The sequence below is a fragment of the Maniola jurtina genome, chromosome 18, assembly GCF_905333055.1.
Source record: "Maniola jurtina chromosome 18, ilManJurt1.1, whole genome shotgun sequence".
Lineage (NCBI taxonomy): Eukaryota > Metazoa > Arthropoda > Insecta > Lepidoptera > Nymphalidae > Maniola > Maniola jurtina.
The window spans coordinates 729,816-1,883,248 of record NC_060046.1 but is presented as its reverse complement, the minus strand read 5'-3'; the positions used below and the strand labels follow the sequence as shown (position 1 = coordinate 1,883,248).

General features: G+C 37.4%; 50 protein-coding genes, 6 long non-coding RNA genes and 2 other non-coding genes across 107 annotated transcripts; 31 read left to right on the top strand and 27 right to left on the bottom strand.

Moving 5' to 3' along the window:
* Nucleotides 1-13,484: 13,484 nt before the first annotated feature.
* Nucleotides 13,485-21,747, bottom strand: LOC123874338. 2 transcript variants are annotated; one of them, XR_006797892.1, is made up of 2 exons: nt 20,722-21,747; nt 13,485-14,296 (listed from the first exon to the last, which is right to left on the bottom strand). It is a non-coding gene; the product is annotated as an uncharacterized LOC123874338 (long non-coding RNA). The 2 variants fall into 2 exon arrangements; XR_006797893.1 differs by having other exon boundaries at nt 20,728-21,747.
* Nucleotides 21,748-23,693: 1,946 nt separating this feature from the next.
* Nucleotides 23,694-41,224, bottom strand: LOC123874313 (importin-11). Its single transcript, XM_045919569.1, has 18 exons — nt 40,971-41,224; nt 40,075-40,219; nt 38,496-38,716; nt 37,917-38,076; nt 37,558-37,804; nt 36,691-36,972; nt 36,002-36,183; nt 33,290-33,475; nt 32,348-32,447; nt 32,072-32,280; nt 31,272-31,475; nt 30,699-30,891; nt 30,167-30,419; nt 29,450-29,676; nt 28,647-28,782; nt 27,995-28,190; nt 26,326-27,610; nt 23,694-26,046 (listed from the first exon to the last, which is right to left on the bottom strand). The coding sequence occupies exons 2-17, from the start codon at nt 40,207-40,209 to the stop codon at nt 27,506-27,508; spliced, it is 3,036 nt and encodes a 1,011-aa protein (XP_045775525.1). The 5' UTR covers nt 40,210-40,219; nt 40,971-41,224; the 3' UTR covers nt 23,694-26,046; nt 26,326-27,505.
* Nucleotides 41,225-41,754: 530 nt separating this feature from the next.
* Nucleotides 41,755-45,931, bottom strand: LOC123874328 (arrestin domain-containing protein C31A2.12-like). 3 transcript variants are annotated; one of them, XM_045919599.1, is made up of 7 exons: nt 44,861-44,966; nt 43,723-43,841; nt 43,465-43,602; nt 43,165-43,370; nt 42,755-42,922; nt 42,019-42,204; nt 41,755-41,941 (listed from the first exon to the last, which is right to left on the bottom strand). In XM_045919599.1, the coding sequence occupies exons 2-7, from the start codon at nt 43,838-43,840 to the stop codon at nt 41,846-41,848; spliced, it is 912 nt and encodes a 303-aa protein (XP_045775555.1). In that variant the 5' UTR covers nt 43,841; nt 44,861-44,966; the 3' UTR covers nt 41,755-41,845. The 3 variants fall into 3 exon arrangements, with proteins under 3 accessions (XP_045775555.1, XP_045775556.1, XP_045775554.1); XM_045919600.1 differs by lacking the exon at nt 43,723-43,841 and having other exon boundaries at nt 44,902-45,931; XM_045919598.1 differs by lacking the exon at nt 44,861-44,966 and having other exon boundaries at nt 43,723-43,909.
* On the top strand, nt 44,477-77,960 carry LOC123874319 (heterogeneous nuclear ribonucleoprotein 27C). 10 transcript variants are annotated; one of them, XM_045919577.1, is made up of 11 exons: nt 44,477-44,675; nt 49,264-49,290; nt 49,656-49,859; nt 53,557-53,747; nt 54,563-54,645; nt 55,486-55,706; nt 56,107-56,306; nt 57,694-57,783; nt 58,343-58,518; nt 65,402-65,477; nt 74,371-77,960. In XM_045919577.1, exons 1-11 carry the CDS (start codon nt 44,638-44,640, stop codon nt 74,490-74,492), a joined length of 1,428 nt encoding a protein of 475 aa, XP_045775533.1. In that variant the 5' UTR covers nt 44,477-44,637; the 3' UTR covers nt 74,493-77,960. The 10 variants fall into 10 exon arrangements, with proteins under 10 accessions (XP_045775533.1, XP_045775538.1, XP_045775536.1 ...); XM_045919582.1 differs by lacking the exon at nt 57,694-57,783 and having other exon boundaries at nt 44,478-44,675; XM_045919580.1 differs by lacking the exon at nt 65,402-65,477 and having other exon boundaries at nt 44,478-44,675.
* A 1,454-nt stretch (nt 77,961-79,414) lies between these two features.
* On the bottom strand, nt 79,415-104,897 carry LOC123874337 (acyl-CoA-binding domain-containing protein 6-like). The gene is made up of 7 exons (XM_045919613.1): nt 104,779-104,897; nt 103,870-103,968; nt 102,507-102,605; nt 89,111-89,242; nt 81,712-81,778; nt 80,425-80,526; nt 79,415-80,060 (listed from the first exon to the last, which is right to left on the bottom strand). Exons 2-6 carry the CDS (start codon nt 103,945-103,947, stop codon nt 80,504-80,506), a joined length of 399 nt encoding a protein of 132 aa, XP_045775569.1. The 5' UTR covers nt 103,948-103,968; nt 104,779-104,897; the 3' UTR covers nt 79,415-80,060; nt 80,425-80,503.
* Trnam-cau lies at nt 82,439-82,510 on the bottom strand. The gene has a single exon. It is a non-coding gene; the product is annotated as a tRNA-Met (tRNA).
* Trnac-gca lies at nt 92,927-92,998 on the top strand. Its single transcript has one exon. It is a non-coding gene; the product is annotated as a tRNA-Cys (tRNA).
* A 1,195-nt stretch (nt 104,898-106,092) lies between the features above and the next one.
* LOC123874327 lies at nt 106,093-108,439 on the top strand. The gene is made up of 3 exons (XM_045919597.1): nt 106,093-106,565; nt 106,731-106,834; nt 107,741-108,439. Exons 1-3 carry the CDS (start codon nt 106,283-106,285, stop codon nt 108,356-108,358), a joined length of 1,005 nt encoding a protein of 334 aa, XP_045775553.1. The 5' UTR covers nt 106,093-106,282; the 3' UTR covers nt 108,359-108,439.
* Nucleotides 106,827-109,092, bottom strand: LOC123874322 (protein ALP1-like). Of its 2 annotated transcripts, XR_006797891.1 has the most exons (3): nt 108,481-109,092; nt 108,188-108,313; nt 106,827-107,657 (listed from the first exon to the last, which is right to left on the bottom strand). XR_006797891.1 is itself a non-coding variant. In XM_045919589.1 (2 exons), exons 1-2 carry the CDS (start codon nt 108,916-108,918, stop codon nt 106,848-106,850), a joined length of 1,248 nt encoding a protein of 415 aa, XP_045775545.1. In that variant the 5' UTR covers nt 108,919-109,092; the 3' UTR covers nt 106,827-106,847. The 2 variants fall into 2 exon arrangements, 1 of the variants encoding a protein (XP_045775545.1); XM_045919589.1 differs by lacking the exon at nt 108,188-108,313.
* A 5,089-nt stretch (nt 109,093-114,181) lies between these two features.
* LOC123874329 (coatomer subunit epsilon) lies at nt 114,182-133,117 on the bottom strand. 2 transcript variants are annotated; one of them, XM_045919603.1, is made up of 9 exons: nt 132,960-133,117; nt 132,119-132,310; nt 130,491-130,582; nt 129,695-129,860; nt 129,044-129,155; nt 128,399-128,514; nt 127,766-127,901; nt 118,708-118,717; nt 114,182-114,213 (listed from the first exon to the last, which is right to left on the bottom strand). In XM_045919603.1, exons 1-7 carry the CDS (start codon nt 133,059-133,061, stop codon nt 127,773-127,775), a joined length of 909 nt encoding a protein of 302 aa, XP_045775559.1. In that variant the 5' UTR covers nt 133,062-133,117; the 3' UTR covers nt 114,182-114,213; nt 118,708-118,717; nt 127,766-127,772. The 2 variants fall into 2 exon arrangements, with proteins under 2 accessions (XP_045775559.1, XP_045775558.1); XM_045919602.1 differs by lacking the exons at nt 114,182-114,213; nt 118,708-118,717 and having other exon boundaries at nt 127,678-127,901.
* LOC123874321 (collagen and calcium-binding EGF domain-containing protein 1-like) lies at nt 119,786-127,170 on the top strand. The gene is made up of 9 exons (XM_045919588.1): nt 119,786-119,969; nt 122,249-122,377; nt 123,258-123,406; nt 123,951-124,096; nt 124,477-124,633; nt 125,129-125,226; nt 125,707-125,876; nt 126,351-126,496; nt 126,942-127,170. Exons 1-9 carry the CDS (start codon nt 119,842-119,844, stop codon nt 127,148-127,150), a joined length of 1,332 nt encoding a protein of 443 aa, XP_045775544.1. The 5' UTR covers nt 119,786-119,841; the 3' UTR covers nt 127,151-127,170.
* Nucleotides 133,118-148,535: 15,418 nt separating the features above from the next.
* Nucleotides 148,536-248,524, top strand: LOC123874325 (RNA-binding protein MEX3B). The gene is made up of 2 exons (XM_045919594.1): nt 148,536-148,904; nt 247,232-248,524. Exons 1-2 carry the CDS (start codon nt 148,661-148,663, stop codon nt 248,110-248,112), a joined length of 1,125 nt encoding a protein of 374 aa, XP_045775550.1. The 5' UTR covers nt 148,536-148,660; the 3' UTR covers nt 248,113-248,524.
* Nucleotides 248,525-339,957: 91,433 nt separating this feature from the next.
* Nucleotides 339,958-349,013, bottom strand: LOC123874506 (E3 ubiquitin-protein ligase RNF115). Its single transcript, XM_045919904.1, has 8 exons — nt 348,790-349,013; nt 346,747-346,914; nt 346,001-346,059; nt 344,396-344,655; nt 343,735-343,896; nt 342,937-343,155; nt 342,380-342,412; nt 339,958-342,016 (listed from the first exon to the last, which is right to left on the bottom strand). The coding sequence occupies exons 1-8, from the start codon at nt 348,871-348,873 to the stop codon at nt 341,757-341,759; spliced, it is 1,245 nt and encodes a 414-aa protein (XP_045775860.1). The 5' UTR covers nt 348,874-349,013; the 3' UTR covers nt 339,958-341,756.
* Nucleotides 349,014-349,863: 850 nt separating this feature from the next.
* Nucleotides 349,864-363,486, top strand: LOC123874502 (myotubularin-related protein 10-B). Of its 2 annotated transcripts, none has more exons than XM_045919900.1 (12): nt 349,864-350,300; nt 350,736-350,790; nt 356,501-356,637; nt 357,256-357,414; nt 357,989-358,444; nt 358,867-359,034; nt 359,592-359,721; nt 359,983-360,118; nt 360,558-360,795; nt 361,194-361,311; nt 361,643-361,818; nt 362,361-363,486. In XM_045919900.1, exons 1-12 carry the CDS (start codon nt 350,244-350,246, stop codon nt 362,586-362,588), a joined length of 2,058 nt encoding a protein of 685 aa, XP_045775856.1. In that variant the 5' UTR covers nt 349,864-350,243; the 3' UTR covers nt 362,589-363,486. The 2 variants fall into 2 exon arrangements, with proteins under 2 accessions (XP_045775856.1, XP_045775855.1); XM_045919899.1 differs by having other exon boundaries at nt 361,613-361,818.
* Nucleotides 363,487-368,203: 4,717 nt separating this feature from the next.
* Nucleotides 368,204-375,440, bottom strand: LOC123874509 (metaxin-1). 2 transcript variants are annotated; one of them, XM_045919908.1, is made up of 6 exons: nt 375,276-375,440; nt 375,058-375,204; nt 374,105-374,374; nt 373,073-373,307; nt 372,113-372,264; nt 368,204-368,445 (listed from the first exon to the last, which is right to left on the bottom strand). In XM_045919908.1, the coding sequence occupies exons 1-6, from the start codon at nt 375,351-375,353 to the stop codon at nt 368,323-368,325; spliced, it is 1,005 nt and encodes a 334-aa protein (XP_045775864.1). In that variant the 5' UTR covers nt 375,354-375,440; the 3' UTR covers nt 368,204-368,322. The 2 variants fall into 2 exon arrangements, with proteins under 2 accessions (XP_045775864.1, XP_045775865.1); XM_045919909.1 differs by lacking the exon at nt 368,204-368,445 and adding an exon at nt 369,767-371,214.
* A 1,717-nt stretch (nt 375,441-377,157) lies between these two features.
* On the top strand, nt 377,158-379,418 carry LOC123874510 (B-cell receptor-associated protein 31-like). 2 transcript variants are annotated; one of them, XM_045919910.1, is made up of 2 exons: nt 377,158-377,410; nt 377,465-379,418. In XM_045919910.1, exon 2 carries the CDS (start codon nt 377,469-377,471, stop codon nt 378,093-378,095), a length of 627 nt encoding a protein of 208 aa, XP_045775866.1. In that variant the 5' UTR covers nt 377,158-377,410; nt 377,465-377,468; the 3' UTR covers nt 378,096-379,418. The 2 variants fall into 2 exon arrangements, with proteins under 2 accessions (XP_045775866.1, XP_045775867.1); XM_045919911.1 differs by having other exon boundaries at nt 377,158-377,414; nt 377,469-379,418.
* Nucleotides 379,419-379,913: 495 nt separating this feature from the next.
* LOC123874501 (ral GTPase-activating protein subunit beta) lies at nt 379,914-410,203 on the top strand. 6 transcript variants are annotated; one of them, XM_045919893.1, is made up of 31 exons: nt 379,914-380,158; nt 381,261-381,419; nt 381,951-382,188; nt 383,027-383,056; nt 383,596-383,830; nt 384,235-384,395; nt 387,340-387,482; nt 387,894-388,020; nt 390,305-390,466; nt 391,949-392,035; nt 392,337-392,462; nt 392,863-392,940; nt 393,184-393,349; nt 394,192-394,401; nt 394,856-395,061; nt 399,983-400,078; nt 401,501-401,635; nt 401,724-401,735; nt 401,864-402,085; nt 402,824-402,930; nt 403,313-403,475; nt 404,013-404,184; nt 404,750-404,879; nt 405,362-405,463; nt 406,092-406,294; nt 407,032-407,182; nt 407,630-407,757; nt 408,140-408,306; nt 408,572-408,658; nt 408,788-409,013; nt 409,611-410,203. In XM_045919893.1, exons 1-31 carry the CDS (start codon nt 380,123-380,125, stop codon nt 409,720-409,722), a joined length of 4,377 nt encoding a protein of 1,458 aa, XP_045775849.1. In that variant the 5' UTR covers nt 379,914-380,122; the 3' UTR covers nt 409,723-410,203. The 6 variants fall into 6 exon arrangements, with proteins under 6 accessions (XP_045775849.1, XP_045775851.1, XP_045775852.1 ...); XM_045919895.1 differs by lacking the exon at nt 383,027-383,056; XM_045919896.1 differs by lacking the exon at nt 390,305-390,466.
* Nucleotides 410,204-411,214: 1,011 nt separating this feature from the next.
* Nucleotides 411,215-419,072, top strand: LOC123874500. 3 transcript variants are annotated; one of them, XM_045919890.1, is made up of 8 exons: nt 411,215-411,523; nt 412,238-413,203; nt 413,281-414,051; nt 414,133-414,325; nt 414,416-415,566; nt 415,678-415,813; nt 416,235-416,368; nt 416,723-419,072. In XM_045919890.1, exons 1-8 carry the CDS (start codon nt 411,382-411,384, stop codon nt 418,519-418,521), a joined length of 5,292 nt encoding a protein of 1,763 aa, XP_045775846.1. In that variant the 5' UTR covers nt 411,215-411,381; the 3' UTR covers nt 418,522-419,072. The 3 variants fall into 3 exon arrangements, with proteins under 3 accessions (XP_045775846.1, XP_045775845.1, XP_045775847.1); XM_045919889.1 differs by having other exon boundaries at nt 413,281-414,325; XM_045919891.1 differs by lacking the exon at nt 412,238-413,203 and having other exon boundaries at nt 413,281-414,325.
* A 698-nt stretch (nt 419,073-419,770) lies between these two features.
* LOC123874503 lies at nt 419,771-423,597 on the top strand. Its single transcript, XM_045919901.1, has 5 exons — nt 419,771-419,917; nt 420,255-420,423; nt 420,747-420,944; nt 421,249-421,461; nt 421,647-423,597. Exons 1-5 carry the CDS (start codon nt 419,888-419,890, stop codon nt 422,948-422,950), a joined length of 1,914 nt encoding a protein of 637 aa, XP_045775857.1. The 5' UTR covers nt 419,771-419,887; the 3' UTR covers nt 422,951-423,597.
* A 72-nt stretch (nt 423,598-423,669) lies between these two features.
* LOC123874507 (mitochondrial import inner membrane translocase subunit TIM50-C-like) lies at nt 423,670-431,052 on the bottom strand. Its single transcript, XM_045919905.1, has 8 exons — nt 430,838-431,052; nt 429,958-430,138; nt 429,268-429,439; nt 428,740-428,873; nt 427,710-427,935; nt 427,003-427,126; nt 426,381-426,569; nt 423,670-425,746 (listed from the first exon to the last, which is right to left on the bottom strand). Exons 1-7 carry the CDS (start codon nt 430,968-430,970, stop codon nt 426,382-426,384), a joined length of 1,158 nt encoding a protein of 385 aa, XP_045775861.1. The 5' UTR covers nt 430,971-431,052; the 3' UTR covers nt 423,670-425,746; nt 426,381.
* A 1,136-nt stretch (nt 431,053-432,188) lies between these two features.
* LOC123874505 (serine/threonine-protein kinase RIO2) lies at nt 432,189-451,521 on the top strand. Of its 2 annotated transcripts, XM_045919903.1 has the most exons (9): nt 432,189-432,345; nt 432,436-432,577; nt 432,967-433,135; nt 448,401-448,610; nt 448,818-449,009; nt 449,302-449,473; nt 450,202-450,318; nt 451,030-451,119; nt 451,153-451,521. In XM_045919903.1, exons 1-9 carry the CDS (start codon nt 432,280-432,282, stop codon nt 451,495-451,497), a joined length of 1,503 nt encoding a protein of 500 aa, XP_045775859.1. In that variant the 5' UTR covers nt 432,189-432,279; the 3' UTR covers nt 451,498-451,521. The 2 variants fall into 2 exon arrangements, with proteins under 2 accessions (XP_045775859.1, XP_045775858.1); XM_045919902.1 differs by having other exon boundaries at nt 451,030-451,521.
* Nucleotides 451,522-455,266: 3,745 nt separating this feature from the next.
* Nucleotides 455,267-462,853, top strand: LOC123874508 (sorbitol dehydrogenase-like). The gene is made up of 9 exons (XM_045919907.1): nt 455,267-455,442; nt 456,049-456,082; nt 456,709-456,842; nt 459,449-459,639; nt 460,133-460,317; nt 460,736-460,914; nt 461,371-461,492; nt 461,700-461,901; nt 462,417-462,853. Exons 1-8 carry the CDS (start codon nt 455,389-455,391, stop codon nt 461,884-461,886), a joined length of 1,086 nt encoding a protein of 361 aa, XP_045775863.1. The 5' UTR covers nt 455,267-455,388; the 3' UTR covers nt 461,887-461,901; nt 462,417-462,853.
* Nucleotides 462,854-464,535: 1,682 nt separating this feature from the next.
* Nucleotides 464,536-470,008, top strand: LOC123874678 (sorbitol dehydrogenase-like). 2 transcript variants are annotated; one of them, XM_045920184.1, is made up of 8 exons: nt 464,536-464,625; nt 465,452-465,485; nt 466,204-466,337; nt 466,704-466,894; nt 467,062-467,246; nt 468,156-468,334; nt 468,859-468,980; nt 469,766-470,008. In XM_045920184.1, the coding sequence occupies exons 1-8, from the start codon at nt 464,575-464,577 to the stop codon at nt 469,908-469,910; spliced, it is 1,041 nt and encodes a 346-aa protein (XP_045776140.1). In that variant the 5' UTR covers nt 464,536-464,574; the 3' UTR covers nt 469,911-470,008. The 2 variants fall into 2 exon arrangements, with proteins under 2 accessions (XP_045776140.1, XP_045776141.1); XM_045920185.1 differs by having other exon boundaries at nt 464,553-464,625; nt 466,171-466,337.
* Nucleotides 468,535-492,418, top strand: LOC123874677 (arrestin domain-containing protein 2-like). Of its 2 annotated transcripts, XM_045920183.1 has the most exons (8): nt 468,535-468,545; nt 472,121-472,127; nt 485,948-486,092; nt 487,270-487,410; nt 489,260-489,474; nt 490,422-490,607; nt 491,139-491,327; nt 491,825-492,418. In XM_045920183.1, exons 3-8 carry the CDS (start codon nt 485,963-485,965, stop codon nt 492,338-492,340), a joined length of 1,377 nt encoding a protein of 458 aa, XP_045776139.1. In that variant the 5' UTR covers nt 468,535-468,545; nt 472,121-472,127; nt 485,948-485,962; the 3' UTR covers nt 492,341-492,418. The 2 variants fall into 2 exon arrangements, with proteins under 2 accessions (XP_045776139.1, XP_045776138.1); XM_045920182.1 differs by lacking the exons at nt 468,535-468,545; nt 472,121-472,127 and adding an exon at nt 485,703-485,845.
* On the bottom strand, nt 470,074-484,455 carry LOC123874675 (Bloom syndrome protein homolog). The gene is made up of 23 exons (XM_045920178.1): nt 484,229-484,455; nt 484,058-484,134; nt 483,880-483,929; nt 483,519-483,665; nt 483,088-483,354; nt 481,866-482,712; nt 481,584-481,736; nt 480,908-481,066; nt 480,277-480,432; nt 479,394-479,506; nt 478,750-478,928; nt 477,803-477,968; nt 477,163-477,287; nt 476,650-476,809; nt 476,107-476,299; nt 475,437-475,633; nt 474,916-475,067; nt 474,577-474,711; nt 473,444-473,605; nt 473,064-473,254; nt 472,391-472,577; nt 471,823-471,926; nt 470,074-471,085 (listed from the first exon to the last, which is right to left on the bottom strand). The coding sequence occupies exons 1-23, from the start codon at nt 484,318-484,320 to the stop codon at nt 470,973-470,975; spliced, it is 4,125 nt and encodes a 1,374-aa protein (XP_045776134.1). The 5' UTR covers nt 484,321-484,455; the 3' UTR covers nt 470,074-470,972.
* A 4,905-nt stretch (nt 492,419-497,323) lies between the features above and the next one.
* Nucleotides 497,324-501,956, bottom strand: LOC123874607 (arrestin domain-containing protein 17-like). The gene is made up of 7 exons (XM_045920096.1): nt 501,766-501,956; nt 501,203-501,355; nt 500,723-500,931; nt 500,446-500,628; nt 499,549-499,761; nt 497,907-498,455; nt 497,324-497,398 (listed from the first exon to the last, which is right to left on the bottom strand). Exons 1-7 carry the CDS (start codon nt 501,878-501,880, stop codon nt 497,324-497,326), a joined length of 1,497 nt encoding a protein of 498 aa, XP_045776052.1. The 5' UTR covers nt 501,881-501,956.
* A 590-nt stretch (nt 501,957-502,546) lies between these two features.
* LOC123874676 (arrestin domain-containing protein 17-like) lies at nt 502,547-515,284 on the bottom strand. 2 transcript variants are annotated; one of them, XM_045920180.1, is made up of 9 exons: nt 514,940-515,284; nt 513,447-513,599; nt 512,688-512,896; nt 511,699-511,881; nt 507,243-507,428; nt 506,172-506,945; nt 505,698-505,771; nt 505,127-505,250; nt 502,547-505,076 (listed from the first exon to the last, which is right to left on the bottom strand). In XM_045920180.1, exons 1-8 carry the CDS (start codon nt 515,052-515,054, stop codon nt 505,166-505,168), a joined length of 1,779 nt encoding a protein of 592 aa, XP_045776136.1. In that variant the 5' UTR covers nt 515,055-515,284; the 3' UTR covers nt 502,547-505,076; nt 505,127-505,165. The 2 variants fall into 2 exon arrangements, with proteins under 2 accessions (XP_045776136.1, XP_045776137.1); XM_045920181.1 differs by lacking the exon at nt 502,547-505,076 and having other exon boundaries at nt 505,702-505,771.
* Nucleotides 515,285-517,025: 1,741 nt separating this feature from the next.
* LOC123874273 (arrestin domain-containing protein 4-like) lies at nt 517,026-528,733 on the bottom strand. Its single transcript, XM_045919516.1, has 8 exons — nt 528,524-528,733; nt 527,653-527,805; nt 526,993-527,201; nt 520,324-520,506; nt 519,752-519,937; nt 518,844-519,089; nt 517,991-518,063; nt 517,026-517,695 (listed from the first exon to the last, which is right to left on the bottom strand). Exons 1-8 carry the CDS (start codon nt 528,636-528,638, stop codon nt 517,691-517,693), a joined length of 1,170 nt encoding a protein of 389 aa, XP_045775472.1. The 5' UTR covers nt 528,639-528,733; the 3' UTR covers nt 517,026-517,690.
* Nucleotides 521,781-526,187, bottom strand: LOC123874272. The gene is made up of 2 exons (XM_045919515.1): nt 525,970-526,187; nt 521,781-525,604 (listed from the first exon to the last, which is right to left on the bottom strand). The coding sequence occupies exon 2, from the start codon at nt 525,594-525,596 to the stop codon at nt 522,933-522,935; it is 2,664 nt and encodes an 887-aa protein (XP_045775471.1). The 5' UTR covers nt 525,597-525,604; nt 525,970-526,187; the 3' UTR covers nt 521,781-522,932.
* A 1,675-nt stretch (nt 528,734-530,408) lies between the features above and the next one.
* Nucleotides 530,409-571,217, top strand: LOC123874526 (bumetanide-sensitive sodium-(potassium)-chloride cotransporter). 2 transcript variants are annotated; one of them, XM_045919936.1, is made up of 24 exons: nt 530,409-531,201; nt 544,164-544,264; nt 547,472-547,586; nt 553,254-553,413; nt 554,352-554,447; nt 554,872-555,041; nt 555,564-555,756; nt 556,283-556,422; nt 556,971-557,168; nt 558,433-558,540; nt 558,995-559,118; nt 559,350-559,471; nt 559,962-560,097; nt 560,281-560,380; nt 560,566-560,677; nt 561,020-561,154; nt 566,057-566,163; nt 567,036-567,082; nt 568,052-568,114; nt 568,523-568,616; nt 569,062-569,198; nt 569,681-569,795; nt 570,192-570,340; nt 570,751-571,217. In XM_045919936.1, the coding sequence occupies exons 1-24, from the start codon at nt 530,818-530,820 to the stop codon at nt 570,993-570,995; spliced, it is 3,351 nt and encodes a 1,116-aa protein (XP_045775892.1). In that variant the 5' UTR covers nt 530,409-530,817; the 3' UTR covers nt 570,996-571,217. The 2 variants fall into 2 exon arrangements, with proteins under 2 accessions (XP_045775892.1, XP_045775891.1); XM_045919935.1 differs by having other exon boundaries at nt 530,410-531,201; nt 567,036-567,169; nt 570,751-571,216.
* Nucleotides 547,235-550,677, bottom strand: LOC123874537. Its single transcript, XR_006797944.1, has 3 exons — nt 550,667-550,677; nt 550,515-550,519; nt 547,235-547,332 (listed from the first exon to the last, which is right to left on the bottom strand). It is a non-coding gene; the product is annotated as an uncharacterized LOC123874537 (long non-coding RNA).
* Nucleotides 571,218-571,448: 231 nt separating the features above from the next.
* Nucleotides 571,449-574,744, top strand: LOC123874536. The gene is made up of 2 exons (XR_006797943.1): nt 571,449-574,165; nt 574,202-574,744. It is a non-coding gene; the product is annotated as an uncharacterized LOC123874536 (long non-coding RNA).
* A 2,320-nt stretch (nt 574,745-577,064) lies between these two features.
* Nucleotides 577,065-658,336, top strand: LOC123874524 (mucin-17). Of its 2 annotated transcripts, XM_045919933.1 has the most exons (12): nt 577,065-577,261; nt 606,412-606,433; nt 636,429-636,528; nt 637,368-639,413; nt 639,555-641,056; nt 651,119-651,283; nt 651,790-652,026; nt 653,246-653,383; nt 654,007-654,292; nt 654,829-655,017; nt 655,757-655,941; nt 656,309-658,336. In XM_045919933.1, exons 3-12 carry the CDS (start codon nt 636,501-636,503, stop codon nt 656,360-656,362), a joined length of 4,830 nt encoding a protein of 1,609 aa, XP_045775889.1. In that variant the 5' UTR covers nt 577,065-577,261; nt 606,412-606,433; nt 636,429-636,500; the 3' UTR covers nt 656,363-658,336. The 2 variants fall into 2 exon arrangements, with proteins under 2 accessions (XP_045775889.1, XP_045775890.1); XM_045919934.1 differs by lacking the exon at nt 606,412-606,433.
* On the bottom strand, nt 656,857-662,323 carry LOC123874528. Of its 4 annotated transcripts, XM_045919941.1 has the most exons (7): nt 662,147-662,323; nt 661,819-662,062; nt 661,382-661,509; nt 660,427-660,531; nt 660,281-660,317; nt 659,276-659,575; nt 656,857-659,242 (listed from the first exon to the last, which is right to left on the bottom strand). In XM_045919941.1, the coding sequence occupies exons 1-7, from the start codon at nt 662,270-662,272 to the stop codon at nt 659,034-659,036; spliced, it is 1,149 nt and encodes a 382-aa protein (XP_045775897.1). In that variant the 5' UTR covers nt 662,273-662,323; the 3' UTR covers nt 656,857-659,033. The 4 variants fall into 4 exon arrangements, with proteins under 4 accessions (XP_045775897.1, XP_045775895.1, XP_045775896.1 ...); XM_045919939.1 differs by having other exon boundaries at nt 656,857-659,575; XM_045919940.1 differs by having other exon boundaries at nt 656,857-659,575; nt 660,427-660,519.
* Nucleotides 662,324-662,426: 103 nt separating this feature from the next.
* Nucleotides 662,427-669,826, bottom strand: LOC123874527. Its single transcript, XM_045919937.1, has 10 exons — nt 669,639-669,826; nt 668,936-669,170; nt 668,540-668,676; nt 668,141-668,257; nt 666,770-666,913; nt 665,903-666,057; nt 665,172-665,284; nt 664,278-664,384; nt 663,250-663,331; nt 662,427-662,768 (listed from the first exon to the last, which is right to left on the bottom strand). Exons 1-10 carry the CDS (start codon nt 669,726-669,728, stop codon nt 662,641-662,643), a joined length of 1,308 nt encoding a protein of 435 aa, XP_045775893.1. The 5' UTR covers nt 669,729-669,826; the 3' UTR covers nt 662,427-662,640.
* A 1,861-nt stretch (nt 669,827-671,687) lies between these two features.
* LOC123874531 (zinc transporter ZIP1) lies at nt 671,688-676,412 on the top strand. Its single transcript, XM_045919945.1, has 4 exons — nt 671,688-672,831; nt 674,603-674,815; nt 675,408-675,564; nt 676,196-676,412. The coding sequence occupies exons 1-4, from the start codon at nt 672,292-672,294 to the stop codon at nt 676,210-676,212; spliced, it is 927 nt and encodes a 308-aa protein (XP_045775901.1). The 5' UTR covers nt 671,688-672,291; the 3' UTR covers nt 676,213-676,412.
* A 1,139-nt stretch (nt 676,413-677,551) lies between these two features.
* Nucleotides 677,552-712,780, top strand: LOC123874538. The gene is made up of 4 exons (XR_006797945.1): nt 677,552-677,562; nt 687,094-687,096; nt 695,258-695,308; nt 712,741-712,780. It is a non-coding gene; the product is annotated as an uncharacterized LOC123874538 (long non-coding RNA).
* Nucleotides 682,389-958,004, bottom strand: LOC123874534. 4 transcript variants are annotated; one of them, XM_045919955.1, is made up of 6 exons: nt 957,734-958,004; nt 900,045-900,079; nt 771,204-771,249; nt 726,965-727,100; nt 685,375-685,460; nt 682,389-683,133 (listed from the first exon to the last, which is right to left on the bottom strand). In XM_045919955.1, the coding sequence occupies exons 4-6, from the start codon at nt 726,998-727,000 to the stop codon at nt 682,599-682,601; spliced, it is 657 nt and encodes a 218-aa protein (XP_045775911.1). In that variant the 5' UTR covers nt 727,001-727,100; nt 771,204-771,249; nt 900,045-900,079; nt 957,734-958,004; the 3' UTR covers nt 682,389-682,598. The 4 variants fall into 4 exon arrangements, with proteins under 4 accessions (XP_045775911.1, XP_045775912.1, XP_045775913.1 ...); XM_045919956.1 differs by lacking the exons at nt 900,045-900,079; nt 957,734-958,004 and adding an exon at nt 838,701-838,929; XM_045919957.1 differs by lacking the exons at nt 726,965-727,100; nt 900,045-900,079; nt 957,734-958,004 and adding an exon at nt 838,701-838,929.
* On the top strand, nt 701,848-711,438 carry LOC123874539. The gene is made up of 3 exons (XR_006797946.1): nt 701,848-701,877; nt 704,713-704,716; nt 711,402-711,438. It is a non-coding gene; the product is annotated as an uncharacterized LOC123874539 (long non-coding RNA).
* LOC123874540 lies at nt 737,977-758,519 on the top strand. The gene is made up of 3 exons (XR_006797947.1): nt 737,977-738,060; nt 738,203-738,204; nt 758,506-758,519. It is a non-coding gene; the product is annotated as an uncharacterized LOC123874540 (long non-coding RNA).
* Nucleotides 781,927-784,206, bottom strand: LOC123874606. The gene is made up of 2 exons (XM_045920095.1): nt 784,192-784,206; nt 781,927-783,690 (listed from the first exon to the last, which is right to left on the bottom strand). The coding sequence occupies exons 1-2, from the start codon at nt 784,204-784,206 to the stop codon at nt 782,683-782,685; spliced, it is 1,023 nt and encodes a 340-aa protein (XP_045776051.1). The 3' UTR covers nt 781,927-782,682.
* Nucleotides 871,062-872,759, top strand: LOC123874530 (putative nuclease HARBI1). The gene is made up of 4 exons (XM_045919944.1): nt 871,062-871,619; nt 871,710-871,991; nt 872,159-872,546; nt 872,626-872,759. The coding sequence occupies exons 1-4, from the start codon at nt 871,359-871,361 to the stop codon at nt 872,748-872,750; spliced, it is 1,056 nt and encodes a 351-aa protein (XP_045775900.1). The 5' UTR covers nt 871,062-871,358; the 3' UTR covers nt 872,751-872,759.
* LOC123874532 lies at nt 872,769-875,597 on the bottom strand. Of its 3 annotated transcripts, XM_045919948.1 has the most exons (8): nt 875,462-875,597; nt 875,256-875,365; nt 874,936-875,170; nt 874,314-874,385; nt 874,165-874,233; nt 874,028-874,084; nt 873,601-873,670; nt 872,908-872,944 (listed from the first exon to the last, which is right to left on the bottom strand). In XM_045919948.1, the coding sequence occupies exons 1-7, from the start codon at nt 875,525-875,527 to the stop codon at nt 873,608-873,610; spliced, it is 672 nt and encodes a 223-aa protein (XP_045775904.1). In that variant the 5' UTR covers nt 875,528-875,597; the 3' UTR covers nt 872,908-872,944; nt 873,601-873,607. The 3 variants fall into 3 exon arrangements, with proteins under 3 accessions (XP_045775902.1, XP_045775904.1, XP_045775905.1); XM_045919949.1 differs by lacking the exon at nt 874,028-874,084; XM_045919946.1 differs by lacking the exons at nt 873,601-873,670; nt 874,028-874,084 and having other exon boundaries at nt 872,769-872,944.
* On the top strand, nt 879,478-881,175 carry LOC123874529 (putative nuclease HARBI1). The gene is made up of 4 exons (XM_045919943.1): nt 879,478-880,035; nt 880,126-880,407; nt 880,575-880,962; nt 881,042-881,175. The coding sequence occupies exons 1-4, from the start codon at nt 879,775-879,777 to the stop codon at nt 881,164-881,166; spliced, it is 1,056 nt and encodes a 351-aa protein (XP_045775899.1). The 5' UTR covers nt 879,478-879,774; the 3' UTR covers nt 881,167-881,175.
* On the bottom strand, nt 881,185-884,148 carry LOC123874533. 3 transcript variants are annotated; one of them, XM_045919951.1, is made up of 8 exons: nt 883,878-884,146; nt 883,672-883,781; nt 883,352-883,586; nt 882,730-882,801; nt 882,581-882,649; nt 882,444-882,500; nt 882,017-882,086; nt 881,324-881,360 (listed from the first exon to the last, which is right to left on the bottom strand). In XM_045919951.1, exons 1-7 carry the CDS (start codon nt 883,941-883,943, stop codon nt 882,024-882,026), a joined length of 672 nt encoding a protein of 223 aa, XP_045775907.1. In that variant the 5' UTR covers nt 883,944-884,146; the 3' UTR covers nt 881,324-881,360; nt 882,017-882,023. The 3 variants fall into 3 exon arrangements, with proteins under 3 accessions (XP_045775906.1, XP_045775907.1, XP_045775908.1); XM_045919952.1 differs by lacking the exon at nt 882,444-882,500; XM_045919950.1 differs by lacking the exons at nt 882,017-882,086; nt 882,444-882,500 and having other exon boundaries at nt 881,185-881,360; nt 883,878-884,148.
* A 10,613-nt stretch (nt 958,005-968,617) lies between the features above and the next one.
* On the top strand, nt 968,618-970,018 carry LOC123874535 (probable ribosome biogenesis protein RLP24). The gene is made up of 3 exons (XM_045919959.1): nt 968,618-968,774; nt 968,864-969,186; nt 969,802-970,018. Exons 1-3 carry the CDS (start codon nt 968,694-968,696, stop codon nt 969,974-969,976), a joined length of 579 nt encoding a protein of 192 aa, XP_045775915.1. The 5' UTR covers nt 968,618-968,693; the 3' UTR covers nt 969,977-970,018.
* Nucleotides 970,019-973,379: 3,361 nt separating this feature from the next.
* On the top strand, nt 973,380-982,280 carry LOC123874397 (neither inactivation nor afterpotential protein G). The gene is made up of 11 exons (XM_045919699.1): nt 973,380-973,547; nt 975,107-975,309; nt 975,799-976,017; nt 976,650-976,862; nt 977,716-977,879; nt 978,415-978,575; nt 979,258-979,379; nt 980,052-980,235; nt 980,928-981,072; nt 981,323-981,490; nt 982,100-982,280. Exons 1-11 carry the CDS (start codon nt 973,421-973,423, stop codon nt 982,230-982,232), a joined length of 1,839 nt encoding a protein of 612 aa, XP_045775655.1. The 5' UTR covers nt 973,380-973,420; the 3' UTR covers nt 982,233-982,280.
* A 606-nt stretch (nt 982,281-982,886) lies between these two features.
* LOC123874604 lies at nt 982,887-984,167 on the bottom strand. Its single transcript, XM_045920094.1, has 4 exons — nt 984,113-984,167; nt 983,861-984,010; nt 983,516-983,653; nt 982,887-983,057 (listed from the first exon to the last, which is right to left on the bottom strand). Exons 1-4 carry the CDS (start codon nt 984,161-984,163, stop codon nt 982,887-982,889), a joined length of 510 nt encoding a protein of 169 aa, XP_045776050.1. The 5' UTR covers nt 984,164-984,167.
* Nucleotides 984,168-984,954: 787 nt separating this feature from the next.
* LOC123874198 (retinol dehydrogenase 13-like) lies at nt 984,955-986,206 on the top strand. The gene has a single exon (XM_045919439.1). It carries the CDS (start codon nt 985,146-985,148, stop codon nt 986,043-986,045), a length of 900 nt encoding a protein of 299 aa, XP_045775395.1. The 5' UTR covers nt 984,955-985,145; the 3' UTR covers nt 986,046-986,206.
* Nucleotides 986,207-991,374: 5,168 nt separating this feature from the next.
* On the top strand, nt 991,375-992,765 carry LOC123874668 (retinol dehydrogenase 13-like). The gene has a single exon (XM_045920169.1). It carries the CDS (start codon nt 991,523-991,525, stop codon nt 992,423-992,425), a length of 903 nt encoding a protein of 300 aa, XP_045776125.1. The 5' UTR covers nt 991,375-991,522; the 3' UTR covers nt 992,426-992,765.
* Nucleotides 992,766-1,022,604: 29,839 nt separating this feature from the next.
* On the top strand, nt 1,022,605-1,033,022 carry LOC123874169 (pro-resilin). The gene is made up of 2 exons (XM_045919396.1): nt 1,022,605-1,022,656; nt 1,032,170-1,033,022. Exons 1-2 carry the CDS (start codon nt 1,022,639-1,022,641, stop codon nt 1,032,650-1,032,652), a joined length of 501 nt encoding a protein of 166 aa, XP_045775352.1. The 5' UTR covers nt 1,022,605-1,022,638; the 3' UTR covers nt 1,032,653-1,033,022.
* A 6,282-nt stretch (nt 1,033,023-1,039,304) lies between these two features.
* LOC123874575 (chondroitin sulfate synthase 1) lies at nt 1,039,305-1,076,835 on the bottom strand. Its single transcript, XM_045920049.1, has 6 exons — nt 1,075,743-1,076,835; nt 1,047,393-1,047,533; nt 1,045,983-1,046,163; nt 1,045,059-1,045,216; nt 1,044,277-1,044,478; nt 1,039,305-1,043,085 (listed from the first exon to the last, which is right to left on the bottom strand). The coding sequence occupies exons 1-6, from the start codon at nt 1,076,502-1,076,504 to the stop codon at nt 1,041,926-1,041,928; spliced, it is 2,604 nt and encodes an 867-aa protein (XP_045776005.1). The 5' UTR covers nt 1,076,505-1,076,835; the 3' UTR covers nt 1,039,305-1,041,925.
* Nucleotides 1,076,836-1,084,603: 7,768 nt separating this feature from the next.
* Nucleotides 1,084,604-1,089,781, bottom strand: LOC123874576. Its single transcript, XM_045920050.1, has 2 exons — nt 1,088,023-1,089,781; nt 1,084,604-1,086,163 (listed from the first exon to the last, which is right to left on the bottom strand). The coding sequence occupies exons 1-2, from the start codon at nt 1,089,520-1,089,522 to the stop codon at nt 1,086,038-1,086,040; spliced, it is 1,626 nt and encodes a 541-aa protein (XP_045776006.1). The 5' UTR covers nt 1,089,523-1,089,781; the 3' UTR covers nt 1,084,604-1,086,037.
* Nucleotides 1,089,782-1,092,022: 2,241 nt separating this feature from the next.
* Nucleotides 1,092,023-1,111,189, top strand: LOC123874577 (poly(A) RNA polymerase gld-2 homolog A-like). The gene is made up of 9 exons (XM_045920051.1): nt 1,092,023-1,092,373; nt 1,092,448-1,092,717; nt 1,093,722-1,093,922; nt 1,094,334-1,094,452; nt 1,095,337-1,095,514; nt 1,096,236-1,096,367; nt 1,096,798-1,096,926; nt 1,097,553-1,097,789; nt 1,097,980-1,111,189. Exons 2-9 carry the CDS (start codon nt 1,092,468-1,092,470, stop codon nt 1,098,114-1,098,116), a joined length of 1,383 nt encoding a protein of 460 aa, XP_045776007.1. The 5' UTR covers nt 1,092,023-1,092,373; nt 1,092,448-1,092,467; the 3' UTR covers nt 1,098,117-1,111,189.
* A 4,298-nt stretch (nt 1,111,190-1,115,487) lies between these two features.
* On the bottom strand, nt 1,115,488-1,136,569 carry LOC123874158 (zinc finger RNA-binding protein). 8 transcript variants are annotated; one of them, XM_045919367.1, is made up of 20 exons: nt 1,136,422-1,136,569; nt 1,136,093-1,136,232; nt 1,134,256-1,134,449; nt 1,133,118-1,133,247; nt 1,131,249-1,131,342; nt 1,130,744-1,130,867; nt 1,130,004-1,130,259; nt 1,127,182-1,127,471; nt 1,125,804-1,125,923; nt 1,125,249-1,125,323; nt 1,124,547-1,124,738; nt 1,124,076-1,124,161; nt 1,123,694-1,123,946; nt 1,123,263-1,123,386; nt 1,121,645-1,121,739; nt 1,119,564-1,119,659; nt 1,118,910-1,119,062; nt 1,118,502-1,118,597; nt 1,118,125-1,118,233; nt 1,115,488-1,117,525 (listed from the first exon to the last, which is right to left on the bottom strand). In XM_045919367.1, the coding sequence occupies exons 1-20, from the start codon at nt 1,136,472-1,136,474 to the stop codon at nt 1,117,464-1,117,466; spliced, it is 2,742 nt and encodes a 913-aa protein (XP_045775323.1). In that variant the 5' UTR covers nt 1,136,475-1,136,569; the 3' UTR covers nt 1,115,488-1,117,463. The 8 variants fall into 8 exon arrangements, with proteins under 8 accessions (XP_045775323.1, XP_045775324.1, XP_045775325.1 ...); XM_045919368.1 differs by having other exon boundaries at nt 1,121,645-1,121,736; XM_045919369.1 differs by having other exon boundaries at nt 1,124,547-1,124,735.
* Nucleotides 1,136,570-1,138,714: 2,145 nt separating this feature from the next.
* On the top strand, nt 1,138,715-1,141,627 carry LOC123874160. Of its 3 annotated transcripts, none has more exons than XM_045919377.1 (3): nt 1,138,715-1,138,843; nt 1,139,319-1,139,660; nt 1,140,956-1,141,627. In XM_045919377.1, the coding sequence occupies exons 2-3, from the start codon at nt 1,139,330-1,139,332 to the stop codon at nt 1,141,192-1,141,194; spliced, it is 570 nt and encodes a 189-aa protein (XP_045775333.1). In that variant the 5' UTR covers nt 1,138,715-1,138,843; nt 1,139,319-1,139,329; the 3' UTR covers nt 1,141,195-1,141,627. The 3 variants fall into 3 exon arrangements, 2 of the variants coding, with proteins under 2 accessions (XP_045775333.1, XP_045775332.1); XM_045919376.1 differs by lacking the exon at nt 1,138,715-1,138,843 and adding an exon at nt 1,138,974-1,139,159 and having other exon boundaries at nt 1,140,956-1,141,428; XR_006797844.1 differs by lacking the exon at nt 1,138,715-1,138,843 and adding an exon at nt 1,138,976-1,139,159 and having other exon boundaries at nt 1,139,319-1,139,555; nt 1,140,956-1,141,422.
* Nucleotides 1,141,628-1,143,259: 1,632 nt separating this feature from the next.
* LOC123874583 (immediate early response 3-interacting protein 1) lies at nt 1,143,260-1,143,961 on the bottom strand. Its single transcript, XM_045920056.1, has 3 exons — nt 1,143,777-1,143,961; nt 1,143,482-1,143,583; nt 1,143,260-1,143,375 (listed from the first exon to the last, which is right to left on the bottom strand). The coding sequence occupies exons 1-3, from the start codon at nt 1,143,958-1,143,960 to the stop codon at nt 1,143,320-1,143,322; spliced, it is 342 nt and encodes a 113-aa protein (XP_045776012.1). The 5' UTR covers nt 1,143,961; the 3' UTR covers nt 1,143,260-1,143,319.
* Nucleotides 1,143,962-1,144,269: 308 nt separating this feature from the next.
* Nucleotides 1,144,270-1,153,157, top strand: LOC123874581. Its single transcript, XM_045920055.1, is given in 10 exon segments — nt 1,144,270-1,144,453; nt 1,144,613-1,144,954; nt 1,146,250-1,146,447; nt 1,148,035-1,148,215; nt 1,148,925-1,149,144; nt 1,149,936-1,150,040; nt 1,150,491-1,150,673; nt 1,150,676-1,150,822; nt 1,151,581-1,151,766; nt 1,152,356-1,153,157. Coding segments are annotated over 9 exon segments (1,839 nt in total). The 5' UTR covers nt 1,144,270-1,144,453; nt 1,144,613-1,144,653; the 3' UTR covers nt 1,152,674-1,153,157.
* Nucleotides 1,153,158-1,153,433: the final 276 nt, after the last annotated feature.

The following is a 1,153,433-nucleotide window of genomic DNA, read 5'->3' as shown; positions in this document are numbered from 1 at the left end:
AATATTTCGTACGGAATACGCTCTGCTTGGAGCCCCTCCAATATCCGCCTTATATTGAACGATAGTTTTAGAGCACTGCGGACTCTTTATGTACATTACTATGAAATCAGCCTTGATATTTGTATAAAATTCCACAAACATTGACAAGGCGACCAGGGCTAGCCATTCACAGCTAATGTAAGTTCCCTGTAAGATACGTTCGTCCAGTGTATTGACCGAGTGCGATCGGCTAACGTGTACAAGGCCTTTAACGCTGTTTGGAATTCCGATGTCTGCAAGTCAGTTACCATAGACCTGTACTGTATGTTCGCCGAGTGCATTCGCCAAGGAGCTAGGCCATCGTATATAAGAGACATAAGACATAGGAGCACGTACAGAACCTTTTTCCATTTCGGCGGCAAATTGCAACGCTACGTGACCCACAGCGATCGTGACGTCACGGCGGGAGTCGCCATCTTTATTGTTAGGATATTGTTTTAACCTTTTTCGGAAAACATGTCTTCCTCGTCCTAGATAAGAAACTCAGTTTATATTATTCTCCTTTTTAATGTATTAGATCATGCCCGCGATAGCCCGCGTGGATTTAGGTTTTTTAAAAATCCCGCGGGAACTCTTTGGTTTTTTCGGGATAAAAAGTAGCCTTTGTTCGTCTCCGAGATGCGCGCTATCTCTGTACCCGTCAAAATTGGCGAATCGTCAAAATTGGCTAATCGGACGGACCCTGAAAAGGTAACAAATGGACAGACAAACACACTTTCACATTTCATAATAACTATGGATTACTTTCGTCGACTTTCAAAACCTCCCTTGCGCAGTATGGGGGGTCCCGAGTTCGATTCCCAGCAGGGCAACTAAGCGAGCTTAAATAAACCTATACGACATAATTAAATCACTAGGATTGCTTAATATTATTGCTTCCATATTACGTATGTGCCTAATTGCCTATTCAATGTTGTACCTACCATAGAATATAAAATGGTACTTATTATACGTAGTTGTATGTGTAGTAGTTTTAAGTAGGTAGGTAAATAAGTAATAAAGGTAGGTAGGTACACGAAAGTAGTAGCACTACGCATATGTTTGTAAATGGAAAAGTATGCTTATTTAAATATCCTTTGAAGAGATTTGCATTTTTTTACGGAGCGCATTTTGATAACCGGATTTTCATATTTAATTTACATTTCGGGGAGGCCTAATAAGAAATTTTAGGGGATTTAAATTCAAATGCGGCCAGAAAAGCAAAAATTATGTTAGGAGTCCGTAACCTTTTTCAAGGTTTACGGGAAGATTTTTCCGGGATAAAAACTTATTAGCAATGGGTAGGTATAGTTCGAAAATTCGATAGATGCTGGGGTCCCAAGATGCTGGAACGGCGACCCCGCACCGGCAAATGCAGCCTTGGACGACCCTTCCACTAAGTGGACTGATAACATCAAACGAGTAGCAGGAAACTATTCAACTCAGGTGACTACAGGTGGCACAAGACCGTAACATGTGGAATGCCCAGCTATGGAAATCTATCGGTTGATAATGCTGATGCCAAATTTTTAACTATTTTTCAATACATAACGATTACCACCGACGGTAACCCGGTTAGTGATAGAATTATACAATGCACAATATTATAACGTTTACAGACTACGGCCTCCAAAAATACAAGTAGGTAATCACGGCTCTTCCGGCATCCGTGTTTCCTGTCACACAATATAGGTATACCTAACCCCCCGTCCACACACTGCGCTCTACTCGCGCAATTAATCGCAACGCCGCCGCACTAGGTTGCTTGCCTTTGCAACGCGATGGACGTCGAAACTGTGCGCTATTGCATACTCACCGATAAAATAGGTAGCGATGGGCGTGAACGAGGAACATGCGAGTAACGCGTCCACACTACGTCTCTGCCTCCATTCCTCGCTCCTTCCCATGCCACACGGGCAGTGTGTGGACGGGGTATAACGTGAGTATCTTTAAGACAAGAATAGGTATATATACCTAGACATCTCCTTAGCAAGCTGGCTCTGACCTATACCTACCTCATTATTGCTTTCCATTATGCATGATTATCGTCAAGCGCAAGCCTATCTTGTAGGCCTTGGAGGTTCCTAATAAAATATCATAAATAATTTTTTATCGTAACCATCTTCAAATATTAATTTAAGAATTATAGAACTCTTTTACGGAAATAAAACAATAGCTTTAATATAGATATTTAAAAATGGCATTTATTTTAATGTGATACTTAAATAATATTTTCCCCCGTTTTTCGTAATGTTCTATACCCAGCAGGGGCAAAAAAAATCTGATTATTGTCTCTGGTTTGGTCTGGTGAGAGGTAGGTAGGTAAGTAGGTACAACTAGTAAGTAGGTACCTTGAATTGTTCGGCAGCTCGTGACTTGGCATACATTAGACCTCATCAAAACGCGACACGGGTTAAGCAAACCCACGCTTAACTTTAATAAGCTCTGTCCACCGATCAACTATAATAACGTGGACCCTGTTGAGCTATAGCCATCTGTTTGCATGTGCAAAGGTTATAGGCCTGAGTATCTAAGCAACAGACGCCAATTTATTCACTTTCTGATAGTACGGGCATTCCAAACTAGCCCTATGATGTGCTATGAAACCAAAAGAACAACTTGTAGAACTTAGAAAAGTAATCGGGCATTTTGGACGTGCAGGTCAATTCCCGAAAACCTTGATTGGCAGAATTTATGGTCTTCTTGAGGCAACAATGCGTTGCAAAATTGTAGCAAATAGTGAGCGGGCACCAACCAATCAACCAAACTAAAATAAAACCAAAATTATGCAGTGGCGTGAATCGTCTAAGGGTTTTTCGGGAAACAAATAAGCGGTTCATCTCGCAAACGGCTGACAAAGGACGCGTTGATTGTTCTTTGCTACTGTTTCAAACCGCTTCAGTTCCATTTTCACCTGCCCCGTAGTGTGCATAGCTGAACTCGGAGTAACCTTATACACCATTATTAGAACCTAGGCAGAAGATATTTTTGTAACACCTTATGAAAACAATACAAACAAATAAAATAAATAATGTCATTATTTATTTAATTTATTTATTTAAACATCTTTATTGTTAACAAAATTACAAAGAGTAAGAATACAGGATAGGTACAGTTAAAAAACAAAGGGCGACGTTATCACTACAGTGATCAAGTACATTAATTAATAATAACAACAATTACAGGTGGTGGTGCGGCGCCACGGAGCTGTTCGGTTACGTTTTTTTCAATGCGGTGGGAACTCTATAATTTTCTGGGATAAAAAATAGCCTATAATATATCACTCTCCAAGTCTTTAACTATATCCATCCAATAAGCCACGTCAATCCGTTGCTCCGTTGCGGCGTCAAACAGACACACTTTCGCATTTATAATATGGGTAGTGATTTAACCCAGGATGCCCAGGATTGGTCGCATGAAGTCTTTAAAAGACTACTATATTTCTTTTCACAGATTACTTACAAATCTGTTTCTTATAGTAGTTTTCCAAACTACATAAACAGTGCACGCCTATGTCACGGTAATATGTGCCTATGTCTCTTACCAAGACTTTATCACAGGTTCGGAAAGCTACGCATTGGATATACAACTACTTAGTGGAATTTACCGACCTAAATTGCGAATTTAATAGTAGTCTGCCTAATGGGGCTAAGTAAACTGAAACTACTGTCAAAGTGTAGCGCGCGATAACTCCCTAACTATTGCGTCGGGAAAATGTGCGCTTCTTGATACCGAACTACGAAACTGTTGGGAAAATGATACGGCACTTGTGCTAAGCGGTATCTACAACTACTTCTTCGTCGTCGTAGCACTCTTTGCACTGGGTCATCACGAAGTGTCGTTTTTGGGAGCAGATATTATGAACCTTTTATTCAGGTACAAGTTAGCCCTTGACCGCAATCTCACGTGGTGGTAAGTGATGAATGATGATGCAGCCTAAGATGGAAGCAGGCTAATCTGAAAGGGATAAGGTACCTCACGAGCATTCGCCACTTCTGGCGAAATGGACCTAATACCAATTTTAAGACATAATATCATGGATGTTGGAAACTAAGTAATAATTAAAATACTTTGTCTTCCACCTTACCATCTTTGTCAATTTTAGTTTTGTCCGGCACAATGAACGGTAGGTATGCCGTTACTTACGTAGTTACTTAATTTGTATCTATTAATGAAGAGAATAGTAAAAATTATGGTAGGTAGGTAAAATAGGTAAGTGCAGTGTAGGACGTCCTCCAGGTCGCTGGACTGATGACCTCATGAAGGTAACGAGAAGGGTGGATCAGAATCAGGCGGAGGACTGTGTGACTGAGGACTAAAACCTAAAACACCCGGGACCTAAGACTGAGGAATTGGATCAAAGAGACAAGTATTTTAAACTCTAATATTTTAAGTACCTAATCCAGGTACAAACGAAGGAAATGCGATATCCAATTTGGGCTACGACTATAATATCATACCTCCACGGTCGCTTGTTGGAACATAGGATATTATAATGATGAAATACTTGGCTCGATTATGAATTTGACGTATTATGTAGCTCTCGGCATAAGCGCCTACAATATTACCGGTTTAGTTTAAAACGTTAAATTATGAATTTGCCTGTTTCTTCTGTCGATGTCCTATTTTGCTGCATTGCTCGATTGATATGGATTGGTCAAAGCCTGATAATGTTGAACCAATTTAAATTATAAATCTCCAAACTAGCTGAGAAACGAACCCGGGACCTAAAACCATCACAGACCCCACCGACACACGAAATTCATTTAGAATTTCATCTGACTGACGCTAGAGGTCTACGTAGAACGTTGCGTAGTTAGGTGCAGCGGGGTCGTAGGCACCCCAATTGACCCCGAATTTTGCATGCTATAAGTACATTGCGGGTTTGAAAAATACAAAATTTCTAAAACCACAAAATAAGGCAAATGGTTATTGGTTTTGGATTACCTATGTTTAGATAGTATAATAATAGCGCTAAGCTTTTTTTATAGCGCTAGTTGTCCACGCGTCGCCAGCAAGCAGAAATCTTGCTGCCCACGCGATGACAGCTAGCAGTACGGCGTCTCCCTACTGCGCACGTTACAGCTTGCTCGAGTGGCCCGCATGCTGTAGATGCGTGGACCACTCGCTTGAAGCGCGTGGTATAGGAGACGTCAACCATCGAATGGCTTTGGACAAGCTCGCTTGCTGCGCGTTGTTTGAAATTGTATGTTGTGACTGTAAAATGTTAACATGTACAGAGTACGACTTTAAGATCATATTTGAATGTTTATCTTTATGTTTAGATAAACGTGTTGTGTAAGTGAGCTACAAACTTTATAATCTCATAGTCAAACACGCCTAACTACAAACCACGGGGCACTCTAACTTAAGCTTGGGACAACTGGTCATCAATCTTGGCCACTCATTCGCTGCTAGTTACTCTAATGTGCGTAAACTTGGCGAATTAACAACTTAAGGGTGTTGTTTCCGAGCAGAAACTGTGAACGAACTAACCCTCAAGAGACCTCTTAATTGATTTTGACCCTTCTATTATATTATGTTGTTTTGAATCTTATAATGTTTTAGCCTGTTTAAGTCGCTACTGAAAACATTATGCGCATTATTTGGATAGCGTGGGAAGGCTGCGTTACACATTCTGCAAATACTAAGTAGGACCTATAGTGCGCGACAGGTTGAGATGGCAACCGGGCTGGGACGCCCCGCACACCCGTACAGCCTTCGCGCTAACCCTCCGCGGTTTAGCGCGAAGGATGTACGGGTGTGCGTACTAAACTGTCACGCATGTGTGTACGCGTAGTAATGCGGGTGTATGTGGCGTCCCCCCGTCTCATACCCCGATTGCCGTCTCAGCCTGTCGTTTAGGTACTTACTTATACAGGACTTATATTAAATAGCAGGATTTTAAAAAATAATACACACAGGCCCGGTATCAAATCAGAGACAGGTGAAAATGAGTTTCGTAGACCAATCAGATTTTAATGAATGTTGTGAAAAATGATCACATCGTCTTTTGAAAATCTGATTGGTCGACTGAGCACATTTCTTCAATCTTTACTATTTATTTGTAATTTCCTTTATACTTATATCTACTCACTAAAATTACTCAGAATTTAAGCATTTTCACGTACTAAATCTCGGAGCGCGGAATGCGGACACGCGTCGCCGCCATGACAGTTTAGTAATTAGGCGTCCAAAATGGCGGCGCGAAGTTCTCGCGACAATGATTTAGCTTGGTGACTTGCTTTAAAGTTTAGGATGTTGGATCGCTGCGGAGATACCAAAGAACTCATTTAAACTCCACAAAAACACTTTAGTTGTTTGCGGTAGGGTCCCACAAAAACGAAGACACATATTATTGTCTTAGGTGCCTAACTTTAGTTAGGTAAGTGTAGACTGTAGAGGCATAGGTAGGTATTACTACTCGCTCGGAACGCAGTCGAAAATCCTGAAAATCCTGCTGTTGAATCGACCATTGTTCCGTTGCGCACTGAAAATGGTCTATGACGTGCATTGTTTTTTTGAATAGAGAATCTAATGAGTTAATTGATTCTTTAAAACAAATCAAACAAATGAAATTAATCATTACTTTAATTAATTAATAACTAAATGCTATTAATTAATTGAAGTATTGCGTGTGCGACAGTACCCATGCGCAGCTATCCCCTCCACGTATTGTTCAGCGCTAGAGTTACGTGCCGCGACTTATACTGATATGGGCACTGGGTAGTGAATAGTGATTGGTTGTGACTCTCTGGGTTTGGATCGGTTGGTATTTCTACTCCATCATCATCTCAAATTCTCATATCTCAACCCACCGCCCGCCCGGCCCACTACCCAGCAGGATCACTTCTAAGTACAAATGAAAAGGATGTAGCCCCTGTGCGGATTGGCAGACCTCATACACCTGGCTCATCTGTTTAACCCGCTTTTGAAAAAAATTGTGCTGAGAATCCCTAGGAAGGGGAAAAAAACCTGGTTAAGTGCGAGTCAGACTCGCACACGAAGGGTTCCGTACCGTCTCGTACAAAAGTAAATCGAGTCTAGAGCCTCCCAATTACTGACCACTGCGCTAGGGAGAACGCGACGTCAAAAATAATTTTCCTCGATATCTAAGCACGTAAAATATGTATGTACTGCAGCACTAGTTGTAGGTGTGTACTGTGTACTTTCAATCTACTTATTATTTTATTCGAATATAAACACTCCGAATATTAAAATGTAGATTCTAGATAGAGTTTGCTAACAAAAAATTGAATATTAAAATATTCCAATTGCTAGAGAAATCTTAAACTATTTCTTAATCCAATTTCGTTAAAGCATACCTTTTAAGGAGATCGCACACTGTCGCAAGAGGCATACCACATACAGGTCTCCAAGAGCCGTAAGCAGAGTGAAGTAGAGTAAGGGAACTCTCGGTTTAATTTTTAATTGACGAGTTATGTCAAATATTAGGCTATGAAAATGGTAGATGTTTCACAGGCTACCGTCAAATATAGGTATCATATTTTCACAAATGCCAGAGACGTCGATGCCTCGACGTCTTGTTACAAGTTCCTTATAACTGTCTGAACTGTACCGCAAGTCAGTAGAACAATAATTATATACATGACTGGAGTGAATTATACCGACCTATGCTGACCTTATCAGCTTTCTTTGATGCGTTTTCAATTTCTTGCAGTCGAATCTCTCTGCTGGCATCGAACAGATTTTTAGGTAAAACTTCTTTATGCCCGATTTGATAATAATATGTAGCTCAAATCGTTTCTCGAACGGAAGTAACGTATTTAAATAGCCACAATGCAGATCAGCTGTTTTGAGGCCTAAATTTTTTACCTAGATAAAAGTAACAACAGCAAATAAGTAATAAAAACCAGTAACAAACAATAAATAATAAGGTTTTTTTTTTGTGTGCGAGTCTGGTCAGTTTTTTAACTATTAGTTCGATGCCCACTATCTAAGTGTGGCTTATAGGTTCGCGATGTAATTAACTTTGTGTGATTACTTTGTAATCACACAATCACTTGACTTTGATTTTGCGCCTCTTACAGTTCTGCGGCTCTGGAAGATTGTGTTATGCGATCACCATAAAGCATACCTTTTAAAGTTTCAGCTCCTCGCTATATCCAATAGCATGCAAATGAAATGCATTACCGATATTGGAATTAAATCGGTCCAATTCATATGCAGTATCTATGGACGAAAAAATTTGTCCTTTTATGCTTTTAAGGGATTACTTACAATCTGAAACAATGAACAGCTTTTTCATTGACAGTATTTCGTGAATAAATTAAAAACACTTTATAGTTACCTAGTACGTACTTTGTACGTATATATACGAGCGAGCGGGTCACCTGATGTTAAGTGATTATCGCCACCCATGAATATTAATTGCAGCACTACAGGAACCGCCAATGTGTTGCCTGTCTCTCAGGCATTTGTTGTTCCGCCCCTTGAATTAGGTAAGTATCCCATGTTGTAATCTAGTGAGAACACCGCCTATGGGAGTTGATTCCACAGTTTGCATGTGCGTGGAAGGATGGGTTTGCGCTTTCATAACATCATTGTGAAGAAAATAAATACCCCTTGTATAGCAGTTTTATTAACCCATACCCCTTATCGGTTTCTACGCAGTATTGTACCCAAACGCTAAATCGCTTGGCAACAGGGCTTCGCCGGCGAGGTTACTACTTTGGTACTAGGCTAGGACTAGGAGGCTTTGGTACTAACTAACCACGGCCGTGGCTTCCCGAATCCCACCAGACTAGACCAGTGACAGTTTTAGAAATCATAAATCTTGAAACTGCCCCAGCTGTCGAACGCGGGACCTCCAGCTTACCACAGCGCTCACCACTGCACCAGGTAGGTTGTAATACAGACTTCAATTTGACATTGATATTGTAACCTCGTAAATAAAGATATTTTTGAAGCAAAAGAAGGTAGGTACCTACGAGTACCTATTGCGGCTTACGCACTCGTCTCGAGGGAGGTAAGGAAGAAAGTATAATTTCATCAGTGTGAACACGACACATGATAATAATCTTCTCATAAGACCGACGTCAGAACGTAAGCTATATACTTGTATCTATTTTTATGTGACGGCAAGAGAGGATTTTTGTATGAAAATGTTATTGCATCTATAGGTACCTACTAATATTATAAATATAAGGTGATAAAGTTTGTGAGTTTGTCTGTAGGCGGTAATCTCTGGAACTACTGAACCGATTTCAAATAATTCTTTCACCAGTAGAAAGCTGCATTATTCCTGAGTAACATAGGCCATATTTTATTTTATTTTAAATTGGAGATCCCTATGAAAATTTTAATAATCTACGAGTGCGTAACCGGGGCAGGTCCCTAGTTTCAAATAATATGAAACACATCATACCTGCAGAATATCTGCAGCAGCCCTGGGCCCTGGCGCATCTTAGACAATAAGTACATATACCTAAGTTTCTTGCTTTTTAATCTTCTTGATATTGGTATTAACAAAGAGCCATAGTAAAATTATAGATTTTGTTCGTTTCCCTTAGCTTGACTAGCAAGGCACCATACAAAATATTACACTGCAGGGAGATTTAAATTTAACTTCCCTTCGTTTATTTTTTACTGTACGCTATCCGCGGAAAGAAGTTAGTTCTCTCTATTAAATACGTAATCCCATACAAATGAAAATGATACAGGCAAAAATTTTAGAAATTGTTATTTAATTGAATTTCGAATATTTTTGAAACATTTTCGAATTGAACGTCGAATGTTTTTAAAACATGTTTGTATAATAACTTGTAATTGTTTGTATGTTTGTTTGCATAAGCTTATTATTTTATATCTTCGCTTGTGGACGTCTCATGGCTCACTTATGGCAGTTGCGTACAGTGCGTGATGAAACGTTACGAAGCGTATCATCCACAAGAACGCCAATCCCCGTCTACCACTTTGTGCCGAAATATCGGATCCACATTCGTTACCTCGCCTTTTGTTATTTTCTCAAAGCACCTTATATTTCTTTATTGGGACACTTGATATACGAGTACAATTTTATTAGTGTAATACCGAATATCAGCATTTCTTTACAAATAAACTTAATAGACGATTTTTCTTTGCAATAAGGATATTTTTTTCTATAAATACTCAGCGAAATGCAGGTGAGTCATCTGATGGTAAGTGCTTACCGTCACCCGTGAACATTTGCAGCACCAGAGGAAACCACCAATGCGTTAGGTATCGGCTTTCAGGAATTTGTTGATTTGCTCCTTTTAAAAGCCCCCATTTTTCAAATTTAGTTCATTTTTTAAATAACAAACAAACAAAACTATGTTTTATGGTGTAGGTTGACCGTCCCGTAATCGGTAGCACCCTCCGAGGTCTATTATATGCTATAATGAATGTAGTGGGTCCATACCTAAGTTGGATCGTTAGGGCGACCCTGTTCTGCGTCAAAAATTCAATTTACCAGTTGATGAATTATTTTACATACTTAATAAAATAATAGGTACCTAAAAATCAAAACTATTTAGCTGATGCCCGCGATTGTATCCGCGTATAGATTTAGGTTTTTAATAATCAGAGTGCCTAACTTGATTTTCCGGAATAAACAAAAAGCAGCCTGTGTCACTCTCCATCAGGTCTAACTAGATATATATTATGTATCCATATAAAAATCACGTCGATCCGCTGCTCTGTTGCGACATGATTGAAGGACAAACCAACAAACACTATGGGTTTGATTAACTACTATTATCGTCGGACCTACGAAAAAACTATGGAGTCTGATATTTGGGTTTCTTTTCTATTGAAATAATTTGTGGCACATTATGCTTGACAGACACTACCTACGTCTCTGGATCGGTAACAGAATTCCAGTCGCCTCCACAATTCCCAGTTGGCGGTCGTGATAACATTCCGATCGTTCGTGTCCCACTAGAATGGAAATACTTTATCCATTTTATTGTTCCCCTTAGAAAACGCGTTTTCTCTGCTCCTGCGGCATCCTGCGGTTTTGGCAGCAAACAACTATTGTATTTTTTTTACAGACTAGCGCTTGGTTGCAATCAGACCTGCTAGCAAGTGATATTGCAGCCTGAGATGGAGCGCGCTAGCCTAGAAGTTACTGTTGACTTGAAGGTAGGAAGCTGATGCCGGAAGGGCGTTTAGGTAAGTACTAGCCGATGCCCGCGACTTCGCCCGCGTGGATTTTGGTTTTTTGAAATCCCGCGGGAACTCTTTGATTTTCCGGGATAAAAAGTAGCCAATGTGCTAATCCAGGATATTATCTATCTCCATTCTCAATTTCAGCCAAATCCGTCAAGTAGTTTTAGCGTGAAGGAGTAACAAACATACACACACACACACACACACACACACACACACACACACACACACACATACAAACTTTCGCCTTTATAATATTAGTGTGATTTCTTGATTTGTAAGTAGTTAAATATCTAGGTTTTTCGACCTGCTGCAGTCATGAAAGCACTTGAGCATTGTTTTGTTGATACCCTGCGTGACAGTGTACTACTACGCTAAAAAAAGAATGTGCTTAATGCATTATTTTAGTGGTCTAAAACCATCTTTGCATTTATTGCCTTTCTAATGAAATCAGTTTGGAGCACATCGATTGGTTGGATGTTTTAATGTCTATTATATAACGGGCATGGTTAGAAACATTTTTGTGTTTTATCCAATTAGGGTGGCATCTGAAGTGAGCAACCACGAAACACGAGATTAGTCATAATTAATGCCAGTCGATCCCGGCGGTATCCCTTAAACAAATTGCCCCTACCGAGAATTGAACCGAGGACCATCCTACTAATAAGACCACAGTGCTCACTATTGCGCCAGGCAGGTCGTCATATTATTGGAAAATAAACATGCTTCCTGGCGGGCAAAGTTCTACTTTAGCATCAAATTGACAAATAGCACCAGTAACCCAGTACACAAGTTTAATTTACATAAAAACTCACATTCGAGAGCCTGTATTTACGTTCCCCTAACTCGGGAAGTTGAGAGTTTGAGCGAAATGAGCGAACCTCAAAGCTGCAGTGAGCGAGTTGGGTAATTGACACACGCGATTGACTTGGCTGTTTGTTCAGATTAATTGCTTATGTATGAGTAATATGCATGTTTGATGTTGCAGCATATGCAACTAAGTTTGTTCGGCGAACAGTTTCGAATTAGGGCACTAGGGATGTAGATACCTACTTTACTTGTTAATTTTACAGATATCTAATGGAAACTAATGGACTTAAACTTATTTCGATTGTAAATAACGGGTTGGGAAATAAGTACCAAGATTAATTTGATGATTTTTATCTGCCGATAACAGAAACTCATTTAGTTTTTAATCCAAGCCTGCCTTCTTAAAACATAGTTCATCATGACATCATAAGCCCACCGGCTCATTGCTGAGCACAGGTCTCCTCTCAAAATGAGAAGGGTTTGGCCATAGTCCACCACGTAGGCAAAGTGCAGATTGATAGACTTCACACCATATCTTTGAGAATATTATTGAGGACTCTGGCAACTGGCATGCAGATTTACTCGCGATGTTAGCCTAGACTTAGCAGATATTAGGTATCTATGTGTTCAGTCCTCCGTCCTCTCCGCTCTCACCATCACCCCTCCGCTCCGCTCAGGTGGAAACCGAGCCGCTATAACTTCTTTCTAGTTACTTAACAATTATTTCTTGTTAAGGTGCCGTGAGCTAATGTAGCTAAGTTTCCTTTTTTCTTGCACATTCTTACATGTACAAGATTGTAAAGAATTAGTAGGTACCTACTTACACTTTTAACAAAAAATGTGGCTTAGGGAAGTTTTTACAGAGAAAAATGGAAGAAACATTCAATATTTTTAGCCCCATTTTTCTCTATCAAAACTAGGTGTGTTTTGGAGTTCACTGAGCCACATTTTCCTAAAAGTAGGTACTTATACACAATCATTGAAAATGATAGAATGTGCGAGAGAGAAGGAAACTTAGGTAGGTAACCACAGCGCCTTATGTACCTAATAATATTATGCATACGATTTATTATCACGTTGTTGCAAGCGCGGGTAGGATCGGGTAGGGTAGCTTAAGTTCATTAACTAATTCTTGAGACACCCAGTTAACCGGAGTTGGCTACAAGAAACAAAACTAATGGCGTCGGCAACCCGAGAACTTAAGGAATTATAGGGCATTTCATAAGCGATAGCGGCTTTTCCCAGATCTGTACACCATACTACGAGCGTCCGCTGCGATGCATCGCGGCAGCAGCATGATAATTTTAGTATATCAATGCGTGACATAAAGCCGTTTGGATAGAATCAGGCTTTAGGTACTTTGCGAAAGGAAGTACACTTGATATAATATGCTTGGTGGCTCGCTTTACCTGTATATTTAGCAGTGGAAGGGCGAACGATGCATATCGCAAGTGTTAGACCAAGCATTAGATGTGACCTATTAAGATAGAATTAAAACAACAAACACCAGTAATTAATTATATATTTCTCCCATATTTTCCTTTATGTTCCACTTCATTAAATTCATCTATTCAAAATTCTCATTTCAACAGGTAAATGCAATTCATATAATAACACTAATATAATCAGAACATTCAACAAAGCAAGTACACTATCACCACGTGTGCTAATTTAGGTTAGGTAATTTCATCTCTTATGATATAATCAAATAATCAACAAAGTCAATAAATTATTAACACGTGGTTTTTATTTTAGGTTATGTAACTGTATTTATTTTAACATTATTAACCAAAGTTCATTACTACCGCCTTTGTAATCTTATTCCACCAATAATAAAAATGGCGGGACAAACTTATTAGTTTTACAGAACCAGCAAAATTACGTTATTTGAAATTCATTTTAATCACACAATTATTTCCGATGGAAATCCAGAGAAAATCATTTTAACCAACAATAACCAATTTACACAATGTGGATAAAACCTCAAACTATAACAAATCAAAGTTTAAGCAGATTTAGGAAATTATCACAATATGGTTAATGTCTCAAAAATATTTGCAGATAATCATACTAACATTCTAATATTAAAGTAACCAAATAGTTAATATACTTAGCTTTTTCTAACCACCACGAAACACTATAACACTTGCACTATTTCTTCCAAAATTTCAGCGTAGACTGAACTCAGACCTTAAGCTACAGGTCTTAAATAGCCACATCGTTCCAATATGGCGCTCGAATAGCTCTGGGTCCCGTGCTTGTCAGCCACATTGGAATGTCATTTTGACACTCGTCCATCCTGACTCGCTTTGCGACCCTGCAAAGAGAAGTGTGCAAAAATTTTATTTCGTAAATATTTTAAAACATATTTCCGCATTGACTTTTTATATTCTTCCAATATACTCGTTAAAATGTATGAAAACTAACAAACTTGTTTTGTACGACCAAACAAAGCCATTTTATAGAAAATATAATATAGTTTAAAACTGTTCATTGTTTTCTGGACTATAACCCAAGTATATCCTACGAAGTTCTAGCCCAGGCCTCATACAGTGATGAAAAATCTCCTTTATATCCAAAATTATATTCAACCACAATTACTTTACTAGAAGCGAATAAGTTAATAACTTAAACAACTCATGTAATTATATCCATAATCAATAGTTTCTATAAAACTGCTGTGAAACTCAACCAACTTCATAAAGATTAACTAAATTCATAACTCTTACAACTGTTTTCTATAAACCAATTTGTCACAACCATTGCGACTATTTTACTATACCCAATAAATCAATCAATCATAATAACCATAATCTCATCATAACCATTTTTTTTTACCATTTCCAATAACCATAATATCAATCATAACCATATTCTTTTTTTCCCTTTTTTTTTACCATTTTCAATATCCAAAATATCAATCATAACCATTTTTGGAACCATTTCCAACCAACATTTTTTTAAAACCATTTCCAATATACCAATCAATCATAACCATTGTTGGAACCATTTCCAACCAACATTTTTTTTAAACCATTTCCAATATACCAATCAATCATAGCCATTTTTTTAACCATTAATTTTTTTTAACCAGTTAATCAATATCTATCCTTCCAACAATTCAATTATTTAATTCTTTCAGTTATAATCTGCAATCATTCCATTGATTAATTAATCCAATTAGTTCCTTCTGTACCATTAACCTCACTATCTTCACCACTCGAAGAGGAGTTAACTTCTGCTTCGAATCTTTCTAGGGAGTCCGACGAAACCAAAGCACCAAAGTTTTATAATCGTTCATACCTTTCAGAGATTTAATTACATATCTATATAATTGTCAACTTCTTTAGGAGTTTTGTAAGGTCCCTTTAATATTCCCTTTTCCCTTTAATTTTCTCTTTAATTTTCGTCTAACATTCAGATTTCTATCTGCACCTCACCTTCCACTTTTCCGTATTAACTCCTTTTAAATATATCATCTACACAACAACCTCGCCGTTCTGGTAACCCAAAAATGGCTTTTTATGGTACCCTCACGTTTTAACCTTGGATGTCCTATGCAATCACGGTACTTCCTCATTATGTTCCATCTTCCGTATTTCGGTATTACCAGTCTTTCCTTTCCATCTTGGTTCTATAAATCTTATCTTCCTTAATTTTAAATTATTTTTAATATCGGGATCAACGCCAGTTTTCAATTTTTCCTTATCATACGAATTTTATCATCCTGATTTCGCAAACAAACTATCCAATCAAAATATCTACGATATGAATGTCTAGCTACATGACTATGCGACTTGCCAGATCTTTGCTCAACCACCATATCTTATTCCTGGAGAAATAGCCACCATCTTGGTATCCTTGACACCAAATTCGTTTTCAAACAGGTATAATGCACTGCTGCGCATTATCTATAGTTACTTTAAAATGATCACCTACTAGGTATATTCAAAATCTTCTTAATGACTTCACAACGGTTAAAGTTTACAATCCGTAGGAATGGTACATAGATTCTTCTTTACAAAACTTTCTAGTTTAAAATAAGAGATAGGCTTGAATCCACGTTCTTGTTTCTGCATCAGAATGCCAGCCACGCCCTTACTGCTTGCGTCAGTATGAACTTCGATATTATTTCCTGTTCGGTGAAATAACGAGAGTATTGGTCGACTCGTCAATATAACTTTAAGATAATCAAATGCGTTTTGTTGAGCAGATTTCCAATACTAGGGAACGTTTTTCTTAATTCATTTGTATAAATCAAAACATACAACAGCATAATTGGCACAAATTTTCGAATATAGCTAGTTAGTCCTAGAAACGTTGCTTACTGGACGGATTTTTTTGTTCAGTTATTTCATAATAGAGGTAATCCATTTTGTCCTGTAAGAAATAGCATTTTTCCAAATTCAAAGTAAGTCCTGCTTCTCATATAATCTGTAAGTCTGTAACACTTTCCTTTAATAAGTCTAAGCATTCTCAGTTACCGTGGGTAGTAAAATATTATCAATGTAATGAAGAACTTTGTTCCTTATTGAAGCAAACAATGTATCCATTCGTCTTTAAAAGACAGCTGGAGAATTCGTCAAGCCAGATGGCATCCGTAAAAATCGTAATGGCCTTCGGGAGTCACAAATCAAGTTTTGTGAATATAATCTGCTGCTACAGGAATTTGATAAAATCCCTGAGATCTGTCCAAGCTGGTAAAATCAGGGGGCACGGCAGTGCCCCCGCCAAGACGAGCCAAACGGCGGCCGGGGCGCTACGTACCTTTTTCTCGAAGTGTTTCGCCGTATTTTCGACCCGTCATAACTTCGGTCTGGATGACGCTAGAAAGCTGAAATTTTCAGTATAAGGTGTCCTCAGCAAATTTACCAAATATACCAAGTATCAAATATCTAGCTTTTATGGTTACAGATTTATTGATACCTAAAATACGCCGATTTCGTCCCTCACTGATGATCATCAAAACCTCTACTCAAAACCTCGAAGGTACTTCCCGAAGTCCTAGAAGACTGAAATTTGGTATGTAGACTAGAAATTGACTACAAACTACAGGAAAATTAAGAAATTGGAAATGCCCCCCCTCTACGCCTCTTATGGGTGAAGCCAATCTGTAAATTCTGTCGCTAGAATGCTGATATTTTCAGGATAAGATGTCCTGGGCAGATTTATTAAACGCATTGAGTATCAATTGTCTAGCTTTTATAGTTTCAGATTTATTGACAGTCAAAACTTCTAGTCTGTAATTCTAGGGTACTTCCCGAAGTCCTAGAAGACTGAAATTTGGTGTGTACACTAGAAATTGCATACAAACTACAGGAAAATTAAGAAATTCAAAATTTTCCCCCTCTACTCCCACGTATGGGGGAAGCAAATTATTTGTAAAGTCTATCGCTAGAATGCTGATATTTTCAGGATAATATGTCCTTAACAGACTTATCAAACGTACCAAGTATCAATTGTCTACCTGTTATGGTTTCAGATTTATTGCCATTCAAAACCCCTCTAGTCAAAAGTTCTAAAGTACTTCCCTAAGTCCTAGAAGACTGAAATTTGGTATGTAGGCTAGGGATTTCATTCAAACAACAGGAAAATAAACTTTTCCTAGTCTGTACATTTAAAAAATGTGTTTCCTAAAGTCCTAAAAGACTGAAATTTGATATATCTGCTTTAAAATTGAGTTGCAAGATTCCACCCAAACAAACATAGTTACATACATTGGAAGTGGAATAAAAGCTTTTAAAAAAAGAGGTAACGATAGAGAGCGGGCCATGAAAATGATGTAGGTACCTACAAAAAATAGATCCAAAAAAAAATCTAGGGCACCTGCCAAAAAGATATGAAATCCCACCAAAACATTTCATGTAAAATGTGGCCAAGACTCACAAGTTCATAATGCTTTCACTGTTAAAAAGTTATGAGATCTCTAGTAGAGCCAAGCCCCTAGCTAGCTTAGAATTGCGCTGCCCATGGGACCTATCCCAAGTCCAAAGTATATAGCTCTTAAATGCTCTTGAGTATATCACATTTATAACAATAAAGAACAAATAACTCTACTTACAAGCTCTGATTTTACAAACCCTAAATCTTGGTTAAAAAAGTACGGCTTGGCCGTTTAATGTTCGTGAAACTATTACATGACATAACATATTATATTAAGGTCAAAGAAATAGTTTGTTCGACAATTACTAATTTTTATTATACTTCATGATTGTCGCACAAGCTATTCCGGGCTTAAATGTCATATCAGATAAAAGTACCACGAACATTAAACGGCCAAGCCGTCCTTTTTTAACCAAGATTTAGGGTTTGTAAAATCAGAGCTTGTAAGTAGAGTTATTTGTTCTTTATTGTTATAAATGTGATATACTCAAGAGCATTTAAGAGCTATATACTTTGGACTTGGGATAGGTCCCATGGGCAGCGCAATTCTAAGCTAGCTAGGGGCTTGGCTCTACTAGAGATCTCATAACTTTTTAACAGTGAAAGCATTATGAACTTGTGAGTCTTGGCCACATTTTACATGAAATGTTTTGGTGGGATATATTTTTCCACCAAGTTCTTCGATTTGGTCTTCGATGATTGGGAGCGGATATTTGTCTTCCAAGCTTTCTAAGATCAACGCACAATCAATAGTCTCCATTCTTTTTGCGTATCTACCAATAAAATCGGGCTGGGATAGTTTGACTTGGATTCCCGAAAAATACAGTTTCCTAACACATCATCTATTTTATCCCTAACAACATCCTTTTCTGCGAACGACAACCTGCATGGACGATAACAGACTGGCTTTTCAGAGTTAAGTTCGATGTTCAATTGTATTTTATCGGCTAAGCCTAGTTCGTTTGTATTAGTTGCGAATGAATCCGAGTATGTTTGTCAGATACTGACAAGTTCTTTTAGAATTTTAAGATTCTACAAATGAATCTTTGTCATGGATTTATTGTATTTCAAGGATAGAAATCGGAATTTGACTTTCCTTACAATTTCTACTATAATTAATTTAATCTTTAAACCGAATTTCGTTTGTTACGTGTCCACGTGCTAAAAGTTGGTCCTTTTTTATTAAAAGCGTACCAAAGTTAACGATGGTTAATGGTTGTACGAACGGTTAATAAATAACGATGCAACTGGATAATACTGTACCGAAGATGGAACACTATACAAAAATACCGTTAAAAGAACAGGTTCACCTATCAATAAATATAGGGGTAGATTGAGCAAGATTATCCTTACTATTTGTTTTACAAATATTGCACATCGCGGCGGAATCGTGATTTGTATTCTTGGGACAGAAACGGACCACGTGTCCTTGTATAAGAAAATCGATTCCAATTTAACATGGAAAAATTCACATCGAATATGTTTATAAAAGAGTTAATCAAGCATCGTATTGTTTGAACATGTTAGCAAAAAGTACTAATGACGGCTTATTATGGTCAAGTAGCCTCTGTATAAAGATATGGCATAATTTTTTTGGGCAACGGCTCTAACATAAAAACGTGTTACTGGCCCAAAGAGGATGCGTGAGAGTTATATGTAGATTGTCCCAGAGAGACCATACCTTACTTCCAAAAACTTCGTTTATTAACTGTACCTTCATTATGAAACTACTTTGTTTGTAGCTAATAAATAAAAAGTAAAAAAAAAAGTTAACAGAATTTGATAACAAAAGACGAAAAAATTGAGATTCCCGTCACCAAGAACCGCTCGTACCATTAATAATTCTATCATTATGGCAGTTAAAAATTTTAAACAAATTACCTTTTGGAAATAAGAGAACTTGTAAACCATAAATAAAATAAAAACGTTAAAAGTAACTATTTGAATATTTAACCATTTTCCTCTTTCTTTTTTTTCTTTGTGGTAATCTTGTAATAATTTTAGGACTAAATATTCAAAATTGTAAATCCCTTTTACTGTATAACTTCATTCATTTCAAACAATCGTAAATTTTACTTTTTTTTGTATTTAGAATTTATTATGTTTAACACAATTAATATTTTCGCATGCTAGCTTGGCGTGGTACAGCGGGACCAGTATTATTATGTATTCGTACCTATAAGATGACCTGTATCAATAACTAAATTTGATCAAATTGAATTGAAACAAACGTTTTCATTCTCATCTCTATTATCCTGTACGCCGCCATCTTTATCCCCGAAACTGTTTCTAAAAGTCTGCATTATACAATTTATTCCAGACAGATGTAAAAAGCATGTAAAAAGATTTATTTTATCTTCATTTACGCAAAGAATTTGGGAATATAATTCTCCTGGTGTCCTATAATTACCTGCCCTGGCCATGGCTCTAATGTGATAAAGAAATCCACCAATGATGCAGGACACAGCTTTTAAATTAGTGATGTCACATTTCGTCAACAGGTTACATTTGGAATAGGAATAGTGAGTCATAATTTCATTTTGATACCATTCGACGTACCATTTGCTTCAATGACTCAACAAAACCAATACTTTGAGGAAGTCTCCATAATTTTATTTTTCCATTCCTGCCATGTATACTCATACGAAAGTAGTGAAATATGCTTCATTTTACCTAAACCTATTAAACAGGCTTCCATGTAATAAAACTCTTTATGGAGTTGTTCCAAACATGAATTGTTCCTAACTGTTCAATTTTATTTAGCCATTGACGTGCGGGTAATTCAGTTTTTTTTTGACTGACTGACTTCCGGTATAATGTGAGGTTTAGCCAACAGAGAAGAATATGGAAAGATCCTACCAGTACCGCTCGGTGAACGTCGTATCCGCCGTCAGTCTGTAGACTCAACGAGGCAGCGAAGTTGGCGCCGGGAGCTGCTTTCGTTGTCATCTTCTTGCACCCGTGGCTGCTCACGCTCCATTCTCCATAGACACCACCTCACCCGGCTGCGCGACCGGGTTCTGCTACGGGAAATCATCCCACTTCTGAAAATTGTTAGACCAAGCATTAGATGTGACCTATTAAGATAGAATTAAAACAACAAACACCAGTAATTAATTATATATTTCTCCCATATTTTCCTTTATGTTCCACTTCATTAAATTCATCTATTCAAAATTCTCATTTCAACAGGTAAATGCAATTCATATAATAACACTAATATAATCAGAACATTCAACAAAGCAAGTACACTATCACCACGTGTGCTAATTTAGGTTAGGTAATTTCATCTCTTATGATATAATCAAATAATCAACAAAGTCAATAAATTATTAACACGTGGTTTTTATTTTAGGTTATGTAACTGTATTTATTTTAACATTATTAACCAAAGTTCATTACTACCGCCTTTGTAATCTTATTCCACCAATAATAAAAATGGCGGGACAAACTTATTAGTTTTACAGAACCAGCAAAATTACGTTATTTGAAATTCATTTTAATCACACAATTATTTCCGATGGAAATCCAGAGAAAATCATTTTAACCAACAATAACCAATTTACACAATGTGGATAAAACCTCAAACTATAACAAATCAAAGTTTAAGCAGATTTAGGAAATTATCACAATATGGTTAATGTCTCAAAAATATTTGCAGATAATCATACTAACATTCTAATATTAAAGTAACCAAATAGTTAATATACTTAGCTTTTTCTAACCACCACGAAACACTATAACACTTGCACTATTTCTTCCAAAATTTCAGCGTAGACTGAACTCAGACCTTAAGCTACAGGTCTTAAATAGCCACATCGTTCCAATATGGCGCTCGAATAGCTCTGGGTCCCGTGCTTGTCAGCCACATTGGAATGTCATTTTGACACAAGCTTCTCATTGTACCCTACAGATTTGTCTATTTTGGTGGATTATACAGCGAACATCTTAGACTGTTTAAAGTCATTGTCACTTACGACTTGGGACAGCAGTTAATCATCATCATCTTCTTCAATCGTTTTCTTCTTCTTCTTATTTATATAAAAATTCAGGTTCTGTATTCTTTTATCCGTCAAATACAAAAATTGATTTGAAATTTTTCCCTACGTTGCGTTTACCTAACAAGACTGCTTTTATACACTTTTTATCTCGGAATTCCCACGGAAACTCAAATTATTTACGTTCCTAATAATTAATAATAAGCGAAAGCTACAGCGAAATGTAGCCGGATGTAAAGCTATTCAAATATTAAAAAATCTTCTAAATCTTAATCTCCACCAGCTTCTAACTTGTGCGGCAATATAATTTATGGTCGGAAGCTAGGACGGAGACGCCGCAATTAGCCGCGTTAACGAACGCCTTAAATAAATATCATTTCGTGATTAATACCGGCCACTGATTAATATGACGGTATAATTTATTTATATTTTAAAGTTGACATATTTCGTGGTCACACCAGGCAAGTAAGTCTAAGTATTTTATTCTATGTATAAATGCGAAAATGTGTTTGTTTGTTGGTTTGTGGGTTTATTGGTTTGTGTGTTTATTAGTTTGTTGGTTTGTCCTTCAATCACGTCGCAACCGAGCATCCCAGACCGACAACAGAACCGGTCATTTTTGCATGGGGGGGAGTACCGAGGGACATTACTTTTTATCCGGGAAATTAAAGAGTTCCTACGGGATTTTTAATACAGACACAACTCTTGTATCCTGGAGACGAATAGGCAGGTAGGTATCTAGACTACATCTTATCCCGGAAAATAAGCTTGGTAGGTAGGTATATGATTTTACCTCGTTACTTACCTACGAAAAATGCAATTCTTCCATCCTTTCACAGCCAGAATATTGTATAAAATAAAGCACCTCCATCTTGAGTAGGTAATACGTCAAAGAGATTATCTACTTGATTTTTGTTGCAGCCTGGCATTTTTCCAGCAAAATCGTGTAGGTATGCGGACTTTAAAATGCAGGCCCATTAGGCTCCCGGCCTCTTGAGTCTCAAGACATCTTTGGACGGAGCCAAAATTTACTGAGCTTTAACCACCGCTACCGGTACATACTTGATGCTATCGTGCCTAATCTATGTACCTACTACTTACATATTATGCGACTTTTCGACCTTGTTGGTCTAATAGCTAACTTACCTCACCGTTCAACTGACACATCCAATTCTTAGGGAGAACTGATTTTTGTAAATCCTATTTGGTGACAACAGTTTATTTTTCAGATACAAGTTAGCCCTTGACTACAATTTTACCCGGTGGTAGTTAAGTAAGTGATGATGCAGTCTATGATGGAAGCGAATTAACCTAGAAAGGATATGGTAGTTTTCATTACACCCATAACTCCTTTTGCTTTCTTCACGGCATCGCAGTGGGTGCGATGCAAAATCGTTGTAACGTTTTTGACGACCTCCCTGGCACAGTGGTAAGCGCTGTGGACTTAGGTATTAGTGGGAAGTCCCGGGTTCGATTTCTAAATTTCTGGTCTGGTCTGGTGGGAGGCATTGGTCGTTGCTAGTTACCACCCTACCAGCAAATCTGTGCCACCAAGCGATTAAGTGTTCCGCTACGATGCCGTGTAGAAACCAAAGAGGTATGGGTTTAATAAAAACTGCCATACCCCTTCCAGGTTAGCCCGCTTCCATCTTAGACTGCATCATTACTTACCACCAGTTGAGATTGCAGTCAAGGGCTAACTTTTACCTATCTGAGTAAAAAAATACCGTGGACGAAGGTATACATCGCTGAATATGTTGGCGATGGAATGGGCAGGCTCCCTACAGTACGTCGCTGGGGCAGAGGTCAGTAGTTAATAAATAAAACAACAAATCATTGTAAAACTGTTTAATTTAATTTCTCTATAATAATATTTTCATAGGACTTAACAAAATCGTGTTTATAAGTAAGGTAACCTAGATAATCTAGTTTTACCTTATTATAATGCGGTGTTCCACCGGAAGCGCGAAGAGATGCAAAGCGATATATCTCAATTTTCATTTATTATCTTAAAAATCATAGATGATTAATTTACACTCATAATTTTCGACAATGGTGTTTATTCTGTTGTACATAAATCTATTAACAGGTCTAAAAGTATAAATGCTTTATAGCAAATATGACCCAAGCCCGCACTCAATTAACGCTTTAAATACTTAATGTAGTCTACCGTTGGATAGAAGGCGATAGAAGCAGGCGTTACTTTACGGAATTTCAAGGAACTGCAGGTTCAATTTGCTATAATCCGCCAAAACAGTACAACGTGGAAGATTTTCTACAAAATTTGTGTGGTGTGTATTCCTAGCTTTTCCTACTTCTTTAGCAGTTTGTACATCACATGCTGCAAGTTGTACCATATTTTGTCTGTTTTGGCGGATTCTAAGCAAAGTAAGCTTGTATTTCCTTGTATATTAAGTAGTCTAGTTGAACATCGTGCAATAATACGTTTTATCAAGGTGTTAAATACGGACAATCGTTGTGCGGATTTAGGTCACACGAGCTTATAATATTATGATACTCGTGTAATAAGCAAGTTTATGATTGTACGGATAAAACTCACGCTATGCATTAAGTCACACGTATCACAATGTACTATTCCATAATAATCTGCAGAAAATGGATAGCACTACTTTTAGAACTGTCCATTTAAAGATAATATGTGTACAACCGAATAGGCAACCATTATACAAATTCCTAGCTTCATATCAAATTACCTTCACGATGAAACCCCACAATGTATTCATAAAACTATTATAGAAGACAAGCTTTGTTACCAAATATATAAACATAATTATAACATTAAAGTCGTCTAAAGTTTTTCCGGTTTTAAGGCCCTATCTCACCACCTTTTACCTCAAAAGTTAAACATGGTTTGTAATCTAATGATTTTAGGCTTATTTCATGGTTTAACAACATAATATTATTATAACGTAAGTATAGTACGCGACAGGTCAAGATAGCAATTGGGTGGGGACACCCCGCACACCCGCACAGCCCCGGGCTAATCCGGCGCAGGATAGCGCGGGTGGCGTGCGCGTGTGCGGGGCGTCAGCCCGCCTCATATCCCTATTGACATATCGCGTACTATACCAGGCGTATTAATCGTGCTACGTATTCGTTATTTACATTATAATATGGTTTGTAATGCAGATCTTCCTTTATAACAAACGTAAATAAGGTAACATTTTCTTTACTAGATACGAACTTTATCTTTTATTATCGCTAGCTAGCTGTGGAAAGCAGGCTTTACGCCTATAGTCAATTTTATGTAGGTATCACAATGAAAGCACGACAATACCTCAAAAGTTCATTTAATCATTTCATCCATTCGTGGTTTTGATCAAAATCGACCGTATATTATGCTATTTTATTGCGGCGGGGTATAGTTTGGTAAAAAAAAGTTAAAGAAATTACATAAACCACTAAGAAATTTTTAGAAATCATCTCCACTAATCAACAAAACCAGCTCACTACCTGACCACGTATCTCCTCTCAAAATGAGAAGAGTTTAGGCCAATTTTAAATCTATTGCGCTAGTAAAAAACTTTACTTTTCTATGTGGACATGGCCCATAATAATAAAAAAATATTTTAAGCAGTAAAAATATAATTAAGTATATAAATACATATTATTATGCATAAGTGTATTTCATACAGTACTAATGTATCGTACAATATTACATTAATAAGTTTTTAATAAAATTGTTTCTTAGGTCTAACCGTATTGTTCAAATATATAAATAATATTTGAATAACGTTAATAATATACATACAAACTGTAGGTATAGCGCATAATTGAGTAGGTTTTTGCAGTAGTGAAGCGATGCAGGTTTTTATTATTATTCAGATACAAGTTAGCCCTTGACCGCAATCTCACCGGGTGGTAAGTCATGATGCCGTCTAAGATGGAAGCGGGCTAACCTGAAAGGGGTATGGCAGTTTTTATTAAATCCATACCTCTTTGATTTGATAACTAGCCACGGCCGAAGCCTCCCACCAGAGCAGACCAGAGATTTAGAAATTATAAAATTCCACCGGGCCGGGAATTGAACCCGGGACCTCCCATTAATAAGACCACAGTACTAACCACTGCGCCAGGGAGGTCGTTGCACAGTAAGTTGACAAATCACTGAGCTCTTGCGACACGTCATCACACCCCTCCCGCACCGCTCCACTACCGCAGGAACCTTTTTTTTTTTTTCTTTAAATCTGGCTTTACTCTGATTAGGCAATGTCAAGTTTGTGATATTTTCAAGTTATTGAATTTATACAAGTATGGACTCCGTCTGCGCCGGCGCCCGCCGACATACGCGCGGCGCCCCTTTAGAGCGCTTTCCAGTCAGTTCCACCACCAAAAAACACCAACTAACACAAAAACCAGCCACTCTTAACAAAAAAAAAACACTCCAAACAAGCACAACACGCGCGCCAGCAAAAGCCATCGCAGACGAAGTCCCCGCAGGAACCTACGCAGTTATGCGTTGTCTGCCCCTACCTTAATAATTTATGAAATAGAAGAAAGAAAGAAGAAAGAAAATGCATTTATTTGTTGTTGGTTACACAGATAAAAACAAAGCATACAAATGTACATTTTCATCTGTGACACCATCCCAAATGGGTCAGCTCAGCATTATGTCTTGCATCACATGCGTTAACACGCATAAAATGACTTTTTGGCTAATCGAAGTTATAGTTAAAGAATTCATGAACAGATTACGAATCGTATTTAATTTTTTTGTTCAAACAAAAAGTATTTTTTTCTTCGTATTATGCAAATGTTTTAAACTTTCCTTAGTGATTATAAAATTACATATTGTAAGATTACCTAATTTACAGTTTATTATTGAAACATAAATCTATACATAGTGTGCATTTATTCTTTAAATACAGATATTCTGTAGATGTCATTATTTAGATCAATAAACAGATATTTCTGAACAATCATTACCCATAATTATAAAGTATTTGTTTGTTGGTTTATTGGTTTGTCGATAGTCTGTATATCTAACTGCTAGCTTTTCACGGGTCATCTGTATAACCGATTTTGACATTTGGTACAAGGATAGTTCGAATAGAACATTCATTAATGGAATCGCTTGAATGGAACGTTTCCAACCGAAAATGTTTGATAATGACACTTACAGAATAAAAATAACCTTAGAATTAAAGCTATATTATAGGAAATAGAAATTTCATCACATATTTTAATTATGTTACCTATTATATGTAATTTTGAGTGGAGTTCTACAGTTCCAGGATTTTTTAAAATAATTTTAAATACATATCGAAAATTGTAGAACTGGCAGGATTTGAACCTGCGTCCTTTGTCCACGAGGCCATGGTTCCTTAAGTGGAACGTATTGAAAGAAAGAAAGAAAGAAGAAACGTATTGCTACTAGATGGCATTAACAGTCGCTTAGTACTGAATAAAAATGCATAAGTATCTCAAATTTCTAAAGTATAGTAACTCACAATTGTTTTTTTTTTCAGATATAATTAGTTTTTTGTATATTTCACATAAAATTGATTTTACTGTTGATAGTTTAACAGTTATAGTTTTCAAAAACCTAATGTAAAATAAATGTATTCCATTTTTTTAAAAGTAATAATGTAATTGTTATAATATAATATTATAATGGTAATTATTCAAAGTGGTATATATTCTCTTATCTGTTGTAAGGTGTCCTTATCAGTAGATTGCAACAGTCGTTCGAAAGTTTCGGGCCCCACTTGACCCTTTAGTGTTTCCAGCTGTAAAAAAAAGAAAGCCAATAAACACCATATTATGCTAATCCTACTATATAAAACAGGAAAAATGTTTTTATCTATGTCCATTATAGACTGAAACCATCCAACCGCCCTAAACCGGTTTCATAAGAAAGGCAATAATGCGAAGATGGTTTTAGACCATTAAAACAATGCATTAGGCACATTCTTTTATTAGCGTAGTAGCACACGCCGGGTATCCAAATGCGACGTCTATCGGTTTATCGAACTATACGGCCTGCCCATTGGCACTTGAGCTTCACCACCCGCTGAGCTGGTCAAGAACAAGATAATCACATATCTTCCTGTACCTATAGAGCTGGTGGTGTTACTAGGGTACCATAACTAGCTAAGAGTAATTTGACTTACTTGATGGTGTGTCACTGCTCGCAGATCAAGGGTCCTGGCAAGCTGGGCGGCTGCGAACTGTCTCCGGCGTAGCTCGTGTGCGGTGACCGCCCCCTCCTCCCCCGCACCACCCTCGGTCCCACCGCCCCAACGCGCCGCAGGCCCGCGACCCTCTAATGGAGAAGCAGGCCGAGACCCCGGCGGAGATACTAAGGCACTATGAACAGAACGCAAGACTTCAAGACTTCAAAATATCAATAAAGAACAAGATAATCACATCAATTAAATTTTCAATGAATTCAATTAAAATTAAAATGACGTCATAGCTATACGCTAAAATTGCGGAAAAAATGTGACGTTTACTGAATAATTCATACAAGTAAAGCTACTTGAGAGTGAACGCAGGTCTTTCTCGGGCGGAAGTACTAGTACCGTTCCAACGACTCTTTCGATGAAAATGGCGGCCAAACAGAACAGCTGCTTTGCAGCCGTCATTTTTCATAGAGGTGGCACCTCGTACCCAATCCCACAGATTTCTTATCTAGGCCATTCCTTATGTCTAATGAAATCCAGCGTGCGTTTATTATTACCTACTTCTACTGCGCGTGAAAATTACATCCACTAATTTTTATGTGCATATATTTTTTATATAAAGAATAGTAGATAAACTTACTCAACATAATTGCCGGCATTATTTTCATCCATTTTCATAAGATCGTTGAGAACTTCTGTCAAGTTAAGCAATATAGCAGGAAATCGCTCCAGTACCGTCGCATTTTGTGTCGTCAACAACGCTGCTAGACCCAAACCTGAAACAAAGTCCCAAGCCATCTTAGCACGGAAATTGTATGTTTGTATATATTATGTATATACTTTATTGCATAACAAAACACAAATGAATGAAGATCTCCTGTATTATTAAGAATTAAGTTTAAGTTTGTTCCTTCCTCTTTCCTAATTCGAACCGCTAGGATATGGAACGCCCTTCCGGCGTCAGTTTTCCCTTCCACCTATAATATGGGTACTTTCAAGTCAAGAGTGAATAGGCAACTTCTAGGCAAACGCGCTCCATCTTAGGCTGCATCATCACTTGCTAGCAGGTCTGACTGCAGCCAAGCGCTAGTCTATATAATTTAAAAAAAAAAAGTTTTGAAGACTGCGCCAAAAATGACATTTCTGTAATGGCGCTGGTCACATGACACGTTTGACGTCATACGCTAGTAAACAAGTTCACAGTTGTTCACACAATGTGAACATATTAATTTGTTTTTGTGATGTAACCCACAAATTCACAGTTTACGGATTTTTCCCCTTACTATGCTATATGTGCTATAAGACTATGATTCCAGGTAAACGGGAAGTACCCTATTGGTTTTCTTGACAGACGCGACAGACAGACAGGCAACGAAGTGACCCCTTATAGGAATAAGGGTTAGTTTTTCCTTTTGAAGTAAGAAACCCTAAAAATGAACTTACCAATAACTTTCCACCTCTCAACCTGCGTAACAAGATTCATTTTCTCCGTCCAAACGTGTAAAAGCCTGTTCAGCACTTTGGCGGGATCCGAGTCGTATTCCGCGAGGCCTACTGACGCCTCCTGTATAGCTTTATAGAAGAGATCAGACGACAGGAGAATGACCCGGGATAAGAGGCATAGTTGAACTGACAGGACCATAGGTAAATCGTCACCTTTTAGAAGACAGCTGTAAAAAATTAAAGCTTTAAAAAACTAAGAAAAAAAATTGTATAACACATGTAAATAAACTGGACCCAGTGTGCTTAGTACGAGATTTTACATCTCACCCGACGTTGATAGAGTTCGAGATCGAAACAATAACGTCAAAGTAAAATGAGCCTAAAGTTTTCTGATTTAGAGACAAAAGTTCACTACCACCGATTTTAATTTCTTAATGACTTATAAATGCCATATTTTAGAGCTCAAGTTTGTCTACACACGTCAACAGCCAGCGCCCCAAGCGGAATGATGCAAAGTTGTATCTTGTGTAGAGTATTGAGTTTAAAGTATGTAAAGGTATTGAGTTTTTTATTTTAAACTAAGGACCTAAGGTCCATTTTACTTTGACAATTGTGTTTCGACTTTAGAATTCTATCGTTCATGAGTCGTAAACTGGGGTGGGATTACTTCTGTAATCAAAATAATTACACTAAAAAAACTAAAACAGAAGCACTTACTGTATTACCCTAATTAGTGTAGTCCATATGACCTTAACTCCCAAAAACGTGTTTCGCTCAGGATAGCTCACGCTTATGCATATTTCGGCCATCTTTAGAACAGTTATCACTGCCTCAGTCCGTAAGTCACTGAGCATATCGTCCAAAACTGTCATACATTTGGCGCCCGGTCCACTGAAGAATTCCTCAGGACATAGGAGTGCATATGCTTGCATTATGTATACTACTACTCGTAGATGCTCTGTCGATGGTTCTGTGAGAGAAAATACGAATGAGACAATTTGAAGTTGATCACATACACAACGATACTCTATCCGCGGAAAGAAGGTAGGACAGCGCTCTCTCTGTTACGTAATCCCATACAAATAATAGAGACAAAAATCTCAGTGTGCACTAACTATTTTGAAGCACCAACCAAACATATTTGTGATGAAAGCAAGCCACAGCTATAGCGCGTCTTCGAATTAATACACGTGAGCTGACTCGCTGAGTTTTGTAGTGAGTTGTATTTATATGATGAGTGATGACTTACCAAGTATTGGATAGAGGTTGTGAGCGAGTTGCAGCAAGGCTGGGTCGGCGGTAGGTGACGTCTCGATGATAGCGAGCCACAGCTCCAGCGCGTCTTCTAATAGGTACACGTGAGCTGGCTCGCTGAGCTTCGTCGACTCATTTATGACGTTGAGGACCCACGGTCGAACGTTTGGTGAGCATTCGCCAAGAGCCTGTGTAAAATTTAAATAAATCTTGAGCGATGGCAATGACAGCAGCATCCATTATAAGGAAAACAAAACCATCAAAAAGTGTAATGGTACAGTCCGACAAGGCTCTTTTGGCACTTGAGTGAGGGCGCTGTTGTAGCTTTATGCCGACACAGCGAACTATCAACATGTGCACGTTTAGTTCCGATTTTGGCCACGCGCCAAAAGAGCCTTGTCGGACTGTAGTTCAGGTTGTCAGGTAGTTATTATAGGATAAAAATATCTTGAAAGATTCATGTAACATCCCCTCTCCCCCCCCCATCTCCCCCTTCCGTCGCCTTTCACCCCCTTGCCACTTTCTATGTTGAATTACCAGGAGTTCATACAACGTAAGAATAACATACCTTGACTAGATGCACCAGTGCAGCGAGCGCGGCCGCTCGTAACATGTGATGGTGACCAGCGTGTAACGCGAGCGCGGGAAGCGCAGCGAACAGCGCGCTTGCCCCTTCGCCCCCGCCCCGCGCTACCACCCACTTGCAGCGATCCGTTACGTATGATACCACGTGTAACACGTGCATCTTTGTCTCACATTCTGAACATTCCACCTGTAGAAGCAATATTAAAAACTCAAATAGAAAACATGAAATGAGCGCAAAGCGGAACTTATTGCTATGAACAAGCAATCTTTTAAATGCAATATTTGGGGAGGAGAAACATACCATATCAAAATTATAAAAGACTAGCTGATGCCTGCGACTTAGTCCGCGTGGATTTACGTTTTTCAAAATCCCGCGGGAACTCTTTGATTTTCCGGGATAAAAAGTAGCCTATGTTTTAATGCAGGGTATAATCTATCTCCATTCTAAACAGCCAAATCCGTCCAGTAGTTTTTGCGTGATTGAGTAACAAACATCCACACTTTTACATTTATAATATTAATTGGATTAATAGGATTAGCCCGCGACTTCTTAGTCTGTGTGGACTACGCAAATTCAAACCACTATTTTTACTAAACCACTGTTTGAGCTGTGCGTTGATAGATCAGTCAGTCAGTCACCTTTTCCTTTTATATATTTAGATATGGGATATAATAGTAAACATCAGACCTGCGCCATTTTTTTAATTTCCGGAATAGAACTCCGGATTTTAAAAGGTTGTCAATATGACGTCATTAATTTAAAGGTATAAAATTCTAACCTACCAGGAGATCATACAACGCAGAGAGCGCATGCGGCACAAATGGCTCGAACTGCTCCACGTCGAAACTGAAGTCATCCATTGTGCTCCGGAGCGCTTCTGCCGCGGCCAACTTCACTGCGGGGTCTTCGCCCGAACGCGTGAGAGGTTCCAATAGACACGTGTACATTGCCGGTCGGATAGCCTGAGATGCTCTTACGCAACTCCACTGGCCTGTAATGTATGGCATACATTTGAAAAGCATAGCGGTGCGAGAGAAGATAAGGATGTCGGCACTTACCAATAAGTTGGCATACTCTTCTTCTAATTATTCTGTAGTTATTATCCGTAACCTTGATCTCTTGGCTCAGGACATTCGTAAACCACTCGTCAAAGTCAACCTGCAAAATAATTAAGAAGAATATCAAAAGTAAGCTAACCTAAAATTGAGCCATCACGATTGGGACGTAGGCCTCCTATTTTCGGAGTTATGTGCATTTTAAACAATTAGATATCACTCCGCTTAGCTGTGAAGGAAAACATCGCGACGAAACCTTCACGCCTGAGAGTTCATAATGTTCTCAAATGTGTGTAGCCAATCCGCACTTGGCCAACGTGGTGAACTATGGCCTAACTAAACCCTTCCATTCTGAGAGGAAACTCATGCTCAGTAGTTGTCCGCCGATGAATTGATCTCGATTATGATTGATTGATCCTACCGGAACGTTATAGGTAAAAGACCCTAGTGCTCAAAATACAAATGTGAGATGAGAGGTGCTTATTTGTTCTTCTCTAGTTTTTATTAACTACTAGCTGATGCCCGCGACTTCGTTCCCGTAGATCTAGGTTTTTGAAAATCCCGAGGGAACTCATTGATTTCCCGGGATAAAAGTGTTATTCCATTCCATATCTATCTCTATTCCAAACTGCCAAATCCGTCTCGTATTTTTTGCGTGAAAGAGTAACAAACATCCATGCATCCATACATACAAACTTTCGCGTTTATAATATTAGTAGGATAGGCTTGACACGCTTGACCACAACCACACCTGATGGAAAGTGATGATGGAACCTAAAATTATGCCTACTCACTCTAGTTTTAAGGACACCGGGATTGTAATCGATTTTATTGGCTTGTTTTGTAGCTTTTCGTAATGCCAATCCAGCACTATATGCACTTCTCCTAGTTTCAAATAGCTTGAAAGAAGCACGAAGGGGACACCAAAGCTTCACAAATACTTACGTCATCATACAAGTCAAAGGCGGCAAGTCCCACAGCATTGTAAATGGCATCCTTCTTCAAAATGGCGGGCAAGTCGTCCGGCGACACTTGGCTCTCTTGCAAAGAAGCCAACAAGCGAACTAGCTCAGGGGCCAGAACCGCTCGGAACTCGTGGAATAGTTCCATGAATACTGCTTCTGTACACGGCTGAGGGAAAAACATTGATCAAAGTTCAAACAAGTATTTTAAAAAGTAATCAAAAAACCCCGACTGCGGTCTGCACTGCAACTTTTTCAGCCTACACATTAAAGCACATAAAATTCGCCATTTTGATTTTTTTATGAATTTTATGCACCCAGTGACACTCACGCCAAGACGAAACCAAAGACGTATCATTTAATCAAAGCTGTTACGAGCAGACATAGGAACGGACATACATAAATACATGTCAAACACATAACCCTCCTTTTGAGTTTCGCCGCAGTCGGATAAACACTGGTCAAGTGCAAGTCAGAACATGCATAAGGCACTTGTCCCACCGCCGGCGACACTTGGCTTTCTTGCAAAGAAGCCAACAAACGAACTAGCTCAGGGGCCAGAACCGCGCGGAACTCGTGGAAGAGTTCCATGAATACTGCTTCTGTACACGGTTGGGGGTGAAAAATTTATGTCAAAAAACCGGTCAAGTGCGAGAGTTTTAATTTTTTTAATTTTCATAGCGGCCATTTTGAATTTTTTTAAATTTGTTATAAATACACATCGTATGAAAATTTCAACTCTACGTTATATTATGGTTAACGAAATACAGCCCGATGACAGACAGACAACCGATGGACGGACGGAAAGACGGACAACAAAATGATCCCATAAGTTCCTTTTTCCTTTTAAGTAAGGAGCCCTAATGAAAATAAAAAAGTCAAAAGGTTGGTTGAGCTTTTTTTGAATTGGGTACTGGACGATTACTCGTCATAGGGTACCTCCTAAGCGCTTCTTCGTCTTCCAAACGTGAGGGTAGGAACATAGGATCTCCACTATGGTAGGCGGAGCGTCCCAGGACCATCCCATCTCGCCCCGTGGTAGAGTTAACAACCCTGAACACGAGCCTTCGTTGGTCGCACTTTAAACCCCCGCTTTTTGGTGGTCTATGTGATAATCCAAATCCTTCACAAGAGCCTTTGAGGATGCTGTAGGTATCACAATAGGAAGGGAGTGTTGTAGGGATAGGGTAGATAACGAAGTTGCCGAATGGATTTGAAACCCACCAGACCATCCGTAAGAGGGGTGGCGACCGACGAGTCAGTTAATGAAGAAGCCCTTAAGAGGACCGACAGTATTACACGCCAGTTCGTATATATAGCGCAATTTGTTAAAAACACCGATAGCGAGATTCAGGCTACGTTCGTTGATTGGTCGGAAAGTATGACGTTTTGTTTCATCGATTACGCTAGTCACGTCACGGGGAAATCCCAGTAAGTTGCATTCAGTTCTATAGTCTCAGAGTCGACGGTAACGGTTTTATTTCAAAATTGATTGCATTTACATTCGGCCACCAAATATAAAATAGAAGTACTAGCTTTTGCCTGTGACTTTGGAGATTATATAGATCTATTGTTTATTATAAAAGAGTTTTCAGAATCGGATCAATAGTTCTGGAAACTATCCCCCTATACAAAACCCCAAAACCAACAGATTTTTTTCTTCACTCGCTTTGTGGTACATTTTTTGAAAGTCTGTGAGGAGATGGAATTTCCCGAAATTATGAAACATTTATTTCATTATTTTTTACCGAATGACGAAATACCAATTTTCATGGATACTATTTAACCCCCTCGGGGTTGGAATTTCGACAAACCCTGAAACACGCATTTCTACATTTCTTAATCCCCGACCCAAAAAGAGGGTGTTATAAGTTTGACGTATGTATCTGTGTATCTGTCTGTGGCATCGTAGCGCCTAAACGAATGAACCGATTTTGATTTAGTTTTTTTCACCGAAAAAAGGAACCTTTCAAAATTTACGTTGTGCGTTGATAAATCAGTCAGTCAGTTAGTCGGGACAAGTATTTTTATTTATAAATGAGGTAATACTGAAGTATTATGTGTTTGCTGGATAAAAATTCAATTCATTATCTCTTACACTACTGTCCCCGATTCATTGTTCAAAGAACTATAGCTTATAAAGCCGTGTACCGAAAGTCCAAATTCCCTTGAACATATATCACAGTTACATCGTATATGCTATGATTTATCAATCACAGAATACCATTAATGTAAGGGAAGTTGATAGTAAGAACAATGACGCTATCTAAGTTCTGTATGTTAACCGTAGTCCGTAAGGCAGTTTCCAATGACGGTATGGAGCAGAGATTGAAAAGCCAGCCACCAAGCAAGCATTGAGGGATCTGTGTGGTTTTTCCTGCATGTTTAGCGATATGAGACGTATACGGCGGATTATAGCACACTCCGCTTTTGATTCCTTATAATATATCATAGACTGCCGTAAGGTAACATCCGCTTCTATACAAAAATCGAAAAATCGGTCAAGTGCGAGTCGGACCCGCACACAAAGTGCGACGGACGGACGGACGACGGACGGACAACAGACGGACGGACGACAGACGTAGGTACGACGGACGGACGGACGCACAGACAGCGGAGGTTTAGTAATAGGGTCCCGTTGGCGCCCTTCGTGTACGAAACCCTAAAAAGAAATACCAAAATTAGAAAAACTCACCCTCAAGCTGTATTTCCACGATTCGCCAGCCTCATCGGTGGCAAAACTCTCAGGCTCGGCGTCCCATAGCGCCAGGTCGTCAGAACTCAGTAAAAAGTAATGTGTCACCAAATGTCTGCACATGTGGCATACTGTGTCCTGGACCAGTACTTCTGACTTCATTTGGTGTGCTTGGAGTGTCACTGTTCAACAACGCATTCTGATCACTTTTAAACTTAAACTCAAAATCATTTATTCAAAGTAGGTACTATTTATTGTACACATTTTGATGGTCAGAATTGTTAGATTTGTAAGATGATTTATTATAGTGGTGATAATTAATTACGTAAACTTAAAACTAAAGCTACAAGAGTTACAAACGCGCCCGGGGCTACCCACAACAAACTCAGCCTCAGCTTTAACGTAATAGATGTTTATGAAATTTTAAGAAAATTAGGATGATAATAAGGATCGCAAACACTTCTTTCTTTGGTGGTCGGCCCACGTCAGACTTTTTGTAGGTTCGATATAATCGTTCATCGCACACATCCCTCTCTTTCCCCATACAAATAACCCACCCAAGGTATAAAATGATATCTGTCAGAATTCCACCGAATTAAAAATCAGACTACTGTGTGTTTCACCTTTCGCATCGCACCTAAGAAGAAAATACTTAACACTAATTCAAAAACAAAAACAATAAAACTTACAAGGCTCCTTAACCTGTTCCGTTCCCTTAGGCAGCTTATATTCAGCGCATTGCAGTATTCCCTTCACGATATTGAGGCACTGTATCGTGAACCGCTCGTACGTAAGCAGCATGCCCTGCTCCGTGAAGCAGTAGTACAGCGTGAACTCCAGGGACGGCCGGATGAGAGGCACGTAGGAGAACGGGTGGAAACTCAGCACGCCTAGCGCCACTTTTGTGAGGTGGATTATGAACTTCTCGCAGAGCTCCAGGGGGTAGATGCCGCGCCCTTTGAGAAGCTTCCCTGTAAAGTGCACGCGTTAGTGACGTCATTCGGAGAATGCAATTGAGAATGACGTCATGAAATACGCACCGGCTACAACGCAAAAGTGTGCTACATCTTTTACATTTCTTTTGTGGTTCGACCCATACAACTTTTCTGTATTAAACTCATCATGGAGAGGGCAAAGCACACACGCATCCATTTGGTATGAAATGGCATGTTCAAGTACTAGGGTAGCATAAATGAAATGGGGTTTTTATGAATAGAAAACTATCCAACTCAGTATGCCTAGCGTCACTTTTGTGAGGTGGATTATGAACTTCTCTCAAAGCTCTAGCAGGCTGCGCTTTTTGAGGAGCTTCTAAAAAAGTTTTGAAAGAAAACATTTAAAGAAAACATTTTTAACACACAAGATCGAATTCTGGGATCCTGGTGCAAGAGACCTTTGTCCAACGGCAGTACATCAATTGATACGAAAATGACAACGACTTTTAGGCGACCAAAAGGTACTCTGTATACCTTTGGTGACCAATGAAACTTTTTGTCCCTTGAACCACCCCGATTCTTAAATGTCCCTTGGAAAATACTATCGTCACATATACTCACTGCACTCCAAACTGGTCTTGGCTCTGTCGAACACCACATTCAGAAAAGCAACCGCATCTTGACACTCGTAAGGTTTCTTAAACCCAAATACAGTTAACTTCCTCAGTATCCGTAGACAAAGCAGTGCCTTCTCCAAGTGTTCTGTGATCATTTCCGTGGCTGCCCCCTCTTGTATGTGCCGCAGGAAGAGTTCCGTGTTCTCATGCCAGAGGTTCAGTACAAATCCATATATTGAATTGGTTAATTCCTGAAACAATACAAATGATCAGTCAATTAATAACATTGACAATGAAGACCAGTAAAATCTCTTAGATGAAAACTCCCAACTTCATATTATCATCATGATAAAGACTTCTTACTTGGAATGTTCGTCGGTCAGCAAGTAGTCGTTTGGAGGCCAGCGCCTTCACAACATGGTGGAATATCAGCAAGGATCTGTGCTGCATCAGAGGCTGTGGAGCTTTCATCGCGCCAATCAGATCAGGGAGCAGACTGGGCCAATTTGTTGGGCAGTCAAACCTGTGGGTAAAGTTATTTTCATTTTTAGGCCTTAGTGTCAAAACTGAGAGTGGTGTGGGTCAGCTCTCAGGTCAGTAACTCTAATGTGGGTGGGTATGTGAATAATCAGCGAGCCCAGTTCATAATTATTTATTTGATTTTATTTGTTATTTTTTAAAATAAGGAGCAGGTGGGTCACTTGCTGTTAAGTGATTACCGCCGCTCATGAACATATGCAGCGCCAGAGGAGCCGCCAATGCGTTGCCAGCCTTTCAGGAATTTGTTGGTCCGCTCCTTGAATAACTAGATCACATCTAGTGGGAACACTGCTGATGGGATTTAAATGCATAAATAATAAATAAAAAGGCACAACAGGCGGTCAAAGTGCACCAGGCACCCAGGTGGTGAGGGTTATTTGAGTAAATAAATAAGTAAATTACCTTGCAATCTTAGCAATCAGCACAGCTTGCTGAGTCGCAATCTGCGACACAGGCTCGCTCAGGACCGGCGTCGTCAACAATCCCTGCCGTAGCTTCTGTTTCTCTTCCTCCGTGATGGCATTAGGCGCATTCCTGCGCCAGTAGCGGTCCACGCCATTCTTGAAGCACATCACGGCCAGCCATCGGACATTCACGTCGATAGTATGGTTCGACAGGACATTCTAGAAAGACATCATAACATGAAACTAGAAATAGAATTTAGTATAATCAAGAAAAAATTATATTATAGACAGAGATCCGAGATCCTACCGCCTATTGACATTTACATTTTACAGTATGACAGAGGCAAAAAAAATCTTCAAACCCCTTGAGTAGCTCAATCTTGGCTAAATTCTTAACTGATCAACTGAAATCAGATCAAACTGAGGCAGATATCCCACAAAGCTGATTAAGTTCAGGCCTAGAGTGGTCAGTTATTTTTAATCATCATCATCATCATCATCATCATCATCATCATGATCAATCTATCGCTGGCTCACTACTGAGTACAGCTCTTCTCACATGAGAAAGGTTTGGCCATAGTGTACCATGCACGCCATGTGTGGATTGCCATGCAGACTTCACACCCTTTGAGAACATTATGGATAACTCTCAGGCATACAGATCTCCTTACAATATTTTCCTTCACAGTTAAGCAAGTCAAGTAAGCAAGCTTAAAATTCACATAGATTGTCGCCCAGGATTAAAAAACACTACAATTACAATTTGGTTTTAAGTCTATCATGTACTTTTTTATTCTTCGTCAATTATTCTAGTTATTATATTAAGCAATAAAGATCTATACTAATATTATGAAGAGGAAACCTTTGTATTTTTGTATGTTTGTATTGAATAGGCTCGAAAACTACTGGACCGATTTCAAAATTTCTTTTACCATTACTTAGAGGGATTCTTCTGAATCCGTATAGGCCATATTTTATCCCGGAAAATAGATAGGATTTTTCGTGGTAGTGAAAATTGTGGAGTAAGGCGTCGAAAAAACTGCCGTACGTTAACGATTCTCGCGAACGCTGCCTAAATGGTTAGAGATGTATGGTTGACTTCTCACCCGTGCGAAGCTGGGGCGGGTCGCTAGTTTTAAATAAATAAATAAATATAATATTATGGAAATGTAATAAACACAATCTAGATACTATAAACATTTGTAAACATGATTAAATCTTGATACAAAATAAACAATGTGGTTAATTCTATTAAACAGAATTTCTAAACATGATTAAATTGACTGGACTTAATTTATTACTACCATATTCTGCAGGGAGCATAATACAAGGGATAGTAATATCTATCATTTTAGATTAGAGATTGTGTACAACAAAATTCACCACATAACATATCTTGTGTTGACCTTGTGATGTCTAGGTCTAACAAAATTTAGGAAAAGTCTCTCAAGAAAGTAATCCAAGAACCAACAAACAATTACAACATTGTTTTCTCCACTGAATTGACATTGGTGGAACTACAAAGCTGCAGTACAAAGAGCCATAGAGAAGAAAAGAATAAGAAGAAACTGTGTTACCAGTAAAACTGAATAGAAGCCAGGTTCAATCTCCCATTCTTGGAGTTTCTTCTCAGCTGGTTTCAGTACCTCTGTATCTTGACTAGTAGCTCTGTTCAGTGTGTCTAGCACTAAGGCATAGATGTTGGGATCCATTTTGGCTTACCTAATATTGAACAAGATTTCATTTGAATAGATAGTTATTAATTACTATTTTTTGTTGTTTCATCATTATCATCAACTGCATCAACTCATCCCCACCAAACATGGGTCTCTTCACAGAAAGAAAAGGAATTTAGGCTATAGTCCACCATGCTGGACCAGTGGGAATTGGACTACACACACCTTTGAGAACATTATGAAAAATGGGGAGATGCAAAGGTTCTGAACTATGTAGGTTAATTTTGTTTTATTACAGTACCAAAAGTACGTATCCATAATATTATGTTTAAACTGATTAGGTAGCTAATAACTTTATATGTACTACCAGTAAATCTTAAATTAAAATTAAAGCCAATATACAATACTGCAATACTACATGTTTATAGTGAGAATAGTTAAAGTAGTTGTTATTTATCAGCTGATGATAACTGTTAAAAAATGACCTTGCACAAATTGTATAAAAATTACTGACACAAAAAACTATTCATGTGTGAATTGATAAACTAATGTGACAAGCTCCTTTTACAAAATTAAATGTATTAAATATTATCTAGCATGAAGTTTTCATTGCTACGTAGAAACCGGTAGACACCGGAACGTACGTAATATTGCTTTTTATTGTATTCTTACCGGCTTTTTTAAGTTCAGCTGTGGTTTTTTACATAAAAATAAGAAAGACCTACACAAAATTTGATAATCTTGCTAGTTACATCACAAATAAAACATTGGAGTGAAGGACTATAAAAATTGCTTACTCTTGACGGCCAAAGGATAGAGGATACAGCATAACCTAATATTTACAAATATAATTCACATTGCATTTTAAAGGTTCATGAATGCGCGAGAACTCCGTAACAAACTTTGAATACTCGCTTATGGCGATAAATATTAATAAAATACCCATAGAAAAAATTCGATAAAAATCAACGTAAGTCAAAAGAAAAATCACAACTTTTTAGGAATTTTATTCAATTTTTGACAGCGCACTCGACACTCGACAGCTCGACAGTGACATTTGCTGTCATTATGTCATTATCAAAAAGCCATAGACGAGATATATTCCAGAGGACAAAGATATAATAAAAATAATTTCAGACACGGGTAACATTGATATAATAGCAGCGGTTTATAAACATAAATAATTTCTCGATGGTACCTACCTATTCCGGACCGGAATTACCGTTCCGGTGGCTAATAGAAGATTTACAATACAAGAGATAAAATTATATAGTCGTGCATTATTTTGAATCGGACTTTTGTGGACTTTTGTAATTTAACCAGCGATTTTAACACACAATTTCGGGTTTTGAGAAAAACTAATGCTTTTATAATAGTTATCTTAGAATCCAAAAGCAAAGAACAATAATTTATCTTATTATAAAATTATTTTAGTGGGTTAATAGTTTTCTATTATTTTCACACCATTAATGTTTTTGAACCAATTCAAAAGTCACAGTTTTTTAGAATTTGAAAGTGTTGCCTGATTTAAAAATTTTCCATCCTAATGGGGAGCTTCCGATAGAATATAAATTCAATTAAATTATTTTCAATGGTTTTATTCCAACGTTTAAAATAGTATGAAATAAAAATAATTAACAGTGTCAAAACTTAAAAGTAAAAAAAATATATTTCATTTATAAAATATACCATGGGTAACTGGAGTCGATGCAATTGTCACCGGTATATCGGAATAAAGAGGCAGATGAAACTGAAAGCTAACTTTTACCTGAAATATAAACAGTAAAATCTTTTGATCTTTTTACGATGAAACAATCAGGTTACTCAAAGTAAATTATTACATACTTGTAATGAATAGGAAATGTCAACCATAGGCTCAACCTGATTGATCGTTGAAGGTATTATAACTTGTGGAATTTCCATACTAAACATGCAAGTTTGTTTCGCAAGATTCAATATTTCGTTATATTCGGTCTTACAAATATTTTTTTCATTATTATAATATCCAGAATTTACGTTGTATTCAATTTTCTGTGGAATTGAAATAACCTTATTTTAATTAAAATTTAAATAAACTGCTCCATTATATTACGTGTACAACTACAAACACAAATTATTTCATTCTTTATTTACTATTAAGTTTGAAGTGAGTTTTTTGAAAATGATTTTTATTTCCAAATTGATAGGTAGGTATCTATTATTACCAGATCTTAGGTTATTGGTTATTGAGATAAATTAAATCATTGATGCGTAAACAGTTTCTTCTATAATATTATTAAATACTAGATGCCTATTGCCTGCGACTGCTTCTGCGTAGTTTTAGGTTTTATAAGTCTGGTGAGGACTCTATAATTTTCCAATATAAAAATAAATAATTAACCTGTATCCGTCTTTGGGATGAAACTTATTTTTATATAAAATTTCATGAAAATCGATTTTCGGAACAGCTCTAAGGACATAGCAAACGGCCAGATAGATAAATTTACTATTGCATCTACAATATTACTTAGTGTGGCTTTTGGATTGAAATGTAATTATTATTATTTACACAGAGACAATCACACAAATTCAATTAACTTACTTGAATTAATGTTACGCAAATTTTTCTTACTTTTACCCTTTTTACATTTGTTATTATAACTTCAAATGGTATTTGTTGTGTAGAGGCGAACCCTCTGTATGTTTTAAAGGTCACTGAAAAGTCTGCAGTATTCCCGAATTTTTTTTCCAACACATATACCATCGGTATCTAAAATGCAGAAAATCATTTAGTAAAAAAATATTTTATTATCTATTGCTTTTTTAGGGTTCCTGACCCAAAAGGTACCAATCAGGACACCATTTCTAAGCCTCCACCACCACGATAATAGCACTTTTTCAAAGTTATGCGTTTCAGCTCCAAACCTCACGTCTGACTCGTACGTTGCCGGTCTTTTCATAAATAACTAGATCCCAATGACCTTCTAATAATAAAATAAAATATTGCCTTACCTTAAACTCGCTTACATGATTTAAATTGAGATAATTCATAACATTGAAGGGAAAGTATTGTTTTTTCTTGATTTTACAGGTGTTTTTACTCTGGATAGCAATTCGATAATATATTTTTGCAATCGAGTCTTTGAATGTGGGTGGTAAATCAGCTTGCAACATAAAATGAAACTGATAACTCCTTATACCCGGTTTTATAGTTTTACCTAAAATAAATCAGCACTTTACTTCACTTTATAAAAAATGTATTTTTCAGTAGAGTAAATTATCATTAGTAAAATATCGAGATGTGACTAATACCTTGTAATTCTTTAAATACATCTGCGATCGAAATATCAAGAACTCTTTTTTTTTGCGAATATATTTTTATATATGGCAATGTAGGTGAGGATCTTGACCACGTCGCTTTACTTATTCCAGTAACTTTTAAATCAATTTCTGAAAATGTTATTAGGTACTTAGTTAATCATTTTATTTTTATTTTAGTTAGTTACTTATCGTATATTAATACTAAAGACTAAAGAAGAACTATGTTTCTAACTAGTTTCAAAGACTTACGCTCTATTTTACGCTCTTGTTTAAACTCTAAAACCACTGATCCAGTGATTATATTGTTTGTAAAATAAAATCCATTAGAACCACCGTGCAAATCAACGCTACACGTATCCCATACCATTCTGCACAAATAAAATAAAAGAAGATTAGGTACAAGAAAGAATCGTATTTAAAAACGTTCAGTTTACGTATGAAGTTTTTATTGTTATCTTTGCTAACTAAGTATAGAAAAGTTGTTATCATAAAATATTAAATTAGATAAGATAAATTTTTATTCAGTATCAACATACAGCATTAGGTATAATAAGAATGTTATACCTAAATAAAAACTAAAATAAATTATATTATGATTCTAATTTAAAAAATTTATGTACAGTCAATGTGTGTAACTTTAGATTAAGGTTAAAACTGTCAACGCTTATTTTTATCAGTGATAGCTTTCCAAATGAAGAAGAGCTTATTAGAAGAAGAGCGCTAAGAGAGCCCCTATATAATACCAGTGTTACCCATTTCTACTGTAATCAGGATTCTAGCTTTTTGAATCTATATTTTTATAGAGAAAATCAAAATGGAATAAAAAATGCCAACATTATACATAAGTTGCCATTTTGCAAATGAAAATATAAACTTTAGTCGGTTAAGTTTTTGTTTTCTAAATAAAGAGTGCACTGTTGAATTTGTATATTATTTAGTAATCAATATTCATTTAAATATTTATATTATTACAGCTAATATAAAACAGGGTATATTTTTCTAATATCGATAAATTTAGATTGTGGTTTGACTACTTCCTTCTTCCATGACTTTTTTGAGAAAGCGGATGTGGTTGGTCCGCCATAATCATTCGTGTGGGTCTGTGCTTGTGTGGTTTGGGTGTCTTTACCGGTGCCAACCATTATTTTTAATTAGTAATAAGTTATGCGTATGAATCCAGACATGGACGATGACGAGAAGGGGTAAGCGCATTTTAAAGTATTATAGGTAAACATCAGGGCCGCCCCGAGCGTGCCAACTATAATAGGTCAAACTGCATGTTCGCTTGGTGTGTCGCGTTTCAAGATTAGCCAACAAGGCTCTCGAGACAGCTTAGCGTCCTTCCACAATTCGTGTGTATAGTGTTTTACGATGTTTGGATGATCACCTGTAAATTTTCAATGATCGATATGGTAACAGTTCACGTACGCTTAATTAGCCTTTTACCGGCGAGCGGCCACCGACCCCAAGCCTTGCCGTGCGACTTGCGTGTACCGATCATGGCAGCTTCACTTTCCCATTGTACCGAATGCCATATTTCAGCGATACGTAGTGAAAATCCGCGTATATTTGCATACAGTTGTTTATATAATCGCTCCTGAAACTGCTTTGCGGAAACGTCGCAATTGGTAAATTAACCTTTTTGTGTGACTAATGTGGCTTTTTCTTATCAGCATTTTGTATCAAGGTACTCGTGGTGACATAGTCCAAATTCGCGTCACTTGCAATAATTAAGATTTTTTGAATCTGTTAATGAGGTTAATGGAACGGCGTTGGAATTGCCGCGTAGATCAATCTCGTTAGCGAATGTCTGTTAAACATGCTGATTCATTTACATACTGTTACTTTTGTCGATGGTCGTGCCGCATTTCTATAAATTCGCAGTCAACATGTTGTTTTCATGTTTACCTCAAGGTGTTGGTCTTTTTCGTAACACGTAGGTGACGCGTCGACAACCCTAAGTTAGGTATTTAGTAAATTTGACAGTTGTGATGTTATCAACCAGATGATGCCCGCGACTTCGTCAGCGTGGATACAGGTTTTTAAAAATCCTGTGAGGAATCCTTGATTTTTCTGAGATAAGAGTAGCCTAATTGTTGATTCAGTGTATAAACTATCTCCGTTCAAAATTTCACCCAAAACCTGTTAAGTCATTGTGGAATGAATGAATGAATAATATTATGAGATCAAATCGAGATAATAAGTCCTAGCTACTGAAAATAAAACATGTGAGAAAAATTCATGTGAAACTTACTTTCTATGGATTAAAAAGTATAAATTTTTCTGAAGCAATAAGATAGCACCAATCACATTTTTCAACAAAGTGAATGTCACTTTCACCTTTGCAAGTTCTAGGTATCAAATATTAAGTGAAGCTTTTAGCTTATAGGATTGTAAAGCAGAGCATAATATTTTAATAAAACTTATTTTATTATTTTGTGCATCATTTTATTTATCAACACAGTCCTAGCTGCTGCAACAGGTGTTCATGTTAGTTCTTATGTATACAGGTTATAAAACTGTACTTGTAATCCTACTGCACTGACTATAAAAGTAATTCTTTCTTACAAATAATAAGCTTAGAACAATAGCCTATAATTATTGTGGACAACAGCTCCATCTATACTAATATTAACAGGAAAGATTTGGTTGTTTATAAACAATGACATGAAACTATTCAATTGATTTTAATAATTTCACTATTAGAAAGTTAGTTTATCCAAAAGTAACATAGGTTATTCTATAGTATATACACCAAATTTCACCCAAGAATTTCACCCTTTTCACCAAGTTGGGTAGATCAGGGTAGTTTTGTTTGACTCTGTGCTCTTTACTGGATTTTAGATGGCTAAACTTTAATGATATTGAAAATAATAAAGTTGGTTACAAGCCAAAATAAGCAAAGCAAGCCATAACATCTTTGAGTATCTCTTAAGGAAATGATCCTTAGCCTCTAATTTTGCCACTTGAAATTCTTTAGTTCAAATATCCTAGACATACTCATTGACCTGACATAAAATATGGTCTGTGTATTGCCTTACTCCTACTGATAATGAGCATCAGTTTGTGTTTTTACTTGACTGACTATCAAGAAAAGGATGAGGTTCTTAATTTGATCATTTTCTCTCATTCAGAAGTATAAAAGGGGAGATAATAATTTTGTGGTTTTCTGGAAGACAGTAAACTAATAAAGGCTCAAAAGGGCTAAAGCCCAGAGCCATAAGACCAGTTAAAAAAATAAAGAAAAGTAAACTATAACATTTTTTGTACTCATAATATTTTTTTTGTAGGTTTTCGTATTATATAATGTACTTAATAAAATGTTTCGGGAACTGTGTTACAATACGTATTTATTTCTATTATTTTGGATTTTAAGCCAATTAATGTGCTCAAGATAATAATTAAATTGAACTAATACATTAATTTTATTGTATTCAGCAACTTAAGACCACTCTTATCTTGGCCCCTACATACCTAATGGACATTATATTCTAGTGATAATGTCCACTAAGTAGGTATGTAGGTCATTTTATAAAAAATGGCTAACCATTTTAGGTATCATTTTATCTCAAGTAGTTTTACTACCTACTTTTTGCAAATCAATTGTGCTCTGTACTGAGAATTTTATTGAAAAAATTTGCAATAAAACAAGTCCAAATTATGCAGTTTCTTATATTTTAATGGTTGAGTGCTGACCTTATTAACCGACTTCCAAAAAAGGAGGAGGTTCTCAATTCGTCGGGATCTTTTTTTTTTTTAATTTTTTTTTTTTTTTTATGTATGTTCCCCGATTACTCAAAGACCCCTGGACCGATTTGGAAAATTTTTTTTTTGTTTGAAAGGGTATACTGTGCAGGTGGTCCTATATAAATTTGGTGAAGATCTGATGAATATCTTCGGAGATGGAGAACAGAACTCCTCAATGGATAAGAGCAAATTGCTCGCAATCAGTGTAATAGCTTAGTAAACAGTAGGGTTTTAACTGGGCATAGCATATTATAGTACAGTGGGGCCACTAAAAATTGTGAAATAAAAAAATTTCAAAAGAAAAATAAAACCGACTTCAAAAACCAAAAACACTAAAAAGTAGAAAATAATTTTTGTTTAGCTACACATGTAATGTACCTAGGTATGAAGTCGGGCGAGCTTCACTCTTGGATTTCTAATTTTGTTTTAATATGCTCGCTCGACTTCATACCTAGGTACATTACATGTGTAGCTAAACAAAAATTATTTTCTACTTTTTAGTGTTTTTGGTTTTTGAAGTCGGTTTTATTTTTCTTTTGAAATTTTTTTAAATTGATATGTTAGTAACATCAAAATATTAGGCCTAAAATCAAAGTCAAAATTGGGATATTGTGAACAAATTGATTACCAGTTGGACCATTGTGGTAAAATGGCATTTTGGATTCTGATATACTTATATAATGTGAATATTTTTAGGGTTCCGTACCTCAAAAGGAAAAAGGAACCCTTATGGCATCACTTTGTTGTCTGTCTATCTGTTGTATCAGCCAAGAAACCATAGGGTATTTATTTTCCGTTAACCTAGAATCATGAAATTTGACAGGTAGGTAGGTCTTATAGCACAAGAAAAAATCCGAAAACCATAACACAAAAAAGAATTTGAATAATAAAAATAATTAATTTACTACATCACATAATATAGATGGCGCCGTCCGTCATTAACTTGCAGTTTTTTTTACATAAAAATGTCAGACGTCTACTATACTACTACTATCTTGTACGATAGTACAGAACCCTTTGAATGCGAATCCGACTCGCACTTGACCGCTTTTTTTTTGTAATGTGACATGTTATACTGTAATCACCCAGCTGGTAATCTAATCAGTTTGTTCAATTTTATCTCAATTTTATTTTGATTGTAGTTTGGAATATTTTTAAGAAAATTTGTCCAATTGCAATTTAAATTATTACTTTTTTGAATTCAGTATTACAAGGTACAGTTTATTTAGTTGAGAGTTTGTAATTTACCTATTCACACTCTTTATTAAAGTGTTTTTTGTAAACAACACAATGTTTTGAGTGGCTGGGCTTGGTTATTGAATTATTGGCCAATTAATGTAGTTTATTAATTAGCACTAATAAAACACCTATTAAGTAAATAACCGGAACAATCACACTAATATTATAAAGACGAAAGTTTATGTGTGTGTAAACGTTGACGTTACACTGCACGTTTTTGGCTGAAATTTGGAATGGAGATAGCTTATACCCCAATTTAACACACACACTTTATCCCGGAAAATCAAAGAGTTCGCGCGGGATTATAAAAACCTGTATAAAAGCGGACGAAGTCGCGGATGTCATCTAGTTAATCATAAAATCAGAGTTGTTATGAAATATCAATTACAAAATCGCTTATATTATCATTACAATCTGATTGATAAGTTAAAAAAAAAAAAACAATATTTAAAAAGTTGTATTATGCATTATGTTTTGATGAAATAGAAAAATAATTTTGCATAGAAATATTTACACTATAGGGCCATTGCTTGATTTTGGAAAACTTCTGAAATATGAACTATAAATCCTACAAACTTGAAGCAGTTAGGTTCTTTGTAGTAGTAGGTAGGGTGTATACAATTCACTAAGGAAGCAAAACCTGTCCCCATGAGGGTGAAATAGGGATGGAAGGTTGTATTAGTTACATGTTTATGAACTGCGCTGAAATATCTTAAGTGCAACGTGCACCTGTAGAGGGGAGTGAAGCCAACCTGCCACTATGCCAAAGTAAATAAAGCTTAGTTTGTCTTGTTGTCAAAACAGATGCTGCACTGAGGCTACACCCGATATGTATGTATATGTCGTAAGGACTTGATATAGCAAGCGCCCCGGGCGCGTAGATGGGATGCTGTAAAGACAAAATCTATGGCGCTGTATGGACAGAAAAGGACGCACGGCGGGCGCTTGTATTTCGTTCCAAAGAGCTCCATACATTTTGTCTTCACAGCGTCCCGCCCGTGCGTCCGGGGCGCTTGCTATATCAAGTCCCTAACAGGGAAGCAGAAATTTAACGTGGAGAAAAATCTCCGGCAACCGCTAGTTCTTTATCTAGTTTTATCATTGTTGCACTAAATTTTTTTTCACATTAATGAGTCCATACTATTTGTAGGTTCAGTATGGAACATGGATGAACTAATAAGTGAATGGTTTTGCAGAAAACTGTTTGTTGGTGGTTTATCATGGGAGACGTCGCAAGAGAACTTGCAGCGCTACTTTTCGCGCTACGGCGACGTGATCGACTGCGTCGTGATGAAGAACAGCGAGTCCGGGCGTTCGCGGGGCTTCGGCTTCGTCACCTTTGCGGAGCCCTCGCTGGTCAACGTCGTGCTGCAGAACGGCCCGCATCAACTTGATGGCAGGTATGTCATACTCTTGTTACACTTGCTACGTTCTTGTCTTTTTTTTTTTTTCTTCTCTCGTCTGGCTTTACACTGATTAGCCACTGTCAAGTGTGTAGTTATTTACAAGTTAGGAAAACTATATGTATAAGTATGGACTTCGTCTGTGCTGGCGCCCGCCGACATACGCGCGGCGCCCCTTTAGAGCGCTTCTCAGTCAGTTCCTCGCTCAGTTCCACCACCAATAAACACCAGCGGGACAAAAACCGGCCACTTCTAACAAAAAAACACTCCAAAAAGTCACAACACGCGCGCCAACAAACGCCACCACAGACAAAGTCCACGTTCTTGTCTAACTTATCACGTTACAGCAAAGTGATTGACTCTGTCTATAAGGTATGTTACTCCATAGGCAATTATCTCGATGATTGTTGCTCAAACAGTTGTAATAAAATCAGCCACACAGCGCTGCGTAAGATGTGACCCAATTAAATACGCTTGCAACAAAAATGTATGAGTGCAAACTGCAAATACTATCATACAGGGTGTAACCAGAACGCTAGCAAAAACTTAGCGTTATTATTACATGTACACCCTGTACACACACACACTAATAATAATCAGCCATTTCTATGCAGCTTCTGTTGGGCGTAGGCATCTTTTAAATAGCACAAACCTTTTTAGTTTATTAATTAATTAATTTAATTAAGCAAAATGGAATATTTTAAGTTTTTATTTATCAAACAAAAAATACTTTATAATGTGGTAAGTCTGTTAGGTTAAAACTTGAAACAGCCTAAATATGTTTTAAATATTATGTGTATTTAAAACATGTTTCTAACCACATCCAGGCAGTGCTTTTAACTTTATTGTTAAAGGTGCGTTCAGATGTTTGTGGAACATTAATCGCAAACCAGCATATACTAGTTGCTTCAATAAGCAAAATAGTCTACAAAGTTTGCTACAAATCTCTAAATATTCTACTAATTATTTAAAACCTTGTGCCACACAGTTCACTAAGGTAAAGCCAGTATGTTTCCCGCGGTAATTTTAGCTGTTTATTATGTCCATATGTTCCAAATTATCAGGAATTTAGAGTTAGGGTCGGATCCTTTAATAGACTGATTGTAATTTTAAAAGTAAATGCAATACAATAAAAACACAAAACATAATGGCAGAACACATTGCAAATTGCAATTCTATTAAGAAAGCTTTTGAATTTTTGTGGGGAAAAGCGTTATTTACGACTATACATACGGTATTGCACAAATTGTACTATGATATTGCAATAAAGCCTACTATAAATTATTCTGAACAAAATTTCGCATATAAAATGGGTGGGACGGACGTTATTTATGTTAGGCTGGGTCTACATTTGTATCTTAATTCGTATTACATATTTTCTCGCTGTGAAGGTCCAGACACCAGTGTGTAAGAAAGCATGAGCGTATCATATTTTTGCGTTCTAATAACTGATCATGTGTGATCAAACGTAGGATCTTCGTGAGTCATAACTGAGCGGAAAGACGATACAAGTGTGAACCAAGCTTAATCTACGAGTAATACAGAGTGCTATTTTGGGAGCCGGCACAGAGGCGAAAATTTTAACTATATAGTGGAATTATGCCATGGCGACGATTTCAAAGAAAATTAAAACTGTAATCAAAGATTTTCACAAGATCTGTTAAATTCACAGATCGATTATTACGTACGTTACGATTATTTAACCGATTTAAAAAAGGAGGTTTTTCATCCACTTTAAAAAAGGTTATGTATTCAAACTTCAAAAGTCTTTCTCTAACCTTCCCTTGAATATGCTATAACATGTTGAAAAACCTACCTACCGTTTACTAATGTTTCCGTTCAGTTCCATTCTCTGGGTATCTCCAGACATTTATCACGTCTTCACCAAATGGATACCGACCTGACGAATACTTCGTGTCCTTTACAAAACCACGTCAATTGAGAACCTCCCTCCTTATTTTGAAGTCGGTTAAAATAAAGAAATTGACTGACATTAAAGTATAGCTATTAAGATGAAATTCCTCAATTACATATTATGACGTCACGACCACATAAGCAATTTACTGCAATACCCAGCAATACTTGAATTTTCAGCAATGGTATCCGATATGATTGCTCCAGATTGATCCATACGTGTTGCCGAGCAATTGCTTAAAAAATTGCCCATATAAGCACACCTTAATACCACTGTACATACATACAGTGTCTCCAGAGTGAATTGCGATGTCACTGCAGCCATGTAGTGACCATCTTAACAACCTACATGCATCTTATTTCGCTATGATTGTTTTTACAAAGAGATATTAATTACTAGTGAAAGATTAGATCAGTGAAAGTTTTATCTGAATGGGAAAGTTGTGTTGCGCTTGCGCTGCGGAACTAGCGATTGTCCGCGGCTTCGTATTACATACACTTGTCGAACATGATAACGACAAGTTCTTATTAATTACCGCCCGCCCGCGACCCACCCTGGTTTGCACGAGCAACTTTTCCACTATACTTTGTTTTTGTGCTGCGAAAGGGTTTTTGGTTTGTCCTTCAATCACACAAAGCAACGAATCGACCTGATTTCTTGCATGGTGAGTGACACGGGATTTCTACAAACCTAAATCCACGTGGATGAAGTCAAGGGCATTACCTAATAGTACTATCTTTTCCGCATGGAGCTTTATGTTAGGGAGACATTTAGGTTGAAATCTGTAAGACTTAACTTTCAGTTAAAACGAGACAGATTTATGCCAGCGGTATAACGCTGTCTCGTTTTAACTGTGTCTTAAGTCTGAGCAAAGTCAAAGTGCGCTCTATAAATCTCAGCCTTAGACCAACCTGTCACTTAATTGTGTACAGCAGAATTAGCCACAATGTTTCTCGCGGAAAAGTTATTTTACATTACATTGACTTCAATTAATTTTAAAGATTGTAATAGCACCAATGGGATTTCAAATGTTTGTGTGCTATGCTATTCAATCAATGAACACTTGACTCTTGGTTATTTAATCAAGCATGATGGTATTTGCTGGGTCTGCTTATGTATTGTGGCTAGTCACTGCAGAATCCTCCTTCAGGGTTATTCTTGAAAATATTGAAATTGTAAGTTGACCTAGTCAGGAGTCAAACTTTGGGCCTCTGGCTTGTATAGCGTTTATCGCAGCGTCGGAAAATTTGTTTGTAATATAATCCCAGTTTCAAGGTTATGTTTTCGGCCATTTTGTCGATGCGTTATTTTGTGCTTTTCACCTAAACATTCTTAAATATTTCAATTATTGATAATGCGCTAACTTTGATATAATCTGTGTGTATAATACTATCACTAATTATTTTAAAATTAAAAATTTAATCCTTTATAGTTTCAAAAATATTTTTAAAAGAAAGAAAAAACGTTTATTTTTGAAAGCTGTGCCACACATTACCAGTTAAACCAACAGGTTAGGTTATCCTGGCGCCTCTAATACTTGAGCATTAAAGTCAAAAGGCCTCAAGCAGAAAAAGCGCCTGAATAAACTGTGTCATGTGTGGCACAACCCACATTTTTCGTTGGAGTCTCGATGTTTGAGGTAGGCCACGGTTGGTTTACAGTAGATCTTGGATTTTAAAAAATCTGTAGGCAGCTGTTTACCACATGGTGTCCACAATTGATTTCAATATTTTTTTAAGTTTTTCTTGAAATTCCAAGATTTTCCTTTTATTGTCGTAGAACAATCGATCCCAAGCCGTGCAACCCGCGGACGCTGCAGAAGCCCAAGCGCGGCGGAGGTTACCCGAAAGTGTTCCTCGGCGGGCTGCCCTCCAACATCACGGAGACCGACCTGCGCGTGTTCTTCGGCCGCTACGGCAAGGTCATGGAGGTCGTCATCATGTACGACCAGGAGAAGAAGAAGTCCAGAGGTATGAGATTGACCTTTATTTTTATTCACTTGAGGTCCGCGTTTTAACATTCAAATCGTAGAGAATCTGTGGGATCCAGGACTTGTCGACGTGTAGGTACCAGGAGATCAGGGATTTGAGGAGTAGTTTCAAGTTCATCACTGGACAATGAGACTGCACAGCCACGTCCCTGTTCCACGTTATAGCTTAGTTTAGTAGTCAAAACGCGGCGGTGGCTACCCAAAGCGGTGGGTTTGCTCTCTTAACATCACGGAAGTGGACCTGCGCATGTACGACAACCAGTACGTAAGGCCGCTACGTACTGATTGTCGTCATTCATCGTGTACCAGGAGAACAGAGGTTGGTGGAGTTCGAGATTTGGCAATAGCACACACTCCGAGCACACATACTCAGTGTTCAATCTTTTCATTTAAAAAAAATAAAAAAAATTAATTTAAAAAAACTTGGTTATTTGTATGAAGGAGGAGCTATGGAACGCAAAATCATAACCAATTTCTATTGAGCTTAATGTGAAGTGGCCACATCCAGGCAGTGCCTTCAACTCAACCTGTTGTTGGTACGTTCAGATGTTTGTGGAATATCAAAAGCAAACCATGTACTACTTACTGCTCCTGTGAGCACACTAGTCTACAAAACTGCGATACTCTTACCTTTTACATATTACAAAAGACAATCATTCTTGGCAAAACTGTGGTATGAATTGATTTAATCGAACCAAATCCTGATTCAATTTTTCAATTTCGCTTTTTACTGTTGTTCTTTAAGTTTCCTAGATTTTTTAATTTTAAAACTTTACCTGTAAGCTCTTTTTGCAGGCTTTGGATTCCTGTCATTTGAGGACGAGATTTCCGTTGAGAGAGTGACCCAGGAGCATTTCATTAACCTCAATGGGAAGCAGGTAATTTTGTATACTGTCTTAAAAATTAACTATTGATTTGATATGTGTTAATTAATTTAGTTGTTAAGCTGATTAGTTCCTTCCAACTGAATCCATAGTGAGGTGCCCCAAGTCTCCCTAACTCCTGCTTCAGTGTGGGCTCACCATGCGAGCACCTATATCGGGACCTCAATATCGTATCTGTTCTTCGAACTGTGTTCTCTATCCTTACTCCATGCAGATCTCATGTCTAATTTGATCCGCAAACTCCGACAATGGCTCTCTTCACCGCTCTGAACCAATTTAGTAACTACCTGTGAATGAGACCACCTACCTAACCTGGTAATATGCCATCTAAATTGAATTTGATGAGAAACAAACCCAGGAGCTTTCGTAAAGTAGTTATGATAAAGCAGGTTTCTATGTAAGTCCACATCCAGGCAGTGCCTTTAACTACACTTGTTGGTACGTTCAGATGTTTGTGGGATATTGAAAGCAAACTAGCATATACTTATTGCTCCTGTGGGCAAACTAGTCTACAAAGTTTGCGACATCACATACATAATATTGATGTCGATTCTCATGTTTTTTCTAAACTAAATTTAAAGTATCTGCATCTTTTTCTTCTTAATAGTGTTAAAAAGGACGGAACATGAATTTTACACTTAAAGACGCTAAATTCATGTGCACTCAACAAATGTAAACAATAGGCTCGCGACTGACACCTAAAGTCACGAGGTTAGATAGGTCTTAACTAAATTGGTTTGTCTAACCTTTTGTTACTATGTCATGGGTAAGAGAAAGATGCGAATACTTTAAATAATTTAGTTGGGCTTAGAATCAGTACCATTGTATGTATAGGTGGAGATCAAGCGCGCCGAACCGCGTGATGGGTCGGGCAAGCTGGGCTCAGGCGGCGGTGGGATGGGCGGTGGCATGGGTGGCGCGCCCGGCGACGCGCCTGCAGCTGGCCAGTGGGGGCCGCCGCAGGCCGCGCCCATGAACATCATCCAGGGCCACAACGGCCAGATGGGCGGCCCGCCCATCAACATGCCCATGGCAGGGCCCAACATCATGCAGGGGTGAGCCAATGTGTATATAATATGAGATCAAATTGAAATTTTTCTGTTTCTGATTCGCACCACCAAAATATGGAATACTCTTTGGGCTGTACATGAGAAAGTGTTTTTTTAATATAAGTCCATCCGTTTTGAATTCGACTAGGGTGCGATCTCATTTTCGTAGTCAGTACTTACCCAGAAAACCTTAAAAACGACCCCCATATTATTGATGTCTTAGTGGCAAATGTGTGTGAGAGAAAATACATACTTTATTCAAACTCACAGAAATCTTGTTTGTGCCTACATTTTGAGTTTCCTTTTTTGTAACCTGTTATTTGTGTTTTGTGGTGCAGTAAAGTAAATACATACATACAGAATGACTCAAAATAGGTGGTTTGAATGTATATAATGTTGCTGGCAGATACCAAGGCTGGGGCACGTCAGCGGGTCAGACGTCGTACGCGGGGTACGGCGCGGCGGGCGGCGCGGGAGGGCCCGGCAACTACCAGGGCTGGGGCGCGCCGCCTGCACCGCAGGCGCCGCCGCACGCGCCCGCCTGGCCCGCCACCAACAACTACACGCAGCACGCGCAGCCGCCCGCGCAGGGCTACGGCAGCTACGGTACGTGACCCCCCACACTACTCCACGTGCAATTAGGTGGCCAGGTCGCAGCGACCAGTTAGTTCTTCCATGATAGCACTAGGACGACAGAGGTTCGTCGAAGCCGTCTAGACAGCAATCGTGCGGTAAGTACGACTTATGTAGTTAGGGCCTTTTGGGGCCTGTTCTTCTTTCTTCTCTCTGGGCTGGTTTCCGCACTTAAACGTGTGCGCCTGTTGACACACGTTGAAGTTAGCCGACCTTTCTTTTCTATTATATGTCCACACACTTTTTAAGCCAATCGCACGTCTATCATGAAGCAGCCTGCACAGAACTACTGCAGCTACGGTACGTGAAACTCTATCATATAGCGCGAAGTCAAGCTCAGCCTGTCTCAGCCGGTATTTGGTTAACCGGCTGACCTCGACGTCGTCGCCTACTGCGTGCGCCTGGTATGTTTTATTTTACGAAGTCTGCTCGGCTCTTGTGTGAGTGCACACGTACAAATTTTAGGCTGAGATCTGTAGAGCGTACTTTGACTTTGCTCAGACTTAAGATTCAGATATGCCAGCGATGTAACGCTGTCTCGTTTTAACAATGTTTTAAGTCAAAGTGCACTATTAGGTGTTAACCTTTGTGTGCGTGGCGCTCAGTTTCGACCGCAGTTTACACACAAATACGTTGACGGTTATCATTACACTCCCTACTACAACCAAAGCTGAGCAGACTTAAATAAAACAACTTAGTGCATTGTATTGAGCGGACTTCTAATTTGTGGTCACGTGCCCAGTGCACTCCTGAAGCTGATCGTGATCACAGATGTATCAACATCCGCCACACGGATTGTATTTTTATTTCACAGTTTACCACTCCACGATAGACGAACGATCAGCTTTGGTCCACAGTAAGGGTCCACTTACGGTAATACAACGTTTACTAAAGAGGGAGGAGGGGGTGGTTTCCCCATTTTGATCAGGGCTGTCCAAAAAGAACACGCGCAGAAATATCCTAAGGGAACACGCCACGTGGCTCCGCCTATGCCAATAAAAATATAGCGGTCATGTCGTTCGCGTTAAACAATTTTGTTGAAAGATTTGTAGTCCAAAGGCAAGCTGTAGTGGTACATGTAATATACTACAGTGGTAACCAGCCTTAACAATAGTTCATAAAGCTGTAGAAGGGTAAATACTATAGTCCGAAGTCTGAACTAGCCAGTAGTTCACAAAGCTGTAGAAGGGCGGGTAGTAGTACATACTAAAGTCCAAAGTTAAAACTAGCCAGTAGATCACAAAGCTGCAGAGTGGTGCACACTATAGTCCAGAGTCAGAACTAGCCTTAACAATAGTTCACAAAGCTGTAGAGGGGCGGGTAGTGGTACATACTAACGGTATGTATTGTTGGTCTGCAGCGAACTACAGCTCGGCGCCGGCGGGCGCGTCGGCGGGCGGCAGCTGGACCAACTGGAGCATGCCGCAGAACTCCAACTCCACTGGCTCCGGTGAGTGCCGGCCGCGGACCCCCCCTCCCTCCCTAGCGTGTATCTAGATAGGCATCATTGCTACTTTGAAAGATTATTCATTCGGTGAAATTATTTTTTTCTTTACAGGTGATTTTTGTACGATTTTTCAATTTTCGCATTTACAATAGTTTGTTACAATTAATGTTACTAAAAATTATTATTAAAATATGATAGCACTGATATTTCACAGGTGAATTGTCACTTACAATCGTTTGCTAAATTAACTAGTGTTTTTGCCTTTCTAACACTTAGCGATGCGAGTGTTCTCGCTCGCACACTCTTTAGCGTCTTAGCTCGGGTCGATGACAATGCGCAAATTTTTTAAAAAATAAAGCTTGATTTAATGTAATAATATCACATAAATCTGTCTCATCTTAACTCAATTTTAAGTATAGGCAAAGTCAAAGTGCACTTTACAAATCTCACCCTAAGTAAGGTAGAGAAAGTGTTGATGAAAAAGCTTTTCATGTGATTTTTCACATGCTTCGTGTGAAATGGTCCATCTCTGGTCCTAACAGTGAAACCTTTTGGTCGGCAGGCTCGTACGTGCCGCTGTCAGAGGGTGGCGAGATGTACGGACGCGGCGGCGGCGGCGCGGCGGGAGGCGCGCAGCCCGCGCTGGCCGGGGCGCTGTCCTCCGCCGCGCTGTCCAAGAGCTCGTCAGCCGACTACTCCACCTACCAGCAGTACCCGCCCGCCTACCAGCAGGACCAGGTACCCCCACCCCCACATACACACAACACACACCACACACGTGACACAACACACACACAAGCGTGGATAATGACGTAACTAGAGACTAAGGCTGAGATTTATAGAGCGCACTTTGACTTTGCTCACACTTAAGACACTGATAAAACGAGACAGTGCTATACCTACCGCTGGCATAGATCTGTCTCGTTTTAACTGAAACTTAAGTCCAAGCAAAGTCAAAGTGCGCTCCGTAGATTTCAACCTAATGTGTTTATACTAACACTGCCAGAGTGAACTAGAGTGAGGGAACTATCGGTTTGATATGTCAAAATCAAGGCTATGGCTGATGTGAAATCAAAGAAGAATAGGCGAATTTCTGAAATTTTTTTCTACATGTACGTCTTATATTATTATAACAAAAATCCACATTTAAATAAAAGTTAAAGTTATTGGATCCAATGATGACGCCCGCGGTTTCGTCCGCGTGAATTTTGTTTTTTTAAAAATCCTGTGAAATCTCTTTGATTATCCGGGATAAAAAGGCGTCTGTCAGTTTCCGGGATGCAAGCTATCCTGTGCCGAATTTCACATAAATCGGTTAAACGGATGGGCCTTTAATAATCCAGTGGGAACTCTTCGATTTTCCGGGATAAAAAGTCCTTCCCCGGGATGTAAGCTTGCTCTGTACCAAGTTCCATCAATATCGGTTAAGCAGTTGGGCCGTGAACGTTAGCAGACAGACCCTTTCGTCAAATTCGCTCTTGATTCCCTCACTCTCATGCTGAGATTTATAATCATCATGATTATATAGAGCATGGGAATAGTGTGCCAATATCATTTGCGCTCACACTAATTGTGCACTACATACAGGAACAAGAAAGTAATTTGTTAGTCTCTTAAATTCTATTACTCTAATAATATCTTCTAGTTACGTCACTATCCATACCAATTACTCAGATAATAACATATTTTTTGAAGTGCCTGGTATTAGATACAATTTATAAGTCTAACCAAAAACATACCAAAAATAATCAAGTATCCTCTACCACGCACGGTTTAATTTTACCAATTTTACCAATCCTTATTAGTTTTTTTTTTTAAACAGTAATGCCATATTATTTAAATGTGTTGTAGATGCAAATCAAAACGTTTACAGGGTGAAACTTAAGGGCTAGTTCACAAAATAATTAAACTTCTTTTTGCAACTTTTTGCAAACTGATGATTTATTTCTCGTAGCAGATGAACATGCCCTTAATAATAAATATTTATCCTCCACAATGAGCCGACATTGTTTATAAAATCATTTTGTTATACTATTTATGCTTAGGTGTATAGTTTTTAACAAAATGATTTTAAAAACAGTACTTTATTATGCCTGGTTCCTATATCATCAATCAATTAATCATTTTAGAATGCTTTTGGTACTTTTTTTATTGGTTTAATATGTCCGTAAAATGTGAAAACCAAAAACATTTTTATCATTACCAAGTACCAACTCTTCACTAATACTAGATAATTTATATTTTAGTTCATGAGTAGGAATTTTCAGGAACTGGGTATATATAAAATAGATTTTGCCTGGCATGAACCATTATATAATACCCCTTTTTAGAACATTATATGTATTATTAAACCTTGTAATGGTTTTTGCTAGGTTTTTGAATCGTTTGCCTCGTTGCATTACCTTGGGTATGGTGTTGTTTTAGTAAATAAATACATTTTGTATTAAAATATCGATAAAAAGTAGTATAATAGGGATAAAAGGCACAATTGCCTTTACCGTATTTTGTTTTCATCATAACAACTTAAACCGTATGTCAAAGTTTATAAAGCTGAGTTTCTATAGTTATCAAAAGACGCGCTGTGCCTCCGCTTCACTCCATTCATTATATAGACATCTAGTAAGTCTCACAAGGACTAAAAATAAAATAAGTTCCGTAAAATCGGTGACCGCCGGCCATTTGACCGCGTTTGTGTTTTGACCCTAATGATTTTAGTGGCGCGTCACTGCAAGAAACTCGCCCGTGGACACGGTTCCCTTAGACAGATCTATAGTGTACTTTGACTTTGCTCAGACTGTGCTTAGACTTAAAAAGAGGCAGATTTATGTCCCCTATTAATCTGTCTCGTTTTAACTCATGAGTAGTCTGAGACAAGTTAAAGTATGCTCTGTGGATCTCAACTCTTAGATTTAGTTAGTGCCTAAAGAAAATTTCCATGTTAGAATTAATGGAAAGCAGTCCTGGCGGAGAATTCTGAAGTCTGACTTGCCAAATAACGATAACTATATTTAAAGATGTTCATATTCAAAAACTTATATTCAGTTAATGAAAACAAAATGTGTTTATTTATTATGTATAATGCTTTGCACACCATCATGCTTTTTCATTGAATCTGGTGCATTTTCAACTTTACAAATATTACGTGTCATTAAAAAAAAAACAATAATAAATTATTTATTGATGCAAAACTAAAATACGAAAGTAAATAATGACACTAGATTTTTGTACACTTGGAAAACATGTCATTCAAAAAAGGCGTATCATGCTTGAAATTGAAAATATAGCTTTACACAGATTGGGTCCGAGGTGCTCTATGCTACTTGCGGTGGAAACCGATATATGCTTTCATAAGTTTTCCCCTTGAATATATTCATTTCTCTCACTATCTGCGATCTTTAAAATTTTGATTAAAACATCTAAGTGAACAATCACAGTTGTTGCACCACACAAAAACAATTAATTGTTTTTTTTTTTCACAAATATGCAAGAAAAGACAACCCTTTGGCTTCTTGTTGTCGGCCAATAGAGTAGAATATTTTTTTATTTAAATAAACTTTTACAAATGCATTGTCAGAATAATTTACCACTGGTTCGGAATGCCAGTCAATGGTGCAATGGAAAAAGAATACTAGATTCTTTTATTATTATTCCAAAGTTCGAAATCTGTTTGATTGAATCTCAAAGTATATCATTTAACGTTGTGTTAATGATGTTCTAAGTTTAACATTTTTTCATTCGATATCGAGTTAGTTCTTGAATTCTAAGGCTTGTAGTTAGCTCAGACCAGCTGTTATACCATGGAATATACTCCGAACATTTTGTAGTCTGTATTGTGTCAGTGATACTAAATACTGATTGAGTAGAGAGAGAGAGAGATTAAGAGTCCACACTTTATTCTTATCCATGTAATAAGAAAAGGACAGACAGAACTAATTTAATTTAGAAATGTCAAAGCTTGTGACTTTAGGTACCAGTCGTGAGCCTATTGTTTAAATTTGTAGATTGCGCTTAAAATTCATTTTCAGTCCTTTTTTAGAAATATTAAAAAAAGAAAAACATCAGAATCTATAACTTAAATATTTACTTCATTTCGATCACAATTCAATTTGCATGAAGTGGCTGTGATAGTTTACTTCTAAAATTATTATAATTCAAATCAACTTTCATAATTAATTCAATGCTCAACAAAAACATTTCGTAATGGTGCTTAGAAATCGCAAACAATACTTAGATATCATCTTGAAATAATCCAACAAATTCAATAGTTGATTATTATTTTTGAAGATTTATTTTAAATCTTTATTTGTTTAATTAAAGATTCATTTTATTGCCTTAATTTTGTGATAAAATTGGCACAATCAATGTTTTTAGGAAAACTTTGTAATTTTTTTGTCAAAATTGAAAAGTACAGCCAAGTTGATGTATATAATATTTATTTAGTAGTCTATTATTTGCTAACCCTCGGGGCTTGCTCCTACCACCGTGTCCCACCACATCCCGCTTTTTCTTGATTTTCTCCTGCATCCACCTCTCCGTATTTGTTTGACATGGTTTTCGGTATGTGCCGGTGAATGCATGACTGGGTTCCGCTCCTAAAGCTCCATCGACACATTCGCCAGAACGAACGAATGGTTTGACGAATGAATGCCGCGCCGACCGTAGCAAGGTTCAATTTGGTTGTACTTGCCGCGAGTTTGTTTGCGATTCGTGAGTGAATGCGCGACCGAGACATGTCACTGCGGTGAACGAGCGAAATTCAGCGAAAACCTTGCCCGTACTTGAATGCAAACAAACCTAAGACAGATATGATGCAGCATGAATCTCTAGAGCCCGCCTTAGTTGCCTCCCCGCATCCGTTTGCTGCGTTGCTTGCTCGCGAGCTGCGTCAGTGCATGCTCGGCGCGACGTGCGATGTCTTTTCGTCTCCGAGCGGCGGCCGACGTATCCATAGTGACAAATCGAGGAGTGTCGTCGTACAGAAGTTTCGCTGAAGGTCTCTCATCACCCGCCCCGTCCCTCCCTCCCTCATCGCCCTCGGGGTTCACGCTTTGCCGGTCCATCTCACGCTCTGCGCTATAACATTGTGCCGCTCAGGGGAGCGTTGGCGAGTGGGACTGTATGTCTAATTCTTCTTTTCCAGTTGGTCGATCAGGGCCCTCCGGAGTGGCTCATCCAGAAAGACAATTAGAGCTAAGGGTGGGTTCGGATGAGGGTATGTCGCGAAACTGGGGATTTCTCACTATGGACGGTTCGGTCTTGCGACGATTGCGCGGGCTCACCTTAAAGGCATCGCACCGCACTAGATTTAAGCTTACCTTTAGTTCCATTCGATGTTCATATTGCATTTTTGTAGACGTGCGAGATGATTAAATATCGCTTTGTTTCATCTCAACACTTGTAAATTGGCATTTAAAGTACAAATTAGTAAAATTTGGATTTTCTCATATTGTTACAGGTTCATTAATAGATAATTTTAATGATAAAATAAGATTAAGAGCTGTACTTTAAGTGTTCAGAGATGAAATTCGAACTATTCTGTTTAATGTAACCAGAGAGCATATACGCAAATCTGTGCCCCCAACGCCCATGCGCGTCACTCAATGTGGTCTTGTCAACTATTTACACGCAGTCTTAATCTTTAGATCACGAACGAAACAAAGCAACCACATTAAGTGTCTCCATGAGACGGCCGAGGGCGCGTCGTCGCCGAAGCCTCGGTTTAGTTTGGACAAATTTCTATTTTTATACTTATTCATTAATCGTAATCGGCGAGACCAGAACCAATTGGTGACGCGACAGTGCAGGCTTCCACGCGACGCGTCTGTCGCACCATCGCGGTGACTTATCGTTTGATCAACCGCATTGCCGAGACAGTCTTTTTTCAAGAAAAAAAACCAGTTTTTTTTATACAAATGAATTTATAGTACATTTGACATGTTGAAAAGCGCAGTTGATTAGGCGATAACTCATGCAAACTTAGATTGTCAACGCAAGTGGCCTAATTCAACTCAGTGTAATCGACATTAAGCTGGCATATTGTTTTGTTTTTAAAATTATCGTAATGTTTTATTTTGAAATTATCCGTAGTGACATTGCTTACTTATTCGAACATTTCATAACTTTGTGGCCACTTAGCGTTCTGTTAAACTTGAATAGGCCCCTCTGCGCTAACGGTCCCATAAGTATAATAATATCTGACGACCTCCAATCGGACGATAAGTTCGACTGACTTATCTGCCTTGAATACTTCGTCTAGTATCTCGGCAGCGAACATTTCAATAAGTTACATTAAGTTTTCTAAAAATTGGGGGTATTTATTTACTTTAAGAAAAAAAACATTCGAGTGGGATGCTAACCGTTAATACTTAAAATGAAATTAGTAATTAAATTTTGTATGAATTAATTGGCTTTTAAATTTTACGCGTATATCACGATATTCTTTCACCGATAAGTTAAACTTAGGTTTAGTGTAACTTGTCAAGTACGCAAATGTGCCATTGGTACATTAGTGCCATTTTAAATGGACGGCTAAATGTGGCCAATTTGACAACTCCATTCAAGGTGACTTGTACGTTACAGGACTGTCCCATAAGCTAGTTCTGCAATGTGCGATTAATGTATCACAACTCCAATGCCACATTTGTTGATTTGAATACTTACACCTGAGTCTCATACGTGATCGGTATTCGCTAGCTGTACCCTTAGTGCGAGTTTTAGTTCTGAAAACGAAATCTATTACAGTTATTTTATACCTACATCTTCAGTCAGTGCAGCAAAAAATATTATAAACGAAACAATTTAAAAAAAAAACGTTCACGTGTTTGAAGTAAAACAGAAAGCGCGCGGGATCGCATTTTTAAAAAATGAGTTTACAAAAGGTTATTATTATGTGTTATCATGTAGTAAGTAAAAATTAGAGCTCAATCTATTGCATAACTATTTAGTTACAAGTGTAAATTAAAAATTTATAACACTCCCGACAAGTGAAGGTTACAGTAACTAGAAAAGAGCCGATAACTAGCTAAGAACGCTCTCGATCAAGCCACCTTTCAAACAAAAAAAAAAACTAAATTTAAATCGGTTCATTAGTTTAGAAGCTACGATGCCACAGACAGATACACAGATACACACGTCACCCCTATAACACCCCTCTTTTTAGGTCGGGGGTTAAAAATAGAAACGTGCTTTCGAATCATTAAATGGATTTACACTGTACAACTTTATAACAACTCGTTAAAGGATGGCCGCCTCATAACAGCTATTTGGTTTGGCCGTCATAGTGACGTATGAACGTTACTTCCGTCTAAAGTCGCGCTTTGAAATAAATGAATGATAGTCGAAATTCCAAACTATCGCCAACCATTCTCGTGTCTCTTCAATTCCACACATTGGCGAAGTAAATTGCACCCGTCTGGTGCAGCCTTACGCCATGAAACAAAATTATATTGAATAAATGAAACAAAGTTTTCTGAATGCAAACTCGCAGTAGGGGCACTGCGTTCGGTAGCGATGGTACGGGGTACGGGGTACGGGGTACGGGGTACAGGGGATACTAGACGGGGTACAGGGCAGCGCTAGTCCGGCGGGGACGGGCACGGGCTAACGAGCGGATGGCGTGTAGGGCTCGTCGTACGGCGGCGGCGGGTCGCGGTACGGCGCCGGCGGGGAGTACCACTCGGGCGCCACGCAGCCTCCAGGTGTGCATCCGCACCCGCACCACCCGCCCAAACACTTCACCGCCAACGAGTTTAACAAGGAGTGGCCCGCCGCCTAGAGCGCGCCGCCACCGCCCACCGCCCACACCGCTCACACCGCCCACAGCGCTCACACCGCCCACATAAGCGACGCGACACAGTGACAACTCTTACACCCCTCCCCGAACTTATTTACTTACCTATACTATCGTCTTTGTACAATATGACTACTTTACTGCGCGCAGCAAATGCTTCATGTTTGCACTCTTCACACAACCCATTGTGTGTCCAAAATCGCAACTTAGTTGCGTCTGACGCGCTCAAGTCATCGTGTGCAAATGCTCTGGGGACACGGTAACTGAAATTTAACTTGAAATAGACTCAAATCAAGTTTATAAACTTAGGCGTCATTTAACTGCGGTTACACATCGATCCAACACTACCGACCCTATATCTGATTACGGACAGACTCGACCGATCATAGATTTTATAGTGACACGAGATATTCATCTTTGGATACCTCCCATAATGACTGCTTAGCACCTTTTGACATTATTATACTATATTGAAGTAGTTGGGAAATCGTATTGCCTGTTAGTAACAAAACTCGAATGAAATAGAAAAGTTAAATTTTATAACAATGCATTATATTATTGATATATAAAAGTAACGATTTATTATTAACTTTAAGAAACGTATAAAACGTATGCAACTTAAGACGTTATAATTACTATATCGCCGACAACTACATTAACACAAACCCACACGCGTACGTTAATTTTAGTCTTAAACAAATAATCGTAATTTATACATACATAAAGTAAGGCAATGATGGTTCAGGATATACAAAGTGGAAGGTACCCCGAGTCCGGGGCAGTGGTCCCCAGTTCGCGCACCGCCCCGAAGCGTGCGGAGGTTTGCGTGTACGTCTCTGTACACAAAAGTATCTTTATCTTTTTATTCTTCTTATTTTGGATGTGGGCTCCTTTTAAAGGATTAATTAACTTCGTAATTTGATTGTGTCCGGTTATTTTTGTTTCGCGTTGATAAAATGATTTCTTTTAATGGCACCACGTAGTATATCGATGGGATCTCACTGTGTGGTGATGTTACGAAGTGTACGCGACTCGCCGCGTCCGTCGCGTCGCATTTGACAGACACATGTTAAACAAGGCCAATTTAGGGAAGTGACCTAAACAACATAACTTAAGCTAATGACTTGTATAAATATTTGGTATATATCGATATGTATGTTTAATATTAGAATTTTGGTTATTTACCATCCACTAGACTTAGGAAAAATGGTAGGGATGTAATGAAGTAATTGTGTTAATATTTAACAAAACAAAGTATGACTGAACGTGATTTTAATAATTTTAATTTCCCGTCGTTAAAAAAGGGGAGCAATTCTGTATAAATATTATTCGTAATTATAATTATTTTCTTATAATCGATTTTAGTTTTTTATCGCAATTTTAAGTTTATAATAATATGGAATTAATACTTTAAATAATTTTACCTGCCAAATTGTTATAACGAGCAAATAGAGTATTTGTTAAGTAAAGAAGCTCAAGCATTTAGGATAATGAGCCCCGCACCCTTCGCGCGGACCCTTGTACATATATATACTTACTTGTGTGTAAAGCATAATTTTAACGATTCTCTCGTCACATAGTTTTAAAGATTTTAATTTATGTGATCGCCAAATATTTTTAAAAGCTGTACAGAGGTAACGGCGGAGGAGCCCGCGCTCGCCCGCTCCCTCACAAAGTGAGTTATAATTTAAAGTAACAATTTTTAGATTAAATTTAATGTTAGTCCTTTACTGTACTATATCGCTCAATCATTTGACCGATCGACTGATTAAAATTTTAGTGATAAGCTAAGTAATGTAATCGCGGAGGTGGCGGCGCGTGGCCGTCTCGCGCCGCCGCGACCGTCGCGACGACCGGCGCCGCCGCGACGCGACTGTCTGGCGACGTCGCGACGGTCGCGCGCGAGACGTGACCGCGCCCGAGCGCACGCGTTTGTTATTAATGTTTTAATAGAGAAATTGTTGACGATTACATTGAATGCATAATTTGATCGTATAGTATAGGGTTATTTAAGATCGCACCGTAAGTGAAGTATAATTTATCTATGAGTAATGTGAGACGTAACGATTATAAGCGACGCGGTCCGGCGAAAGGTGCGGGGTACCAAATTTAATGCTAAAACATAGAGGAAAAAACGCCTTACATTGTGATGTTCATAGTTAACGCGCATATTGGTACATTTCTTATAGCTCTATAATTATTATTACACACGACTGAAACACATCATTATGTAGGAAGTTGAAACTCGTACCTTAAAACAATATATTATTAAAAATATTATTATTAATAATAATGACTAAATAACGTCGGTGCCTATACGCCCACTACTAGGTTACGTGCAGTAGTGCCCGTTTCTTACCGCTCCTTACTCTTAACCCAAACGTTCCTATGTAAGTTAGGTTTAATTTGTCTCGATTCATTCCTAAGTACTGTCGCTGTAAGTTCGATGTGGCATTTGTCTCGTCATCACTAACCCTCCGTCGTTTCCACACTTCGGTTCACTTACACTCATTTCTTACCGTAGGTTAATGTACAACCACCGATGAAGTGACTACGATGTTCACGTCAGTTAATATTAGGAAACGATGCCTTACAAAAGTTAAGTGAATATAGAGATGATTTATATTATGTTATTTTCAGTGATATTAAATTAGCACTAAGGTGTTTAGCGGGCCCGGGTCCCGACTCACAAACCTTCGGAACAATTTGTAAGAAGTTAGTTTGTAATTAACCATCGCGGCAATTTTCTAAGTAACATAAAGAGTATAATTTATTTAAATAAAAGTATAATATGTATTAGAAATTTTAGATTTACTCAACATTAAACTTAGTGCAAATTATTGTGAGAAATCAATTGAGACTATTTATATGGGTTTTTAATTATTATTATATAGGAGAAGCATAAAATATTGGATGAATTTATTAATTAAAAATAGTTAGCAAAATACAATACGGTAAGACTCGTTAGAGGCTCGTCTGTCAAATGCTAAACGCGCGCGGCGCGGCGACTCGTCGGCGCTCGCTCGGGCGGCGCTCGGCTCGCGAACACCCGCGAGCCGAACTCGTGCAACTTTGCATTTCTATATTACACTGAGTAATATCGACATAAGATATTATATACTGTATCTTAATTATATTATAATGTTTATGGAATAATAATATTTTAATCATGGCTTAACTGTAGAACTGTTGTTAGTTAACCTTTCGACTCTTGTTTGTATTACTTTATAATAGTGTACGCGTTTTTATATGTGTATGTTTATTCAAGTAGTACCATGTTTGTGTAAAAGTGTATTTTGGTATAACATTATGATATCGCGCGCGCGGTCTGTGTAGTGCCGCCGCGCTCGCATAAATAAACTTATGATCGTAATTGACTAATTATATTATATGAGACCCCTAGTGTTAACGTTAGATTAGCAAAAATCTTTTTAAGTTCATTTTCTACTCTTTTAAAATTGCATTTAGTCAAGGCATCGGCGGCAAGCAGTCGATCTTTACTATAGTCGGTTCTAAAGTTAATTTAAAACAATGCAGGTATTATTAATATAAAAATCCTCGTATTTATACTAGATTATTATATAATATAAATGTAATTATTGAACACATTTTATCGTAAAATAAATTGCACGGGCTTTACAGTTAATTATAACATTAATTATTATAAAACTTAGGGCAAGTTGTTATTTATTTCTGTTTTAATTAAAAAAATTAATGTTGATTATTTTTTAACTATATTTTTTTCATTATAGTGGATAAAGTACATAATTATTGATCGATTAGATTACAAAAAATATTAGGTGAACTTATCGACTGATGTACAATATTTAAAGTAATTAATTACTTACGGCAATATATAAGTTTTACTTTACGCGGCCCCCTGCGGGCGCTGTATTTATATACTGTATTAATTTCGTATAAAATGTAATTAATTGGAAGCGGCGACCGCGACCGAGCCACATAAGCATGTTACTGTAAGACTATTATCTAGATTTGTTGTAATGTAAATGTTAGCCCTAAGCGGCGGCGCGCCCGGGCGCGACGCGCGACGCCCGCGCGCCGCGCTCGCGCTCGCACGCCCGCAACTATTATATAAAAAGGAAAATTATGATAGACTTGCGTACACGTGCGTCCTTGTTGTTTCTTATTTTTTTTTTACGATTACCTAATGATAATTAGTTAATTACGGTTTTAATTAATAATAATTTTAACCGATACACTAAAATATTAAGACGAGAAGCTTGTATGCGGTAAAGAATTCGATGTAATTATTCGAAGTGCTATCACAGAAATGAAATAACACTTAAGATTTTTCGAAGTAGAAATTATGCATTATTCATTATTAGGTATTTTGGGTAAATATTAGAATTAGCTCTAACTGGTAATATAAGTATGTAGTTTGTAATGTAATGGAAAATAAACAGTTTGTCGTAGTTTTACTATTATTAAGCTTCTTCTATCTTAATGGTTTAAGTAATACTACTGGTTGATTAATTAAAAAAATATTAATATTACCACTGCAAATATTTGAGATAATATCTTATGATGAAATATATATCTACTTTTAAGAACATTATAAAACGTAGATAATTAAAAGAAATCAAAAATTTCAAAATAAATTTGGCATTTTTAATGTTCGCCTTCCCACCCCATAGAGTAGTGCCCCCCGGTTAGGAGACGTTATCATAATTTTTGTTTTTATATCGGTTTTACCTGCGGGTCCCATAATAGTCTTACACTACTAATCCAAAGGTCATAAATGGAACGTTTCCATTAATTATATTAATTTACACTAATCCTATATTGGCGGTTCTAGAAAAATCGAATAAATCAAAGGCTAGCACTTTGCATTTCAATAGTCATGTTCTTGATTATTCTAGAATTGACCAATTTACACAAGCTTTCCTCGTATAACTCATGCACTAACACAGTATAAAACTTGGTAAAGTATTATCAGTATATCTATTTATTATACTAACTTCTTTTTCTATATAATTCGTATTTATTCCTATGCATATTTTATATCGATATAAGAAAAGCCAATCAATTAACATTTATTGCAACTAAAGTAATGATTCAATGAAAGAAATCGTTTTAAAACGTCAAGATCGGTTTGTCTCGAATCACGATTTTATAAAAAAAACCCGTTGTACAAAAAATACTTTTTTTTTTGTGATGTTGGCACAAAGTCACGGTTTTTACTTTTGTTATAAGACCTACCACCTACCTGTCAAATTTCATGATTCTAGATCACCGAGAACTACCTACCCTATAGGTTTCACGACGGACGCAACAACGTAATCCTAGGGTTATTTTTTCCTTTTGAGGTACGGAATCCTAAAAATATCTTGTAGGTATAGGAATTTCCTATTTGGCAATAATAAAAGTATTTAATAGTTCAAATTAAAAAAAAAGTTAGAAATCTAGTTTTATGCGGGACGTTGACTTGTTCAAGTAATATAAAGTAAAAATTAATTGTTTTTGTAACTATTAATTTTTTACCAAAAATGAAAATTTATCATTAAATTACAATCATTATAATAGTGTTATCATTCTTATTCACTTCTGCAGGATGCCCGCGATTTCGCCTGGATTTAGATTAATAAAAATTTCTTGGAACCTTGTTCTTAAGGATTTATCCCTAAGTAGCCCCTGTGTCATATATACGAGATGGAAGGTATCCCTTAATTAATAAGCGTAGAAATCGGTTAAGCGGGTGAGCTGTGAAATGGGGTAACAGACAGATAGACTCACATTTCCGACGTCTTTGTTTTCATATGTCACTCCAGTTTGTTAACTAGTTATTACCCATGCAAAAAATCTACTCGATCCGTTGCGACGTGATTGAAGGACAAACAAACGCACATTCGCAATTATAATATGGGTAGTGATGGGATAACAAGTCAACTGCCCGCATGTTAATAAATCAAATAACCAGTACGGTGACCAACAGAAGGCGATGGTGTAGGCGGCGCGATGGGGAGCCCTAAGTTTGCGAGTATGCCCCAGTTGAACGAGGCCATCGGCACTCCGCTACAGGTTCACAAATTAATCTATTCGCAAATAAATAACCAGTACGGCGACCAAAAGGAATTTTAGGCTGAGCTCTTGGCTAAAATAATATAAATAAAAAATCTACAGAGAGTAGTACTTTAACTCCTCAGACTCTACTTGGTTGTGACATGAGACATAGTCTGAGTCTGTCTTGTTATGACTAAAGGTCACTGCATACGTAACGGGATTTTTCTCATCCCGAACGGGACGGGAGGATTTCTTGATCTACTATTGGACAATTAGAACGTCTTGTCCCTTCCGTTTTCTAGTTATCCAACAGTAGTTTGAGAAACCCGTTACGTATGCAGTGACCTTTAGGTTGAAATGTATAGAGCGCACTTTGACTTTGCTTAGACTTAAGTTTCAGTTAAAACAGTGTTTTAACAGTGCCTTAAGTCTTAGCAAAGTCAAAATGTGCTCTATAGATCTCACTCAGCCTTGAAAATTCAACCAAATTCAAAGTAGGTTCCCATCCCAACTGAAATTAAAGTTAGTTAGTTTCAATAAAGTAAGTAGATAAAATGAAAAGCCCTAATCTACCAGCGTTCATACTTCATAATATTAAAAATGATAATGTCTCAGGTTCCAATGATGTACTGCCCCGGCATGATGTCGCCACAGCCCTCCTTCTGTAACGTTTCCGATATGTCCAACACGGCGTCAGGTTTAACAAATCCCTTTTATTATGTAAAAATAAAATCTTTAAACTATTGCCAAATACAAGTAGGTACCTACTTAAATAAAGTCATCCATATTATTACCGTTAGATGAGGTTCCATACTCTTAGAAATATTAGCACAGAAATCAGACTAAGTAGTGTAGTAAATAGAAATATTAAAGAAACTTAAGATGGTCGCTGCGCCGCTTATGGACAGAAGGTAACCATCTACATAACAGTATAGTAAAAGTAGACTTAATTTGCATAGCCTAAAGCCTTACAGTTTCATTTACGTTACTTTAGTTTTAAAGATAGTTCTATCGATTTATTTTTGTAAGTTTTAGTTAGAACGAGTTGCTCAAATCTAGCGACGCTGGAGGGTCCCCGTCTAAGCTGATACCATTTTCTATAACTTACCTTATTTAGTTCAGCCTCACTTCACTCGCCTAAGGCCTCATTTACACGAGAGCTTTTTTAATAGTACGTTAAAAAAAACTTCCAAAACAAATGTATTCTCAAGTATATGTTCACACATAAACGCTTTTTTACGTGTGAACAGATACCTACTTGGGAACCATTTGTTCTATTTGAATCTTTTTAACGGACGTTAAAAAAGCTCTCGTGTAAATGAGGCCTTAGTAATATTGGTAACTACGAAGTTGCGCTTGTGAGTGAAGTAAGTAGGACCCGCAAAACCCCAATCGGATACCTAATAGTTTACTTATAAATAATACATTATTTCATTAATAGCGTCGTAGGTAGAGATGTGGGTAGGTACTTACACACCCTTATTTTGGCAAATTATACTTTGTACCTACTTTAAAATTGGTAGTTCTCTCTGGAGGGTAAGTTGCTGTAACAAATAACGGGGCAATATTATGGTTTCTTGAAAATCTCTTGTAATTTTGTGTAAACTGCTTTACAATAAGTACATAAAGTACCTACCTTTCAATTATAGATTTGTATATTAAATAAATACTCTTAAAATGACCTTCAGAGCCCCTGTTAGCTTCTGCACAATATGGAAAATCACTAGACGACTTGGTAAGTTTAAGAGGTGGTAGTTAGGTAGTAGGAAACTTAGTTTCACACAAAGTATATTTTGCCATAATAAGTTAAAAAAGAGTCTATAGAGCGTACTTTAACTTTGCTCAGGCTTACTTAACTAATACACAGTTAAACTAAGACAGATTTATGTCTGACATAATTCTGTCAGCTTTAACTTTAAGGCAGGTCTATTGAGCGTACTTTAACTGCTCGGACTTAAAAAACAGTTAAAATGCGACAGATTTATGTCTCTATCATAATTTTACCTGTTTGAACTCGTGTAAAGTCTAAGTATGCTCTATAAATCTCAGCAAGTCCCCTGAGGCTGAGATCTGAAGAGCGACACACTTTGACTATTCTCAAATTTGGACACCTACTGTTGAAAGAAGACAGCGTTATATATCGCTGTCATAAATCTATCTCGTTTCAACTGAAACTTAAGTCTGAGCAAAGTCAAAGCACGCTCTATAGTTCTCAGACTGAGCAAAGGCAAAGTATGCTCTTATCTCGGCTCAGTCTTAAATCATAATACGTATATGGGTGAGTGGCGGAATGGTGCGTGGTGCGGTAAGTGTTTTATTTTATTTACCTAATCTATAAATGTATGTATTTAATACCTATCTAGTTGGTAGATAATGCTTGTAATGTAGCTGTTGCTGTTATACTTCGTCCATCATACTGTTCGCTATTTGACAGATTGGTTCACTACAAGTAGTAGGTCGGTACGTTTAATGTACCTACTCTATATACTTTAATATGTATAAAGTCTGATGGATGGCGCGGACAATTTTTGTAGGTAGGTACCACAAATCCCAATGATGAAGACTTGCAGTTGCTTGCAAGAAAAGTATGCAATTTTTTATTTTACTGTTTTTTTCGCCGAAAAATTACACTTTGTGAGCTACCATTATTGAAGAATGTTCTTAGTATTATTATCAGTTTTAATAAATTTAATATACAAACGTCAAATAGAAAACAGTATTTATTGGACCCGGTATTCAAGCCCATCATAGTAAGTTTTGATTTATTTCTATATGTTTAGGTGAGGATTTTGAAAATACTGGAGGATCAGGCGATGGGTATCAGCGATCATCCAAACGGAGCCACCATGGCTCCTCCAGCGGAAACGCCTCAGCTTCCTCTTACCATCCCTATCGACGTTAGTGAGTGAGTTTATCTCCTTACTGTTTTACTGTCCTAGCACCTAGGACATCTTCAGCGGCAATACCTTTGTCCGTACCAACGTTAACGAGTATTAACTTCCTCGCTGCTCATGCTATCATGGTACCTCATTCATCTTTACACATCACTTTAGGTATGCCTTTTAATCTTATCGCACCTCTATGATCACGTGCCGTACGCTGATGACGTCATAATATGCATTTTGTAGAAATATACCTATAGGGCGTACCGATAGACGTTGTTTAGCTAGCGACAGTAAACAAACTTGTCCTATTCGAAACAAAAATAGATTTTAATATAAAATTAGTCATATTTACCTAACCGACAGATTTATTGTTTAAGGAATCCAAATAAAGTATTGTGTTTTCTAATCACTTCATCAATACTTTCAAGTGATTCGTTAAAAATATGCTCAATAGGATTTGGAGCGTGAGTAGTACCTAAAGTTAACAATATCTTAAACAATGAATTTGTCCAAAACAGTTTCTGTGAAACAATATTTTTTAGAATTTTTAAGCAGCATAGTTTTCGTCTAGCTATGAGGTGACCAGCTGATGTCTAAGCAATAGCTTACTACTGTACCTAAGTTGACTTATGTAAGCCGAAAAAGGGATCATCGCATCGATATTTGAATATACTTGTAAAATATTATCTTTTCTATGAACGCAATCATTGAGTTTGTAAATGATTTTCTTTTTGCGGACACTGGTCTATAAGAAACGTTTTGGCTAAATCCGAGTAATAATATCATGGTAACTTGTAGGTACTTTAGATCGATTTTCAATCTAGCTTATATACCAATCAGTCGTAAAAATAGTTTAAAACAAATCTGCCTCGTCAATTCGAAAATAATATTCCTACCTACTTAGTATTTTTAGTTTTAAACTGTTTCTTATAAACTTTTTTCCGTATACTTAAGTTGATAGATTAGTTTTTTTTCTTTTAGACGTATTTCTTTTCGACTATTGTTTCAGTAGATTTGAAACGTTAAAATTCCTAGTTGTAACTAACTTTCAGTGTGGAATGCATAATGCAACACAATATACTTACCTACTGGTAATGATGCATTTTGTATGAGCTATCATATAAGTTCCCTGCATAATTAATTTAACTGCAGCATTTTGTTTATTATAATAATAGTTTTGTAGAACGTAATGACGGTTAAAGTTTCGAATATATATTATTACCTACCAAGTTAATTTAGATTGAAGAGTGATCTTCAAAAGAAAATAAATAGTTAGGTATTTCTTCAAACCATTCGGATGGTTATAAACTAAAATAGAAAAGCCCGTTGTATTTTCAAAGTTTTTATACCTACTTTGGCTACCGTACAGGGCCGCAACGCAACGCGACGCAAATTTTTTTACAATATTTTTATAAAAATTTGAAATTCTTCTTTATAAAATGCTGATTGTGTGTAAAAATAATATGATTTTAAACTAACTTCATTTTTAATATTGTAAAAGTGTTGCAGTGGGACCTGGAAGCGCTATTTCCACCGCAAACTAAGCTGAACTAGTACGAAAATTATATCGCAATGAGTTTTTTTATACTTAGGTACCGTTTTTTTCTATCACGACACGACGCTATACCAAGCGTTGATAAGTTTGTAAAACACGATGAGAAAACCTCTTTTTTGAAGTCTGTTAAAACACTGATACGAGAAAAGTCAACCAAGTTAGCTTACTCTGTGGTGTATGCGCAGAAAGGTGTGCTAGCCTTAATATTAATTAATAGTTACTAAGATCGATCGCCTCGAAAATCATGTCCAAAACAGATTAGTTTTAATATCCATTTTCTACCTACTTTTTACATTAACTAAAATATTTTAGATAACTATAACATTAGCTGAACAGAATTTCCTATAAAATTAGACCTACCGATTAACTAAATATTAGTTAGGTATATTAAATCTAGTAGATTAGAGAAAATCTTTGCTATTAATATGGACACTTAGGCAAACTGTTACATATCAGCAAAAAGCCTATCGCTTATGTGATACATATTATTATCACATTTTAATCGTTCTGAATTCTACCATACCAATCTGTGCCCACCTTATAATATAAGAATAGACCATAATGTTCCATTAGAGTCAATAGTTTTGGGAAAAAAATTGTTACATTGATTTACGATAACTGTCTTTAGTGATTATAAATATAAACGATATGTCATGTTTTTTTACCTATTGTAAGAAGTAGGTACACATGGTGACTTTCAGGAAAGAACCGATGCGATCGCAATTTTTTTTTTTTAATTTTTAGATTTAGTATGAATACAATACCTAAATTATTATGTATGGTATACTACGCTCCTTATAGTGTGCCACACAGATACCGAATTCTGGGCGGCTTTACAAACACCACTTTTTTGGAGGGTAACTTCTTTACCCTAAAATCACTATATTTTTATCTAGAAATTTCTCAAATCAGCACAAGTTCAAGGCTCACGCTGGCGATGTTTTCGAATAAAACAGCATACAGCCGAGCTCTGTATAAAAAGAAGAAAAATACATAAAACTAATGGAAGACATTAAAAGTTAAAAAAAATTAAACTTAAACATTTTCACTGCTTTCGCGTGAGACTCTTGCAATCATTTTCTTTTTTTATTATAATATATAATAATAGGGGGTTATTCTTATGAAACAATTAATGTTGTTGTTCTCAAACAGTCAAAAAGTCACCATGTGTCCTAATTTTTCTTTTCTTCATTTGTAATTGTTTAGTTATTCATATTATTTCCATACTATCTGGTATACCTCATTGCAACTACTCTGTCCATATTTGACGTATTTTTGTTCATTTAAAATAAAAATACCAATTACTTTAAGTTTTATTTAATTTAAATTCACGCAAAAGACTGGCTTTTTAGAAATACCCTCATCTGAGTGACCAAATTTTAGGAATAATTTCTAACTTATTTTTGCTATACTTAATTACATAAATTTTATCATAGAAAACACGATAAAGATGTTTTTATAAGATATTACTTATACCTTATTTAATTTTTGAAGCATTTTTAAATATAGTAATGTCGAAGTACCTAACGGTTGTTAATATTATGTTAAATAAAAATAATGTACCTACTAAAATATTAAGAAGTCGGGTAAGTACAAATAAAAAAAATAGATCAAGACATAAATCAGTGTATTAAATTATATAATTACTTGTAGCTCTAACAATTGTAATATAAAATAGAATAGCGATGTACATTGTAATTTTATAATCGGTTTTAATTCAAATTTTCTGGACTTAAGCAATAGGTCACACGTTAGAAATTATTCTAATATAGTAACTTAGTTACATCTATAAGGTCTAAAATTAAGAGGTCTACTAATTTATAGCACACGGGTATTTTTTTAATCATATACGGTGACTAACTAGTTGTCTTACAGAAGCACACTAATTTATATACCATCCTCAATGTCTACCATCCATCCATCCATTAGTAATATATTTTTTTAATAAGACGCGCTGCAACTGCCTTTGCTTTCATTATAGGTTGTTTAATAACCAAATTGACATGAAAAAAAAGATTCCGACGAATTGAGGACCTCCTCCTTTTTTTGAAGTCGGTTAGAAAACATTTATTTTACCTATAATTTTTCGGTATATTGTAGCCTATGTATTAATTCAGGTATAAGCTATCTCCATTCTAATTTCAGCCTAATCGGTTCAGTTGTTGTGGCGTGAAGGAGTAATAAATATCCAAAGTCTCACCACGTCTCACTAATAAATAGTATTATCAAGGGTGAGGTTTATAGAACGCATTTTGACTTTGCTCAGACTAAAGATTGAGTTAAAACGAGACAGATTTATGTGAGAGATATACATCTGTCTCGTTTTAACTCAGTCTTAAATCTAAGCAAAGTAAAATCCGCTCTATAGATCTCACCCTTAGTCTTGGCTGAGATCTATAGAGCATACTTTGACCTTAAGTTTCAGTTAAAACGAGACCGGTGTATGTCAGCGATATAACTCTATCTCGTTTTAACTGTGTCTCAAGTCTGAGCAAAGTCAAAGTACGCCTTATAGATCAGCCTCCGAGAACTTCCTACTACATATTTTGACTTTACAGACCATACAGATTTAAGCTAAAGGTATAGAAGAAATTGGTTACACTCACTGATGCGCTTTTGTAAGATTAGCTAAGTACTTACTAGAAAGTCACCGTGCATTTACTGTAACGTTAATCTCGACCATAGATAAATCGGACAATTAAGCTTAATATTCCTCTTGTGATAAAGTTCGGCTTAAAGTTAAAAGATAGAATATTTAATTAGCTAACTATAATTAATGTCTCGGCATAACTTTAGTATTTACGGAAAATTCCTTTGTAGACAGATCCTAATAAAATGTGTAAAGACAACTTTTACATTATTTTATTAAAGTTAACTATTAATCCAATATTATAATAAATAAGTTTAATATTATATTCGTTTCTAACGGACAGACAAAATTGAATTCGATATAAAATACGTGCTCCTCTTGCAACTAGTTTCTTAAATTAAGCGTTCCAATAAAGTTAAAATTACAGAATATATTCGTACTTAATATTTAAAAATATTTTTAATTTATCTATCTATGAATAAAATGTTCTCGTATGGGCACAGAATAATATAAGTAATAGTACTAGTATAGGGCAAAAGGGTTAACAGGTAAGGCACTGGGAGAGATAAGCACACCTAAATAGGTAATAATTACGATTTTTGGGAAAATACTAGCTGATGCCCGCGACTTCGTCCGCGTGGATTTACGTTTTTCAAAATCCCGCGGGAACTCTTTGATTTTCCTGGATAAAAGTAGCCTATGTGTTAATCCAGGGTATAATCTATCTCCATTCCTTTCAGCCAAATCCGTCCAGTAGTTTTGCGTGATTGAGTAACAAACATCCACACTTTCACATTTATAATATTATTAGTAGGATTAGGATGTGTGTTATGTTATCTACTTAACTGTAGTTATACTATTTTTTCAAAGTTACAAGTAACTTATAAAAGGATTATCATTCACTGAGACGGCTCGTGAGGTAGGGAGGGCGTTGTAGGAGGATGACAATTGACATAAAGGTCCCAACGCACTTGAGCTGCACTGCACAGCACGTCACTTGCAGCCGCTCGCCGGTATCTGTCGTACTACACCTGCTTACTGCAGTAAGCGGCAGTTCGTGTTACTTCTATACCCATTCGCGTGCGTCGCAAGATGAGCGACAGTGATCTCATATTTAGTTTTTACGAAATTTGGTACAGATTCATGATCTCAGCTTGCTGAACTGAAGCTTGCCTTGCTAGCTGAACTTAGTTTAATCGAGCCTTATTCCATTCTGGCGTAGAAATACACAAACAGAGTAGAGTGGGAGTTAGGGTCTACGTGTAACAGAAGCAGATGGCACGGGTCGCTTGTCAGGCAGAGCGTTGTGGCGTCAGGGAGCGTCGGAGGCGCGACGCGCGGCGCAATTGGCGCAGTCGCAGGCGCGCGGGGCCACGTCGCACTGAGCGGGCAGGTGAGCCTGCGACGCGCGGTAGCACAGCTCTCTGTACCGCGCGCAACCTGAAATATGAGAATTAGTAAAATAAACCTACGAAATGTGTAATTACGAGGTAAAAATTATTAGTAATTAAAGTACCTAAGTAACAAAAAATAATTCACCTAAGGAATTTTTCAATAGTCTGTAAAACTCATAAATTGAGAATCAGCCCATACCTACTTATTTCATTTGAATCGGAGTTATTTTTAACACATTTTGTTGTCCCATACATATATTTATCGGTATCGGCAGAGAATAATATAATAGTAGGTATCGGTTACTATTTATTGGTAAGTATCGATTGTACTACCATTACACACGAAACGTCATTTTGGTCTCCGGAATTAAAAAATGGACTATAGGAGGGTGGGTATACAATATACCTACCTGTCGGTGGCAGAGCAAGGCGTGTGTCGGCAGCGAAGCCGCGCTGCGCGAGTCTGTCTAGAAGCGTGGTCGCTGACCATCACCGCTCACTGTCGCCTTCGCCTGGGATCGTTGAAGAAAACTAAGTGATGCCTGACCGTTAACTATAACTTGCCCTACAACCTACAACGTCGTGTTGGCACTTGGCACCATTGCTGTGTTTGCCTTATTCCTTAGAGTTTAGGGTTCATTATTGTGTGATTGGGACAAGTGAACGGTCTGAACGCTAACGGCCTGTGCAGACGAAGGACTATTGTCCGTAGAAGACAGAAATGGAACGCTAAACGACAACGCATAACGCACGCGGTGCAACAATCATTATCAACCCATCGCTGGCTCACTACTGAGCACGGGTCCCCTCTCAGAACTCAAAAATAATGGTCTTGTAGAATATGAGGGACTTTTGTCTTCCGCGGACAAGTCTCTCGTCTGCCCAAGCCCTAAGAAATGCCTTATTGCCTTTCTTCGAATGTTCCTAGCGAGAATGTTTCTGAAAACAAGAGCTAATCCATAGGATAATTTCATTCTTACAGCTTAATATTAAAAGAACTAAGGTGGTTAACCTCTAGCCTTTCAGCCTGACGATAAATCGAAATAACTAGGTAGTTACTTAACTCTCGACTTTTATTATCACTAGGTACCTATACTTTATTACTTTATCACTAGGAATACTTAGGTAACGTGGTAATATGATTATGATGTGGCATTATGATTATGATTTTCTTTTGACTAGGTAGATAAGATTTCGGAAGAGTGCTTGGAAAATTTCCTTTTTAGGGTTCCGTACCTCAATAGGAAAAATGGAAACCTTATAGGATCACTTCGTTGTCTGTCGTGTCGGTCAAGGAAACCTATAGGGTACTTCCTGTTGACCTAGAATCATGAAATTTTGCAGGTAGGTAGTTCTTATAGCACAAGAAAAGGGAAATCCGAAAACCGTGAATTAGGTACATCACACAAAAAAAATTTAAAATGTTTTCATGAACGTGAAACATGAACATGAAATAATCAGTATTTTCAAAGTAAGAATTGGTTGCGCGAGTATGGCTCGCACTTGGCTGCTTTTTTTAAATAAAAACCTTCCTGGAAATATTCCTACCTTAGAAGAAGCAAGGACTTAAAGTTAATACCGAGCTTAAGAACTTTCCATCTGGCTGAACATAATAATTTTGCTACAAGGAATTTAATTAAAAATCTCATAAGGGAGCATAAAGTAAGGTACTTAGATAAAGTACAAAAGAATATTACCTTCATTAGCGGGCGGGGAAACGCCAGGTGATTTTTCCTCAACGCGCGGCGATGGCGACGCATCCTCCTGGAATTTATGTAAGTAGGTAATGAGTTTTTAATTGCATTTTTAGGGTTCCGTATCTCCAGAGAAAAAAGGAACCCTTACAGGATCACTTCATTGTTTGTCTGTCTGTTTGTCAAGGGAATCAAAACCTATAGGATAGCAAATAGTAATGCCACATAGCACAAGTAAAGTGATAAAACTGAATTTGTGGTTTATATCGCAAAAACATATTCATTTATTTGTTCTACAAGTACACCAACAGCTAGTTCAAAGTTATATGTGTTCTTTCTTGTACAATAAATAGTACGGAGCCCTTCGTATGCAAATCCGACTCGCACTGGACCGGTACTTAGGTATTTGAATTTAGCTTCTGCACAAAGGCTGTATTTGATTGGTCCTAGGTTCAAACTTCAAACCAATCGGATTCTTTGGTTTATTTTTGGGCATCTATACAATAATTTCCCAAAAGTAGAAGAGTTGACCATAGTCTACCACGTTGGCCAAGAACACTATGTTATTTATACCTACTCTCGGGCATGCAGGATTCCTCACGATATTTTCCTTTACTCTAAAACTCACATTACGTGAACAAAGTATAAATAATGTAAAAACATGGCAATTCATTTCCTTTCACTTAGTTATGCTATTCGAAAAAATATTTATCCCACACTAAAAATTAATTAGCAGAGCGTGGTTTCGATCCACGGACCTCTGGGTTATGGGCCCAGCACGCTTCCACTGCGCCACTCTGCTACGTGCTAACTTGGCGAAAATAGGCTAGACTCTGAACAATGCTCACCTACCAGTTTGGAAAATTCGTTGTACTCGGAAAAGTGAAATAAGTAGTAGTAAGAAGTAGTATGACCTATTACATCAGAACTCGATGCGCCTCAGCATTAAAACCAGAAACTTACCTACATAAGGTACTTAGGTAAATAGGTACCTATCTAAAGCCTATATCAATTTATCGTAGAGTTGGGTCAATTCACAGGTAGCTCGTGAAAAATCACGTCAAAAGCTTTTACATAATATAAAACACTTGGACTTCGTCTGTGTTGACGTTTGCTGGCGCGCGTGCTCAGCCTTTTTGGAGTGTTTTTTTTTGTTAGAAGTGGCCGGGTTTTGTGTTTTACTGGTGTTTTTGGTGGTGGAACTGACTGGGAAGCGCTCTAAAGGGGCGCCGCGCGTGTGTCGGCGAGCGCCGGCACAGACGAAGTCCATACTTAAGTAAGGTCAGGTGGGGTAAGAGGGACGCGGGGGGAAGAGAAACTGTACCTAGTAAAAAGAAAACTATAACGGCGAGCTCTATGGTCACTACGTTGATATAACAGTATTAGGCGTAGTTCATATATTCTTGGATAGATGGCGCTACAACACGGCAGATAAGCGAGTAAAAGAGAGAAAAAAAAATCAGTTGTCAAACTAAAAAAACCAAGACCTAGCGGCGTTCCTTGTTTGTGTTATTAAAATATTAAAAACATCAGTTTTGCGGTTGATTGCTATGGTAAGTGTAATTATTACATTTAATCTTTATTTTCTACGTATTGTATTGTTTGTAGTGTGTGTTTTTAGTGCTTTTTCGATGTCAATAAAAACATAACCTTCAAAATGGCAAGCTGGGAAAGAGGAACGGCTGTACTAGGTTAAGAGAAACATATGTTCCTCTTTCCCGGTTTCAGGGGTAACAAACATTTTTAAAATCCACTAAAATACCGGCTGACTTTTAAGTACTGGCCAAGATTTGTAGGATAAACCTACCTATGAATATGAACAACTTTTTCTAAATAAAAAGTCAGCTGTCCCATACAAAAGTATCGATCAGTTGTGACCAAAATGTATGAAATACTTAGTAGATTTTTTTTTTCGAGTACGAAAGTTGGTCCCATACAAAAGGTTAAGGTTTATCCTACAAATTTTGGCCAGGACTTAAAAAGTCAGCCGGTATAACACGTTCCGTAAATAGACATGATTTGTTTAACTGTTTATTTGTTACAGAAAAAGCAAAATACCTCGAGCTTACGAAAAAAAGACCGATAGAAGTTCTTACCCGAAAGAAAAACTATTAGAAGTAGTTAGGGCCGTTAAAAGTGGCGCTTTGTCAGGTTATGCAGCCTCAAAACATTATGTTATAGTTATATTTCAAAACATTATGTTATAGTTTCAACTTTCACTACGAATGTTATTGTTTGTGACAGTATTTTTGTTGTGATACATTGTTGTTTACAATTACGCGTATAGGCCAAAGTGAGAAAAGTTCAAAATTGTTAGAAGTTTGTTTTGTTTCTTACGAGTTAATTTTTTAAATTGTAATTAAGTAAAGAAATTTACTAAAACCATATCTGTTTTTAGAATACATTTCTATCCCAACTATTCCGACCAATATTATAAATGCGAAAGTCTGTCTTTCTGTCTGTCTGTCTGTCTGTCTGTATGTCTGTCTGTCTGTCTGTTGCGTTTCCACGCCTAAACCACTGAACCAATCTTAAGAAATTTGGAAGGTAGGTAGCTTGACACCCGGGGCTAGGGGCATAGGCTTCATTTTAACCGATCACGGGACACTAAAGGGGGTTCATGTTTTGAAAAATTGTGCCAAGCGCGATATAACCAAAACGCGCACGAAGTCGCGGGCGGAAAGCTATTTTTAATACGTTCATTTAATACCAGAAAAAGTTTAGCACCTCTGACCTTACCTATATGTTCCTGTTACCCCAAATTTCGTTTTTGTATGCTGTCAGCCTAAATATGACCTTATTTTAAACGAGGTAAGGTTTTCATTCCCTTAACTCAAAAAAGAATTTAATACATGCTATATAAACACTTAAAAACACGAGTTATTACTTAAAAGTATCGAGTGTTCCTCTTACCCCAAATCTCGGGTAAGAGGAACATTTTTATGACCTAGCTTTGTTGCTAAATTGTGCCGTAATTATACGAACAATCTAGTTCTGTATCAAAAAAAATGTTAGTATATTTCAAAAGCGAAGATTTGTTTCAATTAATATCGAAATAAATGTATAATTTTGATAGCTGAAGGCCAAAATGTTCACAAACCAGTAAAGTATGTTTCTCTTACCCCACTTGACCTTATATAGTTTTCCTAACTTGTAAATAACTACAAACTTGACATTGGCTAATCTTTGTAAAGTCAGACGTGAGAGAAAAAGAGCACTTGCTACCTTACTCAACGTAGCCTGCTGTGTGTTGAAAAGTGAAAAACATCAAGTTGAATTAATAGATATACCTACGTTACCTAGCAAAAGACTGTAAGTGCGGAAATTCACTTTTTAATACAGTTGCTCAAAAAGTGGCGTATTGCAGGGACGTATAGCGTTCGGGATGTGGGCTATTACATACTCGTGCTTTTTCTTTACCTTTCCCGCACTAGTGCTTTTTCTTTCCCAACTGTCAAAATATTAAAAAGAAAAACCAACCATTAAGTTTTTACTAAAAAAATTCATAGAAGTTTTTATGATTCATGCAAATACGTATTTCTAATAAGAAGCTACTAATTTGTTTCAATATCAGATTTAATGATTTGATTGAATGAGTTTGGTTAGGTTTCATTTCATTTCATCTCATTTTTCATTTTCATTTCATATCAATAAAAAACTTCTACTGAAGACTTGGCTGTATGGGCATTGTTCCCTTTACCTACCAGAATGGGTGAAGAAAAAAAAAACTGCTTATATTCTACGGTTGGCGCCATTATTCAGAAATTTTCTTTACGAGTTTAGTTGTTGGTTGCCTAAAATGAGTAATTTCGACCCTAGTTTTTTATATCTATTAACAATAAAGTTGTTTTAAATTAAATTAAATTAAGTTAGTTGAGTTTATTGTGTTTTTATTATTTTATTAAATTGCTTCATTTTTTCGCAACTGTATTAAAAATAGTCGTTCAGTACACGTGCGGAACCGTCATTGCAACTCGTTCCGACTGTCAACCCTCGCCTTCAGCTACGCCTCGGCTCGGGTAGACATTTGTCGGAACTCTTTGCAATGACAGCCTTTCCGCACTTGTAATGAAATATACTATTCCTTGAAAAACCATCATTGCAGATTTTATCATTACCACCCAGTACCACAGGTACCACCCAGCTAATAGCACACAGTAAGGATATCCATTATATAAGGGTAGTATGTTATTGCCTACCAGAGGGTACGAGGAAGCCATTTAGATAGACGCCAATCATGCGGTAAGGGCGCTCCCGAGACTGCCCCAGTAATTTCGGGACCTAATCCATACTTCCATACTAATATTATAAATGCGAAAGTGTGTCTGTCTGTCTGTCTGTCTGTCTGCTACGCTTTCACGGCTCAACCACTCAACCGATTTTAATGAAATTTTGTACAGACTTAGGATACATTCCGGGGAAGGACATAGGCTACTTTTTATCCCGGAAAAACAAACAGTTCCCGCGGGATTCCTAAAAACTCATCCGCTTGACCGATTTGTATGAAATTTGGTACTGAGGTAGCTTGCGTCCCTGTAATTGACTTTTTACCCCGGAAAATCAAAGAGTTCCCACGGGATCTTTAAAAACCTACATCCACGGGGACGAAGTCGCGGGCATCCTCTAGTTACCTATATGGCAGACTCGTTGTGATCGTCATTTACCACAAGATCAAAGGTAGAGTAGATACCTACTGATATTATATACTGTGCTAAGTATTTAATTGGGTATTTTGGAATACGCGTGACTTGGCGCTGAGTTTCTCTTTTCAGTAATTTCGACAAAGCACTGCGAGTGTTATAGCTATCTTTCAAAGCGTTGAGCAAGCCAAGTGCTTCAGTTGGTACATATTAGGTAACTTAGAGATTTGTAGGAAGCGTGTGAACATTGTATGCACAAAGAGCCTCTATTCTCTAATAGACCATGCAGCTGTAGTTAATCCAAAAAGCCTGAAGCTGTACAAAGCAAGGGATTGTGGTTCAGAGGATACATAGGTAACTCAACAAACAACTCGCTCTACTTTGGTTCTATTATACTAGCTGATGCCCACGACTTCGTCCGCTTGGATTTAGGTTTTCGAAAATCCCGAGAGAACTTTTTGGTTTTTCGGGATAAAAGGAACCTATGTCCTTCCCCGAGATGCAAGCTATCTCTGTACCTTTCGTCAAAATCAGTTGAACGGTTGGGCCGTCAAAACTAGCAGACAGACAGACACACTTTCGCACTTATAATATTAATGGTACCTATGGATTAAATTCTATGATTTCAAAATAAATAGATTTAGGTATTTAGAGCTGCTTTTTCAATCGTCAGAAATAAATAGGTGATATTTAACAAATGTCTTTCCTACAGGAAAAAATATTATCATACATCATTATCACCGTCTCACTACTGAGCACGGGTCTCCTCTCAGAATTAAAAGGTCGGTCACCGTCCACCACGGTGGCCAAGAGCGGACTAGCAGACTTCATAAATTGTTAAAAACATTATGGAAAACTCAGGCATGCTTTCGTGCATCTTTCCATCTTCGTTAAAACAAGTGATTTATTTATTTTATTTTATTACTTAAAATAAGCATTACCTACTCAGAAAAGTTAGGCTTGCGCCCGGACCCCCCGAACAAGCCAAAGTATAATAACACCGCTACGTTATATCTAATGTATACAGTATACAATTGGACAAAGACCTACGATCGTTTCTATCATCTCTCCATAAGTTGAATCTCTTTCCAAACCAGTGATTAGTTCACAATTTCAAATCAGCACTGTGCTATTAGATAAGTACATCTATGATTTGGTTCAAGGGACAGCAGAAATAGATAAACTTAAAAAAGCCGGAAATGCACACAAGTGATTCAAAGCGATGAGTACTCGTAAGTGGGTTTTATAAGTTTGTAGGTTATAGTATTCGACAGACAAGGGGTTCATTAATTAAACCGGCTTTCCAACAACAAGCTTTTCTTTGTGAGTCGCATGTAAGAGAAATGCCGATACTTTTCTCTTACAATAAAAGTAGTGTAGAGGCTCTTAACTCTGAATTATTATAACAATGTATTCTTGCAAATTCTAGTAGTTTTGACATTGATCCTGATAAAAAGGAAACCTGTAATAAAATTATTGCCAGTATACGGGGGAAGTTTTAAATCGAACATTATTATTGAAGTATCTCTGCAGTAATTGTACCTACCTATATGTCCTGTGCAGTTGCATTCCGTAGATTGTAAATAACTAGGCCACAATGGGCCTAAGGCTAAAGGTGTGAAATCCCTTAAAAAAAGATTTAAAAAGATGGGACTGTCGGGCGTGTCTATGTCGGACAACAGACCACTAAAAATTAAAATAGTAATTTTTAACAAAACCTGTATTTTTAATACTTATATTTTTTATTCAAAAAAACTATTACAAGTGCTTTTGAATGTTCAAGTGAATCTATCTATCACTATTTCGGAAAGCTCTTCTGTCCGCGAAGGACCAGCAAGCAATGGTAGTTGTTCTTTTTAATGATCGTTAAAAATAAGTCACGTACAGGCAAGTTACCCTCCCAACTTTTCCATTAGAGATAGGTACATTTTGCCTTTTAGTTCAAATTGGTATTCAGTAAAGGTGTAAACACATTACTGTGTCGTTTTGTGTGTCGATGTCTGTTAATGATGATTGATCTTGCAGAAGGCGATCGAAGATGTGCCTGTAGTTCGCGACAGATCGAGATGGCAATCGGGGTGGGGACGCCCCGCTCACCCGCACGTCTCACGCGCTTTTCCGCGTCGGGTTAGCGCGGGCGTGGCGCGGGTGTGCGGGGCATCCCCACCCCCGATTGCCATCGCGAACTACAGTTATCACTTATCAGTCATTACATACGCTGCTCTTTACCACGTGCAATAATATCCAGTCTCAATTACTAAGTGACTTCATTTTAATTTAATTGCAGCAGCATTCTTCGAGCACTGAATTACCGGCGACAAAAATTAGGTTAGCGGACTTAATTAGAACGTGCCATTTATGATCCACGTATAAAGTGTGTCGAGAGCTAACATAGGTATTATATCAGTATTATGGACCACGGCAAGGGTAAGTATAATATAAGTAGGAATTTAAAGCGACTTTTATACGATAATACCTAGATCATAATTAGAATACCAACAACCATTTTATTTTGGCTTGTACTTGTAGTTTTAGCTATTCAAACTCGATCTTTTAAACAAAGTAGTCAGAATTGTTAGATTTGTAAGATTAAAACCCGCAATGTATGGCTGCTTGAAAAAATTTGACTAAAATGTGTAATTTGTGAGAAAATATTTTACATAGACTATATTATAGCTAAATAGTTAGTTATGCAGCTGAGAGCACAGTCGAACATTAATTACCTGTAACATCCAAAAGTAAGGCAACAATGGTGTACTCACATGGTGGTCAAGGTTGGTGGTGGCTGTCAGTAGATCCAAGATGGCGGAGAAGGAGCCCCTAGCAGCGCGTCGAAAGCCTTCGGGCGGACCCTCGGCTGCACCGCCCGCCACGCTGAGCGGAGACTGTGACCACTGGAAGAGAAGTTCTATCAGTTATTCATCATTACCATCAGTCTTTATCCACTTCCATTAACAATTCACAGCCTTTCTCATCCAGGCTCCAGTCTCTTTCTTTATACTTAGTCGTATTCCTTTATTACTGAGAACCTTGACTCCTTTTCATTAATAGCAGGAGTTCTCTTGGGATAATAATGCAGTGGGTTCCCAGACCTTTCCGCATACAACTCACTAAGATTCTTAGATTTTTACAGTTATTATCAGATATTAGTTATTATAACCGGGACCGACGGCTTAACGTGCTCTCCAAGGCACGGAGGTAACGAAAAGGCCAAATACGGACGTCCAAAGTCGGTCACCCATCCAGTTACCGACTTGGGTCACCGTTGCTTAATAATTGTAATCGATTGATATGCGTTGTCACAACTAGGCCACACGTTTCTCCCTCCTGCTTCTAAGTTATCGATCCAGCGGGCTGGAGATCGTCCTACACTGCTAAGCACTTCAGACACGTTTATACTAACTGCCATCGGTTCTACTGTCTGCCTAATTAAGATCAAGAAGGCCTGTTCAACTTGCTAATGTTGTACGCTATGTCGGTCACTTTTTCTCTGTTTTTTTTTTTTGGTTTTTCTCCATTAGATTAGACTCAATTCTGAACAAAACTTTGATGAAGCTGCACGATGTTCTAAGTGAGTGCAATTTGATCGGACTGATATCCACACACAACTTCAATTAAGCTGCCAGATATTTTAAGTGAGTGCAATTAGGTCCGACTACTTTCTGGTTCGCCCCGTAAGAACCTAACTCTGTAGAAGCCGTACAATATACCTAGGTACTTGCTCATTAGATGGATCCGATCTGAATGAGTGCTAACGAGTGCTAATTGAAAATTGTGCTAGTGTGAACTGTGCTAATTGAATTGCAATGCAATACCTTTGTCTAAATTCGGAAAGAATCTTACCCTAGTGGACCTAACAGACCTAGTGACCTAATTTCCGGTAAAGCAGTTACAGGGACTTCGTCTGTGATGGCGTTTGCTGGCGCGCGTGCTGTGCTTGTTTGGAGTGTTTTTTTTGTTGAGTGGCTGGTTTTTGTGTTAGTTGGTGTTTTTTGGTGGTGGAACTGACTGGGAAGCGCTCTAAAGGGGCGCCGCGCGTATGTCGGCGGGCGCCGGCGCAGACGGAGTCCATACTTGTATAGATTCAATAACTTGAAAATAACTACAAACTTGACATTGGCTAATCAGAGTAAAGCCAGGTTTAAAGAAAAAAAAAAAAAAAGCAGTTACAGAGCAAGTAATGTAATAGAGAACGCCAGTGACTCTTGGATCTTGTCAGAAAAACAAAAGTACGTATAGGGTAGGCTCTTCCTTGTATGAAGTAGACAAGAATGTGATTTTATGCGAAGAAGATAGGTATGGCCTGTTATTTTAGATGTGTTATCTTATGTTACGAGTATGTGATGTTATGTTATGTTATGGTATGGTATGGTATGTTATGTTATGTTATGTTATGTTATGTTATGCAAACCATGAAAGAACTTTGCCGCGTTTTCACCCATTTTTACAACGTATGAGTGGCAGTAGAATGCGATATCTCTCCCCAAATCGGGCTGCAAATAAATAATCAGGCGTGCGCACAAGATTGCCGGTTTGTATTATGCAGCAAATGTCGAGTTACTAGGCAGGCAGCGCAGAGCAGGATACTTCAATAATTCAAGCCAGGAGCCTGTAGAGCTTAACGCTCCGCGAATACGCCGGAGATTATTGCGCTGTTCTTCTTTTTATTATGCTGCCTTTGTTCGCCTGGTGTAAGTGGAAAATAAATATTTTACAAAAGAATAGTCAACAAGGTATATAAATCCGTCTTACGAGTTTATTTACTTTATTTTATGGACGTCTTACAAATAATACGGTCGACCAACGCCCGATATTTTGTTGTTCAAATTGAAAACGCTCGCTCTAGAGTAGAGAACCCACACCCGCCACCGAAATATAACACATATAGATAATGAAGTTATTTAAAAAACTAAAACAAAGTTATCTTTATAACTACCTACATACAAATAATTTATGATAGGTAGGTATAATAAAAATACTTTAAAAAAAGATTCCGACGAATTGAGAACCTCCTTATGTTCACCAGTGAATTGAGATATACATAGTTTAAAAGTATCTACTTATAACTACTTAATCCCAAATAATATTATTATTAATTGTTAGTTATTATTAGTTATTTCAAAACTGACTGTATATTTTTCCACCCATTAAACCGTTGATTCAATTTTATTCCGAAAATCGCAGTCAGGCGGAATTTTATTATGTTACCTGCGCACAAAGTCGATTTATCAATTTGTTATAGGGGATAAGTGACGCAAGTAGGATTTTTATTGGCTTATTTTTTTTAATCAAAATATTTTATATTTCGAATATAATCTGTAAACTATTACAATACAAGTGTAAATTAAAAATTTATAACACCCCCGACAAGTGAAGGTTAAAGTAACTAAAAAGAGCTGATAACTTTCAAACGGCTGAACCGATTTTCTTGTATTATAGCAAAGAACACTCGATCAAGCTACCTTTCAAACAAAAAAAACTAAATTAAAATCGGTTCATTAGATTAGGAGCTACAATGCCACAGACAGATACACAGATACACACGTCAAACTTATAGCACCCCTCTTTTTGGGTCGGGGGTTAAAAACATCAATAAAACTAAAAGGAAGCCGTAGGTAAATTACTATACAAATCATCAATTTGATTACTGATGGAATGGTGCCAAGAATACTGGCTGCATTTCCGCGCGCGCTTATTTTAATAAAATATTTCAAAAAATCGTTTCACAAGGTACCTACCTATCTAATAAGGTAATTGAACCTACATCATATTAATTTTTGACATGACAAATGCATGACTCTGCCTTTCAATACAATAATACCTACCCAAAAAGTTCCACTAATTTTAAGCAGCCTCCTGCGAGCCCTGAGCCTGAACTCACGTGGGCAAACTTTGCGATGTCAAATTAAAAAGTTTAAATTGCCATTCATTATTCAGAATACCCATCGGAACTGGCCTACTGTGAGGACTGTGATTACTTTGCCTTTTGATCTAATATCTGACACAAAAGTAGTCAAGTAAAATACGCGACAAATCGAGATGGCAATCGGGGTAGGGACACCCGCACAGTCCCCCCGCTAATCCGCTGCGGAATAGCGCGAGTGACGTGCGAGTGTGCGGGGCATCCCCCCGCCTCATACCCCGATTGCCATTTCGACCTGTCGCGTAGATACTTATTAGGTATCTACCTACCTATACAACTAGATATTTTGCTCGACCAATCCGAGATGTTTGCCTACTTACTTTTTATTGCTCCGTGTCTGTCTCATATAAGGATACCTACCCCACATTAAACTTATGTTATGAATCCCTAGTGCGCTAGAAAGGTGAGAAAACCTTGGAATCCGGTTACCCATCTAGTTAACGGCACGGTGAAGGTCGCTTAGCCAGCGCAATCGAGATGATACAAATATTAAGTTTCCTTTACCTATACTTATCTAGTTACGAAGCCTTATCTTACAATTAATGATGATCCAACAATAAAAACGATATTCCGTAATGTGAGTCAAGCGTAAGACCATGAGTCACCATGACCGGTTGTAATCTAATAATGCTGTTATTCGCTACGGCAGACATGCGGGGATATAGCTCAGTGGTAGAGCATTCGACTGCAGATCGAGAGGTCCCCGGTTCAAACCCGGGTGTCCCCTGGCAAAATCTTTTGTTATTGTTTTAAAAAAATTATAATGATTTTGGATTTTAAATCGCTTTTTTCATTGACTTTTTTAAAAATTACAAATAATTTCTCCAATCCAATTATTATTAATTTATCCTACTGACCGTACCTATACACCTCAAAAAAATATTATGCTTAGAAAAGTGAAAAAAAACTACCAGGTATTAAGGCTACAACACACGTCACTGAAATCGTTTCTCCCGACAGTAGGCATTTCGGCAATATCAACAGAGTATAGCCAATTACTCAGAAGTACATATCAGACTCTCTCTCTTATAGTCCGATGGGACGGCAATCTGACACAACCAGAGAGAGATCAGACGCAGGCTTTACGTGCTCTCCAATTCCGAATAGCTTTTTGACCCGATTCGGGACTCGAACCAGGGACCTTACGATTTGCAGCTGAATTTGCATAATTTCTAAATTGTCTCCAGTCTGGTCTGGCCTACTGGGAGGCTGTGGCCGTGGCTAGGTGCCACTCTACTGCAAAACCACGCCGCCAAGCGACTTCGCTGTGTTCTAACTTGATCCGACCGGGAATCGAACCCGAGACCTTCATTTGACAGTATAAGCTATACACGATTGAAGACATCGCAGCTGAATATATTGCACGTACCTATTCATTCGGCAGATGTTATAATATTCTGAATAATTTACCATAATACACTTCACAGTTCAAAATAGATATAATACCAGAATAATAATAAAGGCAGTGTTGCAGACCACATCGCAAATTCAATTTGCAACATTGCACTATTGAATTAAAGCGTAAGCTATTCGAAATAATTTATGTTTTCAATGTGCATGCCTAATTTAATCTTGAAAAGTGGAGTTCCTTCGTAGGAATGACCTCCTTAAATAGTGAAACCCTCGTTTCGTAGGCTTTATCTATACTAATAAATAAAATTGGAGTATCTGTCTGTAATTTCGAAATCCCATCAAAAACATAAATGTGAAAAAAGTGCCAAGTTCGATAGAGAAAATGAGAGATTGTAAGCTTCGCCGATAAAAGGTAAGCTTCGCCGATAAAAGCATTGATATCTAAATAGGTGCCAAGTTCTTATAGGTCTTTATATCATTCCTACAAGAATGTACAAGAAACTTTGATCGTTTTAAAATATTATTTTATGTTATTGAGTACATATAACTTGGCAAGTTTTAATAGTCGGTTAATTACATTTAATGTTTAATATAAAATATAGTACACTTGGCAAGTTTTGATATTTGCCAATACATTCTTAAGCTTAAACTAAATTTTATGTTAAACGTAAAATGTGATTTACTGACTTTTAAAACTTGCCAAGTTATATGTAGAGTAACATGGTCAACAGTGGATCACTTTTTTTTCACGCATTATTTTACAAAAACTAATCGTCAGAATTATACGGAAACTTGCCAGGGGGTTATGAAGTTATTAAAGTTTATAATATTATTGCCCATTTTAACATTCAGTGTACAATAAATAAAATAGATATTTTATTTTTTTAAGTGGGTTTTGATTCACTGTGTACTCCCCCTGGTTTACAGTGGATCGCACCCTGGTTAACAGTGGATCGAAGAAAATCTGAACGGAAAATAATAAAAATCTATGCATATAATCAACTGGATGTTTATTTAAAGACTAATCACAACTAGTGACAACAAAACATTTTTTTCTTAGAAATTTAAAGGAACTTAGTATTTTTTCAGTCTTTATTCAATAAAGCACAATAACGTTAGCTATAACATTTAAGTAACTAGTTTGAATAATTAAAAATATAATCATTTTATACCTACTCATTACTTAGATATTAAGATTTGAAAAATAAAAACAATTCTATCCTTATATGGCATTTTGGTCTCAGTCTTAAACATTCTCTTTCGTAATTAATAAAATAACTATCTTAATTAAAGAATAATAAAAAATAGAAATTTAAAAAGATTAACGGATGTTAATTTGACTTAAATCTACAGGGAATACATAGTAAGATTGTTGTCTACTAGTACTTCCACTAACGGTGGGCTTGGGCAAAATAAATCTAACGTCTTCATCTTTCACATATGATAAATCTGGGACATTAGGCATAACAAACTTGCCCTTTTTGTACCTTAAGAAAGACACATATAAGTCTGAAGAACTGATATTTCGTTCTTCGAGAACTTTGCCAACGAAATATATTTTTTGGTTTTTCGAACAAAATTGCACCAATATATATTCTCCTTCGTTTGGTAATCGTACAAGTGGTCTTTTCAATAAATCATCTGTTATATTATGTTCTTCCTCAGTTTCTATCCAGTCTCCTTCATCATCTGTTTCGTCGTTCAAAACTATGTCCATTTCATCTTCCGAGTCACTTTGCAGAACTTGACGTATTGCTTTTTTCCCTTTACATTTGATTTCTTTCTTCCTTTTGGCTGCTTTTTGTTTCGCAATAGCGTTTTTTTCTGGTGTGTCTGTGGCTATAAGACTTTTCCCTAATTTTCGTGGCTTCCTTTTTCCATTTCTTGCAGGTGCTTTAAGTGGCTTCCGAAACTGATCTGGCGTAATGAGAGACTTGATTCTAGGTGGAACACTTAAGTTAATTTCAGTAATATTATTGGTAGTTGGTATAACAGTAGGTTGACTTGTAGAACCATCAAGAGGGAGAAGCGAAAGATCAGATGGAACATTTAAAACAGATTTCTCTGGAGTGGTAAAAACTGGTACTGGAGGTTTTTCTGAATACTCAGTGCCACTTAAATTCTCTAGCAAAGATGGACTCATTGTATCTCTCGATATTTCTTCAGCAGTGCTAGTGGAGGGTCTTGGAGAGTCGGTTATTCGACGATGCAATGGGTTATCTTCTAGCTGTAAAATCTGTTGTTGGTCTGTGGTTGCGAGTTCAACGCTAGAATTATTTTCAGGTTGTGCATTTTCTGGTCTGTCAGTAACACTGCTAGGCGCGAAGTCCTCTTCACTAAAAACATGACGATCGAAAGGAAAAATTCCAGTTTTTTTAAAAGCATGTGTTATGTTTAATGGTGTCATAGATTTTGCGAAAGCTTGGCCAATTAATGCTCCCACATCGTAAATAGTTATAGGGCATCCAGGATTTCGTAACATCCAAGAACTCATGGCGGAATAATAAAACGTTTTGAATGGTCCATGGATACCAACATCTAGTGGTTGTAAACGCGCTGATGTATGTGGGTGCAATGTAAGTACAATTACACCCGACTCTTTGGCGAGATCCAGGGCTTCAATAGAAAGATGAGACTCATGATTGTCCATTAACAAAATTGATGGGTATTCTTTCGAAGTTCCCGTTCTTCGTATGAAATGCTTCATTACATCGAGGAACAGTTCACTGTTCATCTATCCAGATGGGTTTGCTAGAATCAGTGAACCAGGTGGAGTACCAACAGCCATGCGAGGGTTCGTATTTTTTCTTGGGAAGACAATGACTGGTGGAACTGCCTGTCCTCCAGCGCTTATAATGTTGCAGGTAGTGACAAGTGTTCCCTTCTCGCCGCTTGTCACTTTACAAAGATTTCTTCTGCCCTTTGGCGCAATAATTCGTTGAGTTTTTTGCACAGTGGTGGTACCAGTTTCGTCTAAGTTATAAATTCTAGTCCCATCAGCAAATGCAGGATGGCGCTGGATTACTTTCTCTAAATTATCGTAAAAGTGATTTACTGTTTCCCGGTTAAAAGCCGATGCTCGTGCTAAGCTGCATGCTTCTGGTTTACGTAGTGTCAAATCCGGATGTCTTTGGCGGAAACCCCTCAGCCAATCTATACCAGCCAATCGGTTCTCTGTCCAGGTCTTTGGCATTTTGATACCATTTATTTTGGCCATTTCGTAGGCTACTTGTCTACAATCATTAACAGACAGACCATAGAAAAGATTTGCGCATTTAATGTAATAATCTTTTAATATTACTTCTTGGTCTCTGGAAAAAACTTGATTTACCGCGTAGTTTGGTGTCAATCGTAGAAGCTGATTCTGAGTTTCTTTTTCTTTTGTTTTGTATCTTTGTAGCGTTGTGAATGGAATATTATGGTCAGTAGCAGCTTGCCTTATACTTTTCCCATCTTTTACTGCTTGTAAGGCTTCCTGCATTTGCTCATGCGAATGAGCTCCTACCTTCCTTTTTTCTACTTTATTCCTCGGCATTTCTGAAAAGTTATAATTCCGTTAAGTTACGAAGTTAAAAGTCGTTTAGGTGGTACACACTGGATCGTGATCCATTGTGTACACAGTGAATCAATCCACTGTTAACCATGTTACCACTATACAAGTCGAAATCAAATTTAAAAAAAAACATAAATATTTTCGCAAATTCCTTATCATTCAATCACTCTATATTAATCTTCACACACGATTAGAATAAAATATATCAGATGAGAGCGTTACTTTGAGATTTGTAAACAAAATTCAATTTACCTGATTGGTCGTTTTTATTCCGGATAAACAAAATGTCGCGCTCCCGCGTCTACTACTAAGCGCGTCCGCGCAGCGACTGCGGGAGTGGAAGGGGGTTCACAAGCGAGACACGTTTGTAATATTGTTTTACTCTTACATGAATAAATGGTTCAACTGTGTGCGTGATCAACTGTGTACCACTGATCCACTGTCGACCATGTGACCCTACTCAATAACATAAAATAATATTTTAAAACTATCAAAGTTTCTTGTACATTCTTGTAGGAATGATATAAAGACCTATAAGAACTTGGCACCTATTTAGATATCAATGCTTTTATCGGCGAAGCTTACCTTTTATCGGCGAAGCTTACAATCTCTCATTTTCTCTATCGAACTTGGCACTTTTTTCACATTTATGTTTTTGATGGGATATCATAACTTTTTGTGAAGTTGATTTCTCTTCATTAACTTATTAAAATTACTTCACAAATATTGCACAGAATTAAACTTTAAAATAACACGATAATAGAAACAAACCAAGAAAGAACTTCATCTAAAATACCAGATTTCCGTACCTAACCTAATAGGGTGTCTAAAAACTTTACTTACCTTAACTATCTTTCAGATCTTTTTAAAGTTAAGGCTTTTAAAAGTATTTCTTGAGAGTGGCACTAATAATAATAATAATGTCCTGACAATAGATTGCCCGAAAAGAGAAAACGCTTTATAGGATGGCCCTCTTCACCAAATATACCACGGAAGCTGCCATCGTGGTACACTTCGATCCTTATGGGATACAAATTCTCTGCGGCCTTTAATTCAGAAACAGCCCCATAGGTATTCGATTGAAGCATACTCGCACGATACTGTTCTACAGAATCGTAAGGCTCGCCGTGTTCGTTGCACGTCCATGCGCTCAAATCTTGCCAGTGTTGACAGACATACTCGACAATTGCCGCACGCACGCTACTTGCTAATTGCGAATCAATATAATTATATAGTGAGAATGCAATCGAATGGAATAAACAACTTCCATCGGGAGGCATTGAAATTATTTCATGCAATATGACTGAGTCACCAACCAGTAACTGCACTGTACGACTCATACTTGAAAATAATTATTTCGTAAAATAATTAATAATAATATCACAATAATTTAAAAGAACACCAAGAAAAAATATTCAAGGTAGGTAGATTGTAGGTACACTTAAAGTATTATTTATATTTAAAGCAGTAATATTTCGTAAAACACCTGCTATACTTATTTAATGAATTTGCAATGTTAAAATAGATAGGCTTAATAACTATTAGGTACTTCCTTCCAACACTCTGCTACTGGAACTCAGGATACCACGAACGCACATGGATTGTATTTCCTAAAATGCAAATTTTAATCAAGCATGTTAAAATAGATAAACTTAATAACTAGTACTTCCCAACACTCTGCTGCTGGAACCCAGGATACCACGAACACACTTAGATTATTTTTAAACTTATGTAATTTAACAATAATTGAGCAATGACTTCTATGTATTAATTGAGTAGTGAAGTCCTCTTTAAAATTAAAATAAAATATCGAGACGCGAACTCAATAATAGAACATAATCACACGATCTCGTGAGTTGAGTTTTTGTGGTTATTTTCACTATTATTTAACTAGGATCTATATGTTAAGATTAACATGAAAATCTGAGAAAAGCAATGCAAATAAAGCAGCTCTCGCCACCTTCCCGAGCTTGAATGCCTCTACTCTTAATATCCAAACTTGAAACGAACTAGTAACAATATGAATTCTATTTTATGCCAAATGTCTACAACTAAGGGTCAGCGCAGACCGAGCGTGGTGAGTGGAGGTGTGATGAATAGAATAGAGACTGCACTTCGAGTGGAGGTGGTTCTTTGCCGGGATCTAAAGTAGAGTGACCAGTGACCACTATGCGAAAATCTCGATGTTTTAAACAGGCACAGTTTTTTTTAAACTAAGCATGAATATTTTTCTAATTTTTAGGGTTCCGTACCTCAAAAGTAAAAACGGAACCCTTATAGGATCACTTTGTTATCTGTCTGTCTGTCTGTCCGTCGTGTCTCTCAAGAAACCTATAGAGTTCTTCCTGTTGACCTAGAGACATGAAATTTGGCAGGTAAGTAGGTCTTATAGCACAAGTACAGGAATAAATCTGAAAACCCCGAATTTGTGGTTACATCATTTTTTTTGGATAAAGTTCAGTATATTCATCATCATAAATAATACAGATTGTAATTTTTGTATTTAAGTATTTTTAGTATTTGAGAAAATCTGTGTCGCATCATTTATAAAAAATTAAAATGTGTTTTAATTTTCAAAGTAAGATAACTATACCAAATGGGGTATCATATGAAAGGGCTTTACCTCTAAATTCTAAAACAGATTTTTATTTATTTTTATGTATAATAGTTTTTGATTTATCGTGCAAAATGTTGGAAAAAATACTCGAATACGGAACCCTCAGTGCGCGAGTCTGACTCGCACTTGGCCGGTTTTTTTACACTTAGATTGTATAATTTTGTTTAAATATTTCGGCTGGAGGGTCACCCTGTTTACTTCAGTCTTGACTGCAAAGGCGTGCGCTTGGCGCGCATCCTCTCACCATTCCGGTGGTGTGCCTTGCGCCCTATGGATCGCGATATCTGACATCTGGCAAAACAAGTAAATTAACAAACAATACACCAAACAATGTCTAACAGGGTACTATTGATTGCCAAGAAGTACTAACAAAACAACGACCTTTTTTTTTGTGGTTCCATAGGCAACAAGGAACCTTTTATATTATTATACATAGTTTTCCAATATCCGTCTTTTCGTCCGTCTGTCCGTAGTAGGTACTAGCACAAAAAGTTGTAATTTGACATGGGTATTATATGTATTATAGTATATCCGTGGTTGGATTTATTAATATGACTTATGACATTGATAATATGTCTTAAAGTAACATTTTCACGGGTAAAATTTATTGAATCTTTTTTTGGCTCTTATATTTTTTATGGAATATAATAACTTCTTAAGTTGATAATATAACACATAGTAACTAAGTATAGATAATATTAATCAGTAATTGTTTTTGAGTTCAGGATACTATTTTAAAACATAATAATTTATGCAAGCAAAGCAAAATGTTATGTCGAGTCACTTCAGCTGACCAGTAACGGCTGCATGGGACTTCAACATGTGCACTACAATTGTTTGTTATTGTTTCAAAGGTTCCTGCATTTTTATGCGTTTCATTGAGCAAACCGAGAATAATTTTACGAATATTTTTACGAAAATTATAGTAACTAGTAATTATTAGGTATACCATAATATATCTAACCTTTAGATATATATACATAACTTATATTATCATCTAAGATTACCCCTTACAAATTATAAACCAGTCAAGTACCTCGCACACGATGGGTTCTGCGCCATCGTACAAGAAATAACACTTTTTTGTGATGTAAGCCTAACCACAAATTAACAGTTTTAAGATTTTTTCCTTTACTTGGTTTTTATGATAATATTGCTACCTGCTTTTCATAATGTTCTAGATCCGTTAGGTTTTGATTCCCTTGACAAGACACTAGGTGTGATTTCACTTTCAATACGAGTACAATAGTACCTAGCTAATAAGTACAGTATGTCAGATATAGTATACCTAACCTTTAGGTACATAACTTTTATCTTCTGAGATTACCCCTTACAAAAAAAAAATACACAATTAGATCACTTTAAAACATACAACGGAAAATCAACTCTGTGAATAGTTTGTATTGTACTACCTGTCCGTGTGAAACCAAGCAAAACGGAGGCAGGTCACTAGTATATATGAAGTGTTTACTTTTAAATGATTTAACATAGTTGAGCATGATAGAAAAACCAATGTATTTATTATAGTTAAGTATTAAGTTTATGTTAAATCGCTAGTAAACCTTTAAATAAAAATAAAAAAATAAAATAATGTTATGTTCCTTGCTTTGGAAGTAAATCACCCATTACTACCCATATTAAAGAGCAAGTATTTGTTTGTTCTTCAATCACGTCGCAATGGAGCAGCGGATCAGCGAACCAACGTTACACAGTTTTACAAACTTAAAATGTGCACCACGATCCATACTTGTTGTTCTACTAGCCACACCAATAACTTTGTCATATAATATATGACATATTAAAACATAATTTGCTATTTTCTGATTTATTCCTTTGTATACACCTAATTACCTATCAATATACCAAATTTGAAGTTTCTAAGTCACCTGGAAGTAGGTTAGGTTTTTGATGAGTGAGTGATGAGTGAGTGAGTGTTAAAAATGGCACTTTTCAGACCTTAATAACTTAATATCGATAAAAGATTTTTTCATGAAATTTTGGATTCTAAGCGTTTAAAGGGGTCTTAATAGATATGCAAAATTACAAATATGTAGGTTCAACAGTTTCTGAGTTATGGGGGGGTCAAAAGTAGCTCGAAATGGTTCGTGTAATATACACTTGTCAGCGTGCCGCCGTTCTTATTAGAATCGAACTTGGCGAGACACGCTGTCGCATGTCTTGATAACTACCACATATTAAGGTCATATGGTTATTTGAACGATACCATAACTGAATCACGGGTTTTTAAAATTTTTGTCTGTCTGTCTGTCTGTCTCTCTGTCTGTCTGTCTGTCTGTTTGAAAAGGCTAATCTTCGGAACGGCTGAACCGATTTTAACGGGATTTTCACACACAAGTAGAGGATTGACCAGGGTATAACATAGGCTACTTTTTTAACCGACTTTCAAGAAGGGAGTTGTGTTTTTCTACCTATGTACACCAAAATCTCCAAGATTTCTGAACCGATTTGCGTCATTTCTTTTTTAATCGATAGAGGACCTTTGCGATATTGTTTCATAAAAAATTTGGATTCCAACTCCTCAATCCTGATGCTGCAGGGGATCTGACCAATCCACGCGGGCGAAGCTGCGGGCATCAGCTAGTTTTACATAATAATGAAGTTGTGATTAAGCTGGAAATACTGAGATTTTTCAATATTGATCTGTCGTACTGTATTAATAATTAGGCTTAAATATTCCTAAGTTCTGGTTACCTGGTCTGTAAGAGCCGGATCTGCTCCGTGAGCCAACAATAGTTCCACGATGTCATTAGCGTCGGCCGCGCACGCTGCATGCAGGGCTGATGAACCAACCTGTCGGAAAACTTCTTTGTTAAGTCTGTCTTCCTGGTACCAAGGCAAGGTTTAAGGTGGTGGTGGGTGGGTACTAAGATTTGCAAAGATCACCAGTCAGTCTCACGCGGACGACTGACTGACTACTTTGTGGCCGAGACCGGTTTTAGTGCAAATGCACATTTGTCAGTTATTAGCGCGCGCATTCGTTTGTTCTCCATACTCCATACTAAGTAACCTACAACGCCGCCGGAGCATTCTCGGGAAATGTAGACCTTAACAATGCACAACTATTGCAAAATGACGACGTGCCGCATGTTTAGCAGTGAGTGGGCGGGCGGTGCATATCGCATGCTGAACATTAAATTCAATTCAATAATCTTTATTGCGTTGCACCACACAGATTTATCTGTTTTAGTGGATAAGTATAGCAAATTAAGCTTATATGGTTCTTTCGATATCTATCTGTCGCAAAGTTACGCCTGCATAATATCACATTTTGTGAGACCGTTTTTTGCGAAGCCAGAATGTTGGCTAATTCTTTACTTCAGGAAGTAAATGTTTCTATTTTCGCCATCTTAAATCTGACCGATAATAAAATCAGTCGTCTGCAAAACCTCTAACAAGCCTCTGATTCACAACACAAACAAGTTTCAAGCTGCACTGGGCTGACGAACTCACCTGTCTGACAATTTCATGATACTTCTGCCTTCCTGATATCAAGATTGGGCATAAGGTGTTGGTGTGTCAAACGTTTCACGGGTTCAAGGGCGGAGGAGCCTTAATTGAATATCCTTGTTACCCAAGCTAGAGTGCCTTTCTAACTTATATTATAACAACTTAAACAAGTTACGAACAACGGAAGCTATACATTACACGCGCCAGGCAGGAAAGCACCCATAAAATTTAGAAAATCCAGTATGCTTGCTACTATTTCACGATAAGTACTTAACTACTTATAACTAATTTTTTGTTTACTTAGGCGGCAATTAGATTTAAATCAATATTTAATCAATAATTGGCACCATCTTTAATTCGCTTAAAAAAATACTTATTAGTTTTCAAAATAATGTTATTGTGTAGTGATTGGAACAGCATGCTGCTCACTCTCAACTTGGAACAACAATGGAGAGCACTCTTAAACAACGTCTGTTCGTAACTTACCGACAGAATAACGGATAGATTGGTTAATATTTTCGACCGTAAATAAGCAGACTAAATAGCTGTAATGAATGGATAGAATGCACTAGCTATGCTGTACATGAATATATTATCGAGATCTTACATTATTTTGTAAGTGCACATCCGCACCGTACGCTAGCAGATGCTCGACGATCCCACGGCAGCCTTGAGCGCACGCCATTTGTAGTGCAGTCACACCATTCTAGTGAAAAACAGGTGAACATTACTAACTTCAGTGTAGGTACATGAAATTAAGAAGCTTTTTATATTATAGCATTTGTTCATAGAGCGATCACCTTTTTTTATTGAGATACAAGTGAACCCTTGACTGCAATCTCACCTGGTGGTAAGTGATGGTGCGGTCTAAGATGAAAGCATTTGGTTTCTATACGACATCGGACGTACAGGAACGCTAAATCGCTTGGCGGTGTGGTTTTGCCGGTAGAGAGGTAACTAGCCACGGTCGAAGCCTCCCCTTATAAAATTCCAAACCCCAGCCGGGAATCGAACCCGGGACCTCCCAGTAAAAGAACCATAGCGCTAACAACTGCACCAGGGAAGTCCTCAACTTGTTTAGCTATGTCTGGGGAATACGTCAATATAACGGACGAAAGATCTGCCCCTTCTATCAGTTACCTTTTGTGACGCAAATTCTTCAAGATTATTGGAAATTGTTTCTTAATCTCCATACAAGGAGCAATACAGGAGCGTGTGGAAGTCCCCGATCGATACCTAGTTATACCCAGAAGTGGACTGGACGTGAATCGGTTGATGTTGACGACGAGGTCTAAATTGAACGTGATCCAACAACATAATCCAGCATCGTGGCTGCATCGTTGCATAGAATAATTAGTATGAATTTTCCAAGAAGCTTTGCTACACCTATGCACTCAGAGCAATATTGGCAGTTTGCAAGCAAATTGTTCATTAAACTTTAGTCTCATTACCAGGAGGCAAATATTATGCAAAGTAGATTCTACCAAATAGTACTACCAGGTGATCATAAACTCACATTGTCTGTGGCATTGACGTTACATCCCGTTTCGAGAAGCTCTCTCACAAGCTCCGTGTGTCGGTGTACGGCTGCCTGGTGCAGTGGGGTGCGCCCGGAGTTGTCTTGCGCCTCTCGTGAAGCACCTTTAGATACCAGGAGAGCAGCGGTGCTTGAATGTCCACCTTCACACGCCACATGTAGAGCTGTCCTTCCAATCTGTTCATAAGTTCGTTTTTAGATTGAGGAAATTTTTATTCTTACATTTCCTATATCAAGTGATACCCGCGCAACCGCCAGTCCGTTGAAGAACAAACACAGGTTTTAGTGGATGCAAGCCCACATAACCCCTCCGTTTACCCTGAATGACGGAAAGGTAGGTATGCGTTAGACATTTCCTGTGCAGTGTATAAAAAAAATCTTCGTATTCGTCCGGAAATCAATCCCAGGATTCTATTTTCATAAAATATTTAACTTTATTTCAATAGTTTGATTTAGGTTTTTCAAAAATCCCTGCTCTTTCAAGTTTCTGCTTTTTAAAAACTTTTTTTTTTTTCTCTCGTCTGGCTTTACATTGATTAGCCAATGTCAAGTTTGTAGTTATTTACAAGTTAGGGAAACTATATAAGTATGGACTTCGTCTGTGCTGGCGCCCGCCGACAACCACGCGGCACCCCTTTAGAGCGCTTCCCAGTCAGTTGCACCAGCAATAAACACCAGCAGAACACAAAAACCGGCCACTTCTAACAAAAAAACACTCCAAAAAGTCACAACACGCGCGCCAACAAACGCCACCACAGACGAAGTCTTTTAAAAACTTTCTGCTTATTTTTCGAGACCAAAAGTCGCCTTAATACCACAGAACAAATTAATTCTCATGAATGCAAGCTGTCACTGTATCAAACGTCAAAATCGGTTAAACGGATGGACTGTGAAAAGCTAACAAACAGACAGACAAACTTTCGCATATTTTAATATAATATAATTTTTCAATAAAATAATAGGTAGATAAGTCTCTCTCGAACGCCTGAATCTCCATATTGGTAGGCATGGCATGTAGGCACTAGGCACTAAGTGGCCATCTAAAATCTACCAATACCTTTGCCCATACCTACAGTATGCTGGCACCCACAGATCGCTCGGCCGTAACAATGTTTTTCTTTCATTTGAACTTTTATTTTTCCAATACTTGAACGTAGTTGATGCCTTCGGGCTTCTTACTACTTCTTATAAGAAGTATATATACGTACTTATTATAAAACTGAAACAAGACAATTTCAGTACATTTATTGAATTATTATACATTTTAATTGGAAGGAGCGTTAGGCGATATTATAAGCCGGGTCCACACCGGACGATCCATCGCGCTCCGATCGCGCGCGGCAGCAGCGCGATCCAAAGATGCAGGCGGTGTGGACGTGCCGCGCGCGATCCATGCGCACGTATTGGAGCGCGCGCTCCCTACCTCGCGCGATCCGTGTGCGGTCGGTTTTTGTGCCAGCCTCAAAGGTGCCTCAGTTGCGTGATGCGCGCGGTGTGGACGGTTGTGTTGGTTCGCGCGATCCACCTCGCCATGGACATCTCAGAAAGTCGCCGTTTGATATCGCTTTATAAAGAATTTAAATGTTTATGGGATCCCAAAGATTCTAATTACACCAATAGAGGTGTTAGAGATGATGCTTGGTGTCAGATTTCTCGTGAAATGGGGAATAAGTCGATCGAGAACCTAAAGAAAAAAATGCGATCTCTGGCGGGAGGCTACAGAAGGGAGAAACACAGAGAGAAGCAAAGCCGTATAACTGGATCCGGTAAGAAAACAAAGCTACTTTTTATCTGTAGGTATTAAAATTATATATTTTATTATAAGTAATTACATCATAATATTTACTGTGGATTTCACGTGATTTCGCTTTTTACATTTAAGCTGTTAGAAATACACGTGGTTATTTTAATGAGTAACTTGTTTATTTCAGGTGCTCAAGATACATATAAATCAAAGTGGTTTGCGTATGATGACTTCGACTTTATGGCGGATAAAAATGAACCCGGAACCACACGCGATACATTGGAACATATTGTGAGCTATTAGTTTACTGATATTCATTTTGCCAAACTATTGTATGGTTTGTAACAAAGTGTCTTGCTAAGTGGGACCGTATTGTAGTGGCATTTTCTGTTGCTCTTCTTGGTACGACGGCCATCGGTTGTAGCGATTGTGATGGCGGTTCATTTCGCCAGCTTCCAGGTATTACATCTCCATTCTCCTGTACTGTATCAAACGTTCCTGGCGATATAAAGTTAGGATTACTGCGTAAGTAGTTATATAAATGAACCGTTGCCAGCACGACTTTAGTCGCAGTTTCTGGTTCCAAAAGCATAGGTTTACGCAGGACTCTGTAGACAGAACTAAGTACTCCAAACGCGTTTTCAACTACTCTACGTGCTCTTGACAGTCGGTAGTTGAAAATTCTTTCACAAGAACCCCTTTCCCGTGTACCATCGTATGGTTTCATAGTATAATCATTAAGCTGAAAAGCTTTATCACCTAGTATATAATAGGGTACCTCAATTTTATAGGGAACTTGCAATATCTCCGGTGGAGGAATATTTAGCTCTTTTTTTTCAAGTTTTTTATATAAATTTGTGCTTTTGAACACGCCTCCATCTGATATTCTGCCTTTAGTCCCAACATTCACATACAGGAACCTATAATTTGCATCTACTAATGCAAAAAGAACAATACTAGGAAATAATTTGTAATTATCAAAGTCGTTGCCACTATTAAAAGGCGATTGTATAGCGACGTGTTTGCCGTCCATCGCTCCTATCACGTGTGGGAAATTCCACTTATTCTCGAATTGCTGAGAAACTGTACGCCATTCTTCTTTAGTTGACGGCACCTGAAAATAAAGGAGATCTTAATTATAATATAAAGCTGAAAATAAGAATAAGCAGTAAATAGTAATAATAATTGTTGTTACAGGTAGAATCTGATACGACTGATGGGGAACTTGAAGTTAATACTACAGTGAGCGAAAACGAGAACAGTAACATTACTAGTGACACACAACCGGAGAGAGCCAACCACCACACAGATCAGAGTAGAGAGCAGAATGATCAGAATGCACAATCCAGTGTCCAAACAACAAACAAAAGAACAAAAAAAAGAAAGAAAACTACTTCTAATAATGCAGATGACATATCAGATGAAACTCTTTCAGAGGCTTTCCAACTTCTGCAACAATGTGCTCAGCCACCACAACCGGAAACTGATTCTTACATTGCTTTCGGGCAGTATATATCTACTGAATTGCGGAAATATGATGCAGTAACATTAGTTAATGTCAAAAATGCTATATGCCAAGTTATTTTTCAAGCTGACACAGGAAGATATGGGGATAGCAATTATGGATATTACACTAATTCATACCCTGGCACACCAATAGCATCCACTTCATCACAGTCCCAGTCTCTACAACCTCAAAATTATCCAGCTCCAATTCCACAGACATCACCGTCTGCTCATCTAGCCTCCAATTCATCGCAGTCCCAGTTTCTGAAACCTCAGGATTATTCACTTCCACAGTCACCACCGAATTAAATAAGTACCTACCTATATCATGTTTTCAAAAAATAATTAATAATTGTAAACATGTTACTTCTTTAAATTATGATTGTAATACACTACTTTTTTATTGAGTAATAAAGTATGGTTTTACTTACCTTTACATAATCATTTAACAGGTCAATGATGGCTTCACAAACTTCAGGAATAATTATCGATATAGACTGTTTGGAAATGCGGAACAGATACTGCAAACTGACGTACGAATCTCCAGTTGCTAAAAATCTCAATGTTAGTAATAATCTTTCCTTCACAGTAATGGCATCTCTATAATTTGTATCATTCTTTCTTAGCTTGTTATTTAATAATGAACACAATATCTCAAATTGATTAGCATTCATTCTTGCAAAATTGTGTTCAACTTTATCTGACACTAACTCTGCGTACAGCTGAGTCCCAGATTCCAAGCGATTTTTGTAAATTTGTTTCACCCAAAACCGTCGTTTTCTTTTTTGTGATTTTTTGCGCAAGCATTTAAGCAAAATAAAAGTTACTGCTGCAACGGCAAGACGCCGCCGTTGTACGTGTGACTCCATATCGTACAAGAGTTAGACTGGCTGAATCACGGATCGCCTTAGGATCGCTTGGAGCGCATATTTGGGATCGCAAGTTTCCAAGAGTGGATCGGCATAACACGATCCACGATCCACGATCCGCGATCCTGGATCGCGGATCGCGGGATCGATGGATCGTCCGGTGTGGACCCACCTATTGAACTTTGCAATGCAGTGACGCAAATCTAGTTAGGCGTTGTAGAAAAAAGTTACAAATAGAAAACATTTTCTTAGAAACTACGAGGGCGTATGTCCGTTTAGAGTCAGACATCCCTTCAGAAGCGATTAACGTACCTAGCTGACTTACACTTATTTAATTACATTGAAATTAAAATAACTTTTGTCTTTTGCCTAGATCCAGAGATGCAGGCAAGAATTAATTATTTATGAATAATTTGACAATGAAGAATGTCTGCCAAGTAGCCATACCTACATCATACTGTTTGGATACTGAATCCGAATCACACTAAGTTATTTTCTTTTTTAACGTGATCTTTCTAACGTTCATTAACTTACATCAAGTATCGTTTGCTGTATTCATCATCATTAACAACCGATAGACGACCGCTGTTGGACATAGGCTCAGTTCACGACAGTTAGGGAACTTCTAACAAACCGTCAAAGCGTCGACATAACGGGTAGGCGTCAAATGGTGGTCAAGTGTTAGTACATTTGACGCAGGTAGCCTTATTATAATTGACATAATATCGTCGATTCAGGATCAAACCGAAAGCTCAAACCGACCTATCATGTCAGAGTGAACTAGAGTGAGGGAACTCACTCTAGATCACCCTGACATGATAGGACTCTTGTAAGGACTGCCACAAGACAAAGGCGATTACAAAATTCCAACTATACTATATAACGAAACGATGCCGCTATGGGATGCATTGGACAAAAATCACACAAACCGTGAATAAATAAACACAACATTTAATTCACTAATAACACTTTTACGGTTATAATATCCTGGTACTGTCATAGCCAGGAAAAAAAATCATTCGGACTCATGCGGTTTGCGGTTTAGCCACCCCTCAAACCCCCTGGAGTTAGGGCTGTTTCATTAATTAATTAACTACTGTAATTAGCCACGTGTTGTGTTTTTATGCGATGTTATAAACACGTTACAAAGTTAATTTATTATTGAATAGATAATGTATAATGCATATAAAATGATGCGATATTCAATATCTATGGCCCACTGATATTATTTTCTATATGACATTATTTTTTGTGATGTAAACACAATTTCGGATCTTTCCTTTAATTGTGCTATAAGACCTGCCTTTCATGATTCTAGGTCAATGGGAAGTAACTTAACAGACAGACAACAAAGTGATTTTATAAGGGTTCTTTTTCCCTTATGAGGTACGGAACCCTAAGAAAACGAAAACTGACTTCCAACTTCCAAAGCACTGAAAATAATTAAATAAGAAACAAATAATAATTAATTGGTCGGTTACAAATACAGTTGAATAATATCAGCGAGGTGAGCCCAAGTTGCCAATGCAAGGGTCAAGGCTCCAGAGTAAGGAACCTCCTTCACAATGCTCAAAAAAAACTCAAATTCATTTATTCAAAGTATGTACTGTACACCTTTTCATAGTTAGAATTGTTAGATTTGTAAAATGTGTCTTTGGTAAGATGATATAGTGGTGATAATTAATCACATAAACTTAAAACTCGAAGGTTCCAAATGCGCCCAGGTCTGAGAAGAGCCCACAACAAACTCATGCGCGGCGTATGCTCCTCCTACATCTATGGTGGCGTCACAAGAAGTAATTATTATTGTCTACGTAGAAACTGAACGTTTACATACAAATAAGGTCGAGCCTGATTGGCGTGTCGAATTGAGACAAATCGCTTCAGCTAATGCCGAACATTTGTCACAATTACACGTTCGTCCAACTCAAAGACGAATGAAGGTCTAGGCGACACGATAAGGTAAATCATTCCATGCTAGTTGCCAAACTGCTAGATTTTAATAAATAAAAGATGGGTGTTCTCAGTCTATCTTCAACAGAAGGTTTTAAGTTTAATAAATTGTTTAAGTTTAATGGTGTCTGGCAATGCATGACGTGATTTCTATTATTATTCTGAAGAAAATATATAAAAAAAATTAGGCCTTATACCTTAACGTCACATTTTATACTTTTGTTACCTGTTATCTACCAAAGCCACCATGAACCAAACTTCATAGTCGCTGATCTTTCCTCGGTGTATTGGGGACAATACTTAGACCCTCAACGCATCACCGGCTAGCCGCAACGCGGCGCGCCGTTGCGGTAGACCGCATGTCTATTTTACTACTATGAAATCATATAATTTCAACGCACTGGCTTCCGACTGACCGTCGGAGACTGCGGCGCACCGTTCCGGTTGAAGCCGCTAGTGCGTTGAAGCTCTAATAGCGTATTTTTAAAATGTCTGTATGTAAGACGGCACAGACAGACCGTCAGACGGGCTGGAGGCATCTATAAGCCTAAGGTTTCCTAGTTTTGCTACGGAACCCTAAAAATGGAAACAAATCAAGTCGAGGATACTAGTTGATATAGAACAATTTAGTATCTCAATAGTAGTACTATAGTTTGGTATCATCAAAAACGCACAGTACCTTAAAATTTTATCAGCTGTTATTAACCGCTACAAAGCCTAAATAAACTGTGCTAGGTTAACAGAATTCAGATTATGGATAGAAGTGGTAAATAAAAGAGCGTGAGATTGTCGCTGCGGGGATGATACGCGCTATTATAAGTTACAGTTTAATTTACATTGTTTTGATGCTAGAGATAGATAGGTAATATCGTATGTTCTATCAAATCATTTTTGTATGACACAGCTACTATGTGCTGGAATGGTGACGTCGCCAGTAAGCGCATCGTTGGCAGACCTTCATTAGGCTTCCTTAGGACAGAAAGAAAAGTGGCGTGTGGATTATGGAAATTCTTACTAGAAACTATGTCTAGCAAAGGACGTCTATCGATTGGAGCTAAAAGTCGGCAACATCATGTATCTACCTTTCTTCTTCAATCATGAGTTTCTTTTCCGCACTTAAACTTCCGTTGGATGGATTGTGTGAAAGAGGATATGCGTATAAAAGGGGCAGATAATACGTTGATGGATGACAGAAGAGAGTGGAACAAGAAGACATGTCGTACCGTTCCAACGTAGCATGGGACAAGGTCAAGAAGAAGAAGACTTAAACGTCCGTTGTACCTGACCCATGATTGTGATCCGACACCATTTCTATTTATTACCGTACTAAGAATTCTATGGTCTGATGGTGTCCGATAAAGTCAATAAAAGGTAGGATAAAAAAGATAAATATGTTGGTGACGCCGGACCATGGTATCTCGAGTGGCGTCGAGGGTTATATTGAACTTATCAGCTAATCTAAATACACATAAGCTTTATTTCGTCATAGCTAATTGATTTATATCCCTTCGTTTGGTATTAGCGGGATTCCACGAACGGAAATTCGCTCGCTGCATTATGTTTCCTGTGTTTCATAATAGGTATCTAAATCCTACTAATATTATAATCGCGAAAGTTTGTATGTATGGATGTTTGTTACTCTTTCACACAAAAACTACTGTACGGATTAGGATGAAATTTAGAATGGTGGTAGATTTATACCATGGAACACATAGGCTACTTTTCTCCCGGAAAAACAAAGAGTTCCCACGGTATTTTTAAAACCTATATCCGCGCGAACGAAGTCGCGGACATCAGTTAGTAAGTAGGTATATAAAATGTAAAAGTGACTGAATGACTGACTAATCTATCAACGTACAGCTCTAACTACTGGACAGGATCGGGCCGTTTGGCATGCTATTATGACGTTAGTAGGTACCTAGACATCTGCTCAGAAAGGATGGATTGAGACTTGTAGATGAGGATAGTGTTTTAGAATTTTAGGTCGTTTTATTACCTAAAATCGAAATCTTAAAATTTCGAAATGGGTCTCTTAGTCAAGGTTTCTTCTCTGCAAACATTACTTTTAAAGAGGGCATACTTTTAAAGAGGGGTTAAATCAACAACGGCTTACCACAGACATAAAATTACTCTGTGAAAGACATGGACGGTTTAGTTAAGTAGGTATATTCTAATGTTCTATTTGATGGCGTATTCATGGCGTAAAATTCGCGCTCTGTGAATGATGATAAGACCAGGACTCAGGAGGAGTTTGTACAAAGAAAGGCATTTTATTTAAGGCATAAATTAATGTTACAAGTGCGAAATTGAATAAAATAAATTAAGACTTGAGCCACTAATTAAAACATGGCCCTGGAAGGGGATTTTAGGGATTTACTTACTTAAGTATATACCTACTGTTTTAAAAATACCTACGCACAGTTTTGTTTGTTTTAGAAACATAATTTGTTAAGTAAATAATTAAATAAATCTTTCGTCGTATTTAAAAACTATCCTGACGCAATGATGGGCACTGAGGTCTATATCTAAAAAAATGATTCACCTTTGGAATTTGGATGTAATTCTAGTAGTTGGTAAGTATCTCTATTTCCTTGCCCCAGAAAGCATGTTACACGATTTAGCATTCCGGTACGATGCCGTGTAGAAACCAATGAAAGGATTTAATAAAAACTGCAATACCCCTTCCAGGTTAGCCTGCTTCCATCTTAGACTGCATCATCACTTACCACCAGGTGAGATTGCAGTCAAGGGCTAACTTGTACCTATGCTTGTATCAAAATAAAAAAAAACTCAATCAGCATTAACTGTGAGTTTATATTGCTATGGGAATTATGAAATGGCTATACCACTAATAAATTAATTCTTATAACCGTTTCGTGGTTTGAAAGCACGTTTATGATAGGCCATCGACAGTCGACCCTTTGCAAAGATTAATTTGTGACCAATACCTAAAGCATGATAGCCTAGTGGTTAAAACTACGGCCTTCTAATTAGGAGGTCTTGGGTTTAATTCCTAGCACACACATCTAATCGTAGCTATTCTATTCGGGTGGTCCTGGTTTGCTTCCAGGCCTGTAACTTTTCAGAGCTATGTATGCGTTTTAAGCATATATGACTTGCTGTAACGGTGAAAGGAAACATCGTATGAAAACCTGCATACCTGAGAGTTCTCCATAATGCGCTCAAAGGCGTGTGAAGTCTGCCAATCCGCACGTGGCCTGCGTGATGGTCGATGGACTATGGCCAAAACACATTCTAAGATGAGACCCGTTCTCAATAGTGGGTCGGCAATGGGTTGATCGCCTCAAGTTATTCGCTTCATTCACTAAACATATAATTTTAATGGATCCCACTAGCAGCGGGGTAGGACCTAATCTGCCGGTGATCAGGACTCAAGGTCCAGAATGAAGAACCTCCTCACAATAAGTGCCGTCCAAGAACTAGGTATCTGTCGCCTTTTATATCTTACCCTTGATCCAACAGTTAAGCGATAGTTTCTTGCGATGTTGGCCGAAATTATTCGCAATAAGACCGACAAAATTTTTTTTTTAATCATTATTATTTCTATTTAAATTTTAAGCACATGCTAAATGCATTAACACCACACCACCGAGCAATAATGTTAATATCACAGGTATAAATAACCCAATCTTACCGGTCCTCCATACTCGTAGCCCAATTCCAACGCGACCAGCTGAGCGACTTCATCACCACCCTCCACTTCCACCGTCCACTCGTTGATCAAATACTTCGCGTTCTCCCTACCACTGTGCACGTTATGGTACCCTGGTAGATCCACCTCTACATTCGAAGAGTACCATGAAACCACGAGGGAAAAGAAAAACGGAAATAAAGAGAATAGAAAGATCATTTTCATAGAATAATTAAAACTTAGACTGTTTTGATAAAATCAAAATTTCAAACTATTTCAATAGATCTGCAATTGAGACATTGTTATTTGTTAGGTTGGTGGAAAACTTTTCCCGGGCGCACTTTTTCAGCGGACGCGATGCGACCCGATCAAGTGAAGCGTATGAATGAACAGTTTTCGTAAACAATTACTAAAGTTAGGTATTCTATTTCTAAGTTAGATATAAGCAGATGGACATCTATCTACATAATAGTAGCTAATAGCCTACTTTCCTAAGTAACTAAAAATACGAGGTAGGTACGAACGTCTAAACTTTAAAGTAGGCTTACCTAGATATAATAATTAAACTGTGTTACATTTTTATTCCGTTTGCCGTGGAGACCCTGGGTCCATAGAGTCTAGTGCTAAATTTTTTTACGAGACATTTCTCCGCGGTTAGTCTCATCTGGTGACAGAAGAGCTGGCTCATTTATTGCGCAGAGGATCAGCCTGGCTGCCCAGCGCAGAAATGCTGTTAGTTTTCTTGGCATTATTCCACATAATTTTTACAGTAAGTAATTAGATAAAGTAAGCTATCTTTAAAGTTTATTGTAGCATTTTCAATTTAAAAATAAGAACAGAAAAAATGGATGAAGTTAAGATTTTACGGAGTTTTGGAGTAACGTAATCGGCATATTAACCAGCCGAATTCCGGCAAAGCCATATACCGCCAAGCGATTTAGCGTTTCGGTACGATGCCGAGTAGGAACGGATATGGGTATATAATAATACTACCATGTATCTCTCCTTAGTTAGCCCGTTCCTTTCTTAGACTGCATCATCACTTACCACCAAGTGAGATTGCAGTCAAGAGCCTATCTAGTAGCCTGTAATGGAAAAAATCGACAAAAACCATTGTCTATCCCGAACGATCTCTACCTGTTATTTTACGAAATTTAAGATTTAGTAAGAAAAGTTAAGATCTCGATAATATTTCTTCCTCCGATTAAAATTTTAAAGCTGGGCTCTACACTCGCACGTGAAGTTGCGCCTTTATTTCACGCCGTGAATGTATGCCGCGATCCACGCGTGAACTGTGTCCCTCCACACTCGCAAATCTTCACAGTCTTGCAGTTCATGACTATGGACGAAACCCTTTGTCGCGGACCAAAAAACCGACTTTGATCGCGGAAAGGCGCGAAGGCGTGAACAACACTCGTGATTCGCAGCTGTCGCGGGCTTTCTCGGCCGCGCCGTTCGCGCCGCAAGTGTAGAGCCCACTTAACAATGTACCGAAATCGTCCAGTTACATGGTCCAAGATCCCCTGCCGCCAGATCTTACTTATTTTCTGAGAAACAAAATGCGTGGGATAGAGTAGTGCCAGTGTGTACTTTAACTGTATACCTACTCATATTTGCTAATTAATTAAACAATTTTAAATTGTAAGTATTAAAATATTAGTAATGCCATCTAACCACATCACGAAAAAGCTTTTCTAAAGTATACTTCATATTCATACAACAACGCGCGTAGTAGGTTATTCATTCAACAAAACCCGCCTCTTTACGTTACAGCTTACGTTGGACTTCAAGTCGACGATAACTAGATGTCGTTGTTCAATTTGTATTCTAATCATTCAAAGTAACTCCCCTTTGAATGAATTCATAGGAAGATGATAAGAAAAGTGCTTTCAAGTTTCATAATATAAAATTAGATAAATAACACATATAAGTAGATTATGGATATCTGCTCATGTGGTTCTGACCTTCCAAAGAACTAGCGGAATTTCGAATTGGTTCGTCCAAGCGGTAAGCCACGTATAAATGTACTCTTTGCGGCCAGCTACGTGACTTAGAAGCTACGTGATTAGAGGTGGTTTAATGCCTCTTCGGTAGTAGCTATAAGGCTACCCTACTACAGTTACAGTTCCTTTTTTAATTTATAGACTAGCGCTTGGCTGCAATCAAACCTACTGGCAAGTGATCATGCAACCTAAGATTAGATAGATAAGAAGCGCTTGCCTAGAAAGTGCCTATTAACTTTTGATTTAAAGGTACCCATAGGAAGGTTCTTTCATATTAGGCGGTACAGCAGACGCATTTATGTCAAATTGTATAGAAGCGGGCGTAACGCAGATACTTGGGGCTTGCTTGGTGGCTGGCTTTTCCTGCATGTTTATTGCTTAGCAGTGGGAGGGTGGGCGGTGCATGTCGCTTGCTGCATGTTGTAGCCATAGACCTATAAAATATAAATACTCGTTGTACCATACAGATTACCCGGCTGAGTTCGTTATGGGCTTTCTCAGACTTGGGCGCGTTTGGAACCCTCGCAGCTTTAGATTTAAGTTAAAACGTAATTAATTATCACCACTGCATTATTATTTGTCAGTTAGAAAGTGTATAATAGTGCCCAATTTGAATAAATGGCTTTGACTTTGACTTGATTTTGAGCCTTTATCAGCGGATTATAGCAAATTAATATTTTTATTCCTTGGATTTTGTTCCTTGCATTTCTGAGACAGGAGACATGCGTGCTAGGTAATTTCTAGGATAATCTGAGAATAAAATATGATTCAGCAGAGTAGCGAAGTGGCCACAGTGTGTCAGTGGGGCGCGGCGGTGCGACGGCCGTGAGCGCGCATCTCAGTAAACAAACTATCTATCATTGGCTGATTGTGACCAAAAAACTTGCTTAGCATAGGATCGGTATTATATTTTGTTAATTAGTAGCTCGATTCCGTAAAATCTGAATCAATCATTATTACAATCACCATCGTTGTTATTGGCTTATGGTATTCTTGTTGCAACAGTGCATTGTAGCCAATAGTGAGTGAGCGTCACCAATCAGAGGTGATTGCGATCGTGACATTGTAGCTGTCATTTCACCGCAATCGAGCTGCTGATAAAAGTAAGCCCTTGGGCCTTGAATGCGATGGATACCTAGTCGTTTCATAGCGTAGGTACCTGGCGCTGCTACATTTGACACTGGAAGTGTAGGTGAAGCCTCGACGTTTTGTTACAAGTTTCTTTTTAAATAAGAATATTAGCCATGCTAATCATGACTAATACTCCCCGTTCCCCCCCCCCAATTAAGCGTAAACCTTGTGCCAGGAGTGGGTACGACAATAGCGCAACGGGTGGGGTTTGAACCGCTGACCTTTCGGAATTCAGTCCGTTCCTCAACCGTTGAGCTATCGAGGCTCTACGTTTCCTAACTGCTAACTGCCGTGAACTGAGTGACGTGTCCTCTGTCTTCAAAAGCAATGGTAGCAATACAATATAACATAAACACCGTCCGTGGCCGGTAGCAACACACGCGCTGGAGTTTATTTCGGGAGCGATGCTAGACGAATTCAGTGTTGCTCAAACTTACAAGTACAAGCGGTTTCCTCATTAAAACAGTTTTATTAGTTTTGTGGTTAAAAATAACTAGTCGTCGTATTTCATCCGCTTAAAAATACTTTGCATTCATCAAAGACATAGAACATTTATATCGTTGACGTTCGTTTTTTTTTTTCAATTTATAGACAAGCGCTTGGCTGCAATTAGAACTGCGAGCAAGTGATGATGGAGCCTAAAATAGAGCGCACTTGCCTAGAAGATGCCTGTTCGCACTTGACTAGGAGGTACCCATATAGACGAGGGGAAAATTGATGCCGGAAGAACGTTTGGCCTCCTCGTTTCTTATTTGAACCGCCTAGGAACCCTTGCGGTTCCTAGGCGGTTCAGATTAGAAACGAGGAACCAAATCGCTATATGAACATGTCCGTGAAATTTCGACTACTTACGTACGAATCCAATCCAATCTTGTTATCATAAATAAAAGTAAAGAAAAAAAAATAGGAAATTAAATCAAAAACTAAAAAAAAAACAACTAAAGCGAAAATCAAGTAGGTGAAATTTCGTAATTTAGTGCAAAAGTTCTTACAGCTTGTTAAGGTTGAAAGTCTCTGAACTATTGTCTATCTCATGTGAGTACATGTCCTGAACGAATGCCTGCGCTTTAGCGCACGTAGGTTGGAACTCTACGACAGGATATAACGGTTATAAGGTTATAATGGTAACTAAATGGGTTAAACTAATAGGTGACCGACTTTGAAGACCTGAACGATGAGATACCAAATATCTCTATTCAATATACATATTGGTGGTTACGTCACCAGCGGGTGATCCCAGTCGCCGCATCGCTACCTACCAGGTACCAGGTGAGATACCCTTCATAAAGCTGTACCTACTCATTTTGTTGATAGCGCGAGTGCTTGCGCCGCCACTGATGTCCTAGATCCTAGTGAAATAGTATCCGTAAGTAAAAAGGCATAGGGCAGTCTACGCCCCCCTAGTATTGCTTGCATATATGCAATAAACAAAAAAAAAAAGTACTTTATATGTTTTATCAACATAAATAAGCATAAATATAATCGCAAGGAATTCGCTATAAAAGAGTCAGGCGGTAACCATGAGGATTGGATTAAAATTGTTAATTAGGCGTAGCATTAACATAGCGTCCATTGAGAATATTAATCTTCTGGCATCTACATAATTATATGCATGCGAGTAGGCATAAGACTATGTTTTCATTAGAGGAGTGTTGATTTAAATTGCATAGGTACAGACTACAGACCTCAATATCTTTTTATTCCGTACATTGACGCAGGATAGAAGGTATTCATATCGCTGATTCCGTAGAATTTTAAACTCCCAAATTGCCCCGTTCTCACTCTCGTTTTATAAAACGACGGGAAGTAGTTCCTAATGGGCCAGGGAGGTCGTCAAAAGTAAAAATCGGTTTACTTTTTACTGGCAGTTGCCTACTAAAAAACATTGTTTTATTTCCTATTTTCTATGTGATGCCTAGTAACCACCACGTAAAAAACCATACTTTTCCTTATAAATAGGGTAGTAAGTAAGTAAATTAGTAAAAACCTAACATTACAAAGTTACACACAGCTGCATATTACAACCGAAGTCATTATCACAAAGGGACGATGCCGTTTGTTGATAAGCCCACACGCCTTCCGATTTGCATCCAGCAAGGGCTTTTATACATGCCTATAAAATAATACATATAAGCACTTTGGGTGCCGCTGTCCAAACGCATATCCGCGGGCACAGCAGTGAAGATGCGCGCGCCGGTCGGTCCCGTGTGTGTCGCCACACTCCTCATAATCCCTGTCGCTCTGGTACTTTGTCGTCAAGAAGACACAGGATATTACGTCGAAGATGGCTACCATGACGACGCCATTGACGTGTGAGTTTCATTCACCCAGCGAAAGTGAGTGAGTGTGTGCTAAAGTGCAACGCCCTAAAATTTTAAAGAAGTGTGTAATGAGTAGTGACCACAAAGTATTACAGAGTATTTTTATAAAGTAGCCGTAAGTGAATGAAAATTGAATTAGAAAAAGCACTAAATTTTCAAAGATTCTTTTTAAGCTTCGTTAATAATTTACAAAAGCCAGTCTGGCACTATTTCTTTCTTATTATTTTTTCAGAACTCCCTTAGTTTTAAGTTGCATAAAGGCTTATAGATTCATTGCCGTTTTTCAGTTACGAATACTTTAACTTAAATTAAGATTTGGTAAGTTTATGATAAATGATCTTTTAAAATATGACTGAAATTACAGTCTCGAATAGGTTCTTAAAAATGAAAAAGATCTGAAATACTTGATTAGCCACTTAAATCCATCAAACCAATCGGGAAAACCAACTAAAGTCCATTGACATGTCTAGGGTTTAGGTAGGTATAATGTAGCGAAAACTAGTATGTCTATGGGTATAATAGTAATTAGTAGATACCTGAATAAGTAGACACTAATAGTACTAAGTATTTGGTACTAGAACTAGAGTGCTTACTCCGATGATGAAGAACACAGATGTAGAAGAGCCGTGCTATATGCTACAATCTTTCAGCTTTTATCAAACTCCTCCACAAATAATACAAAAAGAATAAGATTACTTTTTCTCTAGCGATCAAGTACCTAGGTAAAATTTTACAAAGCGCATTAGGTACGCGTCAAGTGAATCTACTCAATATACGAGTACTCATATCGTAGTTCAGAATGCCTGTACTACCGAGCAGAACAAGCAAGAAACTCAGCGGTTGCTTTTTCCTATAACTGTCTCTCCAGCTACTTGTATAAGGATGACATCATTCCGGGATTTTATTAAATTATGTCATGCGTAATTGCGTAAACAACTAGACACATGGCGTAGAAATGCATTTAGTCTGGCCGCACATTGGTAAGTGGTAAACTTTTTCGACAGACAGACCGTCAAAAACTAACAAACAGACAGACAAGAAAGCAAGTTAATGTTGTTGTCTTTCAGTTCCAACCTATGTTCAAGCCTCTAGCTTACCCGGAATTTCCTTTAAAATCGATTGTTTGTATCGAACAGACACACAGACATAAAAACGACCGACTAAAATACGGGGCATCTGGCAACCCTGAAACTCAGCATTTCTTACTAGACTCAGTATGTTCATTACTTAGAAAATATTATCGTGACTCAAATTGAGTTTAATACCTACCTACCTTAGGTACCTAGTAAAATAGTAATTGATCTCGAGTTGATGTGGCCAAAAAAGTTCAATTAGAACTCCAATTTGTACGTTAGATACATGAAAGTACCTGAATTTAAACTCTAGTGACATGAATATATGACCTGAAATCGCTTTCCAATCATTCAAAACTGCATTTGATAAGATTCATTGTTCCCGTTCCCATTACAGGGATGGGCATAATTATTGTACAGTAAGTGACAAAACTGTCATAAAAATATGTACTCGATTTTCGCCTCTATAGCATAAGAAGGAAAAGTTATAATCGCGCAAAAACATTTCGTGTTTTACTGCGACATAATATAATGTGAGGTTGATGGTTTCTGAGAAGCTGCGAAGTACTTAGTACTATTAATAAAGGAGGTACCTACAAAGACCCGTATAGGCGCGTAATTGAATTACTTCTGACTAAGTACAGGGGTTATGGGCCTTTGAACCGATTTTAAACGATGACCCAATCTAACAAAAAAAATCACTAACTAGGTAGATAACTACTAACTAGGTACCTACCTAATGTGTTTAATAGAAACCGGCAAGTGTGAGTCGGGCCAAAGTAATAATTTGACTTTCATAAACAACTCAGATTTCCGGACTGCTCTGCTAAACCATGTGTGACATCATAGTGTGTCCCTGATATTTAAATCCACGCGTGTGTTACGTAGGTAGTTCTAAAGCTACCTTGATAATAATCAATTAATCTTTAGTTAACTATATTATGGCTATTTTATCAGCATCGCTTATCTTCAATTAGCCCAAGTCCATAAGTGACATTGCCCAAATATTGGTAATGCGCAGGCCATGTCTGATGCAGCTCCGACGACTTTTAGGGTAGACAATAATATTATGATCTATAGTGAGAATCGCGTACCTATTTCAATCACAATCATAGTATGAAAAGGTCAACACTGAGCTAAGCTGATTCCTAGCTCTATGATCTAAGCTAGGGCTTCAATAAGTTTTTTCTGTTCCAGGTTCGATATAACCGCAGCATGCCCAACGGACAGACTACTGCGTTCTCGAGAGACATGTCGTGTAGAGGGGGCAGATGTCCAGTGTATCAGGATACACTGCTGCGAAGACTACAACTATATTGCTGGACGGTATGTACTCAGTGTTTTATGAGCGCTTGGTGATTGCCAATATCACACTAATATTATAAAGGCGAAGTTTGTATGTGTGTGTGTGTGTGTGTGTGTGTGTGTGTGTGTGTGTATGTTTGTTACTCCTTCACGCAAAAACCACTGGACGGATTTGGCTGAAATTCAAAATGGAGATAGATAATATCCTGGATTAGCACATAGGCTACTTTTTATCCCGGAAAATCAAAGAGTTCCTACGGGATTTTGAAAAACCTAAATCCACGCGGACGAAGTCGCGGGCGTCAGCTAGTAAATTATAAATCATACCTATGATGAATGATGATATAATAAATTCAGCCTAGACCCTCCTAAATTGGTTTAAATACGATACCAGCAAGCTAAATTCGTGTACCTACCCTAAATTGGTCATTGGTAACTTGTTACTATCCCAAGAACACTCCTATAGTGTTACTATCCTACCATTATGTATAATTAATAGAAAGAGCTCACGACCCTCAGCAATGAGGAATACGGCGCACATAGAGAGGCCTAAACTGGCAGCTTGCCACATGTAGCTTGTGAACAAGCTTAATGAAGCCCCGCTAAACTGGACCATGGTATTGAAGTGCTGAATACCATACCATACCAATTCGGTAATCAAAACTTTTTGCCCGTTGGAAGTAGTCTCGCTGGTCTGAAGAGCTTGTGGAAAGCTAACACTAACATCTAAAAAGAAATTGCTTTAATATGACGTTGCCAATAGAGTCAGTCGTTTAAGACCAGCAGCGTTTTGATTTTACACATATCCCAGAATTTTTATTTAACCATACGCCAACGCGGTTGATACCAGCAATACATAGCAAACTCAGACTAAGCTCAAAGGATTTCGGTGTATTTCCAGCTGCATACCAAAAACAGTAGAAGCCTGCAGTCTGCGTCTATGCGAGCAAGCGTGCGAGGTCCGAGATCAGCGGCTCTGGTGCTACTGCCACCCGGGCTTCAGATTCGACGAGGAGAGCTATAGGAGGAAAACACAACCTTATTGTGTTGGTATGTTATTTAATTTTCTGGCCGATTGCAATTGTCTGGAAGATGCAATTTGTATTTATGCGAACAAGCGCGTGATCTTCAAGAGCATCTATGATGTTACCAATACTAAGATTTCGAGCCATTACCAGCCCAGTACTGAGCACGAGTCTCCTATCAGACAGCTTAGGAAGTCAGCTTAAGCCATAGTCCACACGTTGGCCAAGTGTGGATTGGACTTCATACACCTTTGAGAACGTTAGGAAAACTCTCAGGCATGCAGCTTGCTCCACAACGTTTTGTTTCAACATTAAAACAAGTGAAAACTAAAGTGCTTAAAAAACATTCCGTAAATATGTAGTTGGAGGTGCTCTGGACCGAACCGCGGAGTCCCCGAATAGTAATGCCAAAGTAATAGATACGCTATCACTTATAGTTACTCAAGTTTCAACGAGGAGTAACTACTTACTACAGACTACTAACAGTGTGTTCGGAAAATCCTATAGCTAGGCAATTGTTGCTGCATTAAATTCCTCTCCAGAACTGAAACTCTTCCATTTCATTCCAGATATAGATGAATGCACCAACGGCAATGGTGGTTGCGAACAGCGCTGTGTGAACGATCCAGGTGGCTTCCACTGTGAGTGCAGCCCGCCACTCACCGTCGCGGGCGATGGAAGGAAGTGCATACCGCCTGTGGCCATTACGTTGCCGGTACTGACTTAAGTATCTCACCACAATGCTGTCGTCTCAACCAATAGATTTTTTTTCCATCCACATACAAACTGTGGAACCAACTCGCTTCGGCGGTGTTCCCGCTAAGTTTTAAACATGAGGTTATTTATTGGACGGGTCAAGAAATTCACGCACGCATTTCAACAACGTATTGGGGTTCCTCTGGTGCTGCAAATGTTCATGTGCGGTTCATTCCTATGAAATACCTTAGTAGGATTATTATCATCATCATGATCAACCCTTTGCCGGCCCACTATTGAGCACAGATCTCCTCTCAGAACGAAAAGGGTTTAGGCCATAGCCTGCCACACTGGTCCAGTGCCCACATACCGCTGAATGAACAATTATGTTTCTTACAGGAGCCTTTACCCCTGATACGCGCTTCGTCCCGATGTTACGCAACATGCGACACGGTGTCGTGGCTCTCAAGGAAAGTGAAACAGCTCAGTGACCAGTTACATACCACGCAAGTTGCCATGAAGAAGTTGTTGGAAAACCCGCTGTTGAAAGGAGAAGGTAAGCTCCACAAACTACGGCCTTGTGCTGCTTGTGTCCAGCATAATTTTGTTTTGCTTGCTCAAGCAGTAAGGTAGCAAAACACACTTTCCACATTTCACACACAGTTGGAAAGTCACGTCGCATCAAGCAAAACTATATAATAGTCAAGCATCATCAAGCAAACATTGAGAACGTTCTTAACATGCTTAGCTCAGGCAAAAAATCTACGTGCTTGCCATCAAGCTGCTTCACCGACTCAGAACACCTTTAGAGACCTTTAGAAGACCTTTTTAAGACCTAAAACTTTGAACTGGTTACCGATAATAAGCAAACACTGTTTAAAATACGGGAACATGCTAGGTACTGAACCCTCCTAGACCCCTTGAACACATCTGGCATACCTCTTTACTTACTCAAAAATTGAAACATATTTATGCACAAAACTGTCTTTCGGATAAAAGAAATTTCTAATTCCGTTTCTATATTTTTCTAACTTCTATACCTACTTTTCAGGTGGAGATCGTTTTGCGGAAGGTAACTACGCATACCGAGTTTTGGATTCCACGGCGCCTTTAGAAGGTGGTTACTGTAGATGTGAAAGGGGTCCAAGGGTTAGTGAATTTTCTTTTATTTTCTGAAGCATTTTACTAGATATCGATAGTATGGTATGCGCCAAATAACTTAAAAATTGGAAATATAACCGCGACAAAATGAATTGCCTCAAAAATTTGTGATTCTACATAGAGTAGTTAGTTGTAACTTGTAAGCTACTACTCTGGCTTCCATGTTTCCTGCCACGTAGCCTCTATACTCTAAATACCTTCAAGGCAAGAGCAAGTTCTGGCAAGCGTGCACCAACCTAGACCTCATCGTCGCTTTTTACTAAGCAAGCATTATTGTCGCCAAGCGCAAGGCTATTTTGCAACAAAAAAAGAATGCAATTGGGACAGATGGCTACACATTCTCTGCAAGACCTCTTGTTACTCGTGCTAAAGAAACGAATCGAAAATGATGGCGTTAATGATTCTTAACACTTACACCTGTGGGCTGTTATTGGCATCGAGTTATACCAATTCTAAATTTCGCTGCAGGGTCCTCCCGGTCCAGCAGGCATGGAAGGGCCTAAGGGTGATACAGGAGCCCGCGGGCCGAGGGGCGCGAAAGGGCCCAAAGGCTCGCTGGATCTCATGCTGCTGTTGTTGGCAGACATCCGACACGACATACACAACTTAGAGGAAAAGGTCTACAAGGAAGGAGAAAGGTAATTTTAACCCTAATAAAGTAGGTATAGTAGTCAGGTCGAGATGGCCTTCGGGATGTGAGGCGGGGGACGCCCCGCACACCCGCGCTATCCCTCATCGGGTTAGTGCGGGGACAATGCGGGTGTGCCCCCACCCTGATTGCCATTTCAACCTGTCGCGTACTATACGTACATAGCGGGTTCGGCTCACAGAGTTTTAGATAGAAGATACCTAATTGTGATGGCTGTGGTTTAGGCTGGCCACCATGCTGGCCAAGTGCGGTTCGGCAGACGTCACACACCTTCGAGAATATTATAGACAATTCTCACGCATCACGCATGCAGGTTTCCTCACGATGTTTTCCTTTACCGTTAAAGCAAGTGATATTTAATCGCATAAAAAGCTCACTAGCGTTCACCAGAAAATTAAAATTTCTGCTACTTACTTACTACTTCGTATTACTAATTTCATAATTCCATAATCTCAATTTCTAGACCGGAGCGTTTCAACCTGCAAAAAGCGTGGCGTCGCCAACGCAAGCAGGAAAAACTGGAGAAGGAGAACAGAACCGATCAAGAGCTTGAGGCGTACACCGCTCCACCTATCATTGGTGAAGGACCCGTTCAGATTTCTCCTCGTGGTACGTACGTTAAGCATTTTACGACAAACTAATGTCCCTTGGGACAGGAGTTCTGTCAGAGATAGATATATAATTAGTAGTGAAGAATTATTATCAAATAGGTGTTTTAGCAGTGGTCATAATGAAAATGAGCATTGGAACAATTAGGGTAAGTAGTGCTTTTTGACCACTGCTCTGCACGCCACTGGTGTTTGGCTTCTCATAATCTTAAAGTTGAATAGCACTATGGCTGTTACTGAACCCAGTAACTGGAAGAATTTCAGCGTACGTGAATGGGACGCCGAAAAAATAGAAAGTATTGCTAGTTCGCTGGACAGATTTGCGGGCGTGAATCCTGGGTCGAAAGTAGCTCACGGTTTCTCGTTGTTCTTTGGTAAAATGGTGAAGGAAGAAAAATATTGATACTGTGGAGTTCCCTCTTCACTGTTATAATCTTAATTTCCAGGACTAAGCGGTGCAGTGACCCGGGAAACAGAGACGACGACAGATTGGACTCTAGTCAAAGGCGACACCTACGACAGCACTGACTCCCAGGATCTCGCGGACATGGACGAGAAACTCCACCAGTTCCGCCTTCTGGTCAACGCGACCAGGTCTGATGACGATGAAGATGAAGCAGATGATGAAGACGATGATGATTATAGCTTTTATTAGGATTACAATATAATTTATTATGAAGTTGTTTTATTGTTGTTCTTTTCTGTTGCAAATCTGTTTCCAGTAAGTAGGTACCTATGTTAGATATCTAGGAAACCTATAACCTAGGTTATCTAGGAAACCTGTTTTCAATAGGTAGGTATCTAGGTTAAATAAGATTTGAAGCGTCTATTTGTAATTTCAAAATAACTACCTCATGTGGTTATTTCAATCCTGATGCTGTAGGGGAGCTGATCACCATAATTGATGAAATTTAGAAACTGTTGGTTATAAATTGGTTACAAAGTTTCATCCAAATCGTTACAGCCCTTTCCGAAAAACCAATCACATTTAGTGTACATACAGCTTACGTGTAGGTAGTGTATAACCAAAGGGATGTGTGTTTAATAAAAACTTCCATACCCGTTCCAGGTTAGCCCTCTTCTATCTTAGACTGCATCATCACTTACCACTAACGCTAAAGGCTAACTTGTATCTGAATTTAAAAAAAAAATGGATAAGGCGTGAAAGAAACGAAAAGAAAATAATAGATAATATATTTATTGAAATCTAAAGATTATAATATTAAAGTTGTATGCATTTCTTCCGCAAACTACAGTGCACAAATGCTCGAGTGGAGTTAGCTAGCGACAGAGGGTTGGTACTGCGCACACAGGCGCTTGAACTCGTTGGTCTTGGCGTTGTACTCCTTAGCGAACGTGTGGTCCGGGTGTGTGTCCAGCAACTGCGCTAGATAGCGAGACGACACCTGCAAGTAATCACTATTTAAAAACTCTAAACTAGCATTTATTCAAAACTATTGGATACCCGGCGTCTGCTACTACGCTAAAAAAGCACTAAAACCATCTTTGCATTATTGCCTTTCTAATGAAACTGATTTGAGGCACATCGGTTGGATAGTTTCTGACCAAAGCCATATAATCAGTTAGAAACCAATCAGGGGTATGGCTTTAAGGAAACTGCCATACCCCTTCAAAATTAGCCTGCTTCCATCTTAGACGGCATCATTTTAATTTTTAGGTTACTTGTGATGTAAGCACAGATTCACTGTTTTCGAATTTTTCTTTTACTTGTGCTATAAGACCTACCTACCTGCCAAAGAGGATTCTAGGCCAACGGGAAGAACCCTATAGGTTTTCTTGACAGACACGACATACTGGCAGGCGGATAGACAGACAGACAACAAAGGGATCCTATAAGGGTTTTCCTTTTGAGGTACGGAACCCTAGAAATGCCAGCAATTACCTCTGGTGGCTTCCCACTGTGGGCCGCGGTGACAGCCAATCCCAACAGCAACTCAGGTTGCTGCGGCGCGCGCGTCTGAGCCTCGGTCAGCATCTGTTCCGCTTCCTCCCACATTCCTGCCATAGTGATAACATTAAACATCACCATTAATATTATAATTACATAGCAGCCTGCCTAAGCTAAGCCTAATTTATATTATAAAGATTTGAGGTGTTGAGAGCAGAGTATGACAATTAATGTGATCCACATATTTTTTTCTATATGACAAATAGTTTACGAGTTAAAAGACAAAGCTTTCCTTCTAGCCTTCCTGCGCTTGGCTTCCCTCTATGGTTGGAGCACTATTAGTATGTCTCCTAACGGCTCCAAACCCATTCCTAAAGTCTAAAACTCTGCTCTAGGTACTCCATGCACTTTACAGTTTACACCTCTACTAGGGAGATTGTTGATGATTCTCGTTTATCTAAATATATAAACAGAAAAGTTCTGTCTCTGACTCTTAAACGCCCAGCTCAAACCCTTGGAACTAAAAAGCTGTGCACAGAGGTTCACTTTATAATATAGAGAGTAGGCAATGAATGAAGAAGGATTTTTTGGGCTAGTTTTATAAACAGGATAAAATGTTGAAGAGCAACAACCCCTTACCCCTGGATGCAGCGGCGGCGGCGCCCACGGCCGCTGGGCCGGCTCCCAACGTGCCAAGTCGTTCCGCCAGCTCCATTATACTGTAGTGAGCGTCTTGTACTCCGGGACCACCCTGGAATGAATTAGTATCATTATCATCATCAGTTCAACCCGTAGCTCGCCCACTACTAAGTATGGGTCTTTTCTCAGAATGATGTATGGTTAAGGCATTGAAATAAATCAGTGACTGTCTAAAAAATCAGTCTAAACAAATTTATGATAGAGGAATACTATTGTATTTTATATTCATAGGATTCACTTTTTAAATTCAAAGACACATGCAACAGACTGAAACATCACATATGTGATGATGCTGTCTAAGATGGAAGCAGGCTAACCTGGAAGGGGTATGGCAGTTTTTATTAAACCCATACCCCTTTAATTTCTCCACAGCATCGTATCGAAACGCTAAATCGCTTGACGGCACAGCTTTACCAGTAACTAGCTTCTTGGTAACTAGCCACAGCCGAAGCCTCTTACACCCAGACCAGAGAAAATTTAGAAATTACAAAATTCCAAGTTTCCTCTGTAGAGAATGGAACCTGGGACCTTCCAGTAATAAGATCACAGGCCTCACCACTGCACCAGGAAGGTCAATACACACGGACATACCTGTGCAAGATTCAACCAGGCTTGTGCCAGTTGTGTCAAGGTGCCATCATCCTCCACATCTTGCAGAGCCTTCAGCTGTTTGCGCGCCAGATCTGGACGGTTCATAGCCAGCAAGCATTGTAAAGTGAACGCACGGAGCTCTAGTGCTTCTGCTCCGTGAAGGATCCTAGAATTGAGATTTTTAAGACATTTCAATATGTATTTAATAACAAGTTCTTAAAGAGACTGTGACTGAATGGCGTGGCCCAGTTGGGAAACGAAAGAGAGGTAGACCTGTCGAAAGCTGGGAAAATGAAATCAAAGAAACGGGAGGCATAAATTGGAAAAAAAGGCCCTAGACAGGAAGACCTGGAGAAATCTGGAGGAGGCCTTTACTCAATGAGAGGTCCTTAATATTAAAATGAAAATTATTTTTTTTGTCAACCAATTCTTTGTTTAGAAATTTATTAAGGATAAATATAAGGCTTTTTTATTTTTATTTTTTATTTAAAGAGAACTGAATTCTTACTGCTTTATTCTAACTCTAACTCATCTGAAAGCTGAAAAAAACCAGCCAAGTGTGAGTTAGACTCGCGCACCGAGGGTTCCATACTACAGTCATATTTTTTCGACATTTTGCACAATAACACACAAATTTTGCACAAAAACAAATACATGTATACCCTGTATGAAATGCCTTAATTTATTTTTATGATATCCAGTAATCCGAACATTCCAATAATCCGACACCTTCTGGTTTTTAATAGCGCCAGATGTGAGACTCTACTGTAATTATTTCTAAGATAAATAAACTCACTTCAAGGCAGCTTCATAATTTTCTTCATGATAGTAAATAGTTGCAGCAACTATGAGAAATACTTCGTTGGTCAACTCAATGCCTTTTGCAACCTGGAAAAATATATTTTATAAATTACTGATTTATCCCAGACTCTTTTAACAAATCCGTCTAGAATAAAATTGGATTTAAAATGAGTAGAACCTCATGAACAATTCAAATCACTTTCACAACTCAAATCAAGTGTGATAGTGGGTAGGTATACAATAAATTGATTTGATCATCCGGATCAGCCTCACTAATGGGTGTTCCACAAGGCTCTATCTTAGGTCCCTTCATGTTTTTGGTATATATAAACGATTTACCATATTTCGTCCAAAATACTTGCGATATTGTACTATTTGCTGATGATACGTCTTTGATTTTTAAAGTCGATAGAAATGATAATAATTTTGACGATGTAAATGGAACCATATCGCAGGTTACTCATTGGTTTACTGTTAATAATTTGCTTTTAAATGCAAAGAAAACTAAGTGTATCGAATTCGCATTGCCCAATACTAAGACGGCAAATGATTTTAATTTAATGATAAACAATGATATGTTGAAAGTAGAAGAAACTACCGTGTTCCTGGGGATAACTTTAGATGCAAAGCTTCAATGGAACGCCCATATATCAACACTTGCTGGTAAACTCAGCTCTGCTGCTTACGCTGTTAGAAGGATTCGACAGATAACTGATGTGGAAACTGCAAAAATTGTATATTTTGCCTATTTTCATAGTATTATGTCTTACGGAATCTTACTATGGGGCAAAGCGGCAGATATTGGAAAAATTTTCGTATTACAAAAAAGGGCAATACGCGCAATCTATAATTTAAAACCGCGCGATTCCCTACGAGAGAAATTTAAGGAAATAGGTATTCTTACAGTAGCTTCTCAATATATTTACACTAATATAATTTTTGTACGACAAAACATTCATAATTACAAAAAAATCGGTGATTTCCACGACCGGCAAACTAGAAACCGTAATAGGCTCGCATATCCTACGCTCCGCCTCAGGAAAGTGGGAAAGTCGTTTGTGGGAATGAGTGTAATAATTAATATTTTATAATAAAATTCCACAATCCATTTTAGACTTGCCTTTACACAAGTTTAAAAAATCTATTAAAAGTATGCTGCTGAAAAAAGCTTATTATACAATCGAAGATTATGTAAATGACAAAAAAGCTTGGATTTGATTCGCTCCAGCAATACACGGCGCTGCAATTGCTTGTATACAGTATGGCATATTATTGTAAACTGTACATTTGAAAAGAGCAACCGCCGAGTTTCTTGCTGGTTCTTCTCGGTAGGAACAGCATTCCGAACCAGTGGTAGATTATTTTGACGATTCGAAAGCACTTGTAAAAGTTTACTTGAATAAAAATGATTTGATTTGATTTGATTTGATTTGATGAATTACCATACATAAATATTACTTTATAAAAATTGTAGTAATTATTTTATTCTCATTTTGTTGATTTGCGTATGATGTGATCTCACTAGAAAACTGCCAGTTGACCTGTCCCCTATCTATGGATAACTTGAGAGTTATATTTATAATATTATTACCAAATTCAAGAGTTTCAAAAAAATAAACTGACCTTAGCATCAATGTCAGCTACAATTGCGGGCTTATTGGCACCAGGAGACAAGTAGTCCACCAAGCTTTTCAACGGTTGCAGCATAGGATCTGCAGTTTTCAGTTCTTGCAACACAATCCTGAAGTTGCCTTGGGCAATGTACGAGCGGTAGAGGAATGTGTCACGCTGGAGTGCTACCAGAGGAGACGATGGCTGGAAGTGGTGTTTTTAAATTGGCTTAGTGTATTGAGGGATTTGTGGAATAGTTATGACAATGCATATAAATTGATTGCAAGTAAAATTTCTAAACAATGTTGACCCAAGTCAGTAACTTTATAGGAGACATCTTGGAGATCTGAATTCAGCCTTTTGTTTCTTTCATGCCTTGGAGAGCAAGTTAAACTGTCGGTCTGTCACTATCACTAATCTTATAATTGTAAAATATATATATATATGCATTGAAAGTTTACTCTCTTAGTCGAGTTGTATGTGACATATCTGGGAACCCACTATATCATTATCCTACCATAAATTTCTACCACTACGAGGTTAACGGAACCCTCAAATGGGTCACAACCCTCAGCAATTAGGAATACAACGCAGACAGGTTTTGAATATTATTTGATTGTCATATTATCATCATTTTACACTAAAATGCACATATATTGGAATATTTAAATACAAAACAATGTTTTAAGGCTAATTTTACGCGTTTAATTAACAATATTCAGTAGAAATTACAAAAAACATTACATCCTTTGAACCAAAATATGTCAACTCGTCATCGCCGGTGTAAAATATGTGAAATATATGAATATCTTGTAAAGTAAATGGGATCCGAAAGACGAATTAGTTTACTTACATTCACATTTTGTGCCTCGTTGATGGCCTGTTGGTAATTTCCAACATAAAAAGCATTTTTAACGTCGAAAAGTTCATCAACATCTGGCTGCTGACGTGCCATCTTGACAATTTATGAAAATGACATTGACAAATGACCAAGATCAACTGACAGATCTGACACTGCTGATCGATTACGGGCAACCTGCAGCGATCATTATTACAATCGCACATAGAGATAGATTTGTTGTGATTGGCTGAATTAATGGTATTCTTGTTGCAACAATGTATAGTAGCCAATAGTATGCGAACACTAATCAATCAGAGGTGATTGCGATCGTAACTTTGTAGCTGTCATTCTGCCGCAATTGAGCAGCTGGTCTTAAGTGTTGCCATAAAAAATTTGTTACTTAGATTTACAGTGGCGACGGGTAACTTTAAAAACTTGTCAAACGTAAATCGACAGAGATAGCTAATTCTGTTATACACAATCTCTAAGCTGAATTAAAAGGACAATTCTAAATGTGTCGCTTTGCCACCTCAAACTGAAGCTGAAACTAAAGCCTTCATTGGAGCTGGCCTAGACTGCGTACATGACAAGTATTTGCCTAGATCTAGTAGATAGCTACATAGCAGTCCACCACACGCTTCAGCTAACATCCCTGATACGCTGCAGAATTGAGGCAGCCCCATCAACATCTTGAATGCAAAATAATAAGTAGATGTTATTGATGTAGGGCTTTAATATTTTTAAAATTTATTATATTATTATAAGTAGGTAGGTACCTATAGTGCGCGACAGGTTGAGATGGCAACCGGGATGGGGACGCCCCGCACACCCGCACAGCCCCCACGCTAACCCGCTGCTGGTGACGTGTGGGTGTGCGCGGCGTCCCACCGCCTCATACCCTAAATTGCCATCTCAACCTGTCGCGTACTATATTTATATCACAAATACTTATTCTGATTATTTTCTGAAGTTAAAATAGACCAATTTATTGCAATATAACACCGCTTTCGCTTGAGCTTCGACTAAACTAACTACAAAAGACCTTACAATGTACAAAGGTAGGTAAGTAAATTCGAGTATTTTGTATTACGCCTGAATGAATGTTTTGAAGACATTCTTAAACCCAAATTACTTTCGGGTAATAATAATACGGCAGGTAAGAAAATATAAAGTGTGGTCATTGAGTTAAAACATGGAGAAGCAGACCTCTTTCAACATCTTCATCTCAAGTCTCACCTCGTCGCCAGCCCACTAAAGAGCACGGCTTTCTTCTAAGAATGAAAAGGTTCTAGTATCAGTCCACCATGCTGGCCAATTACTACGGATTGATAGACTTCACACATCATTGATACATAAGTAGTAAGTATCTACTATTATGTATATTCTGCGTCTTTGAGGACATTATAAAGAACTCTCAGGCATGCAGGTTTTTCCCCGATGTTTTACAAGTGATCTGAAAGTTAGACACGCGTGCCCGTAATCGAACCCAGCGAAAGAGAGGCCAACGTCTTAACCACTAGGCTATCGCCGATCCTCCGACCGCTATCACACAAACTTTTTATTTTTTATTTTTTGACTGTATACGGTAACATTATGTATATAATACAGTAGATATCAATAATTTTATACACCACCTGCTATACCTATTCTTACCTAAGGTTGCTTGGTAGAGATCACTACTATAATAATATGGATATTTTTTGTATCCTTACTTCATTGTATTTCTCACTATATATAATATTATAAAGGTGAAAGTTTGTATGTGTTTGTGTATGCTTGGTACTCCTTCACGGAAAATTTACAAGACGGATTTGGCTGAAATTTGGAATAATGAATAGATATAATATAAGATAGAAATAAGTACTCTGGATAAGCACATAAGCTACTTTTTATCCCGGTAAATCAAAGTATTCCAACGGGATTTCAAAAAATCTAAATCCACGCGAATGAATTCGCGGGCATCAGTTAATCTTTCTATAACGAGAGCTGATTGAGAGAGGAGCTGCTCTAGTTTCGCAACTCTCTGGGTACGATTAAAATATAACCGGTGTGTTTACAATTCTGTTCTATAGAAATTCTTATCTTTGCAGCGTAGGTACAATGCAGTGCCATACAATAATCTTACTTTGAAAGGAGATAAGTTTTCCATTTTTTATGCATTTACGTTCAGGTAGATATTTTTGGGTTACTGACAGATTTATCTTAAACATCTCAAACTAGCTGATTACTGCGACTTCGTCCGCGTGGATATAAGTTTTTAAAAATACCGTGGGAACTCTGGTTTTTCGGAATAAAAAGTAGCCTATATCGCTCTTCAGGTTTTCAGTTAGGTATATCTTTCCATGCAAAAAATGACGTCGATCTACGCGACATGATTGAAGGACAACCCAACAAACAAACACACTTTCGCTTTTATAATACATATGAGTAGTGATAGGTAAGTAGTTACTAGTTACCTAGGTACTTACCAATGGTAAAAGAATTACATATTTTAAAAAGTACATTGAATTTCATAATTATATTTGACCAGCTTTTTCCGCATGATTGAGGTTTTTAGGGTTCGAAGTAAATAAGGAACCCTTATAGGTAGTTGCGCCATGTCTGTCCGTCTGTCCGTCCGTCCGCGGCTTAGAGACTATTTAGTACTATAAGTTCTATTAGTATGTACTAAAAAGCTGTAATGGTCCGAAACAACCGGAGCATCCTTAGTAGATGACGTATGCACACTGCACAAGGTGTTGGAGTGAAACGTACGTTGAGTGTGTTTTAGAAGTTCTGTGTGAAGCTGTGTGTTGGTGGTGCGTACCTATTGATGCTGTTCCAACGTCTTTAGTAGTGGGAGGGCGGGCGGTGCATATCGCATGTCTGTTTTGGCGGTTTATAATTCCTTGTCTGGGGGTGATCTGTGTTCCTTGTATATTATGGAATTCCACAAAGTAACGCCTGCCTCTATGCAACAGTTATACCTATCTTATAGTCAGACAGTTAAATTAATTAACTCAATTTAAATAATTTTTCAACTCGGTAACGTAATCTCTACACGAGTCAAAGAGAAGACTGAAATAGTAGAACCGTTTTGAAATACTTTAAGTAAGTAGGTATGTATATTTTTACGTATTCTTGGAACAGTTCATACCAACTCCAAGTACCTACCTACCTACTTAAACTTTGCGCAATTTAATTCCCAACCCCCTTTGACGTCAATCCATCTAATTTTACTTTGTTTGTGCAACTCATTATAAAATGGTAGAGTACTGAATATGCAATCTTCTCGTCCGTACCTATAGGTAGCTATAGTTCGCGACAGGCCGAGATGGCAATCGGGGTATGAGGCGGAGGGACGCCCCGCACACCCGCACATCGCTCGCGCTCGCCCTCACCGGGTTAGCGCTGGGGCTGTGCGGGTGTGCAGGGCGTCCCTTCCCCCTACTGCCATCTCAACCTGTCGCGTATTATATACTATAGGCAGGCACTATGAAAACTTGGGAACAAAATGTATTGGAAAAAAATATGAACAACAAGATTAATTTTTAAAAAATCCCAAGTTTATTTTACATAGTAAACTAATTTAAATACATTAAAATACATAGGTATATTATCTCCATGGATAGACGAAATGTTCATATTTTTTAAAAACTATAAAATCGTCCATCCCAAGATACGCCACATCAATCAATATCTTCAATTCTTCACGTATATTTACCGGAACCGCGCTTCCGATAAATAAATCCGTCCAAAAACTTAAAGAAACTAAGGAAATTGCGATATTCCAAAATTGATTCTCCATACAGAACTTGTCTGCCTCAGAAGTCTCGAACATCCGCTCATTCGTTCGCTTAAGGCTAGGAGCTGGTGGCAGAAATTCTTAAATAATGATAATAATAATAATTAGCCGTGTGCTACAAGTTGGTGATCGTGCCGAGGTGGTTTTATGAAAATCATTGAAGTGAACTTCTACAATCACTACTCATATTATAAATGCGAAAGTGGGTTTATTTGTTAGTTTATCCCTCAATCACGTCGCGACGGAGCAACGGATCGACGTGATTTATAACCGACTTCAAAAAACGAGGAGGTTCTCAATTCGTAGGAATCTTTATTTTATTTTTTATGTATGTTCCCCGATTACTCGAAGTCACCTGGACCGATTCGGAAAATTCTTTTTTAGTTTGAAAGGGTATACTTCCCATCCGTTGCTCAATTGTGGCGTGATTGAAGGACAACCCCATAAACCAGCATATCAATTTATAGTATGGGTAGTGATAAATATGGGTAGGGTAGTGTGATAATATGGATAGGGTAGTGGTGACAGCAGCGCTTGGGCGCGTGTACCCTGGTAACATGGTTAACAATTTCTCTTCTTGGGATATTGTTAGCCATGGCTAATTGACCAGGCAGGGAGGGGGTGTTGTTCGCACATCCCTCTGAGTGTCCCGAGCAGAGGGCGCAGGCGGCGCACCCATGGGGCATAGCCCCAGGAGCGGAGGGTGTTGCTGTGTTGGGTGGTCGATGATGATTGTTTCATCACCCATCCAATCATTGGCTGCCCCACCGGTTTCTCGCCTGTCCAGTTTGGTGACGGGCGAGGAAGATGTTGAGGATGGGGAACGTGGAAAGAGAGCCCTTCCCGCGAACCCTAGCCCTCGGGAGGACCTGTGGATAATGGACACGGGGCAGTCCGTCGTCCACAGTGTGGTCTTCGGATTGGTTGGCGTGCTGCGATTCCGGCATGCCTCTAACGGTGTTGGGGGCACGTTGTATCCCAGTGATGGGTCTGCTGCTGCGGATATCCGCTGGCGGAGTAACGAGGCGTTGTCGGTCCCTAGTGTAAGGTTTTTAGTCGGTAGGAGTCCAACATAACCACTGTGCTCCCCCGTGGCCGGTGGTATCCATGTTTTTCCTCACGAAAAAAAGGGTAGTGACAGCCACCAGCTCCCAGGCTATTAGCTTTCGAGACGTGGCAAAAAAATGCCCTACACAATACTCGCATCTGCTTTCCGGCGTTTTATAAGCAGATGTTCTTAAGGGGCCCAGAAAAAATCACTACCTGCGTACTTTTGTATTACGTATTGTTGTCCGTCTGTACTCTGTACAGACTGGCGGGTACTTATTCGTGAACTTGCGAGAGGGTGTCTATGTTCGGCAAAACGTTGGGGATATTCTCACGGGTTTATTGTGTTTTCGTATACCTAGCTATTAATTATTAGGTACGGAAGTGCTCCTGTTGTTATTTTAATCTAATTTATGTAGGTTTTTTTTTTATGTTTTTATTTATTATTCTGTTAATTTCCATTTAATGACTAGATCTTTTTATTATTTCCATGGTAAACTATATGGAGTTTTTTTTTTTACTTTTTGACTCGGCTTATTATTTTGTATAAGGCCCGAAGTCATAAGAAAGTAAATACTGAAAGAATTTTTAATTTCAGGCAGTTATTTTTTTTTATAATGATGAGTTATAAAATCACACGAAGGAAGTCTCGGGAGTAAATTAAATATATTAATCGTTACACATACGAGTCAAACCCCTTTCTTTTGGTCGAGTCGTATGCAGAACGACTTGGGAATTCAGTACCTCTGAATGAAGACCCCTACCAAAGAAATAATGTTTTATATCACGAAACCACATACCCAACCCATACTTGATATATATTATACCTAAATGCGAAAGTGTGTCTGTCTGTCTGCTAGTTTTCCATGGCCCATCCTTTTAACCAATTTTAACTAAATTTGATAGAGATATAACTTCCATCCCAGAAACGGACACAGGCTAGGATTTTACCGGAAAATCAAGGATATCGTGCGGGAATTTTAAAAATCTAAATCCACGCGGATAAAGTCGTGGGCATGATCTAGTTTAATACAATAGTGAAACTAAATCCCTTAAAGCCTGGAGGCCCTACACCCGCGCCTTAGAACTCAGAACCCATAACACAAAAACCCATAGTTTTCAATGTCTTGTATTTCACTACAAAAATATGTGTAATTGTGTTACTTGTTCGTAACTTCTATATATAACTTACGTTACCTTTAAAACTGTCTGTCTAAGATCTATTGTAGTCGTAAATAAACATTATGAAAGCCTTTTGGTTGGGGCTATGTACGCGTCGATTTGGCTAGCGAGGATTTTGTCACATAGTTATCTCGCTTATCGTCATGAAGTAAAGTAAAAAGTAATTCTCTTCTTTCAAACAAGTCGTAGGGACCCGCCGGATTTAGGCGGCGCAAAACCGTGGCGTGTGAAAGTCGCTACTACAAGATACCTTTATCCAGCAGTGGGCGTCTATCGGTTAATAGATAGATAGATAATTTTTGAATAAATTGAAAATATACAAAAATTATGTAGTTACTCTAATACGTATCTATGGTACTCTATGTAAGCCAAAAGAATGAACATAAGATCCTAACTGCAAAGTCAGATTTTGTCCCTACTTCCTATAATTATACCAAAAGCTCACCCCAAACAACTTAGGATCATTAATTTCCATCAAGTTTTAACTGAAACAAAATCTTTTAATCGCTGTAAGAAGCTGAAGATTGCTACCGACTGCCCAAAACATCAAACAACTTTCCTATTTACGGAAAAATACCAAATACTCTCCTTAGGCTTGCCGCCAACTGCCTATTATTACTGGCATAGAATTTGATAAAAATGAATTCAAAATTCAAAATATTTTTATTTAATTAGACTTTTACAAGTTCTTTTGAATCGTCAAAAGCATCTACCACTGGTTCGGAATGCCTTTCCTACCGAGAAGAACCAGCAAGAAAATCGGAGCAAGAAGAAACAGCAAGAAATTAACAAATTCGATTACAACATTAAAACCAAAAACGGCATGGCAATGTCTATCTATACATATAATAAAATTGTAGAAAAGTGGTGTCTGTACAATGGAAATATATAAAAAAAAAGTAGCAGGGGTTGTTATTATATCGATGCCGAACCCGAAATTGTAATTAATTTTTTTTTGTCTGTTTGTCTGTTTGTCTGTGTGTTTGTGCACGCTACTATCAGAAACGGCTTATTCGATTTAGATACGGTTTTCACTAATATATTGTAGTAAGCTTCACTTAACATTTAGTGTTTATTTCATGTCAATCGGTTCATAAATAAAAAAGTTATGTCAATTTAAAGAATCACGCTGCCCGAAAAGTCACTATTCCACGCTAACGAAGTCGCGGGCACAGCTAGTTATATAATATGTAGTTTTTAGACAGAATTTGAAAGTATGTACTAGTTACTTATGTAAGTACCTCACTATACACTTATTTTCTTTATTCGATGACAAATTAGCTACTACCTACATAATTATCTAGAATTAACTAAAGTGAAGTGTGCTAACCTGGTAGGAGTATGGCAGAAACCCATAACCCTAATCTTTACAGTCAGATCACTGATTTGAAAGCAAAAATTTAGATTTTGAGTGATGGCAAGACTTAGCCAACACATCAAACAAGGGTTAAAATTCAGTACCGTGCCACACCTGGACAAGGAGGCTACGCCTCGAGGCTCATACCTACGTCGTGGCCTAGGACAACCGAAGACCTCGCTGCTGATGGCTGTAGAACCCTTCATAAGAGTTCGAGTAGCGTCATTTGTATGTTGAGACCGGCACATATTAAAGTGCACTTATTTGTAAATAATATGTCTAGAAGAAAATCTAAACTTACGGGCTCGTATATTTAATGAAAATATGAGAACCTAGAGTCATATTATTTATTCACTTTACTATTTTACTTGTTTATAGAAAGGCAAAAATATTTATTATAATCGGATCCGATTTGTTACTGTGGGAAGTTTGAGGCTGTACTTGTGACCAACTTTCTGTAGTCCGATTTTCCCGAAGGCAAGACAAGGACAAAAATACTCGGTGCGAACGAAAAAGCGAGATAGAAGCTTTCTTTCTAGGTGATTTAGGGCCAACGCTATTGAAGTGGCTGTCTCAGAATGGAGCCTACTACAAGGGTTGAAACGGAAAGGGTCGCAATCCGAGGGGTTCGTTGAACTTTGTGCTAATTCCGAGCGTTGTTTTGAGTCGGTGGTAAGACCGGGGAAATTTATCAAATTCTGTTTCGAGATCAACTCAAGCCTTTTGTTTGAGCGAGTATTGTTCAGCTAATCGTTTATTTTCGTTTTGACTTATTTTTACCGACTAGGTAAAAATACATCAATCCATATCTAATATCTAGTAAAAGGAAAAGCCGAAAGACTGACTGACTGAGTGACAGATCTATCAACGTACAGCTCAAACTGCTGGACGGATCAGGCTGAAATTTGGCATGCAGATAGCTATAATATGGTTTAGACATCCACTAAGAAAGAGTTTTAGAAAATTCAACCCCTAAGGGGTTAAAATAGGGGGTCGAAATTTGTGTAGTCCACTCGGACGAAGTCGCAGGCAAAAGCTAGTGTATTATAAACGCGAAAGTGTCTTTGTCTGCTTGCTTTTCACGGCCCATCCTTCCAATCGATTTTTAACGAAATTTGGTACAGGGATAGCGGCATCCCGGGGATGCACATAGGCAATTTTTTGACCCAATAAATCAAAGCGCTTCTATGGGATTCTTAAAAAAACCTAATTTTACATGGATGAAGTCTGGTTGGTACAGAGATAGCTTGCATCCTGGAGGCGGACATAGGAAACCAGCACGGAGTTTTTCTACGTGATCAAATCAGAAATGAGGAGATCTGTAGGAGAACTAGAGTAACCGGCATAGCTCAACGGGTTGCGAAGCTGATATGGCAAGGAGAAGGGCACAGGGCAAGAAGAAAAATTACTAAAATATTGACCAAAAAATCGGTCAAGTATGAGTCGGACTCGCACACGAAGGGTAGCATCGTACGAGAAATAGGTATCACTCTTTTTTTAATTTTCATGGCCATTTTGAAACTTTTCTTATTCGTTGTTAAAGCGGCGCGGCAATAGGGATGATGACTACTAATCACATCAGCGACTTTTTATCTATTTATTTATTTATTTATTGACGACCAAAACAGATTACAATAATAACTTTAACCTAATTCTTAAATTGCTACATTTTGACCTTATTGCAATCCTATATGGTCGCACAACATGACCATGGTTTTTAAGGCACGCTTAGTTATTACTTAATATTAATAAAGTAAATTTAATATAAACACTTGATACTCGATCTAAATAATAACCTAAGAATTCGATGAAATAACAATGTGAGCACCAATATTCTATTATTTTACTTAATTATCTTAACTACTTTTCTAACAAACAATCGTCAAACGTCAAAACGCTCGCTTAGTATGGGAGCTTGTATGAAATGCACAGAATATGTGACGTCATAACATTTGACGTAATTTGACGTACTTTTTTAGTTAAATCGCCAATTTTAAATGGTTAGCAAACTTAAAACTAGCAGCAAATGTGGACTTTACGAATTTCGGAAGACTCTCTATTTAATAACTACTAAGAAATCATTATTTTTGACTGCAGCCATCATCCCCATTCAAATACACATTCTGTGATAATTTCCACTTTCTACCTATTACGGTTCACGAGGTACATACAGCCCGCTGACAGACAGCCGGACGGACGGACGGATGGACGAACGGACAGCAGAGTCTTAGTAATAAGGTCCCGTTGGCAACCATCGGCTATGAAACCCTAACGGAATCCTAAAAATGCGCATCGAATCGAAAGCCTCCTCCTTTTTTAAAATTCGGTTAAAAATTTAGGAGCCCCGATCGAATCTACCTCGTTAGGCCAACTAAAACAAAATCAAAACCCGATTCCCATCGCATAAATCTCCCCCCATTATTGGGTAGTACCGATAAGATTCGCGCTGCAAATTCATAAGCCATTGACCCGGCTGAGGGCTTTGTTAGACCTTTCTCAGGCTCAGCTCAGCGTCGAACAGCTGTCGCTGCACCCGGCCCGGTCGCTTGCATACAACTACAAGGCGGCTCGTAATTCCTTGACGATTTTATAAACGCTTTGTTGTTCGGGATATTTTACGTTTTGATTTATAGACTCGATGCACTGAATTAAATTTGGAACAGCCACCCGCGAATTGCAATAGTTTTTTCTCCTTTTTGTTGATCCATTCATTGTTATCATTATTTATTTTCCTAGTCATTTTTGAAACGAAATTTTCTTAACATATATAACTATTTTGTGCCTCAGGTAGGTGAATCTTTTTTTCTTTAATCCACATTTTGCTATCATAACTTAAGCGTCTAGTGATTTTTAATTTACTTAACATCAAACTTTTTGTATTAATTATTGCTCAATCAACTTTCTTTAGTGTTGCGATTTCTCTGGGTTATAGAAGCGTATAGGCAGGTGCGGATTTTTCCTAAGAACATTAGGGATAAAAATTCTTATCCTTGACCTAAGAAGTCCTAGCATACCTACAGGCCCTGTAAACAGCTGTCGCTGCAGCCGGCCCGGTTGGTTGCATACAGCTACAAGACGGTTGACGATTTTAAATATTTTTTTGTTCGGGATATTTTACCTTTTGATTTATAGACTCGACGCACTGAATTAAGTTTGGAACTCAAGGCCACCCGAGAATCCGATTCTTATTTAATCCACTTTTTGTTATTATTACTTATGGTCCTTGAAATTTTCCATAACTAAGTATTTTTGTCCGGATGTAATTATTAAAAAATCAAAGTATTTGACTTTAGTTCTAATTGTTTCTTCTAGGCAATAGTGACAAATCTAGCGAAATGCTAGGGATGAAATTCCTGATTCTTATGCACGACCTACGAAGTCGTAGAATACCTACAGTCCGTTAAACAGCTGTTGCTGCACCTGGCTCGGTCTGCATACCCTGAATCAAAATGCCACCCGTGAATTGCACTAGGTATAGTTGTATCTTTTTTTTAATCCACTTTTCGCTATCACTACATATCTAAATGGTGACTGACTGACTGGTCTAAGCTAAATCTACTGGATGGATCGGGCTGTTTGCATGAGATAGCTATTATACCGATAGACACCCGCTAAGAAAGGAATTTTGAAAATTCAACCCCTAAGGTTAGAAACAGTCCACGCGTACAAAGCCGTGCGCATTAGCTTGTTGTCCCAGTAACTGTAACGTCTTAACATAAACAATGACGATAATGACTTACAAGATAAAAGTAACAAAGGTTTAGTGTGAACTATGTATAATTTTAGATATGTTATTCTTTTTACCTGGGACTTGTAAACATTTTATTGGTTTAAGCTGTTAGCGCGATAAGATAACGATTCTTTGAATGGATTTGCTAAAGAATAGTTACATATTGGTTAGCAAATCCATTCAAAGAATATAGGTAGGTATAGGTACCAATATTTTGGACGTAAGAGGATCAAGCAAAGATCCCTTTATTTATATAAAGAGGTAAAGTCTGTAAGTTTCTTTGCAAGAAGAAATCTCTGGAACTACTGAACCGATTTTGAAAGTTCTTTCACCAGTAGAAAGCTACACTACTCTTGAGTAACATAGGCTATACCTATTTTATCTTCAAAAAGTTGGAGATCTGTATGAAAATTGTAATTATAATAAGCTTGCGAAGCCGGGGTAGGTCGCCAATACATAGTAAAATTTGATATTACGTCATCCTTACACATGATCAGGCACAGGGGACTATGAATCATCTTAGCAGTTGGCTTATTATTACTAACAGACACCCTTAGCATTTTCGATTGCCCGTAGCAATTGCAGTAATATTTAACCCTGAACGAAGAACAAACAGAACCAGTTGTCAATGGGGCTGCGCCAAATAGGCGTACGTTTCCAAATTGATTGAACGCAAACACTCTTTGCCAATCTCGAACTTTGAGGAGTAAAGTATCGAACAAAGTTCTACATTGACAAAAGTCCGACTGATATTTTTATTTGGGATTGTTTAACGGTGAAACATCGTGAGAAAATGTGCAAACTTGAGAGTCCTCCATAATGATCTAAAAGGTGTGTAAAGTCTGCCAATCCGCGCTTGGGCAACGTGGCGAACTATGATCAAAAACCCATCATTTTGAGGCGAGACCCATGCTCAATATTGGGTCGCCATGGTTGATGATGATATTACACTGGAATTGTACACGTACAGTTCTAGTACCTACGTAGAAAGTCGTAGCACAGTACATACGTCGTAGCTCGTAGCGCGGTGCGGGGCGCGGGGTGCGGGGTGCGGGGCGCGGGGTCAAGGCGTCGTAACGGCGACCCCTCGCGAACTGCAGGTTATTCAAGTGTATTCGCCATCTAAGTTATTTTTAAGCCTACTCAATGACTTGGGAAAGTTTTTGATACGAAGTATTCTTCTCGGTAGGAACAGCATTCCGAACCAGTGGTAGATTATTTTGACGATTCAAAAGCACTTGTAAAAGTTTAATTGAATAAAAATAATTTGAATTTGAATTTGAATTATTGCCAGAGTGAACTATGTATTGCCTTCACTGGAAGGTGAAATAGAGCGTAAAAACCGGTCAAGTGCGAGTCAGACTCGCATACGAAGGGTTCCGTACCATCATATTAGAAATAAATATTTTTTTTGCAATGCAACCACAAATTCATGGTTTTCAGATATTTTCCTTTACTTGTGCATCGCTACCTTTTTTTTTTATTCACTATAGGTAAGCGCTTGACCACAATCACACCTGATGGAAAGTGATGATGTGGTCTAAGATGGGACGCGTTTACCTAGAAGGTGCCTATTCACTCTAGTTTTAAAGATACCCGGATTGTACCTGCCTTTCATGGCTGTAGGTCAACGAGAAATACCCCATAGGTATTGATTCCCCAAGTCTTGACAGACACGACAAAACAGACAAACAACGAAGTGATCTCATAAGGGTTCCTTTTGTTCCTCTAGAGATATGGAACCCTAAAAAGATATAGTTAGGTACCTACCTAGTCAAAACAAAAATACATATAACATTCCTCAAGACGACCTCGAGGACCCTACTCCCAGCTGTTTATGTTGTCAATTCTAGCCGAAGTAGTTTTGCACAATGTACCTAACTATTGAGCATAAACAAGTTGGTACAGTCAATAGTCAGGTTGTCTCCATAGCGTCCACAAGAGCTTTTATAACCGGGCTTGTTGCTGGGTTATTCTTGTTGAGTAACATGTTGAATCTGTTTTGTTACTTACCTGTGGCTGAGTAAACTGTAGTACGCGACAGGTCGAGATGGCAATCGGGGTATGAGGTGGGGGACGCCTCGCACGTCACCTGCGCTATCCCGCACCGGGTTAACGCGGGAGCTGTGCGGGAGTGCGAGGCCCCGATTGCCATCTCGACAAAAATCAAATTTTAAGTTCAGCCAACCATGCAGTATTTTAACGACAGGAATGGTCAATTACTTTAAAACTATAATACTTACCTGTCCTATACCTACGCCGTCGTAGTGACCTCCTTAGCAGCTAAGTTGGTTAGCCGAGACAAAACATTTGCATCGAAAAGTAACATCGCTGTAACTTAACGGTAGTTAAGTTACAGCGATGTTACTTTTCGATGCTCGTCAATACGACGAAGGTTAGCTATCAAATAATAGCAACCTAGCAAGTCTAACAGCTGGTACAGTCAAAGGCAAAGGTGTCTGAATGGCAGCTTCAAATGCCTTGTGAAGTCGGGTTTATATTGCTGTTGCTAGGTAGCATTGAGCTTTAGAAAGCTTATTGTGTAAAAAAGAGACGGTAGGTATATTTCAAAATAAGACTATGTTTAAATTAAAATGTATATATTAGTTTATAATATTAGTGTGAAGTGTGATTAGGATTACTAATCACACTTCACACTAATAATATAAAACTAAAGTTTGTGTGTAAGTTTGTTACTCTTCCACGTAAAAACTACTAAACGGATTTGGCTGAAATTAGAAATGGAGATAGATTATACACTGGATTAACATATAGGCTAATTTTTATCCCGGAAAATCAAAGTGTCAAATCCGCGTGGATTTATATTTTGAAAAATCTAAATCCACGCGGACGAAGTCGTGGGCGTCAGATGGTAAAAAATATTTAGTACTTAGTTAAGACTATGAATCTACTAAATATATAATACTAGCTGATGCCCGCGACTTTGTTCGCGTGGATGTAAGTTTTTTAAAATTCCTGTGGGAACTCTTTGATTTTCCGGGATAAAAAGTAGCCTATGTGCTAATCCAAGGTATAATCTATCTCCATTCTAAATTTCAGCCATATCCATCTAGTAGTTTTTGCGTGAAGGAGTAACAAACATACACACACACACACACACACACACACACATACAAACTTTCGCCTTTATAATATTAGTGTGATTAGTCTAATTTTAGTTATAATAGTCTTCTATTTCGGAGGTCGGAGGTTCGATACCCCAGGCACGCACTTCTAACTTTTCGAAGTTATGTGCGTTTTTAAGAAATTAAATATCACTTGCGTTAACGGTGAAGGACTTTTACTGTCACAGTAAAACTGTGATACTGTTCCCAAAGGTGTGTGAACTCTGCCAATCTGCTCTGTGGCCCCCAAAACCGTTCTTATTCTGAGAGGAAACCCGTCGTACTCACTACTCAGTAGTCGGCCGGATGGCTTTTTTTTATGATGATGATGACCTAGTAGAAGTAGATAATAATTTCATACTTATAGGTAGTTTTGTTTTAAATGTTAATTGTTATTTGTTGAATATGATACCTAGAAGCAGAAAAGAGAGAGAAAAGAAAAGCTCGCAATATTTCTATTCTGCGAAGCTACGAAGCCATTGTTGTTCTTAGAATCTTGAACTTTATAAAAATACTAGCTGACGCCCGCGACTTCGTCCGCGTGGATTTAGGTTTATTGAAATCCCGTGGGAACTCTTTGGTTTTCCGGGATAAAAAGTAGCATATGTGCTAATCCAAGATATTATCTATCTCCATTCCGAATTTCAGCCAAATCCGTCCAGTAGTTTTTGCGTGAAGGAGTAACAAACATACACACACACACACACACACACACACACACACACACATACAAACTTTCGCCTTTATAATATTATAGTGTGATGTTTTATTTTTATAGGAATAACCCGTAAACTGACGTCGATGGTTGGTACCTTGATAGGTTAGGCATCCGTATAGGTATTTATTTCCTATCAAGATTTAAAAATAAATAAGTACCTACTTATAAGAAGGTAACAATACCTTCAACTAAGTTAGCTCACTTTTATCTTAGACTGCATTATCGTTTACCATCAGGTGAGATCGCAGAATTCGCAGACTAAGCTAACTTTTATCGGAATTTTAAGCTTTTTTTAAAGTTACTTATTGCAGCTGTCAGTTAATGCAAGTTACTTATAAAAGCGTCACATAACTTTCTCTGGGAGTAAGCAAGTATTCGATAAGCCTCCGAAGTGGGCAAGTCGTTAATCAATTGACTATTTAGGAAGTGTCGAGCGCGATATAATTACCTGCGAGGTGTCGTCGGGCTCACGTCGACGGCCGACAGGGCGGGCGGGCGGAAGCTGCGTCGCACCGCGTGCGGCGCCCGGTGCAGCGCGCCCCCTGGCCGCCGCCACCCGCCGCCCGCCGCCCCGCCGCCGCGCCCGCCGGCCCCGCGCACGCAAGGCGCGTGCGCCCGCCGGCCGGCGACTCAGTTCACCGCCGCGCCGCGACCTAGACACCCGTGTGTTGCGTCACACGATCCCACGCGGCGAAACGATCGAACGCGCACCACCAGTGACTCGAGAGGGAAACCTCTCGTAAACCGACAAGATTGCGTCGCAAGTGGAGATGCCGTCGAGCCTGTTCGGAGAGCTGGGCGGCGGGGGGCTGGTGGAGGACCAGCGCGCCTTCCAGCTCGCGCTCGAGCTCAGCATGCTGAACTTCGGCGACACTCTGCCGACCGCGAACCCGCTGGCGAGCCCGCTCGGGTTCGCGCCGCCGCCCGACGACCGCGCCAAGAAATCCCAGAACATGACGGAGTGCGTGCCCGTGCCCTCCTCCGAGCACGTCGCCGAGATCGTCGGCAGACAAGGTAGGCCTCGAGGTTCCGTCGCGGAGTTCCGCCACCCTTACATAAGGGCGCCGCACGTGTCGCCCGCCGCTTCGAGGTTATGTTCGATCAGTCGCCGAACTCCTCGGCAGACGAGATTATGTTTGTTTACCCGCAAGCGTGCCGCAACTCCGCAGTGTCGGCGCCTCGCTATGTACTTCGTAGCCGTTACGTTTATGCCGTAGATCGTAGCTTCACAACGTAGGCGAGTGTAGGTACGTAGAAATCAAATAGACCGTGCATAATGAATAACTTATCGTGCACAGTGATTTCCCATGGTGCAGGCGCTCGTAAACGATGCTCTCTGCTCTCCAGTGCGGTAGATGCCTCCTCGAGTCGCCTGTGAAAAAACTACGATCTTCTAATTAACATCGGACAAAAAATGATACCCTCAGGGATGTTAGTAGTTTTTCTGGAGAGTAATGTAAAAAATTCCGACAAAGGTTCGACGCCGCCTTATCTGGGACTAATTTTTTGAAATGTGCACCGGATTTGCGAAAAAAACTAATTGCACGGTCGTTTGGTGAGATTCTTTCGTGAGTTATTTTCCTCGCGTTAATGGTGGATCATGTAGTTGCGGTTTTTATTCCTACACTCGTGTCGTATCGAATGATTAGTTAGTTTCACGTAGGTATATTTTTCCTATCTACCTTGCTATTTTTATTTTTATAAGTTCAGTCGCGCATGCAGCGAAAAGGAGCGTCAACAACGTAGACATCGTTAAACTAGGCAGGTATTAGTAAAAACACTTATGTAGGTAGGTACCTTCTTTGCTTTGCCCAACTGCTCGTATTTATACCTATGTCAATTATTATTACTGGTCAGCGCACCATGTTCTTAGACTGTAAACTGTTAATTAATATCCACCTATCAGTAGTGCTAATTCGGTTGTATAGTTACATAAATCACTAAACTAAATACCTACCTGAACTATTCTTAAATTAGTGCTATCCTTTTCCGCTAGGAACTTTACGATAAGGACAGCACTACTTTAAGAGAGCTCCTATTCCTACCTACTTCACTTCTGAAACCCCAGAACTTCCCTCGATTTCCCTCGCTTAATTAATTCTTAGTTAAGTTACCTACCTACCTATGTAGATTAAAAAAATCTGTTTTAACCGTTACCAAGTTGGTATAAGTTTTACCATTGACCTATTAAACCAGTTTTTGTTGTCTGTACTTTTCGAGTGGTTTATTAGTCCTAATTAAGTAGATAGGTACCGAATTTTATCACTGTATGTGTAAATTTACATTAATTGTGGTTCTTTACATGTCTAATGCGTGTCCCTACGTTATAAATAGTAGGTGTTCATAGTGTTGTTCCTACATACTTATAAATGAAGTACCTAATTTAGTTAAGAAAACTTCGACTTTATATACTTACTAACGAAACCAACAAGTAATATACGTAAGTACTAAGCAGGTAGGTAACATCTTTCTACTAAATAATTCACTCACAAAATACAGTAGCTTGGCATTTGACTGAGACGTTAGAAGGTTCCTGAACAAAACTGCGCGGTGCGGGAGAGGTATTTGAAGTTAAGGGGTAGTATTAAAAATGCAACTTGTATAATGTACCTTTATGTGTCAATTTGTCTGAAAAGTACGCAACAGTACGGTTTTGCTGCAATAACTGGCATACTGCAATTTGTGATTAGGTAAGTAGGTACGTGGAGAAATTGTTTTGTTTATTATCAGCTAAAAGATGATGCCCGCGCCTTCGTCCGCGTGGATCTAGGTTTAAAAATCCTGTGATAACTCTTTGTCTTTGCGGGATAAAAACTAGTTCGTTTGTCTCCAGAATGCAAGCTATCTCTGAACCAAGTACCTACCTAGACAATGCCCGCAACTTTGTCTGCGTGGATTTATGTTTTAAAAAATACCCTAGAAAATCTTTGTTTTGCCAGGACCAATTAGTAGCCTATGTCCTTCCTAAGAGCTAAATATTTCTCATACAGATCTCGAACCATGTTGGTAGGTGCCTATTTGCCTAATCATTAAAAATATCATGTCTGCTTAGAATGGTACCAAGAATTCTGGCTGCATCTCCGCGCTGAATATTTGATTCCCTGCTTCATAAATGAGTCATCCTCATAGCTAAATGTACGTCAAAGAAAACATCTGCATAGTAAAATATACGTAGTAAGTAGGCACCTATTAGTTATAGGCACTCTAGAATATGGAATGCCTTTCCGGCTTCCGTTTTCCACACTAGCTTTAGTTTAATATTGGTACCTCCAAAAGAGTGAATAAGATCATCACCTACTGTTTGGTGTGACTGCAGTCAAGCCTAAGGTTAAATTATAGTTAAAAAAGTATTACAATCTTACAGCTCTTATAAATTTTTAAAATTGCTGTGTCACACAGACAACTGAAATTGTTAGGGTTCTGTTTTTTACGGAACCCTAAAACCCCTACCTGATTGCTTCCTACTTTAAATCTTATTGGAGTCTTTTAATGACTAAAATACTCCGACTAAAAAAGAAAGAAAATTATACTGCATTGAGAAAAGTTCGCTATTCAGTAGTGTGTCCAATATTTCTGGTTTGTCCGGGATTCTTGGTACCTAAGTACAATTTCCAATTGAAACTTCTCATAAAGTTGTAGGTTAGTACTTAGTTAATAATATTATGTAGTTTTTTGTTAACTTTGAAGTAAAGAGTTTTCTAGTTTCATGTTATGTATGTAGATTCTTTATTCCACCATAACTTCTGAATGCCTGATCAGGTTTGGATGTAAGGGGTGTCGTTAGAATCCCGAGTGACTCGTTTTTTTTGATTCAATAATATGACAGGGCAGTCGTGTTTTTACCCTACTGCGGCGAAGCAAAAAGGAAGAGTTATGATTTTAGCAGTCTATGTATGTATTTTAGTATGTATGTATGTAAGTTTGTGTCCAGATTCTGTGTGTTCCACCGCCGATTTTGATGAATGAGGTGTCAATTGAATCGTTGTAAAGGTCCGGGTGTCATTGGCTGTATTTTATACGAAAAAATTGACCTAACGGATGTTGCTTCAAAAAAAGTGGAGGTCTCCAAAAATTTTTTCTTAAATTTTGTATCGTGTATATGTATAGTGGGTTGTCAAATGAAAGAGGAGAAAATTCTGAGCTCATGTATATAAATGTGCAATAACATTAAAATATACCAAGCGACAGAAAAACAATTTTACTCTAGTATTCAGTGTGTATTGAAACGATCGCAGTCAGGTTTTAGTTTTCAACTTTATTTGTTTATCTCTGAAGTCAAAGAGTTTTCAAGAGATTTCAAAAAACCGAAATCTACGCGTTGTGAAGTCGTAACTAAGTCATCTAGTTAAAGAATAATTTTGTCCCATTTTTTTTGTAGCGATTCAGCAGTCCCGATATTCCCGCAATTCGCTGAGGAGTTGGCGTCACTAGCGCGCATATCCCTTGCTTTTTAATGAGACTCGCAATAGAGGAATTGCATTCCGGTGAATGCCCTTTGACGTATGTACTTCTAGTCCTGATGTACTCTCAACAACCTGCACATTACTGAGAAAACTTTAGTTGATAAGGAAATAACCTAGGTTCTATTTAAACTAGGTAATAGATAGTGGTAGTAGATACCTACCTTTTTCTTTTCATTTTTCTAAGTCTCCTTTTAAAATGTAGTGTTAGGTAATAATCTATTCAAATAGACTTTTAAAAGCTCTTTCCGTTCACAATAATGAATTTACCACAGACCATGACGACTTATTCAGCTTTTCAATTTTCTTAGAAATCATATTTTCCTTCTTTTGCTTTTTGGCTTTTAGTTAGTAAATAGAAACGTCGGACGTCTAAGCCTACAACTGTAAATTTTATACAGAAAAAATAATTTCCGTTTCTGATTGAAACTAAAATCTAGATATTTGGAGTAGTTATCGGATTTTTTTCTTTTCCAATCGTGTTTTTATTTCATGAATAATTCAGATAGACTCAGAAGACAGTCATATTGAAATATGTATTTTATTTTCGAATAAAAGGCTTACAAATATCGCAAAATTTTAGTACATTCCTATCTAAAATAAATCAGTTCATTTCTTGCACGGTACCTACCTACTATTTTCGATTAACTTAGAAATAATACACATACATACATGATGCATTTACATACGTATGTTTTTAATATTCAAAGTATTTAACTAGTTCAAGCTTGAATTTGTTAAAAAAGTGTACTTATAGGAATGTTAACTTTGCACATATATTAAAAACAACAAACGTAAGTAGAAACTTACGATTCTTCATACCCGATAAGCGCCATGTTTATGAATTGTTGTAACTAAAATACCCGACGCGCAGACGGCGTAACAGAAAGCTGGAAACCTTTCCCAAGAACAATAATACAAAATTATAGTCATCTTATACATATATTATACATGTATAGGTTGCATTTCCAGCCGACTCGTAAAAGCAAAGCAAAAAAAAACGGGCCAGCCGGCACACTTGCAACCTTGTCGAACTCAACTACCGCGAGCTTCGTTCGACCAAATCTCGTAACGGCAAAAGCCCTTTATTGCGACAAGGTGCCATCTGCGCAGCGTTTCGTATTGTAATGTAGGTTATATCGCTATATTTAGGTCTTTTCGTTCCAACAGTTGGGTTTGTTTGTATGTTTTTAGTTCTGCGGTCCCTAGTTTGCCTCGCCTTTCTTTGCTACACTTTTAAAACTACAAAAGATACTGAGTTATACCTACCTACTTCAAAATTAACTGTGGATCTACATTTAAATGGATTAACTGAAAGAATACGTAATAAAGTAAGTGGGTAGGTACCTACTTTCAACATGAGATTGTCTAAACTCTAACGTAAAAAAAGTTTAAAAGTTCCAAGAACATCCTTGGAATTAAACTTGTTTTGGTAACCTGGGATAACACAATGGTGGAATGGTAGAAATTCAATACGCACTTAGAAATACACAAGAGAGCTTTTGCGAAGGTTCATCATAAAAGAGGTTTTGCTGTCACTCTATACCTACCTACTTGACTACCTGAGACGAAGTTTTTGCGACTTGCGTTTGATTTTGCTTGAAGGATATTTTTTTAACTTGCAAAGTTGTTTTACTCAAGTACCTACTTTTAACTTTAGTTTTCCTTAGTTTACTTAAAAGGTAAACAAATAGCTTTTCGCTTAAATGCGTAAAAGGCGCACAAGCTTTGTTTTCACTTCTTATTCTCTTTACTTATTATTATTTAAATCACAGTTGTATGATTTTTGCCTATCAGGAGTTTTTAAATATCTTAGCCATCATTTTACAATCAAATTAACACCTAATAAAACTTGAAAATCAAGGTTATTAGATTTTTATATTGACTGTTATTAACAGTTACATTATTTTACAACTTTTTAGTCAGATCACGAAACGGATATCGACTCAAGCTAGATAACAAAAAAGTCGCGAATTCCTCAGGTTTTGTTTTAAAATTCCCCACAAAACATAATTACGACCTTATCCACGCATATAATATGACATGAATATAAAATAAGAACATCCTTCGATCCATTCTCGACTATTTTCACTGCCATTTTCGACCTTAACCCGCTGAAATAAAACGAATAGCAAAAACATGTCTGTTTATACCAATGACATGTGTTTGAGACAACGCAATATACCAAAAGGAGGTTGTTTAAAATTCTCGCGTTTACGCGCGGACACGCCGTGACGTCACGTCCGGTCTTCAACTACCCGCACTCGTACTCCTAGTATGATTTCACATCTTGTCAACGTTGGTAGATATCGAATATCGAAATATAACGTCACAGTAAAACACGTCATAGTAAAATCGACCTTACCTCATTTGTTTTAAAGCGCACACACCGCCAGCTAAACTCACTGAGCTAACGTAGCTTCGGCTCTTTTCATACTTCAGATAACACCGCTAATTATAGAACTCAGCTAAGCGAGCTAACTGAACTGTGGATAAGCTCTATCCGACGATTTCAGCTAAGCTAGGAAGTAAACTTTCGTTCTGCTACCTCCCTTCCCGCGCTACGATATCACTAGATCTTCTAAGTTTTCGGTCTATAAGTACCTGGATATTCTAGCTTGCATAGTTGCTTGCACGCTAAGCTACGTAAGCTAAGCTAAGGTAGTTTAGCTCACGGTGTGGCTTGCGCTTGTTCGTAGTTCGAGTTCGTTCATACATATTTTGCAGCTATCACCCCAAGCGGTAACTTATAATACTGAATATACTAATAGAAACTTGACGTTCTTTCTGATTTTCTCCTTCCAAAGGCGTTTCCTTTCAGGAACTTTTCCTTTCCCGTTTTCCGTAGGAATTTTGCAGTTTTTTCGATGCAGCAGGAAAAGTTTTCCATTTTGAAAAGAAATGCTCTTGGAAGAAAATATTTTTCAGTGTGTCCTTTATTGTGCATGACTTTTGAAAACTCTGCAGGTCCATTTTACTCTGACATTATAGTGTTCCGATGTTCGAAATCTGTTAACGTTGTCGAGTTGTGCAAATTCGTGCTAAGTGTCCAGGCGTATCGATAACGTCGATTGTCGATGTACGATTGTCCCGATGTCGATCGAACCTCCTGTCGGCACGTTTGTTGTTTTGATTTGTAGTGGCGAGCCGTGCCGTGTTTTGCATCTTGTGAATTCGGTGTTTCGCAAGGTAAACTACGATTGAGGACGAAACGAGCGCTTTACTTACTTTATATTTAAAACCTCACGATTATAAAGACATCATTAAGTCAGGATACTTACACGCTTTGAATTGATTAACATAATTTGGTCGGAATTTGAATTATGTTGTCTGGCACAGAACCGTTCCCGATCTACGTTGTGTCGGTGAGTAATTCATCCCCGTCCATCACGATCCGGTTTAAGTGACGAGTCGCTAGGACCGGTTCCACATCAATGACTGCCAACCCCTCTTTAGGCCTCTGTTTACTTCAAATCTTGATGGTCATGTTTTTGTACACAATAAACTCTCGATTTTGACTTTATCCATGCGTTTCGTCTTCGCGCTGGTAGTATTTAACTGGCCTGGGAAAAAATGTAGGCAACTTTACTTAGTTTACTTACCGCTGATGAAGATTTAAATTCTGTTGAGATATAAGATAAGCCTCAACTCATTCAAAAAGAAAAAAATACTTAATGCATAATAGCAATATCGAAAGAGAAAACAATCTAGTAAATCACACGTATGAGGTGAGTGTACTAAGATCGCAAAGTTGGCTAGGCAGTGAGAGGAAATCGACGAGATTCGCAATGTAGTCGGCGTGCGTTCCGGTCGACGCCACCACAGTCAGGGTCAAGGCTTCGGCTCCTGCTCACTTCTACTCGCCTGGTAAGTACTAGCAGGGTTCGCCGCCCGTCTTGCTCTCTCGGCAACGAACGGAAATGGAATACGAAAAGCGAACTTGAACAACAGACATTGTTTTTTTATGAACATTAGAGGCATTAGTAATAGGTACCTACCTAACCTAGATTGTTCCATTCCATCATTATGTCATCAGCATCATCATGGTCTACCTATTGCCGGACCACTACTAAGCCATAGTCCGCCACGCTGGCTGAGTGCGGATTGGCAGATTTCACACACCTTTGAGACGCATCAGGGAGAATTCTTAGGCATGCAGGTTTCCTCATGATTTTTTCCTTCACCATTAAAGCAAGTGATATTTAATTGCTTAAAACGCACAGAACTCCGAAAAGTTAGGGGTGCGTGCCCGGGAACGTACCTTGCCTTCCGAGAGGAGGCAGACGTGCACCCGGGCTATCATGGCTCTTATTATGTCGTAAATCATAACAATAATTTCATGCATACCTACCTAAGCCAGTTCATTTAAAACTCGTAAACGTCCGATCAAAGGGGTCACAGAATCGCTTGTTAAACTGTCTGAGTGCTATTACTTTAACAAGATTACACAAATCTCTATCCGTCGACAGTTTTTGAATGAAACTACCTCGACGTAAAAAATAGAAGAGCATGTGTCTCAGGATACGTACGTCCCGAAATTCCACGACCCTGTTTTTTATGTAACTTGACAGATGCATTCTGGAACGCCGCTAACCGCATCTTGCATCCTTATCGCGCTCACTAGATGCGATCTACGGATGTGTATCAACAGACGATATTAGGAGATATTTTGAGGTATACCACATCGCGCCGTCTCTGTCGCTCACCGGTTCTCTGGCGCCAAGCGGCTGCTCCGGGAATCAAGTCGGACTACCTCGCTTCTATCTGTTTGCATTGTACGTTGTAGGGGCATTCAAACATTAAAACATTTCGTTACAACAAACAAATATGGACTCTCAACTAAATGACGAGTGCAGCATACGAGATCTGCCACCAGACATGATCATTGCAAAAGAATATTGTGACGTCGCAGTGAGCTGGCACCCCCACGTCTGCGAAACTTAGGGACCCTAATGAATGACTTCCTAATTGCCGCGGTAGCACGAATAAACCCGTAATCCGGCGCGAATCGCTCCTCCGTTTAATTGTGGACCTTGAGCCCTTTTACTTCTGAGTTTGAAATCGAATGTCGGACGCCTCGCTTCGTGTACTCGCGGACAGCGACGATTATTTATGGTACAGTTATTGAGTCTTAAACGTCAGGAGTCTGTGGTGGGGAAAGGAGTCTTATGGTTGTGGGTTTTGATGCTATTGTCGCGTGCGGGGGGTTCGCGGAGGAGCTGTTCGAGTGTGCGGCACGAGCTCGAGTTGTAGGGCGACAAGTCGATATGCTTTCCGCACTAATGTTGACAACAATCCATCTCGGAGTGTCAGGCGCCGCCGCGAATTAGACTCACTCCCATTTCGATTTACTCCTCATCCGCGGATCGTAATAACCGTCCAGCGCCGGTCCCGCGAACCACTTTCATCATTGTGTCCACGAGAACTATGCGAGAGCAATCTGCTCGAGATTAATTTATTTGTCGCGGAGTACATTATTGTATGGCAAAAAACCGGGCAAGTGCGAGTCGAACTCGCACACGAAAGGTTCCGACTTCCGTACCATCGTACAAGAAATAACAATTTTTATTAATTTTTTTGTGATACCTAACCACAAATTTTCGGATTTTCCCCTTTACTTGTGCTTTAAGACATTTCACATTACTACCTGCCAAATTTCATGATTCTAGGTCAACGAAAAGTACCCTATATGTTTTCTTAACAGACACGACAGACGAACAGACAGACGGACAACGACGTGATCCTATATGGGTTCCTTTTTTTCTCTATATGACGGGACGCTAAAAATCGTTCGTTTTTGTTACAAAGCTTAATGGCAGGATACGGAGTCAAAGTCCGCAGCGCAGACGCAGATGTGCGAAACGTTGTCGTCAAGAATGTGCGCCATCTAGCCGACCGACACATGTGTCTGTAGTTATTCCTTGTTCATATTTCTGCTTCCATACCTCGACAATTGACATTTTACAAAACTGGAACTCTCATACCTTGCCATTCATTAGTAGTTACAATCATGCTATTTCTTTTAAGTATCGTTTGCAATAAAGCTTTTAAGTGTTTGCATCCATACATTTTCATGTATTTCTTCATTATTAATTGATTTTATATAACATTTACCTACGTAATTATTAACTGGCGTTCGTTTTAATCTTTTACTACTAAACATTCACAGTTTTTCCCAATTTACTTAAATCCCAAATTACATACTCGTAAAACACCCACTTTACCTGTTACGTTAACACTTAACAGATATATTTCATTGCACAAACAGCATTTATAGTAGATATCAAATTATTTATTAGCATTTCACGTCACCCAAACTTAAAATATGTTATGTTATATTTAGCGTTACAAGTATGTTAATAGGTCTCCGTAAATGACCAGGTAGGCATGTTATTCACAATAATTCTTGTTATCGTAAAAGTTACCTTAGCATCTGCCTGTAACCGCCTTCGACCGTTTCTTACAACCGTCGACTCACACCTGCCTTGCCTTAACATTTAAGTGTCTTCAATTTATTGATACCAGAATAATGGTCGGGCTAATGGATCAATTTGGTGTCAATGTTTAAGTGTAACGGTAAAATATACTTGGGGTGATTCTGCAAAAGTTGGATGAATCTTATACATATCAAAAATGACGGAACCGGCCGGCAGGATCGAACCTCGCGTCTCTCTGGTTATCGGAGCGTCTAACTAAAAATTATTCAGTAATTTTCTTAAAGGTGTTGGTATAATAACAATTATAAGGTTGTAATAAGTTCTTTTCAAGTCTTTGAAATGATTTAAAAATCTCATTTTGTCGTGGCTTTATAGGTTGTTTGACTAGGTGTTATGTTTTAAGATCTTACAAAGGACTTAATATTTAAAATAAAATCAAGCAGTAGCTTTGAAAAATAAATTGTGCGAATAAACAAAGTAAGTACCTATTTACTTTATTGTAATAAAACTATAAAAAAATAATTACCACGTTTCCTATTAAAACTAAAAATCTAGATATTTGTGGAGTAGTTTTCGGTTTTTTTATCGAAGAAATTGTACCTATATCAATGACTGAATAGCCCTGAGATTAAGTACATTATATTGTAAAAACCAAAGTTGTAGAATAGGCCAGGTAACTTTAAATGTGCATAGCTTAAAAGCTCAACTGGTGTATTCTTAAATTAAAAGTCGTTAAGTAAGTAAGTCGTAAGTTTTATAACTTAATCCAAAGAACTCAGAATATAGCCAGCACGACATTACAATTGTTTTTAACTTGGAGTAGGCTAAAGTTTGGTAGAATGGGCCTGTTATTAACTTTTAATACAAATTAAAAGCTCAGCTGTTAACTGTTATCTCGGATTACACTTGAATCGTCTGTTATCAGTACTGACGGAGCTTAAGCGGATTATTATGGACTTTTCAATAAGGCGCCTTATTCTTAAGAAATAATTTTATGGCTACATAGAATTCTCATTATTTTGTACAGAAATAACTGTAGTTATCTACCCAGTTACAAGTAAATATAAAAAAAATTGAATGAAGAGTAAATAGGCATCTAGGCACGCATGCTCCGCCTCAGGCAGCATCTGGCTACATCATCATTTTGTCAGCAGGTTTGATTGCAGCCATGAGCTTGTTTATCAAATAAAAAAATTGAGCTTAAGAAAAATAATCTTTTTTCCAAAACTGGAAAAATATCTTAAGTTTAAAAAAATACGCAATAAATTACTTATCAATTTGTACTTTGGCGCCTGATGTTATTTAAAATCAATAATATTAATAATAATTGGACATCTCGTTGTGTCCAGAAATGCTAAAAATTGGAAATGTCATTACTTTTATACCTTAAAACGGTAAACATGAAATACTTTAATGGTCACTTGTGGCAAATGTCTTCACTTTCTCACAAGTGAATACGTTTTATTAATCAACCGACCATATAATTAGTTTTTTGTGATGTATGTATTCAGTATGGTATGTAGGTGCTAAAGATATTTAACGTTTTTTAATGAACTATTTTTAATTGTTTTCCTTTTATTTTTGCCATTTAATACAAATGTCAACTGCACTCAAATAAATATCGATCTTTAACTAGTCTTAGGTCGATGCAATTGTGAAGACTAAATAAGGGATATAAATGGCAGTGGTCTTTAATTCATGGAAAGTGTTTCTTTTTTCTGTTTTAAATAATACGAGTACAATTAATCATAGCCAAACTATTGTTACTTATTTATTCCTGAATTTTGGTAGTATTTACTACAAAAAATATATCGGTATACATATCTAATTCTGAAGAATCGAATTCCGATTCTAATCATAACTTTACTTGTGCTATAAGATCCACCGAATTTCGTGATTCTAGGTCAACGGGAATTACCCTATAGGTTTTCTTGACAGACACGACGGACGGACGGACAGACAGACAGACAGACCGACGTGGTCCTATAAGGGTTCCGTTTTTACTTTTGATGTACGGAACCCTAAAAATAGTTATTTAGTGTCATAATAATAATTACAACATGGGGTCTGCTTCCGTGTCATTTGAGTGAACATTCACTACTTTGCCATACGAATACTTTAACACCTGGTGGTCTGTTATTATAAATACCTACCTATATGTTTAATCCATTGTAAATTAAATTACTTCCTACATTCGTGTTTTAAATTATAACTTCAGTTTTTTACTAGTTTTACGTGTTCTCCTTGTTTTAGTTATTTGGATAGTTTACTGGTTTTTTGTATGTACAAAACTAAAAAACATTTTTTTAAATTTGTGATAATATATCACAATAGTTTTAAAAAAATTAATCGAGAAAAATAGTTTTTTTAGTTTTGCTCAAATAATAATGAAGTTATTAAATCACATTTTATGAAATACAAGAATTTTCTTATAATATAAGATTTTTAATAAAGAAATGTCTTCTAAAAAGAATATAAATTGTTAAACATAAAGATGATTATAAATTAAAAAAAATTATAAATTCAACACTTCTTAAATATATACCAGATACCTACATCAAAAGTAATTAAATAAAAAAAAAACATAATTCATTTTTCCTAGTAATAATATTGACCTAAATTGTATTGATATTCAAAAAAAACCCAAAACACTTGCCTAGTTGAACTAGCAACCCGCTATTGCTCAAAAACGTAATAAAATGTCGTTAAAAAGGGTAACAACGGGTGCAGTACGTAGGTAGGTAGACGTAGGTAAGCGACAGCTGGCGGTTCCGTTGAGGCCCCGTGCGTGAGAAACGGTTGACTAGGATGTTTGGTGTGGTTGAAGGTACCTACATTTTAATAATAATCTATCTGTTGTACATACAAAATACCGACTGTCCGACTGATTGACAGACACCGCACAGCTTAGAAACCTGAAACTTGAAAAGCGAAAATATTCGTTGGGGTGCACTAATAAAAACTTTGAGAAATTGCAAACGGATGAAATCGCGAGATAAAGCTAATTAACTTAGGTACATAATTCGATTATAGTATTTAATTCATTATCTCAAATATATTTTCTTGAATATAATGTTATTATGTAGCTCGAAAATTAGTAGAATAACCGTAGGCAGGTAGGTACAGTACAGCTCCGCGTACATCACACTAATATTATAAAGGCGAAAGTTTGTATGTGTGTGTGTGTGTGTGTGTGTGTGTATGTTTGTTACTCCTTCACGCAAAAACTACTGGACGGATTTGGCTGAAATTTGGAATGGAGATAGATAATATCCTGGATTAGCACATAGGCTACTTTTTGTCCCGGAAAATAAAAGAGTTCCCACGGGATTTCGAAAAACCTTAATCCACGCGGGCGAAGTCGCGGGCATCGGCTAGTGAAACATAATAATTGAAGACATATAATTATTTAGGTTGTATTTGTTTACTTATAATATAAAGAGATGATTTCCCGGATTCGGTTTTATATGCATAATTATTTTACGAATTAAAGCTCAGATTACGTAAATAATTATTATAAGCTATAGGATACATACATAAAAACCGTGTTACCAAATGATACACTAAATATTTTTTCGATAGTAAAATTATTATTCATATTTGTGTAAAGTCAAAAGTAACAGGCAAAACTATACAACTGAATTGTGTTAAAGTATAATAAATAATTATTATTAATACAATATAATATGACCTTAAAACATAAAAAATCTCGTTTCACCATAACCTTTTCCTACATTACTGCAGTCGTAATCAGTAATCACGTACGCAAGATATAATAAGAATAATAAATATTATTTATAGTGTAGGTAGGTACTTATTGGCTTTCGTGCAGATTTCGTTAATCATTTATTGCAACTTGACGAATGTTCGATTTTATCTTTTTAATTTTATCGCACTGGTCTTTTCAGCAGATGAGCTAACACAAAAGAATATTGTAATTTTCACATTGTGATTATTTATTTGACTAATATAAGCTACTTACCTGCCAAATTTCATGATTCTAGGTCAACGGGAAGTACCATAATAAAGTGATCTTATAAGGGTTACGTTTTTCTTTTTGAGATACGGAACCCTAAAAATAACTTCTCACGCGCTATTTTAACTTTATGTGTCAAATGTTACGTCAAAAGTACGATTTTAGTCCTTATTTTAAAGGTGTGAACCGTACTTTTGACATGACAGTTGACCCATAGAGTTAAAATGGCGCGTGAGAAGTCATTTTCTACTCACGGACTTTAAGTATATTTTGATTATGGCCTAATTAACAAATCGACCACACAGTTTTCGCTATGAGTCATGTGACGTAGTAGACGTAGGTAGTATTATTACCCATTCATTAACTAACTACATTTATGTTCCGCGCCGCGGATGCAAGGTTATCAATCCGTTATCGCTTTGGCGGAAACTTGTAACTAATTGTTCCTGGGATTCTTGAGGAACTTAGTAAAAACAATTGTATGTTGTTAGTGTCCTCAATTTAAACACGATACGTTTGCGTAACTAGTGTAGACAACACGTGCGATACCGTTGTAAAAACGAAAAACTATTTACAGGTTTACTTTTTTTTATCGAAGAAAAAAGTAGTCCAATCTGAAGTTGTAACATGGCGGTATGCGCAAGTACAGCCAAGAACACAAGCCTCATTGAGAATCTTATGTTGTACACTGCGCAGTCATACGCTGCATCTTCAGATTGTAGATCGCAAAACAAGTAGTCCAATCTGAAGTTGCAACAGTGTGGTCTGCACAAGTACAGCCAAGGACACATTCAAGCCTAGCCGAAATCTGGTTTCGTACACTGCGCAGTAATTCGCTTCATGTACAAATTCAGATTGGCGTACTTACTTACACTTCGTGATTTTCAAAGAAAATGAAAAGCATCTGAAAATTCGACTATCCTTTCCTTTTTTTGGATGACGGTGACAAAAGGTGACGAAAACACTCTGGTCACTTAATTTTAACTCTTGCATAACACATACCAGCGTCGGCTTAAATTATTGAATTTCTCCAAAATATAAGTCCTTCTTAGATAGAGATCTGAGAAAATCTCATGTTTGTTAAATCCAGTTGTTTGAGCTGATATGTCAGTCAGTCAGTGTCTCCTTTTATAATATGTACCTACACCACCTAATGGGAGTGGGGCAGCGATGTAAATAAATTGTTTTTTGATTACAAGATTGATTGCAAGTTTTGCTACTTGTGACTCCCCTTGAACCACATTACCGATACTTGTATCTCTCATTGTTTTAATGCCATTTGCATAAAGTACTAGCGTGAGCGCTTTTTTCTCTCCATATACGTCGAAGTATTTATGTGTAAAAGTAACAAAAACTGCAAGAAACACAATAATAACTCCACTTTTGAATGAAATAATAATCCAAGTGCTTTAAGAACTCGTTTGTCCACCGAAGGACAAAGGCATTTCTATCTGTATATACCTATTGTAAAATTCTTTAACACTCCGCACAAAAGGTGCCCTTTTTCTCGAGAAAAATAACTGTAGGTACTCTAAAATAGAGATGTGCATTATTGCTATTTTTCTACTGATTTCACTGGTAATTTTTCACAGAAAGTGATTTTCATTTACAATCATTGGCTACATTAATTTTATCTGGGAATTATGATCAAGATACGTAGCGCTGAAATTTGACAGGTGGTTTTTCACGGAATTAAATTTTCACACTTATAGTATGCGGCTGTATTTTTGTCTTTTCAACACGAAGCCTTGGGGATGTTCTCGCTTTAATACTCTTTAGCGTCTTAACTTGGGACGATGATCATGCGCACGTGAAATAATAAAAAAATAAGTTCGGATGAAATAAAATTTCAATCTCGTGATTTTTAGACTACTTTTTTAAAATAGAAATAGAAAGATATTTTTTCAAATACACTTTTACAAGTACTTTTGAATCATCAAATGCATCTACCACTGGTTCGGAATGCCTTTAAGTAAAGTAGGTAGTGCTTTATAATATGAAAAGACTTTTGACATGATTTTTCACATGCTACCTGTGAAGTGGTGCATCTCTACTCTAAAATGACCACTGAAAAAACGCCGTCTCAAACGATCCGACCGCTTATTAAGTCTTGGGGTTTAAATTCCGGTGAGAGTCTACCTGCGTCCCGCTGCCATCGATAGGTACCTGCATTAACCTTGTATTGGCGATAAATTAAAACGAATCATCACAGATACTTCTGATAAAAGATAAGCTTTAGTTACCAGCAGTTCATTTTAACGTGTTTTTTTTCCAGGTAGGTTTAACTTTAAGGGTCCGCTGTAACTTTAACATAGAGCTTGAACTTGCTTTGTTGATATAAATACCAGGTTTCATTTCAATTAATAGATAAACGTATCCATTTTCAGGAAAAGTTTTCATTCATCAGTCTTTCTTTACATAATATATTATAAAGAAAATTTCTATTATAATATCATTATGGCAAATGGTACATAAAATATTTTTCAAGTTTTTATCTTGGTTTTTATGAGAAAAATTGGGAAGTCAGGACTGCCGAAAGAACTGCAGGAAGAAATGAAAACTTAAAATTATTATGAAAATATCAGTGATTTTTTGGATTTTCAAATTAATTGTTGTATCAAAAATTAAAATTAAAATCATTAAGATAAGTTGAGTTTTAACAGAGCATTATTTACATTAGGTAGCATGTCGGCGATGCGACCTTAAAATTTTTATCCATCCCAAAATCGTCCAACGCACCTAAAGTAGTTTTCACTTCAGAATGGGGTTTTCAACACGCCTAGGGTTAGTAACCTCGATGTGTCAGGGGTGAGCTGTAACTGAATATTGTTTACTGCGAATAGTGCATGGCTCATGTTACTTTGATTGACGCTGCACGGTGCACTTTGTTTTTTCTTTATTTTCTTCTCAGGGGGTCCGTATGCAATCCTATCGCTGTGGAAACCTCACTTCTTTTAGAAACTTCTTATGAGATTTCTTCTTATTCAGAGATTTCTTTAGCGAATTGTGTATTTGTTTTTCAAATGAGTAATGAAAAATATTTTCATCAGAGCCAGCCTAGATGTATAGTTAACTGTGCTTTGACCTGTTATTAATATGGACAAGTTACAATATGTTTTCTTTTTACGTTCTCCGTTTACTTTAAAAAAAAAATCATAAAATAATAATAATTATGGTGTACATAAAATTCAATTTTGGAATTCAACCAATTTTTTAAAGCTATTTTGAGTGGGTATTTTGACTAAATAAAAATCAACTCGCTCTTAACTTTTGTATGTTTTTTTTTTTACTATATTTTTTTCGTATCAAATATGTAATTGTACCAGAGGCGCATACAACACACGGAGGTAGCCGAAGCAGCGCGTAGTGGGTGGCGACCTCTCGTGTAAACCGATATTTCCCTCGTGAAAATGTTCAATGGCCGAGTATCGAGTTGCCGACCGGTGCGTGTCAGCCTTTAGATTTTCGTTGCATGCTGGTACATTATTTCGCGTCATTAATTATTGTGTTCGGTTTTTTCAATCTTTAGGGTTCCTGGCCTAATAATAAAAAAGGATCTTTATAGAATAACATTGTTTTTTCTATCGGTCAGTCCGTTTTACCCGACTTTTTTACTATCCGACTACACCAGCTGTCCAGGAGGAGGTTTTAGCAAACTTTTTTTCAGAAACGGTTTTGGGCCACGAATTTGATATTAATATCCATGGAATACTACTATTTGTAAACTCATCAAGATTCTAGTTATGCAATTAAAATGACAGCTTTTTCAAAGTTATTTTGCCTTAAAGACTCAACTGACAATCATCAAACTCTGGGCATACGCACTTCCCAGCAATTTACGTCGTGTTTACGGAGTATCATGTTTGCATAAACGGAGTCAAAGACAAATCATTGTTTAGATTTGTCTCGCGGAAGTCTGCTGCTGAACATATTCTAGCATCTTGAGATGGTAGAAAGGTGAAACTACAAATTGGGGTCAATGTAGTGAAGATGTCATCGTGATCGGTACGGAACCCTCTCAGAGCGGGAGTTACTCGCACTTGGCCGTGGTTTTTGCTCTGAAATGCTCTCATACGCCACCTGCCGCCGGAGGTCGCGGTAATTAGGTGCAGACTGCTGCAGTTGTCTCGACTCGCGAGGCAAGAGGTCCGACCGGCTCACCTTCACTTTTAATATACCTAGTTTTTTAAACTTATGGCTTACCAGAGACAGCCCGCGACTTTGCTCTCGTGGAAAAGAATATTTTTCGAAAAATCCGGCCTTATCCTAATTAGCAACCGCCGAGTTTCTTCTCGGTAGAAATGGCATTCCGAACCAGTGGTTTGACGATAGTACTTGTTAAAGTTTAATTGAATAATTTTTATCTTTTTTATGTTTACATTATAAAGGGAAGGAGAAAATTTCAGTTTTCTAGGTTCATACGTTTGGGTTGGACGTTGGTGAGCCAGGACTTTTTATTGTTCATGATGGGCGCGGATAATAAAGTTATCTAATGTCATTCATTACAGTCTGGGCAGAGCTTTCAGCGCTTTTATCTTTTTCCACCTACATAATTATAAAACTGCTTTATTCAAAAATATTACATGCTTTGTTTTAATAGTTAAGAAAAATGTCGGAAGCCTCCATGTCTGAAAGTTCTCCATAATGTTTTCAAAGGTGTGTCATATCTGCCAATCCGCACTTGACGAGCGTGGAAGACTATAACCTAAACTAAAGCCTTCCCATTCTGAGAGCGGATAACGTAGACCCCCGCTAAGGAAATATTGTCAGTGATAAAAATTTTCTTATTTTATTTTCAAACGCTGTTTTACTATTGCGTAAAATACATAGGTATAGTTTTAAAGTCAGTCAACACATAAAACTATGTTGAAACGTTTGTGAAAGATTTTGTTCGAAGTGGTACTTCAGGTAACTTGACAATTGCAAGTTTTTGAAAAAAAAAAAACCACTTTCTGGGCGACCGATACAAGCAGCTGTCGTAAACTGTAAAGGCGCCATCTGTTGCTCTGTTTTCGAAAAGTTCGTTTTGTATTCGATTTTCGAAACGGTTCGGTAGTAATCGTTTCGTCTGGTACACTGCACGCACATGCAAATGCAGAAAGAGGAAAAGCGCGTAACGTCAAAATGACATTTGCGGTGTCACGTGCCGTCACAGATGAAAAATTTACAATTGTGAGGTACCCTGTCGTTTGGGTATCGAATAGGGATAATATAATGTAAACCATATGTAAACACTAAGGTTTGTATGATGTGTGTCATTCCGTCTACTTATGAATAGGGTATGATAGTGTTTCCATAAATAATAGTATGCATTATTTATAGAAACACCATTTAATGTTATTACGAGATTAAGTTAAAATATAGTTAGATATAAAACTGAACTTGTTTACTTGAACTAGACATAAAATCATAACTATAAAATACCTATCGTGGCATGATTGATTTATTCTGTGAATTTATTATTTCATGTAGTATATTTTATTACCCATTATATATTATGATGACGTTGAATTTCTCGGCGTTAATCGGGAGGTAATTAATTTAAGTAGGTACTTGTTGTTTTATAGTGTCAGTAAAATCACATACATCTTATTGATAGATATTGTCAGTGTCGATAAATTATGTCATTCGATAAACAACTATGTAAAGGTGGTAGCAATCGAAAAGCGGTATTTTCGACAGTTTTGTCCAACTCTTACATAACTTTTTACGCTGAAAATCGAAATTAATAAATAATCAAATCTATCCGTAATATGTCAATAAGTTACTTAGCTACTTTTTTAATTGTCAAAAAATACCACAATAATATCATGGAATTTTTGAAAAGTATCAAGGTTGCTGAGTAACCTATCGACAGATTGGTTCAAACCTCCACCCGTTGGACTATTGTCATACCTACTCCTACCACTTGAGCTTTATGCTTAATTGGAGGGGAATGGAGAATATTAGTCATGATTTGGGATTTGGGAGTATAAGATAAGGCTAGCTTTAAATTTTAGTGTAATATCTGCAATAAATAAGAAAGAAAATTTTCTTTTTACAGTTAAACGAAAAATTGATTAGGTACTTAAAATCATTCTAAAAATCAGAACTTTTTATGAAAAATTTCCAAACCAATGGTTTTAACTCAAACAGACATACCTTTAACATTTCAAAAGATCTCGTGAAAGTGCATTTGAATATGGAATATTTTAAGTTCATAACTGATGAAAAATGTGGGAAAAAACCATCTGTGAGAATTGAACGCCTTTTACTGTAACGGAAGCTAACATGAGTTGAAAAGTTGAGTGATGGGGATACGTCGTACACGCAGACGAGGAATACATAAATGTAAGGTAGGTAGGTATGTATATCTACATGTGTAAAGTTTACGAAAGTCTTGAGGCCACACGACCGACGCGACGCTGCGTAGACATCTGCCGCTCGCACCTGCCGCGGCGGCCGCGCCGCTCCAGTCCAAACTCCAGTTTTTACAAACGCGATCACGCCGCCTGATAACTCATGCTGCCTTTGTACCTTTTTAAAATATTTTCAACGTAACTCATATCTCAGAAAGGTACACGCATGCGCGTCTCGTCTCACAATAACATAACTTAAACAGCCTCAATACAAGTTCAATACCTATTTTAAAGCAGTTTACGTTGCAATTGACACTGAGGCACCGAGCTTATTCCGAAACAATAGGTAGGTACCTATACATGTTATTACGATGGGAATTTACTACAACTTAGATTACGACAACACAATATTACCTAAAAGGAAGCACACTTTACGCCTATATCATATTATACATACTTATCCATAATTAAGACTTGTATGTAGTAACTGAAAAATCTTCTCTTCTTTCTCTGTTCAAGTTGAGTTAATAAAATATATAGGCAATAAATGCCTATGCATATTATACATCGATGATATTATATTATTATTGACCCTGCCTATCTCGTTCTTGCTAAAGCGTAATTGGACGACATCCGCTGCTAACTTCACTCACTACTTCGTTACGTAAGTGAAGTTAGCAGGTGTCAAGTCAAACCGTGCCTATTAGCCTTTGCTATTAGCAGTTTAGGTAGTGTGCAATTGAGATTCGTAAGAGCACAGCCTTAATATGTCAACTATTTAGCTCGCTCTTCACTCGCGTCAGAGTGGACAAGAGTGAGGGAACCCTTGATTATATAGAGGAGAGCCATGGTTTTGCTTATTCTGAGGAGGGAACTCTCGGTTTCATTCTGAATCGATGATATGTCAAATATTACGCTATGGTGACGTAAAATCATAGAAAAATAGGGCTACATTGGGGCTACCTACGTCAAATTTACCTACGTCACACTTTGACGCCTACCAGTGACGTCGAAGCCTCAACGTCTTAGCACTTCCCTAACTAACTGTCGTGAACGGTGCTCATGTGCAAGTAAAAGGCTATCTAAAAGCTTAGTAATGGTATCTTGGATAGTAGTTAAGTTTATATTCCGGGCGTCAACCCTAAACAAAGTATAAAACGATAGTATCGGAGGGCTGGCGGTGGCGAGTGGCGAAGTGAAGCGCAAGAAAGCGAGAGCCGTAGAGCGGCATTCCTGGGTAATAGTCCTAAGAATCGGCCCGGCGCGACGCATGGGCCACATCGATCCTTTTGCGACAGGACATTTCGTTTTAGGGCGAAGAACACTGATATTTAATCGTTATTTATAATAGAGACGACAAAGCTCAAACCCCCTTAAGACAATAGTCAAATCAGCAACTTTTTATCAAACGTCAAAACGCTCGCTTAGCAAGGGAAGCTCCCTTGAATGATATTAAATGCATAGATGTGACGTTTTAAACATTTGGCGTACTTTTTTAGTTATTTTAAAATAGCAACTTAAAACTAACAGCGGGCGTGGATGTTACAAATCTTGGAAGGTCCTTTATTTAATAATTTTGTGTATAATTTGTTTTTGACACAGGCACCGTCCCAATTGTGCCACCTACAACAGTACCATATACTAGCACAGGTTTAAAACTTAGGATAATTCTTCAACATCACCATTTTAACCACTAGTGTATACTGGAAAATATCTTAAGTTACTTACTTTTGCTCTAGTAAATTGAAATTGAGGGACGTGTGACCTAGTTGCGAGAGTGAAATAATTAAATATTATCAGTCGATTGCGCTTTCAAGTTGCAACATTAACCTAATTCGGTACCTGGATGAGTACCGCCTTCATAATCATCATGAACAACCCAGCGCCGGCTCACTACTGAGCACGGGTCTCCTCTCAGAATGAGAAGGGTTTGGTCTATCACGTTAGTCAAGTGCGGATTGACAGGCTGTACACATCTTTGAGAACAATGGCATGCAGGTTTCCTCACGATGTTTTCTTCGCTGCTAAGCACTTGCTTAAAACACACTAGTTGATGCCCGCGACTTCATTCGCGTGGATATAGTTTGAAATCCCGTTGGAACTTTTTAATTTTCTGGGATGAAAAGTGTAAGATGTGTTAATCCAGGTTATTATCTAATTTCCAATCAAAATTTCAGCCAAATCCGTCCAGTCGTTTTTGCGTGAAAGAGTAACAAACATACACACATATACATACAAACTTTCGCCTTTATAATATTAGTGTGATATAACTCCAAATTACCTAGAGGCTAGACCCCCCAACTGCCGAAGTGTTAACCACTCTACTAGGGTATCACCGCGCAGAGAAAGTTATTCAAAAGCTATTTCCACTCTACCCTATGAGCGAATCTCTTGGTCGTAGGCATCATCTCATCTCCAGACGTATTAGTTTTTCGGAATGCGAAGGCACACGATCGCCGCCGGCACTTCAATTACAGATCTCGAATAAATTGGGCACTCGAGCTTTTTCTTATTATTAAAGTTAATCTGTATGGCAAAAATGTTCCCTGATTTCGGAAAAATTTAATCACAAAATAAACTGACTAACTAACTAAGGGATGGACAGGGTTTAGTTACCTGGAGTTAAAAGAGCTTACTTTAGATTGAGAAGCTTTTCGTATGATGACTGCCAAACATAGGCTCCAAGAAGACACGCGATCATGATGATGATCATGCCACACGTACCCTCTAAAAGACACTCTGTGTAGGTTTCACTCCGGGCATCCTTAGATGGTTTCTGTAGTCTGTATAATGTACAGAAAATTTTCGCAATGGAATTTTCGTAAAAGAAAATTTTTAAACAAAGGCGCAGCAAAGAACCAGGACTACAAATTATGTGGGTTTACTTTCACTCACGTACAGTAGGAAGGTTCTTTACGAAACATCAAAAACAATATGGCCGCGAACAAAGGTGCGTTAAACAATTCCGGAGCAAAAACGAGATCGGCTAAATGCTTGGAATAAAGGATTAAGAAAAAACAACCCATTTCCTCGAAGCGTTGACCGCTTTGCCAATTATAATAAAATCGTCCAATACCGCCAGCGGAGGTTAGGCGTTTTAGCGTACCTGCACTGAAGCCTGAAGCCTTGGTAAAACACAACGCGTGACGGTAACGACGTATGACGGCAGGAATCTAGGTATCTTTCCCTCCTAAATCTGTTCTTTCCGTGCTGCTGTTGTCACGCGTCGCGATTGTCGCGCTTTGCAGAGTAATGTGCTTCATACAATTCTGCAAAATGTTTTTCCTCCAATTACAGTAACTTAGCTAAGTTCTAGAAACTGCTTTCGGGATGTTCAGTGATGATGACGAATGAGTTCAGTGTGGCATCTTTCTACTTCTGCTGTCACGCGTCAGTTCGTTATTCAGTTCTTCCTGATAAAATACAAAGCAGGGGCATCTTGCAAGTTGTAACACATCCGATAACGCCGCGCGTTTTGCCTTACCAGGTCTTTAATAATGGCCAATCGAGATTAGGCTGATATGACGGTAAACACGACAAAAATTAAGCTCGCGAATAATTTTACGATCCAAATTAGCCGCCTCCAAGATATACCCTGGAATTTTTATTGATGATTTCGGACTGTTTTATAGGCAGTTGACAGCTGGTATATTAACAGACTTTATAAAAAAGAAGGTTCTCAAATCGAATGTACCTCCATATAGTTTTTACCATTAGTATATTTTCCAACGTAAATGGAACTTTAGGCAAAGATTTATAGATTTATTGAAAGTTTTAGGGGATACAAGAGAAGATCTCTAGTAATTTCTACTCCTTGCAAATCAATCGCCATCACTATCATAGTATCAATGCAACAGTTTAGAGAATATTATTATTTAATCATTTATTAATTTGTATTGTTTTTTTAATAATAAAAATTAATAATTTTAATTATTTATTAAAATTAAATTAAATGAAAACCTAAATTCTATAGGTTTTTAATTAAAAAAAAATGGCGACTTTCTAGAATTTTCTGGAATAAAAAGTAGCCTATATCCGCCTCCGGAATGCTATTTCTGTATATCAAAATCGGTTAAAAGGACACGCCGTGAAAATGTAACAAGCAGACAGGCACGCTTTCGCAATCATAATGTAGGATGGATAAAGATTCTAAACATGTAGTCGGTGAATAAAAAAATATTTAGAAATTAATTAACATAGAGGTTTTAAATTATTCTATAATTTGCTTATCAGTGTTGACAAAGCGCGGGAGTGCCCCGCAATTAGGGGCAAAACGGGGGTTAATGTACAACCGGGAGGCCCGGAGGGAACCGCCAGCTGGCTGTCACTCGCCACTGAACACTATTCACATGGAAAATTTATGCGTTCTCACTCCCAGGCGCCATCGTGGGTACAACATCCATAGTCCATACTAGTATTTATAAATGCTAAAATGTGTCTGCATCTCTCCAGGACTTTAACTGTATGATTGTTGTTGTTGTTCTTGAACTGTATGATATAAAAATATATATGTATATAGCAAAAAAAAATTCGGAGACTCCATTTTGTTTGATGTAACATCCATCAGGTCAGTTTTTTTTCGGATAAAATGTAGCCCTTGTCACCCGGAACTATACCATCGAATCAATTGGCACCTCATACATCAAAATCGGCCCAGTACTTTAGACGATACGGTGGAACACACAAAATCTGATGCAAAATATGGATACAAACATACATACATACATACATACATATACTGCTAAAATCATAAGTCATAACCCTTCCTTTTGGTTTTGCCGTACCCGGGTAAAAAGAAACACTCATCCGCATTTCTGATATTGGTAGCGATGCTTAGAGAATATAATAAATGTAATTATATATTTATGGAGATCGCAGCTGAATTACATTTTGGTATTTGAGAAAACATTTAATTAAGGCGACGACGACAAACCTCACAATAAATCACGCTTTTTAATTTAGGAGAACGGACTTCGCAAGGCATAATACAACAAAGGCAATAAACATGCTATCGATATTTTAGGTATGGACGGCCAATCTTTAAAATGCCGACGCAAAAATTAATTTCTTACGTGGAATTGTCGTCTTTTGTAGGGCATCGATACTTCTGGTTTTACTCGGACTAGTCCGTTTTCATAGAATCCATTTTTTTACAATTTTAATTAAAAAAAATTAGTAGTTGGCAGTCAGTGGGGACTGAAGTGAAAACTTGAAACAACAGTAGGGTTTTATTGGATTTTCAAATTGATTGTAGTATTAAATATAATAATTTATAAATTAAAACCTTAGTTTTACATTTATACGCATTCTGAGCTCTATTAACGTGGGCATGTCGGTGACGCGAATTTTCTAAATAGGGTCATCAGTTCCGGTGATTACTACATTACATCCTTACTTACAAACATTACTTCTTTATACTATTAGTGTAAGTAAGTATAAAAAATGTTTTTTTTTTTTAATTCTATTTTACTTGTCAACAATAAGTCCTATCCAATAAGATGCACAAATTTTTTGCGTCATGCTAAAATTAAGTAAATTTTAACATATTAATTTCTTTTAATGGATCACTAAGCAGATGTATAATATTTATATGAGGGTGAACATTATGTCCCAGGGTGCCATTAATTGCATGCTATCCGAAAATCCGATTACAATCCGATATATCATGACCCCATTTATGTAACCTAGTGCCTTAGTCATAGTGAAGCATACATAAATCATAGGTCCGAATATATTTGTCGGCAAAGTTCATAGTTGGCGGCTTTTGAACTCGGCGCGACCGGCATATCTTAAAGCCATTTATTTTCACATAAAAATCGAACTCGAACAAAACGTTAATTCATTTAGATGTTATCGTTTTAAGACGAAATACTAATAACGTCATGCCTATACGAATATGGAGAGAAAAAATGTAACAGATTTCGTCAGCATGAATGTTATAAAAGGTTCATTGTTCTGAAGTGCCGATTATAAATGTCGCGTTGGTGCCTTAATTGGGCTTTTAATAATACTAAGTAACGCTTTAATAACATACCTCCTTTTAGCATAACACCTCATCATTTTATCAACAATTTAGTTTTAATAATAAACTAACGTCCTTGATATGAATTGAAAGTTTGGATTAAAAAAATCCTGTCTTTTTTTGTGAAATTTGCGAAAATTGCCAAATCCTTATTAAGTAATATAATTAGGGTTCCGTAATAAAACTAATCCTTATAGTTTAGTCTAGTCCGTCTGCCTGCTTTTAAAAATAAACTAAAGGCTGTAAAGTTGAAATTTCTCAGTTATAGAAACCTGTTACAGCTACGCAGAGGTATATTTCAATTTTGTAAAAGAATTTAAAGATTTATAATTTCTGAACATGAAAAGCGAGGGCCGAAAAAAGATTTGGTTTAGGTACCCCGAGGGGATAAACCAAAATTTTTTTTCGGCACTCTGACACCTCGTGAAATCAATAAAAATCGTATTTTAAAATCATCATGAGGTTTCTTAGACAGATTTTGGAAAATAACTACTTACCGTTTGCGAAATAATGACCGTCAAGTTTTAGCAACTCGCATTAAAGATTAGGGAACCCTATCTAAAGCGTGTACCGTCTCGCACTTGACCAGATTTTAATTCCTTTCCAAAAAATTACAGGTAGTCTATTAATAATAGAATTTTATTTATATTTATTTACTTATTCTTTTTTGGTACACCAACAGCAAGTTCACAAAGAATTTGAATTAAAAATAATACATAGTAGCCTTTTCTGTGTGACACGCCACTTATTACGCAAGTATTGTAGCGCAAACTTTACATATAAATAAGAATGACCGATCACATACTCGTATTATTAGTGCAACACAATAATTTCAAGAAATATAGCTCCGAAGAACAATAAAATTTTTAATGATATAATTTTAATTTTAATGATAATTTTAATGATCAGTTCATTGCCGAACTATCGGAGGATTTCGCGGATCTTGTTCCTACCTAGAGATCAAAGCCGCCGAACGCTTGACATATTTTGAAACCTCACACAGATTATATTAATATATGCACATGGATGACTTACCGCTCGCCGGTGGCCTGTTTTATTATTTTTTAGGGTTCCGTACCTCAAAAGGAAAAAGGAGCCTTAAAGGATCACTTCATTGTTTGTCAAGAAAAATCTACAGGGTACTTCCCGTTGACCTAGAATTATGAAAGGCAGGTAGACAGGTCTTAAAGCACAAGTAAACGAAAAAATCCGAAAACCGTGAATTTGTGGTTACATCACAAAAAAAAAATTGTGTACACGAACGTAATTAGTTTATTAAACCACGTATAGGTAATCGTAGCGCCGTCCGTGTTGCACATAAAAGTGTTAAACTATCTTGTACGATGGTACGGAATCCTTCGTGTCCGGCTCGCACTTGACCGGTTTTTTTATTTAGCAATGTTACTTGTAAGTCACATTGCCTCGGTGGTCGCGGTGGTCCCAATTTACCTGTGATCAAGTTTAATGTCGATTTTATGCTCTTTGAATGCGCCAATTAAAAAAACAAATATTACACACTGTTAAAGTCATGATATAATTTAGGACTACTTCACTTGTACAAGTCTTTGATATTACGCCGACTCAAATTACCTAGAAATAATTAATTAACGCTAAAAATTTAAATACATTGAGTCCGCTTTCCTATATATATCTTGCTGCAATCTTTGCCCGGTCCTGAACATTCGATTTTTCGAGTCTATTGGCTCCTATGATTGGCTCTCAGGTTGAAATCTATAGAGCGCACTTTGACTTTGCTTAGACTTAAGTTTCAGGAGACAGACTTATGCCAGCGGTATAACGCTGTCTCGTTTTAACAGTGTCTTAAGTCTGAGAAAAGTCAAAGTGCGCTTTATAGATCTCAGCCTTAGGCACATCAGGTCTGCGCTCGAAACACGCATCCATCCAGCGCTTTCTTCGGCGGCCTTTAGCTCTTCCTCTTCCGGTGAGATTGAGACATCTGTTGCCAACGTAACTTCGTGGTTTCTGTGCTTATCCTATGGGAATTTCGAAAAGTCCGGCCTTATTCCTCGTTTTCATTATAAAAGAAACCTCTGGGTTATATATGAGTTAATGTAGTTCTATAATTAATATTTTTTGGAGTCGGTGCTAATGTGGAGTCACAAACAATATGAAGAATAGACGGTTCTTGCGGCTAATTGGCACGGGCTCCAAAAAAATGTCTACGTTAACTCTTGTATACAAAATGTATACGGTAATAAATTAAATTATTTTTTACTTTTAAGTTTTAAGTGTTGGTGGTTCTTGAAATCGGTTTTTTTTTCTGAAAATTTTAATAAATTTAGATCTATAGATTTCCAACTTGATCTTCGTTCAGTTATTATCACACAAATTGAATATACTTGCCCGTATATATGAAACGTTTAGAGCTTTATTAGTTGGGCCGCTTATACAATTTACATGTACGAAAGCGTGCAGACGTTAGCCCGTTATTGTGCGAGATGGCGTCATCCGTATAATTTATCATTTCAAACGAATCGGTAATTCGTTTCTGATCCACCCATAATCGAAATAACCTTAAACTAATTTAAAACTACGGATGAATGTTCTTTACAGCTTATATTTAGGGTTACCCTAACAATATCTATTATTTATTTAACTTACACTAGAGAACCAGTTACACTATTAATTTTTGAATTTAATTTTATTAATTGTTAAAATGAAATTTCATACTTGCGTTATTTTTTAACCAACTCTCAAAAAGATACTCACTTTATTTTTATTCCGAAGTTTTTATATTTTACTCTCATATTTTCTTTATTATTTATAATTAGTATTCTCACTATAAACACTAGTTCTCATATATTGTCATGTAGTAAGTAAAAAATCAGAGCTTTTAATCAATGGTATAACAACTCGGTAACTTTTAACACTGACAAAATATGACGGCTTCAAAACAGCTGCTCGGTTTGTCGGTTATTTTCGCAGGAAGTAACGTGATGATGAACTTTTATCTAAAACTAGCCGATGCCCGCGACTTCACCCGCGTAGATTTAGGTTTTTTGAAATCCCGTGGGAACTCTGATTTTCCGCGATAAAAAGTAGGCTATGTGCTAATCCAGGATATTATCTATCTCCATTTCCAGCCAAATCCGTCTAGTAGATTTGCGTGAAGGAGTAACAAACATACGCACACACACACATACACACAAACTTTCGCCTTTATAATATTTGTATGATAAGTTTTGAGTAACTCTCAAGTCGCGCGTCAAGAAATTTTGATTAAAAAAGTAAAGCAGTGAAGTGGGAAATGCCCGGGAAAAAGCACGCATATGGTGACCCTATTATGCACCGATCAAGCGGTCACGTGGCTTTGGAATAATTGTTTACGGTTCGATTGGACGCATATTGGTCGCACCCTCTACAGTGCTGCCATCCTAATTGCTCATCGCACATTACACCTTGAAAGCAACGGATTTTCAGCGCTGAAAATTGAACCTGAAAATGAGCCTGAAAAATTCAAATAGCATCTGTATCCTGAGTAAATGCCAAGGTAGAAATGTGACAGATGCAAAATCACGTTTTTGGGTCCCAGAGTACTAGAATTAATCTAATATTCGCTCCAGAAATCGTTGGCAGATCGCCTCACTACTTCCCCTTTTCGGATCTTGCTCTTCATATTCAGGAGGGACCCTTAATTTTTTATATTCCTCTGTGTAACGGGTTTCTGTAATTGTGTTTTTCAACTTTGCAGTCCTTATATTGTGTAGTTTATTTTCAAAATAGCTGTAACATAGTAAGTCGGAGCGGGTGAAACTATAAAGGTTAATCGTATTACTTCGGAAACCTGAAATGGGTGTGAGTGATAAAATGGTAATCCGTTTGTGTTTCCAAACTTGTTAATCTAGTTATCAAAGCTTGTACGGGAAACTTAGTTTCCTTTGTGATACGGGATCACAACGGAAAACATAAACACAAAGGAAAAATTAAGGGAGGTGGTCGAATGTGCGATCGTCTTACAGCGGTCAATTCCCAGTGCATTGCACTCTGTTACCAAATAACTTAATGTGTTCGTCATTCGAGACAACTTTTTGTTATGTTTTGCTTTTGCAACAATTAAATGTGCATTTTCGTACCGTCCTCAAAGTTATTATGATAAGTAGCTAATTAATTTTAAATCGGCTCTTTTATGGCGCATGTATTTATTATATTTGTTATAATAAAATGTCTAAGCGAATAATAATAGGATATGGTTTTTGGGGAAACTAATTGGTTTGATAAAACGATAAAATAATACTTAGCACTTCATAGAGTCGGACTTGCTGAAGAGTTCCGTATAACAGAGCCCGAGGGTCAATTGCGCTAAAGTGACAGCTACAGCCTGACAATTGCAATCAAGTCTGATTGGCTGATACTCACTTGCTATTGGCTAAAATGGATTATTGCCTAACCTACCAACCTAAAATCAGCCTACTTTTAACATAGATTTGACAGGTCTACAAGTAATGTTTTTCTGATCCAGAGGGAATTTTATGAATAAGATCGCACTATTTTTAATCCTGTCAATATAATTTAGTTTAATAGATTGTGTGCAGCCAATCCGACTTAAAAACTTTATAATTTTAACAATAAGCCCGTTTTATTTTGAAAACCTTTTGTAGTAAACTAGAAAACAAAGTGATCCTATAAGGCCTCCGTTTTTCCTTTTGAGGTACGGAACCCTAATAATAATCAAGTAAGCAAAAAATCAAGAAAATAAATAGCTATGTAGGTTGCAACTCTTTATTTGTCACGCAGGCAGGCAGTAAGCACAGGTATTTTTCCCCTCTCCGGAAGGACAAAGTTGTCAACCGTTAGCAAGTAGGTACCTACCTACTTACTTATTTTATTCAATGACTTTATTTATGACTATATAATATACTAAGTATATGATTGGTATGAGATATAGAAATCCCAACAGCATCTTTGTCACGTTATAACTTCCACCTACTTATAACTACAGCGATCATACTTGTTTGCTACGGGTGACTTCTATAGAACGTCCACGGGTGACTCCGGTGACCTAAAGACGACCTATCGCAAAAAATAAAGCTTCCCATTCACGACCGGGCCTTGAACTAGTTAAACTGGGCGGGAGCAAGTCAGCCAGACATGGCAACACCGGCGGGTAACAAAAACAGACCGTTTCGCCGTATTAGCCCAGACGTATCATTATCTTATTATTTTAACATGGCCACTATTGTTTAAACGCGCGGCGATGTCCGGATATTAATTTAACGTGAACTATATTAACTTTTAATTTACAATTTGATTTTGTAAGTAAGTTTATTTATTTTTATAGTCTGTAAATATATTACATCTCTTTTGGTTTTTTTTATATGTATTCTATTTTATGCACGGGCGTGAGAGCAAGTGAGATAGGATAATAATAGTTCAATTCAAATTTCTTTATTGCGAATGGGTTAAACAGTGGAGAAGTTACAAAAACAAAAAGGGTACGGCCAAATTCTGCCTATTAGCATGCAATATGTTATGATATAACAATTTGTATAATACATGGTTTGATAAAATTAGTCACATTTAGCGATGAAGGAAAACATCTTGACTCGTGAGGAAACCTGCATGACTGAGAGTTCTCCTTAATGCTCACAAAAAGGTTTGTAGTCTATCACTTGCCCAGCGTGATGGGCTACGGCCATTTTCGTTCTATGGGTTGGTTGTGATGGGTTGATTGTAAGTGTTTTAGCATGACTTTTGTTTCAAACCCATTAGATAGATATTCCTAGAATCTAGTTATCGATACCTTTTCGAATTGACTAACTGGCGGAAATATAATTTTCGAACAGTTCGTGTTGCCATTAGATGTGGATGGATGGGTGCCTCAAAAAAATCAGAGCTACTCAGCGGGCGAGGGTATATGCTCGGAGTTTCTCTACTTGATCAAATCAGAAATCAGGAGATCCGTAGAAGAATCAGTAGTAGCAGGGCACAGTTCGAAAAACCGATGGGCATGGGGATCTCAAACTGCTAAAATTTCAACCACGCACTGGAAAGCGTAGCGTTAGCAGAACCCTCTAATTAGACGGACGACAAAAATTGAAAATTTTGTTAAAAACAGATCATATGAATTTTAAAAATAAAGCTCACAGTTTCAAAACCTCGACTTTTTAAAATAATAAATTAAATTTATAAATTGAAATATTGAAAAGTTAATTATTATGGCTAGTAAAATATCTTTCGTAGGACCTAAAGCTCATATTCATTATCCGACAAGCTCGCGACAAAATAGTGTATAGGCGGGTTTTTTGCAGCTCTAGCGTCTAGATGGGATTGACATGTGCTAGTAATTGAGCACCGTTGCCAATTGCCATTTGCAACACTGAAGCTGCGACTGTTTGCTAGATTGCTGCTAAGGGCAAAAAAATATAATGATGGAAATTTTTGCCGCAGGCTATGCAATCATGATGTTGATTTTATTGCTTTAGAGCCAGATGTATGCATCTTTGATAAGTCGCGCTTTAATAAAAATGCATTTGTAATTGCCAGAACACTATAGCTAGGTGTAAATATAGCTATTCATCATTTTGATAGCCAGTATGCACCTTGTTGACATGACATTTTTAACAGGGCTCTCTCCGTCACTCGCTTCTGCTCGCTTCATACAATCGTAGTTCCAATTTCATTTGAATATTAAGCAACCAAAGTCCATGAAATTTTGCAGACATGTTCTAGAAACTAATATCTGTGTCTGTGGTGTTTTAGATTTTTCTAAAAATATGTAGTTTTAAAATTACAGGGGTTCAAAGATTTGTATGAAAATTATTAAGACCGCGTAACTTTGAAACCGAATATTTTAACAGAAATCTGGAAAACCACAGACATAGATATTAGTTTCTAGAACATATCTACAAAATTTCATGGTCTTTGGTTGCTTAGTATTCAAATGAAATTGGAACTACGATTGTATGAAACGAGTGACGGAGAGAGCCCTCTTAGCGGTAATTCTTGGGTTTTACATCCATTTTCGGATTTAATATTTGGATTTTGGACCCACTTTACTACTAACTTCACTTTACTATTCTTGTGATTATTGTAATAAAATTCGAAATACATAACAAACACAAGATAGGCAGCGACGCTTTGTTAGTGAACAGACTTTACAATTGATTTAGCACTCATGTAAAAGGTTCTTAACATTAACCGAGTTCAAGTCTCGGGAATATATCTCATTTTTTCCTCGGTTGCGTCATAACTGCATATTTTGTGCAGGGGTCACACACGAACCGTTTGATGGAGGTCCGTAATGACCCCGAATCATAATCTTCACTCGGACGGAGCAAAAAATATCGATATTAATCTTAATCTTCCGTTACCGCAAATATTACTGACCCAACTTCTTTTGTTATAATACCTTGGTTATTATTGACCACTGTGCAGCTAATCTACAGTGCGAAAACCTCTAAATATTACGGGATTTAGATACCCACATTGTAGTTTCATAAAAGCGCTGGGTTTGTTCAAAATTAAAAACCAAAATCTATTTATTTGTTGAATTAGTTAGGCAAATAAGGGAATGGTACAATTTTTTATAAGGAACACTATTTCAAGGCTATGCGTACCTACGCATATAATATAACGGACATAGGCATAACCTTAAAAACTCGAAACAAATTAAAAAATTTAAGTGGAGATCAAACTTATTTAATCATAAGAATCCTTAATTAGTAACGAACATTGGCTGTCACTATTTTGGACCTCAATGTATGTTTTCAAATCAACTTAGTTTATGTCTTCGGTGATCGGTCAAAGGGTAAAGTTGTCGACAGTTAGCGTCGCAAAATAATAGGCTGACTGACTCCTTCGTTACGTTGGTTTCCTTGAAAACTTGCACACGTAAAAAATGCGAGTTCGTTGGACAGTGGCCACACCGTCCCCCTGCGAGCGAACTCCTGCAAGAAAATATGCTCGTTTCGAGTAATTTCTGTACTGTATGCTCACTAAACTGTGATCAGGCATAACCTACAGACGAAATTTAGCAATAAATCATCGCACCTTTATTTAATTTCGGCACCAATTTGCCAATCAATAAACCTCTAACGATATAGGGTAAACCAACTGATAGACATTGTATCCGTTTTTATGTGTATTGTATATTATAATAAATAAGTAGTTATTTGTACAGTATAATGATAGGTTTGGTGATTGCCTCTCAGCGGAATTGTAATTATGAATCATAAAGACCACGGCGGTTTCGGATCGCGGAAAAAACTGCCAAAAGCTAATCTGTTCACAGCAATTAACCTATCAAGCTCCATGTATTAATGTAGTGTTGAAGGTCGTATGTAATAAATGGCTTGCTAATGCCGGTGTCTAACCAAATAATTATATTGATCTCTTTACAGACTCATTAAAAATAGCTCCAATTACATTTGAAATTAACACTGTAATTTACTAGTTATTATATTTGAAGTTGTTAAACAATCCGTACTGTTATTATTATTTGTTAATGTATTTAAAAAAAGGAAACTGATTTTTAATTTTGTTATATGTTACGTACTATTCACGGTAAACTAAACCATAACTGGTTTACTAAACTATTGCACGCACATCTACATCTCAACAGGACTGATTGAGACGAAACTTCCACAAATCGAAAGCTTTTAGTCAAACTTTAGTACTGGTCAAAGTTTGATCAAAATCGGAGTGCTAAAATCTAAGATTGTACTAATACACATAGATTAAAGAACACTTGATAAAATTGCGTGATGGAATTTGTAATTTGTCCGTTCATTCCAGTTATTGAATACCCCATCCATTTTTACAAAATTGCCACCGAACAAAAGTTATTACATCGTTGAAGAAAATGAGTGTTTTCACATGCTTTCAATGCATTTAATAAATAACCAAGCTGGGAATGCTGGGATACAGTGATATTACATGCAGATATTATGGAAGAGATTTACTCTTGAAAAGGGTTAATTAGAGTTTCGTGCCGTACAAAGAGGACAAAGAAAAATTTACTTTAACATTTTAGACCAGAAACTCACTCAATACAAAACCTCATTTAAGTAGCATTATTTTCCTTTTAACAGTTGTTATTATTATTCATTTATTCACTCCACAATGATATAGGATACCAGATAAGTGACCATGTTACAAGTACCCACCAGGAGGACAAAAACAAGAAACAAATCACTTCGTATCAGTTGGACAAGTGCATAGACAAACCAGATCCAGGCTCCCACACATCCACGGCTTCCCTAGTTTGCGGTGGAGGCTGATAGACCGCTTCATTTGACACCACCTACACGGTTATGCGGTCCTCGTATCAGATAGTTCTAGGGATACGTGGGCAGGTGTGAAATCCATGCGCTCCGTTTGTTATTTCGTGACGAACATCCATCCAATTTCATGCCAGAAAGTTTGTGCTGTCTCAGTTGCACAGCCTATAGAAGACTCTTACATCAAAGCTTTTACTGAACAAAACGAGTCATACGCTGCCTGCATTTACATTGTATATTTCATTGTTTCTGGCAAAGTGAAATCACATCCCGTACTTTGCAATCACTTCCCCAGATGAAGCCGCAGGCGAGGCTAAAGCGAAATAAACATAACCTCGCGATCCGCGCATTACGTGCATCCGGCGAGCTTTCGTCCGGCGCGCGCCATTGTCCGCCGGATGTCTTGCGGTCGCACGCAATTTCACAACCTCTGCACTCATGCTAGCTTGGTAGGCATGATTCGTTTGCACGGCATGGCTACAAAAAAAAATTGGCAGGCAGGGGAGACTGCCAACAGAAGTGAATTAGCATGTTGGCGACGCAAACTTCAAAGTTTTACCCAAACCATAATCCACCCAACGCGCCTAATTGAAGTTTTCATTTCAAAAAACTTAAGTACTGAAATTGGATTTTTGTATTTTATGTAGGTACATGGCCCGCTTTTGTTTAACCGTATTAAAAAAAAGAGAGAGTGAAGGTGAGAAAAAAAGGAAGTAGATAAATAAATTAGGTTTTTAAACTTTTAAAGTGAACTTTGCTCTAAAATTAAAATGAAATAAGAATTTTCATGTTGTCCATTGAGACTACCTGAATATCATGTTAATTTATTAAATAAAATTTAACCTCGTGTCGAGAAATAAATCCACTTTATTTATTTTCCAACGTGATTATTAATTTCCACTCAAGTGAGTTGTAATAATATCCAATAAGATAAGTGCTTCAATAATTCATTGTGCAGGAGTCTACAAAGTGTACGTGCTACGTAGATACAGGACGTATTATCAAGGTCTGATATTTATAACCTGACCGCACGTTAGAGGTCAAATTCGAGCTTATACTTAAGGATTCTTAAGCTGATTTGGCTCACAATGGTACTAGGTGATTATGGCCTCTAGGCGCTCGAATAAACGAAAACAATGTGCGAATCAGTACGAATTCATTGGCCGCGGCGCCTGATTGCACCACATCAATCATCTCTGATGTTTCAATAACGTTACGGATTAGCCGAGATGGCAGAGGTGCAAACACTTTTTTGTCCCCGACCTACCCCGATGACGCTACAGACACGGCCTTCTATCTTATTTATGCACTTATAAATAAACTTTATCTCTTGTCTGCTCGTTTAACAATACTTATTGTGTACAAAATATATTGTAAATCATAACATTAACTTATAAAGATACTAGTAATATATAAAAGCTTATTTCATAAAAAAATGTGAAAAACTCTTGATTATTGAATTGGATTTATAACGTCTACATAATATTATTTTCTACTCTTTCGTATTAGATACTAGCTAACGCCCGCGACTTCGTCCGCGTAGATTTAGGTTTTCGAAATCCCGTGGGAACTCTTTGATTTTCCGGGATAAAAAGTAGCCTATGTGCTAATCCAGGATATTATCTATCTCCATTCTGAATTTCAGCCAAATCCGTCCAGTGGTTTTCGCGTGAAGGAGTAACAAACATACACACACACACACACACACACACACACACATACAAACTTTCGCCTTTATAATATTAGTGTGATGCTTTTAATAGAACTGGAAATAAACTTAGATGATATTAAAGAAAGAAATGTCAATAAAATTCATGTAATATAATATTATGAATGGGAAAGTGGGTCTGTATTTCTGTCTATCTCCTAGCCTATTGACGGCCCATCCTTTAAACCGAATTTGATGAAAGGCACCTTACATTTTGAGAACGCATGTTCGTTCTCGAATTGGGCCTGTGGGCCTACTTTATCCTGGAAAACCGAAAATTAGAGTAATTTCTGCGGGAAAATATTTTTATGTTATAAAAAAAAATTGTCGTTCATCGCCTTGTGACGTCGTTGATCGCCTTCCATACAATTTTTACACAATTATGTAAAAATTTCGAAAAATCTATTTTTTTTAAAATTATTAATTCTAGCCCCATCAACTACTGCTATACAACACATCACATCATTTTATTACAGTCTGAGATCCTATTAAATTCTGGAAGTATTATCTAGGATCCTAATATGTCTGTGGTTTCCCAGCTTTCTGTTAATTCGTTTAATTGATTATAATATTCAAATGAGAACCAAACTACGTTTGTAAGGAGCTGGTGACGGAGAGACCACTGTTAATCATGTTTACATAATGTTGATGGTTAATATTAATAATCGCAAGGCTCAAGAGGTTACATTCATTTCATTCGATCATTGACTTATTACTTCCCGAGCGGTTCAATATGTCATTTGATAGCAATGTTACTTACTGTACATGTATATCTTTCCTTTGTAATTATGTAGTAAGTTATATAAATGCTTAGTCATTTCAGTCAACCTGTGACATTTCATAGGCTTTCTCTAACGCTGCCGTTATTTATCTGAAAAGCCGTGAAGCGCAAGAAATATTTTTTTAGCTTTCGCCAAAAACATGTTTCTAAAAACGAATGTTACGTAGAACCGAACTAAACCCCTTGATCCATTTTAGCATTCATTTTTAGAAACATTAGTTTTTAAAAATTATCACGTTTTTTGCCAATAACTCAAAAAATTGCACCAACAGTTTTAAAGTTAAAAGATGACGGAATAAGCACCACCACACCATATATATTATTTAGATAAATGCTTTGAGTTTGAGTAAGAATTGGGTTATGCCAGTGACCTTGGTTCTCCTGCGGGTCTCTTCGTTTCGGATCTTGTCCCCTTACTTATTTACCCTCTTGTTAATATTAAGTTCCTACGTCATATTTATATACCAGAGCAGTTTATTTGTGTATTACAATAAACCTTTGTTTGATAGCTTAGTAACTTAATATAACCCAACGTTTTTCAGTCGCGACTAACGAGTCCCCGACGACCTCGAATTTAAATCAGAAAGGGCAAGAAAACCGAGCCCCACGAAACTGGATACGCGACCCTATCGCCCTTCGACTCTTTTTGCGTTTGAATGGATCTCTTGTAACGGTAACGGACTTCTTGTGAGAAGTGTGGCCAAGTTGTGACATCGCAAATCAGTATTGCGCTGGTTAAGTAACATTGTCCCAGGTCAGTACCTTGACTTAGAAGGTGTATTTGGCCTTTTCGTTTCCTCCGTTCCTTGGCAATACTGAGCGTTCTTATAAGACCCATAGTTAGCGACCATATCTCGAAACACGCACTGTCCGAAGACTTTGGTCTTCAAGCGATAAGGAATTTTCGTCAAACGACGAAAAGACAATATCTTGAAGCTTCCTAAACGCTTCCCAGTCGAGTTGGATTCGGTGACTAACCTCTTTCTAGAAATTGGATTGTGTGTCCTATATGTAAACCTACTCGCCTACCATTTCGAGTGCAGAACTTTTAACGATTACTGGGTGGAATCCTAAACTTAGCCGAGTGGAATGTGGAGATTTGGGAGCCACTGCATTATTATTCTAGGGAAACCCCTACCATTATGAGATTAATGGACGACCCTCATAAATGAGGAGTAACGGTAGCGGCGATGCAATGCACAGTTGTCATTTCGGCAACTAATAACCAGGAGATTATAATTTATAAGGCAGGCCGAGACCGCTTTTTACCTCGCCGTCGCCGACGTCTGGGAATCCGCAACAAAGAGCGGCCAGATTCCGTTTTGCATTCCGCGAGTATTCTCGTTAGGATGCCTGCGAATTCGATGTTTCCAAATCGAAATTTGCACTGAATCGATCCGGCAGAGGAGCCGTCCGCATGTATAATAGATGCCGCGACGTTTCCCACGCAAATCGGGCTATTCGGATTACTTATTATCAGTTATCCTTGAATCGATTCTCGACCTTTCAAGTTCCGGCGTCACGTCTCGGCAAAACAATCCGAAAGCTTTGATGACCTCTCTGAGACAGTGGAGCTTTTTTTTCTGACTAGCTTATGCCCGTGACTTCGTCCGCGTGGACTACAGATTCAAACCCCTATACTTACTTTAAAACCTTTGGGGGTAAAAAAAGCTTCAGCATTGAAGTGATTGAACGCTCATGACCCACTTCTAAAGTAATAAACCAACCCATCAAATTTCCTCGCAAGACTTTCGCGAACGCAGAATTCGATCGATTTTGGTCTTTTTCGTCTCCCCGCCACATCGGGTCCGTTGCATTCCCAGGTTTACGAGCATCTCGGCTGACCCGAAGGCTGACAGGGCGGTCGTAAAAGAGCTGATTTTATTTCTTATTGTTCGCCTTTCGCGAAATCTAATTGAAGTTGGCAGGGCTTACCCACCGGAGCCTTTACGCGTTTTTGGGGTTCCGTACCTCCAAAATATAAAAGGTACTTATAGGATCACTTCGTTGTCTGTCTGGCTGTCTGTTAAGACCCTTTTTCTCAGGAACGTGGAGGTATCATTAATGTGAAATACTGGGTATACAATCTCTTGGACCTGTGAAAATACCAAACTTCTAAGTCTACACAATCAAAAGATACTGCCGTTTATGCGGCATATTTTGACAGTCACAAGAGAACCAAAACCTATAGGACACTTCCCGTTTAGCTAGAATCATAAAATTTGGCAAGAAGCAAAGCCTCATAGCTCAATACATTATAAAAAAAAATTTAAATGTGTTTCAATTTTCAAAGTAAGATAACTATACCAAGTGTGGTATCATATGAAAGGGCTTTACCTGTACATTTTAAAACAGACTTTTATTTATTTTTATCCATAATAGTTTTTGATGTACCGTGCAAAATGTTAGAAAAAATACCCGAGTACGGAACCCTCAGTGCGCGAGTCTGATTTGCACTTGGCCGGTTTTAATTTTACTGCCTGCGTACCCTGAATCATTCCCCGCGAACGATAATGAACCTATCCAGAATTTGTTCATTACTTTTTATCACATATTAAAAGTTTAAACGGTTCGTGTGAAAATAATGTTTAGTGATGTTCGGTATCCCGCGTGGTGTTCGGTTTTCCGACTGTTGTGAGTTTTCATACACTCATCAAGGATCTTGGCGCACTTAGTCTTAGTACTCGCCAAATTTTTGGGTCAACGTGAACTGGAGGCTTTAATTCTCACATTCAGCAAGATGTCACGAATGTTTGACCGTCTGATTCATCAACTGAGCTGGAACCGTCGTCGTAGCTTTTTGTGCCATTGCTAAAGAATGGAGGAAAAATATTTTTTTCTTAAAACTTTTACATGTATTTTTTTTTAATTGACATTCACGTCGAGATAGTGGATGTTATATTTTTTCTTAGTTACGTTAGACAATTAGAATTATTACATATATAAAAGGAAAAGTTGACTTACTGATCTATCAACGCACAGCTCAAACTACTGGATGGATCGGGCTGAGGCATGCAGATAGCTATTATAACGTAAACATCCGCTAATAAATGATTTTTAAAAATTCATCCCTTAAGAGGGTAAAATAGAGGGTTGAAAGTGTAGTTCACGCGGACGAAGTCGTGGGTCTATAATATAATAACGGAAGAAATCGATTAACTTGCATATAAACAAACAGCTCGAACCCCAACCCTAGGTCTAAAAATCTGAGATTTTACACTACTTACAAAAAAAATTAAAAATTAAATTGGATCATTGAAAAACCTAAAATCCACGCGACAGTCGCGTGGTGTAACAGACAAATAATAAAATAATTACTAAAATGATATACATAGGTATTTAATTTTTAATGTTTTAAGTTTACCATATTTGTTCATACAAATTGTTGTCAATCGTAAAATAATTGGATTTGTACTTGTACCTACAGAAAAAATATCTACCTAGTCCGCAAATATTATAATGATTTAAGCTGTGTCAACTCGTTTTTTTGATTAATTCATACTTTTAGACCCGTTTTGGAGGCTGACTTCCTACCTTTTGTTGGAGCAAAAAACTATTTAAAAGTGGCCAATTATTGGTACGTGATTTCGAGCTAATTACAACTGGTACACGTTTATCGCCTTTATTTGGTTATACCGTAAGTCTAAGCACTTTTTGTGAGTCTGAGATCTTTTATTTTCTGAGCATAGATAAAGAAATAATGATAAAAACTACTACATCCCTTTTTATTATAAAATAAATCAGATTAATGCTTTGGTAATAGTAAAAGGGTCCCAATTATAATATGTAAAAAAAAAGTCTACATATAAGTATTTCATGAAATATTATTGTAAAAATCCGGTCTAGTGCGAGTCGGACTCGCACTTGTAGGGTTCCGTATCATTGTACCAAAAATAAATAAAACTTTTTAATTGTTTTGTGATGTAACCACAAATTCACGGTTTTCGAATTTATCAAATCAAATCAAATCAAATCATTTTTATTCAAGTAAACTTTTACAAGTGCTTTCGAATCGTCAAAATAATCTACCACTGGTTCGGAATGCTGTTCCTACCGAGAAGAACCTTCCCAGTATCCCTTTACTTACTTGTCCTATAAGATATTGCTACAAGCTTTTCATGACTAGGTCAACGGGAAGTACCCTAAAAGTTTTTTGACAGACACCACAGACAGACAGACAACGAAGTGACTCTATAAGATTTCCTTTTGAGGTACGGAACCTTAAAAATATACCACATTGTGCCCTTGCCGAATCGAGGTCCCATAACGACAGTCATTGAAATAATCCACTCTTTTGACATAACCAAATTACAATCATAATATGTAGAATAATAATTCTATATACGTTTATAAGATTGGCATAGAAACTACGACCGTTTAAAATATGAATAGAATGTTCTAGCCTACAGTACCCATAGTTTAATTCGAGTGTATTGTGAGCATTGATACAAGAAGCCATAGATACACGGCTCCTTACAAAATGGAATCCTAAAAAAATGTCCCTGTTATGGTAAAAATATTATTATGGGAATTTAGGTTTTGATTTGAAGAATTGTAGTATATTATGTATGACAGATTTACGAAAATTTATATGATTAGATCCGACTTCGCTCGGATTGAAATTTTAAAAATCCTTTCTTGTTTGCTAAATTGCATGCTACGAGGGCGGCACTGAAAATTTCGGGAATCAAGGAAGTGACACAACATTACTATTTAAAAATGTATTTATTGCTTTTCGAAGTATTCTCCGCGAAATTTGACACATTTTTCCATACGAGGAACCAATCATTGAAGCAACCATTCCATTCAGAAGTTGGGGTCTTCAAAATGGCCGTTTTGTAGGCGTCCACAGCTTCTTCAGGTGATGAAAATCTCTGACCACGCAATGTATTCTTTATTTTAGGGATAGTACAGAAATCATTAGGGCTTAGGTCGGGGCTGTACGGCGAATGGTCTAATAATTCTATGTTTTCTTGCTCTAAAAACTCTTTTGTTCTGTGCGCGGTGTGAGAACTCGCATTGTCGTGATGGAGGATGATGCGGCGGTTGCAGTTCTCTTTACGGAGTTCAGAAACGACCTGTGGCAAACAAATGCTAGCATACCATTCTGCATTAACCGTTCTTTGTCCCTCAAGAGTAATAGTCGCAACATGGCCGGTTTTGGAGACAAACGTGGCCACCATTTTTTTTGCAACACTTCGTGAACGAACAATTTTTGTTGGCTTTAACTCATTTTCGAACACCCAAAATCGTGACTGGTTTTTTGTTTCGGGTTCGTACGCGTATATCCAGGATTCGTCACCTGACACGATGTTGTATACAGCATTTGAGGATCCTGCGTGGAATCTTTCGAGAGTTCTGACGCACCAAGTAACGCGAGCCGCTTTTTGCTCTTCACAGAGCAAATGCGGTATCCATCGAGAAAACAACTTTTTTACACCTAATTGTTCATGCAAGAATATTTGTATTTGACTCATGCCAATGTCTAAAGTTGCCTGAATTTCGCGGTATGTCACATGTCGATGTTCCTCAATCAGCTTACGCACAGCATCAACGTTTTCTTGGGTGACTACAGTTTTTGGACGACCTTGACGGGGATCATCACTGAGCTTGACACGTCCACGTTGAAATTCAGCAAACCAGCGATAAATTGTGGTTTTGGATGGGGCTTCATCACCAAATGCAGAAATCATCCGTTCAACACACTATTTTTGTGTTAAACCACTTCGAAAGTCATAATAAGTCATCGCTCTAGAATTTTCTCGAGTCAATTCCATTTTCTCAACGACTAAACAAGTTTGACAAGACATTGTGAAAAGACCGAGAATCTTTTTTTAAATAAATAAATGGTATTCGATTTTTAAAACCAAGGAGTTTTCAATTAAAAAGATTTTAATATGACAGGGACAGTGGAAATAGTATTCCATTCCCGATACTTTAGTGCAGCCTATGTAATACTAAAAGCTTCGTGTCTGCTATGGCCCATGTGCAGCGTCTTTGATAAATCATATAAGTATATGACAAAATGAGAGATATATATACCATAGATTATTTAAATAACTATCCTATATTCATATATCCTAGATCCCGGAAAATCAAAGAGTTCCTACAGGATTCTTAAGGGTCTATCCGTTTAACCTATTTATATGAAATTTGGTACAGGGGTAGCTTACGACCCGAAAATTGATAACTTTTTATCCCGGAAAAGCACAGTTCCCACGGGATTTTTAAAAAGCCTGAATCCACACGGATGAAGTCGCGGGCATCATCTAGTGTTTTCATATATCTATGTCTGTGAGACACTTAGTATTCGACATACGCGCGTCTGCGTCACAGGCCTATCGGAAACCCGGCCGGCGCAGGCGCGTACTAACACACGCCGCGCCGTGCTCACTCTTGTATGTCCTTTTATTTATGATCTACACCTTTGTGTCGAGCCTTTGTACTAATTCAACACGTTGCTTTTGGAGGTTCTATGTAATTCTAAGCTCAAAAGTCGGGTGAAACTTGATAGTGATATTACACATAATAATATAATTAATACGAAAGTTTTTATGTGTAAGTGTAAGAAAAGCTGAGTGACTGGCTGACTGAGTGATCTATTAACTACTATTACTAGATGGATCGAGCTGAAATTTGTCGTGTAGAATGCAAACAGGTATTATGACGTAGACATATTATACAATACAATATAAAAACAATAGGGGTTTGTAATTCTTGTAGTCCACGCAGACGAAGTCGCATTAAGCATAAATCTGACTGAATGTTAACCATTCAAGTGTGGCCACTCAGTTTAACGCGTTTGATTATTATTATTGGCAGAATTATCGCGATAATTATGGCGTTGTTGGGCATTGACGATAACCTTTAGTGGCCCAAACATTAGGCGTAGGTACCTACTAACATAAATCACGTATTACGTAATTTTAAACATGAAACCTTATCCAGAGTACAGACGTATTGTCTTTAACAAGTCTGTTTGTCACTTAGTAATAATAAGAGCAGACTTCTTAATTTTTTTACGACGCGACGTCTTCATAACGCTGCGCCGCTGACGCATCCCTTTCCCTTGTTCAATATTCATCGCTCTCCGTGATGCTCTTCATTATTCATGCCGTTCCTACCTACTGTAGTAATTTTACCATCTACGAAAAGTATATTTTTGTTCCGTGGAGACCCTGGGGTCATGGAGTCTTTTTTTTTTTTTATTCAGATACAAGTTAGCCCTTGACTGCAATCTCACCTGGTGGAATCGAACCCGGGACCTCCCAGTAATAAGACCACAGCGCTTACCACTGCGCCAGGAAGTTTGTCAAAAAAATCCGGTTGGAATTTCTCACAATCTATACTTTGTGGAGGCATTGGCTGTAGAGAGAACCTACATGAGAAATCTCAAGTTTCTAAACCAAATTTGAGCTGCACGATGCCATTGTACCTATATGGCAGTCAGTCAGTTTCTCCGGTAAAATGATACTTACCAATTGCTGAAATTGGTTGTTCCAATCAAATTCCAGACATCTCAATCTCGATTGTTCAAGCACCTACGTCAGCACTCCGCACCAACTGTGAGATTCAACAAACATCTTCGTGTTTGGAATATGTATTATTGCTGTTACATGTCGATCGGATGTTTACCACATTTATGACATTTTTGTGTTTATTAGCACGGTTAGGGAACTTCTAACAAAACGTAGAGGCTTCGAAGTCACTGGCAGGCGTTAAATGTTAGTACATTTGACGCACATAGCCCTAAGGTAGCCCTATTTTTCGTTGATTTTACGTCACTATAGCCTAATATTTGACAAGTCGTCGATTCAGGGTCAAACTGAGAGTTCTCTAGTCCCTACTCTAATTCACTCTGCTAAGAATTTTAAAAACCGTAAACTTGTAAATATAATACGTGACAGGTTAACATGGCAATCAGGGAGGGAACGCCCGCACACCCGCACAGCCCTCGCGCTAAACTTTTTGAGGCAGTTTTCTTGTTTTATTTAGGTACTCTGAGAATCCATCAAAGGCCTGCAATATTGCCGTTAAATATAAACATAATATCGCCAAACATTCGTCTTATTTACAATTAATAAAGGGTTTCTTTTGTATTTTGCCTTTTGTTAATATTATTATAACCTTATTTGAGTCCTCATTATAGCTACAAGTAAAATCGATAATAATCGTCGATTGTTTATTTTCCGATGAAAAAAAGTTGTTCGGAGATTGTCGTTTACATTTATTTTATTGCGTCTGCGCAGTAAAAATGTTACTTGAATGGTTTTATAGTTGCAATGTAGTTATTAATGATTTGTTTTATTTTGTCCGCAGGTAAATATCCCCACATCGCGAGAATTCGTTCCGAATAGGCGACTTGCTCGCTCTATAGAGCTTGTACGCTCATCAAATTTATTCTCCGTGAATCCAGTAAGTACATTTATATGAAGTAAAATAAAAATAAATGCGATTTCGTGTTCGAAGTTCGAACACGCATTGTCGTCTGCAATTAATATGTTTATCAAGCGAATATCTGACTTCGAGGCCGCCTGCTTTCTTGTAGGCCAATACCACGATTCGCAGAACGAAACGTATTGTGTTGTCCCTATAAAACATTCGAAACGCATAAATAAATAATATCTTCGATTTCGAAATCGGCCGCACCAAGCGATTATGAATCGTAAGAAGTTATTACGATTACAGCAAGTGCTGCAACTGACCTAGCCCACGCGGAATGGAACACTTTCTTCTAAACTCAAAATGTAACCGTAACTATGAGGCGGACAAGCGTTTCCGGCGCCCGTGACGTCACGCCAGTCTCGCCGCGCCGCGCCGGTCGCCGCCCCTACTACGTAACCTTGGCGCAGTGAGATGCGCTCGCCGACTCGCTCACAACTCGCCCGCGCTCTCCGCACCTCGCTTTCATTTTCATTTTTTTTAACGCACATCCTATTTGCGCCCGTCGAAGACAAGGCTCGAGCAGGCGCGCGTTGATCTCGGATTCCCGGAATCTAATTCGCATTAATGCGTGTGCGTGTACCGAAGCTTTCGATGTATTCGACCGGATGCAAAAATTATACATATCGAATTCCACTTATAACGCAAAATAAAAGCAAATCGCGGGTAATTTTTCACACGATCCATGAGGGCATAGTTGCCCTAAGCGGCGGTCGGGGTGAGCGAACTCGCAGCCTGTAATTTCGGACCGCAAAAGGAATAAAACGCATCGAGATCGGTGATTAAAAACCTTTGTCGGTTCTACTAATATTTATATTTTAGCAATGCGCCCGACATCTAATTGGCCGCTCGTATATCTGGCGGGTGCTAGCGCGGCGCCGACCTCCGAAGTTTCATTATCATCAGTTTTCTCGGTAGTGAAACCGTAAACAACCAATTTTTATGTAGAGTCGTTTATGTCCAAACGTGACGGTGTCCCGACGCGCGGCCCGACAAAGACGCGATGGAATAATTCGTTTCCCCTTCGGTCACACGATAGACTCGATCGACGGGTATAGTAATTGTTTCATTCCGTTGCTCGATATAGCTTTAAAACTAAAAATAGAGGCAAAATTATAAATTATTGCAGGTGGTAGATACTAGGTAGGTATAGGTAACTAGTTTCAACTGCCCATTGCGGGTACCCACTCTCGATCGGCCCAAGGTCTGGGATATTGAACTTGGCCGGAGCAACAGCACGGCAAGGTCCGACGCGAAAGAGATGGCTACACTATCACTCATTGTTATGGGGGAAATGTCGCGGCCACACGCGCGCCTTCGGACGATTGATTCCCTTCAATGACTAAACCTTCGACTTCTAATCCGCTCGGTATGCGATGCAAAGCGGCTGCCAGTTATAGAGAGATCCCGTAAGCTCGATACGCACTTCCTCAAACAAAGTGTGATCGAGCAAGAAAGAGACATAAAAGACGAAAGTTTATTTCACTTTACGGGTAAAAAGGACGGCTATATGAGGACAAGTGCGTCCCAGTGGACAGGGACGGGAGAAGTGCATTGCGCTGACGCATCTCGATCGTCTGCACGCTCGTCTTTTTGTTGGCTCTACCCCCGCGGCTTTCAGTTTCGATGTTTATTAACAGTATAGGCGAAACGACGCTAGTATCAATCAAGAATCTCGTAATTAAATACCTACACCCGTCTGACCGGTCGTCCAATTTGGCATTTATATGTTCCCACGCGGTTGATGTCATTTTAATTATGAATGGCGGCCTTCGGGGTAGGGATGCCGCGGGGCGCGCCGCCGGGTACACTGACCCACTGCCTGTGACCGCGTTTCTCTCGCGAATGATTTTCGCTCTGTCAGCGTCCATTCTAAAGTTCTTTGGACATGTCTCCTGGCATGAGAGTGACTCCATTGAGCGTCTTGTAGTGCAGGGCAACGTGGAGGATACCAGAGGTCGAGGAAGGTCTCCTATGCGATGGACCGACAAAATTAAGTCTGCTGTAGGCGGTGCCATGCACGAGTGTACCAGACCAGCAGGGAGAAGTGGCGAATGCTCGTGAGGCGTATAACATGTGCCCCCAAAAACGTCACTTCGTGATGACCACAACCGCTCTTCCAAGAGTGTTACGACGAAGAAGAAACGTCCATCCGCAGCTTACCGGTCGCCGCGTATACAAATCATCATCACCGATCGATAGACCTTCACTGCTGGACATAGGTCTCTTGTTGGCGCAAGACTGTCATGGAAGTCCACAGTCTTGCGCTGCACCGCCTGAATCTAGAGACTTCCTGCGAGTCGTTTAATGTCGTCTGTCCACATAGTGGGAGGTCTTTTAACACCGCGCTTGCCGGTGCCCTCAACATTCTAGCACCTTGGGACCCCAACGTCTATCGGTTTTTCGTACTATCCTGCGCATTACCACTTCAGCTTTGCAACCCGTTGAGCTACGAGTAAGTCGGTTACTCGTTAAATATTTGCCTATTCAAAATGAGGTTTGACCAGGAAACGAAGGCTCCACACTCCACAGTCACACACAATCGAAGGTAAACCTCTCGAACGTTCATCGGCATAATTAAAAATAAATAATATTGGTTTCGGAATGTTCGCCGGCGCGTCCTCTCGGCCTCCTGCCGAGAACGCGTGAACTTTTTATCGGCCGCTCTCCCGAGTAGGTACATCTCACTTAGCGCATTAAAATCTTAATACCTGGCACAGTTCTGCAGCTAAATTGCTTTCAATGAACATCTTTTTATGATTTTATGCTTACAGTCTGTAATGTTTAACCATAAGTAAACAAGTTTTGTAATATTTTTCATTCGAGCAACATAGAAGGAAAAACTTGATTAGTAAGTAGACAACCGAATCAAAAGGGGAAGATTGATCCAATAAAAGTGAATACCTGCACTGAGCAGCTGAACATTATCAGGCCGTTACAGTACTATTAGATATGATACGACGTAATGGAAGCATTGTTCTGCAAACTACGATAACCACGTGTCTGGTTATCGCGCAATCGTTCCTAATACGTAGTAGTGTAGTTCTCACGGCGCCGCCGAGTGCGTTCACACCTAATAAACATGAGGCGAAGGCGCGCGGCCGATCAGCGCTCGGAGCTGCCTGTTTGAGCTCGGCAAACATTCCTCCAGATAAGCCGTGAACGACGCGCCTGTGCTTCCCACATCTGCCGCGACCTTGGCTGCCTCAGCCCGTTGTGTAACCTCCTTATCAGTCATGCTCCCGTGGTACCGCCCTCCTCACCGGCGAATCTCCTGTACCAAGTTTTCCGGTCTCGATAACTTATCGTGCTTATCGAGCAGATGCAAACAAGTATAAAAGTCAGCCACGCGACTTATTACAATTTACACTTCCCAAATCACACATTTTTCAGGCCAATTTTATAAATAGCCACGTGTCCTACGTCTCGTTAACATAATTACTGTTTTCGACGGCAGACAGGTTTCGGTGCGGACTCTGATATACATATTATCGGGTTTAATATCTGCTACAGACGAGCTACATCGTTTTGTGCGAAACCGAAAGTTGATTCGGAGGCATGCAAATGCAAATATAAGCTATACAGTGACATTTCTATACGCCTCACCGGTTGTTGGGAGCGCTTAAAAAGTGAAAAAAGCGGGCCATGGTATACGGAGCCGCGGTGTTCTGTTGACATTTCAGTTATGACTTATGGGCTAGTGAGAGGCGTGCGCGGCGGCGGTCCTTCCGTGAGCTTTATTATTCCGGTTATAAATTAAACTGTGCTCGTTAATCGGCCCTTTAATCCGTCTGGGCGTTGACTCCATGCTGGCTCGCGACGAGCGCTCGACGGCTCACTTATCCTCCTTCGAGCGGGCCGATTATGAGCGTAGTAAAATCTAAATTACTTATGTGTTTCCACGCGACGTCGAAAGAAAAAGTCACAATGGAGGTCCGGCGGGGCGAGTCATCGTCGTGGAATGTGGACGCATCCCGCACAGCCTCCGATATAAAAGCTGAGCCATTTCTCGCGATCGCACAGCCTTCCGCCCCGACTCCGCTTATCTGAGCCCGTGCCGGAGTTTGTTATTTGAGGCCATTAGATATCGACGTGAGATAATTCCGATGTTCGGATTTTTTGTACGTTATTGTTAGCCTCGAATGATACACTGCTTGAATATTTAGCGATATCCGCTGACTTCACCGCTTATAAAAAATGGCGAATAATTAGTCAATAAAAATTCCGCCGATTATATAGCGAGTTGTTAGTTGTTACACGGGTGTTACGTAATTGGAGTAAACGACCTAAGACTTGGTGGTCCGTGCGAAGGTCTCGGGCACTCTCGGCACCACGTGGTGGCAGCATGTGGCCTTTATCGCCGCCGTTAGCTAATTAATTACCACTAACATTTAAATAAAATCATCTATGCTCGGTCAGGCCGAAGCGAATTCGATCCACGTCTTGAAACGTCACGCTCTTTACCCAAGATTACACAATTTATAGCAAAATATAACCATTCAATATTGTCATACCTATTTTTAGCAGATTTTGTCGTTAAAACTTTATCTTTATTAGTTGTTTCAGTACTATTATTGTTAATCCCACTTATCACAAAACAATGTCTTCAATATTCAAGTGCCTTCTCAAGTCATCAAAACAATGCAAAAGAAATTCTTTCAGGACTAGTTAGTATAAAAACATTTGTTCATTAAAACATAGTAGGTGACAAAATCTTATTGTGTCGATAACATAGCTACATAAGTTGGTTCAGTGACAATTCTGACGGGATGGGAGCGGGCGATGGATGACGCCCTTGACCGGGGCGTCGCGGCGCTCGTCGAGTAAACAAATTGAATGAATCGCGTACGCTCACATGTTGTACGTACCATTCATGTGTGCGCCGTTAACGCACGATAATTCAAGTGCTCGTATGTTCAACAAGGCATCTCAGTGTCGTGGACAATGACGCGCAACGATGGACGAACATTTACTTTGTAATCGGAGTATTTATGGAGTTAGGGTAGGTCGATACCCCCAGACATTCATCGCAGGGGCAAACAACCCGTACGATCTAGAATTCACGTCTATTTTTTACCCTATTATTATTTACAGTACCTACCACTTTAATTGCCATACAAAGTAGAGTCAAACAAGACAGAACAAATTCTTGAAAACAGAATCGAAAACTTGGAGTTTCAAGTCGAACTCAAAGTAAACACTGACTGTCTTACCACAAAAACTTAAAGCGTGTTTTAAACTGCCGTTAAGTAAGTTTTAAACATGTTTTACATCTGTTTGAACTGCGCCTAAAATTTTTGTGGGAGGATCGTTAATATTCCTTATGTTTCGGCTCCATTCAGAGATTCGGCAAATGATTTGTGATATGGCGAATTTCTGGCCGGCAATATCGTTTCGCACTTTTGCGCTATCCTGAATATATCTAATACACCACTAGGGGGACCATTCGCTGTCACAAAATGTGGCGTCTCCTTGCTGGGCTACTTTCCAAACTTATTTAGACATTCACAAACACAAAATATTCGCCGTATCCCGTATAGTTTTACCAGTTGATTTGGTGAATGCTGAACTATCGTATCGTATCGTATGCCCGAACTTCAATCATTTGCCGTATCCTGTTAGTGGAGCCGTACCTTCAAAGACACGTCCTTGATAAAGTTGTGCGTTTTTTTAGACAGTGTGTCCCGATGAACCCCTTCAAGACGAATACGGGGCAGGGTTGCAATTCATTTGAAGCCATTTCCTTCTGTTTACTGTATCAACTCAATTCATGCTTATCATAGTCCAAATAGCAATCACTTAACACCAGGTGACCCGCCAGCCCGTTTGCTTGGTTTTTTTTTTTCGGTGCTAGATCGTGGCGTCTGGAACTCCCTACAAGAAGGTACTGGGTGTACCTTCTTGTAGGGAGCTGTGGACGTCTATCGGTCAATAATGATGATGATGGCACGTCCTTGTCAATGTTGTACGTTCTTTAGGACAGTATGTCCCGGTGAGCGGAAACGGGCGGCGTCACGCTCGCGAGGCGCCCCTTCAAGACGTGTGCGACGACACACCGGCCACACGGTTCCATCTCATTTGCAGCCATTTCCTTCTGTTTACTGAATCAACTGAGCTCATACTCATCTTTCCAAACAATATACTAAGGACCATAACTGACGCGCTCTAGTTTATACGCAACGAAGGATTGCACCCGTATCTTGATATGCCAACTATTTCTGAGGAAATAAACAAGTACTCCAAAAAAAAAATACAAAATTCGTCTTGCTAACCATCCCAAACCCACCAAAATAAACCCAAACCTAAAATTACCCACTTGCCAACTCACTTCTAGCTGCCCCAAGAGTTAGAAGATTAAAACAAGCTGACGTGCTCGAAAACTGATGGACGATGGAGCAATGGCTCTCTCGTTTTCAATAACAAAAGCACAAATAAAATCTGCTTATTAGTCCCCCGATTGATTGAAGATAATGACAGGAAAAAAAGTATGTCGTACCTTCAAGACGTGTGTGAGGACACCGGGCTCACGGTTCCATCTCATTTGAAGCCATTTACTTCTGTTTACTGAATCAACTGAACTCATGCTCATCTTACCAAACAGTGAAATTAATAGGGGGCAGTATTTGCGTATAGTTTTTATTTCATTTTTGAATTCCACTTACTACGTTATTCTTTTTACAAAAAACTGGTGAAGGTTCCGTACTCGGGTATTTTTATAACTATTATGCATAAAAATAAATAAAAATCTGTTTTAGAATGTACAGGTAAAGTCATTTCATACGATACCCGACTTGGTATACTTCTTTAAAAATTGAAAATACTAATTAATTATTATTTGTTAATGAAAACCTTTTAATTTTTTTTGTGTGATGTAACCAAAAATTCACGATTTTCGTTTTTTCCCCTTGTGCAATGAGAAATACCTACCTGCTGAATTTCATAACTCTAGGTCAACGGGAAGTAATCTATAGGTTTTCTTGACAGACACGACAGACGGACAAACAGACAAACAAACAATAAAGAGATCCTATAAGGGTTCCGTTTTTCCTTTTGGGTATGGAACTGTTGCAAGTACTAGCTAGTAGTGGAAGCAATATCGTTGAGCACTAGTCAACAAAATAGCCATTTGAAGGCGCGGGCACAATTTGCGGAAGGCTCGCGGAGTGCGGGTGACGGGGTGAACGGCCGCCGCGACCGATCGCTGAAGGTCAAGGCGAATCGGCTTCTAGCTGCAACGAAAGAAAAAGTGACGCCCAAACCTGAATAGATGCGACTCGCGACTCGCGAGGACGAGTAAAAATGAAAGCGCTGTTTCGCTGGACGGGACTTTTACTTGAGCTTTTTTTACGATAAACATCACCCAATTTCGATTACGTAATTCAATCTTGGGTTTTTTTTTGTAGCATCACCTTTGTATCTGATACCTCGTCTGCTTGGATTTAGGTTTTCAGAAATTCCGTGGGAACTTTTTCATTTTCTGGGAAAAAAAGTGATCTAGATGTCACTCTCCCAGCTTTTTGACTATACCCGTACAAAAGATTACGTCGGTCTGCTACTCCGTTATACGTGACTGAGGGACAAACAAATACTCTTTGATTGTATTTATAATATTGATTGAATTTGAACTTAGTTTACCAGAATAAACTTGTATCATATAAACAGTTTATTAAAACAGAAAGAAAAAGCGATACAACTTAAAATTGGAATAAGTAGATCACTCCACTGCTGTTCACATTTTGACTTTTTCTGTAGTTAAAACGTCTATAGGCTGGTTAGTATAGTATTTTAATTACAAAGCTTATTTTAAGACCACAAACTTGTTTTATTTAAACTATCTATAAAATGTGACGCAACACACAACTCTAAAGTCGAATAGATCTCGATTTGAAATGGTAACAATGGTAACGCTATTTTATTCAACGGACTTTTTTGTGTTACTTTTTCGTTGGGTATTTTTTTATATAAGTAAATAGAAGTGATTATTATAATTAAATCTATTGATCATGATCAGTTTTAAATCCTTGTACCTACTACCAATAAGAAGTGAAAGAAAAAGTGGCTCCCAAACCAGACTTGAGGACAAATAAAAATGAAAGCACTGTTTGCGCCGCACGGGATCTTTATTTGTGCGCTTTTATACGATGTACGCCAAAATTCCGATGAATTTGTTTTATAAATTAGCATGTTTGTTTGTACTTTGTAAGCATGTTTTTTTTTTTTAAATTCAAGTCTCAAAACTTGAGGAGGTATAAGTATAGTACGCGATAACTCGACATGGCAATCGGGGTATGAGACGTCATCTACGCTATCCCGCACCAGGTTAGCGCGGGGGCTGTGCCGAGCATCCCCACCCCGAACTATTCATCTAACAGAAAAAGTAAAGTTTATCTTTTTAGAGGTAGATAGCCTGAGGGTCCGGATTCGATCCCGGGCACGCACCTCGAACTTTTCGAAGTTATGGGCGTTTTAAGCAATTAACGGTTTTGTTGCTCTAACAGTGAAGGTAACCTGCATGCGTGAGAGTTCTTCATAATGTTCTTAAAGGCGTGTGAGGTCTGCCAATCGGCACTTGGACATGGAGGTAGACTATGGCCAAATTCTCCTCATTTAGAGAGGAAAATTTGCTCAGGGGTGAGCCGGCAGGGATGGCTTGATCATCATCACTACCCATATATTATACATATAAATGCGAAAGTGAGTTTATTTTGATTTGTTGGTTTCTCCTTCAATCACGCCGGAACGAACCAAAGAATTGAACTACATAAATTTTTTACATAGATATAGTTGAAAATCTGGAGAGTGACGCATGCTACTTTTTATCCCGGAAAATCAAAGAGTTCACACGGGATTTTAGAAAATTAAAATCCACGCGGACGATGTTGCGGGCATCAGCTAGTGATAAATAATAATGATTAAGAATTATAATATACAGCGTGGAATCGATTTTATTGAATCACTATGATGACTTGCTCGATTGTGCGTGCGAAAGATCTCGTAAAGCTAGATATCCTGGCGGTTAGGTCATTCCGAGGCCGTTGACCCGCCGATTTGATCAAAATACAGTGTCAATAATTTATCTACGTCGTGTTTCTGTGACCTTAGTATGCTTGTTGCGTATTATTAATAGTTAATTAGCATATTATTATTATGTATGTATTTATAGTCTGACCGCCGACGATTAAGCTGAGCTAATAAAAACTAGAAACTAGTTAGCGAGAAACGTGTGGTATAGTTGGGATAGTTTTGTCATTGGGCTATGAGTGAGTGTGCGAATGCAACGGCAGAGTAGGTACTCGCCCGTTATTCCTTGCGCAACCTGCGCGAGTGTTGTGATCGCGAAGAGAGCGTCGCTGAGCGAGTTTTTTTGATAAACAATAACTACAGAGAGTTCACACCGCGCCGGCGCGGCATTGGCAGTGTGATAGCTGCCTAAAGCATATTATCCTTTCATTTATCTACTTATATTGTGTTGATTGTTCTAGCTAAACGATTATTCCAACGATAACGCAAAAAAATATACAAAAATGTTGTTGATGTTTTTAGGGTTTCGTTGAAGATTGATAGGCCTTGCTTATTTTTAATTAAGTTCATTATGATTATTTTTACTTAAAAGTACAACTTATCATTTTTACAAGTTTCTTAACTGTGAAGAACCTAAAAAATCGCATAATAAGACATTTTTTTTTAACAAACGAATGCTTTTACAATTTTTTTCTCGATTTATAATATCTTTTTGAAGTGATCAGGCATTGCTCTTTATAAATATAGCGATTAGTGACTTTGTCTCGAGGTTTCTATATTTCTTTTTTTATAAAAAAAAAATATATATATAAATTGCATCGTCTGACATTTCCCCGTACTGGTTTACTCAACTCATAAATCACATACCGTGACTCAATGGATGTACCTAACTTGTCGGAGGTAGGTACCTATCTGGTATTTTTATCGGTTTTAGGGTTCCTCCCGAAGGGTAAAACGGAGCCCTATTAATGTCACTCTGCTGTTTGTCTGTTAATCTGTCTGTTCGCGTGTCGCGAGCATAGATATGTAGCGAGTCTCTAGCTTGTAGACGAAATTAGTTCCAAACCTGAAATTTTGGTGTTTGGTGTAAAAAGTCAACCCAAAACCGAATATTGAATTAGAAATTCAATGAAATAATTTTTCTGCAACCTAAAATGCAACCTTAGTTTTTTGTTTTTAATTTTTCCAGACTCGAAGGTTGAAGCTGTATCCGCACCCTAATTAAAATGTACGAAACCGAATCCATGCGGTCGAGGATCGAGATCGTATCAATTTTGTTTAATGGCGCGTTCTACAGCCGATTTGACGTCTAAAAAGTAAAAACTTGCTCCTAACCGCATAAGTCGTTTAGGATACATTAGCCTTTTTAGTTTTGGAGCTCTAACACACTGGGACACTATGACAACGTCACTGGCTACGTAGCCATGGCCACCTCTGACTACCTACCAGTAGTAAACAATACAACGAACAAACGGTCACAAACGGGCGTTTGTCCTGGCGATCAGTTAGCCACTGAGCGTAACATAATTGTATACAAAATACTGGCGACTTGATTACGCATAGTCAGGTCGCCAGAGTATTCAGTTTCCACGTAGGGACCAGTCGGTCGTGGCTACGCTTTCAAATTAGCGACGTTCGCGTTGCCAGACCGTGGCCAAATGAGTTAACTGACATAAATTTTGATACGAATTGTTTGGATACGTAGCCGGCAACATCGCCTTGGCGTCCCAGTGTGTTAGCGCTCTTAATTTAATCAATGTCGAAAGATTCATTAACATTATGATCATTTCGTAGAAAGTTATATATGGCAACCTTCACCTATAATATGGTTCTATGGTTATTTTTCTATGCTTTATGCTCTATAATATACGAGTTATAGCAAAATAAAATGGACTGTTAATTTGTATTAACTAATAGATTATTATATCGCACGTTTTTCCTTATTCAAAAGACCACATTGACCAGGTTTAGGTAGGTCCAATATAATCACACCAATTAATAAGTCCAAATTAATAATTTCACACGTTTAATTCGTAGAGTATATTCTTACCAGGTAACAGTAATTTTTCAATTAACATTTAGTTTATCTAACTTGACATGTTGGTATTTCGACAATTTAGGTGAATCCACAGAACAGAGTGTTTAAAGTATTCGTTTGTCCTGTGGGTAAATCTATCATTAATTAGAGTGTATAGGTAAATCGTCACGACCTGAATCTGAAGTCTCCATACGGCAAATATAACTCAGGTGTCACGTGTAAACATAAAAGATTAAAATCAGGGCACAGAATTAGAATATATTCTTCTAAGAAAAACACTTCAACACTTCACCAAATTAACGTAAACTAGACAAACAAAACACCACACAGCGCCAATTCCTATTTTTTAAGTTGCTACGGAACTCTCAGTATAATCTTTTGCTTACCGCTTAACCAATTTTTCTTTAACGGTCATAAAAATAAATACCCTCAAAATGTGAACCGAGAACGAGTATTATAACGATTAGTTCGTGCGTTTATTTATTAACGATCGGATTTATTATTTCACAGTTTAATCTAATTTGCTACACGTCAACGGTTGAATTTTTAACTTAGGCGTTGGACCGGGTCTAGTACGTCAGTCAGCCTTCTAATCAAGCTTCCTGCGTCATGATAGCCTTTACAAGTGCATAATATCAAACGGATTTCTATTAATTTTGCTAACATATTCGTAGGTTTGATTAATTGATTGTAATTTATTGTAGTGTTCCGCAAGGGTGACTTCTCTCCCCCAAATTGAACCTGGTATAGGTATATTAGGAGTAATTTTCAAAAAATTAGGTTGATGATTTACATAATCGTAATGACGCTTCTATTCGATTTAACTTTAATGTATCGATATAATTAATATGTAGGTCTGCGAAAATTTAAATAATTATCTACATAAAATCTTTGTGCCAGTGTTATTTTGAAATTATACTCTTTACGGATATTTAACAAACCACGGACAAATATTTCTAGCACGTGTCTAGATAATTTTGTTGAGGTGGATTTGTTAATATTTAAATGAGAACCGAACTATGTTGAATGCAACTTCTTAATTAATGATGCTCTTAACCTACGAAATTCAGCATTAAAGTACTGAGATGATGAAAAGAATCAAATGTTAACTGCATAACTGTAAACATGAAAAGAGCGTGGATTCGAATCTTCACTATGCTTTGCTTTTATGGCACAATATGTAAATCGAATCTTTGACAAAAGCAACCGCCAAGTTTCTCACTGGTTCTTCTTAGTAGGAGAGGCATTCCGAACCAGTGCTAGATGCATTTGACCATTTAAAAGTACTTGTGAAAGTTTTATTTGGATTAAAAATCTTTCTATTTCTAATGTCCCGGCCACATTAACGGCCAACAACGCGATGTTCAACGGCGTTTCTCGTTAAACGTAGATGTAGCCACGATCAACGTACAAAGACATTCACAATGCCGTTTGGCGTTAGACGATTTTAACTTAAATTCAATTGGCATTAGACGTTAACCGTTCAAGTGTGGCCGCTCAGTTTAACGCCATGATCAATTATTATTATCGCGATAACTATGGCTATTGTTGGACATTGACGCCCGAGCATAAAACAAATTAATAAGACCTAGGTACTTATCCGGCCATTTCAGTAGGTAGTAAGAACTTAGCGTGGAATGTTCGGTGTTCGTTATGTACATCCTTTTGATTGGGCATTGGATTACTAAGCATTTACTTTTTAGGCTTCCCGTCTGCTTAAAGTGACTTGGGGCTAATCTGTTAACGCTTTGTCGTTGTGCTGATTTCGGCGGAGGCGCTTTTATGTACGTCTTTACGGCTTACTATCACCAAAGTGAATTAGAGTGAAGAAACTCGGTTTGATTCTGAATCGACGATTAAATCAAATATTCAAATCAAAGAAAAACAGGGGATTCTTCTTGTTCTTATCCCACATAGCGTGGGATAAGGACAGGAAGAAGAAGTAAAGTTAGAAATTTGTGTCACGTCATGTAAAGACTGCAGTTCGCGCGCTGGTATGTCGTCAGTATTTTGATAGTAGGGTCGGACTCGGATGCACCTCGCCGGACGAAATGTCACTCGGTGAGCCGCATTTAGTCGCTCCAAAATAGACGCGCCGTTCATCAACCCCTTACATTCGTCATCAACACTACATCGCCCAGCTGACCTTTTACATCGACGGTTTTCTTCACAACTATCGTTTAAACATCAGCACTGGACTAGTAATGGATTGCGTCCATTAAGATTCTCTCGTCGCGACGCAATACCGACACACTTTTTGACGACCCAAATGTTTTCTATCGCTCAATATACTCGATATCCTTCTCGATTGTTGGTATGTAATTTGGAGCTGTCAAATCGAATCCGAAATTAATTGAGTGTTTTCAAACCTTTTGAAAAGGAACCGAAGCCGCAACGCTGCAATTTGGACCCGTCATAACGGAGCGGCAAAAAATTTTGACACTTTGCAGCCAAAAATAACAATCGATTATTTAATAAAGGTCGGTCGGTAAATAAGACGCGGACGCGGAAAGTTGCCTTGTTTATAAAGGATCGCGCCAAAAGCATCGCGGCACCAATCTTCGAAGAAACCAAGCTATCGTAATGTTCTGACAAAGTACCAGACCATTGGGTCCTAATCAAAAATATGATATATAAAGTGTCGTTCTTAACTTCTATTAACGCCGTCTCTGGCGGACAAACTATCGACCTACATTTACAATGATGTCGAGTCGAACAGATGCCGCCCCACCTAATATTTGCGGGATGATCTTGTGAAAATAGGAAACATACAAACTTTTAGTAGTACGATTAGTAGTCAAGTATTTATGAATTGTTTATTTGTTGATGAAGTAGTGTAATAACTGAAGGTGTGTTTTACTAAAATGTCTAAGAATTCTCCATAATGTTCTCAAAGGTGTGTGAAATCTGCCAAACTAGGCCAACGCTTAAATCCTTCACAGGAGACCGTTTTACTTCAGTAATGGGCCAGCGATGAGTTGAAATGATGATGATTATATTAAATAGCATTTCCCCCCAGCATGATGAAACCGAACTTTTTGTTACAAGAGCGCTCTCTTCTCCTAGACTTGACGCTTTAATCGCGCTGTTGGTGCGAATTTGAAGGTCCCATAATGGCTGTGGACTGAAGTCATGAAACCGAGTGTTTGTAAACATCAAGCAGTGTACACTGTACGTACACGGCCATCTTTCCAGCTGCTTTTTACTGCCTAACCCGAATTGCATTTTTATTGCTATCTGGGCAGTGGGGTAAACGGATACGGGTTAGCACCACGTCATAAAAGTACGTAGATAACTACGAAATTGGTTAAAACGTAACGAGTTTTAAAACTTGTTTCCTTACAAGTTAAACCTATTAATCTATCCCTATGGTATTCGTTTTTTCAGGAGATGTATGCATTTAAAATAAAGCGAACATGTTACATGAAACTAAGAATTCGTATCGTACATACTCGTATTACACTGAAACCTGAAGTAAGCTATCAAACCAAACATGACTCTGGCCATCAAGTTGTAGACAAAGGCTTACTACTCGGTACTCGCATACAAATTTTTTTTTAACAATGAGAAATTTCCTTCTGGATTTCTCCTTCTAAAAGCATATTCTTTCATAAAAGAGAACGTTTCCTTTCCCATTTTCCTGCCGAATCGGAAAGCTGCGTTATTCGATATTCCTACCGAACTTGGGAAAGGTTTTTTTTTTAAAGGAACGCTTTTGGAAGGAGAAAATCAGAAGGAAAGTCAGAAAACTCTCAGTGAATACTAGTACCGATATATTTTTACTGATCCTTCTAGGTAGAAAAAGTGTCGAAACAAACTCGCTCTTTAAGTTTACCGTTGGTGACAGGTGGTAAAAATAATAAAAATTCAATATGCAAGCAAGTATGTAATTAAAATAATCACCACATGTACTGTTATGAGACATTGTACCCACCATTAAGGACTATAAATCTATAATAATATAGTTATTTACCTCATTATAGGCAATCGTGGAGTAATCAAAAAGGTTCACTTCCTCGCAATTTAACAATAATGAAATATAATACGAAAAAGAAACAAAAGTTAAATCCGTGTGATGTTTTATACGTGTTAATATTAAAGGTCAGGTGTAGAGGGATAAGGTTTCAACATATGTACATAGTTTAGAAACATACAGTTGGGAAACTGACATAGATTGTGTCTACTTCAGTACAAATTGAATGCTGGAGTCATAACCCTAACAATAAAATTAAATCACTACTCATAATACAAATGCAAAAGTGTGTTTGTATGTTTGTTTGTTCGTCAATCGAGTTGCAACGGAGCAACGGATCGACGTGATATTTTGCTTGGTTACAGTTAAAAACCTGGAAAGAGACTTTTTATTCCGGAAAATCAAAGAAATCGGATTTTCATAACACCTAATCCACGTCAACGAAGTCGCGGGCAGCTAGTACACTGTAATGGAAAAGAATAAAAATGCGACAAAAACATTACTTTCATTTCCACTTTGTTAACTTTAGTAGAATTATTGCAACCCAAACCGCAATAGGACGTAGGAACATAGAAAGGAATGACGCTGAAATTTGAAATTAAAAGATCTTTATTAGTGAAACTCAGTACACTACATTACATTGGAATTATGACCATTAAACTAGGAACCAGGGCCTTCCCGAACATTGATAAATATTGTCTGACTTATCATCAAACAAGACATAGGTTAAAGAAGGGTACCATTTCGTTATTTGTCAATGGTGAAGCCTTCAAAACATTGGATTGAAAAGGATCCTTCGAACCGTCAAGCCCCAAACTCACTGAGTGATACACACGAAGATTATATTAATCTGAACTTCAAGCATATAATTATAGCGTCGTCGTTATTCTGCACAATTCAGTTTTTAAACTGTACGATAGCTGAACTGTGGTTTTAGAAATAAAGTCATACGTCCATGCCACTGTCTGGACGTGTTCATGTCGGAGTTATGGGGACAACTCACGCTGTGTTCACTTGAGGGAACTTGAGCTTCAAAAATAAAGTAGCATCAGAGAGTTAACTTCCATCTTAGACTGCATCATCGCTTACCACCAGGTGAGATTGTAATCAAAGGCTGTATCTGAAAAAAAAAAACGGAGAGTACTCTTTATATAGACTCAAATGTCTAGTTTATAAAGTTGCCTCCCCCAAGCTCGTACAGGTCTCTTACAATAAAATAAAAATTATTTAAAATAGCACAATATGTGCAGTGCCCGGCAGGTAATATTGTGCATTGAACTTTAGAAAGAGATAACGGTTTCGTAGAGTGTTGTCCCTGTCCTTGAAACCGACGAAACGTCACATAGGTATGAGTGACAGAGACAACGCTCTACGTAGCCGAAATATCTGTTCGATGTACAATATTTTCTGCCGGGCACTGGAATTCCTACAAATCGATAACAATTTATATAAGCTGTGACGGACAGACAGACGAAGGCCGTTTTTACACGACTACCAAAAAAGGAGTGTACTGTTTTCAAGGGTTCATGAAAATGTGTGTCAAAGATTCTTTATTGCACTATAATTTCTAAATGTCTGAACAGATTTGGATGTATACTATAGGTATCGTTATAATCCTTACCTAATATCATCCCGAGTGACACTGGCTAGAAATTTTTTGAAAAAAAAAATATCAAAAATTCAATATCGTGACGTGACGTGCAAATGTGTTTTATTAGTTTTTTATCAATTTGGTATGGAACCCTAAGAAGAGATAGGTCCAGTTCTGCCTCTTGATTAATTTCGCAAAAAAGATTAAAACAAAAGGGCTGACCTCGACTGTTCTTATTGTTAAATTAATATTCGCCAATTATGTTTTTTCCTTCCGCTCGTATTTAATTTAAGGAATTAATTAACATTTTGATTAAGTAGATATTTGATGGTGTGAGAACCGATCCGCATAGATTTGTTTTCATAATCAGACAAATCGTTACACGGATTAAATACAAGATAAATGAGTGAAAGAGCTTATTTAGAGTTATAAAGCTCTCAAATTAGCATAAACATAATGTTTTCTGAATATTTAAAGCAAACAAGTAAATATATTATGTACGTACCTATTATAATGAATTATAAGGATCTCTTAAATGATATTATTAACTTTGTGTATTTGTTTTTTAACCAGCATACAATATGTAGTTCACTTTCATTGAAATCGATTGGGTAATATTCAAAAAGCCAAACTATATTGCCTGGATCGTCTTACGAAGCATTGGTAGACACTAAAAAAAGTAAAAGTTCTTTTAATTTAGCAAGTACCAGTTGGAAGTTGTCAGTGTTTACAGTAGGTACCTAACATGCGGCCAGGCTCGAATGTCGTTAATAAAGGTGGTCCGTGAACCGTCGATGAACTGCGTCTCACAAGTTTGCACGACAAACACTGCGTCACCTCTCATTATTAAAGTAACGCTCTTTTTCTTTTCTTTTATTACCTCGAACTGTGGATAGGTACCAGTAGGTATCTTTTCCTACGAAGGTACAAACTTCTACGTATAAAACGATTTCTGGTTTGAATTTTTTTTTAATTATAATACTACTAGCTGATGCCCACGACTTCGTTCGCTTGGATATAGGTTTTTTAAATCCCATAGGAACTCTTTCATTTTTAGGTTGAGCCGTGAAATGATAACTAATATACAGAGTCAAGAGTTAGGTACCTACTTTTGCATATTTTATTGATTGCAGCTTCAGTTGTGGGCTAGTTACCATTACCACCCTAATGGCAAAACCGCCACCAGCCAAGTAATTAGGGGTGAGAATAATAAAGGCACTTCTTCCATCTCACATTGGCTCATTTACATATCTTCATTTACCATCAGACGAGATCGCAGTTACGAGCTAACTTGTATCTCGTGAATTGCTTGTAAATATTTTTAACCGCTTTTATTGCATAGGTTCGAAATCCTCATGTATAAATGCTAAAGATCGGATTGTGTTTCTTTAATTCAATGATACCTTCTAAATTGAAGCAGACAGAATAAATAACAAATAAGCAAAACCTCAAATAACCGAACGAAAGCTAAAGTATAGAATACCTTCTCTATTTTTGTGTAGACTTCCAATTTATGTATGAACCTAAAATAATCCGACTAGACCGTAAACCCGAGATCAAGGACCAGTGTCAAAGTACTGTAACGCAGTGATCCTCTTAAATAGAATCATTTTCGTTACATTACTCTTCACTTTTCATGCAACCCTGGTAAACAATCTTGTAACTATTATTCTTAAAACTCTCCCGCAACGACTTAGTTGAAAAACTTATATGTGGCTAAGTAAGACAACTTCTTATATATCTAAGTAATAAGTCTATTGTTATAAAAAATCGAATCGAAAACCCAAGGATGGAATCACTAATTCGAGCTATGAGAAGTAAAATAAATGGTTTGAGAGAGTGTCTCTTACTTACCAATTACACAAAGGTGTAACTTTAATGGAAAATTGAATTTTAAATATTTATTATTAGTTAAGATTTTCAATATAAAATGTCATCTTTCTAGAACCATTTGTAAACTGAGTCATCAACTCGTCGATGAGGACGGTTACCTCCTCGGGATCTATAATACTCGTAATAACATAGGATTCAAGGCTGACAAATAGCGCGATGAAGTGAACCAGACAAGAAAAACCTGTAGGGATAGACAAAGGGAATTCCTTTCAACAGGTGTTTCGTACTTAAAAGGTTTGCAAGAAGTCAAAAAGTTCAAAGCTCTCTAAAGACCTTTTACGAGACAAAAATATCTTTAAAATCGTGTCCAAGTAGCCAATTGCGACCACAGATAAAATCTTAAGAATTATTCGGCCGTGGAACTAGATCGCCATGCCAATTTCCTTGAGCATCAAAATTTGCGTATATGTAATGTGTAACCTTCTAAGATTTGAACTCACGTATTCGCGATCGTTGAGGCGGAAACGCGGAGTCAAATTTTTGGTGCTATCGGACACTATATCAACATTTGAGTTCATGGTGGCCTAGTACAGCGGTCATCTTAAAATATAATAACATAGAAATGTAACACGTTATGCGTTTGCGTTGAAGACTAATTTTGCGTGTGATTTTAAATAGTCGTGACTTATGTTGCTCATAAGGTACACATTCCATAAGAATACCTAAAACAACTTTGATATTTCGCCGACGAACCAAAAAAAAAAACGTGCTCTATCATTATGCCAGAGACCTAAAAAAAGTCGTAAAGTTTAAAATATCTTACGGAAAATCTAGAAAGACGATATTAAAAATATAATACCTATCTAGTTCGTTGCATTTTAGGTCTATGTCACCACCGGAGCCCAGGTTGATCACCCGATTGTGTACCTACTTACCTAGTCTAGCCTATAATGTAAATCTCGGCCTAACCAAAATTTCAAATATTGCATAACATCCATTTCTTTTTCGTTATTCCGACATCGACAAACAGTTTTCATATGAAGTGTGGCTAGGTATTTGAACTAAAAGCGATAACTGCTGAACTTATTCTAATGATGCGGCTACATTAAGGTTTACAACGCCCAACAACGCCATGATTATCGAGATAATCAACGCGTTAAACTGAGTGGCCACACTGAACGGTTAAAGTCTAATGCCAATTGAATTGGGGTTAAAATCGTCTAACGACAAACGGCATTGTGAATCCCGTTGTACGTTGATCGTGGCTACAATCTGGCGTTGACGAAAGATGCTCAAAAAGGAACGAGAGAGGACTAGACTAGAGTGAGTATTGATGTCGGGGGAATCTAGATCTGTAGTGAGCAAGGTACAATGGAAACAAACTAGGAATCCAGAACATTATTAGAAGGAAGCGACCGTAACCCAACTGTTTTACAAGTACTAGGCGTTTATGAGCTATCAGGAGCTCGGTAACGCGCGAGGCGATTAGAAGTGCACCGTGAGAGCTGGCAAGGCGCCAAGCGTGCCAGTACATTCACCCACAAAGAACACCTCGTAAAAGATAATTAACGATTGTTTTTACGCGTATACGCCACGATATTCGAAACATTTTGACGTTACTTCATCGACGTGCCTTATCGTCGCATGAAACCGCCGACTTTGCGAGTGCCGGTGACAAATCCTATGTTGCCTAACCTTGGCCTTGGACTTTTTTTGCCTATCGCAAATTCAAATGCTGTAATCCAAGCGACATATAAAATGCCTTAACTTACAACATGAAGTAAGCTCTTTTTAGTTTATCAAAGGTACAAAATAAGGATCTTCAATAATAATTATTATGGAATAAGTATTTATTTTCTTTTGACACCACCATTAACCATGCCTCGAATACTATGACCCAATATCACAAATCTATTACGTCATGAATCTGACAGCACAATCGTGCAAACGATACTATTTCTTACTGTGTTAGTATTAAAGTACGCTTTCGATTGGGGATGTGATTTTGAGCATACCAAGTATAGGTACGTAGAAATACGTAATTTCACACCTGATTCATAAGCAAGCTCCCCGGAGATCATTGAACTACCCATAAATATGAGCGCGATCACTGAAACAAACTAAAATTAGATAACTACTTTTGTTAGGTACTTATACGAAGTATAGGCGACAAAAAAAATGCCTGCGGAACTAGAAAAAATGACCAAGTACCGAAACGAAAAAGAGGTTAAAGAACGACAATTAGTTACCTACTTGTTCTTTAGTTGTATTTATAAACAGGCAATTTTCCTTCAATAACTAAGTTTTTCCAGACCCATTTTCAGTTTTCTTTTTTCAGATCGTGTGTCTAGTTTATGGACAAGAAATTCTATTGTAGATAATCTATTTGTTTTTCTTATTGTTTGTTATTGTTTGAAAGATATAGTATTAGATAGGAGATTATACAGACGAGGTTTAGTGAAGTCGGCACAAATAATTGAGTGCCCATTCAGTGAGCGCGTGAATATTTAGGTCAAGCACAGCCTTAAAGTCTGTCTGGGGGTTAATAATTTCGTATATTAATAAGCTCCTTTTGTATATGTCTCCCTAGTCTTTTGTGGAAAGCGTAGATTTTCTTGTAGAAGAGCGATTAGAACGAACGACTCGCTTGCCCAATGCAAAATTATTTATTTATTAAGCAACGATGCCCGCGACTCCATCCGCGTGGATTTCGATTTTTAACTACTCTTTGCTTTTAATATTTAAAATGATAATAATATTAAATAAAAATTTCAAAATGGTTGCCATGAAAATTTTTAAAAATGTTATTTCTTGTACGATGGTAGTTGGCCGGAACCTTTCGTGTGCAAGTCCAACTCACACCTAACTAATTTTTTACTGTGATTCTACCCCATCCACAGCAATCCACACAGCTTGCCAATAAGTAAAATATTTATTGGGCAATCAAGTGTCTGGAGAAATTCGTTGTTATTAACATACACACAGTTTAATGCACATTAATTAGGATTAAACGATCACAGGAAACGCTCGTTTCATTGCCTGTAAACTGTCTCATAAAGCATCAAGCACATGAAACCTCGCGAATTTATTGAGTGCGCGCGAGTCCAGTAGCCTTAGTACCAGTTTGCATTTCGAAAACGTTGGTAGATTTCGATTTTAAAACACTATCGTTTTAAGGCTTGCGTTAGTTTATAAGGTTTTATGCACTAACGCAAGCCTAGCTAGCGCGCGCCCCAAGCGGAAACAAAAAAATACCTACTACATAAATATATGGATGTAAAATAAAGTTAGGTCAACGTTTTGTAGTTTACATACTCCTTATCTTTTACGCCCAAAGTTGCGATTTTAGTGTTAAAATATCGAGACCCGTGACTTCCAAATCAATATTTACTTTTTACTGTTTTATTTAACAAAATTAGCTTAGATATAATGACGAGACAAATTATATCATTCTTAGTTCTTGGAATACAAATTACACTATCAAATCAAATATTAAAGTAATCACCATTCTACGGTTTTATGGAGAAAACGAAGAGCTTGGGCGCTCTTCAAATAACTTTTTCTTTGACGTCAAAACATTTCGAAGTTCGAAATCGATCAATGTGCTAAGATGTGCAGACTCGTACTACGGTTACAGACAAAAATTTATGATTCATTGTATTCAACAATATTGTAGCATCATTCACGACTGGGTTCCACTCGTGAGATGATTTTTACGCCTCTCCCGCACATCTGTGATGTTTTGGACGTATTCTTACTCGACTAAAGCAAAGCAAAGTAGGGTTATGATTTCAGACAACTTTGTATGGTTTTATCTGTTGTTGCATCTATTCCCTCATGACTCCCAAACCCCAAACTGTTAATAATTTTTGTCAAATGCCATCGTTATTTACGTATGTCATAATTATGACGATTTGGTACAGTGATAGCTTGCATACCGGAGTCTAGTATAGGCTACTTTTTATCCCGAAAAATCAATAACTTCCCATAGTTATTTTTTTAAAAAAAACGGAAACTTACGCAGATGGAGTTGCGTGCATCATCTACATATTTTTATATCTAGAAAAACATGAGCAATTCCAATTTCCAACATTCACTATGATGAGAATTGAAGCACTCTACATTATGCAAACGAAAAATCGTCCTTCAAATTTTGATAAAGTATAAAATAAAGTAATAAATAAAAATGTGAATTTTTAAAAATACATTTGCATATTGAGGTTTAGTCACGTACACTCTTCAGCGATATTTTGTTAGCTTAATAAATTCTCAAATTGTTTGTTGAAATATGAACTTTATTTGTAAATACTGAAGAGTGTTATTAAAAGTTTCGGTTGAAAAGAAATTTAGTATTTACTGTGTACACACGCTCCCGTGGGACCGCCGCGCAAGCTCCGAGTAACAGATTCAAAAGTTGATACATTTTAACCTACTGAGTCATTTTTACAGGTAAATTCTTAAGATGTTTACGATTTTTTAATTCTTTTTTAAAGTCCTTGTTGTAAAATATGGAACTAGCTTATGCCCGCGACTTCGTTCACGTGGACTACACAAACAGGGATTCTTACCGGATATCTACGTGTAATGGCCAATTCACACCAATTGCGTACACATGATACGTGTCATGTCACGTCGTGTGTGGTTACGCATACGTCCACGCTTTCGCAAGCGGTGTGCCATGTCTCTTACAGATCCATACATTACAATGCAATGGTACGCGCTACGTCTAGGCTTACGCAGCCTGTGTGAACGAGCTTTTAATAGCTATCTTTATGCCATATTTCAGCCCTATCTCTTTTTTGGATGTAATATCCGTCATGTTGATTTTTTCGTATAATTATTCGTTACTATGATCCGGGTGACATAGGCTACATTCTATGTCCCCCGAACCATAATAACGAATCATTCATCTAAATCGGCTCAAATTCAAATTCAAATTCAAATTCAAATTATTTTATTCAATTAAACTTTTACAAGTGCTTTTGAATCGTCAAAATAATCTACCACTGGTTCGGAATGCTGTTCCTACCGAGAAGAACCAGCAAGAAACTCGGCGGTTGCTCTTTTCAAATGTACAATTTACAATAATATGCCATACTGTATACAAGCAATTGCAGCGCCGTATATTGCTGGAGCGAATCAAATCCAAGCTTTTTTGTCATTTACATAATCTTCGATTGTATAATAAGCTTTTCCAGGAGCATACTTTTAATAGATTTTTTAAACTTGTGTAAAGGCAAGTCTAAAATTGATTGTGGAATTTTATTATAAAACTAGCTGACCCGACAGACTTCGTCCTGTCAAAAAGATTTGTAATGTGGCAGTTTTTGTGCCTACGTATTTTAAAAAATTCTCCTGAACAGAACCGTCACCCCCTACATTGCTTAGACAACAGTGAGTGCTTGTAATTTAATATGAACTTTATACCATAGCAATAAAGCTCAAATTGACTACGTTTTAGTTAGAAATCATTTGTATGGGAAAAAGAAAAGGGCTATTTTTAGGGTTTTTCCAGCAATAATTCTAATTTTTCTCGCCGTAAAAACCATCCTTGAACTTCAACGAACATTTAAAAAAAAGATTTGGCCAAATTGGTCCAGGCGTTGTTGAGTTATGCGCTTACCAACACATTTTGCGATTCATTTTTATATTATAGATATTACACTCATTCCCAGTAGTTTAGGTGCTACGGTGGTACACACATTAATATAAGCCTACATACGTAGACTGCTAAAATCATACCCTTCCTTTTGGCTTTGCCGTAGTCGGGTAAAAATATGTGTTCATTGCCCATGTTTATTCAACGATAAGCATCAATCATTTGTCTAAGCCGACCAAACTAGTTATTTATTATTTAAAGCATTACATAAGCATCCCAAACACGTAGGTGACCTAGAATTATGTAGGTATTACAGTCTTTAAATGGGCTCAAGTACCCCAAAGTTACCGGATTTAGAAAAAAATCTATAGTACTTTTTACGTCATTTTAGTATTTCTGATAACATCTGAGTAATAATTTTTGCGTGCATTTATTTTTCTTATAAAGTCAGTTTTGACTTTATGAGAAAAAAAATACAAATAAAAGAATAAAATTGGTTAAGTGCGAGTCGGAATCGCACACGAAGGGATCCGTACCATTGTATTGTACAGGAAATAACACCTTTTAATTTTCATGGTGGTCCGTCCATCTGTCCGCTGACAGACAGATGGTCGGACAGCGAAGGCTTAGTAGTGAGCCCCGTTGTCACTTTTTCGGTACGTAACCCTAAAAACGCAAGACATTTGAAAGTGAGAGCACAAGAGTACCCAGTGTCGAGTGAGTGACAAGGTTTACTTGTGCTGACGTCTAGTACTCTTTACCTTGCGCGACGCTAGTGCCTTCACGGACCTCTAAACCCACAAGTAACTAACACCAAATAATATGGTCGCTTCGCAAGCAAAATCCGCTATGACTTTTTTTAGGATTTTCGTTTTCAATATCATTTTGTTTGATTTTAAATATTTTCAATTATCGATTTTAAAAAAAGCACGTCAAATCATTGTGACGTCACATGCAGTATTTCATGGAAGCTCACATACCTACTAAGCGCGTGTTTTGACATTTGATAAAAAGATACTGATTTGACTAGTTGTCAAACACCGGATTAATTGCTTATTACCTATTATGGATACTTATTAGGTATAAAATAATAAGCAAATCTGGCCACATAATAATATTAAAAGAAAACATACGACATTCAAAGAATGTATAAAATAATGTATTATCTCATTAAATCCATTAGGTATTAGCATCTGGTGTCAATGGAATCTTTTAGCATTTCGACAAACGAGTATGTAATGTAGACGCATACCATTTAACCTTGGTGGGGCGTAGCAGGCCAAAATTATTAATTATGTCCAACTTGAAATATATAAGCTGTTTTGTCTATATAAAAACACCATTTATTTATAATTTTTAAAATTGTAGACCTACATATACTTCAAGGAAATTCACAATTTTTATGGTAATTAAAAATCACTAGTGTACACTCTGACTTTACACGAACAAGGTGATTTAATTGATAAGAGTTGTTTCCGATTATTTTGAAATTGTAATTATTTGTTGATGTTATAGCGGCAATGAAAGTACACATTCTGCGACAGTTCACGAGATATAGCCCGGTGACAGACAGTCGGACGGACAGCGGTAGCTTAGTAATTCGTCATTAGGGTTCCGTAAGGCCGCAAAAAAGGGGTCATTAGAGTTCCGTACCCTAACGGGACCCTATTGACGCCTTTTTTGTGAAAAAAGCTGGATCTTTTGTACAGAATGTTTCTTAGAAGTTCATGTACTCGTAGAGTCAAGAAACTCGATTAGCAGCGATTTTTATAGTAACTAAGTTGAGTCTGGTAAAATAATATTTGTTTTAAAAGCGAGCAAATTATTACAATATCAAATGTTGCCTCGAGCCCCAGACGAAAACTCGGCCTTGAGACTGCCTAAAGCACGTACTTATGTTATATTAATGAACTTTACATAGTTCATACTGATGGGCGGTAGTAGCTACATAAATACTAGATACCTACCTATCGTAACTAAAGTTCATGTTTCTTCAATCTGTACACTATTTGTTGACTCGTTTGACCGTGAAAAGGTAACAGACAAACAGATAGAGCACAGACACTTTCGCCTTTATAATATTGTAAGGATGAAAAGATCTAATAAGCCACTGGACCATTCCACTGCAGGTGGGCGGCCCACACAAATCCTTCTCAAAAGGACCTTAATCTTTGATTAAAAATAAAAATTTGGATAAAAATTAAAACTGAACACCCAACGTCTTTATATTAGTTAATAGGACACGACAGTTTTGCGCTGCGCGGGCGCAGGCTAAACAACCGCCTTCACCAGTTTTTGTTCACTCACCTTGTTTGACTTTTCTCGAACGATATGCTACCTATAGCTTTATGTATGTTTAACACGCTACATGTTTATCCAAATCGTTTAGTGTTACTGTTTAATTTTTTTGACTGTTTAATTGAATGCACTCGTAATTAGACATGGTATCATATTGCTAGACGATTAGTTGCCTTTTCCACTTAATAAGTTTTTAAGCTTAATGATTTAACTTAGGGTATACAGATAGAGTGGAGTAAAGCCGAGCCTTTTAGATAATAAATTGAATTCAGCTTTAAGTCTAATATGAATTATACGTTTACGTCTTTAATTAGTTTTAATTAACAATAGGTATACTAACACGGAGAAGATACAAAAGATGCGCGATGTGCACAAATGAACCGCGCACCGCGTCGCCTTTCTACAAAGTATCGTACCTATATAAATGTAAGTTTGTATTGTTATCACGAATGAATTTGCGCCGCGGCTCTACTCCACTCTACCGGTGTGCGTTGCCACTTGTTACAAATATTTTTGACTTTGACTTATTATTATTATACTAACGTGTTATTTTCCTTCTTTCAGGTAATTATCACCGGATTCAAGTTCAAGACGACGACGTACCTACAATTACAAACCCAATGCGTATGACACATAAACAAACAATACCTTGTTTGGTAGCGTAGCGTGCAATTATTTTTATTTTATTTTCAAAAAAAAACTCATTTCATTTCGATACTGGGCAGGGAAAATTTGGAATTTTATAATTTCTAAATTTTCCCTAGTCTGGTGCGGTGGCCGGCTTCAGCCGTGGCTAGTTACCACCCTACCGGTAATGCCGTGCCGCCAAGTGAGCGTTGTGGTACGATGCCGTGTAGAAACCAAAGGGTTTTGGCTTAATAAAAACTGCCATACCCCTTCCAGGTTAACCCGCTTCCATCTTATACCTACTGCAGCTTCACTTATCACCAGGTGAGATTGCAGTCAAAAGCTAACTTGTATTTGTAAAAAAAATTGACGCATCAAATTAAACTTTTTGAAATCGGTTAAAACAACAATTAGTCATATATCTTGCCAGGCGCGGGAGTAACGCCCGCGAAGACACACTTATGCCTTATGATGGCGTTACATGTGTAAAAATTAGCACTCGCCTTGCCTTTGCGACATTTGGTACACTGACTAAAATAACTGCACATTTTATACCTACGAGCTCCATGTACTGTGCATTAGATGGGTCATTCCGAACAAAAATCGTGTTCTATGATGCTGTCAAAATTAGTATGAATGACGTTACACTGTTAACTTCTAACTAAGCACAAGTATAAATGAAAAATTTATAACACCCCCGACAAGTGAAAGTTACAGTAACTAGAAAAGAGCTGATAACTTTCAAACGGCTGAACCGATTTTTTCGGATTATAGCTAAGAACACTCTCGATCAAGCCACCTTTCAAACAAAAAAGAAATAAATTAAAATCGGTTCATTATTTAGGAGCTACGATGCCGCAGACAGATACACACGTCAAACTTATAACGCCCCTCTTTTTGGGTCGGGGGTTAAAAAGCGAGTTGCAACTTGTAGCCCGCATTTTTTTAGTTCGGAATGACCCGTCTAGTACGTAGTAACTAATACAATGAAAACATATATAATATACAAAACAAAAGATGTTAAAAACTACAGAAATCAATTCAATTAACATGTACTCATTAAAACTTGATAGTAAACACATTTCCAGTACAAAAGCTCATAAATACATTCAAAATCCCTTCAGCCTTGATAACTATTTCACAGTAAATATTAAAATACATTCAAAACCAATTCCAACTAAGATTAAAACTAAACTTAAAACTACGAGCTAAAAAAATAAAATGATTTCATTTAGTATGTGAGCTAAAGGGGCTACTGCCTCAGCATAATGCTGCAGTATTTGACTACTGCAGCGCTGATTTTCAGGCAGGCTGTTGTGTCAGGGCTATAGGTACATAATACATAGCCTTTCTCCATCTGGATATAGTAAAAGAATTTTCGAAATCGGATATACGCAGTTTCGGAGATTCCCTCCTACATCCAAACTTGCAAAACCTTCTTAGAATATGACTGAAGACTACTGTAAATCAGCTGTATTTTCTGAGATAGCAGTCAAGCGCAAATCTCTCATCAATAAAACAATGCCTAAGTCGCAAGTTTACATACAAATGTATCTCCCAAGGTCGGAGGACCGTCCCACCCCCCAAATATCTATGAACCCACCCCTCCTTACATCCGTTACATTTCTCAAGCGTACACTTGATTGATGCTAAAATTTTCCAATTTATGCTCTGATTGCTTAGAAATCGCCAACTATGTAAACCTGTGACACCCCAAAGCTAAATTAGTTACAATATATATAGAGACAGATGAGTTTTACGTAAAGTATTAAGCTTGAAGTGATAAGTTGCACATATTTTTAAGTAACTTAAAAAAGCCTTTTAGACGAATTTCTACTGAATTTTTCATTTAAATGTTCTTAGGGAAGAGTGAATAAATGTTTCAAGGAAACTCGTTAAAACCTGAATGGGGCATGGCTAGTTACAACCTGCGTATTTACGTAATTGGGGATGTTTCCTGTCAAAAATAAATTATTTTACTAAATATATTAAATAGAGGGTATTTATGTTTGCTAACCATTTTAGACTATCGAGATGAAATTAATGTTTAAGACGTCATCTATGTATTTCATACAAGCTGCCATTGTACTAAGTTACTGATTTAGGCAATTTCTATAACACCAGAGTAGAAAGCTGTAACTGAATAAAATCCGCCTACAAAGCTGTTATTGTAACTCGAGTTCGACTGCCTAATTAATGAGGCCCTTCGATCCGGGGCCCTTGATCAAAGGGTCACTGAAGAAGCTCCTATGTCCTTGTGCCCTCCTTGTGGAATTGAAAATTGAAACCCTCTTGTAAAACCTTCGAAAAATCAGTTGAAAGTGTTAAAAAGACAAGTGAAAATGTTGGTTAGTTGCATACTTATTTATATTTCTATAGAAAAACTTTTATCTGTTCAAGTTGCTTGACAGGTGGTTTGTGGTGGGTGACTTTAAAGCTGAAAGCAAAATAGTTAAAGTTTAACGCTAACCATAACTTAAAAACCGTAGGTGTACATGTCATTTAACAATTCTTCATAAAAAATATGCTCTTATTGTCACATTAGCAGTTTAGTTAATTAGTTGAGAAACAGATTTTAATATAAAAATTGCTGACCTTGTTCGATGGAAGAATCGTCATGAGTTTCGAAACTACCCTCAGGGTAAAATGGGCATTTTATTGTTTTAAACATGTTTTACAGTGAATTCTTGTCAATGGTTTTTATGACAGATCGTTAGTAGCGCTGGCTCTCAAGTAGATGTATCAAATATTAATAGCAAAACTAATATCTAATTTCACTGTCGAAAATAAGTCATACTAGACGTGAAATCTATTACATTTTATTTAAAATTTAGTAAGTTACTATAATAGGGCTTAGCACAGATTTAGACGTGCTGTAACGTCGATTGAGATCAAAAGTACTATTAAACTACTGAGTTAGAAACTCGTTCGCCCAAAAACGACTCTATGGCCTAATAAAGCTACCCACCCATCATTCAAGACTATTCCCATACTCCACATCTTAGCAGTGAGCCGTAAAAAGGACAACCGTACTAAAATACCCACTCGTCTTACCATTTCTCTTTCTTCGGAAACGTGTCTATCTCGGCCGATCAGAGGAAAACAACCAACATCTCTCTCGCTTACACTCATTAGGTACTATGGGTATCCCTAGATGCCACGTGTCAGTCAACCGCATAAAGTATCAAGTCGTTACCGCGCTGTAAACGAAATTAACGTTTATTACTATAGTAACAGGGTCTCTAATTACTTCAGTAACTAACACCGTCCCGGTTGTACCACGTTGTACGGACAAAAACGTAAAGGAATACAAACCATCGTCAATGTAACCCAGACTTTAAAACAATCGGCCACGGTGTAGTTTCCCGTGTGCAGTGTTCGTTTGTCTTCTCGTCGCCTGTTCCAAATTCAAAATGTTTCTAAATCGAACGCTCCGTTTTGTATTTTGAAACAACACTACTTGTCCTCAATAATTTCGTCTTAAATGCCTGATGATTATTTATTTATCTAATTTATTGCTAACTGTGAACTATAAACAAAATGTCAGGTGGGCATTCAACGTCAAATTCAGTTCGATCATCGCCGGCCTTCCCCGCGCCCTCCTACCGCTCACCTAAAGACATAATATCATTAATCATTCCAACGCTTTAGTAACCACCTAGCATTTTAATAAGAAACCTATTGTTATGTTACTAAAGCCTCTTTCAGATCGCTAAGGGTCGTTGACTTACGCCCCTGCATTTGTTTGCGCTGACTCCTCGTTACCGCTGTGGCCCTGGTATTATGTAAGCCGAGTGCAATGGCCGCGGGAAACATCAGGAAAAGCTGTTTTCCTGCTCCGCTGAATTTTTCTTTAGGACCCTTAAATTCTTTCCCATTATTACAAAAATATAATGTTAATTCGTTGATCTTTTTGTTAGAGAACCGCTAAACACTTCTTTTAATAAGTTTCCTGAATCCTGAAATACTTTCATTCCGGTTTTTACAATAATTTTCTTTTACAACTTATTTCAATAGATACTTAGTACTGTACTTTTGTTTCAACTAAGTGCGACTTTCATACGTATTATTCTAGAATTCAGGCAAGCCATTCTGCTAACTGCATTAGTAGCCTCGAAAAGGGTTTAATGAATAAATAGTAAAACAAAAATGCTAGTAAAATACCGAAAATATGTTATTGTTAATAATACATGTATATGGGTAACAAATTCTATTCGTATCAATATCATTATTTACGGATTATTTGACATATTTATTTAAATACAATTTATTATTAATAATATAAATTAATGAAATAAAATATCAATGATCATACCTAATATGAAGTTAAATAAGTTTTTTAAACATTCGTAAATGTATAGTCTGCAGAAACCTTTTAGTAAATTATAGTTACCAAACGTATATTGGAGCTAAGAAATCTACCGAATAATAATAGTAATAGGTTGTCCAGGATTAACATGTTTTTAAACATTATTGTGACCCTGAGGTTGTCACATCAGGACGTTAGGCCATCCATATAAAATGTCAGATAAATATTATATGTCGATTGCGTTTGCTCACTTGAAAACTTGCAGTTATAAGTATATACTACCAACTACTAAATATGGCGCCTTTCAGATGAAGTTGGGAATACGTTATAGAGAGAACCTATAATCTTGAGTGATATTGATTATAAATATCTTACAGCTAGACTCACATGATTAGGGTTGATTTGTGCTAGACCGTACCGGGCCCGAGCCGTGCCCGCGTGCGAGACATAATTGGAAATTTGGAGGTCACATCACACCGTGCCATGTCCGAGTCTTCCGAGCCTCGTCCGTGTTACGTTTCTTCATATAAACTTGCAATTCATGGATCATCCGCGCTACATGCGGACGTTTCTCGAACGTAGCATTCTAGCATAAATCATCTCTAAGTTGGAGTAGGCCCGCTAGTTTCATTCGCGCCGCATTGCGAGCAGAGGGCCTTTGAAAAAGGACGCCGGAGGGTTCGAAACTACATAGTTGGACAAACTTAGACTAATCACGTGAGTCAGGCCCTAAGATATTATATAACCTACAATCTACATATGAAATCTTAAGTATCTAGATCTAGCCCTTTGAACTGTAGGTATGTTGATTAGCCAGTCAATTCCTCCTCGTGTATAGATTAACCCGTCCAACTGACAGCCATCAAACCGTGGACATGACCTGTGCAAGCGATAATTTCCCGATGGATACGTAACGCGCAATTATATAGAATGTGGGTTAAATTCGCACGCCAGGGGTTGCCAATGCACCGGCGGGGGTCGTTGACCGGTATCGATCGGTGACGACGCGCCCCTGCGGCGCCGCGCCCTCCGCAGCCACCCCAACCCCTCCCTCGAACCCCTCTACGCCGCACACACGCTGAAACACCGCATGCGACATTTCGCTCCACTTTGGGTGCCGGCTTCTGAGTTCTCTACCCACTTTTTGCGCGGGAAATTAAATAGGTATGTCTTTTAGTGATCGTTGTTAGATATTAGTAGGTACAATGCTAGCTTTTATTGCTGACTTCTGCGTGAAGTTAGTAATAATTGTATAATGTAAGTGAGGTAGTAGGTACACTGAAATGGACATACAAGTAATTATATAGAAGTATGAATTATTATACGCTGGAAGAGGTGTGTCATAACAAAATGTCTGTTATTTTTTTAACGATAACGATTGGCGTCCCCACTGAGCGTACCGGGAATTAAAATTGTCACTTTGTGTCAAAATAGTCTTCTTGTTCACATTATGTTGACAGATGTTTCATCACTAACATTTAGTTCCGAGTAAGCTCACATGACGCTCACTGCTGCTATCAGCACCAAATTAGCGATAATAAAGTTGCTTGGAGAACAGGTCGGCAATAGCAGGGCCAGCGTACTTGTAATAGTAGTGGTCAGTGGATAGGTAACTTTGTTTCTATTTTCCACAGCTCGATAAGTTTAGCCGATTTGATTCTCTGCCTTGATAGATTGGTTGGCAGGATTTGATTATGTCATGATAGAATGGTTGGCAGTATGTCGTGTTCTATGTACCCTTACATTAATTTCAGGTCAACCTGTATCTTAAATACTACTAAATTAGTCAGTCTATGCCATTGATTTATGCAGGATCTATACTCAATGCAGTAAAATTGAAATTCAGGAGAGTTGCCAGTATAACTTTAAAACTTGAAATGCGTAAAGCGAATTTATTTTAGTTCTCTATTTCGATTAAGATAATTGATTGTTTATTCATTTTAATCCTTCGGTTATAAACCATTCTAATTTCTAATATTATCTATACGAAACTGTGCCTGTCTGTCTATCTATCTATCTGTGTCTATCTATCTGTCTGCCAGCTTTTCATGGCTCATCCGTTTATCCGATTTTGACGAAATTTAGTACATAGATTACTTGCATGCCGAAGAAAGATATAAACTACTGTTCCCACGGGATTTTTAAAAACCAAAACTCACGCGGATGAAGATGCGGGCATTATCGTAACTACGTACATATTTAACGTTATATGCACTGCAGATTTTTATGTAAGAACTTTTCTTAATTCGTGTATCGTCGATTTAGCTTGGGTCTATTCAGTATGACGCCCTATGTTTATGACAACGCGATGCGTCACCGCTGGCTCTGCGCCAAATCGCTATGATGAAACATTTCTATCTCCGATAAAATAATTGTCCACATTCCCGTTATATTTTCTCCCTAAAAAATAGCCGAATGATAAAAGATATCTTTAAGTTGGAAAATGGTCTTACAAAGAAACATACCAGGGAAAAATAACATTGTTAAATATAATAAATGAGAGCGTCTTACCAGGGATCCATTGTAGATGGTGTACCTATAGCAATGTATAGATAAACAGCTGTAGGGTGCGCGGGAAAACCTATACCTTTTGCGCGCGGGGATCGTGCGGCCACAAGTTTTTCTACCCTGCCAGCCGGCCGTTGTTATAGTAACATCTTATGAAATCTACTTTCCTGGTACTTCTTGAAAACTTTACCTACTTTATCATAGAAATAATAAAATAAAGTAGGTAAAGTAGGTTCTGCGGTCCGCCCTCCCCTTTCTTTTAATGAACGAGGTGATTAAATAAAAACCTTGGATAAAAACTTACTTTGTTTATTTTAGTCATTGACATAGGATAGTTCTGTTTGTACTGTGATAGTAGTTTACAATTAAATTCCCACATTTTAAAAGCCTGATAGAATAATAAAATGGTATAAAGTCATCGTAATAATTTTATTAATGTAAAATATTAGATGTTTGGATGTTTATTACTTATTTCACGCCACAATGACTGAACCGATTTGGCTAAAATTTCGAATGGAAATAGCTTATACTCTAACTTAACACATAACCTTCACACTACTTTTTATACTAGTAAATTTTCCGCGGGATTTTTAAAAAACGTGTATCCACGCGGACGAACTTCGCGGCCAGCATCTAGTTGGAAAGAAAACAGTCAAATCAACGTGATCTTTTCAAACCTAGACTGGCTAATCTGTTCCTATCGATATAGGTGGGTTTGCTTTCTGAGACCATTAATAAAGGTATTCCTTTCACATTCCACAGTAATTAATTATTATTTTATAGTGTCATAATATATCATATACATATCCTTATTAATTTTGTTATAAAAGTTGAATAAGCCAATATTTAAATTGGGTATTTTCCTGTCCAAGCTGGCTTCAATTTCATTTATAAAATACTTTTAGATATATGTATTTTAAGAGGAAAGCCAATGCGAATGACATAGACGATTTCACCTTCAAACTAGCAATTTTGACATGTCATGACCCTCTATTGACAATTAATCAAGCAGACATTTCAATCTGCGAAATTTACGCGGACTTTTAGTATTTTGACGTAGGAGGGTAAAAGATCCAGTACATGAACGAATAAGGACTACCCTGACATTGACCTAAAATTAAGGTATATGAGAATCGTTCTATATATAATTTTTATATTTTGTGTGTCTGTACACAGTAGGTATACACTCTTAAATTATTTAAATATCAAAAAATCAAATAAAATGCGTGGTATTAATTATTATAAATTATTTTATTTAACAAAAGGATAAATTGCCAGTAAATGAACTGGGAATTTCAGTGAATGAACGAACTCTATCTAGTGCATAAACTCTTGATTCCTATTAATAAATAAATTCTTAAATATATTTTCGGCTTGGAATTCAAAAAAAATTGTCAGATTTTCACAGTTTTTGACTTATTGTATATTTTTTCTACATTTTGCGCGATAAATCAAAAACTATTTTACATAATAATAATAAATAAAACCTGTTTTAGAATGTATAATAGAGCCCTTTCTGTATAATAGAGAAAATGAAACTTAATGCCCATGTTGCACCCAAGTCGCTGGAAGTGCAACATCAGCTGCTGAATGTTTTGAGAGTAGTGAGAACAATATACCGTAACACATGTTATCAGATTTGTTCCTTTGAGCCGAGAAGCCACATGTTCTGATGCTTTTTAGACAATCTAAGATCTCTCATTAAGTGGTCCAAAGCATTTTGATTGAATAGTCTAAGTTGAGATGTAAAAGTCACTACATCGTCACTACCTTCTGAAAGTTCTTGAAGTAGATTGGAGGTACTGGGTTGGGGCTGAGGTACAGATTTATCACCAGAAGTCAGAATCGTTCTAATTGTAGACTGCAAGTTACAATTATTAGAGTCGCTTGGAACAATTTTTTTGCTGTTTCTTCTGGTTATATTCACAATGCAGAAATAATAATCATCATGGTGTTTAGATGGGTCGCGCCAAATTATAATACTTTTTTTTAGTAAAAGTAGGGTCTATTCTTATTTGCTCATAAACGCAATGAGGAAATACAGCTTCCACATATAAAAATTTGGAGTCCAGGCCTTGCTGTTAGCTGCTAATGGGTTCTCAAAGTAGCCCGAGTATGCTTGTTTTACAAAGTTGGACACACTTGCACGACATTCTTTAATACGTACTCGCCACCAAATGGTACAAAAATGATTGGAATAACTTGCAGATGTTCTTCTTGATGTTAACACCTCGATAAATTTTGGAAATTACTTGTCTGATCCAAATCCAAATGAAAAAAAATCCAAATCGGTCCAGGCGTCTTTGAGTAATCGGGGAACATACATTAAAAAAAAAAGATAACGAGGAATTCAGAACCTCTTCCTTTTTTTGAAGTCGGTTAAAAATATTTTTTAAATTTTGGTAACAGTTTCCTTTTTTGTGATGCCAGGGAGCTCTAAATATCGATTTTGAACGAAATAGGTCAATTAACAAAGAATTTCAAAATGGCGATGACTTTTTTAAATTTTGGTAACAGTTTCTTATTTTGTGATCCCGGGAGCTCTAAATATCGATTTTGAACGAAATCGGTCAATTAATAAAGAATTTCAAAATGGCGTCGACTTTTTTAAATTCTGGTAACAGTTTCTTATTTCGTGATCCCAGGGAGCTCTAAATATCGATTTTGAACGAAATCGGTCAATTTACAAAGAATTTCAAAATGGCGTCGACTTTTTTAAATTCTGGTAACAGTTTCCTTTTTTGTGATCCCAGGGAACTCTAAATATCGATTTTGAACGAAATCTGTCAATTAACAAAGAATTTCAAAATGGCGTCGACTTTTTTAAATTTTGGTAACAGTTTCTTATTTTGTGATCCCAGGGAGCTCTAAATATCGATTTTGAACGAAATCGGTCAATTAACAAAGAATTTCAAAATGGCGTCGACTTTTTTAAATTTTGGTAACAGTTTCCTTTTTTGTGATCCCAGGGAGCTCTAAATATCGATTTTGAACGAAATCGGTCAATCAACAAAGAATTTCAAAATGGCGTCGACTTTTTTAAATTTTGGTAACAGTTTCTTATTTTGTGATCCCAGGGAGCTCTAAATATCGATTTTGAACGAAATCGGTCAATTAACAAAGAATTTCAAAATGGCGTCAACTTTTTTAAATTTTGGTAACAGTTTCTTATTTCGTGATCCCAGGGAGCTCTAAATATCGATTTTGAACGAAATCGGTCAATTAACAAAGAATTTCAAAATGGCGTCGACTTTTTTAAATTTTGGTAACAGTTTCTTATTTCGTGATCCCAGGGAGCTCTAAATATCGATTTTGAACGAAATCGGTCAATTTACAAAGAATTTCAAAATGGCGTCGACTTTTTAAAATTTTGGTAACAGTTTCTTATTTTGTGATCCCAGGGAGCTCTAAATATCGATTTTGAACGAAATCGGTCAATTAACAAAGAATTTCAAAATGGCGTCGATTTTTTTAAATTTGGTAACAATATCCTGTTTTGTGATCCTAGGGATCCTCAGATATTGATTTTGAACAAAATCTATGACAGTTCAAGAAAATAGATTTTAAACACTATTTAAATTATTATCATTAACATTAAATTAAATGAAAACACGACGCGCGACGTGTACTGCAGCCCCTGAGCTTGAGCACAGGCCGAGCCGGTATAAACCGATTTCTCTCCGTACGCGACGTAGCGCCTGTGCTCACGCACACACGCGCCTCAAGCTTGTAGTAGTGTACCTATCGTAGCGCGCTTGTATGAAGCTTTGACTCTGTTCGCTACTCATGTGGTTATACAACGCAATACCACACTAACAAACACTCGTACAAACATTCAGACAAGTATATACTCACACACACTCACACACACACATGGACGCACGCACACGCACTTTTGAACGGTTTGAACGGAACACGGTTTTGAAATTGAAATTGAAAAAAGTGTAAGAATTTGTAAGAAAATATTTAAAAAAGGTATATCAGCCGGTTTTTTATTCCAGCTCTTAATACATGTAATAACGTCCAATCTGTTCATTTACTTGAGCCTTTACCCTAGTACCTAATTATATCGACCGCCCCATATCAAAACAAAGTAAAAGTCATTTTTCCGAAAATCGTTTTATGTCATAAGCCTAACTTTCATAGTATGTCCCGTTGTATTGTAAGGACACCCACATTAAAGTAAAATTAAAAGCTAGTAAGTCGCTTTGACCATTTTAAAACATAGTAAGTCTATGAACTGGCTAGGTTTTTTATAGATTAATGCGCCTTACTAAGTTTTTCAAAGGAATTAGATTAAATAAAATAAATATCACCCATTATCTAAATACCATGTCAAAACAGTAAATACTTAATGATGCATTAAAACTTAAAAGTAAGATAGGAAAAGTCAATGACCTCTACATGTCAACTGTTAAATATGGCTTGCAAGGGAAATACTTTGCATACTTACATAATGTTTTTAGGGTTCCATATCTCAAAAGGAAACACGGGACCCTTATAGGATCACTTTGTTGTCTGTCTTTCTGTCCGTCTGTCCGTCTGTCGTGTCTGTCAAGAAAACCGATAGGGTATTTCCCGTTAACCTAGAATTATGGGCAGGTAGATAGGTCTCAACTCTCATAGCCCAAGTAAAGGAATAAATCCGAGAACAAATTTCGTGATTCTAGATCAACGGGAAGTACTGTATAGGTTTTCTTGACGGACGGACGGACAAATGGACAGACAACAAAGTGATCCTTTAAGAGCTCCGTTTTTCATTTTGAGGTACGGAACCCTAAAAAAGAAAGTGATGCACATCTAATGAATAAATGTGTAGGCCAGTCTTCACACTAAAATATTTAAACCCCTTTAATTTAAAAACTGTCGTAGCCTAGTGGTTAGAACATCCGCCTCCTAATCGAAGGTCGGGGGTTCGATCCTGGAATCACGCACTACTAACTTTTCAGTTATGTGCGTTTTAAGCAATTTAATATTGTATATCAAATCTTTGAAAAGAGCAACCGCCGAGTTTCTTGTTGAAGACTACGGCCTAAACTTCTCTTGAATTTAAACCACTTACTAGGTTTTGATCTGAGAAAGAAATTTGACATTAATTGACAAAATTGAGAGACCTAAGCTTGTATAAGAACACAGAAGTGTCATAATTCGTGTTCACTTTGCCTAACGTCTCTCGGAGAGCAGAGAGAGATTTAAACTGTTTCTTATAATCATTGGCCATATTTCAAATGCGAAAGTGTGTTTGTTGGTTTAATATTCAATCACGCTGCAACGGAGCAACCAGTCGACGTGGTTTTTTGCATGGATACATTTAAAGACCTTGAGAGTGACATCTCTCTCCGCATCGTATTCTTTATTGCTGAGGGTTGTGACCTCTTTCCATTATTCCTACATCTAATGGTAGGTTTTCTTGGGATGCGATGAGTTCAAAGAGCCTACGGAACTCGACTAGAAAAACGAGATTTTGACTCTTAGGTTTAACGGTTATGAATTAGTTATTATTATCAGTGATAAAATTGATTAGGGCTGCCAGGTAAAATGACATTTATCTCGGAAAATCAAAGAGTTTCCACGAGATTTTTTCCAAGTTTTCGCTACTAAGTACATATATTATGAAGAGGAAAGGTTTGTTTGTTTGTTATCGATAAACTCTGAAACTACTGAACTACTTGCACTAAAGACATAATCATCAACATCAACCGACAGACGTCCACAGTGAACATAGGTCTTTAATAGGGTCTTCCACATGCTACGGGTTTGCGCCGCCTGAATCTTTGCGCTTGCGCTTGACGACAATCATGCTTTAAAGAAAGCAATGATGAGGTCCAAGTTGGAGCACGCTTACCTGGAAGATGCCTATTCACTCTTGGCTTGCAGGTATCTATGGTATATATGGCAGGAAACACGGCCGCAGAAATGGCGTTCCAACCTTTAGGCTCTCCCCATTGCCCGCAGCATGAATCTGAGCTTCCTTATGATGGTTATATTATGTACATATAATATCTCATAAGAAATCTCTAACACACAATCCAGCTAAGTAGGTCCAATTTCAAAAAAAGCTAGCTAGCCGACAAATCTAACTCAGTTAGGCAGCCTTCGGGAACCTTCGAGATGTCTCTCGTCCAAAATTCCTCAATACTTGAAGACCAGTCTTTGAATAGTGCATGATGTCAGTGATGAAAAATGGATCCGAAATATAGGTCTTTTTTTGTACACAGGAAATGCCTGACGCATACCCCTCCGTCATGTGGGACTTACACCAAACTTGCACTACTACGAAATCCATTTCGGAACACGGCGCCCGAAACGAGGCGCGCTATCTCCTAAAAAACATAGGTATAATACCTATTTAGAACACTTACTATCTGTCATCATAATCTATGACAACCTCCGAGTATTTACCTGGTAAAACCGTAACTTTCGAATAAATTTTAGTATATAAGCAGGCTTCATTTAGAAATGAAAAAATCCCTATTTTATTTTTCAACGATTATAAACACAACTTTCATTCAAAAATAATAAGCTTAAATTCATTTTAAATAATATTTTGCGACGAAATGACGCGCACAGTCCTTCCGCCATGACAGTCCAGTGGACACTGAATTCCATAGAGCGCCTGCAAGAAAATAAATAGCACAGGAAGTTTTTTGGTTAGTTTTAGATTATTTAAGAAACGAAAAACATTTAGTATAAAACTAACAGTTAAAATTGATTGCTAAACCTAAACATATCATTTTCTGGAGGTTGGCTTCAAAGTATCAAGATGTTAAAGAAAACTTTTACAGAACAAGTTGCGAACAGCAATGTTTTCAACTTGGTTTTTTTTTTATTGGGATAATGTATACTAAATAAAAAGAGGCCCTTATAATCTTCACAAACTGAAGTTTTTAATTGCATGTTAATTCTTTAGAAAAATAAACAATTTACTTCAAAGTACAGCATTTTTGCGATTTGTCAAATAGCAATTACCTTAAGAGGATCATTGTCAACGATCCCCCGTCGATTTCCTACGTATGATATTATTGTTCTCATCTCTATCTGCCCTGGTTCGTGTATTCTCGGTTCCTAGATCGGTGCATTTGTGATAACCAATTCTAATTGCTGTGATTGGCTGAATTTACCATGTTCTTGCTGCGACAGTGAGTTTGAGCCACTAGCGGAACAATGTTAGCCGGTCAGAAATGATTGCAATTAGTCAACCTGTATGACGTCCGTGTTCTGTTTTTGATTACAAAAAAGAAAAAATTGTTGTTGCAATCATCAATTTTAGCAAATAGTGAAAGAGAGTCGACCAATCAGAGGTCACAACTACCGTCACACTTTCTGTGAAACTATGGCAGTAGGCTTACCGAGTAATGAAAACAATTTTTCATTCTGTAATGTCATGTGGCAAGTAGGGTTGCCACCTGCCTCTTTTTGATTTACAGGCTACCACCATCAAAAATACGGGGTTTAGATTTGAAGAAATTTAAAAATTTGAAGTATTTGAAGAAATAGGCGGTGGTTCTCTCTGAAATGCATGGAAAGCCTATTTAGATATTTCAGTTTATTTGTAAGTTTTGTATTTTTTCTCTGTATGTTGCCGTGTCTTGATTGGTGAACTGTGTTTGCAATGTGATTTTAAATAAAAGATTTATTTATTTAAATAGCTTTTAAAAACTCTAGTTTTGTAAAGCAAAATGTTATACATTTCATGCATACAATCTTTGCATTTTAACTTAAATTTACATTTAACTTGTAATTCCACCTTCACAGTATCAATACTATGGCCGTAGCCAGGAATCGATTTCGGGAGAGGTTTTATCAGGGCCGGAACTGAATCCTGTCATGAGGAAAAAAACATTCGCTCAACTTTATGGGCTAATTACCTAATGGGTTAGTGGAATTTCGCCTTTCAATTTGACAGTGAGATAAAATACAACAATAAAAAAGCGCGAGCGCAGTGAGCGTAAGTGTTTTTGGTACAATTACAGAAAGAATTAAAGTGAAAGGGAAACGAGTTTAGCCATAGCAAGATTTTATTTTTAAAGCTCCCTATCCATACTAATATTACAAATACGACAGTATATCTATTTGCCTATCTATTTGTTACCCTTTCACGGCCCATCTTCTTTACCAAAATTTTGGTACTTACTATTCAGAGGTAACTTGCATCCCAGACATAAACTTTTTAGCCCGGAAAATCCCCCACGGAATTTTTAAAACTCTAAATTCATGCAAACGAAATTGCGGGGCTTACACCAAGTAATACAAATTCAAAGCGCGAGTGAAGTGAGCGCGAAATGTTTGATATATTTCCAAAAAAAAATTGGTAAGCAAATGCAAGAAATAGTGTAAGTATTATTTTAGGCTTAGGTTTTTGACGGCTTCCCAGGCGCAGTCGCCATTTCTAAATTACTGGTCTGGTGGGAGGCTTCGGTCATGGCTAGTTATATGGTTACTATGGCCCTAACGGCCAAGAAATTAGACTGCATCATCACTTACCACTAGAAAAGATTAAAGTCACGGGCTAACTTGTATAAAAAAAGGCTAACATCCTCAAACCAAGCCCCGCCGCCTTGGCTACGACCATGATCAATATCGAGTGGGTTTCGGCTACGCATTGCCGCAAAAGGAAAATATTCTTTCTACTGGACATAACGTCAGTGTTCGGTTTCGCCAGCCAAGTGCGAGTCAGACTCACGCACCGAGGGTTCCGATTCGGGTATTTTTTTCGACATTTTACACGAGAAATCAAAAACTGTTATGCATTAAAAAAAATATGCATAAAAATAAATAAAAATCTGTTTTAGAATGAACAGGTAAAGCCCTTTCATATGATAACCCACTTGATATATGTAGTTATCTTACTTTGAAAATTGAAAATACTAATATTTGTTCATGAACACATGACAGACGGATAGAAGGACAGATGGACAGACGGACAGACGGAAAGACAGACAGACTGATAGACAACGAAGTGATCCTATAAGAGTTTTTTTTGCTTTTGAGTTACGGAACCCTAAAAATATTTAGTTTTATTTGCCCCGTATTTTATTTTCATAATTACCGGTTTCTCTATCCTGACATACGGGGTAACCAGTAAAATACGGGGCCTCTGGCAACCCTATTCGGAAAACACTGTCACATTCAAGTTAATGTCAAATATTTTGTTTTCAATTACAGAAAGCTGCATCAATCATTATTACAATATTTTCTTTGTTGTGATTGGCTGAATTTTTGAGTTTCAGCCAATAAACAGACTGTTTGCCAATTAAACGTCATAACAATATAAATGCCAGAAAGTTTAACCAAATAAAACAAACTTAATGAGAACCTAGTGAGAATGCAAACGGCACACAATTTATAATACATATTATGTTAGTCGTATATAATAGATATTATAGTAGTCGTTCACTTTGGTAATAGTCAGATTGTCATCAGTAAAATTGATATTGGTCGATGTATCGTAAATTATTGTTTCGGTGACAAATATTTTTATTATCTATTTATCTTTGAACAGAATGGAATAGAATGAAATGGAATGGAATACAATGATAAATTTTTATTCCTGTAAACTTTTAGGTAAACTTCAAAGTGTTTTTGGATGGTCAGAAAAATTTACCACTGGTTCGGAATGCCGTTCCTACGTTTTCTAGGGTTTCGTACCTCAAAATGAAAAACGGAACTCTTATAGGATCACTTTGTTGTCTATCTCTCTGTCTGTCGTGTGTGTCAAGAAAACCTCTAGGGTACTTCCCGTTGACTCAAAACCATGAAATTTGGCAGGTAACCTAACTGCGTAATTTTGGGTAGTTTTTTTAATCGATAAAGAAAGTTTGCGACATTGTTCAATAAAAAATTTGGATTCCAACTCCTCAATCCTGATGTTGCAGGGGACCTGACTACTAAAGTTTAGTAAAGTTACTGTCGAATTTTTCTAACAGTGTAAGCAGCAGAGCTGAGTTTACCATCAAGTGTTGATATGTGGGTGTTCCATAGAAGCTTTGCATCTAACATTATACCGAGAAACACGGGGTTCTCCTTTATTTTCAACATATGATTATTTATCAATGAATTTATGTCATTTAAGGTCCTGGTATTGGGCAGTGTGAATTCAACACACTTAGATTTCTTTGCATTTGGAAGTAAATTGTTAGCAATAAATCAGAGAGTGACCTGTGATATGGCATTACATATAGTATACATTGTCAAAAATTATAATATTAAAGCTGTGCGTATTGCGTGAGGAATAGGTTGCAAGAGAGTTGCAACTTGCAGGGTTTGATGCATGCGCTATTGCCAGCAAACATGAGACATATTTTTATCTACAGGCAACGTCTGAGTAGGTAACGCATACGTCTAACGCAAGTTGAAATGTATTTAGTTAGACCTATCGACAAGTTTGGAGTCGGGTGCAGTCTAAATGTGGCCCGTGTGTTTAGACTGTCCGTTTCTGTCAGTTTCACGTGTCGTCCCCCGCACTTCACCACCCCGCTTGCACAAATCGAGACAGCACGAAATTTTCAAGATTTCTGGGTGTAATTTCTGGTTTTCGTAGTTCCCACATAATTATAACAATATAAAATATATAACGATAATTTTTTTACTACATAATATTCATTAAATTTTCTAGGTCTGTGGTTTTTCCAAATTTCATTAAATTGCTTCGTTGTCTAGAAAAACGAGCACAAAGTTGGGCCTTTTTTTAAAGAAAAATACAAATCTTTGAGCCCCTGTAATTTTAAAACTACATATTTTTAGAAAAATCTAAAACACCACAGACACAGATATTAGTTTCTAGACTATGTCTGCAAAATTTCATGGACTTTGGTTGCTTAATATTCAAATGAAATGGGAACTACGATTGTATGGAGTAAGTGACGGAGAGAGCTCTGTTAAAAGAGGAGTCAACTAAATTATAGAGATGAAAATCCAATAAAGTACCACTGAAAAATGTTCGCGTATAACGTGAGTAAAAAAATAATAATCATAAAATGGCCGTAGCGTAGCGCGGTGACCCGGTTCTACGGCGTAGAGTGCGGTGGCCGCTACGGTGGCGCTACGCGTACGAAATGTAGGTGAGAGAGAACTAGGCTCTACGACTCTTGTGCTACAAGCTCTATTACTGACTTACATTTTAATTTGACGGTGCCTAGTATTTAAATGATATAATGACGTCTTAATGCAAATAATTAACAAATTAAATTAAAAGATTTTATTATAAACTAAAGCATTGTCTTTTCCCGTGCATTTTCCCAAAAATCTTCTTTCATACAAACCTTGTTCTGACAATAGTGAGAACAAAAAAAAAGAATTGTTCAATTTAGTGCCGTCGTTCGGAAGCTATGCCGGTACATACATTTCGGCGATTCATTCTTATTTATATAGAAAAAAAAATCATTAATGATCTATTATAATATTACTTATTCAAATATAAATAAACTTGCAAGTTATTCAGTTCAAAGTAAACACTATTGTTATATTTTTACCAGCTCTGTTGAATGGTAGAGAGAGGTATCTCATTATTTCCTGAATACTAGAGTATCATGATATAACATTTGAACAAAACTTTAATATATTAATTATATTATATAATATAATGTATAATATTGTATCTAGGAGCAGTATTACCCTAGTGGTTAAGAAGTCAGCTTTTAAGTTGAATGACCCCTAACTTTTTGGAGCTATTTTTTTATTTAAACGTGTGATGACGTTACTAGACAAACGGCAGATTATTATGACCAAACTCTTCTCATTTTGAAAGGGAACTCGATGAGATTGACAGACCTTTGAGAAAATTTTGGAGAAGTTTTACATCTTTATAATATTTAGTATAGATAGATAACAGAACTATATTATGTAATTGAGAAAATTGATTAATTTAGAAATATAATAATTTGTACCTGTAACAATTATTTAAAAAAAAAGTACGTAATTTCTGGTATTTAAAAATATGTTCCGCGAAACCGCACCGCATGAATAATCGCGGACGCGGGCGTGTGTAATCCGGCTCTCTGAATAATAAATCACCCTGTATCATGTAGGCCGTATTGTACAATTCATACAGGATGTTTGCTATATATCTGTTAACCTTTTAACCTGTGTTTGACCTATGGTACGTACGGACCATGCCATTTTCTAATTTTATTTTTTACTTGCCAAAAATGTATTAAAAAATTACTTACATAAGTAAAACCGTAGTTTTATTATCTAATATATAATAATGATACTTATACAATAACTAGCTTATACCCGCGACTTCGTCTGCGTGGACTACACTATTTTCAAACCCCTATTTTTCCCCTTAAGACTTGAATTATCAAAAATCCTTTTTTAGCGGATGTCTACGTCATAATAGCTACCTGCATGCCTTCAGCCCAATCCGTCCGTTTGAGCTGTGCGTTGATAGATCAGTCAGTCACTTATATTTAGATTTGTAACTATACTTAGGGATAGGGTAGCTGTCTAAATGAAAGATCCCCCTACATCCAAACTTAAAAACTTTACCTCTCTTTATAATATTAGTGTAGATATATCTTTATTATCTAGAGAGAGCAATACTGTGCTATAATGATTCTTGAAGGGTATTTTCTCTAGAGTACTGGAGTATTACGTTCCCTATAAGATATACGACTTTCCATTGGTATTTGTTTCATTTCTGCAGCTACCTAAGTATCCCGTTTTATTGAAATTGGAAACCATAACAAGGTTAGGTTTATTCGAAATACGCATCTTTACTTAAGGTTATTTCGTATATAATGTATAATATTGTATATGTTATAATTATACTCTTACTAATATAAAAATGCAAAAGATTTTGTTTTTCTCATCCACACCGATTTGGCTTATCAAAAAGTTAACTGTCCTTAAGTTTTTTAACAAGCGCGATGTAGAATTGTAGACTATACGTGAGATATTTTTGAAACTTTGTACCTACTATACGACATAGCGCTATCATCATCGTCATTATCAACCGATAGACGTCCACTGCTGGAAATAGGTCCCTTGTAAGGACTTCCACAGGCCACGGTCTTGCGCCGCCTGAATTCAGCGGCTCCCTGCGATTAGTTTGATGTTGTCTGTGCACCTAGTGGACAGTTTAACCCACGCTGCGCTTTCCGGTGAAAAAGAAACCCTAATAGAATCACTTCGTTGTCTGTCTGTCTGTCGTGTCTGTTAAACCCCTTTAGGGGAATCAAAATGTATGCTACACAAGTAGCAATATGCTACGCAAGTAGCAATATCTTATAGCACAAGTAAAGAAAAACGTATATTTATGGCTGCATCACAAAAAAAAGGTATTATTTGTAAGATGGTACGGAATCTTTCGTATGTGAGTCAAACTCGCACTTGACTCTTTTTCAATATGGGGCCTTCTGTCGTCTGTTGCGGAACGCAAAGCTTTGGCGCGTTCATAATGATTGCGCCTTCACAATGGACCTTGTGCTAAATAATTCAGCTCTTCTCTACGAAGCTGCCGTTCCCATGGTCGCCATGGCAACAACCTATTTACATATGCATCTGTATCAAGCTATGAATAACCTTCCTCAGGGTCCGTAGTTTTACATGTCTACGAACGGGTCTCTTCCTCGTTCCCTCAATTTTGAGGATCATGGCTCCCCTTAAATGCAATCTTTGTTACGATGTTCCCCCATTGCTCCCTGTCTTGCCGCGTACATAGCATCGCAGATAACATCGCATATAGGTGTATCGACTGCTTCTTTTATTTGGTTTTTTTTTCTCTTAAAAAGAATATTAGCCATGCTAATCATGACTAATACTCCCTTTTACCCTCCAATTAAGCGTAAAGCTTGTGCCAGGAGTGGGTACGACAATAGTGCAACGGGTGGGGTTTAAACTGCCGACCTTTTGGAATTCAGTCCGCTTTTCAACTGTTGAGCTATCGAGGCTCTAAAGAACGGTTTGATCAACGTCTCGGGCTTCGTCCGCGGGGTATCTTTCCTTCGATCTTACGATACATCCATAGTCCATACAACCAGTCCTGCTGTGGACTTCTATCAATTGATGACGACGCCAATGTATTATTTCGTGGCGGCAATTTCTAAGTCATTAAAGATAAGTTGACGTTTACCAAACTTTTTACCCCTGAAATTGGCGGAAAATATTATTTGTTTCAGCAACATACAATATCAACGATTATTTCAATAAGCAAAAGTGCATTTTTGCCTTTCAATTCATGAAAATATTCACTCTGATATGAAAAAAAGAAAACGTTTCACAATGTCAGGAATTAAATAAATACAAGTGTAAATTAAAAATTTATAACACCCCCGACGATCCAAAGTATTTGAGTTTTCCAAAACATCATTTTCAAATAAATAATTATGTATTTAGGCAACGTCCATCTTGACAGCTTGACATTTGTCTATTGACATAATATTATGAACCTAACGGTTATCTAACCTTCTTTTATACAAGAAAACTAGAAAAGAGCTGATAACTCTTAAACGGCTGAACCAATTTTTTTAGATTATAGCTAAGAACACTCTCGATCAAGCCACCTTTCAAACAAAAAAAACTAAATTAAAATCGGTTCATTCGTTTAGGCGCTACGATGCCACAGACAGATACACAGATACACAGATACACAGATACACAGATACACAGATACACAGACACACAGATACACAGATACACACGTCAAACTTATAACACCCCTCTTTTTGGGTCGGGGGTTAAAAATACATTAAAGTGCCACTTAAAAATTGCAATATTTCTCACTTAAAAACATAATTTTATAAAAGCAAAAATTTTAAGTTAGTAAGAATTCTGCAACATTATAGTAAAAATAGGATTGAAGTTATGTCAACTCGACAAAATGTTAACTAGCAATCAAGTAAGCAGTGCCCTAACGCCTCTATGGAGTTCATAATACAAACAAATAAAGCATAGTACCTATTTACGCCAACAAATCCTTAATAATAATTGGTAGACCCAGAGATAGCGCTTGCACCATTTAGTACTTAGGTTTAGTATGAGTTGGCACATCTCGATAACCATGGTAGATTTTTATTTTCGAAATACTATAACGTCAGAGGAAATTGGCTCAAAACTTGTTCGAGTTCCATGACTACAGCAAGCGCCTCAAGCGGAAACTTAAATCTAAAAATTAGTAGTACTAAATCAACCACTACCCCTTATTATAAATGCGAAAGTGTGTTTGTTTATTGGTCGCTGCTTCAATCACGCCGCAACTGAGTGATTTTTTCATGAATAGTTATAGTTAAAGTGATATAGGCTAGTGATATAGATATAGTTAAAGTGATTTTGATTCCGGAAAATCAAAGAGTTCCCGCGCTTTCGAAAACTTTAATTTTACAAAAATCCACGCCTATCCCACGTCCACGCGGATGAAGTTGCGGGCATCAGCTAGTTTCAAACAAATTTTCATTATAATGTTTCGATTTTTTTTATTGCAAGATAGGCTCGCGCTTGACGACAATCATGCCTTTTGGAAAACAATGACGTAGTCTAGTTTGGAGCGCGCTTGCCTAGAAGATACTTATTAACGCAATACTCGAAATCTATCAACGTTGTCAAGAAGCTCAAACTCATACTATAGACTATGGTGTATTAACAAAACCCCCCATTCCGAGTCGGGTGAGCGTTAATTTGTCGCCCAGTACGGCTGGAACGCGGCCAACTCTCAGTATCATACATAAAACTTAAGCTCGGGCATTACTGTTTGGTTGCTGAATGGTGGAATGCGCTTTACCGTGGCTTTATTTTTTGGTAATTGCACCAACCACGATTAATTGTTCGATTCAACGCACGCACCTCTAATTTTTCGGAATTATGAGTGTTTTAAACAGCTACACTTACTACAGTACACTCGCTTTATAGGAAAATATCGTGAGGAAACCTGCATGCTTGTGAGTTCTCCATAATCCATACTCACAACTATAATTAGAGTTAAGAAAAAATCGCGCGGGGTCTAAAATAAACTTCATTTAGTACTAAAGTAACGCGCACTAAGTATGTGTGGACCCATACTTAGTGCGCTAACTTTTCACAGTCCCTCTGTTTAACCGATTTTGACGAAACTTGGTACAAAGATAGCTTGTATTAAGACTAAAATATTGAGCAATTAAATATCACTTGCTTTAACGATGAAGGAAAACATCGCATGAAAACCGGCATGCCTATGAGTTTTAATATTGAGTTATAATATTTTCAAACGTGTATAAAGTCTGCCAATCCGTACTTGGCCAGCATGGTAGGCTCTATGGCTAAAACCTTCTCATTGTGAGAGGAGAACAGTGCACAGTAGTGAGCCGGCGACGAGTTGATGATGATGATGAATGATAATTTAACGTCAACTTATTGAAGCTAAAGCAACGAGTGTTTCTAAACACACCCTGGTCTGAGAAAAAGCCCACAAGTGCCCACAACTAACACGGCTGGATACTCTTTTTATTGTTACCATTTCACAATACCACAAAACTAATTGGCATCGACATAATACCTAGATTTCTGTAAGCCTAGGTACCTACATCTAAATGTCATCGACCTACGGCATAAAAGCATTTTCTTCCATTAGTCTTCTAACATTTCCTTTCATTTCTGAATTTAATCTAATCTGTCATCCAGGATCATAAGTTGTCGCGTGAGCGAAGAAATAATATTTCTGAGTCTGATACCTGGATTTCGAGATCCTACCTAAACTTATGAGCTTCATATATCTCGCGTCTAAACAGATCAACGCGCCAGGGTCAATGACCTGCGAATTGTACATCTATCTTCTGTTATTATCTTTAGACTTTTCTTATTTGCAACCAATGACATAGGAGAGAAGAAGTAGTTGGTACTCAACTAATGTGACCCAAGTATCGTAAATCTAAGTCTTTATATTATTTATTTTCTTATGCAACTTATCTACTTCTGTTTTTTTAAATATAATACCTAACTACATTTTTAGCCCTTATTTTCACTAAAAATTAATTTGGAGCCTTTGGAACTTTTTAAACCATCATAGATATAGAATTAGTACCTACTTTTAAACAACACTAAATAAACTTTAACTGAAGTTTCAAACACCAAATTCGATATGGTTTAACAGAATTCCAATACAAAAACTGTCATAACATGAAATATAATTCTCAGTTAAACTTCACTTTGAATCATCACTTGTTATTTAAATAATAAAAGTTTTAATGTTAGCCTTAGCGCATCACTTGAGTTATTTCTATAATATGTAGCGAAGTTAAAATACTAAATATTTTGCCGTAGAACAAACATACAAAAGTAGATTTATATTAGGAAAAGCGTCTTAAGAAAATGCGTGATATTGATTGTGGGGTAGTGAATTCGTAGGACACTGCACGCTACGCTACCATGATTTGCCGCATTGGGGTCGCAAGAGTGGGATAGACATACAACCAAACCACGAGCTAGAACGGGATACGAGGCGTAGAGGCCGGGACCACGTGGTGTCTATACGTATTTTACGAATTAATAGCCATAGATTCTTGTTTTTCTGCTATAAGTTTAGATTTTACGGTTAAAAATGATCAGATGATTTTGTTTGAATATACATTTTCTGGAATTTCTTCAGGTTTCAGTAGGTCGGTTCTTGATAGCTTTCAGTTCGTATTAGACATGTGTCTCGCGCGGCTTTCAGCCGGCGAGTGACGTGTCCGCTCTAGTAACCGCATGGCAACGGCCGGGCTGACGTAGCGAGGCGGGAGGCTACATTGACGCCGCGCGCCGGGCGCCGGGCGCGGGCGTCTCGCAGGACTGATAATGGAACGTCTAGCCGCTGCAGTGCAATACCACGATAGCCGTACTACATAATCATTTTAATGACAAATACCGATAGTCCCTAGTTGGGCGCCAATTAATATTTGACTGTTAACTGGCGTCCAACTCGGGACTGTAGTACACAAAATTGATGATTTCAATATTAATAAAACTTTCGAAACTAGGCTAACTTATTAAAAAGTCGAACCCGAACATGAGGCGTGAGTACGCATTGCTTAAACACAGATCTCAGCCGGGCTCGCATAGTTCCATTGGCTTCTGATCTGCGGAAACCTTCATGTTGCAACTTCAGATTAGACTATGTACGCGAACCTTTTGCGCGAACTATAACAAATTTTTTTGCTTACTTATTTAAATATTTGTCTTTTGTTGTTTCAGGCTGCAAGATCAAGGCGCTGCGCGCGAAGACCAACACGTACATCAAGACCCCGGTGCGCGGAGAGGAGCCCGTGTTCGTGGTGACGGGCCGCAAGGAGGATGTGGCGCGCGCCAAGCGCGAGATCCTCTCCGCCGCCGAGCACTTCTCGCAGATCCGCGCGTCGCGCAAGTGCGGTGCCGCGCCGCCGCCGCCCGCCGGCGCGCCCGGCCACGTGACGGCGCAGGTGCGTGTGCCGTACCGCGTGGTGGGGCTGGTGGTGGGCCCCAAGGGCGCCACCATCAAGCGCATCCAGCACACCACGCACACTTACATCGTGACCCCGTCGCGCGAGCGCGAGCCCGTGTTCGAGGTGACGGGGCTGCCCGAGAGCGTGGAGGCGGCGCGCAAGGAGATCGAGGCGCACATCGCGCTGCGCACGGGCGCGGCGTCGGGCGCCACGGGCGCGGGCGCGGTGGCAGGCGCGGAGGGCGAGCCGCTGGCGCAGCTGTACCGCGCGGGGCTGGCGTCGCTGCTGCGGCCGGAGGCGGAGGCCGCGTTCTCATCGGCCGGCTCGTGCTCGTCGGGCGGCTCGTCGGGGCGCCTGGGCGACCTGCTGGGCATCTGGTCGTCCACGGAGCGCGACGAGGGGCTGGGCGAGTCGCCGTCGTTCGAGTCGCCGGGCGCGGGCGGCGTGTGGGCGTGGGGGCCGCCGCGGCCGTCGCCCGCCGCGTCGCCGGCGCGCAGCTGCGCCGTGTGCGGCGAGCGCGGCGTGGCGGCGGCGCTGGTGCCGTGCGGCCACAACCTGTTCTGCCTGGAGTGCGCGCAGCGGCTGGCGGCGGGCGCGCAGCCGTGCCCCGCGTGCGCCGCGCCCGCGCACCAGGCCATCCGCATCCTGTCGTAAGCCGCCACCGCCGCGCCGTCGCGCCGTCGCCACCGCCCGCGGGACTGACCTTTTTTACTTAAATCGTTACGAAAATATTAAAAAAAAAAAGTCGCGTAATCGAAATCCTGGTGCCAAAAGTCGGCGCCTCGCCGGCACGGCCCGTCCGCCGCGCCGTACCTATCGTAAGTCGGCAGAGTTACTCACGATATATTTTCTTATTATGAACGTTTTTTATTAGGTCGGCGAGCGTCCGCCGCGCTCGCCGCCGCAGAGAGAGTCGAGGTACGTTACGATAGAATTTCGAAAAAAAGCATAAAATTTAAAAAAAGTTGTATAATTATTATTATTGATGATAGCGTAAATGAGAAATCGAAAATTTATATAAAGCTTACCTAACGTAGTAGCGTCGAGTATTAAGATATCGTAATATTATAATAATTACTATTTAAGCGAGGGACGGGCGGCGCGGGGAGCGGCGCCCGGGCGCTAGCCAATGTTTGTTGTAGTGAATGTGACGCGAGCGCGCGGCCAGCGTGCCCGCTCGCGCATAGCGAATGTGTTCGCGCGGTGCCGCCGCGGCACTGCATGCCGCCCGCGGTACCGCGCCGCGGTAGTGTAATGCCCCCCGCCCGCGCGCCGACCGCTCCCCCGCAAGCCATGCTCATTATTTTGACTATACGATTATTCGCTTAAATGATATTATACATACGTACACACTATGATTACGATAATATTAATATAATGTTTGTTTTAAGTGTGTTTTAATGTTTAGATTTTTATTGTAATGTTTTTATGAATGATTTTTATCTGTACGATTATTATTATTGATTATTATTTTATGTGTTGACGATGTTTTTTTTGTGATTATGCGCCCGCGCGGCCCCCTCGGGTGCCCTCGGGCCCCCCGCGCCCCTAGGCCCCCGTGCCCCGAGGCTCCCGTGCCCCGAGGCCCCCGTGCCCCCGAGGCCCCCGAGGCCGAGCGCCGCGCGGGCCGAGGCTGCAGCTCGTTAGTGTTAATATCGAGTAATAAATTAAAGTAATAAATGATAAAGAAATAATACGACTCATTCATTATTATTAATTATATTATTATTATAAACTATAGTAGTTTGTAGCACGACATTGACTAATCATTACCTATTGATACATATTAAGTATTATTATTATTATATTGAATAAATTTAAAGAATGCATAATTATATTTCATAGGAATCATTATTCTGTATAACTCTAGTTAAATATAACGATAATAAATATTAATTGTATTTGTATCGGACGACGTTGTTATTTGGTTTAACGGGGGGCTGCTTTTGCGAATTGATATTTTTTTATTTTTTTACCGTTATTAGTTTTTGACTTACTCATGTAAATGATACGCGAGAATAAAAAAACTGCCTATTAGATTATATTTTAAAAAATAATGGTTACGTAAAATCAGCCCCCGTCGTACGTAGATCCAGTGATTTCGATATAATTTTATTTTCATAATAAAATGGGTAGACGCTTTAGGTTCAAATAACGTTGTGAAAATTTGTGAAATTTTGTAGACTACATATCTTATTATAAATCTAATATAAACTATAAATTTCGAATCTCATCTTTCATTTACCCTCTATTATGCTAAAACCTACCTAAATAAATAGTCTAGCATGCTGTCATGATTTGCTCACACTACTAGATTGCCGCCTTTTAACTAAAGAATAAATTTTGAGTTATCGCCTGAAAACGTGGGAATTTTCAAAACTTATATTTAAGTATAAAAATAAATGCTGAAAAAAAAACTAATGATACTGAAAACAAACTTTAATCTTGGTCATACGTAGCATTTTTCTGGAAACGTTAGCTTATGAAAATCACCACGCTTTAGGCGATCACCCAAAAAAATATTTGTGCAATAACCGTCTTTTTAGCTAAAGGAAAGCAGTCGTTTTAGTAGTGATATAGTCATGGCTATACTGATTAGGTACAACAACTTTAGTAGGTAATGTCTCTTCATGATCGATTCAGAGATACGAGTAAGTCGAGAACCAGAGTAACCGTCATAGCTCAACGGGTGGCGAAGCTGAAATGGCAATGGTGAGGTTGATAATGACGATGACAATGTTTTAACGTCTCACTCTCTATGTGCTTGCACAATACCAACATACAGGCGCTAAAACATGCACGAAATTATTGCTCGTGTATTCTTGTCATGCTTGCAGTAACTTATGAAGCCACCTTTAGAAGGTTAGGCTTTATTTCTTTACTTCTTATCTGCAAACTAGATTTACAGTGAATACATTTTGGCAAAGGTCTTGCCATATTTGCTGTGTGCTAACAGCTGCTGTCAAGTCAAATGTACAATTTTAGGCCTAAATCTAAAGGAAAACTCAACTTAGGGTCACATGGAGCAAACTGAGTCCTTTTTAGGGTTCCGCACCCAAAGGGTAAAAACGGGAAGACCGTTTTAAAAAAATATGCATTATACTTCATGGATCTAAATGATAGGAAAACTGAATTGACATATAAGTACAGCTCAAATGGCCGGTTCTAGAAACTTGAAGTTTTCCAAATAGATTTTCTATAATAGATTTAGATCCGTAAGAAAGGATTTTCAGAATTTAGAAATTCCGAAGGAAGCCCGGTGGTACAGCAAGTTTAGATCAAATAAAAGTTCTAACTAACGACAGTATGTCGCAGTTTTACTCTCATCTTGGATATTTAGTATCGGTTTACAAATCTCGACAACGCCGATAGATTTCGAGTTTCGAAGTATAATGTCAGCGAAAACAGAACCACGAGATACTAATTTAAAGTTGTTTATTGAGTAATTAATATACTCGTAAGTATAGATTTTCGTGCTAGGTACCGCGTTTCCGTTCGAGGCGGTGCTGAATCAAACTACAAGCTAAAGTCCATTTAACCGCAACGTTTCACCGCGCGATTTTTGCCGCGGAACTTTATGACATGATATTAAACAGAAATCTATATTTCATTATCTAATTAATATATCAGAAAAATGATGTGGAAAAATCGCGCGATGAAATTTTGGAGCGCGGATTTATTCTTAGCGTATCAACATTCGAACTCTATCAACCTTGTCGAAATGTATAAACTCTTACTAACCCTGTAGGCAACTATGGAGTGATTAGTTGACTACTGATGATTAAAAAAAATGTTAGGTTAATTATTTGGTAAGTATAAAGAATACAGAAACTGCTTTTAATTGAGTGTACACGATCGCTATAAACTAAACTAAATCAGCATATCTAAAATATACTAATGTTATCCTTGTAACCATGTCAAGGCCAAAGATATGGAGACATAGAAAACAACTGCAACAGCCCTAAGTTCCATGAACAAATAAAATGACTAACATCATTCTTATTGGCAGGGAGCATTGTGAAAAGAACAGCACTATTTTAGACCAGTCAATTTAGAGATTGCAATTGCATTGTTGTCTACATTTTAAATACTATCTACGAGCGAGCTACGGGCTACGGCAGCTCTACGAGATTCGACGCTCAGTACAGCTACGACAAATACACGACAGGAAGTATAAAATATAATCTAGGCGTCCTAGGGTGTTTAATGCACTCTAGATTTTTTGATTCCACGGCTGTAATTTGGCGTTTGCTACAGTCTGAGGGCTGAGGTCAAGTATGACAATATAGTTGACGTCCAAACTCGGACGATTATATTGCCATACTCGACCTGCCCTAACATGGCGCGAATTGCCCCCCGTTGCACCCCCTTGCATCGCTGTACAAAATGTCAAAGGTACATGCAAGCACTGAAATGTGCTTATACGGATACGCTGGAAGAGGTGAGCCAAACGAAATGACAGTTAAAAAAGTGAATACTTCTTTAGAACGGTTGTGATTTGAAAGTCGATGTTACAAAAAGAGACAAACATACATCTATAGGATTTCATTCGTGACAGAATGAGATAGAATATATTATATAATGTTTCTTATTATTTCATACAATAAGTTGGCAATTACTATAACGTCTCAAAATGAAAAGGGTTTAGGCTATAGTCTGGCACGCTGGCTCAGAATTCACACACCTTTGATAACATTATGTAAACTCTAAAGCATACAGGTTTCCTCACGATGTTTTCATTTACCGTTAAAGCAAGAGATATTTAATTGCTTAAAAGTTAAAACGCATATAACTCTGAAAAGTTAAAGGTGTGTGCCTGGGATGGAACCCTGGAGCCCCCGTATAAGAGCCCGATGTTTTAACCACTAGGCCATCACCACTTTTATTACACCCAAATTATTATTATTGCACGATAACTTTATTACTTCGGGTTAATTCAATTTCGGCACCATCTTATCTTGGCTAAAAGGGTTGTTTCCTCGTATGCGATCACCATAGTAAAAACTTTCACGTTTTTTTAATACAAGGATTTAGAAGAAGAAACTTTTAGTCGATCTACAAGTCGCTCGTGAGATCCTGCGGTTAAGGTGTGACCTAAATTTTCTCCTTCATTTAACTGTTGGGAAGTTAAGTGTTAAAAGTCGGAGTCTTTGAAGTTGAAGAACTTCAAGTCTACCCGAAGTCCGGGGCCTACTTAGGTATAACTACCTTCTAAAGGTGATCGTACATCAGCTGTCTCCTGGATTTGCTAACTCAGTGTCTAATACTGAACAATAGCCACCGAGCTCATTTGACGTTGGTAGGTTCTACATTGCTGCTTCACTGAGAGAGTATTAAAATAATTGTTCATAGAAAACTTTTCAAGTCAAATCAAGTCGAATAGCATTCATTTGCTGATATTTATATGAATTTACCTTCAGAATTTATATGAATGAAGGATTAAAAATATGTCGCAAATGAACTCTGTGAATTAGCGAATCAGCCTACTGAGCATCAAACTTGTACCAACCGTCTTCGTAATACTTTTAGATAAAATCAATTTTATTCGATGAAGAGTAGAAGTTTGGTGCTAGCAAACTTAGATTTTTACTTCATACTTCACAATAAGTCTATCAGTCTATCCGTCTTTCAGGGCCCATCCGCTTAACCAAAAACTGTACAGAGTTATTTTGACCTGAGATATTTTGACCGATTTCACGGGAACACGATATAAAGCTCGCGTTTCTATGCTTTAGTGTGAGGCGAGTTGGAGTGGAACGGAGTGGAGTCGAAGTCGAGTCTGTGTAATGTGCGAAGACATTGGTACCTATCTTATTTTTCATAATGTAATATAAGTAACAAGTAAGTGAAAGTCTTGAGGATTTAGGCATAATTTACTCCATTTAGGTTACACCTTGTAATTTAGACGACCCCTTTTGCGCAGCGGATCCTTTTATCAGAATAAGAAGTGTGTAGGCAATTGATAGTCCACGCTGGCCCAGTGCTGATTGGCAGACTTCACATATCTTTGAGAACATTGTGGAGAACTATCAGGTATGCAGCTTTCATCAATCCTCACCATGTTTTCCTACAACATTAGAGCAAGTATTTAATTTTTATGAAGTTAGTGTTTTATAAAGTTTCTATGATTCTTTTTTTTTCTTCTTTTTTAAATGCATAAAAAACACAAACTCCGGAAAGAAAAAACAGAGAGCCAGCGCGTGCCAAACCTTCGTTATTTTATAAGAGCTGAAAGGAGGAACGATCAGCGGCTATAAAGTTTGGATCATGATGGCTTTGGCAGATAACAGGTAGGTAAGAAAGATTTCTAATACTGTTTATAAGAAAATATTAGAAAAATTAGACTCTACTTGACGTAAGTTTTTTTTTACACCTTTATTATCTGCTATCTCCTAAAGCCACCAAGATCCAAACTTCATAGTCACTGATCGTTTCTCCCGGTGTTGGGGGCAAATCACAGCGAAACTTTCAACTTTTATAAAATAACGAAGGTTCGGCACTAGCTGGCTCTTAGTCGATCAGATGTGTGTGCTCGGAATTTGACCCCGAACCCTCCTCCCCTCTTATATGAAGCCGAAGTCTTGAACCTCTGACGAATCACTAGGGACGTACCTATCACCGCTTTCTTCAGTTGTAACTGTAACAACAAAATACACAGGAACTTTTTTTTTACTTCAATAAATATGTAAGTAAAAAAAATACATACAAGGTATCTATTTTCCAATAAACAAAATCGATAATGGACCTCGTCTCACAGGATGTGGAGGCTGTAACTTGACACTGTAACCCGACTAACTTCAGAATGCAACCAACGCTGTAACTTAACGGTTTTATTGTAACGCCTTAAAGTTCAAATTTAATAAGTTTTGTTACAGGAATGAGTGTAAGGTTGTTTTTGAGTAGGTTGACCACGATGCCGGATTTTGTCAAATAAAGCTGTTGTTATAGATTCTATAACAGAAGAATTAAATTTATTTTGTCTCTTCATTATCATCATGATCAACAACATTGACACTTTGTGTCAGAAGGTCTTCGTGTTGACACTACGTTGACAGACGTTTCATCACTAACATTTAGTTTCGAGTAAAATTGAGTTGCTTCAAAATCAGATCGGTAATCGCAAGTCCAGCGTTTATTAGTAGAGATCAGTGATTAGTTCCATTAACCATGGATGTAGGAAATGATAAATAATTAGTGTATCCACCGATACTGCATGCTGCAGGTCAGATAGTTAAATTAAGGTTGTGCCCAACCGGTGACCCCGCCGTACAAACGAAGGAAGCACAACTATCGACCCACTATCGACCAAATCTCTGTAATTACACGTCACGCACACAAACTCAACATAAATTCTACGAAACTGGCCACTTAACACCTTCCGATACGCATTTGACACAACGTAGTGATTATATTTTTTTGTTTGACACTTCAATGAAATAATTTAATTTTAAATCGTATCGTAATCGTGCTGTGCAAATTACACAACTTCAAATTGAAGTCTAGGGTTGTCAGAAAATAAATGGGGTAATTTTGCCTAAAAATGAGCAATTTTTTTTTCATTATATTTAGACAAATTTATATTTTATTTTTGATGACAATCATAATATAACTAAGCGAAAAAGGCTGTTTTGTTAATTAAAAGATTTTAAATTGATATTGAAATTTAACTAAAACAAAACTTATTACTAAATTGTAGTACATTTAATATACCAGTCTCCGTCATAATAGCTGCATGCCAAATTTATCATGAAGTACCTAGGTACCTACGTAATTGGTGTACTTACCATGTTGTCTTCTATGTTTTTTGTAAATGTATATGTTTGTGTGTGCAATAAAGAAATAAATAAATAGGTAATCAAAATCTTACTACATTAATAATATTATTTAGTTATAGTTAGTCCATGATAGGTAGTAGGCACCCACCAAAACAACCTTAGCGACGAACGGAGGACTCGTCACGCGTGATGTGGTCAAAGATGGGACGCTATACGGATAGCTAGAATATTTATCTTTATTTAGGTATTTTTTAAGGTCATAAATGTCAGAAAACACAAGACAAATAAAATATGAACCCATTTTGAATAAATAACTTTGAATTTGGCTTAGAGAAAAAAAAACCGCTACCCAAGAGCCGCTTTGTGTAATTTGGTAAGAGATCTGCGATATAGGGATGTAAACTTGCCCGGTGTATAACACCAAAAGTAGTGAATAGTCTACTAACCCTGCGAGATACGCTAAATAAAATCGCTAACTGGTACATACTTGGATTATTATTAAATATTTTTAGTGAATATATTGCGTTTTTACATTTGACTTTTTAAATTTTTTATTTTTAACTGTCAGGATACGATTATATAGTAAACATGGTGATGGGCACCCTGTTAAGCAGAGATTTTCAATAAGGCCAGAGGCCCTATACTGTAATTAATCAAAATTATGTAAAAACAGAGTAGGTAAATTTTAATACGTTGCAATCGGTAAATTATTATTTTCTAGCATCGAACATCCATCGATTTGTAACTATCATAATAAAGACTAATCTAATGAGATCTCATTTTAAATAATCATCGTGAAAGGGAAAAATAGGGAAAAATAGGAAAATAGGCAAATTTTCATATGTGAATGGTATCATTCCATAACGCACACATACTCATCAACTGACAGTTCCCCTGCTTCATTTGACTTTTCGGAGCATACCATCCTGAGTATTTATTCATCCAAGGTTGTGCCTTAACAATTAGAAAGTACTTCAGTACTTCTATTTTTATTCCATTAACTGACATTTCCGTACTAAATGACAGATTAATGTACTCTAAACGATAAAATATAAAGATAATCCCGGCTGTGCTCACGTGATCCGGTATCCAGGATTGCCTATATTTATCACTAGCTGATGCCCGCAGCTTCGCCCGCGTGGATTGGTCAGATCCCCTGCAGTATCAGGATTGAGGAGGTGGACTCCAAATTTTTTATAAAACAATGTCGCAAAGTTCCTCTATCGATTAAAAAAGAAATGACGCAAATCGGTTCAGAAATCTCGGAGATTTCGGTGTACATAGGTAGAGAAACACAACTCCCTTTTTTAAAGTCGGTTAAATAAGTAGCCTATGTTACTCCCTGGTCAATTCTCTACTTGTCTGTGAAAATCCCGTCAAAATCGGTTTAGCCGTTCCCAAGATTAGCCTTTTCAAACAGACAGACAGACAGACAGACAGACAAAAATTTTAAAAACGTGTGATTCAGTGTTGGTATCGTTCAAATAACCATATGAGCTTAATATGAGGTAATTATTTCGAAAATACAGACAGACACTCCAATTTTATTTATTAGTATAGATAGATGGAAATCACTCACGATATTTTAAACACTTAAACATAACAATAACTTGAAAATTATAACTTAAGGCTCTGAACTTAAAATATGAAAAATCGTCTGTCTCTCATCGCTTGCAAATCACTAGGATAGAGCCTCTATCTACGTTGGCTCATACAAGATGGGCACCCTATTTTTGACAATAGCTACTCTGGGTCGCCATCTGTCGCGCGTCGCTCGCTACTTGGGCACGATCACACGTTTTTCTCGTATAACCATCGGAAGTGAACTATATTAGTCCGCAGGTGTGCTCTTCATATGATACAATGTGCCTATAAGTATCATCATCATGATCAACTCATCGCCGGCCCACTACTGAGCCCGGGTCTCCTCTCAGAATGAAAATAGATAAACATACATTATATGGTGATACAACGTAGCACCATATAACTAGAGTCGGAAAGAGGGTAGCTAAGTAAAATAACATTTCAACCCCCGTAAAGTAGTCGCACGTGTGAACTAACCTACTCGTTGCCTAGAAACTGCCAGTATTCTCCAACATTATGTGACAAGTGCGAGTCGGACTCTCACACGAAGGGTTCCATACCATCGTATAAGGTATACTTAATACCTTTATGTAGAATTCTGCAAGTTAATGACGGTCTGCGTCATCTGTATTTGGTTTAGTGAATTAATTTTTTATGAACACTTTTTTTTTGTGTGATATAACCACAAATTCACTGTTTTCGGATTTTTTTCTTTATTTGTGCTATAAGACCTACCTACCTGCCAAATTTCATAATTCTAGGTCAAAGGGAAGTACCCTATAGGTTTTCTTGATGGACACGACAAACGGATAGACAGACAACAAAGTAATCCTATTAGGCTTCCGTTTTTTCTTTTGAGGTAAGGACCCTAAAAAGTTATTTTTACCGAAATTAAAACGTACGCTACCTAGGCCTTTCAAGTTTCCTACATCAAAGAAAATATATCGGGTAACGGGTTTATCCAATATGTAAAAAATAATGATTCATGAGCTCTATTCGACGGAATAATGACTAATAAACCCCAAACCTCCCCGAACACTATCTTTCTTTTTTCAGTAGGTTTACATATGTCTATGGAATTTGAATTAAATAAGTATAGATTGTTACAGCTGTACCATCCATAAGTATCCCTACTTGTATAGATAAAAAATACGCTTCTATATTACTATCGATAGTCAAATTTTTTTTTAATGATTTATTTCCACCGTAAATCAACGAGTGGCAAGTATAAAGTAAGTGTAAATAAATACCTGTACAAGTAAATAGTAATTAATATTTGACTCGGTCCCAACATCCAAGATGGAGGTTGTACAGGCTGCGGTGATCGCATCCGCCCCTCACTTCCGTCGCTCGCGTTTCAACAGCCTTCATTTTTACTTTTTTAGGGTTCCGTACACGATTTAATAATATACGAAAAGCTTATATACGAATCCATGGAGAGTATAAGAAAAAACAAGTACAGCAACGTAAAAAACACAATAAATCTAAGTATAAAAGAAAAAGGTGACTGACTGTAAAACTGTTTTTTTTAATCCATAAATCAATTACTAAGAAATTAATTATTATTTAAGTTTAAGGAGTTTACCACCTCGACTCGTTAAATAGGTATTAGGTATTTTAAGGTTAGGTATTTTAAAATCATAAGTATCTTTGAAAACACCTAAATTCCGTTTAATGAAGTTCTTAGCAACTAGCATGGTTACGGAACCCTATCTTATGCGTAGTCTGATACGCACTTGACCAGGTTTTTTATTATTATTTTTATACATCCTCCTCGTTCCCATGACCCGGCAGGACGGTTTTTGTGCTTCGATCGTTTAACCGTGATTTGTTTTGTGTTTTGCGGTTCATATTATAATAGGTTCTGTTTTAAAGGTGTGCTCAATTCACTTTGCGATTTCGATTTTCTCACGTTTTTTTTTATCGTGGACTGTACTTTTGTTTGGGGTGTTTGCAATTTTAAGCATTCCGTAAATTTTCGAATACACAAAATTGAAGAATGTGGGCATGATTTGTACAGTAATTAGAGAAGGCTAGTTGTAAAGTTATATTTTTAAGTTCATTTTTTTTACAAAAAATGTTGGCGACAGCTGAAATCACATACGGTTTAATTAACTGGAAGTCATATCTATACTTACTAAATATTTAATATGCTATGTTATATCATTAATATATAATTACCAAAATAAATATTGTTTAATCTTTCAGGATGTAAGTAACACCTGATAGGCGTACAAAACATCCTAAATAAATGTACGCATTGAACAAGATATATATAGAATATAGGTAAAATAAAGGCTTACTAAAAATTTACAATAATTCTAAATATATAATAGTGTGAGCATGATTTTTAAGAGATAGAATAAATACAATCGATTTTATTATTATAAGTTCTACACAAACCTATCGATCATAGTTCTAACTTCTAGGTACCCAGGTAATGGCGGGAAAGGCCTGGTTTACTCACAGGTTTTCCCGTTCGATGCTCGCTGCTCTATATTTATTATTTCCACCCTAAAGACCTTGAAGTACATTCCCTAAATAATAGTTTTATTTGTAAAATCCAACAGCTGTAATGTATTCATTAAGTTATGTAATCCATATCCATACTAATATTATAAATACGAAAGTGTGTCTGTGTGCTAACTTTTCACAGCCCGTCTATTTATCCAATTTACAATCTTAATTAGGATATATAAAAGGAAAAGCTGACTGACAAGGCTGACTGACTGATCTATCAATGGATAGCTCAAACTACTGCACGCATCGGGTTGAAATTTGGCATGTAAATAGCCTATTATAACGTGACATCCGCTAAGAAAGGATTTTTGAAAATTCAACGTCTAAGGGGGTAAAATTGAGGTTGTTTGTGTAGTCCGCGGGGACGAAGTTGCGGGCATAAGCTAGTCATGCAATTAATGAATACAATACATGTAATCTAAATCTTTGACGAAATTTCGGTACAGAGATGCCTTGCATCCCAGAAACGGACAATAGGCTACTTTTTTTATTCTATGTAACCAAAAAATCCTAACGGGATATTTAAAAGCCTAAATCAACGTGGGATGAGTTCGCGAGCACAATGGTTCCAAACGCGCCCAGGTCTGAGAGTTACTCTCAGACCTGAGAGGTCTGAGGTACAGAGGACATCCTTATATTTGTATCCAAGTGGATGGATGATGAAGGCGGAGGAGCGTGCGTGTTGGTGCACTCTCGGTTATGCCCATTGTCCAGCTGTGGACGCAAACAAGACGATGGATAGGTTCAATACGAATCTCTTGAGAAAAGAAGATACTTGATGAAAACTTGGAAATCTGTACGTTCAGTGCTTTCGAGATTGGCGTTCCGACTTTAATAAAGTAAAAAGTACTACATTGACAATAAAGATTAGGGGTGTATGAAGCTAATGATCCAACATCCAAACAATGAAATTTTCGATTAAAAATTCGATTCAAACTCGACGATTAGTTCCTTCATATCGCTTCTACGAAAGCGGTGTGGCCTGAGGTTCGATTTGAAATAAATATCACTTGTTTTAAGAGGGGTCTCTCCGTCACTCGCTCCATACAAACGTAGTTCCAATTTCATTTGAATACTAAGCAACCAAAGTCCATGAAATTTTGCAGACATATTCTAGAAACTAATATCTATGCCTGTGGTTTTTCCAGATTTCTGTTATTGGGCTTCGCCGCAGTCGGATAAAAAGGAAGAATCTGGGAGCCCTTACATCATTATTTCAAGAAAACCTCTACCATGATAAGTTAACGCAGTTCCCGGTGAAAACGGCTGTTGTTTTTGTGTCACTGAATGTAACATAAATGGCCTGTACATTCTATAAGTTTAATAAATATAAATAAATAAATAAATGAAAAGGTGTGACAACTATCAACTATAAGGAATACGACACACAAACACCATAAGTATTTTTTTTGTTGAAAATAGTTAATTTACAGGCTACCGAAAAAATTTCATTTACTTAGAAGCTTTTTTTTTTGATATAGCACAACAGGAAATTGAACCAGAATCTTATTAAGATATTCTAAGACGAACAGTTGAGTATTTGAAATAGCCTGCGAGTAAATAGGGGCTTTTTACCTAATTCCCACAACAATGCTGACGCGAAGCTTTTAGCGCGCAGGAACTGACCTACACAGCGGAGGCTAACACACGGATCGCTGTGTGCAAATAATGTGCGCTACAAGATGTGGCTCAGTGCTTGAAGACCAAAATCTTCGAACAGTGCTTGTGATGATGTACGGGAACGCTGTCCTGTGTGCTCAACCGTAGCAATAGGGAAGTTTCCTACCGAGCGATGTTGCGTTCGGTAGCGCCAGCTGGTCCGACGACGGTTGTATCGATACGACGCGATGCGATGGCAAGTCCAAGCTCCTCAAACCTTCAGAAGCTGTTCCTGGTGCAATATTTTTTTTTAGACACAGTATTAAAACAAAACAACAGAACAAATTAATATTGTAAATGTCGAGAAAATAAATAACAAAGTCTATTGTTATTGAATTCCAAGTTCCAACTCCTGATGCTGCAAGGTACTGAAGTCCAAAGCCGTGTGGATTTGGAAAGTTTTGCTGGTGAATTGATATTTTGGGTAGGTACTTACCAAATAATGACTACTTACACTAAAAAGCTTCAAATAAAAATAGGGTACAATTTGAATGCTCACCAAAACAATTTTTAGACCCTAAGACTAAGCACCAAGTAAAATATGTTAACTTCAAATAAAACCGAGGTGCCTAAAGAACTACGTTTTAAGTTCCAAAATAATTATACACTCATCAGAATAATTGTAGGTACGTGTTGTATTTGTGTAACGGCAAGTTTAAAATTTACTGTGGAATTTTATTATAAAATATTACAGCCATTCTCACAAACGACTTTCCCACTTTCCTGAGGCGGAGGGTTAGAGTTACGAGCCTATTACGGTTTGCTAGTTTGCCTGTCGTGGAAACATAACTCCGAAAAGTTAAGAGTTGATTCGCGGATCGAACCTCCGACCTACCAAATGGAAGGCCGGCGTATTAACCACTAGGCTATCACCGCTTTTTACTGCAACAGTACCGCACGCAAATGACAAGCTTCTAGTCAACTCTATATCTTTGTAAATATATTGTATTCAGCCGTAAATCGCAGCACGCGATCCGAAAATTACCCACCGTTTCAGTTTTCTTCCTCCCTCCACCCCCACCCCTACTTTTCTGCATCCAACTTTAATATGTAGATATTGTTTACACGAATAATATTAATCTACATACATATATACATCACTAGCTGGTGCCCGCGACTTCGTCCGTGTGGATTTAGGTTTTTCAAAATCCCGTGGGAACTTTTTGTTAAACTTCTTGTTGTTTTGGCCGAGATAAAAAGTAGTCTATGTGTTAATTGATCCACAGTATAATCTACTCCCATTCCAGATTTCAGTAAAATCCGTCCAGTAGTTTTTTCATGAAAGAGCAACAAACACACACACACACACACACACACACACACACACACACACACACACACACACACACACACACACACACACACACACACACACATACACACACACACGCACGCACGCACGCCCGTGCACACACACATACACACTATATTCTATATTAACAGCAAGTTTTTTCGCTCTCCCTAAAGTTGCTAATTTTTACTTTTATGGTAGAACCTAAGTGACGAAATAATGCAATTAAACATTACCTTTTCATTTTGAAAAATGATATACATATAAATGGCACATTGCCAGGCGATATTATGGTTTTATTTCACAAAAGGAGTATAGTTTCATGCAGTTTCGGCGGCCATGTGACACGATCAGACCTCACATTACCAATTCGCAGCCACAATTTAAATGGCGGTGAAATATGACCGATTATATCGGAAATTTCACGGTTGTATTTCAAAATATATTTATTACGCCGTTTTCAAGTAGGTAATAATGTCGTACAATAATTTGAACTGAAATATCTTTAAAAGTATACAAGTACCTTTGTGTACTGAGTGTTGGTATAGCGAAATAGAATAAATAAATTAATGAAATGCATTAATTTTAGTCTTAATCTGTTAGAGACTCACTAGTGGTGTTTTTTCAACCGCTGCACTGATATATGAGTAAAGAATGAGTTCTCACGCGCCATTTTAACTTTAAGTGTCAAATATCATATCAAAAGTAGGATTTCAGTCCTTATTTTAAAGGTGAACTGTAATTTTGACATGACAGTTAACTAAAGAGTTAAAATGCCGTGTGAGAAGTCATTTTTTACGGAATTTACTTATGTGATGTAGAAACGTGATTGCTAAGGACATAACAAATTATAAGCACGTATTATACAGTTAGGTAGGTAGATACTACCTACATGTTAATTATATTTGAAAATTCGTTTAATTTGAAAAACACACTTTAGAAAACTGTTTGTTTAGTTTAATAATTAAAAATACCTTGCCCTAATAATACATACTGAGCGTATGTAAAATATAAAAGAAAAAAAGGCGACTGACTGGCTATCTATCAACGCACAACTCAAACTACTGGACGGATCGGGCTGAAATTTGGCCAGCTGATAGCTACTATAACGTAGATAGACATCCGCTAAGAATTATTTTTTTGAAATCTCGAAGGAGATAAAATAGGGGTTTAAAATTTGTATAGTTCACACAAAATATGACGTCGCAGGCTTTAAGCTAGTTATCTAATAATAAAGCTACCTATGTAGATTCCGACCACTCTAGCTACTGGGCGGAGCGGGATGACGCATGGGCGCACCCTGAATGCGCTCACTGAGTTCAACACAAAGAGGTAACAAACTTACTAGATAAGCTCTTTTTAAGCAAATAAATGTACCGAAAATTCCTGAAACTCAACTTAATGCGATTTCATCAGTTCCTTTCAGCAACTTTAAGATTCAGTTTTATAAGTTTTTTTTACTAATATCACAACTTGAATGAAAGAAAGAAGGTAACGTTTATTTGGAGGCTTATAAATGCGAAAGTCTGTATGTCTGTAAGCGGTGATAGCTTAGTAGTTAGGACATTCACCTCCTATTCGGAAGTTCGGGGGTTCGATCCCGGGCACGCACCTAGAACTTTTGGGAGTTACGTGTGGCTTAAGCAATTAAGTATCACTTGTTTTAACGGTGAAGAAAAACGTTGTCAAAGAACCTGCACGCTTGAGATTTCTCCATAATGTCTAAAAAGGTGTGTAAAGTCTGCCAATCCGTTCTTGGTCAGCGTGGTGAAATATGGCCAAAACCCTTGTCATTTATCAGAGACTCGTGCTCTGTAGTGAGCCAGTGATGGGTTGATCATGATGATGATGATGTATGTCTGTTACCTTCTCACAGCCCATCTTGCATCCCGGTGAACTATCAGCCCATCTACAGAGATAGCTTGCATCCTGGGGAAAAATCCCGTCTACTTTTTATTTCCTCCACTAGAAAAACTCATTCCCACGTTGATGATATTTTAGCAAATATAGTGACGAATATCAATGGTACTATTTATATTTCCTGTAGATAGTAAATAATTACTTCTAGAATCTTTATTTCCCTACTACGCTCTCCAGTGGGAATTCGAAATTAAGACTTCGTAAACTACTAATTACCACACAACTGTAATACAATAATAGCATTGTAATTTGTAACATCTATAAATTGATTCTTACTACCGTATCGTATGATTTATAAGTATTTGTATTTTATCGATATGGTTTCAGGATATACGAGTATGTATAGGTATTAGGTATGTACTCGTATGTGAGTTTCTTCATTCCACCATAACTTCTAAATCCCTGAACGGATTTAAATGTATGAAGTTATTTAGAATCCTTACATCATCCCGAGTGACCCTGGCTATAATTTTTTTGAAAAAAAAAACAATACGGTAGCTGTACGGTGTCATTTTCAAATGTGAAAATTTTCACTTTTTAGAATAGAATAGAATAGAATAGAATAGAATAAAATTTATTCGTTGAAACCGACACATAAACATAGTATTACAAATAATGACGCTTATATACAAAACTAAAAATAAAAAATACAAATAAAAAATATAAAAACCTAGAATATAAAATTTAAAATATAAATCTTAAAAACTAACTTAACTTAAAGAGTGTATTATGTATGTATTATGTGTCGTGCCAACGAAAGGGCCCGAACTCAGCTTGATGTTGTGGATACACAATGTACCCACAACGCTGGTATTCTGTTCGGGCCCAAACGAGGGAAGCTCTGGTAAATTAACTGTTAATTCAAATTAAAATTAAAATAAAACAAGTGAAAATAAAAATAAAAATTTGTGATCTTTAAGGTTGAAAGCTATTTGTGAATAAAATAAAATAAAATAAAGGTCTTTCAGACTGCCACAAACTAGCTGTTTTAGTTCGCTTGTTGTCTACTAGTCGTGTTCTAAATTTTTAAATTACGACTTGTTTCATCTACTTGAACTCATTGCAAATGTCTGCACTATTCGGCGTCGGTATTCAGGCAGGTATGTGTACTCGCTACTTTACTACACATACCTGTATGTCGAGTACGTAGTGCCAGAATAAGCTCTCGAGACTTAACGCCTCGTGGAGAGTGTAGTGTGTACTTATGACGTGTCCTCATTACATTTTAAATTTTCAAACAGTCGCTGGTTGAAATCCGACCCTTTGGAAAAATTCCTTACCCGCATTTAGATAAAAGGGAAAGATTGATATTTTTTTTCTACTTACTTGAATCAATTCCAAATGTCTGCTCTACCCGGTGTCGGTATTCAGGCAAGTATGTATGTCTGTATCTGTAGTAGCGAATGCCGAGTACATAGTGCCAGAATAAGCTCTAGAGACTTAACGCCTCGTGGAGAGTGTAGTGTGTACTATGACTGTATGGAGCAGTGTTTTTGTGTCTTACACGAGCTCACCTACCTAAATAATTTTAATAGACTTTTATGAAGTTATTTTTATGGGGTTTCGTCTGTATTCTGATAATACTAATACTTACCTAGTTGATGCCAGTGACTTTGTCCGCTTGGATTTAGGTTTCAATATCAAGCTGGCAGCATTGCCACGCTGAATGGTGACGAAAACCTTTGGACTTGAATGAATCCAAATGTCTGAACTATCCGGTGTCGATGTTCAGACAGATATGTGTAGTAGCGAGTGTCGAGTACATAATGCTAGAATAAGCCCTTGAGACTTAAAGGTTGTAGCTAGTTTACACGACACTGTTTCCACACATCACACGCACTGCTCCGCCTCAAATGGAAGTGACCGCTAGTTGTCCACGCGTCGACAGCTAACAGAAAGCTTGCTGTCCGCATGATGACAGCTAGCAGCGCGGCGTCGCCCTACTACGCACGTTACAGCTTGCTCGAGTGGCACGCACACTGCAAACTCGTGGGCGGCTCGCTGAAGCTCGTGGTAAGCGAAACGTCAACCATCGAGTGATTAGAATGCGGTAAGCTCGCTTGCTGCACGTTGTTTGCCATTGTATGTTGTCACTGTAACAAGTGTAAATTACAAATTTATAACACCCCCGACAAGTGAAGGTTACAGTAAAAGAGCTGAGAACTTTCAAACGGCTGAACCGATTTTCTTGGATTATAGCTAAGAACACTCTCGATCAAGCCACCTTTCTAACAAAAAACTAAATTAAAATCGGTTCATTAGTTTAGGAGCTACGATGCCACAGACAGATACACAGATACACACATACACAGATACACACACCAAACTTATAACACTCCTCTTTTTGGCTCGGGGGTTAAAAAGAGTGTACAGCGTACGATTTTAAGCCCATATTTGAATGTTAATTCTTTAACCGTGCGGGAGCTGTGTCGTATAAGTGAGCTATGACCTTCGCCTCGTGGAGAGTGTAGTGTGTACTATGACTGTATACAGCAGTATTTTTGTATCTTATACGAGCTATAGGTACTTAGAATAATTTTAATTTTGTAGGTTTTTAAAGAGTAATTTTTATGGAGGTGGGGAAAAAAGCGGTTCTAACTTATAACCTAGTAGTTAAGACGTTGTTCGGCCTTCTAACAGGGGAGCCCACGGTTCGATCCCGGGCACCTCCAACTTTTTGAAGTTATGTGCATTTTAAGCAATTATCACTTGCTTTAAAGAATTGTAGACCTCCCTGGCGCAGTGTTAAGCGCTGTGGTCTTTTTAGTGGAAGATCCCGGGTTCGGTTCCCGGCAGGGACTTGGAATGAAATTTCAATTTCGTCTCAGATTTATCCAAAACTTTTTAGACCGTATTATTATTTCCCAGAAAATTCTTAAAACACTACTTTGGTGGGAACGCTGTTGATTTTACTCAAAACGAGTTCATAGGGTTGGTGCTCAAAGTATAAATTGTTTATGTTTCTCCCTAAACCCTTTAACAATTTTATTTTATGTAAGCACCTATCCATCTATAATTTGATACAAAAACAACAATCCAGCGAAGTCAAACAATAACAAAATTCTTAAAAAGGATGAGAAAGAAATTTTTAAGCCGCCATTTTAACATCATTTTAATTCCAATATTATATCAATATTTCGCCAGTCATCAAAATATTGTCTGTAGCACTTTCCCTCCTACTAGTAAGTTTTTCAAAATTAAGCCCAATTTCTTTCGAAATAAAGATTAATTTGCCGTATTATAACGGTTTGTTTGTAAGAAGTTTCCACCCCCAGTTTATTGGATACCTTAATTCTCCGGGGGCGTCTCTATAGCTACGTAAGATCTAAAAATATTATACCTACCGTTCTTTAGACACGTTTAAGGAAAGACGTGCTGTATGATAGGAGAAACTGTGTCCGATCGTATGTCGATTTGTGACCAAAGCCGAAGGTTTAAAAACCCTAAGAAATTCAAGGAATCAAAAGCTTAATTTGATATAATCCGCTGAAAAAGGCAAATGCAAATGGCTGCATGGTACAACATGCAGCATGCGACATGCACCACCCGCCCACTCACTGCTAAGCATGCAGGAAAAGCCAGCTAAGTACCAAGCAAGCCCAAAGTACCACGTCAAACATCACAAAATCCACCAGAACACACTCCGCTTTTCGCTTCGACACCAGAGCATCCTCAGTAGATGTAGAGTGTAGACCTTGCAATGCACATTTGAAAAGTGTATTGAAAGACTACCGCGAAGTAACGCCTGCTTCTATACAATACCTAAGAAATTCAGTACAAGATTGACTAAAAGTGAATAAAAGTTTTTTTTTAATTTATGTTGACTGTTCTCTCTATTCTCTTATTCTTATTGAACTTCTCATAAAATATAATAGGTTGCACTTCGAACTAAAAAATAAGATTTTGTATGTTTGTTCGCGATAAAAAGCTAGTAAAGTAGGCGGTAAGTCATCGTTATTTCCAACAACCAGATGGCCATCACAGAGATGCGCTAAAGTGAACCCTGTAACCGCTTCTTCTCCGTCTTCCTTCCTTTCGCAACCCGTAATTAGTTTCCTAACTTACCAAAATTCATGTCAATTCGGCTCTTTAATCGCGCCCTCGCCGTTCCCGCCCACACTTCTATGGAAACCCCCTAAAATTGATATAAAAACGGTTACAATATCTGTAATTGTGCCCACCCACGTAATCAATTTCTATGTCATCTTTTACATAATTAATTTCATAAAACATACTTGCGTGGGTCGATACCTTTTATCAGATCTAAACTGAAAACCTTCCCTCTGAAAAGCCATAATAATTACCACTCATCATTATTGAAATCGAACAAATAACAAACAATCAAAAAGGAAAAAAAAGAATTCACCTGCATTACCATCATACGCATAACATTGCGGTTTTTGAACGATAATAACAAAACAAACAATAGTTGCCGGTGTTACACACACACGTATCCGCTCACACAGACAAACCATTAAGTTTCCCGACGTTTGAAAATAGAACGCGGGTTACTCACACATGTATACCAGCCCGGGATTTGTATTAGCTCACACCTTTACTCACACTCCTGAAACCCTGTAGCTTACAGGCCATTTTGAATTGAGCTGCGGCGTTTTCATGTGTGGGTATTTTTTGTATGGGTTTGTATCTGCGCGACGTCATACGGCAGTTCAAGCTGAGTGGTTTTTTGTGAGATGGAGCTACACTGTCGTCCTTTAATCAAAATGTGGCTAAGTCATAAATGGAAGATTCTGAGTTTTTTTACTTGCAGTTTAGTAATTATCACTACCTCACTAACCATATTATAAATGTGAAAGTGTGTTTGTTTGTTGGTTTATTAGTTTGACCTCCAATCACATTGCAACGGAGCAAAAGATCGACGTGATTTTTTGCATTGGTGTAGTTAAAAACCTGGACAGTGACATAGGCTACTGTTTATCCCGGTAATTTGAAAGGGCATCTCAATTATTCATTAAAAAATATAAACAACACGTCTGCTGTTTTAGTGATTCTTACGATGGTCATCGGACAATGTGAGTGCAGAAATAGAGAGTGTATAACCACACACTTTTTGCGCTACAATATTTCCGTTGAGCTGCGCTATCGGTCTTTCTTGAGTTGGCTGCCATGGGCAAAATTTAATTAAGAGAACATTATGGTCCTGATTTTCGGAACCCTAAAACCCAAAACGTTTTTCTACGGTTATCTCCTTTTACCTGGCCGTGCGGGCGCGCGCCGTCGCACACTGGCGCGCGCAGGCTCCCCGGCCGGGCGTAGTGCTAGAGACACATTGACACAACGTCTGGCGGCATCGATTGCAGTTTCCTGCAGCGCTGGTTGCCTGGCGACGCGCGGGGCGGGGGCGTGGACCGCACGTACGAGCGAGGTGTACGTACGGCTTTATTCGGGAACTAACTGATGCCCGTGACTTCACGATCACGTTCGCGTAGACTTAGGTTTTTCAGAAGTCCCGTAGGATTTGTTTAATTTATAGACTAGCGCTTGTCTGCGATCCGACCTGCTGGCAAGTGATGATGCAGCGTAAGATGGAGCTCGCTTGCCTAGCAGATGTCTATTTTTTGATGAAAACACTATATACTTACTTTTTTTGGGCAGTTGTTTAAAAATTAAACATAAGTTACAGTTCGTAACAAATTTTAATATCTATAACTTTACTAGTCGCAGAATAATTTTTGCTAAAACGATCACTTGTGGCCGCCTAGATGCTTTCTAGAACATCCTTCAATGTCTTCCTACTCCGAAATCATTGAGTAGTCGGACAATTATCCGTACCTAACTCTGATTCAGTGGGTGACTGGGCAGGATTACTGAAGCTCGATTTTTTAACTACCCCCTTTTTATAATCTGTCCAACTGTTTAAACATGTTTCTTAATCTAAGCTGAAGTTTTGTGAATAGATGTATGGTATAGATGTTGGGGACCAAACTTGTTACAATGGCGAGCTCACTCCAGACATTTAGAAATTATGTTTGGATAAAGAAACTAACATACATCTAGCAAACATTAAGTACACTCATTCTTTTTGGGCAGTCATAAAAAATCATTCAATGCCTTTCCACTTCACAATCAGCGGATAGTCGGACAATTATCCGTAAGCCTGATGCAGCGGGCGACTGGGCAGGATTACTGCAGGGCGGTGATCCGCTAATCATTTCACGGGCTTCCCGCTTTGCTGTGAAAGCGTCGAGAGGAAATCCGATTTTTCTTGTTAACTACCCCCTTTTATTATCTGTCCGGCTGTTAACGCAAAAATATTAGGTATGTAGCTGAAGTTTTGTGAATAGATGTGTGTTGGTAGACTTTGGAATCCCAAGAATACTGACATTATATAGCGCTGTGACTCACACTGGTTAGACCCAGTTAGACCGACGATATCAAACGGCAACCAGCAACTCTCGGCTCCAGTCCACTCCGTAGGTATGCGTCAGCCCTTATTAACATCAGCTTAAAAATATATCAGTTAAATGTTCTTAAACACAATTCTTTCAAGAGAATTTCCTCTCCACGGTTTGTGTAAATGGTTGTCACAAATCTCGTAAACCGTAAAGAACAGGAAAAACGCAGTGCACAGTAGGCTGTCGAACAATTAGACCTAAGCTCGGCTGAATACATCCCCCGTGGCGAAGGATTAGTGTTAAAGCGGGTTCGCTTTGAAAATCATTTTGTTTTTAGGGTTCTGTATCTCAAAAGGAAAAAAGTATATTATAGGATCATTTTGTTGTCTGTCAATGGAATGAAAACCTATAGGCTACTTCGCGTTGTCCATCATAAAAGGCAGTTAGCATTGTCTTAAAGCACAAATAAAGGGGAAAATCCAAAAACTGCGAATTTGTGATTACATCACACAAAATATAAAGTATTCGAGGTCAACTTGCACTAAACCAGTTTTTATTTTCATGCACTTTTTCTTTATTTTTCATGAATAGTGATGATGGACTATGCGTTTATTTTATAGATAAGTATAACTCCAGATAGGCAAAGCTCATGAATTGTATATTTTAAAAACCCTTCCAGCAGCTCTCTGCGACTCGCTTGATGTCGCTTCCAACGCTGCGCTTTCTGGTGCGAAGTCACCATTCCAGGGACCGCAACGTCAATCGGTCTTACAAACTATGTACCTTGTCTTAAATAAATAATATAAGTAAATACTTAATCATTTATTTTTTCAATAAAACGATGATGCGATAAAGCGATGATGTTTTATTATTATGAAAAACCTATTTTTAAATTCGTTTAATTAATACTACTTACTTATCTACTGATTTTTATATCCATTTCTGTATTTTTAACAGCCACTTTTAAAAGAACAATATCTTCCTGAAAACTGAAAATAATAATATCTGGTGCACTTTTGTAGTAGGTTCACAGAGTATTTTGAAAATGTTTTCGTGAGGTTATTTATTTCTGCGGCCATTGTATTCCAATCCCCTTAATAAGTATGCAGTATGCATCGTAAAAGTAATTCGAAACATACGTTCGCAGTTAGGCCGACCGCACATTGGCTTCGTATGCACGTAAAAACTTTGAAAACACCATGTTGTTGAGAACTAATAGATTTAAGTTTCTACTTTATGCTAACTACGGTTCAGTATTGTTAGTACGAGTATTAGACTTAAGAGGGCTCTCTCCGTCACTCGTTTCCACTCGTTTCATACAATCGTAGTTCCAATTTCATTTGAATATTAAGCAACCTAAGTCCATGAAATTTTGCAGACATATTCTAGAAACTAATATCTATGTCTGTGGTTTTCCAGATTTCTGTTAAAATATTCGTTTTCAAAGTTACGCGGTCTTAAAATTTTCATACAAATCTTGGAGCCCCTGTAATTTTAAAACTACATATTTTTAGAAAAATCTAAAACACCACAGACACAGATATTAGTTTCTAGAATATGTCTGCAAAATTTCATGGACTTTGGTTGCTTAATATTCAAATGAAATTGGAACTACGATTATATGAAACGAGTGGAAACGAGTGACGGAGAGAGCCCTGTTAACCTCTTACCAATGTTAATAATAATTTAAGCGTCGAAACACAATATAATGTCAGAGTAAAATGGACCTAGAGGTACTTGATTTAAAGCTAATATTAGGTAACATTTATTTTAATTTAGCAAGGTTTCAGCTTGGTGTATGATGAACTTGATATTTCAACGTGAGTTCTATCAACGTTGACGAATACAAAATCTTATACCAGTGACTACAGATATTAAATTGAAAATAGCTTTTCCGCACATAAATTTTTTGTAGTATGCACTTATGTTATGTTACTCATAGAAGCTCCTATACTTAAATATATTAAGTAATTGGAAAAGCGAGATTTATCGTATGTTTTTAGGCTTAACTGTATCACACAAATTCTTAATAAAGCACCTCCCAATCTGCGGCCGGCCTTATTCCTGCCCCAAAAGCACGGGGCAGCTTTTGTTTATTATGCCCATAAATATTTTTATGTATGCAAAGATATAGCATAATAGATGGTAACAAAAATATCATAGAAGAAAATGGGCTCGCTTCGTAAGCGTAGTACTTTAAATTAATTGCATTAAATAGGCTACTGAGGCTACTTTGACTCAAGTTAGTAAAGAGATGGGTGACCAGCTATAAGCATTAACTGAGGGTTGACCAAACTTAGGTAAAATTAGGTAACCTAGGAAATCCTGAATTGTGTTCAGTATATAAGAGCCAGCTTGAAGTTGGAGACTGCGGCAGAAAATTAATATGAGAAAACTAGGCGCTCGAACTCTAGAGGTGAAAGCTGCGGATACCATGGACTACCAAGTGCACAAACGTATCTATTCTTTTGCGGCCCAGAATCACTATTCGAAATTATTCCAACGTCAGCTCTCATACTCGTATTTCGGCCACATCTAGTGGAATAAGAATGGCAGCGAGAAGCCTATTGTCACTGGCAATATCGAGACTAAAACAGCGGCCGAAGCCGCTTACCAAGTAGGTATATAGGTAGGTAGGTAGATAGAATAGAGGCGACTGCTTGGACGTGCCAAGCGCAAGTAAACGTGTCTTTTGCAGCTCAGAATCACTGCTCAACTTTCTTCCATATGTTACCAACGACTATTCTCGTATTTCACCTATATCTTGCGATGTGGGGACGATAGTCTAGAGAAGTCTATCGTCATGCCGGGTAACACGGAGGGCAAAAGAGCAAGAAGTCGCTTACCAACTAGGTATCTAACCTCTAGGTCTAGGTGTCGTCTAGCTAGGGAGTCAAACACGTGCCAATTGGAACACGTGTTTGTTGGAAAGCCTAGAGCACTGTAGAGATGGGAACTCTCTTTGCGTGTTCTATCGCATTTAAAACGAGGAGTGTTCTGAGGAGTTTTTCGACCTTATTCCACCCTCCCGCTTGCAACAGCCGCGCTGCACGCCACCGAAAGCAATTTCACCCTCACAACCTGAGTGCTTGGTGCACTCGACTATTGTGCCAGATCTTTTTTTCCACGCACATGGAAATTGTAAAAGTTTATTATTTGAATCAAAATTTATTATATTCTATTCATCTTGATACAAAGATAGATTGCGTCCAGCATACACATATTATAAGCTACTTTTTATCTCGGAAATTCAAAGAGCTCCCTTAGGAATTTTAAAAACTGAATCCACAAAGTCGCAGGCATCAACTAGTTTCAGATAATTTCACCAAATATCGTCAAAGACGGTTTAACAGATGGGCCGTGAAAAGCTAGCAGATAGACAGACACACTTTTGCCTTTATAATATTAGTGTTTATTATAACATCGTTAGAATAACAACCAACAGAAGCCAGTGGCAACAAAGTTGTGGAAAAAGATAAAAAGAGAGAGCAAAGTATAGTGCATACATTTTGAGAACTCACTCGCCATATCATTTACTCTATGTGTCAACTGTCAAGACAAAAGTACGATTTTAGTCCTTAATAATCTAAGGGTAAACCGTAATTTGACATGATAATTGACAGAGCAAATATGGCGAGTGCGTTCTCAAAATTTATGCAATTACAGAGTTACAGAGCCTCCACTTTAGGCTGTCAATAGCCTCTAGAGGCTGGAAAGAAGGGATGGGAAGAAGGAAGAAGTCATGGCTACGTAACATAAGGGAGTGGTTCGGAGAACTATTCAAGGAAAAGGACAAGGAGAAGTTTAAACAACTGGCTGCTGACCTTCAGTAATGGAGAGTCGCATAAAGAAAGAAAGAAGAAAGAGACTTGGAACATTCAACTCCAATGACGTCACAAAAGTTGACGTATTCCTTCAACTTCTACGTAACAATGGACGTAATTTATGATGTGAAATGATACGTGTTTTGGAGGAGTGCCAGTAGGGTAATGGACAAGGTAGCAATGCTCCGCAGTGGGAGGTCAACGAATCGTCTTGAGTTGGGCGCATTCCAGCTATGGTTCCTCTATGACTAATGATATCATTAGCTGTGGGGAATATCATAGCTATTTGTCGTTTTCATTTCTGTCATTTAGGCTGAGATCCCTTTAACGCATTTTTGAGATGTGTCAATTGTAGTATTAGGACTCGATTACAATAGAATGACAGCTACCATGTCATTAGCGCAATAACCTTTGATTAATTCATGCTCGCTCACTATTGGTTACAATGCAGTGTTGCAACAAGAATATCATGAATTTTGCCAATCAGAACAATAATTAAGATTTTAATAAAGATTGATGTAGTTTTTCAGCGGTTCACCCTTAAATTAAGGACTTAAATCGTACTTTTGGCATGACAGTTGAGTTCTAAAAATGTATGCATTATACTTTGCTCTCATTTTCTCTCTTTTTCCACCTCTCTGTTGCCACTGGCTTCTACTGGTGGTTATTTTAACGATGTTATAATAAATACTAAAATTATTATGAATGTGTCTGTCAGTCTATCTGCTAGCTTTCCACGGACCATCTGTTTAACCGTCTTTGACGAAATTTGGTACAAGGATGACTTGCATCCCAGGGCGACATACCCTAGGCTAGCACATAGGCTTTCTGTTCCGGAAAATCAAAGAAGTCCCACAAGATTCTTAAGAAAGATAAAACCATATAGTGGCAAGTAGCATCTATTTGGTACAGAAATAGTTTGCATTCTGGAGACGATGAAGGAAACCGTCGTGAAGAAACCTGCATGACTGAAAGTTCTCCGTAATGTTCTGAAAGGTATGTGAAGTCTGTCAATCCGCACTTGGCCAGCGTGGTGGACTAAGTATAACCTTAATTCTTCTCATTCTGAGATGAGACCATCTAAGGATACTTTTTAACCTGGACAATCAAAGAGTTCCCACCTAAATTCACACGGATGAAGTCGCGGTCTTTAGCTAGTAGGTATATTGTATAGACTATGTAAAAAGGGTCCAAAGGACGTAATAATGATTGTATATAAAAAGTGTCGTTTTCTCATTAATAAAGCTGCCGCTTCACTTTAAGCCTCCCTCTCGGCGGCGGTGGAGCCTATTTCCATACTTATTGGATTTCACGCGCTTCTGCGATTCCTCGTTGCTTTTACTTCCTCGTTGACTTGTAACTATAAATTACAGATCTACAAAGTCAGTAAACACGCTGGAGGGTTTTGAACGAAAGTGATGGGACCAAAGGATTTTGATATTTAAACAGTTTCAGCATTAAGACGGGTTTAGAATTCCAAATAAACGTGGTTTGCGGCTCTCATTTGAATAAAGCAATCAAAATCAATAAAATTTTGTAGATAAGTAATTTATTTATTTAGAAGTCTTTATTGCACACACAGGCAAACGATACAAGATACATAAGAAACTATACAAAGGAGTGCTAGGGCGGCCTTATTGCTAAAGCAATTTCTTACAGAAGTAATTATAATATTTCAGTAATGTGTTGAGTTTTTCAAATAAGTAATTACCTACTTTAGAGATTTTTGATCTTACTAACTTTACTGAAATATTATAATACCTATTATCCTAATTTTCATAATCAAAGACAGACTGCAAAGGGAAATGCTTCAGAACATTCGAGAACCCAGAAACTCAAAGCAAAAGCAAAATGGGGCTTTCCATTGATTCTGCAACATGCAGTGTTATACTTACTTCTGTAGGGAAGTCGGGACAAGATGGGAGACGGATCGAAACTCCCGGGCTCAGACTACGCGCTATGCATTGTGCATACTAAACCGAAACCTTACAGCCTATATACCACTCTCCGACATCATATTATCAACCTTATAGTTTAACTCCTAGGTTTAAAATTACTATGGCACTGTAGAATGCACTCGAATATCATAAGTGAAGAGCGTATGTACATTTACTAGTTTCATTTGATTTTCAACTGTAATACTGTAGAGATGAGTTTCAATTTTAAATGTAGATGACGAGTGCATCCGCATCACAAAAGTGTTAGCTGAAACGTTAAATTAGTCACCGGAATTTGAATTTTATTTTTATACCATCTCGGTTGTTTTTTGTATGGTAGGAATCCTTTTGCATTTCCGGGGTCTGAAGAGTTGTGGTTTCAAGATGAAAATATAGGATTTTAATATTAACCACCCACATTGTAGACTTTGTACGTTTTCCTCTTTTATGTATTCGTGAAATAGACTGTCTGCGAGTCCAATTATGCTTGCTTATAATTAGACGACTGCTATGCTTGACCAAATTTTTATGAGATTTTATTGCACGTGGGTTTCGCAGATAGTTCTACCTTGATTATTTACTTTACTATTTAAGAGTTTTGGATGATCTAATCTTTTGTTCTAACGAATAAGCAGGCAGGTCACCTGATGTTAAGTGATTACTGCCGCCCATGAATATTTGCACTATTAAAATGTTGTTGACAATGCGTAAAATTATATTATTGATACTAAGTACCTTTCAGCTGGGCGAAAATTTCAAGCAAGCTGTTCCAATACTATCACATTTAAGAGAACGAGACTCATTTTTTACCCTACTGTGGCAAAGCCAAAAGGAAGGGTTATGATTTTTGCAGTGTGTGTTTGTATGTATGTATGTATGTTTGTATCTAGATTCTGTGTGTACCACCGTAGCGCTTAAACTACTGGCCCGATTTTGAAGAATTAGGTGTCAATTGATTCGTTGTAATTCGTTTATCTTGTTAAACCACTTATATATCTCACCCAAACAAACATACATACATAGTACATACCGACTTAGTTTACAAATCCAAGTAGGTACATACCCTCTCCGTTTTATCTTGAGTAAAAAATAAGAACATGAACTTATTTCAGGATATAAAATAAACCTGAAAAAAGTGCTCAGTAACTTCTCAATATCAAGTTGCATTTAAAATTTAAATCACGACCACATCACGACTAAGTCTGCCTACTTAGTTAGAGCGGCCAGACACGGGTATAGCCTGAAGCAGTCATGACTCATGACGACTGCTTCAAACTGCGACTGCATAGCAAACTTCCTCAGTCTTTCTTTCCCTGTCATAAATAAGATCACTTGAGCAGTCCTGAAAGTTTCGTCCTGCGGTGGAGCAGTTGAGACATTAGTACTGACTACTGACTGCTCGTGACTTCTCGAGCTGTCGATTACTTTAGAGCAATAGGCAATGATGCCTATATTATGTCAAAAATAAATTATTTCTTAGTAATTATTAAATATAGTGTCTTCCAAATTCTTTGATGCTAGATTTAAGTTTGCTGACTATTTTAAATTATCGATTTAATTAATAACGCAAAATTTAAAAACCCCCGACACAAAAACCTCTATAAGAAAACTAAAAAAGAGCTGATAACTTTCAAACGGCTGAACCATTTTCAACCAACCAACAAAACCACTCCAAAAACACTCTCGGTCAAGCCACCTTTCAAACAAAAAAAAAACTAAATTAAAATCGGTCCGACACGACACACACACACACACACACACACACACACACAACAGTTTTACATGCTCTCCGAGGTACAGGGGTGCAATACTGGCAAACTTCCTACCTCCGGGTAAGTACTGAGACTTTCTTGCCAGAAAAATCCAACTGATAGATACTACCCACTTATAATTAACCCGGTCCGACGAATATTTTGGCTCGACCCAGAATTGAATCTAAGACCTCGTCCTCCGCAGTCGAAAATGCTAACCACGGGACTAATGAAGCAGTACCTATTTAATAATAAATGTAGAGGCGTTATTCAACAATCAACTGCTCAAGCTGCCCGACTATGGTCAGTCTCATAAGGTTTAATACTAAGTACCTACATTACCACTGCATACATTTCTCCGCAAAATTTGCATAATACATGCAATCCATTTAAGTATGTACCGAGTACAGACGAGTGCTTTTCCTGATTTGTTTTCTTTGGGGAGTTATAATTTGACTGCGTTACGAAGCACGAACACTAATGTTTTCCCTAGCTGCATTTACAATATGCATCGCTCGTTTAATACAAACTAAGTTATTAGCGCTTCTTTGAAACACAGCAATGGTTATGCAACAAAAAATTAAATTGTATTATGTGGTGGATAAAGGTTGGCTTAGTAAAAGTCAGTCTCGTCAATTACCAACACGCTTTTTTTCAGCAACTACTTTTATGTTTTACATTGCTTGCGTAATATGTACTAATTTTTTACCAAGTTTCTTTGACGCAGCATTGGATATCAAACTAGCGTTATACTCGTAAAGAGGAGGGTATAAAAGGAGGGTTGAGTAAGAGTCTGTCTGGACGACTATATTGCCATATACTCGACCTGCATAGCCCTAACATAGCGTGGATTGCCTCCCGTTGCACCCCCGTTGCATCGCTGTACAAAATGTCAAAGGTACATGCAATCACTGAAATGGATTTATACAAATAGATACGCTGGAAGACGAATAATAGTTATTTTTTATGTCGATTCAAAGCGCCCCGACGAGCGTAGGTACAGTCAAAGGCTGTAAGTCGTTTAGCACCTTAATGATCATAGCGTGGCACGGTTATGCACATGCGTTAGGGGTGTGTGGTGTTTTTATAGAAAAAAGTCATAGTGCGACAGGTTTTTGATGCTATAGTTTCGCGGAATTGCTACTCGAATTCTGAGGCCGACCGTACCTAGAATTAAAATAGGCACTTTATGTCAAATGGTATTCGTGTTGACCATTGACACTATTTGACAGATCTCATTAATATTTAATTCCGAGTTTACTGCTTCTTTCAGCGCTAAAATGGCGAAAATCAAGTTACTTCAAAAATACGTTGGCAATCGCAAGTCCAGCGTGGAATATTAGTGGAGGTCAGTTGTATGAGTAGGTACATGCAATGGTTCGCTAATGGATTATTCAATCAGTTTTTGGATTTGTTTTGATTTTTAACTAGGTATGTTTGGCTGTTTGGTTAGCTTTTGAGGGTTCTCCGCCCTGGGAATAATGCATTTGCCCTGGAATTGGTGTACCCACAGAATTGTTAATAGAAATGGTTTTTGCTGTGTTTCAAACTGAGACAGCACATCGACCATTGCCACTTCAGCTTTGCAACCCGCTCAGGTATATCGGTTACTCTTGTTCTCCTGTAGATCTTTTTATTTCTGATTTGGTCACGTAAAGAAACTTCAAGCAAAGCTCTCGCCGCTTTGGGTTGTAAGATGTAACTAGCCTCTCACCAGACCAAGCCACAGACAATTTAGAAATTATAAATTCCCAAATTGCGCCTGTCGGGAATCGAAAACAGGACCTCCATTTATAAGGAGCCTTCTAGGTAAACGCGTCCCATCTTAAACCACATCATCACTTTCCATCAGGTGTGATTGTGGTCAAGCGCTTACCTATAGTGAATTAAAAAAAAATGGATGACCACATCACTCACCACTGCGCCAGGGAGGTTATGAAAAAGATATCGCAGTCAAGAGCTACGAGTAACTTGTCATTAATTAAAAAACACTATGTGCCTATATAAAAATAAATTATTTCTTAGTGAATATAAATAGAGGGTCTGCCAAAATACGTGAAATCCACGTCCTTCGTGAGTTTTAAGTTTAATAACCATTATTATCGATTAAACTAAAAGACGTCACATGCCAGTATTTCAAAGAAGCTCGCAAACTAAACGCATGTTTTTACGTTTGATAAAAAGATACTGCTGCTCGATTGCGTTAGATAGAATGACAGCTACAATGTCATGATCGCAATCGCCTCACGTTGATGCTCGCTTACTATTGGCTACAATGCATTTTTGCAACAAAAATACCATAATTTCAGCCAATCACAACAATTGCAATTGTACCTAATAATGATTGATGTAGATCTTCCGGAATCAACCTGCTGATTTGACTAGATGTCAAACACCGGATTGCTGTGTCAATATTGATTTTTCCAATGCAGCTCCCCATCAATATTGCACGGCGCAATGACAACTCACCGACTCCACTATACCTCCAATTAACGAATGTCTGCATACAGAGTACAGGCAGATTGATAAAGTACAAAGGGTGGCTTTTTCCGTCGCTGAAGATGATTGATGAAAGGGGTCGTATCGAAAATCAAAGGAGTTACTTAACAATAAATAACAGGTGGTTAGATTTGACATCAAAAGCAGGGATTTTCCATTAAGTAGGTACCTACCTACTCTACATATTTTTTTTTGCGATCTGCCGATTAAAATGTAACATAAAAATAATACATAATTTGGTTCGATAAGTGTGTTGCACCCTTATTTGAGAAAAAGTCTCAAATAAGGGTGTGTTTGGAACCTTTGTAGCTTTAGTTTAAAGTAAAAGAAAATTGATTCCATCACGTTAATTCAGTGAAAAATACTTAACATTATTTTTGATTTTCTGAGATATTCTGGATTTAAAAAAAAATTGCTGACAGGGCCGAGTGAAATCTAACTTGAAAAGTTTTACGTTCAATGTTTCTTTCAATCCTTTTTTGTCGAAAACCCTTTCGATAAAAAAGGATCGAATGAAAGATTTTCGAGTAGGGTGGGTTGATTTTATGTAGGTATACCTAGGTATCGAATCGAAGGTACCAAACCTGAAGTTGACAGACCAAAAAATTTAAAACAAAATAAATAGATATATTGTACTTCTTTAAAAAAACTTTGGTATGTAAGTAGATATTATGCTGAAAGCATTTTATTTAAAAAAAATACAAATAAAAAAATTGCTTTTGAAACAGGATTCTCTTTGTAAAAAATCAGAATAATAAAAATTCAAAAGGAGTTTAGAAAATTCGTAGAAGTTATATAAGTGAACAGAACAGTAATACCAGATAGGTATGGTTGTGTAGGAGGTACACTAGGTACGCGGCGGTAGCCATGGCGACCGCCGGATGTGCCGCCATCGCGCCAGCTTGCATCCCTGGGAATAGGGCGACCTTGGTTTACACGAAAATTCTCTCAAAAATTGATCAAAAATTTATTGATCAATTAATTTGCCTAACTTTCACTATTTCAATTAAAGAGAATTAACTGCTCGATAGTTTAAAAATTGTCATCATCATCACCATGATCAACTTGCATATTAGCAGACTTCACACACCTGTGACAACATAATGGAGAACTCTCAGGCATGCAGGTTTCCTCAGAATGTTTTCCTTCACTAACTCCGAAAAGTTAGAGATGCGTCCCCGGAATCGAACCCCAGACCTCCTGAATAGGAGGCCGATGACTTTCGCCACTTTTTAGTAAGTAGGTAAATAGTTACTCGTAGTACCTACCTATCTATGCCAAATTACATACATTTTGATCTTTAGTCGTGGACTTATTTGTAATTTTATTTATTTTAATAACCCCCGACCCAAAAAAGGGGTGTTATAAGTTTGACGTGTGTATCTGTGTATCTGTCTGTGGCATAGTAGCTCCTAAAACGAATGAACCGATTTTAATTTAGTTTTTTTTTTGTTTGAAAGGTGGCTTGATCGAGATTGTTCTTAGCCATAAATAATCGAAGAAAATCGATTCAGCCGTTTGAAAGTTATCAGCTCTTTTTTAGTTTTCTCATAGAGATTTTTGTGTGGGGGGTTTTTTAAATGAGTTATTCAAGTTTATTTTCTAAATTAACGCTTATTCCTTTTCAGACAAAGTGCTTATAAAATCGTAATTGAACATTTTACTAATAGAAGTATGATTAACACCTTATCTAAGATTAGTAGGTGGATTACTAATTACTACTTGCCCTTTAGATGTAAGATTAATTTATTCATTATCAGAGCTTTTCTGTATTACTTCTGTATATGTAATACAAGTGTAAATTAAAAATTTATAACACCCCCGCAACCGGTGACCCCGCCGTACAAACGAAGGAAGCACAACTATCGACCCACTATCGACCAAATCTCTGTAATTACACGTCACGCACACAAACTCAACATAAATTCTACGAAACTGGCCACTTAACACCTTCCGATACGCATTTGACACAACGTAGTGATTATATTTTTTTGTTTGACACTTCAATGAAATAATTTAATTTTAAATCGTATCGTAATCGTGCTGTGCAAATTACACAACTTCAAATTGAAGTCTAGGGTTGTCAGAAAATAAATGGGGTAATTTTGCCTAAAAATGAGCAATTTTTTTTTCATTATATTTAGACAAATTTATATTTTATTTTTGATGACAATCATAATATAACTAAGCGAAAAAGGCTGTTTTGTTAATTAAAAGATTTTAAATTGATATTGAAATTTAACTAAAACAAAACTTATTACTAAATTGTAGTACATTTAATATACCAGTCTCCGTCATAATAGCTGCATGCCAAATTTATCATGAAGTACCTAGGTACCTACGTAATTGGTGTACTTACCATGTTGTCTTCTATGTTTTTTGTAAATGTATATGTTTGTGTGTGCAATAAAGAAATAAATAAATAGGTAATCAAAATCTTACTACATTAATAATATTATTTAGTTATAGTTAGTCCATGATAGGTAGTAGGCACCCACCAAAACAACCTTAGCGACGAACGGAGGACTCGTCACGCGTGATGTGGTCAAAGATGGGACGCTATACGGATAGCTAGAATATTTATCTTTATTTAGGTATTTTTTAAGGTCATAAATGTCAGAAAACACAAGACAAATAAAATATGAACCCATTTTGAATAAATAACTTTGAATTTGGCTTAGAGAAAAAAAAACCGCTACCCAAGAGCCGCTTTGTGTAATTTGGTAAGAGATCTGCGATATAGGGATGTAAACTTGCCCGGTGTATAACACCAAAAGTAGTGAATAGTCTACTAACCCTGCGAGATACGCTAAATAAAATCGCTAACTGGTACATACTTGGATTATTATTAAATATTTTTAGTGAATATATTGCGTTTTTACATTTGACTTTTTAAATTTTTTATTTTTAACTGTCAGGATACGATTATATAGTAAACATGGTGATGGGCACCCTGTTAAGCAGAGATTTTCAATAAGGCCAGAGGCCCTATACTGTAATTAATCAAAATTATGTAAAAACAGAGTAGGTAAATTTTAATACGTTGCAATCGGTAAATTATTATTTTCTAGCATCGAACATCCATCGATTTGTAACTATCATAATAAAGACTAATCTAATGAGATCTCATTTTAAATAATCATCGTGAAAGGGAAAAATAGGGAAAAATAGGAAAATAGGCAAATTTTCATATGTGAATGGTATCATTCCATAACGCACACATACTCATCAACTGACAGTTCCCCTGCTTCATTTGACTTTTCGGAGCATACCATCCTGAGTATTTATTCATCCAAGCACCCCCGACGATCCAAAGTATTTGAGTTTTCCAAAACATCATTTTCAAATAAATAATTATGTATTTAGGCAACGTCCATCTTGACAGCTTGACATTTGTCTATTGACATAATATTATGAACCTAACGGTTATCTAACCTTCTTTCCTACAAGAAAACTATAAAAGAGCTGATAACTCTTAAACGGCTGAACCAATTTTTTTAGATTATAGCTAAGAACACTCTCGATCAAGCCACCTTTCAAACAAAAAAAAACTAAATTAAAATCGGTTCATTCGTTTAGGCGCTACGATGCCACAGACAGATACACAGATACACAGATACACACGTCAAACTTATAACACCCCTCTTTTTGGGTCGGGGGTTAAAAACTGATTTATTCCGCTATGTTTCCATAATGTTCCTTCAATATTTTTAGGATATTGGGTTATTCAAGGACAGATAAACAAATTCTTTAAAACCTTCAAAACCTTGATGTCTCTTCTAAAGTGAAAACTTCTAGGTGCGTTGGGCGATTTTGAGATGGATAAAAACTAAGTTAAATAGTACTCGGAATGCAATAGATGTAAAAACTAAACCAATTTCATTTTAATGGTCTTTACTAATTATTTTTTAATTCATAGTGGCTTTGGAAGCCGGTATTTTGAAAATAATTTTTTAAATAGGTTTGCCTTCACTTTTATCTTTGGAAAACCGTGGAAAACCCTAGTAGTACTAGGAATTAAAGAATGATTGTCACCCTGCAGATGCATAGAATTCGCTATTATTAGCACGTGTGTAGGCCGACGCAGGACCATTGCCTCGCTGTTTGTTTTACGCTGATATTATGTAATCATTAACTTTTATGTTTTGTTAGTTACATACATACATCATCTATCCTGGGACATTTTATGTTCAATGTTTAGTTTTGCCAACAATTAGTTTAAGCACATGCATGCTGGTTTGCCAGTAATTGGGTACAACACTGAACTAAAATTAAATAAAAATAAATAGCTCTACATTTTGAGGCATACAAAATTTCGCGCATGCAAATTTTCTTCTAGACGATAAAGTCAATATGATTTCCCGCCTTTGTCTTTGGTTTAAGATGGACAGGAAGACTAAAATTGCGAAAAAACTTCACTCATGAAGCCTATCTCAGCACAAGTTCAAAGCATGAAGTCATGTACCTGCCTACCTTGTCTTCTATTTTTTATTATAATAAAATCGTTAGGGAGGTATATTGAAATGAAAACTTTAAACTATAAAATGAATTAAAACTAAATTCATAATTGCAAGGAAATTAACACTAAAATGTAAAATTTAATTAATGTATAATTAATAATAATAATTTAAAATCTAAATGCAAGATTTGTCTTAAAAGTTTTTAGGACACGAATGATGGCCTCATCTGGTGTTGGTGCTGGCTCATTTTTTGCGCAACGCCACCGCCGCTGTCCAACGCGGAAATGCAGCCAGTATTCTTGGCACCATTCTACGCGGGCATGATTTGTATAGTATAGATAAGGCTAGCTTTAAGTTTTATTTTATGTTCAATAAAATATATTTTATGCAATAAAAACTTAAAATAAATAATTTCATATATTTAAAAAAAAATATTTTTTCCTTTTTAAAATGCTCCCTTCTGACAGCTAAAGAAAAAATCCGAAAAAAATTACCGACCCAAAATAAACGAATAGATACCGTACATTACCTTTCGTACTGCAGACAATTGCAGTCATTTACAATTTTCGAAATTCCGACAGACGTTCGTATAAAAAAAAAGACAAAAGGGCACCGAAAAAGTTGATTTTTACTTTTAACAGATCATGGGCTAGTCATTATGCCCTCTGTACATAAGGGGAGTCCAGACTATCTCGGAAACGCCGTACCTACATTCGAACATATCAAAAATATATTGCATGTCTGTGCCACAGCCTCTCAAACTTTGTTTAAGGCTTTGCATGCATTTATTTCTGTATAAGCAGAGGCCTAGCTACATAAAATAAACGAGTTAATAATAATACTAATATGATTTTTTATTTATTAATACATACAGGCGGCCCGTATCTTGGGAGTCAGTAAAGTTAAGACTTGAAGCTGTTCCTTGAGCTTTTAGCCATCATGCATACTAATATTATATGTATACCAATATCATAAATGCGAAAGTGTGTTTGTTTGTTGGTTTGTTTCTAATCACACCGCAACGGAGCAACGCATCGGCGTGATTTTTTTGGATGAATATAGTTAATGTGCTGTGGAGTTATATAGGCTATATCCCGGAAAATCAAAGAGTTTCCCAACGAAATTTTTGAAAATCTAAATCCACGCGGATGAAGTCGCGGGAATTAGCTAGTCAAAAATATATTGCACAGCCTCTCAAAGTTTAGTTTAGTTGGCTTTGCGTAGTTTGCGTTACACTCGTTTATGTTATGCAGAAGCTTAGCTACTTCGAGTTCCTACTAAAGATTGGCCATTTCACTGGTAGCATGTGAAAAATCACGCAAAGAGTTTTTTCATAACATTGCTACAATGCTCCCTTACCTAAAGTAACCTGTGTAAAGTCACGAAACAATATCTAAAATTTTGTACAATTAAACTTAGGGCAAGCCTTATCTAATTACTTACAATACTAGCTGCATTTCCACGCTGGACAGCCAGGCTGATCTTTCATTTTGTTTTATAGAAAAAGCACACAAAACAATAAAAACTATAAATAAAAGAATCAAATGCGCAAAAAATGAGCCAGCCGTTGTAAAATTTAACTTTTCTAAGATAACCTTTGGGGATCAGTGGTCTATTTCAAAAACCGTCTGCATCTCCCCTCGCTGTCGGCTGCCAATTGTAATTAGCAAATTGCTTACTAAAATATACGACGAGTTTCATCCTACAGTACTTTTCAGTTTCCCGAACGTCCTGTTTGGAAAGGGGGACGATACCTTCCGCATCACGTAAATCATTTAAGCCCTAACGTAGGTATATGCAGAGGACAAAAATATGATTCCTCTTTCCATTTAGGAATCGGTTAAAAACATAGATGATGTTAATTCATATATATTTATAAATGAATCTTTATAATCAAAAATCTAATTTTTTTCTAGTTAAGTTAGTAGTAACTAAAACATTTCAGGTCGAACCAGTAAATTGTGAACGTATTTTAACTGTAAAAAGGATACTAGATAGGTAGGTATACCTATAGATGATTTCTGTGAATGATTTCATCATGAATTCTTACTAATCTAGGTCTAAGTACATATTTATTCTATACAGTATGCTTTTATATAGGAAACAGTATTTTCAAGACTCAACAAAAAATCGTTATATTTTGCAGAAATTTACGCACTAAATTATGAAAATAATTTTCGCTACTAATATAAAAAAGTGCACTCTAGTGCTCGTACCTGCGAAAGTACTTAGAAAGTCGACTCCAACTAAATCATATTCTCCTAGTACTAAAGCCGCGTTGTGTATGTGTCCACATGTGTGTTTGTTTATGTGTGTATAAGATGTTGAAGTAGGCAGGTAAGTCTTTGTGTGCAGAGACGGTTGCTATAGTTACCGCAATCTATTTTTGTGCGTAGTGGACGGAAATAAATTGTGTTTTAAGCGAAGCGAAAATTGTATGTCTATGGTTTTAAGATCCTCCATCATGATGGAGGACATGTCACATCCTCTACAAAACATTGATTGCGATTTAAAATCTAACTTTACTTCTTATTAAGTTTTTATTAAGTTAGGAAATTAAAACCAGATATTACAAGTTTAGTGTAAATTAAAATTTATAACACCCCCGACAAGTGAAGGTTACAGTAACTAGAAAAGAGCTGATAACTTTCAAACGGCTGAACCGATTTTCTTGGATTATAGCTAAAAATACTCTCGATCAAGCCACCTTTCAAACAAAAAAAACTAAATTAAAATCGATTCATTAGTTTAGGAGCTACGGTGCCACAGACAGATACACAGATACACACGTCAAACTTATAAAACCCCTCTTCTTGGGTCGGGGGTTAATAAATGAAAGGTATATATGTAGATAGTTTTCATACCGGAAACAGATATAGGCTATGTTTTGTCCTTGATAATCAAAGAGACCTTCTGGGATTCTTAAAAAAATCTTTCTTAAATCCACGTGGATGAAGTCGCGGGCATCATCTATTTGTTACAGAGATATCTTGGATCTTGGACAAGGATATAAGCTACTTTTTATAGAAAAATCTCCGAAAAATCGAAGAGTTCCCATGGGATATTAAAAACCTTGGGTTTTTAAAAATTCATGCAGACGAAGTCGTGGAAATTATCTAAGCAGTATATAATAAAAATTAAGGTTTGCGCGTCTGTTCATTCACGCATAGTTCATCATGCAATTCAATGCATGAGTTGAAATTTTATACAGTTGTTGTTGGCACTTGCGTGAAGGTTTTGTCATAATACTCAGTACAAGAAAGAAAGGTTTGTATGGGGTACAACTTACAAGCGACCTTTTCAATATTTTAAAATTCGACTACTACATGCCTTGGTATTTCTGGACACAGTGCAACGCTATTGCTCTGTGCTTGAAGCGAGAAAAATTTGGACCCTTTGAATAAGAACCAATGGACCTTACTTAGCTTATTTAATATGAAAATAATAAAAATATATAGTACATTATGTAAACATAACAAATTGGTACTGAAAACGCAATCCCCTAAAAGCGTCATGAATAAAAACAAAGAGCGGTATCGTCCAGGATCGCAGACCTGACCTACCCCTCGCCGTCGCGCCGTGCGCTATACCTACCCTACAGTACCTACTACACCCAGACTAGCACTAAATTACGCCCCCACTGGGTTGCAGGCTGCCTGCAACTACGTAGTGCCACCACCTCCAATTTTACCAATTCCGGACAAAAAACATTCCGAGAACGTTCAATTTCGCACATTTTTAACCGACTTCAAAAAAAGGAGGCTATGTACTTAATCCGTATGATTTTTGAACTATAAAGTGGTGGCAGTGGGTCGAAATGATAGGTATGGATAGATTATTCCAAGAACCTGCATAGCCTACAAAGAGTACGAAAATGTGTGTTTTACGATTATCTCAAAGACCAATTGAACCACTGATTTTGATAATTTTTTTACTATAGTGATTTTCATACTTTTGGCAAGGTTTTAGTTTATAAATACACCTAGGTATTCTTATGTTCTAAGACATAAGTGTACACTAATATACACTTATGTTATTTGATATGTAGATACACTGATTTTTGCGAGAGTTCTGATCCGATTTGAATTTTTTTTTGAAAGTTCTCTTCCAAGGTGTTTTCAAAGAAAATATATAATTTCTAAGTAAGAGCGCACACTGACGTGCATTTTAAAATTCGTAAATTTGAATTAAAATCAATCAAAATCCCGTGCGGAATTAATTCCGGAGTGCATGCGCTTCCTTGTAGTTCTATATTTTACAGATTTTGCGGAAAAAATGTACGCTTTACCGTGGTGCGCTCCTAATTATAATTCTTGGCTACACTAATATGAATTCTTTACCGACGGACAAAAAAGCAGTTCGAATTTTTTGTACACGCTAGCGGCTAATCAATAAAAACTCGGGAATTGGCAAGGAACTGTTTTAAAATTCAAATAAATTAATCTGAGATACAGAAATACCTTCGTTAGCCACAAACACTAAACAGGCCAGATTTTTTTTACATTAAATTAAAATAACAAAAAAAAACTTAATGCGGACGACGATTTACTTTCAAAGAGTTTTGACCCGAACGTTACTGAAGTGAACGTAAACTGGGAACTTACATTAAACAGTAGAGTTAAATACCTTCTTTTCACAACATTAAAGCCTTTGAAACGTGCGTTTTTGCAAAGGACTGCAAACTCGAAAGGACTTTATTTAGGTCTTTAAAATTCAACCAACATGCGCGACCCTTATTTTTTTGAGTATTTAATTTTTGTTTTTGAAAGGACCCAAAACGAGTCAAAGTGCAATCAGGAAACTATTGTGTTTGTTGTACGCACAAAAGATTGTGATTATAAAGTATGTTTAATGTTAAAAACATTCATAGGAACTAAGTACGAGTTTTTCGTGCGAATAGTGCTCATGAGAGAGTAGTTATGATCTCAAGAAATTGAGTTATCAAATAATATAACTGTAGCTACAGACTAATTAAAGCAAGGGTAGGAATATTTCTATAATTATTATAAACTTTAGTAAGTTAACGATGCGCTTAAAATTGCTAGGAGATATTTTTTCTTATGACTTATTCCTTTGTCAGGACTCAGGATGCTTTATTTTGAAATTAATTATATTTTTTGCAAATGAAGACATTATCGTAAAATGCATCTATCACTGGTTTAGAATGCGTTTCCTATCGAGAAGAAGCACCAAGAAACTCGGCGGTTGCCCTTTTCAAAGAAGGTAATTGAAGTCCCCCGCATTGCTGGAGCGCGCTGCAGGTTAATTCCAAGATTTTTTATCCTTATAACCTTCGATTGTATAATAAGCATTTTTCAGGAGCATATTTTTATAGATTTATTCAAACTTGTGTAAAGGCAAGTCCAAAATTGATTGCGGATTTTTTTTATAAATAATTAATAATAAGTAACCCTGGGACCATAGAGTCATGGTGCAAAAAAAATTTCACGAGACATTTCACCGCGATCAATAGCCTCATCGGGTGACAGAAGGGCTGGCTCATTTATTGCGCAACGAATCAGCCTGGCTGTCGAGCGCGCAAATGCAGCCAGTATTCTTGGCGCCATTGCACGCGGGCATGAGATAAGGCTAGCTGTAAGTTTTATTTTAATTATAAATATAATATTTTTGTCAACAAACATCTCAGAAGATCTCAATCTCTCGGCAATCAGTATTTGATCCCCATCTAGATGACCTTGCGCGTGTCCTAGGGCGCGGGCGGTTAGGTTAGGCGGCCCCTGCAGACTGTCTGCCTCTGCAGTCTAGACGAGGGGTGCCAAGTGCATTTTTCTGTCTGGACCCCTCTCGCAACCCTAGCCTTTACGCGTGTGCGTTATTTAATTTTTAAGAGTCTGCCTGCCGGGTCTGGCGACGGCTAAGGGTTGCTGATGCCTCTCAAAATTTCCATATTCTATACTAATTGATGATGATGGATAGTGAAATGAAAAATAAAACCGGCCAAGTGCGAGTCAGATTCGCGCATCGAGGGTTCCGTACTACAGTCGCATTTTTGAGACATTTGTACGATAAATCGAAAACTATTATGTGTCAAAATAAATCAAAATCTGTTTTAGAATGTACTAGTAAACCCCTTTCATATGATACCCGACTTGATATAGTTATCTTACTTTGAGAATTGAAAATAGTTAGGTATTGGATATTTTGTTGAGAAATTCTCAGTTCTACTCGTAGCCAAGAGTTAGGAAATAGGCAATGTGTGAACCCCTGTAAGTGTGTGCCTCTGAGAACACGAAAGTCGTCGGCTCTGCGCCTGATTTCTCTCCGGTCTGTTCAGCGTGTTGGATTTTTGACAAAATAGCAATTAGTTGATTAATTAGGCAGGCCCCCAAGTATGTATGTATTTATGTAATTAAGTATGTATGTTTTTGTAACCCTACTTTAATATATAAATACTTTTATATATATAATATAAAAGTATTTATATAATATATCATAATTTTTATTATTTATTAAGCTTTTTATGAATACTTTCTATCTTTGCTGTATATATTCTACTCCCTTTACAACCTCTCGCACTGCCAAGGGTCACTGGTAGAGGTCTCTTATAGAGATAAGTGCTTTACTGTCCACTTTTTTTTTATTGTTACAACTTTCTGGAACAAATAAATAAAAAAATGAAAAATTGTATTAGCCCGAGGCCTCACAAACTCACGGTCCGTCCTTGGTTGTGCGACACATGACAATTTATTCCGGCGTTTCTTTTTCTTGAGACATGTTGGCTTTAACGCTGAAGTGGATGAAGCGCCGGGATAACCAACTCTTAGTTATAACATGTGATGTGTGGCCCAATTTGAGAAATAAACGTTTTTCTTTCTTTCTTTCTTTCGAAGAAGGTCAGCACATTATAGCTTGGAGAAAGGAGAGATTTTAGCCGGTAGAAGTATAGTCCAGAGTCCATTTCGTCGTCCCACCGTCCCTTCCCCGTTCCCAAGGTGCTTGCTATATCAAGTCTCTAAGGGAAGTTATTGACAGACCAACCAACGGACTTTAATTAAATGCCTCTTATTTTCGAATTCTATCAACATGAATGCCTCCCCATAGGCATTTACTTTTCTACCGTGCGGGAAGTGAAAGTCTGACTGACGAACCAAAATGCCGCCATCGTGCCACCAAATCGATCGATAAATAACCCACTGCGCAAGTTTAAGGACAGAGTTGTTTTTCTCTGACTTCGCTTGTAGTAGGAATCTACTCGATTGAGTAATTATTTATACATACATACGAGTAGGATCAAATGTCTAATTGAAGTATGATTACAAGTATAATTTGATAATTTAGATTTGACAACCCTAGTAAATGACAAACGTATTTTCGTCAATATAAGAGCTGTAATTGAATAGCAAGGAACTAGGTAGGTAGCTAACTGGATTTATACAGCACTCCGCGCCCTTTGATCGCGTTTCATACGAGAATAATCAGGGGTAATATTGGTAGGAGAAATTTATTATTGCTTTTTGGATACAATGCGTTATTGTTTCTTGTGAATTCGGGGACACTAGTATCAATATTAATTCAGCAAACTGAAAGTTTATTTAGCAAACTATACTTGCTAAAAAACAAATAATCACAAATCGATGAATGTGTACTACATATTGATGAGTTTTATCAAATATTAAAATTAAAATATATTCATCTGCATCTAAATTCAAGTACACATATACAAGTTTTAATTCCAACAAAGTCAATAGCTCTAGTTTTAAATTTTTTTTATTTGGCAACTTAGACGGTGTTATATTTTTTGTAATAACGTTAATATCAATAATTTTGCAATAGCCAATGCCTTAAATTATATTGACCACTTTTTTTTTTAACTTATAGAATGTACAGGGCATTTTGATTACATTTAGTGCCACAAAAACCATAGTCGGGTTTATCGGGCACTGTGTTATTTATAAAATGGTTTAAACAGCACACTTGGACGGACGGTGTTTAATTATAAACAGTTTTGCAATTTTTCTGTGAATATTAATTTTTGTTGTAGGTTATTGATTGATGTAAAGATTTTATTTTCTTCTGTGTAATGAATAAAATTATCAAACAACCAAAAACTTTTTTATAGAACAGATTTATTTTTTAATGATTTTTGGTTTCTGAAACTAAATTCTGCAATGTTTGTCTTTATAGTTTTTCCGTTATTCCTATCTCATCCGGATATACTAGGGGAGTTCGTGGGATCAAGAACCTAAAAATAATTTACCCGGACCAAGTATCAGGATATCACGGAGTAGCAGGAGTTCAATTCGTTTCAATATTAAGTGCATCATCTTTCATACACTTCATAATATGTACACTTATCATCAATTTTTATGGATTGATTCAAGATTCATCAAATAAGTTTTACAAATAGGAGCGCAAACCACGATTCCATTTTTGAAATGTATTTTATCTATCTTATTCGGATCTATATCCCTAAAGATTTTCCGGGTCCTTTTCCTAGTCATCCGGACCTACTAGGAAATTCGTGGGATCAAGAACCGGAGCATAATTAGCTGGACCAAATACCAGGCCATCATGGAACAGCAAGAGGCAAATGATTGGTCTATGCTTTTCAATATTGCTCAGCATCGCAAGGGAGCAGTTTGCAGGTTGCAGGCCGCCACTACGGCGCGGGACGAGGTCCTGCCGCCCGGCGGTCTCCGCCCGGGCAATCGCCCCGGCGTTCATTATCAAAGTTCACTAGTACGGCACACACTCAAACCCTCTTGCGTTACCCATAAGCACACAAATACAAATACTCGACCGAATTACGTAGACCTCCTCCACTGCATGGCGCATTGGTGAAATTTATCGGAACCGGAGATTTCATCCAGCTGTCGCAGATCGCGCCCGCCTGGTTCTATGACCGCGTCGAAGTGTGCCGACGTTCGCCGGATGCGAGCGAGGCCCGGGCGGGAGTTTTGACAGCTCCCCGGAAAATCTGCACAGCGGAAATACCATTCAAATATTTAAGTAAATTTAAGCTCTATGTTTAAGGTCCTAAGTTATACACGTGTCAAATCGTACAGTTGGTGAAAACATTTTTCAATTTGTAACGTAATGATCATGAGGGTTGTTATGGGTACGAATGGATCTTTGTTCTAAGTGCTCTCAAGTACCCTATTAAATTCAATAGGACTGGATTGATTTGAGTACTCGATAGTGAATGAAAAAAGTAAGAGCACGTATCTTGTGTAGATAGTACTTAGTATGATTCTCATTAAAACAGTAATGAGCGAAAGTTCGAACAGCGATAAATTGTATGTTTAAAAATATACTTTTTCTTTAGTTCAATTTGATATTCTTCCTTTGCTTACCATTTAAATAGAAAATAAAAGGAATCACAAAAAGACGCTTTTTCATTGAGTTTTTTTTTTAAATAGTAACAATGTATACAATTTAAATAAAAACTTTCCACAAAAAATACGTTTTTCATTTAATAAGGACGTTGCCTCGAAGCAAGCAAGGTAAACTGCGAAAATGCCTGATTATCATAATGATCTCGTTAGGTGTCTGCGGTAAACAGACAAGATAGATATCTACAATATGTTACTTCTTCTATTTAAATTCTGTAAGCAAATTAGGCTCTTAGTACATTTAAACATTTACTAGGTAATCTCTCAAAATTGGCTTAACTCGAGAGAATTTTTTGAAAATCGGTGAGGGGGTGGAATTTCCAAAAATTCCAAAGCACGTACCTACTTTTTAAAGGCAAAATACTGATTTTCTATTAAGATTTTAATCAATTTTCTTAAATTTTTACCCCTCTTTTATTTTGTTTTTGTACGTGACCAACAGGCATATTTTTCAATACACAAAACTACAAGCAACGACGAAATCGACACGGAATCGTGCAGCACTAAAATTATGACAGCGTGAATGTGAACCCCCCCCCCCCCCCCCCCCTGCTGTCTCACTGCTGTGTACGACTCATCTCATACCCTGCTTGCCATCTGGACCTGTCGTGAACTATATCTACTTTGGTGTTAAGTGTATACTTAAAAGCAAACAGCATCGCAGTTCCCTATTATAGACCGTCTAGACTCTAGACAAAGCGTAGCTATGGATTTATTTCTTTCCCGGTGACACATTAAGGCAGAGACCACACTTTCAAATAACACAGGATTACCTTATCCATACTAATATTATAATCTATCTGCCTGTCTGTCGTTCCTTTAAGTATAGGTATGTGCTTCCCTGACCACTTTTTCTTTCTTTTTCTTTTTATTGTTACAACTTTCTGGTACAAATCAAAATACAAATATAAAAAAACACAAATTAAATTCAAACAAACAAAAACAAAATCAAACACAAAATGTTACTTAAATATTTAATTGTGTGCTTTACATTGATCTGTTTTACTTACTACTCTATGTCAGAAAATCTACAACTGTATTTAAATTATATGAATCCATAGGTACTAATAATATAAATGCGAAAGCGTATATTGTCTATTACCTTTACACGGCCCATCTGCTTAACCAATTTTGACTTTTAGTACTTGCATCCCAGAGATGCATATAGGCTACTTTTTATCCCGGAAAATCAAAGAGTTCGCGTGGGATTTTCGAAATCTATCCCCACGCAGACGTCGCAGGCCATCATCTACACATATCGTGAATGCAAAAGTGTGTCTGCCTGTCACTCTGTCTGTTTGTTAACTTTTCAAGGCTCTAACGATGAAATTTGTATCGCCGATAGTTGACATATCGTGGAAAATCAAAGAGGAGAAAATTACATGGGATTTTTACATTTTCCTTTAATTTTTTAATTTTTATAAATAAACTTACTAGATTCAAAAAACGAATAAGAAATAATATTTTGTCATAAAATATAAGCGCAATTTTTTTCTATAATTTTACAGAAATATCAAAAAGCAAAGAATATTCCAAAATAATTTTCCCCTCATAATTTTTTTTACCACTAAGGCTCCTCTGGGATTTTGTACTTGGAGCGACCGCCCTATGGTTATCTGGCCCTGTATAATAGATCTCTTCGTTATATTATATTTTATTATATTTATTATATTATAATATATTCAAAACTAAAGAACTACCATGCGATATTTAAAACCCTAAATTCATGTAGACGAAGTCGCGGGCATCAGCTAGTTTTAATATTATCTGATTAAAATAACTTTGTCCCACCGTGGCATCGCTTCCCTACTGCAGACTGCAGACAGCGAGGATAGAGCTATGTTGGTCCCACTACATACTGCAGTCTAGACGGCTACTATGTAGTATACTACACCGCACTGCTGCTGCTGGTCTATTCGTTGTATGGTTTGACATTTAACTAACAAAACTATCGCAGTATGTATTTTGCTAATGTTTATCACTACCCATATTATAAACTAGCCGAAGCCCGCGACTTCGCCCGCGTGGATTTAGGTTTTCGAAATCCCGTGGCAACTCTTTAATTTTCCGGGATAAAATGCCTATATGCTAATCCAGGATATTATCTATCTCGATTCCAAATTTCAGCCAAATCCGTCCAGTAGTTTTTGCGTTAAGGAGTAAGAAACATACATACACATTACACACACACACACACACACATACACACAAACTTTCGCCTTTATAATATTAGTTTGATGTGAAGTGTGATGCGAAAGTGTATTTGTTTGTTGGTTTTTCCGTCAATCACGCTGCAATGTAACAACGGATCGACTCGATTATTTTTGTATGGATAAAGTTGAAAACTTGGAGAGTGACATAGGTTATAGACTTAGAGTCTGGTGAGGGCCATACCTTCGTTATTTTATAAAAGCTAAAACTTTCTCTGCGCATTGTCCCCAGCACACGGAGCAATGATCAGTGACAATGAAGTTTGGATCATTGTGGCTTGGACAGAAAAAGATAAAAAAGACGTATAAAGTCTATCGTCAAAGTATAAAGTCAAATTTTTTTATGTTTTCTTCTGAATAGTATTAGAAATCACGCATTGCCAGACACTGTATGCCTGCCAGAAACCCATAACATATTAAAGTTTAAGACTTTGATGAACTTTGGTAAAAAGACAGGTTAGATCCTGGAGAAAGACATGGCAAAATAAAGAGTACCCAGGGGATTTTCTGAAATACCGACCGATTCCAAGCGGACTAAGTCGAGGGCATCGTCTAAATTTATAAAAAAAAGCTGACTGACTGACTGGCATCTATCAACGCACAACTCAAACAACAGGACGGGTCGGGCTGAAATTTGGCATGCAAATAGCTATAATAACGATAATATAATATATAATATATAAGATAATATAATAGATAGCTACAAAAGGATTTTTGAAAATTCTATCCCTATGGGGCAAAAATTGGTTCTAAGTTGGTGTAGTCCACGTAGACGAAGCTACGGGCATAAGCTAGTTTAGTATATAAACGCTCACAGCTATTTTCCTTAATAATACAAAAATCAAACCCTCCTGCATGCCCGAGATTGCTTACAAGCTGAAAAGGTACAAAATAAAAAGGTAATTTTAATTTTTGAGCGGGAAGCGGAACTTCCTGCATGGAATTTCCTAATACTGTTATAACTTGAAGCCTGCCTTGAATCCGGATCCCGACAAAATCAATTCTTCACATAGAAATGTATATCTTCAGCTATAGTCCTGGAGTTGCCTTGTTGGTCCAGTGGTTAGCTGTTCGACTGCGGGTGACGAAGTTGACGGGTTCGATTCCTGGGTTGGGCAAAAAGTAGTTTGTTAAAAGTTAGTTGGACATTCTAATGGCCAACTATTTTTTTTAGAAAAATCATTTTTTCTATTTTAAGAAGTTCTCAGTACTAGGAAAAAGGAGGTTTATATTAAAATCTAAAATCCTGTATTTTTTGGAAGTAGTTTTTGTTTTAGCTTGTGATGGAATGACAGGCGTTTTTAGATAAAGTTGGTTTCAAAAACTTGCCAGAATATCCTTATTCACTAGAGTAGGTATAGCAGTATATTATCTACATAACGTATTGGCTGTAGTAAATAATGCGAGCTGAATTTCCCACCAGCTCTCCGACTACGCCCGTAGTCCCGTAGAGCGTCTACGCTGTAGCTGCCATCACGTGGATAGCTACAAAGCGTGTTTAATATCCATAAGCACCTATTTACAGACTATTCTGTCCTATCTTTATTTTAACAAAAAACTCGTATTTAAAATTCGTCAGTTACCCAAATTAATTGATGTTGGATTAGGTACGTGTTCACAATTCATACTTGCTAGTACTACTTACTATTTACTTATTATAGGTACTTGGAGATTTGCTCTGAAAACTAAACTAAATCGTCGATTTGCTAAGACGAGGAAAAACAAATAAGACGCCTAGCCTACTCTAAATAATTTGTTGTACAAAATCGCAACGCTTATTGTATAATATTTGAATACTTAAAAAGGCAGTTATAGGCACTAACTAATAAAAACAAAAACTAGTCTAACTATAAAAAATGCTATATCCAAAACAAAACAAACAGAGGCATAGTTTTCTTTTGTTCCTTTATTCATGACAAACTAATTTGTCAATTTGCTGCGAGAAGGGCGGGGAAAAACAAAAAAAAAATGATTTCCCGGGTTCGGCGGGCGTGATGAAGCTGTGGTACCAGGGCGGCAGAGGCCGGCGGCGGTGAGCTGCGGCGCGGCGCATTGCGGCGGGTGAACGGCCGCGCATCGATCGCTGCAGCTTGCGTAACCTCTTATGTAAGCCGAGCGCCCGGTGACGTGGCGTCACTCCTCCGACCGGCGAATCCACGTTGCAGGGAGTACGTTTTTAACTTCTCAGTGTACAATAGAATTCATTTAAATACGGTTCTTTAATTACTTTTAGTGATTGACGCGGGGAGACGCGCCTTTTGAAGAACCTTTTTAATGGCGGCTACGATGCCGTTGAATTTTCACAAAATCGAATGTTTGGTGAATAGGTTTTAAGACTTTTTAATCAAATCAAACTAAAGTAAAAAAAAGAACGAAGATATATTTCTTTACAAACGTTTTTAATACGGGTACCAACGCCCCCCGCAAAACATAGAGAATCCTATCCTAATAATATTATAAAGTATGCGAAAGTCTATCCGTCTGTCTGCTAACTTTTCAAGACCCCATCTATTTAACCGATTTTAACCGAGGTAGCTTGCTTGGAAGGGCATAGGCTACTTTTGAACCCGGAAAATCTAAACTTTCCTACGAGGTTTTTAAAAACCTAAATCCACATAGTAAAAGTTGCAGGCATCATCTGCTTGGCACAGAGACTAGGTACTACTATTTTCGAAAATCAAATATTTTTATTCCTAAACACAACTTGATTCCTAGGTGTGTCATCTTGTCCCCTATTTCTAACCGACTTCAAAAAAGGAAGAGGTTCTCAATTCGTTGGAATCTTTTTTTTCTTTTGAAATGTTAATGTGAGAAGATATTAGCGTCCAGTAATGTACGTTTGTAGCTTAAAACAATAAACATACATTATTTCCTGTCTTTAGAAGTATAGTCTGCCAGTATAAAATACCTAACACGACAGCTTTATACGACTACATACAAGTCTACATTGTGCCCACGCAGCATAAAACAACAGCAGACAAATGATCGCACCCTAAACAAACAACTACCACCGGACTGCATCCGCATCCATTAAGCGCGTCACTAATTTATGCCGCAAACACAACACCCCACGCATTGCTGTTAGTGATAAAGGTCGTATAGCGGCAACGATTAATGCAGCACTGAATCAGCCGCTTAACCATTGTTAATGGTTTTTAACCGACTTCCAAAAAAGGAGGAGGTTCTCAATTCGTCGGGATCTTTTTTTTTTTTTTTTTTTTTTTTTTTTTTTATGTATGTTCCCCGATTACTCAAAAACCCCTGGACCGATTTGGAAAATTTTTTTTTGTTTGAAAGGGTATACTGTGCAGGTGGTCCCATATAAATTTGGTGAAGATCTGATGAATATCTTCGGAGATGGAGAACAGAACTCCTCAATGGATAAGAGCAAATTGCTCGCGATCACTGTAATAGCTTAGTAAACAGTAGGGTTTTAACTGGGTATAGCATATTATAGTACAGTGGGGCCACTAAAAATTGTGAAATGAAAAATTTTCAAAAGAAAAATAAAACCGACTTCAAAAACCAAAAACACTAAAAAGTAGAAAATAATTTTTGTTTAGCTACACATGTAATGTACCTAGGTATGAAGTCGGGCGAGCTTCACTCTTGGATTTCTAATTTTGTTTTAATATGCTCGCTCGACTTCATACCTAGGTACATTACATGTGTAGCTAAACAAAAATTATTTTCTACTTTTTAGTGTTTTTGGTTTTTGAAGTCGGTTTTATTTTTCTTTTGAAAATTTTTTTTAGGAACTTGACTATTTCTTCTATAAATATTAAAGTTAATGCAACAAATACTTTTGCAGTAAAAATATAATACTGCATCATTGATAATGATAATCGTGGTCTCTGTATGGTACTAGAGCGGCGTAAAACAACAGCCAACAAAATGATCACCTCCAAAACAAACAACTAACAACCGGTCTGCATCCGCATCCATTAAGAGCGTCATTAATTAATTATGCCGCACAAAATTACACCCCACGCATTGCTGTTGATAGGAACTTGACTATTTCTTCTATAAAGTTAATGCAACTAATACTTTTGCAGTATAATAATACTGCATTGATAATAATAATGGTTTCTAACATGGTACTAGGGCGGCTTAAAACAACAACCCACAAAACAATCGCACCCTAAACAAACAATTAACAACCGGACTGCATCCGCATCCATTAAGCGCGTCACTAATTTATGCCGCAAACACAACACCCCACGCATTTCTGTTATAGGAGATAGAGGTCGTAGAGCGGCAACAATTAATGCAGCACCTGTGTGCAGCACTGTTGGTAACTACTGTTAGCCATTTTTTAACCGACTTAAAAAAGGGCGAGTTTCTCAATTCGTCGGAATATTTTTTTGGCTACTCGACTATCTATTAAGACGAATAATCTGTTCAAAAATAGTGCTGTGGAAGAAAATACTACATCATTAATATTATGTGGTATCTAATGTGGCACTAAGACAACAGTAAACTACAACATATAAAACACACAACACCCTACGCACGCATTTTAGTAATAACATTCGTATAGCAGCAACGATACAGCATTTAATCAGTCGTTTAATCATAATATTAATTTAAATGTCTCTTGACTAGCATTCCTTACTCGTCTATAGAAATTAATCTCGTTTTCCAATATTTTATCATTCATAATATTATGATCTTTAAAGGTGGTGTTAGGACCACTGGAAACAATAGCATACAAATTATCGCACAAGACACATTTTTATCTAATAAGAAATGAAAAGTCAATACTAACCTCACTAACTAAAACAACGTCTATAACAAATACTAGTAAAATAGAATAACAGAAGATATCATTATACCATTGATAGTGAACTAGAAAAACTACTTCAAGCATTTTCTTCCCCTATGTTTGCACAAGCTAAAACAAACCTTACGCTACCAGCATAAGAATGAAAATTGCTTGATAATGGTCTATATGTCGTTTGACTTCTAGTTGAGGGTAGTTTTCCAAGCCTCGAGAATAATTAATAGGGGTCGTGACAATGACTGGGTATAAAACGGGCCTTACGTACCAATGCAATGCGAATATGCAGTTTCTGCTACAATGACAATGCCGAGAATGTAAGTTTTGTGTAAACAAATCTCTTCACTGGAACTTGAGTTAATTTTTCAGGCGTCCACTGTGAAATAGCGAAAGCGTAACTATACGGCATCCATCTTAGAATGTCACTGACTGCACTGACATCTACTAATAGTACGCTGGACTTGCGATTGCTCACCTATTTTTGAAGCAACTTAATTTTGGTGCTGATAGCAGTAGTGATTATGAGAACGTATTTGGAACTAAATGTTAGTGACGAGACATCTGTCAGCAAAGTGTCACCAATCACTATGAAGACCATTTAACACAAAGCGTCAATTTTAATTCATGGTACACTCGGTAGGGCACTTCGATTTGGCTGGCACAAAAAATAACTGTCATTTTGCACTAACTGGCATACATCTTCCAGCGTATTTATATATGTCCAGGTCAGTGAGTATTATCTCCCTGGTAAGGTGCAGATACCGTATACTTATACGAAATATTTATTTTCTATCAACTAAAATTATGAAAGACAAAATTAGTTTTAAAATAGTTGTTCACCCTGTATTACAAATGCGCAAGTGTGTTCGTCTGTCTGTTACCTTTTCACGGTCTATCTGCTAAATCGATTATGAATGACGAAATTTGATATTGAGATAATTTGCATACTAGAGCCTGACATAGGCTACTTTTGTTCCAAAAAATCAAAAAGTTCCACAGATTTTTTAACAAATCCATCAGAACGAAGTCGCAGCCATTATTAAATAAATAAAGTTTCAAGTCATCATACATTGAGGCAAAATAGTAGAATTGGTCAATAAATGCATATATCGTAATACATATCGTATCGTATCGTACGTCGTATTGGTTGGTAATATTATGTCCCTGCGCCCCCTAGATAGTATTTTATGACCGAAAAATGGATTGCCAAATCCCGCATATAGAGTTAAGACAAACCACATAAATCAGAATTGACTTAGGGAACTGCTGACAAATGGACGGAGTGAAAAAGAAAACTATTATTCATCCTCATTCCCCATATACTTATTCCCATTCTTATATTTTCAAACATTTTCCTCGTTGCCACAACAAAGCAGAATGACTATCTTTCGATAAAATATCCTTACATAAGTTTCTCAATCAAAAGCAAAGTAACAAAAATCGAACATTTTTAAATAGTTAACCAGTATGGTAAGTATGAAATTTTATGTCTCGCTAAACTTGAAGAAACATTTATGTCAAAACACAATTATCCTTAAGAGCCTTTTTTAAAGTTCAAATTTGTTTATGCCAGCGCTCCAACTGGAAACGTAGTGAAATAAAGATGGGTGCTGTTTTACTATGACGGACGTCAAAGTGTTTTTTAGGGTTCCGTACCTCAAAAGGAAAAACGGAACCCTTATAGGATCACTTCGTTGTCTGTCTGTCTGTCTGTCTCTAAAAATCTCTTAAATAGTCTTCACCTCCCAGACACACAAAAAAAACTAAACATACACTAATTAATAATGTTCTAAATGAAAAAAACCTTAGTTCAAGCGCAACGCAGAAGTCATTTCATCTCGGCGAACCGCGAGACCTCGAGAGCACTCCAGATAATTAAAATGTTCATAAAAACTTGCAAATAATTAAAAAATGTATAGAATTTTGTAACATATTCGTAGTTTTGCAATCTATCTATATAAAATACTTCTATTTCTGTTCTTCTTCTAAAAAATGTTTCTACCTAAGTCCGTTGTAGACTTTGAAACCATCAAAACGATGTGCCCAAAACCAGTTTCATTAGAAAAGTAATATTGCAAAGATGGTTTTAGTCCAATAAAAATTATAAATTATACTAATTTCATAATAATTATATCGTGGGTATCATCTAGCATGTAAATATAAGAGGTGGTAAATTATCATGCGTTTGCCAGGGAATTTCCTGCATGGTTTTAAGTTTTTAAAATTCCGTAAAAAGCCTTTGTTTTCCCGGGCAAAAGTAGCCTCTAGATCATCTTTTATGTAGTTCACCAACTGCCTGTATTACGAAGAATAAACCGGGCAGTCAAACAAACTAAAATTCTTATGATGATTATTTGGTATTGATTTTTGATAACGTGTAAAAATAAACTCGAAATATTAATTTAAAATTATGCACATTGTTACCTTACACCTGTACTTTAACACGTAGCTAAACAGAAATGAGGTACAGCTGGTGATATAATTAATTATTTAAGTTAACTTAAAACTAAACCTACAAGGATTTCTAAATGACATTCAGACAATTTTATTAATTTTATTTACACAGATATTACAGATTTTGTAATTCTCATACAAACTATAATTACATAACACACCTAGTGACCGACAATAAAAAAAACATTCTCATAAAATGTTGACCTAATAAGAAAAAACAATGCGCATATAGTCATGCGGCTATGTATGCGGCTATGAAATTAAAACAAAAGAGGAAGCTACGAGCCGTAGCCGTAGCTCCGTAGCGGGGTTACGGCGTAGCCCGGGCGCGGTCGGCGACCCCTGGCCGTGAACGGGGGTGCGCCGGGCGAGCCCCGCCACACACACTAGCGACATGTCGAATAGCTTTACAATTCACACACACATAGACATGCCGCACCCCTAGAAAACCCTATACATGATGCTCCACTTTTCTTCTACGTCAATAATAGTTATTAACGGTAGATTGGAGGTTGCTTTCTTTTTATTATTTATTCTTAAATTGGAAAGTAAAAGTTCACGCTTTAATTTGTAATTTCTTTAGCATCTTATGATTAAACATTTTTGTTTCGTTCTCATTGAATATTTATTGATGTAGATGGGTACCTTTATGCCACACCCTAAAAATTCTAAATTTTTTACTCGAAAAGTAATTTTGCTAGAAATTATATTATTATATTCTCAATTTTTTTAAAGAGCTTTTCGTACTTTTTAATTAATTAGTGTTTATACTAGATGTGATTGGTATTATCTTCCTCTATATTTTTTCTATACACTTATAGAAACCAGTTTTACCTGAACATGACTAAAATTACTATACAATAACAACACATCTTTAATATAGACATCTTGCATACTTATTGATAAAACTCGAAATATATACAGGATCGATACCACTACACCTAAACGAAATTTAAAACAACACGCTGTATACTCATTACTCAGCTCAGTCACGCACACGCTTGCACACAAGCACAGCCGTACTCACACAAACATAACCACACAACTTGTCATACAACGCCACACCCCCAACTCTATACCGACACGGCGGGACGCACACATATACAGCATCCTAGAAAATTATTACACGAGTATGAGTTTCAGACGTGTAGATACACGAAGTTGGTTTAAATGTGTGAGTAGAAAATGTATGTTAATGTTAGACTTCCGCGTTCCGTATTCGTGTCACGCACACTATTGTCACCCCGTGTGTCTGTGTGGGGGTGTTCTGTGTCGGTGTGGGTGCAGGGTGCATCGACTCTGTTTCCGCTTCCGCTGGGTACAACGGCCTCGAGCCTGATTTATGTTCGTCCGCGTAAGGTTTGCGTGCTATCGTGACGTTTGCCGTGATTTCTAATAAAGTTTCGGCTTTTTTGGTATTGTAATGAGGTTTTTGTATAATTAGGTGATGCTTTGATGTTATTTGATTGGGATGGTAGTGGGAGGGGTAATGTTTCAGTCATACTATGACAAGTGATGATGCAAATGAAAACGCGCTATAGCCTGGATCTTCTTACCTAGCAGCTATAGTAACACTTAATTAGGCCTTAACAGAGATCGATAAAATCTATCAAAGACAGCCACTTTTGATCTCAAATGTAACTAATATTAAGCATTTATTATTGTTAAATCTAAATCACAGCGCCCGTGGCGTGGTATTAAGAGGATCATTGTCAACGATCCCCCGTCGATTTCCTACGTATGATATTATTGTTCTCATCTCTATCTGCCCTGGTTCGTGTATTCTCGGTTCCTAGATCGGTGCATTTGTGATAACCAATTCTAATTGCTGTGATTGGCTGAATTTACCATGTTCTTGCTGCGACAGTGAGTTTGAGCCACTAGCGGAACAATGTTAGCCGGTCAGAAATGATTGCAATTAGTCAACCTGTATGACGTCCGTGTTCTGTTTTTGATTACAAAAAAGAAAAAATTGTTGTTGCAATCATCAATTTTAGCAAATAGTGAAAGAGAGTCGACCAATCAGAGGTCACAACTACCGTCACACTTTCTGTGAAACTATGGCAGTAGGCTTACCGAGTAATGAAAACAATTTTTCATTCTGTAATGTCATGTGGCAAGTAGGGTTGCCACCTGCCTCTTTTTGATTTACAGGCTACCACCATCAAAAATACGGGGTTTAGATTTGAAGAAATTTAAAAATTTGAAGTATTTGAAGAAATAGGCGGTGGTTCTCTCTGAAATGCATGGAAAGCCTATTTAGATATTTCAGTTTATTTGTAAGTTTTGTATTTTTTCTCTGTATGTTGCCGTGTCTTGATTGGTGAACTGTGTTTGCAATGTGATTTTAAATAAAAGATTTATTTATTTAAATAGCTTTTAAAAACTCTAGTTTTGTAAAGCAAAATGTTATACATTTCATGCATACAATCTTTGCATTTTAACTTAAATTTACATTTAACTTGTGATTCCACCTTCACAGTATCAATACTATGGCCGTAGCCAGGAATCGATTTCGGAAGAGGTTTTATCAGGGCCGGAACTGAATCCTGTCATGAGGAAAATAACATTCGCTCAACTTTATGGGCTAATTACCTGGTTAGTGGAATTTCGCCTTTCAATTTGACAGTGAGATAAAATACAACAATAAAAAAGCGCGAGCGCAGTGAGCGTAAGTGTTTTTGGTTCAATTACAGAAAGAATTAAAGTGAAAGGGAAACGAGTTTAGCCATAGCAAGATTTTATTTTTAAAGCTCCCTATCCATACTAATATTACAAATACGACAGTATATCTATTTGCCTATCTATTTGTTACCCTTTCACGGCCCATCTTCTTTACCAAAATTTTGGTACTTACTATTCAGAGGTAACTTGCATCCCAGACATAAACTTTTTAGCCCGGAAAATCCCCCACGGAATTTTTAAAACTCTAAATTCATGCAAACGAAATTGCGGGGCTTACACCAAGTAATACAAATTCAAAGCGCGAGTGAAGTGAGCGCGAAATGTTTGATATATTTCCAAAAAAAAATTGGTAAGCAAATGCAAGAAATAGTGTAAGTATTATTTTAGGCTTAGGTTTTTGACGGCTTCCCAGGCGCAGTCGCCATTTCTAAATTTCTGGTCTGGTGGGAGGCTTCGGTCATGGCTAGTTATATGGTTAGTATGGCCCTAACGGCCAAGAAATTAGACTGCATCATCACTTACCACTAGAAAAGATTAAAGTCACGGGCTAACTTGTATAAAAAAAGGCTAACATCCTCAAACCAAGCCCCGCCGCCTTGGCTACGACCATGATCAATATCGAGTGGGTTTCGGCTACGCATTGCCGCAAAAGGAAAATATTCTTTCTACTGGACATAACGTCAGTGTTCGGTTTCGCCAGCCAAGTGCGAGTCAGACTCACGCACCGAGGGTTCCGATTCGGGTATTTTTTTCGACATTTTACACGAGAAATCAAAAACTGTTATGCATTAAAAAAAATATGCATAAAAATAAATAAAAATCTGTTTTAGAATGAACAGGTAAAGCCCTTTCATATGATAACCCACTTGATATATGTAGTTATCTTACTTTGAAAATTGAAAATACTAATATTTGTTCATGAACACATGACAGACGGATAGAAGGACAGATGGACAGACGGACAGACGGAAAGACAGACAGACTGATAGACAACGAAGTGATCCTATAAGAGTTCTTTTTGCTTTTGAGTTACGGAACCCTAAAAATATTTAGTTTTATTTGCCCCGTATTTTATTTTCATAATTACCGGTTTCTCTATCCTGACATACGGGGTAACCAGTAAAATACGGGGCCTCTGGCAACCCTATTCGGAAAACACTGTCACATTCAAGTTAATGTCAAATATTTTGTTTTCAATTACAGAAAGCTGCATCAATCATTATTACAATATTTTCTTTGTTGTGATTGGCTGAATTTTTGAGTTTCAGCCAATAAACAGACTGTTTGCCAATTAAACGTCATAACAATATAAATGCCAGAAAGTTTAACCAAATAAAACAAACTTAATGAGAACCTAGTGAGAATGCAAACGGCACACAATTTATAATACATATTATGTTAGTCGTATATAATAGATATTATAGTAGTCGTTCACTTTGGTAATAGTCAGATTGTCATCAGTAAAATTGATATTGGTCGATGTATCGTAAATTATTGTTTCGGTGACAAATATTTTTATTATCTATTTATCTTTGAACAGAATGGAATAGAATGAAATGGAATGGAATACAATGATAAATTTTTATTCCTGTAAACTTTTAGGTAAACTTCAAAGTGTTTTTGGATGGTCAGAAAAATTTACCACTGGTTCGGAATGCCGTTCCTACGTTTTCTAGGGTTTCGTACCTCAAAATGAAAAACGGAACTCTTATAGGATCACTTTGTTGTCTATCTCTCTGTCTGTCGTGTGTGTCAAGAAAACCTCTAGGGTACTTCCCGTTGACTCAAAACCATGAAATTTGGCAGGTAACCTAACTGCGTAATTTTGGGTAGTTTTTTTAATCGATAAAGAAAGTTTGCGACATTGTTCAATAAAAAATTTGGATTCCAACTCCTCAACCCTGATGTTGCAGGGGACCTGACTACTAAAGCTAATGGGATTTAAAAAGTGTCGATTATTAATTGATATTGAAGGTATCTATACCAAGTAAACACATTGTCGTTGACCTCAACCCTGATGCTGTAAGAAATTGCATTCCTAAATCCTGGTGATCCCTCGGGATTTGAAAAGGATCATCCGTTTAAATATTCTTACGTGATACAGAAACAAGTTGCATCCCGGGGACGGGCTATTACGGAGAGGGAACTTTTGTTCTGGGAAATGAAAGGATCGGGATTTTTAAAAACCTAAATCCACGCGAGCGAAGCTGCGGGCATTAGCTAGTTGTAAATATATTTAGAAGCTACTATAAGATAATAGATAAGGTACTTATTTCCTTATATTTTTATTGTATGGCAGCGCGCGGTTTTAAATTATAAATTGCACGTCCTGTCCTTTTCTGTAATACATTTTTTTCTCAATATCTACCGCTTTATCTCATAGCAAGAGTCCGTAAGACATAATACAGTGAAAATAGGCAAAATATACAATTTTTGCAGTTTCCACGTCAGTACCTGTCGAATTTTTCTAACAGTGTAAGCAGCAGAGCTGAGTTTACCATCAAGTGTTGATATGTGGGTGTTCCATAGAAGCTTTGCATCTAACATTATACCGAGAAACACGGGGTTCTCCTTTACTTTCAACATATGATTATTTATCAATGAATTTATGTCATTTAAGGTCCTGGTATTGGGCAGTGTGAATTCAACACACTTAGATTTCTTTGCATTTGGAAGTAAATTGTTAGCAATAAATCAGAGAGTGACCTGTGATATGGCATTACATATAGTATACATTGTCAAAAATTATAATATTAAAGCTGTGCGTATTGCGTGAGGAATAGGTTGCAAGAGAGTTGCAACTTGCAGGGTTTGATGCATACGCTATTGCCAGCAAACATGAGACATATTTTTATCTACAGGCAACGTCTGAGTAGGTAACGCATACGTCTAACGCAAGTTGAAATGTATTTAGTTAGACCTATCGACAAGTTTGGAGTCGGGTGCAGTCTAAATGTGGCCCGTGTGTTTAGACTGTCCGTTTCTGTCAGTTTCACGTGTCGTCCCCCGCACTTCACCACCCCGCTTGCACAAATCGAGACAGCACGAAATTTTCAAGATTTCTGGGTGTAATTTCTGGTTTTCGTAGTTCCCACATAATTATAACAATATAAAATATATAACGATAATTTTTTTACTACATAATATTCATTAAATTTTCTAGGTCTGTGGTTTTTCCAAATTTCATTAAATTGCTTCGTTGTCTAGAAAAACGAGCACAAAGTTGGGCCTTTTTTTAAAGAAAAATACAAATCTTTGAGCCCCTGTAATTTTAAAACTACATATTTTTAGAAAAATCTAAAACACCACAGACACAGATATTAGTTTCTAGACTATGTCTGCAAAATTTCATGGACTTTGGTTGCTTAATATTCAAATGAAATGGGAACTACGATTGTATGGAGTAAGTGACGGAGAGAGCTCTGTTAAATCTGAGAACTCTTTCGGAATCATGTCAGAGTGAACTAGAGTGAAGGAACTCTCGGTTTCATAATTAATTTATTCATTGCTTGTATTATAACATGGTACAATACATAAATTATATAATAATATTATGGGTATTATGGTTTGATCCTGAATCGACGATATGTCCAACATTAGGCTTTGGTGACGGAAAATCAAAGAAAAATAAGGCTACTTTAGGGCTACCTGTGTCAAATGTACATTACATTAGACGCCTGATAGTGACGTCGAAGCCTCGGCGGTTTGTTAGAAGTTCCCTAACTGTCGTGAACCGCGATTATTTCATAAAAGCGTAACTCGACTTCACAAACGATTTTTGAACTTTGCGTAGAACCTTGTGACGAAGTTGGACAGAATAAAGAAAATTATGTAAAAAGAGAAGGACAAAAATTCCAACAGACACCAGGCAGACAGAAATAAAGGAAAGCTTCCACAATCGCTACTTTACATTGCTTTACAATTTACATAGACAGGCAGACTGAATCAATCCTAAAATCCAAATAGAGCGGCTGAGTGGGTTTGTATTAAAAAGTCTGGTCTAGCGGCCTCTGAGTGGTATTAAATATTTAATTTGTCGCTTCCCCGTCTGTCTGAACTGCTCTGTGAGGTACCTAGTTACCTACCTAGAGAGTACTTAGTATGTTTATTTTATTGTTTTGGTACACACTAAGGTTGAATAAGCAATCATCATCGATAGACGTCTTTTTGACACAACTCTTGTAAGGACTTCCTCACGCCATGGTTTTGTGCCGCCTAAATTCAGTAGTTCTTTGCAACTAGTTTGATGTCGTCTGTCCATCTAATTGGAGGGCTTCCAGCGCTGCGTTTTCCGGTGCAAGGTCGTCGTTCGAAAATGCTCCCCAGCCCAGCTATAAAATATTTAATTATATATCAACATTGCAAACGGTACGAGTGTAGGTACGTAGGTATGTGTGTAGTGATTGATCGTGTTAGCACAAAGGCAGATTGATCGCGCAATTTGTCGACGCTTGCTCCTCGCCGGTAATTAATTTGTGCTCCTTGTATTATACAAGGAATACACGTGTTGAGAAAACCGTATTTTGACCTTTTTCTCAGTTTTAAAGTTTTGTATCTTCAAAAAAAGGAATCCTTATAGGATCACTTCGTTGTGAGTCCGTCTGTGTGAATTTGTGGTTATGACATTAAAAGAAGTGTACGATGGTACGGAACCCTGCATGTGCCAGTCCAACTCGCACTTGAACGGTATTTTTCATTACAAAATTATATTTTTCTTCCACCACCACTACCACTACTTTTTAATCACCATAAAAAACGATGAATACGGAAAAATTTTATCATATTAAATGCGCAATCGGATTTGCCTTTAACTTTAATTTAACAAAATGATTTTATTTTTCATTTTTGAAAATATAAATGAATGTGTGGACACACTATATTTGCACTACGAAAATAAAACGTCATATCACGGTCCATCTACTTAACCGATTTTGATGAAAGATAAAGCACAGATTAAAGAAATAGGGATAGCTTGTATTTTTAGTCACGGAGAATCAAAGAGTTTCCACATGATTTTTAAAAAAACCTAAACTTACATGGATGAAATCCGGGCACCACCTGGAAAGTAAAGTAAAATATTCTTTATTAAGACATTTTGATTAAAATATTACAATAAAACTTAAAGCTAGTCTTATCTAATTACTATATAAATCATGCCCGCGTGAAATGGTGCCAAGAATAATGGCTGCATTTCCGCGCTGGACAGCCAGGCTGATCCGTTCCGCAAAAAATGAGTCAGTCCTTCTGTCACCCAATGAGGCTATTAAACGCGGTGAAAATATTTGTATTTATTGTAACCAAAAAGAACAAAATAGTTTTTTTTTACAATAGGCGGCCTTATCGCTAAAATAACGATCTCTTCCAGACAACCTGGGTAGAGGATATATACCTAATAAAAATTAAAGAAAATGGAAGGGGTAGTAAATTAAAAAAAGTTATCGGGGTAAGTACCCAGAAATGCGTCAATTTTGCGGTGCCTCGGTCCCGCCGTGCGGTGCGGCGGAGTGCAGCCTGCAGCCAGACAGTGTCAATATTTGATCTGTCGCGGACCAGCCTGTATCAGCTACATTATTCCAGCCATAATATTGAACATGAATCTGTTTGTAGCGGTCTCCACACAGATACTACATGACGTCACTCGATCCTGAATCGCGCTAACGGAGTTTTTTCCATATAACACTATCCATATGCATACTAAGTACTTAATATTAAAAATGCGAAAGTGTGTCTGTATGTATGTCTATTCTGTCTAATAGCTTTTCAGACCAATCCGCTTAACCGATTTTGACGAAAGATACAGAGGTAGCTTGTGTTAACAACTACCTCAAGATGCTGCCTTATATCATGAGTCATAGACATCTAGACCTATATCAGATTAATTATTATTATTTATAAATAATTGGTGGGAATGGATTATAAATCACATTTAGTTATTAACTATTTAGATCAATACATATTGTGTCGTATTTTACATTTAGCTGATATAATTGTTACGTTAATTGTCTATTACATCACCTTGGTTTACCTCTGTGGTAATTTGTCAAATAGCTACCCGAAAACTAGTACCTACCTACCTTAAAAAAATATATCTGTCAAACTGATAGAAATAGCGAAGGAATCGAATAAAGACGGGTATTGAGAAATAATAATTGTAAGCGAAAACTATTCTCAAAAATACAGTGAAGTGAAATTGGAAAGTGTCTATTATTCAAATCTGTCCCTATACTTCTGCAACAGTCAGAAGTGGGATCACAAGAAGAGAAGAGAGCAGAACATTGAAGAACGTGAAAAGAATTTTTTTTTTCTTCTCTTCTGAAGATACCACGCCTCTCTTAGAAAATAACATCATGGGCCTATATCGACGCAAACTCATCTTCAAGATGCGACCCGAGGACTGCCCTGTGTATTATAATATCAGGGGACTTGAAGTTGAAATACCTACGAGCAAAATTACGGTCTACCAATACCAGAAGCCCTACTTACTTTATTAAGGGTACTTACATATCATCATCGAAAAATTATAGAAGAATCTACTACTTCGGCGCAGGCTTCAAGATGAAGAGAAGGGGAATAAAACTTTACTACGTCTTCGCCACGCGGGGACAAGAAGAGCAGCTGTAATCTACTGACGGGCTAGCCACCACTCGCCGCAACGTGCTAGCCGCCACTCGCTGCACCATGCCAGCCACCACTCGCCGCACCGTGCCAACCACCACTCGCCGTACCGTGCTAGCCGCCACTCGCCGTACCGTACTAGCCGCCACTCGCCTCGCCGTGCCAGCTGCCACTCGCCGCGCCGTGCCAGCTGCCACTCGTCGCACCGTGCCAGCCACCACTTGCCGCACCGTGCCAGCCGCCACTCGTCCTTCTGTGTCGCCATAGCAACAAAGTCGAGCATACCCGCACCTGGTGAGTCGTTTTAGGTATATTCACTCTAACCATCAATTTTCTGAGCATATGCAAATGCCTCTCTAAATATTAACATTAGTGCAGATAGAATATTTGCCTGCCCACATTGATACTGGAAGTTAATTTTTCAAATGATTTGATAATACCATAAGTATCTAAAGTTTTCATCATAGAGGAGGTTTTGGGTGCGCATACATACAATCACTTAGCAGATTATGTGAAAAATGTGCTTGCGTGTGTTATAACAGAAAAAAATAAGTATCTACTTAATTGTGATCTCTGCGATGTAGGCCAATTCACTTAGCAACAGATCGTATGGCATTGAATGAGTGAAATATCGATTTTGTCAAACTACCATCGTTAGATAAATTAATAATTTTAGGTATATCATCAATTCATTTTTTTTGTGAGATTATTATTTACAAATTAAATAACCTGTATACGCGTTATTAAGTAGGTACTCCAAACACCGCTAATCCTGTGGAATGAATTGAATCACAAAAATTCTGGCAACCGCCTCTACCGCCATAGCTCAGTGTGCTGATTAATAAAGTATATACCAATACAAAATACAAAAATATTTATTTCGTTAAAATAATTTTACAGAGAACACATAGAAATTAGGACCATCCCAGTAAGTGCCTAGATTTGCTACTAGTACTTGTGGCAGACGGCCCCGCTCTTCCATAACATCTTTTACAATTGAAATAAATGAGTAGTTTCTAATAGTAAGTAATATTCTAACTTGTGACAAAATAATTTAAGCTATTTCATTTCTGGAGGTGTTAACCGCATTGAAATATGTAGGTATACAACTTATGAACGTAGGTGATGAAGCAGACTCTGTACTAGTCCAAAAATTAAAGGCTCATGTCTAAATGTAATTACTCTGATTTGTTAGGATAAACCGCAACTAGCGATGGCTATTCGTTCACCATGGTACTTTAAAATGTGAGGATAAAATGTTAATAATTTAATCCTTAGCTAACTTTAGTGACTGTGTGACCTATTCATGCTAACGGGTGAATGACTCCCCAAATATCTATATAAATAAGTCTGTGTGAATTATGCAAATTAAAGACTGTATGACAAACCCAATGAGAGTAATAAAAACAGCAATACTTCCAGCCAAATAATCTTAATGTACATAATTAAATTTATAAAATTAATTATAATAGAGATTACTAGATGATACCTAACCAGAAAGACCAGAAAATAGAGCCAGATTAACCTATATCGGAAACTTAATTTTTGATAGTGCCAGTATGTACTGAACTTATTTTTAGATAAATGTATACTTACCTACTATTTTCATAGTTAAAAACAAATCATTTACACAATTGGGAACACTTTGATCGTCAATAGAATTTATAAGATAATGATGTAATGGTGACAATTAATTGTATAAATTCAAAATTAAGCGAGGATTCCAAACGCGCCTAGGCTAGGTCTGAGTAGAGCCTACAACAAACTGAACTACTAGTTTTATTTTATTTGTTTTGACAAATCATATATACTAAAAGTGGGTACTTATACAAAAGAGACTATTGTACCAAACTACGTTAACTATTGGCTAGTATAGTACATGGAATTCAATAATAGGATTATGTAAAGGTCAGAAGTTTATAAGTAACAGTATGATAGGTTTAATTTATTTTATTTTACGAATTATAGGAAGACAATTTGTTCGAATGCTGAAAGACTGTATCAATCATTATTACAATCTCAATCGCTGTGATTGGTATTCTTATCTCAACAATGCATTGACATAGCTGGAAATGAGTGAACGTCGACCAATTAGAGGTGATTGCGATTGTGACATCATGACCTTATTTTGCCGTAAACGAGCTAGGACGTCGTAACGTCCAAGCATAAAATTTAACTTATTGATTTACTTAATAAGAAACACTTAAAATATACATATTCTACATTTATTAAATACATAACACTATAACTACACATATTATAGAATATATAACCTAGATAATATCGTATATCGATAACCTACTAAAAACAACAGTAATTAATTTTGAAACGAAAGAAAATCTTATGATATTACTAAAACAGTAAATGCTGATTAACATCAAGATAATGTCTGAATGTCTACGCTAAAGATATTTTTGAGTATCTTCACTTAAAGGAATAAGTGACTTCCCTAACAGAACGTCTGTGTGACTTCAGTAACGAAACATCTGAGTGACTTCCCTATCTGAATGTTTGAGTGAAATCCATAACGGAACGCATGTATGACTTCCGTAACGAAACGTCTGAGTGAATTCCCTGACAGGACGTCTAAATAACCTCTGTAGTGAAACATCTGAGCGACTTTCGTAACGAAAAGTCTGAGTGACTTCCGTAACGAAATGTCTTGGTAACTTTCGAAACAAAGTGACTTCTTCTTAAAAAAATATGTCAACATCGAGAGTGAAGATTGATAAAATACAACAATAGATAATGTAGTAAAAGAGGCTAGTAGACTCGAGAGTCAAGACTACTTTACTTTATTTTCACTACCGTTGATAAGTATTACAGTAAATAACATCCTCTTGTTAGCCCTTATTTATCCATTGTTAGACATAAGTAGGTCTCCTCACGTACACGCCATTCTTCTGAATGCTGGGTGAGCTTCCTTCAAGTTTTCCCCGCAAGCTTGGTGATGTCGTCGGACCAACAGTATGGTTGTCTTCAGTAAATATAGTATGTTTCAAAAATACAAAAGTCATGAATAAAATAAAATAATTTTTTTAAACTTATGTCTAAAGCTCTATATGCCCTAATTAATTACTAATTAACTTTTGACATGGATGGCCCATTAATGGAGTAATAGTGTTTTATAAAATAAGAAATTCCTTTTGTTTGCAATCTGGTATCTAATATAATAAACTGAGACATGATAATATTTGCCAACTATCTCAAACCTTGGTAACTTTATAAATTCTCAAATAGTGCGGATAAGTGCTAAAAGACATTCTTTCATTTTCGAAATTGCTCTCCTAGATGCCTTATTTTGTATCAATCCTGTTTCTTGTTCCTTGTGGAAATAAGATTTGTTCTCTCGTACTTATGCTTTATTCTGTTCCTTATTCCTCATAGAAATTCACCTTCTGAGTAAAAAAAAAAATGCATTTTAAGTACAATGTCTGTACCTACTTTGAGGCATATCCTTAGAATATGTCTGTGAGATCTTTACTATGAATAATCCGTATGAAATCACAAAGAAGACCGCATGACCTATGCAACGAATCTGAATGAGCTACTTATTCGACGCACTCTGTCACCTACGCAAATAATCTGGGATACCTGCACAAATGGTCTATAAGACCTACATAATGAGCCTGTGTGACCCAAGCAACGAGTCTGTGTGACCTGTGCAACGAGTCTGAGTGACCCAAGCAACGAGTCTGTGTGACCTGTGCAACGAGTCTGAGTGACTTACGCAACGAGTCAGTATGACCTACACAACGAGTCTGTGTGACCTACGCAAACGGTCTGTGTGACCTACGCCACGAGTCTATTTTGCTTATCTAGTCTATTTACTACTTATAATATATACCTATTATAATATCTGTGTGACCTTTCAATGATAAAAATTTATGCTGCATGATTTATTCAAAATGGGAAAAATAAAGGTATATACCTACTACGTATGTACAACATGATTTGAAAGTACCAAAAATAAACTCTGCTAAAACAAAACCCTCTGCCGACCTGTTAATATCTAGGTATAAAATTACAATTATAAAAATATCAAGTAATTGAAAATTACATATACATTAGAGAAAAATGAGTATGAAATTCAATAAACGTTTAGTACGGATTAAAAGAAAAAGGGCTAGAAATGAAATTTCGTATAAATATGGAAACTGTTTTGCTTTCCAGGTTTATAGGTGTCATCCCCGTGGCAAATTCATCTTTATAATAGAAAAAAAGCTAAAGCATCGAAAGTCAGTTACTTACCTAGTTACTAACATGATAATAATATTATGTTAGCGACCTCGAAAGATACCACCGAAACCTGCGAGATGTTACAATTTGATACCTAACTTTTCCCGTGTACCAAAATAAGCAACTAATAAGTGCTGAGCTAAACATAATTCTAAATCAATTTTAGCTTCTTAATAAAATTGTCTCATGAGTCATGACGTCAGCTGTATAGAACTTATCTTGATAGTCATTTAAGTACCTACAATTTTGGATAGTAGGAAGCTACAACGAAATCTGTTACTTATATTTCGTCAATGTACCCACATCACATACCCACTGGTAATCAAAAGTTATTTTTATTTAATACCTAAATCTTATAGCAAGTCATTAAAAAAAAAAAAGAAGAAAATCAATAACAATTTTAATATGAAGTAGGTAATAACTAAAATGAATCTATTGAATATTATATCATATGTAGATATTTCTAATTTAAATTATGAATGTCTACATGACCATGGTTGACTAAGTGAGACACTATTATTATTTAGCCTTTTAATGTTGATCACTTGGTGGCGAAACAGATTGACCAAGCGTTTTTTTAGGTAACCTCTTAAGTGCATATTACTGTTCGGTGTTTTTCTTTTGCCAGGTGGCCGATGATGCGAAAGCCGGGATGTTATCTGCGGGCCGTGGGGCACAGCCTTTCCAGGATGGCCGAGTGTTAACAACTACCTCAAGATGCTGCCTTATATCATGAGTCATAGACATCTAGACCTATATCAGATTAATTATTATTATTTATAAATAATTGGTGGGAATGGATTATAAATCACATTTAGTTATTAACTATTTAGATCAATACATATTGTGTCGTATTTTACATTTAGCTGATATAATTGTTACGTTAATTGTCTATTACATCACCTTGGTTTACCTCTGTGGTAATTTGTCAAATAGCTACCCGAAAACTAGTACCTACCTACCTTAAAAAAATATATCTGTCAAACTGATAGAAATAGCGAAGGAATCGAATAAAGACGGGTATTGAGAAATAATAATTGTAAGCGAAAACTATTCTCAAAAATACAGTGAAGTGAAATTGGAAAGTGTCTATTATTCAAATCTGTCCCTATACTTCTGCAACACTTGTATCCCGAGGATAGACACATGGGCAGGTTAAATTTGGTCCCGGAAAATCAAAGAATTCCCACAGGATTGTTGAAAAACCTAAATCCACATGGTCGATGTTGCGGGAATTATCTACCTTCTCGATACATAGAAAGTTTGTATACTGGAGACATACAGACTATTTTCATCCCGGAAAAAATAAAGAGTTACCACGGGATGGACATCGACAACGATCAAATCAGCTGGATTCTGGGCATAACAACAGCTTGCGAAAAATATTCCTATTGTTTGAGCGTATAATATTATATTATCACCTAATCAGTCCACACCCACAGTGACAAAATACAGGTATTCGTTTGAAGATATTTTATACTTTACGTTCGATTTCCAGTTGGATAATTTAATTCGATTTGAAAAGCTGTTCTGGTTGGTACTCTATTAAAAACTAGAGCTTCTACCAGTGGAAGTTTGTTACAGGAACAGTGAGTTATAACAAATCTATCGATGTTCAAATTGTTCAATGAGTCGGAATGGTTCGCCCGTGTAAATTTTCGTAGATGCAATTCGAGGTGATCAATACTCCTTAAATACTTGTTTCTCTGGTATCCATGCGGTGATCCAACTACTCATGCGCCACGAAGCCCTAGAGTGCATTAGGCCTGATATCCACCAAAGTGGAGGTAGGCGGAGATGTGTTTAACGTAGCAATCGGAGAACATACGTAAAGAATAAAAAAAAAGATTCCGACGAATAATGAACAAATAATTAGCTAAATTAAAATTGCTACTAGTTATACCTAGTCGTCAAAAAGACCACCCCTGGTTGCCCCTGGACCAAAAGTGCCCATCAAGCTGGCAGCATTGCCCCGTTGAATGGCGATGGACAACCTTTGGACCAGGTAGGCCCCAGAGCGTGGATCGCAGCCTCTTTCTCTTAGACGACGGCCAATGTCGCGCACAAAGCCCCGCGCCTCCTCACCCCAGCAGCCCATCGTCTCCACCGCCAAAGGGACGAAGAAGTATTTGGCCATGAGTGGGGCGTATTTAGTCTTTTTACGCGAGGCAGCGGACTCCGCGGCGGCGCCGGCAACTCGCGACGTTCGGCTGAGATGGCTTGGTGCGAAGGTGCAAGAGCACGTCGCATCCCACAGCAGGCATTTGCCATTTTGCCATGGGACGAGCGTCAAGCCATCAGGACGCTTGCCGTCTGTGCGACTCAGCCCCGGCGGCTCGAGCACACATGGCACGTTGGCCGAGATTAGGGCCCTGCGGACGATGTCGTTCAGGGCATAGTGCCGAGGAAACCTCCCTGAGCCCCGGCAGCAACTCAATGCGTGATGACCGTTGGCTTCCACCATGGAACCGCAGATGCATCGGTGGGGTTCGCAAACATCGCAGCCCAATCGGTAAGCCACAGCCACACGCAGTGAGTCGCAGTCGAGGAGAGTACCCAGATGAGGTGAAGGCAAAGCTTGTAACCACGCCCCAGACTCCGGCTTCGATACCGCTCTCAGTCTCGCCAGATCCGCACCCGCTGCCACCCCCATGAGACGTTCCAGTGTGGCTTCCGAGCAAACGCTGTCCCACTGGCGCTGAAACTGTGGAGCCAGTGGGACAGCCACGCCCGGGTTTAGGGCCGACCAGGCCTCCAACGCCTCGGCCGCAAAGGGGATGCGGGCAGGGTCACCATTAGCTTGAAGTATGCTAGCGACAAGGCCCGCAGCCCCATGCGCCGACGCAAGGAAGGCCGGCAGGCCCACATCCCGCGCGCGTCTCACTCCCAGACCCCCCAGGCGGATTGGTAGGGAGGCCTGACTCCACTGGTCCTCATTAAGGGATATATTTAGCACCGACTCCAAGGTGGCCTTTAATACGCCGTCGAAGGATGAGACACTACCCGGATGCAGCCAAGTTGGGCAAGTTCTCAGCAAGTATGTGATTTTGGGGGCAGCAAAGCAGGTCCGCAAGAGGACCAAGGCAACATGGGCTGAGAGGTCGCTAAGACGCTCCCGTGCTGCGGAGAGAAGATGTTTCCTTGCCTCGATTGCCTCAGGGATAGCAGAAGAAAAGATAGGAGAGCCTAGGAGGAAGAAGTTGTTGGCGTCCAACTCCTTCAGTCCAGGTATAAGAAATTCAAAGTGAGGAAACAGAAGGCGGGCCTCTGGACTGCAAGGGAAGAACTCACACTTGGACGTGCTCACCTCCAGCCCCAGCTCCTTTAGGCGTGGTATTAAAAGAAGAAGGTCCCGTTCAACGACCTCGGGTTTGCCCCCTATGGTGCCGTCATCGAGATACCAGACATTGAGGGGAGATTCGAGGTCATTGAGCACTTTCTGGATGCTGAGGCTGAAGATGAGCGGACCAAGAGGATCTCCTTGTTGAACACCAACTTGGGACAGAATAGGGGTTTGGTTATAGAACAGATTGGATGGGGAACGATAAAGTTGGTAAAGAAAGGGGTATAGAGAAGGCAGCTTGTCCCTGGCTTCGCTCAGCAAGACATCCCTTTCAAGGGTATTAAAGGCGTTCCTTACATCCAGCTTTATAACTACACAGCCCTTGTTGCCTGGATCCATGGCAAATAGACGCGTTGCGTGGATAGCCGCCTCGCAGCCCAACTGAGTTCCAAAGCCCAACTGGTGCGGTCGCAGGTAAGACGCCATCTCCTCTCTAACAGCTCCGCATCCTAATTTGGCTGCAAGGCGCCGGAAGACACTACCAATGGCAATAGGTCTGATACCCCCGTCCTTTTTCGCCAGCGCACAGAGTGTGGCCCCATAAAGATACGGGCACACTTCTTTATTCAGTTGGCCCCTTAATAAAAAGTTGCACAACTTTGTTAAACTCGCCATGAGTCGAGGTCCATTTTCCCCGGCCGAGCTACTGCACAGCTCTTTCAAGTGACCGGGTCTGATCCCGTCCAGGCCAGCGGCAGAGCTATTATAGAAAGAGCTGAGCGCCTGGGCTACGGCATCCACCTTGACGGTGAGTGGTGGGTTAGAGTTGTCTGGCGCTGGCGGAAAAGAGAGGGGACGGGAAGGAGAGGGATGTTTGGACTGCAGGGATGCCAGTGTGTCTGGGCTGGATTGCGCGAACGAATCATCGGACAACAAGAGGCGTGTCGCCCCTCTTAGGTCCCCACCGAAAACCTTGGACTCGATTACTTTTAGTACAGTTGGTGATGGCCTACCGGCCGCTGATATATCCGGGAAGCACGGGCATGCCACAACAATGTTATTTTTCACCTTTGAAGTCAGTGACCCTGAGCCACCCTCCTCGGGAACCCGGAGGGAGGTGAAAGCGAATGACAAAAGTGCGTACCAATCGGTTGGGCTATTGGGCTATTCCGACGAATTGAGAACCTCCTCCTTTTTTGAAGTCGGTTAAAAAGGAGCAGGTTCTTGAATTGGACTGTTTTTTAAAATTATTTTTTCCAGTGCCAATGAGGTGCCTTTGTGGAGTCTCAAAAAAATATGAAGTATAACTAATTTGAAACCGACCCCAAAAATATTATTATAGTACTTATTAACTCTTGTAACATAATATATTCGGTAATAAATTAAATCATTTTTTAATTTTTAGTGTCCGTGGTTAGGTATACTTGAAGTCGGTTTTTATTTTTTTTGTATTTTTTTAAAATTCATATACATGTAGGTAACGTTGATTCTTGAATATTAAGAACTACTACATTTTGGCCACATTCATAGATAACTAGCTATCTCTCCTACTTTCGTGCGTTTTGGATCTTTCGTTTTACGGGCCGTCCACACACTGCCCGTGTGGCATGAGAAGGAGCGAGGAACGGAGGCAGAGACGTAGTGTGGCCACGTTACTCGCATGTTCCTCGTTCATGCCCATCGCTCCCTATTTTGTCGGTAAATATGCAATTCTATTTCTACTTCTTTATTGATTTTATCAATTGACGATTGATTAAAATGACCATTATTTCATCCCTAAGCAACGATCTCTGTGTAATGTGTATTACCAAGCAAAGGTGATTTTTCATTGAGATCTTAGTAACAGTCTATCGATGTTCAAACGTTCAAAGGGCCGGACGGTTCGCCGTGTAAACTTTCGCAGATGCGCTTTGTTCCCTCGAGGAGATCAATACTCCTTGCAGCACTTGTTTTCCTGGTACCCACGGGGCGCGCACAGGTGGGTACCATAATTGGACCGATCAAACAACCCTCATCGACCCCATAGAATAAATAAACTTAAGGGTTTGCTATACCTACCTACCGTTTATTTTTGTGTCGAGTCGTTGCTGAGTACTCTACTAGATTCTTATAGTATAGAATTTTGATCAAAAAATATACAATACTAGCTGACGCCCGCGACTTTGTTCGCGTGGATTTAGGTTTTTCGAAATCCCGTGGGAACTCTTTGATTTTCCGGGATAAAAGTAGCCTATGTGCTAATCCAGGATATTATCTATCTCCATTCTGAATTTCAGCCAAATCCGTCCAGTGGTTTTTGCGTGAAGGAGTAACAAACATACACACACACACACACACACACACACACACACACACACACACACACACACACACACACACACACACACACACACAAACTTTCGCCTTAAAATATTAGTGTGATGTGATGTGTTCTTACCTAGTTTAATATTAGAAAAAAATTACGTATTCGTTTTTCACAGTCTATAGCAATTACATAACAAGTCCTGACTGACTCCTCTATACCCAGCTCATATCTTTGGACCTAGAAATCTGTCATTTTTTCAGAACATAAAAGCTCCCTTTATAATTTAGACAAGTAAAAAAGTCGGTTTTTTTAATATTCCCACGGGAGCCAAGCCGTGGGCGGTCACTTATTGATTTAATTTTAAATTAATACCACGACTCCAATATGTACTTAGTCTCAGTTTCTCAGACTCACTATTTTTATTTATTTACCACCACCATAATACTCACCACCACCTTGACCACCACCTATAAAATCATAATGTAGAAGGTGATAGAAGTGTCAGATTTAACCTTTACTTAATGAAGTCAATAGAATGCCAAACAATTATGTTACTTACATATTTTTCTTTTCAGACAGTAAGATCTCAATCGTTTTCGCGCGTTACTTGTTTTTAACTGATTGTGGATCCGCACTACTGGATCCAGCGTCAGAGGCTGGATGCAGCAAACACAAAAAACATGCTGGACCAAGCTGGATTGCTGGATCCAGCATTTCAATCTAGTTCATGATCAATATTGAACAGAAATTAGTAGAAAATTAAATAGAGTGACAAAATGAAATAACTAGGGTAGTAAATACCTAATATACTAATACACACAGTATATGGTTACATAATGCCTCTTTTACAATCTAATACTGCTTGAATGAATCTGTCAGAAGAATGTTAATATTAGAAATGGGATCGGTATTCCAAAAATATGGAGACCTACTATATAATGAAAAATATTCTTGTAAAGTTTCTGTACACTCCATTTCACATGACGATGACGTTTCTAAGCCGAGATTGATCAATAGCCATCAGCGTAATGAACACACACACACAAAAGAAGCTATGCCTACGCACACACAAATGCTGCGTTTTGGTTGGGGTTCGTTGACCTACATAGCGCAAGGTTTTATTTGTTTTGGAGGGTTGAATTGTAAAATTATTCGATTTTTTATTTGACGATTTGTAAATCCGTAAGCCTTTGATTGAAAAGCTCAGTGCTCGCCATATCGCCATATCTCCTATGGTATATAGACTATAGTAAACTGCCTTATTGGTAGTGGTTAGCATGTTTGTCTGCAGATGATGAGGCCCTGGGTTTGATTCCCGGGTCAGACCAAAAACATTGGGGTTTCCATTAGAAATTCTGAATACTAGCCCGGAGTTAGGAAGTTAAGAGCTATGGATTCATCGCTTGAGATAGTAAGTAGTCTAGTTTCACTGGAAGCATCTCAGACTCCATAAAGACATGCTTGAGAGATATCATTAAAGAAACCATAAACATTAGGTATCTGAAGTTACGAGTAATTCAGAGAGTTCATCGTCACGTTAAGTTTATTATTTTATCGAGTTACACCTACACGATACACCGATCATTGATGTACAAGATATGCAGATAATATTTATACCATACATAATCTAATAGAAAAAGTGTAGTTTATTAAAAAACCGGCCATAGTGCGGGTCACACTCGTGCACCAAGGATCCAGGTATTTTTTCCGATATTTTGCACGATAGATCAAAAAATATTACGCATAAAAATAAATAAAAATCTGTTTTAGACTGTATAGGGAAAGTCTTTTCATATACCTTACTCGGTATAGTTATCTTACTTTGAAAATTGAAAATACTAATTATTATTATTATTTGTTCATGAACACATTTTGTTTTTTTCTTTGTGATGTAATTGTAACCACAAATTCACAGTTTCCGGATTTTTTCGTTTACTTGTGCTATTAGACCTACCTACCTGCCAAATTTCATGATTCTAACTCAACGGGAAGTACCCTACAAGTTTCTTGACAGACAGATAGATAACAAAGTGATCCTGTAAGGGTTCCTTTTTTCCTTTTGATGTACGGAACCCTATGAAATACGACTGCCACGCCATATTTTGTTTTCAAATAAATAATTGCCAATAAATAATTCAAATAACTAGTTAGCCAGTGTCACTCGGGATAATGTAAGGATTCTAACGATACCTACCCAATACCTACATCTAAATCTGTTTAGGTATTTATTTAGAAGTTATGATGGAATAGAGAAACTTACATACATACATACGCAAACCCTGAAAACATACTACTCATTTTTTCAGGCAGTTAGTCGTGTAAAAATAGGCACGGTTGGTTTTCAATTTCCATACAATTCAATGCGGCATCTAGTTAGGTACTAAGTCAGTGGTTTTACACCCACGCACCTATTTGATTGATTGTATCCAAACTTGGTTAAATAATATTACTAATAGATACGTAACCTATCCTTTTCAGATCGCAATTAAGGGCAAGGGTTCAACAGCATCGGGAGAGTACCTAGAGAATGCCTGAACTGAGGAGGGCGGAATAATAAATGAATTTGTTAAGGGCTGGACGTCAACCTCTGGCCTAAAAGTTCAAATACTATCCAGTGTCCACTAATTAGTATTTATAAGTTTTAATATTATAGACAATATTTTTAATTTTTATAATGTCTTAAATTTTTACTAGGGATCTACGTTATAGAAACAACCTAGATATTCAAGTTTGTATATATTAGTCAGTCAGTTTGCTCTTTTATACCTTTGTCATTATCATCATCATGATCCACCCATCCCCTGCTCACTACTGAGCACGGGTCTCCTCTCAGAATGAGAAGTTGGTCAGAGTCTACCACGCTAGGCAAAGTGCAGATTGGCATACTTTTGAGAACCTCATGCAGAACACTTGAGAACATTATGCGGAACTCTCAGGCCTGCAGATTCTCTTTCTCGAAACACTTCCTTACTAATATTATAAATGCGAAAATGTGTCTGTTTGTCTGCTAGTTAGTTCCAGCGGAATTTTTAATAATCTAATTCTAGTGAATGACTTCTTGGGTATCATCTACTCGTATTTGGTACAGAGATAATATCTTGCATGTTGTATGCGGATACAGGCTACTTTTTATCCCGGAAAATCGAAGAGTTCCTTTGGGATTTTAAAAAATCTAAATCCACGAGTCGTGGCCGTCACCAATCAGTGAATCAATTTAGTATCCTTGTCAGATTTTGCTTGATTATGGCCTTAAAAAGTACTGAATTGGAATGAATTGCATTCAAAATGTAGGTACCCTATGACACTAGGTAGCAGTCGTATCGCAAAGGGTCACAACGCAAGGACCTCGACCTCATTCCGACCCTCTTAGCCCGCACTGGCCACTGTGAAACGAGCATACCTAATACAATTAAACACCATCACAAGCGGTACAGCCCGCCGAACCTGTTTAAAAGTAGGTAGGTAAATGAAGTATTTTACTGGATGTGAAACTGGATGTTAGCTAGAAACAGCTCTAAAAATCCATACTATAATATTATAATTATGTGAAAGAGTCTGTCTACTAGCTTCAATGAGATCTAAAATATACATAAAAATCATTAACTAGCTTCCATAGTCCAAACTCCAAACGATTAACCGAGTTTGACGAGTGCAGAGAAATAGTTTGCATCTCGGGGAAGGACATCATCTAAGGCTACGTTTCGTCACGGAAAACATTTTTTTTGCTTTTTGAAAAGAGTAACTGATGCGTTTCTTGCTAACTCTTGCCAGTAGAATTTGCTAGTCAAAACTTTCCATAAGCGCAATTTTTAAGCTACTTATATGAATAAAAGTCTTGAAGAGAAATTGAATTTAAAAGGCAGTATAATGAAGAATATTCAAAATCAGTTCAGAATTTTACTGTCGAAATATAAAGTAGGTAACCTCGTCAAAAAATAGTGTCAAATAATATCTCCTTTTTTGAAGTCATAGTCGGTTAAATAGGTAGGTATAATACAAAATTTACAAGCGTATCCAGTGAGATAAAATCAAAACCACCTCCGGGGTTCTTGTGCCTTGGTAGAGTGCGCGATGTGGGGGAGCATGACCTAGTTTCATGGGGCTCCGCGAGGCTCCACCATCGATCCATGGGGTTGGCACGCCATACAACACGTACCTACGTGCAGGGGCTACTTTGTTTAAGGGGAAACCCGTGTACGACTAATAAAAGATTTATTGTCATTCATTTATCAGATGCATACTGATAAGATTAAAAAAATTGGATTAGATAGATAATATATACAGACATAATTAATAGGAAATATAAACTTGTGAGTTATTTGCACTGTTGTACAAATTCACGGTTTTACAATTTGGATTTTTCCCTTTACTTGTGCTAGAATACAATGCTACCAGCCTTTCATGATTCTAGGTCAACGGGAAGTACCTAAGCTATAGATTTCGATTCTCTTGACAGACAGACAGATAACCATGCTATTATCACTAGGAACAAATTGGGCAAAACGCTATGTGACTAAAAATATCAAATCTTTTAAAGGTTAAAATATTGACTAATAGAATAAGTAACTGTAAATAAATTCTAGTTTTTAACCCCCGACCCAAAAAGAGGGGTGTTATAAGTTTGACGTGTGTATCTGTGTATCTGTCTGTGGCATCGTAGCGCCTAAACGAATGAACCGATTTTAATTTAGTTTTTTTTGTTTGAAAGGTGGCTTGATCGAGAGTGTTCTTAGCTATAATCCAAAAAAATTGGTTCAGCCGTTTAAAAGTTATCAGCTCATTTCTAGTTTTCTTGTAGAAAAGAAGGTTAGATAACCCTGGTTCATAATATTCAAGTGTCAATTGACAAATGTCAAGCTGTCAAGATGGACGTTGCCTTGATAAACATAATTATTTATTTGAAAATGATGTTTTGGAAAACTCAAATACTCTGGATCGTAGGTGCGTAATAGTCCAAGAAAATCTTCTTCATTCGTCCAATAACCTTCACTGGTCGGGGGTGTTGAAAATTTTTAATTTACACTTGTAAATTTAGTACTAAGCAGGTACAGGTATACCGCATGATAAGTTGACGTGCACAAAGCACCAGATGTCGCTTCACTGTAAGATGGGAGCGACGCACGTCTCTATCTTATAGTATACCAATGTACTCTGTGCAGATAACTGATCCTATAATAATGGTTTCTTTTTTCTCTGGAGATACAATCATAAACCTAAAAATGCCTGAACAGGGTTTAAACTTACATAAAAATATACGCATTCAAACCACTGCACTATACATGTACCTATAGAGTTTAAAAAGCTCTCTATAGGTACCTAGGTACCTACCTACCTACTGCGCAACGCAAAAAAAGTTCCGTTTAAATGACCGCAATTTTGAGTCCTCGATCCAATTTCTCCTTTGGCGTTGGCACGTACCTACGTCCTACCAACATGTAGGTTTGTACATATATGTATTACATTTACTGGTGTTTCAACAGAAGGTACAAATTACTAAAAGCAGGTGGTCCCAAGTCAAACGCCCTTCACAATGTTGCGAAACTAGAAAACATGCTTGTCGCAATATAACTTGGCGGGAAATGTTATGAATTTACGTAGAAATAATAAATATATACCTATAATAGGTACTTACCTATTCAAAATGTCCTTATCAAAGTTTACTCGATTCCGTGCCGTCTTTTTGCATCGTATCTACCTAGGTGCCTTAGGCTAACTTGAAATATTAATTTCAAGTCAGCCTAAGGTACCTAGGCACGTTCGACGTGCTTAGCCTAGAAAGATCTGAAAACTTATTTGATTTTAGATTTGACCTATTAAAGTTTTAAATTAGTAAAATTTACCTACCTACCAGGTATTGCTCGAAATTTTACCCGCTAGCCACCTGGCACCCAAGCACCCACACCTGGCCTAAAAGATAAAACCCTCAATCTGTGGATAGCAGCTGCCGCATCCGTATTATCCTAGACTTATATCCCTAAGGCCAAGGAGCAACGGACAACAAAGGTTTACAACAAACGGCGCGGGCGTCAGCTGCGGCGACCATCTTGCGCCATAAAAAATAGGCCAATAACTCGATGGCGAAAAAAGTTATAGGCTCAGAGGCGGTTGTAAGAGTTAAGAATATAAAATGTATTTAAAAAGGATTAACTATTTGAAAGATAAGTTAAGATTGAGCTAAGATGAGATACAGGGTTGAAAATAAAATATTACAATTATAAATATTTAATTTATCACATTTTAATTAAATAAACCAAACCCAACCAACCAAAAAGAAAGAGAGACAGTGATAGGCGTATCTACTGTTTAGGCATACTGACACTTTTCAACAGTTCTGATATACTATGATATCAGAAAATGCGGCCTCGGAAGAGATTACTGCCCGTAATTTTTCTTATCCTCTTCAATATTCGTCTTCTTTTCCAATCTTTTTTCTTCCTCATTCGGTAATATTATTTTAAGTGTTTCTCCATTTTCTTCTGTTTGCAAAATGGCATCGCAGGAATTTACGTGTGTCGACCTTTAGGAATAGACACATAAAAAAACGTAAGTACGGATTACGGAATACTGAAAGAAATATCAGTTTGTTTTTGAAAACGTTTCTGCAGAGTGCTCTTCCATAGTAACCAGATGACCTGTTATTCAGTAGGTAGCTGATGTTGCAATTTTACTTATACTACCTACTTAATTAGGTTGAGAATACTCTTCCTCACAAACATTACAACTATCTCTTTGACTATAAACTTCGATGGCGAAAAAAAAGTTAAAGAAATGCTAAAGATGGCGGCAGGTGCACAGTCAGCTGCGCACGCACCTTTGTATTAATTGCCGTCGCCCGCGCCAGACACGTTTTATGTTATTTTGTGTTTTGTAAGCCCATATTACTGTAGGTAGGTACTTAGATTCCTCCTACACACCCTACATCAATGCTGACGCCGACTTATACTTGGCATAGCGATGTTCGCTGTGATCCTAAGAGATTCGATTCCCGGCTTGCCCGATTGGGGATTTGTCTCTAGTGATTAGTAAAATCGCACATCGCGCAGAAAAAACACTACACTTTTTAAAGACTTGCTATAGCAAGCAGCCCAGGCAAACGAACAAACTTCACACACCTTTAAAAACATTATGGAGCAGGAGAACTCTCAGTAATGCAAGTTTCCTCACGATGTTTTACTTTCTTGCTGGTTCTTCTCTTCTTCTATATGTGATTTCTATTACTATTCCAAAGAAAAAAAAAATTACGCTTACTTTGAGGAAAGATTTTATACTGTTAGTGCCAAAGCCAAACTTCTATGTTAGGGACAATTCGCATAGAAACTTTCAGATTTTATAAAATAACGAAAGTCTGCTCCTCACAGGCTCTTTCTCATTCACCACGAGATCAAACGTCGGAGTACTGTCTGTCCTTATTACTGTGCCACTACATAGGAACTCAAAAGCTCACGAAAACCTACGGACAGATCTTACTATTTATGGCGAACACTAAACAGGTGAGATTGACATTATGTCCCGGCCACATTAACGGTCAATAACGCGATGTTCAACGCCGTTTCCCGTTAAACTTAGATGTAGCCACGATCTACGTACAACAGCATTCACAATGCCGTTTGGCGTTAGACGATTTTAACACCAATTTAATTGGCATCAAGTGTGGCCACTCAGTTTAACGCGTTGACTATCGCGACAATTATGGCGTTGTTGGGCATTAATCTTAACGTAGCCGTAACATTAAGCCCTAACTTTCCACAGCAATTTTAAAATTAAGATTATCCGTTCCTATAAATCTAAAAAAACATGCAAGTTGGGCAGATGGGGCTCATTTCGTTTTTTTTTGCCCCATAGTGTCTGGGTTCACGTTTGTGAGAACGGTCAGTGGCTTTATCTGGGGGCACGGTAGTGCCCCCGGGCCAAGTCGAGCTAGAGGCACACCGTAACATCCTTTTCTCGAACCCATTCGTGTCACTTTCGACCCCCCTGTAACTTCGTTGCAGATAAAGCTAGAAGTCTGAATTTTCAGTGACCAAGAGGACATAGTAAAACCAGGTATATGCCCAAATTACATTTAATTTGAACCAGTAGTTTAAGAACTATTACAAGTCAAAGTTCCTTGATTCTGTAAGTGACACACTCACCGATCATCAAAATTCTAAGGTACTTCTAGCAGACCTACAAGTTTCAAATTTTGCACACAGTAAGTGTTTAGAGTATAAAGCGAGGAAAAATTAAAAAATACCTGAATTTCAGTCCCGTTTTCAAGATATACTTATTTTTAATTATTACTGCATAAGTAACTTTGTAAACCTATATAAAAAGATTGCAAACTTGCGTGATTACAAAGTTACATTTGCAGTGAATTTCGAATAACTTAAGCGCCTATCTTACTTGAAAATAGACAATAATGAACCCTACTACAAAGTAATAAAAAGGTATATTTGAAAATAGACAATAATGAACCCTATTACACAGTACTAATATGGTGTATTTGAAAATAGAAAATAATAATAGACCCTTTTACAGAGCAGGTAGGCAGTGGGAGTAGGTATGGCATATTTGAAATAGACAATAATGAACCCTATTATAGAGTACTAATATGGTACAGAATATGGTATATTTACTTCGAAAGCAACTTATACGCTACAATAGAAATATACAATAGAAAGCGCGAGTCGGAGTCGCACACAAAGGGTTCCATACCATCGCACAAAATTGAAAATTATGTACTTTTTAAATAGGTATTTTGGTTTAAAAAACAAAAGAGACGCTTTAAAAATATCACATTTCTTGTATAGAGGACCCCTTTATTTATTTTATTTTCATTATTTACTGTTATAGCGGCAATATAAATACACAATCTTTCAAAATTTCAATTATCTACCTTCTATATTTCATGAGATACAGCCCACTGACAGACAGACGGACAGGCGGACGGCGGGAGCTTAGTAATAGGGTCCTGTTGGCACTCGTTGGATTCGGTCTTCGGAAAAAAAGCTTGTTTATTTTCAATCAATGCTATGCATTGTTTTTACAGACTCAGTCGTTTAGAGTTATTTGTCAATTTTGCCAGATGTGATATGTCAGTAGGGTTGCCAGTTGCCACCTATTAAATATATTTTCTTTTCTTAAATATCACCCGATTTCATATAAGGATACAAAATACTAAGGGGAAAAACTCACGTTAGTAGTGAACTTAGAAAATTATAATAAGAATAAGAATAAGAAGTGTTTATTTATTTTATTTATGATGTATTGTGATTACTTGGTAGATGGTCTTGTTTGCCAATACACAGTCAAATTTTTTATTATATTACCAAGTCCTGATGCCAATATTATGGCCTTATGGCATAAAGCTATGTGGCTGAACTAAAAAAGCAATATTTAAATGACAATACAATGGTTTCAAAACAAAGTACTTTGGAATATTGTTAATATAAACCACGGCACATTAGAAATGACGTTATTAATAATCGGGACCTCATTAACAGCATCTTTAAATTCCAAGATATGTAAACAATCTGTTCTTGTTGAGTTTAAGATTAAACTTAATTTCATCCCGCCACTTATTATATAGCATTTATTTGGATTTAATTTGGAAAAGTATAGCAGAAAAATTTACTGCAACAATCAACAACTGGTGGAAAGCCAAAATAAGCAAAAAAAAATTATTGCTCTCATACCTACGTTACGTTTGCCCGAAATAAAGTAACATACGTTATTATAAAGTATAGTTGGCAGCCCTAAACGTCGAGGTCCATTTATGGGCTACCTCTGATGAACATTTGGTACTCATAAAATATAATTCAATTGTTAGTTAGTAGTACCAAGTTTTAATATTAAACACACTGAGTATCAATTGTCTAGCTTTTATAGTTTCAGATTTATTGACAGTCAAAACTCCTAGTCTGTAATTCTACGGTACTTCCCGAAGTCATTAAGTAGGAATTTCAAGAATTATGAACAACAGATAAATTAAGAAATCGGGTCCCCCTTCATCCCCTCGTATATGAGATGCATATCTGTAAAATCTGTTGCTCGAATACTAAAGTTTTCAGGATAAGATGTCTGTGGCAGATTTATCAAACGTACCAAGTATCTGTGTTTGTAGAAGTCCTTAAAGACTGAAATTTGGTATATCTGCTTCAAAATTGAGTTGCAAGATTCCACCCGAACAAACATACTTACATACGAGTACATTGCAAGTTGAATAAAAGCTTTTAAAATAGAGGTAACGACTAACGATAGAGAGTGGGCCATGAAAATGATGTACCTACAAGAAATATATCCAAAAAAATCTAGGGCACCTGCCAAAAAGAAATGAAATCCCACCAAAAACATTTCATGTAAAAAAATGGCCAAGACTCACAAGTTCATAATGTTAAAAATGTTCATAATGTTCACTGTTAAAAAGTTATGAGATCTCCAGTAGAGCCAAGCCCCTAGCTGAGCTTAGATTTGTGCTGGCCATGGGATCTATCCCAAGTCCAAAGTAATATAGCTCTTAAATGCTCTTGACTATATCACATTTATAACAATAAATAACAAATCACTCTACTTACAAGCTCTGATTCTACAAACCCTACATCTTGGTAAAAAAAGTACGGCTTGGCCGTTTACAGTTCGTGGATTTTTTATCTGAAATGACATTTAAGCCCGGAATAGCTTCTGCGACCATCACGAAGTACAATACAATTAGTGATTGACGAACAAACTGTTCCTTATGGCCTTAAAATATGTTATGTCATGTAATAGTTATACGAACATTAAACGGCCAAGCCGTACTTTTTTTACCAAGATGTAGGGTTTGTAGAATCAGAGCTTGTAAGTAGAGTGATTTGTTATTTATTGTTATAAATGTGATATAGTCAAGAGCATTTAAGAGCTATATTACTTTGGACTTGGGATAGATCCCATGGCCAGCACAAATCTAAGCTCAGCTAGGGGCTTGGCTCTACTGGAGATCTCATAACTTTTTAACAGTGAACATTATGAACATTTTTAACATTATGAACTTGTGAGTCTTGGCCATTTTTTTACATGAAATGTTTTTGGTGGGATAGGATCTTCGTTGCAACGCGCAGGTAGAAGCAATTAAGTTGGCAGATGCGTGGACACGTGCGGTGTGGTGGGTCAGTACCACCGACTTCTAACTACTTCGATATTATGCGCACCTGGTGACCCGACGGCTGCTAGATTAATCGTCTAACCCGTTAGTTGACTTTGAACTGTTTATTTTAATGTTTTATACAAATTATAATAATTGAAAATCTACACCCGTATTAAACGGTCTACTCTTAAAATATGCAATTTACTTATAGTACGCGTCAGGTTGAGATGGCAATCGGAGTATAAGGCGGGGGGACGCCCCCGCACACTCATACGTCACCCGCGCTCACCCGCAGCGGGATATGTGGGTGTGCAGGGCATCTCCACACCGGTTGCCATCTCAACCTGTCGCGCACTATAAATATAATTCAGATTTTTAGAGTTCCGTACCTGAAGGGTGCCAACGGAACCCTATTACTAAGCCTCCGCTATCCGTCCGTCCGTCTGTCTGTAGCGGGCTGTATCTCGAGAACCGTAACAGAATATTCTTTATAATAAACAGGAACAAAAATGAACACTTTTACAATTACGTTATTTTTAATTTTGTAAACTTTTTAATTTAAATGTAATTTACAGTTTTCGTAATAGATATTAAAAAGTTCAGTTTTATATACAACAACTTATCCACATTTAGCTGTTTCAATAGGGTAACAACTACCTGTTGTGGCATATTTTAGACTTTTAATCATATTTACATACATGGGTAGGACTAGGGAGTCTAGTGGAATAATGTAATTTTAATTATTGGATAGAATCAGGCGTTACTTTGCGGAAGTTCATGTTTAATTTACGAAGATCACCATTAAAGATTAATCTCTAGTATAAGTTAGTGAGAAGAGAATCAAAACTGGTAGGGAGCAGAGTTGGAATTAGGCTATCAACTAGGAATTGCTAGACTTAATTGTGGAGTGGTGATTTAAATAAACACAATTTCAAATTTTATCTCTATTTTATTAAAACATCAAGACTTCAGTCTTTGGCGTTACATTTTTGTCTAGATTTAAAATTTGAAATGCATACTAATAAAAACCCAACCAGATCAAATGTAGACTGTCAACAGCTATCACTGAGGAGGCTATTGCGGTAGTGGATTTGTCCAACCGTTGAACTAGTGGGAATAAATACCACTAGTTCAACGGTTGAACTAATCAGTTGAACTAGTAGGAACGAGCGATTTTTTGACGTCTGTGAATACGACAAGATATCGGATCTTACTATAAGTATCGCAAAAAAGGCATTGATAATTTCGGGAAAGGTGCTATAGAACTTCACTATTTGATCTAGTTAGGCTTTTCAAAAATGAACCTTACAATTCAGTGTTAGGAACTATTGTTGTTTGCGCGATGTGGTACAGCTGAGGTCAGATAAAAAGAGCTCTGGGCGAGTGGGGGGAGAGGGTAAATAGGTACTGTGCTTTCCTATAACACGAGAAAGAAAAGAAGAGAAGATTGACTGGCGAATCAAGCGCGGCGGCATAGACACCTCCATTGACGCACCTCACTTCCACACCACCAGATAGGTTGATAAATCACCCACTGCGCAAGTACAGGGAGCTCTTTTTAGCCGACACAGACTCCACTATTCTTTTGCTCGCACAAGTACGGCTAAGCTGGATCGACATTTGAATGTGAACTGCCAACATGTCCTATTTCAATTTTTTTGCGATTTCACTTTATTCGTTCAAAACAATAACTTATTTGGAACAAATATGTTTTTGAAAAACATGTACCTACACCTTCATTTGCAGGAAGGAAGCATTAGCTGAAGGTAGCAAGTTTTTTGTCATCCGAAAAGTTGTAAAAGTTGAGATAATATTACAGTGTGCTTCGATCAGATTCTATATTTGACCCAAGGATGATAGAATATGAGATCGAAACAATAACCCCAGAGTAAACTGACCCTAAATCGTATTGGATTAAAGTCGAAAATTCAGTACCACCGATTTTAATTTCACAATGTTTCTGCTTGGTGCGCTGGCTGATGTTGAACTTGAGCTTTTAAAAAAGGTTTTAAGGTTCATTTTACTTTAAAGCTGAGATGTTTGGATGCATGAATTCTATCTGATGCAAAATCTCATATTAAATACACAAGTTGCCAGTTCACAGTCGATTTGTATTATTCTGGTGTCCTATTACATTATCTCGTTGCGAATGTGTATGTGATACAGAATTTCCGCAATCGACTTACAGTTAACGCTAATCTCAGAGCGCTCAAGAAGTTTGGCGTCACCTACACTTGTGGATACTTATTGCCTTTTATTCTTTGCTAGCTGAAAACTTTATATACAAATACTATACAGTTTTAAACACAATTTACAAAATAATGCTATGTGAAATATAGATAAAATTGCATTATAATGCAAGTTAATTTAAATTAATAGTACATTACGATACAAGTGATTAAATTAGACCATTATAGAGAAAGCTCATATGGCCTAAAGTCGCGTAACACTTATCCTTGACTTACTCCATTTTTACTCTGCGCAAAAATTTAGTTTCGTAGGTAAGGCGTGAGGTAATGAAAAAATGGTAAATTACATAACTTTTAGTTTAGACTTTAGAGAAAAACAAGAGAATCGACGCCATGGACTACTTAAGTCACGGATAAGCGTTAGTTCGGGTTTAGGTCATGCAATGCTATTTTATTTATGTTGGTAGTATTGATAACTACATTATGTAGAGAAATAGAAATGCTTTGTGTTAGTAATAAAGTTTAGATTTGGAGCACCGGCTAAATTCCGCAAACTGCATCACCTCGACCGCACTGTGTTCTGCTATCTGTCGCGTACTATAGGATCTATAGAATAGAATCATGAAGTTCAATGCACTTTTGAGAACTGACTTGACTGACGGGTTCACCCTTTAAGGGCTAAAATCGTACTTTTGACAGTTGACACAGAGCCAATATGGCGAGTGAGTTCTCAAAATGCACTATGCATGAAATAAAATAAATAAATGACCTAAAATTTGCCTTTAGCGAATAGTTGAGTTTTGACAGCGTTACAAAAATGCTTGGAAAACTCTATTTTGTAAGCAGTTCATTCAGATTTGGAGTCATTCTTTAATGGCAATGAAATGTATGTAGGTTGCAAGGATTTTAAAAACAAAAAATTGTGTTTTTTCTTGTTATATTTAAATAATAAACAGCAACAATTTCCTATAACTAGGATATTTACAAAATTTACAGCAGCATATATTTTTTTCCTTAAACAAAGAAAGTAAAAAAAAAAAGAAAAGTTGATTACATTTTGCGTAACTAGACGAAGTTTGTGAGTAGAATATAATAATAATGAATAACTTAGATTTTGTTTTATCAAGTGCCAGTTAGAATCAGATTGATTTGAAGGTAGCATCCACACTGACCTCTGTTTCCTATTTCTCTGTTCTCCAGCTGTTTCCTATTTGAATCTGAAGGCTGAAAAAAAATCAGTATATTGCGACACGGACTCGCACACGAATGCTTCAAAAAAAAAACACTTATTTTTTCTTTTTAATTTTCATGACGGCCATTTTGAAATGTTTATTATTTGTTGTTATAGGCGTCATTAGAAATACACATTCTATGACATTTTCAACTCTCTACTTATTACGGTTCACGAGATAGCTGACAGACAGACGGACAGCGAAGACTTAGTAATAGGGTGCCGTTGACAGCCTTCGGGTACAGAGCAACAGACAGCGCCTCGGAAACATGTCTATAGTGTATAGACACGTCTACAGCCTATAGACAATTGTTAGTTATAGTGACGACAGTATAATTTTGTACAGATGTTCTATTTCACGAAGACCGCTTGGCTATGTTTGTGTGAGTGCACACGTACACATTGCTAGTGTGTACACACACCGATCACCAAACACCAGTAATAACGTGTAATGAGTGATTCATATGGGCACACGAAAAATCGTGTGTATCTGCCATGTTAATATTTTTTTAACACAGTGCTTTACATATTATGAGCCAGTTTCACACTAATATTATAAAGGCGAAAGTTTGTATGTGTGTGTGTGTGTGTGTGTGTGTGTGTGTATGTTTGTTACTCCTTCACGCAAAAACTACTGGACGGATTTGTCTGAAATTTAGAATGGAGATCACACTAATATTATAAAGGCGAAAGTTTGTATGTGTGTGTGTGTGTGTGTGTGTATGTTTGTTATTCCTTCACGCAAAAACTACTGGACGGATTTGTCTGAAGAATGGAGATAGATAATATCCTGGATTAGCACATAGGCTACTTATTATCCCGGAAAATCAAAGAGTTCCAACGGGATTTCGAAAAACCTAAATCCACGCGGGCGAAGTCGCGGGCATCGGCTAGTATTATATAAAATTAGAATATTATTAAAAATAAATCAGTTCCATACTGTTATAAGTACAGAATGTAATGGCTATTCTCACATATTTAGTTGATATAAGCCAGACTAGTTTGGGACCCATCCGGGGTCTTTTCTCATAAGGATTGAGATGAGTTACGAGCTGAGTCCCTATGGACCCTGGATGGGTTAGAAACTAGTTGGGCTTACATCGACTAAATACGTGAATATAGCTGTGTTGTTACTCCTTCACGCAAAAACTACTGGACGGATTGGTCTGAAATTTAGAATGGAGATAGATTATACCATGGATTAGCACATAGGCTACTTTTTATCCCGGAAAATCAAAGAATTCCCACGGGAATTTTAAAAAACCTACATCCACGCGAACGAAGTCGCGGGCATCAGCTAGTAAAAATAAAAAATCAAACGAATTATTATTTATTATTATCTACGACATCTACCTTTTTTTGGTCAGTCATGTAATAACAGAGTATTCTACTTCTAACTGGAAATATCAGAAGCCTTGATATAACCTCAATGTGGATGCGACCTTATCATTAAACAAAAGAAAATAATAGTATTAAACATTTATTAATCTATATCATAATAATTATGTACACACTGCAAGTCTATTATTTCATGCAAATCTAACTTGACTGCAGAATTGAATGGAAAAACCTAAAAGTTCTTAGGCGTTTTTAACACTGAATAATTTTTCAGTATGCAGCTTTTGACAAAACCAACATTGTTAACAATTAGGGATGGTGCCTACTATAGTGCGTTTCATCGAACAGTACCTATGGCGTTATGTTGGCTCCCCTGTCTGTCCAAGTCATTGGCACCATATTTGCATAAGAAGACGCAGATTTTGTTTATTTTCATTTGATTTTCCTGAATGAATGAAATGAAAATCAAATGAAAAAAACAAAATCTGCGTGTTCTCATGCCAATATGGTCCCAATGACCACCCAACAGACAGGGGAGGCACCATAACGCCATAGGTACTATACGATGAAACACACTATAATCAAATTAGCAACTTTTATGTTCACTTCCATACATACATTTGTTGTGAACAATGTGAAACAAACTTCGGCACGGCGGTCTCTCCGTCCATACAAACGTAGTTTCACTCTCATTAACCGACTTCGAAAAAAGGAGGAGGTTCTCAATTCCTCTGAATCTTTTTTTTTTATGTACGTTACTCGATTACTCTAAGACGCCTGGACCGATTTAGAAATTATGTTTTTGTTTGAAAGGGTATACTTTGCAGGTGGTCCCATATAAATTTGGTGAAGATCTGCTGAATATCTTCGGAGATGGAGAACAGATCTCCTCAATGGATAACAGCAAATTGCTCGCGATCAGTGTAATAGCTTAGGAAACAGTAGGGTTTTAACCGGGCATAGCATATTATAGTACAGTGGGGCCACTAAAAATTGTGAAATAAAAAATTTTCAGAAGAAAAATAAAACAGACTTCAAAAACCACAAACACTAAAAAATAAAAAATATTTTTTGATTCTACACGTGGAATGTAATGTATGTATGAAGTCGGGCAAGCTTCACACTTGGATTTCTAGTTTCTTTTATTATGCTTGTTCGACTTCACTCGAGTACTGTTATCCATTGGTTCTGTTCTCCATCTCCGACGACATTCATTAGATCTTTAGCAAATTGAAATGGGACCACCTTTGAGGTATGCCCTACAAAACATTAAAAGAATCATCAAAATCGGTTCATAATTGGCGGAGTAATCGTATAACAAACAAATACAGAACAAAAAAATACAAAAAATAAAAACATGCAGTAGAATTAAGAAACCTTCTCCTTTTATTGAAGTCGGTTGAAAAGAAAGTCAAACTACGTTTGTTTGGAGTGAAAAAATTCATCCTAAAAACATACATTTCACTAGTCAAATAGGTGATTAAATAAAACCTCATCAAAACTAATGCAGTAAAAAGAAAGTCTGAATGACTATTTAAATATACACTAAAAATTATTATAGCAATGACTATAATTTACTTATTAAATAACTTACAATGTTCTGCAATACAAATAAAAGGCACACAACTTTTAATGTGGTATACATAGGTGATTTGAAAAGTACTTGCATTTGCTTTTAAAGGTCTATGGGCACACTTGTATGAAGGAAGCTAGTTAGGATTGCCAGATGCCCCGTATTTTACGGGTTACCCCGTATTTCAGGGTATGATAATACAGAAACCCGTAATTGCGAAAATAAAATACGGGGTAGATAAAGCTTTCGTATTTTTTACATATTCAGCCGGATCTGGCTGTCGAAAACAATCCCTGACGTTTTGTCCAGTAGATATAATATGGCAATGCGTGGACCAATACTCGCATAGCCAAAACTATTGACTTACAATTTGAAGAGCTTTTAAAAGCTCTTCAAACAATAAGTATTAAAAAAAATATCTATGTAAAACACTATCTCCCGTAAAATAATCTAGAACCCGTATTTTTGATGCTGGTAACCCGTAAATCAAGATGTGGCAGGTGACAAACCTAAAGCTAGTGCTAACCAGCGCTTAGCAGACACGGGGAAAATCCTTTTATTATTATTAGAGTTGAGCTCACATCATACTCCTCCCACACGAAATGGAATACACATTGATAACTTTCATTTGTCCTCAGTATTGTAACTTTTAGGCCCATGCCCCTTTGTGTGAAGCACTTTCTCTGAGCCTCGTGTGTTTCCACTGACATGACATGTTCAATAGACCATCCGTTATTCATCCGATTGGCTGAATTTATTGTATTCTTATTGCAACAATGCATTGTAGTCAATAGTGAGCGAGCGTCAACCAATCAGAGGTAATTGCGATTGTGACATTGTAGCCGTCATTCTACCACAATCAAGCTGCTGGTTAATTTTGAATGATCTGATAATTCGATCACATCATTTCTTATTAACGTGAATGGTCCAAAACAGATGTTTTTTGCTCAGTGGAAACATAGCTAAACATACATATGAGATCAATTTGTCTTTGCTCAAATCTAAGGCAGTTAAAACAAGACAGAGTTATATCGCTGGCATAAATCCGTCTCCTTTTAATTGAAATTTAAATCTGAGCAAAGTGGAAGAACACTCTATAGCTCTCAGCCTTAAAGTTGACGCACAGCTCTTACGAAGTATGCAATAATTGTATTAAGTGGTTATTCAAAGTGTGCCGCCATTTTCAAATACACCCAGTATGACTGGAACAATATTATAAAAAGGAACAATTCACACAATGGTCGCACAGCTACGTCTCGTCTTCTGAAATCTTTCACTTTTCACTTTCACTTCACTGAACAACCATTGTGTAACACTATTAACTTTTTTTCACTTTCACTTTTATTTCATTCATAGTTTATCTTCTCTAATCATAGTCCATGTCAGTGTTGTACTGTCGATCCCTGTCGTTTGAGTTGAGGGACGTTGAGGAGTTGGTTGAGCCGGTTGAACTTGAGGAGCGGTTCTGTGCAGCCCAAATGCCCCCCGTGGTCACCGATGAAGCTGGGGACATTGAGCCAGACGTACTAGTGTCGTTTAGCGAGTCCCAGGTGTGAGTTTGTGATGGGATCCGTCGGATTAGAGTTGGAAGTGCACCCGTGCGGCGTTGGATCACAATGTGGGGTGCTGCGGAATAAATAAATAAATTAATTAGATTCACAATCTCTAAGCTAAATAAAATGACAGGTCTGAATGTATGCTATCTGTCTCATAATGCCCCCTGTGGAAAAGTATAGCACCAGGTTTAGGTTGAAATCTATATAGGGCACTTTGACTTTGTTTAGACTAAGTGTCAGTTAAAACGAGACAGATTTATGCCAGCGGTATAAGGGCCAGCTATAGATCTCAGCCTTAGATGTGTTAATTTAGGCTTTAGAAATTGCATCTATTAGCCACATTTTCAAATTTTAGTATGTAATTATTAAATGTATTTATTAGTCCAAGCAGAATCATTTTTTAGATGTTTATAAATGTAAGATTGGCACCTACCTGCATTTACAAAGAGACTTGACAGTGGAGTACCTGAAATGAAAAATTGTAAACTTAGTTATGAATGAAAGTTTCAAAAAATTTTACATAGCTTTTCTTTTAGTTTTTGTTATGTATATGGAAAAAGTGTCAGTTTTCTTAGGGCTCTAAAATTATGGTGGCGGTTGGTTCAAATAAAACTGTCATACCCCTTCCAAGTTAGCCCACTTCTTGGACTGCATCATCACTTACCACCAAGTGAGACTGCAGTCAAGGGCTAACTTGTAATGGTATAAAACATCAGTCAAGTGCGAATCGGACTCGCACAGTCGCAATAACACTTTTAATTTTTTTTTAATTTACATGGCGGCAATTTTGAAATTACAGCGGCATTAGAAATACACATCCTGCAAGAGTTTCATGTATCTATTATAGATCACGAGATACAACCCACTGACAGACAGACGGACGGACGGGCAGAAGGATGGACAAACAACAGAGCCTTAGTACTAGGGTCCCATTGGCACCCTTGGGGTACAGAACCTTGAAAGATGGTGTAAGTTTTTCTCGGTACTCACCTAATCGGATGTGGTGCGCCGCGGTGGTGGCGGGCGGGGGGCCGGTGGTGGCGGTGGTGGTGGTGGTGCTGGCGGTAGTGCTGGCGGTGGTGGAGGGCGGCGCGTCGGGCGGCAGCAGCGAGCGGCGGCAGATAGGACACGTGGCGTGAAGCTCGAGCCACGGCGTTATGCAGCTTTGGTGGAAGATGTGCTCGCATTCCAACCGGGACACGGTCTCGTCTGAAATAGGTACAATGGCGTCGAATCTGAGTTTTTTCGCTGAGTTTAGAGTATCTCCATGTTTTGCTTTTAATATAGCTAAAAATCCCATAGGAATAAATAATTTTCCAGGATAAAAAAAAATTCCAGGATGCAAGCTTATCACTTTCATATAAATCAGATAAACAGGATAAATCGGATAAAAATAAAATTTCATATAAATCGGATAAACAGTATATAATACCTTGATTTTCTGGTATAAAAAGTAGCCCACATCCGTCGCCGGATATAAGCTAACTCTATACCACATCAAATTTGGTTAAGCTGTGAGGCTATGAAATGCTAGTAGACAGACAGACACACTTCGCCTTTCTAATATTAGAGTGTAATAATAAAGTATATGGATCATTTTATTTGCAAAACTGCAGGTGTATAAGATTCAAGATTCTTTATTTGAAATTACAATAATTGGTGTTACATAGTTGCATGTATGCAGTGTCTTCGAGTTGCGTACGAGTTGAAAATGGATATCATTTTCGGGATCCACACCCCAAAAACCTAAGCAACAAAGTTTTGGACAGCCCTGGACAGTCTACATACCAAGCTCGAAGTTCTCCCAGCAAACCGAGCAGGCGGTGTTGGCAGCGGCTTGCTCCGCGGTCACCTGCTGCGTGGGCAGGGCTGCCAACCGCTCGCGCGGCAGCGGCGGCGGGCCGGTGTGCTCCAGCTGACCCAGCAGTTGCGTCACCACCGCGTCCAGCCCTGAAACATACAGCCACCCAGAGTTACAGTCTGCACAGATATTTTTTTAATTTTTACTATGGATACAAGTTAGCTCTGGACTGCAATCTTATCTGGTGATAAATGAAGATGCAATCTAAAATGGAAGCGGGCTAACCTGGAAGGGGTATGGCAGTTCTATTATTATTACAGCTGCCCTTTTGGTTACTACACGGCATCAGGAGCGTTAAATCGCTTGGCGGCACAGCTTTGCCGGTAGGGTGGTAACTAGCCACGACCGAAGTCTTCCACCAGACCAGACCAGAGGAGGAATTATAAAATTCCAAATTTCCCCTGCCAGGAATCGATCCCGGGACCTCCTTCTCCCCCAAAAATCATAGTCCCCCGGAGTGCCAACGAGCACAAAGAGAGCGCCAACAGGAGGCTTGCCGCCGCTGATCAGCCACAGCAGCTCCTCCTGCAGGGTGGAGCCTCGCTGTGGGTTGCTGTTACTGGCGGTAGTGTCGCCACTCTGTCTCACCTTCTCCCCCAAACACATAGTCCCCCGGAGTGCCAACGAGCACGAAGGGGGCCCCCGCCGTCATGGCCCCCGCGGGAGGCCTGCCGCCGCTGATCAGCCACAGCAGCTCCTCCTGCAGGGTGGGGCCTCGCTGTGGGTTGCTATTACTGATGGTGGTAGTGTTGCCACTAGAAGGAGTGGTGGTTATAGTTGATGTGAAGCTGGCTATATTATTGCTCGTACCGTTCACTGTAGTTGCTACCGCGTTTGCGATCGCGTTACTGAAAAAATGGAAAAAAAAATATTATTACATATCAACTCACATGTTTCGATTTGATTTGTTGTGTGACTTCATAAAAATAATTAATTAGCGCCATCCGGAATATGTCGGCGAAAATTCCTTTGTGTTATCGTGCTTACGCGGGATTGAAGTAAAACTAATGGGGCGCGGGATTCCATTTTTGTAAATGAATCGACCAAAGGTTTTTATCATATCATGTAGTAAGCAAAAATTGAGCTTTCAACCTAAAGCACTTACTACTTGGTATTTTGAAAGCCTAGATAAAAAGGCAGTTTCAAAACGGCTGTTCTGTTTGGCGCCGATTTTTGGTGGAGGTGATGTTCAAATGTCACCTCCTGTTACTGCCATCCAAAAATCTGAGTTGGTTTCAAGTTGAAGAAATTTTATATCAAGAAACAGGTACCATATTCATAAATAATAGTTTTTTTTTAATTTGTAGAACAATCCCATGCATTAAACATTCAGTGACCACTGACCATACATTGTTTTATATATTGTGAGTTAATTTATTCACTAACCAACAAAAGAAAACCTTATAGAGAAATCATATTTGGTTTTTCATTATAGTTTTTGAAGAAATGTTTGGTGTCATTTTGATGGCCAGCACAAAAAAAGCCTGTTAAGCCTAGATCTTGGTGACATTTTCATATTTCAACCGTTAGTATTTTTCATATCAACCAAGCAGACAGGTCACCTGATATGCAGTGATTACTGTCGCCAAAGAAATTTGTCGCAGCACCGGTAGAAGTGTTGCCAGTAGTCAGAACCACCACTTAAGTTAGACAGTCCAAAAGGGGCAAGGCATCCGCCCAAATGATTATATAGCAGTATTATACCAATCCTTGCCTCCTCTATTACACCACATGGGTTACCCCTACATCCAGAGTTTAAATTAAGGAACCCTGAAATTTTTATATGTAAACCAAGTTAGATATTTCAGCTTTGAAATTTAATATAATTTTACTAAGAATATTGTTTATAGTCAGGCATTTCGAGAAATAAATCCACCTCTGGCTTACTTTTAGATTTAGAACCACAAAATAATTGAATAGTGAACGTAATATGTTTATCTATATACTAATAATATACCCGCGACTTTGCCCGCGTGGCCTTACAAATTTCAGACCCGTCTTTTAACCCCTTAGGAGTTGAATTTTCAAAAATCCTTTCTTGGCGGATGGAGAAAGTAACCTTAACATTTGCATACAAAAGTAGATTTATTTTACATTATTTATCCAATAACTTACTTAGAACAAGGACTGTATGTTTATCTGTGACTTATAATCTACACTACAGTACATTAAAATGATAAAACAGAAACATACCGTACTCGTTGGTCGCCAGACATTAAAAACGCGAGGTCATTCAACATAGGTGGAGTGCTCTGCAAAGAAATCACACTTAATATTATAAAGGCGAAAGTTTGTATTTGTGTGTATGTGTTTACTGGAAAAACTACTGGACTTGGCTGTTTGGAATGGAGGTAGATTATAACCTGAATTAATACAAAGAAACTACTTTTATTCCAAAAAAAATCAAAGAAATGTTGGTAATCATTTAGTAAAACATATATTAGTAGCTTATACTCACGACTTCGTAAGTTCAACCCCTTAGGGGTTAAATTTTCAAAAATTCTTTCTTAGCGGATGTTTGTCATAATAACTATCTGCATGCCAAATTTCAGCTCAATCCATCTAGTGGTTTGAGCTGTGCGTTGATAGATCAGTCTTTCAGTCAGTCAGTTCAGTTTTCCTTTTATGTGTATATGGATTCTGAGGTTTATTTTCTATTTCAAAACAGCAAGCACCACAACCATTATACTTTTATGATTCTTTGATAACAAACAAAAAGTTATTTAAATATACATATTTTTAAAGATAAGAAGACATATTATATCTTTTCATAGATAAGACTTCTATTAAAAAATATTCTTTTCAATAATAGTGTTATTTGTCAAAAACTGTTATGGCCTTTTTGACAAAATAACAGAATTGCTATACTTCAAAAATTATCGATAGATTAAAATTACAGATAGGACATTGATGTAGAATCTAGATTGCAGATAGTATACCGTGTGAAACTCATCAGAATCGTCCAGTGCCAGCTCATCAACAGTCATGTCATCAATGTTGCTCATGTCAGCATCACTGTAGTCATCACGGGGCAGTGGTACGGGCCCCTCCGCATCCTCTTCCAACTGCTCAATAAAACCACCTTCACAGTACGGGCACATGTAGTCCTGGAAAAGATAGGAATCATGTTTTATTTCATTTCATTTCTTTATTTTCAATAACAAGCTACACATTAGATGGCACAAAATACAAAAAGATGTCCAGGCAGGCTGAGGCATTGCTGGCGAGACGAACTTGATGCTTATATGTCGGCCTGGCCCCAAATATCCCTAGACAGAGACAGGTGGAAGGAAGAAAGGGAGGCCTTTGCCCAGCATTGGGAAAGTTGAGGCTAACAATAATAACAAAGGTAACAATATTGGTTTCTTCGTGTTCGTAAGCGCTTGACAGCTTGTCTGAGCATGTTAACTATATGTAATACTGCTATCACTTGTAGTTTTGTCAATACACAAGTTTAAAAAACTTAATAAAAGTACGCTCCTGAAAAAAGCATACTATTATAACACTATTGAAGATTATGTAAATGATAAAAGAGTGTACATTTGACTCAGAGCTATGTCCAAAACTGCAACAAGTTTATTCAAGAGTTGACAAGAAAAGGTCAGAGATAATATTTTACTTAAACACATTAAAAAGGTTGGTCCAAGTTAACTTAACAGGTATTTAAGCATAACTAACAAAATCTTCCATCTGTGCATCAGAGACTATTTATTTTATTACATCACCTTTATTCATTTATATTAACAATTATTACTAACATAATAAATATTATGATATGAATGATTAAGCTAATAGAGGCAACAATCATTCTGAACTTGAGCTAATTATTTAACCTTAACAATTTGCAGAGTTTCAGTGATTAAAGTTAAATGATTCATGAAAAGTATTAAGGAACAAGTTTCATTTCCATAATATTAGAACTAGAAATTTCTAAAGTGCCACTTATGGTAGCTTATGAATTGGTATATTGCTTATTCATTGTTTGTGTCATAGAAACACTAAATCAATACCAATTTGCATTTGATTTACAGAGACATTGGCGTCGATTCTGATGATTTTCTCTAAACTAAATTTAGAGTATCAATTATAGTTCTTTTCATAATTAGTAAGAAAAAGATGTGAATACTCTAAAATTTAGTTGTGATCAGAGTCAGTACCATTGTGGCTAATTGTTGTTAATGTAGCAGAAAGGCATTCCGAACCAGTGGTAGATGTATTTGATGACTCAAGTACTTTTAAAAGTTTAATTGAATAATATTTTTATTCTGTTGTACACAACTCTAAACTAAATTCACGGGTCTAGTCTGCCTTTCTACAGAAAGCATTATGAAAGGGATAGTAATATATTTAGACCTGCCATGTTAGTTTATTTTAATCATTTAACTTGAGACGGTGTGCAGTCGTGAACCAGTGGTAGTAGCAACCATATCCTTATATTTTAAGATCAGTAACAATTTACATTTATCTAGTAACTATTTCATAGGTATTACCAGTTTTGATGTGTTTGTTATTTTACAATCCAATGTTTTAAAGAATAAATTCAAATAGCAGAAAAGGAATACTATCACCCATTATTTTCATTGTACAATGTACATGTATTCATTCTAGTTCTATTCAATTAATATTATTGTCAACAGCTATCATACACTTGTACAAAGTACATTATTTCATACATAAATACATTTATTATTATGATGATGTAATTGCATGTAAACTTTGTAAATACACGCCAGCGTTCAATAGATTTCAATCTTTTATAGAGTACGTCATGAGCTAAGCCTAAATTGGGATTTCCTACCGGTTAGGCTAAAAGAAAAGCCAATTTGAATGGTAATTAGGATGCTGTTTATTTTAAACTAGCCGGCAACTTCAACCAGGATACGCAGTTGATACGGCATGACCTTGAAACTGCATCACAGGTCACGATTACGAGGAATTTGGAGGAAAATGTGTGGCAATAATAACTATCTATTGATTTTTACCTGCTCAACATCTTGGAATTCCACAAGGCACCTATGACAAAAGAACCGTGGTGGTGGTCTACGCTCTACCATAGCATCAGCCATCCTTATTGTTTATTCACAGTAACACTAACAAATATTTTACAAATTTAATGACACAGGGACTACGCTTTCAATCAATGAACAAAAATTTATCATTCGCCATTTTTTGAGACATGCCTGTTTTTTTTTTCTTTCTGACCACAGACTAAACAAAGAGAATATAATCACTATATAAAATCCATTGACAATAATTGATATCTGACACAGATAATAAAATACTTGACAGGATTTGACTTGAATAGCACGGAGCAACCCAACCAAATCAAGCCAAAACGCAAGCCAAAACGCGACTGATGGTGCTTTGCTGATCGACGTAGTAATCTATAATATAAAAATGAATCGCAAAATGTGTTGGTAAGCGCATAACTCAACAACGCCTGGACCAATTTGGCCAAATCTTTTTTTAAAATGTTCGTTGAAGTTCAAGGATGGTTTTTACGGCGAGAAAAATTAGAATTATTGCTGGAAAAACCCTAAAAATAGCCCTTTTCTTTTTCCCATACAAATGATTTCTAACTAAAACGTAGTCAATTTGAGCTTTATTGCTATGGTATAAAGTTCATATTAAATTACAAGCACTCACTGTTGTCTAAGCAATGTAGGTGTGTTCCTAACGTCAACGGTTCTGTTCAGGAGAATTTTTTAAAATACGTAGGCACAAAAACTGCCACATTACAAATCTTTTTGACAGGACGAAGTCTGTCGGGTCAGCTAGTTCATAATAAAGGTGGCGACATTTATATGCAGAAGCCTCAGAGTCCGCAGTTGTAAACCGGAGGTGATTGACAGTGATTGGTAATAATTATCATTTTTGTACATTTTTTGTGTCATTCGTTATATTTTATATTTAATGCCATTTTACAACCATAATCTTGAGTCTTGTACACGTTTCTAAAGTTACCCATGAACATAGCCCATGACTACTCTATTGCATTTTTGATTGTTTTGAACCATAAACCTGTGCCATAAACTAGCAACACTCTCGCAATCTGTCGTTGCGTCGCGAGTTGCGATATATTAGACATGTAAATTCATAAATTAAAATTTTACTAATTATTATCCTGTAACCCAAGAACTATCCGTAGAAATGATACTTCCATATTTAACAGTCTATAAATAGCATAATGCCAATTAAGGCAACGGTGCAAAAATGGTAATCAGTATGCAAGTGGATAATCTATGTGTGTAAAGTTTGTAGGGGTGATGTTATCGAATCTGTGTGAAATAAACGCTAATCATGTGGATAATTGCTAACATAACAACATAGCGATGAGTACTGTACTCAGTTTGAATATATTTATGTAAAATAAGTGTAAATATTCGACGGACAAACGAAAAGTGTGTCAACAATAGTCTGAGCCATATTGATCAAAATGAATGAAAAAAAGGTGGTGCAGAACTTCAAGAGCTACATCAATGTGCCGCCAATGGTAACTGTATTATCTGTAACTGATAAAGATAAATATCAACCGTGTGATATGCTTACATTGCTGTATTCTGAAAATGTAAAGAGCCAAGTTGATAAATCAAACTAGATTCAAGTCATATATTTAATTTAATTGCAATGACTCTTTCTTTCTTCTTGTGCATGTTTTTACATTTAGTCATTGTCTGGCAGTTGCACATTAAACTTGAAAATCTCTTAACATCTCTCTGGTAACTGAGCTTACTCCTAAAACCCTGAGTCACTCTGGAAGCAGATACTTACTATGCTTGTGCCTTAATCATATTAGGCAAAAACTAGCTGGTCATTTTTTTTAAATCAAAATAAGCAAATAACAACCTATATAATATGATAACAAGTGCAATTATTATTTAAATAATAGTAAAATCTATGAATGGTACTTGTAAATATTTATTTTCAGAACAATGGTGACAAAAATGGATCCTTACAGGAGTTGAAACCAAAGCTCTTAAATGGTAAGCTATTTTTACATGCTACTCAATAAATTTTTCCTACTCAATTTTTAGAACTAACTAAAAACTAGAGTTAGACTAACTCAATAAAAAGCTTGGAAAGAAAGATATATAAATATTTATTTGGGTAAGTTAATCTACAGGGCTATACTCTGAAAAATATTCAATATAAGCATGCTCTGTCTTAGGCTGCATCATCACTTGCTTGCAGGTCTGATTGCAGCCAAGGGCTAGTCTGTAAATTAAAAAAATATATATCTATGCTCTGTGTATTACAATCATATCGAATCCTCAGTTCATAGTTTGTAAAACAGTATTATCTACATATAACCATACTGATATTTTACTAACCTATTTAACAAGTGTAAATTAAAAATTTATAACACCCCCGATGATCCAAAGTATCTGAGTTTTCCAAAACATCATTTTCAAATAAATAATTATGTATTTAGGCAACGTCCATCTTGACAGCTTGACATTTGTCTATTGACATAATATTATGAACCTAACGGTTATCTAACCTACTTTTCTACAAGAAAACTAGAAAAGAGCTGATAACTCTTAAACGGCTGAACCAATTTTTTTAGATTATAGCTAAGAACACTCTCGATCAAGCCACCTTTCAAACAAAAAAAACTAAATTAAAATCGGTTCATTCGTTTAGGCGCTACGATGCCACAGACAGATACACAGATACACAGATACACAGACACACAGATACACACGTCAAACTTATAACACCCCTCTTTTTGGGTCGGGGGTTAAAAAAAGGAGGAGGTTCTCAATTCGTTGGAATCTTTTTTTAATGTATGTTCCCTGATTACTCAAAGACGCCTGGACCAATTTGAATTTTTTTTTTTGTTTGAAAGGGTATAACTTTGCAGGTGGTCCCATATAAATTTCATAAAGATCTGATGAATATCTTCGGAGATGCAGAACAGAACTCCTCAATGGATAAGAGCAAATTGCTTGCTATTCTCATAATACCTTAATCAACTTAGATGAAGTCGCAGGCATTATCTATTCTAATACCTTTTATCAGAGAAATCATTGAGTACTTTTCTAGTAATTCAGTTATATAAAACTTCAACTGAACCAAATTTATAGAACTAAAGGCCATTCCTTTTAATATTCTTACTAAACAACATGATTTCTTTACTTTAAGTTACACATACAACTGCATTAGCATCAAACATTTACTAATTAACAAATGAGGTGCAAAACATATCAACTTTCTTGGCAGCCATATAGTATAAACTGAAGCCATACTTGCCTGATGTAGCTTGATACATTCAAACAATTAATCCAATTAAAAAGCCCATTTAGCTGGCTGGCTTTTAAAAACATGGTGATGGGCTATTGGTTAAGACGTGGGCGGCCTAGTGAGACCCCGGGCCTAGGGTTTGACCCTGATTTTGAGTCTTAAGATTTTTAAATTTTCTGAGGGTAGAATCAGTAAGCGATTGAGGCATAATAGTTAAGTTTAAAATATACTATTATTTAAGAAATATTCTCATAAATATAAATAAAACCCCTTTTTACACATTCTCTTATTCAGCTCTCGAACAATTTGTTAGGTCTAAATCTAGTGGTATTCTTCTCCAAACGGAACATTATGAAAGGGATAGATAGCAGTCTTTAGTCCTGTAATGCTTAACTTTCTAGTCTCTATTACAATAAACTCATAAACATAATGGTTTATATCTAAAAGATAGGTATTTGGCATAAAAGAATAAACAATTTTTTGAAACTAAATTAGGCTCTACATCCAACTTTAAGCTAAAATCTAATATTTTTAGGGTACTGTACCTTAAAATGAAAAATGGAGCCCTTATAGGATCACTTTGTTGGCCGTGTCTGTCCATCTGTTCGTTTTTGATTTATAGTGCAAAATGGCGGAAAAATACCCGAGTACGGAACCTTCGGACTTCGTCTGACTCGCGCTTGGCTGGTTTTTTTAATTTATGTATGACACTTTAAGTACCTAAATAACTCCATACGTAAACCTGTCCAAAGTTCCAAATCATGGAAATCAAAGTTTCGACCCAAAATAAGTAAAGAACCTGACCTCTATGTCACAAGTCATAAGACTGACTGTGATGACTGATGATGTAAATGACAATAATAACTCAATTACGTATGCGTTGCGTGCGGCTAACTGTATCGCCGTTTATGAACCAAACATTAGGTGCCTACTTGCCTACCTATAAAGTGATCGCACATATATCTAGATGCACTGCACTGTAGTTACTACTTCTCGCCGAATTATTTTATTATTAGCGCGGACATATTGTTATTATTCTAAACCATCGACAGCCCGCGGCTTCGCTTGTCGAAAATATAAATCCTCGCTATTCCGTGCGAATTTCGACAGGCCTTTTTTTCTTGTCTACATTATGCAAAATTTCAGGGGTTTGGGATGGACATTGATGAATCAGTCAGTGAGTCAGACTTTTTATTATATATTTTTTCATTACGAAATAAAAATGCGCGTGATCATAATCTCTACTATTTAAATTTATTCATAGTCAATGGGTAATGTAACTTTAGTAACGAGTTGAAATACTTTTCCTACCGAGAAGAATGACGAAGTAACTTGCCTTTTTTTGATAAAAATAGCGAGCAAACAAGCGGATCACCTGATGTTAAGTGATTGCCGTTGCCCACGGGTATTTGCAGTACCAGAGGAACCGCCAATGCGTTGCCGGTCTTTCAGGAATTTGTTGGTTCGCCTATTGAATTACCCCATGGTTACGATTAAATCAATACTTTTATATTATTAAAGCAAAAATGGTGGCTTGTCCTTCACTCATGCCTCAAGGGAGCAACCGACCGATGTAATTTTATGCTTGGATATAATATAATATGATAGATGTGGAGACTGCTCAGTGCCTCAAAACGTTCATAGTACCTATAAACCAACCAGGAGTATAGGGCATTAATGAAACTGCCATAACCCTTCCAGGTTAGCCTGCTACCATCTTAGACTGCATTTGGACTTACCACCAGGTGAGATCCCAGTCAAGGATTAACTTGTATAGGAATAAAATAAAATAAAACATTGGCATTTACAGTACGGACGAATATGCGATCGTCTTTAGACGAATTGTGTATTGAATAATTTCGATTCTATATCTTTCAAAATTAGGTCTAAATTAATATGCGAAGTGAACGATGACCGATGTATTCACACCTCTTTTTATGGTGGTGCTAGAAAAACATAGCTGTTCCATGGGAGTTGGTATAGTTAGAACTTAGAAGTTAGTTCTAGTGTGATAGTGAATAGCGATGGGAGTGCTTAGGCGAGGTAACTGTTTTTTTTTAATAGGTATCCAAAAATCATTTATGCCTACACTAGATGAGGCATGTGACTTCGTTCGCGTGGATTTAAATTTTTTAGAGTTCCGTACCCGAAGGGTGAACAGAACCCTATGAATGCGCGGAGGCATTCATAGGGTTCTGTTCACGTCCGTTCCGTCCGTCTGTCCGTCCATCCATCTGTCAATCGGTTGTATCTCATGAACCGTAATAAAAGGAGAGATGAAATTTTCACAGAATGTGTATTTCTATTGCCGCTATAACAACAACAGTCTTAATTCTTAAATAAATAATTACTATTATATACTTACCTCAATGTATTAAAAATAATTATTGTAAATACATAGTATATTTATCGACAAATAATAATACATTTATCTTTCGTACTTGACATTGTTATTTATCATCCAGTGTAAACAATAAAAGTTTTGTTTTCATGTCTTTCATGTGTGCAAATACCTATGCGTTTATAATAATACCTAAGCCATATCCCGACATTGTTTGGGTAGAATTTCTGGAAATACTGTCTTTAATCGTATCGTAGATCATAGTTAACATCCAAGAAAAATATCAAGTTTCGATTTCCAGCATTCAAAGTTGCACATTAATAATATATCAGTCAGTACATATTTTTATCAGTGAAATGCTTAATCATGTATCTACCTACCCCTGTACTTCCCTACACTAGTTAAAGAAATTTCACCTCCATAATATTGCTTTCTTTGGGCTGGGCTAAAGATTGGCTAAATTATAACTTCACGGTCACTACAGTTTAGCCAATTACGGTTGTTGTAAAAAACATTCGGCATCTGGTTCAATGTCAATCGCAAAGGTCGATGGAGAAACTTCTTCTAAGATTTAGATACGACCTTCGTTCAGTTTTGGTGTATTTACTACTTCGATTTAGCGCTATCCCAGACTCTTCCAACATCAACGGTGGTGAATGGTGATCGCCTAGACTGAAGAGAGCACATAGTACGCGATAGGTCGACATAGCAATCAGGATGGCATGTCACCCGCGCTATCCCGCACCGGGCTAGTGCGGGGGTTGTGCGTCTGTGCGGGGCGTCCCCGCCCCAATCGCCATCTCAACTTGTCGCGTACTATAGGTATATCATGTTCATGTTCGATTGAGTGGTCAAGATGATGATGACGATGAAGTCAACGGGGAGCTTTTCAGCTATATGTATCTATAGTTGGCGACATGTTGTGATGGCAATCGGAGTATGATGCGGGGGGACGCCCCGCACACCTGCAAGTCACTCGCGCTCACCCGCAGCGGGTTAGCGCAGGGACTGTATAGATGCGCTGGGCCCAACCATCTCCGCCGGTTGCCATCTCAACCTGTCGTGCCTATAAGTGTTCCACAAGGTTCTATCCTAGGTAATTTTACATTATTTTGACTTATTTTTGCATAGGAACAAACCATCTTTTCACACGCTCCGTAAATTAATAAAATATTAATTAATTTGGTGGGTGATCAATATTCTATAAACAGATGCCTGACTCATAACATATTTTTCACAAACACAGCACCGATAAAACAGACATTTGAGGTTATACTCGTAATATGAGAGATAAGGTACCGTGCACCCAAATAACAGCGCATATCTTTGTGTGCTATCGGCATTATGTCATAGCTTTTACTTGACCAATGGCTATTAGAATTCCAACAAAAATTCGTTCAGGAACTTTTTTATTTTTATTTTATTCAGATACTAGTTAGCCCTTGACTGCAATATCTCCTGGTGGTAAGTGATGATGCAGTCTAAGATGAAAGTGGGCTAACCTGGAAGGGGTATGGCAGTTTTCATTAAAGCCTTTGGTTTTTTACACAGCATTGTACCGGAGTCCGGAACGCTAAATCGCTTGGTGGCACGGCTTTGCCGATAGGGTGGTAACTAGTCACGGCCGAAGTCTCCCACCAGCAAAACAATCCAGAACAGAACTCCACAATCTAGTTCCTCCATCTTCACCGTTCTACTAGAAGACAGCGAGAAATCGTGAGCGCTGATTCTTTATGTGGTCGATATCCAATCTCAACTTTTTGCTCAACGCTTCTGATATACGAACCACTAAGGTTTGGAACCGCCTTCCAGTGAATTCCAGTTCTATGATTGGCCGAGATATTTTCGCGCATTGGAAAGTAAGCACAGGAGTAGGTCAAAGGCCGTAAGTCGTTCAGCACCTTAATGACTATATTCGCCTGGTACGGTTATGCACATGCGTTAGGTGTGTGTGGCGTGGTTATAGAAAAAGATCATAAGTGCAACAGGTTTTTGATGCAATAGTTTCGCGAAATTGCTACTCGAATTTTTAAGCCGACCGTACATTGGTGAAAAGTATAAAAGTGGGAGTACTGTAAGTACAACGTTGGTATTGTGTATGTTTCCAGGCGAGCAAGTGGTGGGGCAGGCGCACAGCGTGGTGATGCTGGCGCCGCTCAGCGAGCGCGACCGCGGCCGCTTCGGCTCACTCTTCGTCACCAACTACAAGCTCACCTTCGTGCCTCTCGACTCCTCCATCAATGATGTAAGCCTACTTAGAGACTCAATTTCATGACATGATTGTAACCTTCCATCACTTTCCATCAGGTGTGATTGTGGTCAAGCGCTTGTCTATAATATAGTGAATATTAACAAAAACGGCCAAGTGCGAGTCAGACTCGCGCACTGAGGGTTCCGTACTTGGGTATTTTTCCAGCATTTTGCATGATAAATCGAAAACTATTATTCATAAAAATAAATAAAAATCTGTTTTAGAATGTACAGGTAAAGCCCTTTTTATATGATACCCCACTTGGTATAGTTATCTTACTTTGAAAATTGAAACACGTTTTAATTTTTTTTTAATGATGGTAACCACAAATTCGCGGTTTTCAGATTTATTCCTGTACTTGGGCTATATGACCTACCTACCTGCCTTTCATGATTCTAGGTCAACGGGAAGTATCCTACAGGTTTCTTGACAGACACGTCGGACAGACGGACAGACAGACAATCAACGAAGTGATCCTATAAGGGTTCCGTTTTTCCTTTTGAGGTACGGAACCCTAAAAAACTATTCCAGACACATACAATGCAATTTACTTCTTCGTTTCTTATTTGAACCACTAAGATTAGTATTCTCAAAACCTTATTCTTGTTACAGGAGTATGGACAAAGGAATAACCTGGTAGGCACATTCGACGTGCCACTCACGGGAGTCGGAGCACTGTGGCAAACTGACGGAGGTCTTACGAGGCGGAGACGACTCGTGCCGCGGTCCGATGTACCGGCTAAGCTGAAAGGGCTACAGGTTGTATGTAAGGTAAGGGGGTTTATTAAGCCTCGTTACGTGATGCCTAAAATAAAACTGATCAGGTGCGAGTCGGACTTACGAACGAAAGGTTCCATATACAAATAACACTTATGTGATTTCTAATATTTTTTTAATTTGCATGACGGCCATTATGGAAGCCGCTATGTTGGTTTTTTATTATTTGTCCTTATAGCGGCGATAGAAATACACACTCTGTGAAAACTTCAACTCTCTACCTATGACGGTTCATGAGATACGCTGACAGACGGAAAGACCCTATTACTAAGCCTCCGCGCTTTGTAATTAGGGTCTCGGCACCCTTCGGAGACGGAACCCTAAAAAAGAGAGGAGTGGTCTTTACCCAGCAATGGAACCTGAAGTCTTTAAGAGCGATCTTGTGCCACATAAATGCAACAATCCTTTTTCTGTCTGCCAATCTAAGAGTCCTTCGCGGCTCGATATAACAATATGAGACAGGCAAGCATACGAATTAAATGTAGCGTTTTCCATTGCGAAATGTTTTTGTCTCTTCATATTTTGAACAGTTGAGACATGGCATCTTACATTTTAAACTCTATTCCAGAACATGAAAGTGCTATCATTCAACTTCACAAACTCGCCCATCGGAAACGGCAGGCAGGTTGCAATGGCGCTCTTACACCACGCATTCCCGAAACGACACGACTTACTATTCGCATTCGAGTACAGAGAACCATACTACCCCACTCTACCATCAGATTTGAACATGTTCCAAAGACCAGGTGACTGGAAGAGGGAGCTGGAACGATGTGAATGCCCCCATTGGAGGATAACGTGTATAAACGGGACGTCCGATGCGTTTATGTTGACTGCTGGGGAGACGCTGATAGTGCCAAGTTCAGTACTGGACTGTAACTTGATAGAGAGCGCTCGACACTTCCGGTCGGGGAGAGTGCCTGTGTGGGTGTGGGGGAGGGCGGACGGCGCGGCCTTATTGAGGAGTGGAGAGTTGCTGCAGACCGAGCAGTCCGCCACTGCAGAAAGTGTTCTCTTAGAACAGGTAAGTGTAGAAAAGATACTAAAAAATTATAACGTCACAACACAACTCGTTCTATTCAATGTGACCTACGTCCAAATTATAAAGCTGTCAGTAAATATTTAAGATGCCCCTCATATGGTAAGTGACATATTTAGTACGATATGCATGTCCCCATTGGTCCCCAAGAGATTAGAAGAGAGAGAAGAGATCTCTTCCAGGCAACTTTAGGGTGAGGAGATAATAAAAATTATAGAAAGTGTAAGGGGTGTACTAATAAAATAAAGTAAATACACATAATGTATATTGTGTATAAAATTAAAATACATAACTAAAAAATAATAATACTAAAGTAAATAAGAAAGTGAAGTGTAGGGGAAGTATTTTATTTGTAGTTTTTTGTCTTCAACCTTTAATGTGGTTCTGAAATAATGTCTTTTCCTCAGGTTCGCCGCTCCCACCCCAAGTTAAAACCTCCACACGTGCTCTACTTATGTGGCAACAGCTTTACCAGCAACACCAATGCAAACACACTACCTCCGCTGAGTACGCTGAATACTGCGTACAAGAAACTAGCGGATCTATGTACACCTACCACACTATCCAGTTTTTGGGTAAGCATATCCACTACCCATATTTAAATGTGAATCACAAAAATCGCAAAATTTTATAATATTTTTATGATTCCGTACCTCAAAAGGAAAAAAGGAACCTTTATAGGATCACTTTGTAGTCTGTCTGTCTGTCCGTCCGTCGTGTCTGTCAAGAAAACCTACAGGGTACTTTCCCGTCGACCTAGAGTCATAAAATTTGGCAGGTAGATAGATCTTATAGCACAAGTAAATGAAAAAATCCGAATCCCTGTATTTGTGGTAAAATCACAAAAAGAAAATTTTAAATGTGTTCACAAATTAAAAATTAGTATTTTCAAAGTCAGATAACTATACCAAATGAAGTATCATATGAAAGAGTTTTACCTGTACAATGTACATGCTAAAACAGATTTTTATTTATTGTTATGCATAGTAATTTTTGATTTATCGTGTAAAATGTCGAAAAAAAGCCCAAGTACGGAACCCTTGGGACGCGAGTCTGATTTGAATCATTTGAATTTGAGGTTTTTGGCACAAGATGATTGTTTTGGAATTAACAAAAATTCAAATATTTCCAGATACAAGACTCCCAGTACTACTCAATACTAGAGTCTTCCCGCTGGCTGCGATACGTAGCGAACTGCATCGCGTTCGCGGACGACGCGGCCTCGCACCTCGCGAACAACCAGACCGTCGTGTTACAGGAAGGTATATACAAAAACTAGCTTATGCCCGCGAATTCGTACACGTGGATTACACAAACTTCAAACCCCTATTTCACCCCTTCAGGGGTTAAATTTTCAAAAATCCCTTCTAAATAAAAAAAAAATACTAAAGTAAGTTTCGTAAACTTTTTTTTTTAAAGAAAGTTTACTTGACTGCCGAAGTTTTTAGCAATCTGCACGGCTACGGAATCCTACCTTACCCGTGCTCTGATGCTTGATCAGTATTTTCCTTCCATCTTGGCAGGCGATGGAGTAGACTACAGCGCAGTAGTTTCATGCCTCACTCAGCTTTTGCTGGATGATCACTTCCGTACCATAGCGGGCTTCCAGTCACTCGTGCAGAAGGAGTGGGTAGCACTGGGACACCCATTCTGTGACAGGTAACTTAAAATACTTACCTACTATAAAACAAACAAACAATCAATCATTCAAATCCTTTATTTGATTGAACTGTAGGCACAGAAAAACCTGCTTATATATTACTAGATGATTACCGCGACTTCGACCGCGTGGGATTTAGGTTTTTTAAATACCCTGTGGGAACTCTTTGATTTTCCGGGATAAAAAGAACCTATGTCAATTTCAGGGATGAAAGCTACCTCTGTACAAAATTTTATATAAATCAGTTCTTTCTAATTGACAATGTAGTCTATTTTTTAATCCAAGAGACTAAAATGACAACTAGAAATGCCAAACTTAAAAATAATGATACCAGCTTAGCAAAAATAGTGTTGTCTTTTATTTAGGGGCACTGATGACCGTCAGCTTAATAACTTGTACTGTAATGATCACAGTTTTGAACAAGGGTTTCTCTTTCAGGTTTGGTCTCCCCAGGCCAGGCAATACGAAAGAAGAAACAGAAAGAGAACCCACGGTTCAAATCGCCCCCGTCTTCCTGCTGTTCCTGGACTGTACGTGGCAGCTACAAAGACAGTTCCCTGCAGCTTTCCAGTTCACGGAGACCTACCTCACCACTCTTTGGGACTGCACGCATAATCACCTCTTCGACACGTTTCTGTTCAACTGTCCCAGAGACAGGGAACTGGCTGTATCTAAGGTAGATTCCCGCTACATTACAACATGGGGTTATTCAAGGGGCGAACCATCAAATTCCTTAAAGGCCGGCAACGATTGGCGGTGCTATAGAAATGTCACAATTATTGTGTTGATGGTCGGCGCTAACACCGATTGGTCCGAACCACTGACTTTTTTATCGTGACGAAAATCCTTCTACTGCGCCCTCCGCTCGAGATACTCAGGGGGACGACACTCCCTCCCTGCCAGGTCAATTAGCCATGGCCAACAATATACCCACAACATTAGGCATACGGAGATTATCTGGCCGGTATCCCTCGAACCAATAACCTAACTTAAGTCAGTAATCTGAAATCATAAGATGTGAGGCCGCGGTCTCAGTATGGACGGAACCACTAGGTTATTTACTATTTGTTGTAGAACTTCGTCCAGCGGCCGCTGTGGGACTGGGGCGAGCAGTTCTCGGAGCAAGACATCGCGCTGTTCTATAACCCGCTGTTCGCGCACCGGACGCAGGCCACACCCGTACAAAGGCTATGTGAGTTTTACTTTAACTTTAATCTGTATATTGTTATAGCCTATGTTTCAGCCTCCCATTTAGTAGGTGGAAGTTCGACCGGGCACGCACGTCTAACTTTCGGAGTAATGTGCATTTTAAACAATTAAACATCCCTTGTAACGGTATAACATTTATCATCGTTTGTTTTTAAAACCTGGAGGGCTACGTGACTTTTTTTTTTACTAAAGAAAATGGAATTATCCGACATTATAAAAAGCAAACTTTAGCGAGACAAAAACATTTGTTAGCAGCATGAATTCCATCTTCTCGTTTTTTCTAGACAGCCCTGACGTGCCTCATTTGTTGGCAGCACAAGTATCAATAAGCAGCGGCCGTCGCATCGGCGACAGTCGGTTGGAGCCGTGCACGTCGGTGGCGGGCGTGGAGTTGTGGTCGCAATGCTACGAGCGATGGTTGCCGCCGCTCGACGCGCCCCGAGCCGGCCCTGTGCAGTACTATCTGCACCACTGCGCGATAAAGGAGCAGGTATGACGTACTACTTCTTCCTGACCTAACGTGGGATACGTTAGGTCGGCTCAACATGTCTTCTTCCACTCCCTTATGTCATCCGTCAACGTATCAACCACCCCTTTTATACGCATATCCTCTTTCACGCGATCCATCCACCTTTTCTTTGTGACAGCTAATTTAAACACTTCTCAGATCAAAACGCGTTTGGAACTCTCATAGTTTTAATTTTAAGTTCAACTAATTAATTTTGTCACCATTGCGTCAATTTCTATGTCAAATTCCACAATTGAGTCATAAAGTGTACAATACAATGGTAACCATTTTGAACAAAATGCTTTGCTAGGCCCGAGTTGTATACAATAATGGCCGTAGTAATTCCACCGATATAAAATTTAAAAGTCTAATTTCGCCATCACAGCTAAATTGAATACTTTTGTAAGTAGGTCTGAGCTTCATACAATTATAGACATTACATTTTTTATAAAATGTAAACGCTTAATGCCATTGGCGTAAGTTAAACACTCCATATAATAATGGCCACTCGTCTTTCTCCACAGATACAGAAACTCAACGACAAGCTGTCAACCATGTCCATACTGAACCGTCACTCGAACGGTGATACGGACCTAACCGAGCTCCCACCCACGCCAGAAGTCACCCGCTTCTACCCCTTCAGCCTGAGGAACAACGACACAGTCACCAGAAGCCTAGACTCCATGCAAGTGAGTTTGATAGACGCGAGTCAGTTATTGGACTCACAGTCGCTGTTAAATGCACCGGATTAAATCTAAAATCTATAAATTTGTATTCAAATAATATATTATAATAGAATAAAGACTCCTACATTCTTAGAAAATGTTGATTTTTATCAAAAAATGTTAAACAGTCATTAAATGTGTAATGGTAGTCCAACTTAATGCTGTGTTATTTGTTCAAATGTTTTGCCATGTGTAGGCAAGCTGATTGACATATTATGTATCCCTATTGGTGGCAAGCGGGTAGCGCAATACAGTACTGTCCCTTTTATTACTTACAACGATTGTACCTGCGCAGAAATCTTGTTTTTGAATGGCACGAAAATATTTCAGCGTAAATTCAAAAACAAAGACTCATGCTATCTCGCTCATGATTCTGAATTTTGTATTCTCATGAATATGGTGTGTAGGCAACAAGCAATAGTGGACGCACGCTCGCTATGATTGGCTGATTTTCGGGCGTTTTAAGAATCATATTTCTGCGCAGGTACATCGGCGTAACTTACAAAAGTAGTAGTACTGTAACCGTCGAGAGTGAGCTTTCACGTACAATACAACGATGTGTATGTTAAAGTTAAACGGTCTTCGTGAGATACAATATCTGTACCTGCCTAAGTAGGTAGATATAGATGTAATATTTTTTTAACTCATACAAGTTAGCCCTTGATTGTAATCTCACCTGGTGGTAAGTGATGATGTAGTCTAAGATGGAAGCGGGTTAACCTGGAAGTGTTATGGCAGTTTTTATTAAACCCATACCATACCGCCTTAGGTTTTTACACGGCGGCACGGCTTTGTCGGTATAAGATGCAGAATTATAGACAAGTAGTAAGTACATATAAATAATATGTATGATTTGCCTTTGTTGAGTTGATTGTATAACATTTGCGTAGGTAATATAAAATAGTCTGATGCTATTGTATGAGTAGGTATATATAAATAGTTTAGAACTGCCAAAAATGAAAATAAGTCGAGAAATTATTAGAGATCTACAAGCGCCTTAAATTGTTATTAAATAAATAACGATTTCTCCAAAATTTGTGCAAATTAGAGTAAAAAAATAATTTTGTCAAAAGACAGAAAAATTGGGTAAAATTATTAGGACGAAAAACTATACCTATATAATTAGATCGAGTTAAGCAATAAATTAATAACTAGAAAGAATATAGAATTAAATTATAAAGGCATTTGAAAACGTGCGTTAAATTGTTGTCATCTGACTATCGCTTAAATCTTAACCTGTCCTAGTACTGTTTGTGATTATCACATTGCAATAGTCGCTATTGTTTTTATTGCCTGAATGGGGATGATGACTGTCAAAAATAAATGATTTGTTAGGAACTATTAAATAGAGTGTCTTCCAAAATTCGTAAATCCACGTCCGCTGTTAGTTTTAAGTTTGCACCATTTTAAAACGAGTCAACTAAAAAAGTACGTAAAATTATGTCAAACGTTTATGACGTCACACATGTGTATTTCATACTTTAAGCTCCCTTAATAAGCAAGTGTTTTGACGTTTGATAAATAGTGGCTGATTCGACTAATAGTCATCATCCCTATTTGTGTGTTCTCTTGGCTAAATGGTGTATTTTAGGCGAAATTGGAAATGTCAGCCAATCGATAGGATTGTGACTATCGCCTTGTCACTATCCACGTTCGGTGCTAGGCCTGCAGCCTTAATGATTTAGAACAAAAGACTAAAGCCATTGTATCGAAGAGTATTAATTCATAGATTCTAATATATTTGTTCAATCTACATACATTATAGTTCAGTGAGTAAAATATTGTTGTTATGTAAATATTTTGAAACGTAAAGCTGTATAGAGTCTAGCGTTAAGGAATTGATTGAAATGTAATATATTTTATATTATTATTTAGACCTTAGAACAAGATACCGATATAAGCATAATACAGGGTGTAACCAGAACGCTGATGGTTACTGATAAGGTACCACAAAAAAACGCGTATTTTTTTAAATCCTGTATTTTTAAAAGTTCGTAATATATTGCAAATAATACATCTGACTGACGCTAGAGGTCAACGAACGTTACGTAAATAGGCCACTCGGGGTAGACGCCGCGTCGTAACTGGGGCATTGACCCGAGTTTTGCACGCTATACATTGCGGGTTTGAAAAATACTAAATCACTACACAATAAGGCAAATGGTTATTGGCATTGAATTGTGTTTAGGTAGTATAATAATAACCCTAAGTTTGCTAGCATTCTAGTTACACCTTGTATAATAAATTTACCATCACGTACTTTTGAGGTACTTTTTAGTTAAATATCAATTAATAAATAGTTATCTTACTTTATCTTGTGTTATGCACAAATTATGATTTTGTAATATATTCGATGTGCACTTTAATTAAGGAAATGTTGAATATATTTCTAAACAAAAATATTGTACTCGTTTATGATGAGAATCCATGTTTAATGCTAATATTACACTACTTCGCGGGTCTTCTCTCAGTAAGAGAAGGGTTTGGCCATTGTCCACCATGCTGGCCAAGGGCGGATTTGCAGAACCCTGGAACTGTCTATGGGTAAGCATGCTGCAAAATATGGCGGCCCGTGACCAGTCTATAGAAGTCGTACCTATGTATATTGTACGGCTACATCTTTGTTATAAAGTTCTGTTATGAAAATATGTGTTACCACGCTTATAAGTTATAAACCAAAAGAAGTAAAAAGTTATGAAAAATGCATGTTTATTTTACCTCTAAGTTTTTATATCTTAATTTTCTTATGATGTGTAGTGGTAATTATGATTAGGGCCAAAAGTATGGTCAAAACATAGCGTAAATACATACATTGGGGTGAGGGCATTGATATTTGTTGCTGAGCCAGCTTAACGGTTACCAAGAAAAATAAGAAATTTATGTTTATTCAGCATACTTCTGCCGATCGGTACCTTTAGGTTCCCATCTCGTCGCTGAAACCCCACAAGGTTGCAAATTAAATAAACAAAAAGCCGGCCAAGTGCGAGTTAGACTCGCGCACCGACGGTTCCATACTCGGGTATTTTTTCGACATTTTGCATGATAAATCAAAAACTATTATGCATAAAAATAAATAAAAATCTGTTTCAGAATGTACAGGTAAAACCCTTTCATATGAAAGTTGATACCCCACTTGGTATAGTTATCTTACTTTGAAAATTGAAATACATTTTAATTATTTTTTAACGATGTAACCACAAATTCACGGTTATCAGATTTATTCCTTTACTTATGCTATAAGACCTACTTACCTACCAAATTTCATCATTCTAGGTCAACGGGAAGTACCCTATAGGTTTTCTTGACAGACACGACGGACGGACACACAGACAACAAAGTGATCCTATAAGGGTTCCGTTTTTCAGCTCTACCGGAATCCGGAGCTACCGAGTACCGACTATTTCTTTTTAAAGTTTGATGTGTTATATTTAGTGCCGGATACTCTAGAAACGTTAATTTACCTACTACACATACATGTTCTGTTGTAAATAAGGCAGCTGTCTAAATCTGTTGTAAATTAGTTTGTTAATAATTTTAATATAAATGATAATATATTTATAACCTTCGTTTTCAATGTAACTTCACATTCTTTATTCGCCTTATTCATATAAGGGCGCCTACGCCGCAAAGTGCCGCGCGGAGGCAGCACTGCTTTGTGAATCCATATTTAAAAAAAAATTTTCAAAAGAAAAATAAAACCGATGAAGTCGAGCGAGCATATTAAAACAAAATTAGAAATCCAAGAGTGAAGCTCGCCCGACTTCATACCTAGGTACATTACATGTGTAGCTAAATAAAAGTTATTTTTTACTTTTTAGTGTTTGTGGTTTTTGAAGTCGGTTTTATTTTTCTTTTGAAAATTTTTTATTTCACAATTTTTAGTGGCCCCACTGTACTATAATATGCTATGCCCAGTTAAAACCCTACTGTTTACTAAGCTATTGCACTGATCGCGAGCAATTTGCTCCTATCTATTGAGGAGTTCTGTTCTCCATCTCCGAAGATATTCATCAGATCTTCACTAAATTTATATGGGACCACCTGCACAGTATACCCTTTCAAACAAAAAAATAATTTTCCAAATCGGTCCAAGGGTCTTTGAGTAATCGGGGAACATACATAAAAAAAAAAAAAAAAGATTCCGACGAATTGAGAACCTCCTCCTTTTTTGGAAGTCGGTTAATTAAAATACGCGACATCCTATTAGGAAATACTCCACCCGGCACTTTGCGGCGAATGCGCCCTAATTCATCCGGTCGTAGCGAGGCGAGGCATCGATAGAGATGGAATTACTATCATGATTACAACACGACCTCCATGTAGGTAAAGCCTGACTATATAATAAACGTCGCCATATTGCGGAAAATTAGTACAGTTAAAGGTGAACGCACATTTATAGAATGCTGTATATGAAATCTCATGAAACCTCGCACAATTCCGATTCGAACGATTCGACGCAGGGTTGTATGGGATTTCATACACAGTATTCTAAAATTCGTTTCGTTCGACTGGTTTGGCTCGGATAAGTGTACGTTCACCTTAATTTACCTATACAAGACTATAAACTTTGTACCTATTGCAAAAAAAAAATGCGAAAGTGGCGCCCCCAGAGCAAGTTTTTTTATATTTCTTGTCAGGCTATAGAGTAAGTATACACTAGAGTTAGATGGATCATTCCGAACAAAAATTATTGCGGGCTGGAACTCTTTTTTGCTTATAACTTGATATCCAGTGTCATACCAATTTTGATAGAAGACGATTTTTGTTTGATATAGCCCTATAAAGGTATTTAAATTATATAGAACGCGAGTATTGTAAATAGATTATGTAAACGTGTAATATCGCCTCGACTGTATTTTATTGTTGTTGAGTGTACCTGACAACGCGGAATGCAGAAATGTTCAAAATAAAACGAAGATACCCTCGGATACTCGTTGTTTTTATTTTTATTAACTCTATTTTGTACATATTTCACATACATTTAACACATTAAACCTACGTATTCGTTCCTACTTACAATATTCACTTAAATTCATACTAATATTACAAATCATTGCAATCAAGAATGCATTTCTTCGTCTATTTAATAGGTACCATTTCACGCTTGCCGAATTTTGGTACCTACAGAGATATCTTGCATAGAATTTTTATCCCGAAGAGTTCCCACGGGAATTAAAAACTCGGACTCGCCAATGAAGGAAAAGTACCATCACCAAGTAGCGATTAGTAGGTTTTGCTTCAAGTAGGTAATTATTAAGAATAAGGGAATATGGGTCATTTTCAAAATGTTTGCACTAGTCACAAAAATGAAGTGCATTACAAAAATGAATACCGTAACAAAGAAATAACAAAAATGAAACATCAGGGCTGTGTCACACCACATATTATTTTGTAACCGAAAGTATAATACAAGTGTAAATTAAAAATTTATAACACCCCCGAGAAGTGAAGGTAGGTAACTAGAAAAGAGCTGATAACTTTCAAATGGCTGAACCGATTTTCTTGGATTATAGCTAAGAACACTCTCGATCAAGCCAGCTTTCAAACAAAAAAAAACTAAATTAAAATCGGTTCATTCGTTTAGGAGCTACGATGCACAGACAGATACACACGTCAAACTTATAACGCCCCTCTTTTTTGGGTCAGGGTTAAAAACGGGGCATTTTTTTTTTTGAAAATGATCCATATTTAAACCATTTTAGATTCATGGATGCAACTCTCTTAATGGACGACATTTACTACTACGCTAGACAAGCTTTCTTCATGTTCTCTCTCCGTCTAGTCCAGCCTGCTCCTTGAGCCTGTTGATCTTGATGAAGTGTTTCTTGGCGATGCGGAGCCGGTTCAGCAGCACGGTGCGCTGCCAGCTCCAGCCGGAGAGACGCTGTTGAAACACTTCGATATCTTTACTCTCTATTTATCATATCTATCATAATGCATAATATTGCACGGATGCAACGTGTTAAGTTTTCAAGCTAAGGTTACCTACATATTTTCTTACTCGCTTCTCTTTACAAACGCTGAGAAAGTAAACAACTTGATTGGCTCGAAAATATTTTACGCCAATATTTAAATAGTACCCCAACACAACTAGTTTCAGAAGTAGTACTCCTGAAATAAAAAGCACGTTCTTGGAAAAAAACAAACCGAATTCCACACCGTGGGGGTGAGGTGTAATAAAATAAACAAACCAGTCAACGAACAACATTTTATTCATGCCAACCTTACATAAGTTAAAACATCCAACAAACCAATACTCAGTCATTGAAACAAAATCTAACCTAACCACTACGCACTACAACTAAGTGCCTTATTGATTATGACCAAAGTTAATAAGAGCAGGAATATTTAATACGGGCGTGCAATAAAATGAGGCTTCAACGTGGTTATATTTTCTATTCTCAGATACTAATTTTGAGACGTCATTAATTTTTAATTTTCCGTAGGTAGTTGTAAAAATTGATAAAAAGAAAGTTGCGTCTTTCTAAGAAAAAATATTACCACAAAACAAATACTTAGGGCGGTCACGCACTAATCCGATCCGAATTCGTGAAAATACGTCCGAAGTAGTCATAGAACTAATTTGTATGGTAGCATACGCATCCGATTTATCTCCGTCATCTGTGTGTGTATCGGATGTGCCTCGGATTCAAATCGGACGTATGACGCAGATATGGCAAAGATGTCCACTAGCTTGGATTTGGATCAGAGACCGGATTAGTGCGTAAGCAATAGCAGAGTTTTTTATATCCATATTTTCATGGATTGAATCGGTTGAGTGCGTAACCGCTCTTACTGGTTATAGACAAAGTTATAACAATTTCTTTTCTATATTTGCCATGGTTGTATCTATCTATATCTCTAAATATATATAAATTTCACTTAAATTGGTCATTAAATCATTGCTATTCATAACAGCTGCTCCTGTATAGCTATAACTAGAATATATTGAAATGCATAATAACCAGTCGATATTTAATTAATATTAATAACAACTCCTAAGGACATTCGCAACATATTTAATTTAGACGTGCGTTATCTTCTTTTTAGGGTTCCGTAACCGAAGGGTGCCAACGGAACCCAATTACTAAGTCTCTGCTATCCGTCCATCCATCTGTCTGTCAGCGGGCTGTGTCTTGTGAAGCGTAAGAGGTAGAGAGTTGAAATTTTCACAGAATGTGTATTTTTATTGCCGCTGCAACAAATAATAATAGAAATTTCAAAATGGCCACCGTAAAATTAAAAAATAGGAAGTATTATTTCCTATAGGATGGTACGGAACCCTTCATGTGCGAGTCCGACCCGCACTTCACCGATTTTTCTAGTTTCGGTCCAACAAGGCGAATCCTCGTGCTGATTGCGCCAGTGAATTTCTATTAACGTGTTTAAAATGATATGGTTGAGCCTAAAAACTCGGAAAATGTTTAAGAAATTAAAACAAATTGTAAAAACTATACAACAAACTTCGATAAAATACTCTGTGCATTATTTAAGTATTTGCAGTCTATATATCTTTTTGGTAATTAAAATACAATATTATTATTTAATAGTAATAGGAACACAATAGTTTGCCTTTCGTGGCAATGTGCTTGGGTTTGATAATATATTATGTCGACATCATCATCATCATCATCATCATGATTGATTAACAAAGAAAGTCTATATCTGTCTATGAGTCTATATCCTACAGTGGCAGGATGCATATTGACTTTTTTTAAATAAAAAATAGCGAGCAAACGAGCAGGCGGGTCACCTGGTGTTAAGTGATTACCGCCGCCCATGATCATTTGCAGCACCAGAGGTATCGCCGATGCGTTGCCTTTGCTGTTGTTGTTGAAAATGATGATGATGATTAAATCCATGTATCACATTGACTACACATGAACATGACAGACAGAATCCTAAATTCTATTTACAAAGCTCGAATAAAACGTTAAATACATCTATAGACCAGCCAAACACAAAATGCTTAAAATCGATCGCATATTTGTGACGCTCGGACACATAAATAATGTGCTGTATTTCAATTTTTTATTACAGTTAAAAATATAAGCCAGTACTACAAAAATTCGAATCACTACCCATATCATACATGCCAGTGTGTTTGTTGGTTTATTGGTTTGGCCTTCAGTCACGTTGCAACGGAGCAACGGATCGACGTGTTTCTTTTGCATGGATATAGCTAAAGACCTGGAGAGTGACATAGGCTAATTTTTATGCCGGAAAATCAAAGAGCTCCCACGGGATTCTAAGGCCTACGCGGATGAAGTCGCGGGCATCATTTACTAACCTATACATCGAAATACCGGATGCGCCGAAGCAACCAAAGCTTCACGTCGTACGGTGTGCGATCACCTTTATTTTAACATGATCACAATAGTTGGTACATTTTACTTTTAGTTTCAGCGCGCACGATTTATGTGGTCACCTTAATTATATTACAGCTCTAGAGTATTTTAATTTACAGTTTTCATGCGATCAACTCAAAGTAAAAACAAGATGGCGGGCAGTGTGCGGTTCAGCCTTGACAGTTGACAGTAAACTTGACAGTTGACAGGTGTCACCAGGCGTGGGCCGCTCGGGGTCAGTTGTCGTCTTCGTCATTCTCAAACATGTCGTTGTAATGTTGCGAGTGCTCGAAATCTTTCATGTCCTGAATAAACAAAGTATTATTTTGACGCGTGAGAATGAATAAGAATACAACTTTAAGGTGCAACGCACACCTACAGAGAGAAGCGGAGCCGATGCGCAAATAACAATGTTCAATAAACAGTGTTAAATAAGACACAGTTAATAATTTTAAGGTTTTTAAACTAGATGGATATGGATACGTCCAGGTCGATTATCTGTCATTCAACATGTTAATAGACTTTGTTTTAAAACATGGTCTTTCAATCAATAAATTAATTATTTATTTGCTGTAAATGCAGGTTTACAAAGATGTTAAAATTAATATTTTTATAAACCTGTATTTAACATATAAAACGACGAACCTCAAAGGGCGCTACTGCTATGCCAAAGTGAAGCTGAGATTAAAACGCTGATGCTGAAATAGACGCTGCACCTCGGCTTACTTCCACTCTGTTGTGTATGTTACGCCTCAGGGACAGGCAGGCAGTAAATTGGCTCATTTTAATATATTCTTATTATTTCGCAAAAAAATCGCTGTGATTTTTAATTAACTGATAAAAAAGTCGATCAATTCTGTATAATATAGGTGTAAGTAAAAAAATATGCCAATTTAAAAACATCAATTTTGAAATAAATCTAATAAAATTCTAAAATGCATCATGTACCTACTCTAAATGAAATGCAAGCATTATGCAGAAATGAATTGCGTGTATATTAGGTTCATTAATACTTAGGTATAACGAAACAATCAAAAAGTATTTTCTTCCCACTTGTTCTGAAATTGCTTCATTTAAATATTCGTCAATCGGCTCTTTTAGGGCAGCAATTTCCAATACGACAATAATAGAAATTGCTGAACAGATTCATACTGATGACAAGGTTCTTCAGATGCCACGAAAAAAACCAACCAAAAAACTAACCTGGAACATGCCGTTGGCGAGCGCGTAGCCCGTCATCGCGAGCGCCGCGAACACGGCCGCCAGCAGCTTGTTCCTCGTCTCGTGCGGGAACTGCGCCGCCTCGCGCTCCGACTGCGTGCCGCGAGACTGCTTCTTCGAGTTCCTGTTGTAATCTGGAAACAAATTGTTACTATTGTAGTCCCAATGGACGGATAACCCCACAAACCACGGAAACTGCTTTTATAGCTATTTCAATTGATCACATGATAGATTAAAGGGTTCAAAGACATTTTAAACATGACCTATTGCCTTTCCCCTCCAACTGAAGGTAGCTACATACATAACTGCAAAGTCACTTACCATCAATAAGAGAAAGCGAGCACTGCGGTGCAGCGAGTTGCGGTATGTTTTGAAATCCGTAAATTTGAATTTAAATCAACTAAATCCGGCGCGGAATTAATTCCGCAGTGCACGCGCTTCTATGTAGTTCTATAGTTCACAGATTTTTCGGGAAAAAACTAGCTCTAACATTTCTACAGTTCTTCCATTCTCGCTTCAAACCAAGACAGGTTAGCAATCGCTTTGACGTGGCTAGCGAAGGTGGCGTTGGGGAAGGGCACCTTGACGAGCGGCACCAGGTACGCGAACACCGTGGCGTCGAAACGAGGAGGGCCAAAGGAACCCACCACCTTCGACGTGGTTAAGCGAGTGATACTTAAGAAAAACTAAAATAAATACCATCACTTACCATCAGTAACATTTCTAAAGTTCTTCTGACTGATCCTCGCAACGAATCGAGACAGGTTAGCGATCGCTTTGACGTGGCTAGCGAGGGTCGCGTTGGGAAAGGGCGCTTTGACCAGCGGCGCCAGGTACGCGAACACCGTGGCGTCGAACGAGGAGGGCCGAAGGAACCCACAACCTTCGACGTGGTGAAGCGAGTGATACTTAAGAAAAACTAAAATAAATACCATCACTTACCATCAGTAACATTTCTAAAGTTCTTCTGACTGATCCTCGCAACGAATCGAGACAGGTTAGCGATCGCTTTGACGTGGCTAGCGAGGGTCGCGTTGGGGAAGGGCGCCTTGACCAGCGGCGCCAGGTACGCGAACACCGTGGCGTCGAACGAGGAGGGCCGGTTGCCGAAGAAGTATTCACTCTCACCCAGCCGGTCTGACAAGGTCTTGAGGCACTTTTCTGCTTCGTTATAAATCTGGAAGGCAGATGCCCGTCTGTGTGGATATAGGTTTTCAAAATCTCGTAGTAACTCTTTGATTTTCAAGGATAAAAAGTAGCCTATGTGTTGATCCAGGATGGAGGAGGCCTATGCCCAAAAATGGGCGTTCCAATGACATAATACAATTTAATAACTAACAGTGACACTATAAATTTATGACATTATTTTACATGATTAAGTAACTAACTAAATGAGGTAGACACTACAATTTAAATAGCTGACTAATAATAATGGATAATCAATAACTTTTATCTAACTTTACTATTTTATTTTAATTTTTTTTTTTTTGACATAATTTTTTGACATGTACACAATATTTTAAATGTATGACGATGTGATTATTTCATATTTATTTTTTAACTTTTGGAATTGTAAATCTTAATATACTTAGATGCCTCTAATTGTCATAATAAAATCTAATAATTGTAATTCGTGTGATTGTGTATAAAATGATAATTGTAATACATTGGAATAAAGGCTTTATTATTATTATTATTATTATTATGTGTTGATCCATGGTAAAATCTATCTCCATTCCAAATTTCAGCCAAATCGGTTAAGTAATTTTGCGTGAAAGAGTAACAAACAGACATACATACACACAAACTTTCACCTTTAAGTGGGAACTGTAAAGTGTGACTAGAAAGAACGGAGAAATTTTGGATGAGAAGACAAAGCTTGAGCCGAGTTCTTCTTTTTCTTGGTGACTGGCAGTCATGCAGGGCTCTTCCAGACCCTGTATTTTCATAACCCTCAAAATCACATTTACTTACAGTTTTCTCAATTTCCTTCAAATCAGTGTATTCCCCATACAACGCATCAACCATTGCCTTAGCACTGCTCTGGTACTTTGATGGATAATAGAAGTTAAATGGTATCCGCAAGGCTTTAGCATATGCAGGCCTCGTGAGTTCCCCATAGTTCTTCTCATCCACCCACCATGCGTACTGGTACGCAGGGTAGAGTTTGTCATGTAAATATTGTGTGAAAGCACTTGCTTCAGCTGCTTGCTTTTGATTTAGGTGAACGTCTGTGCTGTAATGCTGGAAATATATATTATTTTCACTTTAGCTATACATTTGACCACAGTCACTGGTTTCAGCTGATGGAAAGTGATGATGTGGCCTAAGATGGGACTCATTTGCCTAGATGTCCATTCACTCTTGTTTTAGATTATAATTGGTAGGAAAGACTAATCATGGAAGTGAGTATTCCAAACTCTATTTAAATATTGTTAATCATGACTAATATTCCCCTTTTCCATACAACTAAGCCTAATGCTTGTGCTAGGAGTAGGTTCAACAATAGTGCAATGGGTGCAGTTAAAACTGCCACCTTTCGGAATTCATTATGCTCCTTAACCTATATAGGATGTTTCAGGTTCAAAGGTTGTACTTGATATAATTAATTTTATTTAAAATTCCAGGTTAATTTATAAACTAGCTCACGGCCAGGTCTTTTCCCGCGCGGATTTGGCTTGTTTAAATCCTTGAGAACTCCAGACTTGATGCAATTTAGAAATTAAATTAAACCCCTGCCATAAATCTAACCAAAGATCTCCCACTTGTAAGACCGCAATGCTTATTTATCAGTGCGCCAAAATAGTAAGCAAACCTTGAATAAATACTGGAAATAATATTGATGTAAAATGTACCAGAAATTTAAATTGGAATGTTGCTACATGTAATTGAGTCTAATAATTAAATAATTAACATCAAATTCTTACCAAAGACTGAAGATATGAGACTACTTCTTCAAAGTTCGTCAAAACTGTCCTCCCGTCTCTCATGACAGGCAGAGTGCCTTTCGGAGTAAAAAACGGATTGCTAGCCTCACGAACTTTAACAGGAACGCCAATAAATTTCATATAAGTCTGGAAACATGATAAATTATTAAAAAACGCCGGTCGCAATTGCTGATGAGGTTAAGTGGTTATTAACTTACCAAAACTTTAAGGCATTCTAGATCAATAGACGCAAGTCCCCATTCTCCACGCCATATATCTAATTCTATACTAGCCATTATAGTAAAACTATTGTAAAATTTACTAAAACTTTTAATTTTTTTAACATTGCACAATTACATCTGTCTTTTGTTTTCGCCAGCAGCAGTCTGAGCACAGACCACGAATCCGGAGTCTGAGTCAGTGATCTGTGATCTATGATCATCTTTTTTTTTTTCTTCTCTCGTCTGGCTTTACACTGATTAGCCAATGTCAAGTGTGTAGTTATTTACAAGTTAGGAAAACTATATGTATAAGTATGGACTTCGCCTGTGCTGGCGCCCGCCGACATACACGCGGCGCCCATCTAGAGCGCTTCTCAGTCAGTTCCTCGGTCAGTTCCACCACCAATAAACACCAGCGGGACACAAAAACCGGCCACTTCTAACAAAAAAACACTCCAAAAAGTCACAACACGCGCGCCAACAAACGCCACCACAGACAAAGTCCTCTATGATCATCTATGATATGGTACTCTGTCTGTGGTCTGTGTGACCAGATTTAAATTTTTTATCCTGCTACTCTGGAGTAAAAACTGCTAAAACATACTTAATTTTTTGAAGCGCTAAATTTCTTATAATTTAAAATAAATTATATCATTATTCTGTATAGAAATCCATACTAATCTTATGAATGTGAAAGTGTGTCTGTCTGTTACCTTTTCACGAACTCTTTTTCTTTATAGTTACGAGATAATCCCAGTAAAGTGAATGTTGAATCTAGCTTTTCTGCACAGACCTCCTTTACTGCTTTAGATATGTAGTTACTGTTAATAACTGCCAATATTTTTTTTCCTGTCACAAAATCTACTGAGCCCTAATTAAAAAAGCCCTGTATTCTGCTAAAATTGCAGGATCCTGCTAAATCTATAAATTGGTCACACTGTTCACCAGATTGACAAGAACGGCGGTCGCAGAGTGTCACAGTCATACAGACAATCTATTAGGTCTAACGCGAAGGTAAAGCCACTGAAATGTGGTAATCAGCACAAGTACACTGGAAGAGTAACATTCAAAATGCAGTTATTTTTTTGATAATTCAAAGCGCCCCAGCTTCCACCAAACATACTGGGAATTAAAATTGACACTTTCTATCAATTGCTGGTTGATTGTAAAACCCTTTTTTGTTTCGACAGTGCATTTTAGATATTAGCAACAGTATGCCGGTCAATCAATCGTGATTGCGACACTCACAATCTGACTCTAGCTGTCATTTTGCTGGTTGAGACTTGAGAGGCTCAATATGTTGTAAATATTAATTATTCTGTATGTATTTCAATTTTGTTACTTATTTGTCAGAATAACTTGTCACTCTATTTGCATGTTGTGTTTACCTTCAATTAACTAAATATCTTGCATACTTACATATTTTGTAAAATTAAATTGTAATTCTTGTTATAAGTTGTTGGTAAACCAAATAAATAAAAAAATGGAGCAAATCAAGTTGTTTCAAAAACAAGTCACCAATTGTAAGTCCAGCGTACTCTTACCATTAGAGGTCAATGCAGTGTGCACACCATAGATATAAGCTTGAAAAGACTTCGTCTGCGATGGCGTTTGCTGGCGCGCGTGCTGTGCTTGTTTGGAGTGTTTTTTTTGTTAAGAGTGGCTGGCTGGTTTTTGGTGGTGGAACTGACCGGAAGGCGCTCTAAAGGGGCGCCGCGCGTATGTCGGCGGGCGCCGGCGCAGACGGAGTCCATACTTGTATAAATTCAATAACTTGAAAATATCACAAACTTGACATTGGCTGATCAGAGTAAAGCCAGATTTAAAGAAAAAAAAAAAAAGCTAGAAAATGACATTGACAACAAGGACCAAAGAACAAAACATAAAAGGGACAAAAATCAAAATGACAAATTGAGAAGGGAATTGAATTTTAATTAAATAATATTCAGGTTATCTGAGATTTTCTCTAATAACTGGTGTGATATTAATAGCACATAGTAGGTACCTATTGTGTGAATATCATTAATTTATAACAGAATCATTGTGAAATTCTAGCCAATATTTAGACATAGAGGAGTATTGCGCCAGACCTGAAAAGCCGGTTTTGTTTACCACTCCCACAACTCGTTTTTCAATCCAATTTACCGAAATTGAATATATTAGTAAGTACCTACCTTGATTTTGCGCAAAATGTCGTTTCAATGGACGTTCATAGCCGGCTATCTTTACTTCGAGATTGCTCTTGTAATGTTGATGATATTGCCGCTGTTCAGCCCTAGAAAATGGTACACGTTCTACCGATCCAGGCTTTTCGAGATGTTTCATCAGAGAACTGCAATATATTTCTACGGTTGGTTAGGAATTTTGTGCCTGTTTCTAATTGATTCTATCAGAGAAATGAGGAAATATTCACATACAAGTGAGCCTGGTCATGTGCATTTAGCTAGCGAGATGAAAGGGAACGTTAAACTCTTCAGAGCTCAACGTAACTTCTACATTACTGGTTTTGCCATTTTCTTAGCATTTGTGATCAGAAGGTTGGTAATAATGATTATAATTCAGTATGAGTTAGAGGTAAAAGCGGAGCAGATAATTAAAAAGGCAGAAGACACTGTAAAACTGGCGAAAACAACAGTAATGGCCAGCAACCAACAAACCAACATTCAAGAGTATGAAGAAATCAAAAATAAATTAGAACTTACAGAGAGCTTATTGGAAGTTCAGAAAGTGAGGGTCAAAGAACTGGAGGATGAGGCTACAATGTGGAGACTTAAATATGAAGAGGTTAAAAGTGTTGATGGTCATGGAGATAAATAAACACTATTTAAATTAAACACTACACTGGCTGTCTAACTTCTGGCTCTGTGACTGGACTTATTATAAGTATTGAATTAGTAATATAGTAGAAAACCAATTATCTAAGCTTGTTATATGGAAAGTTTCAATAGCTTAACAATTTGAGTCTCTAATGCAAAAAGTCCATATTTGTCATTTTAAAACTTGCAACATAAGCTAAACCCCATCCTTACAGACATTTTTGAACTTGACCATTACAAAAAATAGATAAGTCCTTTTTAAGAGCTATCCAATGCAGAAGACTAGTGCGTTTCAACGAATAGTACCTATGGCGTTATGTTGGCTCTCCTGTCTGTCCAAGTCATTGGCACCATATTTGCATAAGAAGATGCAGATTTGTTTATTTTTATTTGATTTTCCTGAATGAATGAAATGAAAATCAAATGAAAATAAACAAAATCTGCGTCTTCTCATGCCAATATGGTGCCAATGACCATCCAACAGACAGGGGAGCCAACATAACGCCATAGGTACTATCCGATGAAACACACTATAGTATAATCGATTTTGTATAGTATTGATTTGTAACATTAGTATTGTCCTTTAAGTTAGTAAGCATTTTTGTATAATCTATTTTTTTTGCATTGTAGCCTCCAATTTATGGAATGGGTTGAAGTCTATCTGAATTACCTTTTGGATTGTTCTACACTGGCATAATTAGGTTTTCTACTGTAACTATAATGTACTGAAATGTGTAATAATTTTATGTGATATGGAGAATAGTCAAACTTTTTATTGTCTTAATAATATGAATGAAATTATGTAGCTTAGCTAACTTACAAAATAATTTTATATATCAGCAACAAAGGTGTCAGCTCACTCAAATTGTTACTCCCAAAACCTCAGTAAACTTGTTATGGGCACAGGTACTGCCTTTGAAGAAAAAATTCTTTTGCCTCTTCTACGTTGAATCCCTGTCCAGTCTAATAGAGGGTTTTTCAAAGGCTTACAATACCTATATTTTTGTGTTCTGAACATGTTGCTGGTGTATTTCTGGTTTAGTTTGTATTTACTAAAGTTAGTTTTAGAATCTCTAGTAGGTAAATGTTTCCCTATCAAAAACTTGCTTATAACAATAATATCACTTTGGTGTTTTGTAATTACTGGACTATTATTTAGCTAGGTACCTACTTACTATGTTTGCAGTTACTTAATAATAATTATGTTTTAATTTTATACTAACAATAATTATATTTTAAGTATTTTTATATTTGTATTGACTGATAATAATGTTCGGTGCTTTTATAAATAAAATCAATTAAAATGAAATATATACACTTTTTTTGAACAGTTCCCTTCAAATTAATAAATTATAAAGCCCCATCAAAATCGGTCCATTTATCCTGTGATACCATCAAGGAACATTTATACTCAAGGGAGGATACCATTGTCAGGCTGAATCTGACTTGATGTAAAAGCGCGCGAATGCAAGCGAATACGCATAGAGATACTCGTTCATGCGAATACGTATTACGTAGGTACGCATTTTTGCAACTTTGCTTTGATTGCAAAGAATTTGATGCTTCGAATCTGCGCTAGTACGAATTGACCCTTAGAGTAAACCATAGTCATATAGAGTAACCCTCTCTGGTACACTCACAAAACTACAAATCAGTTATTGCTACAATTCGAATGGTTGTGATTGGTTGAATTTCTGGTATTCTTTCCGCAACAATATATTTTAGCCAATAGTGAGATTGCAATCGTCACTGTCAAACTGGAGGTCCAATTGTTATGTCAATGTTGACAGTAAACTTAACCTGACTTGACAGCCTTGACAGGTGCTTGACAGCTTTGTTTTGTAAAGTAGAAAAATAACTTTGGAAAATAAAAAAATGTTATTCTTTGATTACTCAATTATCATATTAATTATCTAACTGCAAATCCGTGTTCAACAAAAAGTAAACAGTTGGCGTGCAGATTTATAGAAAGTATCGTATTTGTACCGTTTTCTTCACAACGTATTCATACCGTTAGGTTCTTTATTTATGAATGTGGGAATCTTCAATAGAGTCAACAGCAAAGTAAGTTTCGTTCTATTTTGACTGTTTTTCCTACAACAATGCAATACCTTATCTGCAGAAAGGGGCGGCTTGTACTCTGAAAGCTGTTTTAAGCCTTACTTCCAACGTTTTGTATCCACTTCTTGCATGAAGGTAATTTTATACATTATTGCGTGATGTGATAATGCACTCTTAATTCTCAAATGGAAGTAATATCTAAATATACAAAAGGAAAAGCCGACTGACTGATCTATCAACGCATAGCTCAAATTACGGAATGGAATGAGCTGAAATCTGACATGCAGATAGCTATTATGATGTCATCCATCATAATAAACATCCAGTAAGAAAGGACTTAAAAATTCAACCCCTAAGGTGGTAAAATAGGGGTTTGGAACTTGTGTACTCCGTGCAAGCAAAGTCACTGGTCTAAGCTAGCACTGTATAAGTTGCTACTGTTAACTGATAATAATCAATTGCTATGCAGCAACATTTCAAGATTTTATATTACTTTTAGTTGGTGTCATCGCTTTTCCACTGTTGTAACATTTTGCATTTTTTTTTTAATTTTTTTTTTTTTTAATTTATTTAATTACTAACCTACGAACTCCCACACAAAATTAGGTAGATATTGTAAATCAGTGAACACTTAATAGGTGTATGTACTAACTAGGAATAAGTAGCTAAGAAATAATTTAAATGCTGTATATGTTCCAGTAAAGAGCAAAAAAAAAATAGAATCTGATTTTCTCTAGCAAATGGCATCAAAATGTTAAAACTCAGAAAATTACTCACATGCTGTTAACTTATGATTTATGGTGTTAAAGTAAAAAGTAAAAACCTTAGCACACTGTATCTTAATGTAGATGGATCTTCCACAAATATACTGCTCTTCTTTGAAACAGCACAACTTCGTTTGCATGGATTTAGTTTTTAAAATCGGGTAAGAACTCTTTGATTTTCCTGAATAAAAAGTAGTCTATATCACTCTCCAGGTCTTTAAACTAATAACCATGTAATAAATCTCATTGATCCATTATCCTGTTGGAACATGATTGAAGATTACACAAAACAAACACACATTCCCATTTATAATTGTTGTGTTGGCACTGCTTGCTTGCAGGTCAAGGAAGAGGACGGAATGTATTCAGAGTGGAACTCCCTGCCTCTTGAAGGTGGGGGAAGAGGTGTGCTGGGCGCGGTTGGGGGTAAAGACGTAGTGCTAGCCGTGGTGAGACAGCTTGCTTCCCACCAGCCCAGCCCTCTCACTACTGATGCAGAGGTAAGAAAACTGGACAACTGATATCAGAAGTCAGAATACACATAATATGGAAGAGTTCCATTGCCACAGGTCATCATTTTCCAAAAAGATGAGGTAGTTTTTTACCAAAAACTATATAAAATCTCACAATGATTGTTGTTGTTTCTTGCTTTAATGGCTTTTGGTAGAGCCACCACGGCACAATTTATTTTGCCAATGTTGCGTAGTTCGAAGAAAACACGAAGGAGGATGCTCAGTTTCAGAACTACTACTATTGAATTTAAAATACCTATTTAAGCTATCATTTGGGAGGGTAATCTGAAAATTTTTATTGACTGATGCTTTATTTTCAGGAGGTAGTCTGAAAAACTTTTCTTTTTCCAAATTTTAATATGCGTCCGTACAGCAGTACATTACGTTCTCTCCCGCCTCTGAGCGAGCATGAAGCCCTGCTCGATTACGCGCGCTTGCGCTGCTCATGGTCATCATGCCCCCCGCCGCCTTCTCTTCCCCTGCCACTGGTTGCGGAACTTATTTAACTGTATATTATAGGTGGAATGGGTGCTAGAAGTTATACGCTACGGTCTCTCCCTGCCTCTGAGCGAGCATGAGGCCCTGCGTGACTGTGTGCGCGTGTGCTGCTCGTGGCTGGCCGCCCTACTGCCCCCCGCCGCCCCCGCGCAACCGCCTCCCCCCGCCGTTCCGCCGCCACTGGCTGCGGAGCCGCATCGATATGCCAATAAGATACTGAACCACTTGCATAATCTGTTCGTGCCGAGGCCTAATGAAAGTGAGTACACTTGTTTAAACTATCGTGAGTGATTTCAAAATTCAAGATTTTTTAATTGCAGAAACATTTTTTACATGCAAAATTTGTACAAAGTATAATTCATATTTAAGCTATTCATTGAATTTTAAAAATACATCTATTGTGTAGAAGCACCTTTCTATTAGTCACCGTTGAAGCCTTAATTGAAATAAGTTTTGTATGTGCTCTCTATTTTGAGTATAGTATGTAATGGCTATAATCACGTATTTAGTTAATATAAGCCCTCACAGTGGTCTGTAAGTGTGTAACAAGCCGAGTCCCTATGAAACAGGATGTCGGGTGGTTTTGAAACTAGTTGGGCTTACACCAACTAAATACGTGAGTAAAGTTGTTACATTCTATGCTTAAAATGAATATACTTGAATAAAATTTCACAGTTCACAAACCCACATTTTCATACTACATACCTACATTAAATCAGCGAATGACAAAGCTAGAAATATATGCACTATTATACAGTGACAAAATCTACCGTGTCCGTGTTGCTGGTGGTGCGTAATATATACACTACTGCATATGTCTTCAATTCCATTGAACTCTGTGCTGTCACAATTGTCCAACGACAGCAGTGGCCAGTGTTGTATGGTGTCACTAAACACGACCCTACGATACAATGTTTTTCAAATGATACTTATTGTTAGAAACCCGATTTCTAAGTTGTATCATTCACTGAGACAAATAGATAGTCAAACGTAACTTCTCATATCATCTCATTACATTTCACAAAACATTTCATTTCATTCAAGAAATATTTTTGAATTTAAAATCGGAATTTGAAATGATATGTTTTCTTTGCAAGCACTTGCATTCATCTATCAAACGGAATTGGGTAAGAAAGCATAATTACTCTAAAAAACCTTTATAATTTTACTATTACCTACTTCGCTTTCCTAGGATTCCTAAAAACAAAAAAATAATAATGTGTTTGATAGAAGCAGTTATTATTTTGCGAAAGTCTGTGATACATGAGGAATTTGATCTAATTTTGATTTTATACTAATGTGGATGGAATTCCAGCGTTGAAAATATGACACCAAAGTAAAATGGACCTAATAGTCCTGAATTTAAAGCCAAAATTCAGTAGCATTAGCTAGTCAGATGTATGGACGAAAACAATTAAGATTTATTTTACTTTGACATTAAAGTGTTTCTTTCAACTTCTAATACATACTTAAAGCAAATACCTACTTATCGATATCCCACTGCGACTAAAAATTAGAGCGAGAGGTCAGACAATGGCGTCCAACCTCTCGCTCTCGCTCGGCAGTCGAAGTGGGAAGTAGAAGTGCTCTGTCCATGGGTACATATAGATTCATGAATAAAATTAATGTATTGGTTCTTGTGAAGAAAATATGTGATTTAATTTAGGTGGTAACCTCATAAGCAAGCAAGCTGTGCTTTGCCATCGCGTGCTTCGACTAGCACGCTCGCTGGCCGACAGTGCTAACCTCGGGTCTCGCGAGTGGAAGTCGCTACTACTGTTGCTACTAGCCGCGGCCGCCGCGCTGCTAGCGCCGCCCGCACCTCTGTACGGCGCGGCAGAACAGTTGTGTGAGCGAGTGCTGTGCGTGCTGTTTGAAGTGTGGATACTGGCGTGTCACAGGTAGGAACACTGTATATATACTGGCGTGTCACAGCTAAGTATACTGTAGATACTGGCGTGTCACAGGTAAGAACACTGTAGATACTGGTGTGTCACAGCTAAGAACACTGTAGATACTGGCGTGTCACAGGTAAAAACACTGCAGATACTGGTGTGTCACAGGTAAGAACACTGCAGATACTGGGGTGTCACAGGTAAGAACGTTACATATTGGCGTGTCACAGGTAAGAGCACTGGATACTGGCATGTCATAGGTAAGAACACTATTCCGTTGTAACCTATTTCATTAACCAAATCCTAAAAAAAGGAGTAACTTCTGAATTTGGCGCGGTTTTTTCATAATTTAGTTTCAATTGCCCCACAATTTAGAGTTAAAGCCTGTCTGGTAGTGTTAAATTGTGCAGATGTTTCCCCGGGCCGGCGCTGTGGCGCACGCTGCGCGAGCAGTGCGTGCGCTGGCGGCACCGCGCGCCGCTCACGGAGCAGTGGGCGCGCGTGTCGCTCTGCCTCACCGCAAGGCTGCTCGCCCACATGTACGGCCCGCTCTACCCGGCTATGCCTATCAGTAAGTATCTCTTCGTACTAGGATATAACTACAAGTTTTTATTTAGTATCAACATACAATATTAGGTATAATAATAATTGACAATTCTATAAAATAAACTTAAATCTAATTTAAAACTAAAATAAATTAAATGGAATCTTAAACCTCTGTAATATGTACGTTGCTTACGCGTTGAATTTGAACAAAAGGCGATACAAAATTATTTAGGTTAGATTAAGAAATATCTGTAAGACAATAGCTTATAAGATTTTATTATAATTAATGTTAGTCCATAAGAGAGTCGATCATAAGCCTTCGACAAATAAAGACGTCACCTACAACACCGTCTCTCCAATCATTTAATATCCACCAAAAAGTTTAATATTTCATGGCGACCCTGCCAGTCGGTGCGTGCCTACACTAAGTGCGCGCACCGGCTGGGCACCGATGAAGATGAAGTCCACACGATTCTCAAGAAAATTCTAAAGATTTCATATTCAAAAAGGAAAAAGTACATCAAAAAAGAAGATATGTATATTAAGAAAGAAGCATAAACATATTAATTCCAAAAGAATCAAGAGTTAAGACCCAGCTTATGAAAATGAGAAGATTATAAAAAAAAAAATCCACATCAAATACAAAATCAAGAAGAACGTATGAAAGAAGCATTGACAGTAAAATCAACCCCCAATCGGCAGAAGATTTTAAAACTTTATTCATCGGCCCAGCATCATCGTGCGTCCAGGGTTATCCCGGCCACAACTAGGAGGTGTCCAGGGTATTCCCGGCCCAGTTCGAGGAGTCCAGGGTTTTCCCGGCCCACCAAGACGCAGCAAGAAGAAGTCCAGCGTCCAGACCTCCGGACCTGTCGAAGACGGACCACGGCGACAGCGACTTCATAGCGGTCACGAAATTAAATAATAAATGCATCGCTAACAGCTGTTAAAGTAAGTGCAATTTATCTCTCATAATGGGCATTAGGTATAAGTAGAAAAACTTAGTAGGCAAAGTATTTTTTTTCTTGTTTATATAATAATTTAATTTTATACGCAATACTATAGGTAAGTAATAAATTTTTTTAAGATAAGTAATGCTTGCTCCACTATCTATCAATAAGTTCAACTTATGCGTAAGATTTTTTTATTATAGTGCGTACGTTAGAATACTATAATAAATAATGAATATTTTGCAAATATTCAGATTTAAAATCGAAGTTACATAATAATTCACTGAATTATTACGGTGTCATCGCGCGGTCAACGACACACGCGTACCCAAATATCTTTGCATTGTTTTATGAGACAAAGGTTTTGCTTGAGATGCAATTTGCAATTACTTACAGGGAAATTAATATGAAGTTAGGAGAATTTTTATTTTCTTCGTAGTGAAGCACATACGTTTTCGTCTAGTTTCGTGCTAATTGTGACGATTAAAGACTTTACCCGACTTTGACAAATTAGGACTCTACATACCAAAGGCTTGATCACCCTTCGGCTGTAGAAGTGCTAGATATATAATTGATATTTTGAATAATGTTCAAATAGTTACTTCGGATTGAAACATATTGACGTAGGAAGGTGATTGTTATTTATTTATTAATTTATACGCGATATTTTGCGCATATTTTGTACCTCCTCATTCAACTATATATTTGTCTAGACTCTTGATCATTATCTACCGCGCTGGTGTTAGTGAAAGACCTAGAATCTTTATGAAAAGTTGAATGTTATTGAAGTACTTATGGAAAGAAATAAGTTTGATGAAGATTATGAGAGTTATGAACAATGCTTGAAAGCATGTTATGTTAAATATTAATTAGGAGAGTACGCGCCGCGTTTGTTTATGTATTTATTTATATTATGTGATATCTGATGAAGTAACTTGAAAGAAGATGAGGACTATGAGAGATTTATTTTGACTGTCCAGGTGATATAAATTCCTGAGATGTTAAAGAATAATTTTAAGGTTCACAGAATAGGAACCCGACGATGCTACGACAGTTGTATACCTATGATGATGACTTGATAAGTCATAGAGAGAATCTTTTGAGACAGTCAACTATGTGTAACGAGTAGTTTAGACGTACCTATTTAGACCTATGATGCAATAATTTTGAGATTTTGAGATTATTTTATAGTGATGAGATTTTTCAGAACTTTCACGTTCACGAATCCTTGAAATGACGTATAACTTTTTTAATGTTTATAAGATAGATTGAAAGTATGCCCATACGAAGTAAGGAATAAGATATATTGCACTTAGCACTAGAACATGTGGTACAAAAAAAAATGTTTCTTTGCGATCATTTTTAATTTTGATTAGGTAGAATAAGATTTTATTTTTTTGTAATTGTATCAGCTTTTCTTCTCATTCGCAGTAGCACCTAACATTTTTTTTTTTTTTCATTAAGAAGAGGGGTAAATGGGATACATTTTCAGGGGAGATGTAATATGTAGGTTGCTTACGCGTTGAATTTGAACAAAAGGCGATACAAAATTATTTAGGTTAGATTAAGAAATATCTGTAAGACAATAGCTTATAAGATTTTATTATAATTAATGTTAGTCCATAAGAGAGTCGATCATAAGCCTTCGACAAATAAAGACGTCACCTACAACACCGTCCTACCATCATTTAAATCCAACCAAAAGGTTTAATATTTCACCTCATCGAGACCACCGCAGCGAGGCATTTAACTAAAATCTCTTACAATGGGCCTCATAAGAAAGCTCTGAGTCACTCAGAAGACGAAGAGAGTCTCTAAGTGAGAGGTTACATTAGAAATGCTTATATCTCTAAACACAGACTTCTTCCAGTTTCCCATTCAAGATTGTGAGTAAAATAGGTCTTACGGTACTAGAATTATAAAATGATTAATACAAGAATCCTTAGTCCAATCCAATTCTATGGACGCTTTCAAAAGTTTATTTAAACAAAAAAGTTTAATTTACAAATATTCAATCAGGCGAAGAAGACGCCAACTTGGTGCCGGCAGACATGGGCGCGGAAGCCGTGATGCAGAGCTGGTACCGCATCCTGCACACCATCGGCAACCCCGTGGACCTAACCAAACCACATCTTATCAGTCACACGCCCGAGTTCCTTCAGGTGAGTCGGCAACATTTCGCAAAATATCAATAAAATATACAGGTCATCGGTGAAAGGTATAAAGAACTCCGACAACGGTGGAGAGAATTTCTGTGCATGGGTACTCTGATTTATCAGGAAAAGATGCCAATTTGGTAAGAAAACGTCAATATGGTAAAAAAACGAGAATTTAGTAAGAAAACACCAACTAGGTAAGAAAATGCCAACTCGGTAAGAAGGTACCCATTTTGTAAGAAAATGTCAACTTAGTAAGAAAATGCAAACTGAGTAAGATGACACGATATAAATAAATTTTTGAAACTGAATCAGATTTATTGTTAGACAGAACTTGAACTCAATACAAAGCATCGTGAACTCATAAAAACTCACCCATTTTATACAGATTCTGTTAAAAATGGTATATTTTGACAGTACTGGATGACGGCGGAGGAGGGCAAAGAGGGTAATAAAGAAGGACGCGAGGCGTGGGTGGGGGCACTGGCGCACATCTTCCACCGCGCCATGCTGGGCCTGGCGGCGCACGTTGACGCCTTCCTAGGTAAACCGCTATATAATATAGATATAGAATACTTTACACTAATGTATTAAACACACAAGAATTTGATAAAAAGCACAGTAAGCCAGGGATAAATCTAGTGGCAAATCGCGCGCGTAATGCGTCACTCATTGCTCACTCTTCAAGCGTGCGCTGCTAAGGGCCAAAACCTAAACTACGATGCGACGCCGCATCGTTAAAATCTGCGAGCTCGCAGCCCGGCTTCCATAAAGCCAAAAATTATGAATGAGACGAGAAACGAATTACTATTTGACATCGTCTTAATAATAACAGAACTGCAACACGCATTTTGAGATCCATAACACGACAAATCCTCAATTAAAAAAAAGATCCAGTACCTATACTATTATTTTACTATTACTATACTATTCACGGTCCCTGAATGAATTGTTTGGTTGGTTACCCAAACCATGGCTTGCGGCTCGAACGCTGTTTTGCGTTTCGACCCAATAGCCTGTGAACGGCGAAAACAACTTTGTGGATGGGTGTTTTGCACCTGAGCCATTCGCTCAAGTTCCCAGATTCATTCACGGGCTTTCGCGCGCGTGTTGACATAATTTATCATACTGAAATGTTTAGTACGCGCCAAAACTGAGTGTACTAAACACCAAAGAAAAATTCCGCGCGCGTTTCGCCGTTTGATTTATCCCTAGCGTTAAACATGTCCCATAATTGAAGGCCTTACTACATTCTGCTATAAACTTTCTTTTATAATGATCTAAAAACTTTCAACTAAATACTAAAAGTTTTCTTTACAAAAATGCCCCCTAAAATGCTTTAAAAATAAAGAGTTGCCAATATTAACTGAGGCCGTACTTAGAGGCACATTTGAAATCAATTTTTTACTTATATATACTTTATTTTTTTCCAACAAAGTGATCACCTTAGAAAAAGGGTAAAATCCCATATTCAAATGTGTCCCTAAATACTGGTTGAAATATTATGGAGAGAGTTGAAGACTTGAGACAAGGCCGTCCCTCCCTTAACAATTTAGTACCTTATATAATTTTTACTATACCAATACTTATTTTCTTTGTGACTTTCTTCTTTGAGTTATTAAAAAAAAAAAACTTGTCTCAATAAACTTTTAACTTTTTTCATAAATACCTTAAAACTAGTCAAAAGGGATCTACCATGAATTAGTCAGTTTCTGGTCTTCGTGTGGTTTTAAATAACCATAATTTGAAATATGCCGGGCTATTGTAATCAGGTCTCCTGTCAGAGAATAAGGCTGAGATCTATAGAGCATACTTTAACTTTGTTTAGTTAAGTTTCAACTAAAATGAGACAGATTTATATCAGCGATATAGCGCTGTCTCGTTTTAACAGTGTCTTAAGTCAAAGCTAAGTCAAAGTATTCTCTATAGATCTCAGCCTAAGAAATCTGTCGGATTTAACATTGCAAATGATTGAAAGCCGCCAAGTTTTGCCTATGGTATGGTATGATAATGTTCATGGTGTGTCCCTAGGTTTTTGGTGTTATTGGTAGTTAGTGTAGAGCATCGTTATACGTTTCTCACTTTAAGGTCGCGATCTATTAATATATTTTTCATGCATAAGTTATATCCAGCGTAACTGTTTCGAGAATTTGCATAAAACAGCATATATCATAATTATAAGTGTATATATTTTGACAGTTGACACCTAGAACAAATATGGCGTGTGCGTTCTAAATACCAAAATATTCATTTTGCTGATTGACTAATAGATGGCAGATACTGAAACAGTACAATATTAGCGCTACCATTTGCCATGAAACAGCATCCGTTTACTACATAATATATATGAATTCCTAGATCAAACGGTTTGAGTTGTATGTAGGTTGATATATCAATCAATCAGCTTATTCTTTGAAATAAATAAATCTTTATTAACTTAACAAAACGTAGTGTTTACAAGCTTTAGTGTGAAGCCCTGCCTCCTGATGAAGTGAAAACTGTGTTTCAGACAATAAATGCATAAAATAAAATTTTATTTCAAGTAACATAATAGTTTAGAATGTTTAGATGTATGGATTTTTGATAGATCGCGACACTAACGGCCGAAATTAATACTCAATCTATCCGTAATTTATCGATAAATTACTTAGCAACGTAAGTTATGGACCATACAATTTTTGATAAAAAAACAACGCTACTAAGATATTGACGGATTAGAGATAGATTGATTATTGATTTTGGCCGTAAAAAGGTTGAGAAACGATATATAACAATATAGATGTAGTGGATTAGTGGTGTGGTGTGGGTTGAGCGTGTGGAGTGGGCAGGGCGCAGCACGGAGCGCTGGCTGACGGAGTCGGCGGGGGGCGGCGCGGGGGGCGCGAACACCCCGGGGGGTGCGGAGGAGGGGGAGGTGACCCCCCCGGCGCACCGCCGCCTCGCCAAGTCCTTCAGCTCCGCGAGGCCGAGGGACAAGCCGCCTGAGAAAAGTATGGATTTTGAATTTTTGTGGAAATGAGGCTAATTCTGTTGTATACGATGTCTAAAGTAAAATGATGAGTCTGAATCGATTGCTATAACTTTCACAATGCTCCCAGCAGAAAAGGACAGCATTTTAGACCTATTTGGATTGTGTACAACGGAATTTTCCACAATGAATAGTGTTGATATATTAGCATGGAATACTTGTTGTTTACAGATATATATTATACAAATATATATTATACAAATAACAATACATATCTAAGAAAATGTAGATCAAACTCAAAAATGGCACCTCGCACAATATACCATGGTAGGCGGTGCTTATCAAAAATCACATGAGAGCCATGTACATTTCTTTAGATATTGTTATTCGTAGATGTTAGGTGCTATTCAATCTAAGAAATATTTTATGAAATCAAATCAGCTTGAAAAACTCTTTGAAAAGAGAGAAAAATTCAGTGAGAAACATTGATTGAACGCTATTCATTTCCACAAAATGTTAACACTTTAATATGTTTACATTAGATTTTTAGTGTGCTAATATTTTAGTTTTTCCAATGTAGATATTTTTTTAGTTTGAGTTTTATTGCACTAAGTTTTGTGCTTGATTTGCATCTTGTATAGTTAACTTAGTCGTAGTCGTAGTGTAAAAAAAGTTTTGTTCTGTAGATAGATTAGTATTTCCATATCACAAGTTATTATTTTTATACTTGTCAGTTGTTGTTACACAATTTGTGTCAGTATTCTCACACAAATTTTTATATGGTATTGTCAGAGTTCGACGTCACTGACAGGCGTCAAAGGTTCCTACATTTGACGCTAGGTTTCGTCTACTTTTGTTTGATTTCACGTCACCCATAGCCCAAGTTAGGACGCTTTTTGATGAACTTTTCTCATAGGTCGGTACAGTACTACCACTTTAATAAGTTACGCCGATGTACCTGCGCAGTAATCTCATTTTTGAATGGCGCGAAAATATAACAACCAATCATAGCGCGGGTCCGTCCGCTATTGGTTGATGCCTATGTGCCATATTTTGTAAAAGTCTAGTCTTTGTCTTTTGTCTAAAGTCTTAACGCTAAAGCAATAAAGTCCGTATTTCATTGGTATACATACTTTTCTGTGCAAATGAATTTGGCCGATGCGATTTACGAAAGTGGTAGTACTGTAGTCAAGCGACTTCGCGTCAAGGACATAGTTTTGTTTTGCTTGATCATGCAGCTTGATGCGCCCGTCAAGAAGCTTGAGCCACTTTTCTCATAGCTTGAACACTGTCCGAACGTCGCGTCAAGCAAACATATTATAAAATCGCATCAATCACCGTCAAGCACTTAAATGCCTGACTCAAGAATCAAGCAAACTTTGTAAACGGTCAAAATGCTTGACTCAAGCAAAAATCTACGTGCTTGACCATCTTAGAAGCCCTGTAGTCTTGTGCTTGTATAGTAATTTAATGATTACACATTAAAAAACATGGTATGTTTTAGGTACACCTCGCTCATCGCTAATAGGACTATCAAGTCGACCTTCCAGCGTCGTACCAACCACGCCACCAAATTCTATCACTTCCCAAGGTAACTTGGTTTTTTCAACCTAAAGTCCGCGAGAGCATATAATATAGGTATATTATATATTTTAAGATCAAATGTGGTCTAAAACAAAGCTTTACTTTCGAAGGTGTTCTTACTGATATATTATTAACTATTGATCCTTATCAATTTAAAATCCTAAACGTGTAATTGACAAGATAAACCACTAATTTTATACTTTCAAAAATATTTTTGTTTTGACTGACATTCAAAAAGTGTACACCTGTATGATGCTACCCACTTCAATAAATGTAAAAGTTTATGATGAAAAAAGTTTTATTTGCAGTAGGCGACACAGAAAAGCCGCCCTTGACGCCTTTACGGCCCAAAGTGAACAGTATCTTTCATCTGTTCGGTGAATGGCTGTTCGAGGCAGCTTTAGTAGGAACCACGCCTGCTAACAATATTCCACGTGAGTTGATTTTTCTCTGTAATTTTATGTTCATCATCATCGCGATAACCCATCGCTGGCTAACTACAGAGCACGGACTTCCTCTCAGAATGAGACGGTTTTGGCCATAGTCTACCACGCTGGCCCAATGTGTATATACGTAGACTTCGCACATCTTTTGAAGACATTATGAACTCTACAGCATGCTGGTGTTTTCCTTTACCGCTAAAGCAAGTGATATTTAATCACTTAAAATGCACATAATCCCGAAAAGTTGAGATGATAATTTTGAAAAAAAAAGAGATGCAAGCTCGGGATCGACCTCCCGATTAGGAGGCGATCGTTTTAACCACTAGGCTATCACGGTGTTATGTTATAAGCAGTGATCGGAATGGCCAAATGAATTGTTATTTGTTTACAGAAAGGGCAGAAGGCACACCGCCGCCACCTTCCCTCGCTGACGCTACACAAAAACTCAGTATGATCAGCTACCAAGCAGGTACTAACCTTGTATTTTATCTGACTGCGCGCTATAAGTCCCACAGTTACACAACCAAAAAGTGCGAAATACGGAGTTTTTCGTGAACCAAAGATTTCCTTTGGTATTACGTTTCTTGCTGGTTTCACATGGCATGACATGGCATAAAACATTAATGAAGATTTTACATAAGTGGACACTTATATTGACTTCAAAGCAATCAAGCAAAGCAAAGCAAACTAAAACAATTTTGGTTGATTTCAGGTCGCGCCGTAGCTCTAGGTACTCTATGTCGAGTGATTTGCTCGAAGCAATGTCGGGAAGAAGTTTTGGCGCCCTACCTCGCTCGCACTTACGCGGCTCTACAACGCGGACTAAGAGACCCCGCCACAGCCGCCGCTGTTGTTTTGGACGCTGCTGATATATTCAGGTATAATGCGTAAATAATGAGTTCTCACGCGCCATTTTAATTTATGTGTCAAATATCATGTCAAAAGTACGATTTTAGTCCTTATTATAAAGGTGAACCATATTTTTGACATGACAGTAATTGACCCATAGAGGCATGATAGATGGCATGTGAGGAGTCATTTTGTACGGACAATAAGTACTAAATCATTGAATCATAATTTAGTTATCTTCCGTCCATTAAGACAGTTTCTCCTTTAACAAACTTAATATTATTTTGTTGATGCACATGCATTGTAAAAAATTTAGTTTCCCACTAAGCTGCTGGAAAAAATCTCTCTAATAGAGATGAGTTGTCCTTGTGCATGTCTTTTCACTGAATACTTTTATTATTGGTACATGAAAAAATATATAAATAAATACGATAGTTATGTGAAGTACATTTTTAACCCCCGACCCAAAAAGAGGGGTGTTATAAGTTTGACGTGTGTATCTGTGTATCTGTGTGTCTGTGTGTCTGTGTATCTGTGTATCTGTCTGTGGCATCGTAGCGCCTAAACGAATGAACCGATTTTAATTTAGTTTTTTTGTTTGAAAGGTGGCTTGATCGAGAGTGTTCTTAGCTATAATCTAAAAAAATTGGTTCAGCCGTTTAAGAGTTATCAGCTCTTTTCTAGTTTTCTTGTAGAAAAGAAGGTTAGATAACCGTTAGGTTCATAATATTATGTCAATAGACAAATGTCAAGCTGTCAAGATGGACGTTGCCTAAATACATAATTATTTATTTGAAAATGATGTTTTGGAAAACTCAAATACTTTGGATCGTCGGGGGTGTTATAAATTTTTAATTTACACTTGTTACAGATTAGATTTAGATGGTGTGTTGGTCCTAGTACCAGACTTCATAACTGCACTGGACCGCATCCTATCCGAGCGGGAGCCGAAGTTGGAATGCGGTCCCATAGACAAGCGGGAGCTGCGCAAGGCGGCTATCAGCCTGCTATTGTCTCTGGTTGCCTTCCCTTATCATTACAAGGGGTTGGCTGTTCCGGAGTTTCCTGGCTGCAATGAGTAGTAAGTATTGCTTATTTGTAATGGTTTAGATTCTAGAGAACAACTGCCATATTATTATAGAGTTGAGATCAAAACTAAAGTGAGTTGTCGAGCAACGAAATTTAGTGTATTGGGAAATAACTTTTGGTTATGTTTTCTTTTCCCAGACAGGGTTTCTTTAAAATATAATTTAGATAGTAAAAAAAATATATTTTGTGACAAATAATCTTCTAGTTCATCCCCTTCGAGTCGAACTTTGCAGCCACTCTGTACAATTTGGAGTAGGAGAAATAGGGTTCTTCTACGATTCATGACTTCATAAATTCCTAAATATGGCACTTTTCTTGTAACGGAACATGTCAATTGACGCTACAGGCTTTCGCGCGCTGTGGGCTGGTTTTAGGAGACTGGTCCCCTAATGACCTGCTCTACTTTGTAACGTCATCAATGTCTAAAGATGGCGCATTTCTCGTAGCGGCGGCATGACGCTAGGCGAGTACGCGCGCGGCAGGCTGTCTCTAGTCTGCGTATCGGCCGTCCAAGTGGAGAGTTCAGAAGCGTTGGCCGTGCCGCTTCTAAGCGCTTTGTACCTCTGCGTGCGACATAACGCTTGCGTCACCACTACTAAGGTACACAGCGCGCCCCCTGGCTCCACTGTGTCTCACGCTTCGGACTATAAAGGTAAGTGTTTTTTTTTTTTTTTTTTTTTTTTTAATTTGTGCTCACAAACATCAACATGATTTCATTAATTTGACTATGAGTGCACTATATTTAGTAATACTTCTTTAGGTGTGACTTAGTTACCTCAGATCTTTTCAGACGGATGTAATAATGTTCATACGTAATTTCCACCGAAAATGGCTGCCAAATCGAATAGCTGCTTAGGCCGCCAGCTTTATCGGGATTATTAAAGTAATACTAAGTGCCAGTTTCAATTTTTGTAACGTTACTTTGTTTTTGTATTAGCTATAATTCCATTATAAAATTTTTAATTCAAAAACATAACTTGCTGTTGGTGCATAACGCTTGAAACAAAAGAGTTTAATTTGGATATTAATTGACAGCTTTATTGAATACTAGCATCTGCTTACGGTTTTGTCTCGTGGGAATTTCGAAAAATCCGGCCTAATTTGTTGTGTATAAAGGGAACCTATATGCAAAATTTCAGTTTTCTATGTAGGGACACAGGTAACACGATGCCCGCGCCTGAGTCAGCGGACCACCGCGGCTGCCGTGAACTATAATTTTATTTTATATTTTTATTAGTCCAGTCTGTACTACGTTCCCTTATTGGTAACACGCGTTGATAATAAATGAGATTATACGAGGGGTGGCTGAAAAGTTCTGAGCCTAAGGCACTTGCATTCGTGCTAATTACTCATCCGGCGGGTCACTAGTTGAGCGACATCTACCCACTATATAAGAAAAGTTTCATGTCATTAGCTTCATTCGTCCACTACGCACGCACCCTACACCGTAAAGAAAACTGAAGACTTTTTTTGAGAAAAAGCTCCAACAGTTTTCGCCCGCGCGCTCTGTCTGCGCGGAGGAGAAGCCCGAACCCCGGAGATGCCCGATCTCACCAGCCGGTGATCGATTGGGTGGCGTGACGACCGCTCCCACGCGCCGCTAGAGCCGCGCGAGGATGGACAGCCGTCCATCCACCTCCAAAGGCCCTTCTCAGGGCCGCCACCATCAACGACATGCTCGCGATCCGAGATCACGCGCCGCACCCGCGAGTGCGCTTGACGTTGCAGCCCCGACCGGCTCCGTCACGCGCGACCTCGCGCTGTACGCCGCGCCTCCGGCCGCGCCCGCACCACGCGCCGCACCCGCATCACGCGCCGCACCCGCGAGTGCGCCCGACGTTGTAGCCCCGTATGGCTCCGTCACGCGCGCTCTCGCGCCGTACGCCGCGCCACCGGCCCCGCACGTCTCGCGCGCCGCACCCGCGCCCGCCGCGTTAACCGCCGCGCCGCGCCCGCTGTCGATGCCCTTGCTCGACGACGACAGTGTGGCGGACAGCGAGACAACGGTCCAGCCTAGACTTCGGCAGGATGACGCCTACTACGCCGCCATCCTGGCCCTGGAAGGCCCAGATCGCCGTGCGCTCCCCAGCCGCAGGCAGCGCACCGACTCGGAGGAGGACGCGCCCGCTGAGGCGAAACGGGTTGCGAAGACCACCCCTCCCTCCCGCTACGAGATGCCCCGACGCACAGCCGAAGCTTCTGGGTCGGACGACACCCGAGCTCCGACGCCGGCCCCACGCTCCTACGCCGACCGCGCGAGAGCAACGCCACCGCCGAAGCCCGCCGCCGCCGCCCCTTCCGGCGGTGCGCCACCGAGCGGCCCAGCCCCGACGAAACAGCGAAAGCTTCGCTACCCGCCACTCATCGTGGAAAATCTGCCCAACTGGACGCACCACATCAAACAGATTAAGCTCCAGTTGGGTAGAAACCCAGCAGCTCGCCCTTATGGAAAGGGTATTAGATTCACGCCTCAGGAAGACCAGGAATTCCGCCTCGTCCAGCGGTACCTCACCGCCCTGGAGAAGACGGAGGGCGTGTCCTGGTTCTCCTACTCACTGCCGGCCGAGAGGAGCCTGAAGGTCGCAATCCGCGGCCTTCCTTTCAACACCGAGCCGGCAGAGATAGAAGACGAACTCCGCCAGCTGGGGTTCGAGCCGGAGTACGTGCGCCAGATCAGGGCGAGGAAGGGCAGACCAGGTTGCCTCTTCTTCGCCATGCTCCGCCGCACCCCACACACGATTCCAGCAGTGTACGAAGTCACCGAGCTGCTCTGCATGGGGGGAGTCCGCATCGAGGCATGGAGAGGGAAGAAGGGTCCCGCTCAGTGCCACAGATGCCAGGGTTTCCGCCATGCCTCAACGCACTGCCACAGGCGCCAGGCCTGTGTGATCTGCTCGCAGGAGCACAGCGCACGGGACTGCCCAAGACCCCGAGAGGACCCGGCGACCTGCGCAAACTGCGGAGGCAGCCACCCCGCAAACCACGTGGGCTGTCCCGTCTTCCGCAAGGAGGCACGGAACAGACGCGCGGGCACTGTCGCGGCTACAGTCCCAAGACCGCCGCCGCGCACCGAGACCACCGGCTCCAGGGTACGGACGCCTGCAAACGACCCGAAGCCACGAGAGGCCACGCAGAGAGCTCCTGCCAGAAAGAGGAGAGGTCGTCGCCGCAGGAAGGCGACATCGCCAACCCGCGCACCCTCGCCGCCGCCTGCGCAGAAGCCCAGACCTGCCGAGGGGATCCCGCCCCAGCCCAAAAGGACCGCCGAACCAAGCGTCGCGGCCATCAAAGCCGTGGCGTTTGAGACTCTTGAAGACGTTTTCCACGCCATTAAAAATGGCGGGGAAGACCCACTCCTGCGCATCCTGGAGGGACTGCGACGACTCGCCGCCTTCACCGGTGAGGCCCAGCCTACCAAGGACGCCAGACAGGAGGAAGAAGAGAACCGCGCCACATAGATGCCTCGGAGCGCGTCCTCCGCACACGTCGACCACCCAGCTGGGCTTCCCACAAGCGGGTTCCACCCGGCTAGGTCGGACCACGACGGCGTGAGGACCGCTCTCAACTCCCTCTTCCTCACTGAGGAGGAAAGCCCGTAGGCCCATGGGCCAACCCAAGGACCCTGGCGTAGTCACGCCAGGCGGAAGATCCCGCATGCAGGAGGCCATTGCCTCGGACGTGCCTCTCCCGCGCCCTTGCGGGCGCGCGAGCTCACATACCGGATTAGCTTCATTAAGCTTTGAGTAATTGAACCGTGAACATCAACATGTCTGAGTCATCGCTGCAGTTAACGAAATTGGAACATCGCGCCGTCATAAAATTCCTCGTAAAAAAGGGGAAAACAGCAAAAGAAATTTTTGAAGAAATGTCTAGTGTATACGGAGAATCTGGACCGTCGTCAGCCACGGTTAAACGATGGAAACGCCTATTCCAACAAGGCCGAGAGACTCTGGAAGACGACCCCCGCTCGGGCCGGCCGAACACCGCAGTCACTGATGAAAACATCGAAAAAGTAAAAAAAATTGTACTGGACGATCGGCGAGTAAAATTGTGGCAGATAGCAGAAGAGCTGAGCATCAGTAAGGAACGAGTTGGAGACATTATGCATAATCATTTGCATATGAATAAAGTCAGTGCGCGTTGGGTGCCTAAAATGCTCACGCCACTGGACAAGCAGCGACGAGTTGAAACTTCCGAAGAATTTATAGACCTGTGCAAGGACAATTTGGAGGAAATTTGCACTCGTATTGTCACCGTTGATGAAACGTGGATCCGACAATACGACCCGGAGTCGAAACAAGAGTCAATGCAATGGATAGAGAAGGGGGAAAAGCCGCCGAAGAAGTTCTAGGTGGAAAAATCGGCTTCCAAACTCATGGCCACCATTTTTTGGGATTGCGAAGGAGTTTTACTCATAGATTACCTCCAAAAAAAAACTACGATGAATGCAGAGTATTATGCAGGGCTTTTGAAAAAAGTTCGCGAAGCCATTGTTGAAAAAAGAAGAGGCAAAATCAGCAAAGGAATTTTGTTTCTGCAAGACAATGCGCCGGTTCACACAGCGCGCATTGCGAGGCAAGCCTTGCGAGAAACTGGATTCGATGAAGTGAACCACCCTCCCTATAGTCCAGATCTGGCCCCTAGCGACTATTTTCTATTTAAAAATTTGAAAAAGGACCTTCGGGGACGAAGATTTGGAGATGATGAAGAGATGAAGGCGGCCGTAAATGAACATTTTCAAGCTAAAGACGCGGCTTATTTTTTTTCAGGGATACAAGCCTCTATAAAAGATGTCAAAAGTGCATTGAAGTCCATGGGGACTATATTGAAAAATAAATTTTATTTAGATTTTTATCTAGACTTTTAATGCCCTAGGCTCAGAACTTTTCAGCCACCCCTCGTAAGGGAGATGTAGTTTCTTTATATCTCCCACCTTAGGAGAGGCCCATCTCCCCTAAATCTAGGTCCAAAAGTTTGGGCTGGGCGTTGATGAGTCGGATTTTCCTTTTATATATTTTTGTACTGTAAATTATTGAAAATCATTGCATCACAATCACAGCTAATACGCTATCGTTATAATCTAAGTACACTGTAGTTACATTACACACATACATCAAAATTTTTTAATCACGCACAAGCTACATTTTGGTTTGCTACGCCATGCAACAATTGCCAACATTGGGTCTGAATTTTGTGTACTAAAAATTGGATTTATTCCTAAAACAATATAAAAAGTGTCTGCTATGTAGTGCCTTAAAAATAAAGAACTATTTTTAAATTTTAGAATAAATATAAATATTCTTGAATAACAGTGGCGTGCAAGTTGTAGAGACACAAAAGCACTGCTAACCCTGAAAAACGCTCTGTAAGTGGAAGGCCAGTGAGCTACTTGACCTGGTTTGATCAGTGGCTTCTAGTCTGCCACGTGGTTTTACCGCTCCACCTTGGCTACAAAAAGTATATAATATCCAGATTACCAGGCTACTTAGCTTATTGGATTCAAAAAGTTATGCAACTAGATGAAAAAGGCCTGTTTAGTATAAGACAGCGTTATATTATGGGGGGTGTTTTAGCACGGTCGGATAGCAGCGGGCCGGCGAGCGCGGAAGGCTCGCAGGACGACTTCGCAGCCGACGTTAGGGAGCTAGACCCATCTTCGCCTGTTTTCGGTAATTTCGACTTTATTTTGCTATTCTGTAGGGATGATATTTGAATATAAGATAGTTCGTGTTCTTTGTACTAGAAAATTACTATTTTGGCTGCAATATCACTTGGCCACGTGACCCGAGAAATATACTAAGGCGCCTCCATTCGAGGGCACTCGCGTAACTCTACTTATGTCCTATGTGGGAGAGGAGAGAGAAAAGAAGAGTTACGCGAGACCTAGGGCCATTTATTAAATTTCAGACTGCAGCGCTGTGCGAGCTGAATTGCACTTTACTGTGTTGCAACTAGAGTCGCAATTTATTTAAACTTTGTAGAGTGATCCTTCTGTACCTACCTGTAAGATACTATTATGTATCTGTGTCAATATTGTCGAAGATATAGTGCTTATTTAAAGGCTTTTTTTAAATAAATGTTTATTCAAATATCATCCGAACACATGTTTTATAAATACTATAATATGCTTTTTACTATCTTATTTTCCATTCTGTTACGGCTTGCTGAACTTTGTTTTCTTTCATCTTTATAACCTTAATTCACCAGTTAGTTATAAGTTATTAAAAATACGCATCGATCTCTTCCTTTTTATTAAAGATGTAATTCATTTGTATTGCATAGTCTTCAAAAGAAGATTTAATTGACAACACATCCCTGTTTATCTTCAAAAAAATATTATATTCTCTTGTATGGCAGACACCATTATTTTCAGGCTTGACAATTGACAGCAAGACTAGCTTTTTACTTGCCCACTAATCTGACCTGTCATATTTGTGTATGTGTGTATGTTGAACATCAAAACCTATCTTTAAATATATATTCTATTATATGTAATGTTTATTTTATGTGTGCCTGTGTGTGATTTCAGTAGGGGGTTTTGTTTTCTACGTGTTCTGGTTGTAATTAAGTTAATCCAATAATGGGCAAAAGGCTCCCTTTTACGGTGTTTTATGCAGGACTACTGTAAGGGTGAAATCTGTAGAGCGAACTTAGGCTTTGCTCAGACTTAAGACAGAGTTAATCCCAAAATATTCGTGCTCACTACACTGAGCAAAGTCAAAGTGCGTCTTATAGATTTCAGCCTCTAGATTTGTCCATCTAGTTTAAGACTTGTGTACAACCAAATCGACCAATCGTCGCTGCGTATGCAAATTCCGCTGTGTGAAAAATCGCAAGTTGTCAGGAGAATTATTACTTAATTGTTTTGAAAAAAAGTATTACTTTTCGATCAAAGTCACACAGCGAAAAATGTTATCTCTTTTACTAAGACATACATTAAAGAATGAGTTTCGCCATTTTAAAACTGATCCAAATAACATAAATAGTTAAAATTGTAAAAATAACATAATTATAGCGGATTTTGCGTGCACAGCGGCGCACGGTGGTTTGAAGTAATAGATCTTTGATTGAATCGTAAAGCAATATTATAGGGGCGGCATTAGTGGTACGCGCGACGTACTTGGTGTGCCATAGGCTGATATCCTCGTGGAAGGGGGATTTGCAAGTTTCGCTCGCTGCCTTGGAACTTCTATCGGGGCTCGCCAAACTGCATTCGTCCAAACCTGGTGAGTAGTGATTTTGTTTGGAAAAATGCATTTTTGATTATAGGATGTTGATAAATTGATATTCTGTTTCCCGTTTCATGCTCTCAAGAGTTTATGATAGGTGAGACTCTTTGTTATGAATTTAGTTATGTTGAATAAGTAAATATTACTTACTTTTTCTGATTTTGTCCATGTTTTGCAATTTGACTAGACATATTATATAAGATAAAATTTGTGACTTTATCACAGACGCGATTGAGCGCAAACGTGCAGTGCGTTGGATCTGCGACTACATCGGCGTGCAGTGCGGTCGGCCGCCGCAGGCGCACTCGCGCGACCTACACTCGTGCGTCGTGGCCGCGTACACTTGCCTCGCGTCGTGGCTGTGTGCGCCTCTACTAGCTGACCCCGACTGCCTCGCGGCGCTGCTCGAGGTCGTTGAGCTGGGCATCTCCGGCTCCAAAAGCCAGGGTATGTAGCTTCTCTACGACTGGAGAGTGTGTCTCTGAGAGTGTGGCGCACGGATTTATACTTTCCTACAGCGCAAGTCCCTACAAGAGACCTATGTCCAGCAGTGCACGTCTGCCGGTTGGTAATGATGACGATGACTGCGCGGAAAGGGAAAGAAAAAGATGATCCAATCGCGCTTCACTTCGCTCTATCTAATATACTAATCATGTAATAAATAAGGTCCGAGCTCTTTATATGTCAATTTTCTGATACAATCAACTGTATAAAAGTACCAGCATAAAACGCAAAGTAGGACGATTTTCTTCTGTCAAGCGTCTTCCGATGTCAAAAATTCTGAGATTCTAGGTATTCATGGTTTGTTCAATCCTGAACATGTCATCTTCATAGGAGCAACTCTTCATGTTTTACACATAATTTATAACTTTCTGGCCTCCTAAAGCACGAATAAGAATTAAGAACACTGTTACAAGCACGCAACTCCTGCAAATTAAAGTTAAAATTATCCCACCTTGTCTTTCTTTACATTTCCTTGTTGACACATTGCACGCTCTCAATAAGATTGCCACCATCAAAGTTAAAAAAATATAGCGCCAGAAAACCCGCTCTTGAATGCACTATCTTCCTCTTTTTCTATGAATTGTTTTTTTTTATTGTTTTTTTCTATTTCTCCCTTTCGTGTTGTGTTCCTTTTCATGTTTTGTGTGCAATAAAGATTTCATCTATCTTTTTTGTCCCAAGGGAAACCCGGCGAAACGCCCAAAATGAAGGATGAAAAGGAATTGAAACCTGTATCAATGCGTGTGAGAGATGCTGCCGAATCTTTGTTGATGTTGATTTTGGAACAGGTAATTATTAATTAGGCCTATGTGCAGCAGTTGACGCTTACAGGCTGATGTTACAGGATGAAGAACAAAGATCGCTGACAGACAGATGGTTTATTTAACATTAGCACATACTGTGTTCAAGTATGAAGAAGTGACGGCTATAAATGGTGTCTTTGAGTAGTCTTGGCTATCAGCGCACAGAAAGATTCCATCAGCCACGAAATGCCACAAGCTCTGGCATTTCGTGGCCGGTGGAAACTTATTGTCTGTGTTATATCGCAATTTTAACTTAATTGTGGGTTTGTAATATTTATCCAAAAATACTTCCAAAGTTCCAGGGTTGTAGAAAATCAAAGCGTCACTGATGGAAGATGGTCTGTTCAGTATTGACTCATGTGTTCAGGTAGGAACAAGCGACGGCGGTAAATGGTGCCGACTGGACGAGCGTTGGCTGTCAGCGTTGGGCCACGGGAAGCTCCGGCATTTCGTGGCCGACGGAAACACGTTGTTATCCCTGTTGGAAGAGCCGCTTGCGAACAGCCAAGAACCACAGCCTACTATTGTTGGTGAGAGTTAAAATTAAACAATAATTTTTAAAATCTTTTATGTTTAACGCTTTTCAGGTAAATATTTATTTAGGTTAATGATGATAAGTTAAATATCAAATTAACAGTTATTTGAATTTTACGTTACTTTACAGAAAAACTTACATTCTTGACTCTTGATTGTTATATTAGATTTGTGTGTCTCACATAAATCTGTCTCGTTTTATTTCTTAGTAAAGCCTGAGTTAAGTCAAAGTGCGCTCTATAAATCTCAGCTTTATAGAGACTTTATTACATTTTGGGTAAGTCTGTTGATAATAATCTGCATATTACTGCTAATTTCCGCGTTTTTGACACGTGTCCCAACTGCCGTGGCCAAATGAACGTAATTTTGAGAGATGTCAATTGTGAATGTAACATTAATAACGTTGCCGTCCACAGCAACTTATTTTGCATTGTTGCGTGGCATAAAACAATTGCAGCGTAAATTACGCGATAAACACAACTCACAAAATGACGCTTTATGGTCTTCACCCGTAACACAAACTGTATGTTCAGTAATCATTCGCTGCGGCTGGGGTCGCTTCGCCTGGTCCCTCAGCAGCCGCGGGGCGCCGCGGTGTGCGGGGCGGGGAGGCGCGGCGTGTGCGCGGCCCGTGCCCATGCTGGAGCCCCCTCCCCGCGCGCCGCCTGCCTGCCTGCCGCTCCCCGCCGCGCCGCCCTGTGCTGTGTGAGTAAGATACCACTTCACACACCCACAGATACACTCATTCGGATCAACTACGCAACTCATATACTTCCACTCCCATATTCACACATTACACCTAGACATCATACACCTACATCCATACATTCACCCTCATACCCACCACCCCACCACACACTTATACACCCATACATACGCACACGCACGCACGGTCACTACATAGTACATACGCATACGCTACAAGCAATTGTAGAAGTATAGTGCATGCAAGATAGTTCCTCTTCTGAAAGTCAAAGTCAAATTCATTTATTACTCACTTTCATTGATTTCTTTTTGTGCGTCTTTGCCTTACTTATTTCTACTCCAACTGCATCAGAAAGGCAAATTCAATACTCGAAGCATTTATCAGACCATTACATTGTTAATTTAATTTAAAAAGAAAATTAATTGTTCAAGGTTTAAATCTTGCTGATTTTTATAAATCTTTGTTACGCAGTTAGTTTTGTGTTTAAACGGCTCTAAACTTTTCATACATTTAATGAAATTCAATATCAGATCACATAATTTGAAAATGCTGTTTGATTCCCAGTGACGCAGCGTTCCCCACACTTGACGCGGTGTTGCGGCAGCTGAATGACCCAAAAGCTCCCACGCTCTTCAGGCTTCTAGAACAACAGGCTGCCATCGAGAAACGAGTGAGAGAGAGCGAAGAAAATGTTGTAAGTATCACTTCAACCCTTCGTTGGCCCACTACTGGGAACGGATTTCCTGTCAGAATTAGAAGGGTTTGGCCACAGTCTACCACGCTGCCCGAGGCTGGCTGAGGATATCCGCAAGAACCAAGGTCACTGACATAGCCCAAACAAAAGGCAGTGGGCATGCCGTGTTTGTCTAAAACTAGAGTGGAGACCGCGTATAAGCAAGCGTCGATCTATCGTGATGGAACAGCGTGGATGGCGCCTTCCATCACGATAGATCGACAACATAAACAGACTGGATGAGGAAGGCTGAGGACTGGGTGTGGTGGCGCTCATTAGGAAAGGCCTATTATTAAGGAATATTCTGTCCAGCAGCGGAAGTCCACACACTGGTGATGATGAATGCCTAACGCCATTCTTTTTCATTTGTTCACCGTTTTGTATCTTGTCATAACTTTTTTAGACATTTTACAAAAATTAAAAGCAACCATCTTTTTATCCAGATGCCTGAAGAATACGTGCCGCCTGAACCTGTAACCGAGTTCCAGACTGCGAGATTGTTCCTCTCACACTTTGGATATTTGAATATCGGAGGAGACAAAAAGGTATTTTCCGTTCATGATTCATTTGCCCTGATACACCGTTTAGCTTCAACCTCAGAATTTTTGGTTGATCAACAAATAGGGTATTTTTCTGTTAATTTGTCCTTCAATCACGCCGCAACGGAGCTACCAGTCGACGTAATTTTTTGCATGGATATAGTTAATGACCTTGGAGAGTGACATACTCGTATGTTACTTTATATCCCGTAAATTCAAAGAGTTCCTACGGGATTTTTAAAAACCTAACTGTTGGTGATTCATCGGTAATAATTTTTCGGGCGCGGCAATATATTGAGTTTAATGCATCGACTTGTTACTTGATAGATCCATCTCAATGTTCTCAAATCCCAGTAAATCTTTTTTACAGTGTTTTTCTTTGGAGATTGTGTAAATATGTTATCCCAAATGATTCATTTTCTTGATTGTCCAATATCTAGGGGAACTTACCTCATCTAACTGCCTCGAACAGTTCAGCCGTGGGGTTCTTTGGTACTCTTTAGAAGTTAGATGCTAGTTGGCAAATCCATCCCAGAGGTTGCAGAAGTACTTCTTTTCCTTAAAATCTTTTTTTCAGAGATCTTCCAATATTGTCATCCTAAACGGCCCATTTTCTTGATTGTCCAATATTCAGGGTAACTTGCCTCGCCTGACTGCATTGGACAGTTCAGCCGTAGGGTTCTCAGCTGCTCTAAGGCGGCTAGATGCTACGGGCAATCGTGCGGCGCTCACTGTACACGTGATGTACGCGCGAGCAGGACAGCGCAACGCGGCGGACATCATCGCCAACGCGACTGGTGATGCCGTCTCGCCTGCCTTCGTGCGGATGCTGCGCGGGTGAGTGAGACAGTATTAGACAGTTCCCCTGCAGGGTCCTATTGCTCTAAATAAACTAGATTCTATGAGATAAACGCGCGTGGCCAACATAATTTATACTAACAAATAAAATCACAAATGCAACTGGTGATGATACGTGAGTGAGACAGCATTAGACAATTCCCCTACAGGATCTCAGTCGCTTCAAGCAGTCCTGCGGTGCTCACGGCTCACGTGATTTGATACACGCCGAAATTTTAATGGTTATTTTCCCGAAGCGAAATGATTTTGTCAAGGTATTACAACCAATTTATAAGTATGAAAAAAGACTTCGTCTGTGTTGGTGTTAGCTGGCCTGGCTCTGCCGTTTTGGAGTGTTTTTTTTTTTTTTTTGTTAAAACTGACTGGAAAGCGCCCTAAGGGGGTGCCGTGCGTATGTCGGCGAGCGCCGGCACCGACGGGGTCCATACTTGTATAGATTCCCTAACTTGTTACAAATAACTACAAACTTGACATTGGCTAATCTTTGTAAAGCCAGACGAAAGAAAAAAAAAGTATAAAAAATTATTAGAATCATAAATGGCAAATTTACAATCGAGAAAAATTCATTATTCAGTATTTCAAGGGGTTTTTGGAATATTTTTCCTGGAAAATAACCTCCGAGTTCTTGCTGGTTCTTCTTGGTAGTATGGGTATGCCGAACCCCTGATAGATTCACTTAATTCAAAAGTAATTGTAAAAAAAATGATGTTCGCAAGGTTGGGCACCCCAGTTCGCGTACAAGGTCACGCGGGCTGGACTGGTCACGTCCGCAGCAGTTACGACGCGCAACCCCGCCTGCCCTCCGACCCGCCGCCGCCGCCCCCGCAACACCCCATGACGCCCAGTATTTACGACGGCAGAGAACAGGTACACTTTACTCTATCCACGGAAAGAAGTTAGTATAGCGTTCTCTTCGTTACGTTATTCCATATAAATGACAGAGACAAAAACTCAGTGGGCGCTAACCATTTTGTGCCACCGACCAATTGAAATTGTTTCTTGAATACATTTTCGAATTGGATTTCGATTTTTTTTTGAAAACACGTTGTGATTGGTTGGTAACTCAAAATGGGGTTACATAACAGAGAAAGCGAGCCAAACCGGTTTCATTACAAAAGCAATCACGCGAAAATGGTTTTAGACCACTAAAGCAATGCATTAGGCACATTTTTTTTAACATAGCAAGCACACACCAGAGGTATCCATTAGTAAATAAATTATTAAACTAATCTTCATCATTCAAAACAACGTTTTTGGGGAAAAATCGATAAGAATGTTTATAATGTAACCTAAATGTTAGTTGTTATCGTCCAGGTACTGTACTGGTCGGATTCGACGGACGAGATAGCGTTTGTGGTTCCGTCGGGCCACGAGCTCGGCGAGGCGGACGACCAGAGTGACAGCATCAAGTGCGACGTGGACGGCTCCTGCCTTTCTGTCAAGTAAGTTTTAAATGTTGCATACCTACTTTGCGGAAGTCCATAATATACAAGAAACCAAGAGCTTAATTTGCTATAATCCGCTAAACCAGACAAATCTGTATGGTGCAACATGCAGCATGTGTATTTCGCCCCGACACCGGAGCATCCTTCGGAGATGTAGACCTTACAATGTGTGTTTAAATGATTAATGTTTAAAAAAAATAAGCAGGGATAACCTATCAGTTAGGACGTCGGACTCTGATGTGTGGGGGTCAATTCCGGGTACGCAACTCTAACTTTTCGGAGTATGTTCATTTTAAGCTATTAAATATCACTTGCTTTAATGGTGAAGGAAAACATCGTGAGGAAATCGGCATGCCTGAGTTTTATTGGGTGTTTTCAGTAAGGGGTCAGAAAAAGCGGGCGGCTCATGGTGGGACGTATCCAGCGGAGGGAGCGGAGTGAGCTACGAGCGGAGCGTGAGCGAGAGCGAGCGCGGCGAGCGACGAGCGCTCGACAAGACTCGCGCTCTGTCGCTTGAGCTAGACCGTCCCGCACCGCCGCTCTCAGGTATGTGTTACTACTGTTTCACGGTATACATATAGTACGCGACAGGTCGAGATGGCAATCGGAGTATAATGCCGGGGGATGCCCTGCACACCCGCACGTCACCCTCGCTATCCCGCACCGGGTTAGCCCGGGGACTGTGCGGGTCAACCCGATTGCCGTCTCAACCTGTTGCGTACTATGGTATACTGTCTTTTGCCCGCGATTTTATCCACGTGGAAATATTTTGTTTGTGACACTTCAAAATTGTTTTCATCTGCGTTCTCAGGCAGTGGACGGCGCAACAGAGATTTCACACCGAAGATACTTATTATATGGTTAGAAGACTTTGAGGACCACCTCAATTTGCCGATCGGTAAGAGATTTTTACCCCAGAATAGTCGTATTTTTACATAACTCCAAATAGAACACGAACCGCCATTATTATTTTGTTTAAGTACGTAAAAGACGTGTAGTATTTTATTTCTATAAAATCCATTTTTAGATGACCTGGTACGGTACTGTGAAACGGGCGTGCCATGGCGGCGCCACGAAACCAGCGTGCTGTGTGTGAGCGGTGTGCGAGCGGGGCTCGTGAGGGTGCGGGTGGGGGGCGCGGGCGGCGCGGGGGTGTTGGCTGACGGGGCGTTACTGGCTCCGCGATTATTGCCCGACTGTCTGCGTCGCGCCGCGCGCTTCCTGGCCCGACGCGCTCGTCTTAACACTGACTTGTAAGTATAAGATAGCCAGGGACTTCGTCTGTGGTGGCGTTTGCTGGCGCGCGTGTTGTGACTTTTTGGAGTGTTTTTTTTTTTGTTAAAACTTACTGGAAAGCGCTCTAAGGGGGTGCCGTGCGTATGTCGGCGAGCGCCGGTACAGACGGGGTCCATACTTGTATAGTTTAGCTAACTTGTTACAAATAACTACAAACTTGACATTGGCTAGTCATTGTAAAAGCCAGACGAGAGAGAAAAAAAAAGATAGCCAGACGAAAAAAAAAGCCCACAGCTGTTCTCCTTGGTGGCCGTTTCCAACAAAAGTGTCGTGTAAAACTATTTTCGCCCGAAAAATGTCTGAGCTACTCCTATGTCGCGCCTAAAGACCTCGCGATTGACCTGATTCTTGCATGGATATAGTTGAAAACTTGGAGATTAACATAAGGTACTTTTCATCTCGGAAAATCAAAGAGTTCCCACGGGATTTTTGAGAATCTAAATCCACACGAGCATCATCTAGTTATTCAAACAAAATTTCGAAATAAGTCTATAGTAATAATTCTAAAGGTACGAATTTCTAATTTTTCAAGTTTTGATTTTGTTTATTCCCAGGTACCAGCCTCCGCACGTGCGCAGGCGTCACCTCATCCAGGACATCGCACAGCAGTTCAAGAAGGACCTCTCCGAGCCCGAACTGCTGGAGTCACTGTTTAAGGCGCCTTAAATCAAACGCACCGCTTTAGTGGACAGACATAGACTGGAGGACCGGACGGCAGAAGATTTTGAATTTATCAATTCAATTTAATACTTATCCAATCGAAATAAAGTAAATACTTCAAGGCTCGGTTCTCCAGAGAAAACACGCGCTGCGATGCTCCGAAGTCAACCGCGTCAAGTCAAGACAAGATGCGCATGCGCGCTCTAACTTAGGCTGCATCTAGCAGGCCTGATTGCAGCCAGGCGCTAGTCTATAAATAAATAAAAAATGATTTTAAATAGTATTAAACATGGATCAAGCACTACCTACTTGAAGCAAATACCTACTTATCGCTATCCCGGACGAGAGCGAGAGATCGATTTCACCACACGGCTCTCGCTCGGCACCACCAGCAACACCAGTGGTGTTGCTTCAAGTAGGTTACAGTACTACCACTTTTATAAGTTACCCCGATGTACTTGCGCAGAAATCCTATTTTTGAATGACGTGAAAATATCTCAGCCAATCATGCTATTGGTTGTTGCGTACGTACCATGTTTTAATTTGTACGCGCGAATTTTTATTAACGAGATCAGTTCGATTAGCAGAAGTATCTGTTCTTGTATTTAAAATCTTAACATCAAGCAATAAAATCTGTATTTGATTATTACATTCGGCTTTAGTTGGTGGCGCTTTTCTGCGCAAACTAATTTTGCTGATGCGATTTATAAAAGCGGTATTACTGTGTTAGGAGCGCTCGGTCCACCTTTTATTTACACATACGATATTAAAAGACACAACACTACTCTGCCAGTGCAGTGTACGTTGCGCCTTATAGTTTTATGGCAGTATTTTGTACAGATCTGCATTATTTAACTTAAAAGTAATAATATAAGCAATTTATATTAATCTAGCATTAAGTTAAGACTGAATTATTTTAACCACAACTAAATATTGTACTTAACATTCCATTGATGTATTTAAATTATTAAATTATTTATTATTATTGTGAAATTAAAGTATTTATTAAAGTTCTCTAAAATTTTATTTTACTTTTTCCTTTCTCAATTCAGTTCTAAAAGTAAATTATTTTTAGGTACTACATGATGCCCGCGACTTCGTCTGCGTGGGTTTAAGGGTATTTTTCAGGACAAAAAGTAGCATATATGTCCATTTTCGAGGTAAAAGAAGTGCCTTTCGTCAAAATATGGATAAGCTGTGAAAAACAATGCAGACGGACAGATGCACACTTTCGCATTCATAGTATGGATTGTATTACGGGGCTATTCTCTGCTAGGGTCTAGCGAGATACATAATCAAAGTCATCATAGTAAGTATCAAAGCCTTTACCTCATCCCACCCGCCCCTACGGTCATTGTCGGCTGACCAAACTTGAAGTAATAAATGGGTCAAACGGTCATTATTCAAAATAAAAACTATTTGAAGTAAATGTTATAAATTCGCTGGCTGGCTATTTGAATAGTATTTCAATGCATTTGACTGTTGACAGATAATATTCCATCCCGATTTGAAAAAGTCAGTTAAATTTTTCAATATTGTCGACGATTTCGCCTATTTGTATTTTTGTAGATAATATACCTACATATTTTACATTTTCATCTTTAAAGCTCTTACCGGTTGTTAGATTTTAATTATTATGACTTATAAAATCCGAGTAGTTGCAGAATGCTAATTAATCGAGTACCTGAAGAGGAAAGTGGAAGGGTGGGGGATGCGGACATGCATTTGGAGGACAACTCCGCTGAGTTTCAAACAGCTGAAGAGATTTATCAGATTATGGCCAAAGATAATACCTTCGAAGGTGATGGTTAGTAAAGTATTACAGTGGCTTTTGTATAGTGCGCACAAAGTAGTCCAATCTGAAATTACAATATTATGGTGGTTTACGCTGGTATGGACTAAAGATTAATTATATTAGTTTGGCTGAGATCTGTCTGTGCACAGTGCGCAGTCGCCAGTCGTAATGTTCTTCATTCGCGTGGATATATGTTTTTAAATTAGAAATCCCAAAGGAGCTCTTTAATTTTTCAGAATAAAAAGTGGACTTTGTATTAATCCAGGTTATAATCTATACCCATTCTAAATTTCAGCCAAATCTGTCTAGTAGTTTTTGCGTGAAAGAGTAACAAACATACACAAAATTTTCGCCTTTATAATATTAAGTGTGATTACTGTGATACTTTATTAATAGCGTAAAAATGATATTTATTTATCTCAAAACCCAAACGTGCACGCATCGTGCTGAAAGTATGTTGGGTGCAATGTATTTAACTAAAATGGTTTTTTTAAACATGTTGTACAATAAAATTGCATTTGTGTGAAAACAGCAGTAGCAGGATATTCTTCTAGCAACTTATACGATTTTACTATTATGTACTGTTTCTAGTAGTTATGTAAGTTTGTTAACTTCGTCTTACTTCCTTCATTTAACATGACTCATGACTTAGGTAACATAGAACATATCAATGATATCTAAAAATATTGTTGATCATTGTATATTATGAAAAATTTAAACTTGTAGGTGATAAGGCGCTTACTACCCGTGATTTGGTAATCCTGTATAAGAATATAGACATCGATACTAAACTAGTATCTTCCACTAATAAACAGACAAGTAAAAGACCCAATCAATACGTCGAAAATGTAGTATACAACGACGACAGAGGCTCTGAAGGATCGGATTTCAGTGAAGACATCAGTAATGGAGACTTTAAAAATGTTTTTGCGATTAATGAAGAAAGAATAGACCTTTTGAATAACTTTGGAGATACACTTTGTCATAAATTTGGCGATATGCAGATACGCACATCTGATTTAAATATTGAGTACGACAAACACTTTTTGTTCAATGATCCAATCATCAAAGGACAACTAAAAAGTTTTCATAAGATATCTAAACCTAAGCAGTCTGACAGTACAGTTCTTCCAGCATCGCTCTTGGATTATATTTGCTGCAAACGTATTGAGGATAATTATGATTTTTATATAGATAACATTATTAAATATGTGCAAAACACAATCGAACAGCTAAAACGTATAAGTAATGGTGAGTACTTAACTGAAAAGGTTAAAGAGAAATGGAGAGAAGTTTACGAAGACAAAATCACAACACCTGAAGATAAATCCCAACTTAGAAAGATAGTTTTGGCGAACTCTGTCAGCATACCACTACGCGTAAAGGAGAAACGTACTGATCAAAGACTCACATGGGATGATATAGTCCATTCTGAAATGGATGTCAGGTCTCTCTCTAAAATATTGGAAAAGAAAGTTATCGTGGAGGTCCCAAAAATAATTTGTGGCACTTACAGCTTATTTAGCAAACGCTGCAAAGACAATCTTATTATAACATGCAAGAAAGATAGAGAAGAAGAGTCTCGTGTAGACGTAGTGTTAAAATTGCAACGCTCTAACTCGGGTCATGTCATTAGTAATATTGATTCAATTATGATTTTAAAATCTTTACCTGCCATTGCTTCTGAATCAGGTTAATTGAGATTTACAAACCTACATAATTTTAAACATGTTTTATTTCTTTGTACTAAACTATTCTTAATTTTACAGAGACTCATTCAAATAATCTGCTAGCGCTAGAATTTGAAAAATTTAATGCCTTAGATAAAAAAGTAGAACAAGAAACTGAAATGAAATCAGATGAAAACACTGAAAAAATTCTTCCAAATGACACAACAGATCAAAAACTAAAACAAGAAATTAAAATTGAATCAAATGAAAACATAAAAGACGTTCCTCCAAATAAAACAGCATACTGTAATTTAGCAGCAGATAAAGAAACAGAAGCTGAGAAGTTTTCAGAGAATGATTATGACTCTCTACCGCAAAGCGATTGCCAAGAAGATAATGAATGTGATTCCAGCGGAGCTGAAGCTGACTTTAGCACAATTGCTACCGACGATCTACATTCTATCATTCATCGACTAAGCAAGCAGACACCTGTTATAGAAGAGAGCGAAGACAATATCAAAAGAAAGTCACCGATGAGGGTGAGAATTAAATCTCCCTATGAAAATAAGTCATATGCTATAGAAGAGAAAAAGAGGAAAAAGCTTTTGGAGATTAGAGAGAAGCGAGAACTCAAAAAAAATGCAATGAGCGAGAACTGTAGAATAAAGAAACATAGGAACGGAAGAGGTTCCATTATGGTCCAATCGTCTGACTCAGTCACAAAGTTATCAATAACAAACAAGTATTTTTATAACTCAATCTATGGGCATCCTGTGAAAATTAATACTAGAAATTCTCAAAGATATCACAAAGATCAAACAAGGGTTGCTATTCCCAAGATACAACTAAAAGATGATGATGAAACTCAATGTAAAAGTTCTTCTCCTCCTCCTTCTTTAGTGTCTCCTGAAAAAAATAACCAAAAGTATATTAACCGCAGTTATTACTTAGATGACGCAGACACGGAAGTTATGTACCTGCAAAGGAAAGAAAACGAAAGTCAAAACTTAACAAATGATGCATCTACACCCCCAGCAGCTAATGATATTGGTGTTAATTTAAATTTTCTCAGGCGATTAATTTCTCCATCTACAACAGACTTCAGTTTGACAAATACTTCATCTAGTTTGCAACAAAATGTTTTGTAAGTACATATTTTGATATTTTGTCTACTATCAGTAAGTTAGTATTTAGATTTACTTACAGTTAATTGTTATCAAAAATTAATTCACAGACGCGATGATAGTTTTGTCAATACTGAAAAAGAAATAACTCAAAAAAATGCCTTAATGTCAACACGAAGTACTCAAGTTTCAGTTCCGGCAAATTTACCAAAACTAGAGGTTAATTATACACAAGTTGAAAATTGTAAAACTACGTCTTCCGTAGAGTGTAGAAGAAGTATTGATAAAATATATGATCTTATAAAACAAATAGGTAAAACGGACAGCTTGGAGGTTATGCCTACTTCAAGTAAAGCCGCAACTAATATTGATAAATTAAATATAACATGTGGTAAAGGTAATTCTAAAGATCAAGCCACTGATAGTGGAACTAGCATCAAACATCAACTAACTTCCTCTAATCCTAGTAGTTGTTGTTTTGAAAAGCCAAAAACTGTAGTAAAAACTTCGAAAGACTCTAAGAAGAAATACGAGAATCCCACGTCCATTATTCCGAAAATAACGATTGGTTCAAAACCAGCAATTAACAAAATTAACAATAAAGCAAATAATAAAGAATTTAAAAAACTATCTTGTAGCAAAATTCAGGAAAATCCATTAAAAGCTATATCTCAATTGATTCACGAATTTGACAACGTCCAAAAGACGACTGTTAAAAATGAAAAGGAACCGAAAAAGAACAAAAAAACTGAAAGTTTAACTACTCAAGATAAAAGCAGCTTTCGACAAAATTTTCTCAAGCGAATGTCAAAACGAGATCAGTATTTAAAGGAATCTGAAGCAATATCCTCAAAAAAGTCAGTCCTTATAGAAAGGAAACGTCAAGGCACGGGATATGGCCCTCCCAAAATTACACAGCAACAATTACAACACGAAGAAGACTCTTTAGATACGAACAGAAAAAAAATTGCTGATATTATTGATGAAGTGAAAGAACTTAGGGGAGAAGCAGTGCGTGGCCCTTCAAGAAATCTGGCAAGATTAAATAGCTTAGCGCAACCTAAAAAATCAAATCTACAGTCCCAACAGGAAGAACCCCTAAATAGATTTGGAAAACGAGTAATGGACAGATTGTCTAAACCAACGCCCCCTACACCGAATCCCGAGAAAAGTATAGGCTTGACAAGAACTAAACAGAGAAAAATATATGATGAACTACCCTCATCTACAAAGCAACCACATTCAGCTGGATTGCCCACAGGTGTGTAAAGGTGAATTTTCATCGACGTCTTTAGTAATTAAATAAGTACTGACGGAACAATAGTTTAAACAGAATAGTTTTAATAGAAAATTTTTTGTTTTTGAATTACAGAAAGGTTGTCAAGAGCTAAACCACATAACACAAATAATAATAGTCCTAACCGAGATGGATTTGGTAAACGATCTCTGGGACCTGTCGGCAAACCAACATGTATCCATGGAAATGTTAATAAGTTACCCGAGGAACTGTAAGAAATTATTGGCTAAGAAAATTACAAAGGAGATGGCCCAAAACGTACTCGGGCCCGTTGAAAATGCAAAGTATCTTATAGTTTACAGTAAAAATAGTTGTAATCGTCATAATTATTACTTTTTGATTTTGATGGCTAACATGGTATTTTTTGACTTAAGAGCTGCTTGAGAGAGTGCGGGTGTTAACAGTATACCTACCTAATTTTTTTTCAAGATGGCGGATTAAAAATGGCCGCGGAAAATAGATTTTTGGCACGCCAATAGAGGATCGTTTTTGATTTAGAGAAAGTGCATTGGCAAATCAAATGAAAAAAGTTGTTTTATCGTTAGCATTTTGAGGCCTGGGTTTGGACCATGTCTTTTGATCATGGCAAAACTAATTCACCTGTTTTATCGTCAATGAGTACATACTTTCAGAAAAGGAAAGATGGTAGCTGTGGAAACGTATGTGAAGAGTCACTATGGACGCGATTCGCGTTCACTAGAGACCGGCAATTCTTACAGCGCACACAAGTCGAGGGTCCCTTTGATACCCAACGACCTCGATGTGGGTAAGATATTTTGAAATTATACCTATCATCAAAGTATCTCCAGAATTTTTAAAATTTTAGATTCATGCACGATTATACACGACAATTATAAACGACCAAGACAAGACTAACACAACACCAAGACAAGACTTGAACAGCTTGTATTCTGGAGCCGTCTCCAGAATGCAAGCAGTTCCTAGCCTAAACCGGAAGCTATTAGTCCAGTAGTAGTTTATAACCTACCTAGGCTACTTTCTATTCCGAAATATAAAAAAAATCCCACAACTCTAAAAAACATAAATCGCGTGGACAAATTCGCGAGCCTTAACTATTATTTTTATATGATAAATGGATTTTTTAATTCATTTTCAACAGTGTCTTTGACGTCATCTCCGTCTACCAAAGAAGAATCTTCTACTCTCGGCAAAAAATTACACAGCATGGTTGATTCTATGATTAGCAGCACTATGCCTGTATTAGGTGCCGTCGCTGAATGCAATGAGTCCGTATCTAAAGCGAGTGATGGTTTTGATGATACTTCTATAGAAAAAAGATCGAATTCTGATGAAATTATACTATCGAGCTCTGATTATCCAGTCGATATATTTGAAGATAAAAATATAGTTACGGCTGTGTCAGTTATTTCGTTGGAGCAGAAAGACGATGAAATAGCCAATTGTAATATAAATATGTGTGAAACTAACCAACCTTGTCCTCCTAATGAGTTACATAATCCAGAAAGTGAAACGTGTCATCAAATACAAAATGGCACATTTCAAAAGTTAATGAGAGGTAAAAATTTAATATTGAATGTTACACCTAAGCAGTCCATGGAAAATCTCTTGACTTTGCGATCAGAAGATAAGAGCTCGCTAGTACTTAAATCGAAATTATCACAAGATATAATAAATGAAAAAACAGAAACTATTACGGAACTCAAAATTCTACCTGTACTATCTAATACCTGTTTCACCAACTTCAATTTCACTAATTTTCCCATGCAGATAGCAACCATAGGTTACGCTTTACCACAATATCTGGTTAAACATGATTCTAAAACTAAAATTCGTCTATTAGAAAATGAAGACTCAAGGTCGAAAAACTTAAAAGCTGTGTTATCATCTGAAAATGTAGTCAATGCAAAATTAAGCAAATCTATTCGGTGTTTTAAGGATGTGGTTAAAAAAACATCTCAAAAAACAACTGAAAGAGAATCCATTATTTGTCTACTTAGAGATGAAAATAAAAATGAGGTAAGTTTAGACAACCATGAAGAATTCGTTATTAAGATACAGAATAATGAACGACAGACACAAGATAATAGTGTCAAAACTAAAACCAGTAATGAAGATATAGTTGTTGCAGATATTGAAAAATCTAACATTAGTAATTCAACATCACTTGACATTTTAGTGGGACTTTTAAATGAAATTAAAAAGATAACTTCATATCAAGCTCACATATCCAAGCAAGAAGACACCTTTCATACTGATCTTGAAAAGAAAGAGTTGGAGGTCATACTTAACAATGTGTCTATAAAAGAGAGTTCAGTAGATCAAAGCGTTGATAATGCGATATCTTTGCATTCTCTTGATAAATTACAAAAACTAGAAGTGCGTGATAGTAACTTTTTATACTTATTTCCTAACATCGAAGACCACAACAGAGGCAAAAAAACGTCCGACAAAAATATAACTACAAATGATACTTTGCTTTGTGGACCGTTGGATATGGATAAGGAAATAAATACAAAATTCAGGCAAACTGAATGTATTAATAGGTTTACTGAAGCACCGTCCCGGCCTTTCCCAGTATCTGTCAGCACGAATATAACCGATTCTCTTATCAAACTCATAAACAAGCCTTCTTGTCTTTCCATATATTCTGTTACTGATTGCGAAAGTTTCACATTACTAGCGAATGAAATTAAGGAAGTACCTTCAAAGCCCCTGAAAAAATCGACTGATAGTGTATCTCCTCTTACGACATTAAAAATTCAATATATAAACGAAAAAGAAAAATACAAAGATATAAAGGAGCAAAATAGTCATTCTCTTATTGAGTTTGATCCTCTGATGAAAATGAAAAGGGATATATTAGTAACGGTCTATTCAATTCTTGTATTGACCGTGTTTGCTGCTTTGTCGTTTCCCGAAATAATGTATCGTGTGTGAAACTTTGTTACATAATAATAATATGTAATATGCTTGTATTCAAAGGACAAAGCTATCATTTTTACTAGAGCGTGAGTTTCAAGGCTGGATTTTTGTGTAATATAACTATATTCAATAATAGTAAACAATTAAAAAAATCACGACCTAGCAGGATTAGCACTTATGCCACTGCTGCTACTTCGTATTAACAACCAGATATACCTCTTTAATGAATTTAATAAGTAAAGCTACACGAACCTGTAGCCTTGTACTTCGCATATCGAGGTGGCGGCCAGCTCTTAGAGTATCTATCACCGAAAGTGGAGGAGAGCGGAGACGTGTTCAGTAGACCAATCATACAATTGATTGAGCACGTGATAATTTTATCACGTCATCTTAATATAATTGATGATTGGTCTACCTATTTGAAAGGTTTCAGCTATGTTTCAGCAGCGAGTCACCCTAAAATGTAAAAGATTAATTTTATTTGTGTAAAGTTTATAAATTGATTGTTGAATTGGATAAACTAATATTTTGATGGTTATTTATTTATTCTGATTAAAAGTTTTAAAATTATAATGCAGTTTCCATTTGTAGCTCAACTTTTTTAAATGGCTTCCTAAAAATCCAATGTTATACCAATATTACGAGCGTTAAAAAAGCGTTGCGTTAAAACTACAAAGTGCGCGTTAAAAAAGCTTTGACGTGTGAATAGATACTTGGGAATGCATATTTTGTTCTATTTGAATGCTTTTTTAACGGACGTTAAAAAAGCTCTCAGTGCGAATGAGGCCTAAAGTTTGGTTAAAAGCTTGGAGCCTTGGAAAAATGATTACTTATAATATCTCTATGACGTGTTAAATAATCACGTAACATTCGTGTCAAACTTTGTGACACTCCGTTCCCACCTTTGTTCCTCGACTATCGAGCCCGGTTTTTGTAATAATGATTGATGCAGGATGCACGGAATCGAGCTACGGATCGTGTAAATTGATTGTTATAGTCTATGGTATTTATGTATATGTTTATATCTATGTATATTATGTAATTATTTTAAAAAAACCTTATCATTTTCCTTTCCAATTCCAAATCCCGATTTTTCATTATTTTATACATAATATATAGTTTCCCTAACTTGTAATTATAACTACAAACCTGACATTGGCTAATCTATGTAAAGCCAGACGAGAAGAAAAAAAAAAGTCTATGGTCAATGTCAAAGTCACGTTGACAGACTGACAGCTCATGCTTTGTTGATGTAAACATAACCTTTGATTTATTATTATGATATGAGTGTTCCTCTAAAATCACTTTTAAATAATTATTATTTGAATATTTAACAAGTGTAGGACATAATTTTTACAACTGCAAGAAAACAATACTAACCATGGCTGACGCTAAGTCTAGTAATCATAAGGTTAAATATACATATTTTAATATGGTTTAACACTTTCTTTGATTTCTAAAGAACTCATATAAAATATAGTACTGTATATTAGATATTAGTTTCTTAGTATATCCAAAACTATAGCCTGTTATTTTTAGATTATACCAGGTTTACACCACCACTAAGTTGTAGTGCTTTTGATATTTTGTCCTTACAGCAAACATGAAAAAAATTATCACTTACTTAGTATTTGGTATTTGGTTGGATTGGTATGGATTACGGAACTCTTTGTGTGCAAGCTCGACCCGCACCAGACCAGTTTTTTAAGTAGTTTAAATATCCTATTCAAAGTTAACGTTTGTTATAGAGTCTCCTAGACCAATTCACAGCAGAAAATATAGACTGTACTGCTACGGCCACTAAAGTATTGGACGAGTTGAGGAAGAGGAACCCCCTTGCCTACAGTTTGTACTGCCGTGTCCTGAGGCCCATGCGCTATGCAGGTGGAACGGACAGCTATCATTTTGTAATACCAGGTTGTACATATTTTACCTTTAAAACATTAGCTCTTTCGTTCACTTCATCCACATGTATTTAAGAGCTGTTAAAATGATTAAAAGTCAAAATTCTTTATTCAAATTGGCTACATTTTCTGATTTTCAAACAATAATGTAGTTAAATTAATACTAAAGCTACAAGGGTTCCAAACGCGCCCAGGTCTGAGAAGAGCCCACAAAAAGCTCAGCAGGGTATTCTTTTTTACTATCAAGCCCAAAACTATGATATTGTCATATTGTGATTGAGGAATGAGTTTTTTTTTATATTATGCATGACTAACTTCATATACTTTACCTTTCAGGTTACCCCATAAACACATTTGGCGATGATTGGAATGGAGAACTGAATCTAGACTATTTTGAACCGTTTCCTTACAGAAGTCATTCACCTAAAATGATAACGCCCATGAAAAATGTTCACCAAACCGACCCAGTCACCAGTATCTTAATGAAAAAATATAATTGGAGTAAGGTGTCTAAGCTGATGAAAACCATGCGTAGTAAGTATTATAAATTACTACAGTACTACCATTTTTATAAGTTATGGCGGTGAACCTGAGCTGCGCAAATGCAATATTGAATGGCGCGAAAATATCTCCGCCAATCGTAGCGCGCGTCCAATCATGGTGCGTTTTTGCCTACACGCCATGTTTTGTACGCGCGAATTATGAACGAGATAGCACAAGTCTCTGTTGTTCTTGTGCATGTGAAAAATCATGAAGCAAATTAATCTCACTATAATTGAATGTATTCAAATAATTCGATTTTTTTTATTTGAATGAATTGCAATTGTTTTTCTTTAAGCTACAAAAAAGGTGATGGAAAGTTACGAGCAACTGAACGAAGACGTGGTTCAATGTCCTCAATATCTGGTGAACCTCGCCGCGCATCTGGACAGCGAACCGGAGCCGTACTTCCACGCGCCCTACAACTGGCACTACGCCGGCCACGGCAACTTGCAGCCGGTGTGCCTCCACTGCGCCGACTACTTGCTGCACAGCCAGTTCACTACAGTTTGTACGTTCTGAGGATTCCACATTTTGAAGTCTCTTAACTTTTCCCTAAATAAGTTTTAGCTTGATTGGTTCAAAAAGTTTTAGCGTGGTTGCTTAAGATTAGATTCATTATCACGAAGAAAAAGTTTTATCAAAAATTAATAGAAGATAAAGTATAGTATCTAATGCGGGTTTCTTCAATTTCAGATTTATCAGAGTTCAACAAAAATACCCTCGCTATAAACATGGACCATGTCGCTAGTTTTGACTGCGGGGAAGGGAACGATATACTCGAAACTATTATCTCTTCACAAAACATTGTAGTTTTAAGGACGAAACATAAGATTTTCATTTTAAAATTAATAAATACAGATGAAAGTATGACACTCGAGAAACTGAAATGTATCAAATCTGAAGAATTCCAATACACAGGTGTATCATTCGACAATTTCCATAGAAACATACTTTATATCACGACTTTAGACTATAAGCTAAGTATCATCAATTTAGATAGAATGAAAGCGAGAAGTGTTCAGCTAAAAGCCAAAGTGCCCACTCTAGTCAATAACTGGAACACGGTTATCAGTTCGGAAAGAGGATTTTATATTCACGCTGGGAGGAGTTCCATATCGATCTACGACAAGTCGTCGAATGATATGGTTCATGTGTGGAAAGACGTAAAATGGATTGTAGACGAGGTCAACTGCAACGATATAAGCGCGGCTGAGCATTTCGAAGAGAGCAAATCGCTGTATTTCGGCACAGATCATCATTTGTTTTTAATGGATTTGCGTTCTATCAAAAAAACCCCTAGCGTCGTCCAGCGTTGGACGCACGGCATGGAAAGTGCACCTTTGTATTTGAAGAATTGTAACTTTGGATTTGGCAAAGAATTAATTTGTCTGTGCAGTCAGTGGTGCGAGGATTTGTGCGTGGTGCCCAATTACACGGACCGAATTAAGGACACGAACTCCAACGGTGTGACAATTCCGTATCGACCTCCGAGCATATTCAGCGCGTTGAGAGAAGCGAGGTGGAGCATGCACTGTCTCGACATCTACAACCCGATAGAGCCTCGACTCGTCACAGCTATCACTGGCTGCCTGATGTTCGAGCGAGACGAAAACTACGAGATCCTCATGCAGAACTCCTTCGGCGATATCTCGTGCCACACGCTGTACCCGGAGCATTTCGAATCGTTCATAGAGGATGACAGCGCAGAGAAGCTGTACGAATGGACTAAAGCATACGAAGCAGGGAATAAAGTTTTAGAAGTATCCTCGGTGGATAATATGGCACGTTTTTGGAAGAAGTTGAGAAAAGTACCTGACGGGTATAAAGTTTTTTCTTATGCCAAAAAGCCGAAGAGTAAGTTCGATGAAAAGGAAATTGAGTCGATTTTCGAGGAGGAGGAGGTAGACGTCGGCTTGCAGGAAGCGTGGGCGGGAGGCGTAGGGACGACAGTCGAGGAGCCCCTCGCACGCAATGTGTATTTTGCTGATGAAGAGTGATACTTCTGACATACTTAAACACGAAAAACTCTTCAAATTTGGCTTATTCCATTCACCCACCCTAAAATGTGGAACGCCCTTCCGGTGTACGTGGTCCTAAATACATACCTTCGAGGCAAGAGTAGAGTGGAGAGAACGGTTACAAGCTCTTACCTAGACCTCACTGCTTTTGCATGATTGTCGTCAAACGCAAGCCTGTCACGTAATAAAAAAACAGCCAAGGGATTTCAAGTAAAATAATACCCTAGCGTAGTTGATTTAGGAAGGATAAACGGAATAACCCGAAACTTTAATCACGAAATATCTAGATTGAACTGTTACAAGTTACACACTTACAACACAGACAGTGGCATTGCTATTTTTATACCAAAACAATATTTCAATAAAATTTAAATCAAATACATATTTTTATTTGGATAGTAAATAAATATATTTCATTTTTTTTAGGGTTCCGTACCATAAAAGGAAACACGGAACCCTTCGGAATAGGATCACTTTGTTGTCTGATATATATATTGCTGTCAATACAACTGAAACCACTAGGTCTAGAAACTTGGGCATGCTAGGTTTCGCTATCCCCACCACTTACTGAGGATTTAAAAAAAATTCAACAGTATCTTTAGAAAACCTAACACTAATTATATAAACAAGTATCTTTAGAAAACCTAAATCCATGCGGACGAAGTCGAGGGGAAACTAGTTACCAATAAAACAGCCAGTTAAATTAACAATCTATAATACCTATCTAAATGACTGAGAGAACTCCGGGCACGCATACAAACACGCACGCATTCACGCAATTATTGTATTTCAACATAAGTACAACAATATCTAAAGAAATGCAACATACAATGACGGCTTTTTTTGGAACGATAACGCATACAAACATACAGCAATACAATTAAACACTCACACTCATTCAAAGTCAATTACAATGAGAATTTTCGTAGCTTCAAGAATCGTGTTCGTTTGCTTTTTACTCGACGACGACAAAGCCCAAAGGAAGGGTTAAGGTTTCAGCAGTCTATGTATTTTTGTATCCAGATTCTGTGTGTTCCACCGTAGCGCCTAAACTACTGCGCCAATTTTAATGAATGAGGTGTCAATTGATTCGTTGTCCGGGTGACATAGGCTACATTTTATACAAAAAAAATGACGAATGTTATATCAAAAAAGTGGGCTGTCTCCAAAAATTGTTTGCTATTGTATCGAGTAGGATATGAAATGAAAGAATTCTGAGTTCATAAATAAATATAAGCATACGAACACGAATCTTGTGACATTCGCATCGCTCAAGGTTGTCAATAGGCTGCGTGGTATATATTTTAATAAGCTCCACCTTCTGCGATAAGTTGTGCACGGCGCCATTTTTGAGCTTTATTTACATTTCTTTAGATATTGTTATTCGTAGATTTCAACATAAGTACAACAATCACTTACATTGCAAAATAGTAACTAGGGAAATTATACAAATTGGCAGGAACTTCATACAAACATAAATATGCATGGAAGGTTTTACATAATTAATTAAAAATTAGTAATTAATAAAATTATTATTCAATTGATAATGAAATTAATTTCTACGGCGCAACGCACATCTTCAGAGTGGAGTCGAGTCGCAGCAACATTATTAATATGTAACTCAAATTCAGCTTTTTATGCTAACGAAACGCGTGCTTTTTCTCCTTCGTGTTTTATTTTTATTAAATCAATTTTAAGCGTATATCAAAGTACATAAAGCCGAGTTTAGGTAGTCAAATATTAAGTGTAGCACCAAATACTCCACTCCACTCCGTCAGTACGTGTAGATCCTTAGTCCGGGTCAGTACATCGTGTGACCGATGACGTCACAGTAATCAATGAGTAGGCACGACATTTTAGAGGGTGAAGGTATCTTTGGGTCGTCTCACATAGGTGTGTAAAGTAAATATTTTCGTAAGGATGTGCGTTTCTACTGAACCGAAGCGGAGACCCTTTCAATAGACCAATGCGGTTATCGTAAGAGGACGTGATAATTTTATCGTCATAATTCGATCGAACGAAGACACGTCTTTGCTCCACTCCGCTTCAGTGGAAGCGCACCCTCACGAAGTTATAAACATTATAAAAGTTACATTGTTAGAAATTACATATTATTTAATTAAAAATCTGGCCTTAGAAATCAGAAGTGGGATTGACCAAGTATTTTTTGCCATATCTTTCATGAGTTCATCTATTTTATTTTGGTAGACGATTGAACAAATAATAATATACAACCTGAATGCGACCTTTGGCGCCTTTTGAGTACTTCCGTCCGTGTCCGTGGGAATACGGGGATAACTATCCAGATAAACTTGGAAAAGAACACATTACCTAAATACAAAATTTCATCTAAATCATTAGAGCCGTTTATGAGAAATCGGATTTACCACAGGGTTCGAAAAGACCGAGAAAAACAAAAAAATAATAATTTTAAACTGTTATTTTAATTAAAAAAAACATGTTAAAAATACGTGTTTCAAACATTTGTTCATGCCAACCCTGATTTAGCAGCATTTGCGTCGCATAAGACAAACAAATAGTTATTTAATTATTATTATATAACATGACGAATTTTTCAGTAATGAAAAGTATAATCTGTATCTACTGTGTTCAATCCCTTTTTGATTTATAAAACTAGATCATATTAATTTTATAATGCACGTAAATGCCGGAGCAAAATCACATTTTATCTCGAGTGAAGTGATACAATAGTATATACAAAAGCTGTGTTGCGATTTATTTGTACTCCTTTACTTCCCTGTTGCAAGTATGTATCTGTAAAGAAACCTTTAAATTATTTTCTAGAGAGTATTGTTCCAGTATAGTTGTTGTAATTCACGAAGACCGTTTAGCTATGTTTGTGTGGGTGCACAAGTACACCGTGATGCGGTATACGTTACACACACAAATGTGTTAACGCTTATTGTACACTCACTACTACAACCAAGGCTCAATGGTCATCATGAAACAGAACGACTATACCTGCTAATCCTGTAAATTGTAATGTAGCATATACACAATACCATATGCCGTCAAATAATAACTTTGACCTTTGACTTTAAGGTCAAAGTTATTATTTGACGGCGCAGTGGCTGATTTATCGATCTATTTGATGGTACAAAGATAGGTTTTCGATTCGCTCGCTTTAGGAAAGTACAATATATTCACAGAATACTTTAACAGGCGTAGAAGGTTCGCTCCGTAAATAAGTAGCGATTTAAATAAAAGCAAATCAGTCCGCACAGCGCAACGATCTTAAATTTATTAAACGCCTCTCTTTTTATCGCGTAAACTCTTCCCTTAACTCTCTCTCCATAAGTGCCGTAGGTATATTTCTTAGGTTACGTAACCAAGTGAGCTCGGCCTGATACGCGGATCCTCCACTGTTTATCGTGGTAACCTGGCTCACCTTAGCGGCGCGTGAAGGGGCGGAGCCACGAGCGCGCGAGCGGGACGTCCGCCTTGCCCTCCCGCTCGCGCTCAGCCATCTGCTCCAGGAGGCGGCGCTGGTTGTCGCGGAAGGCCGCGATGGGGTCGTCGTATTGCGCGTAGTACCGCAGAACGTCGCGCACGTCTTTCACGTTGGACATCGCGATAGCTGCACACACAATACGGTCATACATTGTCTCATGGACCAAAACACACACTCTAACGCGAGCTAATGACTTGCAGCGCTATCTAGTATTCAAGAAGGGCAATAATTTAAAATATCACAGGTCCTGAAGTAGTATCTTTTTCCGTAAGAAACATTGCGAAAGGTACTACTATTGTAGGTTTCCGAAAAATTTAAATTTAATAATTATTATTATTGTAAAATGAATTGTAATTTCTATGCTAACCTGCATTTGAGCAAATAAATAAATGATTGATTGATTGTAGTTTATTACATATGAGTAAGTATACACTTTTTGTCAGAATAATTTTATTAAAAACCCTCGAAATTATTCGATATTTCAAAACAGTGACAGACAATTTCTGATAATTGACATGAACGTCAAAGATGACGTCTGGAGTGTGAGAAGTGCACTTACTCTGCAGCAAGTTGGCGAGGTCGAGCAGCGCCGTGTCGTCGTCGGCGCCTTTCCACTTCTTCAGCACGAGCGCGTTGTCGGGCTGGAACTGCGTCGCCGCCTTGTTCCAGTCCACTACTATCACCTGACCATACAACAACAATCAATCATAAGGCGTTGGATATGTATTATTAACCAAAGTATTTTTAACATAGACCTGTGAAGGCTGCTGACCAGTGACTATGTTAAGCAGCCCATAGACCTACAAACCCGACGCGCCTAAATGGAAAATGCATCGAGCTTGATCTATAAATCCAAACAGATGTCTGATTGGAATCCATTAGACCACAGAAAGTGTGACCAACAAAATTTGGTGGCATATTATTTTAGATGAGGCAAAAAAGATCAGCCTCAGTTGGGGTAATTTGAGCGTAAAAGAGTAATGTCTGCTCTCTACTCTGAATAAATAAACAACACTAATAATAAAATGCTTTTTAAAATGCTTTTTACTTTAGTTAGATGGTGTGTCATCACTCATTAGTCATACATCATTAATATATTTTATCAGGGTAAACTTCCACAGAGATATACACGAAATAACAACTCATGATTTTACTCAGTGAAAATGTTTACCACTTTAAGATAACTTATTGTAAACGAAGAATAAATGAATGAAATGAAAATTTTTGCTCAAGATGTGATCAAAATGAATACCTTATAAATCTTACCTTAGACAAATCCCTATTCAATCCATCCAAGTTCTTAACATGTACTCCGTCAATAAAATGTGTGGAATCTCGGAACAATCTGTAGGATATTAATTTGTTTTCTGGATCCAACTTGTCTAGGACGGGCCAAATCATGAACGCATTCTCTGATGTGAATATAACCACTTCATAGTCTGAATTGGCTACTGTTTGCAGGAATTGATCTACACCTGGACGCTTTTTAAATCTGTGGATAAGAAATGATCAATTAGCATTTATTTTACCGAAATACTGCCCAAGCATACAGTCAAAATGAAAAAAAAAAACCGGCCAAGTGCAAGTCAGACTCGCGCACCGAGGGTTCCGTACTCGAGTAATTTTTCTGACATTTTGCGCGATAAATCAAAAACTATTATGCATAAAAATAAATAAAAATCTGTTTAAGAATCTACAGTTAAGCCCTTTCATATGATACCCCACTTGGTATAGTTATGTTACTTTTAAAATTGAAACAAATTTTTTTTTTTTAATGATGTAACCACAAATTCACAGTTCTCGGATTTATTCCTTTACTTGTGCTATAAAACCTACCTGCCCGCCAAATTTCATGATTCTAGGTCAATGGGAAATATGCTATAGATTTTCTTGACAGACACAACGGACGGACAGTCAGACAGACAACGAAGTGATCCTATAAGGGTTCCGTTTCTCCTTTTGAAGTACGGAACCCTAAAAAATGGTAGTTGGGGCACATTGAGAACTGGAAACTTAAAACTATGAAATAACACTGGTTTTCATTTGTCAAATTAATTATAAGATTAAAAATGTCTAACCTAAAGGTAACATTATTTTAGATTTACATATATCATCACTCTGAGCCTATTAACATTGGCATGTCGATTAACATGCACCAAAGAAGTTTATATTTCAACTAGGTGAGTGGATGATCATAAAGCAAATTACTGGACAAGATTGCATTCAGTCTATAGCAATCCATGCAAGATATCTATGTCCAGCAGTGAACGCCAGGTTGAAACGACAATGTACTAACCTCCAGCCAGTCTGGTAGGACCAGTCAGGATGTACAAGCACATCTGTGAACTCAAGAACTAATGTGTATGTAGGCTGGTACGGCGCTGGCAGAGGGTCCGGCAGTAACTTTTCTCGAGATGGCTCTTTTATCATCTGAAAATGGACATATTTTTTAAAAACATACTAACCTTACAATCAAGTTAAAATTGGCATACATACTTTAATTATAAAATCAATAGGAAATCCCATTAGGAGTAAATTAAACTTTTGTATAAGTAAATCTTCCAGGATACACTTCCATCTTATGATCCAAGATCTGACGACTGCCAGACGTTACTTATTTTCGAGTAACAAAATGTGCGGGTAGAGTAGTGTTAAAGTGTACTTTTAACGTATGCATATTTGCTCTTATGCTGACTGCCACCCATACTCTATCCCACTCATTTCTCAGAAAAGATAGATAAGAGATTTTGAGATATTTGTCCATTCAACTTAAATCAAGTGATCTACAGGTTCCACTTTCGTTACGTAAGCTGTAACAGCATACCTTTTCATAGAAGGTGAGCTCTTTCCAAGTCCGCCGCAGGTACTGCAGCGGTAGGGGCAGGTGTGAGAACTCGTCCTCTATGATTTGTCCGTCGTCCCCGCGCCGTGGGGCGCCCATCTCGATCACTAAGCAGCCTCCCATCACAGTCATTGCGCCGCCAAATACTGCGAAACTGGTACATAGCAAACACTATTAACACACTTCAAAAAGTAGGTTCTGCAATCAACCCATATTTAATCGCTCCAAAACCAATAGGTAACCCAATTTTGATGATTTTTCTCTAACACAATCTTCATACAATCGCTGAGCATGAAAATTCTACTACATAGAAATCACAAGTTTTCAGGATAAAAAAGAGGTTTCAAGGTAAGCAGATAAACTTTAGTTTTTTTCTATCAAAGTTTACTTTTAGAATCACATAGCTAAAAAGGTTATCTCTTGAACAAGCTAGCACACATGCTAAAGGACAAGTTTCCGCAGGCACACTGTACCACGCACATTTTAAAACTGAATAAAATAACATCAAAAACGAAATTTCCTAAAAATTAGATATTTCTTTTATACGAAGTTATATACATAAAATGTACATTGATTGTGTATTGATATAGGCCCAGTTTAAACAAGACAAGTAAAGTAAATAAAATTATTCTATTTTTTTGTCATGAAGTAGTTGAAAATATATAATCGTACCCAATTTTCATACGCCTCCAGTTCTTCTCATTCTCCTTAGACTTCTCCTTCTGCTCCTGCTCGAACTTCTCTTGTTCCTTCTGCACATCCTCTGCATCCCGGCCGCTGGGTGGCGACTGTGGAAAGAAACGTCCCAGGATGTCCACCTTCTCCGCCTCTTTGTTGTCTTTAATCTTATCTCCTATGTGAAAAATATAAAAAAAAAACATTTGCTGAAATGAAAACTTTTTAGACATGTTGAGCGATTTTGTGAAAAATTTGAGGATACCTTACAATTTGACAACACCCTTAAATTTTTTAAAAGATCAAAGTGGAAACATCATCACAAGACTTATAGTAGTTGGCTAAATAATATTAATTACTAGCTGATGGTTGCAACTTTTCATGTGGATTTAGATTTTCAAAAATCCCACGGGAACTTTTTGATTTTCCATGATAAAAGTAACCTATGTCACTCCAAGTCTTCAACTTTATCGGCGTGATTGAAGGACAAACCAACGAACAGACTTTCCTATTCCTAATATGGGTAGTGATACATCATTTCCGGGAGCGGCGAACTGCTAGCAGCCTTTTTCCAAAATCAAGGAGCACCAGCAAGGGCACAGATTGCTGTGGAATTAAGAAGCTCGGTTTTTTTAGGCGAACATAGTTTGTGCTGCTGTACTGTGGCCAGCCTAATGTTAGAGTATTGGAAGACGACCGACGAGAACTTTAAGCGGACGACGGTAAGACAAGTTACGACATACAGGTTATTAATCGAGTATTATAGAAACAATGATACTAGCTTAACAGTAAATATTGCCTTATGTATTGATGAGCTCAGAGCACTTTAGATTTTCTTATCTTATTTGTTAATAGAAATCAGAAAATATAAACTAACCTATATTTGAGTAAAATCTTGTGGAACTCGCCGACAGTAGAACAATGTTCTGTCTTGAGAAATTTGTCGTTTGAAGCTTAATTCCTTTACAGCAAGCCGCACGCGTTAGGAATAGTATTTTTCTAAGAGACATTTTAATTAATATATTACAAAAACTAAATAATTAACATTCTATTGCTCTCGATTCGAAACAAAACATGAGTGAGAAAACAACTGTCGTCTATCTCTGTCCACACTCTGTCAGGTCACTGTCAATGTCATCAGTTGTACACAATTCACAGACTACAAAAAAAATTCAAAAGAAAAATAAAACCGACTTCAAAACCACAAACACTAAAAAGTAAAAATTTTTTTTTTTTTTATTGAAAATATTACAATAAAACTTAAAGCTAGCCTTATCTAATTACTATACAAATCATGCCCGCGTGGAATGGTGCCAAGAATACTGGCTGCATTTCCGCGTTGGACAGCCAGGCTGATCCGTTGCGCAAAAAAAAGTAAAAAATAACTTTTGTTTAGCTACACTTGTAATGTGCCTGCCTTGAAGTCGGTTTTATTTTTCTTTTGAAAATTTTTTATTTCACAATTTTTAGTGGCCCCCACTGTACTATAATATGCAATGCCCAGTTAAAACCCTACTGTTAACTAAGCTATTACACTGATCGCGAGCAATTTGCTGTTATCCATTCAGGAATTCTGTTCTGCATCTCCGAAGATATTCATCAGATCTTCACCAAATTTATATGGGACCACCTGCACAGTATGCCCTTTCAAACAAAAAAAAAGTAAAGTAAGTAAGTAAAGTCTTTGAGTAATCGGGGAACATACATAAAAAAAAAAGATTCCGACGAATTGAGAACCTCCTCCTTTTTTGGAAGTCGGTTAAAAAGAGGAACATTATTTCATTCGTTAAGTAGTCCTTACACATTCCGATTTTACTCAAAATAATAACAGTTCTCAGAACAGAATAAGATATTTAGTCTGTAGGTATGACGTATCATTTTGACACTCATGACATTTCAATTTCAACATATAATCAATAATGTGGACTTTGTCTGTGGTGGCGTTTGTTGGCGCGCGTGTTGTGACTTTTTGGAGTGTTTTTTTGTTAGAAGTGGCCGGTTTTTGTGTCCCGCTGGTGTTTATTGGTGGTGGAACTGACCGAGGAACTGACTGAGAAGCGCTCTAAAGGGGCGCCGCGTGTATGTCGGTGGGCGCCAGCACAGACGAAGTCCATACTTATACATATAGTCCTAACTTGTAAATAACTACACACTTGACATTGGCTAATCAGTGTAAAGCCAGACGAGAGAAAAAAAAAAAAAACAATAATGTCAACGCCGTTGTCAAAGTCACATTCACGTTAACCACAGACCACTTTACCACGTTTGTATTTATTTTGATTTTGAATTTTATTTATTAAAACTTTTATAAGAATTAAGATGGGTAAGCTAGACGTAGCAATGCTGCGCTATTTAACACCTGAAGATTTCCGTGTATTAACTGCCGTAAGTATTCATTTGTATAACCTCTATTTTGAATTCACTTTCGAATGATATTTCATTGGATGTTCATTGGTTTGATTGTGTCGTTTTCAGGTTGAAATGGGTATGAAGAACCATGAGCTTGTCCCGGGGTCGTTAGTAGCCTCTATAGCTAATCTGCGGCACGGAGGTGTGCATAAACTGATGAAAGAATTGTGCAAACATAGACTGCTCACTTACGAAAGAGGGAAACAATGTAAGCACTTCTTTACTTTGTTTTGTGATTTCATATTTGTTAAGAACTAGCTTGTGCCCGCGACTTCGTCCGCGTGGACGACATAAATTTCAAACCCTTATTTTACCGCCTTGCAGTCGAATTTTCAAAACAAGACTTCTTTCAAGACACAAACATGCAGGCAAAGAGAGTTGAAGCTAGTAACCTTTATCATTGCATAAATTAGACCTACTTGCCAAACATGATTCTAGGTCAATGGGAAGTACCCTATAGGTCTTAACAGACAAGACTGACAGACAGACACTCAAGTAATCCTATAAGGGTTCCTTTTTTTCTCTAGATATAGGGAACTATAAAAAAATTATTTCTATATAATATATTGTGTGAGTTAATATTTGTTTTGTTTACAGATGATGGCTACCGCCTCACGAATGCAGGCTATGACTATCTGGCACTCAAAGCACTGACTAACCGGAAGGTTATTGCTTCTTTCGGCAATCAGATTGGAGTGGGCAAGGAGTCCAACATATACACTGTTGCTGATGAAGATAAGAATCCTCTATGTTTGAAACTGCACAGGTAAGAACACTGGCATTGTATAGTGTGTTTTTCCTTAGACTGCTTAAAAGATGAGCTGTGCAGAGATATATGTAAGCGACGTTATGTGCCCAGCACTTCAAAATCTTCTTGGGGCTAGGTTTTTCACTTGTGTTATCATTTTATTCTCAGTTTGTTCTTTCCATGTTACTATCTGTCGGATCTTTTGCCTATATATGGATAGGTAGTTATATTAAGTTGTACTAACTTGTATTTACTTTGGTAAATGACAAGTCCGGCGCCTGCGCAAGACAGTGGCGCCACCAATCTACAACTCACTTGCCTTGCGGGTGCGAGCGAAGTAGGACATCGTATTTTGTGTTCCTATCAAATCCCAAGGATCCACATGGAACGTTTCCTAAAGGATTAAACAAGTCAAAGGAGTCTCTGCCTACATCTCGAGTGTGTGTGTGCTTACCAATCAAGTGCGCCGTGCGTGACTAGAAGGGACGAAGCATATGCTAAAGAAGATATCAGGTTAGTGCAATACTTTCCTATCTATTTGGGCAAGAGATTTCGTCATATTTCCTAACAATTATACAGTCCACTAAGTAATAATTATAACAACCAGTGCAACATTCAAATTGCGTGCAAAAACCACACAATTTTTTGGTCCATTCGAGCCGAGTTTCGCCATAATTTATGGCATATTCCATCAGATTTATACAATTCTGGTGCCATCTATAGGTTTCTTACAATTTGGATACCTTTAGAACGATGTGGTGCCTTTAATCTAAAAACTATCGCTGTCTAAAAATAGCTTACGTACAATAACCTGTGAATAGGTAACAGTGACCATGCGGCAGTTATTGCGTAAAATATTTAAATGTGCTAGTTATTTAGAAAATATCTAATTGTAATAACGTTTATTACATATTTCTTGACGTTCAAGTATATATATTTTAGATATTTTACATCCTTTTACGTATAATTCATAGAAAATAATATTTTGTTCATTTCATTTTATTGAAGGTTGTAGGTAGATTGAAAATCATGCCTCCAAAGGAAGATACTAAATCAGACGTACCTATTGCGTTGACTGTTTTAATAAAACGAAAAGAACGATGTTTTGAACAAATACAAACCATTTTTGATTTGTCCAAAAAGGTTAGCGATGATGAAACTAGGGATTTATTTTTACTGCGGGTTAAAGAAATTGACACTTTAAGGTCAACATTTGAGAAAATAATTTATAATATTTTTGAAAAGGAACTTGAAATTGACCAGACATCATCATTCCATAGCCAGGATTTAAAAAACTTTGAAGATTTATATTATAGAACGAAGTTAGTTGCAGCCAAATATGAACCTAATTACCCTAGTAATAAGGAACTAACTCCTTCAACTGACCAAAGGCCACGTCTTCCCAAGTTGGAGTTATTTACTTTTGACGGTCAAATCGAAAACTTTACGACTTTTTATGAGACATTCTGTTCTTTGGTTCATAATCAAACGAGTGTTACGAAAATAGATAAATTTCACTATCTAATATCATGTACGACAGGTCCTGCATTAAATATCGTCAAAAGCGTTCCGATTTCTGCGGACAATTACGATGTAGTGTGGCAAAGCTTACTGGATAAATACCAGGATAAAAGAATGTTAGTCGGCAGATATTTAGACAAAATGTTAAATTTTACGCCTTTAACGAAAGAGACATCTGTACACTTAAACACTTTTATCGAAAATTTTGAACACTCGTACAAGGCTATTCAAGCTCTAAAAATTGATAATTTAGAAAGCTATATACTGTGTCATATTGCACTAAGGGCCCTAGACCCACAAAGTCGAAAGTCGTTTGAACAACATACCGATCAAAGTACCATTCCTGGTTTCACAGAGTTGATGTCGTTTATCCATAACCATATCAAAGTGTTAGATCATTCTGCGTCATATTTGTTGGCGCTAACTCAGATCGCGCCAACAGATACCTACATTTTGTGATCTCAGGATTTTAATTTTATTATTATTAATAGTAGTGAAATGAAACATAACTTACTCATAATTAATGCTGTATTTCTTATACTTTACCACTGGTCTTTACAATTTGCCACTTTAACACCTTAACACTTGACAATATTCCACTTCACACTTTCTCGATTGGAGTACAAAAATACACTGACTGAGCGGGCTGGCCCGACTCTCGAAGAAAACTCCAACTACTTCCGGACAATAATAATTGCCTTTGTCAATATACGTCTTGTCATGAAACGTATATTGACAAAGGTATAATAACATATTTAATAAGGTGTATTGACGTGGCTACACTTGTTTCATTACACAAAAGTTATATAAAAATAGTAATTTGGTCAGTGTTGCTGATAATAAACAGTATTTTAGCCAGTGTTGCTAACAGTCGGCCATCCAAATTGGGTCGTCGACCTCGAGCGACAAGCAACAAAACATGGCAGATTTACGTTATTGTATCACTAATAATTTCTAACTTTCTATAAATATAATTAATAATTTAAATAAACAAATTCTATTTTAAGTATTTACGTAATCATGGACCATGGTTGTCCTTGAAATAAATATTGGACCAGGTTGTCCAATGTTAAATGCTAAGACCAACGTTGTTCGTATGCCACCAGGCCTCTAATAATTTCAAATTAACAAATTTTATTTTAACTATAAACATTGTCACAGACCATGGTGGTCCTTAAAATAAATATTGGACCAGGGTTGTCCCAGCATATTTTATTCTAGGACCAGGGCTGTCCCTTAAAGGGTGATTCAGAAATATTTTCGTTTCTGTTTTGTCTGTAGTCTGTCATACGCAGGTAACAGAGGGTGAGGAAAGGTCTACAGGTTTTTTCTTTTTACAAGGATCAGGATTTAAATATATATATCTTTACTGGGCGTCTCAATAAAATATTTTAATTTAATGTTGGTAAAAATAATGTTCTAAGTGCAAATTCAATTGGGTCCACAAGAGGGGACTGGGAACACAATGCCGGTCAAAAAACCGGGTTGCATAAGAACTTCAAGAACGGGGAAAACCGTCTACTATATGTCCATCTGTCTCAGCTAATATAAGACTATAATGCGTTTGGTCCCAAAAACTCTAAATTTGAATAAATCACAGTTCTGCCGATTATTAAAGGCATTACACTTGCGTTCTTATAAAGCTGTTGCCGTACAGGAAATAAATCCCAATAACCCTGTCAACTGACTCGAATTCTACAGTAAGAGCGTAATCGAGACGACGTTAATTGGCCACCGAGGAGTCCAGGTTTAATCCTCACTGACTTTTTCTTATGAAGCTATCTAGAAAGATATCTACGATCCGTTACTGCAAAGTTAATTTTGATGATTGAAATTTAGCTCCAGATTAAGCGAATTTAAAGTTAGTGATTGCCATTTAAAAATGGTTGTTTTCCATTGATAAAAATCTAGTTCCTACTCTTTCATTTGGTGTTACATTTATTAAATTTAACAAAACTTTAATGTTATTGTCATTTATTTCCAACACGAAAATATTTTTGAATGACCCTTTTATTTTCATTTAGGACCAGGGTTGTCCATTAACTTTGAACTATATGTATTCATTTAGGACCAGGGTTGTCCATCAACCTATAATCATATCCATTAGTTACTTAGCATTTTATATTATTGTGAACTATCTTTTGTGTGCAATTACTATCCGATTCGAATGAAACGATTACGTTTTAATTGTCAATTCATCAACTGTTGTGATATTTATTTCAATTAGATGTTTAGCCAATTACGGGTCCCTTTCTGAGGATTCACTGGAAGACATTAAGCAGTGTTCATGTGGTCTATTGAAAATAGCTTCCTACTACTACTGCCCTGCGACATATGCAATCTATCATATATCCTAAATAACAATATGAGACTGTTCCGTTGAGGACTGTCCTACCATGACTGGTATACGATTGTAATGTGCAACACTTTGAACAGTCCTACTTTTGCTTCGTCAACTTTATTACAAACGCAGTGCTTTTACAACACACCAGCGTATAACCTGGCGTATGGTACTATGCTAGAAGAAATGTGCCTTACGCATTGGTTTAGTAGTCTACGACAATCTTCGCATCATTAACTTTCTAATGACACTGATTTCAGGCTCATTGGTTGGATGGTTTCAAAGTCTGTAACGGGCATATATAGTAACACTTTTTTTCTTGTGTTTTATATTATTGGGATAAGGATGTACAAACAACAAAAGTTTGCAAGGCATACCAACACGCATTCACGTGTGAATGTGTGATATTACCAACGATATATATCAGCTCAGTCAGCTCAGCCGTGGCTCGCGCTGACTATTGGACCTCGCGCGTTTGTATGTTTTTTGTTGCGATGGTACTTTAAGAATTAAAGTATAAATCTACCCACTAGTGTAATATTATAATATTATGTATTAGAAGTTTGAAATTGAAATAACATATCTTAATTGTCTACTAACATATCTATTCTATAATAATTGTGCGCTCTAAAATGTAATTTTGAACTCTGTAACATAGCCTGTAAGTTTCATTTAAGTGGAAATTCCTTTATGAAACTAATAAAAGTCTTAAACCAGAAACCAGATATAACTGTAAATTCCTTAACACGCACATATAGGTGAAACTTATACGTAAAAGTATTATATACTCATCTCACGCATTCAGCATAAGAAGTGAGCTGCCCTCAACCAATAATATTAACCTATTATAAGCGTCACTCAGAAAAGCAGGTATTATCTAAATACTGTTGAATTATCGAAATGTCCTCCCAAAACCTACGTAAACACAGGTTCAATGCGAAGAGTTTATTCAAGAGTTTTAATTTAAAAATTTAATGGCAAAATTAATAATTTAATTAGAGGGTGATTGCTATCACAACATTTGATTATCCAGTTCACAATACAAATACCGAAAATATGCGATATCGCTCCGAATCTCAGATGGAGACTAAACCAAAACCTTCAAAACACCCATGTTTATGAAAGTTCAATATTGTTGGCCTCCTAGTAATAGATTGTATGAGATCGAATAAGCCAAATATCGATTTTATCTAACTACCTTCATCAGATAAATTTATAATTTTATATTATTTTGACAATTCAAAATCATTACAAAAAACTATTTAACTACCATTATATCGCACCTACTTAAGACGCAATTCCGTGAAATTACGACATAATTTTGTATCCCGTGATTTTGTGTCTCTTCTACGTAAACAAGTCTCACAACTATGAAAAATCTAACGATGTTGCAAGTATATTTGTTTTGTTTGGACAAAACCTACCTATTAGTGAGGTCACACTACACTTAATGATATTGGTAAGTATCATACGAGAAGTATACCCAAATTTTTAAAATATAGATTGAAAATTAAAGAGATTCTATATTATATTATTCTATATAATTTATTACTATTAGAAACTACTTATTTATTTCAATTGTAACAGAATATGTTATGGAAGAGCGGGGTCGCCCGCCATAAGTACTAGTTTAATACCAGTTACTTACTGGGACGGTTCCAATTTCTATGTTATATTTAAAATATATTTAAACTTGTTTTTTACTGAAATAAATATTTTTGTATTTTGTATTATATGTATTTATTTAATTAACCTTAATTATATTATGAAGGAAGATTAGTTATGTTTTGCCATAAAGTAAACTTTTATATTTGTCTGCAAGGGTGAACGGTGCAACTGTATAACGGTTATACAATGGTTCCACTTTAGTGACTGTCCAGCCAGAAATATTTCACAATTATTATTAATGAGATTAGAGATCCTCATATCTCATACTAACAGAGAGAGGGGCTCCCCAGAAAAGTGATATAGTATAGTTTGTATATATGTAGATATGTGTATTAAAATGTACACAGTCTAACGTCACCCAATCTTGAATTAAATTATCTGTGTAATTTCTGTATTGTTCTAGTTCTAGCCTGTAAGGCGAGAGCACTGTTACCTATAACACGGGTTTATTTATTTATTTTATTTTTATTTATTTATTTAATTAAAGACTTAATTAAAAATAACATTTTACACTAATTGTTGTAGACCAAAGCACTAGATAATTAAAACTGAGACTGGTGTTTGAAGATTTGCAAATAGATCGTAGTCTGTGCTAGGGCTGACAAAAAAAAGATCAATTTATTTTAAGATTAAAAAAAATAAAAACTAGAGTTATAAAAAGGTTAAGCCTACATTTACATTATTTAATTTTTTTTTTAATTCTAGTTATAGATAGTGCACCAGTGTTAAATAATGCTTAGTTTGGTCATCAGAAGCTCAAACTAATTTTTAGGTGTAACATTAGAAACAATAGAGATTTTATTTATTTAATTCATTAATTCATTCATTTAATCATGTTAATTCATAACACCAATGGCTCATTTAGTTAATATTGTTAATAAAATGTAAAGCTCATCCATTTCAATAAAACTCATATGTATTGCAAAACTGCATAAGCAATTATTTATAAATATTATCGAAGAGTACGGACACCCCTTTTTTTTATCTTCTTACTTTTAGTTTATAATAAGTTTAATATGTATAAGAATTGATTTTGTTTTTAGGTCTTTAGACCTATGTAATTATTCAAATAATAAAAAGTACAAAAGAAAGAAATATGTCTATAACTGTAACTGTTCGATTAACTTGTAACATATGGCACTTTTATTAGCTTTACTGAAAAGAACAGGGATCTCAATTCCATTACGGAAGCTAACTCCCTTTCTATTAATTTGTTAACAGCTGTTCTATTGGTTTTTTTTTTTGAGACATTTTATCGATGCTGATATTAGCATTTTTGTTTTTTAAACTACAAATAACAAAACATCAAAGACAATGTACAAGAGAGATTTGAACTCATAACCTCTAATCGTGGGCCTACCTGTTACACCACAATTGCAAAGCGTGTTAGCCCGAATGACGATACCTTAAATCCATAGAGTGATTAATATTATCCTCATTGCTCTAATTATTAAGAATTCTTTCTAACTTAACCAACGCAACGTGATGCGCATTGACTAAACTGGTTTTGCTTACATAATATGTGGGCGTCCTTAGTAGTTGTAACTTCAATGTTTACGTGTGCTATATGTATGCTTTTGTGTGTGTTACGCGACACTGGACGGGTACAAATATAACTATTTTACTGTGTGTACCACAGTATTCTCAAATCTTTGTCAGTATATTAGTTACTACGGATTTTATTTAAATCGTAATATCTAATTATGCAACATTCGCTGCCAAAATCAATGAAGGCCTTGAACGAAATTTGATTTATTCTGACAGCCTTATGATGTTAATATAAAAAAAAAACGATAAGTGATTATTAATTATTGAAACTATCATAACCGTTATTTTTTTCTTTGACTGACCGGGTATAATACGATAGTGATTTTGTATGTATGCACTTTTCTTTATACTTAAGTTCTTTTAAGATTGATTAACGATATGACCGCTCCTATAACGTTTATTTATAAGTCATATTTTATTTTCATTTATTTACTTCTTGTTCCTTACTAATTGTCAGTCATACTTTATGATTATTTACTAATTGTTATTCATACTTTATGATTTTCATAAATGTTAACACTTAATAGAATTGAAATAATACTTGTAACATATTATAATCACTCACACAAAGTTCGTGACACATTTGTTTTTTTTTTTTTTTTTTTTTTTTTTAAATTGGACTAAGGCTCTGTCAAGCCCCTCGAGCCGTCTGTTTGTGACCCTCGAGCTTATAGTTACAACTACGAGAGCTCTTCAGGCCCTGTTTGGATTGCATATTTATAGTTTTAACTGAGGACTGCGCTTTTAATGGTTTACTTCGGTTTGTGTCATAATCCATATGACAAATATTTATTAAAGCAATTTTACCCTAGTAGAATGTCTCCAGCGAATCCCCAAATTGGGAAAGGTTAGCTATCATCGGTTATCATGGCATCCGATCGTAATTTTCGTCAGAAAGAAACGCAGTTAACAATTTAGCTTGCCATTCTCACCCACTAGATGAGTATTTGAGCGTATCCTAGATTTCAAGGCATCTAAAAGTTTCGTAAAAATATTTGAAAATACTCATTTTTGCGATCGCCGGCTGCACGGGCACCGTCTGGCACGGCTGCCCAACTGCCGGCTGCGTGAGTGCCGGCTGGCGCGGCCGCCCGAGCAGTGGCTGCGTGAGCGCCAGCCAGCGTGGCCACCCGAGCGCTGGCTGTGTGGGCGCCGGCTGTCGCTGCTGCGCGAGCACCGGCTGCATGGGCGCCGGCTGGCACGGCTTGCCCGAGCGTCGACTGCGTGAGCGCCGGCCGGCAGCGGCTGCGAGCGCCGGCTGTGTTGGCGCCGGCTGCAAGGGCGCCGGCTGGTGCGGCTGCCCGAGCGCCGGCCGCGTGAGCGCCGGCTGCGTGAGCGCCGGCTGCGTGAGCGCCGGCTGCGTGAGCGCCGGCTGGCGCGGCTGCAAGCACCACCTGTGTGGGCGCCGGCTGCACGGGCGCTGACTGGAGCGCCTGCCCGAGCGCCAGCTGCGTGAGCGCCGGCTGCGTGAGCGCCGGCTGGCGCGGCTGCAAGCACCGCCTGTGTGGGCGTCGGCTGCACGGGCGCCGGCTGGCGCGCCTGCCTGAGCGTCGACTGCGTGAGCACCGGCTGGCGCGGCTATGAGCGCCGGCTGCGAGCACCGGCTGTGTGGGCACCGGCTGCCCGAGCGCCAGCTTCGTGAGCGCCGGCTGGCGCGGCTGCCCGAGCAACGGCTGCGTGAGCGCCGGCTGGCGTGGCCACCGAGATCCTGGAGCGTTTCGCCTCCTTCCGCGATGCCGCACCATCTCGGTGGACTGAGACGTAGACACCATCTTGTTCGGGAGGGTTCGCTGTAAGCCATACCAGATACGGGAGGCAGTAAAAGTTCGAAAAAATATGAGGTTCTATGCATGTGGAACATATTAGTTTTATTCAATTATGAATTATAAATACAGATATTGATATTTTTCTGATCATTACGCGACTATATTCTCCTTGACTATCACCGTGAGGACGTACGAGTAAGTCACTCAGAGAAACTAATGAGAATTAATTTTAATGTTTATGCAATACCCACAAGAAGTCGATTATATCAAGGATTTGCCTTGAAGAAAAACTTGAAACAAAAACGAATAGCATGCGGTATTTTATTTGTCACGTGACTAGCATCAATTTCAATTTCACAAAATATGGGTATTTTAAAAATAAATGACAAGTTTACGGTTCTTATTTGTTGGTAACTAGTATCACAAAATGAAATAATCACAAAATGTGTGTTTCATTTTATTTTATTTTGATAAAAAGAAATTTTAAAGTTTAAATGTTGTATATCTTAGTGGATTTTGCGTTAATTCTACCCACTTCTGAAATGTTGGCGCTAACTCAGATCGCGCCAACAGATACCTACATTTTGTGATCTCAGGATTTTAATTTTATTATTATTAATAGTAGTGAAATGAAACATAACTTACTCATAATTAATGCTGTATTTCTTATACTTTACCACTGGTCTTTACAATTTGCCACTTTAACACCTTAACACTTGACAATATTCCACTTCACACTTTCTCGATTGGAGTACAAAAATACACTGACTGAGCGGGCTGGCCCGACTCTCGAAGAAAACTCCAACTACTTCCGGACAATAATAATTGCCTTTGTCAATATACGTCTTGTCATGAAACGTATATTGACAAAGGTATAATAACATATTTAATAAGGTGTATTGACGTGGCTACACTTGTTTCATTACACAAAAGTTATATAAAAATAGTAATTTGGTCAGTGTTGCTGATAATAAACAGTATTTTAGCCAGTGTTGCTAACATATTCATGTTCTAATAATACTACAAATCAAAATCAGAATAAAAAACAATTTAATAACAAAGACAAAAAATCTAAAGCTGAGCAAAGTTCAATTAAAAATTTCTCTTATACTAGTTCTAATTCAAGGGGCGTTATCTGTGTTCACTGTGGGCAAAATCACATGATCTACCGCTGCAGCCAATTTCGTCAATTGACCAGCGCTGAACGAGTCAGCCGTGCTGCTAATTTAAAGTTATGTAAATCTTGCCTAAAAAATCACGGAGAGAGTGAGTGCAAGAGTACGTTCTTGTGTGCCGTGTGTACTAAGCCTCATCATTTTTTACTGCACATTGATAACGGAATTGAACTTGGTACTCCGTCAGTTTCGAACGCGAGCGCCGCGACTGCCGTGCCGCCGCGGTCCGCCTCGATCTGTGACACAGCGCAAGTGAATCATCACGCGACTTCTATGCGTAGCCACACCGCAGTTGTACTCGGCACCGCAATTGTACGCGTAAAGGATAAATACAATTCTTACCAACCCTGTCGGGTGCTAATTGACTCAGGCGCTCAATCGAACTTTATTTCATTAGCATGTTTGCAGCGTTTAGGTTTGTCTCAGCGAAAATGTTCTTTTAATATTTTCGGTCTTGCAGGTGAAAGTGTAAAAAATCACGGCATGACGTCATTTAATGTAAGGCCGCGTCACAATGACACGCCAAGTTTTGATATTGACGCTGTAGTATTAACTAAACTGACTTCAGATTTGCCTACTGTTAAAATCCCGCAAAATATAGTCAAAAAATACAATAATTTATTCTTAGCTGATCCCCAGTTTTACAAATCATCACCAATCGATATAATTTTAGCTGGTGACATTTTTCCTCACGTTTATGATGGAACAAAGGTCATTTTTGATCGCAATATTCCCACCGCTCTCAACAGCGTGTTTGGATACGTTATCTCGGGAAGTTTGACGATTCAACGCTCTAGTAATAATGTTGTAACGTTTACAACATCACTTGTGTCGTACACTAGTGAAGACGATCGTCTCAATGACACTCTCAAGACGTTCTGGGAGGTGGAGTCTGCGCCGTGCGAGACCCCAATGAGTCCGTCTGAAGCGATCGCTGAAAAAATATATATAGAGAAACATTATCGTGACGAAACTGGCCGCTATGTTTCTCCGATTTTAATCAACCCTGACCACGAACCACTAGGAGATTCGTATAACATAGCCTTAAGACGTCTCTGTCAGATAGAACGTAGATTAGAACGTTCACCCGAGTTGCGAACCGCATACGTAGATTTCATGCGAGAATATGAATCATTAGGGCATATGGAATTATATAAGGGTACGGAACCCTCCAAATATATTATTCCTCATCACTGCGTCTTGCGTCCTTCTAGCAGTTCTACTCCCCTGAGGGTCGTCTACAACGGGTCCAGCCCTACGACTAGTGGTGTAAGCCTAAATGACATTCTCTTGACAGGTCGTAAATTACATACTGACATATCAAAGATAGTTTTAAATTTTAGGCTATATGACATTTGTTTTACAGCTGACGTATCTAAAATGTATCGCGCGGTTCTTATTGACCCTTCGGAGCGAAATTATCAGCATATTCTTTGGCGTGAAGCTCCGTCGGAGCCAGTCCGTATATTTGAACTAAAAACAAATACCTACGGTCTCCGTAGTGCGCCGTACGTTGCCGTGCGCACACTGCATCAACTCGCGCTAGACAACCCACAAAGTCGCGCGTCTGCTATACTTACGCAGGGATTTTATGTAGAAGATTTGTTATGGTCGTGCCAAACAATTACCGAAGCCTGTATTTTACAAGACGAACTTATGTCACTCCTTAAAAGTGGGGGTTTTGATTTAAAAAAATGGGCCAGTAACTGTCCGGAATTTCTTCTGAGACTCAATGCAGAAAATATTTCAAAGATTAATTTTGAAGACGATACGTTATCGAATTCATTAAAAGTTTTAGGATTGACTTGGTTACCCTCTGCTGACTGCTTCTCATTTAATTATAATTTAACTGACTTTAAATCTACGAAGCGCTCGGTACTGACATTGCTCGCGAGTATATTTGACCCGATCGGATTTATCTCACCTTGCACTTTTCTTGCAAAATGCGTCATGCAAGACTTGTGGAAATTGGGCCTCGGTTGGGACGATTCACTACCTGCTGAGATTTATGAAAAATGGAATAAATTTATTTGTGAGTTGTCAACCCTAGCGAACTTGAGAATCGAGCGGCACTTATTAATACCTAACTTTTCGGACGTGCAAGTGATAGGCTTTTGTGATGCGTCATCGCGCGGCTATGCAGTTTGCGTCTATTTACGCAGTATAGACGAGGGCGGAAGGGTTAAGGTTCGATTGCTGACAAGCAAATCTAAAGTTGCCCCTTTAAAACCAATTTTATCAATTCCTAGACTTGAATTAATGGCGGCCGTGCTGCTAGCAAAGGTTTTACGATTCGTAATCAAAAACCTAACTGATTTTAATTTTTCCATAGTCGCCTTTAGCGACTCCAGTGTCGTTTTGTCATGGTTACAAACGCCGCCATATCAATTAAAGACTTTTGTATCAAATAGGGTCAGTGAGATTATCGATGTAATTCCACCAAATCGTTGGTATCACGTATACAGCGAGAATAATGCTGCTGATTTATGTTCGCGTGGTACATTACCCAGTCAATTTCTCGCCGTCGAGAAAACTTGGTTCCACGGGCCGGAGTGGTTATTACAGGACCCTAGTGACTGGCCTTCCAGTACTTTTTTCGTAAAAAATGTAAACAATATTCCCGAGTTAAAATCAAATGTAGATACATTCGCATTAACTTCAAGTGAAGGTACCATTTTAACAAACGACCTTGAAGAAACTTTCAACAAATTTTCTTCTTTTAATAGATTGCAACGCGTTTTGGCTTGGTGTCATCGATTCATAATTAATTCAAGAAATCGTTTGGATAAAATTTCGGGTCCATTGAATTCCTGTGAATTAAAACAAAGCCGTGACACTATCGTGCGTGTAATTCAGTCGAACCATTTTGGTTCTGAGATTGAAATTTTAAATAAAAAGGGATACGTAGCTTCACTACGTAAACTTTCCCCCTTTGTTGACTCCCATGGTTTCCTCAGGGTGGGGGGTAGAATCTCACAATCTGATCTACCCTATGATTCGAAGCACCCCTTGTTGCTTCCTAAAAAATGTCACACTGTTCTTTTATTAATTGAGTATTTTCACAAGGTGTATTTACACTCGGGTCCTCGTACATTACAAGGAATATTATGCAAATTCTTTTGGATTATAAATGCTCGTAGCATTATCCGCTCTGTGCTTTCAAAATGCGCTAATTGTTTCAAATTTAATCCAAATATCGTTCAACCCGCGATGGGTACGTTACCCGCTTCTAGGTTAAAACCCGGGAAAGTATTTGATAACGTCGGTTGCGATATTGGTGGTCCTTTCTTTGTTAAAGAAAGTCAACGCCGCAATGCTAAGAGTTGTAAGGCCTATTTGTGCCTCTTTGTTTGTTTTGCCACCAAAGCCGTGCATTTGGAGGTATTAACAGATTTATCATGCGACTGCTTCCTTGCTGCAGTAGATCGTCTCGTCAGTCGCAGAGGGCTCTGCAGGTGTCTTTTTTCTGACTGTGGCCGAAATCTAATTGCAGCAGCCAAGCATTTAAAGGAAGTTGGCAATTTCTTTCGTGATAAGGCCAATTGCAATACCATCTTGGACGGTCTTGCTTCCCGTAGCATTGATTGGCGAACAAATGCACCCAGTTCCCCTGCCATGGGCGGACTTTGGGAGGCTGGTATAAAGTCAGCTAAACATCATTTGTACCGAACAATTGGCACTCGCATCCTCACCTTCGAGGAGCTGAACACCATATTTTGTAAAATAGAAGCTATGATGAATTCACGTCCGTTGTGCTCATTATCCAATAATCCGAACGAGTTTGACGTGCTTACTGCAGGACATTTTTTAATTGGACAAAGTCTATTAGCTGTCCCGGAATACGATGTTGAGGACGTTCCTCTGAGCAGACTGTCTCGGTGGCAAGCAATCCAAAAGATTACTCAATCTTTTTGGAAGCGTTGGTCAGATGACTACGTTCATACACTCCAACAAAGAGAGAAATGGTTCACATCGAAACCTAACGTTAACGTTGGAGACCTGGTTCTTCTCAAATCAGATCTTGCTAAACCTTTACAATGGCCCTTAGGCAGAATAGTGGAAGTTCATCCAGGTGTCGATAACATTGTTCGCGTGGTCACTGTTCGCACAAAAAATGGGCTTTATAAAAGGCCTGTAAATAAAATTTGTCCTTTACCTTATGCTAATTAATTAGTGAATCCGTGATTCGCTCATAGTTTTTAGATTAGTTTAATATTTCTTAATTAGTTAGTAGGTAGGTCCACTATATTTACATGTACAGCTACAGTACATGTCTCACATAACAATTCATAGTTTCGAAACCTATGGAGAATTTTCTCTACTTCTCATACCTTACACTCATAAGGGAAATCATCATACTGATTTCGGTGGGGGGTATGTCGGATCTTTTGCCTATATATGGATAGGTAGTTATATTAAGTTGTACTAACTTGTATTTACTTTGGTAAATGACAAGTCCGGCGCCTGCGCAAGACAGTGGCGCCACCAATCTACAACTCACTTGCCTTGCGGGTGCGAGCGAAGTAGGACATCGTATTTTGTGTTCCTATCAAATCCCAAGGATCCACATGGAACGTTTCCTAAAGGATTAAACAAGTCAAAGGAGTCTCTGCCTACATCTCGAGTGTGTGTGTGCTTACCAATCAAGTGCGCCGTGCGTGACTAGAAGGGACGAAGCATATGCTAAAGAAGATATCAGGTTAGTGCAATACTTTCCTATCTATTTGGGCAAGAGATTTCGTCATATTTCCTAACAATTATACAGTCCACTAAGTAATAATTATAAAACCAGTGCAACATTCAAATTGCGTGCAAAAACCACACACTATCAATGATTGAACTTGCAGTCAAAAGCGAATTTTCTGGGATAAAAGCTTTTTGCTGAGTGAAGTGAAGGAAATCTTAGAGTTCATAATGTTTTCAAAAGTGTGTGAAGTTTGCCAATCTGCCCTTAGCCAGTGTGGTCAACTTTGGTTAAAAAACTGTCTCAGTCTGAAAGATGTGGGCTGGAGATGGAATTAAATGATGGTGAATGTATGTGGTATAGAATTGCTCACTTGGTGGATGGCTTTTCTTGCATGTTTGTTCATGCAGCATGTGTTGTGAAAGGCTGTGCATATTAAGCTTTTGGTTCCTTGAATGTATGTTGGCTGCTTCATATGTGTTGTTGGGGGTTTTGAAATAAAAACGAAACTGCTGTATTTTGCTTTACTTTTCGTAACTATACAATATTTTTTCAAGGATGACATAAATATTGACTACAGGTTGGGTCGAACGTGTTTCCGTAATATCAAGGACAAGCGCGACTACCATGCACATCGCAACCGCGCCTCCTGGCTATACCTGTCACGTATATCCGCCACCAAGGAGTTTGCGTACATGAAGGCGTTGTATGAGCGGGAATTCCCAGTGCCAAAGCCTATAGACTTCAACAGACATTGTGTGGTTATGGAACTGGTGTCTGGTGGACCATTGTGAGTACTATATAGTTCTACTATATATTGGACTGAAATGTCCGTTCTAATTAAATAAATAAATAAATAGTATTAGTTTTTAAAACTTTTTTTCAAGTAAAGTTGAGTATTAGCAATTCATTAAGTCAAGTGCCTTTCTCCTGTAAGAATTGATTTTTGTTGGTTACCTAGTACCTTAGAAGGATATTAACCAGCAATGTCTCGCAGGACCCACGTGTCAGCCGTGGAAGACGTGGAGGGTCTGTATGACGAGCTGATGGGTTTGGTGGTGCGGCTCGGCAACTGCGGCGTCATCCATGGCGACTTCAACGAGTTTAACATCATGATGGACGCGGACGGACATCCCGTCATCATCGACTTCCCTCAGATGGTGTCCACCAAGCATCCCAATGCTGAACTGTGAGTGCTTATTTCTATTATTATTATTCGTCTGTTGGGAGGCTTCGGCCGTGACTAGTTACCACCCTACCGGCAAAAGCCGTGCCACCAAGCGTTTTGGCGTTCCGGTACTATGCCATGTAGAAACCAAAGGGGTATGGGTTTAATTACGCTGTGTTCACTTGAAGGGAACTTGAGCTTCAAAAATAAAGTAGCATCAGAAAGTTTACTTCCATCTTAGACTTACTAGTTTAGTAGTAATTTTTCAACAGGGCAGTCATGTTTTTAATTATTAATTAATACTAATTTGCAGGTATTTTGATCGTGATGTAAAATGCGTGCGCGAGTTTTTCAAAAAGCGGTTTGGTTACGAGAGCACACTGTACCCACGGTTCAGTGACCTCGAGAGGGACGACCGTTTGGATGAAGAAGTAGCTTGCTCCGGATACCAACGGACAAAGGGCATTGAAGATGAGTTGATGCAGGTATGAACCGTTGTGATTTGAAACTCAACTAAACAAAAAACGGATACTAAAAAGATACAAACATTTAGATCGATAGATTTGGCTTGCGCGAGAATGAGATAAAATCACTTCGCGTGTTATGAATGTATTGTTGCTTGCTATGTGTGTTTTGTTGGTTTATTAGTTTGTTGGTTATTTAGTATACCCTTTAATCATGCAGCAATGGAACAATGGAAAATCAAAGAGTTCCCATGGGTTTTTTGAAAATCTAAATCCACGCGTATGAAGTCGCGGGTATCAGCTAGTACATTATAAAGTTTGTTCTTTGAGAGTTATTTGAATTATGTGCGTTTTAAGCAATTAAAAAATCACTTGCTTTAACGGTGAAAGAAAACATCATGAGGAAACGCATGCCTGAGAGTCCTCCACAATGTTCTCAAAGATATGTGAAGTGTGCCATTCTGTATCCAACACATCTAGTTTCTCCTTTCACCAAAGGTTGCCTGGTGGAGATTGCTGTGAGCAATAAGGCCGCCTTTGCATACAATTGGTTTTTAGTTGTTTTGTTTTGTCTTATTTCATGTGAAATAAAGATTTCCATCTATATATTTATCTATCTGTATTTGGCCAGTGTGGTGGATTGATCTAAAGTCTAAAACCTTCTCATTCTGAGAAGCAATCTGTGCTTAGTAGTGGATAGATTTGATTTATATATAGATTGTAGGGTTGAGATGATGATCGTTTTCTAGGAAATGGGTATATGTTTGGAAGTAAGCGACGATGAAGCAAGCGGCGACGAGGACAGAGATATTGAAGACGGTAAAACTAAATGCTCTGAAGACGAAATAGCCACGCTCAGACAACAGGTTAGTTTAGTTCTGATAATAATGTTATCTACTTCATTCTAGCGTGTTCCTTCGTAATATTGTCTGTTTCAATTAAATTCTCAAAATATATAATAAGTATATAGGTATATAGCTACGAGTAGTGTCAGCCTACTAGTTTTTAAGGTTCCGTATCCGAAAAGTGCCAACGAGACCATGTCGCTAAGCCTCTGCTGTTCGTCCGTCTGTTTGTCTGTCAGCAGGCCGTATCTCGTTAAGCATAATAGGTAGAGTTAAAATTTTCACTGAGTGTGTATTTCTATTGCCTAAATAACACTTTTTATTTTGTTGTTATAGCGGCACAGTGAAAATTTCAGCTTTCTGCCTGTTCACGAGATACAGCCCGCTGACAGGCCTACAGATGGTCAGACGGACAGACAGTGGAATCTTAATAATAGGGTCCCCTATTCCTTCAGGTACGGAACCCTAAAAAACAAGATGACGAATTTTAAAATGGCCGCCATGATTTTTTTTAAGTACATATATCTTGTAAGATGGTACGGAAACCTTCGTGCGCGAGATCGACTAGCACTTGACTGGTTTTTATAAATTTTAAATAATTTTTCAGTTTAGTTTATACCTCTATAGTTTAACAAATATAGACGTAAAATCTATGGTGCCAGTAAACTAAATAAAAATAACTACTCTCCAGTTTACTCTCTCACTTTTTTTACAACTTTTTTTAATTTGTAGGTTGCCAAATCCATACATCACGACGAAACCCAACTAACAACACAAAACATAACCAACGATATTACCAATCTATCTATAGACGACAAAATTGACACTGAGGAAATACCTACACTAATACCCGCAGACAGTACACAGAACAATACAGAAGATACCCAGAACAACCCAGAAGACACAACAAATAGCACAGAAGGAATAGAAGAACTAGACAAAAATTCCCAGAAGTACAGACTAGCCATGATAGAGAAAGCGTTATCTGACGTAAGATCGATGAGGTCTTACACATCCGCGAGTACGATCGCGCCAGAAGTAGTGAAGCAGCAGGTCAAGAAGAATCTAGAAGTAAGAGAAAAGAAGATGGCGCGGAAGCACGCTATCGCGAAAGGGGAGGCGAGTGCAGTTACGCGGCAGAGGAGAGATAACAGAGAGACTATTAGAGAGAGTCATGGATTATGGGGGTGGGATGAGTGATATTAATAAAATATTATTAAACAAATTTTTGTTCTTTTATTTCATTTAGGACAAACTTTAAAACATAATTTGCCGCTCGCTGCGCTTGACCTAATTTGTATTTGTATTTTGTATTTCGTATTTATTTATTCTTCGTTTCAGACTTATAAAAGCACTTACGAAAGTCACAATACACTGAAAAAATAAGTCTACCAAATATGTAGGATCTAAATAATATCAAAATAACAATAGTAACAATAGTAAACTAATATTACGGGTACACAAGTAGGTACATAATTTTTAGCTTAGCTCGTTGAATAGCTTGTGCAGGGCTACATTTTCCATGCGTTTTTATCATCTATAAAATCATTAATCTTATAATAACTTTTTTTAATTAAAATTTCTTTTATTTTACTTTTGAATTGTCTGTCAGAAAGATCGGTTATATCCTTTGGAATCATGTTGTAGAAGCGTATCGAACTGCCCATAAATGATTTAGTCGTTTTAGATAACCTGTATTTGTGTCCACTTAACTTATGTTTATTTCGTGTATTATAGTGATGAGAGTCAGAGTTCTTCTTATACGATGGCAGATGTTTTCTAATGTACATAATGTTCTCAAATATATAAAGTGAAGGCATGGTCAGAATGCCGATATCTTTAAACAAATGTCTTAGAGAATCTCTGGGCTTCATCTTATAAATGGCGCGAATAGCTCTTTTTTGGAGTATAAAAATTGTTTTCCAGTCCGCAGCAGAACCCCACAACAGAATTCCGTAAGACATCAAGCTTTGAAAATATGCAAAGTACACTATTTTAGCAGTTTGAACATCTGTTAACTGCCTTATTTTACGAATTGCAAATACTGCTGAATTCTTCTTTGCTAAGCTGTAAGAGATTTGGTTCAAGAATAGTCTGAAAATGAGGGAGAAGATATGACGTTAAAGATCGATGTGTATTTTTATCTTTTATTTAAATTAAGACAAACTTTGATAAAATAATTTGCACTTGCTGCGTTTACCTGCCTTTCATGATTCTAGGTCAATGGGAAGTGCCCTATAGGTTTGATAGACGCATAGACAGACAGACATGTCAACAAAGTGATCCTATAAGGGATCAGTTTTTCCTTTTGAGGTAAGAAGGACTGAACCTGAAAATCATGCCTACTTCGTTTGTATGGGCTGCGCTCCGAATTCACTCCTACGGCAACGCGTGTCTTTTGTATCAATCGCACACCCTTAAATCTGTAGTTCTGTGACGTCATTCACCAGCTGCCGGTCAACTGCGGGTTATCAATAAGTACTTACAATACTGATCTATTATTGTACACGTCAATAGATTTTTTCTATTATTATTATTATCATCGATCTATCGAGACCGCGGTCAATGTAAAGGGGGCAAATAATTAAGGCCCGTTGGAAACAACTGTTAGGTACCTACTTAGAAATATTAGGTACATATAGGTAGGTAATTTTAAATGATCAATGTTATTTTTTACTAAGATTTTAAATATAGCTCTTAGACATAAATGTAGGTAGATACTAGATAGGTATATAGTTTTACATTTAGTATAGATTAAGTTTGACCCTTGACCGCGATCTCCTATTACTTGCAAACCGTATTCTTCAAGTGACGTAGAGGTCATTGACTTACCTATTCTTATTTTGAAAGCGTTATATACCTACCTACAGAGACAGTTTTTTTAATCGTCACGAGGGCACTTCAAGGATATCTTTAATTTTAAACTGGATTCGTTATCCATCACACGTGTAAGTTGGATACAGGTAGCTGGAAGCCATTGCACCCGCTCAAAATAAACTGACTGAAAATATAAGCAGCATGTTGTGTATCGAAGGGCGCCTGTCCACTGAAACGGAGCAGATTCACAGTTCGCGACAGTTAGAAAACTTCTAACTAAACGTCGACGGCTTTATCTACACTAGCAGGCGTCAAATGTTACTTACATTTGATGATTTGACGCTAGGTAGCTATGACTAGGTTACTTTGATTTCACGTCCTCCCTAGCCTAATATTTGACAGATGTCGATTTCAGGATCAAAGCCGAGAGTGTCCTCACTCTAAGTAGTTACTTTGCATGCAGTTTAGGCTTTACATTTAATAGATCAGTGGGTCAGGCAGGACGTGTTTTTATATTTAGTGTAAATTATAGATTGACTCTTGACTGTGATGTCCTTTCCTTGCAAACCATATTCTTCATAGATTTATATATTCAGGTGATATTAACTTTCATATTCTTACTTTGAACGCATTATACGTAGGTACCTACAAAGGCAGTCGTTTTGAGGGCACGTCAAGGATATCAGTTATTTTAAATTGGATTCGTTTATCGTTATCCAGCCCCACGTGTAAGTTGGAGATAGGTAGCTGCATGTCAATGCACCCGCTCAAAATAAGTTCACCCTCAAAATACCCGGGTTTGATTCTTGGCAGGGTTTGGAATTTTATAATTTCTAAATCACTGGTCTGGCCTGGTAGGAGGCTTCAGCCGTGGCATTAGCCACGGCCGAACATATAGCGAATAGTGGCGGAACGGCCGCCGTGCCGCCAAGCGGTTTAGCGTTCCGGTATGTTGCCGTGTAGAAACCAAAGGGTCCAAACCAAATGGGTTTAATTAAAAACTGCCATACCCCTCCCAGGGTAGCCTGCTTCCATCTTAGACTGCATCATCACTTACCACCAGGTGAGATTGCAGTCAAGAGCTGACTTCGCTAAACGCACTGTAATTTGTACTAAATTACGAGTAGGTACATAGGTAGTATATCTCTATGACCAAGACTTTAAAACCATTTATATACTTACCTACTTATCTAATTTTTATTATTAGCGTGCTACCTAACAACTACCATATAAATACCTACCTATAAGTTTTATAGTTGAGTTAGTTATTATCAAGTTGCTAATAAAAATTTTAGGTACACCACCGTAAAAAGGTACCGTAAGGTGTGATACAGACTAAGAAAAAGATAGGAGTCGGGAAGAAGACGAGAAAAAAATCCGAATAACCCAGTTCAGTGAATGTTTCAGTTTGTAAAAACTACCTTGGCTTCGTACCTACGTGAAATTCTGATTCTGACCGTTTACAAAGTTTGCTTCATGCTTGAGATGTGCTTGACGCTTGATTGATGCGATTTTATATTTTTGCTAAGACGCGACGCGACGTTCGAACAGTGTTCTTAATACTTAATGATTTGTTTCTACGATCTAGTGTTGAGGATGGAAGTAGGTAATCACTTTCCATCAGATGTGGTCGTAGTCAAGCATGTAGTTAATATTATGTGTCTATATTGAATTAAAAAGTCGTATCATGAATTAAAGGTTGATACAGATTTAAAAAAGTAAAAGTTTCATCTTAATCGGTCCAGTTATGGTTATATAACTAGTAGGTATGTATATCGTAAAACTGTGGTTATATAATATTATTATTGTGGTGCGTGTATACTGCATTGATATACCTCATAACAGAGATGCACACTACGAATAATGATTTATTTTATTCGTAGTAGATAGCTCTGAGCCTGGTGGTTCCTTGTCATACCAAATAGGTACACAGTGGGTACCTACACATCATTAGCACTTAACTAATTAGGTACATAACATAGTATCTAGGTACCTAGTAGGAGGTTTTAACTCCTATAGCTTTATCTATGCTAAATAACTTTTGTGATAAGCGCAGCGCAACGAGAGCATACCTACTATTAGGTAAGTAATTTTAATTAATAATAGTGGTTCTCAAATCTTAGATAATCCTGCTGTGTTAGTGTGTGGTAGTGTGTACTTTAGTAGTAGCTCCCCTGAGTATATTTTGCTCTGTGAGTAGTAGAGTGACAGTCAGTGTAGTTTGGACTTTATTTAGTAGTAGAGTGACAGTCTGGAAGGGCGCACGCGCGAAACATGGCCCAAGATAACCTCAGTGCAGTTTTGTACAAAACAAAAGATTTGCGATTGGTAAGTCGGTACCTATTTGTGTTTATTTATTTACTTATATATACTACCTAGTGCTTTTATTCGACTGACCTTATCTATTTTAATAACGAGACTTTCCTAACCAGGCATGTTGTTCTGCTGTTCTGCCAATTGTTTGAACTAAATTTATTTAAAGTTCAAATATTCCGAACCACGAGTCCTAGCCGCGACATAGATAGAACCATAGATTGGTAGTTAATTCGCTATTAATTATTTATTTACATAAAGGTACTTATTTTAAAGCTAACACTGCAACAGATTCATTTTAAAATATTTATCGCGTCATAATTTTTCTAATGCGATAAAATTCTATTCGTTTATTATGAAAAAAAAAAAAATTCTTTTCACAATTTTTCTTCGCTAATTAATCCAATACTTAAAACCTATCCAGGATGTTTTCATTCAATTTCCAGCACTATTGTTTCAAATATCGATTGATAACGTTAACAAATTTAACTTACATCTATACGAGTAGGTACCTATATCACATTCACCTAAGCAAACAAAATAATCACGTAAGGTAAGTAATTTTTTGAATATGTAATCTCTAATTATTAAAATTAAGGTTTTATTAATTTTTATTTTCAGGAGCAAACACCAATCCCAGAAATAGCAGACGATGGTAAGTCGAGCTTAGTACAATACGTTTTATGTAAGATCCATGCTTGACCTCATCATATTATGCCCCTCGCCGGGATGCAACTCACAAGCCACACAATACCTACCCCAAGGGTAGCTTTTCTCAAAATCGGTAAAAGCGAATGGGCCGCGAAAAGGTACCTAAAGCTCCGGTTACACGCTCCTTGCCTGCGCAGTGCAAGACCGAGAATTGCGCAGTCCTATCTTTAGCAGCTTTTGGAACTGCGCGGAATACCGTCTTGCTTGTCTTCCACACGTTCATGGCAGCGCTGCAACTCGTTGGACACGTTACGTCATTTTCACACTGTGCAGACGGACAGAGGCAGACAAAAATTCAAAAAAAAAATTGTTTTGGGGTCTATTTCGATAATAATGTTTCCTCTAAAATTTTCAATTATGTTTAACGTACAGGAATCGTCCAGTTACAGTTTTAGTATAACTATATTGATATGCAAAAAATTAACGGTCTAATAGGTGCCAAACGTTTATCTTCGCGTAGTTCCTCATAACGCATCTCACTTTTGGAAAGTCCGCGCGCAAAATGTTGATTGCAAAGGTATGCTCTCTCGTTCGACTTGGAAAAATCATGGAGGTCCTTTTTCTTTGCAGAGGTACTCCTACGCATGGACTGTGTGGGCATATGCGGCTCGGACGTGCACTACTGGCAGAGCGGCGCTTGCGGACCCTTCGTGGTCAAGGAGCCCATGATCATGGGCCACGAGGCCTCGGGCGTCGTCGCCAAGGTAAACCCATGAAATAGAGAATAGAGAGCTCACGTCCAATACTTGAAGCGAATACCGACTTGTCACTATCCCACTTCGACTAACAAGTTAGAGCGAGAGATCGGACCCTATATAGTGGGATGGCGATCTCTCGCTCTCACTCGGCAGTTGAAGTGGGATAGTTTAAAGTTTTCAATTTTTTAGTTAGTTAATGGTTTTAGGGCATAGATAATAGAGACAAATCGATATTTTTAGTTATAGATCTAGATTCTAGAACAACAAAGAATAATATATCAACCGCGTAATATGCTTTTATGGGAAAGCGCGTAGAAAGGGCCACCTTAAATAGGTATTTTAAAATCATTAAGTACTTATAAAATTTCTTACACTGTGTAAAAAAAAAAACCACCTAAAATAATGACCGCAAAAGTTTTTAGCAACTAGCAAGGCTATGGAACTCTAATGCGTTTTCTGATTTCTACGCACTTGACCAGTTCTCCTCTTTTTTCCCGCGACTTCGTTCGCGTGGATATAGGTTTTTTTTTTTAAATCCCATGGGAACTCATTGACTTTCGGGGAAATAAGTAGCCTATGTGTTAATTCAGGGTATACCTAATCTATCTCCATTCCAAACAGCCAAATCCATGAAGTAGTTTTTGCGTGAAAGAGTAACAAACATACACACAAACTTTCGCCTTTATAATATTAGTGTGATGTGATGTGAAGTGTGATAATTAGTAGATAGTTTGACCTTCAAACTGGTCGGAGCGTGGAGGTGTGTCCGACCAGTCCAGTTCGGCGACTGATATTAAAATGTCACGACAACAATCATATCCGTTTATTACGCTACTTAATTAATTTCAATCAGACCAATCAGTAGCTGTATCGTGAATTTAAAACTAGTTAGGTATTCGTTTGTAGCAAATCTCCCCAAGTAGGTATCCACAGAATAGATAGGTACATCTACGTAGGTACTTGAAGCCATGCCATAAGTCCACGGCTCCAATTAAAAGATTAAATGCAGCTTAGGTTATCACTTATCATGTCATAATAGTTGTAAATGATATTATTTATTTACTTAATCAGTATTTATAAAGGGAAAACCTGACTAACTGACTGATCTATCAATGCACAGCTCAAATTACTGGACGGATCGAGCTGAGGCATGCAGATAGCTATTATGAGATAGACATCCGCTAATAAAGGATTTTTGAAAATTCAAGGGGGTAAAATGGGGGGGGGGGGGGGGGTTCGCTTGCTCCCTCTCTCTAAAAAAATAAATAAATAGAAAAAGTAATAAATATTATTTATTATCTCTCTTTGATACCTTACTTTTATTGTTTAGATCAAAGAAACGAAATGTTCATGTTTAACTAAGTGAGGATAAATATTGAAATGATTATGTAATTTACATCATGTATTTACATCAATAAACACACTTTGTTAACTGTGGAACGTTTACCGTTTAGATACTTAACGTAACATTACAGCTCTACATAAAAGAGTGATAACAGAATTAAAATAATAATGTAATAGCAAGTAGGTACTAGGTACTTACCTACTTGGTTTGGTACTATATTACGGTTCTGCTGATTCCGCAATTCTTGATATGTATTAAAAAAAATATCTGGCAGTAAGTGAAACCGTGGCTTAGCGGTTAGAGCGCCGGGCGCGAACCCAGAAGGTCAGGTTCGAATCCTAGCGGTTCCGCAATTTTTGATATCTATTAGGGAAGCTATTCAGGAGCTTGGATTTAGATCAGAGATCGGATTAGTGCCAAGCAATATCCGAATTCGGTCCGATTTTTTTGTATCCGTATTTTTACGGGTTATCGGATGTAGTGCGTATCTGCTCTAACGTATAACGTAAGTAAACGATAAGTACTTCAAAATATTCTACAATTAAACTAATAATAAAACAATTCATGAGAATGCAATGTTTATCAAGTCATAAAAGCACACTCGAGTACATTTGAAACAGGTATTAGTGATTTAATAAAAACATGAAATCAATAACCGACGCGCGGCGCACGTAAATCGAAGCTTGTAAAACAATTAAGTGGCATTATACTTATATGGAACTTATTATGATAACCATATTTCTACTTCAAGAGCAAACAGTATTGCTAAGAGCTCATGATCCTTATAAGCTAGCATACTGTCTCTTTGCTTTACTGCAGTGGGTAGTGACCGCTTATACATCGATGCCGCTTATATTTTTATCAAGTAAATAGGATTTTTCATAGGATATAAATGTTCATTGTGGTGGGATCCCATATCATTCCGTATTTGCGATAGATGAAGTTTGTAGTCTTCTATTACATAAATTTAAGATGTATGACTTTTTGAAATAAATAAATAAACTTCAAACCACTTTTATAAGTCGCATCGACAATACGTCAACTGTGTTTGGGAGTAATAATATCTTAATTTAAAAAAAAAAGAATATTAGTCATTTTAATCATGACTAACATTTCCCTTACCCCTCCAACTAAGCGTTAAGCTTGTGCTAGGAGTGGGTACGACAATAGTGTAACGGGTGGGGTTTGAACCTCCGACCTTTCGGTTTTCAGTCCGCTCCTATAACCGTTGAGCTATTGAGGCTCTAAAATAACTTGTTTGTCGTAGTTGGGCGCCAAGGTGAAGAGCCTCAAGGTGGGTGACCGCGTGGCGATCGAGCCGGGCGTGCCGTGCCGCTGCTGCGAGTTCTGCAAGACGGGCCGCTACCACCTGTGCCCCGACATTATGTTCTGCGCCACGCCGCCCGCGCACGGCAACCTCGCCCGATACTACAAACACGCTGCCGACTTCTGCTACAAGTACCTACGTCCTTTCTGGAACTTAACCTCCTTGTGCCTTTTTACCTCCTGGTACTATGGTGTCGAGAGCAGTACACTAAGTTGAGTCCCACCGCACGTTTTCTGCTTCTGCTGCAAGTACGTCACAACCTCTCTAAAACTGCTTACCTACTGGTAACTGAATAAAAAAACATCTTGTTATCGAGAGTATACCAAGCAGAGAGTCAATTATAGTTAGGTACTTGATTGACAGAAATGGTGTTAAATCTGGAAGTAACCCTACCGGCAAAACCATACCGCATTATACGAATAATTTTATTTAATTAACTTTTGAATTTGTGTCCAAAACACCTGAATTTTGTGTCTTGTTTTGTCTACCTAGTTTCTAAAAAAACTGAGTCGATTTTGAGGATCTCTTTTACGGCCACCATCCCAGAAAGTTAGTCTAAAATGACTGTGTTATGAGGACATGAAACGTATTATGAGAGCTAACTCCTAGTCATTTTGTTTCCAGATTACCAGACCATGTGTCAATGGAGGAGGGAGCTTTATTAGAGCCTCTGACGGTGGGCATACACGCATGTCGACGCGGCGGGGTGGCTGCCGGCGACGTGGTGTTGGTGCTGGGCGCTGGCCCCATTGGTCTGGTCACAATGTTGGCCGCCAAGGCCATGGGCGCCAGCAAGATTCTTATCACGGGTGAGATACAGTGCTTGAACGTTTTTAGTTATGGTCCGGAATTCAAAAGATTCAAAATTCAAAATATTTTCATTCAATTAAACTTTTACAAGTACTTTTGAACCGTCAAAAGCATCTACCACTGGTTTGGAATGCCCTTCCTACCGAGAAGAAGAATCCTGTTAGTATGCTATTTATTACAAAACAAAAATGTCATCCAAATCACTGTAACGAGGCAGGGTGCCCAGAACGCTCGTGCTGGCTGCGTTACGTTGAATGGTCTGGCCTCATTGGTTGGTCTAATATGCTGACCAAGGTAACTACCAGAACTGCGGTCACCCATGGACTATTAATATCAGACAGTAAAAACCACTTCCATAACCAAGATACATTAATTTTGTAGTAATATTACATATTATGCCTTCATTTAATTTCGCAGATATTCTCCAGGCTCGCCTGGATGTCGCCAAGGAGCTGGGTGCGGACTACACGCTGCTGGTGACGCGGGACTCTCAGGAAGCTGAGCTGGTCCGCAAGGTGCATGAGATCCTCGGAGGTCACCCGGACATTTCCATTGACGCTAGCGGCGCACAGTCCACTGTCCGGTTGTCTTTATTGGTGAGCATTGCTTCATCGTTACAATATCCATTCCTAAAATTATAAGTGCGAAAATGTGTATCTGTCTGTCTGGTAGCTTTTCACGGCCCATCCGTTCAATCGATTTGGACGAAATTTTGTACAGCATACATACAGCGTTCATAGCTTGCATCCCGGCGAAGGATGTAGTAGAGTAACTTTAGGGCGCGTTTGGAACGCTCGTAGCTTTAGTTTTAAGTTTACGTAATTCTGAATATCAAAAGGAGTACAATATAGTACCTAGTTTGGATAAATGATTTGTCTTTGACGCACTTAAACGTTTCCGTCTGTTGCGCGTTCATCCCCTCCTCATTCCCTCCCTGCCGAAGTTTCCAGCCATCCAAGCTCGCTCCAGAAGCCGAGCAGACCGCCTGAGTTGCCGAGGGCTTCATGGAGTGAGGGAGTTGTTATATTCACACCTTTTGTTTGTTGCGTCAGGCAACCAAGTCGGGAGGAGTGGCGGTGCTGGTCGGCATGGGCAGCCCTGAGATGACGGTGCCGCTGGCGGGCACCGTGACGCGCGAGGTGGACATCCGCGGCATCTTCCGATACGCTAACGAGTGAGTATACCCCAGGCGAAATGTTCTCAATGGTGTGTGTAGTCGACCAATCTGCCAACTATAGCTGATACACTTCTCATTCTGAGATGAAACCCTTGCTTACTAGTGGGCCGAAGATGAAAGAAAGAAAGAAAACTTTTTTTTTTATTGAGTTGAGAGATGAGTTGAGATGATGACGGTAAAATTTTATTCTCGTATTTTTTCCAGGTACCCAATAGCTCTGTCGCTGGTAGCGAGCAACAAGATCAATCTAAAGCCGCTAGTCACGCACCACTTCAGCCTGGAGGAGTCGCTAGAGGCCTACGAGGTGGCGCGCCGCGGACTCGGCATTAAGGTCATGATACACGTGCAGGACCGCGACCGGAACAACCCCGTCAAGTTTACTAACTGTTGATACTGGAGCATTAAGGCCTGAACACACAATACGTGACAACAGCGCGACGCGACGGCAACTTTTCAGGCTCTAAAGCAGCGGTCGGCAACAGGTGGACCTTGGACCGCTGAATATTTTTAATACTATACCTACCTAACCACATGAATGAATGAATTAAAAAGTCCAACTTTTACACATTTTGCATGATAATGCACTTTGGTAGGATTTTAACTTTCGCATTTGCTGTTCCTCGCGTGAACCAAACTACAAAAACCTGGCTCAAGACCATTTCACATTTTTTTCGGGAACTCTATAAAATTGTATTTGGACCCCATTTAAAATTACTTGCTCATCCCTGCTCTAAAGGCTGTTTTATCGGAGCAACACGATTAATTTTGTGATTCCAAGCAGCATGCGCCAATCTTTTACGAGATTTTTACGAGAATTTTGTATTTTTTTAATTTTTATTAACTATTTATGCATCCGACCTTGCGGCATGCCTCAAAATCGTGGTGTAGCTCGAAGTAGGAAATTGATATTGGGGCATTAAGGCCTGAACACACAAAGTTTGACCGTAGCTCGCTTGTGTGCCGTATTGTGTGTGTATACTGTTCCTAGTAGCAAATAGTTAGCTATCTCAAAATTTGTTGTGTGGTCTCTGTTTGTTGCTTATAATTTTTTTACTCTTTACTGAGTTGCTGTCATCACAAATATTTATTTATTTATTTATATCCGATTCTACGGGCCGCAGTATACTGTGCCAAGCCAACTTTGTGTATAGCAGCCCTTGGGCTTTGTGAATCATGTTTTATTTACGAGTTTCGCATTTTTATATTGTTTTATACCAACGCACGAATGCCATAGAATTTAATGTTTTATTAACGGGGACAGTTTTGGGAAATCTTAAACCAAAGGTGATACGGGATACTAATAATTTTATGAAACTTAACAAACTATTTTGCACATTGTATAAAAAATTATATTAAATTAAAAAAAACAATTGTTATTTAAGTAAAAATAATATAGAATTTAATAAACATTTTGTTTTATTTAAGTAGGTACTTACCTAACTATTTTTTCTAAATATTTTTTTCGCCCTTTGGGTTAAAACAGAAATCTGCGATGCGACTCCGTATCGTTAAGATCTGCGAGTACTTCGCAAAAACTTACGTATTGATTCGCGTCACGCATTCTTTCGGTGCTGCTTATTTACTTACCTACACACACCTGAACACCGAACAATTCTGTCTTTGAAGTTTGAACACTGAAAATTGATTCTGGTGTACAGAATACCTACTATTACTTATATCTACTTAACCATGGCAGCAAGAAGACTTGCAGCTTAATCGCATCGCGTCGTAGCTGCTTGCGATGCGGTTGGCTACGCAATTTTGTGATTCGGCCCTTTCTCCTAACAGCTCTTTTGAATGCCATGTCTTATGTAGGTAAACTTAAAAGCGAGCCAGCGAAATCTTTATGGACCAATTTATAATCATAATCTTCTATTTCAAACCAATGTTTCAAACACGATTTCAAGTACGGTTCACTCTTGGACGAATGATTAATGGGCTCACTTTTAAAATAAGGACTAAAATCGTACTTTTGACATGATATTAATTGACACATAAAGTTAAATGGCGCCTAAGAACTCATTATTTACGCATTATAATAATTACGAATGCATTACGTAATTAAAATTAACCCCCTCATCTTGTTTTATTAAACAAAAGATAAGGTATGTTTTTATTATAAGTAATAATTCGATTGCCTCTTATCACTTTAAATTACTTACTTATATTTTATACGAGTGAATCGCCCCCACTTCGTATGTCTAGCACGAAAAAAGTTAAGTTTCGATTTTCAGCCCTAAGATTCTCTGAAAATCTGAAAACAAGATATATATGGCGCTCTGGAGAACGAAGGAAATACACAAGTGTTTGCCGCGCTTGCTTCGTTCCATAGAGCGCTATTCATTTTTTTTTGTCTTTACAGCGTCCGATCCGTGCGCAGCGTCCGATCCGTGCGCCCGGGGCGCTTACTATATCAAATCCTTAAGAGCAAGATCTATAGAGCAAAGTCAAAGTGCTGTATATGTAGCTCTCATATGAGAGCATAGTCATTTTATTATCACCATAGTCCGGCCATTATTCGCTCTATGCATTAATAATAAATTAAGTTTTGATATTTACGACAAAGAAGCTTAAGGTTAGGAAGCCCGCCTCCTAATCGGAGGTCGGGGGTTTGATCTTGGGCACGCACCTCCAACCTTTCAGAGCTATGTGTGTTTAAAGTTATTAAATATTACTTGCTTTAATTGTGAAGGAAAACTGAGAGTTCTCCATAAAGTTCTCAAAAGTGTGTGGAGTCTGGCAAGCCGCACTTGGCCAGCGAGGTAGACTATGGCAAAATACCTTCTCGCTCTGAGAGGAGACCCGTGCTCTGTAGTGAGCCGGCGACGGGTTGATCATGATGATGATGAGGTAGGTACACATAACCCTGAATCAGTTTTATTGATAAAATCTGAGTAAAAATTTCTACAGATAAAGATGCTATGAGATTAAAGTTTGGACAGACAAATGCGCCCGGGGACATTAAGCTTAACAATAGTAATAACCTACTTATTTTATTGTTGAATATTTATAGTTATCTTGAAGTAATTAAACAGTTACAATAAGTAAGTGTGCGAGTTAAGTCTAAGTTTAGTGCAAAATGGCTGAAAATATCGCTGCAGTATTACACGGACCTTGTGACTTGAGAATCGTAAGTACCTATATTGGTTTATCTATACCCATTAGATTTATTTAAGTACTTATGAACGACCATGCATATTTAATTATAATGAATATATCACTCACGACCACGGAAGATTAAACGATTAATATTAGATATATAGTAGGTAGGTACCTAAGTACTTAGGTAGACCGTACCGTAATAAGAAACATCTTCAATTATGCATATTACCTGCAGTAGTAGGTATACACTACAACAGATACCTAGTTAAGCAGGATTTATTTATTATTAAAGAGTTAAAATAGTTTTTTACGATTCCGTATCTCAAGAAAAAAGGAACCCTTACATAGGTGTCTGTATAAAAAAAATAGTCATTTTAACCATGACTAACATTCCCCTTTCTTCTCAAACTAAGCGTTAAGCTTGAGCTAAGTGGGTACGACAATTAAATAGTGCAACGGGTGGGATTTGAACCGCCGACCTTTCGGATTTCAGTCCGCTCCTATAACCGTTGGCCTATTAAGGCTTCGGATTCAGGATTTGACATAAGAACATTTTTCATGAATTAAAAGCTATTTACCGTTGACCTTATTGAGAAGCAAGGTCTCATAGCACAAGTAAAGGAAATGGTCATTTGTTTGTAGAAAAACACTTTTCTTCCTAAATATTTTTTTTTGCGATTACAAACTTACATTTACAGTTGGAGCAACAAATTAAAAAAATAAGCAACAAAATACGTATCCTTCCAAGGTACCGCCGCACCATCGATTTTTTTTAATCTTATTCTACAGAATACAACAAGTATACAATTTTTTTAACTGTTAATAATTAACTACTGGAAATTTTATCGTTACAGGAAAAATGGCCCATGCCCGAGATAAACGATTATGGTATGTAGTTATGTACCTACTTGCTTGTAACATATTTGACTTTAGATAATCCAAATAGATATACATATATAGGTATGTATATCTAACTTATATAACAAACTCATTCATCAGAAATACAATAAAAGCAAGCATAGTAAACAAGCAACAATACTGTACATATAAGGACCTAAAACCTAGTGTATCTACATAGTTTACCGTAGAAACTGCAATTTAATTCAAAAGTTAATTTAACCACTCACATTCACGAATTTATACGCAAGTGCGTATAAATTGAAATGAGTACGTAGACGTACCTCGTAAAAAGTTTGAACAATATTTTTGATAGCCATGGACAATAACTGGCGCAGTCAGTAGAATGTAGCCTTACAAAGTTACTTTTGAATAAGATCATTTTTTAATAGGTACGTAACTGTACAGTATGATTTTTTTTCAAAAAAAAAAAATTAGCCATGCTAATCGTGACTAATATTCGCCTTTCCCCTCCAATTAAGCGTAAAGCTTGGGCCAGAAGTGGGTACGACAATTGTGCAACGGGTGGGGTTTGAACCGCCGACCTTTCGGAATTCAGTCCGCTCCTCAACCGTTGAGCTATCGAGTCTCTGATGCTAAGAGAGTTTTAGCCTTTTCCCACTCTTTTTTTTTCTTTTTTTTTGTTTTTCTAAGCTTAATATGAACACACATGTAGGTTAACTCCACGAAGCTGTGCAACTTTTTCCAGAGGTACTGATAAAGATCGACTGCTGCGGAATCTGCGGTTCGGATCTGAAGATGTATTCCGCGGGCCGGTGCGGGGCGGACAGGCTCACCGAACCTATCGTACTTGGACACGAAGGCGCAGGCTTTGTTATTAAGGTATCGATCGGAAGGTTTATTTGTAAATCATCTTTAAGAGCGTAAAAATATTTCTTGAAGAAAAATAAAATTTTGGAGAGAGGCATCGCGCCAACTTATAATTCTGTAGGTGTACCTATACCGCTATTTATAAATAAACACGCATTCAAAGGTATAACTTTAAGTGCTTGACTTGGTGTGTTTAAGTGCTTCACCCATGTTGATTAAGAGTTTTTAAAAACCCCGTGGGAACTCTTTGATTTTTAGGGACGAATTAGGAGCTATGTTCTTTCCGAGGATGCAAGCTACCTCTATAACAAAACCGGATAAACAGATTCATCTGATCGACTTGTACCCTCTTGACTGATGATTTTCGTTTGTTGCAAGGTGGGAAGTAAAGTGTCAAGTCTCGCGGCCGGCGACCGGGTGGCCATAGAGCCGACGCAGCCGTGCCGCGCGTGCGAGTTCTGCCGCCAGGGCCGCTACAACCTGTGCCCCGAGCCGCGCTACTGCTCCACCGTGGGCGCGCCGGGCAGCCTCTGCCACTACTACAAGCACGTCGCCGACTTTTGCCACAAGTGAGAGACTAGGTGCCACTGCAGTCGCGCACGGTCGCGTACCGGTAGCATAGAGGTTCTGTCGCCAGCGCTCCACAACCTGTGCCCCGAGCCGCAGTACAACATGTTCTTGCGATGTTCAAAATTTCATGGGCTCATCAGTGTAATTTCTTCAATAATTTGTCCAGGATCCCCGATAACCTGAGCATGGAAGAAGGGGCGGCGGTTCAGCCGTTGGCCATCACCATCCACGCGTGCGGCCGCGCGGGCATCAAGGTCGGGACCACTCTTCTGGTGCTGGGCGCGGGACCCATCGGTGTACTGTGTGCCATGACAGCGCGGGCCATGGGCGCTACGAAGATTCTGATCACAGGTCTGTATTATGTAGGTACAAGCACGTAAACGTCGCACAGCAATCATCACCATGATAACCCATCGCCGCCGGTCTGCGCGCAGAAGGATTTAGGTCCTATCACACTGGCTAAATACAGATTTACAGACTTCACACATTTTTGAGAACATTATGTAGAAGTCTCAGGCAATGCGGGTTTTCTCACGATATTTTCATTCACTGATATTTAACTGATTGCTTAACAGGGCTCTCTCCGTCACTCGTTTCCACTCGTTTCATACAATCGTAGTTCCAATTTCATTTGAATATTAAGCAAGCAAAGTCCATGAAATTTGGCAGACATATTCTAGAAACTAATATCTGTGTCTGTGGTGTTTTAGATTTTTCTTAAAATATGTAGTTTTAAAATTACAGGGGCTCCAAGATTTGTATGAAAATTTTAAGACCGCGTAACTTTGAAACCGAATATTTTAACAGAAATCTGGAAAACCACAGACATAGATATTACTTTCTAGAATATGTCTGCAAAATTTCATGGACTTAGGTTGCTTAGTATTCAAATGAAATTGGAACTACGATTGTATGAAACGAGTGGAAACGAGTGACGGATAGAGCCCTCTTAAAACGCACATCTGAAAACACACTCTGGAAAGTTAGAAGCCTCCCGGCGTCCGTGTTTCCTACCAAGTATATACCTATAACCTAAATACCTTAAAGACAAGAGTGAATATTATGCATCTTTTAAGCGAGCGAGCTCCAATCTACTAATAGGTACCTCATCATTGTTTTTTACTAAGTAATAAGCATTATTGTCGTCAAGCACACGTCATTAATCTCACAATTTAAAAAACATAGGTTTTCGATTACAATTATATACTTACCTAGCTATATAATGCTAGCTAGGTGATGAAAATAGTGTGCATATTTCAGATGTAGTAGAATCGCGTCTCGAAACAGCCAAGAAGTTGGGCGCAGATTTCACGCTGCTGATCAGGAAGGAGTACAGCGACCAGCAGGTCGTGGACAAGATCAGGGAGATGTTGGGCACCTCGCCTAATGTCACCATGGACGCGTGTGGTTTTGCGTCTGCGCAGAGGGTCGCTATGATGGTACTTAAATGCAATTTTTTTAATGTTCAATAACAAATAAGTAGTAGCAGCCTTATGCGACAGATCTACAAAACTCCTGACCTCTCTGCCCTTTTCTATTAAAGTTAGTATCTCTCAGCTTCGACGACATCGTCCAAGGCGACGGACTTGGAGAGCATAGTTCACACTGCAGGTGGGTTGGGGAGGAAGGGCGGGGGTCGACAAGGCAACAGTCACACCCTTACCGTTAACAGTTAATTAAATCTACTAACAAGCTTGTCTGTACATTTAAGTAAAGGTGTTGTTGTAAAGCTTGTAAATTAGAACCATAAACTTCGTCTATCTTATTTTTGTTGATTCCCGGGATAGGATTGGTATAAGGTTCGAATGTAGAATTCGTTTCACTTATACGCGACTTTGACTCGCGTCAGAACGCAGGGTCCTTAGAAGACCACGACCCCATAGTTTTCTTACCTTGCCTACATTTAGGAGTTGGCTACCTTCCTGTATGGGATAATCTGTCACTGACCACTTGTGGTCCGCAGGTGACGCGCTCGGGCGGCACGGTGGTGGTGGTGGGCATCGGCGCAGACACCGTGGAGGTGCCGCTGACTGGCGCGCTGTTGCGGGAAGTGGACGTGAGAGGCGCGTTCAGACTGCTTAACTCGTAAGTGCCATTTGCAGGAAATATCACATCACACTAATCACACTATCACACTAATATTATAAAGGCGAAAGTTTGTATGTGTGTATGTGTGTGTGTGTGTGTATGTTTGTTACTCCTTCACGCAAAAACTACTGGACGGATTTGGCTGAAATTCAGAATGGAGATAGATAATATCCTGGATTAGCACATAGGCTACTTTTTATCCCGGAAAACCAAAGAGTTCCCACGGGATTTTGAAAAACCTAAATCCACGCGGACGAAGTCGCGGGCGTCAGCTAGTAGTACATACAACGAGCTTTAAAGATTTCGGCTTCGTAGAACGTGGTCTCTGGCACTCATACTTATTTGGCGTTTCGACGGTCTCAACGACAGAGACAATGCTCTACAAATCAGTTACCTCTTTCTAAAGTCAATATTTCAGTGGCCGGGCACTGGCGTACTGAAGAGGCGTTTCCTACATTATTGACGACCTCCTTAACATAGTGGTGAGCACTGTGGTCTTAAAAATGGGAGCTTCCGGATTCGATTCCCGTCAGCTAGTTTGAGAATTTATCGACGGTACCTCTGGTGCTGCAAATGTTCATGGGCGGCGATAATCACTAAACATCAAGTGACCCGCCTGCTCGTTTGCTCGCTATTTTTTATTAAAAAAATAGTATGACAAAAATAATAAATAATCAGTGATACCGGATGAATTGATAAAATTAATTTTGGTCTTCTCTTACGTGATTAACTCTTACGTGGTAAAATCACGTAAGAGTACCTACATAATTAACATTTTCCAGGTATCCCCAAGCGCTGGCGGCAGTTTCAAGCGGGGCCATAGATCTGAAGTCGTTCATAACACACCGCTTCCCGCTGGAGAAGGCCAGAGAGGCCATGGAGTACGCCAAAACCGGCGAGCCCATGAAGATTATCATACACATGTAACTGTAGCATGCGTCACGAATGTTGGACAAGTGGGCTAAGGTTGAGATCAATGAAGCGTACTTTGACTTGGCCCAGACTAAGGGTGAAATCTAGCATAGTCTAGCAAAGTCACAGTGCGTGACTTGATATTTGATATTTGATATTGAAATTAAACAAAAAAATTTATAGGAAAGTAATAATTTATTTACATTCACTATTTAATACTTATTATAATTACTTACTATTAACCAAACATCATGAATTTTACATATAAAGAAATTAGACAGTAAGTAATAAATAAACATTAAAAACATTTTGAAACTTAATAATTTATCACAGTGTGGTCTGATACTCATACCCACCTTTACAATAACGCAAGCTATTGTTAATTTACATTTTTATTAGTTATTCCTTTATTTTCACACTAATTCACATTTTTTCACACAAATCACAAAAAAATGCAAATGCAGATTCTCGAGATAGAGATATGAAAAATATTTCAATAAATTATAATGGCACTTGTGCGATAATGACGCTATTCAGGTCTATATCAGGTTCAGTCTGGAGGATTTGGAGATGTCGGGCCTCGTATTCAAAACTGCATTATTGTCGTAAGGCATCAACATATCCACTACTTGTACTTGTTCTCACATAATATTAAAATTTCACCTTGAAATAAAATTTCTATTATATTTCCTTATGACGTCATTATGAAGAGTACATCGCTCCTTCCACGCCTTTTCGCTAGATATCGTTGATTTCCGTCACGCAACCCGTGCCACCAACGCCCGCAACAGCCGTTCTGGTTCTCGTTATTATGGTGAACTGTCTATATCAGGTTCAGTCTAGAGGGTTTGAAGACACCGGGTCTCGTGTTTGGCGCAAGGCATCAATGTATACCACTGTACTTGTTCAATATCCCTAGTGCGATAGTTACGCTATTATGGTAAATGATTTATATCAGGCTCAATCTAGATTTCCAGAGGGATTGAGGACACCGGATTTCATGTTTGGCGCGATGGATCAATATATTATCACTGTACTTGTTTAATAGCTCTAGTGCGTTAATAACGCTATTATGGTCTATATCAGATTCAGTCTGGAGGGTTTGAAGACACCGGGCCTGGTGTTCAGAGCTGCGCTGTTGGCGCGAGGCATCGGCATGGTCCCTAAAGTATTTCCACTTGTACTTACAGCTGTAACAAGATAAAATACGACATATACACTCGATTACTTTGAAATATACCACCATAACGGACGAACTTTTTACTTTTATATATAATCCATACTCCATACTAATATTATAAATGCGAAAGTGTGTCTGTCTGTCTGTCTATCTGTCTGTCTGTCTGCTACCTTTTCACGGCCCAACAGTTTAACCGATTCTGACGAAATTTGGTTCAGGGTTAGCTTATATCCCCGGGAAGGACATAGGCTACTTTTTATCCCAGAAAATCAAAGAGTTCCCACGGGATTCCTAAAATCCGCTTTGTATGGAGTTTGGTACCGAGGTAGCTTGCGTCCCTGTAATTAACATAGGCAAGTTTTTATCCCGGAAAATTGAGCAGTTCCCACGGGATCTGTAAAAACTAAATCCACGCTGACGAAGTCGCGGGCATTCTCTAGTAATAATATAAAAATCGATAGTGGCACGTATTGATTATATGAAAGATCAACACTTTTAGATTAGAATGGTAACCTCGCATTAGAAAGAGTAAGTACTAACATAGTGATTAAGTATTGTTACTAACACTGGATGGATCTTGTTGACCAAATAAATAAATAATTGAATTGAATTGTAGCGTTGAAAGACTCTCCTCACTAGTTGAACGGACGACACCAAGCGAGTCCATGGCGTGTAGAAGTCCCTACAAGAGACCTATGACCAGCGGTGAACGTGTATCGGTTGATGAGGATGATAATGAAGTGTTACCTGGTTTGGCGCGCGTGGACGCCTGTCCCCGACCGCGGCCGCGCGCGGCGTAGGCTCCGCGTGCCGCTTTCGTTTTGGCAGCCGACCCGCCTTTACGCTTATAGCTACAAATCAAATATACATACTCAAAAATCGGGGGGAAAACCATACTAATATTCTAAATCCATACTAATATTATAAATGCCAAAGTGTGTGTCTGTCTGCTAGCTTTTCATGACCCAGAGCAGTTTCACTGATTTTGATGAAATTTGGTACAGACTTTTATCTGTTATCTTTAAAAAAAAATGCTACCTCTTAGGACAAAGGTTTTAATAGTTAGATCTTAGTTTAGTTCTATGTAGCATTCTTTATTAGGAACATGAATTTTTTTATAAATTCGGCGATAACTCAAAAATTACTTAAATCACTTTTTAGAAAAGGATGGCAGAATTGTCCCATAAAACCCTAACCATCATTTGACTGGCCCATTTGACTTGAAAAGGCCCCTACTCTCAGCAATGAGAAATATGATGCATGTTTAGCAGTGACCATCTACAGGCTGAAATGGTGATGATGATGGAACCGTTACCGTTTCCTGACTCCGCCGCGGAAGGTCTTCCTCCCTCGGAAGCTGCTGTTGGTGGAGCGATCGCTCTGCGCGCCGTGAGCGAGGCTGCCCCAGTCAGTTTCAGAGTCACTGTGTTGCTCCTCAAAGTCGTCCTCCTTTACCGCAGTCTTCTTCTCTTCGAGCTCATCCTCGTATTGCATCAGGAGACCTGTTGGATAGGTCATTACTCGCTACCCCTATTATAAGGGGCAAAAATAAAAAATAAACTGCATAAGGGCAAAACATGGGAGAGGGCATGCTTCACTTCTGTCGGGTGTCATATGCTCAAGGCAAACTCTCAGCGAAAACTCATCGTGCAAGAATCACAATTTTTTTCCTGCCATAAAGCTCCATTATACAATTGCAGCTTTATTGCTACTACCATCTTGACTATGGGCTAATCTAATTTACAGTCCAATAACTGTCCTTAGTTACAGTTCACTAGGTTTTTGTGACCTGATAAGAATAAAGATAACAGACACAAGAAACACATAATGCCTATTTGACACATAGTATACAGATGGTGTCTGGTAAATATCCTGAGTACATGAAGCTGCAACCGCAGCGACGCCGACGCGGCAGCGGTTAGGAGAAAATGGATTTCGCCTAAACGGAGTAGCATTGCTGGAGTGATGGGTGATATGTGATAACTCACCCATCTTCTCGACCGCGTACGCAGAGGTGATCTCCAGCAGCCGCACCGCGTACTTCTCGTAGTTGGCCCGCGTGACGTGCGGCAGGGCTAGCATGGCCGCGGGGTTGTCGGGCAGACTGCTGGCCATGGCGCGTAGAGCGGCCTGCGGGAACAGGGCGCCGAGAGACGCGCCGCGAGATGATGCCATCTCCCTGCAAAATAAGGTTTAAAATAGTTTCATTTCCATAGATTACAAAAATCTATCCGCTATCTAGTCGCTATGCGTTCACTTTTGGAGAGCGCGCCACCACACACGGTCGTCAGTGTCCTGTAAAAAAGGAGGAACTGAAAGGAGTACTTCCCCCCTCCTTTTTAAGGTTCTGCTGGAGGTCGGAACTGACCTGCAAGCTTCCACGAGGTCAGCGTAGCAACGATCTTCGAGGCTCTTGATAAGTGCGCCGATGTGAGAGTCGTTTGTCTGTGCCGGGGTCACAGTACTGACTAATGCCGCCTTGCGTTCCACCTTCATTGGGAACACGATGCGCAGCTTGCCTGACATTAGCCTGAAACAAACATATTTTTCATCAGATTAAATCAAGTGTTTTTATAGGGTTCCGTACCTCAAAAGGAAAAACGGAACCCTTATAGGATCACTTTGTTGTCAGTCTGTCTGTCTGTCTGTCTGTCTGTCCGTCCGTCCGTCGTGTCTGTCAAGAAAACCTATAGGGCACTTCCTGTTGACCTAGAATCATGAAATTTGGTAGGTAAGTAGGTCTTATAGCACAAGTAAAGGAATAAATCCGAAAACCGTGAATTTGTAGTTACATCTGAGAAAAAATAATTAAAATGTGTTTCAATTTTCAAAGTAAGATACCAAGTGGGGTATCATATGAAGGAGCTTTACCTGTGTATTCTAAAACAGATTTTCATTTATTTTTATGCATAATAGTTTTTGATTTAGGTATCGTGCATAATGTTGGAAAAAATACCCAAGTTCAGAACCCTCAGTACGCGAGTCTGACTCGCACTTGGCCGATTTTTTTTTAAATAAAAAATAGCAAGCAAACTTGCACCGGATCACCTGATGTTAAGGGATTACCGCCGCTCAACAACATTTGTGAAACTGCTATAAATGCGTTGCCGGCCTTTCAGGAATTCGTTGGTCCGTTCCTTGAAAAACCCCATGTAGTAGTCTAGAGGGAGAACACAGTCGAAGGGAGTTGGTTCTACAGTTTGCATGTGCGTGGATAAAGGATCTGGTACAACGGGCAGTCGAAGTGCTTCAGGCACTCGGGTGGTGAGGATGAAATTGCTTACGGAGGCGTGCGGTGAGGTCGTTTGTAAATTAGAAGTTGAAAGAACCTGTGAAAACTTTTAGCCTTATGTGATAAATGAAAAGGGATTACGACCTTTAACAATGAGGAATACGACGCAGAGAGAGATCTCTCTCTCTCTCTAACGCAGCATACTTCACCCGAGGAGGCATGAAATAGAAAGTTGTGGAGAAGTCGTAAGCAGATCAGACTACACTCACTTGTCGACGCAGGGTCCAAGAGTGACGTACGCGCTGGCGATGTCGTTGTTGACGACAAGTCTCTCGGCCAGCAGCTGTCGCACGATCATCTGACGCAGGAGCCGCTGCGCGTCACCGCGGGGCCAGGACTTGCATCTACACAGAACATTACATAAACGTTCATTAACCCTGGGCCTAACATTGGGCCTGGGCCTAACATAGGGCTTGGGCCTAACATGGTCCTTCGAGCCGGATTTCTATAAAAATACGAAAAAACATTTCAAATATGAAAATGGACGTTGTTAACGTAATTAGCACTTTTACTTTACACCCTGTATAAAAGCTGTCGGGTACACTTACCGTCCATGTATTGGATTCTTTTGGAGCGCGGCGAGGCGTTGCGCGTTGGAGCCCCGCAGCGCCTCCGCTATGTGCAGTAGTGTGAAGGACGAGCGGCCCATGTCACGGATACACCTCACGATCATCTTGCAGTCGTCCGTTACGTCCACTGGCTGCCAGGAACCATACCATATATTAACATTTTAGTTCAAGACGTGAATCCCACTTCTGATTTTCAGGATTGTTATTGGAACTCGTTAAAGTGTGCTCATTCGAATATTTATCAAATATTTGGATAGAAATTAAAATAAGACATCACACTAATAAAGAAGTCGACACACTTCCGGGTAACACTACACACACCTACATGCCTACTCTATATACTTCACACACCATCACTCAACACTGCACACCTCCATAGCACACTTCACACACCTCCACTCTACATTACACACCTCCATTTCACACTACACAGTACACACCTCCACTTATCTCTACTTCATACTAGACACACTTCCACTCCACTCCACACCTCTACACACCTTGTAGTCGTGGTCGTTGAGGCAGCTGTCGCAGGCGGTGAGGCGGTTGGCGCGGCACTGCTCCTTCGGGAAGCGCTCGCCCAAGTACGCGAGCACCTGCGCGCGCCGACACTCCGTCACGCTCTCACACACCTCCACCATACGCAGCAGGTTTTCCTCGTGCACTCGCCGCGCGTCGGCTGTCGTATTGCGCTCCACTGGCAACAAATACAGTAACGTCAGTTTAGTCAACAAGTCAAATACAATCAGTCCAGACACGATCCGAATTATACTTAGGTCAGTTAAGTTAATTTAAGACCAACACAACGTAACTCACACCTAGTGCCACCTGTCGACGGGTCAAGTATTCACGTCAGTCGAGCAGACTGTGGCATGGTATGTAGTATGCACCCGTTATCTACGCTATAATATCGTTAAACCACGAAATAAGCTTAAAATTATTAATAGAGCAGTCGCCAGTAGCAACGAAAAGATGAATCCTATTGACTAAATTGCCTCAAGTCCGATGCCTGCCGGCCTATATAGTCCAAATAACCCATGATACCTGTAAGGAGACGTCCGAGCGAAGACTCAGCCCGTGCGCCGATAGACTTCAGCTTGTCGAGAAAACACCACACTATCGCGACGTAACTAACACCTAGCGCCACCTGTCGACGGGTAAACTACTCACTGTCTAACAGTCGCCGGTAGCGCACCACGTCCCCGTAGCTGTAGTACAGAAAGCAGGTGGCAGTCTCGCCGTCTCGGCCGGCACGTCCCGCCTCTTGGTAGTAGCCCTCCACAGACTTGGGCATGCTGTGGTGGATAACATAGCGCACGTCGGCCTTATCCACGCCCATGCCGAACGCGATCGTCGCGCAGATCTGTGTTCATAAATGATAAATTACTAGCAATCTTCGCAACTTCGAAAAATCCAGCCATATTTTTTTTGTTGTTGTAAAATAGGTTTACGCTTGACGACAATAATGCCTGAGACGAACAATGATGAGGTCTAGGTTGCAGTGCGCTTGCCTAGAAGATGACTATTCACTCCGTAGGTATTCACGCTGTAGGACGCTATAAGAATACTGCATTAGCTGCATTGATGCAACAAGAATACCGTAAATTTAGCCAGTGACAAGAATTGCGACTGTAATAATAATAATTGATGCAGGTTTTCCAGTATCGACCTACAGTATAAATAGACCATATGCGAAACGTAGGAAGTACAGACCACTTTGTACCGGTCGGCCAGCCAGCCGGTTTGGACCTCCTCGCGTTTCTTGTCCGCCAGACCAGCATGGTACGCCGCCGCCTGGATGCCAGTCTTGCGCAAATCCAGCGCCAGACTCTCGCACTCCTTACGTGACAGGCAGTAGACTATGCCGGATTCCCTGCATCACAAAGTTTTTGAAGAGAAAACTTCTTTAGCAAGTTGTGATTAGAATCTCAATGAAAAGACAAACCACACTAAACAGTCAGTCAAAATTCAAAATATTTTTATCCAAATAAAATTAAATCAATCAATTAAAATTATTCAAAAATTCTTAAGCGCAGTGTTCAAATTTATAGAGCAGCACTAAAGTTTAATTCATTTTCAATCCTCTTTTATTAATACTAAAGAAAAATACAGATATTCTTTTAGAGAATAACATCAGAATCGATGCCAATACCACAAACTACAAAATAAGCCTGATCACTACCTGAAAAACGTCGTTAAACCATAAAATAAGCCTAAAATCATTACCTGAAAAACTTCTGCTTTATAATGTTAGCGACATCCTGATTGACAGACTTGGGCTTCTTCTCAAGTATCCGGTAGGCGAGGTTGGGCCGGTTGAAGCTGCAGAGAAACCATTTGCAATCCTTCACCTGTAGAAAAAGGGAAGAGGGCCCAATTTTAAATGAATTTGTATGGAAGCAGGGCATGTGCCCTCAACCATAAAAATAAGATCTTCCTTCAGTCTATATTTATCACTGACATAGGAATTTGTTATTTCATAGGTTTTTATGTCCGATTAAGGATGCTCGCAACTTAGCTCGCGTGGATATAGGTTTTTTAAAAATCCCGTGGGAACTCTTTGATTTTCTGGGATAAAAAGTAGCCTATGTGCTAATTCAGGGTATAATCTATCTCCATTTTAAATTTCAGCCCAATCCGTCCAGAAGGTTTTGCGTGAAAGAGTAACAAACATACATACACACACACACACACACACACATACACACATACACACATACACACAAACTTTCACCTTTATAATGTTAGTGTGAAGTGTGATGTTGCGTCAATTTCATGCACCAAATTCTATCCTTAAAGGGGTATACCAATAAACACCAAATAGAAAAGTCTCAAAAACCAGAGTAGAAATATCAGAAAGACTTACCTTGAGCTGATGCAGGATATCCAGTCGCACTCTAGGCGTGGCCGTAGCAGTGAGCGCCATGATGGTGGTTTTCGGGAAGCGGTCTCTTAACATGTGCAGCCGCTTGTAATCGGGTCGGAAGTCGTGGCCCCACTGCGACACACAGTGCGCTTCGTCCACTACAAACCTGCACAAATTGATCTTAATTTTAGTACTAGTAGTAGTAATAGCAGTAGTAGTTGAATTGAAGTGTAGTAGTAGGAAGGAGAATTTTAATCCTTAATTATAATAATATGATAAAAGCTGTGATAGCCTAGTGGTTAGAACATCCGCCTCCTAATCGGAGGTCGGGGGTTCGATCCCGGGCACGCACCACTAACTTTTCAGTTATGTGCCTTTTAAGCAATTAAATATCACTTGCTTTAACGGTGAAGGAAAACATCGTGAGTTGTCCATGTTCTCAAAGGTGTGTGAAGTCTGCTAATCCGCATTGGGCCAGCGTGGCAGACTATGGCCTAAAACCCTTCTCATCTGAGAGGAGACCCGTACTCAGTAGTGGGGCGGAAAATGGGCTGATCATGATAATAATATGAGTAAAGTGCTAAATGGCTGCTAGTGACTTTGTCCACGTGGATATAGGTTTTCAAAACCCTGTTGGACCTCTTTGATTTGCCGGGATAAAAAGTAAGGAAGTACAAAATAAATGTTGAACTTCACTTCTTTCATGTGGATTTACGTTACATGACAATCCCATGGGAACTCTCTCATTTTCCGGGACTAAGAGTAGCCTTCCTTCCCTGGGACGCAATCTTTCCGTAAAGACGTAAGACGTGATAAATCTAGATCTTATCCGCTTCCACCAAAGACGTGTCAGTCAATCAGTTTTTTTACGGAGTGACGTCAAAAGTTTGCTCAGCAGTCCCTTTATACATGGTATACATACTAGATGGGGGTTGAACTACACTGACCTCGCTATCTTGTCTCTGGAGTACAGCATGTCCAGCATATCCTGGAACTTGGGCGAGCCGCTGATCTTCTCCGGAGTGACGTACAGCAGTTTGATGAGCGGTTCCTTCATACACAGCTTGTGGTAGACTTCGTCCGCTTCGGCTAACGACACACTGCCGGACAAGTGGGCGGCCGAGATCTATTTCATTGAACAAATTACAGCAGAAGTAGCAGCAGAACGTTAAGTACGATTCACATCAAACTTTTTTGCCTGGACCGTTGTATTTTAGCCATGCTTTTACAGCATAGCTCTCTTTGGTAAAGATTGATCAGAGATGTAAAAAAATCGATTTTTATCTCACGCATTTTTTGTAAGGTACTCTCGCTTTATGAGTATGAAACCAGTCATCAAATATGGTTTTCAAAGACAAAGAGAAAGATTTTTTATTCAAATAAACTTTTGCAAGTGCTTTTGAATCGTCAAAAAACCTATCACTGGTTCGGAATGCCATTCCCCCCGAAAAGAACTAGCTAGAAACTCCACAGTTGCAATAATTGCAGTCCAGTGCATTGCTGGAGCGAGCCAAGTTCACGCTTTTTTATCATTTACATAATCTTCGATTGTATAATATGCTAGTATAAAACTGGTACTAGAGGTACATACATCAAGCGACAGGAGTTTGTTGACTTGGTCCAAGATGAGCGACTTGAGCGGCGAGATGACGATCGTCACGCCGGGGGTCAGCAGCGCTGGCAGCTGGTAACACAGCGACTTGCCTGCACCAACAACCACATATTATTCAAACATATTAGGCAAGTAGATCCCTTATAAGATTCCTTTAAGCCTCAATAGCTCAACAGGCTGAGGAGCCGACTGAATTCTAAAAGGTCGGCGGTTCAAACCCCACCCGTTGCACTATTGTCGTACCTACTCCTAATACAGCTTTGCGCTTAGTTGGAGGGGAAAGGGGAATATTAGTCATGATTAACATGGCTAATATTCTTTTTTTTTTAAAAAAAAAAAAAAAAAGATGGAGAGTCGACATCAAACGAGCCGCTGCTGGATATAGGCGGTACAAGACCGTTATGTTATTTTATTCTTATACTAACTTATGCCCGCGACTTCGGCCGCATGGACTACACAAATTTCAAACCCCTATTTTACTCCTTAGGGGTTGAATTTTCAAAAAACCTTTCTAAGCGGATGTCTACGTCATAATAGCTATTTGCAATTAATTTCAGCTCGATCAGTCCAGTAGTTTAAGCTGTGCGTTGATAGGTTACTTAGTCAGCTTTTCCTTTTATATTTTTAGGCAAGTTAACCTTTGACTGCGATCTCACCAGGTAATTGATGATGCAGTCTAAGATGGAAGCCGGCTAACTTGTAAGAGGAATGGCAGTTTTTATTATTCCCTGATCAGTTTGTATACATCATTGTACCGGAACACTTGATTAAGTGTGCCGCCAAGCGATTTCTTGGCGGCACGGTCTTAGCGGAAGACTCTACAAGAGACCTGTGTCCAGCAGTAGACTATTTAACCACTCACCGCCGCCAGTAGGCATCAGCACGAAGCAGTCGTGGCCCAGCAGAGTGGCGTTGATCACTTGCAGCTGATTGGGGCGGAAGGACTTGAGCCCAAACTTCTCCTTGAACGTTTCCATCATAGGAGCGGAATGAGGGTAGTTCAGACCGTCAAATTCACCTGCAAATTAAGTACAAGTTTAACGTGATACACTTTTCTGTTCAATCACTATGAAGGCAGTCTTAGTCCAAAGTAAACTGGAGGGAGAGAGCTGGTTATCCTTACCACAGATCTAAAAATCTAGCTAGGATAGCCAGTTCTTGATCTTGCAACATTTTAAAGTTGTATAATACTTATAATAATCATGCAAGTTGTTCAAGATCAACCACTACCTATGTATGCATGTAACAAGATGAATGAAAATAAACGTTTTATTTTTAAACTACCTTTTGTTCAGTAGAAGTTTGTAAAGTTAAACAGCAATATAGCCTAACCCCCTTTAGGCCCTACACACACATACTACAGTGGAGCATACAAATATACATACATACTAACATACACTTAGTTTACTATTATGTAACCTTTAATATCGGCTTTGCCACAGTCAGGTAAAAACTTGATTGTATGTAATCCATAAAATGAAAACCCCCCTTACCTGTTATTCCATCATTTTGAGTTCCCGCGTGAAAGTTGCCCATACCCTCATATTTTTTGTTCGTATGAATGGTCTGATCTCCTAAATTCACCTCCTCAGTCTCTTTGGTCATACAAACTATGTCATCTTCAAAATCTTCTGGATTGTACTCTGGAAAACCTTTAAGTATAACAAGATAAGTTTAAAATAACTATCACAGAAGAATGGTTCACTTCATTGGTTTTGCCCACGACTTCATTTGTGTGGATTATACAAATTTCAAACCCCTATTTTACGCCCTTAGGGGTTGAATTTTCAAAAACCCTTTCTTAGCGGATTTCTATGGCATAAATCATAATAGCTATCTGCATGCCAAACGGCCCGATCCATCTAGTAGTTTGAGCTGTGCCTTGATGGATCAGTCAGTTGGGCAGTCAGTCAGTCAGTCCTTTCCGTTTTACACATTTAGATGAACTAGCGGCGTGAATTCAGGCATTTAAAATACCGTAGAAATTTTTCTTGATGTAGCCATGTCACTCTCCAGGTCCATACCTAGGCATATCCATGCAAAATCACGCCAATTCACTATTCCGTTGCAGCGTGATTGAAGGACAAACCAACAAACCGACAAACAAAGACACTTTCGCGTTTATAATATGGATATCACTCAAGACAGTCTAAACGCTAAAATAATTACCTTCATCATCAATTTTGAATTCTTTGTTACTAGAACCAATATGATTGGTGCTAGTGCTTGGTATGGAGTCATCCACAGTGACAGCACTTTCATTGTAATTTTCGGGAAAAATATCCGTATCATCGTCCAAGTTTAGAGGCACTTCATAGTTATCTATCAAAGGGAGAAAAAATTAAATTACTCTCAAAAACAGTCTGAAAATTTACTTTTATTTTGTTATTTGAAAAGGATGCACTGTCAATATTTGCTTTGAAAAGATGCTAGCAAGCAAACATAACTTACCTAATATATCCTCAGAGTCTTCATTTGGACTCTCTCTTTGGATTTCGTCTTCATTGAATTGCATTGAAGATTTGCTCAAAATGGGTGCTTGAAAGTGCAAAGAACTACTTGGTAATGGCGTAACCTTTGCCGGTATTTCATTCCGCAACGGTTGTAACCTTTCCGATGCAATTTTCACCCTTTCTAGCGTACTCGAAGGCACTTGTATGGAATCATTAGAATTATTGGAATCATTTACAGTTAATCTTGACGGTCTCTTGAAAACGAATTTTCCTTTGCCCTTTTTATTATTAGTATCAGATATATCTAAGTCTGTATCAGATTGAATTGGAGAATCTATAATATTTGTTGAACCATTGCATGGGGAAAATGTATTGTTTAATGATAGTGAGAACTTTTTAGCTAAATTATCTGAATAAATTGTTTTATTTGGTTGCAATTTATTCAATGTTAAATTATTAGTAGTAGGTGTAGACGTGTTTGGATTATTTTCTCTAGTTTTTTCAACAGATTTTTTGGTATATTTAGTATAAAAGTCATCATCTTCATCACAGAGAGTTGACATATCTTGTGTATCCTGACTATCATTTAAATTACTAACAAACTTATTTTCAGAATTATTTTCATTTTTACTATGTTTATTATTCTTATTACTAGTATTATTTTGTAATAATGTTTTAAGTTTAACTTTCAAATGGTTCATTTTGCTGTATGTATGTTTGTCATAACCAGGGAACTTTTCTTTGATACAGTTAGGTATTCTGTTGAATGCATCGCTAATTTTTTCCAGTACTTCTATGTACATTTTACTACACTCATCCATTTCTTCGGCTGAAAATTTCTTATCCTTAAACAAAAGTAACAAGTACCTGCAGAATCAGTGTTTACTAAACACATATTGAAATCTACATAGTATAGGATTACATAATTGTCAACATTATCAATCAGGATGATGTAAAGACTCTAAAGATACCCAGAGATCCAAACATGTGCAGGCATTTAAAAGTTATGGTGGAATAAAGAAACTCACATACATACATACATAAACCATGAAATCATAAGAATTTGAGCAGTTTTATCACAACTGTCATTTTGTATTGCTTACCTCATCAAGCACACTTGTATATTATATGTCTATATGTGGTTTCAAATAAGAATGAAAAGATAAAGGATAATAATTATTGTCATTTAATTTCCATAAAATAAGTAAATTTATACTTACTTTATCATACTTCTTCAAAAGATGGTGTTGCGATATTTTTGATAGAAATCCAGATATGGAACTGTCTAAATGCAAATTCTTCAAAGGGTCTTTGTCCTTGGGACTTGACTTTTCAGGTGTTTTATGATTTTTGACTCTTGGTGAATTTGAGTCACCTTTGGAGGGGCTTGGTGTAGAATTTATAGTTATAGACATACTATTTATTCCAGAAGAAGGTGGTGTCTTGCAGTTTTCTCTAGTTGCTAGGGCTTGATCAGTCAAGTCGTCCTGAATGAATAAACTTATTTTTATTGTACACCACAAAATGTGATATTAACATAAATAAATGCATAAATTTAAGTAAACACTTAATAAAATACTTCAGTTTATTCCTATATTTATATTAAGCTCTTGAATGACAAACAAAAATTGGAATTATAATAAAAACTTACCACATCCATAGCATCAAACAAATCGTCACTTTCATTTTCACCCATTTGATTGCTACTTTTCACTGTTCTGATTGGTCTATTTGTAATTTTTGTTGAGTATGGTGATGATTCAACTAAAAAATTGGGCGTATTCACATCGCTGGATCCCTACAAATAAATATTTTTATTTTGAATGCTGGCTTCCCAATTTTGTATTTAAAATCAAATGTTTGAATATTTATCTGTTTGTTATCTATACAGTTGTTACCACCACTAGCATGAAAACACAGTACCTTCCTAGTCTAAATATTTTTCCCATGTAAACCTTGTGTGCAATTTTACTACAGCTGTAAAAATAAAACAAAGACTAAATAATACTTACAGCAAGAAGCTTATTATCTGTTGTTGAAGTGCCTTTGTAAGGTGGAGTAACTGAAAAATGTTACAAACAACATATAAATAATAATCTGAAACTTACTAAATGACATAAACTTACAATTCTAACTGCTGGATCTAGAAACTAAGTAAATAATTAAATAAGTTAGTAGGTACATACTTACAAGTGGCACTTGATGATTTAGTTTTAAAGATGAATTTTGAACGCTTTTCCGTACTTTGATTAGTGTAGTCAGCTTTTCTGTAAATTTAGGTTAGTAATTAAGTAAGTATATCATTATAAGTCTTGAAATAAATAAATAAAATAAATACAAAAATAATCAAAAAATACCAACCCAGGCGCTTTTTTTGAGTCTTGGTTAGATTTTTTTATGAAGTCACTAATGGAACTCTGTTTACTGAGAGTCAAATTCTTTTTTGAAGCCATATTTATAATTCAGAGTTTAATGGTTTTTATTAAAACATAATTATACATTACTGTACATAATATTATTTGTTTGTTATTTTATCACAATTTCCCATTCCCACCAATTTGCTGTCATCCAAAGAGAATATACCAATCACTACGTCGGGTATATTCAATTCAATGTACTCTGTGGTCGGCACCCTATATTTAGAGCGCTATCCAGTCAGTTTTAACAAAAAAAAAAACACTCCAAAAAGACAGAGCACGCCCGCCAGCTAACACTGCAAGTTCCACCAACACAGACGAATAGATTAGATAGATTATTGGTGATTATATTAGGTATTTTTGGTACATACTCTTTGGAGTCTTTGGTGATTACCATAGACCATAGATTATCTTTTTTTTTTTTTTATTATTGACTCCGTGGCGGCCCGAACGGCAGCCACTAAGGCAGAAAGGGCCAAGAGGCGCAAGTATGAAAATATAGAAAATAATTTCATATTTGTGCCTTTTGGAGTGGAGACCATGGGTTCGTGGGGCGAGGATGCCAGATCCTTTTTTAAGGACCTGTCATCCCGTCTTGTGGAGTCCACGGGTGACCGGAAATCTGGCAGTTACCTTGGTCAGCATATTAGTCTGGCCATTCAACGAGGTAACGCAGCCAGCGTTCTGGGCACCCTGCCTCGTTACAGTGATTTGGATGATATTTTTGTTTTATAATTTTTATATTTAAGTATTTTTAACATTTGTGAAAATCTGTATTATTACTTTCTGAATAAAAAATCAGATTATCTATTATATTAAGGGACATACTACACGGGCGGTTCTCCCGCTGCGGGAATCCGCTTCTGAACCGCACTAGTCACAATTTAATATGAAAGTTGTATGCTGCATACTACATTGCGCGGTTTATAGGCGGGAGAAATACGACCGCTGCATGCAGCGTCAAACAGCCGCTGATAACCGGCGTTTTGAACTACACGCGGTTTCCCGCTATACGTCATTTTGCGCGGGACCTTGGCGCTCGCTCGTCGTTCTTATGAGGTTATCGTGGTGTGCACTAAACATTGAATGAAATATTCCCGAAGTTTACTTAACACTGGTTCCACCCACACATTGCGCTTTACTTTATTTTTTAATAATTCTATTAATATAAGAGCTGCAAGCGCAGTTATCATTGGCGGCTCCATGTTGAACAAAAGACAGCGATAAACCGCGTCCCACTCCCGTGTAGTTTGATGGTCTGCGGCAGCTTTGTCGAGCGGATTCCCGCAGCGGGAGAACCGCCCGTGTAGTATGACCCTATGACTATATTATTACTATCATCATATTACTTTATAGTGATTACATTTTGGTAACTCCCATAGAGATATTATTGTTATAATACGTCCATGGTAACTCCACAGGCATAATACCTAATCTGTGTCCACAGGTCTGTTCTGTGCTCTACAGTTTGGAAATTGGAACTTTGTGTTTGGAACCATTAGAAAAAAATTGATTAGGACCTAGAAGAGTTGTTTTTTTTTTATTTTAATTTACAATTTATGTGAGTTTTCACTATTTTCCTAAGAATTTTGTGCTAAGAAGTTTGAAAATTAAGAGATAACATCCTTGAATTAGTTTTCTGTGAATGTTATTTTCTTTGCAGAAAAGTTAAACTTCAATGGAGCCGCCTGGAGGTCGATATCTTGATGGGTGTATTGTATTCGACGGTTCGAAATTCATATTTTATTCCGGTCAATTGATCGAGGGAAAAATAAACTTCAAACTACACTCACCCTTAGATATTTCTGGTAAGAAGTCATTTTGATCTAATTTCATGGGAGCAATTAAAACCAATTAAGTGTAATAACCACGGAAATCCAAATATTAAGAAGGGTAACTAACTCCTGTTGAAATCATCATCGTAAAAAATGTTCCTGCTTGCAATACATAATTATGATTCATCATCTAAACTCAAAATTCAAAATATTTTTATTCAATTAAACTTTAAAAGTACTTTTGAATCGTCAAATGCATCTACCACTGGTTCGACAAGTCCAAAAAATCATCATCAAGCTATTGCCGGCTCACTATTGAGCGCTTGCTTCTCTTCTCCAAATGAGAAGTGCCTACCACCACCACGCTCCAACTCCACCACGCTGGCTGAATGCCGAATGAACATTAACCAGAACTCTCAAGCATGTAGACTTCCTCATAATGTTTTACTTCACCTTTAAGGCAAGTGATGTTTTATTAACTTGAAAAAAGAGAGGTGCGTGCTAAGGTCGCCCGAATATGATGCAAAGATTTTATCCTCTAGATTGTCACCGCTCTTGGTGATAGGCTAGTGGATGTATGATCCAGAGTGTACAAATGCATTGTAGAAAAAAAACAGTCAAGTGTGAGTCTGACTCACACAGCAAGGGTTCTGCTCTAAGGTTGAGATTTCTTCATCAAGAGCTCTCTGAATTTGTATCCTTTAGCGAGTCGTTCCTGGCTGTAATCACTGTACTGATTGTTCGATTTCTCAAACCGTCATGAAATGTTTAGTAGCAAATTTTTTTAATGGCTTAAGAGCAGATTTTAAGGTCCTTTTGCTTCAAAACACCAATTAATTCCAATTAAAATCGTGGCACATATATTTAAATTAACATAATAATCAAATGATGTATAGGAGAATATACTATATAAAATCACTTTTTTATTTGGTGGCAGTTTGTTGATTTGATACAAAATATAAATTCAAATTATTTTTATTCAATTAGACTTTTACAAGTTCTTATGAATCTTCAAAAGCATCTACCACTGGTTTGGAATGCCTTATTTATTATTGAATAGTTAATCCACCCTAAAACAAAATTGAGTTGAAAGTGACAATAGAAATATGCACACTGGAAAGTTTTAGGGTTCAATCGGAGGCTTAGTAATAAGGTCCTGTTGGCACCCTTCGGAACGGAACCCCTAAAAACCTATTGTTTTAATTTGCAGCCCTCGATATAATTTTCTTTGGGGAAGGTAATGTGGTATGGGTAGAAGAGCAAATGGAAATGTATGGTGGTGTAAGAAGGCAGAAGTTCGTGACGTATCATGGCAAAGAGGGGTACATCAACCATGTGCAACGTCTTCAAGGTAATCTTATCCTATATCCGTACTAATATTATAAATGCGAAAGTGTGTCAGTCTGTCTGCTACCTTTTGACGGCCCAACAGTTTGACCGATTTTGACGAAATTTGGTACAGAGTTAGCTTATATCCCAGGGATGGACATAGGCTACTTTTTATCCTGGAAAATCAAATATTTCCCATGGGATCTTTAAGAACCAAATCCACGCGGACGAAGTCGCGGGCATCCTCTAGTCCCCTATAACTAGGTGTAAAGCTTGTAATAAATAAAAGCTTTAATAGTTACTGGAGGGGACTGAAATCTGAAAGGTTGGTGGTTGAAACCCACCTGTTTGCACTATTGTCCTACCTACTCCTGCCACAAGCTTTAAACTTAGTTGGAAAGGAAAGGGAAATATTAGGTACTAGCTGTGCCCGCGACTTCGTTCGCGTGGAATAGTGACTTTTCGCGCTTTATATAGCCACGGACGCTCAGGCGCGAGGCGTGTAGTACGTACTCTGTACGTTAAAAATGTTCGCCGTGATTCTTTAAATTGACATAACTTTTTTATTTATGAACCGATTGACATGAAATAAACACTAAATGTTAAGTGAAGCTTACTACAATATATTAGTGAAAACCGTATCTAAATCGAATAAGCCGTTTCTGATATTAGCGTGCACAAACACACAGACAAACAGACAAAAAAAAAATTAATTACAATTTCGGGTTCGGCATCGATATAATAACAACCCCTGCTTCTTTTTTTTTTTATATATTTCCATTGTACAGACACCACTTTTCTACAATTTTATTATATGTATAGATGATTAATATGGCTAATATTCGTTAAAAAAAATTAGGATTAGGTATAGCAATGGATAGGTATTAAAACTTGAGCCATCAGATTCATCAAATTTTAGTTTGCTCCTAGACAGACAATCAAGTTATTGAGGCTTCAAAATAACACCAAGGTCTGCTTATTATTGCAAACACTTTTGAGAGTCTAGTATTATATGCAAATAACATACATGCAGATGTGTCATTCAAGGTATAGTTAAATTAATATGCTTACTAATAACATAGTGGGCTGGCGATATTTAAGTATTTATTTATTTAAACAACTTTATTGCTTAAAACTATAACAAAAAATAAAATACAGGAAAGATTTACAAACAAAGCAACTCATATTTATTCATACATATATTTATTTTCATACATAGTTTTTAGAATTTATTTTTCTCAAAAAGAACAAAAGTTCACTTAGGAAAATGAGAAACAATAATATAGTAGAAAACATCTGTATTATATCAAAGGAAAAGCTGACTGAATGATCTATCAATGCACAGCTTAAACTACTGGACTGATCAGACTGAAATGAGGCATGCAGATAGCTATTATAACGTAGACATCCGCTAAGAAAGGATTTTTGAAAATTTTATCCCTAAAGCAGTAAAACATATTTGAAATTTGTGAAGTCCACGTGGATAAAGTCGCGGGCATAAACTAATAGTCCATAGAGGTAGGGTAATTTTATACAGGCTGGTCAGAGATGTGACGTCTAGAAGAAAAATTTAAATAGCTTTTATTCATAAGCTATTTAAATTTACGATTGCATAGCTTATATTATAGCAAGGGGTATCTTAATCACACCTAACTATGTATGGTCAGCAGCTTTTTGACACTTTTTTGTGATAGTTAGGTTACTATACTAACTATAAACTCAATACTTAGTTGGAGGGAAAAGAGAAATATTAGTCATCATGATGAACTAGGCTAATATTCTTTAAAAAAAATGTACTGCTCTGGTGCCCTCTACTCTTTCTTGAACTACTAGACAATAGATAACAATGATACACTTTTAATATCTTTCAGGTCCAACAGTATTAGAGGCGGGTGAACATTCCATACCATTCTCGTACCAACTGCCCTACACCTGCCCATCCACGTTCAGGGGCTCGAAGGGCCAGGTCACATACTCGGCCACGGCACTCTTCACACGGCAAGATGGAGTCACCAAGGACAAGATTACAACTGAGATTGATGTTATTGATCCAATGAATTTGAACACTGGCAGTGCTGATATTCTGGTAATGTGCTAAGCCTTATCATTTCAGTTTGTAGACGTGTTAGAGATTTTCGGGTATTTGGGAATACTTTCGGCTTCTGTCGATATAGGGAGAATCACCGACCATATTTAGTGCTTCCCTGGTAGGAGATCTTGGAGTGACCAGGATATATTTATTAAAATGCAAAAGACTTTTACACACATCTTGTTTATTCCATGTTCAAACAGAGACAGAAAGAGAACAATACATTATTGACAGATTAAATTACCATACTATAGACACAGATTAAATATAATTAAGTAGGCACTTAGTTTAGGAATGTAAAATAATAAACGGACTTCGTCTGCGATGGCGTTTGCTGGCGCGCGTGCTGTGCTTGTTTGGAGTGTTTTTTTTGTTAAGAGTGGCTGGTTTTTGTGTTAGTTAGTGTTTTTTGGTGGTGGAAGCGCTCTAAAGGGGCGCCACGCGTATGTCGGCGGGCGCCGGCGCAGACGGAGTCCATACTTGTATAAATTCAATAACTTGAAAATATCACAAACTTGACATTGGCTAATCAGAGTAAAGCCAGATTAAAGAAAAAAAAAATACTAAACATACATCCACTGCTGAATATAGGACATTCCCAAAGAGCGCCACACCCACACACACCTAGTCCTCAACCTTCCTCATGCAGCCATTTCCCGCCACCCTCTAGTGTGTTTTTTTAATTGGGTCAGTATGGGGAAGTCCAAAACCGTAGGAGGTACCTATAGGAAAACTGTCTTAGAAACCATTAGGTCTTTTTTTGTCAAAATAATTTTGGTATAGTAAATTCATCAAGCTTGAGTTGTCTATAAAAATAAATAAAATTGACTACATACATTTTTTTTAACTGTATGAAAAAGCAAGAACAAAACCAATCGCATCAATAGAAAGCACTCTAATACTTGAAACACAAAGCGCGACCCTTACAAAAATTTCCTTCACAGAAACCCCTGGTGATGGAATTCGAGGAGGAGATGAGTTGCCAGTGGTGCTGGTCGTCCAAGCCGCTGGGCATAACCGTGCGTCTGCCCGCGCAGGGCATGTGCCCCGGGGAAGTCGTGCCCGTCACCGTGGCCGTGCGGAACAGCACCTCTGTGGAGATCAATAAGATCATCTTCCAGATCACCACCGTGAGTGGTTTAATTTCCCATGTGTTTTCCACGATCTCACTGCTTACATCCCTTGAGCTGCTAAGAAGGCGGCGACTGAGTAAGTTTTAAATATTGTATAGAAGCAGGCGTTACTTTGCGGAAGCCCACGATATACAAGGCACCAAAAGCCTAATTTGCTATAATCCACTAAACCAGCCAAATCTGTGTGGTGCAACATGCATCATGCGAAATGCACCTCCCACCCTCCCACAGCTAAACATACAGAAAAAGCAAGCAATACGCATCACCACCATGCAACACCACACAAATCCCAAAACAACTCTACACACATTTCGCCCTGACACCAGAGCATCCTCAAGAGATGTAACCTTACAATGCACAATTGCAAAAACTTGTAAAGTCTACATTTCCTGCTTCGTCCTTCCAAAGCTTCTCACTCTGAGAGGAAACCCGTGCTCTGTAATGAGCCGGTGATGGGTTATCATGATGATGATGATAATTGATTCGGCCAAATATGATAATCACGATTTTATATTTCTTCCATTTCAGAGAGAAAGGTACCGCAGCCTGGAGCCCGCTTCGGAGTACGAGCCGCCGGAAGAAGTGCTGATGACAATGAAGAAGGGCCCCTTCCTGAGCAACACCAACAAAGACTACGTGTTCGAGCTCACCGTGCCGGACTTCATCGCACCTAATATGGAGAAATGCAATATCATCGACGTGGGGTACTTCTTTAAGGTAATTATCATGTACCATAATTATGCTTGGGGCGGTCGCCACAGTTGCAAGAGGGGCTTCTTAATCATACCAAGACATCGATCAACTTACCTCAATACGAACCTAAGCCAGTCGCCACTCACGACGCTTTCACTAGATGGCAGCACGAGTACCTTACAGCTGAAGCTCAAGTAGAATTAACATGCAAATCTGAATCGCACTAACGGAGCGTTTAGGAAGTTTCAAGATACAACGGAATTTTAAATCGGAAAATCAAAGAGTTACCACGGGGTACTTAAAGGCCCATCCGTTTAACGTTCGCGTGGATATAGATTTTTCAAAATCTCGTAGGAACTCTTTAATTTTTCGGGATAAAAAGTAGCCTATGTGTTAATCCAGGGTATAATCTATCTCCATTCTCAGCCAAATCCGTCCAGTAGTTTTTGCGTAACCAAAAGTTACCAAAATAACACATACACACAATACTTACGTCTTTATAATATTAGTGTGATTTTCAGGTCATTATAAAGCTGTCCGGTTGCAATGAAGACATGGAGGATGAAGCCGAAATATGCATCGGCCTCGTCCCAATCGGGGTGACCACAGACCTTACACAACACCCCATGGCTGACAAACTCCCCAGCGGCCCCATACCTGACCCCAACAACGCAGTCAATCTACCCCCTGAGTACCAATCTTACCCCACGCACCAAACCCAAACCAACGTACAAGCATACTCCTCCGGCCCAATCCCATACCCCATATCAGCAAACGTAACCGATGCACCGATGTACGGTTCCAAAAATAGTCTCGTCAACTCATTCGAAATCGGTTTTCGAGTTCCCGACGGTAATTCGAGTGTCAGTGTACAAATGACAAGTGTGCGTCATAGCCCCACGGGAGTAGAAATGACAAGTGTAAGTCAGAGCTCCAGGAGTGTAAGTGTAAATACCTACTCTGGTCAAAACCCGCCTTACCCCACACAATCGTATGGGTCGCAGCCTTCTGCGCCGTCCGCTCCACCGCCTTATTGAAACGGTATAATCTATTGTAATAGGGTACTCTACCCTTTTTTGAAAAGTGTCTTAATTTCATCCTAGGGTTAGTAAACTACGAAAAAATCACGAAAAAAATATATTCTATGGATAAGTGCAATAAGAATGCATTTAAATTTTGTATTTCGAATTCCTCCACGGAAACGCTAGCCGCCATTTTGTTTATGTTCATGACCTGTCATACATTGCTAATTGTATAAAACAGCTAATAATATGTATACTGCAGTACAAAATATAAATGATCCTTTGTTCTAGTTCTAAGTGTTAAAATATTTTAGTGTTAAATACATACTTATACGAAGGTTATTATTAAAAACGCTGTTTTTACATCAGATATTTTAGTATAAATAGAATTTTAGACTTAGACTAGGTTATTATAAAATTGCCTTCATTATAATAGGTATACTTAATCCACTTCTAAGTGGATCAAGTTTAGGAGTTATAATGGTGCATACAGAAGCATTTATTAATACGTTTGCGACTTTTATACTGTTTAAAGTTACTTACTCGTAAAACTGTACTTATACACTTAATTATTATTACTTAAAATCTTGCATAAATTAATAAATAAGAGTGCTTGTTACTTTGTATAAAAATATTTTATATTTTTGATGAATATTTTTATAGCTTTTTGAATACTTTATCACAGATTATAGATAAGTAATTAATACCTACCCAATGTGCCATTTTTTACAACTTTGTGCCTATTACAAAGCATTATCGAACATGTTAACGACCTGCGCATTTTTTTCGCTAAAAATCCCTAAAGCGGAGGTAAAATGTCCGCCGAGAATTCTGGATTCAACGCACACTTACGTGAGGAGTTGAGGACGTACACCACTTATTAGTGGAATGTGCTCGTAACGAGGCGGTACTTCGCCAAATTGGCGGTATTAACGGCGCCCTATCCCAACCTCTGTCGGATGAGGCTAGGGCCCTGTTACAGTTGAACAAGAAGGCCTTACGAAAGTAGGTAATTTAATAAATGACCTAAATATTTTGATGAACAAAAAAGTACCCCAAGGACTGTCCCTCGTCTTCGAAGGTCTAACCGCGAAATTCAAATTTAATTTGGTTTTTCGCAATTTGTAAATTAATACGACAAAGGCTTATGGTGTTCTAATTCCGACAATGGCAGTATCATCCTCACAGGATTGCATAAAAATCTTTACTTGAAAATGTTCAGTTTAAGAAATTAGTCAAAATAATGAGTTTGACACATAGACCTACGATTTTTCGCTACGGTTTGACATGAGTTTGACACTCACAAATTAGTAGATACTATAACTAATTACTTAAACTGGACCCTTTCCGAGTAAAGATTTTTATATAAACCTGTGAGGATGATACTGCACCATTGGCGCAATTAAAATGCCATAAGCCTACTTTGTTGTATTAGTTTACGAATTGCGAAAACCAAATCAAATTTGAATTTCGCGGGCAGACCCGTATCATGCATCTTAATTTAAATCAAGTCAGATTTAAGGTCGCTGCAGACATACGTAACGTGTTTTTTCACGTCCCGGACGGGACGGGAGGATTTCTCGAACTACTGTTGGATAACTAGAAAACGGACGGAGCGGGACGGTCCAGTTCTGTTGTTAACACGTTACGTATGTAGCGAAAGCTAGTCGCAATCGTTGCGGCTTTACTCGTAACTTGACTATATTGTACTGCCACTACTGTCAGCAAATAATAGACTGTTTTATAAAATGTAATTTTATGATTTTTGTAATGCCACCCGATTTTTGTAAAGGAATATTCCTATTTTATCACTACATTCTCGACTTTTTGTACTGGATAATGTGTTACCGCCTAAGTTTTTATTTAAATGAATATTTCAGCTATTTTTTTATCACGATAATTAATGTTGTTATTTTCTTTATAATCACGACTTTCGAATTATACTCGATTTTCTAAGCCAAGACAACCGTGCATTTATACAATACCTATACAATCACAAATGTAAATTATACTTAATATTGTTATCTACTTATAAAATGTCTATTTCTACAATAAATGTATTGCAACAAAACTGAAATTTCTTTTATTTGCATAGCGTAGCATATAGGTACTAAAACCACTTAAAATCTGCCTCCTGGGATGTATATGGAGGCTAATTCTGTCCCGGAAAATCAGAGCTCCCACGAGATTTTTAAAAACATATAGAAATGTAGTCGCTGGAGCTACATCACTTTAAAAGGAATTTAAATAAAACAAAATATGTGTATTTCATTAAAAATTTATTTTTTTCACTTCAAATTGGGTATAATACTTATTTGTAAACATTAACATTCAATAAAAAATCACAAATATCTAGTTATTAATTATATTATAGCCTATAAAAAGTACCTATTCAAAATCATTTATTCAAATTGGGTACTATTGTACACTTTCTGACTGTCAAACAATGATGTAGGTGATAATAAATTACTTTAACTTAAAACTAAAGCTATGAGGGTTCCAAACGCGCCCAAGTCTGAGAAGAGCCCACAACAAACTCAGCAGGGTATTAGATAATATCAAGATTTCAGTAGGTAATTTACCAAAAAATAAGATCAAATATTGACTAGGTAGGTATAGTGAATGACGGACATCTAAATTAAATACAACCTGTGCGTTTAGTTTAACTATACTTTTCTCTTACATAATATCTGAAAAATATCCGTAACTCTATATAATTGTTGTACAAAATAAAATAATACTTAATTATAACGATTAAACAAAATACTTTTTAATACAGTTGCTCAAAAAGTGGCGTATTGCAGGGACGTATAGCGTTCGGGATGAGGGCTATTACATAATCGTGCTTTTTTTTTTACCTTTCCCGCACTCGTGCTTTTTCTTTCCCAACTGTCAAAATATTAAAAAGAAAAACCAACCATGAAGTTTTTACTAAAAAAATTCATAGAAGTTTTTAGATTCATGTATACGTATATTTCTAAAAAGAAGCTACTAATTTGTTTCAATATCAGATTTAATGATTTGATTGAATGAGTTTGGTTAGGTTTCATTTCATTTCATCTCATTAAATTTCATTTTCATAACATATCAATAAAAAACTTCTACTGAAGACTTGGCTGTATGGGCATAGTTCCCTTTGCCTACCAGAATGGGTGAAGAAAAAAAAAACTCTACTTATATTCTACGGTTGGCGCCATTTTTCAGAAATTTTCTTTGCGAGTTTAGTTGTTGGTTGCCTAAAATAAGTAATTTCGACCCTAGTTTTTTATATCTATTAACAATAAAGTTGTTTTAAATTAAATTAAATTAAGTTAGTTGAGTTTATTGTGTTTTTATTATTTTATTAAATTGCTTCATTTTTTCGCAACTGTATTAAAAATAGTCGTTCAGTACACGTGCGGAACCGTCATTGCAACTCGTTCCGACTGTCAACCCTCGCCTTCAGCTACGCCTCGGCTCGGGTAGACATTTGTCGGAACTCTTTGCAATGACAGCCTTTCCGCACTTGTAATGAAATATACTATATTGATGTAAAAATATTATTAATATAAAAAATCCTCATAGATGACTATATAGAATGAACATCTTTTTTAAAGACGAAAAGCTTAAAACTACAATAAAATATGTATATATTTTTTTGTATTCCATTACCTACAAATTAGCCTGTGACTGCAATCTTACTTGATGGTAAGTGATGATGCAGTCTTAGGTTGAAATCTATAGAGCGCAGTTTGACATTGCTTAGACTAAAGTTTCAGTTAAAACGAGACAGATTTATGCCAGCGGTATAACGCTGTCTCGTTTTAACAGTTTCCTAAGTCCGAGCAAAGTCAAAGTTCACTCTATCGGGCTAACTTGGAAGGAGTGTGGTAGTTTTTATTAAATCCATACTCCTTATCGGTTGTTATAATATTCAAGATTCATTTATTCAATCAAAGTTCTTCAGCAATTTTAGCACAAAATATGAAAACAAATAAAAATTACAAAACTTTTAGGTGGATTATAGACATGTTATGAATATAGACTCTATATTTAATAGAGCTTATTATATTATTAAATACTGTAATATTACATAATCATAAATGCTCATATAAATGCCCAGTAAAAAATATACTAAGTTGGTCGTCCAGAAGATCTACAGTGATATTATAAGGCATTACCTATAATATTAAAATATAGTAGATTTAATTAATATATTAAGTGATATGTATTAGAAATTAAACGTGTGGGATTGTATGACTTATGAGGTAGAATCTACCTATATTTTTTTTTAAATATACTCAATATAATATATTCAATTTCGAATAATGATGTAATAGTATCTAGTGTTATTATCAAAGCCAAAGTGTATTTGTTATTTCCTTAATTAATATAGTAATATCAAATCTTATTCTAAAAATATGGTATAAATTGTTTTGACTGCCATAATATTAGCTGAAACGACCCTCTTTTAATTTTGATTAAATCTACATGTATAAAATTTTAGTTAATAAAAAGATATGTGATACATTTTTGTATAGAATATAATTTATATACTTAGTTACTGACACTATCCATTAAAAACGCATCGAATTGAGAACCACCTCTTTATTGGAAGTTGGTAATTTTTTTAAAAGGCTGCAATCAGACTTGATGGCAAGTGATAATGCAGGCTAAGATGGAGCATGCTTATAAATATTAGGGCAAAGTTTCCCTTTCAATTTAATACAGATTTTTTTTTGGAAAATTCATCATAAAAATTATTTCACATAAAAGTTTTGCTACACAAATGTCCGATTTTTGATTTGTTAAGTGTGTTCGTTACTTCTAAAAATAAATAGTCTGTTATAGACAGACAGACAGACGGCCTGGATCATAAGTGTTCCGTGGTCAAAATTAAACAACGGAACACCTATGGAGTTGCCTGTCTCATCAGTTTTATTTTCTTAAAACTAATACAGATCTCTAATTACGTTCGAGAGTCGTAGGCTTCTGAGGCGATCGGAAATGCTTCGATGTTTAATCTTTTTCTGCGATGTCGGGCGAGTGGAGTGCGGGCGCGCTGGCAGCGGCGTACGGGCTCACAGGTCGCGGCTGCAAATTACGTTTTATGATTCACACTTACGGCCAACAAAGCAGAAATGTGAGATGGATGAAAAATTTAAGTACAATTTCCGGTTAAAACTTAAATATGTATATAATAATAATAGATAATGCCCGCGACTTCATCCGCGCGGATTTAGGGTTTTTGAAAATACCGTGGGGACTTTGCTATTTCGGGATAAAAAGTTGCCTACATCAATTTCCGGGACACAAGCTACTTCTGTACCAAATTTTCATTTAATTTGGTTAAACGGATGGGGCTTTACGAATCCTGTAGGAACTCTGCTTGTCCGGGGTAAAACGTAGCCTATGTCCTTCCCCGGGACGTAAGCTGACTCTGTACCAAATTTTATCAAAATCGGTTATACTGTTAACCCGTGAAAACCTAGCAGACAGACAAACTTCCGCATTTACAATATTAGTATCATGGATTAGAGCAGTTTTCGAAATTTCTATCAATGAAATTGTATCCAATTCTATTTCATCAAAGAATACTTACCGAAACAGGATTATTAGGTGGCAAAAGAGGCAAATTCATTCCAGATCCACCACCTGGCGAATTTGATCCGGGATCCACCTTTGCACCAGGGTTACGCAAATTTGCATCAAGGAAAGGTGACTTTTCACTAGGGTAAGTTGGATTGGATCCAGGATCAGTTAAATTACCAGGGTAAGGCGGAGGATTATCCATGTAAGGAGTTACATTAGGGTACGATGGATTTGCAGAGGGGTACGATGAGCTGTTAGGAGGGTATGGTGAACTTGATTGAGGATATGATGCATTTGGTTTGTCACTATTTGGGTAAGAATTGGCGGGAGGGAACGGCGAACTTCCGGGATACGGTCCTGGGTTTGGGAAAGGTGGGTTATCCTCGGGGTATGTGTTGGTCGTAGGTGGGTAGGAAGATTTTTCAGGCATTGATAGGGGCAGTTGATCTTGCAGTGGGTTCCGTATGTTATCCTGGTATCCCACGAGTGGGATGGTCCCTATTACGATCCTACGGAAGTCTTCAGTGTCAGTGTGGCATCCTTTGGGGTTAATGATAACCTAAAACAAATAATGGCGTCGATTGTGATGTTTTTTTTTAAAACTAAATCTAGAGTATCCTAAGCCTTTCTTTCCAGACAAAGCTGCTGCTGAAATTGAGTCGAAAGGTGGTGATTTCGATAAAAACTGCATAATTACAATTACTCATGTAAAATTTAATTTCATGTAACTATTTTTATAGCGTGTTAAGTGAAAGCAACGTACATACGGGTCTACATCCCGACCAAGTCGCACGCACTGAGAAATGTGCTGCAGCCTGCGCGTGCAACCCGGAACATTTTGCGAAGCAATCAAATGATCACCATAATATTATCACCTCATCTGTTCATCTGGTTTATTTTTTATTCTCCACTTTCTACTATATTATATTGCTATTTTTATACTCTTTGAAGGAGCATTTAGTAATTGTATAGATACTTATATACATTTCCTAATATTGAATCCTAACAACTGACACTAGTTTAATTTTAGTTGCTCTTAACAGGGCTCTCTCCGTCACTTCAACTTGGAACTACGATCGTACGTAGTTCCAAACATATACAAATTTTGCAGACATATTCTAGAAATTAATATCGGTGCCTGTGGTGTTTTAAATTTTTCTAAAATTATGAAGTTTTAAAATTACAGGGGCTCAAAGATTTGTATGTGAATTTTTAAGATGTAACTTTGAAACCGAATATTTTCACAGAAATCTGGAAAACCACAGGCATAGATATTAGTTTCTAAAATATGTCTGCAACATTTCATGGACTTTGGTTGCTCAATATTCAAATGAAATTGAAACTAAGCTTGTATGGAGTGAGTGACGGAGAGGCCGGATCGCAATGCAGTGGCGTTGCGCGGCGCGTCGCTTTGAGCAAAATATTCTCTATACCGCGACGCGCTGTGCCGTTCTAGTACGACCAGTAGTAGTTATGCACCATACAAAATCATTGAAATTGACGCTTTGTGCCGCGCTGTGATGCGCTCCAACCTTTACGCCCATCATGATTTGCGCGAGGGTAAGACAAATATTTCCAGGGGCAAGACGAATTTTCTTTGGGATAGAGTGAGTTTGTGTACAAGTCACATCATTAGAGTAAAAAGTACTAATTTTGAATGCGTACTCCAGTTTGATATACTGGCATCCAGATAAATCATACACGTCCATGGCAGGCACCTCCATCTCTACGGTCCAGTTGCGGTTGGTGTTGCCAGGTATGGGCCCCTTCTTGATCTCCACCACTCTGTCCATACACTTATATCGACTGGGCTGTCGCCCGTTCTCTGCGGTCGCGTTCGGATTTATCGATATGTATGTCACGTTCTGAAAATACAAACACAATTTCGTAATAATTAACTCTTTTCTATGACTTTGTTCCTGTGGAAGTATGTATTTATCTTTTACCGATACCTAACAGTTTAACCGATTCTGACAAAAGTTGGTACAGGGTTAGATTATATCTCAGGGACGGGCAGAGGCTACTTTTTATCCCAGAAAATCAAAGAGTTCCCACGGGATTCCTAAATACCCATCCGCTTAACCGATTTGTAGCTTGCGTTCCTGCAATTGACATAGGCAACTTTTTACCCCGGAAAATCAAACAGTTCTCACTGGATCTTAAAAACCTACATCCTCGAAGTCGCGGACATCCTCTAATCCAAAATATTTTTAATCAATTAGACTTTTACAAGTACTTTTGAATCGTCAAAAGCATCTACCACTGGTTCGGAATGCCTTTCCTACCAAGAAGAAACAGGAAGAAACAAAACAAGAAAGTAGCTACTATTATACTTCTTTTGATGGTCAAAATTGTTAGATTTGTAAGATGATATACCTAGTTATGTTTATTAATTACGTAAACTTAAATCTGATTATGGCCGGAGGGCTGATCGCAGATGGACTTATTGGAAAAAAAAATTACGTAAACTTAAAACTAAAGCAATGAGTTTTCCAAGCGTGCCCAGGTCTGAGAAGAGAAGAGCCCACAACAATCTCAGTGAGGAATACCTTCATAAGGCAGAGCTTGATGTCGTTAATCTGCACCCTGCCCCTGTTGTTGCAGACCAGCTCGACAGGGATGACCTGCCCAGGACAGTAGCCCGACACGGGCAGGTTGACCGACACGTCACAGGCTCCTGAACTGATGCAGCAGCAGCGGTAGATCTCTTCCATCTGTATCTCTATGGGCTCCTACAAAATAATGTGACAAAGACAAGATGAAGTACAATAAACAGGTCAATAGGGCGATGAGACAGCCTCAAAAGATACCATAAGATATACTCACTCTACAATAAGGATCCAAATTGAGATCCACAGGAGCCACAACTCTAACAGCAATCTTCTTCTCCTGGTCCAACTGGAGGGCACCGTCCACCACTGCCTTGATCTCATACCGGATGTGACCGTACTGTCCTTCAAATGACGCTGGACAGTTGTCAGGCAGACGGAAGTGGAACGGATATTCATACCTGCCTGGTCCAGTTGAGCGCTCCCCTGAAACATATTAAGCCTTAGTTTATACTGTTACTCACCTCTACTCAAACTTAAACTCAGAACCATTGTAATGTACCACTTTTTGATCGTCAATTGTGGATTTTGTAAGATAATAATGTGATGGTGATAATTCATTACCTAAACTTAAAACTAAAGCTAAGAGGGTTCTAAACACGCCCAGGTTTTAGAAGAGCTCACAACAAACTCAGCTGGGTATTCTTTTTTATTATGGCTTCAAACTTGGCTGATTTTTATATAGGTACAAAATTACCTGATTCACCACCAACCAAGTAGACCTTGTAATTGATATATTCCTCATGTGCACTATGGTTTATAGTACGATATTCTTTTTTGCCGTTCACTGTTTTCGAGCGTCTTGTGGTCCAATGTACATAGCAGAAGCCTTTTAATTTCACGTATATGCCTGAAGCAAACAAAGTAGAGATTGGTATTAACTACATGGTGTTTCATGAATAAAGCTTGTATGATACATCATGTAAAAGGAGCTTTGGAAGCCAGTGAAGCCCTGTATTCATGAAAGTCAAAGTCAATGCAACATTTGTTAATAAACTGTTTACGACATAGTCAACCTAGTTATAAGGTATACCATTGGACTACCTTAGAATGGACCAGATGGACATTTTGGGTCTATACCTGCGAAAATAGTTGTTAATGCAGGATAGTAGAAGATAGTAGAAAACTGTTGATAATAGAGGATAATTTAGTCGTTACTAACATGACAATAAGATCCACTTTCATTAAACATATTATTAAGCGGTTAGTTGGGCGAAGCACTTGATAAAACATTTTTGGCTGTTGCTAGGTTGCACTGACCGCGAAAAATTTTAACCTTGTCTTGTTGAATTATCAGCTTTCCTTGAACTGTCTGGCCCGAATAATATGTCCCGTTTGGACTGTTCAATTCCAATTGTCCATCATCGAGCCCCATTATGAGTGAGAGTTAATATTATTTATTTAATAAAACCACAAAACAAAACATCACATTTATTACCACAGATTTATTACTATTTATTTTTATTTATTTTCAACTTTGGAATATATAATTTTTTAATTTATTTTACGGCCCTGGATTCCAAATATCAATTTTTTGTGTTTTTAAACTGGTTTTACGGCTCTGGATACTAGGCCATTTGAGCCCGTGCCATTCTTTGTTTTTTTACTGGTTTTACAGCTCTAGGTTCTAGCTTTTTGAGCCTAATGCTATTCTTTATGTACATAACACAGACCAATAACTTGAAGCACACGGGTAACATTGTAATCAGTATGGTTTTTCCTATAACTTTTGGAAAATTAGTAAAGCTACAGTAGTAGCTTACTACTAAGTAACTACTAGTAAGTAAATGTAGTGTTTAATTTTTTGTAAAGTCTGGTGGGAGGCTCCAGCCGTGACTAGTTTCCACCCTACCGGCAAAGCCGTGCCGCCAAGCGACTCAGCGTTCCAGTGGATGCCGCGTAGAAACCGATCAAGGTTATGGGTTTAATGAAACTGCCATACCTTTTCCAAGTTAGCCCGCTTCCATCTTAGACGCCACCAGGTGAGATCCCAGTCAAGGGCTTACTAAAAAGATGCAACATATAAAATCAAACGAAATAATATGTGTACATAATAAAACTATTTATTTTCCATTTACCTTTATAGTATTATTTGTAAACATTAACATTTAAAAAGCGATCAAAAAATTAATAGTTAAGTAGAATAATTTTACATAAATGGCCCGTATAAGGTAGTTTATTTTAAATTCAAGACACAGCGTGTTCTATTTTTGTGCCGAAAAAAACTTATTAAGTCTTATTCTTACAATTTATAACTTAATTAAGCAGGTAAACTTCATTAATTACTTACCTAATACATTTTTTATCAGCACCATTTTTTGACAAACATATAATAAAGTCCATTATTCCATGATTATTCCTTAGTTTGCTTAAAAAAATAAACAAATCGCAGGAACGTATTCAGAGAAACGCGTAAGCGACGCGATTTGCTCGGTTTCTGGTATAAGGTATTGTTCACTTCATTGTCAGTTCGCGTCTCAGCCTCTTACGCATTTCAGTGTGAAGCTACTTGTTTACCTTTTAAGAAAACTAAAGACAACCAAAGTATAGCCATATGAAAAATAGCCAAATTGAAAATTAATTATTATACAACTTCAATAATTCCCATCCAAATTTAGAATATACCATTCAAATATATCGACTAGTGAATATATGACAAAGAAATCTAAACTAAATTCAAGCTTTATATAAATTAGTACATGAGTGCTTTAAGATCAGCTACACTTTTCTCTTACATAATAATACAATAATATTATGTGAAAATAATCTTATCTCAATAAATCTATGATATAGGATAACATATTTATAAGTAGAAACATGCCTTATACAATTTATTTCTACACTTGTGTGAATTACAATTTTATAATTAAAATTTTAAAATTTTAAAATATTCATCAACAGGAAAAAATATTAACAACATATAAAGATGTAATAAATAAAAATATGTTTGACATTTAATTGAGTATTATTTAATACTACTTATACTGTTATACATTACCATAAATGCATATATAAATGCCCAGTAAAAAAAATCTGATTTGGTAGTCTTTAGACAATTTGTTTTTATGAGAACCATTAAAGTCCTTTCACACTAGAGTTTGGCCAGCATTGTCATTTGTGGAGCATATGCATAGGCATATGTTCAACAAAGCAACGTTGGACGAACGAACGATGGATAGCGCCGCGCGTGCCTAATGTACAATCGCGATTACCGAACATAAGTTATGAAATGGATGTCTACAATACAAAATAATAATCACTTTCACTTGGTTGAAAATTCCGTAAACAGGTCTCTCCCATAGCCTATCTTTTTTTTTCGATTCTTAAATATATTTTTCAAAGCAGGCATTAGATTTTTATTTTGCATTGTATTTGGTTGTATGGGATTTATATTGGTATTATTAAAGCCAACTATAGTTTCCTCGTTGAAATCGATTTAGTTAATGACTAATGATAATAACATAACGATTACGTAATCACGCGGCTTCTGAGGCTCAGATCTATAGAGCACACTTTACTTTGCTCAGATTTAAGACAATGTTAAAACGAGACAGCGTTATACCGCTGGCATAAATCTGTCTCGTTTTAATTGAAATTTGAGTCTAAGGAAAGTCAAAGTGCGGTCTATAGATTTCAACCTGAGTGTCGCTAGATTAGTTATCAGAGTTTACGTCGCTTAGTCGCGGCGTCATACATTCGACGAACGCAACGCTAGTGTTAAGGGGCTCTTACTGTAGTATGTACTTTGTTATGTTGTAATAGGAATAATGTACCAAAGATTGAGTGAGGTAGAAAAATTTAATTGTCGAGTTAAAATAGATTAATAAAAAATATTATTCCAATGAAGATTATTGTAATAGGTATCTATGTAGATTGTAGGTATATAATTATTATCAAAGCGTAAGTATAATATAATGTTTACGTTTATTTCAGATAATATTATTTCTGAAATTTATAAAAAAAGTATATTATACGTAGTTAAATATATTGGACAGCTATATTAGCTCAATATATCTGTTTTATTTTTATAAAAACATACTTGAGACCAACTTTAGATATACGAGTATAAAATTTCAACATCCTGTATACATTAATACTGAGGCATCAACATTTAACAACTTTATAAAAAATGTTATTTAAGGCACTCGTGAGGCACTCACGATAAAATTATAAAAAGAAAAACGGATCGTAAACGCGAGGTATCGTAGGACATCCGACAGAAGCGAATTCTTACGCATTGTGCATTACACTTACACTCTATCTTGCTCGCTCATATGAGTAACAATAAAACATAGTAAAATATTAGAAAAAGAAAAACGTATCGTAAACGTGAGGTATCGTAGGACATCCGACAGAAGCGAATTCTTACGCATTGTGCATTACACTTACACTCTATCTTGCTCGCTCATATGAGTAACAATAAAACATAGTAAAATATTAGAAAAAGAAAAACGTATCGTAAACGTGAGGTATTGTCGGACATCCGACAGAAGCGAAGTTTAAAGTTAAACATAAAAAGTAGCCCTGTGTGGGTTGGATCCTTTTAACAATGTTCAATGATCTCTGCTAAACAGACGGACAGACACCCAGGACTAGAAGTATTCCTAAAAAAACAGAACTCTTATAGCATTTCCTTGGTGACTAGTCTGTCTGAGCCGTTTTATTTTCTTACCAACTTGTACAGACGACGTTTGAGATTCATAGACTTCTGAGGCGATCGGGTAAACTGGATGATTAATCTTTTTCTGAAACAAACCACGCTCTTTTATGGTAGAAATTAATAGTCTATCTATCTGTAATCTGCCGATAATTATGTTTATCAGCAAAGTCGTTATGCCGCGTATAGACTGATGCAAAGTGACATGGAATGAAAGAATTTGACGTCCACATTAGCGCAATGTATCATGCAATATGTAACATAACACACTTTGTATCGCTGAGCGATCCGTAATTTGTCGGTTTTTAGGGATCCGTACCTTGATACGCAAAATTCCGTACCTTGTGCTATAACACCTACCTGCATGCCTAATTTCATGATTCTAGGTCAAAGGGAAGTACCCTATAGGTTTTCTTGGCCGACTCGACGGATGACGATAGACACAGACAGACATACAACAAAGTAAACCTATAAGGGTCCGTCTTTCCTTTTAAGGTACGGAACCCTAAAGAGAGACTCTCAAATTAAATATAACTCACTTTCAGGAAGAACGTCGGGCGAGTCGGGTGCGGGCGCGCTCGCAGTCGCGTACGGGCTCGCGGGACGTGGCTGCAAAATACGTTTTCACTTACTTTCACGTAATAAAAAGAATACCCGGCTGAGTTTTTTGGGCTCTTCTCAGACTTGGGTGCATTTGGAACCCTCGTAGCTTTAGGCCCGGTATCCGCATTTGACTAGCGTGCCATCACGCTAGTCAAATGCGGATATTGGCTATGGCCAAAACCGTTCTAGTGAGAGGAGACCCATACTCAGTAGAGCTGATGATGATGATGATAATTTGTATTAACTAGATGATGCCCGCGGCTTCATCCACCTGGATATGAGCAGGTTTTTAATCGCAGATCTCTTTTTGATTTTCTGGGTGTAGTAGCTTTTGCGTAAAAGAGTAACAAACATACAAAACTTTCGCCTTTATAATATTAGTGTGATGTAATATGTATGTACTTACCGAAACAGGATTATTAGGTGGCATAGGAGATAAATTCATTCCAGATCCGCCAGTTGGAACCGTAAATCCAAGATTGCCAGTTTTTAATCCTCGAATATTTCCAGGACTTGGGTTCGACTTTGTTTCATATGGCACATTTTGTGGTGGGTATGGCGAATTTGTGACCGGGTAAGGCGGATTGGCACCAGGGTAATGTGGATTTGCACCAGGATTAGCCGAATTCCCATCTTGGAGAGGTGTCTTTTCACTAGGGTATGGCGGATTTTCAACGGGGTAAGGCGGGTTAGATCCAGGACCAGTTAAATTACCAGGGTAAGGCGGAGGATTGTCCCGGTAAGGAGTTACGTTAGGGTACGGTGGATTTGAAGAAGGGAAAGATGATCGGTCAGGAGGATACGGTGAGCTGTTAGGAGGATATGGTGAGCTGTTCGGAGGATATGGTGAGCTGTTTGGAGGATATGGTGAGCTTGTAGGAGGATATGGTGGATTTGGTTGATTACCATTCGGGTAAGGATTAGCGGAGGGGTATGGCGAATTTCCGGGATACGGTTGTGGGGTTGGGAAAGGTGGATTTAGGGGTTGGGGTGGGTTACCCTCAGGGTAAGCATTAATAATTGGTGGATAGGAAGACACGGGTTGAGGGATCGGTTGTGGCAGTTGGTCATGCAGTGGGTTCTGTACATTGTCTTGGAATCCCACAAGAGGGATGGTGCCTATAACAAGCCTACGGGTCTCTTTCGAGTCAGAGTGACACCCATCAGGGCTAACAACAACCTGAAACAAATAATACATATATGGTCATTGTGATTAAAAAATATCAGTGCCTAACTAAAAAAGTGAGAAAAACGAGGGTTCCGACTCAGGTAATTTTTCCAACATTTTGCACAATAAATCAATAACTATTAAGCATAAAAATAAATAAAAATCAGTTTTAGAATATACAGGTAAAGCCCTTTCATATGATACTCCACTTGGTATAGTTATCTTACTTTGAAACTCTAAACACATTTTAATTTCTATGCAAACAGTAGATGTCTATTGGTTGTTCATGATGTTAGGTTTTATACATACTTTGAATGCGTACTCCAGTTTGATATACTGGCAATGGGACAAATTGTACACGTCCATGGCAGGCACCTCCATCTCTACGGTCCAGTTGCGGTTGGTGTTGCCGGGTATGGGCCCCTTCTTGATCTCCACCACGGTGTCCTTGCATTTTCTTCGGCCAGGCTCGCTTGTCGCTATGAATACCACTTTCTGGGAATAGAAACATAATAATCAGCGTTTTCACATGACTTTGTTGGCATGGATCAAGACACGCGACAGCGTTTCTCGCCAAGTTCGAAATTCTAATAAGAACGGCGACATAAGTTTTTAAAGATCCCGTTGAAAAGCTCAGCATAAGAAAGGTCAGAGTTTCAGAGAGAGAGAGCAATGAAGAGTGCTATGCTTGGAATTTCTCTGTCATCAAATCAGAAATGAGGAGATCTGTAGAACTAGAGTAACCGATATAAACTAAACAGCAGGGGCCTACTGCCAAGAACTAAACATGAAAATAAGTCACGCACTCGGTAAGGACAACTCTGTCTTCCAAGCAGAGTGTGTAGGCATTACAACCGCAGCCATAGCAATGGCAAATCGACAGGTAAAAAACTTTAAGATTAACATTAACTCAGATAGCCAAGCTGTTCTCAAAGCTTTGGCTAAATTCTGGACAACCTCCGAACTCATACAAGACTGCCATAAGGCTCTGGAAACACTCGCCATGTCGAATGATATCACCCTACGGTGGGTCAAAGGACATGATGGGGACCAGGGAAACGAGGCAGCGGACGCATTAGCACGCAAGGCTACGACGCTGAAGGTGACAGGGCCTCAGCCTATTGTACCCATACCCTTCAGTGAGTATAAAACTTGGTTGCATGAACTAACACTTAAGGAGCATTCCCAATTATGGGCAAACGCAACTGACTGCAGGCAAGCCAAAGAGGCTTTCCCTAACATAGATCAACGACAAACTAACAAACTACTCCGCCTGGACAAAGGTAAACTTAGGAAGGTGGTGGGACTCATAACAGGGCATAGCCCACTAAACAAACACCTTTTCGTTATAGGTGTTACCGACAGTCCTCTGTGCAGGGCCTGCATGGAGGTCGATGAGACGCCGACACACGTGCTCCTGGAGTGCATGGTCGTGGCAGAACAACGAGAACGCCATTTGGGTTCCCCAACCTCACTCCATGAAGTCCTCGGCAACCTGGGCGGTCTACTTGGCTTCTGGAGCGAGCTTGGATGGCTGGAGTGAAGACTTCGGCGGGGAGGGGCAACGCACGCACAACAGACGGAAACGTTTAAGTGCGGAAACCAGCCCAGAGAGAGAAGAAGAAGAAGATAAACTAAACAGGTTGCAAAACTGAAGTGGCAATGGGCAGGGCACATGGGCTCCCAAGTCCCAAGGTGCTGAAATGGCGACCTAGCACCAGAAAGTGCGGCGTTGGAAGATCCCTTAGGACTTACGTGGACAGAAGACGTCATAAGAGTCGCAGGGAGCCTCTGCATTCAAGTGGTATAAGACTGTGTACATGCCCTTAGAAGAGACCTATGTCCAGCAGTGAATGTCTACTGGTTGATGATTATGATGTTGTCTCAAAACCCTCACATAGGTCTAGTTGTTAGCATATTAAACTACATATGACAAAGTCCTGGGTTCGATTCTGGGTCAGTCAAAATATAGTTAAAATAAGTACAGGGGTTTTCTGTTAAGAAATTCACTGACACAAAAGTGGGTATCACTAATATTTATGTAAAATATGACGTCTACTGGTCGGACCACTGCCCTCTGGTGGTGTGTTGTGATTTAAATGTTATAAGTCAAAAACTACCAGTACCTAAATATTATTGAACGTAGTACAGTGCGATGGGGGGAGAGAACCTTAGAGCAAATAGATGCATATTATAACAAGTGTAACATACAATTAAAAAACTTAGACTTTCCGTGTGAGTTATTGGAATGCTCTGATTATTTTTGTGATAAGGCCAATCATAAAGATATAATTAATAATTTGTACAAAGACATTATAAATGTGCTGCAACAGGCCGCTAGTGAGACCTGTATGCTAAAAAAGTTTAGCCGGAAAAAACCACTGGCGGGCTGGAATAGGCACGTGCGTGACGCTTACTTGAATGCCAAGCATAAATTTGACGTATGGTGTTGGCATGGCAAGCCAGTTAGCGGTCCTATTTTTAATGACATGGCTGAGTCAAAGAAAATTTTTAAAGGAAAACTTAAGTGGTGTCAAAATCACCAGGAACAAATAAAAATGGATATGCTGGCGGCACACCATGCTAACGCTGATTTCAAGAGCTTTTGGAAATGTACAAATCAGCTTAATGTTAGGCCAGGCATTCCAGCAAGCGTCGACGGTATCTCTAGCCCAAAGGAGATTGCCAACTTGTTTGCTAATCACTTTGCTGTTAAGTCGCCTCTTGGGCCGCAGCGACAGAGTTTCGGTGCTGGGCCTCGTGGAACTAAAACATCTGTTATAATTCTGGCAAAAGATATACGACGAATTATCAGTAAGTCCAAGCGTGGTAAGTCACCTGGTCACGATGGACTCAGTATCGAACACCTGAAGCATGCGGGATATCACTTGCCCCATGTCTTGGCATTGTTATTCAATCTGTGTCTAAGCCACTCGTATTTGCCTCCGGACCTAATGAAAACTGTGGTGGTACCTATTGTAAAGAGCAGGACGGGGGATGTGTCTGACAAGTGTAATTACCGACCGATTTCGCTAGCCACTACCATAGCGAAAGTGCTTGACAGTGTGCTCAACCAGCATTTGAAGAAGCACGTTAAGCTGCATGACGCTCAATTCGGATTTCGGTCCGAACTGTCAACAGAGACTGCAATCCTGAGTTTGAAGCATACTGTCAAGTACTACACTGACAGACGCACTCCTGTATATGCTTGTTTCCTGGACCTGTCACGGGCTTTTGATCTGGTGCCATATGACAATCTGTGGCTTAAGTTAAAAAAGACAGGGTTGCCACCAGAAGTTTATCGTCTTTTTAAATATTGGTACCTAGGTCAGGAGAACCGAGTGAAGTGGGCGAATGAGCTCTCGGACGCGTACAGGCTGGAATGTGGCGTCAGACAGGGTGGTTTGAGCTCACCATTGCTTTTCAGCCTGTACGTGAACGAGCTGATTGAGGGACTCAGCAGTATGCCGGTAGGCTGCTACGTAGACGGTGTCTGCGTCAACAACCTTAGCTATGCCGATGACATGGTGCTGCTGGCTCCTTCAATCAGTGCGCTTCGCAAGATGCTTGCGGTATGTGAGTCATATGCTGCAACACATGGCTTGAAGTATAATGTCAGGAAGACGGAAGTCATGATCTTTAAGGCGGGTACCAAATGTCCAACGTATGTTCCACCTTTAAAACTCAATGGGGTAACTCTTAATAGAGTTCACAAATTCAAATACCTTGGACACTTGTTAACCGAGGACCTTAAGGATGATGACGATATGGAAAGGGAACGCAGGGCATTGTCAGTCCGAGCGAATATGGTGGCCCGAAGGTTTGCCCGATGTACAGATGCTGTGAAAATCACACTGTTCAAGGCATACTGTACATCCTTATACTCAGCAAGCCTGTGGGTTCACTACACGCAAAGGGCTTACAATGCTCTGCGAGTCCAATACAATAATGCGTTCAGGATTCTGTTGCGGCAACCTCGGTTCTGCAGTGCATCGGCTATGTTTACCAAGGCGCGGACAGACGGCTTTGATGCCGTCTGGCGCAGGAAAACAGCCTCACTATTGTGCAGAGTCCGTGGAAGCAGCAACAGCATCCTGCGTATGATTAGTGATAAGGCGGATGGTCCTCTGCTGGAGAAACTCATGCAGAGGACTAAATCCCTTTTAGTAATTAAGTACTAACATAGTTTTTAAGTTTTTTATTGTTACTAACTACTTAGTGTTTAAGTACTAACATAGTTTTTAAGTTTGTATTGTTACTAACTACTTAGTGTTTAAGTACTAACATAATTTTTAAGTTTTTTGTTACTAACACTAATGGATCTGTGTTGTCCGATTATTAAATAAATTATTATTATTATTATAAAAGACCAATAGAGCATTGATACCTTATTTTATTATTTATTTAAACAACTTTATTGCACAAAATACAAAGACAATAATAAATGATACACTTATAAAAATGCAAAGGGCGACCTTATCACTAAAGTGATCTCTCCCAGGTAACCCATATGTTCGAACTTACAGGATAAGACGTGGAGTCGTCAAGCAGCTATATATACAATTAGGTATACATAAACATACACTCTAATAGGTACATACTATACAATAAATATATTAATAAATAAATATATATACATATATATATATATAAAACATGAAATCTGTATAATATAATTAAATAAATAATACATAGTTAAATAAATAGCATAGTGTATATAATATACTATGACAGAAACTAAAGATTTATAGTGATAGATATAGACCTTAGTGATGTAGAGCTTGATGTCGTCTATCTGCACACCGCCCTTGTTGCTGCAGACCACCTCGACGGGGATGACCTGCCCGGGACAGTAGCCCGCCACGGGCAGCTTCACCGACACGTCACACACGCCAGATGTTGAACAGCAGCAGCAGTAAGTCTCTTCAAACTGCAGCTCTATGGGCTCCTACAAATCATCCATACTAATATTATAAATACGAAAGAGTGTCCCTCTGTCTGCCTGCTAGCTATTCATGGTCCAACAGTTTAACCGATTTTAATGAAATTTGGTACAGAGTTAGCTTACATCCCGAAGGATGTAGGCTACTTTTATCCCGGAAAATGAAAGAGTTCCCACTGGGTTTTTGAAGGCCCATCTGTTTAACCGATTTATGTTAAACTTGCTGACGCCCGCGACTTCGTCCGCGTGGATTTAGGTTTTTCAAAATCCCGTGGGAACTCTTTGGTTTTCCGGGACAAAACGTACACTATGTGCTAATTCAGGATATTATCTATCTCCATTCCGAATTTCAGCCAAATCCGTCGAGTGGTTTTTGCGTGAAGGAGTAACAAACATACACACATACACACACACACACACACACACACACACACATACAAACTTGTGTGAAGTGTGATTTCTTACAGAGGTAGCTTGCATCCCCGAAACTGATACAACTTTTTATCCCGGAAAATCAAAAGGATCCTACAAGATTTCTAAAGAAACCTAAATCCATGCAGATGAAGTCGTAGGTATCAATTAATAAAACATCATGAATTTACCTACTTATACTACTATACTATACTATATACTCAAGTGAAATGTCAGATTAGGACAAATAAATTACTATATTTTGCATATTTTCTGAATAATAAATACTAGCCTGTGACTTCGTCCGCATGGATGATCATATGAATGAAATGTTTACAATGAAACTGTGTTGCTATAGTCGGGAAGTAAGCTAATGCTCTTATTAAAAAAAAAAAACTCACTCTACAATAAGGCTCCAAATTGAGATCCAAAGGACACATAACTCTAACAGCTATCTTCTTCTCCTGGTCAAACTTGAAGGCTCGGTCCACCACTGCCTTGATCTCATACCGAATGTGACCATAGTCTCCTTCAAATGATGATGGACAGTTGTTTGGCAGATGGAATTGGAACGAATACTCATGTTGGCCTACCCCAATTGAGTGCTCTCCTAAAAAACAAGCTTCACTTGTATTCAATGGCTCAATACCGAGCATATATCTCCATTCAGAATGAGAAGGGATTTGGGTGATTACCACACTTTTGAATTTGTGGATTGGCACACTTCATACTTTTGAAAACATTTTCTTTCAATCAATTACAAGTAACTTAACTGAGATCTCATCTGATAGTTAGTGATGATGCAGCCTAAGATGTGAATAAGTAAGACTTGGCTAACATTATAGAGAATGCGAATTGTTGAGAAGACTGATGCTATAGATAATTTGGTGCTGGAAGCGAATGCTAGGAGTCTCATGAACTGAACTTCGCACCAATGTTTTATTGTAATGCTATCCCTATCACAATTTATTAGTCTTGTGTGATAGCGTTGTGATAGGATAGTGTTGTGAATTTAGGATCAGCCAATTTAGTAATTAATATGATAAATTTTATTAAAACTTGTATGTATGTATATAAACTATTATATTATATTATAAACTATGTAAAAGTAGTTTTATCATAAAATATTGCATGCTAATATGCAGAATTGAGTTAAATACCTGATTCACCACCAACCAAATACACCTTGGCATTGATATATTCCTCGTGGGAATTATGGTGCACTGTATAAGATTGTGATTTGCCATTCACAGTTCTAGTACGTGTCGTTGTCCAGTGTACATGGCAGAATCCTTTTAACTTCACAAATAGACCTGAAAAAACCCTGAATATAACTAGTTGATTCTTGAATTGCTTAAACTACTGAATAAAAAATGTGTGGCAACCGACTACTGTAGGTTGGTTAGACCGCGTTTGTCGTCGCGCAACTGTTTGTTGTTAGACGATGGTGATTCGCAGGTGTTATCTGCAGGTGCAATTCTAGGAATTGGACCGTTTGGACGACTCGCGATAATAAATAGAACACTTCTCTGTTCCCTGTAAATAATTAATTATCATTATGTAAATACAAACTTTAGTGTAACTTATTATTTTGTATATAATGTGGATAAATAAAAATAGTGTACATAACTTGGGTGTATCCCTTACGACCTAACAGAGTCCACATATACCCATACGGTACCCCACAAATGCATTATTATCATTATGAAGTGATAGACGCCCCCTCCCAGTTGCCTAATTCCTGCAACTTGTTTGATGTCTTTTGTACACCTAGTGGGGGAGGGGGGGGGGGGGGGGGGGGGAGCCTCTTCCAACACTGCACTTGCATGACCCTAATGTCATGTCCTATATATGTCTATCATATTTTCAAAATATGTGCCCTGCCCATTGCCACTTCAGCCTCGTAACCTGTTTAGCTATGTTGGTTACCCTGGTTCTCCTACTGATTTCCGATTTTATCATATAGAGAAATTTCAAGGCTTATAGTTAGCAACCATGTCTCAGATCCATATGTCATATGTAGGATGGATGTCTTAAGAGCTAGACTGCCACCATGTATCAGAAGTATACTGTAGTTTAAAGAAATCAGAAGGAAGTTAGAGCATTAGTTAATTAATAATGAAAACATAATAGGTTTGTGGTTTTGAGGACGTCATGAAACATCATAAAATGGTAATTAGCAAGTTTCCAATTTTACCACACTATCAATTTGGGCGCATTCCTGTGAGAATAGTGCTCCAAACATCATACGAATACAACATATAATCGTATGTAAAACTCTTATGTGTTCATTAATCTTTTATTTGCGAGGTAATTTAATCATTACTAACTTTTTAATAAGATCTACTTTCAAGTTTTATTAAATTACATTAGATGGCCGAGACAGCTGTTGATAAAAATATTGTTGATTAGCTAATGCCCGGCATGTACAATTATTAATTACTACATAAGCGTTGCCTATTGTACGTTGTACTATGTCAGAAACCTTTACGCAAGGGCCAACATTCAACAACAATACTGCACACAGTTTCAACTCAATCGGATGAATGATTCGCGAACGTATATTTACATGTATATGTAGGTATCGCTAAAAACACTAGGTAACATTAATTTTTATTTATATAAAGATTTGTCTAAAGCAAAAGGTACTCACCGCGAAAAGTTTTAACTTTGTCTTGTTGAAATATCAGTCTTCCTTTAACCATCTGCCCTGAATAATAAGTTCCATTTGGGCTATCCAGAACCATTCGACCTTCGTCGAATCCCATTATGATTTAATTAAGTACAAGTGAAAAAAAATAGTAGGAAAATAATTATCACTCTTTGACCACTTTTACACAAGGAACATGGTAATCGAGATAATCATAATAATATTTACGATAGTAAATGAAACCCACCCAAAAACACCAACCCGAAAAAGAAGAGAAACGAGAAACCTTGGGAAGCACCGACCAGAAAAACAGCTAAGCTAAAAAACAGTCTGCGCCCCCTACCCTGCCGGCTGCCACCAAAGAGTATATATAAACACTAGGTACCAAAGAGTATGTAATCACTAATCTTTACCATTACCACTGTCAACTTTTTTTCAACTGGTTATATGGCTGTGACTTCTAGCCTTTTGGAGCAAATAAGCCGTGCTGCGCACAGAACCATAGCCATAGGGCAACGGCCTAAATACAATTTTTTTTTTGTAAATATAAGGAGATATAAAGCGGCTGGTGGGAAGTGGCTGGATGAGGAAGGCTGAGGACCGGGTGTGGTGGCGCTCTTTAGGGAAGGCCTATGTCCAGCAGTCGATGTCCACAGGCTGATGATGATGATAAGGAATTGCAGAGTAGGGCACTCTGCAAAGTGCACTTTCTACCTTACCAAAGCAGGAACATTATTGAGATGATTGGATGAAAATTACACATCGCTATGGCTTTGACCTTACTTTGAAACACTCACTCATATTGATTTTATTTGTAATCTGGGACAAAAGAGACTTTCTATGTGTGGTCAAAAATTGGCAGTGTGATAATAGCAGATGTATAAACAGTACGCAAAACGAAAGCAGTACCAACTAGGGATGTTAAAATACGCATCCATTATTTTATTTTACGTAAAGAATCATTTTTCCTGAAACAAATCAAATTTTTTCCAATAGCAGCCAACGCAAATGCAGCCAGTGTTCTTGGCATCACTCCGCGTGGGCGTGATTTGTATAGGAATGATAGGTCTATCTCATTACTATACATTCAAGGCTAGATTTTTGGTGAAGTAATTTTTTTAAGAGATTGAGATCTACCTACCTAGGTAGGTAGTAGGTAGGTTAGCAAGTATATTATAATATGGTAATGAGTATCTAAAACCATTAAATTAGTTATTTTTATGACATTCCATTAATCTGTAATTTCATTTTAAGTGTAAATGCACATTTATGTTACTTACGTAAATGTTACAGAAGCGACTTACAGGTGTACTCGCAACCTAATAATAATTATTATACATAGTTTATTATAATAATAATTTATATACAATTCTTATGAGGATTCGTAGGTAATTAATACAAAGGTACAAGGTAAAGATGGTGGATAGAAGTCTTGACATCATGTTTACATAAATATCCCTATGATATAACAATGTGATCCCTAATGATATAACTAATAGTAACTACTCGTAGGTATAATAGTATGATATTTTTCTCCCCGGGAAAAAGTTTCATGAAACAATAAAATAAAACAACTAAAAAAATATCAAAAATAATATATTTTTTATACTTAATAATTAGGTACTTGTTACCATATTATCGATATTTTATCGATATTAATTTTCACCTCACTATATTCTCATGAGACACGAGCGTAGATCTTATAATAGTAAATACAAGTAATAAAAATAACAGAATTATTTTTTGCACCCCATTGTTAAATGGTCCAGGAGTTGACAGATGTTCATCACTAACATTTCGTTCCGAGTACGCTCATCGCTGCTCCGCGCCAATATGGCGATAAAGTCAGATATTCACGGGCTGCTGAATGACGCTCTTTGTTTTTTAGGGTTCCGTACCTCAAAAGGAAAAACGTAACCCTTATAGGATCACTTTGTTGTCTATCTGTCTGTCTGCCTGTCCGGTAGTCCGTCCGTCGTGTCTGTCAAGAAAACCTATAGGGTACTTCCCGTTGACATAGAATCATGAAATTCGGCCAGTAAAAAAATAAGTGAAGAAATAAACCCAAAAACCGTGAATTTGTGTGCGATATGCGAGTCCGACTCGCACTTGGCCGGTTTTATGTTTAATATGTAGCTTATGTAAGTATTCCTAAATCCTAAGTGCCACAAACTTATTTATAAGTGTGACGTCTGCCTCTGCGAGAATGAGATATAGGAACAAGGAAGCAGAAAGAAAAGAACTTGTAGAGAGTCAAGAAGGCGTCCCGGGAAACGAGCCAAAGAGCAAGCACACATCACTTAGAGCCTCGATAGCTCAACGGTTGTGGAGCGGACTGAATTCCGAAAGGTCGGCGGTTCAAACCCCACCCGTTGCACTATTGTCGTACCCACTCTTGACACAAGCTTTATGCTTAATTGGAGGAGAAAAGGGGAGTACCTATTAGTCATGATTAGCATGGTTAATAATCTTTGAAAAAAAAACGAGAGTGAATAGGTATCTTCTAGGTAAACACGTCCCATCTTAGGTAACATCATCACATTCCATCAGGCGTGATTGTGAATAGTGAATTAAAAAAAAAAACTTGTTATTTATTTATCACTATTAAATACTAGTCTGGGGAAGATGAAGTAGCGAGCGGGTGCCCTCCCGCTTAGAATAAAGACCCCTCCCGCTTCTTGACCCATGTAAGTTGTAACCGAGAGGTTGGCGAGGCCATGGGAAATAATTCTGCCGCAATCAGGAATCTTCGCTTTATTCTGTAAAAAAAACATATGGACGTTGTTATTGCAAAACATCCAATCCACGTAAAGCTAGTTTTAGGTAGGTAGTACCTATCTATTAAACTATTTTAGTTAGTCTGTGTGTATGTGTGTGTGTGTGTGTTTCACGTAACTAATTCTATACTTAATTTTTTTAGTTAGTTGATTGCCTATTATTTGTGTATATTAGGTAGGTACTATTCTATAAATATTTGTTATAATTTTCTAAAAAAATCTTAAAAAAAATCCGTGAGGTATCTTGGGGCACCTCACTTCAAAAATTGAAACTCACTTTCAGGGAGAGTAATGTCGGGTGAGTCCAATGCAGGCGCAGTCGCTGCAACGTACGCGTTGTCGGGCCTCGGCTGAAAATACCACAATATAACTGGTCAAATGCGAGCCGGACCCGCACACGAGGGTTCCGTAGTCCGTACCATCGTACAAGATTTAATACTATTTGTACCTTTTTTATTATTTGAGTGACGCACATTTTGAAATTTTACATACAGTCCGACAAGGCTCTTTTGGCACTTGAGTGAGAGCGCAGTTGTCGCTTTATGCCGACCAAAGACCTTACACTTACTAACTGTAAGGTCTTTGATGCCGACACAGCGAACTATCAATAAGTGTAATCACTTCTCAAGATGGCGGCTTTAGTTCTGATTTTGGCCACGCGCCAAAAGAGCCTTGTCGGACTGTAGTATTGTATCTTGTACGATGGTTTGGTTAGAAACCTACATGTGCGAGTCCAACCGGACTCAACCGCTTTTTACCCGACTACGGCAAAGCCGAAAGGAAGGGTTATGATTTTAGCAGTCTATGTATGTATGTATATATGTAAATATGTATGTATGTTTGTATCCAGATTCTCTGTGTTCCACCGTAGCGCCTAAACTACTGGGCCGATTTTGATGAATGAGGTGAATTTTTTTACATTATCTGCAGGGAGATTCGCTAACAATGAATGATAGCCACCAAGCTCATATGATAATGGTTGGTTCTACATACATTGCTGCTTCATTGAGTGATATTAAAATAATTTTTCATAGAAACTTTTCAATGGACTAAAAATAAATGGCAAATGAGCTCGGTGGCTATCACTCAGTGTTAGACACTGAGTTACTGAATCAGTAGACAGGACTTACCGTAGCTTTCGACTTTGTATCGTATGGTAGGTTTTGAGGATTATCCGAGTTGCCAGGATAAGGCGGAGGATTTTCCCGATGAGGTTCTGTAGGGTAAGAGGTGTTTACACCGGATAGGTTGCCTTCGGGGATTGGATGGAATACTGGTGGCTGGTTGTCCTGAAATCCCGTTAGAGGGATGGTCCCGATAACGATTCGACGGGAACTCCCCACATTCGTGTGGCATCCTTTAGGACTTACGTGCACCTAAAAATAAAATATTTTGAGTAATTTTTGACGTGACAACGTCTTATAATTCGATAAAGCCGGCTGCACGCACGAAAAAACATGGCTCATGCGGCGTTACCTCGCTCTGAGGCGTTCCATGTAAGTCTTGAAGTGCAAGCGAGAACGCGGAACGAGCGACAAAGAAGCACAATCGGCCTTTGTTGTCACGTTCAACTATCGTCAGTAAACCGACTTTACAGACAACCAATTTTTTTACAATTTTTAGGGTTCCGTACCTCAAAAGGAAAACGGAACCCTTGTAACCACTTTGTTGTCTGTCTGTCTGCTGTCTGTTTTTTATTGCGTGATAGCAGCAATCTATTCTTTCCCTATCACACTAATATTATAAAGGTGCAAGTTTGTGTGTATGTTTATTGCTCTTTCACGCAAAAACTACTGGACAGATATGGCTGAAATTTGGAATGGAGATAGATTAGTTAGTTAGTTTCAATACGTCGCATTCTTTTCTAGAAACATTAAGTAGTTTTGTAACAAATTCTTGGCGATAACTCAAAAAATATCTTTTTCTCGTAACAGCTTTTTAGTAAAGCGACACAGATGATATAATATGTACCTATCTCGGACAGCACCTATTCAAAAAGGCCGGGTGCAGTGGCAGCATAAAGTCAATGTTTACTTACTTTAAATGTATATTCCGCCCGTATATACTGGCACGTGAAGAGATTGTACACGTCCACTATTGGGACTACCATGTCCACGGTCCAGTTTCGTGTGGTTTTAGCGGCCACGGGCCCCTTCCTTATCTCCACTACTTTATCTTGTTCTTCTTCTTTACCAGGTTCGCATGTTGCTATGTACGTCACTTTCTAGGATATAAAATGAAATAAGCACATACTTACAACAAATTGTAGGTACGTATAGGTAATCTTCAAAGCCCAGTTACTTTACCATAAAAAACCGGTCAGTGTGAGTCGGATTCGTACACGAAAGGTTCTGTACTAACGTACGAGATATACAGAACACCTTTAAGTAGAACTCTGCAAGTTAATAACGGTCTGCACCATCTATATGTGATTTAGTGAATCAAATTTTTCGGGAACACGTCTTTTTGTCTACACATTCACGGTTTTTGGATTTTTTCCTTTACTTGTGCTATAAGACCTACTTACATGCCTGATATAGGTCAACGGGAAGCACCCTAAGGTTTTCTTGACAGACACGACAGACGGACAGATAATAATATTTTACTTACCTTAATAATGCTCAATTTAATGTCCTTTATCTCAACCCTTCCCTTGTTACTACAGGATAATTTTATGGGTATGGTTTGTCCAGGACAGTAGCCACCTATAGGCAGCTTCACTGTGACATTCGATGAGCCCAAATTCACGCAGCAACAGTAGTACGACTTCAGTAATTCCATCTCTATTGGCGTCTAAAATCATACGCACATATAAACATATGTCAAAATGACATTCCAATGTGGCTGACAAGCACGGGACCCAGAGCTATTCGAGCGCCATATTGGAACGATGTGGCTATTTAAGACCTGTAGCTTAAGGTCTGAGTTCAGTCTACGCTGAAATTTTGGAAGAAATAGTGCAAGTGTTATAGTGTTTCGTGGTGGTTAGAAAAAGCTAAGTATATTAACTATTTGGTTACTTTAATATTAGAATGTTAGTATGATTATCTGCAAATATTTTTGAGACATTAACCATATTGTGATAATTTCCTAAATCTGCTTAAACTTTGATTTGTTATAGTTCGAGGTTTTATCCACATTGTGTAAATTGGTTATTGTTGGTTAAAAATGATTTTTTCTGGATTTCCATCGGAAATAATTGTGTGATTAAAATGAATTTCAAATAACGTAATTTTGCTAGAACTAATAAGTTTGTCCCGCCATTTTTATTATTGGTGGAATAAGATTACAAAGGCGGTAGTAATGAACTTTGGTTAATAATGTTAAAATAAATACAGTTACATAACCTAAAATAAAAACCACGTGTTGATAATTTATTTGCTTTGTTGATTATTTGATTATATCATAAGAGATGAAATTACCTAACCTAAATTAGCACACGTGGTGATAGTGTACTTGCTTTGTTGAATGTTCTGATTATATTAGTGTTATTATATGAATTGCATTTACCTGTTGAAATGAGAATTTTGAATAGATGAATTTAATGAAGTGGAACATAAAGGAAAATATGGGAGAAATATATAATTAATTACTGGTGTTTGTTGTTTTAATTCTATCTTAATAGGTCACATCTAATACTTGGTCTAACACATACGAATAAATAATATTTTTTTTAAACGCACGTTTAAAAAAACTCTAATTTGTCACCGTCAACTTATAGACATCCACTGCCTGACATTTTAAAAAAATATAGCGAGCAAACGAGCAGGCAGGTCAACCGATGTTAAGGGATTACTGCCGCCCATGAACATTTGCAGCACCAGAGGTACCGCCAATGCGTTGCCGGCCTTTCAGGAATTTGTTGGTCCGCCCCTTGAATAACCCCATCTAACGACATAGATCTCTTGCAGGAACTTCCACATGCTGTGGTCTTGCACCACCTGAATCCAGCGGCTTCCTGCAACTCATTTGATTTTCTATGTCCAATTAATGAGGGGTCTACCAACGCTGCGCTTTACAGTGTGAGGTCACAATTTTAGCAGCTTAGGACTCTAGAACGCCTGGGTACTTCTCTGATTTGGCGCAAATCGGAGAAAATAAGAGAATTTTTTAGATTGTTAAAATTGCTGAACTCAATTAAAATATAGGTCAAATTAAAAAGAATGACCAAATAATATCAAATTGCACCCATGAATTTCAGAGATATATGCATTTGAAGTTTTCAGTTACTGAAGGTAATGAGTTCTAGTGTGCTGGTAATGATTTTGGTGGAGAAGGCGTTGATGATTATGTAATGGTAATGAAACAATATTTCATTTTCAAAAAAAACCTATTTTTTATTACTCGAGTAAACAGAAGGAATTGCTGACAAAAATGTCACAAACTTTTAACGAAAATATTATTCTAAACATAGCATCACCTGTAAATTTTACATGAAATATATGTACTTATGCAGTAAAATCAGTTCCATAATTCTCACAATTATCTGTCTTGCACATGTATTTAGGAACTTCGTGAGTATTTTTAACATAATAAATTGACAACACTTAAAAATAAACATAAAAATGGACGAAACTATGAAAAAAGAATGAACGAAATTGATCAATTTAAAGTTGCCGTAGTTAAAACAAACTCAGGACAAAAATAAAGTATTTTAAACATAATAGAATCATCAAATAAACTCCTAAGCTAAAAATCAGTCAATTGTTTGTATTAAGTATAAGCAAATAATTGATACTAATCATGTAAATATACATAAAAACAAGCGTCAAATATAGTAAAATAATAATACTTTGAATAAAATACAATATTCTACACTTATCAGATATTTTTTAGATTCATCTAATGAACATTACTCTAAAACCAGTTCTATGAATATCACATTTCGCATTTTTATTTTGAATGTAGCCACATTCTGAGATCTACAAATTAAAAAACAAATTAAAATATAAACAATAAAGTCATTTTACAGAATTCTGTCAATCATTAAAAAAATAAAACAAAAAATGCTTCCAAAATAATTAAACAAAATCGTTATGATCTTTTCGAACGAACGTTGTAATGATCTTTAGCCTAAATATTATTATAGAGTGGTAACAAACGCACAGTCGAGGTAGATTATTTTAGGCTACTTATGAATTAATCAGTGCCCCCAAAAAATATTATTAAATCTATGTTTTAAATTTTTAATAAAATAAATCTTCAATATACATTAGATCTTAGAAAATGTCCAAACTAGAATCAGAGTCATCGAAGAAACCTTTATTTTCCTTGTAATTATCATAATTTCTTTCCACTTTTTTCGAGACCCCGACGTTATTTGATTCGTCTCCATCTGCTTTTAGAGGCGACACTATGAACCTTTCAAAGTCACTTTGATAGTTATTGTCATTCGGAGTTGACTTGGCATTAATATAGAAAGGAATATTAGTCCAATCTAAGCGTACATCAGATAGAATTTTGACTTTTGGTGAATTCCTGGCTTTTCTGGAAACATCTTCCGTCTTATTTATTTCAACTGCTTGTAAAGGTTCTACTAAATCAAAGCTAGCTTGTGATGTCGATGGTAGAGGGTTTGAAAAACACATAAGATCTTTTATTATTTCAGGAGTGGTATTTTCTTCGAGGAAATCTTGCAAAAAATGCTCTTTTGGTTCTATCATGTTATCATCAGGTATATTCATATAACCAAGGTGGTATCCGTGTGCACACTCAATGCCATTTTGGCAAAAGAAACAACTTAGTTTCCTGAAGGTCATCCTATAATTGTCTGATGACCACAACACCTGATGTACTGACATTGTGCCCTTAAATGTTTTTGTTTTCTGCGGGATTTTTTTGTCTTCAATATTACTAGTAGTAACCAAACGTATTTCGACATTCTTGATTTTCTGTTTAAGGATATACCAGAAATCTTTTAAAGTTCCCACATCTGTCCCAAAACAAACAGCACTGTCTGCCGTACGTTTAATTACTGCTCCGATACCATCAGGAGCACCCTTTCCATGTCCACTTTCTAAGTAATTCCAACTGATTGATTTCAATTCTGGAAACTGGTGCTGAAGTTGACTAACAACATAAAATATCTTACGATTCCGGTATTGGCTTGAAGGGCTGTCAGTCACAAAATGTATTGTATCGAAGCCAGTAATCTCTTTTACATATTCCAAAATTGCTATTACATGAGCCCATATTGCTTCAGCGTCGTGTCTTGTGCATTCACTTACTGTACACATACTGTAAGATTTACTCAGGCCTGTTTCAGGATCCAATAGATATACAACAGAAGTATGAAGAGTGATTTGTTCCGGACTGCTGCCAAAGTGTCGGCTTTGCACTTCTTCGTGAAATTTTGTTGTGTAATTTTCTGAGAAGTCCATATGTACAAGGACTTCTTTGGGAGCCAAGGACATTTTTAAGTCATTAATATTCTTGTACTGTTGGTTGATGTTAAGGCAGTGTTTCAAATAGGGTGTTAAAGAATTTTCTAGCTTTTCTATTAAATTATGGGGCGTATCTTCAAATTTCATTTTGGTAGTCTTTTTTGAATACTTCTCTGATCCGTTTAGTTCATATTTCACTTTATTTGTTACCCACTGGTAGTAATTCATACATTTGTCATTACTGAATTCACCATACTGAATAACTCTTTGAGAGCACGTTTTACAGGTTCTATTCAAACAATTTTCTTGATGAATATCACAGCACAGGCTTTGTAATACAGCTGATCCATTAGTTTCCTTTATAATTTTGTTAGTATTGAGAGATTTGATTAATAAATCCATATTGACATGTACAATACATGAACAGGTATTTCTGTTTGACTCTTTTGGATAAACGACCCAAAATGGACGATTTTTGCAAAATGTTGAATATCCAACTTCACAACTATGTGTTTTCAGAAATTTCTTATGAAGGTTAATGAGAGTGTCTGAAATGTAGCGTTTTTGTTTAGTTATCCCAGCTCGTTTAACATATTCTTTTTTATCCGCAGCTATTCTGCTGTTACTGTCATCTTCGAAAAAATCAGTTATAGCTTGTATAATGTATTTTCCCGTCCTTTTCTCAACTTCTTTTTTCGTTCTTAATGAAAATGAACTAGCTGCGTGCAATATTTTATGCTTTCTAAATTTTTCTTTGTCTTTTACAATAATATTGCTAAAACTACGTTTGTCTTTCTTGTTTAATGCTTCATAACCCTGTTTTAATTGTCTTGTTAGAACATCTCCAAATATTAACCGTCTTTTAACTTCCTTTTTTTTACTTTCATTTACAGAATTGATCAACGCCTCCGCCTTCTTTCCTGTAGATAGGTTCTCTTTTTGGGACTTTTTGTTGTTTTCCAGTAATTTGTTTAGCTTACTGTGTATTTTGTTTTTTTTCAGTTTCTCTTGTTCAAGTTTATTTTTCAAACTTCCAATTTTTTTTGTATATATATATCGTATACGTCTCAGCTTTCTCTTCCATTTAACACAATCGGTGCATGATATGTTTCGCTCTTGTTCATTTTGTGCAATGCTCGATGGCCCTTCTAAAGGATCACATTCTTTTTGCTTTGGACGATCATCTTCTAAATCACTTGTAGGGGGGGTGTTGTCTAACAGCATTTGCTCAATCTGCTTGCTTCTTTTTACTCTTTCTGTACGCTTTTTTGAATTTTCACGCCATTTTTTCCTCTGCACTCTTTGCTGTCTTGGAGTCATGTCTTGAATTGTTTTAATTTTCTTTTTTTCTTTACGTTTTAAATATCTTAATCTTTCTTTTTCTTTCTGTTTAGCATATTTTGCCGGGTCTTTTTTTAGTTGTTCGTATTTTTGTTTTTTGTGTAGTCTAGCTTGAGCTAATTTTTGTTCGCGCGTTTTTTTACTTTTTACTTTCACCATGGTAGTACCTAAAATCGATAATATGGTTATATTTCATATTCAATTACCCAAAAGGCGCAACGATTTTGAATAGTTATTTCTAGGTTGCTTGGAACAATATAGGTTGATGATTTAATGTTAAGGAATATGAGGAAAATTACACAATTTCGGTACAGTAATATTTACTGAAAAATTGATCACCTCCTTCAGTTCATCATCATTACCTTCAGTTTCAAAACGGAAGGTAATGATGGTGCGGCAGGGACATTTTGGCACTCTTTTGTGTCTAACATCGTAATTTAAAGTGCAATATATATGAACATCAAACTACATACTTATGTTGTTATTAGTACATGAAAGAAGATAAAATTATTAAGAAAAACTAATTACTTACCCTAAAATGATGATGAAAGCAAAGAGTGAAAAGTCGTGCCAAACACCAGCTTTGGCAACAAAAACGTAAATATATTTCTTTCAACAAGCGCACGGCCACTCTCCGCAACGTGCCTGGATAGACTGATTCTCGATTAATACGGGTCAGGGGAGAACGGGGGGGCAACATGAATATTAGAAGGATATTTTGGAGGTGCCATCTCAGTTGCAGGTAATGACTTTTTTTCTGTGCCAAACATTTGTTATTTTTTTATGACGTAATTAAATGATTCGTACGTGTAAAAATGCATTTTAATTGCTTCTCAGGATGTATATAATAATATGTGAAAAACTCGAGCTCGTTTAAAACCGTCTTCTTTGAAAATCATAGCGATTTTTCCTGAGACTCCTGTTTTACCCGCGGAAGGAGGGGAGTTTTTAATATCAAAAATATTATTTCTGAAGTAACCTTTGTAGTTACAATTTTGAATTTTGGGGCACCCGTAGCTGAATATACAAGAGTTCTTTTGTAATGCAATTCTCATCTGTAACTTCATTCATTATTTTTTTATTTGACCTGATATGTGACTTGCGCCAAATTTGAGAATCACCGGCCTATCGTTTCTTCGAATTATTGCCTTGTTCATTGCCGCTTCAGTTTCGCAACGCGTTCCTATATCAGTTACATTGGTTCTTCTACGGATATCCCTATTTCTGATTTGATCACGTATTAGAAACTCCGAGCACAGCGCTCTCCGTCGCTTGCATACTTGCATATTATAACAATCAATCAATCAGCCTGTTCGCGTTCACTACTGGACATAGGCCTTACTTACCAAGAGCGTGCCACCACACACCATCCTCCGCCTTCCTTATCCACCCACTTCCCGCTATCATCTCGTCAGTCCAGTGGGTTGGAGGTCGTCCCACACTGCGCTTGCTGAGATGCGGTCTCCACTCCAGAACACGTCTGCCCCAGCGATACACGCAGCATTGGAATGCATATTATACAAGAGTTATGAAATTAGAAATTACATATACTTACCCTACAATAAGGATCAAGATTGAGGTCCAAAGGTGCCATGACTCTAGCCATTACTTTCTTCTCGAGGTTAAACTTGAAGGCTCTGTCCACAACAGCCTTGATCTCATATCGTATGTGACCATATGGCCCCTCGAACGACGACGGACAGTTGTCAGGTAAGCGGAAATGGAATGGGAACTCATATTTACCTGGTTGGATTGTATACTCTCCTGAAAAGCATTAAAGGCTTTAATCTCACCTGATGGTAAGTGATGATGCAGTCTAAGATGGAAGCGGGCTAACTTGGAAGGGGTATTGCAATTATCAAACCCATACCCTTGGTCGGTTTCTAGACGGCAGCGCTAAATTGCTTGTTGGCACGACTTTGCGTGTAGGGTGGTAACTAACCACGTCCGAAGCCTCCCACGAGACCAGACCAGAAACAATATTTAGAAAATATAAATTTCCAAATTGCTCCTGTCAGGAATCGAACCCAGAACCTCCACCACAGCGCTTACCACTGCGCTTTGGAGGTCGCCAGCTGAATTTTATTCTAAGGTCGCCAATAACTGTACTACTCTCCCGAAAAATATTAGTTAAAGGCTTCAGTCTTGAAGTTTTGTCTGTCTCAAACAACGTGGCTAAAGAAGTTTCACCTCAATAAAGTATAACAGAGAATACCTGCTTCGCCACCAAGCATGTACACTTTGACATTGATGTACTCCTCGTGTGAATCATGGTTTACCGTATATGTCTCGGATTTTCCATTCGTCGTGCGAGTGCGACTCGTCGTCCAATGTACGTGGCAGAAGCCTGTTATTTTCACGTACAAGCCTGAAAAGAAAATGTAACTGATCACGCAAAATCCATGGACGCAATCCCAGGCTTTACATTTTAGGGTTCATATTATTCTTTATATATTATTTATTTTATATTTCACATGTAGGCGCATTACACACATACCCTATGGCATATATGGCAAAATATAGATATTAGATACATTAGAAAATTGTTACGTACATTAAAATTCACATAGGAAGGTAAGTAGCTAAAATTTACAACAGGGTTCCGTACCCGAAAAGTGCCAACGGGACCCTATTACTAAGCTTCCGCTGTCCGTCCGTCTGTCTTTCCGCGGGCTGTATCTCATGAACCGTAAAAGGCAGAGAATTGAAATTTTCATTGTATATTTCTGTTGCCATTACAATAACAGTTGATAAAAATTACTATCCACCCGCCATGAAAAAAAATGTTTTTCTTGTGTAATGGTACGGAATCCACGTGTGATTCCGACTCACACTTGACCGGTTTTCACTTTTGAACCTACACCTGTTGCTGTTATTGAGAAATGTGTCAAAATTTAAATAAGTAAGTTTAAAAAAAATTTGTTTGCCTGTATCCGTTGTGTACCTACATGCGAAAGAAGTGAAACTTATTCGTAACACGCTCAAATCCGGTAAACATTTTCCAGTGTTGGGGATTTCTGAAAATTCACTATCAGCTTTTGTTCACACAGACTCTAGGTAGGTTAGGCAACTACCGACCAACTTACCGCGAAAACTTTTGACTTTTTCTTCTTGAAATATTAATTTCCCTTGAATTGACTGGCCCGAATAATATGTTCCGTTGGGACTGTCCAAAAACAACTGGCCTTCTTTGAATCCCATGATGAAATAAATAAGCAATATTCAACTTAACTATTGTTTTTATCCTTTACTTGCTCACACTATCCTATCAACGCGCAAAACAGTCACATACCATTCGATCGTTATGTATTATTATCTTATCGTTTGATTATAATACAGGGTGTAGGTAATCAGAATGCTAGCAAAAACTTAGCGTTATTATTAACTATATCTTAACATAATCCAGTGACAATAACCATTTGCGTTATCTTGTAGTTGGTGATTTAGTATTTTTCTAACACGCATTATATAGCGTGCAAAATTAGGGTCAATGCCCCACCTACGACGTGGCATTGACTTCGAGTGACCTATTTACGGAACGTTCGCTGACTTCTAGCGTTAGTCAGATGTTTTATTTGCAATACATTACAAGGTTTTTGTGGTATCTTATCAGTAATCATCCGTACCATCACCTGCTTTGTTTTGGCTTGCCCTTCTACTTACATCCTGTAGTCAAAATCGAATCTAATGACTCAGAACAACATTCGATAAGCTATCTATCTGTGGTCATAATACATAGTATCAACTATCAGCGATATATTGTACTAAGTACATCAATGCATATCATAATACCCTATGTCAAGGTAAAATAATTACCTACGGTAAAGTAAGTGAGCAGAGATTACAAGTAATTATTTTATCTCTAGCCTAAGGTAATCAAACGAAAAGGTAGTTGCCGATCATAATATAGTTAATTAGTTACTGTTTTACACATGTAGCGAAAAATCGTAAGTCTATGGTTTTACATAACGAACACCTTCATCCAAGTAATTTTCAATGTTTATACTTCTCAAAGTTTTTAGATTTTATAAGTTGTTACTTGGTCAGCCTATTTAGTGTAATAGTTTTCCTTTATACTTCGTTATATTATACTAAACTAAATAAAAAACAACCATTTAGGTAGCAGCAACCATATTTTAGGTGGCAAGTGGCAGGTTGCCCATTATTTAGGAAAAATCAAATTTCGAAGACCTTAACTGACTTTACGGCTCTGGGTTCTACAAAATCTATGCGTGCGTCTGTCTTTTTTGTGTGTCTGTGCAATGCTTAGAACCACAGAAGAATAATTTACGATTCTTACCTTGAGTGACGGACAAAGATCAAAATATTATGTTTACAGCTTTTGTTGTTGCCAAAAAGAGTAGCAAATACAAATATTTGATTTTCTCTACGAGTTTCATTGCTCTGCTCTGTGCACTTTGCTTGCTAGTCCCGTTCTGTGTCATTGTTTTTATGAATTCATTGACCGACGTTAGGTTTAAAAGATTAGAAGCCAGAGCCGTGAAACCTAAAAAAAAAAAAAAATGACAACGACAGTGATAGATGTCATTTGTGGTGTGGCCAGTACTTCCACTGTAAGAGATTTCGCCCTATTTTGGGGGAAACTACTATTATTGGATACATATTTTACGGGATAGGGCTTTTTAAATATTGACAGAGTTAAGGGAAAATTTGGGGTAAAATTAACTTCAATGGTAGTCCTATTTAGCTTTATGGTTGCGAAATTTTTTACATGCCATTTATTATTGTATATCAAATCTTTTTTCCGAGTTTTTTGGTAATAAAGGCATTCCGAACCAGTGGTAGATGCTTTTGACAGTTCAAAAGTACTTGTAAAAGCCTAATTGAATAAAAATATTTTGAATTTGAAAAGATATAAAAAATGTGAAATTACTTTTTTTTATTATTATAATTACTACGCACCCTTAATCAGAGTACTTATTGCAAAGAAATTAAGGATAATTATTATTTAGGTCGAAATCATACAGAAACTACGGTAAAACTAAAATCGTAAGTGGAAACACTGCTTTCCGCATGTTGCGTGCTTGTTGCGTGCATCATATCATATTGTTCATTGCATGCTTTTTTCATCAGTCAAATTATTGAACTTCGCGTGAATGGTGCAAAATTTTTCGTGTTAAATATATTTCGCGTTTTTTTAAATTGAATTTTAAACGATAGAGTTTGTGAAAATAATGGTAGAAAATACGTTGCAGACTTAAAATGCACACAACTAAATAATTATGTGGATGTTTTACATTTATGTTCGCGTCTTGAGAATCAACTTCCAACCTCATTCCCTGCTTTTGCTAGGAAAATAAAGTTTTTGAATTAAGTTTATAGATTATTTGACTTTTTTGAGTTAAGTATTGACTGCAAAATGGGATCATCGCAGAAGGATATCGAGTTAAGTCCGGTGAACACTGCACCGAACACCAATAAATCGGCAACTGAAAAAGTGAATATCATAGTTAACGATGAAGAAGATGTTATCATTGGACGATTTCGGAAGATCAGTTCAGCGAAATCTATGGCTGCGACGAATGGGAACATACAGTATCCTTCTGAAGTTATCAAAAATGACTTGGACTTGGAATCTGGTCTTCACTTCAAGGCTAAGGAGGTAGAAAAGGACAAGTTATTGCCAGACACGGTTTCCAATGGAGAGATCGTCCGTTCCAAGTCGCCGGTGACGAAAAGCAGCTTCCGCGATATTGAGAAGCCTTCGAGATTCAAAGACCAACCCTCAACCACCAGATTTCAGGTAAGAATATTATTATAAATGCAAAAGAGTGTTTCTTTCTTGAATTGTGCCTCAATTATTCCCTAACAGAGCAATAGATCAATGTGAGTTTTTTAAAGAATACAGTCAAAGACTTACAGAGTGACATATAGGCTACTTTTTATCTCAGAAAATCAAAGCATTCCCACAAGATTTAAAAAAAATATCTTAATCCACACAAACTGACTCGCGTTAGTTAGGTAATCTTTAAAAAATCTAACCTTAATGTATCCTGGTATGCTCTGGCTATAATGTGGTGAAACTGAATAAATAATAATAAATATTTTATACTTAACAAAAAAATAGGTAATAACTAATAATATTGCCATTTCAGTAATATATTTGACAACCTCTGGCGCAGTGGTGAGCACTGTGGCACACATATAAGTGGGAGGTTCCAGATTCGATTCTGGGTAGTGGGAATTTGGGAATTTATAATTTCTAAATTCTCTGGTATGATCTACCGGCAAAGCCATGCTATTGGCTGCATAGTGCTATTTAGTAATCCGGGAAGATGCCAAGTAGAAACCTATCAGGGGTATGGGTTTAATGAAAGGGCCTTCCAAGTTAGTCCATTTCCATCTTAGACTGCATCATTTACTTACTACCAGCATGTTGATTAGCTTCCTCAGTGTTCAATAATGAATGATAGTTATCAAGCTCATTTGACAATGATTGGTTCTACTACGACTGATCTCAAAATGATTTTTCATAGAAAACCTTCAATAGATTAAAAATAAATATGTCAAATGGGCTCGGTGGCTTTCATTCATCATTGAACACTGGGTTAGTGAAAGACCCCAGCAATCAAGCAGGCAAGATAGCAGTCAAGGGCTAACTTGTATGAATATAAAGAAATTGCATAATTGGCTAATCTCATAATTGGCTATTGTGGGCATAAATAGGTCACTTCTATAATTTTTTTAATAGTAGCTACTATACACAACCGTAGAACCTAACACTGCTGGAATTTACTAATGATGTCATTCTGATAAGGTGTATGGGACCAAAACTATCAAAGCGAATAATCTGCATACACCTGAAAGCAAACATTGAAAAAGCATTATAACTCTTATGCTCTTCACAATAAGCTATTTAATAAAGCTTTGTAAATTGGTCTAATGATAACACAAGCACACAAAGGTTTCTAATGTTTATTGTTAAATAATGAAAAGCTGGCTTTATTGTGTATATTTGCATAAACTGTATGTAAATTAGGTATGCGATAGAGATTGTGTGCAAGGTTGTAGTGCAAATTAACTAATAAGTAGGTCATATCGTCATACCTACTCTAGACAATCAACATTATCATTCATCGCCAACCACTGCTGAGTATAAATCTTCTCTCAGAATGAAGAGGGTTTGGGCCATAGTTCACCACCCTGGAAAAATGCGGATCGGGAGATTTCATTTAGCTTTGATACCATTATCGAGAACTCTCAGGCATGCAGGTTTCCTCACGATGTTTTCCTTCACCGTTAAAGCAAGTGGTACTTTTCCTTTTCATTTTATTCCATTACATCAGCCTGTATGCGTCCACTGCTGGACATAAGCCTTTTTAAGAGCGCGCCACCAAACACGGTTCTCCACCTTCCTCATCCACCCGCTCCCCGCCACCTTCTTTAGGTCATCAGTCCAAGTGATACTAATTATCTGAAAAGTTAGAGGTAAGAGCCCAGGATCAAACCCCCGACCTCACAAATCTCGGTAATGCCCATTGTCCTTATATCATCATCATGATCGAGCCATCGATGGCTCAATACTGAGATAGATCTCTCAGAATGAGAAGGTTTAGACCATAGTCCCGAGTCCGCCACGCTGGCCAAGTACAGATTGGTAGACTTCACACACCTTTGAGATTATTATGGAAAACTCTCAAGCACGCAGTTTTCCCTTTATATATACTTATATTACTAGCTGATGTCCCCGACTTCGTCCGCGTGGATTAAGGGTTATCAAAAATCCCGCGGGAATTCGTTGATTTTCCGGGATAAAAAGTTGCCTATGTCAATTTCCGGGACGCAAACTACCTCTGAACCAAATTTCATATTGGACCTTTAAGAATACCGTGGGAACCGTTACCGTTGATTTTCCTGGATAAAACGAAGCCTATGTCCGCCCCCGGGATGTAAGCTAACTCTGTACCGTTGATCGAAATAGGTTAAATTGTTGGGCCGTGAAAAGCTAGCAGACAGACAGACACATTTTCGCATTTATAATATTATATTAGTATGGATTAGTGTTGATTAGCTAATGCGGGGCATGCACAATTATTAGTGATTACTACTCATGCGCCGCCTATAATTATTGTATGTTGATAGTTTCCAATAACAGTAAGATAGAGAGATAGATAGACAGAGAGACAGACACACTTTCGCATTTATAATATTAGTATGGATTAGTATGGATAATGCCTGTAGGTATATTCGAGGTAAAAAAATATTTTTCACCCTCATTCATCCGTTAGTTTATTAGCCAAGACCTGCTTTCAGCGGTCTAGGTCAGAGGCGCGTGTGCCGATAAATCATAATAGCGTACAATTGGATAATACCCTACACTTCCCATAGCCTTAGCGATCGTCTTAGCTTGCTGCCACTCGCTACCTATGTAGTATGTAGGTACTACCGACCTATGATGGAATCTTAATCTAGTAAAATACAGTTCCCCTAATCTATATACATATAAAATGAAAAATCTGACTGACTGACTGACAGCTCGACTGCTCTATCAACGCACAAGTCAAACTACTGGACGGATCGGACTGAAAGGTAAACGGGCACTTTAACACTTCCCATAGCTTCGCTGCGCGCGGACGAGATTGCTACCACTTGCTACCTACGAGTAGGTATTTATAATACTACCAGACCTGTGATGACTTGATAACACACTTCACATCACACTTCACACTAATATTATAAAGGAGAAAGTTTGTATGTGTGTGTGTGTGTGTGTGTGTGTTTGTTACTCCTTCACGCAAAAACTACTGGACGGATTGGGCTGAAAAGAATGGACATAGATTATACCCTGGATTAGCACATAGGCTACTTTTTATCCCGGAAAATCAAAGAGTTCCCACGGCAATTTTAAAAAACCTACATCCACGCGAACGAAGTCGCGGGTATCAGCTAGTCTATTATATTTACGGTCGGCCTTAGAATTCGAGTAGCAATTCCGCGAAACTGTTGCATCAAAAACCTGTCGCACTTATGACCTTATTCTATAAACACGCCACACACACCTAACATAAGAAAGTAGTGCGCTCGCTAATGTACCTAGGTTAGGTAGGTACCTACTGTTTCGCTCCACATGGAGGTACACCTTTAAAACAAGTTGCAGGGGAGACATGTAGCGCTGATAATAAGTTGCGGTTCGAACCGGTTTTACACATTGCCTCACCGACACTGACTCCTGAGGAACATGCCGGGAGATATCAGATAACCTATGATATCATTTACTAATGGAGCTCTTAGTCTGCCCTGTTAGGCATATTATGTCGTGAAGATTACCTAGCCTATTTACTTAATTGAAAATCACACTTAATATTATAAAGGCGAAAGTGTGTATGTATGTGTGTATGTTTGTTACTCTTTCACGCATAAATAATGAATGAAATTTGACTGAAATTCAGAATGGAGATAGATTGTACCCTGGATTAACATCGGCTTCTTTTTATCCCCGAAAATCAAAGAGTTCCTACGGAATTTTGAAAAACCTAAATCCACGCGGATGAAGTCGCGGGCGTCAGCTAGTATTACAATAAAACTTAAAGCTAGCCTAATTACTGTATAAATTATGCCCACGTGGGACAGTGCCAAGTATACTGGCTGCATTCTAGAGAGTAGAGTATAGGGTAAATCCTAGATTTACCGATATCACTTGAGATTTACTGTAACGTATTATTTATCTAGATTAAAATGCATTTGATAAGTCTTATAAACTGCCTCAGCGGGACAGCACTTACCTACCTAAATGTTGAACAGAACATAATTCTTAAATTCTTAGCGCTTGCTTCATCATTCCTTCATTCAGCTTTGCAAACACTCTCTCGGAGTAAAGGACCTGCGGGATGATTCGCTAACTCACTATTACAGGGAAGATTTTTTTTTTTTTTTTTTTTTATTTAAAAAGAATATTAGCCATGTTAAATGACTAATATTCCCTTTTCCTCTCCAACTAAGCGTCAGGCTTGTGCTAGGAGTAGGTACGACAATAGTGCAACGGGCGGGGTTTGAACCATCGACCTTTCGGTTTCAGTCCACTTATTTTAATATCACTCAGTGAAGCTGCAATGTAGAACGAACCAATGGTAAAAGAGCTCGGTGGATCAGTGTTGAAAACTGGTAGTTAGTTAACGAGTATTCCTGCAGGGTGACCAGTGACCATCCTACGACAAGACTGCGTGCAGCGGAGACTATCAGATTTAGTTACATAGATTCGGCCTATCCACATATTGAGAACAAAATCATCTAAAATTATCAGGGGGCACGGCAGTGCCCCCGCCAAGACGAGCCAAACGGCGGCCGGGGCGCTACGTACCTTTTTCTCGAAGTGTTTCGCCGTATTTTCGACCTGTCATAACTTCGGTCTGGATGACGCTAGAAAGCTGAAATTTTCAGTATAAGGTGTCCTCAGCAAATTTACCAAATATACCAAGTATCAAATATCTAGCTTTTATGGTTACAGATTTATTGATACCTAAAATACGCCGTTTTCGTCCCTCACTGATGATCATCACTATTCAAAGTCTGTAATTCTAGGGTACTTCCCGAAGTCCTAGAAGGCTGAAATTTGGTATGTAGACTAGAAATTGCATACAAACTACAGGAAAATTGAGAAATTGGAATTTCCCCCCCTCTACGCCTCTTATGAGAAAAGCAAATCTGTAAATTCTGTTGCTAGAATGTTGATATTTTCAGGATAAGATGTCGTTGGCAGACTTATTAAACGCACTGAGTATCAATTGTCTAGCTTTTATAGTTTCAGATTTATTGACAGTCAAACTTCTAGTCTGTAACTCTAGGGCACTTCCCGAAGTCCTAGAAGACTGAAATTTGGTATGTAGACTAGAAATTGCATACAAACTACAGAAAAATTAAGACTTTGGAAATTCCCCCCCTCTACGCCTCTTATGAGAAAAGCAAATCTATAAATTCTGTCGCTAGAATGCTGATATTTTCAGGATAAGATGTCCTTGGCAGACTTATTAAACGCACTGAGTATCAATTGTCTAGCTTTTATAGTTTCAGATTTATTGACAGTCAAACTTCTAGTCTGTAATTCTAGGGTACTTCCCAAAGTCCTAGAAGACTGAAATTTGGTATGTAGACTATAAATTGCATACAAACTACAGGAAAATTAAGACTTTGGAAATTCCCCCCCCTCTACGCCTCTTATGAGAAAAGCCAATCTGTAAATTCTATCGCTAGAATGCTGATATTTTCAGGATAAGATGTCGTTGGCAGATTCATTAAACGCACTGAGTATCAATTGTCTAGCTTTTATAGTTTCAGATTTATTGATAGTCAAACTTCTAGTCTGTAATTCTAGGGCATTTCCCGAAGTCCTAGAAGACTGAAATTTGGTATGTAGACTAGAAATTGCATACAAACTACAGGAAAATTAAGACTTTGGAAATTCCCCCCCTCTACGCCTCTAATGAGAAAAGCAAATCTATAAATTCTGTCGCTAGAATGCTGATATTTTCAGGATAAGATGTCCTTGGCAGATTCATTAAACGCACTGAGTATCAATTGTCTAGCTTTTATAGTTTAAGATTTATCGACATTCAAAACCTCTAGTCACAAATTCTAGGGTACTTTCTGAAGTTCTAGAAGACTGAAATTTGGCATTAAGTAGGAATTTCAACAATTATGAACAACAGATAAATTAAGAAATCGGGTCCCCCTTCATCCCCTCGTATATGAGATGTATATCTGTAAAATATGTTGCTCGAATTCTAAAGTTTTCAGGATAAGATGTCCGTGGCAGATTTATCAAACGTACCAAGTATCTGTGTTTCCTGAAGTCCTAAAATACTGAAATTTGGTATATCTGCTTCAAAATTGAGTTGCAAGATTCCACCCGAACAAACATATTTACACTAGCTGACGCCCGCGACTTCGTCCGCGTGGATTTAGGTTTTTCGAAATCCCGTGGGAACTCTTTGGTTTTTCGGGATAAAAAGTAGCCTATGTGCTAATCCAGGATATTATCTATCTCCATTCCGAATTTCAGCCAAATCCGTCCAGTAGTTTTTGCGTGAAGGAGTAACAAACATACACACACACACACACACACACACACATACAAACTTTCGCCTTTATAATATTAGTGTGATACGAGTACATTGCAAGTTGAATAAAAGCTTTTAAAAAAAGAGGTAACGATAGAGAGTGGGCCATGAAAATGATGTACCTACAAAAAATAGATCCAAAAAAATCTAGGGCACCTGCCAAAAAGAAATGAAATCCCACCAAAAACATTTCATGTAAAAAGGTAGCCAAGACTCACAAGTTCATAATGTTTTCACTGTTAAAAAGTTATGAGATTACTGACTTAGATGACTCTACTTACAAGCTCTGATTCTACAAACCCTATATCTTGGTAAAAAAAGTACGGCTTGGCCGTTTACAGTTTGTGGATTTTTTATCTGAAATGACATCTAAGCCCGGAATTGCTTCTGCGACCATCACGAAGTACAATACAAATTAGTAATTGTCGAACAAACTATTCCTTAAGGCCTTAAAATATGTTATGTCATGTAATAGTTTTACGAACATTAAACGGCCAAGCCGTCCTTTTTTTACCAAGATATAGGGTTTGTAGAATCAGAGCTTGTAAGTAGAGTGATTTGTTATTTATTGTTATAAATTGTATACAGTCAAGAACATTTAAGAGCTATATTACTTTGGACTTGGGATAGGTCCCATGGCCAGCACAAATCTAAGCTCAGCTAGGGGCTTGGCTCTACTAGAGATCTCATAACTTTTTAACAGTGAAAACATTATGAACTTGTGAGTCTTGGCTACCTTTTTACATGAAATGTTTTTGGTGGGTCTTTTTTACCAAGGATCATTGCTAAATCCTCACATAGTTGGCAAATGCCAATGGTATAAGCCCTAAAAATAGTTGTGCGATCGGTTCTTATCGCAGTTTTCGGGATTTATCACTATTCGAAGTTTAACAATAGGTAGGTATACTAACTGTAACATTGTTTACACAATCCATCATAATGTAAAAAGTTAATCACTACCCATATTATAAATGCGAAAGTGGTTTGTTGGTTCGTCCAATCAATTCGTGATTGGAGGACAAATTCTTTCAATCCGCCGCAACGGAGCAACGGATCAGCGTGACTTTTGCATGGTCCTAGTTAAAGTCTTGGAGACGGAGAGTGCATAGGCTACTTTTTATCCCGGGAAATCGAAGAATTGACACGGGATTTTTAAAAAACTAAATCCACGCGGGCTAAGTCGCGGGCATCAGCTAGTCACACTAATATTATAAAGGCGAAAGTTTGTATGTCTGTGTGTGTGTGTGTGTATGTTTGTTACTCCTTCACGCAAAAACTACTAGACGGATTTCGCTGAAATTTGGAATGGAAATAGATAATATCCAGGATTAGCACATAGTCTACTTTTTATCCCGGAAAATCAAAAAGTTCCCACGGGATTTCGAAAAACCTAAATCTACACGGACGAAGTCGCGGGCATCAGCTAGTAAATAGTAAAGTCGTAATGGAATATTTTAATTAAAACTTATTGCAAATAGATTGCACGACAATGCAATAAAATTAACTATGATGAGGGAGTATTTATTCATCCAAGGATGAGGTTTGTAGTCGTAAAGCTGCATAATATAATATTATGTGGCAGATAGATATCAGTGCGACCTCTTATAAAATTAATACCTACATACGGTTACGAATATCATCATTTTCAAAGCAGCAGATTTGGCTTGACTAAGCTTTTAATATTTTAATTACATATCAAAACTTTAATAAAAAGATCGTAAAACTTGAGGATTTAATAAAAAGGTTCGAATATCTTGGACCACGGAATAATATGATCAAGATGCTTCTGTTCCTCTTCAGAAGTATTAGATACTTATGAAGAAGAAAATGTGACTGACTGATCTATCAACGCACAGCTCAAAGTGCATACCTACTGGAGGGATCGGACTGTTTGGCATGCATATAGCTATTATGTCGTAGACATCTGTTAAGAAAGGATTTTTTAACCCCCGACCCAAAAAGAGGGATGTTATAAGTTTGACGTGTGTATCTGTGTATCTGTCTGTGGCATCGTAGCTCCTAGACTATTGAACCGATTTTAATTTAGTTTTTTGTTTGTTTGAGAGGTGGCTTGATCGAGAGTGTTCTTAGCTATAATCCAAGAAAATCGGTTTAGCCGTTTAAAAGTTATCAGCTCTTTTCTAGTTACTGTAACCTTCACTTGTCGGGGGTGTTATAAATTTTTAATTTACACTTGTGATACTTATTGAAAATTCAACCCCCTAAAGGGGTAAAATAAGGGTTTGAAATTAGTGTAGTCCACGCAAACCAAATCGCGGGCATAAGTTATAAGTTAAATAAGAATTTTCCGCCTTCCCCAAGGCGTTCCAAGAAGAGATAACAACTATTAAGTAACTTTTTTTATATAATTGTAGAAATAATATATCATAGCTTAGATAACTACCTATCTGGTCAATGTATTACATAAGCGTGTTTATATGATAAACGACATCGGTAAATCTACCATTAAGTTACTATGTATTACTTAATAATTACTTCATGAATTTATCACTGTTTATAGTAATTGTACTCGTATAAACCGTGATATTTATTTCTTGTTAGAATCCATAAGCCTTGTTTCTTGAAGACTGTATAACTTTTTTTTTTTTTTTGTTTTTCTTTTTGTTGGATTTGTATTATTTTGTTAGGTTAAGGATTTCTTGTTTTGATTTTATGTACTTATTTAGATTATAATTGGGCTGACATGTCCTTAGATATAAAAGTCCCTAAATATATAAAGCAACAAAAAACCCTACTTCATAAGATCATTTCTATAGTAAGGTCTTCAAGAGACCTACAAATAGGTACATGGGTATATATTTATTTTATTATTGGAATACATCGATGTTGCAATACATAATATTGAATACATGAACTTCCTTATAACATTATTTATCCTCATCATTATATATTTTCGTTTTATAAAACCCATTTTCTAATTGAACGGTTCCCTTGCGTCTTTTGTTGGCAATCAGAGGAACAGAATCAGTTTTCATGGTTTCTGCTGGACTGCAATCTCTGTTGTTCTGTCCCTGATGTTCTCGTTTCAACTTGAGATGGAAATTGCTAACCAAATGGGTTACTTGGTCTGTATTAAAGACTGGTGGAGCCCACAACCCAAATGGCGACCACGATCAGTCTATAATATAGCGCCTAAGATGAAGAAGAATGGTCTAGACTATATGACATGGTATGTTTAGTTGTTGTTAAAGACATTAAGACTCAGAGCCGTTTACAATGCTGCACCATCCTGAACAATTTTTCGGGCAACATCCTTTAAGTCATTCCTCGACTTCTTTATCCTAGTGAAGAAGAAGTAAAGAAGTAAAGTAGAAGTAAAGAAACAGGAAAAAGCAAGACATACACACTACCAACACACAACACCATACAAGATCTTCTGCATCACACTCAACATACGTTTCACTCCGATACCACAGCATCCTCAGAAGATGTAGACTCATGCACAAAATGGCAAAGTCTCAGCCAGAAATGTCATCGGATTACTCATATTAATAGTGCAGTTAACTTATTAATGGTATAATGTGACGTTCCAACAAGTAACACATTTGAGCCACTTAAGCCAATATGAAAATAGCTTGATATGAATCCGTTCGTCTTCAAAGTGGGCGGCTGCTATATTTAGCCGTCTAAATATAGCCAGCGCAATACAAACCTGTCTTCTTCCAAGAGTAAGACCTAAGAGTCAAGTCATATTTAGTGTTTTTATTTTCCTGTCACAGTATATTTAATGGTGTATGGCTATCAGTTGACTGGACGCCGCTTCAAGTCTACTGCAAACTTGCCGGTAAACTTGTTAGTGTATGCAATCTTCAGCCGAAATTCATTGAATCAGTATTTTGGCCAGATAGTTTAAGCATATTAAAGAAAAAAGTACGCTAAATAAATTTAAAAAATGTCAGTACATATAGGTTTGTAGGAAATTTTAATATAACCATTGATTTTTAGGGTTCCGTACCTCAAAAGAAGAAAACGGAACCCTTATAGGATCACTTTTTTAAGTCTTAAAATTAGTTAATCTTTTAAGGCCGATGATTTTTGTCAGCCCTAGCAATGACTACGGTCTATTTGTGCTGCAAATTGCAAACAACAGTCTCAGTTTTTACCTAGTGCTTTGATCTACAAAGTTTGTGAAAATGTTCATGTTTCATTAAGTCTGTAACTAAATAAATTTAATAAATAAAAAAATATGGTTCTGTCAGGAGGGCTATGGAAAAATGAGGAGAAGAAACATTTTTCAAACAAAACAATATGAAAAGCGAAGGGGTGTTAACATTCAAAATTGTGATGATTCTTTTGAGGAGGCCAAAGTCCGGGTTGGTGGTCCATCGGAATTTATTCATTTTTTGTTGAATGTGTCATCAGTCTGGTCTTACGCTAAAGTAATCTTCTCCAAGAACGAGTACATCATGAAGCGCACTGGTCTCTCGGGAAATAATGTGATGATGATGAGTAATGGGAAGGAACCAGTTAAGGGCTAATTGTGATGCGTAATTCCTTAATGCCAATTCCTTTGTGCTGAATTCCTTAAAAAACTGTCCTGTTCCCCGATTTGACTCGTATTCTTCATAATTTCTCGAAGTCCCGGGATTGCCCTAACCTTAGCTCTTCGTGTATAGTATGCACCCATGGACCTAGGAATCAGGCTTAGCTTGCGGAGGTACACGTATGTAAGTACCTCTAGTAGTTTTACTCGTTTGCGAAAGCGAAATTTGAGTTGCTCTATCTATACATCACACTTCACACTAATATTATAAAGGCGAAAGTTTGTATGTGTGTGTGTGTGTGTGTATGTTTGTTACTCCTTCACGCAAAAACTACTGGACGGATTTGGCTGAAATTCGGAATGGAGATAGATAATATCCTGGATTAGCACATAGGCTACTTTTTATCCCGGAAAACCAAAGAGTTCCCACGGGATTTCGAAAAACTTAAATCCACGCGGGCGAAGTCGCGGGCATCAGCTAGTCATACATATATGTCGCAGCAAAATGGCATAAGCCGGGAGTTGGCCTTATCCCTTATGGATATGGCTAACTCTCGGGAGATGTTAAAACGACAACTCAATTGGACTATTTCACTAAACAAATCTAGTGATATCATAGAATACTGAACACCTGATTATATTAAGATAATATAACCCTATAGAACCTAAGTGCCTTTGCCGTTTTTGTCTAAAAAATCTCGTATCTCAAGCAAAATTCATTCCCCCGGCCTCTCTCGGGGTGAGGTTTAGTTAGAGGGAAAGGGTGACATGCACAGATAACGTTATCTCCTTCATCTGTGGAAACAGCACTATTTTAAACTCTACCCACCAACGAGTTGTCGCTTCCATGAACGGGGCTCTTAAGTAATTCTATTACGTTAAACGGTTAAAGTTAAACCTCATAACTATTTCATGTCCCGTCCACACAAGAAGTTAATGCTCCATTCAATATCGATAAGTCGTTCAGTGTATTATAATTACGCCCACATAATGTATACTTAGGTTTATAACTGTTACGACACGTACTCTATTAAGAATTTCAAATGGTTTTTAAACTTTCATGAGTATGAGTAACTGTGTCCATAATTTAGGATCGGTGATAGAATAGTTCCTGTGACATAGCTCATGGGTATGTATGAGCATGAGTAAATTCGTATGAGTCAAAATCGGAAATAGGTATAATCGGACTTTCATCATCGTGATTCGAAGTCGTCGCTCGGCCTTGCCAAATAAAGAATATAGGTCCCTTCTCGGAATGTATCGCCCAAATTATGAGAAGCCACGCTCTATATATGCAGATTGGCAGACTTCACACTCCTTTGGGAATAATATTATGGAGAACTTGCAGCTTTCCTCACCAGTTTCTCACGAAGTTTTCCTTCATTATTCATTTAACAAAGGAAGTGAGAGAACTAAACTGAAAGAAGTTGGAAGATTGTAAATCTAGCTCTTTCTGTTTAATTTTGAGAATATATTTTTGTACAATATTTATTGGATTAACATAATCTATTAATTAAACCAAGTTGGACGATTTTTCTGAAAAAGTATGGGTGAAAAGCTCATACACATGTCAGTTGAATGTGTATTACCTAATGAGATTAAAAAAAATTAGATGCAGTTTTTTCATTATTAAGACGCTATGATTTCCTGTATCTTTACTAATAGTTAAAATATTTATTTGCATCACATGACCGCTCCCAAAATAACATCTTGTAGGGTATATATCCCACAGATTTCCGAAATTTCTCTTGTGAATTATGTGGGTTTACCTCAGTGTTTATCTTCGGGGAAGTCTAAAACATTATGTTTGAGTATGAAAAAAGAGATTTTTCATAACCTTGATTTCTATTCCTGAACAGAATAAATCAAGGTTATACATTTTACGAGCACGAGTATATATATCTTTTCCAGATTAGATAGTTGATTGATGGTGCCCGTGACGTCATCCGCGTTTAGTTTTTTGAAAATCCTCTTCAATTGTCTGGAATAGCTTATACACTCCCCAGGTATTTCCTGAATATATAAAAGGAAAAGCTTACTGACTGGCCTGGTATCCACCAATCAGATTGATAAAACTAATCACTAGTCATCACGGTTTTTCATACAATAACACAAGCACATAATGTTTTTTTTCTGGTTTGCCCTCAGATGGAAGATAAGCAAGATGACGCGACCGATTCAGACGGTTCAGGCATGGAGAGCGACGATCCATTGACTGCTACGGATACTAAATATGGCAAAAGTTTCAGGTAACTACCTAGCTTCCTCTACTATCCCAAGCAGTTTCCATCTAGAGCCCAGACATCATGCCGAGAAGAGATGAGAACTCGAGGTATTCTGTTGGTACCGTACCGGGGGCTGGTCTGATGCCGTGTAGTAACAGATCAGGGGTATCGGTAGTGGCTAGGAGCCATGAAAGATTACTAGATGATACCCGCCACTTCGTCCGCGTGGATTTAGGTTTTTTTTTAAATCCCGTGGAATACTCTGCTTTCCGGGATAAAAAGTTGGCTATGTCAATTTCCGGGACGCAAGCTACATCTGTACCAAATATCATATACATATATCGGTTAAACGGCTGGGCCTTTGAGAATCTTTCATTTTCCGAGATAAAAAGTAGCATAAGTCCTGCCCCGGGATGTAAGCTAACTCTTTAATAAACATCAAAATCGGTTGGGCAGTGAAAAGCTAGCAGACAGACAGACACACTTCCGCATTTATAATGTTAGTACCATAACCATGTGCGGAATGTATGGATTAGCGACCAAGTGAAACTGCCATACCCCTCTAGCCCTAGTGATGATGCAGTCAAATATGGTAGAGCCTAGAGGCTCTACCTTATTTGACTGCATCATCACTTACCATCAGGTGAGATCAGAGTCAAGGGCTAACTTGTATCAGAAACAAAAAAAAATGCCTTTCAGACATACCTACCGAATGTTCTAGGTAAGTATATTAAGGCCGGCTCAAGAAATATTACATTTTCTTTCACCACGAACATTCTTAGAAAACTAAACCAACAAGCAACATTACGAACATTTCCTTTCGCCACCAGAATATTCATAGAAAATAAGAGCCTCTTCACATTAGCGTTTCTGCAGCGTTTGTGTGTATGTATATTGTATATTGTATGTGTGTTTGTATGCATGTGTGCATGTTGTTACTCTTTCACGCAAAAACTACCGGACGGATTTGGCTGTTTAGAATGGAGGTAGATTATATCATGAATTAACACATAGGCTACTTTTTATCCCGGAAAATCAAAGAGTTCCCACGGGAATTTTAAAAACCTTTATCCACACGAACGAAGTCGCGGGCATCATCTAGTAAAACATAAAATATTATGGGAGGACCTATTATAAAACGAGCGAGTAAATGAAAACGCTAGCGCAGGTTTATGTATGAGAGAAGAAAAGAAAGAAAGAGAAAGAATCAATTATTTTTGAAAGTTGTGTCACTTATTACAGTTGCCGCGTTTTGCTTTGCTTGCGCTTACTTTTGACGAACGCCTACGTTGGAGGAACGCTAGTGTGTAGACACTCTAAACCAAGGCTTATCAAGTTATCATATTTCTAGTGAAAGGGTTTTATTTACGCAAACTCGCTCTCGAGGGTCTATTATAGATTAACTACTTTCACCTGTATTCAAGTACTTATCGTAGTCGATACATTACGATTTTGAAAGACTAGCTGATGCCCGCAGCTTCGCCTACGTGGATTTAGGTTTTTAGAAATTCCGTGGGAACTCTTTGATTTTCCGGGATAAAAAGTAGCTCATGTGCTAATCCAGGATATTATCTATCTCCATTCCAAATTTCAGCCAAATCCGTCCAGTAGTTTTTGCGTGAAGGAGTAACAAACATACACACAAACTTTCGCCTTTATAATAGTGTGATTTTCCATTATGAAAGTGCCCTAAACTGCTATAGCGACATAAATGCATACATGTAAAAAATTTAAATTAGACGTAGGTAGGTACGTACTTATTGCGTAAGTGAAAATTTACATGCGCATTTGAATACCCACATACAATTATTAGTACCTACGCGACAGGTCGAGATTGCAATCGGGGTATAAAGCGCGGGGATGCCGCGTACACTCGCACGTCACTCGCGCTATCCCACACCGGGTTAGCGCGGGGGGGTGTGCGGGGCGTCCCCACCCCGATTGCCATCTCGACCAGTCGCCTACTATACTTTAACTTTAACACGAGCGACATGCCAAAAATGGAGCGTATGTGAGTTTCTTTATTCCACCATAACTTCAAAATACCTAAACAGATCTGTATGTATGGGGCTTGGCTAGAATCTTTACATCATCCCGACTGACTGACTATAATTTTTCACAAAAAAGTCAATTACCTAATGCCAGGGCAGTAGTTTTCTATTTTTTTTAAATGATTGTTATAGCTTGTATTTAATTTTCAATAAATTTTACTTGAATAAATTATGAATATGACAAAAAAATCTTGAATCTCAAGCAAAATTCATTCATCTGGCCCCTCTAGGGTTGAGGTGCAATTAGAGGGAAAGGGTGACACACACAAATAACGTTGACTCCGTTATCAGTGGAAACAGCACTATTTTAGGTCCCACCCACCAACGAGTTATCACTTCGATGAAGCGGGCTCTTAATTAATTATTCTTGCAAAAACTTGCGGCATTTTTGCGTGAGGAAATTTCCATTCAGCTTAACAGAAATACCCGTTGAACAACACCAACAATTCGCATTTCACGAACAAGTTCGAGGCCACTTTTTGTCCGAGCGAGCCTAGTTCTTTGACTGAAGGTTACCGTATAAAACGTCCTCCGATGGATCGGCCTCATTGCTCAGTGACTGTATGATTGAAGTGTCCGTTTGGTAATTATTTAAGCCGTTAGGCAATTCTGAGGAGGTTTTTAGGGTTCCGTACCTCAAAAGGAAAAAGGAACCCTTATAAGATCATTTTGTTGTCTGTCTGCGTGTCGTGTCTGTCAAGAAAACCTATAGGGTACCTCCCGTTGAATTAGAATCATGAAATTTGACAGGTAGGTAGAGCTTATAGCACACGTATACTTGAAATCAAGGACCTAATAGTTTCATAGCCTACCTAGCGTCCAATGTAGGTAACATTTGACGCCGGCCAGTGTCGGTAAAGCCTCTGCGTTTTATTACAAGTTTCCTAACTGTGGCGAACTGTGGTGCTGGCCCAGCAGAATATCCATTTATTTACAACTAGCTCATTCCCGCGACGTCGTTCGCGTGGATTACATAAACAAATCCTTATTTTACCCTCTTAGGGGCTGAATTTTCAAGAATCCTTCCTTAGCGGATGTCAGCTAGCTTCCTTCTTTAATCCTTCCTTAGCTAGCCAAACAGCCCGATCTGTCCATGTAGTTTGAGTTATGCGTTGATAGATCAGTCAGTCAGTCAACTTTTCCTGTGATATACCTATAGATGACTTTCGGTCTTTTCCAGGCACTTTACCCGCGAGGCGTTACCTCGACTTGACAACTACAGAAATGTTCTGTCTCTACACGCTGCGCCGCGACCAACATTGGATGAGCTTCACAACGCATCGCTTTCTAGAAAGGTTTGGGTCTTTTTGATTTGTCAATCGTCATCATTATTATATATCGCCGATTTACTAGTGAGCACAGTCAGAATGAGAAGGGTTTCGACCATATTCTCTTCTTCGTCCATTTCGACTCTTATAGGATCACTTTGTTGTCTGTCTGCCTGACCGTCTGTCAAGAAAACCTAGAATCATGGGCAGGTAAGTAGGTCCGAAAAAAAATCCGAAAATCGTGAATTTGTTTTTTTTTTAATCTTTTATTTAAGTACAGTCTTTTACATTTCTGTATGTCAGCCTGAATTTGTGGTTATATCATAAAAAAATTTTTAATGTGTTTACGAAAAAATAAATTTACTAAATCACATATAGATGACGCAGTCCGTTATTAACTTGCATGTTCTACATAAAAGTGTTAGGTGTTCCTTGTACGATGGTGCGGAACCCTTCGTGTGAGAGTCCGACTCGCACTAGACCGGTTTTTTCAGTTTTATTTCGTCGAGCATAGTTTCAATTCGTGTAAACCTAACATGATGTATAGTGGATAGTGGAAGCTATATGAAGTTTGTAAATATTTAGGTATGCCTCGGACACACCTGAATCAATATCTTCGCATAAATGAAACGCGTGTTTTCCTAACAAGTACCTACTTAATACTACCGTAGCTCGATTCTGTAAAACCTGCATCAATCATTATTACAATCGCAATTGTTGTTATCGTCTTTTATGCTATTCTTGCTGCATCAATGCATTGTCCAAACGAAGGAGAACACACTGACTTTACTACAATCGAAACAAGTCAAGAAAACACTCCCATTAAACTAGTCACACCTATAGAAATACTTAATATAATTAATAAATTGAACCTGAAAAAAGCTCCAGGATATGATCTAATTACTACAGAAATCTTGCGAAACCTTCCAAAAAAAGGAATCGTTAAATTAACGACGCTGATTAATGCAGCATTTAGAATGAAGCACGTCCCTGACTTGTGGAAAGTTGCAGAAGTAATAATGATCGCCAAACCAGGAAAACCACCAAATGAGGTTACATCATACAGACCAATTTCTCTGCTACCAATTATCTCAAAACTTTTTGAAAAGCTACTACTCAGCAGATTAAAACCTATATTGGATGAAAAAAATCTGATTCCCGACCATCAGTTCGGATTCAGGGAAAAGCACTCGACAATCGATCAAGTTCACAGAATAACGAATATAATTGAAAGAACACTAGAAGAAAAGAAAGTTTGTTCATCCGTATTTCTCGATGTAGCACAAGCCTTTGATAAAGTCTGGCATGAAGGTCTTGTTCATAAACTTAAAGTATTACTCCCTCAACCATTCGCAAACATACTTGAATCTTATATATCCGATAGAGTATTTAGAGTGAGGCAAGAGGAAGCCTACTCCAAACTCAAGGAGATCAAAGCTGGAGTACCTCAAGGAAGCGTTCTAGGACCTGTCCTGTATCTCCTGTATACCTGTGATCTTCCACAACCTGATCATAATACCATCGCTACTTTTGCCGATGACACTGCCATCATAGCTGTGGGTAATACTCACCAGGAGGCGGCGGGAAAAGTACAATCAGCATTAAATGAACTCCACAAATGGACGAAAAAATGGCGAATAAAATTGAACGATTCCAAGTCTACCCATATTGATTTTACAAATAAAAAACCGAACTATCACCCTATCTATATTGACCAACAAAAGATACCTTATGCTAATACGGCAAAATATCTTGGATTGACTCTTGACAGCAAGCTACGCTGGAAAGCTCATGTCAAGAAGAAAAAAGAAGACCTAGAGATAAGGTACAAAAAATTGTACTGGCTCATAGGTAGAAACTCTTCACTATCAACACAAAATAAGAAACTCTTGTATAAACAGGTCCTAATGCCAGTGTGGACTTACGGTATCCAGTTGTGGGGTTGTACCAGAAAAAGCAACATTCAAATAATACAGCGATTCCAAAATAAAGTACTCAGGGGTATCATCAATGCACCCTGGTACGTCAGAAATGAAGACATTCATCGCGATCTTCAAATGGACTTCGTGGACTCGGTTATTAGCAAACATGCTAAATCCCACGAACGCAGGCTCCATCAACATGTGAACGTCGAGGCTATCCAGCTCCTCGACAACACAGACCTAAAACGTAGACTTAAAAGGACTAAGCCTTTTGAGCTAGTGTAGTTATAGTGTTAGTGCAGTGTAAAGAACACAAGAAAGAACAAAGTGAAAATTTAGTGCTAGTGCAATATAATGAACACAAGAACAAAGTGTCATAAAATAATAACTAACGATAAACTAAGAAATATGTCAATGGACGGACTCTTAGATATAAGTACTTTTATAAGTTTAGGTTAACATAATATTACTTATTAGCTTTACTCGTAGGCTAGATTGTAATTCTAATAAAGTACTGCTGTCAGTACTTTATGGTTATTAAAAAAAAAAAAAAAAAAAATGCATTGTAGCCAATAGTGAGCGAGCGTCACCCAATCAGCGGTGATTGCGATCGTGACATTGTAGCCGTAATTCTACCGCAATCGAGCTGCTGTGTACCTATACTTGAGGTACTTCAACATAATGAGTAGGAATGATTATTGATTAGCAAGAACTAAGTAGGTACCACAGGCTTAGATAATATCAGGATAATATCATTTCAAGGAAGCAAGTAGGGTCCCACACGGTTTTTATTAAAACGCAAACGCTGGCAGTTTTCCATAATGTTTTCCATTAGGGGGCGATCCGCACTTGACCAGCGTGGTAGATATGGCAAACTGTTGATAACATGCACATGGAAATTCGAAAAAAACAGTCGAAAGCTATTTAATATCAATCTCTCTTGTTTCGTAATAAGATTAACTTTAGGTATATTGCACAATACAATAGGTACCTACAATTTATAAACAAGTTCAAAGTGAAAGATTATTCCTACGGTCACTTTAATCGGCTATCAGAACTGGTCAAGGTTGTCAAGCCGTACATAAAATATAATTTACCACGTGGCCGCTATATCATGTAGGTACCTGGATTGAGACGTATTTGTTTTATAGTCGTAGGCAGTTGTCCCACTGACGACGAGGAAACTACTAGCTATCGAGTATTTTCTCGCTCAAAAAACGTACAATCGATGTATGATTCCGGACAATGAAAGAGAATATTAATAGATAGTTGATCGCTGATTGTGCACACTGCCGGCGAGAAATCTCTCCTCTAGTTTGTCGTAGCGACAAAAGCTAAAGAGCTTTGCCCCTGGATAGTTACCACCCTACCGGCAAAGTCGTGCCGCCAAGCGAAAAAAACTCTCGGCAACGTTCTCTTAGCGGTCAAAACACTCGCGCAGTTTGAGCAGAAATTAATGTATGACGGACGATTGCTCGCCCGTCGCTCATCGCCCAGCGACAATACTATCCCAACTACACAGTCGCTTCTCGCTCGCCAACTCTTTTCCAGTTTTTAGTTCGACTCATTTCTTGCTAATTGTCAGCGGTCGGACAACTGCTTAGCAGGAACCTATTGTATGCGTTTTAATCTTCTATTGTATTGAAGCTTCATTGTATAGACTTGGCCGTAGAATTTATAAAATAAGTACTAGATTTTATGAAATTGATGGATGGATGGATTGGTAAATTTTAAGACAACTTGCAACTTGCGAATATCAATCTTTTCATGCCATATTTTGTCAGCCTCCCAGCTATGGCCGTGGCCATCCTGCTGTCAAAATCATATCTCCCAACGATTTAGTACTCTGGTACGATGAATATAATATATGATACGTAGAACTATAAGAAGCCAAGAATCCGATTATAGTTATGGGCTTAGTAAAATTGCTGTTCCCCTTCCAGGAGTAATAAACCACCTACGTCGTCGTAGATTGCAATATGAGCCGCGCTAATAACGCGCTTGGCCTCTATTTTATGGCGCCTTGCCCCCTGAGCCTCATAATTGACGAGACGATGTAATTACGATGTAGGTATTTTTACCTGTTACATGCAATATCGCGAACAAGACGTTACGTCACAACATCACGTCAAACTTCTAGTACTATCAGACTTCTTACGTCCCCAGCTTTGGATTCTGTCTTTACATCGAATCCCTATAGAGAGAGAGCCCGTGAGTGCCAGACCTTCGTTATTGTATAAAAACTGCGTATTGTCCCTAAAACAGGAAAGAACGATCAGCGACTATGAAGTTTGGATCATGGTGGCTTCGGGAGATAGCAAGGTAACGCACGTGTAAAAAATCTTACGTCAAAGTATAAAGTGTAATTTTTTATATTTTCTTTGGATTACTATTAGAGCCCAACCCCGTGCCAGACACCCTTAAAGTTTAAAAGTTTAAGTTAATCCAAGTGGCCATTGGTCCAAATTGAAACTCGGCCTATCTTCTTTTAGGCTAGATGTACAATACCGTATTATCTGATTAGCCGGGGACCTCCTATAGGTTGCTTTCCTGATATTCCCTGTTTTATCTCTTGCACTTGAAATGCGTTTTTTATCCCCTAATAATAATGATTCCTCATATTATGCATGGTGTACGTTTGAGGAATTGCCTGCACCCCAAATAGCTTGCCATTTATAAGCAGCGATAACATAATACCATGACAATGTCAATTTGATAATGGGACCTCAGGAGTCAGGGCCCTATTAACCCGTCAGTAGGTCAAATTGACCACCATTGCGTCGTAGCTGCCTGGTACTTCTACAACAATTGCATGGGCCACGCTTCAGATGTGACTAATTGATCTACAGAGTTATGAATGACTCAACAGTGCATTGTTTGAAGTTAACGAAGGTATTTCACGTGGGTGGTATTTGGTACTATCTACTTTGATGTGTACTACTTAGCACTTACCTATTATCAGTATTGAACGGTGGTCTATTGTTTATTTTTAAAAAAACCAGCCAAGTGTGAGTCGGACTCGCACACGAAGGGTTCCGTACCATCTTACTAGATATATCTAACACTTTTATGTAGAACACTGCAAGTTAGTGACGGACTGCACCATCTATTATGTGATTTCAACCAATCAGACGTGATAGTGATCGTGACCTTATAGCTGTCGTTTTACCGTAATCGATCACCTGAATATTCTCTTCGCAATAATTGTTAACTTTAAAGAGCGCTCAGGAAATACTTGAATATAATATCATTTTAGCTTTTAGGACCGCCGGCATAAAGAAGTACTATTCCCTTTCTTGGATTCGTATCTCCTTCTTCTTAGACAAGATAAAGTTGAAAACTAAAACCCGACTACGACCGTCTTAATAAACGCTGAAATTTTGCAGTAAAATAGTTTTTCTGTCACTTGGTATATTTTAATCTTGTTGTATATTTATATTCATGAACTCAGAATTTTTTCCTCTTTCACTTGGATATCCGACTCGATAAAATAGCAAAAAATATTTTTGGAGACCCCACTTTTTTTGATGTAGCATCCGTTACGTCAATTTTTTTCGCATAAAATATAGCCTATGTTATCCGGATATTTAGGTACAACGAATTAACTGACACCTCATTCATCAAAATCGGCCCAGTAGTTTAGGCGCTACGGCGGAACACACAGAATCTGGATACAAACATACATACATACATAGACAGCTAAAATCATAATCCTTCCTTTAAGTCGGGTAAGAAATATTATGTGCAAAAATTTGTAAATGGTGTACTCCAGCCAGGTCAGACCCTGGAGAAGGAGCAGGGCGCGCCGGCCATGCTGTCCACCAACGTGAAGTTCGGCTGGGTGAAGGGGGTGCTCATGCGCTGCCTGCTCAACATCTGGGGGGTGATGCTGTTCCTGAGGCTCTCGTGGGTGGTGGGGCAGGCTGGCGTTGGTATGTCCTTGGCTTTATAATTTGATAAGTAGATAAATCTTTTGGAGCTACATGTACACTTTGATTGTATGCCGAGAGGTTTTTAACCAAAATTTGCTTCTTCTTCAGTAAACTTTTTCCTGATGCTTAAGTATCGGGCAAACATTTTGTAAATGATGCCGATAGTTCTGTATCTAGAATATGACACTGAAGGCCTGTTCCATATCTCAACGACTATATTATTAATTGTACACAACTGAAAGTTTCATTGTCAACGAATCAAATAACTGTCAATTTCCCATTTTTTTTGAGATATATTGGTGACCATCAGTAATGACCTAATAAGTGTAGTGTTTATGTACATGCTTACCTACAGCACCTACTTAGGTACGTTTTAATGCTCATACCTTTCAATAAGCATCTGAATTTGGGTGATAAGCACCAATAGGGATGACATGGACAGTGGACTCCCTAACGGCTTATAGGATTTTTTCCGTAGTGGCCAAGAAAAACAAAGCTACATAAATGACTAGCTTACACCCGCGACTTCGTCCGCGTGGATTTAGGTTTTTCGAAAACCCGTGGGAACTCTTTGATTTTCCGGGATAAAAAGTAGCCTATGTACTAATCCAGGATATTATCTATCTCCATTCCGAATTTCAGCCAAATCCGTCCAGTTGTTTATGCATGAAGGAGTAACAAACATACACACACACACACACACACACACGAACACACATACACACAAACTTTCGCCTTTATAATATTAGTGTGATTCGTCGCTAGAAACAGGTCCAGGAAGTGTAACTAAAGCGTAACTAACTTCAGTTACAGCTTTTCGCGCAGATGGCAAAACAATTCATAAGTTCTTGAAATCTTTTGAATTAAAATTGATAATTTGTATATGTGCATGATGGCAATAATGCGTGTTGTGGTGACAAAGTTTGGTGTGTCGGCAGCGCAGGCATCGCTGCTAATACTGACGACGTCGGTGGTCACCACCATCACCGCGCTCTCCATGTCCGCGATCAGCACCAACGGCGTCATTAAAGGAGGTAAGAAGACATTCAACACTTACGAGTTCATATAGGTAAAAGCCATTGAACTGTGGCACCAGGGACGGTACAGGGAAGGCAATTATGTCTTAAAGAAACTTCTTTTGTTTTCCGAACCGGTGGTAGAGTCAAGGCAACACACAGACAGACGTAACATGAGTATAACAACTTGTTCCAGGCTACATGAAATAAATTGACTTTAAGATTTCAAAAGTTAATCGGAATTTTTGAAATTCTTAATCTGAGTTAAGAGCCGCATGATAGAAGTTAGAACGCAGTAAGTTGTCAAGTGCTTTATGTATGGTGAAATGAATAATAATGAATTTTTGATCGAAGCAAATCCATTGCAGTACTCAATATCTAAGCCCCAGCAACAGTTCACCATTAAGTTTACCTTCTTTTACCTGCTTTGTGTTTTACCTAGGCGGGACATATTACATGATATCGCGGTCGCTGGGGCCGGAGTTCGGCGGGTCCATCGGGCTGATATTCTCCATGGCGAACGCGGTGGCCTGCGCCATGTACGTGGTGGGCTTCGGAGAGTCCCTCATCACGCTCATACCGGAGTCTGCTTACATGGTCAGCAAGAGTTGGGTAAGCATGAAAGATTCAAGGGGTACTCTTCCTCAACAACATTATAATTAATTCAATTTTTTGTGGCAGGTAACTTGTGTTTAATTTCTTTCCCAAGACTTTTATCATATTCTGGCATGAACGGCAAATTTTTTTATGAAATATGGATTGGATTAAAAATCCGTTATATGTCATTCTTTATTCGTATTGAAACAGTCAAAGATATTGTAAAGATCTAGATAGGTAAAGCTCATACATTCGTATTTTAAAGAGTGAATACAGATTCGTATGCTTGTGCGTGACACGCATGTGCCTTTCAGCACAGTCTTAGTCACCTCTGGGTAAACGGCACTTATGAGTATGCGGATTTTTGCATCGGCTCCATCAATAGAATGTCCTCAAAATTTCTCCCTTAGAAAACCATTTAAAGTTTTGAAACTCTGGTTCCTCAAAATTTCTCCCTTAGAAAACCATTTAAAACTCTGGTTTCTCAAACTTTTTCCTTTAGAAAACCATTTAAGCTTTTGAAATCGGTTCCCTCAGGACCAAGCGATCTACGGGTGCATAACCATAGTACTGCTGACGGGTATCGTGATAGTGGGGCTGGAGTGGGAGGCCAAGGCTCAGATAGTGCTGCTGTTCATCCTGCTCGCGGCCATTGCGGACTTCTGCATCGGCTCCATCATCGGCCCTAAGGGAGACGTGGAGATTGCCCAGGGATTTGTGGGGTACAATAGTGAGTATGTTGAAACCACAATAAACTCATCTGCGGTACGCAAAGGAGTGAATATTTTTTCATCAGTCCAGTCTTATTATGTTTTTTGTTCTCTCGCTCTAGAGACTAAACGTGTGAACCGATTTTAATAATTCTATACCAATAAGTTTGTCGCAAGATATGAAAGAAATGAAACTTTATGGACTATGGCAAATGGGACATCAAACTTTTGGGACATCAAATGGGACAGGAAACTTTTAAAATGATTGTTCTAATGTTTTTCCTTCAATATGGATTGCCTCATTTAAACTTTCAAGAAAGGAAGGTTAGGAAGGATAGATTGAGTTGTTTCGAAAGAATTTGTTAAAAATTAGTTATTTGATTAAAAATGTTTTCTATTTCTTTTTCTCATATAATTGGAAAAAACTTATCACAAGTTTTGTTTAACATAATCTGTTGTTCCTGAGCAAATTATGGGCATTGAAGTAAATAAGTGCCTCTAGAAGGGCTATTTTAAACAAAAAAACTTGTTGATTTGTTGTTTCAGTGTCCGTCCTACAGAGTAACGTGGGCCCAGACTACAGAATGTTCGAGGGCGTGGAGCATAATTTCTTCTCCGTGTTCTCGATATTCTTCCCCGCTGCTACGGGGATATTGGCTGGCGCTAACATATCTGGAGACCTCAAGGTACTGTCGGCTTCGGAACTCGAGTAGCAATTCCGCGAAACTATTGCATCAAAAACCTGGCGAACTTATGACCTTTTTCTATAAACACGCTACACACAGCTAACGCATGTGTATAATCGTGCCACGTGAATATGATCACTAAGGTGCTAAACGACCTACGCATTACGGTACAGCCTTTACCTGTACATGAGTTACATTACATTACGCAAGTAACAGGTTTAGGAAAAAGAAAGAAAGAAAAATATAGAATGAATATAGGTTTAGTTTTAAAAAATATTTGAGAGATTTAGATAATTGTGTATAATCTACATTGACCACGTTAGAAATATTGCCGTCAAGGCAAAGATTCACAACACCGGGTAACAAATTCTTGAAAATATTTCCCTTCTTAATAAGTTTACTAATATACTTCTTTAATATTGTTCTCTTTTTTTTTCTTTCTGCTTCCCTTCGGCTTATCTTAGTAATCTAAATAATCTATTTTTTTTAGAAATATAACCTTTGTTTGCTTTAAGTTTTCATCATTAAACATAAAAAAATACTTTCAGGACCCCCAAAAATCGATCCCAAAAGGCACACTCCTGGCCATTCTATTGACCACGATATCATATGTCCTGATCGCTTTGATCGCGGGCTGGACTGTGCTTCGGGACGCTTCGGGGGACATCGCGGACGTCGCCAACTGGACTATGGACCAGTGCAGGGTCAACGGTACTTGTGAATATGGACTACATCACAGCAATGACGTGAGAAATTTATATTTTATCACTTCTTTCTATTAGTATCTAGTAAAATCCCCCAAAAATTACCCCAAAAGGGTCACTCCTAGATAGACTGATAAATAGTACAAAACTTTATTGCACACAAAACATGAAATAAACAAAACAAAAAAAAATTCAAAAGAAAAAAAAAACCGACTTCAAAAACGACAAACACTAAAAAGTAAAAAATAACTTTTGTTTAGCTACACGTGTAATGCACCTAGGTATGAAGTCGAGCGAGCATATTAAAACAAAATTAAAAATCCAAGAGTGAAGCTCGCCCGACGTTTTATTTTTCTTTTGAAAATTTTTTATTTCACAATTTTTAGTGGCCCCACTGTACTATAATATGCTGTGCCCAGTTAAAACCCTACTGTTTACTAAGCTATTACACTGATCGCGAGCAATTTGCTCCTATCCATTGAGGAGTTCTGTTCTCCATCTCCGAAGATATTCATCAGATCTTCACCAAATTTATATGGGACCACCTGCACAGTATACCCTTTCAAACAAAAAAAATAATTTCCAAATCGGTCCAGGGGTCTTTGAGTAATCGGGGAACATACATAAAAAATAAAAAAAATAAAAATAAAAAAGATCCCGACGAATTGAGAACCTCCTCCTTTTTTGGAAGTCGGTTAAAAACAAAGAAACTAAAAACTAAAAAGAATTGTTTGCATATTCAAGATTTTTTATTTGCAGAAATATTTTTTACAATAAGATGTTATTGGGTACATATTGTCCAGTAAAAATGTTTCACCTTACATAATCAGGCATGCAAAATTTGTACAAAGTACAATTCATATTGAAACTATTCTTTGAATTTCAAAAATTCATCTATTATGTAGAAGCACCTTTCTATTAGCCACCGTAGGCCTAGATATATTAGCTAGCAAAGACATGGTAATTCTGATCGTACTGATCACGGGCTGGACTATGCTTCGGGATGCTTTAGGGGAAATTCCCCAAAATTGGAGCAGTGCCAACATCTTCTTCCTGCGTCGTTTCCTCAATTTTGAGGATCGTGGCTCCCCTTTGACGCAATCCTTGCTACGCTAAGTGCCAACATAGAGCGGTGGAAATCCGAAAGTTCGGCGGTTCAAACCTCATCCGTTGCACTATTGCCGTACCCACTCCTAGCACAAGCTTTGCCCTTAGTTAGAAGCGAAAGGGGAATATTAGTTATGATTAACATGGCTAATATTATTTAAAAAACTTTGAAGTCAGAGATTGATCTCTATGTCTACAGGTAATTCGCCTGGTGTCTGCATTCGGTCCATTGATCTACGGAGGGTGTTTTGCCGCTACTTTATCTTCGGCACTCGCTTCGCTTGTGTCTGCTCCTAAAGTGTTTCAGGTAACCTACGCTTAAAATCTAATACCTACTTCTATATATCAAAATTACTTCGTCAGAATCTCATTTAATGTATTTAATTAGCAATTACACACAATATTATCATGCGCTTTTTTTTCTCAGGATTCAAGAGACACTAGATAGCCCGTTTGTTTAACTTTTATTTAACTTACCGATCTCAGTTACTGACGCTATAAATTTTAAGTACGTCTTTGCATAACCGTAATTGTGTTAATTTTCTAAAGTACGAATACTATGAATTAACTGATTTGCGAAACTTTTTCAATATCCACGCTTTCTTCCGGTCATTCGTCGTTAATGCCATCGACCGCTGGCGCATGCGCTGAGAGAGAGATATTGACTGCGCGAGTACGAGAGAGAGTGCGAAGTCTCGGGTATCATCTTATAATTCCTTGTACTGTTTAATGGAAATGAAAGGCAAATGTATTTCTTGCAGGCACTGTGTCAAGACAAGCTGTACCCGTACCTGGAGTTCTTCGCGAAAGGCTACGGGCCCAACAGCGAGCCTGTACGAGGATACGCACTGACTTTCGTCATCGCCATTTCTTTTATACTCATGGGTAAGATTTTTCATAAATTTACAATTTTTATGATACTGTTTTTACCTACACTGCAAGGTTTCTAAATAATGTTTAAAAACTACTTTCTAAGGCCTATATTTCAATGCAAAGCGCTGCATTGAAATATTGATTTGAACGAGATTTTTTTACTATTTATAATTTTTTTGATAAAAACAAGTTATTAAGGTTTTTTTATCTAGAAATTTTCCATGACAAGAGACCTCTTTCCAGGTGGGCTCAACCAAATAGCACCGTTGATTTCCAACTTCTTCCTCGCGGCGTACGCGCTTATCAACTTCGCCACCTTCCACGCGAGCCTCGCTAAGCCGGTTGGATGGAGGCCTACTTTCAGGGTAAACCGGCTACATTCTACCAGGGATATCATAGAGCTTAGGGAGTGCTTCCGAAAAGCACATACCTCAGATGAAGATGGGTGTAACAACATATTATGACCTCCTAATCACGGATATCATAACGAAAATGGGAAAATTTAATTTTAATCAAATGAATGAGGCGAAAATTTTGAGTTTATACATATAAATATAGTGCAATGTTACACCGAGCAATAGAAAAACAGAAAGAAGAAAGAGAAAATTTTACTTCTATATACAACTAGCGCTATCTATCGGCAGTTCTCGGGCAGTAGTCGGGTTTTAGTGCTGTTTAACTTTATCTTGTTGCTTTTATTTTTTGGGTCGCTTTTGAAGCACTTATTACAAGTCCTGTAGATACTCATATCGCTGCAGTCGAAGCATAAGACTTTGCTTGTTTGTTCTACTTGAAATAAATGAATTTTGATTTATATTTTCGATAATTTTGGTTATGTATAATAATTTGTTCCAGCTATACAACATGTGGTTGTCCCTGGTCGGCGCGATAGTGTGTGTGGCCATCATGTTCGTCATATCTTGGAGTACGGCCCTGCTCACCATCGCTTGCCTCCTTGCGCTGTACCTCCTCGTCTCATATAGGAAACCAGGTATGTATTCGAAAATTAATGATAGCAAATTGTCTCTATCGCTCGTTTACAAAAAGACAAGGATAGCGATATTTAGTTAGTTTTGAAATTACTTGTATGTTAAATTAAATACTTGTGTATTGTACTTTTCCGCCTCTACCTCGCTCGCCAATTGAAACTTTATTTTCTTCAATTTTTTTCAAGACGTGAACTGGGGGTCTACTACGCAAGCGCAGACGTACAAAGCTGCGCTCTCTGGGGTCCATCAACTGAATAGCGTCACGGAACATGTTAAAAATTACAGGTGAGGTTGATATCTTTCTTTCTTCTCTTGCTTTTCTCAGTGCCACAAAAAATCAGAACAACGGTAAAAAAACTAGCTTTAGAGCGTGTCAAGTTCGAAAAAGTTTTACTTCAACCACGCGTAAAGGTTACACACTCTATTAAAAAAAAAGTTAGGTTTATGATTGAAAAAGTTGTGTATTTCAGGCCGCAAATATTGGTGTTAACGGGCTTCCCAGGCGAGCGTCCCATGCTCACCGACTTTACGTATCTACTCACCAAAGGGCTGTCTTTGATGCTCTGTGGACACATTCATCAGGTACTTCTTTCATACTAATCCACACTTATTTCTTTGTTTTGTTATTTTATCAAATTACATTAAATAAGTTAGGCTGATATACCTGCGCAGAAATCTTTTGGATGGCGCGAAAATATCTCAGCCAATCATAGCTCGCGTCCGCGTGTACGCGAGAATTTTGAGCGAGACAGCACGAGTCTCTATGATTTTTGTGTTTAAAACCTTTACGTCAAGTAATAAGGTCTGTATTTGATTGTTGTGCACTTGGTTTTATTCGGCGTTAGGTAGCGCTTTTCGGGGCCAACGAATTGTGCGAATGTGACATATAAAAGTGGTTGTACTGTAATGGAGGATTTGTTCCAGACCCCAGTGAACCACCGAACGCGGGAAGCGTTAACGAATCGAGCTTACCATTGGTTCGTGAAGAGGAAGATAAAGGCGTTCTACACGCTCGTCGATGACGTCACATTCAAAGATGGCGCCAGTGCGCTTATACAGGTAACAACATAGCGACAAAACGACTGTTCGATGCATCTGGGTTGCTAACAAGACGTAAAGATTAAGTAGATGTAGATATATGACACTATCTATACATATATGTATAAAAAGATTTGCCTTGACTGACTGACTGATCTATCAACGCACAGCGTAAACTGGTGGGGTTAGAAAGTTTAAATTTTGACAGTAGGTATTGACAGGTCAGGTGGTGAAGGTGAAATTGCTTTCGATGGCGTGCGGTGTGGTTGTAGAAAATGGTGGAGGGTGGAATAAGGTCAAACAACTCCTCCGAACACTCCCCTTAATGCGGCTACATTAAGGTGAATGCCCAACAACGCCATAATTATTGCGATAATCAACGCGTTAAACTGAGTCTAATGCTAATTGAATTGGGGTTAAAATTGCCTAACGCTATACGGCATTGTGAATACCGTTGTACGTTGATCGTGGCTACATCTACGTTTAACGGGAAACGCCGATGAACATCGCGTTGTTGGCCGTTAATGTGTCCGGGACTGTAACGTTCAGAGGGCGAAGGGAAATAAATTAGGCACAAACTATATTTCCGTAATCCATTTTACTTCGTGGCGATTACATGACTGACGCGGGTATTCCAGTTTTCTATGTACCCACATTACACCCCCACACTTAATAAATACTTAAAATCTTACATACTAAACTATAAAAATACTAAAGTCTATTCTAAATACAAAATAAAAGCAAATCAAAGTTTATTAAAAGGTTTCCTTATTCTACATTGTCTCAGTGGACGCGGCTCCGGCGTTATTGCGTGAGCCGGTGAGGTACTGCGGCGGCGGGTCTGAGCCGGAGACTCGTTACTCTCCACGGCATCTTGGAACTCCGGTGAAGCCGAAGTATTCGTATGGGCCTTATCTGACCCTGTCGAGCTACCCGGTGTAAACGGCGCTTCAATGTCACCTCGTGTGGACCGCTCCGGCTGGACCTGCTCCGATAAAGCCGCCGGCGATTGAGGATCTGTGCTAGACTCCTGATTTAAGCTTGTAGTAGGACAAGCGAGAGAAAACCTGGTGGACCGTTTCTTAAGCTGATCGATGTGCCTATGAACTAAGTCTCCATCCTGACCTCTGACTTTATAATTGCTTGGACCGGTACATTCCACGACCTGACCCGGGACCCACTTTTCTCTCTTAAGATACTGCCTATACCACACTTCATCCTCTGGTTTTACCTCCCTTTCTACTCCTTTCGCCATTTCTCTTTGATGTTGCTGTACCTTAGCTACTTTCCTCTCCCTATCCGGTTTTAAAGCATCTAGTTTGGTCCGAAGCCGCCTACCTAACAGCAACATGGCGGGGCACTCCCCGGTGGTCGAATGTTCCGTATTCCTATAATGCATCAAAAAGGTCCAGAGAGCCCTGTCTACGTTCTGTCTCTCTGACACCGCTTTCTTAATCACGCGTTTTAGTGTTCTCACTGCGTTTTCCGCTAAACCGTTCGAGGCGGGGTGGTACGGAGCCGTAAAAATATGCTCGATCCCGTTACTTTGTGTAAAGTTCCTAAACTCCGTGCTGGCGAAATAGCTCGCATTGTCCGTTATTATCTGTTTAGCTAACCCGAATCTACTGAATAACTCCGTAAGTCTGTCAATAACTACCGTAGACGCCGTATTCGGCACCTGGAATACTTCTATCCATTTAGACGTTGCATCTACGATCACTAAATACGTTTTTCCAAAAATAGGGCCCATGAAATCCAGGTGGATCCGTGACCAAGGTCTATTAGGCCACGGCCACATACGTACGGCTTGCTTCGGCGGCGCGTCCGCCTGCGCCGCGCATACCTCGCATCCTTGGCATACACGTTGTATAGACTCGTCTAACGAAGGCCACCAAACGTAACTGCGTGCTAAAGACTTAGATTTCACTATTCCCATGTGAGGCTCATGAATCATTTTCAACACTCTATCCCTACATGTCTCCGGAACCACTAACCTATGACCCCACATCACGCATCCCAGCTCTTCATACAACTCATTTTTGCGATTAAAATAAGGTTGCAAATTAGTAATACTATTCTCCGTGGGCCAACCGTCCCGTAAGTAACTAAGTATTTTCGATAAATCTGGGTCCCTAGTCGTATGTTTTTTTATCTCATTGTAATCTAACAGCAAAGCTTCCTGGATAAAGTGTAAGTAGGTCTGCTCCGGTACCTGCCGAGCCGCGAGTTGTTTACCTGTCATCGGTAACCTTGACAAACCGTCTGCCCCGTTCTTATCGGTACGCACGTACTCGATATCGAATGTGTACGCGGACAAAATAATAGCCCAGCGCTGCATACGGCTAGCCACCATCGTCGGTATCCCCGTGTGCGGGCCAAAGATCGACACTAAAGGCTTGTGGTCGGTACGCAAGGTAAAATGCCGACCATATAAATATTGATGAAACTTATGAACGGAAAATATAATTGCAAGCGCTTCGCGATGTATTTGGGAATAATTTTTTTCTGCATCATTTAGTGTCCGCGATGCGTAGGCCACCGGTCGCTCACAGTCCCCATTCCGACTCGGTTGAGAGAGGACTGCACCTATGCCCTTCGCGCTCGCGTCGCATGTTACGATAAGTGGCCGCGCGGGATCATAATGCGATAACACCTCTGCACTAGTTAATAAGGTCTTAACTTCTTTGAACGCCCGCTCGCATTCCTTTGACCAAACCCATTTCGTATCTCTTTTCAACAACTCATATAAAGGTACTAGTCTCGCACTCATATTCCTAACGAATTTCGCGTAAAAATTTACCAAACCTAAAAATGAACGTAGTTCAGTTACATTGCTGGGCCTAGGTATCTTTGTTATGGCTTCAATTTTATCTGGGTCCGTTTTTATGCCCTCCTTATTTAATACATAGCCTAAATATTTTATCTCATCTACCAGGAAAACGCACTTATTACTTTTTAATTTTAACCCGTAACGGTGTAACCTACTAAAGACCGACTCGACCGCCCGCAAATGTTCCTGCCTGTTCTTTCCTCCAATTACTACGTCATCCAAGAACACTTCAACATTAGGTATATCCTGTAATAAGTTAGACATTATACGTTGAAAAATTCCCGCACTCGACGCTAGTCCATAAACTAATCTATTATACCGGTATAAACCCCTATGAGTATTTATTACGGTAATATTTTTGGAATCATCCAGTTCAATCTGATTATACGCTTGCGACAAGTCTATCTTCGAAAAGTAATTCGAGCCGCTTAAGCGAACGATTAAATCATCGATCCTAGGCAAAGGATAACGATCAACTAACAAAACGGGATTCACTGTAGCCTTGTAGTCCGCACAAATCCTCAAAGAACCGTCAGCTTTATTTACCGGTACAAGAGGCGAAGCCCAGTCCGAACAGTCCACCGGCTCGATGACTCCATCCCGCAGCATCGCGTCGAGCTCGGCATCGACGCGATCGCGCAGGGCGTACGGCAGGGCCCGAGCACGGTGGAACACGGGAGTCGCCCCCTCGCGCACTCTTAGGGTCGCCTTGCCTCCGGAGTACCGACCCAGACCGCCGCTAAACAGTTCTTTATACCTGTCAACCAAATTCCTTAATTCATTATCCAAGCAACCTAATCCCCTGGTTTCGCTAATTTTATGACAATTACTAAATAAGGGGATCTTAATTTTTAACTCTGTTAACCATTGCCTACCTAAGAGAGATGTAGTCCCGCCTTCGATAACAAATAATTCTAAGTTCTTCTTTATTTTACCGTAACTCACGACCGGCTTGATAACCCCTACCGGTTTAAGCACTGAGCCATCATAAAAATTAAGTCTTACACTCGTGGGTTCTAACCTTATTTTACTAAAATGTTCCTCATATGTATGATTATTAATACACGAAACCGCAGTTCCCGTATCTACCTCCATCTTGACCTCAACATTATCTATAAGCACTGGCAAACTCACCGCCTTGTAATCGTTCAAACAGAGATGGTGGAAATCACTTTCCACTTCCTCCTCACTGGCTATTCCTTCCGCGTCCCCGTAGTGCACCGCATTGAATCTTCCCGAGCCAGCGCCGGCCTCCTGAACGCAGGCGCGCCGAATATGGCCCCGGGATTGACACCGGGAGCACACGTAATCCCGGAATCTACAGGCTTCATAGCTGTGGAGCGTGGACGTGCAACCCTTACAACGGTACCCTGTCCCCTTCACACTGCTCCTGGTTCGCGCTCCCGCGCCGTTCCGCGCCGCACTCTGGCCCTGCACACTTCGGGCGCGCGCGGCCGACCGCCGCCACCGCCCGTTCTCCGTCCCGGCCATCGTATGGAAGGCCGCGGCCGCGGCGCCGTCCGCGCCGCGCGCTGCCCCGGCGGCCTCCGCCGCTCCCGCCGTGTCCACTGCCGCCGCGTCCCGTTCCGCGGCCTCTAACGAGTTGGCGAGTTTCACCGCGTTGGCGAAACTAATCGTTTCCTCCTCCGCGAACAACCTTTGTCGGATGAGATCGCTCCTCAATCCGCACACGAACTGGTCTCGCAGGTTCTCGTTCAAATTATCCCCCAGCTTACAATGGCGCGTCAACTTCTTCAACTCGGCGACATAGCTGGCTATATTCTCGTCCGCCGCCTGTCTTCTCTGTCTAAATCTGAATCTCTCTGCCAAAACTGAAGGAGCCGGTTGTAAATGCCGACGTAATAACTCGATTGCGTCCTCATATTTCAACTCTGCCGGTTTCTTTGGGCTAGACAGGTTGACTAGAAGCTCGTAAGCCTCATCTCCCATCACCGCTATCAACGTAGGTAGCTTGAGGTCCGTAATCCATTTTACTTCGTGGCGATTACATGACTGACGCGGGTATTCCAGTTTTCTATGTACCCACATTACAGGGACATTATGGAGATTGATTCGATGCTTTATGTTTTTAGGCGAGTGGTGTGGGCAAGCTCAAGCCCAACATCCTATTGATGGGCTTCAAAGAGGACTGGCGGACTTGCGACCGCACGGAGCTGGCGGATTACGTCGATGTTATGCAGTGAGTACAGTTTTCTAGCCCATTACTGAAACTTAAGTCTTTTTGTGTTAAATATAACCTAAAAACAAACATGAATAATAGACAATCATGTCTTTTGCTTATGTTCCGTTCCACCCAGTATTCTTTGAGAGCTCTGTACTCGAAATTGTACAGAAATTATTAAAAAAAATCAGCAATGTTTATCATTCCCCTTTCCCCTCTAACTAAGGCGTAAAGCTAGTGGTAAAAATATGTTTGACAATAGTGCAACGGGCGGGGGTTGAATTTAAGGGGGTTGCATTTGCACAATAAGCGGCTGAGTGCTGCTGACTGTATGAAAACTGATTTAATTTTGAAATCAAACCAGTAACCGCAAATATTAAAATAACCTTTTTACACTGTGTTCAGGTTTTTTTTTTTACGTGAATAATTTATATACGATGTTTTAATTTGATTTTTTTTATACCATTTGTACATTTTAATATTTTCTGACATACATTGTAAGGTGCATACATCTGCTAAAAGAAGATATTTATTAGAAGAATAAAGTCGGTACGTAACTAGGGGAATTTGAGCCTAAATGGTTAATTTTGTGTGAAGAGGCTACGAAAAATCGTTCTTATAGTATCAAAAACTTTACATACTATCCATATAATATAAGGGACCAATCTATGTTTAACAATCTGTAGTTCCATTTTATTTAGTATATTTTAACCACAAACGATACCGAAAAATTCTCATATTTGTAACATATTTGAAAAGCATTGCAAACGCACAATTAATTTAACAACTCTCTTTTATGTTTCGGGAACTTAGATATTTATACTCCATCTATCACGGATGATCTAACATAGGCATATACAAAGTTCTGAATGTTGTATTTCCGTTGAAAGCAAAGCCCTGGACGTGCACATGGCGCTGGCGCTGCTGCGCGTGGAAGGTGGGTTGTACACGCGCGACGCGCTCGACGACGACTTGCAGGCCTACCTCGACGACGCGTACGCCCGAGACCTCTCCGCGCTCTCGCGTGAGTACACGCCCTTACTGGCCTGCGGACCGCTGCATGACTACACGCCTTTACAATACCGGTATCCTGCATAGATACGCTGGGTCTCCCGCGTGAGTACACGCTTTTACTGAACACTGCATGGATTTTGAGGGTTCCATTCCATCAGCCTGTATGCGTCCACTGCTGGACATAGGCCTTTCCAAGAGCGTACCACCAAACACGGTCCTCCGCCTTCCTCATCCACCGGCTCCCTGCCGCCTTCTTCAGGTCATCGGTCCAGCGGGCTGGATGGCGTCTTACATTGCGCTTACCGGCACGCGGTCTCCACTCCAGAACACGTGTGCCCCATCGGCCGTCGGTTCTTCGCGTTTGGAGGGTTATAATATCACATGAATACACGCCTTTACAAGGTTTCACCAACTACTACACAACACAAGTCTCACCAAGATTGCACTTCATATGACTTGCACTGTAGTATAGAAAGGAGGGACGCGTGGAAGGCGGGTCGTACACGCGTGAGTACACATTTACAGGCCTGCTGATCGCTGCATGAGTGCACGGATATGCCCCTAACACGTGCTGCCAAGCGATTAAGCGTTCCGGTACGATACCTTGTAGAAACCTTTCAACTTTGACTGCATCATCACTTATCACCAGGTGAGATTGCAGTCAAAGGTTAACTTGTATCTAAATAATAAAAAAATATGCTCACAGGTGACACTCATTTACAATAGTGTACATACTAAATACATGAATGCGCTGACATGGTATTTAGATCTGATCAGTTGCACTGCTATGCAATATGCCTCGATATTCAATACTCGGTTTTTTGGCCTTGTTTTTAATACTTTAATCATGTGTTTTAAAGCGATGCTATAGAGTTGTGTTTACGCCCCGCAGGTTCAATGGGTGATAGCTGCAAGGATTCGAAATCTACTGAAAGTTTGAACACTCAATCCAGAGGTGAGGTTTATAAGTTTCACGGTTCACTAATTAGCTGAGTTTCTAGACCTGGCTATTGTGGATAATTAATATTATTATTAATACTGAATGTGGATAATTTTATGTCAGTCAGTCCACACATTTACAGTCTTAAACTTTTTTCCTTTACTTGTGCTATAAAATATTGCGACCTGCATTGTTCTCGAATCTAGGTCAACGAAAAGTGGCCTATAGGTGTTGATTCCTTTGAGGGACAAACAGATAGACAACGAAGTGATCCCATGAGGATTCCTTTTTGCCTTGGGAGGTACGGAGCCCTCAAAAGAATTGTTATGACAATGAATAGGGATTGTCTCTGTCGCACTTTGTTTTCCATAATAAAATAACAGACAAATAGAAATGGACGGCTTGATTTTGGCATTGTTGCAGGCAGCAGTTTGTCGGACGTGTCCATAGCGTCGGGCGAGTTGCCGAAAGTATCTCCCGACCCCACTGGGAAGTTCCAGAAGCAGAATAAAGAAAGGTAACATAGTTACATTGTTTGTTTGTAAAGGCAACTCTGAAGTTCAAGTGAGCGTTCACGGAATGCTATTGACATATCTAAGGCATTAATCTATTTTTAATTATTATTATTAAGATTGTGTTAATCATAAAACTTTGTTACTTAAACTAAGGCACTATTGCATCAAAATCATTGCGCTTGATCTCATTGCATCTCATCTTAATGACAGAATTCAATGAGTATTTATAAATAAAGTGAAATTGCAAGGCTCATCTGCCTTAATGGGTGGGACACAGGGGTCAATATTGGGTCCTTTTCTATTTTTGGTGCATATAAATGGTAAATACGAGTATGTGGCGCCATTTATATGCACTTATATAGCGTGATTTTTTTTAACTTAATTCGTTATTTTGGTGGGGCAGTCGTGTTTTTAATTTTTTTTATTGCAATTTGTTGAATTCGTCAGTAAATCCCTGAGCGACGTGGTCCGCCGCATCGGCATCGTGAACAGGACTCGGCGCGTGTCTTCCTTCACGTCCGTGGAGCAGTTCACTAAGAAGCAGTCCGGCACTGTGGACGTGTGGTGGCTGTATGACGACGGCGGTACGTACTCCTCAATATGACGGAGATTTTTCAGTACCATGTAATTTTAAAATAGTAATATTTCTTAAAACATACTCAGATTTACATATAAATTAGTCGCTAAATTAAATCCAATTTTCTCTTTTTTTGCGTTAGTGTGCGTGCAATCGTACCGCAACGTTGTTGAAAAGAGCAACCGCCAAGTTTCTTGGTGGTTCTTTTCGGTATAAACGGCATTCCGTACCAGTGGTGAATTATATTGACGATTCAAAAGCACTTGTAAAAGTTTATTTGAATAAAAATATATTCTACTCTATTCTATAAAGGACCTACATATAGTTCGCGACAGGTCGACAAGGCAATTGGGGTGGGAACGCCCGCACTGCCGCACAGTGCGGTATAGCGCGGGCGCTGTGTGTACGGCGCGTACCCACCCCGATTGTCATGTCGATCTGCCCGAACTATATTTACGTGCGTGTTTAAATGCTCCATATTGTACGCAGGTCTAACGCTACTGCTGCCGTACATCTTGTCGACGCGACGTGCGTGGGCCGCATGTCCATTACGTGTTTTTACACTCGCTAACAAAAACACTGAGATGGAGATCGAAGAACGAAAGTAAGTAAACACAAAATGGCAAAACTGTTAAAAAATGGATGATCTTTCAGATTTGAATAATAAGATCAGTACTTAGTAGAAGACTCAATTCAATTCTTTAATAATTTTCTTTTGAATATATTAATATACGTTATTATGTAATGAATGACACTAGATGACAACTTGAGGTTATTCAAGTTTTCAACATATTCCTGAAAGGCTAGCAACGCATCGGCGGTTCCCCTGGTGCTGCAAATGTTGATGGGCGGCGGTAAACACTTACCATTAGGTGACCCGACCCGAGGTGTAAATAATGTTTGGGGGCATTTTTTTGCTGTCGGGAACAGTAATGATATACCTTAGATCCATATTTCATATTATCGAAGCAGATGTTTTATGAAAATGTTTTTCTCTCAGTATGGCGTCTCTACTATCGAAGTTCCGTATCGATTACTCAGCGTTGAAGATGATTCCGGACATCACGAAGAAGCCTAAAGATGCCACGCTAGCATACTTTGACGAACTCATCGCGCCCTTCAAGTCTCCCGACGACACCAATGATAACAGTAAGTATTGGATTATTGATCTTAATAAAAAACCAGACAAGTGCGGGTCGGACTCTTCTGTACCATTGTAGAAGATATATGTTATAGAAGATAGGTACCTTACACTTTTATTTAGAATACTATAGGTTAATGACGAAGGTTTCCGGCTCAATTCTTTTGCAAAAAGAACTGAACTGGATCATTTGTACATTGATTCAACCGTCCAGTCCCTACATTATGATATATGGTTTAATATGTTCAGCCACCAAAATATACCCTTATTGCTCGTTTAGGTTTTTGCTCAGGCGAAAACAGGAACTCAAAGTCCTACTTTGTCATGATGGACACTACCTTTTTATACACACCCTTTCAGAATTTCTCAGGATTTAGTATTGTGCATGGATATTATTGATCACAAATTTTGTCACCAGTGGGCATCACAGAAGCAGACCTCCTAGCGGCTCGTGAACGCACGAACAGATATCTACGTGTGAGAGAGCTAATAGGCGAGCACAGCAGCGGCGCGAGACTAGTATGCGTCACACAACCGATGCCAAGGAGGAGGGGGTTACCGCCCGCTCTGTATGCCGCGTGGCTGGCCGCGCTGGCCACCGCGGGGCAAAGGGTGCTTCTAGTGAGGGGCAACCACGCTTCAGTGTTGACGTTCTACTCCTAATAGCGTATGCTTCCCTGGTACTTTCGCTACCAAAAAGCATGGTATCAACACAATAATTCTTGGTATTTTTACCACCGAAATTTATTTACTAACTAGAGTCGAGTACGCTATGTAAATACCATGGTAATCATTTATATTAAATAGGGTATTTTACTCTAATTTTTTAATTACTTTATTATAAACTAGGATAAAAATAATGACGTAAACTGAAAAAACTAATTAAATCGATCAAATAAAAAAAAAGTTATAAGCATTTATATATTTCAGATTAGACAGAGATAGCGATAATAGCATTATGACGTCACTCCGTCACTAATGCCATAGTAGCTTCGTGCAGTTTCATACAAATTTTCGTTTTGCGAGAAAGGGATAGAAGACCCTCCCACTCCAAAATTAAATTGCCTTATATAATAATTATAACTTTGTAAATCTTTGTTGGATTTTAATATTTTTTTCAGCGTACGTCATTATTTTTATCCTATTTTATAATAAAGTAATAATATTTATCAAATTCAAAAGTAGGCAAATACCCAATTAGTAATTTTATTACTATTCTAGAGCCGAGTACTCTATTAAAATATCACCATGGTAATCATTTACATTACGAATTTTTCTTTTTAAATTGACCCCTTTTAGTGCTGATGTACCAGGTACCCTAGCAATATGACTAACGAATATGAAAGTCTTGTAATTACTATCTTGTGAACAGACTTGGTGGGATTCCTAATATCCACCCTCTTTTGGTACCTATTATTACCAGGGTAATCAATATCACCAGCGTAATATGAGGAAATATGACATATTTCCTCCGATTACGCTAGTAAATGAGTAGGTTTTTTGATTCAGGATGGTGGGTGGCTTATTTTAAATCTTGATTCAGATTCAGGAAGGTTCTAGAATCTTGTGGAAATCTAGTAATATGCTAGCAGAGTGAAGTACTGTGCTAATTAGTTGGGAGTTTACCACTGTTACACAATTATTAAGACCAGTTGGTCTTAATTTATTTTAGAACCCTATTTCTACACGTCTCTCCTTTACATACGTAATATTAATAGTTTTATACCAGTGACAAGTAAATATAATGGAAGAGATCTAAGATTGGTCACTATAATTTTTTTTCAATTGAAAAAGTTTGTACATCCACCCCAAAAATTGGGCAAAAGTTATAATGAACGAATTACATAGGCTGTGTTTTTTATTATTACACTAATTAATTATTATAATTGGCAATAAAATAGGTTTTTCTATTTTGATATATTTGACGAAATTAAATTTATTTTGATGACGTTCTTTATTGAGATCTCTCAAGCGTAATCTCTGCTCATAAAGAAACCAAACTTGTGCATAAGAAATGTTTCTAAAACTTCACACTATTCTAAACATTTTATAATTATATAATTTCTTTTAATATTTATTCGTTACATAAGTTGATGATTTCTAAATGATCAGAGTGAAGTATATTTTCCGTCGATAAAAATCCAATGTTGCGTGTCTAAGCCAGCATTCCGCGGGCCTGAAAGTACAAATTAATATGTATGTTAAACAGTTATTAGGTTAACCACACATCATCAGTGAACAAATTAAATGTGGGAGTACCATTAGATGTTAACTTCTTATTTTCCTCAATTCCCTTACACTATCACTTAGCCTAAAAATATAAATACACAGGGTGTAATTACAACGCTAGCAAAAACGAAGACAGGTACTGATGATTACTGATCACAAAAAACACGCGAAAAAAGAGTTTAAATTTTTAAAAGTTTGCAATGTATTGCAAATAAAACATCTGGCTGACGCTAGACGCGATCTAACACCCTGCATAAAAAGAAAAGTCATGACTTACTCTAGTAACTAGTCTAGTTCAAGGTCTACCTAGAACTAGACAAGGAATTAGGCTACATTTTTTTAAATTGCTATTAATTAGATAGGGAATAAAGAGGGATTTTATAAATTTTCGCCGAAGGAAGCCGTGGGTAGTTTCTAGTTATGTAATATTCCTTTATTCTAGTTCGTGGTGTGTGCTTAACCTTATAAATGAATTCATAGATTTATTAGTTTTGCACGCTATTGTATTCCTTATTTTACAGTAATAAGATTGCTATTACTTTAATTCTTGTATTTATATAGAGTAGTTCTAACCCCCAATTGTAACCACATAATTACTAACTTATTCTCTATACTTATGAGTTGTGACTGATTTGGAGAGTGACACTGATGACATTATACTTTTAATTTGAGATTTATACAGTGTACTTTGACTTTGTTCAGACTTAAGTTTTTTTTAAACTAAATAGGCTTGCGCTTGACTGCAATCACACAAAACAGACGATGCAGCTTATGGTGGAGCGCGCCTGCCCAGAAGGTACCTATTCACTCTTCTTTTGAAGGCACCAATATTATAGCTAGAGGGAAAAATGGAAGCCGGAAGGACATTCCTAATCTAGCAGTGCGTATTAGAAACGAGGAAGCGAATCGCTTTGTACGAGTCCGTGTGATTTCGCTTATGAAAGGGTCTAGACCGTGGCGATGCCTGGAGTTTCAGTTAAAACAAGACAGTGTTATATAGCTGGCATACATTTTTCTCGTTTAAGTCTGAGCAATGTCAATGTATAGTACGCGACAGGTTGAGATGACAATCTGACGCCCCGCACACCCGAACATCACCCGCAGTGGGTTAGCGCGGGGGCTGTGCGGATGTGCGGGGCGTCCCCACCCTGGTTGCAATCTCAACCTGTCACGAACTATACCTACTCTCAATAGATCTCAGCCTTATCTATTTTAAGAATTAGACTAATGAGTGCTACTCATAGAATACGTAAAATATAAAGATAGGATACACTCACGTTGAATGTTTTAGCAACGTGTGTATTGAGGCTTGTACTCACGACGACCAGCGTGAGAATTTTAGGCTAATTTTTGGAGACTTGTATCTGTAACATTCAAAGAAAGAAAATGCTTAGTGGACGAAATATTGATCATGTTCTAAGAATCTTATCTCAAAGGATTGAGCTTACAATAATGTCGTGATTGTATTATTTCACGGAAGATTTCGTTCTTTGAGTGTAAAATAACTGTAAATTTTATCAAATATTGGCCTTTCCATTGTGCCTCAGGGCTTGGTGACTCAAACTCTATTTTTTTAATGATGGATAGAGTCCTTTTAATCCCTCGTGGAAGTTGGAACATAGAGTTATGCTTTGCGGCAGTTGTTTTCCATGTCTCCCTGTCTTTGGCTGCTGCCTTGACATGGTTCTACGACAATCCCAGTCTTTTAAGATTTGCTTCTATTGTTTATAAAGTACTATAAAATTACCTATTAATAACGTGAGTATTTTATATTTGCACTCACGTTTTGAGTATTGAAAAATGTATAAGTACAGAAAGTATAACACGAAAAAAAATTTCTCACGTCACCTTTTGTTTGGCGGAGATTTTTTTATAAAACTGCTAAAAATAGAGTTTGAGTGAATAAGTCTGTATGAACTATAAGCACTATTTTTGCTATGAATATACTTACCAATATACAATTTAGATACGCGTGTTTTCGAGGTTTTATAAAATTTTGTAACTATTCATCCATTTTGGAATGTATCTCATCTCATATGTTTACTGTAGAACTTTTAGGATAATGGATCTTAAGGAAAAAAACATGAAATGCAACTTGGCATGAACGAGATTTGGCAAGGATTTCGAATTATTTTGAACAAGGTAGTGTGACAATGACCAAGATATTATTGACATAAATTATTAAGGTCACTCAATGGAGAAAAAAATCTTATAGAGCTAAGGATAGGACGTTCCGTTGACATGTTCTCTTGTTCTTAAAGTTCAGAAATATTTTGCTTGTTTTTGTTACATAGTTTCATTTTTGCGTTCATGTTTTTTCATAGTGTGAGTTTTAGGCTAATTCATATTTATAAATGAAAACTAAACATCACGTCTGTACCTATAGTTACCTAATGAGTTTAATTTTAGTTAGCACTTTTTAGGTGTCTATAAAGTTTTCCGTTTAATGATCTTTATTTGAATATTATAAGACGTAAATTGTTATTACGTTTCGTACTTTTTGTACACGAATTTACTTAAGGGGCAAGCGACGGGTCTCCCCGCGATTTCCAAATTTTATTTGGTTTTTCGCAATTTGTAAACTAATACGAAAAAGTAGGCTTATGGCATTCTAGTTGCGACAATTGCAGTATCATTTCCACGTGTTTATATAAAAATCTTTACTCGACAAGGTCCAGTTTAAGAAATTAGCTCTAGTATCGACTAATTTGTGAGTTACAGTCGATACTAGAGCTAATTTCTTAAACTGGACCCTTTCAAGTAAAGATTTTTATATAAATAGGTGGGGATGATACTGATATTTAAATTAATTTAAAATATCTTTTCTTTTTAAGTTAAAAATTAAATAAATGGAAAATTTTATAGCAACCTTTTTAAATAATACTGAGTTGTTATCACAAAAATGTTAATCAGTTTTAACAATCTCCACTGTAGCTAACATAAAATTTTAAGTAAAAAAAATGATTAACATTTCTTAGCAACCACATTATTCTTATTTCTTAGATGATAATAATTATACCAATTAATTTATTTGAAATCGAATATTGAATAAAAACAATGGAATTGACATCGCGTGTTTATTTATTTATTTAGGATAAATACACACAGGTCATGTACCTACTCGTCACGACGAAGGTTGAAAAAAGTTACCGGTTAAGGCTTGAGCAGACGTCTCTCATGACTAATATTCCCCCTTCCCCTCCAACTAAGCGTAAAGCTTGTGCCAGGAGTAAGAACGACAGTATAGTAAGTGCAACGGGTGGAGTTTGATTAACCGCCGACCTCACTCCTTTACACGTTGCGTTGCGCTATTGACGCTATTTTATAATAAACATGTTTCCAATACATAATAAAAATTTAATGTTTAATTTTTACATCTCTTGGTAAAAACTAGAAATTTTTGTAAAAAGTTAAAAAGGTACAAACTTTATTTAACTTTTTGTATCTTTGTTAAGACTAATGTTAACCATGGAGGTTCCAATATACACCTGTGCAACCATTGATATAGAATATTAGGTGTGCAACTCATTGTTTTAGCCTGTATTTGGCCCTATGGTTAAGGTTAACGTTAACCATGCAGGTTCAAACACAGATTTTTTTCAACCCATTGCTTGTGTTTTTGTTGGGCAAGTTCAACTTCACCTGACTTTACGGGTCCTAGCGGGTTTTATGGATCCTAACTGACAGATTATCGCACAGTTAACGTTAACTCGTAAGATATAAGTACAAGAGCGTCAAGTTAAAAGTTATTAAGATGGAATGGAATATATGCTTCACTGCACACATGAATCTCTTTAGCTTGGTACGTTATTGTATGCCTGTTTTTTGTCTACTTTTTTGTAAGGAATTCCTACCTAATCAGTTTTTGCGGCTGCGAAAATCTTGGCGCAAGTAAAATATAGTATGGCTTCTTTCTTGGAACTCAAAGGATGCTGCAGTAATTTTTTAAATCTTCTGTTGACTTATCATTTATCTGTCATAGCAGAAACTGCAGAAAGGCAATCCCCAGAATGGTTCAGAACCTTTATCTATAATTAGGAAGACCAAATCATCATCATCATCATCATCATCTTATTCGGCTATGCGTCTATAATTGTGAATACTGGCTTCTTCCACAGTGTTATTTTCTCTATCAATTCCAACTTTTTTGCGGGCCTTGCAACCCTAGTTACCTAAGTATAAAACCCCATCGTTTTTAGATCTTTAGTTCATTCCCATCATCATATTACTATATAGATTTTATTGATTAATTATATATTTTATCTTTCATGCTTCTTTCACAGTTCTTTTTCCTATGCGGTCCATCGACTCGCTCTCCTATTTTGTGTATTTAGCTCTTCCTTAGAACTACCCAGGGCAGTACCCATTCCTACCAACCTGCGCCTACATAATATGATTCTATATTTGTGTGCTCCCATAATCCACTGTCCAGCCTATAAAGTTTTCTGAACCAGCAGCGGTCGTAATGCAATTATCTCAATGAAAATCACGAGCGCTATAAACTGGCCACGACCAGTCGCCAGTCCGCAAGTGGCCGTTGTATCCAACATACGTTCACGACCGCTCAAAAATATACCGCGAAATACTTACGAATTGTGGTGCATCAACTTTTTATACTTTAGTGCTTCGGTGTTGTGTTTCAAACGTGTTAATAAATAAAATATTTATTGTATTGGCGATACACAACCGGATGTGAGAAGGTAAATATGGTTTTTAATTTGATTTTTAAGCACGTTTTTAATGTTCTTTCTTTGGTCGGTCATGTCTTATTATTTTACGAGCGCACTACAGTTATTTTGTAAATATCTGTTAGTGCCTAGTACAGACTAGGTACTTTAGTTAGCTTTTAATATTTAGTCTTGCTTCGGATGAAGAATTTTCTTTGAATTTTATAGAGTTTATTTTAGTAGTTTTGTTATGGAATCGAGAAGTGGAACTGTATGAGCATTGGAATCTCTTACTCCGCTTTCAATATTCAATCTATCTGTTATCTATACTAATAAATAAAATTGAAGTGTCTGTCTGTAATTTCGAAATAACTACCTCATATTAAGGTCATATGGTTATTTGAACGATACCAACACTGAATCACACGTTTTTAAAATTTTTGTCTGTCTGTCTGTCTGTCTGTCTGTCTGTCTGTCTGTCTGTTTGAAAAGGCTAATCTTCGGAACGGCTGGACCGATTTTGACGGGGTTTTCACAGACAAGTAGAGAATTGACCAGGGAGTAACATAGGCTACTTTTTTAACCGACTTTCAAAAAGGGAGTTGTGTTTTTCTACCTATGTACACCGAAATCTCCGAGATTTCTGAACCGATTTGCGTCATTTCTTTTTTAATCGATAGAGGAACTTCGCGACATTGTTTCATAAAAAAATTGGAGTCCAACTCCTCAATCCTGATGCTGCAGGAGATCTGACCAATCTACGCGGGCGAAGCTGCGGGCATCAGCTAGTCTGTAGATAAGATGCTTCTTATACGCAAAAACTATGGTCGCTTTTGACAAATAACAACGTTTGCTAAGTAACTTAACCATCTACAGACTGCAGATAGATTGAATAGGTACTGAAGAGTTTATCTAAATGCATGCTGTAAGTTTTTGATGTATTTTTGGGTGCTTGATTCATCTAATTATTTATTTGTGGTAAAAAAAAATATATCGACTTTGAACTGGCAACTGGTAGGTACCTAGGTACTACCTCAATTTTCAAAACTTTACAGGATGAAGGAAAAACTTGTTTGTAAGGGTGGCGCTCCAAAATCGATGAGGTAAATAGTGATTGTATACGCTTGACAGTGTAAGTAAAACGTCGCTAGTGTAGGTAGTGATTTCCAAATTTTTAGATAACTGTCTTGAACTATGACACTACTACTATGTTTGTACGAAATAGCATGAAGTGAAATCGTCAAAAACTTGAGATAAGACATAATATGTTGCTAGTTCATAGTTCAGCAATATAAGGGTTCCACATTCTAAGAATATAAGTAACAGATGTCATCCACGAAATACGGAATTTAACTGATATATGGGCTACCTCTCAGAGTGAGAACGGTTGATATGTCATAGTCTACCACGCTGGTCAAATGCGGATTTGCAGGCTTCACACATCTTCGAGAACGGTGAACTCTCAAGAATGCTGGGTTCCTCACGATGTTTTCCTTCACAGTTAAAGTAATTGATCTTTGATTGCTTAAAACGGACATAGCTTCGAAAACTATGTAGGCAGATAAGCTTAATTCTAATAAGAGTCGATTATATTGCTCGAAAGTGTAACTTTAGGGATTCTTCTACCTTGGATTTAAAAGAAACCGAAATCCACGCAGGCGAAGCCGCGGGCATCCCCTAGTTGATGAATAAATACAATAAGCTTACAAAAATATACCTATTTTACTGTGGACCAATGACCATACAAATACCTGATTAAAACTGGTACAAACAAAATCAGACGCAGAATGTTTTGGTCATTAGTTTATAACATTGAAAAAAAAAACAGGTCCAATTGGTAAAACTAGTTCTCTTCGACACGATTCCTATCATCTTATTAATACCTTATATATTGTTTTGGGTAATGAAAACCCAATATTGGAATTTTTTCAATAGGTAAGTATTTATTTACCTATACTTTTAGGGAGTGCCCCTAGGGTGCCTTTTAGGCCCAATTTTCTTCTTTTCAATACCTTTGCCTACTAATTTCGTACCAATACCGATAACTATAAAAGCACGTCAAAATGTTGATGACTATTGTCATGGACTTCTTCCTACTTAGATGATTAATTCGTACATTTTTGATGTTTGTTTAAAAGTTGCCGGTTTAGCCCTACTGAACGTAAAAATCTAATGTTATAATTTGAAGAAGACCCAAGCAAGAGGTCGAACATTGAGAAACAAAGTTCATCGCAATTGAAATTCCAATTGTGATGGAACCTACCAGAGGTGGTCGGCTCGCCACGGCATCGATTGCGACAACCACCTATTGCGATGTCAATCATTTAAATCTGATTTCCCGGCGACTGGCTATTATTATTAGTTTTATTATTATTACCGAGAGAAGACCTGTGTTCAGTAGATGGCTTGATGATGACGTCTTTTATAAGATTTCATCATCATCAAACCATCATCGGCCCACTGCTAAGCACGGTTGCCACGGAAATGGAGTTGCACGTGTTCGGGATCGAACCCCGACCATCCTTATTAGAAGGTCGACGTATTAACCACTAGGCTATCACTGTTTTTTAACCCCCGTCAAGTGTTGTTATAAGTTACCGAGAGGTGTTACAAGTTTGACGTGTGTATCTGTGTATCTGTCTGTGACATCGTAGCTCCTAAACTAATGAACCGATTTTAATTTAGTTTTTTTTTTTGAAATATCTTTTCTTTTTAAGTTAAAAATTAAATAAATGGAAAATTTTATAGCAACCTTTTTAAATAATACTGAGTTGTTATCACAAAAATGTTAATCAGTTTTAACAATCTCCACTGTAGCTAACATAAAATTTTAAGTAAAAAAAATGATTAACATTTCTTAGCAACCACATTATTCTTATTTCTTAGATGATAATAATTATACCAATTAATTTATTTGAAATCGAATATTGAATAAAAACAATGGAATTGACATCGCGTGTTTATTTATTTATTTAGGATAAATACACACAGGTCATGTACCTACTCGTCACGACGAAGGTTGAAAAAAGTTACCGGTTAAGGCTTGAGCAGACGTCTCTCATGACTAATATTCCCCCTTCCCCTCCAACTAAGCGTAAAGCTTGTGCCAGGAGTAAGAACGACAGTATAGTAAGTGCAACGGGTGGAGTTTGATTAACCGCCGACCTCACTCCTTTACACGTTGCGTTGCGCTATTGACGCTATTTTATAATAAACATGTTTCCAATACATAATAAAAATTTAATGTTTAATTTTTACATCTCTTGGTAAAAACTAGAAATTTTTGTAAAAAGTTAAAAAGGTACAAACTTTATTTAACTTTTTGTATCTTTGTTAAGACTAATGTTAACCATGGAGGTTCCAATATACACCTGTGCAACCATTGATATAGAATATTAGGTGTGCAACTCATTGTTTTAGCCTGTATTTGGCCCTATGGTTAAGGTTAACGTTAACCATGCAGGTTCAAACACAGATTTTTTTCAACCCATTGCTTGTGTTTTTGTTGGGCAAGTTCAACTTCACCTGACTTTACGGGTCCTAGCGGGTTTTATGGATCCTAACTGACAGATTATCGCACAGTTAACGTTAACTCGTAAGATATAAGTACAAGAGCGTCAAGTTAAAAGTTATTAAGATGGAATGGAATATATGCTTCACTGCACACATGAATCTCTTTAGCTTGGTACGTTATTGTATGCCTGTTTTTTGTCTACTTTTTTGTAAGGAATTCCTACCTAATCAGTTTTTGCGGCTGCGAAAATCTTGGCGCAAGTAAAATATAGTATGGCTTCTTTCTTGGAACTCAAAGGATGCTGCAGTAATTTTTTAAATCTTCTGTTGACTTATCATTTATCTGTCATAGCAGAAACTGCAGAAAGGCAATCCCCAGAATGGTTCAGAACCTTTATCTATAATTAGGAAGACCAAATCATCATCATCATCATCATCATCTTATTCGGCTATGCGTCTATAATTGTGAATACTGGCTTCTTCCACAGTGTTATTTTCTCTATCAATTCCAACTTTTTTGCGGGCCTTGCAACCCTAGTTACCTAAGTATAAAACCCCATCGTTTTTAGATCTTTAGTTCATTCCCATCATCATATTACTATATAGATTTTATTGATTAATTATATATTTTATCTTTCATGCTTCTTTCACAGTTCTTCAAGAAATTTTCTTCTTTTCAATACCTTTGCCTACTAATTTCGTACCAATACCGATAACTATAAAAGCACGTCAAAATGTTGATGACTATTGTCATGGACTTCTTCCTACTTAGATGATTAATTCGTACATTTTTGATGTTTGTTTAAAAGTTGCCGGTTTAGCCCTACTGAACGTAAAAATCTAATGTTATAATTTGAAGAAGACCCAAGCAAGAGGTCGAACATTGAGAAACAAAGTTCATCGCAATTGAAATTCCAATTGTGATGGAACCTACCAGAGGTGGTCGGCTCGCCACGGCATCGATTGCGACAACCACCTATTGCGATGTCAATCATTTAAATCTGATTTCCCGGCGACTGGCTATTATTATTAGTTTTATTATTATTACCGAGAGAAGACCTGTGTTCAGTAGATGGCTTGATGATGACGTCTTTTATAAGATTTCATCATCATCAAACCATCATCGGCCCACTGCTAAGCACGGTTGCCACGGAAATGGAGTTGCACGTGTTCGGGATCGAACCCCGACCATCCTTATTAGAAGGTCGACGTATTAACCACTAGGCTATCACTGTTTTTTAACCCCCGTCAAGTGTTGTTATAAGTTACCGAGAGGTGTTACAAGTTTGACGTGTGTATCTGTGTATCTGTCTGTGACATCGTAGCTCCTAAACTAATGAACCGATTTTAATTTAGTTTTTTTTTTTGTTTGAAAGGCGGCTTGATCGAGAGTGTTCTTAGCTATAATCCAAGAAAATCGGTTCAGCCGTTTGAAAGTTATCAGCTCTTTTCTAGTTACTGTAAACCTTTACTTGTCGGGGGTGTTATAAATTTTTAATTTACACTTGTTAGTCCGGTTGTTGATGATGATAAGTCTTCTGATAGACTCGCCGTTTTTTAGAGACTCAAATCGGTAGGTCTGTATGCTTATTGTTAAAGTAGGTAGGTAGTAAGGTAAGTAAATGTGTCCAACACGAGTTATGAAAGTGAAACTAAACTGCTCATAAATAAATCCGCTCAGCACGCTGACCTCGAAATAAATCTGTCAATCGCAGCCATTTAACTAATGAAACTCATACAAAAGTGCAATAATTGCGCATAGCAATATCATGTTATTGTCTTTCCATTTTTATAGATATTTGCCTACTGTCTGGATCTATTTATTTTTATTTTCTTTCACGTAGCACAATATACGTATTATCATCATCATCATCATCATTGTAATTCCATCTTAGAGCGCACTTTGCTCAGACTTAAGACACTTAACACGAGACAGCGTTATACCGCTGGCATAAATCTGTCTCGTTTTAACTAAAGTCAAAGTGCGCTCTATGGATTTCAACCTTAGACTGCATCCAACCACCAGGTGAGATTGCAGTCAAGGCCTAACTTATATCCGAAAAAAAAACCTTCGCCAGCCCACTTTATTAAGCACGAGCCTCGTCTCCGTATAGACTAGTAGTTCGCTGGCCAAGTGCGGATTGGTAGACTTCACACAACCATGTGAAAATTATGGAGAACTAGCTGATGCCCGGAACTTTATTCGCATAGATATAGGTTTTTAAAATCCCGCGGGATCTCTTTGATTTTCCTGGATAAAAAGTAGCCTATCTGTTATTCCAGGGTATAGTCTATCTCCATTCCAAATTTCAGCCAAATCCGTCCAGCCCGGCTAGCATGGGCAGTAGATAAAAATTATATCCCCCGATTATATCCACTGATGTCATAGAAATTAGTGGATATCATCGGGGATATAATTTTTATCCACTGCCCATGCTAGCCGGGCAGCTTAGTCTTTGCGTGAAAGAATAACAAACATATACACACTTACAAACTTTCAGCTTTATAATATTAGTGTGAAGTGTGATTCTCAGATATATTATGCAGGATGCTCTCGATGTTTTTCTTTACCGTTAAAATAGGCGATTCTATTAATTTATGTTTCCACTACAGCCGGTTTTATTTATTTATTGCTTGTTTCATAATTATTATAGTGGAATGTATAATATTTAGACGAGTTCATGGTAGGCTTCTTGCGTTTAGTTGTTTTAAAGTTAATTGATTGACGCCTCTTGGGAGTGCCCAAGAGGAACAGTGGTTCCGCCGCGCGAGCCCGCCACCGTTATTTTGTAAAGACGTGTCTTCATTTCCCGATAGGCAGAGCTAAACGACAGCTTTGCTAACAAGAACAGTTAAATAATAACTTTTTCTATTCTTGAATAATAAACTTAGTAATAATACGCGACAGGTCAGGATGGCAATTGTGGAAGGGACGCGGATGACGTGCGGGTGTGCGGAGCATTCCCGCGCATACCCCGATTGCCATCTCGACCTGTCCCGTACTATAGGTATATCTGTTGGTCGATTTCAGAAAAGCTGCATCAATAATAATTAACAATTGCTACAATCTCAATTGTTGTGATTGCCTAAAATGGTATTCTTGTAGCAACAATGCATTGCAGTCAGTAACTATCGGCCAATCAGGTTATTAGGATCGTCACACTGTAGGTGTGCTGACTCTACGCAGGCCCTATTTGTTCTGTCTTGGGTTTCGTACCGTACGTTGTACGTGGTCCCGTTTGCACAGCTACCAACGGATAACTCCAGCCAGCCAGTTCACTCTAGAATCAAAACATGCCACCCAGGTCGGCGAGGACATCTGGTTATTAGGAAACTAATGCAGGTGGTGTAAACGTGTCTTTACATCGTATAGCGGACGATATGGCGCTCCAGTGAAGAATGGATGCACATCGCTGAAACTACAGTCAATTGCACCTGCATTGTCTGCATTAGAACTGTGCGAGTAAGGAATGAAAAGTAAAGATGATCGCACATTACATCCGCGGTAAACGCAACCCATTTTCAGTATAGGTGGATACGTAAGTATGTTTTGGCACGACTTAAGGTCTCATTTACACGAGAGCTTTTTAACGTCCGTTAAAAAAGCGCCCAAATACATAGAACAAAAGTATACCCAAGTATCTGTTCACATACATAACATATATTTGGGAATACATTTGTTCTATTTGGACGCTTCTATTATAACCACAATTATAACAGACGTTAAAAAGCTCTCATGTAAATGAGGTTTAACGGGGTTTCCGTTCAATCAATTTTTGCGTGCCAAATTGATAGAATTTAATACCATTTGTTAGTCTAGCAAGCGCGAAATTTTCTATCGATATGTATACACATACAATAATACATATATTATCTGAAATTACATATCTACTTGATACGGCCATGGTCTAAGTTGGAGGTTATTGTGATTTTACTGAAAAATCCCGTGATACAGTTCTTTCAGCTCGAATATAGTGTGTGTGGTGTGATCAACTGATCAGTATAAGAAAGTTAAGACGATCCACAAAGCATTTTCTAGGTGTGTGCTGCTTTCAAAGGTGGATGGCATTGGCTTTTACCGAAAAATTCATTGCTTTCGGCGCGTACGGCTCGCTTGTAGTGTGCGATCAGTATTAGACATAGACGAGGCCCGTACGAGATTTATTGGCCGGAACAATGTCCGGGTTTTTTGATAAACCAAAACGTCATAATCTATCTTTTTTTTCTCTTACAAAAATATTTTGAAAAGTTCGTTGCAGTTATGAGATAATTGCGAATTGCGATTCTTCCAAGAATGTACGGACCAGTAGTAAGTGGTAGTAATTAGAGTTACTAGGAAGGTAGATGCCTCCTACATCAATGATTACCTACTACCATATTATAAGATCCACACAGTCAAGGGCTACTTTCTTACTTTATTTTATTTTATAGCCCTATCGGATAAAATATATAATCGATAATTGTTATTTACATTAATTATGCTGTGATAGCCTAGTGGTTAGAACGTTCGGCTTCTATTCGGAAGTCGGGGATTCGATCCCGGGCACGCACCTCTGACTATTGTTTAAAAAAAAATGGACAGTCACAGACTGCCGAGAAAAGTGAAAACTTAAAAAAAATTAGGACCTTTTTTTGAGGTAGGTACCTACACCAACTACCAACAGATTATTACTTGACACTTCCAATTGCGTTAAAAAACGTTTCAAAGCTAATAAAATAAGCATGTCGGTAACGCAACCTTGAAGTTTTTACCCATTCCAAAATCGCACAACAACTTAGTTTTCATTTCAAAAAATCCTATATACAGAAGAAACTCCATTGCACCAAGGAATGTCAATCTATCACGTTCTTGCCAGACGATAGCTACCAACAAAAGGAATAAAAGAAGTAACAAAACTTCGATATTTCCGTCTCATCAAAAATGTTTAGCTCCACAACCCAAGGTCGACGTTTCTCAATAACACCGGAGTTTTTTTGATATTTCTTGTAGGTAATTGGCGAGCGATTATTTACAAATAATTCACGAATCCATTAAGTAATAAAAGATGATAAAATTTTGAGTGATTTTATTGTATCTAGGTGCTAATAATTTCAATTGTTAAAAATTATAGATAACAATTAAATATTAGTTCCTGGGCCACGAACTTGTTGCATAAGCGATAGGAGTGCAGTTTCGAAGCGGTAAGAAAAAAACTCATGGACACCTTGGATAAGTAATTGCATGTAATATTTATAAAAGACTAGCTGATGCCCGCGACTTCGTTCGCGTCGATTTAAGTCTTTAAAAATCCCGCGGCAATTCGTAGTTTTTCCGGGATAATAACTAGCCTATGTCAAATTCTATAGGATTGATTCAAAGTCTATAACGGACAAAGGTAGAAACATTTTTGTACCAAAGCGTGTAGCCCTGAGCGTAAGAGCCTATTGTGAATAAGTCTGAATTGCAATTGGTTCTCCATTGTGCGCACGCGCTGAATGCGATGATCGCGCTGAGGAAATCCTTCTCAGGTCGATTCAGATGCTAATAACATTTTAGGTGTTTGCTGTTGCTTGATGCACGTGAAAGGTTCTTTATATGATGCTGTGTGGTGCGAGTCATACTTAGTGTGCGTTCGATATTTTAGAAAGGGATATACATACATACAGGCATACTTAATATTATAAATGTGAAAATGTGTCTGTCTGTCTACATTTTCACGGCCCAACCGCTGAATCGATTTTAGTGAAATTTGGGACAGACTTGGAATACATCCCGAGGAACATAGGCTACTTTTTATCCCGGGAAATTAAAGAATTCCTACGGGATTAAAAAACCGAAATCCACGCGGGTGAAGCCGCGGGCATCCTCTACTTAATTATAATTAGATCAAATCTAATACGAATTATGATCTAGATTAATTTTCACGGAAAGTGGTTTTTCAATTTTCGCACTTAGGTACAGTGTTCGTTACATTTGTTTAACTAGGAATTAGGTATAATCGAGATCAATAGCGCTGGCATTTATTTCACAGGTGGTTTTTCACGGAAAGTGAATTTTTGTAGGACCTAAGAGTGCATTATATTCGCATTCCATGAAACGTAGCAAATGATTGTAATGTAATTATTTATCACCTTTATGATTTTTCACAGAATATTTTAAGTAAGGTAGCAAGTGTTTCATATGAAAAAGCTTCTCAAGTGATTTTCGCGAGCTACCTGTGAAATGGTCTTCTAACCTAGTCAGCCCTGTGCTACTTTTGCTAGGAACCTACTTGCATTACATTACTAAATAGCTCCTTATTCATATTCATTAGGTATCATACGCTGTTATATAATAAACAACTTAGTACGCATTTGGCAATGTTAATAAGGCACGCCACTTATGCAGACATAACATCACCATATAAACGTGTTCTAATGCTAATCCATTAAATGCTAAGGTTTTCCCGCGACTTTGTTCGAATTTATACCCTTTAGTACTCGGGGATAATGTCTATCTATAGCTATCTAACAGTGAAAGATTTTTTTTTAGAATCGGGCCATTAGTTTCGGAGATTATGAGGTTAAAGTTTGTAAGCTTGGATGTAGGGGACATCCGAACTTACCGCTTTTGTCATGTTATAGGATTTATCAAACACGTTTTATTTTCTATAGAGTTTACATAGCTCTCTATTACTTATTTCTTTATTTTTTAAAGAGTGTAAGTATGAGCCATATTAAATTAATATAACCAATGTTTCCCTTTAGCCTTCAAGTCTACATTAATATTGTAAAGAGGTAAGTTTGTACGTAGAGGGGAGGTGGTTCCTTATGCAGTCGTAAACCTATAAACTCGATAGTCGATAGGTACATCACTCTTGTAATCGCGTCCAAACATCGATATCGAATCGATTATCGGTGACCGAGTTAGAAACGAGATCGTTACGGATACGAGGCTATTTCCGGACTTCGGAGATATTGCAGCGACTTTTCCCACATTTATCTATTTATAGCTAGTGTAAGATATTTGTGTGTCTATTTATTTGAGACCGGTGTGGTCTAGATGCTTATAACTTCCTCCAGTGCTAGTGTGGGACGACCTTCAGCTCAAAAGAGCCTTTTAGAGTCTCGATAGTTCAACGGTTGAGGAGCGAACTGAATTCCGAAAGGTCGGCGGTTCAAACCCCACCCGTTGCACTATTGTCGTACCCACTCCTGGCACAAGCTTTACTCTTAATTGGATGGGGAGTATTAGTCATGATAAGCATGGATAATATTCTTTAAAAAAAAATCAACAACCTTCATTAGCTGGCGGAAATTTGTGGAAATCCACGCGATCCTATCCACCCAACGTAGGTTTTAGACTAGCGCTTGAGTGCAATGAAACCTGCTGGCAATTGATGTTGCAGCCTAAGATGGAGCGCGATTCTCTTTACACTCTTTTTTTATTAAAAATATTCCCCTTTCCTCTCCAACTAAGCGTCAAGATTGTAGGTATTAGGAGTAGGAATTGTGCACTGCATCCGATCTTACTCCTTTTTTACCCGACTACGGCAAAACCAAATAGAAGGGTTATGTTTTAGCAGTCTATGCATGTATGTATGTATGTTTGTATCAGATTCTGTGTGTTCCACCGTAGCGCCTTTAGTATTACTGGGTTGATTTTAATGAATAAGGTGTTAATCAATTCGTTATTACGGCCCGTGTGATATAGGCTACATTTTGTACGAAAAAAATCGACCTGTTGGATGTTACATCCAAAAAAGTGAGGGTCTCCAAAAATACTTTTTTGCTATTGTTTCGAGTGGGATATCAATTGAAAGAGAAAAAAAATTTTAGGTCTTAAATATGAAAATAGTACAATGTTAAAATACACTGAGTGGCAGAAAAACCATTTACTATATCTATCGCTATTTATCGGCAGTTTGTGGGTAATGTAGTTGGGTTTTAGTGCTGTTTAACTTTATCTTGTATTCTCCGTCACTCGTTTCCACTCGTTTCATACAATCGTAGTTCCAATTTCATTTGAATATTAAGCAACCAAAGTCCATGAAATTTTGCAGACATATTCTAGAAACTAATATCTGTGTCTGTGGTGCTTTAGATTTTTCTAAAAATATGTAGTTTTAAAATTACAGGGGCTCAAAGATTTGTATGAAAATTTTTAAGACCGCGTAACTTTGAAACCGAATATTTTAACAGAAATCTGGAAAACCACAGACACAGATATTAGTTTCTAGAATATGTCTGCAAAATTTCATGGGCTTTGGTTGCTTAATATTCAAATGAAATTGGAACTACGATTGTATGAAACGAGTGAAGGATAGAGCCCTCTTAAATAGGTTCAAATAAATGCTCACAGCTTCGGAAAGCGAATTTCAAACGATTCGAATTGGTTTTTCCATTAAATCTTTAAAGTGACCTCGTTACAGTTTAGAATATTTAGACCAGAAGCTATAATGTTCGATGAGATAACAAGATTGTAGTATTACTTGTAAGAGCGATCATCTCGTCGCCATTATCCACGCTTCCGCCGCGCCGTAGCCGCAGCCGCAGCTGTGAGCGCGTCACAGATTCTATGCAATTTCATGTCCATAATAATCTGTTGTAGTTACCTGTTTATTATGTTACGTTTTATATGCTTTGCAATAACTAATAGGTGTTACAGGTAGTAACGTCACGGTAATATTAACGTAGTAGGTAGGTACTTGCTTATAAGTTTATTTGAATAAAAAACCGGCGAAGTGCGAGTCAAACTCGCGCACCGAGGTTCTGTATTCGGGTATTTTTTTCGACATTTTCCACGTGAAATCAAAAACTATTATGCATAAAAATAAATAAAAATCTGTTTTAGAATGTCCAAAGCCCTTTCATATGATACCCCACTTGGTATATACCTACCAAAGTAACTTTGAAAATTGAAACACATTTTTTTTTGTCTGTGATGTTACAACAAATTCACGATTTCCGGATTTTTTTCCTTTACTTGTAATATAAGAGCTCTACCTACCTGCCTGCCAAATTTCATGGTTCTAGAATCTAGATCCATGGGAAGTACCCTATAGGTTTTCTTGACAGACACGACATGCGGACAGACTGACAGTCAGACAGACAACAAAGTGATCCTATAAAGATTCCGTTTTTCCTTTTGAGGTACGTAACCTTAAAAATCCTATTTCTATATACTCAGTAGTTGTGTTGTTGGTTTCGTTATTCGAGCAGTAAATGTGTCAAGTACAGATTGATCTTTCAATCGGTTACACATAAAGTGTAACAAAAAGAAGGTCAGCGTCCACCACCGTCACTGTCAACTGACGACTAACGACACACCCGAATCAGCTTATACCCGGTCAACCAAGAACAACTGGTCAAACAGAGGTTATGGCCGTGACAACGTGCCGCCAAGCGATTTAGCGTGCCGGTATGATGCCGTGTATAGAAACCAAAAGGGTACATAATAAAAACTGCCATACCCCTTCCAGGTTAGCCCGCTTCCATATTAGACCGCATCATCACTAATCACCAGGTGAGATTGCAGTCAAGGGCTAACATGTATCTGAATAAAAAAAAAAAAACCGCGTTTGGTAAAAAGGCTTATCTCCTGTAGGTTTTCTTCTATCCTCTGGTTCAAAGCTTTAGGCTGTGCCACTGTGCGTTGTCTGTTTGTCAGTCACAGACCGCGGTACTGATAGGAGTATACGCATTATACTTACATGAATAAAATAGTATAAATTCATACACCTAGATTATAATGTAATGAGTAACTTAATCTCTTGCGGTGTATATTATTCGGTATTTGGCACAAATCTCCTAAAAGACCGCAAAAACACTATGTGTAATGTACTCGTAGGTGTAATATAATATGTAATATGTATTAGCGGCCTTATCCTAAAATAGCTTTTACACTTTTTACCATTTTCACACAGATAGACTGAGGGATGGACATAAAAAAAATCAGAGCTCTCCGCTTACAGGATCTATTAGCACCTAATTAAAAACGTGCCTTGTTTAGATCATTTGAACTGTATAATTTTATTTTATTTCTAAAGAAAAGTATGTATGTAGATTAATTAGTAAATGATTTACTAACCTACATACTTTAGGTAATGCTTTTGACTTGTAATTTTTATACGTTTGAATTTTAATTAGATTTCCTCAACTAGGAGGACTACACAAAAAATGTGAATTCCTTATAATATATTGCGTGCACAGCCCGGAGTTTTAGCTGTGCGTTGATAGATCAGTCAATCACCTTTTCCTTTTATACCATTAGATAAAATTCTGGTAAATAATTTCACCGAATGAAAAATATGATTTAAAAGTGACTATATAATGCCCATCTCTAGTTTAATTGTAAGGTGGGAAAGGCACTGTGGCACACAAGGCCGCGTTATTTGTGTGCGACACTGACCTTTCATATGACGTCTCACTACATAATTACGTGTCTTTTTGAACACGCCTTTTTGGTATATTATGCTTTCGGGAAATTAACAGTACATGACGTATATTCGGCTGGACCATGGCTGGACAGCGTTCAGAAAAATGCCATCTCGTCCAAAATTCCTCAGTGCTTGAAGACCAGTCTTCGAACAGTGAACATAGAGACATGGTCGCTAACAATTATGTGTCTCATAAGAAATCTCTTATGCCTGGAGTCTTTCCACAATGCACTCGGTGGCTAGCATTCAGTGTTAGACATTGAGTTAGCGAATCAGTAGGCAGAGCGTACATTAAACAGTTATTATACCTATAGGTGAAGTTCGACCAAATCCTTCCACTTGTGTTAGATTTAACGTTAATCAGATGCGTTTCATATTATGATCAATCCATACTATCCACACTAATATTATAAATGCGAAAATGTGTCTGTCTGTCTGCTAGGTTTTCACGCCCCAACAGATTGACCAATGTTAATGAAATTTAGTATAGAGTTAGCTTACATCTAGGCTACTTTTTATCCCGGAAAATCAAATAGTTCCCACGGGATTTAAAAAATCTAAATCCACGCGGACGAAGTCGCGGGCATCATCTAGTAGGTAAATATAATCAGTGTATCGTTATCAGGTGCCGCGCACGGGCCGGCACCGCACACATCTGCGTACAGACGGACAGATCACAATGTGTAGCAAAGGTCAGCTCATTGACAACTCGATTGACTTTCGGCACTTTATGATAGGTCGCTTGTAACGTCTTCCAGACGCCGGGGTTTGCGCCGTCCATCCAACGCGATTCTTTTGATGTCTATTGACCTACTGGGGCACCCCTCACTACATGAGGATCTTTAGGGCTCTTTTCTGGAGAGGCGGCAAAAGCCGATTCACACCAAGCACGTACACGTGACACGCGCGTAGTGAAGCGCGTGAATCCGTAGACATAACTGCACGCATTACGTCTACGCGAACGTTCACGCCACGCAAGCGGTATGCTATGTCTCATACAGTTCCACACATTACAATTACAACGCAATGGTACGCGCTACGTCTACGCTTACGCGACGCATACGCGGCCTGTGTGGCCGACACTTATATTGTTTCTTATAAAATGTAAAGCAGAGCTCTCTATTCTAAAGCTAGGAGCTCTTGTGACTCTTTGTCAAAATCAGTTTCGTGTTTCTCAACAGCTTAACTGGAGGTTGTGTTTTTGCAAATTGCAATGTTTATTCCGATTGCATAAACAAACATTGCATCACACGTGTTGTGCAATTGCAATTTTATACACATTTAGCAAAACACCGGTGTCGATTCTGATGTCTTTCTCTAAACTAAAAGAGTATCTGCATCGCTTTTAAATGTTGCTTAAAATGAATATTAAATTAACAACTTCAATTTTAGTGCTACTCTACTTTAAACACCAAGCTCAACACTGGCACCTAAAATCACAAAGTCTGTCAATTTTAAAATATTACCTAGGTACTTAAAATAAGTTTTTGACGTCACAACGTCTTATAATTCGATAGAGCCGGCTGCACGCACGAAAAAAACATGACTCATGCGGCGTTACCTCGCTCTGAGGCGTTCCATGTAAGGCTTGAAGTGCAAGCGAGAGCGCGAAACGAGCCACAAAGAAGCACAATCGGCCTTTGTTGTCACGTTCAACTATCGTCAGTAAACCGACTTTACAGACAACCAATTTTTTTTGTCCTTTTCTTAATACATCCATTGGTAAGAAAAAGATGGGATTACATTAAAATTTAGTTACCGTCAGAATCGACCATTTACATTTTCCAATAACATGAAGTTGTATTTATTGTTTCAAGGTAGGTAGGTAGGTACGTACCTAATTGCTATTTCGCGACGTCCGAATTTACCCAATATGTTAATTTGGAACTGCAATCAGTTGCTTGCATTGATTGTAAATTTGTGATGTTATTAATCTATAAATTACACGCTTCAATAGTTTCATTGATTTGCTAATGTTTATTCAATTAAATAATAATTAATAAGTTAATGAATAAACACTTGACTTAGGTATTTAGGTATTTTTGCAATGAATATGCTAATCGGAAAATGTATATGATCATTTTAAAATTCCAAATAATATGTATGTATGCAATTATATGCATGAGTCTTTCGTATTGGGTAAAGAAAATTCACTCACTGCACTTACGGCCATGTTACGGCCAAAATCAATAAAATAATTCTATCTGTAATTTGTCGATAAATTACTTAGCGCAACGTTGTTATTTGTCAAGAAATACCATGCTATTTTTGACAAATAACAACGTCGCTATAGAGAGATTACTGATTAAATTGATAATTTCGGAAATTTAGATTGATAAATAAAGTGAAATTGTTTGAAAATATTGGATTTTTCTCAAATTCCGAACCCATTTCCAAAAACACAGGGCGAGTCAACTTTTTTTTTTTTTAAATAAAAAATATGAAACAGTTATTAAAGACCGAAAAAGCCCTTGAAAAAATGATAAAGCAGCTTTCGCCCACGGTTAATTTTTTATGCCCAGTTTGAAACTAAAAGAGTGAGGGCTTTTTGTGAAACGATGAAAACTTTATTTTTTTGTTTTGTCGGCAAGAGTTCAACTAAAACTATTTTTGAGTTTGTAGCTACCGCACAAAAATATCCAGTCAGAAATATTTTTTCCGGAAAACTTTTTAACAGCTCTCAGATTTCAGTATGATTTCAGTCAGTATTTTACTGTTGAGCGATTATGACTTCATTTGTATATGGACTTATTATGCCGTATAAAATCACTACATAATAGTCCGAATAGTCGAATAAAACTGCCGTTGGACCTGTTTTACTGCATTTCAGTTTTTGTAATAGTAACTTTTATAAAAAATAGTTACAACAACTGATCGCGGTAGCTTATGTTTGATTACAATACTTAACCACTGTTATTTAATATGTACTTTTATCTACTTTATCCAGTGCTACAAGTTACAACATTTAAGTTAAGTAATACTTAGTTATGTATGTGAGATGGCTTGTTGTTTTGATAGTTAAGTTAGAACTTGTACGAAATTGGGGATGTAGTGAGAGAATTTACATCTCGGTCGAGCTGTGCGCTCGCCATTTTGTTTCATCATGATCAACCCATCGCCGGCCCACTACTGAGCATGGGTCTCTTTTCTGAATGAGGAAGGTTTAGGCCATAGTCTGCCACGCTGACCCAGCGCGGATTGGCAGATACTAACTTTGTTAAGTAACCAAATTAAGTAGCAACACTAGAAATGCTTTAGAAAGCACTACAAAATACATAAGTATAATGTTTTGTTTGGACTATAATATGAAAAAAAAATCCTCGTGGACGACGATGTTGGAAAAATCCGCTGTTAAAAAAATAATTAAGCTATTTACAATTTATTTTTATAGTGTTACCCACACTCTAAGGAAACCCTTAATTTAAAAATAATTTTTAAATTCATATCAAAAATTACGAGGATCGGCAGGTTTCGAACCTGCATCTTCTGGGAATCGCGCCCGATGCCTTGACCACTAGGTCACAGCCCATCTTGCTGCTAGTTGCCTTTAAAAAATGTAATTAGAAATACCTAAATAAGCTCTTATGTATTTCAAAGTCCATTGATTACATAAAGTCCATAAATTACTCAACTAAATTAAACCAGATTTAAACAAATGAAGTAAAAAGTTGAAAAATGCAACGAAACGTTTTTATGTAACACGCAAACAAACAAAAACCCGTTCTGGCCCGTTCGCTGAATCACTCGCGTCAGTGCAACCGGTTCGATTCCCCGTCACGCTGACCCACTGAACTCGCTAGCATCGATTCATCTCGCAGGATTACCATTTTAACTGTTAGCTCGCTCGACCTTTAAGGAGGCTTGTTACACTTTTTAACAACATGTACACTACCTATTTTGTATGTATCCACATATGATTTTGACATTGAATGATAATGGCACTGATTCTGAGCACAACTAAATTTTAGAGTAGGTAATCACATCTTTTTCTTACTAATCTTATAAGAAAAAGACAGACAAACCTAATTTAGTTTAAAACTTCGTGATAATCGCATGTCTATATTCTATACTGCTTAATAGGTAGGTACCTCAGGTATTTTTCCGAGTCTTCGTCCTGCTTCATAACTTAGTCAAATCTAAGCTCAAAACGACTACCTACATTTCAATAAGGAACAATTTTTAATGATATTGCTAAGTCTTTTAGGAGCTATTCATTTAATATTACCTAGCAGTAAAATTGTTGAAAGAACTAGAGCGATCTGGTGATGGCAATTTTGACTACCTCGGGCTAATTCTAATACATAGGCGTATGGACAAGGCGTTATGCTAACTAGTATGAATGTTTGAAACAGTTATTCTAATTGTAAATCATGTTGTAAATGTAGGTTATTCATTCATGCGTCAAGATGGCGCCCGCGGTTTTGGCGTAACGACCGTCAATATTTTTTGTCATTTAAAATGATGACGGATTTTACAACAAAAATGTATTAGTACTTACTTATTACAGTTTTGAGATATTTTTTAAGTCTGTCTGAATTTAGGCAACACAAAGCAAAAAAATTAAATGAGGCTGACAAAAATACTCCACTGTTCGACTCTTATGTCCGCTAACTTGAAAGAAATTCATATTAATTTTAGTTCTTTTCCGGTATTTTGTTAAAATTGACTATTATAATAAAAAAATTCACTACTCAGTAGAATCTGGGGTGATAGATTTTTAACTTTTCATAGCACCATAATAAATAAAATAAATAAATATTTTTCATTTGACTATCATCTTGTGTCTTGTGTATCATCATATAAAAAGTTGCACTAAGTACAACTTTTCTTTTAGCTAATATATTAGTACAAACACATTAGCAAATAATATAGCAATTCGAACAATACATTAAAAAATTCTATTGAAAAGGGGGCTTATTAAAAAAAACATCGAAAAAAAATTTATTGAAAAAGCTCGCTAAGCTTTGCCCATTCCTCAACACGAAGTACCAGGCGAACAGAAACCACAAGGAGAATTCAATATCTGAGCAAAAACAATCTTGACAATTATTATTATTACGATACAGAGCAGTTCGCAACTCGTTTATGTCCTTAATCATTGCTAAATCACGTTGTAAAGTAGGTAGGTATTATGTGGTTCATTAATTTTCTCCAATTTCGACTATATCATTTCCAGCATAGAGTTTAAAATTAAATATTGATTTTCACTGCTATGTGACTTGGGTGTTGATGAAGTGGAATTGCTCAAGACTATTTAATTGTGCAGAATATTAAGGACAACTATTAATTATTATATGGACATTATTTGTAGACTTCATTATAAATTCCCAAAATCATGATAGATAGTACCTAATTAAATTAGGTTAAGGGGCATGAGAGGGGTCTGCCCGTGAAATTCAAATTTAATTTGGTTTACATGTTTGGTTTAAATGTAATTAGTTTACAACTTGCGAAAAACCAAATTAAATTTGAATTTCGCGGGCAGACCCGTCGCATCCACCTTTGGCATATCAATCTATGTGTAATTTATCGACAAATTACTTAGCAACGTAGTAGCTTGTCAAGAAAGACCATACATTTTTTGACTAATAACATCGTTGCTAAGCAGCTGACTTATAGACAGATTAAAGATAAATTGATTATTAATTTTGGCCGTTGGAAGCTTTTCTAATTTTTCTTTTGAGAAACGTAAAGCTTCTTAGATACTGTCAGAAATATAGGTAGATATACAAGATAGGTACGTAACTCGTGAATTTTTAATTTGCATAGCAAAGTTAAAAGTGAATCTACAAGTTATTTGGTTATTGAACCGCAGTGCCTTATTGCTAGAAGGTACATTGTAGTATTGTAGTCAATCGTCACCGCTCTATAAATAACCGCCACTTTGTGTTCTGACCTCTCACTACTGCATATTACACTCTATTTACCGCGAGTACTTTTTGACCCATACCTACTGTCTTACTAACTACTAGGTCAATCTAGTCTTAGAAAAAAAAAATGAATCTAAAAATCACATCAGCAACGTGATCAGAACTTTGGCATAATTTTCTATACCTATCTACATAACATAAAAATTTAATATGTACAGCTCAAATGACGGAGATCAATTTTGCATATTATGTATATTTCCATAACGTAGAAAGATTTTGAGAAAAACCAATTAATTTGGAGAAATTCGATTAAAAAGAATTAATCCACGCAGACGAAGAAGCCACGATGCCTAAAAAGGCCGATAAAATATTTAATGATAAATTCCAAAAATGTTAACACAGCTCTGAAAGTTTTTGAAAATTAAAAAGAGCTATCAAAATGAATCCGGTTTTAATGATTGACCCACAAGATATTAATAAGTTTTTTGAAAATGTACCAGGATTTAAGATCTCACTAAGGGTAAAAATTACGGCTTTTATTTTTTCAACATAGGCATGCATAGATATTTCAAAATTTTGATTTCCAGAGCTCTAGGGTCTACTGCCACAGTTTAAAAGCTACAGTGTGACGTGATCTTGCCATGGGCTGAAAACCGCCCGAAATACATTGTTACAGCAATGAATACCACTTTCAAATTCAGCCAATCACAATAGGGAGAATATAGTAACAATTGATGCAGCTTTTTCACATTCAACCAGCTGATCATGTTATTCGCATGATATGGAAAAGAAAGAAGCTGCTTAGAAGTGCCTACAAAGTTAAGGTACCCATTCAGATCAGTGTCTATAAGTTACTTGGTAACTGTGTTATTTGTCAAATATTGTATAGTCTTTTTTGACAAATAAATTGCTAAATAACATATCTACGAATTACAGATAGATCGATTAATTTCAGGCAGCGTTGCTTAACTATTGTACTTAATAATAATTAACTTTATCCAGCTATCATTGATTACCAAAGCTGGCTTGATTGGTAGGAAAGCTGCGTTTGTCTATAAAAAACCAATCTCAAGTATCTGGCACATAGAGTATGATTAAAAAGATGTAGGAAGACATTTCCGGTAATGGCCCTTCAGCCAAGCAAGAACGAGTAACAAGTAAGTTACCGCTAGAAAGTGTAAGTTAACCTAATGAGCCTCCTAGATCAGCAATGAGGCGGGGAAAATGTCGTTAGACTCACATTACCTCACAATATAAATGTGATTTGGTCTCTTTCTCTTCATGACTCTCCCATTTTCTTTGATTGGCAAGCGTCGATACTAAGTAAAAACTACATACAATTTATTACGGGTGTTTGAACTTATAACATTACACACTGGAATACTGGAACATCATATTATTATGTGTATCCATCCATATTAACTACTATTAATATTATAAATATGAAAGTGTATCTGTTGGTTATCTTTCACAGCCGATCTGTTTAACAATTATTTTGACGAAATTTTGTACGACGAAAGCTTGCATGTTGGAGACGGATATACTAAGTAGCCCACTTTATCCCAGAAAATAAAAAGCTCCCGCGAGAAAAGTCACGCCAGAACACAAGTTTTTAAATATAATAAATTCCAGAAAGAGAAATGTTGACATCTCTGACAATTTTTGAAAATTAAAATCAGGTTTTTTGTCGATCTGACTGGATCACAGCAAGATTAATAAGTTTTTCGAAAATGTACCAGGCTTTTAGAATTGACGTACGACTTTTTCGAAAAAACAAACCGCAATCCACTATTTTTATTTCGATTGTCTACTCGTATATATACTAGCTCAAATACATGCGACAAATTTTAAACCCCTTTAGGGATGACTTTTCAAAACCTTTCTTAGCGGATGTCAAGTGTCAACGTCATAATAGCTATCTGCATACCCACCCTGATCCGTCTAGTAGTTTTAGCTGCGTGCTAATGGATCAGTCAGTCAGTCAGGCAGTAATCACCTTTTCCTTTAACATATTTAGAAGTATACTATTATTTATGAGATTAATTAACTAACATATGGGAGAAAAACATGTAGCTTTTGGTCTCAATACGAAAAGATGCGAGTAAATCTCTTCCAAATCCTTACATGAAAGATATGTTCAAATCCAGAAAACCCAGAGTCCCAGAGATATAATATCTTGCTTAACCAATATTTAAAGTAATTTTTTAAAGAAACAGTGCAGCATCTGGTATAGATTATCTTGTGTAATTATTATGTTGGTTTCACGGCCGGCGCGTGCAGCGGGACATGAATTGTACGGTCACAAGGTTATGTCGATTTACTTCGCTACACCATTGTTGCGCGAAAATTTGGAGCAGAACTAAAGAATAGATCCATCCTCTCTCTCTAGTCGTTCCTTCATTTCTGAAGGTCGTGGTCCTGGTGTAACCTCGTGCGGATTAATTTTATTGCTTCCATCGGCTTCTATCGGAGGCTAGTCTTGCAAATGTGTGAAAGCACTTGTAGTCCCTCAGCTGGTCTGTCCATCTGTTGGTGAATGGCCTATCGATCTTTTGCCCTCCATCGATCCATACTAATATTGATTGATGTGAAAGTGTGTCCGTCTATCTATCTGTAGGTTACTTTTTCACGGCACATCTAAAAATACACACTTATAAAACATAGTTATAAGATAAAGATGCGTTGTGTTCCAAAGACACCTAGGCTAGTTCTATGAAATTTTAACACAAAAAATCAAACGGGAATCAAAAAGTTCACGGGACTAAAAATCTATATCCACGGGGACAAAGTCGCGGGCGTCATCTTGTAGATATGATAAAATTGACAAAACCTTGAGGTTAATTTTGGTACTACTTGAGGAACCTTGGTGTTACTTGAGGTATGAATAAAACTTGCTTATGAGTGAAGAGATAATATGTTTGTATAGTGACTGTTGTTAATATAGAAGTTTTCCCTACTGAAGCTATATTGCTACATTTACCTAATAAAGTATTGACGGTACTAACGTTGACGTACCTAGGATGAACATCTTTTATCAAAAACTCAAAAAATAGTTAACAGAACCGTTTGAACAAAATATCAATCCTCGAGAAAATTAAAATGATAATTCATACCATAACTTTTTAGTTCTCAGCAAACAATGCACTCGGTTATGTAATTAATTACAACAATAGTTAATGACTTATTGCGAAGAATGCCAATTAAAAGCGACTATAAATTACGTTGATCATGTCGATAATCGTTGATCGCCCCAGCATGTTATGGATGCATTGATTATTTTAACAAGAATCGTTGGGGTTTCTCGGAAAATGCATTAGCATCTTATCCGTTACCATCTTACCCACGTAAGCTACATAAGGCAGGATTTATAAACTTCTAATACCGTCATATTTAACTGCCAAATTGGGTAAATGCATTATTTTACGTGCATTTTTAAACTGCCCCAAAAATGGAGTGTATTTATGAGTATGTTATGTGAGTTTCTTTATTCCAAAATAACTTGTAAATGCCTGAACATATTTGGATGAATGGAGTTATTTTTATTTTTAATCTCATACAATTTAGCTCTTGCCTGCGATCTCGCCTGATGGTAAGTGAAGCTACAGTCTTAAGATGAAAGCGGACTGACTTGGAAGGGGTATAGCAGTTTTATTAAACCCATTACGGTTTTTTTGAATTATTAAATAAATATTTAGATAGAAAAGACCAACCTTTAAATTAATAATAAAATCAATCTATCTATAAGCGGGCGATAAATTACTTAGCAATACTTAGCAACGTTGTTATTTGTCAGAAAAGACCATACAATTTTTTGCCAAATAATTTCCGACGTCAGAAGTTATTTTATAATTTTCACTGAAATAATCTGTCTGCTGTCTATTAATAAATAATAGATTTATTACATGTGCGGATTTTTAAATTTCGACCAATATATCTCGATTGTGCTAAATTCAACCAATTATAAATAATATAATAATACTGAATCAAAAGAGCTCAATTAATATTTTGAAATTAATCATTTTAAATCCAAACCTGGCTAAATAGAATCAATAAAATGATACTAAATCAAATAGTGCTACTGCAATTATTTCAGAATTGATCTCGAATAGTAGCAGGGAAAGCCGTTATCATCAATATGCATAGCTGGAAGATTTCTCTCGCTGCACGCCACACGCCGCGTGCTTCTGCGAACATTGCATGAAAATTGTGGGCAACATTTTATAGTATGACCAGTGACCACAGTATGACCATATTCAGCACGCTTTAATTTATAAAAATAAAACAAACCCACATACAAAGAGGGTCAGTATGGTAATGTACGCAAATTGCTGTGGGAATATAAAGTCAAAGCTTCACAAGAATTCACAAGATAAAGTTGAACAGCACTTATCCCCGACTACTACGCAAAACTACCGGTAGATACTATAAAATTGTATTTTTGTCGCTCGGTGTATTTTAACATTGTATTATATATTTATCAGAATTTTTTCCTCTTTCAATATTCCACTCGATACAATAGCAAAAAAAAAAAAAAATTGGATGTAACATCCGTCAGGTCGATTTTTGCATATAAAATGTAGCCTATGTCACCCTGACGATAATAACGAATCGATTAACACCTCATTCATCAAAATCAGGTCCGTAGTTTACGCGCCACGGTGGAACACACATAAATACAAACTTACATACATACATAGACTTCTAAAATCATAACCCCTCCTGTTGGCTTAGCCGTAGTCGGGTAAAAAAGTAGATGATGTACGCGGCCGTCCACCGGATTTAGTTTTTGAAAAATCCCGTGGGAACTCTTTGATTTTCCGGGACAAGATGTAGCCTCTTGTCATGTTATGTGTGAATGTTACTTGTAAACTGTCGACACATTTTTGGTCGAGTAGATACATGGGTTCACAATGGTTGCCACTTCTTTCTCTTTAGATTTGTTTTTAGAGCCTGAATTAACTACTTAGTTAAATGTGGAGCGAGTGATCAAGTAGAATATGAGTAGGTTAACATTATATTTAGCTACAAATATCATTACAAACAACTATCCACTAAGGCTTGTGTTGTTTTGAAACAAGGAAAGAATGTAAGCTTCCACGAAGCTGCCTCGAACCGGATTCAAAGGCTGGGCCTCGCTTGCACAATGCCACGCTATTTATGTCACTCTGGTACTTTGAGCTCAAATAAATACATTTGCTAAAGCTTTGCACCTAAAAGTGCTAGGGGGAAAACTAAGGATTTTCGTCAATACTGGTTTTATTGAAATAAGCTTCTACAAAACTTATTCCGAAGGTTGTTTACACAATGTCATGTTTATGTTAGCCTTATACTTTGGGAACTAAATAACTAGTCTGGTATAGGTTTCTAGGCTACTTAGATTCTAGGTAATTTTTAGGCACCTATCAGAAAACAAGATAAACTGATTCCTAAATCCGTGTTTTCAATCACACTTCACACTAATATTATAAAGGCCAAAGTTTGTATGTGTGTATGTGTGTGTGTGTGTGTGTGTGTGTGTGTGTGTGTGTGTGTGCGTGCGTGCGTGCGTGCGTGCGTGCGTGCGTGCGTGCGTGCGTGCGTGCGTGCGTGCGTGCGTGCGTGCGTGCGTGCGTGCGTGCGTGCGTGCGTGCGTGCGTGCGTGCGTGCGTGCGTGCGTGCGTGCGTGCGTGCGTGCGTGCGTGCGTGCGTGCGTGCGTGCGTGCGTGCGTGCGTGCGTGCGTGCGTGCGTGCGTGCGTGCGTGCGTGCGTGCGTGCGTGCGTGCGTGCGTGCGTGCGTGCGTGCGTGCGTGCGTGCGTGCGTGCGTGCGTGCGTGCGTGCGTGCGTGCGTGCGTGCGTGCGTGCGTGCGTGCGTGCGTGCGTGCGTGCGTGCGTGCGTGCGTGCGTGCGTGCGTGCGTGCGTGCGTGTGTGTGTGTGTTTGTTACTCCTTCACGCAAAAACTACTGGATGGATTGGGCTGAAATTTAGAATGGAGATATATTATACCCCGGATTAGCACATAGGCTACTTTTTATCCCGGAAAATCAAAGAGTTCCCATGGGATTTTTAAAAAACCTACATCCACGCGAACGAAGTCGCGGGCATCAGCTAGTTTACTATTAATAATAATTAATATTATGTACTATTTTTGTTAACTAATGTATAAAAGTATTTTCATTAATTATTATTGAAGCAACGTTGCTTTAACATCGTGTTCCAGATAGACCAGATGATATTACCCTTTTTGATTTTTAACCCCCGACCCAAAAAGAGGGGTGTTATAAGTTTGACGTGTGTATCTGTGTATCTGTCTGTGGCATCGTAGCGCCTAAACGAATGAACCGATTTTAATTTAGTTTTTTTTTTGTTTGAATGGTGGCTTGATCGAGAGTGTTCTTAGCTATAATCCAAGAAACTCGGTTCAGCCGTTTGAAAGTTATCAGCTATTTTCTAGTTACTTCACTTGTCGGGGGTGATATAAATTTTTAATTTACACTTGTATGCTTGTTATTTATTTGTGTCAAAAATTAGTAAGTAATAGGAAAAAATATGAGAAGTGGAAGTTTTAATCTACTTTAAGACAATATAATTCCCGCACTGATAAAATGCTAATAGGTTGTTTACTTCATGATTTAAAAATAAAAAAGAGCCAATTTATCAATTTGTTAGGCTGTGCACTTTTGTTATCTTAATGGCTTTTAGCAATTTCTACGTTTAGGTTTCTGTGATTCATTGTATGTTTGTTTCAAGTATGTTTTATGAAAATGTTTGATAAGGACATCGACGCATGTCATCCAATCATATAAAAAACCGGCCAAGTGCGAGTCAGACTCGGGCACTGAGGGTTCCGTAATCGGGTATTTTTTCCAACAATTTGCACGATAAATCAATAACACATAAATAAATACATAAAAATAAATAAAAATTTGTTTTAGAATGGACAGGTAAAACCCTTTCATATGATATCCCACGTGCTATAGTTATATTACTTTGAAAATTAAAACACATTTTTTTTTTTTAATGATGTAACCACAAATTTGGGGTTTTCAGATTTATTCCTGTACTTGTGCTATAAGACCTATCTGCCAAACATGATTCTAGGTCAACGGAAAGTACCCTCTAGGTTTCTTGACAGATACGACCGACAGACAGACAGATAGACAGACAACGAAGTGATCCTATAAGGGTTCCGTTTTTCCTTTTGAGGTACGAAACCCTAAAAAACAAATAAACAAACAAAGCTCTACCGTAATTGCATGGACGAAGCAACACCTGACAAAAAATAAATTAAAAAAGGAATTCCATCTTCGCAAAAAAAAAAAAAAAAAATAGTTAACAACTAAACATGCACACACTCACGCACAATCATATACACCACACACACGCACACACACACACACACACACACACACACACACACACACACACACACACGCACGCACGCACACACACATACACACACACACACACACACACACACACACACACACACACACACACACAGTTTTAATTTTTGTACATCTCTTTGTTTTTATTGTTTTTCTTTATATTATTGTATACTCTGTTAAAATACTTGTCAATTAATTTTAAGAAGGTAATCTCATGTGGCCTTAAGTTTAACTTAGATTTATTATAATAATTATGTTGAATAACGCTGTTGATTACAATTGAATAATAAAAATAAAAAAATAAAATAAAAATAAAAATTCATCAATCCAGACATCCACCCTATCATAGCCACTAATAAATGAACCATCATTTCCTTTCTAACATACGAGATCATAGCTCATGAGAAAATGGATTAAAAAACAACCAATATAAAATGAACTACAATTACTTTATCGTAACAGATAATCATAGATCATTTTAAAATTGAATGTAATACGGGGAACCACACGATTAGTGAACACTATTGACGGTACGAATTATAAAATTAATAGTCATATTGTCATGACAAACATAGCTAGGTGAATGACCTGTTCTAGGGTTCAATGATAAAAAGTAAAAAGAATTTTATATCTAGAACTGAAAGGTCTGCATGTCACGTTGTGGATGAAGAACATTTTCTTACTCTTCTCAATATTTTGGTAGAGTTAAAAAAAGTAGGGAACAAAGAGAGATTCATTTCTTTATGATTTCAAATTCATTTTATTTAATTAATCATTGGAAGAACTCTAAAAAACGATAGTAACTAGTAGTAGTAGTAAGTAGTAAATTTTACAACAGTAACTTTTTGTTAGGTAGATACTGCAACATAAAGTTATGTTCGAAAAAAACTTTTTTAGGGTTGGTATTTCCTGAATTAATATGGAAAGCAAGGGACAATTTTTTTTGATACATTATTAGTGGACCTAGTTGAATAGCTTTTTTTAAATGCAAAATACAAAAAAAAATAGGTATTATGAGGAGATTTTTTTTCAATTTTTCGAAAAAACTACTTTTTAAGAAATAATGAGCTCCAAAGTACAAACAAATAACTAAAGAGGTATAGTTGACCAAGATATTGAGTAGTTGGATTTGGAAACAAATTGTAGGGATCTTTTAGTGTTAGAAAAAAATCTTATAAAGTTCTATACGGAACACTAAAATTTAACGAATGTGTTATTACATATTAGTGGGCGCAGGTCAAAGGCTTCGACGGGCGTTCACCGCATTACTCTAATTGCTGTATCGATGTTCATGTCAAACGCACAAGTACTTGTAATCACCTCATTTTTTTTAAATAAATATAACAAACAAACGAGCAAGCGGGTCACCTGATGTTAAGTGATTAACTACACCGCTCAAGAACATAAAATTTAAAACAGAGCATGCTTATGAAGCAGAATATGAAGGTCGCTTATACTTAGTTATAATATTATTTTGAACTCAACTGATATTCAGCAAATAAATAAAACTTCAAATTTATAAGTTCAGAGTAGACCGAGCATATAAACTGCTCGAACATGGTTGAGTAGTTTTCTAACGGATTTCTAATATAACGATATTATCCTCTTTATCTAACCAGTAATGTAATAGGTAGCTCTGTAAGAAATATGTTTGAGGAGCTATGACGGTCTATTGCCGTCAAATATAATTTACGGCTGAGATTATTAACAATCTATCTGTAATCTATCAACAAGTTAATAATTGGCAACTCAAAATTATTATGTAGTCTTTTTTGACAAATAACAACGTTGCTAAGTAACTTATCGACCGATTACAGATAGATTGTATAAAAGGTTGACTGTTTGGATTGGATCACTAGACTAGAAAAGAAAATCAGTTGAGTAAACACAAATCATTTCACACTAACGAAACTGCAGTCATAAATAAACAAGGCAGTATCTTGTACAAGCGTCACTAACACACCTTATTATCAATACCTATACTATGTATTTAGTTAAATTGAAAGATAATAAAATTAAAATATTTTTTTGTTTCAGGTTATCTACATAATCGGAAGAGGTAAATAAATATTATATAATATCTTGAAATCATTTTAGTGTGTCTATTTTATTTTATTAACTATCGAAATAATTTAAAGAAGGTACTATGAAGATGAGAAGCAGAATTCCATAAAATACGTAAGATAAGACCGTCGGCTTTGGTTTGTTCTGCATTTTGGGGTGCCACGAGGACTGAAAATGGGACCTATGTTATTCCTGATATACATCGATACTGAATAACCATAAAATCTATCATTACTAAGTGCCATATTTCTATTCTACACTGATTATTTAACAATGTCAAATGTGACTAATTCTGTTGTGCACAATCTTTAAAATAAACTTTAGCAATAAAGCCGCATTTGCACCCCTTTGTATAGTATTTTCTGTTTATTCTACCTATTGTTTTTTGTATAATTTGACTAAATAAAAATGACTATATAAATAAATAGGTAAGTATAGTAGGTATGATGTTCACAACAATAGCGCTGTATCTCGGAGGCATGTAGCACGCGTCACGTCACGCCACGGTCCGGCGCGTCTCTACGCTTTCGCCTGCCATTCCTGCGGAGTGCGGATAACACATGTGCGGTGAAAAACATACTTACTCAAGTTATCTTGAAAACAGTCACAATCGCTTGACGGCACGGCTTCGCCGGTAGGGTGGTAAGTGGTAACTAACCACGGCCGAAGCCTCCCACCAGACCAGACCAGAGAAAATTTAGATATTATAAAATTCTAAACCCCAGCAGCTGGGAATCAAACCCGGGATCTCTCACTAATAAGACCACAACGCTTAACACTGCACCAGAGAGGCCGTTAAAATTCAGACTAGTAAGATGGTGATGATGCTGATGAAGATGCTGTGTAGACCCCAAAGAAGGTATGGGTTTAATAAAACTACCATATCCCTTCCAGGTTAGCCCGCTTCTATCTTAGACTGCATCACTTCTTACCAAAGGTGAGATTGCAGTCAAGGGCTAACTTGTATTAAAATAAAAAATAAAAAATCTTGGGCTTAACACTAAACGCTGCCGTGGCAATAAGAAACTCGAAGCACTACAAAAGGCAAATAATGATAAAGTTAGTTGTACAGTCGATGAACTTAGAGTTGAGTATAACGATCTTATAGTTGGCATAAATGACTATAATAAACTATAATTCAGTTCGTGCTCCTTTCAACCTCGATTGTTATCGCCCTATTCTATCATAAGCACAATAGAACTAGGCATGGTTTCATATTATTTTATTGAAAAGGCACACAAAACAGGTTGTAACTATAATTTGACTAAATACATACATCATTATAGTGCCTAGAGATTAAGTAGCATATTTTTAACTAAATATAAAAAAATAACCAATAAATATTTATCAAATCTAGTCTTTCAGACTGGCTTCTCACTTTAATTGCTATTTTAAGTTAACAACTATCTTAACTAAGTAAGAAATGAAATCTTATATCCTTTTGAAACCTTATTTGAAAGAAATTCTAAGACATGTACTATTGGATACGATGATAGCCCAATAGGAAAACATATTTAGGTTGGTACATTTGAAAAGTTTTATAGCGCAATATGCAAGGTTTTTTTCTGTTAGAAATCGATTGTCAAATCAAACAAAAACTTTTAAAACCGTTTTGCAAATGAATGGGGTAATAAATGCCAAAAAACAATGCCTTGCTTTTGTTCGTAAGATGATAAAATAGGCCTGCATAAGATTGTGATTACATTATTTGAGTTACGTTGTTCTAAGAAACCGTTTTTGTAGTATTAACGCAATTGTGTTTACGGTTTAGGCAATTAGATTGGAATAATAATATTATGATCGAATAATTTTTATTTTGAGCTAACATTTGAACCAATGGCTGACTGAAAAATCAGTTTTTCGAGGAAAAACAAAAATCATTCATAGCGCACCTTGGTAAAGCATTATTTGATGGGATATTTCTCTACTATAAAATACGCTTACTTATTATGGTTTTTAGATTATTATGGTTTAGCTCAATGGTTCAATAATGTTGGCTTGTCAGATTGATCGTAAAATTAATATTTTAGTTTGGGTAAATTTCATCTAACGTCTAATAAAGTAAGAATTGAATTACAAGTTTACAACTTAAGCACACAGCATCATTTTGAATACTAAAGGTATTAACATAATTATGCAATAGGAAATCTTAAGATATCACGATCTAAGCTTGAATTAATGGCTTCACAGATCACGCTTCGTATTTTAAGCATGGCTAAAATATTGCATGGCTATTCGCACAAATTCAACCACAGATCGAAAAATATTAATATGTATACTTTTTGAGCAGAATACAGAATACAAAATAAACAATACTCAATCAAGTAAAGGCGTCCGTTTGAAGTAACGCCTGATAACGATTTCCGAAAAAAAGCTGATAATTTTAGTAAGTAGATATCCCTACTAGGACATGAAAACTATAGAAAATTCTTAATTATATACATTATACAAGGACAAAACTCTTGCTTTCATTACAATAGTGTTCACCTGCTTCTGTCAATGATAATTTAGAGAAAGTCCAAATTATAGAGAAAAGCAATTTAAAGACATGCCTAAAGTCACTCCTGCGCAAAATTCATACGAAACTACATATATTATGAGACAATGTACTTACTCGTATCAACAAAAGAACGCCTGTTTTGGTCAAGCATAAGTAGAAAAAAATTCTATAAGATAATAATCAATTTAAAGATGTGTGTCCACAAAGATGTATTCTAGACGAAAAAGACAAAGTATGAATGCACAAAGGAATTTGCTTTTGTCAATCATAAGTAGAGAAAGTCCGAAGAGGCACCAAGTAATAGCAATCACAAACTTCACTAATAAGGAAGTGTTGAATTTGTGGACCGCTTACGCAATGTCCGAGCAATATGGCCACGATACTATGATGACAACTATGTCAAGTTCGGACGTAGATGCTTGTTAAACATATATAGAAATTGAGCTAAGTCTTTGGAATGTAAATAACATATTCCGAATACATGACCTAGAATCGTATATGTGTATCTTTAGAGATCTACTTACTAGCTTTTGTTATGACGGTCAGTTTCTTATATTAATTACTAGAGGATCCTCGCGACTTCGTCCGCGTGGATTTTCCGGGATAAAAAGTTGCCTATGTCAATTACAGGGATGCAAGCTACCTCAGCACCTTTCATACAAATCGGTCAAGCGGATGAGTCTAGGAATCCCGCGGGAACTGTTTCTTTTTCCTGGATAAAAAGTAGCCTATGTCCTTCCCCGAAATGTATCCTAAGTCTGTACAAAATTTCATTACAATCGGTTCAACGGTTGAGCCGTGAAAGTGTAGCAGACAGATAGACAGACAGACAGACACACTTTCGCATTTATAATATTATAAGTATGGATATGGATTATTAAGCTTTGGCCTTTTTACTAATCGAACCTGCAGATTCACCAACGTTTTATCGTTTAACCAGTTGAAGCAAAAATGGCTGTATTCTGGCGGGTGTTGATATGTAGAATTGCCGTTGTCGTCAGCTGCTAGACGTCTAGTGCTGGATATAGGTCTCTTGCAGGATCTCCCATACACCATGGTCTTGCGTCACCTGGATCCAGTGGTCCTCGTGCAATAGTACGGAACCCTTCGTGTGTGAGTCTGACTTGCACTTGACCGGTTTTTAAACTTTGATCCGCTGCCCTGTAAAAATTAACAATGAATTACGATGTTCTTCCTTGCATGTGTCGTTATTATATTACTGAAAATATTTACGTAATTAATATCACATCACACTAATTTGTATGTGTGTGTGTATGTGTGTATGTATGTTTGTTACACTTTCACGCACAAATAACTGGCTGAAATTTGGAATGGAAGTAACTTATACTCTGACTTAACACATATCCTACATTTTATCCCGGATTAATAAACCTATAGGTATCCACATGGACGAAGAAGTTGCGTGCATCTTCTAGTGCTAAATATACTATAATTTAAGATAATAGAAATCAGACCAACAGTTGAGATTGAACTGCGAAAAATTCAACAATTAACCGATTTTTCACACCGCCGTGAAAAACAATCGCAAGAAGGCCGATTGCAAAACTTGGCTGAATTTAACTTAACCTTTCCTTTACAGTTACAGGCTTATTGATTGGTGTGTCATTCAATTATAGTGGTATTGCTAAGTTAAACTGATTTCCTAGACCTTCATTTCCTTGTAAGGAATCCATAATGCGAAAGTGTGTTTGTCGGTCTGTTACCCTTGCTGTACAGCTGTGTAAGTACTTACCTAGTTTTTACACTGGCTGAAATCCAAACTACATCCAAATGCAGCTATCAAACCTTTTCATCATTTTTATCATTCCGTCACATCATCATCATTATCATCAACGGATAGACGTCCACTGCTGGACATAGGTCTCATGTAGGGACTTCCACACACCACGGTCTTGCGCCGCCTGAATTCAGCGGCTCCCTGCGACTCGTTTGATGTCGTATGTCTAACTAGTGGGGGTTCTTCCAACTCTGCACTCTCCGGTGCGAGGTCGCTATTCTAGCACCTTGGGACCCTAGCGTCTATCGGTTGTTAGACTTATGAGCCCTGCCCATTGCCTATAATAAACTATAATTCAGGTCGTGCTCCTTTCAACCTCGATTGTTATCGCCCTGTTCTATCATAAGCACAATAGAACTAGGCATGGTTTCATATTATTTTATTGAAAAGGCGCACAAAACAGGTTGTAACTATAAATTGACTAATTACATACATCATTAGTGCCTAGAGATTAAGTAGCATATTTTTAACTAAGTATAAAAAATTAACCAATAAATATTTATCAAATGTAGTCTTCCAGACTGGCTTCTCACTTTAATTGCTATTTTAAGTTAACAACTATCTTAACTAAGTAAGAAATGAAATCTTATATCCTTTTGAAACCTTATTTGAAAGAAATTCTAAGACATGTATTATTGCATTGGATACGATGATAGCCCAATAGGAAAACATATTTAGGTTGGTACATTTGAAAAGTTTTATAGCGCAATATGCAAGGTTTTTTCTGTTAGAAATCGATTGTCAAATCAAACAAAAACTTTTTAAATCGTTTTGCAAATGAATGGGGTAATAAATGCCAAAAAACTACTAACTACTGGGGGTTCTTCCAACTCTGCACTCTCCGGTGCGAGGTCGCTATTCTAGCATCGGTTTTTAGACTTATGAGCCCTGCCCATTGCCACTTCAGCTTGGCAACCCGTTGTACTATATCTATTTTTCTGGTTCTCCTACGGATCTCCTCACTTCCAATTTGATCACGTAGAGTAACAAGCACAGCTCTCTCCATCACCCGCCGAGGGTCTGAGATTCATAGAACGCACTTTGACTTAGCTTAGACTTAAGACACTGTCAAAACGATAGAGCGTTATATCACTGGCATTAATCTGTCTCTTTTTAACTGAAACTTAAGTCTGAGCAAAGTCAAAGTACGCTCTATAGATATCAGTCTGAGCTTTCTTATGAGGCACATAGAACAATCAGCTTCGTCACGATGATCTTAATACTAATAAAAAAAAATGGAGTGTCTGTCTGTAATTTCGAAATAACTACCTCATATTAAGCTCATATGGTTATTTGAACGATACCTTAACTGACTCACACGTTTTTAAAATTTTTGTCTGTCTGTCTGTCTGTCTGTCTGTCTGTCTGTCTGTTTGAAAAGGCTAATCTTCGGAACGGCTGAACCGATTTTGACGGAACTTTCACAGACAAGTAGAGAATTGACCAGGGCGTAACATAGGCTACTTTTTTAACCGACTTTCAAAAAGAGAGTTGTGTTTTTCTACCTATGTACACCGAAATCTCCGAGATTTCTGAACCGATTTGCGTCATTTCTTTTTTAATCGATAGAGGAACTTTGCGACATTGTTTCATAAAAAATTTGGAGTCCAACTCTTCAATCCTGATGCTGCAGGGGATCTGACCAATCCACGCGGGCGAAGCTGCGGGCATCAGCTAGTTTAAAATATTATTTCATTATGGTATTACGGTAATCTAATTGTATTCTATGTAATTAATTTTGTATGGTAACTCTCTTGCGTGTCCAAAGAAAGTGTAAGATATAATAATATAATAGTGACCACGAATATATCGAAATACTTTCCCTTTCTAAGGTTTCCGCCTTTGAACAAACTATGGCATAGTTGTTTCACTTTCCTTCAAATATTTGTGGCCCAAATTATTAGGAACGATAACTATATTTCTTTAGACTGTACTAGAGGTTGCCCGCGACTTTGTACGCGTGGATTTAGGTTTTTATAGATCTCGTGGTAACTGTTTGATTTTCCGGGATAAAAAGTTGCCTACATATGTCAATTACAGGGACGCAAGCTACCTCGGTAACTCATACAAATCGGTTAAGCGGATGGGTTTTTGGGAATCCCGTGAGAACTCTTTGATTTTCCGGGATAAAAAGTACCTAGCTTATGTCCGTCCCCGGGATATAAGCTAACTCTGTACCAAATTTCGTCAGAATCGGTTAAACTGTTGGGCCGTGAAAAGGTAGCAGACAGACAGTATCATTCAGTGTTGGACACTGCGTTTAGCGAATTAACCCGCTGTCCGGCTAGCATGGGCAGTAGATAAAAATTATATCCCCCGATTATATCCACTGATGTCATAGAAATCAGTGGATTCGGAGATATAATAGCCGGGCTGGGAGAGTGGTTAAGAGAAAAAAAAATAGAGTTCCCACGGGATTAACAAAATCAAATCCGCACGGACGAATTATTATGTCTTATCCATACTAATATTATAAACGCGAAAGTGTGTCTGTCTGTCTTTCTGTCTGTCTGTCTGTGTGCTACGTTTTCACGGCCCAACCACTGAGCCGATTTTAATGAAATTTGGTACAGACTTGGGATACATCCCGGGGAAGGACATAGGCTACTTTTTATCCGGATAATTTAAGAGTTCCTATGGGATTTAAAAAAACCGAAATCCACGCGGGCGAAGCCGCGGGCATTTTCTAGTTATTCATAGTAGACTTTTTGATGTGGATAGGCTGTGGAGACAGGGAAAATTGCTTTTGGAAATTTTCAAGAGATTATTTTTTCTCATAACACCTGATGGTAATTTCACAGTTTGTCATTAGTCCTATCTATTTGATGCAGTTGGATGACGTCGCTTGCTTGACGCATGTTATCCAGAAACCAGATGTTGTAATCTGAGCACCATACGCCTACAATGAGTTAACTATTCAATCGAAATTATTCATGACTGTAAAATAATGGGGATTTTGATTCCCCTTCAATTAACTTAGCTTTTTACTGGGAAATTCAAACTTACTTTCAAAAGTTCATGAACTTTTCTGACTTTATTTAATGTAACTAATAAAAAAGAAGGTATAATTCTTCTTTATTTTATCTAGTTTTTATTCAGTTTTTGTACGGGCGTTTGTGCACTGATTCGTATTCGGTTCGTTTTCATGATTCATGAAAATATTGTGATGGTACGGTGTGATCGTCTATACTAGTGGTTAAGATTAGGCATTATGAAGAGATAAATAAGAAATAAACTCAGCTGAATTATAGAAACACCTAGGTATTTAAAGTCATGAGTTATTTACAAGTAATTAATTGGTACAGTACGTTGGGTGAACACGTAGACTTCTCGACCAGCTAACAGGTTTACACGGATTGAATTATAAAAAATTAATGTAAAATTTCAACTCCTCAAAATAGATATAATGAGTGGAGAGATTTGCTAATTTAGAACGTCCTGTTAGTGTGGAAAATCAGTTGATACGTGTATTTGCCTTATTTAGGCCATCGGTTTGAGACCAACCGGCATTCCTCAAGCACGGGGGGAGCCCTACACTGAAATCTCAGTCTTTTAGCATTGTTATCGGGGCACAGCACTTGGACTCTCCTATTTCGCTGCGAAGCGTTTTCAATTTGCCTAGGTACGGAAACCTAGGTTCTTTTCAGTGAGCTCTGGGCTCGCCCCAAAACCATGGTATTTTTGTATATATATATATATTTGTTTGATTGATTGTCAATAAATTGGCCAATTTATTAGTTCGGAGAGTCCAGCTGTATAAAGACATGACGTGTTTGCTTTGTGCCGGAATCTCGCTGCTGGTACGTCACCAATCAACCATGTACCATATAATATCAAGCAAAGGAATTACAAAGTACAGCAAAACTAGTATTTTTATCTATTCAAAAACTCGGTGATTCACAAATTCAGCTGGCGTCGGTTTTAACAGATAATGTTACCTAAAATGCTGTTTGGGAAAGATCGGTACACAATAAAAAAAAGGTACCTACCTGCCTCGCCATCTGTCCTCCGGAGGCAGCGTGTATTCCATTGTCTCGTTCAGGGTATTTTAGTAGGTAGATGAAATTTAGCTGTTACTCGAAAGTATCCTCGACAAGGTCCCTTTAAGGTGTCTTTAGCCTGGGATTCGAACCCAGCCAACCCTATTATCTTTAGTAGTGGAGAGCATTCTTGGTATATTAGTACTAATCGTTTTGTGATAATAAAAGTATAAGGAAAAACCATCGTGAGAATTTCACATAATGGTATAAAATACCATATGATGAAGGTAAACTTGATCGAGAGTTCTCTATGAAGTCCGCGCTCAGTAGTGAGCCGGTGAAAGCTGTTCATGTTGATGAAGACGATGTTTATACCGCGGTAGCTAGTAGTTTATAGCACACCACCTTATTTTAGCTATTGAGTAATTTTTCTACCAAATCTATAATTGTAACGACAAGTGTCATTCCATCAGACTGCATTAGACTGCTAATTCAATTTTATTCCCTATTTAATGCTGAATAAGAGCTAGTATTATAAATAGGTGCACTGCTGAAAAAAAAACCTAACCTAATTTTTACTTAATAATAGGAATTGTGATTGGTAAATAGGTCATATGAGAAAATCTTAATATTGGAGCTCAAGTTAGTTCGATACATGGTTTCTTCGTATCTTTGGCTTTGTTAATATTACAATACGATAGTCTAGCCTCCAAACAAATTGAATCTCCATTATTAAATGTCTAGGAAAATGTATCTAAATATAGCAAATAAAAGATGATAGTTATACCCAAGTGCATTTATTTCTGGTAAATAATTGTTTATTTACTCATACAGTTGAGTATTTAGAAAAAAAGAAGAGAAACTGAATTTATTATTTAGACTGGGAATTAAGTAACTTTATTACATTAATTAATTCCCGGCCGAATATTTGCTTCCTAAGCCATACTAATTATTGAAAGGGAAAAGCAAATATTCAAACAAAAAAACCCTTTCGGCTTTATATAATATTATGTACACCATTTTATCTAAAATACACACATGCCCACATAATCAATAGAGATATTATCTATAATTCTTACTTCTATAATAAAGTAAATTTTAAGGACACACATTATGCGTAAATTATAATATATTCATTATTTATTCTAGATATATTTGAATCCTAGTTCCACAAAGAGAAATGTCCCATTTCTATAATTTTGGATGCAAATCTAATAGTTATACACAATATTGTAACACCTCCTAATATCCAAATAATAATATCATCTCTAATTTAGTTTGTAAAATAATTCTTTACTCAAGATTTTTGGAACTGATTTTCAAATAATCTAGTTTAAAATTAAATGTAAATTAGTACATCACCATATATCAGCTTCTGCTGGCCCGGATACACACTATTTTATTCTATTTATAATTTTTCTATTATTAACTATACAATTGCAATATATTTCTACACTTAATTAATATTCACTGTTAGGCTCTACTGCACGTTGAGCCAGACCTCAATCGAATGTCCCCCTCGGTCCCCCAGTGTAGACTTCAAACGTCCACACGGATATCTTTGTCCACGCCCATGATCTGAAATGCAAAAAAAACCAGCGAAATTTCGGTTTCTGATTGGTTCACTCTTGCGCACAGAATTACCCTGGCTGATGGCTAATTGGCTGAAAATAAAATGTATTTCAAACATCCCTTAATGGGCCGTACCTTTTGCTTTCTCACGCTCTTGCCTTGTCTAGACCACTCTTATAACACGTGATTACAATTTTGTACACTTGTAGAGATTTCTAAGTTAAAATTTACGACTTTTATCTAATTTATGACCGACCCTAACGCAATTTAGCTTTAGAGCAATTTATTTTGCCCTTTTTGTTTTTTTATACTTCCTTTCCTACAATTACTCAGAATCTTAACTAATTTATTTCTTTTCGTGCGAGATTTTTGTTTTTAAGAGCAAGGCTTCAAATTTCCGACAGTCATAAAACCGTATGACGGATGGCAAGGCCATCTCACGCTCCCCCAAAATAGATTTTTAATACACGCAGTAATCCCCTATTTTCATTGCAGCTGTACTAGTCGTTTCAAAATATATTTTTCCCCTTATCTGTATTAGAATGCTAGTATCAAACCTCCTACGCCTATCTATTATACCCTCGGGCATGACCATAACTATTTAACTCAGGTATCTCTTTGTTTAGTGTACCCCAAACTACCTGTTTTCTGTCCCTTTTAATACTCTAGTTTTACCTATCCTTCTAGTTATCTACATAGTACCTAAACAAATGAATGGCATTGTAGTTACCCTTAACTTTACCAGTATGAACGTCTATTAATGTATATACATTATTATATGGAACTGCCCCTATTATGTACGGTCCTTCATATAAGCGCATGAATTTTTTTGTCAACTTTTTATCCGCATCTGACTTCGTAAAAGTCTTAAGTTTCACTAAATCTCCGATTTCGAATTGTATTAACTTATGATTTTTGTTATAATGTAATTGTCTACTTTCGGCCGCCTTATCCATGTTTTGTCGTGCCTGCTGTCGAATCTGTTCTAACGATTCACCCTGTAAGTCTGCCCTCACCGATGAGTCAGTGTTGAAATCAGTCGATAGCAGAGTACGTTTTCCATATATAATCTCGTTTGGCGAATATCCCGTTGTAGTATGTATTACCTGATTGTAACAATCTTCTATATCCGATAATAGATCTACCCATGAACGATGTGATTTGTCGCAATACGTCCTGAATAATCTACCTAACTCTTTATTAACCCTCTCTGTCGAATTTGGCCGCGGATTTCTAACAGATGTGTGCGTTAATTCGATACCTAGTTGGCGAATACCTAACTCGAAAACTTTTGAAGTAAAATTCGCGCCTCTGTCTGAACATAATGTCTTAATTGTGACCTGCTTATGAAACTTTTTTACACAAGTTAAAGTAGCCTTCCCACTAGCCTGGCGTAGTGGGTATAGTCTGATTAACTTACTATAAGCATCTTGCATTACGAATATGTATTTAAAACCAAATCGTCCTGCCGGTAAAGGTCCAAAAATATCGCAAAAAACTCTCTCCCCTATTTCCTTCGCTATTACAGTTTTTATCGGCCCCGTGTGCGTTTCCAAAGCATGCTTTGACTTTTGACATGCCTCGCAAGCTCTTACAACACGACCTATTATACGAGACATATTTGGGAAATAATATTGACGTTTCATCAGAGCATAAACCTTGTATCGCCCGAAATGACCTACTTCTTCATGTATGCTAACTATCAAATCCCTTAGTATGTTCTCGGGAACATATAACCTTAAGATATCCCCTTTTATGTCTCTTCTATAAAGAATCCCTTCTTTAAGCACGTAGTACTTTGATTCAGAAGTGTCTGCTGTTTGCACGCGTCTAATTATCTCACTAACAGTCTTGTCGCGACTTTGATAACTACCTATCTCTCTCCATCGCTCCCGCACTAATCGTCCTAATGATGTTTTAAATAGATTCATTTCAGGCCCCGTGACCTTGTTAGTTAATACATCGGTGGTCCCCTTTAAATGTCGAGACAATACGTCTGCTACAATGTTTAGTTTACCTTTCACATGTTCGACTGTGTAATTAAATCGCCCTATATAATGTACCCAACGTATCATCCTAGCGCTCAATAGTTTGCACGTCTGCAAGAAAATCAGACTTTTATGATCAGTCCTAATGACTAAATTCGCTCCTCTCAAATATGTTTCAAACTTTGACAAACTGAAAATGATGGCCCATAGTTCTTGTTCAGTAACTGTCCATTTGCGTTCTGTCTCTGTCAATGCTTTACTACAGAACCCTAATATTTGTTCTTCACCAGCTTCATTCAATTGATAGACATAACCCGAAACCCCCAAATTACTGCTATCGGTTTGTAAATAATAAGTTCCCTTAGGATCTGGGTGTACAAGAAGTATCGTGTCTATAAACAATTTCTTGACCCTTTCAAAACAGTCGTTAATTTCCTCTGTCCATGACCATTTCGTATTTTGTTTTAATAGGTCACACAGTGGTTTAACCTCTTCGCTATATTTTGAAATAAATCTTCTGAAATAATTTATTAATCCCAGAAATCCTCGTAATTGTTTTATAGTCCGAGGTATAGGGAAGTCTAATATGGCTTTAACCCGTTCAGGATCCATACGTACCCCGTTAGTATTTACTATGTGTCCTAACAACTTTACCTCTACACATAAGAACCGACACTTCTCTAACCTTCCAGTTAAACCTGCGGTTTCTAATTTATCTAACACTCGATCTAAATGTTCTAAGTGTAACTTTATGTCCCCCGTAGTGAATATGACTATGTCGTCTAAATAGTTTACGCAAAACTCTCGTACTCCTACTAGGATATAATCCATTGCTCTCGAAAACCCTGCTACAGAAGTCTTTAATCCTTGAGGTAAAACATTATAAGTATACGTCTTCCCCATGAACGAGAACCCAGTATACTTCCTAGAATCTTTATGCAAAGGTATTTGAAAATAGGCATTATTCAAATCAATTAAACTGATATAATTTACTCCATGAAAGGATTGTAAAATCTCAGATGTGAGTGGAGGCGCGCCCGCGTCACCTACCATTTTCTTATTCAACTCTCGTGCGTCCAATAAGAGTCTTATTGACCCATCTCGCTTCTTAGTGAAAGTGAGAGGACTACAGTAAGGAGTCGCTTCCTGTCTGATCACGCCTAGTTTTTCTAACTCTTCTAATTCGGTTTTTACCTGTTCTCTATACGCCAAAGGTACCGGATAACTGTGTTTTACAAAAGGTGTTTCGTCTAATAGCTCAATAACGTGTTCGTACTTGTTTGTCAAACCTAAACCTTCCGCAAATACCTTACAGTGTTTGTTTAACACAGGTAGTAATAATTCCTTTTGTTCATTACTTAAGTTCGCGTCATCTAATTTTAATCCCTTAAATTTCTCACTATCTAAATTCATGTCTAATACACTTTGTTCCACTGGCCTAGAGTTTTGATTTAATATTAAATTGATCGTGGCTGCGTTCGTCTCTCCCCCTAACCTTTCGATTTTGCAGTCCGAATTCAGCCTAACACAAGACCTAACGCCCATATGTTCAATAGTCAAAGTGTGTTCACCATTACAGTTCACTATTCCTTTTACCCGCTCTAACCAATCGTATCCTAGTATCAATGACCTAGGAAGACGTCGCATAACTAGTACAGGTGCTTCAACTAAAGTACTACCTAACTGAAACTCTATTAGCACTAACCGATTTGTGCTTTCACTTCGCGATCCAAACGCGCCTTGTATTTGAATTGCTGGAATAGCGATCTCTGGCAATGTCCCATGTTCTCTTAGAATAGAGTCGTACAATTCCCTAGTTATTCCACTAATCTGACTTCCCGTATCTATGAGTGCACTCATACTTCTTCCATACAATCTAACACATACTTCAGGTAACCTAGGTAAAGAATAATCAACACTCACATCGGTTTGTTCATCTAATTCATGATACATTGTGTACACATTCAAACCTCTCCTCATACAAGTTTCACAAGTCACGCCTAACTCATTACACTCTGTTACATTTTCAAACTGGTTTTCCAATAAGATTCCTATACTCCTAATTTCAAATTGACTACTATACTCGTTATAATCAACGCCGCCTCTTAATAACCGTTTAAGTCCCTTATCTCCGGTCCCCAAACTCTGTCCTGGCTTCCATCCACTATTAATTAAGATCCTATAGACTACACCTGTCCTTTCGTGATCTGAGGTCTTTCTGACGCCCGTGCCACACAAGAATAACTGATTTGACCTCGTTTGTGTTGGGCATTCTAGTTTTTTGATGATCCCTCCCCCACATTCTTAGACACAGTAAGATCCTCGCCCTCTTTCACGAACGTGATAGCCGGCCTAATTTGTTTAGATTCGGATACCGTAGGCCTGTTAAAGTTAACCCTAGAACCTAATCGACCACGATAGCCGCGTCCCCTCGTCGAATTTCCCCTAGCTCTCCAACTTCTTGTTGACATTGTTGCTACAATAGGTCGTCTCGATGATGACTCATTGTATCGTCTACCTCTGTAATTATTACTAACAGTACCTCTCGTAATTTGCCTAGGTTTTTCAACAATATTTTGCTCTATGTTTCGAAGAAATTTCGCTCCGTTCATGATGCTAACTTCCTCTGTTCTAGTAAACCATAATCGCTGTATATCTATAGCATAATGTCGCATAATAGAATTGACCAAATCTCTCTCACTAAACGCAATAGTTAATGACTGCATTGATTCTGCTTGCTCAGCAAAATGTTCGGACATCGACATTCCCGAATCGCTTGAATATACCGCATTAATCAATTTATATCTTATAGATTCCTGAATTTGTTCGGTCCAATAATTTCGTCTAAAATCAATCTCGAAGTCAGCGAACGTAGTCCAGCCCTTCGAATACAAGTCCATAACCTTCCGAGCATGCCCCGAGATGCAACCTAACGCTATATCTATTTCGCGATCTAATCCATTTACCGCCCTTATATATTTCTTTAATCGTTTTAGAAAAACGATGGGGTTAGTGAATGGTTTTCCGTCGAAATTTGGTTTAGTTACTGACGGCTGTACAACATATAAATTCCGGGTCTCAGATAATGTACTTGTGCTCGCGGTTTCAAGATTTGACCCCTGCCTATCAGATTTTTCATTTTCATTAATCCCGTTCGACTCGTGTGAAGAAATGCTCGCGATTTCATTTGAACCGGTATTTGAATTTAACTGTTGTAATTTTGCTTCGAATTCGGTGATTTTTTTCAAAATCAACTCTAATGTAGCATTCCCTAAGGTCGTTGTTTGCTCGCTCGATTCTACGGTACTAACATCGCTTTGCCCCGCACCTACTTGCTTTGTTCTACGTCCTTTTCTACCTGAAGACATCCTTTTTTTTTTTTCAATTTGACCCTATTTCTTTTACCTACTTTGGTACTATTTTAAATTTTATTTGAATAACTTTCATAAGTCGCGAAGCCGTATTTTTAATACTAATATAATACTGATACTAATTGCAATCACATGTTTGGGTCTGCTTCGATTATATGCATTCTCAGAGTTTGAAAAAAATTAAGCCTGAGAAATAAGCAAGGAATAATAGCTCGATCTCTGTAGTATCTTCTGAAAACCTGTAAATTTTACATTTATAAGACATACAGCTTATTTCTGCTCTCCTGCTCCCCCTATACATAAATAAATGTAAATGTACAACATATAAATATAAAACAACATGCAGTGTGTCCTTAAAACTTATAATTTATAAATAGCAATGTAAGTTTATAAATTTTTCTCTCTCAAATACCCAATCACAATTTCTACGTTGTGTTATTTTTATGTTAATGTAAATCTAGTCATATCGTTATTTCGAATACGTACATAGATCCCTGGTCACTCGGCATCAAATTTCTGTGATGGTACGGTGTGATCGTCTATACTAGTGGTTAAGATTAGGCATTATGAAGAGATAAATAAGAAATAAACTCAGCTGAATTATAGAAACACCTAGGTATTTAAAGTCATGAGTTATTTACAAGTAATTAATTGGTACAGTACGTTGGGTGAACACGTAGACTTCTCGACCAGCTAACAGGTTTACACGGATTGAATTATAAAAAATTAATGTAAAATTTCAACTCCTCAAAATAGATATAATGAGTGGAGAGATTTGCTAATTTAGAACGTCCTGTTAGTGTGGAAAATCAGTTGATACGTGTATTTGCCTTATTTAGGCCATCGGTTTGAGACCAACCGGCATTCCTCAAGCACGGGGGGAGCCCTACACTGAAATCTCAGTCTTTTAGCATTGTTATCGGGGCACAGCACTTGGACTCTCCTATTTCGCTGCGAAGCGTTTTCAATTTGCCTAGGTACGGAAACCTAGGTTCTTTTCAGTGAGCTCTGGGCTCGCCCCAAAACCATGGTATTTTTGTATATATATATATATTTGTTTGATTGATTGTCAATAAATTGGCCAATTTATTAGTTCGGAGAGTCCAGCTGTATAAAGACATGACGTGTTTGCTTTGTGCCGGAATCTCGCTGCTGGTACGTCACCAATCAACCATGTACCATATAATATCAAGCAAAGGAATTACAAAGTACAGCAAAACTAGTATTTTTATCTATTCAAAAACTCGGTGATTCACAAATTCAGCTGGCGTCGGTTTTAACAGATAATGTTACCTAAAATGCTGTTTGGGAAAGATCGGTACACAATAAAAAAAAGGTACCTACCTGCCTCGCCATCTGTCCTCCGGAGGCAGCGTGTATTCCATTGTCTCGTTCAGGGTATTTTAGTAGGTAGATGAAATTTAGCTGTTACTCGAAAGTATCCTCGACAAGGTCCCTTTAAGGTGTCTTTAGCCTGGGATTCGAACCCAGCCAACCCTATTATCTTTAGTAGTGGAGAGCATTCTTGGTATATTAGTACTAATCGTTTTGTGATAATAAAAGTATAAGGAAAAACCATCGTGAGAATTTCACATAATGGTATAAAATACCATATGATGAAGGTAAACTTGATCGAGAGTTCTCTATGAAGTCCGCGCTCAGTAGTGAGCCGGTGAAAGCTGTTCATGTTGATGAAGACGATGTTTATACCGCGGTAGCTAGTAGTTTATAGCACACCACCTTATTTTAGCTATTGAGTAATTTTTCTACCAAATCTATAATTGTAACGACAAGTGTCATTCCATCAGACTGCATTAGACTGCTAATTCAATTTTATTCCCTATTTAATGCTGAATAAGAGCTAGTATTATAAATAGGTGCACTGCTGAAAAAAAAACCTAACCTAATTTTTACTTAATAATAGGAATTGTGATTGGTAAATAGGTCATATGAGAAAATCTTAATATTGGAGCTCAAGTTAGTTCGATACATGGTTTCTTCGTATCTTTGGCTTTGTTAATATTACAATACGATAGTCTAGCCTCCAAACAAATTGAATCTCCATTATTAAATGTCTAGGAAAATGTATCTAAATATAGCAAATAAAAGATGATAGTTATACCCAAGTGCATTTATTTCTGGTAAATAATTGTTTATTTACTCATACAGTTGAGTATTTAGAAAAAAAGAAGAGAAACTGAATTTATTATTTAGACTGGGAATTAAGTAACTTTATTACATTAATTAATTCCCGGCCGAATATTTGCTTCCTAAGCCATACTAATTATTGAAAGGGAAAAGCAAATATTCAAACAAAAAAACCCTTTCGGCTTTATATAATATTATGTACACCATTTTATCTAAAATACACACATGCCCACATAATCAATAGAGATATTATCTATAATTCTTACTTCTATAATAAAGTAAATTTTAAGGACACACATTATGCGTAAATTATAATATATTCATTATTTATTCTAGATATATTTGAATCCTAGTTCCACAAAGAGAAATGTCCCATTTCTATAATTTTGGATGCAAATCTAATAGTTATACACAATATTGTAACACCTCCTAATATCCAAATAATAATATCATCTCTAATTTAGTTTGTAAAATAATTCTTTACTCAAGATTTTTGGAACTGATTTTCAAATAATCTAGTTTAAAATTAAATGTAAATTAGTACATCACCATATATCAGCTTCTGCTGGCCCGGATACACACTATTTTATTCTATTTATAATTTTTCTATTATTAACTATACAATTGCAATATATTTCTACACTTAATTAATATTCACTGTTAGGCTCTACTGCACGTTGAGCCAGACCTCAATCGAATGTCCCCCTCGGTCCCCCAGTGTAGACTTCAAACGTCCACACGGATATCTTTGTCCACGCCCATGATCTGAAATGCAAAAAAAACCAGCGAAATTTCGGTTTCTGATTGGTTCACTCTTGCGCACAGAATTACCCTGGCTGATGGCTAATTGGCTGAAAATAAAATGTATTTCAAACATCCCTTAATGGGCCGTACCTTTTGCTTTCTCACGCTCTTGCCTTGTCTAGACCACTCTTATAACACGTGATTACAATTTTGTACACTTGTAGAGATTTCTAAGTTAAAATTTACGACTTTTATCTAATTTATGACCGACCCTAACGCAATTTAGCTTTAGAGCAATTTATTTTGCCCTTTTTGTTTTTTTATACTTCCTTTCCTACAATTACTCAGAATCTTAACTAATTTATTTCTTTTCGTGCGAGATTTTTGTTTTTAAGAGCAAGGCTTCAAATTTCCGACAGTCATAAAACCGTATGACGGATGGCAAGGCCATCTCAATATCATGTATATAAAAACAAGCATTCGATCTGAAGTGGCCGTCATACAAAACATAGGTACACGTACGCGTCTGCATTCATTCGTATTTTTGCAATTCGTATTTTTACGCATCCGTCAATATACGAATCGATTGTGTGAAAATGCTGTGCATGGGCTGATAGTTTTTTTAAAACACAATTATTTTAGGTAATAAGTGGTGATAGCATAGTAGTTAAGACCTCGGTCACTTATTGGGATGTACGGTGTTCGATCCCCGGGCACGCACCTCTAACTTTTCGGAGTTATTGTGCGTTTTGAGCAGCTAAATAACACTTGATTTAACGGTGAAAGAAAACATCGTGAGGGCATCAGCACGTATGAGAGTTTTCCATAATGTTATGAAAGATGTGTGAAGTCTGCCAATCCACACTCGGCTAGCAAGATCAAAACCTTCTTATTCTGAGAGGAGATACGTGCTCAGTAGTGAGCCGGTGGCGATGGGTTGATGATGAAGTAGGTATTTCATTCCAGTAGCGAAGAATGTCCTATAGTTAGTCAAAATGACCCAACTATTGCGGCGGGGAAGATCAAATTGCTTCACGCGCCGCCGCGCGCTATTATTACGATACTTTTCACTTTTGTTTAGTTTAAGAGTTTATTCATTCAGGGAAAGTGGATGAAAATATTCGGGCTATATGTTAAGTAATGTAAATATAAATCATTAAGAGTGTATACTAATAGGTCTTGCTGTAATAAGAATAACTTTCTTTGCTTACCAAAGTAATTATAAGCCTGACGTTAGGTGTGCTCTTCGTCTTGGAAATAGAAAGAATTTTAATACAAATAAACTTTTACAAAATTTGAATAGTTAAATGCATCTACCACTGCACTGGTTTGAAATTGCCGCACTATCTAGAAGAACCAGCAAGAAACTCAGCGAATGGCCGACAGAAGAGAAAAATAACAGTGATTTTCTTTTAAATTAATCATTGGTACTACTTACTTATCAAAAAATAAAATTTCATAATTTTGTAAATAAGATTTTTTTTTCATCTATCCGTACTCCGAGCATTAACAATGTTTAGTTAATCTATAAGTACATATTTTGTCCGACATGCGTTGCAATTTTGTGTTGAGGGGAATATGTCAGAAAGCTTCCCGCAATTCCAACAACAACTGTACTTCATCGCAATCGGATGTGTGGTATAGTATAGTAGGTATAATAATATACCTACTCTTTAACATCTCAGTTCATAGGTACGGCATTTTGCATTTAAAATCATTGCCACCTAATTCTAAGTCTACGGCCATAATAGATTTTTTTATTAAACAAATTAGTAAAAAGTGAGTAAGTAAGCTCAAAAGATAATTGTGATGAAAATAAATATTGCGCCAGAGTTTCGTAGAGGCTGCGGAGACTGAAAGCGGGCGTTGCGAAAACAGATCGCAGCAAAGTGTACTAGCTATTGTAGACGAACGTAAATATTGATTTATGAAGGTTTTTAGGGTTCCGTATCTCCAGAAAAAAACCGGCCAAGTGCGAGTCAGACTTGCGCACCGAGGGTTCCGTACTCGGGTATTTTTTTCGACATTTTGCACGACAAATCGAAAACTATTATGCATAAAAATAAATAAAAATCTGTTTTAGAATGTACAAGTAAAACCCTTTCATATTATAACACCCCACTTGGTACAGTTATCTTACTTTGAAAATTGAAACACATTTTAATTTTTTTTTAAATGATGTAACCACAATTCAAGGTTTTCAGATTTATTTCTCATCACTTACCGATAGGTGCGTAAGCATATGGGTACTTACCTATATGTAGTAGAAAAATAAAATAAAAATTAAAGTGGGTGAAATATTTGGAGCGTAGAGAATCAAGGTGTCGTTATTGGAATGCCATGGTGTTGGTGGGTCGTAGTAACTAATGAGTTTTTCTACGCTTTCATATTTGATGTAATCGCTTTTGTTGAGCTCTGATTGAATTCCATTACGTGGTTATGTGTTAACAATATAATTATTACAAATGGGAGGCTCCAATACAAAGTGTCTAAATCTATTTTTGACATTTTATGCAAAAAGTCGATACGACTCTTTTGTACAGTAATGTTGAACACAATTTACGATATTACATACGTACGACTGGCACACAACTGTTTTTACTTTTTTAGTTTCTTTGTTTTGTCAACCGCCGAGAGCAACCGCCGAGTTTCTTGCTGGTTCTTCTCGGTTGGAACTGCATTCCGAACCAGTGGTAGATTATTTTGACGATTCAAAAGCACTTGTCAAAGTTTAATTGAATAAAAATATTTTGAATTGAATTGAATTGTCTTGTTTAGTTCATGTTTGTGTGCAATAAATTTTTCTATCTATCTATCTATCTACTTTTTGACTACTAATACCTAATACTTATATGATATTTAGTTGCACATGTTTGTTGTCAAACCGATTTGTATGAGATATTTTACTACATAAATCATCATTATTACATAATATATAAAATAACATAAGTTAACAAACAATCCTTGGTTGATTTTTTTTTTTTCAAATTTCCTTGTAACAGGCAACTTGCTACTATTAATATCAACTTGGGAACTTTACTTCGCATGTGTAAAAGTTTCTAAAAGCTGTATGGTAATTGTTTTTTACACAATACCTAAATAATGCTGAGATAGTAAAAAGTTACCTGCATTGTACGGCCGCAGATGCTAGTAAAAATACCTAACTTAAAAAAAAAGTAAGTTCTTGTGATAGAACAATAGATAATAAAAAGGCCTCTAAGATATAAAATTTAAATGGCCATTAAATGTCTCTACAAAATATGCTAAATTTAGTATTTTCCTTGAATACTAAATGCATATAAGCATACTAGAGGATGCCCGCGACTTCGTCCGCGTGGATGTAGGTTTTTGAAGAGCCCGTGGAAACTGTTTGGTTTTCCGGGATAAAAAGTTGTCTATGTCAATAACATGGACGCAAGGTACTTCGGTACCAAATTTCATACAAATCGGTTGAGCGGATGGGTCTTTAGGAATCCCGTGGGAATTCATGGATTTTCCGGGATAAAAGTAGCCCATGTCCGTCCCCGGGATATAAGCTAACTCTGTACCAAACGTCAGAATTGGTTAAACTGTTGGGCCGTGAAAAGGTAGCAGACAGACAGACAGATACACTTTCGCATTTATAATATTTATTTATATTTATACTCGTAGTATGGATTAAATCAGGGTTGATATTTGACTTTACTTTGCAAATAAAATAACTCTTTACTTCTGTAATTTTTTTTAAGTAGGTACATACTTAGTATTTTTTTTTTGTTGTTGTTTCTGTTATTATTTTAAATAAAAATATGATTAGAATGAGATATGTATATAAATGAAATAGAAATAATAAATAGAAGTTAGAAGGTTCCACGGGTTCTAAGGCCTTGGCATGCAAGTTGCGAGTTGCAACAGACTGAGCGCTCTCAAAGGGCGTGTGTACCAGCGCTCCGTGTCCTAACGATACGTGCTCCGTGTACTTATTGTGTACAGTTAAGTGAACAAGTGATTAGTCAAATATATAAAAGGAAAAGCTGACTGACTAATCTATGAATGCACAGCTCAAACTACTGAACGGATCGGGCTGAAATTCGGCATGCAGATAGCTGTTATGACGTAGTTATCCGCTTAGAATCCGGATTTTTGAAAATTCAACCTCTAAGGGGGTAAAATAGAGGTTTGAAATTCGTGCAGTCCACGTGGACAAAGCCGCGGACATAAGTTAGTCTCTACTCTGTACATATATTTACCCGGATCAGGATTATGCTGAGCTGGAATAGTTTTTCCTATTGTACTAGCCTACGATTTTCAGGATTAAATCTTTCCGCTCAGTAATATTTTCCAAGCCGGAGGGGAGGATAACTTTATATATTTTATTATATATGGCATATTATTGTAAATTGTACATTTGAAAAGAGCAACCGCCGAGTTTCTTGCTGGTTCTTCTCGGTAGGAACAGCATTCCGAACCAGTGGTAGATTATTTTGACGATTCAAAAGCACTTGTAAAAGTTTAATTGAATAAAAATAATTTGAATTTGAATTTGAATTTGAATATTAATAATGATAAGCATGTATGTGCGTGAGTGTACACCGTAGGTTCTGCCCAGCACACTATGCGGTGAATGTACTCTGCTCGTTAAGATTCGAGTCGCCACTGCAGCTTCGCGTAGCTTATGTCGGTGTCGATGTTATTTCATTCATAGTGTTGTAACACGCTCGTCTAGCGCCAAACTAGGCTGTGCTTTTTGTGATTACAATACGTACTGATTGGTTTTATTTTAAAGACATAGATAAAATTGGTTACTTTGTTTGGTTGGATAGGTTATTGAAATGGTTATTTATGGGTTTTACAGACAAAATTGTCTAAAGTGCTATGTCTGGTCCACCCTTTTGTATGGTTGTGAAGCTTGGGTTCTCAAAAAGGAAGCAACTAACCGCCTGCAAGCTTTCGAAATGTGGATTTACAGAAAAATGCTCAAGATAACCAGGAGCAGCTTCTCACCGAACACCAAGGTACTGGAATTGGTCCACAAAGAGAGAGAACTCATGTCCACCATCATGCGAAGGAAGCTCGATTTCTTTGGGCATTTACAGAGAGGAGGACAATTCTTATTTCCAAGATTAGTGTTGGAAGGGAGAATTGCAGGCAAAAGAGCTCAAGGTCGCCAAAGACGCAAATGGTTGGACGATATAAGGGGTGGACAGAGCCTAGTTACCCGAAGTTGAAAGAGAGAAGCTTTTCGGCTGATGATCGCCAAACTTCGTTTCGAAGAAGGCACGCGATGAGGAGACAAAATTGTGCTATAGACTAGAGACGATACAGATAAACTCAGTAGGTAACTGGCTACTTTCTGCATATGCGGTACTATATCTAAAAAGCTATTACGCTCGCCGAAATTGCCGGCGCATGTGAGCAGTCTGTTTGCTATTTAACCAAACATAGTGTAAGAAGAGATCCCCGGTGAAAAGATGCGCCAGCTGGTCCATCTCTCCAGCATCCGCGCGGAGTCGAATATTTTGGGTGAGCGGCACGATGATTTTCACCAAAATCAAGCGCACGAAAAGGGTTGAACAAAAATATTTTTATGTGTCTTAGCTTGATCTAGGAATAGATTTATACGCAATTTAATAAATTGTTGCAGATAATTGTAATACACAAATGATGTAGGTATTACAAAACCAACGCTAAACTAGGACTTTGAATTTTTTCAAGACAATGAAACAGTGATGTACAGATACGCTAAAAACGCACGATAAAAAATCTTTTAAAATATACTTCTTGTGGTTGTAATTTATTTAATCAGGTCTAAATGTGGTAATGCTGTTTGCCGGATCATTGAACACGCTGGGCGACATTTTTTCCAATCGCAGTGACAATAGGAACTCGATCTTCTTCGACCTAGTATTTTTCCGGTACATTGCACTTCCACTAAGCTCTGGTTTCATAATTATATTTATTAAAACTTTTTGTGTGATTTTTTAGAGTAACCTTTTTTGTTAGGAAGAGAATAAATTGCACACACTAAAATTAAAACAACATCTTTCGTAACATTAAAAGAGAGTCCATGTCTTGGGAACATGGAGAAAGAAATGTAAGGCCTTTCTGTCCATCCATCATCCCCCACAATTCCTAACAATTAAGTACCATTAACATCAAAAATACCGTAAAAGATATTAATTACTCACTGAATGAGGCAAGTAGTTATACATATTATAAAACTTGCCGACATGCCATGCTTTTGCTAGTGTTGAATTTTCTAAAAATCCTACTTAACTTTTTTCTTCTTAATCTAGGGCGCACCTAGTCTACCTACCTATTTAACTAGGTATTTAAAATAATGTTAATAAATTCCTATTCAATTAAAAATTTAATACCTGATGACATAATTTGTCACGCAATTTTTTTACCGATCAATCTATGTCACATCACTTAATATGCACTGGGCTCTGCCCCGGCGCATTCTATCACGACTGGTATGGTATATGGTATAGACCATTAAAAACTCATAGTTATGAAACTTTAACTATGATCACAGTACATTGCTGATTTTGAAAGACACGTACAATGTATAGAGCTAGTTAAATTGAGCACGGATATTAAATAATGATGAAACGCTTGTAACAGAATATTATGTAGTAGCTAGAATTTAATGTAGGGCTGGCAACTCAAAATAAAGAAATGTTTAAAAATTTATTATACCTAAAAGTAATTTATAAAATGTTATATTATTATTAAAAATTAAAAAAAATTGTTTTTAATTTTAAAAAAAATATATCCTAACATTTTAAAATATTTTTTTCGGATTTCATTGATAAAGTACTAAAAGTTAGCAGTAGAGATGTTTTTGAAGCGCTAACTTTTAGTATTTTATTTAAGCATTAAAATAATAATAATAATGATTCCGTTTAAAATGTTTGAAACATATTACTTAGTTTTCGATTCACATGGAGAGTCACGAATTTTTATTTTTACCCAGTTTTTGAAGAAATGATTTTTGTTCAATGTCTTTGAACAAAGCATATTGCCAGTGTAATATTGTAATATTCGAGACATGGTAGCTAATTATGGGCCTCGTATTAACAAAAGTATAGAATATGTATTATTACATAAGTGTAACTAAGTATTCTTAAAATTTTATTGGTGGTTAATGGTTATCTTCTCGGCAGGAACGGCATTCCGAATCAAAACGGTAAATTATTTTCACGATTCAAAAGCATTTGAATAAAAATATATTCTATTCTGTTGGCAACCCTAGTTTAAGAACTCATAGAGAAGCGAGTACCTAGTAAGTTACTTGGCTGGGCCTTTGTCTGGGCTACCAAATTGCTATTGCACAAGAGTAACCAGTGTTATGGGGAGTATAAATGGTCGCTTTGTAATAGCATAGTGTAATAGCTTTATAATAGGTTTTCAGTTTAGGACGTTTTGTAACTCATTATGGCCAACCATGTAAATATTTGACTTTCCTCTAATAGACTAGTAAAAGAAAGGAAGAAAAGAAAGAAAAACGTATTTTATTCTTCTTTGAAATTCTTATTTTATTCTTCTATTTATCTATTTTATTTATCAAATTTATTCTTTGAAAGTTGTACCACACATCATCAGTACCTTAAGAGTTTAGTAATCCCGGCGCCTCTAACAAGCCAAAAGTCCTCAAGCAGAAGAACGCGCCGGTATAAACTAGCAGTAGGTACCTACTTCCCAGTTGCCAGTTGAATTAGCTAGCTGAAGTGGCAGTGGACAGGCCAAGTCTGCCGGAGAACTAATGGCGGCTGGGACAGACGTGTTCTGGAGTGGAGACTGCGTATCAGCAAGTGCAGTGTGGAACCTCCAACCTGCTGAATTGAAGATAGCGGGAAATGGGTGGATGAGGAAGGCGGAGGATCGTGTGTGGTGACGCGCTCTTGGGAAGGCCTTTGCTGTGGACGCAAACAGGCTGATTGATTAACTTCCCAGTTAGGTTATTATAAATTACCTAAGTAGTAGCTAAACAATGAGGTGCTTTCCGATATCAGCTCGCCATTATATTATTACCCTCCAAGGTTACTTACTTACAGGCTACTTACAGGTAAAGGTAAATAGTAGAACCCAAGGTTAGCAATTAAACAAACACACAATGAACCTGACCTGAAGTTGGTACAATTACCGCCCACGCGCATGATTGCCCTACTTCATACTTGTGAGGATGCGTTCTATTATCACCCGGACCATCTTCATGGTGAGATATATAACTACTTTAAACAGTTTCAGTAAAAAACCGGTCAATTGCGAGTCGGACTCGCGCACGAATGGTTCCGTACCATGTGCCATCGTTACAGAATATCTGAAGTATCCATACTGTATAATTTTTGAAGTTTTTAATTTGCATAGCGGCTTTTTTAATAATAGAAATAGACATTCTGTAAACATTTTCTTTTCTTTCTTTATTCATTATTTGCATTCATGTCTCATTTCAAAACAGACAACAAAAAATTCCACGGGATTACATTAAAAATTAATGCACAGGGACAAAGCTATTTCTTTATTATAAATACGAAATTCTGGATGTTTGTTACTTCTTAACACGCCACAATGACTGAACTGGCTGAAACTTGTAATAGATAGTTAAATTACCCTGAATTAATTCCAGAAAATCATAGAGGTCCTGTGGGATTAAAAAACCTACATATCTATGTGGTTGATATTATCAGTAATTCAATCAATTAGTGTCATAATAAAGTAAATAGGTTGAACTTTGAGAGGAATGCAACCAATAGTGCTGCGATCGAGGTCAGTACCTACCCAGACTGCAATTTACGTCTAGTGCTCAACTCGGCTCAGATTTCTAGAACAGGTTTACAACCTAAAATTAGCTCCGAGCTTTTATAAGCTTCTTTATGGTATTGAAAGTGTGTAAATAGGCAGGTGGTACCTTTCCTTATAGTAGGTAATGAAGTATATGATGGAAAAGCTCCTTGGTACCTACTTATGTGGTGCAGTTTCGCTCCAAACAGTTTCTACAGGATCTATCGTATTATAAACTTAATTGCTAGATGGCTCGGAGTCGGTACTAACGATAGATTACGTCTACTGATTAACGGTAGGGCTCTTCCTACTGTTAGAAATTCTCTCACTAAGCGACCGACAAAATGTATCCTACCAAAAACATTTCATGTAAAAAAGTTGCCAAGACTCACAAGTTCATAATGTTTTCACTGTTAAAAAGTTATGAGATCTCTAGTAGAGCCAAGCCCCTAGCTGAGCTTAGATTTCTGCTGGCCATGGGACCTATCCCAAGTCCTTGCTAGATGGCTCGGAGGCGGTACTAACGATAGATTACGTCTACTGATTAACGGTAGGGCTCTTCCTACTGTCAGAAATTCTCTCACTACCCAACCGACAAAATGTATCAATTTCAATTATACTTCATTCATGCTTTTTCTCCTAGAAGAAATTGTGAAGCAAAGTTGGACCCAGTTATGTCAAAATGAACCAACACAAAGATTTATTTTATCAAAGAATGATTTAATTAATGAATAATTAGGAACAATCCAGGGCATGTTCCTTGAAAGCCTCATGGATGGCGCTGTCCATACTTTTCCAAAGAAAGTCGTAGATTTTTCTAAAACCGAACTTTTGTGTTAGAGTCTTCGTCTCCTGAAGATGCTCCGGTGTCTAGAAGATTTGTGTGGTGTTATGGGTTGGTAGTGTACGTACTTCTTGCTTTTCCTGGTTCTTTAGTAGTGGGATGGCGAGCGGTGCATATAGAATGCTGCAGGGTTGTACTTTGGCGGCTGTATCCCTACTGTAATAATGAACGTAACTTTGGTAAGGTACCAGGCATTCATCACGGCGAAGAAATAAATACAAATAAACAAACCATCTTTGTATGTCGTTATTGTTTTGACCTCATTGTCCTAGTGACCCCTCTGGGCTGTGAGTCAACCTATGTTCGGAAGTTATTAGCACCAAACTATTGTAATTCGGTGCGTAGAACTTTCGTACAGGACTCTAATGATTCTTATCATTAGCCAAAGTCATTTTTTTGGGCCAAAAGTGGAGTAGGTACCTACTTATTAAAGTTGACATATTTTGTATTGTAGTACTAATGAGAATTTAAATATACTTACCTTCAAAATTCCAAGTTTTGGGGTTGTATCCGTGGAACCACTCTTTATATTAATGACCGTACGAGAAACTGAAAAAAATATTATTGCTATTAGAACAATGATATTTTGGCTCTTATTTGAATGCTAAACCAGTCACTTAAGTTTTAGGAACTTAATATCTGTGTCTGTAGTTTTCCAGATTTTCGGTAAATAGCTATTTACCTATTTCAGTTGCAATTTACAACATGAACATTGCACATTCCTCAATAAGTTAACTTAGATCTAAATATATAGAGGTTATCGATGCAATTAGAATGGTCCATTATAGTATAATGCAATATTCCCACAATCATACCAGTGTTCTACAAGTAGGTATAAACTATAAAGCGAGCTCTAACGCCTATTGCGATTCCCATTCGAGCCCATCTGTATGGCTTCAATTATTTCTACACGATGTTAGTTACCGATATGATCAGCATTAGGAAACCTTATGCAAATAACTACACTTCATGTCTAGCTTCTTGTTACCTCTGACACTGGGCTTAGATAGATAGAAAACGCACTCGAAACAAGAAAAAACACAACAAGTGTAAATTAAAAATTTATAACACCCCCGACAAGTGAAGGTTACAGTAACTAGACAAGAGCTGATAACTTTCAAACGGATGATGATTATAGCTAACAACACTCTCGATCAAGCCACCTTTCAAACAAAAAAAAACTAAATTAAAATCGGTTCATTAGTTTAGGAGCTACGATGCCACAGACAGATACACAGATACACACGTCAAACTTATAACACCCCTCTTTTTGGTTCGGGGGTTAAAAAACTATAAACTAAAAGCAATTGTATGCAAAGGCGGTGTTTTCATCTCTACCAGGCAACTGATGAGAGGACAGACTAGGTGCGTTGGATAGTACCTACGCGCAATACAGCTATTCTTATTAAGTCATCATGAGTGCAGTCCGACAAATATATCTCTTTCAATTCAAAAATTGAAAGATATATTTGTCGGACTGCACTTTCGAAGGAAAGATTAAAATATTTATTGGTTTTGTTATTGAGGAGATTATGAAGTATATTTCGGTTTGGTTTGGGGATAATGACATATGGCACATGGCTGCTTTCTAAATCAAATTATGGATAGTGAGAAAGACTTATTTTGTTAGATTAAGAATTTTGTTGTATTGTTGTATTTAATTAGATTATAATAGGGCTGACATGTACCTACTTTTAAATGTGTCAAAGCCCTTAAATAAATAAAGAAAAAAAAAAGTCATCATAATCATCAACAACCGATTGATGCCCACAGCTGGACATAGGTCTCTTGTAGGTTGTAAGACGCCACGGTCTCCGCCTGAATCCAGCGGCTCCATGTGATTCACCTGATTAAAAGTAGTAAAGTACCTACAATAATGTAATATTTTTTTAATACTAAGTATTCAGAATTGTAAATTCCCTTTATTGTATAACTTCATTTATTTCAAACAAGCGAAAATTTTACTTTTAATTTAATTTGTCTATTCACTATTTTGTACACAAAATTAATGTATTTGCATGCCAGCTTGGCGTGATACAGCTGGACTATTTCTATAATTAAACCTGTAAAACCTGTATCAGCAAATAAATAAATTGATTGATTGATTGATTGCATCTATACTTTGCAGCCATAGAAGATAAAGAAAAAGCTTTCAGTTCTTTCTTATCATCCACCCATCGCCGGCCCACTACTGAGCACGGGTCTCCTCTCAAGAATACACTGCCGCATGCAGCGGCCCAACATGATTAGAATAAAAAAAATTGTTTTTTTTTTTTCAGGACAAAGAGTAGCCGGCCGCGGCATGGGGTGGAGTTGCTGACAACTTTGCTGCACAGCAAAATGAAATAAACATGGAATCTCCAGTCAGAATATGTATAGGTATGTGTACAAATATACCATTCAATATAGTTTTTTTTTTTATCTTTTTTTTTTCAATATAGTTATATATTGTTATTCAATATATTATATATATTGCACGAAGATAGACAAAAGTTAATCTAACCGATTCGCGGGTGAAATTAACAATCAATCTTTCTGTAAAATGTCGATAAGTTACTTAGCAATGATGTTATTTGTCATAAAATACCATACAATTTTTGACAAAATATAACAACGTTGGTAAATAATAATTACTTATCGACAGAATATTGCAGAATACAACTAGGTAAATTGATTGCTATTAATTTCGGCTGATATAATTATGATATAATATGTACTATTTTTCTACCCTGATATACTTTTATTAGCTTAAACTAAGCTTTGCTAATTCTTTAAGTATGTATAGGGGTGCCATTGAAATGAAATTATACTCATAACAGTAAGCTTAACTTTGATTAGAGATGATTACTAATTTATTCAAATAAGTTATGCAATATATTTAAATAAAAGACATATTAAAAAGTTACAGTTTTAATTAACTCAACTCTTAAAAACATTTATAACAATAGACATGATATGACATATAAAACAATACTTTCAAAGTAAACTAAATTGTGAAATATCATATGAAATATTATCATGTAGCGGATACGTTTGATTTGTCAATATTTCGCCCCAGTTGCATGAGTCCGTGGTCTTAACGGGACTTAATGGGACTGTCAAAATGATCAAATAATCGTAGTATTATCTACCTACATGACAATAAATATGTCGTTAAACCATGATGTAAGCTTAAAAATAGCAATCATTAGTAAATTGTGAAATATATGTGATTTCAGGAGCAGCTTTAGTAGTAAACTTACTACTGATCACCAGCACAACTGTTAGTGCAAATTCGTCGCCGAACGAAACGACGCCTACAGAGTTGAACAATGACTGGAACCCGAGGTATGGAAAAGTTAATGGCACATCATGGGATGAGAAAAACAAATCAAAATTACCGGACGAAGCGCTCAACGAGCTAAATCCAAATGATTATTCAAGTGAAGAAAATTCAGAGAAAAATGCTAAATACAAGGACAGAGGAAGGGTCAAATATAATTTGTCCAAATCTACAACAGCTAGTCCTTTGAAAAGAGTAACTAAACCGACTGATGTTGTTATAGTGACACCAACTCCTGAAGTAAGAAAACCTGCGCAAATAATTGATAGCATGCGGAATTTTAAGACAAAGATACCTGCAGTAACTATTGTAAGCAGCACTGAGCCAATAAAGGCAGCAATACACGACGACGAGTACGATGATGAAGAGGAAGATTTAGACTCTTTTGAAAAATTTACATCAAGTAAATTTGATGATAGCAGTTTTTTCACCATTCCAAGCTTTGACGATGATGATGACTATAGTCATAGTACTAGAAAATATAAACATGGATCCGACAGACATAATAAACATGACTACAACACCCCGACATTCAGTAGTTTCTCTGACTTCTTTCCTAAAAATGTATACAGTCTAAACCAAGAAGAATCATACAATTCAGAATCGTATATTGATTTCGACTCTGAACTTACTACTCCTAAAAACAAGTTTTTTGATAATAAACATCACCAATTATCGTCTAGTATTGTAAATAAGGTAGATGCAGCAAGAGCTAAAATGCCGTTAGCTAATTTAACAAATGTCGACGACATGACAGAAACTAAGAGTTTTGATAAATTAAGTAATAATAGTTTACCTAGTAATAAATCAACTGTATTTATTAAAAATACCAAAGAGATACGTTTTATGGATAATGATAAGGAAGGGACTGCTAATAAAGGGCAATCTGATGTGCACGGTACAAGTATTTATTATGAAATGACGGTTTTGTCTACTGAAACTTACACTAATATTGACAAAGATAGTAATGACGATGATTGCGATGAGAATGAGCCCTCTGCAACTACAGTTAGTACACCTTTAAGAGAAGAGCTGGCATCGATTATGGCTGCAAAGCCGAATTTAGAAAGTTCTACAAAACCTAGCGTTCCAGATTCCGAACCAAGCCCTGTTTCTATATCTACAAGATCATCGAAGTTCTTCCCTAGTAGCACTCCCTTCACTGTATATACTTCATTAGGCCCGATGTCATATTCTACACAAAACATAATATCTTCAACAGACACTGCTAAATTATTCTCTAGCAACTATAATAGAAACCGAAACTATTCGAAACGACTCAATTTATCTGGTGCCAAAGATTCTCCTAATAGTGTTTTACCAACATTGCAAACATTGCAAGTATCACCGAACCAAGCCTACAGGCCACAAACGAGACGTTTCCACTTTACTACACCTAAAACAAAGCCAATATGGATGGCCCCTAGAAGAAACGCTACTAGAAGGATTCCTTCTACAATATACTCGGAACATTTTGATATTAAAGATAAAATATCGTCTACTCATAAACCAAAATTGCCGATTAGAATTGTATCAACAACTCAATCATCAGAACAAATAGATCCTATATCGTCTACCCATAAACCAAAATTACCGACTAGAACTATATTAACAACTCAATCATCAGAACAAATAGATCCTGTATTGCAAAGTGATGTAAGTAGTTCGCAAAAGACTGTTCATTCACCATCTATATCTGATAATACTATACCATCGTTATGGAAAAGAGGATCTGTAAAGTTTGGAACGTCTACCGCCAACTCTGCTGAAAAGAGTACTGGAAGTGGAATTAGTGATTTGGAGATTCCGCCAACGTTAACAGCTTGGGCATTGGCCAGCATGAGAAGTCCTCCATCATCGTCAAATGCTGTGGTAAATGCTACAGTATCAACACAAAAAAGCGTAGATGAAAACGAGTTGCAGAAAGTTGGAGAAGTTGTAGGTGAGTTTCTAGCCATTTAATTTTATTTAGCCTAGTACCCTTGGATAGCAAAAACTAGTAGATAATTTAGTATTATTGCTGTAAGTATAACATTATTTTTATTATAATCAATAATGTAACCCCTTTTTTATTTTGTTTCAGACAAGTCAAAAGAACCTATCACGAGTTCAACAATCCCAGCTTCTACTACAGCTGCAAATAGTGATTTTCTAACCAAAAATATAACAGAAATCTATCAAAATCGATTACCATGGAAGCCGATATCTCCTACAGTACCAGCCTCTGTGGAAACTAATGGAAAACCTAGTGAAACTAATTCAGAAAGAGTTCCTGCTGAAAGTAATATTTCTATCCAAAGTAGTCAAGAACCACCTAGTACGGAGCCAATAAAAACCAAATCATCAGATAGTGCTACAGAAAGCTTTAAAACTCCATCCTGGATTCCTGTTACGAATGCTCACAATCAGGTAACTGTAAACGAAATCAAAGAATCTTCAGATGTAAAAGTCATTCTACCGGTTGATACAACTAAGTCAACTGGCTTCGAATCTATAACAAAACTACCTGCAGAAATAACTACGCCTACAGACGAAACAGTAGCTACCTCAGAAGAGAAGAAGGAGACGACGACTGATTATGAAATTACTACAATCAGATTTACATATGTTCCGACTGAAAAATCTATTGTGGAGACTACAGCTGAAGACAATACAGAATGGCATCCTGTTTTCCCTACACGGACACATGCTACAACCGAGGAAGAAAACCCGATAACTACATACCGACCAAAATATGTGACCACAACTGAAATGTTTGAACAAACAACTTCTGCAAATATTGAGAGCACACCTCAAACAGATGTGTCCTCGCAAGATATAAAAAATTCTTCCCAGAAGGAAAGCCTTGCAACTGCTATTATTCCATTAATAACAACAACGTATGCTCCAACAACACCAACCATAACCACTTCCCCAGTGACTACAACAAAAGCAGAGCCTACCACAACAGAGCTAGTTGAGGCAACTTCGGAACCTACTACTGAACCTACAATTGATATAGTCACCTCAGTCACTAATACTACAGAAACCTACAGGCAGACTACTACAGAACTCGACACCACTACACCTGTAGAAACAACAACAATAATAGTCTCTGTAGCCACAGAAATAAACTCAGAAAGAGTTCCAGTTACCACACCAGTTCCAGATGTAACAGAAACAGTTGAAATGGAAACTAGTAAATCATCAGAAGAAAGCAGTAACAGCAACGAGGTTGTAGTAGAAGAAACGACCGAAGTTCCCCCAACTACCACTGACGGCATCACTAAAATCGAAAGAGTAGTAACTACGATAGAAGTCAGGTATCGTACGACGTCGGCTCGAACGACTACTGAAGTGGAAACAACGACTTACAAAGACGCCGAAAACGAAACGACGACGGTAGAAGTCACGACTACAGAAGACACGACAGATGAAACCACCAAATCTGTGAACGAGTTGGAGGATTTGACGAGTTATGCTGAAGATGTGACTACGGAAGCGTCGTCGAGGGTTCTGGAACAAGAGGCTGGGACTGGTGCTGCCATTGCGATCGCTGTCAGTACTATCGGTGTGATTGCTCTCGTACTACTTGTTGGATTATTGGTGAGTTCACTGTCATATTAATATAGAGATTCTTTTCTTAGTCCACTCTACTCACCTACAACTACTACAAAACAACTACTTATATCAAGTGAAATCAAGAAATGCGGGCTGATTCGCTAACTTAGGTTGAAATCTATGGAGCGCACTTTGAATTTGCTTAGAATTAAGTTTCAGTTAAAACGAAACAGATTTATGCCAGTGGTATAACGCTGTCTCGTTTTAACAGTGTCTTGAATCTGAGCCACTGCACATTTGAATGCGGAAACCAGTCCAGAGAGAAGAAAGAAGTCTGAGCCACGACAAAGTGCGCTCTATACATCTCAGCCTTAGTGTGGAACATTGAATGATAGCCCCCGAGCTCATTTGAGATTGGTTGGTTCTACATTGCTGCTTTACTAAGTGATATCAAAATAATTTTTCGTAAAAAACCTTCAATGGATTAAAATTAATGTCAAATGAACTCGGTGATCGATAAGTTACTTAGCAACATTGATAAAAGACCATCAAGGTACAATTTTTGACAAATAACAATAATGGTTAATATCTTATCATCATAATTTCATCTTATCATAATTTTGGCGGTAAATTAGTAAAAAAATCAGAAAAAACCTAAAAAAAGAAAAGAAAACCAAATTAAACCATCAAGAAAAGTTAACCTCTAAAGAAATATTTTTAAGATTGTAATTTTGCTTGATAGTCGAACAACAAGATATTTTTTAAAGATTTAATCGTTTACGATCTGTGTTAACGACAAAGTATGTTATAAACTGATCAATCAATATCGCCTTTTTCTCTTACGTCAAATTAGCGACCTAGCTCGGAGAAACACACACACACACACACATAATAATCATAATATAAGTACGTATAATGCATACATTTTGAGATTTCACTCGCCATTTTGTTTCAACTATTATGTCAAAAGTACGATTTTAGTCCTTAATGTAAAGGTGAGAGTTGTACTTTTGACCTGATAGCTGAAACTAGAGTTAAAATGGCGAGTGAGGTCTCAAAATGTACGCACCAATCTGCCAAAATTGTATGCCGTTGACCCCATTGTACACTCCGCTGAAATAAATACACACAAGGACAAAACGATTTAAATCTTTGAAATCATTGGACAGTAAAATAATTTCTCCTTGACGTGACGTTTCCCTCTTGCTTTCTATCTTCGATCTATCTATACATTTCTTCTCTTGTTCTAATGCTTCTTGCTTCCATTTTCCTCGTGTATCTCTAATCTTGACTCCAACGATGTAGTTCCACAACATAGCCAAAGTAATGTGCATAATATCTATAGTAACTCACGATAAATTATGCGCACTGCTTTGGAGACATTGAGGACATAGCCACTGCTTGCTGATCCTGAAACGTGAAACAAGAAACTTGAGAGTTTCCATAATGTTCTCAAAGGTATGTGAATTCTGCCAATCGGCATTTAGCCAGCGTGGTATATGGCCTTATGGCCCTAAGCCCTTCTCATTTTGAGAAGAGATTCGTACTCAGTAGTGGGCCGGCGATGAATTCAAATGACGATGGTACGCTAAAGTAAAAATGCAATGTTAAATTTTTATGGATGGCCAATTTTCTACTTAGCATCTTATCGGAAAGCTGAAATAAAAGAATGGATCCTAGAAAATTATTCTCCTTTACTTGAGAGGATTTCATAGAGTCGAAAAAATTAAAAAGAGATGAAAGTAATGAAGAAACCTACCTTATAATAAATTTCCATCTTGAGCTCTCTGTAACTGCTCCTGAAATGTATTAAGAAAATCTTTTTAATACGTAAAAAAAATTCGCTCGTTCCCATTAGTTCAACTCATTAGTTCAACCGTTGAACTAAAAAATTTGGAAGTAACCCTCTGTACCAAATTTCATATAAAAAATCGGTTAAACGGATGATCTGTTAAGAATCTTGTGGAACTCTTTGCAAATTCCATAGATATATACCTATTAGCTAACTGCGCAGGAGATTTTAAAGTGTAAGTAAGTAAAACAACTACTTACTTACCTATAAAACGCGCAATCAGCTAAACTAAATCATTTCTCGCAAGTAGTAATCGCACAGAGGAACACCAACGGTCATTTCATGCCATAAAAATTCCTTCACCGGTAACCCGATGACTATTATCGCCACCCGACACCGCTTATCGTGTCGCTAGTGGGAACAGAGAACTGACTCGATCGCTTGATTGGCGAACATAATAATAATTAAAACTTTATAAAACCGTTGAGCTATCATAGCCCGGGGAAGTAGCGAAATTATTTTTAGAGCTAACTACATCTATATTAATTTTACCTATATAGTAAAAAAAATTGGAAAAAATAACCAAACATGAAATAAAACAAATTTTTGAGCATTTGCTCAACCGAATATTTGGGACTTCTTGCTTGCGTTAGGGTCGTCAACACAATATCCCATAAGAATACTTAATCACATAATTATTGTCTATTCTGTAACAATGCATCATATGGCATAGTTTACATTTTCCTAACCTTTCTCAACTGCACCATTATAATCATATTAGTCTTCATTTACGCACTACTATAATATGACTCATGAATTCATAATAATCTAGTGAGTGACTTTAAAGTTTAGTGTTTAGTCTAGATATTAATTCTTGAAGAGTACAACCAATGCCTAAAAGTCAGTGCCATAATAATGAAGTCATCGTGTAAAGAGGTTCGAATATTTTAGTATGGAGCCCGGTCTACCTACATGTCCGCCATTTTATTTTATTTTCAAAATAGCGGCCATGCTTAAAACCTGCATTAATCAATAGCTAGCACCAAAACAAACTAATATTGTACGAGACAAAATCTTCCAAAGTGTAACGTTTCCGAGATATAAGCTATCAAAGTTGTTACAGGTGGAGTCATCAGTTCAACAGTCTAGCAACCAGTACAACTTCATAGCTTATATCTCGGGAAAAAAAGAAAAATAGCGGCCTACTAGGTAGGCCAACATCTTCAAAGCCCTTTCTTTTCAAACAAAAAATATTTAAAGAACACACAAAAATATAAAGTATTCAAAAATTAAAGTTTTTGAAAAATTGGGTTTCATGCATCACACATCACATGTAAAACATCATGGTAGGTACAGTATAAAAAATCCGATAGAATATAGGAGCTTATAGGTAACCACGAGCAGATAATTTCAGTTCAAAGTTAAAAAAAAAAATAACTCACCTGGTTCGTCTTCTTCACACTCGTTTACACTAAAAAGTTAAAAGTCACAAACTTCCTACAACTTTGTTGTGATAAAATTGTCAAATGGGAGAAAAATATAATTATACTTTGTGTAGATAAGTAATACCTGATATAGTAATGAAATATACACAGTTTAAAAATAAAATAATTACTTAGTAAAAAAATAAAAATTGAGATTAGGAACTAAATATAATAAAATATTATAATCGCTTATTTAAAGGTATATTACATGAAATTGTCAGGGCTGTGCTAAATAAAAAAAATGTTATTAAATAAATAAGTTATAAAAAAAAAAAATATTTTAAATTATATTATATGAGCATAAATATTATTTTTAGTAGAATTTAAATTAAATAATATTACTTACTTCACTTCCTTACAGTAAGGAAGTTAAATAAGAGCATGAGTGAACAACAGAATAAAATAATACTTAAATAATAGAATTTATAAATATATTTATAATAATATAATATTAAATAAAGTAAAGAAGTGAGTGACCTTTTTGGCGTGCGCAGGAGTAGTGTCGCGAAAGTAGGAAAGGGCCGGCCCGAACGCTCGAATTGGGCGAAGCTAGGGCTGCACTTGACTTTTATGGCGAGGCGACGCTGACAAGAAAGTTTTGCCTTTAACTTTTTAACCGACTTTAAAAAATATAATGGAGTTTCAGTTCAATTTATGTTAGTATTTTATAAAATTTCATTTTTTGTCTTATACTTTAGTGCTTTCAAAGGCAAGGAGCGGACTGAAAACCAAAAAACCAAATCGTCAATCGAGCCGAGAGGAGACCCGTTGTCAGTAGTAATATTGACAACGGGTCTCTCAGATCGAGTAGGGCTTCAAATACCACAGTCCACGTGGTCAAGTCAGATTGGTATCCTTCACACACCTTTTCAATTCAATTCAATTCAATTTTCTTTATTATCTTTGAAAACATTATGGAAAACTCTGCCTCGTGCACTACAACCACACTGTTTTTTCACCGTTCAAGCAAGTCAATAAGTGTTCAAAGATTAAGTACTTAATACTTAATTTTACAGTACTACCACTTTGAAAGTTACGGCGATGTACCTGTGCAGAAATCTTATTTTCGAACACCGCGAAAATATCTCAGCTAATCATAGCGCGCGTCCGTCCGCTATTGGTTGTTGCCTGCCTGCCATGTATTGTACGCGCGAATTATGAGCGAGATAGCACGCGACTCTGTTCTTCTTGTGTTTAAAATCTTAACGTCAAGTAATGAGGTCTGTATTTCATTAGTGTACATAACATTGTACTTACCTACACTTGGTTTTAGTCGGCATTAGATTACACTTCTCTGCGCAAACGAATTTGCTGAGGCGACTTACAAGAGTGGTAGTGTACCGCCCGCCACCCGCTAGAGTAAGCGACTATGGACGGGTGCAAACCTTGTCACTGACCCTACTATTTTTCATCCCTATTAAACGGTGCAATACTTTCGCACCAGTCCTCATTCCATAGGTTCTAAAGTCCTTAGTAAGCGAAGTCGCCGTATCGCGACGTAGAGGATGTTTTTACAAAGTGAATTATAAACAACACTCGATGATGACGGACCTTTGGGCACCTTTCCATTGACTTATCCGAGACGACACGAAAAGGCATGAAATACCTAGTATATTATTGTCTAGGTCGTATATAAAGCAATTGCCGGTAAATTAATATTCTAGAAGGACGAGGCGAAGCCGAGGACTTTTAAACTAAACGAGGCTGCTCATTGCTTGAATTGCATATTTTTTCTCGTATTTGCGAGAAAAAATAAACACATGAATTCAAGAAAAAATATAGCCTATGTCACCCAGGCCTTTACGACGAATCAATTGACACCTCATTCATCAAAATTGGCCCATTAGTTTAGGTGCTACGGTGGAACACACGGAATCTGGATACAAACATACATACATTCATACATACATACATAGACTGCTAAAATTATTACCCTTCCTTTTGGCTTTGCCGCAATTGGGTAAAAAGTTACATTGAAATAATATACTTAATTAAAACTTTTGCTAAGTGAAATGTAATACTGAAGTAATTCTTCTTTTTTATTGTTTTTAAAATGTATCAAGCCAATATAAAAATGGAGATTTTATTCAGCTCTATTTTTAAAATTCTCAATTTTATGACTAGTTAATAACTATCCATACTAATATTATGAATAATGTTCAAACTCAAAGTCTAATCGGTCCGTCATCTATACTCTAAACTATACTAATAAATAAAATTGGAGTGTCTGTCTGTAATTTCAAAATAACTACCTGATATTAAGGTCATATGGTTATTTGAACGATACTATAACTGAATCACACGTTTTTAAAATTTTTGTCTGTCTGTCTGTCTGTCTGTCTGTTTGAAAAGGCTAATCTTGGGAACGGCTGAACCGATTTTGACGGAATTTTCACAAATAAGTAGAGAATTGACCAGGGAGTAACATAGGCTACTTTTTTAACCGACTTTCAAAAAGGGAGTTGTGTTTTTCTAACTATGTACACTGAAATCTCCGAGATTTCTGAACCGATTTGCGTCATTTCTTTTTTAATCGATAGAGGAACTTTGCGACATTGTTTCATAAAAAATTTGGAGTCCAACTCCTCAATCCTGATGCTGCAGGGGATCTGACCAATCCACGCGGGCGAAGCTGCGGGCATCAGCTAGTTAGTCAATAATTCAATCATCGTCAACATCATATCTATACTAATAAATAAAATTGGAGTGTCTGTCTGTAATTTCGAAATAACTACCGCATATTAAGGTCATATGGTTATTTGAACGATACTATAACTGAATCACACGTTTTTTAAATTTTTGTCTGTCTGTCTGTCTGTTTGAAAAGGCTAATCTTGGGAATGGCTGAACCGATTTTGACGGGATTTTCACAGACAAGTAGAGAATTGACCAGGGAGTAACATAGGCTACTTTTATAACCGACTTTCAAAAACGGAGTTGTGTTTTTCTACCTATGTACACCGAAATCTCCGAGATTTCTGAACCGATTTGCGTCATTTCTTTTTTAATCGATAGAGGAACTTTGCGACATTGTTTCATAAAAAATTTGGAGTCCAACTCCTCAATCCTGATGCTGCAGGGGATCTGACCAATCCACGCGGGCGAAGCTGCGGGCATCAGCTAGTGTAATAATATACTTACCGTGGTACAATGGAAACTGAAATAGGTCATCATAAATTAAGTTCTGAAGTGGTGGCAACCCTGGCCATCGTCGCCTTCTCACCTATAACTCGTAAGCAGTTCTTGAAGTGTTAATTTGAATCTTAAACTTTGCGATAACGAAATATTTTTATGGTTCGCTCTCATATTACCATGTGAATAAATAATGTACGCGTACTATTCGTTACAAATATGAAGATCATGGACAGTGTAGGTACCTACTTCGACTCTCATAATATCATGTCTATCAAGTATCAACCCTTTGAGGAATTATTTTAATAAATCAATGTCAAACCTTTTATCAAAATTTCATAAGCAACATTTTCGCTTGGTTTGTATTTTTATGTTTGCATAGAAGTACTTATATACGTTACTTTGTAAATGTAGACGTTCATGATATACAAGGTATAGGTTGCGACAGGTCAACGTGGCAATCGGGGTATGAGGTGAGTCATGATGGGGGGATGACACCCCGCACACCCACCCAGCACTATCCCGCACCGGAATAGCGCGGGGGCTGTGCGGGTGTGCGGGGCATCTCCACCCCGTTGCCATGTCGACCTGTCGCGAACAATACATACAATCAACGCTCAGCTCAAACTGACTACTGGACGGATCAGACTCATGCAGAGAGCTATTTTGACGTAGACATCAGTTAAGAAAGGATTTTGGAAAATTCAACCCCTAAGGACTAATAGTCTACGCGGACGATGTCGCAGGCATCAGCTAGTGTTACAATAAAACTTATGGCCTTATTACTGTACAAATCACCCCGCGTGGAACGGTGCCAAGAATGCTGGCTTTGTACAGATAGGCTGATCCTTTGCGCAAAAAATGAGCCAGTCTATCTCAAATCAGAATATCTTACAATTTTTAAAAATAATAATGGTGTCTTCATATATGAAACGTATAGTATGAATATGATATTATGAGCATTGATCTGAAGTGTTTTTAGGATTCCGTACCTCAAAAGGTAAAAAGAACCCTTATAAGATCACTTCGTTATCTATCTGTCTGTTCGTCTGTCTGTCTATCCGAGTTTGTCAAACAAGGGAAATCAAACCCAATAGGATACTTCTGGATAGCCCAGAACCATAATACTTGTCAGGTAGCAATGTCTTATAGCACATTTAAAGGAGAAAATTCGAAAACCTTGAATATGTGTATATCACAAAGAAAAAAAATTGTAAAGTGTTACGACAAAATTATATTTTTACTAAAATGCGTCATAGATAGCGCTGACCGTCATTAAAATATGTATTCTATGACCCGCGGTACCCGAGGTAAAAGTGCGCGGTACGGAACCCTTCGTGTGCTTGTCCAACTCGCACTTGGCCGGTTTTTTTTTATAATTTACATTTATGTTGGTAATATTTCACAAAGCATTTTCTAGCTAGGTGAGTTACAAGAAATAGTACTTTGGTTTAATAATAATTAATTTCAGTGTGCTAAATAATAATTTAGGTGTACTTAAATCTATTTAAAATAGTAAAGTAAATCTAAACAAATAGAATCCTTTAACCATTTCGACGTTAATTACAATAACTGTGCGAAAATTATTTTTTTTTTTACAAAAAAATATAATTATGTATGTTAGGTTTTTATTTTTGTCGTACATAATATTTACATAAATCTTATTTTCTAGGATAGAAAATTGAAAGTGTCTAGACAGCCACAAATGGTTGTTTAATGAGTGGTTGTTTAGTTAGTGAGAAGTTATGTGAGTGAGAAATATTCTTATTTCGGTTATCTCGGTAGGTATTTAAAAAATAATAATAGAATGAATTAAATTGGCAAAAACAAAAAAATAAAATAAAAAAAAATTAAGTTGACAAGTGACAACCCTGTGAATTAGATGAATAAAAGCTTTTCACAGTATGTTGATTGAGCAAAATCCTCTGCTGAGCTCCAACTGATATGTTACTTTGTTGCATGAGAACATTATACATAGGTACTCGGGTTTTTGGGGTTCCGTACGTCAAAAGGAAAAACGGAATCCTTATAGGATCACTTTGTTGTCTATCTGTCTGCCTGTATATCTATGTATATTTTATTTAACATCAAACCAGTGCCTAGTGTAACAAAAGTTACTCCGTCTCTAGTGAAGTTATGTTTTTACTACTTAAGTTTTCTATTTTAAAATTCTTAAAGTATGCTTATCTTGGTCTAGGTATGTAGAAATCATAGAATTGAATAATTAAATTGACAAAAACCGGCCAAGTCCGAGTCAGACTCGCGCACCGAGGGGCCGTACTCGGGTATTTTTTCCGACATTTTGCACGATAAATCAAAAACTATTATGCATAAAAATAAATAAAAATGTATTTTAGAATGTACAAGTAAATCCCTTTCGTATGATTCCCCGTTTGGTATAGTTAAATTGAAACGCATTTTAATTATTTTTAAATGATGTAACCACAAATTCACGGTTTTCAGATTTATTCCTTTACTTGTGCTATAACACCTACCTAGCTGCCTAATTTCATGATTCTACGTCAACGGGAAGTACCCTATAGGTTTTCTTGACGGACACGACGGACGGACGGACAGACAGACAGACATACAGACGGACAGACAATAAAATGATCTTATAAGGGTTCCGCTTTTCCTTTTGAGGTACGGAACCCCTTAAAATGTAAAAAATACAGTATCAAATGACAACTCTGTAAAATAAATAAAATGAATGGTAGCTTTTCTCAGTAGGTGGGTATCTATGTTGATTTAGCAAAAGGTTCTGCTGAGCTTACAACTGATACATTACATGGTTGCATATGAAGAATATGCTGGATAACTTACTTCAATGTTTACATATTGAAGATTGAACTCAATAATTATAAACTTAGTCGAATACATTAGGTACAGCAGTAAATAAAAACTTCCTGGGACTGTAGTCTGTACCTACTTTTGAAAAACCTTTTTTTTTAATTCATTATAGGTAAGCGCTTGACCACAATCACACCTGATGGAAAGTGATGATGTGGTCTAAGATGGGACGCGTTTACCTAGAAGGTGCCTATTCACTCTTGTTTTAAAGATACCCGGATTGTAATTGGTAGGAAGTTTTTTGCCAATACCACGGGCCAAAACTAATGTAGCATAGTGAAAATAATCCACCCCACAGGTACTAATGATATACGAAAGTGTCCATCCATCCATCTATCCATCTTTTGCTATTTTTTTACGATCCATCCCTTTAACCGATTTTAATAAAATTTAGTGCAGAGTTAGTTTTGTCCCAAAGACGGACATAGGCTAATTTTTATCCCGGAAAGTTAAAAAGTTCCCCTTCATCCCACGGGATTATTAAAGGTCCATTCGTATAACCAATTTTTATGACATTTTATAAGATATCTCTTACAAAAGTTGCTTGCCTACTTTAACTTTTACAATGCATTTTCTAGTTCTAGAAATGCTATTCTATTGCCGCATTTTTAGTATGCGATATTATATTCATCATCACCGCAATGAAATTTGGCGGTTTTTATACTAAAAGCTTCTCTATCTTATAAGCCTTCGAGCCTCTTAACTTTGGGTAACTTTAAACCCTGTCCATCTCCTTATATCGTCCAACCTGGAGCGAGCTGGTTGTCAATCATCATTATTAAATTTTTCTACATGAAGTGGAAAATTAAATATGAATAATTTAAATAAAAAACAAAATATGGTTTTCAGTTGGTAGTGCGTCGTCGCGGTCGTCGTGGCGTATACGCGCAACGCTGCACGCCGGTGTCGCTCGACGCGTACAGCCTGGACAGCGTCAGCGTGGGGCACAGGAAGGGCAACCATCGCCTGCGAGCCAGCAAGAGGAGCTACGGCAACCCCGCTTACGATGACGAGGTACCTACAAGTCAATAGGTATATACGCAACCACATGTTCTGTGTACGCAACGCTGCACGCCAGTGTCGCTCAACGCGTACAGCCTGGACAGCGTCGAGGTATCTACAAGTACATAGGTACCTTCTTCTTCTTTCTTCTTTCTGGGCTGGTTTCCGCACTTAAACGTTTCCGTCTGTTGTGCGTGTACATAGGTACCTATATACGCAACGCTGCACGCCGGTGTCTCACGTTTTAAAATCTCTGATCAAATAATATTAAAAAAACGAAAATTAAAAAAAACATCAAATATAGAGGTCTGTCTGAGGACTTTTCGCTGTTTTATGTCTTCATTGACTCGACTACAAGCGCTAGTCTATAAAAAAGTAGTTTCCATCTTTGACTACATCGTCATCCCTTACCACCACGTGAGATCGGTGAGATCACAGTCGAAGGCTACCTTGTTATATAAAAAAGTTCGAGTAGAAGAAAAAGTTCTAGTAAAAGAAGTACCTATTATGTTTTCCAGGTCACCTCCCACCCAATGCAGTACCCGGCGCTGGCAAACTTCGCGTTAGACATAGACTCAATAACAGCAGAGTTCTCCGAAATACCCTCAGTGACTGTTCGCCCGGATGAGGTTCCCCCCGGTTGTGAGGATAAGAACAGGTACTCCAATGTTCTGCCGCTGCCTGAGACCAGAGTGCCGTTGAGGAGGATTGGCAACGACCCTACTACGGAGTATATTAATGCCAACTATGTCACGGTTAGTAAAACATTTGTTTCTTGGTTAGGAATAATCATGAGTTGTGGATATTTACTTTGTTGAGAAGTTCATGTCTTCCTCCTAACTGGTGCTGGAATATAGGGTAATAAACTAACTAAGCTGAGATAGCTAAGTAGTTAGAACGTCCGCCTCCTAATCCGAGATCGGGGGTCGATCCCGGGCATGCACCACTAACTTTTCAGTTATGAGCGTTTTAAACAATTAATATCACTTGTTTTAACGGTGAAGGAAAACATCGTGAGAAAACCTGCATGCCTGAGAGTTCTCCATGTTCTCAAAGATGTGTGAAGTCTGCCAATTCGCATTGGGCCAGCGTGGCAGACTGAGGCCAAAACCCTTCTCATTCTGAGAGGAGACCCGTACTCAGTAGTGGGGCGGAAATGGGTTGATCGTGATGATGATGATGAAACTAACTGCTGGCCGTTTGGATTAGGTCACTAATAAATATCCTATGATTCGATTAAGAGTTGAATAAGTGTAGAAAAAATTAAATGGGTAATAGAGCCTAGAACAGAAGCTTGCGGCGATATAGTTCTCCTTTTAATCAAAATTCTTCGGGATGCTACTTTTATGAAATAAATAAATTTTGATTTTGATTTTTTGTTTTTATTGATTTGCCATTTGACCGGGCATTTTAACTAGTTAAACGTTATTATTTTTCTTGTGGAAAGTTTCAGCTATCTAGGAAAGTATCAAGCAGACTCTTTGTAGTTTCAATTTCTCATAACTCTTTAAGTATCTTTGCTTATCCTCAGTTGAGAAATTTGGTTGAGATCCTAGTTAAGAGGGCTCTCTCCGTCACTCGTTTCCACTCGTTTCATACAATCGTAGTTCCAATTTCATTTGAATATTAAGCAACCAAAGTCCATGAAATTTTGCAGACATATTCTAGAAACTAATATCTATGTCTGTGGTTTTCCAGATTTCTGTTAAAATATTCGGTTTCAAAGTTACGCGGTTTTAAAAATTTCATACAAATCTTTGAGCCCCTTTAATTTTAAAACTACATATTTTTAGAAAAATCTAAAACACCACAGACACAGATATTAGTTTCTAAAATATGTCTGCAAGCATGAGCAAGTGACGGAGAGAACCCTGTTACGTATCTTTGTTTACCCTCAGTTGAGAAATTTGGACGTCATTTGTCAAGAGTTTATCAGAATAAACCACGGGTTGTAATTGTTTTATTTGCTTCCAGGGTCCTGGCAACATTCGCAACTACTACATAGCGTGCCAGGCGCCTCTGCACAACACGGTCGTGGACTTCTGGCGTATGGTCTGGGAGCAGAACTCGCGAGTCATAGTCATGCTCACTGAGTACATGGAGAACGGAGTTGTAAGACCTTTTTACTTACGCGGGCGTGTAGGCGATGCGATTAAACCTTTTTTGTTAAAAAATAAAAATAGGATGAAAAACGTACTTCATGTCAAATTTGGAATATAATGACGTTCAAAGTTTGTTTACTTCTTCTCTTACGAACAGCCGCTGACAATGGTAGCTCTGTTATAATATTTTCACGAAACATCATGAAATACGTTTTAACGCCTTTACTAAATTACTGAGACTTTCACTATCCTCTACAAAGTTGGGGCAGTTTTATAAGTATCTGTGTTATTCCTTTGAGATCAAAATAAGAAAAGAATTTTTAGGACCCTCGCAAAATTTTCTTTGAATTTATGCGATGCAAAACATGGGAAAGTTATTAAAACATCTGTTTTTATTTTCTTGTATTGTAATTTCTCTAGTTGGAGAAAATGCTGTCTTCATTCACACGTGCAATGAAGAAATGTACCGTTTTGATTCAGATTTTTCACGTTTCCCGAAATATAGCCCCTTTTTTCTTTCTATATACTTAGCTTTTCTATATGACACTTTTCTTTAAATGATTATAAATCCATTTAATTCAGTGACATGTGGAAGTCTAAAAAAATTAGTAAAAAATGTCTGTACGATTTCAGGAGAAATGCTACGAATACCTCCCCCCATCTGAAGTATCGGACAATAGAAGAACGTTTGGGGAGTTCCAAATAATACTCAAGAAGCGGGAACAAAGGGACAAGTACGCGATCTCCAGCGTCCAGCTCATAAACCTGGTGACCAGGACTTGGAGAGAGGTCACTCAGCTCTGGTACTTCTGGCCTGCGAAGGGAGTGCCTGATGATTATGACTCCATCATTGATTTCCTGTCAGAAATGAGGAGTTATATGAAGGTCTCTCAAACCGCTAAGGAGTATGACGAAGAAGGTATGCATATAAACTCATAATAATGTCTATTTTTCAAAATTGAATACACTGTTGAATTAATAAAAATCGAATAGTTATAATAAATAACTAATTACTTCAATTTTAAACGAAATTCGAGGGATCTAAACGCCCTGTCTGAAGATAAGCCGAAAGTCAGAACAAACTCCGCCGGGTATTTTTATATAATCGACCTCTAGCAAATAATTAAGAACTCGGTCCGAGTTTAGTGCAGAAAAAAGCAAAAACCCATCACCTCATCACGTCTCAGAAGGGTTGTGTGCTTTTTAAACAATTAAATATCACGTGCTTTAATAAAAAAAAACCCCTTAATTTAAATAATCTTTTATTGGTGAAGGAGAACATCGCGAGGAAACAATGTCCTAGAGTTCTCCATACTGTTCTCAAAGGTGTGTGAAGTCTACCAATCTTCACTTGGCTAAACCTTTTTCATTCCAAGAGGAGAACTGTGGTCAGTAGTGAACTGGCGATGGGTTGATGACGATGATTGTATTAAGTTTTTCTTTTGTATCTATCAGGTGTAGAAGTAATTTACCAAGACCAAAGCCGCTCTTCCTACCACAACCTGTCCAAGTTACGCAGTGATGAGAACGGCTCCAGCAATGGTCTGAACGTATACTCTCCTGCCAAGGCTGAGGAGATGATGAGGAAGGGTAACACCACCAATGGGACTCTGGGCAGGATGAAAGCGGCGTCGGAGGTTGAAGGTGGGTTAAATCTTGTTTAAAAAAAATGACTAACGCTCAATATAGTAGGTAATAATTTTTTTTAATTAATTCAATAAAATATGGTGAAAAGGTAACATAAAGATACGAATCAGAATTATTCAAATATAATTTAGCAGTTGATACCCTTACCACATTTGAAATTTTTTGATAGATAATTTTTTTCCACTACACCAAGCGGAATTTTCAGTATTTGTAACCAGCCTAAATGCAAAAAGAAATAATATTTAAAAATGATGAATTGCTTCAAATTTTTGAAGCACAATGGGAATATCATCTTCTGAGCGAAATGCTAATCTACTTTCTGACTCTAGGATTTTGAAAAACTTCAACAAGATTTTTGAAAATTTACAGGGGCGAAGTTATGTTTAGATGCTAGTTACATAATCAAACCTATATTTTGGAGTGTTATTTGTATTGTATTTTGTATTTATTTATTCTTCGTTTCAGACTTATAAAAGCACTTACGAAAGTCACAATACACTGAAAAAATAAGTCTACCAAAATATGTAGGATCTAAATAATATCAAAATAACAATAGTAACAATAGTAAACCAAATTTTTAATATTACGAGTACACAAGTAGGTACATAGTTTTTAGTTTAGCTCGTTGAATAGCTTGTGCAGGGCTACATTTTCCATGCGTTTTTATCATCTATATAATCATTAATCTTATAATAACTTTTTTTTAATTAAAATTTCTTTTATTTTTATGTTCCAGGTGTTCGTCCTTGCGTGATGGTTTGTGCGTCAGGAGCGGGTAGATCCGCAGCCATGATAGCAGCAGACCTATGCGCGCGGGCTCTCTCGTCAGGCCAGGCGGACGTGCCACGGATTGTCCGAAGGTTGCGGGACCAGAGACCGCACTCGCTCTCTAATAGACACCACTACATATTCCTCTATAAGGTAAAGTTTATCTACTTTTAGAGTCATTTTAACTGACCAGTTTTGACAGTTGCACACTTTTTTAAATTTTTACTAATAATGGTTTTTATTCTATTTTTAACCCCCGACCCAAAGAGAGAGGTGTTATAAGTTTGACGTGTGTATCTGTGTATCTGTCTGTGACATCGTAGCTCCTAAACTAATGAACCGATTTTAATTTAGTTTTTTTTTTGTTTGAAAGGCGGCTTGATCGAGAGTGTTCTTAGCTATAATCCAAGAAAATCGGTTCAGCCGTTTGAAAGTTATCAGCTCTTTTCTTGTTACTGTAACCTTCACTTGTCGGGGGTGTTATAAATTTTTAATTTACACTTGTTTATTTTTGTTACAGCTGTTAAGTGAATACGGCAATAGATTGATGGGTGGAGGAGTGGACACAATATGAAACGCTGAAAATTAAGATTCAAGTTATAATTAACAAGAAAATCTGTTTGTAGATCTAACACATGCATAAGCTTTTAGACAATCTTAATTTGGACTAACATTTTCGTGTATAAACTGAAATAGATTTAACATTTTGATTTTGTCAAGAATAAGTTTTTCAAATAAAATCATTTATTTCTAAAATATGATAACGCGATAAATATGTACATTTTTGAAAGTCAAATAGGTGAATAGGTGATGTAGGTAATAATTTAACGTTAGTTAAAAGCTAAATCAGCGAGGGTACCAAATGCGCCCTGGTCTGAAAAGAAGCATACAATGAATTTAGCTTGGTGTTTTTTTTTCCTATCACAAAATCACCTATCAAAGATGTTAGAGCAACTCATTCCCAAGCCATCTTGTCTTTAAGAATATAAGTTTATAACTTAACATTGTGATTGGTATTTAATATTTTAATAAGGCGTTTTCGTGTTATGAAAATAATTGTTTGAGACATTTTTGTTCTTAAATTGTCTATGCATGTGTTTAGTCTATGTATTGGACTATACCAAAGTATGTATTGAAAGATCTCTGTTTTTCGCTCAGGATTTAATAAAAATTCTCATTAAAATGGTAGCTGAAAATTTTGATAAATACTTTATTATACGTAACGTTAGTTTATTTTAGGCTTTTAGTTAAAATTAGTGTAGTATTTTGTATATAAAAAGTATAATTAAGTTTGCTATCGAACAATTTTAGTTATATTTACTAAGACATGTTAAAACATAATATGGGGTGCTTGTAATCACTGACTTAACGGTTTGAATGTTTGCCTCGCAATCAAGAAGTTCGATTCCCGGCTAGGTAAAACCGTGATAAACTGTCAAAAACCAGTGAAAATGTTTTTAAAAAGGAAGAAAATAATATAGTTAAGTATTATAATGATTCCACTAGTCTTAAGATTTCGATTATTTTACCAAATATCAGTTCTGACAATGTTACCCTTAGCATTTTCGATACTCTTACAATCGAATATTAAAAAAAACTAAAATAACGATTTTAGTTAAAATAATTTCTAGTATTTACCAAGATCTGCTGTGATGCTACTAACATATTTTCTAAGATTGTATATTGTTTTTTAACCTTAACTAAGTTTTTATAGTGCGAGTTTAAAATATTAGACCTTTTAAAAATGGTGACATTTAAGGTCGCTTTTATAAAATTTCCAAAATGTTTACTTTTGAAAAGTTATCGTCCGTATCTTTTAATAACAAAATCATTAAATATATTGTATTCAATATTATTTTTTGCAATTTAAAGTTGGTACCTACCACAGTATACTTTTATTTAAAAAAAAAAACTTTGCGTGCTCTATATCACTTGTTATTTTTTGCATATCGAATTATTTTAATTGTTATTTTTAAGTTACATATTATGTTAGTTATGTTACATAATATCTTATTGTTGTATAGAATAAAAATATAATTTTAATGACACGTTTTGTATTAATAATTAAGTAAATAAAAGCATTTATTTATGATATACTATATTATTAAAGAGCCCAAGTACACTGTCACAAAATGTGTTTGGATACCTACGCGTATCTTAGACACATTTTTCCCAGTTTTAGGCAAATTTCATTTTAATAATCATTTTTTTAGGGTTCCGTACACGTCGAAAAAAGCTCCAAATCGGAAAAAGCTTTCATTAAATTTTAAAGTGTCCATACCTAATTTCACAATCATGAATCAACGAAATAAAAATAACAATTTTGTAACAGTGTGCTTCGGCCTAACGATATAAATGCACTCATCTACTTTTGCTATATAGTGTTAAAAGATCATGCTGTTATATAAAAATATTTTACAAGAGCTTTTAATATAAATAAAATATTCTTATTATATTGTTTACCAAAAAAAAATATTGTAACGAATTTTCGTTAATGCCCTACGATTAGTTTTAAGCTGAAACGCATAATAAATTTTATTTAAAAATATTTTATGTATTGTCTTAATTAAAAGTCCCGTCTAATTCAAGAAGGTAAACCTACCTATAGTGCAATTGGGGTGGGTGCGCCCCGCACACCCGCGCCGCCCCCGAACTTTCCCGCTGCGGGTGACGTGCGGGTGTGCGGGGCGTCCTCCTCCCTCCCCCCGAGTGCCGTCTCAACCTGTCGCGTACTATACTATACCTAAGCAGTTATCCCGCCGATGACGAGAATGACGAAGCTTAAGAAACGTATGCTTCCGAGTCAATACAAGAGATGAATATAAATTCAAAGTTGATTGCTGATTGCCGGCGAGGACTTTCTGTCCACCAGTTTGTTGTAGCGATGAGAGGTCTATCAAAGAAAAATTCGCTAAGCAACGTTCTCTTAGCGGTCAAAACACTCGCACAGTTTGCGCAGGCATTTATTAATTAATGTATGTCGGGCGATTACTCGCACATTCGCTCTTAGCCGAGCGATAAAACTATAAAACTTAATATCATTGCAATCACTGCAATCATTGTTATGTTGTGGTAGGTATTAGTATTTCAAAAGCACTAATTGTAAAAGATTACTTGAGTAAAAATCTATTCTTTATACATATAACATACATATGTAAAATTGGTATGTATTATGTAAAGGATTCACCTGTGCTTCAAGATAATTTTATTTTAATATATTTAATTAGTACAAATCTGTGGGGGTTTTAACCTTCACGATCATTTTGTAACGCCTCTTTAATAGAAGAAACATTTGAATCACTTTCAGATTCAACATTTTCTATAAATTCTTGCACTTCATCATCACTGTGTCCTTCCGTATTCATTTCATCATTACTATCATCAAAAGATACAAAATGTTTATCTGGTTCTTCCATTTCTTCCGCGTTGACTTCAACTCTATTTAGCTTTAATCCTGCACTTGTGGTAGCTTCATTTAGCTTTGATCCTGTACTTGTGGTAGCTACATAGTATTCATCTGTAGACAAATCTTCATTCTGATGAATATCATCATCAAGACATAGAAATGGTTCATTTTTCTCATCATTTTCTATGACAGACGTTTCCTTTATTTCGATCTTCTTTGGCTTTGTCTTTGTAGTGTTTGCAACTGTTGTATAATGTATAGATACATGTTCTCTCTCGGATATCCTTGATAAGATTTCGTAATCGTGGGCACAGTATGGCCGAAATTTTGGTAGAGGGACATAAGATCCGGCGAGTGACACAGATGAAATTGTGGTTACGCCTGAAATTATTATAATTGATTTGAAATATACAGAGAAATAATCAGGTAATAAATATAACAAAAATAATTTTGACGTGTCGCTGATTTCGAGCAATTCACGCATACAGAAATCATTTGTAGGCACATAGATAATTATTGAGATATTTAGCATCCAAACAACGGCAATGTTACTACTACCTTCTACAGTAACAGAATAAGATCCTCTAAGAAGATTAGAACTTGGAGGTCAAAGATCATGAACTCATTGCTTGGTACCTTTAATATCACTTTACTATCAACAGTTACTAAATCCTCATGGCTTAGGAGTGCAGTATCCTGCTGCGTCAGGATTGAGGACTTGGGACTTCATGAAATAGTTCCTTGGTACCTATAATATCTGTTTAATGTCAACATTTAGTAAGTCCTCAAGGCTTAGTGAAGTGCCCTGTATCATCAGGGTCGAGAGTTGGAACTTGGAGTTCAATCATGAAGTCGTTGTTTGGTAACTACAATATTAATTGACGATCAACAGTTTTTTTATAATATTAGCTATGCTAATCATGACTAATACTCCCCTTTCCCCTCCAATTAAGCGTGAAGCTTGTGCCAGGAGTGGGTACGACAATAGTGCAACAGGTGGAGTTTGAACCGCTGACCTTTCAGAATTCAGTCCGCGCCTCAACCGTTGAGCTATCGAGTTCCTGAATCTTTACATGACTAACTTACGTGGTTTAAAATCTGGAGCAACAAATATTTCTTCTGTCTGAAATAAAAAGCAAATATGCCCTTAAAAACTTATTTGAAAGTTTTATTTATTAGTACCGTCTCATTGAATATTGTAAATATCATATTAGGTATAAGTATGAAGGTACCTCTTTTTGTTCTTTTGGTTTATTCTGCTTTTGTAATTTTAAGGTATTGTGTGTAGCTTTAGATGTTTCCATAGTACTTTCATTTCTAAAATCAGCAGCAATCATCTAAAAAGCAGAAGTATCCAAGGGGTTTTTGTAAAACTTGCATCAACATGGCAGATTTTTTTTTCAAATCTTTTTACAACAAAGAATAACAAAAACAACAGAAAAAATAACAGAAACAACAAAAAGTAAAATAAAAGGAACAACAAAAAAAAATTAAATAACAGAAACAAAAGAAAAAGAAAATAACAGAAACAACAGAAAACTAAAGTGACTGGAAAAAAATTAACTAAAAATATGGTAAAATGGGTCCCACATAACAGCGGGGTGGGTTGGACCCAATTGCTGTGCCTTAAACCGTTAAGCTATTGACGCTCATGCCAGAAGAAGTATATTAATTACTAGCTGATGCCCGCAGCTTCGCCCGCGTGGATTGGTCAGATCCCCTGCAGCATCAGGATTGAGGAGTTGGACTCCAAATTTTTTATGAAACAATGTCGCAAAGTTCCTCTATCGATTAAAAAAGAAATGACGCAAATCGGTTCAGAAATCTCGGAGATTTCGGTGTACATAGATAGAAAAACACAACTCCCTTTTTAAAAGTCGGTTAAAAAAGTAGCCTATTTTACGCCCTGGTCAATCCTCTACTTGCCTGTGTAAGTCCCGTCAAAATCGGTTCAGCCGTTCCAAAGATTAGCCTTTTCAAACAGACAGACAGACAGACAGACAGACAGACAGACAGACAGACAGACAGACAGACAGACAAAAATTTTAAAAACGTGTGATTCAGTTATGGTATCGTTCAAATAACCATATGAGCTTAATATGAGGTAGTTATTTCGAAATTACAGACAGACACTCCAATTTTATTTATTAGTATAGATTATACATATTATATGAATTACACGAGTACCGTAAGGTCTCCTTGACTTAAGCTGTATCGCTTGAATGCTTTTTGAATGGCTTGTTGTATTGCCGGAAGTTGTGCCTCGTTTATGCTGGTTTTCCTCAATAGCTTCAATAACAAGCTTTGTTCTTTCGCTGGAAACAATATTTCGAAGTACCTTAAATAACCCTATCACTATCCTAAGAACTACAAGAACTACTCCCCTATCACTATGAGAAAGGACATTTAGCATTGGTGGTGTAGAGAGAGAAAAATGTAATAAATGTATAAAATTATTATTAAACGTATTTCTCAATCTTTTCGTAGAATCTATAGATCTACTAATACTTAAATTACACTTTTCTGCTATTGGTTTTTATACCTACTCTAAAACATTACAAGCATAACAGATCTTACTGTCTTTGGTTTATTTTAATCTACAATGATTTTTTCCTTATACTTACCTGGCTTTTTCTGATCTCCTTCGAGATGCTTTTCTATAACTTTAATAGCTTTTTCTACATTCTCTTCATCAAGGCCAATTTTCCTCAGTTCGTCATACAACTCTGGTTTAATGTGGTCGCATGTACACTTGCATATTTCGCTGCATACTTGGCAAGCAATGGTTAACGTCTCACGAGCTTCCAACAGCGCTCCAAGGTAGTTGGTGATAAATTGGTATAAGTTTTGGGGTTGAGCTCGAAGGACCTGAACAAATAAATCAGTTATATTGCCGAAGTCACTTTAATAATAATTTAAAGGTACCTATTTTACATCTAAAATCTAACTTACTTCTCTGGAAATATCACTCATCAAATCTTTGAGACCTTCGGGTAAAGCTAACTTGCAATTTTCATGAATTTGGGATTTCAACAAACCATCCATTTTTTTAATAAAGCAGCAAAGTTTAATTGACATCAGAAAAATTTCAAAGCAATTTATCAAATCTAGTAAGCCATGAGATTTTACTTTTGGAAGGTATAAGTTATTTTATGAAATGAATACAAATTCTTTAGTAGATACATACAAAAGCACTAGATATTAATAAAAGTTCAATCAAATTGGCTTATTATATAATTTATTTAAAGGAAGAAATACGTAAACACAAAGAAATGAACTCCATTTTAACTAATTACGGAATAACAAAAAAAAAGTTAATTTAAATCAATAGTCGCAGAGGAAGCTCCTGGATTCAGGATCCAGATGAATTCTAGTCCCTACAAGAAACCTATGTCTAGTAATGGACGTCTGTCAGTTAGCGAGGAATAGGAATAGGAAATGGCGGACTACTCTTCATCGCCGCTGGTAATCAAACCAGTCTCATCTTCCACGTCAGTAGTGTTGGCAGAGCTAAGCGCTGAGGATGGCAGTGATGCAGTGGAATCATTCACACCATTGGTGTCTGAGTGGTCATCTGGTTGAAAGAAATACCTTATTAATACCTTGTCAAAGACAAATCGGCAAAGTTGGACAAAAAGTCCAAGATTCAATTCGGATATCGGTTAGCCGGGCGTGAAGTATCTAAACTTTATAAACTGGGCGATTTTCCCGATCGGAATGAAAGTTGAACATAATAATAACGCTATGTATTAGAGGTATTTGTCGAAAATTGTATTTAGGCTACAAGCTTAATTCGCAATATTTAGCAATAACAGATAATTCTGTATGCATGCGAAATGCACCACCCATCCCCCTACAAATAAAAATGCAAGAAAAGCAAGCAAACAAAGATGCATATAAGCACCAACACACAAATCTTTTAAGAAGACACTCAACTAAGGTTTCGATCCGTCACCGAAGCATCCTCAAGAGATGTACACTCCACGAAATAAGTATACAAGGCTTTGTAATATATAAGTGATATTTTTCAATATAAAATATTGTTCTCACTTTACCTGCTGCAATATCCTCTGGCACTTCGGCAGCATCGATTTCGAGGGATGCTTCTGCTATTGACTGAATCACCTCTGGTGGGAACTGGTGATGATATCCAATAAGTATTAAAATCTATTTATAAACCCCCGACCCAAAAAGAGGGGTGTTATAAGTTTGACGTGTGTATCTGTGTATCTGTGTATCTGTCTGTGGCATCGTATCTCCTAAACTAATGAATCGATTCTAATTTAGTTTTTTTTGTTTGAAACGTGGCTTGATCGAGAGTGTTCTTAGCTATAAATCAAGAAAATCGGTTCAGCCGTTTGAAAGTTATCAGCTCTTTTCTACCTACTGTAACCTTCACTTGTCGGGGGTGTTATTTTTTAATTTACACTTGTAGTTCTGTTCGATAAGGAGAATGTGACTGATATAAATAAAAGGTAGGTACAGCTCAAACAAAATTGAGATTCTGCATTTAGATTTTGTTTATAAAGTAGACCCACTTTGAAAGAAATTTTAAAAATATTCCACTCCAAGTTGTGAGAGTTAGCTAGGTAGGTAGGTACTTAACTAAAAATAAACAGCTAAGTAACTATTAAACAAAATACCCACTTAGTTTTATATAAATTAGTTAGTTTACATGCTTCAAAAATGGAATTTCAGAAAAGATCTCTGATCTTGATTTATTGGGGAAGCTTATGTGGGATGGCTCTGCCAAGTACCAGCTTGAAGCAATGGTTGTGGATTGCCGGGCTAGAAATTGTCATTTTTTTTAAATATTAAAATAGCGACCAAACGAGCAGACGGGTCACCTGTTGGTAAGTGATTACCGCCGCCCATGAACATTTGCAGCACCAGAGTTACCGTCGCGTCGATGCGTTGCCGGCCTTTTAGGTATTTGTTGGTCCGCCCCTTGAATAATCCCACGTTGTAATCTAGTGAGAACACCGCCCATGCGAGTTGATTCCACATGTGCGTGGAAAAAATGATCTGGCACAATGGGCGGTTGAGGTGCACTGACCCAGGTTACATTATTATGTTTAGTTACGTTTGCAAAGGAAATCTTGTGATGGGAAGGATGGAACTCTTCGCTCAGGTGTCGTCCTTTAGGCAGTTCCAATACACTTGGTGCGTCCTTTTGGCTAGGCGTTGCGGCTGAAACAAATATTGTATACTAGCTGATGCTCGCGACTTCGCCCGCGTGAATTTAGGTTTTTTGAAATCCCGCGGGAACTCTTTGATTTTCCGGGATAAAAAGTAGCCTATGTGCTAATCCAGGGTATAATCTATCTCCATTCTAAATTTCAGCCCAATCCATCTAGTAGTTTTTGCCTGAAGGAGTAACAAACATACACACACATACACACACACATACAAACTTTCTCCTTTATAATATTAGTGTGAAGTGTGAAGTATGATGTGATGAATTTGTACAACGACACAAGGCTAAGGAGATGACCTATTGATCACATAAAACAAAACATAAGAAACCAGAACATGTTTTGTTTTAAACATGGTTTAAGCCGGTTTTTTCCAGTTTAGTCAAAGCGTAAGCTGCGTACGCTTAGACTAAACTGGTAGGTATGAGTGTTACTTTTTATGTATTAATAGTTTAGTCTTTTGTGCTAATACTTTCAGGAGAACCAAGGTAACTGACATAGCCCAAACTATTAGCAGGCTGAAGTGGCAATGGGCAGGCCATACCTGTCGTCGAGGCGATGGCCGTTGGAGCCGGAAAGTGTTTGAGTGGAGACCTCGTATAAGCAAGCTTAGTGTGGGACGCACTCCAGCATGATGGACCGACGCCATAAAGCGGCTGGCGAAAAGTGGCTGGATGAGGAAGGCTGAGGACCGGGTGTGGTGGCGCTCTTTAGGGAAGGCCTATGTCCACAGTGGAAGTCCACAGGCTAATGATGATGACTTTTAGAAACTTCACGCATACCAGTGGCCCTCGAATTGATGATGCTTGATGCGAGCATCTGAGGCTGTATTGCAGACATGCCTCTTGTCTTCGCTCCAAGAATTTGCGATTGTGTGGTTGACTTATTTTCAGGCCTAGTGCAATCAAACAAGAGTTATTAAATATTTTTATCGTTGTCTGTCTACAAAGGGCAATATAAGTTTTTTTTTAAAATTCAGTTGTTTATTCATTTTAGTTTCCTCACAAATTACTATCCATTATTTTTAAAATCAGTCCGAAAGAAGTTGGCTTCGCTTCATCCTTACAATTATTATCAATATTCATCATCTTCATTATCAACACGCCACGGTGCTGTCTTGCCGCCCAAGTTCAGCGGGTCCCTGCGACTCTTTTGACATAGTCTGTGCACCTAGCAGGAGGTCTTCCAACGTTGCGGTTTTTTTAAAAAAAGACTTTTTAATTATTACTAACATTCCCCTTTCCCCTCAAACTAAGCGTAAAGTTTGTGCTAGGAGTGGGTACGACAATACCGTGCAATGGGTGGGATTTGAACCGCCGACCTTTCGAATTTCAGTCCGTTCCTATAACCGTTGAACTATTGAGGCTCTCCGGTGCGAGGTCGCTGTTCTAAGATCTTGGGAGCCCAACGTCTATTCTATGGGTCTATCCAATTCGGTTACTAATATTACTCGGCCGTAAATTGCTTCATTTCCGGCCTGGACAGTAATGAGCTTTTGTTACAGAGTACAGACCTGTCTTTACAAATGGGGGACTCCACAGGTTCTTTGGCAGCCTGCTCTTCGGGCACATGAGTGATGGTCTTCATTGGATCGTAGCCCAGACCGAGGACTTGGTTAGTGTGTTGGACGAACATTTCGTTGACGTTATCCTCGGGTACTTTTATATCCTGTACAGTGTACATACATAAGTATTTTAAGTGGTGCCTGAGACCTATACGACGTAAATTTTACTGACGAAGAGTCTGCAAGAAATTCAGCAATTATTCTTTTCCAAATACAAAACGTAGCTAATAAAATTTATTACACTGATTACAGTATCTTGTGGGTAGCTTAATGCGAAACCGTATGACTTCATGGCAGCTGAAATCACGTGTACTTAGACTTTGCTCACATTTAAGACAGTTAAAACAAGTCAGAGTTATGTGTCTGGACAAAGTCAATTTTTAACTCTTTATACCCCAACATTCGTATTCAATTTTTGGAGGTAATTTTCCACCAACAAGGCCGAGACGTAACTTCTTTTGCTCCTCACAATTTTTTTCAGACCGGATATAGACCATATGTAACCCAATTCAAACCTACAGCCAGAAGTCCCCCAACCAATTGACTCAACCATCAATTGAATCCAGGTTTCTTGTTGACAATGACCGGGACACTGACACACCGCACACTGCTAAAATATGTCTATGTTGAAAAATAACGGCAACATCACACACAGCACCTGACACACACACACACACACACACACACACACAATCCTGACACACACACAGCACACTGTGTTGCTGGACACAGCATCCTGAAATTGTTTAATTTGATCTTGGGCAAATAACTTGATTACTTATATGAAGAGCTTAAGCGATTTAAAGGGATACTTACAATCAATGGCCCCAGGTCAATCTCTCTGGATCCGCCGACGTCGAGCGGAGCACCCAGCAATTCCAATTTAGGACCTCTCTTCTTAGACTTGGGTTTCAGATGGCGCAGGATATTCCTGCGGACATGGTAGCCTCTGTAGGCTGCCTTCAATATATTTATTTAAATTATGTATTTCTTTTATTGTAGTCGTATTTCCTGCCAACTTGAACACCTTCAGGCAAGAGTGAATAGGCATCTTCTAGGCAAACGCGCTCAAACTTAGACCTGGACATTGCTCAGTTTCTCAGGCATTTTGCTGTCAGGCGCAAGCCTATTTCTCAATTAAGAAAAAATTGAAGTTTTTTTTCTTTATCATCATGCCAACCCTTTGCCGGCTTACTACTGAGCACAAGCCTCCTTTCAGAATGAGGACGGCTTTAAAAGCCACGGCGCTGACCGAATTAGCAGACTTTACATACTTTTACAAATACTCATAATAAAAATCTTTTAGGCATGCAGGTTTTCTCACGGTACATTGTTATTAGTGTAATAATAAAGTGTTATGTTACCTTGCTAAGTGAAATACAATCCATACTAATATTATAAATGCGAAAGTGTGTCTGTCTGTCTGTCTGTCTGCTACGTTTTCACGGCTCAACCGCTGAACCGATTTTAATGAAATTTGGTACAGAGTTAGCTTACTTCCCGGGGACAGACATAGGCTACTTTTTATCCCGGAAAATCAAAGAGTTCCCACGGGATTCCTAAAGACCCATCCGCTCAACCGATTTGTCTGAAATTTGGTACCGAGGTAGCTTGCGTCCATGTTATTGATATAGACAACTTTTTATCCCGGAAAACCAAAGAGTTCCCACGGGATCTTCAAAAACCTAAATCCACGCGGACGAAGTCGCGGGCATCCTCTAGTATGAAATATATAGGTTTTGAGGTCAGGGCACATTGTGAGACATTTAATCTTAAAGGATCCGTTACTGTATCACATAATTAGGTACCTGCTGCTTATTGAGTTACTTACAAAATAATAACTCACGTCAATCAAGCACTTGTTCTTTTGGATATAGCGATTTCATGATCATAAATTGATCAGCAAATGAGTGGCTTTTAACTATACGATAAACATCGATGTGTTATCAATATATAATTAACTAGAGGATGCCCGCGACTTCGTCCACGTGGATTTAGATTATTTAGATCCCGTGGGAACTCTTTGATTTGCCAGGATAAAAGTCCTATGTCCGTCCCCGGGATATAAGCTAACCTTGTACGCGTCAGAATCGGTAACCCTGTTGGGCCGTGAAAAGGTAGCAGACAGACAGACAGACACACTTTCGCATTTATAATATTAGTATGGATTGCAGTTCCTATTTTCACCTGTATTTTCTCCGTAGCTCTGGTTAATTCGCTGAAACTCGGTTTAGTCTTCTTGTACAGTTCCAAAGTGTGTTCTGCTGCGATTTCCCACGGTTCATCCAACTTCGGTTTTAACCCCTAAAATAAAAAGTATGCTTAAAATGATAATTACTTAGTAAAAGGATATTTTACAAGTACTTTTGAATTTGATTTTGCATGATATAAAGACGTAATGGTGCTACCCAAAAATATTTGCCAAATACTTGAATGGTAATGGTTGCGGGTGGAGTGATGGCGTGTGGGCAAGAGATATATTATATCCAGCTGTGGTTTATTTCGATCGACGATGATGATGGTGATAATGATAAATGGGTAACGAAGAGTTTACTTTGAATAAAATATGTAGAATAGAATGTGAACCTTTTCCAAAGTCTTCTTTCTATACCAATAATCGCGGTAGGCGTTTCTGGCGACCTGGCAGACTTTCGCTGTCATAACCTCGTCTAGTGGCTGTCTTGAAAGGATCTTCTTGACAATCAGGTACTCCTTGACTGTCTCTATCAAAGAATATTCATATCACCAATACATATAAAAACAAAAGACCTGACTCAATCATTGTCTCACTCACGAGCCCTTGAACGTACATAGAAAGCTGAAATTTTGCATAAAAGTTCTCTTTAATAGGACCAAGTCACCAGCTAGGACTGCTTCATTGCTTACCAAGTCAATTGCCAACAACAATTGTACAAAGTTTCAACTCGATCGTATGAACGATGCGCGAACGCAAAGAATTTCAGTATGCTACTTTTTCATTACCCTTTCCCTGTTCCTCTTCGGACCCCTCAATCTCCTCCTTGATGATATCAGCAAGTGCCTGCGCTTGTGTACTGTCCATCCCCAGCTGTTGCAGGTGTTCCAGCACTGAAGGTCTACAGTCGCACAGGTCGTTGAGAATCTTAACCGCCATGACACCATGCTCCCGAGTGATGAGGAGAACTGATAGGTAGTTGGCTATGAAATCGTTAATGTCGCAAGGCTGTGCGCGTAACACCTGTAAGATCAGAGTCATCATCATCATCATCATTACCACCCATGCACAGGCTCACTACTGCGCAAGGGTTTCCTTGCACCATGAGAAGGATTTTGGCCACAGGCCACCACCATTACCATCCAACATCACCACTTCAGATCAGAATAATCATTAGCTCAGACCATCGACTTACCAAATCGATGGTTAAGGTATTAGGTAGATATGAATGCTGAGCCAATACCTCGAAGTTTTCTATCATTACTTACCCAGGGCTCTCAATCAACCCAGTCAACCCCTCGAGGTTATCTGTTATTATCAAGACAGGTATGAATTCATAGCCAACATCTCGAGGTTTTCTATCATTACTCAAGACAGGAGATATGAATTCTGAGTCACCAATTCAGGGACAGAACTTTGTTGAGGAAACAATACCTAGCTTTTAATCATCTTTTAATTTGTTATGAGGCCCAATTGATGATAATAGCTTACTTCCCGCGATATATCGGCCATCAGTTCTTTGAGACCTTCCGGAACTGAGAATACGTTGGCGCACCCATGTTTCTGTAACAGTTCATTCATTTTGCTAATTTATACAAAAATAAAACTAAAATAATAGTCCTAAATTGACAGAAATAACTTTTTTTGGATATTTGACAATCATAGGGATTGATCCATGATCAAAAACTTTTATGCTTTTTTGTGTCAAAATTATATTAAAAAGTTTATAGCAAGGACTATAATATACTCGTACCTACTCGAAGCTAAAGGAATATTCCTACTACTGTCTAACGAGCAGTAAAGATATGGTAGCGTTGCAAAAAATAGCATAGGTCTAGTGTTTCTGCTGGATCTCGTAGCAGATATTCTAGGTATAATAATAATAATAATAATAACTATTCTAGCGAATAAGCCTGACATTGTGGTGGTGGACCGGGCACAGTCGAGGGTGTTTTTGGTGGACATCACCATTCCATATGACGAGAACCTCGTGAGAGCTGAGACGGAGAAAAAACGCAAGTATCTTGATCTGGCTCACGAGGTTTCCGACATGTGGCATGTGGAGTCCACCGAAATCATCCCAATCGTCATATCTGCAAACGGGTTGATCCCAGTCAGCCTCGCTCACCATCTGAGGCGACTGGGGTTCCGTGGCAGTTCGCTCGCAGCCAGGATGCAAAAAGCGGTCTTGCTAGACTCGGCTAGGATAGTCCGCCGCTTTCTCAACCTGTCGCCCTGACCCCCGGCCGTTTGGTCTTCCCTGCCGGGGCGTAATCCTCCGCCCGGTACAAATATGTATTTATGTAAATGTGTATGTAGGTTTATTTATTTTTATGTATGTAAGTATATTATATTATCTTTGGCTTTTATATATATCTATTTTGTAACCGGGCGTGAGAGTAAGTTATATCTATAATAATAATAATATCTTTATTTATTTAAGCAACAAAGGCCCACAATATTATGTTAGTAAACATCTTAACCTATGTTAGTAAAAATTAAAATGTAATGTATGTTAGTAAGAAACTTATTCTATGTTAGTTAATATAATTAATATACTTATTAACTAATGCAGACATCCAGTGCGCTTTGAGAGCGCTGTCCTGTCTGTCTGCTATCACCTTCAGGATAATATGATTCATAAAGAACCATTGAAGTCTGAATCACTTCTAGCGGGAATAAACCCTGATGACTTGATACTTTTGTTTGTGCTTTTGTTTGTTTGGGCAGATGTAAAATATAGACTAGTTCCTATTGAGCTTGACCGTCGTGGCCAAAATTCGTATCTACTGGTGGAACATTATTATTCAGTATTACCTGGCCTAACCGCAAGCCATCCTCAAGGTCCATCAGTACGTAGTCAAAATTCCACGGACACGTATCAAGCGATTTGCCTCTTCGTTTCTAATTCGAACCGCTAGGATTTGTCCCAGCGGTTCGAATCGAGCAGTTTTCCCCTCCACTTTTAATAAAAGTCAAGTCAAGAGTGAAGTGGCATCTTCTAGGCAAGCGCACTCCATATTAAGCTGCCATCAACACTTGCCAGCAGGTCTGGTTGCAGCCAATATTAGTCTATAAATTTAAAAAAACTTGAAGAACCAGGTGGTCTATAAAACCGACCGATATCCATATATTGAGTATTATATAAATATACCATAACTACATATAACTACATAATATAAAGAACTAAGTAGTTAGGTATGTAGTTAATTATATTTGAAACATAATAGTATACTCATACTTACCTATATCACACTGACCATTTTGCTATGATCCGCTAAAGCAGCGATTAATCAGAGGGAAGGCATTTAAAATTATTTTATCGTTAACGGCGTTGGAGATCTTTTTATAATGGTCTTGTTAATGTATTTACTTTGGGCGATTTTAAACCTTATGTAGTCTACATAAATAATAAATTAGTTTACAGCCATATCGGCCATATGTTCCCGTATATAATGTCAGCGATTTTGAACTTTAAATACCAGATGTTAGGACATGAATTTGTTAACATTCATGTGAGTCACTTTTATGTCCTTGGAGGGTAGAGATACAATTCATAACGAATCCGTGTTTAAAATGTGCCGGTCGTGTTTTGATTCGATTACTTTTTAGTAAAGTGTTTAAAGGAAATTATATTACTGATAAGTACCTAACTCGTGTGTATTGAATGATAACGTGTGTAAATACGAGATAAAGGGAACGGACGGACTGTTTCGAGCTGAGAGTGTCGTTTGAAACCATTATTACGCCTTGGGATCCAAATTGTAATAGATTGTATTGCAAAACCTAGGTACCGAATCGAGAACCTCCTTTTTGGAAGTCGGTGAATAAAGTTGGTGATGATTGATGACTAAACAAATATTTTCGCTGAAAGTGACGCAAATAGTGAAGAATTTTATATTTAAAAGTGGCTATAATGGAATGAAGAGTTGACGAAAAAGTGACCAAACATAAAAAAAAAATTGAACCACTTTTTGATAAGTACGGGACAAAGATAGAATTATAACACTGAAGATATTCATTAGCGGATGAAGAACTCCTTTCTTTTTGAAAGTTGGTTAAAGTGACGAAATAAGTAAATTCAACCAAGTGAATACGTGAGATAATACCTATCTATTGCAACGTGACACTAAACTGATGAAAAATGGAAGCCTCAACGGCAAAAGTGATATCCATTATAGCATTAGGACTAGGAAGTTTTGTCACGGGTATGGCACCAGCATGCATTTCCCATAGTGCAAGACAAAGGCATCCTTTATTCATATCTTGTCTACTTTGCTTCGGCGGTGGAGTTTTACTAGCCACCTCTTTAACTCACATGCTACCAGAAGCTCGAGAGAAACTCCCACAGTATACAGAACTTTTATTATGTGCTGGATTCTTTCTTGTCTACATCGTCGATGAAATCGTACATATCTTCAATGGGACGAATGAGCACCCTCAAAGCCCTGTGGTTCAAAGGAATTATGGCACTGTAGAACAGAGTTTGTTGGAACGGAGGAGTAATGATGATGAGATGAGGGACAAATGCTGTGGCGATGCAGGGAGTCCGACGATGTGTCATATCAGCCACACGGAGCCGTGTAATAAGAGTTCTTCTGGTGTCATCGGGTTGTTGTGTGCTTTGTTCGTTCATAGCCTTTTGGAAGGATTGGCGATTGGATTGCAGGAAACTGCTTCTCAGGTTGGTTATCAAAAAGCTTAATGAATAATTTGAATGTTTTTTAAAGCGCTGATAGCTTCAAAAGGTTCGGGGTCCAATCTCGGAGGCACATCTAATTTTTCAGAGCTATATTATGCTTTTTAAGAAATTAGATATCACTGGGAATTAAATTAAATATCAATGTCTACGTACCTACTATTCCTTTTGTCAAGGTCAGTTATAATGCTTGAGGCGTGGACGGATAAATTCTCTTTCGCAATGCGGAAGTCACTTTCGCATTCAGGTATCATTAGATTTCGCGATTTGGTAGGACTTTTGTTGACCTGTGGGTGTGTGTGTGAGTGTGTGCGTGTGTGAGTGTGTGCGTGTGTGTGTGATGCAATAAGCTAAGCCTCGCAAGCTGTTATTAAAAGTATTCTATTCAGCCATAGAAGACTTGACTGGGGTTCGATTATGCCTACTTTTTCGTGGAATGTATCCATAACACCAAAGTTTTTTTAATTCAGATATAAGTTAGCCCTTGACTGCAATCTCACCTGGTGATTAGTGATGATGCAGTCATTGATGAAAGCGGGCTAACCTGGAAGGGGTACGGTGGTTTTATTAAACCCATACTCCTTCCGTTTCTACACAGCATCGTACCGGAACGCTAAATCTGGAAACGCTAAAAATGGTAACTAGCCACGGCGGAAGCCTCCTACCAGACCAGACCAAAAATTTAGAATTAATGATGCCCAATTTTACCAATTTTAATTTAGAGATTTAAAATAGTGGTATGGTCTGTTTATTCTGGTGGTAACTATTAGATGTTAATAAAAAGGTTTCTTAGGCTATGTATTATCTACTTTTTTTTTTTTTAATTGAAAATATTACAATAAAACTTAAAGCTAGCCTTATCTAAATACTATACAAATCATGCCCGCGTGGAATGGTGCCAAGAATACTGGCTGCATTTCCGCGTTGGACAGCCAGGCTGATCCGTTGCGCAAAAAATGAGCCAGCTCTTCTGTCACCCGATGAGGCTATTAAACGCGGTATTATTATTTATTATCTATTTTATTATCTACTTGTAACTTATCCTTTGTCTTAATTTTGGTATCTGTAACGATATAGTTATGAAGATAATAGGTAAGTATTATTACATTGTCAGATAAAAAGGCTTTAGGTAGTGTTATCAGCAATCGTATGTGACCTAATTTTGCCAATTAAGTACAAGAGATAACACGGTAATTTAATTGTCATTGTTGAGTGCAATTTGGTGGAATAGGACTTTAATAAATATTCATCATGATCAACCCAACGTCGGCTCACTACTAAGCACGGGTTTCCTCTCGGAATGAGTAGAGTTTGTGTTTAGCCTATCACGCTGGCCAAGTTCGGATTAGCAGACAATAGATACTTGCCACCTTCACAATAATCCCTCCGAATACCTTCTGTATAATTTTTAACCCCCGACCCAAAAGAAGAGTGTTATAAGTTTGACTTGTGTATCTGTCTGTGGCTCCTAAACTAATGAACCGATTTTAATTTAGTTTTTTTTGTTTGAAAGATGGCTTGATCGAAAGTGTTCTTAGCTATAATCCAAGAAAATCGGTTTAGCCGTTTGAAAGTTATTAGCTCTTTTCTAGTTACTGTAACCTTCGCTTGTCGGGGGTGTTATAAATTTTTAATTTACACTTGTCACCTACACTTCCTGTATTAAATGTTTGTCTATCCGTCTGTCTGTTTCAGCGGATTATGGCAAATTAAGCTTTTGACTCCTTCTATTTAAATATTATTTAGTTTTTTTCAGGTCCTTCTTTTGCTAGGCGCGGTAGCAAGTCACAAGTACGTGGTAGGATTCTGCCTGGGCGCTGAGCTGTGCGCCAGCGCGCCGGGGCGGCTGTGTGCGCACATCGTGTGTGTGGCGCTGTTCAGCGGCGGATCCGTCGCCGGCATCGCTGTAGGCGCTGTTCTGGACAACGTCAACGTTCTGAAGGACTCCGTCGCTGTGCCTATCATGCAGGTAACTTTCTGCTAAGTGAGAACGATGAAAGTCAGTCATCTCTTCATTGCTAGAAGTTCATGGGAAAAATTGTCTTTAGACTCAGTCGTATAGGCGACCAAAATTACTCTGATTCCGTCGTCGGACAGTTTTAGGACGACTGTCAATCTAGCACTAATCTAAGTCTAGTAGATATGTGGTACAATATTCGCTCATCGCTTACATGCACTCGCAGCGGCATTGGCACGAGTGAAAATACGGCGCAGGCATGGTGCAGTTGCATGGGGATTCGCAATAGCGCAATGAATACGCGCAATAAAATAATAATTTATACTTATGGATGCGAAATGTAATACCTTATACCTACTAACTAAGGCTAACAGACGTCTTGCCTCCTGTCGTGTATAGATCCAGCTTTATAATTTTCGCTCGAAGTTTTAGATCAATGGACGAACGTAAGCTTTAAAACAAGACATTTAAGATCCTTAGGTCGTAACGTTGGGAAATGTAAAATCTTATACTAAGGCTAACAGACGTCTTGCGACTCGTCTCACCTCTCGTGCGAATGTATAGATCCAGGTTAACAATTTTCGCTTACCGTTCGTTGTTCCAGGCGCTCGCGGCGGGTACGCTTCTGTACGTCACGGTGAGCGAAGTGTTACCGCGCGAGCGAGCGCGCTGGCATGAGCGGAAGCACGGAGCGGGCATGGTGCAGTTCATTGCTGTTGCTGTCGGATTCGCTATTATGTACTTATTGACTATGTATCTTGGTGAGTATCTAACTTTATACTTATTTAAGCGATTTAAAGTTTCGGTACGATGCCGTGTAGAAACCAAAGAAGTATAGGTTTAATAAAAACTGGCATACCCCTTCCAGGTTAGCCCGCTTCCATCTTAGACTGCATCATCACTTACTTCGCACAATTTTTAACTATTAGGTACCTAGGTACTGTGCATTTTAGCCAAAATCAGTAAAGTGGGATTAACTAGGTAATACTCTACTGTTAAATTGAAAATATTAGGAATAAAACTTAAAGCTATATAAGCCTAATTACTGTATAAATCATGCCCACGTGTAATGGTGCCAATGATACTGGCTGCATTTCCGCACGGTCCGCACCGGACAGCCAGGCTGATTCGTTGCAAAAAAACCGGACAAGTGCGAGTCAGACTCGCGCACTGAGGGTTCCGTACTTGGGTATTTTTTCCAACATTTTGCATAATAAATCAAAAACTATTTTACATAAAAATAAATAAATATCTGTTTTAGAATGTTCAGGTAAGGCCGGATGGACGGACAGACAGACTAAGTGATCCTATAAGGGTTCCGTTTTTTATTTTGAGGTACGGAACCCTAAAAAATGAGACTGTTAAATTGAATGTAATTTTTTTCTGTTACAGATCATGATGCCGAGTAATAAAATATATAACGCTGTGTTACTTTAATTGTATTTTGTAAGATATTATCAAGACAGTACTTATAATCTTAAAACTATAGGTAATTCCCTAAGAACATTAAATTAAGTTTCGTACTTACCTTATCAGATATTATTCTATGTTGTAAAATAGGCTACTGTTATTGTTAAGATTTTTGATAATAAAACAATTTTCGATTTCAGTTGATTTTATTTTATTAAAATTGTGTGATATTGATGTTATTTTTACATCGTTTGTGATGGTAATTTGCTGTTAACGAATTGCTCCTCACTTTTACTTAAACTCATTATTGCAATAATTAGTAAAATATTATTATTTTATTTGGGTAGCTTTAATAGTATCTGATGTAAACTTTGAGTGAAATATGAGAATAAATACAAATAATAATAATAATTAGTACTACATCAACGGTTTTTATACGTAACAATTCTTTCTTAATCTGATATTTTACATTTTATCATTTATTTTTATTTATTAAATTACACATGGCACTGTTAGTGTGAGTTGCTTGTATTGTAGATTAAAAATATTAGCGCCATCTATGTTTGTGCATAAAAAGTTAAACCTTCTTACTATTCGACACTAGATGGCGCAAATACGGATACGGAATAAAGTGTTGCAAGTTAAAAAATTAATAAACATATTTCAGCGCCATCTATAGTTACTTTTAAAAACTTAATGTTGTGATTTACTCGACACTAGGTGGCGCTTTCATGAATAAAATTTTAGTTATCTACTATGTAGAAAATGTTTAAATAATAATTTGTTCGCATATATAATTAAATGCACATAATAATCTCAGTTCATAATACTATTGTGATAGTTATATACATTGTATTTATGAAAGCGACTCTCTACATACACTAATATCCATACAAATATCGGAATACCTCGTATTACACAGTATAAATAAACGAATAAACTCTTACAACTAGCTTTTTTTAAATACAATAAAAGTATTACAAAATAGAAAATAATACAGATCTTTGACTCGACGCTTACAACTAAGGAAGTTACAGTACATCAGTAGTACGTAGAGTTAAAATATAATAACAAAATTATAGAAACGTTATTTTTTGAATAAATATTCTTAACTTTAGATGATAAGAGAGCAGTGTTTATGTTCTTGTTGTGTTGTATATGTTGTTTTAGTGTACATTACGCTTTACAAAGTTTAAAGTTTACAGGTAACTGACACTCATTTCAAATATCAGAAGTGAATGAAAGATTTTCTTAAATATCACATAAGATAAATAAGTAATTAAATTATTGTTCATTAATTGTTGAATGTTTTAATACTATGGCGATAATAGCTAGTTTTATCGGCAGGCGTGACTATAATATTATTGTCTTTGTTAACGTAACATTCACTTGATATTAAAACACTTTGTGCCTAGATATTATAAAATAACTACCATTTTAGTAGGCCCACATTGGTAACCATTTCGACACCTCCCACGTAAGTTGTTGTATCCCCAAAACTACAACTTTTCAGTAGAGCGTTTTAAAGATATAAATTGAAATTAAAGCTCCATTTTTCAATATATTTTTGTGAAATTCGGTATTTAGTTATAGTTTACAGTACTTTAACATATTCTGAAAGATAATCTATAGAAATACTTCACATTTCTGAGATTTTGTTCATACAACATTTTACGGTGTGTTTCATCTTTGTAAAATGTTGTATAAGATACTTACAACAAATTACGCTGGAAAAAACGGGTTGAGTGTCATCGTATGTGTTAAATACAACAGTGTACGTCGTTTAAAATTTAAAAAAAATGTAGTATGTGTAGTCCGAATCATCATTTCCAACCAATGGATGTCCACTACTGGACATAGGTCTCTTGTAGGGACTTCTATATGCCACGGTCTTGCACCACCTGAATCCAGTGGCTCCTTGTGACTCGTTTGATGTCGTCTGTGCACCTAGTGGGAGTCTGTCAACGCTGCGCCTACAGTGCGCGGTTCCAGCACCTTGGGACCTCAACGTCTACGGGTCCTTCGAATTATGTGCCCCGGCCATTTACACTTCAGCTTCGCAACCCATTTATGCCGGTTACTCTGATTTTCCTACCGATATCCACATTCCAGATTCGATCACGCAGAGAAACTTCAAATATAGCTCTCTAATTGCCCGCTTAGTGACTCTGAACTTTCTTATGAATTCCATTATAATATGGGACCATATTATCTCGGATCCATAATATGTCATCACTGGTAACACGCACTGTTCGAAGACTAATTTAGTTTCCATACGCTGCCGCCGAGTCGGATTCGTTGGCTAACCTGTTTCTTGAAATTGCACTTACCTACCTGGTCCAGGTACCTGTTCCAGGCTCACACTTTTCTATAATTTCGAGTGCAGAGCCCTCAACGATTACTGGGTGGGCCGAGACATAGAAATTAGACATAATTTTCGTCTTACTCATGTTCATTTTCAGGCCCATCTGTTGTGAAACTTTGCAAAGGTCATTGAGCTGTAAATGTAGAAACTCTGGGAAACCTAATAAAGTTTCCCAGAGTTTCTGCGATAGTGACTATGTCATCGACAAATCGAAGGTGAATTTCTTTTGATGTTAATGTTAAGTTCATTCCAATCCAAGCTTAAAGATAAGGACGTGTTCCAAACATGGTGTTTTCGTACAGGATTCTATTTCAGCATTTGTATGAACAGGCAGTTATTTCAGCATCTCAATAGCGACCTTAATACAGCCCCAGTTTCCACCAAATCAAAAACTTTCACATAGTTTACAAACGCTTAGCAAAGAGGCAGATTATTATAATAGCCTTCATTTATATTATGCATAACATGTCGCACCTTATGAATGTGACCTATAGTGCTTAAGCTTTTTCAGAATCAAGCTTGTTAGGGATGCTGAAAGTCATCGAACTTATTATTGTGACGATTCATAATGACTTACGATAACAACAGCTTATAGACATGGCTTAGCAGCGAGATGAGTCTATGACTCTTCTTGAGTAATGTTTGTAACTTTGTGATTTCGTTATGCAATGAACTAGATTATTTTAAATATAAGATTCACTAACCTTTTGTGCCCACATTGCAACAAATAAACCATTACTTATTATTTATTACGGCGTTATCGCCATGACGGGATTGAAAATCCCGTCATGGCGATTGGAAAATCGCTGAAAGACCTTAAGTACTGGTTTGCCACCCGCTTTCAGGAATTCTACTGTGATTCTGATATCACCGAGCGAATTTTTATCCTTGAGTTGTTTGAGAGCCATACTTATCTCGTATAAACTGGCATCTGGGATATCTTGGGTATAGTGTCCCGTCAATTTAGCTCTGGGATCTTTAGCCAAATCTTCAACAAGTCTTTGTATTGTGGTGTATAACTGTCCATAGAACTTCTCCACTTATTTCAAGAGCTCAAGTTTAGCTAAAATGAGGTGTTGTCAGTTTTTTGTCGTATCAGCAGACCCTGTTTAGTAGACAGATCTTTCGTGAATACTTTTGAGTTCCTGTTCCGCTCTATGGTATCTTTAAAACGAAATTAAAGATCCATAAGTCACGTGTTTGTACAATAGAGATCTGCCAGTAGATAGGTGCATCTGCTGAAGACTACAGTATCATTTCTGGCCTTTTTCTGGCCATGAGCTTTAAAATCATAAAAAAATATTTGTTATTTTTGGACGATAGGCCGTAAAGAAATTGGACTCCACCACCTGGCAGGTTCTACCAACCTATTTATTGGAAAGGTAGGCTCTGAAATAATATATTGTAGTAGTGATTTTTTTGTTAATTATATGGTAACCTAGTGGTATGATGAGCCGATTAGTTATTTCATTAACTATCATAGGTTTACATCGCCATCAAACTAAATTTTAACATAGTTTTATTGTATACAATGTCGTATGTAAGAAAAAAAACAATGTCATAGCAACGTAAAATATAGCATGTAATCATACAACAAAATTTTGAAAAATAAATGCCGAAGTAAAATGTTGTATGTATCACTTAACACAAAATTTATTATAATTCTGCAACGTAAACGGTTGTATGTCATCATACAATACTGTTTTTGGGTGTCCTCAACGACGTAAATTGTTGTATGTAATCTATACAATAGTTTAGCTTGGCATCACTATTAAATTACTAAAATACGATAATGAAATAAAAAAATGCAAACACAACCGTGACATATCAGTGTCTTGAGTTACAAACATTTCATTTGAAGTCCGGCGTGATCTGTTGTATCTGTTACATACGAGGCGCAAACGTGCGACTTCACCCCACATAAAACGTTGTAAAGGTCGATATGATATTTTACGTCGTCTTCGTTTGAAAAATACAACATTATACGCCTCATAAGTACTTTAAAAAACAACATTTTTAGGATTTTTTTTAATTGAACATATAAAATAGATAAAAATAGACATTGTTATGTAAAAAACGCAAAATGGCAATTTTGTGGCTTACAACAACTTACGTGGGAGGTGTCGATTTTACGTATTATAGTATTCATAAGGACCAAAGATTGTATTAAGTAGGTACGGTCTACCTATCATCCCATTACTTTGATATAAAAATTAGGTACTTACATAATATTTTGAGAAAAACATTATATTAAAGAGTAATTTTCAAGCTACGATTTCGAATTTGTTGTAGTTGAATTTTGAATTAGAATTTAAAGTCTTTAAAATTCTTCCAACTAGACCAACATTCACGGAATTTAGTGGCACTTTGGGATTCTTTGATTATAAATACGTATTTATATGCTTGAAAACACATAAAAACATAGGAACACCCCTATGACGGTACCTCTGGACCAGATCAAGTCTCAAAGCTCTCGAGCTATGAATAATTAACAAATTAATTTGACAACATAAATTTTAGAAAATTATATCATCGTAATCACAATTATGTAAATTGCAGTAGTTGCATGGGTACACATAAAGATGTTACGAAATGTTAAGGTTTCTTGTGTATGAAATATTTGATAATATGGCAGATTACAAAATTCTTAAGCTAATATTCACGTTTTCGCAAAAGGCATCGTAGATAAGGCACAAAGTGAAGGCACTGTGTCGTAAGATCAAAGGCACCGATCCACACTCAGTGGACGAGAGTTCAAAACAGAGTTCTGCGTTCTGCGTTCACTGTGATCTAACTTTACTCTGAAGTCTTACACTTAGATGTAAGTTATCTTTTCTAATAAAATAAAATAACAACTGTGACTATAAATAAGATTGTTAGGTATAAGACCATTCAAGAAGAATATTTAAAAGTTATAGAAGAAGAAAAAGGAATTTACAAGGTACAATTTTAAGTATATAAAAGGAAAAGGTGACTGACTGACGCACTCAAACTGCTGGATGGATTGAACTGTAATTTGGCATGCAGATCGCTATGTATTATGACGTAGACATCCACTTAGGAAGAATTTTTGAAAATTCAACCCCTAAGAAGGTAAAATAGGGGTTCGATATTTGCGTAGGTACCATGCAGATGAAGCTGTCAAACACTTGTGTGTATAGCAAAAAGCGATCCTTCAAGCGATCGCATGGCAATACAATAAACGCAAAACACAGAACTCTGACCTCAGTATCATAGGCCGGTAGCTGTGGGATGTTGCCTAAGACCAACATTAATTTTACAAGACAAGAAGCGTATTAAATAGACGAAAATTTCCAAAATAAATACATAGTACAATAGTCAATAGTACCGACAAGTGTACACAACGGGTCCCACTTGATCGCATCGGTAACATTCGTTAAGGCTAAGCGATTGCAGCATCTGATGTGACCTTGGATAAACTTCTGTCAAAATACAGTGTGATAAAAAAATTATTTTTGAGGTCGCCTAAAACTTTTATGTTAAACAACTCAAATTTTGACATTTCCTGATTTAAAGTTAAAGATATTCGATAAAATACCCGAAATTAATATGATCGATCTATCTGTGATATGTTGATAAGTTACACAAAAAAGTTATTTGTCAAAAATTGTATGACATTTTTTAAAAGTAACAACGTTTCTGTGTAACTTAACTACAGATTGTTATCATTGATTTCAGCTGGTAGTAAATGCAAAGATAATGTTTTATTTATATCACCAAAAGCAAATTCAGATAATCAAAATTAGGTTTTTGCTACAATTTCAAAGATTGTGAATTTTAATTCATATGATAAAGTCGAAAAACTCAATGAATGTCAACGTTAACTTGCTGAAATTGAAACAATAAAACATAAGAGATTGGTTGCACGAAAGAATTTAGGAATCAATTGAAATTCTCGTAAAAGCGTCAAAACAATCAGATGCCGCGACCGACCTACTAAAAACTAAGTTCGGGAATTCCGCAATTTGTTCAAAGTCCACTGGTTAGACACTAAACACATCAAGTATCGTCGTCCTCCTCTAAGCGTCTATTCCTCTTCCTCTGCCTGTGTCGCTCCAGTCTCTTTCTATGGGCACTTTTACGCTTCGGCGGCGTTATTTGACACTCACACCCCGCACGCACTATTACATAATCCATGGACCACCCTCCTGACCCTGGCACGGAAAAGTGTCCTTCAGGTCGGTGCCCTTGAGGCATCTCAGTCGCAGACGAGTACCTTACGAGAGCGTAGGAGTAAGAATACTTTTGGACGCATCTGGATTGGTTGTACAACCTTGCGTCGACGAATCTGCAAGGCTTGTCGACCACTCCAGGAGCGCATGACAGCTCGTAGAGCCGTTGTTTATTTTCACCGTCCTCGTACAGTTCTACATAGAGACCGGTGGGCGTTCGGCCGCCTTTCTTGGCGACCATTTCTGGTATTGAAGGACAGCACTCGACGTCCCGGTTGGAACCTTCCTTCCTCAGGATGGACTGCATCTCGCGCCAGTGCGAGCGCTTCCACGCTGCTGTCGCGTCTAGTTCCTCGTCCGTCCTGGAAGCATTTTTTTTTGAATTAAGAACTTTTCCAAGCTTATATTTTGTGTGATTTACTAAATTGTTGGAAACGTTTTCTACTAAAATGAAAATGAATGTGACTTTCAAGCTAATAATGTGCCCAATTTTAACCGATCGCTGAATGTAAATCTGTCCTTCAGTAATTAAAGCGGTTAGGGGCAAAATAGAGTTTGTCACCTGATTAACTAACTGAGACATTACTAGTTAAAAGTTAAGATCATAATTAAGTCTAACTACGTCGAAATATCTGATTGCAATTGATAAAGGACAGTTTTGCTGTTATTGGTGTTAACATAAAAAGTTACATCAAGTCTGTAATAGAATTCTGATCGCCTAAATTACTGACTAAAACCAAGTAGACCGTTGGAAAGTAGGTTTTAGATACGATGTTAGCAACATTTTTTTTATACTCAAAATCGGAAAGGCTTACGACAGAAATATTAATATTTAAATTTGTTATTATAGATGATTAAGATTCTACTGTTAATTAATCTAATTTATAATAATTTGATTTGGATTTAGATCTAGGTCAATTTTAAGCCGATGATCAAATATGTTTTTAGATTGGCATTTTTTGGAATCCTTGATAAATAATTTGTGTATAAAATAAAGTTAATAAAGAAATCCAAAATGTTGGTATGTTATGTTATTCCGAATGTTGTAAATAGTAAGTTTAATAGAGACATAACATCTCTACTGATGCCAGATAAAAACTTTAGAGACGCTGCAATGCAAATGAACTTGTGTTGATAAAAAAATCAAAACGATTTCTAGGCACTCAATAAAAACAGGTACATATCAGAGTTGGATAAAGTGCATGATATCTTAAACGAGTAGGGCTTAACGAACGGCTAACATAAACAGTAAAGATAAAAACATTTTCATTACATAAGTACCTACCTGTATAATCTTATAAGGCAGTGCCGCAAAGTAGTTTTTAATTGCGTAGGTACCGATATTAAGAGATCTATATTAACCATTTCATTATTTTTAATTAAGTCTGTAAACTGGCCACTCTAAAAACTTTGTGGGATTTCTTTGTTAATTACAAAAAGTAACAAAAATGTAACTATCTTTTTTTGACGTGACGTCTTATAATTCGATAGAGCCGGCTGCACGCACGAAAAAACATGACTCATGCGGCGTTACCTCGCTCTGAGGCGTTCCATGTAAGGCTTGAAGTGCAAGCGAGAGCGCGGAACGAGCGACAAAGAAGCACAATCGGCCTTTGTTGTCACGTTCAACTATCGTCAGTAAACCAACTTTACAGACAACCAATTTTTTTTTTTAACAATAGTAATGGCTACAACAGTAAGTTAAGACAGGAATTTGGGATGTAAAGAGGATTTTCGCCTGTCTTAATTCCGCAGCTCCCTGTGACTCATTTGATATTATTTTTCCACCTAAAGGTTGTTTTCCAACGCTATATTTTCTGGAGCGAACTTCAGTAAGTATTTAGTTTCAAAGATGTAGCTTATGAGTATTAAAAAACCTATATCCATGCGGACGAAGTTGCGGGTATAATTTTTTCATTTGTTTTTTTTATTTAGATACAAGTTAGCCCTTGGCTCCAATCTCACCTAGTGATAAGTGATGATGCAGTAAACTGCATCTAAAAAGATGGAAACTGGCTAATCTGGCAGGGTTATGCCAGTTTTCATTAAACCCCAACTCCTTTGGTTACTACGCGGGATGTCGGAACGCTAAATCGTTTGGCGGCACGGCTTTGCCGGTAGGGTGGTACGGCCAAAGCCTCCCACCATGCTCCCACCAGACCAGAGCAGAGGAAATTTAGAAATTATAAAATTTCAAATTTCCCCGGCAGGGAATTGAACTCGGGTCCTCCCACTAACAAAATCACAGCGATCACCGCTGCATCATCTATAGCACGCGACAGGTCGAGATGGCAATCAGGATATTATGAGGCGAAGGGTTGCCCCGCACACCCGCACGTCACCCATGGGGCGTCCCCACCCCGATCCCCATTTCGACCTATCGCGTACCTACTATAGAAGCTCTTTTCAGACTACGCTATAATATAATAGCACATAGCATATCAACAATATCGTGCACCCGGCACCATACATTATTATGAACACGTTCACACTTCACTGTACGATATATTGGCTTACTTGCTTAGATCCTTATTTGCTATACTATATATCACAATAGTATAGCGCAGTCTGAAGAGCTTTAAGTAAATGGAAGCTATACATACAGCACGCGGTGCGCGTGGGGAGCGCGGCGCACGCGGCTCGCGTTTCCCATCACGTCGCCTGCGCCCGCCACTGCCCCACACAGCACCTGCAAACACAATACACCTCCTTTATAATACTGTCACTTTACCCACCCACTAAAAGCCATGATAGCCTAGTATGTAAGACGCCCACCTCCTAGGAAGTCGGGGATTTGATCCTGGAAGCTGCCTATTCACTCTTGCTTTGAAGGTATGAAGGTTACGTGGAAACGCGGACGCCGGAAGGGCACTTCACACCTAAGCATTCCGAACCAGTGGTAAATTATTTGACGATTCAAAAGCACTTGTAAAAGTTTATTTGAATAAAAATCTATTCTATTCTATTCTATTCTAAGCGTAAAAACTTTGAGTAGAAACATTTCGTGCGAGTAAATTGGATGTCGACCACATAAGGATGCCAATATTCACGGTTTCTCGCTGTTCTGTGATAGATTGGTGAAGGAGGAACAAGGTTGTTAAGTTCCTGAGCACTTTCTAAATATATCCGATAAAAGACCGATAGGTAGACGATATAAAGGTGGCGAGGGTGAGTAGCAGATGGATGAGGAAGGCTGAGGAATGAGGACTTATGAGTTATTGTTACGATGGACGCATATCTTGGATGGATGGATTGGTTGGATGGATTAGATTGGATGGATGGATGGGTGGATTCGGACAATAGTGTGGCTATTCAACAAAGCGGCAATTTATTTGATCATCACGTTTTCTTTGTTGTCACCTCAGTCTTCGAACAAATATATCGTGTGTGTAATAGTAGCAAGGTGATGAAATGAATTTGTTATGCTTTGTCAGACACGTGCATTTTAATCAGTGAGCGTACATAGTAACAGGTGTAATACTGAGTGATATGGGATGTAACTTTAAAAGTACGCATTTTTACAGAAATCTAGAATATATAATATATATAATAATAATCAGATAATCAGATACAAATATGAATGTCTTTTTCACTGAGTTTGATTGGTCAGTATTTAAATGATTACCAACCGACCAAGGATATATGGAACGCAAGACGAATAATCTACCCTTTTCAGTACAATAAAAATTAATTTTCGGAATGCGGAAATCTGTAGTTATCCTTTTATCATATGTTTCTCAATGGTAATAGATAAATTTCCAATACCCCTTATCTCATTTCCTGAGGATTTTGAGATTATTATAATACAGACGATAAATAAATTCCATTACAACTAGACTATTGTGGGTTAATGCTAGATTAAATCAAAATCTATGACGACATTTTTAATTGATTGTTGTTATTGTTACTCGTTTTGAAAAACAAGTGGACTTGTTTTTGCATCTACAATTAATTAGGTAAGTAGTTTAATTTACCCGACCTAGTATAGAGAAGAGCAACGAAATTGAATGTTTTTGTATCTAATAGTACTGAGCACAGTGTTGATTGATTTCACCTTATCATAATAATCTTACTCATCATTATCAACTCACGCCAGTCAACTACTGAGCACGGACCTCTCCTCAGAACGAAATAAGGTTAGGACACACTCTACCACAGGCCAAGTGTGGTTTGGATCACACACCTTTGAAAACATGATGGAGAACTCTCAGGGATGCAGGCTTCACGATGTTTTCCTTCACCGTTAAAGCAAGTGATATTTAATTGCTTAGAATTCTGATAAATTATAGTTGCATGCGACCGCTGGACCCTCCAAATAGAAGGTAGTTTTTTTTTCGTAGTACAATAGCACCTTGACATAGTAGCAGTATGTTAGTCATCCTCAAGCTAAAATGAAGTATCCGTCAGTATTGGTCTTGTAATGTGTTACTTTATGTTTAAACGTCGCTAACTCTTGTATAATCGTTAGTCAACATGATTAACCTTGATAGCTAGAGAAGGTCGGACCTAACATCTAATGGCTAATAGCTTTTAAAGTTCATCAGTTTTATATGCCAGAATATGGAATGCCTTTCCGGTTTCCCTATATAGTTAAAGAAAACGTAATATGGAAGATTAATGTGAGCCTATCATATTACTGTTATCCCAAGAAAAACCCCCATTAAAATATTATTATTTGAAAGAGGTTGCGATTCTTAGCAACGAAGAACACAACACAAGGTAAGAGATCAGATTCTGTTTTTACAGACCTTAAACTAGGTGATGCCATTGGAAAAAGTTAACTAACTAACGTGTTGGTAGTTTGAGGCATGAGCCGACCAAGAGTTCAGATGATGATGATGATGATGATAATGATCATCATTGCAAGGAACTATGAGCAGAGGAGCGCGTTATGTTTGGCATCTCTCTGAGAGACAAAATCCGTAACGAGGAAATCCGTAGGAGAACCAGAGTAACCGATATAGCTCAGCGAATGAACCAGCTTAAGTGGCTGGGCAGGCCGCATCTGCTGCAGAACCGATGGCTGCTGGGGCAGACGTGTTGTGGAGAGGAGACCGCGTATCAGCAAGCCCTGTATGGGACGACCTCCAACCCGCTGGATTGAGGACCTTAAGAAGGTAGCGGGAAGTGGGTGGATGAGGAAGGCGGAGGATTGTGTGTGGTGGCGTACTATTGGGAAGGCCTATGTCCAGCAGTGGATGCAAACAGGCTAATTGGTCGATTGATTGATGAGCAGTTTCTACACGTTCCTTGTGCAACGACCTCGCTTGCCAGTCTCCAGGCATTACTAGCTCACTACATATTGATTTATTGCAGATAGCAACAGGACTTTGGGTACAGGATGTAGATTAGACAATATTCTGCGAAATACGGTCTCACGATCGTAGTAAGCTATAGCTGAGGCTTGTGTAATATCATATGTCACCGCGGAGACAAAGGGAGCTGACTAATCCGTACTGACTTCGACATGACATTTCAATATTGTGTCAATATTTTGAAACAAGGTACCTACGTCAAGTGATGTTGACATGGTTTCTAGTCTAGTTCTATACTTTAACCTATAATTAAGAGGGCTCTCTTCGTCACTCGTTTCATACAATCGTAGTTCCAATTTCATTTGAATATTAAGCAACCAAAGTCCATGAAATTTTGCAGACATATTCTAGAAACTAATATCTATGTCTGTGGTTTTCCAGATTTCTGTTAAAATATTCGGTTTCAAAGTTATGCGGTCTTAAAAAATTTCATACAAATCTTTGAGCCCCTGTAATTTTAAAACTACATATTTTTAGAAAAATCTAAAACATTACAGACACAGATATTAGTTTCTAGAATATGTCTGCAAAATTTCATGGACTTTGGTTGCTTAATATTCAAATGAAATTGGAACTACGATTGTATGAAACGAGTGACGGAGAGAGCCCTGTTAAGACGTCCGTCGGCCTCCACAGAGAGACAAATGACAAAGACAAAAAAGTCAATGGGCGTTAACCATTTTGATTGGCAAACCAATCACAAATGAATCTTTGTTTTCCATACTAAGTACCTACGGACAGTTCACGACAGTTAGGGAACTACTAGTATATTTTTTTAACTACAGGTTGCCTTATTTTTCTTTGATTTTCGTTACCATCTAATATTTGACATATCGTCGAAACCAAGAGTTCACTTACTCTAGTCTGCCCTAGTATTTATTCTATTAGAAAACTCTCTCTATCCAAAAACATTTGGATTGGTTGGTGACTCAAAATGGTTAACGCCCACTGAGTTTTTGTCTTTGTCTTTAGTATGGGACTTCGTAACAGGGAGATCCCTATACGCGTCTCCGTGGATAGTGTATAGAACTTAGAACTAGAGAGTTCGACTGAGCTTCAGCCATGGTTCGACTCATATCTGTCATATCGACTTATTACAAATTCCGCACACAGCACTGCTACTGGGGAAAATAATTGTAAATACCTTCACTGGTTTAAACAATGGCGATATTCTGTATTGATACTTTGCATACCTTAGAAACTCATGTTGGTCATTCATAGTTCACATACTATGTTGAAGTCTAGTGAGCATCACGCGTTGGTTCATTGCTATTTGACCATGATTGTCGTCAAGCGCAAGCCTATCACGCAATTTTAAAAAAAAGAATCGTCATACCCACTGACCAATTATGATCATAGTGCGTCCTTTTCACTTTTGTACAACTGTGCAAGAGAGAACTCCCTATTTAACACTCCTATACTAACGTCCAACTAACCTTGACTCCCTCAGCTAACATCCTTACCTGGAAAGTTTTCCGAGAAAATTGGTGGTTTTATAAATTTCAACGTGCTCTTGTAGAGTTTTCATTTTGTTTTCATATTGGAAATATGGCGCCAAAAAAAAGTTTTCTGACGATAATAATTATTTCGTTCCGACTCATTTCCCGATGAAAACAGTTAATATGTAGTGATTTAAACTACAGCAAATATCCTACAATCCTTTCTGAGCTCCAAATGACTGAATTAAATGTAGGTAACTACTATGTACTTATATGGACAGGAGTATCTACTTAGCTCTTAATTGAAAGTTGTTATATTTTCATTTTATAACATCGTTAGTGTCTCATTATAATGGTGTTTAAATTAACTTGCACTTAGAGGTTAATTCAAACGTCGTTTTGTTATAAGCTTAATCCGAATATTATGTTCACTTAAGGTGGTATCACATCAGCGAGGGAAGGAGTGGATTCGATGTACGAGAATTGAAATCTCGCAGGTGATTACACACCGTACGCGTTGCGGCGAAGCGAGACGTGTGGCTATTCGACAACGTACGAGATTTTCACCGAAAGCACATCTCAAAGGGGTTGAGTAACTTTGTGAAGCAGTGGAGTCATTTTTTTTTCGTAGCAGCCACTGATGTCATTACTGTTTTTTATAGTACTTTTTCAAATAACGTTAAAGCCTCAATAGCTCAACGGTTACAGGAGAGGACTGAAATCCGAAAGATCGGCGTTTCAAACCCCACCCATTGCACTATTGTCGTACCCACTCCTAGCACAAGCTTTACGCTTAGTTGGAGGGGAAAGGGGAATGTTAGTCATGATTCAAATGCCTAATATTCTTTTAAAAAATATAATAATAATGTAATACTAATAATAACGAATAATTAACAAATAAACAAAAAATTTAATCCTCGCCTCGCACGTAATCCTCGCGCACCTTTCACACCAAAGTTGGGTGGGGCAAGAATTGAAAAGCCATACTTTCAATTCTCGCACCCCTTGCCTCGGCCGGTGTGAAACTACCTTTATGGGTTAAATGGGAGGCGGAAGAGTGTTAACCCACTATACGGCACAAATCTAGCATTAACTGCTTATTATAATAATATTATCCCAAGTTTTACTGCGCTTTTATGATCATCACTAACATAACACCAATTGTATCAACTATAGACTGACACCGAGTTACGATATAAAAGTATGAGAATATCTTTTGATAATAGACTAAATAGGAAGTAAATTATTTTAAGCCTTAGGGCACTTATCCTACCGCGCCGACGAGGTAGCGATTAGCTATCGACTTTTTCTCGCTCAAGAAACGTAAAATCTATGTGTGATTTCATGTCAAATAAAGAGATAAAATACATATAGCTTAATAGTACTAAACTACCACTTAACACTGACTGTGTACTAAAGTCATATAGTAGGTCAATACAGTATGGCATATTATTGTAAATTGTACATTTGAAAAGAGCAACCGCCGAGTTTCTTACTGGTTCTTCTCGGTAGGAACAGCTTCCGAACCAGTGGTAGATTATTTTGACGATTCAAAAGCACTTGTAAAAGTTTAATTGAATAAAAATAATTTGAATTTGAATTTGAGGTACAATAAGTGCCTACTGCATTTTTTCTCTTTCAATATTAAAAAACCGTACCATCGTGCAAGATATACCTAACACTCTGCAAGTTAATAACGGTCTGCGTAGGTATATGATGTGATTTAGTGAACTAAATTTTTCGTGAACACATTTTAATTTTTTTTGTATGATATAACCACAAATTCACGGTTTTCGGATTTGTTAATTTACTTGTACTATAAGACCTACCTACCTGCCAAACGTGATTCTATGTGAACGGGAATTACCCTATAGGTTTCCTTGACAGGTCTGTCCGCCTGTCGATCGACAGAAAGACAACGAATTGATTAGGGTTCCTTTTGAGGTACGAAACCCGAAAAACACGACACACTATTTTTGCATGTTTTAAATAATAATAATCGCTACATAATATTATAATGCTACTGATTTTGTCTTGATACTTCATCAAAACCCACCGTAAAAAAGATATAAAATCAAAGCTCATTAAAATAATCAACTGTAAAGTGACAGTAAAATTAATAGCACGTTTAAAACGTTGTTAAAAAGCTATATAATCGGTCAGGTTTAGTTAAAGCTGTCAAAGGTAAACTTTTGAGTCTTACATAACTTTTGAGGTCTCATAGAGCGTACTTTGACAGACATGTCAGATCACTGATCTCTACTAACACATGTACACTGGACCTGCGATTGGCGACTTATTTTTGAATCAAATTAATATCGCCATTTTTACCGTTATTAGTAATTCTTTTTATTTTTGCTCGCTTAAAAATTTCACCCTGCACTGTTTGTATATATGTCGCAGGAAAATGTTGAAAATCGGGATTTGTTAGGCCAGAAAATAAATATTTATGTGCCCGACCTAGGTTCTATTGTGTAATATTATCTATGGGTAATATAATATATAATCAGGTGTTTTACTAGTCACTAAACTATGCTCAGTATTGTATCATATCACTTAGTTTTAGAGATATGATCAAATCACTAGATTTATTTAGTGAAATGATCAAGTTGTTTGCTATTTTAATATCTGGCAGGATAACGGTTCATCAAATCATTCAACGGGTTATCAAATCCCGGTTTTCGACATTTTCGTGCGACATAATACACAAGCCGATTTATACTGCAAAAAAATTTTCAAAAGAAAAATAAAACCGACTTCAAAAACCACAAGCACTAATAAGTAATAAATAATTTTTGTTTAGTTACACGTGTAATGTACCTAGGTAGGAAGTCGAGCGAGCATAATAAAACAAAATTAGAAATCCAAATGTGAAGCTCGCCCGACTTCATACCTAGGTACATTACAACAAGAATTATTTATAACTTTTTAGTGCTTGTGGTTTTTGAAGTCGGGTTTATTTTTCTTTTGAAAATTTTTTATTTCACAATTTTTAGTGGCCCCACTGTGCTATATAATATGCTATGCCCAGTTAAAACCCTACTGTTTACTAAGCTATTACACTGGTCGCGAGCAATTTGCTCTTATCCATTGAGGAGTTCTGTTCTCCATCTCCGAAGATATTCATCAGATCTTCATCAAATTTATATGGGACCACCTTTACAGTATACCCTTTCAAACAAAAAAAATATTTCCAAATCGGTTCAGGGGTCTTTGAGTAATCGGTGAACATACATTAAAAAAAAAAGATTCCGACGAATTGAGAACCTCCTCCTTTTTTTGAAGTCGGTTAAAAAATAAGACTTTCCCTATGTCCAATAATGATGTAGGGATGTCAGCCCTTTAATTATGTCGATTTCTTTTCTTTCCACATGTTTTGATCCAATACGTAAACGGGCACGAATCGATAGTTAAACATTAATTTATTAGCTATTTGTATTTAAATTAATTTATAACTTAATTAGGTAGATATTATTAAAGTCACAATTTATTTTAATTCTATAATAACACTAGCTAATGCAGACGACTTCATCCGTGATTTAGATTTTCCAGTAAACCTAAGAGTTCCCATAACTTTGTTTCCGATTTTTTCATTTTTTTTTTAAGAATAAGAAATTTTTGGTATAAAAGTATGTCCTTATCCTAGATGCAAGCTGCACGAAAATTCATCAAAATCTCTAAAGTGGATGGACCGTGAAAAGATAACAGATAGACACACTTTCGCATTTATTATTATATATATGGATATATGAATGTATTATTATAGGTAGGTGTCATTAAAATTATAATTTATTTGAAATCGATAGTATTGGATTATGGATATCGATTTTCCTTTGCTTCATCAATATTCATAATATCATCAAACATTGGTTGCTTAAAATTCATACATAAATAGTATATTCAATATGAATATTCACGATGTAGATACGCATCAGACATTTGTGTAGCATCGGGGTTCGTCAACATCACACCTGTTTTATTAGGCTGGGCGCACATTGTTTTAATTCTAAAATGAATTCAAAATGAATTTATTTATTCTTCTGAATTTGCTGAGTTTCTTGCCAGCTCTTCTCAGTAGAATCTGCATTCCAAATCGCTGGAATATCCGTCAAATATGCTAAAAATCAAACAGCTGAAAAATAGCGATCGCCCAGGCGGTAACAGTCAATAGGACTCCAGCCTTAGGTTTCTTTTCTATGTTAACTTTCCGCCACCATTCCCATTTCCCATTCAGGATAAGCCCAGTTGACCACTATTGGCGATGTGAATAAGATTACCTAGACACGACTGCAATGCGATTTTTAGGGTTCCGTATTAAGGAATAACTGTTATTGTATTGAGTTTTTCGTATCATATTATTTATTATTGATTGTAGTGAAAACTAAAAAATATTTAAATATACTAATTCAAACTTCAATTATACCTGAGAGTACAACTGCTTGAGTATTAGGTAACCTATTAGATTGAACCTAAATCATACGATTAAAGTAGTACTACAGGAAAATACAAAATTATGAGAATAATCACACTAATATTATAAAGGCGAAAGTTTGTATGTGTGTGAGTGTGTGTGTGAGTGTGTGTGTGTGTGTGTGTGTGTGTGTGTGTGTATGTTTGTTACTCCTTCACGCAAAAACTACTGGACGGATTTGGCTGAAATTTAGAATGGAGATAGATAATATCCTGGATTAGCACATAGGCTACTTTTTATCCCGGAAGTCGCGGGCATCGGCTAGTAATTCATAATATTAACAGATACATAAAAAATAATGCCCCATTATAATGCCTTCCTTCAATAAAGATAATTGAGATAAGTTTTATGTTATATTCAAAACCTATAAAACGTTGTTACGATGAGCAAAATGTATTATATTTCCTACTTTCAATTTTATTTGACTATCAATTTCCTTCATACTGGAACGCTAATTAGCTAGTTTAAAAATATGAAATAAATTATAACGTGTTGATTTGATAGACGTCAACAAACACCAGGTCATAAATAACCAAATAATTATAACCGCGTCGCATCGCGGTCGCGTTCAGTGGACAGGTGACCTAAATAATTCAGAGTTCACACGTACATTTTAATCAAACATTTGAATGCACGGCTTGAACCTCCATTTTTTTAATCATCGGCCGACGGGATATCGTCCGGTCCATATTAATAACATCTCGATGTATTCTTGACTCATGTGTTGAAAGTTGTAGTTTTTAACCCCCGACCCAAAAAGAGGGGTGTTATAAGTTTGACGTGTGTATCTGTGTATCTGTGTGTCTGTGTATCTGTGTATCTGTGTTTCTGTGTATCTGTGTATCTGTCTGTGGCATCGTAGCGCCTAAACGAATGAACCGATTTTAATTTAGTTTTTTTTGTTTGAAAAGTGGCTTGATCGAGTGTTCTTAGCTATAATCTAAAAAAATTGGTTCAGCCGTTTAAGAGTTATCAGCTCTTTTCTAGTTTTCTTGTAGAAAAGAAGGTTAGATAACCGTTAGGTTCATAATATTATGTCAATAGACAAATGTCAAGCTGTCAAGATGGACGTTGCCTAAATACATAATTATTTATTTGAAAATGATGTTTTGAAAACTCAGATACTTTGGATCGTCGGGGGTGTTATAAATTTTTAATTTACACTTGTATTTCTTTACTTTAAATAAATTAATCCATACTAATATAATAGGTACACAAAGTTCGAAAAACCGACAGACGTTAGGGTCCCAAAAGTTTTGAGGCGTTTGAAGACCTCCCACTAGATGGACGGACGAAATCAAGCGAATCGCAGGTAGCCGCCAGATTCACCGTCGTGGCGTGTGGTTGATGATAATGATAATAATGAATATTATACATGAGAAAGTGTGTCTGTCTGTCTGCTACCTTTTCACGGCCCATCTGACTTATCAATTTTGACGAAGTTTGGTGAAAACCACATTACCACCGAGTTAGCTTGCACCTCAGGCAAATTATCCCGTAAAATCACTGGTTCCAACGGGATCTTTAAATGCCCATCCTTTTAACCGATTTTGACGCAACTTGGTACAAAGATTTTATTTATTTTATTTAGGTATTTATTCATTTATTTTTTCAAAATAGATAGATAGCTTGCATCCCAGCGACGGACAGAGGCTACTTTCATTCCGGAAAATCCAAGAGGTCCAAGGGAGATAAGGAGAATAAAATTTAACTATAGGTAGATAAACCTAACTTTATTATGTGTTTAAGATATTCTTTTCATTAGGTATGCAATCCATTTGATAGTTCATTTATGGGAAAGTATTAAAACGAACACATCTAAAACACTTTACCGATAAAGGCCTGACGAATTGAAGTTTGAGAAAGAAATTGATTGGTTAAAGATTAAGATTTCGTTAATCGCCCGTAAACACGCTGTTAAATTTTTATGTCCATTGATATGGTGAATGATTTGTTAGAACTTAGAAGTAACAAATGAGCTCATACAGAAAATGATAAAAACTTGAATATTACTTAACTAGTGACGTAATGAAAATTACCTACTACAGATTTTTTGACGACCTTCATGGCGCAGTGGCAAGTGCTGCAATTTCTAAATTTCTGGTCTGGTCTGGTGGGAGGCTTCGGCCGTGGCTAGTTACCACCCTACCGGCAAAGCCGTGTTGCCAAGCGATTTAGCGTTCGATTCCGGTAATATGCCGTGTAGAAACCAAAGAGGTATGGGCTTAATAAAAACTGCCATACCCCTTCCAAGTTGGCCCGCTTCCATCTTAGACTGCATCGTCACTTAACACCAAGTGAGATTGCAGTCAACGGATAACTTGTATCTGAATTTTTAAAAAAATAGTGTAGAATGGTTAAGAATAGAACAAAAGATCAGCGAAGAAGTCCCTAAGAAGAAACTAAAATAAGTTTTTTTTTTAAGGATTCCTTCGTTGACTGACTATCTAGTTTATTTATTTATCGAAGGAACATAGGGTCAATAACAACAGTCTATCAAGTAACGCTTAGTGGCTCGTAAATCAAGTGGTATCCCTTCACCATATAAACCTGGGGTTTATCTCACCATTAAAATGGGAGAATAAAACTTTAATACGGATAAACGGTGGTTTTATAGTCTGTTTGGTCGGGTACATATAATAGCGATTTATATGGTGTAAATAGGTTATTCCCTTATCTGTGGGTGCTTTGATCAAGAAAGTTATGAGTGGGTGAATGCATAGGAATTAGGAAATGATGTATGAAATATTTTTCTATAAACTCGTGTTGAACTTCTATTTATTATCTTACTTTTTAGGGTTTCGTACTTCAAAAGGAAAAAAGGAACCCTAATAGGATCACTTCGTTGTCTGTCTGTCTGTCTGTCTGTACGTTTGTCGTGTCTGTCAAGAAAACCTATAGGGTACTTCACGTTGACCTAGAATCATGAAATTTGGCAGGCATCCCGGAAACTGACGTAGGCAATTTTAGCCCCCCGGAAAATGAAAGTTCCCAGGGGATTTCAAAAAACCTAAATCCACGCGTACGAAGTCGCGGGCACCTAGTATTAGTATAAATTGCAAAACTAAGTTAATAAATCTACATTGTCACCATTACTAGTTCGCTCTGCTATTACCTATTGGCTTCCGTACCTCTAAAGGAAAAATGGAACCTTTAGAGAATCACTTATCTGTCTGTCTGTCTGTGCGTCTGTCGTGTCTGTCAAGAAAACCTAATACTTAGTGGTTTAAGACGTCTTTAGTAATAAGTACCTGGGTGGGTACTTATACCTACTTAGGTACGTATTTAGGCTACCGTACCTCTAAAGGAAAAATGGAACCCTTATCGGATCACTTTGTTGTCTGTCTGTCTGTGCGTATGGCGTACTGCAATCGTTTTGACAGACTGGTCCTAAATGAACCATACACTACACCGTCCAACGCTGGTGTTATCCCACTCAATCACCCGCCACTAATGAAGTCGTCAGACGTTTATGTGCATTTATTGTGAGCCAATTTACTTTATCTCTATGCTACCTTCAATTATTTGCATACCGTTGATACTGGTATTGCATAAGATACTCACGTTTTCAATTTATTTTAAGTTTGAACTGCGGTCTCTATGTCACGAGCTCTCCATACAAACGTAGTTTGGTTCTCATTTCAATCAGACTCGATACAATTTTTATACAATTTATCTCGATATAATTTCTCCAGACACGTTCTACGTGGTTTGCAAGATTTTCGTAACTATTCTTGAGACCGTGTGATTTCTAAAATAAGAAAACTACAGATATTTAGGTAATCAGTTTCTAGAACGTATTTTTCTAACTTTTTTTTTTTAAAAAAAAATAGCGAAACGAGCAGGTGGGTCACCTGATGTTAAGTGATTATCACCGCCCGTGAATATTTGTAGCACCAGAGGTACCGCCGATGCGTTGCCGGCTTTTCAGGAAATTGTTGCTCCGCCCCTTGCATAACCCTATCTTGCAATCTAGTGGGAACACCGCCGATGGGAGTTGATTCCACAGTTTGAATTTGAAACAAAATTTCATTGGTTAGTATACAAATGATCAGCCATACTACGTTCATGTTGAGTACATTACGAATAAACTCCTCATAAAGACTACCTGATGTGGTAAACCTTTAGGTACTTGTATGCGTTCTACAACATATCCGTTCGACTAACACACACTATCGCACTTGAACTTGGTACCGATTGTTGTCTGATAATTGAATATTGTTCGCGAGCCATTGTCAGTTTAATTGACATGTCACCCGGCGCCGCTCGGTGCTGCCCGGTGATTGATATCCGTACCGTTTCCACTAATGACACGGACTCACACGAGGCTTAGATTATTTTGTATCTTACGTATTTTAGTGTTTAGACTATCGTGAGTGATTCCCATTATATACATAAGTAAATAAAAATATTTTTTATTCAAATATCTAAGTAAAACTCTTTTAAGTGCTTTTTAATCGTCAAATGAACCACTGGTTCGAAATGCTGTTCCTATCGAGAACAACCAGCGAGAAACTCGACGGTTGTTCTTTTCAAGTGTTCAATTTAAAATAATGTTATGCCATACTGTACAAGCAATTGCAGCCCCCTGCATTGCTGGAGCGAGTCAAAAATCCACGCTTTTCTATCATTTGAGTATCTAGCAGATAAAATTGCAGTTTTTTTGTTTCTGAGTTGACGAGCAAAATTAGTTCAAAGTCAGGATCCATTTGCTAGCGTATTGTAAACAAGATTAGAAGTAAGAGATTGAAGTAAGGGAAGGACTTATGAAGTTAGAAAAAAAAAATGCAATTGCGTCGTGTATGATGAGTAATAAGATACCTACTCGTATAATAAAAATAAGATGGGACTTTATATCACTACTTGTAAGTAATTTTGTTTGTATAAAACAAATGCTTACGTAGTAATTCCCACAATTCCCAAAACAAAACAAACAAGACAAAATCAATCATAGAAGATAAGATTGCGTTTCACGTCTCATCATAAATGCGTATATTTAATCTATACTAATAAATAAAATTGGAGTGTCTGTCTGTAATTTCGAAATAACTACCTCATATTAAGCTCATAGGGTTATTTGAACAATACCTTAACTGAATCACACGTTTTTAAAATTTTTGTCTGTCTGTCTGTCTGTCTGTCTGTTTGAAAAGGCTAATCTTTGGAACGGCTGAACCGATTTTGACGGGATTTTCACAGACAAGTAGAGGATTGACCAGGGTGTAACATAGGCTACGTTTTTAACCGACTTTCAAAAAGGGAGTTGTGTTTTTCTACCTATGTACACCGAAATCTCTGAGATTTCTGAACCGATTTGTGTAATTTTTTTTTTAATCGATAGAGGAACTTTGTGACATTGTTTCATAAAAAATTTGGATTCCAACTCCTCAATCCTGATGCTGCAGGGGATCTGACCAATCCACGCGGGCGAAGCTGCGGGCATCAGCTAGTTATGTTATAAAGATAATAACATTAATTAATTTATTACGACTATTGTCCTAGCCGTCTCGCCGAGTAATTTAATACGAATTAAGCACTTGCGTAGATAATAACAATTATATTAATAGTTGTGTTAACTAGGTTATTGCCAGTAAAGTAGGGCCTGATATTGGATAATGTCCGAAGTCTAGTGGATCTAAAATACAATGCACAACAAAAAAACAATATGCAATAACTTGCTGTACTATTAAAGTTATGGCACGTTATAGTTCTATCATATCTAGAAGTATTATAGTTTTTCGCGTTCTGTTATTGGAAAACACCTTCCATTAAACATAATATTTCTTACCTATAGTACAGTCTGTATAACAAAGGCTGCCCATAGCATTCAATCGCGTCTTTATACTAAGTATTATATACTTTTTGTAAGCTTGGCCCATCTTAATTATCTATAAACGTATAGAAGTTACTGATTAGATAGTTGGCGCCACTCAAATCATAACAAATCATAACATCATATTAGAAGGCGTCATTGATTGGCTGAAGTTGTTCAACATCTGATCGATAAACGTACTGTATATAAAATTCTTATAGTTTTTAGTTGATGAATTGTAGCATAATAAAGGATAATATTTGTAATCAATATATAAGATGAAAACATCTTTATTACTTAGATGATTTGTTAAACGAGCTTGATGATTTGTATATTAGTCACTAAGTTTATTCATTGTACAATTTGGATTGGCCGATAACGATAAGATAAAAAGGGGAGTGGCTAATAAACGTGGAGAGGTTACCTGTAAGAGTGGTTTTAAAACGACGACATTCGGAAATATACTAACGTAAGAGGAACAACATTTATTTGACACAAATGTAAAAGTTAATAAATTTAAATATGAAATAAAAGTATAATAATTTATCATAAAGATTGTGTTTGTGATTTCGTCAGACCTTACCCAAAAGGTCAGAAGTGGGATATCAAGAAAATATAATATTTTCTTGTCACGCTCACGACTCAGAGAAACAAGTGGAAATATACAGAGGAACGAGAAAGAAGTGGAGGTCTAGTAGACCACAGACATTTTGGAGCACAAGGCCAATATTTGGGCCTCAATATATCAAAGTACCTAGTCATGGCATCAAAGGATTTCTGGATAAACGGGTAGGATCTTTCCATGATTTTATTTTTATTGATAGCTATTAATGGTAATTTTTTTTTTATTTTTATTTGTGTGGGTTTTCGTTTTGTTTGTTCTACATTTAGTTATCATTTTGTTAAAAAGCTTTGCTCCGAGTTGGAATGGAAATTATATAACGTTATGATACCTAGAATTACCCACATGTTTATAATTCATCTTGTATATTGGTTATACAAATGCGATCGACCTTCAAATTGTGGTTTAAATAACATTGAGGTATTTAGAAGGCTTATTTTACAATGAAAAATGAAAAATGTTTATTTACAAAATACAGTCTTGTACAATTTTCCTGTTTCTGGTGGTACCCGCACTAGGTTATCCTGTATCGTGGGTACAATGGAATAGATAGTGAACATAGTGTTAAACAATATAAAAAGTGTGGTTTACTTAATGATGGGCGTTATTGTTACTTTTAAATAGTTTTCAGGATGTATCTACTATGTCCTGCCGGGGTTTTATTTCTCATTAAATGATTTCACAGGTGAATATCTCACGGAACGTGGTATTTCAATCTTCACACTTGTAATCGTGTGCCGAATTAGTTTGGTTAAGAGTTACGATAGGGATTTATTTTCACATACCTAGTGGTTTTGTTTTACGGAAGGTGAATTTCTGGATTTAGGTTCAATCGTTTGCTGCATTCATTGTATAGATAGATGTTTTCCTTTTTCTAGCACACAGTGACGCGATATTATCACACAGCACTCATTGGGCATCTTGAATGTTGTTTTGTGAAATTATTATTTTTTGTAAACCGCTTTGGGATAAGGTAGAAAAAGTTACATGAAATAGCTTTTCGTTTTACGCCTGCCAGTGAAATAATCCGCCTCTACTTGTAATGGTTACTGAGTGATTGGGGATATAAAATGTTAATTGATAAAAATGAAGGTGATCCGTTGTAATAAAGTAATAGTGACCAGGGTTAATAAATTGAGCATTTTGAGAAATATAAATCCTAAAATGGGTGTAAAAGTAGGTTTATCTTATCTGGTTATTCTTTAACTAAATTTAAAATTATGGTAGGTAGGTAGTCAGATAGTTTTAAATACGGGGTGCATAAATAAGTGTTTTTTTTTACAAAAGTGAAGAGAAATGTTTTCATTTATCTATTTTTACCACTTGAAACGCGTAATGTTTGAGTTTCAAACATAACTTTGCTGATAACAGCTCACCATGAACAACCCATGGCCGGCCCACTACTGAGCAACAAGTGTCTCCTCACAGAATGAGAAGGGTTTAGGCCGTAGTCTACCACGCTAGATAACAGCTAATTTACTTTTAATACTGGCACAATAATTTGAGTACTACGAGTAGTAGGTAGGTATAGTATATGGGCAGCGGGGTTTTTTTTTTACCTGTATTCACGCAATTAACTGTGTACTGCCGCATTTAAATGCAATATGATTTTGTTTTTATTGGAATAACATCGCTTGGCGGGTTAAATTCCTGGCAAATGTTCTATTAAAATTAGAGTAAGTTTTTTTTTAATGGTAATATACCTACAGTACTGCCCTTAGGGCAGGGCGCGATAATAAGTACCTACTACCAAAATACTATTTTCTTTGTTGTACGCAAGAAATTTTAGGCAAATATCTTTGCACTACGCTCGCGTTTGTGGCATTACATTATCCCAGAAATATATTTTAAAAAAAATTCACGCTCGCTTGACTCGCTTCGCGATAGTTCAGTTTCGATATGCATTTAGTTAACAAAACTCTCAGGAAACCACGTTTGTTGTGCTCTCGAAATTGATCAGTCTATTTGATAAAATCGAAATGCGGTGCCTTATAAATTTCGCTTAGGAGCGCCGGTAGTATCTCATGATAATAATATGAATATTGATCATAATTTTTTTTTTAGGATGATTAAGCATTGAAGGGTTTTCGGCTGGTCTGGCATTTCGCCTGATTTTATGTTTTTGCTTATTTAGCGCGTTCAGGAAAGCTTTGACAACGTTTTATAACATGAGTATATATTTTTTTTTGTTTTAGTTACCCAAACAGAAAAAAAAAGCATTAAAGATGTGGGACCGAGGGATAAATCTAGTTTGATTTTTGGTTGGATTATGAAGTTGTAGTTAGGGTATTTAAAATAGAAAGATTTCAATTGTAGGAAATGATGTAAAACATGTTGAGGATAAGTTGTGTAATAAAGTCGATAATTCACTTGTTGGATGTCACGCGATCTATTGCGAGGAGGAATCTTTTTCTTGTCTCTGTTTTTATAAATACGGTGTTCTGACGGGTTTTTATTTACGTCTCGGATTATTGAATACTTTCGGTGTTTGATTGGACGGTTAGAGGTTGCAAAAGCAATCGCCCTCTAATTAAATCATTTATTTAGGCATTAGTTCAATTTGGATTAAATCTCGCGAAAAGCCACGGTGGCTGTCTCTCGCGCGTCTTGGAAAGACATTCCTAATGCCTGTTTTTCTGAGGGAGGGATGCATTATCAAGTGAGATGAGCTGCAATGTTTGCGGCTGATTATTTTGGAAAATTTGCAATCGTGGCAAGTGGAGTAAAGTTTGACTAAACTATTTAATGAACTAAGTATATAATGGATTTGGTGAATGGTTATATTATATAACATTTTGATAAATGGATGAATTTGAAGAGTGTATGTATGTGGTTGATGCACATTTGTTTCATATTTTTACTTAAGTTATAAAGTATTACATTTGGTGAGTAGTTATTTATATTTGGTAGGGTAGGTTTGATAAACAGGTAGTTATCTTGATTAATAAGTGAGTTATCATTTTATAAATGCGTACTTTAATGTTTGATGGACTGGTATACTTGATAAATGTGCATATTTTCATACTTCAAAGACAAGTTGTACCTATTAGTTTCTTCAAGCTTTTAGTTGCTGATAATTATATTAACATTCTTTAGAGCGCATGTCCTATGGACGAAATCGTTTATACATACTTTCACTGTTTGAAATGTTACAATCATAAAGATATAGTTATGACTAGAGGAGGTCATAGCTTGTCGCCGCTCTTGTACATCCATGTGTCGACTAGGTATTGTTATCTCAGTATATTTCAGGGAACCTCCGTTCGGGTGAAAGCGATAGCTGTTGGATAAATGCTTGTTGGGTTATCAGAAGACCGTGTAGTCTTCGATGAGGTTACTTGTAAATATTATAGCGAAATAGTAAGTTTAAAAATAGAATGAGGCTAAACTAAAAAAATGAGACAAAGATAAAAATAATAACTTAAAGCATTGAAACAGCATAAAGTGAAATAGTAACTTACAAACTATACATACATATTTACGAATTATGTAGATAGATATAGTATTACTAGATTACGTATATCAAATAAGAATACTGTCAGCTCATGTTTTGTTTTCGGCGTGGTAATTTTACGCTTAAAACTCATAAGAGATATCATGAGGTTCGCTTTCTGTAAAAGTTATTAGCTTTAACAGTTAATTGATTTATTACATTATTTATTTATTATACACTCAACAAGTAAAAGTATTTTGTTTTGACAAAATCCAAAGAAGTACCTATTGGATTAATAAGGCAAGGTACGAAGCATTGGCTGGATTTTACAACATTTAAAGTTTCCTGTTCATTTTTATCATTGAGTTAATTTGAGGCGGAAGGATCCTCTTGAAAATTTTTAAGATTAAGTTATTAGTAAGAAAGTATATTTTGCTTAGGTTAGTTTAAAATGTACAGCCGGTAATTTAAAAAAAAATATATATATTTAATTTTACATAATAGGCGAAGCTGGTTGATGCACCAAAAATCGAATTATCATAGGAATTTAATTAAGCTAACATTTTTATTTATTATCAACTTCAAATATACAGTAGCAAACTGATTAGTTGGAATACATGCAGTGATTGGAATATTTAAGTTCCGATAGAAGAATCTATATCGTGGCTTGTTCCTTTATGGACAAGAATATTTTTTTTGACTCGTGGGACCACTTACACAAAATATCAACGTTCGGTTTGGAGGTCTTCCATGGCTATTCCTACAGTTCCATGACGTATTGAAGAGGTTAACACTTTGTCGCTCATCACATCAACCAGCACGGCATTTGGGTATGATGGATGGATGTAGATAGGTACACATTTGATGGGGGGGGTTTAGTGGTTTGTATCAATAGGAACCAGGGGTTGAATGAGGAAGGCTGAGGACAGTACGTGTGGTGCTTACTAGGGAAGGTTTATGTTCAACAGTGACCTTATGATGATGACGATGTAGATGACGATGATGATGATGATGGACGTACGAGGATGAATCTTTTACGAAACGAATAAAGGGAAATCGAACAGATGCGGGTCATTACGGTTAACATATAAAATAATGTATAAGGTACCTACTTTCTTCTAATCTTTATGATCGATCAGCTTGTGATAGAGATTTTGATGTCGTAGAGAATAGAGATGTATCGAACGGAATATTTATTTAATTTTTTTCCTGCTATTATGTTGATATCGCTTTTCTCTATGAAAAGGAATTAATGATAAACTAATAGGTATCATTCGGCGGCGAGTCGCGACTGTGTCGTTCCCAGGGTCGAATTTGGTAGTTCTGCTTATGTTACTCGAAACGACAAAGTACGCCATATGGTGCATATTATGGCTAAAATAAAATATATAAGTATCATGTGAAATTATAAATCAAAGATTCTTTTTGCATGTAGATATTATATGGTTAAGAGGCACAAGTGACGCAACTACTGTACCCTGGCGTTTGTTTAACATTGTCCATTAGTACTTCAGAATGTGGATTTTGCTAGAAAAAAAAAACAATAGGTAATTGTAAGAAATATGGGAAGCGTAATCTGCATTAAAAGAAAAAGTTTGAATTGGAAGCAACCAGGCATAGGATTTTCATACATCCGTAATCACGTTCCTTTCAACTCTCTATCTATCACGGTTCACGATACGCCGTTCGCGGTTCGGGCCGTGACGCACGTGCAGACGGACAGACGGACGGAGAGCAGAGGTTTAGAAAATAGGGTCTCGTAGGCACCCTTCGAGGGGTACGGAACTGGAGAAAACTAAATTATAATAATGATAATAGGTTTTCTAGGTTACCAAGTAAAATTACTTCTCTTAGGTCGGATTGTATTATGATGGATGCTTATGAAACAAAATTAAATGAACGGTCTACTCAAAGTGTTTTATGTTTGCAGGATCCAAGGATGTTGGAAATGAACAAATGAGGGAAAGGAAGACCCAAAACTAGGTATGGGTCAGGGACACAAAGTCCCAAGGAAGGAAAGGATGGAAAAGCCCCGAGGTTACGGGCTATGGACAAAAAGTCCTATAGGAGGAAGGAGGTGGACCCTAGGATAAGGGTCATTAAAAATTTGGATCTGGAGGGAAAAGACCCTAGGATAAGGGTCATTAAAAATTTGGATCTGGAGGGAAATAAGGACAATCATATATGTATCCCGGTAGAAGAGAGACGCGCCAAGGCTCGGAATCCGCGATTTTCCAATAAGAAGGGAAGAAGAAAATATGTGCGTAAAACTATTGCGTTGAAAGTGTATGAAAATGTTTTGTGATTTAAATCGAGAACTGGCGGCGATTAACTTTAAGTTTAGAGAGTTTATTTTATCAAAAGGACAAGAAGTTCACTTACACATATTCATATTAAGAATCGCTCCCGATTCTAAATATAAATATAGAAGAAAACATAATCTTTAAAGGTATGGTGACTATACAATAATATAAAAAGTCAAAACACGTTATATTCGTTAACAAACTATACCTACATCTAGCTAAGATATCTATGGTGTTTGACACTGTTTGATTAAACTTTAAACTTTGTAAAAGATTTTTCCTCCAGTATGAGTTTCGGCAAGTACATTATGTAGTAGAGCTAGGTAGTTTACATACCATAATTAGTCCTAGCTTTATGTAATTGTAGCATAATAGGTATGTTCGTTTTGTGTACCATATTTATGAGATTTAGCTTTAAAGTGATGCGTGTATGTACGGACTTTAATAGTATTTTCCTAACAAATAGACATATTTTGAATTTGTATAATTGACTTATATAATATAGTTCATCAGTTTTCTTATATAATTCTTTAGTGGGAAGGAGAGTCTAGTTGGAACAGAACTTTTAACAATTTATTTTGAGATACTTGAAACCCTTTAAAGTAGTTTTTAGTAATTAGTTTTACATGCTCATCCCCAAATCTCTATTGAGTGTTCCTGTAAAATATTGGCTTGTGAGTTATAATTGATACTTCGGACTTTATGCATGTACCTACCTTCTTTGATTAAATGGAGGCCTCCTTTAGTTGCTACTGGTCTCGCAATTTTTGATATCTTTATGATTTTTGAAAAATTATTTATAAATTTAGAGTGTCTGCATCTTTTTATTTTAATATTAGCGGAAGAGAACAGAAAAATGAATTTTAGATTAAAGGCTAAATTTGAGTGCTACTGTAGACTGGCAGGTAAAGTTGCGAGGGTAAATAGTTTGGAATTGAATTGAGTTTATCTGCTATTTTCTAATTATATCGGATGGAAAGGGTTGCTGCGAGTGCTCTAAAATTAAGTTGCAATCATAATCAATACCAATGTATCAATAAAACTGTATATTCCTTCTAGTTAAGGTTAGCAAGAATATTAATTTAATTAATTACTATCTTAATTTTTTTTTGTTTTGTTGAACTAAGTCTTTGTCATTTTGGTTGTGAAGTTTACATGTTACTTAAGTTTTAATTTTTTTTTTTAAAAGCGATGAGACTCGCTTAAAACAGGATGGCCGAGCTGTAAGCTTGGCCCATCTTAATTATCTATAAACGTATAGAAGTTACTGATTAGATAGTTGGCGCCACTCAAATCATAACAAATCATAACATCATATTAGAAGGCGTCATTGATTGGCTGAAGTTGTTCAACATCTGATCGATAAACGTACTGTATATAAAATTCTTATAGTTTTTAGTTGATGAATTGTAGCATAATAAAGGATAATATTTGTAATCAATATATAAGATGAAAACATCTTTATTACTTAGATGATTTGTTAAACGAGCTTGATGATTTGTATATTAGTCACTAAGTTTATTCATTGTACAATTTGGATTGGCCGATAACGATAAGATAAAAAGGGGAGTGGCTAATAAACGTGGAGAGGTTACCTGTAAGAGTGGTTTTAAAACGACGACATTCGGAAATATACTAACGTAAGAGGAACAACATTTATTTGACACAAATGTAAAAGTTAATAAATTTAAATATGAAATAAAAGTATAATAATTTATCATAAAGATTGTGTTTGTGATTTCGTCAGACCTTACCCAAAATTTTATTGCGAGTGAACAAGAGTGAGGGAACTCTCGATTTGATCCTGAATCTTTTTTTATTTATTTATTTATTAGGCTATGGTGATGTAAAATCAAAGAAAAATAGGGCTACTTTAGGGCTACCTACATCAAATGTACTGATATTGACGTCGGTGCCCCGAAGTTTTCTTAAAAGTTCTCTAACTTTCATGATTTGTGCCATTGGTATTAAATATTCTTGGAAAAAATGGATAGTAAGTGAACCAGACATCTTTATACAAAAGAAACATTACAAAGCTAAAAGTGCTCGAAGCAATTTGATAGAATACAATGATTTAAAGCCGCCTTTCATGTGTAATCTGAAGTGTAGAAGTGCTGTGCCAACGCTTTCCGCACTCCATTACGACAAGTGCCTGCTTCCATAGATGAATTGCTCTGAGCTTGCTTCTGCTACATCAATTCTTTGAACTTTATCTTTTATGCACCCACGAATAGGTAAGTATCGACAGACAGACAACGAAATGATCCAATAAGGGTTCCTTTTTAACCCCCAACCCAAAAAGAGGGGTGTTATAAGTTTGACCTGTGTATCTGTGTATCTGTCTGTGGCCTCGTAGCTGCTAAACTAATGAACAGATTTTAATTTTTTTTTGTTTGAAAGGTGGCTTGATCGAGAGTGTTCTTAGCTATAATCTAAGAAAATCCGTCCAGCCGTTTGAAAGTTATCAGCTCTTTTCTAGTTACTGTAACCTTCACTTGTCGGGGGTGTTATAAATTTTTAATTTACACTTGTTTTCTTTTGAGGTATGAAGCCCTAAAAATTACATAATTCTAGAGGGAATGAAGTAGTGTGGAAGGTTCTGACGGAAGCCTTTGCTTGTAAACAACAATAAAACAAATCAAATACACACGAACAAATCAACTTAGTAGTATGAAAGAGGTCACTAATATAAATCAATATACTGTCAGTGGCAATGACAATAAAACGGCTTATGGTAATCCCACGCCTTTAGCCATTGTTGTACTCGATGGTCACTTAATTATATCTAGCTAATATACATAATATAATAATGTAACACGATGCCGGATAGTACTATGATGCAGATAGAGCAAAATCCTAGGAACGCCAGACCTTACTTATTTGCGGAGAAACAAAATATGTGGGATAGAGTAGTGTTAATATGTACTTTTATCGTACGTAATTTTCCTACTAGCGCCAACGACTGTCAATTTATAGATATCTGCTGCTAAAGGTTTCTACGTAGAAACATTATTCACTATTTTTAAGTGTTGATTTTAATGTAAGTTTCACAAAATTATGTTTAGTAATTAATATTGAATACTGCAAGACACTTCCCGTCGGACACTTAAAAGCTCACAAAAATTAACATACTTATTATTTAATTTAACTTATATTCTGAATCGTTATTTTTATATAACGATTTATGATTTACGCAAACACAAACAAATGCACTATGATCCTACGTTAGACCATCGTAAAAGAAGATCCGATAAGGTATGCCAGATCAAATCTTGCAGAACTGAACTAGCAAGTAAACATTTTTGCTATGCTAGCCCAATAATATACAACAATGTAAATTATCACTTAAATATCTACTCTGCTAATCAACGAACCTGTAAAATACTTATATCTCAATGGCTTAAATCACTCTCTTACACGGAAGACATCGTAACTTTGAAATAATCCATTCACACTCGCATGCACATACAAACAAACACACACACACACACACACACACACACACACACACACACACACACACACACACACACACACATGCATTTTAACTTAACACAATATTGATTGATTTTTAAGATTGTTACATATATATATATATATATATATATTTATTTATTTTTCTTGTCTTTAGTACCTAATTTTGTTAATCTGGAGGTGGGCGTTAACAACTGCAACACAGTTTGTACCTAACTAACGCAGTTGTTATCGTTGTTTATTTTAAGGCAATGTTAAGTGTAAATAAAGATATTTTTTTTTTTTTCAGGAAGCATACATAAAAACACCACTCAAAAAGGTAAGAAAAATGAGTAATGTTTTTTACATACCTTTAGTAACTGATATATTTTAAAGCCGATTGACACGCACGTACACGTGACACTTGCTTGTGACGCCCGTGAATCCGTAGATATAACTGCACGCAATTACGTCTACGCGAACGTTCACGCCACGCAAGCGGTATGCCATGTCTCATACAGTTCCATACATTACTACGCAATGGTACGCGCTACGTCTACGCTTACGCGACGCATACGCGGCCTTTGTGGCCGGCGCTTCGCCGCGGTAGCAGAAATGCTTACGTTAAAAATACACACTAACACTACTCTATCCCACACATTTTGTTTTCCAGAAAATAAGTACCGTCTGGCCGTCTTGGAATCTTAAACCAATCAATATACATGTAATGTAATGTAATAAGTTGCTGAATAGTACTATGATGCAGATAATAATCTGCGAACAGTGGGTGTGATTTATTTTGATGTTCATTGCATTGTCATTTTATGATTGACGTCATATTATACAATATTGGTCGTGGTAAATGATTTATTTGTGTTGTAAATTAACTCGGCGAATATTATGGCGACGTTGACTTTGCAAACAGCAAACGAAAGGTTCAAAGTATTATATAAATTGGTTACTTTAATGAACCTTTAAAGATTTTAGTGACTTTTATGTTATTACTTGATTAATTAAGCGATGATAGCCTAGTGGTTAAGTCGTCCGCCTCCTAGAGGTCAGGGGTTTGATTCCGTGCACGCACCTCTAACTTTTCGGAGTTATGTGCGTTAAATATAACTAACTGCTTAACGGTGAAGGAAACCAAGTGAGGAAACCTGCATGCCGGAGAGTTCTCCATAGTATCATCAAATATGTGTGAAGTCTGCCAATCCGCACTTGGTCAGCGTGGTGGATGGCCTAACCCTTCTCGATCTAAAAGGAGACCTGTGCTCCGTAGTGGGCCGGCGATTGGTTGATCATGATGGCGATGAAACTGGTCAGTACTTAATAAGCTGTCCATTAACTTTCACAATGTATCAAAGCACACGGTAACCGAAATGAATTTGACGTCATCTTATCCTCGCGAAGTTATTAACTTGAAGATCCTGATAGACGTATCCGAGCCGCGTGGATAATTGTACGTCAAACATGCGCAGACGCAATGTAAAAGAGTGTAGCATGCTACGGGTGAGTTACAAAGGAACCCGACTTTGACTTTGGATAACCAAATTATTTGGTAGAGTCGAAATATTGTGATGTTTTTGAAGTTAGTTAAAATATTGTTTTCCGACATCTAGCGCATATTTCTAACCAACTTCAAAAATGAGGAAGTTTTCAATTCGTCAGAATCTTTTTTTAAATATTATTCATCATCATTATAAACATCTAAATCCCTCGCCCGCCTAATATTGAAGACGAGTCTCCTCTCAGAATGATAACCGATAAGGGTTTAGGTCTTAGTCCACCACGCCGATCAAGTGCAGATTGATAGACTTCACTTCACTTCAATCCCCTGCAGGTCGATTCCGAAATACCTGCATGAATCACTATTACAATCGCAATTTGTGACTGGCTGAATTTATGCTTTTCTTGTTGCAACAATGCATTATAGCCAAAAGTGAACAAGCGTCAACCAACCAGAGGTGATTGCAATCGTAACATTGTAGCTGTCATCTACCGCAATCGAGCCGCTGAATAGCAATCAATCGGACTGCTAAATAGCAGACCGACGTTTTACCCATTAGGTACTTATTAGGCTTACAAAATATGACATTATTTAGAAATATGGTCTTGTGGTAAAACAAGTGTAAATTAAAAATTTATAACACCCCCGACGATCCAAAGTATCTGAGTTTTCCAAAACATCATTTTCAAATAAATAATTATGTATTTAGGCAACGTCCATCTTGACAGCTTGACATTTGTCAATTGACATAATATTATGAACCTAACGGTTATCTAACCTTCTTTTCTACAAGATAACTAGAAAAGAGCTGATAACTCTTAAACGGCTGAACCAATTTTTTTAGATTATAGCTAAGAACACTCTCGATCAAGCCACCTTTCAAACAAAAAAAACTAAATTAAAATCGGTTCATTCGTTTAGGCGCTACGATGCCACAGACAGATACACAGATACACAGATACACAGATACACAGATACACAGACACACAGATACACAGATACACAGATACACACGTCAAACTTATAACACCCCTCTTTTTGGGTCGGGGGTTAAAAATGAGGACGCTGCGCTGTAGGTATGTTGCATTTTTAACATTCACGCGTTAAGGAAAATGTTTTTAGGAAAACGAGCATAATTTCAATTTCTCAGTCGACTCATTTCTATTGTGCGCTGGTGTTAATGCCCAGTTATGGTCTGTGGAAACAATGGCACGTAAAATACAAATGTGAAGTTTATTTCCCCGCTAAACTCGACTCAGTAATTACCTTCAATCGCTTTGAAGTTCGTAATTCGTATAGGTTCTCTAGATGCTGAAAATGACCTTGCATCGGAAAGTGTAGTGTTGGCAGACCTTCCACTAGGTGGAATAGGGATGTCCAGTAATGTGGCGGTATCGTTGAGACGGCACAGTGGTATGCAAACTGCGTTCCTGTGTCGTCTCGTCATGACGCAGACGGCCCCGCTGGGTTTTAGTGGGTATTCTGGTTGCCAGCGAGTCCCACATACCTACCCCCCCGGAAGCAGCGTGATCAGCTCTGCTTCCGGGAGGGATGCGTAAAAGCATTTCCCAGCGATAAAAAAAAAAAAGGTGGATAGATACAAACGAGTTGCAGGGAGCCGCTGGGTTAAGGCGGCGCAAGACCGCGGCGTGTGAACATCCCTACTAGAGACCTATATCTCAGAGTGAACTAGAGTGAGTGAATTATCGGTTTAAAATCCTGAGTCGACTATCTGTCAAATATTAGGCTATGCGTGACGTGAAATTAAGGAAACTTAGGCGTTTCATAGCTGTACGCAACATTGACGCGTGACTGCAGTGACCTCTAAGCCTCGACTTTTTGTTTTTCCCCCTATCAGTCAGTCCGTCTGTATGTCAGCGGGCTGTATCTCATGAGTGACCCGTAATAGCACAGTAATTGTACTATGTACAAAACTGTGGTAATTAATAGAGAGTTGAAATTTTCACGTAAGTAGTTTTATTTCTATATATAGCTTTCCAAAAAAAAAAAACCAAGATGGTGAATTTCAAAATGGCATAACTTGTACCATGTTACAATGGTTCGTTTGGGAGTCCATCTCGGGGTTTTTAAACCCAAACTGCTAATCGGTTTCAACGCGACAGAAGTCAAAACAGGCTAATTAATAATATGAACCCACCCAATTTCCAAATTGCACCTATCTACTTTATTATTATGAAATTCAATAGTAACTTATTCATACTTAGGTATACGTCAAAATATGCTGAGTAGTTAATTTAGGTGTTTCTAGGAATCAAATGACTAAATGTATTGATTAATTGTTAAAATCATTAAGCCTTCTTCTAATACACCGCAGCTTAATTTTATGAGTCTGGCTAATTAATTTTATTTATTTATTGGGATCGCCGAGTTTCTTCTCGGTAGGGAGGTCATTGCCAGTGCCAGTGGTAGAATTATTTCTATTTCTATCAATGAATCTTGGGCTGGCCTTACACTGGCAACTTGAAGCAGTCAGGACTGACTGCTTCAAGCTGCGACTGCATAGTGACATAGTCTTCTATTTTATACATACCTCTACATGAAACCGCTTGAGCAGTTGCGACTGCTCCGGGCGGTCAGCAGCAGTTATCATTGGCAGCTTTAATCTGTTCAATGACTGCTCGAGCGGTCCGAGTACTCACTGGCTAACTGCTCGAACTGTTCGTGTAAAGTCAGCCTAATGGTCTTTTTTTATTCAGATACCAGTGAATCCTAGACTGCAATCTCACCTGGTGGTAAGTGATGATCCATTCTAAGTTGGAAGAGGGCTAAACTGGAAGGGGTATGGCAGATTTGACTAAACCCTGGATGGATACCCCTTTATCTAGCTAAATCTGGGGCGGTATAAAGGGTGGTAACTGGCCACGGCCGAAGCCTCCCACTAGACCAGACCAGTGATTTAGAAATTATAAAATTCCAAACCCTGCCGGGAATCGAACCCGGGACCTCCCACTAATAAGACCACAGCGCTTACCACTGCACCAGGCAGTCGTCAAATAATTGTCATTATTATAAGTCTTAGTTTTTGAGCGATTTCTGAAGTCAATCATAGCTTTTAGTTATTAAATACTTACCTTACGAAGATTTGAACAATGTGAGTCATCTATTAAATATCCAAACATTGTCCGACGACACTGAGTTATGTGTATCGGGATTAATCGAGAATATATGCCCTTTATCTCATTTCCTTACCGCCACGCCCAGGGTTGTCACTCGGCGGAAATTATAAACATTTTTGCTTTATTGAATACTAGAGACCCGCCCCAGCTTCGCACGAGTAGCTTATTACAATTTTTGTAGGGATCTCTAATTTTTTTGTCACTCAGGAATAATGTAGCTTTTCTTCTGGTGAAAGAATTTTCAAAATCGGTTCAGTAGTTCCTGAGATTAGTTACTACAAACGAACTTACAAATTTTACGTCTCTATAATATTATTGTAGACAAGAGACAAGAAATATCTACAAGAGACAAGAAGTTTCTACAAAGTTCCGATGTCCAAGTGTGGTCATCTACTGATTTATACTGGAAATTCGGCAAAGCGGTACGGCCAGGCCGGGCGGTTCAGCGTTCAACTGATAAGAGGTATGGATTTAATAAAACTGCCATGCCCCTTCCAAGTTAGACCTCTTTCATCTTAGTCTTCAATCACTTGCCACCAGGTGAGATCGCAGTAAAAGCCTAACTTGTATCGAAAAAAAATATTTAAAAAAGAAGTGTCAGGTGCCAACCCTGTCCCAAAGTTGCTCTATGAATCAATAAACGTACATCAGGGCTTAAGTACTGAACATTGAATAATGTCCCCAACGCAACATTACTCGAGATATCTTTATTACAATATATTTCCACTAATATCTGACGCCGACTCTCGCTAGCCACGGTAATTAACTAATGAGTGAAAGCGACAAGTCTACAGGTAAATATTATACTTGTTGGCCTTAATCGCTTACAATCAATACGGTAAGTAACAATGTTTTAAGAGACAATGTTCATCAAAGAAAGAAAATCCGGGTAGACATTGTTGGTACCTACGCATCTATATTCTATAATCATAGGAACTTATAACAAAATGTCGACGTCACTAGCGTCATTGACGTCTTATAGCTTCGTCGTCACTGGTAGGCGTCAAAATGTGCAACATTTGACGCTAGGTAGTTTATGAATCGCCTATTTTTCTTTGATTTCACCCGATTTAACGTCACCCTTCACCTGGACATATTATTTTATTACTTATCGATTCAGAATCAAACTGCGAGTTCCCACACTCAAGTTCACTCTATTTACATACATACATGTCTATACGAAGTAACATAGCCTATTTAGAATTAAAGAAAATTATAATATGAGTAAGTACTAACATATATTATCACAATTAATATAAACTGAAATACGAGGACATAGCGGGATCAACAGTTTTACTCCAAAATCAAATTTTTACAAAAAAAGTAATGCGTTTCTCTTATACGGTGACAAAGGGTTGTAGAAAGCAATTGAAATAGATAACTTAACAGAAAGGGTATAAAAAGTCAACACCACTTATAAGAGAATATTATCGCCACTGCAGAATATTGAAATTGATTTATAAGACATTGCAATCCGTCCAAGGCAATGAGGACTGAGCGGTTCCTTTATACGGATCAAGCACTAAGCTTTGAAGTCCTTTATTTTTCATAAGTCCAGACAAGAAGGACTGAATTAATTTAGCTGTCAGGATGGGTAAACAAAAATGTGTCATATCTCATATGCTTAATCCGGTACTAAATAATTTATATGCAGTACGATGGGATTAAGGGCTTATTCACAGACCCTCAGCCCAAACTAAGGCCTAAACCTTCAATGACAAACTTCACTTAGCTTTAAGAGTAGGAGATCTCCGAAACTTGTAGGTTTCCTCACGATGTTTTCCTTTATTTATCCGCGTGGATTTAGGTTTATTAAAATTCCCGTGGGAACTCTTTGGTTTTCCGGGACAAAAGTTACCTATATCAATTTCGGGTATGCAAGCTATCTCTGTACTAAAGTTCATCAAAATCGGTTAAACTGTTGGGCCGTGAAAAGCTACCAGACAGACAAGACACACTTTCGCATTAAGTATAATATTAGTAAGTATTGATCGATAGTATGGATTTATAGGAAAAAGCAGACTGAATGACTAATCTATACGCACACAGCTCACACCACTGGAAGGATCGGGCTGCGTAGACATTCGCTAAGAAAGGACCCCAAAAGGGTTTGAAATTGATGAAATCCACGCGGGCAAAGTCACAGGCATAGCCTACTGATATTTAATTGCTTAAAACTCATAACTCCGAAAACAGTGATGCGTGCCCAGGATCGAATCCGGGTGCTGAATAGGAAGCTGATATCTTATATCAATAATCACTTTTTTTAGAAGATAACAGCCCGGCTAGCATGGGCAGTAGATAAAAATTATATCCCCCGTTTATATCCTCTGATGTCATAGAAATCAGTGGATATAATCGGGGGATATAATTTTTATCTACTGCCCGTGCTAGCCGGGCTGAGGGTCCAAAATACCACCATGTCTGTATCCCCAATAAGCACCACCTATTCAACCAATTTAGCACTTAACCCTTACAATACCAAAAAGCATGAATGGGTCATGTTTACCCCAAGTTGACCCAAAACAAACTGTTGACAGAGCCGCTTCCCGCGATTCAAAGGGGACCGTGTCGTCCCAATATTTGGTAAAACCTTCGACAAACAACTGGGGCTCAATGGGTCATGTAAAACATTTGCCCAACACCTTGCGGTTGGTACTGGTGGGATCGATTTCCTGTTGACACTCGATAAGGGTTCCAACAAACATTGTAAGGAATGTTAACACGTTAGGACACCCGCATTATTACTTTCTCAGTGTCCTTTACTGACACTGCATCTGATAATCTTTATATTTTTTTTGCGTTGCTGTATGCATTTTCCCCAATCGACACTTGATTATATAATTATCCTACTTACATTTTGGTTATATCATTCGATAAGAAAATATGTATATACTTGTAATTGTTATTGATTAATGATTATGTAGGAATGCAGACGAGATAATTATAAGCAAATATTATGTTAATAAATATTAAAATTTCGCGCTTCGCTACCTGTGTTTTTCCGTTATTAAAAATTTATGTTTGCACTTAAATAATAAGATTGACCAACTAACAATTGGATAATCAACAAACATAGATATTAGTTTCTAGAATATGTCTGCAAAATTTCATGGACTTTGGTTGCTTAATATTCAAATGAAATTGGAACTACGTTTGTATGAAACGAGTGACGGAGAGACCCCTCTTAACACTATGATGTACCTGTCCATGATAATGACACTGAATAGCTGAGTTCAGTGTCAATGTCAAGACGTGGTCAAGATCAAATCAAATCGCCCGTGATTCGTTTTAGTTTATACCGGTATATGCCAGCCTAGTCAGCCCTAGCGTGTGAACTAGATATTATACCTACCCACTCGTTGGCCAGGAACACTCTTGTATGGTTGAGTACTTATCGCGACTTTGTCGCGTGGATTAAAAAATTCGTTGGAGTTTATCAAAATACCTCGGAATAAAAAAGCCTCTAAAATCAATTCAAAATACCTTATATAAGTCTATACCTACTCATGGTGGTCTACGTTAAAAAACCGGTCAAGTGTGAGTCAGACTTATACACGAAGGGTTCCGTATCATTGTACAAAAAACAACACAACTTTTATTCTTTTTGTGATGTAGCCACAAATTCGCGGAATGAGAAAAGTCCGATTCTCATTACTTGTGCTACCTAACACACACCTACCCAGTAGGTACCTACCTGCCTTTCATAATTCTAGGTCTACGGAAAGTACCCTATAGGTTTTGATTCCCGTGACGAATCTTGAAAGACATGACAGATAGACATCGGAGTGATCCTATAAGGGTTCCTTTTTTCTCTGGATATATGAAACCCTAAAAACCTAAATACAATAATATGTAGGTATATTGCGATGGTTAAAATTTTATAAAGTACTGAATGACATAATTTTTTAAAGGACCTCGGGCCTAAAGTATGGATAATGTGGTTTCAGTTAAATGTCCTGGGATATTGATTTTTTATAAACATTGAGTTTGAGTTTGATTGGAATATTCAAATCAGAACCAAACTACGTTTGTATAGAAAGCGTTTGATACTGTCCTAAGTCCTAACAATGTTGCTGATGGCAATAAATTAACTATGTATTAATATTTTAACTGTTCTTCATCTAACGTTGTTCCAAGTTATAGGATCCGCTTAATATTAGCTATTATATTTTAAGTAGGTCTTTATTTAACAATAATCTATGGGGCCTATTAATCCATACCATAGAGTAAATATACAGTGAGTCGACACCATAGAGTAGGATTCGACACCCATGATCGCGTCCGAACGGACTTTACCATCGTTGCGTTAATTTCATAGCCCACTCGATACGATACCAAAAAAATTCCAAGACCCCCCCTCTTTTTGGATGTAACATCCGCCATATTGATTTGGTTCATATAAAATGTAGCTATGTCACCCGGACCACAATAATAAATTGATTGACACCAAAATCAAAATTTACTCTATGGGTTTAGGCGCTACGCCTTCGGTGGAACTTACAACGAACATACTACAATAAATATTTAGACTGCTAAAATCATAACTCTTTTTTTTAGTTTTGCAGTAGTCAGATAAAAATTAGCACGGTTTTTATTTTTTTATTTAATATTTAGATACAAGTCAACTTGACTCACCTTGAGTGCAATCTCACTTGGTGGTAAGTGATGATACAGTCTAAGATAGATAGAAGCGGGCTAACCTGGAATGGGTATGGCTCTGTGGGTATGGCAGTTTTTTACAAAACTCATACCGTACCATACCTTTGGTTTCTACACGGCATCGTATCGGAAAGCTAAATCGTGGTAACTAGCCACGACCAAAGCCTTCAACCAGACCAAAGTCTCCCAGCACGTTTAGGTTTCATACTATTTAATGGACATGCCGCGTTTAGGTGTTCCAAGTCCGTGCTCCAGACTTCTCCGTCGTCCGACTGTAGTATACCACCGTGGCGGAGGCTTGTACGGTTTACGACTCGCAATATTTATGGTGCTCTACGTTAGAGTAGGACTTTTACTTCTTCCTTGTGTCTTTGAAAATAATTTACTTATAATACTATACGGAGTTTTATAGGCGTGCGAGCAATGATCTTTATTGATAACGGTTCCCACTTTTAAAGAGGAAAGCTATAAAGCTACGCCGCCGACTCCTTGAGGTGTCTTTTCGTCTAAGGACTCTAATCATAAATTTCCATCTTATTGTACCAACTTTCTCGCAAATAAATTATCTTATCTCATCTTATCTTATCTTAAATTTTCTCGGTGCTTGAAGATCAAGTTCTTCAAAAAATGTTAGTTGTCGGTGATGACTTTATGGGTCCAAACTCTGAGACATGGTTGCTAACTATGGAATTCATAAACCTCGGAGTCACTCAGCGGGTGATGAAGAGAGCTAAGATTGGAACTTCTCTACTCTATAAATGACCAAATCACAAAAGAAGAGATCCGTAGGAAAATCAGAGGCCCACAGTAAGTGTCCACATTTTAGCTCCTATCCATGCAGATGATAACAATAAGCCATGAAAGACAATGTTTTGGAAGTAAATGGTTATAAGCCCCGGAAAAGTAAATGGGATTCTAATATTTTTGAAACTGTTTGCATTAACGCGAAGATGCGAAAATGAATGATATTTTAATTTACTCGCGAGTTTTGTTTAAGCGACATAATATTATATTACCTACTAGCTGACGCCTGCGACTTCGTCCGCGTGTATTTAGACTTTTTGAAATCCTTTGGGAACTCTTTGATTTTCCAGGATAAAAAGTAGCCTATGTAATGTGTTGCTAATCCAGGATATTATTTATCTCCATTCCGAATTTCAGCCAAATCCGTCAAGTGGTTTTTGCGTGAAAGTGTAACAAACACACACACACACATATACACACAACTTTTCGCTTTTATAATATTCAGTATGAAGTATGATTATCGAGGCTGATCTGACCACTGCGGACCACCCTTTAAACTCTATGGATCTTACTATCGAATAGAGACATACATTTTCCCCCTTTCGATTTTCCCGACTAGAGTCCAGAATCGCAGATTCTTTTTTTTAACTATTAAACATTTCTTTTAAAAATAGTATATATATTCGAATACAGTAGGATATTCGAATACAATATTAGAATTTTGAATGTGATCTTCCTAAAACTTCCTAAAATAACTAAATATTTTTTAATTTCTTGTCGCCCTTGTTCCCTTCTTTGTCACATTTAGTTCTCGTAGTGTCATTTGTCGCTTTGAATAATAGAACATTAATTTTAATTAATATTATTATAATTAATTTGGTACCTAACTGTGCACTATCGCATACAATTTGAAATAAACGGCCTATAAATCATAGATATTTAATAATAATCAATATTCAATAATAATGATGAAAATGAATTCGCACGGAGAGCAAATGATGCATTTGCGTATAAATCTGTTAACGACGTCTAACTGAGCCCCCTGACCTCTCGTAAACTTAGGAACAATGAGTGTGGGGGCAATACATTGACCCTAGATTAAGTTACAAGATCGATAATATTCGCTTACTCCACTGTGCCAATTTTGTGCCAGAATTTACTTAGCTTATCACAAAATATACAGATTTGTTTAATTCTTGCGTAAAGAACCAGCCTGGCTCTTGACACCTTTGAGAACATTATGGGGAACTCTCATAAGCGTGCGGGTTTCCTCACGATGTTTTCCTTCACCGATGAAGCAAGTGATATTTAACTGCTTAAATTGCACATGCCTGGTTTCAAAAAGTTCACAGTGCATGCCCAGGATCGAATCTCCGACCTCCGGATTAGGAGGCAGACGTCTTAACCATTAGGCTATCACGGCTTCATTTCTGTCCGTAAGAAATGAATCAACCAATATTATAACAACGTTAAATACAATAACATGGAAAATGCAGTAACAAAATAACATACCAGTTAACAGTAAGTGAGTTTGTTTTATGTACCTAACAAGAGACTCCGTCACTCGCTCCATACAAACGCAGTTTGATTATCATTCGAATATATTTTTATTTACTAGGTCAACCCACACACACGCACATTATTTGATAATATACAACCCATTGATAGGAGTTACAACATGTAAGAAATCAAAAAATTAAAGATTAAAAAGTTTGCAGTGTACAAAATTTAGCCATTTAAAAATATTAACCAATCAAACTCGATTTAATTTTGTAGACACGTTGTGAAAACTAATATCTATATCTGTGATTTGCCAGATGCCCATATAAACTAGTTTTTAGAGTTACACGTGTTCAAAGATTTGTATTCAATTCGTATTCGTTTTCATTCAAAGTGGCCGTCATACAAAACGTACGTACGCGTGTGCATTCATTCGTATTTTTAAGATTTGTATTTGATGGATTTTTGACGAAAACTAATACGAAGGAAAACCACAGACATAGATAATAGTTCCTAGCTACATTCCATTGAGCTTGATTGGTCAGTATTCAAATGAGAGTCAAAGTAGGTACGTACCTTTACAAACGTGGGTTCGTAAGGTACAGGTTTTGTATGGAGCGAGTGACGGAGAGACTCCTTTTAGCTCTTGAAGAACAAATTAACTTGCTTTCGAGTCGCGTCTTGGTTAATTTCATTTACACTTTATTTATATCGGCTGCGATCTCTAACATAAATACAAATACTTCCATGCATATACCAAGTTATACAAGTTAGAACGCTTTCCGATTTTCTTGCTGAAATGTTTATGGGCTTTATTTAGGCTAGGGGATAAAACTATAGCTAATTTTCAGGGTTCAGCCCTTATGTAGGTATAATTTCGCCCAGTCGAGTCGCAATCAGTTTTGAAAATAAGCTATCAGAACTGTAAGTTAAAAAGTATAAAGGGATAAAAATAAATTTTCAGGGTGGGAACTTCCTGAACAGGAAGATAAAGCGTGGGTCGAAAAAAATGTTGCTTTAAAATGTGTATTTTAATTTCAATCGCTAAATAAACTTTATATGAGGAGTTTTGGCGTTTTGACATAATATTTTGTATCAGAAATCGATTGAAAAGCAGCCCTATTTGGTTAGGTAGATACATATCATAGACAATGTTTGCAAAAACCGTTTTTTAGGAAATAAAGTTCATAATAGGTTATAAGTTTAATGAACGTCCTATTATTCTTTATTTAATTAAAATTTAATGCACTTAAATAATTATTTGATTTAAGATTGTAAAAAAATAGAAATAAAAAGATTTTCCATTCAAATAAACTTTCAAAAGTGTTTTTGGATCAGCAAATAAATGCATCTACCACTGCACTGGGTCGGAACGGGCGAACGCCATTCTTACCGAGAAGAACCAGCAAGAAACTCGGCGGTTGCCCTTTTCAAAGATTTAAGGCTTAAGGCTTTGTATATTATATCATATTTAGAATCATGTACCTAAAGCAACTAACTAACGAACGCAAGGTTACAATCATAACCATTAGCCAATAAATAAGCTCGGATAATATCGATTTCTAAATTACAACCAATATAAAAGCTCGATAGAATATGTAATGAGGCAATAGCATTAAACCTAGCCATTTATAGGTTAATTCGAATATCAATCGAGACCTCATGCTGGTAGGTAAAGACGGAAGAAGTAGGTAGGTACCGTATTATGTGGATTGCCAAACTGTACAATTAGATCTAACACCAAAGTTTGATAGCTACGTAGTGACGATTGCAATCCCTACTGCCTAATCCATACTTAATATTATAAATGCGAAAGTGTGTCTGTCTGTCTGTCTCTCTGCTACCTTTTCACGGCCCAACAGTTGAACCGATTTTGACGAAATTTGGTATAGGGTTAGCTTATATCCCGGGGACGGACATAGGCTACTTTTTATCCCGAAAAATCAAAGAGTTCCCACGGAATTCCCAGAAACCCATCCGCTTAACCGATTTGTATGAAATTTGGTACCGAGGTAGCTGTCGTCCCTGTAAATGACATAGGCAACTTATTATCCCGGAAAATCAAACAGTTCCCACGGGATCTTTAAAAACCTAAATCCACGCGAACGAAGTCGCGGGCATCCTCTAGTAAATAATAATTAGTATAAGAGTATTAGGCAGTAGAGATTCCGATCGTTACTATGACTATGGACTAAATAAAATTCAAAGCAAGAATGCCACAAGTAATGGTGCCTATAGTTCCCAAGAGCCGTTTCTTCGATATTTATCTAATTTGGTTGGTAGTAGGTACCTACCTATAAAATAAGAAAATGTAGAGCATTTTGTCTCTACAGTACAATATATCGACTGTAAAATGGCAACAACTCCTATCTCTTGATGATTTCCCTTTATAGGTATGTACTATTTAGTACCCCACAGTGCCACAATTCAAGACCTATTAGATAGATAGATAGAAGTATTGGAGTCTTAGTTCATATCATAGTACTTAAAGGTATTCATAGTATAGGTTGTTAAATAATAATATATTAAAATAGTATTCAATAATATTAAAAGCCAATTAAAACCACTTGAAATCACTGACGCCAATCGTCTTAATCTTATAATTATTATGATATATTGGCAGCACTAGAAACAGGCAAATGACGTAGATAAAGTCCATCTAAACAGAATTTTTCAATTACATCAACGAAACATCAATGAATGAATAAAATGTTCTTTATCGTACATTATTATAAAAAAGATAGATAGGTACAAGTAAAATAATTAACAACACAAATATAAGTTCAATTGGCATATGTTAATTCAGAGAATTACCAAATCTGGAAATTAGAATTGCGTAGATTGGCCCGAAATGTTAGACAACAATAATTTTAAGAATCCTTCGAATCTGATTACAAAGTTAGATATTCCTAAATGTAATGGATTTAATTAATAAATAAGACTTACCATTTCAATTGCCACGAGCAAAAGTAATTTTGTCCAAGAATTTGAATAAATCATACATAAAATTTGAAACTAATACGGCCGTTCATTTGAGGTCCATCAATGCAACACATTCGACTCACTTTCATAAAAGCACATTGTCATTAACACTAATTAAAATATTAAAATAATTTTGTGCGTTATAAAATAATACAAAATAATATCACTCTCAAATTGTTAGAATCCAGAGCCTGGAAGCAGGATTAAAAAAAATCATAACACTGACTGTACAGTTCTTTTTCCATTTAATTTTTCAATTTTTAAATAACGAACGCAGAACTAGCGCGCGCTTTTCCGCCGCGTCCATAGACACGAACAACTTTTTTTTAGCTTTTCACACACGAGTGTTGCTTCTACAGGCCGGCGCTACACTGGCCGTGGCCATTACCGCCTGATCGTAACGAAATAACTTCATGTTTAGTTTTAGCTGTGAGTAGTCGCCTGGAATGTCTACGGTTTAGCGCCGATCGCGATAAAAGTACGTAATGTATGCAATTGATTGCCTTTTATTGATTTGTTCACTTACGGAATTTAAAATATTCAGACCGAGAAAAGTGACATTTTAGGTAGCTAAGTAGTCCTAGTGGCTTAGTGGTTAAGACGTCGCGCTGCAATCAAGAGGTTAGGGGTTCCATTCCGGGCACGCACCTTTTTCTTTTTTCGGAGCTATTTGCGATTTAAACAATTGAAATCAAAATCATTTATTCAAAATAGGTACTATTTGACGATTCAAAAGCACTTGTAAAAGTTTATTTGAATAAAAATCTATTCTATTCTATTCTATTCTATTGTACACCTTTTGTTTGTCCGATTTTTTAGATTTGAAAGATGATAATAGTGGTGATTATTAATTACGTAAACTTAAAACTAAAGCTACGAGGGTTCCAAACGCGCCCAAGTCTTAATTAAATATCACTTGCTTTAACGGTGAAGGAAAACATGTGAGGAAACCTGCGTGCCTGAGAGTTCTCCATAATGTTTACAAAGGTGTGTGAAGTCTGCCAATCCACACTACACTTGGTCAGCGTAGTGGTCTAAGGCATATATCATTTTTAACCCCCGACCCAAAAAGAGGGGTGTTATAAGATTGACGTGTGTATCTGTGTATCTGTGTATCTGTCTGTGGCATCGTAGCTCCTAAACTATTGAACCGATTTTAATTTAGTTTTTTTTGGTTTGCAAGGTGGCTTGATCGAGAGTGTTCTTAGCTATAATCCAAAAAAATCGGTTCAGCCGTTTGAAAGTTATCAGCTCTTTTCTAGTTACTGTAACCTTCACTTGTCGGGGGTGTTATAAATTTTTAATTTACACTTGTTAAAAGAGGAAGCCATGAAATCCCTAAAAAGTAATCTAACCGAAAAAAATAATTTCTTACATAATAAATCGAAAGTTTACGTCACGTTTAGAAATAAAAACCTAACTAATAGATAGTGTTGTGAAATTAACGCGACACCCATTACAAAGCCATTACGCTTAATTGGAGCAGTCGATACCACTTCACACGAGGAACGGGACAAGTCATTGAGTTATAGCACCATAGAGAGGACTTCGTCTGTGGTGGCGTTTGCTAGCGCGCGTGTTGTGCCTTTTTGGAGTGTTTTTTTGTTAGAAGTGGCCGGTTTTTGTGTTCTGCTGGTGTTTATTGGTGGTGGAACTGACTGGGAGGCTCTCTAAAGGGGCGCCGCGTGTGTGTCGGCGGGCGCCGGCACAGACAAAGTCCATACTTATACATATGTATAGTTTGCCTAACTTGTTAATAACTACAAACTTGACATTGGCTAATCAATGTAAAGCCAGACGAGAGAGAGAAAAAAAAGCACCATAGAGCTGATGTAGATCTTTGATCAAGTCAGTCAACATTGGTGCAAGGTTGCCTGCCTGTCGGTATTCTACAGGATGCACTTCGGACAGCGTGCTATTTGCTAAGGAACTATTCGAGCTATTCGACTTTTACTCTATCCTCGAAGAGAAGTTAATATAGGACTCTCTGTTACGTAATCCCATACGAATGACAAAGACTTAGTGGGCGTTAACCATTTTGATTGACCAACCAATTACAAACGTAGGCTATGCTATCCGTAGTAGGTACTAATTACCATAATATTATGTACCTACAAAAGATTTTTTTTATTCTTAAATAAACTATTTCAAGTATTTTTAAATTTTTACTAAAACCACTGTACTGGTTCGAAATGCCTTTCCGAGATGCTTGCTGGTTCTAACCGAGAAGAACCACCAAGAAACTCAGCGGTTGCTCTTTTCAATACTGCAGACTCTAGTGTGTCGCACCTCTTTGTGAAAACTATTAATGTAACGTTGCTGCTATAATTCACGCTGTTAACATAACATTCTAACGATATCTAAACCTTTATGATATTTAATTCCTATGTTTATTAAGTAGACCACAAATTTAACTTACTTAAGTATATAATAACTATTACTATAATGACGTAATAATAGATGCATTAATGTTGTGCAAGAAAATTGCTCAAGAAATGTATAATATTTCAAGAAAATTCTATGTAAGTATTTAATTAATTCTTCATTTTTCCTAATTATTAATTTTCAGGGTGCCAAATTATTATTAGCAGCGTGGCAACTACAGACCGTTCACTATAACTCGTCTTCTGATCATGTTGGCAGTTGGCACCATTGCAAATGATACAATAATAAACCCTAAGTCTAAGGAATAAAGCAAACAAAATTCCACATTTTGCATGTGCGTGGAAAAAAGATGTGTATATTTTGTAAACTTTCAAATATAGAACACAGTATAATAAACGGCCACAGTTGAGTGAGTAGCTGGTACTCACCGCGAGCAAAGTGGACAGGGCGCTTGCCATGAGCATAGTAGCGCGTGCCGCTACTTGGGGCAGGCGGGCGGAGGGGCGCGCGCGAGCCCCGTCCGGCCGCCCTCCGGCCCTCTACCACCGTCGCCACATCGCGCACCTGCGGACAAACATTCCCAACTGTAAAATTGCTACACCGTGTTATAGACGCAGTTTGGCCGAAGCCAGGCGGACCGCGGATGAACGAATCTTGGACAGCTGAATATTTTTAATAACACACGAAAAGAGCAATCCCCGAGTTTATTACTGGTTCTTCTCAGTAGGAACGGCATTCCGAACCAGTGGTAGATTTTGGTGGTAAATTTTGACGATTCAAAAGTACAGTATTCGGACACCACTTAAAATTACTTGCCGACCATCCATACATACCTACCTACTTACAAAATTTCGCGTTTATAATATTAGTAGAATTCCAAGACTCAAGAACCCTAAAAGGCTTACAAAATTTTATTTTAGATTTATCATTGATAATCACATGTTTGAACATAAAAGAATTTACGATTTTCTTTAAAATAGATGATAAGTGATAACATTAACATTTTTTATTGCGGAAATAAGATAGGATACTAATACTATCATAGTAAAGATTGTAGCAAAGTTATTTACGAAAACACAACAAAACGCAACCGAATTAATTTAAAACATCATTTTCTTAGGAAACTCAAAATAGGACACTTTGTGCCTCTTGTTCTACCTCTATGACTCTACCACCAGTTTGGAAGGCAAATTTGACTGAGAATAGCCGGCAAGAAACTCAGCAGTTGCTCTTTTGAAATCATAAAAACTTACAATAAGTAATTATAATTATCAATGTTACAATTTTCTGATCATAAAAAAAAACTTAATAAGTAATGTCACCAGCTTTTCAAAAATTTGCGGCGCCTAGCTACAGGTATCTATCTATGCTTCATGACACAAAAATGTGTCTAACAGAAATCGTTATCAAAACTGATAAAGGGTATAAAGTTCAATAAAAGTGACTTCCAAAATTAAATACAGTATATTATGACGAACTCAAAAAAACTGCAAATTCATTGCAATTCATCGTAATAAATATATCTTTTTTACGTCATCAATAATATCACACACCTCCTTTGAATACGAAAATCAAATAAGATATGGTATTTTTTGATAAAAGCATGCACGTCATTTCAGCAGCTATGTTCTAAGGAATTAAGGTTATATTTCTGTGTAATTTTTATATAGGTTATATTAATAATCGGTTGCCAAATGTTTATAATTGATGTGCTTATCTTTATAATCATGGCGCCGGCGTTTATCGAAATACGGTAAGAGAAATATTTGTATTATGATTCATAATAATAAACATATTGATGAATTAGTGAATTCTTTCAAGAATTATTGACGATTTATGTAAAATATTTCAGAGAATTAATGTCCAAAACAATCAAACCAATAAAAAACCGGTCAATCGTACAATAAAAAATCAGAAAATCGTACAAGATATTACATTTTTTTTAAATATGCATGGAGGTCATTTTGAAATTTTCATTGTTTGTTGTTATAGCGGCATTAGAAAATAGAAATACATACTGAAAATTTCAACTCTCTTCCTATTACAGTTCATGAGATACAGTTCGCAGACAGACAGACGGACGGACGGACGAACGCACAGCGGAGGCTTAGGATCTCTAGGATCTCTTTTGCGCCCTTCGAGTTGGTACGGAATCCTAACAAAGATCGCAGTCGAAAAAGCAATGTGTGAGAACACATATCAAATGAGTAACGCAAGCCCACCCTATTAGAAAGGCATGTAGTACGGGCTTCGAGGCTTTCACTCAGCTCGTTTAAATTCAATCATTAACAAATGTAAATTAAAAATTTATAACACCCCCGACAATTAAAGGTTAAAGTAACTAGAAAAGAGGTGATAACTTTCAAACGGCGGAACCGATTTTCTTGGATTATAGCTAAGAACACTCTCGATCAAGCCACCTTTCAAACAAAAAAAACTAAATCAAAATCGGTTCATTAGTTTAGGCGCTACAGTGCCACAGACAGATACACAGATACACCGATACACAGATACACACGTCAAACTTATAACGCCCCTCTTTTTGGGTCGGGGGTAAAAAAAATGTGTAATTACTATGAGCGATCTTGTATTATTAAAAGTCTTTACAATCTAAATAATACACTATTATCTATTAACTACATAATATATCTATTAAATAGGTACATATAAATTCTGTGATGATACTTTGACGTTGGTCAAACAGGGTAGACCAATGGGAAACTTAAAGTAAAATAAAAAGATAACTCGAAATGTACTCAAACGTATTTCCCCACTTTATGATTATTACATCTGTGATAATATCTAATCATGATTACTTATATTATTATGATTATAAGAAAAACCATTCGCGCTAAGTGATAATAATAATTGCGATTTATATCAAATGCTAATTTCAAACTGAGGAATGCTATCATGTGATAATAACTCCGAAATAGAAATAACATTACTAATTACATGCTTTGTGAAATATTTTTGTTACTATCTTATCAAGATTTTAAAATTTTGCAAGACATATCAGAAAACGTGCATTTTTGAAATTAAATATTGATTGGGTTGAGTTATGTAACCAATGTTAATACAATTAAAACGTTATACACGCGAGTATCATATGTTATTATTACTCTATAAAAACTGCACAATCTTGTTCCTCCTTCACCTTTCTACCATAGAACAGCAAGAAATCCTTATCCAATTATCGCACGAAAAGTTTTTGCTCAACGTTTCTGATACGAACTCCTATGGTTTGGAACACCCTTTTGGCGTTCATGTTCCTACCATCTATACCTAACTTAAGTAGGTTCGTTTAGGAGGCTTCGGCCGTGGCTGGAACCTACCGGAAAAGCCGCGCCGCGTTATTTAACGTTCCGGTATGATGCCGTGTAGAAACCAAAGGAGTATGGGTTTAATAAAAACTGCCATACCCTTTCCAGGTTAGTTCGGATCCATCTTAGACTGCATCATTTCTTACCACCAGGTGAGATTGCAGTCAAGGGCTACTTGTACTGAATAAACAAAAACCGGCCAAGTGCGAGTCAGACTCGCGCACTGAGGGTTCCGTACTCGGGTATTTTTTCCAACATTTTGCGCGATAAATCAAAAACTACATACATAAAAATAAATAAAAATCTGTTTTAGGATGCACAGGTAAAGAAAGCCAGGTAATGATACCCCACGTGGTATATAGTTATCTTATTTTGTAAATTGAAACACATTTTAATTTTTTCATTAAAGATGTAACCACAAATTTGCGGTTTTCAGATTTATTCCTGTACTTGAGCTATAAGACCTACCTACCTACCAAATTTCATGATTCTAGGTCAACAGGAAGTACCCTTTAGGTTTCTTGACAGACACGACGGACAGACAGACAGACAGACAAAGTGATCCTATAAAGGGTCCGTTTTTCCTTTTAAGGTACTGAACCCTAAAAACTAATTTTGATTTAGTTTCGTAAATCGCACTTAAATTAAAACTACTTAGCTCGCACGAGGGGTTCAATTTTAAACGTTTGGCAACACTAACCGTCCACGCTTGCCCTGTATTAATTAATACTATGATTAATAGTCGCGATTATTGACTTTTAACAAGTAGAGGTACAGAACTGTTGACTGTCGGTAATCTGTAATTACCGAAGCCGAACTAATGGCTTGTAAAATGCCGATGACTGATGGTAATGAAGTGCTTGCGCCAATCAGCCGCACCGGGTGATCGTTGCGGTAAACGAGGCAATTGATTTTGTGGCAGATTCAATTTTATATAGTAAGCTTTACTTAAAGTTAGTAAGTTAATGCTACGGTCACACCTGCGCGCCACGAATGCAGGATGTGGGACACATGCGGCAGCGTCCACGATGCAAATGTATGCGTGCACACCTTCGCGGCTTCTATACATATGAAGAAAATGTTTTCGGCAATTTTTATGAAAAGTCGATAGACGTTCGGGTCCCAACGTGCTGGAATCTCGACCTAAGTGACTGGAAAGTGCAGCGTTTCAAGAAATTCAAAATTCAAAATATTTTTATTAAGTTAAACTTTTACGAGTACTTTTAAATCGTCAAAAGCATATACCCCTGGTTCGGAATGTCTTTCCTACCGAGAAGAACCAGCAAGAAACTCGGCGGTTGCTTTTTTCCAAGATTTGATATACAACATTACTTATGCCATGTATAAAAGTACCTATTTGAAGTCCCACGCATTGCTGGAGCGAGCTGCAGGTCAAATACACGCTCTTCTATAATTTACATAATCTTCGATTGTATAGTATACTTTTCTCAAGAGCATAGTTTTAATAGATTTTCTGAAATTGTGAAAGGCAAGTCCAAAATTGATTGCGGAATTTTGTTATACAAGAGCTCCCATTGGGTGGACAGACGACATCGAACGAGGCGCAGGGAACCACTGGATTCAGGCGCTTCAAGACCGTGGCATGTGGATGTCCCTTATATCCGGCTGTGAACGTCTAACGGTTGGTAATGATGATGATGATGATCCCTTTATTAACGCCCGACCCAAAAAGAGGGGTGTTATATGACTTGTGTATCTATCTGTGTATCTGTCTGTGCATCGTAGGTCCTAAACTAATGAACCGATTTTATTTTTGTTTTTTTTTGTTTGAAAGGTGGCTTGATCGAGAGTGTTCTTAGCTATAATCCAAGAAAATCGGTTTAGCCGTTTGAAATTTATCAGCTTTTTTCTAGTTACTGTAACCTTCACTTGTCGGGGTTGTTATAATTTTTTAATTTACACTTGTATTTATGTACAAAGTCTGCATCGTTGTCTACATAAATGCGGATCTCATTAATTTCGCAATTTTGTATACATCGAAGCACTCGGAGGAATAGCCATAAACATCAACGTTTTGATTCATCATTTTAATGACACGCTTGATTGACTGTTACGATATGACGCACGTGTAAACTCAGCCCAACTTAACTTTCATTTGAACAAACACAAAAGGAAGAGTATTTTATGTTTGTTCAAATGAAAGTTTAGCCTGTAAGTAACGTCTTCGTCTTTTATCTAGCTAGATTTTTAGTCTATACGTATGGTGACAATGACTTCGGTAATTTTTACGAAAAGCCGATATAGACGTTGAGGTCCCTAGGTAATGGAATGGCGACTGAGTGATCTTGCATCGGAAAATGCAGCATTTCAAGAGCTCCCATTAATAGACAAACTATCCTACAAGAGATCTATGTCCAACAGTGGACCTCTAACGGTTGATCATAATAATGAAAATAAATTTATTGTCACCCCACATACCACCAGTTATCAAATACAATCTACCACTGGTTCAGAATACCCCCTCCCCCACCCATTTATTTCAATATACAGTATTATGACATGCATAATAATATGTGTATGGAGAAATGGCCGGCTTGCACAGCCTGTTTTAAAAATTCTGTAAATATCCCATACCTACATTAACGAAGAAAGTCTACTTATATCGTTTTCTAAATGAAGCGAGTCTCATTAATTTCGCAATTTTGTGAACATCGAAGCACTCCGAGGAATAGCCATAAACATCAACGTTTTATGATCATTGGTTCATCTTTTTAATGACACGCTTGATTGACTGTTACGATATGACGCAAGTGTAAACTCAGCCCAACTTAACTTTAATTTGAACAAACACAAAAGGAAGAGTCTTTTATGTTTGTGCAAATGAAAGTTTAGCCTGTAGGTAGCCTCTTCGTCTTTTATCTAGCTAGATTTCTAGTCTATACGTATGGAGACAATGACTTCGGTTATTTTTACGAAAAGCCGATATAGACGTTGAGGTCCCTAGGTAATGGAATGGCGACTGAGTGATCTTGCATTTTATGTTAGTTCAAGTGAAAGTTTAGCCTGTTACCTTTTCCATTTAATAAGTAAATACTTTCCTCTTTTATCTAGCTAGATTTCCAGACATCCTGATCACGGGTCTCCTCTCAGAGTGAGAAGGGTTTTGCTTAAAACGTAACTTAACTCCGAGAAGTTAGAGGTACCTATAGTACACGACAGATTGAGAAGGCAATCGAGGTATGAGGGGGGGGGGGGGCACTGTACGTGCCCGGGTTTTACTTATATGGCGAATTCTTTGCTTGTGTGGCCTGCTTTTAAAAAAATAAACCGGCCATGTGCGAGTCAGACTCGCGCACTGAGGGTTCTGTACTCGGTACTTATCTTTTGCATGATTCTAGGTCAACGGGAAGTAGCCTATAGGTTTCTTGACAGACAGACAGACAGACAACAAAGTGTTCTTATAAGGGTTCCTTTTTTCATAACAGTCGTGAACTGTGCACAGTGTGTTTTGAGCTAGAATCAATGAACGATAAAGCATAGAAACCAAAACAAAGTTTAACTAACCACATGCAATCACAATAATAATTATGTTCGCGTGGCGCCAATCAGATGAGATACCTATGGTGATGGGAATGCACTGGATATGCTAATGCCTGATCCGTATCCATAATTGATCAGTTCGAATGCTTTATTGTCTTTATTTAATGCCATTGAGCTCGTTACCTATTTAGATTTATGCAATTTGCATATTACATGGTAAGTAGGCACATATCTACATTATTATTGTGTGAAAAAGTTGAATAAATCATTGACAGTCTCAGATTAATAATGTTGATAGTTAATTCGAGTTTTTTTTAAATATTTTTATTTCGATACAAGTAAGCTCTTGACTGGAATCTCATCTGGTGGTAAGTGATTTATTTATTTATTTATTTATTTATTATTATTTACATTTAAAATATATAGAGACTTTTTATTGCAGTCAGCGCCACAAAAACTACAGTTGGTTTTACTGGTATGATGATGTAGTCTAAGATGGAAACGGGCTAACCTGAAAGGGGTTGGTATGGCAGTTTTCATTAAACCCGTACTTTCTCAATCTTTGATTTCTACACGGCATCATTCCGGAACGCTCAATCGCTTGGCGACACGGCTTTGCCAGTAGGATGGTAACTAGCCACGGCCGAAGTCTCCCACCAGACCAAACCAGAAATTTAGAAATTATAAAATTCCAAACCCCTGCGTACAAAAAAACTTTTTTAGTAAGATTATATTGCTTCTATATGTATACAGCTTTGAAAACTGGTAGCAAGATAATAAATTCCCTATATTCATATTCCTTCCTATAAGGACTAAGGCTGAGTAAGTTTGGGTTCCCACAAACAACAGTTCCCATGTTCCAATAAAATAAGTCAGGCATATCTTACCGATACATTTCCTAGTCCCATAAACTGCACCCGTGCGAGCTAGGAACCCCGGGACACGAGAGCGATATAATATTAGCATAAGCCACGTCCTACGCGCTGTTATGCTAATACCCCATGTAGGTATATTGGGATCAGAGTCTGAATTGTGGATTTCTTGTCGGATTTGCAATGACAAGTACCTGGAGTTTGTCAGAAGCCTATTTTACTGTAGTAAAATCCAGTCCAATTGTTATAATACTTACCAAAATTTTTTTTAGGGTTCCGTACCTTAACAGGTAAAATGAAACCACTATAGGATCATTTGGTTGTCTGTCTGTCTAGCCTGTCAAGAAAACCTATAGAATACTTCCCGTTGACCTAGAATCATGAAATTTGGCAGGTAGGTAGGTCTTATAGCACAAGTAAAGGAATAAATCTGAAAAACATGAATTTGTGGTTATAGCACAAGAAAAATTAAATTGTGTTCATGAACAAATCATGGTATTTTCAATTTTCAAAGGAAGATAACTATACCATGTGGGGTATGAAAGGACTTTACATGTACATTCTAAAACAGATTTTGATTTCAGTTTTTGATTTATCGTGCAAAATGTCGGAAAATATGCCTGAGTACGGAATCCTCGGTGCGCGAGTCCGACTCGCACTTGGCCGGTTTAGAAATAAGTACCTACTGACATAGTTTAAGTGATTTGTCTTCCCCACACAATTATGGGTCTAATGGCCTGAAATAAAAGTTAATTTATTTATTTAATTTGTAAACTAGCGCTCGGTTGCAATCAGACCTGCTGGCAAGTTATGATGCAGCCTATGATGAAGCACGCTTGCCTAGAAGATGGCTATTCACTCTTAACTTGAAGGTACGTCTATATTAAAAACTAGCTGATGCCCGCAGCTTCGCCCACGTGGATTGGTCAGATCCCCTGCAGCATCAGGATTGAGGAGTTGGACTCCAAATTTTTTATGAAACAATGTCGCAAAGTTTCTCTATCGATTAAAAAAAAAATTACGCAAATCGGTTCAGAAATCTCGGAGATTTCGGTGTACATAGGTAGAAAAACACAACTCCCTTTTTGAAAGTCGGTTAAAAAAGTAGCCTATTTTACGCCCTGGTCAATACTCAACTTGTCTGTGAAAATCCCGTCAAAATCGGTTCAGCCGTTCCGGAGATTAGCCTTTTCAAACAGACAGACAGACAGACAGACAGACAGACAGACAGACAGACAGACAGACAGACAGACAAAAATTTTAAAAACGTGTTATTCAGTGTTGGTATCGTTCAAATAACCATATGAGCTTAATATGAGGTAGTTATTTCGAAATTACAGACAGACACTCCAATTTTATTTATTAGTATAGATGAAGAGGAAAACTGATGCCGGAAGGGCGCTCCATATCTTAGCGATTCGAATTAGAAACGAGGAGCCAAATCGCTGCGTACGTGTTGTAGAATTTCGAACATTTAAGGTAATGAAAAATGAGTGTTTTAGCAGCAAGATTCGGTCGCATCAGAGGCATCGCAGAAATCCTCGGACCATTGCTTACACAATTTGACTGAGGGCTTGATTTTGAAAATTGAAGCTCTCGCGAAATCCACAACGCGGAAAAACTTAACATGACGAGTGCCTACACTGTGTTTTCAATATTGATGGCAATATTTATGATCTGAGATATTGTATGTAGAATCATACAATAACATCGATAGATCAATGTCAGGCGTGCCTATCAGCGGTGCATTTGAATTGGTTTAAATATTCTAATGAGGTAAATGACTCACGACTGACCACCACCCCTTTGGTCAAAGGTCTTGATCAACTACAGAAACCCTTCTCGCCTGTGAATCCATAGTTCCTAACTAATATTATAATATAATATAAATGCGAAACTGTGCCTGTCTGTCTGTCTGCGAAATTTTCATGGCCCAATAGTACATACGTACAACCAATTTTGATGTTTGGTACAGAATTAGAATCACATCCCGAGGAAGGACATAGGCCACTTTTTAACCGGGAAAATCAAAGAGTTCCCACGGGATCCTTAAAGGCCCATCCATTTAACCGATTTATATGAAAGATAAGATGATAAAGATACAAAAGCTTGCATCCCGGAAATTGACATAGGCAACTTTTTCACTTCTCACGGGGTTCTCGCCTCCCACGGGATTTTTAAAAAACTTAAATCCACGCGGACAGAGTCGCGGGCATCATCTAGTTCTTCATAATGTTTTCAAAAGGTTTTTAAACCCTGCCAATCCGCGCTTGGTCAGCTCAATATAGAGCCTCGATAGCTCAACGGTTGAGGAGCGGACTGAATTCCGAAAGGTCGGCGGTTGAACCCCACATGTTGCACTATTGTCGTACCCATTCCTGGCACAAGCTTTACGCTTAATTGGAGAGGAAAGGGGAGTTTTAGTCATAATTAGCATGGCTAATATTCTTTTTTTTAGACCGGCCAAGTGCGATTCAGACTCGCGCACTGAGGGTCCCATCCACAAAGCGGTTTTCAGATTTATTCCTGTACTTGTGTTATAAGACCTACCTACCTACCGAATTTCATGATTCTAGGTCAACGGGAAGTACCCTATAGGTTTCTTGACAAACCAGACAGACAGACAGACAACAAAGTGATCCTATAAGGGTTCCGTTTTTCTTTTTGAGGTACGGAACCCTAAAAAAGCCAGCCGGCGATGGTTTGATGATGTTTTAAGTATATCCATCAAACACCAATATCTACCAGTTACTACTCGCTATCAAGCAAATCAATCTAGAGCCGGCGCCTCGTTCTGACATCTCGTATTAATACCTAGGTACTCCCGTTCCAATCATTAATTTAGCACAATCATTCCGAGTGTAAAATTAATTAGCTTGTTATAAACGGTCGCCTATTCAATGCAATATTGTTATTTATGAACCTAAGTCCTTGGTAAATGTTATTTTATTACCATCGCGTGTAGACTGTAGAATCCTTTAGCAAACTTCGAGAATACCATAAAAATCTGGACCTTGAAATCGTAATTACATGCGAAATGCATTTTATGACGACAAAATTACGTCTTAATATAAGATTTATCATAGGTAGTCATCTCAAGCAAGTTGTATACATGAGGTCTATGATGTTTATATCATAATAGCTTTGCAAAATATGATACCAAGATCACAATGTTCCTAAAGCAACTCGGGCATTTACGGGCTTCCGTTTTTTTATGTAAGACTGCGCCAAAGTAGACGACATGAATGTATGAATGAATGAAATATGGTTTTTATTGTACACAACATTTTAAACAAGTGTAAATTAAAAATTTATGACACCCCCGACAAGTGATGGTTATCTACAGTAACTAGAAAAGAGCTGATAACTTTCAAACGGCTGAACCGATTTTCTTGGATTATATAGCTAAGAACACTCTCGATCAAGCCACCTTTCAAAAAAAAAAAACTAAATTAAAATCGGTTCATTAGTTTAGGAGCTACAATGCCACAGACAGATACACAGATACACACGTCTAACTAATAACACCCCTCTTTTTGGGTCGGGGGTTAAAATGAAAGACACAACAGTTAAACAATATAAACAACAAAAATAGAAGTGCAATTTGCGGTCGTATATCTTTGAAGCGATCTGTAACATTCTCTTTTAAGAGAAGTAACCATAGCGCACCCTCCAACGCTTTTCATATAGGTAAACTGGCTCAAAGATTAAGAAAATTAACTTTCACCTTGTTTAACTTTAAACTACGAAATGGGTTTGGTATTTCCAAACATTTCAATTTTGGCATTTTGCATTTTTGGCGTTATGCTTGTTTGATACTTTGCGTAAGTAGGTATTTATTTTAATATTGGTATTTTGCTTTTTGCATTGTTCGTCTAAACGAGGTTACTGTGTCATCGACTCTGGAACTCCGTTTTAAAAGCAAATCATGAAAAAGTTCCTTGATTCTTTCAAATTTTTTCTGACCCAGTGGTCCAGTATATGTTGTAATGAAGAATCTTGCCTCACTCTTTTCAGAGTAGGTATATTGCTTTTGACTTCGAGGTGTCGTTATATTGAAAAACGACATATTTTATAGTTTACTGTAACACTTCTATATAACTAGGTGCCTAACATTATTAACACTACATAGTACTATAATAGTGTTTTAAGCCCTTTAAACCTCGATAATCGCACTCACAAGATTCTTATCTGACCTTATCAGTGTATATGAATTCTACTTATTACATTATAACTTATTACTAACCTTTAATATTGCAGAAAATATGTAATTAGGTATACATTTCAATATTATTTATTGCCTGTTTGGACGCTAAATATGATTAATAGTTGCTGATTATTATAATAATCTGTAGGTGAAATAAAACATTGAATTGTATTGAATTATTTGTTACTCTATGATTCTGATATGATTTATGTAGTAAATATTTAATAGGTAGATACATAACATGCATTATACAAGCTTCTACCATCAGCCAGTTCAAAGCTCAAAGAATTAAAGCCGGACTAAAAGTTGATACCTCAGTGGTTAAGACTTCGACCCTATTCAGGAGTTTGAGGTTCTATCCCGGGTCCACATTTGACTTTTCGGCAATTAAATATAACTTGATTTACGGCAAGGCCTCATATTTTACAGGAGAGCTTTTTTAACGTTCGTTAAAAAGCGTCCAAATAGAACAAATGTATTTATTCCCAAATATATGTTCACACATCAACGCTTCTTTACGTGTGAACAGACATTTTGTTCTATTTGGACGCTTTTTTAACGGACGTTAAAAAGCGTCCAAATAGAACAAATGTATTTATTCCCAAATATAATATGTTCACTCATCAACGCCTCTTTACGTGTGAACAGACATTTTGTTCTATTTGGACGCTTTTTTAACGGACGTTAAAAAACGTCTTGTGTAAGTGAGGCCTAAAGGAAATCATCGTGACGAAAACCACGAAACCCGCATGCGTCTGAGTTCTCAAAGGTGTGTGAAACTATTCGAGAAGTTCGGGGTTCGAACCTACCCTGGATTAACACATAGGCTATGTACTTTTATCCTGGCAAATCAATGAGTTCCTACGGGATTTTTAAAAACCTATATCCACGGGAACGAAGTAGCGGGCATCAATTAGTTTATAATAAAATTTTCCAAATTGATCAACTTTAACTGCAAATTGAACCCGGAACCTTATGATAAAGTATTTATAACACACACACAGCCGCGGCGCCACCGTATGTCGTAACTTTATGGTATTTGAATTAAAATTAAGTACTAAATTAATCTGACGGAAGAAAATATAATATTTTCGGGATTTGTTTATAAAAATGTCACGTATAATGTAAATATTTTCAGTAATACTTCGCCTTTTTATTCGCAGCCTCCTTAAAAATTAGGGTACTTCGTAATTCAATCGTTTCGATGTTTGTTTTGATTGCGAGTTAACAGGGCTCACTCCGTCACTCGCTTCATACAATCGTAGTTCCAATTTCATTTGAATACTAAGCAACCAAAGTCCATGAAATGCAGACATATTCTAGAAACTGATATCTGTGTCTGTGGTGTTTTAGATTTTTCTAAAAATATGTAGTTTTAAAATTACAGGGGCTCAAAGATTTGTATGTAAATTTTTCAGACCGCGTAACTTTGGAATTGAATATTTTAACAGAAATCTGGAAAACCACAAACATAGATATTAGTTTCTAGAATATGTGTGCAAAATTTCATGGACTTTGGTTGCTTAATATTCAAATGAAATTGGAACTACGTTTGTATGAAGCGAGTGACGGAGAGACCCCTCTTAATGTTTATGTTTTGTTATTATTGGTTTACTAAGTAATTTTGGGTATTGAATTTTGACGAGCCCTGAAAATTCGAGATTTTTAAATGTCAGCACTCAGCAGTGCTTCCTTTCATCATCATCATCATCTCCTAATTCGTCACCGGCCCCACTGTCTGGGTGTCTACCCATCACCCAATCGTGTAACAGTGTGACTCGTTGGGAACTGGGAACTCAACGAATTTTTTCCCCATTTCCCATCACTAGTCTTAATTTTTTTTATTAGAATTCCCAACAAGTCACACTTTACTGTGGGTGTGACTCGATGGAGAAGAAATTTGATAGAGTTCCACTTTGTCAACGAGTCCCATTGGGTGTGACTCGTTGCAAACCCATCGGGGTTTAGGGAGGCCATAGCCCACTATATTGGCCAACTGGGGATTGCAACTCTCAGGCATGCAGGCTTCCTCAGGATGTTTTACTTTACCGTTAAAGCAACTGATATTAACAGGGCTCTCTCCGTCACTCGTTTCATACAATCGTAGTTCCAATTTCATTTGACTATTAAGCAACCAAAGTCCATGAAATTTTGCAGATATATTCTAGAAACTAATATCTGTGTCTGTGGTGTTTTAGATTTTTCTAAAAATATGTAGTTTTAAAATTACAGGGGCTCAAAGATTTGTATGAAAATTTTTAAGACCGCGTAACTTTGAAACCGAATATTTTAACAGAAATCTGGAAAACCACAGACATAGATATTAGTTTCTAGGATATGTCTGCAAAATTTCATGGACTTTGGTTGCTTAATATTCAAATGAAATAGGAACTACGATTGTATGAAACGAGTGACGGAGAGAGCCCTCTTAATTAACGCACACAACTCAGAAAGTTGCCGTCAGGAGGGACGCGTGTCCGGGATCGAACCCTAGACCCTAGAATATCAAGCCGACATTCTAACCACTAGTATAATATCTAAGCTTATTTATAAAGAAAAACTATTTTTACAAATTATTCTTCTTACAAAACTGTTTGATTTAACACGTTTGAGAATATTTAAATACAATTTTAAATATTTAATTAAATTAGGCGCCAATAGCAAAAACTTATTTGATCACGTAAGTTTAGTATTAGCAGAAACTGTTTAAAATGTTCATGACACGGATTTGGCTAAAACCCCTGCCAAATATCTCAGTGGTTAAAACTACGTCCACACCTGCGTGTCGTGAAAGCGGGAAATGTGACGCGATGCGAATCTATACTAGATGAGATTGCTAAGGACTAACTTGTATCTGAATTAAAAAAAAACTTGTTTACCTATACTTTATAGCACTTTATACCTAGTTTTTCTCTGCTCTACATTTTTAGTACCTGCCAAATCGTTAGCGAGCAGATTTTCATCGACATGTAATCGATTCCTTCTCTGATTTTCTGATTTTATTCGGATCAACGCATCAAAGTTGTCACAAAGTCGTCGCACATACTGCGAAGTTCAATTTAAATCGATTTACAGCCAGTAATTTAATCGATTCGTTTCGTAATTCTATTCGAGTCGTCGCACGCTATGCGGTTGTGAATTTGGCGGATATGCACCATTAGTATAACAGGTAATAGCTATAGGTATTTGTATTGGCAGCGAAGTGCGATAATTCGTCATACACACGACGCCGGAGTAGGTACCTACCTAGGCGCCGCGCGGTACTTGCATGCCGAGGCGTCGAGACCGTGCTAACTTCGAACTTAAGTACCTGTGTCTTCTTTTGCTAACAGGGGAAAATCTTCTTAAGACACTCGACATCCTGGGAAAGATACTGGGTTATATAGGATTTTCACCTACTAACTCTCTCAATAGCTGCCTACACATAGCGCGTATTGGGAGGCTCCAAGATATCTTGCATTGGGCTCGTCTCAGAAAAAAATAGCTCCTTATCTCCTCGCTATGGCAACTTGTGCTACAGCAAGCTGCCTTATTTAGTCTGCCAAGAAAATCGTCGTCAAAGTTGTCAATCAATGTACTTAAGTTATTGTCAAAATCAAAGTTGTGTTATGATTTTTGGACCAATATGTACTTAGTGTATAATTATTTAAAAGACGAAAATGGCAATGGTAGGTAATATTATGTCAGTTTAAAATTAAGATATCAGGATACCAAACGCGTTTAGGTCTGAGACAAACGCACAGTCGCTTTGACTAAACTGAACTATGTACCTAATAAGTAAAAATAAAATTCAATTTATAAAATTATTTCATTTCATTAAAAATGAGAATTAATATCAATCCGAGTGAATTTTAACTAAATTACATTATTATTTTAACAGCAAAATACCGAAATTATTCCAAATGTTTAAGAAAGAACCTGATGAGAGTTAAGAGAAGATGGTACGTATTAAGTATTTGTGCACAAAACATATAAAAAGAATAGTGAATAAAGTAGACGTAGCTACAGTAAGTTGTGACGTTTATGAAAATTAAGATAACTTTGAGTATTCGGTTGTAAGTTCACACTATCTGTAGTTACCACACTTTGTATGCGCGATTAAACATATTTACGATAAGATTATGAGCAGCCCGTTTAAATTGCATGAAATATACATAGCGCCATATCTGCTGATGACTTCTACTACTCGATAACCATCTTTATTCTACAATCTACACTAGTTACTTCCCGCAATACTGACTGCAAATAAATCTATTTTATGAGATAGTTAAGTATATACTATTACTAGCTGCTGCCCGCGACTTCGTCCGCGTGGATTTAGGTTTTCCGAAATCCCATTTTTGATTTTCCGAGATAAAAAGTAGCCTATGTGCTAATCCAGGATAATATTTACCTCCAGTCCTTTCAGCCAAATCCGTCAAGTAGTTTTTGCATGAAGGAGTAACAAACATACACACACACATACACACAAACTTTTGCCTTTATTATAATTAGTGTGATTAGTGATTACAGTGCGCGACGAGTTGAGATGGCTGCCGGGGTGGGGACTCCCCACCTCATACCTTGATTGCCATCTCAACCTGTCGCGAATTATAATTCAAAACGTCCTAGTGGTTATGACGTCCGCCTCCTGATCACGATATCGGGGATTTGAGGTACAGAACCCTAAAACACGCACTATAGTAGTAATAATAAAATTATAAATTTTTATTATAATTCAATTTAATTGTAATTCAATATTCAAGTCCGTAATCAGAGGCCATGGGAACAAAAAAATACATACAATTAGTTCCAACTAAGTATTACAATAATTTGTAATTACAAATTAATATTACAATGTTTTTTTGTATTTATAATTTTTATGTGCAATTTATGCACACGCAACGACAATAATTATACGCAATGACTACTAGTTAATTGCTTATCGATTTATTAATTAATTATGATTATTGTTTGTAATAAATTTGATTGGTAATTTCTTGATGCGTATATGGAAGTAAAGGAGGTTTATTGCATGTGAATTAAACTCAGCGTACGCACTAAAGCCACCTACTCACGACACTGCGGCAGGGCCGATTTAGGGTGACTAAGTGTGGAGGATCCTAGATTGCCTCCTAAGCATGTCGTGTGCAGAGTCATTTTAGGTCTGATCCTAGATCGCCTCCTAGATTATGGTAACCATCAAGTCAGCCTGCACTTTTAGCACATGAGTAAATAGTACTTGTAGAGCCGTCGTCGTCCTGATTTCTTTCGTGAGTTCGCTCGCGACAGCGTCTACCCCAGATTGCTCCAATCTGGCTGCCTCCTAAATCGGCCCAGCCGCAGTGTCGTGGGTAGGGACCTTAAGACTTATGTATGGCTATTATGACTAACTTATGTACACATCTTTCTTAGATAAAACTCGTATATATAAGTAGTTTCTTTCCGAATTTAGTTTTCCGAATCGGTGAGGTGGCAAGGTAGAGGTACTGAGTCCCGAATGGGTTAGGCATGGGTATATTAGGCATTGCTTCATAGAAAAAATGTAGATCCTTTAAAATAGCGGGTCAAACATTTTTTTTAAAGAAAAAATCTCATTTATCAATCTAGAGATCTTCTTAAAAATTAATAATTCTCCGAGAGTTGTCTCGTTAAAATACTTTAAACAGAAACACATTATAATTAAGTACAATGATAGCTATTAAGATTGTGAACGAATAATGTATTTCGCCCGTTTATTTGTAGGTGCCTATTTATTCGGTCACACGGAATTTCGGTTAACTTGGAAACCAGTAAAATATAGCATCCAGTTAATCTGTACATTATTAGTTTACTTATAACTGGTTACGAAATAATCACTAAGTATTAAAATATCATCAAACCAATTTTACAAGACTTATACAGTATAAGTGAAATAACCTGCAGGCTTGAGAGTTGTTAAAGGTGTTGAAGTCTGTCAATCCGCACTTAGCCAACTTAAGTAGACTATGGCCAAAACCGTTTTCACTCTGAGACCCGTGCTCAGTAGTGAGCCAGCGATGGGTTGATGAACGAAATTAAAGTTAGTTTGAAATTTTTTATTTCAGTAATTTTATTTTAAATTTGAGTTTACAAACAACGACACAGGAAGGCTCTCTTCGTCACTCGTTTCATACAATCGTAGTTCCAATTTCATTTGAATATTAAGCAACCAAAGTCCATGAAATTTTGCAGACATATTCTAGAAACTAATATCTGTGTCTGTGGTGTTTTAGATTTTTCTAAAAATATGTAGTTTTAAAATTACAGGGGCTCAAAGATTTGTATGAAATTTTTTAAGACCGCTTAACTTTGAAACCGAATATTTTAACAGACATCTGGAAAACCACAGACATAGATATTAGTTTCTAGAATGTGTCTGCAAAATTTCATGGACTTTGGTTGCTAAATCTTCAAATGAAATTGGAACTACGATTGTATGAAACGAGTGGAAACGAGTGACGGAGAGAGCCCTCTTAAAGGTTTTACAAAGTCTTCTTTTACGAATGTTGACCAAAATCCAAGTAGATCCCTAAAACTTTGAAATTATTAATTTGACGCTATAAACTTGCACAAAGTGTTGAGGAAAATCTACATCCATTATCCAGGTATACAGTATCCGGGGGACAAGATAATTGATAGAAATGATAGACCAGTTCTGGGTCCGATCGATGTTTTACCACCATCAAGCGCAGTGACAGGTTACAATCATTGAGGCATAAAGAGCACTCCTTTTCTCAATAATGATCGATATTATTATTCTATCGATGCCCTCTGAAATATCGATACATCGATCGATGTAAGGAAGTTATGCAAGATGTTACTCATTTAATAAATAATAATTTAAGCAGGATTTTTTGCCCCAGTTAAAGCTATTTTAGTTATTTTGGGATTACATTATGTGTGAGGGTTTTAAAAATAGCAATCAGTCACAGTTAATTGAAAAATAAGTAGAAGACGATAATAGTTATTAAACCAAACCTCAAATAAGTTAACCACAATTATTATCTTTGCTGTTTCAATTATAAAATACAATCATTTAACCATTTTGGTGGACTGATTTTATTAAACGATAGTGTGGCTGTCTATCTGTCTGTTACCTTTTCACAGGTTATCCGTTAAACCGATTGTCACAGATTTTTATCCCCGAAAACAAAAAAGTTCCCTCAGGGTTTTTAAAAACCTAAATCAAGTGAGATATAATTAATTAGTCAACAAAAGTTTACAATATACTTAAGTTCTTCAAAACTATTTGATTTAGCAGGATTTTACCGATACAGGTATTGATGATATCGATATTATCATCGATGTTTCTAATGTCGATCATCCCTAGCACACTTTTATGCTAAATAATGACCAGGCTCCCAGAATTCATAAGGTGATAAATGCTAGCACATTACATCAAAATGGCCAAGCGACGCAATTTGCATTCTGGTAGCTGAACTATAAATATTGAGCTGACTAGTGCTTGTATATTTGAAGATATATCTGTGATATATAGCGCAAAGTTAATTGGGGGTACGGGTGTGCTGTTCAGATGAATTATTAGATGGTTAATAAGATAATATTGTAGTGTTTGTATTTCGCATGGCCTTTAGGTAATTTATTCAGTTGAATATGACGTTCAATAATAATGAAATTCTGTGCCAAATTTCATGATTCTAGGTTATCGTAATCTGTCAATATCTATCGCTGTTGACTCGAGGTGATAATAAACTCAAAGTTAGCACAGCCGATGTTAATTTTATTAAGGTGCAACAAACAAAACGGTGTAATTAACTTACACTTCTGTTCGAAATACTTTCCTTAATCCGAATATTTTTGGCCTGACATAATACAAATCTGAATTCATTTCGATGCAAAACTGCCTAAAACTATACTGAAATATAGTCCGAAGTCTATGATTTTGATCGCTGAATACAAACTTGAACCAATTCCTAGACAAACAGCTTAAAGCTTAAACCTGTGCTAAAATTCGATCAAAACGGTACAATTACAGTTGAGTTTCAGAAGCTTTCATCCAGTTTTTGCTTCTCCTGTAAAATTTTATTTCACACAGTTACACAACAGTTTCATACAGTTGGTCCCCAGGCTCCCCAATTATAATGAGAAGAATAGAATATAAGCTGAAACGTACGGCCTTTAAGGCCAAATACCGCTGTGGCAGACTTATGACACGGCTAATTTACATTCAAGATATTTGCTACGAGTATAGTAAATAGCGCATAGATTACATTGACGGGGCAAGCGGTAAAGTACAAATGTACAGATTAAGCGATAATACTAGTTAGAGAAATAATTCATTGTTTAAAATAGCTAAAATTAATATTTGATTTCTCATACATACTTAGACTTACTCTATACCCGGAAAGAAGTTTAATATAGCGCTTTCTCTGTTACATAATCCCATAAAGACGATAGAGACCAAAATCTCAGTGGGTGATAACTATTTTGAGTCACTGCTTTCAAAAACATTCGAAATTTAATTCCAAAATGTTTTCAAAAAATATTCGAAACTAGCTGATACCCGCGACTTTGTTCGCGTGGATGTAGGTTTTTTAAAATTCCCGTGGGAACTCTTTGATTTTCCGGGATAAAAAGTAGCCTATGTGCTAATCCAGGGTATAATCTATCTCCTTTCTAAAATTCAGCCTAATCCGTCCAGTGGTTTTTGCGTGAAGGAGTGACAAACATACACACACACACACACATACAAACTTTCTCCTTTATAATATTAGTGTGATTCAATTAGAAAACATAGTTTAGTTTGTGATTAGTTGATGACTCAAAATGGATAGCGTCCACTAAGACTTTTATCTCTATCATTTGTATGGGATTACGTAATAGAGAGAGCGCTATACCTACTAACTTCTTTCGGCGGATAGAGTATGGTAATTATTAAACATGTTTTAACTCTTCTTCTTTCTCTTGTCCTTGTCTTGTTTTATTTGGGATCGCTTTCTTTTACGTAGGCGCAAGGACTTTCTGTCCTGAGTTGTCATTGGCGAGATATTAAGGGTTTTAACGCCCCTTTTTTGAATATGGTGGTGGTGGCCACTAAGCCACTTGGTGATATTGAACCACCACGTGGCTTAGGGGGTATTAATTCTCAACCTCATGGTTTGGTAAGACTCAAAAGGGTTAGAACCCAAAGCCGTAAAGCCAGTTGAAAATGGTTATGTAGGGATATTAAGTTCTTTATTTGGTAGTCATCGGTTCTTCGCATGATTTACTAATTCCATCAGATTCTACTCTTTTTAAGTTTTTCTTGTACCTATTGGTGTAAACTTAAAAGTTCCTCTTTATGTACCTGCTCATAACGAATTTTGACTAAACGCGTCACGCCACCGGCCCAGCGTAACATTTTCATGTCTGCTTTTTCAGACATTTATAATCATGTTTTAACTTTTAAGTTTTAACATAACAAAAAGAATTCCCCTTTCTTTTTCTTCAAGCTTATTTGAAGAGCCAAATTACCGAGAAGATTATATTATAAAGGCTGGATATAAAAGTAATCAATACTGGGCAAGCTCTTTTAAAAAAATTGCAGTGTACCATACAGCCGTAACGCTTATAATGATCTTAAAAAACTCGGAAAACAGCGCGCGTCCTCTTTTAACTTAGGTCCAATGATCTTTTAAATAGTAGGAGAGAGTGAGCGAATAGGAAATTTTGGTAATTTTAGTGGTGATCAAAATTATATTAAGGAGAGGATAAAGACTAATTCCCTAATGTCTTGCTGGTCCTTCTCGATAGGAACAGCATTTTATACAAGTCGTACGAGGTATATTTATTTGACGATTCAAAGGCTTCTTCTTTTCTTGTTTGATGGCTTTTTGTAGTGCGAGCCTAGTAAAATGCACTTCGCCAGATCAAAAGTTTATTTATTTTATTTTATTTTTTATTTTACTTATTTTATTTTGTTTTATTTTATTTTATTTGATTAACCCTACCTTTTAGATTTATGTTTGATGACTTTCCCTTTCCTTGTTATTGGATCATGCTTATTTCTTTTAAAGTTAATTTTAAATTCAATTTCATATTTTTCAGTTATTTATAATAACTAAAGTTAAGAAGCTAATTTTGTTCTGATGAAAATACCTAATTTTGTTGTTTTGTTACCTTATTGTTTATCTCTAAGTTAATCTGTATAACTTACAGCTGTAAATTCAAAATAACAAGAAAACTATCAATGGATACTTAAATGCTATTATAGTCTTGATTTACTGTTATAGTGCTATTATGGCACTATTGTTAAACTGCTATAAATGTTATTATATAATTGGGTTAAGTCTGTCAGTACCTGTGAGATTTTATCTGGAATCTAGATCGCAACAACTCAACCATATTTGGTGTCTAGGTATTCATAAATGTTTGTTATCTGACCAAGATCTCTGATACCATTCATATTATTCAACTGATTTTACCACTTCATTATGTACTTTATTTTTCAAAGGTAGGTATAATAACTAAAAATTTAAAAACCCCCGACACAAAAACCTCTATAAGAAAACTAGAAAAGAGCTGATAACTTTCAAACGGCTGAACCGATTTTTTTCAATTATAGCTAAGAACACTCTCGATCAAGCCACCTTTCAAACAAAAAAAACTAAATTAAAATTGCTCGCATAAATCAAAAACTATTATGCATAAAAACAAATAAAAATCTGTTTTAGAATGTACAGGTAAAGCCATTTCATATGATACCCCACTTGGTATCAGGGGGCACGGCAGTGCCCCCGCCAAGACGAGCCAAACGCGGCGGCCGGGGCGCTACGTACCTTTTTCTCGAAGTGTTTCGCCGTATTTTCGACCCGTCATAACTTCGGTCTGGATGACGCTAGAAAGCTGAAATTTTCAGTATGAGGTGTCCTCAGCAAATTTACCAAATATACCAAATATCAAATATCTAGCTTTTATGGTTACAGATTTATTGATACCTAAAATACGCCGATTTCGTCCCTCACTGATGATCATCAAAACCTCTACTCAAAACCTCTAAGGTACTTCCCGAAGTCCTAGAAGACTGAAATTTGGTATGTAGACTAGAAATTGCATACAAACTACAGGAAAATTAAGACTTTGGAAATTCCCCCCCTCTACGCCTCTTATGAGAAAAGCAAATCTGTAAATTCTGTTGCTAGAATGCTGATATTTTCAGGATAAGATGTCCTTGGCAGATTTATTAAACGCACTGAGTATCAATTGTCTAGCTTTTATAGTTTTAGATTTATTGACAGTCAAACTTCTAGTCTGTAATTCTAGGGCACTTCCCGAAGTCCTAGAAGACTGAAATTTGGTATGTAGACTAGAAATTGCATACAAACTACAGGAAAATTAAGACTTTGGAAATTCCCCCCCTCTACGCCTCTTATGAGAAAAGCAAATCTGTAAATTCTGTCGCTAGAATGCTGATATTTTCAGGATAAGATGTCCTTGGCAGACTTATTAAACGCACTGAGTATCAATTGTCTAGCTTTTATAGTTTCAGATTTATTGACAGTCAAACTTCTAGTCTGTAATTCTAGGGCACTTCCCGAAGTCCTAGAAGACTGAAATTTGGTATGTAGACTAGAAATTGCATACAAACTACAGGAAAATTAAGAAATTGGAAATTTCACCCCTCTACGCCTCTGTATGGGGGAAGCAAATCTGTAAATTCTATCGCTAGAATGCTGATATTTTCAGGATAAGATGTCCTTGGCAGATTCATTAAACGCATTGAGTATCAATTGTCTAGCTTTTATAGTTTCAGATTTATCGACATTCAAAACCTCTAGTCACAAATTCTAGGGTACTTTCTGAAGTTCTAGAAGACTGAAATTTGGCATTAAGTAGGAATTTCAACAATTATGAACAACAGATAAATTAAGAAATCGGGTCCCCCTTCATCCCCTCGTATATGAGATGCATATCTGTAAAATCTGTTGCTCGAATTATAAAGTTTTCAGGATAAGATGTCCGTGGCAGATTTATCAAACGTACCAAGTATCTGTGTTTCCTGAAGTCCTAAAAGACTGAAATTTGGTATATCTGCTTCAAAATTGAGTTGCAAGATTCCACCCGAACAAACATATTTACATACGAGTACATTGCAAGTTGAATAAAAGCTTTTAAAAAAAGAGGTAACGATAGAGAGTGGGCCATGAAAATGATGTACCTACAAAAAATAGATCCAAAAAAATCTAGGGCACCTGCCAAAAAGAAATGAAATCCCACCAAAAACATTTCATGTAAAAATGTAGCCAAGACTCACAAGTTCATAATGTTTTCACTGTTAAAAAGTTATGAGATGTCTAGTAGAGCCAAGCCCCTAGCTGAACTTAGATTTGTGCTGGCCATGGGATCTATCCCAAGTCCAAAGTAATATAGCTTTTAAATGTTCTTGACTGTATCAAATTTATAACAATAAATAACAAATCACTCTATTTACAAGCTCTAATTCTACAAACCCTATATCTTGGTAAAAAAAGTACGGCTTGGCCGTTTACAGTTCGTGGATTTTTTATCTGAAATGACATCTAAGCCCAGAATTGCTTCTGCGACCATCACGAAGTACAATACAAATTAGTGATTGTCGAACAAACTATTCCTTAAGGCCTTAAAATATGTTATGTCATGTAATAGTTTTACGAACATTAAACGGCCAAGCCGTCCTTTTTTTACCAAGATATAGGGTTTGTAGAATCAGAGCTTGTAAGTAGAGTGATTTGTTATTTATTGTTATAAATTTGATACAGTCAAGAACATTTTAGAGCTATATTACTTTGGACTTGGGATAGATCCCATGGCCAGCACAAATCTAAGTTCAGCTAGGGGCTTGGCTCTACTAGACATCTCATAACTTTTTAACAGTGAAAACATTATGAACTTGTGAGTCTTGGCTACATTTTTACATGAAATGTTTTTGGTGGTAGTTATCTTACTTAGAAAATTGAAACATATTTTAATTTTTTTTTTAAATGATGTGACCACAAATTCACGGATTTTTTTTTCTGTACTTGTGCTATAAGACCTTCCTACCTGCCAAATTTCATGATTCTAGGTCAACGGGAAGTACCCTATAGGTTTCTTGACCGACACGACGGACGGACGGATGGACGCACGGACAGACAGACAGATAGACAGACAACAAAGTGATCCTATAAGGGTTCCTTTTTTCCTTTTGTGGTACGGAACCCTAAAAAAAGTGTAATATTTCCTTACTAATAAAATCTTCTAAAATTCTACCAAAATGAAGAATAGAGGAGCAAAACTGCATATAAATGGAAAAGATAAATGGTGACATGATGAAATGCCCATGTATTTACCAAATTATCATCACGAAGACTATTTTCTTTTTTGGATTACAAAATAAGTAAATGATGACTTCAAATATACATGTGGTAACTAACACCATCAACCCATTTACCGCACTGTAGTTTAAATATGTACGTTTCAAGAATAACATTGCTCTTCTATAGTAAACCACTCAGAAAAACTCTTCAATTTGACAATAACAGATGCACTAATTTAGCTTTTATTGCATATGCGTAAGGATGTATTTGGCATGCACTTGAGCACGAAGTTGAAATGTTTACCTAAAAGTCATGAATTTTACCTAAAAGCCAATTGTTGTACGTTTGCAATTGATAGATGTTCCAAAGGTCAGACAGAACATCGAATTGTTTAAAGGTGTCAGAGATAACATTCGTAACTTGGGTGAATTTGGAATTTAGAGGTTCTAAAGTAACTGGTACTTACGGACTAAGAGCCAGCGCGTGCCAGACTTTTGTTATTTTATAAAAGCTGAAAGTTTCTCTAAGTATTGGCATTATCATATATTCAAGTTCTAGTGCAATTAGTTACTCTTCTTTTAGAGTCATTGGCTGTGTGAGACTAACGAATTTATTTTATTTCGGGTTAGTTTGGGAATTTATTGAAATTGATCTAGTTCTAATAGAATATTCAGTCTGTTGATTCGTGTCGCCGGCTTAAGGAACCGTCGTATATATATATTATGTATAGCCCTGAAATATAGCGCTATTATCAGGTTACTATTACAAGCTATGCCTCTTTATGATTCACAGAGCCTTCCCTTGAATAAAAACTCAGTCTTCTCATGTTTTTACCTTAGTACTCAGCATTGGTAGACCTCTCACTAGGTTGACAGATGACATCAATCATTCGCAGAGAGCTTCCTATGAGATACCTTTCTCCAACAGTGGGCGACGACGGATCGTATCAGCTTTAAATCGATCAAGGCTAAATTTATCAATTTATATCCTATGCATAACTAATAGGAAACCCTTTAAAATCACCGACAACACCCGTCCATAAACAATGCAAATTGATTATTCGTCCTATCATTATGAAACCGTTTAGAATACCCATTATCAATGATCCATGGCGGTGCAAAGTGGTAACATGATGGCGGACCTATAAAAGGAGGATGAAAGTAATTTCCTGTCAACTCCTAAAAGGTCCTCATCAGTTTTTATTTATGAAGCCCTGGTAGCCTTGTTTATGCTTGTTGCTGTATTAGTTGCTTCATATACTATACTAGCTTGTACTCGTGACTTCGTACGCGTGGACTACACAAATTTCGAACCCCTATTTTACCTTAGGGGTTAAATTTTCAAAAATCCTTTCTAGGCGGATGTATACGTCATAATCTGCATGCCAAATTTCAGCCCGATCCGTCCAGTAGTTTGAACTGTGCGTTGATTAGATCAATCAGTCAGTCATTGAGCTTTTCCTTCTGCCGAGTTTCTTGCTGTTTCTTTTCGCCAGTGGTTGATGCTTTTGACGATTCAAAAGAACTTGTAAAAGTCTAATTGAATAAAAATATTTTGAATTTTGAATTTTCATACATTTTGATTGGCCCGTTTTTCTATAATAAATCAGGGATTTCAAAAAACTAAGAGTTTTACTTGAGACTCTTCTCTATGCCCTATGTCCTATATTATAATAGCAAGGTCCAGGGCTGTTGCAATTTCCATCAGAGCACCATCTACAAGAGATGGTATCTCGTTGTTGGAATATGTTTTCTTAGTTTTGTCTATTTCACCAGAAACTATGTTTTGAACTGGCTGGGTGTTTAGTGATGAGGTGCACTAAGATCCGAGGTTGTTTCAACTTCTAGCTATTCCATTCTACGATTGAATTGAAACTTTTGTTTCCTCGTTTCTAATCCGAACCGCTAGGATATGGAACGCCCTTCCGGCGTCAGTTTTTCCTTCATCTGTTAATACCTTTAAGTCAAGAGTGAATAGGCATCTTCTAGGCAAGCGTGCTCCATCTTAGGCTGCATCATCACTTGCTAGCAAATTTGATTGCATCCAAGTCTATAAAAGCTAGTTTTTATAAAAAAAAAGAGTGGGTATGAATACATATCCAGACTTAGTAAATAAAAGCTTCAAAGGGAGATGAATATATTATTTTGGATAGGGATGCTTTCTTGAATACTTCGTTATTTAGATTGGTATTTTGTTTAGCCATCTATGATATTATTTGAAAATGCAATTTAATGAAAAAACCTACACAGTAGCCTTTCTTGGAACAATTTACACATACCAATAAATATTTCGCACGCTTTCACGCTGGTATTTTGTGATGATAAAATATCGATGCAGTAAGCTTTTGTATAATAACTCTTATTACCTTCAACACAAGGTACACGTAATACAAGGTGTAGAAATGAAGTATTGGCACCTGTTGATTGAAAGGGCTATACTTAACACTGCATAACAATTATTTTTTATTGGATAAATTCTTTTGGCGGCATTTTTATTACTGTGAAATGTGGTTTGCAATTAAATTCCTGTTGTAGAGTTGATGTGTTGCATAAACAACAGTATAAGACCTGTCTTTTAACTTAGCTACCTTCGATCTGCAAAGTATCTGTACAAACTTGTCAATCTAGGGTTTTGCAAGAAATAAAAAAAACTGGTCAGTTAGTGCGTCGTATATTTTGTGCTCAAGGTGCCAAGTAAAAATAATTTTTGACAGGAACTATAAGTTAAAGTGATATAAATATAGTGTTTGCAATTATTAATGAGCGTTTTTTTTTTAAATAAAAATTGATCAAATGTTGAAGCAGGTATCCACTTTGTAGAAGTCCATGATATGAAGAGCAATGTACTGCGTATGCCTCTTTTGATGTATAATAGTGAAACAGGCTGTTTGCTGTATGTAATAAACAGTTTTATTACATTTAATTTTGATGTTGATGCATTACTACGCTTGAAGTAAAATAATGTTACAAAGAAGACGGATCTGGCATTTGCCGTCATCAAGCAATACCAATCAATGGCTTATCGGCATCTTAATAAACAAATATAAATAATAAATAAAGCAACAATAAATATTAAAACCCGCTAAGTAATTATTGACATTAAATCAATGTTAGCAGAACGATTGACAAGCAGAAACACCGTCCATAAATGTTTCCTTGTTCGGGTAATGAATAAAGATGTATATTAATAAACTAATGGTGAAATAAACTACCGGAATTTAATATTTATTTGTACCAGATTTTAATATTGGAAAATGTTATGAAGGTAATGCCCGAATTAATATGCACTATACACAAATCTGGGCAAATACTATATTACTTATGTATTTTACAACCAACATGTTTCTAAAAGAATTCTCAGATTTGCTAATGCAAGGGTCTCAGAATGAGAAGGGTATTTGGCCATAGTCTGGCCTAGTGTGGATTGGCAGACTTCACACATCTTTCAGAAATTATGAAGAACTCTCAGGCATGAAGTTTCTCTTACGACGTTTTCATAATCGTTGCATAATTTAAAGTCACTAAACCTCTAATCCGTTAAAGATAAATAAAGAAAGATTTACGATAAAAATTTATGCTACCTTAATAGGTATTTACCTTTATTCACGGAATCTACGCAGGTACATTAATAGACTTACTAATAAAATTTAATCTCTTCCAAAGCGTGTAAAAGCGCACGCGCCGCGCCTTCTATAGCTAAAACGGTTATTACTGAACATTGTACCTACATTCTTTAAAGGCAATACAAATTCATTTTCAATTCAGTTGCATCGCCTTTAAATGCCTATATGTTTAACGATGTTTATTTATACTTGGCTATAATCTCAACAGATGATTCAGTCCAAGTTTTTTCTTTTTGGTCATATTCTTCAATAGCTTACTCAATAGTCTACAAGTGTCTTCGTAGCACTGGCAATAACAGCACTGGTAATACTTCTCAGACCTGAGCGCGTTTGGAACCCTCGCAGCTTTGGTTTTAAGTTCACGTAATTAATTATCACCACTATCTTACAAATTCTGACTATCAAAAGGTACCTACTTTGAATAAATGATTTTGAGTTATATAGCTTTGCATTCTGCTCAGTTCTCGGGTTATCTCATATCTAAATAGAAGTACAGTGAGTGACTTAACCTGGTCAGTATTTTGCCCTGCACTACGACTCTAAGCTAATTCATTATGGTTCGGCGGTTCGTCTGGTGCTGCAAATGTTCATGGGCAGTGGTAATCACTTAACATCAGGTGACCCGCCTGGTATCATCGGACTCATGATACATGTACCTAATATAGTCATCCCGTACGGCCTCTTCTTGTCATCTTTGAACAAACCGGAAGGTTCCAGCTATGCAAGGATGGAGTTAAAATTAAAAGAAAGGAAAAATGAAGAATGCGAACAGAAATAAAATCGCGCATCACCGACCAACAAGATAAACTGCGCCTGAATTAAAAAGCATTTAACAGTCGACGGGTCACAATAAAAATGCACAATTAAATGCCTCAGTGCGTTAAGCAAATTGGCCAATAAATGCCTGTAATTGAGACATTCAGTTGAATGCGTCGAGATTCAAATCTTGGATAATATGAGCATCGTACGCTTCTGTGCACAATTGTTTTTAAAATGCCATTGTTTTTTTAGAGCGGTGATTATGCGGAAAATCGTAGTGGTGATTATTTTTTTTATTCACTATAGGTAAGCGCTTGACCACAATCACACCTGATGGAAAGTGATGATGTGGTCTAAGACGGGACGCGTTTACCTAGAAGGTGCCTAAGGTTTTAAGCGGTTATAGCCGGTTTCTATTCGGAAATCCGGAGATTGATCTAGGCATATACTTTCTCTTCGAAGTTATATTAAATCACTTGCTCTATAGGTGAAGGAAAACATCTAGAGGAAACCTGTATGCCTGACAGTTCTCTATGATGTTTTCAATGATGCGTGAATTCTGCCAATTTGAATTTCGCCGGCATGGTGGACTATGGCCAAAATCATCCTCATTCTGCAAGCTTACGCAATTAGAAAAATTGCTTTAGTACAAAAAATAGTTTCAAATTTGAAAACAAAACAGAAACAAACACAGCTGCATCAAAATTTAATGATCTTAAAGCTTTTTAAATGAGGAAACTATGAAGACAAGTATTGAATAATTATATTAAAATTAAATCAAAATATTTTTATTCAATTAAACTTTTACAAGTGCTTTTGAATCCTCAAAATAATCTACCATTACATCTAAATTAAACAGGTTAATGGTAAAACAAACGAAGGGATGCAAGTTGGCGGATTTGACGATGTAAAATAATACACATGAATGATAATATCACTTTTCCTATCAACATTACCGTACATATATCTTTAATGAGAGCCACTCCCCGATATATATCGAACGGACTAAAGCCGTAAACCCAGCTAACAAGAATTAGCCTCTAATGATTTAGATTGACTGTAGTCAGTAAAGGTGCCTACAGATTAGCAGGATTTTTAACGGTCGAAACGTGTGATCAAATAAAGTCTTGTAAATATGTAACTAACAGACGATCGACAGCATATTTTTGCCTGTTTGTTTGATTGATTGATTTTACCTGGATGTTTTTTTTAAAACTTATTTCAGACAGACGCTCCACCACTATCACACCTGATGGGAAATGACTATGCGGTCCAAGATGGGGTGCATTAACCTAGAAGATGCTTATTTACTCATGTTTTAAAGATAGATAAGATTGTGATTGGTAGGAAACAGATTGCGGAAGAGTTATGAGATATGACGCTAAACGTTTTGTGCATGTATATGGAATGTCAACGACATAAGGATGGAAATTGCAAACTCGCCCGGTGTCTTTCGATTCGGTGGTACAATGGTGAAGGGGGGACAGGATCGAAAAGTTCCTGAGCACACTCTTCGAAATATATTTATTGATTGTTAGCATGCGACAGTAACGGTCAATAAAGAAGCTGACATATCTCCCTGGCGCAGTGGTAAGCTTTGTCATCTTATTAGTGGGAGGTCTTGGGTTCGATTCCTGGCTGGGGTTTATAATTTTATAATGTCTAAATTTCTGGTCTAGTCTGGGGGGAGGCTTCGGCCGTGGCTGTTACCCTACCGGCAAAGCCGTGGCGCCAAGCGATTTAACGTTCTGGTAAAATGCCGCATAGAAAGTAAAGGGATATGGGTTTAATAAAAACTGCCATAGCCCTTCCCTTCCAGATTAGCCCACTTTCATCTTAGACTGCATCATCACTTACCACTAGGTGAGGTTACAGTCACGGGCTAGCTTGTATCCGAATTTAAAAAATCTGATTGATCACCAAATACGTTTCAAAGAGAATAAATCTGTACTCTGTAGGCACCTTAAGAAATAACATAACGATGGATTAACCGCTCTGCCTTTGAAGGCACGCCCTTACCTAGCAAATGTCACTGTCTCTTGTTTATTCTTGTAGCAAAATTGTAAACGACAGTTATAAGCATTGCCGATGCCACTCATTAGACGTAATAATTTAATTCAACTATAGAAATAATGAAGTATTTATTAGGGACATCTAGTCGTCTACTAATGCAAATCATGAGAACCTGTTGGATTTAATAGATATATAGATACAATAGGATTTCTAAAATAACTTACAGGTAAGCACAGTAAAACTTACGATACTGGTAATAATGGTTGAATTTTATACAGTTTTTTATACTATTGCACTGGTTATGTGAGATTACCTATTTTTCTATTTATGGAAGCCAGAACTCTTCGTCTCCGAAAATCTCTACGTACCAAAAGCGGAATTGTCTCTAAATGCGGAAGCATCTTTCACATTGAAATAGGATAGGCCTATGATAATTTCAAAAATACTGCATGTATAGTATGCGACAGGTCGAGGTCTCATAGTGCGCTCAAACGCACAGTGTGGATTCCTCATTCCACCAATCGGATTATAGAAAATCGACGAGACACAGTAATCTGATTGGTCGACCGTGCGTTGGACCGCGCTGTGAGACCTCATAATAATCATTGTGGATACGGGTGTAAGTTTTTTTTACAAAAATAGCAAACAAACGAGCATGCGGGCCACTTGATGTTAGGTGATTACCGCCGCCCATGAACATTTGCAGTACCAGAGGAACCGCCAATATGTTGCCGTTCTTTCAGGAATTTGTTGGTCCGCCCCTTGAATAACCCCATAATGCCCCATCTAAGTAGTGTAATCTAATAGAAACACCGCAGAAGATATTACGTAGTTGGTAGTATCACTTTTGTCGCTGATATTACATCGCCACTCCTCGATGGTATCTCGAGGATTACGAAGCGATACAGGGAGCGTTAACGATTTATGCACTTGATTGTACACAGCGGATTACCATTTAAATACGCACTTAGTTATGTTTTTGAATTGATTACTGTTATTGTCGCTTCTTTAAAGTTGTATACTTAGTATTTTTGGTATGCCATTCAAGATTTCATTTATTTTTATACTATTGCTCCATTTCTGATTCGTCAATTTTCTTCATCTTCGTGGCATTTTAAAAAAGGAACTGTTTAATATAAGCATTGAGTACTTAAAAGAAACGTTTCAATATTTTTTAGCCCTAGAGTCTTGTAAAAAATAAACTCATGAAAATTCTGTTAACATTTTGTAGCTACTTGATAATAATGAATCAACCTAAGCGACCTATATTTCCATTTTCTTCCTCATTTTTTCCATTAACTAGATTTCCTATTTACTTTCCTTTGTAGTTCTCTCTTCCTGCCACAACTTTTGCCACTGATATGTCAGAACTCTACGACCATTTGGGAAAGCAAAAGAGCTGGTAAGAAATTGTTTCCTAGCTTCCGTTCTTTTGTTATTTCATCTTTCTTATTCTATATCTTGTTTCCAATATAAGTGGTCCTGTATAACACGTACTTAGCTAACTGCTTGGTATGATATACCTACTATTTCACATTTAATTAGCAGTAACTCGGGTTTACAGCAAATTCCCACTGTACGGCGGTGAAATATTAACTTGTTAGTTCAATGTGCAGTGCTCCAATTCTTCTCATTAGCCACACGGGCCTTTGCCCTGAGACTTGCGCAAGCTTGCTTCATTCCATACAAATATGTCAGATTTATGCCAATACTATGTGTTTGCTTATGAAAGCGACGGAGACTGCTACGCTTGGAGTTACTCTACGCGATGTAAAATGAGATCCGTATTACAGTGGAGCCCCGGTAATCCGGCCCCTGTCTAATCCGGCACCCCCTGTAATCCGACATGTCTATTATTATTGAATTTAGTAAAGACATACATAGTGAAGTATGATTTGTACTTCAGAGTATGTATAACATATAGAATCTTATCATTGAATTTATAATTTGTCGGATTACAAGGTATTCTTTTGTAAAAAATTCCGGATTGAAGGGTCTTAGGCAGTACTCTATAATCCGACAAATTCGATAGTTCGACAATGTCCTGCAAAACGTTTGTCGGATTATCGGGGGTCCACTGTATATCCCTAATATTTTTTTTTGTAATGTACCACAAATTCACGGTTTTCGGATTATTCTCTATCGCTGTCTGCCCGATTTCATGATTCTAGGTCAACGGGAAGTACGTACCTATCCTATAGGTTTTGATTCCCTTGACGGGTCTTGACAGTCAGACAACGAAGTGATCATACAAGGGTTCCTTTTTTTCTGGAGATACGGAACTCTAAAACTTAAGATTGTTATAAAAAATAATTAAAAATATTATGCAATTAATTACAAAGAAATAATACAATTACGATTATGTCTAGACACGAAGTATTTTATAATAGCTCTACACAAATACCAGCAGCAGGTACTTGCGCACGCGCTGCGTTTTTATACATTATTTACGCGCAAAATATTAAATGCAGGTATTTTATATTATGCGTAATAAGTATAGAATTCATAGTATTGTCACAGTATAAAAAGAGACAGAGCAGTCTAACGCCTTTTATCTCGTGATAAATGACGACTCTTCAATATATAAATGTTACATACATTTGACGCTAGGTTGGCTAGAACAAATAGGTATTTTTGATTTCACGTCACTTAATTTCAGGATCAAAACCAGAGTTGGCTCACTCTAGTTCACTCTGATATCTAACTATGAAGGCCAGTTCGGGCCCTGTTTTGTCTCATACTTACCATACTATTGCTGTCTAGATGGCTTAGAACCTCTGTATGTAATTCCCTCCTTACTCTGTGGTATTAGTTATTCTAAGAATCATAAAGAATTCGCATTTTATATTGATTAATTTATATTATTGATGATAATTCAATCACTATAAGACACATTAGCGGGAACTTAATATGACAATATTAGTGATTAGTGGAACTCCTTCTGGTTATTCATTGATTTATAATTATTATTATAGGTATTTTTCCCTCATTGTGATTTTAATATTTAGTCAAGTCAAGTTTGTTATTCATAGACTTCATAAGTTTAGGTGTTTTAAAAATCCCGTGGGAACTCTTTAATTTACATGCAAAAAGTATCCTATGCATACCTATGCATATCCTTGTCTGGTGTGCAATCTCTATACATACGCAATAAATGTTGCCCGCGATTACCTACATAGGTGTGAAAACGTAGCAGACAGACAGACAGACACGCTTTCGCATTTATAATATTAGTATGGATGAAAAGGAGACTGACTGACTGATCTATCAACGCACGGCTCAAGTGGCTCAAACTACTGAACGGATCGAGCTGAAAGGCAAGCATAGCTATTATGATGTAGACACCCGCAAGAAAGGATTTTTGAAAATTCAATTACTAAGGCGGTGAAATAGGGGTTTGAAATTTGTGTGATCCACGCGAACGAAGTCACGGTCATCAGCTAGTTTGTCATAAAAATTGTCAAATTATTAAGGACAAGTTGTTATGAAAAGGGTTAAGAGTTTAAATCTGTTTACAATGTCCCAAAAGTAGAACGCTGACTCAGTAACAAAAGAAACGTGTGTATTTTCGCGTTGACAGCGCTGACATTCCGAGCCGTCACCGCCTGTCATTACCGCTTTGATGGGACTCCCCCTTTGTAAATCGGATACACGTACTTTAATACCGTTAAACTGTAAGATCGGTTCCAAGAGCTGTCTTGCTAAACGCTAATTGTTGGAGATGAAAGGTTTCTGTGAATGATGCTTCTCATACATAAACATACGAATAATATTATAAATGCGAAAGTGTGTCTGCCTGTCTGTCTATCTGTCTGCTAGGTTTTTACGGCTCAACAGTTTAACCGATTTTGATGTTTGGCACAGAGTTAGCTTACATCCCGGGGATGGACATAGGTTACTTTTTATCCTGGAAAATCAAATAGTTGCCACGGGTTTTTTATAGGCCCATCCGTTTAACCGATTTGTACGTTTGGTATAGAGTTAGCTTGCATCCCGGAAATTGATACTTATAGGCAACTTTTATCCCGGAAAATTAAAAAATTTCCACGAGATTTTTAACAAACCTAAATCCACCCGGACAAAGTCGCGGGCATCACCTAGTTTATTATATTATGGGAAATTAATACTTGAAAGCATCCCTATCAACTTAGCTTTTTCATTCGATTCATAGCTGGGGTTTGGCTAGATAAGTTAAAAGTACGCGTAAATACGAATTCGAGATGTGGGTCACTAACTAATAGGCCTAATAAAAAAAGATAAGATTCCGACGAATTGAGAACCTCCTCCTTTTTTCGAAGTCGGTTAAAAAAACTCAGAAGCACAGCTGGAAATGGAGAGAGCTTTGCTTGAATTTGTCTACGTGATCAACTCAGAAATGAGGAGATCCGTAGGAAATCCAGAATAAGCAAACCGTTATTCAGTGCAACTATAAAATTTATTAACTTCAGTAGGTACTATTGACCGATATCATTTTCATCGCGCGTATAAAAGATCGAGGTGTGCAGCTTTTAATAAAAGTGTGAATATGATTTTAAAGCTAGGAGTACATTGCAGTTTGCAACATTCAGACCGGCCTCACTTCTTTACATTATCGGAGATAATATTATATGCATATGGCGGCGCGCCCCTTCCACGGAACTAATCTCTTATGACCTGCGTAGATGAGGAACTATTGTCCACGGAGAACAAAAATACACCACTAAGAACTGCACCGCATAATCATATGATGACCTAATAGTACTTACGGCGAAACACTGGCGAAAAACAGCGGTAGTAAAGATGAGGGAATTTTGTCCCCCACGGACAATAGTCTCTTCCCTGCGTAGGCCGTAGTGAAAGTGAGAGAGAGTTAAGAGATAAGAGTTTACGCCACTTATCGCGTAAACTCTTATCTCTTAAGGCGTTTATTAAATTTTTGATCACAGGAGGCTGTGTGAGCTGAATTGCACTTTATTGTATTGTTGCTAGCAAAAATTGCTATTTAAACATCATTGCGGATTGAGCCTTCTGTATCTAGACGGTAGATTTTGCCCAAAGCGATCGGGGATCCTAGGAAGATTCTCTTCCCTCTACTAAAAAGAAAGAAGACATTTTTCGGATCGATACCAACTCTCATAATAATCAGTAATCACGCCGCAACAGAGCAACGGATTGAAGTGATTTTACGCATGGAAATAGTTAAAGAAAGACCTGGAGAGTGACAAAAGCTATTTTTTATCCCAAGAAATTAAAGAGTTCCCACAGGATTTGTTCACAGGAAAACTTGAATCCACGCAGACAAAGTCGCGGGCATCAGCTAGTTCTATATAATCTTCTAGGCACGCTCGCTCCAACTTAGACCTCATTATTGCTTTCCATATGGCATGATTATCGACAAGCACAAGCCTATCCAGCAATAAAAAATTATGTATCTAGTTTTAATAAAGCTAGGTTTCCATAAAGTATTCGTGTAGTCCTTGCCTAATATATTCAGTGTACTGACGGTCGACCACCGGCAGCGATCGACTTTAAAACAAAATGTAGTACACATTGTTGTACTATAGGTGTATCGATGTTGTACCACCAACCGCGACCACACAGCCGCGGGGTTAAATCGGTTAACAACAAGGCTGTTCGGAAATAACTTGCAATTCCATTAAATACTTACGTAGACGTACTCTTTTTAGGGTTCCGTACCTCAAAAGGAAAAACGGAACCCTTAGGTATAGGATCACTTTGTTGTCTGTCTGTCAAGAAACCTATAGGGTACTTCCTGTTGACCTAGAATCATGAAATTTGGTAGATAGGTAGGTCTTATAGCACAAGTACAGGAATCTGAAAACCGCAAATTTGTGGTTACATCATTTAAAAAAAAAATTAAAATGTGTTTCAATTTTCAAAATAAGATAACTATACTAAGTGGGGTATCATATGAAAGGGCTTTACCTGTATATCCTAAAACAGATTTTTATTTATTTTTATGTATAATAGTTTTTGATTTATCGTGCAAGATGTTGGAAAAAATACCCGAGTACGGAAACCTCAGTGCGCGAGTCTGACTCGCACTTGGCCGGTTTTTTTAATAACGATTGGTTTGGTGCTTGATTGTGGTCTCAACTCTCACTTGATGGCCAGTGACTACGTAAAATGCTACATTATAGTAAAATCTTGCCTAAATCTTGAGGATTTTAATCTACTTTTTCTGATCCAATTGAATTTTATACAGACTTGTAGTTAAACGCTAAACTAGAGCCGTGCAAAACGTTTTCCAAAATACCTGGACTAAACTGTAATTCATCCCATTAGCCTGAATGTGTCCACAGCTGGACATAAGCCTTTTTATAGCCATAAGACATTCCGAATCAGTGGTAGATGCATTTGACGATCCAAAAGTTACATACAAGGAACCAAAAGCTTAATTTGCTATAATCCGCCAAACCAAAGAAATCTGTATGGTACGCAGCACCACACAAATCCCAACACCACTCGCCGCGCGTTTCGCTCCGACACCGGAGCATCCTCAGGAGATGCAGACTTTACAATGTCTAATTTGCAATTATGTCTTAAATATTTTGATTTTGATTTTGAGAGCACTCCATCAAATACGGTTTAACGCCTTCTCCTTCCCCTTCTCGAGTACAGCGTGCTGTAAGTGACTGAAATTAGAAAAATCTTTTTCCGAATCTCCTAACCTGGAATTCGAATTATTGATGAACGGAACACCTCTTAAGAATAATATTACCTACGATATCTAGAAGCAATGAACAAAAAGCTCCTCCTTACGTACGAGTATTTTGCAGTATTCGCGTGTTTTATTGGCAACAAAGAACTTGCGGTGGATCGCCGGCGGAGTGCGGTGGCGTTGAAAGCTTACTTCAGAATTCACGCTTGTTACTAGTATTTTGTTTCCTGATGGGGGTTTAGTCCAAGAGGACTATGATTACTTCTTTTAGATGTTATTTATTTAAATTTTTATTAAACAAAGGTTATTATGATGTTAATGAATTTTTGAATGACAAATTTTAAATAGTGAATGCAATAATTAGTAATAATTTGACATGTTTGTTACATTAAATAAATTCAATAAATTTTGCACGCCATGCTTGGCAGAATATGCGGTTCCACATAATATTTAAGACCAATGTACTTGTATATTATACCATATTCTTGCAAATAAACACTTCTTATTCTTATTCTTATTCTTAGGTTCAACAATTACAATTACATACATAAAACAGAAGACGCCACATAAAAAAATCGAAAAATCACTAACTATATAAATGTAACAATATTAACACATTTTAAGAAGCGACCGCACGTCCCTTGCCAGCGGGGCTATTTCTTAGAATTAACAGGATAGTCTAGTTGTAAAATTTTCCAAATTTTTTCATAATCCAGTAGCCATTTGCCTACATTTCTTGTAATATCGGTTCGGGTGATAACTATGCTATATCACCGCTTCTTAACAATACTTTCCTTTACTAGCTTTCGAAAATATTTCTCTGTGTCGTAATTCCTCACTGATGCGGATATTGACCCTTTCCATAAATCATATTTAGTAGGTATCAACATGTATGGTTTACTGAACATGACATGAACGCCAATTGTTATTATTGTCACATCTCGCCTTTTATTTTGTCGAGCCAAAAAAATCTGTCCGACAGTTACACCTCGAAACGTCACTCAAACCCAAAATTAAGATAAATGGAGTATTAATGGAAGCGGCATTTAGCGGACAGAGACAAAGGAATACTTAATGGAAACAAATTAGTGCGGACGATATGCGTACGCGCATCGTTTGTCAAAATAAAGTGGCGCGCTGACGACCCGTGACAGTTTAGTCGCCAGTGACAGTGTGTGGTGACAGCTCTTTGACAAATGATATTACAATTTTGTTATAGTCCGATTTTTAATTCCGTAGAATTCTGACGTTTCTTAATGTTACCAGAGATGGAACAGTTTCCAAAAAACTAATATATTATACCAGCGTAAGTTCACTTGCTTTTTAACGCTTGATGTACAAAACTGCATCTCGGTGGTCTACAACTTTGGCCATACTTAAACTTTAAATTGGACCAGTTAACGCCAGCGATATGATATCCTACGTCAATGGTTAATATTGCTAATTAAGAGAGCACTATTATAATTTCAAGTGACACAGTTTATCAAATATCAATATAAAAACAAATGAATGTGACAGAAGAAATCAATAGGCCAGGCCAAATAAATCTAAAGTAATCTGAGTAAAAAGTATAGGAACAAAGTTTGAAATATCAAGTAAGTTGCATTCACAACTGAACACGGGTCAAGTTCGTCTAACGCCTTTTGATTGGCGCAAATTGTTCTTAATGCTTTTGCTCATTCTCATCCATGCTCTCACTTAAAACCAATTTAACTTTGCCGTCATCCAAATCGAATTCAAACGATTCTCCTCCGTCTATTAACTGTACTAAAATCTGTTTTATTTTCAACGAGTGGTGTGTTATAGTTGTCAGGATGCGTCACTACATTTCTCGTAGTGATGTTTTGATCAGCTTTAACGGAATTGCCGCTTGACACTGTTTCATTGTCAATGTTGTAGTTAACTTCACTTTCTATATCAAAGTCCACATTGTTTCAATCAGCTGTCTTTGTTTGCGTCTATAGTTGATTGTTTTCTGGACTCCCTTCAGCATCACACTTCACACTAATATTATAAAGGAGAAAGTGTATGTGTGTGTGTGTGTGTATGTTTGTTACTCCTTCACGCAAAAACTACTGGACGGATTGGGCTGAAATTTAGAATGGAGATAGAGTATACCGTGGATTAGCACAAAGGCTACTTTTTATCCCGGAAAATCAAAGAGTTCCCACGGGAATTTTAAAAACCTACATCCACGCGAACGAAGTCGCGGGTATCAGCTAGTATATTATAAGGTAGGAATTGATTGTGACATTCGGTTTTATGACACGGCTTCCCAGGGAATATTTTCCATGTCGAACAGATTATTTTGTGCGAGCCTATATTAAACGAGTGTTTTGACGTTTGATAAAAAGTCGCTGATTTGACTAGTAGTCATCATCCCTATTCAATTCACGACAAAGCTGAACCAGTCATTAATAAGGAAGGCTATACTGAGCCAAAAGTAAGAAAATACCTATAGGCACATCTAAAAGCATCCAAATCTAGTAGAAATGTACATATTTCAAAGAAAGCATCCAAATCTATCAGAAATGTAAATCTTTCAAAGTTGGATTTTCACTCATATTTGTTTTAGAACTCATATCCAGAAATGTTTTCTAGCGCAGGGCCAGCGGAATTAGTGTTAAAACGTTCGCACATCGCATCTAGTTTATTAGATTTTTCTCGTATGTCGAAATAAAGCGATGATTTATTAACATTTCCCATATCGAAGCGATTGATCTACTTTTTCGTAACACCAATTAAAGTGAAATTGAGGACACCAACACAATGTAAAGCCGAGTACTGATTTGAGGTGTAGCATATTGTGTCTGATACTGTCACAATTTTAAGGTTGCTTTTCCATCAGAGATTTGCTATGGTTGCGTTAGATGTGTGTAAAATCCACCAATCATTTTGATTGCTCCACATAGCTTAGCATTGATGGAAATAGTAGTAGTTCATAGTAGCTATGGTTTTATATGGAGGGATGCGTTCTATGGATGGGAACTACGGATGGGAACTATTGATGGGAGCAGAGAGTGGATGCTATGGATGCGCATGTGGTATAGATAGTTTTTCATATGTTCAATTTACAGAAATATTATGTCATATTGTATAAGTAATTGCAGTCCCGCGCATGGCTGATTGAAGTGTGTTGTTGGTGATTGTTTAATAGTGGGAGGACTGCCGGTCACTGAAAATTGAATCAACTCTTGGACAAACTTGTTTTGGAATTTATGGACTAATGCTAAGCTGTAATCAACTCTGGTGGCAAGTGATGATGTAGCCTAAGATGGAGCGCGCTTGCCTAGAAGATGCCTATTGACTCTTGATGTGAAGGTACCCATTTTAAAATTGGAGGGTAAACTAATTCCGGAAGGGCGTTCCATATCCTACCGTTTCGGATCAAAAATGAGGATGCAAATCGCTTCGTACGTGTCCGTGGAATTTCGACCTTACTCAGGTCTCAGACTCATTTCAATTGTAAGTAAGGTCTGAAGAAAATCAAAGTACGCTTTATAGATCACAGTCTTAGTGAGTACCCGTCTCAAGATTCAGATTATGATTGCGTGCTCTATTTTTCTGGGCCTATTGACTATTGTTAAACGGTTTGACCTCTAAGTATGACGCGACGATGGGAAGGCCCGCCCACCAAATCAAATTGTAGATTTCTAGATCACTTTTTGTATTGCTTTGATTTTTAACCCCCGACCCAAAAATATGGGTGTTATAAGTTTGACATGTGTATCTGTGTATCTGTCTGTGGCATCGTAGCTCCTTAACTAATGAACCAATTTTAATTTAATTTTTTTTGTTAGAAAGGTGGCTTGATCGAGAGTGTTCTTAGCTATAATGTAAGAAAATCGGTTCAGCCGTTTGAAAGTTATCAGCTCTTTTCTAGTTACTGTAACCTTCATTTGTCGGGGGTGTTATAAATTTTTGATTTACACTTGTTGCAGCTTGGTTATGCAGTCTTTTTAGCGTTTTGAAGATTTTACACGTCTTAGCTATTTCGTTTTATAATATTGAGTATTTTATGAGTTTTCATAGTACAAACATACCTGCATTAAATAAATTTAAATACCTACCTAACATATGACTCGAATGTGATAATTTAATAAGTGACCTACCAGTCAGCCTCTTATTAGTGGAATGTCCTGGGTTTGATTCCCGGCAGGGGATTGGGATTTTATATTTTCTGAATTTCTGGTCTGGTCTACTGGGAGGCTTTGGCTGTGGCTAGTTACCACTCTACTGTTAAAGCCGTGCCGTCAAGCGATTTAGCGTTCCAGTACGATGCCGTGTAAAAACCAAAGGAGTATGGTTTGATGAAAATTGCTATACCCCTTCCAGGTTAGCCGGCTTCCATCTTAGACTGCATCATCACTTACCACCACGCGAGATTGCAGTCAAGGGCTAACTTGTATCTGAATAAAAAAAAAAATTCATTAATCAAGGCGCATAGCTAACCTATCAAAAACGACTATACCCACACTGTATTAATATAAATTGCCAATAAATATTCAAAATCAATACAATTAAGCACAAAGAGGTATTAATAAATTTAAATAACGACACACATGGCGTACATTTTAACTCCACCATAGATATTATGGCAATCAATCTTCAACATAAAAGGGCACCGCTCTTTGATACCGACAAGGGGACATGGGAGCTGCGCACGAGTTGATATAATGTGATGTATAAATTTTTCTATGAATCCATTTAAATTGTTGATCTTAGCATATGTTTTATCTGGTATGCTTGGATTACTGTCAAGATAGAATAGTGCGGAAATCATGTAAAAGAGGAGCTAAATCTAAATTATTAATGGTCCAAGATCCCACTGCCGCCAGACCTTCCTTTTTTTCTGAGAGACCAATTAATGTGTGGGATAGAGTAGTGCTAGTGTGAACTTTTAATGTACGCATATTTGCTAGCTTGTACCTTAGGTCAATTTAAAGATATCAGTTAATAAGGACACGTAAATAATAAAAGCTCGTGATAGCCTAGTGGTTAGAACGTCCGCCTCATAATCTGAGGTCGGGGGTTCGATCCCGGGCACGCACCACTAACTTTTCAGTTATGTGCGTTCTAAGCAATTTAATATCATTTGTTTTAACGGTGAAGGAAAACATAGTGAGGAAACCTGCATGCCCGAGCTCTCAAAGGTGTGTGAAGTCTGCCAATTCGCATTGGGCCAGCGTGGCAGACTATGGCCTAAGCCCTTCTCATTCTGAGAGGAGACCCGTACTCAGTAGTGGGGCGGATATGGGTTGATCAGGTAAGGGCACGTAAAACATTACTTACTTTTCTTAATGTCAGAGTGCTGATTTTTATGTATATTTCCTGAGTATCATAATATAAAAATTACGACTCAGACTATAGGTAACTATATTATTTTTGCGATCTTTAAGGCATCTGGTAGAAATAGAGATGGCAATTATCTAGGTACAGTCTGACCCTGTAGAATATGGTGACGTCTGAACTTAGATCTTGTGTGGCACTTGATATCACTTGCAAAAAAAAAACTAATACCTAACAATATCGTTCACTCGCGCGTTGAAATAAAACTATCATCTCACAAATTACTATACGCGCCAAAACATCTTTCCAAACATCTTAATATTATATCAAGATTTATGATCATTGATGTAAAATTGTAGAATGTTGCATAGGCTATAGAGTACCTACCTAGTCTTGATACAAGGGTAACTGTAAACATATTTGTCGGATACTTCCTAAAATGTTTACCAATTAGGCACACAATTCATACTGTTATTATAAATGCGAAAATGTGTGTCTATCATGAAAAGTCACGGCCTATCTGCTTAACCGAGTTTGAGGAAATTTGGACAAAGCACCCCAAATTATTTACGCCATTTGCTACTTTGTATTCCGGAAAATCAAAGAGTTGACCAGGTTTTTTTATTATTTTCCTTTTGGTCTTCGGGGACACAAATTACGCATAATAATGTCCGTCTTCGGGAATCGGGACGCAAGGTCCTCTTTCTATATTCATTACATACAATCATTCTGTTATTCGTTAAAATACTTAAACTTAAATAATTAATTTCTCAGTCATTTATAGATGGATTTTATACATTTTTTCACTAATTTTATTTTATTTGACTAACCAACAATTTTTATATATACAAATACATATTTACATAAAAATAACAGATTTACAACACACACACACACAGTATAAACGTTAATAAATGGCTAGTACAGAAGATTTATTAATTCTGACCTGTACCTATTTTTATTCTATAAGTTGGAAATATGACATTAACATCAGAAAGTTTCCTCAGAGAAACCCGAATATACAAGAAATTGGTTACTCTAGTGGAAGCCACACTCAATGACAGATGAGTGTCGTAAAACGTTTAGCTTTTTATGTCTCCACGTGCACACTGCTGAATGCTGCTGTCGTCACTCGTCACCACATACCTTGGTAATTGCGCGCGTCTTAACCGCTCAACACTTTGCGAGGTGTCTGCAAACAAAAGAGAGCTAATTTCAGTTTTTTTGGTATGAAAAAAGTACTTAGGTTCCTACTGAAGAAAAATCTATTTGGTTATTTTATCCTTTTTAAAGTTCCATATCTGAAGGGTGCCAACGGGACCCTATTTCTAAGCCTTCGCTGTCCGTCCGTCCGTCTGTCTGTCAGCGGGCTGTATCTCATAATCCGTAATAGGTAGAGAGTACAACAAATAATAAAAACCAAGATGGCGAATTTCAAAGTGGCCGCCAAGTAAATTTAAAAAAAATTAAAAGAAGTTATTCTTGCTTGCACAATTGTACGGAACCCTTCGTGTTTGAGTCCGACTCGCACTTGTCCGGTTTTTAATGATTAGTGTTAATTGTCTCAAAGCTGAGTTACACACAACTCACTTGAATCATGATTTCATTTGGGTTACAGATATAATTGGTCAAAGTGACGTGCCAGAATGTGTCCCAAGATTTATTACTTTGCTGTCACGAATATTATCAACAGTGTTATCTTGTTTTACGCTGCATCGTAGAGTTCGCTGTCGAACCTATATTTTGACTCATTCGTTACATTATTTACGAAACCGATTATTACATTGTGGTATTGGCGTCACTCAGAAAAGCAGGTATTATTTAAATATTTTTATCGAATTATTGGAATGTCCTCTCAAACCAACACAAAAAACATCAGGTTCAATGTGTAGAGGTTATCCGAGAGTTTTAATCTAAAAAAAACTAATGCCAAAATAAATAATTTAATTAGAGCGTGATTGCTATCACAACATCTAATTATTCAGTTCACAATCCAAATACCGAAAATATGCGATATCGCTCCGAATCTCGGAAGGAGACTGAACTAAAATCTTCGAAACACCCGTATTTATGCAAGTTCAATCTTGTTGGCCTCCTAGCAACAGATTGTATGACATCGAATGAGCCAAATATCAATTTTATCAAACTACCTGCATTAGGTAAATTAATAATTTTATATTATTTTTTGACAACTCAAATCAATTTTTAAAAATAACCTTACAGTTCGGCCGTCCTGAATTTAACACGTCCTCGTGTTTCTAATCAATCTTGTCATGTCAGTCGCGGGCTTCCTTGCCCTAAGTCAAATCGAAATCATGGGCTATCCTGCCCTCCGTCAAATCATTAAAACCTACCCTTGAACTGCCGAACTCTCAGTTTTAATATCAAGTCAACAATAAATCCAAACGACTAACTTCTCATTCGATGTATACAAAATCTGAACCACTCATTGCAAATTACTTTCCAATTCACAAAAGACTAAATTTAAAAAAAAAAACTAAAAATTTTAATCACCAAATCAAACTCAATAAAAATTTTAATCAAATGTGGGTTGTTTACAAAAAGATACCAAAGCAAAATTAAGACAACGTGAGACACATCCCACTTCTGAATTATTGGCGTCACTCAGAAAAGCAGGTATTATTTAAATATTTTTATCGAATTATTGGAATGTCCTCTCAAACCAACACAAAAAACATCAGGTTCAATGTGTAGAGGTTATCCGAGAGTTTTAATCTAAAAAAAACTAATGCCAAAATAAATAATTTAATTAGAGCGTGATTGCTATCACAACATCTAATTATTCAGTTCACAATCCAAATACCGAAAATATGCGATATCGCTCCGAATCTCGGAAGGAGACTGAACTAAAATCTTCGAAACACCCGTATTTATGCAAGTTCAATCTTGTTGGCCTCCTAGCAACAGATTGTATGACATCGAATGAGCCAAATATCAATTTTATCAAACTACCTGCATTAGGTAAATTAATAATTTTATATTATTTTTTGACAACTCAAATCAATTTTTAAAAATAACCTTACAGTTGTGATTGTTATTGCTTTATAATGTAAATTAGTGAAGCATAATATAACAATAATGGCAAATAATGCGTGAGTAATGACAGTGCTTTATTCAAAACTAGACGATCCCCTCGACTTCATCCGCATAGATTTATGTTTTTAGAACCTCCTAAGAGCTCTTTAATTTTTTGTTTTAAAAAGTAGCCAGTCTTCAGGTTTTTAATTAAATCCATGCAAAACCTCACGTCAATCTGTTATTCTGTTGTGACTTGCAGCGTAATTAAAAGACACACCAACAAACAACCATTTTTGCACGATGATTTTGCATCACGTTACTTGATAGTAGTTTAATATAAGCTTTAAATATACTCATTCTATTTCTTGGACTAGATAAGTCCCAAATAAGTTGAAATTAACGTATCTGTAGATCTGTCAGTAAATCAGATAAATTATTACCACCAGCGCAGTGGTATAACAGTAAATTCAGGATATTACATAGCTCTTTACATCATCGATTTTGAGCGACAAGGTTAAGGTAAGTTAATAGAATCAAAACAATAATTTGGTTCATTTCGTCGCTGCGTCATCGTTGAAATCGAGGCTTAGAGTATATCTTTGTATTATAGGACGTAACCAAAACCCTAGATAATGTCAGAAAATACAAAGTGAACCGTGTCCACCGTCAGATTGATATTTATTTGATGGCGTTTCGCTTGTTTTGTTCTACTCGTATGAGTAATGCGATGATCAAACAGCGTCGATGATAGTTAAGCCTGAACTACACATCGCACGGCAAATACGCGGTGCGATGCACAGAGCCTTAGCAAGATCAGTACGACAACGATTTCTTAGAGCTTTTGCAACATAGCGTAATTGATGAGCTTTCTCACCGGCCTTTGCGATTGTATGTCGATACCTTTATGGAGCTACTAGCTGACGCCCGCGACTTCGTCCGCGTGGATTTAGGTTTTTTGAAATCCCGTGGAAACTCTTTGATTTTCCGGGATAAAAAGTAGCCTATGTGCTAATCTAGGATATTATTTATCTCCATTCCGAATTTCAGCCAAATCCATCGAGTGGTTTTTGCGTGAAGGAGTAACAAACATACACACACACACACACAGACACACCGTGTGATGTGGCTATAATATGGCAAATGGTACTCGAATTCACTGTAATTTTAAAGTATATACTACGTCAATTTTCTTGATAGTTCTGAATTTGCAACAGCTGTATGTTTGCACTGGTATAGTTAGTGCAGTGCAGTAACATAGCTAGGTTTGCACCCGCCCAAATTTCACCCTGCATCGTTGGACCGTAACGAATATGCGGGGCGGGCGGGTGTGTGCTCGAGGTGCCATCTTCCGCTGATTCTGTGGCCGATCCCTAATGTGACCATTTCAAAGCGAACAAGAAGGTTGGCGTCTCCCATGCACCTTCGATCACATAACTTTCAGGCACGTTAAACATGTTGGCATCGCATCGGCCTGCTATCGCGTTCTGTTGGTTTCAGCCTTTAGTGTCGTCGGTTGAAGAGCATTGATTTATAGTGGGTTAATGTCACGTCTAGGTGCCTAACTGCCTAGATTTTATCTAAGGCATTATAAATTATCGTATTGTGCTACAAGTGTAACCTGACACAAGTATGACCTCATGATAAATTATAAAATGTGTGTAAAATTACGTCAAATGTAAGTAGCTAGTACCTGCTACACTCGTTTCATACAATCGTAGTTCCTATTTCATTTGAATATTAAGCAACCAAAGTCCATGAAATTTTGCAGACATATTCTAGAAACTAATATCTATGTCTGTGGTTTTCCAGATTTCTGTTAAAATATTCGGTTTCAAAGTTACGCGGTCTTAAAAAATTTCGTACAAATCTTTGAGCCCCTGTTATTTTAAAACTACATATTTTTAGAAAAATCTAAAACACCACAGACACAGATATTAGTTTCTAGAATATGTCTGCAAAATTTCATGGACTTTGGTTGCTTAATATTCAAATGAAATTGGAACTATGATTGTATGAAACGAGTGACGGAGAGAGCCCTGTTAATTGTATTGAATTATTTAATTGTAATGTCTCTGCGGTTTTCGCGTTCTCTCTCTCGCTTCGCCTTTCACCAAAGTTTGCCTGTAAGCGATTGAGACAATTTTTACCTGTTCTTGTGCCTGTATTTTTACCTCAAAACGAAAAACTAATACAGGTCGTTATTCTGTCGTGACTGTCAAAAAACCTATAGGATACTTCCTGTTGACCTAGAATTATGGGCAGGTAGGTAGCTCTTATAGCATAAGTAAAGGAAAAAATCCGAAAACCGTGAATTATTTACTACTGTCTTCATCTATCACCTAACACCTTGTAGGCAATTGAAAGCTCAACTAGTTGCTTAGTGTAGGTTTCCTACTTCCTGCTACTATTTTACTATTTTGCTGATATTATTTTACGAGAGGTTAAAATACCATTTCATACACAAAACTGCAATAAAAGGCTCTATTACTTTTCAGCCACTTCCTGCCTTACAAAGGAACATATTTCACACATTGTTTGCACCACAACGTCCTCTCCCTCCCTCCCTTTGAACCTGATAACCCTTTCTCTGTCACCCTTGAATGTGTCCCTATGAGAACCTTTGTAATTATTTCCACAAGGCGGTGTGAAGACCGTAATTAGGCGACGTTTACAATCCTTCACATCATAAGGATTTAATTTGATTATGACCGAGTCGATAGTTGTGACGCATTGTATCGTTTTCGATTAACAAGAGCCTATGAACTGCACGCGAAGTGTGAGGTGATGCTCAAATTCCAATGGGTTATACAGCGTGTTCTTCAGCTTCGATATTAGGGTTGCCGCAGATGCCCCGTATCTTACATGTTACCCCGTATTTCAGGGTATGATAATACAGAAACCCGTAATTGCGAAAATAAAATACAGGTTAAATAAACCACCCGTATTTTTTTACAAATTCAGCCGGAGCTTGCTGGCGAAACCAAACCCTGACGTTTCGTCCAGTAGCAAGAATATTTTCTTTGTGCTGCAATGCGTGGACCAATCCCCGCGTAGCCGAAACCGACCCAATATTGATACTGTGAAGTCGTTAAATATAATTTTAAGTTAACGTGCAAAGATTTTTATACATTTTTGTTTCACAAAACGGAGAGCTTCAAGCTTCTTCAAACAATAAGTATTAAAATATAAAACATTGTCTCTCGTAAAAAATCTTAAAGCCGTATTTTTGATGCTGGTAACTCTTAAATCAAGAAGTGGCAGGTGGCAACCCTATGGCGAATTATCTACGCACATCTCAAACTGTTGGACGGATCGAGCTGAAATCGCTGAAATTTGGCATGCAGATAGCTATTATGACGTTAACATCCTTGAAATTTCTCTACTTAAAACAGAAATGAGGAGATCGCAATAGTACGAAACCAAAAAAATAAGCTAGTTTCCTATTTTACTATACACTATATTAATATGGCTAAACATGGCCACGATTAAAGAAAATTACTCAACGTTTTTACATCTATTTGACTAAATATTTAGATAAACAGACAATTTTTCAAGCTCTTATGCCTAAGTAACATCCATAAGCACCCAATTCGTTGGGTTATTGTACTTTTAGAAAACGCAAACAAGCACCCAAACGCTCTTTAAGTTGTCAAGTAAGTTGCTCTAATCCCAATATGGGATGATATGAGAATAAAACATGACATTGTAAGTTTAATCTCATGATATAGCTAACATATTTCTTAAAAACCGACTTCAAATCAAATAGAGTATAACCAAACAGTTTAACAGAGGACTCTCCGTCACTCACTCCATACAAACGTAGATTGGTTCAATTAAAATAGTATTAGCCATGATTAATTTTCTCCGTTCCCCTCCAACTAAGCTTAAAGCTTGTGCTAGGAATAGGTACGACAACTGCAGTGCAACGAGTGGGGCTTGAACCGCCGATCTTTCGGAATTCAGCCCGCTTTTTAACCGTTGAACTATTGAGGCTATTTGGATATTAACCAATCAAACTAGATGTAGTTTTGTAAACATGTTCTAGAAACTAATATCCAATTGTATACGGTTTGCCAGATTTGAAAAATTACTAATTTTAAAGTTACGCTGGTATGTCTGGTATAAATGACTTGTATGTTGTCCTTCAACCCGTGTAACTTTAAAATAACGAATTGGAAAACAATAGACAAATATTAGTTCGTAGACCATAATTACAATATTTCATTGAGTTTCAATCAATTAATCAGCCTGTTTGCGTCCACTGCTGGACCTAGGTTTCCCCAAGAGAGCGCCATCACACGGTCCTCCGCCTTCCTCATCCTTCCTCCGCAGCGTCCTCAGGGTATCAGTCCAGTAATTTGGAGACTCCAACACGTCTTTATTGAGTTTAATTGGTTAATATTTGAATGAATGCCAAACTACGTTAGCCTAGAGCGCACTACGAATCAACCCCTCTAACCCGACATAAAATAAAATACACTCCGCTAAACCAAACAGTTTAACGTAAAATGGAACGCATAAAGAATGCAAGTGAATCCTGTGAAGACTCTATCATATTCAACATGAACGCGGCATCCAAAAAAGAGCATTGTCGTAAAAATGAAAGGGGTCAAAAAATCCGAACCACCCATGACGATTCCTGAGCCACCGGCAATAAAAGTGACCCACAAAAATACATTATTTACTATTATATATCGGCAACGCGACAGACGGACTAATCACAAACCTAAATACAAACACGGGAGCCGGGGGCACGTAGGTGTAAAAGGTACGGGCGGTATAAGTGGTATGTTTGACGATGCCATAGAGAATGTTACTTCTAAATTCGTCGGTAACAATGAATAGCATCGGCTAATATTGACCGTTGCTTAATACGCTCGTTCCCACGGTGTCCTGGTGCATTTTTCTCATGTTACACAACACAGTACCACCGCAGTCTAAAGAAACCATACAGTCGGTCGACCTAGACGTTTAGAGTATCTAGACGGATCCATCGTGTCACAGGGGGAAATGAGGGAGGGGTAATACCGAACGGTAATTAATTTTATCAGCAGAATATTCTTTAATTATTTTGCTTAGAAGTGGATTAGTTGTTTGGGTATGTTAGATGCTACAAAATATTTCATACACTCGGTCGCTAGAGACAGATTCTGACATAGTCACAGAGGTGAGGCGGGGAAGAGATTACACCGATGTGCACAAGTCCGCGAAACAATTTTTAATTATTTTTCTCAGTACTGATTGTTCGCAATGATATAAATGTTTAATCCATGTCTGTGATTGTTCGGATGTGTACATGCGGTGCTATATAGTGCGCGCAAAACAAGAAGTCCATTCTGAATAAGGAACCCATGACTCTGCGATGTGCAAAAACAGACTCAGCCAGCCTTGTAGGTATCACACTAATCACTCTAATATTATAAAGGCGAAAGTTTGTGTGTATGTGTGTGTATGTTTGTTACTCCTTCACGCAAAAACTACAGAACGGATTTGGCTGAAATTTGGAATGGCGATAGCTAATATCCTGGATTAACACATAGGCTACTTTTTATCCCGGAAAATCAAAGAGTTCCCACGGAATTCTGTAAAACCTAAATCCACGCGGGCGAAGTCGCGGGCATCGGCTAGTGTTTAATATTAATGTATGAACATGCCTGGCGCAAACCACCATGTTGCAAGTTCAGACTGGACTAGTTTTGAGGTCGGGGGTTCGATCCCCGTCGGCGTGACCGCACTTCTTAGAACTTTACGGAGTTGTGTATTTTAAACAATTAAACTTGCTTTACCGTGAAGATAACATCGTGAGGAAACTTACAAAGTTCTCCATAATATTCTCAAAGAAGTGTCAAGTCTGTCAATCCGTACTTGGCCAGTGTGGTGAACTGTGGCCTAAGCCCTCGTTCTGGGAGATTGACCATGATACAACCATAAAGCTCGTCCGCAAACATCAAAAGCATCGCCTATCTGTATGTAATCACGCTGTGGCACCACAGTTCGGTGTGTGGTGTAGCAGGGCGCCTGGTGAATCAGTAGACCAAACAGATTGACTCTCAAATATTGTGCCTGATTATTCAGTACTTTGGGCTGCCTGTGAGGACAAAGGCGGCTTTTAGCTCACAAAAGACACGCTAATTGTAATGCTTTTGGTGTAATCGCTGGATTTGATCCTAGTTTAACAACCTTACACGTTATACATATTTTATTAATTTTCAACCCCCGACCCTAAAAGAGGGGTGTTATAAGTTTGCCTTATGTATCTGTGTATCTGTCTGTGGCTTGATCGAGAGTGTTCTTAGCTATAATCCAAGAAAATCGGTTCAGCCGTTTGAAAGTTAAGAGCTCTTTTCTAGTTACTGTAACCTTCGCGAGGCAGGGTGAGGTGAGGAGTTTAATCTTAATTAGTAAAGTTTTTATTCAAGCGCTCGTTGAGTTGGGGGCCCGCTAAAGGTAACAGAAACAGCTTAGAAAACCATCTGTTTTTTAGAAAGAATAGTTTCTGTTACCTTTAGCGGTCAACGAGCGCTTGAATAAAAACTTTACTAATTATAGATTGAACTTATACGGCCAATGCATACCTACTAACTTATTATTTTTTTACTTTTTAGTGTCGGGGGTTTTTATTATTATTATTATTATTTATTTATTATTTAAGCAACAAAGGCCCACAATATTATGTTAGTAAACATCTTAACCTATGTTAGTAACTAAATTATAATGTAATGTATGTTAGTAGGAAACTTATTCTATGTTAGTTAATATAATTAATATACTTATTAACTAATGCAGACATCCAGTGCGCTTTGAGAGCGCTGTCCTGTCTGTCTGCTATCACCTTCAGGATAATGTTGGGACTTCTCTCCAGCCTGCTTTTAATTGAGGCGATCCGTTTCCGCATTATTGCGAAGAAACCGTCTACACGGTTCTCCGCAAACATACCGGACGCGCTACAGTATCGAGGCAGTCCCAACATTATTCTGAAGATGTTATTATACTGGACTCGGAGAGCGTTTATAGTTTTTTGGGTATAGTCAACCCACAGACTGCACGTGTAGAAGCTCTGACAAAAGGACTTGAACAAAGTGACCTTAACTTCTTTTGAGCAACGTGCAAATCTGCGAGCTATCATATTCCCTCTAACCGCCAACGCCCTCCGTTCCCTATCTATGTCACAGTTATCTTTCATGTCTGCTGTAACCACATGACCCAGGTATGTGAATTTGGGCACCCTAACCAGCTCTGCACCGTACAGTCTCACTGGAGGTACATAGCTGGGAGAAATGCTACCCGCCGCAAAGACCATTAGCATGCTTTTTTTTACATTATATTTAAGTCCATGCTTTTCAGCATAGTCTTCGCACACCCTCAGCAAATCTCTCAGCGCACAGACCGATGGGCTCAGCAGCACCATATCATCCGCGTAACTGATGTTATTAATCATCTGATTATCAATCGAACATCCCGCATGCATGCTGCTGAGCCCCTCGATCAGCTCGTTCATGTACAGGCTGAAAAGCTTCGGTGAGCTCCGTCCACCTTGCCTGACTCCGCATTCCAGCCTATACGTGTCCGAGTATACCCCCGCCCACCTTACCTGGTTAGCCTGCCTTGCATACCAGTGCCTAAAGATGCTGATGAGTTCCTGCGGCATGCCAGTGCGTCTGAGCTTGTCCCAGAGTATCGGGTAAGACACCAGATCAAACGCTTTTGAGAGATCCAAGAAGCAGGCGTACACTGGTGTTTTCCTGCTCGTATAATACTTGACGGTCTCCTTTAGGGTCAACACGGCACTCTCGGTGGAGAGCCCCGCCCTAAACCCAAACTGTGCATCATGCAGGTCTAGGTATTGATCCAGTTGTCTATCCAGGAGGCCGTCAAGTACCTTGGCTGTTATGGTAGCTAATGAAATCGGTCTATAGTTTTTGATATCTGTAACGTCCCCCGTTCTGTCCTTCACAACTGGCACCACCACATTCCTCATCAATTCCTCCGGCAAGTATGAATGGACCATGCATATGTTATACAGCAGACATAAAACTCTAGGCAGGTGCACACCAGCATACTGAAGATGCTCAATGCTCAACCCATCATGCCCTGGCGATTTTCCACGAGTCATACACTTGACAATCTTCTTGACCTCTTCAGTTTTAAAAAAGGCCAAGGTGTGATTAGGTTCAGCATCAAGTCCCTCCACTGTATGCTCACTTACATAATCGTGCGTAACAGGCAGCGCTTGCACCCTGAAATGATTCATAAACAAATTGGCTATGTCCTTGGTGTCACTAATTCCACCGACACACACAGGCAGGCCAGGCCTTGGCGTTAAACTTCTGGTACACTTCCAAAATTCTTTAAACTTTTTATTCTTATGATTTTTAGCAATAATATCCATTTTAATTTCGTCTTGGTGTCTAATACACCATTTTAATTTAGATTTAAATATTTTCCTGCTTTTAACCATAGAATCATAATACTGACCCACGGAGGGCTTGCCAAAATATACCCATACATGAAAGCAACGCTTAGCCTCCCTGTGCGCCTCGCCTACATGTCGATTCCAACCTACCACTACTTTATTTTTATTTTTACAATTTTTTTCCCTATAAGTAGCAATCGCAGCCTTTGACATTACATTTACTATTCTTAGGTACATATCATCAATAAGTAGCCTATGATCGACACACTGACACATCTTATTCTTCACACATTCAATCATTTCACAAGGAAAATCTATGTAACGTAGCTCCTCATTACAAATTTGAGTGTACTTCTCTACCTGAGTCAAGTCCCTACACCCCCATATAACCCTATTTATCTCTTTTTCTCTACCCGATGTCGGCATTGAGCGACGAAAAGCACCAAGATTACAATTAATGACAAGTGGAAAATGGTCAGAGGAGTGCACACCATATTCCACACAAATGTCCTGAATAGTTATTCTAGCCGCTCCCGTAACTAAGCAATGGTCTAACCATCGCCTACAGTTGTTATGAGCATCACTAATGAACGTAAATGTGTCCGAGTCCATACCTAGCAGCTCAATATCCGCACATATCAATTTTTGCTCCGCGCAAAACGATAAAAGTTCCTTTCCAAAACACCCAGTCGGGTGGGCATTAAAGTCCCCAAGTAAAAATGCATGTTCCGCCCCTGCATTCTCAATAATAGCACTTAACTCACCTAAGCACTCCGTAAATATAACTAAATTTTCCATACAATCAGTAGGCATGTATACACTGCACACTACATACTCGCAACCACTCTTTGAGATTTTTATCGCAGCTATACGATTATTATTTGATTCGATAATACACACGTTATCAAACATCGATTTACGCCACAGAACCGCAACGCCGCCATGCGGCCGGCCGCGCAATATGCCCGATGTGATGTCAACAGCTGATTTTCCGTGAAATTCAAAGTCATCGTGTATCTGACCCAAGAAAGAGATATCGTAGGGCAACAACCAAGTCTCCTGCAACGCTATAATATCCACTTCATGGCAGAGTTGTCTTATTTCATGGACAGAAGTCTTGACATTTTTACAATTATAACTAATAATCTTATTTACGTAGTTCTTACTGGCCATTTAAGTTTGTAAAGGAACCGTATTCGCAGCTATACTGTGTCTAAAATATATAAAATTACGGAAGGAAATCCCCTCCGGCCATAACGTATCATTTAAGTACAGATTCCTTTTGCCTTTAGACACCCATACTTTATATGAATTGTAGCCTTTATCTATCTTCATATTTATTTTTTCTAGCTGCACTACTTCCTGAGTATTACTATGTATGTAGTCTATAATATCTTTTTCAGTGGTATCTTTATGCACATTCGATATAAACAACGGCACCTTAGTCTCAGCTGCCCTAAACTTGCAATTCTGCTCACTAGGGGCCTTTCCAGTCTTACCTTCAAAGCGGTTCCTATACCTTCGTCGTCTCACTTCCGTCCACTCCTCCGGTGACTCCCTCCGCTTCCAGTCTCCTTCCTTTCGGACCACGTCAGCCATAGTAGCCACAGGACACACTCCATCACTACCTCGATTCGTCGAGACCAGTTCCGGTACCGGCCGAAGGGGCTGACGGCCAGGAGGCGCACCCTCACACGTCAGTTGTGACGAAATCGTGGCACCGCCGCCCTCGCCCTCTGAATGAGTAGTATTCTTAGTATTCACCATGTGTAGCAGCCCTTCAGGCCCACTATCCAAACATATGGAGATGTTCGCGTTCGACGCTCCTCTTCTTTTATTTACATTTTTAAAGCAACTAGCCGGTGGCGGCTGTGGTGACCGGTCACTCGGTGAGCTCTGACATTTGGGTGAGGCCATATCCACGTTATGCACCTGCAGCATTTCTTTTGTAACATAGTTGGATTTAATAAGCTTAATCTCCTCCTGCAGAATGATCAGATCCTTTAACACTCGGGTTGCATCTATGTGGTCAAATGTCACGGGTGGTAATTTATGGAGCTCACGGGCCACGAAAATAGGAAAACTTTCCGCATCTGTCTCCTTAAACAAACATATAATATCTTCCAGCTCTCTTTGTGCCTTTCCATCCTTCCGTCGCGAGATATTTCGTTTTTTTGAATTCTTAATTTATATTTTATAATGCTGAAGTAACTGTACTTGGTAGTTATTTTAATATGGACCCGTAATCAATTTACATAATACCAATACAACTAGTAGTCTAGTAGTGAGATCGATCAAGATAAACTCCCTATTCGGTGTGCATGTTTGAATAGGGTTCAGCGTGTCAAACTCATTATCATTCCTCTAAACCGACTGTTTACTACGAGATAATTTACGTACTGTGTGCTTTACGTGACTACATTCATAATTTTCTCATCAAGATTGTAACCTGATAGGTTAAACTGTTACACTCAATACACTGGTCAATATACTAATATGCGGCATTAACCTGGTTTACTGACAGATTTAGACAGAAACAAATTTTTTTTTCGGCATTATTTATTAGCGATAACGCATGCTAACCCAGTTCATTTTATACTAGGCACATGGAATTACCAAAATATGTTAAGAGCCGAACATACATTTGTATGGAGCGGGTGACGGAGAGACCGCCGTACTAACCTTAGTAACTGGCATAATGTAAACCTGTCTTTACATTTAGCGCATTAAAGAAAGAAAAGAAACAATTTCAAACAATCTAAGGCTAAACAGTATTAATATCCAGTTTGATTTAAGCGCACATTACCAAGTTACGAAGCGTAGTCTAAATGCAATTACAGCAAATCACAGTATTTGCATTACACTTGCATTTCGCGTTTGGACGGACGTGATATTTTGTTAAATGCACTTCTAGGGTCTAGTAGCTATTAATTTTGAAATATACACACAATTTTCAGTTCTAACATCATTAGAATAAACACTAGAGTCGATTGTGGGTGGCTAAGCAAATAAGGTGGAAGTTAATTTTTTAGCCGACATCTTTAATGTGTGCGCAGGTAAAGTTGGTTTTGATGAATGTTCCGATGTGAGAAAAGCTTAGACATTTCGCGAGTAGAGCGGATAAACTAAGATTGTAGCTGTTGGAGTTTAGAGCTCAAAATAAAATTGTTTATTATGTGCAATGTATTTATTAAAGAATTTGTAAAAGGAAGTGGGCGTAACATATCTACGTATCTAAGGTTTAGACTCAAAACTACAACACGTAACACATCTATGTCACTGGTGTTGTAAATGCAGAAGGATCTGGGAACCCACCGTATTATTATCCCTAGAAAATTGTTGCCATTATATGATGAAAGGGTTAAAAACATCAGCAATGAGGAATAGCGAGAAATGAAATTGTTTAGTAGCACTTTCTTGTGGGAATATTCAAATAGTATGATAATATCAAATATATTCATAATTTATTTTTGGAAGGTCTGCTTGAGAGGCACGAGGTCTCTTCATTCATGAAAAATGAAGAGGTTTTGTGTTTAGTCTAATTTAAACTGCCTGCTGCCAGCCTGTAATGTCCCCCCGGCCACGCTGCTTTGAGTGTGTTAATTTTAACTTATCAGAGTATTATGACAATCTTAGTTAGGTTCACTATGTCACCCAATGATTTGATACTTAAAAAAAAATATCAACGATACAAGCACTTTCAAGCTAAATTAGTAGGTAGTCAAGTTTGATGTCCGAACCTAGTTGACACAATAAAAAATTGGTTGTCTGTAAAGTCGGTTTACTGACGATAGTTGAACGTGACAACAAAGGCCGATTGTGCTTCTTTGTCGCTCGTTCCGCGCTCTCGCTTGCACTTCAAGCCTTACATGGAACGCCTCAGAGCGAGGTAACACCGCATGAGTCATGTTTTTCGTACGTGCAGCTGGCTCTATCGAATTATAAGACGTTGTCACGTCAAAAAAGATTCCGACGAATTGACCTCCTTCTTTTCGGAAAAATAGCCAAGTGGTTTGTTGGTTGAATCTTTGTCCCCTCTGTCTTATACATGAAGTTTAGATATCCTAGGTAGTAGTGCGTGAAGAGATGAATGTTGCAAGTGCCCCGCTGCGTTGTTTGCTACACCTGTCAGTGATGCGATGCGCATTTATCAGGAACGCGGACCACCGATTTTGCAATACACTAATCTCTATGGGTACATCGTGTGCGAGACAGGTTTATCTATGCTAAACGTTACGTTATGAATGACTAGATGATCCCCACGACTTCACTCGCATGGATTTAGGTTTATTAAAAACTAGAAGATGCCCGCGGCTTCGCCCGCGTGGATTTCGGTTTTTTAAAATCCCGTAGGAACTCTTTAATTTTCCGGGATAAAAAGTAGCCTATGTGCTAATCCAGGATATTATCTATCTCCATTCCAAAATTCAGCCAAATCCATTCAGTAGTTATTGCGTGAAAGAGTAACAAACATACACACACACACACACACATACAAACTTTCGCCTTTATAATATTAGTGTGATCTTATGGGGATTCTTTGATTTTTCAGGTTAAAAAGTATCCAATGTCCCGTCTCCAGGACATGTTCATTGTTCGATTGGCTGAGATATTTTCGTGCCATTCACAGATAAGATTTCTGCGCAGGTACATCGGCGTAACTTATAAATGTAGTACTGTAACTAGTTTGAAAAGTTACACTAACTGAGTACAGTGATTTAAGAAAACATAAAAGTTCACACTCATCTTCTTAATTCTGATTTAAAAACCCCACTAAAACACTTAACGCCTTTAAATCAAAGTCCATAAAAGATTGTATAGTGTTAAATATATACTCGACCTTTATCAAAGTAAATGATTAGTTAATCTAATTCGGCGGCTTGGAGAGATAACTAAATAACTGACATTTTAAAGAAAAATAAAGTTTTAGAGGTCAAATGCCCTAATTTTTTTTGATGAAACGTTTAATGCATAACAAATTTTTATTATTTAACTGTTTTCCAATATCTAGTAATATCCTTAAAAATAGGGAAATAAGACTAATATATTTTAAGAGCTGTCCATAGATACCCCACACGTATGGGTTTGATGAAAAAAAAAATTGAGTTTCAGTATGGGGAACCCCCAAAATTTATTGTTTTTTTTTTTCTATTTTTGTGTGAAAATCTTAATACGGTTCACAGAATACATCTACTTACCAAGTTTCAACAGTATAGTTCTTATAGTTTCGGAAAAAGTGGCTGTGACATACGGACGGACAGACAGACAGACATGTCGAATCCAAAGAGGGTTCCGTTTTTTGCCATTTGGCTACGGAATCCTAAAAACACCAAAAACTAGCCAAGTGCGCGCACCGAGGGTTCCGTACTCGAGTATTTTTTCCGAAATTTTGCACGATAAATCAAAAACTATTATGCATAAAAATAAATTAAAATCTGTTTTAGAATTTACACGTAAACTCCTTTCATATGATACCCCACATGGTATAGTTATATAGTTGTTGGATTTCCCGAGATAAGAAGTAGTCTATATGCACTCTGGGATGCACCAAACGTTAAAATCTGTTAAGAGGATCATGAGCGCTTATCATCCTGTTGTATTCTTTGATTTTCTGGGATAAAAAGAAGTCTATGTCCATCCCCAAGATGCAAGCTATCTTTGTACCAAATTTCTTCAAAGAGTATTAATGGACTGAGTTTTGGAAAACTAGCAGACATAGACATACATACACGTTAATTATTGTGAAAGTGTATTATTTTTTTATAATATTAGTAAGTATTTATTATGAATGATGATTAAATAGCAGTTGCTACTATAAAATTTTAAATTGTCTTTCACAGCAGCCAATTATTATTATTTATTATTTCCAGTTTCTACTCTCGGCTTTAAGTCATAATAATTATTATCGCTTTTGTACATAGTACAATTGCGTTTCAAAAAATCAAATAGGTTGGTGAGCTTGCATCTGTTGGCTGACTTGTCATAACTAACATGACTTTTTCAATACCCCGCGAAAATTACAGTCAGTAGCGTTGCGTATAGTTAGACAGCGACATCTACCCGCGAGAGTTGTCAACTCTTGTTTATGGCATACCGTATTTTATATAGATGGTTTACATTCGTTTAGCTTTAGGAGTAAGAGGTTGTATGTTATGGTACTGGAGGGATTTCTTAGACACTATGGTTAATTCTGTTGTACACAATTTAATCGAAACTAAATTGCTGTTTAAATACAGTGCTATATTATTTTTTTCACAATGTCCCCTGCGGAAAGCACTAGGTATTAGACTAATCACGATTTTTACCCGACTGCGGCAAAGCCAAAAGGAAGGGTTATGATTTTAGCAGTCTATGTATGTATGTGTGTATGTTTGTATCCAGATTCTGTGTGTTCCACCGTAGCGCCTAAACTACTGGGCCGATTTTGATGAATGAGGTGTCAATCGATTTGTCGTAAAAGTCCGGGTGATATAGGCTACATTTTATACGAAAAAAAATGACCTAACGGATATTACACGAAAAAAAAATGGGGGTCTCTAAAATTATTTTTTGCTATTGTATCGAGTGGGGTGTCAAATGAAAGAGGGGAATATTCTGAGTTTTTAAATACATATATGTAATTGTACTACAACATTAAAATATACCAAGCGACAAAAAAACAATTTTACAATAATACTTCAGCGTTTATTAAGAGGGCTCTCTCCGTCACTCGTTTCATACTATCGTAGTTCCAATTTCATTTGAATATTAAGCAACCAAAGTCCATGAAATTTTGCAGACATATTCTAGAAACTAATATCTATGTCTGTGGTTTTCTAGATTTCTGTTAAAATATTCGGTTTCAAAGTTACGCGGTCTTAAAAATTTTCATACAAATCTTTGAGCCCCTGTAATTTTAAAACTACATATTTTTAGAAAAATCTAAAACACCACAGACACAGATATTAGTTTCTAGAATATGTCTGCTAAATTTTATGGACTTTGGTTGCTTAATATTCAAATGAAATTGGAACTACGATTGTATGAAACGAGTGACGGAGAGAGCCCTGTTAAGACGATCGCAGTCGGGTTTCAGTTTTCAACTTTATCTCGTTGTCTCAACATTTTGAAAATGTCAGTTGATGAGTTCTGGCTTACCACCAACGCTGTTTATTTTGAAAATGTCAGTTGATGAGTTCTGGCTTACCACCAACGCTGTTTATTTTGAAAATGTCAGTTGATGAGTTCTGGCTTACCACCAACGCTGTTTATTTTGAAAATGTCAGTTGATGAGTTCTGGCTTACCACCAACGCTGTTTATTTTGAAAATGTCAGTTGATGAGTTCTGGCTTACCACCAACGCTGTTTATTTTGAAAATGTCAGTTGATGAGTTCTGGCTTACCACCAACGCTGTTTATTTTGAAAATGTCAGTTGATGAGTTCTGGCTTACCACCAACGCTGTTTATTTTGAAAATGTCAGTTGATGAGTTCTGGCTTACCACCAACGCTGTTTATTTTGAAAATGTCAGTTGATGAGTTCTGGCTTACCACCAACGCTGTTTATTTTGAAAATGTCAGTTGATGAGTTCTGGCTTACCACCAACGCTGTTTATTTTGAAAATGTCAGTTGATGAGTTCTGGCTTACCACCAACGCTGTTTATTTTTTACGATCACCAATCGCCCAAAAAGATGAGTAGATTGTTAATCACCAATTAAGTGAGCAATTAGTGGGAGATTAATCTTTTTACTCACAGCCGGCGCCTGTGATAGTTATATTGGGTACAACGCCGACAAATTGGACACGATTTGGATCCTTTTTCCTTTTTATATGTACCACAGAATTGTAATTAAGAAAGTAATAGAAATGGTATATACCTATATACCAAGTTATATGAAGTTTCTAATGGTATACCATTGAAAAAGTCATTATGTACCTAGTTAATACGGAGACGGTATGTCGCCGGTTTTCATTCTTGACCAACTCGCCCAAAAAATGCACCTACTTCTTAAAATATAATTATTCGAAAGAATTAACTCCAGCATCCAAGGCAACGTAAATTACACTGTGACGCTATGCAAATAAATCTACTTTTACAGTAACCTGCTTACAATTCTGTACCACTTCTACACTTATTCTAATTTCTGTGACAGGTTATAGGTACAATTTGATACGTTGTTAGGCTTCAAAACACATTGGCCACCACACTGGTAGACTATGTATAAATTGGCAGACTTTGCACACTTCACACTAATATTATAAAGGAGAAAGTTTGTATGTGTGTGTGTGTGTATGTGTGTATGTTTGTTACTCCTTCACGCAAAAACTACTGGACGGATTGGGCTGAAATTTAGAATGGAGATAGATTATACCCTGGATTAGCACATAGGCTACTTTTTATCCCGGAAAATCAAAGAGTTCCCACAGGAATTTTAAAAAACCTACATCCACGCGAACGAAGTCGCGGGCATCAGCTAGTATGAGATAATTATGGATAAATCTAAGGCATGTAGGTTTCCTCACGATATTTTCCTTCACCGTTCAAGCAAGTGATATTTAATTGGTTAAAACGCACATAGTTCCGAAAAGTTAGAAGTGCGTGCCCGGGATCGAACTGTGGACCTCCGGAATAGAAGGCCGGCGTTTTAACCACTAAGTTATCACAGCTTTCTAGGTTTGGTTATTTTTAACTGAGCCCTAAAACGTGCGCACCTAAAATAAAGCAATTAAAGTGAAATCATAAACCACTCCTAAAATCGGTTAATTATCAAGTCTAGCATTTATTAATGAATTATAGTTTCGTATCTGGCAGTTACACCAGAGGTATACGTTCCAAGATATCCTAAATAGCTCTGAATATTAATTAGATCTTGATCACCTATAAAATTGATAAGGATTGTTGTTTGGTTTCAATTTTTTAGTTCGAGAGCGAGTGGGTGCAAAACTGAGTGACTTACAGCTTTTGCTGAAAGAAAGTTCTTCGCCAACTAACCATTGTAGGCACTCTTTTTGATTGTCAATTGTAGAATTTGTAAGATAATGTAATGGGGATAATTAATTATTACGTAAAACTATAGCTATTAGGGTTCCAAACGCACCTTGCTTCAGTCGGGTATAATCTTTTGATCGCTCAAACATAATATGAATTATTGAAGCTATTAATTCTTATCATTTAAATAATTCTTTACATTGTAATTCGTGATTATGGAAATTGTATAGGAATTATTGCTAAACCATCGTGAGGAAACCGGCATGCTTAAGATTTCTGAACGGTGTGTGAGGTCTGTCAATCCTCACTTGGTCAGCGTGGTGCACTGTGGCCAAAACCCTTCTCATTCTGAGAGAGACCCGTCTCTGTAGTGGACCGGCATGGGTTGAGATGATGAATAAGTGCACGACAACCGTTTTAGTTCTAACGTAGTTATGTGTCTTGGATTTTTTTAATTCGGATATTTGCTCTTCTAGGCTAGTAGAATACTTAAAACAACTTGTAGAATAACTAAGCTGTTTTTCACATGAGTGAGTATTTATGGTCACCAGCTCTTAGTGTATTTACTATCTTATTGAAGTTTTAATAGTTTTAGTGCCATATTCGGAGCGTATAAAGTCATTTTGGTTTAAATTCAAATTAAGTCCTAAAGGCTAGAATTTCATTAGTGTGAATTTGATTTTCCGACGTTTATGTTACCATAAGTTTGAGTTTTGACGTGAATTGGTATTCTCTAGATTGACTCGCTAACTCAGTGATCATCACTGAATGATAGCCATTGAGCTCATTTGACATTTATTTTAATCCATTGAAGATTTTCTACGAAAAATTATTGTACTATAAGTAAAGCAGAAATGTAGAACCAACCAATGTCAAATACGTTTAATGGCTATCATTATTTAGTGTTGATCACTGAGTTATTACCTAGCTGTTCAGGTGACAGCGTCGCTTGTGGAGAAATTCGTAACTATTGTTATTTAAGAAATTTACCAAGACACATGGAATTAAAAATCTTTCAGAACAACAAAATTGCAATATAGCCTAATAACATTTCAATGCTAGCTGATGTCCGCGACTTTGTCCGCGTAGATTTGGAAATGGCGGCTGACGTGGCTCTAGTTCCAATTTGGCCCACCTGCGGGGTGATCATCGCTAACTCAATGAATGAAACTCACCGAGTTCATTTTTTAATCCGTTGAAGGTTATCTACGGAACGATATTTTAATATCACCCAGTGATACTGCCAACCAACCTTTGAAGTTTAGAATTGACCAGCGCTTCGTCATCAATGAATAGCGCAACGGTCTACCGAATCCAATGCTTCAAGCTGGTATTTAGCAGAAGCATACCATAATGGTTGCAGTACTCCATGCACGATCGAACTTGAGCTTAGTACAAGGCAAGGTAAGAAGCTGTTCCGGTGTGAATTAGCGTTTGGCTATTGAACCGTTTGAATTATAATTATGATTATGACTATGATGATTACTGATTCATTTACTTTTGTGGTTCTTAAAGTACTTTCTGAACAAGTGTAAATTAAAAATTTATAACACCCCCGACAAGTGAAGGTTACAGTAACTAGAAAAGAACTGAAAAGTAACTTTCAAACGGCTGAACCGATTTTCTTAAATTATAGCTAAGAACACGATTAGGAGCTACGATGCCACAGACAAACACACAGATACACACGTCAAACTTATAACACCCCTCTTTTTTGGTCGGGGGTTAACAATGTCAGACTTAGTTGTGTATTTGAACAGAATGGTAAGGTTAAGTTAAAACTGGTAAGCAGTCTCGACAAAGGCAATTAGTGATTAGTTTCAATCAATATATCTTTGCAGTGTAGCAATTAACGCTCTAATTTAAACTTGTTATAAATTATGATACCGCAATTATATCAAACGATTATACACTTTAAGACAAAGATCTTTAACTAAGGAATTATAGTTTGTTATTAAGGATGTTACAAAATTGCTTTGTAGAGTTCCGTACCCGAAAAGTGCCAAGGGAACCCTAAAAATAACAACGTTGATATCGATAACCCTAAATCATCAACCCTGACCCAAGAAGAGGGGTGTTATAATTTTTGACGTGTATATCTTTGTGTCTGTGTATCTGTCTGTGGCATCGTAGCTCCTAAACTAATGAACCGATTTTAATTTAGTTACTTTTGTTTGAAAGGTGGCTTGATCGAGAGTGTTCTTAGCTTTAATCCAAGAAAATCGGTTCAGCCGTTTGAAAGCCAGCTCTTTTCTAGTTACTGTAACCTTCACTTGTTGGGGGTGTTTATAAATTTTTAATTTACACTTGTAATTAAGACATTAAAAAATCCCAAAAGACTTTCATGCAAACAGCTTCTTAAAGTCGAAGTTCAGAACAAAAGTGCTTGTATAATTTAAACGGTTTAAATACATTTTAAAGTGCATAAAAAGCTGTAAACACAAGAAAAGCCTACGTGAGCCGAATGATGGTGTAAATAATGTAATGCACCGGCCGCCATTAAAACGAAATACAATTTATTTATTCTCAGATTATATCTTTATTGTGCGATGACGTTTAAATCACACGATACGATTCGAATTTGGTGACGATCATCGTTGATCAGCGTGCTCCAAATGCCCATTATGATTTTTATATGACTGCCTAGTAAAAAAGTACATTTTTTTTCACTCAGAGGTTTATGTACCTAAGTGTGTAAATTTCTTTATTTCACCATAATATCCAAATGCCAAATCCTTACATAATTTTCAGTGACTCTGGCTATAATTTTTTTGGAAAAAATTCAACATGCAGGGTGTCTAATGGCATTTATAGTTCGTTTTTTAAGGTGTTTTAAAAGTTGCGGCCCTGTAATTGACATAGGTAACTTTTTATCCCGGAAAATCAAACAGTTCCCACAGGATCTTAAAAAACCTAAATCCACGCGGACGAAGTCGTGGGCATCCTCTAGTTAATAATAACACTTTCAGGAAGGCTCTCGTTCAATAATTGTGATCTTATCGGTTGGTGTAAAACACTCTTAAAGCCGTATGAAATTATATGAAGGTAAAGGATTCTAACCTTTACGGTTCAGAAAATAAGAGCCAATATACTAGATTTAAATGAATAAAGGTGAATTAATATTGAGCACCAAGTTTTTGTGGTAACGATTGGCTTCTGAATGGTTTTCATTCATTCACTCTTGCCACAAAGGATGTGACAACATCTACATTCATATTTTAAGATTCAATAAATCTTTTTGTAAATGGTAGGTTGATTTAACTGTTTAAGTTTAATACAAGATCAATGGGGGCTTCGGCTGTGGCTAGCTACCACCCTACCGGCAAAGTCGGGCCGCTAAGTGATTAGCCTACCTAAAACGCCACGAAAGTATCTCACCTACACTTGTCATTAAAAAACTGGTCAAGCCGAGTCGGAGTCATACACGAAGGGTTCCGTATCATTGTACAAGAAATATCACTATTGAATCTTGTGATGTAACCACAAATTCACGGTTTTCGGATTTTTGCTTTTACTTTTACTATAAGACATTGATTGCTTTGCGCCAAACATGATTCTAGGTCAATGGGAAGTACGTACCCTTTGGTTTTTGATTCCCTTGACGCACAGTGACCTGTGCCTTAACGGGGCTTGCAGACGACAGACAGACAACGAAGAGATCCCAATCATAATCATAATCGTTTATTTTGCTAAAATATGGTACATTCATATAAGGGTTCCTTTTTAGTTTTTGACGTGCGGATCCATAACTATGAACACTAACAATGAACTATTCCTTAAACTATGTAAAGGAAAACACATATCTCAAGAGTAAACCACTAACTAGAAGACATGTCTGTTTTTAGAAAAACAAAAACCAATTCCCAGACCAATGAACCGTGCCCACGGCGCGCCGTTTAAATGCTAATTCGAGATCAAAACAAAGTGACAAACAGACGAACAGATGGACGGGCCACTCGCTTGATTTGCATTACATAACACGACGCTTTTGTCTGTAACTAACGGACGGTACCTGATGCATTTCCAGCTCCGTAGGTAATTGCAGGTTCCACTTGGAATTTCAAACGAGATTATATTGTAGACTTCGATGAATAATCACAAGATGAGCTGACGGACCGGCCATCAAATATGAACATATCCTCTCACCCATAACGATTGAGAGTATATTTTTCTAAAGCCAAATAAGAAGCGTAATGTTTTCAGTTTCATAGTTCGGTACTGAAAACCGATAGACTTTGGGTTCCCAAGATGCTGGCATCGATCCGACTTCCGAGTTCGTGAAAATATTATAGTGAATAGTTACTATTTGTATGGTAGCTTATCACTAGATCCGTTTTTCGTCATCCGAGTTCTCTCCGACATCCGTGAGAATATCTCGGATATGCCTCAGGTTCAAATCGGACATAATATGACGTAGAATATGTATGTCAAAGATGTCCGCTGCATAGCTTGGATTTGGATCAGAAATCAGATTAGTGAGCAAACAGTATCCGAATTCGGTCCAAGTTTTTTAAATCCGTATTTTCATGGATTCGGATCGGATGAGTGCGTAACCGCTATTTGGATTCCATATCCAAGAGGTGCGAATTATTAAGCGTCCGCTGCCCGTCCGTCAGTCATGCAGCGGGCTGTAAGTATCTCGTGAGCCTTAATAGGTATAAGTAGTAATAAGTAGTATAAATTGAAATAAGTAAATAATATATGTATAATATGGTAATTAAATATGACATTATCATAGTGTTGGGAATTAGCATAATAACCACAATCGCAAGGATACATTAAGCATCCATATCCGGCCATCATTCACAACATAGGCATCCCAAACATCACGGACTTCATCGTTTATTCATACTTACTTATAAAGCTGTGGGAATGCTTATGGAAGATATCGACAGAAAATGAAACAAGATGTACCTACTTAATTAAAAAACCGGCCAAGTGCGAGTCAGACTCGCGCACCGAGGGTTCCGTACTCGGGTATTTTTCCAACATTTAGCACGATAACTCAAAAACGATTACGCATAAAAATAAACAAAAATCTGTTTTAGAATGTACAGGTAAAGCCCTTTCATATGATACTCCATTTGGTATAGTTATCTTAGTTCGAAAATTGAAAACACTAATTAATTATTATTTGTTCTGCATTAACACATACTTATTTTTTTTTGTGATATTAGCACAAATTCACGGTTTTCAGATTTTTTCCTTTACTTGTGCTATAAAACCTACCTACCTGTCTTTCACGATTCTAGGTGAACGGGAAGTGCCATATAGGTTTTCTTGATAGACACGACAGACAGACAAACAACGAAGTGATCCTATAAGGTTTCCTTTTTGCATTTTGGTACGGAACCCCAAAAACGTACTTATAAGCGAATCTTTAAGAAAGATGTTACTCGAACCTGAGAAAAGTAATAGGCATTGTATGAATAAGGTGAAACCTTCTAGGATACTAAGCCAGGTGATTAGAATGAGGCTTTACATTTTCAGATCCATTTGGGTTCAGGCCGCACACAATTTAACTGCTTATTGTTATTGGCTTTGTTATCATGTCAACTTCAGTTGCCCGCGTCCTGGTAGTATGAGAGCAAGTCTACTATTTTGAGGTTTCCGTACCTCAAAAGGAAATAAAATTAAACGGTACTAAAAGCCGACTACTACCGGCGAACTACTGATAACGATAGATAAAGTAAATTTTTTTTTGTCGCTCGGTATATATTAACATTGTATCTACTGTTTATGAACTCTGAATTTTTTCCTTTTTCATTCGATATCCCACTCGATACAATAGCAAAAAAAAATGTTTTTGGAAACCTTCACTTTTTGAATGTAATATCCGTCAGGCATAGATATGTCCGTCAGGTCTTTGCAGTTATCGAATTTCCTTGAAGTGTAGGTAAAAACACTATCATAAAAGTTATAAAAATGTACGTCAGCTCTTGGACTATGGGTAATACAATAAATGTGGCAGCAGCGAGACGTTGTTAAACATCAAGTAAATTATAATAGTTTTCGTAATCTTGTTTACTTGAAGCGAATAAATAAATATTTACTACCCTCACAGTATATTGAGTAGAATAACATACGAGTATTTTGTAGATTACAAAATCGCTAGCAATACCAACCAATATTGTAGTCGCACTGTACCTACTTCAGACATCGATAATATAGGCTCTTACATACATAAAACACACGTTTTTGACTTTTTGGTATATTTTGCAATGTAATGGACTAAGAGCCAGCGTGTGCCAGACTTTCGTTATTTTATAAAAGCTGAAAGATTCTCTGCGTATAATGTGCACAACAATAACAGGTAGGTAATAAAGGTATAAAAAATCTCAACTCCAAGACAAAAAGTCTAATTTTTAACCCCCGACCCAAAAAGAGGGGTGTCATAAGTTTGACGTGTGTATCCGTGTATCTGTCTGTGGCATCGTAGCTCCTAAACGAAAGAACCGATTTTAATTTAGTTTTTTTGTTTGAAAGGTGGCTTGATCGAGAGTGTTCTTAGCTATAATCGAAGAAAATCGGTTCAGCCGTTTGAAAGTTTGCAGCTCTTTTCTAGTTTTCTTGTAGAGGTTTTTATGTCGGGAGCTTTTTTTTAATTTTGAGTTATTTTTTATTCCTATTTATTAGTCTGGTACCATAAAGGCTTTCCCACGCTAATATCCGTACAATGTGTATGTTTACTCTAATGTTAGAGCCGCGATGTGCTCACGGAGGCACTGTCTACTTATTTGTCCCTGTTTGTCACACCTATAACCATCTCTGAAAACATTGGAGGCATTTTTATCAAGTGATTTTGTATCATTTTGTTCACTCGTTAGAGTATATTTTTCAAAGTCAATAAGTATTCAATGGGAAGATACAACCAGCGTTTCGGCTAAGTGATTTTCGATGCTAAGCTTATAGCATTAAGAATAGTTTTGCAATATTGTTGTTAAGTAATGTAGGGCTGTCAAGTGTCAATGCGATTCGCTAACTTAGTTTAGTTTTTATTTAAGTAGAGTAAATATTAAGTAAAGTTATGAAATGTGTTCCAAGTTTGTATCCGTGAGAGTGCAATGCTGAACAATAGTATGCGACAAGTCGAGATGGCAATCGGGTTATGAGGCGGGGGGACGTCTGTGCGGGTATAACCGATACTAGTGATGTAACGAATGTTGGATTTTTCACATTCGCGATTGCGAATGCGATTGCGAATATTTATCTTCAACATTCGCGAATGCGAATGCGAATGAGAATATTTTAAAAAACAAAAGCCCGCGTAAAATGTTTGACAGGTTTGACGTTTCGTGTCGGCCATGTTTAAATTGAACATAGCCGAGCCGATATTGGTTAATTGAATGAATTTAGTCACAGAAATGTAGAATTGATAGATAGATTTGATCAGATCTTTGAAGTTCTTTTTTCATAAATGAGACTTTAATTTAGAATGTAGAAGTATGATTTAATAAAAATATCTAAGTGTTATCTATTGTACTATTATTTCATATGCATGCATATAATAATTTCCTTTTTGATTATTAAAAATATTCGCTAAATATTAGTATACTATACCTACCTCTATAACACCTAAATTAAATCAAATCTGCCACCTGAATTTATAAAATTATTATTCATGCAGCCATTTGAACAATTTAGAATATTTGCATTTACACAAATTAGCATAACAACAACAAATTATAATGTCAGATCTGATTACAGCTATGAAAATCAAATCAATACCGCCAGGTATTGATTTTTGATAATAATCAATTTAATATTAATATTTCGCTAAGAGATAGCTTACAAATTACGATCTTACCAATAAAGATACGTTATTTGATGATGGAAATAAACAGTAATTTAGATAACCTCAGGTAGAGCAATTGTGTATTTAGAAGTATATAATATATATTCAGAAGTATATAATAGACTAGCGACCCGTCCCTGTTTCGCACGGATAGCTTATCCTTATAATTTTCATAAAGATCTCAAATTTTTTGAAAAAAATATATACCCTACTAGCTGATGCCTGCGACTTCATTCTTGTGGATATAGGTTTTGAAAAATCCCATGGGAACTCACTCATTTTCCAGGATAAAAAGTAACCTAAGTATTTGTTAATTCAGGGTAAAATCTATCTCCAATCTCCATTCCCAGCCAAATCCGTCTTGTAGTTTTTGCGTGAAAGAGTAACAAACATCTATCCATCAAACAAACTTTCGCGTTTATAATATTAGTAGGATGTTACTCGGGAATAATGTAGCTTTCTACTGTTGAAAGAATGTTCAAAATCGGTTCAGTAGTTCCAAAGGTTACCCCATACAAACACACATACAAACTTTACCTCTTTGTAATATTGGTATAATTAATCATTACAGACTTATATTTTACTCAGAGATAGTTTTCAAGTAACTACGATGCCGCTTTCCGTCATTTACTGGTATTATATTTATTGTACAATGTTGCGGAACCCTTGGTGTGTGAGTCTGTCTCGCACTTGACCGTTTTTTATTTACATGATTGGATACTTCTTATCCCAGACGTGGAAATGTTGCCACGAGCTTTTTAAAACAATTACCTTCTCACGCGGACGAAGGCGCGGGCATCATATTTTAATCCATACTTATAATAATTCACAATAATGAAGGTTCCATTCGCAGTATTAACTGATAACAAATCGGCTTTCCATACAATATTTATAAGAGCCTCGGAACCGACCTCGATACAAGCCTGCGAATCTAACGCTGCCTGAATCTAGAATTATACAATTACACCGCAATTTGCTATTACCGATTTATTCTACATTCGCCCAGGGTACTTACTTGTAAGAGTAAAACTGGTTGCAGATTTAACAGCGCCACTCGTGCGCACGTACCGAACGCACGTTTCAGTATAGGTATTAGATGTTATACCAAAATATGTATACCAAGCCACATCGCATCAATTTGGGAAAATGCAGTTTAAAGTACGGTTTAACTAACTCTATGTAATTGTTGTAGATTCTAGTTTTATTCTGATACAAGCTATCCCTTGATTGCGATCTGGCACCTGGTGGCAAGTGATGCAGTCTAAGTTGGTTAACTTGGAATGCCATACCTCGGCACCCATACCCCTGCTCGATTTCTACACGCTATCGTAACTAAACGCTAAATTGCTTGGTTTCACGGCTTTGCAGTTTGTACTACTGGTTCTCTAATAGCGGGTGGTGCATATTATTACACGCTACACGATGTACCTGCTATACAGATTTTGTCTATTTTGGTAAATATTGGACTAACTTATGCCCGCAACTTCGTCCGCATAAACTAGACACAAGCTCCTGTTTAACTCTTTAGGGATTAGATTTTCAATAACCTTTTTTAGCGGATGTCTACAGCATATCTATCTGCGTGCCAAATTTCAGCCCGATCTGTCCAGTAGTATGAGCTGTGCGTTGATAGATCGGTCAGTCAGCTTTTCCTTCTATATATACAGACTAACTGATGCCCGCGACTTTGTCCGCGTGGATTTACGTTTTCAAAATCCCGCGGGAACTCTTTGATTATCCGGGATAAAAAGTAGCCTATGTGTTAATCCAGGGTATAATTTATCTCTATTTCAAACATCCAAATCCGTTAAGTGGTTTTTGCGTGATTGAGTAACAAATATCCAAACATCTGAACATCCACATTTTCACATTTATAATATTACTAGAGGATGCCTGCGACTTCGTCCGCGTGGATTTAGATTTTTATAGATCCCGTGGGAACTGTTTGATTTTCCGGGATAAAAAGTTGCCTATTTCGATTACAGGGACGCAAAATACTTCGATACCAATTTTCATACAAATCGGTTAAGTGGATGAGTCTTTAGGAATCCCGCGGGAACTCTTTGATTTTCCGCGATATAAAGTAGCCTATGTCCGTCCCCGGGATGTAAGCTAACTCTGTACCAAATTTCATTAAAATCGGTTCAGCGGTTGAGCCGTGAAAACGTAGCAGTCAGACAGACAGACAGACACACTTTCGCATTTATAATATTAAGTATAGATATTATTACCTATAGGATTAAGGTTGTGGTTATTTGACTTTCGCAAAGTAAAGTGCTTCTTTTGACATTAGAAAAACCCGTAGCGAGTGTGCAGTGCATTTGACTGCAGCTGGTAGATGTGCGATCAGCTTCATTCTTTATTCCCCATGGTGCTTGTGTAAAATTAAACGCTAAATGAGCTCCTGCCAGTTTTGGCGCCGCTTGCATTTATCTTACAGCTTTAACTAAGTTTATCTGTTTCATTTTATACTTTAACTAGCTTGTGTCTGCGACTTCGTCCACTTTTCAAACCCATATTTTACCCTCTTAGGGATTGAGATTTCAAAATTTTTTGCGGATGTCTACGTCATAAAGCTATCTGCATGCCAAATTTCAGTCCGATCCGTCCGGGCGTCCAGTAGTATAACTTTGTGTTGATAGATCAGTCAGTCAGTCAGTTTCCTTTGCCTTTTATATATTTAGACCAAAAATACTTCAAGTTGAGAAGATTTTTCATTCAAAGAAACTTTTACAAGAGCTTTTGAATCGTCAAAAAATCTGCCACTGGTGCAGAATATCGTTACTACCAAGAAGAACTAACAAGAAACTAGGCGGCATCACTTTTCAAATGTTCAAACAATGAGCTGACGCCCGCGACTACGTCCGCGTGGATTTTGATTTTTAAATATCCCGTGGGAATTATTTGATTTTCCGGGATAAAAAGTAGCCTATGTCCTTATGTATTTAACTATAACTATATTCGTGGAAAAAATTACGCCAATATGTAGTCCCGTTGCAGCGAGATTGAAGGACAAACCAATAAATCTATACTTACTAGTAAATAAAATTGGAGTGTCTGTCTGTAATTTCGAAATAAGTACCACATATTAAGGTCATATGGTTATTTGAACGATACCATAACTGAATCACACGTTTTTAAAATTTTTGTCTGTCTGTCTGTCTGTTTGAAAAGGCAAATCTTTGGAACGGCTGAACCGATTTTAACGGGACTTTCACATACAAGTAGAGGATTGACCAGGGTGTAACATAGGCTACTTTTTTAACCGACTTTCAAGAAGGGAGTTGTCTTTTTCTACCTATGTACACCGACATCTCCGAAATTTCTGAGCCGATTTGCGTCATTTCTTTTTTAATCGATAGAGGAACTTTGCGACATTGTTTCATACAAAATTTGGATTTCAACTCCTCAATCCTGTTGCTGCAGGGGATCTAACCAATCCACGCGGGCGAAGCTGCGGGCATCAGCTAATAAATAAATATAAATATAGCGGGTAGTAGTCGTGTTTTAGTGCTGTTTAACTTTATTACAGTTTTTACATAGTATAGCTGTTCACTACGGCACAAATTGCTTGCTATCCTGTAAAGTACAGTTTACACAAGTGTAGAAATTAATCAATGCTCCTTTGCACACTTTATACGCGATTCAAATTACATGTTTAGGTGTTATAAGTTATGAGAATAAAATAAGACAGGTTTAATGCGACCAGCCATGGCTACATTCAGGTCTTGCCTAAGAATAAACTAATCTGTCTTAAGGTTTACCTAAATGACTACCGTATTTCATTCACTAACTGCTTAGAATATCACACTTCGGTCGCCATTTAGTTTCTAACCCACATCTCAACCGGTATAATAAGTGCCATGTTTTTACAAGATTGATTAGCCAGTATTTACTCTCGTTAACTCCCGGCACTCAGTTTTAAAAATCCAGGTAGGTGTATTGAACCCTAACTGATCGTTTTATAGATAATTCCAGGAATAGAGGTACAGTTGAACTTCTGTGAAACCACTTTTAAGTTTTAGAAGAAAGAAAGGTTTCTCTCAATTCAAAGGTTTTGAACTTTTGCAACAAAATTCCGCAATCAATTTTGTTCTGATTTCCTTTAAACAAGTTTAAAAAATCTATTAAAATAATTATGCTCCTGAAAAAAAGCATATTATACAATCGAAGATTATGTAAATGATGAAAGAGTGATTTGACCTGCAGCTCGCACCAGCAATGTTTGGGACATGATGGCATATTAATTTTGTATACGTATCAAATCTTTGAAAAGAGCAACCGCAGAGTTTCTTGCTGGTTCTTCTCTAGGAAAGGCATTCTGAACCAGTGGTTGATGCATTTGACGCTTCAAAAGTACTTGTAAAAGTTTAATTAAATATAAAATATTTTGAATTTTGAATATTTTTTAATTCTAAAAAACACACAGTTGCACAAGTCATAGTCAAATCTGTGATGCGTTAAGAGTTAGGACAAGCAGTTTCGCAATTCATCTATACATATAATAAAATTGTAGAAAAGTGGTGTCTGTACAATGGAAATATATAAAAAAAGTAGCAGGGGTTGTTATTAAATATCGATGCCGAACCCGAAATTGTAATTAATTTTTTTTGTCTGTTTGTCTGTTTGTCTGTGTGTTTGTGCACGCTAATATCAGAAACGGCTTATTCGATTTAGATACGGTTTTCACATATATATTGTAGTAAGCTTCACTTAACATTTATTGTTTATTTCATGTCAATCGGTTCATAAATAAAAAAGTTATGTCAATTTAAAGAATGCTGCCCGAAAAGTCACTATTCCACGCGAACGAAGTCGCGGGCACAGCTAGTTAAAAATAAATCTTTATCATAGCAAGTCTTTATCTTTAGGTTCCATGATAGCAATGTGCTATAGGGCTAGAGGCTAATTTTTTTATAGACTTGACTTTCTAACCCCTTGTAACGCCTATGCTTGAAGTAGACAGGCACGTGTGGTAGCGAGTAGTTATACAATATGATCTAACTTTGCTAGAGAGTAGTTAATACAATATGGTCTAACTTCGTCCCATAAACCGTTGAGCTATTGATGCCTTAACCTTGTACCAAGAAAGTAACCTTAACATACCAGAGGTCGGCTGCCCAAAATGCGACTCGCTTCCAAGAAACCGTCTCAAGTTTGCCTTTATTGATATAACAATGCCTGCCGCTGCTATGAACCCGATACCACATACTCTGTGTTTAGCTTATCAGATTATGCAGATTTTGCAACAACCCAAATATTTAGTTTGCAAATTTTTGATATTGAAATTTCGGATAACATTAAATAATATTTTAAATTTTTGTTCTTTGAAGGTTTTCACGTTATCTGAACTGAAATCGGGGATTCTTGTATTTTTTGAAGGGAAATTGTTTAAATATATCCTTTTACATTAATTACATACCTACATATGTACGTTAGTATCTTTATAATAATTGCCTACATATTATAATAGAAACGTAGGAATGCTTTTCCGAAAATTTTGTGATGATTGACTCATGTTTTTCCAGTAGGTAGGTAGATAAGTACTTACTTCCCTCAAAGTTATTACAAAGAGTGGTTAAGATATCCTAATCATGAACCTAAGGCCTCTAAAATTTCAATCAATCTTTTAGCGTTTAGCTGAGAGCGGGTTAAGTTTATTAGATTCTTACTCATTCACAGTAATTCGTAAAAGGAATAAAATTGCCTCTTTAGTGAACTGAATGATTCTAATTTCAGACTTGGCTGTAATGTGCGAACAGCATTACAAGATTACAAGCAGCTTTATGATGCGTAAAATTCTTATTAAATTGCAATACCATAAAATGCCACTTGCAATCTACCACGCACCATACCATAAATCAAATGTCGTATTAATATTTCTATCAATACATTCGATAAATGGGAACTGATTTCTAATATCATAATCTGAAATGAAACAGGAAGCTCTTGTCAACTTTCTCAGAACGTCTAATGCTAAACGTAATTTATTTACCCACTTTGTATTTAATCCTTCGGCCCTGTTGAAAAGCATGTACGTACGGGCTCTGAATGAAATTGTTCGTACTGTTTAGGTAACTGGGTTAATGCGTGACACCTTAGACATGATTCTCACTGTTGATATCGAATTTTGAGTTTGTATCGAACGTAGAATTCCCAACGAGTCACACTTTACTGTGGGTGTGTATGGGGGAAAAAATTCGATTAATACCCAACGAGTCATACTGTTACACGATTAGGTGTGACTCGTTGGGCACCCACCAAAATGATGGTAAAAGGATGGCAACGAGGTGCCAACGTGGAGACCCAAAATAATATGAAGAATAAACGGTTCGTGTGACTTATAATTGACACCGGCTCGAAAAACATAGATAGATAGAACACTTTATTGCACACAAAAACACACGTAAAGGAATACAACACAGAAAGAAGAAAACAGAAAAAAACAATTGTGTGCAAAGGCGGCCTTACTGCTTAGAGCAATCTCTACCAGGCAACCTTTGCTGAAAGGTACGTACTGAACATATTATTATTATAGAACTACATTGACTCTTGTATACACAAAATATTTGGTAATAAATTAAATTATTTTTTAATTTTTAGTGTTTGTACTGTCGTACCTGTCGGTTTTTTTTTTTTCAATTAGAAAAAGAGGTAAATCTAGTATTAAAAGCTCGATATAGAACGAGAAACTGACTGAGTATCAAGGTACAGTCCAACTTCAAATGGCTAAGAATCTTGCACATGTAGGTTTCCTCTTTAGCACACCTACACCCCTCAGGGAACCAATTATTATCAAAAATTTCACCCAAGCAAAGCCTGGGCATATTAGCTAGTCTGTGTTTAAACTTATTACGTCTCTTGAAGTTTCCCAATTATCAAATCAATTGCTAGCAACTACATATAACAAACATTGATAATGCCAAAGTTCACCTCTAAAAATCTCATGTGCTACACCGAAGATCTGATAAATACAATTAACCTTAGCTTCCACATTCCTGTACAAGCAAAGCCGTATTTCTAGAAGATATATTACGTCTTAATTACAAATCAACGGTAGAGATTACCGCCTGAGACTAAACTTAGTGGCAATTACTTAATAGAAATCAATTATTTCAAACTTTGCTCAATACAAGGGAAATTATTATAAACCTATTCGCAATGATAATATAACTATGATTACCTAACGTACCTGCCTATTATGTAAAATATGCAGTGTTCTGGTACGATACTGATGATGATGATAGCCCTTATTGGTTTCTAGTACCCGTACTCAGTAGTGTGGCGGAAATGGGTTGATTTCCTCTCAGAATGAGAAGGGTTTAGGCCATACTTAGTCTACCACGCTAGCTCAATGCGGATTGGCAGACTTCACACACCTTTGGGAATATGGAGAACTCTTAGGCATGCAGGTCTCCTCACGATGTTTTTCTACACCGTTAAAGCAAGTGATATTTAATTGCTTAAAACGCACATAACTGAAAAGTTAGTGGTGCGGGCCCGGGATTGAATCCCCGACCTCCGATTAGGAGGCGGACGTTCTAACCACTAGGCTATCACAGCTTTTATAAGGGGTATGGATCTTATAATACTGCCATACCCATTTCAAATCAGTTCACATCTATCTAAGGGTGAAACTTATAGACCGTACTTTGATTTTGCTCAGAGTTTAGATTGATTTAAAAAGAAACTGATTTATGAGAGACATATACCTACATCTGTCTCGTTTTAACTCTGTCTTAAGTCTAAGCAAAGTCAGAATGAGCTTATCCTTAGACTGCATCATTATATACAATTAAATGAAATCGCAGTCATGAGGTTGTAATGGAATTAAAACAAGTGTAAATTTTGAAATTTATAACACCCCCGACAAGAGAAGGTTACAATAACTAAAAAAGAGCTGATAACTTTCAAACGGCTGAACTGATTTTCTTGGATTATAGATAAGAACACTCTCGATCAAGCCACCTTTCAAACAAAAAAAAAAAACTAAATTAAAATCAGTTCATTAGTTTAGGAGCTACGATACCACAGACAGATACACAGTATCTGTCTGTGGCAGTGTATGACGTGTGTATCAGTGTATCTCACTGATACACAGATACACACGTCAAACTTATAACACCCCTCTTTTTGGGTCGGGGGTAAAAAAGAAGTTGATCTATATACAATTAGACTTGAAACTACAATACTTGGCTCACATATTTTTTTAGAGCGCTGTCTCTTCTACCTTTATGCATTTCGTATCTTCTGTCTGACTCATCACCGAGCATGAATTTTATATGGCTATGTAATATGAACATAACATGTCTACAGTATAATAGTATTCGTAGAAACAGTCCATTAACCATTGAGCAAAATGCTAAAGTGCATTTCAAAAAGTCTCATACACTACAGACCTCAGATCTGATAAATCCAATTAACCTTAAATCATAGGGCCGAAATAATTGGCAAAATGTTTACCGAACAGTTTTCGAACTTTAAAATACAATTGCAAAATTGAACCCAAGTGCATTTCAAAAGTCCCATGTAGTTCAAGTTTGATAAATACAATAACTCACGATCTATCCTAATTCGAAAACAGAAATTTAGAAATCATTAGCAGAGGAAATCAGAGTACGTTGTGTGCTTAATTTAGATAATACAATAGCCAGAACAAATTCTGGCTAAAGGAGGATTTATTTATTTTATTTTACATCTAATTGAACGGCAGTGCCACTTACACGAACTAGATGATTAATTATTATACAAATACAAAAAGAAAAAAAAAGGTAAAGATAGAACAAAATATGATACAATAAAAGATTTTAAAAAATTTAAGATTAGGATATCGTGGATCAAAAATTTATGGGACGGGGCTTTGGGATAATACAGAATCATTATGTAGAGCGAAAATCAGCACCAATCAGCGCCGCCAAAAAGGTGGACTATTAGAAGAAGAAATAAAATCAAGCCAGACTAGATGTACTAAAAATGAAGCTATGAAATCTGTACATTTAAAAGAATTAATTGACTGACTGACTTATCAACGTAAATTAATCGCTCAGTCTAATAACTTGAGATTTTATTGGAAACGGATTCCTTATACTCGTTGACTCTTAGTAGAAGTTTTTCTGCAGATAGTAGCATAAAGCTGAGTTTGAGTGGTCATTAATAAGACTACTCTACGTTTAAAAATAGTACTACACTAGCTGTGCCCGCGACTTCGTTCGCGTGGAATAGTGATTCTTTAAATTGACATAACTTTTTTATTTATGAACCGATTGACATGAAATAAACACTAAATGTTAAGTGAAGCTTACTACAATATATTAGTGAAAACCGTATCTAAATCGAATAAGCCGTTTCTGATATTAGCGTGCACAAACACACAGACAAACAGACAAAAAAAAATTAATTACCATTTCGGGTTCGGCATCGATATAATAACAACCCCTGCTACTTTTTTTTATATATTTCCACTGTACAGACACCACTTTTCTACAATTTTATTATATGTATAGATAGATATAAGTTACATCACGCGGACAAAGTCCCGGGCAAAAGCTAGTAACAGTATAAATAACAATAGATTTAATTAAAGAGCTCCAACGGAAACGCCAGAGTAAACTCCAAAAACTCCCATGCTCTATAGACCCCAGATCCGATAAATACAATTAACCTTACGATCCACTTCCTTAAACAGGAGTGCGGCCATATTTCCAGAGAATACACGTCTAAATTACAGATAAGGCGCTGATATCGGCTGCAGCGGACGGGCTATCCGCTCAGCGATCTGTTACACCGCCTGACCCAGGGTGAAAGTACCACCATATGTTTGTTATGCGATTTAATGCTGTTCTAAATGATTTTTGGTTATAATTACTTCATCTATTTTAATAATACATTTGAATATTATTAAAAACGTGCGCGTGGATTAAGGTTTGTTAAAATCAAATGGGAAATGAAGATTTAGGGGGGGAGAGAGAGGGATAAAAATTTAACTATATCAATTTTCGGAACGCAACCTACCTCTGTACCAAATTTCATATAAATCGGTTAAACGGAGAGACCTTTAAAATCTTGTGGAAATGTTTGATTTTCCGGGATGTACGCTAACTCTGTACCCATCAAAAGCGGTTAAACTGTGAGGCTGAAAAAAGCTAGCAGACAGACAGAGACACACTTTCGCATTTATAATATTAGTATGGATTTGAAGCTTCAGTAGAATAATTTAATAATGAAAAGGTTTTATGTTACATGATTGTATGGTATAGAAACAAGACTACGTCTAAGGACTCATAAGAAAGCTCGAGTCATTTAGCGGTGATGGAGAGAGCCATGCTCGGAGTTTCTCTACATGATCAAATCAAAAATAAGAAGATTCTTAGAGAGAACCAAAGTAACCGACATAGTTCAACGGTTTGCGTAACTGAAGTGGAGTAGGTACATATTTCAAAGAATCGTTTTTTTTCGACTGGTCTGGTGGGAGGCTTTGGCCGTGGCTAGTTACCACCCTACCGGCAAAGCCGTGCTGCCAAGCGATTGAGCGTTCTGGTACGATACCGTAGAAACCAAAGGGGTATGTATGGGATAAAAAACTGCCATACCCCTTCCAGGTTAGCCCACTTCCAACTTAGACTGTATCATCACTTACCACCAGGTGAGATGGTAGTCAAGGGCTTAACTTGTATCTGATAAAAAAAACGTTAGGGGTCTGAAGGTGCTGGAAAACGCCGCGTTAGTAGACACGATATTATACCTAAAGTAGACAGACGATATCAAACAATTCACTGGGAAATATGGGTAGCTAATAGCTATTCTAGTAGGTATATATCTAGGGTAGATAAACTCATTTAAATACCCTTCACTTTCTCCAGATCATCTATTCTCATATACTAATTTAGAATTTCTGTCGAAAAATGTTAATAGATCTATCCCATGGGATGGGTTTATCTCACTGACGTTCGGAATTCACGTGGGCGTCATCCACACTTCGTTTCCTTTGACTTTTCGCCTCATTAAGTGTTAGTACACACGCTTTGGTTGGATCCCTCAACCACACAATAAACGGTTACGTAATATAAAAGCTCGTTCACACTGACTATTTACAAACCTTTCTTTTGCATATCTTTATTCTTTTATTTGATTTTATTCAATTTTTCGTGAATCCCGTATCTTCGTCCAATTTTAAAATATATAAAAAATGTATCAAAATTCCAAAGTAAAGACACAAACTAGCATTTACCTACCTGCAACAATTTAGAGTTAGTTGAATCATGAAGAATCAAATGTTAGTTTTGCGAAATAAATGCAATGTAGCTTGGTACATTTTAGCGTAACTGGGTCCGTTTTATATCCGTTTGTATGGGATTTTTGTTCCAACTATACAGGCTTGCGCTTGGCTAAATCCCACTAAACATAATATTATGTTGATGATGTGTCCTAAGGTGGAGCGTGCCTGCTAAAAAAGGTGCCCACTGCCCATTCACTCTTCTTTTAAAGATACCAATATTAAAGGTTCCGTGGAAAACAGATGCTGGAAGGTCATTTTTAACCCTCGACCCAAAACGAGGGGCGTTATAAGTTTGACGTGTGTATCAGTGTATCTGTGTATCTGTATATCTGTGTATCTATGTATCTGTCTGTGGTATCGTAGCCCCTAAACGAATGAACCGATTTTAATTTAGTTTTTTTTTATGTTTTAAAGATGGCTTGATCGAGAGTTCTTAGCTATAATCCAAGAAAATCGGTTCAGCCGTTTGAAAGTTATCAGCTCTTTTCTAGTTACTATAACCTTCACTTGTCGGGGGTGTTGTAAATGTTTAATTTCACTTGTATATTCTAGAGTGCATATTAGAAACATCAGAACCAACATTAGAAACAATAGGAAGAGAATCACTTCATAATATAATTTCTGAAAATAATCATCATCAACTGCAACCCCGCTGTATGTAAGGGTCTTAATTCTCGAAGTCTCTTATGGGAAAATTATTGGTGTGTTTACTGATGCTTTCTGTTGATACAAAAACGCGAGTTTTGCTTTTAAAATAACGCAATCAACAATGATCAATAATTTCTTTGATATAGAGATTAGTTTTGCTTGCCTTCTTCTTGTTTTGATACCTTTATTGTCTGTTTGTCTGGTACTATTGTCCTTTTGTGTAAGCGGATTTCTTTTGAATTGTTCTGCTAAGCGGTGGTTTATGAAAGAGGCATCAGTATCGATATGTCTTTTATAAACATACGAAGGCCTCTCTGGCATAGTGGTGAGTGCTAGAACGTCCATGATTCAATACCTGACAGGTGCAATTTCATCATCATCATTGGCGGTCCACTACTGAGGACGGGGTCTCCTCTTAAAATGAGTAAAGGTTTAATTTCTATTCCACCACGCTGGTCAATTGTTGATATGATAGGGAGACTTCATACAATAATATTATGAAGAATTCTCGGGCATGCAGGTATCCTCACAATGTTTTCTTTACCTTTAAAGCAAGTGATAAATAGTTGCTTAAACATACATTATGGGTGCCTAAAAAGGCAAAGGTAAAAGGAGATCGAACCCTCGACCTCCTGACGTTTCACTAGGGCCAGCTTAGGCCCGCTCACAACACTTTTTCGTAATTTTGCAAAACTGTGTATCTGTCTGTGGCATCGTAGCTCCTAAACTAATGAACCGATTTTAATTAAGTTTTTTTTTTGTTTGAAAGGTGGCTTGATCGAGAGTGCTCTTAGCTACAATCCAAGAAAATCGGTTCAGCCGTTTGAAAGTCATCAGCTCTTTTCTAGTTACTGTAACCTTCGTCTTGTCGGGAGTGTTACTTAATTTACACTTGTTACATCGATAATAATAACTTGGACAGTAAGCTTTGTATAACTGTTTATTATTCATAAACAATTCATATTAAGAACCAAAATAGGTTAGCAAAATATGACTATATCAATATCAATTTATTTTAACAACCTACCTTTCAGTCTGTGCTCAAGTATAATCAAGTATTGCCACCAAGTCAAGCATGCTTGTAGGCGCCAGCTTGAATCTTTGAATCGCTAGATTTAAAACCAAATAACATTACCCTCTTCTAAATATCATCAAATCTTTAATGCAATAGAAATAAAGTTTAATATCGTTTAACAAACTGTTAGGCAACTGAATAACTTACTAAGTTTTCGAGCAGAAAAAGAGATATAAAGTTATGATTTAATACAATGCCAGTAAAGAATATATTGGATTGTATAATGCTATCTAAATGGCTATTAAATTTTGCATTGTTGGTGAAGAAAGGTAAATTCTTGAGCACGGTTTTTTATTATTGACATTTCTTTTTTCGTATTGTAAGGTATTGTGTAAAACATTTTTTGGATTCTGGTCTGAAGGATTTTACACGTTTGTGAACTTTGAGATGAGAAAAATATGATGAGCATGCAGTGTGAGCATGTCTATGTACCTATTTCATTATAATGGTAACTGTTTGCTTTTTAACCCCCGACCCAAAAAGAGGGGTGTTATAAGTTTGACGTGTGTATCTGTGTATCTGTCTGTGGCATCGTAGCGCCTAAACGAATGAACCGATTTTAATTTACTTTTTTTTGTTTGAAAGGTGGCTTGATCGAGAGTGTTCTTAGCTATAATCCAAAAAAATTGGTTCAGCCGTTTAAGAGTTATCGCTTATATTAGCTCTTTTCTAGTTTTCTTGTAGAAAAGAAGGTTAGATAACCGTTAGGTTCATAATATTATGTCAATTGACAAATGTCAAGCTGTCAAGATGGACGTTGCCTTGTTACATAATTATTTATTTGATTTGAAAATGATGTTTTGGAAAACTCAGATACTTTGGATCGTAGGCGCGGAATAGTCCAAGAAAATCGGTTCAGCCGTTTGAAAGTTATCAGGTCTTTTCTAGTTACTGTAACCTTCACTTGTCGGGGGTGTTATAAATTTTTAATTTACACTTGTTCGTTGTATCTTCCTAATATCCCTTACGATTCGTTTTTAAACACCTATACGGTTTATCTATAACTTAAGGTATCTACTGATATTTTTATTATTTAAAGAATTTTTCGTGAAATATTTTCTAGCAACTAACTTTAAAGTTTTAATTTTATTTTGTTAACGGTTATGGGTGGTAAGTAGGTATAATGGCAGTTTCAACGTCAATGGGTATAGATAATCTGGATGGTAATAATACAAATAAATTTGTTTTATCAATGATTACATTCAGTAAATTAATATGGCGATAAAATAGATAGAAAGGATCCAATTTTATCAGATGAGTAGGATTAAATACCTACCACTAAGCAACTGAATATCACTTGCTTTAACGGTGAATGAAAACATCGTGAGGAAACCTACATGCCTGAGGGGCCTGCATAATGTTCTCAAATGTGTGTAAAATCTACCAGTCCGTATTTAGCCTCCATGGTAGACTATGACCTAAAATCTAAATCCTTCTCACTTTGAGAGGAGATCCGTACCAGGCGGCCGGCTATTATGAGTGGAGAATGCAGATGAGATAATAAAAAAATGATGAGACCCTATATCAAAGAATATTTCAAAAACTTTCTAAAATCTTAACTTAGATAAAAGAAGAATGTTAAAATAATACCGTCTATGACACATACGGATAAAATGTATAAAATTCACTATTAGTAATGCCCAAAGCATACAGTCAGTATATAGACAGCCCAAAGTATCAAGTACTCTTAACAAAATATGCAAGATAAAAGGAATGTAAGAATTCAACAGTGTATCCACAGAGGCACTTGAAATAGCATTGTACAAATTAATGCTAATTGTTTATTTGTAAACACATTTATCTCGCGCGACATTTTAAGTGTTTTCCTCGACAAAGAATCACAATATTTGCCACTTGAGCACCCCGTCGACGCGGCCTCGATTTATCAAAAACTACATACGCTGCGCACTTAATATAAAGCGAGAGAGTGCCTCTACACATATTCGGATCTACGGAATTTGAACGGTTACTTGATCAAAATAGTAAACATTTGTAATAAATATCAATAAATCAATCAAACAGCCTCTTAGTGCTCTTAGCGTCCACTGCTGGACATAATAAACCTTCCCAAGAGCGCGCCACCACACACGATCCACCGCCTTCCTCATCCACCCAATTGATTAAATCCATACTCAATAAATTTAAGCCTCAATAGCTCAACGGTTATAGGAGCGGACTGAAATCCGAAAGGTCGCCGGTTCAAACCCCACCCGTTGCACTATTGTCGTACCCACTCCTAGCACAAGCTTACCGCTTAGTTGGAGGGGAAAGGGGAATGTTAGTCATGATTAAAAATGGCTAATATTCTATTATTGAAAAAAAAATTCTTAATATTAAAAATGCGAAAGCGTGTCTGTCTGTCTGTTTGTCTGTTTGCTACGTTTTCACGGCCCAACCGATTTTAATATTTGGTACAGACTTGGGGTACATCCCTGGGAAGGACATAGGCTACTTTTTATCCCGGAAAATCAAGGAGTTTCTACAGGATTTAAAAAAAACGAAACCCACGCGGGCGAAGCCGCGGGCTTCCTCTCGTATATTACATATAAGCAAAAAAGCAGCGGTAGTCTATGGCTAAGAGATCGGCATTCTATTCGGGTGGTCGGGGTTTGAAGGAGATGTGCGTTTTAAACAATTCAATATTTCTTGCTTCATCGATGAAGGAAAACATTGTGAGGAAACCTGCATACCTGAGAGCTCTATGTGTTCTCAAAGGGTATGAAGTCTGCCAATCCGCACTCGGTCAGCGTGGTATATAGTGAACTGGCTTTGGATATCGGTATACCGGGATAAAAGCTAGAACTAACTAACTAAAAGTAGTAGCTTTTGTATTTCTACAGGTTTTTAACTAAGCAGGTATATCTATGCAAAATCAAAGACATCAACATACAAACACTATCGCATATTTATCTATAATGTTAGTATTGTAGAGGATAGTGAAAGTCTCAGTAATTTAGTAAAGGCCTTAAACATATTTCATTTTGTTTCGTGAAAATATTATAACAGAGCTACCATTGTCAGCGGCTCTTCGTAAGAGAAGAAGTAAACAAAATCTGAACGTCTTTTGCCTTTTTTTTAAACATATTCCAAATTTGACATGAATTACGTTTTTCAGCCTATTTTTATTTTTTAACAAAAAAGGTTTAATCGCGTCGCCTACAGTATGATTAAGCTAAACTTCTTTACGAGCACTTTGGTCAAGGTGAATGTCAAATCGATTGACCCGAACATTTGTGAAGGCACCCTTACTCGAATTGGGCATGGAATTCAAACCATGATCAATCTTAAAGTGCATAGTATACGTAATATTTCAGTTCGATGGTGAAACATAAATCATCAAAACACACACGATGTCTTATTCTAACCGTAACTGATAAAATAAATGGTTAATTTTTTGTTATCTTAAAAGCAATATGGTCTACATTAGCCTGGCGGTGGTGACTGAAGTAGTGTGGAATTAATTGGTTATCGGTTGGTATGACAGATTGAGTGTGAAAAATGTTTGGTCCTACTTTATACTGACTCAGTAGGTACAAGTATCAAACAGGGCCGGATTAAACCCATATAGGCATGTTAGGCCTCTTCTCTTTTCAATTATAATTTGATTATAATTAAGCATAGTTTTAATATCTTAAAACTTATTGTGCGAGTTTTTTTTTTCCTTTTTTCCGTAGTACATAAAATAGCGAAAGAGTTACCTAATATTGTGTTACGTATCCATAATACCTACAAATTGTGACATTAGCTTTTGAAAAGAGTTTCTTGCCGTCTCTTAAAAGAATCTGCTTTCCGAACTAGTGTGAGTCCTGATATAAGTAGCATAAGTTGCTACGCGAAATTAATAAATGTCTAAAATCTTAGAAAAGCAAATTAAAGCCACTGTTTATATTAATAATGGATATTCAGTATGATAGAAGCAAACGATTCAAAGCATCGTGTTAAATATTAAAACAAATTCATTCAACATATATTTTTTCAGTGTATCATCATCATCATCATCTAAATCATGTCGGCTCATTATTAAACACGAGTGTCTTCTCAGAATGAGAATGGTTCAGGCATAGTCCATCACGCAGCATGCTGGTCAAGTGCGGATTGGTTGACTTCTCACAACTTTGAGAAAATTATAAAAGAACTCTCAGGCATACAGGTTACCTCACGATGTTTTAGGTACTTTACCATTAAAGCAAGTGATATTTAATTGTTAAAACCCAGGAGTGTCTTTCGCCTGAGGTGACAGGCTTCGTACACTTCGGGGCCCCTAGGAGGTGAAGGGCCCAAAAGCTGTTGCCTACATTGCATGTACGGCACTGGTATCAAAAAGGGGCGCTTATATGAAGATGGACTGTGTTGCTATTAGGGACACTGGGTTTCTAGAGTCTAGACGGTGGGTGGTTTAACTCAGATGCAAACACATGTCATTTTGACTGTGATTTCTTCGAACTTCGATGCATTTGTGATAGTGAAATAAAGATTTTAGCTTGTAAAATTGCACTTGTAGAGTGTGATTGATTTGCATTTAATACGCGGTGGTATCTGGTAAAGTGACCATTGAAAATTGCTACGGTAAGTGTAATTGGCGCTTTTAGGGCAGACACTTTAGGGGTTTACAGCAACAAAATAAAGTCATTTACATTTTTAACTAACTGCGCTAATATTGTATGTTCCTTTTGGCGTTTAGTGGTAAGACATCGACCTACTTATTTGGCGCGTCCAGGGTTCAAGCCCGGTACTTCTGACTTTTCCCAGTTACGTACCTGTATGGGTTTTAATTTAAACGACTAAATATCACATGGTAAGATTCATACCGAAGAATCATATCGAAATAAGCTGCGTAATTAAGAAAAATATCAATTCACACAGAAAGAAATATACTATGGTGTGCTGTGCCTACCAAATCCCAAACCCAGATACCAATTCCATACAAATCAATCATCCATTCAATTCAATAGATCTATAAATTAAACAACAATGTTAGGTCATGTCATCTGCCTACACCGTAACTTGAATAAGCCGAAACGATCCGATTTCGAACCTACGTCCCTCATTGCTGCATTTGGTGTAACCATTAGCATATTCAATGCGGCCAATTTATTTTGTACTTACCTCAAACGGACGTGCAAGACCTAAATTGTGCATACAGTTATGGTAATTTTGCTAATGCTTGTGTTTATTTAAAACTGCCTTGTTGGTCTGGTCTAGCTTATTCGGCAGCCGATCTTGAAGTCCTGGATTCAAGTCCTGGAGCGGGCCAAAAAGAAAATATTGGCAACATTTAATGCTAGGAAGTTGTAATATATACGCGAGGTGATTTAGCGAGTCTTTTTTTTTATTCAGGTATACAAGTTAGCCCTTGACTGCAATCTCATCTAGTTGTAAGTAGTTGATGCAGTCTAAGATGGAAGCTGGCTAATTTGGAAGGGCTATGACAGTTTTCATTAAGAGGAAAGCCAATGCGAATGACATAGACGATTTAACCTTCAAACTAGCAATTTTGACATGTCATGACCCTCTATTGACAATTAATCAAGCAGACATTTCAATCTGCGAAATTTACGCGGACTTTTAGTATTTTGACGTAGGAGGGTAAAAGATCCAGTACATGAACGAATAAGGACTACCCTGACATTGACCTAAAATTAAGGTATATGAGAATCGTTCTATATCTAATTTTTATATTTTGTGTGTCTGTACACAGTAGGTAAACACTCTTAAATTATTTAAATATCAAAAAATCAAATAAAATGCGTGGTATTAATTATTATAAATTATTTTATTTAAGAAAAGGATAAATTGCCAGAAAATGAACTGGGAATTTCAGTGAATGAACGAACTCTATCTAGTGCATAAACTCTCGATTCCTATTAATAAATAAATTCTTAAATATATTTTCGGCTTGGAATTCAAAAAAAATTGACAGATTTTCACAGTTTTTGACTTATTGTATATTTTTTTCTACATTTTGCGCGATAAATCAAACACTATTTTACATAATAATAATAAATAAAACCTGTTTTAGAATGTATAATAGAGCCCTTTCATATGATATTATCCCCTTTGGTATAGTTATCTTAGGTTGAAAGTCACCTAAATTTTCTGGAAAACAGTCTAAATGATTACAGAGAAAATGAAACTTAATGCCCATGTTGCACCCAAGTCGCTGGAAGTGCAACATCAGCTGCTGAATGTTTTGAGAGTAGTGAGAACAATATACCGTAACACATGTTATCAGATTTGTTCCTTTGAGCCGAGAAGCCACATATTCTGATGCTTTTTAGACAATCTAAGATCTCTCATTAAGTGGTCTAAATCATTTTGATTGAATAGTCTAAGTTGAGATGTAAAAGTCACTACATCGTCACTACCTTCTGAAAGTTCTTGAAGTAGATTGGAGGTACTGGGTTGGGGCTGAGGTACAGTTTTATCACCAGAAGTCAGAATCGTTCTAATTGTAGACTGCAAGTTACAATAGAGTCGCTTGGAACAATTTTTTTGCTGTTTCTTCTAGTTATATTCACAATGCAGAAATAATAATCATCATGGTGTTTAGATGGTTCGCGCCAAATTATAAGACTTTTTTTAGTAAAAGTAGGGTCTATTCTTATTTGCTCATAAACGCACATATAAAAATTTGGAGTCCAGGCCTTGCTGTTAGCTGCTAATGGGTTCTCAAAGTAGCCCGAGTATGCTTGTTTTACAAAGTTAGACACACTTGCACGACATTCTTTAATACGTACTCGCCACCAAATGGTACAAAAATGATTGGAATAACTTGCAGATGTTCTTCTTGATGTTCACCTCGATAAATTTTGGAAATTACTTGTGTGATCTTAATAAAGTGTGAACATACAAAGTGTGAGTATAGTGCAAAATATGGGGGTACCTGTATCTCAAAAACTAGAGCTGCTGTGTAAAAAATTAAAGTAGATCTGAAATCAGCGACGTCAAATTAGTAAGAAACAGTTTCAAAACCTAATAAAACAAAAAAGTTGAATTTTGTATGCCAGTGAAATGATTCGGAATCGGAAGCCACTTTATATATCGCGAAATTTGGAAATGTGGTCAAATTTTCGAAATCCATATTTATCAATGAAAAGCGACATAATTTTGTAAGTAGTACCTACTTACTTCAGTTTACTATTTTTGAACAGTTTCGCAGAGGTACAACAATCGGCCTCATTCAATCAGCCGCCATATTTATAGTAACAGGCAAATAAATACAATTAAGTATTGGAACTACAATATCTATGCTCCTAAATGTATCTTAAAAAACAAGTCTCATTCAGCGTTACAAGTGCAGAAGAGGAAGTAGACAGACGGATTAACATCAGTTCGAACAAGTACTGGGCACAAAAGGAAAGAATGAAAGGAGCTTACCCAGTACATCTTAAAAGATCCGTTACAGATACATGCATCCTGCCATGCCTCACCTATGCCAGCCAAACATGGGTCCAGACAAAGAATATAAAAAGAAATAGTGACTTGCTAAAGGGCGATGGCAAGGAGCATAACTTAAGGAAAAAATATTCAAAGTGAGAATTGAAGACATAAGAAAAAAGACAAAGCCTACAGACACCTTGAGACATGCCCTAAAACTGAAATGCAAATGGTCATATTGTATCGATTTTTACAGATGAAAGAAGGACAGGAAAAATCTCCCCTTGGCCAGGTCCAGCAGGTAAAAGAAAAATAGGTAGACCGAAGACGCGTTGGTCTAATGCTATTGTGCAAATCGCGAGAGAAAATTAGCTTGATAGTACCAAAGACAGAGAGAAATGGGGATACCCAAGAGGGATCCTTATCCAAGAAAGAAGAATACCAGAATAAATATTTAAAAAAAATCTAAAGAAAAATTAAACCGACTTCAAAAACCACAAACACTAAAAAGTAAAAATAATTTTAGTGATTGTGGTTTTTGAAGTCGGTTTTATTTTTCTTTTGAAAATTTTTTATTTCACAATTTTTAGTGGCCCCACTGTACCTACTATAATATGCCATACCCAGTTAAAACCCTACTGTTTACTAAGATATTACACTGATCGCGAGCAATTTGCTCTTATCCATTGAGGAGTTCCGTTCTCCATCCCGGAAGATATTCATCAGATCTTCATCAAATTTATATGGGACCACCTGCGAAGTATACCCTATCAAACAAAAAAAAATCCAAATCGGTCCAGGCGTCTTTGAGTAATCGGAGAACATACATTAAAAAAAAAAAGTTACCGAGGAATTCAGAACCTCTTCCTTTTTTTGAAGTCGGTTAAAAATATACTAAGATTTACTAACATGGTGTTATACCACAGAGTAGCGAACAGAGGCAAAGCTTCTAAGAAGCGAACAAAATTTATAACTATTTTGGTAGGGTTGGCACAGAAGGATACAATTTAATAAACAATAGGTATTTGTTCAACAAGATGGCAAAGTTTGTTTTTTGTTGTGATTGCTTAGTTTGAATATCGATCGATAGATCTAAATATCGATTTTGAACGAAATCAGTCACTTAACAAAGAATTATAAATGGTGCCAACTTTTTAAATTTTGGCAACAGTTTCCTATTTTGATCCCAGGGAGCTCTAAATATAGATTTTGAACGAAATCGGTCAATTAACAAAGAATTCCAAAATGGCGTCGACTTTTTTAAATTTTGGTAACAGTTTCCTTTTTTGTGATGCCAGGGAGCTCTAAATATTGATTTTGAACGAAATCGGTCAATTAACAAAGAATTTCAAAATGGCGTCGACTTTTTTAAATTTTGGTAACAGTTTCCTTTTTTGTGATCCCAGGGAGCTCTAAATATAGATTTTGAACGAAATCGGTCAATTAACAAAGAATTTCAAAATGGCGTCGACTTTTTTAAATTTTGGTAACAGTTTCCTTTTTTGTGATGCCAGGGAGCTCTAAATATTGATTTTGAACGAAATCGGTCAATTAACAAAGAATTTCAAAATGGCGTCGACTTTTTTAAATTTTGGTAACAGTTTCCTTTTTTGTGATGCCAGGGAGCTCTAAATATCGATTTTGAACGAAATCAGTCAATTAACAAAGAATTTCAAAATGGCGTCGACTTTTTTAAATTTTGGTAACAGTTTCCTTTTTTGTGATCCCAGGGAGCTTTAAATATCGATTTTGAACGAAATCGGTCAATTAACAAAGAATTTCAAAATGGCGTCGACTTTTTTAAATTTTGGTAACAGTTTCTTATTTTGTGATCCCAGGGAGCTCTAAATATTGATTTTGAACGAAATCGGTCAATTAACAAAGAATTTCAAAATGGCGTCGACTTTTTTAAATTTTGGTAACAGTTTCCTTTTTTGTGATGCCAGGGAGCTCTAAATATCGATTTTGAACGAAATCGGTCAATTAACAAAGAATTTCAAAATGGCGTCGACTTTTTTAAATTTTGGTAACAGTTTCCTTTTTTGTGATCCCAGGGAGCTTTAAATATCGATTTTGAACGAAATCGGTCAATTAACAAAGAATTTCAAAATGGCGTCGACTTTTTTAAATTTTGGTAACAGTTTCTTATTTTGTGATGCCAGGGAGCTCTAAATATCGATTTTGTACGAAATCGGTCAATTAACAAAGAATTTCAAAATGGCGTCGACTTTTTTAAATTTTGGTAACAGTTTCCTTTTTTGTGATGCCAGGGAGCTCTAAATATCGATTTTGAACGAAATCGGTCAATTAACAAAGAATTTCAAAATGGCGTCGACTTTTTTAAATTTTGGTAACAGTTTCTTATTTTGTGATTCCAGGGAGCTCTAAATATTGATTTTGAACGAAATCGGTCAATTAACAAAGAATTTCAAAATGGCGTCGACTTTTTTAAATTTTGGTAACAGTTTCCTTTTTTGTGATGCCAGGGAGCTCTAAATATCGATTTTGAACGAAATCGGTCAGTTAACAAAGAATTTCAAAATGGCGTCGACTTTTTTAAATTTTGGTAACAGTTTCCTTTTTTGTGATCCCAGGGAGCTTTAAATATCGATTTTGAACGAAATCGGTCAATTAACAAAGAATTTCAAAATGGCGTCGACTTTTTTAAATTTTGGTAACAGTTTCTTATTTTGTGATCCCAGGGAGCTCTAAATATTGATTTTGAACGAAATCGGTCAATTAACAAAGAATTTCAAAATGGCGTCGACTTTTTTAAATTTTGGTAACAGTTTCCTTTTTTGTGATGCCAGGGAGCTCCAAATATCGATTTTGAACGAAATCGATCAATTAACAAAGAATTTCAAAATGGCGTCGACTTTTTTAAATTTTGGTAACAGTTTCCTTTTTTGTGATCCCAGGGAGCTTTAAATATCGATTTTGAACGAAATCGGTCAATTAACAAAGAATTTCAAAATGGCGTCGACTTTTTTTAATTTTGGTAACAGTTTCTTATTTTGTGATGCCAGGGAGCTCTAAATATCGATTTTGAACGAAATCGGTCAATTAACAAAGAATTTCAAAATGGCGTCGACTTTTTTAAATTTTGGTAACAGTTTCTTATTTTGTGATCCCAGGGAGCTCTAAATATCGATTTTGAACGGAATCGGTCAATTAACAAAGAATTTCAAAATGGCGCCAACTGTTTTAAATTTTGGTAACAATTTCCTGTTTTGTGATCCTAGGGATCCTCAGATATTGATTTTGAACAAAATCTATGACAGTTCAAAAAAATAGATTTTAAACACTATTTAAATTATTATCATTAACATTAAATTAAATGAAAACACGACGCGCGACGTGTACTGCAGCCCCTGAGCTTGAGCACAGGCCGAGCCGGTATAAACCGATTTCTCTCCGTACGCGACGTAGCGCCTGTGCTCACGCACACACGCGCCTCAAGCTTGTAGTAGTGTACCTATCGTAGCGCGCTTGTATGAAGCTTTGACTCTGTTCGCTACTCATGTGGTTATACAACGCAATACCACACTAACAAACACTCGTACAAACATACAGACAAGTATATACTCACACACACTCACACACACACACACACACACATGGACGCACACGCACTTTTGAACGGTTTGAACGGAACACGGTTTTGAAATTGAAATTGAAAACAGTGTAAGAATTTGTAAGAAAATATTTAAAAAAGGTATATCAGCCGGTTTTTTATTCCAGCTCTTAATACATGTAAAAACGTCCAATCTGTTCATTTACTCGAGCCTTTACCCTAGTACCTAATTATATCGACCGTCCCATATCAAAACAAAGTAAATGTCATTTTTCCGAAAATCGTTTTATGTCATAAGCCTAACTTTCATAGTATGTCCCGTTGTATTTATTGTAAGGACACCCACATTAAAGTAAAATTAAAAGCTAGTAAGTCGCTTTGACCTCTGTCTTTCTGTCCGTCTGTCCGTCTGTCGTGTCTGTCAAGAAAACCTATAGGGTATTTCCCGTTAACCTAGAATTATGGGCAGGTAGATAGGTCTCAACTCTCATAGCCCAAGTAAAGGAATAAATCTGAAAACAAATTTCGTGATTCTAGATCAACGGGAAGTACTGTATAGGTTTTCTTTACGGACGGACGGACAAACGGACAGACAACAAAGTGATCCTTTAAGAGCTCCGTTTTTCATTTTGAGGTACGGAACCCTAAAAAAGAAAATGATGCAATGTAATGAATAAATGTGTAGGCAAGTCTTCACACTAAAATATTTAAACCCCTTTAATTTAAAAACTGTCATAGCCTAGTGGTTAGAACGTCCGCCTCCTAATCGAAGGTCGGGGGTTCGATCCTGGAATCACGCACTACTAACTTTTCAGTTATGTGCGTTTTAAGCAATTTAATATCACTTGCTTTAACGGCGAAGGAAAACATCGTGAGGAAACCTGCATACCTGCAAGTTTTCCATGTTCTCAAAGGTGTGTGAAGTATGCCATTCCGCATTGGACCAGCGTTGTAGACTATTCTATTCTCTTGAATTTAAGCCGCTTACTAGGTTTTGATTTGAGAAAGCTGGAATGCCAGATTTGACATTAATTGACAAAATTGAGAGACCTAAGCTTGTATAAGAACACAGAAGTGTCATAATTCGTGTTCACTTTGCCTAACGTCTCTCAGAGAGCAGAGAGAGATTTAAACTGTTTCTTATAATCACTGGCCATATTTCAAATGCGAAAGTGTGTTTGTTGGTTTAATATTTAATCACACTGCAACGGAGCAACCAGTCGACGTGGTTTTTTGCATGGATACATTTAAAGACCTAGAGACTGACATCTCTCTCCGCATCGTATTCTTTATTGCTGAGGGTTGTGACCTCTTACCATTATTCCTACATCTAATGGTAGGTTTTCTTGGGATAATAATGTGGTGGATTCAAAGAGCCTACGGAACTCGACTAGAAAAACGAGATTTTGACTCTTTAACGGTTATGAATTATTATCAGTGATATAATTTATTAGCGCTGCCAGGTAAAATGACATTTATCTCAGAAAATCAAAGAGTTTCCACGAGATTTTTTCCAAGGTTGCGCTACTAAGTACATATATTATGAAGAGGAAAGGTTTGTTTATTTGTTATCGATAAACTCTGAAACTACTGAACTACTTGCACTAAAGACATAATCATCAACATCAACCGACAGACGTCCACAGTGAATATAGGTCTTTAATAGGGTCTTCCACATGCTACGGGTTTCCGCCGCCTGAATCTTTGCGCTTGCGCTTGACGACAATCATGCTTTAAAGAAAGCAGTGATGAGGTCCAAGTAGGAGCACGCTTACCTAGAAGATGCCTATTCACTCTTGGCTTTCAGGTATCTAAGGTATATATGGCAGGAAACACGGCCCCCGAAATGGCGTTCCAACCTTTAGGCTCTCCCCATTGCCCGCAGCATGAATCTGAGCTTTCTTATGAGACCCATGGTTATATTATGTACATATAATATCTCATAAGAAAGCTCTAACACACAATCCAGCTAAGTAAGTCCAATTTCGAAAAAAGCTAGCTAGCCGACAAATCTAACTCAGGCAGCCTTCGGGAATCTTCGAGATGTCTCTCGTCCAAAATTCCTCAATGCTTGAAGACCAGTCTTTGAATAGTGCATATTGTCAGTGATGAAATATGGATCCGAAATATAGGTCTTTTTTTTTGTACACAGGAAATGCCTGACGCATACCCCTCCGTCATGTGGGGCTTGCACCAAACTTGCACTACTACGAAATCCATTTCGGAACACGGCACCCGGGACGAGGCGCGCTATCTCCTAGAAAACATAGGTATAATACCTATTTAGAACACTTACTATCTGTCATCATAATCTATGACAACCTCCGAGTATTTACCTGGTAAAACCGTAACTTTAGAATCAAATTTAGTATATAAGCAGGCTTCATTTAGAAATGAAAAAATCCCTATTTTATTTTTAAACGATTATAAACACAACTTTCATTCAAAAATAATAAGCTTAAATTCATTTTAAATAATATTTTGCGACGAAATGACGCGCACAGTCCTTCCGCCATAAGAGTCCAGTGGACACTGAATTCCATAGAGCGCCTGCAAGAAAATAAATAGCACAGGAAGTTTTTTGGTTAGTTTTAGATTATTTAAGAAATGAAAAACATTTAGTATAAAACTAACAATTAAAATTGATTGCTAAACCTAAACATATCATTTTCTGGAGGTTGGCTTCAAAGTGTCAAGATGTTAAAGAAATTTTTTACAGAACAAGTTGCGAACAGCAATGTTTTCAACTTGTTTTTTTTTATTTATTGGGATAATGTATACAAAATTAAAAGAAGTACTTATAATCTTCACAAACTGAAGTTTTTAATTGCATGTATTTAATAGCTGTTAATGCTTTAGAAAAATAAACAATTCACTTCAAAGTACAGCATTTTTGCGATTTGTCAAATAGCCATAGTCTTAAACTCACACGCCTTTAGTTTCTACACGGCATCGTACCGGATTAAGCTTAATTAATTGCTTGGCGGCACGGCTTTGCCGGTAGGGTGGTAACTAGCCACGGCCGAAGCCTCCCACCAGACCAGACCAGAAATTAACAAATTATAAAATCTAGACCCCTGTCGGGAATCGAACCCGGGACCTTTCACTATAAAAACCAGCATGATACCGTTTTGTGTCTGGCAGGGGGTCGCATGATGTGATTTCTAATACTATTCCAAAAAAATATAAAGAAATTACACTTTATACCTACGTAAGCTTTTTTACGTTTGTTATAATATTATGTACCTGTTATCTGCCAAAGCCACCATGATCCGAACTTCACAGTCGCGGATCGTTCCTCCTGTGTTGAGGACAATACGCATAGAAACTAAGCTTTTATAAAATAACGAAGGTCTGATCCTCGCAAGATCTCTCTAACAGGCAAGATATACAAGTAAAATGTTATCATGTCAAAGAAATGTGTGAGGCGGTGTTGGCCTACTATAATAATTACCTATCATTTAACAAAAGGCTCGACCTCAGGGCTCATGGGAATTCCAAAAAGTCGCCTTACGTGGAACTCCGTGGCGCCTATCGCTTTAAAGTGTTAACAAATGTTTCTTTTGCACCTTACTGGAAATGAATACAGGACGATATTCAATGACCCACAAAAAGAGCCCCATAAGAGCTCCTTCACACTAGTGTTTCTGCAGAGGCGTTCGTCAATCGTATGATGCCGCGTCTACGCAACGCTATTGTTACGAACTCATAGAATGACACGAGATCCTATAACTAGTACAGTATGTTGCATAGATTAGTTAAACTATTAATATAGTAAAAAATAACTAGACCAGGCTAACCTAATCCTAGTCCTACCTAGACTGGCGCCTTCCTACAACGCTTTCCTCTCCATCTAAGCATAAACTTGTGCTAGGAATAGATGGACAATAGTATAATGGGTGGGGTTAGGCGCCCATCATTCGGATCTCAGTTGTGTCCTTTAACTGTTGAGTTATTGAGGCTTATTAATTGTGACGATTTTACACGCTAGTGTCGAGCCTACGCAACTCTAGCGTTAGTCTGTCTGCGTCTACATCTTGTGTCTAGTCTCTAGTCTGCGCTACACGTAGCTTCAAAAAACGCAAACGTTGAAAAAACGCTACTGTGAAAGGGCTCTAATACTTGGTCATCCTTCAGTATTGACTGACAGTTTCATTCATACTTCACGTCAATTCAGTACTAATTTCTTTTGAAATAAATAACAATATCCCTTGTATTGTTTTCAGGAGGACAGTAATTAAAGATGAGGTCAACGGTGTTGCACCATGTATTCAAGTATGGACAATGTTTGAAGTCCCTCTCCTTTGACAGAAACATGACACTTCTTTGATCTCTGGTGTAAACAAGTGGTGAGCAAAAAAGCAGTCAAGTGCGAGACGTCCTGTTGTGCACTTTTGTCATTTTACTGCCTTTTAGGGTTCCTTACCTCAAAAGGAAAAAAAAGAACCCGTTATAGGATAACTTCGTTGTCTGTCTGTCAGCCGTGTTTACTTTCTGTTGATCCAGATTCATGAAATTTGGTAGGTAGGTAAATCTTATAGCACAAGTAAAGGGGAAAATCCGAAAACCGCGAATTTTTATTATAAATATTATAAAAAAATGTGTTCATGAAAAAATTAATTTACTAATGGTGCAGTCCGCCATTAACTTGCAGTGTTGCACATGAAAGTTTTAAAATATCTTGTACCATGGTACGGAACCATTCGCGTGCGGGTCCACTCACACTTGCCCGGTTTTTTTACTGTCGAAAGAAATGGCATGGTGCCCGAGATATTTAATTTCAATTTTCAACCTGCGTTGCTAATTCTTGACAGGCTTTGTTCCTTTATTTTGGGATGATTGTTTGCAGACATCCATCAGTTAAGGTGATACACGGATGACGTCACTTGACGTAATACAATAAACGACTATTAGTCAAAATGGAGACAAAGACCTACAGTTCAGTAACAGAGATAAAGCACATTATTACCTTGAAACCGAGACGGTACGGGCAAGTGTTTTAGATAAAACACAAAAGGTTTCTAGCAATGATGTTTGATTTTCCGTCATCATCATCATCAAACGATAGACGTCCCACTGCTGGACATGGGTATCTTGCAGAGACGTCCACACGCCACGGTCTTCGCCAGATGTCGTCGGTTCACCTAGTGGGGGGTCCAACGCTGCACATCCAATGCGAGGTCGCCATTCCAGCACCTTGGGACCCCAACGTATACCGGTTTCTCGATCTATGTGCCCTGCCCATTGCCACTTCAGCTTCACAAGCCGCTGACGAAGTATATACCTATGTACCTACTAGGTAGGTACATAGGTATATACTTCGTCATAGGTATATACGTCGACGTAGATATGTATAAATTACTGAGATGTAAATCATTGTTTTTAACCCCCGGGCCCCGACCCAAAAAGTGGGGTGTTATAAGTTTGACGTGTGTATCTGTGTGTCTGTGTATCTGTGTATCTGTCTGTGGCATCGTAGCGCCTAAACGAATGAACCGATTTTAATTTAGTTTTTTTTGTTTGAAAGGTGGCTTGATCGAGAGTGTTCTTAGCTATAATCTAAAAAAATTGGTTCAGCCGTTTGAAAGTTATCAGCTCTTTTCTAGTTTTCTTGTAGAAAAGAAGGTTAGATAACCGTTAGGTTCATAATATTATGTCAATAGACAATAATATCAAGCTGTCAAGATGGACGTTGCCTAAATACATAATTATTTATTTGAAAATGATGTTTTGGAAAACTCAAATACTTTGGATCATCGGGGGTGTTATAAATTTTTAATTTACACTTGTTAGTTTAGAGTATAGATAGAAGAAAGTTGTAAGTACAATGAGTGTTTTGCCATTTCGTAGCATCGGTAAATGAGTAAAACCCTTGACAATGTCATGTTAACAACAATAATTTCAATACCTAATTAGCACTCGACATTGTATACCTACGTAACGTTGTATGTAGCTCGAGCTAATAGAGTATTGTTCGTCTTCGTGATCCATGTCGATACAATCGCTGTTTCTATCAAAATAGAAAGGGAAATTGTCCCTTGTTTTCGATATAACATACTTCATTTACTATTTCTTCACTGTAATTGTTTGGTAGTAAAATCTATGAAGACAAGTGTAAATTAAAAATTTATAACACTCCCGACCAGTGAAGAAAGGACACCGAAATCTAACAAACAAATCTTTTATTTTAAAGATTTGTGAACGGGCCTTTTCATTAACTTAATAAATCAAAAGCTCATTTAAACGCAATCGTTTATATTGTAAACTAGCTGATGCCCGCGACTTCGTTCGCGTGGATGTAGTTTTTTAAAAATCCCGTGGGAACTCTTTGATTTTCCTGGATAAAAAGTAGCCTATGTGCTAATCCAGAGTATAATCTATCTCCATTCTAAATTTCAGCCCAATCCGTCCAGTAGTTTTAGCGTGAAGGAGTAACAAACATACACACACACACACACACACACACACACATACAAACTTTCGCCTTTATAATATTAGTGTGATTTTTATAAAAATAAATAAGTAACAAATATACCTTCGTCTACTTTTTGCGTTTTACATAAAATACGATATATTTTTAAGTGTACTACACATTTTTATAGCTTAGTCTGAAAAATACTAGGTATATTTCACTGAAGAAATGTTGGCAACCCTACCCACAGAGTACATTGACGGAACCCTTCATGTGTGAGTCCGACTCGGACTTGATCGGTTTTTATTTCACCGCCTCAGGTTATGAGCTTCCAAGAAATAGGGGCAAGCAGTAAGAATGCACTATCGAAGACAATGAGCGTCCGCGTCGGCGACCGCAGCTCATAAAATAGGCATTTCACCGACAAACAGAACAAAAGTGCAAAAATGCTAACGTCTCTCACTAATAACAATACTTTTTCTCAGTGCAGGGTAGTTATACCATAGTTCATAGTGGTCGACGTTCGGTCCTATTCAAAGGGTTAGGGGCTAGATCCCAGGAAAAGTTAGAAGTGCTTCTAACTTTTTGGGAGTTATGTGTGTGTCATATAAGTAAATAATATCACTTGCTATATCTAACGGTGAAGGAGAACATCGTGAGGACGTCGCCATGGCGTCCCATGTTATAGGGCTCTAATAAAAAAATTGCATCTTGCTATTTATCTTGCTGACAAGCTAGCAGGTTTATAGTTTTACTTTTTACATGAGTTTTTATAACAGTTTAGTTATACTTACGGAAATTTATGCTTTTATAACAGTTTAGGAATTCAAGAAATCTTTGTAGAAAAAAAAATTTAAATTGTGCTCGATGTGAAAGGGGATTACATTTTTGTAGAAAATTAGTGTACCTTCTTAAAAAAATAGAGCTTTTGACCTGTGGTACTAGTACTACCTACTTGGTAGGTATGGTAGAAGATTGGATGATAAATTAAGCGCAATCGTGTGTGTGCATGTGTATTATGTGTGCGTGTGTGTGTGTGTGTCTATGTGAAGTTAATGTTATCGCCACGGTCAGGCGATGTGTATTCTCAATATATTTTATGTGTTTCTCAAGCTAAATTCAAGTAGGGAAATAGGTTATAGGGCTATAGGGGCTTAATTCAATCGGGTGTCAGTAGTTGACCTTTAATACGGAATACGTATAGAAAATTATGGTCTACGGCCATAAAATATACCTTATTATTATCGTGGCACACTTTTGAACTAGTATCAGTGTCAGTAAAACATCAGAAATGGCCAATAACCGTAGTTTACGCACTGCCCGCGTCAACCCAAATACGCACCCAAGTGAACTTGATAGATAAATTACTTCAATTTGCAAGCTCTACCTATGGAAATTATTTCCAGCCACTGGTACAGTACGCCCGTAATAGTGTGTTTTATTTGACAGAGCTGTAAAAGACCGACTACTGATAATGTGACTGTATTTTATTGTTTTAACAGTAGGTTTTTTTTTTTTTTTATTAGGTATTCCCCAGGACTTTAACTCATGCACAATATCACGTCAATCCGTTATTTTGTTGCGGCGTGGTTAACAGCTAAACTAAAGGGCTGATAAATAAAGGGTTTGGTAGAAATAGAAAGAAAGACAGAAAGAAATAGGAAGTTTTTATTCAAATGAACTTTTACAATTGCTTTTGGATCATTAAGTGAATCTACCACCGGTACCGCTACCGCTTACCAACAAGCATCTCACAACAGAAGATGTATACGTTTCCTACCAATTACAATCCGGGTATGTTTAAAACAAGAGTGAATAGGCACCTTCTAGATAAACGCTTCCCATCTTAGACCACATCATCACTTTCCATCAGGTGTGATTGTGGTCAAGCGCTTGGCCACAATCAATTTGGCTTGGCTTGGTATAGTGAATAAAAAAAATGTACATACATTGACAAAAGTTGCGTTCTGAAATTTTCAGGTAAGTTGAGTCCTAGACAAGGTAACAAATCGTGACATTTTTAACATGACTGCTAAAAATGATTCCCTTGAAGATAAAATAATTCTTGACTTCTTCATTACTGTCAAAAAATGCAGAACCTTATATGCAAAAGAATGTCACAGACTGTACGATATTTTGGACGGAGTATAGATAAATTACTTAATCTTAGACAAAGCTCAAGGAACTTATGTCCAGCCAATGCCAACAGCTAATAAATTGTAGACAGAGCTATCGCCCGCGGGGAACATAATTGATAATTTATTTGATTTATCGAGTTCGTTGCAGCTGAAAACTTTAAATATTGGTTCTATTAAGTCGTTGAAAGTGTTGACCTAAATAACTTAATAACCACTGTTGGGGCTTTTAAACAGCCAATAGCTTAAAAATGCCAATAAGTAGGTTAGTTCCTAAGTAGTACTTGAAGACCAAAACCTTTGGACAGTGCGTGTTGCCAATGATGGTATAGGTACCTACGGATCCGATACATGGTCACGAACTATGGACCTCACAAGAAAGCTTCACTCAGAGGGCAATGGAGGGAATGAGAGATTTTCTATATGATAAAAAAAGGCCAAGTGCAAGTCAGATTCGTGCACCAAGGGTTCCGTACTCGGGTATTTTTTCCGACATTTTGCATGATAAATCAAAAACTATTAAGCATAAAATAAATGAAAATCTGTTTTAGAGTGTACAAGTAAAGCCTTTTCATATGATACCCCACTTGGTATAGTTATCTTACTTTGAAAATTGAAACACATTTTAATATTTATTTACTTGTGCTATAAGGCTGCCAAATTTCATTCTAGGTCAACGGGAAGTACCCTATAGATTTTCTTGATAGACACGACGCGCGACGGACGGACAGACAAACAACAAAATGATCCTATAAGAGTTCCGTTTTTCCTTTTGAGGTACGTAACCCTAAAATGCCATACCCCTTGCAGGTTAGCCCGCTTTCATCTTAGACTGCATTAGACACACAACCAGGTGAGACTGCAGTCAAGGGCTAACTTGATCTGAATATTTTTTTAAAATTTAAATTAAATGAGAATATGTGTATAAATACTATATAACGATACGAAGCTGAGGTGACAATGGAAGTATGGTAAAACAGTCCATCTTTTTTAGTCGCCGGCGCATGAAATTAGAGCACGCACATTAATAATGTAAAAAGTCATTTAGACAAATGGTGGGTAGACAATATAGATACCAAATTGTCTTCAATCGTTGCCACATGTAGTAATTGCTGACTTCTAAGCGACGGACTCAAGAATGATTCAAATAATGCGTTAAAATGACTTCAAAATATCTTCCTCTTTCGTGCCACTTTCGGTATTGACTTAAGAATTTTATTCACGTAGACTAAAGTATTACCATTACGTACCATTTATTAAAAATGTAGGGTGTGTGAAATTAAATTGGGAAATCATAATCATAGGTTATATTATAGCGTAAGAGTGGTACGAAAGAGCTTTTAATCTTTCAAGGACTTTATAATAGGTATATATTTTTATTTTTATTAGTTGATTAGTGTTAAAATATGTATTATCATCATCACTTACCACCAGGTGAGATTGAGGTCAACAACTAACTTGTATCCGAATAAAAAAACATCAATCTTAGTCTGAATCATCACTTACCACCAGGTGAGATTGCAGTCAAGGGCTAACTTGTATATCTGAATAAAAATAAATCATCAACCCGTCATCGGCCCATTACTAACCACGGATCTCTTCTCAAAATGACAAAGCTTTGGTCATAGTCCTCAGACAGTTGACAGACTTCACACATCTTTGAGAAATTATAGAGAACTCTCAGGCATCCACGTTTCCTCACGATGTTTTCCTTCACTGTTAAAGCAAGTGCTCTTCAATTGCTTAAAACGCATACATAAATAAATTATGTACCTACTTTCCTTTATTACTCCAATATACCTAATTATCTACTCAAATAAGTGGATATGCCCATTCATTCAATCAAACAGCCTGTTTGCGTCTACTTCTAGTCTCTGGACATAGGCCTCCCTAAAAGCGCGCCACTATACACGGTCCTCCATTTTCTCATCCACCCACTTCCTGCTGCCTTCTTAAAGTCATCCCAGCGGCCATGCCATTAGACCCATTGCCCACACATTATGGATTAACTTATTTCTGTTGTGCAATAAAATAGAAAGGTAGAAAGTGCCTTTTACCCTTTATCTTAAAACAAATATCCGTTACTGATAAATGTATTGTTTGTCTCGTGCATAAATCGTTGGACTTGAAATATCTGTGCCAAAAATCTATTGATAACATAGTACATAAGAGTCACTTTGTGTGCCCCACACAGCTCAAACTATTGGACGGATCATAAAGTTAAGTTAAAGTGGACTTGGGCGCGTTTGGAACCCTCGTAGCTTTAGTTTTAAGTTACGTAATTAATTATCACCACTATATCGCCGTACAACAATTCCAACCATCAAAAGGAGTACAATTGTACCTACTTTGAATAAATGATTTTGACTTTGACTTTGTTTTACGTGAACTCTTTCTATTGTGGTGCAAGATCCCACTGCCGCCAGGCTGTCCTCATTTTCTGAGAAACAAAATCCGATTCTTATGTATACTGAGTATCATAATATAAAAATTAGGGCACAGACAAATAAGTAAGATAAACTATGTTATTTTTTGGAAATTGCCGCCGATAGGAAATGTCTGGCAGTATTGAATATTAATTATTACCAATATTCTGTAAAACATACATTAAAATCGGCAGTCACTAGTCAGACTTTAAGAAAAGTAAGTTTTTTTTTTAAATGGGTTTTTTCAGTAGCTGATACGGTCTATAAATTGGCCCACGGCACAAGCTATAATATTATTATTACAGCTATATATTAATATTATAGCAGATATCTATCTGTACGTTAATTATAGTTCTAATACTATACTCTATCCCACACATTTTGTTTCTCAGATAATAAGGAAGATCTGGCAGTGGGATCTTGCTCTATTGACATTGTAACTTGTGCAGGTCAAAATGCACGCAAATGTGAAGTGGTTATAGATGGTGGACCCCCGGGGACGGGTCTGTTGCTAAGTAAACAATGCACAAAAACAGGTTGTTTATTGTTCCTACAAGTCGAAGGTTATACTCTTATATACTATCTATATCTTACAGGTGAACTTAGAACATAAGTACTTACTTAATAAAATATGTAAGTGTGTTAGTAGAAATACATTTTCAATGTATCTATTACTAGCGGACGCTGTTTTTAAGGGTTCCGTAACCGAAGAGTGCCAATGGGACTCTATTACTAACCTCCGCTGTCCGTTCGTCTGTCTGTAAGCGGGATGTATCTCGTGAACCGTAATAAGTAGGTAGTTGAAATTTTTCCCAGAATGTGTAAGTATTTCTATTGCAGATAAAGTAACAAGTAATAAAAATTATAAAATGGCCGCTATAAAAATTAAAAAAATAAATTAAAAAGTGTTATTTCTTGTACGATGGTACGCCATCCTTTATGTGCGAGTCTAACTCTAACTAACTAACTTGACTGATTTTTGTATAAGTACCTTCGGAGACCCAATGGTGATGAATTGATGATACAGATGAATGTTCTATTCCCTCACTGATAGGAGAGTACTCACAGCCCGGGACAGCAATCCGACATTACCGGAGAGAAATCAGGCGCAGGACCGACGGTTTTATGTGCTCTCCGACTTCTTAGATTTACGGGAATTAAACACCGCCACCTTCCTAATTCCGGGCTAGTACTGAGAAATTCTTAATAGAAAATCCAAAACCTAACTATATTTTGGTATGACCGATGATTCGAACCCAGGGTCATCCGCAGTTAACATGCTTACCACTAGACTAGTTTTAGAGAGATAAACAGACATACATACAGACAAACAAGTAATATTTTTTTTGGTAAATTCTAAATAACCTCATCTCGAGCTTCATACAATGCGGTTTTCCGAAAGCATAGATCGACATTTTTTTCAAGTTTATTTATTTGTATTTTTACTACAACGATCGAAATAAATCATTCTTATAAAGAAGCTATACCAATAAAAGCTATAAAATATACATTTCGCAACACAATACAAAGGCTTTTAAGCTCCACGATTACATTTGTCATTCATACAAAAAGAACTTGCCACCGTTACCGATCCATACAAATAGAGAAATCAAATGCTTTGATATTGAGCACGGTTAGAGGAAATAGTCGAGTCACTATATACCTTTAGACCATACGATACATAGTGTAAGTTTCAGATTTAATTACCAATTACCAATAATTAATAATTGTGGTATCAAATATACGTACTAATTATAAATAACGCTACCAATTAATTATTGTGCGATGTAATACATACAACGTATCTAATATACGATGTCGTAATCCTAATCTATATTATGTCATGCGACTGACTTTCCTGGATGGTATAATTTCTAATAGTTTAGGACTAATTTCGTGGTTTAGTGACATAATAATTAATAATGTAAGTAGTATATAATATTTACTTGTACCACGTAATTGGCAAGTATCTACGTATACGTATCTGCTATTTACTTTCTAATCTGTTACCGATAGGTTCATGTAATTTCATTAACGTGCCTCAATGAATGTTGCCTAGTGTGGAAAATAGAAATGCCATACGATATATCGTACTTGTCGTACAGTATAAAATCTCGAACGCATATCATATCAAGCTTAATCGTAATATCAATAGCGGAAAAGCTTTATGCCTTCATAAAAATAAACGTAGGTGTTTTAACCGAGCTGGTCCAATCGTTTGATTGGAAATTGATCAATTTGAGCCTCGACCAAAAAATGTTGATCGGCGCGTTTCGTAGAATCGTCGGGTTCGTTTAATTAAAATATTTTCATACTAGCTGGTGGCCGCGACTCATTCCCGTGGACATGTAGGTTTTTAAAAATCCCTTGGGAACTCAATGATTTTCCGGGTTAAAAAGTAGCCTATGTTCTTCCAGGGTATAATCTATCTCCATTCCAAACAGCCAAATCCGTCCAGCAATTAATTGCGTGACATAGTAACAAGCATCCATCCATACATACAAACTATCAAGTTTGTTATATAGTAGGATTAACTCAAGTGCTTTTAGTATGGGAAAAATAAATATGTATAAGTGGAAATTTTAATGTACTTAAGTGTTTCTTGATCTATTGAGTCGCATCGAGTTGGTACTTGGTAAAGCCATCCTAATGGTAACAGCAGTACCGGCCCATGCCAAACCAAGCCTGGGTATGTACCTGATATTGAGTAAGGCGATGTTTTAGTGTGAAATACCGCTTACCTTGCTCAGTACCAAGTTTTTTGGCAGCTGATAAGATAAGAAATTATTGTACCCCGAAAGCATAACAAATGTTTTTTAGGGTTCCGTAGGTACCGCAAGGGTGCCAACTGCCAACGGGACGCTATTTCTAAGCATCCGTCCGTCCGTCTGTCCGTCAGCGGGCTGTATCTCGTGAACCGTAATAGGATGAGAGTTGAAACTTTCACAGAATGTGTACTTCTATTGCTGCTATGACAACAAATAATTCAAAATTCAAAATTAAATCCCTAGTGTTATTTCTTAAACAATGGTACGGAACCTTTATCCGATTTGTTTTTTGTACATCGACACATCGGTCGTAACGTTTTGACAGGGAGGCTGTCAAAACGTTACGACCACTGTGGCGCAGTGGTAAACGCTATGTTCTTATTATTGGGAGGTCCCAGGTTCGATTTCCGGCAGGGGTTTGGAATTATCTAATTTCTAAATTTCTGGTCTGGTCTGGTCTGGTGGGAGACTTCGACCGTGACTAGTTACCACCCTATCGGCAAAGCCATGCTGGTAGCATGGTAAAGCACTCCGGTACGATGCCGTGTAGATACCAAAGGAGTATCGGTTTAATGAAAACTGTCATATCCCTTCCAGGTTAGCCCGCTTCCATCTTAGACTGCATAATCATTTACCATCAGGTGAGATTGCAGTCAAGAGCTAACTTGTATCTGAATATTAAAAAGCCTCTGCTTGTCGGGTTACGAACCTAGCACCTTATATCCAGTCCAGTTTAGAAATGAGTTTAATTGCAACGGACCGATAATACCATCGTTATGTGATTTCATCTAAGAGCTAGTAGAGTTGGTATGATTCAGAATGTAATAACATTATTATGTTATATCCGGCGCCATGGTGCTTAAGATTGTCAAAGTGAACGTTACTGTAGTGTGAGCTATCTTGGTGAAGGCCCAAGTTATGAAAGATTTGCCTCTTCTAAATTCTAGCACTTTTTTTTTGCGTCATGGTCGTTGAGGATGTGACTTGTACTTATAAGATTTCACATCAATTTATAGGATTACTTCGTTGTCTGTCTGTCCGTCTTCTGTTCGTCTGCCCGTCTGCCCGTCTGTCGTGTCTGTCAAGAAAACCTGTGTTGTTGAAAAAAAAGTGTTTATTTAGCAGTCGGGTTTTAGTACTGAACTGTATCATGTAGGTACTTGTAATAGATTATTTATCCATACTTAATATTAAAAATGCGAAAGTGTGTCTGCCTGTCTGTCTATCTGTCTGTCTGTCTGCTACCTTTTCACGGCCCAACAGTGTAACCGATTCTGGCGAAAGGTAAAGGGTTAGCTTAAGTCCCGGGAACGGACATGGGCTAGTTTCTATCCCGGAAAATCAAAGAGTTCCCGCGGGATTCTAAAAGACCCATCCATTAAACCGATTTGTATGAAAGGTACCGATGTAGCTTGCGTCCCTGTAATCGAAATAGGCAACTTTTTATCCCGGAAAATCAAACAGTTCCCACGGGATCTATAAAAATCTAAATCCACGCGGACGAAGTCGTGGGCATCCTCTAGTTATACATATTAATATAACCCCGCGATAAGTTTGTAACTTATGTCGTGATAGGCGAGTCATCAACATTTCAGCGCTGGGCGGCTGTACGGGCGAGGCGGCTTGATTTATTCCCATTTTGCTCTTGAAATTGTCTTCTCGTAGCTTATTTAAACTTATTTAAAAAGCCCGCGCTGATTGATGTATTTCTCTAGTTCCCTCATTTACTTTGTGAGTCGCCAAAGGAAGTTGTTTCTAACGGCTCGATTGGATAGCTTTTGTAGACATAGCATCAGCTTCTGTATTATGACAGTTTGATGCAGTTAATATCATAATGTGGTCTTTCTTATGAAAGTACTTAAAGGTACATTACAAACAAGTGTAAATTAAAAATTAATAACACCCCCGACAAGTGAAGGTTACAGTAACTAGAAAAGAGCCTATAACTTCCAAACGGCTGAACCGATTTTCTTGGATTATAGCTAAGAACACTCTCGATCATGCCATCTTTCAAACAAAAAAAACTAAATTAAAATCGGTTCATTATTTTAGGAGTTATGATGCCACAGACACACAGATACACACGTCAAACTTATAACACCCCTCTTTATGGGTCGGGGGTTAAAAATAGAGTTATTGCGATTATAAACTTTTGGTTAAGCAGTTGGTCAAGTAAGTACCTACCTAGTTAAGTTAAGTATGGACGTACATAACATCTTGTACGATGTTACGGAACCCTTCGTGTGCGAGTCCGAATCGCACTTGGCCAGTTTATCCAATATTAGCTAAATAAGTCTTAATATTCTCTTCCTAATAACAGTTATGTTCTCCTTTAAAAGTGCTCCTACTTGTTCCTATAGAAACTCATATAAGTTCAGAAGTGATACCAAAGTTACCTAAGTTTTACTTATTTTAAGTTGACTAGGTACTATTTATTAGTCAAAATGGTACCTATTTAGTGAAATTCATTTACTATATTGGCAGTTAAAGCTTAATTAAAGCACAGACTTATAGGTATTCCGTCTTATTTTAATATGTAAGTCGATACCTATTCTAATAATATTTGCATACTAGAACCAGGTATGGGTTTATAATTTAAATGTTAGTTCAAATTTAATTGCTGGCAACATTTGCATATTAATTATGTAAACATTGCGAGCATGGTCTTATAAATTACTGTTAATGCTAATAGTTAAAAATATCAGTTAAAAAAAAAAAGTTTACTTGTTTATTTTACCTGAAATACACTGAAAAACAGTTCATATCGCCTTCCAAAGAACCATATTAAACACACACATCAATCACAACACAATTTTTTTTCATACACCACATAGGTACACACATAAACCAACCGGCTGAAAAGTTAGCAACGATCAACAATTAAAAAAAAGGAAGTGTCAATTTGGAATCGTTCGATATTCAAACCGCTGTCAATCGATAGTCGCGCGTGTTGACAGAGAGCGCGTGCGGCGTGCACTGCGTCCGGTAACCATGGTGGTTTGCGCATACGCAGCTTTAATGCTGGGCCACGAACCCATTGTTTAAGCGACAGCTCATCCAAAATAAACGGTGAAAAACAAACATTTATAAAAGCTTATCCAAAATAAACGGTGAAAAACAAACATGTAAAAAAATATGAAACCGCAAGATTATTAATGAACAAAAAACCTCTTTTGATAACCTGATAGAAATTGGGGTTACACCTACGAATTTTAGAGTGATGCATCAATACCAGCTTTGCGTGATGCATGATCTCTAATGTAATGCATCCAAACTAACAAAAAGAATTCATATCCAACATGTTGTGACGCCTTTGCTAGAAATATATTTCTTATTGTTTTATATTCATTCAATATGTTTTTAATATTTTTAATAGATTTTGTCCCACGATATCCATTGAAATAATTTGTCCCACAAAATCCATTGAAAAGAATTAGTCCTACAAAATAATAAAAATTAATATATTTTCACCACATATTCATAGCAATCAAGTCGCAATCATTCGCAATTGCTTTCGCATTGGGAGGCTAGCACGGAAGCAACGGAATTGTTGTGATATGCCAAATTTATGGTGTTCTTGCTGCGACTGATGTTTTCTAGCCAATAGTGAACGAGTTTTAGCCAATCAGATGCGATTGCGAACGTCTAATTATATCTGTTACTGTGTACTGCAAGCGGGCTCCAGGAAGGGCACTTGGCGCGCTGCACTAGACTGTTTTACGACACAGTTACAATTGTTAGGGAACTTCTAGCAAAACGTCGTGGTTTCAACGTCATTGGCAGACGTCTTTACATTTGACGCAGATAGCCCTAAAGTAGCCCCATTTTTCTTTGATTTTACGTCACCACAGCCTAATATTTGACATATCGTCCATTTAGGATCAAACCGAGAGTTCCCTAACTCCAGTTCACTTCGCTTATGTGACAAAGTCATGGCCCTACAGGGAGGCTGGTATTGAACTTACCTGAAGAGCTTTCGCAACACAACAGTACCGATAAAATGCTAATCGATAGCACCGTTATGATTATTATTGATATTGCACCTACAATGATGTTATAAAACACTTGCTTTTCTACCTATTGGTAGCTACTTGATCGTTTCAGGTTTAGGAGGGCTCTCTCCGTCACTCGTTTCATACAATCGTAGTTCCAATTTCATTTGAATATTAAGCAACCAAAGTCCATGAAATTTTACAGACATATTCTAGAAACTAATATCTATGTCTGTGGTTTTCCAGATTTCTGTTAACATATTCGGTTTCAAAGTTACGCGGTCTTAAAAATTTTCATACAAATCTTTGAGCCCCTGTAATTTTAAAACTACATATTTTTAGAAAAATCTAAAACACCACAGACACAGATATAAGTTTCTAGAATATGTCTGCAAAATTTCATGGACTTTGCTTGCTTAATATTCAAATGAAATTGGAACTACGATTGTATGAAACGAGTGACGGAGAGAGCCCTGTTAAGCTTAGAATACGAACTTCCACTTTTAATTTGCCATCTCTTGCAATAAAAGTTTTGAAGCTTTCTGGACGATCAGCTAAATTAATACTCACAATAAGTTAATGAAAGTTCTGTTTCATTTAATGAGTCTTTTACGTGGTCTACGTTATTGGTAAAACTTACGTACATACCTACAAAATTTTAAGTTACAAGACTTAGCGGTTTGATACGGAAACTTTGAAGGAGTTTCTGTTGAATGGTGGGTCGGTATAGTATGTATATTATTTAAAATTATGTATTAGTATGTAGAAATATAGAATAGTGAATTCAGTATAATTTATGTAGGCATAGTTCAGGATAGGACAATGTGTCCTATGCTACAGCATTGGAGCTAACGATTCTCAGATATTAAATATTTTTTTGTAAATTTGGATAGTAAATACAAAAAAATACAAACCATGGGTGCCTTGTTTGATATAATTTTCGTACCTTGTAGTAATTTTTATTCCAAAAAGGTTATTTTTTATAAGCCGGCAAATATAATTGCTTAGCGACGCCAACTTTTTAATATTATCATCGTATGTATTGACGTGGATGCTACAAATTATTCTGGGTCTATAGGAATATGTTATAGGAAAATCAAAAAGAAAAATAAAACCGACTTCAAAAACCAAAAACACTAAAAATTATTTTCTACTTTTTAGTGTTTTTGGTTTTTGAAGTCGGTTTTATTTTTCTTTTGAAAATTTTTTATTTCACAATTTTTAGTGGCCCCACTGTACTATAATATGCTATGCCCAGTTAAAACCCTACTGTTTACTAAGCTATTACAGTGATCGCGAGCAATTTGCTCTTATCCATTGAGGAGTTCTGTTCTCCATCTCCGAAGATATTCATCAGATCTTCACCAAATTTATATGGGACCACCTGCACAGTATACCCTTTCAAACAAAAAAAAAATTTTCCAAATCGGTCCAGGGGTCTTTGAGTAATCGGAACATACATAAAAAATAAAAATAAAAATATAAAAAAAAAAAGATCCCGACGAATTGAGAACCTCCTCCTTTTTTGGAAGTCGGTTAAAAATGCCGAAACATCGCGATTGGCCTAGGCAATACTCAAGAATAATTAGAGCGCTTGTAATCCAAAGTCAAAAGTTCAGCTTCTGCCTCTCTCCCTCTGCCTCTTTTCTACAAATCGAACTCGAAAACTAACGAGTTTTCAGGCCAACTTTTCGATTTGCTAACGAGGCTGCAGTTTGCAAAGCTTTAGGAAGCTTTTCAAGTTACTTAGTAGTATAATTTTTGCTTTGTCCATAATATGAGTGTCGTAAACGGTCGTGAGCATTTGGTTACATAAAAATTAAATTAAAAATTTAAAAAACCCCCGACACATAAACCTCTAAAAAGTAAAAAAATAATAGGTAAGTATGTATGGGCCCTTTAAGAATAGTATAAATAGTAAAGTTTTTATCCAAGCGCTCGTTGCGCCAGGGGACCGCTACCTATCATAAACTATGAAAGTCATCTGTTGTAGGAAGATTAGTTTTTGTTAACTTTAGCGGTCCCCCGACGCAACGAACGCTTGGATAAAAACTTTACTATTTATACTATTCTTAAAGGGCCCATACATACTTACCTATTATTTTTTTACTTTTTAGAGGTTTATGTGTCGGGGGTTTTTTAAATTTTTAATTTAATTTTTATTTCACGCTTTTTAAAGTTTTATTCATAAATTACCGTTTATTTGTGCCATTCTAAAACCCAATTTCTATAATAATATAAATCCAATAAAGCAGCTAATATCTCTTCAAAAGTAACATCAATGTTATGTTAATTATACGTTCCATGAAATATTTTTGACCGAACATCACTAAATCAAGAATTATCTGAATGACTCACATAGTTTAACACGACCAAAACGAAATATCTGTTTCTAACTTGTCGTCGCTTTAAAAATGTACCCATTTTACGTAGTCGTATAATAGTTCGCTTTTCAAGATATACCTACGATTAAATTGAAATCGACTTTCACCCGATGAAATAAGGAATAAAGTGGCTTGTATTTCATTTTGTTTGTTATTGCATGTCAAATTTTTATTTGACATAACTTTCAAAAACCGGTCAAGTGCGAGTCTGCCTCACACATGAAGAGTTCCGTACAAGTTTTTTTTTTTATGTAATGACAATTCAGTGGTCGGATTTTTCTGTTTACTTGGGCCACAGGAGTAGAGTGCTTGGCCTATAAGATATTGCTACCTGCCTTTCATGATTCTACGTAAACGGGAAGTACCCAATTTATAAGTTTTGATTCTCTTGAAAGATGACACACAGACAGACAACGAAGTGGTGAAGGAAAACACCGTCAGGAAACCTGCATGCTTAAGAGTTGGCCATAATGCTCCCTCAAAGGTGCGTAAGGTGTGCCAATACGTGCTTGGTAGCTTCTCATTCTGAGAGGAGATTTGTGCTCAGTAGTAAGCCGGCGATGGGTTGATCCTGATGATGATGAATTTTTAACGTATTTTGTCAAAATAAATAGAGTTCAAGCAGATAAAATATAAAGAAGGTGCGCCTAATGCATCATCCAAACCTGCGCGACAAAGCGACTACGATGCGGGAACCTCAGCCGCGCGGAGGGTCATCGCCTCCTACGATATTTAATGGTGCCATGCACACCTACGCGACTAAAACAGTCGAGGCTACATCTTTTTTTTTCTACAGATACCTACTGAACCCTAAAAATAGTTTGACTATGGTTTGGGTTTGGGTTGATTGTTCGTGGCCTTTGGTTGACTGTTGGATATTATAATTGAATTGATGTTTTCTCATTTAACTGTGATTATAATATTTTATAAATTAGAAACTCGGCGCCTACGATCCAAAATATCGGAGTTTTCCAAAACATTATTTTCAAATAAATAATTATGTATCTAAGCAACGTCCATCTTGACATTTGCCAATTGACATAATATTATGAACCTCTGTTACAATAGTGAAAGATCCCAGGGCCACCAGCCGTCACGTATTTTCTGACGAACGAAATGTGGACGATTGAGTAGTGTTAGTATGTACTAAGAACGCATGCCTACAGACCTGCTAGCTTGCTTAGACGGCCAATTTTCAGGTATCAGGTAATCAAGGTACATAAAAACATTACTTACCTCACGTGAATTCTCCAATTTTTTTAATTTTCAGCTGTTTTTTTTAAAATATTAATAATTAATTGACATAAGTAAACTATAAGAGAGTGAGAGAGAAGTCAATATATCCTAATACATGTCTTACTCAGTCTCATGCGCGTAGATAATGATGTCCTCGCGCTCAAACCCACAGAGGCATTAAAATTGAATTTAGGGGATGATTGGCCCTCTGGATCGGTCTCTCTTCTTGTAAAAGGTTTTAAAATAGTTGTCTGGTGGACATATATAAAAATGGAGCATCAGAATTTACGTGCAGTTAAGTAATTACTTATTTTGGGAGCTTTAAAGCGTCTGCAAAGCAATACGGCCGACGCGGGAAGTGTCTGGGAGTATTGGCGACATATTTTTAAGGATATTGCCTAAAATATACGTAAAAATCAGTTTGGAGAATTTACGTGAGGTAAGTAATGGTTTTATGTACCTTGATTATCAGATACCTGAAAATTGGCCGTCTAAGCAAGCTAGCACGTAGGCTAGGCATGCTTTCTTAGTACTTACTAACACTACTCAATCGTACATATTTCCTGTGTCAGAAAATACGTAACCTCTGGTGGTCCTGGGATAAAAGTAATAAGAAAACCAGAAAAGAGCTGATAACTTCCAAACGGCTGAACCAATTTTTTTGGATTATAGCTAAGAACACTCTCGATCAAGCCACCTTTCAAACAAAAAAAACTAAATTAAAATCGGTCCATTCGTTTAGGCGCTACGAGGCCACAGACAGATACACAGATACACAGATACACAGATACACAGATACACAGATACACAGATACACAGATACACAGATACACAGATACACAGATACACACGTCAAACTTATAACACCCCTCTTTTTGGGTCGGGGGTTAAAAATGACGATCCTTAAAGAGTGTGTCAGTGACTGACAGCCTCAATATTCTTCGGTTGCAGTACATTCCGTACCTCTTCACCGGGGCGGTTGCGATTTGCAAGTAAAAGGCACAAATTGTTCCCTTTTTAAATACCCATTGTTCGAATACGCTGCAACTACCTACCTGCAAAACCTTTAGTACGAGTTGCACATGTCGACGACATTGATAGATTTCGAGTGTTTCGAACTCTTTAGCGTTCCGGTACGATGCCGTGTAGAAACCAAAGGGGTATGGGTTTAATGAAAACTGCCATACCCCTTCCAAGTTCCAAGTTAGCTCGCTAAAGCTTTATCTTAAACTACATCATCACTTACCACCAGGTGAGATTGCTGTCAAGGGCTAAATTGTATATGAATAAAAAAAACCAGTGTCTTTAACGCCCTCACCTAAGGTGCTGAAACGGGGACCCTGAAAAATGGCTTTATTCGCAAAGTTAGAGCTCAGTGAGCTTATTACTAGGCTATGTTAGGAGTTCCTCTGAACGATTAGAGTTGGAAGGAAGAGATAGTCAGGAGAACAAAGGTCACTGGTATAGTTTGAATCGCCAGCTTGTTTAAAAGTGATAGTGGGTTGATCATGTTTGTCGTGAAAACGATCACCATTGGGGCCGAAATTCCTATAAACTGTTCATCAAAATGAGCTAATAGGGAAGTAATAAACCGTACGTCATAAGTTGCAAATAACGTACATTTGTAACAACAAAACGCAAGATAATGGACGTTGTATCTTTTGGTGCTCCTTACTTTTGTCCTAGTTTTGATTTTACGTTGACCTGGCTTGTTCATTTAGTCTCATCTGTTAGACACTTTACACGGCGTTTTGTGAACAAGAATTTCCTTCTTTAAGATTAATTCGATACTCGAAATCTATCAACGTCGTCGAAATGTGCAACTCGTACTAAGGTCATAGTTAATATACCTGATCTTTAAATTGTCTGAAGTGCTTATTATTTATACTGCCACACGAATTCAGACCCTAAACCACAGTTTTTAAGGTTAAAATTAGTGCAAATCGGTGTTACAAGACACTCGTTGGCGTTAAATATTTGCATTGAGCTTGTAACTTTAGTAATTGTTTTAGGCCACTGTTTGGAGTTGTTGCCTTTTTTGTTTTAATGAATCAGTTCGAAATAGAGTAATGAATATTGAATAGTCATAATTATGGGAATGCAATGAGCAAATTAAATGGATGCAATACTTACCACATTACTAATGAGGATGGGAATTACAATTGTTTTAGCCGGCGGCATTGCACGCAGGCACAGTACGCGACAGGTCGAGATGGCAATCGAGGTGGGAAAGCCACGCTCAACCCCGATTGCTATCTCGATCTGTTGCGTATTATAGGTATAGTTTAACTTTGCACGCTTTGTCTGGGAGTATTTAATATTAATCATCAGCAATATTCTGTAAAACATAGATTCATGAAAATCAGCAGTCAGAGTTCAAGAAAAGTGAGTTATAATAGGTCCTTTCAGTAGCTGATATACCTATAAATTAACCAAAGACCCAAGCTAGCAGATATGCGTATGTTAATAGTAGGTACACTAACACTACTCTATCCCACAAATTTTATCCCACAGAGAATAAGAACGGTCTGGCGGCAGTGGTATTTGTATATGACAGCTATAATAAACATCCAACTTTACGCATTTATAATATCTCATTAGGCCGATTCACACCGATTGCGTACATGTGACACGTGCGTAATAACGCGCGTAAACCCCTAACACACCGGGTTACGCACACACGCTTTACGCAAGCGGTGCCATGTTTCATACAGTTCCATACACTATAACGCAATGGTACGCGCTACGTCTAAGCTTACGCAGCCTGTGTGAACGAATGCTATTTGTTGCAGTTCGTCGTAGCTCATATTGCAACGCTATGGTCTGAGAAGGCTAGCAAGGAACATGCAGTGCTCATATTGTGCTGTCATTGTCGTTTCCGCATTAGGCGCGTCGATATCGGCAGAACATGACTATAACATTGTAAAACTGTGACTATGCCGTGTTATGGCTCATGATCTTGTATGGCGCGAATAGTAATGCAATAATATCGCAATATTACTTACTAGGTACTAATACTTACTGAAAATGAACGTAACGACAATCATTTCTAATGTCCCGCTCTACCCAACTGAGAGCTCTGCAGTCTGTACTCGAAATTGTAGACGAGTACGTAGATAGATATACCTATACCTACCTAGGCGTAGACAGCCTTGATAGCCTAGATAGGTTAACACGGCCGTCTTCCATTCGGGAGGTCGGGGGTGCACGAACGTCGAACTTAACATTGTAGCAAAGCATCATGAGGAAAGTTGCATTCCTAAGAGATTAACATGGTGTAAAGTTTGCGAATCCGCACTTGGCTAGCGTGGAAGACTATGCCCTTGTGAGAGTAGACCCCTACTCAGTAGTGAACTGACGAAGGGTTGACGATGATGATAATGATCCATACTAATATTATAAATGCGAAAGTGTGTCTGTCTGTCTGTCTGTCTGTCTGTCTGCTACCTTTTCACGGTCCAACAGTGTAACCGATTCTGATGAAATTTGGTACAGGGGTAGCTTATATCCCGGGGACGGACATAGGCTACTTTTTATCCCGGAAAATCAAAGAGTTCCCGCGGGATTCCTAAAGACCCATTCATTCACTTAACCGATTTGTATGAAATTTGGTACCGACGTAGCTAGTGTCCTTGTAATCGAAATAGACAACTTTTTATCCCGGAAAATCAAACAATTCCCACGGGATCTATAAAAATCTAAATCAACGCGGTCTTAGTCGCGGGCATCCTCTAGTTTACTATAATAAGTACCTACACCAAAGAGGAAGTCTAAAGCAAACAAGGTTAATTATGTAATCGCTAAACAAATTTTCACTTAATTAAGTGAAAACAAATCGATTACAAGCTTAGGTAAGCTAACAGATCGCTTACAAGATCTATTCAGACGTAAGCTCGTACACGATGTATTAGTTAAGGGCTAATTGCAAAACGGACTGGTTTACTGGCACAGATACTATAAACTGATCTGTTTGTAAGGGCCAGTTGCACGTAAAGTGGTTCAGGTAATGTCACCGTTAAAGGAAAATTCGTCGTTGTCGTCCGATAGACGATATACATAGATTTCTTGTAAAAACTTCCACATACCACAGTCTTGACCCTGAAAACCCTTTTTTACCCGTAAGCTCAAACACGATGTATTAGTTAAGGGCTAATTGCACAACAGATTGGTTTACTGGCACAGATACTATTAACTGATCTATTTCAAAGGGCCTAGTTGCATGGCAGGCGATCAAAGTTTTTGAAGTTAAACTCGTTGTCGTCCGACAGCCGTCGACTGCGGGACATAGATCTCTGGTAGAGACTTTCATATACCACGGTCTTGACCCTGAAAATCCTTATTTGACCGACGCGACGTCCAAAAATGAGGTGATTCTCAATTCAGTCCGTTTTTTCAATGTATATACATTGTACAGTGAACGACATTTCTACGAGATTTCTGAACTGATCTGCATTTTCTTTAATTTAAATACTTATAACGTGCTATGTAGCGTTAAGGGGGTCTTAAAAATATGCTCAATTTCAATTTTACAGCTTTTATAATTTATTTTAAAATGACTGTGACACAGACAGACTGAAAGACGGAACTATACCTAGTTACTACTTGCAGCTAACAAAGTTATTTATACGTAATAGCTAAACAAATTTTCACTTAGTTAAGTGAAATAAAATCAATTAGTACCAGCTTAGGCAACCTAACAGATCATTTCTAGCCAATCTAACCATTCTGCGTTAATAATTCAGTTAGTTTTCAGTAAATTTTAACAGGGCTCTCTCCGTCACTTACTCCATACAATCGTAGTCCCAAGTCCATGAAATTTTGCAGACATATTCTAGAAAATAATATCTGTACCTGTGGTGTTTTAGATTTTTCTAAATGTAGTTTTAAAATTACAGGGGCTCAAAGATTTGTATGTGAATTTTTAAGACCGCGTAAATTTGGAACCGAATATTTTAATGGAAATCTGATTCTACAAAATTCCATTGAGTATGGATTGGTTAGTATTCCAATGAGAGACGAACTACGTTAGTATGGAGCGAGTGACGGAGAGACCCCTCTTTCCTTTTATACATACATACATTAGACTGACCCAGATAGAACCCAGAACCTGACGACTATGCGTTAACCACTGCGCTAGGAAGGTCCATCATTTCCTGGAACCAGCTGTCTGCAGTGCGCCAAGTTCACTGTATGCAATAACCGGCGCTTGTTATTGTAGCGCCTGCGCAAACAATATTGTATTTGCGTTCATTTCTATATTAACTTCTAACCATTCTAGCCAACCGCAGTTACCAACTCCCAGGGATCGCCAACCATTGAAACTTTCCTTCAAGAATAGGTAGTAAAAATGTTATAGTTTATTTCACGTGACGCCTAAACTCTACACAGGTGTCGTCAACAATTGAAATCAGATTATTAATTAATTAAGAAGAAGAGTGAGTAGGCATCTTCTAGGTAAGCGCGCCCCAATCTTAGACCTCGTGGTTGCTTTTTTTTAGCATGATTGTCGTCAAGCGCAAGCCTATCATGCAATAAAAAAAATCGTAACATAAAAGCTAAGTATTTGTTGTAGCAAATCTTAGTAATGCTATTTTATTATAATACTTGGTGATACTTTTTTTCTCTCTCGTCTGGCTTTACACAGATTAGCCAATCTCAAGTTTTTTTTTTCCTCTCTCGTCTGGCTTTATAAAGATTAGCCAATGTCAAATTTGTAGTTATTTGTAACAAGTTAGTTAAACTATACAAGTATGGACCCCGTCTGTGCCGGCGCTCGCCGACAAACGCACGGCACCCTCTTAAAGCGTTTTCCAGTCAGTTTTAACAAAAAAAAAAACACTCCAAAAAGGCAGAGCACGCCCGCCAGCTAACACCAATACAGACGAAGTCCTTGGTGATACTTGTGACTTCGTCAAGTAAAGAGTTAAGAGTTTTTAAATATCCTGTGGTAACTCTGATTTTCCGGGATTAAGTGGCTTATGTCTGGCGAGATGAAAGCTACACAAAATTTCTTCAAAATCGGTTTAACGGATGGGTCGTGAAAAGCTAGCAGTTATACAGACTTTTCGCATTCATAGTATTTGTTGGTTGGTATGTACTTAGTATGAGTGAATTTCCAAAATTTTTACTCATACTTTCCTCTTCGAAATTCGCATGTAGAAATTTCTAACTATAAACACATGTATAAAGACTGACCTACACTAACTTTTTGTTGGATTATTATCTACCTATGCCCTTCGTGTAGTAGGAGTATTCGAACTACAAATTATAATGCCACTAAAATTCAAAGAGTAATCGATATGTCCAATATTTTCGAGCTTTACCTCTTAATAAGCAGCTCATTAACTAAAACCATGGCTTATCTCTACGCTAAGTGGTGATATATAAAATGCATCTATTGAAAACTTAATTTACGAGCGAAACTCATATAAATCTCAGGTTTTCATTGGGTAACTGGCAATTTATAGTGACGTGAAAACGATATATTGCTTAACTTACACTTTTTTAATTTACGTGAGACAACTCGGAATGGCTCGATTTTAGCATTTACGTAATTTGTAAAGTGTTATTAAGAAATTAGTTTGGAATGTGCAATAATAACACGTCATTTTGGGTATTCTATACTTCAAATTTGATAAAACCTGTGCCCTATGTCCTAAATATTATAATTTTTGTAATCCAATAGCAAATGATATTTTCACAAGTTCACACCTCATAAATGGGTTATTTTTAGGATATATTATAAAGCATTATAATGGACGGCTGCACATACACATATACATACTTCAGTAATTTCTTTTGATATGTTTTTTTTAATTAGCCTTTCCATATTAAAAAAAAATGATTCAAAATAAGTTAATGTTACCTACGGGGCAAAAACTTCTTCTATCTCTTGGCCTTGTCCCATTTCATTTAGAGTCGGCCCTCATTGTACGTAAGCGACCGGATTTTGTGACCTGAGTTGTCATTGGCGAGTATCCCGGAAAAGCAAAGAGTTCCCACGGTATTTTTGAAAATCCTTCATCCACGTGCACGAAGTCCACGTCCAGACACATAGTCATAAATAATTATTTTTCAGGTTACTCAAAAAAAGGTTGACGACACCCGAATATCTATATTAAATATTATTTTACTTAGAGCCGGAAAGTCAGTGAACTGTATTTTCAAAGTTATGAAAATATTGTTGAGTTGAGTTTATTTGTATAAATAAACATGTAAGGTATTAGGTTTCATATCATTACAATAAGATGTTTGAACCTATGTTTGAACTTTTAGAAATGGCTCTTGACAACAGGCAGGCAAGGTGAAATCAAATTGTGCATTACTAGCTGATGCCCGCAGCTTCGCCCGTATGGATTTAGGTTTTTAAAAATCCCTTGGGAACTTTTGATTTTCCAGGACAAAAGTAGCCTATCCGTAATAGCCCGTCCCCGGGATGCAACGTGTTTCTGTACCACATAAAAACATTTAAACTTATGATCCTTTAAAAATCCCATCCCATCACCAGGATTTAGGAATACAATTTCTTACAGCATCAGGGTTGAGGAATTGGGTCCTCGAGGTCAACGACAAAGTCTTTACTAGCTGTAGCATAACAATTTTCTTACATGCGTCTAACTCAGTAGTTAGTAATACATAATAGACACATTTACAAATGCCTCTAGACACCTATGATGTCTTAATAGATGCACTTCGTGTGGCGTTGCGTGCGTGCTGGATAGACGAGTGACGCACTGGGTAGATAAATCTATTATTATGACGCACCAGCCAGGTATGCAGGTATTTAGTCAAGCAAAATTTAAGTGAAATACGTCGGACTTCATTTTTTTACCCGACTGCGGCAAAAAAAGGAAGGGTTATGATTTTAGCAGCCTATGTATGTATGTATGTTTGTATCCAGATTCTGTGTGTTCCACCGTAGTGCCTAAACTACTGGGCCGATTTTATGAATGAGGTGTCAATTGTTTCGTTGCAAAGGCCCGGGTGACATAGGCTATCACATCACACTATCACATCACACTTCACACTAATGTTATAAAGGCGAAAGTTTGTGTGCATGTGTGTATGTGTGTGTGTGTGTGTGTTTGTTGCTCCTTCACGCAAAAACTGTGCATTTTAGGCAATGAAATATCTACCACTTGATTTATGGATAAAGGAAAACATTGTGAAGAAACTCACATGCCTGGGAGTTCTTTGTAATGGTGGTGAAGAAACCCATATGCCTGGGAGTTCTCCGTAATGTTCACAATCATAGTATTAGGAGTCTGCCGATCCGCACTTGACTAGCGTAGTGTTCCAAGCCCCAAACCCTTCTCATTTTGAGAGGAGAAACGTACTGAGGAGTGGGTCTTGTGACATATCACGTGTAAGTTACCATAAATAGGTAAGTATTTAATTAATTTATAAATACTAAGGAAAACGAATTAAAATTAATTCAAAGATCCTTATCTCTGGTCGTTGACCCGAGTCCAAATATTTACAAAGAGCCCGCCGCACAAAAAGTGAAAGCCGATATATTTAAATACGTATAATTTGCCGCATTAGGCCGGCCGCAAATTGTAACGCTCCGCACGCGATCTGCCGACACAGATCACAGGGTGAGTGCTGACCAGTGACATAACTGAACGAGGATCTTTTAAGCCTCTTTTCGCACTGCATTCGACCGCATCCGATCCGAATCCGACAAAATTCGGAAGTATAACAGGGCTCTCTCCGTCACTTACTCCATACAATCGTAGTTCCAATTTCATTTGAATATTAAGCAACCAAAGTCCATGAAATTTTGCAGACATATTTTAGAAACTAATATCTGTGCCTGTGGTGTTTTAGATTTTTCTAAAAGTATGTAGTTTTAAAATTACAGGGGCTCAAAGATTTGTATGTGAATTTTTAAGACCGCGTAACTTTGAAACCGAATATTTTAACAGAAATATGAAAAACCACAGGCATAGATATTAGTTTCTAGAATATGTCTGCAAAATTTCATGGACTTTGGTTGCTTAGTATTCAAATGAAATTGGAACTACGATTGTATGAAACGAGTGGAAACGAGTGACGGAGAGAGCCCTCTTAAGCCTCTTTTCGCACTGCATTCGACCGCATCCGATCCGAATCCGACAAAATTCGGAAGTTTAAGAGGGGTCTCTCGACGCGCGTTTCGCCCCGACACCGGAGGACCCTCAGGAGATGTAGACCTTACAATGTCCAATGGCAAAGTGACGATTTCCTGAGAATGCTCCGGAGTCGGGGCGAAACGCGTGACAAGTGGTGTTGGAATTTGTGTGGTGCTGCGTACCACACAAATTTCGTTGGTTTGGCGGATTTAGCAAATTAAGCTTTTGGTTCCTTGTATATCATGGACTTCCGCAAAATAACGCCTGCTTCTATAACACATATAAATAGTAAATTCAAATTATTTAAGGTCAGGTGGGGTAAGAGGGACGCGGGGGGAAGAGAAACTGTAACTAATAAAAAGAAAACTATAACGGCGAGCTCTATGGTCACTACGTTGATATAACAGTATTAGGCGTAGTTCATATATTCTTGGATAAATGGCGCTACAACACGGCAGATAAGCGAGTAAAAGAGAGAAAAAAAAATCAGTTGTCAAACTAAAAAAACCAAGACCTAGCGGCGTTCCTTGTTTGTGTTATTAAAATATTAAAAACATCAGTTTTGCGATTGATTGCTATGGTAAGTGTAATTATTACGTTTAATCTTTATTTTCTACGTATTGTATTGTTTGTAGTGTGTGTTTTTAGTGCTTTTTCGATGTCAATAAAAACATAACCTTCAAAATGGCAAGCTGGGAAAGAGGAACGGCTGTACTAGGTTAAGAGAAACATATGTTCCTCTTTCCCGGTTTCAGGGGGTAACAAACATTTTTAAAATCCACTAAAATACCGGCTGACTTTTTAAGTACTGGCCAAGATTTGTAGGATAAAGCTACCTATGAATATGAACAACTTTTTCTAAATAAAAAGTCAGCTGTTCCATACAAAAGTATCGATCAGCTGTGACCAAAATGTATGAAATACTTAGTAGTTTTTTTTTCGAGTACGAAAGTTGGTCCCATACAAAAGGTTAAGGTTTATCCTACAAATTTTGGCCAGGTTTAAAAAGTCAGCCGGTATAACACGTTCCGTAAATAGCCATGATTTGTTTAACTGTTTATTTGTTACAGAAAAAGCAAAATGCCTCGAGCTTACGAAAGAAAGACCGATAGTAGTATTTCACTACGAATGTTATTGTTTGTGACAGTATTTTTGTTGTGATACATTGTTGTTTACAATTACGCGTATAGGCCAAAGTGAGAAAAGTTCAAAATTGTTAGAAGTTTGTTTTGTTTCTTACGAGTTAATTTTTTAAACTGTAATTAAGTAAAGAAATTTACTAAAACCATATCTGTTTTTAGAATACATTTCTATCCCCACTATTCCGACCAATATTATAAATGCGAAAGTCTGTCTTTCTGTCTGTCTGTCTGTCTGTATGTCTGTATGTCTGTCTGTCTGTTGCGTTTCCACGCCTAAACCACTGAACCAATCTTAAGAAATTTGGAAGGTAGGTAGCTTGACACCCGGGGCTAGGGGCATAGGCTTCATTTTAACCGATCACGGGACACTAAAGGGGGTCATGTTTTGAAAAATTGTGCCTAGCGCGATATAACCAAAACGCGGACGAAGTCGCGGGCGGAAAGCTAGTTTTTAATACGTTCATTTAATACCAGAAATAGTTTAGCACCTCTGACCTTACCTATATGTTCCTGTTACCCCAAATTTCGTTTTTGTATGCTGTCAGCCTAAATAAGACCTTATTTTAAACGAGGTAAGGTTTTCATTCCCTTAACTCAAAAAAGAATTTAATACATGCTATATAAACACTTAAAAACACGAGTTATTACTTAAAAGTATCGAGTGTTCCTCTTACCCCAAATCTCGGGTAAGAGGAACATTTTTATGATCTAGCTTTGTTGCTAAATTGTGCCGTAATTATACGAACAACCTAGTTCTGTATAAAAAAAAATGTTAGTATATTTCAAAAGCAAAGATTTGTTTCAATTAATATCGAAATAAATGTATAATTTTGATAGCTGATGGCCAAAATGTTCACAAACCAGTAAAGTATGTTTCTCTTACCCCACTTGACCTTATTCAAATTGGTTAGGTACATAACAAATCCAGTGCGAAAAGAGCACCAGACCACAAGACTGTCTAGAAACGGCTGTGAGTAGGGTTGTCAATTGCTCAGGAAAAAATGCTCTGGTGAATAATCTGCTTTCGATTTTGTGATTGCCCTAAATCTATGATAAATTTTCTGCCAATGTAATAATGTTAGTGAGTTACTTTCCTGAACGAGATTGTGTAGAAATTGCTAAAATATAATCACTGACAGTTGGCCTTGTATATAAATTGAAGGTCGCCTGAAGAAGGTTGCGAGAACCAGGTGGATGAAGAAGGTGGACGACCGTAGTTGGGTGGCGCGCTCTTGCAAAGGACGCACTCTGATGGATTGGATTGAATTGGTAATTAGTACCACCCGAATAAGAATTCAGGTGTCTATATGTTTATCGAATGTTGCAAAACGGTCATATTTCCCCGAGAATGCCAGTTATTCCAATAAGTGTAATCGTCCTTGGATCGTTTACTCGCGGCAACCACTCGGGCCGCGTAACGAAACGTAGCGCGTAAATCTGTTTAGCGATGCGAATATTTCGAGAACTCTGAGGGCCAACGCATACAGGCGGAGTGTGGTGGAGCAGAGTCTTTTTACCCGGCTAAGCAACGCTAAGGAGTAGTTATGTCACGGTATAAACAGAGATCGTGATAGCCTAGTGGTTAGGACGGAGGTTCGATTTCAGGCAGCTTTTAACTTTTCAGAGTTAATATGTGCGTTTTAAGAAACTAAATATCACTTGCTTTAACCGTGAAGGATAATATTACTATGGTGAGGAAACCTACATGCCTGAGAGTTCTTCATTATATTCCCGGTGGTGTGTGACCTGGTGAGCTAGTTTATCTTCGGAAAAGCAATCAAATTACCGATCACCAATATATGTATCGTGTGTGTGTGGACCCTTACAGACATTATCATAGTACCTACTGGTTCTAGAATATTTGATGATAGGAGGACGTCATTAGTTTAAATGAAGCTTATTTTATGCCGTGTTTACACTAAGTTTGATAAGGTAGGTGCAGAGGTGTGTTAAATATTAGACGGCATTTAAGCTAAATACCAATAGGTATGTATTTATCGTTATTGACGGACCTATAGTTAGGTATTGATGAAAAGCCCAGTATCTGACGGTTGACACTAATTGCAAGTTAGTACATTCCTATCAATAATTACAGTCAGTTAAAGTTTTAAAAGGGTTTTTAATTTATAGACCAGCGCTTGGCTGCAATCAGATCCACTGGCTAGTGACGATGCATCTCAAGATGACACTTGTCCAGAAGGGCGCTAGCCTGTTCACTGTTGACTTGAAGGTAGATAACTAACTACCTATATTAAAAGTCCACTGGGGTTTTTGTTACATCAGTAGGTATGTAACATTTCAGATGCTACCCATTTCCAAAGAAAAATTTGAAATGCTTATACGGTATAGTATAATATAATAATTAATAATGCATAAAGTTTGAGAACTCACTCGCCTTTGCTAGAGAGATAGCTTTCATCTCGAGAACGGACATAAATATGCTACTTTTTGAAAAACCTAAATTCATGTTTACAAAGTCGCAGGCTTCATCTATTTTGTAGAGAGATAACTTATATTATTATCTCGGGCTCAGATGTATGCTACTTTTTATACCGGAAAATCCAAGAATTCTCACGGGATTAAAAAAAACTAAAGTCACGCAGACGAAGTCGCGGGCATCATCTAGTACAAAATGTTATGAAAACATCCAGGTAATTTATATCGCTAAATAAAATTGTTTTATCATTTGAAATACTTGCCTTACCTACCTTGTTTCGTTATCGAACTCAAAACTTACTTATCAAATTAAAGGAAAAGTAATTAACATAGTAAAAAGGTTACAGACACCTCTTACTTAACATTTTAAATGAACAAATCTTTGGTGTTCATTCAAGATAATATGCTAATGTGCTGAAAATACGTAAACTGACTATCAGTCTAGATTTACTTTGACTTATGTTAGAGCTAGACCTACCTAATACCTAGGTATTTTGGTATAAACAATAAAGTATCAACGACAAAAGTGTTTACATAAATAAATTGTTAGAATGTTCCGCAATTTCTCAATTTCAGTATGCAGCGCAGTTTAACAATAATACACAGTATAAAAGTAGCTAGTGCTTCAAAATATTATGTGTATGAGTAGGTAGGGATAGGATAGTAGGGTAGAGTATCCGTCGTTCACAGTGTGATTCTCGGGTTGCTTGGCATATCTCTAACGGTGTTTGGGGGCACATAGAGTCTCAGTGGTGGATCTGCAGCGGCGGACATCCGCTGGCGGGGTAACGAGGCGTTGTCGGTCCCTTGTGCTCCATGAGGTTTTCGACGTGACAACGTCTTATAATTCGATAGAGCCGGCTGCACGCACGAAAAAACATGACTCATGCGGCGTTACCTCGCTCTGAGGCGTTCCATGTAAGGCTTGAAGTGCAAGCGAGAGCGCGGAACGAGCGACAAAGAAGCACAATCGGCCTTTGTTGTCACGTTCAACTATCGTCAGTAAACTGACTTTACAGACAACCAATTTTTTTTTTAGTTGGTAGGAGTCCGACATAACCACTGTGCTCCCCCGTTATTTGAAGGGACTTGACTTTGGACTTTTGTGGCGATGAAGAAGAAACACTGGTTTTGGTTAAAGTTTCCTTTTAAAGACTACCTATAACTGATTGCATGTGGACACAGTCCTTAGGGGAGGAAGTTCACAAGTGTGAGTATCATGAGACGGCCGCCGCACTCTCACACCGTGCGCGTAGATTGCTTCTTAACGATCTCAAACGATACCAAAAAAGGTAGTTTCTAAACTGTAAACTTGCTAAGCTATGTCACATCCGAAGTTTCTTAGTAAACTGCCTCTGCTAGAATTTCGTATTTTGTAACAATGATTGTTCGAGAAATTGACGAAATCTAAGTTCTTGGTGCATAACAGTAGGTAGTTATTACGAGTTATTTGGCAGCTTAGTTAGTACCAGACTATACGGAGCCAGCAAATTTATGGGGGATCAAATTAAGTTTTATTTGAACAGGTTTTAATATTTCTAGGAATATTTAGTAACTAGATAATGCCTGTTACATAAATTCTAACGTCGATATAGTTGAAACCACTTACACAGCAAACCGGCTTCGAAGGCTAAGGCAGGTCATGAGTCCAGCGCACCGTCAGCAAGATTCACCTCGTCGTCACAGTTGACTACAACTAATCGAGAATGATCTATATTTTAATGTTAGCTGCTAGTTAAAGTGGTTAAACCAAGTGAGGGATGTGAATGCATTCTGTCGTCAGAACTCACACCTTGACGTAGTTAGGTTAGATTAGATAAGCTTTAAGTCATCATAATATAAAGCTCTGCATCTAACAATGATTACGTTAGGTTAAAATGACTAGAATAAATTTAGTAAAAAAAAATTTGGTTGTCTGTAAAGTCGGTTTACTGACGATAGTTGAACGTGACAACAAAGGCCGATTGTACTTCTTTTTCGCTCGTTCCGCGCTCTCGCTTGCACTTCAAGCCTTACATGGAACGCCTCAGAGCGAGGTAACGCCGCATGAGTATGTTTTTTCGTGCGTGCAGCCGGCTCTATCGAATTATAAGACGTTGTCACGTCAAAAAGTTATGTGATGAATCTAATCGAAAATTGCCAGTGACTTCATCTGCGTGGAATTTGGTTAATAAAAACCAGTATTTTCCAGTATGAAACGCAGTCTATTTACAGTGAATTTACAAATGTTTTTTTCACCGATTGTACTTACTCTATTTTAGTTTATAATGATAAGGTTCTTTGTGAGAAGGCGTGAACTAAATGTACTAATTAATTGTTGTATCAATAATTTGATTACGGGCTACGGACCTTTGGCTTAATTGGAAGTATCAGACTGATATAGCTAACTGATTCGTGAACGTAATTATAGGCCCGGAGCCAGAAGAAAAATTGGAGGAAGCTCTTGATATGTTTTAGGGTTCCGTACTCTGGAACAATAAGGGACGCTTATCGTTACAAATCCCTATGGGCTCGCGGCTATTAGATAGGCTAACAGATTCGTATAGAATTTACGCATGATTTATCCCTCTGGCTAAATGCCAGCTAAAGGAGTTTGACTAAATAAATAAAAAACCTAGAAATCTAATTTCAAAATGGCTGCCATACAAATAAAAAAAAAATTAAAAAGCTTACATAGTGTTATATCTTGTTTGATGATACGGAACCCTTCGAGTGCGAGTCCGACTCACACTTGACCCTTTTTTTTAAATGCTTTTGCTATTCACCGAAGGCCCCTTCTAAAGCCCCATGGGCTCTCGGGCTATTAGATAGGCTAACAGATTCGTATAGTAATTTAAGCATGATTTAACCCGCTGGTTAAATGTCAGCTGATGGAATGAATGCTAATAAGACCCTTTATGGCTGGATCTGAGCTAATAAGCAATTATTATGTTTGAATTGAAATTCAATGGCTGGTGAATGATACGTTCCAACTGATTGTATGATTATCTATTAATTAATCTATTTTGTAGGTATCTACCTATATTATGTCGTCACTAACTACCTATATTATGAGTGTCATAATATAATATGAAAGCTCAGTCATTCGGCGGGCGAGAGCTCTGCTTGGAGTTTCTCTACGAGATCAAATCGGAAATGAGAAGATCCGTAGGAGAACCAAAGTAACCGACATATCCTTGCAGATTTCATAGATTGGCAGACTTCACACCTTCGACAACATTACGAAGAACTCTCAGGCATGCAGGTTTCCACGCGAAATTTTCCATCACCGTTAAACCATATTTTATTGCTTAAAACGCACATTAACCACCCGTTAAAACCAGTTACCAATAAAAAAAGATGAAAGCCCATAATTTTCTAACAATAAACAACACTTTGATATGACACTTCCTCTACAATGGGAGAACTACAATATAATCCTCAAGTCTTGAGGCTCTAACTCAATGGATATTGCATAAACGCTGGTTATTCCTGGTAAGCAGCTTTAGTCAACCGTTAGGAGCTGATAGGTGTGAAAATGACCGCTCTTAAATTAGCTAAGTGGCTTTATCGAGCCGCTATAAGCCGCGACAAATGGCGCCTCTGTGTTGGACACACGGACCTAAATATTGACGAAGCAATACCAGGCCGAGCTCAAATATACCTACGGCGGTGTGCCCCTTCGACGGCACTCCCGTAACTCTTATCTCTAACTAGTTGATGCCCGCGACTTCGTTCGCGTGGATGTAAGTTTTTTGAAAATCCCGTGGGAACTCTTTAATTTTCCGAGATAAAACCTGTGCTAATCCAGGGTATAATCTATCTCCATTCCAAATTTCAGCCAAATCCATTTAGTAGTTATTGCGTGATTTTCCGGGATAAAAGGTAGACTATGCTACGCACCAGTTCTTTAACTATAGGTATCTATCCAAAAGTCACGCTGATCTTGTGCTCTGTTGCGGCGCAATTGAAGAACAAACCAATGTCCCATTTATAATATTAGTAGTTATACTCAAGCATTGTGTTATCTAATTGGTACCGATATAGAAAATAGACTTTTAAAGATTCAATAACTTAGTCACATTCGTGTCAATAACTTAGTTACTCAGTGATATAAAGAAGATTTTAAACAAGTAAATTCACGTGGACATCAATTGCAGGCATCATTAATTAGTGGTGTTATTTGCTGGCAATTATTGAGTGTGTTTCGGGTTCTATATCGCCGTGTGTCTAACACATTTACATAATATACAAGGTCACATTTTCCTTCAGCTATACATTATTAGGGCTCAGACCGCGGGCTGTTTCGGTTCAGGGGACCTGATTAGTTTCATACATAAAACATTAGCTCAATCTGAATAGCATCCTACGTAACCATGTTCCTGGCTATAAAGTATGTCCTCACAGAGTGGGAGTCGCACGATGTGCTGAGTTATTAGGGATCTATTATGTTAAGCCGATTTATTGCATTTACTTGTGAGAGACGTTTATTGTGAATTAAACTTTCTATAATCGTTTTGTTTACTATTATCTTGGCTTAGGAGAATCGGAGTAGGGGTACCAGTTAGGTAACCTCCCCGTGTGCCTGAGTGTTGGGGGTAACAGCAGCGCTTGGGCCGGTGTACGCTGATAGGTAACATGTTTAACGATTTTCCCCCAAAAGTTTACAAAATTAGACAATTTTGATCTCATTACATTCAGTATGTACGCCTTAATCTGGGCTCCTACGTTTTATTTTTTTAGTATTTTAGTTTAATTTAAAGAAATTAAAATACTCCAGAAAGTTTTAAGATGAAAAATATGGATATTAGACGCTAGTGACTTTTAACATAAAAGCAGTTTTTTAACCCCCGACCCAAAAAGAGGGGTGTTATAAGTTTGACGTGTGTATCTGTGTATCTGTGTGTCTGTGTATCTGTGTATCTGTCTGTGGCATCGTAGCGCCTAAACGAATGAACCGATTTTAATTTACTTTTTTTTATTTGAAAGGTGGCTTGATCGAGAGTGTTCTTAGCTATAATCCGAAAAAATTGGTTCAGCCGTTTAAAAGTTATCAGCTATTTTTTTTCTAGTTTTATTGTAGAAAAGAAGGTTAGATAACCCTTATTGGTAAGTAAGGTTCATAATATTCAAGTGTCAATTGACAAATGTCAAGCTGTCAAGATGGACGTTGCCTAGATATACATAATTATTTATTTGAAAATGATTTGTCGGGGGTGTTGAAAATTTTTAATTTACACTTGTTACGAGCATAGTTATTCATTATATCTACAAAATTTCAAAAATTATGACAATTAGACCACATTTACGGGGAGAAAAACGTTACCGCGTTTAAAAATTTACAACTAAACGAGCCTTTTCATGAAATTTCTAGCTCTGTAGGTAACCTAAAAGCTTTCCCAAAGTGACAACTCGTCAAACTAAATAATATTCGCAGAACACTCGACCAATATCACTTTTCATCTGTTAGCAATAAGGAACACGTCAGCTAATGCCTGGCACTTCCTCGAACCTGGTCACCACTTAGACTCTCAATTATCGACTGACGATAACAGATGATCAGAGACTTCTGCGAATATCGATGATGCTATCGATCGATATCGATTTTATGTTAATGGTTTGTCTATACACCTAGATTGTTGTATACTTACCTACTGATCTTACAGTAATTGGCAAGCCATGTATCTTGAATCCATACATACAAATATTATAAACTAGATGATGATCGCGACTTCGTCCGCGTGAAGTTTTTAAAAATCCCGTTTCAAAATGTCTTTGATTTTCCGGGATAAAAAGTAGCCTATGTCCTTCCCCGGGATGTAGGCTAATTCTGTACCAAACATCAAAATCCGTTAGACTGTTGGGCCGTGAAAAGTTAGACACACAGAGAGACATACACACTTTCGCATTTATATAAGTACATATGTACATACATACATACACGGGGTTTGATCTATAACATGCATCTCTAACGGAGTTCATGCTTATGTGCGTGAACCTTAATAAAAGCTTTAAAAGTGTCACTAACACTGAATTCACAAGCATGTTTCATAATGAACCTGAATGAAGCCACATCATAAAATCCTTGATTACGCCATCATAGAAGAGTTTGCCAATAAATCTTCATTATTTTTCATTCTTCGCATAAAGAGTACTTATCTCGCTTAGAATGGTGTTATTTAGCACAATAGCTACACAATATATGCGCCGGCGCTAAAATAACCACCAACAAATAAGTTCTCTTACTTAACACGACACGACGACTTCACGATTTCAATTTTACTATACTTATGTTAGACTTAAGTCGATTGAACGAATCCACTCTGTTCAGACGGTGCAAGACCGTGGCTTGTGGAAGTCCCCACAAGAGAACTATGTCCAGCAGTGGACGTCTGTCGGTTGATAATGATAGCGATGTTGATGATAAGTTTATTTAATTAGATAATTAGATGATAACTTTTGATTTAAAGTTTTTAAAAAAGTATGGGAACTCTTTGATTTTCCGGCTTAAAAAGAAATTTCTCCGTGATGCAGACTATTTCTGTACATCAAAACTGATGCAATTCTCTACCAAAAATCAAAATCGGTTAAACGAATGGAATGTGAATAAACAGACACACTTTCTCATTCACAAAGTAACCCAAAATTAATGCAAAATAATGTTTGGATGTAGTCCTAGAATGCCAACGCTAACATTAATTTTGATCGCTAACGATGATCTTTATTCCATTCCCTCAATATATTACTTGTAGTAACAAAGTTGCGATTTCAGTATCCTATTTATGCAACTAATATTATTATCACACATATTATATTATCCAATCATATGTTATTTAGATGATCCATGCGGTGCAGCTTGAGTCCACACATCAAATGCTAATAATGCAGTAAACGCGAGCAATAAATTTCACAAAGCAGCAGCAGACAAGCGCGCCGAGTTCGCGCAGAAATAAACTAGACCGAAATAGATCAACTCAAGCGTAACGCCTTGCACTTGCTCGCTCGATTAGTTACATTGCTGCAGTCAGTTGACAGTCAGTACAATCAGAATGTATATACTAAACGACATAATATCAGCATTGAAGTCATCAATGTTTCTAAAATGCGCCTGTTTCAGTATAATAAAAAAAATTGTTACAAAATAGATATAGTACGGCCGCGTCTACGGTCAGTTCTATTCATATCACCAATGTTAATATCCACACAACATAATAACTTGTTTAGATGATCCATGCGGTTCAACATGAGTCTACACATCAAATGCTAATAATGCAGTAAACGCGAGCAATAAATTTCACAAAGCAGCGGCAGACAAGCGCGCCGAGTTCACGAAGAAATAAACTAGACCGAAATAGATCAACTCAAGCGTAACGCCTTGCACTTGCTCGCTCGATTAGTTACATTGCTGCAGTCAGTTGACAGTCAGTACAATCAGAACATATACACTAAGCCCACTAAGCCCTAATTCGCACGAGCGTTAAAAAGCGTTGCGTTTAAACCCGGCGTTGCGATCACAAAACAAAGTGCGCGATAAAAAAGCGTTGACGTGTGAACAGATACTTGGGAATGCATTTGTTCTATTTGAACGCTTTTTTAACGGACGTTAAAAAAACTCTCGTGCGAATTAGCCCTTAAGGACATCAAGCATTGAAGTCAGCAATGTTTCCTCAATGCGCCTGTTTCAGCTGACTCCAATAAAAATATTGTTAGAAAATAGAAAACGGCCGCGTCTACGGTCACTTCTAATTCATATCACCAATGTTAATATCCACACAACATAATAACTTGTTTAGATGATCCATATCGTGCAACATGAGTCTACACATCAAATGCTAATAATGCAGTAAACGCGAGCAATAAATTGCTCAAATCAGCAGTATACCGACTGCAGACAAGCGCGCCGAGTTTGCGCAGAAATAAACTAGACCGAAATAGATCAACTCAAGCGTAACGCCTTGCACTTTCTCGCTCGATTAGTTACATTGCTGTAGTCAGTTGACAGTCAGTACAATCAGAACATATACACTAAGCCCACTAAGCCCTAATTCGCACGAGCGTTAAAAAAGCGTTGCGTTTAAACCCGGCGTTGCGATCACAATACAAAGTGCGCGATAAAAAAGCGTTGACATGTGAACAGATACTTGAGAATGCATTTGTTCTATTTGAACACTTTTATAACGGAAGTTAAAAAAACTCTCGTGCGAATTAGCCCTTAAGGACATCAAGCATTGAAGTCAGCAATGTTTCCTCAATGCGCCTGTTTCAGCTGACTACGACAAAGAATTGTTAGAAAATAGAAATACATCCGCGTCTACGGTCACTTCTAATTCATATCACCAATGTTAATATCCACACAACATAATAACTTGTTTAGATGATCCATATCGTGCAACATGAGTCTACACATCAAATGCTAATAATGCAGTAAACGCGAGCAATAAATTGCTCAAATCAGCAGTATACCGACTGCAGACAAGCGCGCCGAGTTCGCGCAGAAATAAACTAGACCGAAATAGATCAACTCAAGCGTAACGCCTTGCACTTTCTCGCTGGATTAGTTACATTGCTGCAGTCAGTTGACAGTCACTACAATCAGAACATATACACTAAGCACACTAAGCCCTAATTCGCACGAGCGTTAAAAAAGCGTTGCGTTTAAACCCGGCGTTGCGATCACAATACAAAGTGCGCGATAAAAAAATCGTTGAAGTGTGAACAGATACCTGGGAATGCATTTGTTCTATTTGAACGCTTTTATAACGGAAGTTAAAAAGCTCTCGTGCGAATTAGCCCTTAAGGACATATTAGCATTGAAGTCATCAATGTTTCTTCAATGCGCCTGTTTCAGCTGACTACAATAAAAAATTGTTAGAAAGTAGAAATACGGCCGCGTCTACGGTCACTTCTAATTCATATCACCAATGTTAATATCCACACAACATAATAACTTGTTTAGATGATCCATGCGGTGCAACATGAGTCTACACATCAAATGCTAATAATGCAGTAAACGCGAGCAATAAATTGCTCAAATCAGCAGTATACCGACTGCAGACAAGCGCGCCGAGTTCGCGCAGAAATAAACTAGACCGAAATAGATCAACTCAAGCGTAACGCCTTGCACTTGCTCGCTCGCTTAATTACTATTGTCGCTACAAATAAATATAATTTGGATCGTTTGGAAGAGTCTTTGGGAAAACACCGACTTCTAGGATAAATCTATTGTTTCACAAACTTTTTAGATCACATTTGTTAGTTACAAAATTGAATAGACGGCGTTAGTATTTCGCGAAAGTCCATGATACCTAAGGAATTGCCAAATTAGGCTTATTTTTCTTTGTGGAGTAGCAATAAATCATAATTATAGAGTACCCGATAGAAGAGATTCTGCTTAAATTAGCTTACTTAGCATATTATGAAAGCTTATTATACTCGTAAAATCAATATGCACCTAATGATGTTAGCTGATTAATGTGACTTATTGTCTTCATTGAGCTGTTACAAAATATCCTCAGGAGTCAGGAAGTATTAGTTTTGATTTCGGTAATATTGGGTTCTGATTTATCACTTTGTGTTTTGAGTTTGTTGTGTTATTCTATTCATTCCCCAAGGTAATGGATATAATCTAATATTCCTCCCTATTTCTAAAAAGAAGTTGACCATATACCTATACTGAGGTAATACAAAACATCATTGCGTTTTGGATCCTGTTGTCGCCCTAACCAACAATAAACTTAAACGAAATCAGATAATACAAGTAATCAAAGCCGATTAAGATGTACGTGGGAGCAAAGAAAGCGATAAAGCATTGGCACAATCACAAACGGATAACGATGTGATTAAGTCGAACAATAAAAGGGTTAAACGCTGGGTGAACATGGAATAATTGAAGAGTCGAATCGTCTTTTGTTTTATTGTCTGATTAAAAAGTGAGCATGTAATTGGCCGGCGTCTTCTTTAAATCGATTTTGTCTGTTGTATGTTTTGTTCAACGTTTTTTTTATGTAAAGTTTCTATAGCATTGTGTAAATTTCTGTTCTAATTTAGGTTTTATTTGCAGGAAATAGCACTTAAATTAGAGCATAATAAAATTGTAGTCGAATCGTCTTTTGTTTTATTGCCAGAAAAAACAATGAGCATGCATTGGTTGGCGTCTTCCTTATATATCGATTTTGTAAGACTATTCTGGTGTTTGAATGTTTCGTTCAACGTTTAATTTTGTAGACCATAGTTTTTATTGCATTGTGCCGGAGCTCTAAGTTTGGTTTTACTTGCGGGAATAAAACCTCCTTTATATTCATTTTGAAAGACTTGTAAGTATTTAAATTGATTTTCATCCTCATCATTTTATTTAGATTTAATTGGTAGGTATTCTATTTAACTACTTTTACCTGCCTGTAATATTATCTAAATACTGAATTCAATTTTGCTTCAGTTGTAAGTCTTAATTTCTGATAATGAGAAACAAAAAGCAGGCAGAATAACTACCTACTTGTGAATATTGTATCTTGGTTGCAAATAATGATACCTATAGCTTGGTAATATTGTAATATACTCATCAAAACTAATAATACTTTACTATTTCCACTTACATCCTGAGGAATGCTCAGTAAATAAAGACAATTTCCATTTACTCATAAACATTTTAACTCGTCCATGATTGGTTTATTTTTAATGTCTTAATAATGCGAAATAAAAGCAGACACCTACCTACTTGTGAATATTGTACCTTGGTTTCAAATAATGGTATATGTACCTTGGTAAGTATTATACTCGTTTAAACTAATTATACTATAGTATTTCCACTTTCATCCTGAGAAATGCTCGGTAAATAAAGTCGATTTCCATTTACTCATAAACATTTTAACTCGTCCATTATTGTATAGGTAATGCAGAGCTAAGATTTGCTTTAACAACCCTCGCCTACGGCAGATTATGAAGAAGCTTTGTGCTACACTCCAACGTTAAATTTACGAGAATTCTAAAGGTAGCTTCACACTGGAGAAGCTTTTAATAAGTGAAGTTTCTTATAAGAGAACGTTTGTGAAAGGACAAAAATGGTTTTTATTAGTCAGATACACTTTTAAAGAAAATTTTATGACTGAACTTCATAAATGAGTAATGCCTTAATAATGATTATCATGTGAAGTAGCCCTAACACTAGTAGCTGAGGGATAAAGGATTGTAATTCATTTACATTATATGACAGAGCTTAATGCCCTTTGAAATGAGAAATAATTTAGCCAACTCAAGGCTGTATTTTCATAAGCCGCAATTTAAAAAATTTCAAATAAATTTTATTTCTTATTCTATTTTATAATTAGGTATTATATTAACATTAAATTGTGCCTATATTTTGTTTTGCTTTGTCTTTGTCTCTTTTTTCAGTATTAATTTTGTGGTTTATAATAAAAGTAGGTAGACTAGGTAGGTATATTCATTCATTCATTCGTTATTATAGCGTTTCATGCCTGAGTACCTATGTAAATTAATTTTATATTTTCTGTCAGCTATAGATTTTTAATTTATTTATTATTTGTCTAATATTGTCATTTATTTTTACGCGACAATGTTTGAACTCTTTGATTTCTGGATTCAATAAAATTCTTAAATTCTAGCTTTAGACCAATAACTGTTTAGTCAGCAATTTAACTACATATTTGTCAGTAAAGATTCACCTCCATAATTTCGATAATAATTAATAATTTAAGATACACAAAACAATCGAAAATTTTCAAAGCAACACCCAAATCAGCTAAGCGCATTAAATTAAGCGTTCAAAACAGCATCGAAGCGTGAAATCAATCTTGCATAAATAAACCTATCCAATTATACAACGTGTCAAATTGTAGATAGCTTAATGATTCAATTTAGCATGGTCTGAGACCACACGCAGGAAGGCGCGTCCGCCCGCGCAGTGATCTATGCTTGGAGTCTGTGCCGACGGTGACGCGTGGGCCGAGTGTACTGCCTCGCGGCACACCACCGGTAGCGGCGCCTTTTGTGACTCAAGTATGTTGATTTACATTATCCAAGATAGAAATATATGCAAAAGTAAAAAGTCAACTGTCAAGAGGTATAATGAAATCTGTAGGTCGACTCCAAAAAACCTGCGGTCGTTCATTATTACAATCGCAATTTTTTTGATTGGCTTAATGTGTGCTATTTGTGTTACAACAATGCATTATACCCAATAGCGAGCGAGTATCAACCAATCAGAGGTTATTGCGATAATGACATTGTAGCTAATATTCTACCGCAATCGAGCAGCTGTCTTCATATTGCTATGCCTAGCTTCGCGCAGTTGGGTGGTAAATGGAAAATGTAAAGCTGAACCAGAGTGAACTAAGTGAGGAAACCATAAGAGTGAGGGTTTGATCTTGAATCGACGACACGTCTCTAATTTTAGGCTATGGGTGATATGAAATCAAAGAAATATAGGCGATTATGGGCGATTCGTAGGCTACCTCTTAATCTTAGGGCTACTTAGCGTCAAATGTAGGAACATTTGACGCCTAGCAGTGAGGAGAGTCGGAACAGATATAAAATTAATTCATTTAGCTGTTTCATGTAGAACAGCTTGTACCACTTATGTATGTATCTAATATCTACGCACTGTTTCTATCACCCTGTCCCCATTTCCAAAGGTTACTGTAAGATAATATCTTTATGTATCAATGTCTAAATATTTATCCTTCGCATTTATACGAACTAATCCTCCCAATGAATGAATCAGTATACTTAATTATATACAAAACCAACAAAAAAAAGATGTAATGGAGTGTAAGAAGCCGATGTTTTTCACCTCCAAAACACGTTTAAATCTTGTTTTTATTGTTTTTATATGAGCGATCTTATCAAACGCCTCCAATAAAACTACGAGATCATTCGTGTAGTAAATTTAATAGTGTGACATCATTTACTTTGTGAGACAGTAAATTCTTAAGTGTTGACCGCAAACAAGGGACCATTAGGTTTTATGTGTTTTGATATTTTATAGTACGATTTCATGTTTAATAGATTGGACTCAATACAATTCGTATTTACCGTAACCTCTTTTAGTGTAAGAGACTGTGCTAGAATAGCTATGAATCAAACTCTCTCACAATACTTCACATGTATAAAAGGATATAGATTAGTATGAATATATACTTAGAAAATCATGATCTAAAAGAGCCACAAAACTGCTTTTTTGTTTATGTATATTTTCGTAAAATCTATTTTCTAATTTGTAAACTTGGCTGTAATAAAATATACATGTCCAGAAAATTTCTCCGCAATAAACCAGTATATTAATAGCCCAATAGTTTTCCTCGAAAAATCACGGTTGACTCCTATACTATTTATTATTGACCCAACCTCGTCTATCCGGGTGGCCGTAAAGTTAAGTAATGTTCTTGAAACAATTTAAAAATGCTGAATTTACTGCACTCGTTGGTTATATCTAAACAGTAAATGATGGCCGCGCTAAAAGGATGCATAAATTAAATTTATTCAAGAGCAAAGATCTAAAGTTGCTCGCCATAAATTCGATACCTTATTCCCATTCATAAATAGCTGGATCTCCTTCTAGTTGAAACGTTGAAGTGCTTTGAAATGTTTTAGTGCTTTTCTTATGATTTTGTTTATATAGTTCAACCACATTATGAGAAAGTGATTGTGTCTGGGAAACCATTTTTATACCACGAGTCATGACATAAAGTTGTTAAGTTTGACAAAATATTGTTTCTTTAAAATAGTCTATTGACGAAATAGAAAAGGCAGAGAGTGGTGTTTTTGTGACTGCGATTGCAATTGTTTAGTTTTAAATATAATGCATATCCATACTAATATTATACTTAATATAAAAATGTAAAAGCTTATCTATCTATCTATCTGTCTGTCTGACTGTGTATCTGCTAGCTTTTCACAGCCAATCCCTTTACCTTGAAACTTATATTAAAGAAGTCGAACGTATGTTTTATAATATTCAATTTTTAACCCCCGACCCAAAAAGAGGGGTGTTATAAGTTTGACGTGTGTATCTGTGTATCTGTCTGTGGCATCGTAGCTCCTAAACTAATGAACCGATTTTAATTTAGTTTTTTTTGTTTGAAAGGTCGCTTAAATGAGAATGTTCTTAGCTATAATTCAAGAAAATCGGTTCAGCCGTTTGAAAGTTATCAGCTCTTTTCTACTTCTTACTGTAACTTTCACTTGTCGGGGGTGTTATAAATTTTTAATTTACACTTGTTACTTTGGATTTTTACGCTCCGTGGGACACGGCGAGTTTCGATTCTGCAAAAAAATCGATTGACATATCTCTTCCAGCGTTTTGAGTACTTATAGCCCACTGAAATAGACACTAAATAGATACGTCTATTTTGGTCTTGATCAATTTAGGGGGTAATGAAGACAATAGTAGTTTGGAAATGAGTCAAACGTCCAACCAACGCATTGAGCTAACTATATTCGGTCTAAATAGTCTTTGAGCAAATTGATATCATCATTAAGCGCAATATAATCGGTAGTAAAGTAAACGATACAATTGAAAACAAACTAAGTGGGCTTTTAAATGGCTCTGTAAACCTATCAAAAGCTTTAGCTGAACTCAATATGGGGAGGACAAATGTTACCAGTAGGACAACCTCCTTATATGAGAGTCATGCTTCGGAGTAACATACTTTTGGCTACAATATTAGGTACTAGCTGTGCCCGCGACTTCGTTCGCGTAGAATAGTGACTTTTCGGGTAGCGTGATTCTTTAAATTGACATAACTTTTTTATTTATGAACCGATTGACATGAAATAAACACTTACAGTCTTATTCATAAAAATTTATAGAAGCTTTATTAGCTTGTTATAAGCAAAGTTCTCAAAAACATCTTTCATAAACGTTCAATAGTGCTATAATGCTCTTAAAGTATTCAATAGCGGCTCCATAACTTATAACAGGCTCAACCCTACTATAAACCCTTAATAAAGAACAACATGGCCGCCGTCTTGTCTTCAGATGACAGCTGATAATTTGATTGAAGTGTAGTTAATAATTATTTTCGTTGATGCTAGTGTCATTGCATTGTAGTTTGTAATTATTTGTACGTAATTTATTATTATCATATCAAAGTATCATAATGCAAGCTCTGCAAGCTATAGCCGCCATCGAGAATGTCGAAAACCCTACACGTCGCCGTCGTCAGAAGGTGTACCAGAAGAGATTTGACCCGTTTTCTTTGCCGGATATCGAGTTTAAACGGCGATACCGCTTCAGTAAAGATACCGCAAGGTTTATTATTAATCTCGTCAGGCAAGATTTGCAACTCGATTCAAGAGGCTGTGGTACTTCACCAGAGTTGCAAGTTTTAACTGCTATAAGATGCTGGGGACGTCGTGAAGTAAGTTCCTACTTAATTTCGAAGTTTCTATTCATGTACTTAATTATTCCTTTTATATGTGATTTCTTCTAACATGTACTTTTTGTCTAGGTTCAAGAAGATGGGGGAGATTTACATGGGTTGTCTCAACCAACTGTAAGCCGCATTTGTGCCAGAGTAGCTCGCGCGATAGCTCGGCACTCAGCGACTTATATTAAAATGCCTCAGACTCTGATAGAACAACAAACAGTTATCAGAGAATTTCAAGAAATCAGGAATTTTCCTTCTGTACTGGGCTGCATTGACTGTACTCATATTAAAATAAAGAAATATGGCGGTGATGCAGCTCAGTACTACATAAATAGAAAGGGATTTTATTCGATGAATGTCCAGGTACTGTACCTAATACATACTTTTACCTAATAAGTACATGTACAGCAACAAAACCTATAGCATCTCCGTGCTGGACAGACAGGCAGCATTAAGACTCCATGGCCCTAGGTCCTTTACTTTTTTTGTATTAATTGTTTTTTATTTTAAATGCAGACATATTTTTTCAGGTAACTTGTGATGCTAAACTACGCATCAGAGATATTGTTGCCAGATGGCGTGGTAGTACCCACGACTCCCGCATCTTTAATGAGTCCACCCTTAAAGAGCGCTTCGAGCGCGGAGACTTTAAGGGGCGACTCTTAGGAGATTCGGGGTACCGCCTGGAAAGATATCTATTCACGCCCATTCTGAGACCTCAAAATGCACGTGAAGAAAATTACAATCGTGCTCAAATTGCTACACGGAACTGTGTAGAACGTTGCTTTGGCGTGTGGAAGCAACGGTTCCAAAGTTTGTTGTATGGAGTCACTGTTCACATGCACAATGTAAAACCTACAATTGTGGCTCTTGCAGTTTTGCATAATATTGCAATAGACCAACAGGACCCTGTTCCAGGTAATTTTTAGTTTAGCATAATTTTTCATCAACATTTATTTGTTAAGCAATATTTTTAACAATTATTACTTTATTTCAGAAAATGATGGTAATGTCCATATTGTTCAGGAGGATGACTCTGCAGCACATTCGAATGAGGCTGGAAGAGGAAGAATGGGAAATAGTGCTTTTCTGCGTGCGTTTATTGACCAACATTTTAGCTAGTAAATTAATTAAAAAATATGTTATTTTAAAGCATTTTATTTATTTTTTTCATAATATTCAATTTTTTTTTTAATCAAAATTTCTTCTAAATCTAAATTTCGAGCTATCCTTTTCTCATTATCCATTTGAGCTCTGTGGAGCTCCCTCCTGCAATCGATTTCCACGCTTGCGATGGCATTTGCAGCAGCAGATGTCTGTAATATACAAAATATTATAGGTATTTACTTATACTTACTACTAGAGGATGCCCGCGACTTCGTCCGCTTGATTTAGGTTTTTAATGATCCCGTGGGAACTGTTTGATTTTCCAGGATAAAAGTAGCCTATGTCCGTCCCCGGGATATAAGCTGACCCTGTACCAAATTTCGTCAGAATCGGTTCAACTGTTGGGCCATGAAAAGGTAACAGATAGACAGACACACTTTCGCATTTATAAAATTACTAGCTGATGCCCGCGACTTCGTTCGCGTGGATGTAGGTTTTTTAAAATTCCCGTGGGAACTCTTTGATTTTCCGGGATAAAAAGTAGCCTATGTGCTAATCCAGGGTATAATCTATCTCCATTCTAAATTTCAGTCCAATCCGTCCAGTAGTTTTTGCGTGAAGGAGTAACAAACATACACACACACACATACAAACTTTCTGCTTTATAATATTAAGTGTGATATATAGTATGGATGGATTTGTACATTAACAAAAAAAAAAATGTGTGCTTTGAAGTCAAAAGATGTTTTATGTTCAAATTCCCCATCAATTTTAGGTCTAGATGGATATAAAAGCACTATTTCTGAAACATTTCAAATTCAAAGGCTGCTGCCACTACCTTGATGCTTTTGAATATTTGTTTTACCTTGTTCTCATTTTCTTTTTTTTTTATTCTTCTTTTTTCTTATTAAACGATTGGTCAGTGCAGACTCAACCTAGAATAATAATTATTACTTATTAAAATCAACTCATTGGCATAGGAAAGACTTACATATTCAAATTTTTATCAAATACAAATTAATGAATACATGATAAAACCATCCTCATAGTATGTAATTTAATTACTGTAGTTGAGGTTTGGTTATTTATTGTTCTAATGTAATATAATTATTTTTATGAGTGCTCAGTGGTAAAAAGGCTATGAAGTACTAACCAGTTGCCAAGTTTAGGGGATGGAAAAAGGAAGAAACCGGTTGCCAAGGAAAAAATTGTGGAAAAAGCTGCACCTGCAGCGTAGAATTTTTGGTGAAGTTGATTAACCTGTAGGTACTTGGGCAGCATTCAATATTTACCTTGTTCTCATTTCCTTCTTTTTTCCGCTGGTCATTCTCATTAGTTATAGGTAGGATCTGAAGCAATAAAAGTGTGTTAGGTGAAGTTGATGAACCTGTAGGTACTTGTGCAGCATTTGATATGAGGTCATTATGACCTTGTTCTCATTTTCTTGATTTATTTTGCTCATCTCATGATTAGTAGGAGGAGTAGTATGAGGTAGGACCTGAAGCAATAAAAGTGTTATTAAATTGGGATGACTATCAAAATTCATTGATCAACCCATGTTGTTAAATATTAATTTACCTCTTCTGTAATTCCATCCTCCTGATGTACCTCTAAGATGATTTCATCTGGTGACAGCCCTCCAACCTTGACCTGAAATTATATATTACTCATATATATGGATAAAGTACTGTGATAGCCTGTGATAGTGGTTAGGACGTCCACCTCCTAATCAGAGTCAGGGGTTCAATCACAGACACACACCTAACTTTTCAGAGTTATGTGCATTTTAAATAATTAAATATCACTTGACATCATGAGGAAACCTGCATGCTTGAGAGTTCTCCATAATGTCCTCAAAGATGTGTGAAGTCTGCCATTGTGCACTTGGCCAACGTGGTAGTCTATGGCCAAACCCTGAGAGGAGATCCATGCTCTGTAGTGAGTCAGCGATGGGTTGATTATGATGATGATGATATATGGATGTGAGAGTACAGACTGAAACACTAGAAAACTATTTGATAACAAATAATATCCTAATTAAGTTGTATTAAGTACATGAACTAGCAACTAAGACATAATAATAAAGATGTATAATATCTCTCACAACAACGAGACTTATAAGTTACTTCATTAACATGAAAAGACCCTTGTCACCAATGTTCAGATCATAAACCTACACAATATATTGTAAAACATTCACCTGATTGATTTGATCAGAATCAAATTCATTTGTGTCGATCACAAATTCATTGGGAAGCCATGCACTGATGTCTTCACTCTTTAGAGGGTCCAACTGTGGCGGTGGGCCGCCACCTGTAGCAATGATTTGCTTCCGCTCTAATGATTTTAATCGTTTTTCGTGCATCTTAATGATGCCCCATTGTGATTTTAGCTGTGGAAGGATACGTTTGCTCCCCTTACACATACTGTTAAAACTGTGAACAATAATATTATGACATGTAATGTTTATTTACAAGTATAATGCATTGTATTGATTTTAACAACACCATAATTAGATACCTATTTAACAAATCTGCCCACGCTGCCTGCTTTTTGGAATTAGTGTTAGTGTCCGTGTTTTTGTTTTCAATCACAGCCACCCTCTCCCTGACCAACTCCATTAATAAATACTACGGAAAGAAATAAACACGTAAATATATATAAAAAAAGGAAGTACACCGAATACACACTTGTGTAGATTGTAGAGAACTGCTGTAGGTACTAACCTTGTCTTCACTTAACCAATTCTCACTTCTTTCTCGCTTTTTAGCCACTTTTCTTCCTGTTTCCATTTTTAATTAAGTTATAAACAAAACTCCGAACGATAATATCCAAATGATCCAACCTATCCTCCTGACAGTTGACACCACCGACCAGAAACAAAAGAAGACGCACTAGTTCATAGACTATAAATAGCTTACTAAAATGGCGGGCGGAGGCGAGGAATGTATATAAAGTGTCCCATTCATGTAATTTATCTTTTTTCTCACTCTCTCTATAAAATACAATAGCCAAACAATGGATTTATCAATGGTGGCCCCTGCCCTCTCTTTCTTACAATTCTACGTTTACGAGAGTTCAGTGGGGTGGGAGGCCGGAAAAGGACGTGACGTAGTAAAACCACAGACCATTAATCCGTGTAAAACTCTTGCCAGACGAAAAAAAAAAAAAAAAAAAAAAAAAAAAAAACCTAGAGATCACAGACCATGCTAGATGAGGTCGAAACGCTTGGAATTTGCGAAAAAGTAAACAAAATTTCAGTGAAAAAAATGTATTTTCATTAAAAATCTTTTTACACTACCACCGGTTCGGAATGCATGAGAAGAACCGGCAAGAAACTCAACAGCTGTTTTTTTTTTGTATAAAATTTGTTATGTATTTCTCTTGAGTCTGTTGCGTCAAATTTCATTGATTGTAGTTTCTTCAATGCATTATTCCAAAATTCTAAATGAGTTGAATTCAAGGACAAAGCGTTAGATAGTTCGCCTCTAGTATGACCGGCACAGTTCAGGCTGTCAAACAAATCGTTAATGAATAAGATGATTTCAGCAGTGAAGAAACCATTATCAATGTTCACAGATGGAACACTATAATTATGTACTAATTGCAGATCTTCATATGTCTTCATCCTGTTCTGTAAGGCTGCAAACACCTCTCTGCTGAAGACTTGTGCAGCAAATTTGACCTGTAAATTTGAAAGTTGCAATATTACAAAGAGCCACAGAGAAGAAAAGAAGAAGTTGCAATATGATTACAATTAAAAATACTGGAGGCAATGCTTGGTGCCTATATAATAGGTTTTACGCGCAACCAACAAACAAACATACTTTCACATTTATGATATGGGTAGCGATTATGACAATGCGCTAACCACAAAGAGCAGCAGCCTAATAGTTAAGACTAATCCACACTAGTGTAGTGTAGGCCTAAGCCCTTCTGATTCTGAGAGCAGACCTGTTCTCAGTAGTGGGCTGGCAATGGGTTGAGATGATGTGCGCAAGACGTCACAAGGTGTGTTTCAAGCTTAAAACTTAAGTTTGAGCAAAGTCCTTTGACTTTGACCACCATATAGATCTCAGCCTAAGTGAGGAATTTCACAGTGGAAACATTTCTTAATCTCATTAGTAATTAAAAACCAGCCAAGTGCGAGTCAGGCTCGCGCAACAAGGCTCCGTACTACAGTCGTATTTTTTTGACATTTTGCATGATAGTTCAAAAACTATGATGCATAAAAATAAATAAAAATCTGTTTTTAGAATGCACAGGATAAGACCTTTTATATGATACCTACCCCACTTGATATAGTTATCTTACTTCAAAAATTGTAAATACATACTAATTATTTATTAGTTCATGACCACAATTTAATTTTTTTTTGTTTGATGTAACCACAAATTTTATAATAACTGTGATAGCCTAGTCACTACTGGTTAGGACGTCCGCCTTCAAATCGGAGATCCTATAAGAGTTCCGTTTTTCCTTTTGAGGTATGGAACCCTAAAAATTGTACGCGGACGAAGTCACGGGCAACTGCTAGTAATTTATATATGTATACTATGATAAGTGGTGATAGCCTAGTGGTTGAGATTACAGCCTCTTATACAGAGGGTAGAAGCTTCAATCTCAGACACACACCTCTAACTTTTCGGTGTTATGTGCATTTTAGGTAATTAAGGTTTCTTTAAAGGTGAAGGAGTACATCGTGAAGAAACCTGAATGCATGCCTACTCAGTAGTGGGCTGGCGATAAGATGATAATAAACAAATAAAATATTTACTGACCTTCATTTTGTCATAAGAGTTTGGTTTAATATGCTTGTCGGTTAATTTGGTAGTTCTCGCACGACCCTGTGCGCCATCTGAAGCATACACCATTTCGATGTAGTTCCATTGCGCACGCTGGGTTCCAATCAGCAAGTCCTTCTTCTGGAAATTATTGCGAAAACATTTTAGTAGGTGCGGAACATCATACATGTGGTATAATTTATTTTTGTCTATCATATAATGAAAGATATTTGGGTCATCATTTTTAACATTTCATTCCCCACACGTAGCTTTTGCTTACGAGGGGTCTCATTTTGACCTAAACGAACTCTAGGAATTAAATCTGACTTTACATGGGACTTATGACGTCTAGAATGTGATTTTACACGTACTGGAGTTCTTTGTATGGCAGATATAACATCAGAAGGCATGGTGTTAGATGGAAGAGGACTCAGTTGACCAACTGTTAGTTCTGGCTCTGTAGATTGGTTTTGAGTTTCTGTACTTGTACTACAGGAATGTACTACATTTGTAGTTATAGAATCTGTCATAGAATCAGACTGTACGTAAAAATCAGGTTCAGTAGTTTCTTTATTTATTTGAGAAGCCACACACTGGACTTGCTCATTACTTGGTGTAACAATACTCTGATTGTTAGGTTCAAAATCACGTTCAGTAATATCTCTACTTTGAACACTTGGGACTTGATCATTTGTAGGTGGAAAAACAGATTGTTTATTGTAATCAAAGTCAGTTTGAACATTAACTGTGTCTATCAGAGAGACTGATGGATTAACAATTCTTACACTGAGAGGTTGGCCAGATTGAAGAGGAAATACTTCCAAAAATTGCTCGTTTCGAGAAGATGTAGCTATATTTTGCTTAGGCAGATGCAATGTAGGAATTGCATCTGCCGTTAGTCTGTGAGATTTAACATGTTGAGGTAAAAAATGAAGTTCGCAAATCTTAACATTCTCTAATGACTTACGGGAATATTTGCGAAGAAATGGACATCGAACTAACCATGCCTTCCAAGTTACCTTCGTAAACGGTACCTTGCGTAAATTGGAGGTGTTTTTACACCCAGGAACACAACACTGCCTCATCGCGAATAAATTTTAGCACTTGAGGACAAAAATTCTGTTTACGCTATCTTTAAGCAATAGATTGCCCTAAGATCACATTTTAGCAGAATACCAAGCGTAAATCATACTATAGGTACATCTTTTACACAAAACAAACTAAAAAAGAATTAGGAAATAATAAATATAAAAGGATCCTGTTAAAACTGAAGCGAAGCACCGGGTCCAATTTTTCAAATTATCGCACCAATAAATTCGTTTAGAAAAAATGGAGGTCAAGATGAATGGTGAAAATTATTGATTATTGTTGAAAATGACACACAACAGCCATGTTTTTTTTTTTTCGTTTAATCTTAACTTATTGGCTAATTCGAAATAGTGGTGGCTTCTTATTGGCTCATTCAAATGCAAATAGCCAATAAAAATTTACGTGCATTTCAAATGAACCAATTAAATTCGATTATATACTGAGATCTAGTATATATACTCTCATTATATACAAATCAAATGTACATAGTCGGGTAGAACGAGACAAAAGGAGCCACGGTTCAAAACGAGAGGGATGGACTGATGCATCTACTTCGCCCTCGACTTGACAGGCCCTGGTTGACACTTTTGACGTATACAAATGTCACACATGCGTCACTTTTTGTCACAGAGCCCAGCATGAGCCCAGTATTTTTGGCATTTTGTCTATGAATTCATCAGAACGACAACATAATAAAGCGAAACTAGCCTATAGCGAGAATTTAGCTGTGAGAGGTTTATTGAACCTTTATGAAAAAAGAAAGTTATGAAACGTTTAATAGGCCTAATGAGTATTTTAGCTAATGAACGATTTAAACCTATAATAAGGGATTTTTATGAATAAGACTGTTACAGTCTTATTCATAAAAATTTATAGAAGCTTTATTAGCTTGTTATAAGCAAAGTTCTCAAAAACATCTTTCATAAACGTTCAATAGTGCTATAATGCTCTTAAAGTATTCAATAGCGGCTCCATAACTTATAACAGGCTCAACCCTACTATAAACCCTTAATAAAGAACAACATGGCCGCCGTCTTGTCTTCAGATGACAGCTGATAATTTGATTGAAGTGTAGTTAATAATTATTTTCGTTGATGCTAGTGTCATTGCATTGTAGTTTGTAATTATTTGTACGTAATTTATTATTATCATATCAAAGTATCATAATGCAAGCTCTGCAAGCTATAGCCGCCATCGAGAATGTCGAAAACCCTACACGTCGCCGTCGTCAGAAGGTGTACCAGAAGAGATTTGACCCGTTTTCTTTGCCGGATATCGAGTTTAAACGGCGATACCGCTTCAGTAAAGATACCGCAAGGTTTATTATTAATCTCGTCAGGCAAGATTTGCAACTCGATTCAAGAGGCTGTGGTACTTCACCAGAGTTGCAAGTTTTAACTGCTATAAGATGCTGGGGACGTCGTGAAGTAAGTTCCTACTTAATTTCGAAGTTTCTATTCATGTACTTAATTATTCCTTTTATATGTGATTTCTTCTAACATGTACTTTTTGTCTAGGTTCAAGAAGATGGGGGAGATTTACATGGGTTGTCTCAACCAACTGTAAGCCGCATTTGTGCCAGAGTAGCTCGCGCGATAGCTCGGCACTCAGCGACTTATATTAAAATGCCTCAGACTCTGATAGAACAACAAACAGTTATCAGAGAATTTCAAGAAATCAGGAATTTTCCTTCTGTACTGGGCTGCATTGACTGTACTCATATTAAAATAAAGAAATATGGCGGTGATGCAGCTCAGTACTACATAAATAGAAAGGGATTTTATTCGATGAATGTCCAGGTACTGTACCTAATACATACTTTTACCTAATAAGTACATGTACAGCAACAAAACCTATAGCATCTCCGTGCTGGACAGACAGGCAGCATTAAGACTCCATGGCCCTAGGTCCTTTACTTTTTTTGTATTAATTGTTTTTTATTTTAAATGCAGACATATTTTTTCAGGTAACTTGTGATGCTAAACTACGCATCAGAGATATTGTTGCCAGATGGCGTGGTAGTACCCACGACTCCCGCATCTTTAATGAGTCCACCCTTAAAGAGCGCTTCGAGCGCGGAGACTTTAAGGGGCGACTCTTAGGAGATTCGGGGTACCGCCTGGAAAGATATCTATTCACGCCCATTCTGAGACCTCAAAATGCACGTGAAGAAAATTACAATCGTGCTCAAATTGCTACACGGAACTGTGTAGAACGTTGCTTTGGCGTGTGGAAGCAACGGTTCCAAAGTTTGTTGTATGGAGTCACTGTTCACATGCACAATGTAAAACCTACAATTGTGGCTCTTGCAGTTTTGCATAATATTGCAATAGACCAACAGGACCCTGTTCCAGGTAATTTTTAGTTTAGCATAATTTTTCATCAACATTTATTTGTTAAGCAATATTTTTAACAATTATTACTTTATTTCAGAAAATGATGGTAATGTCCATATTGTTCAGGAGGATGACTCTGCAGCACATTCGAATGAGGCTGGAAGAGGAAGAATGGGAAATAGTGCTTTTCTGCGTGCGTTTATTGACCAACATTTTAGCTAGTAAATTAATTAAAAAATATGTTATTTTAAAGCATTTTATTTATTTTTTTCATAATATTCAATTTTTTTTTTAATCAAAATTTCTTCTAAATCTAAATTTCGAGCTATCCTTTTCTCATTATCCATTTGAGCTCTGTGGAGCTCCCTCCTGCAATCGATTTCCACGCTTGCGATGGCATTTGCAGCAGCAGATGTCTGTAATATACAAAATATTATAGGTATTTACTTATACTTACTACTAGAGGATGCCCGCGACTTCGTCCGCTTGATTTAGGTTTTTAATGATCCCGTGGGAACTGTTTGATTTTCCAGGATAAAAGTAGCCTATGTCCGTCCCCGGGATATAAGCTGACCCTGTACCAAATTTCGTCAGAATCGGTTCAACTGTTGGGCCATGAAAAGGTAACAGATAGACAGACACACTTTCGCATTTATAAAATTACTAGCTGATGCCCGCGACTTCGTTCGCGTGGATGTAGGTTTTTTAAAATTCCCGTGGGAACTCTTTGATTTTCCGGGATAAAAAGTAGCCTATGTGCTAATCCAGGGTATAATCTATCTCCATTCTAAATTTCAGTCCAATCCGTCCAGTAGTTTTTGCGTGAAGGAGTAACAAACATACACACACACACATACAAACTTTCTGCTTTATAATATTAAGTGTGATATATAGTATGGATGGATTTGTACATTAACAAAAAAAAAAATGTGTGCTTTGAAGTCAAAAGATGTTTTATGTTCAAATTCCCCATCAATTTTAGGTCTAGATGGATATAAAAGCACTATTTCTGAAACATTTCAAATTCAAAGGCTGCTGCCACTACCTTGATGCTTTTGAATATTTGTTTTACCTTGTTCTCATTTTCTTTTTTTTTTATTCTTCTTTTTTCTTATTAAACGATTGGTCAGTGCAGACTCAACCTAGAATAATAATTATTACTTATTAAAATCAACTCATTGGCATAGGAAAGACTTACATATTCAAATTTTTATCAAATACAAATTAATGAATACATGATAAAACCATCCTCATAGTATGTAATTTAATTACTGTAGTTGAGGTTTGGTTATTTATTGTTCTAATGTAATATAATTATTTTTATGAGTGCTCAGTGGTAAAAAGGCTATGAAGTACTAACCAGTTGCCAAGTTTAGGGGATGGAAAAAGGAAGAAACCGGTTGCCAAGGAAAAAATTGTGGAAAAAGCTGCACCTGCAGCGTAGAATTTTTGGTGAAGTTGATTAACCTGTAGGTACTTGGGCAGCATTCAATATTTACCTTGTTCTCATTTCCTTCTTTTTTCCGCTGGTCATTCTCATTAGTTATAGGTAGGATCTGAAGCAATAAAAGTGTGTTAGGTGAAGTTGATGAACCTGTAGGTACTTGTGCAGCATTTGATATGAGGTCATTATGACCTTGTTCTCATTTTCTTGATTTATTTTGCTCATCTCATGATTAGTAGGAGGAGTAGTATGAGGTAGGACCTGAAGCAATAAAAGTGTTATTAAATTGGGATGACTATCAAAATTCATTGATCAACCCATGTTGTTAAATATTAATTTACCTCTTCTGTAATTCCATCCTCCTGATGTACCTCTAAGATGATTTCATCTGGTGACAGCCCTCCAACCTTGACCTGAAATTATATATTACTCATATATATGGATAAAGTACTGTGATAGCCTGTGATAGTGGTTAGGACGTCCACCTCCTAATCAGAGTCAGGGGTTCAATCACAGACACACACCTAACTTTTCAGAGTTATGTGCATTTTAAATAATTAAATATCACTTGACATCATGAGGAAACCTGCATGCTTGAGAGTTCTCCATAATGTCCTCAAAGATGTGTGAAGTCTGCCATTGTGCACTTGGCCAACGTGGTAGTCTATGGCCAAACCCTGAGAGGAGATCCATGCTCTGTAGTGAGTCAGCGATGGGTTGATTATGATGATGATGATATATGGATGTGAGAGTACAGACTGAAACACTAGAAAACTATTTGATAACAAATAATATCCTAATTAAGTTGTATTAAGTACATGAACTAGCAACTAAGACATAATAATAAAGATGTATAATATCTCTCACAACAACGAGACTTATAAGTTACTTCATTAACATGAAAAGACCCTTGTCACCAATGTTCAGATCATAAACCTACACAATATATTGTAAAACATTCACCTGATTGATTTGATCAGAATCAAATTCATTTGTGTCGATCACAAATTCATTGGGAAGCCATGCACTGATGTCTTCACTCTTTAGAGGGTCCAACTGTGGCGGTGGGCCGCCACCTGTAGCAATGATTTGCTTCCGCTCTAATGATTTTAATCGTTTTTCGTGCATCTTAATGATGCCCCATTGTGATTTTAGCTGTGGAAGGATACGTTTGCTCCCCTTACACATACTGTTAAAACTGTGAACAATAATATTATGACATGTAATGTTTATTTACAAGTATAATGCATTGTATTGATTTTAACAACACCATAATTAGATACCTATTTAACAAATCTGCCCACGCTGCCTGCTTTTTGGAATTAGTGTTAGTGTCCGTGTTTTTGTTTTCAATCACAGCCACCCTCTCCCTGACCAACTCCATTAATAAATACTACGGAAAGAAATAAACACGTAAATATATATAAAAAAAGGAAGTACACCGAATACACACTTGTGTAGATTGTAGAGAACTGCTGTAGGTACTAACCTTGTCTTCACTTAACCAATTCTCACTTCTTTCTCGCTTTTTAGCCACTTTTCTTCCTGTTTCCATTTTTAATTAAGTTATAAACAAAACTCCGAACGATAATATCCAAATGATCCAACCTATCCTCCTGACAGTTGACACTTTTGACGTATACAAATGTCACACATGCGTCACTTTTTGTCACAGAGCCCAGCATGAGCCCAGTATTTTTGGCATTTTGTCTATGAATTCATCAGAACGACAACATAATAAAGCGAAACTAGCCTATAGCGAGAATTTAGCTGTGAGAGGTTTATTGAACCTTTATGAAAAAAGAAAGTTATGAAACGTTTAATAGGCCTAATGAGTATTTTAGCTAATGAACGATTTAAACCTATAATAAGGGATTTTTATGAATAAGACTGTTAATGTTAAGTGAAGCTTACTACAATATATTAGTGAAAACCGTATCTAAATCGAATAAGCCGTTTCTGATATTAGCGTGCACAAACACACAGACAAACAGACAAACAGACCAAAAAAATTAATTACAATTTCGGGTTCGGCATCAATATAATAACAACCCCTGCTACTTTTTTTTATATATTTCCATTGTACAGACACCACTTTTCTACAAATTTATTATATGTATTTGTATAGATTGTTAAATATCCTTACTAACAATTTTTTGATTAATTTTTTAAAATAATGTTTTAATAAGGTATTTTGCTTTCTAAATCAACACGAGTAGCTACCTTCTCAAAATTCTGTTAAAGTGACTATTTGAAAGGTTTTTAGGGTCCCGTACCTCAAAAAAAAAAACGGAACCCTTATAGGATCACTTTGTTATCTGTCTGTCTGTCTGTCCGTCCGTCCGTTGTGTCTAAAATTCAAAAAAAATTCAAAATTCAAAATATTTTTATTCAATTAGACTTTACAAGTTCTTTTGAATCGTCAAAAGCATCTACCATAGGTTCGGAATGCCTTTCCTACCGAGAAGAACCAGCAAGAAACCTATAGGGTACTTCCCGTTGACCTAGAACCATGAAATTTGGTAGCTAGGTAGGTCTTATAACACAAGTAAAGGAATAAATCTGAAAACCGTGAATTTGTGGTTACATTATTAAAAAAAAATTAAAATGTGTTTCAATTTTCAAAGTATGATAACTATAGCAAGTCGGGTATCATATGAAAAAGCTTTACCTGTACATTCCAAAACATATTTTTATTTATTTTTATGCATAATAGTTTTGATTTATCGTGCAAAATGTCGGAAAAAATACCCGAGTACGGAACCCCCGGTGCGCGAGTCTGACTCACGCTTGGCCGTTTTTTTTAATATTTTAGATATTATATAATGTAGTATAATCTAATGGCCCAAGCAATATAATGCAAACATATAACATATTTCCAATGCCGTTCGTGTCTAGTTCACAGAAACCCTTGCAATATTAAAATTCATTTCAACACATTGTTTTCTTATCGGATTAACTCAAAACGGAACTGTATGCCTACCGTACTTTATTTCTAGATGATGCCCGGACTTCGTCAACTTAGAATTTGTTTTTTTTTTTTAATCCCGTGGGAATTCTTTGATTTTCCGGGGTAAAAAGTTACCTATGTCAATTTCTGCGATGCAAGCTACCTCTGCATCAAATTTCATATAAATTGGTTAAGGGCCTTTAAGAACCCCGTGGTAACTCTTTGATTTTCCGGGATAAAAAGTAACCTATGTACTTCTTCAGGATAAAAATCGGTTCGACTGTTGGGACGTGAATAGCTAGCAGACAGACAGACACACTTTCGCATTCATAATATTAGTCTCGAGGTTATGGATTATTATTAATTACTCACTAGAATCTAGATGATACCCACGACTTAGTTCACGTGGATTTAGGTTTTTTGTGAAAAATCCGTGGGAACTCCTTAGTTATTTTAATCCCTATTGCGAACATTTCTCAATTATACACCAGTGTGGCTTTCCCGATGTTTTCTTTTTGAATGAAACACTGTTCACTCAAAAGTGCCATTCACAGATACACCGTGTTAACACTAAAGTTAGTGTTTTACTGCTTATCTGTCGTCGAGTTTACATCGAACATCATTGAAGAGTCGTAAAATCCTTTACTTCTTTTTACGCGCGTTTCATCGCGAGTTATCGCGCGCGGTTGTATGCGGTTGGAATCTCGCGGGACTTCCTTGATGTTAATGAGTGTTTTTGTTATGATAGCGATAGTGGAGCCGTTGCATAATATAACATTACTGTCGCTTAGATGTCGCATATTGCGTAGTTTTTTAAACGAAAAGAATGTAGATGCAACGAACAAAACTATAAAAAAAGAAATATCATTCACAAACATATACCACAAAGCCGTGTTAACACTAAAGTTACTATTTTACTGCTTAATCTGTCCTCGTGTTTACATGGAACATCATTGGACAGTCGTAAAATCCTTGATTTTTTTTACGCGCGTTTTATTGCAAGTTATCGCGCGCGGTTGAATGCGGCTGGAATGCGGCGGGACTTCCTTGATGATAATGAGTGGTTTTGTATTATTAGCGATAGTGGAGTCATCGCATAATATAATTATATTGTCGCTTAGATTGTTGCATGGTTTTTTACCCGACTGCGGCAAAGCCAAAAGGAAGGGTTATGATTTTAGCAGTCTATGAATGTATGCGTGTATATTTGTATCCAGATTCTGTGTGTTCCACCGTAGCGCCTAAACTACTGGACCGATTTTTATACGAAAAAATAAGTACATGAAAAAAAGTAGGGGTCTCCAAAATTATTTTTTTGCTATTGTATCGAGTGGGGTGTCAAATGAAAGAGGAGAAAATTTTGAGTTCATAAATGTAAAGGCACTATAACATTAAAATATACCAAGCGACAGAAAAACAATTTTATTATACTTAATATTTCAGCGTTTATTAAGACGATCGCAGTCGGGTTTTAGTTTTCAACTTTTTTATTGATCAAAAATACTAAACATGTGCAAATGAATAACTGCAACAGAACTTAAGACTTATAGGCTCAGAATCCATTTAGTATCAGAGCACAGTTAAACAGGTTTCACTGTATTATCAATCTCAAAGCACTAGGTGGCACTAGTCACACCAATTTGAGCTGGTGCTGTTCTTTGGATTCTATGAAATTGAGAGAGACAATCCTATCAAGAGACCTATGTCCAGATGTCCATCGATTGAGACGAAGCCTCAATTATTATCTTCAGCAAATTGAGTGAGTCAAAAAACAATTAATTTCCGAAGGGCGTTTTTTCCGCGTTGAACAAGAACAACAGATTGGAACTGGCAGACATGTTTACGGCTCGTCCGATTGATTTACGACAAAAGGGAAATGTCCGGTTTAGGGTTCCGTGGACAAATACGTTAAAAAGAAATTCAATAATACTTCATTGAGAGTAGAGTTAAACTGTTTATAAGGAACAAGGCGAATTATCACTCTCTTTTAACGTTTAAAATATCGAAAGTGATTTCCATTGTAAGTATGGGTTGTTACGGCTATACTTACGGCTATACTAATGTTTTGAGTTTTATTTTTGATGTTTTTTAGCACCAACAATAGGATATGATATCTTCAAGTTTAAACTTCTGCGAACATACGGAACCGCTCACAACGTAAGCATGAACGTACTTGGCAAGTTTTTTAATACATCGCCCGCTACTAAATTATGTTAGTACTGTTTTATGGCACTTTAGCGACGCTTGGAACTTTAATGTGGGAAAGCAGAAATGAAACTGACCTTTAATGCGGATCGCACAATAGGCGCGACGCACACAGCCAGAGCCGAGGCACGTCGCCTCATGATAGACCCATCACCGGCTCACTACAGAGCACGGGTCCTCTCAGAATGAGAACGGTCTTGGCCATAGTCCGAATGGCCAAGTGCAGATTGACAGTCTTTACACACTTTTGAGAACATTATGGAGAAGTCTCAGGTGTGCAGGTTTCCTCACGATTTTTACTTAAATAAATAAATAATAAATAAATAATGGTTTATTCGCTGAAATGTCACCGTTAAAGTAGACATTTGATTTCTTAAAATACACGTATGACTCCAAAAAGATTGAACCCCCGGACTCCCAAATAGTCTTATCCACTAAGCTATCATCGCTTTTTCACGTCTCGTAGCCTACTTGATACCTACTTAGCAAATCAAACTATACCTACTTATTTGACATGATGGTTCACTGAATAGAGCTAACTTATGGCGCTCTCTCTTGCACAATTGTATAGAAGTGAAAAGGGTGCACTATGATTGTGATGTTATGACCATTCCCTAAAATGTAAGGGTGTGTTTGCAGTACAAAAAAAAACACTTTAATACGTTGCTCCGTTGCAGCATGATTGAAGGAAAAACCAACAAACAAACACATTTTTGCATTTATAATAATGAGTGGCTTAGTGATATTATCTTACTAGCCGATGCCCGCGACTTCGCCCGCGTGGAATCAGGTTTTTCGAAATCCCGTGGGAACTCTTTGACTTTCCGGGATAAAAAGTAGCCTATGTGCTAATCCAGGATATTATCTATCTCCATTCCATAGTTCCGCCAAATCCGTCTAGTAGTTTTTGCATGAAGGAGTAACAAACATACACACACACACATACACAAAAATTTTATAATATTAGTGTGATTATTTGCACCAAATAGGTACTATAAGTTTAAGGTAATAAAAATGAACATACTTCATGCTTAATTAGATTGTGGAAAAATTAAGAAAAGTGGTTACTCAAATAAATAATTAAAATTGTCTAAAGTAGTTTGTTATTTCTTATGAGCGGGTATTTTATACGTACCTATCCGTCGATTTTATGCTCTCTGCTTTATGGGTTTTTATTTTACGACCTTCTCCAACTAAACGACCATTTAATAACTTAATAGAGTGTTAAATTTTATGATTATTATCAGTGTTATTTTTCATATTATTTTGATAAATTTTAAAGATAAGCAAACATAAACATTTATATGATCTTACTAAATTAATATTAATTTTAATTTCAATGTGTTTTATATGAGTTTTGTCTACTCAGGCCGTAACTGCAACCTCATGTGATGTTAAGTGATGATAGAGTCTAAAGACTGAAGCGGGCTAAACTGGATGCCGTTTTGGTATCCGTGTTTCTTGTAACATAAATTATATCCTAAATACGTCCTTCAAATCAAGAGTGAGTAGGCATCTTTTTCTAGACATTATCATTGCTTTTTATTTTAACAGGGCTCTCTCCGTCACTCGTTTCATACAATCGTAGTTCCAATTTCATTTGAATATTAAGCAACCAAAGTCCATGAAATTTTGCAGACATATTCTAGAAACTAATATCTGTGTCTATGGTGTTTTAGATTTTTCTAAAAATTACAGGGGCTCAAAGATTTGTATGAAAATTTTTAAGACCGCGTAACTTTGAAACCGAATATTTTAACAGAAATCTGGAAAACTACAGACATAGATATTAGTTTCTAGAATATGTCTGCAAAATTTCATGGACTTTGGTTGCTTTATAAATGAAATTGGAACTACGATTGTATGAAACGAGTGACGGAGAGAGCCGTCTCATACACCTAGATTTTTTACCTATTATATTATTCTGGCCTAATACGTTCCCAAAACGAACTCGATGCCTATATGCCGGGCTGGCCTCAAATATTCCTAGACAGAGACAGGTGGAAGGAAGAAAGGGAGGCCTTTGCCCAGCACTGGGACAGTACGGGCTAACAATATAATTATCATAAATACGTTCCTAGCTTTTCAGCGTTATGTGTAGAGTGCACAAGTAACAAACTTAGTAGCTTACTTATTAAGAGGAGGCTATAATACAATTTCTTAGTGAAAACTTATCGCCGGCCCACTACAGAGCACGAATATCCTCTCAGAATGAGAAGGACTTAGGTCATAGTCGGTCACGCTGGCCCAATGCGAATTGGCCCAAACTAACTAGTCACTAGGCTGAGCTTTCAGTTGCCCACAGTATGGTGTTTTTGTATTGTTATTTGTAACTTTTTATGATTTTAAAAAGCAATTGCTGAGTTTCTTACCAACTCTTCTCAGTAGAATCTTCATTCCGAACCGGTGGCAGAGTCATAGTCATAGCATAGAAGACAATAGTTCTCTTACATGAAATAAATCGATTTCGATTTTTTTAAAGATTGAACAAGAATGTGAAGTTTGAGAACACTCTTCAAGTCTAAAGTATAGAAAGGGCAAGCTCTCTTTATGTAAAACACATTGGGTTAGGTGTTTTATATGTATCGATTTTATATTTATGTGTTTCTAGTTTATTGGCTTTTATTTTACGACCTTGTCTACTTTAAAAGCTATTTAATAATCTAATGGCAGTTTGGTTTATTGTTAATAGTTTTTTTGTAATTATTCCAGATGGAATATAGATAAGATTTTAAGAAGCTGTAGTTATTGTAAATGTTTTATTTATTGATTCTGATACTCAAGTTAGCTCTGGACTGCGATCTCACCTGGTGGTAAGTGATAATGCAGTCTAAGACGGAAGCGGGCTAACCTGGAAGGGGTATGACAGTTTTCATTAAACACATACTCCTTTGGTTTCTACACGGCATCGTAATTCCTACCGGAACTACCACTTGGCGGCGTGGCTTTGCCGGTAGAATGGTAACTAGCCACGGCCAAAGCCTCGCACCAGACCAGACCAGATGATAAAATTGCAGTCAAGGATCAACTTGTATGTGAATGTAAAAAACCAGCCAAGTGCGAGTCAGACTCGAGCACCGATGGTTCCGTACTCGGGTATTTTTTCCGACATTTTGCACGATAAAACAAAAACTATTATCCTTAAAAATAAATAAAAAATCTGTTTTAAAATGTAAGACAAGTCAAGTCAAGTAAAGCCTATAAATATGAAAAGATATAGTTATCTTACTTTGAAAATTGAAATACATTTTTTTGTGATATTGTAACCACAAGATCACAGCACTTCGGCTAGCTACTACCTACCTACCTGCCAAATATAATTATAGGTCAACGGGAAGTACCCTATTGGTTTCATGGCAGACACGACAGACGGACAGACAGACAGACAACAAAGTGATCATATAAGGGTTCCGTTTCTCCTTTTGAGGTACGGAACCCTAAAAGTGAACATTTTATCGATACATAATAAAACCACTGAAATGAATCAAAATACAAAAGGCCCGAGTCACAAGATTAACATGCTACACACCAGCTATCTATCATTTTCATATAAAATGGCGATGCAGCCAACATATCTCATAGTGTCGGATTTTACGACGATTTTACGAGTACGATAAACCCGCCTCGGCGAACCATGTCACACAAATTGGTACAACACTAGTTTTAAAGTCAACGAACTGACATTCATTTTGGTTTAATTAAAAACTATTTTTAGGGTTTCCTATCCAAACCAAAAAGGAAAAAGGAACCCTTATAGGATCACTTCGCTGTCTGTCTGTCTGTTGTGTCTGTCAAGAAACCTACAGGGTACTTCCAGATGACCTAGAATCACGAAATTTGGCAGGCATGTAGGTGTAAGGGGAAAAATCCGAAACCCGATAATTTGTGGTTTTATGACACAAAAAAAAATTAAATGTGAACAAATAATTCGTATTTTTTAATTTTCAAAGACAATTGTACCAAGTGGGAAGTCACATTATGAAAGAGCATAACCTGTGTATTCTAAAACAGCTTTTTATTTGATTTTATTTACATAATTATTTTTGATTTATCGTGCAAAATGTCGAAGAAAATACCGTACCCTCCCCTCATATACGTATATTTTACAGGAAAAATAAAACAAATGCTCTATCATAGTTTTTTTCTGAAGTACGGAACCCTCGGTGCGCAAGGCAGACTTGCACTTGGCTGGTTTTTTTAGAATTAGTGATTATAGAAAGGTGCCAACTGGACTCTTGGAAAATTAAAAATAAAAATAAAAAGGGTCATTTCTTGTACGATGGTACGGAGTGCTGTGGTGTACTCGTGTGCGAGTCCGACTCGGACTTGATCGATTTTTATGGATCATTTGTTGTTAATTGGATACTTTTACATAACGTCCTAACTGGTGGTATTAGATTACGCATTTTAGTGTTACAGTTTTTTCATACTGTACAGTGTACATTGGATGGATCGATCTGTGCGATGCAGATAGCTATTATGACGTAGAAATCCCCTAAGACAGGGTTTTTGGAAATTCAACGCCTAAGGGGGTAAAATAGTAATTCGAAATTTGTGTACCCCACGTGGACGAAGTCGCGGGCATCAGCAATCACACTTAATATTATAAAGGAGAAAGTTTGTATATGTGTGTGTGTGTGTGTGTGTGTGTGTGTGTGTGTATGTTTGTTACTCCTTCATGCAAAAACTACTGGACGGATTGGGCTGAAATTTAGAATGAAGATAGATTATACCCTGGATTAGCACATAGGCTACTTTTTATCCCGGAAAATCAAAGAGTTCCCACGGGAATTTTAAGAAACCTACATCCACGCGAACGAAGTCGCGGGCATCAGCTAGTTAGTTTATAAATCTTTTAGAGAAACGGTAAAATATACTTATTCATACTATGCCAGTAGCCGCAGTAGTGTTGTGTGTTTCGAACCTTATCATAAAACACAAATGATAAACGCATGCCATAATACATTAGGCAGGAAATTATTCTGGCCCGTTGCTTGTTCACCTTTATGGGCTTAGCAATCATATTATCTCTACCATTTTAAGATCATTCATAATTATTGTAAACCCACACCGGCTTATAGCTATTCTAGCGGGAATTTCTATTACTGAATGCTAATATAGCTTAGTACTTCTATGTTACTGTGCTTTTAGGTCACCAATTAGAACTTTTGGGTACTTACTTACTCGTAATTATATGGGAAAGGAGGTAAAGTTTTTAGATTTTTTCGCAAGTCAAAAGTTGTGGCTTCAAAACTATGAATTTGAAAACTGATTGCTCTTTTATGCACTCCAAAAATGACAATAGACAAGTGTAATTAAAAAAATTAAATGCCCCGCCAAAAATCGGATTGAAAATACTTTTTCACATTTGAAAACGGCGCCATACAGCAACCATATTAACTTTTGAAAATCAAAGAGTTCCCACGGGATTTCACGGGATTTCGAAAAACCTAAATCCACGCGGGCGAAGTCGCGGGCATCGGCTAGTACTTCATAATTTAAATGTTGCACAATAATTTTATTATATTGACCTGCCAAAAGCAATGATAAAGTGGTGCAAAATGTAGAGCTAAAAGTGGCTAAAATGCCTGCAGTACATAACAGCAATCAAAATTATGCCCGATAAAAGTCCGACCCAAAATAACAAGTGTATTTCAAAAACTGTCCGAGATAAATCATTTAAATTAAATATTTGCAAATTCTTCTTCAAAAGAGAGTAAAGATTACGTGGAAAATGCAAAAGAACACAACGAAATTGTTTGGGCGACCACTTTGAGGGTTCATTCACAGGCCTTAGGGCTACAGGAGTTAACTATTGGGCCTCGATTTATGATTACCGTGTACCTTCGAGATCACGACGTGTGAGATCGCCCTGAGATTCAAGACCACATTCAAATGGACTCAAACAATGCAAAAGTGAAACCAATTTCAAAGGGGAAGAGACTGAATTAGGTTGTGAAGACAGAGCTACTAAAGCTTTAACAAATGATAAATAAGACGAAAACGATCAATTTGCATAAGTAAATGTAGTCAATAATGATTTGGGAGATAAAGTCCAACTTCCTTCAAGTGGGCTGCTCGCCCGAAATCCTGATATCTCAATAGGTATCGATTATTAAGTGGAATTTATGGATGTGCTAAGATCGAGTTGTTTGTTAAACATTACACTTGCTTAGGAACTTTTTGGTTTGAAAGTGTTTAAACACATCTTCGAAATTGTCTTCGGCCAGGCATTTGATCAGAAAAATAGATGTCTTAAATCATAACATTTAATGAAAAACGACAGAATGTTAAACAAAACAATATTACTAGAGACTAAAAACATGTTTATGTTTATTATAAATTGTTCTGAAGCTATCAGATGACATAATTTGCTACTGTTTCCATTTCTCTTAAAAAATCTCGATAAAGCCCTAATGTTACATAATAATTAGGGGACAACACATAAAACACGAGACACGCCATTAGGAAACATAGTGGCTATTAATACAAATGAGTCAAATAAAACTTTTAACATGATGGTATCTTCTGATTTACGACTAGTAATAGTAACAACTTAGATGAAACTCATAAACAAGCTCTAATTATGCAAGAATGTTAGAGTAAGCTGCATTTCTTTTCATGTCTTAGTCAGTCTTTTCTTTAAAATAAGTTTAATTTGGGTTTGATTTCTCTAGGATAGGTTAGTGCTAGTATTGTCTGGTAAATGATAATAACCACCAGGTGAGACTGCAGTCAAGGGCTGACTTGTATCTAACAAGGCGGTAGGGTGGTAATTAGCCAAAACAAACAATAATACTAGTCTGCATTATAACACCATACACAGAGGAGCCGCGATGTATGTAGTATATACTTTATTGGACCACAAAACACAAAATGACAGGTTACAAAAAAGAAAACTTAAAATGGAGGTACAAAAAGGATGTCGTAGTGAAAACGTACGTCGAGTGTTGTGGTTGTGTATTGATGGCGTGTATTGCTTGCTTTTCCTGCTTCTTTTGTGTGGAAAGCGGGCGATGTATATCGCACGCTGCACGTTGTACCATACAGATTTGTCTGTTTTAGCCGATTATTGCAAATCAAGCTTGTAGTTCCTTGTATATCATGGAATTCCGCAAAGTTACGCCTGCGGTCCATTATCCGAACCGCTAGGATATAGAACGCCCTTCCGGCATCAGTTTTCCCTTCCACTTTTAATATGGGTACCTTCAAGTCAAGAGTGAGTAGGCAACTTCTAGGCAAGCGCGCTCCATCTTAGGCTGCATCATCACTTGCTAGCAGGTCTGATTGCAGCCAAGCGCTAGTCTATAAATTAAAAAAAAAAACCTCAAAAAACAATCTCTTTAACAATTATCTTTTGAAACAATTTAAATATAAATAAAATTTGAATAAATCAATTTGTTCCGGAAACATGATATTATTTATGTGAACTCAATGACTGCGGAGGTAGGTGGCAGTGATCGCGTCGGTACAATCAGAAATCAGATAAAATCAATTCGCTCGAGATAACCTGCCCCTGTCTGTGAGGTAATTTACGTTCATGTAACAAGACGAAATGCATATCATGCGGACTTGGTAAACTAACTTTCTACATCTACATGATGATGATTAAAATTATTTTTGTCTGGTGGAAGGCTTCGGCCGTGGCTATTTACCACCCTACCGAGAAAGCCGTGCCGCCAAGCGACTTGGCTTTATTTACACGAGAGCTTTTTAACGTCCGTTAAAAAAGCGTCCAAATAGAACGAATGTATTCCCAGGCATATGTTCACACGTCAACCCTTTTTTACGTGTGAACAGATACAATTGGGAATATTTGGTCTATTTCAATGGTTTTACGTAAAAGCTGTCGTGTGTTTTACGTAAAGGCCTTTACGATGCCTAAACCAAAGCCAAAGCAAGAATAAAAAATGCCATATCCCTTCCCGTTAGCCCGCTTCTATCTTAGATTGCATCATCACCAGGTGAGATTGTAGTCAATGACAGTAACTTATATCTAAATAATAATGAAATAAATAAAAATACTTAGCTATCTTAAAGAAGACAAACAGAACACTTTCGCATTTTATAATACATATTAGTATGGATGTGGATTATTTAATACAAATAAAAGAAATATCAGACTTGTGCGTCCAATTATAACTCAAAATATTTATTTAGTCAACCGTTCTAAACAACTCGTTTGAGAAAATTTATGTATACAGTGGATTAAAATACTAACCCGAGAAATGCTTCTTTGACCAGGCGCGCTTGTGTTTTTAATCTTCTTCGTGACTTGTGGGTCGTTCTAATCCAAGTATTACACAATCATTTAGAGCTTTCTAGTGAAGAATAACGCAAAATATCACGAACGATATATTTAACGCGCCGTGTCTATGAGAATTAAAATTCTTTGTCGTTTAGTGGGAGAGAGGCGTAGCTTTGCGGTTCGTCGCCGGCGAATTATGGGATATGTATCGCATTTTATTTGTAGGGTGACCATAATAATTATAAGGTAACTTAAAAATCCATACTCTAGTAATCCAAGCTAATAATATAATTTTAAATATGAAAGTGTGTCTGTCCGTTAGTCAGCTAGTTTTTCACGTCCCATCCGTTAAACCGATATTAATGAAAGGTACAGAGTTAGCTTATATCCCGGGGAGGATTTTTTTTATACCGGAAAATTAAAGAGCTCCCACGGGATTTTTAAAAACCTGAATCCCACAGACGAGATCGCGGGCATCTGCTAGTTTATCATAAAAACTACTACTAAAGTCTTTAAACGAAAGAACTAACAGCAGCGTTAGGTATATTTGAAGCTGTAATTTCCCTCAAAACTTTTAATTTTTAAAGAAGTGGGAATGAATTGGTCGCAATTATTTTTTATGGTCCACTCTGAAAAATTATGATACGAGACAAAATCTGGTATCAATATGGCTTTTGAGTGTTTTAAAAGCATTTTTTCAAATAATATTTGAACTGTTAAGAATAATAAATATTTCTCAGGCGATCTCATCAATGGATTGTCACTCTATTAAACTCCAAAAGCATTCCTGTGGGGATTCGTTAACTTTACGAGAATCTGAGCCCTGCCTCAGCGCACATTACTGAAATTCAACTTCTATGCATGTCAAGAACTTAAGTCACCATAAAATCCTGTTTAGCACTTACAGCTAAAGAAATAGTGTTGAAAATCGAATGACGCAGCTTTTTATAAAGTGTAAATATAACTTGGTGTTGGTTACGAAGAATTGTGTCAAAGGATCACCATTCTATGAGTGTTTTGGTGTATTTCTGTCCCGCTGGTGCTGACGTTAATGAGGAGATGGGAGAAACTTGGTATCCACTAGTTCTAGTTATATTGGCTGTATATTTAGATTTCTTTGTTTGTGAAGTTTTAATTGCGATTTAAGCGTATTTTAAAAATAGTGGCACATGTCCGCCCATTTTTACGGTGATTTGTGGTTACTACACATCCAAAATAAATAGTAGAAGATGGAAGTGCTAGATTTATTAACTAGACATATACCTAGAATAACTTGTGAAAGTCTAAGAAAAATTTAGTTGAGTCAGTCAAATTCTAGGGCATTTATAACTGTATTTATCGGTTAAAAGTAGTAACTTTGAAGTGCATCCTCACTTGTTAGTTTTATTTATTTCACGGGCAAAATGAAATACCTATTTATAATAATTATGACATGTCATTACAATATTATAATAATGTTCATTATTCTCCGATATCTAATAGGTAAACCTAGTCATAATAAAGATCTAACACCTATTAAGCATAATAATATTATTGATGTGAAGATAATAACAGATCTTGTTTTGATTTAATCTCGATAATCAATTCTTATCGATCGGCTGGCGCCAGGGAAATATTACTTATTTAAATTATTTTAAAATGAAATAACTCTTAAGAGGGTCTCTCCGTCACTCGCTTCATACTAACGTAGTTCCAATTTAATTTAAATATTAAGCAACCGAAGTGCATGAAATTTTGCAGACATATTCTAGAAACTAATATCTGTGTCTGTGGTTTTCCAGATTTCTGTTAAAATATTAGGTTTCAAAGTTACGCGGTCTTAAAAATTCACATACAAATCTTTGAGCCCCTGTAATTTTAAAACTACATATTTATAGAAAAATCTAAAACACCACAGACACAGATATGAGTTTCTAGAATATGTCGGCAAAATTACATGGACTTTGGTTGCTTGATATTCAAATGAAATTGGAACTACGATTGTATGAAGCGAGTGACGAAGAGAGCCCTGTTAATGGCTATTATGATATTTATGCGAACTATGTGGGTGTAATCTGCGTTGTACAGGCATCGCATATTAACTGAGTAGACTCCTGCGGTACCTAGTGTTGCGGTGCGGGAGGGGTGCTGACGTGACGCCTCAGAACTATCTTTAAAAGTAACAGGAACTATAGAACTCTTCTGCATGCGAAGGGAACTCCTTTTTATTTTTGACCAGAAGATGCCCGCGGCTTCGCCCGCGTGGATTTCGGTTTTTTAAAATCCCGTAGGAACTCTTTGATTTTCCGGATAAAAAGTAGCCTATGTGCGAATCCAGGATATTATCTATCTCCATTCCAAATTTCAGCCAAATCCATTCAGTAGTTATTGCGTGAAAGAGTAACAAACATACACACACACACACATACAAACTTTCGCCTTTATAATATTAGTGTGATCTTCTGGCATATTATGCTCTGCTAAGTTCACGGACACGCGCGAGAGGTCAGTGATTCGTCAACCATGTGACAACTGTCACCTCCCGCACCGCTCCACCGCTCCACTACCGCAGAAGCCTACTCAGTTATACGCTATACGTATAATAGGTATGCACTATGCGGCTTTAATCTCGGCATCGTCAAATCAAGTGAGATTCACTTGTTTTGACGATGAAGGAAAACATCGTGGGCCTGCATGCCCGTGTGTTCTCCATGATGTTCTCAAAGTTTAATTTAAATACCTGCTATTAGAGGATGCCCGCGACTTCGTCCGCGTGGATTTAGGTTTATAAGATCCCGTGGGAACTGTTTGATTTTCTGGGATAAAATGTTGCCTATGTCAATAATAGGGACGCAAGCTGCCTCGGTACTAAATATACAAATCGGTTGAGCGGATGGGTTTTTAGAAATCCCGTGAGAACTCGTTGATTTTCCGGGATAAAAAGTAAGATATGTCCGTTCCCGGGATATAAGCTAACCCTGTACCAAATTTCGTCAGAATCGATTAAAGTGTTGGGCCGTGAAAAGTTAGTAGACAGACAGACAGACACACTTTCGCATTTATAATATTAGTATGGATTTAGTTTCAGTTAACCCTTTAATCACTTACATACCTAACCTAATCATTCTTGATACTATGAACGCTTGTTCGAAACAAATTCAAAAATTGAAGTGGAGATTAAACTAAATTTAATCACAAGAATTCTATGGAGTCCCATGGTTAAATTAGTTTAATCATTTTTGAACTTGTTTGGAACTCAGCGTGAGTCAATTAAATTAACTTGTCACCAACTCTACTAATAGTGGAAAAAAACCTGCACAAAATTCTAAAACCGTCTGACGAAAAAAATATATTTTAATATAAATTATAATTTATCGGCAATTTGTTAAACCAAAGTGCCTCATTAGCTAGATAAGCTTAGCGATTTACAATCTATGACATCAGTTTGCTGAGCCATAATCACCTTTATTTTTATTACGTTAAGACGATCCAAAAGGTATGTATGCGATCAAAGAGACCCATTTGTTACGAATAGGAAAAAATATGTTATGGGATTTTCACAAAGAGATTTAGTTTTCAGAGTGGCTATTTAAAACTTGTCCTTTTCAAAATTGTGATGTAACACTTTATTAATCAAACAACAGTCTAATCAAGCAGTTAATAGTTGAACTGACTTTTTCTTTGTACCAGCATCGTACATCGATTTAATCACAGAATTTTCACACTTCTTCTTATCTATGAAGCCCTAGAGCTGCAAAATTGGCGGCACTGGTTTAATGCCCTATAGGTGTATTATCTAGATGTTCGTTACTATGAAATAAAAACTACCTACTTTTAAAAACCTTGTTATAAGTGACCCTCCTGACTAGAATCCTTAGTCGTAGTTTTAGATTTAGTGTAATCATAGAGTAGGATGGTAATAATATTATGGCAAAAAGTAGCCAAATGTCTATTTTTATAGTTTATGAATTTCTTGTTTCGTCCTTTCTGTCCGGTAAATAAGGTTTAAATATCTATAATATATTTTCCAACCGCGTTGGCTGAAAAGTGAGGATAGTTATAATGTTTAATTTGAATTTTTTGGTTTATTTCATGCATTTCTTTTCAGCGATGAATTAGCTTTTGAATAATGAAGTGTTATTTATTATATTTTAAAATAGTTTTGTAGTCTATTTTCTATGCAACATTATGTCTGTGCATACGTGTACTAGGTAGGTAAATAGATATTTATTATTATATTTTTTATTAAAAATAAACTTGTAACCATAACTCACTGAATATTCTTTCCTTCATTTCACCTGGCGTTGATCTGAAAAAATAAGAAAATAAAAATATTAACTTTCTTTTCCAAAAATTTTAAGTAATTTGTCATCGGATACGATGGGAACGATACGATTAATTACTTAGGTATGTAAAAAGGCATACTTTAGTTTTCCTTACTTTGCTTAGAAGATAAATAAATCGCAGAAATCATTTCGACGAAACGCGTAAGAGACGTGATTTTCCCGGCGCTTTAGACCTTCTGGAGTTAGATTTTTCATTCGTATAGTGATTTCATTGTAAGTTTTTGGTAGTAAAGTCGATAATTCGGTAAAATATTCAATAATTCGTCGATATACCCCAAAGCCTAAAGTTGTCCTACACTCCATGGCGAAGAAGCGTGGACACTGACAGTTAGCCTTGTCTACAAGTTCAAAGTCGCTCAACATGCTATGTTAGCGATATCTCTGAGAGACAAAATCCGTAACGAGGAAATCCGTAGGAGAACCAGAGTGACCGACATGGCTCAATGAATTAGCCAGCTGAAGTGGCAGTGGGCAGGCCACGTCTGCCGCAGAACTGATGGCCACTGGGGCAGACGTGTTCTGGAGTAGATACCGCGTATCAGCAAGCGCAGTGCTGGACGACCTTCAACCCGCTGGTCTGGCAACCTTAAGAAGATAACAGGAAATGGGTGGATTGTGCGTGTTGGCATGCTAGGAAGGCCTATGTCCAGCGGTGGAGGCAAACAGGCTAATAATAATTGATTGATTGATTCAATAAACTATATAAAGTACTCGTATAGTAGGAAAGTTGCAACACTAAGTTACTTAAGTAAGTACTAAGGTACTAAGTAAACAAGTTGCAATAATTTTACATGCTTCGAGCGCCCTCTCGTGAATTGTTAAAAGGTAAACTTATTGGGGGTTTTCGCTTAAAATTCAAAATCAATAACTTAGATTCTATAAGTCTTTAGTCTCGCACAGTCACAGATATTCAAATCAGTTCATGAGTGTCACCGATTTCTACAAAACAATTTAGGTACAAAAATTTTTTAAGAGACTAGATAGCGCTAGAATCCTGAATCATTCTTGACTTTCATATCTTTTGAAAGCATAAATAGGTAAGTGCCTTTGTACGTCTGACCAATTATTGTAAAAGCATTTATTTTTTATTATTGTTTAATAAAAGGTTACATTAGCCGAGACACTCATTTGGACATCAACAAAGTAATATGTTTTGTTAAGAATAGGTACCAAAAAACTTTGCAATGATATATGTACTATTCGATTTATTATTTTAGAGCCGTAATAGCCTAGTCGTTAAAACGTCCGCCTCCTATACGAAAGGTTCGGTTTTCGATTTCAAGCACCCAATACCTTTCGTAGTAATGTGCGTTTTAAGACTTTCAAGCAATTAAATATCACTTGCTTTAACGATGAAGGAAAACATCCAATAACAAGAAACAGCAAGAAACCCGCATGCTCGAGAGTTCCCGCAATGTTCTCAAAAGTGTAAAGTCTGCCAATCTGCACTTAGCTTGCGTGGCGGATAGTAAGTTTTCACTTTGAGAGGAGACCTGTTCTCAGTAGTGAGCTGGCGATGAGTTGATCGCGATGTTGAAATAATTTTTAACCATGTGAAATTAAAAAAAAGATAAAAAAACTTTGCCGGCACGTTTCTTTCTTTTCCCGTGTAACTATACCACTTCTATACTCATTTTAGATTCTGCGCAAATTTCTCGATACGACATTCGCCACGCGTGGGCCATAAACCCCCCATAAATTGGCGACCGGCGTCTAGACGACCGACGACACTGAATAGTATATGTATGTCAGGACCTGTACCTATGCTGCATATACTACCTACGCCACCTACTGTCACAGCTACTATCAATATAAGACCACCGTGCTTCAATTGTATTTGCAAGGTTTGCATAACTGAAATAATGATTAGTAATTCAGTATAGTGGTACACGGTCAGTTTTAACTGAGGAAATTGCGAAATACAACCCTTTTATTAAATAAACTACATGATGCCCGCAGCTTCACCCGCGTGTATTGGCCAGATCCCCTGCAGCATCAGGATTGAGGAGTTGGAATCCAAATTTTTTATGGAACAATGTCGCAAAGTTCCTCTATCGATTAAAAACAAATACGCAAATCGGTTCAGAAATCTCGGAGATATCAGTGCATTGGGAGAAAAACACAACTCCTCCATTTTAAAAGTCGGTTAAAAAAGTAGCCTATGTTACTTTTTGGTTAATCCTTTACTTGTCTGTGAAAGTCCCGTCGAAATAGGTTCAGCCATTCCGAAGATTAGCCCGTTCAAACAGACAGTCACTTCAATTTTATTTATTAGTATAGATTGGGCTAGAGTAATCTATAGGTATATGGGTAATAATATGGATTGAAATGGAAAAGCGGTGATAGCGATGTGGGTCTTCTAGCCAGGTGGTCTGGGATTCTTTGACCTTACTGAGTTATGTGCGTTTTATAAGCAATGAAATCGACCTTACTAAGTTTTAAACATACTTTCTTTCTAATGTTTTTCCAATAATTGTTAATAAATTATGGAACAGAATTCTAAAGGGTCATTAAACAAATTCTTATCCTCACTCTTCGCTGATATCCTCATCCTATGTACGTACGTAAGTGTTTGATGTGCATAAGGCATAAGGGGCTGAAAAGTCAATATTGGCCCATTTTAGTGCAAGCAAAACCATCTAAGAAGTTTGCTTAACTATCCTGACCAATTGGTCGGTTCTGCATGATGAATTTATCTCCTATATTTACATGTTTGCACAGTATTTTGACGGGTAAACCAGTCGGCTATTAGACGATAGATTTTGCTATCTGTTTTCACACACTGCTATGACTAACTGATAATAATTTTTTGATAACCTACAACTACTCGGGAGATGTTATGGTCTACAATAAGTGTGTTTGTAAGATACTATCTCTATTCCCTCACTCTCAGATTTAAATGGGAGGAAAGATGGCAAAACGACAAGATCGGACTGAAAATGAGGCTTTTCTAAATCATAAATTAGTACTCGGAAAGTACCGAAATTATAAATACGTAACTGTCTTGGCTAAATTGCTATTGCTATCCAACTGAAGAACATTTCACGATATTTAGGGAAATTGTAACAAAACGTAGAAAGCTTCGACGTCACTGGCAGGCGTCAAATGTTCCTACATTTGACGCAAGGTCTAATAAAGTTAATTAATATAATTCGCCTATTTTTCTTTGAATTCACGTCACCCAGAACCTAATATTTGTCGTCATATCGTTGATTCAGCATCAAACCAAGAATTCCTTTCTAGTTTACTCTGAATGGGGTGTGATAAAATTGATGAGTAGGTAAGTACATTACGTCCATTCCAAGACACATGAATCTAACATCCTATTTCTCTGCTATCTATCTATGCTACCCACAGATGAGGAAACTCAACTCTGAGCTGCTACTGTGATTTACTTGACAGTAAAAGCCAACATCTAAGACGTAGGTAAGTTGCTTTGGACCTGGACCTCATGATCCGAACAAACTAGCGACTAAACCTTGGAGGCATAGGAATAATAAAAAATAAAGAGTACAATACATGCATTACAGGAATGCCTTGGTTTATTTTAAGTACGGAAGTGTAGGTAGACGAAATACATTATTAACCCCCGACCCAAAAAGAGGGGTGTTATAAGTTTGACGTGTGTATCTGTGTATCTGTGTGTCTGTGTATCTGTGTATCTGTGTATCTGTGTATCTGTGTATCTGTGTATCTGTGTATCTGTCTGTGGCATCGTAGCGCCTAAACGAATGAACCGATTTTAATTTAGTTTTTTTTGTTTGAAAGGTGGCTTGATCGAGAGTGTTCTTAGCTATAATCCAAAAAAATTGGTTCAGCCGTTTAAGAGTTATCAGCTCTTTTCTAGTTTTCTTGCAGAAAAGAAGGTTACATTACAGGTTAGGTTCATAATATTATGTCAATTGACAAATGTCAAGCTGTCAAGATGGACGTTGCCTAGATATACATAATTATTTATTTGAAAATGATTTGTCGGGGGTGTTGAAAATTTTTAATTTGCACTTGTTTTCATGTATAGGATTACAGGTAATAATGAAAGTAAAGTAACGTCGCAATACATCTAGACTCTACCACTATCAGCATAAACCCTATTTTCGCTTGGCACCTTCAGGTTTGAGGAATGTGTCTGTACATGTCACGCAATGTCACACTGGACAGTGGCGCCACCATATGTTTTACAAATTTACTGTTGCATTTAAATTCGGAATTATGTGATTGTTATTCTGCTGCGATAGGATTGAAATTCGCATAAACATCATTTTGGCGGGCGTAAAATAAATGTTTGTTTTGGCATACGCGAGTCGACTGAAGCTTCGAGCTGTCACAATATTAGCTCATTTCAAAGGCGGTATTCATACAAATTGCACATTAAATGGTTTAAACGGTGCCTTTCCTTTTTCCATTTGTCATTCCGTCCTGTTTAACAATAGCCGAAGAGCTGGTGGGAAAAAATTGAGAGCGGACTTTGCTAAAAGCCGAAAATTCCCGAAAGATTCGAGGTATGGTAGCTTATGATCTATAGAGCATGAACTGACTTTACTCAGAATAGACACAGTTAAAAAGAGACAGATTTATGTTTGTCTCATGTCAATCTTTCTCGAAAAAAACATGTTTTCAAGAAAATAATGAGTGGCATGTCCTGGACACTAGACAGAAGTGAAGCTTTTAGTGATTTCATCGCCGCGTTCGTCCGTTTCAAAGTCAAAGTCAAAGTCAAAATCATTTATCAAAGTATCTTCAAAGTATCTCTACGGCATTTAGGTTCCAATCCCAAACCTTCGTTAAGAAGCTCCGCTTCGAAAATAGCTACGAATTTCACTTTTTATGGATCGCTTGGTTCTACGTTCCCATACTAAAGTGATGTAGAAGCTTTCAAACTTTGCGATGTTTCAGGTTCTTTCAGAATCGTTTTAAACTGACGTTTAACTCGTGAATTGTTCTTATGGGAATGATAGGTTTAACTAGTTTTTGAAATAAAACAGTAATTATCAAATACTTTCTCAATTTTCCCCACCAGCTCTTGGACTATTTCGTCCTGTTTAACAACAGGAAGGGGCAAATTAAGCGTCTTTCGCAAATCGATCGTGGACGTGCGCCGACAGACAAGCATCGATTTATAATCGATACGTATCGATTCCGCGCGCGAGATCGATTGCGATTGTTGTCGATGATAATCGATAGCTGAACGATTTATGCGTATATTACCATGATTACTGTTTATATTATGTGTACGTGTCTACTGTCTACCGTATAATATAATTGAAGTGTACAGAAACTATTAGCTTGTTTAGTTGTTTAGCTCAATAATACGGCTCACAAAAAGTGATTTCTCTTCCAGGGACCAATTATTATTATTATTATTGTCTATTGAAGAGCCTGAATTTATTAGGGTTCCGTACCTCAAAAGGAAAAAGGAAACTCTTATAGGATCACTTCGTTGTCTATCTGTCTGTCTGTCGTGTCTGTCAAGAAACCTATAGGATATCTACTTCCCGACCTAAGTAAGATAACTATAGCAAGTGGGGTATCACATGAACCGGCTTTACCTGTACATTCCAAAATAGATTATTATTTATTTTTATGCTAATTTTTGACTTATCGTGCAAAATTTCGGAAAAAATACCCGAGTACGGAACCCTCGTTGCGCGAGTCTGACTCGCACTTGGCTTTTAGAATTTAGATCAAACGTACTTAAGTTTAATCCATGATGAAAACTGTAAGAGAAATTGAGGAAATCCTATAATATAATACCTACTGGCACCGCTTCTATTTATTTACACGTCATTTACAAAACTGAACTACGAAAATAGTTCCTTAACACTCGAGCCAACTGTGTTCCCATTTGTAATTTTACAATTTTATCTAGTTGAGAACTGCTCTAACACTAAATTTTACTATCAATACGTTAGCGGATTATCCATACGCACGTAATAAGCAACAGACTATATAAAAAGATAGATGGAGCCTTCGAACTCACGTGTTCATTTAATTAAGCCAATATAGCCAGATCACTTCAGTAACGCGCGGGGCTTCGATTGCGTAGTATGGCATATTATTGTAAATTGAACACTTGAAAAGAGCAACCACAGAGTTTCTTGCTGGTTCTTCTTGATAGGAACGGCATTCCGTACCAGTGGTAGATTATTTTGACGATTGAAAAGCACGTGTAAAAGTTTATTTGAATAAAAAATGTATTCTATTCTATTCTATTGTTATATATTTGGTGATAAATTAAATTAAATATTAGTGGTTATTGAAGTCGTTTTTTTTTTCGAATTTTCTTATTTACTATCAACCGGCTTCTTGGGGCATGTTTCATTTTCTTGCAGCTCTATCCTTTTTACTTTAGTCTTAGAATAAACCAGATTTTAAAAACAGTTGGCGTAACATTTTGTTTGATCATTTTACTAGTAAATAAGTTTTATCAAACATCGAAAATCTAGTCTGGTCATTCCATTTTCAAATTTTGACGTCTGTCATCATAACGTCATATAAATATGGCAGTTTATTTGAGAATCGATGATTATTGTACGCCACTTGTACGCCCACTCCTTACGTCAAGCTTTAGAACTAGATAATCAGGTGTTAAGAAAGTGTTTTGTTTATTAGTCTAGACTCAGATTTTGTATTGGTTTATTTAGGTAAGTAAAATTCAGACCTACTAATCTTATCTTTAAAAAATAATGTCTATCTGTTCTATTAGAGTCGGTCTGAAAAAGCTGGTATTAAGTATTTAAATAATTTTTACGAATTATTGGAATGTCCTCCCAAAATCTACAAAGAACACAGGTTCAATCCGAAAAGGTTATCTGAGAGTTTTAATCTAAAAAAACTAGTGGCTAAATAAACAATTTAATTAGAGTGTGATGGACCGTAATTGCTATCAATGAAGATATTGAATGAGTTATATATATTAATGTACAGCTCAAACTGCTGGATCTAGACACTTGAGATTTTGCATAGGTATAAGTAGGTTCCCTTTACTAACAAAACCCACTCAGAGAAAGGGTTTTGTGAAATTGCATCAAAGAGAAACCGGGGCGGGTCAGCTGATCTTAGATAATCTCATCGATAGATTTCGATTTGACCTTCAAATAGCTTGAATACTAGCACCAAATGACTCACGATGTCCAAGCTGTACCGTAGCTCTTTCCCTTGTCTAAACGTCGAACAGCTAACATTTATCGTAAATCTCCCAGAACACGCAGTATTTAATGCCTACGCAACAATATACTACGGAGCTGTAATAAATTAAGCTAAACTTTGCAATAATTACAGTTTCGTGCAAAAATATTGGATGAAATCAGACTTCTGTCTGGCTCCTATTTCAGTTTTCATAAGAAGACCCGGTCAATAGATGTACCTACTTAGGTATTTTTCGTTAGAGTTCTTTTTAATCCCCGACCCAAAAAGAGGAGTGTTATATGTTTGACGTGTGTATCTGTGTATCTGTCTGTGGCATTGTAGCTCCGAATAAACCGATTTTGATTTAGTTTTTTTTGTTTGAAAGGTGGCTTGATCGAGAGTGTTCTTAGCTATAATCGAAGAAAATCGGTTCAGCCGTTTGAAAGTTATCAACTCTTTTCTAGTTACCGTAACCTTCACTTGTCGGGGGTGTTATAAATTTTTAATTTACATTTGTTGTACCTACTTAAAGACATTTAAGTAGGCACTAAAGATTTAAAGTGAGAAGTGTATCGACAGAAGGCAGTTCTTTATTTAGATTTATCGTGCAAAATGTCGGAAAAAATACCCGAATACGGAACCCTGGCCTCGGTGCGTGAGTCTGCCTCGCACTTTGCCGGTTTTTAAAGGAGTTTATTAACCGACTTCCAAAAAAGGAGGAGGTTCTCAATTCGTCGGGATCTTTTTTTTTTTTTTTTATGTATGTTCCCCGATTACTCAAAGACCCCTGGACCGATTTGGAAAATTTTTTTTTGTTTGAAAGGGTATACTGTGCAGGTGGTCCCATATAAATTTGGTAAAGATCTGATGAATATCTTCGGAGATGGAGAACAGAACTCCTCAATGGATAAGAGCAAATTGCTCGCGATCACTGTAATAGCTTAGTAAACAGTAGGGTTTTAACTGGGCATAGCATATTATAGTACAGTGGGGCCACTAAAAATTGTGAAATAAAAAATTTTCAAAAGAAAAATAAAACCGACTTCAAAAACCAAAAACACTAAAAAGTAGAAAATAATTTTTGTTTAGCTACACATGTAATGTACCTAGGTATGAAGTCGGGCGAGCTTCACTCTTGGATTTCTAATTTTGTTTTAATATGCTCGCTCGACTTCATACCTAGGTACATTACATGTGTAGCTAAACAAAAATTATTTTCTACTTTTTAGTGTTTTTGGTTTTTGAAGTCGGTTTTATTTTTCTTTTGAAAATTTTTTATCCCACTAAACACTGAGCTGTAATTATCCACACAGCAATCTATACTAATATTATAAAGAGGAAACCTTTGTATTTTTGTATGTTTGTATTGAATAGGCTCAAAAAATACTGGACCGATTTCAAAATTTCTTTTACCATTACTTAGAGGGATTCTTCCGAATCCGTATAAGCTATATTTTATCCCGGAACACCCGTGCGAAGCCGGGGCGGGTCGCTAGTTACTTATACAGTGTGGAATCGCTAACTAATTTATATCGACGGAAGGAGGTATCTGGGTTCAAGCAAAGGTACTATTAAGTAGTATTCTGTGATACAAGCTCAATAATATCCATAATGGATGGATGAATGGATACTGCAATTGTGTATTCCTAAACCCTGCTACAGATAACCCTAATACGAAATCTGTATATATAGTGCTTCGATTTATTTGCACCCTATAGAATTTCCATATATTTTGTTTAATTTCTGGTGGAACCCAATTAGGTACACCTAGCTATAATTAAAGAGCAAGAGTTGTAAAGTTGTTTTGTACACCTGTAGTAATTAAAAGAGCTTATCCCACTAAACTCTGAGCTATAATTACTGTGTGGGCTCGCTAACTAATTGATATCCCGCAAAGCCCGCAAAGCACCGCTACTCGGTATTAGTAACGTAAACATCATGGTGCCGCCACATTCATGGTGTTTGTATTTATTTATTCTTCGTTTCAGACTTATAAAAGCACTTACGAAAGTCACAATACACTGAAAAAATACGTCTACCAAATATGTAGGATCTAAATAATATCAAAATAACAATAGTAACAATAGTAAACCTCTAATATTCATATATTCACATATTCATGGTGTTTTGAAATGCGAACCGATGCAGTAAGAGGTGCTGAGGAAAACCAAGAACACCGAAGACCTCACGGACGAGGTGTTTAGGTTTTAGATGTCCAAGCTCAGGAGTATCCATTACCTACGGGTAAAACTGTAGGCAATATTTGGTTCCAAGAATCTACGAAGATATTCAACCGAATATTTTTCTACCTTCACAAAAGTAAGAAAAAAACTCAGCTACAAAATTGGCATCTATTTTATTTAGATAAAGTTGAAAACTAAAACCCAACTGCGATCGTCTTAATAAACGCTGAAATATTATAGTAAAATTGTTTTTCTGTCGCTTGGCATATTCGAATGTCGTAGTAAATTGATATTTATGAAGTCAGATTTTTTTCGCTTTTATTTGACATGCCATTCAATACAAAAGCAAAAAAGCATTTTTGGAGACCTCTACTTTTTTTGATGTAACATCCGTTAGAGAAAACTTATGATATGGAATAACTCATTTTCTACTGTACATTGTAATGCCTACATTAGTCAAGCAGTTTATCTTCTTTAATACCTAGTCATCATTGTAACATCTTGGGTTTTCAACGTCTATCGTTTGTCGAACTACTCGTATGTGCCCTACCCATTGCCACTTTAACTTCGCAACCAGCTGAGATATGTTGGTTCTCCTACGGATCTCTTGATTTGTAATATATTTTGATGACGTAGAGCAATTTCAACCATAGCTCTCACCATTTCCCGCTGAGTTACCCTGTGCTTTATATAAGGCCCATAGTTAGCGACCATGTTCTCAACCATTGATGTTGGAAGCGCCATTCTTGACATAAGATACAGCTCACATGTGGTAATGCCCTAAAAATCTATCATTCGCACCTCATCTTTTATAGCCATTTCACCACTCGTTTCATTCATAATCCACAAACCCTTATTACAAACAGAATAAAATTCAAATTCGGATGAACGAAACCACTGAAGACATTAAGATCTTTATGGATATTGACTTTTAACTCTTAATCAATTCGAACTCACATTTCTCATGCTCCTGTGTTTGGAGATTTGATTTATATTTACGCATGTCGTAATGAACGCTAAAAATTGTATTGTATCAAATATTAACACTTGTGAACTAATACTTGGCTACATAGAAGTATGGTGTGGTATTGTGATGAGTGATGACATTAGTGAAATATAGTTAATTGCATTGATAGCGAGTGCTACCTCTCCTTATATGGTCGTGATAGCCTAGTACTTAAGACGTCCGCCTGCTATTCGAGAGGTAGGGGATTCGATCCTGTGCGACACCTATAACTTTTCAGAGCTATTGCACTTTTTATGCAATTAAATATCACTTACTTTAACGGTGAAGGAAAACACCGTGAGAAAACTTGCATGCTTGAGAGCCCTAAACCTAACGGCCAGCGTAGCGGACTATGGCTTAAACCCCTCCAACCTGGACCCAGGGTATTAAAACTTAAAACGCATAATGTCAAAAGAAGATGGAAAAAACAAGCAACTAAACAAGTCATATCGAATAAAAACAGAATCTTTGAAATCCGTCCGATGGAAATATAAAAATAATCTTTTACTTTCGCCTGTTTTTAAGCCGTTTAAAAAGTTTCACTAACCATCTAACAACCGTACATTTGTAACCCAATTCCGCAGATTATTTTTGTACTATAAACGTCCAATATTAAAACATTTCATACAAATCTTGCATAACGATTCTCTGAATGGAGCTCCGTTTTACGGCGGCAGATCATAAACAACCCTGGCTAAGCAAACAGACGGACAGCGGTGTATTATCTATGTAGGGAGTCTTTTGATCTACAGACTGTGCTTGACACTACTGTACACAAAGGTTATGAAGTGGCAGCTTGTGCAAGGGAAAGGGCATACATGGTGATCCCTAAGTTCCCGATCTTCTCCCATGATTTTATTGTTTCAAGTCCGTATTCAAATACAATACTTATTTGAATAAGGAACCCTAAAAGCAAATCAGAACATCAGGTAGCGAAGAATATATAAGTTACATAAGTTTTTTACAGACATTTTATCATCACCGCTTCGTCAAGCGATGGCGATTTGTAGTGTTCCGTACCTCAAAAGAAAAAGAGGAACCCTTCTAGGATCACTTCGTTGTATGTCTGTCTGTCTGTTTATCTGTCCGTCTACCTGTCCGTCTGTCGTGTCTGTCAAGAAAACCTATAGGTTACTTCCCGTTGACCTAGAATCATGGTTGGCAAGTAGGTAGGTCTTATAGCACAAGTAAAGGAATAAATCCGAAAACCTTGAATTTGTGGTTACATCACAGAAAAAAAAATTAAAATGCGTTTCAATTTTCAAAGTAAGATAAATATTATATCACATGAAAGGGCTTTACTTGAGCATTCTCAAACAGATTTTGAATTAGGTATTTTTAAACATAATAGTTTTTGATTTATCGAGCAAAATCTCGGAAAAAAAACTCGAGTACGGAATCCTCGGTGCGCGAGTCTGACTCAACACCCTAAAACCGGACTCGAAAAATAGGACTCGAAAACAAGTGTCCGGTTTTTTCTTTAATTACAATAATATCACTTAGTGTTTGTGTACTATACTATTTGTTGTCTAGCACACTCATATTATTTCCTGTTAGATGTATGAAAAAACTCGTTTTCGAGTATAGTATTTTAAAAACTATGAAATCTTATACTAACGGTACTGTACTATTTTGTATTAGTATGAAAATGGAATGACTTATCATTTATCAAACACCCCGTATTAGAGATAAGTTTAGAGGTTTAGTGCGCGAGGAAGCTTTGAGATTGCGAATATAAATACTCGAAATAAAATAAACAATCTGGAGTGGTTGCCAAAGGGCTTCTTGCGTTCATTCGTTGATGTAACGTTAGCACATAATAATTTTTGACGGTCTTAGGTGTTATTAAGATGTGAAAAAGTTGATTGTGAACATGAAAGAGTAAATAGGTTTACTAGATTGTGCCCGCCACTTCATTTGCGTAGGTTCATTCAACTTTTTAGATCATGGAAGGGAGCAGGAGGCAATATAGTGCGTGCCCAACCTTCGTTATTTTATAAATAAAAGCTGAAAGTTTCTCTGCGTATTCTGCCATTCTCTGGTTTATTGGTTTATAGGTTTGTTGCTTTATTCATTTGTCCTTCAATCACACCGCAACCGAGCAACGTATTGGATTTGAGTTAAAGACCTGGAGAGGACATAGGCTATTTTTTATCCCAGAAAATCAAACGATTCCCAAAAAAATTTGAAAACCTAAATCCACGTGGAAAAAGTCGCAAAACACATCAGCTGGTATTTTGTATAATTTTTTATACTATAAATGTCGAGAATAAACCGAGGTCTGCTTACTAATCTAGGGTTAATATTGTAACCTATATTTGACTGCTGTGCATGTAACTAAATCGTTTAGTACTAAGAAAGTCAACAATATAGGAAATGCCAACAGTAACTCAATTCGGTAAAACAGTGGCAACGCACCGTTCATGCTTTCTTCGAAGTTCATGCTCCTACCTTGTACAAAGAGTAAAATTTTAAATAGAAGCTCCACGGAATCTTTATACCTAATATTAAATGAATTAACTATGGTGGGGCTACCAGCAGCGGGGCGAATCATTAACTCAGCTCAGTGTCTAACACTTAATGATAGCCACCAAACTCGTTTAACATAGGTTGGTAACATATTTTAACGTAGACAACCTTCAATGGATTAAAAATAAATGTCAGATGAGTTCGGTGGCTATTATTGTGTTAGACACTGAATTAGCCAATCAGTAAGCTGGTTGTACAACTGCGACTATTTTTTGTAAAGGGTTTCTTGAATAAAACTTTTTTGTATTGCTTTTGGTTGACTCTTTTATAAATTGTATTAGCGACCGCTCACGGTTTCATTCGGTTATAATATTTATAAATCGGTTAAGAGAATTTTGAAAATTATGCCTTACTAGCTGATGCCCGCGACTTCGTTCGCGTGGATGTAGGTTTTTTAAAATTCTCGTGGGAACTCTTTGATTTTCCGGGATAAAAAGTAGCCTATGTGCTAATCCAGGATATAATCTATCTCCATTCTAAATTTCAGTCCAATCCGTTCAGTAGTTTTAGCGTGAAGGAGTAACAAACATACACACACACACACACACACACACATACAAACTTTCTCCTTTATAATATTAGTGTGATTCCTTGTCTAAATTATAATCTAGGTCCGAAAATTTGGGATGGGATGAAATATGGATGAAACTTGACGGTGTATGGCGATAAGTTGACTGGACGCTGCGCTTCAAACCCGCTGCAAACTTGACGCCTGACGGTAAACTTGATAGTATGTGGCCAGCGTTATATATAAGCTAGCTTAGATCTCTGAGCATCGGGCTACGTGATATCAGCTTCCTCGGCGCATCTACATCTGTCTAATCTATGATGCAGTGCACACACGCGCTGTATCCATCCATATATCAATCAGAACCGATCTGCCGACATTTATTTACAAGTTACATGCATTTGAACCCGGGTTATTTCCGATAGTGTAAATCCGAGCACGTATTTGGGTTGTTTTTGTTGATGTTGGTTAATGTTTGGTACCGGTACAGTTATGTGGTTAGTATGAGATTTTACGTCTCACCAACGTTGATCGATTTCGAGCGTCGAAACAAGATAACTTCAGAATAAAACGAACATAAAGATCTGTGATTTATAGTCAAAAATTCAGTACCATCACTTTCAATTTCGCATTGTTTCCGCTTGGATCATTAGCTTTTTTTTATTGCGTGATATGTTTGCGCTTGACGTCAATCATCTATAAATATGTTTGTATATAAAAGGAAAAGCTGACTGCTGACTAATCTATCAAAATCTAAGGGGTTAAAATAGCAGTTTAAAAGTGTAGTTCACGCGAACGAAGTCACGGGCCTAAGGTAGTGCTTAGTAAAAAGCGATGATGAAATCTAGGTTGGAGTGCACTTGCCTAGAAGATGCCTATTCACTCTTGATTTGAAGGTACCTATTTAGGTTATAGGCAGCAGGAAACACGGATGCAGCTGCGGATGATGCGGAACATTCACACCTTAGCGGTTTGTATCAGAAACGTTGAGCAAAAACGTTTCGTACTAGTGGATAGCGTATGATACGAACTAGAGCTTTAAAGTTTTGACGTCAAAGTATTTCGATGAGTTAGGTCGATAAGGTGAAATCTTATACTAAGGCTATTGATGTTATTGAACGATTTAGCATCTCGCTACGTGTGTATGTATATGCCAATCCTTGGTTTAGGAGACTATTAAAGGAAATCATGCCTGATTTTCTATTGGCTTGATTTCCAATTGCATCTCATTGATGATTTCATTATTTAGTTATAATAATATATTGTGCTATAAGTTATCCTTAGTGTTAGTTTCTTCAGCAATAATAACAAGTTAGATGGTTAAAGGGTTTGACCACAGATTTAGCCTCTAAGGATTAAGTAGTCTTATTTTCTTCGTGATTTTGTATTTGGTTTTTCACGTTTTGCCTAAAGGCAACGGGTCCAAACGCGTTCACACAACCTAACTCCTCCGGGGCCAATGAAGTCCCTCTGGCAACCTGCAACATACCTACTCCATGAGCCGTATCAGCAAAGCGTACCACCCATTACACTCCATCCACGGAGAGAAGTTAATATAGGGCTCTCTCTCTGTTACGCAATCCCATACAAAAGACAAAGACAAAAAGTTCAGTAGGCGTTTACCATTTTGAGTGACCAACCAATTACAAACGAGCCTATGTTTTCCGTACTATTCTATCCACGGAAACAAGTTAGTACGGAAAATATAGCTTCGTTCGTGATTGATTGGTCACTCAAAATTGTTACGCCCAGTTATTTTTTGTCCTTGTCATTTGTATGGGCTATTAACCTATCTCCGTGGATAGAGTATTAAGTAAGTAGAATTCCTTAGTCATACGACTATTGCCTCAATAAATGTTACGGGGGGGACACATAAAATCAATAATCCCTATATTATGTAAGTGGGTACATTTGTTTAGACTTGTCAAATAGTATTGGACAGTAATTGGTGCGCACAAATTGATAGTTCCAGTTGAAAACATTACATTTGTATGGCTAAACGCATTCGTTACATAAAATTGCGCGTGTTTACATTCGCGGATTATATAACACTGGATGATGCCCGCGACTTCGTCCACGTGGATTTAGGTTTTTAAAAATCCCGTGGTCAACTCTTTGATTTTGCGGGATGAAAAGTAGAATATGTCACTTTTCAGGTCTTTAACTATATTCAGGCAAAAAAATATGTCAACCTATTTCCAATGCGTTGTCAATTTTTTAAAAACATTTTGATTCGACCCTTGAATAACTCCATGTTGACCGCCGTTCTAAAGATATGCTCGGACAAACAGGCCGACAAGCAATTAGGTATTTACAAAAACGCGTATTTGTAAGTTTATGCTTTTCGCTCAAATAATCTTAATAATATTAAGGCAGATTTTTCGAAATCACAGACATATATTTTCATTTTATTTATTTGTAAGTACAGATTTGTATACCTGCTTGGATTGTGGCGGATTAGGAAATCTTTTGATCGGAAAACATTATACAGTCCAAAGTGAGTGTGGCAACTGACTCTGGTACTGACTGACAGTCACGTTTGTGGACTTAGCTCTGTTGTTGAGCTGTCAGCACTCAGCATTGCTACTGGTAAAGAAGGCATAGGCCATAGACCGTCGGCAATGGCAACATGTCCTACTTGGTTCCTTATAGGTGTTAAATACAAGAATCTACTCGTATAATAATGCTTAATGTAATGCAGTGAGCAAATGCAGGTGCATTATCTATTCCCTCACTCTTATAATCCCGTAGGAAGGCAATCCGACACGACCGGAGACATATCAGGCAAAGAACTAACTCTTGTACGTATTTTCCGGGCTCTTAGCCCAATTTGGGTTTCGAATATGAAACCATATTATTATGATTTCCATCTGAGTTAGATAATTTATCTCAGTAAAACAAAAAGTTACATTAGGACTTTTTTTAAACCTAAAAGTATCAATATTCAATACCAATTATATTGCAGGCCAAAACTAGTCATGATACTTTTTCTTATCTCTAAATATAAACTAGGACTAGTGGATAGGTAGGTACGACTAAAAAAGTTGTTTGACTTCCGTCCTGGTTGTTAAAATAGTAGCCTTCTAAACAGATGCGTGAGTTATCAATCTTGTTGCTTTGGCAACTGATTTACTGTGCTAAGAATCATGTTCGATAATTTATTAATTCAGCAAATTAAACCCTTCTATACAGCCCTAGAGAGAGTCAATTAGTCAATTCCCTTTCTCAACCATCGCATCAAGTTCTCGAGGAACTTCTAACAAAACGTCGAGGCTTCAACGTCACTGGCAGGCGTCAAATGTTACCTACATTTGACGCTAGGTAGGCTATGAAATGACTAGGTATCTTTCATTTCACGTCATCCCTAATTTATCGCAGGTAGCTTTAAAGTAGCCCTAGTTTTCTTTGACTTTACGTCACGTTAGCCTACTCGTATTTGATATATCGTCGATTCGGGTTCAAACCGCTTAGCTTCGCTTTGATTGGATAATTCACGGTCCGCTCTACTCCACTCCACCCAGCTCTGCGTCCTTAAGATGTCATTACACTCGTCACCCAATTTTTTGTATCATCTGCAGACTTTATAGTGCGGTAAATGAGAATGTAAGCCCGTCAACAAATCACTAGTTACAAGCAACAGCGCCGCCATACATTATATCCCGCCTCCTCTGTCTAGACTCGTGTAGAGCATCTAGAGGACTTTCTGATGATAAATTAGACGTTTTATTTGTTTTATATCGTCTCTCGTGTAGTTTCGTAATGAATTTGTGGACAATTATATCTTTTTACCTCGACATACTGTCTCGAAACAGTTATTCGACTACTGATTTGAAATGCATATGAATCATTAAAATTAAATAAAAGCAACATATCTATAGTGCGCGACAGGTCGAGATGGCAATCAGGGTGGGGACGGCTCCCGCCCTAACCCGGTGCGGGCGAACGCGGGTGACGTGCGGCTTAACAGAGCGTCCGCGTCCCCCCGCCTCATACCCATTTTGCAATCTCAACCTCTCGCGTACTAAGCTACTACTTACTAAAAAGATGCTAAAAAGTTTTTAAGGTGACTTGATATTACAGGACAACAGTGGACTGAGCTTTTCGTATTGAATAACAAAGTACAACATAACTATTGAGTTATAATTGGTATACCTAGCGTTTGACCACTAACTGAGTAGACTCCTGCGGTAGGGACGCTTCCCTACCGCAGGAGTCTACCCAGTTAGTGTTCTCTCTTCACGGTAAATAAAAAAAAATGCTAGGTCAATGACAAAATGCAAAACGGTGTTTTCCAAAAAAAATAACGCAGACTCGTTATTTACACAAGTCTGAAAAATATAAAAATAAACCTGTCGTCCAGCGATGTTATTCTCTGATTTTCTCAAACGCTGTATCCGTTGTTGAGGTCACCGCTGAAATATTTTTTACATTAATAGACAGACCCAAAGATTAAATCTCAAGTAGTCAAGAATAAATCTAGCGACAGTTAAATCTTTTATTTATTTTACTTATTTAATAACTCAAAATTTTATAAAACCCCGACAAAAACTAGAAAAAAAGAATATCTATAAGAAGAATGAGAGAATCTATAAGAAAACTAGAAAAGAGCTGATAACTTTCAAACGGCTGAACCGATTTTCTTGGACTATAGCTAAGAACACTCTCGATCAAGCCACCTTTCAAACAAAAAAAAAAACTAAATTAAAATTGGTTCATTCGTTTAATAGCTACGATGCCACAGACAGATACACACGTCAAACTTATAACACCTCTCTTTTAAAAAATATAGGACATCACCATTCACCATGATCATCAACCCATCGTCGGCTCATTACTAAGAATGGGTTTCCTCTCAGAATGAGAAGAGTTTAGCGTTTACCATACTTTTGAAGTGTAGATTGGCAGACTTCGTACACTTTTGAGAAAATTATGGAGAACTCGCGTAGATATCCTCACAATGCTTTCCTCTAACGGTAAGGAAAATATGATATTCACTGTTTTAAAATGCATAGGTAATTATAGCTTCGAAAAGTTAACTCGGACTCCATGAAAGGGTGTCTTAATCACTAGTGACTAGGTTATAATGAATGAATTAATGTAGGCAATAATGAACAATCTTCATGTATTAACACACACGTTTAACGTAATTAAAGTTCTTCTCACTAACACAGTTCCAAATGTTCAACTCTGAAGCTTTCAAAATACAGGTACTTATTTAAATTTCTCCGTTGCGTCAGCGTTGTAATCAAGGTTTAGAGTTACAGAATAACACCCCAGGTGACACACAAATCGCACGGCGACTCCGGTGGGCTGAAGCATCGTTGGCTGAAGCCGCGACGCGACACTTTATGACATCATTATTTAGTCTACGGCCCGCGTCGACGATGTCACGCGATGTTCCGTGACAGACGTTATGGCTATTGATGCAAAGGAATTACAGAATATACGCCGCTGTTGATGTAACCGCAGTATGAGCACTCGACTTTGACGTGAATAGTTTATGTGAAGTGCAATTTGGCAAGCGTATTTTGTACTTGGCTACCTAAATGTAGGGTTACCATCTATTCTGTTGGAGACAAACGAATAAAAATGGGTCAAGTGCGAGTCGGACTCGCACACGACTGGTTCCCTACCATCATTGTGCGTAAAAGAAACAATTTCGTTTTTTTAATTTTCACAGCGGCCATTTTGAAATTTTTATTATTTGTTGTGATAGCGGCAATAGATGCACATTCTGTGAAAATTTCAACTCTCTACCTATTACGGTTCATGAGATACATCACGCTGGCAGACAGATGGACGGACAGACGGATGGACGAACGGACAGCGGAGTCTTAGTAATAGAGTCCCGTTTGCATCCATAAATTCGGGAAAAGTAAATGTATCTACCGCGTAACTATCTGTCCATTCATTAAAATAAATAAGCAAAAGATCTTAAAAGTTTAAGATCTTTTGCTACAACAATTTCTGTTGTTAAGCAAAAGATCTTAAAAGTTTAAGATCTTTTGCTTAACAACAGAAATTTAGAAATTCTTCAGTCTTTTCAGAATCACCCTTTTCTCATCAATCATCTCATCATTCAAGAAATACAACCTTGAAATTTTTCATCAGAAAATTTTAACCCGGACGGCATGGCAGCCCTATATAACTAAAAGAGATAAGGGAACAAACATCTTGTGATAGTGCAGAGAAATATTCTAAACTAGATGATGCCCGCAACTTCGTCCGCGTGGATGGGAATCCCGCGGCATCCATGGATTTTTACGGGATAAAAAGTATCCATGGTATAATCTATTTCCTTTCCAAATCCATCCAGTAAGTAGTTTTTGCGTATGTTTAAGAACTCCCGCGGAAACCATGGATTTTATGGGATAAAAAGTAGCCTATATTATGGCTATGTTATGTATGTATGTCAATGCAAAGTTTAATTTATTTCCTTTCCAAATCCATCCAGTAAGTAGTTTTTGCGTGAAAGAGTAACGAACACACGCACACACACACACACACTCACATATGAAAATTTTCGCCTTTATATTAGTGTGAGGTGTGATCACACTAATATTATAAAGGCGAAAGTTTGTATGTGTGTGTGTGTGTGTGTGTGTGTGTGTGTGTGTATGTTTGTTACTCCTTCACGCAAAAACTACTCGACGGATTTGGCTGAAATTTGGCACGGAGATAGATAATATCCTGAATTAGCACATAGGCTACTTTTTATCCCGGAAAATCAAAGAGTTCCCACGGGATTTCGAAAAACCTAAATCCACGCGGGCGAAGTCGCGGGCATCGGCTAGTAAATAATAATTCATGCAGTTGCACTAATATCAACAAAACGCGAGATAAATCAACCGTAATTCCGCACGCGGTGCGTGGAGAATTCCGCTACGATGTGATATACCTACCTACCTACTGAAATATTTAGACATCCACGCGAACGAAGTCGCGGACATCAGCTAGTATTTTATAATCTGAGGTGGATTCACGATGTACTGAACCACGACAGAGTCATGCCAAAGACATCTAAAATATAGTATGTATGTGATGATGTGTAGACCGTAGATAAGATGATATCTAACAAGAAACTCTTAAGAATTGTACTTAATTTTTTATGAATCTTTTGTTTTGCAGCATAAAATTGTTATAAAACAATTTTTTATACGTAATAAACGAATTATTTGCGCATAAAGCACTCTTATAAACTTTTTATATCAAAATGCGTATTTTTTATTGCTATGGACGAGAGTAAAAGCTGTCTCGTAAATTTTTTGGCCGCAAACTGTGATACCACAAAACCGGTTTTATTGTACAATTCTAAACAGTTTTTACGACTGTAGATCAAAATATACAAAGGTGCCAAAATTTGCATAGTGATAAGACCTCTTACACTTGCAGTAGGTAAGCAACGCATCACACTAATATTATAAAGGCGAAAGTTTGTATGTGTGTGTGTGTGTGTATGTATGTTTGTTACTCCTTCACGCAAAAACTACTGGACGGATTTGGCTGAAATTTGGAATGGAGATAGATAATATCCAGGATTAGCACATAGACTACTTTTTATCCCGGAAAATTAAAGAGTTCCCACGGGATTTCAAAAAACCTAAATCCACGCGGACGAAGTCGCGGGCATCATCTAGTTACTCATACTTTCAATTTACTTAAAAACAATTTCTCAGGAATTTCCTCACAATGTTCACGTATTTTTGCGGATTCCTGAGTCAACCATTTGCGTTTCTCATTAGACCTGTAATAACTTGCACTCATATTTTTTGCATTTCTTTCTTTAAACTCAAGAGAAAGGCTGCTGCTTTAGTGTTGTAGAAATAGCAGTATCGATAGAATTAGAAACTTATTGGGTAGTCTGCAATACACTTATTTGCGATAAATTGAAATAATCTATCAATCAATCAACCACTTTGCGTCCACTGGTGGACATAGGCTTTCCCAATGACGAGGGAGTAAAGCCTATGGGCCTTCCCGAGGACGCACCACGACACACGGTCTTCCGCCTTCCTCATCCACTCACTTCCCGCTTCTTTCTTAAGGTCATCAATCTAGCGGACTAGAGATCGTCCTACACTAATCTTGCTGGTAGATACGCGGTCTCCTCTCCAGAACACGTCTACTGTAGCAGCCATCGGTTCTGTGAAAGACAAGGCCTGCTCACTGCCAGTTCAGCTTGCTAATTCGTTAAGCTATGTCGGTTACTTTAGTTTTCCAACTTAGTTTGTGCCTCAGAAAGACACTCAACGAAGCCCTCTCTATAGCACATTCAGTGACTTTGTGAACAAGGTCAACTAACACTTGACGAAAATCATGTTTAAAAAAACAATAATGAGGTCTAGATTAGAGCATGCTTAGCAAGAAGACGCCTATTTACACAAGCAATGAAGAAATATCGACACTTATCGATAGTTTTAAAGCACGTCTCTATTGAAATTGATGCACAAATTAAAGAAACCACAAAAACACATCGGCAAATTGGAGCAAATATGTGGGATTTCATTAGACCATTTTATTGCTCTGGCTACCTCATTGTTTCCAAAGCTTTGAAATACTTTTTTAAAGCTTTTATTACAAGGATTATGAGGTTCATTTACATGTACCAGTATTCTTGAAAAGCTCCATTGTTTTAATGAAGCTGACCTGAACTGCAACCTTAAAACTAAAATCATAATGTTTGATTTAAGATAAGCATAAGAAAAACATTGAATTTAAGAAAAAATATTAAAGTTAAAAATAAAGTTGTTTAGAAATAAAATTAAAAAGTTTTTTAAGTATTTAAAAGGAATTATCAGTGAGTAAAGATTATTTAGATAACATGATTTATATTTCTGAATTTTTTTTTTTCAAAAATCTTACGAGATATGGTCCTAGGAGTCAATTAGAGCAGTTATAAAAAAACACAGGAAAACGTTGCCAAAAAAATGGATGGTTAAAAAACTTTCCATTATTGCTTTTATTTGATTAAACAAAAAGATACCTCAAACTACTTATGCCTCATCAGATTTTTGAAAGTTAAAAAAAATGAAAATAGGTTGCAATTTGCGAATTAAAAACTTATGTACCAAACCAAAGTGCTAGCAAAACACAATCCAATACCAATAACCATTTGCCCTATACTTCTGATTTAGTATTTTTCAAACCCGCAATTTATAACGTGCAAAACGGCGCTTGTGATCAATGCTTGTGATTGAAAAAGTCACGGCACTTATCTACGCAACTTCGTTGATTTCTAGTGGCACTTGGCAGTCAGATGTTTTATTTGCAATACCTATATTACGAATTTATAGAAAACACAGGATTCTTTCATTATTTTTTGGGTTTTTTTTTTTGTGGTATCTTAAAGATAATCATCAGTACTTAATACGTTTTTGCTAGGGTGTACCTACACAATGTATAAAATTTATTGTGTTTACAGCACGAACTTAAAACAAAATACCTATTTATTAAGATTCAAAACTAAAATTTACGATCACAAATAAATACACCAATTCATTCACTTCACAAGTCTACGTATAAATTAAAATACATTTAAAGTTACTTTCCGAATCGGAATAGAAACCATAAATTAACGCAAGCGTCTAGTGAACTCTGTGGTTCGTGCTACCAGCGGCATAATATTACCACTAATTATAATTGAAGTGATAGAAATCATTTTGTAGTTTCAATTGAAATAACAATTAGATAAAGGATTATGATAGGATAAAAACGGATCCCTTACAGGATCACTTTGCTGTCTGTCTGACAGACAGACAGATAACAAAGTGATCCTATAAGAGATTTTTCCTTTTGAGGTAGGAAACCCTAAAAAGGGCCCTGGATGGGTTCCAAACTAGTCGGGCTTACATATAGACTAAATACGTGAGTATAGCAGTAACAACCTATACTTATAATGGAAATCACTCACTATAGTTTAAACTTAAGATTAGGACTTCGTCTGCGGTGGCGTTTGATGGCGCGCGTGTTGTGACTTTTTGGAGTGTTTTTTTGTTAGAAATGGGCAGTTTTTGTGTTCTGCTGGTGTTTATTGGTGGTGGAACTGACTGGGAAGCACTCTAAAGGGGCGCCGCGTGTATGTCGGCGGGCGCCGGCACAGACGAAGTCCATACTTATACATACAGTTTCCCTAACTTGTAAATAACTACAAACTTGACATTGGCTAATCAGTGTAAAGCCAGACGAGAGAAAAAGAAAAAAAAAACGTAAGATTATGATATATTAGACGATTCCCGCGATTTTGCTCTCCTGAATTTAGTAGTAGTTCTCTTTAGTAGGTACCTATTGTTTTCCGGGATAAAAGAACAGCTTGCACTATTATCTCTGTACCAAATAGATTATGCCCGTAACTTTATCGACATGGGTCAGGGATTTTAACGAATCCTTTGGAACTCTTTGATTGCCAATGTGCTGGGACCCCGGGGTTGAATTGTTTGATGTCCATTTTTAACTCTCTTATTTTAATAGGGTATATTTAATTTCTCTGCGTCGATTAAATTTTCGTCTTAAATGTAAAGAGATATAAATAAAAGCCGAGCTTAGACCGGTGCCGTGGCGAGTGGAAAACGCCCGATATTAGCGGATGCTGCGTCAAAAAACACAGGTATTGTTCTGTGAGATGTTTTAAAAGAATCAATCGAATAATGTTTTGAGATGAATCGGTAACAGGTCATTGTTGATTTTAAACATGACTTATTGAAATGGAATCTCCCATAACAGACGGCTCTTCACATTTTTTTCACATTGACAAATATATTTTTTTGTATGATGTAACCACAACTTCACAGTTTTCGGATTTTTCTGTGCTATATGACCTACTACCTGACAAACATGATTCTAGGGCAACGGGAAGTACCCTATAGGTTTCTTGACAGACACGACAGACAACGAAGAGATCCTATAAGGGTTCCTGTTTTTCTTTTTGAGGTAGGGATCCCTAAAAAACCAGATCTGTGGTTGCGACAAAGATAGAAGTCCGTGACAAACACCCATAACATTGCCCGTGAACTATTTAAGTTTCCCATACATCAACTTTCTCTCGGGCGCTGAACTAATGTCGTTATTTATGCAAATACACACCCAGTCTACGTCATTAATTCAATAAGGCTCGCGATAAATCTAGAGTCAGGAACGCGTCGGTAAATCAGAGAAGCGGAGCTTTTTGATACGGGAAATGCAAGGTCTCCTCACTTGCGTGTGGACTTGGCTGATCAAAATATGAAATACACTTTCAATATTGCAACTAACAAACCTACCCCGATTTCATTCAGAGTTTAATAGAGAAAACCTACGTACTTGCGAAATCACAAGTGGTTTTTTGACAACACTCTGTGACTTAGGAATAGGAGTTTGGACAGACAATATTGCGGGGAGTCGTGGTGATCAGATTTCATTGATAATGGATTTGTTATCGATTATAATATGCAAATTGGATATCGACTATTTTATTAGACTATCATCTAGTATTTTACTAATATAAAAAAATACTAAAGTAACGAAGCAACAGATGGCGATATTTTTTAACATAGGGCTAATGAGTTGCATATGCATTTTTTTATACCGAAAAATCAAAAACTTCCCACGAGATTTTTAAACCTGAATATATGTAAACGAAGTGTGATGGTTGTGAAGTCATCTCGTAAGTTAATAAGGATCTAGAATGAAAAATAGATCTCTAATTAATATTTATGGATTAATTTAAGTATAACAATATGGATCATCGTTTGTAAATCTCTTCTTTTTTTATTCCGATACAAGTTAGCCTTGACTGCAATCCCACCTGGCGGTTAGTGATGATGCAGTCTAAGATGGAAATGGGTTAACCTGGAAGAGGTATGGCAGTTTTTATTAAACCCAGCGAAAACCCCCTTAACCCCCATACCCCCCTTTTTAATGCAAAAAAACCTTATTTTTCGATTTTCCAGTTTAAAAGCTGAGCCATATTTTATAGAAATGAGTCAGTAAATCTCTCTTCGGAACCACATGTTACATGGGTGGAGCCGCTTGCTTTAAACAGTGTTATGTACAATTTCCATTTTTACACCCAACATTCCTTGTATAGGTTACACGCGGCACCCAAAAATGGCAAGACAAGTGATATACAAGTGTTATAATTGCGTTCTTTACATGTATAACGCCACAGAAGCCTGTCAATCCGATTAAGTATTATAAGTAAACTGATTCAGCCAATCAGTCGGCCTCAAGCTATAAAGTTGACGCTGCATCAAATTCCATTGGCTCTAGGTTGGCTGCGGCTAACAAACAAGTCTGACCACCTATACCTCTTTAACGGCGCGTGCACATTGATCGAGACAGTTATAAGATTTTTTTTGTCATTTTAATGGTACGGGTTTTACCGCCTGGGGTTGTGAATGACTCGTAAAGGCTAATGTAGAATGCATACAATTAAAGAAAAGACTGCCGTGGCGCTTGCCTATACTGAATAAAAAAAAAATGTTTTGAAGATATAGTTATCAATATGATCCGATTAAGTAGGGTTAACATAAGCATAAAAATATATTATGTGAACAAAATAATTAATCTCGAATGACTACTTAATCTGAATGTAATTCTTCAACTCTACTGATGTCTGCATCATTCTCAGAGGTTATTATAGTCATTATTCAATATTCAAAATATTTTTATTCAATCGAACTTTTACAAGTACTTTCGGATCGTCAAATGCATCTACCACTGGTTCGGAATGTCTTTCCTACCGAGAAAAACCAGCAGCGAGAAGAAACCGGTGCAGTGGTTTAGCGGATTATAGCAAATTAAGCTTTTGGTTCCTTGTATTTCATGGACTTCCGCAAAATAACGCCCGCTTCTATACTACAAGAAACTCGGCGATTCTCTTCAAGCTTCTGCCTAGAAGATGCCTATTCACTCTTGTCAGGTATTTTGGTTATACATGGCAGAAAACACGGATGCCGAAAGGGCATTTCACCTCAGCAGTTCGTATCAGAAACGTTGAGCAAAAACGTTTCAATACTAGTGGATTGGATGTCGCCTGCGTAAGAATTTCTTGCTGTTCTGTAGTAGTATGGCAAAGGAGGAGCAAGGTCGCGAACTACGTACTTGAATGGATTAATATTACATTATTTGTTATATGTTGGCCTATATGTTTTAATGCTTAAGTTTTAATCCTTTAAAAAAGTCCTTTAAAAGAGATTTTACTTTAAAAAAATATTAATTTTTAACTTTTAACTAATTTATTTGTAGACCAATATAACATCACCCTTATAGTATTAATGACTCGGATGCCATGCATTTAACAAATCGCCGGTAGCCATGTTTCCTTCGCGCGCCCGTATTTTTTCCTATCGTTTCATAAATTTTAATTGACAATATTTACTGCGCGGAAGCATTGTAAATATCATACCTAACTGTGTAAGAAGCCGGTAAAAAGGTTTATCTAATAACTTATAGCTTCACTCCTTGCATCTGGACTTTTTATTTTACATTTCATAATAATTCTAAGCTCGGATTTAGCATGAGATTTAAATAAAAATGCTTGACAATTTTGCTTGCAAGTAGGCCTGTACATGAATGTACGCTTATACGGTCAATTGAAATTCGTCAACTCCAGGCAATTCAGTAAATGATGACGTCACGACCACATGACGCAATTTATTGCAATACCAAGCAATATCTGAAAATTTCAGCAATGCTATGCAAAATATTTGCTCCAGATTGCTACACTGCTCCACTTATATACCTTCACATAGGTACATTTGCTTAAAAAATTGCCCATGTTTTAAGCGTATCATTAGGTAATATAGCCTGACAAGAAATATAAAAAACTTGCTCTGATGCGCTATTTTTGAGTTTTTCATTGCAATAGGTAAGTACCAAATAAGTAGTCTTGTATAGGTAAAGTAACTCCTCTACTTTACCGCAATATGGCGAGGTTTTTTATTTTTCTGATCGGGCTATACGGCTTTTATTCTCTGTAGGATCTGCAATCTAAACCAGTTGGTGTTATCCGAAGGTAAGTAAAAGAAAGCCTAAAGACGAAAGTTTTTAATGAGTTTATCTTACTGCGACACGTATGGCGTTATAACGTGGACACTGACAGTTGTGTGGAAATCCTATATAAGAGACCTAAGTCCAGCAGTGGATGTCTATCGATTGATAATAATGATAATGAATCTATGGAGAGCATTTGAAAAGGGAAAAAGAAGAAAAGAAAATTTTATGTCCAGGTGACAGTGTTGTGGTCATTCCACCATTAAATTGTGCCCACTTGTGGTACGAAAAACCTGCTGTAGATTGTAGTCACAAAGTAAATGGGTTAAATGGTATAACCACGTTCAGAAAATTATCTTAATATTCTCGTTTAATAACCGAGAATCGTATATTTATGGCATATTGATTACCCCATTACTTATAGCATTAGGTAACGAGTGCAAAATTATCAACTTTACTAACAGACCGAGCTATTAACTTGTAAATGCGTTAATACTTATTTACCTCAGTAGTTAGATTTACCTATAGTAATATTAAATACGGAATGTAAGTACAACGCTTGCAAAAACAGACATTGATAGTACTGATGATTACTGATAACAGTGATAACATTCCACCCAAAAAACGCATTTTTTTTTTCAAATCCTGTATTTTCTAAAAGTTCTCAATGCAAGTGTAATAATCTGACTGACGCTAGAGGTCAATGAACGTTTCATAGATAAGTGCGGTGGGGTCAATGGCATATCTTATATATATGTACATTGCGGGTTTGAAAAATACTAAATCACTATAACTGACTAACTGTAAGGTAAATGGTTATTAGTACCTATTGCATTGTGTTTAGGTAGTATAATAATGCGCTAAGTTTTTGCTAGCATTCTAATGACACCCTGTATAGTTAACTAGTCTGTCTTTGAGAAAATTAATGAGGGCTCTCACGGGCTCTCTCTAGGTCCTCACGGTGCAATTTTTAAAGGGCACTTCGTAACTTTGAAAACTCAGAGGTGCGTGCCCAGAATTGGACTCCGGGCCCCCCCGAGGCCCGAATAGATCGAGACACTACGAGTAACCACTTCAAGATTCGACATAAAGCTTGTCCAAAATCGTCAGGGTTCAAGGACCAAAGTGTTCAAACAGTGTGTGTTGCCAGAGATACCATACAGACCTGAGACATGGTTGCTACGAGCCTCATGAGAAAACTTAGGCTGAGATGTATAGAGCACACTTTGACTTTGCTCAGACTTAAGACACTGTTAAACTGAGACAGCGTTATACCGCTGGCGCCTGGCATATATCTCTCTCGTTTTAACTGAAACTTAAGTAAGTAAAGTCAAAGTGCAAATCTATAGATTTCAACCTTAGACTCACTTACCGGGCGTTGAAGAGAGCTTGGATTGTCTCAACATAGTACAAACAGTTTTTACAAGTTTAATTCTGTTTGTACTATGGTCTCAAGTGACATATTCTAATCAGAAATTAGGAGTCTAGGCTGCAGCGCGCTTATGTATACGTAGTAAGAAACATGGACTAATTAAGATCAAAGAAGACCTTTGCCCACATGTGGACCATTAATAACCTTATTAGATTAATTATTAGCTATTAAAATAAATAGTATTTTTCCCACATTCCACATACAGGTCCACTTTATGACGCAAGAAGTTGTACCAATTAATAATCTATAACTCTATTTGCATTTTACATGAATAAAATACCAATCTTTATGAACCATGATGCAGTCATTACATATAAAGGTGCCCACGCACTCGAACTGCACTGCAGCGGAACTGCGCGTCGCGTCAGCGCCCCGCACGATATTCTCTCCAGCCGCGCCGCGCGGCAGTGACGTACGCGCGTCGCGGCTGGAGAGAATATCGTGCGGGGCGCTGACGCGACGCGCAGTTCCGCTGCAGTGCAGTTCGAGTGCGTGGGCACCTTTAGGTGTAGCGATTACCGTGTTCCGCCTAAATTAGTCGGTAATAAACTGTTTTGCATGCAGTAGAAATAAGTATAAAATATAGGACTGTATGAAATCATGTTTTCGAATGATTTTATTATGTATCAACATAGCAAATGAGAGACCACCCACTAGAAATACATTGTTATTTAAATAACACGTGAGTTTAACGAGTAGGCTAGATGATTCTCGAGACTTCGTCCGCGTGGATTTGGGTATTTAAAAATTATTATCTGGGTATCAGGCAGAGATTTGCCATGATACTGTATGGCCACGCATGACGTGTTTTCTAATACTATTCCAAAGAAAATATAAAAACGATTGGCTTTGTAGGTACTTTGACATAAGATTTTTTACACCTTTGTTACCTGTTACCTCCCAAAGCCACCATGATCTAAACTTCGTAGTTTCTGATCCTTCCTCCCTGTGTTGCGGACAAAACGCCGAGAAAATTTAAGCTTTTATAAAACAAGGTCTGGCACTCGTTGGCTTTTAGTCCATTATACAGAGTGTACCTAACCAGAACGCTAGCAAAAACGAAGTCAGGTGATCCGATAAGATACCATAAAAACTACGAAAAAAAACTGTATTTATTAAAAGTTCACAATATATTGCAAATAAAACATCTGACTGACGCTAGAGGTCAACAAACATTCTGTAAATAGGTCACTCGAAGCCATTGCCGCGTCATAGGTGGAATTGACCCGAGTTTTGCACGCTATACAATGCGGGTTTGAAAAATGCTAAATCACTAAGCTTTTGCTAGCGTTTTGGATACACCCTGTATTTGAAGGCTGTATGCAGTATCGATATCATTGTCATTATAGTGCAATAAACTCCGATGTCAATTCTCCGTGTCTCTGTCCGCCCGGCGCGGCGTCTGATCCGATCCCTTATCTAAATCTGGCTGATAAATTATCAGATTAGTTGATAGCTTAACTGCCTTTCCTGAGTTGCTTACATTATTATCATTGCAACGTGGAATATTGGGTTTATCGCCTTTGAATTATTAATTTATCCTTCATATTCCATAGTTCCAATATTCACATGTTCGTCCGTCTGTCAGCGGGCTGTATCTCGTGAACCGTGATAGGTAGAAAGTTGAAATTTTCACAGAGTATGTAGTTCTATTGCCGCTATAACAATAAATAATAGGAATTTTAAAATAACTGCCATGAAATTTAAAAAAAAAACAGTGTTATTTCTTGTACGACGGTCAAGTGTGAGACCGACTCACACTTGACCGATGTTTTTATTAATATACTTACTTTCTTTATTTTATTTATTTATACTTATTTACTTACTAATTTTCTTCAAAAAACTGCTTACCTTCACAACTTGCCTTTATTATTGGTGATGGCCGCGCTGCCAGGTCGGGTCGCTAGTGCGCTATTGGGCTTAGGTGTTGTTTTTTGGATTCCGTTGATCTCTAAATTGGTCTATTTCTGAAGCTATTATTAAAAATTTATAACACCCCGCCAAATGAAGGACAGTAAGTTCTAGAAAAGAGCTGATAACTTTCAAACGGCTGAACCGATTTTCTTGGATTATAGCTAAGAACACTCTCGATCAAGCCACTTTTCAAACAAAAAAAAACTAAATTAAATCGGTCCATTAGTTTAGGAGCTACAATGCCACAGATAGATACACACACAGATACACGGATACACACTTCAAACTTATAACACCCCTCTTTTTGGGTCGGGAGTTAAAAAGATGATCTCGCGGCTTCACCCACGTCCCTTAGGAACGCGTAGGAACCCTTTGGTTTTGAGGAATAAAAAAGCTTATATTACTCTCTAAGTGTTTAATCACATCCATGTAAAAAATCACGTTAATCGATGCTCGAAGGACAAACCAACAAACAAAATACTTTCGCATTTATAATGTGGGTAGTGATTTCAACTATATTTCAGCAGTGGTGTAACTTATGTCCAATTAAAGAAATTCCTTATCGAATAAGGATATTCGTCAAGGAATAGGAATTCGTCAAATTGACCCTCTATTTCTATCCATTGAACTAATGTAACTTTGATATTGAATGCACGAAACTTGAGACAACGTGTATTATCTTGGATTAAGCAGTTGTCCGACTACCGGCGATTAGCGAGAAAGGAGTTGAGCTAAAAACTAGAAACGAGTCGCTGAGCATCGCGGAGTGTGTATGTGCGAGTATAGTGCCCGGCAAACAACTTGAGGATGGACGCGATTGGCAGGCGAATGGCGGATGCACGCGATTGGTTGATCGATCGGCGCGAGTGCACACGATTGGTTGATACGTTGATTTTTGCTTCCCGGATTCGCCAACTTTCTCATACTACGCTGCTTCAGGTCTAAGTTGTTTGCCGGGCACTATACGACGGGTAGGCCTGTCATACATATCCCTGCGCAAACTGCGCGAGTATTTTGACCATCAAGAGAGCGTTTGCTGAGTGAGTTTTCTTAGGTAGCCCTCCCTACACTAAAAATTAGTGTAGGAAGATTTCTCGCCGGCAAGGTGCACAGTTAGCGATCAATTATTAATATATTTATCTTTTTTATCAACACGGAACATACATCAATTGTACGTTTCTTGAACGATAAAATAGTCGATAGCTAGCCGCTTCCTCGTCGGCGGTGGGACAACTGCCTTACGGGCTTTTAGTATTAAGCTATATCGATTACTATCGAACTGCGGAGAAATGCAAGGCGTGCTCGATTGTTTCGCAACTCGATACATTTCTGTGAGCTGAATCGATCGAAGGTCTCGATTGTGTTGATTTAAACCATAAATGGAATTATGTTATTCAATTGTAAATCGAATATAACATACAAATCAATGGAACTCTTCTGGCAGCCCTTGATGAGTTTTGAGTGATCATTTGATTAAGTAGGTATCGTCCTCGGTTTCTCTCACGAAACTTTTCGATTTCCTGGGATAAAAAGCACTGTCCAACTCCATTCATGCAAAAAATTACCTCAATCCTTTGAATCTTTGCGGCGTAATTGACGGTCAAACCAACAAACGAACCTACTTTCGCATTTAAGTATAAAATAAAAAATAAGTCAAATCAAAATTTATTAAGTAGGGAAGTAGGTACATGTAGGATAACTAGAGTCTCATAATCATCGATGTACAATGTACATAATATTTATGCTACGTCTGGACTCTACCTCCGATTCGATAAACCGATTCTACTGAAAAAGTATTGATTTGGAAAAAATTACAATATGACGTAATAAATAACAATACACTACACCATCTTGTGGGAAACTGAAAGCTCAATCGTTTGATTCTACCCAACTTTGTCATTACATCCGAAAAATGAATATCCTAGATAAGAGTAATATCGAGAATTTTCTAGGTCAATATATTGACTTTTAAATCTGGCAAGATTAGTCACGCCTGTTAGTGTAAATCACTCTAACAACCTATCAAATACAATGCAACTCCGAACCTCAAATGTCGTGAGTTCAGTCACCTCCTAAACGATATTATTCAAAAATATCTGGCTGTATCTCTGAGATACATTAGGAGACATATATCTTGACAATCGTACTTTCACCGAGGCCTAATTACCGCCTGGCGCTCCAATAAAGTATGCACTTTATTACTGCATCGACTGTTGACCGCCAGGAAATCTCCTATAGGAGAAAAAATCGGCTAAGTGCGAGTCAGCCTCACGTAATAAAGGTTCCTCACACACTAATAAATTTTTATTGCAACGTAGGCTTGCATTTGATGACAAAATGAAAGGTCTAGGTTGGAGCATGCTTGCCTGGAAGATGCCTATTCACTCCCGCTTTGAGGGTGTTCAGATTATACGTGGCAGGAAACATGGATTCCAGAAGAGCATTCCACACCTAGGCGGTTCGTAACAAAGACGAGCAAAAAATATTTAAAAATATCTGGCTGTATCTCTGTGATACATTAGGAGACATATATCTTGACAATCGCCCTTTCACCGAGCCCTAATTATCGCCTGCCGCTCCAATAAAGGATGCACTTTATTACTGCAATGATTGTTGACCGCCAGGAAAGCTCCTATAGGAGAAAAAATCAGCTAAGTGCGAGTCGGCCTTACTTAATAAAGGTTCCTCACACACTAATAAATTTTTATTGCAACTTAGGCTTGCATTTGATGACAAAATGAAAGGTCTAGGTTGCATGCTTGCCTGGAAGATGCCTATTCACTCCCGCTTTGAGGGTGTTCAGAATATACGTGGCAGGAAACATGGATTCCAGAAGAGCATTCCACACCTAGGCGGTTCGTAACAAAAACGAGCAAAAAATATTTAAAAATATCTGTCTGTATCTCTGAGATACATTAGGAGACATATATTTCGACACAGTCGCACTTTCACCGAGCCCTAATTACCGCCTGGCGCTCTAATAAAGTATGCACTTTATTACTGCATCGACTGTTGACCGCCAGGAAAGCTCCTGTAGGAGAAAAAATCGGCTAAGTGAGAGTCAGACTCACCAACCAAAGGGTTCAGAGTTCAGACCACACACTGATATTTTTTATTGTGAGGTAGGCTTGACGACAATCAAGTGAATTGCGAGTCGAATTCACACACTGAAGGTTCCGTACCATCATATAAAAATAGCACTTTTTAATTTTAATTTTCCAAGTTTTACTATTTGTTGTTAAAGCGGCAGTCGAAATTCACACTCTGTGAACATTTCAATTCTCTAACTGTTACGGTTCATGAGATACAGTCCGTTGATAGCCAGGTGGACTGATAGACGGACTCTTCGGGTACGGAACTCCAAAAACCAAGTATAAACACACATAAGCTAAGGTTCTGTAGCCACACTAATTACTTGCTAAAAACTTCGGTGGTCATTATTTTGAAAACAGTGCTTTTTTTCCAAAAAACCGCTGAATAGCCGATGCACTTATTTCTATGAGAGGTAACGCATTAGATCCGACTTTCGTTTTACTGCTTAGGAAAACGAAATTCGGATCTATCTATCCTTGTTTGACTACGGGACCCTAAAAAAGGGTTTATTTCAAGATCGATTATTATTTTTAGTAAGTATGCGTGTAATTTGAACTTGCTTTTACCAAATCACTGCCTACCGGTACTCTTTTTAAGATTCTAGTGATGAAACGATAAGTATCGATATTTTATAGTAGGTAAGTAGAATCGAAGAAAGGAATTAGTAAACTTTACATTAGGACATTACGGTATCTTTGAGTTTTAAGCTTTTAAAGTTTTAACACATTTATATTAGAATATGGTAATTGGGAAGGTAGTAATATTATCCTTGCTACCTCCTTAGCTTCTGGATTATAAGAAGCTTTTTGTAGAGTAAACGATAAATTAATAATAACCGATAGATTCTTACTGACTCCATCCATCCATAAGCGGCTTAATAAAAACACATAAAAGCTAATAAATATTATTATTTATACTTATGTAAAAAAACAATAATTCCCACGACGAACGCTACTTCATCATAAATATCTACATTAGCTGCTAAATATGACAAATCGATGCCATAATAATCCACTATCGTTATAAATCTGCCTAAGTTAAGTATATAAATTATGTAAAAATTATTATTTTTATACGCCATTTAGCATGCCAAATACATATTAAATATTAATAGATCATTTATTATCTCTACATCACAAATAATTTATTCGTTTAATCCTTTATTAAATCTCATTGTTTACGATGGAAAAAGACATTTGATTTTTACAATTAAGTAGCGAGACGGTTTTATATATTTTTATTTTTTATCGATAACATTTTTCCGTGAGATTTTCCTACTCTATAATCACGTGGATATTTGCAGATTTTTTGATTTACCTAATGAACCAATTATTCAAGAAGGCGGTTAAAATCATCAGGGATAGTTAATTTTTGTTCATAATGTTTATTCTTAGTAACTGATGTCTTGGACAACGATAAATTAGCTTGGGGAAGTAAATCTCGCTTCTGTAGTACGTAGTAGGTACATGATAATCACACTTCACACTAATATTATAAAGGCGAAAGTTTGTGTACCTATGAGTGTATGTGTGCGTGTGTGTGTGTGTATGTGTGTATTTGTTACTCCTTCACGCAAAAACTACTGGACGGATTGGGCTGAAAAATGGAGATAGATACTACATAGGCATTAGCACATAGGCTACTTTTTATCCCAGAAAATCAAAGAGTTCCCACGGGATTTTTAAAAAATCTACATCCACGCGAACGAAGTCGCGGGCAACTGCTAGTCATTAATATTGTGTGCTGATATTCGAGGGCACACAAAATATATAACATCGTATATCAATCATTAGCAACAGGTTCCTCGAAAAAAAACTGTTTCAGCCAATCTTAAACCTCTATTTGACAATTCTTCTTTGTATTACGCTTATGGTAGAGCGGTCGTGGTCGACACTGGATCACAGCTGCAGTGCTGTGGCACGCTTAACCCCATTCCTATTTGATTTTTTGCACTCATGTAAGAGATGTCCATAATTGCGATCTTCACTTGATATGTCCTTCTCATCTGTCTATCACATGCTCTGGTGCCCTCTACACTCTGGTGCCTTGCCAGTAGCTTCAGATAAAGAATCCCACGTAGGCGGCGCTGCCTCAAGCACAAATCGTTTCTAAGTTATTTTCGCATACTTGACAGTTGATAAAATAATTTAAATCTATATTTATAGTAAACCTAATCACCAATAAATAAGACTTTGGAAATTAGTGTCCAGCCTCCATCGAGCAGAGTGTTCGTTGAATCGTAAAACATGTACAGAAGTCACAGTAAATCAGTTTTTAGGAGACCATTTATTTACTGAGGTGAGAGTTAATATTGTTTAATATGGCCATAAAAGATAATTTATTTCTATACTTAAGTGGCTGGCTTGTGTGTTCTTCGATAAAAAATGCTATAGAAAGAACACTAAAAACTATGAGATTCTAATAATACCTAACACTGAAAATTATAGTCTATCTAAAACCTAAAACTAGAAGAAGAAAAGGGTAGAATTCAAGCGAACTGATTTAATTGCCTATTAGGTGATTACTTAGGACATAATATGTCTTGGGTATCTGGTACTGACTGGCAATACATGACGTGATTTCTAATACTGTGCCGAAAAAAATATTCAAAAATTTTACTTTACACTGTGACGAAAGACTTTATATGTCTTTGTTATCTACCAAAGCCACCATGATATTAACTTCATAGTCGCTGATCGTATATTGGGGAACAATATGCAGAGAAACTTTCAGCCTTAGAATAACAACCCAACTTTCAGCTTCTAGAAAATAACGAAGCTCTGGCACTCATGGTCTCTTCCTCTATAAGACCTAAATAGTGACATAGGCTACTTTTTATGCCGAAAATTTAAAGAGTTTCCATGGGCTTTTTAAAAACTTAATCTACACGGGCATCAGCTAGTTTTTACAATTCCTATTATGTAAGACACTAAATTATTACAAATTATAGGATGCCCGCAGCTTCGCCCGCGAGGATTTCGGTTTTTTAAAATCCCGCAGGAACTCTTTTATTTTCCGGGATAAAAAGTAGCCTATGTGCTTCCCCGGGATGTTTCCGAAGTCTGTACCTTTCATTAAAATCGGTTCAGCGGTTGGGCTGTGAAAACGTAGCAGACAGGCAGACAGACAGACACACTTTCGCATTTATAATATTAGTATGGATAGATGTATTCTAAATTTTAGAAATACAGGATACTAAGTTAAAAAAATAAACGTTAATTAGAACACGATCAAACAAAGGTAGGAGTCGATAAGGAACTGGGAGAGGTCAACTGCAATAATTGGTACAAAGAATTTAGTTCTAACAATCTGATAGCTATGCGCATAATCTGATAAACAACGGTCGTATACCTAGCGATTATCACACAAACTCCGTATATGGAGTTACCTATTTCGCAAATTAATCCGAAACCCAAGTTAACAATCCAAATCTGTTAAATAAATTAGAATATTTGATGAACAATGTTATTTTAAATGCCTTTTACTATACATTCATAAATTCGTGAAGTAATTTCTAAGGAATAGAAGGAAATTAGAAAACATTAACAAGGACTTATTTTTTATACAAATTGAAACGTGGAATGTACAAATGTACAAATATTTTAATGTCTACTTACTCTTTTGAAACATACAGGTTTTCCGTATTTAGTTAACTTTTTAACCCCCGACCCAAAAATAGGGGTGTTATAAGTTTGACGTGTGTACCTATGTATCTGTCTGTGGCATCGTAGCGCCTAAACGAATTAACCGATTTTTATTTAGTTTTTATTGTTTGAAAGGTCGCTTGATCGAGAGTGTTCTTAGCTATAATCCAAAAAAATTGGTTCAGCTGTTTAAAAGTTATCAGCTCATTTCTAGTTGGAAAATAACTTATGGCTTCGGAAATCTCGACCTGTCGCGTAAGTACTAAGTAGGTAAGAATCGGCTGCTCAGAGACATCGACGATAATATTATAAAGCGTAATGACAGAGTAGACATTCGGTTTGGTGTAAACTGTGAAAGAAAAGTTGGATATACTCGTATGTATAATGCGTAAACAAGTGTAAATTAAAAATTTATAACACCCCCGGCAAGTGAAGGTTACAGTAAATAGAAAAGGGTTGAACCGATTTTCTTAGATTACAGCTCTCTGAGCTCTCTCGATCAAGCGACCTTTCAAACAAAAAACCTAAATTAAAATCGGTTCATTAGTTTAGGAGCTACGATGCCACTGTGTATCTGTCTGTAGAGATACACAGATACACACGTCAAACTTATAACACCTCTCTTTTTGAGTCGGGGGTTAAAAAGTAGTGAACTACGTAAAGCTTGCTCACAGCTAGTCGGCGGCGAACACAACCATAGGTGACATGTGCTAACATCGATTCAGTTCGTGATAGATTCCTTTATTGCCGTGCGACTTTGTATAAATACCCTGGCGGCCACCGGACACTATTTATACACCCAAATACTATTTCCTAGAAATCGTAGATAATTCTGTTATATTGACGGCATTTTCGGTTTATTTGCGGAATAAATTTTCGTTTTTAGAGTTCTTTAGTCAAATAATAAAAACCTTTATTTATAGTTTCACTTCTACCTCTTCCAAGAAGTGAAAGAGGGGTTAAGCCTTTACCCTCAAAGAAGCTCATGTTCCATAACAACAAGTGATCACTTAACTATTCCATACTAAGTTAGAAAATATAATAACTAACAACACTATAATCTAATATGTGATTGTCCTTTTATATACAAATATAGACATGGTAGCTATAGATTCCTGATGTGAGTGAACGAGCATAATATTTTTGATGGTGTATGGTTTTAGTTTTCAGTTTGGAATTTTTTCAATTGGCATGTCTACGGAACTCTGCCTTATACATGTTCCGATACGCTCTTAACTGCTTATTTTTTCTTAGTGGTGGCTGCGGTGTCTCATTTGGAGCGACGCCAGATCGTTTAAGACATCATGAGTAGGTACTGGATTGATGTTATGCCTTATAAAGTGTTACAAAATTGTTGAAATTGCTCCCTCAAAGGGAGATTCTGTTTTGGTGCCTGAATTTATTGGTAAAATAGGTCCACTAGTTTTGAGATAATTTTAAAACGTTTCGATTTTCATTTGAATTTATGTGCTGTTTTTATTGTTGCTGACAAGATTTCTCTTGACTACGATCTATATCTGCAATAAAAAAAAAAATGTCAGAATATATTTTCATTTCTAAGCCTATTTCTAAGTTTCTTATTCTTTTTGGTCTGACCGTTTCATGGCTAAATTGTTGAACTCATCATTCACCATTTAACCACCGAATTGCAAGACGTCGGGCGAGTTTCCATCCTTATGTCGTCGACATTCCATCTACACGCACGAAACGTTTTGTGTCATCATTCCACATACGCATGGCTAAGGTTTGGAATACTCTTCCGCGATCTGTGTTTCCTACAATCCGGGTATCTTTAAAACAAGAGTGAATACGCACCTTCCCTTCTTCTTATCTTAGACCACATCATCACTTTCCATCAGGTGTGATTGTGGTCAAGCGCTTGCCTATAATGAATAAAAAAAAACATAAGAAAAGCATGTTGTCCTGTTTCTGCCTAATAAAGGCGAGTGTACACAGTGCATGGAAAACAAACGGGCGCGGCGCGGCACGGTCGCCTCTAATTCGGCGCAGACGCGCGCTGCCGTACAATTACCTGCCGATAACATCCACAACACTTAATATCGTCACCTGTAGGGTTGACAAAACAGACTGTCCAAAACTGTATTAATCAATTTTTATGTCATACTAGATGATGCCCGCGACTTCGTCCCCGTGGATGTAGGTTTTAGAAGATCCCGTGGGAACTCTTTAATTTTCCGGGATAAAAAGTAGCCTATGTGCTAATCCAGGATTCACTCCACTATCTCCACTCCTCAGCCAAATCCGTCCAGTTGTTTTTGCGTGAAGAAGTAACAAACATACACACAAACACACACACACAACACACAAACTTTCGCCTTTTTTGCTCTCTCGTCTGGCTTTACAAAGATTAGCCAATGTTATGTTTGTAGTTATTTGTAACAAGTTAGGGAAACTATACAAGTATGGACCCCGTCTGTGCCGGCGCTCGCCGATACACACCCGGCACCCCTCTAGAGCGCTTTCCAGTCAGTTTTAACAAAAAAAAAACACTCCAAAAATGCAGAGCACGCCCGCCAGCTAACACCATCACAGACGAAGTCTAACTTTCGCCTTTACAATATTAGTGTGATTGCATTTTTCCAAAATAAATTCTAGCCAGTGTCACTCGGTAGTCGGTATGATGTAAGAATTCTAATGATACCAAATCTGCTCAGGCATTTAGAAGTTATGTTGGAATACAGAAACTCGCATGCAAACTTACCTTCCCTGAATATAATATTACATTCCATTTTTTGGACAGTCATGTAATAACGGACTTACATACTTTTCATCTTCCAGAGTAGATCAAAAACAAACAAATCATAAAATATGCCTTTCGAAAGACATCGCCACATTTTTGTCCATTCAGAACTAGTTTATAGGATTATGCTGGAGTCTAGACTGAATCATTAAGCCCTGATAAGATATCCTGCACTTTCTATATCGCTTGATTGGCCAGATGTAAATAAATCTAGATCTAAATACTGACATAGTATAAGCGACTTAACTTTTTTAAATGTTACGAGATGCAAGACATGATATCATGGAATTGGAATTTTGCGATTTTCGCAAATTCGTAAATAATTCGTAGATTGTCAAAAAATCACTATAATACTGATAATAATTTTAAGATAACTTCGTAAGTCTCAAGTTTCAATTTCTTAAGAAAGAAAGTGAAGACTTAACTACCGTTGGAAAATTACAGTGAAGTCTGGCAGTCAACACTTGGCCAGCGTGGTTAGACTATGGCCAACCCTTTCTGAGAGGAGATGGGTTGATCATGCTGATGAAACATGATTCCCAAAATATGACATAGGTACTCATTAATTTTATTAGTCTCCTTTCATATTGAAACTAATGAACTACTGAAATGGGTGTAATCTTTTATTTTAAAAAATCCGCAATCAATTTTGGACTGGCCTTTACACAAGTTTAAAAAATCTATTAAAACTATGCTCCTGAGAAAATCATATTATACAGTCGAGGATTATGTAAATGATAAAAGAGCTTGGATTTGACCTGCAACTCGCTCCAGTAATGCGCGGGACTTCAATTACCCATTTTTATACATGGCATATCACCAGCAACTCGGCGGTTGCTCTTCTTTCTGGTTCTTCTCGGTAGGAAAGGCATTCCGAACCAGTGGTAGATGCTTTTGGCGATTCAAAAGTACTTATAAACAAAAATATTTTGAATTTTGGATTTGAAACGTGTCGAATGCAGACGTACGCTTACTTCAATGAAGCCAAACTTTTAAACAGAGAATCACGGGGCATGTTGACAGCCCTGATTGATTTCCAATCTACGTTGATGCCGTGATGCGTGATTATGAATATCCTCCCTGCTCATGCAATATGCATGAGACGAGGCACTTGGTAAAACGCGTCAATCCGCGATGTTGGTTTATCGACACCGCAAACCATAGGGTTGAACACATTCTGATCAACGGAGACCCGTTTGATTCATTTGTAAGGGTTTATAGTTAACACTACTATATCAATCTATACTAATATCTAAATAAATATATAAAAGGAAAACCTGACTGACTGATTGTCCGATCTATTAACCCACAGCTAAACAAGTGTAAATTAAAAATTTTCAACACCCCCGACAAATCATTTTCAAATAAATAATTATGTATATCTAGGCAACGTCCATCTAGACAGCTTGACATTTGTCAATTGACACTTGAATATTATGAACCTAAGGGTTATCTAACCTTCTTTTCTACAATAAAACTAGAAAATAGCTGATAACTTTTAAACGGCTGAACCAATTTTTTCGGATTATAGCTAAGAACACTCTCGATCAAGCCACCTTTCAAACAAAAAAAAGTAAATTAAAATCGGTTCATTCGTTTAGGCGCTACGATGCCACAGACAGATACACAGATACACAGATACACAGATACACAGACACACAGATACACAGATACACACGTCAAACTTATAACACCCCTCTTTTTGGGTCGGGGGTTAAATACTCGAGCGATCGGGCCGTTTGACATGCAAATAGCTATTATGATGTAAGCATACGCTGAGAAAGGATTTTTGTAAATTCTACTCCTAAAGGGCTAGAATAGGGGGTTTAAAGTGTGGCCCACGCAGGCAAAGCCGTGGGCATGAGCTACTTGTAAATACGAGAGTGTATGTCTGTCTGTCCTCCACACTTGACCGATTTTAACAACATTTGTAACAGAGATAGCTTGTATCCTGGGGAAGGGCATAGGACAAACTCTGTACCAAACTTTTTCAAAATCGATTAAATGACAATAGCAGCAGACAGAAAAGCACGCTTTCACATTTACGAGTATAATATCAGTATGGATTACTTTGATTGAACGTTAACATAGGCAAAAGCTTGAATTTGGATCTAACAAGTGTAAATTAAAAATTAAAACACCCCCGACAAGTGAAGGTTACAGTAACTAGAAAAAAGCTGATAACTTTCAAACGGCTGAACCAATTTTCTTGGATTATAGCTAAGAACACTCTCGATCAAGCCACCTTTCAAACAAAAAAAAGTATAATATATATAAATAGTATTAAAATCGGTTCATTCGTTTAGGCGCTACGATGCCACAGACAGATACACAGATACACAGATACACAGACACACAGATACACACGTCAAACTTATAACACCCCTCTTTTTGGGTCAGGGGTTAAAAACAGGCAATTTAAAGCAAGGTTTCAATAGCATACGCTTAGGGATCTCTAAAAACTCGTCAACACAAACTGTTTATTTTATCGACAACAAATGATAGTGTTGAAGACACGACGCGCGACCCGTTTAACAGGAAAACACTGTACGTATACTTCAATAAGTGGAACTTGAAAATTTGGGTAAATAGATATTTCAAGAACAAACAGTACTTTGAGTAAACCATGAGGCAAAAGATGGACGAAAGAAATTTTTAATTCATAAATGCAATATAAATAGGTGTTAATAGGGATTTTAGACTATTTGACAAAAATCAAGCAAATGAAAAAAAGAAAATGTTTGTCTTAAATTGAAACTGAAAATGAAAATAACAAAAGAGGTTTTTTTTTATAGAGTAGTGCTTGGCTGCAATCAGGCCAACTGGCAAGTGATGTCGCAGCCTAAGATAGAGTGCGCTTGCCTAGAAGATACCTTGCCACTCTTGACTTGAAGCTATAAAAGTGAAGAGAAAAACGAATGTTGGAAGGACGGCAAAGCCTTTTTGAATAAAATACAAGTAAATAAAAAGAATTAATGGTAGAAATATAAGAAAAAATATTCACTAAAACACATTTTAACGATGCATCTGTAATGTAAAATGCCTGAGACAGTAAAGAAGTATTAATTCTATAAAACAGTAATATAAACCCATATCTAAACTGGCAAAACCTATAAAAGGATATATTAACCACATGCGAACCAACTACTAAAATAAATGACGTAGTCTTCAAAGCGGCTGTTAATTTAAATCACACTAATATTATAAAGGCGAAAGTTTGTATGTGCGTGTGTGTGTGTGTGTGTGTGTGTATGTTTGTTACTCCTTCACGCAAAAACTACTGGACGGATTGGGCTGAAATTTAGAATGGAGATAGATTATACTCTGGATTAGCACATAGGCTACTTTTTATCCCGGAAAATCAAATAGTTCCCACGGGATTTTTAAAAAACTACATCCACGCGAACGAAGTCGCGGGCATCAGCTAGTTCAATATAAATTAATATGCAACGAGATTGCAACGGCTACTAATTAACAACACGGCAAAATGAAGACGAAAGTTTTCTAGATATGCCACTCTTGCGCATTTACTTACTCGTAAGATTATGTTATAAATAGTTACAGCAACGAAGTACATGCGAGTAGACTAGATTAATACAACTTCTATCGATTCTTTCCTTTTTAACTCCATAGTTATTTTCAACCAATTTTCAAGTCTTCTCAAGTCAATTCCTCAGTGCCTGAAACGAAAGTCTCTAACCAGAGTGTCCTTCCCGTCCTCACCTAAGGTGCTGAAACGTGGACACTGACAAACGGCCTTGTCAACACATTCAAAGTCGCTTAGCGAGCTATGGAGTAAGTTAAGTTAGGAATTTCCCTGAGGGAAAAGATCCGAAATGAGGAGATCCGTAGAAGAATCATGGTCCCTGACATAGCCCAGACTATTAGAAAGCTGAAGTGGCAGTGGGCAGGCCATGCCTGTCGTAATTCGTAGAGGCGATGGCCGTTGAAGCCAGAAAGTCCTTGAGTGGAGACCGCGTTTAAGCAAGCGCAGTGTGGGACGCCCTCCAGCACGACGGACCGGCGATATAAACAGGCTGGCGGGTAGTTCCTGAGTGAAGAAGACTGAGGACCGGGTGTGGTGGCGTTCTTTAGGGAAGGCCTGTATCCAACACAGGCTGATGATGATGACGATGATAATCATGGAGTTTTCCTCTCTAATAAAATAAAATAAACTTAATTATTACAATCTTAAGATGAGTCACTTTCAGGGTGCACATTTTACTAATTTACCTACTACTTATTATCAGACAGGGCTGGTTAAATGCAAATCAATAATAATAGAAACAAAATGTTCCCCGATACTCAGTTTTGGCACACTTTCAAAATCCGTCACCGTGGCACTGACCACTACATTATGCTAGTATGCTAGTAGCATTTTATTGCACCGCATCAAAAATAGAACATTTACGTGGTTTCTACAATTATTTTATTGTTCACAGATATTTTTCACACACAACCAAATTTTTTTTTTTATTTGCATTACGACTTTCGACGACGTCATTTTTTATTTCGCCATCTTGTTTTTTTAAATATTATTTGTTGTCAAAGCAGCAATATAAATACACAATCTATGAATATTTTAAGTTATATATTACGGTTAGATACAGCCTGCTGACAAACAGACGGCCGGATGGGTAGTGAAGGTTCCGTAGGCGTCCTTCGGATACGAAAACCTAAAAAATGCCGTGGAAATCCTTCGATTTTCCGGAATAAAAGTAGATGTTTGACTTCGAGATGCAAGGTGTCTCTTGCAACCTTTTGTCAAAATCGGTTCAACAGATGGTCCGATTGGCCCGTTAAAAGATGACAGATAGAAAGACACACTTCCGTATTAATCATAATAGAATAGGTTTTTATTCAAATAATAAACTTTTACAATTGCTTTGGAATCGTCAAAAGAATTTACTACTGGTAATATTAGTATGGATTGTAAAAAAATTAGTTACATTATCAAGCGACATTATTTTCAAGTACGCCGATTAGGGAAGGAAACTTTTGCGGTCTTTCGCAATATTTTTCACTATTGCTGCTTTTATTTTGATCTAGGTAATCAACTATAAGTGTGAGAGGTATTTCCATCAGATGTCCGCGAACAGGTTCCGCCAGTTAATGCGCTTAACAAGGCACAAGGGAAGTGAGAATATAAATATTTAATAACGTTGCAAGTTATTCGCAAATATACGAGCGTACTCCTGGATGACTGCCTCGGGTTTGTGTTTTGTACTTTTTGCGCTTAGGACATATCCTGCTATTACAACAGACTTTACAAACTCAAACTTCTTTGTTTCATGTCAGACACCTTGTATCACTTATCCTACATCTTGACTATACGACTAGTTCAAAAAGTAGGTTATATACTGAGAAGAGCCGGCAATAAATAGTCAGATATAAGTTTTCAAACTGCAAAGGTTTCAGTTTGCGAGATGCGAGCACAAAAAAATAGATAGATAAACAATTTTCAAACGTTTGAGATTTATTTCATCATCATCATCTCAACACATCGCGGCGGGTCCACTACTGAGTACAGGTCTCCTCCAGGTAGAGTGGTAACTAGCCACGGCCGGAGCCCCTCACCAGACCAGACCAGAAATTTAAAAATATTATAAAATTCCAAACTCCTGCCGGGAATCGAATCTAGGACCTCCTTCTAATAAGACCACTGCACTTTCCACTGCGCCGAGGAGGCTTTATTATTTTAATGTCACATAACTGATTTGTTAGAAGTTTGTGAAAGTGAGTAGACGCCAGACCTAGTCCTGTCCCTTATCTCACTGATTAGGAAAGTAGTAAAATAGCTGTAGACTCGGTCGTAAAATAGCGAATAGAAATGTTTTGATTTTTAGTATTAGTCGGACAAGCGGTCTGCGGTTCTAGGTCACTTGTACACATTTACTTACAGTTTCAAGACTAGTTTACACGAAATGTAGCACTATGTATCTGACCAATTTTACTTACTGACTGACATGTATTTAATATCATAAATTTTCTAATTTATAGACTAGCGCTTGGTTGCAATCAGACCTGGTAGCAAGTGATGATGCAGCCTAAGATGGAGCGTGCTTGCCTAGAAGCTCTCTCACACTTAAAGATACCCATATTAAAAGTGGAAGGGAAAACTGATGACCGAAAGGCGTTATCGTAGCGGTTCGGATTAGAAACGAGGAAGCAAATCGCTTCGTACATGTCCGAGTGTCGTACGTGTAATAATATAAACAAATAGGTATTATTTGTTCTTCCTTTAATAATGTTGCAACAGATAGATAGATAGATAGAAACTCTTTATTGCACACAAAAACACATATAAGGATAACAACACAGTAAGAAGAAAACAGAAAAAAACAATTGTGTGCAAAGGCGGCCTTATTGCTTGGAGCAATCTCTACCAGGCAACTTTTGCTGAAAGGAGAAGTTCTAGGAAGGATAAGTGATCGACGTGATTTTTTGCACAGACATAGTCAATAACCAGGAGAGTGACATATTATGCTTCATTTTATTCCGGATAATAGATTATTTCCTACGGGACTTAAAAAAATTAAAACTGCGCGGGTCGCAGAAACAGCTTGTGTTGTGAAACAGCTCTTGTCAAGGACAAAATACCTAAAAACAATCCAGCCACCTGGATATGCTTGTTAACTGTACGTACCGAGACCGCCATTAAATTTTAACGCTGGCTTGCTAACACCACTCGATTATCATCTAGAATAAGCATATTTCAAGCTTGACGCTATAATTAATTCTACAAAAAAAAAAAAATTGCGACAGAAAAAGCAAAGCAAGTACAGTTACGGCATCTCGTAAAAGAGACATGGAGAATCTATATCAGGGAGCTCTGTATCTCGTCCTTGCTCATCCCGGGTTTAATTATAACCCGGTAACGGTCAATTGTAAGGAGAACAACAAGTCGTTAGCCGCGTACACGGACTTGGAATAGCTAGATATCGCACTCGACCGTGCAGCGGACTGATAGAACTTAGTGATCAGTTGATCACACATTGCTGCTTCACTGAACAACATCAAAATAATTTTTCGTAGAAAATCCTCAATGGATTATAAATAAATGTCAAATGAGCTCGGTGGCATTGCTGATCACTAAGTTAGTGAATTTCCCCGCAGACGTTCCCGCATTCCCGATTACAGGGTTTTTTCAGGGTTATTTTTAAAATACAAATAGCGAGTAACTTCAGTGTATGAACAGATTTCCGGAGAGATCCGGAGTGAGCAGTGACACTGAGTCTTTTTTTTGATCCCCGACCCAAAAAGAGGGGTGTTATAAGTTTGACGTGTGTATCTGTGTATCTGTCTGTGACATCGTAGCTCCTAGACGAATGAACCGATTTTAATTTTGTTTTTTTTGTTTGTTTGAAAGGTGGCTTGATCGAGAGTGTTCTTAGCTGTAATCGAAGAAAATCGATTCAGCCGTTTGAAGTTATCAGCTCTATTCTAGTTTTCTTATAGAGGTTTTTGTGTCGGGAGTTTTTAATTTTTTTAATTCAATGACTGTCATCAAAACAGAAAGGTCGCGATAGCCAGATGGATCCAATTTTTAGTTCCTGCCGGTTCCACAATTTTTGATGGGCATTTTAAAAATATATTTCAAAATGGAGTTCCACATCCAACGAGGATTGAGGAATTTTGGTCTTTTATTTTAAACGAGCTGACACCCGCGACTTCGTCCGCGTGGATTTAGGACCGGCCACGTCTTTTCTCCTAGTATTTAATATACATGCGGCATCTAGCTATTCTAAATCCGTGGCCGCACATATCTGCTCAGTTACTATGCCAGCTGACAAACCGAATTAAGCGTAGCACGACGGAAATTTGCACGCTCGCACCTTATTTGCTGTTGTACTGTCAGCTACTCTAACTAAAATTAAGGTTTATGCCCAGCTCCTGTATTGCGGAATTTGTTTATTAAATTGCATTTCATACAATTATTTGCTAAAATGGAGTCGTACACAAGTAAATGCTAAATAATTAATCAAGAAGAAGAAGGTATTATATTAGAGAGCTCCCTGCAAGTCCCAACAACAACTGTACAAAGCGTCAACTCAATCGGATAAACAATGCGCGAACGCATAGGTAGCACCTAGCAATATGTATCCCATTTTCCACCGACATGGTGGAAGAAGATATTTTGTTACTCGTTTATTTCTACCTAAACCTAAATTTTATGGTATTTTTGATGTTTTTAAATTTTTAAATTTGTTTTTAAATAATTCGCATATCGCATGCCGAAACAATACTGGTTCCTTTGATCTCGCCGAGCAATGTAACATAATTTTGTTATCAGGGCTACCAACCTGAAAAAAATTGCCATAAGTATATAATAATTCTTTTACTGGTATAAGGTGTTGGTTGACCGCTGAACTGGTGACCTGAAGAAATCATGTCCTATTATGTATATTATTTACTTATTTGAATATAGTTAGTTTGAAACCCTAACGAATGAATACTGAAATGTATCATAATACTTAAGAGCACACTTAACATTGTGACTGTTTTTTGACATGATTGAAATATAGACAAATTATCAAAATCAGATACCTCACATTCAGACTCTTTACCCCTTAGGGGCTAGCAATCTGCATGCCAAACAGCCCGATCCATCCATTAGATTGAGATGTGCATTGATAGATCAGTCAGTCAAGTCAGCTTTTCCTTTTATATGTAACAAGGGGATGCCCGCGGCTTCGCCCGCATGGATTCCATTTTTTTAAATCCCGTAGGAACTCTTTGATTTTCCGGGATAAAAAGTAGCCTATGTCCTTCCTCGGGATGTACCTATCCCAAGTCTGTACCCATTAAAATCGGTTCAGCGGTTGGACCGTGAAAACGTAGCAGACAGACAGACACATTTTTGCATTTATAATATAATTCGCATATATAATATGGATAATAGCTGCTTGGCAACCCTAATTAGTGTTACATCATTAATAGGCAGCTGAGAATTTGAGAAGGGAACAATAAATTTCATACAAACGACGGACGGATGTATGAAAGAATTCTTGAACAATGCCCACGTGGAAGCAGAGGTCAGGATTTTAATAGTCTTTTTTATTTTATTTTACACACATAGACATGTGAGAAAATAATTTCACGCTTACTTACATCGTTTCTATGAGTACCTAAATAATATTAAATTCAAGATTTTCTGGGATAAAAACACGTTAAAAACCGGCCAAGTGCGAGTCAGACTCGCGCACCGAGGGTTCCGTACTCGGTTATTTTTTTATATGTTTTTCGATAAATCAAAAACTATCATGCATAAAAATTAATAAAAATCTGTTTTAGAATATATAGGTAAAGCCCTTTCATATGATATCCCACTTGGTATAGTTATCTTATTTTGATTTAAACACATTTTAATTTCTTATGACGTATTAAAAAAAACTACTTATTAGATCTCGTTCAAACCAATTTTCGGTCGAAGTTTACATGGTTATGTACATCATATATTGTTTTTAGTTTTATCATTCTCTTATTTTAGAAGTTACAGGGGGGGGGGCGACACATTTTACCACTTTGGAAGTGTCTTTCGCGCAAACTATTCAGTTTAGAAAAAAAAAAATATTAGAAACCTCAATATCATTTTTGAAGACCTATCCATAGATACCCCACACGTATGGGTTTGATGAAAAAAAAAATATTTTGAGTTTCAGTTCTGAGTATGGGAAAATTTTGGGGGATACCCCCAAAATTTATTGTTTTTTTTTTCTATTTTTGTGTAAAAATCTTAATGCGGTTCACAGAATACATCTACTTACCAAGTTTCAACAGTATAGTTCTTATAGTTTCGGAGAAAAGTAGCTGTGACATACGGACGGACAGACAGACAGACAGACAGACATGACGAATCTATAAGGGTTCCGTTTTTTGCCATTCGGCTACGGAACCCTAATAAATAAAAGGTCAGCTGAAAAATTGTTAGCTGTTATAAAATAACGAAGGCCTGGTCCTCACTGGCTCTCTGAGTCTCTCTCTATAAACCTTAAGAAGATCAATAATCCAAGCTGATGTTTACGTCAGCTCGTAAAATATAAGAACGAACGAAATAATATATGTGACTGTGATAGTGAATTTATAGCGCATGTGTAGACAAAATATGCGCCGACCACATCGTTAGCGTTTTAAAAATACACAAGTTTTTGTTAATTGTAACGTTTTTAGCGAAGTTTCGGTATCACACTAATATTATAAAGGCGAAAGTTTGTATGTGTGTGTGTGTGTGTGTGTGTGTGTGTGTGTGTGTGTGTGTGTGTGTGTGTGTGTGTGTGTGTGTTTGTTATTCCTTCACGCAAAAACTACTGGACGGATTTGGCTGAAAATTGGAATGGAGATAGATAATATCCTGGATTAGCACATAGGCTACTTTTTATCCCGGAAAATCAAAGAGTTCCCACGGGATTTCGAAAAACCTAAATCCACGCGGGCGAAGTCGCGGGCATCGGCTAGTCTTTGTAATAAAAGCTAAAGATATACGACTGCAGACGTTGCAAATCGTTCGATGACATCCTTCTGAAGTGTTCGATAATATTTTCGTACAGTTTTTAACCCCCGACCCAAAAATTTTTGACGTGTGCATCTGTGTATCGGTCTGTGGCATCGTAGCTCCGAAACTAATGAACCGATTTTAATTTAGTTTTTTTTGAAAGGTGGCTTGATCGAGAGTGTTCTTAGCTATAATCCAAGAAAGTCGGTTCAGCCGTTTGAAAGTTATCAGCTCTTGTCTGGTTACTGTAACCTTCACTTGTCGGGGGTGTTATAAATTTTGAATTTACACTTTTATATCACTCCATTTTTTTAAATATTTTTTTCATATTTATCCATTGCACAGAGCAAGTAGAATACCACCAGTAAAAAAGTGGATGCATTTTGTGCATCCATTTTACTTACTGGTTGTATTCTCAACTCTAAAGCATTGTGGAGTCTAACATCGCCTGAGTGTTAGATTTGTGTGGTGTTGTGTATTGGCGGTGTGTATTGCTTGATTTTCCTGCTTAAGATAAAAAAATAACTAACCGCTAATGTAAAATTACTTGTAGGTAATGTTTATGTTGTGAGTGTACGAAAGAAAGTTCCCGAGTGGTTAAAGTATTTGCCGGGTAAATCTTTTAGGATGGCCGCATACAGCTGTCAAAAAAATTGAAAGTGCCGGATGGCACTCTGGCACAGTTCAAAACAATTATTATGAAACTTGTAACAAAACATAGGCTCCACCTACACTGATAGGCGTCAAATGTTACCTACATTTAACGCTAGGTAGGCTATGAAACGACTAGGTATCTTTGATTCCACGTCACCCCTAGTCAAATATTTGACAGATGTCGATTCAGAATCAAACCGAGAGTTTATTCTGGTCATAAGACTGTTGCCGCATTGGACGTACGCTTCTGGTGTTCGCAAAGAGAGGAGGACAGGCAGTTTTCTGACAGAGACGGTCTCATACAGTGAAAAGAAAAGTTCTAAGGCTCGATTATGGTAAAGTGACAACTAGGTTACAGTGTAACGATTGCAATTATTTTTGATTGGCCGATAGTCACTCCCTATTGGCAACAACAAGCTACAATACACTTTTGCACAAGAAGACCACTAATTCAGCCTATCACAACAATTGCGATTGTAATAATGATTGATGCAGGTTTCAAAGTCAAATAATAATAATTTATTCAAAATAGGTGCTAATGTACCCTTTTTAATTGTCAATTGATGAATTCGTTAGACAATGATGTAGTGGTGAACTGGTGATAAAGTGATTACCGAATCGACTGACTGACTCACTGAGTAACTTATCGACGCCCGACCAAAAACCCTTGGACCGAATGCTGAAATTTTTCACAGAATATAGACAGGAATAAGGCTGGTTATTTTGAAATTCACAAGAGTGAAGCGGCGGACAGTCACTACTTTCTGATAGTATGCGGCCCGCCTTATGATTGACGGTGGCATTGTTTGCGCTTATTAAGTGGTGGTTTTGACACGGGCATTTAATATTCAACAACACTTGCCTACTTGTCTACTAGTACTACTGTTTACATAACCGCATCTTATAACGATAATTTATTGTTCTCGGTATAAGATACAGTCGATAGACGTCTACTAGGGACTTCGTCTGTGTTGGTGTTAGCTGGCAGGCGTGCTCTGCCTTTTTGGAGTGTTTTTTTTTTGTTAAAACTTAAAGCGCTCTAAGGGGGTGCCGTGCGTATGTCGGCGAGCGCCGGCACAGACGGGGTCCATACTTGTATAGTTTAACCATTTGTTACAAATAATTACATTTTACGAAATGATATTTTTAACCCCCGACCCAAAAAGAGGGGAGTTATAAGTTTGACGTGTGTATCTGTGTATCTGTGTGTCTGTGTGTCTGTGTATCTGCGTATCTGTGTATCTGTGTATCTGTGTATCTGTCTGTGGCACCGTAGCGCCTAAACGAATGAACCGATTTTAATTTACTTTTTTTTGTTTGAAAGGTGGCTTGATCGAGAGTGTTCTTAGCTATAATCCAAAAAAATTGGTTCAGCCGTTTAAGAGTTATCAGCTCTTTTCTAGTTTTCTTGTAGAAAAGAAGGTTAGATAACCGTTAGGTTCATAATATTATGTCAATTGACAAATGTCAAGCTGTCAAGATGGACGTTGCCTAGATACATAATTATTTATTTGAAAATGATGTTTTGGAAAACTTAAATACTTTGTCGGGGGTGTTATAAATTTTTAATTTACACTTGTTAACAACTACTTTTTGTCAATGAAATATGAAAATCAAAACTCCGGTTATGTTCACGATAAAGTCCGATTTTACAAACGAATCTGTAATCTTTCGAAGCTTCGGAGTTTCGCCAAAACCGGAATTCCGGACTTCAAGCCCTAGATAGCGCGGGTGACGTGCGGGTGTGCAGATGCCCCGCCTCATATCCCGATTGCCATCTCGACCTGTCGCGTAGATACTATAGTTAATTCCAACGTGCCTCGTTATCCCGTCTGTAACAGAGTTTTTCATAAAGCGATCAGTTCAATGTAGTAACAAAGATAACGATCAGTTTCTTATAGGAACCGGGTATTAGTCACAATCACTATCATAAATAACATTGTAATGGATGTTAATCAGCGTCACCGATTGTCACAGGCATGTTTGTGTGTCCAATTAGTATGTCCCGTTAATTAATTTAGCCATCTAAAGACATCGGAATTTCACGTTGTATGGCGTTGGTGTGAAAATTGAAAAGGTGATGACGAAACAGCTTATTATGAAGCTAGAATGTGTGCCCGCGACTTCTTCCACCTCTGTTCCTTTTTTTTTATTCACATAGAAGTTAACCCTTGACTGCAATCTCAATTGGTGGTAAGTAATGATGCATTCTAAGATGGAAGCGGACTAACCTGGAAGGGTTATGGCAATACTCCTTTGGTTTCTACACAGCACGGCATGTTTCTACGGAAATTTTAAAGACAAAGTCTTTAATTTTCCGGGATAAAAGTAGCCTGTATAATACGTATACATTTATATCCCTCCCTCTTAGGTATATGAATAAACTAGCTGATGCCCACGATTTCGTTCCCGTGGATATAGGTTTTTAAAAATCCCGTGGGAACTCATTGATTTTCCGGGATAAAAGTGGCCTATGTGTCAATTCAGGGTATAATCTATCTCCTTTCCAAATTTCAGCCTAATCCGTTCAGTAGTTTTTGCGTGTAAGAGTAACAAACATCCATACATACAAACATTCGCGTTTATAGTTTTAGTAGTAGGATAAATTCATATCATTTTAAATTTAATTTTATTTCAGGATCGCTATGAGGCTACGGGAGTTATAAAGAACATGACATTATGCGAAATAATCAGGTGTGGACCCAACCTTAAGAGACTTTTATCCAGATTATAGTTGACTCTATTTTTAACCCCCGACCCAAAAAGAGGGGTGTTATAAGTTTGACGTGTGTATCTGTGTATCTGTGTATCTGTGTGTCTGTGTATCTGTGTGTCTGTGTATCTGTGTATCTGTGTATCTGTGTATCTGTCTGTGGCATCGTAGCGCCTAAACGAATGAACCGATTTTAATTTAGTTTTTTCTGTTTGAAAGGTGGCTTGATCGAGAGTGTTCTTAGCTATAATCCAAAAAAATTGTTGCAGCCGTTTAAGAGTTATCAGCTCTTTTCTAGTTTTCTTGTAGAAAAGAAGGTTACATAACCGTTAGGTTCTTAATATTATGTCAATTGACAAATGTCAAGCTGTCAAGATGGACGTTGCCTTGATACATAATTATTTATTTGAAAATGATGTTTTGGAAAACTCTGATACTTTGGATCGTAGGCGCGGAATAGTCCAAGAAAATCGGTTCAGCCGTTTGAAAGTTATCAGGTCTTTTCGGTCTTTTCTAGTTACTGTAACTTCACTTGTCGGGGGTGTTATAAATTTTTAATTTACACTTGTCAAATAATAATGTTGGTACGTTTATTAAATACACAAATTGAACAAAATATACAGCAGATAATATACCGTTATCTCATTTATTACACAATATGTTACTGTAACTGAATTCATTAAAGCCATCGTAGGGTCCAGAGAAAGTAAGATAGCAATGTCACTAGTCACTAGATAAAATCACAGACTGAGGGAAAAGGTGGATGGAGATTGCAAATATTCAGAAAAGTGAAACCATTTGATTTCGAACGTGCTACGTTAGTATTTACTCGTAGATATCTGTCATGCAAAGTGCAAACAGTTCCACCGCGTGACCATTCATAACTAGAGCAATTGGCTCTACGTGGGTTCTATCTACTTTTTTTTTCCTCAAAAAGATGTTTCTTTGAATAAATTAACAAGTAAACTTACTTGGTAATAATTATTCACTTAATGAAAAATTATATGCGATTGTGATATCACTTAATGGTGACGATACAGCATAATATGGTTATCTACCGAGCTAATTTAAAGGAAAATTGAATGCATCTGTAATTCATTTCTACATGTCTTAGGGTGAGATCTATAAACCGCACTCAGACTTTGCTTAGACTTAAGCCAGAGTTAGAACGAGACAGATGTATATCTCTCACATAAATCTGTCTCGTTTTAACTCAATCTTAAGTCTGAGCAAAGTCAAAGTGCGCTTCCTTAGTATGAGCCTAGTTAATTGCTTTCCGATACGGCTTTGCCTATATGGAGACAATAGGGATGAGGTCTACTAGTCAAATCAGCGACTTTTTAACAAACGTCAAAACGCTCGCTTAGTAATCGAGCTTGTATGAAATTCACAGATGTGACGTCAAAACATTTGACGTAATTTGACGTAATTTTTTTGTTTAAATCGATAATTTAAAATGGTTAGCAAACTTAAAACTAGCATCGAATGTGGATTTTACGAATTTTGGAAGACAGTCTATTAAAGGAAAATTATTATTATTACTGATTATTGATTACTAAGAAATAATTTATTTTTTACTAGCTGATGCCCGCAGCATCGCCCGCGTGGATTAAGGTTTTTAGAAATCCCGTGGGAACTCTTTGATTTTCCGGGATAAATAGTAGTCTATGTGCTAATCCAGGATATTATCTATCTGCATTCCAAATTTAAGCCAAATCCGTCCAGTAGTTTTGCGTGAAGGAGTAACAAACATACACACATACACACAAACTTTTGCCTTTATAATACTAGTGTGAATAGGCATCATCCCCATTAGCCGCGGGAGAAGTCTTCCACCAGACTGGTCAGATCAAGCCAGAATCGAATCCGGAACTTTATATTTCCACTTTTTATGCTACAGCGAACAACTCTACAGTCTACACCAAGTCGTCCTTTCTATCAATTCCGTTTAGTCTGTGACTGAAATCCGGTAGTCCAAACAAACAATTATATTTAATCTAGGCACGCTGTGAAAACACAAGATAGTACGCGTTAACTATTTAACTTATATTGTGAAGAGGTGGAAAGCCTAACTGTTTTCTCACAAGGAAACTGAGTGTGTACAGTAATGACTAATGTACTTATAGGTGAAAGTGATCGAAAAATACTTACCTTTTTATTTTATTCAGATACCCTTTTTTTTTTTTTTTTTTTTTATACACAGGAAATGCCTAACGCATACCCTTCCGTCAGGGGAAACGGAGGGGTTATGTGGGGCTTGCACCCACTAAAACCTGTGTTTGTTCCTCAACGGACTGGCGGTTGCGCGGGTATCACTAATGTAGTATTCACCGCACTCCCGCCAGGACTTGACCCGCCGCCAAGCGGACGGGTCCCTTCGCTAGGCTGGCTGCTACCAGCTCCGTCTCAGAAGCGCACCCGGAACACGGCGCGCTACCTCCTCACCTGGTTATGTATCGGCTGACGAACGCATTCAGATACCCTTGACTGCAATCTCACCTGGTGGTAAGTAATAATGCAGTCTAAGATGGAAGCGGGCTAACCTGGAAGAGGTATGGCAGTTTTCATTACAGCCATATACCATTTGGTATACTATAATATTTAACAAGTGTAAATTAAAAATTTATAACACCCCCGACAAGTGAAGGTTACAGTAACTAGAAAAGAGCTGATAACTTTTAAACGGCTGAACCGATTTTCTTGGATTACAGCTAAGAACACTCTCGATCAAGCCACCTTTCAAACAAAAAAAACTAAATTAAAATCGGTTCAATAGTTTAGGAGCTACGATGCCACAGACAGATACATAGATACACACGTCAAACTTATAACACCCCTCTTTTTGGGTCGGGGATTAAAAATCAAACGAACTTACCAAGTGAAGTTCGATTGTAATTATGTGAGCAGCTTCTTTCGACGCGATATTGATTATCTATTATTTCATAAAAAATACCCGTGTAGCCTAGTGACTAAAATGTGGACCTCTTACTCGGGCGATCGGGGTTCGATCCCGGGCACGCACCTCTTAACTTTTCGGAGTTATGTGCGTTTTAAGTAAAACGATAAAGGAAAACATCGTGAGGTGTGAATACTTCGGGTACGGAACCCTGAAAATCGTGTTGAAGTGGTGCGATCTTCGCATAATACATTTGATTGTGAATAATTATTGTATTTGTAAGATAATAATGGTGTATTGGTAATAATTAATTTCGTACACTTAAAACTAAAGCTACGAGGGTTCCAAACGCGCCCTGGTTTGAGAGCTTTTCATCAGAGCTTTGAGTCTCTATATAAATGGAATATTATTTGTGCATGCAAATTGTAGAACCAACTTCTTTAGCGGCAGTGTTCCCACTCGATTTCAACTTCAAGAAGTTATTCAAGGATCAACAAATTCCTGAATAGCTGGCAACGTATTGACGGTTCCTCTAGCACTGCAAACGTTCATGGGCAACGGTAATCACTTAACATTAGGTGATCCGCCCTGCTCGTTTGCTCACTATGTTTGTTTTTGCAAAAATTTCATTTTGTCTCGATTAACGTAAAACTTAGATAATTTAGAAGGTCATCAGATTTTGATAAACTCAGCACTTACCTGGAAAAACTTCGGCGCTGTTACAAGAATTTTCATCACTACCAATAACCGAACTGCACATACAAAACCAAATGGAATATCCAGTCACACTGTATACCTCTATTATCTGTGAAAAATCACCCACACCACTGATAGTCGCAACACTGGCACAACACAAAATTAAAAAAAAAAAAAAAAACTGTTGAAAATTCAAATTTCGAATCGTGGTAAATCGGAAAATGGCCGTACAGGAGACCGGCGCGCGCGCTGCGTTCGAATCTCGAACTGAGCTACTGATGCGGGACAGCAATAAACCGAATGTTACTTTTTTTAATTTATTTTGAAATGGACTAAAAATCGGCGAAGAGATTGACGCCTTGCCCGGCGCTCTTTGATGCGCTGTCGGACCACCGGCCAGTTAATTTGCACGCGTCAAAGTTGACAGGATAATCCGCTGGCAGCAAATTTTGGCGCAAGAATTTTTTCGCGGGCCTGAGTAGTCAGATAAAAAGGGTATAACTTACTGGTCAATACTTGTAGCTGAATTTTGTCACGTCTCTTTGCACTTTAAGAGTTTAAAATCCTTTTTTTTTGCTGATTTTTTGGAAAAAATGCTTAAATTAGTCACCAGAGTGCTTGGTGCACTTCGACCGCCCGTTTTACCATGCACATGCAAACTATGGAACCAACTTGAATCCACTAGATTTCAACATGGAGCATCAACAAATTCCTGAAGGCCCGGCAATTGGCGGTTCCTCTGGTGCTGCAAATGTTCTACGGCGGTGGCAATCACTTAACATCAAAATTCACATTTCATGGTGAATTCATCGGACAGACAGAAAGATGGACATGAACTGAATGAAACTATTAATGGACTGAAATAAGAACAATGGTTGATTTTTTAACGTAAACATAGCGCCTATAATTCTTTGATAATAAGAACACAAATCTTTTAAAGTTCATTCATGCCAATCTTTTCTAGGTCCCATGTTCTAAAGTATGTTCTAGCTCACACGATCCACTGAAGTACTTATCTTGTAAAAGTCTATTTGAATAATTAAGACTTGCAATAGAAAGCCTCATTTATATTTACACTAGCCGATGCCCGCGACTTCGCCCGCGTGGATTTAGGTTTTTCGAAATCCCGTGGGAACTCTTTGATTTTCCGGGATAAAAAGTAGCCTATGTGCTAATCCAGGATATTATCTATCTCCATTCCCAGCCAAATAGTCTAGTAGGTAGTCTTTGCGTGAAGGAGTAACAAACATACACACACACAAACTTTCGTCTTTATAATATTAGTGTGATATAATTTGGACAAGCAAATCGATCCCAACCGCTAGTCTCTAGTGCGAACATGCACATCATAATAATTTGAGTGCTTTCCTTGATTCGAACTCAATCACTGTGCTGTGAGACAAATAACAAAACTATGCACAGCAAAACACAACCTAATAATAGCTAATGGAAAGGTCAAAGTTGTATATACAATTTATGATTTCAATAGTATGTGGCGAGTTGTACATGATAAAGGACAGGTCGGGTGTACAGACACCGGAGGCTAAAAATCTCATAGCGCCTCTGACATGGGGTTATTACTAAATTCACAGACTACAGGAAAAGATAGGCAGTTCACCAATGGAACAAGATTTACCTAGATAAAATTATCTTACTTATATGGTAAATTTATCTCTCTTTAATCATTCAAGCTAGATAACATCGTAGGTATATGGTTATTTTCTATAGTTATGTAAAAGATATAAGAATAGATAAGTGATCTTTCTTATGCCATAGAAATGACGTGTGCTAGGGAAATCTCTCACGATTGCAAAAGCAAAGGTTTCTTCCATTTTGTACAAAAACTACAACAAAAGAATTTTACCTAAAGAATCCTATCTGAATTTTGAATGCTTTCATAAAGTAATGCACTCGACACTCGATATTGTTATTATTGGCTTCGCTTTTTTGGATAAGTCGCAAGTGCTGCGTCTATTTTTTTCTATACTCTTTGACTGTAATAGAACCAAAGTGATATAAAAAATAACTTATTATCAGAGCTACAGGGATCAAAATAACTTAAAAAGTTGGTACAATCTGATTTATATGCAAAATTGGTTAAAGCGTCTTGAACAATTTGCTTTGCGATGGCTTTTTAAGCTGACCTGTAATTTGCACAATATTCAAAATACATATTTAAAAAAAATTACGTCAAAGGAGAGAATGCTGGCGCAATGTAGGTATACCGGCAGAATAAAGTAAAGACGTAACACAGCGTCTTTCTTGATAACAACTTAACGGTGCTCTCTCCGTCACTTACTCCATACAATCCTAGTCCCAATTTCATTTGAATATTAAGCAACCAAAGTAGGTACATGAAATTTTGCAGACATATTCTAGAAACTAATATCTGTGCCTGTGGTAGAAACTAATATTTTTAGAAAAATCTAAAACAAGATTTTTCTAAAAATATGTAGTTTTAAAATTACAGGGACTCCAAGATTTGTATGTGAATTTTTAAGACCGCGTAACTTTGAAACCGAATATTTTAACGGAAATCTGGAAAACCACAGGCATAGATATTAGTTCCTGGAACGTTTCTACAAAATTCCATTGTTATGATTTGTTAGTATTCCAATGAGAGACGAACTACGTTTGTATGGAGCGAGTGACGGAGAGACCCCACTGATTTTATTTTACTGTTTTTTTTTAAATTATTTACTTCTGCTAAAAGCACAGCCCGTCCTAACTTTTTACACGTCCTCCTTGTATTATTTATACCAATTTAACTAATTATGAAAAAGACTCAATATTTTTGTAGTATTTACAACAAATTAAATTCTGAAGTTGAATGTTAAGTGTGATAATATCATATCACTAGAGATCGCTATCTCTTATCTTGGTTATCATTGCAACAACAGTCAACAAGGCAATCTGATAAACTTCCTTATTGATGTAAAGGATCCTTCAGAGAAGAGCTTCATACTTCTTTCATTACGATCCATATTATAATCATACAAAAGTGTGTTTACTGGTGTGTTGGTTTATTGGTTTGTTCTTCAATCATGCTGCGAAGTAACAACGTACCTATTCACCTGTTTTTCTTCCTTCTTCTTCCTGTTGAAAATCTGAATTCATGCGGACAAAGTCACGGGCATCAGCTAGTTGAATATAGATAACATTCAATTACTAAAACTGACAACTCGTCTAAAAAAACATTACTACAGATGGACTGTTCATATTTAAATTTTATTGTTACTGTTTATATTATTATTTTTAAGAGCTAGAAAGTGATAGATTAGTGATACTTTTATCAAAGAATTCTCACGAATTTTTGCATTGTATAGTTGGCATTATATAGTTATCATTACTAGTTTGAAATACAAGTACTAATACTTAATTATTCATCTTTACTGAAATCTGACTGACTGACTGATTTATCAACGCACAGGTCAAACGGACGGATCGAGCTGTTTGACTTGCAGGTTGCTCTTAATATGACGTAGCTAGATATCCGCTAAGGAAGGATCTTTGAAAATTTATCCCCTAGGGGGTTTAAATAGGGATTTGAAATTCGGATGAAAGAATTTTCATAAATAAGAGGGTTTATGGCGGGGAATTTTTAGCGTTTTTTAGCCGCAAGCATGCGCTGACTCTACAAATATAAGATAGATAATAATATTATGAAACAATCATAGTGACGTGCGTACATAAACGATTTACAAGCCATTACAATATGAATAGACTTGTTTGTAAGAAGATCAAACACGTGCTTGGCAACATTCCAATTCATTAGAGCCTCAATAGCTCAGCGGTTAAGGAGCGAACTGAATTCCGAAAGGTTAGCAGTTCAAACCCGTTGGACTATTTGACATAATCCTAAATCTACAAGTACATATAAAAAATATGTTACATAATTATTAAGTAGTACTTATAGTAGGTACATATGACAATCTGCCATAAAATGGCGTGAAAAATTTGCTAGCTTAATCTACATTTTCAATAAGTAGGTACATACTTACCCTACCGACTGATACTTTACCTATCTGACTGACTGACTGATCGGTTAAAAACTAGAAATTTTGGCAGTAAGTTTCTAGGTCAACCGGAAGTACCCTATAGGTTTTCTTGACAGACACGAAGGACGGACGGACGGACAGACAGACAGAGAGACAGACAACAAAGTAATTCTATAAGGGTTCCATTTTTCCGTTTGAGGTACGGAACCCTCAAAATAAGAGATTTTAGCAAAGGTACCTACCAGCTTTACCTAACTTGGCACCATTTCAAATGAATATGAGTTAACAGAACCGAGGATTTGATTGTTTTACGATCATCCAGGCTAAAAGGTAGGCACCCAAACTCATTAAGTACTTAAAACGTCTAAACTAGATCAAAAGCTATTAAACTTTAGTAATGGATAAAGTCTACTTAGCGTAGAAAGTCTAGGAGATCCCTCGAGTACTTTAAGGTTCGTAATGGCGCGTAAACAATCATAAATTATGCGTCTACCAATGCTTTACTGAATACAAGACATCTAGGTTAAAGACGACGATACGAAGACGACACGAGATTTTGTGAAAAACATCGGTAACTAGATGATGCCCTCGACGTGGATTAAGGTTTTTGAAAATTTACGTAAAAAATAGCATAATTCATTTTTCAGGTCTATACCCATGCAAAAAAAACCGGCCAAGTGCGATTCAGACTCGCGCACCGAGGGTTCCGTACTCGGGTATTTTTCCGACATTTTGCACGATAAATCAAAAACTATTATAATAAATAAAAATCTGTTTCAGAATGTACAAGTAAAGCTCTTTCATATGATACCCTACTTGGTATTGTTACTTTGAAAATTTAAACACATTTAAATTTCTTTTTAATGATGTAACCACAATTTCACGGTTTTCGAATTTATTCCTTTACTTACGCTATAAGACCTACCTACCTGCCAAATTTCATGATTCTAGGTTAACCTGAAGTACCCTATAGGTTTTCTTGACAGTCACGATGGACGGACGGAAGGACTAGACAGACAGACAGACAGGCAGACAATAAAGTTATCCTATAAGGGTTCCGTTTTTCCTTTTGAGGTACAGAACCCTAAAACTCATAAGTGTATCATGTTCTTGTATACTTATTCTATAGAAGATTGCATTTTCATATTTTAGTCGAATTATCTGCAGTTTTTGGATACCTGCACCAGCAAAAATGACTTGGATCGTATAGATCGTGTCGTCGCATGTAAAGGCAATATGTAACGTTATTTCGAAACGTGCGTTCAAATCAACTAATATTACACTGACCGTAGGGCCACCATTTTGTAACAAATCATGAGCTCCTTAACAAGGAGGTAGGTCAGCTTCCTCCTGCATAATATTGTACCTACTACCTACCTACTTACTAGTTACATTTGACGACTCTATCTATATTCTATGAGGATAAGTTTATTTTAATAACAAATCCATAATAATCCTACTAATATAATATTATTAACGCGAAAGTTTGTACGTATGGATGGATGTATGTTTGTTACTCTTTCACGCAAAGACTACTGAACGGATTTGGCTGGAATTCGGAATGTAGATAGATTATACCCTGGATTAACACGTAGGCTACTTTTTATCCCTGGAAATCAAAGAGGCCCTACGAGAGAGGCCTAAAACCTTTAGGTTTTTCAAAATCCCGTAGGAAACCTCTGCCCGCCCGCCCGCGACTTCGTCCGGGGAAGTCATTGGCGTCAGCTAGTATTATTAAGTATAATTTTTTTATTCAGATACCCACAGGCTACAAGTTAGCCCTTGACTGCAATCTCACCTGGTGGTAAATTACGGTGCAGTCTAAAGATGGAAGCAGATTAACCTGGAAGGGGTATGGCAGTTTTTATTGAACCCATACCCCTTTGGTTTCTACATGACATCGTACCGGAACGCTAAATCGCTTGGCGATAGGGATAACTAGCCACGGCCCAGGGCTCACACCAGACCAGACCAGAAAAAAAATTACTAGATGATGCTCGCAGCTTCACCCGCGTGGATTTAGGGTAGAACGTTGTCTCTATCACTCATTCCTATGTGCCGTTTTGTCTGTCTCAAAGACAGAGACGACGCTCTACGAAACCGCTATCTCTTTCTAAAGGTCTATATTTCCTGCGGGGTACTGTAAAGCATGTGCTAGGAGTAGACCACAGAGTATGGAGGTGATCTCTTGAGTGGTCGTACGATAATAATGCAACGCGTGGGGTTTGAACCACCAAACCTTGAATTCAGTCCGCTCCTTAACCGTTGAGCTACTGAGGCTCTATTGAGGTTATAGCAATGATTGATGCAGTTTTTCCCTGCATATCGACCAGATGGTTGGCTAGTTTAGATCAATTTGAATATTATAGCTCGTTCACACAGACTGCATAAGCGTAGACATAGCGCGTACCATTGCATTGTAATGTATGGAACTGGTCCATACGTCATCACAGGTAGGACACACTCATTGAAGACCTTAGTCTTAAGGCTTTGCGGTATCGACGATTCGAAAACCTGACGTAGCTTTGAAAATGCTGCCCAGCCCAGCTGGATTCTTCTGTCAGCCTCCTTGTCGAAGTTGTTTCTACCGAATTTTATAATCTGGCCGAGGTAGTTATATTCCTGTGTCCGGGTATCCTGTGTACAGGTAGTGTCCTACCTGTGATGACGTATGGAGCAGAAACGTGGACACTGACAGTTGGCCTCATCCACAAACTAAAAGTCGCTCAGCGCGCTATGGAGCGAGCTATGTTGGGTATTACTCTCAGGGATAAAATCCGGAACGAGGAAATTCGCAGGAGAACAAAAGCGACCGACATAGCTCAGAGGATTAGCAAGCTGAAGTGGCAATGGGCAGGCCATGTCTGTCGCAGAACCGACGGCCGTTGGGGCAGACGTGTTCTGGAGTGGAGACCGCGTACCGGTAAGCGCAGTGTGGGACGACCTCCTGCCCGCTGGACCGATGACCTGAAGAAGGTGGCGGGGAGCGGGTGGATGAGGAAGGCGGAGGACCGTGTTTGGTGGCGCGCTCTTGGAAAGGCCTATGTCCAGCAGTGGGCGCTTACAGGCTGATGGATGGATGGATGGATGGTATGGAACTGTATGAAACAAGGCACACCGCTTGCGTGAAGCGTGAACGTATGCGTAACCCGGTGTGTCGGGGTTTTACGCGCGTCACTACGCATGTATCACGTGTACATGCTGCATACGCAACTGGTGTGAATCGGCTTTTAAGGCCCTAAGATTGTAGCAATAAGTGATGCAGCTTTTCTGTACTTATAAATATGACCAGATGGTTGGCTGGTCTAGATTTCTCATCAATTTCAATATTAAAGCTAAGCTGATCGCGGAATCGTTCCGCAAACACAAACGAAGTGAGTACGAACCCATGAACATAGGTTCTGCAATAAACATCAAATATTCATAAGGGCGTGCGTAATCCGTTATTTGGCTTACCTTATACCTACAGCGCCTACGGGACCAGGCTTTCGCGGATGCATCCCAAATCAAATACCACTACTTACCCCCTTCCCTACAATCTCACTTCTATAACTTATCAAATGCAAAGGATTCTCTATCATCCATCAAATGATAATAAAGGGTATAGTCCCTTGAAAGGTTTTAGTAAAATAACGTATAGGTATCAGATCGTAAATTGTTATGCAAAGTCCGTATTTTGCCGGTGTCACCTCCTTTATCACAGGTGGCAGACCAATGTGCATTTTTAAAATGCATAGTGGCAAAACAATGGTATAAGAAAACATAGATAGTTTAAAACACTTTTTTTTAAAGTAATTTAAAATAGTCTCATATCTAAATCCATATCTATGTACCAATATTATAAAATAAGTATGTGTCTTTCTCTCTGTCTGTTATTTGTTCGCAGCCCATCCGTTGAACCGATTTTGAGGGGCACCACCTAGTATAATATTAGCTAATAATGTTAATCTTATCATGATTTTGTTCTCAGTTTGCATATAAATGCACTTCTTTCTCGGCTTGTTTACCTTTCAAAGTCAGTTAAGAGGGCTCTCTCCGTCACTCGTTTCATACAATCGTAGTTCCAATTTCATTTGAATATTAAGCAACCAAAGTCCATGAAATTTTGCAAACATACTTTAGAAATTAATAACTATGTCTGTGTTTTTCCAGATTTCTGTTAAAATATTCGGTTTCAAAGTTACGCGGTCTTAAAAATTTTCATACAAATCTTTGAGCCCCTGTAATTTTAAAACCACATATTTAAAAAAAATCTAAAACACCACAGATACAGATATTAGTTTCTAGAATATGTCTGCAAAATTTCATGGACTTTGGTTGCTTAATATTCAAATGAAATTGGAACTATGATTGTATGAAACCAGTGACGGAGAGAGTCCTGTTAAGTAAAAATAGATTAAAATAAATCTGTTACCTATCTAAAGTTTAAGATATCAGCGGTGTCCAGAGGTTTTTGCAAAATAAAATCGCACCTTGAATGGATCGCGCGAAGAATTGCAAATCAAAATAACTAAAATGTGAGAAACATAAAAATGCATTCCTATTCGTATGGGGAAATCGGTTATTTATTGCAATTCTGATGTCGCTTGACATTACCTACCTTCCGTTTTATCTTGCGTGGTCATCTTTAGTAAAAGTCTTGTCCTTAAAAGGATTGGGTTGATGTACGATGTTAGGTAGGTTGTAGACTAAAAGCCAGCGCGTGCCAGAACTTCATTATTTTATAAAAGCTGAAAGTTTCTCTGCGTATTGTCCTCAACACAGAGAGGAACGATCAGCGACGATGAAGTTTGGATCATGGTGGCTTCGGGAGATAACAGGTAACTTGCCACAACACTAAGTTTCTGGCAATGCATGACGAGATTTCCAATACTACTCTGAAGAAAACTTCAATTTCCTTTACAATTTGACGTATGATTTTTTTATAACTTTTTATCTGTTGTATCCCAAAGCCACCATGATCCAAACTTCATAGTCGGTGATTGTTCCTCCCTGTGTTGGGGTACAATACGCACAGAAACTTTCAGCTTTTATAAAATAACGAAGGTCTGGCACACGCTGGCTCTCTCTATAGGTAGTGTACTTACTACGAGTATGATGATTACGTAAAATTGCAATGGTGAAAGATGTATGTAATGTACCTATTGTAATATATCTGATATATGAGTATTGAGTACTGTATGCTCTTGAGTATCAAGGCTTAGGCTTATTATGCTGAGCAGGAGCTGTGCCTAACCTTTTTTTAATAATAATATCTTCTTGCTTTTCATTAATTTATTTAATAAATTAATCTATTATAATTTATTTAAACACTAACCCAAGTTTAATAATCATTAGTATTCCGAGCACATGATCATAAACAGATAATTCGACGGTAAACGATCCTCAAAGATGCCACACTCGTAGATAATCTAATCACGACTGCATATTAGCATACAGGCAAGACCACCCTGGCTATGTGACTCATTAGCTATTGCATTTGTTATTATTAATATTCCTAGTGGAGAATGGAGATTGGCTTTAAAAATTGCACCTTGCTGTGATAAATCTAGCTGAATATAGAGAAGAAGAACAAGAAGTTCAAATTCAAAATGTTTTTATTCAATTAAACTTTTACAAGTGCTTTTGAATCGTCAAAATAATTTACCACTGGTTCAAGAAATTCGAAACACTAAGGTATATCTTCCACTAAGGGCTTTGCCTCATTAGTGCGTTGCGTCGACGCTCCGCTACTTTTCCATATATTTTAAACTAAATGATGCCCGCGACTTCGTCCGCGTGGATTTAGATTTTTTTAATTTTCGGGATAAAAAGTTGTCTATGTCAATTTCCGGTACGCAAGCTACCTCTGCACCAAATTTCGTATAAATCGGTTAAACATGTGGGCTTTTAGGTATCCCATCCCATGGGAATTCTTTAACTTTCCAGCACGTAAAGTATACTGTATCCGTCCCCGGGATGTAAGCTAACTTTATACCACATCAAAATCGGTCAATACGTAGGGCCATAAATGCTAGCAGACAGACAGTCAGACAGACAGACAGATACACTTTCGCATTTATATACTTAATATTAGTATGGAATATGGATGACATGCCACATTCCCGACCTGGTTGTCAAATGTCAATAAATATCGAAAATCAGTTAAATTAAATGCAAATAGTTACCTACTTGGAACCAACCAACAGAAAGAAAATTGTCTCCAAACAGTATTTGCCTAATATTGACAAAAATATCGTTCGTAAAATGCTCGGAAAATAACATCGAGAATTTTTAAAGCTAACGAACTCCTTAACAAGAGCAGAGTATACAAGCAGTATTACACCATATTATCTTTATATGGCAAGAAATGCATTCGTAACGGTCTATTTGAAGCATACGAAATAATATAAAGGAGGAAGGTAACATAGTTGCTTTAGTAATTAGGCACTTAACATCGAACGGATGGAGTAAACATCCCGATATTTTGGGAAAGCTATAAATCGGGCAGTCAACTGAAAAGTTAAATTACTTACTTAACCACTTTGTGGTATACCTTCTTCGGTTAATGAGTTGGTGGCAAAACGAGTCGGCCGGCTCGTCAACTCATTAGTAGCAACAGTAGCTCTTCTGCTGCCGCTATCTCCTAGCCTAGTCAACATTTGGTAAAATTTTGTACTACTAGCGACATCTATTGTTCAGTAGCTTAACAGTTAGCAGCAAACCGTCAATAGATGTCACTAACATATTAGTTTAGAATTGTAACTAATAATAATAACTGTCAATAAAGTCCCCAAACTTTGGAGTAGAAATTTTTGAAATATTTTTTATTCAATAATTTTAATTAAATAAAACAATTTACAAAATCATGTACTTTTCAAATTATAATTTATTGTAAGCGGCCTAAATAGCGGCAACACAAAGCGGCAGCCATGTTTCCTTCCTTTCACGTGCTGTCAAAACAACATAAACAGCACGTGTAAAAAATGCGTATAGAAACTTGCTATTTCTGCTCATCCAGGATATATCCTGGCCATGGGATCCAATTTGTGAGAAACGATTGCAAGGTAGAGTATAATCCAACAAGACAATTCAAATTACCACTTATATTTCTCACATAATTGCACAAGTTTATAAAGTGGTTTTACCCTTTCAGATTTTCAGGTTTTGTCGTTCAAAATGCCATGCAGCGTTCAAAAAGAAGAAGAATCCACGTAAAACCAAGTGGACTAAAGCGTACCGTAAGACCGCTGGCAAAGAATTGGCCATCGACCCATCCTTTGAGTTCGAGAAACGTCGTCATGCACCAATCAAATATAACCGTGAATTATGGAGTAAGACCATTGAAGCTATGAAGAAAGTTGAGGAGATTAGGCAGAGGCGGTCTAATAACTATATTATGCAGAGGTTAAGGAAGGGACGTGAAGTGGAGTGGCAGAGAGATGTGAGAGAAGTCCAGCGGGATATTTCTCTTATCAGGTAACCTTAATCTCTATTTTATATTACACTAGTGACCCGCCCCTGCTTTGTAAGGGTACAATGGAGACACTAATGTGGTGTCAGTGTGGTTATTTTGCTATATTTAATAATAAAGACAGCATTTTCGATGACAACTGTTGGCTTGATTTCTTCCAACATCTTGATCATTTCTCCAAAATAGCACAAGATACTATTAAATCCATACTTCCATACTTAATATTATAAATGCGAAAGTGTGTCTGTCTGTCTTTCTGCTACCTTTTCACTGCCCAACAGTTTAACTGATTCTGACAAAATTTGGTACAGGGTTAGTTTATATCCTGGGGACAGATATAGGCTACATTTATCCCGGAAAATCAAAGAGTTCCCACGGGATTCCCAAAAACCCATCCGCTTAACCGATTTGTATGAAATTTGGTACTGAGGTAGCTTGCGTCCCTATAATTGACATAGGTAACTTTTTATCACGAAAAATCAAACAGTTCTCAGGGATCTTTAAAAACCTTAATCCACGTGGGCATCCTCTAGTTATACATAACTAAACTTTAGATGACAGAAGATGTACAATTATTATTATTATACCATTATAGTTTAATGTACTCAACTTTGTTTTAGATCCCCAGCAGCAGGAATGAAACAGAAGCAAGCAGCGGAAGACACTGAAATGGAGGTAGAACCGGAGACCATTGAAGTGATTGACGCCAAGGGCAGGAAGCAAGTCATTGAAGCTCCCATCATGGTGCCGGCTACGGGAGAGATGATTGAAGATGGCGGAGAAATTAACTTGTAATACTATGCTGTATAAAGTGTGATTTTTACACAACTTCCCAAACATAAGGAGTGTAATGTTTTCACAGTTCATGTATGTATGTATGTGAGTTCATTCCACTATAACTTCTAAATGCCTGTACAAATTTGTATGTATGGGGGTATTGTTAGAATCCTGACATCTAGATTCTGGAGTGACAAGCTATAATGTTCTTGAAAAAATTAATATGGTGACTGTTAGGCACGAATTTTACTTTTTATTTCATTTTTTTAAAATATTAATTACAATTTACATTTTGAACAGTTCATTACAAAGAGTAATTTCAAGTTGGGGTTCTCTAACATAACTTTTGTTATAAAAACAACTTTGTGACTAATTCACTATCTCTAAACTAAAATGTCAGGTCTAAATGTATTGCTTATTGCTTACCCTTTCATAATGCTCCCTGTGGAAAAGGATAGCAATAGATTTAGTTTAGAGATTGTGTAAAAAAAAACTTAGCCAGTGTCTTTAACTATTTTTTTTTATGAAATCCATACTTATGTGATAGGTATTAAATATATTTTAATAAAATTAAGTTGTTTTTTATTTCCTCAGACTAATATTCCATTTTTCCCCAGTTTTGTATTAAATGGCTTTTGTAGAAATGTAAACCTGGTTGTCAAAGTTACCTTTAATTTTTCATTCCAAGAATAAACAGAAAATGTTACTGATTCTGGGCACAACAAAATTTTAGAGTATTTGCATCCTCTTCTCACTAATGTAATATGAAAAGAACAGATACAGTTTTTTTAATTTAGAGTTGTCAAACCTCGTGACTAGCTGACAGTCGCAAGCATATTGTTTAAATTTTTAGTGTGCTCTAAAATTTAGAGTTTTTAAATATCAAATTCATGTTCTGTCCCTTTTTAGCAATATTAAAAAGAAAAAGATGCAGATACTCTAAAAATTTAGAGAAAGACAACAGAATTAGTGCCAATGTGACTTCATAAGATATAGGACATACCTATTCATTTGTTAACGAATTTAATAAGGTTTCTTGGGGTCATGCTTAATCATCTTAAAGGTATTCTATTATTGCAAACCATTTAGCAGCAAATGACTAGTAAAGAAGCTTAGTATTACTAAACTAGTAATTAAAACTGTGGCCTACTATTGGTAAGGTCTGGGGTTCGATTCCGGACATGCATCACTTTTCGTGGGTTTTAACCAATTAAAATAATATACTTTGCTATGACGGTAAAGGAAAACATCGTGAAGAAATCTACATGCCTGAGAATTCTCCATAGTGTCTGACTTCTGAGAGGAGACCTGGGCTCAGTAGTCAAACTATCACACTTAATATTATAAAGGCGAAAGTTTTGTGCATCTGTGTGTGTATGTTTGTTACTCCTTCACGCAAAAACTACTTGACGGATTTGGCTGAAATTCGAAATGGAGGTAGATATTATCCTGGGCTACTTTTTATCCCGGAAAATCAAAGAGTTCCCACGGGATTTCGGAAACCCTAAATTCACGCGGATGAAGTCGCGGCCATCAGCTAGTATCTCATATAAAGCCTCGTTTTAAAACTCTAAGGTAAGTCTGAGCAAAGTCAAAGTAAGCTTTATATATTTCCAATTCACATATATTTTTTTTAATTATATAGACTAGCGCTTGGCTGCAATCAGACCTGCAGCAAGTGATGATGCAGCCTAAGATGGAGCGCGCTTGCCTAGAAGTTGCCTATTCACTCTTGACTTGAAGGTACCCATATTATAGGTGGGAGGGAAAACTGATGCCGGAAGGGCGTTCCACATCCTGGCGGTTCGGATTAGAAACGAGGAAGCAAATCGCTTCGTACGTGTTCGAGGAATTTCGACTACGTATGGATGCAGACCTTGACGATGCCTGGCGGTACGATGGTAGAAAGGTGAAGGAGGAACCAGGAAACATCATAATCCTGAAAAATCCGTGGTCAAGGTAGGTATGTGATTAACAGAGTGGGGTCGCGACCTTCAGCAAAGATGAAATCGATGCAGAGATAGAGCAAACCTATTCTTTGTGTCAGGTCGACATGGCAATCGGTGTATAAGGCGGGGAGACGGGGGGCACACCCGCGCTATCCCGCACCGGGTTAGCACGAGCGATATGCGGGGCGTCCCTGTCGCGAACTATAGGTACATTCATTGTCATGATCAACCCATTTCCGCCCCACTACTGAATACGGGTCTCCTCTCAGAATGAGAAGGGCTTAGGCCATAGTCTGCCACGCTGGCCCAATCACACACATTTGAGAACATGGAGAACTCTCAGACATGCAGGTTTCCTCACGATGTTTTCCTTCACCGTTAAAGCAAGTGATATTTAATTGCTTAAAACGCACATAACTGAAAAGTTAGTGGTGCGTGCCCGGGATCGAACCCCCGATCTCCGTTTAGGAGGCGGACGTTCTAACCACTAGGCTATCACAGCTTTTTTCATATTCATATTTTCATAGGTACATTGTAGGTAGATATTTACTATCGTAGCTTGTGTAAGCAAATAGCGGAATTGTGAAATCGTTCAGTATAAATAAAATATTGATTTCCGACGTCACCCGGGAATGTAATCCTCTTAGGTTTTCCGACAGGGGTTGCTAACCTTTTTGGTCCAACTTTTATTTTTTTGTTACTGTTTTCTGATTTAGAAACCTAATTATTTTTCAGTTTTAAGTAAGTATATTTTTTATTTTTATGTATTTAATTAAATTTATTTTATGTACCTATTCTTCTTAACGCGCTGAAATTGAATGGATTTGAATGTGGCATATTATTTATATCTAACTAGTAACTCGCCCTCACTTCCTGAGATTAGACTTTAAACAGTGATGTAAATCTGGATTAATATGTGTAGGATATTTTTTATTCCGAAAAAGAATAAATTCTTCTTTAAATGTTACCTACTCCATAACTACGACAAATCTGATAAGATTTCGATTCTTTTTTATTAGAAAGGTTGTAGGTACCATCACCCAGGTTTGTTGAAGATCTGATGAATATTAACATACAACGGAAAGTGTGGTCCGTAATATCATTTACCAGAAAAACACGATTTTCAGTAGCGGATAACTCAAGAACGGTTGAAGATTTTGTGGAAGTAGAAAACATTGGAAATAATATCAGCTTTTTAAAGATGTTAATGTTGATGTTAATTGTTACGTTTAAACTATGTGAAAGTGGAGTTACTTTCACATAGTTATCGGTTCCAGCCGCGTGACTGAACCGATTTGGCTGAAATTTTGAATTGAGATAGCTTATATTCTGAATTAACACTTAACTATATATAGGCTAGATTTTATCCCGGAATACCGGAGTTAAGAGGAATATAATATTTTAAAGTTCGATCCAAAGGTTCCGCGCACCTGTCTAATCCAATTAGTACCGGTAGCAATGTCTGGATCAGGTAGCGGTGAGTAGTCAACATTCGTGTCGTATCTAGGCAAGCATGGCGGTGCTCTCATACCTGGTGAGCGTGCTGGTGGCATGTGTCTCCTACGTCGTGTACCACAAGTATGCCAACGTCTACAGCAGCTTTGTTGCCAAGCCGGACAAACGATATGATTATATTATAGGTAAGGATTTATACTTACCTAATCTATACATATAATAAAATTGTGGAAAAGTGGTGTCTGTACAATGGAAATATATACAAAAAAAGAAGCAGGGGTTGTTATTATATCGTGCCGAACCCGAAATTGTAATTAATTTTTTTTGTCTGTTTGTCTGTGTGTTTGTGCACGCTAATATCAGAAACGGCTTATTCGATTTAGATACGGTTTTCACTAATATATTGTAGTAAGCTTGACTTAATATTTAGGGTTTATTTCATGTCAATCGGTTTATAAATAAAAAAGTTATGTCAATTTAAAGAATCACGGCGAACATTTTTAACGTATAGAGTAGGTACGTACTACACTCCTCGCGCCTGAGCGTCCGTGGCTATATAAAGCGCGCTGATTCCACGCGAACGAAGTCGCGGGCACAGCTAGTAATAATTAAAAATGAAGAATATTAGCAATTTTATACATGATAAGTTTGCCTTGTGGTAAGCGCTGTGTCTTATAAATGGGAGGTCCCGGTTTCGATTTCCGGCAAGGGTTTGGAATTTTATAATTTATTGTCTGGTCTGGTGGGAGGCTTCGGCCGTGGCTAGCCTACCAGCTAACCACCCTACCAGCAAAACCGTGCCGCCAAGAGACTTAAGTGTTCCGGAACGAGGCCGTGTAGAAACCAAACTGCCATACCCCTTCCAGGTTAGCCCGCTTCAATGTTAGAGTGCATCATCACTTACTAACAGGTGAGATTGCAGTCAAGGGCTAACTTGTATCTGAATAAAAATAAAAAAGCCTCTTTTCCATGCCCACCCATGGGTGGGCTTTGGACCGTTGACCTTTCAGATTTCTTCTGGATTGATAATTCTCAATAAAGCCTAATTCTTTACAGTACTTAATTGATAGGTAGGTAATTATTTTGTTGTCCTTTGCATTTTAAATTGGTAAGAAACTATATTTAATTAGGTATGTGGCAAGCAAGGAATTTATTTTGTTATAAAGTCGAAACTTGAAAGCAATGACTGAATAGTGAATAATACTTTTTGTTGCTATCGAAAAATTGATAGGCGTTTGAAAACATGCGCTGGTATTTCGTCTACCTTGGTCCATGGATGATGGAGGGTAGGTATACCGACCATGTAATTACTATTGATGAGGCGATCACATCACACTAATATTATAAAGCCGAAAGTTTGTATGTGTGTGTGTGTGTGTGTGTGTATGTTTGTTACTCCTTCACGCAAAAACTACTGGACGGATTTGGCTGAAATTCAGAATGGAGATAGATAATATCCTGGATTAGCACATAGGCTACTTTTTGTCCCGGAAAACCAAAAAGTTCCCACGGGATTTCGAAAAACCTAAATCCACGTGGACGAAGTCGCGGGCGTCAGCTAGTAGCATGTATTAGTTTCATGAGACCGACACTCCAATACAATGCCAAAATCAGCTCATAAATTAAGGAAACATATTTTTATGGATCATCATAATCACCATCAACCCACAGAAGGCCGAAGTCTTAATTACTAGGATATCCACTATTGGGATGAAAATAATGAACCAAAAGTTGTAATTTTCAGTGGGTGCGGGAACGGCAGGCTGTGTCCTTGCCTCGCGCCTGTCAGAAAACCCTGAGGTAAAGGTGCTGCTCATAGAAGCAGGCGACCACATGGGCTACTTCACGAAGATACCGCTAACTGCCACGGCGGCGCAGCAGGGACCTAACGACTGGTCTTTTCGGGCTACTTCGCAGAAATACTCGTCTTTTGGGCTTTGGAATCAGGTGAGTTTGATGTGGTACAATTTGCCGTGCATACCTACATGAGGCCAGGGGTACATCCTCCAGGATGAGCCCAATGAGAATCGTGTAAGAGAGGTTGAGTTCCCGGAGCTGAGTATGGCCACCGAGAGGGTTTAGTGCACAGAAACCCAACATAACCCGATCTCTACACTGGCCAAGTGTGCATTGATAGCCTTCACACGGCTTTGAGAAAATTATGGGAGCTCTCAGGCATGCCAGTTTTTCATTACAGATAAAGCAAGTGATATAGAATGGCTTAAAATGCATATACTTAGGTACCTAACTGCGAAAAGTAAGATGTGTGTGCCCGGGATGGAAAATCGGACCCCCCCAATAAGAGGTAGCAGTTTTAACCACTCTATACTATCCCACTTTTTTAATTTTAAAAAGGTATAGGTTTCTAGGTAAGTAGTTACTTTCAAAAGAGAACACTCTAAAACTGAGTAATATCTTAGGTATGAATATTTCTAGAGCCCAATCATTCCACGAGGCAAAGGTCCTGGTGGATCTGGTCAGATAAACTTCCTCCTCCATGGTTTCGGCTTGCCAGAAGACTACAACCGCTGGTCTCGACTGGGCTTCAAAGGATGGACGATGGATGACCTGAAACCATACTTCCTAAAAGCTTTTGGGACGGTTAGGAGCGAATTTGATTCTGATATGTGCCCGCCCAAGGGATTTTGTGCTAAGGTAAGAAATTAGGATCTGTTTCATTCTAGGTTTTCGATGGAACGTAACATTCTGCTTTCTTTACCTTCAGGAGAGAGCTTAATAGCTCGCAATTTCTAAGAGACTTTATGAGTTATGACGCAACCACTAAGTACCTACTACTTATGGAAACTCAGAGAATAATTAATTTTTATTTCCTAGATAAGCCTTGAAATGTAATCCCCAAAAGAACAGCAATTCAAAGACACCCAAAAATAGTACTGAGGAAAATTTATCAGATCATTAGAATCAAAAGAATAGCTCTAAACGTGTAGGTACAACCAATCGCGATATACAGAAACCATACTACCAACTCTCTGCTCAAGAGCTGATATAAATTAATGTACCTACTCCAAAACGACGTAAAAAAATTGGTCTAAGAAACCATGTCTTTGATTTTAAGGGTCAGAAATCTCCATTTAATAATGTTTAAGGTACGGAGTGCACTGTGTATTTAGGGGTTTTAAAATTCCCGTAGGAACCTTTTGATTTGTATAAAATGCATTCTCCGTCTCTAACTGTCTATGATTTGCTCTAAATTGGTACATTAGTGAAGCTGTAACAAACAGACACTTAGCACTTACTTTACATTGGTGTTATACCCATATTCACAGGCTCCAATGAAACTAAAGCTCATAGATGATCACGACGAACTGGTGACGGTATTCAAGCAAGCGTCCTCAAGCATCGCGGACAACAATACGCTGTTCAGGAAGGCTACAGCCAGCGTCAAGGATGGCAGTAGACACCAGGCGTATGACGCTTATCTGAAACCAGTGCTGACTAGGGCGAATTTACATGTACTGCTCGGAACACAGGGAATTTCTGTAAGTTAAAAGGTTGAATATCTGGGCCATAATATAATGCGTAACTCAAAATATGATCTACTACAGCTTATAATACATTGCAAGATAAAAGGCAAATGTAGACCTGCGTGAACGAACATCCTGGCTTAAGAACCTTCGCCAGTAGTTCAATATGAGTACAAGGTCACTGTTTAGGGCAGCGGTGAGCAAAATCCAGTTCGAGATGGCACTAGTGCCAGAATTCTTCTAGAAGAGAGTTCTTCTTCTAGAGTTCTTCTAGAAGAAGAAAAGTTTTGTATGTGGGAACTGGTAAGACACGTTTGGAGAGTCCGGAAATGCATTTCCGGGTTTGGTTTTCTCCTCCAGTAATAACAAGATATTCAAATTTAGAGTGGAACATTGTTTTAGGCAACCTGCAAGTATGATTGCATCCAAGCATCATCATCGTCAACCAATAGATCATAGAATGCTAGAAATAAGTCTAAGGCTGCCTGAATCTAGGAGCTCCCAGCAATTCGTTTGATGTCGTCTGTCCACCTAGTCAATTGGTAGCCAAGACTGTACTTTCCAAGGTTGACAGTCGTCATTCTATCAGATTCTAGGCTATTCTCAACCAAGTGTTATAAATTAGTTAAAAAGCATCGAAGTCAGAGCCTTGTATGATATGGATAATTCTTTGCAATTAGGTATTGTATGGCTTGCTTGGTGGCTGGCTTTTCCTGCATGTTTATCAGTGGGAGGGCGGGCGGTGCATGTGGCACCATAGAGATTTGTTTGGTTTAGCGGATTATAGCAAATTAAGCTTTTAGTTCCTTGTATATCATGGACTTCCGCAAAATAAAGCCTGTTTCTACATTACGGATAATTCTTTCAGATTCGATTCGAGAATAAAAGGGCATCATCCCTCTACATCTTACGAGATCATCGGAACCTGGATAACATATTTGTGAACAAAGAAATAATCCTGAGCGCGGGTTCCCTCAAAACGCCACAGATTATGATTTTATCTGGTATAGGACCCAGAAACTTGATTAACAGGTGAGTTCTTCATCATCAAACTCAAAATTATTTATTCAAAGTAGGTGCTATTGTACACCTTTTGATCGTCAGAATTGTTAGATTTGTAAGATGATATAGTGGTGATAATTAATTACGTAAAATAAAAACTAAAGCTACGAGGGTTCCAAACGCGCCAAGGTCTGAGAAGAACCCACAACAAACTCAGCCGAGTATTCAATGTAGAATGGGTAGCCGGGTCATTATCGTCGTAAGTTATAACCTATCGCCGGCCCACTACTGAAGGATCTTCTCTCAGAATGAGACGGTCTTAGGCCATAATATAGTCCACGCTACCCAATTGCGGATTGCCAGAATTGACACACCTTTTAGAATATCATGAAGAACTGTCAGACATACAGATTTCCTAATACAGAAAACCTACTTATTTTAACGCTTAAACTAACTTGAGTGCTTTCCATTATAAGTACCTATAATTGTTACGGCTATACTTATAATGAAACCTATGTACTATGTACTAAGTTTCGTTGTCAAAATCACAATATCTTTTCTCCAGATTGCGGTTAAATCTAATATCAGCCAACGAGCACGTGGGTCAGAATCTGCACGATCATTTAAACCTGCCCATCTACGTCAGCATCAAGCAACCAATCAGCGTAACCCTCGCCAAAGTCTTCAGCCCATCTACTTTGTGGGATTATTATCTGCAAAACAGTGGTAAGATAGCTTTGTTCCATTGTCTTTGGGCTATGTATCTTTGCCATTAAACTTGAAATCTACAGAGCGAACCTTTCACTGCGTAGTACTTACGATCCAAATTAATTTCAAATTGTCATCCATCAGCCTGAATGCGCCCACTGCTGGACATAGGCCTTTCCAAGATCGCGCCACCAAACATGATCCTCCGCCTTCCTCATCCACCCGCTCCCCGCCACCTTCTTCAGGTCATCGGTCCAGCGGGCAGGAGGTCGCCCCACACAGCGCTTACCTTCAAATTGTCGGTGTAAACAATTTTTTACATGTTAATATCATATGTGAATTTGAAGTAAATATGTAGGTACATTAATTCAAAAGTTATAAAACTCTGACAGACAGACGGACGAACAAAAAAAAAATGCAAAATCCTCGACTCGGTTGCTTCGCTAAATCAAATGACAAGAGCTGCTCAGATTGGAACTGCCGGGTTTTAGAAAGGAAAAAGGAAATAATAATTTGTGTGTTATTTGTGTGTTATATTATATTATACAAGTTATTCCAATATCAGCTTATGCCATCAGTTTATTATACCTATTAAGTTATAGGTAGGTATATTATATTATGTTATTATACGTGATATTCCAATTTGAGTGTTATTTTGTGGATTATATTACTCGTAAGTGTTATGTAACTTACTATACAGGGTATTTGGCGTTCCCGCCCGTAGCGGGTGTGGAGTACCATAACTCATCAGCTCTCATGTTATTCTCAATGGGTTCCACCAGCGAGAGATTGCTACGAGGGATTTCAAACTATAGACCTCAGGTATTCGTACAGTGGCCTCTTAATATATTTACTACTAGCGACCCGCCCCGGCTTCGCACGAGTAGCTTATTACAATTTTCGAAGGGATCTCTAATTTTTTGAGTATAGCCTATGTCACTCAGGAATAATGTACCTACTCGTATGTAGCTTGCTATAAAGTATTTTCAAAATTATTGCCTTACAGGTTTTCCGCGACATACAAAGAATCAAAAGCTTAATTTGCTAAAATCCGCTAAAAAAGCAAATCTGTAAGGTACAATGTGCAGCATGCGACATGCATCACCCGCCCTCCCACTGCTAAGCATGCAGGAAAAGCTGGCTTTTACCACCAAGCAAGCCCCAAGTACAACTGGAGCATCCTCAGGAGATGTAGACCTTACAATGCACAATTACCAACAGTGTCTAAATCTCCTGAGGATGCTCCGGTGTCGGAGCGAAACGTGCTTCGAGTGTGTTCTGGTGCATTTGTGTGGTGTTGCGTGGTGGTACTTGGAGCTTGCTTGGTGGCTGGCTTTTCCTGCATGCTTAGAAGTGGGAGGCCAGGCGGTGCAATCGCATGCTGCATGTTATACCATAGAGATTTGCCTTTTTAGCGGATTATAGCAAATTAAACATTTTGGTTCTTTGTATATCTTGGTCTTCCGCAAAGTAACGCTTGCTTCTATACAATAGGTTTTCCGCGATTTATTTCCCTTCCTCAACGACACGGTGAAGGAAGGCTTCATGTTCCTGGCGACCTGCGTCCAGCCCAGGAGTAGAGGCTCTGTCACGTTGAAGGACTCCAGTACCTCGGTACCTATAGTGGTGGATCCCAACTACTTGCATCGGGAGTACGACGTCAAGTGTATGGTGAAAGGTGAGAAATGAGGTTTTATTAGGTTACTAGCTGACGCCCGCGACTTCGTCCGCGTGGATTTAGGTTTTTTAAAATCCCGTGGGAACTCTTTGGTTTTCTGGGATAAAAAGTAGCCTATGTGCTAATCCAGGATATTATCTATCTCCATTCCGAATTTCAGCCAAATCCGTCCAGTAGTTTTTGCGTGAAGGAGTAACAAACATACACACACACACACACACACACACACACATACAAACTTTCGCCTTTATAATATTAGTGTGAAGTGTGAAGTGTGATGAGACTTGAGTAAGATAAAAAACCGACCAAGTGCGAGTCAGACTCGCACCACTGTTCCATACCACAGTCCTATTTTTTCGACATTTTGCACGATAAAATCAAAAACTATATAATACATAAAAATTTCAATCCATTCCTTGCCTTCTACTAAGGACGGATCTCCTCTTAGCATAAGGGTGGAAATTGGGTCTATCGTGCTGTGTGGATCGGCAAACCTCATTTATGCAGGTTTCCTTCACCATTGAAGTTTAATATTTAATTGTTCAAAACTCCTAGGATCGGACCCTGGACTTCAACCCCTTCCTAACAGGAGGCTGAAGTGTCTTTATATTGGAGCCAGTGTTAGACTGACGTCTTCAAAGTATCCTTAATCTAAGCTAACGATATTATTTTGAAAATATCTTCATCTGCAGCAATCCGGAGAGCAGAAAAGCTGGTATCAACAAAACCCTTCCAATCAATCGGAGCGCGAATCCACTGGCCGCGGTCGGAGCGATGCCTCACGTTCTGGAACTACACCAAACAGGAGCAAACTGGGCTTGTGAAGAGGAGGAAAAAGTACGACAACGTTCCTTAACTTAGTTTTAACTTTTTATTCCATTCCATTCCATCAGCCTGTATGCGTCCACTGCTGGACATAGGCCTTTCCAAGAGCACGCCATCAAACATGGTTCTCCGCCTTCCTCATGCACCCGCTCCTCACTACCTTCTTTAGGTTGCCTGGTAGGGATCGCTAAATCGATAAGGCTGCCTTTTGTATCCTCCTTCTGTCTCTGTGTGAAAGAGATTGATTGATTGAAATTTCCAGGATAAAATCCCCGAGCGAAAAAAAATTGAAGGAAGTTCCGAAACCGAAGCGAATAGTCTATAGCCCTCCAGATGCGTATCTGGAGTGTATGATAAGGGAGGCTGCTGTGACGGGGCACCACGTGGCTGGCACTTGCGCAGGGGGGAAGGTGGTGGATGACTACTTGAGGTCAGTATAAACCAAAATCGAAAAAGGGATGAAAATTTTCTTACCCCTTTTTTGGTAGAGAATTTTGAGAAGAGAAAGCACACCTTCCGACCTTCAGGCGAGTGAAAACTTTATGTAGAACTACGAGTAGATGATGCCTGCAATTTCATTCATAGGATTCAATTGTTGTGAATCTCGTGGAAACTCTTTAATTTTAGGTCTGTGCTGGACAATTACTATAAGTATTATTTAATCATCAACTGCAGTTTCTGAATCCTTATGGTTACAGAATGCTGTACCCTGCAGGTTGAGGTTGACATTGGTCAATTCACCATCGACATAAATGGAATGGTTCAGTTTTTTTTATTGAACTAAGTATCTCGCAAACTTTATTGATTAAAAAATCTTGCAAATCGGTTCAGAAATGTGGGTAGAATTAGTGTGCATTTAAATAGAAAAATATACGCACCGTATTGAGAACCTCGTCGATCGTCGAAAAGTCGATTGAGAAATCACAACTCTTTATTATAGATACCATTTAACTGAGACCTTTGGAAAGCATTTCCTGAATTAATTTATCTATCTTCCCTGATAACAGTCAAAGATAAATCGGTACAACATATTTTTCAGAGTGAAGAATGTAATAGGAGTGCGCATTATGGATGCCAGCGTATTTCCATCGCCAATTTCTCTATACCCGAACTCCGTTGTAGTGGCCATGGCGGAGAAAGCTGCTGACGTGATCCGACATACACCGAACTAATATCAATAGCCTAAAGATTTGTAAATAAAGTTTTTGTCTTTGAATTTTTGTAAATTTTGTTTCATTTCGTAAAATCCTATCTCATGTTCTTGCATACATGTGGTCCTTCAAATAGCGAAACCCTTTTAAAATCTGTTACTGGTTCTGAATATAAACTTCATAAATGTTAGGTCTTTAAGTAGGTATAGGTTAGGTAGGGAATAGGTTTTGAGTTTTTAAGAAAAACAAAAGGAACCGCGATAAAGCGAGTTGAGAGGAATACAGGATGGAGGAGGGTAAATCAATACAAAATAAAATTACACAAAGAAAAATCAAAGAACTTTTTAATGAAAAATTCAATATATTGGACAAAATAAAAGGCAAAAGACGCAACGCTAGAAGAAAAAACTCATGCCCTCTGTCATTTAGGTTTTCAAAAACTTCGTGGTAACATACACTTTCATTTTCCGTGATAAAAAGTAGCCTGTTAGGTACTCTCCAGGCCATCAACTAGGTATATCCATGGAAAAAATCAGGTCAATCCGTTGCTCCGATGCAGCGTGATTGAAGAACAAAATATCAACAAACATCCCTTCGCATTTATGGGTAGCGATTACAGTCCGAATTCAGTAGAAAAGAGGTAAGTATAAGAAGAGAAAACTTTATAAAATTGGTTCAAGATCTCTTCCACTTGGTCTCCTCGTAGCGCAAAACCATGACCACCTTCAGAATCTGCTCCTTCGAGCTCGTCACGTATATCTCCAGTATGATGTAATAGTCGCTGGCTATCATCGGGATCGGCATATTCTTTGGCGGCAGCACCATGTTGAATATGTTGTATGTGCCCTGAACAAAAAACGGAAAGTTACTGGAGTTTTCTGTCAAGGAAACTCTTCGGTAGCAGCCCGGAGTAAATAAGTTGGCGGTGAAATGCCACGCCACGCAAAGCTATAAGACCTGCAACTGATCTCTCTCCGATCATGTCAAATTGCTGTCCCTCATTACGAGAGTAAAGGAATAGTAGAGATTGCGCATGAAAAATCAATTCTGATTAGGTAAGTAGGTATTTCTGATCTTTGGATTTGCAATCTTCGGGCAGAAGTACTGAGGCGAGGTGGTACCCACTTAATTTAGTAACCCCAATTCCCACTTTGGAATTTCGACCTCCCCCAATTTCGGACCCTTCGAATGCCGATTGAAAAATTATTTTATTTAAAACTATTTCTTTACCGACGGACATACAGACTATAATCTGAGTCCCTTTTTTACCAATTTGATAAAGGGCCCTAAACAGACAAACTTACCGGTGGAAATGGGCATGTGGTATCCAAATCGGAGTGCGCCTTCACAAAATTGATGATCCAGACTTCTTTCATAATGTCGCACAACTTTTGGCTGATTCTGAAATCTCCACCGGACATCATTTGCAAGGTGACTGCAGCCTAGAAATATAAGAAATAAGTATATAGAAAACAATTACATATTTTAAAGCTAAAAATATGCGGCATTTCAATTTTGGTTTACCTACCTATTTAAAGCCTATTAAACTACTGCTTAGTTTCACAACAGCCTAACCTTGCCTAATTCATTGCGATCTTCAGAAATGAAGGAACGACTAGAGACGGGACTGCTATGAAGTCAATACTTACGCTAACATTGTTACCAAAAGCAGTCAACGTGGTTGCAGTGAGATTGGTGTAGTAGGAATCGTTGCGCGTTCGACGTCCGGTGAATACGTGCGCATCCTTTATGTAACTAGGATTTGCATACAGAAGCTTGGCTTTTTCTTGACGAAAATCCTGTAAAATAAAACATATTACATTAATAATATATACGTGTGGTTTATATTTTGTCCCTCTCACCTCAAGTCAAGGATTTTAATTAATTAAATAATTACTTACAGCGTAAACGTAATAAAAACAGAAAATTGAGCACATAAAAAAGTATTTCATTTTGTTGTACAAGGTAGTTACTGCCAATTTGATAGATTGAGTACTAAGCTCTACTAAACTGGGTATTTTAAATCATATAATCTAGGCATACAATCATCATCATCTTGGTATTGTATCTGATAATGTTTATAATGTATTTTTAACGATCCATATTTTATGCTTCAAATGAGTGCAAAATATTATATATACGTCCGTCCGTCCGTTTTTTTTTTAAATGATGTAACCACAAATTCGCGGTTTTCAGATTTATTCCTGTACTTGTGCTGTGAGACCTACCTACCTGCCAAAATTCTAGGATTCTAGGTCAACGGGAAGTACCCTATAGGTTTCTTGACAGACACGACGGACGGACGGACGGACGGACGGACAGACAGACAGACAGACAACGAAGTGATCCTATAAGGGTTCCGTTTTTCCTTTTGAGGAACGGAACCCTAAAAAAGAAATAGTATAAAGAATTTGTGCGATTCGAATTTCGATCCACTTTCACCGCTTAAGTAGCAGTATGTTTTCATTATGATACGATGACAGAGAGTAGATTGTTGTCAAAATCTTCCACAGTCACACGCACGGTTAGTTTCTCACCAAACTCAGGGCCAACGTCGATTGTCTTCTTTAATCGATCGGTGATAAACAAGCGCATGAGGGTAGAAACGTACTAAGTGCCTATAACTTGACAAAGGCGCTTAGTGCCTTTTTACACTCATTGACGTACCTGCGTGTGAACGTACCATAATATTTGTTATGGCCAAGCGCCATACTTAAATCTCGCTCCATTCTAAAAGCAGCCTCGGACCGGCACTGTTTGCTAGTAGTTTTGCAACTAATTTCGAAACATACTCCATATGTAAATATTATTACTTTTAAGATGTTGTAATCTGTTTTGTGTGGCTTTGATAAATAAAATTAATTATCCAAGTGAAAGTAGTCTCTGAGTGGAATCCAAACTGTTAATATTGTTCTTGCAGCGTTAAAAGTGACAATGTGTGACAAAGACACTCGTCTAGACGGGAAGACTGTAATTGTAACCGGAGGCAGTTCTGGGATAGGATACGAAACGGCAAAAGACCTTGCGTTTCGCGGAGCTAAAGTGATCATCGCAAGCCGAAATGAAACCAAACTCACCCAAGCGAGAGATGAAATTCAAAAAATAACGAACAACAAACTTGTTTCATACGATCTGGTAGATTTTGCATCCCTTCAATCAGTCAGAAATTTCGCTTCAAATACCATCAATACACAAGACCGACTCGACATACTCATCAACAATGCTGCAACGATAGGACTCCCTGATCGTTTAACTGAGGATGGACTCAATTTATCGATGCAAGTGAACTACTTTGGGACATTCTTACTTACATATCTATTGCTGCCTTTACTGAAGAAGTCAGCTCCGAGTCGAATAATCAACAGTTCTTCATCAGCGATGTTAGTCGGGCACATCGACTTCAACCATTGGAATGATGTAGGAAGATACAATAACTCCATAGAACTTTATGCGAACTCTAAATTAGCGCTTGCATTATTTACAGCAGAACTGGATAATCGATTTAAGGATAGTGGTGTGACTTCGAACAGTTTTGATCCATCCGTGGTTCGAGATACAGATATTTTGAAGGTCCTTCCCGATGCGGTTAAGAATATTTATAAATTGTTTGTCGATTTTGTTGGGCAGACTAAAGAACAGGTGGGGAGACAAGTCTCAGCACTAGCAGCTGACCCTAAGCTCGATATTGAAAGTGGTCAGGTATATATGTTTTGTCGGAAATGGATAAATCACTGGTTGGTCAGTAATCGAAAATTTACGAAAACCCTTTGGGACATTACAAAAAGTCTTATTAAAATAAGACCCGAAGAAGATTGGGAAATTAATACTGTGTGAAATTTAGTAAAAGTGTAAAAATTTGTAGGTAATTTATGTACATACTGGTTTTTCTATCATTGATAAAATAATAATAATTAATTGTATTAATTTGTGAGTTTCGTTTGTGCTCTCTGCATTTTATAACTAGGATCACAAGATTCATTTTTGAAAAAATCCAAAAGTATTAGTTTATATAAGTTACGGAAATAATAATTGCAGAGCAATGAAGAAATCGTGAATTTAAGTACAAATTGTATGGGTGTAATTATATTAATTGGTATACTAATTGGCACTAGAGCGAATAAATTACTAAATATTCGCTTTAGTACTAGACAATCTAATTTAGATTGTATCATAACATTATTGTAAATTTTTATTAAGCCTTCATGTTAAAAATTCTGTGTATATCTTGTGTAATGTATATTTTATTTAGGTATAGTATTGCTGTGTACACCTATTACGGGTTGTCACTTAGATTAGGATCTTTTGTTTTTATGTTTGGACCATTTTTAGTTACAACCTGTTTTGTGTACCTTTAAATAAATAAATAAATAAATAAACATAAATACTTCTACCGTCTATGATTATGCACTATATAATACGCTCTACGCACGTCACCCGCACCGGGTTAGCAAGGCGTCTGTGCGGGTGTGCGGGGCGTCCCCATCCCGATTGCCATCTCAACCTGTCGCGTACTATAGGTAGGACGTAGGTATACTCGTAATTCGTAGAGTTACATAGTGAATAATCTACTAATAATACTTACCTAAGTAGGTATATCAAGTTTTATTTGCATATCCCACTCATTAATTTTGCACATTTGAATAATTGCTGATATTTTTCTATGAGACAAACATTCAGGTATAGTACTAACAAATAATGAGTATAATAAATAGAGACTGTTTTTTTTCTAAGAATGCTAATCAGGCAGGTCTGAAGTCACCTTCATGTTACTATACCTACTTAGTACTTAGTTTATTTCTCATGTCTGACAAATTATCGCTCCTGTCTTAGTTTAAGTAGATAGATAAATAGATAGATAGAACTCTTTATTGCACACAAAAACACATGTAAAGGAACACAACACAGAAAGAAGAAAACAGAAAAACAATTGTGTGCAAAGGCGGCCTTATTGCTTAGAGTATTTAGTAAGCTACTTATAATTAAGTACATAAAACCCTAAGTTTTACTAACTCATTATGTTTAAGATGCATTACTAACATTGATCTTTGATGCTTGAAATAAAATATATTTGTTTTATTTATTTACCTAATGAAATCAAAATGGCGAGAGGAGCGTCAGAAAAAAAACCGGCCAAGTGCGAGTCGGACTCGCACACAAAGGGTTCCGTACCATCGCACAAGATATACATTTACCTCTATGTAGAACTATGCTAGTTAATAACGGTCTGCGCCATCTATATGTAATTTGGTGAATTAAATTTTTCGTAAAAACATTTTATCTTTTTTGTGTGATATAACCTAACTCACGGTTTTCGGATTTTTTCCTTTACTTGCGCTATAAGATTTACCTACCTGCCAAATACATATCATGATTCTTGGTCAACTGGAAGTACCCTATAGGTTTTCTTGACAGACACGACAGACGGACAGGCAGACAGACAGACAACAAAGCGGTGCTATAAGGATTCCGTTTATCCTTTTGGGGTACGCAGCCCTAAAAAGTATGGCACTCTTGAAAAGGCCTATGTCCAGCAGTGACAGGCCGATGGATTGGATTGGATTGGATTATATGCAATAGAAAGAGAGAAAGAGGCAACGAGAGCCAGAACTTAGTTATTTTATAAAGTTTGGATCATGGTGGCTTTGGGAGAAAACAGGTAACAAAGGTGTGAAAAATCTTACGTCAAAGTATAAAGTCTATATTTTTTATATTTTCTTCGCCGTAACTTCGAAGTAAGCTGGCGATGGGTTGATCACGATGTACATAGTTGTACTGCAAAGGGCGGTACATAGTTGATTTACGTAGAAGATGGTTCGACTTTTGTGGCTGCGGCAATCGTATCGTCCCGCACATTTGCTCTAACCCAAATGTTGGAGCGAATATAGGTTTTCAAAAACCCGCGAAACTCATTGTTTTTTTGGAATACGTCATCTAATAGGTACATCACTGGTGACTACAGGGAGGGCTATTCACTGTCAAGAATGTAGCGACTTCTAGCTGGCTGATTTGCCAAACTTCTTTGAAAATTCGCCAAACACAAACGTAAACTTTGTACAGTTGTTGTTGGACTTGCATAAATCTCTTTGACGAAGTACCATCAACAAGCAAGTCGTTCAACAAATTATAAAACTGTACTTAGCTGATGCACGCGACTTCGTTCGCGTGGATATAGGTTTTTAAAAATCCCGTGGGAACTCATTGATTTTCTGGGATAAAAAGTAGCCTATGTGTTAATCCAGGGTATAATCTATCTCCAATCCATCCGTCCAGTAGTTTTTGCGTGAAAGAGTAACAAAACATCCATACATCCATCCATATAATCCATACATTTCGCGTTTATAATATTAGTAGGATGTACTTACCTTCTTATTTGAAATAGACATTGCAACGCATGCCGCGATCAAATGTATAAATTCATATTGACATTATTGCACATGCCCTAATAGGTACGCGACATATCAAGCTGTCTTCCCTTATAAAGCATGCTAAACATACAATGCTCGAGAATAAGTAAGTAATAAATTACACAGAGTAATAAATAAACCGACAAAACACTAATATTGAGGACTAGGAGCCAGCGAGTGCCAGACCTTCGTTATTTTATAAAACCTGAAAGTCTATCTCCGTATTGTCCTCAGATCAGCAACTATCGCACACGAAGGGTTCTGACCATCGTACAAAAAATAATACATTTTTTTTTTAGGTTTCGTGGAGACTTTTGAATATTTTTTTGATACTAGAGGATGCCCACGGCTTCGCCCGTGTGGATTTTGGTTTTTTTAAATCCCGTAGGAAAACTTTGATTTTCCGGGATAAAAGTAGTCTATGTCCTTCCCCACGATGTATCCCAGGTCTGTACCAAATTTCATTGAAATCGGTTCCGCGGTTGGGCCGTGAAAACGTAGCAGACAGACAGACAGACACACTTTCGCATTTATAATATTAGTATGGATAGTATGGATTAGTATGGAAATATGGATTGTAACGACAATAGAAACATGCTTCCTGTGAAAATTTCAGTTCTCTACCTATTACGGTCATGACAACAACAGAAGGCCAGCGGAGGCTTAGTTATAGAGTTCCATTGACACTTTTCGGGTACGGAACTCTAAAAATAATGAGCCTACGACAGCGACGCGTTTTAATTTTAAGAGGGCCTCCGTGTACGAGTCTGACTCGCACTTGAAAAATTTTTGTTTATTTTATTTGGCTCCGAAAAGATGCAAGTAGGCGTTTCTACTCGGAGTAGGCCCAAAGGCCAAAACTAGATCGGGCGTTGACATTGCGTTTGAGTCCTTTCACATAACCGAGGCCATACGAAGGGCCTTGCAATAAAAAATATTTAATCAGGTACTTAAAAAGACAAAAAATTGTTATATCGTAGGTACCTACTATGCGTTTCAACTGTGAAGACCGATAGCAAATTTAATAAAAAGGGATAATTCAGATTTCCATATTTTTCTGCTTATTTTCAGTACTTAGTTTTCAATAACAATGTAATTAAAATGAATTCTACCTACTCTTTCTAGTCATTGTGAAAATCAACCTGCAAAATATCAACGCTAGTATGTAGGTACCTATAGAATAATAGTAATATTGTAGGCTATGGCTAAAGATTGTAATTAAGTGCGAAAATAGAAAAATCACTTTCTGCTTGTATTAAGAAAATAATAAACCAAACGAAAATGGTTTAAAATTAGCAATAATCAATAATGCTCATCGCTAATTGCTAGTCATATCCAATTATTATGGAGCTAGGAAGGAAAAAAACAAACACCTTTATGAAGCGACGTTTAATTATTATTGTTTATTAACCTGTATCTCGATACTTAAATAGTCTGACTGATGTATCGAACTACTATTGTTAATTATGCAATTATGCATGGAATAACTAATTAATTCAACTATTTTTATACTGATTTGATTTAATAAAAAGAAAAAAATATGCCTAGCTAGGTAAATAACAGATTTTGTATAGACCAATTGCACGAAACGTAAAAACCACAAGCACTTTAAAAAAACCAGTTCGTAAACAGAAACAGGTACAAAAACTTTAAAAAAACCTAATTGTAAATAGGTTATTCCCAGGAAAATCACGTTTAGTACTACTATAGTCCTTATAAGTTATATATTGAGGTAATATTGAGGTTGGTCAAAACGTGAGATCTGAAAACAGCTAATATTGGTTGTTAAAAATACTGGTTAATACTAATTTTGACTGAAAATTTTGTAGTAGAATGTTTGATCGGATAAGAGTTTCTACAATAATACGAATTCTTAGTAATAACATGACGATTTATCATTATATATATTATAATATAATAATATATAGTTATAATATATTTATATTTTTTATTATATATATAACTAGCGACCCGCCCCGGCTTCTCACGGGTGGACATTTATTTTTCTATTTTCCGGGATAAAATATAGCGTATACGGATTCGGAAGAATCCCTCTAAGTAATGGTAAAAGAAATTTTAAAATCGGTCCAGTAGTTTTTGAGCCTATTCAATACAAAAATACAAAGGTTTAAATAATAAGTTATCTATACTAATATTATAAAGAGAAATATAGAAATATAGATAACTTATTATTTATTACTCTGTAGCTATCCACTACTGAATATGTACCTACCTATTCAGGAAATAATTACCATTTCTAACAGTAGGTAGATATAAGTATAATATTATGTAGATAATAATTGAATATAGAAATATCTTACAGGCCTATTACGTAGGTCTATTATGAAATAATTTTCTTTTAATTAATTCATAATAATATTAAACCATTACAAGAAACTTACTATTCAATACTTGCTTCCTATATTACTATGGGTAGGTAATTGTTCGATATAAAAGTTTTAGGTGATCTCTAGTCTATGGAAAATTAATCAAATCAGTAATTACATAAATATTGTAAAAATTAAGCCTTTAGCATTGTTTCGTCACTGTTATAAAAATTTTGAACCAACAATTTACTTACTTTACCAACTTTTTTAAAAACAGTTTTAAGAACCATGGTTTAAGGTTCTTGGGAATTGACAAAATAACGCAATTTCATTTCCCAAAAAAACATGAAGGTCAATTATTTGATTTCAATTAATTCCGATTGAAAATAAGTACGAAATTCAATTAAGTGACAACAAAGCGAGTTCCAATAGTAGCAGTTCAAGCCATTTTAATTGCAGCCGATATAAAAAAATATAACAAACAATATTGCAGACCGCGTTCATGGTATCGGTTTCCTGTTTACCGTAGTCTCTCGGTAGACTTCGAACTGATAATATTGTTCTTGCGACATACTTAAACATGACAATATGTGATACAGACACGCGTCTTGACGGCAAGACCGCCATCGTGACCGGTGGCAGTTCCGGGGTAGGATACGAAACAGCAAAAAATCTAGCGCTTCGAGGAGCAAAAGTGATCATCGCAAGCCGAAATGAAACCAAACTAACCCGCGCGAGAGATCGATTGCAAAAAATAACGAATAACAAACTTGTGTCGCACAAACGGATAGATTTAGCATCCCTGAAATCAATTCGAAGTTTCGCTGCATACACCATCAATACACAAGAACGACTCGATATCCTCATCAATAATGCTGGAGCGGTCGGACTACCGGATCGTTTAACAGAAGATGGACTCAATTTGACGATGCAAGTGAACTATTTCGGTGCATTTCTTCTTACTTATCTATTGCTGCCTTTGTTGAAGAACTCAGCTCCGAGTCGAATAATCAACAGTTCAGCATCATCGATGTACATCGGACATATAGACTTCGATGATTGGAATGATGTAGGAAGATACAACACTGTAGAATTATTGGCAAATTCTAAACTAGCGGTTGCATTGTTCACAGCAGAATTGGATAACCGTTTTGGGGACAGCGGTGTGACTGCTAATAGTTTTGATCCCTTTTTGGTTCGGGATACAGATCTTTTGAATAATCTTCCCGATTTGGTTAAGAATATTTCAAGGTTGTTCGTGAATGTGGCGGGGCAGCCTAAGCAAGATGTGGGGAAGGAAGTCGCGGCACTAGCGTCTAACCCTGAGTTAGAGATGGAAAGTGGTCAGCATTATAAGTTTTGTAGGAAGTGGATAAATCACTGGTTGGTCAGCGATGAAGAACTGACAGGAACTTTGTGGGATATATCGAAAGGTGTTGTAAAAATTACTCCGGAAGAAGACTGGGAAGCAAATAGTGTGTGAAAATTAGTGGATTTACGTTAACTGCTTTTAAGCTTGTAGTAATATCGTAAGAATAGACTTCTCAGTCTCCTAACCATTGACTTAGAAGTTAGGATCTCTAATATTACCAGGAATGTCAAGGTTGGTTTTAAGTTTTAACTCATGTAGCACCCGGGTGAAATCAATACCCTGGCACCCTCTAGTAGGCCGTGATCCAAATGGAATATTTACGATTATGTTTTCGCCAGTGATCGGAAATTCAAGTGCAAACAGAGCAATTTTTAAATCATGTTGTGAAGCAATAGCTTGTTTACTTCGCTTGCGGCACAATCCCATGTTTAAGAAGAAAGGGCTTACAAGATTTTTTTAAATTTTTTTATTTACTTCTTTTTTTTAATCTTACGTTTTTTGCTCGCCAAACTGGTGGACCAGTTTGTTGGCGAGGTGGCGCTCTTAATTTTATATAAGTACATAACTACTATATTTTCTATATATTATATACCTTATTTCTATATTTAAAAAGCACAACTTTTTCGTACCACCCTGCGTTGGGGAACTTTCAGCTTTTATAAAATAACTAAGGTCTGGCACGCGCTGGCTCTTAGTCCATAATATTTTGGCAGATTCCCAATAGAAAAACTGTTAAAACAATTGAATATTATTCGGCGAACCAGTACCGTATAAAAAAATAAGTACTAAGTAAAATTTATGTTTGTATGGACCTAATTAGGTATTCTACACATGTAATACGACCATATAAGACTTACTTACTAGGCATTATTTTAATGAACTTGACCTCTTCATCACTGCGTAGATCATGCGTGCTCACTACATTCATGTAGGTAATCTATACTAATATTGTAAAGAAGAAACCTTTGTATTTTTGTATGTTTGTATTGAATAGGCTCAAAAACTACTGAACCGATTTCAAAATTTCTTTTACCATTACTTAGAGGGATTCTTCCGAATCCGTATAGGCTATATTTTATCCCGGAAAATAGAAATGTCCGCCCGTGCGAAGCCGGGGCGGGTCGCTATACTATTATAAAAATTGTATATTATATACCTGCATAAGAGATATATTACCAAGTTTTATTTGCGTATCACATATCTTATGCAAAGGTTGCCTGGTAGAAATTGCTCCAAGCAATAAGGCCGCCTTTGCACACAAATGCTTTTTCTGTTTTTCTTCTTTCTGTGTTGTGTTCCTTTACATGTGTTTTTGTGTGCAATAAAGTGTTCTATCTATATCTATAGCTATCTTATTTTGGACCATTTTTGGACATAATTTGTCAATTGATTAAGATTTTTACAACATACTTTTCTAATAAACACTACCGCCAAACATTCTGAAGACTTTTCTATTTAGTTTTTCGCATCACCACCCCTACTAAAAACCTGCTTTTCTTCGAGCTTTCTTTAGGTATATAAATATTTTGTGCATGCAGTCCTCTGTGGAGAAGTCACTTTTTTTTTATTCAGTCCACAAAGCTGACTACAATTGAAAGAAAAATACAAGATGATACATGGATCAAGATACATGTACGCAATTGTGTCTCCTCGATGTGGACTCGGCATGCACTATTAAAATATGTAGGTACAAAACTACATATTTTTGTCATAAAAGGCATAAAGCGCCCTTCGCGTGCAATATAATAATACTTTTAGGACTTTGATGAAGTTGCCCCGTTTCTGTATGCTTGCTGACGCCAGAATAGACTGCTTCTTTGCAATCATGCGCAATTTACGCGCACTTATTTAATTAATTTTAGGCACACGCTTAACCATAATCACACCTGATGGAAAGTGATAATGTGACCTAAGATCTGACGCGTCTACCTAGAAGATGTCTATTCGCTCTTGTTTTAAAGATACCTGGATTGTAATTGATTGGCCAGCGTGGTAGACTGCGGCCAAACCCTGCTCATTCTGAGAGGAGACAACCCATCATCAGCTCAATAGTGAGCTGATGATGGGTTGACCACGAAGATCATCGTTATGATGGTTTATAGAACGCTGATTGACGTAAGCCTTGTTTCTTTTAATAAATGTAGTATAGAAGCGGGTGTGGTGAAGTCCATGATATACAAGGAACCAAAAGCTTAATACGCTGAACCAGACAAATATGTATGGTGCAACATGCAGCATGCGACATGCACCGCCCGCCCTCCCACTGATAAACATGCAAGAAAAACCAGCCACCAAGCAAGCCATACGCACCACCACCACGCAGCACCACTAAAACCCCAAAACCACTCGACGCACGTTTTGCCCCGACAACGGAGCATCCTCGTGAGATGTAGACATTTGTTTGTCAGTAGATGTAGACCTTTTGTTGTTTGTTGTTGAGAATTTTGTTTGGTTTAGCGGATTATAGCAAATTAAGATTTCGGTTCCTTGTCTTTTAATAAAGTTAAAAACTTGACTGATTTTAATTTTTAAAAATTGCACTTGACAAAGGTCGTGCATAGAAAGCAATTAAGAACTTACATAATAGGTACCTACATGTCTTAAGCTTATAACTTAACCTTCACTTGAATTAAATGAAATTTTCACAGCTCGAAAAGTTGAAGCAAAATTACATTCCGACGTAAATGCGGTATTAATACTACAAGGGGAAAATGCGAAATCTTATACCACACCACCTAGTCTACCTATTTACGTTTCGTGTACAGTAGGAGGCAGTATACAGCAGGGCTTCCCTAACTGTGCGTCGCGACGCCCTGGGGCGCTGCGGTATCCCGCAGCGTGTCGTGAGGCGATCATACCTACTTGTGCGAGACAAGTTTCTTTGCAGTTGCAGTAATTAAGAACAAGTACAGATCGAAATTAAAAGAGACAGAGAAAAGAGTGGCAATTTCGAAACTTGAGCCTCGTTTTGAGAAACTATGCAAGGAAAAAGCAAGCACATCTTTCTTATTAGTACCAAAGGAAAAGATATAAAAAAGGGTGTGTTTGCTTTTTATCTTTTTTGTTTGCTTTCATTTTATGTTTCTAACCCCCGACCCAAAAAGAGGGGTGTTATAAGTTTGACTTGTGTATCTGTGTATATGTCTGAGGCATCGTAGCTCTTAAACTAATGAACCGATTTTAATTTAGTTTTTTTTGTTTGAAATGTGATGAGATGTGTTGTTGATTGATCGAGAGTGTTCGTAGCTATAATTCAAGAAAATCGGTTCAGTCGTTTGAAAGTTATCAGCTCTTTTCTAGTTACTTTAACCTTCACTTGGCGGGGGTGTTATAATTTTTTTATGTATTGTTCTTTAGCACAGTTCTTTAGGAAGTTAGCGAAACAAACCCGTGTTCAATTGAAGGTACGCTTTCCCGAACGCGCACGGGCTCGCAACGCAAACTTTTCTTCCAAACACGTGTTCAAGGCAATGCATTCAAGGCGACGATGAATGGACTTCCCTCGTTTGGGCTCCAACAGAATAACAGCGTTGTGGTTACATTGCTGAGTTCGGGCCTTTTCATTGGCACGACACATTCTAGACAATTAGTTAGGTTACATTTAGGCGGTATTTTTGTAAATGTTTATTGTGTTTGCAAGCAGCATAAGCAAATAAATCTATTTCTATTCTATTCTTAAAATTTCCAAATGGCCGCTTTGTTTAAAAAAAATTGCGTTATTTCTCGCACAATGGTACGGTTCTACGGAACCCTTCTAGTTAGATTTCGACTCGCACTTAACCAGTTTTTCTTTTTCGTGATTAAAGATGTTAGAGGCACTTGCCGATGTGTTTGCTGGTAATACGCAAATCATTATGTCAGTCACACTCATCTTGCTTCCGCGTGAATTACGCAAATGTGTGCTTTTGGTACAAGCTCATAAAAGAAAGCGTCTAGAGCAGCGAATTAATAAGCTTAAGCGGGTAATCCAGATTCCAGATCATGTTTCACGCTAATAAAGGCGAAAGTTTGTGAGCATGTGTATGTTTGTTACTCTTTCATGCAAAAGTGCTGGACGGATTAGGATGAAATTTGGAATAGCCTATTATTATAACCTAATAGCCTAATATTATACCCTGGATTAAAAGATAGGCTACTTTTTACTCTAGGAAATCAATGAGTTCCCATGGGATTTTTAAAAGACCTATATCCTTGCGAATGAAGTCACGGGCATCAGCTAGTCTTAAATATTATAAAGTATTTCAAGCATTATAATTTATGATATAAAACTGTTGCCTGTCTGCCATGGAACTGTCTTGTTTTCCCGTGGGTTTTCCTAAAAAATATTTTATATAAACCTTGTCCTAACAACTACAAACACAACAAAAAAGAATTATCCAATTTATCCAGTACTTCTCAAGTTATGGCGTGATCAAAGGAAATAGGGATTCATTTTTATATGTAAGATAATGAAGGGTAAGGTTAGATGAAAAGTAGTGCTAATCCAGGATATTATCTATCTTTGCGTAAAGGAGTAACAAACATACACACACACACACATACACACAAACTTTCGCCTTTATAATATTAGTGTGACGTGTGATTTTAATAGTCTCTTTGAACAAAAATTTAGGTAGGTATATTTTTCGGGTCACGTCACACGTGACAAAGCGAACTCGACTGATATTAAAAATCGCTGCCGCCTGTCCCTTGCGAAGGCCGCTGGACAACAAACGCTAAAAGGATTCTGCGGTGAAACTGGAAAGTTTGTTTTCCACACTATGCGATGCCCCGCGCATATCTAATATTTCTAATACGCGCAATATAGTTTTATTTGTAAAACACACACCGTCACTGCTAACTAGAAATTAGCATCTTCGGAGTTCAAATAAACGGGTAACTTGCCAACGCCCACGCTATTAACTCTAAGCCCATTTTTTCTTTAAGTGAATGTCAGTCTGTTTACAGCACAGCTGACATTTTCTATATCAAGTCATTATACCATCCTTTTTTAGGGCTCTGTATCTCGAAGAGAAAAACGAAACCCTTATAGGATCACATTGTTGTCTGTCTGTCTGTCCATCTGTCCGTCTTTCCGTCTGGCGTGTCTGTCAAGATAACCTATTTTAAAATTGATTTTCATTTATTTTTATGCATAAAATATAATTTTAGGGTACGGAACCCTCGGTGCGCGTGTCTGACTCGCACTTGGCCAGTTTTTTTTTCTTTAATTAAAATATCGAGTAAACGAGCAGAAATGATTAACACCACCCATAAAATATTTGCAATACCATTTAAATTTTTAATAATCTTCGATTGTGTAAATTTGTTTTTTCTAGATGAAAGTAGGATTTGAGCATACATCTTCTGGAGATTGCAGCGAAGTTCACCCTGACTCTACTATTCTAAATGCCGTCCACCAGATAGATTACATCATCACTTATCATCAGGTGATATTGAAATCAAGAGCAAAAAAGTAAGATAAAAAAAATTCAAAAAGTTGTCAAAAGATAGGACTCAGCGAAAAATCTCTTTACTAATCATCATCATTGTAAAGCGATAGACGTCCACTACTGGACATAGGTCGCTTGTAAGGACTTGAACCCAGCGGCTCCGTGCGACTCGTTTGATGTCGTCTGTCCACTTAGTGGGGGGTCTTCCAATGCTGCGTTTACCGGTGGAAGGTCGCCATTCTAGAACCTTGGGACCCCTACGTATATCGGCTTTTCAAACTATGTGCCCAGCCCATTGCCCCTTCAGTTTTGCAGACCGTTTAGCTATGTCGGTTACTCTGGTACTATGGAGTACGGAGTCACTCAGCCGGCGATGTAGAAATGCTTGAAGTTTCTCTATCCTGATCAAATCAAAAATGAGGAGATCCGTAGGAGAATTTCTACTACTTCCAATTAATTTCTAATCCTTTGTTATGGTAACATAAATAATTATACAAACGGAAGAGCATAATAAAAATGTAAATATGATAATAAAATATTATATGTCAAAAAGTTAAATTCCTACATTAATAATTAAGTAGTCTTGCCATAATCACTTTACGTTAGCTACGTATTTTATACAAGTTGTGATATAATAATAATTTATTGTCAGTGATGTAAAGGAATATATCGATATATTTAATGGTTTTTTAATTTCATTCAAAACCAGATGTTTGTAGAGTGCTCGTTTGATAACTCTACAAGCAAAATAGTTATTTAGTTTCGCCTCTAAACATGCCAAAGGAAAACATTTTAAATTTTATCCATAAACAAAAAATTACTTAAGATAAACGAAGATAACAATAATTTGATCGATATCGAGACGAATCAATAAATTAATTAGGTCGTGTAAATAATAAAACCAGTCAGCGCAAATCGAACCCAGACACGAAGAGTTCCGTATTATAATTAATATCTATGTACTTTTTTTTTATTTGCATGGCAGCCATTTTGAAATTTTTTATTATTTGTTGGTATAGCAGCAATAGAAATTCACACACTGTGAAAATTTTAACTCTCTACCTATCGCGGTTCATAAAATTACAGCCCGGTGACAGACAAACAGACACACGAACGAACAGCAGAGGCTTAGATAACTAAGCCCTATTAAGGGCCCATTGGCACTCTTCAGATACGGAAAGAACCCTAAAAAGAACAAACAATAATATCATGATCTTGCTTCGAAATTAATTCAGAATAACGATAGTCTCAAATTACAATTAATATTATAATCTATCGATAAGTATCGCAGTTTCATCACTAGCTGCCGTAACTCAGGTCATTGGAAAGTATGAAGCAAAGGTTATGCCATCTATTATAGCAGCATAGTTTTATCGATCTATTGAAATACCAACGTGTTCTCTGGCTACATCGATTGAGGAAGCGTAGTCCTTTCCCATCACTATTTCGAAATTATGCTCTCCTTATAGGACAATACGCAATGGCCATCTACTAATAGGTATTTAGTAAGTCAAGTAGGTATACTATTTCCCCTTAATTTGAACGACAGATTTTTCTCTATTATAATATTTTCCTTTATCTTTACGAGAACCAAAGTGACCGACATAGACCAACGGATTTAGTAAGCTGAAGTGGCAGTGGGTATGTCTGTCGTAGAAATAGCCGATAGAGCATGTTTTCTCGACAAGGGACCACGTATCGTCAAGCGCAGCGTGGGACGACCTCCCAGCCCGCTGTACTTACTGACCTTAAGAAGATGGCTGGAAGTGGGTTTAAGAGTAAGGCAGAGAACTCAGTGTGATAGTGCGCTCACGGCAAGGTCTATGCCCAGCAGTGTATGCAAACAGTCGTATTAATTTACAGGTTACAGGCAACGCATCGCCGGTACTTCTGGCGTTGCAAATGTTCATGGGCGGCGGTAATCACTTAACATCAGGTGACCCGCCTGCTCTTTTATTTATTTAAAATTATTAAGTAAAGAAGGGAGAAGGTAATTCCAAGTGCCAAGTTAAGTTTGATGAATGAGAATCAAACTACGTTTGTATGATGTGCGCTCGGCAGCGCTCGAGATGATCTCCTCTAATCGGTACATCGGTGGAAGACATCTTTCGAAAGACAATGGCTTAAATATTTACAACACAGTAATTAGCGGCCATCACTGTATCTCAGATTACGTGGTAATGGCGGGAAAAATCTCTGTTCTATACCTACTTATGTAACTTTATGTATTTTTTCTCTTACATAAGTAAATACAAATTAAATTCGTGTACACAACATTACCTTTGTACACAATTAGACGTAGGTACTTACTTATCTCTAGTTAAGAATCTAGTTTTCTATCTTGATTTATAAAACAGACAGACAGACACAATTCCAGTTTTATAATATCATTATAGATTTGGTATGAATATGTATTATGTTGTTTAACCCGAGCTAAGTGGGGGCGGACCGCGCCGCTAGTAAGTTATAACTTAATTTTTAGGGTTCCGTATTTTTAGAGAAAAGAAGGAACCCTTACAGGATAAATTCGTATCTACCTATCTATCTAACTGTCTGTCAGTATATCTGTTCGCGCCCGTCCGTCCGTCCGTCAAAGCAATCAAAACGTATAGGATTGAAATAACTTGGCAGGTAGCAATGTCTTAAATAGCAGGCAAAGGAAAAAATCCAAAAAAGGAGGGTAGTTCGAAATCTTTTATCGAACGTACGTGTTTTACAACGCTCGTCCAAAATTAAATCTTTTACATAGTAAATCGTACTTTACGACATAATTAATTAGTAAAACTGTGTTCGGCAATATATAATACAATAAATAAAGTTGTGGTAGTGAGTGGCAAAGTTAGTTTAGTGTGTCAAAACAACTTGCCGACTTGTGAGCGCGGTAGCCTACATTCTATCGTTAGAATATAACAAAGACAACAATGAAGTGCCTCGCTTGTTCTAAGGAATTACACAAAGGCGATTTGATAAAATGCGTGACCTGTATGGGTATTTATCATTTTCAGTGTTTGAATATGACTTCTACATACTATGCAGAACATTACGAAAACATAAAAAAATCATGGCGTTGTCCGTCCTGTGAAAATGTTACTTCGAGACGTAAAGGTAATGACACACCTGTGCGACAGCAATTTATCAGCCCCGACGCAATATCACAGCTCGATATGTCCTGCGATAACTGGATGGCTCACGAAGCTAGTGCAATTAACATCGAACCTTCTGTCAAAAATAGCGATTCAAACCCTTCGGGAGTTATTACCTATCAACAGTTCGCAGCTCTTTTAGATTCGAAGCTCGAACATATGAAAGCCTGTTTATCAACAGAAATCCATAGCCAAATAAATAGTGCCTTTGAAAAACTGAAATCGGAATTTACTACAACAACAGATTTTCTATCAGCGCAAATTTATGATCTCAGTAAAGAAGTCAAAAGCTACAAAAGTAAATTTGAGGACCTAGAAAATGAAAAACTTACTCTGCAAAAGTCTATTAACCAGCTCCAAATTGAGCTAAATGTCAGGGAGCAGTCAAATCTGGCTAACGACATTCAAATCACGGGAATACCGGAATCTGAAAATGAATCCTTGGTCCATATCGTTACCACCGTGGCGTCTAAGGTAGGAGTAAAAATCGAGGAACGTGACATTGTCAGTTCGCTCCGTGTCGGCCCTAAGCGAGCCGCCCGCGCCGCTGATACATCGAGTGCGACACATTCCTTTCGTTCCCGACCAATTGTCGTGCGACTCATGCGTCGCGCTACCCGTGACGAACTTCTTAAAAACGCACGAGTCCGCCGCGGCTCGACTACGGAGGACCTCGGCCTGCCGTCACATGAACCCCGTCGTTTCTACATCAACGAGCGGCTTACAAAAGTTAACAGACAGATCTTCGTTAAGGCGCGCGACGCCGCACGTACTGCGAGATGGAGATTTGTATGGACTAAAGAAGGCAGAGTTTATGCCAGGCGCTCCGAGTCCTCCGAAGTACATCTACTACAAACAGAAACGGACGTCGATAAACTATTTCGCGGTACTGGTACTTCTCACATTGATGTATAGTTTTATTATTTTGAATTTTTTAAACTCCAACTACAACGAGTGTATTTTGAAAATACTGTTATTCGTTCTGCGTATAACCTGGATGTCCATTTGTGAACACGGAATTTACTACTTTATAAAGATAATTTTGTTTGTATATTTTTCATGTAAATACTGTAGTCTTCATGGCTATTTGCAGGGTACTAATACAAACAGTTCAATTATTGTAATTGTCATTATTCTTTTCCAGTATGGTTGGGGGTTGAAAGTTTTTTTCTGTACTCGAATTTTGTTGTATATTTCTAAATTATTGATATTAATTGTAAAAATTTGTTTTTGTGGCCCACCTTGTAGTGAATATAACATTGCAACTTGTAACAACGTTGTAACTTTTTTGTCTTTGTATATTTTATGTACACATATTATTGTTGTTTCTTGCTATTATGTTGCGTGCCAACGAAAAATACTAATGCAAAACAAATACAAATGGCATTATTTTTGTTTGTTTTACATAATAATAATAATGACAAACTTTTATTTGGAGCAGAAATATAATATATTATCTTTTAATATAATATTTTGTGAAATGTATTATTTGGTTATGTTTAAATATAAAAGGTAATAAGTCAATATTTCTAAAATTGGGTTTATTTAATGCTGGATCACTCTCTACTAATCACGACGAGTTTGCGGTGGCTTTAAATTCCTATTCCCCAGATATTCTGGCTATAAATGAAACTTGGTTGAAAGCTGGCGAGGATGCGCGAGCACCCGTTGTCAAGGGTTTTAAACTTATTCATGTACCAAGGTCACCTACAGTTCGCTCTCGAGGAGGCGGTGTAGGGTTTTATGTTAAGCAAGGGCTTAAAGTCCGCAAGTGTTCACACCCGCCTGGACCTGTCGAAGTTGAGCAGATGTGGATATCGCTTACTATTAATTTACACAATATCCTGATCGGTACTGCCTACAGGCCGCCTTGGCTTGATGTAGATAAATTTTTTGATACTCTTACGGAATCCATTTTGTTCTTTACTAAATTTGATGAAATTATTTTGCTAGGGGACTTTAATATTAACCTTTTAAATAATACCAGCAACAGTTCTCAGCAACTCAATAATTTTTTGCGTTACACTAATCTTCAAAATTATGTTACGGAACCCACGCACTTCACGTCTCACAGTGAAACACTTATAGATATTGTATGTTCTAACATTCCAATTATTAATCTTAAAATCAATCATAACCCTGACCTAGGTGGACACGCGATGATTTTAGCTGAGGTGAAGATAAAAAAGCCTAAAATTCCGTCGAAACGCATAACCTATCGCCCTATTAAGAATATTAATATGATAGAATTTAATAAAGACCTTGAGAGAGTAAACTGGAATGGGATCATCAATGAAAATAGCGTCGACAGCATGGTAACTTCTTTTAACAAAGCAATTATGGACATTTTTGATAAACACGCGCCTGTAAAAACATTTATAACAAAAGACCACTATAGTCCCTGGCTAACTAGTAACGTTCGCTACATTATGAAACTACGAGATGAGGCGCATGCAAAATACAAAACGCGCAAGACAGATGTTAGTAAAAGCGAATATAAAGACTTAAAACATCTCTCTAATATTAGCGCCATTTGTGAAAAGAAAGCTTTTTATGATCATCATATTAACGCGCACTTAAAAAATTCAACCTACCTTTGGAAAAATCTGAAAAAGCATGTTTTACCCAATTTCAAAAATACTGGTGATTTACCTGAACAATTTGATAACCCCGACGTAATAAATGACCATTTTCTGAACATACCTGGCAATGATGCAATTGACGAGTCTTGTCTGGCACGCTTTGGATCACAGAAATTTCTAAATAATAGTAGTTTTCAAATCGAACCTGTACATGAAAATGTAGTTGCAAAAATCATACTGACGATTAAATCGAATGCGCAAGGAATAGACAAGATTAACATGGATATGATTGTTCTTACTTTACCTACGACTCTTTCTGTGATTACAGCTATAGTTAACAAGTCAATACTATCCTCGAAATTTCCTTCACTCTGGAAAACAGCTTTAGTTCTGCCTTTGCCAAAAATTAATGATCCTGTAGGTGTCAAAGATTTACGACCAATAAGTATTCTTCCTTATATTTCTAAGATTCTGGAGAAAATAATCTACAACCAAGTCATTAAGTACTGCGAGACCTTTAATATTTTACCATATTTTCAATCGGGATTTAGGAAACATCGTAGCACATCTTCTGCTCTGTCTGACGTAATTGACAATATACTTACCTCTCAGGATTCTGGTAAGGGTAGTATTCTTGCGTTGCTTGACTTTTCCCGGGCGTTTGACTCAATTAATATAAAACTAATGCTTGCTAAACTTTCATTCTATGGTTTTTCTTCAACTACAGTGCAATGGTTCTCTAGCTACCTACATGACAGGATGCAACAAGTGGTTATTCGAAAAAGTGATGGAAAAGATCTGTTATCTTCACTAAAACCGGTTAACAGGGGTGTCCCTCAGGGCTCCATTCTAGGACCTCTCTTATTTATATTGTATTCGGCTGATATTATTAACTGTATTGAAAATTGTCAATATCATCTATACGCTGATGACCTTCAAATATATATTCCTGTCAACCATCAAGATATTAGTAATGCAGTTAATCAGATGAACAAAGTCCTAAACAACATTTCACAATGGTGCCAGCAAAATTCTCTTATTCTAAACCCCCTGAAGTCCAAATTTATGGTTTTAGGTACAAAGAGGCAAGTAAGCAATGTTCTTGCCCACCAGCCAAAACTATTGATTGACGGTGTCGAAATAGAACACGTCTGTGAAACTCGAAATCTTGGCTTGCGCATGGATGAAAACCTTCGCTTCGAAAACCACGTAGCTGATCTTGCTCGGAACTGTTTCTATAGACTAAAAGTGTTGTACAAGATTCGGCCTTACATTAATATTAACCTTAGAATTAAGCTTTGTGACACACTAATATTGTCAAAATTAAATTACTGCCTAACAGTTTACGGTCCTTGCCTATTTGGTAAAACGTGGCGTTTACTTGAACGAATACAAAACGCATGCGCTCGTTTTTGTTTTCCCATTCCACCAAGATCTCACGTCACTCCATTTTTAAATGAAAATAATCTACTAAAAATGAAGAACAGATATTATCTACTTTTAGGTACTTTATTATTTGGGGTTATCAAAACTAAACAACCTGAGTATCTGTACAAAAAATTGGTATGGCGAGAGCCAAGATTTGGACAGCTCAGGGCAACAGTGCCTCCATTATCGATGCCACGCCACAGGTCTGCAGCGTTTCGTGGCAGTTTTAAATATCTTGCCACGAAATGCTGGAATGACATCCCCCCACCCTGTCGTAACGTTGGCTCCAAATTTACTTTCAAAAAATTATATCGTGCCCATTTACTAAAACTTCAAAAGTCAGTCAGCTAGTTTGTGGCAGTCTGAACAATATACAGCTGAAAGACATTTATTCGCATAGAACTTTTAGATAATAATATTACGTTAGAGAAATTATTATTTTTAATTATAAGTAATTTTTTAATTTTTAATCATGTTTTATTTTAGTTCTATTTTAAATTAACACTTTACAGAATTACAAGAACTTCCAGAACTTCCCTCGTTTGGGCTCGAACAGAATACCAGCGTTGTGGGTACATTGTGTATCCACAACATTAAGCTGAGTTCGGGCCTTTTCGTTGGCACAACATATAGCAGGTACTCAACACCATGTTTAAGTTAAGTTAGTTTTTAAGTTTTATATTTTATATTTTAAGTTTTATTTATTTTTTAAGTTTTATATTTTAAGTGTGTTTTGTATTAGCTGTATGTTGATCCAATGAATAAAGTTAATTCTATTCTATTCTATTCTATTCTAAAAACCCTGAATTTGTGATAAAAAAAAAACCAGTGTTAGGTATTTTTTATACGATGGTACGGAACCCTTCGTGTGCGGGTCCGACTCGCACTTGACCTTTTTTGTTTAAACTTTCCTTGCACTTGTTTGAAGTTATGACGAGTGACAGGCGATGACTGGTAAAACATAAAAAGCTTAAGAAAGCAGTTAGTTTTAAGGTCAAAGTTAGCGTAGGCGTGTTTGAGTAACATCTTACCGCCGACGGACTTCGAGATGAGAAGGTGATGAGTGTTGACCTTTGCAGCAGCCATTGCGACCACATGACGTGCCAGATTCATTTTTAGGGTTTCGTACCTCAAAATGAAAAACGAAACCCTTATAGGATTATTTTATTGTCCGTCCGTCTGTCGTGTCTGTCAAGAAAACCTATAGGGTACTTTCCGTTGTCCTAGAATCATGAAAATTCTTTTACTGATAGACTACAACTTCACTGACCCCGAATGCTGAGGCTTACAATTTATATCATGCAGACGAAGTCGTGGAAATAAACCAGTGAGTTATAACAAGTGTAAATTAAAAATTTATAACACCCCCGACAAGTGAAGTTACAGTAACTAGAAAAGACCGAAAAGACCTGATAACTTTCAAACGGCTGAACCGATTTTCTTGGACTATTCCGCGCCTACGATCCAAAGTATCAGAGTTTTCCAAAACATCATTTTCAAATAAATAATTATGTATCAAGGCAACGTCCATCTTGACAGCTTGACATTTGTCAATTGACATAATATTATGAACCTAACGGTTATGTAACCTTCTTTTCTACAAGAAAACTAGAAAAGAGCTGATAACTCTTAAACGGCTGCACCAATTTTTTTGGATTATAGCTAAGAACACTCTCGATCAAGCCACCTTTCAAACAAAAAAAACTAAATTAAAATCGGTTCATTCGTTTAGGCGCTACGATGCCACAGACAGATACACAGATACACAGATACACAGACACACAGATACACAGATACACACGTCAAACTTATAACACCCCTCTTTTTGGGTCGGGGGTTAAAAATATGATTTATGACTGGCACTTGATTATAATATTATCCTTAATCTCTATTATTTATCAGATATTTAATAATTTAGCCTATCAGAGGAGCATCGCATTAACATGTATAATTAATGAGTGTTACCCAAGATGTGCTACAAGTTAGAATTAGCATAAATTAGGTAAATTAAGGCACGCGTTTTATTTCAACTAGACTACAATAGGTACGGTCTACTCTGTGTAGGTATAGTACCTATGCGACAGGCCGAGATGGCAATCGGGAACCGCACACCCGCACAGCCTCTGCGCTAACCTGGTGCGGGATAGCGCGGGTGACGTGCGGGTATTTGAAGCGTCCCCCGTGCCTCATACCCCGATTGCCACCTCGACCTGTCGCGTATATTAGATCAATTGAACTGTGAAATGCAATCCACAAAGGATTACAATATAAATTATAACTACCACCTGTAAACCAATTTTTTTCCACTCAATTTTTCATGTTGAGGAAGTAATTACCCTGAAAACATTTTTTATTTTTAAATTTTAATATGTATATCCTTTTGTGAGTGGTAGCAGGTTTTTATAGGTTAGGATTTAGTATTTTTCAAACCCGCATTGTATAGCGGGCAAAACTCGGGTACAATGCGACACCTAGCTATGACGTGTCATTGACTTCGAGTGCCTATTTACGAACCGTTCGTTGACCTCTAAGCGTCAGTTAGATGTTTTATTTGCAATATATTGTGTAGTTACTTTTAAAAAATACAGGATTTTTAACTTTTTTTTCGTAGTTTTGTTATGGTATCTTATCAGTAATCATCAGTACCTACTATCACCTGTCTTCGTTTTTGCTAGCCTTCTGGTTATACGTCCTGTAGAGCTTTGATTATAAATCAAAGGTAAGGGAGCGTTGGCGAGTGCGCTTCTATTATGATGAACGTCGTCGCGTCGATACGAAAGATAAACGACATGCCATCAGCATGTCAACACAAACAATTTTCTATCAATTTTGTATTCGTATGTGCAACTGGTTACGGTATGGATTTGCAGTGACCCAGAAAATCACCATCAGCAAGTACACTATATACACATTACACTGTAGAGCGTAGGAGTTGCTACTTGTTTGTTTCAATCAATAGGTAAGTATAATAGAGCTAATTATGCGATTTCTGGTAATGTAATGTATATTTTTGGTAGAAATAATTTATTGATGTAACTTTTTGCATGAACTCGCTTAGTACGCTAGTGAATATACTTATTTATTAGTTATCTAATTAAAATTAATGATGAACGCTTGTAGCCGACTAGGTAACTTACTAATTATAAAAGCTCTGGCTCGCTAATCTTTCCCATTCTGTGACCAAGCAATCACAGAAGTTTTGAAATTACATTGCTGGTGTTTCCACCACCTTCCAGAATTTCTTTTCCGTAGGAGAACCAGAGCAACGGGTATAGCATAGCAGGTCGCAAAACTGAAGCGTCAATGGGCAGGGCACATAGTTCGCAAAACCAATAGACGTTTTAGGGTCCCAAGATGCTAGAATGATAACTTCACACCGAAAGCGTAGCGTTGAAAGACCCAGCTCTAACGGGTCGCAGGAAGCCGTTGGATTCAAACGGTGCAAAACCATAGTGTGTGGAAGTACCTTAGATGACCAGCTGTGGGCATCGATTGGTTGATAATAATAATGATGATCTAATTTCATTTACTTCTTCAGATGTTCATAGGCGGCAATAACCTCTTGACATCAGTTCATTTGCACATTGCCGCTGGATTATTTAAAAAAAAACTGGATTTTACAATCAAAGATGATCTAAAGTTTTGTAATTTGGTGTAAACATTTTATTGTTTACATAAGAAATTAGGTAGGCTTAAGAGGTTATGACCTTGTGTAGGCTTAGCCTCGAAAATGAAGATGTTATTTAAACCGAAATTATAATTAAGTATGATAAAAGAATGTTACCAATACAATAATGTTGTAACACAACCTTTATTTTTCTTGGAATGTGTGTCGTTATGGTGTTGACTGTACTATGATGGTGCGGTTCCACTGTCGGAATTCGGATTTTTTTGTGATATCGCGAATACTCGTAATCGGCGGCAATCGCTACCTTCCGCACATTCGCGCTAACCCGAACGGTTTGCACGAATATAGATTTTTAAAAGACTTTATTTCCGAAATATCACACTTCACTCTAATGTTATAAAGGCGAAAGTTTGTGTGTATGTATGTGTGTGTGTATGTGTGTATGTTTGTTACAACTTCACACAAAAACTGCAAAATGATTTTGGCTGAAATTTGGAATGGAGATAGATTAGGTATATCCTGGAGTAACACATAGGCTACTTTTTATTCCGGAAAATCAAAGCGTTCCCACGGGATTTAAAAAAATCTACATCCACGTGAATGAAGTTGCGGGTAGCTATAGTATCTAAGACATCACAGGGAGGAATGTTCGCTGTCACAGAATGTCACGTTTTCCAGCCGGCTAATAGGTATGCCAAAACCTATTTAAAAATTCACGAAATACAAAAAAATTGCCGTACATATCCCCAATAGTGTGGCCTGTTGATTTGCATAATGCTGAACTATAGTAAAATTTTCCCGAACCGACATCGTTTGCCGAACCCTGATAGTAGAGCCGTATCACAACAATTCGACCATGCTGAGATTATCGACTGCTTAATAAAAAACTCGGACAAGTGCAAGTTGCATAAGTGGTCCGTAATTAAGAATCTTTCCGTGAACCACAATCTAGTTTTCCTCCCACTTTTAATATGGGTGCCTTCAATTCAAGAGTGAATAGGCAACTTCTAGGCAAGCGCGCTCCATCTTAGGCTGCATCATCACTTGCTAGCAGGTCTGATTGCAGCCAAGCGCTAGTCTATACAATAAAAAAAAAGTCATTCTAAACACTTTCTTTTTTCTCTCTAGGCTGTTTTCCCACTTACGCTTCCGTTCCGCACACCAGCCTCCCACCAGATCAGACCAGAGAAAATTTACAAATTATTAAATTACAGTTTTCTCCTGCCGGGAATCGAACCTGGGACTCCCCACTATTAAGACCAAGAGCACACTACTGCGCCAGAGAGGTCGCCAAAAATTTCATCAATTGTTATTGTATACTTATTATTATTATCTCCAACAGATATCTCTTCTTCTAAAACATGATCGTTGAATTTGTTAAAACTGTCGAAAGACGCATCAAACGAAGAGAAAGGACGACGGAATCGAATCAAATACCAAATCGCAAGCAATTCATAAGTTTTAAGTTAAACCACACAAGCTTCATGTCGCCCGACAAAATGTTGCAGTTCTGTTAACAGAATTGATCAACAAAACTATTGGAATTGGCTTTATTTACCCAATCCAATTAAGTACTGACAAGTTTGGGATTCTGAAAAATCCACTGTTTGATTTTTCGTCTCCGGGATGCAAGCTATCCCTGTACTAAGAAGCTGATACCCACAACTTCATCCGCATGTATTTAAATTTTCAAAATCCCGTGACTCTACCACACTGACTCTGAAAATAGAAAAACTGAGGAGAACTGGCGAGAAACTCAGCAGCTATATTGTTTCCAAGAAGTATCTGGTTTAATTTTACACCGTAGTAGGTTGATTTATCGTTTGTCAAGGCACATAGAAACTGCACACGATAAGACAAAAATTTAAATGCTGCTGAAGCTTTTAAAGCTAAAAGTCTCTACTATGCTCTGGCCCTTATATTAATGCGCAATTATAATCACTTCGGTCTTGGAGTGTTTAGTAAACCTATCCGATGGCGTGATTTGGTGATGGGCATGATATGTGATATGATAATTTACTATCGCTTTTTGTGTAAACGGATCGATTAGAAATAACCAAGAATTATCTCTAGCGAATCTGCCTTTACGCTATAAGTAGTTTGATTTAGCCTCCATCTCAGTATCTAGAAACAGCATGCGACAAGACATAATGTTAAATGCTGGTGAAGCTTTTGAAACAAAAAGTCTCTGCTATGCTCTGACCCTAAGCTAGTAAATCGCAAGCAATTCATATGTTTAGTTGTCGAAAAGTGAACGGACACTGTGAACGCAACTACGAGTATAATCACTTCGGCCTTGGAGTGTTTAGTAAACCTATCTGATGCCGATATTTGGTGATGGGCATATTGATAATTTACTATCGCTTTTTGTGTGTAAACTGATTGATTAATAATAACCAAGCATTATGGATAGTCTTGCGAATCCAGCATTAGGTGTTACGCGTCGCGCTGCACATTGTTCATACCTACCCACTAGATTAAGTACTATGTACCTACATCACCAATTTGTCATTATGCTGGTTTCTATAATTTTATTTTTATTGTACTTATAGCTATAATTAATAAACTCAGTGCCCGGTAAAACCAACTGTGATTTTTGTGGCGCTGATTGTAACAAAAACTCTCTGTATATTTTTTAATGTCAATAATAATAAATAAAATAAAATAAAACTTTTTTTTATTCAGATACAAGTTAGCCCTTGATTGCAATCTCGCTTTTGAAGCGGGCTAACTTGAAAGGGGTACTGGTTGAAGTCCGCTGCAAACCTGATCGTGTATGGTCATCGTGTGAGAGCGCGTACTTAAAAAGCTGTCGGTCTCTCTCCGTTCGTGTCGAACTTCCGTCCCGTCTGACTATGAGATCAAATAGACAGTGCACGAGTACAGTCAGCACAAGATAGGTTTGCACCCGCCAGTACAAGCGACTACAGACGGGTGCAAATCTAACTTTGTTGCTGACTGTAGGTACATGATATTCACCGCAGATGAATAATCTCTATGGGCATTGACCACCATGGCCGTTTGGTAGGAAAGACATTACACACTACCCATCCTATAGGACTGAATCATCGTGATGCGATCTTGACCACGATCCAAACTGTATGCTAATAACTTTATTTAGGTCCTTATAAGGAAAAATATGATATAAAAAATAGCTAGAATATCTAGCCTCGCTGGAAATACCTATCAAAACCATCTCTGTTGATAAACTGTCACATTGACACACGATAATTGCACGCGGCCTCCACTCACCGTCTAGTGTGAAGTGCCACTTTAAATAATTCACTATAACTGCCCATATAAGGTTAAACGATTACACACCTACAGTCACATTTAACCCTGATAGCTTTAAGCTAAACTAAGTGACCTTATTGTGACATATAACTCAAAATCTAAAAAACCCTAAGTATAAGAAAACTAGAAAAGCGCTGATAACCGATTTTCTTCGATTAAAGCTAAGGACACTCTCGATTAAACCACCTTTTAAAAAAAACTAAATTAAAATCGATCCATTCGTTTAAGAGCTACGACGCCACAGGCAGATACACAGATACACACGTCAAACTTATAACGCCCCTTTTTTGGGTCGGGGGTTAAAAAGAAAGATTATCTACACTATCTATACTAATATTTGTAAGTTTAGATGTAGGTTTTTCAAAATCACTTAGGAACTTCGGATGTTCCAGGATAAAAGTGGCCTATGTGTTAATCCAGGCTATAATCTCCATTCCGAATTTTCACCAAATCCGTTCAGCAGTTTTTGCGTGAAAGAGTAACAAACACACACACATACATTCACACAAACTTTCACCTTCATAATATTAGTATGAAGTGTGATAGGTAGTCTGACGACCTCCCTGACACAATCATGGTAAGCACTATGGTGCATGAAGTCTTCTAAGTGGGTCCAGGGTTCAATTTCCGACGGGGTAATTTGGAAATTTATAATTTACACAATAACAAACACACACACACACACACACACACACACACACACACACACACACACAAACTTTTGCCTTTTTAATGTTACCGCGTAGAAACCGATAAGGGTTAGAATGAGTTTAATAAAAGTGCAATTATACTCCTTCCATGTTAGCTTAAACTGCATCATAACTTATTACTAGGTGAAATTGCAGTCCTTTCAATTGGGACCTTCAATGTCGGTCACCCATCCAGTTACCGACTTGAGTCACCGTTGAACAATCGACTGATATGGCACGCCAAAGAAAATGAATGATCTATGAATTACCACAGCTAAAGATTAGATATGCAATGGATGTCATTGATTAATTACTATTGATTCATCTAAATGTCTTCATTTTGTTTCTTTACTCCATACAAAGGCGAGCTTAAAGCTAATTAGATGTAACTATATTAAACGACCTTGAGTATGCAATTATATAATATACAGGGTGTTCATGTTATTACTTTTCAGCATAATCGCGCTAGGTCTCCGATACCGCGTACAATACCAAAACTAAACTTTGCGAATATTACCAACCAATTAAAATCCGGGTACCTGTAAAACAAGAGTGAATAGGCATTTCTAAGTAAACGCGCCCCATCTTAGGTCACATTCCATCAGGTGTGATTGTGGTCAAGCGCTTGCCTATAATGAATAAAAAAGGTGTTTTCGAAAACCTCATTAACAAGAAAACCGTAGGTAATTTTTGATGTTATTGAGTCTATTAATAAAACTATCAATCGATTAAATATACATATTATCTACTTAATGATTTAAACACCCTGTGTAGCAAATGAACAGAGCACAAAATCGAAAAAAAAAATGATTTTATTTATTTATTTATTTACTATAGTACCGCCCACAGAGTTACACATTTAGATTAAATACATTTTCATTCATTATGATTCATATTTACTGACTTTCTTTTTTTATCTTCAACAGGTTTACTCTATACGATCTCACATGATGGAGTGATGATGCAACCTAAGACAGAATGTCTGTCCGTCCATCAAATTGTCTATGTGTCCACAGCTGGACTAAGCCTTAGGATGAACTTTGGTACAGAGTAGGCTTACATCTCGGGATAAGACCTAGACTACTTTGTATCCCGGAAAATCAAAGAGTTCCCACGGGTCCCACGGGATTCTTAAAGACCCATCCGTTAAACTTACATCTAGGAAACTAACGTAGACTAACAGACTTGGGATACATCCCGGGGAAGGCTAGGAAAATCAAAAAGTTCCTACAGGTTTTTTAAAAAACCTAAATCCACGCGGACTAAGTCGCGGGCACCATCTAGTAATGTCTAAACCTCGGTGATCTAGTGGTTAACATGTTCGATTGCGAATGATGAGGTCCCGGATTAAATTCCCGGGTCGGGCCAAAAATGCGTAGTTAGGTATCTGGTTTTTCTGTTAAGAAATTTTTAATACTAGCCTAGAGTTAGGAAGTTGGCGGTGTTTCACCCCCGTGACTCGGAGACCTCGGAGAGCACGAAAAGCCGTCGGTCCTGCGCCTGATCTCTCTCCGGTCGTGTCGGACTTCCGTCCCATCAGCCTGAGAGTGAGGGAATAGGAAATATACCTGTGTTTCCGCATACACTTGTGCACTATAATATCTCCCGGTTGGCTAAGCTGTGGCCGAAATTCGGTCGAGAGGACATTAATAATGCATTCAATTACATTATTAAAATAATATTGCAGTTATTTTAAACGAATCGCTATCAGACAAAAATAACTATTAAACATCATTAATAGACTTACGTAAAACTATCACGTCTCAACATTTTACTTATGAATATGCAACAGTTAAGTATTGTTAACATAATGAATAATTTAATTTAAAAAGTCGTAAAACTAAACAGTTTAAACTTTGAATGTTATACATCGAAAATCTCGAAGTCTCTATCTTTCTCTCTAAGTGACCTCTTTCATCAATCTTTGTTCATCATTGAATTTGAAAAAAAGAAAAGATAGAAAGAAAAATCTTTTATTTATGGATGGACGCTGTGCTCACTTCTTTTTTTTCTATAGTCTAAGGCTCACACATTACCAGTTATACCTACAGGTTAGATTATCCCGGCACCTCTAATAAAAGACCTCAAGCAGAAGAAGCGCCGGAGTAAACTATGTAATTTTTTAACCGCCGACCCAAAAAGAGGGGTGTTATAAGTTTGACGTGTGTATCTGTGTGTCTGTGTATCTGTGTATCTGTCTGTGGCATCGTAGCGCCTAAACGAATGAACCGATTTTAATTTACATTTTTTTTGTAATGGTTCAGCCGTTTAAGAGTTATCAGCTCTTTTCTAGTTTTCTTGTAGAAAAGAAGGTTAGATAACCGTTAGGTTCATAATATTATGTCAATTGACAAATGTCAAGCTGTCAAGATGGAAGTTGCCTAAATACATAATTATTTATTTGAAAATGATGTTTTGGAAAACTCAGATACTTTAGATCGTAGGCGCGGAATAGTCCAAGAAAATCGGTTCAACCGTTTGAAAGTTATCAGGTCTTTTCGGTTTTTTCAAGTTACTGTAACCTTCACTTGTCGGGGGTGTTATAAATTTTTAATTTACACTTGTTGATAATGATAACGTCAGATCTTACAATCACGCGTTTATTTTAAATTCGCAAACAAAACTATTGCAGCACGACACAAGTTAGGGGGTGTGTACTGAATATTGAACAATCAATCGTGAATAATTCAATAATTGATCCCTAAGAATAGTCCGGTCATGGACACCCGAAGGTCACTTCTGTAAGTTTTGTAACAGACTGACGCACAGCCTAACTTTGGCGGCTATGCACTGCATCCGATCCGAATCCGTTAAAATACGTTTCGAAGTAATCATAGAACTATTTAGTAGGTAGTTTACGCATTAGATCCGACTTCCGTCGTCCGATTTCTATCCGTCATTCAAATTCGGAAGCAATATTCGGATCGAAGTAGCCGTAGTACCTACTATTTGTGCGAACGCCTTCGCATCACCTCGGAGTCAAATCGGCTATATCAGATGAGACATTATCATATTATATATCACATCAGAGCAGCAGTTAGAATCAGATATCGGATTAGTGCGTAAGTAATTCCGAATTCGGTCCGAGTTTTTTATAAGTATCCGTATTTTTACGTAATCAGATCGGATGCAGTGCGTAACCGCTCTTACGGTAGATGTAAGTATAGGTACGAGTATGTGACTAAACAGGTGTTTGATATGCAATGCAAGCAAGGCTACAAAAATAACCGTTAAAGGTTTTATTAATATTCCGATAACGTTACCGTTTTGTAAGATCGCAATCTAACGAGACAAACCTAAAATCTGAGTCATCATGATCAAATAAATAAAATAAAATAAACCTATCGCTGACCCACTACTGACCATGGGTCTCCTCTCAGGATGCTAAGGAAAACTGAGTGTATGCTGGTAAAAGCCTGATTATCTCACAGAAACAGTTCGGACTTTTACCAATAAGCTCCGGTAAATCTTAGGTTTTTATTAAACCCTTTGATTTCTACACGGCATCAGACCGGAACGCTAAATCGCTCGGCGGCACGGCTTTGCCGGTAAGGTGACAACTAGCCACGGCCGAAGCCTCCCAACATGTAATCTACCTAATCTCGGCACCTTTCGCGGACATGCTAATGTGCTTGATGTAAATACAAATTACAATATGGAAGACATTCAGTTTGTGCATTAACCTAGTGCAAGATCCCCACGAGTGGTAATAGCAGATAGGTAGGTAATTGCCCCAAAATATTTTGGTACCGTGCAAATCATATTTCACAAGCAAGTGTGAAGTGTGTCTACGTCTCAAATTCAACGGGTTTAAGTCACAAGTGATGAGCGCTTGCTATCATACATCGCTATCATCGTCAACCGATAGAATGTCCACTGCTGAACAAATAAAGGTCTCTTGTAGGGGCTTCCCCACGGTCCTGCTTCGTCTTAATCCAGATCTACGTACTATCATTTCAAATGCAAAGTTTTTTGTCTGCCTTCGAAAAGCAGCACAACAACGGTGCGCAGCGGTTAGCGACAGCATGAATTCTGGAGATGGTTTTGATATAACAATAACTAGCTGACGCCCGCGACTTCGTCCACGTGGATTTAGGTCTTTCGAAATCCCGTAGGAACTCTTTGATTTTCTGGGATAAAAAGTAGCCTATGTGCTGCTAACCCAGCATATTATCTAACTTCATTCTCAGCCAAACCCGTCCAGTGGTTTTTGCGTGAAGGAGTAACAAACATACACACACACACAAACAAACTTTCGCCTTTATAATATTAGTGTGATTTTTTATCGCGAGCTTATACACATGAATATATGTATATGTGAAGGTCATAATAAAATACCTGACTGGTAAATTATTAGTAATCAAGTCTGATGTCTATGAGCGTTTTCTCAGACTTTACTTAAAGTTAAAACGAGACAGAGTTATAGCTCTCTCTGTCAAAAACCTATCTCGTTTTAACTCCAAGTAAAGTCTGAGCAAAGCCAAAGTACGCTCTATAGATTTAATCCTGAAAGAACCGAGAAAATTAAAAAAAATTATTAGCCGCGCTTAGCTCGTCGCTTAGACCACACAAACATGACACATTATGAAATGTCAGAAATAATTTGTAAGCTCTCGAATTTTTTCTGCATCGCCCTCAAAAAGCTAATGAGTCTCATGCTGTTTGAGTGAATTAGAAAAGAGCTATCATTCTCTGTAACACAGGTACCTTACAGCAGATGTACCTAATGAGGTAATGACACGCACACATTAGCTACAATTCCGTGCGTACCGTACACGTAGGTACAGTCAGCAACAAAGCTAGGTTTGCAGTTTGCACCCACCCGGTAGGTAAAAGATGGTAAAAGTAAACTGTGGTATAAGCGACAATGGGTGCGTGTAAACCTGGCTTTGTTGCTGACTGTACAGGCAAATGGATAATGTCTATCTCTTTAGTCAACTTTATTAGACTGCAAAATTTTGTTATAATTTAGAAAAAAACTTTTCATAAAATCATTTTTCTTAGTTTATTACACATTATTAAGCATTAGCTTATTCTCGCGGCTACGTCCGCGTGGACTGCATAAATTTCAATCCCCTATTTTACCCCCTTAGGGGAAGCTTAGGGGTTGAATTATCAAAAATCCTTTCTTACCGGATGTGTACGTCATAATAGGTATCTGCGTGCCAAACAGTCCGATTCGTCCAGTAGTTTGAGCTATGCGTTGATAGATCAGTCATTCAGCTTTTCCTTTTATATACAGACTAGCGACCCGCCCCGGCTTCGCACGGGTGGACATTTATTTTTTCTATTTTCCGGGATAAAATATAGCCTGTACGGATTCGGAAGAATCCCTCTAAGTAATGGTAAAAGAAATTTTGAAATCGGTCCAGTAGTTTTTGAGTCTATTCAATACAAACATACAAAAATACAAAGGTTTCCTCTTTATAATATTAGTATAGATTCCCTTGAAGGATTGTAGAAGAGGTCAAATGCTATCAAATAACAAATGGATAGTTCCATTCCCCAAGCAACCAGGTGCCTATAATAATGACGTAGGACTCGTTGCCTCACTGCATGACTATGCAAATGATTGTTTGGAATAGAATGGAAATTGTCACGTGAGAAAACTTCTTTACACTTTGGGTAAAGTGCAAATTCTTAGGCTCAGTGCACATTGACTGCTATTTCGGAGCATCTAGCCGGTCTAGTCTCTATCACAATAATAGCTCAAGCTTCTCCATGGCAGCTATTATCATGACGGGTTCCATCTTCAAATTAAAGTTTGGCAGTTCTTAAATTTTGTACCTACCAATTTCTTCAATTCAGAATACTTACTCGTAAGTAGGTAATTTTGCTTGTGTAGGTATGCACGTCCACCTCCAAATCGGAGGCCGGGACATGCACCTCTAACTTTTCGGGGTTATGTGCGGGTTAAATAATTAAGTATCACTCGCTTTAACGCTGAAGGAAAACATCGTGAGGAAACCTGCATGCCTGAGAGTTCTCCATAGTGTTCTTAAAGGTGTGTGAAGTCTGCCAATTAGTACCTACTTGGCCAGCGTGGTATAGACTATGGCAAATACCTTTTAACTCTGAGAGGAGACCCGTTCTCTGTAGTGAGCCGGCGATAGGTTGATCATGAAGACGATAGCTTCTGAATAGAAACAATTGCTCAGACGATAGTCAATATGCGTGCACCCTAAAGATTTATAGTAATGATTGCAAATCTTATTCTAATTATATTAACGCGCCTACATTTTCGCACGTTCTATTGATATTTTGATAAGCGTTTGATTACAAGCACGCTTGATTAGATGTAATTTTCGTTTTGGTGAGAGGCTTTGGCTGGGACTATAGTTATCAGGTAGTAGTTTTTAGGGTTACGTACGTGAAGAGTGCCAACGGGACAAAGCCTCCGCAATCCGTCCCTCCGTCCGTTTGTCTGTTAGCGGACTGTATCTCATGAACGAAGGGCAACCCTCCACCTCCCATAGCCACACCAATCTCTCGGTTATATGGGTTGAATCGCAGGAGGACGTCCGTTCGGTACTTCGTCTTAACATTTTCCCGGGGCGCCTTCTTGATGCCCTACCAATTTGGATAAACCGTTATAGGTAGAGTTGAAATTATCGTATACTAAGTAAAATAAATATAATGTAAAATAAAAATATTAAGTATCGTACATAAAGTGTATTTCTATTACTGTAACAACAAATAATAAAAATTTCAAAAGGCCACCATGCAAATTAAAAGTGTTTTAATTCTTTTACAATGGTGGGAAACATTCGAGTGCGAGTCCAACTCACCTTTGACTGGTATTTAGGATTCAGTCCCTCTAAAGCAAAAACGGAATCCTTACAGGATCACTTTTTCCTCTATCTGTCTGTCTGTTTGTCCGTCCGTCTGTCTGTCTGGCGTGACTGTCATGAAAACCTATAGGGTACTTCTCGTTGACTTAGAATCATGATAATATTGTCAGGCAGGTGGGTCTTATATTATTATAGCACAAGACGGGAAAAATCTGAAAACCGTGAATTTGTGGTTACATAAATTAAAATGTGTTCATGAGCAAATTAGTATTTGCAATTTTCAAAGTAACATAACTTTACCAAGAGGGGTATCATGATATGAAAGGACTTTACCTGTACACTCTAAAACAGATTTTTGTACATAATACTATTTGATTTATCGAGCAAAATGTCGGAAAAAATACCCAAGTATGGAACCCTCGGTGCGCGAGTCTGACTACCACTTGGCCGGTTTTTTTCTATAACTTGACCCATTGCACATGACCAAGATACCTATAATATCTATCTCATACGTACATACATACATAATACCTTTTCTCAACGTAGTTATTAGACTATGATAGGTGAACGTTCGGGTGTCGTTTGAATACCAGCTCGGATTGTTTGTCGCGTTATTATGCAGTCACCACAGTTCCGGGTTCGAATCCCGCGCATTACCTAGCTACTTGTTGCTAATGTACGTAAATTGTGACACCAAACATCATATAGATACCTACCTATTTAAACGTGTGATTTCTACGTATTGGATTTGGTTTTTCGTGGGTTTTTCAAATCGTTCAATGTTACCCCCTTGAATTATATTTGTTCATTGGACTTGAAATATCAGACAACTGCAAGTTGGTCTCCCATTCGAAGAGTTCCGTACTATCATCCTACAAGAAATAACGCTTTTCGTTTTTTTTTTAATTTTCATGGCTTCCATTTTCAAATGTTATTATATTTTGTTGTTATAGCGGCAATAGAAATACACATTCTGTGAAAATTTCAGCTCTGTACCTATCTGTTACGGTTCACGAGATACAGTCCAATGATAGACAGACGGACGGACGGACGGACGAACAGACGGACGGACAGCGGAGTCGCTATGTTTTATTTTCTTAAAATATCTATTTGCTTGACAACAGTATATTTTATACAAACAATTTTTAAATTATTTATTTGTCTCTATGTCATTTTATAACAGAACAAGTTTTGATAAAACTTTCACTACCAATAATTTACGCATTAAAAAGTTATGCGTGAATTTAGTTTGTTTAATTAAGATAATTAATTAATAATAGAGAGTTCATAAGTTAAGGATACAAGGATGTTAAGTAAAGGAATAGCTGAGTCGGTTCCTATAGAACAGCGAGTGAGAGAGTTTCATAAGCTGACTGTCTACAAGACATGATAGAAAATGAGCTATGAGCATCGATGTGCTATGAGCAATGAGCGATGAGCTAGAAAAAAACATTACTTTTTTGGTTCTGAATCTCCAGAGATAAAAGAAACCCTTATAGCCTTATAGGACCACTTTGTTGTTTGTCTGTCTGTTATGTCTATCAAAACCAATCAAGGGAATCAAAACCTATAAAATACTTCCCGTTGATCTAATCTAGTATCATGAAATTTAGCAGCTATAGCAATATCTTATGGCACAAGTAAAGGAAAAAATCGGAAAACCGTGAAATTGTGGTTAGTCACAGAAAAAAGAAACGTGTTATTTCTTGTGCGATGGTAGAGAACCCCTCAGTGTGCAAGTCCAACTCGCACTTGACCGTTTTTTCATTTTAATAGGTATTATACAAGTTAGCCCTAGACTGCGATCTCATCTGGTAAGTGACGATGCGGTTTAAGATAGAAGCGGGCAAACTTGGAAGGGGTATAGCAGTTTCATTAAACCATATCCTTAATTTGTTTCTACATGGCATCGTACCGGAATGCTAAATCGCTTAGCGGCACGGCTTTGCCGGTAGGGTGTTGCATGTAGCCCTAAAGTAGCCCTATTTTTCTTTGATTTTACGTCTCCATAGTGATCTATGGGATGATTCCCATCCTGGATCAAACCGAGCATTCTCCCACTCCAATTCCCTCTGCCTTTGATTTATCTGAAATCCCACAAAAGTTAACGTTGACCAAACAAATATAGGCCAAGTGGAAGCATGTGCGCATTGGCCGACTGCCATGGACAAATAGTGCCCAAGTCCTTTTAAAAGAATATCAGGCATAGCAATAAGGTTAACCCTCTCAGCTAGGTGTAAGTAAATATGTACCTACTTATTAATGTATAGTAGCCACAAAAAAGACACTCGAATTCAAAAATGTCATTGTCAACGACCAGTGATTGTGAAATCGATGCTTCTTCACTAAGGATTGTAAACCACATCATTTTACACTTTTTTAATATTATGACAAATTAGCCCTTGACTGCAATCTCTACTGGTGGTAAATAATGCAGTCCAAGATGGTATTGAGTTAACCTTGTAGGCCTAGGGGATAGTTGAACCCCCTATCGGGTTTTTATGTGGCATCAAACCCTAAGTAAGCAGGTATTTTCAGGTAAGTTGGTAACCGACGACATAAAGAGGCTGGCGGGAAGTGACTGGATTAGGAAGGCTGAGGACCGGGTGTGGTGGTGCTCTTTAGGGAAGGCCTCTGTCCAACTGTGGACGTCCATAGGCTGTTGATGATGATAGTAACTAGCTATCCACTAAACTGGACCAGAGACAGTTTATAAATTCCAAATTACCTAGCCCTACGTCCCGTACCTACTAGCTATTGGATCCGAAGTCCCACTACACCGCTTCACTTCTAGTAGGTGGGGTACCTATTCCACCGATCACATACATATTTTCTGGTAGCAACTCCAAGATTCTCTTCTGATGACCTCTTTGGCGTAGTGGTGAGCGCCGTGGTCTTATCAGTGAAAGGTCCCGGGTTCAATTCCTGGCAGACGAAATTCGGAATTTCAAATTTCTAAATTTCCTCTGATCTGGTCGGGCGGGAAGCTTCAGCCGCGGCTAGTTACCACCCTACCATACTATATGGTGGCTATAAATCACATTAAATGAATGCCTAATTAATTCAAATTAGATTTCAGTCCTAAGAACCCACGTGAGGTAAAGGATTTACTTTTGGTCCATACATCAAAGGTTGTCCAAACTTTTGGTCCACACGTCAAAGTTCTAAACCCCAAAAAATACGACCCTCTGTTTAGAAGAGCTTCCTAAACTCCCTAGCTTGCACAACACTAACTCATCCTTTCTCCGCCCCACCGCATCTCGTCTGGTATATATCTCAGTGATGTACAGCAACCACATCACAGTTCTAACGAACCATAGTGACCACAGTAAGCAGAATGAAGGCCTTCGTAGCGGTAAGTCCGCAGTGTTGTGAAGTGTTGTCTACAACCAGTGATGTGAAGTGACGTTCAGAAATCATAGTGCACGGATTTTTTTCATAAACTCGTTTGTTGTCAAAGTGCAAGCAAGTCGCGTTCAATTTGGATTGTTATGCACCCGATTTCCGAACGTTTCTTTCGATTTTGAATCTGTGATTTTGATACGCGGGTAGGTATATAGCTGAAAACTGAAATCATTGATAAAGCCCTTTTTAGAAAATTAATGTAAATCAAAATTCAAAATATTTTTATTGAATTAGACTTTTCCAAGTACTTTAGAATCGTCAAAAGCATCTACCACTGGTTCGGAATGCCTTTCCTACCGAGAGGAATCAGCAAGAAATTCAACTACGGAAGTTACTTACTTAAAGTTTTCTGCGGTTACCTTTTTCCCAAAGGTGTGTGAAGTCAATCCAGTCAGCACTTGATCAGCGTGGCAGACTGTGGCCTAAACCTTTCTCATTCTAAAAGGAGGCATTTAGTCGGTTGATCATGATGATGATGAATGTAATGCAGTAAATAGCTAACTTAACAGTTCTGTCCGAAAAAAGGTTTTTCAAACCAAAGTTTGATAAAAATGTCATTGGACAATACAAAAAGTACCATTACATGATTTTCATATCTTAAAAATTTCATATCACTCAATTAAATCTGATTCAAAAGCAAAATGATACAGTTCTATCGTAAGTTTTACATAAAAGCCAAGAAGGTAATTTGGGAGTAAAAGTTTTTTTAATATTGAGATCTGTAACTAGGTCGGTACCTACCTACATTTAAAAACATGAAATTCAGTCTTGAAAACTGAAAAGTAGAATAAAAAGAATGAAGCTGGCTTCGTACTAGGGTTCCGTTAGCATCCTTCGGTAATGGAACCCTAAAAAAGTGCCGAATTCAATTTCCGAGGTTTAGATAGTGAAATAAATTGAAAGAAAGCAATCTACATGCAGAAAAAGAACGAAATCGCGGGCGAGTCGATACTAAAAACCTTGCAGATTTTTATGTTCACGTATTCAAATCAACTTGACTTTATTTACATACGAAAAAGCGATTATTATGTCTCTTATTCAAATAAAAAATAAGAGTTAAAATCGCGTGACAATCTCTCGATCTATATAAGGGAGGTTCACACATAACGAGATGCAATAAATATTATGTCTCATGAAAGCTTTTTGCATGCCTTTGTAATGTCATTTAGATTCTCTACAGACAAAACAATAAAGATTTCGTATCAAAAAGAAAGCTTACGTGATTTCCCATAGTAAATTATAATTTATCAGTTCCTTTTTAATGGCGGTCTCTCCATACAAACGTAATTTGGTTCTCATTTGAATATTAATCCATCAAATTCAATGTGATTTTGTAGACACGTTCTAGAAACTAATAGGTATTATGTACACATTGTGTCTGTGGTTCACCAGATTTCCGTAAAATAACAAGTTTTTTTACACGGGTTTTTCGAATTTTTTACACCTTTAAATGTAAATTCTTGAGATCATGTAATTTTGAAACAAAAGAAAACAGTATTCTAGAAAACCACCTACTTATTATCAACTAAACAACAGTATTCCCAAGTAGTAACTTAAAACCTAGAATAACGAGGATTCCAAGCGTGCACTAATCCGAAATCCAGCTCCGATGGACAATGGGAAGTACCTACTCTATAGATTTTGATTTACCCGCATTGACAGACAGACAAACAACGAAGTGATCCTATATGGGTTATTTTTTTCCTTTTGAGGTACGGAACCCAAAATTGACGGACAGCTACGGAACCCCAAACTGTGCGTGACCCGACACGCACTTGACCGGTTTTTCATTAATTTTAATCTGTACACAATAACACGGTTATTCAACATCTAACGATTCGCGATGGCAATCTTCTCTTCCCTATTACACAACATCGGTCAGAGTTCATCGAGTGACTGTCGGCTACCACGTATTGCTTCATTATGAGAAAAACTGTATTTTCCTTTCCTTCCGTAACCCACTTGCAGCGTCATCGTGGACCGATACACGTCCACTGCTGGGCATATGTCTCTCGTAGGGAGTCCCACACTCCACGGATTCGTGCCGTTTGTTTGCGTCTCTCTTGTCATCATCATCTTCATCATAAGCAACCCTCATCATCTCTCTACCCTCATAATCATCAGCTTCTAAGAACGAATCTTCTCTCAAAATGAAAAGCGCGAATTGGCAGAATTCACACACCTTTGGGAAAATTAAGATCTTGCTACGGGACTCGTATAACGCGTTATGTTCACCTAATAAGAGACCCACACTGCAATTTTCAGTGCAACATCGCCATTGACTAGAATATTATTTTTAAACAAGTAGCCAAACATAAAACACTGTCTTTTCAAATTGTCAAGCTAATCTACTACTGTTACGGAATGCCTTTTAGTACCGAGAATAATTAATAACGAGGAAAAATTTTCAGCACCTAAGAACCTCAAGTAATTAGAAACGTTGTCGAAATATTGTTCCCTGTTTATTAATTCAAATTTTAAACTTGTACCTCCTAATTCCTAAACAATCTTACTTAATACAAAAATGCACATAATATCTCAATTCGTATCAAAAGAACATTAACAAAACATAGAAAGCTACCACATAAATTGAGAAAAACTCTTCAACAATGTAAGTTGGTTTTCTAATATATTCAAATGGGATCTAATAACAATAATGGTTTTCATTACGCATGTCTAACGAGTCAGAAATCGGACGATTATGGAACTTTACAAGATAATCACCATCGCGGAGACTTTCTTAATGCATGCCATTAGAATAATAATTATGACATGACATGGCATGACTTTGTTGTTTTGATGCATCTAAATGTTGAGCTTATGCTGTTTTGTGTGTAGTTTGATATATACTAAATAGTGTGACAAAAGGAAAAAAGAAAAAAATCACACCGATGATATTATCAATGAACAAGCTCAAATTATAAAAAAGTAAGGTAAAGAATAATGAAGGAATAACTATACAACAGATAGAAGACAGAAAGACATGATTCGTATGGGTTTCGTTAAACAGGATTTATAACCAAGGAAGGTTCTAAACCAACATATAATACATACATATAAGATCCCTTAATAACAAAAGAAGAATTGCCAAATAAAATTTTGTAAATAGAATCCACATTCTGATTGCTTGTAAATAAGTAGTACAGCTGTTTAAACTAAACCTAAAACATAATAATCATGTCTCGTGGCTCATGAGTCAGTCATTGCTCGTGCTAAGAACACAAATTCGCATAAAGTAGTGCATCTTAAGAATTTCAATGCAGCACCACATTGGCTTTGTATTAAATGAGCGTAAAATAAGATCATCCATGCCAATTTCTTTAAGGAAGCACACAGTTATTTATACACACTGTTTTCAAAAAGAAAGGTCGAAATGACACCTGTTCTGGTATCGCTTCGTTTAAAATTTTGCTTTTTTCACTCTTTTCCTTCAGTAGGTAAGTATAGTTTACTATCAGTTTGATTCTATGTATTTCATCAGAGCTCCGAGTAGTTATTACTTTTAAAACAAACATTTTTAGATGTTCAACATTATTTTTTCTAGTAACTTTCTCGCCAAAGTATGCACAATGCAAGATGGATTTAAGCAAATTAAATTGATAAGTTAAATAGCCTCTAGTAACATCAAAATCAATGCAAGAACAAGACATTTAACATCTTGAGAAAAACTGATTTTCGCAAACACTTAAAACTAACGACTTAATACATTATGTAAAAGCCAATACCTCCCATAAAAGTGTTAGAGCCCTCACCCAGTTAAAGCGGTTACTATCAAAGCATATATTGGTATTCCTACACCATACATGCGAAGAATGGTCTGCGCAATCAATTTAAACGGGCTTCACAATCGACTATTGCTATACATGACAGGCCCTAATGAGGTGTTTGCGTACGGTTCATAAGGCTATTAGAAATAGAAAATTATCATTGCAAACATATACATCTGTTCGCGCAATGAAATGGACCCACACATTATTACAAGTTACAACACTCTGATAACGTTCAGTTAAAATGCAGGTATCAATGCTGATTCAATGCATTCACACTCTTGGAGTATAAAATTGAGACAGCATTTTGTCAATGAACAAGAAATGAAAAGGGATTTTTGAAAAAGCAAAAAATGCAAACACTAAGGAGGTAAATGTTACAAGGGGATAATGAGGAATGCTACTGCGTCCCCAACCAGCAATTGCCACTAAGAATAAAAGCAAGATGTTAAAATCAAACGTATGATACTATATTAAACGAGATGATGCCCAAGATTTCGTCCACGTGGACTCCGCGTGGATAAGGAGTTCTGTTGGATTTGCTCATCTTCTTAGTTGAGGTTCAGAGTAAGAATTGTATGTTTATTACTTATAACCTACTCTGGTAGGTTAACTTCGTCAAACCTCTGGGTTTGATGAAGCCGTCTAGACATAGTAATCGTGCCGTCGCTGGTAACGAGCGTACCGGAATCTCCATATCCATGCCAGGACATTTACCACGAGATCAAAGGCGTCGGCCTACTATGTCTCCTTATACTTGTGGAGGTCCACATCAAAAGGGAAGTATATGATGACTCGTTTTGTCCTTAGCATACTATATGACAGTCACGTTCAACAGGTCGCGTTGAACAATTTATTTGCCTAGGGTGTCGGTGGCTGTCGCAATCTGGAGTGTATTCATCTATTCCAATCGCAGAGTGATTTGAATTGCCGAACTTGATGTGTTCTGCTTTTAACAGGGCTCTCTCCGTCACTCGTTTCATACAATCGTAGTTCCAATTTCATTTGAATATTAAGCAACCAAAGTCCATGAAATTTTGCAGACATATTCTAGAAACTAATATCTGTGTCTATGGTGTTTTAGATTTTTCTAAAAATATGTAGTTTTAAAATTACAGGGGCTCAAAGATTTGTATGAAAATTTTTAAGACCGCGTAACTTCGAAACCGAATATTCTAACAGAAATCTGGAAAACCACAGACATAGATATTAGTTTCTAGAATATGTCTGCAAAATTTCATTGACTTTGGTTTCTTAATATTCAAATGAAATTGGAACTACGATTGTATGAAACGACTGACGGAGAGAGCCCTCTTAAATAGGATTTGGACATAGATAAAATAGATCCGATCTTGTCACTTTACGTGACAGCGCTAGGATCAGCATAGAATATGTCGTTTTTTAAATATTGCGCCGGCGCCGGCGCGGTGCTCGTCTTTTAGGTAATCCAAAAATTGCTAAGCCCCAACGGAGTTCTAATGTGATACAAAACTTGAAGATCATTGTGAATAATATTGGAAAGCAAAAAAAATAAATATGAACCATATTACAAACACGAATACGAATAAATATGAATTGTAATTTCTGAAGTGAAGTACTTATCATCTAGGTAAATACGATCAGTAGCACACAGTATAAAAAGTGTTAGTAATATGATTATTATTTAACAAAGTTCTTCTTTTCTCCCTCTATAAAGTAGTGATTTTTTAAAAGAAATTAGTTTATTAGTATTTACTCAGATACCTTTTGACCTTTCTTAGGTAAATTGTAGGAATTTTGGGAATTTATTAGTATCAGCCTAGCCTCTACACATGAATCATCTGACTTACAAATTGTAACCACTTACCATAACTCATAGCTTATTTTACATTCATTTGCGTATTCTTTAATCAGTTGCTCTTGTTTTTCATTTAGGTTCTTATTTTATTTTTATGTGTATGCATCTCAACTCTATTGGATTACTCCGAGACATTAAACTTTAAAAACTATCCTTATTTCTGTGATATCTGGGACAGAGACTTGACATAAATCATGCTTAATGACTTTAGTTTACAACTTTAAGAATAAAATTATCATTCATATTATTAAGCTCAAAAAAATACGATTACGCAACTGTTAACTAAAACAAACAAACAGACAGATAGACTGGAGTATCTTACATGCCCATAAAGATTAACCATTGTATGGAGTCACGATCAGCGCAGTTACCGCGTGACTTCCTAAAATGGCGGAAATCTCACGTAATGGTCCAAATTGTTTCACATTTAATATCACAGACGCTTTCGTTTCCGTAACACCAAAAGTTTTAACAAATATTGCTCCAAAAACCATTTGTTTAATTTACAATATTAGGCTTGATATCAATCAAAGAGGAGATGCTTTGATCGATACTAGCCTTACAATTACAGGTATTACAGGCCTTAAGCAATCGGCACAGAAAAAATTTCTGATACTTATCGGATTACTTTTTTATCCTGTTTGGTCCTTGCTTTTGTTTCTCTATATCTAAGGTAGGGTACCATCTTTACCATATAGTCTATGAATATATCTGGACCACGACTCTGGCTCAAGTCTATAGACTCCACCTCTAGATATTCTCTATCACACCCATGCTTGTTAGTCCATATTCCATCTTCTTGCCTTATCCCATCTTGCAATACTACCTATTTCTTAACCGAGAGTCAAGTTGCAACTTTATAAAACTTACCTCATTCCTAACCTCAATAGTTCTAAATACTTCCTCACAAACTTTTTCCTTCCCAACATGCTTCCTCTCCTAAAAAATATAATTAATTAAACTTAACATTTCAAACTGAGAAAGAGTTAATTGATCTGTGAAAATACTCAGCGTGCCTCTTTGTCTATCTGTTTGCATATCTGTCTGTTACCTTCTCACGACCCATCAGTTAACTGACTTTGACTTAATTTGGTACAAAGATAGTTTGCATCCTGAAAACGGCTATCCCTTACTACTTTTATCCCGGAAAATCAAAGCTTTCCCACGGTATTTTTAAAAACCACGTACATGAAGTCGCGGGTTTCAGCTAGTGTAAAATAAAAGTGCAATATAATACAGTATGCTTAATGGCATTATTGATAGATATAATTATCATACTTTTTGGTAGCTGTTACATGCGCAGACGCAGGATATAATAGCTCCGTCGTGTCGTGTGGTGAAAGTGCAGTGTCATAGGTCGGGACGAGACGGCGTTGTTTACGTCACAGGTCGATGAAGGCCCATAGATAATGACTTTTATTATTTTTTCCATAGACCTGTCAGCTACAATCTAGTGTTTTGTTTTTGTCATCTTTATCAACGGTGCATTTATCCGTAATCCATACTAATATCCACAGTAACTAAAAGCTTGTGAAAGATTTTCAATATAGACATTTAATATTCGTATGTTGCAAAAACATTAGAAGAAGTAATCTTTAAAATTAATGACTTTTTATTGTTCTCAATGTATGTGCTTTCATCATTCTCTATTAGATATGGATTCAATTGTTAATAATGAGAATGCCCTAAATTCTAATATATTATGTGAAGCGTTTTTTGAATATTGATGAGGTGAAAAATTTACTACTTACCTGTTATTCGTAGAGTAGGTATACCACAGAATAGCCATCTGCTATCATAACCATAAGTAACTTACCTAATATTATGTTAAATACAACATAATATTTATTTAACAACAATTCCTTTCTTACTAATCGATTTCAGCACATTCTCTCATTTGTAGCAGTTACGATTATGTTTTACAAGATCTTTGCAGATAAATCAATATGAACTTGTACAGGTCATGGTTGTACCCGGCAGTATCAACAACTGACAACAACTACGTAACTATTATTCCACAATTATAGAGGTTCTATCAAAATTCAAAAATTCAAAATATTTTTATTCAATCAAACTTTTACAAGTGCTTTTGAATCGTCAAAATAATCTACCCCTGGTTCGGAATGCCGTTCCTACCGAGAAGAACCAGCAAGAAACTCGGCGGTTGCTCCATCCATCCATCTCAATCACCGCGTATCTAAATTGTAAACATACAAAAAGAAAGTCGATAACGTTCTTAAGCACAGAAAACACGTCTTGACCCAAAATAATAAGTACACGTGAGGATATAGACAAAATTTCACCTCCAATTAACTTTAAAGAGGAAAAGTTGTAGTGAACTTTACCAGCTAAAAATAGTGATGTGACATTTTTACTATTAATTTTATCGATAATCAGTGTGTTGATTCTGGAAAACCTGCATCAATTATTATTACAATTGCTTGAATGTGATTGGCTGAATTTATGGTATTATTGTTGCAACAATGCATTGTAGTCAATAGTGAGCGAGTGTCGGCCAATCAGAGTTGAATAATATGATCGTCACACTGTACCTGAAAAATCCCCTGGAAATTCTTTGATATTATTTAGTCCGTCTTCGGCATGTAAGCTTTGTCTGTCTGTCTGCTACCTTTCCAGAGCCCATTTTGATCGGTTTTGACGTGGGGGAGAGATATAGCGTCCCAGACACAAATAGAAGTAAGCTACTTTTAGACAGAAAATCAATAAATTCCCACGAGATTTAAAAAAACCTAAATCCACGCGATTGAAGTCACAGACATCGTCTAAGTACCTAGTAGGTAATCAATACCTATCTGAAAGTTTAAATCGCCAAGTAAACATTAGCGTCACTATGTTTGTCCATAGCTGGATATGCATGATATTATTATATGATTATGCAACGTTTGTTTAAGCGTGCTGCCGAGATGCGCCGATACGCAGTCACATAACCATCGACGAAAGTCAAGACAAAACATTATTTAAAATTCCTTTTAGCTGTTTACTGAATAATTTAACACTACAACTTACATCAACACGGAAAGAAATCACCTTTTTATTTTAAAGACTAACGACCCGCCCCGGCTTCACACGCTATAGGAACTCTTCTACTCTACCTTGTTTCGTACAACTGAAATAGGTTTATATATTCAAACTCTGAAATAATTTCTTCATTTATTTTTCTGTTCATAAGTTTAGAAATGTTTTTGTATATTTCAGAAATATTGACATATCAAATAGAATCCTACTCAAACGTAGAAAGTAAACAGCTACTGTAGCACTCCGAGCGAGTTAGCGAGTATTTGTGATAATTGACAAATACGTAACTGGGTAAAAAATGAAATTGAGTCATAAAAAAATATACTATGCCAAAGCTTAGTGAGATGTTAATAGAATAATAATCGCTTATCGCAAAACCACCTAGACGTGTTAACAAGAATCGTAAATGAAATATCGACAATTAATTTTATCCACTCCAGTTGAAAGCTCTTGAAAGCTCTCTTCGGTCATCACTACTAATAATAATTATCATTATTAGGCAAATATATGTTATGGCTATAAACATTAAAGAACCTTACATAATATTATGTTCTAAAGCTAAATGTCCACTAGCAATAGAACTTGCAGAAATTATGTCAATGTCAATTCCTGCAACTTTTACTATACAGAAGTTAACTTTCTGCGAGTGTCTGTCTACTTGCAGAGTTTGACAAATAGCTTCTGTAAGTTCTATTGCTAGTGGACAGCACTTATCGTTACTAAAATTCTATCAAAATCACAGATTCAACGAAGTTCAGACTAAAATGAATAAATCAAAGTTTGTGAAGTCAAATCTAATAAGTCCTATTTCTCTTGTCCACAGTGCATAGCCCTGGCTTTGGTGGCGTGTTCCAGCGCCGAAGCTCCCTCCGGTTACAACTATAACCGTCCGTCAGGAGGCCACGGTGGCGGTGGAATCGGCGGTCTGATCGGTGGAGGCGGCAGCCTACGCGCCGTCTCCTCAGGTTACCAGACCTCCGAAGGCCAAAACGTCGACTCTCAACTCCTAGAACAAGTCCGTCAAATCCTCCTCAGGGAAGAGGCTTCATCCGGCTCAGGGTTCGGAGGTGGACACGGCGGTGGACACGGAGGCGGTATCTCATCTTCATACGGAGTCCCATCCACCTCCTACGGAGTGCCCGGCGGCGGCCGCGTCGTCGGCATCAGCCTTGAAGCCATCCGTCAAGCCATCCAGGTCGCCCAGTACGAGCAGACCGGCGGGTACAGCGGCGGCGGCGGCGGATACCCGTCCGGCCCTTCCACCTCCTACGGAACCCCCTCCAGCAGCTACGGCGCTCCCTACTAAACCCCAAACCATCCCTTGAGATGTTCGACTTATTCGGGTCAGATCGTTCCATCTCCGACCGCCCGAATGCCTAAACCAATGGATCGAGGGCCACGTACAATGTAGGTGACCTCGCTCCGCCTCGGCCTGCCATCCGGCCAACGCCTGCGACTGTGCACGCACACGGGTTACCCAGCTATCAGCCAGTCGTTTCATGACAGCTGTCAAAACTGTCAAAAAATTCACTGACAGTTCCGACAGCTCTCGGGCGAAAACGAAGTGGCTCATAGCTGGGAACGACTCTTGTTCTGTATAAAGTTTATCGATAAGTTAGCTTAATTGTTATTTTAAGTTTTTGTTTTTTTTTTATAAAAAATAATAAATACATTTTGACACCGTACTCTGTTGTATTTTTTAGACTACCAAATCTATTAATATAAAAGGAAAAGCTGACTGACTGACTGATTGACTGATCACTAAATCTATGAACGCACAACTCAAACTACTAGTCGGATCGGGCTGTATGGCATGCACATAGCTATTACGACGTCTAGACATCCGCTAAGAAAGGATTTTTGAAAATTCAACCTCTAGGGGGGTAAAAGTCGTGGGAAAGCTGATCTGATAATAAGTATAAGACCAAAATCAATATTTTGATGATACATAATATTATAATCACTATCGCTCTATATAAATGTTGTCGCCTGTCAGTAATCTTTACAAAATAATTGAAAGACATGAAATACATAGGTAGATATAATGGAACAGATGGAATAATAATAATAATAGTTTCAAGATTTAAATAGAAAATCCGAAAGTAAGGCACCTGAAAATTTTAAAAAAGCAAGGACCTGGTCATATATCTTCTAGTACTGATTCTATTTGCCGGTTTCTTATGACGAAATCACCATTCCGCATCAAAAGTAGTGACTAGGTGTCTAGTGCCTACCAACAGATAAATAAGACTATAAAGTTTTATTGGTTTGCACTAAAAGTTATAGCCAAAAAAGATTTGCTGCACTTCTGTATTGATCCTTAAAAAGTGAGCCAGCCTTTCTGTCACCAGTTGAGGCAAATCATGCTGAAATGTCTTGTAAGAATTTTTTGCATTGAGACTCTATGGCTGCAAAAGAAAATTGGAATATAGAATAGCCATTTTAAATTAGACAGTAAAAGCCACCAAAACAGATGTAACAAAATTTAGCAAAACATAAAAATGCAAATAAATGAAAGTGGGAATTTAATTTAGCGTTGTATATTTAAATGCGCAACAGAATTAACATACAGATTAAGTTTACAGCCATGCTTGATGATACGCCTAGAACTCAAGCTTCCGTGGAAAATAACAAGGCAATTAATTAAGTATTGCTTGGTTGTGATGATGTAGCATTCAGATTTTGAGTTATGTTCAAACTCTCTATTCAGTATTAATTACATATTACCTGTTATGTAATTTTGCATACTAATTCAAAACCAGCGATTTCACAATATACCTAGGTGTATGAAGTAGTTCTTGGGATGAATAGATAGACAACAGCCTCTTATTCGGGTGATCTGGGATTCAATTAGACATGCCAGATGCCCCGTACTTTACGGATTATCCCGTAATCAGGGTGTGATATTGCAGAAGCCCGTAATTGCGAAAAACTATAAGGGGAAAATAAAGCTTCCATACTCTTTACAAATTCAGCTGGAGCTAGCTTTGGAAACTAAACTCTGACGTTTTGTCCAGTAGAAACCTTCCAGATATTTTCCTTACGGCAATGCGTGGACCAATACCTACCCGTGTAGCCGAACCCGACTCAATATTCAAAATCAAAAATTAAAATCAAAATCGTTTATTCAAAGTAGTTAGTATTTGTACACCTTTTGATGGTCAAAATTGTTATATTTGTAAGATGATATAAATTTTTAAAACTAAAGCTACGAGGGTTCCAAACGCGCCCAAGTCTGAGAAGAGCCCATAACCAACTCAGCCGGGTTTTCTTTTTTTTTTTAGTTAACTAAGAGAGCAGCCCTTGGTAACAAACGAACAGTAACGACGTTTATCTCATCTTCATCATCTAAATCTTTTGCCAGCCCAATACAGAGCACGGGGCTCCTCTCAAAATGAGAAAGGTTTAGGCCATAGCCCACCACTAGAAAAGTGCGGATTGGCAGACTTCACACACCTTTGAGAACATTATGGAGAACTCTTAGGCATGCAAGTTTAAGCATGGTGTTTTCTTCGCCGTTAAAAGAGTGATATTAAAATTTGATTGCTCGAAAAACGCTAGAAATTGCCGAGATTGAGTCCCGAGCCCCTGGAAGAGGAGGCAGTAACTCTTAACTAGACTAATCTCATCATCATCATAATGATCAACCCATTTCCGCCCCACTACTGAGTATGGGTCTCCTCTCAAAATGAGAAGGGTTTAAGGCCATAGTCTGCCACGCTGGCTGGGATTGGCAGACTTCACACGCCTTTGAGAACATGGAGAACTCTCGGGCATGCAGGTTTCCTCACGATGTTTTCCTTCACCGTTAAAGCAAGTGATATTTAATTGCTTAAAACGCACATAACTGAAAAGTTAGTGGTGCGTGCCCGGGATCGAACCGCCGACCTCCGATTAGGAGGCGGAAGTTCTAACCACTAGGCTATCACAGCTTTTTTAGACTAATCTATCACCCCAATATCTACTTATGTCATAGATGGAACATATTAATGAAATGGTTGTGTAAACGTAAAAATATTGCTCGATTCATTAGCTCCTGACATTTAACACAATAAAGTTCAGATGTTGAAAATGAGACTCTTTCAACTATAACCCGCAGTGACTGCTAATGCTCTTTTTTAGATTACTATACAATTACCCGCGTTCGTGCTGTGTGGCTACGATTCGAGCGAGCTGTTCTACAGTGCTACAAAGTGAAAAACTAGCACAAAATAGATTTCAATAGCCACATTTCATATTAAGTAGTATCGTCTAGTTTAAACTCTAGAGTGCCATTTACTGCACAATACTTAAACTTTTATGATTTTGTGGGTTACCAAGAGATAGGAAAAATATTTCTTTAAGGACCATCAATAAAATTGATCATTTGATCAAGAAATCAAAGGAGATGATACAAGCCAAAGCTGCAGCCTGGCCACCAACTCCTTTATAAAATAACTAACTAACTGACGTATTGCATGAACGCTGCAAAAGTATGTTTGTCTCTATTGCTCGCACACCATTTATCTCTCGTTAGAACAGATGAGTTTCCCTTTTAGCAAGCAAGCAGGAGTTCTCTTGGGATAAACTGGCCACTTAGTATTATTAACAAAATTAAAAAAGATTCCGATGAATTGAGAACCTCCTCCTTTTTTTGAAGTCGGTTAAAAACACGACTGCCTGGCCATATATGTATATTTTTTTAATTGACAGTTTAATGCTCGGAATCATGTAAAGATTTTAACGACATCTCATAATCCAAATCTGTTCAGGCATCTTAGAAGTCATGATAGAATAAAGAAAGTTAAATAGACATACATGTATCCTTTTTGGGTGCAGTCGTGTAAATAGCGATTTCATAAGATAGCCCGCTATAACTAACGCTGGTTGAATGGCCACCCAGCGACCCACTTGTACAGTACCATCCGTCTGATCATTATGAAACGCAATCCCACAACTAATCGCTCAGATCTCGGACATAATGTATACTCTTACATAACCTGGCTTCTTGTACAATACATATTCAATGTACTATGTTGATGGCCGTTCGCTCCCGGCTAACTACTAACCTATAATGATATGAGTAACCACCACCACGTAAGACCACACAAATCCACCAGAACACACTCGACGCAAATATGTTACTTACTAGTTAGGTACTTAATCTATTAGGTTAATCTAGGTGTAAGGTAGAATGACATATTATAGGACACAGTGTATAAAAGTTCTTTAAAATAAATAAAGATTTAAAAAAAAAACGATGCACGTTTCGCTCTGACACCGAATCCTCGGGAGATGTAGACCTCTTACAATGCACAAGATGCAAGATTTGTGTGGTGTTACGTGGTGATGCTTGGGGCTGGCTTTTCCTGCATGCTTAGCATTCATCATTTCTATTTTCTCCTCTTTCATTTGACATCCTACTCTATACAATAGCAAAAAAATAAAATTTCAGACTCACTTTTTTTGATGTAACATCCGTGTTAATTTTTTCGTATAAAATGTAGCCTATGTCTAGACCTTTACAACGAGTAGTTTAGGCGCTACGGTGGTACACACAGAATCTGGATACAAACATACATACATACATAGACTGCTAAAATTTCTTCCTAACCCTTCCTTTTGGCTTTGCCGTAGTCGGGTAAAAAAAAGCTTTTCGGCTCCAACAAAGGCCAGTTGCGAATTGAGAAGCAATGCGTGTTCTAGTTGACGACGGCTCTACGCAGTCGGTGTGAAAGTGTGTTTACCCGTAATTACTCTAATCACGGGACGATGTTATCTCAAAAATGTCCCACTTTTACAAAAGTAGAGCGTGGCGGTTATTCTTTTCACTGAAATCGTTTGTCATTGTCGCGGTTGAAATCTTGCCAAACAATTACATGTAACATCACAAGACCTCGCATGAAATTGAAATTTTTATTTAGAAATGCAATTTAGGTTCTACTAGAGATTAATAAAATCTGTATTGTGCCGTACCTATACCTACTACCCTCAAAGGTTTATGAAGTCTGTCAATCAAAAGAGCCTCGATAGCTCAACGGCTAAGGAGCGGACTGAATTCCGAAAGGTCGGCGGTTCAAACCCCAAACCCCACCCGTTGCACTATTATCGTACCCACTCCTGGCACAAGCTTTACGCTTAATTGGAGTATTAGTCATGATTAGCATGGCTAATATTCTTTAAAAAAAAGAGTCTGCCAATCCACACTTGGCTAGCGTGGTGAACTATAGCCAAATCCTTCTCATTGTAGAGGAGACCCGTTCTCAGTAGTGGGCCGATGATGGGTTGATCATGATAATGAAGACCCTACATACCTTCATATTCACTCCTCCTACCAAAGGTTACGTGTTGGAAATTTGCTCTACAAGCCGTCTTTGCATCATCATGATCATAATGGGCACCTACTGAGGCTTAAGCCATAGTCTGACACGCTGGCCCAGGACTTCACACACATTGAGAAAAGTACGTAGAACTTTCAGCCATGCGGTTTTCCTCACGATGTTTCCTTCACCGTTTAAGCAAGTGATATTTAAGTACTTAATTGCTTAAAACGCACATACTTACCTATTTACTCATAAAACATTTGAGATGTGCGCCCAGGATCGAAGCTGACATCTTAGCCTCTTAGGCATTAGCAGAGACGTGCTACCTAAACATGATTGTGCACTTCAGCTTTAATTCCCTGCAAAAATAAATTCTGTTGCATTAGCATAAAGTCCAATTTCTAATACAATTATGCTAAGCGGAAAAACGAGCCGAGCGAGAGGTCTATAAATTGGAGTGTGTCACTGTCTAATGGATTGCAAGCATAAAAAAATATTTTCTATGGTACGAATTATGATGTAGCTCACAAAGTTCTTATTCATTGTTTATTTAATTTCAAACAACAAGATTACTTTCTTTTGTTTTCGCAGTAATTTTCATACTGTTATCTTTATTTTATAAAGTCATTAAAATATCATTTAGTTTAAAAAGTATTATAAATATTTTTTTAAATTAATAGGATGACAACACTGGGTGTCAAGCAATACAATATGGCGAACATTCTGTACTATACTATACAGAAGTAGTAAGGTAACCATAATTTGATTGTCTAATGGAAGTGTTTTTTTCTGTTTATCGATAGATTTCTCAAAAATGAAGACTTAAGGCAAAAATGGATCGCTGTCGTTCCAGGAAATATGACCAAATATTCGGCAGTTTGCGGAATGCATTTTAAAGCGGAAGATTTTGCTACGGCTTCGTGTGCACTGATTTTTTTTTAAAAAGAAACGCTGTACCATCAATTTTCCCAAAAGTATGCCTTGCTTACGAACTTCCTAAAACTGTTTAGGACCTAAACACATGCACCAGATTATACAAAATAATTTTACTTACCTATATTATAGGTACCCATACTTAACATGACTGGTACTTTTTCGCAGAACAAAAAAAATTGAATTTCTCTACTTTTATAACTACAGCGCGGCAGACTATGGCCTAAGCCTTTATCATTCTGAGAAGAGACCCGTGCTCAGTAGTGAGCGGCGATGGGTTATCATGATGATTCATCCTCTCCTATTCTCATATAATCCGTCAAATGTCTTACATTATCAAATCGTGTTGTCACCCTAATAGAAAGGGACACACTCCAATTTAGCGCTATCTCAATAGGCTCGTTTTTGGTGCCTCAGTGCACAATCTTGTTTAGGTAGCATGTCTCTGGGCATTAGTCTATCATCGCTTTTTGTTTTTATGTGTTACCTCAGAACCATCGATGTTTATGGATGGGCCCTTCGAAGATAAAAAACGCGCTCAAAAAGTCAAGAGAATTTGCAAAAGTCTCTTGACTTTGTCAATGACGATGACGTAAGATTCAAGCGTATTTTTGCGGACGGAATTGTATGGGAAAGGCTAATCCATATACATCGATGCTCAGAACATAGATATGCCTCAGAATGACAGACTACAACAAAAATGATAAAAAAAAACAAGTTCTGAAAAATTAATTTAATTTCATAAACTCATTTTCACCTCCATGATCATCATCTTCATTGTCATCACATCACAACATCGTAACATCATTGAATAAAAAAATAACATTCATTTTAAAATTACCTACTTAACCTAAAATTGGCACTTAGTGAGCACAAAAGTTTCTATTTACAGCGAGCACAAAGTACAGCATACGTCACGAAAGTTGAATTTAACTGGTGAAGTTGAACTAAAAAGAGAACTTCTTGCTATAAACTTAAGCAACAGTATTATAACAAACAATAAAAATTAAAATAATTGTATTTTTTAGTTGAATATCGAATTGATTTCAAAATACAATATGTATATCGAATTGAAATCACTTTATTCTATCCACGGAGAAAAGTAAGTATAAAGCTCTCTCTGTTACGTAAGCACATACAAATGACAAAGACAAAAAGACACTGGGGGTAACCATTTTGGAATGGCTGATTTAATTCAAATTCAACGTTTATAAATTTCTAATTCAATATTCGGTTTTGGGTCAGTGTTCTACACCAAATACCAAAATATCAGGTTTGTCACTCATTTTGTCTACGAGTTAGACCTGTGACACGCGGACAGACAGACAGAGAAGTGACATTCACAGGGCTCCGTTTTGACCTCTGAATACGGAACCCAAAAAAGACAGCTATGTCCAGAAGTATGCATATGGTCTTAGAATGAATTGCGTGCAATCAACTTTCGTGACGGTATCCGATAAGCACCTCTGACACCAAACTTGTTAGCTGCTATAGGTACTTATTGCGATATTCATAATGTATTATGTGCGGCTACATTAAGATTAACGTCAATGCCCAACAACGCTATAATTATCGCGATAATCAACGCGTTAAACTGAGTGGCCACACTTGAGCGGTGAAATGAACGGTGAAATGTGTAATGCCAATTGAAATGAAGTTAAAATCGTCCAACGCCAAACGTCATCGTGAATGCCGTTGTACGTGGCTACATCTACATTTAACGGGAAACGCCATTGAACATCGTGTTGTTGGCCGTCAATGTGACCGGGACATTAAAATGTGTGAAGTACTTATGTTCCTAAAAATGGACGACACAATTCGGGTATACACCACCATATCTATTACTTTAATTAGAATTCTGTATGCTTAATCAATGTCTTAGTAAGAGCACCAAAAAATCAACCAAAAACAGCTAGAAACGAACAAGTTTAGTGCTAGAGGGCATAAAATTCTAACCTAAAATGTCACTGATTCCTAAATTTTTCATACTTACTCATAATTTGTATGGAAAATAAAGGAGGGGCGCGCAATTTTCCTTTAGAATATCATTAAATATACATATAAAAATTATTAATAATACTTATTATGACAATAATTGCTTAGGTTGAGCGTCCATTGATTGATTTACAGGATTCATTTTGCGGAATTCTACAACATACAAAGAATAATAAGCTAGTAGGTACTCGTAAACAATAGTTATTTGTTGGTGTGAGCGGATTTCTATCGCGCGGGTGCACGCAATTGGTAGATCAGTAGCCCCTACTTTCTGCACCACGTTTTGCACAAGTTATTTGCCAGTCACTGTACCTAGTTCTACGAGTAATAATCCAGCCAAATCCATTACTGAAATTCGCAGAAAGAAAATAGGATATAAATCTGAGACGTGGTAACTTTAGATAGGTACCTACAAAACGAATATTTTCTATTATTATTATTTACATAATCTTCCCTTGTAAAAAAAAATTATTCCTCTAATAGCCTGTGACAATGGACGGCCAACCCTCAAATGGTACCCATATAACCTTGTTTATTACATCTAAACATTTTATTTATTTACTTACAGATTTGATCTCATAAGCTTGAGTATCTTTTTCATATAAATACGTCTACACTGTGCAAACTTGTACAAGGGATACAGGATTTAAAAGTTGTGAGCCCTTGGCAAAATTAAAAATAACGACTAAATTCTAAAAGTAATAAATCTAAAACTATAATTTTCTAGGAACATCTGAGGGCATCACCACAAATCATATAACCAAAAAAAAAGCAAATGGACTTTATTTTCAATTTTCGAGACATGTACCTACTACATCATAAATGAATAACGTGGACAATTCTTGCACTGATGCCCTATTAATCTAAATATTTATAAATGCTTCGAAAAATAGGAATTTCCACAACGTGTCATTCTAGAGGATATTTTCACAAAATTGATACCAAAAATATTTTCCTATAACTCTGTTTTCACAAATCTACATACAAATATTTCCTAAAATAATATCCTCTTAGACAACAACAATTGTTAATTATATGTACAGAAGAAAAAACATTTGCAGTTCTTACATTTCGAAATTAAGTCGTTAAACTAACTTAACTTAACTTTTTACACTACTATTCTTAACTATGTACTTCGTTTAAAACCTAATTCTAATAAAATACTGGTCTATTTCAATAATATCAGTCTAATGTCTTGATCCGACTGGTATTATCAATTAGATGCTGCTGTACAAATAACTTCATAGCTGCCGATGGTACATTAACCAGAATATCACTATTAAAACAAATAATTTCGCTATAGGTATAATTGTCATAATTTCCAAAATAATCCTAACTACAACCCTGTACTAGCTAGCACCCTTCACTTTCTGCGGCCATAATACTTCAGGATGATTTAACATATAGTATGTCATGTGCTTATCACTCCCATATGTCGAGGCTTTCGTTCCCAGACACATCAGGAACTGGCTTTTCTCTAACTTGCTATCACAGTCCACCGAATGGAAGATGTGCACCAAAGTCTCATCAGCTATCCTGTACACTGTTAAGTTTGACTTTATTAGCGTCTCGAACAACTGCACATCCTCCATCCCCCACCCTTTGATACTTAAATCGAAACCACCAACTCTTTCAAAGTCACATTTATAAATACTGAGTATACCAAAACCGTACTGTCTGAAATAACCAAAATCATCATCTATATCACCACTATACTTCAAATCTGCTAATTCCCTTTCACTTTTATTTAAATCATCATTAATTTCTTCAGCATCCTCTGCTTCGGTAGTTTCAGTAACTTCTTCTTTGAATTTATTATATTCATCACCATACACCACTTCAGGATTAAACTGACTGAACACAATTGGAAAGTACACTTGATTGTATTTAACAGTATTAATTCTAATTCTTCTAAGTGTTATGTGATTGAACATCATGTCAACGTCTATGAAGGAAACTAAATCATCAATCGAACATTCCTTGAGACCTTCTGTGAGCGCTGCACCTCTTGAAAAAGTCGTTTCACCCATCGAAACAACTCTTATATCTTTCCCGTAAAGGCTTTTAAAATGATTGATTAATGTTTTGGAATTTTCATAATCTAGAGGACTTTCGGGGTCTAAGAATAGAACAATAATTAAGCTAACAGCTTCATCGCTTTTAAGGACGATATCTTCATAATTTTTCATGAATCGATTAAATGTTTCAAATCTACCCAAAAGGGGTAAAATGAAGTTTATCTGTCTGTAGTAGACGGCATACTCGTAGTTCTCGTTACTCCACTGAAGCATTTTTGGTAAGTTATTGTGTATCTTCAGCAAGCTGTTCTCGAAAGCTTGTCTCACATTCAAATTGCCTAAGTCGAGGAAGCTGTTCTGATTCTGGTTTGGATCGTCAAAGTCCTCATACTCGTTTTGATAGTTCTTCCCATTGGGATCAAGCTGTTCCAATATTTCGGCCTCTTCGATTGGTGCTGGATCCCCCATCGGCAGCTCTCGTATTTCAGTTCCTGAAAATGTAAAACTGGAATTTAGTAAATTTATTTCGACCCATCGTGTTCGCTAACTACTGCATACCTCCTTGATTTTTGCAAACTCTTTAAAAGTCATATTATCTCGCTAGTGTCTAGTATTGTTTGAATAGAATCAGGAACTGTTTTCCAACGATTTCTACTGATAAATAAGAAGTGTAACGTAAACCGGAACGTAGTCGCGTCACTTCACCGCTCTCGCTCTGAGCTACTATCGATGGCTAAATTAACTCTGGACGTGCCAACGTACTGATTTCACTTTACAACGTACATTTTGTGTTCTAATTTTGTGTATTCGGTCTCTCTGTGTGTCATTTGGAACCCTAGTCCCTTTATAAGTTTGCAAATCGACTTACAGAAGTATTTTAAACTTTTTTTAACAGTGGTAATTTTAAGTTATAATTTCGTGAAACAAAGGAGATATATTTTTGTAAACACGATAGACACGGACTGTTCATAATTTAACGATAAAAATAGTCGATAAGACCTTCGATTTCATAAAACTCAATAGCCTCTATAAATTCCGTAGTGAATAGGTATAATACAATAGTCGCAAACCCATAAAACAAAAATAGTTACAAATAATATAAACGTGCAATAAAATATGACTCAACAGAGAACTCAGATTAATATCAAGGTAAAACCCCGTGAAAAAAAATCGGTATTTGTCCCTTCGTATTTTGTGCTAAAATACAAAAATTAATACAATTGGCTGTATTTACGGTATTCTTGCTGCAACGATGCATTTTAGGCAATAGAGAGACTTTCAGCTATGCAGAGACAATTTTAACTGTCACACAATAGCTGTCAGGTATTGGCACTGAATTATCTCCACTACCACCTTACATTAAATCTATTCTTGAAGTTCATCTACGTGATCAAATCAGGAATGAGAAGATTCGTAGGAGAGACAACGGGTTACGAAGCTGAAGTGGCAATAGGCAAAGCACATAATTCGAAAACTGATAGACATTGAAGTCTGAAGAAAAATGGCAACTTTACACTGGAAAACGCAGCATTGGCAGCCTCTCCACTATAGATGTACAGACGACATCAAACGATTCGCATGGAGCCGCTCGCTGGTGCAAGACCGCGGCACGTGGAAGTCCCTACAAGAGACCTATGTCGAGCAGTGGATGTCTATCGGCTGATGATGATGATGATAATTACCTGTAAAGGACTGCTGCAAGTAAGCGTGCCGCCGTACCGCAGCGGTCATCTTCCTGCCTCTGTACCGCCGGTACTTGAGCAGCAAGTCCAACACGTGGTCTATACCATGAACGGGTTGCAGGCGAGTGTAGCCGTACAGTAGCTCATTGAAGTCTATGACACGGCCACGCTGACGGGATGGTGCGTTGATGATCTCCATTACCTGAAATGTGGAGTAAGAATTATTATAATTTTTTTTTATTTCTGCCAGACTGTAAATAGGTACTTTACTCACAAGAGAGGATCCGAGAGAATCATGATTACGAGAAATTTTTCTTTAAAAGTGCAGAACAAGAATACCAAAAAAACGATATTCTCTAAATTAATTATTAATATTTATTGTTCTGGTGGGAGATATTGGTAAAACTAAATTAATGTACACTTTTCCGTCTTTGGTCATTCTCAGTGATATGCAGGATTCATCATTTCTGAACAAGGCTTTCGCGCGGCGTTAGAAACCGAAATCCAAGCCGTGGCAGATATTTTTTTTAAATCCACAAAAAACCGTGAATAAAAAATGAAACCATGGAAATCGGCTAATCTATCTTTATAGTTTCTTTAAATATAAAACTGAAAAAGAAATGCCCTGATAACTCACTAACTCATCAACGCCCAGCTCCAACCGTTGTACCTAGTAGGTCTTTGAAAACAAGGAGCAAGGCCGGATTTATCGAAATTCTGGCGGAACAAAGGGGATTTATATTTCCGCCGTCGCTATTATTAAAAAAAAACTAGGTACTAACTTCTCGTATAACATCATCCAGTGCCTCCTTCAATGGCGTCTCAATTCTTCGCTTGGGGTTGGAGTGGCTGACGGAGTGGATGGACTTGGTGATGAAGTCGAATGGCACGATGTCCGTCACTTTGTTGGCTTTGTAGCGGTTGAAGTCTATTGGAGCACCTGAAAACATTTTTAACAGAAATCGGTTATCTACCTTGTTCTCTAAGTATTAAAAAAAAAAGAATATTACCCATGCTAATCATGCCTAATACTCCTCTTTCCCCTCCAATTAAGCGTAAAGCTTGTGCCAGCAGTGGGTACGACAATAATGCAACGGGTGGGGTTTGAACCGCCGACGTTTCGGAATACAGTCCGCTCTTCAACCGTTAGGGTATTGAGGCTCTAAATTAACATTTTAGCATAGCAACAAATTAGAATTTAGTCTTTTGCTTTTAAAAACAGTAAAATTATGTTGAGTTTTTTAAACTCAAACTCATAATTTATTAGCTCTAACTTTGGCTCTAACGAATTATCACTTGGCAGAATTTTATCTCAAGATTTTTTCAGAAAAATATCTTTTAAACAAATTTCGTCGAAGTAGTATTTGAGTTTGTATAGCTTATACTGTCCTTAACGAAGATTTCTGTTAAAACTAGGTCAAGCGATTAGTTTTCGAATACAATGGTTTTTTTTAATAAAAAATAGCGAGCAAGCGAGCAGTTGGGTCATCTGGTGTTAAGTGATTACCGCCGCCCATAAACATTTGCAGCACCAGAGATACCGCCGATACGTTGCTGTGCTGGCCTTTCAGGAATTTGTTGGTATGTATAACCAATTCGAAAATTTTGGAAAAACCTCTTCTCTCTTCCGTTCCTGTCTCCAGTACATTGTCAGTCACTATCGCCAAATGACACCGCAATCAAATACTAAAATCCTTAACCGTTACCTAAAATCCTATTGTCTCCCAAGTAACCAGGCTCGCCCATCTTAGCAATAAACAAGGGTACACCGCCAGGAAGCACGAAGCTATTCACATGCTTCCCTTCCACGCCAAGTTCACGTGCTGAGGACTGGATATCTCTGTGCAAGTCCAGGGACTGCTCTCGGAGATCCTGGATACGAAGGTTCTGGAAAAATAAACATTATTTTCAGCCAATGTTACTTACGACATATTATTGATGTCTAGTTGATTAGGGGTTTTTAATCTCGTGGAAATTCTTTAATTTCCCGGGAGAAAAAGAATCAATAGGTTAATTTCCAGGATACAAGCTATCTTTGAAGATTGATTTAACGCACAGTTGAACAGTAGAAAAAAAAGGTACTCGTAACAGGATCTTATCTTATCAAGGATGACTGGCCGTTCTTTATCTTTCATTCTTTTCTATTCGATCTTCTTCAGTTCTCCAAGTTTATACTTTGTTCTTCAAATTCAATACTTATAAACATACCTACCAATACAACAATATTAACCTTTGTTTGATTTTACTTAAATACGTCTTCTGGCCCTAAAAAATTACCCACTCAATTTCGCAAGGACATACTTTATACTTAAAACAATCTAATGCAATTCAATTATTCTATTCAAGGCAAACCAGTAGACGTACGGCACATTCAGTATTCACACAATGCCTAACCTGGGGTTAGGGGTTAGGGGCGTTGGGTTAACTACCGCTCCTCGCATAATGAGCCGCAATAACTGTACAGTTAATAGCTAACTATATGCTATATGTATATGTATAACAGCTGAGACTGTTATACATATAGTCCTCATTCATAATGTCCTCTCAACCGAATTTCGGCCACAGCAGGCAAGCTCCATAGAGATTTGCGGACGGACGGACGGACAGTAGATACTTAGTAATAGTAGGATCCCGTTAGTAACCTTCGGGTACGGAACTCTAAAAAACCGGCCAAGTGCGAGTCAGCCTCGCGCACTGAGGGTTCCGTACTCGGGTATGTTTCCAACATTTTGCACGATAAATCAAAAACTATTATGCATAAAAATAAATAAAAATCTGTTTTAGAATGTACAGGTGAAGCCCTTTCATATGATACCCCACTTAGTATAGTTATCTTACTTTGAAAATGGAAACACATTTTAATATTTTTTTTAAATGATGTAACCACAAATTCGCGGTTTTCAGATTTATTCTTGTACTTGTGCTAAAGGACCTACCTACCTGTCAAATTTCATGATTCTAGGACAACGGGAAGTACCCTATAGGTTTCTTGACAGACAGACAGAGAGACAGACAGACAGACAACAAAAGATCCTATAAGGGTTCCGTTTTTCCGTTTGAGGTACGGAACCCTAAAAGTGAGTTTAGAAGAAATGAGTGTAGGATACGTAACTAACCTTAAAATAAGTGTGAAGCCTGTACAACTGGCGGTGATCTTTGACGGGATGCAGCGTGATTGCACGGTGCACCTCGCGCTTCTTGAGTCGCCCGGTGTACGCCTCAGACCCGCTGCTATTGTGGTGCAGGATCGTCTGCATCTGCATACGGGAATATTGTCACATGAATAGTTATAGGTACTTATTACGTAGGGAGTGTCTATTGTTTTATAGAGATAATTTGATACGCCAGGATGGAATTTGCGTGGAAAATCTTGCTGTATGCACTCATACTGTTATGATTTTAACCCCCGACCCAAAAAGAGGGGTGTTTAAGTTTGACGTATGTATCTGTGTAATCTGTCTGTAGCATCGTAACTCCTAAACTAATTAACCGATTTTAATTTAGTTTTTTTGTTTGAAAGGTGGTTTGATCGAGAGTGTTCTTAGCTATAATCCAAGAAAATCGGTCCAGCCGTTTGAAAGTTACCAGCTCTTTTCTAGTTACTGTAACCTTCACTTGTCGAGGGTGTTATAAATTTTAATTTACATTTCATAACACTTATACGTCTATGAACATAGCCTATTGTTGTTTGTTGAAATTTCATCACTTGTTTCATCTTTCATTGAAATGCTGTCTTATTCTTTTGAAATACAACAAAATAAGCACACTGACACCACATTATTTAGGTGTCGCTAGTGACACAAAATAAGAGTCATCCGTGTACCTAATGTGCGCATACGCAACACCCTATGAGATGCACTACCTGAATTGCACTCAGAACACACTCGGTCTTCTGCGTATATTACCTATCTACTTACCTACTTGATATATTTTTAACAGCTAATATGATTGAATACATTTTAATACACTGAATGTCGAACAGTTCAAAGTGCAAGCGGCCGATACACAGGCTATCATCGGTCAATATTAATCAATAATTAATAATAATTAATCAACAATCATACGATGTTTGGAATTAAGAGTAAATTGTTTGTTAAACCATCTGTTGATAAACTACTTTCATGTAGCCGTCTAGAATAATTCTACATCATACTAGGTACTTCGTTAATAATTATGTTACCTACTTAGATTATTTTGTCTCATCAGGTGACAGCAGAGCTGGTATTTTTTTTGAAATGCAGCCAGTATTCTTGGCACCTTTCCACGCAGGTATGATTTGTATTTTGTGCAGTAATCACAAACATTTTCAATTTTAAACAATTTGTACTTGTCTGTTTGTGGTTTTTTGCTTGGATCTTCACCAAAGTAAAAACAGGGGGTCCGAACTCATAGAACCCGAAGGGACGAATAGATAAGGATTAGTTTGTGGCGAACCAAAATGCCTTTTCTGGATTAGGTGAACGAGGACTTAAACTTGACTAGGTACCTACATTGTAATAAGAATACCTACTCAGTATTCGTACAGACTGATGTAAACTCCTCAGGAAACCAGTCGGGTGATCTTTCAAAATAGACTTTATACGCAAACTGCTATTGTTTATAAATTGCAAACATATTTTAAACATCTAATGACGTGCATGCCGCATGCACATATAACATGCAGCCGCCCAAGTAAGTATATGCAATGCCAAAACGCTGGAATAATATTCCTCCACCAATCCGGAATTCTCGTAGCAAAGCTAATTTTGTGTACAAATTGAAAAAGTTTATATTATTCAAGCAAATTGAGTTCGAAAATATTGCGGCTGAAACATCCATTATCTAGATTACTATTTTCTGCATACTTATTTATTCATGTATATTACATATATTATATTTCTGTTATATAATATATAAGATTATAACTGTTTATTTATATATGTATATATATACTTATATTATTAATTATTATTATTTATTTATATTATATATATATATATATATATATATATATATATTTATGTGTATACACGCATACTACACATATTGTGGTTAAAGTTATTTTAAATTAAATTATTTTTTAATTTACTCACTGTTGTGACTGTGGCGTCACCCGGGTCACAGCTGAAAATCAGCGTCCTGCATATGATGCAGGACATAATGCTGAGCTGTACACCCATTTGGGGTGGTGTCACAGATGAAAATGTATATTTGTATACTTTGTTTTTATCTGTGACACCAACAACAAATAAATACATTTTCTTTCTTTCTTTCTCGCGACTTTTTCATCGACAAAGCATTGCAAAAATCGTGAGAGAGATATACATATTATATTGTATTGCACTAATTGTCCATTTTATTCCTGCTCGGGAGTTTGGCGAAATTCGGACTCATTCCTTGATCTATATTATAAGGAAACTGTCCAAAATTTCAGGTCCAAGTGCTTGCGCTGGGCGTTGGGACTTTTCTTTTTATACTTTTCTAATCATATGTATATATGTAGGTATTGATGAAGCTTCAATGAAGACAGATAAAGGAAACTTTTGAAGCAGGCCCAAGTCCTCAAAAGGATGATGATTATGATGGTGAAGCTTCAATAGTTCAACGCCTATATTATTATGTATTAAGTATTGTGTCCTACGCTCCGACGCAGCGGAGACCAATCTTTATGGTTCAAAGGGATGAACTGAAAATTGAAATCCGAAAGGTCTTTTTTTTTAATAAAAACAGTGATCAATGGAGCAGATGGGTTACCTGATGTTAAGTGATTACTGCCGCCTATAAACATTGCAGCACCAGAGGTACCGCCTCACCACCATACATCAGTCCTGTCCTAGCATTAAAATACAAATAACAAGGAAGGCAGGGCAGGTGTAAGGTGAGGTATTATATATCTTCGAATAGGTACATAATAGGTAACACATATGTGAAATGATATTAATTAATATATATTATTCAAATAATCATGACTAATAATAAATTCTTGACATAAAAAGTAAATACTCAAGTGAGATCTACTGACGCATTTCAAACCAGTCCCAAATATAGCTATCGACAGGTTTTCTAAAAATATTTCTTTGAGTATTCATAAAAAAGGTTAGGTACCGTTTAGGAGATCGGGCAGTGACATACAGACATATAGACACGTGGAAGAACGGCGGCGAGACGAGTTTTTGTTCGCATGTGTAACCTATTGTGTGATAATATCAGTTAGCTTTCTGCAGATTAGCTTTGAACAGAGAAAGTAAAAGCTGTAAGAAGCTGCATGATTTGCAGATGCCCTAAGCTCTTTTTACCCGACTACGGCAAAGCCTACGAAGGGTTATGATTTTATGTGTGTAAATTTTCAAGTTAACTAAATAGGTTTAATTCGGCATTGTAGAGAAGGAAATGCAACACCATGAACTATAATAATTATAACCAAACAGAATGTTGGTAGGTACCTACCTACTCAAATACCTAAGTATAAAAAAATCAGACAATATGTCCATTATTAATTCAAATTAACGTAATATTAAAATAAAATGAAATAAATAAAAATATAAAATGAATAAAAATATGTATGATGCCAACATATTGAAAAAATACGTCAGAGTTAAAATAATTCTATGAAATATGTAATCAAGTAACAAATTAATTGGACCATCTTATCCTATGAGCTTTAGCAAGGCCGTAATGTCGCCATATTCAAATAACTCTCATTAAAATCCTTAAAGAATTTAGAGTGGAGTTTCTGTTGAGGAATTACTCTGTGGGGCTCAGTGGGACGATTGCTAACATCTGTTGACATTTAACTTTCACTAGCCTACAGATGGAGGAAGTCCATGACTAAACATAACAAAGTCATAAACGAAGTTAGAAGACAACGACATTTCTATGACGAACGATAAGGCTGAAATTAGGCGATAAAGTATTATAGACTGTCTGATTCTTGCGTTGTGAGTTTTGAATCCCAAAACAATGAAGTTTTTCGTAAATAAAGAAGTAGAAAGTGGAGTAAAGTTGTTAAAGAGGCTAAAACCCTCAAATGTTTGTAAGGCTTAATAAGATAGAAAGAGAAAGGCTAAAGAAAATCCGCGCTGGGCCAGCGTGGAAGACTAATTGCCAAAACCATTCTTATTCTGAGAAGAGACCTGTGCTCAGCAGTGAGCTGGCAATGGGTCGATGAAGATACTGGCTGGCAAAAGAAAATTAAAATTAAAGGCCAATATACTAATAAAATTTATTACGGCAAGATTATGAAATGCCTTGAACTGCCTTAGGTTTTAAGGACTGGTCTCCACTGCGCACCGAGAGCATTTTTTGCCATTTTCAGGACCTAATACCAAATGCGAAAAACAAAAGTTAAAACGGAAAACTTTTTCGGAAAATGTGGTATTTTTCTTACAAATATTTGTATGAATGAGTCAGAACTCAAAATTACAAATGTAAGTAGGTGGGCAGCAGCTAATCGCAGACAAATGTTTTAGCAAGTGTAGGCCGTGGAGGCAGAGAGACCGGTTAGGTGACCTAGGTAATGTGAAATCTGTACTTTCCCGTACAGATTTAAACGACTAACGAGAATGTACTGTGTTCATATCTAGTAAATATTGTCGATATCACAGGAGACCGAAGAGCTGGCAGCTATCTCGGACAAAGAATTAGTCTAGCCATTCAAAGGGGGAACGCTGCCAGTATCTTCGGAACCTTGCCTAAAGGGACTTCTTTTAATAATTAATTTATTTTAGTTATTAAGTTTATTATATTTTTTTAAGTTTTTAGTTTTAGGTTCATTGTTTTAAGAAATAAGGATCGTTAATATTAAGTAAGTAGTTTGCCTATAGGATACTTAGGCTGGGATGAGCGTGCTTTTTAGCACTATACTTTTTTTGTTGTCTATCTGTCTCCCCGTCTGTCGTCCTGGCGTGTCTGCCAAGTAAACCCATAAGGTACTTCCCGTTGATCTAGAATCAATCAATTTTAGTATTTTTAATTTTCAAAGAAAGATTACTATATGATTTGGGGTATTATATGAAAGGATTTTATCTGTACTTATATTCTAGAACAGATTTTTATTTACTTTATGCATAATGGTTTTTGATTTATCGTGCAAATCGTCGAAAAAATACCCGAGTAAACTTGGCCGGTTTTTCATTAAAAACGACCGCTTGTGACCGTCCAGAATCTAGACATTTCCAAATAAAAATATCCTCCCGACTGAATTTCAATAATCAATCTTCATAGAGATAAGTTATCTGCGCGGGAGATATTATGACAGTGGACAAGGTGTGTGTGCAAACAGGTACACTTCCCAATACTTCACCTGTCAAAAATTTAAATCGGTGAGTAGGTAAAGTAAGTATGTCAAATAATGATAAACTTAGCGGAGATAAATAATCTTTATCTCAATTTCAGTAGCAGATGATAAGGTTGCTAAGTCAAAGAAGCGGCACAGTGCTCCCGTCACTCAACATTATCTCGCGCTGTTGACAGTGGAGATCACTGATTTGATGGATTTATGTGGGTTATTGGAAGAATACTCTCAGTACTAATGCAGTTTTCTACTGGTGAAAGAATTTTCGAAATCGGTTCAGAAGTTCCACAGATTCTTCTTCCTCTTGTTGTTGGTTTGGCGGCTATGCACGGCACTTCAGACCCTGTATCACTTTGACTGTGGCTGATCTATTGTGATCGTCACCGTTTTACAGTTCTCGTCCAATACTAATTGCCGCCAGGAACAAACAGCACAGCAGCGTCAGTTCAAGAGATTACTTCCTACAAAGAAACTTACAAACTTTACCTCTTTATAATATTAGTACCTATACTTACCTAGATCTACTGAATTCTCGAAGAATGATCAAATCCAGTTGTTTAAAGTATCACAGATTAGCATAATACCAATGTATAAGCAATTGCAGCGCACTGCTGGAGCGAGCTGCGAATCAAATCCACGCTCTTTTATCAATGACTTGTGAGTTCTCGAAGGATGTTTAAAGTAGCACAGATGAGCACTTAGCTATGATACGCTAGACGTCCTAGACGACAGCTATATAAGGATCCACAGCATCAATCATAGTACGGAGGAAGCACCCACTTGCCCCCCCAGTCTCACCGGGAATGGCAAGACGAAATAACGCACACGAGGAAACGCCAATCTTGGTTATTTCCTCCATCTTCTCTGGACCTTGTGCTCAGTGGCGCAATTTAACACGTACTATTTTTTCTACATTTTTCTAGACGATTTAGGTTTTTTCAAAATCCTGTGGGAGCTCTTTGAGTTTCCGGGATAAAAAGTTGCATATGTCAATTTCCGGGATGCAAGCTAACTCTGTACCTAATTTCATCAAAATCGGTTAAACTGTTGGGACATTAAAACCTAGCAGCCATACAGACAGACACACTTTCGCATTTATAATATTTGTGTGGATAGTACCTATGGATTTCATCGAACTTTTGTCGCTTGTTATTATGGAAGAACCGAAAATCCTAAATCAAACATCATATCATTCTTCCTTACTGAGGGTTGTGACTCCTTTTCATTGATCACGTATTTAATGGCAAGAATTCTCATGGGATAATAATTCGATGGGTTCCTTACAAATACAACTTGACGAGACGAGACTCTACTACTGACGAGATTTCTACTCATAGGTTTTATAGTTTTTAGCAGATGTTTGTGTCAATAACCTAAGATTAATAAGAAAGATTTCAGTCAAGGGCTAACTTGTATCTGAATAAAAAAACGTTGCTTGGACGTTGGTTGCTTGCTTCTCTACTAAATGACCGCTTCCGTCTGAGACTGCATCATCACTTACCACCAGGTGAGATTTCAGTCAAGGGCTAACTTGTATCTGAATAAAAACCGTTGGCTTGGACATTATTGCTTCTCTACTAAATGAGAGGTTTATTTACGTCACGCATAATTAAACTATTGCTACCTCGGATCATTACATTGTTATCTACGTTTGAGTTACGCAGGGGTCTCAGAGCTAAAACATAATTGAAACCCAACCGGGGAACAATGTTACAAACAAGGAGATTAAATAATAGGTTTGATTGTAAACGCTAGGCAAATTGTAAACAAATTATGTAAATAATACAGATAGCTATGTGAGTCGCGTGCTCAGTCTATTTGCACCTAATTTGTTATCAAGAAGCTACCATATGAGTATCTACTGCCCTTGATTTCTTTCTTTATATAGAAAGTATTTAAAATTTATTTGCGGTATCATTTCATAACAATCTCAATCTAATAATTCTGTCTTATGATTTTATCGTAGTTTTGATAACATGAAATACTGGGCCAATTTCGATTTTATAATAATGCCCAAACTTGATTGAGGTTGCATCAATGTACGGTAACAGCTGGTACCCGCACAGGGATGTCCTATGTCACCCTTTTAATTAACCTTGTATTAGTTTGGTACAAGTAAATTATTTTAATATTTTTACTATGATACAGCTGTTGTTAATCATGTTATAAGATAACAAAACATTTTTCATGATAAATATGATAGCTTTATCAATAGAATACGTACATACAGTACATGGCCATTTCCGATTAACAAGTCGGAACTTAAAAGTAACTGTTCTAATTCTTTTGTAACCAGAAAAGCATGTGTAGTTAATTATGTTTCTGTAAATGTATTTACAATTACAAATTCACATATTTTACATAATGTCTAATATCACTGATATACATTGCAAACGACGCCGACAAATTCTTACATAATCGCAGTATCTTATCTTATCTTTTTAATTTGTTCAGGGCTGTTTATTTTATGAAAGCTTTGCTAGATAACTTTAGATTTGCCATCTCCTAATAAAAATATCTAGGCACCTACTCATTGCCTTTTAGTTGAATTTAGGCTATATTTTGACATCAAGAGATCAACACTTTACTTTTTAGTTCGTTTTTCGCAAGGCAGTCCTAGTTTTTAATTTTTAGGGTTCCTCAAAAAGAAAATAAGAATCCTAGCACCCTTATACGTTTTGTGTTCGCGACCAATCAGTTTACTAAATCAATATGGTGCTGTCCGCCATTAGCTTGCATTACTACACCTACACGGTTGAGATCTTGCGATGGTGCGGAACCCTTCGTGTGCGAGTCCAATTCGTACTTGACCGATTTTTTTAATTACGACTTGTTTTACAGATTTCACTTTGGAGTTCAGAATCATACAAGACTTGAAAAATGAATTTACGATATTTTTATCAAAATCAATGTCAATGAAACCAGAATAAACCAAAGATATGTGAATATAAAATAGCTAGAATAATAGCTACACTTCTGTTTGTTTTCTTTTCCATTTCCTTGACGCATATTAGACGCGCTTTTATGTTAGATTTTTAACCGCCGACCCAAAAAGAGCGGTGTTGTAAGTTTGACGTGTGTATCTGTGTATCTGTCTGTGGCATCGTAGCTCCTAAACTAATGAACCGATTTAATTTAGTTTTTTTTTGTCTGAAAGGTGGCTTGATCGAGAGTGCTCTTGGCTATAATCCAAGAAAATCGGTTCAGCCGTTTCAAAGTTATCAGCTCTTTTCTAGTTACTGTAACCTTCGCTTGTCGGAGGTGTTATAAATTTTTAATTTACATAGGTGGTAGGCTTTGGCCATAGCTACGCAGTCAGTCAAAGGTTAACCAATATCTATGTAATTAAAAAATTCTCACGAAAGTCGAAACGATATACCTAATTTAAAAAGGTCCTTTAAAATTTTAACAGTAGTGTTTACAAGTTTTTTAATTTAATGGGATACGTCCCGTTGTATTTAATAACCATTTAACGAAATTAATTTGTTATTACTCGTATATTTAGTCATAACTAGATACAGTGATCGCAAAACAAAGTCTAATCCGAAGTTACATCATGGAATTCTGCACAAGTAGGTGCAGTACCCATAAATATTATAATGTGTACCTATTAATATCTTAGTCAGTTTCATCTTTTATTAATTAGCAACGTAGCTACAGCTCAAGCCGCGCTGGGTCTAGAATCTGGAATGTTGCTATACTTACTAAAAATTTTATATGTAGGTTCTCTCTAAAACAATCTTCACTAAAAATGATTTTGATAAATTCCATCGGGATTTTTAAAAGTGGACGAAGTAGCGGGAACAAGCTAGTTTTAATTAAATGTTTTAAAGATTACTTTGGCTCGTATATTGCAACTCGACGTCGGTTAACTGGACCGCGATCCTTATTACCGGTCAGTGTAATTCTGATAAACGCAATATCTTCTAATAGCCAATGGCGCCGCGGCCAACGACCCCTGCCAATCTGCAGGGCTATTATGTATCTTTGAAAGTTTTCGTTAGACATTGAGTCCAGTTAGAAATCCATGAAATTTAGGTCACGTGTTTTTCTATTCCGTATCGAATGCGTGGCTAACTAATTACGAGTATCTAACACTTGGCAGTTGGCCAACATTAACATAGTAGCGTATTTTATCGACTTTATATGGCCAAATTAAATATCTCTGCCTGACAGGTAGCGTAGTAGAAATGTAAGACTTTTTGAATTGTACGACTTCGACTAGTTTTTAATTATTATCTATGGACATTTGACATTGACATTACATCAGTTTGAACTTTGACTTGAATTTAAACGGTTTTGTGTTTTGCATAGATTAGTGTTTTGTAGTACCTAACTTTGAATTATGACTATAGAATGATAGAATTACAGTATTCTTGAGTGCTTTTATTGTGTACCTACCTAATTATTCCTTCAGCACACAATTTGAACGAAATCATGAAGCATATTTTGTCTATTTAGATGTCTCCAAGAAGAAAAGTCTCTGTGCGCCAATTCGAACTCTTGGTCGAGTTTGCAGAGACCCATCGCGATATTGCGATGGGTCATTTCATTGGATCAAACATGGTTGGGACATCGTATTGAAGATAGATATCCCCATTGGGCGCTGATATGTACCCGTGGCATAAAAATGCAGAGCTGCTAGGATCTGCAATAAATATAAAATCCAATTTTTGTGTTAAATTAATCTCAATATTTTCTTCCTCAATATAAATATCAGAATTTTATTTTTATTTGTTATTTTATTTTGTACCAGAAAGTTGTAACAATTAAGAGACAAAGGAAGTAAAAGTGGACCGGGAAGCACTCTATAAGAGATCTCTACCAGTGACCCTTGGCAGTGCGAGAGGTTGTAAAGTAGAATAGGTACAAAGATAGAAAATAGGTACTTTAGTACCTACATGAGACTTATCTTTAGTTCAATGCGAACAGCTGTCCTTCGTCGAGCGGCTTGGAGGTGAGGCCCGAGTTCCTCTAACACCTGCTGGTAGCCAGCCTTGCTCAAACGAAAGTTCGCAATGAACTCTGTTTCTGGCAGCTCCATTGGGTTATACATATCGCGCAGCCTGCGCCTGTGGACCCGTAGCGCCTTTTGTTGGCGCTGCTCTTCAGCAAGCCCCATCAATACGGCACGAGCCATATTTTTTTTAAATTATTATCTACAACATTAACATAACCACAAAATATAGTACCTACTTGCTTACAAAATAACAATAATTTAACTCCGACGAACCAACCTTACTTTATACTAGCTGATGCCCGCAGCTTCGCCCGCGTGGATTGGTCAGATCCCCTGCAGCATCAGGATTGAGGAGTTGGACTCCAAATTTTTTATGAAACAATGTCGCAAAGTTCCTCTATCGATTAAAAAAGAAATGACGCAAATCGGTTCAGAAATCTCGGAGATTTCGGTGTACATAGGTAGAAAAACACAACTCCCTTTTTGAAAGTCGGTTAAAAAAGTAGCCTATGTTACTCCCTGGTCAATTCTCTACTTGTCTGTGAAAATCCCGTCAAAATCGGTTCAGCCGTTCCCAAGATTAGCCTTTTCAAACAGACAGACAGACAGACAGACAGACAGACAGACAGACAGACAGACAAAAATTTTAAAAACGTGTGATTCGGTTATAGTATCGTTCAAATAACCATATGACCTTAATATGCGGTAGTTATTTCGAAATTACAGACAGACACTCCAATTTTATTTATTAGTATAGATATAGATTACTTAGGTACCTTTTTACAACTAATAGGTAAGTACCTAGGTACTAGGTATCAATTTTTTATTATAATATATTTTTCTGAAAAACCGAGCGGAATTCAGCCGATTTGTAATTAATAAAAATCCTTCGAAATTAAAACATCCCTACATTCGTTGAGATTGCTAAAAAATTATTACCTCTATAAAACGGACGGATTATAGTGGCGAGTCGCAAAACACTGGTCCCGACTAGTTGTTAAAACGATCGTAGCCACCTAATAAAGTTTCTAACTACAAACTGTCATTTTTGCTTAGTGAATAGAGTTTTAAAAACTATCGATACGAAAACATACGTGAAAAAGCATTTCCGGTTTCTATTCCATCCCATTAATGGCTATGATCGAGAGTCATTGTCTATGACGTCATCTTGGTTAAAAACTGACGTTAGCGAATAGAAAATTTGAGTTTGACATTTAATTATTAGAAATTTTCACGAAATTAGTGTGCCACTGAGATACAGCATAACCCTGCTGTTGGCGAATTTGTTTTGACCATTATAGTATAAGAGCCCGTTTGAAAATATAATCTGCAAATTTTAGTCCAATTTGTAGGATTTTCTTCATGTTTTCTCAAAATTCTTCAAATCGAAAAATAGCACATGAAATCATTTCATGAATAGGCATTTCAGAAAATTTGCAAGTTAAAATACCACCTCCCAGTACAAAACTTTTTTAAAAAGCTTTTGATTGTCTTTCTTTCTCTTCTATGCAAATTGTAAAAGATCAATATTATGCATGAATAAGTATTGATTTAGTATTATATTGACTGACCTCACCTGTTTACTATTATTTTCATCCTAGATATGTTGCTAAAAATGCTTTCTTTGCAAGACAGCTTAGCAAGAGGCTTATTGTTCTAGTAAAAGTAGATCTTTTCATTTATGACCTTGAAGCAGTATCTTAATTTACTGCATATTCGCCAATAAAGCGAATAATCTCTAAAAATAAAGATTAAAAAAGTATCTTAATTTTTTACTTTTTTATTGATGTAACCAACAACTTCCATACAATTTTATTATGACTATAAAATACACGAACTCAAAAAAAAAAAAAATACACGAACTCACTGCAGTATGGTTGTCCATTATAGGTGTACTTATGAGAGAATATCTTATTGATATTAACCTCATGCGCCTAAAAGTCCGCTTCATTTTATGGTGTATTCTCTTATACTATCAATTCTCGTGATTTGTCTACTAAACCTAGGACATTAAACTCATAAAATTGAAAGTGTTACTTAAATTGTCTGTAGTAAGTATACATATTACTATAAACGTGTGCAGAAATTTGATATCAAATACCTACATCATGATGAATTCATTGCAAATACACTTTTTACTATAGGTGGTACAACAGTTTAAGATACTTTTGTAATTCTAGAAATAACATTTATTTTCTTGAACCACAAACATTTGAACTATCTTGATAGCTACTAGCTAACTTAAATCATAAAAAGTCCTTGAATACGAGTTTTGGTCACAACCTGTGGAACAACTACCAACCACAAATAAAATACTCTTATCCCAATCTCATGGAAAAATCAAGTAAATGACACAAGTTTTTTCTTTACATGACCAAGAGTTGACAAAAATTAACGAGCACAATATTATACTGTTTAGGTATGTCATTTAAAATAATAGGTATATGTAGAGACTATAAATCAGAAACATGAGAAATGTTACTACCCACCCACGCCCCTACCAGTAAATTATTTAATTCTATAATGTAAAAAATAATGTTTGTCTGTCTGTCTAGCTGAATATCCGAAAGTTTGCCATCTGTCTGTTATTATCCGTATTACCTACGCGTTCGCGCACCTTTCATTTGATTAAGCCAAAACTTTGTACAGATGTTTCCGGCACTTGCGTGAAGATTTCTGACATACCTAATGCTGTCAATGTACAATATGTGGCGCGCGAGTTGCATTGTAATTTGCAACGGATACCGGGCATACCTAAGCTGGAAGTTTACACAGTAAAAGGTCAATGCCTACGATCTAGTAATCAAATTAATGAACTATTTAGCAAATTTTACGTGCAAATGAAATTGTACTTTATTTCCAAAGCAATAAGTATCACCTTCTCGTAATCCAGTCAAACTAATTCTATTCACATGGCAAATTCTAGCGACACACCCAGATTTAATGATCCATTGTTTTAGTTAATATCAAACAATAACTAAAACAATCTTAATTCCCTAAATCTCAAAACACAAGGTAATGAATGTAATTGACGAAGTCAAAGATTTGGTTAAAAGAATCACAAGTCTCATGAATTAATAACCTTGAAAATGTTTATTTGAAGGAGATATAAATATTGACATAAACGGAATGTTTGTAGCTATTAATCTATGTGTGAATTTTTCAAATATTACCTCTAAAGACTAATTTCCTGGTAAATGCTATCATAATAATTTGTCGTTTGATTATTATGTTTCTTTATGAAAACCACGCTTCCCTAAGACTAGATTTATGTCTGTATTTATGTTACTCGGAACTCAAATAGTGACGATTGAATTAAAATTTTAAAATCTCAGACTTCTTGTACGATATTGCATATTGCATTGTCATGTTGGATTAAAGAAACGCGAAAACATTCGTCTTTATCCTCCTACGTGATATTGGCAGAACATCTTGTCTCGTTGGCACTATGTAATAATTACCTACTGTGTGATGTATAGTGTGTACGCACCTGAAAGCCATTAATTAAAAGAACAACAAGAAATTCAATGAAGCTGAGGAAGAGAAAAATTGAGAAATTAATGTGGTGGCGCTCATTAAAGAAAGCCTATTCAAGCTATTACAGGCTTGAGGTGATGAAAAGCAGAAAATAAGGGGCTAATTTCAGTCGAGAACTATAAGCAGATGAGTTGTGCTTAATTTCGTTATTGAGAACGAGAGAACCATTGCTCCAACGTCCATCCATCGAGCACGTCAACTGGTTTTAATCTTTTCACTCTTAGGGCGATTAGAAATGAGTTGGCAGTGGATTTAGACAAACTTTGTGTTTTTTGGAGAACTTGTTTTAAGAAATGCGTGTCAAATAAAAATGATCGGTTACTTTAACACAGTTTGTTATTTTTAAGGCGTCTTATTAAGGCCAATGTTTGACCACTTGAGATGCAAAATGACCCAGCTGCGTTTGGATTGGTGTCAATGGAGAATTGTGCGTTTATAAAGTGCATTTCAAGAATTGCTTAGCCTTGTTTGTTATGATTCAACTGATTGGGTATTGCATTTTATTTATGTATCACTAACAAGACAATAGGGGCAATTTTTTAATAATTTTACTCGAAGAAATTTTTAGAAAGTCCTTTTTATACAAAAAATGTTTTACCAGAAACAGTGGCAAGCGAAATTATCGCGAATGAAGATACGGTGGGTGATTTTACTATAAAACTTAAAGCTAGCCTTATCTAATCACTGTGGTCATCCTCGCGTGGAATTGTGCCAAGAATATGCAGAATGGAGCCTGTATTTCCGCTCTGAACAGCTGGGCTGATCCTTTGCACAAAAATAAAGGCAGTCCTTCTGTTACCAAATAAGGAATCAGCCGCGGTGAAACATAATTTTGAAAAAGTAAAAAAAATTAAAGACGACATCCATGCGATCGATATCAATATCACAACATTAAATTGATTTACATAAACTTAAATAAGTAACTACGTAAGAAATAATATATTCGAAACTGTCTACTTAAGTCCGTATAAGTAATCCAATAAAAGGCCCTTCCTCCTATCCGTAAATAGAAAGTAGGTACCTAGTAGCAGCAACTCTCGCTGTTCACACAGAAATTACGATGCAGCATACAGCCACTGTCCTAGAAACCATACAAAACATAATATTTGTATGATGATGATAAATGTGATGTAGAATAGTTCGCACCTTGTGCTGCCACTGGTTACTGTTGGATTACGCAAGAGGAAGCCGTAATATAATCAGCTTATGATATAATATGAAATACAACAATCTTTTGGAGCTTCAACAGTTGAACTATTCAGAAGGCGGGCTGAAAACCTAAATCAAATCCTGCCAGTTCCGCAATTCTTGGTAATCATTCAAATTCAAACTTCTTTATTTCAGGTAAGGCAACTTGTGGTACTTGTGCTACCTATGTTAAGAACTATGGCTCTACCACCGGTTCGGTAAGCAGGTTCTACCGACAAAAAACTCAATAGCTCCTCTTTTCAGTAGTTATTTAAAATAATAAAATTAGAAGAATCCTGAAGATCATTGGTCAAATCCAAAATCTATTGGAGCACCAAAAGGAGACGTTAGATAAGGGTCGGTCCACAAGACCGCGGCGTGTGGAAGTGACAAGAGACCTATGTCCAGCAGTGGACAATCTGGACTTCCAAGGAATCATATTACATTTTAGTAGGTAGGTACGTAGGTAGGTACCTACTTGCAACTACTACATAATATTTGCAAATGCAACCAATTTCGGCTAACAAGAACATAATGCGCCAAAGCATTAATTGGCCTAACAATAGAACAAGTTGATAATGTATTTTCAGATTTCACAGACGTTCGCACATTATCACACAATCGCGCAATCCGTGTTGAAATTACGACATTTGCATAGTTCTGGCAAATATGGCGTGACTCTGGTGTGTATTACATTGAAGGCACCATGAGCTCGACTAATTAAGGAAATTCTCTACATCCTAGCAGAAATAATATCGTGTTTAACTGACGGGTAGAACCCGCTGGTTGATTGCGAAAAAGTAATGTCCGATGCAGTGTAAGCCTCAAGGTTGATTCCGGAAAAGCTGCATCAATCATTAATACAATCTCAACTCTCAATAAGTGTTATGATTGACTAAATTTATGGTATCCTTATTTCAACTAGGGATGTTATGGATATATAATTTCGGATCCGGATATGGATATGGATATTGGTAAAAAATAATATCGGTTTCGGTTACGGTTATGGATATTAAATTATTTCGGATTATCCGATAGTTTCGGTTACGGATATTAATTTTTTAAGGAACTGTAAAATGTGAACTGATGAAGGTGTCGCATTCCAGCGGAGTGCACAGTTAATTCGTACGAGTGTAGTATTTAGTTAGACTCCGCCCTATCCGAAACTATCCAAAACTTTTATTACGGATTCAGTTACGGTTACGGATATTTTTTTATTTCGGATATCCGATAGTTTCGGTTACGGATATGGATATCCATAACAACACTAATTTCAACTGTGCATTGTAGCCAATAGTGAGCGAGTATTAGCCAATCAGGAGTGATTGGGATCGTCACACTCTAGCTGTCAAACTACTGGCTAATGTCTACGGAGCGTTCTAGTAGGGTAGGAGGTACGTAAGGTGATAATTTGCCACGGCCATATCAGAGTAGGAACAGTAATTAACTAGTCCAAGATATTCAAACTACCTCTCTGCAGGAATTGAACCCTTCTGTAAAACAACAGCTTTCACTTATATGTAGGTATATCATTGATTGTTTTATATCATTAAGATATAAAACAATTTGAAAAAAATAAAAAATACTGCTAAAATGTTGCCTTGTAAGCACTATTATAAAAGCAAAAGTTTAAATGTGTGTGTGTGTGTGTGTGTGTGTGTGTGTGTGTGTGTGTGTGTGTGTGTGTGTGTGTGTGTGTGTGTGTATATGTTAGTTAATCTTTCACGTAAAAACTACTGAACGGATTTGGCTGAAATTTAGAACGGAGATAGCTTATACCTTGACTTTAAACATAGACAGAGGCTACTTTTTATCCCGGAAAATCGAAGAGTTTACGCGGGATAAAAAACCTATCCCACGTGGACGAAGTTGCGGGTATCATCTAGTGTTTAAGTAGTATTATTAATGGGACTGGTCTCAATAATGCGTGAGAGAGGGCTCCTCTACACATTGTTCGTCTATTGGAGGAATTGCTGTGTGCGCGAATTTGCGTCCCAATTACCGACCAGTAACTGCAATAAACAATATCGAACCCATACCAACCGATAAATTGCGATAAATCGGTTTATGGCGCCTTCAAAGCAATGGCTATAGTTTATTGAATTGTTGGATTTGTAACCTTGAGCTCATAAAACTATGATAACTGCCAATTAGTGGTGGAAATCTCTGCGTGAAAATAATGTTTTTACGCACAAGTGTTATTATGCGTAGCCTATTTAATAGGTAAGTAATAAGTATACTGTAGGTATATTCTGTTTTTGGCTTTGTTAGCACTGTTAGACATGTGGAAAGATTTTATTATTCAACGTAGATTAGTAATTAACCTACGTTGAATTCTACCGAGACTTCGTTTTAGGGTTCTGTAACCCTTCGGGTACAAACAGACGTCTTCATCATCATCACAACTCCATCGCTGGCATCGATGATCGCTGGCACTCCACTGATCATGGTCCCGACTTTCGTCATCGACCACCTCGCTACCCAAGTGCGGATTGACAGACTTCACTCACCTTGAACATAATGAAGAGCTCTCAGGCATTCAGGTTTGCTCGCGATGTTTTTCGGAATCGGAACCCGTACCTCCCGAATAGGAGGTCGTTTTAACCACTAGGCAATCACCGCTTACATTAAGCGGTGAGTTACAAACAAGCATATTGTATGTTACCTAGTACGTAGGTACCTACTTGTTGAACAAGCGTAGTTATAGATCTATGTTTTTTTATTAATTTTTAACCCCCGACCCAAAAAGAGGGGTGTTATAAGTTTGAAGTGTGTATCTGTGCATCTGTCTGTGGCATCGTAGCTCCTAAACTAATGAACCGATTTTAATTTAGATTTTTTTGTTTGAAAGGTAAGTGATCGAGAGTGTTCTTAGCTATAATCCAAGAAAATCGGTTCAGCCGTTTGAAAGTTATCAGCTCTTTTCTAGTTATTACTGTAACCTTCACTTGTCGGGGGTGTTATAAATTAATTTACACTTGTTGACCTTTTTTTTGTTAATTTTATCAACATTTTTGACCACATCCCTGCAGGCGCAGTAGAATGCGCTGTGCTGATAAGTGGGAGGTACCGAGTTCGACTCCAAGCAGGTGCGCAAGCGCAGTCCAATTTAAATTGAATATCACAATCGGATGTAAACCCGATATCGGTAAACAATACATGAACAATAGATCATAAATATTTAACTAATCGACTGCAAATTATGCTTCTTCAATTGAAATTCATCGGACACCTGTACCCACACATTAATGTACCTTATTATTTTTACAGAAGGAAGAGAATGGAGTGAAACGGGTTTTCCAGCTGTAAACGTGGTTAGGGTTCATACGTATGCAACTTGCAAGCCACATACTCGTGGGTACTACACCAAGGTCGGTGTAAAGTGTAACAAGTGTAAATTAAAAATTTTCAACACCCCCGACCAGTGAAGGTTACAGTAACTAGAAAAGAGCTGATAACTTTCAAACGGCTGAACCGATTTTCTTGGACTATTCCGCGCCTACAATCCAAAGTATCTGCGTTTTCCAAAACATCATTTTCATATAAATACTTATGTATATCTAGGCAACGTCCATCTGGACAGCTTGACATTTGTCAATTGACACTTGAATATTATGAACCTAATGGTTATCTAACCTTCTTTTCTACAAGAAAACTAGAAAAGAGCTGATAACTTTTAAACGGCTGAACCAATTTTTTTGGATTATAGCTAAGAACACTCTCGATCAAGCCACCTTTCAAACAAAAAAAACTAAATTAAAATCGGTTCATTCGTTTAGGCGCTACGATGCCACAGACAGATACACAGATACACAGATACACACGTCAAACTTATAACACCCCTCTTTTTGGGTCGGGGGTTAAATAGAAACAAGAAAAGAATTCTACTACTTGAAATTCGGGACCCAATGTCATTTTTAACCCCCCGACCCAAAAAGAGGGGTGTTATAAGTTTGACCTGTACTGTGTATCTGTGTATCTGTCTGTGGCATCGTAGCACCTTACTAATGAATCGATTTTAATTTAGTTTTTTGTTTGAAAGCTGGCTTGATTGAGAGTGTTCTTAGCTATAATCCAAGAAAATCGGTTCAGCCGTTTGAAAGTTATCAGCTCTTATCTAGTTACTTGTAACCTTCACTTGTCAGGGTTATTATAAATTTTTAATTTACACTTGTTAAATTGAAATTAAGATGATATCAGTCGCTCTAGTCGTTACTTACCCTTTAAGTAAACCGCTTTGCATTTACCACAACGAGATATTGCGTTGAATGGCCATTTACCTACTTAATGCTATAAATAAAGTAAATGAGTCAACTTTATGAACTTGTAGGTAAGTAGGTACGTGATACGTATTACCTTTAACAAGTTACAATGTCTTTATACCTAAATTGAAAGTAGACCGTAGACCGTAGAAGTTAGTAGTAGTAGAGATTGAAAGATTGAGAGTATAGAAGTGGTAGCCCATACAACCTTCACACTAATATTATAAAGGCGAAAGTTTGTATGTGTGTGTGTGTGTGTGTGTATGTTTGTTACTCCTTCACGCAAAAACTACTGGACGGATTTGGCTGAAATTTGAAATGGAGATAGATAATATCCTGGATTAGCACATAGGCTACTTTTTACCCCGGAAAATCAAAGAGTTCCCACGGGATTTCGAAAAACCTAAATCCACGCGGGCGAAGTCGCGGGCATCGGCTAGTAATAAATAATTGTTACCGCGAACCAAATGACAATAATTAGGTATTATTATACGAGTGAACCCTAACTGCAGAAGGTCTGATACAAAGAAATATTATAGAACTCATCCATGGTCTGATGGATGAGTTCGAAAGGTAAATAGCGTCGCTTACACGTATCTCCGAAAAGGTTTCTGTAAGCTAAAGAGAACTAAAGTCAGACTTTAACTTTTTTGAAAAAAAAAATTAATATACCTACTATTTTCAAATATGATTTCTTTTTTGCATTTTTGTTTGTTTTTGTTATTTAGCGAGGCAGCCGTATTTTTTATTTTTTTTTAATTAGATACAGGCCTGTTTGTCATTTGATTAGGGAGGACGAACAGGCCATCGCTTTGATTCATTTCTAAGAATCTTTGGTATCAGTTATCAGCTAATTTCGGTGCTCTTGTCCAAAGGATGCTTGATTCATTTCCGCCGATTAACATTTCGTTAACAGAGTTTTAACTTGGTACCTACTTAAATCAAAAAATTTAAAAAATTTGTGTGATTGCAATTTCGTACCCACGGAACAGAAAAAACATTCTGTTCCGTGTTCGTTCCTATAAGTATTTACTAAGTAGATAGTAAGTACCTACTCGTAGACTTTGATTTTCTACATTCCACAACGCATTCATAAAATGCGTAAAACTACAGGACTAGGGACTAAAGTTTGAAAATCGAACTATTTTTCAGCTCCGGAGTTTTGATGCTCAGCATTCCAAGTCCGGAATTCCGGAGTTTCGAAGCTTCATTGAAAAATCGAATGTGATTAATGATTGCGTTTGATTTGAATATTACTTACGCTTAAATGGATGTTCAAGTCTGGTAAGCATAGAATAAAATAAATCTGACTTTAGCAAAAAACAGTTAAAAATAAAATAATTCATTTTTAACTGTTTCTTGCTAAACATGAACTTCCGCAAATTAACGCCTGATTCTATCCAAATCTGACTTTATTTTATGACCTAAAATTAATTTACTTATAAGATTTTCTTTTAGATTTTTTAATTATATTTTCCGTCTATACAATTTAGTATTACTTTTAACCTATTTCATTAATACAATTTATGAAGACTCTGTACTGTATACGCAAGCGCTTTTTCTTAAAATTCAAAAATCGAAACTCCGGTTATGGTCACAACAGCTCCGGTTTTACAAACGATCCTGTAGGTAATCTTTCAAATCTCCGGAGTTACACCAAAACGGGAATTCCGGATTTCAAGCCCTACTAGGGACCAGTGGTTATGAAGCTGAAGTTCTTTAGAATACCTCCATAATAGTTTGAGCTTTTCTTAGTTTCCAAGATTACATTCCAATTTGTGCTCAGTCTGTGACTAATTTAGTCTAGAATTTAAGTTAACTAACTGAAATCGAAGTCACACTCCGTTAACTTTGCAGCCACAAACTAAAATAGGTTTACCAAACATAGCCCACCTACCAGTTTTAACCTTCGTATCTTATGGAATGTAAACTTTACCAACTCTATGCCCTTTTAATCCCAACGATTAATGTGATTTTCAATCTTATTTTCAAGACGTTAGGTTGAAGTTTGTAGATTTTTTTCTAATGTTGGTGTGTTGGTATTGACGTCAGAGATAACATAAGAACTAAGAATCCGTAAGAGTGTTGGTGAATAGAAAAGCGTTTTTGTCTTTGTTTTTATACATATGTATAGACAGTATAGTGGAAACATCTATTTCACTATAAAGTGGTTAGAATGAAGCTAATTCAGTCTTGGACAGTTTTTCTAATACAATCTATACTAATAAAAAATAAAATTGGAGTGTCTGTCTGTAATATCGAAATAACTACCGCATATTAAGTTCATATGGTTATTTGAACGACACTATAACTGAATCACACGTTTTTAAAATTTTTGTCTGTCTGTCTGTCTGTCTGTCTGTTTGAAAAGGCTAATCTTCGGAACAGCTGAATCGATTTTGACGGGATTTTCACAGACAAGTAGAGAATTGACCAGGGAGTAACATAGGCTACTTTTTCAACCGACTTTCAAAACGGGAGTTGTGTTTTTCTACCAATGTACACCGAAATCTCCGAGATTTCTGAACCGATTTGCGTCATTTCTTTTTTAATCGATAGAAGAACTTTGTGACATTGTTTCATAAAAAATTTGGATTCCAACTCCTCAATCCTGATGCTGCAGGGGATCTGACCAATCCACGCGGGCGAAGCTGCGGGCATCAGCTAGTCATAACTATAATCCTTGACGACATTGTGTGAGAAATTAAACTTGGATAGATCATTTGATCCGCATTCTTGGTCCTTTATTTTTATAATATTTTGAGACACCTTTGCCCTGGAATGGCAAATTGAAACCTAGTTATTTCAGTTTAGATAAGTTTAGTTAACTGCTTTTCTAGATACGACTTGCAAGAGTAGATTCTTATGAGTTATCTCAAAGTAGATCAAAAGTCAATGCAGGGTTTTTCGAAGAACAGAACATTTGTTTGAAAGCTCAGACGATTTTTGGGAAATTAAAAGATTTGAAGAGAAACTATATGCAATTCTTTAAGAGTTTTTAATAGAATAGAACAGATTTTTATTCAACTAGACTTTTACAAGTGTTTTTGAATCGTCAAATAATTTACCACTGGTTCGGAATGCCGTTCCTAACGAGAAGAACTAGCAAGAAACTCGGCGGTTGCTCTTTGTATGTTGCTTAATGTAATTTAATGTAAAATATATATCAATGTTCATGAGCTAATTCTTCCAGGCCAGTGACCCTGCGGATGTAGGTGACACTCCGTCCTCGATGACCGTGAAAACGTGATTAGTTAACACAATTCCTCACGCAATTATAACACGAATTGTCAATGCGTTATCGTGCAAATTGGCATGCACTGTTTCCGGTAGTGTTAAAGCTGATAGTTTGGTGATTGGCCATTTAAAGATAGACGCGTCTACTCCTATTTATAATAAACCAAGAAGAAAGCTTCTTTGAGTTTGTCCTATTGATCTAATTGTTGTTGAAGAGTTTTCTTCTAATTTGTTGAAAGGAAATTAGCTCCTCAATATAAAGTCTTTGTTCTAGGACTAGAATTTTTACTACATACTCGTACATTCTTGACGGTGGTTCTGGGGTTATGCTTATTGCTTTTTTGATTTTGGTCTTGAATGATTCTACGATCTCCATTGAGCTGATTCTATTTAACACATTGCTAAAATTAGTACCTACCTACTAGATCGAGGAGTTACTAGCCGACTGTATTTTAATCAGTCCATCTTGCTAGAGATCCATCATGTCATCATCTTCCACTCAACTTAAAAATTGATCTTTTCTTCACATTACCCAGCAGTTACGCGACTCGAAAGTTTTAGTAGGTGCCTATCTACTCGTAGGTAGTAGGTACCTCCTTACATATTTGCAAAGGGAAAAGAGACAAAATCTTCTGTAGCAAGAAACAGTTAAAAATTATTTTGCTATAATCCGCCAACAGGATAAATCTGTATGGTCAAACATGCAGTTACAAGCTAAGCACCGCTTACCTCCCCAACCAAGCAATAAAGCCAAGTTCCCAAGCAAGCACTGCCACCACCATTCACATGCAACACCACACAAGACTTTCCTCATCCTCATTTTGAGGATGCTCCGGTGTCGGGGCGAAACGTGCGTCGAGAGTAGTGGAAAAGTATTGTGTGGTGTTGCATGTGAATGGTGGTGGCAGTGCTTGCTTGGGAACTTGGCTTTATTGCTTGGTTGGGGAGGTAAGCGGTGCTTAGCTTGTAACTGCATGTTTGACCATACAGATTTATCCTGTTGGCGGATTATAGCAAAATAATTTTTAACTGTTTCTTGCTAAACATGAACTTCCGCAAAGTAACGCCTGATTCTATCCAATATTTAAAATCTTCTGTATTAACAAGCTTTCAAGCAAAGATGTTGTAGAAAATAGACAGCCTACCTACCTACTATATAGTTTAGAAAATAGATTATGACCAGTTTATTTTCTTTAAAAAAAATCCATGAAAAAGATCGCTCTTTACAGCTTACATAACGAGAGGAGATCGACTGCTACAAATGTTGCCTAAATAAAGGCCCGCAAGCAAGCCTAGCGACAACTGCTAACAGTTTACAGTGCAATGCTATTCATTGCGGAGTTCCGGTGAGAAGGATGAATGACCCTGAGTAATTACAGACACGTGGGACGCAACGGACCAAACGGTCACAGGAGACGTCGTTATAGGATATCAAAGAAGACGCCCCAAGGCGACCGACGCGGACTTACAAAATTTATTGTAATTGTAGCAAACATTCTCATCAATCTGATTAAAAAGTGCTGTTTGATTTTGAGGTTAGCAATTATGAGCTCAGATTGTTTTCGAAACCAGAAACCACTGTTCTGAATAATAATTTTGTAGTTCTCACCCGTCTTTTTAACCGATTGGACAAAGGTAGGTATTAGGTAAAATACAAGATAGGTACATGTTTCTTGCAGGAGCAGAAATTTCCACAGTAAGGTAGATAGGTACATTATTTTATACTGCTCTGTACCCAAGTCCTTGCAGGTGCCTACTTCTATACTAATATTATAAAGAGGAAACCTTTGTATTTTTGTATGTTTGTATTGAATAGGCTCAAAAACTACTGGACCGATTTCAAAATATCTTTTACCATTACTTAGTGGGATTCTTCCGAATCCGTATAGGCTATATTTTATCCCGGAAAATAGAAAAACTAAATGTCCACCCGTGCGAAGCCGGGGCGGGTCGCTAGTGCATAATAAGTCAATGACCCATACCAACATACCTATTCAAGGTTTAAGACAAAATATTACAAGGTTTCAGTTATACTGTTAAAGAATATTGGTTTATCATATTATGTTTTATGATTGTAAGATTAACTAACTATGACTTCGAATAAAAGACGGTATCTATGAAGCAAAACTTCTAAGAGTATAGTTCTAGGTGAACTAAAAAGATTAATTAATATATAAATCCTTAATAAGCACCTAAGTCTGAATTATTTTACCTATCTATAATACATTAGGGTAGATTTTCTGCAGGCTAACCGACAACAATTTCGCGCGTATTAAATAACCTTACGACGACAACAGGGGGCAAAAAATATCAATAGCTACCAGTTATTGGTTAAAAGTGGCGTGATTTCCAACAGCTTCATCACGGGCAAACAATATTAGATTTTATGGCTAATACTATAGGCGTAATATTACAATTTTAAATGATTAATTTACCTGCGCCATTTTCACGATGTGTGCGTTCTAAGGTGCCATAAAAATTTATATTAACTTCGACGATGTGTAATAAATATCGCAAGATAAAGTTTAAGGAAAAGACAAAGATCACCAAACTTAAAAAAACAAAATTATGCATTACCAACTATCAATATTTATCACTTAAGTAGGTACCTACCCAATGACCTTACGTTTTAAAACAGATAACACATTGAATGGAATTTACGTGTTTTCTCACCAAGTCAGCCACATTTCTGCTGTTCAGGGACTTAGGTAGGTACCTACCTATGTTAACGACATTGTTCTTGTGGTGTGATTGTCTGTGGCACGTCTGAATGGACCCTTAGATAAAGCCCTTTAAATGATTATGTTGTGACCAACAGAGTCACAACTCACAAATTTAGCTAATAGCTAATATTTTTTTTAGATATATCATTATCGCAAGGATCTTTGATTTTTCTGATCGATAATTGGTTAGAAAGGTACCTATAACTACCTAAGTTCAATTTTATTTACTTAACCTAGAAGTGATTTGACTCCAATTTGACTCTATTTAGACAAAGGATTTTTGGAAATTGTTAAACAGGGGATGAAAGTAATAAGTAAGTAGTTTGTATTTTTACCTATCAATAAAAATTGGTATAGTCTGTAGTCGATAACCATAATCATAAACACATTTTTAACCACCAGGTGACATCGCAGTCAAGGGTCAAAGGCTAATTAATCATCAATCATCATCGAATGAAAAGAATCGCTCAGTCCCTCCGTCTCTGTCGCTCTACCGCCACGCTACCAAGGACTAAGGAGTAGGCAGAGATTTCGGGACGATTATTATCTTATCTCGTCCCCAATTTTGTGACGCAAAGAATATAACCGATTACAGATAGCGCGCGGAGGTCAGACATTGTCGCTAATATTTGCAAATGCATGCATATTACCTATTTCCCTAGCAGCACCTCATCATTTTTTTTCTCTCTCGTCTGACTTTACAAAGATTAGCCAATGTCAAGTTAGTAGGTATTTACAAGTTAGTGAAACTAGGTATATAAGTATGGACTTCGTCAGTGCCGGCACTCGCCGACACACGCGCGGCGTCCCTTTAGAGCGCTTCTCAGTCAGTTCCACCACCAAAAAACACCAGTAAAACACAAAAACCGGCCACTTTAAAAAAAAAACCCAAAAAAAAAACACCGCACCCGCGCCAGCAAACGCCAACACAGACGAAGTCCCATTATCATTTTAGTCTATCGCCCATTACTGAGCATGGGCCTCCTCTCAGAATGAGAAGGGTTCTGTCTATATCTATGGATTTAGGTCATACTTAGCCTGGCGGCGCTGACCCAGTGCGAATTGGAAGACTTAACACACCTTTGAGAACATTATGGAGAACTGTTTCGGGTTTCCTCACGATATTTTGTTTCACCGTTAAAGCAGGAACTATTTGATTGCACTTAACCGGGATCGATCCCCCAACCTCACGAATAGAAGACCGACCGTCAAAGGCGGAAACAAGTTCAATTTAAATAATTAATTAGGTACCTAAAGGCTCTGAAAATCTGGATTATATAATTACATAGTACACTGAACAGATGTCCGCGAAAGTCCGAAAGATATAATATTATCGTAAAGCAACTGTCTGCACGCCTAGATACCTATCAGTCGCGTGTTAGAAAAAAACCGGCCAAGTGCTAATCAGACTCACGCACCGAGGGTTCCGTACTCGGGTATATTTTCCGAAATTTTGCATGATAAATAAAAAATACATAAAAATAAATAAAAAACTGTTTTTGGATGTACAAGCCCTTTCCTATGATACCCCACTTGGTATAGTTATCTTATTTTGAAAACTGAAACACATTTTAATTTATTTTTAATGATGTAACCACAAATTCGCGGTTTTCAGATTTAGTCCTGTACTTGTGCTATAAGACCTACCTACCTACCTTTCATGATTCTAGGTCAACGGGAAGTACCCTATAGGTTTCTTGACAGAAACGACAGACGGACAGAGAGACAGACAGACAACAAAGTGATCCTATAACGGTTCCGTTTTTCCTTTTCATGTACGGAATCCTAAAAAGCTTCAAGAAAAGCATTCAATGATAACCATTTGATAACAATCCGTGTGATATGACAACTCAATCTACAGGTCAGTGGTCAAACCGTGGCTGATCTACATCGCTACACGATCTATGAATGAGACCGCGGGAGCTAAGATCGAGACAGCATCTCGTCTCGCCACTCGTTCGCCGCTAACCGGTTTCAGCAGCTCGATTCTGTGCGAGAATTTGAGCTTAATGTTTTTGCAGAGGCGTTGAACCTAAGCTAACGGCATTCGTCTGAAATTTGGTTCAATTGATTGTCGTTTTGGAGATAAGAGCCGCGCTTTCAGACTTTGGATCACTTTTTAGGGTTCCGTACTTCAAAAGGTAGTTTGAGCCTCAATAGCTCATCCGGTAAAGGAGAGGACTGAAAACCGGTAAAGGTCGACGGTTCAAACCCCGCCCGTTGCACTATTGTCGTACCTACTCCTAGCACAAGCCTGACGCTTAGTTGGAGAGGAAAGGGGAATGTTAGTCATTTAACATGGCTAATAGATTCTTTAAAAAAAAAAGGAATAACGGAACCCTTACAGGATCACTTTGTTGTCTGTCTATCTGTCTGTCCGTCTGTTATGAAAATCTATAGGGTACTTACATTACCCTTACATCAATTTCAATTGCTATATTTGTATGGGCAATGTGTCATTATTTTTAACCTTATTATGTTAAATTTTTTTAACATAATAAGCCCATACAAATATAACACACAATTTTCAAATCAAATCATGAAGAGTAAATTATTGGTTGTAGGGTAGATACCTAAATATAATGGTAAAAAATTACACGGTAAAAGTTGGTACCCGACGTCTATCTACGTTTCAGTAATTTTATTTTTAACATTTATATAGTAGTAAGTAGGTAATCCACTATTTTAATGGTTTGATTATTATGGATCAGGGAAAATATATTAAAAGAAAAATGAAAAATAGTCGTAGGTATTCATAAATTCATATAGAATTTCCACAATGCACATTTGTTATGACTTACGTGTCTTACAAAAGAGATTTCTCATTTCGTAGAAAAATACGATTCATCAAAGCAAATGTGTTTTGTTTGTTCACAACAAACGCCATACAAACGGCCGGCACCCGATCCCAAGTTATCTTTACCTGTTCGAACTTCGATGGCCTTTTTCACCTCCTTTCACATAAGCCGATAAACAAATATTATTTTACAAACGAAGATCTTTGTAAACCCGATGCATCCTTTTAAATATGCGCTGAGCCTCAAGGCTTGCAAAATTAAAGTTAACCATACGTTTTGAGATTCCTAAAGACAGGTTAAGCGATATAATAACTGGATTAAAGTTTCAAAACTTTTTGTTAGTAATCACCCGAGCTCGTAATTATTATAATTGTAAAATTCGCAACACAAAAACAAGACAATCAAACGAGCCTGCATAGTGACCTTTTAAAAGTGTAATAGAAAATGAACTCTAAATATAACAGGTAGAAAGTAAAAAACAAAACTTACGTCATAACTCCAGGTGCAAGACACGCCGGCGAATTTGGCAACACATCGACCGAGCTCGACGTCCTCATGTGTCGTATAGAGGTGCTTCAAACAGTACTTCACGTGAGGGGCGACCCTCCTCATTGTCTCTCGAGATATCAGCACCCCGGGCCCACCCATACAGAAGTTTTCATTGTAATCCAAAGCTAAAGCGTCTTTTTCATTATTCGTTCCTCTTCCCGCCTGCCCGATGAATTGAGGTTTTCTACTGTCCACTGAACGTAAGAACTCCCCTAGCTTATCGCCCCTGACATAAACATCATCATCGGCCCGCATGAACCACTCGAACCTCTCGCCGTAGTGCTCGTACATGTACAACAACATCAGAAAGGACTTCTTCTGAGGAGGGTAACTGTCGTCGACGTTACGCAACGGGATTAAGGGTAATCCTGGCGCACGCGACACTTCTGAACTGAAGAAAGCGATCTTTCCCGGCAAGTCCTGCGCCCACGTTTCATAAACGGCTCTCGCTCTAGTCGTCAAATACTGTTCCGCTGTCATAACACCGACGAACACTAAAGTCCTGTTGGAATTAAACAGAGTTTCATCCGCCCTCAAGCCTACAATCGACAAGGGATCGGGCGCAACATATTTGGCAGCATTCGGGCAAGCTTGTATGGAAGTCCTCGAGGAAGGTCTTAAGCATAACTTCAGGAACACACCGAATGTTACGCCGGCGACTACGCCGGCAACGAGATGCATCCATTTACTCCTTCGCGGCATCTTAAAAGGACTACCTCAACAAACACATCCACTGTCTCCCGGCGTGCTTATTGCATTCCAGAATTATGCCTTTTGACAGGAGTAACATTAGCGGGCGGTTGTAGGCATTGTGTCGGATCACATTGGCGACAAATTATCACGTCACGCGAAATCGATCACAAGTAATATCTCGGTGTCACGATCTAAATATCGAATTTGCAGATGCTATCGGCGACGCGGGCGAAGCGAGCGCGGCGAGGCGCGACGCGTGTCGAAATGCGAGCCGTTCATTTTACGATGCGAGCTGACTATACTGAGAACCCGTTTGACTCGTGCGCTGCTCGCCGTACTACTGCAGTATGCAAGTGGGCCGTCTGAAAACAACTCGACCAGCAGCGGTCCGGCTGTCCGAGCCCGCAGGCCGGAGCTCCGCGTCTCGCTTCCACTCGCACGTTGACGTATATCGTTCCTTATCGAGGCTGATATACTATGCTATATTCTAATGGACTTGTCCCATTCATCGGTGGGCAATGACAAGATATGATACACAATGCGGTGTCCGTAATACGAGCTCGTGTAGCTAGCGAGCCGGGTAGCGGAAGCTTGTAGGAACTACGCCGGCGACGTCAAAGGCATCTCATCTCATAAGTGGCGTGAGCTACTGCATAATTGTACATTTTGCGTGAGCGGACAGCTATTTACATACGAGAAAATTACTCGCATCCGATGATCCGACGTCTTTTACGAATCTAAATAGCTTCATGAAATGTCTTGCTCCTGCTGTGTGACAAAAAATTATTGTTCCATGGAAGCAAATGATTTTGATTTTCAAAGTTTTAATTAAGTACTGACTTAAATAACGGTGTACCGACCTACTAGGTAGGTATGCAGTCTTAAAACAGTTCTGGATCCAAAAGCGATCCTTGCCAGGATTCGTCACTATTCTAGTAACTTTTACGTTAACTTGATTAATCAGAGAATACATACTTAATCAAAATTTTTTTTTAAAGAACATTAGTCATTTTAATCATGACTAACATTCCCCTTTCCTCTCCAACTAAGCGTTAAGCTTTTGCTGGGAGTGGGTATGACAATAGTGCAAGTGGTGGGGTTTGAACCGCCGACCTTTCGCATTTCAGTCCGCTCCTATAACCATTGAGCTATTGAGGCTTAAAATTGTCGTACATAATTATATTTTTCTATACATACCTAGGTAGTTATCACAATAAATGGAAAATTTACAAATTAGGATTAGTACACTGTACACAACTGTATAGACATTAAGTATATTGAAAATGTCCCAAGTTCGAAGGAATTAAAATTCGTCTCTGAGAAAGCTACACTAAGTATAAAGTGCCAGATACTATTTTAATCAATTTAATTGTATTCCTAATTTTATAAGACGTAGGGTTCATTTTTAAAAACTTCATCTCTAGGCAGTTTTATGTTTTATGAAAGTGGAAAAAAAAAATCAAAGTGCAGTCTCAACGCACATGTGTTTCATGCCGACAAGCCGGGAAACTCATTTGCTTGACAGATGGGATCCTGAGAACCCCATAAGAGCTGTGCCACACTTCCAAATTCAAAATTTCATGTAGGGCAACTAGATATCACCGATTCGGAAAACAAATTCTACTGTAAATCCAAAAACAAAATCAAAATATTTTTTCCCGACTACGGCAAAGCCAAAACAAAAGGTTATGATTTCAGCACTCTATGTAAGTATGTACGTTTATTTTGTATCCAGATTCTGTGTGTTCCACCGAAGCACCTAAACTACTGGGCCGATTTTGATGAATGAGGTGTCAGTGGATTCGTTGTAAAGGTCCGAGTGGCATAGGCTATATTTTATACGGAAAATTGACCTTACGGATGTCACATAAAAAAAGTGAGGAACTCCAAAAAATTATTTTTGCTTTTTTATAGAGGCGCGTGCCCGGGATCGAATCCACGACTTCCCAAATAGAACGCAGACGTCATCACTGGGAAAGCGTGGCAGACTATGACCAAAACCCTTCTCGTTCTGAGGAGATCCGTCCTTAGTAGTGGGCCGGCGTCCGGCGATGAGTTTATCATGATGATTAGATAGAGTTAACGATGTATCAAGTCGAACATCTTTAGGATCCATCATTTAATGTGATAGCACCCTTAGGTCGAATGTAGGAGAGCGCCATATTCGGGTGCACTGATCTCAAGGGTTGAATTCATTAGAGCCGGCATTTTTAGGGTTCCGTACCTCAAAAGGAAAAATGAACCCTAATAGAATCCTCACTTTGTCGTCTGTCTGTCTGTCGTGTCTGTCAAAGAAACCTAAGGTACCTACTTCTGGTTGACCTAGAATCATGAAATTTGACAGATAGGTAAGTAGGTCTTATAGCACAAGTAAAGGGAAAAATCCGAAAACCATGAGTTTGTGCTTACATCTGCATCACAAAAATAATAATGTCGGATGATAGTACGGAACCCTTCGTGTGAGAGTCCAACTCGCACTTAGCCACGTATTTCTGTAACTTTAGCCGCGGGTCCATCATCATATTAAAGATATGACAATTTATTTATTTGGTTTATTTCTGCTATGCGATCCGCCTTCTTAAGAGGGCTCTCTCCGTCACTCGTTTCATACAATCGTAGTTCCAATTTCATTTGAATATTAAGCAACCAAAGTCCATGAAATTTTGCAGACATATTCTAGAAACTAATATCTATGTCTGTGGTTTTCCAGATTTCTGTTAAAATATTCGGTTTCAAAGTTACGCGGTCTTTAAAATTTACATACAAATCTTTGAGCCCCTGTAATTTTAAAACTACATATTTTTAGAAAAATCTAAAACACCACAGACACAGATATTAGTTTCTAGAATATGTCTGCAAAATTTCATGGACTTTGGTTGCTTAATATTCAAATGAAATTGGAACTACGATTGTATGAAACGAGTGGAAACGAGTGACGGAGAGAGCCCTGTTAACAGAGGACTCTCCGTCACTCCCTCCATACAAACGTAGTTTCGTTCTCATTTGAATATTAAGCAACCAAAGTCAATGAAATGTTGTAGACAGACAAGTTTTAAAAACTGATACTTATTTATTTCTGTGGTTTGCGAGATTTCCGTAAAAATGACAAGTTTAAAGCCTAACTACATTCACTGATTTTTATGTCAATCACGTAACTTGAAACAAAATATTTTAAAAGCTAAAAGCTAATAAATCACGTTGGTGCTAAAAGCGGGTAAATCATCGTAATGGTAAAAATGCGGTAGTAAATCATCAACTAAAAAATGGTACGTAAATCACTCTAGTGCTAAAAGCGAGTAAATCACTCTAGAGCTAAAAGTGAGTAGGTACCTACATCAGGTAGGTACCTGGAGGTAAAAGCTAGTAAATCACCTCGGTGCTAAAAACGGGTAAATCATCAGCTAAAAAATGAAACGTACCTAAATCACTCTAGTGCTGAAAGCGAGTACCTAAATCATCCTAGAGCTAAAAGCTAGTAAATCACTTTATTGCTAAAAATGGGTAAATAGCCCTAAAGCTAAAAATATGCAAATCATCAGCTGAAAAATAGTACGTAAATCATTCTAGTGCTAAAAGCTAGTAAATCACTTTAGTGCTAAAAATGGGTAAATAGCCCTAAAGCTAAAAATATGCAAATCATCAGCTGAAAAATAGTACGTAAATCATTCTAGTGCTAAAAGCGAGTAAATCACCTTATATATATCGATGCCTTAGAGATAAACCGAGTGGGTAAATCACTCTGGAGTTAAAACCTAGTAAATCACTTTGGTGCTAAAAACGGGTAAATCACGTCACGCAAACGGGTGCTAAATGGGAGTAGTCAAAATAATCCCGATGCTAAAAGCGTGTGCGTAGAGCTAAGTAGAGAGATACGTATGTGAGTACATTGAAGGCCGATTCACACCAATTGCGTACACCTGATACGTGCGTAGTGACGCGCGTAAACCCCTAACACACCGGGTTACGCATACGTCCACGTTTTACGCAAGCGGTGTGCCATGTTTCATACAGTTCCATACATTACAACGCGCAACGCCTACGCTTACGCAACGCTTACGCAGCCTGTGTGAACGAGCGATTAAATCAGTGAGTTTAATGTGGAACTGCCTTAGTAGCTCTCTAGCGTAAACAATGTAATTAATTCAATCTGTTATTTTGCACTGTCACTTATTGTGTAGTCGTTTTTGTAGAGGCGTGGGATCTCTACCAAGGCACGAGACAGACTATAGTCTGTTGAAAGACAGACGGACAGATGGACGGTCAGTGGAGACTTTTAGTAATAGGGTCCCACTGGAACTCTTCGGTTACGGAACCCTAAAAATGACGGCTAAACCCGACAGAGTAGTTTTACATGTAAAGATATCACAAGAATGTTGTAATTCAAAATTCGGACAAATTACACAATAACAATATCAAAAAGAAACCGGCCAAGTGCGAGTCAGACTTGCGCACTGAGGGTTCCGTACTCGGGTATTTTTCCAAACATTTTGCACGTTAAATCAAAAACTGTTATATCTACCTACATAAAAATAAATAAAAATCTGTGTCAGGATGTACCTACCTACAGGTAAAGCCCTTTCATATGATATCCCACTTGGTATAGTTATCTTATTATGAAAATTGAAACACATTTTAATTTTTTTAAATGATATAACCACAAATTCGCGGTTTTCAGATTTATGTATTCCTGTACTTTTGCTATAAGACCTACCTACCTACCAAACATGATTCTAGGTCAACGAGAAGGTTAACCCTATAGGTTTCTTGACAGACACGACGGACAGAGAGACAGACAGACAGACAACAAAGTGATCCTATAAGGGTTCTGTTTTTCCTTTTGAGGTACGGAACCCTAATAAAGTTTTTGTTAAGCTATAAGTGCTTACACGAATATCATGTGTACCTACATAAATGTAACATGTAGGCATTCTTTTGTAATAGATAAATTAGGTGTTTATGTAACGCTATCATTAAAATTGCTGATACAAATTGAATAGCGTTGTTAACAAAATTTACAAGTATGTAACACGTGTAGTTATTAAAACGTATCAGTGCTTTCTTTAGAGTTCCCTATTACTAAGCCTACGCTGTCCGTCCGTCTGTCTGTCAGCGGGCAGTATCTCGTAAACTGTAGATAACAGGTAGGATTGAAATTGCATTTCTATTGCCGCTATGACAACAAATAAAAAGAATTTCAAAATGGCCACCATGAAAATTAAAGTGTTATTTCTTGTACGGAACCCTTCGTGTGCGAGACCGACTCGCACTTGACCGATTTGTTCCATTACAAGTTAGCCCTTGACTGCGATATCACCTGGTGGTAAGTGATGATACAGTCAAGATGGAAGCGGGCTATCTTGGAAGGGGTATGGCAGTATAATTAAACTCACACCTCTGATCTGTTTCTACGCAGCATCGTAACGGAACGCTTAATCGTTTGGAGACACGGCTTTGCCGGCAGGGTGATAACTAGCCATGGCCGAAGCCTTCCGCCAGACCAAACCAGAAACAATTTGGAAATTATAAACTCCCAAATTGCCTCTACCAGGAATCGAACCCGGGACCCCAAACTTATAAGTCCACAGCGCTCATCATTGCGCCAGAGAAGTCGTCAGGCTTTGCTTGCATAACATTTTTGGATTTTGATGATTACAAAGTTATAAAAATGGTTTTTTGCACTATCCCATGAACCAATACTGGCGTCCTATTTCTAAAAAGCGCTTAACTGCAAAAATAAGTTTTTGAGTTATCGCCAAAAAATGTGCATAAGTAAATGGATGCTTTTAAAAAAGAATGCTACATAGAACTAAAGTTTTTAGCCTGATCCTACGCTTCGTAGCTTTCTTTTCTTAGAAACACACGTTTTTAAAAATTTCCATATTTTTGTCAATAACTCCTGGAGAAAAAAAAAAGAAAAAAAGGACGGCGCAGGAGTTTTGGAGTCAGTAAAGTTATCTAAAATAATAAAAGAGGGTATTCAAAAACAAAATACTCATATAAAAATAACGTTATTTATTTATAGTTTACTCGTAGATATTATACATATTTCATTTAGGTATGAAGCTGTATTATATAAAATCACGCCCTACGCTCAAGATTCAAATATACATTATTCAAATTAGAAAATAAATAAAAATATTTAACATTTATCGTATTTGGATTTTGGAGACAACATAATGGTGGATTTTATACATTTTAATGTGCGGGTTAAAAAAATATGCAGTGCAAACTAGCCGGGATTTTTCCTAAACTTTTTAAATTGTTTGTTACACTACATAAATTAAAAAATAATTGCCCTGCCAAATTGTTTTTTTAATGGCCAGTGTCACTCTGGATGATGTAAGGATCTGTCAGATTTTATTTATAAAAAAAACGAGCATGTTTACAGATCTGTAACGAATATAATAATAATGTATAAATCATAAAATTTACATTAATTGATATAATTTCTTCACTTTTCACTTTAAAAATCTTATAAATACACAACATTATACAAGCACTACATTATGCTAGTTCTACACTTGCGCATACGCTCAAACGTTTTACAATAAATTCGATTGTATGGTAGTTACAGTTACTACCACTTTTATAAGTTACGCCAATGTACCTGCGCAGAAATCTTATTTTTGAATGGCGCGAAAATATCTCAGTCAATAATAACGTCCGTCTTCTTTAGTTGTTGCCTACGCGCCATATTTTAGTACGCGCAAATCATGGGCCAGATAGCCCGTCTCTGTTGTTCTTTTGATTTAAATCTTAATGTCAAGCAACAAGGTCTGTATTTCATTGTATACATTCGGTTTTGGTCAGCGTTAGATTGCGCTTTTCTGCGCAAACGAATTTTACCGCTGCGACTTATAAAAGTGGTAGACTGTACCAGGCGCGCCGTGCATCTGTGATCTTCTTCAGTTTTGTTTTCCGTACATCAATTTCAACCTTTAAGTCAACATAATATATAAAGCTGATTTAACCAAAAATTGCTCTACTCCACTCCACCTGTATACGCTTACCCTTAGCCTTACATCAAAAACATTATTATCATATAATGCATATGGACGAATAAAGTAAGTAATCACGCAAAATGCCCGCTTTATTTACAATTTAAATAAAATAAAAAAATTATTTATATTTTTAAATCAAAGAGCCATCTCCAAAAGCAAAGGCATAGATAAGTGCAATGGCAAAGTAGTGCTAAATAATTTAAATCTAAAATGGAATTGCACAAAAAATTAATGCTATTTCATACCAACTTGTAATTTTAGTAGTTTCTTATTCAGCTGAACGCAAATCTCTAAGGTGTCTAGTCTAAACAACTTGAAAATTGGCGTAGATTAATTATTTTTCATCAACTTTCCCCCATTATGCCTATATTAGTGTTCAAGTTGTATGCCAGCCTCTATAAACTAAGGCCTAAAAGTAGTGTTATCTTTTTTACATTGCTCTCTATAGAACAGGATAGCATTACTTTTAGTTTTAAGCCGAGTCAATTTAGTTGATAGCAAAATATGCATTTAGAACTTAGTCATTTTTCATTGGTCAACACGAATTGGTTTAAAACAGCACCATTTTAATATTAAAACAATTTTTAAATCATAGTATTAAAATATAACACCTAAATATCTTACAACGCTAAACTCTTTCAAATCATGAATTATTATTTTCTATTTGATAGAATCAGTTTAGTTTTGAATATAACTTAACTATTTAATTTTTTTTGTATTATTAAGACTGATCGCGATTCTAGCAACACTCAATCATTGAATACTACAGATAATGTTTGTAAGACACTTTAGATTCCTGGTTCTATTATTTTTTTGTCAGTGGAGAATGGGCATATGAAATGAAAATCCAGTTAGATACTATGGATTTTGGTGATTTGATAGTCGGTTGTTTAATAAAAAAACCAGTTAAGTGCGAATCGGACTCACACACGAAGGGTTCCGTACCATCGTACAAGATATAACATACTAGCCGATCCCCGCGACTTCGCCCGCGTGGATTTATTTTTTTCTAAATCCCGTGGAACTCTTTGATTTTCTGGAATAAAAAGTAGCCTATGTGCTAATCCAGGATATTATCTATCTCCATTCTAAATTTCAGCCAAATCCGCCTAATAGTTTTTGCGTGAAGAAATAACAAACATACACACACACAAACAAGTTAATGCCGGACAGCGCCATCTACATGTGATTAATTATTATTTGTTCATGAACACATTTTTTTTGTAATGTTACCACAGATTCACGTTTTTTGGGGGTTTCCTTTAATTTAACTATAAAACCTACACCCCTGCCTGAAGTACCCTATAGGTTTAGATTCCCTGGTCTAGACAGACACGACAGATTTAACCATTCACAATTTACACTTTGATATCAGTCAATATAAATGCAAAAATCATATTATTCTGCAAACAAACATCTCCAGTATAATCTAGCCACTAGTCCACTACACTTATTATTAAGGCAGGTTTATATTAAGACAGTGACTATAGCTACAGTCGCTGGAGTGTTGTGTAACACCATCAACTGCCACTAAACCAGTGGTTGGCAAAGGGCAATTTTGGACCACTGAATATTTTTAATACCTATCTATGAATAAATGAATAAAAAAGTTTAACTTTTACACATTTTGCATGATAATATGCACTTTGGTAGCATTATAACTTTCGCATTTGCCTTTCGTCATGTGAACCAAATTATAATAAACCGGCTTGAGGTCGTCCGTGTAATTTTTTGCTTTTTTTTTGACCTCGATAAAAAATTCCAACAGTATTCGGACCCCACATAAAATTACTTGCCGACCCCTGCACTAGACTAGCAAAGTCACTGTCTCAATCTAAACTTGCCTTTAATAGAACCACAGCTTTTTAACGATAATTTATATTAAGCTACAATATTTCGAAGGGTACATATCTACATATATTTATAATCTTTACATTATATTATTGTAATCTGTATGTATAAAGTTGACCAAAGTATTTTTTAATTGAACCTTAATGGCATACTTAATGACAGTTAACAAAAGTTAACTGTTAGCCAGCAACTGGCCAATTAATTAATCAATCTATCTGTAATCTGTCGAAAAGTTACTTAGCAACATTGTTACTTGTCAAAGATTGTACAGTATTTTTTGACAATATTACTAAGTAACTTATAAATAGATGACAAAATAATTAGATTATTATTAATTTTGGCCAATTGTTTAGTGTTGAAGCCTCGGCAATATAAAGACTTCAAATTGTGATCAAAGTTAAAAATCCAGCCTGATAATATGTACCTTGTTAATGGTCAGCAGACTTACAACCAAGTTACAAACATATAACTCGTCTTAATAAAGAAACAAATCGAAAATGGCGACATCAATCATTCCATCTCACTTATACTCTGTATGTGTGTATAGTGTGTGAGCAAGACAGAATGATTACTGCTGCTTAGTTTCGATTCACTTCTTTATAGGCATGAGTTTAACAAGTGATATATCAGTATGGGTTCAACACTAGCTTTCATAGAATTTAGAATAAGTTTGCCTCTATTTCTTAAGCATTAAGAAACAAGTTCGTCTAAAGCCTTATCTCTATTGAACTCATGCTTGACCAACGCAGCTGACACTCTTGCTTCCGAAAATCCAAGGTCCATCAACTCTCCCAGGATAAGAAGACATTCTATAACCTGAAACATGTAAACATGCCTTTATCAAATGTGTACTTAGAAGTCCAAGCTTTTAAAATTACTTCACATGGATTTAGGTTTAAAAAATCCCTAGGAAACTGTTTGATTTCCTGGTATAAAATTTAGCATACGTCCTTCCCCGGGATGTAAGCTATCTTTTATCCCAATTTTGTCAAAATCAGTTTAACGGATGGTCAGAGAAAAGGTAACAGTTAAATAGATAAACAGAAATTTTCGCATTTACAATTTTACTATGGATAATATTGTAAATTCAATAAGATAGAAGTGGTTAGTACTAGGGATGTAACGGAAGCAGTTTTATCGGAACCGAAGCCGGAATCGGAGTTTTTAAATTTGCTTTCTCGGAATCGGAACCGCAGTCGGAATCGGAATCGGAAGCAGGGTGACATGAGAGAGAATTATTATTTAAGGACAAATAAAACATTATGTAGTATTTTTTTTTATTTTAAGTTTCAGTTGTAACATAAAAGTTTTATGTTTTATGATAAAACATAAAAAATGAACAAAATTGGCATATAAACAACAAGTTTAAATAGAATGAAGTTTACACTTTGCCGAATCCGAATTAACTTGAATGAAGTAGTTCCAAATACAACTTGATTTAGGTTTCATTGTCCAACACAAAAACAGATGACTTTCATTGATAATAAGCCGCAAAAATCAAAACAAATATCTATTTAACCAATGAACGTGTCGTGCTGTCGTGTGCGTTAACAAGTGAAAAAATAATTGACAATTGAGTGCGCGGGTCGGGGGAGGGGCGATTCCCCGCGCGACGCGTATGAACCTGTCGAATCATAACAGTCGGTCGGCACACGCCGCCGCACTCGCCCGCTATCTATGCTTCGACCTCCGATTCACACCTCCGATTAAAAAATGTCGGAGCCGGAGTCGGAACCGAAAGTATAATAGTAATCGGAAGTTCCGACTTAACGGAACCGGAACCGAAGCTCCGTACCATCCCTAGTTAGTACATATTATAGTGTTTAAAAATAAATGATGATAACAATGTTTATGTTTAAGATACAATAAAAATAAAGCATCAAGAATCAAGAAATAATCTTATCTCTTCTTTGTTTAATTTTGTTAATGCTGTCATATTTTTTTAATAAGTAGTTAAATTAATAAGGTAGATCAAATTCCAGCTTCACTCAAGTGCAATTTCTAAAGTCTTTCTTAGTGGGCTTTAAATGGCATAATATTAAGGCAGCTTTATGAAAGGGATAGGTATATATTTGTTCAGTCATGTCATTTTTAACCCCCGACCCAAAAAGAGGGGTGTTATAAATTTGACGTGTGTATCTGTGTGTCTGTGTATCTGTCTGTGGCATCGTAGCGCCTAAACGAATGAACCGATTTTAATTTAGTTTTTTTGTTTGAAAGGTGGCTTGATCGAGAGTGTTCTTAGCTATAATCTAAAAAAATTGGTTCAGCCGTTTAAGAGTTATCAGCTCTTTTCTAGTTTTCTTGTAGAAAAGAAGGTTAGATAACCGTTAGGTTCATAATATTATGTCAATAGACAAATGTCAAGCTGTCAAGATGGACGTTGGCTAAATACATAATTATTTATTTGAAAATGATGTTTTGGAAAACTCAAATACTTTGGATCGTCGGGGGTGTTATAAATTTTTAATTTACACTTGTTAGTTAAAACATTATGTACAAGAGAATAAGTCACAATAAGGGCTTTGAAATCTCACATTTCTAGACCCAGTAGTTTGAGTTGTACATTGGCACAGAGTAACATCATTAGGAAACCTAAATAGTTACAAATGAGATTAAGTACTTACAGTGGATAATTATTATGATTTATACTGTGTATTGGAATCTTTTCTCACCTTTTTATCATTTTCCCCAACAAGACTACAGACTCTAGCCACCCTGTCTAACGGAAACCCCATGCCATGTATCTTCTGACACATGTTCTGCAACTTAGTAGGAAACTTTTCATATGGATTCGGTAACTTTTCCGCTCTTCTTTTTCTCCTCTCTTCTTTTTTATCACTATGGGAAGATGATCTAGGAACATTTACAGGCGCAGGACTGGCATTGTATGAGCGTTCATTGGCCCTTTGATGTGCTGATGCTAATTCATCATTCAACTCTTTAACTATATCAGGAACACTTCGTGATCTAGACTTCACTGTAACCTGTGAGCTTACAGATGGATTATCTTCCAGTTCTTTTTGTTCTGGGACTTGTGTGAAAGTGTTAGCTACATATGGTACAGGTACTTGGGGATACTGGAAGTAATATGGCTGTGGTATGAATGAACCATTTGGTGCTTGCATTTCAGTTGATCCTGTTGGTAACTGACCATATTGTTGGTAAGGTATGTTTGGACCTGGGTATTGGGGAATGTAGTACTGGTAATTCGGCATGTACATGTTTTCTACAGGTAGATTATCACAGACATTTTCTTGTACATAGTAGCCGTTTGAGACTGGGTAGTGTTGTGGGGATGAGTATATTACATTGGGACCTTGGACTTGTTGCTCTACGTAAGCATTGGGTAGATATGTTACACCTTCTATCTGTGCTTGTGTTGCACAGTTCGTATACCCTGGATATAAGTCTTCCTGGTTATAATTAGATGCTTGGCAGCTGGTTACAGATCTCTGACTTTGCAATACTTGCGCTAATAGCTCCATATCGTTGATCGTTTTTAATTCTACATTATCAAATGGGCTAGAAGTGTCATTCTCGAAATCTTTAAAAGTTAAAGCGTCAGTGTTCTGATTGTAATGTGGATATTTAATCATTGTTGTCTGCATTTTGAACTCCTGTAACGGATCAGGGTCATCGAGCAAATTGCCTTGCTGGTAGTTAGACTGAACCTGTACAGGTTGCAGGATGTTAGTCTGGGACTGTGCTGAGCTACACGGGTATTCACCATCAGTGTTAACTGATTTGTCAACTTCTGGGCTACTGTCTTGAATAGGGCATGTATCACAGATCTTTTCAGGTTTATCATCAGGGGATAGAGCGCTTATCTCATCAGTGCTTGGATACGATACTTCTGACACGCTTAGCTGTTTCAACCTCTCCTCGGCCTCTGCTACGGCTATAGCATCCAACTTTTTCTGTTTCGCTTCTTCCAACAGCTGTAGCCGATGTCTCCGCTCGTTTTTCTTCGTCTCCTTCGCGCTCCGGAGCTCTTTGAGTTTAGAAAGCACATTCCGCTCAAAAGTTGAGCAATATTTAATACTTTCAACGAAATTTTGCGATCGCAAAGGACACTCGGTTATACTATACGGCAGTTCTATTCGCGGTGGCCTCTTGTACTTCTCTGATATCTTAACGGGAACACCGTCCATAAAATCACTAAAATGAGACATATCAAGTAATAATTGACAACACAATGAGACGACAAAGTTTTTTTCTATGGACTTTTTGCACTTTTAAGGTTACATCGTACTCTTTCAACGTCATCACTTCGAACACCTATATCACTAAATAAATTTCGATACATAAATCTGTTTAGTAGCTTTCACGATATCACAAAAATACTTATTTAATTATAATTTACTAATAATTTTCATAACAAATCCTTATTTCTATTATTTCTCTTTGACACAAGATCTTTTGTCTGTCACTATCGTATGTCACTTGTCAATTTGAAATTGAAGTGCATTTCCCATGTGTCATGTGATATGGAGCCGCTTCATGCTGGCAAACTACATGACAGCTGCAAGCATCGGCAAACACTACAGAGTACCTATTATACTTTTTTTTATACGTAGGTAGTTAGGTACAGTGCTTAACCATGTGCTTTGCTTTTGCTCTTAAGGCTTAGCTACGGTTTGACTTGCTATGCAGTCAATCAGATGAACGATAAGCGTTAGCAAGCATTCGCAAGCAAACACCCGTCACATATTATTATATAACACACATAAAACCATAGAGTAGGATGTATATAATAAAACCAAAGACCTTACACTACTAACTAGACTGTGCACCATGGCGAAAAAGCCGGTCCGCATGAGAGGGCTCCCGTTGGTAGTGTGTCCCTTTCTAATTAGGTGACCATGATAAAACAGAACACAGGACATATTGTTTTGTATACTCCGACTTTTAACTAGATGCAGTAAAATGATATTTCGTTTTTTACTAAACTCCAATAAATCTCCTATTTTACCTACACCTAAATAACTGAAAATATTATGTACGCATGTACTCGCTACACTGAGTCTATCTGTTTCTCACACAATATTAGGTTAGGTGAAATAGCAAGCAGGTTACACCGTTACCCACGTGCGCCGGCAACTTTGGTCGAGCTTATTGCATACTCATAAGGGTCAGAAGTACTTTTTTCTTCTCTGTACAATAGGCATCATCTGACATACCGTTAATTTGACAACAACCTTACTAACTTTTCACTCCGTATTGAGTCCGTACAAAAAAGCTACATAATATTATTATTAAATGATTGATATGTCAAATGAACGTCATGCATATTCTAGACGAAAAAAAAGACTAAAATTGCAATAATTATTTAATGATTTGTTTTTATACATTGCACTTTCCTAATATAACCAGGAATAAAGTCGTCACATTTAAAATGCGCACTGCAAATAACAGACGATTTTGAGATTTTTCCAGGCACTGCATTTCCCCACATCAATTTCTGATTTTCATTCTTCGGAAACCTACAATACAAGAAATATGATGACTAACACGATTAAGTTTCTGTTACTAACAAAACTTCGAGTCAACTTAAGTTAACATAACATAGTGTAACCTTTTTATGTAGGTACCTACCCAAAGGTGTACCTATGCAGAGGTGAATATCACCCACATTACACCAGCTATGTTTAGGACCCGTAAGTAATAGTGTGCAAGTCAAGAGCTTCGCCGTTCGTCGGACAGTATTTCCAACTTCGAACTAAGATTTTTCTATATTAAAAACTAGCTGCCCGACCCAGCTTCGCCCGGGAATTTCGAATAATATTTTTTATAAAACCATCTCCTGATACTAACAAACACAATAAAAAATGAAATATCCAATTTGGTGCCGTCGATCGGAAGCTATGCGCGTACAAACATTTCAGAGATTCATTTTTATTATAATAGTAGATTATTAGTATAAATCTCCAATTTAAGTCAGTCGGGACGTATCTGCCTACTTCTACGAAACTAGAAAAATCTTTGATCCACATAATTCATGGTTAACCTAAAGAATATGATTGTTGTTTTTACTTACCTGTGGAAAGAAAAGCTGCTACCAGGATAAAACTCATTTTTGCACCTGTCACACAACTTGAATTCACCATTTTTCATGAAAAACAAACAGGTTTATTATGAAAATGTACACAATCGCAAATCGAAGTACGAAAATCAACCAAACAACCAAGTAAACAAACCACCATATTGCATTTAGTATTACCAGTCCCAAACATTTAAGTACTACTTTTACTCAGTATTATTAGATTATTTTCTAAATACAACGAGATAATTATTATTCATATAAACTGTAGAAATATTAAAATTGAGTTGCAAAGTTTATGGATTGTTCGTTTTGGTAAATCATAAAAATACTAAATATAAAATTTTCTACCATTACTACCAAACCCAATAAATTAGTTGAGCTGGCAAGACGTCAGACAAGGACACACTACCCCCGGAAGCCTTCTCACCAGGACCGCTTTTAGATAGCTACCGATCATAATGGAAATAGCTACCCTAAGATAATGTAATAGATCTCATTTTAGCCTAACAAAAATTTTTGGTACACAGTATAAAACACTGACTGAAAATGGAATCGTAAAATTCGAACTGAAAAAAAAGTTAATATCACGTGTGTGAACAGCTATTCTGACTACTGTCAGATGTCGCTAGTGTTGCTCAAAAAGTCATGGCGGATTTTTTCATTAATAATTTATTATAGATTTACCTTCAATTTTGTGGATAAATTAATATTGACGGCGTCGAAATAGTAAAAGTGCGGTCTGTTCGCGTTGTGAGAGCCCAGCGAGAAGTACGTTGAACGGGCTTCTATATTCTTAGCACTAATTCGCCATTCGACATATCAAGAAAAGGACCTTTGACGAAACGTCTCGAATTTCGTCGGACCAATAAATAAGGGAAAAGTAGAATTTCGACGTCGCAATATAATAAAACGTCTAATAATATGATACAATAAGTGACCGAATAGGCAAGACGTCATCAGTTGTAACGCTCATAAAACAGGTGAGTCTAAAATATTATTTCGTCTCACGTTCTTCCTTGTTCCTAATCTAAAATCCTAACCTTTTCGCCGGTAGATATCGTCTATCGAGGCAAAATGAATGAAGCTTCGCCTGTGATATACCACGGGGACAGTGGATTTGACGAGGCAGGGGGGATTTTCTTCGTGCAAGAGCTGACGCCGCAACCTATAGATATTCTGCAAATAAATGGAGGCCCGAGAGGCCGGCGCTGGCATCCACGCAAAGCCCACCAGCCGCCCAAACCCGAAATCGCCTTTGGATATGACTCAGATGACTCGAGCCTCTCGAGCAGTGGTTCTGGCTCTAATAAGTCCAGTGAAAAAGGTAATTAAAATATTTTTTTTTCTGAATTTTAAAATTGTACATTTTGTTGTTGTATCTATAAATCTTTAAAAGATACAGACAGCTACTCTAAAATTTACTCCACTTTGACATCTGAACACGATATCCTTTCTCAGAATTTGTGAATAGGTATCCTTACTTGGTGGAAGTTTCTCTATAACTTAAAAGAAATCTACATGCCAAATCCTAAATCTAGCCATTTGAGCTGTATGTTGGTATATTGAACATCTTGTATCTTATTGTACATAACATAAAAGTGAATGTTTGTCAGTATATTGGTTACCTATGCATTTTTGCATTATTTATCTGATTTTAGATGAAAATTTGTACAGTTATTGTTGGCACTTGCATGAAAATTTATGCCATAGCACCATCAACATACAATGTGGTCTGTGACCCATGAAAGCATATGCCAGTATATTATTTAATTAAAAAGGCCTTAACAATTATTGATTTTCAATCCATTGGTAACTACTTTATTGCACAAATAATCCCTGCTTCTTAATAAATGCTATATTGTGGTAAACAAGATTATATTATGAAATTATAATGGTATCAACATAACATTATAATAACTATAAATAACTCAGATAAATTGAAACATAATATCTAACAGATTTGGCCTTGTCACCTTTAAGAGATAAGTGATATAGATTCATTTACTTTTGAGTCTACACTCTACAGGATGGCCAGTGTCATAATACCATAGATATATTATTATGATAATATAATACTTAAAGAGATGATTCTTTACAAATCCTGTGGGATCACCACAACTTAGCAATATAATTCCTTACAGCATCAGAGTAAGTTGGGCACAGATGACAACTGTGCCTAACAAAACTAGCTAAACTATGTCAAAGAAAAAAAAACGCGAACACCGTTGAAATGGCGCTCCGCTGTAGGTATATTTTTTGGGTCACGTGACCAATGAGCCCAACTTGCTTATAGTCATGCTGTTATGTGATGTCGCGCATTGTCTGCAGGGGAGAACAAAAATAAGCGCGAGAGGGACAGGGAAAACGGCACAGTGTCGCACGAGAGGGACAGAGACAATGGCATAGTGACGCGTGAGTGGCGCGGGCGTGGGCGTCGTGACTTGCGCCCGCGCCGCCCTGGCCTAGAGCACTACTTCAGTGCGAACTACCCCTTCCAAGTCAGGTTCACGCCTGACGACCTGCTTAATGGTGAGTCTAGTCTGTAAGCGATTGGCACTAGGTCTGCCTGGCACTCTGCACATGTGTTTCGTTATGCCTAATTTTTACGAACCGTAAATTGATTAATTCTATTGAAAGAAAATCAAAAACTCAATAAAAATGTTTTATTGGAAACAGTTGTGGTTTGAGTGTTTTAAACATGTATTGCCTGTCATTTAATTATAGGACTGTTTCCATAAAATAAAAAAAATAAAAAAAAAGTGAGCTGCATGTGGTCCATTTAGGACCCATGTGTTGGAAATGAGCAGTTGTGTTGCATTGGCACCCTTTGCGTACTGAGTACAGACCCTAATAAGTTAGGTTGTATCAGCTTTTGCAAATTTATCCCCTAGGCCTAAGGGGAGAAAATATGGAAAATACTTGGTATAATTGTTTCTACAGGATCCCGGTACGACTCACTGTCGCAGGAGATGTGGGACAAGTTCATGAGATCGCAGCAGACAGAGGAGACCTTCCGCAAGAAGATGAATCTCTGGAGATATCTCTTCATGACTATCAAGGTGTGTTGCTGCTCCAACTACAGCTGTCAATTATAGTCAAAACTCAATTTTATCAATTTGGCTTTGACCTAGACAATTTTAACTGCATAAGTCGTACGTAAGAATTATAGGTATTTGAATGCCTTTAGACTTTGAATAAAATTACATTCTTATTGTTTTTATGTTAAGTGCTCCGGCAATACGCGGGAAATGGCAATGTTGTAAATCGAATCTCTTAGAAAATAAACTGCTGAGTTTCTTATTAATTCTTCTCAGTAGAAGACCATTCCGAACCAGCTAGCAGTGGTAAATTAAGTTGACGATGCATTTGTAGTACAAAAGTATTTGTAAAAGTTTTATTTGAACAAAAATCTTTCTATTTCTCATAATAACATAGTCCTGAACAAAGATCACCCTGACTTCAAGTAGATTCGGTCGAAAGTAGCCCAGCAGGCTGATTCAGAACACTGATTCAGTAAGTTATCGTACGATAAGATGTACTTTTTGTACGATAACTAACCGAATGGAGTGTTCTAAATCACCCTGCTGAATTAAATCTGACTAGCCCAACTCCACATAGTCTTGTCTGTTGCACTCCTAGAGGGTATTTATGAGGGTGAAGCTAGAAGCTCGCGAATTAGATTCTGAATGAAACCCAGAGCAAAGAAGGTGGTTAGTGACCTGAGTAGCGAAACGAAGGTATCCTTAACCTTGGTGAAGCTGAATGAAACAAAGTGATTCTTTTGGTGTAAAAAAAATCTGAAGTCCAAAGTAGGTTTGGTATGAACAAAAAATTACAAAAGGAGATTTTGATCACTCATTATTAATGAAAATGATTGGTGCCTAAGCCATCACCTACTGAAATCCTATGGTTGTCACTAGTTAACCTTACTATATTGTTCCAGTCAATATTCCCCCGGTATGGGCTATATGTGGTGGGGTCCACAATGTCCGGTTTCGGTCTGGACTCTTCAGACATGGACCTGTGCCTGTACGTGCGCGCTCTAGTGGACGTGGAGCCGCGGGAGCACGCGCTGCTGCACCTCAACCTGTTACTCAGCTACATCAAGAGCTTTGACCCCAGTTAGTATGATCTTAGTCAATATTTCCCCGGTATGGACTATATGTGGTGGGGTCCACAATGTCCGGTTTCGGTCTGGACTCTTCGGACATGGACCTGTCCAAGTCTGAGTAAGTATGGTTTTATCATATTGATCCAGTCAATATTCTCCTGTTACCATTAAGTATAGACACCCGCACGGATCTAGAGGCATGAGCGATAATAGTGGGGATACTTGTGTACGCGTTCACTCGCCTATTCAAAAATCAAAATCAAATTATTCAAAATAGGTAATATTGTACACCTTTTGTTTGTCCAATTTTTTAGATTTGAAAGATGATATAGTGGTGATAATTAATTATGTAAACTTAAAACTAAATCTACAAGGGTTCCAAACGCGCCCAAGTCTGAGAAGAGCCCACAACAAACTCAACCGGGTATTCCGTCTTGTACATTCGCCAGAGAACCGCCGAGTTTCTTGCTAGTTCTTCTCGGTCGGAACGGCATTCCGAACAAGTGGTAAATTATTTTGACGATTTGATAAAAAATATATTCTATTCTATCCTTTTGATTGCTCATTCGTTTATTCAATTTCAACGTTTACATCCATGGGATGGAAATAGTTTCCTTTATGTCTCAGAACAGAGCATTAAAGAGTACTCGTAGGATTTTTATTAATAAACTAGCATGCAGATGCGGGCATTGTCTACTTTGTTCATAAATTGATATTGTCTGTGTTTGCAGACGCGGAAGTGATCCACGCGAAGGTGCCGATCCTGAAGTTCCGCGACGCGCGCAACGGACTGCAGGTGGACCTCAACTGCAACAACGTGGTCGGCATCCGCAACACCAACCTGCTCTACTGCTACTCCAGAAGTAAGATCATTCTCTCTACGTCGCATCGCTCATTGCTGAGGGTTATCACCCCTTTCTTAGTGACACAACATGACTTTCATCACTCAAAACTACAAAAATCCTCCTTCTGCTGAATTTCTATTCGATTACAACATGGGGCTATTCAAGCGGTGGACCAACGAATTCCTGAAAGGCAGGCAACATATTGGCTGTTTCTCTGGTATTACAAATGTTCATGGGCGGCGGTAATCGTTTGCTCGCTATTTTTATTCAAAAAAGACATTAGAGGCAGGGTTGGCAAAAAAAGTACAAAACATCTTATTTACTTGGTTACTTGGAGTCTGTTGAGTCCATAGCCATATCCCTGTGGGATGTAACTAACTCCCGGCTAATGCCATTTCGCTGCAACTTATACATAACACAGTGAAGTAAAGGATAATTTCGTTGGCAGTGGACTGGCGCGTGAGACCCCTTGTGGCGGCGATGAAGCTGTGGGCGCGCTCGCACAAGATCAACGACGCGCGGCGCCGCACGCTGTCCTCCTACGCGCTCACTCTCATGGTGATACACTTCCTGCAATGTGAGTACTCCTCTCTAACTCGACTTCTAAAGTAAACAAGGCTGAGATCTATAGAGCGAACTTCGACTTAAGACTGCTAAAACGAGACAGCGTCATATCGCTAACTACCCGTCCCGACTTCGCGCGGGTAGCTTATTACAATTTTCGTAGAGGTCTCTAATGATTTAAAACGAAATATAACCTATGTGACTATAACAGGAATAATGTAGCTTTCTACTGGTGGAAGAATTTTAAAAATCGGTTCAGTAGTTCCAGAGATGACCCCCCTGCAAACGAACTTACAAACTTTACCTCTTTATTATATTACTAAAGATAAGTAGATAGATATAAATCTGTCTTGTTTTAACTGAATTTTATCTTACTTATTTTCTTTAGAATAGAATAGAATATACTAATATTTTTATTCATGTAAACTTTGGTGTTTTTGAATTGTCAAAATAATTTACCACTGGTTTGGAATGCTGTTCCTACGGAAAAGAACCAGCAAGAAACTCGGCAGTTGGTCTTTTCAAGTGTTCAATTTACAATAATATGCCATACTATACAAGCAGTTGCAGCCCCGCGCATTGCTAGAGCGATTCAAATCCATGCATTTTGGGGTAATGTGTAACAACTCCGCACCACAGGCGGCACGTCGCCGGCGGTGCTGCCGCGCGCGGGCGAGTCGCCGCGGCGCGCGCACAACCGCATGCCGCTGGGCGCGCTGTTCCTGCAGATGCTCAAGTACTACGCGGACTTCCCCTACGAGCAGATGGCCATCTCCGTGCGCGCCGCGCGCCGCGTGCCCGTGTGGGAGTGCCGCGCGCGCGCCGCCGCCACGCCCGGCGGCGACCCCGCGCACTGGAAGCTGCTGTGCGTCGAAGGTGCGTATTGCCTCGCCGCAACCGGTGTTCGGAGCGTGCTGCGGCTATTCCGGTCATGGCACTCTTAAGCTTTGTCTTCAAGCTTGATTTGTAATATTCACTGCCGGATAAACAAATAATGCCTAGCAGAATGCACCAGTGAATTTAATTAATGGTTTGAACTATTTTTGTAATCAACCCTTTTGTCCAGAGCCCTTCGACCTGACGAACACAGCCCGCACGGTATACGACCCGCTCATGTTCGAGAAGATCGTGGAAACGTTCCGCACGAGCCACAAGCGCCTCGCCGCCAGCCTGCGCCTGCGCGACGCGTGGCCGCAGCGATGATACGCGCCGTGCGACGCGTGCGCGCCCGCCGCAGTGCAGTGTATCATAGTGACCATGTATGCCCACTACTGACGTGGACCACTGTATCATATAGTAACTAAGACATGGACAAGTTATGTGCCAATACTTGGGCATAGTGTATCAAGATTATAACATGGACAAGTGTGCGGAAACATGGGAAAGTGTATCGTCCAGACCACGGACCGAACTACCGGATTTTTTCGTAGCGTTGCCAAGGTACGTTAAAAAGTAACGATAAAATAACGATACCAATAAATCCGTTAACTTATCTAGATACCGTTATTAATACCGGTAAAATACAGTTATTAATACCAGTGAAAGTACCGTTATTAATATCGGTAAAAGTACCGTTATTAATACCGGTTAAAGTACCGTTATTAACATAGTTGTTTGCTGTGTGCCTGCTTCTAACGTGGACAACAGCGCAATAACTTGGTCATATGGTCAGATGTATTATAACCCATCTGCCCACTACTAGGTTAGACAAAGATATGGTACTGTGTACCGACAAAGGTATCATGTATCTGTACTACTTATGATTTACAAATCAAAAGTACAAGAATACAGGCATGATAACATAGTATCAAATAGTCTCCAAAAACCATGTTTACCATGATACTCCCCAATGGCACTTCATCACATTTGTGGAAACATCTTTTCCAAGTGTGAACAAGCATAGCTTGATATCTGCTAACTTCACAAGTTTATTTTTTCCTACCATATGAAGTTCTGAGTGAAGTTAGCAGAAGTTGCAAAACTAAAGCGGAATTTACATTACGAAATTAGTTTCACGACATTAATTTCATTATCAATTGCACGTGTTAACGTCTAATTTCGTATAATAATAAGACATTTACACTTACAATTGGTAATGAAATGAATGTCTTGGTTTAGTGGCATGAAATTAAACTAATTTCATGCCACTAATTTTGTAGTGTAAATTTTGCTTTGGCATAGGCTGCTGACCGAATATTTAGTATGAATTTTATTAGGTCATAATAGAGGTCGCGGCCGGATTACGCCCCTCGAAAGTCAAAAAGATATATAGTGTCAGTTATTAGAAACTCAACCTCAAACTGAATTTACACTACGAAATTAGTTTCAGGACATTAATTTTATTATAAACTGCACATGTAAATGTTTAATTTCGTAATGCATGCATTATGAAATAAGATGTTTACACGTGCAATTGATAAAATGAAATTAGTGTTGTTATACTAATTTCGTAATGTAAATTCCGCTTTAGGGTTGATGTGGTACTGATGCCGTGTAATTCAAGTCAGTGCATCACATGAAGCTGTATTTAATGCGGATCTACATTGAGTCAGTTACCGATATGGTAAGCGGAGTGCTGTCGCAAAATTGTAAGGCTGGATTTACATTGAGTCACGTGACTGTTTGTCTTTAAGGTGGATTTACACTGGATCAGTTACTGACATGGCGTAATCTGAATTTATCTGAGTGCTGTATCGGTGTGAGTAAAGTCAGATTTACATTGAGTCACGTAACTATTTGCATTTAAGATGGATTTACACTGAGGCAGTTACTGACATGGCGTAATCTGAGTTTATCTGAGTGCTGTCAAAATCGGTGTGAGTAAGGCCAGATTTATATTAAGTATGTACGTAACTATATGCATTTAAGACGGATTTGCACTGGGTCAGTTACTGACATAGCGTAAGTTCAGTATTGTTTCAAAACTGCAAGTAAGGCTTATTGTGAGTCATGTGACTGTTTGCATTTAAGGTGGATTTATACTTGATCACTTACTGACATGGTGTAAGTGAGTGCTGTCTCAAAACTGTTTGTTAAGGGGGGATTCACATTTGAGTCAGTTATTGATATGGTGGGAATTGAATTGAGTCTCAAATATTCTGTCAATGTATTATTTACTATCTTTTTACATTACGTCAGTATTGATTCTGAAAGCAATGTGAAACTTGCTATAAAGCCAGTTTACAGACTTGGAAGTCAGATCTGATATTGTGTGAATTAATTTCAATTCAAGTAGTATACGGAAAGTTACTGACACTATGTAAATCCGCCTTAATGTTGACAATTACTTTAAATCTAATTTACTTCTCATTCACTTACCTTTAAATAATGAATGCTACGCAAAATTTAAGCGCGCCCTTAATTTTGATTGACGTAGCATTCTGTCCTTACAGCTAAATAAAGTGGCATTAGGCCCTGTTCATCCGGCATCTACACTGCACGTTTTTTACAGGATAAACCTTACCGAATACCTAGTGACACATACATTGATTATGAGAGAACCATTAATACGTTTGTACCTCAAAAAAACGCACACAGTGTCAACCGAGTGAACAGTCAGTGTATGCGCCACTACGTATCCGGTAAAATCTATCCTGCAAAAAACACGTGGTAATGTCGTGTGAAAGGGGCCTTAAAATATTCGGCCGTTACTTTAGTTACAAAGTCATTAAAAATATATTTTTTAACCAAAAATACTATAAAATTACTATTAGTATTTAACATGGCTAACTTAAGTTCTATAGTTTAGTAAACCTTGTTTTGCATGAAGAGAGTTTCACAGGTTGTTACGTTGCGGCTGTCAAAGTAAGATTTTTGAGGACCAGTAATGACCATACTTAAAAGTGCAAAAGTCCAGCGCTTAATTCCTAGGACATTCACACGTTTTAAGTTGGCTCGGGTCTGATGGAAGGCTTCGGCCGAGGCTAGTTATCTGCCTAAAAGCCGTGCCGCCAAGTAATTTAGCATTCCAGTACAATGCGTAGAAAACTAGTAACCGATCAGGAGTAAGAGTTGAATAAAACTGTCAAGCCCCCTTCTGGATTAACCTGTTGCTATTTTATGGTCGAAATTAATAATCTGTGTGTATTTTTTTCTTTTGTGATCTTGGAAAGATGGATTCATTGTTCTTTCGTCGACTTAAAATTCACGAGGAACTCTCTCCATGTAAACTGGGCTTAAATATGTATAGGGTACAGTCCAAATAGAGGCCGGTAACGCGTTACAATAATATAATAACCTCACAGGCTGTGATATGCGACTGACTGTTAATACCTAGCTGTATGTAGCGAGTTAGCGTAGTACTTAGACTGTCCAAAGATATAAGGGGGTCGCACACGGGCGCAAGAAATGAACTGAAAATGCTAGAAATGTCAGTAGCATCGGGAGTGTCTTAAAAATGGAATCATGTTGACGTATCAGCAAATCTATTCCGTATTACAGCAAAAATAAAAACAATCAAAGGCATTGAACAGTCCATTGTCGATTTATACGTTTTCAACAGAAAACAATCGAATAAAAGTTGACAGTCGATTGTTGAAGCTTCGAATGCGGAGCGCACGCGGTCTGGAATGCATAAATCTAAATCAATCGCGCAATTGCATTCGATGTTCGATTGATTTGTGCCAGACCCGCACGCTTTACCTACTTAACAATTAAACAATCGAAAACAAGCGATTATTTTTTCGATTGATCTTTTTTATTAAAAAAAAAAAAGTTTTATACCTATTTAAAAAAATTGCTTTTTTTTCAGTCCTGATAAAAACCATTTGCCGTTGAATTTTCAAAATGGAATCTCGCGTCCATTTACACACAATTTTTTATTTAACATAGTATAATCACTGAAGTTACTGAATGGAAAACTAGAAGTCTGACAGTTTCCATTGTGTACAACTAAATTATATAACCACTAGGATATAAAATAGATCTGCTGATGTCATCAGCATTTCTTCATTGCCCCAGATCCTGCTGAATCTTGCTACTGCTCATATGCATTTACATTAGGATTGCGACCGTATGCGATCACCTATAGAGATAAAAAGATATATAATTCTGATCGCACATGTATGCGGACTGTTTGGTGCTAAAAAAATCGAATGTCTTCGTCAGTGAGATTTGAATGCGCCGAAGAAACGTTATGAATACACGATGAAAATGTCGAAGAAATCAAAACAACATAAAGACGCGTCGAAACGTTAAAGATAACGCCTGTTTTTTATCACCATTGTCAGATCTGAATATCAACAGCTTTACAGGAAAGCGCTTCAAAGTTTAAACTGTTCATATTTTCAAAAATATATGACTTAGATTTACAAAAATCAACTGAATCTTGCTATATCTTTATGTAATTAATAAGTAATTAGGATTATTATGTTAATGAATCATGTTAATGTATTAAGACTCAATGGTTTTTGTGAATCTGATTCTTATATTTTTAAAAATATGAACAATTTAAACTTTGTAGTGCTCTCCTATAACGGTGAATCCACACATGCCGCCGAGTTCAAACCGGCGGTATGTGTGGATCAACCATTAAGTTATTGATTAGCAGATTCGGGACAAGTGAAAATTTACATCCCAGGAACGCTTTTATACCATTATTTTTCTTCAGTGCGTTTTCTGTAGTCAACTCGAAGTTATTCTGATTTTGAGCACTCAAATAGCGCCCTAACGATACGTGCTAACTATGCGTGCTAATAAATGTGCGATTAGTTTTAAAACTCCAAAAAATATCGGAGAAAATCCTTTAAAGTATACATCACTGTTGCTAAAATTGTTTCTAAATGAAAAACCCATCGATAGCTTGTACGCAAATATCTCAACTAAATTTAAAGGGTAATAATACTGCTATCCTTTACTAAATGTTTCTGTGGAAAAGGATACTACTAAGTTTGAGATTAGAGCTCTCGTGACTTTGCTCAGATTTAAGAAACTATTAAAACGAGACCGCGTTATATAGCTGCCATAAATCTGTCTCGTTTTAACTAAAACTAAAGTCTGAGCAAATTCAAAGTGGGTTTTATAGCTCTGCCAATTTAGTTAAGAGAGTTGAGTACAAAACCAAAGGAACAACTAAAAATGTGCTAAATTAAAAGTGCATGTTATTTAGTTTCAAGTTTAGCGCATTGATGGATCACAACCCCTAGTCAGTGAAGTGTAGTTGAAAACTACTAAAACTATTAAGTAGCTCCTAAAGAAATCTCCACTATTTGAGCCATTCATATATTTTAAGGGGATATTGTTAAATACTACATATTTTATATATTATATTACCTAATATTACGTTTAAAACAAATGCTACTATGAAAATTATATGTTTTTGTCCATAGTGCCATAATATTGTTTAGTAATATAGGGTTAAGGATAGCTTTAATAATTTATTTTCATAACTTAGACCAAAGACTAAAGGAAAAACATAGACAGCTTATATATGAACAAAGATATTCATTATATGGATCACACGTTGCAGTATTCGAACCACACGCCGAATAAGGGTAAGCCTGCACTGCAAAATTTCACCGCGCGATTTTTTTCCACAATTCCTGTCAATTTCTGTGACATTATGAACATTGTACATTCGCTTTATGACGCATATACTGAGTATAAAACCGTCCACATGGTTAAAACTACATTTTTCTTGCAGTACAATTAATAACGTGTGAATGGTTCAAAAATCGTAATTCACACCGTACGTTTTTGGCCGTTTCTTAACGTCCCCTACATTTCCAGTACTAAAAATATCTTAATTGCGGTAATGCTGAATGTGCAATCAGCTTTACTCACTGAAAGACAGCATACAAGCCCATGGCACTCGGTTGGTTTCTGGCTATAAAAATTGGCTTCTCTTGAGCTGCTTCATGTTCTTGCATTTGATGTACTGTCTATTTCCTTTAGTCTTAGACTTAAACACATCACAATTCACTATGATTGTCGAAATTTTGGTTGTTCTATCTAACAAAGTTATGTTTACCTAGCTTGTTGATCCGAATCAACACGACTGAATAGGTTAATTATCTCAGAACAACAATATTAGAGTGACATTATACCCAGCCATGTTCACTTGACTCTATACAGAATGGTTTTTTAACTGGTTGCTACACTAATCGTCAAATATGTATAGGAAAATGTTCCCAAAACCCCAGTGATTATCCGACAGTTCAACCGAATTCTAATTATGTATTAAAAAAAAGTTTGGCTATAATATAAAATGCAATCAAAAAATGGTCCATATTCAAAGGAATTTGAATAACAAAAATATACAAAAAGATGAATCTGCTCCTATACGGTTGCACTGTTATTTTATAAATTATTTTTATTTGAGTGAAATCGACATTTTATACAAAGAAAATAGTAAAAAAAAAATTATTTGGAGTAACTTTTTCCAAGAGGTTTAACGATTAGCGTTGCTGCCGTCGAATTCTATAAAATCACCCTGTATTTTAACAAAAAAAAACTAAATATAATGCATACATTTTGAGACCTCACTCACCATTTTAGATCTGTCAACAATCATGTCAAAAGTACGATTTTAGTCCTTAATTTAAAGGTGAACCGTACTTTGACAGTGTCTTTGACTTTGACAGTTACATGACAGTTGACATATAGAGCTAAAATGGCGACTGAGATCTCAAAATGTACTCACTATATAAATAAATAAGAAATAGTGGCGATGCCTCGATATATGTATCTGTTCATTTTTAATATTTATATTATATCGTTTATAAGTTATTTATATATTGTACATAGTAAGAAATGAGAAAGATATAAAAAAAGAGTTATTTGGGACGTTTTAGGAATGTATTGTTTTATGTAAATAGTTGTTATTTGTACGGTGTAAAGAGTAAATGACAAAAAAAAACTTTTAAACTCGTGTATTGCATTTAGGTTTTTTTTACGCTTGGCGGTGCATTGGCGGACGAAGTTTTGTACCATCGCGATTTGTGGGGCTGTATAAATGCAATAAGGGTCATTTCAGACGTGCCACAACGACACGACGAGCGACAAAAATGTCGCAGTACACAAACTTATGAAAACCCAACTCAAAATTCGCACGTGCAACAACAACAACAGTAACGTTCAAAAACTGTCGAAAACGTGCGTGCGGTCTGTCGCAACAAAATCACATTTTTCTGGTAAGCTCGCTTTCTCTCCAAACTCTTGGTGACAGTTTTTGACTTTAATTCAAATTAAATTGCTGTAAATCGTAAGTTGTAGCAACACACTGGTCTAAAATTAATTAATAGTGCCCCTATGGGAAAATAATTAATTTTAGGCCAGTATAGTGCTATGAGTTACTATTTATCGCAACTTTAATAAATTAAATAACTTTTGAAAAAAAAACCAGGCCACTCTGGCTTTCGTAAGTCCCAATTAACTGGCGTCCTCAAAAAGGCTCAGAATCCGGCCGTAAATAGTCTAAGCAAGGTCAAAGTAAGTGCTATAGATCTCGGCCATAAAATGTGACGACAACACAACATCAGACAGAGCCTACAGCGAGACCATTCAAATACGACCCCCCGACCTGACGACACTTTTGCCACTGTTAAAGTGTGGCCCGTCTGAATAGACCCTTAGTGCATCCATGTGGCGTTTTGTATTGACGTCTATTCGTCATTTTAAGCTTACTGTACGCTTGTGTACAGCTTTCATATAAATGAAAAACTCTTGATAGAGTGGCAAGGCTACGTCGCTGCATAGAATCGTCATGAAATTCGATAGCTTTGTATGAAAGCTACATACTAGCGTCCGGTGAGCGTTAAATGACGATTCAGCGTCTTTGATGGGAAGCCACGTGGTCTGTGACACATAAAAGACAAGATATGCAATATTTTATAGCTTTGTTATTACGTTATAATCTCATAGTATATTTATTTAAAGTCCTTACTAACAAAAATTTACACTGTTCATACAGCGTGTATATGCTGAATGTATGACTATAATGTATGTATAGTATAATCTGTCGGAAATAATATTAGTGTGTATGTGACGCCCCAGCTCTAGAAAAGTTAAAATAATAAAACACTCTAAAATTAATATCACTAATCTAAGATCTTTAACAATCGCCAAATAATGTTTAAAGTTGATTTCAAACTACGGAATATAATATAATATGTATATAAATATCGCTCACCCTACTTTTAAATGTCACTGTTCACACTTAGATGTAATATTATTACATCTAACAGTGTGAACAGTGATATTTAAAAGTAGGATGAGCGATATTTATATTTTATATTATATTTCCGTAGTTTGAAGGCAACTTAATTGAGAAATAAAGACTTTTTGACAGTTTGTTCAGCAGGAAAGACAATGAAAAGGTCTATGACACTAATTATTTGATCATGATAGATAATTTATCAAACACGCTTTATAGTTAGTTATATTTCAAACGGGTATAATACTGTGTATAAGCAGTGTATATTTGTTACGTAGTAAGACTTATAACCTAGTGACATTCCAATGAAAAAATTGTTTTCTAATACCTATCATATTATTATGTATATTTTTAACGATGCAATAATTTTCATTAAGGGCTAGTACATTTCTAATAAGAGGTGCTGTTGTTTAAATTTGTTGTAAAAATTGACCAGCTGTGTAAAAATTAATACATACACACACAACACAACAAATAACTGCCTGTATCTTGATTAATAGTAATAGAGTATCAACGGTTAAGGAGCTTCATACAAAATTTATGAAAAGTGTGAGTTTGTCGTTGCGTAAGGGTGAGACGAATGGCTCGTTTGTACAGACCCTAACCGCGGAAATGAGTTAGTAAGTATAGCGCTGTCTCTGTTACGTAATTCCATACAAATGATAGAGGCAAATATCGTGGGCGTTAACCATTTGGAGTCACCAGCCATTTTTGCCTCTTATCATTTGTATGGGATTAACAGAGAGAGTGCTATACTAACTTCTTTCCGTGGATAAGGTATTAGTATTTACTATAAGCAGAACCACCTAGAACACACGAAACCACTTTGGGCCGGCTCATAGATCAATGATTTTGATTAATTTGTCCTAACATTGCTCGCGATAAATATGTGTCCAGCATATAGCTCGTTCACACAGGCTGCGTACGCGTTGTGTAAGCGTAAACGTAGCGCGTACCATTGCGTTGTGATGTATGCAACGCAATGGTAAACAGCGTGGACTTATGCGTGACCCGGTGTGTTAGGGCTTTACGCGCGTCCTACGCACGTGTCACGTGTACGCAATGGGTGTGAATGGGCCTTTAAAGTTTACACAGCTGGTTTATAGACAGTGTCTTTTTAGTCATCTTACAAAAGCGAATCAGTTAATGTACTTAATGTGGCTGATTCTGTTGTACGCAATGTCTTAACTAATACAGTGACAGCTCTCTTAATGTATTGCTATCCCTTTCTTATTGCTTGCTGAAGTAAAGGATAGCACTAGATTTAGACCTGTGAGTATAGTTTAGCTTCTTAATTAATTAACTGTTTTTATATGTACTTTTTTTTTAAAATTTTTATTTAAAATAAATAGTAGACATTGGTACAGTAATGGGTTTGCGTTTGTAATTAGACTACAAAGTCACAGTGTATAAGCAATAACCATTTTCAAGTGTCAATAATTTGAACAATAAGAAATTGTATGTGAACGTTATGGTGCTAAATTGTTGTGTTGCCTTACTATATCATAAATTTAGCTGTGCATGCTATAAAATGCTGAAACATTTCTTATATACAGGTTGATTCATTTATTTGGCACTGATGTACGCATCCTTAAACTTAATTGGAAAGTATAAAAGTAAAATCATCCTTAAAAACCTTGTGAAAGGAATGTACTTTTAGACCTTTCCATTCTGTTCAATTTTTGTGTACAACTCAGTAAGAGGAAATTTTAAACCACAAAACACCAAATTTTTCCTCATACTGTCCCAAAGAAATGGAACACTCTGTATATACCTAGCTTCCACCTCGGGATTCCTATATTGACGAGGTTAAATATATAAGAGAGGCATATCTTTAAAATAAAGAAGAGATTGTACAATTGTTATATCTTAGAGTATAGGAATTCTTATAAAATGTTGTTAGGATGTACACCAACCGTGTTGGAACCTTGATCTCTGTTGCTTTAGAAGTGTAGGCAGGCCAACTTAACTGGTCACCAGTACAAAATGGAGAGGTAACAGCAGCGTGCGATTCGCTAATAGAGATCATCACTAAATGAAAGCGATCAAACTCATTTGACATTAGTTGGGTGATGGGTCTACATTGCCGATTCCCTCAGCGATATAAAAATTATTTTTCGTAGAAAACCTTCAATGATTAATAATAAAATGTCAAACGAGCTTGATGACTCTTATTCAGTGATGATGACTGAGTTAGCGAATCACAATTGTTTTGAGTGGACCCTCTGCTTACCTCTCATAGTGTCACTAGTCTTGAATATTGTAGTAGTATTTTTTTTTCTCTCGCGATCCTTGCTCTGCAATAACGTCACAAAACTGCCCTGAATGGATGCTTAGTTTTCATAAAATAGGGCTAGTTATATTAAAGCAAGTAAAAAAACCCGATAAGCTGTATGAAAATAGCTGGGGTAAAAATATTATGTTCTCCATAATGTTTTGTTCATAGAATAAGTAGTTCAATGTAGTAAACATTTTACATATTTTCATGGAATTGCTCAACTTTTTTAAAGCAAATATGAACTTACCACATTAATTTTGTTTTACAAATATTTTGTTTTATCCATAAAATAAAACAGCACCGAATTTTTCTTACCATTTATGAAATTCAAAAACTTTCCAAGCATCGATCAAATTCATTTTTACCCTAAACAACCCATATTCGCATTTATTACCCATTGCATTAGACAGATATTCGCCAGGCAACTTTTTGAGCGTTCTTGTAATAAGTCTTATATTTTATGTAAGAGGCACTCTGCCAAGCTGAAATATTACAAGAGTACAATAAATCTTTTTGAAATGAGTAATTTGTAAGAAAACTCAATAGTATAGTGTCTCAAAAACTGTTAATATTAAAAAAAAAAAAAAACTAAAAATGTATTATATAAATATAAAAAAATCAAAAAAAAATACAAAAAAAAAAACAAAAAAAAATATACTCAAAAAAATGAAAATTTTTACTTTGACTTTTATGGAATTCTTTTAAAAATATCATGCATGTTATGTGTACATACATCGACTTCCATCTAGCTTGAGTTGTGCATATTGTTTGTTTCATCTTAAATGGAGGGTTCTATCATCTATTTAAGATGACACAATCTAGTATTACGACGGCCAGAGATGTAACGGTAAATTTTGTCGTTACATTTGTGGCGTTACTAACGCCTGAGATCTACAACTTCTACAAGTCTTACTTTGGCTACTCAGACTAATACTGGATGGAGTTCATAATAAAGATAGGGGTTTCTTTAGGGGACCACTCGGAAGACCTATCCAATATTCAACCTTTATGCAATGCATTAAGGTTGAATATGATACACGTCGTCTCAACAGTCCCCTAAAAATCTTGACTGTGAATGGAAGAGTTAAAACTGACACGAATCTGTCATGATTTAACTGAGTAAAATCAGGAGATTGACAGAGTTAAAACGAGATAGACTTATATCAACAGAAAGTCTGAGCGAAGACAAAGTACATTCTATAGATCTCAGCTGGTTTTTATTATTTATAATCGAGCTGCAATCGTTTTTCTACAGCTTTTATAATTCAGCTTAATTTACGCCCAAACTTTTATCAGCATTATTTATATACAACCTTAAATTATTAACTTTAAAATGGGCTATTCACCTCTGTCAATTCAAACTCAGCAACCTATTTTTGACGTCAGTTTTTTTTAGTTTTCAATTTAATGTAGCAAAGCACTCGTTGTGTAGCCGATTTTTTTATCAATCTATCCGTAATCTTTTGATAAGTTATAGGATTGTGAGCTTGTGAGGCGTTGGTTGCGGGAGGCAGTTGACGTTATAGTAAAGGAATTCAATATTGCTGTCACCCTCCCTCAACCCGCACCCTACCCCACAAGCTTTTCGGGTTGAAATCTATAGACCGCACTTTGACTTTGCTTAGACTTGAGTTTCAGTTAAAAAGAGACAGAATTGTGCCAGCGGTATAGCGCTGGTACAATTCTGTCTCGTCTTAACAGTGTCTTAAGTCTGAGCAGAGTCAAAGTGCGCTCTATAGATCTCAGCGTCAGTCAAGCGATACACCTATAGCAAAGTTGTTATTTGCTTAGTGCTTGCACACAAATCTTCCAAAACATACTTAACAGTTTTCATTCCCAAACCATCATTTTCAAGAGAAGTTTAGAATTCACATCTCTTCTTCATCTCTAAAAAAAGCTATACAATTTTGACAAATAACAACGTTGCTTAACTTATTGACAGATTATAGAAAGATTGGTTATTATTATTAATTTCGGCGCTAAGCGAAATATCTCAAAGAGTAAACTATTAATAAATCTGACTGACAAGTAACGTAACTTCACTGCCAGGTTGGTGTGCATTTCAAAATTAGGCAGTCTTTTGGAATTTATAAAATTGTAACTCTAAAATAATTTAACTAGTATTACAATAAAGTGTAAGTTTTCATTTGTGTGAAAACATCACAAAAACTTTGTTAAAATTCAGTTTCTTAAGTTTGTTGTTCAAATAAATAAAATGCAAGCATTTGATCGAATCACAATAACTTACAACCGTGAGTTTGCACTGATTAAACATCTGCATATAAAAACATATTGCTGGAAACTGTATCCGTAATGAATCCAACTGCGTTTACGTTGTGGTTTGTTGAAAACAAAACCTTGTTTGACATTTCAGTTAAATCTTGAAATCTGTCAAAGAATTTAGCCGATTTTCTGCAGTGCAAACGGAAATTCATCAAAACAAGTTATGAGATCTGTTACATACGACGATCTGTCAAATACTCATATTTCATAGCTCGTTCGGCTGCGTAAGCGTAGACGTAGCGCGTACCATTGCGTTGTAATGTATGTAACTGTATGAAACATGGCGCACCGCTTGCGTAAAGCGTGGACGTATGCGTAACCCGGTGTGTTATGGGTTTACGCGCGTCACTACGCACGTGTCATGTGTGCGTGCTTGGTGTGAATCGGCCTTTAATGTTTTTGGTGCAAACTCACGGTAGGTATATAACACAATATATGTATATTTAGGTACTAACTGTTTTTACAGTGAATACCCATTTAAGATTTATTTATTTACAATGTAATCACTATTTCGCGTAATATTTTTTGAATATTACTAAAATATTATTTTTATTAGGCATTTAACCCTTAATAAGGCGCGAGCCTGTGTAATAGTAAACTTTAAATTAGAAGCGTGTTTAGGGTAATTTAATGCTGGAGAATCCAAAAAATACATTTAAAAGTAGTGGGAGAGGGGGGAAATACCTTTTTTTGCAGTGGGAAAATGATTCCCTTTGCCCGATTATGCTTGTCATAAGTGTAAGAAAGTGGGAATATAATTCCCTTTGCCTGTTAAGGTTATTTGTTTTTATAATAGTTTTTATTACTATTCAAATATAGCGCTGGCTGCTGACTTTGCTTCCGATATTTATTATTGCAAAAAAAAATTAAAGGTATTCCTACTACTCGTACATAATATTATAAATGCAAAGGGTTGGCTATTGAAATGTGCCGCCCTGATAGATTAAAGATGAGTTTACACGGGCCGGGCGTCTTAAAGGGTATTTGATGTCTCCGAAACAATTTTTTTGTCGGACGCGCGGTTTTTTAACTAAAAATACGAATATACGTATATTTTTAGGTTAGAAACGTAAATTTTCGATAAAAAAACTTGCGTGAAGCGAAATGTTTGACACAACCGTGCAGGGTGGCCAATTTGTTGGGAATTTCCCAACCTGCGGGTAGATTTGAAATTGAATAGGGCTTAAATTGAATGGGAATGAAATTTGATATAGAGATGAGATAAATTAAACACGAAAAGACTGTAATCACTGAATTAAACGAAATAAAGGAAATTAAATAAAATTCATGAATAAAGTACAAATAAAATTATTCCTGAGGAGAAGCCTCATGAAAAGACTTAAAACATTTTTTTGCACATAGTGCAACTTGGCAAAATGTACATAATATTTTTGTTCTCTTTTCTTCCTTCTTGGTGCTGCAAAAACGACATCGTTTGTAGGTATTTCCTTCTTCAGGGAGGTGAATCCCAACGTTGAGGAGGCGAATTTCATCTGGTACGCCGAAGTTAGAGCCCTTCTTGTTTTTGAAAACAACCTGCCGATTTTTTTTACTTGTAAAGTTTGAAACCAACCCTCGAGCTAATCGCAATCTAAACTCTCTATGAGAATGCGTATTCACAACGTGTGTAGTGCTGTAAGTGATGTAGCTGTTGATTATTGAAGCATCAAACATAAAAAAGAACAATCGCATCCAGAACTTTCTACATTTGCGGTTGATCGGATACGATGATCGGAAATGATCAAAACGATCAACTCCGCCCATAGTGAGCGTGTAACAAGCGATAGCTTTGGGGCAAAGGATTTCCTTCTTTGTTCCATCTTTCTGAGTTCGTTTTACTAATACTGTGTCAGTTGGATGGTGGGCAGTTGTAAGAACGTTAACATCTCTAGTATCAAGCCATTTAATGGCTGTAATAGGTTTAGCAGTTACAGCTGCAAACTGATTTTTTTGTAGCCTAAGATGTTTTGGCTGTGATTTTTTCATTATATTTGGAAGATCTTTCCGATTCGCTCGTACAGTGCCAACAGCAAAAATTTTCTTTTTGTACAAGTCTTCCATAAGGTTGCAGCCAGTAAAAAAATTGTCAAATGCTAGCAGTGTGTTTTCAGGAAGGTCAGTAGCAAGTTTCATTACCACATTGTATCCAAGTCCTTCGTCTTCCATGTTGTCTCCCTTCCCAGTATATACTTGGAATGTGTATAAATAGCCAGTTTTGGCGTCACAACGTGCCCATACTTTAAATCCACGTTTGATTGGTTTTTTCGGCATATATTGTTTTAGACTGGATCGCCCTTTAAATTTGACCATGCATTCGTCGATTGACTGATGACTCGAATTTGCTGTTTCTTCCTGATACACTTTATTTAGTTCTGTTATCATAGGTCTTAATTTAAACAATTTGTCATAATCTGGTGAGCTTCTATCTGGTTCATTTTCATTGTTATTAATATGTAGGTTCTCCGTAATTTTTTTAAATCTTTTAATGGGCATAATTTTTGATATTTCTGGATTGTTGTAAAAAGGGTCATTTGACCAGTACAAGTCCATATCAGGCAAAGGGTTGAGACCCATCATAATCAATATTCCAAAGTATGCTTTCAATTCCTCTGCTGATATAGGTGTAAAATTGTTACTCTTTTTCTGTGCTGCGTATATATTACTTTGTTCTACTATAACTTGTACTAGATACTCCGGGAAAAACTTTTCAAAAACATAAATTGGCTGAGTTTTGTGATTATATGTTGATTGTGGACGAATGGGATTAATAAACTCTGGAACACTATGTATTTCCTTTTCAATTTTCCACTCTCGTGGTTGTCTTGTTCTGGATACATTGACAATTCTTTGACATTGCAATGTTTGATTTTCAGTTTCATAATAATTTATGTTTAACGGTCCAGCATTTGTGTCATCTGCCTGAATTGGATGATTGTCTTCATAAATCTCCTCAAAACATTGCTGTATTTCAATTTCTCTTTCAGTAAGATCCTGTCCCCTTTCTTCTTGCATATGTTCATCTGTTGCTTTTGTTAGTTGATCACCAGATAATTGTCCTGCTGTGTCACCCACACTACTGTCAGGACAATTTTCTTCTAAAATATCTTTTAGACAACTAACTGAATATAGTTCTCGGTCTACAATATCTATATTTTCTTCCGATATTTCTCGAACACCGAAAAGCTCTTCAAGACGCCTTTCAATAATAATATCTTCAGGCAAATTGCAGTAATCTGCCGGGCTGGTCACAGGTGCTGTCTGATAATAAACATCATCGTCGGAATCAAGATCGGATAAATCGGAAAGGTTGTTGACGATTTCTTCCACCTCCCGATCACTAAGAATTTTATTTTTTTTCTTATTCATTGCTGACGAACACTACAAACAAAAGAAAACCTGTAAGTGACATGGGTTCTGAAGAGGAATGGACACAAAGAGTATCAAGAAAAGGACAGAAAAAGAAGTTAAATTTATTTCTATATATATATGCCGTATGCGTAATCCATAATACTGCAATCGGGCAATGGGAATTATTTTCCCACTTATTTATTTGAACATTTCGCAGAGAAATATCACTCTAAGACAAATAAAAACAATATACAGTAACACTAAACAGTTGTTTTATATGATACAGAAAGCATATTCTACTTACAGGAATTTTTGTAAAAGAAAAATTGTTTTTTTCTTTCTAACGTCCGATAATTTCAACTTTTCACTCACAATAACCTCGTTACTTCACTTTGAAATTGACATATCAGTGCAAGGTGACATTATAGGTGTGTGTTGCCAGTTTTAAGAAATTTAAAATTTACCATAAAAGCGTACCTTATGATTTCATTCAGTCTGTGGTCCAGCTGTTACGTAAAAATAAATGTTTTTGAACGCATTACTAAGTGGGAAATTATTTTCCTTTGCCTTATTAAGGGTTAAAAAAGAATGACATAGATAATATTTTTTATTTATTTATACCTAAGTATCGTATCATATAGCAGAGTGCAGACGTAAAAAACTGAATGGATTATTTAGTTTTGAAACCTTTTAATTTACACAATGCATTTTATTTTATTGGACTCAAACCTCACTGTACAAAAAATTATTGTAATGGATAATAATAAATTATATACAAACTGCCAGAGGTGTGTTTAATTTCAATCTGTCCATACTCCATAGAGTAACAAGATAAAGTTGAAAACTAAAACCAGTCGGGTTTAGTTACGCTGAAATATTATAGTAAAACTGTTTTTCTATCGCTTGGTTTATTTTAATGTTGTTGTACGAGTATAAACTGCCGAAGCGCACAGCCTTGTGTCGCCGCGGGCAGCACCGCTGACAAGTAACGCGTGGCCGCGTGACCTTTTCAAGCGATACTAGCCTTAAGCCTTTTAATAGTTTTTTAGATAGTTTAAAATTATTTCTCCGCGCCCACTGGATACCACAGGCTACATTTTTTCACTTCTCTCGTTGCCGAGGTTGCTTATTCGATGCAGTTGTAAGTGATCTATTGACGAACACAGTGCCCTGGAGACTGACCCTCGTCTGCGTGGCCTTTAGTGTGGTTTTATATACAGTGATGCTTTCGCCAGCGCGGTTGGTAAGCGTTGCGGGGCCATGAGCTTTGCGTGCGTTGTTTGCGTTACATAGTCGCGCGGATGGCCCGCGCCGACAATTCGGCTACCGCGCTTACCACCCGCGCGGACGGTAAGCGTCACTGAAACAAGCTTTAGACTCCTCTCCACAGGCTACTGACAGCTTTCACTACTCTCTCATTCCTGAGGTTGTGGCCCTCGTCATTAATATTAAAGTAAAGCTTTTATTGGGTAACAATGCAGCACTATAATAATAGAATTGAAATAAAAAACCAATAACATTTTGTGTTTCATTATTTATTGATATTAATATTCAAAAGTACTCATATAAATACAAAAAGTAATTTTCCTCAATTGGAAAAAAAGACAAAAGTACTTAATATTTCAGCTATCTTAAGGGTCTTATTACAAGTTTGAAACCTAAAAAATCTAATATAAAAACATCACACAGTTGTTAATTTTGAATTAACATGAAAGTATTAGACTAAAGAAAAATTGATCATTTACACAAGTTTATTTAGCTGAATCAGACGGACAAAATGAAGGTTACAGATATATTATAAACTACTGTTTCATATGAACCGTTAAAATATTCAATTTGGTGCACACAGCTTTATAACTAAGAAATAAAGTCAAATGTAGTAAAAAAAAAAAACATTTTCCAGCGGAAGCCGTTAAACTCCATTCGCCGTCAGAGGAACTAATATTCATAATTCAAAGTCAAAAAATACTGTGACCTAAAAACGTAGAAACAAAATAACTTATCTATATCCATCTTTGTCCTTTCCATCGAGCGTACCGTACATAGCGCCTGTGACAATTTTCTATCCCTGTCGAACCTTCGCCCTTAAATTAGAGACTACATAATATAGCTCGTATCCTAATACTATCTAATTTTAAAATACTACTACCTCTAAACTCTTGGACTAAAATTAGTTTTTATTTAGTAATAATAATATAATATAGGTAGTTTTGGACAGATCGATCAATGCCACAAAAATAATATTTATACAACTTTGTGTGACAAAATGCGGTACACAAAATATATTTCACGCAAATTGCGTCGCGTGCCCGTGAGAACTATTCGGAGAAATTGTGGGAAAATTGATAAACTTGATAAAAGCAGTAACTAAATTTTCCTTCCACTCTGAACTGGAATTTGCTACAACTAGGTAACATAAGAATCATATGCTTGTGTCACAGAAAGGAATCCAAGATGGCGGCGACAATCATCCCCATCACTTACACGCTATATTTATGTATAGCGTGCGAGTGGGAGAGACTGAGTGACGCCGCCATTTTCAATTAATTTATTTTCTCGACATGTGTTTTATAATGCGTGCCAACAAAGAAACGAAGCGAAATGAGCAGCGTCAATCATTCGATCACACTTGCACACTATACCCGTGTAAAGTGTGCGAGTGGGAGAAAATGATTTACGCCATTTTCGTTTCTTTCTCTACAAGCACAGGGTTTACAGCTTACAGCTTTAATCGAGCAGGTCATGAAAGTTCCTCACCATTTCTCCAGCGGTTAGGTGTGCATGTTTGCATCGTCTCACATAAACTTCATTTCATACGAAGAGCTGGCGAATAGAACTGTACAAGTTTTTTTTTATTCAAACATTTTAGGGATCCGTATCTCAAGAGGAAAAAAGGAACCCTGGGAAGGAAGGTTAGCTACACTTCGTTGTCTGTCTGTCAAGACCCGTCACGGGAATCAAAACCCATGGAGTTACTGTCCCGTTGAGTCTGTATGTCAAGGTAATCAAAACCTATAGGGTACTTCCTGTTAACCTAGAATGATGAAATTTGTTAGCTATGTCTTATAATCCTCCGAAAACTGTAAAATTGAGGTTACATCACAAAAAATTCAGGTTCCTAACTCACTAAGTAGTCTACGAGCTGGAGAACTGTGACACGTGGACAGACACAGACGAACAGACCCTCATACAAAAAAGCTGTCAAAAATGTATGATAAAAGTCGGTGGCCGATTATTATTTATCGGACCTACAAAGTCTGACGTGGGCGGACCGCTTTAAGCTTACACAGTCAACAGGTCTGATTAGAGTCATAACGCTAGTCTATAAACTAAAAATAAACTATTCCAGTTCTATTCGCCATCTCTCCATTAGGTATACAATCGTGTATATCTTAGAAAATAAATTTTTGGAAAATAATATAATCATTATGTTCACTATCAGCTTGGTTTAGTATTCGCGTGAGGAACGCGGCGGTCGGGCGCGAACGCGTTACTTCTTCGCGTTCTCCGACGCGTCGGTCTTCTCTTCCGTCTTGACCACCTTGCCGTCACCTGGAAAACAATAATTTACATTATTTGTTAAGTAAAGTTTTAAATGCATTATAGAAGCAGGCGTTATTTTGCGGAAGTCCATGACATACAAGGAACCAAAAGCTTAAGTTGCTATAATCCGCCAAACCAAAGAAATCTGTATGGTGTATAAGTTTTGTTTTTGTTAAGCGCGTCTGTTGCGCTGTAGTTAGAGTACCATTTAATCGCGCATGCTATGCCCACATCCAGTAGACTAAATCGAGAACCGGTATTTTTGCACATGTACTACCTTGCTATTTTTACAATTGTATGCAGTTTTGTGGACTGATTAAAAAAACATTGTAGAAAAAAATTAAATTAGGATTTCATCATCTCAAGCCACGGGTCTCCTCTCAGAATGAGAAAGGTTTGGCTTTACTGTAGTCTACTACGCTACCCAAGTGCAGATTGGGAGACTATAAACAACTTTGAGAACATTATGGAGAAATCACACTAATATTATAAAGGTTAAAGTTTGTATGTCTGTGTGTCCGTGTCAGAATCTCCTGTACCTGTACCATTATGTATTGTGAGGTATCTGTAAGTGTATGTGTGGTGTGCTGGTGGTGTGTGAGCGTTACCGTTGGGCGTGTCGGCGTCGTTGTCGGTGTTGGAGCGCCTGCGCTTGCGCGGGAACTTCCAGCCGCCCGCTGCGTGCTTCACCTTCGGCAGCGGCTCCATGTCCAGTACCTGCGAACATGAGGTATGATTGAGATTAGCCACTCCATTGCCAGTCTCCTCTCACAATCAGAAGGTGGAGTGGTGATGATGGTGCACCTAGTGTGTATCTCATTGAATTTAAACGTAATTTCTCTGACACATAACGAAGTAAATAATACTGTGTTATTTGTCCGCCCGTTTAACCGAGAATGGTCACGCAGAAGCCTGGCTTCCCGCACGCCCTGGTTTAGTGCAGGTGCACTGAACAAGGAAATTTCTTAAATAATTTTTGGCATACCTTGTGAATTTGTCTGAAGGCGATTTGTCTCAGGAATTGTTGCGCGGACGCCGTCAGGTCCTCACGCTTTTGTGCCGGCATGTTGCCCAAAGCGTCCTGAAAATAATACAGTAAGGTAAGATAAGGACTTATCCAACGAACAGCCGAAACCGCAGGTCTTCTGTCTGTCGACAGGATGTGTCCGACTCGCACGGACTAAAAGAACCTGCCCCTCTACGAGATCAGCATGGAGCTGTATCACATTACTTCATGCTGACCCATTACTTGCTCCCCCCCTCCTATTTTTCTACCTTCTCTCGGTCCACCGTTCTCATGGCCGCCCTCAGCATCTGACCGTATCTGTGCCACTCTTTCGCTTGTGAGCCCGATCTGCTGGAACAAAGTATCACAAGAATCTGAGATACTCACAACAAGCTCCTTCTCGCACGGGTCCCTCAAGCCAGGCCCGTGCTCCAGTATGAGGCCGCCGGCCAGGGCTTCCATGACGCGCCGCAGCGCCTCCCCGGGCGACAGCGCGCCTCCCGCCGACTGCATCACTCCGGAGACCAGCAACTCCATTGCCTGTATGCGGAGCCATTTATTTAACCTACACTAATATTATGGAGCGCAAACGTGGCCTCATCATCCACATGTTAAAAATAAGATTTCTGCGCAGGTATGGCGACGTAACTTATAAAAGTGGTTGTACATTCCGTTTTTTTGGGCATTTGTATAGAAATATAAAATAAGATTTTTTAATCTAGTTTGAGATCCAAGTTAGCTTAAGGGACTGCAAGCTCACTTGATAGTAAGCAATGATGCTGTCTAAGACGGAAGCGGGTTAGCCTGGAAGGGGTATGGCAGTTTATTAAACACATCTCTTTGGTTTCTACGCTGCATCGTACCGGAATACTAAATCACTTGGGCGGCACGGCTTTGTCATATACCAAAGAAAATTTAAAAATGATAAAATTCCCAATTTCCCCAGCCAATAGCCGGGAATCGAACCCGGAACCAGTTACTTAAACCATAGCGCTCATCACTGCGCTAGGGACGTCGTCGTATTTATAGGAGTATACTCACGTATGGGTTGAGCGGCGTCCAGTAGGGGATGCGCCGACACAGGTCGCGCATGATGCGGATGATGATGACGCACGACTGCAGGCTCGCCGCCCTAGCCTGCGCACACAACCCCCGTTACTGCCTGCCCCCCACTCCCGCACACCCACCAGACCCCTGCGCTGCCGACCGACCCCTAACACCCAGCTAACCGTACTTCAACATCATGTGGAATTATTGACAGGCAATACTAAATTATTTCTTAGGAATTATTAAATAGATGGTATTCCAAAATTTGTAAAATCCTAATCCGCTGTTAGTTTTAAGTTTGCCAACAATTTCAAATTATCGATTTAAGTAAAAAAATTACGTCAAATTACATCAAATGTTTATTGGACTCAATTTTAGCATAGATTTACGCAGTTTTGTTTGGAAATGATGAACTAAGTTTTTAATGGAATCGAAATCATGAACTTTGTACTCAATTTTAGCATAGATTTAGGCAATTTTGAACCAAGTTTGTATTTAGTGTAATCGAAATCTTGAACTTTGGACTCAATTGTAGCAGTTTTAAGTTATTTTATTTGGAAATGATAAACTAAGTTTGTGTTGATGTGGTCGAAATCTGAATTTTGGAATCAATTTTCGGCAATTTTCATTAACTAAGTTTGTATGTGGTGTGATCGAAATCATGAACTTGTTTGGACTTGGAAATGAGCTCAGATCTCCACGATATTTCGTAGGATACTTTTTGCAGGTAGCCGGGTTTTAGGTTAACTGGGTTTAAGTGATCGGACGGCAGCACAGCAACAGCATAGTGACGTGGACACCGACGTGAACCGCCACGCAAGTCAAAGCGCTCCTAAATGGGCTAGTTTCTTCTTTTTTTTTTAATTTTTTTGGATCATATATCATAGCCATAAAGTTTCCACCTCTAGCGCTCAACTCCATGAGTAAAATGTTTGGTATAGCCCAAGATTTACATGCAATTCTATAGCCCGTTTAAAAGCCACTTTATTAGGATCTACTGCGTTTCCCTTCCTTATCCTACGGCGTAGCTACGAGGGATTTTTTATAACTCGCAATCGCAATAAATTCTAAGATACTACTTTTTTATATTACGACAGACCGGACAGGCGATATACTTGTGAAACTCAACATAAAATAAACCATTCGTTCACAGACATCTATAGTGAAATTCACATAATGCCCTTCGTCGGATGTGCCTGGATGTTGACTCGATTTTTTTGTTGTTTTTGAAAAATAAAGATATCTAACTTAATATTATTATTTTTATAGTGAGATAGGCTTGCGCTTGACGACAATCATGCCTGGGAAACAGAGCAATGATGACAGCTAAGTTGAATCGCGCTTGCCTAAAAAACGCCTTATAGAAATGGGTTGTTTTATATTGTTCACACTTTAGCTATCCCTGCCCAACTTGTTGCAATATGCACTAAAAGTCTGACTTAAATTCAGGTTTTTTCTAAGGTCAATTCAAGCTGATGATCTCCCCGTGTATAGCAGCTACGCCAAAGAAGCTTCCCCCAAAGGCCGTGTGCGAGGAAACGCAGCTCCGTTCCTAGGACTAGCACTCGTAGCCACATGTTCAAGGGAGCGGAAACTCTCTATGGCAAATATTCTTTTGTCGTTACACTAAAAGAAACGCTACTTTAAATGGTAAAACAAAAATAAACATGTGACTAAAAAATACGTGCGCACTCCCACTCTGGCAGAAACATAGGGTCAGTTGAGTCGCAGTACTCCTGAAGCACACGTGGAGGCAAACTTGGAAACTTAATTTTGTTTATTCTTTTTTTTTTTTGTAATGCAAAGTTTTACTAGAATCCAAGCCGTCATTCGATCTCGCGATCAACACTCACAACTCACACGCATGTGCTTTGGTATTAATCAAATTAAAAAAAATAAAGTTGTGCGAGCAGTGTTGATGCAGCGAGGATTTCGATCGAAGCGGCGATTCTTTCGGAAAAGTTATACAAGAATGAACAAAAATTTGGATTCAAAAGGCACAAAATTCGAAGGTACAGAATCTCGGGGCGGGGGTCCGGGAGTGCGCACACGTTGCGTAATGTGGGCGAATGTACCTGGAACCACTTGGCGTGCCGAAGGGCGGCCAACGCGTCCAAACACTTCTGCCGCGGTAGCACGTCCTTGTCGTCTCGCTTTATGTCGCCGCCTTCTAGCGACAACAATACAAAGGGTGTTTGACCATCAACACATCGACGAAAACGGGGCAAACATGAGGGGTGGGGGGCACCTGCGCGCGCTCGCGAGTACGACCCGCGTCGCGCGCGATGGACGTACGCGCCTGGCTCTGAGGCCAGTAGGTGGGCAACTCTTCTACATTTCAAGTATCAGAACACTATAACGTCAAAGTGAAGCCTTGTTGAAGTAAAACAGCTTCTTTAGGGGCGACTCGAAAGATTGCTTGGAAGTAAGTCAGAAAAACAGATCAGTCGTTTTGAGGCTGCCATCTTTTACAGAGATGGTAGTTAGTGCCAATATGTTCAAAGCTCAATTTTTTACTTAATAAATGAAATGATTAAAAAAATCATTTTTTAATGGTATCGTGCGTTTTATTTTCTTTCAACCGCGCGTAAAAGTTCTCAATTCGTCGTAAATGCCAGCGCTCAACTTTACGAAATGAAAATTGGTGATACTGAACATTCAGCTTTAAAACGAGAGTATTCAAGTCAATTTTATTTTAACGTTTTATTGTTTCGACACTCGAAATCTGTCAACGTCGTATAATGGTACAGCGCACGTCCATCCTTACCAAACGTATTCGAGCGATAGCCGGTTCATACTAATTGTAATAATATACACATTGTCAGTGCGTCGCCGTTCTTATTAGAATATTTATCTTATTAGAACTTAGCGTTCATTCTCCTAATTCTGGGACTGTTAAAATGACACAAGCATAGGGGGTCGGGTAATGTTTGCTCCGTTTCAGTAGACAATATACCACTGCGGAGTGTGATCGCACGTGATATACGCCGGATGATCAAAAATCCTTTTCTTCTCGCCGCTTGCTTATCCTACTCACACCTAAAAATAAGCATTCAACACGATGCCCGGCGGGCGCCGGGCGGTAACTTTGAACAAATTATCTTTTCTGGTGAGAAAAACAGGCAGCATTAGATATATATATATAAAGATATACAAATATAAATTAAATTTATTATAATAGATAGTTTGTTCTGAGAGTTTGTGAGAGCGATCGTGGGACGGGACGATTTCGACGACCCATGCATACGACTCGCGCAGTTTTATTTAAATGAACACTGTTTCACACTGGAAACTGAAGCGGTATCGCTACTAAACAACTTAAAATACAAACTCAAATATTTATCTTAATAGTAGACATACATAAAAAGGGAGAGTTCAATTCCTTTAATTTAAACATGTCTTAAAAATAACACAAATTCCACATTCATTCTAACCGATAGACCAGGGAATCAAAAAGTACATAGGACATACATCTTATTTATTTTATTATCTAGAAAGAAAGGTCTAGTTATCTAGTGCAATAATCCCTAGCTCGAAATAGCGAATCAGCATCAGTTAGTAGTGTCATCGCGTCATCTAGACAAAACCGCGCGTCATGTCGTAACATTATAACAGTAATAGTGGTACGAAATTGGGTATAGTCGAACATCGCTCGGGGAAGGGGTCAGGTAGGGGTCGGGGTAGGGGTCTCACCTGCGGGCTCGCGCATGACGGCGGACGTCAGGCTGACGAGGACGTTGACCGTCCCGTCGGAAACCTGCACGGCGCCTTCCGCTGGTTGCAACTCCACTTTGTATTTTGATTCATCATTGGGACCCTATAATATAAAATCGCCTATTGGAGATCTGATAAATCATCACCCTATAAAAGAGGGGCCAAATCTACACTTACATAGCTGAAGTATGGAGATAGTTGTTTGCACTTTAGGTGGGCTTAGTGTCTAATCGCCTTACTAGCAAAGCTCACACCCTTCACGCCCTTCATCACACGAACCCGGGGCTATTGGAACCTTTTTTACTTAGATTTAAGATATACTTGATGTCACCACTATTAAACTAGAAGTTTGGCGCGATCACTACGTTGAAGGTACCAAGAGGACACATGAAGGAGGTGGTTGCACTCACCTTAACTTTGTTGAGGTGGTGCGGCAAGTCGGCGGCGACGCGCTTGAGCAATGTGACCGTCGGTCGGTCGTGGCACAACACCACTAGACGAACGTCGCGGTCCCCTCGCAACAATAGCCCCTTGGCCAATAGTCCGACACGCATCACGCCCTTGAGCGCGCGCACGCCGGGCCCGGTGACTGATGCAGCGGAGCCACTCGTAGTATTAGCGCCTTCGCCTTGTGGGGCTTCGCCCTCGCCGACGAATGAGAACCTGAGGACAAAAATGGGCTTGCAATGACAATTGAAGTCTCGAATGAAAGCTCCATATCGTGACGAAAATTTTCAACACATTAATTTAAGCATTATATTTGGAAGGTGGAAATAGGAGACGAATACGTACAATTGGTTATCCCGGCCGTCTTCTTTTCCCTCTGGCTTGTCATCTTTTTTGTCTTCAGTTTTGACTGCTGCTTTGGCAGGCTGACCCTGAAAATAAGCACAGACTATTGTATGACATTCTTTAGATACATTTTCAGCATTATGAAATTCTTCAATTTTTGCAGATATGTATGAAACTAAGCTGAATAGAAAGGATTCGGCTAGATTCATACAGATCCTCAGAAGTGTATAGTAAATCTGTATGCTTCACAAATTGGGTGGTTGTCTTTCTTTTTATTTTTCCGACAATACCGCAGTACGGCAAGTAAAGTATGAAGACAATGCTTTTGGAGCGAATGAGCATAGATCTTACAACCACTAGTTAAGTATACAGAGTATATGATGTTACAGAACAGTGATTCTATATGTGAATCTCTTGCAACTGCTCTTCCAGCGGGTAGGTGTGCATGCTCCGCTGAGTAAGGAGGCTTACCTTGGATCGCGTGGTATCGGCCAACGCATCGGACAGTGACTTGAGAGCTTTCTCCGTGTGCGACACGGCGCGCTGAATCTCTTGCAACTGCTGTTCCGGCGGGTAGATGTCCGCGTGCTTGGCGAGCACGTGCCGATCGTCCGAGGTCTCCGGCCGCCGCCCCACCGGCCCGTAGCCCATGCCCATGCCCTGCTGAGTAAGGAGGCCTTTCCATTACATACCAGTAAAAAAGAAAAATTCTGTATGGAAGGACTTTCAATATATGTAGCATCTCTTTTATGTCAGGAATAAATCTAGCAGAAAAGCGTGAGAGGAAATTATTTATCTAGTTTATGACGCTTATTGTTTCAAAAGAATAATTCATTTATATGAAACAGGCTTAATTATGTACATACTTATGTATTACAAAAATTTGTTAATTGATAGCATAGCTACTAGATGTGCTTTATGTAAATATTTTTACTTTTACTGTTATTGTCAGGAAGTTTGTCATTCAGATAGTAATTTATTATGAAGTTTATTTTCGGAAGTTTATTATATATACGAGTATATAACCCTAGAAACAGGAAGTCACACAGCAATAATTACGACTAATGGAAGTACTAAAGAAAATGTTTTTTTTTTTAATTGTTTGATATTTTAAAAGCAAATAGGTGTTGAAGGGTAAAAGCATGTCAATTTGGCAGCAAAGTGCAAACTTACGTGATGGTGATGATGGTGCGGGCCGCGCCACCAGTCGGCGCCCTCCCAGTACGCGCGCTCGTCGTCTTCGCCCGCCTGACAAAGTTATTATCATTGTACACAACTGTAACCGTCACTAAAAAACTGTGGGATGCCCCTAGGGCTCGAAGAAATAATTGGAGAGGTCGGAAGTCATCAGGGTCAATTTTGAATTTTTACCTGACTACGGCAGAGTCAAAAGGAAGGGTTATGATTTTAGCAGTCTATGTATGTATGTATGTATGTATGTTTGTATCCAGATCCTCACGGATGTTACGTCAAAAACTGTCACTTCTGTTGTACCTGTAATCTGTTGTATCGAGTGGGATGTCAAATGAAAGAGGAGAAAATTCTGAGTTCATGAATGTAAATGTACGCCATCATTAAAATATACCAAGCAACAGAAAAACAATTTTAATATAATATTTCAGCGTTTATTAAGACGATCGTAATCGGGTCTTAGTTTTTAACTTTACTTGTTATTCAAATAATCCACCATATAATAAAAAACAAGTTAACACAAGGGACGAATCTTACCTCATGCATGCGACGGCGCGCCCACAGCTCATCCCTGACTAGCATCCGCTGAGCCTTGGCTTCAGCCAGTTTGCGCTGGTGCATCGAAGGCTTCACCTTCACTTCCAGATCCGGTTGCACCTGGGAACATCAAACCAGTTAAATGATTCATTTTCACAACAACGTAGATCATGCCACTTAGTAACCATAAAAAAAATTCAATATCTGAGGGACAAAAAACTCTTTGCCTTCCCATAGAGTATACTCCTTTATGTATCACTAGCGACCCGCCCCGGCTTCGCACAGGTGCCATTTACCATATAGTTTTGTCTAACTTTAGCTATTTACGTAGCGCACGCCACGGAAGGTCTCAGATGAGAGATTTTTCTCGACTTAATTTACATTATTACAATTTTCATAGGGATCTCTAATTTTTTGAAAATATAATATAGCTTATATTATTCACTGATAATGTAGCTTTCTTTAGGTGAAAGAATTTTAAAAATCGGTTGAGTAGTTTTTAAGTTTATGCTACTTCTCTCTTTGTTAAAAAAACACACTGTTTCTCAAAATATAAGTAACATTTGGCACTGAGATTTTGGAGATATTTTTACCGATAATTATTATCAAAATTAAAAAAGAACTGCACTATACTTTTCACTTTCTCTGGGTAACGGGGAAGAGGGGAAACCTTTCTTTCCCCCTCTATCCTTTGTGGAGGCATTCCAAATTTTTACAAAATATTTTATAAACTATTCTGATGCAATCATGTCCCACAGATATTGAAGTGAATCATCCTCATTGGAAGCTGTAATCATTTGACCCTCGGAACTCTTGGCGGCCAGGGGCCACCAGGCTCGACAAGGGCCTCAAACCTTTTACTAAGTAATCACTGGATGATTCTATACTGTTGTGTTAAGTTAAATTATCCATGTTTATAATAGGCTATTTAAGTAATTTTTAGAAATCGTTTTAAATTATTCTTTATTACATAATAAGCACATTACATTGATATTTTTCAGAAGATCTACTGTTTAAGAATTGAGATCAATAATAGAGTTTAAGTTTTGAAGACCGCGCCAAAAACGACATTTCTGTAATGGCGCTGCGCTGGTCACATGACACGTGTGCGGTGTGACGTCACACGCTAGTAAACACAATAGTTGTTCACACAATGTGCACCTAAGTGAACTTGTTTTCTTTTCAATGTAGTGTGCTTATTATGTTATAAAGAATATTTTAAAACAATTTTGAAAAATTAGTCAAAGAGCCTATTTGATTTTTTTTATCACGAGGCGGCTAACATTGCTTGATTGCTCTCTTCATCTTTGTTTGCTTGGTGCTGGCCGCTAGGGCGTGTGAAGTGAAGTGTGAACTGTGAGGGGTGGAACACACTCACCTTCTTCTTGTACTGCAGGCGGTGGCGGCGGCCCTTCATGTGCATCTCCTTGGCGTTGGGGTCGTTGAACTTGCAGTCGCACAGCTTGCAGTTGAAGCTCAGCGCCTTGCCGTCGTCGCCGCGGATCTCCTCGATGTAGTCCTGCCCCACGGGCTGCACCTCGGGCTCGTCCGGCTCGTCCTCGCGCTCGGCCGCGGCGTCTGCGGGCCGCGCGTCGCTTGAGCCCACCGTGCTGAGCCCGCCCGACGCCACGAACGACACCTTGGGCGCGCCCGCGACCGTCTTTTTGGCTAGCGGACGGGAAAAGCCCAAATTTTCTCTCATGTCATACTACCAGCTTAGCATATTGGATCAGCGGCGTGCAATACTCATCAATACTAATATTATAAAGAGGAAACCTTTGTATTTTTGTATGTTTGTATTGAATAGGCTCAAAAACTACTGGACCGATTTCAAAATTTCTTTTACCTTTACTTAGAGGGATTCTTCCGAATCCGTATAGGCTATATTTTATCCCGGAACACCCGTGCGAAGCCGGGGCGGGTCGCTAGTTGTTTATAATTTCTAATGGAACCAAAGATTACATGATCTCATGGGTTACTCTGCAATCTGTATCTATGGCAGATTAGGATGTGTAATGTTACAATTTCGAATTCGATTGTATTACCAGAGATATTATTGACCAGAGGGAAATTCGCTTTTGTAAAACTCTACAGCAATGTTCGAAATTTTATCAGTATTCAAAAGTGCACAATATAATGCTTGATTTTGACATACTTGCCAATATGTAGGCTCGATTCCAATCTAGTTTTTCTGTTTTCTTCCTTCAGTGTGGTTCATTTACATGTTTTTGTGTGCAATAAAGACTTCTATCTATCTATCTATCTAGTTACATTACTGAACGAAAGTTGTATGAGTACAGAAGTCACCTTTCGTTTGATATAGAAATGAGAAAAAGGGACCGATTAGCAACTGTCACGACAAGTGACAGATTTCATTGAAAGTATTAAAATCCAATGATATAATCCAGTAATATTTCTACTGCAAGGGGTGCACGCCGCTGATCATGCTTTATGTAGGGGGTTCTGTTGGGCCTTTTTTACACTTTATGCAGCAATGAAAATTAGTATGAGTTTTAGAATAGATTTCTTTCGATTTCTTAGATATCTTTTAAAGAATTCAGTGTGTATTTATCTTGAAACACAATTATGTTGGATAAAGTTGTACTTTTCCTTGACATAAGACAAGATATTTTTATCAGCAGGTATTCTTGTGTGTAATTCAATACTTTTGTAAAATGACATGGCTTGATAGCATTATAGTAATCATAAATAAATATTTTGAAGTAAAGAGATGACTTTATGTAAACAGAAATTTTGAAATTCAACCAGAATACTTTTTTGACCCAATAACAAATTAGAAAAGATAAGTAATTAGAGTGAAATATTGCAGATTCCCCTTTCAGGTTCAACAGTATAAAAGGCCCACGCAACACTCCATAATATCTGTACTGAGTGTTAACAAGTATCGAAGGAGAAAATTTGACTTATCAACAAAAAGCCGGCCGCGATATGATATAATACAGATATGATATTGTGGCGTACAGAGGGCCCAGCACAATAATTACACCAACAGATTAATATGTTCTCCATAATATACTCCTTTCTTTAAAAAAAATACCTTGTAATCATTTTCTTTATTTTACACAAAAAATATGGAACTATTTTTGTTTTTTTCTGTAGTGGAAGCTGGTTTAATAGGAATATATTGAAATGATTTAATGCTTGCATAATATTCACTTTAATCCAATTCATTTCAAGGTGTGGTATTATTGCATAAGTGTTCTGCGATAATGGTCGCAATTTAGTAGAACGAAAGTGGCAGAAATTACTGTAATCAAACTATCTGTAACCATCTTGACAATGTCAAAAAAAAAATTTTGACAAATAAAAAAAATGTTGCTGAGTCAATCGATATGAGCTTACCGATAGATTATATTATTATTAATTTCGGGTGATAGTGTTTAAGAACACATTTGATTCATCACTACAGGGTATTAACTTAAGAAAAAAACATAGTCGAATTGAGAACCTCCTTTTAACCTTTTACTGAACCTTTTAATGAATTCGGCTTAAAAAGGAAATGTTGATTTTAAAAAAACCAGTGACAAATAAATATGAAGTTATGGAGAACATATTATTTGAGAGGAAACAATAATGTAAGAAAGACACACTACAGACAGAATAATGTAAGACATAGTGGATTATCAAAATACGAATAGAATATGCAGATGCCATCATAGTTTTTTTTTTATATCAACTTAACTACAGTACAACACATTTACCAAATAAACTTTTAATTAAAATTTGTTTCTACATTAAACTGTAAACTGTCTACTCAGATAAATGTTAATGTATAAAATCTGATATTCTGAAAAAATAAGTCTATTTAGGCTGAAAATATTATTGTAAAATATAGTGTTTTAGTGTCTTTGCAGTTTGTGAATATAAAGCAAGACACAGATGTGTTTGTAAAGTACATGAATGATTAATAACGGCACCTACATGCAGAGCAAAGAACATGGATTAATTATTATTATTATTCAAGTCAAAATGCAATTAAAAAAAAATCTTAGTTTAAAAAAGATTATCCTTAGATAAAGGTCTAAAATCGTATTTATTACAATGACACAGATTAAAAATGGCAAGCATGTTCTCAAAATGTATGTGCCTACTATAGACGTATGTATGTGCTTTTGTGCGTATCTGTGTAATGTATTGTGGACATGTACAAGACGTGTCTGTTTGCATGTGTTAACTTACCCGGAGTCAACTTTGTGGGCTCAGTGGAGGGGATAGGCTTGCCCAGCATGGTGTGCAGTTTGACCACCTTCTGGTGCTTGATGCCGCGCACGTGCGCCGCATATGCGTCCGCGCCGGTGCATGTGACGTCACACAGCTCGCAGCGCAAGGCGGAGGCGCCACACGCCCTCGCACCGGACCCCCCACCCGCGGCGGCGACCTTCACGGCCGCTTCCTTCTTCTTGTGCTTCTGACCTTCCAAGTGCTCTTTGTATGTCTGCAGTGTAACAAAATTACAGGTACATAAAACTGCTTGAAATTTTGGCCTCTCGTTAACTATGACAGTTTTTGGCATGCAAGATGTTGCGCAAAAGCCTAATTCCTGCCTAAAAGCCTAAGCCTGATTGTTAAACTTCAGTGCTATCCCAGCTGGGGACTTATGAGAATAAAAAACTTAATTTATTGATGTCCCTGCCTGAGACACCTATAGTTTTATTTATAGTTACATATTGTATACTTTAATAGGCTTTTCTGCAGTTGTAATTCTTTTTTATTCAATTCTTTAAGCATAATTAGTATTAAATCTTTATTTGAAGGCTTTTTATCTTGTTTGTTTATCCAAAACCTCAGGGATTTAAAAAAATCTATTCAACAAGATTACAAGATTCCAATCAAGAAAAACTAAGAAAAACATTTACATATTTTGACCATAGATGCTTTAGCAAATCTCTCTAAATGAGTTTGAAATTGGGTAGACATACCTGTGGGCCGGCACATGAGATGCGGCACACGTCGCAGTAGTGTAGTTGCTGCGCCTTCGGTTGCGGCTTCGGTCGCCGCGCCTGCGCCGCGCCTACACCGCTCTTGTTGTAGTTCTTCCATCCGCTGTACAACAAAAACTTTGCAGAAAGACAATACAGCTAACACTTACAGCTTAACTTGGACTTTTATCTTTTCTGGATTGGACTTTTCTAAACAATTTTTTTTGAGCAAGTTGCAGCTTTTGCTTATAACGTGATGGACATAATGTAATTGATTTTGTACATCCATTTAATAATACTGTGTAAAATTAGATGATGCCCGCAATTTCACCCGCGTGGTTTAGGTTTTTTTAAAAGTTCGTGAGGACTCTTGACTTTCCCCGTCCCCGGGTTGCTTATTCACCATAATTTCACCAAAATTGGTTAAGCTGTTGGGCCGAGATAAGCTGGCAGGGAGACAGACAGACACACTTTCGCTTATAATATAAGTATGGATAGTACTCACCCGCCACCGCCAGTTTTGTTCTGCTGCGCCACATACATGGTTGCTGCGTTGTAGAGAGCTGTATCATAAGCAGAGTTGCCCCTGTTAGCCGTCTCTACAACAAATCGCGAGATCGCCTTCAACTTTTAACTCTCACTCAATCAACTATATGACTGATATACAACTTTACGATTAAAGATACTTTATAATGGCGAAATCGCGTATATCTCAAGACTATAATATAACGTCGCTTAAGTTCTAAGACCATATAAGTAAATTTTAGCGGCGTTGACATTTTGATGCCATCTGCTAAGGAAAAGGGAGACTCATCGTTTCTGCTAATCAGAAAAAAGAAAATGTCCAATAGAAACTGTTAAAGGAATAAAAAGTAAGTACTATACCCTTAAAACATAATAATAAACCTAACCCTACCCTTAGATAAGTACCCTTCAAACAATCGGAACTTCCTCAAAATATGCAGTTTTTTGCCTCCCTGTAAAGTTCCTTACTTTGACTTATATGGTGTTAGAACTTATGCGACGATAATTTCTATAGAAATATATACGTAAATAAAACTATACTTCATGACAATATACCACGATAAAACTGATATTGAGTAAACATTACGTAACATGTCGAAGTTTTTGTTGATCGACGGTGAATTAAAGTAAGGTTGAGAATTTAGAAAATGTTCAACTTTAACTAAAGGTCTACTTTAGGTATTTACTCTGATGATATTAGGTGTTGACGCTTGAATTCTGGTTATCAACATTGGTGGTATGTAATACTAAATTAAAGTAGACCGGAGCATGCTCCGGTGTCGGGGCGAAACGTGCGTCGAGAGTAGTGGAAAAGTCTTGTGTGGTGTTGCATGTGAATGGTGGTGGCAGTGCTTGCTTGGGAACTTGGCTTTATTGCTTGGTTGGGGAGGTAAGCGGTGCTTAGCTTGTAACTGCATGTTTGACCATACAGATTTATCCTGTTGGCGGATTATAGCAAAATAATTTTTAACTGTTTCTTGCTAAGAATGTGATTGAAAAAAATTAGAATTTTTTTGAACACTTTTGACTGATGCATGAAATTTTAAAGCTGAATTCTTAATGCACGTAAAAATAATAAAGGCTATATTAGGCTTTACTATAGTTTTAGTAGTTCTGGTTATGGTTGCGTCAATTTGTTCAGTGTTTCTCACCCATTTTATAAGGTAGGACTTTTTGGTAAAGTTCTCAAGCATTTTCTTGGCTGATACTACCTAGATGCAGTTGTGTATATCACAGTTGATAAGTGAAAAGTAGTGTGTATTATTATATCCAAATACTAATAGGTAATTGAATTAGCAACATTTAATTATTATTTTCAGAAATGGGCGTCGTTACCTGTAAACACTTGAATATAATTGAAATAGAGAACAAATATCCAGAAACTTTTTGGTACCAAGCCCACCTGTGTGATTTCACCATCTGCTCAGATAGCAAATATCAAGATCTCAATATCTGGCTATACTGGACCAATCCTCATTATCAATATGGCTTGGTGGATATCCAGCATACAAAATGGCTGGATATCTATTTTATTTCTAGTAATAATGTTATGTAGGGTGGAGGGTGTAGTGTAGATCAGGGTGCAGTGTAGTGTGTGTTACAGGGTAATGTAGGGATGTGCGCAGGATGCAGTGTAGGGTATTGTTAAGGTGAGAAAGCAGTTAGTATGATGTAATTTAGGGATACTCGTAGCTGTAGGGTGTAGTGTGGGTACAGGGTGTAGTGTGGGTACAGGGTGTAGTTTGGGTACAGGGTGTAGTGTGGGTACAGGGTGTAGTGTGGGTATAGGGTATAGTGTGATTAAAGGGTGTAGTGTGGGTGCAGGGTGTAGTGTGCAGGGTGTACTCACGCTTGGCGGGCTGCGCCGCGGGCGCGGTGTAGGGCTGCGAGGGGTAGGACGCGGCGGCCGTGGTGGCGGTGTACACGGAGCCGTAGGTCGCTTTGGCGCCACCACCTCCGCGCGCGCCGCCCTGCCCATACTGCTTAGTTATACCGCACCACCACCCATACATTAATACTATCGAACTACTACACATCAAAACTCATCACCTCATCTTACTACATAGCATTAAACTTCAATTTCAATAGTGTTCAACATGCACAACTCTCTCTGCATCACATACCTCATTTCTGAGGGACATGATCGTTTCCATTATTTACATAATAGTAGAGGAATTTCTTGGGACAATAAAGAACAGGATTTCGAATCTTCGAAGAAATCTAGGGCCCATGGGTTTGGGATGTGTGTTGATCAGTCAATCAAGAATTTTCTTTCTATTGTACGAGATAAAGGGGAGAGGGAGTTAATATTTTGAGATAATAATGCGATGACTGAACCGAAAAGGCGGTAAAGTCAAACAGTCATTAGACTAGATTGTACAGAACAGATGACTTTTTGATTTTCCAGCTATGTTTGTCCCAGGGATGCAAGCTATCCCTGTACCTTTCGTCAAAATTGGTTAAATAGATGGCCAGTGAAAAACCAGCAGACAGACAGATAGACATACATATTAAAGATGTCTCTCAACAAGTTTAAAGTTATTATTAAACGTAAATTCATAGAAAAATCCTACTATAATGTAAAGGATTATTTAAATGATAAGAATGCTTAACAGCTTTGATAGTTCTAATAAGTCAAGTGATTTTGTGCAGTGGTGATAATAAAAAGAATACCTGGCTAAGTTTGTTCTTTGTGGCTCTTCTCAGACCAGGGCGCGTTTGGAACCCTCTTGACTTTAGTTTTAGGTTTACGTAATTTATCATCACCACTATATCATCTCACAAAAATTCTGACTATCAAAAGGTGTATAATAGGTACCTACTTTGAATAAATGATTTTGGTTTTGACACACTTTTGCTTTATGTTTGTATGAAAGTATGGATATTGATAGACCACTGGATCATTAAGCAGATTCTACTGAGAAGAGTTATTTTCAAAATGCTCAAATTGAAATGTTATGATATAAAAGTGTATGGATAGAAAGTACCTGTGCGTAGGTGGCGGGCGTGGAGTAGGCGGGTTTGGCCGTGGTGTCGTAGGCCGGCTGGGGCTGCGGCGGCGCGGCCGCGGGGTACGCGGCGGCGGCCTGCTGGTAGTACGCGCTCTTGCTGGCGTCGTAGGCCGACGCGGCGGCGGCGGCCGCGTGTGCGTGCGCGTGCGCCGCTGGAGACACAACCAGGGCTAACATTACCAAATAACACAATCAATGTTACCTTAAGTTCGTTTCGTCGGCTAAATGTTCTTACAGACGAGCGACACTTTGTCAACAAGAGGTATATTTTAGGTTTTCAATAATCACACTATCACGCTAATATTATAAAGGCGAAAGTTTGTGTGTATGTATGTATATGTTTTTTAATCCTTCATGCAAAAACTACTAGACAGATTTGGCTGAAATTTGGAATTGAGATAGATAATATCCTGGATTAGCACATAGGCTACTTTTATCCCGGAAAATCAAAGAGTTCCCTCAAGATTACGAAAAACCTTAATCCACACGGACGAAGTCGCAGGCATCAGCTAGTTTTAAATACATATCAAAAATTGAGGAGCCAGCAGGATTCGAACCTGCATCTCCCCTGGGTATCGCGCCCACATGCAAAGATAGCGTTGCTAGTAGTTGACTTGAACAGTCGCTTTAGTACTTTGAAATATGTACAGCATGAGATAATACTTTCTTAAATTTTGGCACTGGGCAGTAAGTGAATTGGTTGATGTAGTAAAGTAAAGGAAAAAATTAAAAAACCGTGAATTTGTGGTTACATCACAAAAAAAATATTTAAAGGTGTTCCAATTTTCAAAGTAAGATAACTATACCAAGTGGAGTATCGTATGCTTTACCAGTACATTTTAAAACAGATTTTTCTTGGAGGTAATGTTATGAACATTTAACTGGTATTGAAGCCCTAGACACAACTTATATTTATCATTCAGCCTTACACCTACAAACCATTAGTTTTGTAATAATTTTGTGCTATGTAATATACCTAGTTACTTTTAATGACACACCAAAAGCTTGGGTAGATTGTTGATTCTATGAAAATAATTTTTAACAGTTACTAAGAACAAATGCAGAAACTTGTGGAAACTGCGGTTACATTGTAAAATATGTGATGCAATGGTATGTAACTTGTAGTTAGATAAAATCAAAGTAAGCCAAATGATTCATACACATAGCAGAAATATTATGTTCACAAATACAGTATGATGTCAATAACCCTGCACTATTAAAAACCAGAGGGTGCTGCATTACTGGACTGTATAGAAAAATTCATAAATAAAATAAAGAATTTCATAAAGGGAACACAACATATTTGTGTTTATATTTTTTTTTTTTTTGATAACTGTTACATATCTCACAAAAAAATAATTATTAGTATTCAAATAATCCTCAATTGAGGTCTGTTTTTGTGCAACTTGTAGTCGTTAAGTAGGTCCTGGATTATTGGATGTGCAGTTTATCAAATTGCCAGATTAGTGAGATTCTACTTACTGTAGTTCAAATTGAAGTAAGTACATATCTATGAAGTAAGTGCATTGACTTTATAAGTAACCATAGAAGTTCAATGACATTGTTATTTCTAAATTGATTTCTATTAGTTTACATGTCTAGGTCAATTTCTTCCATACAACACATATAAATGGCTGAAAAACTGAGTTTCATAGAAGGGAAATTAGTATTGATTTCTTCCTGTGAGTCATAGTTGATGATTTGGCGATAAAGTATGGGACACTGGAAACAAGTGTTGTTTGTTTTTGTTGTTTTAGGAGCGAGTGTCATAATATTAATTATTAACTGAGTGCAGCAGTGCCGCGGGAATTACCTTGCGTGGCGGCCGCGGCTTGGTACGCAGTATCGTAACCTGTCGCCGCGGCACGCTGGGTCCCGTACGTCGCGGCGGTCGCAGCCGGCGCCACGGCGTACCCCGTCTGGCCGCCGTAAGCTGCACTAGCTGTTGCCGCACTAGAAACACAATAAACACCGTCACACACCCAACTACGCCGCTTTCTCAGCGAAATTTTCACGATCAATACAGACAAGACGCCATTTTGATTACCTAGAAATGCGAGCACAAGGCTGCGTATCAGATCATGTTTAATTCGGACACTTCCGAAGCTATACTCGATCATGTAATTATAGTAAAACACTCACCCGTATTGGGTTCCACCATGGGTAAACCCAAAATAATTATTTGCTGCCATCATTTACCAATTTTCCGCGTAGAAACTATACACACACTTCTGGGCGGAAAACGAGAAATAAAAGACCGGCGTTTTGTCTTTGATAGAAAAAAATATGGCGGCCAAAATGCATTGACAAATGTCACAGAATGACAATTACGCGGAAACGGATATATTAATTTAAAGATCATACACACTATTGCTAACATTATAGTAAATAAGGGTAACATTGATATATTAAGAGGTTTATGTTCTACTATATTATATATTATATGTATGATGCTCTACTAAATTTATTTTTACTACCTGACTACGGCAAAACCATAAAGCCAAAGGAAAGGTCATAATTTCAATAGTGTTCGGTTTATACAATTTTCTCGTTGTATTATATTCTGTAAGTAACGAGGTAACGCAGCCAGCATTCTGGGCACCCTGCCTCGTTATAGTGATTTGAATGATATTTTTGTTTTATAATTTTTATATTTAAGTATTTTTAATATTTGTGAAAATCTGTATTATTACTCTATAAAAAACTAACATGTAGGTATGCTAGAGTTATAATTAGGAAGAGATAATATAAAAATTATCTGTAAGTCTAGCTCATTCGTAATCTGTGGTTAGGTTAGTTATCTGTTTTGCGTTAATTCAAGGTTTTTTTGCGCCTTTCCATCGCCTTTCACATGTCAAGTCAACGTGTGATGTCAACTCATAGAGATAGTATATAATCCTTCATCCAAGTGTCAACTAATAATTTATTAACTTTATAACAGACTTCGTCCATACTTCGTCTGTGTTGGTGTTGGCTGGCGGGCGTGCTCTGCCTTTTTGGAGTGTTTTTTTGTTAAAACTGACTGGAAAGCGCTCTAAGGGGTTGCCGTGCGTGTGTTGGCGAGCACCGGCACAGACGGAGTCCATAATTGTATAGTTTCCCTAACTTGTTACAAATAACTACAAACTTGACATTGGCTTATCTTTATAAAGCCAGACGAGAAAGAAAAAAAACTTTATAACAATGTCATGCATGTCATGCCAATACCATCATGCCACCTAACTTACCAAACTTTCTCTTTTTATCTTGCACCTTTTTTAAACTTAAAATGTTCATTGATAAAAACATTTATAAGTTCTTTTTAATGTAACTTAAGTTGCCTTCAAACTACGGAAATATAATATAATATAATATATAAACATCGCTCACCCTACTTTTAAATGTCACTATTCAGTGTTCACACTTAGATGTAATATAATTATATTATTAATATATAAGTATATTATATTCCATAGTTTGAAATCAACTCCAAGATTATAAATTGTACCTAAATGTTGTATTTGTAATGTGTCTGTAATAATTTATCTTTCATTTACTCATTACAAATTAAAAAAGATTACCATTTTATTATCTAATTGTTAACTAAGTAATAAATGAAGGATTTTTTCTTAGGATTGTGTAAGGATGATGAAAGTTTAAAAACAAATTTAAAAATAGCTTTTTAATATATTATTAAGTATTAAAGTCTGCATTTTGATTATTTATTCACTTACAGTAAAAAATCCTTTCTTCTTCAAAATTCGTTCATCAACCCAAGAGTAACTTAAATATTATTGTTAAAATATTTAAAATAATTAATGGAACTGAAAAAAAAAAACAGTAAAAATTAGTAACTATTTCATAAACCTTTCATGGTACAACACATCTTTGGGTAAGTAGGTACAACATTAAATAACTTTTTCACTTACTTCTTGTTACTGTTCGTATTGACCGTACTAGATTTAAAATTTGAAATTTAACTGAAGACTGGTCTTCGAATCCTTGGTTTTGTGTGTTTGCACCCCAACCCACTGCAAAAAAGAAGAATACCTACAACTTAGCTAAATAAACTTTATCAAAGCATATTGTTCTTTCATAATTTATTACAGTTTCGTCATTTCGTGACCATGATATTTTTTGACGAAAACTCTGTCTTAGAAATTAAATTTACTTACTAGTTAATTATTTACTTTATTAGTTTGAAGGTTAGGAATTATAACTTACTTTTTTGCATAAACCTTTCTTCATGCAGAACGCAGACTGCGTTTAGACACAATAATGTAGCTTCAAATAAATTCCACAGTGTCAGCATTTTTAATGCTTCTATGCTAAATAAAAAATAGCTAAAAATCTGTATACTACTGACACTCAGCAGTTTGTTATTGTAAAATTCACAGACCAATAACATATTGTTGCCAATTGCCATTGCCATTTGCCTGCCATCACTAATTGACATTGACAACCACAGACCATAAAGTACCTATAGGTAGTTTTTGCGTAGGAGATGTGATTGTGATCCCCAGTTGTGATCATCATTGAAAACACGGTGATTAGCACAGACCAGTAATCTGGAGGTGATGAGGAGGTACCTATCTTTTTTTAAGGCTCATTTACGTACTATACGAGTTTAGGTTAGATTAAAAACCACAGACTAATAACATACAAAGAGTATGTAATCACTACGTGATAACTATCCATCACAGCTATCCTTTAACTATCCTTGTTTTTGGTCTGTGGTTTTCCTGTACTTACTGAAATACAGTACCTAACCTCATTATTTACATTTTACTCAAAAACTACTTTAAATAATAGCGTCTCGCGAATCAAAGAGTACATGGTACACTGTATACTTATTGAATATGCGAATATGTGTCCGAATACCTCGACATTGGTTTTTTAAGGTTAGTATATGCACAATATTGTTAGAAATGTATGCATGAATTGAAACATTTACTTAATTTTGAAATAACAGCTGAAAGACGAATATTAAAAAGGCATAAACCTAAACCGAGCACAAACCCCTTAAACCTAACGCATAGTTTTGTGTTTATTTCCAAAAGTGTTGCAAAAAATGAATGGCGCTGTAAATAACGAAGTGACCATGGATACCACTGAAACGTTAATGGGAACCAAAAGCGATAACGAAGGAGCTACTACTACCAGCACCTCTGACATCCATACAATGGAAGTAGAAGTTGACTTTAGCCACCAAGATCAAGATGGTCAAACTATCTCTGACTGTGACCGTTTAGGAGGTGTTTGCGGGCCATATTTCAACTGTCCATGCTCCATACACAGTAAGACCACTGTCAGTGATGATGAAGATCAGCCGCTGACAGATTTTTTCATTAATAGAACTAATAGCATAGACAATATTGAAACACAGTCCTTACAAGATGCAGGTATTTTCTTTCATTTTCAATTTTTATTTTTCAAACTCATATTAGTTAAACTAACATCTGGGAGACAATGTGGCTTACAATCTCTAAACTAAAGTAAGATGACAGGTCTAAATGTATAGCTATTCTTTTCGTATTGCTGCCTATGGAAAAGGATAGCACTAGATTTAAGATCTGTCAATTTATTAATCAAGGGTAAGTTTTATGCATCCATCCAGCCAAACATCCCTTGACAACCCTGGTTTTTCTTCATAGATGTGCAAATTGTTGGACCTCTACTATCTTGGTCACTTGGTCTTGGTCACTCTTGCACACCTGCCAATCTGGTTAAACTTCGGATGAGGGATAACTCTCTCTGTGTGCGATGAAAGCACTGATTCTCACATCCTTTTCAACTGCCCTAAACTCTCCCATACTCTCTATGATGTCCTCCCCCATAAAGCCCCTCATCCTATAAATGTTGAATGTTTATTAATGTTTTTGTTCAGTCTATATTGTAGATTTTTATGTAAACATAAAGAATGTAGTAAAATTAAACAATAGATATTATTATATATAGATATAATAGTATTTGTCCCTTTTTTTAACTCATGTTTGTATATCTATTAACTAATTATTTATTTGTGTTTTGTTCTAGGTTAAGGACTAACTAGTAGACTAAAATTATTTTGTATATTCTCAAATTTCAACTGTACAACAGCTCTCATCATATAATCTCTGTCAAGCCTTTTTCATAAGTGTGACATTGGCAAAACAATCTGGGCTTAGTTTGCGCACCTAAAAGGCGTAATTGGGTATCAAATCAAATTGAGTGTACTAGAAAATAAGCCGGTTTTCGAATTTTTCCCATTAGCTGTGCTATAAGACCTACCTATCTGCCAGATTTCACGATTCTAGGTCAACAGAAGTACCCTATAAGTTTCTTGACAAACACGGCCGACAGACAGACAACGAGGCGATCAAAACTTGTTCACAAAAAAATAATTACTAAATCACATATATTCGTTATTAATCGTCATTAAGTTGCATTGTTCTACGTAAAAGTTTTAGGTACCTAATATCTTGTACAATGGTACTGAACCCGTTGTGTGTGAGTCCGACTCGCACTTGGCCGGGTTTTACATAATATATATATATTCTCATTGATTAGTATGTATTTCAGCCGCTGCACAGTTCCAAAATCGGAATTATTTTTACCTGATGATTTTTACTACGACATTAAGCATATTTATTATAGTAACTAGTAAGCAATTAATAATATGTTGTTACTTATTGTTTAATCTTCAAAATTGTTGCAGAATCTCAAGACACACATAGAAAAGATAATCAAACCAATGGTGACATATTTCCGAATGGGGAGATATGCATCTATGGGGATGTATCAAACAATAGTGAAAATAACAAAGATGGCAGCCAAAGTTCGCTGGATCAACGGCATGGTGTAAACGTAAAGCTCTATGCAGAAGATAAAGGCCCAAAATTGTATCCCATAAATTGTAATTTGAAACTTATAGTGCGCGCAAAACAAGTAGTCTAAACTGAAATTACATTACATTGCTTATTTGGAGGGGAAAGGGGAATGTTAGTCTTTATTAAATAATGACTTATTTATATATTTTTTTTTAATGTGTAAAAACACAAGTAGAGGTGTATACAGTTGATGAATTCCTTAGTGTAGCTAACTGAAACCAGCTAAGCTTTCAGTTACTCAAGAGATGGTGTAGTTGTATTTAGATTTAGATTTTAACTCTATCGGTCAACTGTCATGTCAATTGTATGGTTCACCTTTAAAATAAGGACTAAAATTGTATTTTGACATGATATTTGACAAATAAAGTTAAAAGTTTTACTTGTTATACTTTTTACGATTTGAAAAAAGCAACTGCTGTGTTTCTTGGCGACTCTTCTCAGTGGGATCTTCATCCCAAACCAGTGGAAAAGTCACAGAGACAGTAGCCGTTGTCCTGCATGATATAAATATTTTTTTTTTTTTTTCTTTAAATCTGGCTTTACTCTGATTAGCCAATGTCAAGTTTTTGATATTTTCAAGTTATTGAATTTATACAAGTATGGACTCCGTCTGCGCCGGCGCCCGCCGACATACGCGCGGCGCCCCTTTAGAGCGCTTCCCAGTCAGTTCCACCACCAAAAAACACCAACTAACACAAAAACCAGCCACTCTTAACAAAAAAAAAAACACTCCAAACAAGCACACCACGCGCGCCAGCAAACGCCATCACAGACGAAGTCAAATTTTGATTTTGACTTTAGAAGTTGCAAAAGGACAGTTTATGCAGGTCTAAGGTTGAAATCTATAGAGTGCACTCTGACTTTGCATAGACTTAAGTTTCACTTAAAATGAGACAGATTTATGCCAACTGTATAACTCTGTCTCGTTTTAACAGTGCCTCAAGTTGGAGCAAAGTCACAGTGCATTCTATAGATCTCAACTATAGGCTATAGATTAGAACACAAGCCTGGCTGTGATCTGTTTTCGTACCATGTCGTAAATTGGGCTACTTGTTTTGCACTCACTTTATTTAGTTGGTAATGTTAATTTTTTTTTTCTCCCTATTGATGTGACTTTAGTACTTTTGTGATTTGAAGCTTGAAACGAAAAAGCGATTCTAAAAAGAGAGGGTACATCTATATGATTTAGCCTGTGAGATTGAGATTTGTTTGTCCGTCCTTCACACCCTAACTATGCAACCAATCGACTTGATTTTTGGCATAGAAATAGTTGAAAGGACAGAGTATTGAGTACCTAACATAGTCTACTTGAACTGGAAAATCAATGAGTTCCCACGGGATTTTTGAAAACTCAAATAAACGCGAACGAAATCGCGGGCATCAGCTACTATTATAGTAAAGAAAGAACCACTAAAAATTATCCTCCTTTTAAACAAAAAAGCTTAAATATTTATTTGTTAAAACTGACTGGAAAGCGCTCTAAGGGGTTGCCGTGCGTGTGTTGGCGAGCACCGGCACAGACGGAGTCCATAATTGTATAGTTTCCCTAACTTGTTACAAATAACTACAAACTTGACATTGGCTTATCTTTATAAAGCCAGACGAGAAAGAAAAAAAACTTTATAACAATGTCATGCATGTCATGCCAATACCATCATGCCACCTAACTTACCAAACTTTCTCTTTTTATCTTGCACCTTTTTTAAACTTAAAATGTTCATTGATAAAAACATTTATAAGTTCTTTTTAATGTAACTTAAGTTGCCTTCAAACTACGGAAATATAATATAATATAATATATAAACATCGCTCACCCTACTTTTAAATGTCACTATTCAGTGTTCACACTTAGATGTAATATAATTATATTATTAATATATAAGTATATTATATTCCATAGTTTGAAATCAACTCCAAGATTATAAATTGTACCTAAATGTTGTATTTGTAATGTGTCTGTAATAATTTATCTTTCATTTACTCATTACAAATTAAAAAAGATTACCATTTTATTATCTAATTGTTAACTAAGTAATAAATGAAGGATTTTTTCTTAGGATTGTGTAAGGATGATGAAAGTTTAAAAACAAATTTAAAAATAGCTTTTTAATATATTATTAAGTATTAAAGTCTGCATTTTGATTATTTATTCACTTACAGTAAAAAATCCTTTCTTCTTCAAAATTCGTTCATCAACCCAAGAGTAACTTAAATATTATTGTTAAAATATTTAAAATAATTAATGGAACTGAAAAAAAAAAAACAGTAAAAATTAGTAACTATTTCATAAACCTTTCATGGTACAACACATCTTTGGGTAAGTAGGTACAACATTAAATAACTTTTTCACTTACTTCTTGTTACTGTTCGTATTGACCGTACTAGATTTAAAATTTGAAATTTAACTGAAGACTGGTCTTCGAATCCTTGGTTTTGTGTGTTTGCACCCCAACCCACTGCAAAAAAGAAGAATACCTACAACTTAGCTAAATAAACTTTATCAAAGCATATTGTTCTTTCATAATTTATTACAGTTTCGTCATTTCGTGACCATGATATTTTTTGACGAAAACTCTGTCTTAGAAATTAAATTTACTTACTAGTTAATTATTTACTTTATTAGTTTGAAGGTTAGGAATTATAACTTACTTTTTTGCATAAACCTTTCTTCATGCAGAACGCAGACTGCGTTTAGACACAATAATGTAGCTTCAAATAAATTCCACAGTGTCAGCATTTTTAATGCTTCTATGCTAAATAAAAAATAGCTAAAAATCTGTATACTACTGACACTCAGCAGTTTGTTATTGTAAAATTCACAGACCAATAACATATTGTTGCCAATTGCCATTGCCATTTGCCTGCCATCACTAATTGACATTGACAACCACAGACCATAAAGTACCTATAGGTAGTTTTTGCGTAGGAGATGTGATTGTGATCCCCAGTTGTGATCATCATTGAAAACACGGTGATTAGCACAGACCAGTAATCTGGAGGTGATGAGGAGGTACCTATCTTTTTTTAAGGCTCATTTACGTACTATACGAGTTTAGGTTAGATTAAAAACCACAGACTAATAACATACAAAGAGTATGTAATCACTACGTGATAACTATCCATCACAGCTATCCTTTAACTATCCTTGTTTTTGGTCTGTGGTTTTCCTGTACTTACTGAAATACAGTACCTAACCTCATTATTTACATTTTACTCAAAAACTACTTTAAATAATAGCGTCTCGCGAATCAAAGAGTACATGGTACACTGTATACTTATTGAATATGCGAATATGTGTCCGAATACCTCGACATTGGTTTTTTAAGGTTAGTATATGCACAATATTGTTAGAAATGTATGCATGAATTGAAACATTTACTTAATTTTGAAATAACAGCTGAAAGACGAATATTAAAAAGGCATAAACCTAAACCGAGCACAAACCCCTTAAACCTAACGCATAGTTTTGTGTTTATTTCCAAAAGTGTTGCAAAAAATGAATGGCGCTGTAAATAACGAAGTGACCATGGATACCACTGAAACGTTAATGGGAACCAAAAGCGATAACGAAGGAGCTACTACTACCAGCACCTCTGACATCCATACAATGGAAGTAGAAGTTGACTTTAGCCACCAAGATCAAGATGGTCAAACTATCTCTGACTGTGACCGTTTAGGAGGTGTTTGCGGGCCATATTTCAACTGTCCATGCTCCATACACAGTAAGACCACTGTCAGTGATGATGAAGATCAGCCGCTGACAGATTTTTTCATTAATAGAACTAATAGCATAGACAATATTGAAACACAGTCCTTACAAGATGCAGGTATTTTCTTTCATTTTCAATTTTTATTTTTCAAACTCATATTAGTTAAACTAACATCTGGGAGACAATGTGGCTTACAATCTCTAAACTAAAGTAAGATGACAGGTCTAAATGTATAGCTATTCTTTTCGTATTGCTGCCTATGGAAAAGGATAGCACTAGATTTAAGATCTGTCAATTTATTAATCAAGGGTAAGTTTTATGCATCCATCCAGCCAAACATCCCTTGACAACCCTGGTTTTTCTTCATAGATGTGCAAATTGTTGGACCTCTACTATCTTGGTCACTTGGTCTTGGTCACTCTTGCACACCTGCCAATCTGGTTAAACTTCGGATGAGGGATAACTCTCTCTGTGTGCGATGAAAGCACTGATTCTCACATCCTTTTCAACTGCCCTAAACTCTCCCATACTCTCTATGATGTCCTCCCCCATAAAGCCCCTCATCCTATAAATGTTGAATGTTTATTAATGTTTTTGTTCAGTCTATATTGTAGATTTTTATGTAAACATAAAGAATGTAGTAAAATTAAACAATAGATATTATTATATATAGATATAATAGTATTTGTCCCTTTTTTTAACTCATGTTTGTATATCTATTAACTAATTATTTATTTGTGTTTTGTTCTAGGTTAAGGACTAACTAGTAGACTAAAATTATTTTGTATATTCTCAAATTTCAACTGTACAACAGCTCTCATCATATAATCTCTGTCAAGCCTTTTTCATAAGTGTGACATTGGCAAAACAATCTGGGCTTAGTTTGCGCACCTAAAAGGCGTAATTGGGTATCAAATCAAATTGAGTGTACTAGAAAATAAGCCGGTTTTCGAATTTTTCCCATTAGCTGTGCTATAAGACCTACCTATCTGCCAGATTTCACGATTCTAGGTCAACAGAAGTACCCTATAAGTTTCTTGACAAACACGGCCGACAGACAGACAACGAGGCGATCAAAACTTGTTCACAAAAAAATAATTACTAAATCACATATATTCGTTATTAATCGTCATTAAGTTGCATTGTTCTACGTAAAAGTTTTAGGTACCTAATATCTTGTACAATGGTACTGAACCCGTTGTGTGTGAGTCCGACTCGCACTTGGCCGGGTTTTACATAATATATATATATTCTCATTGATTAGTATGTATTTCAGCCGCTGCACAGTTCCAAAATCGGAATTATTTTTACCTGATGATTTTTACTACGACATTAAGCATATTTATTATAGTAACTAGTAAGCAATTAATAATATGTTGTTACTTATTGTTTAATCTTCAAAATTGTTGCAGAATCTCAAGACACACATAGAAAAGATAATCAAACCAATGGTGACATATTTCCGAATGGGGAGATATGCATCTATGGGGATGTATCAAACAATAGTGAAAATAACAAAGATGGCAGCCAAAGTTCGCTGGATCAACGGCATGGTGTAAACGTAAAGCTCTATGCAGAAGATAAAGGCCCAAAATTGTATCCCATAAATTGTAATTTGAAACTTATAGTGCGCGCAAAACAAGTAGTCTAAACTGAAATTACATTACATTGCTTATTTGGAGGGGAAAGGGGAATGTTAGTCTTTATTAAATAATGACTTATTTATATATTTTTTTTTAATGTGTAAAAACACAAGTAGAGGTGTATACAGTTGATGAATTCCTTAGTGTAGCTAACTGAAACCAGCTAAGCTTTCAGTTACTCAAGAGATGGTGTAGTTGTATTTAGATTTAGATTTTAACTCTATCGGTCAACTGTCATGTCAATTGTATGGTTCACCTTTAAAATAAGGACTAAAATTGTATTTTGACATGATATTTGACAAATAAAGTTAAAAGTTTTACTTGTTATACTTTTTACGATTTGAAAAAAGCAACTGCTGTGTTTCTTGGCGACTCTTCTCAGTGGGATCTTCATCCCAAACCAGTGGAAAAGTCACAGAGACAGTAGCCGTTGTCCTGCATGATATAAATATTTTTTTTTTTTTTTTCTTTAAATCTGGCTTTACTCTGATTAGCCAATGTCAAGTTTTTGATATTTTCAAGTTATTGAATTTATACAAGTATGGACTCCGTCTGCGCCGGCGCCCGCCGACATACGCGCGGCGCCCCTTTAGAGCGCTTCCCAGTCAGTTCCACCACCAAAAAACACCAACTAACACAAAAACCAGCCACTCTTAACAAAAAAAAAAACACTCCAAACAAGCACACCACGCGCGCCAGCAAACGCCATCACAGACGAAGTCAAATTTTGATTTTGACTTTAGAAGTTGCAAAAGGACAGTTTATGCAGGTCTAAGGTTGAAATCTATAGAGTGCACTCTGACTTTGCATAGACTTAAGTTTCACTTAAAATGAGACAGATTTATGCCAACTGTATAACTCTGTCTCGTTTTAACAGTGCCTCAAGTTGGAGCAAAGTCACAGTGCATTCTATAGATCTCAACTATAGGCTATAGATTAGAACACAAGCCTGGCTGTGATCTGTTTTCGTACCATGTCGTAAATTGGGCTACTTGTTTTGCACTCACTTTATTTAGTTGGTAATGTTAATTTTTTTTTTCTCCCTATTGATGTGACTTTAGTACTTTTGTGATTTGAAGCTTGAAACGAAAAAGCGATTCTAAAAAGAGAGGGTACATCTATATGATTTAGCCTGTGAGATTGAGATTTGTTTGTCCGTCCTTCACACCCTAACTATGCAACCAATCGACTTGATTTTTGGCATAGAAATAGTTGAAAGGACAGAGTATTGAGTACCTAACATAGTCTACTTGAACTGGAAAATCAATGAGTTCCCACGGGATTTTTGAAAACTCAAATAAACGCGAACGAAATCGCGGGCATCAGCTACTATTATAGTAAAGAAAGAACCACTAAAAATTATCCTCCTTTTAAACAAAAAAGCTTAAATATGTACTAATTTTCATTGTCTGGCTTTTTGTATTACGGTTTTGTGGCAAGCAATAATTCCACCAATGTCAATTCAGTGGAGAAGACTGTAGTAATTGCTTGTTGGTTCTTGAATATGATGGGCTTTCATACACACTTTCATCCCCTATTTATTGTCTATTTCAGCTAACGTAGTAACTGAGCCGATAATAACAAAGAACTTGCCTGAAGTGTTCAAGTTTCTACCCATATTTGGAACACCTAAGAACCCAGAGGATTTAGAACAGTTCCAGAATGCAAAAGTTAGAGAATATGTTGGCTGTGATCTAAGCGATGATGAGTTTAGTAAGCTCGCTAATTTTTGCAGGTACAATTTTGCTTTTTGAACGTTTTTCTTCATCATTGTACTTGAGTTTTGCACGTTTTGGGTTGGAACCTTTATGTTTTGAACGTTTAGCGTTTTGATCATTTTGCGAAATCATACATTTTACGTTTTGAACATTTTGCGCATTGAATATTTTGCGTCGCGATGTATCTTGAATATGTACTGAGAATAAAAACTCAGCTTCAATAATAATTATTATCAATATTAAGAATACATAGCACACCAACATAGATTAGGTGTGTTTTTAGGGTTTCGTACACGAAGGGTGCCAACGCGTCCCTATTACTAAGCCTCTTCTGTCCGTCCGTCCGTCTGTCTGTCACTGGACTGTATCTCGTAAGCCGTAGTAGGTATACTTAAAATTTTCATTGGCTGCAATCAGACCTTGTGGCACGTGATGATGCAGCCTAAGATGTAGCGCGCTTGCCTAAAAGATGCCTATTCATTCTCGACTTGAACGTCATCATCAACAAAACACTACAGCCCTGGGTGGGCCTAGGCTTGGTCAAGCAAACTCCGCCATCGGTGCCGGTCAGATGCAGCTTCCTTCCAGCTCCGAACCCCCAAAATCCTCATGTCCTTTTCCACTCCATCAATCCATCGACCTCTAGGGCTTCCTCGGCCTCTGCGGCCCTCTGGTTTGCTGTCCAACAACTTTTTTGTAATTATAATTGGAGGGGACTATTTCCAGCCCAGAACATTTAAAAACTGGCAATGAACTGAGGATGTCGACCAGCTACCCCAAACAGGAGCCCCTGCCGGAGCACATCGCGCAGACTCTGCAGATCAGCGAGCTGGGGCAGAACCTGTGCCTGGTGAAGAAGCTGAAACTGCGCATAGACAAGGACACGAGGAAATTGTACACTAAGAGGCTTATTTACAGGGGCATCAAAGTGATTCCTGTAACACAGGTAATTCTAGCAATCAAAATCAAAATCATTTATTCAAAGTAGGCACTATTGTACACCTTTTGATGGTCAGAATTGTTAGATTTGAAAGATGATATAGTGGTGATCCATCAACCTATCATCTATAGATAAAGATGATATAGTGGTGATCAGTCAGAATGAGAAATTAAGAAAGCTATACCTGTTTGCACATCGGGAAAAAATAATAAAAGTCATTGATAGGCCATAGACTTGTAACCTATCATGTTTACCTGTTCAAATACTATACTCAGTGATAAATGTAGCTATAAGATGCAAACACATTTCTGCTGTATTTATTATCAGGATATAATGAGAAGTCACGTATTTGGAATGGCTCAAATATTAATAAAACAGTGGAATTCAGATTTTTTACTTAGCAACACAACATACAGGGGGCAGATTGACACTTCATAAGATGGCGGCGTTAGTTCCGATTTTGGCCACGCGCTAAAAAAGCCTTGTCGCACTGTATAATAAAAGCATGGTTAAGCATATTATGGAGTATCACACTAATATTATAAAGGCGAAAGTTTGTATGTGTGTGTGTGTGTGTGTGTGTGTGTATGTTTGTTACTCCTTCACGCTAAAACTACTGGACGGATTGGGCTGAAATTTAGGATGGAGATAGATTATACTCTGGACTAGCACATAGGCTACTTTTTATCCCGGAAAATCCAAGAGTTCCCACGGGATTTTTAAAAAACTACATCCACGCGAACGAAGTCGCGGGCATCAGCTAGTGGATGGATATAAGTGAGTCAGGTTTGTTGCAGAACATAGACACAAAGGTACCGTTTTCCCCACTGGAGCCGGGCAAGGATCTAGTGTTTCGAGTGCGCGTGTACCGACCCTTCTACAGCCATGGAAGAGACCGCAATGTATGTATGCTCACTACTGTTAAGGATAGACAGATAGGTAGATAGATAAGAACTTTATTGCACACAAAACATGAAATAATCAACACCAAAGGAAGAAACTAAATAAATAAAAATACAGTTACAAGTACCTGTACATTCTAAAACTGTTTTTTATTTAATTTTATGCATAATTTATTTTTGATTTATCGTGCAAAATGTCGAAAAAAATACCCGAGTACGGAATCCTCGGGGTGCGAGGCCCTTTTTTTCTTTATTGGCACATTCACACATTGGTCTTAACGCCAAACCTAAGCTTGCCGGGCCGTTATTGACACCTACGAGTATAGGTGTTAGACAATGATGGTGAAGGTGCAAAAAATTTGTAGTAGGACGTAGAATTCATAGGACGTATTCAGAATTCAAATTTATTTATTGTAAGAGAGCGCTCTGATACGAGTATCTGTATTGCAGCACACGCGGCACTCGGTATTCACTAACGACATCGTGCTGCTAGGGCGGCAGAAGTTGACCGTGCTGCGCGATCGCCTGGTGTGCTCCAACGACGAGGGCATGCGGGTGGACATGTCGCTCAACCCGGAAGCCACGCCCGCCGCATCGGCCAAGGTGAACAGCCGGTATCTGTATTGCAGCACACGCGGCACTCGGTATTCACTAACGACATCGTGCTGCTAGGGCGGCAGAAGTTGACCGTGCTGCGCGATCGCCTGGTGTGCTCCAACGACGAGGGCATGCGGGTGGACATGTCGCTCAACCCGGAAGCCACGCCCGCCGCATCGGCCAAGGTGAACAGCCGGTATCTGTATTGCAGCACACGCGGCACTCGGTATTCACTAACGACATCGTGCTGCTAGGGCGGCAGAAGTTGACCGTGCTGCGCGATCGCCTGGTGTGCTGTAACGACGAGGGCATGCGGGTGGACATGTCGCTCAACCCGGAAGCCACGCCCGCCGCATCGGCCAAGGTGAACAGCCGGTATCTGTATTGCAGCACACGCGGCACTCGGTATTCACTAACGACATCGTGCTGCTAGGGCGGCAGAAGTTGACCGTGCTGCGCGATCGCCTGGTGTGCTGTAACGACGAGGGCATGCGGGTGGACATGTCGCTCAACCCGGAAGCCACGCCCGCCGCATCGGCCAAGGTGAACAGCCGGTATCTGTATTGCAGCACACGCGGCACTCGGTATTCACTAACGACATCGTGCTGCTAGGACGGCAGAAGTTGACCGTGCTGCGCGATCGCCTGGTGTGCTGTAACGACGAGGGCATGCGGGTGGACATGTCGCTCAACCCGGAAGCCACGCCCGCCGCATCGGCCAAGGTGAACAGCCGGTATCTGTATTGCAGCACACGCGGCACTCGGTATTCACTAACGACATCGTGCTGCTAGGGCGGCAGAATTGTGCTCAAGTGGACACTTTTGAACATATATAAACACAATATCTGCTTTTTTTTTTTCAAAATCTAAAAAAAGTATATCTAATAGCAGCTTTGAATATAATTTTCAATTTTAAATACTTTTTCCATAAAAAAACATTCCAGAACGTATTCCCATCTGGTTTCCTGTTCATAAACAACGCGTTCTACGTGGACACTCGCGAGGGCTGCAAGGACCACTCTGCGCCCATACGGAAGTGGGCCAGCTCGCGGCGCCTGGGCGACTTCCCCAGCTACGATATGACGCAGGTCACAGTGGACCAGCTGCTTGTCCGCCTGGGGCATCCTGAGGTGAGGACGAGGGGTCGAAATGATGATATCCATACTCCATCTACGCGGGATTTGCAAGGACCACTCTGCACCCATCCGGCAGTGGGCCAGCTCATGGCGCCTGGGTGACTTCCCGAGCTACGACATGACGCAAGTCACAGTGGACCAGCTGCTCGTCCGCCTGGGGCATCCTGAGGTGAGGACGAGGGGTTGAAATGATGACATCCATACTCCATCTACGCGAGGTTTATAAGGACCACTCTACACCCATACGGTAATGGTCCAACTCGTGGCACCTAGGTGACAGCTAATTTTCACTGTGGACCAGTTGACGTCATGTTGCGTCCACTGAAGACGGGTCGCATTGCAGTGACAAAAAATACCCTTGGCGAGCAAACTGTCGACGGAGTCGCCATGTAATCAATCTTCGACTCCTCGTTTCAACGTCTTCTCTCCATTTCCTCTGCCAACCGGAAGTTATCTAATCACGACCCACATGATATCATATCTGCCGAGCGATTCAGAACGCTCGATTCGGATTCGGGGAGTGGTTTGAATCGCCCAGCAGGTATTTATAGGATCAACGTATCATAATTTCCTTTACCCGCAGGTATACGTGCACCAGGGCAACTGCGAACACCTCTTCACATTCTCCGAGGTGCGGCTGCTCAACTCGCACGACCCCCTACGCCAATCCGTGTTCCCCTTCCACAGCGCCGTCGCGCAACACCAGACCCTGTACTGCACCACTTGCGCCGAGTTTGGGGCCAAGTGGATCGTCACGGGGTGCTCGAGAGTGCCGTTCGACCCCGCGTTCTTCTGTGAAATCTGTTTCAAGCTATACTTGTATAAGGATGGTGAAAAAGTTTGCGATTTCAAAGCTTATTGCTATAGGGGTAATTTGATTAACCTTTTGAAGCCGGTTTAGTGAAAGTCAGAGCATTGTCTGGCAGTAGGGTAATATGATATAAGGAATTCTTTGGCTAAGATCTATCGAGGGTTCTTTGACTTTGCCTGCACAGCGATTTTTATTCGAGCGATTTATATTCCGCCTACGGAATTTCACATGCCCGCACTGGAATGCGGTGAGCGTCATGCAACTCCATACCGCACAAAATATTCGCGCGAATTCAATACCGCAATTTGTATCAAATTACGGTCATTTTTTCCGCGCGAATTTTGAATCGCAGTGCGGGCATCTCTATATTATTATTTTTAAGTATAATTATACAAATATTTCTTTTTGTATTGATTGCCCCCGTAATTTTCCTGAAGTTTATACTTTATAATGTGCCTTGTCTACCTTATCGTCTGTTTTGAAGACAGGACATAGGCAAAAGACAATATGACGTATTATGATTTAAGTATGTATATTTCTGTGATGTTAAACTAAATAAACAATTCAAATTATATTATGTTTCATTTAGGTACCTACTATATTTTATATTGTTTTTATTACTTACTAGATGATGCCCGCGACTTCGTCCGCGTGGATTTAGGTTTTTCAAAAATCCCGTGGGAACTCTTTGAAGCGTAGGAATTTTCCGGGATAAAAAGTTGCCTGACTGTTTCATGGATGCAAGCTACCTCTTGGATTTCATTCAAATCGGTAAAACAGATAGGCCTTTAAGAATTTACTACTTATGGAACTTTGAATTTCCGGGATAAAAGTCGCCTATGTCCTTCGC

Coding starts and splice junctions, on each gene's coding strand:
- LOC123874575 (XM_045920049.1), bottom strand. CDS start 1,076,504: ATGCCGCGAAGGAGTAAATGGATGCATCTCGTTGCCGGCGTAGTCGCC. Junction 1,045,217..1,045,982: donor GGGAGACAATAGGATTTTAG/GTAACGGTTAAG, acceptor AAATGTTTTCAG/GTGCTCCAATAGACTTCAAC. Junction 1,043,086..1,044,276: donor CTTGCAGCAGTCCTTTACAG/GTAATTATCATC, acceptor TTACATTTTCAG/GAACTGAAATACGAGAGCTG.
- LOC123874676 (XM_045920180.1), bottom strand. CDS start 515,054: ATGGGATTCGACGAAGGTCGAATGGTTCTGGATAGCCCAAATGGAACT. Junction 513,600..514,939: donor CAAAGTTAAAACTTTTCGCG/GTGAGTACCTTT, acceptor GGGTTTTTTCAG/GTCTATTTGTGAAGTTAAAA. Junction 506,946..507,242: donor AACTGGAGTACGCATTCAAA/GTATGTATAAAA, acceptor TATTTGTTTCAG/GTTGTTGTTAGCCCTGATGG.
- LOC123874532 (XM_045919946.1), bottom strand. CDS start 875,527: ATGGAAACAGGAAGAAAAGTGGCTAAAAAGCGAGAAAGAAGTGAGAAT. Junction 875,171..875,255: donor TGGGCAGATTTGTTAAATAG/GTATCTAATTAT, acceptor TATTGTTCACAG/TTTTAACAGTATGTGTAAGG. Junction 874,386..874,935: donor ATTCTGATCAAATCAATCAG/GTGAATGTTTTA, acceptor ATATAATTTCAG/GTCAAGGTTGGAGGGCTGTC.
- LOC123874531 (XM_045919945.1), top strand. CDS start 672,292: ATGGAAGCCTCAACGGCAAAAGTGATATCCATTATAGCATTAGGACTA. Junction 672,832..674,602: donor TGCAGGAAACTGCTTCTCAG/GTTGGTTATCAA, acceptor AGTTTTTTTCAG/GTCCTTCTTTTGCTAGGCGC. Junction 674,816..675,407: donor TCGCTGTGCCTATCATGCAG/GTAACTTTCTGC, acceptor TCGTTGTTCCAG/GCGCTCGCGGCGGGTACGCT.
- LOC123874158 (XM_045919367.1), bottom strand. CDS start 1,136,474: ATGATGGCAGCAAATAATTATTTTGGGTTTACCCATGGTGGAACCCAA. Junction 1,130,868..1,131,248: donor AACAAAACTGGCGGTGGCGG/GTGAGTACTATC, acceptor TTTGTTGTACAG/CGGATGGAAGAACTACAACA. Junction 1,119,660..1,121,644: donor GGCACGCCAAGTGGTTCCAG/GTACATTCGCCC, acceptor TTGTGTGCGCAG/GCTAGGGCGGCGAGCCTGCA.
- LOC123874604 (XM_045920094.1), bottom strand. CDS start 984,163: ATGAAATACTTTTTTATGTGCTCAATTTTCTGTTTTTATTACGTTTAC. Junction 984,011..984,112: donor GTTTTTATTACGTTTACGCT/GTAAGTAATTAT, acceptor TTTATTTTACAG/GATTTTCGTCAAGAAAAAGC. Junction 983,058..983,515: donor CCACATGCCCATTTCCACCG/GTAAGTTTGTCT, acceptor TTTTTTGTTCAG/GGCACATACAACATATTCAA.
- LOC123874337 (XM_045919613.1), bottom strand. CDS start 103,947: ATGGCGTGCGCTCAAGGCTGCCGTGGGATCGTCGAGCATCTGCTAGCG. Junction 102,606..103,869: donor ATGTGCACTTACAAAATAAT/GTAAGATCTCGA, acceptor GTTTTCCGACAG/GTTGGTTCATCAGCCCTGCA. Junction 89,243..102,506: donor ATCCGGCTCTTACAGACCAG/GTAACCAGAACT, acceptor CTTCTCTTCCAG/TGGTCACAGTCTCCGCTCAG.
- LOC123874576 (XM_045920050.1), bottom strand. CDS start 1,089,522: ATGTCTCATTTTAGTGATTTTATGGACGGTGTTCCCGTTAAGATATCA. Junction 1,086,164..1,088,022: donor TTGGGGAAAATGATAAAAAG/GTGAGAAAAGAT, acceptor TACATGTTTCAG/GTTATAGAATGTCTTCTTAT.
- LOC123874526 (XM_045919935.1), top strand. CDS start 530,818: ATGGGATCATCGCAGAAGGATATCGAGTTAAGTCCGGTGAACACTGCA. Junction 544,265..547,471: donor AAATATGGCAAAAGTTTCAG/GTAACTACCTAG, acceptor GGTCTTTTCCAG/GCACTTTACCCGCGAGGCGT. Junction 569,199..569,680: donor GTGGCTGTATGACGACGGCG/GTACGTACTCCT, acceptor TATTGTACGCAG/GTCTAACGCTACTGCTGCCG.
- LOC123874535 (XM_045919959.1), top strand. CDS start 968,694: ATGCGTATAGAAACTTGCTATTTCTGCTCATCCAGGATATATCCTGGC. Junction 968,775..968,863: donor TTGTGAGAAACGATTGCAAG/GTAGAGTATAAT, acceptor TTACCCTTTCAG/ATTTTCAGGTTTTGTCGTTC. Junction 969,187..969,801: donor CGGGATATTTCTCTTATCAG/GTAACCTTAATC, acceptor ACTTTGTTTTAG/ATCCCCAGCAGCAGGAATGA.
- LOC123874678 (XM_045920184.1), top strand. CDS start 464,575: ATGGCTGAAAATATCGCTGCAGTATTACACGGACCTTGTGACTTGAGA. Junction 464,626..465,451: donor GACCTTGTGACTTGAGAATC/GTAAGTACCTAT, acceptor TTATCGTTACAG/GAAAAATGGCCCATGCCCGA. Junction 468,981..469,765: donor GCGTTCAGACTGCTTAACTC/GTAAGTGCCATT, acceptor AACATTTTCCAG/GTATCCCCAAGCGCTGGCGG.
- LOC123874198 (XM_045919439.1), top strand. CDS start 985,146: ATGTGTGACAAAGACACTCGTCTAGACGGGAAGACTGTAATTGTAACC.
- LOC123874530 (XM_045919944.1), top strand. CDS start 871,359: ATGCAAGCTCTGCAAGCTATAGCCGCCATCGAGAATGTCGAAAACCCT. Junction 871,992..872,158: donor TTTATTCGATGAATGTCCAG/GTACTGTACCTA, acceptor ATATTTTTTCAG/GTAACTTGTGATGCTAAACT. Junction 872,547..872,625: donor CCAACAGGACCCTGTTCCAG/GTAATTTTTAGT, acceptor ACTTTATTTCAG/AAAATGATGGTAATGTCCAT.
- LOC123874524 (XM_045919934.1), top strand. CDS start 636,501: ATGGAATCTCCAGTCAGAATATGTATAG. Junction 651,284..651,789: donor ACCCCGCTTACGATGACGAG/GTACCTACAAGT, acceptor TATGTTTTCCAG/GTCACCTCCCACCCAATGCA. Junction 655,942..656,308: donor ACTACATATTCCTCTATAAG/GTAAAGTTTATC, acceptor TTTTTGTTACAG/CTGTTAAGTGAATACGGCAA.
- LOC123874507 (XM_045919905.1), bottom strand. CDS start 430,970: ATGTCTCTTAGAAAAATACTATTCCTAACGCGTGCGGCTTGCTGTAAA. Junction 430,139..430,837: donor AAGATTTTACTCAAATATAG/GTTAGTTTATAT, acceptor TTTTTCACATAG/GAGATAAGATTAAAGACAAC. Junction 428,874..429,267: donor AGCTCACCTTCTATGAAAAG/GTATGCTGTTAC, acceptor GTCCATTTTCAG/ATGATAAAAGAGCCATCTCG.
- LOC123874506 (XM_045919904.1), bottom strand. CDS start 348,873: ATGGCTGATGCTATGGTAGAGCGTAGACCACCACCACGGTTCTTTTGT. Junction 346,915..348,789: donor AATTCCAAGATGTTGAGCAG/GTAAAAATCAAT, acceptor TATCTTTTCCAG/GACTACATGTGCCCGTACTG. Junction 342,413..342,936: donor GGCGCACCACATCCGATTAG/GTGAGTACCGAG, acceptor TTTTCATTTCAG/GTACTCCACTGTCAAGTCTC.
- LOC123874529 (XM_045919943.1), top strand. CDS start 879,775: ATGCAAGCTCTGCAAGCTATAGCCGCCATCGAGAATGTCGAAAACCCT. Junction 880,036..880,125: donor GATGCTGGGGACGTCGTGAA/GTAAGTTCCTAC, acceptor CTTTTTGTCTAG/GTTCAAGAAGATGGGGGAGA. Junction 880,963..881,041: donor CCAACAGGACCCTGTTCCAG/GTAATTTTTAGT, acceptor ACTTTATTTCAG/AAAATGATGGTAATGTCCAT.
- LOC123874322 (XM_045919589.1), bottom strand. CDS start 108,918: ATGGAGTCACACGTACAACGGCGGCGTCTTGCCGTTGCAGCAGTAACT. Junction 107,658..108,480: donor TGTTAAATGATTATGTAAAG/GTAAGTAAAACC, acceptor CTTTATTTTCAG/GTGCCGTCAACTAAAGAAGA.
- LOC123874583 (XM_045920056.1), bottom strand. CDS start 1,143,960: ATGTTATTGGTCTGTGAATTTTACAATAACAAACTGCTGAGTGTCAGT. Junction 1,143,584..1,143,776: donor AGAAAGGTTTATGCAAAAAA/GTAAGTTATAAT, acceptor TCTTTTTTGCAG/TGGGTTGGGGTGCAAACACA. Junction 1,143,376..1,143,481: donor AATACGAACAGTAACAAGAA/GTAAGTGAAAAA, acceptor TTTTTTTTTCAG/TTCCATTAATTATTTTAAAT.
- LOC123874675 (XM_045920178.1), bottom strand. CDS start 484,320: ATGGCTTCAAAAAAGAATTTGACTCTCAGTAAACAGAGTTCCATTAGT. Junction 483,930..484,057: donor TAAATCATCAAGTGCCACTT/GTAAGTATGTAC, acceptor AACATTTTTCAG/TTACTCCACCTTACAAAGGC. Junction 475,068..475,436: donor TCAACGACCACGACTACAAG/GTGTGTAGAGGT, acceptor GGTTCCTGGCAG/CCAGTGGACGTAACGGACGA.
- LOC123874501 (XM_045919893.1), top strand. CDS start 380,123: ATGAATGTGGGAATCTTCAATAGAGTCAACAGCAAA. Junction 383,057..383,595: donor CATCTATCAAACGGAATTGG/GTAAGAAAGCAT, acceptor GATTTAATTTAG/GTGGTAACCTCATAAGCAAG. Junction 392,941..393,183: donor TATGATCAGCTACCAAGCAG/GTACTAACCTTG, acceptor GGTTGATTTCAG/GTCGCGCCGTAGCTCTAGGT.
- LOC123874503 (XM_045919901.1), top strand. CDS start 419,888: ATGGCTGACGCTAAGTCTAGTAATCATAAG. Junction 420,424..420,746: donor CTATCATTTTGTAATACCAG/GTTGTACATATT, acceptor TTTACCTTTCAG/GTTACCCCATAAACACATTT. Junction 421,462..421,646: donor CAGCCAGTTCACTACAGTTT/GTACGTTCTGAG, acceptor CTTCAATTTCAG/ATTTATCAGAGTTCAACAAA.
- LOC123874527 (XM_045919937.1), bottom strand. CDS start 669,728: ATGAATGAACTGTTACAGAAACATGGGTGCGCCAACGTATTCTCAGTT. Junction 668,258..668,539: donor GAAAGAAGACTTTGGAAAAG/GTTCACATTCTA, acceptor TTTTTATTTTAG/GGGTTAAAACCGAAGTTGGA. Junction 663,332..664,277: donor ACAAGATTTCCTTTGCAAAC/GTAACTAAACAT, acceptor TATCATCACCAG/TTCCCACCAGAGGTGATTCA.
- LOC123874397 (XM_045919699.1), top strand. CDS start 973,421: ATGGCGGTGCTCTCATACCTGGTGAGCGTGCTGGTGGCATGTGTCTCC. Junction 976,018..976,649: donor CCAAGGGATTTTGTGCTAAG/GTAAGAAATTAG, acceptor CCATATTCACAG/GCTCCAATGAAACTAAAGCT. Junction 981,491..982,099: donor GTGGTGGATGACTACTTGAG/GTCAGTATAAAC, acceptor CATATTTTTCAG/AGTGAAGAATGTAATAGGAG.
- LOC123874321 (XM_045919588.1), top strand. CDS start 119,842: ATGCGCGCGCCGGTCGGTCCCGTGTGTGTCGCCACACTCCTCATAATC. Junction 125,877..126,350: donor GTCTACAAGGAAGGAGAAAG/GTAATTTTAACC, acceptor CTCAATTTCTAG/ACCGGAGCGTTTCAACCTGC. Junction 126,497..126,941: donor CGTTCAGATTTCTCCTCGTG/GTACGTACGTTA, acceptor CTTAATTTCCAG/GACTAAGCGGTGCAGTGACC.
- LOC123874313 (XM_045919569.1), bottom strand. CDS start 40,209: ATGGATCCCAACATCTATGCCTTAGTGCTAGACACACTGAACAGAGCT. Junction 32,448..33,289: donor CCTTTGACTTGTATGATGAC/GTAAGTATTTGT, acceptor ATTATTTTGCAG/GTTGACTTTGACGAGTGGTT. Junction 29,677..30,166: donor ACACTAATTAGGGTAATACA/GTAAGTGCTTCT, acceptor AATTTTTTACAG/CTGTCTTCTAAAAGGTGACG.
- LOC123874668 (XM_045920169.1), top strand. CDS start 991,523: ATGACAATATGTGATACAGACACGCGTCTTGACGGCAAGACCGCCATC.
- LOC123874273 (XM_045919516.1), bottom strand. CDS start 528,638: ATGGGATTCAAAGAAGGCCAGTTGTTTTTGGACAGTCCCAACGGAACA. Junction 520,507..526,992: donor ATCTTGATCCTTATTGTAGG/GTAAGTATATGT, acceptor GTATGATTTTAG/ACGCCAATAGAGATGGAATT. Junction 519,938..520,323: donor TTAAATTGAGCATTATTAAG/GTAAGTAAAATA, acceptor TTTATATCCTAG/AAAGTGACGTACATAGCAAC.
- LOC123874677 (XM_045920183.1), top strand. CDS start 485,963: ATGGAGCCGCCTGGAGGTCGATATCTTGATGGGTGTATTGTATTCGAC. Junction 486,093..487,269: donor CTCACCCTTAGATATTTCTG/GTAAGAAGTCAT, acceptor TTTAATTTGCAG/CCCTCGATATAATTTTCTTT. Junction 490,608..491,138: donor TCATCTTCCAGATCACCACC/GTGAGTGGTTTA, acceptor CTTCCATTTCAG/AGAGAAAGGTACCGCAGCCT.
- LOC123874508 (XM_045919907.1), top strand. CDS start 455,389: ATGGCCCAAGATAACCTCAGTGCAGTTTTGTACAAAACAAAAGATTTG. Junction 460,318..460,735: donor CAGCAAGATTCTTATCACGG/GTGAGATACAGT, acceptor TTAATTTCGCAG/ATATTCTCCAGGCTCGCCTG. Junction 460,915..461,370: donor CTGTCCGGTTGTCTTTATTG/GTGAGCATTGCT, acceptor TTGTTGCGTCAG/GCAACCAAGTCGGGAGGAGT.
- LOC123874510 (XM_045919910.1), top strand. CDS start 377,469: ATGTCGTTTCAATGGACGTTCATAGCCGGCTATCTTTACTTCGAGATT.
- LOC123874500 (XM_045919889.1), top strand. CDS start 411,382: ATGCTAATTAATCGAGTACCTGAAGAGGAAAGTGGAAGGGTGGGGGAT. Junction 413,204..413,280: donor TGCCATTGCTTCTGAATCAG/GTTAATTGAGAT, acceptor TTAATTTTACAG/AGACTCATTCAAATAATCTG. Junction 415,814..416,234: donor AATAAGTTACCCGAGGAACT/GTAAGAAATTAT, acceptor ACATACTTTCAG/AAAAGGAAAGATGGTAGCTG.
- LOC123874577 (XM_045920051.1), top strand. CDS start 1,092,468: ATGAATGAAGCTTCGCCTGTGATATACCACGGGGACAGTGGATTTGAC. Junction 1,093,923..1,094,333: donor GCCTGACGACCTGCTTAATG/GTGAGTCTAGTC, acceptor TTGTTTCTACAG/GATCCCGGTACGACTCACTG. Junction 1,096,368..1,096,797: donor GCTCTACTGCTACTCCAGAA/GTAAGATCATTC, acceptor TTTCGTTGGCAG/TGGACTGGCGCGTGAGACCC.
- LOC123874502 (XM_045919899.1), top strand. CDS start 350,244: ATGAATGAAAAAAAGGTGGTGCAGAACTTCAAGAGCTACATCAATGTG. Junction 358,445..358,866: donor AAAGTGTTCTCTTAGAACAG/GTAAGTGTAGAA, acceptor TCTTTTCCTCAG/GTTCGCCGCTCCCACCCCAA. Junction 361,819..362,360: donor ACTGCGCGATAAAGGAGCAG/GTATGACGTACT, acceptor CTTTCTCCACAG/ATACAGAAACTCAACGACAA.
- LOC123874329 (XM_045919603.1), bottom strand. CDS start 133,061: ATGGCACGTCAGCAGCCAGATGTTGATGAACTTTTCGACGTTAAAAAT. Junction 130,583..132,118: donor TAGCTGACATTGATGCTAAG/GTCAGTTTATTT, acceptor ATATTTTTCCAG/GTTGCAAAAGGCATTGAGTT. Junction 129,156..129,694: donor CCTGGTTGAATCTTGCACAG/GTATGTCCGTGT, acceptor AATTCATTCCAG/GGTGGTCCCGGAGTACAAGA.
- LOC123874160 (XM_045919377.1), top strand. CDS start 1,139,330: ATGAATGGCGCTGTAAATAACGAAGTGACCATGGATACCACTGAAACG. Junction 1,139,661..1,140,955: donor ACAGTCCTTACAAGATGCAG/GTATTTTCTTTC, acceptor AAATTGTTGCAG/AATCTCAAGACACACATAGA.
- LOC123874327 (XM_045919597.1), top strand. CDS start 106,283: ATGCGCGCGGTGTGGACGGTTGTGTTGGTTCGCGCGATCCACCTCGCC. Junction 106,566..106,730: donor AAGCCGTATAACTGGATCCG/GTAAGAAAACAA, acceptor TGTTTATTTCAG/GTGCTCAAGATACATATAAA. Junction 106,835..107,740: donor GCGATACATTGGAACATATT/GTGAGCTATTAG, acceptor TTGTTGTTACAG/GTAGAATCTGATACGACTGA.
- LOC123874505 (XM_045919902.1), top strand. CDS start 432,280: ATGGGTAAGCTAGACGTAGCAATGCTGCGCTATTTAACACCTGAAGAT. Junction 433,136..448,400: donor CTATGTTTGAAACTGCACAG/GTAAGAACACTG, acceptor TATTGACTACAG/GTTGGGTCGAACGTGTTTCC. Junction 449,474..450,201: donor TTGAAGATGAGTTGATGCAG/GTATGAACCGTT, acceptor ATCGTTTTCTAG/GAAATGGGTATATGTTTGGA.
- LOC123874328 (XM_045919599.1), bottom strand. CDS start 43,840: ATGGTATGGGATACGTGTAGCGTTGATTTGCACGGTGGTTCTAATGGA. Junction 43,371..43,464: donor TGTATTTAAAGAATTACAAG/GTATTAGTCACA, acceptor GATTTATTTTAG/GTAAAACTATAAAACCGGGT. Junction 42,205..42,754: donor TTTGCGTAACATTAATTCAA/GTAAGTTAATTG, acceptor TCAATTCCACAG/AAAATTGAATACAACGTAAA.
- LOC123874325 (XM_045919594.1), top strand. CDS start 148,661: ATGCCGTCGAGCCTGTTCGGAGAGCTGGGCGGCGGGGGGCTGGTGGAG. Junction 148,905..247,231: donor CGAGATCGTCGGCAGACAAG/GTAGGCCTCGAG, acceptor TTGTTGTTTCAG/GCTGCAAGATCAAGGCGCTG.
- LOC123874509 (XM_045919908.1), bottom strand. CDS start 375,353: ATGGCTAGTATAGAATTAGATATATGGCGTGGAGAATGGGGACTTGCG. Junction 375,205..375,275: donor TAGAATGCCTTAAAGTTTTG/GTAAGTTAATAA, acceptor TCATGTTTCCAG/ACTTATATGAAATTTATTGG. Junction 372,265..373,072: donor CTTTAGAAATGTTACTGATG/GTAAGTGATGGT, acceptor ATTTGTTTCCAG/ATTACAACAGGAACTCGAAG.
- LOC123874534 (XM_045919954.1), bottom strand. CDS start 724,169: ATGATTTATTCAAATTCTTGGACAAAATTACTTTTGCTCGTGGCAATT. Junction 685,461..724,115: donor TGCTCGTGGCAATTGAAATG/GTAAGTCTTATT, acceptor TTGTGTTTGCAG/GTGCTGTGTGGGGCAGTGGC. Junction 683,134..685,374: donor CCCCACGCGCACCGCGTGCT/GTATGTATAGCT, acceptor AAATGCTTCCAG/GACGGACGAGGAACTAGACG.
- LOC123874272 (XM_045919515.1), bottom strand. CDS start 525,596: ATGGTGAAAGTAAAAAGTAAAAAAACGCGCGAACAAAAATTAGCTCAA.
- LOC123874607 (XM_045920096.1), bottom strand. CDS start 501,880: ATGGGGCTCGATGATGGACAATTGGAATTGAACAGTCCAAACGGGACA. Junction 501,356..501,765: donor CAAGGTTAAAATTTTTCGCG/GTCAGTGCAACC, acceptor TGTTTGCTTCAG/GCATATACGTGAAATTAAAA. Junction 500,932..501,202: donor CTTGGTTGGTGGTGAATCAG/GTAATTTTGTAC, acceptor AATATGTTTCAG/GGGAGCGCTCAACTGGACCA.
- LOC123874533 (XM_045919950.1), bottom strand. CDS start 883,943: ATGGAAACAGGAAGAAAAGTGGCTAAAAAGCGAGAAAGAAGTGAGAAT. Junction 882,802..883,351: donor ATTCTGATCAAATCAATCAG/GTGAATGTTTTA, acceptor ATATAATTTCAG/GTCAAGGTTGGAGGGCTGTC. Junction 882,650..882,729: donor AGGATGGAATTACAGAAGAG/GTAAATTAATAT, acceptor TTATTGCTTCAG/GTCCTACCTCATACTACTCC.
- LOC123874528 (XM_045919939.1), bottom strand. CDS start 662,272: ATGTCAATTAAACTTTGCTGCTTTATTAAAAAAATGGATGGTTTGTTG. Junction 660,532..661,381: donor TAAGTCAAGGAGACCTTACG/GTACTCGTGTAA, acceptor TCTGCTTTTTAG/ATGATTGCTGCTGATTTTAG. Junction 660,318..660,426: donor AACCAAAAGAACAAAAAGAG/GTACCTTCATAC, acceptor TTTTTATTTCAG/ACAGAAGAAATATTTGTTGC.
- LOC123874319 (XM_045919577.1), top strand. CDS start 44,638: ATGCGTATGAATCCAGACATGGACGATGACGAGAAGGG. Junction 54,646..55,485: donor TTAACCTCAATGGGAAGCAG/GTAATTTTGTAT, acceptor TTGTATGTATAG/GTGGAGATCAAGCGCGCCGA. Junction 56,307..57,693: donor GCAGGGCTACGGCAGCTACG/GTACGTGACCCC, acceptor GTTGGTCTGCAG/CGAACTACAGCTCGGCGCCG.